Source organism: Bos taurus, chromosome 20 (assembly GCF_002263795.3).
Source record: "Bos taurus isolate L1 Dominette 01449 registration number 42190680 breed Hereford chromosome 20, ARS-UCD2.0, whole genome shotgun sequence".
Lineage (NCBI taxonomy): Eukaryota > Metazoa > Chordata > Mammalia > Artiodactyla > Bovidae > Bos > Bos taurus.
Window position 1 is genome coordinate 12,383,629 of NC_037347.1, and position 1,144,992 is coordinate 13,528,620.

General features: G+C 41.5%; 3 protein-coding genes, 1 long non-coding RNA gene and 2 other non-coding genes across 24 annotated transcripts; 3 read left to right on the forward strand and 3 right to left on the reverse strand.

Moving 5' to 3' along the window:
- The first annotated feature begins 34,206 nt into the window (after positions 1–34,206).
- CD180 (CD180 molecule) lies at positions 34,207–48,772 on the forward strand. 3 transcript variants are annotated; one of them, XM_059878767.1, is made up of 4 exons: positions 34,207–34,527; positions 42,745–42,911; positions 46,293–46,334; positions 46,998–48,772. In XM_059878767.1, exons 1-4 carry the CDS (start codon positions 34,438–34,440, stop codon positions 48,724–48,726), a joined length of 2,028 nt encoding a protein of 675 aa, XP_059734750.1. In that variant the 5' UTR covers positions 34,207–34,437; the 3' UTR covers positions 48,727–48,772.
- A 10,075-nt stretch (positions 48,773–58,847) lies between these two features.
- Positions 58,848–677,290, reverse strand: MAST4 (microtubule associated serine/threonine kinase family member 4). Of its 12 annotated transcripts, XM_059878861.1 has the most exons (31): positions 676,674–677,290; positions 501,393–501,546; positions 473,726–473,850; positions 388,724–388,798; positions 357,974–358,005; positions 343,888–343,923; positions 181,846–181,934; positions 139,734–139,803; positions 134,405–134,483; positions 127,797–127,954; positions 125,617–125,692; positions 123,534–123,743; positions 121,438–121,539; positions 118,610–118,742; positions 114,638–114,705; positions 112,001–112,086; positions 104,616–104,824; positions 102,739–102,877; positions 101,315–101,447; positions 100,182–100,347; positions 98,243–98,344; positions 90,410–90,532; positions 90,093–90,205; positions 87,980–88,107; positions 87,100–87,335; positions 82,655–82,855; positions 80,465–80,694; positions 79,820–79,942; positions 70,646–70,782; positions 67,752–67,933; positions 58,848–67,420 (listed from the first exon to the last, which is right to left on the reverse strand). In XM_059878861.1, the coding sequence occupies exons 1-31, from the start codon at positions 677,013–677,015 to the stop codon at positions 61,371–61,373; spliced, it is 10,107 nt and encodes a 3,368-aa protein (XP_059734844.1). In that variant the 5' UTR covers positions 677,016–677,290; the 3' UTR covers positions 58,848–61,370. The 12 variants fall into 12 exon arrangements, with proteins under 12 accessions (XP_059734844.1, XP_024837212.1, XP_059734845.1 ...); XM_024981444.2 differs by lacking the exon at positions 388,724–388,798; XM_059878862.1 differs by lacking the exon at positions 343,888–343,923.
- On the forward strand, positions 239,152–244,907 carry LOC112442988 (uncharacterized). The gene is made up of 2 exons (XR_003031220.2): positions 239,152–239,527; positions 239,834–244,907. It is a non-coding gene; the product is annotated as an uncharacterized lncRNA (long non-coding RNA).
- Positions 677,291–1,055,404: 378,114 nt separating the features above from the next.
- Positions 1,055,405–1,100,331, reverse strand: SREK1 (splicing regulatory glutamic acid and lysine rich protein 1). Of its 6 annotated transcripts, none has more exons than XM_024981242.2 (12): positions 1,100,103–1,100,331; positions 1,089,589–1,089,722; positions 1,083,850–1,083,965; positions 1,077,608–1,077,772; positions 1,077,284–1,077,462; positions 1,076,094–1,076,224; positions 1,075,108–1,075,222; positions 1,069,070–1,069,189; positions 1,068,320–1,068,706; positions 1,064,173–1,064,268; positions 1,058,650–1,058,791; positions 1,055,405–1,057,584 (listed from the first exon to the last, which is right to left on the reverse strand). In XM_024981242.2, exons 1-12 carry the CDS (start codon positions 1,100,261–1,100,263, stop codon positions 1,057,435–1,057,437), a joined length of 1,896 nt encoding a protein of 631 aa, XP_024837010.1. In that variant the 5' UTR covers positions 1,100,264–1,100,331; the 3' UTR covers positions 1,055,405–1,057,434. The 6 variants fall into 6 exon arrangements, with proteins under 6 accessions (XP_024837010.1, NP_001193066.1, XP_059734668.1 ...); NM_001206137.1 differs by having other exon boundaries at positions 1,058,650–1,058,794; positions 1,100,103–1,100,282; XM_059878685.1 differs by lacking the exon at positions 1,100,103–1,100,331 and adding an exon at positions 1,099,374–1,100,094 and having other exon boundaries at positions 1,058,650–1,058,794.
- On the forward strand, positions 1,072,383–1,072,478 carry MIR2285Z (microRNA mir-2285z). Its single transcript, NR_107833.1, has one exon. It is a non-coding gene; the product is annotated as a microRNA mir-2285z (primary transcript).
- On the reverse strand, positions 1,072,391–1,072,473 carry MIR2285Q (microRNA mir-2285q). Its single transcript, NR_107818.1, has one exon. It is a non-coding gene; the product is annotated as a microRNA mir-2285q (primary transcript).
- Positions 1,100,332–1,144,992: the final 44,661 nt, after the last annotated feature.

The following is a 1,144,992-nucleotide window of genomic DNA, read 5'->3' on the forward strand; positions in this document are numbered from 1 at the left end:
CCATGGTAACTGCTGGTCACCTGACTTCACACAAGCTATTTAACTTCTCTGCCCCTCAGCTCATTAAAAATTAAGATAATAGTAGTAGCTACTTCATAGGTTTGTCACAGAATTAAATTTCAAAAGTGCTAACTATACCTGGCATATGGTAAGTGTTCAAAAATATTAACTGTTGCTATAATTGCTATTATTATTACTACTGTACCGAGAACAGACAAATCTACAAATAGTGACCAATTTTCTACTTCCTCCCTTAGTTTCAAATAATTTTTGTCTCTTATTTTAATTTCTGCAGCAAAACAAAAGACTTTTTAAAAACCAAATAGGCTGCAAACAACTTTTTCTTTAGGGAGTCCTTTATATATTATCACCTACATTTGGCTTTTCTCTGAGCTCTAAAGAGCTCTATTCTTAATAATAATAATAATAATAATAAGGAGTTATTTATTTTTTCTGTCTTATGTGGCTGGCAGAGGTTGTGTGTATATAAATCCTCACATCCTAACTATAGACTGAAATTTAATCAGGAGATCCATAGGTGCTAAGCCCAACTTTCTGGGTGCACTATTTCTTGTTTCCATATGGAAAATACCATACGGAATTGATGTGACCCATGCAAAGCGGGGGTTGAGCTTTCCGATATTCACAGACATATTGGCCCCTGGATTAAATCTGAGATTTAATACACCAGAACTCAATCCTCTGACAGAGCCTGGTAACCAGCAGACTGGAAATAGACTTTCTGGATGACTGCTGAGTTTCTAAATCACATTAGCCTTTTGTCAACTCACACAGCAGGTAAAGAGTGGAATAATTTAGAAACTCGACATCAGGGGGAAAGTACACGCTCCAGAGAGGAAATGACCTCTGCACGGCTGCGTTTCTTCTTTGTCTTCCTCTTGCCCTGCAGAGTGTCTCTTACAATCATCAGGGCTACCTGCCTTGCTTTGACTGCGGGCCTGTTCTCTTGGGGTCTGCCAGCCCAAAGCGGGTAGATGCCGCCCCTCTGACGTCTCACCTGAATCTCTGTGCTGTGCGTCTAAGTCTCCAGAGACAAGCATTTCTGACCCAAAGCAAATCAACTGCCGGGGGGGCTGGGCAGAATCTCAAGAAAACAAATAACAGCAACTAAAGGCAGAGTCAAAAGAAACGGGCCATAGCAGAGGGGGTTTCCCCCAACTTTTTAACGTGAGCATTTTCTAAAGTGAAAGCTGATAGTCTAGAATAACTCGTAACTGCATCCCCACCACCAAGACGGAGCAGCTGTTCATGTTTTGGCATTCTGTCTGTCTGTATCCATTCCACTGTGGCTATGTGTGTGTGTGCTGAGCCATTTGAAAGAAAGTTGCTGTTATCAAAGACACTGCACCCCCTAAACAGTTCAGTATGTGTCTTTTCAGAATGAAGACATTCTCCTCTGTAAACTTAGTAGAAAAATCACACCTAAGCAAATCAAGAGCAACGAATATCGCCTGATACTAGTCCACACTCCAGTCGTCCTCCTTATCCTAAGAATTAAAGCGCGGTGTTCGATTACTGTAGCTCCTCGGGCCCTGAAACTAGAGCAGTCCTCTACCTCTCGCTTCAGTGGCGTTGGCTCCTGCCTGTGTCTGCGCCAGCTGTCTATAAGACGTGCACTGGTGAGTAGTGATCGTGACGGGAAGGGGCAGGAGGGGAGAAAGGGACACAGCACAGGAGAATCCGTGGGACTTCCCACCTCGCTCGGACTGAGGACAGCGGCAGCCCCGCCCAGCGCACACCTGCCCTCACCCCACTTCTCCACCTCACAGACCTCGCTGCAGCCATGCTGGCCTCCTTGGGGCTTCCCAACAAACTAAGCACACACCCAGTCCACACTCTAGCCCTCTCTCCTCTTCCCGGAATGCTTATCTCCCACAGATCGAAAGGGGTACTCCCCACCTCCAGGTCTTTGCTCATCTTATTTAAAATTGCAAACCACGCTCTCTGCCTTATTGTTTCCTTACGGTGTATTTCACCTTCTAGCTTTCTATGCATTTTGTTTCTTTTGTTAATTGCTTCTCTCATCACCTGGCTGGAGTTTTGTGTGAAGGTGCCAGGGCTGCACCCCAGCTCCTCTATTAGTACCAATATCATCAACTCGGTTCAATCACCACGTATTAAGACCCACTGCTGTGCTCCAGACACTTGCAGCGAAGCAGGACCTCAGAGGCACTCCTCGGAGCTGACACAAATCCAGGTCGGTAGTGATGCTATGTCTCAGCATTGAGAATGGCCCTCAAAGGGCAGGTGAGACCCTGGAGCCCCCCAGAGCCATTTGTGAGCCCTGGAGTTTGCCTGGAGCTAGCGCTGACCATCCAGCCCACTCCTGCCATCCACCGTCCCCCTCATGAATCCCGCCACTATCTGTGCGGGTCTCAGTTTACCTGGGCCTGGCGACTCCTCAGTGTGTCCATTTGGAACATCCACCACAGAAGTGCCCTCCCCTCCCCTCACAGGACCATTTCATCCCTCCAGCCACCCCCTCCCACCTGTACTCCTCAGGGCCATGGCCAAGAAGCAATTGTGGCCAAGCCAGCTCAAAAGATGTCCCCGGCATCCCTCCCCACACAGCACCTGGCCTCACATGCGCACAAGACCCTTCTTAACCTGACTACCACCCTCTCACCCCTTCTCCTGACACTCCTCACATTGGACAACACTAAGTCATTCTTGGTCATTTCTGGAATAATCCAGGCTCCTCATGCCTTGCAGTTATTTAACCTTTTTTCTAACTTGTACCTCCTACCCCATCACACCTCCAGGCAGTCCTGAAAAATTTCTACTCTTCCTGCTGGTTTCAATTCAAATGCTATCTCTCTGGGCCCCTTTTCTGACCTGTGAGAACTTGGGCTCTCCCTTCTGTTCTTCTCACACAGGGAGTTTTGTCTAAAATGAAACTCACTTTAACAGTGTCACCTCATCATTATTTGGTTCTCTGTCTGCCAGCTAGATGTCAGCATGGTCCTGGCCCTATGAAGGGACTGGGATCTTCCATCTTCCTATTCAGAGTCTTGGGCAAAAGACTAGGTGTTTAATAAATTTGGACCGTTTGGTCTAAGGAGCTACTTTGCCCTGGGCAGAGCTATTTGCTGAGGGCCTTAAAGAGTGTAGTCAGTGACCCTCATCTTTCCCCATTCTGATTTTATGGCTCAGGCCTTGAGTTAATGGTAAATGTGCTCATTGTTTCGGTTTGCTGAAACATTATGTAAACCCAGCATCAGGCGGCTGTTTGACTGGCGACAAACAATTCTGCATTCCAGAGCACACTGACCCCTTGGCCAGTTCGTTTTGTTTGCTTTTCACTAACAAAGAGCTTATCGTTTAAACTTCTGAAAGTTAAACGCATTCTGTGTTCCATTTTGCCCTCCCTCATACAAATGTCAGTGTGTGTTTGAGAGAGACAGAGGCAGTAACAGAGGGAGACAGAGACAGAAAGAGATGGAGAAGCCATGGAATTAGCTAGCTGCTATGCTTCAGACTACTGCTCATGTCCTGACCCAAAAGAGGCCTGGAGAGTGCACAGAGGATTAGACACCAGGCCCAAAGAACCACGCTGAGGTGCTGCTAGACTCAGCAGACCAGCTGCTTCCAAAGCACTAACAAACATGGACAACATCCTTGCCACTTCTCCACTCCATTCTAGTTCCCTCTTGGGCTTCCCTAGTGGTTCAGATGGGAAGAATCTGTCTGCAATGCAAGAGACCCAGGTTTGATTCTTGGGGCAGGAAGATCCCCTGGAGAAGAGACTGGCTACCCACTCCAGTATTCTTGCCTGGAGAGAGGAGCCTGACAGCTTACAATCCACGGGGTCACAAAGAGTTGGACTCAGAGACATTATCTTTTCCACCCAAATAAGTTGAGACAATTAGGTGGGCCTTACAATCTGGGCCTGGTCAACATTCAGTAAACAGCAGTGTTAAGAGTTTTCCAAGGAGTTCTCTAATTTTCTACAACTAAAAATCCTCTATATTGTGAACAAGCTTCTGTTGTTTCTACCTATGACACGTTGACATGGGTGCAATATCACTTAGAATTATTATTGAGAAATCTTCAACTGTTATCCATCTCCATGAAAGCTCTTCATTCATGGTTCTGTGCGGGGTGAGTTGGGGGGAATACAGAAGGACACTCAGGCTGCTAGAAGGCTCATGCTAAGAATTTACAGACTTCAGGCTGAAGGTGAAGGAGCATTTCTTGTGAGGTCTAGACTCCTTCCCTTACTGTTGGTATTATTTTAGTTCATCTGGTTTGAACCAAAGCCAGCTGAATCTCCTCCAAGTTCTAGGCATGGTCAGATCTCAGGAGACAGCCTGTCTGTTCGTTCAAAAAATATATATATATATATCTGCCTGGACATCCACCCCAGCCTGGAGTCATGACAGATCACTGATGCCTTGTGACCCCAGGGAGTATCCCCATTCCATTCACGGTGAAAGGAAGGGGCGACAGCATTAAGCGCTGTAATCTCCACATCTGAGGCTACTGGAGCCTGAATAAGAAGCCCTAGGAGCAGACGATGAGGCTGCAAGGTCAGTTCCCATCCGGTTTAGTCGGCCTCTCCTGCCAGGCATCTCTGTCTTCTTCATTTTTCCCTCTGTTTACTCATGGGCGAGGCGCTTGGGGTCTCAAGGCACTTTTGATTGTCTGCCGCTAATTAGTGAGCATATAATGGGCCTGACTGTGACCAATTCCCTGAAAAGATAGGAGAGAACCAGAAGAGGGGTCTCCATTCAGGAGGAGCTTAGAATCTAGAGGTGGAGATAAAAATGACAACATTCAAAATGGAATAGAAATATGCAATATACTGTATGCATGTGTTTGGGACTTCCCAGGAGGCGCTAGAGGTTAAAAAAAATGCCACCTGCCAATGCAAGAGACATATGGGTTCAATCCCTGGGTCAGGAAGATCCCCTGGAGGAGGGCATGGCAACCCACTATTGCCTGGAGAATCCCATGGATTGAGGAGCCTGGTGGGCCACTGTCCATAGGGTCACACAGAGTCAGACACAGCTGAAGCAACTTAGCACACACACGCATGCACATGTTTGGGGCCTTTTGACCAATAAGCTTTTCTACAAATGGCTGAGATCATCTTCAGATCAGTATTTAAGACCTATCCATGAAGAGGGCAGAGGTGGGGTGGGATATGACTCAGTACTTTAAATAATCTACTTTTCAAACACTATGGAATTGAATTATAGTGATTTCAACTATTTTTCTTTTAATTACAATCTGACTTTTTAAGTTAGTGAAAAAATCCTCATCAAATTTACCATATTAAATTTGTTTAAATGTGTAAGAATATACATATTTTATTAACATAGACTTTACTCCCTCTCCCTATAGCTGTCTAAATATATATATATACCATATATATATACCTGTATATACATAAATACATGTTTTTCTTTACTACCAAGAAAACTCAGAGAAAATTTTAATGTTAATCACTATACACTAATATAACAGAGATATATGGTAATTAATATTATAAACAACTTAATAGGGACTTCCCTAGCTGTCCAGTGGTTAAGACTTTGCCTTCCAGTGCAGGGGGTGTGGGTTCAATCCTTGGCCAGGGGAACTAAGATCCCAAATGTCTGAAGGCCAAAAACCCAAAGCATAAAAAAAAGAAGCAATACTGTAACAAATTTAATAGACTTTAACAAGGGCCCCCCAGAGAAGGTGATGGCACCCCACTCCAGTACTCTTGCCAGGAAAATCCCATTGGACGGAGGAGCCTGGTAGGCTGTGGTCCATGGGGTCGCTAAGAGTCAGACACGACTGAGTGTCTTCACTTTCACTTTTCACTTTCATGCCTTGGAGAAGGAAATGGCAACCCACTCCAGTGTTCTTGCCTGGAGAATCCCAGGGACGGGGGAGCCTGGTGGGCTGCAATCTCTGGGGTCGCACAGAGTCGGACATGACTGAAGCAACTTAGCAGCAGCAGCAGCAGCAGCAGCAACAAGGGTCCCGATCAAAAAATCTTAAAAAAAAAAAAATAAACTGCATGGTGAAGCAGCAGCTAAGTACAGCAGAAAGAGTGCAGATATTGGAGAAAAGAAGCATGAATTTAACCTGTTCCTTTCTCATGATTATCTCATGAGGTGTTATTATGGGGGGAAAGAATTAATGTACATAAAGTTTCTAGCACAGTATTAAATATGCTGTTCTAATCACTGCAGATGGTGACTGCAGCCATGAAATTAAAAGATGCTTACTCCTTGGAAGGAAAGTTATGACCAACCTAGATAGCATATTGAAAAGCAGAGACATTACTTTGCCAACAAAGGTCCGTCTAGTCAAGGCTATGGTTTTTCCTGTGGTCATGTATGGATGTGAGAGCTGGACTGTGAAGAAGGCTGAGCGCTGAAGAATTGATGCTTTTGAACTGTGGTGTTGGAGAAGACTCTTGAGAGTCCCTTGGACTGCAAGGAGATCCAACCAGTCCATTCTGAAGGAGATCAGCCCTGGGATTTCTTTGGAAGGAATGATGCTAAAGCTGAAACTCCAGTACTTTGGCCACCTCATGCGAAAAGTTGACTCATTGGAAAAGACTCTTATGCTGGGAGGGATTGGGGGCAGGAGGAGAAGGGGACGACAGAGGATGAGATGGCTGGATGGCATCACTGACTCGATGGACGTGAATCTGAGTGAGCTCCAGGAGTTGGTGATGGCCAGGGAGGCCTGGTGTGCTGCAGTTCATGGGGTGGCAAAGAGTTGGACACAACTGAGCGATTGAACTGAACTGAACTGAAGCTGACTAGTATACCTTTGGCAATTGGGTATAAACCATTAAAAACTATAAGTTAACTTTGTTGATAAAAATTATCCTTGTAGCCTAGAAATATCAACCAAAAAAAAAAAAATAGAAAGGAAAATAATAGTACACACAAAAAAGTTTCAATGTATCTAAAAGGAATGAGGTTTTAGAAGTTCAGTTCAGTTCAGTCGCTCAGTTGTGTCTGACTCTTTGCCACCCCATGAATCGCAGCACTCCAGGCCTCCCTATCCATCACCAACTCCCGGAGCTCACTCAGACTCACATCCATCGAGTCAGTGATGCCATCCAGCCATCTCATCCTCTGTCGTCCCCTTCTCTTCCTACCCCCAATCCCTCCCAGCATCAGGGTCTTTTCCAATGAGTCAACTCTTCGCATGAGGTGGCCAAAGTACTGGAGTTTCAGCCTCAGCATCATTCCTTCCAAAGAAATCCCAGGGCTGATCTCCTTCAGAATGGACTGGTTGGATCTCCTTGCAGTCCAAGGGACTCTCAAGAGTCTTCTCCAACACCACAGTTCAAAAGCATCAATTCTTCGGTGCTCAGCCTTCTTCACAATCCAGCTCTCACATCCATACATGACCACTGGAAAAACCATAGCCTTGACTAGACACACCTTTGTTGCCAAAGTAATATCTCTGCTTTTGAACATGCTATCTAGTTTGGTCATAACTTTCCTTCCAAGGAGTAAGTGTCTTTTAATTTCATGGCTGCGATCACCATCTGCAGTGATTTTGGAGCCCAAAAAATAAAGTCTGACACTGTTTCCACTGTTTCCCCATCTATTTCCCATGAAGTGATGGGACCAGATGCCATGATCTTCGTTTTCTGAATGTTGAGCTTTAAGTCAACTTTTTCACTCTCCTCTTTCACTTTCAAGAGGCTTTTTAGTTCCTCTTCACTTTCTGCCACAAGGGTGGTGTCATCTGCATATCTGAAGTTAATGATATTTCTCCCGGCAATCTTGATTCCAGTTTGTGCTTCTTCCAGCCCAGCATTTCTCATGATGTACTCTGCATATAAGTTAAGTAAGCAGGGTGACAATATACAGCCTTGATATACCTCCTTTTTCTATTTGGAACAAGTCTGTTGTTCCATGTCCAGTTCTAACTGTTGCTTCCTGACCTGCATATAAGTTTTTCAAGAGGCAGGTCAGGTGGTCTGGTATTCCCATCTCTTTCAGAATTTTCCATAGTTGATTGTGATCCACACAGTCAAAGGCTTTGGCATAGTCAATAAAGCAGAAATAGATGTTTTTCTGGAACTCTCTTGCTTTTTCAATGATCCAGCAGATGTTGGCAATTTGATCTCTGCTTCCTCTGCCTTTTCTAAAACTAGCTTGAATATCTGGAAGTTCACGGTTCACGTATTGCTAAAGCCTGGCTAGGAGAATTTTGAGCATTACTTTACTAGCGTGTGAGATGAGTGCAGGCCTGGTAGCTAAATATCAGGAAGCAAGAGTTCCCCAGTCATACCTTACCACTTTTAGTAATTGCAGCCACATTCCAGTGCAGAGTTGCCCAGGTGGAACCATATAGAAAGAAAGCTTGGCTTAACAAGCTAGAATTACAGATAGCCAATCAAGAAATTCAGTAGGTACCTGATACAGAAGCCCCAGATGATACCCTTTCTGTGGAGAAGAGTAATACTGATTTGGGAAAATGGGATTCTGGCTCCTGGAATGGGGAGGTGGAGTCAGAGATGGTTTCTTTCTCGCAGAGCGCCCCACGATGGCCTACAGTACAACAGTGATCAATAGAAGGTCAACAGCGCTTAGAGGCTGACTGCTCCCAAATGACAAGGGAAATAGGTAAAACCACCATGATGGGGACCCACAAAATTCCTTAGGAATTTCCCTGCAAAATTTCAGTTCCTGCAGGGGTCAGAGTGGAGTCATTTCAGGAAAGAGAATCTCGTTCATGGGGCCTGGATGCCAGATCCTGAACAGTGGTGGCATCCTAGAACACAGGGAAACAAAGAGGCAAAAACCATAAGCTCCAGAATCAACTAAAGTAGTAACATCATCTCCTAAATCCTACAAAATAAGAATAAATATATTGTATGCACTGATTATACAAGGCCTCCCTGTGTTCTCTAAACAGCTCTACCATGTAGCCAAAATACGTATATTTTAGCCATAAGGAGCTTTAAACATGCAACTGACCATAACTGTCTTTTTGGAATTCGGAAGAGTTTTTGAGGTAATGCTACAGATGATCTAGCTCTCCTAACAAAACTAAGACATTCATGCCACAGCCTTCTTACTCTCATCACATTCTTTAAATTAGTTAAGTGAGGAGGCCATTAGACTGAGGTGACTCGAATATTTTAATGCAGTGCTAATGTTTGGCACCTACGTAAGCAAACCAAAATCTAAGCCTCGAAGTTAAGAAATCGAAACCAAACAGAACCAGTCACAACCAACCAACTAGACTTTCCTGAATGAGGCAACATATAATTTCCTTCCTCTCCTTCTAAGTCTCCTCTACCAAAGTCTTGCTTCTAACTCTTAACTACCTCTGGTTTGTCTCTGCCTGATCAGAGCCCATATTCGCTCAAATAAACTTTTAAACATTTTAATATGCCTCAGTTTATCTTTCAGCATTCAAACTCTGTCCTAACTACCATCCTAGCTTATAGTCATGTTCTCTGATATTTAAAAGGGAAAGTGTTTTAGAGATCATCTGGCCCATTCCACCCCCACTCTCCCCCCACCACAGTTTAAAAGAAAGGAACCAAAACTCAGGTAGATTGAGAAACAGTCACAATCATAATAATGCTAGTGTTTATCCCTTCATGAACACTCACCAAATCATTTTAACGACACCTAACTATATCCACATAAGTTGCCAGTGCTCAGCAATATGACTAGCGTAACTCAGAAAACTAAAATGAAAAATAAAGTGATGTATCATGTGCAGTCACATGAGAAATCTATTATTTTGAAGATTGCCACAAATGCACTGCAATTTGGATTCCCAAAGACAACTGCGAAACAGAAAGTGTTCTTAGTCACACGAAGCTTATAGTGACAGTCAATTCTCCAAGCAATTCACACATCATGGAAATGAATTTTTAATTATAATTTTATACAGCTGCATTTTTAAAATCAACATAAGGGTATTTCATTAAAACAAGCATTTCACTAAAATGACTAGACTTCTGAAATCCAATTAGCGTTTCCTTCTCTTCCTCTGCTTCCCCACTGCCTCCAAGCCACCGTCAGTCCACACTCAACTCTGACCCCACTTGCCCAACGCAAGCCCACAGCAACCATCACTGCAACGCCCTGCTGGCCTCCAGAAAATCATTCTGGCCTCTCCCTTTGTCTCTCAGCCACAAATTGGCAAGTCCCTCTCTGAGTCTAGGTGGTCCTTTTGTTTGCCTTGAATAGATCTACTTTCACATCTTCTATAACATCCCCCACAAATTGATTCCATATTGCAGCCTAAATCCTACCCAAATCCACAAGAAGAACCAGGCGCCTATTATAGGTACCAATTCATCAGGAAAGTGCACTGAACCAGCACAAGAATAAGTCTGCAACACGATGCCAGTGAATTCAGCTCTCTGCATGAAACTTTTCACATAACTGGCCAGACAGAAGCCCACGCCCGACTCTCACCAACATGCCACTGCTGTTTAGTTGCTTAGTCGTGTCCAACTCCGTGCAACCCCATGAACTATAGCCTACCAGGCTCCTATGTCCATGGGATTTTTCAGGCAAGAATACTGGCATGGGTTGCCATTTCCTCCCCCAGGGGATCTTCCCAACCCAGGAATCCAACCTGCATCTCATGCATGGGCAGGCAGATTCTTTACCGCTGGGCCACCAGGGAAGCTCATGTATACACCAACATGTATACTGTATTCAAGCATTCTGTAAGGCACTGCCCATTTGCTACAGTTCGCTTTAACAAGTTAGATGGTTTGCCCAAAGAGCCACAGATCTTGAGATCAGCTGATAGAACAGCTGAGGCCAGCACCAAGTGACCAACGGAATGCTGGAACTGCAGGATGCAGATTGTAGCCTTTATCATTGATCCACCTGGTTATCTCAGTTTGAAGCACTGACCTAAGACTTCTATGAAGTTGTCTGGCTCAGGAAAAAAAAAAAATCTCAAAGAAAGGACAGAGTGAAAGAGAACTAAAGAAAACTGAGATGTGTTTTACCACTATGTAAGTCAGAAAAGGAAATGGCAACCCACTCCAGTGTTCTTGCCTGGAGAATCCCAAGGACCGGGGAGCCTGGTGGGCTGCGGTCTATGGGGTCACACAGAGTCGGACCTGACTGAAGCGACTTAGCAGCAGCAGCAAGTCAGAAAAACGAAACTTTTAAATACATTTTGAACAATATTTTCCTACTATTCATGTAGTTTTTCCTGTACTTAGTAAATAAGAGTACCTATCACTACAGAAAATATGTGAAGTGAGAGACAATTTCAACTAAGTGTAAATATTATGGTACATACGGGCCTGCAATGAACTCCAATTTCTAAATATAAACATAGGCATGCAATTTTAAAAGAAAAAATCAGCTTCTCTTTGCCACTTCAAAAACATGACTACTGGACAAATATTTAAGGAATAACCACTTGAAGACTGCCAAACTATTTCCCTGCCCTGAGAATCACCCCTCTCTGCCCCTCCAGTCCCGCCCACTTGCTGGTCTGGCCCTGAACTCAGCCCAGTTTTATTAGCCCACCCACACATAGCATGAATCCCAGCTCTTCTTCCAGACTCCCTCCTCTCCTCCTCGCTATTTCTGTATGTGGCTTCTCCTATTTCAATAGTAGGGAGGTTCCTTTTCCTCCCCAGCTTGCTTATTCCTCAGTTCCCACATGTAATTTTGGTTTTATCAATCACTTCCTCTCCCACCTCTTCAGTCTCTTATTCTTTACTTCAATTTTTCCTCTTGGGTAACACCAAATGGAACATGCGTCTCCCTCACCCTAACACACCCATTCTCCTCCTTCCTCACTACCCTGATTAACCATCCTTTTCTCTTCAGCGTGTCATCTCTAAGCTTTCGAAGGAGTGGTCTACTTGAAAGAGTAAATGCCTTCTATTTCCTCATCAGTCTCACGTGCCTTGTACGCCAAGTCCCTTCAGTCAGGTCTGACTCTTTGTGACCCTATGTACTGTAGCCCACCAGGCTCTTCTGTTCATGGGGATTCTCCAGGAAGAACACTGGAGTGGGTTGCCATGCCCTCCTCCAGGGGATCTTCCTGACCCAAGGATCGAACCTGAGTCTCTACATCTCCTTCATTGGCAGGCTGCTTCTTTACTACCAGTGCTGTCTGGAAAGCCTTGCATATGCTTTAACCAAGTGCAAACACACTGACAGCAGAAATGTCAGAATGAGGTTGGGTGTAGCTGGGGCAACCTGGAGATTGCCTGGAGATTCCCACCACCCCATGGCCACCTCTCACAGTCCCCATTCCACATTCCAGACACAGGGCCAACATCCAGCCATCATCCAACCAAGAGGCATGAGGGCTGCAGTTGGCTAGATCATGTAGGTTTGGAATTTGGGGTTTTAAGTGAAATTGAACAATTTCTAAATATTAGCCTTTAATTTGATTTTTAAACACTGAGAATGAAATGAAATACCTCTTCTGGATTCACCCTATAGCCATGAAATTTGCAAACTATGCTTTGAATCACTGGTGGCCACAGTAAAGAATTTGCCCACAATGCGGGAGACCTGGGTTCAATCCCTGGGTCGGGAAGATTCCCTGCAGAAGGGAATGGCAACCCACTCTGGTATTCTTGTCTGGAGAATCCTGTGGACAGAGGAGCCTGGCAGGCCCCAGTCCATGGGGTTGCAAAGAGTCGGACATGACAGAGCAACTAATAACCCACATGCCTTATATCTCTCTAAAACAGTTCTCTTTAAAAGTCATCAGTGACCACATAGCTGCTATAAAAAATAGCCTTTCTCATCTAGTTTTCTTCACCTTTCTGTGTGTGTGTGGGGTGGGGGGTGGTATCACAAACTCCTGTGTTAAACTGCAATACCCAAAATTCGGTGACTCCATTCTTTCCTTATTATTCTGCCATCACCTTTCTTTAGCTTATCCAGCTTGATCATTTTCTTTTCTTTCAAAAACCCCTAATTGAAAAATCATCTAATATCTGGGATTCAACCACTTCCACTACAAAGCTCACTCCCCACAAAAATCTCCAGCTTCCCTCCTGAGCTCCAGCCTCAGACTTCTGTACATGTGTACCAGTACCCCAAAATAACCTGTGCTGACTCATCCTCTTCCTTAGCATCGGTACCACCAATTCCACTGATTCTATCCCTTTCCTCTTAGCCAATCAGCCTCAGAACTCCACCATTTGGGCTCCCCAATCAATCATCACTTCTTTTCTGTGTCCTTTGAAGAATTGGTCATGAATGTCTCCACTTCTTCTTTCTTTCTCCTTGACTCTCATTAGCTCTCAGCTGAAGGACTAATCCCAGAGCCTACAAATCCATCTCCCAGGCTTAGGTCCTTCATCTCCTTACCTCCACTCTGCTGCCAGGTTCATCTTCCTGAAGGACTCAAGTTCTGGCTAATCCTGTACTCAGAACTAAAGTGGTACCTGTTGCTTACCCAGAATGGAACTCAGGACCCTCCCTGATACTTTCAGCCTGCTTCTCCTCCACTTCCTTCCCTCTATGAACATTCTAAGTGCCAAGCAAAGTCCTTTATAATTGTTTGGACTACCTCCTGGCTAGTGTCATCCTCTTCCCTGAAATCCTGTAACCCTGGATCTATTCCTCTGATGGTCTTTACACAGTAGAGCTTCTATTTAAGGTTCATGGGTCATGCCTTTTCTCTGTAAGATGCAGGATTCCTTGGCATGGCAGGTTTGGGGTCTCATTAGTCTTGGACCCCTCACAATGATAGCAATGACTTCTGTCTCCCTATTTGAGGACCAGATGGCTGGGCCAGTTTCCTGACTGCCTGTAACAGTGACAATCACATCATAGCTTCTCACCAGCTGGGAAGGAACCAGTAGTGTGAGAGTGAGGACCCCTTGTCTATCTGGCTGGTAACTTGGGCATCAGAATGATAATATAGTGGCACAGAGGGCAAGCTACAGGTGCAATTTCATATTTCTTACTTTAGTTTGATACTGGTTCACATCAGGTGAACTTTAACTGCCATTTCCAGTTCTTTCAATTTGAGAAGAGCTGTTCAGTCACCAAGATAGCAAGCTCCTTTGTGGCAAAATAAATCTCCTCAAAGGTCCCCCCCCTCCACCCTGTCCCCTGGTCCTCTGTCCACTGTGTTAATCTGGACTTGTCCTCTAGGACTCAGCCCAAGGTATCTGATCCACAAGGTTGTCTTGGGCTACAGCGTTTTCATTTCATTCTCTTTAAAAACAAATATTTTTTAAATTGAAACAGGAATACATCCCACATGGTTAAAAGAATTCAAACAGAACAAAAGTGTACTAAATGAAAAATATCTCTCCCACATCATACTGCCCGAGTTGAGGCTTCTCTCAGTCTCCTAAAGAAAACTGCTGTATCATTTCTGTGGGCACCCTTCTAGAAGTTTTCTCTTGTTTGCAAATATATACAAAAGACAATCACTTTTGTATAAGAACAAAAGAACTCAATGCACATTAGTAGACCACTTGGGTTTTGTTCTTAACAATATTCGGTAATTGTAAATATGCAGTAACTTGTAAGCCTCATACATGGAAAGCCTTTGTACTTGGCCCATCATCAACGCGAAGTAAACGACCCTTCACATGGTACCTAGCAGAGGACGTTCCAAGATTCTAAAGTTCATACCAATTAGACTCCAGGAGCACACCCTCACAAAAAAGCTGCAGTTCTGCAGGACAAGGGCTCTAAAGTGCTTCTTTCCACTCACGTTCCAAAGGCAGGCTCCAGCAGCCTTGGCTGTCACCGCTCACACTGCCGCCAGAGCTCCCGGTCCCCTCGGTGTAGTCACACATGCCTTCCTCTGATCCCACCTAGTCCAAACAACCCATGCAAGAGTGAAGGCTTCCTAACGGGTTTTGTTGCAACCCCTTTCAGAAAACTGAGAAAAAAGCAGCTTCTTGCCCTTTCATTTGATTACATGGTGATGAAAGATAAATTCCCCCGTGTACTATGAGCTGTGTTGAATCAGCACCCGCAAGTTTTGCCCAAGCTGATTTAGTTCGGCACCTCGTCACGAGGTGTTTCTAGAAGGTAATGTGGGGGTCTTCGGCCTTCAGCTCCTGCCCCCAACCTCTCTTACTGAGTCCTCTAATTAGAATAGATCTCACAGGAGGTGTATATGAAGAAATTAACAGGACCAGGGAAAGTGGAGAGTGAAAAAGTTGGCTTAAAGCTCAACATTCAGAAAACAAAGATCATGGCATCTGGTCCCATCACTTCATGGGAAATAGATGGGGCAACAGTGGAAACAGTGTCAGACTTTCTTTTTTTGGGCTCCAAAATCACTGCGGATGGTGACTGCAGCCATGAAATTAAAAGACGCTTACTCCTTGGAAGAAAAGTTACGACCAACCTAGATAGCATATTGAAAATCAGAGACATTACTTTGCCAACAAAGGTCCGTCTAGTCAAGGCTATGGTTTTTCCAGTGGTCGTGTATGGATGTGAGAGTTGGACTGTGAAGAAAGCTGAGTGCCAAAGAATTGATGCTTTTGAACTGTGGTGTTGGAGAAGACTCTTGAGAGTCCCTTGGACTGCAAGGAGATCCAACCAGTCCATTCTGAAGGAGATCAGCCCTGGGATTTCTCTGGAAGGAATGATGCTAAAGCTGAAACTCCAGTACTTTGGCCACCTGATGCGAATAGTTGACTCATTGGAAAAGACTCTGATGCTGGGAGGGATTGGGGGCAGGAGGAAAAGGGGACAACAGAGGATGAGATGGCTGGATGGCATCGCTGACTCGAGGGACGTGAGTTTGAGTGAACTCCGGGAGTTGGTGATGGACAGGGAGGCCTGGCGTGCTGCGATTCATGGGGTCGCAAAGAGTCGGACACGACTGGGCGACTGAACTAAACTGAACCGAGGGCTCGGCTGCGAGTTGCAGGGGCCTTAGGAGACCACCAGAGAAGTCTTTGCTCCCCTAGAAGCAGTTTTCGGTTTGAATGACTTTGTCCAAAAGCTCTGCCGAAACCACACCCACCGCACCGCCCGCATTTACACCATTATCAATTCCCCACGGGGAGGCCTGTAGCATTGCAGCTGTTTCGTTCCCATACCTGAGGAGCTTTTCACTTCTGCTGCCGCTGACAGCCTACCCAGCATGCACCACGGGGGAGCAGCCACCCAGTGGGGAAAGGCAGGGACAGGGAAGGGCAAGACCACTAGGATCTCGAGTTTATGTGGGTGTCTGTGAATTTAGAGAGCTGGCTTTTAGGGAGAAGCTGGCGACTGCAACTTCTGAAGAAAGAGCTGAGAGCTCATTTACGTTCCCTCCCGCAAGAAACTTTGCTTTCCAAGTACACATAGGTTTATGGACTGGAAGACAGAACACACACACGAGCCAGGTCTCCCAACAACGGACGGTGGGGAGAAATGCCATCACAATGGTACCCTGACTCTCATCAAGGGAAGAAACATGAGATGCCTGACCCTTTCTTGTTACTCGCTGAGAGGCTTATGTGGGGTGAGAGACTGGGTCAAAGCAGGCCAGCCGGAGACAACTGTTCTGCCACTGACTTTCCAGACATTCCCCAAAGCCCTTAGCACCCGATACCCGTGCCGGCATAACCACACATGCAAGGGAGGGTGAGCTGTCTTTCGTAACAGCTACCGCTTCTTGACGGAATGGCCTTTCCACTGAACCAGCCCAGCCCAAAGCCGCTGTCAGTTAGAATATTAAAAATTCAGGAAGAAGTTGAATAAACGGCACTGTTACTTAAAGTGGCCCTTGGCCAGGCTCCCGGGGCCAACAGAGATCCAGGGACTACTGAATGACCTCAACTGCTCTGGACTAGAATGACGAGAAACTTCTATGAGAAAAAATAATAACAAGCCCAACCCGAATCCGGAGTGTGAACAAAGGCTAGGGTCGGAAGGATACCTCAAACAGCGTGCCAAGGCTCAGGCCGATCTCTAGAGGAAGGCCCAGGACGCGCTGGGACTGCGGGTCATGGATGGAATAAAGGCTGAGGGCTGACATCGAGCTGAAGGCACAGTGAGCAAGCTTCTGTGCACAGATGTGAGAGAAAAGGGGGCGTCCATCTAGGGGAGGGATCCGACACTCTCCAGGGAAGGATGGATGACAACTCTGAGCAGCTGTCTGCAAAGTTCAGGGCTGCTGGGCCGTTCCAGTGACTTTAGGGAATTAAGATGTTTGGGGTAGGAGTTCCAGACAAAACTGAATTTCGTCTAGCTTCCAGTTGCTCTGGCCAAAAACCTGGGCATCATTCTTGACCTCTCTCTCTCTCTCTGACCCCCACCCCATACCCAACCTATCAGGAAAGCCTATTGGTCTGCTTTCAAAATTCTGCCCAGTTCTTACCACCGCTGCTACTATCTAGCACTCTGGTCCAAGCCGCACCATGTAACACTTCAATTACTGTAACAACTTTCCCAGGGTTCTTGCTTCCACCCTTGCTCCCCTGCCTCCACACAGCAGCCAGAGAGATATGTTTAATCTGTAAGTCAGAAAGCGTCCCTCCTCATCTGGAAACCCTCCCCATGTTACTCAGAGGAAAAGCCAAAGTCCTCCCACTGTCTTATAAGATCCTGTGCAGTCTGTTTCCATGGTTCCTTAGCCCTCATCTCCTGCTCTCAGCCTCACTCACTCACTCCAGCCACACTGGCCTCTTCATCCTCCTTGAACTGACCAAGACCACCCCTGCCTCAGAGACCTCCTTAAATGCATGTCCCTAAGTCTGGGACGATCTTTCCCCAGATATAGTCATGACTCACCCCTCGACTCACTCAGATCTTTTCTCAAATGTGAAATTCTCAAGAAAGCTCTACCCCATCCAAAATTACAAAGGCGTACAAATCCCCTTTGATTGTTCTATTTTTTTTCATGTCATTTAACACTGTCTAATGTGATATACAGGCACATATACATATACAGAATTCATTTGTTTTACATATATTATGCTTTCTATTTGTCTTTGCTCACACTAAAATGCAAAGTTTCATAACAGCAAGGAGTTTTATGTAGTTTGTTAATGGGTAATAATGTTAATTCTTTGAGCCTCCTAGAACATCTATCTTATAGATGGCTCTCAATACAAATGGCTTAAATAAGCAAGTGAAATGATCTACAGTCAAAGCCACTGAATGGCCCCTTTCCCAGACCAGTAGCTCCACCACGGCAGGATAAGTACCATCCACCCATCATACCTGGGATAGGTGTTTACTGAGCAGCTAATCAATGGGGCTTCTCTGGTGCTCAGTGGTAAACAGTTCACCTGCAAATACAGGAGACATGGGTTTGATTCCTGGGTGAGGAATATCCCCTGAAGAAGGAAATGGCAACCCACTCCAGTGTTCTTGCCAGGATAATCCCATGGACAGAGGAGCCTGGCGGGCTAGAATCCATGGGATAGCAAATAGCAGGACATGACCAAGCGTACGCACACACATACACACACATACACACACACAGTGAATCTATACAAACAAAGCACTTTGCTGGGGTCTAAAATATCATGGTGATCAAAACATATATGGTCCTACCGTCAAGGATCTTGCAACTTAGTGACTGGAGACAGATATTCAACAAATAACTCCACAAATAAAGAGATAATTACAATTGACATAAGTGTACTATTAAAAGAGTCCAGAAAAGACATTCTATTTGGGATTAGGTTGGTAAAAGAAGAAATGGAAAGAGCTGAATTGATTCAAGATTATTTAGAAGATGGAAAATATAGGTGTTGTCAGTGGATTAAATGGGGTTGGGGAGAATCTTATTGACAAAAGTGAGTCCTGAATTTTTAGTTTAATTTCTGGAGTAAGGTGCCCTTTGCATGAAGTTAGTGTAGGAGACTTAATAATGGACCCTCTAAATATATCCATGTTTTAAACTCTGGAACCCATAAATGCTACCTTATCTGGAAAATGCATTTACGGGTATGATTATTTTAAGGATCTCGAGGACAGGAGATTATTCTCTATTATTTGGATGGGCCCTGAATGCAATCACATGTATCCTTATAAGAGGGAAGCAAAGGGAGATTAAGACACATATTTCACACTTGAAGGCAATGTGAAGATGAGACAAAGGGATTTGAGCATGCTGACCTTGAAAACTGAAATGATGTGGCCACAAGCCAAGTGTGACAATTTCATGTGTCAATTTGACTGGGCCACGGGATGTCCAGACATTTGGTCGAATATCCATTCTGGGTGTGTCTGTGAGGGTGTTTCCTGATGAGATTTGTTTGAATCAGTGGACTGAGTAAAGCAGACTGTCCTCCCTAATGTGGATATTCCTCATCCAATAAATTGGAGACCTGAATAGAACAAAAAGTCTGAGAGAGAGGAAATGTCTCCCGCCTAACTGTTTGAACCAAAACAGTCATCTTTTCCTGCCCCTAGACTGGAATTTATAGCATGGACCCTCCTGAGCCTCTAGCCTGATGGCTACAGAACTTCTCACCCTCCGTTGCTACACGAGCCAGTTCCTTATAATAAAACTACATGCACACACACACACACACACACACACACACTATTGTTTCTCTAGAGGTTGTGAGGTTGTGAAAGTCACTCAGTCGTGTCCAGTTCTTTGTGACCCCATGGACTATACAGTTCATGGAATTCTCCAGGCCAGAATACTAGAGGGGGTAGCTTTTCCCTCCTCCAGGGGATCTTCCCAACCCAGGGATCGAACCCCGGTCTCCCGCATTGCAGGCAGATTCTTTACCAACTGAGCCATAAGCTAAGCCTGTTTCTCTAGAAAACCTCATTAATACTCCAAGAAATGCTGGCAGTCACCAGAAACTGGAACAATCAAGAAACAGATTCATCTCTGAAGCCTCCAGAGAAAGTATAGACCTGCTGACACCTTGATTCAGCCCAGAGGAACTAATTTTAGATTTCTGGCCTTCCCATTGTGAGAGTTTAAGTATGTGCTGTTCTAAGCTAATCCATTTGTAGTAACTCATTACAGAAGTCACAGGAAACTAACACAGCTAGAAGCAGTGTAAGAGGATCATCTAAGGTGGGGGGACATCACGATTCAGTCTGGAACATGAGCTCTGAGATAGCTATCACACACCTAATGGAGGGGAAGACCAAACAGGGATTTGGATGTGCTGGTGGAGGAAATGGTCTGAGCAGGTGTTACCAGCCCCAAGGTCCCAGAGCCCGGAAAGCATCAGAAGTAGAGTGAAAAGGAAAGATGGCCAAATACCATGTCCTGAGGAACTCTCAACACTGAGAGATCAGGGAGAAAGACACCCTGGCAGGGGGAGGCAGGGAGGAAACAACAGGAAAACCTGGGGTCTTTGAGGCCAAGAGATGTGAATGTTTTTGAACAACAGAGTAACCAATTCTGGAGCAGAACGCAGTCTGGAGTAGATTCAAGATTGAATAGTTGATGAGAAAGCAGAGACAGCCTGTGTGGGCACCTTGTTCTTGAATTTTGTTTGACTTGGAACATACATAACAGAGCAGATAGTGGCCATGGATAGTGGATCCAGGGAGGATTGTTCACTCTTATTTTCAGATAGAAGAGTTTGGGGCATTGTGTATGAATTGGAAATAATCCGAAAGAATGAAAACAAATGGAAACGATATGTGAGGGTGAGGTTACCTTTGAATGAAGCCTGAGAAGGCTGAAAGGGGGAGCATGCTGCAGTCAGGTCTCAAGCCTGGCTATAGGTTAGGTGTCCCTGGGGGCACTTTAAAACTCCTGATTCCCAGCTTGCACTGAAAACCAAAGACATCAGATTTTCTGAGTTGAAACCTAGGCATCAGTCACCATTAAAGCTTTGCAGACGATTCCTATGAGGGGTGTAGGATTCAGCGCACATCTGGAAGGAGTGGCATTGGGTCCAAGGAGGATCAGATATGGATGAAACTAAGTCTGGAGGTTTAGTGGGTGTGAGTTAGAAAGTTTCTGACTTCACCTTTATAATTCCAAAATTCAAGACAAGGTCAAGTGCTAAGCATGTGTGCAGTATATAAGGGAGTAAGGGGGATTCTGAGAGTTGAAGAAAAAAATGACATAGTTCATAATGAGAATGGGAAGGGGAAGATGCCTCAAAAATGCGGGAAGGGTGTGGAAAGGGCTATTAACTCATAGCTATGTGTGAGTGTTAGTTGCTCAGTCATGTCTGACTCTTTGCGACTCCATGGTCTGCAGCCCGCCAGACTCCTCTGTCCATGGAATTCTCCAGGCAAGAATACTGGAGTGGGTTCCATTGCCTTCTCCAGGGGATCTTACTGACCTAGGAATCAAACCCAGATCTCCTGCATTGCAGGCAGATTCTTTACCATCTGAGCCACCACAGAAGCCCTAATTTATAGCTGTACCTTCCATCCACTCACTCAACTGGCATTCATCAGACAGACACCAAACCAGGCTGTGGGGATAAAATATAAGCAAGACGTTGTCCCCAGCCTCACCGATTTCATAATTCAATGGAGGAGAGGAGCACAGGAGTAAACAGAAGATTCAAGAGCTGTAATAGGATCAAGAACAAGGGGTAGTGGGGACTTGGACCTTTGTAGGGACAGAAGTCACCTCCTCCCATCACAGTACTGGGCACGGAGGACGTTCTTGAGACATTTGAGAGCACCTTATCATTGTGAGGAAACAGAGCGGGAAATGACAGCTCAGCTCTTATTCTGCAGGTATGACTACAGCAGCCCTCAAACGGTAATGACATGTCAGCGGTTCAGAGCCACCCAGGGCGTCTAAGCAGGAGAAAGTCTCAGCTGTCAGGAAGGGTGGTTGCCAAGCTGAGGTGCACGCAGGATGTTCTATGTGGCAATCTCCATGTGACATTCAGAAAGTGGTCACTAGGTGGCAGGGTTAACATTTGCAAAATTACCACTAGTAGCAGTTAACTACTAGCTGGATTCTAGCTGGAAGCATTTTTTGTTTCTATCCCAAAGGAGAGTGGAGCCAAGTCCTAGGGACATAGGATGACTGGGTGGTTTCTCAAATCTCGCCCAGAGCTTCCTGTGCACACAGTCCCTCATTTCTAAAGCTGGATCCATCTCTGCTCTAGGGGCACTGGGCTCAGTACACACGCTGTCCTCAGGAGCAGGTTCAGAGTGAGGTTTGGCTGGGAGGAGCAGGGGAAAGGCTGCCAAGTTCTTCAAAGCTTGAAGGGAAACAAGTGGCTCTTATGCTTTTTACATCTTCAGCTTTCCCTGCCACTGTCCAGCTTTATCTGGCATCACACTCCTTAGGTTCAAGCCCTCCCTTAGCCACAGAACCAAATGACCTTGAGCAAATTATTTAGCTTCCTTGTGTTTCTTTACCCAGGGGTGACAGAGTATAGTCATACAGATTAAATGAGGTAAAGTCTCTAACTCACATAGAATAGTACCTGTAAGCACTATGTGCTAAATATTATTATTTTCTCTAAGTAAAAAAGAGAACTTTTTTCTCAATTTCTTATGAAGATGGTAAGGAGTTGGAATTCTAAGTTGTAATTTTAAAACAAAGACAAAAAACAACTTTGAGTTCCAAATTTTCAGATAAAATTATAAAGAAAAAAGTGACCACTCAACAAAAGGTATTTACATCCATTCTAGAATGATGAGCAATAGTCAGGCTCTTTTCCTGGTAGAATTCTGGATTGGAAATGGGCCACCTCCTGACAAGGAAGCATCTAATCCCCCAGGTATCTAGCTCCCCATCCCTCTCCCTACGGAAAAACATAGCCTGAGACCCCAGAGCCAGCAGATGCTTTATGACTTGTCTGTGGTCATGACTGTGGTGGTGGTCTCTCATTTCCTGTATGAGAACAGAATTCTGACATCACAGGCAACTTCTCCAGACACTCCAAAACTGCACTGTCCCACCAAGGCTGTACAATTTTCTTTTCCAAAAAAACTTCATACACACAGCTTCAGGTAGCTCAATTTCAACCTTGATTAGGACCTTATCGACTTATATAAAGCAAAATGTTTGGCATTTGTTTAGTTTCTCATTGGCTCTTGAAGAGTGAATGTGCATGTATTTAAAAGCTACAGATGAGCCTCATTTTTCATAGCAGATATATGTGTAATTACATTTTGAAAAATCTGATCATAGACTGCATAAGATTTGGTTGCAGGAATTCTATAATGCAGAGCAGTCACAAACTGACTTCTTTAATAAAATAAATGGTTGTATTTTTCTCAGTCCTACATAAAATTTAAATTTTTATGCTTGATTTGCTTAAAGTGAATTCAACCATATCTATAAAGTAGAAAGGAAGTTTTAGAATTTCCCCTTTCTTCTTCTTCTTTTTTTTGTTTGGTATGATTCATGGGGTCGCAAAGAGTCGGACACAACTGAGCGACTGAACTGAACTGAACTGAACAGAGTACAACAGGAACAGATTGTGTTCTAAAGAGGAAGATTCTGCTACAGTTGAAGCTACAATCTTAAAATTTTCCTATACTTAGCTAGTATTGATTGACTCTCCACGTAGAGATTTTGCTCTTAACTTCACACTAATTTATGGTGAGACTTATCATAATATATTTAGCAATAAAAAATGGATTTTCTCTCCCTTGTTGAAAATCTCAAGATACCCCAGTTCTTGGCTCCCTGTGTCCTCCCCCAAGGAATCCACATATTTGCATCTCATTCAAAAAAAAGATCAAAAGCTAGACTGGTGCCCTCTCAGAAGTGAACCACCTACTATTGGTTCAGTTCAGTTCAGTTCAGTCGCTCAGTCGTGTCTGACTATTTGTGACCCCATGAATTGCAGCACACCAGGCCTCCCTGTCCATCACAAACTCCCGGAGTTCACCCAAACTCATATGCTTCGAGTCGGTGATGCCATCCAGCCATCTCATCCTCTGTCATCCCCTTCTCCTCCTGCCCCCAATCCTTCCCAGCATCAGGGTCTTTTCCAGTGAGTCAACTCTTCGCATCAGGTGGCCAAAGTATTAGAGTTTCAGCCTCAGCATCAGTCCTTCCAATGAACACCCAGGACTGATCTCCTTTAGGATGGTCTGGTTGGATCTCCTTGCAGTCCAAGGGACTCTCAAGAGTCTTCTCCAACACCACAGTTCAAAAGCATCAATTCTTTGGCACTCAGCTTTCTTCACAGTCCAGCTCTCACATCCATACATGACCACTGGAGAAACCATAGCCTTGACTAGACGGATCTTTGTTGCCAAAGTAATGTCTCTGCTTTTTAATATGCTATCTAGGTTGGTCATAACTTTCCTTCCAAGGAGTAAGAGTCTTTTCATTTCATGGCTGCAATCACCATCTGCAGTGATTTTGGAGCCCAAAAAATAAAGTCTGACACTGTTTCCACTGTTTCCCCATCTATTTCCCATGAAGTGATGGGACCAGATGCCATGATCTTCGTTTTCTGAATGCTGAGTTTTAAGCCAACTTTGTCACTCTCCTCTTCCACTTTCATCAAGAGACTTTTTAGTTCCTCTTCACTTTCTGCCATAAGGGTGGTGTCATCTGCATATCTAAGGTTATTGATATTTCTTCCGGCAAATTTGATTCCAGCTTGTGCCTCTTCCAGCCCAGCGCTTCTCATGATGTACTCTGCATAGAAGTTAAATAAGCAGGGTGACAATTATACTATTGGTTAGGCACCCACAAAACAAAGTTCTAAGGGGAAAGGACAAATGCATGTTGCTTGGGCCCTTACAGAGACCAAGAAATACAATGATCCTACAGAAAACAAGTTTTGACAAGTGAGGGACAAAGGACATGGTAAGATTATGACCAGCCATTGCTAAAGGTGAGGCTCAAAAATAAAATATGAAAATCAGAGGGGGAAAACCTTACACTGAGACACAACTGAAGTAAGAACCAAATGCCAGCAAAAGACAGAGACCTGGCAAGAAAAAGATTTTCAGAAAGGAAATGCAACAGAAGTGAAATGCAAGACAAGAAGAAAAGACATGCAGCCTATAAGAGAGCGAAGAAGAAAGAAGAGGATTTTTCCTGAGCGAGGAGGCCAGAGAGATGATAAGGTTTGGACCACTTCTCCAGCTATCTCCACCTGAACAGGCACATTCCTACTGCTGGGGTTGGTTTGATTTGGTGTTTAAGTCAAAAACAATAGTAACTTGGAAAACATTTATAGACACAATATTTTTATGATTTTGAAATTAAAAACTCAAATGTTGATTACACCCAGACTAGCAAATCTTCCCTCCAAACCCCAAAGCCTTCAGTATGTTCCAACTATATGGAGCTAAGAGAAGTATTTGGAGTAGGTTTTATTACTGCCATTTTGGGGCATTGGGATTTCAGGAGTCTACTTGGGGCAAATGGCACCTCTATGGGGGAAGAGGAGGGAGCAGAGTTTGGTTCCAGCTGTGCTAAATTCAGCAGCTTATTGAGAGAATTGCTTTGCTTTAAAACAGACACAAGCTGGTGTGTGAGAGTCAAGCTATTCCTAGAAATGTGTTTAGAAAATGGGTCCAGAGGTTGCCACATTAAAAGCTCTCTGTGCATTATCTTAGCCTTTTACTCCTTGATCCTCAGCTCTTCCCCAAAGCCCTTTGTCCTCCACAGGTTGGTTCAAGAACTCCCATGACGAGACAGAGCCTCCCTCACAGGAGGAAGCAGCCTAGATGGGTATGTAAACCCAGTGAGCCACCTTAATTAGCTTCTTTGTATGTACAAACATTTCCTCTCAGCCCTACTTAACAATCACTGGTCATGATGGGCTCTAATTACAATGATAAATTGGGCCTGGGGCAGCCACCTCCTGCTCCATCATTAAAGGGGACTATTCACGGGGCCTTTGCAGTCAGTCCATATCCTTAGCAGTAGAAAGACACCACAGCTCACGGCGGTCACTGGAGGTGAACAGGAGCGCCCAAGGTGGCCGAGAGCATCAGGCACTCAGTGGCGCCAGCAGCAGCTCAGAGCTCTGCGTTCTGCACAATTAAGAAAACGCATCTGTGCAACACGAGGACTGGACCATGGGCCTGGGGAACAAGTCAGCACATCCTTAGCATTTACTAAGTCCAGATGTCTTTATCTTCTGGGCAGGAAGTCAGAGTCTGTCCAGATGGCATCTTGATTGCTTTCATCTCAGCTGATTAAATTTCTAAGGCTGACATCTCTTCCAAATACCCTCTCCATTCTATGAAAATGGGGTTGTTAAACAGTGCCAGAAAAAGTCCCTGAAGATGGCAGACTGAGAGGGCCCAATTGCAAACCTGAGTGCCTGGGACACAGAGCCAGGCAAATTTCCTGCCATGTGGCTGGGGGTCTGGGATTTTTTTTACTACAGCAACAGAATTTCTGGAGAGGAAATGTTGAGGGGTGAGACCGTGACTGGACCCAAGATCTGGGTAGGAGACCTGGCTCTTCCGCTTTCTGACATGTGACCTTGTGAATATCCTTAAGCCACTCTGACCTCAGTTTACTCACCTATAAGCCTGGGATAACAAAAAGACCTACTGCAACAAGTTGCTTTGAAGATTTATGAGATCATGCACATCAAGTGCTTACAAAAGTACCGAGCACATAGTAAATGATCCCTGTGCATGCTTGTCACTTAGTCCTGTCTCTTTGCGACCCCATGGACTGTAGCCCACCAGGCTCCTCTGTCCATGGAATTCTCCAGACAATACTGGAGCGGGTTGCCATTCCCTTCTCCAGGGGATCTTCCCAACCCAGGGATCTAAACCAGGTCTCCTGAATTGCAAGTGGATTCTTTAGCATAAAGATACACCCCCTGCCACCAGCCCCATATCCACAGGTACTGCATTCATGGATTCAACCAATCATGGATGGAAAATATTTGGGAAAAAATTCTAGAAAATTCCAGAAAGCAAAACTTGAATTTGTCACACACCAGCAATTGTTTACACAACATTTACATGGAAAATTCAGCAGTGGCCACAGGACTGGAAAAAGTCAGTTTTCATCCCAATCCCAAAGAAGGGCAATGCCAAAGAATGTTCAAACTAGTGCACAATTGCACTCATTTCACATGCCAGCAAGAGAGTGAGTGAAAGTCACTCAGTTGTGTCCAACTCTTTGCAACCCCATGGCCTATAACCTGCCAGGCTCCTCTGTCCATGGAATTCTCCAGGCCAGAATACTAGAGTGGATAGCCAGTCCCTTCTCCAGGGGATCTTCCAAACCCAGGGATCGAACCCAGGTCTCCCACATTGCAGGTGGATTCTTTACCATCTGAGCCACCAAGGTAATGTTCAAAATCCTTCAAGCTAGGCTCCAACAGTACATGAACCAAGAACTTCCAGATGTACGAACTGGATTTAGAAAAGGCAGAGGAACCAGAGATCAAATTGCCATCATCCATTGGGTCAGAGAAAAAGCAAGGGAATTCCAGAAAAACATCTACTTCTGCTTAATTGACTATGCTAAAGCCTTTGACTGTGTGGATCACAACAAAAGATAGAAAAATCTTAAAAAGATGGGAATACCAGACCACCTTACCTGCCTCCTGAGAAACCTGTATGCATATCAAGAAGAAACAGAAGCAGACTTGGAACAATGGACTAGTTCCAAATTGGGAAGGGAGTACTTCGAGGTTGTATACAGTCACCCTGCTTATTTAACTTTTATGTAGAGTACATCATGCAAAATGCCAGGCTGGATGAAGCCCAAGCTGCAATCAAGATTGCCAGGAGAGGTATCAATAACCTCAGATATGCAGACAATACCACTCTAATAGCAGAAAGTGAAGAGGAACTAAAGAGCCTCTTGATGAAGGTGAAAGAGGAGAGTGAAAACCTGGCTTAAAACTCAACATTCAAAAAACTAAGGTCATGGCATCTGGTCCCATCACTTTATGACAAATAGATGGGGAAATAATGGAAATAGTGACAGACTTTATTTTCTTGGGCTCCAAAATCACTGGGGACAGTGACTGCAGCCATGAAATTAAAAAATGCTTGCTCCTTGGAAGAAAAGCTGACAAACATAGAGTATTAAGAAGCAGATACATCACTTTGTCGACAAAGGTCAAATGGTCAAAGCTATGGTTAGTCATGTAAAGATATGAGAGTTGGACCATAAAGAAGGCTGAGCACTGAAGAATTGATGCTTTCAAAGTGTGGTGCTAGAGAAGACTTTTGAGAGTCCCTTGGACAGCAAGGAGATCAAACCAGTCAATACTAAAGGAAATCAACCCCAAATGTTCATTGTTAGAACTGATGCTGAAGTTAAAACTTCAACACTTTGGCCACCTGATGTGAAGAGCCAACTCATTGGAAAAGACCCTGATGCTGGGTAAGATTGAGGGCAGGAGGAGAAGGGGATGACAGAGGATGAGAGGAGTGGAATGGCATCATTGACTCAATGGACATGAGTTTGAGTAAATTCTAGAACATAGTGAAGGACAGGGAGGACTGGCATGCTGCAGTCCATGGGGTTGTGAAGAGTCAGACATGACTGAGCCACTGAACTGAACTGACAGGCATTATAATTAATCTAGAGATGATTTAAAGTATATAGGAAGATGTCATAGGTTCTATACAAATCTGACACCATTTTATGTGAGACTTGAGCATCTGCGGATGTTGCTTTCCCTTGGGGTCTTGGAACCAGTGACTCACAGAGTTTTGAGATGACTGTAGTCTTGCTAGTTTTTGTTCCTAGCTTTACTTTGCCTTCTGCGGAGGTGCTTCTTAAAAACACAGACTTTCATGAGGGCAAGGGACCATGCATAAGCTTTATATCAGAAATAATAAGTAATCCTTTATAGTCCTTTATGGGTTACCTTTCTTTCACAGGCATCCTTGAGAGAGAAGCAGGGCAGACAGTATTTCTCTTCTACAGAAGCTGAGACTCTGGGAGGGCAATGGCTTGTCCACATCAGTAGCGGTGTCTGAGGATGAAAAAGGCTGTTGAACTCCTCTGTGCTGCACACACTCCTACGTGCTACAGATCCTGTGCTCACATGAGGAAGTCAGTGCCACACATGGAGCAGAGGAATGAACATGCTCCCCTCTGACCACCGTCATCTCACCCCCAACAAACGCTTCCGGTCAGGCTGCCAGAACACGCTGAGGACCGCCATGATGAAGAAAGGAGGCCATAGCGTGAATTTACAGAAATTGTGGCCTATCTCTTGCTGTTTTACAAACTCCCTTCCTCCCATGCTTCACTCTAAAGGGCTGTGGGAACTTAAACTAATACTACACTCACAGTAAAAAGCATCTCAAGGGACAGGATGTGGAAAATGCTCCAGAAGGCCTAAAAGTCAATGACTTAATAATAATATGAATAATCTCAACTCTTGAGAATGCTAGATTCATGTTTTCTTTTACATTCTTAAAAGAAAAAGAAAATGGCATGGTTGGATTAAGTTATTTTGAAGTTTATTTTTAGCTTTAAATTTTTTGATGTTAATGGACCACTATTATGATCACTTTTATTTCAGAGTGTTTATCTGAGAATTCCAATTCCCAGACCTGTGCTCTAGTCCCCACATTTCACTGCCTATTAATATCATATTCATTTAAAGCTTAAGAGAAAAGCCATAAAGATGCATTTAAAATCCTCGCCTTTATAAAATACACCAGGTGAAAGAGAAGTTAGTAAATGGCACTCGCTGTTAATTAGAAGTTAAAGCCAAACAAGTATTCTATTATGTTACACATATTTCCAGAACCACTTGTGCATAACTGGGTGACCACAGAATAGTGAAATCTAGTTTTAGAGAAATGTACCAAATCAGAGAGATTTTTAATTGTTATAACGGCCCACAGGAGTAGGTATTTCCAATATTGATCATCTCTGGGAGATAGAAATTGTGGGGCAAGAAGAACACCCCCTTTCCCTGAGTGCAAAGCCAAGAAGCCTTGGGCTCTGAGACGTGAAAAGTCTTGGAGTGTTTTTAGTGATGGAGGGGAGTTGGCAATGCCATGGGAAGATGCTATGCCTGCTTTCATGGTGGTGGCAATGGTAACATCAGTTTACATGGCAGAGAAAGAGCCTGGAGCAGCAGGATCAAGGCTGGCATATTGAAGCCTCTGACACAACTGAGCTTGAACTCAAGCAGGACATAAGAGGAGCCATGTCGCCTCTCCAGGTGGAGGAGGCCCACGAGCACTGTCTGTTCTGTCTAGTCTGGGGGCTTCCCAAGAGCCATCAGCTGCAAAGGTAGCATCCAGGCAGCACGACTCACAGGCTTGCGGGCTCTGTTCACACTCTCAGAGACAAGGAGGGCAACTTACAACCATTATGACTCTGAACCGTGTGTCATAAGAACTTGGTAACACAAATAAATACGGAGAAATATAATGATAAGGAGTAAAACTGACCATAAAATGCATTTACATAGTCAAGTTAAAGGAGAATTTTATATGCAGGTAGATTTAACCATCTGGAGACGGAGGGGAAAGCAGGCGTGACCCAAAAAGCAGAACAAAAACTAAATGTACAAGAAGGGGAAAAAAATACAGTTTAATACCAACTGGTACCCATAAGCTGAAACATATTAAACATCTAGTTCTTTGCTAAAATTGAATCACAAAAGCACATTTTGGTTTGCACACCCTTGAAAAAAAGCAATTAGCCCTAGTCATTGCTAAGAAAGGGTAGAAAGAGCCAGACAAGGTATATAAGAACTCCACATGGCTTCCCAGACTGTAATTGCCTTGAAATACACAAAGGTGAGTACATGGGCCTCCCAGACATAAAAGTGGGGAGTCACCCATAGGGTGACAGCTGACCCAAGGGATGAACTTCACGGAAATCAGGTGGAAAACAAGACACAATACAATAACAACAAAGAATGGCTTGGGGTTTACATGTAAATATGTAATATAAGGGTACTTGAATTTTATGAAAATTTCTACAGTCCAAAGATCTATTGTTTCTCCACTGACATGGGTACCAATGTGTAGAAATAAGTGCGTTACCTGTGCCTTTTTTCATCTTCTCGTATCGCTCTCCATATCTCTGCAAGAACTGGTCCTTATAACAGGTGATGGCAGTCCATCCCTCAAAGGCATTGTGAATAAATTGAGTTTGCAGCAGTCATGATGGGCATAGCTCCAGCCAAACCTCTCTATTTTTTATATTTTCTCAGAAGGGTTAAGACCACCTACCTACATTAGTAAAGAAAGAGCAATTGTCAACAAAAAGCCAGTGTAGCTCTGTTTTGGAGAAGGCAATGGCACCCCACTCCAGTACTCTTGCCTGGAAAATCCCATGGATGGAGGAGCCTGGTAGGCTGCAGTTCATGAGGTCACTAAGAGCTGGACACGACTGAACGACTTCACTTTGACTTTTCACTTTCATGCCTTGGAGAAGGAAATGGCCACCCACTCCAGTATTCTTGCCTGGAGAATCCCAGGGACGGCGGGGCCTGGTGGGCTGCCGTCTCTGGGGTCGCACAGAGTCGGACATGACTGAAGTGACTTAGCAGTAGCAGCTCTGTTTTATTGGCTCAAGCCAATGGCTGTTAAATAAGTAAAATAAAATCTTTGTTTGGAAATAGAATGATAGGATTTTTCAGATGGAGAAATGCCTTGTAAATAGTCCAGCCCCATCATTTTACTGATAAGGAAATTAAGACAGACTTTCCCAAATGCATAACTAGTTAATGGCAAAGCTAGGACCAGAATTCAAGTTAGTGCCTTTCTTGGGAGATTTGGAAAATATTCATATAGACAGATGGTTAGGGACTGTAATGCATGAACTTGTGATACAGTTGAAGGAATGATTTTTTAACCTAGAAATGGGACAGTTCAGGGACATAATGACTATATTCAAATACTTGAAGGACAGACAAGTAGTAAAAGGGCTTGAACTTGTCTTCCCAGCCTGAGGAAACAAGGTCAATTATGAGAAGATAAGAGGAACGATTTTAGTAGGTCAGTATAAGATAAAATCCTTTAAGAAGTCAAAATATGCCAAAACAATTTGTTGGGGGATAGTAAGCTTTCTGTCACCAGAGAAACTTCAGAAAATACAGGAAGATACTGTAGTGTGTATGTTTTGTCCACAGAAAGGGGTGTGGTAAGGGGTGTGGAGGAGAAAATTCAGGCCTGAAAATCATTTGGATAGGGTGACCTGTAAGAGTATGTGGTTCTTTACAACTTGGGACCAAATAAGGGTTTCATTCTTGCCTCCAAGCTCTAAAACCTATCTTCCTATCTGTTTGCAATAGTTTAAATTTTAATCTATTTCATATTTCAGGGTATTGTGCCCTGAATATTTGATTTGAATGCTGTGGCAGAAGGTCACTCGTATTCATTTATTTTCTTTTATACACTTGCAGAGAGTCTTTAGAATCCATTATGCAAACACATGCAAATCATATGCAAATAGCATGGCCTCAGAAAATGACAAAATCTTAGGGTCTTAACTGAGCCATCAAACCTTTCTTTAAGAAGGCAAGTATAATATGCCTTTTGAATGTCTCTGGGGCAGGAGACAATTTCCTGAGAGTGATATTTACAGGATGTTGGAATTGGTTACTCAGAGGAGTTTTTGCCTCACATTCTTCACATTTATGTAGAACTTTGAGGTTAAGAAAGCATTTTCACGTAAATGATCCCATTTGATCCTCATAATTACCCTGTGATATTGGCAGAACAGGAATTGGAATTCTTGTTCTATTATTCAGATGGGAAATAGATTCAGAAAAGTTAAACGACTTGCCCAGCTTTGCTCCATTGATGAACGATGGATCTGAGACTTTGAAGTAGACTTTCTTTCAGTCTAAGACTCTTCATGACACTAGATGCATATCTTCTTTAAAGCAAGGTGCTTGTCATCAGTCTGGGTTTGCTTGGATGGATGGCATTTTGCCAAAAGCATCTTTGAAGGTGCTTCTGTTGATGAAGATGACATTTTACAGGTGGGCAGAAAAGTCTAATTATTTGTAATAGTGCTGGCACAGAGCCAAGTACGTAGTGTCTCCAACCCTCCTTCCCTTGCTTTTTATTCACATCTGCTCTGAAATCTCTGGATGAAGAACTTTCCTTAACCTGTCCACATTTCAGCTTTTTCAGGAGAGAGAATTTTTTCTTAAACCATGCAGAGTAACAGCACGGTCTCTGCAATGAGCTGTCTAGATCTGAAAGATCCACCTCTGTCAATTTGCGTGTGTGTGTGTGTGTGTGTGTGTGTGTGTGTGTGTGTGTGTGTAGTCACTCAGTCTTGTCTGACTCTTGTGGCCCCATGGACTATAGCCTGCCAGGTGCCTCTGTCCATGGAATTTCCCAGTCAAGAATATTGGAATGGGTTGCCATTTCCTTTCCTAAGGGATCCCCCCCACCAGGGATTGAACCTGCGTCTCCTATGTCTCCTGCAGGCAGATTCTTTTCCCATTGAGCCATCAGGGAAGCTCATGTGGCCTTGGAGAGGTCATTTATTCCTCTAAGTATCAGTTTCTACATCTATTAAATGGGGAAAATAGCACCTCTTTGATAGAATGTGTGATGAGGAGATATACACAAAAGAAAACCTGCTTAGCATCTGACACATAATATGTGTTCAATAAGCGGTAGCTACTATAATTATCATATTAGTGGTGGTAACGCAGTAATGGTGGTACCTCAAGGCGTTGTGAACTCCAATGCTAAGAATTGGCTCTTGGAAATGGAATGGGAGGACAGTAATGCCAAGTGTCTCTTATATGCCGAAGGACTGAAAACAGACAGTGTTTGAGGCAGCTGAATTCAGCCCAGTGAGGAATGAATGAACTTTCTTTAATCACTATTGTATCTTGCCTCATAATGAGGGTAGCTGCAATCCTATTTCAAGGCTATTTCTAAGAAGAAATAGAGCCAAGGCTGACATCCTTAACTCTGCTCTCTCTGAGCCGGACTGCTCTGTATATGGCAGTGACCTTTACTTCCCTGGGTCACCTTGGAAAGGGATTTCACGGTAGCTGCTTCAGCAAACCTGAATCACTGGATCATGGGATGGATTTGTCTTCCTCCTATACCGAGACTAGATGTGGGGACCACGGAGGAGGCTGAGGCAGCAGCTCCACCCTCTTTCTGGGATGACCCTGCTCCCTCTTGCCCTAGTTCCCAGCTCCAGCAGGTGCCCCTGGAGGGCAACTTCCCTCCATGCCCACAGAGTGCTCTGCCCTTCCAGTGCACCCCAGTCCCTTTCCTGGTCACTCACCCAGGCTAACTAACAAGGTGGCGTCCTCCATGAGGACAGCCTCCTGCTCCCACAAGCTTCTTTCATGGAGAGGGACTGGAAGCTTGCCGAGGGTCACTAGGAACCATTGCCCCGAGTGTCCATGTGGCCAGAGCAAGGGCACTGCACAACTGGTTCCTGTTTGCCAGAAGTGCTCTGGGCCATTCTGAGGTTGGGTGCTCAGCTATTTTTGGCAAGAATGAGTCCTATGCAAAAGGGACTTCCCCTTTTTTGCAGTGCAGAGCTACCAAATGCTGAGCAGTCAAGAGCATTTCTTATTCCCAGATTACCCTCTGAGCACCTCTCTGGCTGCCAGATTACCAAGATTGTCATAGCTTGATTCAATTTCTCAGCTCCAGACTCTAGCTAACCACACCAGGCTGGGTGGCCTCGGTCCTGAGAATGGCTCCCTGTGTCAGCTGCTTCCTGTTGGCTGTGCTGATTTCTGCCGGCTGTAAAGCCATCCCCTCCTCAGATCCGAAGTGCACTGAGGTGAGTCCAACTTCTTTGTCTTTGTCCAGATTCAACTTTCTGGAAATGTTGAGATTCAGCATGCAGTTGTATCTGAGCTTTGGCATTCCAATATCCACTGTCTTTAAAAGGGCAATGGGGTGTGTAGAACTTTTTCTTTGCTGTGAAAAAGGAGCCAAAGAGCTCTGCTGGGGAGGTGCACTCACCGATTCCTAGTAGGAAGAGGTGAGAATTGTTCTCCTCTGCACACAATTTCCCCCAAATAATCCCAGTTGGGTCATAAAAATGTCAACAGGTTCCCAGTGCAAAGAGCAGAGCTCCAAACCTGCTTCCTAGCATAAAGGGGCTGTTTGTCCAACCTCCCACCACAGGGCCACTTCCCCAAAGAGTCCTTCAGTTTCCTGGCATTCAGGATGGAGGTAAGTGAAGACCACCTGTGTCAGGCTTTAGAGAAGAGAAAGATCACTCTGAATGAACCTGGCTTTCTCCTCGAGTCAGACCCTCCACCTGTTTCACTAACCCATAGGAGTAACATTTGAGAGCAGGGCCAAATTGTACCTTCTGTTTGGACCACAGCAATGTTTATCGACCTGTGGGAAGTTCTTAGGGCTTCCCAAGTGGCTCAATGACAGAGAACCCGTCTGCCAATTCAGGAGACATAAGAGATGTGGGTTTGATTCTTGGGTTGGGAAGATCCCCTGGAGGAGGGCATGGCAACCCACTCCAGTATTCTTGCCTGGAGAAGCCCATGGACAGAGCAGCCTGCAGGCTACAGTCCATGGGTTTGCAGGAGTCGGGCATGACTGGAAGCGACTTAGCAATCACGCACGCAAAGGAAGTTCTTGGGCAGGGTGATGAGATAGAGAAAGAAAAAGGGATCATTTTCTTACCATCTTCCTCCTTTTACCTCTGATCCCATCAGGTATCCAGCCCCACATGGCCTGTCAGACAAGGGCTGTGGACAGGAAGGACCGTCAGTCTCGGTGGCTGAGTGGGCTGCTTTCCTAGTTTGGAGCTGAATGACCAAAAAAGAGGCAGGACTAGCTCAGTGGAGAAAGGCAGAGCTTAAGACCCAGGGTCAGGAGAATCAGGGAAAGTGGGGCAAGGACCTGCCAGCCAAGAGCAAGAACAGAAGCCAGGACTTTAAGAAGGCCTAGGAGCAGAAAGCAATAGGACCTTGTTAGTCTGGTGCGTGTATGATCAGAAGGTAAGTCATGTCCAACTCTTTACAACCCCATGGGCTGCCAGCCTCCTCTGTCCATGGAATTTTCCAGGAAAGAATACTGGAGTGGGTTGCCATTTCCTTCTCCAGGGGATATTCCTGACCCAGGGGTCGAACCTACGTCTCCTGCATCAGCAGGTGGATTCTTTACCCCGAGCCACCTGGGAAGCATTGTTGATCTGATATTGGGATGGAATCAGGATGCACACTCAGACCAAAAGGAAGTACAGTGCCCAGGAGAAATTATTCCATCTGCCACAATAGTGCACCAGAGACCAGATGGCTCCAACAACAGGAACCTGCTTGGGTACAACTCTGCAGGCTAGCTCCAAGATCAAGATGTCAGCAAGGTTGCCGAGGCCCCTTTCCTTGGCTTATTGACAGCCTTCTTCTCAGGCCCTGTCCTGAAAACAAGGGTTTGCTTCTGTTTTGAGTTCAGTAAACTTTTTACTGAAGTAAAATTTACATACAGAAGAGTTTACCACCCCTAAGGGCAGAGCTCAATGAGTTTTCACCAAGAGGACACATCCATGTGAGCAGCCTGCAGAACAAAAAGCAGAACCTTCTCAGCACCTAAGAAGCCCTCTCGTGTCTCCTCCAGATCACCAGCCCCTCAGACCCTCCAGTAGTCTCACTTCTATCACCAAAAAGGGATTTTGCCTCTTTTTTGAGTTTTGTATACATGAGATCAGAGTACCTGGTCTGTACCTGGCTGATTTTGCTCGGTATCAAGCATATGAGATCTATCGACGATGTTCAGCCACCATGGGCTCGTTTCCATCACTGGTATTCTGTTGCGTTACTGTTGTTTGCTGGGTCATGTCTGACTTTCTTGTGACCCCATGGACTGTAGCCCACCAGGCTCCTCTGTCCATGGGATTATCCAGGCAAGCATATTGGAGTGGGTTGCCACGCCCTCCTCCAGGGGATCTTCCCAACCCAGGGATAGAACCCATCTTCTGCATTTCCTGCATTGGCAGGCAGATTCTTTGGAAGCTCCACATTCTTATCTAGGTCTTCAGTAAATAAATGAACAAATACTTATTAGGTATATGTCAGGGAGTAGATGTATTTCATCATAGGGTACACATATATTTGGTAAATATTGCCAGTTTTCAATGTGTTGGTATCCATTTATTCTCACCAGCAGTGGATATGCGTTCTGGTTGCCCCAATGCCTTACTAACATTTGCTATTGTTTGTTTAAGAACATTAGCTATTCTGATGGATGAGTAGGGGCATTTCACTGTGCCCCTGATAATTATTTTCCTGATAATTAAATTGAGTATATTTGTGTATTTGTGTGTGTGTGTGTGTGTGTGCATGTAAGTGCCTTTTCCAGTCTTTGGCCCATTTTCTCTTAGACTGTTCACGGGTTTTTGGTTGGGGGTTTTTTTTTTTTTTTTGGTAGTGGTTCTTTATGTATTCTGGATACAGTTTCTTTATCAGATTGCAAATATCTTCTCCTACTCTGTGGCTTGCCTTTTCATTCTAAATATTTTTTTAAAAACAGAAGTCCTTAATTTTAACATAGCTTGATTTATCATTTTTCTTTTATTTATTTTAAGTGAATGTCTATTTTGTTTAAGAAATTTTTGCCAGCCCAAAGCAGTGACGATATTATCCTATATCTTCTTTTGGATGTTTTATCATTTTTTATCATTTTGTATGTATTTCTAAGTTTCACATGTAAATTTACAGTCCATCTGGAATTATTTATTATTATTTATTTTGCATGTGATGTAAAAGAGAATTTTTAAATGAATTAAAGATGAATTTTTAAATAAAGCTTTTTGTTTGAAAAAAATGTCAAACCTTGAAAAATTCTGAAATATTCTCAAAATATTATAACGAATGCCAATAAATACTCCACACAGAATCTTCCATGTTTAAATGGAATGTATGTATGGATATGTGTGTTTCGCAATAAAATGAGATCTATGACCAAGCTTTTGAAGGTTGGTAAATACGCAAACCATAGCTGGAATTCAGCCTTCTGTGATTTGGATTCAGGTGATATTTTAGATGTGTTCTTGAATCATTGCTGGTGAATATAGGGATGCCTGCTCCTTTCAGGTGACTATTTGTCACTGTACAGTCACTAAGTCATATCCAACTTTTTGCGACACCATGTACTGTAGCACACCAGGCTTCCTGTCCTTCACCATCTCCCAGAGTTTTCTCAAACTCATATCCATTGAGTCAGTGATGCCATCCAAACCATCTCATCCTCTGTCGTCCCCTTCTCCTCCTGCCCTCAATCTTTCCCAGCATCAGGGTCTTTTCCAATGAGTCAGCTCTTGGAATCAGGTGGCCAAAGTATTGGAGCTCTAGAATCAGTCCTTCCAATGAACATTCAGGGTTGATTTCCCAGATGACTATTCAGTCCCCTCAAACCCACAGTAGGAGACAATCCTTCACGTCCAGGTATGGGGGAAAGTGCTTAGTAAAGCTCTGTTTTAAGAGAACTCCAAGTTCATGATACAGGGGCTTCCCATAACTCTAGACAATGACAATGATGTTTCAATGATCCAGGGAAATGCTGACTTTTCTTGTGGGCGCTTGATGTATATTACCTCGTTAATCCTCAGAGCTGGTCTACCAAGAGAGGTTATTGTCCTCAATCCATAGCTGAGCAAAACAGGAGGCTCAGAGAACACAGCTTGGTAGTTGAGAGCTGGGATGTGAACCCAGGCAGTCTGCCTCAAGACAAACAGAAAGTGAACTTCTTTTAATCTGAGTGCCCTTTGCCTGGAGTCAGATTGACAATAGATTTTAGGGATGTGACCTCTTCAGAGTGTTTATTTGCAGAGAGTAACTGTTACTCTGGGATTTGACTCAGTCAAATTGCTGTCTCTGGATAGAGAGAAGTGATTAGCAAGGGAAGGTTGGAGTTCAGTGTCCCAGATTCCCCATGTCTGGGGGAGCTGGCTGCTGCTGCAGGTGCCAAGTGCAGAGGAGGCAGCCAAACACATGGGAATCAGTGCGTGTGTGAAACTCAGAGAATCTGAAGTCAGAAATGATCTCAGCACTTGTGAGGAGAGAAATACTGTGGGGTGGGAGGGAGTCAGAGATACAGCAGGAAGAAGCAAAATAAGATCATGATTGAAAAAATGCAAATGAGTACCTGGAGGGAAAAGGGATTGCAGACACAGATGGAGCACTTGGGCGCCCCGCTCTGTGTAATGGCACCACTCTGTGTAATGGCACCGCTCTGAGGTGGAGCTGGAGACAAAGGGATGGGCGTGGGTCCCAGTGCAAATGCCCGTGACTGGAATAGAGGTGGGCATGGGTCAGTTGTCCTGAATACCATGGGGCTTTGCCTCAGCCCTGCGTAAGTTCACATCCAGAAGGGTCCAGACTGCAGTGGAATGGCCAAAGCAGAAGAGTGAGAAACTGACCCCGGACTGAGGTCTAGCAACAAAGTCTGGGTTTATAGAAAGTGGTCACGTGGGGCTCAAAGAAACCAAAGGGGCTGCAAAAGCAGTGGTGGGTATCTGCCTAGAAAAGCAACTGAACATGTGGTCCTCACAGGTGACCCAGCCCTGAGCACAGGGGCAGTGACCACATAGCTGGGACACAGGATTTCTCTTCTACACCCCACCCTTTCAGGTTCCTTTCTAGTATCAGTCTGCTGCCCAGGAATCCTGTGCTATGCTATGGGAGCTCACTGTGAGGAAGTTTCGCTGTGAAAACTGTCAGCGAGAAAGACACAATCTCACTGATACAGTTTTACAAAAAGTGTATAACCTGAATCAAATCATGAGGAAACAAACCACAGAGAAGGAACATTCTGCAAACTACTAGCCAGAATTCTTTAAAAAATTAATCAGTGTCAGTAGAGATCATGAAAGGCTGAAGAATCTGCTCAGATTAAAGGAGACAGAAGAGATGTGGAAATGAGAGACAATGATTGAACAGAAATGTGATGTAAAAGCCATGGTGAGGAACCCAGAATAGTTTCTGAAATGCGCTTGGTTTTCAAATTTTCTTATGAGTTCTTATCATTTGCCTCATTCCTTAGGAATCAAGGGCAGATAATTCATTGCAGTTTACCTAACTAGAGATTATTGAATGTTACAACCCAGGCTCCCAGTGAGCTTCTCAGTCCTCCTGGGAAGGGTTGTGCCCTGGCTCTCGGGTTTTCACTGGGTTGAAACTGAGCTATTCCTTTCCATTTGCTAGGTCAGTGGTTCAGGAGAGCTCATACTCCCTTTCAACTTTTGGGATCACATTAACGCAGTGAAGTGCTTAGTGAAGCATACAAGAGGAGTAATTTAGTTGTCACAGAAATGTATATATTCTGGAAAAGGAGGGAATTGCCAATGCCGAGCCTTTTACTGCAGGGGCAGAACAGAGCAAGACCAACTGAGGGAAGGCCCCATTTCTCCATGTATTTACGACGTCAGTGATGCCAGAGATCAGAAAAGAAAAATGGGTCTCCTCAAAGCCAATCTGAACCTCAGAAGGTGTACATACATCTTCTCCCTGGGTCTTCTCTCTTCATGGGGACCAAGAGGGATCTCACAGCGTGTGTTTTCCCTCACCAGTTAGTCAAATATATTTTAAAGGCCAAGTGTGCATTTCAAGGGCATTCTGTGGATTTGTGGCAGTGCCTGAAGGAATTTTGGTCTATGAAACAATTACGGATGACAAGGGATTATAAATATGGCATTTTCATTGGTGACTTTGTAACATTGTCACAACATAGAAGAAAACTGGACTTCTTTGGTAGCTCAGACGGTAAAGAATCTGCCTGCAATGCAGGAGACCTGGGTTTGACCCCTGGGTCAGAAAGATCCCCTGGAGAAAGGTATGGCAACCCACTCCAGTATTCTTGCCTCAAAAATTCCATGGACAGAGGAGCCTGGTTGGCTACAGTCCATGGGGTCACAAAGAGTCGGACACGACTGAGTGACTAACACTTTCATGTAGAAGAAAACCAGTGATTTCCTGTAAATGAACATTCTCAGTTTTGCTTTAAAAAAAGGGCCTGGCTAAGCAGAAGTCGGAGAGTGAGTAAGGCAAAAAGCAATTAAAATGGCGACACCTCTAAATCAAGGCACGTCAGGGTAAAGGCAGATGTGTCCCATCTTCTGTGTGCAGTTAAGCAGACTCGTTTGCAACTAAGCATGAGGAAAGCTGCTGATGCAGATTTCAATGGGGCAGGCCATTCCCTATCTGGGGCAGTCTCAGTGGGGCCTCTGGTGAGGACACCACGTGGCCTGGAGAAAGTAGTGCCTGAAAGGTGTGAGGAAATCACATGGAGCCTGAGATGAGCTGAGAGATGGCCCGTGGTCCTGGAATGTCTATCTTCTTTGTGTCTCCAAGTTGTACTTCTCATGGAGAAGCATTTCTTTCTTTCCCTGGAGCCTCCCCATGCAATATATACCCCACCAGACCTTCAGACCTGTCCCACCACCCTTTATCCTAAGGCATCAGCCAAATAAATTTATGAGCCCATAATTCTAAGGGCCTCTAAAGAACCCCTTCACATTTTTACCTGCTTAGTCCAAGATCTGTAACTTGAGTCAGCACATCTAGCAAGCAGTAAGCAGCAGATGTGAGAACACCTGACTCTCACATTAGCATGTGGGACCCAGCATGAGGAAGTCCTCTGAATTTACGTGCAGAGCTGTGCCCTATGCTGGGTCTGGTATCAGCAGCCTGCAGTTCAGGGAGCCTAAACTGAGTCATACTTCAAGATTATAAGACCTTATGACCTAAGGTCTGTGCCATGCTGCTAGTTCTTTTCTTTTTTAAACATTAAGAAAATTTCTAAATATATACAAAAATGGTTAGTTATAGGGAACCTTGTGAATGGGCTCACTCCACATTCAGCAACCACCAACATTTTGGCTACTAATTTCCTCCATCCACTCTCTCCTTTTTTGCCAAAGTATTTCAAAGCAAATCTCCACCATCATGTCATTTTGCCTCTAAAACCTTCAAAAAGTAACTCAAAATAAGAACATCTCTCCTACATAATTACAAGGTCATTATCATTAACAAAATTTGCAGTTCTTTAATATTCTATAATGTCCTGTCCTCATTTGAAATTCCCTGACAATGTTTTCCCAAATGCCTTATTTGAATCAGAATCTAAAGAAGTGCCGGAAGTGAAGAAAGTATTACTCACTCAATTGTGTCATTTCAGCTCCATAGACTGTAGCCTGCCAGGCTCCTCAGTCCAGGGATTCTCCAGGCAAGAATACTGCAGTGGGTTGCCATTTCCTTTTCCAGGAGATCTTCCCCACCCAGGAAGATCACCCAGGAACCCACATCTCTTATGTCTCCTGCATTTGCAGGTGGATTCTTTCCCACTAGTGCCACCTGGGAAGCTCCGTACTTCAAGCTGCATCACATCACAAAGTGTGCAATATCTGGTTGTCTTCTTTTATTGACACTAGAGTTGATGTATTTGTTTCAAAATGAAGGAAAAAAAAAACATTTTTATGCATCCAAAATCAAAACTATAAAATTATGTTCAGAAAAGGCTTGTTTTTATCACCACACCTCAATCTGCTTCCTTCCCTTCCCTTAAATATAGCCAGTTTAGGGTTCACCTCCCCTGTTTCTTTTTGTAAACGTAAGAAAATGCACACGTACTTTCCCTAGGGATCATACGGTATACTACATCTTATATGCACCATATACTAACAGATGTCTACATCTTGATTTTTTTCACTTTACAATTAACCTGCATATCACTCCATTATGATTATTTATGAAGATTGTATTTAGTCCTTTTTTAGCTACACAGGGTTCCATTTTGTGAATGCACATATTTCAACTGGCCTATATGGATAGATAATCTGGTTATTGCCAACCTTTTGCTATTGTAAAAAATACCACAATGAATAATGTTATGCATAGTCATTTTGTGCTTTTCCAAGTATTTTATTTGGTGAAGATTCCTAGAAATGAGACCTCTGCCCAAAGGATAAAACCTGTTGTTTTACTAGAAAGCCAGTAAATACACTGTCTGATATTGGCTCACACTGTTCTCTTCTCAGAAAGAAGGCAACAGGACATACAACTGTGAAAATTTAGGTCTCAGAGAAATTCCTGACACTCTACCAAACACAACAGAAGTTTTGGAATTCAGCTTCAACTTCTTGCCTACAATTCAAAATACAACCTTCAGCAGGCTCATAAATCTTATCTTTTTGGATTTGACCAGGTTTGTATCTGAGTTTTTTGTGTGTGCTTGATGTTTTACTTAGGTCAAAACACAATATGCATTCAAACTGTTTCCAGGACCTTCCTTTGGGGAGCAGGACAACCTGCTTATTCTGCGTGTTTACCCCTTCCCATGAAATATTTTTACACAGGTGAAATATAATTTAAATAAGCACCAATCAGTGGGGAGGAAAGTGGCTTATTCTCAAAATAGATTGTGTCTGCAGTGCTGTTTAAGAAGGTCGAAGGAATATCAATAACACAACTGAAAATAATCTTGTACTAAATCAGATGTCACATCAGACTATATTTTAGGAGAGTTGATTATGAATGGGTGTGACATGTTAAGAAAAAAGTTAGAGGAGATATATACACCGTCTACTAACTTTTTTCATGAAAATTGGTTTTAGAGGCAGGATGAAGATTCTAAATGCTGACCCAGGGCTTCTGAGCCAGCGGGCAGAAGTGCCAGAAGAAAATAAAGGGATAGAGCAAGAGAGAAATGCAGCTGGGGTGTGTGTGTATGTGTGTAAGTTGGGGGAGGGCTCCGTATGTGGATGGAGCCTGCTACTCTTGCCCAAGTTCCATTTCTTCTACCTTGGTCCTTCAACTGAAGCTTCTGCAGAGCAGGAGCATATTCACATCCTTTGCTGCTGTTCAGTCACTAAGTTATGTCCAACTCTTTTGTGACCCCATGGACTGTAGCCCACCAGGCTCCTCTGTCCGAGGAACTTCCCAGGCAAGAATACTGGAGTGGGTTGCCATTTCCTCCTCCAGGGGATCTTCCCCACCCAGGGATCGAACCCGTGTCTCCTGACTCTTTTGCGTTGCAGGTGGATTCTTTACCACTGATCCACCAGGAAAGTCCTTTCACATCCATAAGACTATACAGTCACATCCGCATGACCACTACTGGGCGGCAGGCATGGTAAATGCTGCCATTCCACCCGCGTTAGATGGGAAAACAGAGGCTCAAGGAGATTTTGCGAGCCTGCTTAAATTCACACAGGAAGGAAACTGGGACTTTTGCTCTCCTGACTCCCAGTCCAGAATTTACTTTCTCTTTTAATATTTCTCATTCTCACATGAGAAGAGTTTGACTTTTTAAGAAGTATTAGGCCAGGAGAGCTTTCATAACTAGACGACTCTCAGTTTCCTCTTCTGCTATTTTCAAAAAGTGATAAAAATGGGACCTCATACTTTCTAAGGTCCTCCTCCCTCTGCTCCCCTCCCCACCCTGTATCTGGCTACAAATGAGGCACTGTTTTCATGACCTTACACAGTTGCTGTTTCCTTAGCTTTACCAGTTTGCTTTCTTTGCCCTTTGCTCATTCTTCTGTCTTGCTTTTCAGAGCTTCCTCTCTGGAATTCTTTTCCTTTTTAGACATTTCACTTCTTTGGTTACTGTCTGTTATCAGTCAACTTCCTCAGTTCTTTATTTTCTGAAAATATTTTTATTTCACTCTGATTCTTGCAAGATAACGTTTTCTGGCCTATGTCATCGCTCTCTGGCAACTGTCTAGGCTGACCGTAGTTTTGTTCTCAGCCCTTCAAGATTATCATTCCAGGCTCCCATTGTTGCTGCTGGGAGGTCATCTATCTGTCCAGTCATTGTTCATATGTTAAATATCTGTCTTTTCTTCTCTGGATATTCTCAATAGCTTCTCTTTGTCCTTGGAATTCTACAATATCACAGTGATGCGTTGTGTAGATTGTCAGGCTCCTTGAATCTGAGTTTGGTGTCTTTCATCAGTTTTAAAATATTCTAGCCACTATCCATTTGAACTCTGGTTTGCTCCCACTCACCCTTGTATCATCTTTGGATCTCTGATTAGACTTATATTGCATCATCTTAACTGTCTTTTATATATCTTAATATCTCTTTATTGTTTTCCAACTCATTTTTTTTAATTTTGGCTACTTCTAGTCTATTAATATCCTCTTTAGCTGTGTTTAATCTCTTGTATAAGCTATCCATTGGTTTTCTAATTTCAATTATTAACTTTTCTCATTTTAATATCATTTACTTTTTATTTTACAAATATAGGAGGTCAGTTTTAATATTTTTTCATTTATCGTACTTTTGGTTCTTACTATTTCCTTTAAGCATATCAAGCATGTTTGACATAGTGTATTTATAATGATATGATAATACATATAAGCTTTATCATCTATTCTTTAACAGATCAGATCAGATCAGTCGCTCAGTCGTGTTCGACTCTTTGCGACCCCATGAATTGCAGCACGCCAGGCCTCCCTGTCCATCACCAACTCCCGGAGTTCACTCAGACTCACGTCCATTGAGTCAGTGATGCCATCCAGCCATCTCATCCTCTGTCATCCCCTTCTCCTCCTGCCCCCAATCCCTCCCAGCATCAGAGTCTTTTCCAATGAATCAACTCTTCACATGAGGTGGCCAAAGTACTGGAGTTTCAGCTTTAGCATCATTCCTTCCAAAGAAATCCCAGGGCTGATCTCCTTCAGAATGGACTGGTTGGATCTCCTTGCAGTCCAAGGGACTCTCAAGAGTCTTCTCCAACACCACAGTTCAAAAGCATCAATTCTTCGGTGCTCAGCCTTCTTCACAGTCCAACTCTCACATCCATACATGACCACAGGAAAAACCATAGCCTTGACTAGACGAACCTTTGTTGGCAAAGTAATGTCTCTGCTTTTGAATATGCTATCTATTCTTTATACATCTTATACATATATTGCATACACACACACACATATATATGTATACTTTATCAGATATATCTGATAACTCTGGCATCTGCTGCCTTTTTAAATCTGATTCTGTAGAGCTTTTTTTTTTGGCTGACTTTGGCTAGTGTGTTTTCCTTATGTGTTTAGTTAATTTTTATTTTGAGAATTTATCATGTAGAACTTTGTATAAATCTTTCTTTAAAATGTTTCCTTGAACTAGATAATACCAATGAACTATTAATATTGGTATGTGTGACGATGGCATCATGCCTAAAGAAAATAAGCCTTTTATTTTTTTGAAATGCATACTGAAATATGTATAGACACCTAGGATTTGACTTAATTTAAGAGAGAGAAGTAGGTATAGAAGAAGAAATGACTACGGCAAAATGATGAGAACTGTGTGATACATATATATGGAAATTCACTGTATTATTCCCTTTACTTTTATGTAAAGTGGAATGGTTTTTATGTAAATCTTTTCACCTGCTCGTTACCTGAAATCACTACCATTTTGGAACTGTTTTAAGCTAAATCGTCCATTTGGGTTTCTGTGGGGAAGTCCACAGAGACAGTGTAAACTCAGGCTAGAGTTTTCATAGGTGGAAGCTGGTGGTGGTTAGAGAATCTCAGAGGATGTTTTTCTTGTTGTTCTTCCTGTTTTTCTACCCAGAAGCAAGGTCAAGATAAACATAGATCCTCAAAGTCTCCCTCGGTGAGTTTTCTTTTTTAAGTTCACCCACTGAAAGGATCCCTTGAGGGTCTTGGTAGTCTTCAGGTTTTTGAAAAGACCTCCTATTCTTAGCCCAAAGCTTTGTCTCCTGCCACTGGGCTGTGCGGCTCATTAAAATCTGGACTCTAGGCCACCAAGGATCAGCAGATATTGACAGATACGACACAGCTAGCTCCAGAATTTGGTCCTATGGTTTCAAGCTTCCTTTTGACACTGCATCTCTAAACCATTCACTTACTGACCTCCAGGGGAGCTCTGTGTGTGTCTGTGTGTGGGTGTATAGTGCAGTATTTTGAGGTATAATATCAGGATGAGTTTTCTCTGAACCTCGAGTTCCATTTTCATCATTTGAATCACAACCATTCTACAAAGCAATCATTGTTTGCTATACTTTATAGAAGAAAAAACAGAGGTTGAGAAAAGTTGTGACTTGCCCAGGATGGCATAGATAACATATTTTATATATCATGTTATACATTATGTATTTTATGACATATTTTATATTACTTGTAACAGTAAATAATAGTTTGATTTTGTCTACAAACTACTAATTGTTCCAAACACAAATCTCTGAGAATTCAACTTAAAATAGAATTTTTCTCTTTTCCTTAATTAATTCTTCTTAAACACTCTTATCTTTTTAAGGTGCCAGATTAACTGGGTACATGAAGACACTTTTCAAAGCCATCATCAACTGAACACCATTGTGTTAACTGGAAATCCCCTGATATTCATGGCAGAAACATCACTTACCGGGCCCAAGTTCCTGAAGCATCTTTTCTTAACCCAAACAGGAATATCCAATCTCGAGTTTATCCCAGTGCACAACCTGGAAAATTTGGAAAGTTTGCATCTTGGAAGCAACCATATTTCCTCCATTAATCTCCCAGAAAACTTCCCAACACAGAATCTGAAAGTCCTGGATTTTCAGAATAATGCTATACACTACATCTCTAGAAAAGACACCAATTCTCTGGAACAGGCCACCAACCTAAGCCTTAACTTCAACGGCAATGACATTAAAGGCATTGAACCCGGGGCTTTCAGTTCAAAGATCTTTCAAAGTTTGAAATTTGGAGGGTCTCTCAACTTATTTATTATATTTAAAGGTCTACAGAACTCTACTCTTCAGTCTCTTTGGCTGGGGACATTTGAGGACACTGATGACCAATATCTCACTTCAGCCACATTTGAGGGACTTTGTGACATGTCTGTTGAGAGCATCAACTTACAAAAGCACCGTTTCTCTGACTTATCATCGTCCACATTTCGGTGCTTCACTCGAGTCCAGGAGTTGGATCTGACAGCAGCTCACTTGAATGGATTGCCTTCTGGGATTGAGGGTATGAACTCTCTCAAGAAATTAGTTCTCAATGCAAATAGTTTTGATCAATTGTGTCAAATCAATGCTGCCAGTTTCCCGTCCCTTAGGGACCTTTATATCAAAGGCAACATGAGGAAACTTGACCTCGGCACTAGATGTTTAGAAAAACTAGAAAATCTTCAGAAACTTGATTTAAGCCACAGTGATATCGAGGCTTCTGACTGTTGCAATCTGCAACTCAAAAACCTGCGCCATCTGCAATACTTAAACCTGAGCTACAATGAGCCCCTTGGTCTCGAGGATCAGGCGTTCAAAGAATGCCCTCAGCTAGAACTCCTGGATGTGGCATTTACCCACCTACATGTTAAGGCTCCACACAGCCCTTTTCAAAACCTCCATCTCCTGCGGGTTCTGAATCTCTCTCACTGCCTCCTTGATACCAGCAATCAGCACCTCCTAGCAGGCCTGCAGGATCTCCGGCATCTGAATTTACAAGGGAATTCCTTTCAAGATGGGAGCATCTCAAAGACCAACCTACTTCAGATGGTAGGCAGCTTGGAGATTCTGATTTTATCCTCCTGTAATCTCCTCTCCATAGACCAGCAAGCATTCCACGGCCTTAGGAACGTGAACCACTTAGACTTGAGCCACAACAGCCTGACAGGAGACAGCATGGACGCTCTTAGCCATCTTAAGGGGCTCTACCTCAATATGGCCTCCAATAACATTCGCATCATCCCACCTCATCTCCTCCCTGCCTTGTCTCAGCAGAGCATCATCAATTTAAGTCACAATCCCCTGGACTGCACTTGCTCAAATATTCATTTCATAACATGGTACAAAGAAAATCTACATAAACTTGAGGACTCGGAGGAGACTACGTGTGCAAATCCCCCATCTTTAAGGGGAGTGAAACTGTCCGACGTCAAACTGCACTGTGGGATTACGGGCGTGGGCATTTTCTTTATTGTAGTATTTGTATTCTTGCTCATCCTTCTGCTCATTTTTTCAGTTAAATTTATTCTTAGGTGGAAATACCAGCACATTTAGTGCTGAAGGTTTCTGGAGAGGGAAAATAAATATGCTTAGCAAAATTGCCCTTGGTAAAGAAACTGTTGTCTGTTAGTGACCAGGTTTTTCTGACTGGTTCCTGGGATTGGGTAGGGATTCACTGTACTTTTTGGAGTCCCAGAACTGATGAGCCTCCCAGGAAGGTAAACTGACTAGGGCCAGAGGGTCAGATGCAGCTATGAGAGACACAGAGCCTTTTGCTCATGTGGAAGGTGGGTAGAAGTTGAGGGGAATCAGTGGTAGGGAAAGGCCAGGAGACTATTAGGAGGTCATCACTTCCACTCATGAGCATCCCCGGAGGCACCTCCTACCTTGACCCTCCCACATCTCTCTCTCCTGCAGCTCTGGTATTGTGCTTGGGTCTGAGTTCTCAGTAATATAGCCATTTGGGAAACAAGTTGGGGATACAGTCTCAAAGTATATCTTAAATGAAAAAGAGAAAACACAATGAATTTAAAAGAAGAGGCTGAGAAATGAATCTTACCATCAAACTGACTTCATTAATTTCTTTAATCCTTAAGTCTCCAAGGATTCTACAATGCCACCATGGTACAAATAACTCCAAGGAAAAAGAAAAAAAAGACACCCTCACCAAGATGCCCCTCCCCCAAGGTTGAGATGTTCTGCACAACGAATACCCTCATTTCAGAACCAAGGAGGCTTTTTTTTGTTGTTTTTTTTAACCTGTCTGGTGTTCTCACTCTTATTACATTACAGATCTTACAGATCCTAACTTACAGGTGAGCTGTGTATTTTTCAAAAGAAAAATACTCTTTTCATTTGAATGTCTGGTCCTTGGAAGCTTCTTTCTCATAGGAACCATGAGATAAATGGTGGTTTGGTTCCCAAGCCAGCTCTCAAAAGCCTACTCACCTGGGACAGCAACTGAGACAGCACATTTACAGTGAAAACCAGTGGAAGAAAGAAAGCACTCAGGCATCCTCGACACTGGGAACCCAACAAGCTGCCTCAGTGAGTAGTAGCTTCTGTTGAGGCTGGAGGTATTGCAAATATGGTACCAGCAAGAGAGAGTGGACAGGGCTAATGAATGCAGACAGAGAACTGGGAAGCCAACAGTGTTATACTCAGGTCTTCTTCCCAAGGCCCAAAGGGTAACACCCACGCAGGCCTCGATCTTCTGAGGTCTGCACTGGCAGAGAAGAGAGCTGAGCTCTTGTCCTCAGGTGTTGCTTTTATAAGGCCTGGATTAAGTAGAGTAACCAATTTTAGGTTAGAGATAGCAGAGTTATTAAATATTGATTGGCTATCAAAGTAAAAATTAGTTAACAGTCAATCAGAATTGATTGACCTTAGGTTGGGGGCATAATATTGGAACAGAGTAGAAACTTGGGGACCAGCTCTTCTTTATCTCTGTACGTCCAGAAAAGCAGGAAAGACAAGGGAATAGTGAAGGAAAGACATAAACATACATTGCAAATGCTTTACCAGTCTTAGGGTGTGTGTGTGTGTGTGTGTGTGTGTGTGTGTGTGTGATACTACATAGGAGCCTAAGTATTCCCAGAGTTCTTGGTTAAGGACACAGACAGTGGCCAGGAAATGGGGGGTCGGGGCAGGGTGGGGAGTGAGGCATTTGCTTTGGGTGCAAAATTTAAGGGGGAGCCAAAAAACTCAGTAATCAAGGCAAAAAAAATTCTTATTTTTTAAACTCTAAATTAATGCCAAAAATCCACAATAAGTACAAAAAGATTTTAAACATAGCCAGGATCTACACCAGTGCCATGTATTAGAGCCTGAGGCAAAAGGAAACTTGTTAGTAACCATGCTGCCTTTGTTTAAAACTTTGATAGTTTGTTCATTGTGGATATTTTACATTAGTTTTGATTCTTTTAATGTTGCATTTAAATGCTATGTATCTTTGTTACTGAGTTTTTTGGTGCCCCCTTAAATTTGGCACCCAAGTAGGTGCCTCACTCACCTTACCCGGTCCCTTGCCCTGAGGACTGGTCAGAAGTGGGGACTCCCATCTAACTCCCTGGCCACCATCTCCTGGAGGCCTATTAGTAGGCACCGTTTCTCAGTTTTCCTCCAAAATGTCCCACCTCCTTCCCCTTGGTCTCTGGAAACAGGGAGAAGAGTTCAAGATCTTATACCTTGTTCTCATCCTCAGCTGCCTCCCAACTCTTGGGTGCAAAGATTTGCAGCCTTCCTTTAAAACCAAGAGAGGTGGCAGAGATGAATGGGTACCAAAACCCTCTGGTGAGAGAGGGCAAGCAGGGCACCATCCTGCTAATGAAATGAAAACTCACACAATTCACTGCTTTGATTATCTGAAACACCAGCGTTTGGGAAAACAGGTGTGTGGAAAAGGAAGTTTCCTCGGCTTTCCTGAGGGAGTGTGGGCAAGGAAGTCATTTAAGGACACATGTTAAAGGAGAAAGTGCCTGGAACTCTGAGGGCCTGGGACACCCCTCTTCGGCCACTGTCATTCCTCCCCAGGCCTAAGATGGTGGGCAGCCCCCGAGAAAGCTGGCCTGAGCCCCTTCTGCACTGTTCCTGCCCTGAGTCTGGCAGTGACCAAGGCCTTTTCCCCTTGAGTTTCAGGCTCAGAGATGACCTAACACAGAAGTGGGCATGACTGCTCCAGAATGTGCTGAGCGGGTGCTCTTCCAGGGAGCCTCCTAGCTGTGGCCACAGGAAAGGCCCCTCATTCGAGGGACCTGAAGCCAGGCAGGCAGCCGACCCTCCCGAGTCAGGGAGCACATCTCCCTCTGACCACCATCCACACCGCCCACTCTAGTGGGGCAGGAAGCATTCACCTCTGGGAACTGAGGTGAATATCTGGGAGATAGCTGGACACACAGTCTTGTTGATTTTGTTCATTTGCTTGCAGCAAATTCAGTGATCAGTTCTAGAAAGTTTGAGGAACATTCCTGGCGGTGACCTGAAGATGCCAAAACCAGGCTCACTGCTCCTTGCCTCCCTTTTCTGTTTTTCTTTCTTTGTTGCTTCTTCCCCTCCTTCATTCCTAACTCTTTCTCTCCCTCTGTACTTCCTTTCATTACTTACCTCCTGCTTTCCTTCCTCTCCTTCCCTTCTTCCTTCAATCCTATCAGGGAGGATGAAAGTCTACACTCTTAATTCAGACTGATACACCAACCCCCCAGTTCCCTGTGTATCCTAGCAAACTTAAGCTCCTTCCTGCCTTAAGGATTTAAGCTGCAGATAGGGCTTCCCTGAAAGCCCATTTGGTAGAGAATCCGCCTGCAATGCAGGAGACCCTGGTTCAATTTTTGGGTTGGGAAGATCTGCTGGAGAAGGGATAGGCTACCCACTCCAGTATTCTGGCCAGGAGAATTCCATGGACTGTATAGTCCATGGGGTCGCAAAGAGTCGGACAGGACCGAGCGACTTTCACTTTCAGGAAATACTAACTGCTGACCTAACCACTCCCTTGCCACACTGTCCTCCGTAACATGTAACTTGGAAAAACAAAAACATTCTGTACAGCAGGGGGTCCTCAACCTTTGAGCTCTAATGCCTGATGATCTGAGGTGGAGCTAATGTAATAATTACACATAATAATAAGAATTAAAGTCCACAATAAATTTAATGTGCTTGGATTATCCCCAAACCATCTCCCCCCTCCCCACCCCAATCTGTGGAAAAACTTTTTCAGGAACCTGGTCCTTGGCGCCAAAAAGGTTGGGGGTCACTGCTGTGAACTGAGGGACCCAAGCCCTAACAATCTGTAATGGCCCCGGCTTTGCTGTATCAGGCCCTTCTATGCAACACCACGAGCTACTCCATAACTGGGCACTGATCTACGGCTTTGTGACAGCTCCTCTGTTTTGAGCAATAGTAAATTCACCCTGCAAAGTCAGAAAGGGAGCTTTTTGATGGCTGCTGTCAATTTTATTGCTTTATCCTAGTTACTAGGATAGACTCTGCAGCTGCAGTGCGTTTACTGGTTTTATGTATTGCATGTTGTTGCTGCTCTGACAAGCTACTCCTATAAAAATGTGTTATTATTGCATGTTGTAGCTCACTGAGCTGACCGTGCATTTCAAAGTGTACTGAAGCAAACAGCGATGAAGTCCATAAAAACCGACTGGCCTCCGTCAGAGGATGCTCTGAATGAACTGCAACTCCCACAATCTGAAAGCAAATTATACCTTTCCTCTGTGCCAGCGGCCCTGACTGCTAACTGAACACAGCACAGACCCAAACGTAGGCATGATCTATGTGTCCATGTAAAATTTCAGGACAGGAAACTGTCATTTTACTTCTACTCATCTAATTCCCCAATAAGTGACGCTTGCAATTTTGAAGTTTATAAATGGCTTTATAATACTTTCATATATTACTATAGGATGCAAGAGGGGTGGCTGACATTGCTTTCCATCTGTTCTGAATGCTGAAGAGAAAATTAACTTGAATTATAGCAAGAGAGGATGTGGTTAGTTCATGACTGAGGGGGGTCCTGGGTGTTGAGCTAGAATCAACTGCCTGAGACATTAAGAATTAGGATGCCTAATACGATGGGAGTTAGTCTGGCTGCAGAGGAGTCAGCAGCCCCGTGTGACTCCCAGAGCTCTCAGACACTGGTTTATCACCAGAATCATTGGGGAAATTCTTTACAGAACAGATTTCCATGTCCCACCCTGTAGATATTGGGATTCTGTTAGACTAGGGTTGGTCTTGGACTTTTAGCCAAATTATTTCATGTAAAATCCTTCCCTTAACTTTATCAAACAGTAACAGAAATACATGTCAGATTCCATGAGCTAAAAAACTAGGCCATACCCTATAAGAGGAAATGTCCCAACAAAATGGGAAGAAAAGGTTAAGGAGGCTCCCAGTCCAAGAGTGAGGCTCCTGGGCAAGCAGCTCATTAGTCTCTTCTGCCATCACTGCCAGGCCACAAGCCTCTGTTCCTCAGCTACCTCGTTCTGCCACCTACCCATCCCCACTCCATTCCAGCTACTGACAACTGGAAATCACTTATTGAATACTGTGGGTCTTGAAAAAGGAATTTGGAATTTGGAAAATTCAGCAGTGGCCATAGGACTGGAAAAGGTCAGTTTTCATTCCAATCCCAAAGAAGTGCAATGCCAAAGAATGTTCAAACTACGGCAAAATTGCATTCATTTCGCACACTAGCAAAGTAATGCTCAAAATACTCCAAGGTAGACTTCAACAATACGTGAACCGAGAACTTCTAGATGCACAAGCTGGATTTAGACAAGGCAGAGGAACCGGAGATCAAATTGCCAACATCTGTTGGATCATAGGAAATGAAAGAGAATTTCAGAAAAACATCTACTTCTGCTTCATTGACTATGTTAAAGCCTTTGACTGTGTGGATCACAACAAACTGTGGAAAATTCTTAAAGAGATGGGAATACCAGAGCACATTACCCGCCACCTGAGAAACCTGAATGCAGGTCAAGAAGCAACAGTTAGAACCGGACATAGAACAATGGACTGGTTCCAAATTAGGAAAGGAGTACATCAAGGCTGTATATTGTCACCCTGCTTATTTAACTTAAATGCAGAGTACATCATGCAAAATGCCAGGCTGGATGAAGCTCAAGCTGGAATCAAGATTGCCAGGAGAAATATCAATAACCTCAGATATGCAGATGACACCACTTTTATGGCAGAAAGCAAAGAGGAACTAAAGTGTCTCTTGATGAAAGTGGAAGAGGAGAGTCAAAAAGCTGGCTTAAAACTCAACATTCAAAAAACTAAGACCATGGCATCTGGTCCCATCACTTCATGGCAAATAGATGGGGAAACAATGGAAACAGTGACAGACTTTATTTTCTTGGGCTCCAAAATCATTGCAGATGGTGAGTGCAGCCATGAAATTAAAAGATGCTTGCTCCTTGGAAGAAAAGCTATGACCAACCTAGACATATAAAGAAGCAGAGACATTACTTTGCCAACAAAGGTCTATATAGTCAAAGCTATGGTTTTTCCAATAGTCATGTATGGATGTGAGAGCTGGACAACAAAGAAAGCTGAGCACTGAAGAACTGATGCTTTTGAATTGTGGTGTTGGAGAAGACTCTGGAGAGTCCTTTGGACGGCAAGAAGATCAAACCAGTCAATCTTAGAGGAAATCAGTCCTGACTATCCAATGGAAGGACTGATGCTGAAGCTGAAACTCCAATACTTTGACCACCTGATGCGAAGAACTGACTCATTTGAAAGACCCTGATGCTGGGAAAGATTGAAGGCATGAGGAGAAGGGGATGACAGAGGATGAGATAGTCGGATGGCATCACCAACTCGATGGACAAGTTTGAGCAAGCTCCAGGAGTTGGTGATGTGCAGGGAAACCTGGTGTGCTGCAGCCCACGGGGTCACAAAGAGTCGGACATGACTGAGCAACTGATCTGAATCTATCATTTTAAAATTTGGTTTTAAAAAGCCATTATTACTCATGAAAAATTAAAGAGTGAACTACATTGAACATTCACCTCTTGCTGCCCACCTCTTCCTCCATTTTTACATAATATTTTCTAAACACTTGGCTGTTCAAGACATGATACTAGATCTTGCAAAGGGAAGCAGAGGACAGGGAACCACCTGAGCATTCATCCATCTCCCCCTTCTCCATTCATGTCAGTTCATGGGCTTTCTAACTGGCTTGGGGAATTCTTTTTTCTCTTTCTACTCTTCTTGGAAATGATCTAAATATACAACAAGAGATAAAGGATTAAATAAGGTAAGGAAAGACACTCTATGTTCTTGGGTGGGATAAGAGCATAAGTATGCTGATACTACATGGAATTAAGAAACACAGATTAAAATAAGATAAGGTTTATATCTAGTAGTCTGGCAAAAAAGGGGAGACTGGATACTAGTGTAGATGGGATGTGAGCTCATAGGAACCGCACACACTGCTTAGGGGTGTAGACTGGTGTAGCTATTGTAGGACCACGAGGCAAAAATTCATCAAATTAAATACATCACCCACCAATCCAATGCTGGGTATGTATGACAAGAAAATTTCACAATTCCACAGTGGTATTCAGTGCAGCATTGTTGCTTTAGGGGCGAGTTTAAAGCCATTTGAGGGGTCATCACTAGGGAAATGGGCATTTAAAACATCTAAGATGCACATCCTGAGGCATCATCCAGTAACTAAAAGTGGTGAGTTAGACACAGCTACAGCAATGTAGCTGAATCTTAAGCATACAGTGTTGGAGGAGGTCATGGAGAAGACATGATCACCAATTGACCTGAAGTTGGACCCATCAATTGGAGTCTCCTCATCCCCCTCCCCTGTCCTCATAAAGTATGTGTGGTGCTCCCACAGGAGGAGTCGTTTTCAAGGACTTGGCCTTGAGAGCAAGGTGCCGAGATCATCTGTACGTTATACATGCCTGAATCCTGTTAAGGCCTCTATGTTAACTTTTAAGACCCTGGCAGGTGGGTGCAGAGATCCCTTTGTCCTGTGGCCACTGAAGAGAAGCCTCATCGGTGAGTTCCCCTGCTTATAAACCTGCCACCTACCACTTTGGGGCTGCTGTCTCTTCGGTCTCTCCTTGTTTTCCATGTATGAGAGCCAGTGAACCAACATATAGACCTTAACAGAAAAAACAAAAAACAAAAAACACCCAAATGACTTATTAACATGATTTTCATAAATTAAAAATACATGTATACAGAAAAATGATACTTACATTTTTTAAGAACACAAACAATTAACGGTTGCCTATGGGGCAGGAGGAGGCTGGATGGGAGTGTAGGGGTAAGTTAAATGAATCCTGGCTCCAAGTTCGATGAGCAGGATGACCTCAAACATCCAAGTCTGAGGTTCTCTACTTGTGCACGTGTACATGAGAGAAAATACTGTGTCACGTCTTTAACATGAAATACTATGTGGTCATTACGTAGTATTGCAGGGTACTTAGAGACATTGAAATCTATTTTTGACTTAATACTAAGCAGAAGTTACCCAACATCATGCCTCTATTATTTCTTTTTTTTTTTTTTTTGGTTAAAATAAAATTCCATATAAATTGAAGAATAAAAGTGTCTGGGGAAGGGCAGTGACTTTTTTTTTTTTTTTGCTTTTCTATATTTGTAATTTGCTTTCATTTGACCATGTATTGCACAATAAAGAAAAATAAGAATTTTTAAAGACTTTTTTGGTTTTCACAATAGCGCAAGAATAAAGAGATGGTGAGGATTTCCAGTACTGAAAAAGGAGGCGGGCTTTTTCTAAAGCTTTGCGATTTCAAAGGCAAAAGCTTAAGCCCAAGCTTCCTGGATTGCTCTCGCCTTTCCCTTGAGAACAGAAGGAGCCATGGGTGTTCTAAGGATCCCCTTTGGAAAGGGACGGCAGGCCAAGGGGCTGAGAGTCGTCTTACCGGGTGGCACTGAGCTCACAGACAAGGGAGGCCATCCATAGGAGCTGCCCTCAGTCCCCCACACGAGAAAATCTGCCTCCAGCCGAGGAAAGTCACTGCAGCACAACAGTTTCACACAGTATTCGTATTCCAAAGAGACAGAACTTCCAGGCAAAGGATATTTATTTAGACAGGTTACAGCTGGAGGAGATGGCGATGCCAGCTCACATATGAAGGCTGGGTAGAGGCAGCATGCTTGCTTTAGGCCTTGCAAACAGCTTCTTTCTTCACCTCCAGGTTCTGACAGCCGTCTCTTCAGTGCTTCAGTGAAACAGCCAATGACTTTGGGAGATGCTTTCAGCTTTATAATATTACGAGCCTTTTTGTAAAGCTCTGTGGAGCAGTTCCTAGAAACCATATGCAATGGGTCTTCTTCCTTTTCCCCTACATCTGAGCAAACTCGATGGCATGTCACAAAACATACAGGGAACTTCGGTCTTGGGAACAGAGTCCCTTTTCGATGTGTTTGCCTGCATCCAAGTATTGGGATCGACAGCCCCATCGCAGCCTATGACGTTATGAGAGGGCAGTCTTGTCTTGTGGAATGCATGGTCCCAGCAATTCATGACATGCTGCTGCATGTTTTTTTCTTAATGGTGTTAAAGCCTCCAGTCCAGGGTCTGAGGTGTATGAACTACCAGAGAAATTGAACCTGGGCCAAATGATTGATTTTCAGTATAAAAAAAAGAAATGAAACCAAAGTTCAACAAAGCTGTGGTGATTTCCAGCTTTCCTAGATATATGAGATGCATACAACACTAACTGAGGAAGGAGGTAGAAAGAGAAAGGAATACACAAAATGATGACATTGAGCAAAGTGTTAAGAACACACTGGTAGGAAGGAAATTAAATTGAGTGAACTGCCCTACCATTGAGTTGCTTAATGTCCAGCCTACACTGAAACAAGCAAATTTCCACAGTTAATAGAGCTATACTTTTTCATGTAACATTTGTGTTGCGAACCAAAAATCTAGAAGGGAAATTGCCTACTGATTAATTACAACTAATAAAGGATCCCTATTACAGAGAACGATTAGCTTCCTTGGCTCATGGCTTCCCACTAATCATCAAGTTTGTAATTTTGCATGATATGATTTTTCTGCATATAAACTTAAAAAGAGAAAATGAGGTAGCTTAGATCATTCAGAGGGGCCTGGATCTGAATTCAAGTGCATGATACCTGGTAATGTTTAGAATGGTCAAGAGCGTTAGAACCAGAAAAATCGACATCCAAAAGTAAGCTGTCTTTACAGGGTGTGTTAAGCAAATCACACAGCCTGTCCGGGCCTGTTTGCTCCTCAGTAAGATGGGGATGCCATCACCATCTGGTTTGAGGCTGGTGTTGGGGCTCAGAGGAGATGGCAGATAAAGCCCATGTCGCCCAGCACTAAGCGTGCACACAGTCAGTGTAAGACTGCTTCTTGCCATCCTGATGTCTTATCGGATGGAAGGAAAAGAAAGATGAGAAAACACAATGGTAACGGATGGAGCAAAGTTTTGGGAGAACTGAAGGAGGAGCTGAGTCTACTTAAAGGCAGACAGTCTTGAAGGAAGGAACACTGTTTCAGTTTTTTTAAATTAGCAAACCTTTCCGCTTTCCACTCACCAAAAGGGAGCTGCAGAAAACCTCCGTTTCCACAACAGAGTTCTGTTCAGTCATGTTTTGGAGATGCTATGCATGTGCGTAGATGGGGAAAAAAAATAACTTAATAGCCATTATCTTTTCATGCTAAATTTTTATTTCAATGTTATGCAACTGCATAAGTATAAATATTTGTTCAATATACAACAATTATGACATCCATAGGGAATTCCTTAGAGAAAATAAGACTGCAAACACTTTATTGCACAGATCCTAACAAACTTTAAGCTGGTAAATCTACAGCTGGGAGTACTAGCGAGGAGCACACCTTACAATCACAGGAGACCGACCGAACAGAACACAGGAGAATTTCTACCATCTGACTGGAGAGGTTCACAACAAACAGGTATTACACGAATGCAATCTTAGGGACTCGGTAGCCATCCAAAATGCAAAAACATATTTGGCAAAAATGATAATACACTATACAAAATATACATTTTAAAATATCATTTGTAAACAAGCAGCTAGTTGTGCTTTAAAGAAAACTGGACAGTTAAAAAGCAAAGGCTGTAAACCATACACTACCTCCCCGACAGACCTGTCTAGATGTCTGGGTGCAGAAGGGTTGGGTTATGACAGCCGCCGATTGCAGGTATGAATTATAAATGTTGAGACCATTTTTGAAATCTACGTAAGTTCTTTCAAAATATTTGTTTCTTCTACAATTCACAACACAGTGATGGGGAATGGCTAGAACCTCATGGGAAAAAAATTAGGGGCAAGGAAGAGAGTTTTTTCGTCACTGTCAACTCATTTTACAATGAAGGACAACCAAGGAATTGGTTAAGTTATGCCTTTGTTTTTGGAGTGGAGTTTACAGCCTCTCTAAATGATTTACAGTCCACAGGGATGTAAGATGATGCTGTGCTTCGGTGAACAATTTTATAGCCTGAAGATACTCAGATATCCCTGCGGGGAGGGGGGTTGGGTGCTGGACTAGTATTTACTGGTGATTTTTTTCTCTTACAAAACAAAACGAAAATCCTGCTATGGATCCCAAGCATCTTATAAATACTTATCTGTGTGTATTTTCTCTTAGTGCCTTAGTACTTATGTCAGTGAGTGCCCTCTTACAATACAAAACGAGCCACCAGGAAAACTGCAACAAAAACACAAAGACCCCCTCAGCACTAAAATGACTGGACAAATCCTACATATTCCATGGTATACAAAATTTAAATAAGGCTTAGCAAAAAGTAAAAAGGACAGTCACATTCAAGCACCAAATAGCTCCAACAAGTCTTTTTGTTACAAAAATGCTGCTCTTTATTAATACAGTATATATTTTTTTTGCATACAAATAAAGAGACCATGTTATGAAATGTATGGAGCTACTTGATGCACCAGGAATGAATGTGAAACCCAGGAACTTGCTAAAAACAGCAAGCTTCATCTACAACATAAGGCCCCAGCTATGTATTAAAATGTATCTGATGTCCTGATTATTCCTTAAAATATATGCTATGATGCCAAACTCCATACCCCCTCCACTTTTCCTCAAAAAAGCAAAGTGAAAGCCTCTTCCAATGCCTAGTGCTTATTCATCAACCTAAATACGAGCAGGTTCGTGTACGGCCAGTTATTTTCTTTTTTGTTCAACAGCAGGGCGGGCGCAGAACTACTACAAAACGTGTGCTTCTTGGACTAGCGACTCATAGCATAAAGGCCTGAGTTTATTTAAGAGCATGAGAAGGAGGGAAAGCAGAACAGAAATAAAAGTCAACGTGTGTGTATAGCCCTCGCTCTACCTCTGGTGAAGAGTTGACACCCACACCCACACACAAGGACAACTGGCCTTGGAGACAGTTGGGCCCAGGATCAAAATGGCCATTAGTGAAATGAAAATGGCTAGCTCCATCTGTTGTGGCCATTCCTGATGGAGGAGCATTCCAGATGCAGTGATTCGAGTTTTAGATCTGGAAATATAGGTAGCCAGATACAGTGCTATCAAAATTTCTGGTTAAAAATACACATACACACTCACAATCTAGTGTATTTCAGGCTTTCTTTCACCATCAACTCTACTCAGAATGTTTTAACTTAGAAAAAAATGTAGCCTTGCAAGAGTCTTTTCAACCACAGACCAAAACACGTGGGTGGATGTGTATATACACGAATGTGGGTGCATCTATATTTTAACAAACACCCAGTTTTAGCCATTTCGCTTCATGACTTCGTGATCAATGGTAGAGCAAAAATCCTACTTAAAAAAAACCCAAACGTTGTAGTAAATGACACCATCAGCAGAAAGGTATCAACTCTACACCCCAAACCAAACACATTGCTAGATATTTACAGAGAAAGTCTTTTCCCTCAACAACCCTCAACCTCAACCAGAAAGAATTTTTTTGTTTGTTTGTTTGTTTTATTTTGTACAAACACTATCTGGTAACAGTTTGCCGGTTCCAATTTGGGAAGGCATTTGGAAGAAGGTCCCCTCTTTCTCTGTCTCTTGTCTCCTAGCTTCTTCAGTGAGGCTCCAGGCTCTGCCGATAGCAGGGGGGGTGGTGTCCCACGACGCTGGTTTCCAAGGTAGTCAAGACGCAGTTACACACGCAGGGTGGGTTTCCCCAGGACCGCCCGGGCCTGCCCCGTCACAAGGCCTTTTTGTGGGGGCTGCCGCGCAAACTCTCTTTCCCCCGCCTCTGTCGCAGCCCAGTGTCCTTCTCAGAAGGAAGAACGATGGGGCGCTCAGTGCTTGGAGCGGGGGACGGCTTGGCCGCCTCTCTGCTCACGTTCTGGTTCCTGGTCTGAGCTGGCTGGGTGGGGGCTGGCTCTTTCCCTTTGGTTTCTCCCACGGTGGCGGTTACTGAGAGGGCCCTGTCCCGGTGGCTGGTGACCACCACCAGGCCAGGGCTGGGGTGCTGGGACTCCAGAGTGATGGCTGAGCTGCGGAAGCATGGCAAGGAGTCGCTCTTGGTCATTTGGGTTCTGCCATCCCCACCAGGCAGGGGTTTCTGCTGGTCCCTGCTGCTGGAGGCTGGGGATTCTGCTGCAGGCCCAGCAGCCTTGGCAGAGGAGGTGTCGCTGGAGGTGGTAGAAGTCTCTGGAACTGCTGGTCTGGCCTCGGGAAAGCCACAGGAGTAGCTCAGAGACTTCTCTGGGAGGGTGGCACAGCGGAGAGAGCTCTGCACCGTGGCTGAAGGTGACCGCTTCATGCCGCTGGGCTTGCTGGCCTCGGTCAGTGGCTTCTGGGGACTGAGTCCTTTCCCCTTGGCCTCTGGCCAGCCCTTCCCAGCGGCTGCTGCCGGCTTCTCTGTGCCCTTAGGCCCAGCCTCGCTGTGCACCGAGGACAAGCCGGCCCCCAGCTTCTCACCATCCGCAGGGGTGTAAAGTGCTTCAGTGCATTTCTTGCCTTCAGACTTGCCAGCGTTGGTGCTGGTGGCCAGAGGACTCGGGCTCCTGTCTGTCTGTTTGCACGGAAGGGGACAATCTTTCACAGTGGATGGTGTGGGGGCCTTTGGAGACAGGTTTTGCCTTTCCCTGAAGGTGGGGAGTTTCTGGTCCACTGACTCACTGGCCCCTAGGAGCCCTCGCCCTGGTGGATGTCCAAGCATCTCCAGTGCCTCTGGGGGACACCGAGCGCTGGTGGGTCTCAGCTTTGTGTCTAGAGGACCCCCTTCCATGGGCAGGGGGCCTGAGTACCCACTGGCTCCCTGGCCAATCACTTCACGGGCTGTGTTCTGGGGATCTGGAAGGACAGGGAACTCCTCTGACACACCCTTACCACTCCCCACCCCAGCTCTGCCGAGGGTCGGAGCGCCAGGCTCTTTGCTCACTGCAGCCTCAGCGCTCGGCTTCTGGGAGGAGAGGGGCCGGTCTGGGAACTTAGACTTTGGAGGGCCCAGGTCGGGGTCAGACCTGGGCTTGTGGCTGCTGCTGTCACTGCGCACAGCAGTGGGCCTGAGAGCATCCTGGAAGCTGGAGTCTATAGCACAGGGCTTGCTCCCCAGCAGAGAGGCAGCAGGGTGGCTGGGCAGAATGCAGTGCTGACAAGCCAGGCCAGGGAGCTCTTTGGTAGGGGGTGGGGGCTGACAGCTACTGGTGAGGTGCTTTTGTGGGGGCTGTTCTTTCCTTTCTGGTTCCCTGGGACCCAGCTGAGAGCTACTGGTGACATGCTTTAGTGGAGGTTGTTCTTTCCTTTCCAGTTCCTTGGGACCCGGCTGAGAACTACTGGTGAGGTGCTTTTGCAAACACTGTTCTTTCCTTTCCGGTTCCTTGGGACCCGGCTGAGACTTACTGGTGAGGTGCTTTTGTGGGGGCTGTTCTTTCCTTTCCGGATCCTTGGGACCCACCTGAGAACTACTGGTGAGGTGCTTTTGCAGAGGCTGTTCTTTCGTTTCTGGTTCCTTGGGACCCAGCTGAGAACTACTGGTGAGGTGCTTCTGCAAATACTGTTCTTTCCTTTCCGGTTCCTTGGGACTCAGCTGAGAGCTACTGGTGACGTGCTTTTGCAGAGGCTGTTCTTTCCTTTCCGGCTCCTTGGGACTCAGCTGAGAGCTACTGGTGACGTGCTTTTGCAGAGGCTGTTCTTTCCTTTCCGGCTCCTTGGGACTCAGCTGAGAGCTAATGGTGAGGTGCTTTTGCAGAAGCTGTTCTTTCCTTTCCGGCTCCTTGGGACTCAGCTGAGAGCTACTGGTGACGTGCTTTTGCAGAGGCTGTTCTTTCCTTTCCGGCTCCTTGGGACTCAGCTGAGAGCTAATGGTGAGGTGCTTTTGCAGAGGCTGTTCTTTCCTTTCCGGCTCCTTGGGACTCAGCTGAGAGCTACTGGTGACGTGCTTTTGCAGAGGCTGTTCTTTCTTTTCCGGCTCCTTGGGACTCAGCTGAGAGCTAATGGTGAGGTGCTTTTGCAGAAGCTGTTCTTTCCTTTCCGGCTCCTTGGGACTCAGCTGAGAGCTAATGGTGAGGTGCTTTTGCAGAAGCTGTTCTTTCCTTTCTGGCTCCTTGGGACTCAGCTGAGAGCTACTGGTGACGTGCTTTTGCAGAGGCTGTTCTTTCCTTTCTGGTTCCTTGGGACTCAGCTGAGAGCTAATGGTGAGGTGCTTTTGCAGAGGCTGTTCTTTCCTTTCTGGCTCCTTGGGGCTCAGCTGAGAGCTACTGGTGACGTGCTTTTGCAGAGGCTGTTCTTTCCTTTCCGGCTCCTTGGGACTCAGCTGACAGCTACTGGTGAGGTGCTTTTGCAGAGGCTGTTCTTTCCTTTCCGGCTCCTTGGGGCTCAGCTGAGAGCTACTGGTGACGTGCTTTTGCAGAGGCTGTTCTTTCCTTTCTGGTTCCTTGGGACTCAGCTGAGAGCTACTGGTGAGGTGCTTTTGCAGAGGCTGTTCTTTCATTTCTGGTTCCTTGGGACCCAGCTGAGAACTACTGGTGAGGTGCTTCTGCAAACACTGTTCTTTCCTTTCCGGTTCCTTGGGACTCAGCTGAGAGCTACTGGTGAGGTGCTCTTGCAGAAGCTGTTCTTTCCTTTCCGGTTCCTTGGGACTCAGCTGAGAGCTACTGGTGAGGTGCTTTTGCAGAGGCTGTTCTTTCGTTTCTGGTTCCTTGGGACCCAGCTGAGAACTACTGGTGAAGTGCTTCTGCAAACACTGTTCTTTCCTTTCCGGTTCCTTGGGACTCAGCTGAGAGCTACTGGTGACGTGCTCTTGCAGAGGCTGTTCTTTCCTTTCTGGTTCCTTGGGACTCAGCTGAGAGCTAATAGTGAGGTGCTTTTGTGGAGGTTGTTCTTTCCTTTCCAGTTCCTTGGGACACAGTTGAGAACTACTGGTGACGTGCTTTTGTGGGGGCTGTTCTTTCATTTCTGGTTCCTTGGGACCCAGCTGAGAGCTACTGGTGAGGTGCTTCTGCAAACACTGTTCTTTCCTTTCCAGTTCCTTGGGACCCGGCTGAGAACTACTGGGGAGGTGCTTTTGCAGAGGCTGTTCTTTCCTCTCGGGTTCCTTGGGACCCAGCTGAGAACTACTGGTGACGTGCTTTTGCAGGGGCTGTTCTTTCCTCTCCGGTTCCTTGGGACCCGGCTGAGAACTACTGGGGAGGTGCTTTTGCAGAGGCTGTTCTTTCCTCTCCGGTTCCTTGGGACCCGGCTGAGAACTACTGGTGACGTGCTTTTGCAGGGGCTGTTCTTTCCTCTCGGGTTCCTTGGGACCCGGCTGAGAACTACTGGGGAGGTGCTTTTGCAGGGGCTGTTCTTTCCTCTCGGGTTCCTTGGGACCCGGCTGAGAACTGGTGAGGTACTTTTGCAGAGGTTGTTCTTTCCTCTCCGGTTCCTTGGGACCGTCTTTCTGCACAGACTGGAAACCAGAAGGCCTTCCACTCTTCTCACTCTCTGGCCTGGGCGGCTCCAGAGACCACCTGGTAGAAGCAGGTTCCATCTTGGATTCCAGGCCTCTCTCTGCGCCCAGCTCTCTCTCACAAGGAGCCCCCGCAGAGCGCAAAGAGGAGTCCTCTCTGGCCGGCAGCCTCACCTCCTCTCGGCCGTCTCTGGGCTTTGCTCTCCCGCAAGGCCCGCATGCTTTCTCCAAGGCCTGGGTCTGGGTGGAGACATCCAGGCGGGTCCTCCCCACCACAGGGGGGGTTTGGGAGTTGTCGCTGGGTTTAGCAGCTTCTGGGGGACACAGCTCCTTGGAGGGGTCTCTGCGGATGTCGGGCCTCACAGCTGACCACTCGCTCCCGACTATGGAAGGGCCCCTTTCGGACAACTCTCTCCCACTCGGCTTCTCTCTAGGGGGGACACTTTCAGGCAAGAGTGGGCTGCGGGATCTAGACGTGTTGGCACCTTGGAGGTTCTGCCCTGGGAAGGGAAGGAGCTTAACGTCGGGGCTGTGGTCTTGGTGTTGGCTGGGGTGGCCCTCTCCCCGCTGGGGATGGCTCTCCATGATGGTCGCTGGGGCACGGGCTGCCTGGGAGACCTTCTTGTCCAGCTTCAGCTCTGGGTCAGGCGGGGCAACCACCGGTGAACTCTGCAGACCCCGGCTGGCCGGTGGGAACCGGGGCTCAAGCAGGTAGGATTTGTTCACCTTGAAGCCGGCAGGGGAGGACTCTCTCTGACCCGCAGTGTCAGCCTTCCTCCCTGTGCTGCTGGGGAGAGCGAGGGGCATGGGGGACTCCACATCACTGCCTGGGCTGGGGCTCTGGGCAGGCTCCGGGGAAGGCAGCTCTGTCTTGGAGGCCTGAGGTCCCGACAGGAGAGCGATGTCCAAGGTGCCTTCAATGGGCTTCAGGCACGACACAGACCGCCCTTCCAGCTTATACTCGGAGGGGCTTTTCCGGACAGGCGACTCTGGGGCAGCCAAGCCCGGCTTCTCCGCTCCACTGTCCACCCGGCCAGAAAGGGCCTTGAGAGGGACAAAGGAGACGGCGCTGAGCTGAGCCGCGTGGGCGCTGCCGATGAACGGTGTGCGGGCCTCGGAGGCTGGCGGGGCCTCCTGCTGCCCTCCCACGGGCCGGCCCAGGCTCCCAGGCAGGCAGTCCTGGGCACCAGCTGTCACCTTGGGCTTGAGCACAGAACAGAGGCTCTCGTCTTTGTCTTCAAGGGACATCTTCTTTCGGAGGTAATCGATGTTGGCCAACTTGCCGTCTAACTTCTCACACCGCAGACCCTCCTTGGCCTGGGGGGCCTTCTCTGCGGTGTCCCCCTTCCCGGAGGTGGACCTGTGGGTGGTGTGACAGAGGCCGTCTTGGAGGGTGCTGTGCGTTGAGGCTCGTTTGAAGTCACAGGTGCCCTGGCCGTGGTCCCCAGCTGCCGTTGCCCCCTCAGAGGCGACACCCTCGCTGGCCCGCACATTGGCCTGCTTGTGGAGAGCATCTTTCAAAAGGCTGCACAGGGGCTGGGCCTCCTGCACGGCTGCTTTGCTTTCAAAATGATTTGACCTCTCTGAAGCTTTTGGATAGATTTTCTTGTCTCTCTCTTCGAGCCTAAAAGCACAGAGGTTTTCCAAGTCACTGCCGAGTCCGTGGGGCTTCGGGCGGGATTCCTGTTTTTCCGAGAGCCCGTCAGGTTTCTTCACCACCACCTTGGCCTTTAGCTTCTCTCGGTCCAGCTCGTCCACAGACTCCTGGCGGCCCAGCTTCCGGGACACGGGGCGTTTCAGGCAGCCCTGCTCCACGGGCCTGGCCCGGCTGAGGGCAGGCGCGTCGCACACGTTCTCCTCCAGGCTCTGCAAGGTCACCTCCCGCTGTTGCTGCTCCCGCGGCACCTCCTCCTGGGTGACCTCAAGGCTGTGCTTGCGGGAGCACAGGTGCTTCTTGTCGCCTCCATAGGAGGGAGACAGCTTCTCCTCCGACTGCACGCGCTTGAGCAGCGGGGACCGAGGGGGTTCTGCACTCTTGGGCCTCACGACGTGCCTGACGATGGTGGGTGGGGAGTGCATTTTGCTGGGAAAGGCTTGAGCCATCTTGGAATTGCCAAGTGAGTGCCCCAGCAGAGGGGATGGGGACCGCTGCGGGGAGGTGGGCTGTGGGGTCGGAGAGGGTGTCCGGGCCAGCGGAGACAGGGGGATGCTGCCAGCTGACTTCCGCCTTCCTGACCGGTAGCGCTGCCCGCTGAGTTTGGGCGCCAGACCATGGAGCGTGCTGGGCCGGACGTGTCCTGACCCTGCTGGGGAGTTGGGAGCGCTGGAGCTTGGGGAGCTGCTCTGGGAGGAGTTAGTGCCTGTGGGTGGGAAACAGGACATTGTGAGCAAGAGCCCCCTTCCCCTTTCTTCCCAGGCTTTCCGACCCGAGCTGTTTTAGATAAGGGCAGTGAACTGTCTCAGCATCTCAGTCTAGTGAATAAATACTTTCCAGATAAACCTCCCCAAAGGTTAACCCAGTACTTCCTGTCTTTTCTAAGGGACCGAATAGCTATATCTTCTGACCTTCCTGTCAATCCTGTTCTCTGTCAATTACATCCCCACCTTCTCTCTTTAAGCTGGAATAAGCTTGTCTTCCAGGATCTCAGCTGGTGGCCCCTCAACTCTTGCTAGGAGGGGAGGTTCACTCACCGGATGGGAAGTCGGGGGTGGAACGGTAGCTGGGTGTAGGGGATCGGGGAGACAAGCTGTGAGTGGGGGACCCTGGGAGGCTCTCCCCTGACGACAGGGATCGGTTCAAGCAGGAGAAACTTCGGCTGGTGTGGAGTAAAGGAGAAGGCTGCTTAGCTAGTTTTTTGAAAAGGGATCTCCTCCTAGAGTGAAAACAGGAGAAAACTGCTCAGATTCTACATTCAAAACCAACCCCCCTTCCCCAAAGCACCAATGCACTGATTCAGTACACCCAGAGACAGTGACATGATGGCAGGTCCTCTTAAAGAGAAGGGTTCCACTTTTACATTCAAAACTTTCCTATGACTTAGAAAGGAAGAGGCTTTGAGAATACACAATGGAAACCCTCTTAATTTCAAGCACTTTAAGAAAAGTTGTGAAAATAGGAAAATATATCTGGTGACTCAGAATCTGCCTGCAATGCAGGAGACCAGGGTTCAATCCCTGGGCTTGGAAGATCCCGAGAAGACAAGGGCAACCCATTCCAGTCTTCTTGTCAGGAATATTTCAGGCACAGAGGAGCCTTGCAGGCTACAGTCCATGGGGTCGCAAAGAGCTGGACATGACTGAGCAACTAAGAATAAATGCTTATTCATTTATTTGTATGTCAGGTTTTGAGGATACTGTTTTTTGCCTGAAAGCTTCCAAGAATATAGCTCTGAACACACTGACACAATTAAATTAAGAGACAGTACAAAGTAAATCCCTGGAAGAAAAACTGTCATGCGGAATATTGGATTCTTTAATGGTGATCTGCTGGGTAGAGGCTTTCATCCTTGAGGGGCTGTTTGCTGTGCTTATTCCATCGTGAACTCCTGAATATTCCTATGGACAATGGAGGCTGTTCATTTACACAGAAAAACTGAGGAAGGTGAACTGAAGCTTATTGTATCAGCAGGGCAGCAGACACCACGCTTCAGCAGAGGGCAAATGTGTAGTGAGTGCCAACAAGCACGTCCTAAAGTTAAAAGCACAGCTTCAGATGGCTTTGAAAAGCAGGTATAGGGTTCCTTCATCTCCAGGGGCTGAGTCACACATTTTCCACTCTACTATCCCTTGAAGCAGTGTGTTCTATATGACCCAACACACACTCAAAATATAAAGCTCACATTAAAAAAAAAAAAAAAAAAGGATATCAATGTATGTGTGTGTGTGCACGGATGTGTACTTTTAATCACAGTAATAAATGTGCTTGGGTCAAAAAGTCAAATAGCTTTATAAGCTTATAATGAAAAATAGCTCTGTTCTGCCTTGTCCCCGATCCCCAGTGAAACTCTTTCTACTCTTTTAGCTGTCTGCAAATTTCTATGTAATGTGCTTATGCTGTTTTTTCAATCCTAGAAATTATCTGTTGATTTCCTACCACCGAAGATGAAAATTTAGCCCTTATAACAATCTATTCCCCTTCTAAACAAGCACATTTCCTCCCAGTTGAGCTAAACCAAACTTTTTGGTTAGGAACAAAAGGTCGATACTTTATTTTACACAATAAATACTGTTCATAGTTTGGCCATGAAAAGCATAATTCTATTTTCCTTTCTTATACAAATTTGTCTTTCCTGGAGTTAACAATCATTGCTTTTTTCATTTGCATATTTTTCTTTTCTAGCATTAAAATCCGGAGAAGGCAATGGCACCCCACTCCAGTTCTCTTGCCTGGAAAATCCCATGGATGGAGGAGCCTGGTGGGCTGCAGTCCATGGGATCGTGAAGAGTTGGACACGACTGAGCGACTTCACTTTCACTTTTCACTTGCATGCATTGGAGAAGGAAATGGCAACCCACTCCAGTGTTCTTGCCTGGAGAATCCCAGGGACGGGGGAGCCTCATGGGCTGCCGTCTATGGGGTCTCAGAGAGTTGGACACGACTGAAGTGACTTAGCAGCAGCAGCAGCAGCTGCACTAAAGTCCTTATACTGTGATCCAAAGCACCAAATTCAAGTGGGTAGAGTCAAGATGCTGTCTCCTCGTGCAGGGAGCACATCTGGACAATTGTTTGGAAGAAACTTCCACACACACACACCCCTCACCAGTGTCTACACAGGGCACTAAATGATACTCAGATGCCTTTCATAGTGCTAATGTGTAATAGACTTTCAGGCAGTAAAACAAAGCCTTTTTATTTCTAGGCTTATTTGGATGCTTTGAAGATCTAGTTATCTTAGAATATCTGGCATTCAAAAATAGCAACTGTATGTTTTTGGATTATTTATTATTACTATTGTTTAGTTGCTAAGTCATGTCCAACTCTTTCCTGACTCCATGGACTGTAGCCTGCCAGGCTCCTCTGTCCATGGGATTCTCCAGGCAACCCAACTGGAGTGGGTTTCCATGCCCTCTTCCAGGGGATCTTCCCAACCCAGGGATCAAACCCACATCCCCTGCATTGCAGGTAGATTCTTTACCAACCACTGAGCTATCACGGCTTCCCTGGTGTTTTTAGATGGATTAAATATAGATATAATATATCTATATAGATATATAGATATAGATATAATATATTAAATAATTAAATATAGATTTAATGGTAAAAGCTACCTGAAGTTTTAGTTCTTCAAATCCAACTGAAATGAAGTCTGGAAACTTAAGAAAAAGCCGAGCTTTTCATGGTTCTCACACATGAGAAAAAGTAATCTAAATTCTACAGTGTAACTACATTCATCTTTTCATTATGAAACATAATGCTGTTATGAATGAATATAAACTCTAGTGTATAAGTACATGTGAACCACAAGGCAACATGTCTTACAGAGAAATAGATCTTCCTCACATGCAAGCATTTAAATTAAGTGAGGAGTAATTTTCCTTCAGTGTGGGAACACACCAAACCCAGGAAGAGGACGGTTCTAACTCACCTTTCCAGACTTTCCTTCTTCTTAGATTTCTTGCTCCGCCTCACCATCCGGCTCTTATAGCTGTTTCTCCTGGCCGGTCCCGTTTTGATTGATGTGTTTTCAAATGGGGTGGTCGTGATTGACACCTTATTTCCACTCTATTAAAAAATGAGGTGGTATTAAAGGGAAATGCTGTGATGAAACAAGGCCAGAAAAGATATAGGAGATCCAAAGACAAATAAACATCCAAAAGGACGGACATGACCACGTGGCAAGGAGCCTTCAGGTAGTGAAGTCCTGGTAAACGGGGTGGAAATAAACAATGTGAGGTCTCCTTAAGGTGGCGGGATGTGGATCCCACAGCTGCTGTGCTCAGTTGAGTCAAACTCCTCGCAACCCATGAACTGCTGCCCTCCAGGTTCCTCTGTCCATGGAATTTTCCAGGCAAGAATACTGGAGTGGGTTGCAATTTCCTACTCCAGGGGATCTTCCTGACCCAGGGACTGAACCTGCATCTCTTGCGTTTCCTGCATTGGCAGGTGGATTCTTTACCACTGAGCCAACTGGGAAGCCCAGCAGAGCTGAGTTTAAATCTGAGCCTGTGACCTGAGCACTTGTTTTCCTCTGGACCATGTTGCAGCAGAGTCACACCTGTCTCCTAGGGCTCATCTGAGGATCAAGGGGATATAGTGTGTAAAGCCGTTAGCACCCAGAGTGACACATGGAAAGGGCTCCACAAAAAACAGTTACATTCATGCCTATGTATTAAGTGTAAACATGCCCAGAGACACTGTGCTCTTGGTTGATTTATTTTTCTTTTCTCTCCTTTTTGTGTTTTTCCTTTGACCTAGAAATCATAAAGCAGCACAACTGAATGAGACTTTTATCTTTAATTATTTTTAGTTTTCTTTTCTAGCACCAGAACCTGTCAGCCCAGCAGAGCTGGAAAGTGTATGCCAGCAGGTGTAAAGCAGCCTCTGCTTTGTCAGGTCGGGAGCGGTAAGGTCATTCCTGGGGGTTTCTGTGCCCCTCGACTTGAACCTGGGACCGAGGCTTGCTGGATAGGCCCTAGGGGTGGATTTGAGAGCAGAGTCAGGGGCCAGGGTGAGGGGGTGCCCTGGACAGGTGGGCAGAACCCTCCCCCTTCACTTCACTTTCACTGATCTCTTCTTGAATTTCTTAATAACCAAGGGAGAATCATATCCTTTCTAAGTCACAGATGGTCCTGATTACCTTAAAAAGATAAGAAGTATACATAGAAGGGCCTTTTAAAAGGCCTATGCCTGGAAGATGCCGAGCAACTCAGATCTAAGTGATGTTAAGAGATGGGGAGTTGAGTATGGTCGGGCAGGGGACTGAAAGAACAGATTGTTTAAATATCAACATCCACTTCTCCACCCAACTTGGAAAGTAATACGTTCCATTATTAGAAGGAAACAATAATGTATATATATTTTAAAAAATCATTGAGAAGCCTGCTGCTGCTAAGTCGCTTCAGTCATGTCCGACTCTGTGCGACCCCATAGACGGCAGCCCACCAGGCTCCCCCATCCTTGGGATTCTCCAGGCGAGAACACTGGAGTGGGTTGCCATTTCCTTCTCCAGTGCATGAAAGTGAAAAGTGAAAGTGAAGTTGCTCAGTCGTATCCGACTCTTCGTGACCCCATGGACTGCAGCCTACCAGGCTCCTCCGCCCATGGGATTTTCCAGGCAAGAGTACTGGAGTCGGGTGCCATTGCCTACCACTCAGCTAATGCTGGTAATATTTCTGTATATTTCCTGTTAGTCTTTTATTAAGCATGTAAAAATTATGCATATATATATATATGTAGACATACTTTATAAGTAATTTTAATCTTAATCTAATAGTTTTTCTTTCACTTCACATTTCGTAACTTTGAAAAACTTGCACTTTATCACTGAATATTCCTTCACATAATTTTTACTGGCTATTTAAAAGTGTTCCATGAGATAGGTAAATCACAATTTAACTGTTTCCTTATAGGTCTTGTTTTCTATTTTCCAATTCTTGTAAAAGTTGAAATAAGTATCTTTATTTATAAATTAGTGTCCTAACCTCTGATATTTTCCTTAGATTATCTAACTAGACTCAATACACTGAATTGGAGGGTCTAGTTGAACTTTTTAAAGACCGGTGGTACACACTAATGCACTAATTTCCAGAAAGTTCATGTCAATTTAAACTCTTACCAGCAGCACATGAGGACCCATCTTAGCACACGCATGTCAGAACTGAATACAAATATTAAATAAATTGCCAATTTTATAGGAAAAAGTTACATCAAGTTTTAATCTTTGTTCTTTGGGTATTAACAAAGCTGGATTTCGTCTCATTTATTTTTCATTGTTTTTATTTCTGTAGATAAGGATTTGTTCATGTCTTACATCCAATTTTGTATCTAAAAATCAATAATCAACTGAAAATTAATGATTTTTGAGTTCTTTATATATTTAAGAACATATAATCCCATACTTTGTGCCATAACTGTAAAAATATATATATATTTTAGGGAAATGGGATTTGAATTTGAACATGGGAAAAAGATGTTTTTCATTCTGAAAAAATAAATTACTTGTCTTATATTTATAAGCAGATGCCAAAACTTTCAAAGTAAACCTTTATCTGGTAGTAGAGACTGGCATTCAATTTATTCTTTAAACTGAAAACTCCACGTTTAAGGATGAAAGGGTCTGGAATGGGGTTTGCTCTTCACAGTTTGACTGAGGCCAGCCTCACGTTTCGGTTTTCCCTAAATGCCTCAGGGGAAGGAAGGGGGCAACAGTGTGATGGGCGTTGCTTCGTCATCGCACTTCTTCCATCCTTCACTATATCACGTCAGAGAGGACACGGAGTCCCAGTGATCACTGGGGCTGCTGGAGCCCACGAGCAGTCTAAGCCTGAACCACTGCCATCCCTCCTAATACAGTCCAGTTTTAAAAATATCATATACATTGTATGAGATAAATATAGTAAAATGCTTAACATTTTTCATTAGGAAAGTTACGGCTGGAGTTTGTTGAATCAGAGCGCACCCTTAAGCTTTGTACAAATGTCCCTTTACACAAGCAGTATTGACATATACAGACTATCATGTGTAAAATACTTCGGGGGAAATTGCTCAAGAACACAGAAGCCCAGCCTGGCACTCTGTGATGACCTAAAGGGGTGGGGTGGGGAGGAGGGGAGGGAGGCTCAGGAGGGAAAGAATGCATGTATAATTATTCACATTGTTGTACAGCAGAAACCAATACAAAATTGTAAAGCAATTTTCCACCAATTAAAATGTAAATAAAAATTTTAAAAATTAAAAGAAAAAACTCAAAAAAGACAAACCAACCTAGTTTTTAGTTTGTGTCTACATAGGGCTGTTTCAGGGGACAGTTCCCTTGACTTATGGAAACACACAAAGAGAGAACCTCCCCAAGAGGAAATACAGACAGAAAAAAATGCAGAGTGCAAACATTTGCTTGAAAAAGTTAATGCTGACAAAAATGGTAAGTAAATGACTGAAAAATAATTTTATGGGGAACAGGTGAGAATTGTGCAGCCTGCCGCCTGGTGGACCCATCAGCTATAGCAAGTGTTGCTAGAATTGGCAATTTGTTTTACTGGGTCCTTAGACCTCAACAAATTCTTTTGAAGAAGGAACAATCTCTTAGAGAGATTCTGTGGCACTATTTCAAAAAGCAACAACAACAAAATGGGGCCAGAAGACTGTCAAATGTTCTATTAAGTTACGCATTACTTTAAACCACTTGTGTGATTAGCGCATGGTGGGGAGGAAGTTACTTTAAGCTGGCTGAACTGAATACAAAAGCAGAAGTCAGGCTGCCCAGCCTCTTCTCTCACTCTGACTCCACATTAGTTCATCATCTGGCCTTGGGTGTCTCCCTGAGCTACAGTGCTTTCGCATTTCTTCCTCTGCACAATACCCATGGGAAATGCGTTCCTCCCATACCTGCGTCCTTGCCCCATTCATACTCTCCACGATCCAGCCCTAGCCACCTGCACACTGCATCCCAGATGCCATGAACTCAGGCTCCAGCCACACTGGTTTACTCATGCACCTCAAGTACTTTGAGTTTCCTGTTTTTGTGGTTTAAAGCATCATTTTATTGTGCCTAGACCATCCTGCACTGCTTCCCTTACATGAACCTCCACCCACCCTTCACAGCCCTGCACAGAAAACCCCCAACTCTCCGCCTGCCCACCGTGGTGGAAAGCTCTCTCTCCTTCTGCACTTGGGCCCTATTTACAGACCGTTCCTTGGCTTGACACCCTGATTGTAGCCTAGCACTGCAACCGTTTCTCCTGCGAACACTGAGCTCTAAGTTTCTGGCAACCAGACCTTACGTCCGGAGCGTGGCGGTATGCTAGCTGAAAGCTCAGGCTCTGGGGCTGCCCTGCCGGTATGCAAATCCTCTTCTGCTCTTTCCTAGCACAGAACCTTGGCTGCTTTGCTAGCTTCTCCTTGCTTTAATTTCTTCATCTGTAAAATGGGGACAATTCTGTGTACAGCACCTGTGCACAGGCTACGAGGATGACCTGAATTTATTCACGCAAAGTGCTCTTGACTACCTACTATTCATGCGCGCCATCTGCTGTGTGACCCTTTGGTACCTCACACAACTCTGCACATTCTGGGGACCCAGTTAATATGTAAAATTGGCAATAATCACGCTCTTTTAGCCCCCATTTTAGTATCCAGGGGTTCCCAGAGTTTAGGGAAAGGAAATACTGAGGCAGCAGCTGGTGTTATTTTAGCTTCTCTTATGACTGGGCATTTAAACTAATGCTGTCCTAAGAAAGCAACCTGGCTGAATAGGGGGTTTCCTGCATTTGAGAGGCTACACTAGGCAGGTAGTCATGTGAGCAGGGGGTATGACTGGGTCCACGTGGCCTCCACATTCCACCATAGTGGGGAGAGAGCGATTTGGTGCTGTGGGAAAGTTCTTTTAGCAAGCTACTTGTAATCTGGATGGAGGTGATTAACTCCCGGTGGCTGGAGGGGTTTGAGGCAACACCGAGGAAGCACACTTTCAGGGATTCACAGAGCCGATGGGGAACGGAACCGAATAACCATGACTTTGCTTCTTTGTGCACGTAAGTTGGTGCTTTCACAGCACGCTCACTTTGAAGCTGAGGGTAAGTGAGACCAAAAGTGAAGCCCTGACACAGGGAATACACTTAATATGTTCACAATCCAGAAGATAAATAAGTATCACACAGTGTCAGTCACTTAGTTGTGTCTGTCTGTGATCCCACGGACTGTAGCCCGCCAGGCTCCTCTGTCCAAGGAATTCTCCAGGCAAGAATACTGGGGTGGGTTGCCCTTCCCTTCTCCAGAGGATCTTTGCCACCAGGGATCAAACTGGGGTCTCCTGCACTGTAGGCTGGATTCTGTATCATCTGAGCCATCAGGGAAGCCCAGTATTGCACATGGATTTCTAAAAATATATATAGCCCTATGTGATGGCTCTTCTACCTTTTTCTGAGGATGCCATGAGATTTTGTGAAGTAGTTTGCAAGTATAAAGCATTGGGTAAACAGCACGTGAGAATACGAAAATATAGCTACTACCCTGATGGTCTGCCACTGACGGCGCATGGGAGTCCAGGACTGGTACTAGTCACTTGATCCTTTGCCAAGAATCACTATTCACATTTAGGAGAAAGATGCACGATAACACAGTTCCTTGGGAAGATCATTAAATCCCCTGTATCCACTCTGTTTCCTTACACGGGTTGCTCTTTTGAGAGCTTCCTTTATGAGCCAGAGGCAGGATCCTCTGCTTAGATGTGAGACAGCACACCATGGCCCAGGAGGATGCCAAACCTCTCCGTTACAGCATGTTCGTGGCATTTCAGGGACATAGGTCAACCAGATCCAGGAATGCAGGCACTCCGTAACCAGAGGAGGACAAAACGTTATAAATGGAATTGACTGACCCTTTTCAGAGACCTTGCCAGAGACGTTCAGGAGAAACATACGTTCAAATTTCACAGAAGTAGGAAGAGGCATTTTAAAATCCAAAATCATATGAAAATGTTGTATAAAATAAATTATGAAAGAGATCAAATATGTCTCAGCAAAATAAACAAAAGGCATATTTCCTAAGGATATGTATATTTCAGCTTGTAATTTCTTCTTCTGATTTTATGAGCAAATGCAAGAAATAATATAAACATATACTGTGCCAGGAACGAAGATGCATGTAGCGTAATACTGCTACAAAGAACGGAAGAGGTCAAACCTATTGCCATTTAAAATCCATCTGACCATCTTTGAACTGCTGATGCCAAAACTTGGAAAACTTCTAGTCAGGTGAGTTGACAAAGAAAAGAAACTCACATATAAAACATAGCTTTATTATCTAAACAAAAGGGAGGTCCTAGAAAAGCTCAAGGAGCACTTGGGAGAGAGAAGTACCTCTCTGCCTACCTTTGTAGTCCCTACACCACTGGAAAGACAAACAGGCTATAGCAGGTAGAGCCTGGGCCCTTACTCACAAAGGGTCGATGTGAGCCAGCAATGGGGTATCCCTGGACCTGGGTCAGGTACTACGAGAGAAGAGGCTGGTCAGACTCATGAATCTTTCACCTCTTCTTGAATTTTGTCTTGGGAAGTCTGAGGTCATTTCAGGGGACTCTCACAGCCAAGGACTCTCAAAGTCCACAATCCTGCTCTGCCTCCCATTTTGGGGGCACTTACTAGGAGACAGTTGTTCCATGGCAGTTGGACAAGTAATATTATCAGAAACAGATGGTGAATGAAAAGAAAAAAACTCAGTTTGAAATGGCAGCCTGCTCCAGAATTCTTGCCTGAAAAACCCCATGGATGCAGGAGCCTGGCGGGCTATAGTCCAAAGGGTTGCAAAGAGTCGGACACGATGAGCGACTGAGCACAGGTGCACTACTCAGTAGGCATACTGCAAAGTGCAGAGAGACTCCAGCCATCTCAAGGTTTTACTCCCAAACTGAACAGCACGTACATGAAGACATAACACAAGTAGCTGTGTGGTGCTTGGCTCCTCCCATGGTGACTTTTGGACAGCAAGCGAGGGAGAACCCTACTAGTCACCTCAATTCTACAACCATTTTCTGAGTACCCAGCTGCAAACCAGGCACCGTGTAAATACAGGGATGACGTGGGGAGCTTTAATAGTAGCTCCATGTCTCTCCTGCGGGGCTGTCATCAGACCTGCCACGTTTTCAGCACGGCCACGGCTGGCTTCCCATACTGCCTATGGCTCTGCAATGTCCCCTCAATATTCATCCTATTCCTCCAGTGAGCAATGCTATGCCTTTGTGAGAAAGTTGACTAGAGTTAAGGGAACCACCCATAGGTATGGAGGATAGCAGACAGTCACCTGTTCCCATGGGGCCTGAAGTCAAGACCAAAATTTCATTAATGCTGTGGACTGATCAATGGCAATAACTTCCCTACAATCTGTTACTTCACAACGGACCTTTGAATGTACATTCTATTACTACTCTCAGAATGTGGGCCAGACCCTGAATCTTTTGAAGAATACACTTGTGTTGGCTGGGGGATGACAGAAAGAAGGATAAAAGTCACTTATCAAAGGCTTACTTACTTATCAAAGACTTTGTACACCCACCTACCTGCACTAATTCCAAATTCCCAAGTTTCTTTCAAGTTTCAGTTCAGTGTCACTTCTCGGCGATGACTCTTCCTATTCACAGAATATTCTCTGCAGAAGTATGGCATTCCTCCCCCTGCTATGGCTCTGGCTAATCAAGCTGAACTTCATCTACCTGCATACATCCCCTATGTCCCTCACAGTCCGCAAGGTAAGAACTGTACCTTGATTTCCAATGTCTACCGTGTCTAGACACGTCACCAGTGTCTACCATGGTACCTGCCTAGCAAGTGCTCTAGAGACAGTCTGAATGCATGTTGTTTAAATGACACGCATGCGTTCATGTTTTGTTTCTCAACAGGCTGCAGGCTATCTGAGGCGATGGCTCACGCCTCTCTGACAGCCCCTAGTAATCCCTCCCTGTGTTCACACACTGAGAAGTCATCTATAAATCTGCTGACATGTAGAACAATCCTACAATTAATGATTGTACTTTTTCTTTAATCACAGATAGGATTTTTTCCTTGAAAAAACTTAAAATCGAGACTTAGATTCATCTTTGTTTTAACCAGATTCATATTTGGGACTATAACTTTATATTCTTTAGCTGCTGCTGCTGCTGCTGCTAAATCGCTTCAGTCGTGTCCAACTCTGTGCGACCTCATAGATGGCAGCCCACCAGGCTCCCCCGTCCCTGGGATTCTCCAGGCAAGAACACTGGAGTGGGCTGCCATTTCCTTCTCCAATGCATGAAAGTGAAAAGTGAAAGTGAAGTCGCCCAGTCATGTCCGACTCTTAGCGACCCCATGGACTGCAGCCCACCAGGATCCTCTGCCCATGAGATTCTCCAGGCAAGAGTACTGGAGTGGGTTGCCATTGCCTTCTCCATTCTTTAGCTAGCAGTGGCAAAGCAAACAGCCCAACAGAAATGAGAGAATGAGTGTAGATCATCTCTCTTCATCACATTCATGCTCTTTGTGATCTTCCTACTCCATTGGCTTGAATCAGCTTAATTCCAAGTAGAGACTGATCTACATTCAAATTTATTTGTACAAGGAGAGAAAGGTCTAGTGACTGCTAGCATCCCTTCTTCCGTTACCACCTATTATATATTCACAGCTCTAGCTTCCAAAGAAACCCAACTCTCATCAAGCTTCAGACCTGACCTCACAGTTTAATACCACTGTCTTCTGCCATAATAGAATAAGATGTACTGAAAGTTGCTAAAGAAAATCGCACTGAGGATGGATGATTTCCAAACAGATTTTACTACGTGTGATACACAAAAAAAGAGCACTCTATTTGTAATTTAGGATAAGAAGAAAACTTAAATTAGGAAGTGACTGTGGCAGATACATGAAAGTGGATTTCATGATGTAAAACCAAAAAATTCATGTTGTTCTTGCCTTTATGTTAAACAGACCACTGAACGCTTTCTCAGCAAAGAGACTGAGTGTGTATGGATAGTCCCTACAGAAGAACACTAGAACTTGAGTGAAGAACTTTTGGTGCTAGTTCTTTCTGGCTACCTGCTTCATCTAGATGGCCCTAACATCAAAAAAGACAGTACCTTTAGCAGGAGCTCTATAACTTCTGTGTGGACAAGTCCGTGCACCGGTTCTCCATTGATGTGTGTGATCAGATCCCCAGCTTTCAGTCCTGCCTGGCAAGCTGGACTTCCTTCTTCTACATTCTAAAATTCAGGAGGAGAAGATACATTAGGAAGCAAACAGATGACAACCCTGACACCTACTGTTCTCTTGCAGCACAATATTCTGAGTTCAACAAATGATCCTGTGATTCTAAGAGGAAACCAGTAAAATATGGCTCACTATTTTTGTTCTGCCATCCTCCTAAAAAGGGTAATTCCTATGGTTCCTTTAGCATTATTTCAGGTGACCTGAGAAAGTATTTTAGAAAAAAAGAAGGCGAGGTGGAAAAGACTAAGAAAAGAAGGATAAAAATAGGACTATTTTGTACTATTTCTACAAGCTTGGTATATAGAGTGGATAATCAGATTTGAAGACTAACAAAATTATTAAAAAGAATTAACTTTTGCTAAATTCAGTCCTCCCACACAGATAAAGGGCAAGCGTATGAAGCAGGTCCCAGACGCCAGCTTACCAGGAAACTCATTTGTTGTTAACTATGCCTCAGCTGATCATTCATTCTCTAGTTTGCTGGGAATGAAAACTGGCCAGAAAGAGAGTCTCACCCAAACGATATGATGCACTGTGTAAATGTCGCTGTCTCCCACGTACACCCGGATGGCTCGAATGGTGAAACCATAGTTCTTCCCCAAACTGTGGATCACAATGGGCTGGTGTGGACTGGCAGAAGCTCCTGAAGAATCTCGGCTGGGAGAGGAATCCCTTGAGGAAGAAGGGTCCGAGGACAGGGAATGGGGAGACATCGGACTTCCCAGCGGAGAGACAGCAAACATATCTGCAACAAAGAAGCCAGTCATCAAAGCTCTACCGACTGAGCCACCAGGGAAGCCGCATTACTGAGCGAGTACTGACGAAACAATCTGCCTCAGGAAAACACTGTAATGGTAACTTTCCTATAAAAGAATCATTCCTTATTACTATGATCAGAACTGATTCTCTTCAAATAGTACCTGCAGTTCCAGCAAGGTTTCTGAGAGGATAATGCAGGTGGATAGAGAAATTTTAAGAAAAACTCACTTCATATTCTTCAACACCAATTCTATCCTGTTTTCCTTGTTTTATGAACAAACACACGTTTTCTTTATGGTTCTTGTCACTGTTTCATCTATGTGAATCTAAACAAATCCTAACTGGTCATATGAAATTGTGCACCCACACCTGTGTGTGTGTTGTGTATGAAAAAGAATAATCTACAACAAGATGCTGTGGTTGAAATCTGAGCTCAGTAAGGGCCAGGCTACGAAAGGCCAGTGCTATTGAAGACTCCCGGAGTGCAGTGAGTAACACTGTGGCCACAGCAAGCTCAAAGTATCCAGACTATCTTTTTTGTAACTCTTGGGATGTGTGCGTGCTCAGTCATGTCCGACTGTTTCCGACCCCATGAACCAGGAAGTCTGCCAGGCTCCTCTGTCCATGGGATTATCCAGGCAAGAATCTTACATCTGTCCAAAGGAGAACAATTAGCTAAATGTATCAATGTCCAGGCTCTTTCACTCTGACTTCATGTGGCATCTTGACACTTTTTTCCTGGCTACCTTCTGTCTCATCCAAAGGCCAGCTGAACAGACCCACGCTGATGGGCAGGGAACTTCAAAACATGCAAAGGCAGGAAGAAGGCTGAGCGGACACACAGCTCCAAACTGCTAAGAAAGCCATGCCCCTGACTCTTCTCCTCAATACATCTTTCCTTACCTCCCCAAACTGAATAACTGACCCACGCTCACCAAGAGGTAGGCTTTCTCACCAGCTCTCAAAGTGGACTGGACCACATTCCACTTACCGACCACACTGGAGCCATTGCCTTGTGCTTGTGAATAGTCATTCAGACTAGGGTGTTTGTTTTAAGGTGCTATACGGACATCTCCCAGAAAACAGCATGCTACAGTGAGCACTACCCCCTCAATGAACATTTCTTTCTGCACAAATCTGAAATTTCAAAAATGTAAACAATCCCTTTTATACATGGTCTGTATTCTTCCAACTTCAAGCCATCTGCAATATAATTTGACTGCCACTTCCATTCTCTTACTGTCTGTCATCTGAGTGATAAGTCACAAGCACCAATGTGTATATTTTCATCTCAGCCAGTGAAATTACACCAGACTTTGTGATTAGTAGAGGCAAAACTAGGTTGTCGAAAAATACCGCAATTCAACAAAATCATAATTAAGCCCAGTTTTTTAAATATAAGGCAGAAAATGACTGGGCTACCAGTAGGAGGAAGCATAACCCAACAGACAAGGCTGGTAAAACTTGTAATTTCAGTGCTGTCTGTGATACACTCTGCATCCCCAGAAATGAAAAACGTATGTTCTCTGTATTGATTTCCTCATTAATTAGATGAGAAAAACTATACTTAGCTTTCTGACACAGATGCTGTAAACAGCTCTGTAAAGGATATAAATGATGCATGGTCTAGGGAAGAAAAATTATTCAGAAGAGGGAAATTTATCACTTAACTTGGGGAGGGGAGAAAGGAAAAAGAAAGAAAACAAAAGAAATAAGCCTTTGTGGGAAGGGATCCTGCCTCATCTCCTGCTGCTGAAAGAAGTGCGAAGGGGTAAGTCACGTTTGTCTTCTGGGAGCCCTGGAGGCCCTCCAGGGAGTCACTCAGGAGGGCTGTGCCAGGGCACCACCCATTACTGGTTCAAGCAATCTTGCATCTCAGCCAGCATGCCAGGGAGCGGGGGGCACATGCACAAGCCACACAGTTTCATGCGAGTTGATGTCTCTACCTCCTGGGATCATGAGGGACAGGGCACTGGCAGAAAGGGACTTTGTGACTTTCCCCGAGGCTTTCTGTTTCTCTGTGCTTTCTAAGCGCTGCCGAGCCATGTGAGAGGCGGGCTCATTGGAGGGCTTGGAGGCATTGTCTGTACTGTCCACACACTCGCTCCGTCCATTTATCTGATCCAAGTGCTCTGAAAAACTGCCAACTGTGCAAAGAAGAAGGGATAAACATTTCAGGAGAATTTGGGATAGGAGAGCTGGGGAGGAGGGAGGAGAGAGAGGGAAGGACGAACACCGGGAAACAGAGGCCCGTGTGGCGCATGAGTCCACGTGGTGTCAGGCAAACATGGAAATCAAGTGACTGGTTCGAGAAAGGTGAGTTGGAGGAGAGAGAATGAAAGAGCTGTCCATCCAGATTCCATTCTCCTTGTACACAGGTCCACTAATTCTTAGTTGACTCCATTTAACTAGAAGAACAATTGCGTTTTAGAATCATTTACAACTTTAATAGACAATTCCTCCTCCTGACCCCACTGTGAAAGGCCATGAACAAACGTCACTTTACGAACCCCATGACCGCCCACAGCGTACCACGATCATCCTATGATACTAGTGATCATCTTTAGCAAGGCAGTTAATACCGGTTTTTGCTAAGTGGACATCATTCAGTCACTTCATAGAGACTTATGCCCCTGTCATCTACTACCATCTTTTCAAGACTCATCTCACACTAGGCTCAGGATGTAACTTACATAAAAGTGCCTCAAGTGTCACCTTTGACCTCCCACACCTCCTTTCATTCTAAGCTCCTTGTAAATTTCACAAGCCAAGACCAAGAGTTTCCTTCACTACACGCGGCATTACCCAATGACTCACTACGTCTTCTTGGCTTTAGTCTTGACACAGACATATGCTGACCTGTCCTGAAATTCCTGGACCAGTGAGAAGATCTGTCCCCCTCTAGGCCAGCCACATGCCTTCTTTATTTTTAATTTTATTACCCTGAATATAAACTGGAAGGGGTTTTTTAAGTTAAAAAATTAGGACTTCCCTCAGCAGAGTAATGTAAGAGAATATGTCACTGATCCCAGTCTGGTAAGTGCACAGGCCCAGTGTGAAGACAGCTCTCTCTTGTCAGCAGTGACACAGTGAAAAACAAGTAACACGACCATCTCTTTCTGTTTCTCCTATTCTTTCTTTCACGGTCTATCAGTTTTTTGGGTTTTTTTTCCTTTCTTTTTTCTTATCACTGATAATACATATTTGTCTGTCCAGAAAAAACAATGCTTATCTCCCTTTTCTTTCTAAATGCTATACTAGAAGCCCCCTGTGCTTTAAAAATCATCAGCACTATCATCACATTAAGATATGCAATCCACAGAGAGAACTGAATACCATTATAAATGATCCTTTGGAAGACCAGCCAGCACATAGTAAAGTGCTGACCATGACATTCTTTGCCTAGAAAAGAGGCTTAACTGGATTTAACTCACATTGCTGTTGCAGTGCTAGACACAGTTCTAGTTCACAGAGGTGGCATGACCCCACAGGCGTGGTCCACGCTAAGGGGAGCCTAGGACCCGGGACAGTGGGGCTTGAGAACCGCGCAGTCCATGGCCACCCAGGCGCTGCAGGCGCTGTAGGCACGGGAGAAGATTCCCAGTCGTCTGTGTGACACCCATCTGACCTTGGGGGCCGTACAGAATAGAGAGATGAGCTGATGTGCTCATAGCAAATATCTACTAAAGAAGATAATCTCAAGGCAAATAACAACCCTCTTTCCACTTGTATATGCCAAACTCAACCCCATTTAACAGTGTATCTATCCTATTCACTCTAAATTAAGAAATCAACTGCTGAGGGACTAGACAAAAACTGCTTCACGAATCAAATCTCACCTCAAAAACCTTCAGCTTGCTCTGGGATACGTTACACGCTCACTCCTCCCTTCTAGTTTGGTTTGGATGGGATCATTGACAAGTATGCACTGGAAAGCTGAATCTCTTCACGATGAATAATTTGTCAGATGCGTTCGAGCACTAACCTAAATTTTCAAGACTTTTGCTTCTCACTGATTCAAATACATTGTAGTCGAGAGAAGGAAACACATACAAAGCTGGGCTTCTCTCAATGCTGGAGTGCGTGTCTTCTATCATCCCCCTGCTTGCCTCTGCCATCTCATTTCATAGCACTGCATATAAACGTGTGAGTCTTTCCTGCCAAGGGTGGATAATGTCACTTTCATGTTCTGTAAATGTCAAGGGTTCTTTCTTTTTGATGGTGGAGCAATATAAAAATCAACAAATTTAATTTTACTACAGTCACGGTTTTCAGATTTCCTAATTACCCTTGGCTATGAGCAAATCAGCTCATCTCTCTATTCTGTACGGCCCCCAAGGTCTTTGATTATTTTTAGTGTGTGTCTGAGGGAGACAGAGAGAAAGGTGGTTTGAATCTATTAATCAAAATGCATGGCAGGACAGAGACAGATTTTTTTTTTTAATTATGAAAGTAATCAATCAAATGCTTAGACACCATTCCCCTCCCCCTCCCTTATAACTTTCTGAGAGTCAGTAGGCAGAAGGATCCAAGAGACCATAAACAATTCATCATATTAAGAATAAATGTGAAATAGAGGCAGCCCTATTCAGAGTAAATAATAAACTAAGAAACACATGAGAACTTAGTAACCAGAAATATAAAGCACTTGACATATCCACATTTGATTTGATACCAAGATGAACAGGAATCCTAGGCTACTAGTTTGTTTTCACACACTTCTTCATTGCTACTATCTTGGCGCTACCAAGTTAGGACATGTGGAATTATCCCACATGGAAACAGAACTGAGAGGAAAAGAGAGAAGGGAAAAACCCAACATTATTTTTCCCCATGATCAACTATGAGCTCACATGAAGTTCTGCAGAACCAGACCTTTTAGTGAGGTGGAAATAAACCCTGTTTGTAAAAGTTGTTATTTTGAAATGACTCAAAACAAAACAATACACTGAATATTCAGTTAGTTAAAAAAAATTTCACGATAATCATTCATGGTTATCAATATAGCATCCTGGATATGGCTTAATGAAAACATTTATTATAGCAACCTTAAGCCATACCCATATTTTTATTTTTTGAAAGCATAAATGCATATTGCTCTGTGGAAGGATGTGCTATGAATAACATTTTTATAAACCAAATAACATCTGAAATGCACCTCAAGGGCTTGCTCTGAGGGGAGAGTAAGCCCAATCATTTAATGAGGACACCTCTGTGATTAAGGGCCGCAAGTATCCACGATACACTGCTGCTGCTGCTGCTAAGTCGCTTCAGTCGTGTCCGACTCTGTGCGACCCCATAGACGGCAGCCCACCAGGCTCCCCCGTTCCTGGGATTCTCCAGGCAAGAATACTGGAGTGGGTTGCCATTTCCTTCTCCAATGCGTGAAAGTGAAAAGTGAAAGTGAAGTTGCTCAGTCGTATCCAACTCTTAGCGACCCCATGGACTGAAGCCTACCAGGCTCCTCTGTCCATGGGATTTTCCAGGCAAGAGTACTGGAGTGGGGTGCCATTGCCTTCTCTGCCATGATTCATAGGCATTCTAAAAACCCGTGGAGACACTGCTCTTCTGGTCAGGAAGGTCTACCTCCCACAAAAGTAACATCAAAAAGAGTTCTCCCAGGAAAGGCCTAACCCCCTGGACTGCTTCCCACACACCACACTGTGTCTCAGAAGTGTCTTCACCAGTTACCTAGAGGCTGGAAACTTGTGTGCAGTGGAGTGGTTTCATAGCCACACAAGATATCAGTTTGAACTGTGTTGATATTTCTGACTCCCCTCTCCCCTTTCAATCTGTGAACCTCATGGCATGAGAATTTTGCTGCAATGACTGAGGGTTTAGAGTGGAGACTATTCGGTGACTGGGTATAACATGGCCCCACAACAAAAACCAGCTCCTTCAAGGAAACAGCTACCCATCTGAACACTGAAGGGAAAACTGGCTTACACTATATAGGTGGTGATTTAAGACGCTATTGAGGGTCCTGCTGACCGTCTGACAGGGTTGCTTACTCATCACTTTGAGTTAGATGCAGCTCCACAAGACCCGTGCTGTGCCTTTGCCTCCACAATGAAGAACAAGCTCCCCTACTTCTACTTCTGAAGACCATCCAAGGGTGCCGCTGAAACCCATCAGAGGACGTGAAGGCTTCAGGTGAAGCAAGAAAGACTGGCCATACAGCCATGCACTAAGGAGACGGCTGAGATGTCTGATCTCAGCTCTGAGGAGTCCACTGCCCAACCCTAAGGAGTGAGGCTGTAAGAGAGTCTAGCAACACAAAACACCCACCATCACTGCCTGTCCGAAGCCAGGCCTGGGACTCCGAGCACCGCAGTCACTTGTCAGCTTGGCGGGCGATGCTGGGATGGCAGGGGCCAGCCCACGGCCTTACCTGACAGAGTGGAGCTGCTGATGGTGCTGGCCGGGGTAGTGACCTCGGGCTCCTCCTGAGCATTCTCTGCAGCAGGCAGGGCTGGCTTTTCCGGCTCCTCGTGCAGCTCTCTGGGGCGGGGAGCGGCCCCGTCGTGTTCTGCCTCTGCTGAAACAGCCAGCTTGGGAAGCAGCCCAGCACCGCGTCTATGTCTGTTGCTTTCAGTGTCTGAAGAGTTGGATGTGGATAACTGTTGCCTTAATTAAACACAAAACAAAGTCATATAGCTATAGACACTAGGAAATTGTGTGCAAGGTGAATTTTAGGAAAAAAAAATAAAACAGGTAAAAATGGAACTGAGATAGCCTAACCAACACATGTTGAGGGCAGTGACTTCTAAACTGTGCCCGACCAGAGGTATCCCCAGGAACCGGTCAGAAGTGCACACTCTTGGGGCTTCCCTTGCGGTCCAGTGGTAAGAATCCACCTGCCAATGCAGGGGAAATGGGTCTGATCCCTGGGAAGATCTGATATGCTGTGGAGCAACTAGCCCATGCACCACAAGTACTGAGCACACGCAGAGCCCACACATCACAACTAGTGAGCCCGTGCACTGCAACCAGAGAGCAGCCCCCTCTCGGGGCAGCTAGAGGAAGCCCGTGCAGCAACAAAGACCCAGCTCAGTTAAAAACAAATACATGAAAAAAATGTAAAAGGATATACAATTGTATTTTTTAAAAAAGGAAAAGAGGAATATGCATTCTCAGTCCTCATCTCAGATCTCCTGGGTCAGCACTTTGCTTCCACTGGCCTCCAGGAGATTTGGATGCATGCTCGTGTTTAAGAACCACTGCCCTGGTAGCTACTGTTTACAATGCTTCTTAACAAGCATTTCACATACATTTCAGAATACTCTGAACTCCAGCTTAGTGTTTCCGTGGACGGCAAAGCTGTGCTTTTAGTTTTGTCCCCAGGGTCTTCCTTCTCTTCTCCTGAATTCTGAGTACCTCGATCCATACTGCTGAAGACCTGCAAGGCAAAGAATCAGTACTTATTAATATCTTCTTGAAAGGGATTGTCAGAAGAAAAAAAAAAAAAGTCCTGGGAGAACAACCTGAGAGTTTGACTAAGGTTTGAATTGGGGCCATGTATTCAGAAGGTACTTTCCAATGCTATTTACTTGAGTCCTGAGGTGAGTGGCCAATTGTACAATTTTATTTCCTTTTGGAGTGGGGAGCTATGAATTCATCACATTCTCACCATATCTCACTATGGACTTTGTATCTGCAAACAAAATCCATAGATGCGTTGGGGTTTCCAGGCCTGGGATCAATGCACGCATTAGATTACATTTAACCATGAAGTCAATCAGAAAAAGAAAATCACAGAGAAAAAGACTGAATGGCCCCCAGTCAGGTGCAGGAAGTAGAAAAACGAATTGGAATTGAGAGGGAAGAGAAAAATAAATTACCTGTTTCAAGACCCATTGGGGGGAGATGCAGTGTGTACTTGGTGAGGTATTTGTTTGGCTTATAAATCACATATACCAACAGGCAGCCTCATGTACTGATACTGGGATTTCTGAAGGGGATCATAGCTTAAGCAAACTGAGGTCTCTGCTGTACCACCGGCAAGATGGAAGCAGAAACAGAGAGCTGAAAGTCCAACCCAGGAAGCACTCGCTACACCCAAGCCAGCCAACTGCTGTTCTCATGGGGATGGCCCTTATAGCTCCTATAGTCTCCTGGGATTAGGAGGAAGGTAGCGAAAGAGCAGGAGACAGCAGAGAGGGAGCAGCGTAGGGGATGGCTTTGACGGGCCAGAGAACAGGCACCAGGAGAGCCTGCACTGTCATCAGCTTCTTTCCTGGCTCTGCTCTAGACCTGGGCCTCCCCTCCAGGGAAATCCCTACCTCTCTGTGTCATTCCTGTACCCAGGGAGGGCAGTGTCGGCCAATCTGAGAGCACTCTGGGTAGTCACTTAGAAAAAGCTACGGAACACCCTCAAATCACTCACTGCTATAGAAAAGCTGCACAATAATGATGCAAAATGCCATGGCAACAGAAAACATATCTTGAGTGAAAACAGCAAAATGAAGTTAGGGTGCCCTGTAGATTCATTTCTGTCTTCCTAGGGCCCTGCTTATCTCAGGACTATCAGGTGCGTCTTTGGTTTGTTTGTCTTTTAAATCTTCCCACCAGTCAAAAAGCACCTTTCTCCAACATTGATTTTTATCTATTTCTAAAATTCTAGCTTGGCTGGCCTACTGCCCCTTTAATATATCTTACCCTTTGTATCATTGATTAAGAGATTGTCTCATTTCACAATCAACTGTCTCCAAGAGTCTGGGCTTATATTGAGCACTAAGCCTTCTTCTTTGTGTTGTATCCGTGGGATACTAGAAGAGGGCTCTGCACACAATGAGCTTAAAGTTCTTCTTATAAAAGCAGTGGGAGATGCCTCCATGGCCCAGCAAGAGCTAGACCAGGGTCAATACGGAGATGGTATCAGATACTCCCCAAAGAAAAACCGTGAGCTCAAGTCTCTGCCTCCAAGAAAAAGGGTATTAATTTGTGGAGCTGGAAACAGAGAAATATACCACTGCATGGGGGTAGGAATGCTGGTTTATCAAAATGATGGGGTCACTCTTTTCTCGCCCTAAAAGAGACTCCAAGCTCCGCAACAGCACAGGTGGTTTTCACAATCTTGTAAAGGTATTTAAGGTACCAACTATCTGACCCGCGGGCTTCCCTGGTGGCTCAATGGTAAAGAATCCTCCTGCCAGGGCAAGAGATGTGGGTTCGATTCCTGGGTCGGGAAGATCCCTTGGAGGAGGAAATAGCAACCCACTCCAGTATTCTTGCCTGGGAAATCCCATGGACAGAGGAGCCTGGCGGGCTACAGTTTACGAGGTCACAAAGAGTTCGACACAATTTAGCAATTAAACAACAACAACAAATCTGACCAGTAGGAAATTCTCTAAGAGAGACCCTCTTGTGCCATATTTCACTTACCTTAGAAAACCTATGTGAACATGAGGAAAACTGCCTTATTTCCACATTAAAGTCTTCATCGTTCGTGTCATCTTCTTCCTCAGTCTCCATATGATGGTACTTCTCTGACCGAGCTGCAGGAAAAGGTTTGGAAAGCAGTTTCAATTACTCAGAATTTCAGCTTTTAACTTAGCTATTTTAATTATGAGTTTCTCTATCAAGGCAACATTATGTTTCAGAACTCATGGGTTCAGGACTGAAAGGTACCTATCAAAAACAGAGCTGATTTTCCACAAAGAAAAGGCCAAATAATGTTTTATGTCAGATAATGCACATACTATCAAAATAACTTGTGTCGTCTTCAGATTCCAGTTGGGGAATGAATTCTGCCTTCTGTCTCAGCAAACTGTTCCAGTCTAAGCAACGGAAGAATCGATGCTGTTTGACTTCATATGCACCACCTTAGGGTAGGGAGTGGAGGGAGAGAACAGAGGGAAAAGTGTTCAGTTATCCTCCCAACAAAGGTAAGCATCAGTTTTTAAGAACAACAGAAAAAAAAAATTATCAAGAGAGAATTAAAGAAATCAGGGAAATCTTTTTCATGCTACAACCCAAAGCTCCAAAAATTTTCCCATAATTTATCAGCAGGGGATTTGATTTTGCTAACAGCAGTTGCTATGGCACAGTTTTTCTTTGTTAATTTTTCCATGACTTCCTCCATTTTTCAAAGGTTAATGACACGGCCACTTAAAATCCCATTATGCTGAACCTGGGGACATGGACACACACTGGCCCAAAGCAGACTTGCTGCTTACCACCCCCCTAAAATTCTAAGAAGGTATAAAACGTGGTAATGGCATTAATTCCTCTGGAGGTAAGTGTTTTTTTTGGGGGGGGGGGAATACCTACCACAATCGATTTCTCTTTTCTCTTTTTTAAAAATTATATATATTTAAAAATTATATATATCTAGGCTATGTTGCGGAGAAGGCAACGGCAACCCACTCCAGTACTCTTGCCTGGAAAATCCCATGGACGGAGGAGCCTGGTAGGCTGCAGTCCATGGGGTCGCTAAGAGTTGGACACGACTGAGCGACTTCACTTTCACTTTTCACTTTCATGCATTGGAGAAGGAAATGGCAACCCACTCCAGTATTCTTGCCTGGAGAATCACAGGGACAGAGGAGCCTGGTGGGCTGCCATTTATGGGGTCGCACAGAGTCGGACACGACTGAAGCGACTTAGCAGCAGCAGGCTACGTTGGGTCTTTGTTGCTGCACACAGGCTTTCTCTAGTTGCAGAGAGTGGGGTCACTCTCTAGTTGTGGCCTGTGGCCTCTAGGACATGCAGGTTCAGTCGCTGACCCAGGCATGTGAAATATTCCCAGACCAGGAATCAAACCCGTGTTCCCTGCATTGGCAGGCAGATTCTAACTACTGGAACTCCAAATAAGTTCAAAAATTTTATTTTTAATTGGAGGGTAACTGTTTTACAATATTGTGTTGGTTTCTGCCATATATCAAGATGAATCAGCCATAGGCATATGTATGAAGGTAAGATTTTAATAAAGATGATAATATATAATGGTTATCATTCAATTTCATTGGATTGTTCATTAACATTGGTAGGAATTAGATTCTATGGCCTACAGATTCTTAAATAAGAAACTGGCAAACTTGTTTGATAGATTTATAATACATGTGATGAAAAGCAATCCCAATTCCTAAGTTTTAGGTTTCTTTTTACCAAATGAGCCTGATAGGACAATTCCGTGAATTGAATTAATATTTGTAATTCAGTTTATGATTTTAAAGAGAGATTTTGAAGGGCAGACCCCATCAAAGTATTACACTGTCCCCCATGTAAAGGGACTCCCCTGGTGGCTCAGCTGGTAAAGAATCCACCTGCAATATGGGAGACCTGGGTTTAATCTCTGGGTTGGGAAGATCCCCTGGAGAAGGGATAGGCTACCCACTAGTATTCTGGCCTGGAGAGTTCCATGGACTGTATAGCATACTTTCTTCCCTGATAGCTCAGTTGGTAAAGAATTCGCCTGCAATGCAGGAGACCCCGGTTCGATTCCTGTGTTGGGAAGATCCTCTGGAGAAGAGATAGGCTATCCACTCCAGTATTCTTGGGCTTCCTTTGTGGTTCAGCTGGTAAAGAATCTGCCTGCAGTGTGGGAGACCTGGATTCGATCCTTGGGTTGGGAAGGTCCTCTGGAGAAGGGTAAGGCTACCTACTCCAATATTCTGGCCTAGAGAATTCCATGGACTGTATAGTCCACGGGGTTACAAAGAGTCAGACATGACTGAGCGACTTTCACTCTCCCATGTAAAGAGAAGGTACATATGGTATAAAAATCTCGCCATGAGAATCACACCCCCATCCTACCACCAACATGCACACTGTTGATGGGGGAGGTAAGGAAAATTCAATCCTGAAACAATTTCAGGAAGAGATACTTCTCACAAGACTAGTACCAGGATCTAATCCGTCTCCCAACCAGGAGATGCCCCTCAACACGGGTTGCAAATGCCTCTTTAATGGAGTTGTTACTCATGCTTCTCATCCTGTCCTCAGTGGGGTACAAAAGGAACAGGATGAGAAATGCAAGCTGAATGAAAAGTCTTGGGGCAGGGGAGGCATCTGTAAAGTTCAAAGTCATCGTTCTGTCCTCACTGGGCCTCCCTTGAGCACAAGGAACAGGTTGGCTAGGGCTCCAAACCAGCCAAGGGAAACCAATGTTTTGATAACGATGGAACGAAGAGAAAAACGCCAAGTGAAAAAAATCATCCCCCAAAAGGGAGAATGGGCTCTTTACAAAGTATTTGATTAGAATCTTTTTCTAGAATTCAGTAGGCTTTTCCCTTGTTTACAGCATGATACTCAAGTCTGCTGTTGAGCCCAACAGCAACAGCATCAGCAGCTGGGATTTGAGGGCCAACTTTGACAAGTACTGCACTAGAGACAAGAGGCAACTTGCTTCTTTTAATTAAACCACTGAAAGTAATGCCTCATGGTAGGCATTGTCAACTCCATTTTTTGGATGTGAAAAACAAATACACAATAAACTATACGGGTCAAGATCATCCGGTGAGTAAGGGTTAGAGGGGCTGAGCTGAGGTCTGTCTAAAGACCACCAGTCCATCCTCAGGGCCACAGCACCACATGCCATGCAAGGGGAGGCCTGGTTGAGTTGAGATCCTACCCTGCCCTCTCTCTCGCATCAACTTTCAAATGGATTTACCATGTGGATATCGGGGAAGGGAGCCACACACCCAGCTCCCCAGCATCTCTGCCTAGTCCAACTCCAGCCCTCTGTGCAGCCTGGTTCTCTTCTACCCCAACAAACATCCCCAAACACATCTGCCAGGGACATTTTCTTCCCATGATCTTTGCTTGGAGATGATCAAAGGGCTTAAATATGCATCAGTTCAATTCCTTCACTGTGCCAGTGACACTGAGGTCCAAAGAGTCAGGCCCTAACTAGTGGCCAACCAAGCGGCCTACCAAGCACTGTACAGCAATGACTATGACTTCAGCTGCCACTCTTGGGGCTTCATCAGATGACAGCCCTGGAACATCCAGGTCACTCAACTTTACCAGAAAAGCATAGTTTTCTGGACCCAAAGGCTCAAAAGACACTTCCTGACCATATCCAGAGTGTTTGCTCCCTGACCCACACCTTGGGACACATATTGGTGAGAGCCTTCACTTGCTCTCTATGGAGAATGACAAATGGGCCCTCCCCAGGGAGCCCAGCCCACTGCTGACCCAGTGCCCAGGTCTCACCCATTGGCCTCTGTGCCCCACTGAGAAGCAGCTGCTTATCACTGAGCCCTGTTTTTCATGCACTTCTGGAGAGAGGGGGAACAAAAGAATCAAAAGGACATACCAAAGAAAAATTAACCCTGGGCTAACAACCTCAAACCTGGGGCTTCCCGGGTAGCTCAGCTGGTAAAGAATCCACCTGCAATGCAGGAGACCCCAGTTCAATTCCTGAGTCGGGAAGTCGGGAAGTCATCCCTAGAGAAGGGATGGACTACCTACTCCAGTGTTCTTGGGCTTCCCTGGTGGCTCAGACAAAGAATCCGCCTGCAATGTGGGAGACCTGAGTTCGATCCCTGGGCTGGGAAGATCCCCTGGAAGAGGACATGGCAACCCACTCCAGTATTCTTGCCTGGAGAATCCCATGGACAGAGGAGCCTGGCAGGCTACAGTCCATGGGGTCGCAGAGTTGGACACAACTCAGCGACTAAGCACATGGCACAACCTCAAACCTAGAGTGTGTTGAAAAGCAGAGACATTACTCTGCCAACAAAGGTCTGTGTAGTCTTCTCAGTGGTCACGTACAGTTGTGAGAGCTGGACCATAAAGAAGGCGGAATGCCAAAGAATTGATGCCTTCAAACTGTGGTGCTGGAGAAGACTCCTGAAAGTCCCTTGGACTGCAAGGGGATCAAACCAGTCAATCTTAAGGGAGATCAACCCTGAATATTCAGTGGAAGGACTGATGCTGAAGCTCCAGTATTTTGGTCATCTGATGCGAAAAGATGATTCATTGGAAAAGTCCCTGATGCTGGGAAAGATTGAGGGTAGAGGGAAAAGAGGGCATCAGAGGATGAGATGGCTGGATGGAATCACCGATACAATGAACATGAACTTGGGCAGACTCCAGGAGATGGTGAGGGACAGGGAGGCCTGGCATACTACAGTCCATGGGATCACAGAGAGACAGAGATGACTGGGCGACTGAACAGCAACCTCTTGGAATAGTACAGATGATGGCTTTATGAGCCAAACACAAATCATCAGACACAGGAACTCATGCAAATGTCACTCTCACCATAACAATTCACGAGAAAGGTAAAGGGACCATTTCTTGAGCTCCTGTTATGCACCAGATTAATGGAACCACACACCTCCTCCAACACGCCCACACTCAATCCTACAATAATCCCATGAGGTGTGTAACGTGCTTATTTCCAGAGATTAGGAAACTGAGACTCCAGGCAACGAAGAAATGACTTACGACCTCCCAGCTGGCTTATGGGTGGGAGTCAGTCACATCTGAGCAGGTCTCAAGTCCAATGAGCCCAGCTGCTCTCAATATTCTACAAGTTCAAAAGTCAAGTTCAAGTACAACAAGGTCCCAAATTGCAAGTTAGGGTTTGGCACTAGTGTCCTCCCTTGAGCATTTCTCTCCTTTCACAAAATTTTCTTAAACATCCATTATGTTCTTCACACTCCTTTTCTCAGCCTCTCTAGTCTCCCGGGCAAATGTGCATTCGCACATTTCGTGGTGCATTATTTTGCCCTCTTAATATGCATCAAATCCACACCACTGTCATTGGAAGCAGCATGGCAGACTTGCAGGATTCTCAGACTCGCTCTCTGGGCCCTACTGGGACCCGTCACATTGGATCTGCCTGTTTGGCAAGCTCTCCTTGACAACTCTAAGAGCTTGGGCAGGGTCCTTTAAAGTCTCTTTCAAGTTTCTGCTAGAAGATTTGTTTCTCAATCTGTCAAACCCTGAAAAGACTGAAAGCAGCAGTCAAGGAGAAAATGTGCAAAGATAATTGCAGCAAAAACGTACAGACGTGGATGTTCTGACCAGCATCCATAGCCCTGTCTTGCTAAGTGAAGGCCAATCAAGAGTCCACACATTCCGAGGAGAGGGAAAGGGGCAGAGTAAACAGGAAAACTCTCCAAAGTGACGCACGGACACTGAAGAGAACTCTTTAGCGGGAGTGCTGATATGATTCCTATACCTTGTTAGCTCTACCTTAGAACAATACTTCCCTGGGACAGTTGATTAGACTACACAAACAGATATTTGTATTGTTGCAGGGCAATCTTAAAATGCCTCTGCTTCTCACATTTGACTCAAGTGGGTAAAACCACCTCTCAAATCTCTGCACCACACAGAGCCTTGACTCCCGTTCTTGGACAGCTATGCTTATCTCTTGAACCATAAAGCAAATCCAACTGTATATCACAGACAGAGGGAAATAACCAGTTTGCTAGTCACTTCAGACAAAAGGAAATCCAAATAGGGTGATAAAGAAAGATAAAGAATTCTGTTCAAAGAGTTCATCAGCTCAAAGGTGGGGGCACCCTCACCATTCCTGAGTCTCATACGCCAAAGGGGAAAGCACGGGATTATACAGGCAAGAAAAATACAAAATGACAACAGCAGCAGTGGTGTCACATCTGGTCCCAACAGACAGTGTTGATGATCTTTTATCCTCACGGTAATCCTGGGATGTAGACCTTCCATCAGCTCCACTTTATAGATGAGGGAGTGAGGCACAGAAAGGGAAGCAACCTGCTCGTGATCACACACTTCAGATTTAAACCCAGGCAAGCTGACGACCGAGTTTATGCCTTTACCTTCCATTATATCACCCTTTCCTAGTGAAAGGCCCGCTTACCCATGGAAGAAAGCAAAAAGCACATGGTACTCTAGCATAAAGCCTTCCCAGGTGGCACCAGTGGTAAAGAATCTGCCTGCCAATGCAGGAGATGGAAGAGACGCAGTTCGATCCCTGGGTAGGGAAGCTCCCCTGGAGGAGGGCATGGCAACCCACTCCAGTCTTCTTGCCTGGAGAATCCCATGGACAGAGGAGCCTGGCAGGTTACAGTCCATATGGTCACAAAGTCGGGCACGACTGACGTTACTTAGCATGCAGGCAGGCACTCTAGTACAAAACTCAACTCAAATTAGTTTTCCTAGTTGAGTTCTGATTTTAAAATTTCTTGGGAATTCCCTGGTGGTACAGTGGTTAGGACATTGGCTTTCGCTGTCATTGACCTGGGTTCAACCCCTGGTGGGGGGACTGAGATTCCACAAGCCTTGTAGTGTGGCCAAAAAAAAAAAAAGCTCCATTGAAAGCTTCTTAGATTCTCTAAGGCAGGGTCTTCAAGGTTTCTCTGCCAAGAGCCAGACAGTAGATGTTTTAGGCCTTGTGGGCCACGGAGTTGGTCATGACTACTCAACTCCGCCAAGCAGCATGAAGACAGCCATAGGTAATGTGCAAGTGAACAGCACTGCTGTGATTCAACAAAACTTTATTTACAAAATAAAGATTGGGTCCATGGGTTTTAATGCATCATCAGAAACTCTGGGTAGCACAGCATTCCATACTTAAGCAAGAAAAGAGCTCTCCAACTGAGGAAGCTCTGAGCAAAAGTGGGGAGCACAATATAAGATATATATATTTGGTGTTTTTGCAAATGATTTCTGTCTAGAAAAAACTGGGTGAGAGAATGATCTCATCAGCATCTTCTTATCTTTCTAGTAAAATGGGGTAGGATGAAACAGCTCAGAATAAACAACCCAGCAAGTCAATAATTGTCATTGATGAAAATTGTTATCAATACAGTGTGTATGTGCGATGTGTGCTGTATGTGTGTGTGGGTGTGTGTGCATCATGTGTATTTAATATGTAGACTCATCCAGGTACATTCACATACTGGAGTTGGCTAGGACTGTCTTGCAATCTCTGTCTATTAAGAATATAAGGAAGAAAAGGAATAGGAGTTTGGAAAAAAACAAAAAACTGGTAGTAGTACAGTCAGAAAAAATAATCAGCAAGAAATAAATCTACTACCTCCTTTATCTTGAAAGTTAATGTTTTTTAATCCTCTTTCTTGGGCCATGGTGCTCATCACCATGATAGGATAGCATGGCTCAACCCAAGGCACTCGTTTCTAGTAATTAGTTCAAGTACTGATAACCTGTTTCAAAACTTGTAGATAGTAACTGCTGGGTCAAATCCTTCTAGGGGAAAAAAAAACTCTCCATATTCCTAACCTTCTGTTTCAAATTTTTAAGATTCATGCTTTTCAAGACAGAAGAGTTACATATGCCCTTTGCCCTTGAAGTTTTCTTCCAGAGAAATTTTACTGACTGAAACAAAGTAAGAAAAATTTCTGCTTTCCAAAAAAGAACAACAACAAAACAACAGCCACCAACCCTCATAGCATACATGCTGCTCTGAATCAGAAAAAAAAATTTAAATATTATTATAGTGTATTGTAGTCATATTCTGCATCAATCAACAGATGTTCCCCATGCAAAAAAAAAACAAAAATACAAACCTCTGAGTGCTCCACACTGACATTATTTCCTGCGTATTAGCAAAATTAAAACATATGTGCTCTAACCTGTTCCCAGTCTCTCCAGGGGATTCTGCCTGAGGAGCAAGGTAATCAGATCCTGGGCATCAGGGGGTGGAGCCTCATCCTTTTCAGGCCAGTTGATCTCATCTAGAAGGAAGAAAAGTAGTTGATGGACTGTATTGCTCAAATGGTCCACGTCCCAACAGTACGGATAACATCCAGGAGTCAGAAATGCAGAACTTCAAGTCCCACTCCACCAGCTGAATCGGAATCCACAGCTGATTCCTTCAGTCGATTCCTAGGATCAGTCAAGTCTGAGAAGCACTGTTGCATAAGATACGTATAGTACCGCTTTCAAGAAGGCAGCGTGAGAACATTTCAAATGAGTGTCTCTCATTTACCTTTTTCATTCATTTTTCTTTGGTAGAACTGACACTGCAAATTAGTCCTCTCGATATTAAGAGGCCTCAATATAGTGGAAACTCTAAACTCCTGTGTTTAAGGCAATCACCCACCCAGGGATCATGGGGAGTCAAATTTTCTCTTCTACTATCATACTTAACTGAGAATCTGGCCACAGCTCTAGAGTTCTTCTGCTTTGAGGGGTAAAAAATAATTTTGTGAAATAACTATTTTCAGAGACACAGGAAAGGTTAAAATGCTAAAGACTGAAGAAGAAGAAGAAGAACCGAAAGAAATCATAGTAATGGAAGTATTTAAAATCTGCCATAAATATTAGAATAGGTTCTACATTCTCAAGGAGTTGGCCTGAAGATAGGTGTGCATGCTTGTGTGTATGGAAATGCAATAAAAACATGAGTTATTTCTGTGTGTGCCTGCCTCTAGCTTCCTCTGCTGCAGTTTAAATCTGATTTGGAAAATAAAACATGAATATGCATCTGAGCCGCAAGGCATTGAGAAAACAAAGCCAGCATTTGCTGCTTGTGTTAATTAAACAGTTGATTCCTCTTGCCACTCAGGCCTTGGTATATCAGAAGACAGTCTAGTTATAAATCCATAAAGAGCCCAGATATTGTATAAAAGGGTTATACACTGCAGGCAACTCACAAATCTACTTTGTTCAAGTTTACAAAGATGCCTGGCTTGCAAAGTCAGTGACAGAAAATAATGCTGTGATTAAAAGGCTCCTTATACCGAAAGGAATTATCCCCCTATTTCCACCGTTGGGGCTTCTAAGTACAGTCCAGAAGGGACAAGAGTGGGTGAAGATGTGAGTGATGACTAACAAACTCAGAGGAAGAGAGGCCTTTCTGATCTCTGCTTCAGGAAAATTTATAAAAACAGCAGGTAGGGTAGTAATAGGCCTATTTAATTATCATTTAGTTTTGCCACAAGCCACATAACAATAGTTAGGGTCAGCTTTCAGGTTAAGATCTAAAGGTTATTGAATTTAAATGAAAGATGAACAGCTGTTAAGAAATAACATTACACCATAACAACCACCAATGAAATCATTAACAATCTGTGGATTAAATTTGCTTCCTCCCCATTCTCATTATTTATTATTTGGTAGACATTTGTTTTAGGGTTTATTACATTTTTGCTAATTTCTTCACTGTGCCAATAGCCATTTTCCGCATTTATGCAAATGTTACCCACATTAACCTTTTCTTCCCTGGTGCAACTTTCCTATTATGGAAAGGAAGACTGGACAGCAGTGAAATCATTTGCAAATCCCACACCAATTTCTTTTGCAGATAAAGCACGCCATAAAAATCAGTTACATTGCTAGTACTAAATTCCGCGTTAACAAAACTTGTTCAGATCAATTTCCAACACAAATGGCTCCGCTGAGATTGTGAAAGTCAGTTTCATGCTATGATGAGTGAGTTCTTTTAATTTGTTGGCTAAACCATTTGATAAAGGTTAACATTTTAGTAGTGAAAACAGTAATACTCCCCAGAATTATATTAAAAAGCTGCTTCCCAACGGGAGCCTAGGGATAACTCCTGACAATATTTACCACTGATGACTTGTCCAAATAGCTCTTCTGGAGTGTCCCCAAAGAATGGCACGCATCCAACCAGAAATTCATAGAGGATAATCCCCATGGCCCACCAGTCCACTGGCTTCCCGTAGCCCTGCCTCAGAATCACTTCTGGTGCAATGTATTCAGGTGTGCCACAGACCTGAAAGATGATTGCAATATTAGAATAATTGGAATATTAGACACAAATTAAAATGAGCAAGATGGCTCAATATCAATTATTTTGCCTAGAGTGCACCTGCTCGACCACATGGACAAAGAACTTAAGACCAGTGATTCTAAATCATTGTCTATCATACCAAAGGCAGTGAATTACTTAAATGCCAAACAAAAGCAAAGCTTAAAATGCTGCTTTAACAGAAAACTGTGTGTAACATCTAATTTCAAATTTGAATAGCTTTACTTACTTTGCAAAAACATTTGTAATCCCTGAAATTTAAAATAATATTGCATTTTTTTTCATCTGTCACTCTCAGAGAGTTTTAGTATTTATACAACTGAAATATATTCACATCCTGGTTACTTCATAAAAGCCTGATGGTTGAGACATGTTCACCTTAAGTAACTGTACAGTGAACAGATTGTGGGCACATGGTAATGAGGCGTGCTTAAAGAGAAATGGTCCATGGCTCAGAGCTTAGTACCCGTGATTGTACGACGCATCATGAGTTTCATGAGGACTCTACTGAGACTCCCGAATTCCTTACAAAAACAGTTTTCCATTTGTCTCTCTCACACTCTCACTTGTGAGCAATTACATCATTCGTCTTACTAATAGAGCATAATGCTAGGGGAGGAATGTGGAGGGACCTATAGTTCAAAGAGGTCCTGGGAGAAAAATGGGAGCAATTTGCACTTTATTAAATGTGAGGCTTATCAAGACATCTAAAGCCCCAGCGCTAATATGAAGACAGCCGAGTCAAGTTTTGGTTCTGAATCTCATTGGCAATCCTGTACTTTGTATTAGAAATGATAACCCACTCCAGTATTCCTGCCTGGAAAATTCCATGGACAGAGAAGCCTGGTGGGCTATAGTCCACGGGGTTGCAAAGAGTCAGACCCGACCACAGGTCTAACACTTACTAGAACTGAGCAGCGTGCAACCTTACCTGCTTGTCCAGGAACTCTCGGGCATCCTTCTCAATATGACCCTCATAAAGATTGGTAGTCATGCTCATGAGTCCCACCTTGGATAATCCAAAATCGGTCAGCTTTATGTGCCCCATAGAGGTGACCAGCAAACTGTGAAGCAGAAGAACATACATGACAATACTCCTTTGAAGCTCAGTTTTTGGTTTTTACTTTTCTCCCTTCCACTGACAGTTTTTAAGACTATGTAGTATATAGGTATCAATCTCATTATAAAATCCAGCCTGCAAAGAGATGAAGTCACACAAAGATGTTAAATATATTACTATGTATCTGGCAGCTGAGTGTAATCCACACTGGAGGGCTGGAGGTCGGGACCCGCGCGTCTTCCTTGGAGCATCTGCATACAGCATCACTTACAACTTGCAACTCAGAAAAATTCAAGTATGGAACTCTGACATCTTTGTATTTTCAGAATACAAAAATAGCTGAGAAAGGGCTACCGATAATCCTATGTTACACGTCAGCGACTAAGATAAGCTACCAATCTGTGAGTCAAATGAGATAGAGAACTTGGAAGAAAAATGTAGTATTGTTTCAGATTTTAACTTCTGGCTCAAACTTAAGTTTCTACTCACTAAGGACATGACCTACATCTCTTACACATGTGAAGAATGCACATTTGAAAGCTTTATGAATTTGTTTTCATTTTAAGTAGCATAGGAAATTGTAATAATTTAAAAAATTAAAGGAGGAGTCTAAAAAAATAAAGCTAGCAGAAGGATATATGCTGAAATTCTAATAGTTGTGTTTGGTAATTTTCTGAATGAATTGTTTTTTTTGTACTTCCCAAATCTTCTGAAATGAGCATGAGTTAATTTTATCATAAAGTTTTCAGCATCCTGAAAAAATACTTCTAGAGGTATCTCAAATTAGTGGAGAAAGCATGAAACATTTAATAAATGGTGTCAAGAATACCTAGACTTTGGTGGGAAAACAGTGTATCTGTATCTCAAATCTGTATCTCAAAATGAACTCCACATAGATTAAAAATTAAATAATAAATAATAAATTATGAATAAAACAGAATAGATTCTACAAGGATATCATCTTGGAGGAGAAGAGAATTATCTAAATATGATTCTAAATGCAGAAACTATCCAGAAAACAACTCATGGCATTCTATGTACCTATTATTTACATAATAAAAAATGTAAAAATATAAATTAGCCCTGGCTTTACACTCTTCTGTTTGTTTCTTACAAGCTATCATTATAAACATCACAGCCTTTAAAAAGAATATACAAAAATTATAAATGCTGCTAAAAATAACTTTGGGGAACATTATGGGAGAATTTTAAAATGTGCAAAGCAGCGCTAAAATTTTTTAAAGACAAAAATTTGTATTATGTGAAAAATAGACATATTGCATCAGTGTACATACTTGTCTGGTTTCAAATCCCTATGTACAATTCCATAATTATGTAGATATTCCAAGGCCAGGACCGTCTCAGCAAAGTACATCCTGGCCATATCTACGGGGAGAGGACCCATGTTCTTCATTAACGTGGCACAGTCACCCCCTATAAAACACAAGAAAAAGACTTAGCAAGTACTATATCAGCTGGGATTAAAGACCACCAGTTTAGACTGCAGAATTTCAAAACAGAATGGCCACCAAGTCCATCATGCTCATAAGTGGAGACTGTGTTAGGTAATTATGTTTCTACTTAAGATGTGCTGTGAAGAAAATACAGACTTCTAATTAAGAAGCACTGCTCACGAGGGAGCAGATTTGACCTGAAGTGAAACAAAAAGTTGAAGAACTAGTGATGTGTTTTAGGGACAGTGTGACAATTTAAAATATAATAAAACCCATGGCTGATGCATGTCAATGTACGGCAAAAACCACTATAATATTGTAAAGTAATTAGCCTCCAATTAAAATAAATAAATTAATTAAAAAATATATAATAAACCATTTAAAAACATGGATTCTGGAATCAGGCTGCCTGAGTTCAAATTCCAGCTTTGATTCTTACAGGTGGGGATATCTTGGGCAAACTGGTCTTGGTCCTTTTGTCTGTTATGTCAGGATATGAATAACGTCATCCCTTTTATTGTGAGGATTAAATGAAGTAATCTAGGTAAAGAATTCAGGATGCTGCAACACATATTAAACATGTGATAAACATTAATGATTGTTGTTAAAATAACCACAGCAAAAGTTAAAGTACTGGTGTGGTGAAAAGAACACTGGGTAGAAATCATGCAAGTTATGTTTTTGTCTTGTATCTACTACTAAATATCTAGTGAAACTTGGGTTTCAGTTCATTCATCTGCAAAATGAAAATGCTACTTAATGTTTCTTCAAATTGTAAAGTTTTGGGATTCTGTTCAAATAATTACAAGGGCTTAAATCAGATGCTTTGAAAACTGTTTTGCCCTTGCTTACCTATTCATTTTACAGTTTTATTTATGTTAATAAGTCATGGCTACTGAAACACCAAACATTTCATGTAAAATTGATGGAAATAACATTACTTGAGTATTTAAAAGACAGACCACGAGCTTCCAAAAGAAAAACAAGCTTTTTAAAATTAAACTGTAGTTGATTTATAATGTTGTTAGTTTCAGGTGTCCAGCTTCTGATTCTTTCCATTGATAGGTTATTAAAAGATATTGAATACAGTTCCATGTGCTATACACTAAATCCTTGTTATCTATTTTATATATAGTGGTGTATATCTGTTAACCCCATAGTCCTAATTTATTCCCCCTCCCCTTTCCGCTTTGAAAACCAGAAATTTGTTTCCTATGTCTGTGAGCATATTTCGCTTTTGAAAATAAGTTGATTTGTACTTTTTTTAGAAGTTAGATTTTCTTGAATGTATCTTTCTTCTAACTCACTTTTAATTTCATACCATAGACTGAAAAGGACATATTTTAATACATTCCTTAAGAAGATCCACTGTAATGAATGATTTTATGATACACGATAAAAATAAGTAGGAAAAATCCCATCACCTATATTCTAACTTTAATGACCAATTGAGAGGAGGTACTCAGGATGAAAGGCGGTTTAAAAAAGAAAACAACCTGTTTTTCAAATGGCACTAATTTTCCCTTTGTTATAATAGAGCTGGCACTTGACAGGCAATTATCAGAAGGTAATGACTGGGAATACAGCCATCTCAGTGCCCAGCCTCAGTTCCTCTGCGGATACAACCATTGTGAAGCACAGGGACCGAAAACATCAGCCACACAAAGACAGTGGCCTTGGGCATCAGCGCCATGGTCGCGGTGTCAGAGCTGACTCACCTTCCACATACTCCATGACCATGCACAAGTGGCGCCTGGTCTCAAAGGAGCAGTACATGCTGACGACAAAAGGGTTTTCTGCAAAAGTCAGGATATCCCGTTCCACAAAGGCCTGCTGGATCTGGTTTCGGAGGATGAGGTTCTGTTTGTTAATCTTCTTCATGGCAAACCTCTGCCGGGATTCCTTATGCCGAACGAAATAGACTGCCCTGAAAAGGAGCACAAGGAGTTGGGGTTCAAAGGAAGAGGAGAGGTTTCTGGGTACAGTAAGCCATGTAGGTGGATGTGATCACCCATTTTTTTTTTTTTTAAGTTCACATGACAGCTGGGATTCAGCCCACATTAGCTATGCTGGCAACTATCAACATTCAATTTCAGGTCAAAGTCCTTTGGCTAAATTGATTTTTTTTTTTTTATCCTTTCAATAAAGGTTACAGGTCACACATAAGACATCAAATTCATTTCACTGCTGAAGGATATGGACAGTCTCCAGAGTGAGCTATTTTCCAATAGCTAGCTGTTGTTTTCAGTTTTTTCATAAATAGAACGAAATCCAAAATATAAGTTAGAACAGGAAAACAACGAAAAAAGTACATACATATTCTGAGCTAAAGCCTTTCTAGCATTAGATATCTATTAGGCATTTTTTCACAACTGACTAAAGCAATAATTTTCTATATGATACACATGAGATCTACAAAAAGAGACCATAGATTATTGCTTCTTAATGTAGCTGACTTCCAACTTGAGAGTAATTTACTTCACATTAGCTTTTACAGGGCTTCTTAGGTGATGCTAATGGTAAAGAACCCGCTTGCCAATGCAGGAGACAGAAGAGATGCCGGTTCGATCTTTGGGCTGGGAAGATCCCTTGGGAAGGGCATGGCAACCCACTGCAGTATTCTTGCCTGGAGAATCCCATGGACAGAGGAGCCTGGAGGGCTACAGTCCATAGGGCTGCAAAGAATTCGACATGACTGAAGTGACTTAGCATACACACATAAATTTCTAGATAAATATGAAGTGTGTAATAGGTCATAGGGGGCCGCCCACCCTGCTACAAAGAGAAGCATATTCCTTCACTACAGAGCTCAGCATGAGTTACACCTATGCCTGTTTCAACAGGAAATGCATTTCTCAACTGAAAAGGGGTCCAGAGTATATGGCATTTCTGGTGCATCTGACCCACAGGTGAGGTGCCCAGCAACTTTACCCTAAAATGAGCAGGTTGCATTGAATTTCTGCCAGAAGCCTCACCACCAGTTCTGTCCGGGAAAAGACAATGGACTCCTTGGAGCTTCAAATGATGTACAGAAAAGAAGTAATCAGGAGGAAGATCTTTCAAACCCCAGCTGGAAATAATGAGCAATAAGGAAACTGTCTTGGACAGGCTCCTTTTCTCACAAGTTACTCATTTATCCCATTATTGAGGGAGAACAGGTCTGAACTCAGGTGAGGCAATGTGCAAATACTTAATAATGTACCTAAAGAGCCATCATCATCAGAAGTGTATAATAGGTTATATGAGGCTGTCCTGAAACAAACGCAGTGATAAACTAAGGAATAATTTACCTAAAGAGCTACCAGTCACAGTAAACTCTACCCAGTAGGATGCTTCCCAAACAAACGGTTAGCTGAGATTCATTTCCCACTGGTGATTTTCATTGTCCCTGGAAAAATGAACACAAAGGGGACCAGGACACCCTATATGCCTGCTGCACCAAAATGTCAGAGTGATCCACTGATGTAAATCTTAAGTATATTCAATCTCAATTTAACCAAGGTTCACATCTTCCTCTTAAGCACTCAACTAGGAATTCGTCTTTCTATCAAATGTGTACATCTTTGTCTTTGTCTTCTCATTATATCCATATTTTCCCTTGACTCACAAAATCACACAAGCTGTCTGAACCACACTCCACACAGCCAACTGGAGGAATAACCTGGTGTTCCTATTTCCACTGTACAATAACCTGGCATAGGGGCTGGCCAGCTGGGTGCTCCCTGCTTTCCATGTGGGCTTGGTGTCCTCTTCAGGATGCCCAGACACTTGGGCTTCCACCAGCTGGGTTTATTCCTACACCTGTTCTCCTCACTAGGCTTGATACCATAACTGACTAATTTAAACAAATATTTAAACTGATGGAAAGTGAGTGTGAAAAAAGAAAACATCCTTGTTTATAAGAAAACTGAATGGAATACTTGGGAAAGTACTGATAAATGTGAGTAACTAAATTCCCATCGATTCAGTAAAGTGAAAAGATTCTAAATGTTAAGAAAATAATACAAATCTAGACACAGATTGATTTCAGTTTTTGCTTCACCTATAAAGAAGCTAAAGATGGGAAGCAAACAACATAATACAGTCAGCCCCACATGTCCCTGTCTTCTGTGTATCCTTAGATTCAACCAACTGAGGACTGAAAACATTAAAAAAAATTCCAGAACTCGATAAAGCAAAACTTGAATTTGCCACACTGACAACAATTTACAAAGCATTTACATTGTATTGGGCTTCCCTCGTGGCTCAGCTGGTAAAGAATCTGCCTGCAATGCGGGAGACTTGGGTTCGATCCCTGGGTTGGGAAGATCCCCTGGAGAAGGGAATGGCAACCCACTCTAGTATTCTGGCCTGGAGAATCCCATGGACTGTTCCATAGGGTTGCAGAGAGACACAACTGAGCGACTTTCACTACACTGTATTAGGTATTATAAGCAGTCTACAGGTGATTTAAACTATATGAGAGGATGCCATTTTATTTAAGAGACTTGAGCATCTGTGGATTTTAGTATCCAAGGGAGGTAATACCAAAGAATGACTATTTAACTATGGTTTATATTTGCTGTCTTATAAAGGTCTTACATCAAAAGGCTGGCCAATTTACATATATCTAAGTTAAATTAAAATGTTTAAAGTACATATCATTTTTTGGCGATTTTCTACTTTGACTAACTTTTTCATTAACCAACTTAACTCATTCTTTCTGAATCAAACGCTTTGACCAATTCCCCCCTTTTTCCGATTACTAATTGGATAGAGTAGAACAAAAGATTCAAAAACACTTGCGCTTCTCCTAATTAGAAGCTGATAGTAGAAGAGACATACTCAAAGGGAGCACAGACAAGAACTTGGCCTCGGCTTAGATATGAGACAAGCATTGGCAGATATTGTCATGAAGAGGGATTTCTGAAATACAAAATCTGCTTTTTAAAATGAGTCTCAGAACTGAAAATGTTAAAAAGAGAAAGCCATTATCTTTATATAAGCACTTGCCTATTCTTGAGACTCAACTGGAGTATAGCTCAGTTCCTCTCTTCTTTCAGTGTTTAACATTAAGTAGGTTTAGTGCTAGGATCTCCAGACATATGACATTGAGAATTTCACTTTTAGACTATCAGTAGGTTGCCATTTTTTTCCCTGTTACATCTTTCTTTTCTTTTTTGGCCATGCCACAAGGCATGTGGGATCTTAGTTCCCTGACCAGGGATTGAACTCATACCCTCTGCTATGAACTCTAACCACTGGACTGCCAGGGAATGCCCTAGGTCGCCATTTTTATTTTCAACCAAGCACCACCATTTCTTACATAAATAACTGCAAAAAAATTCAGTATGTGTGAAGACAACAGGAAGTGAAGGAAAAAAGAATAGGATTGCACATGACTTTATGAAAGAACAAAAGAGAAAGAAGCCTCAGGCTCAATTTGACCAGCACTTACACTAGGTACAGTGTTAATAAAGGCCTTCAATCTTTGTCCTCAGATTTTCAGTTCGTAAAATTTGATTTGATTTTCTGCTTCCCCTTGTTATTTTATTTAAAACAATCAGGTAATCCTCAGGAATTAATTGAAATTAATTTCAGTTGAAATTAATCCTATAGGTAGCCTGAGATAACATTTCCTCAGGACAAACATATCTCGTTCAAGTTGCAAAAGTCAACTTAGACTTAATTAGAATCCCCTGCAGCTGGGTTTGTTTTGTTTATGTTCTTACATTTCGGTACTGCTTTGGGAATATTATTTCTAATGCTGAAATTTGTTCATTTAGTAGTAAGTGTTCTCTCACATACTCCTTTCCTCCCTTCCTGTAAGTCAGTGTTCAAAATTTACTCAAGTCAGCAGAGAGAGAGAGGAGAGAGAGAGAGGGAGGGAGAGGCTGAAAAAGAGAGAGAAACAGAGACAAACAGCAGTGGGACAGACAGTCATCTAACACTGCGAGGCAGAGTTGCAAACCGCCCAAGTTTAGTTATAAAACTAGGCTGAACTGATTTGGCTCCCATTTCTCCGCTTTCTGTCCCCAAGGGTTGCTTTCTTTGAAAAGGCCTCTGTGTCTCTTTTCCTATACTGACCCCTCTGTGAAACAGGAAGAGGCAAGGATGGGAGGTGATGCATCGGGAGGGGCAACCCGCTGAGCCAAGCATCACTCCACTCAAGCAGAACTGAGGTGGGGGCGGGGAGAAGCAGAATGGGAAGCAGGCAGGATCTAGAGCAGAATGAATCAGTCCTATGGGGAGTGTGAATGTCTCATGCATATACAATTACTCATGAATCTGAGAGCCTGATACACGAATCCCCGTGGGCAGAGCCTCACGTGGGAAGGAGAGTGCGTGTGTCGTTGAGACGCTGAGAGGAAAGGCTATCAAGAGGGCGCATCTGTCAGCTTGCACACCTGGTCTCTCAGGTAAATGACACTGTCCTTTGCGGGTGAAAAAAAGAAAGGGCAGCAAGGCAAGAAAGGAATGTGAAGTGGAGAAGAGCTGTGCCTCTCAGATACAGTTTACTTACTTTAAAAAATTTTAGATTAGTTTTATTCTTTCACTCAAAATTGTTATCTAAAAATCCTGGTGGAGGGAATTTCCCGGCCGTCCAGTGATTAAGACTTTATGCTCTTACTGCCAAGGGCCTGGGTTTGATTCCTGGTCAAGAAACTAGGCTCTCACAAGCCTCGTAGTCAAAAATATTTAAAAATAAATAAAGAAAAACAAAATCTAGGTGGATGTACTCAATGGAAGAAGGACTTCTATACCCCAATTGAGATGACTAAAAGTTATAAACAAAACATAAAGGGAGACAAGAACTCTGCTTGCAGGCAGTGTGTGACCAGGCCTGGAAGCCTCTTTCCCCACATCAAAGGGTCTTGTGAGAAGAGGATGTATACAGACAGACTAGTCCAATGCCTGGCACATAGGAGGTGTTCACTTCCTACAAAGTGCTAAGCGTGGCTTGAAGGAAGTTTCAGCTTCCAGGCAGGGATCTGAAACCTACTCAACAGAGAAGGAAATTCAGGGCTTATCAAAATTGGTAAAATGGCTTCATGCCATATGAAAGTGAAAGTGTTAGTCACTAGTCACTCAGTCCTGTCTGACTCTTTCTGACGTAGCCTGCCAGGCTCCTCTGTCCATCGGATTCTCCAGGCAGGAATACTGGAATGGGTAGCCACTCTCTTCTCCAGGGGATCTTCCTGACCTAGGGATCGAACCCGGGTCTCCTGCATTGCAGGCAGATTCTTTACCATCTGAGCCACCAGGGAAGCCCCCTTCATGCCATGAACTGTCACTAAGTAGGGATGTTGAGAAAATCCTGACCTGTTACAGCTCTCTCTAAGGAAAGGGTTAGTTTCCAGCATAACCAGTTTTTGAAAGTCAAAGAACAGGTCACTGATGTGAGCAAGGATTCGGCTACAAGGATGCCCAAGAGAGCCTTGAAAGGCTTCAATTCATGGCCCACAAGGGATCCATCTGTTCAGCCAGTTCACAGAAGCCCACCATAGCATCCTGATCGGGTGGGCCAATGGGTGTGGCTTGATTCAAACTTTAAGTTCAAAATAATTAAATCTTAGAGGAAATCTGTTAGAAACATAGCGAGAGATTAACTTGGAGAAGAGTAAAAGAGAAAAAAAAAAAGTTTTGGCTGATCAGCAGAGGCTCCCGCAGGCAGCTTGTAAGCCCATTAATGACTTGGCCTGCGTCCTGGCTGTTTACGGATTCACAGCTTGTTTAACTTCTTGTATATTCCCAACCATTCCCCAAAGTGTGATATACCTCATTTACTATACAGTGGTTTAATTGCACTACAAATGAGTTTACTCAACCAATTAGAACTCCATATACAGCTAAGATATTTGCTCAAATTTTATAGAAGTGCTTCACCAACAATCCTATGCCAGAATTTCACTTCCAATAAAATCAAGCAGTGCGCATACCCACAGATCCCTTAAATCAAAGTTCAGTCTTCTTTCTCATCAAAGAAGAAATCCTCAGAGGATCCCCAGAACGAAAATGGACTAAAAGCCAACAATATACAAACAAAACCCACACACAACCACATGCTAAAAACGATCTTCTCAGGCAGAAGAGTTTCAGTGAGGTCCTTGAAAAAAATAAAACATTGCAAAAAAAACCCAAAAACATCAGAAAGCATTTATAAGCCACACCAGGAAATATGCCATTTGACATAATCCTGAAAACAAATCAGTGAAGCATAGAAAGGACTCACAAATATTTAAGTTCTTCACTAAGTTAATGGTGTGGAAAATATTAGAGGTGAAAAAAAATTCTAAGAAGAAACATCCCTTGTGGCATAACAAACATCGTTTCTATCTCATCTGCTCGTGTGTGTGATAAATGGCAATAAATGTCTACGGGATGGTTTATTGCCCTCTACCTACAGATGGAATTGGGATTCATACTTAATTAAACTAGAGTTCTAGGCTGTCTAAAGTGGATCAGGACACAGTTTGTGTATGAATTATCCTTCTAAATTATTAGTAACTCAAGAAGGATCTTGTCAGTATTGACCTTATGCCATGAGAAAGAAACTCTGTGTCTATAAAACTGAGTCAAGGAAGGGGCACCACTAATACGATCAGACTATAGCATACAGGCCAACTGAAAAAAAAATTCTGGTGTAACAGAAAGACAAAGAATTTTATTACTTTATATTTTCAATCAGCCTTCTTATTTAAGTACTTCTCTTCCAATGCTGACTGCTGGTCAGGCAGGAAATATTGGCTAATTCTCAAGAAGAAATGCTATAAATGAATTTATATATATTCAAATATATATATATAAATATACAGCCAGATGTGTATATGTATCTATATATCTACACACAAAGAGGCATGTGAAAATATGTTCCCTTTAGAAATTTTTGCTTTCTAAAGTCTTTCTCTCCAACCCTCTACGATAATTCCCACCCATGTCACTTGAAATATTTTCTGATGAAGTATCCAGTGAAAAATGATTTGGGCTTCACCTTACACCCATTAATGAAGGAGCAGTGATCTGAAAACTAAAGTCCACAACAATATCTATTTGGCACAAGATCAATGTGAAGCATATATTTCTTAGGTATGTTAAAACACAATAGTTTTCTTGAATTACTCACCCGTAGGCTCCATTGCTGATCAATTTAATCGTTTCAAAATCACTTTCCCGAGGCTTCCTTCGAAGTTTCAGGGAAGCATTAGAGCTCTTGGAGACAAAATATGGATGTTAAAAAAACACAGCACAGAATTTAAGAAAATGATTTTTGCAGCAAAATAACTAATATCTGAATTACATGCTCTCTTGTTTAATATGTTAAAGTGCAGTATTACAGCCAAAGGAACCTGGGGGACAACTTTAAAGATGAATCTTCCAGAGCAGTGCCGATAAACTATTCCTCATGACAGTGGCTCCGTTTCACTGAAGTGAACCTCATTTCTGGGAGATACAGGCACCAAGGTTTTGAAAATTTCTGATTTTATTTATTTATTTTTTTCAGATGTGTCTGACTTTGTGCCACCCCATGGACTGCAGCCTGCCAGGCCCCTCTGTCCATGGGGTTCTCCATCTGTTACTCAAGACAGTGAAGAATCTGCCTGCCATGTAGGAGACTGTGATTCAATCCCTAGGTTGGGAAGATTCCCTGGAGAAGGGAATGGGTACTTCTGTAAAGTATTCAGGTGAACTTCATCCTAGTCTCTTAAAGTCTTTAAAGTCATCTTAAAGTTTTAAGATGTTAAGTCCAAAATGCCAAAGCTTAATTCTGCTTTTAGTCAATCCGAATAGAATGGGCTGGAGTGGCTCTATGCAGGCTAGTGGATCATGTGACTTCTCTGCCCTTGACCCAGAGCATGTCTATTTCACTCCTATGGCAACCTTTCCTGTCTGGAGAAGGTAGCTGGCAATGACTGGGATGGCCAAGCAGAGCATGCCTGTCTTTCTTTACTTCCATTCACTGTAAGTCTTACGAGGGTTTAGATACCAAATTTCAAAAAGACAGTCCTTTTAAAACTTCAGCTCAAAGAATAAACAGTGTTTTGTTTTTCTACAAAACTGTCTCACACTCCATGTGTCCTAGCACTGAGAGGGAGTTAACAGTCATTTTGCTTCCTCTGCAGAGACCAGAATCCCCTCCTCATAATTTTGGAAGAACCTCCATGACTCTGAGGAATCCTCCCCTGCTCAGAGATGGCACCCGCTGACCTGCTGCCCACCATCCTTGGAAGACTAGACTGACCTTCCCACCTTCCTCAACCCGGGGTTCTCTCACCGTCCTGGATGACTTCAGTATCTACACAGAGAGCTCACCAAACAACGCAGTCTGGGTCTACCTGGCCTCCTCATCTCAAACACTCCCTTCTCTACTTCTCCTTGGCCTCTGGCCACAGGACCTGGGTCTTCTCATCCCCTGCCAGCATTCTACCTCAGGAAACATAATCCAAGGCTGGGACCACTTACTTGTTTAGCCACCCCACTGTGACTGCTCTCCACAGCTCGGGCTGCAAAGACCCTGAACCAATCTCTTGTCTTATTAATGCTTCCTCACCTACTCCCGTGAATGACTCCTAAGCCACCTAGACCATCCACCAGAAACTCTCCCTCTGAGGGCTGGAAGATCCCACACCTTACAAATGACTGCCTGCTTGATGGCTCAAAGGGACTTCAGCTTTAGCACATTCAAAATTCTGGCAGTTATAATGAAACTGATGAAAAAGTTGCCTTTATTTAGCATTTACTACATGATGCTGTCCTAACCATTTCACACAGACTACCTCAGTTAATTTTTCATATATATTTTAGAGATGAGGAAACTGAGGTATAGAGAGATTCCCACAGCTAGTGAGAAGTGAAGCCAGGCTTGAAATCTGGCACCCTGACTCCAGAGTCTGGGCTTTTCATCCCCCAGGCTACACAGCTATCCCTCTCTCCTCCCCACCCCTGACACTTGGGGGTGGCCCATCCTGGTTCCTCTTCCTCTGTTCACAAATAGGAAAGATGGTGTCAGCATGAGGACCTCTCACCTGTGCCACTGCTGCAGCCTTTCAGATGGCTTCCCCAGGGTCCCACCTGCCTGCTCCCTTCACCCCACCTACTTCCTGCACTGCGATCAGTGTGACTTTCTTCCCGCTATAACTTTTAGGGTCATCTCCTTATCTACTCCTCCCCTCCCCACCCCTCCATGCCACAACACACACACCTTTCCTCCACAGCACCACAGCTTCCCACTATTCTTCGAAAGAAATGATTTGACACAGATGAACAGCAAGGACGTCTGTGTCCAGTTTTAAGCAGAGCTGGAGAGTTTTAACATGAAGCTGAAGGCTACATGGTCACCGTCACTCTAAAGCCCTCAGAAGCACTCTCCTACCATGTGTCTCCTGATGTTTCCTTGGCCTGGAATGTTCCCTCTGTTCCTTCTCATCCTAGTAACTCCCCACATGTCAAGCATCCCTTCTTTAGGAGATCTTTCTGGACTGGCAAGGTGAAGGTAAATCTCTTTATGTTATGTTCCAGGAACACATGGCCCTTTTTCTTCATCGATCTCCTTCAAGTTTCTCATTTTGATTTTTTGTGCATGATTTCCTTATATTATTTTGTTTTTCTTTGAAGAGAGGGGCTAAAGTTGTATACCTAGTGCCTCATCTATAGAAGCACAACAAATATGTGTTGAACAAATAAAGTAATTAACACAGCCAAAATCTCCAGATGCTCATAGACAGAAAAACCAACATCATGTTTCATCAAGAAAGATACTTACACTCACTGATTCATCTGTTTCTGGTGTTTCTGCTGTCCCACTATCATAGTTTCCCAGTTGAGCCATTTCTAAATTGAAAAAAAAAAAAGCAAGATTTAAGAGAAATAGGACTATTGCAATTGGACAGGACAAAGACCCTAATGCTGGGAGGGATTGGGGGCAGGAAGAGAAGGGGACGACAGAGGATGAGATGGCTGGATGGCATCACTGACTTGATGGACATGAGTCTGGGTAAACTCCGGGAGCTGGTGGTTGGTGATGGACAGGGAGGCCTGGCGTGCTGCGATTCATGGGGTCGCAAAGAGTCAGACACGACTGAGCGACTGAACTGAACTGAACTATGCTATTAATAAAACTAAAGAAAAACTATTTTCTTCAATATTAAAAAAAAGAAAAATTTACTCTATACTCCAAGGGACACATAGGGAAACCTTAAATCCAAAATGGCAAGAACCAACAACTGATGCTTTGAAACTGTTCATTACATGCCCTTTTCCCAAGAACTGCATTCCTTATGAACACTTAGACATAGTCCTACTCAGAAGTGGGCCTCTGCTCATGCTGGCAGGATTCACTAGCAGGTTGACAGAATCACCACAGCCTGGAAGGGGTTTGGAGGGTTCAGTGACTATGCCTGTAAACAGATACTCAAGAGAGGCAAGTTTCCTAGGCTCCGATGGGCATCAGAGATGTACTGACTGTAGCTCAGAGATTGAGTCTCAAGTTGTGATGAGCCACCCTTTGCTCCATTCCTTCACATGCACCGAGAGCAAGCATTCCTAGTACATAAGAATTTGCAATTTGTCAGAAAGGAAGCAACAGTAAGTGTTAAGAAGAATTTGGAGTTGAAATGACTTGAGCTACCACCACTAAGAGCACTTAGTGAGTTTTTAACCTTGGGCTCTTTCTCTGTAGGATGGAAACAATGCTGTTTATCTCAGTTTTTTATGAGTATGACAAGTGATATGCATGTAAAGCTCTTAGCATGTTAACTAACAAAAATTGAGTGCTTATTGAATGTTGATTGTTATTTATTACTATTAATTATATCATGTAAAGTAGTCAGTTCTGGGCTGGATGCCACATGCTTGACACCAGTCTAAAGTCTACCCTAGTGGTCTAGTTAAGAGACAAAGAATTTAATTGTTCAACCAATACTGGAATGCATCCCTGAGTTTATATAAGTAAATGAGAAAACCTAACTCATTTTATGGTTTGTTTTGATTTTTATACTTAAGAAAAAAAAAATGAAACACATTTTATTAAAAAAAAAGAACATGAAAGAATTTTCTTCAAAACTTTGATAGGGGGTTATCTCTAAGTGGTAGGATCACAAATAATTTGAATTTTCTAATTTTAAAAAATCAAACAAGTGTAATAAGAAGTTATAATATTTAGTTACATATTTTTGTGTGTATCTAATATTATTTCTTATGCTCTCAGTATTTCATGTATTCATGTTCTTATAAATATAATCATCCTTTTCTTGGGAGAGATTACACATAAAAGATATGAAGCAAAGCAACACTAGAGTGTTGCCTTTAGAGAAAAATTAACTCCAGAAATTAAAATAACTGGAGATTGACACTATACCAGGTTACTTATAGAGGAAATCCAGGAATTAAAAATGAGCTCAGTGAAAACTGTGTGCTTTCTTCGTGTCATTCAAATGAGTCAACATCCTATGTGACTAGCACTGTGAATTTATGGACTAGGAGTTAAATTATAATGTATTCAGTTGGAGAGGCTCAAAGTATGCATTTGTGTGTCATGTCTGACTGTCTGCAATCCTACAAACTGTACACCGCCAGGCTTCTCTATCCATGGAATTCTCCAGGCAAGAATACTGGAGTGAGTAGCCATTCCCTTCTCCAGGGGATCTTCCCAACCCAGGGATCGAACCTGGGTCTCCCGCACTGCAGGCAGATTCTTTACCGTCTGAGTCACCAGGGAAGCCCCAAAACAGCAACAGCAGCTTATTAAGCATTATTATACATCTTGGGTGCAGAGGTGAACTCATATAACCCTAAAACAACCGTATGAAGAGGCGCCATTATTCAGGTTTTCGGGAAAGCACTGAGGCACGAGGACGCTCTCACAGTGAGATCAGGGTGATCCACCTACAGCGCTGACACTCTGGGCAGTCCCACACCAGACCCTCACTCCTAACCCTTACAAGCCAAGCTTCAGGTCTGCCAGTGTCCAGGATGACAAGAAGGCAAACATACGTAGATCAGAGTTTGCAATAATCATGTTTTAAGTGCTATGGCAGACAGATTAAAAATTATCCTTGGATCTGAATCCAGAAAATTAAAAAGTTAAAAACACAACTCCTAGTGATAAATTTGTATAACTAAACATGAAACTTGTCAAAAATCAGTGTTAAACATTTTTTTAAGACTATAAAGGTATATAAATGGCCTCAGATTATTCCCCTACCAAAGGTTCAGTCTACAGCGATATTTCCCGCCAGGTAAGAAAACTGTGAAGAGCTCACTCGGTCTACAATTCAAGGGCTGACACAACCTCAACTCTACGAGCGTGAAGACTCACTATAATACACTTTGACAGCCTCCCCCACTCCAATTATTTTCATAAAAAAACAAATTAAAAGATGGTTCTGTTTTAAACAGAGTTGCTGCTAAATAACTATTATCTGGGAAATACATATTATTTGTAAGCAGTGGGTAGTAATGGAACGGAACCAAGAGTCAGCTTTTGAAGCAGGAAGCTAAGGCATCATTTTGTAATGCCTGAAGAGATTTTTAAAACTCATCTAAATACCATTAAACATCTGCCCTTTTTATTTCATTGATTTAAACCATTTCTGAAGACTCATGATTCAAAAAGGTAAAGATGGTAATTTAAAAGCCGTGGGGAAAAATCTCTCCCCAGGGAACTTTTCAGAAAAGCAGCCACCAGTCTCCGATAAGTGATAAATCTGTTGTGGTATTGCTTTCAGTACAGTATAAATTTATCTGGCATTATCTCCCCGTAATGCATGCATCATTTCACTGGAAGCAAAGATTCGATGGCCATAAGAGCAGACAAAGTGGGGGAAATAGGAGAGCAGGCAGAGAGCAGCAGGTTCCCAGGCTGTAGATGGGAACATATCTGTGCCAACAGTTAGCATCATCACAAACAATTTAGCAAGATAAACACTGTTTGCAAAATCAATTTAATGAACCAGGAAGACAATTTTGAATAAAGGAGTCTATGATTGTTTTTGAGTCTTTTCAGGCAGTATATAACCTAAGCGTTTTAAATGACAATCCCAAACAATAATGAACAGGAACAGGTGGTGACAGGGGTGGTTTTCCAGTATCAGATTTGGAAAAAAAAAAAAAAAAACAAACCCACTAACAGGGTGCTTCCCCTTCTCTGTATTTAATAGCAGTAGACTTTCTTTTTTTTAATCAAGCAGAAATCCTTACTTAAGTTCTAGAAAGCCTTCTCTCTCCAACTGGCTCCCCAGTATATATATAATAATATATATATTACTATTTTTCATACTTTTCTGAAACAAGTAAAAATAGATTTATGAACATTGCACCTTACTTAAAGTTAATCACCAGTGATTAGTTACCTTACTCCTCACAGTGAAATGTCACTTTTAAAATAAATGTAATTAATTTCTTTATCAACATTTAAAAAATGTGCACCCCTGAGAAGAATCAAGTAGTGCTTTGCAGGAGAAAAAACACCCAAAGAAGATGGAAATCTAACCCTTCCTGGAAATAAGTTTCAGGCTGAGAAGCCTTCAGGATTTCAAGGTCTCTTCCCCACTTTAGGTAAACCCAAAATTCGATTTAGAGCTCTTTCCTTTGGATCACAATTGGCCCCCAGATTTGGCCTTTTCACCAGATAGAGCCAAAACATGAAGAAAAAGGAAAGATTTGCCACTAATGAGGCCATCAATGAGGCCCTGATGCATAAGCAGGTAAAAGGTCAACCCAACCAGGTACTACTCACCTTCCAGAGGATCTTTATTGAGGCCAAGCTGGCTAATGATGTACCTGGGAATGTCAGTTTTAATACCCTGTCCTTCTTTGGCATGGCCTTCTGCTGCTTCCAATAGGTAGTAAAATTCTTCAGGATCAAATTCCTAACAGAAGACAAACACAGATGTATGCTTCTTTGAGCCAAAATTGTCTAATTTTTATTACATAAACCCCATTCACAGTGAAATTGCTGGATACATATGGTTGTAAGTTATTTATACTGAAAGAAGGCAAAAGGATTACTTCATTTAAAAAGCATATAATTTTCAGGTTATATTCAAAGACTAATCATATTCTAAGACATTTAAATACTTGGTAACCTAAAGATAATTTCCATTTCCAATTTCCTTGTAATGTGACTTTGAAGGTACCAGGCTCCACTTAAGCTATCTATCCTACTAAAAATGAACAGGTCTGAATTTTTAATTGTGCCATTTTAGAAAAGCTTTAAAAATCCATGAATCTCCTCCAAAGAGATTCAGTTTCTCTCGCTGCACAAAGAACCTAAGAAGAAGCAATATGAGAATGCATTTTTCTGAAAAGTTTTGAAGGAAACTCCTTTAGTGTAGAGGTGTCCAAAAATATTAGAAAGAAAAATCTCAAAATTACCACTTCTATCATGGAACTCTAAAATTATGCCATTAATATTCACATGATATGAACGTTAAGAAAGAAAATTACAAAACTTGTACTTCCAGTTACCTCTGTGTAAAAACTTGGTAATATTCTCTTAAGTAGTTTACCTTTGGCTGGCTGCTGCCTCTAAATGAAAAAGCACGCTGCAAATGGAGTAAAGCCAAACAAAGTCCAAACTCAGTACCCTTTGCTGCTGCTGCTGCTGCTGCTAAGTCGCTTCAGTCGTGTCCGACTCTGTGCGACCCCATAGACGGCAGCCCACGAGGCTCCCCCGTCCCTGGGATTCTCCAGGCAAGAACAATGGAGTGGGTTGCCATTTCCTTCTCCAATGCATGAAAGTGAAAAGTGAAAGTGAAGTCGCTCAGTCGTGTCCGACTCTAGCCACCCCATGGACTGCAGCCCACCAGGCTCCTCCGTCCATGGGATTTTCTAGGCAAAAGTACTGGAGTGGGGTGCCATTGCCTTCTCCGTCAGTACCCTTTACAGAAACCTAAGACCAGAGGCAAGGCAAGATTGGAACTACAGGCCTAAGATGAATGGCTGGGAGAAGTAGTCCCTAAAATTCTCAAACTCCAGTTTCATCTGAGCTTTAAACAGCTCAAAAAGCAGCTCACTTGTTTCTATCTTTGATAGGCTACATGGACCTTTACAGCTTCTCTTCTGATTAAGATTGATTCCTGTAAAAAAAGTCATTTCCTCTTTAAACCAACATCTCTCTTTGCATGTCTGCTGCTGTCCAGAGAAGCAGATTTCAATGCTAAACGGTATTTCCCCCAAACTGAACAACTGCAGGAAGTACAAGGCTGTGGTGCATAATTCAAAAGGTACAGCACAAAGAGCAGGGAAAAAACCAGTCTTCCTTGTGCGGGTATCTGGCAGTCACATGGCTCCCTCCTCCCAGAGGCATCGGAGTAGTTTGCTTTCCCTTTATTCTTCCAGAGACGCTCCAGTGCTGAGTGGTGCTTTTGAGTCTAGGAGTCTAAGAGTCCCTGCATTGATGGAAAGACTTCCTCCACCATACGCCTACCTTTCTCCTCTAGACTTAGCCTCTACCACATCTCACTATGCGCTGGTATAAGTTTATGAGGCTGCAAACTTTCACTGGTATAAAAAACCCACAAATCTTAATTACAATAAGAATAAAACCAAACTAATATCACCCAGTATGTATATGTGTGTACATGTAAAATTCTGAAAAGCTGTATTGTACACAATGTTATAAATATCAATATTCCAACCTTGTGAACTTAAAAGTGAGTTTTGATACTACTTGAAGCCCCATGAAACTATTCTTTTATTTGAACCCTCATCTTTGTTCACAGTGTTGACTGACATTTCAATAAAACAACATAAAATAAAGATTTTCAAACAGGAAAATAGTCACTGACTAAAGAAAGTATAATTGATAAAACAAACTAATTGTGGAAAGTCTCATTCATTGAGGTCTGGATAAGGCCCTACTGTATTCTCCAAATGGGCTGCTGCTAAGCCCTTATTTCAAACATGAAACACTTCAAAAGTAAGAGTTATAACCATAGGTTACCATTTATCCTAGCTCTGATTTCCCTTTCTCTGCACCTTGGCATCCCCAGAAAAGTGAGTCACAGTGAATGTCTTGAATGAGCCCAAACACAGAAATTATGCTGAGATAAAGTCAAATGCATTATTTCATGATCAGTTTTTTAGGTTTGACCAGAATGTGATAACAACCATCTCTTAATGCAACACAAGTCCTAGAATTTTACCGAAAACCAGGGAAGGAAAGCACAGAGGCTGTCATCAACATTCATGAGTTGCTGTTCCTCTTGACCCTTTCTTGGGCTTCTCTGGTGGCTTTAGACTGTAAAGAATCTGCCTGCAATGTGGGAGACCTGGGTTTGATCCCTGGGTTTGGAATATCCCCTGGAGAAGGAAGTGGCAACCCACTCCAGTATTCTTGCCTAGAAAATCCATGGAAGGAGGAGCCTGGCAGGCTACAGTCCATGGGGTCTCAAAGAGTGGTGTGTCACTTCACTCTCAAAGACTGAGTGACTTCACTTCCTCTTTCTTGACTCTTTCCATTTAGCTCTGTCTCTGAAGCCAAATTCAACTGGAGCTTTCAGGTAGTCCCTGCTTTCCCACAGTTAACAATAAATAACAAAGTCACCTCGAGGGACAACTCACCAGGCACTCTAATAAGCGAGCAGGGCGGGCAATAACAATCAGGATCTTTCGAACTAGTTGTTTAATAAATGCCAGCTCTCCACTTTCTGAACGATTGTGAGCCTATGAGGAAGCAATGAAAAGAATGATGAGACAGTTGCTCCATTAAATGGGAAAGAAAATCAGCAAAGCGTGCTAATTAGATAACTGAAAATATTCAAAAACTAAGTGACTTAGAAAATACTTCTAAAAGATTGATAAGCAGACATTATCTCTACATAAACGGACACTACTAAACGTCTAGATCTACAAAATGGCTCCATTAGCTACATTTTAATTGCAAAACGTTGATTTATTCTCTGCGTTAAAAATCAAACATTAGGGCCCTTAATGTGAGCCATGAATGAAGGAGACATTAAAGGTTTATGACACATGAAGTACATGATACAAGCAGAGTGGATAGTTGATGAGGAACCTTGATTTTCCAGATATAACTGGAGAAGCTGTATGCTGCTTACGTCAAATGTTAGGTGAATAATTAAATCAAAGGCAACTTTCCAAAATGTAGGTAGAGAAACTATATACAAGCAAAACAGAACAGTTAACATTTAAAAGAAAAAAACAAAGAAAATGACCACTGGGGAATGATTATAAAATAAAATGTATTTAAAGACAACCAACTGGCAACTATAACTATAGATCCTGATGATGCTCTTTATGTTACACGTATATATACTCCTCTGCCCAAGAGAAAAATTTCTCTAAAAGTCAACAGTTAATCTATTATATGGTGCATTCAGATGATTTTTTGAAACCCTAAGATTTTTTCTAATTGCCATGAAACGGCTTTCCAAGTCTATCATATAGAAACAAAATTAAGTGGGGTATTTCAATGTAAATAGCTTTGGCTATGGATTCAAGCCTTCACAGAGAATGCCTATAAGGAATGAACCACAGAACTTAACTGCTAATTATAATGATATCCTGATACAGAACTGAGAAATTAAGGAAAAAATATCTCACAGAGGTAAAAAATTTTTATTGTAATTTATAGTAGAATTGGTCTATGACACATTGGAAACTGACAATAAAACTCCAGAATACAGTGTTCACACAAAGATAGTCTGAGAAAAACTGCCTTTGTGGGCTACAAAGGTTGAAATGTGAGAAATGGGGACACAGCACAGAACTCTGTTGGGAGGTTTAGATGGGAAAGGGAAGAAAAACAGCGGCTGCTTGTCAGAGAGGACTGTCTCATCTTGCCACAACTGAATTCAGTATGAGCAAGGACAGATGGATTCCTAGAAAACTAGGGTGCCAATATTTTCATTCAGTTCCATGCAATTATTTACATAATCATCCTTAGAGAAAACCACCTACGGTTTTATTTACATGGGCATAATGTATGCCAATGGGATACAAAAATACAATATATCCAAATATACAGGCTAAACAGGTTTTACTTGCAGGCTGGGGATGATCAATTTAAATCAGGACAGCAATATTATGCGCTAATTCCATCCCACCATGCACACTCCCTTCCTGTCTTGGGTGTTATCAGGAGCTAGGCATGCAAGTGTTAGGCCTGGAAGGGGCCTGTGTTTATCTGTCGTTTTAGAAATTGAATATTTTGTTAGAAGAAATATTGACACCAATGAAAATGTAAGTTGCCATTTACTACCCTATACCACATGCAGGTTAATTAATAGGACACATGGCCTGAAAGAAGCCAGCAATTTTCCATTTAGCTTTTCCAGATATTAGAACTAGATAGCATCATCAAATAATGCACATATATTCAGGCAATTTATAACTTTATGGTTAAAGAGGGGGAAAAAAATCACTGCTTCAGAATCCTTCACAATCCACTTCTCCAACAGCCATAGATTGTGGGTCCCAAGGTTCCTGTAAACGTTATTACATTAACTTTCTATTACTCTAAATGTTGACTGGAATCAATTTATAGCAAGTAGCAATCAATTTTTTTCTTCTTCTTTACTTCTCTGTAACATGAACTCCATCTCATGGTTGAAACTTGTTAGGCAGATGCACTCATAAAATTTGTCTTTTTTCTGGGTAAAAGCAAAACAAATCAAAAAACTTTATAAGGTCCATACCTCCTGTAGTAACTTATCTAATTTGTGCTGTAATTCAAGGAAGTATCGTGAGGTGATGAGACCCTGGTGGGATTTATCCAAACAATCGCGAGCCAGTTCGATAATCTGATGGTGAGTGAAGCTGAGCACTCCATCTGCAAGGGGGAGAACGTGGTCTGGAGAGTAGCTGGTGATGATCTCCTTTAGGCGCTCTTCCATCTGAGCTGTAGCCTGTTCTCAGAAGACATGCACACACAGACATAATACAAGGAAACACAAATAGGTAAACAGCACAATCATCACATTTATCTAGGATTTTTGGAGACCTCTACAAGTTATCAAATAGAATTCTAGAAATTAAATTTAAAAGAAGCCTCACTTCTGTATGATACTATAAAATGCCACATACATATATGTCATTATACTTGTGTCAAAACCCACAGAGTATACAATGCAGGAGTGAACCCTAATGTAAACTATGGACTTTGGGTGATTACAATGCGTCAGTATTGGTTTGTCAGTGGTAACAAATGGACCACTCTGGGACCAGGGGTGTGTGTAGGGGGTTGTTGATAAGAGAGGGTTGTGTATGTATGGGGTCGGGGAGCATTTGGGAACTCTCCATACTTTTTGTTCAACTTTGCCATGAATCTAAAACTGCCTTAAAAATATAAAGTCTATTTGAAAAAAAAAAAAGAAGAGGAAGAATAAACCTCACCAAGTGGAAAAAGAGGTATATATGAGAAACTGAATCTCCCAGGGTGATAATTACTTATTTTCTATGCCTTATCAAATGTAAAATGGTCCATGTAAGCTTCTCCAAATAACTCAGTATCTGTGAATTGCTGTGCTGTCATTTCAGATCTTGGGCTCTTTCAGATAGTTCGCTGAAAATATCAAATACTTACAGCTCTGTTTTTACCTATTCAAAAATCAGAACTGAAGTTAGAATTCCACAGGACGGGCCAACAGTTTGCTCTCTTGGCTGTATTTTAATGTACCAGGAACAAGCATCTCATACCATCAGTATCCTTTCCTCAAAAAGCTACATCTTGGGCACAAAGGTCAAAGGGATTCCCTTGACAACATAAGTCTAAAATTTCCTTCTCAGTTTTTATTTCATTCTGTGGGATCCCCGATTGCCTAATCAATATTCCTTGCTTGCATTTACTGTATATCCTGGGAGATTCCCTCTGTCTCCTGTTCCTTTCTAAAACCCTAACCAGTATTCACTGGTAAAGTCAGGATCTGTTTCCCTGGTGAGCAAGTGACATGTGATAAATGGCCGAAACGACCGTAATCAATGACATCAATGTTGGGTTCATTACAAATAATAAGTACTCTACTCCTGATTTATGAAGCCGAGGATTTCCTTTTGCTCTCTTGCCTAGGGTTACAGAGGTGATAAAGGGAGGAACGGGGACAGAATGGAGCGACTGTTTCTCCCAAATGCGTAGAAACACGCTGGTGGAAAAGCCATGGGGACTAGGTGATGGGGACGGCAGACAGCAGCTCTTTGCAGCCGGGGCAACTGGCATCAACCCATCTCCAAAGGCTCTCTGGTTCAGTCCAAATTCTACTGGCCTGTCTAATGGGGAACACTGCAACTGGACTCTCCTTCTGAATAAAGAGGATTAGACTTATAATTGCTGAAGAGATTGGAAGCCACAGAAAAGAAAAAATTAGGTGAAAAAAGTAAAAGACTTTTGTGACATAGACCGATCTCCAGGCTTCTGAGGAAGCGGAACAGTCTCTGCTGGACCAAACGGCAGCAGGCCCAGAACGGGCAGAAGGAGCCCCAGGGGGAGCCCCAGAGTCTAGCGGCCTTTCAAAGCAGACGCGCATGGAGCATCTCACCAGCAACCCCACCTCCAACTCGTAACACTGGGCAGGTGAACCAATGGGATTTACTTTACAGCCATTTCAGTCCACAGACTGTGTGGCTAATTCTCAGCAGCTTTTAAAAATGCTTAGTGATGTTACCTTTCTAAAGAAGGTTACAGTGCTATTTTATGCAAGTCATGACTGGACCAGACCATTACTTCCCTCAACAAAACCACCTTACAACGTTTAGATGCTAGACATCTTCAATTCAATTCATTACCTTTGGGAACCTTTCTTTGTAGACATGGTTCATCATAATTATTTCATGGTCACAGCAGGCGGGAGAACGTCCAGGGCTGCAAGCAAAGCAAATTACCCTTTTAAACTTGCCACAGCATGAAATGAAAATAAGTTTTTTATTTATAAACAATGGGTTGCAACAAAAGTACTATGCAGCCTTTGTAAGAAAAGTATATTAGGTAATAAACTACAAAATCAGTCATTAGCACGCACACACACACACACATACTCACAAACAGAGAAGCCCTGAATACCATTCAAAAAGAAAGCTCCAGAAGTAGAATGCTGAAAATTCACTATAGGTGCAATATAAAAGTTCATAAAACATTCTTAAATTGCAATTACATTTTGTATGTAGCGTGTACTTGTGTGGTTCCAGAAACCACTGAATGAACTGGGATATAAGAGAGTACAAACAGCAATGTCCAGGACATGCTGCACTGTCTAATTTCACACTGTTATCATACACCTGCGCTCTGCCACGTACCACTGAAGAGATTTGAGAGTTTTCCACAGCACAGGTGTCACCACCGAAATCCATTTTCTAGCTGGGGTTGGGATGCTGAGGCAGGCACCGTGTGCAGTATCAAACAGAGGCACCCAACTCTGAGGTTTTCTTTTTATTTCAATAGTAGGCTCCTGCTCCTTCCTAGTGCCAACATGGTTGGGCAACTGCAGTGTGACCTTATGTATTCCTGAGAAGATATAGCTGCTTGCACTAGCTATCCTGTGAACTCCTTTCATAATACCAAAAATGGCACCCATGTGGTAAAATACAATGGCTCTAAATGAATTCATAACATTTTATTCCGTATCTCAAAATAATCTAACATGATTACATCATGTGGCTACAACCCTTCTCAGCAAACTGATGTTCAACTGAATACCTGAGAAACTAGGTTTCATAATAAACCCTCCTATCAATGCAGGCCAGTTCTATACACCATGGAGATCTCATATTCTGGAGGACCCAGAGATGGACTACCTGCTCCCCCTGCAGAGAAGGACCTGTTGTCCCAGCTGCTGGGGCTGTAGAAGCCTTCAGCTGTCAGACCCCTTGGACATGGCCTCAGATGCAGAGTCCCCTCAGGCTTCCCCTGTGGCTCCATGGTAAAGAATCCACCTGCAAGGCAGGAGCCACAGCAGACAGGTTCAATCCCTGGGTCAGGAAGGTCCCCAGAAGAAGGGAATGGCTACCCACCCCAGTATTCTGACCTGGAGAGTTCCATGGACAGAGGAGCCTAGTGGGCTATAGTCCATGGGGTTGCAAAGAGTCAGACACCACTGAAGCAACTTGGCATGCATGCAGAGCCCCCTCACCCAAGGCCAAGTCCTTCCCAGGGTACTACATCCCAGGACTGAGTGGAGATAGAAAGGAAGGGTCATTTGGTCCAGAGGGACAGCTCTGATGGGTCATGTCATCCTCAGAACTCCCTATGGAGTTGGCTGTGGCTGTTAGGCCTGCACTGTGGCTGGACTTCTCTTCTGCTCAATCCCACTACCCACTCCTTCCCCCAACAGGTGTAATTCCCAAGCACTCCTTAATAAATATTTTTGTCTCTCTGTTAGAGTCACTCCAGAGGAACGAAACAGTGACGTCTATTATTTTCTGAGACGAGGTCAAAATAAAACCAGCCCTATTCAATGTCAAATGGACTACATTTGGCTTGACAAAATACAAGGGACACAAATTCCTAATGGCTAGCTCATAATCCTGGAGAAAGTAAGACTTGTGATGAGAAGGAAAACCCCAAGGCCTGGGTGGATTTTCGTAAAAAGGAATCTGAATTCCAAATGTGAACCTGAACACGCTGCCCTTCCTTTTTAGCCAAGCTTCTTTGTAAAATATTAATTGATGTAACACCATAATTAGATGGTCTTGAAATGGCTAGAAGTTTCTCAGGAGGTCCTTGTAGTGCACTATGGTTTCTGTTACCACAGCAATTAGTAACTTGTTACGAATTTAAAAGAAAAATAGTAAGAGGCAGTTCACTATATCACCATAGATGCAAAAAAAAAAAAAAAAAAAAATCACACTACATTTATAGTAATTCATAAACCAATTAACACATATATGAGTTAGAGGACCAAAAGTCTTTCCCTGAAATGGTTGAAAAGAGGTTATCCAACTAATAAAAAATTTCAATCAGGTCTACATACCTCAAACTTCGGGAACGGGGGCGCATGGGTGTGTTTCTGCATCTGTTCTCTGTGGTGATGCTTTCAGTGGTACAAAAATGTTTTGATAAGAAGTGTAATTCATCTGGTGTCGGTTGATACGGTAACTGATGCAACTTCTCCTGGGAGGAACAGGATGACTACAACAAACCAAAGTGAGGTTTAATGACTACATCAAAGAGAAATGCTTTAAATGAATATTAGGTCACAGCACTAAATTTTGTTATATCACCATTTTATACTGCATCCTTTCCATGTTATAATGGCAATGAAAGTGGAAAGGGAAGTCGCTCAGTCGCGTCTGACTTTTTGCCGACCCATGGACGGTATGTATACCTTGATGTGGTCTCCAGAGGTCTAGATGGCTACCATATTTTATCTCGGTTGTCTACAATTAACTCAAAAATTGTTTACTCTCTGAAGAAAAACCAGGGTCTGAAGATGGACGGGACCCAGTCAAAACTAGAGCAAGAAAGTGACAACTGGAGTAAGAATTTGGGTGCAATAAATGACAGATTAGTTCTCAGTTGAGTGTGACGTCCTCGCTTCTAACACTTGCAATTCGGGTAAGTAACATAAAATTAATTCTATGATGTATATTCGTAAGTGAACTCTATGATGTATAATCATAAAGTAATAAGGCAATGAGATCTGTCTTTACAAAGCATGCTGTCCTTTGATCCGATTATCATCGATACAAGTCCTGGGTAAAAAGGGGATGGGAAAAGAAAATATTTGTCTCACTAATGCCATTGTTTTAAAAACTGGGAATTGGAAATTTTTTCTGTGTTCTGACTTAACGCTATTTTCTTTTTTAACAGCTTCAGTGGTGTTGAGTTTTTTTTTAATCCCTTGAACCTAGATGTGCTCTTTGAAAATCACTCAGCACTTAGAGAGAAGTAAGGTTGAAAAGGAGAATGGCTAAACAACACAGCTTTTAATCAGTCTGAGAAATGTAACTATTAAACAATGTGATTGCTTATTTGTTTTTATTGAGAGGTAAACTCTTTAAGTGATTCTAACAAAAGAAATGAGAAATATTTGAGTAATGGAAACACAGGTAGAATAAGCATATTTTGAAAGATACCACTCATTTGAATATTCCATTCAAGCAGGTTTTTTTTTTTTTAATTTAAAAAGAACTGCCACATCAAGAGCACACTTCATAAACACTGCACCACTCCACTGCAGTGATTAGAAATTAATAGACTAAAGCTTTAAAATATCCTTACACGTTGAAATTATAAAATGCTTTCTAAGTACATACTAAGACAAAGAGGTATTTTTACAATGTAATGAGATTATTTTATAAACTATAAAAATGAGAACACTGCTAGAAAGACATCTGAGGTAAACCAAAGCTCTAGTCATAAAACACAAGTCAAGTCTTAAATACTGTCACCATGAAAAAAGAAACAAAACGCACAAAGTCAACTCAAGACATCAGTAAAAGAATAAGAACAATCAATGCCAGCAGGAGAGAAGCAGCAGCCATAAAAGCAAAGATGATGAAATCAGCAAACGGAAAACCGGAATTAAGAATTTGTATATATGTTTCAAAGGTAAATCAGTGTACACAATTATGTAGCCAAGATTCAAAAACCCAGATGTCTATTCATAAATTCCCAGTGATAACTTTTTGGTGGCAAACCATCAATTGAACTGATGGAAAGTCATTTAAAATATGCATTTAATCCAGTTGATGTGAATGTTAATTCAGCTTTGCCACAGAAATATTAATGTATTTGATTCTGAGTTGCTGGCCCAGTTGCGGCTGGGCTGTTATGTTCAGTACAGGGAGGACCATGTTAACTTTGTAAAATGTGAAAATTAATTCCAGAACCACACCAGACTTAAAGAGTAAGGCATTATGAACCTGTGCTTGCATGAGAAGGACACACTGACTTTAGGGAGTGATTCCCTCTGAGGAGGGAAGAGAAAAGGCCTGTGCAGGAAGGGCTTTATTTCCACTTTAATATTTTATTTATTAATCAAAATAAAAGTTTATGTTAAAAATAGCTGTAGCAAATGTACTAAAATGTTTACAGGTGCTAACTCCAACAGGAAAATTTTGTGGTTATACCATATACACAACCATGTGACTGAACTCCACAGCAATGTGCCCAGGGCTTACTGATGGGGATATGTTAGAATGAATGATGAGGTGGGAAAAGTATTAGAGAAGTGAGAGGCAAAGGGCCTCTCTGGGGAGACAGCGTCCCTCCTCTCAGCTGGGACAAACGAGGTGTGAATGGGAAAAGGGCGACGCTATCCGAGTGACACCGGATGAGTTTATGGAACAGGGAACAACTGGAGGCTCTCCAAACGGCCTGGGAATTCAAAAGGTATCAAACAGGGCCCCCTGAGTGAGTCACTAATGGACGACAGAGGGTCAGTCCAGGAGTCAGTTCCAGCAAAGATCGGGGACTCAGAGGCGAGCTTGTGACAGAGGCTGCAGGCGCTGTCCCCAGGACCTCACAAGCTTCCTGAAAAGATACCTCTGCTGGTCAATACATCCTTGGAACAGCACTTTTACTAGAGTTTCAAGAATTAGTTTGGGATTCCTCAATATATTAAGTCCCATGACTTTATATTTCTAGCATGCTCTCTAAATGTGGTGCCAGTAAGTCTCATCACCCAACTAGTTTGCATATATAACTTCTGACTACATCATAAATCAAATCCACTTTCAAAGAGTGAAGATTTACAAAAAGAACTGTGCTTCTAGTTCTCAAGGCAATTAGAAGAGTTTCCCCAAAATGTTGTGAGCAATGATATTCAAATAAACTAGTTTCCCAAGATAAGCATTTTGCAAAGGACAGTATTCGTATGTATGTGTAGTTTTCCACTCAAAGTAATATTATTTTATAGTCAGACCTCATATTTATAAGTATTTATACTCTTATTTTTATTCTTTCCCCCAGCATAAAATAATTTATCTGTGAGAAATATATGGGAGATGTCTTCTGACTGCTATAATTCCATATTACTTATTTTAAAATTAAAAATTATAATCTGAATATTACTTTGGAAAAGTTTCTCAAATTAATTTTAACTACAAAACTTGAAATTAAGAGAAGCAGCAATACTAAATATCCTGAGGAAGGACTGATTAACTTCATATGACCAAATCTTTTCAATTTCAGAATGAAGCATTTTAACATTTGGGAATTTTGCGGTTTCTATAATACCCAAAGGACATGGTATTTACATTTCAGCATTAGCAACTTTGGAACTCAGCTAACAACAAATATCTAAAACTTAAGCTGTATTTTCAAAGTGTTTGTGATTTTATCCATATATATTCTGTGTTTTTATTTAAAAAATACCCAAAATCATTTCTAATTAATTTAATCACAACCAGTTAACCCAGAAAATGAGATTCTAAAAGTGATTCAGGTTAGACTTAGAAAAGAAAAAAATGCAACTCCTGAGCAGCTTTGCACAATTTTCTGTCCTAACATTTAAAGGGCAAGAACATAAAGAAACTGAAGAAAATGAGAAGCAGCATTTCAAATTTTCAATTATTGTTTTTATCAATAGCCAATAAGGAGAAAAAAAATAACTGAACTTGTTAGAGCACCTACATTTCAAAAATCTATTTCAAATGTATTTTCAAAAATACATTTCAAAAATGACTGTAATTTTGAAAGTTACAATTTGATTTTGAAGGGGAAAAGAGGAATACAAGATCCACAATTATATGATACCACCTTTTCCAATAAAATAAACACCTAAGAGAAAAGCTGCCTTACCTCTGGGTAGAAGCTGTTAGAAACACAATACATGTGTGTGACTAAAAATTGCCTCAGAAAGCTGCTTCTTCAGGCATATATGTAAGTCAGGGACAGCAATGACATCATGACAGATGGTCAGGTCAGATTTATTAATTATCAAGTTTGGTTTAAGCAATACCTTGTGAATTCCTTTTTTAAAAAGTCAGGTGCCCAGGGTTGAGAGGCTTACTGTATTCTTATTGCTACAACACAGGGGTTAGTACACAGCCCCTCAGTTCATTCTCTGTGCCTCAGAGCTTTGAGCCATAAAATGATGAAAACAATGGCAACTACATTATAAAGTATGTTTTTACAAATAAATGAGACAATTAAACAAGTCAATTAAATTTTACAATTTATATTTTTTCATTTTTTTTCAAATTTTTCATTTACAATTAAATGAGCCAATGCACTATAAATAGTGAGACTAGGACCTAGCACATAATAAGTGTTTATAAAAATATTCTAAAGTTTGTACCAAATGGGGTCCACGTCTATGTAGCTCACCCTCGCTTTTTAGATTCACTTTTAAAAATGACATATGATTTAATAGCTACAGACAGAAAGAAGAAAGATCCTGCATGCTCCCCTGTTTTTCTTGCAAAAGAGAAACTTCTATATCCAAACTATAATAAGACTTGACAGCAGGGCAAAGCAAGGTGATATAGTTAAAATAAAAAGGATTTGAAGTCAAGAAAGAAGATACAAATCTGAGGCATGGGGATGATTCAATGAGAGAATGTAGGAGAACGGGAGAAGTACTCTGCTTACTGGTGGTTGGCTTCTAACTGGAGATGCTCGCAAGTCTAGGGAAGAATACCACTTAAAATTCTTATTCTTTTTTGCTTTCTGGTCAGTCAGTTTCAGCAATCATTTTCACACTGTGGTAGCTAATGCTTTCAAGATCTAAAACATGGGCTAATGATAAACAATGCTACTTACTGACACACACACAAAAAAACAAGGCTGACTTTGTTTACCATTATTTAGTGACAATTCTATCCACTGAAGCCACTCAGGAGTTGTGAATATCCTTTCCTGGATGTGAGGCTAAAGTGCCACTGAAACTATTCAAGGTTGTCAGGATGTGTCAAAAAACGATCTAAATGGGCAATTAACTCACATACCACAACACAATGGAATAATGGATAGGAAAATAAATTATTGCTCCTCAAAAAAATATTATAAGAAGATGGTAAAAGTAATCCAACAGATTTTAACAGGCCAGTATTTTGCTCTAGAAAACCCATGTTACATTGCATCTGGAACTCTGGAAACAAAATATAAGGCACTGGTGATATCAATTAAAGTGTATACATTTAATCACAGCTTCTTTTCAATTCACCGATATTAAGTGTGAACCTATATGCTTAGCACAGTCCTGGGGTTTATGGGGGAGGGGAAACATAGATACCCCTTTGCGATAAACCAAAGATTTTGACAAAATGAAGATGAGAATGACTCAGAAGTGGCTCTAAAACCATCAGGTCCACGTTCCTGGCTGGTACAAGAGCTTTCAGACTGCTCCATTAGGTACTTATTGATTGACCTACACCATATCCTGCTGCTAAGCTGCTAAGTCACTTCAGTCGTGTCCAACTCTGTGCGACCCCATAGACAGCAGCCCACCAGGCTCCCCGTCCCTGGGATTCTCCAGGCAAGAACACTGGAATGGGTTGCCATTTCCTTCTCCAATGCATGAAAGTGAAAAGTGAAAGCCAAGTCGCTCAATCGTGTCCGACTCTTAGCGACCCCATGGACTGCAGCCTACTAGGCTCCTCCATCCATGGGACACCATATCCTAGGTCCTTCTAAATGACCACCAGCTTCTAAATCTAAAGCTCTGTAGAAGGGGAGGTAGGGAGGGGAGGGATGGATAGGGAGTCAGGGGTTTAGCAGATGCAAACTATTATATAAAGAATGGATAAACAGCAAGGTCCTACAGTATAGCACAGGGAACTATATTCAGTATTCTGGAATAAATCATAATGGAAAAGAATATAAAAAAGAATGTGTATATCTTTATGTGTATAACTGAATCACTTTGCTGTACAGTAGAAATTAACACAATATCGTAAATCAACTATACTTCAATAAAAAAGTAAAGTAAAAAAATAAAGCTCTGTAGAGACAAATATCCCACAATATCACTAATTTAAGTGGAGAAGGCATGTATCTAAGCCACTGAATCACTTTCAGTAATTGCTAGGGCTCTTGTTGAAATGTTGTAGTTTGCGGCAACAGTATCCTTCTTCCTCTATCCTATTTCCATGGCTTCATCTTGTCTCTGTTTTGATCTCAACCTACTGCTAAGTTCTTTTAATCTCTCCTTAAAAGAAAGTTTTTATCCAGAAGGTAAAAATTTAAGGCTTGCCATTTCTTTTCTTTGAAAGAGAAAAACTAAAAAACAAAACAAAACAGAACTCTACATCTAAGCCATACAAGAAAAAAATGACCCAGGCCATCAAGGTTTAATGGCATTTTCAGTACTAATATCACTGGCATGGAACCAAACCAATAAAACCAGATTGTGTTCCCTCCCCTACCCCCAAACACCAAATGGTATTAAAACAAAAGCTCCCAGTCTCCTCCCAACTTGTGATCTGGGGACTCGCTCAATTTGTGCACCATGTTTTAAAAGCTTGCAGCAAAGAGTATGTCCTTTTTGTGTTTGTCAGCTCATCATTTGATGTGAAGCCTACTCAGAGGGGCAGACATGCAGAATTTATCCTCTCCTCCCCATCAGGGAACACCCAGAGAAGTGCTGCCCATGCAAGAGCTCCAGGGTATACAAGAGAAAAACTGGGCACTTACAGAGACCGTAGAGCTGGGAGTGTTTGTCCCATAGCCAGAGGAGGGGAGAGAAGCCAAGGACCAGCGGCGTCCATCAGTCCTGGGGAGAAAATGCGATTAGCTTAGGCCAACACTGGAGTAGGGTTACACGGGAACCCCAGGGAAACCGAGTGTTCTTAGTCGAACAAATGACGCAAACGCAGTCAATGAGGATGTGGAAATGTTCAGCAAGGGCCAGAGTAAACAAACATTATACAGCAGGTTGACTTTTATTTAAACTGAATCAATACACCCAAACAAGTAGAAAGTGAATGGGTTGATCCATATTATTGATCTCTCACTAATACACTTTGACAAAATGAATACCAGGGATAATTACATTGGTCGGACTCAGCAGATTCAGATGAATAAAAATAGAAAGGCAGGAGGAAAACACTCCTATGTGCAAACTGATAACTGGGGCCACGATCTTTGGAAGGGCCTGGATTCCAGCATGGTATAACAGCCTCTGGGGACTCCCACCGCATCTTAAAGACTTCCAGCTTATTACTTTCAAGAGAACAATCCTACTCATAACACCAAAGGAAGGGAGGATCAGGGGGCTTGTGGCCGGCTCAAGCCTTAAGTGGCAAATAACTTTAGCACTAAGAAAGTGACTGACCTTGTGTTCACAATCTCTTAAGAGTTATTACCTTCTGACATGACCTGGCTTTATAAAGTGTTCCAGTAAATGCCTCTTTCAGAGTTTATGAGTATGCGGCCCAGCTCTGGCCAGTGACAGGGAGTGAAGAAAGAAAATTCTCCACTCGTGGTAGATGCTAATGCAGAGTAGAGTGACCTGCGCTAGTCACAGAGGTGAAGCTGTCAGGAGTCTTAATAGAATATGGTTTTTATCTCCAAATGGCAACAGGATGGATAGCTTCTGGGTTGAACTCTATAGTTATTAATTGGGATCATTCCAAAGGTCTCAGATGAGTTGTCAAAGCAGTGAAGACAATCCTGTTGCTAAAGTAGGATTATTTTATTATAAATAATAAAATGACTATTTTATTAGCAATTTTGAATAGGACTATGCCTTCAAAATCACATAACACAGTGAAGACAAATATACACACATTTGCCATGGGGAGAAAAGGAAAAACACACTTTTCTAAAGAGCTATACTGCATTCTTTGACCATATGTAGCCTTTTGTAACTCATGATTTATACTAACTTACCAAGTGAGAGATAAGAGTAGACCGAATTGACCACAGACACATTCACTATAAGGGGACATCAGGGAATTCTTCAGAATTTGACTTGAATTTGAGAAATGTGTCAATCACATGTTTATGCAGAAAACTGACATCTTAGCCTAAACTATAATCAAGGGAGAATATAATCATAGGCCACAATGGATGTTATTTTTACCTCCAATAAACACAAATGGTCCTCAAAGACAAAATGAGAAATTCAAGTGGATAAATCACAGAAGTAGTACAATGTTAAGATTTTAGTAAAATTTACCTGTCAATTCTGTGACCATGATTGGAGTACAATTGAATCAAGTTTTTTTTTTTTTTTTTTAAGAAGCAAATTAAGATGTTTGTAAATGTATCAGATAGAAGGAATGAAAATAAATGCCACAAGTTCTCCAGAAATAATTTTATACAATTTAAAATGTTAAAAGATTTAAGAAGAAACAAATTCTAATAACATGTTTCCAAAGACAACTGACCATCAATTAAATGGACACAGGTTGGTCCTGGCTTATTTGGCTAATTATTACGGACTTAAGAACCTATGCCTGGACTCTCTATTTTAGACACTTCCAATTTTTAAAAGAATATGGCTTTCAAAGAATTATTCAGTCCATTTAATAGCAATTATCAGAAACTAGTCTTTGGAAAGAGTGAGGGATACAAGTTCCCCCACCATGATTCTGCTTTGTGATTCATTAACTCTCCTTTCCCTCAGGTATCAGTGAACATATTTCAGATGAATGAACAACTCCAAGAGGAGACATGTGCTTATTAGTTCTGAAGCATAAATTACATTTGCTTACTCTGGAAAACACATGACTAGAAAGATGTTTAAACAAGAATGTGCTCAGTACTCCGTACAGCCATGGACCAGAAATCATTTATGTCTCACAAAGTTCCCTGAGTTGTCTGTGTCTATTTACTCAAACGGAACACAAAGGACCTTGCATTTTCATTACCATGACAACTGCACATGAGAACTTCCTATATAACAACACTGTATACATGCTTTAAGAGACAGCATGCCCTTTTTGAAGAAAGCTATCCACAGAAGTACAATTTGGATCCTACTAATAACGTTTTCTTTTCTTTGTAGCAGCTACCAGTACAATGTTACCTGAAAACAAAACTACATTCTTGCCAAAGCCACAAGGCTTTTTTTTGAAAAGTGTGTTTCCTTTGTGGGTGGAAATTTCAATGTTAAACTAAATGGAAATGTAACATGAGAAAAACATCTGATGGGAACACAGGCTACAAAGCGACTAGCAAAATCAACAACAACCAAAGCAAACAAACAAAAACAACCGGCTCAAAATCCACCCCTCCCCCCAAGCCTCCATCATTTCCATACTAACCACAAAAAGTTAGATTAATATGGTGTACGACAAAGGAAGAAGGAAAAGTTCCAGTATCAACCTGGCTATTACAACTGTATAAAGAGGAAGCAGATTTCATTATTTGTTTGCTGTAGTCATCTGGCATGATACATTTTATGGTCTACTTGATACTGGAACAAGATGAACTATGCCAATATAATGTAACCAGAGTAACTTCAGCCCACCTGTGCTCAATGAGTGTCTCATGACCTGACCTCAGCGGGCAAATGTGTTCCAGTAATTTGTCTATGAAGATCCATTCTGATATTTCACCTGATAAATAACAACTAGGCAGCCAGGAGACATCCCCATTTATTCAGGGCTCTCTTAATATTTCTAAGAAAGTGAAAGCAATGCATGACATGTAAACCTCTACACAACTTCTAGGGAAGGCAAACCAATGTCATCACCTCCATTTTACCACCAAGGAAGACAACATTAAGTAACTCCACAAGCAGGTGGATGTAAATCAGTATCCCAGTTACTGGTTTGGTGTGCTGCAGTCAATGGGGTCGCAAAGAGTCTGACACGACTCAGCAATTGAATAACAACAATCACAGCTACTAGCAAAATACAAATATGTCTCCTTGTTCCAGACAAAACCCACTACACTATGACATGCATTTTCATCCTAGTATTTTAATCCAATTCTAAAAAAATTAACTTGATAATTTCACTCTCAGACACATACTAGATAGTATGGAAAGCAACTGTGTGTTGTCTTATTTCCCAGTCTTAACTGCAACTAGTATATTACCAGGAGATGAATACTGAGGGGAATTCTCACACGTTATAAGTAGGGTCAGAAAAGATTCCTAAGTCCGACCTTTATCCCTTTACCCAAGAATAATTTTTAAAACAGGGCAATCTCTTCCATCTGTTGAACTGAATATACAAAATAATAAAATGTGGGACTCCTCAAATGGCATTACTTGCTAAGGTCTCAGAAATGATACCAAATGGTAGGGAATGGAGACCCATGGGTTGAATTTCCATGTTTCTTGAATGAAAAATCAACTTTAAAATGGAAGAGAAAGATGCCAGATGTTAAAAACAGGCCAATTTGAGTTTTCATAGAAAACACAGGTTCTGTTTACTTGAATAAAAGTTTAAAAAGATGATCACTCAAGTCCTAATCTAAATTAATACTTTTTGAAGACTGTGCAGTGAGTTCCATCTGGAAATTGCTGCAAAATGAACCAGAGGTCTCTTGTGATAATTTTCTGTTACGGTTTACAGCTTATTTGTCAAAAATTAACATGCCTGGGGGTTTGTGTATTTTGGTTTTTTTTTTAATAGCACAAAAACCAGAGTCATCTGTCCTCTAGTCGGCCACTCAATTATTAGGTTCTCTTCATTTTTATAAATCTGGCAGGATTAAAAGACTGATTTCAGTCACATCTAAAAACAGGCTATGAGATGTGCATTTTCTTTTTATTTAAAGTAATTAAATGCATTCCACCACCACCTCCCCGCTTTTTTTTTTCTTTTTCTTTTTCAAAGAAACGTATTTTAAGGACTATGCTGTGTTCTTTTTTAAACCAATTTTTATAGGATTTCCCTTTTCATTTAGAATAGTAGCACCATCGTGAATTAATATTCATTGGACAAACAAACACAGGCTTTGTGGAACCAATTAATTGTCACATTTTCTTTACAGTGCTTACGGGCTGTAAGAGGACTAAAATAATCAAAGTTGGAATTGGGGAAAACCAGGGTGTGGGTCTCAGAAAGTTCCTTGGAGATCACATCTCAATTACTTCTTGTCCTCCCTATGGGGAAGGCCTGGTACACATAGGCATTTACCATGTGGTGGGGAATGTGTGATTAGACAAGAGAATCTTAATTATCAGGAATTGCGAATACACTGTAAGCAGATCCTTTCCTCTGGACCTAGTAACAGAAAACACACTCCGTGATGACACATGGCAGTGATGACCCTGCAGGTTTGCACATTAATGTGTTAAACCTATTTTTTTAACCTACCTGTATGTCTTGATTAAATGTTACTTTAATTCATTTCAGGGTATGATTAGCTCTCTGAACAAAATTTAATACATATGCAGGACATTCGGACTATAAAAGCAATTCATTCCGAATATTCAGAAACCTGGCTAAAGGGGCAATTTTGTCTTCTGTGTGTTTTCCCTGGCTGGAAGAGGAATGGAGGAAAAGTGAAGATATGAATGTGACAGGGAAAGTACACTAATTTCACACACAGAAGAGGAGGCTGTGCAGACATCTCTGACTGGGAGAAATCACAGTAGGTGATCCCAAGATAAAAGCTTTGGTAACAGTTTGGAGTCCAATTCTAACTAAGAAAGGAAGAGAAAACACTCAGGAAAGTCACTAAATTGCTGGCTTAGTGCTCTCAGGGAAAGAGGCATCTTAAGAGTTTATACCTTGTGATCCCAAGTAAGGCCATTTTTACTTTTATTTATTTTTGAGTGTTTCAGTAACAATGACAACTGCACCAGGACACATGGATGAATTATAATGTAAGCTCAGATAAGTCAGTAAAAATCTGTTGAGCATCAAAAGCATGTATGAGACACTACACTGGGGATGGGAGAAAAGGTGAAAATGGTTTCTTCTGCCCTTAATGGGAGCCCACCATCTAGGGAAGAACCAAGGGAGGCATCCATAACTCTAATGGGGAGTGGAGGACCTGGGGCAGGGAGGAGGGTTTCTCCACACAACACTTTATCATTCTACTCACAAAAAGTTCTTACCTCCGTGCAAATGAAAAATGAGCAGAGGCACTGGGGGAGAAATTTCTTGGACTATCTTGAGGGCTATTTCCTGTAGAGAGAAAGAAGAAGAAAAAAAATGACATGAAGATTTAATTCTTGTATCATTAGCTACATCCAGAACGCTCTTCTCTTTAGCAGTAGGCTTCTGTACACTTTTGTAAAATTTTCATCTCCTCAAAAACTGCTTTCGTTTTATTTGGAGGGGAGGAAGGGATTGGCTTGAGTTCCAGCACAACTTTCCAAGGGTGTAATATATGAATAAACAAACCCATGTCACCAACCAGCAGACATCCATATATTGCATAATGTAAGTATTTCAGTCCCACAGAATAATGAATACATACATATGTCTTGGTTCCTGCTCTTCCAGATGTTAACATTTCCACAGTAGGATAGACAGAGAAGATAAGCTTCAATTGGGAGGGTGAGGCTTTCCGTTTTAGGAAGGCAGCCTCAGTATTTTTATTTACCGAAACTAAGAATAAAAGTCTGAGTTCTCAATAAATCCTCATTTTTCAAAGCACACATATTAAAGGCAGAAATGTCAGAACAGGGCATAAATACTGGGGAGAACCCCAGCAGTTCAGACCTCAAACGACCCAGCCTAGAGGCCCACAAGTATCTTCTTCAATAGTCCCTCTGCTCCTAGGCAGCTGAGGGGGTGACTGGCCAGGCTGCCTGGAAAGCCACAGCCACCCAGCGGCTGGCAGAAGGTGTCTTCCCCAGGTTCTTACGTGGTGGGTGGAACATGGATGCTTATGTAAGGTGACAGCTCGTCTGGAGGCTTGCTACTTTCCCCATCAGAACATGCAACTTGTTGCTGATCATTGGGCAAGCTTGACAGGCAGCGGGTGAGGGGAGGCCCAAGGCAGGCCAGACCACCCCGCTTCCCTCTGCATGGTTAATTAGGCTGGCAGAATGGCCTGAGGACCGGATGGGACTGTAGCCCGTTTAAACAAGGAGGTTAGGAAAGGCTGCAAACAAATGCTGCATGTTCTTGAAACACAGAAAATAAATCAAGAAGACATGTTTAATCCTTAACAGCAAACCAGTGTGCCACATTGCTGATTTCACACCGGAAGTGACGATTTGTAATTAGGTGGAAGGAACATAAAATGGCACCTAGCCATAAAGGTAACCAATTTATTACCTGTGTGCAAAAAGAGTAGATTAACACATCGAAGGGGATAATTTCAGTGTTACCTTTACTTCTGGACTGGCTGCACCTCTACTGAAATTTTTCAGTTAACTTAAAGTTGCAGATTTTGTAGTGATGGCATCAACAGATGCCATTAAGTTTATGACAGACAGCACAATTAAAGTCATTTAACTGGGAAGCGCTGAAAAGCCCCTTTCTTTATGGATAGAGAATCAAGAAGCATTTTCCCCCCGCTGCAATGAAATTTATCATGCCTTTGCATCTGTTGTTTCTTGGGCCTCTAGAGAAATGGATTCTGCTTTTGCCATCCGGTAATCCAGGACCCTTTCTGTCCTTTATCTACACAGCTAAATTAAATTCTTTGAACTTCTCCCAACAGCCTTCATTCCCCCAGCCCCTCCCCTAGTTAGTTTGCGCATTGCTCTTCATATTCCTTAAAAGGTCTTGATTTCAAGATGGCTAGAAATCTTGTTTCTAAAGGGAAACAGGTCAAATGCCAGAAACCTCTGGGTTGATTTTGTTTTTATTTGGGGAAAAAAAAAATTGGTTTGCTCACACCCCACACAGAACAAACTATCAGTAAATTATGAGAAACAAAACAACTGATTGAAGCCAAGGCATTTTGAGAACAATCCCTACTACTCTAATCCCTGAGAATAAATAATAAGGCCAATAAAACTTGGCACCAAATTCTTAGCCCTGTGTTCTTTGTAAAGAGAACATTATATCTGGAGATTATATGAGATCAACCAGAACAAGTAGAGGGAGCTTATTAAATATTTTGAAGAATCTGAAGGAGGCAAAAACAGGAATTATCTTAAGAACCTTTTCACTTTTAGAGATTTTAACAAGCGGCCCCCCAGGAAACCATGTAACTTCTTACAAGATATGGTGGCCCATCACACTGAGGATGAATGGGCAGAGACAGAGATAGAGAGGTAGGTTAATTTAACTCCACTCTTTAAAAAAACAGGATAAAAAGAAAAAATCAGGGCTACCCTCAACCATTTCTTATCTTGGGTTTTGCCTTCTCATTCTATGTGGCCTTTCCAGGCCCACACACTGAAAACATTCCTCAGCTCCAAGTTATATAGCCATTTGTATTCTCCTACTAATCACAGATCTCTCTTCTTGTTTCTGGGCACACTGAAGAGCTGGTTGAGATAGAAATACACACATCCCACATTATCACAAAGGCCCTTACGTACAGTGGGCTACTGGAGAAAACAAGGGCAGTGTGAACTAGAATACTTGGTAATTCCTTAAGGACAGGAGACTGCAGCTTAATTTGAGGGCAGTTCAGCAAGCTCAGGATAAGAGAAGGAACGGAAGGACTTCAGGAAGGGGACAAAATCAATCCACAGTTAGGCAATGCAGTAGAGAGACAGACTCTACTATCAGGGAATTCAGACTGGTCAAGTCAATGAGTTGTGAACCACATGTTTTGGTACTACCTAATGGGAGGCTGGGAGAAGGCAATGGCAACCCACTCCAGTGTTCTTGCCTGGAGAATCCCATGGATGGAGGAGCCCGGTGGGCGGCCGTCTATGGGGTCGCACAGAGTCAGACACAACTGAAGCGACTTCGCAGCAGCAGCAGCAGCAGTGGAAGGCTTAAGAGAAATCTGAACGCAAGAGAGGCACTCGATATTTTAACCTGGTGTATGTTGAGTGGACAGAGGAGTTGCCAAGAAGAAGGAGCTGTATTAGGGTATGGAAAGCCAACAGAAAGCATGTTCTGGTGACCAAACCAAGTGTAACTGGTGATGGATCAAAACTAAGTGATGAAAAAGATTACAGACTAACTGATACTTCCAAGGTTAGCAGACTGGGAGGGTGACTGCTCCACTAACAGGGACTTTTAGAGAGAACTGGGGCAGTAGTAATAGTAGAGGAAAAGGATAGATGAGTATTCTAGAGCTTTTTGTGTCATTTGTTACAGAAAATTCCTCAGTTTTCCTCAGGGAGAAATTACAAGATGAGTAGACTAGATAGGCACACATCAATCTTTGAGGCCTTTGTTCTTTGAAACAAACATTGATTTGTGTGTTGTGTTTGAGGACTTAGGGACACTGTTCTGTGATACACAACAACACTAATTTAGAACAGATTGAAATATAAAGCACACTTTATACACTCTTCGCTTGGAGATGAGGACCAGACTGCTCTGGACACTTGTAGCACTTTCCCAGGACCGGAAAACAAGGTGGAGTGGAACCAGAGTCCTACACTTGACCTTCACGACGCACAGCACTGCCCTCTGAATTCATCCACCCATCTGCAAAGCAATACCTGTGAGACTCTCAAACGAAAACCAGTGCCAGTTAATTCTCTGCCCATATGTGCAGCACTTGCTTATAACTCAAATCCTGCTGTTCAAAGGGATTTGCTGGCTCTTGGATGTTTGAATGCCAGGACACGTTATAGACCGCTGCTTCTGACCTGGTAAAGGAAGCCTTAGTGGTGGGTGGGCAGGCGCTGGATAGGTAATTAACTCCGTGATTCCCAGGGGGAACCGGCGTGGCGAACACACAGGCAGTACATCAAAACAGTACTTACCTAACAGAGCTACACGGGGTGCCTCATTTTGGAGGCAGTTATTGTTAAGAAAGTGATTTCCAGATTAATTAAATTGTTTGATTGCTTTGTAATTAGGTTGGAGAAGTCCTCCGTCTTCACCGCAGAGAAACAAGCTGCAAATCTTTTTAAAAGGCATATGCTATACCCACTATAGATTATTAATGTGTTTTTAATAGCTGCCTGTTTACAAAATGATAGTTTCTGGTTGCCTTGATTTTCTATCAGGACTGAGGGAATCCAAGAATTAATGATAATTGCCATTTGAAACTCCTGGTGGATCAAAGAGTAAGCCCCCACTTTAATCCTTGTTGTCATTACTTGATGATCGGCTTAAATGAGTTGTGACTTTTCTATACCCTAACAAACAGCACTGTGTTCCTCATCGCTCTGCAGGAGATGCTCAGCAATAAACTGACAGTGTGGAAAAACCTGAAGTCCACACTTCACAGGACCAAACTGAGGACTCCCTTGCAAAATGTAATGGCAGCAGATGAAGGGACAACTGAACAGTTATGCAGGGATCGCAGGCTGAGCGGACTTTGAAGAATAACAGTTCAAATCCACCTGAGAAGCTGATGTCTATGCTATCAGATCCAGCTGATGCAATAGGAGAGTTAAAAATCCTCTCTCACTTAGCCATTTCAGAAACTGGCTACTGTCCAGATAGAATTGTGGGATATTAATTAAACCTGGGCAGCTGTTTAGACTCTAAGTGGACAGAGAAAAACCTTGATTGGCCTTCAGTAGCACTCTCTTAGGGCAAGCAGTTAAGCGTTCACAGCAGGCCAATATAACAGAGTATATAGCCTGTGCACGCTCAGTCACATCCGACTCTTTGCGACCCCATGGACTGTAGCCTGCCAGGGTCCTTTGCCCATGGAATTTTCTAGGTAAGAATACTGGAGTGGGCTGCCTTTTCCTTCTCCAGAGGATCTTCCCAACCCAGGGACTGAACTCATATCTTTTTGCGTCTCCTGCTTTGGCAGGCAGGTTCTTTACCACCTAGACCACCAGGCATGCCTGTACAGCAGGCCAATAAATAGACTTTCATGCCTGGGTTTTCAAGTAAAAAGAGAATTACGGACAATAAATCAAGGCTTTCTTAAAACCTGGCTTCTCTGAACCTCTTTGGTTTTTTTATCCTTGTCACATTGACTCTCCTCACCCAGTACCACTTCTCATTGTCATCTGATTAATTCGACAAATACTTATCAATCCTTTCCTAATAGAGAAGAGTGGTATGATTTGACTTACATTTTAGAAAGAGCCCTCATGCTGTTCCATGTCCATTGGGCTCTAAGCAGGCAATGAACAGAAGCAGGGAGATCAGAAAGGAGGCTGACAAGGTAAGAGGTGATGGTGGTTTGGAGAGAACGGAAGTAGAGCTCAGGTATGTTCTGATGGTGGACCCAAAAGGATTTACTTGAAAACTAGACCAAGTGGAATAATGAGGGAAAGGGAGGAAGCAAGGATGACTCCTAGTGAATTCCCTGGCGGTCTAGAGCTTTCACCACCAGTGCCTGGATTTGATCCTTGGTCAGGGGACCTTTAAGATCCTGCAAGCCACAAAGTGAAAAAAAATATATAGATAGATATAGATATAGATATCCTATGTATATATCCTATATCTATATCTATATATGTATAGGTATATAGGATGACTCCTAAATCTTAGGATTAAGCAAGATAGATAGATGGTGACTTGAACTGAGATGGAAAAGACTGAAGGAGGACAGGGTTGGGAATGTGAGGAGAAATTAACAATAACCAAGACATGGAAGCAATCCAAGTGCCTCTCAATAGATGACTGGCTTAAGGACTGTGGTGCATATATACAATGGAATACTACCTGGCCATAAAGAAGAACAAAATACTGCCATCTGTAACAACATGGATGGACCTGGAGGGCATCATGCATAGTGAAGTATGTCAGAGAGAGAAAGACAAGCGCCGTATGAAGTCACTTATAACACACGGAATCTAAAAAGTAATACAAATGAATTTACATAAGAAATGAAACTGACTCACAGATCTAGAAAACAAACTTATGGTTACCAAAGAGGAGAGGAAAGGAAGGAGGGACTAATTTGGGGTATAGGGATTATTAGATACAAACTAGGTACTATCTGTAAAATAGATAAGCAATAAAGGATTTACTGTATAACACAAAGAAGTATACCTAGTACCTTGTGATAACCTAAAATGGAAATAATCTGTAAAAACAAGTAACCAAACAAACAAAAAACAAATCACTACGCTGTATACCTGAAACACAATCTTATAAATCAATTATACTTAGTTTAAAAAATGCAAAATAAAACCCTTGAAAATTTGAGTGGATTTATGCTCTTTTATTTATGGAGGCACCACTTCAAATCATTTTAAATATATTAAAATGTACTTTCCAGGGGGCGCCCGTGGTAAAGAATCCACCTGCCAATGCAGGAGATGCAAGAGATCCAGGTTCATCTCTGGGGTCGGGAAGGTCTCCTAGAGAAGGAGATTGCATACCACGCCAGTATTCTTGCCTGAAATATTCCATGGGTAGAGGAGCCTGGTGGGTTACAGGCCATGGGGCCACAGAGTCGGACACAACTGAGCAACTGAATGCACACACCCAAAATGTACTTGTGTTCCCTACTGTATGCAATTAACAATGTTACACTTCTTGTACATAGCATTTATACTACTCAGTTAAACATAAAAATTCTATTACAGTTTTTTTATTGTACCTGAGAGCAAATAGTATTTTTCCAGCTCACATTATTTAGTGCCTAACAGATTTGATAGCTTTGGTCTGTTTAATATGGCCAAACTAGACAACAGTGCTGGTCAAAGGTTTGCAGAGAAAGATAATTTTACAGGCTAACCACTTAAGTCTGAATATTGATCATTTTAATCATTCTATGTCCTGTCACCATAGGTAAAATGGAATGGAATAATGATGTGTTCTATATTTCATTTCTCGCCACTTCTCACTAACATATTCTAAATGCTGGTGAAGGATAAACTCTGGTTATACATATGTATAGATACACAAAAAGCATATTTTGAATTTTCAGTGCCTAACGTAGTCTGTTATACAGTACATGAGAATTGTACTGAATTTTTTCTAATTCAACAAATATGTATTAAGTTCTTATTATATACAGAGCTTTGAGCTACCTGCTGAACAAATTAAACAGGTAAACAAGACCCAAAGTACTAGAAATCTCCTGATAGAAGATCTGTACAACACCAACTTTAGACACATCTTGTGAAATCAATTCTGGATCTCAAATGTATCAAAATTACTCACTAAAAACCAACTTTCAATGATGATACCACATGGAGGATGTAGCGTGTCACAACAGGTACTTAACAAATGGACATGCCCTGCTTTTTAAGGAAGGACTGATGAGTTGATAGGGTGAAAAACATGTAGGGAGTGAGAGAGAGACCCAAAAACAGGTCAATTTCTATGTCATAATGACTCTCACAGATGCCTGCTGTCTCCATTTCATGAAGCCATTCCTCTGAAATTTGTGTAGTGTATTTGAAATGCCGTGGCATTGACACAAATCCCTCGGAGATGTGTTATAATGGGTTTTCAAGAATGTTTTAGCTTTTCATTGACCCTTCCTTATTACTCTGAATTGATGTCACATCTCAAGGTGATCTCGAGTAAAGACTAGTGAATGTCAAGAGTGATGAAGAAAGTTGATTTTTAGTTGTATATTTTCCTGCCATCTACAGTAATTCATCTTCCCAGCAATAGAGAAGAGATTACTTTTAGCCTTTGTATAAAGTTACTGAGGAGTGTCTGTAAGGTCAAGAAAGGGGAGATAAGAACATAGCTACCATAACACATACTCCTAAGTTTCATTCAGCTTTATGAAATGTGATGTAGCCTCTCAATTTTAGATAATTAATTAGTCTCTGAATGTAGATAAAAGACCAAGTCAAAGAATGTAACCTAAGGTGTGCATATTTTTTTCTATCTTAGATGAAGGGATTTTAATTCTTTAACATAATTAGATGCAAAGAATTTGCATTTTTACCTAGAAAAAGGGTGGATGATACCAAGAAATTGGTTCCTCTCAGATTGTTTCCTTCAATTGCTGAATAATTTCTAGTCAAAGAGGAAGTATTTAGATGAAATGCTGCATGTCCTTATAACTTGCTAAATGTAATCTAGATGTATTCTCTATTATGAATCTCCTCCTTTCAACTCCCCTTAAAAATATAAATACTAAATTTAAGGTGGTTTAATTTAACAAACGGAAAATGTACTTTTGTCTTTTGATTAAAAGGCATTCCATCTGAAGGAAACAAAATACGTGTTATGTATTTTTTAAATAGTTACTTAATTATGTTCCGTTTCTAACTCCAGAAATATCTCGAGATTTAAAAGAATCTAATACATTCTATTCTACTGTTTCATAATAAAATAATATGTAATGCACCAAGTATCTAATAAATAAAAATTCTGGCTTTCAGATTCCATAAACCATACTATACAAGATCCTGGAAATACCCTGGCCCTGAGACTCTCCTCTAGTATCTTTTTTTCCCCCTCACTTTCCACTTCCATGCCCTTGGATCAATAAATAGTTCTCAAGCTCAGATGCACAGGAGAATTACTTGGGAGGGTTTAAAAATGCTGATACCCAGGCCCTAGTCTACCCTTTTTAAATGAAGTGACTCTAGTAAGTTGCGAGAGCTGAGAACTTTAGAATATCCATGTATTCTGGTAAATCAAGCTCAAGACTTCACTAGCCATTTAGAGCCCTCAAGTCTTGAAGTTTTTACACTGCCCGCTTTCTATAACTTAACTTCCCTGCCTCTTATTTCAGCTATACTAATTCATGTCCCTTTTATATATTCACTTCACTCGGACCTCCAAGTAGTCTCAAAACTGGACTAAGGCTGGAAATTTCTTCCCCATCAGCTAAACAAACAGCATCCCACCATGTCAACACTCTAGAAGTCCCACCTGTCCACAGGTGTCACAGGTCAATCAAGTAAGTTATTACGCTTCTTCTACTGGCATCCTATTGCTACTCTCTCTAAACTCAAAAATTATTTCCACAATTTCTCCTCTCTTCTAAAAGAGGAACACCCCCACCCCAAGCTAAGCTGTGTATCACTCCCCTGTTCCTGGGTTAAGGTTAAAAGCCTCTGTATAAGGAAATCGTAGGGAAGAATACACTCATTAACCACAACTGTGTTTATATTTTTACTATCAACTCTAATCATTTGACTGCTTAAAGCTGAAATGCCAGCTATCTTTATAATTCGTATCTAACGGTATATGAAGAAGATATTAGCCTTAAAACTATACATCTCATTCTGTCATTTTTTAAACAAGCAGAATGCCTAATATTTGGCCTAGGTAAAGGCTATGGTTTTTCCAATGGTCATGTATGGATGTGAGAGCTGGACTGTGAAGAAAGCTGAGTGCCAAAGAATTGATGCTTTTGAACTGTGGTGTTGGATAAGACTCTTGAGAGTCTCTTGGACTGCAAGGAGATCCAACCAATTCATCCTAAAGGAGATCAGTCCTGGGTGTTCATTGGAAGGACTGATGCTGAAGCTGAAACTCCAATACTTTGGCCACCTCATGCAAAGAGTTGACTCATTGGAAAAGACCCTGATGCTGGGAGGGATTGGAGGCAGGAGGAGAAGGGGACGACAGAGGATGAGATGGCTGGATGGCATCACCGACTTCATGGACATGAGTTTGAGTGAACTCCGGGAGTGGGTGATGGACAGGAAGGCCTGGCATGCTGTGATTCATGGGGTCGCAAAGAGTCAGACACGACTGAGCAACTGAACTGAACTGAACATTAGAACATGTAATATTATTAGAAAGGCTAAAACCAAGGCATGTGGCAGAGGGGACTCAATTGAACCAGTGATTATCAGAAGCAAAACTAAAATCATTCTAATTATTCTAATCATTCCTTCTTGCAGAAAACATGATTCACCCTCATCCATAATAGGGATGTGTCCTTTCAGGGCCTTACTCTATTTACGATCTATACATGTGTCCATATTTTTAGCATGCAATCCCAAGTAACTGATGGATGCAGTGAGGGGCACTTGTTTGCAACTCTGAGATTCTGAATACACAGATATCAACCTTCAGTAAACCACTACCTTAAGGAGTCACAGCTATTAATTCTAACGTGTTGAACCTTTCAGGCATACTGGGGTGTGTTGAGGCAGGTGAAAAAGTTGTGATTATTCTTTTAAAAAGCACAACAGAGTCTTTAAGGTCCTCTGAATTAAAAATTAGGTACATACTTTGGTATAATGAATCATTTAACAAATACTTATTAAATGTAAGAGCTGATACAATAAAACTACTAGAAAGAAACAGAAAAAAACTCCTTAACATTGGTTTTGGTGACAATTTTTAAAAAAAAATTTTATTGGCGTATAGTTGATTTACAATGATGTGTTAGTTTCAGGTATAAGTGAATCAGTTACCCATATATATAAATCCACTCTTTAAAATTCTTTTCCCATATGGGCCATTACAGAGTACTGAGTAGACTTCCCCGTGGTATGCAGTAGGTCTTTATTAGTTATCTGTTTTATAAATAATAGTGTGGATGTGTTAATCCTAATCTTCCAATTTATCCCTCCTTCCTATTTTCATCCTGGTAACCATAAGTTTAACCGTAAGGGCTTTCCTGGTGGCTCAGATGATAAAGCGTCTGCCTACAATGCAGAAGACCCGGGTTCAATTCCTGGGTCGGGAAGATCCTCTGGAGAAGGAAAGGGCAACCCACTCCAGTATTCTTGCCTGGAAAATCCCATGGATGGAGGAGCGTAGTAGGCTACAGTCCACGGGGTCGCAAAGAGTCGGACACGACTGAGCAACTTCACTTTCATTTTCAACCCTAAGTTTGTTTTCTATATCTGTAACTATTTTTCTTGTATAGATAAGTTTATTTGTACCCCTTTTAAAGATTCTGCATATAAGTGATAACATATGATATTTTTCTCTGACTTATTTCACTCAGTATGACAATCTTTGCTGCTGCTAAGTCATTTCAGTCGTGTCTGACTCTGTGCAACCCCATAGACAACAGCCCACCAGGCTCCCCCGTCCCTGGGATTCTCCAGGTAAGAACACTGGAGTGGGTTGCCATTTCCTTCTCCAATGCATGAAAGTGACAACTGAAAGTGAAGTCGCTCAATCGTGTCCCACTCTTAGGGACCCCATGGACTGCAGCCTACCAGGCTCCTCCATCCATGGGATTTTCCAGGCAAGAGTACTGGAGTAGAGTGCCATTGTGTTCTCCACATTGCTGCAAATGACATTATTTCATTCTTTTATGGCTGAGCAGTGTTCCATTGTATACACAAACCATATCTTCTTTATCCATTTCTGTACTGATGGACATTTAGGTTGCTTCTATGTCCTGGCTATAGCAAGAAAACAGTGCTGCAATGAACCCTGGGGTGCATGTATCTTTTCTAATTATGATTTTCTCCAGATATACATCCAGGATTGGGATTGCTGGATCATGTGATAGCTCTATTTTTCATTTGTTAAAGAACCTCCATACTGTTCTCTATAATAGCTGTACCAATTTATAGTCCCTCTAACAGCAGAGGACCATTCCCTTTTCTCCACACCCTCTCCAGTATCTATTATTTATAGATGTTTTTACATTCTGACTGGTGTGAGGTGATACCTCATTATAGTTCTGATTTGCATTCCTCTAACAATTAGTGATGCTGAACATCTTTTCCTGTGCATTTTATTGGCAATAATTCTTTGGCTATGACAGCAAAAGAGCGAGCAACAAAAGCACGAATAAACAAATGAGACTATATCCAACCAAAAAGCTTCACAACAAAAGAAACAATCAGCAAAAGCAAAAGCAAACTTACTGAATGAGCTCAAACATGTGCAAATTATGTCTCTGATAAGGGGATAATATTAAACAATAATACAATTCAATAGCAAACCACCAATCTGATTAAAAAAGGGGAAATAACTTGAATAGATATCTTCCCAAAGAAGACAGACAAATGGCCAACAGGCACATGAAAAGGTGCTCACCATCACTAAGCACCAGGGAAATGCAGACCAAGACCACAGAGAGATTTCACATCACGACTGTCAGAAAGGTTATTATCAAAAAGACGAGGGATAACAAGCGTTGGCGACGATGTGGAGAAAAGAGAATCTTGATTCATCGTTGGTGAGAATGTAAACTGGTACAGCTACTGTGGAAAACACCGTGGAGACGCCTCAAAAAATTAACCACAGAAATGCCATATGTTCCAGCAATTCCGCTTCTGGGTGTTAGCCTGAAGAAAATGACATCACCATCTCAAAAAGGCATCTGTACTTCCATGTTCATGCAGCATTATTTACAGTAACCAAGACACAGTTGGTGATGGACAGGGAAGGAAGCCTGGTGTACTGCAGTCCACGCGGATGCAGAGTTGGACACGACTGAGTTGAACTGAAGACACATTAACAACCTAAGTGTCCCCTGATGGATGAATGGACACACTCACACACAATGGGATGTTATCTGGTCATAAAAAAAAGATATTCTGCCTACAACATGGGCTGGACCTTGACAACATTAGAGTAAGCAAAACAAGACCGAGAAAGACAAATATTGTATATTCTTTTTTATATGTGGAGTCTAAAAAACTCAGAAATACAGAGTAGAAATTTGCTTTCCAGTTGCTAGGGGTGGAGGAAATGGGGAGATGTTTAAAAGATACAAATTTCCAGTTATAAGGTAAATAAGTTTGGGGATTTAATGTACAGTATGGTGACTATAATTAACAATACTGTATTATATATTTAAAAGTTGTTAAGAGAGTAAAGCTTTAAGGTTATCACCATGCAAACAAAAATTGTAATTATGTAAGGGGATATAGGAGTTAACTAACCTAATTGTGGTAATAATTTCACAATACATACACGTATCAAATCATCATGTTATATACCTTAAACTTGCATATGTTATATGTCATCAATATCTCAATAAAGCCTGAGAGAGGAAAAGAGTCAGTATCTGCTGGATACCTTTCTAGATCTAGTAAGTAATTGATACTGGGAGACTCCTTCAAGTGATGTTGGCAGAGATGCTGGATGAAATGGAACACTGGTATTCTGGAGACTGTTTAAGCTAGAGTTCTGTATCCTGAGAATACTCAAAGGGTCAAAAATGGACAATCACTTTGGGTTTCAGGTCAGCGTGAATGTAACACAGACCAGCACTAAGCAGTTGGACAGGAAAGTACTGCCATATTTTCCTCCTTTTTGGCTACAGTGTGGTAGACCCCTAGTAGCCTTTGGAGGAAGTTAGATGAATCACACCATCCCTGACCATGCTCTCACCCACCAGGCAGGAAGGAAAGACCCAACAGAACATGACAGATACTGCACTTGTGGTGATATGTCCCCAGTGTACATAAAATGAGGAAGCCACACATTCAGAAAAGAGAAGAATGCATGGCTCCACAGGGGCAACCTTTCGTCTGCCTCAAAGGACAACTGCAGGAGAAAGGAAGTGGTCCTTAAAGCAGAAGAAACTGAGGAAAGGGACAGAGTCTCAAAAGCAGATAGCACATTATTACACGTCTTCATTTTATTATAAAAACAATTATATGCATTGGAAAAACGTTCAAAGAGTTAAAGGTGGTATTACAAAAAATAAAGGTGGTATAGAAAACAGTTAAAGGTGGTATGTGAAATTCTTTTCCAGACTCTAATTCTCATGTTGCTTCAATCAAACACTTTATGGGCCAGATGCTGCAACAAGCTATGGCTCCATGTCGTCTCCCCAGCTCCAGTTCCACTCTTCAGATGCACGGATTCACCCAGAAATACATATAGATATACAAGTATATACAATGTATATTTTTAAAAATTTCCCAAATAATGCTGTGCCGTATATACGATTTCCCTTGAGCAAGCAACACGGATTTGAAATGTGCAGGTTCACTTATATGTGGATTTTTTTCTATAGTAAATACTCTTTACCACCACACGTGTTCAGCAGTTGGTTGATTCTGGATATGGATCACAAATACAGAGAAACTGCCAATCAGAAGAACCTCAGATATAGAGGGCCAATTCTAAGTTATACTCGGATGTTCAGCTGCACAGAGAGTGGGCATCTCTGTTTTGTTGTTCAAGGGTCAACTGTTTATATATAGATATATATGTTCTAAGCCCAGCTGGTAAAGAATCCACTGCAATGCAGGAGATCCCCGTTCGATTCCTGGGTCAGGAAGATCTCCTAGAGAAGGGTTAGGCTATGCACTCCAGTATTCTTGAGCTTCTTTGCTGGCTCAAATGGTAAATAATACAGGAGACCTGGGTTCGAACCCTGGGTTGGGAAGATCCCCTGGAGGAGGGTGTGGCAACCTGCTCCAGTATTCTTGCCTGGAGAATCCCATGGACAGAGGAGCCTGGGGGGCTACAGTCCATGGGGTCACAAAGAGTCAGACACGACTAAGCACAGCACAGCACATCACATTCTATAATTGATGTTTTTTGTTAATAATCTAGCTACAACTTTTTATATCAGTTCATCTAAATCTGTCATCTCTAGTATCAAATAAAATTTCAATATGTCATATACCATAATTTACTCAGTCTTAAATGGCAACCCACTCCAGTACTCTTCCTTGGAAAATCCCATGGAGGGAGGAGCCAATGGGCTACAGTCCATGGGGTCACAAAGAGTCAGACACGACTGAGCAACTTCACTCACTCACTCACTATTAATAGATATTCAGAGTCGGACATGACTGAAGTGACTTAGCAGCAGCAGCAGACTGATTTCAGTGTTTTGATTATTCAGTGAATACCTTCTGTATATTCAGGTGATTATACCCAGGATCTAAACTCCTAAAAGCAGGACTACACTGGCCCCCAAAGTCAGTTCACTTTTTACTTTGGTGCATAGAGCTAAACTGCTCTCCAAAGACACTGCCCTAATTTACACTCTCACTAGTGGCATTGGGAACACCATCTCCCCTCAATCTTGTCAACACTGCATTTTTTTCAGATTTTGGTGGTATCATCTTGTTTTGATGTGAATTTGTTTAGGATAAGTGAAACTGAACATTTTCTAAAATCTTACATGACCATTTGTTCTTTTTTGTCCAAATTACCTGCTTCATACTTGACTACTCTGAGTTATCATGCTAGTCTTTTTCTGCAATTAATTTGTAGTTTTTGTACACTGAGGAAATTCTTTGAACACACTAAAGACATTTCTTCCATTTGTGCTTATCTTTTAATATTGTTAATATGAACTCTTCTGCAGAGAAAATTTTATTTAATCAGATTTAACAATCATTTTCCTTTATGGCTTATAAGGTTTTGTACCTTATTCAGAAAGGTCTTCCCACCCTCCCAAATTATTTCCTAAGTGCAACCATATTTTCTTTTCGTTCTTAATTTTTTTGATACCCTCTGTATTTTATGGGATCTTAGTTCACCCACTAGCAAGCAAACCCATGACTCCTGTAGTGAAAGCATGAAGTCCTAACCTATGGACAACCAAGGAATTCCCTATGGTTGTTCTTTAATTTTTTTTTTTCCTGTATCTACATGGGATTTATTTAAGGAGTAAGCTATAGCAATCCAGGTAACTTCTTTTCCGAATAGTTACTCAACTGATTCAAAACTACTGACTTTAATAACCTACATTTTCCCCAATGCTTTAAGTAAGGTATATTTAAGGTATGCCAAGTAACATGATGCCATCAAGGGGGTGACTGTAGGAAGTTAGGACAGGGCAGTAAATGATGAGGAGCTTAGAAAATGCATCAATATCAAACTAGAGAAATATGAAGGCCAGCTGGAAAAATCTTTCAGTGCAATATTTCAGGTGATTCTTGACCTGGACAGGACGATGGGCGTCTCTGCTTTTATTAAGTACTCCAGGTGATACTTAGGCACACTAGAGTTTCAGCATGGCTTTAGAACATTCATTCTTAATATTGGTTTTACATTCAAATAGCCTAGGGAACTTAAAAAAAAAAAAATCCAATGACCAAGTCACACTTCAGTCCAATTAAATCAGAATGGGGATTGAGGTGAGGGAAGCATCAGTCATTTTTAAAGCTTCCCAGGCGATTCCACTGTGCACTCAAGTTGGAGAAGCACTGCTTTAGATTCAGCTAAAGAAAGTGAATTGTATAGATTAAGCTGTTCTCTAACCTTTCGACGTATCTAATTCCCCTGGGGAGCCCTTAAAAAGATACATACTGATGCCAGGTCAGACAGATGAAGTTTCTGATTTAATTGGTCTGGGACCTGGGTATTTCTCTTTTTTTTAAGCTCCACAGGTTATTAAAATATGCAGCAAGGCTTTAGGACCAGCAATGCAGTCATTCTCAAACTGAAGAGTGCATCAGAATTACGTTGAGGATTTACTGGACCACAGATTACTGGGCACTATCCCCATGGTTACTCAGTGAGGATGGGTGGGAGCCTGAGAGTTTGTATTTCTAACTAGTCTTCTGGTGCCGCTGATCTGCTGATCTGCAGATCACCTGTGGCTCATATGGTAAAAAACCCATCTGCAGTGCAGAGACTTGAGTTCGATCCCTGGATCGGGAAGATCCTCTCGAGGAGCGAATGGCTACCCACTCCAGTATTCTTGCCTGGAGAATCCCCATGGACAGAGGAGCCTGGCAGACTACAGTCCATGGGGTTGCAAAGAGTGAGACATGACTGAGCGGCTAATATTTTTTTAAATTTCACACTCGTGTGTGTCATGACAAACCATGGGATGTTTTTCTTTAGTTAAAAGACATAATTAAGTTCAAGTCTTAAAAAATAACAGCTTCAATTAGAAGAGAGATTTGAGAGGCAATACGAGCCTGCAAAAGATGGAGCCCAGTTCTCATTTCACCACAAAAGCCCTGAGCAACTGGGTGGGGAATGAAGCCAGGTTTAAAACATATTTCAGGGAAAACTCAGCAGGGAGGGTTTAACAAAAGATGATGTTGAAGCTGCTAGCTTGGGTGGATCACATGGATGATGTTGCCAATTATCTGAGAATAAACAGAACTGATGATAAGAAACTTGGTATTGAATAACAGTTGGATTTAAGGTGCTGGTGGGACATATTCATAAGGAGAAAGTACTAGTAAGTATAAACAGGCATCTGTGCTCAGAGGAAAGGCCGAGATAAAAACTGCAGGAAAACTCATCACACATAATGAATCAAAAGACAGTGGGCAAGAAGTGACTGTCACAAGTAGAAGGGTGTCAAAGGATGCCACCCAAGGGATCCTAAGAGTTTTTTAAATGAATGAAAAAACTAAAAGGAGCCAACAGAAAGACAGAAATATAGAAGGAAGCATCATAGGAATCAAGGGAAGGGAAATAGTCAAGAGTTAGAAAGTGCTTCCTAATATCAAAACCTGCAAGGGTGCTCACACTGAGTAATATTATTTTACAAAGATACCATTGCATTTGACCAGTAGGAGGTCATGATTTTAGCAGAGCCGTAGGACAGGAGTGGTGTCGTGCCTGGGTAATCCTCAGTGAATCTTGGTCAATATCGGACCTGAACTAGTTTTCCAAGGGTACTGGAGTAGGAATATTTGGCTTTGTTTTACTGTGACATTAAACGAATATAACATCTACATTTGGTTATTAATTTAATCAAGTTATAATTTTTAAAACACTTCAAATGTTGTAATGGCTCATAATTTCACAGAATGATTTAAAACCTAATATTAAAAATGTGCTATCAGGCAGAAAATCAAATTAGGGGTTGGCTTTCACATTTTCTGATAGGAAGCTATAGCAAACCAAAATGTTTCCTCTACAGGCCAGAATACCTAATTGGTGAACCTTAGCACAGGACCATTTTACTCAGGGTATCTTTAATTAACCACAGCTCTTTTACTAGAAAATATATGAAAAAGTTCTGCTAAATAGTTTTGCAATGTCTTCCAACAGCAATTAACTCAGACCAAAGGAAACAAGAAAGAAAAGACATTTTTATTCAGCAATGTATGTCTTAAAAAACCAGTCCACTCTTCACCCAGATCAAACACTACCCTCCAGCAGTAGCAAGCTTTTCTAGGCGCTGTTAGGGTAGAAAACAGGAGCATACAGCAGCATATGCCCATCACCACCGTGGGGCCGATTAAGGATAAATTAGACTGAGGGGATAACTTCAGTAGTGCTACTGATACTGGGAAATGCTAGACATAAAACTGTTTAACTGCTTTAAACTGGAGGCAGATGGTGAGGGTGGAAGCAATATGCACACAGGACCTTGCCGGTGGAACATTTAAAATCCATAGAAAAGGAACTGCTCATTTTTAAAATAAATTACAAAAATCCAGTTCTAAAGCTAACACACACTCATTGCTGAGGACTTGAAAATACCTAAGATTACAAGCATGAAATGAGTAATTCTAAAAACGTAATGTGGGGGGTTTTTGGCCTATTTTTTGATAGTGTGTACATGTATACACATACATATTTTAAAATAGGATTATAAACCACATTCAGCTTTTGTAGCCTGCTCTTTGTAATTAGGTTGTGATTAAAATTTTCCTATGCCATTAAATATTTTTTTAGATATGATGATTTTTTAATGACTGCAAACCATTCATTATACAGATGGACTACAAATTAAGCATCACTCTTCTTACTATTTAACGTTTAAGCTGTTTCTATTTTTGTGATATTATAAATAATGCTGCAATTAACACCCTGAAATATGGATTTCTGAGCATTTTTCTGAGGATTTCCTTAAATTATATTTCATGAAGAGCAAATGATAGTTCAAGTGATATGAACTATTTTTAGGGTTCTTGACATAAAATATCACTCTGCTTTCTAAAAAGACTATACATTCATATCAGTGTATTGAGAATATCCATTTCACTATACCATCACCAGAAAATTATTACCACATATGCTTTTTAATATTTGCAAATCAGGGGAAAACTGGCATTTCGTTATCTTGATTTGCATTCATTTGATTAGTGAATGAACTTTGAATTTGTTTACTTGTCATTTCCATTTCTTCCTTTGCGAGCTGTCTGTCCCTGTATTTTGCCTATTTATTTGGAGGGATATTAGAATTTTTTCTTAAATTATTTAGATGAGCTCTTTACTAAACTTCTGCCCATTATATTTGTTGCAGGTATTTTCTGTTACTAGTTAGTGTTTTCATTTTGTTTATGGTATCTAACTTACAGAACTTTAAATTCAATATATTCATATTATCAATCTTTTCCTTAGCAATTTCTTCTACATTTTTATGCTCAGAAATTATTTCCCCATTCTAAATATATTAAATATTCAACTGCATATTAATTTTACTTTTTAGGATGTAATGCTTGACCGATAACTTAAGATACATACATACAGACCATTTTAGCATACAGTATGGGGGAAGCTCACCTCACATATTTTCATACAGATAGCCAATTTCAAACCATTTGCCAATCGAGCTTTCTCTTTCTCAGCGGTGTGTGATGTTTCCCTCATCATTCTATCTTCAAGCTCTGTCAACTTTTATTTCACGTGTGAATGGCTGCTCGCACTGTTATTACTATCATGTGTACTAGTCTCAGGTAGTCAGGTCTGACTCACTGAATTTACTTGGCCAACCGTATTGGCCAAGTACTTCCAAATGTACTCTAGAATCATCATGCCAAGCACCACAGTGAGCATTTGTCATGTTTATGGTCACCCAGTATCTTCTGAACAGCCTCCTTACATAAGAAGAATTCCCTATATCAGGATACCTGTCTCCCCAAAGTTGGTGCCACAACCCACTTTTCCAGCTTTCCTTGTATCTAGAGCACAAGTGAAGTCTAAACTCAACTTCAGCTCAAAGGAAGGTAGTATGAGTGCAGAGGTGCTGGAGGAATCAGTTTTGGTGGCAAAGTTGTCCCTTTTTGGGGGCGACAGTGTCAGAGTTTCTGGAATCCAGAGATCAGGGGCAGCAGCAGCCACGACCAGTGCTGAGCACCAGGATACGGCTGGGGACTCAGCCTTCAGGCCACGTGGCCTTCAGTGCTCACTCTCTGGCCCTGCTGACAATTCTGTGAGCTACATAATACAACTTAAAATATCCCTCTGCATAAACTAGATAAGAGTGCGTGTGGTGCTTGCAACAAAGGCAACAGTTGCACACACACACACATACACACACATGAAGATTTTGATGGGAACTGTCTAAGAACTGTAATATAATTTGGGGAAATAATTTTTAGCCTTTTCTCCAACAAATATGACATGTCTTTTCATTATGCAAAAATAGTTCACATTTCAAATAAAGTTTTGTTGTTTCTTCATAGAAATCTCTTTCAAATCTCCTTCTAGTTATTCAAAGGTATGGTATTTTATGACTTTTTTGTGGGGAATAGGGAGTATGAGGAATGAGAGTGGAATGCTATCATGAATTGATGCCTTTCTTTGACTATCCTTTCTAACTGGTTACAATTGGCAATATACAGTAAGATTAATTTCTGTATATTCATCGTGTATACAATCTATTTAATGAGTTCTTTTGTTAATTTTAACACATACCTTATCCTGTTGGATAGTCTAGGTTATTTATATCATCTGAATTTAACAAATTTTACCGTCTTTGAATTACAGATTTTGTTTCAGTTTTATGTTTTTGCTTGTCTGCAAAGAACCTCTAGGATAAAGTTAAATATTAATGGGGAGAGATTTTCACAGAATGCCTCTAGTATTTTCTAAAGTAAGACTAAGTTAGGTATGTCTTACTACATTATAGAATTCTTTGTTCATTCTCATTCTCAAAAGAATTTTTAGCTGAAATGGATGTTTAATTTTATAGTGTTCTTTCACCATCTATTCTGATGAACTGCTGACCCACTATTATGATGTATTAGTTATGTTCATACTATTAAAACAATCAGCATTCTTGGGATAAACCTCAGGAGTTTACAGTAAGTGATTCTTACAGTGTTCTATTAAATTTTAACATTCACATTTCAAAAATGAATTGGGTTGGTGGTTTTCTTATTTTGTGCTGTATGAGTATTTTCTTAATGTACCAGGAAATCATTGTTTTTCATGCTATTAAAGATAAAGTTATCTTTAAGCGTTTAAGACAAATACCTGAATGCATATTTTACTGATTAATAAATTCAAAAGGGATGCAGTATAACTCTTGTTTCCTACCCTACTTTTCAAAATCAATCAAGGAGCTCAGCGTATATATACTTTTGCCATACCTTCATCTCTCGTTTTAGTTGATATTAGTTCCAATATTTAGTTGATATTAGTTCCACTCTATATTGCTATTGGTGAGTCATTATTTATACTACTATGCTTTTAAAAAAACCTTTTCAAACTTTTATTTTGCTATTAATACTCACCATTGTACACTTTTACTCCATCCTTCCAATTCTTTAGTTCTTCATTTTAAATTAACTCAGTCATTTTCTACTCATCTTTAAGTGAGTTTCTCAGTAAAGATATGGAAAGTATATTTCATGAGACCTCAAACATATGACAATGCATGAATACAAATATGTTTATATACACGAATATATGTGTATAATATCTTAGCAAATAGAAGTCTTTGACTACAACACCATTACAAACCAATTTGTGGAAAGTCAGAGGCCAGTATCAATTTTATTCCTTTGTAAGCAATTAGTCTCCCCCGCCCCCCGCCCCGTTCAGATATTTTCCCTTCATTACTCAAAAGTTTCAAAAATTTAAATCTTGGGACTATATTTAGGGCACAGTTTTATTTCTCTGTTTCTTTTTGTTGTTGTTTTCACTCAACTTTTCTTCCAAGTTGGAAAGTCTTCCATAATAGTATCTTTCATGATTGCTTCTGTGCCATTTTATCTGGTCTCCCACCAAGAGGAGATACTGCTATAAATTAATTAATGAATCCCCAACTTATCTGGCATGGATGTTAATACCATAAAGTATAGTTTCTTAAATCTAACACAGAAAACAGGGAAAGACAAATCATGATATCATTCATATATAGAATCTAAGTTTTAAAAAAGATATAAATCAACTTATTTACAAAACAGAAATACGCAGATATTGAACAATTTATGTTTACCAAAAGGAAAACACGGGTGGGGGAGGGATAAATCAGGAGCTTGGGATGAACACACACTACCATATATAAGATCAACAACCGTATGGCACAGGAAACTCTACTCAATATTCTATGATAACCTGTATGCATTAAAGATTCTGAAAAAGAATGAATACAGGTATAACTGAGTCACTTTGCTGTACACCTGAAACTACCACAAAATTTTAAATCAACTATACTCCAATAAAGTTTGTTTGTTTGTTTGTTTGTTTTTAGTTAAAAAAAAAATTCTGACACAGAAATATGAGGCTGTTGGGGCAAAGTAGGCAGTAGATGTCTCTGGTCAGCTCAGAAAGCAGCTTTCGTATTGTGGGAAGTGTCTGCCAGATACTGTGGTTGTTGGCCCAGGAATGAAGACTCTGCTGTAGGGCTAAGTAGTGTAGGAGGCTGAAATTCACCTTTGCTTCTGCCTATTGAGTTATCATACTGTTCCTGAGATCCAGCCATGAACTATTTTTGAATCATGTGTTTTCCCTAAAGATGTGACCAATCATTGACATATTCTTAATCTCCAGTATTACTGCAGTTTCACAAATTGGGATTGGTGGGCTGTTATAAACAGTTCAATGAAAAGCATGAATAACCACCAAACACCAAACGGGTTGACCTGTATGTCAACCATTCACTCTGAGGTACGTTAAAGTCAGTGACTAAAATCAGGTTTTGTAACTTCTATTTTGCTAGTTCAAATAATAACTTATATCTTGCTATTTCAGGAAACAGAATGGTAAGTAGAAGCAGGTTAGACAGGACATATTCACAACAGAAGTGGTTAAAACCTCACATTACCAGAAGAAATAGGTATCCATCATTTGTATCAACAGTAAGAATAGGAGGGATGAAATAAAAAGTTTCACAGAACTACTGACAAAGCAGACTGCTTCTGGTTATGTGAAATTCACCGTCAGGAGAGGTGTGTACATTTCTCGATGTTAAAAGTCTGCTTGGGTCTCCAGAGGAGGGAGAAGAATTTACATTGGTCTTTTTCTTTTGAAATCAAAACTGTCAAATGAAATGACTAGTGATAAGCTTAAAACACATTTCCTGAATCCCACTGAAATAATGGCACAAAAGATAAGAAATGTGAACTATGTCACATATTTTTTTTTTTTCAATTTCAAGAATGCTAGAATTATGTCCATTCCTGAGCCAAGTTACTGATTCCACAAGGAAGCAGGCTATTATTTTTTTTTTAACCAATTAAGGGACTGGCTTCATTTCCTTCTTTTGGCCTATCTAATATGATTTGCATCTCTTAACACTGAGGTGGGGCATGTTCTTTGCCTGAAGATCTCATACACACACACACTCACTTATTCACACTTCCCTCCCACCCCGTCACTCCCCACCTCTCCCTCTCTCAAAACCTTCAAAACGAAATTCATTCCTTAATGACTGGTTGGTCACTCCGGTAACTATTGTAGAGTTCCAGAATATTCCCACATGTGCAAAAGGAGGTTTTCAAGCCTAAAAGCTCCAGTTTATAGACCTATTTACCACTAACTGAGATGTAACACTATACCAATTAATCAAGGGAAAAGCCTTCAAGGTGGCCTGGGATGCCTAGGCAACTGGCAACCAGTTTTCCCATCAAAAGTCCAAATGGAACATCCATTCTCAGATGATGATGAAAAAAAGTGACCATATTTAGAAAAGGCTTGTAGGGCGTTCAGTCATGTCCCCCTGCCTCCAGTAGATCTGCAGAGGCCAACCTACTGTCCCAACCAACATTTTTCTTAATATTTTAGATGCTGAGAGAACATTTTCCTTCAGACCCTAAAGCATGACCCCAATAAAGAACATAAGACCAATATGAATCAATACCAAAAACACAGGGTGAAAACAACCCCTTTAAAACAAACAAACAAACAAATAAAAATTCAGGAATATGGAACTAAAGCCTTAAAAGAAATACTTTAAAAGATTATTAGGAAAAAAATACATGTAATTCAGTCTCCTCCTTTAAGAGAATTAAAGCCAAAAAAAGAGACTTAACTGACAGCAGACTACCATAAAACTTAAAAAAAATAACCTGAAATATCACTTCTTTTTATCTAAGGAAAAATATGAACACAGTGCTTCTTTATCTAAGGGAAAAATAGTGCATATAATCAAATGCTGGCTTTTAGTTTACCAACATCTGATACCTTAACAGATGAACCACTTTGGAACATTTATGCTTGAGGGGAAATCCTTTAGTATACACATATCAGAGATTCTCCACCAATGAGGAGGATGTCTGCATGAGATTCAGCAGCAGTGTAATTAGGGGGTCTACAGTTTTCATTAAAATGGGGGATTTTCTCTCTCTCAGCCCACTTGTTTACCTGGTAGGTACCATTTCCAGCTGACTGTCATTGATGATTTAGTCACGTAGAAGGTTGTTAGTATACCATTATCCTACTCATCTCCTGACTACCAGTTACTTTTTTCATGTATCAGAGCTATAGTTCATTCCTAAAATAGTCTGGCATTTTTCTCTATCCTTAAAACACAACATGAATAACTGTAACAACAAAATGCCTGTAAACCTATGTGTTTCTTTAAAAAAAAAAAAAAGTGAGCTCCTCTCCTCCGCTTCAGGTGTGGGACCAAGCTCTTTGAGACAGTAAAGAATCAGAAATGAAGCATTGATCTACACACTGTGCCTGGCCCTAGAAAAGAGTGAATCAAAGCTTACTCTGAAAGGCAGCTATGCTCACCACCACTTGGGATTAACATATACATTCTTGATGAAAGTGAAAGAGGAGAGTGAAAAAGTTGGCTTAAAGCTCAACATTCAGAAAACAAAGATCATGGCATCTGGTCCCATCACTTCATGGTCGATAGATGGGGAAACAGTGGAAACAGTGTCAGACTTTATTTTTTGGGGTTCCAAAATCACTGCAGATGGTGATTGCAGCCATGAAATTAAAAGACACTTACTTACTCCTTGGAAGGAAAGTTATGGCCAACCTAGATAGCATATTCAAAACCAGAGACATTACTTTGCCAACAAAGGTCCGTCTAGTTAAGGCTATGGTTTTTCCAGTGGTCATGTATGGATGTGAGAGTTGGACTGTGAAGAAAGCTGAGTGCTGAAGAATTGATGCTTTTGAACTGTGGTGTTGGAGAAGACTCTTGAGAGTCCCTTGGACTGCAAGGAGATCCAACCAGTCCATTCTGAAGATCAGCCCTGGGATTTCTTTGGAGGGACTGATGCTGCAGCTGAAACTCCAGTACTTTGGCCACCTCATGCGAAGAGTTGACTCACTGGAAAAGACTCTGATGCTGGGAGGGATTGGGGGCAGGAGGAGAAGGGGATGACAGAGGATGAGATGGCTGGATGGCATCACCAACTCAATGGATGTGAGTTTGAGTGAACTCCGGGAGTTGGTGATGGACAGGGAGGCCTGGCGTGCTGCGATTCATGGAGTCGCAAAGAGTTGGACACGACTGAGCGACTGAACTAAACTGAACTGTGATATACCAAACAGTTAATCTACAAGGACAAACTGTACAGCTCAGAGAACTCACTCCATAATAACCTATATAGGAAAAGTATCTGAAAAGAATAGCTAGATGTATAACCAAATCACCTTGCTGCACATCTGAAACTAATTCAACATTATAAATCAAATACCCTCCAATAAAGAAACAACAACAAAATGAAACATAGGATTTAAGGTTAAAAAATACTGGGTTAGCCAAAAAGTTTATTTGGGCACCCAATAATAAATGAATGAATAAAGGAATGAAATGAATAAATAAATAAATCTGAAACCGGGGCGGGGCGGGGGGGAGGAAAAGCTCACAATGGGGATGTCCCAGGTCTTCCCTAATCCCTCCAGAGGTATTATATATTCGGGGCCGGCTTCCACAGTCTCACTGGGAGGAGTCCAAGAGGCAGAGATGGTAGGCAGTGATCCAGACCCAGCTCTGACACCAACAAGCCATGTGATCCTCAACCCTTGGCTGCATGGCATCTCAATGCCCATGGAACTGTTTTCAAACCTGAATGCATGTGCAAACATATGTACATGCTAAATCTTTCACTCAAGCCAAAGACTGCTTTCTAGCCCAAAATGTGACAGAGTTTGATCTTCTCTGGCTGAAGCAAAGGTGGAATAGCGGAGTGTGAACCTCATTTCCAAATATCCCTTCCCACTCCCTAACCCCAAGGCAGCTCCACCGTAACTGCTGTGGTTCTGAGCCACTGGAACTGGCGTTAAAAAAAAAAAAAAATGCTGTTCATTTCCCAAGTCAGCTGTAAACCAGAGTATAGTACACAGGGGAGGGATCTTCAAAGGCTGGTATGCCAGAACGAAAGCATCACAGACTACTACAAACGCGCACCAACAGATTGTTACAAGGGGGCCACGCCCACTGCCAGCAACCCACCTGGAGACTGCAACAAGCCTGTGTTCTAATTTGATCTGTCTTTACGCACTGTATTATCTTGGCATTTTAACTACACGGTGAATTCAAATTGGTTATAACAATACTTGATAGTTTCCTAACACTCCACACTGTTGGGCTCTTTATAATATTATAATACATTGAAGCAGTCATTTGAGGCTGCAAGGGGAAAGTTCTACTCTTTCCATTTTACAGATAAGGATGTTCAGATTTAGAGAGTGCTTTGCCCAAATCAACACTGCTGATACACGGCAGAGCTGAGGTCCAGTGTTTATTACATATACCATTTAGTACTTCTATTAATAGTTTGACATCTCAAATTAAAAGGGTTCAAGGAGCAGGATTACTGAATTACATGGTGGCTGGAGGTTTCTACACTAGTCTAGTCCTCAACACCTGGGACATCAGGAACACAGTGTGAAGTGGGAGCAACTCGCAGCTTTGTGTAAGAGTTCCTTTTCTATTTATCTCACAACATTGCCAAGTCACCGTGATGTCAGTGGGTACAAAGTTCCTGGAAGTTTACAGAGCTAGCTATTGTTCCACCTAAAGAGAACACTCTTGAGATGTACTTGGATACATGTAAGATTATTTTGGTGCCTACACAACACATTCTTGATGCTTATTAAATGTCATCTGCAGCAAGCATTAAATAGCATTTCCTGTGGACCTAATCGGTAATTCTTAGGGACTCAAAAATCTCAGTCAGACAACAATGGATGGCTCAACAACACAAATACAAGACAATAGAAGCCAGTACTTTAATGAATACCTTCCCAGATTAGGCTGAGAAACTAATCAAAGTTGATCATAAAGATTCATGTTACAAATTGTTCACCACAATATTACTCATAAGAAAAAAAACTGGAGATAGCCAAAATACTCATTACGGGGAGATAACTATGGCACATTTAAGAAATGGAATATTTTTTACTCCTGAAAACCAGATATTTGAAACAAAGAAAAGTATTTAATGGTATGTAAAAATCTCAATACCAGAAGAAAATAGACACGAGCTTATACCTGATCCCATACTTACATATATACATATATATACACACACAAACACACACACATATACACAAAGATATGTGTGCATATGCAAATTTAAGTTTGTATGTGAAGTGAAAGTCACTCAGTTGTGTCTGACTTTTTGCGACCCCATGGACTATGTAGTCCATGAATTCTCCAGGCCAGAATACTGGAGTGGATAGCCGTTCCCTTCTCCAGGGGATCTTCCCAACCTAGGGATAGAATTCAGGTCTCCCACATTGCAGGTGGATTCTTTACCAGCTGAGCCACCAGGGAAACACATGTTTGTATGTACAAATTTACATACACATAAATGTTATAAACATTATAATAGAGGTAGATGTGTAAAATCTACATATTTGAATAAATATCAAATTAAGTGGTTAATTTTGAGTGGTGAATAAGAATATAAATGATGATGATATTTTTCTTTATACTTTCCTATATTTTCCAAATTTTCCATAATAAACATGTACAGCTTTTGTGAACAGGAAAAAGAAGGTTTTTAAAGACCTTTTTTAAAAACCTAAAATTCCGTATTTTAAGCAAAACTGATCTCTTCTTCCTAAAAGTCTGTGACTCTTCTTGTATGCATGCTTTCCTAAATTATCTCCACCTCTCCCTTCCCTCATCTACAGAAACCAAATCTGCTATCAACTCTACCATCTGAGTGTGGATGGGCTCCTGTTCCAGCAGCTGAACCTTCCAAACTTGTGATGATTCCCCGTGTATGTACACCTTAACATCCATGACAAGCTCTGCAATTACCCACTGTAACTCCTAATATCAAAGCTTAGAACTTAAAAAGCCTACAATTTGCATGGCTTTGTGGAGAAGTACTCACACATTACTGCAGTAAATACAAAAATCTGCATTAAGGCGTCATTAGGGCGGAAATTGTAATTATGCCAGGCTAAGTTCAAAGACAGAGATGGCATTGCTATATGTGATATTTAGGAAAATGTTCCTTAGTATAGGTACTTGAATTAAAAACACAGACTTTAACTCCCCTTTACAGGTTGCCTGAGAGGGAGCCCACAGCCTTCCACCAAGGGCCTGGGCATGTAATGAGGACAGCTGGCTGATCACCAGGCCAACAGGACCCTTGCCTCAAGCTCTTTTATCTCTGGGCAAGAGTTAGTTTTCCTGTGATATGAATCCACATACTGTCACCAGCTAACAGGCTGAAGATGACCGTCTGTATTTGCATATAGCTGAGAATTTCTCACGCAAGTTCAGAGATAATCTGGGAAGAAGCTAGTGAGGCCGATGCCAGAAGCATCACAGCGCCAGAAAACTGACGTCACCGTGACGGTCGCCAAAGCAGACTGTCCCGTCTGAGACCATCAGGCTAGGAGAACCTCAAGGGTGAGGAGAGAAGTGATTCTGCAAGAATTTTAAATGTACCTTTTCACTTTCTAGGTCATCATTTACTGATCATGTCTCTTAGAATAAAAGCAACCCTAGCAGGGAAGGGATAGTTAGGGAGATTGGGATGGACATGTACACACTGCTCCATTTAAAATGGATAACCAACGAGGACCCACTGTATAGCACAGGGAACTCTGCTCGGTGTTATGTGGCAGTGTGGATACTAGAGCAGTTGCGGGGAGGATGGATACACACACATATATATACGTATGGCTGAGTTGCTCTGCTATGTACCTGAAGCTATCACAATCCTGTTAATCAGTTATATGCCCATACAAAATTAAAAGTTTTCTTTAAAAAAAGCAACCCTAAACAGAAGACAATCCAATATTTTTCAACTAGCAGATAAAAAAGGTTTCTTGGGTGGCCAATTTGAATACATAAGCTTCCCAGAGACTTAGAAGACATAATAATACATGTCATTTATATATTTTAAAACAGTGAAATACATAATCATTACTTATGAAATTTAAATCTGAAAATGTCTAAACTCAGAGTAGACAAAGTTGATAAGCTAATCACTTTAATCTCCATAATTTGAAATTAAGAAGATTCTATATCTCACTAATTTTCGAGAAATTGGGCTATTTGAGACCCAAGTTTTTAAAGTATTGTTACCTGTCTAAAATGTATAAGAATCTCTATTCTCATTAAAAAAAAAAAAATAGTAACTTCAAGAATTCCCAATGTCTATTCTCTCTCAGAAAGATAATAGTTTAGATCTCCTTAATGTCGGTGAAATGCTGGCTTGTCTGACTGCTCTGTGGACTTCCGAAGGGGTAAAGCACCTTAGCATCAAAACTAATAAACAGGAAAAAAAAGGCAATAGCACCCTCTCAGCTTTCAGCAACGGTGGAAACAGATTATATTATGGACAAGGTAAATGTAAGACTTACTAAAATGACTTTTAAATATGGTTATTAAAATAATGCACTATAATATGTAAGGCTTTGCAAGTACTCAGATTGATATTTAAGAGGATTTTCTCTTTGGGTGGGAAATAAACTTTGCCTTTGATCAGAAGTTTGGTGTATTTTTGGTCAACAGAGGAAAAAAGACCTCTGTGTATTTCTTTATAAACAGTTCATTTATATTTCAACAAGTATTTGTTATGTGCCTGATAGAGATTACTGACCTCATGCTAAAACTGCCCTGTCCCTCTCTGGGAGCACTTGTCTTCTCTGGACATCTGTGACACTGTCTCCTCTTTCCCTCCTGTCTCTCAGGTTTCTGCTTCTCAGTTTCTTGCTGGTTTCTTGTCCTCTCCGAAAGTCTAAATGTTGGCCTTATAGACTCAGTTCACTGTTTCATCTTAAAAACTTCTGAAACTCTTTCCCTCAATGATTTTATCCCATCCCCAGGTTTTTAATACTATCTATAAATGCACAGTCCAGATTGTTCTCACCAGTACAGATTCTTGAGTTTCAGCCCCCATGTAACAACTGTTAATTTACATCACTTAGATGTCTCATGGGCATCTTAAATCCAATAAGCAGCAAAGTGAACTCTTAAGTGCTAACTCGAACCTATGCTTGTCTCCTGAATCTTGGGAAGCCTCCCTTTCACTGATCCATATTCTCAGCAAGGTATCTGGAAACCACCTTTGATTAACTGCATCTTACCCCACAAATCCATCAGTTTGTCAATGATGGATATTGTCAATTCTAACTTGAAAAATACGTAATTATGATCCAATTGGTACTTCAGAAAACAAGCAGAATAAAATCCATAGTAGATGCATAAACACAAAAAGATTTGGGGGTGGGGAAGAGGAAGAGCCCTTCCCAAAGGATGGAGGAGTAATATCTTCCTAAGTGCTGCCCAAGAGACCTAAGTTCACAAACAAAGACAAAACAAGGCCACATTCGTTAACACAGGGGTGCATTAAATTTAGCAGTAAGCTTCCAAAAGCTTCGATTTGTAATAAAGGAGAAACCAAAAAGCTAAGTCAATGACCATTTGGGTTAAATTCTACATTTAGATTTAGGAGACTATCTAGAGATTAGGGAAAGACCGGATTGGATTGAACTGTTGTTGCTCAATCAGGTCTGATTCCTTCCAATCCCATGGACTGTACAGGCTTCTCTGTACATGAGATTCTCCAGGCAAGAATATTGGTGTGGGTTGCCATTTCCTTCTCCAGGGGATTTTCCTGACCCAGGGGTTGAATCTTCATCTCCTGCATTGTCAGGCTAATTCTTCACCATTGAGCCACGAGGGAAGCCCATGCCAGTCATTAAATTATTATTAAGAAAATAACATATAAACATTACACTCTTCTCAAAGAAACAAAACAATAAATGCAGGTCACAGAGCAGATGGAGCTGCATGAAGTAATTAACAAATACTAATGATGTTGGTATATACCCCTGATTAGTGACTCAACACAAAGCCATACTCCAAACTAGGAAAACACAATGACGTCAGTTCATCTGATTTTATCATCCTTTTCCTTAAGCAGGAAGGGCAAGATGGGTCATTACTCAAGCCAACAATTGGTATTTACACAAAGGCTAAGGTTTAAACAAAAAAGACAAAAACAAAACCATGGGTACAGTATGGAATAAAAAAGATGTATTCTCTATAATTCAGAGAAACTGATTTATGAAGTACTTGAAGTCACAGAACAAATGCACCATGAAATTGTACACTGTGGACACTCACACTAGATGAAGAAATCTGGTCTTGAGCCCATTTAAGGTTTTAATAAAAGCAGACAAGCAGATGATTCCAAGGTAATGTCTACCCAAGGATTTAGCAATATGATTTGCCAATTTGACCTACATAAAATGAAACTGTGAGGAGGACACTACAGTACTCTCAACAGAACACAAGGTTGCACAAGTTTCAGTTGATTTTGTTAAGATCTGCTTAGAATTAGAAAAAAAAATAATAGGTGGCCATGTCATCGATTGCTCTTGAGTAAAACAAGAGTTTCTATCGCTTCAGAGAAAGAGTGGTTATATGGGGCATCAGCAAGCTTAATTTCCATTAAGGCCGGCCATCAATTTGCCATGACTCTGAAGCACACAATCTTGCTTTGTCCTACTCTTCAAATATAAAGACGCAAAGGAGCCATCTGTCTTATACCATCACGTCTGTGTAGCCCAAGAAGGTCACTGCCCTGCTGATTAAGCATTTTTATTAAAGATCTACAAAGCATATTTAAACAACTTGGCAAATAATGTTTCAAGCACAGAAAATCTGCTGAAAGTGTGAAACTCAACAAAACAAAAAAAGATTAAATAAAGGCACTCAAGCTCAGGGTGATGTCTCTAGTCTAACCTAATCTAAAGAGAAATCTTTCACTGATACCTAAAGATCATCCATCTCTACTGACTGGGTTGTTCCCACCAGCAAACTAAAATTCATAGTAATAACTTTCCCTCTGTGTGCTGCATGCAAACTTGATGGGGCCACCAACACCTGAGCAGAAATATATATGTGTACGGTCTCCTCAAGTTGACAGAAACTGACTTAATGCCCTTTTTTTTTTAACTGCTATCTCCTCCCTTCATAGGCTAGCCTATAAAGTTTAGAAAAATTCAGGAAAACTCTTGCTGCTCAAAAATTCACTCAGTGCTTAGGAAAACCACCACCCTAAATGGCAGACTAAGAACACAAGGAGGTGAAGGAGCACTTCACTGATAGTAAGTTTGTCAAGCATGAAGAGGCAGGGGAAACAGCGAGGTCAGAATAGCCCTGTTAGATTCTTAGAGGAAGACTGGTCTTGTTTAAAAAAAAAAAAAAAGAAACTACAACAACTAGATAAAACAAGAAATTGGAAGAAATCAAAAAGAAAAAGACAAACTAGATGACAAAATTAAAAATAAGAAAAAACTTATATTAATCAAAAAGCAACATTAAACTCAACCGTGAATCAGAAAAGAAATTCAGTGCAATGACAACAGATTAAGAAAACATGCACACATTAAAATGACTAAGATATTCAGTTCACACATGCTAGCTATTATCAAAACTATTGATACTAGAATGTCAAAGCTATTGATCAAAGAATAGCTATTATCAAAGATAAGAGATAACAGGCATTGGTGAAGATGTAGAGAAAAGGGAACCCTTGCGCGCTACTGATGGAATGTAAATTGGAGTGGCCACTGTGGAAAATTCTACGGAAGTTCCTTAAAAAATGGAACTACCGTACGATCTAGCAATTCCAGTTCAGGGTACATACTGGACAGAAACACAATCAGTATCTTAAAAAGACATCTGGACTCCCGTTATTTACAATAGCCAAGATACGGAGACAACCTAAGCATCTGTCAACAGACGGATGCATAAAGAAAATGGGGTCTGTGTCTACAACAGAATATTCTCCAGCCATAAAAAAAGAAAGAAATTCTGCCATTGCAACAGTATGGATGAATCTTGAGGGCATTATGCTAAATGAAAAAAGTCAAAGAAACATAAATATTGTATGATCTCAGGAATATATAGAATCTAAAAACAAAAAATCCCCAAACAAAAAGCAAACTCAGAACAACAAAATGGAAGAAATGAAAAGCCACAGGACCAGTGGTTGCCAGCAGTTGGGGGTGGGTGAAGGTGATCCAAAAGGGGATGACAGCAGATGAGATGGTTGGATGGCATCACCGCTCAATGGACATTTGTTTGGGTAAACTCCGGGAGTTGGTGATGGACAGGGAGGCCTGGCGTGCTGCAGTCCATGGGGTTGCAAAGAGTTGGACACGACTGAGCAACTGAACTGAACTGAACTGATCAAAAAGCACAAACTTCTAGCTATATGATAAATAAATAAGTTCTGGGGATGTAATGTATAACATGGTGACTATAGTTAGCAATAGTGTATTGAATATCTGAAAGTTGCTAAAAGATTAAATCTTAAAGGCTCTCCTCACAAGAAAAAAAAATGTGTAACTATGTGAGGTGATGGATATTAACTGGACTTATTGTGGCAGTCATTTAAAAAAAAGATATATAATCATTGTGTTGTGTATCTTAAATACAATGTTACATGTCAATTATATATTAATAAAACTGGTACTATGGTACTATGTTTGGCCTGTATCAATAGAACCTAAAAAACTATAACTCAAGTGTTGGCAAGGGTGGAGTAAAGAAATAGTTTCAACATAGGCATTTCAGTCACACGGACAGATATAGACACACACACGCACAATACATATAGGAAAAAAAGACCAGAGATACAGTAAAACGTTAGCAGGTTATTCTTAGATAGTGGGTTTAAGGGGGGTTTATATTTCCATATAAATTTCTCATATTTTCTACAAACTATCTGCTTTCCTGTCACAATCAGAATATCACATTTTATTTTTTAACCATATCAGCCTTGAAGATCACAGTCATGGGAACATAGGCTGCAAAATTTCTTATGAGATTTTATCATACCTTAAAAATGGCACAGGGTCATAGGGATGTTGGTAAGTGATTTAAGGACCTGGTTGGCACAGAGGGCCAACATTTCAGGTTTTACTAAACCCCTCACCCCCCAGCTACATATCTTCAGAGCTTATGGTTCAGATTCTCAGGGCAGCAGGTTACCATGAGTTTCCTCGCCGACATGAGGGACGCTCTCACGTACGTCTCTGGCACCCCGGAATGTTGACGAGTCTTGTTCTATCCCAGATGCTCTTCTTTGAATTGATTATTCTGCTTTGTGTATCTTTCACTATCTCCATTTCCCTGCTAGTCTAGTGACTTTCAAATCCTTGCATCAGCATGCCTGTCTGCAAAACCTGTGCCTGTTACCCCATCCTATTCAGCATCACATCTGGTGAATGAGTACAATCGATACAGCAAAATACAAGGACAGCAAGTTTTAAAGTGGCAAGACCAACGTGTGGCTCAAAAAGAGACTCCAGCACAAGCTCAAAAAAGGAAGGTCCTAGTGGTTTTCTGAAATAATAAAAATGTATTGAAAAAATGTACACGATGTCTCATAGTTTCTACTTGGGAACCACATTATACTCTGGGTTGTGTCTGTTAAGCCAATGCTCCAAGGGTAGAGGTGCGGAGAAGGGAAAATAATGAAGAAATGCACATCAGGATGTTCACAGGGTGTTTTGAACAGTGAGATTTGGGGTGCTTCATTGCCTAACCTCACATGCCTGCTGCTGCTAAGTCACTTCAGTTCTGTCCGACTCTGTGCGACCCCACAGACGGCAGCCCACCAGGCTCCCCCATCCCTGGGATTCTCCAGGCAAGAACACTGGAGTGGGTTGCCATTTCCTTCTCCAATGCATGAAAGTGAAAAGTCAAAGTGAAGTCGGTCAGTCGTGTCTGACTCTTAGCGACCCCATGGACTGCAGCCCACCAGGCTCCTCCATCCATGGGACTTTCCAGGCAAGAGTACTGGAGTGGGGTGCCATTGCCTTCTCTGTCACATGCCTACCCTAATACTTTTCTGAGTTTTGTAAGTTTCTACTTGGAGTTGTATTGTTCACACAATCTCTCCAGTTCTCTGGTTATTTTCACCTGTATGGGGCCTCCTTTAGCTGAGTTATAGCTTTGAAGAGAGGCCTGGTGAACAGAACAGAAAATAGTGTGGTAACCAATCCTTCAGAAACAAGGTCCACATGTACAGTAGATAGACAGACAGTAATTTATGAAAGTTTTCCCAAGTAGATACTAACTTAATAGGTTATGAAAACATAGAATACATTAAGAATATTTTTTTGTTTTTAATAATTCCAGAGTTGCAATAGAAAAGTGAGACTTTTTTTCTATCTTTCCTTCAAAAAACACTCATATAAATGAATCTAAGTAGCCAGCTGCAAATTCCCAGTAAAATAATCTTTGAAGACATAAAAGGTTAGGTATTTTGACCAATGGGGCAACAGTTGATCTTGGGACTCTAAAAGTCAAATAGGTCTCATTTATTTATCTACATTTAGTCTGTGGTTCATCCTCTGTAATCTCTTAGAGATTATACTCAGCCGTTCGAATCAAAATAAAGTATAAGTGATACTGCGGTAGGCAGAATTCTAAAAATGGTCTTTTCAAGACACCTGTCCCCCAGTTATTCAAGCAAACACTCCTCTAGGTTCTACTATGATGGGATTTTGCAGATGTAAAGTCCCGTATCAGATAGTTGACTTTAATATACAGAGATTATTTGACTCAGCCTGACCCTATCAGATAAGCCCTTTAAAATAATTTTCTTTGATTGATAGCAGAGTAAGTTACAGATATGAGCCATGAGAATGACTGGATTGCCAATGCAAGCTTAAAGACAGAGGAGGACAGCCTCCTGCTAACAGTCAGAATAAAATGGGGATATTAATTCTATAACCGCAAGGATCTGAATCTGTCCACAACCTGTATGAGCGTGAAGTAGATTCCTTCTCAATGTACAGATAAGAGACCAGCCCAGTCTGAAAATAAACGAAGCCTTGTTCCCTGGTGGCTCAGAGGTTAAAGCATCTGCCTCCAATGTGGGAGACCCAGGTTCGATCCCTGGGTCGGGAAGATCCCCTGGAGAACAAAATGGTAAACCACTCCAGTATTCTTGCCTGGAGAATCCCATGGGTGTAGAAGCCTGGTAGGCTACAGTCCACGGAGTCGCAAGAGTCAGACACGAATGAGCGACTTCACATCACTCACTCACTTGTTTTAAATGGAATGGGAAGTCCTAAAGGGGGAGCTCTCACACATTACCACTCAGACCCTGGCAGAGGGAGTTAAGAGTTCCTCTAAGCCCAGCAACAGCTCAGCCACTAACAAGCCACCAAGATCTGGACTCTCCTCCCAACTTCTTCTTTTCCTCTGTAAAGGCAAAAGCCACTCTCTTCTGTTTCTTGAATTTACCTTTTAAGGTAAATTTGCTTGTGCCAAATTACAACTTTCTGCCATCCCGAAATAAACTCATTTTGCTGGTAAAATTACTTAAACTTTTTTTAAGGTCAACAACCAATACTGACTCTGGCCAAATAAAACTCTGAACAGAAAAAAAAGGTGAGGGTTCCTACAGAACTAGGAACTTATCTTTTCTTTCTTTTTGCCATTGAGATACGCTGAGAGCGTATTTTGCCATTGAGATACGCTGAGAGCCCGCCTGAGGTCAAACAAGTCAAGCCTACCTAGACTTGTACAGAACTATAAGATCAATAAATGGATATTTTCTTAAGCCTCTAAATTTTTGGTAATTTATTGTATAGTAATAGAGAACTAGATCAGATATTATTTTGTTTCATTTACCAGTTGTCTTTATAGAAACTTATTTCATTATAAAAGCACTATACACTAATTTCCCTACTTTTCTATTCTCCAAAGATAAAAACTGTGAAATTTATCTCTCTCAAAACTCCTTATGAATATGCATGAGTATACAAGTATGTATGTATGTGTACATGCACTCAAACACACACACACACATATAAAATTACACAATATATTTTTTCACTGAATAGTCTATCTTGGGCAGCGTTCATATATCAGAATATAAAAGCCCCCACCTCATTCTTTGTAACAAACATGAAATCTTGGGTTATATACCTGTATTATTTTCTACTAAACCTGATGCTTAATAAATAAAAGGTACACTAAATAAATAAAGGATACACTTAATAAATAAAGGGTATACTAAATAAATAAAAGATAAAGTGGTAACAACTTAGTTTTCCATTTGCTAGTTATAAGCAATGCTGCTGCTGCTGCTGCTGCTGCTAAGTTGCTTCAGTTGTGTCCAACTCTGTGCAACCCCATAGACGGCAGCCCACCAGGCCCCGCCGTCCCTGGGATTCTCCAGGCAAGAACACTGGAGTGGGTTGCTATTTCCTTCTCCAATGCATGAAAGTGAAAAGTGAAAGTGAAGTCACTCAGTCGTGTCCGACTCTTCACGACCCCATGGACTGCAGCCCACCAGGCTCTTCTGTCCATGGGATTTTCCTAGATTTACTCTTTTCTGTTACTGTGTGAGATATCAATAAAATAAATTCCTAGAGATGGATTTGCCAAAGGGTAAATGTAGTTGAAGTTTTAACCAATATTATAATCTAACTAAAAGTGCTGTGCCTTCACATCAACACCTAAGTGAGATGAGAGCGGCTGCTTCTCCACAACCTTGCTATCATCGAATTCTATCAGTGTTAGGAAATTTTTGACAGTATGCTAGGTGAACAATACAGTCTCATTATTCTGGTTCATATTTCTCTTATAATAGAAATGAATCATCATTTCACACATTTTTGTTGGCCAATTTAATTTTTTTTCCTGTGACATACCTTTTTACATCTTTTGATCACTTTTCTCCTGGTACATTCAACACTTCCATATCAATTTACACAAGCTCTTCGTATATTAAGGCAATCAGATGTCTCTCAGTTACGGGCTTAAAAATATTTTTCACACTTTGTTTTCTTTTGATTTTGTTTGTTATACAAAACTTTTCAATTCGGGAGAGACATACTAGCCTTTTCCTTTGAGGCTTCTGCATTAAATTTCACACTTAGCATTGGAAACTTGTGATTTTTACCTTTCTTTTTTCTTTTAATGGGACTGTCCTGATCATAGTTCTTTTAGGAATCCCTATCTGTCAACAAACACTATTTTGTCTGCAGAGATAAGCTCCAGAACACAATGCCAGTATCTCTTCTTCCTCAGGGCATTACTGACTGCTACCGCTGCTTGTAAGTCACTTCAGTCGAGTCTGACTCTGTGCGACCCCATAGACGGCAGCCCACCAGGCTCCCCCGTCCCTGGGATTCTCCAGGCAAGAACACTGGAGTGGGTTGCCATTTCCTTCTCCAATACATGAAAGTGAAAAGTGAAAGTGAAGTCACTCAGTCGTGTCCGACTCTTTGCGACCCCATGGACTGCAGCCCTCCAGGCTCCTCCGTCCATGCGATTTTCCAGGAAAGAGTACTGGAGTGGGGTGCCATCACCTTCTCATGCATTACTGACACATCTACACAAATAAATTAATGTTTTCATTTCTACCGATTCATTTGACAGGCATAAATCCCTGTGTCAGTGATGAATGGCCTGACACATAATGCTCATCTCAGAAAAATAGAAAGTGTACCTACTGGGTGACTAAGCACTGAGAGTGGCACTTACTTTTATTTCTCGTTTTTCACGGGGACATCCAGGAAGTGTCCCCTGGTGTCTGCGGACCATACATAGGAGGGAATGTAGCAACAGGAAGAGGTGAGAAGCACAGCGAGTAAGAAGGCATTTCACGCTATCAAGATGAGAGGATGGGTCCTCTGCTTAATCTACCTTTTCTTCTTTTTTATAGAGAAATAGGAACCTACCAGACTGTGATAAATGCCATTTCTCACAAAAAGTCTGAGATTTCTCTACAGTTTCTGAGTGAATAACAACCTGTTGCCTCTGTAACATAAAGAAAAAGTCTCTTGGAACCTGAAAAACAGGATTGTCTTTGCCCATTATTCCTCTGATTAAATACAAAACTATGCTTTGAAGGGGAAAGAATTCTCCATACAGAAAAGAAAAATAATTAAAAGGATCATTAAAGTCTTACTGCATATTCTTTAATCTCAATATCAGAACTGAAGAGAATCATGGCAATAAAAGCCTAATCAATGGGCACAACAGTATCATGCAATCAATACAGAACACTACAAAGAGAAGCAGGACTAAATGTTTTAAATCATAGCTGAACTATATAAAAGAAATAAAATTTATCATGTACTTAGAACCTAGTATATACTGGTGGCACTCTGATAGAGGAATAAAAAAGATAAAACAAAGGGATCGTTTCAGCCCTTAAGTAAAGTATTTGATCTTGCTTGACCCTCTGGTCAGCTTTCACTAAAATGACAATAATACAATATAAATCTCCAAAGTATAAAAGTAACAATATAAATAGTTGTGTACTCACCATTCAGCTTTGGAAACATATTAGCAACTGCTTACTCCTCTCCACAATTACACCTCCTCACACCTTCTCAAATGTAACTGCTACCACGAAATGGGTCTTTCAGACGACTGTATTTTCCTTTAGACTCTTATTACAAATGTGTATTTGTTGCTGTTGTTGTTTAGTCGCTAAGTCATGTCCAACTCTTTGTGACCCCATGGACTGTAGCCCGCCAGGCTCCTCTGTCCATGGGATTTCCCAGGTAAGAATACTGGAGTAGGTTGCCATTTCCTTCTGCAGGGGATCTTTCTGACCCAGGGATTGAACCCAGGTCTCCTGCACTGGCAGTCAGACTCTTTACCACTGAGCCACCTGGGAAGCCCACAAATGTATATACACAGATACACATTTATGTGTGTGTGTGTGTGTGCACGTGTGTATCTCTAAAGAAAACATTGCATGTAGCATCATGGTAACGTTATAGGTAGGGTTTAAGTATGATTCTTTCACAACTAGCTTTTATGCCCAACACCGTCTTTGAGTGCTGGTTCATTTGTTTACTATGTATACAATGCTTTGTGGATAACTATGCCCCAGTTCATTTACCCATTTTCTAACTGACAGACATTTGGGTTGCATTCCTTTAAATGTTTAGCTACGACAAGTAACATTTCTATGAGTAGTCTAGAACATGTCTTCTTGCATATATATGTAGGAATTTCTATAAAGTTTTGTCTAGGAGTAGTGTTCTTGCCTGGAGAATCCCAGGGACGGGTGGGCTGCCGTCTCTGGGGTCGCACAGAGTCGGACACGACTGAAGTGACTTAGCAGCAGCAGTATTTCTGGACATGAGTAGTTTTACTGCACACAGTATCATAATTTTATGAACTTATCTTTTGCTTTTTTAACTTTACCATCTGTTATGTATGAGGAAAATAAAACTTAATTCCAAAGGGCCATCTACCTGCCTCTTTCTCTCTCCTGTTTCATCCCCAAACATGTTTAGATAACTTCCACTCTCAACTGGAGATCCCCACTGAGCAAAAGGACTGCTTTCTAGGGGGCAATCATACCCTAGTTTAAATATAAAATCAACACTGTCTGAAAACCTATATGTGAGAGTTTCCATAAGAGTATATCAGAGGTAGGGCTTAATCACTTATCCTTTTAACCCAACATCCTCCATAATCTTGAGTACACCTTCCTACAGATCCTCCACAAAATCTCTGAAAGGCACTCCAAGTCAAAATTCATTCCCCTTTTTTGATTCTCATATCTCTTTTCACCTTTACATTCCCATACAATCAAGCACATACATCCCACACTCTAACCACACACTAGAATTCCCCAAGTCTTGCTCACTGTTCAACATCATGTGCAAGTGGCTCTTTCAATAGCTCCCAAACTCTCCTGCTTGGAATTAACCCTTTTGTACCACCTTGGACAGAATTTTTTAAAAAATAAAAAGCAGTCTTTATTGGATAGTTTTTGTAATGTGGCTCTACCGTGCTTCTAATTAGCTCTTGAGGCCAAAAGTCTCATCTTTTGGATCTTCTTTGCGCCTGCAATGGGTCTAGATGTAAAGGTAAGTTTTATATACCACTGGAAGGTAAGACTTTAAACTCTTGCCCACATATAAGAGACATGTTCTAGACTCAGAGCATCATTGTTTGTGATAACTAATGTATATAACAGGTAAGTTCAATTTTAGGGAGAAAAATGCTGAATAGTTCTGACACACTTTAAGACTTGAGACCCCAAAATATGGAACACTGACACACTGAATATTTTAAGGTGAAGAGATATGAGGAATAACGTATAGAGGAAGGGCTTTCTGTCTTGCCCCATAAGCAGGTCATAAAACCTTCATGTGAGAGGTACACTCTCCACACCTGGAGGAAAGGAGCCTTCTTATCTCTGAAGACAAGGGACATAGAAGAATCTGAACGAACATGTCTTGATGAGTTTTCCCCAGCTTACTAAGATTAGGCCACCTTTGTGCTATACATATTTGCATGACTCCCCATTCTTGATCAAAACTGTAAAAACAATCTAATTCAACTGTTTCTTTGGATTTTCATTTCCTTATGAATGCTCCATAAAATATATGCTTTTCTTTTGTAATTCGTCTCTGGTTACCGGGGTTCCCAGTGGAGAAGCTAGGCGGGGAGAAAGAAAACTATTTTTTTTTTCTACAGTTCTTAACACTAATCCACTGCATGTGAATTATCATGGTTATATGTCCAAAAGGAAATCCTAACATAGAAGCATGACTTGCATCATCACAAATTCAGACATGGAAAAAAACAACAACAACTGAAATAAGACCTCGTGAGGAATAAAAAGGAATTCTGGCTTTCAGAGTTCACGTGCTCAAAGAGAGGATGGACTGAGTTCTCAAAAAGAACGACTTAGGGATAAAGCAATAGAGAAACCAAGATTATAAGGTGTGGAGACACATCTAAATTTCAAAATGCCCAGCTTTTAAAAACTAGCAAGAAAAAAAAAATCTACAAGAATAAGTAAAACAGAACTCAAAGTAATTTATTACCTGCATGAGCAGAAAGAGGTGAGTGGGGCCGAGGCAATGCTGGGGATGGTCCATTGCCTATCAAGCTTTTCCGGTTGCTGGTTCGGCAACTGTCAAAAGGAAAGGAAAAATGGTTTAAAAAAACAAGAGAACCTAGCATCCATAGTGTTCAAGTACATTCAAAGTAGACATAGCTTAGACTGAACAATCTATCTGTTCATGTTACTTCTAAAATTTTTGCAATATACAGTCACTAATATTTGAAAGGTGGTTGTTTCCTGAATAGTAGAAAACATAATATATTCATATCATATATAACACAATCAATATTCTTCACCACTAGTGAAATTATAATCAAATGCCTTCTTTTGGCTCTTGACTGCACATAGGTAACATGCCATACACACAAGTGATAAGGATTCAAATCAGCAAACCACAGGTAGCATCTTTGTTGACATGAAATTTCTAATACAAAATTACATGCAATGAAGCGCAGTGACATTAATCTTACAATGAGCCACTAATTAAAAATCTAATTATTTAGACAAATTTCATACTTGTGCCTTTTGTCAATAAAACAGCTGATGCCTAAGATACATGTACAATATTTCACTACTCATTCATTTTTCATCTTCATATCGCACTCAAATTCCTTATTAACATATTTTTGAAATCATAATAACAGATTCCAGTTTGTATTAAAATAACAATGAAGCCCTTTTCTCATAGGCACATTACCTACTGCTTTTTATCCTGGTACCCAGTGAGTAGAAATAAATTGCTACATATATGCACAGGGCAACAACTACAGGGCAACTATTTTTTTCCTGTTTCTGCTACTAGAAAGTTATAAAATGGTTAATTTGACTCCAAGCTTTCACAAGCCTTAAAGCATAACACAATGGTTGATGATGAAGTGGATATTATCTCACTTTCCTTTGCTTTTCTGCAGCACAGACTGCTACATCATAACCATGGTTAGAAAAGGATAATAAAAACCAGCAGGTTACCTCATTGAATTCACTTATAAGGTTCACTGTAATTCCATCCTCCTACACTAGAGCTGCCCTTAACCACCATTACAGATTTATTGTAATTTCTTCTTAATTCAGAATATATCTCTGTTACAGTACTCTTTAAACAGGAATTTTCACCTACTTTTAAGTAACATATGGTGGACATATTTGAGAGTTTGTATAAAATATATGAAAGGAACATTTCTAAATACTTTTGAATAACACATTTCAAAACCAAACCAAATTTCTTTCCATAATATTGACTTGGGGAACCAATCCTCTGTTTTAGATGTTTGCTACCTATTATCATTTGTCAACATTCTCATATTTATAATTTCTTAAGGTCAGGCTACATCATTTTACTTTCCTTACTGGAGCAATCAACAGCCCTTAGCATTATCTATGTGTTTAATAAAGATCATGTTTACTCAGCCTTAAAGAAGTTGTTGCATAAGAATGGACCCTTGATACTTAATTATGAAGGTGGAATGTGGTATTATCAACTCATCTATCAAGAATCATTATTTGACCTATTAATAAATTCATAATCAAGTCAAATCATGTGCTTCTTTTTTAAAGAAATATTTTATACACTGTATTTTATGTTAATTCAAATTAATATCTTTCATGTTAATATAGGAATATTAAATATACCAACTTGCTGATGTTAATAAAAGAAATTATAAACAACAGATCTATATCCTGGAACTCTCACCAAAGTCATTTGCTAATTTGAGCAAACTGGCTAAAACACAGGCACAAAAATGGATATGTAGTATTTTTTACATCTAGTATTTTATCTAAATCATTTATGTAAATTTTCTATTGACATTCAATTATTAATTTATACACATATAAATTAAATGAATAAGAAATATCTATCAATTGATATCTACTGATATCGATATATCAACAGAAACAGTAATCTAGTGAATACTTACATAGGGATATTAGTGAAGTATGCTGACTTAAAATTTAGAAAATGATATTTCTTAAAAATATTTTAATTAAATTTTCCTAAGACATATATAGGGTATAACTAGTCCAGTACCACAGCAAGAAAGTAGCCAACAATTTGTATCTAAAACAAGGAAGAACACAAACAAAAATTCCCACAATTATATCAGTTATTTAAAGTCTACCAGAATAAATGGATATTGAAAAAGTACTGATTTCAAAAATGTGATTTCAAAAAAAAAATCTCAAAAAGAAATGTCTGACTAAAATGATGCCATCTACTGGTTTCTCCTCAAACCAGTCAATACTAAGGGAAATCAACCCTGAATATTCATTGGAAGGACTGATGCTGAAGCTGAAGCGTACTTTGATCATTTGATGCGAAGACCTGACTCACTGGAAAAGACCCTGGTGCTGGGAAAGACTGGAGGCAAATGAGAAGGAGGCGGTAGAGGATGAAATGGTTAGATAGCGTCACTGACTCAGTGGATATGAATTTGAGCAAACTCTCGGAGATAGTGGAAGGCAGAGGAGCCTGGTGTGCTACACTCCTTGGGGTTGCAAAGAGTCAGACATAATTTAACGACTGAACAATAGCAACAATCCACTTGTGTGGTCAATGTAACAACATAAAATATAAAAACAAGAACAACGTTTATATTACATTCATCCCACGTTTGCCCATTGTCTAAAAAGATTTGTAATCTTTACAAATTGATGATTGTGAATGTAATTAAGGATGAAGAAAAATAGGATTCTTTACCTAATAACACAAGAGCAAGTTAGAGGAAGTTAAAAACAAGTTGCCTCAGAATTTGTGTTACACAAATCCTTAAATAGTTGAGGCATATCTTATTGACTAATGTGATGAACAATCAAAACTAAGGTTGTCTTCTCTAACCTCTATATTGATCTTTAGCATGAAGCTAGAGAGAGAAGTAAAATTTTTGAACCTCTCAAAATCAAACATGAAGCTTTTAAACATGAAAAGTTCCTCAGCATGGCAAAACTAGACTTTACAAGATACAGGTCAAAGCAGAAATTTAGATATGTACACACATCTCTACACTCACAAAATAGGGTCTTGGCCTCTCAAATGAACTTATTTGTTGCTAATATTTTTAAGGGTAAAGAGGCATATTTTATATTATATTTAACCTTAAAGCACCTAGATCTTGAGATTATACACACACACACACACACACACACACACACATATATATGAAAGTATTAGTCGCTCAGTCATGTCTGACTCTTTGAGATCCCATGGACTGTAGCCCACCAGGTTTCTCTGCCCATGGAATTTTCCAGGCAAAGATAATGGAGTGGGTTGCCATTCCCTTCTCCAGGAGATCTTTCTGACCCAGGAATCTAACCCAGGCCTATATCTCAAATATAGGTATATATTAAGTGTATGTGTGGTGGTGGTTGTTTAGTCATGTCCGACTCTTGTGACCCCCACAGACTGTAGTCTCCTACAGGCTCCTCTGTCCATGGGATTCTCCAGGCAAGAATACTGGAGTGGGCTGCCATTTCCTTCTCCATATATTAAGTGTGGGTGTGTGTATATACTTTAAAAATACTGGACCCTGTTGAGGTATTCTGTACCTAACTTTTCAAAGCTGGAGAGGAGGGTGGTCATCCAATCTCATTGTCACCTACTTCTGGTATCTCTCTGAGAGTCACTTATTATTCTAAGCACCTGATTCAAAATAAATGAATTAAAATCTGCCTTTAACCCCAAAACAAGAGCACGCCTAGTGGACGGACCTGAATATTGACTACCTAGATTGCCACAGCACCTGGCACTACCCGCGTTAATAATGACACTGGTGCAAAATGCTGAACTGATCTCTGTTGTCATTATTTACTTATCCAGGCATCACACTCTTTTCCTGATGAAAGGGAGGAGCTCATGGCTAGCAGTGTGAGGCAGGCTGCCCTGGAGCTGGTGACCACATCATGCTCATCTAACCCATAAAGTGATGAAGCAGTGGAGACATCGCCACTTGAGCCAAATCAAGGTCCCTTTCCTTTCAGCAGCACAACCAAGTTGAACCACCCTTGCTTTTTCTCAAGCCCTGTCAAGGTGGGAAAAATAGGTGCCATCCTACCAGGTACAATAGGAACATCATTCCTACTGCAGCAGGAATATCTTAACTGAAAATTTACCTTCCTCTAACCGCTTGAGCTTGTAAAGTCCAGTTCAGACTTAGGAATCTTAAAGGTATTTGATTGCAAAAGTGAAACTAAAGAACCATTATGAATTCAAGTTCCAGCCATCCATTCCCCAAATACAATCTCTGTATTTCATTCTTTAAGAAGAAATGGAAGTCATCCACCCTGACGGTGCTTGGTTCTTAATGCCAAACCCAGGAACAGCCAATGCCCACAGAGTGCCTGCTTCTCCTCAGGATGCCCAGCTGAAAACCAGGCATGGGGCATGGCCTATGGACAACATGCTCAGTTTGCCCTCTCATCTGGCAAGGTGACACAATGGCACAGATTCTTTACTTGCAAAATCTGAATGTAGCCCGAGAAGACAACCCTATACAACTTGAGACAACAGGAAAGGTAAACAGTGGACTACAACAGAGGCTGATGGTGCCAAGTGAGCCTTCCTTATTCCTCATTCCTCTGGTTCCTCCCTGGAAAGACCCGCCTACTGACAGACAACACACACACACACACACACACACACACACACACACACGCACGCCCAAGCTACAATCACTGCTGACCAGGAACCTGGGATCTGAGAAGAACGGAAGGTGGAAAGGTGATGACTGTATTTCCAAGTGAGCAGGACCGTCTAGCCCCTGCGGGCTGGGAGGCAAGTCGGGTGGGGACACAAGCTCTGTGAGAAGACTGTCACAGCTGGACGAGCACCCAGGTGGAGACTCTTGAGCGTGACGGGAGGCCACCACCGGGAAGTATTTCCTTTGTCAGCACGGTGTTTTGGCTAAAGCAGGTGACCTGCGGATCACACAGGGTGCTCCCTGAGCTCACCAGGGCAGTTTCACAAGGAGCTCCTCAATCCTCCCGTGCCTACCAACAGCGCCTTCATTTGTCAGGAACATGGAGAGACAAAACCATGTATTCTGTTGTGTAAGTCAGGCCTAACTCAGAGTGAGGGACAAAGAACCGTGAGCTACCACCTGACGGAAGGGGAAAGCGCTGATGGACTTTTGGTCCAGAGGACCCATATTCTGTTGCTGCCTAGACTGTCCTGCTCAGAGCTCCCTATGAAGGCTTTGGAGGGACCTGTACACGTCTCACACCTCAATCTGTCACATCTCTCCTGGCAGATGGACCAGTTAATTATCCTCTGACAGGGCTGTAAAAGCTGTGAGGCCCACCAGGCTGTGGCCTTCTGCAACAGCTCTGAGTGGCTGAAATGATGCTTAATTTTGAATTACAATCATCTGGGGACATGAATGCTGATTGTGTCTAATGGCGGCGAGACAAGCTGAGGAAGCGAAACCCCAACAGGCAGTCATTTCCAACGGTCGCCGCTGACATGAGAGGTCACCACTCAGTAAGACAGAGGACTGACCACGGCTGTGGGGCAGGAGACGGAAGGGCCCCAGGAATTCAGAACAGCTAGGCTATAATTTATTAATTCATCTCGATGGGAAATTTGATAAATTTGTACAGGAGGCCAATTATAGACCAAAGCTGTACTGAACGTGAACATCTGTTAACTATATTCTGATACCTTAATAGAATCTGACACCGAATACTCTTTAAACAAAGAGGAAGGCAGAAGCAGAGGAAAACTGGGTGTGATCAGAGGGCAGAAATTATCCAGTTAATGTGCCACTGCTGAAAACATGTTATAAAACAGGCAAGCTTCCGTTTCCTCATCTTTACAATGAAGGGGCTGGACCAGATCAGAGGCGTCATTACCTATTTTTGTTTGGTTTATGAAATTTTAAAAGTATCAAAAATACAAAAAAAAATAACCAAACACTTCCTACCACCTGGAATATCAATGCTATCATTTTGTGATATTTATTCCTAGGATTTAGTAAATGTTACATGTATATATACTAAAGATATAGAAGGAAATGTACATTTTGCCATCCAAAACATCCAAACGAACAAACATTTTCCACTCCCCAACCAGGCAATTCTAAAAGAATTGTGGCTGGTAGCTTTCCCATCCATTCTTGATATACTCATATACATATACAAATACCCAAGGCAATGGCACCCCACTCCAGTACTCTTGCTTGGAAAATCCCACGGACGGAGGAGCCTGGTAGGCTGCAATCCATGGGGTCGCTAAGAGTCAGACACGACTGAGAGACTTCACTTTCACTTTTCACTTTCATGTATTGGAGAAGGAAATGGCAACCCACTCCAGTGTTCTTGCCTGGAGAATCCCAGGGACGGCGGAGCCTGGTGGGCTGCCGTCTATGGGGTCGCACAGAGTCGGACATGACTGAAGTGACTTAGCATAACAACAATTGTGTATGTGTCTGTATTTTCAGTACTGGTGCCATGCATCAGGAAAAACTGACCAAGACTTGGAATTGTGCAAAAGAGATGAATGGCTTTCCTTTCAGTAGCCAGGAGGGCTTTGTGCAATGAACCCCCAAGAGATTATCTGGTTCTCTCAGGTGTATACCTTTCACTGTCTTTCTAGTGACTGCTGCTGCTGCTGCTAAGTCGCTTCAGTCGTGTCCGACTCTGTGCGACCCCATAGACGGCAGGCCATCAGGCTCCCCCATTCCTGGGACTCTCCAAGCAAGAACACTGGAGTGGGGTGCCATTTCCTTCTAGTGACTAGGCTACCTTAAAACACTGTAGGGGTTGGAGTTCAGTCAGAGAAAATGAGCAGTAACACAAGTGATTCTTGTTCACATTACTAGACCATAAAATATCTAGTAAATTCATTTACTACACATAAATGAACTTTGTCTAGTACAAATACAGTTAATATCCATTCATAAAAAAAGTAACTTCAAACATTTAATTTCATTGTCTTACAAAATATTAGCTAGTTTTATATTTGCTGTCAAATTTAATTTCATCATTTTTATTAAATATATATATAATGTCATACATATATTTAACATATTTATTCACATATATATATATGGTTTTCAAGATCTCTTACTGTTGTCTTCATTAATAAGCAAATGAAATCCTCAACACATTTATTTTATATTTGTATGACCGTCACATTTCTGACTTTTTGGATAAACGGTACTTTAGCACAAACTATATATTATAGATATTCTATAACTTAATTTTTTCACTCAACATAATATTTTCAAGATTTTACAGCAACATAAAGATGGGTTTAATTCATGCTTTTTTTATTCATTTGAAGCAGATTTTAAGATTCTTAAGATTGCTGGGAGAAATGTCAATAACCTCAGATATGCAGATGACACCCCCCTTATGGCAGAAAGTGAAGAGGAACTACAAAGCCTCTTGATGAAAGTGAAAGAGGAGAGTGAAAAAGTTGGCTTAAAGCTCAACATTCAGAAAACTAAGATCATGGCATCTGGTCCCATCACTTCATGGCAAATAGATGGGGAAACAGTGGAAACATTGTCAGACCTTGTTTTTCTGGGCTCCAAAATCACTGCAGATGGTGATTGCAGCCATGAAATTAAAAGACGCTTACTCTTTGGAAGGAAAGTTATGACCAACCTAGATAGCATATTCAAAACCAGAGACATTACTTTGCCAACAAAGGTCCGTCTAGTCAAGGCTATGGTTTTTCCAGTGGTCATGTATGGATGTGAGAGTTGGACTGTGAAGAAAGCTGAGCGCTGAAGAACTGATGCTTTTGAACTGTGGTGTTGGAGAAGACTCTTGAGAGTCCCTTGGACTGCAAAGAGATTCCAACCAGTCCATTCTAAAGGAGATCAGTCCTGGGAGTTCTTTGGAAGGAATGATGCTAAAGCTGAAACTCCAGTACTTTGGCCACCTCATGCAAAGAATTGACTCATTGGAAAAGACTCTGATGCTGGGAGGGATTGGGGGCAGGAGGAGAAGGGGACGACAGAGGATGAGATGGCTGGATGGCATCATTGACTCAATGGATGTGAGTATGAGCGAACTCCGGGAGTTGGTGATGGACAGGGAGGCCTGGCGTGCTGCGATTCATGGGGTCGCAAATAGTCGGACACAACTCAGAGACTGAACTGAAGTGCACTAAAATTATATATATCATGGACATAGCTTTTTTTCTTTGTGCAACATTAAGTATCTAGGCCTCTCTGTATTTGCAAATCTGATTGCAAAAAAGCCTTGAAAAGTATCTGTGAGACTAAATTTGAAAGAAAAATCATACACGCAACAGAAAGGAAATCTTCCTACAATTTCCCTTGGACACCTCTCTCTCATATCCTTAATTCCTTCAGATGCTGCCATGCCCTTCTCTCCATGTCTGCCTTCATACTATTGTCTTCACCAGAAATGACTTTTTGTCTCTCATATGTAGATCAATCTGCCCTTCCCCTGGGCTGATTCAAGTCTACAGCTCTGCCCCTTTTCCTGGACAGCACAACAAGGCCATAGCTGGCAGCCAGCTGGATAAGCTCTAGTCCCCCTGAGAAGGCAACAGGGAACAAAGCATTAATACTCCTGACTCTGTGATAGACTCTGTTATTTAGGTAAAGTTAAGTGAAAGTCACTCAGTCATGTCTAACTCTTTGTGACCCCATGGACTGTAGCCTGCCAGGTTCCTCTGTCCATGGAATTCTCCAGGAAAGAATACTGGAGTGGGTAGCCATTCCCTTCTCCAGGGGATCTTCCCAACCCAGGGACTGAACCTGGGTTTCCTGCATTGCAGGTAGAAACTTTACAATCTGAGCTACCAAGGAAGCCCAAGAATACTGGAGTGGGTAGCCTATCCCTTCTCCAGGGGATCTTCCCAACCCAGGGATCAAACCAAGGTCTCCTGCATTGCAGGCGGATTCTTTAACAGCTAAACTACCAGGGAAGCCTGAGGTAAAGTTAAGACACTGTTAACATCTTCCCTATGCCCTGTGAAATTAGGGCTCCAACCAAGCTTCCATGAATTCATCCAACAAATTACTTTTTGAGTCCCTAATACATGCTAGGTACTATTCTAAACTATTTTGGGCTCCAAAATCACTGCAGATGGTGATTGCAAACACAAAATTAAAAGACGTTTGCTCTCCTTGGAAGAAAAGCTATGACAAACCTAGACAGCATATTAAAAAGCAGAGATACTTTTCCAACAAAGGTCTGTCTAGTCTATGGTTTTTATGGTTTTTATCCAGTAGTCATGTATGGATGTGAGAGTTGGACCATAAAGAAGGCTGAGCGCTACAGAATTGATGCTTTTGAACTATGGTGTTGGAGAAGACTCTTGAGAGTCTCTTGGACAGCAAGGAAATCAAACCAGTCAATCCTAAAAGAAATCAACCCTGAATATTCACTGGAAGGACTGATGCTGAAGCTGAAGCTCCAATACTCTGGCCACCTGATGCAAAGGGCCAACTCACTGGAAAAGACCCTGATGCTGGGAAAGATTGAGGGCAGGAAAAGAAGGGGGTGATGAGAGGATGAGATGGTTGGATGGCATCACCAACTCGAGGAACATGAGTTTTAGGAAAACTCTGGGAGACAGGGAAGCACAGGGAAGCCTGGCATGCTGCAGTTTACGGGGTCACAAAGAGTCGGCAAGACTTGGCGACTGAACAACATCTCTTCTAAACAAACAAATATCACTGCTGTCCTCTAGAGACCTGCATTCTAGAGGAGGAAGATTATAAACACAATAAATTAGCAGAATAGGATTGGAGACGGTGATGGTATTTGTAGTACGAGAGATGGCGGTGGAGAAGAATGATGCAGACTGTAGGACACGGCAGTGGACGTGGGAATCACAGTTTCAAACAGGGGGTTAGGAAAAGCTGCACTGGGAAGGTGGTATTCGAGGAAGACCAGAAGGATGAGGGAGTGAGCATTCAGTGAGAGCAAAGGCCCCGAGGCAGCAGGGCTCCAGGAGCAGCTAGCAGGCCAGAGAGGAGGAGCAGAGCTGCTCAGAGACGAGCAGCAAAGAGGCCAATGGACAGAGGATGCAGCCCACTGTGGCAGCTCGCAGGCCACACGACTGAGACGGGTTTTACTCTGGGCGAAAAGGGAAGCTGTCAGAAGGTTTTGCACACCAGCTGATCTTTGTTTTCAGAGAATCATTCTAACCAGAGGAGGAGGGAGGGAGACCAGCGAGAAAGCAGGTGAGCAGGGGTAGAAGTACCTTCTCATCTCCATGCCTTGACTCTAACATACAGCACTTCGTTTTAAAAAGTCATGCCAAAAATCACCTCCAAGGTTCAATGCAAGTATGAGAGTGAGCCATACTCTTTCATACAGCCTCCGAAATGCTGGAGAAAGAGCAGGTAGCCAGCACTGTGCTGATGGCTGAGCAGATAGTGTCAGGCCTCTGCATACTGGCATCAGTGTAATAACCTAGTTTATCATTTTCTGGGGTATATTATTATGAACACTTAGTACTGATGTTATCAGCTTGATACTTGAACTTAACTTTTCCATTAGTAGAAAAACTCCTTTTTAAAGACATTAATTATCATGGAAATGAATGACTGCTCATACAGTTTTCAGGTAGGAGCAAAAAATTTAGGCTAATTACATACCCAGAGGAAGGTATAGATCTTGAAGCTTTCAAAAATTCTTAGGAAATTCAAGAGGAGTATGTATATGTACATGTGTGTGTGTATATATATATACGTTACTATATACAGTACTTCTTAGAAATATATCTAATCCATTAAGATAAGCCCTTGGTGAGATCTAGCTCAACTTTCCATCTTTGTAGGAGAAGCGAGATGGCTGAATATATAGATATTGGCAAGATGCTATTCAATGCAATAAACATTTATGGAATGTCTATTCCTATGTACCAAGTACTATGGGAAATAAGAAAATGAAGAAAAACTCTCAAAGTGTTTAAAGTGTAAAAGAAGAGCTAAGACTGATTCACAGATAACTGTATTCTTAGGCAGAATCTGGCAGAGATGTACAAACAAAAATATGCCGCTATCTAAAGTGTGAGATAAAACCTCCATCAGCTCAGGATTTTAGAGTGTATACTCAGGAGGGCAAACTGTCCCTCCATTTCATAGGTCTTCCCTAAACAACCCCTTAAATTCAGTGATCTGCCTGACACAAACATTTTAAACCTATTTCGTCTTAATTATTCCATTTTGTGGCTACTGCAAAGCAAGATACATGAACACAGCTAACTCTATGTGGCTGACATGGTGAGCTCCGACGTCACATGTCAGCATGTGACGGATGGGTGGGCTGACACACACCATGTTGCACCGGTGACCCTGGCAAGCAGAGCATCCACTCTGCTGTCACTCATTCATTCAGTAAACATAACCAGGGATTCCACCTGGAGCTTACAGTCTAGAGATGGGGGACAAGTTCCTTGAGGTCAAAGATTGTATTTTATACATAGTAAATCTCTTTGGATACTCAGAAAATAAAAATGATTTGAATACAGATTCAGTAAATATTTTTGAATAACTACATATAGTTCCTGCCTTTAAGAAGTTTCTAATTTAACTCGGAGGACACACATAGTCTAATCTATAAGACTACACTGATCCAAGATGATATTACAGTTAATTCTACTAGTTTGATCAAGGCCATGTATAACTGAGAAAACACAAAGAACTGACAGCTTTATATGATGTGAAACATCTTACTGAGAAAATCTACATACATGTCACTCTGAATAAAACAAAATGGGATAATCGGTGGAGTTCAGAGGGGGGCATAATATAATGGTCAAAGTCAAGCAGGAGCTGATAATAATGTGGGATTTATGGTAGCAACATGAAGTCCAACTGCTGAAAATGCTAGAAGTAAAAAATAATTAAAGTGAGAAGACTCTCAATACCTGTTAATTTTTGCAGTGGAATGTATCTGCAGGATGTGTTATAGGACATACCTAGACTCATGTCCCCCAGGAATCCTAAGACACCAGGGCAGGTCATCTATTTGAACAAAGTCACTTAAAGCCTGGAACAGTCAATGAAGAAATGAATTCTGGACTTTCGATTAGTCACACGGAGTGTAATGTCTTAAACCTCATGAAAGGCACACACTAAAGACTGTACTTGAGATGAAGGTGTGGAGAAAATGCTGCAAAGGTAAGGTCAAGAGTTGAAGAGCATGTGCTGTATCTTGGGAGACTGCTCCAAAGAGTCTACGAAAGAGTCCAAAGGTTGATCTGGCCAAACATTGTCTGGAGTCATTCAAAATTATGGTCTAATCTGTGCTGCTATCACCTGGCTGGGCTGACCTCTGACTGGGCTGTCAAAGAGGCAATGAGAGTCAGCACGGGGAGGGACAGAGGTGGTGGCCCCAATTTTATAACTGGGTAAAGGGTCATAAAAACAAACAGCTGTAAGACTGACACACAAGCCTTTGGTTGTTCTCAGGACAGCTTTGGTCAGGGACCAAAGTTAAGTCTACAGACATGTTTGAGAGTTAAGGAAAAATAAACAAAACACAAACTAATGTTCCTTTAAACCTCTTGTGTTGTGGGGATGGGGGATGTACATGACACATTTTTTAAAAGTTTCCATGTTTCATATTCAGCATGGATAAAAGTCACAACTTGATACACTTTATTTACTAAGCAGCAGAAAGCCAAGTACAAAAATCACTTTTAATGAATTTAATAGCATTGGATTTTTCTCAGTTGGCCAGTGTTATACAAAGACATTAAAAAAAAAAAAATTAAGAAAGTGGTGGCAACACCAAACCAGAGAAAATACAACAGCTTAAATCTAACGTTCCATTCTCCTTTCTGGAAATACTATAATGAAATTTTACTATTAACTTCTTTCCTCTGTACCTAGTACCTCCTGCTTTATGGCTTTAAAGAAATGGTCACCAGTTCTATAAATCTGGATTGAAAGATTTTCTTATATTCAAATCTTACTTGAACATATATGCAGCAGCCGAACTGATACACTATTATTTTACCCACTCCAGGGTCTCCATATATACATTGAATCTGTTTAACTCGCTACATCTAGAAATACTGAATTTGGTGGATATGTTTTACTGTGAAAGTGCTGGTCACTAAGTAGCATCCAACTCTTTCCTATCCCATAAACTGGGGCCTGCCAGGCTTCTCTGTCCATGGAATTCTCCAGGCAAGCATACTGGAGTGGGTAGCTATTCCCTTCTCTAGGAGATCTTTCTGACAGGGATCAAACCCTGGTCTCCTGCATTGCCGGCAGATTCTTTACCATGTGAGCCAGCAGCGAAGCCCGTGTTTCACTCTCGTAGGGTAATTTAACCACAAAGCTAAACATGACCCATACAATCAGTTCCCCCTTTTTGGTTCAGAGGATTCTGGCCCCACTCCAATCTGACCCACAAAAAGGGAGGAGGAGTTGACTTCTGTAACCACTGGATTTCCTTTTATGACACTTGACAGAAATTTATGTCAAACCCAGAATGAACAGCATGACTGTATAACGCCCTTCCAACTGGAAAGCATTTTGCATTTACAGCAATTTGGCATAATGCTTTGCTCACAAGTGAACTGTCTCTGATTCCTGTGCCTCCACAGTCAGAACACAAACAGACACACATGGAAAGCCCACATCTGAGCTCCACTTTGTGCTTTTCTGTGAGGAAACGTCAGGTGGCAAAAAGCCAGCCTCTTTCTGTTCAGTATGTTTTGTTGCTGGCTGTGCCCAACTCAGAATCTTGCAAAATGACATTCTGCTAATGACAGGAATGTCAAAGCTGTGATAATGGGCACAAGTGGAAGAAAATGTTTCCTAAATGGAAAAACAACAGGAAAACTGCCAAATGGATATTAAAATAAGTCGCGTGTTCCTTCCATCCTTAAGTGTTGAGTGCCCTACTATTCATGGCCAACATGAAAGGAAGAGCAGATCTCTAAGGAGGAAAGAATAGCCCAACTTGATGAAAAGCACAGAAAAAAAAAAAAAAACCAAGAGGTCAAGGGAATGTTTTCCTTTAATTAACTTGACAGATGCCTTTTCTTTTCCTCATTTGCATCCACTGATGTTTTCTCAGTCTCTCATCTTGCAAAGATGAAATTGGCCACAAGGAACCAATTCTGTATCTAAAGACAGGAGGGCTGGGACGATACCAGAAGATGCTGGTCTTTAAATTGCTCAGTACTCAGTCTGGGTAATGAATGAAGTCTCCTTGCTCTTGCAATTTGTGGGCTGAGCCACAGAATTTTACCTCTGGAAGATGATGTAATGACTTTCAAGGCAGCACCACCAACTTGTGGCAAATAAGGCTTAGGAAAGGAGGTCATGTGGGCTCCCACAACCAAGGCACACTCAAAGTTAGAAATATCTGCATTAGACACAGAAATGCATTTAACTACGTCTTACGTATTACACATTCCACAAAGGAAAAGGTAGTTCGGTTTTCGATTTCACTGATTTTCTATTTCTTAGGAGAGTACAGTTATAAAATACAAGAACTTGCCACTGATTGGTAGAGCTGGTTTTAAATTGAGGTCATTTACTGATCTGTAGACTAGGGGTAAAAATTTGAACTACCTCTGAGGGTTAAGTAGAAATGAAATGAGATAACGCATGTGAAGAAAGTATCAGAGTGCTTGGCAAAATGAGTACTTCATAAATATAAGCTGTCAAAAGAAAACATTTTGTGACATTTAAAATGGATAACCAACAAGGTCCTACTGTATAACACAGGGAACTCTGCAATGTTATGTGACAGCCTGAATGGAAGGGGAGTTTGGGAGAGAATGGTTACAAGTATAGCTATGGCTGAGTCCCATTGCTGCCCGTCTAAAACTATCACAACACTGTTGATCAGCTACACTCCAATGTAAAATACAAAGTTTTAAAAGAAAAAAAAAGAAAGAAAACATTTTGGTCTTTATTTCTTCAATACATCCTTTCATGGATACATGCTTTCCTATATAGAATGTTACATTAAGGCTCTTCCCCCAAGGACTGGAGAACAAGATGCACAAGATTGCCCATAGAATTAACTTCTAAAATCAATACAATGAATTATGCAAGAGCTAAAGAGGCTGGTTCCAAGGCAGCAGACTTGACAATAAATGTAAATATTAACACAGTTACAGAAAGAATGTAACAATAAGAAGGGTGATTGATTAGCTGTAGAAACATAGGAAAACAAAAACTGCAGAACAAGTCAACTGTACCTCCAAGGACTTCAAATCGGCCCCCTCAAGGCGAAGGGCATGCAAGGGACTGAACCCAACACAGATTTCATTTCAGATCAACTCTCAAAATCATGTTCATCCATCCACCTCTGCTCGATGCCATGGATCTTGTAAGCCAGCTAATGTGCCTTGCTCTGCTACCATATCCCCCGAGCCACCTTCTGCCTACTTCAGGCAGAGGTCTGCCCAAAAGTGAATAACAAGAACAATAATGACAACTGCTAATTTAGACTAAGTGTCTTTTAATGCAAGACAAGAAGCAACCGTTTAATCTGCATGAGAATCCTGAGGCAAGACTTACATTTCTCCACATCCCACAGACTTGAAAGCTGAAGAACTGAGAAGTTCAGAAACTTGCCAAAGACCACACAGCTAACAAGTGGTAGGAGAGGTATCCAAACCCAGGCAGTGTGCCTTCAGAGCCTGTGCTTTTAGCCATTTTGTAAAAATCTCTATAAAGCAAAGAGTAAGAACTTTGACGAGTCTAAACCCCGTACCAGTTATCTGTCCTCGCTGTAAATTAATGTCTCAGCATTTCTGGTCCTATACATAAAGCAGGGAGCTTAGTAACCACAGACCCACACCAAAGACATGGGGCTGCTCTTGGGATACCAGCAAACTGGGTTTTTGAGCCTGTAGCCTGGCAGTCAGATAGATGAGGTAGATCAAGTTAATAAGCTTCATACTCAGATTGTGAAGTTTTTCTAGGAGCAGAAAGCCTGACCCAGGTGGACAGACACCCCAGTGTGTCCTGTGATATATTTGTACATGGGGGTTTCCCAGGTGGCTCAGTGGTAAAGAATCTGCCTGCAAGGCAGGAGACACGGGTTTGATTCCTGCGTCGAGAAGATCCCTTAGAGGGGGAAATGGCAACCCACTCCAGTATTCTTGCCTGGAAAATCCCATGGGCAGAGGAGCCTGGCAGCCTACAATCCATGGGGTCACAAAGAACTAGACACGACTGAGCACACACGTACACACATATTTGTACACGCAGTTATCAGGCGCACAGAAGACAGACAAGTAAGATGTCACGATTTGGACATTCCTTTCTCCGCAGTGTATTCTTAAGGATCCGAACGCGGATGAATGAACCGGCACGTAGACTATCCATTTCAAGCAGGCATTTCCTCCTTATCCCTTCTCAAACCAGCTGGTCTAGTCAGACACAGCTAGGGAAGGGACTTGTGTTTAAGCATGTGTGATTCATATTCTTTTGTTAAACTGTTTCTTAGTTAAGACTTTAAAATTAAATCCAAGTTTCTGGATCATATCCTTGTTAACATGGCGTGGCTTTTTTCTTTTTTTTCCTATGTCTAGATATCTGACCCTTTAAGGATTAGAGAACACAGAAATCAGGAGCTGTCGTGTGAAGCCTCTTTGTACGTACTGGTCTTAGAGGAAAGGAGGATATTATAATATACATTAGGAAGTGAATTTAGCCAGCAGAAGATCTAAAACATACATATATTGACCATATTGAGATAAGCTTTTTTAAAAAAGAAGGATTTATAAATGATGTGTCTCAAAATACAACAAATTCAACATTATAAAATGTACATATTTACGACTTCTATAAACCTGTGATCCCCAATCTTAGATTCTTCTATTGTACTTATTCTTTCAGGATGTCATTCCTTTGGTCCGGCATCTTCCTTTATTTTTTAAAATTAAAGTGTGTTAACTTCAGGCGTACAACACAGTGATTCAACCCCATAACATCTTGTGGAAAAACCCGAATGAACTCTTTGGCCAACTTTATACATATATACTTTTTCAGATTCTTTGTGCTAATAGGTTATTACAAGATATTGACTATCGGCGCCTGTGCTACACAGTAGGTCCTTGCTGCTTACCCATTTTATAGATAGTAGTGCGTATCTGTTAGTCCCTAACTCCTAACTGCATCTTCCTCCATTCTTGCTTCCCAAAGACCTCCCAGACTCTGCGAGAGCATGTATGAGAATGTGACTGTGGAAAGAGGTTTCAGTGAATCGTGTGAATTACATTAAAACTATGGCAGGAGTTCAGACAAGGCAGAGCGCCAGGAAAGCGTCATTTCCTAAGGAAAAGTTTACTGCTGGCTTCACCTACCTTCAAATCACCATCCTGCCTCTTATGGGCATGGCCACCTATTTCTCACAGGGCCAGCCTTGTGTTCAAAGAGGTGACCTCATCATCCCAGCCTGGAATTTGGCCCTTATTAGTAAGTGCCCTGAGCTCCAGAACAACACAGGCGCTCCGCCTCTTCACCACATTCACCAGCCATCCCACTTCAACTCATGCTGCATTCCCTGCACGCAGTGACTCAGAGAGATCCTCTTCACTGTGTTCCTGGACTCCAGTTTATTACAGTTATGGAATCCCTGACCTTTACAGGAAAACATTTCAAAGGAGAAATTCAAAGTAGAGAGAGATGGCACCCAACTGTGTAACATTTCCATATTGAAAAGGATCCAGTGTAACCTGCCCACCTGAAATTAAATTGCATATCATGAGTAGAATTAAGACACTTCAACTTACTGAAAACAAATCATTGACACTAAGAAAGAAATGAATGTGAACTCTCCCACTGGCTACTTATGCTTACCTTTTTTCTAAACAGACCCTCAATCCTATTGAAAGGGAAACATACGTATGAAAACAATGAGCTAAATCATCAGGAAAATAAAATCTGCCTATAGCTACCAAATGAGCCAGTCCTTTGACTTTGTGGCCACCTCACATTTTCATTTACATTATAATCATAAAATTGTAGGGTTCACTTATATAACAAGAGTGTTTTCTGCTTCGATGTCAGATATTAGCTACACTGTTTAGTACAGCAGGTCCCAAAGTTTATGAACTCACCCAAGGATATGTGTGCATGTAAATCACTTCAGATGAGCCTGACTCTCTGCGATCCTATGGACTGTAACCCACCAGGCTCCCCGGTCCTTTGGATTCTCCAGGCATGAATACTGGAGTGGGTTGCCATGCCTTTCTCCAGGGGATCTTCCCGACCCAGGGACTGAACCCTAGTCTCTTACGTTGCATTGGCAGGTGAGTTCTTTACCACTAGCGCCACTTGGTAAGCCCCACACAATTATAGAATAAGGAGCAAAAACACTGCACTATCAGCCAATCAGCCTCAAGGACAGTACCTCAGAACTGTATGTTTGGCAGAAATCAGGACAATTCTGTGAAGCAATTATCCTTTGATTAAAAAATAAATAAAAACTGTGATGTTCTTCAAATGACAAAAACTGTGTCTCATTTTACTTAAAAAAAAAATCACACATTGAGTTATGCCTTTTGCATCTGAAAGCATCAGTAGTGTAAAAGAATATTTAAGCGGCAGACGAGTGGTGAGCAATAGGTCCTATCACCTTTCTGCACGCTGGGGACTAGCACTTGGTGATCACCAGTTTCACAAGACAAAGTTACCTCCTTCCCCTCCTCCAACAACACCGCCATCCACTTGATTTTCTTGTTTTAACTCAACCTGTTTTTCTGACGCACAGTTTGATCACAGCATCAAAAACCCCAAGAGTTTTTAGAGTCTCTGACCCAGGCCGAGAGAAGACAATTACCAGGACCCCAAAGAAGATGTGCTTATAAGTTTGCAATCAGGAAATCTGGGGAGGGAGACATTTCCCTGAGTTTTTAAATAGCTCCATTGTTTAACAAGGAGACATTGTGTATTTGAAAGAACCAAAAAAAAAAAAAAAAAAAAAAGGCCTACCCAAGGTTTGACAGAAACTAGGCAGTCAATGTTTAAAAACAAAAAGACTAAAGACCAAAATGAAATAAATATACAATCACCTAAATTAGAAACGCAACTGTTAAAGAACGCTTTCAGTTATCCAGGTAGGCAAATTATTACTTAGTTTAAGACATTTTCTCAAGTAAGTAGAGACAGTAAAGATTATTAACATGGCAACAACTTTATCATTGAGAAATGTAAAATAGGAAATGAGTGGTTAGGGGAGGTCCCAGGAAGATTATGTAATGTGTCCATAATACGCTGTTAAACCAAAGCATAATTCCATTAAAAAAACTTAATTATTTTATTGCAGTAAAGACCAGTAGAACCAATAATTAATATTTGTGTTCTAGCTGAAAAAAAATATACTGGCAATGAGTTTGGCCCCAAAGTTAGAAAGAATTACTGGTATATTAATTATAAATAACTCTATCCCCCAATCCTCATTGTTACCGCCTTGCTTCAGAGATTAGTCATTTTTCAACTGTTAAAACTTCCTTTCAGAAAAAGAACTTTGATTAGTTTTCTACCTCTTCATGTAACATATGATTTTAGCCCAACAAGATTAATCTCTAACTCAACTATGTGAAAGAGTTAATCAATTTGTAGAGAAATGAAGAAAACTACTTCCCTAACCTTTTAAAAATGTTTTTTAAAAATTGATAAGACTCAGAAATAGAAATAGGGTTGGCCGCTTTTCTTAGGACAGCTCATTTTGGGGTCATTCCATCCTCCAAACGCTTTTTATGTACTAAATGAAATATTTATTTTAAAGAATCCACCTCACAATAAGGACCTACTTCTGCCCTAGGCACACTAGCCTGGCATCGAAAGACAAAAAGTCCAGAATTGAGGGAAGACAAGATGGCCCAAGAAGGTCCAAGGACTGAGGCTGACAGGCGACTGGGACCTGCAACAAAGGCTCTCTGCTCACCCACTCACCTCTCTCTTAAGATCCCTAACAATCACCTAGAATTAACTACCTCCTCTTTGTGAAAGTTCCTTTTTGTTCCTAACCAAGCCAAGACACCACCTCCCCTCCCCCACCCCAGACACATGTGTCTTTTTAGACCTTTTCCTGAGCTGGCAGAGAACAAAGGACGATGTAGTCTTGATGATCAGCCTTATTCGCCTAAAAACCCCGAATGAAGTAGCTAAATAAGCTATGCTACAAGCACAAGATGGGATATTTTTTCCAAAATGCTTGCTTACAATGGTGGAAAGTGGAGAGTCCAAAGCTTGACACCAAATATGCTTAAAATACACAGAAAGCAAAGAACATGGACTGGAAGGAAATGTACACAAGTAATAATGGTGAGTACTTCTCAGTGGTGGGAATCAGGGAAAACGTGTGTGTCCTTGCACTTTTGTTTACAAAAAAATTAACTACAAACCCTGCAACCTCTTAATCTGGAAAAAATATGTATGTGTTATAAACAGAAACAGAGCCTTTGAAACACACTGCTCACCACCATTTCCAGAAGAAATGGCGAGGGGTAGAGGGTGATGAGAAAGTACCCCATAACAGGGTCATTTACTGAGATATTAATTAGTGGTATTCTTTCTACTGGAGAGGAATGAAAGGTAGGTTTTCCCTCATTCCAAAAAGTCTTTGTGTTCACAGTGTGGGCTCCTATGCCTTAGAAGGTCTTTAACAGGTTTTGGATTCAGTGGCAGTAGAAGTCAGGAAGAGCCAGAAGGCACGTTTCCCCCAGGTGGCCGTTCCCTAAGGATGCGAGAGCCTGTGAGTGAGGCTCCTACAGGGCGAGGGCAGGGAGGAGCTGCCAAAGCCTAGAAGACAAGGGTGCGCTTCCCTGAGGCCAAGGCAGGAATGCGAGAAGGCACATGTGCCTGGTGGTGTATCTGGCCATGTGACCTGTGTCCACTCCTTTTCAAGCAGGGCTTCAAGAGGTACATGGTGATAGAGTTAGGAACAGGAGCCACGTTTGCTTTGCCGGTGCCAGTTAGAGACGTTCTTACCCAGTATAGGCGTCTCGTGTACCCATACCCCAGCTCAGACCAGGTCTCACCATTTCATGTGGGCTTCAACTAGAAGTGACATAGATGAGTAGGAAGTCCTGCTGGTTTCCAATTGACCATTTCAGAAAGGCCAAGAAGCTATAGTATGGCATTGAAGAAAGAAGTGAAAGTGTCAGTCGCTCAGTCATGTCCAACTTTTTGTGACCCCCATGGACTGTATAGCCCCCAGGGTCCTCTGTCCATGAAATTCTCCAGGCAAAAATACTGGAGTGGGTTGCCATGCCCTCCTCCAGAGGATCCTCCTGACCCAGGGATCAAATCCAGGTCTCCTGCATTGCAGGCAGATTCCTTATCATCTGAGCCACCAGGGAAGGCTCAGTAGAAAGAATACCACAAATTAGTATCTCAGTGAATGACCCGGTCATAGGTACTTTGTCATCAAGTCTCTACCGCTCTCCATTCCTCCTGGGAATCATGGTGAGCAGTATTTTTCAAAAGCATCTGTTTTTCTTTACAACGCACACATATTTTTCCCAGATTTAGAGGATGCAGGATTCATAGCTAATTTTTTTGTGGTGATGGTTTCATGGGTGCATAATTCTCCAAACCGATCAAACTGTATACATCAAATACTCACAGCTTTTTGCATGTCAACTCTACCTCAATAAAGTGACATAAAAAAAGAAAAGAAACAACTCAACAGCTATAGTAGAAAAAACAGCACACCAGATCCCCTTGGTTGGGAAGTACCAGCCAGTCCTAACTCACAGCAACCCAAAATATCAGTAAGGTCTCTCTTAGGAATCATCAGTAAATGACATTTTATTGTTTTAGCAAAGGCTCAGCCCTCCTCAAAATGTGATTTAAAACACGAAGCACAGAATGTTGACCATACAGTTTTCTAAGGACAGGAACTGTTTATGCCCTTTTAATTACAATCCAATGGCTGCTAGTTGCATAGTCACAGTTGGTACTAATCAAAGCTGGGCTGGGCCCAACTTTAATAGTTATTAATGATGTGGGGAGGACACAGCTAAGACTTTGGCAGGCTTGGTTGGCTCAACAAATGGCAAAGCCAAAAGGAATAAGGTCTCCTTGACTTAAAATGCCAATAACAGCCCCACATATAACTCAGAAGTTGCAGAGGTTTGAAAGTAAATGCAGGTCATCACAATGGTTCTGTCAAAATCAGCAAACCTTCTGAGGAATCTTTCTTTTGCTTATAAATTCACCCCCCAGGCATTAGAGGAATACACTCATTAATGAAGATTATCCTTTTAGAATATCCACAGTGTACATGATTTCTATAGTGGTAGACATAACCAGCTACTCTAAAACAACAAAGAATTCTACAGACATCATCTTTCCCCAGCATTCATCATTAAATCTATTCACTCCTCTTAGAGATCTAATTATTGAATTTATATTCAAGTGGAATTATTACATATCGCATTGGAATATTGTCTTACATTAAATTTGCAGAAAACCTGCAAAGCTGAAGCTGCAATGCTGAACTAACTGGAATCATACTGTCACATGTTAAGAAAGCATAAAGCTTCTAGTATTGGAGTTAGTGATGTGGAACACTTCACCTGTTATTACACAGCCTGAGATCTTAGTAAGGCCACCTAGTTCTCATCGCAGAACTCGTGGCCATAGAACCAATGGAAGAAAAACCTAAATTAGGAATCCAGCACCACAGGGAGGGTGGAAGGACCTGTGGTTTTGCAATCACTGTTTCATAACCCTCCAGCCCCACCCAAATGCCCACAAGTGTCAGTGGGCATGGACCCCATTCACTCCCCTCCTGAATCTCCAAAGACTGCAGAAATGCCATGCTTTTGTGGTGACAGGGATCATTTTAATCAGGCTAGGAGTTCAGGGCCCAGACAGGATAATTCGATTTTCAACATCTTACATAAAAAGCAGCTTAGCAGAAAACATCTGAATAAGCTCCAAGGAACAATGCCAAATTCTCAGGTGTGGCTTCTGATGACACCACAACAAAAGATATAAGCCTTTCAGGTAAGTGGTTTTAAATGAAGAGACTGCACAAAGCCAGATAAGACATTGTATACTAAGTCCCTGGCCAACTGAGGCTTATGTTCTAATCTCCATTGGAAAAGTGTTCTGGTGTGAAGAATAAAATACCATGAAGGGTCTCCTTCACTGAGAACCAAATAAATAAAGAGGGTACAGCTATAATGAATGGCAATAGAGTGCAAAATCCTGTTCTCAGACGTCATTGTTCATGTGCATCTCCAGATGAATCCGTATGTAGATGAGGATCCACCATGTCATATTATTTGACAACAAACTGATACTTTCCTTTGAAACAAACTTATTTTGCTTATCATAGAAAATGGCTGCAAAAGCAAAGATAAAGGTGACAACTATAAGGAGAAAATGAAAACAAGCAAACTGTCTTTCCACAGTAGAGTCAAAGTTAATCAACTCGTCCATAGAGCAAAATCTAGATCATTCTACGGTGACAAAACTCACAGGACACCACACATCTTTGCTGCAGCACTACAACTCTGCTTCACCATCACTCAGTTACTTTAGAATTGACTGCTTCACTCACAACTTTGACCAGAAGCGTCTCTCTTTTGGTGAAAAAGCACAGAACATTTTCTAGAATATAACACCGTGTCTAGGCTGCAATGTATCACAGCAAACTAGCCCAGTCTGATCTTGAGTTTCTTCTCTACGAGTTTTCCCCAAAAAGGAGTGGTATCTACAACAATCTGAAAAAAGCACAGAGAAATTAAGATCCAAATAAAGCAGTGTTCACAACTCCAACAGTGAGCAGAGAACAAAACTCTACTTTATTATTTTAATGTTAATAGCTGCCACTTTTTAAAAAGTGCTATTAAGTCAGCATGAATTTCGTTTTTTAAGGGTGAGTTGTTCACAGTAAAAAACCAAATAACTGCCAAGAACAAGATAGGTTTCAAAAATACTATTCTACTCGTCAAATGCTGGTTTCCATTTACTTCTCTGTATATTAACTTTAAGTAAGACTGTTCATTCCTAATCTGAGAATGTGGTTAGACTCGGGCAAAAAATATTCATATACTAAGACATACAATGATTATCTTAGATAATGCTGGACTGAAATATATCTTTTGAAATTGTACATATGTTCTATCACTTTTAATACTTTGAAGTCTGTGCAACAGTGGACATGAAGTCAATAGCAATGAATCTGAGCTACTATATGTTGTTTGTAGTTGCTACACGTGTGTGTTTCTGTATCTGTGCTTAATAAAATACATAAGACACATCGCTTTCTTTTTTTGGAGTTTAGAATCATATTTTTCTCAATAAATTCTTTCACCATTTCCATGAAGTTCGACAGTATATATGTGACTGCATAAAGTGAGAGCAGCAAGACTAACACTGAAAGCAACAAAGTCAGGTAAGAAGTAATCCTAATTTGGGTGTTGGCATGGAATGTTCTGCTTCCCTGGTGGCTCAGCTAGTAAGGAATCCACCTGCCATGCGGGAGACCTGGGTTGGGAAGATCCCCTGGAGAAGGGAATGGCTACCCACTCCAGTATTCTGGCCTGGGGAATTCCATGGACTATATGGTTCTACATACAGTGGAATGTTCAGTTAAAATGATGTTTAAACTGCTTTACTCTAAAATGACTGCATGGAGTCCTTTTACTAGGGGTTATAAGGTTCCTGCAGGCAAGCATCTTACTGTTTTTGTGACCCTCGTACAATACCTGACAGAAAAGCTGATTAAACCTTGTTGGATAAATGAGTAATCTCTAAGAATACGCTAATAAAACTGAGAAAAGGAAAGTTTTGCTGAAAATGGGTGAGAAGTTTGCTCCCAGCAAACTCTGGCATAATAAACCTTCCTTTCTTAAATTAGTAAAAGTTAACCATTTTATAGTTTCTCCTTAAAAGCCAAGAATCTTCATTAGAAAGCAGAGATCGTGGGTCAGGATGTACTGAGAGCTATACAAAGGCAGATCCTATCCCTGGCCTCTAGGGCTGAATCTAAAGCAGACTGCAAATACAACAGGATAATCAACATATTCAGGTAACTGTAAATATTATAAAAGAATCTGTAGGCTAAGGGGTTAAAGTTGCAGTGAAGCAAGGGTTTCTGGAAGGGGGACAGATGGCTTTTGACAAATTAGCACACCTTCAATGCAAGAGACAGAAGTAGGTCACAATGAGTAAGTGAATTTTCCACTGACTCATTTCCACATGTATCATGGGCAGCAAAGGGTACCAGTGATCTGAGTCTCCACCTGGAAGAGCTGTACAAATCAGAACTCTAAGGAAAGAAGCTAGAATTAACACTGACTCCATGGGGAGAACTGCCATCCTGACCTAGAAACAGGTCAGTAGGCAGGAAGGCCAATAGGTTTGATGAAAAATATGCACTTAATAAAAATCCTCATGTATTCAGAAAAGCTAACACCTTAGACGTAGGCCCAGGACAGTAACGTGATTCCTGTTCTTTCTCAGGCTAAAGATCGATTCAGTCAGGTTGAATGGGATTTCACCAATGGACATCTTCAGCAAATCGCCACTAAATCTGCATGCAGTTTTTCAGGTTTTAACTTTGAATGCAAATTACCTCTATTTTAGGTTTGATAGGAAATCAGATTGGTCAATTATTTTTAAATACAAATTCACTTATTTTAGTGCAAATGGAGCATACCACTGTAAATGTCAAATAGTCACCATCCATTATGATAATAGGGTCCAGTCAATCTTACCAACTTATTCAAAGTTCACTGCATGAATGATCAGAGCTCTCAGTCCCCAGACAGACCTTAAAATATGTCCTTATTAAAAAATTCGAAAGCAATAAATCCAGTTAAAGAGGTGACAAGAGATGACCCTTATCAGCCATCTATTCCAGGATATGCCCAGTGTTTTCTGCTGGAGCAGCCACAAGCTGACAGCTTCCCTGTCCGTGAAGAGGGCGCAGGTTGGGATATAACTACCAGGAGACTGGTGGCTCCATTCACCAAGAACTTACATAGAAATAAGTTTGTGGAAATAATGCGTAGAGAGATTTTACTCTAGTGGGAGGTTACCCACAGATGAAAGGAAATGCTTTTCTTCACACAGGAAAAAACAGTATCCCGGGACATTTGGAAAAATTCTACCCAATAGGCATCAGTTTTATTTTTCTCCAGTACAGTTAATGAATTAGATAGCCTCATCTATACTTGAACAAAAGTAATCAAATATCATCAGCCAATTCTGAAACCCCAGTTGAAGCTACAGGAAAATTAATTTTCACTGTAAAAGCTGACTGGCATGGAATCAGCACTCATGACTGTGGCATCTTTAGCACAATACTCTACTGAACCAAGATACTAAATTAAAATAGAGCTATTGAGACATCCAAGGTTCTACAAAATGAGACATTGCAAGCTAGTGACACAAACACCTAAGACAGGAAAAGGCTGAGGCAGAGAACACTTACTCACACAGTAGGTACTCAAATATATAAAGACCATATGGTTTTAATGTTTCAAACTAGGGCCACCTGAGACTATAAGACAGAATGGAGGCGTTTAAAACCACAACCGCATTACCATACACATGACAGGTCTTATCCCAAATACTATCCCTGGAACTCTGACAAGACTATTCTAGAATGCAGATTTACAGAAATCATCACATATATTTTTTGAAGTAAAATGTCACTCAAATGATGTGCTTCTGCTCCCAGGGCTATGATTACCTCATCCAGAAGCAAATGGACAAACACGTCATTCCATCCACTAACCAGGTGGTCATCTCAGGGCTTTCAATCAGTACTAGCCTGGGTCAAGCCAAGATTCAAAAGGAAAAAATCTACACCATCAGATATTGCCTCTAAGTTAACTGAGCTTTAATACTGAATTGCACTGGAAACTTATTTGTGAAATGAAGAACTATAAGTAAGTGAATGATCTTTATCCACACGTATACAAAACATTTAGATAAAAATACACAGTTGACCCTTGAACATCATAGGTTTGAACTGCACGAGTCCACTTACATGTGGATTTTACTAAATACGACAGTATCATATGATTTCAGTTGGCTAAATCCAGAGATGCAAAATCTTGGATACAAACAGTTGACTCTAAGTTACAGGTAGATTTTTGACTACTCTGAGGGGCACCCCTACCCCCTAACCCTGCATGGTTCAAGAGTCAACTGTATACTTAATTTGAAATTTGGACTTACAATGCTATACTATTCCTAAACATACACAGCATTTTACAATGAATTGTGAAACTGTCATAAATTCCACTTTAAAGGTATCTACATTAAAAAAAATTAAATGCAATATGTAATTTTAAATATCTCAAAATGTATAAAAATAATGTATGTCTTATTTTCAGATTGCTGCTGCTGCTAAGTCACTTCAGTCATGTCCAACTCTTTGCAACCCTATGGATGATAGCTCACCAGGCTCCTCTGTCCATGGATTCTCCAGGCAAGAACACTGCAGTGGGTTGCCATGCCCTCCTCCAGGGGATCTTCCTGGATTAATTTTCAGATTAATTAGGAACTTTGTACAGATCCATACACAACACAAACTGTAAAGCCATTTCAATGATGTGGTCAACATCAGATTTTAAACTTAACAAGAATAAACATGTTTTTCTTACTCCTACCTTTTCCCCATATGAGGAAACATGCTTTCCTTCTAAAATTTCTACCATTCTGTCCACCTCATTCTTCCTCTATGTGGACCCAGAAATCATGCTGCCAACAGAGCACTTTTCAATGAAAAATGCTTTTTGTTTCTGTCAAGAAAAATACAATGAAATACCAAAGAAAAACTGAACAATCAAAAATCATTATCGCTATGCCACAGAATTTTGCGACTTCAATTTCCTACTCAACTCCTATTATTTCATTCCATACATTTCTTTTTCCTTAGAGACAGAATATACAGGATGGCGAGATTCCCCAATGTAGTTTTTTCTTCCAGTTTTATTGAGATATAATTGACACACAGCTCTGTTTAAGTGTAACGCGTACAGCATCATGTTTTGACTTAGACACATCATGAAGTGAGTATCACCATAAGCTTCAGTGAACATGTGAACGTCCATCATCTCATACAGATACAAATTAAAGAAATAGAAAAAAGAATATTTTTCTTGTGAGGATAACTTTTTAGGATTTACTCTCTTAACAGCTTTCATATATAATAAACAGCAGAGTTAATTACAGGTATCATGTTGTATGTTAAGTCCTGAGCACTTATTTATCTTATAACAGAAGGATGCACATTTTGACTGCCTTCATCCAAATCACCCTCCCCCTACTCTGCACCTCTGGTAACCACAAATCTCATCTCATTTTCTGAGTTCGCTTTTGAAGTATAATTGACCTACAATACTATGTTAGTTTCTGTTATACAACATGCTGCTGCTGCTAAGTCGCTTCAGTCGTGTCCGACTCTGTGCGACCCCACAGATGGCAGCCTACCAGGCTCCACCGTCCCTGGGATTCTCCAGGCAAGAACACTGGAGTGGGTTGCCATTTCCTTCTCCAATGCAGGAAAGTGAAAAGTGAAAGGGAAGTCGCTCAGTTGTGTCCGACTCTTCGCGACCCCATGGACTGCAGCCCACCAGGCTCCTCTGTCCATGGGATTTTCCAGGCAACAGTGCTGGAGTGGGGTGCCATGGCCTTCTCCAGTTATACAACATAGTGATTAGATATTTCTATACATTTCAAACTGATCACCATGATACTTTTACTTACTATGTGTCACCATACAAAGATCTTACATACTTATTCATTGTATTTCCCACACTGGATATTTTATATCCATGACTCATTTACTTTGTAACAGGAAGTTTCTACATCTTAATCTCCCTCACCTATTTCTTTCCTCCTGCTACTCCCCTCCTCTCTGGCAACCACCTGTTTGCTCTCTGTATCTATAACTGTTTCTTTTTTGTTCATTTCTTTTGTATTTTAGATTCAACACATAAGTGAAATCATATACTATTTGTCTTTTTGTCTTTATCTGTCTGCTTTATTTCACTTAGCATAGGGAACTATCAAAAACAAACAAACAAAAAACAGCCACCTACTGAATCGGAGAAGATATTTGCAAATGATACATCCGATAAGGGATTTATACCCAACATACAGAAATAACTCACACAACTCAAAACCAAAAAAAAAAAAAAGCCTGATTGCAAAGTGGGCAGAGGATCTACAGAGATATTTTTGCAAGAAAGACATACAGATGGTCAGCAGGCAAATGAAAAGGTGTTCAACGCCACCAATCACGAGGGAAATGCAAACCAAAACCACAATAAGACACCACCTTACACCTGTCAGAATAGCTATTATCAAACAGAAAAGAAGTAAATATTGGTGAGGATGTGGAGAAAAAGGGAACCTTCATGCACTGTTGGTAGGAAGGTAAATTGGTGCAACTGCCATGGAAAACAGTATGGAGGTTCTTCAAAAATTTTAAAAAGAACTATTATATGATCTAGCAATTCTACTTCTGGATATTTATCCAAAGAAAACAAAAACATTAATTTGAAAAAAAAATACGTGCATCTCTATGTTCATTGCAGCATTATTTACAACAGTCAAGCTGTGGACTGCATAGCACAGGAACTATAGCTAGAAGGGAAAAGAATCTGAAAAAGAACATATGTGTATCTGAATCCCTGTACTGAACATCTATAAAAGTAACATAATGTTGTAAATCAACTATACTTCAATGAAAGAAAAATATGTAGAAGCAACCTTAGTGCCCATCAATAGATGATAAAGAAGACAGGATCATATATATATATATATATATATATACACACAAGCACACACACACACACACACACACGTACATATATGGAGCTTCCCAGGTAGTGCTAGTAGTAAAGAACCTGCTTACCAATGCAGAAAAACGTAAAGAAACGTGGGTTTGATCCCTGGGTTGAGAAAATCCCCTGGTGAAGAGCACAGCAACCCACTCCAGTATTCTTGCCTGGAGAACCCCATGGACAGAGGAGCCTGGTGGGCTATAGCCCATGGGGTCTTGAAGAGTTAGACATGACTGAAGTGACTTAGCATGGTACATATATACACCATATTCTATATACCATAAAGAAGAATGAAATCTTGCCATTTGAGACAACAGAAATTGTTCCCAACATACTTTTTAACTATATTGAAAATTCCAGAATTACCATGAAACTTCCGTAGCTATGGCTTTTCCATGACCAAAGATACCTAGATCGCAAACACCATTTCAAAGTAAAAGCACATGTTTACATACAAGATAGGTATATGTTTCTGCAGCTTGTCCTGCAGAGAAAACACTACCTAAACCATGTACAAATCGTCTCCACTTCACTTGTGAAAAGAGAAGGTCCAAAAGATTAGATTCGGTCCCTGGGTCTAGGCAGTCCTAAATACTTGAGACTCTTGGAAGAAAAATACTCAACACTAAGTAACTTGAGCGCTTGTCATTAATACTGGAGCTTCCCTGGTGGCTCAGTCGGTGAAGAATCTGCCTGCAAGGCAGGAGACTGCCTGCAAAGCAGGAAACCCAGGTTGGATCCCTAGGTCAGGAAAATGCCCTGGAGAAGGAAATAGCAACCCACTCCAGTATTCTTGCCTGGAGAATCTCATGGACAAAGGAGTCTGGCAGGCTGCAGTCCATGGGGTCACAAGAGTCGGAAATGACTTAGCGACTAAACCACCACCATTAGTCTTTGGGTTGATGACTCTTACTCCCCAACCCAGAACTCTTCCCAGGTTCCAGATGCTTGTTTCCAATAGTCAGCAGCACACTTCCATGAGGGTATTTAAGGAAGCACCAATTCAGTGACTCTCCAACTGAAATGATCATCTTTACCCAAGATGCCCTGCTTCCTGAGTCTCCAGTTTCAGGGACATCTGAAAAACCAACCTGCTTAAATTTTCTGAAAGCTCACTTTCTGGTACAAATCCTTGGGACACTCTCAAAATGTTTTATGCCCGCCCCACCGCAACATGGCTAACAGTGGGTAAGCACAGACATAATCACACACAGGGCTGTAAATTCTTGTTAATCCTTTGTGTCTTCCTCTCCCCTTGTCTCCGCCCACTGCACTCCCCATGAAACCGCAAGCTTTCAAGAGGACTAGAACTACCTGTCTCCTTCACCATTGCCTCCTCAGAACAATCCCTTACATAAAGAAGGTGCTCAACTAATATCGACTGAATTCATGAACCAAGAGATGCAGAGGATGGGGAGCAGACTGCGCCCACCACCACGGTCCAAGCCTCATCTCCCAAGCGAGATCTCCCTTGCTTTCAAGCACATTTTAAACTCAAAAGTGGCCATGACAACAGACTGATGCTAAGGAATGGCTTCCATGAAGTAAGGATGTATCTGAATTGTTTCAAACAAACTGGGAGTCAAACAACTCCTTCATCCAACTCTTCTGGGTGACAATCCACAAACCTTCTTTAGCCTGAAAACTCTAAAGCAGAAAAGGCTTATCCTTCTTTGGGAGTATACAGCTTCTGCTTTCCATTTTGACAAGCCAAGTTTTCATTTGGAACGATCCAAAGAAAACTAGAAAAAGGTTCCCATCTTTCATATGCAGGTCCACAGGTAGAGGCAGCTCCGCTTCCAGGCACCGTATCTGAAGCCTCTATTACTGAATAGGTTTCCTTTTGGAATTGTATCCTCAGCCCAGCCAGACTGTGTTATGTACACAACACATCCGCATTCATCTGCGGGTATGCACAGGGATATACGGTTACCGCTAAAGTTGACTGCTTCCACGGCATAGCTGGAACTCTGACGAGACTAAGGCATACATGACATGTATGAGTTACTGGTCAAGACAGATATATTTTACTTTGCTTTTGTAATAACCATGTATTTTAATGAGTTCAATACTACAAATAAATGTAAACACTACAAGCTATCTATCTTAGTATAACATTAAAGTAAAAAAATTGCTGTCTTTTGCACTAATTATCTGAATTGTATCATTAAATATGTAGATAAATATCCTTACACATCTTCAGGCAATAACTCTGATAATTTACAATAATTACATAAACATGCCATCCTGATGAAGATAACTTTTAATAATCTTATGCACAAACATTAAAATAGGGTATATTATAGTTATTCTGCCTTCCATATTTAACATGATGTATTTGTATTTCCACAAATAAAGGTAACTGGCTAATTTAAACCTGATTTCTTTTCACAGCGAGTTTCATTTGCACTGACTGGCATTCAGAATTAAAATATAAAGTGAAGTCCAAATATAAGGATGGAAGGAGTCCTTACCATCCACATCTGCATCAACTTCATGAGTCAGTGAAAAATGATGGATTGTTTTTCTCATCTCTTTTGAACATAATTCTGTGGTCTCAAGTATTACAGGAGAGAAAAATGTGCCTAAGGGGCTATGATTTACAATTATTCTGTTTCATGCTGATTAGCATAAACGACCCTGATAGAAAATTGCATGAAAACCCTAGAAGAGTCAATAACAGATATGGATCCATAGCAGCACCTAAAGGAGGAAAAATTGCTTACTGCCTATGCTTCAGGCTTCCAGTCTAATTTGGCGGAGGATCTTTTAATCTGAAAATGAGTCCACGTTTACAAAGCATTCTTATGGTTACATGAACTACCTTTCACAAGCAAATGGACAAATCAAATCTCAACACTTCTCCACTCCCAGATTTATCAGACTAAGAGTTCGTACCCAGATTAACATGGAGGCATTTATAATGCAACTGCAAAGCTAAAAGGAATCCTGCTTTCCATTTGCAATGAATATTGTGAAGCGATGCTGAATTAGGCAAGTGGTGTGACACTTAAAAGTATTTACAGTTCTCAAGAAAAAAAATTTTTTTTCTCTCCAAAATGCAAAATTGAAGGGGGTAGGAAGGTAATGAAAAGAAACGGCTTCCATTTTCTGAAAGAATTGGGATAAATTTAGCCTGCCACTCCTCTCACATAGAACATACTTAGACCTCCATAATTAAAACACTTAGAAAGTATAGGAAAGAAGACAACTTTAAGTAAATGAGTAGTGCTTTATCACTATTATTCCTTAACTTCTTTTTACTTCAAAGATCTTACTTTCCAGTGAGGCAATACAATTCCAGTCTGGTAAGTAGGTGGGAGCAGCACACAATTTCTGTGTAAAATGCGTGGTTATCACAAAGACGTGGCGATGCTCTGATGGGGAGATGCTGAAAGATACAGGCTCCTCTAATGAAAGCACCCCACTCCAGTACCCTTGCCTGGGAAATCCCATGGATGGAGGAGCGTGGTAGGCTGCAGTCCGTGGGGTTGCTAAGAGTCGGACACGACTGAGCGACTTCACTTTTCACTTTCCTGCATTGGAGAAGGAAATGGCAACCCACTCCAGTGTCGTTGCCTGGAGAATCCCAGGGACGGGGAAGCCTGGTGGGCTGCTGTCTGTGGGGTCGCTAAGAGTCGGACATGACTGAGCGACTTCACTTTTCACTTTCATGCACTGGAGAAGGAAATGGCAACCCACTCCAGTACTCTTGCCTGGAAAATCCCATGGATGGAGGAGCCTGGTGGGCTGCTGTCTGTGGGGTCGCTAAGAGTCGGACACGACTGAGCGACTTCACTTTTCACTTTCCTGCATTGGAGAAGGAAATGGCAACCCACTCCAGTGTCCTTGCCTGGAGAATCCCAGGGACGGGGAAGCCTGGTGGGCTGCTGTCTGTGGGGTCGCTAAGAGTCGGACATGACTGAGCGACTTCACTTTTCACTTTCCTGAATTGGAGAAGGAAATGGCAACCCACTCCAGTGTCCTTGCCTGGAGAATCCCAGGGACGGGGAAGCCTGGTGGGCTGCTGTCTGTGGGGTTGCACAGAGTCGGACACAACTGAAGTGACTTAGCAATGCAAGCAAAGGACATAGCTTAATACACATAGAACAGGGACACAGTCACATTCCCATTAGCTCTGATTTTTGGGTCCCTCCAAAGGGAAAGGACCAGGGTTACAACTGTTTCTCCCGTGTTACTATTTCCTGAGCTTCCTATGCATGTGTTAAGTTGCTTCAGTCATGTCCGACTCTTTGAGACCCGTGGACCGTAGCCCTCCAGGCTCCTCTGTCCATGGGATTCTCCAGGCAAAAATACTGGAATGGGTTGCCATTTCCTCCTCCAGGGACTATTCCTGATCCAGGGATCAAAACCACATTCCTTATGTCTCTTGCATTGGCAAACAGGTTCTTTACCACTGGTGCCACCTACGAAGCCCTAGTTACATGCTAGATAAAAGCAATAGATGAAACCCAGGGAATTTCTCACTACTAACTGCCCAGGTAACTTCCCAGGTGAATCAAATGTTACTTTCCTGGCAAAACAGTCCCTTAATTATGCCAGTGCCCCAAATCAGTGTTTTGATAAACTCAATGGAAAAGACCCTAATGCTGGGAGGGATTGGGGGCAGGAGGAGAAGGGGACGACAGAGGATGAGATGGCTGGATGGCATCACCGACTCAATGGATGTGAGTCTGAGTGAACCTTGGGAGTTGGTGATGGACAGGGAGGCCTGGCGTGCTTCGAATCATGGGGTCGCAAAGAGTTGGACACGACTGAGCAACTGAACTGAACTGAGACACACTTCTAACTCCTGATATCTGATGTACTAGTAAAGAATCACAAAAATCATCAATTTTTAATGTTTTAATGATGATTTCAATATAACTGGCTTTCTTTATAATTCTATATATTTCATTTTATACACTTAAAAGATACTATTCTGAAAAGTGGTTCATAGGTTTCACCATACTGTCAATAGAATCCAGGATTTTAAAAACTGGTTAGCAGTAGACAGCCTAGGAAATCTTGCTAATGTCACACAGCTTGTTAGTGGCAGAAATGTGACTAAAAACAAGATCATCTGACTTCATTGCTCATACAGTCCTTAACAGCTGCGGCTTGAAATGACCCAACTGTGGTCATGTGCTACCATATAATTACTGGCTTCTCAGAGATCCTCCTACATATGTCTAACTAGATCAAGGCCCAGAGGCTCTAGTTTGCTGGAAAAGATGAGGGATATTCCCCGAAAGTCAGATCTAGCATACGGGAAGTTTTTTTAATTCCTTCATCTAATTCTCAGAGATTGAAGTCACAGGTCTGAGTATGAACAGATTGAAGCCGAGCTGGAAGAGAATATGTGCACAATGGAATATTGAACACAGAATATTCACAAAGTCTTTAAAATATCTGTTAAACTTTTGTACTCATGAGAATCCTCAATCTAAACACAGGATATTTCTAATTGAACGATGCCCTTGGTATATTCAGGATTTCCCTGGTAGCTCAGCTAGTAAAGAATTCACCTGCAATGCGGGAAACCCTGGTTCAATTCCTGGGTAGGGAAGATCCCCTGGAGAAGGGAACGGCTAGCCAATCCAGTATTATTCTGGCCTGGAGAATTCCATAGACTGTATAGTCCTTGGGGCTGCAAAGAGTCAGACACGACTGAACTACTTTCACTTCACACTTGCTGCATTCGGCTTATCCCCCATAAACTTTGTATGCCATCTATGAAGTGGCATTTAGGTGACTCCAGGTATGCACCAATAGCATATTTGTACCAAAAGGTAGAATGGTTATTTATCATGCTCATTTATGAGCCTGCCAAGTACTAGACGAGGAAGGGGAAATTCAAACTCAAAAAAAGCTAGCACTGCCCAAGGTCACAGCGTGGAGACGCAATCTTATTTCACACGCACAAATCAGATCAATTGAAGATGGAGATGCATAATACATTAGACAAACAATTTCAAACCTTGATAAAAGCAGATCTTGGAATGTGCATTAATAGCACTTTGCATTTAGTAATGTTTCACTTTTGAACATTAAATGTGCTGAGGGTAAAAAACAAATAAAAGAAATAGCCAATTGCTTTCATGAAATATTGATGACAGTACAGTAAAAGTTCAGAGCAGCAGTAAAAGTCCAGGAGTTATTTGCTCCTATAATAGTGTCCTTAACCCTGCATCTTGCCCCTGCTGCTTGCTTCCCTCTATTTCCCACGTTCCACAGGAGGAATTTTCATTCTTTTAGAAGCTTTTCATCCTAAAGCATATGCAATGTTCATTCCAGACTTGAATCTGGCAATGAGGTACCCTCCTGTCATTTTTTTTTTTTTTTGCTAGAGAAAATATGGAACCACCAGACTGCCAATCTAGCAATAACATAACATGTGATATGAGAGTCACAAACTTGGAAGGAACCTCAAGTAGACACAAAAGCTACCCGGCACGATGTATCAAAATTCATAAACATGTTCATGTCACTTTGGCCTAGAAATTTCTATACTGGGAATTTATCCTAACAAAATAGCTCCGAAAGACAGAAAAAGCTATATGCACAGATATGTTCACTGTGGAGTGCTTTCATTCTATAAACCTTTATTAAGTGCCTATTATGTGCCAGGCACTATGCTGGCAGAAAGTCTCTGCTTCAAGGCAGTCACAATCAGCTGGGAATTCAGAGAAGTATATACAGAATCACAGCATGTTGGGATAAATGCTAACAAGCCTGTGCAGAATCACCAGAAACACTAAAATGTGCTGGAACAGAAAGGCAGAGAGTCAAGGAGGACTTTACAAAATTTTAGGTAATGCTTTTAATAATTTCTTCCCAGTTTTATCTTTAAAGACACAATGTAATGCTGAAATGTTTAAAAAAAAAAAAAACTTTATTACTCTGAAAAAAATTCCTCAATACATTCTTTAAAATAAAAAATGACAAGCAAGTCTAAATAGCCCTTAAGAGCTCTTTAAGAGCTCTTTAAGGCCCTCCATCTCTCCCTCCACCATGTGTGGGAGGTGGAGTGTAGTCATGTATCACTGACTCCTCACCGGGCCCATGCTGGCAGTCTATTCCCCGTCGTCGTTTTCTACTACACACCAGGGTGTCCCTCATCAAAACTGCGAAAGAACTCTGAGTTCATTTTGCTTAAAACCCAAAACAAAATAAACAAACCAAAAAAATGTTATTGCTCCTTTGAGTACTTTCTCTTTCAAACGGCCCACAATTGCTGCAGAAAAATCCTGCTGTAAGATTTCAGAAGGTCCTTTACTAAAGACAGTATTTATTATGTGCTATGATTTTTTAGTGTAGAAATGAAAAAAATTCCACAGTTTGAGGACTTGTGTTGGGAAGCTTCTGAAGAAGTGTAGGTTGGACCCACCTACTAATTCACCGTGGGAAATAATACGAACTAAACTGGACACGTTACAAACGAGCAGAGCCTTTATTTACACTCAGATTAGAGCAAACTCTATTCCTGTCACGTGAATGACACCCAGTGCGAGTTCAGACACGCCCCATCCACATCAGGGCTGTGGGAGCCACGGAGACACCTCTCTCGGCGTGTTCTGGCCTGCGTCATGGCTCAAGGCTTTGGTCATACTCCAGAAGTGGGCAGGGGCTTTAGAAGAATCACCAGAGAAGACGGTCCCACACCATCTTTTTTTAAGAGTGCCTACAGGGAAAGACTGTGCTTGAAATAATCTATGGAAAAGGTCAAATTAATATTTACTGAGCATCTATATTTGTGAGGCATTGCCCTAGCTCCTGGTTTGGCAAAGATTTTCTGTAGAAGGCCAGACATGTTTTTGACTTTGCAAACCAGAGTCTCATGTTACAACTACAGTAAGTACCCTACATGAGAACATTCAAGTAGTGAACTTTCAAAGATCTGAACGTGCCCTGTATGCCAGCTGTTGTACTGTACTGTAAGATTTAAAATGTTTTATCTTTTGAGTTTATTTTTAAAGTATTATTTGTGTGAAAAGTATTATAAACCTATTACAGTATAGTACCATATAGCTGATCACGTTAGTTGGATATCTAGACTAACTTTGTTGGACATACAAACAAACTGGACTTTTGAACATAGTCTCAGAACAAAACCAGTTCGTATGAGAATTTCTGCACTGGATTATGCGACTGTATTACCAGAAGCCATAGATAATATCTAATTGAACTGGTGTGGCTGAGTTCTAATAAAGCTTTATGTATAAAAACAGGTAATAGAGCGGATTTGGTCTGTAGACTGTATCTTGTCTGCCCCTGATCTAAATGTTTCACAATTTAGCTTATTTAAGGCACAAAAAATATTTATTCCTACTTAAGATGAGGAAACCAAGCATCAGAGGTAAGGTCACCTGCCAAAATCACACGTCTAGGTTGTCACTGAGTCAGGATTCCAACCAAGGTCTCCCTGCCCCAAAGTCTGAACTTTTTCTACTATATGAACAGTCTATTAGGTTAAATGCAGATAAGGACGAAGAGCCAACTTGAAAGAAAGAAAATAGGAAGGCAAGTCTAAAGCTTTTCTTTCATTTAATATTACCCAATCTATGCCCAACTATGACAGCAAAAGTGCTTGCCACCAGAGTTATGGGTAAAACATTCCTCCCAAGGGAAGCTTCTGGAATACCCAGTACTGAACACCTTCATAACCACAAGAGAAAAAGAACCGACCTCTGTATTATAACGTGCCAGATTATGGCAAAGCTCTAAGATGGTCACGCTCCTAGAATTCCAACACTCCCTGAAAGGATTTTGTAAACTAACCCCACTGATACTCACATACTCAGTAATTCATTCATCCCATGCCCGGATAGCACACTTTATAAGCACTTTAAAATAAAAGAGATGTGGTACTCGGTCCTTCAGGAACTTTAACAGAGTTGGAGGGAACACACAGACACTAAATGGTTAATTACCTGTTGATATCAATTGCCACTTGGGTATGAAAAGAACTGTAATGGTGATGCACACAGCTCTGTCTAAAACTCAAGAAAAACTAGGCAATAAATATGAATGTGCTTCTTTTCCTGGTTGAATCTTACTCAAGGTTCTCGCTCCTTTTATTGCCCTTGAGAAATGAAAGACTTTGTTTTCAACATCATTGTCCTCATTTGGAATCTGGAGACTAGCCTGAAGCTTTGGTACCTAAGCATCAACTTCCTTATCTTACAATGAGGGGGTCTGACTAGATGCTTCCGAAGCTGCCTCCAAGTTAAGGCTTCTATAAATTAGCTTTTAAATAAATGATTCTGTAATGTCCAACTTATAACAAGAAAGTACCCTGGATGAAACGTCAATGTCCAGATATTTTAATCCATGACATAGGGTTGTTACATCCTTACAGTAAGGAAAAGTTTCAATTCTTAAAACCATCTCCCTTAAAAAGCAGAAAGCATTACTTAGAGAGTTGCACAATTTATTTCTGAAAATTAAATGATGATTTCCCCCAAAGGACAGAGGGGAAAGGAAGATGTGGAGCAGATGGATTCATTGTTCCCCTATGGAGAAAAAACATTTCTACACCTTGCAAAAATATATTAATTGGCCTGCCATCTGGCAAGCCTGCTCACACACATAAGGGATAAAGTTTAGATCTTGAGGTTTAACATTTAAGCCTGTGGGGAGATGGTAATTGGAATCTTTCTGAGTTAGCAGGAGTATTTTTAAAGGGAACATTTCAAAAGAGATCTGAATACAGGTGGAGAAAAACAGAAACTAAAATTTGAGACCATCCAAGGTGACATCATGGGCATCCATGGCCTCGCCCAACTCTGCACACCAGTGAGCCGGCGTGGACACTCCCACGTCAGGTGAGACTGACTGTTCACTAGCAGGCCAGCTTTCACAGCATGATTCTGAATGCGTCCCCTCAATTTTACAGATAACCTCCTGCCCATGCCTTCTTGTACATTATAGTTTTCAACAGTTTTGGAAATCTCACCATTGTAAAGGTGGGTGTTTAAAGGAACCTCTTTAAGAGGTGCGGGAAGTAGTTCATCAAACAGGAAGCTCAATAAAATAAGTTTTGTGATATGTATGTGCACATGTGCACACACATCCCAGAATAAATACAGGGAAGGATAACACCATATTTTTCAGAGTGCTTATATTTGAGCACTAGAATTCGGGGTGATTTTAACAGTTGTTCATATTTTCTCCATTTTCAGTCTTAGGCATAAGTTTACATTTTCTTCTCAAAGTTACACAGATTCCACTGAAATTAAAATATAATAAAAATCATGCAGAGACATGGTATATTATTTTACAAAGCAAATAAAGTATCTTGATTTTACCTTTCTCAAAATGTATGTTTTGGCCTGTCTTTGCTAAGTCACTTCAGTCGTGTCCGACTCTGTGCGACCCCATAGAGGGCAGCCCACCAGGCTCCCCCATCCCTGGCATTCTCCAGGCAAGAATACTGGAGACTGGCATGGAAAAACTCCATGCTTCCTTCTGGGTCTCTTTATTTTCTAACAGCCATAGTCTGCGTCTTAAATTACATACCTTCCAATCTTCCACCTCATGGCTTTGTTTCCTTCCCCAGTAAACACCACCAAATTATTTATAACCACTTTCTGCTAGTAGAATTTGTTTACCTGGTTTCTTAAAACTTCCTCACCTACGTAGCATCAAAGGGCCTATTATACACTGATAATGGACCACACAATTTAGGTAGTTTAAGCTTCTCTTTCGAGTGTCTCATTCTGATGCATTTTCCTGGTATCTACTTGACATTACCAACCATGTAATCAAACGATGTTAGTTAACCATCTTCTTCATCAAAATGATTGTTTAAAAGGATGACACAATGTAACACGGGATCCTAGCTGGGATTCTGAAATAGAAAAAGGACCCTGGAGCACAACTAGGCAAGACATAATAAAATATGGAGCTAATTTTTTAAAGGGGGTTGGGAAGGAAGAACAAAACCTGCTATTCTAAACCTTTATTAGCATCACCAAACAATTAAAAAGTACCTAAAACTCTTTGAGGTGATGGAAATATTCTGTATCTTCACTGTGATAATTACATGAATGTTATTTGTCAAAACTCCAAGAGCTGCATACCTAAAAATGACAGTTGTACTACATGTAAATTCTGTCTCAATAAACAGTGTTAAAGTAAAGCACGCCTGGCTGCCTGGACATTCTTTTTCTAGTGTGAGTAAATTAGAGCCGTAGATCCTGTGTCAGTAGGAACCTGGATCGGTGGCAGTGAGAGACACCTTCTTTAACATTTAAAAAAATGTACCTGAAGGAAAGACTTCTTTCCCCTCCATCCTTGGTAAGGGACAGCCATTTCTCAAAAGCAGTTCACATACTGCACCACTGAGAACGAAGACATGGCCAATGAAGGATTTCTGGGGTTCAGAGAACACTGGACACAATATCTGTGCCTTTTGTATGTTATAGATTATTCACACTTTATTCTTACACAATTGTTTTAAGCATAGGAAAGCAGTTACATCCTAGTGCTCTAAATTCAATGATTTTTCAAAGAGAATAATACACATTTAAGTGTCATCAATTTATCTCCTTAAGAATGTAGTTAGCATTAGCATACTTAAGAGAAATTAGTATGTTTTTAAAAAGTGAAGAAGCAGCCTGTAAGCAATTCATCTCTAAAACCCCAACAGATCTTTCCTGGCATTCACAACATATTGCCATGTAAGAGGTTAGAATTTTCATTCCTTCTATGAAATGAACTACACACTCTATTACAAGATTGGCAAAGATTTTGAGATAAGTCCATAATATATATACTCATGTGAATGCACAGGATTTTATAATGCCTAGAAATCTCAGCAATACAAGCAGTGGTGTCGTAGAGTGTTATTCATTCAAAAGGCCTGTAAGACAGCAGCTGTTCAGAGCTTCACTACAAAGTAAAACCTCAATTTCAAAAGCACAAGCCCACTCAAAGACCATTAGAAACTGTGATACTTTACGATGGGGAAATTACAGGAGAATACATATACAATTTTCATTAATGGGAAAGAGAATCAGCAGGTGGCATTTTAAAACAAAGTAAAACCTACTTTTATTTTTTATTCTCTTTCCTTAGACAGCAGGTGGCATTTCTATAGCAAAGATCAAAATTATCAGCACTCAGTATTCCACAAATATCTTTGAATTACCAGAAGGCTGCTATACAATAAAAATTAAGTGACTAAAATCTTTCTTTACAAATACTATTTTCAATAATTAGAACAATGTTGGATCTGTATTTCCTTTGGAGTCAGGATAGCCAGTTATGTTTTTATCCGGTTTTACCCTGTACTATTAGTAATTTAGGGACAATTAATTAATTTCTATAATCCTCAATTTTTTTTCATCTATATAAGAGATACTATAGGTAGCATTAAAGGAGACAACATACATCAACAGATACTCTTCCTCTCCCTCCTCCCGAGCTGATGTTGGTGGATCTCCTACTGGCTATTACAGGTTACCGTAATTATCTGTCCACATCACTTTCTAACCCCACTAGATTGAGCTACTTGAACAGAAGGACCCATGCATATCTTTGTTTCGCAGGTGATAAGCATAGTCCTGGTCATATGAAATATATTCAATAAATATTTCATACACAAATGAATAAATAAGACAATGCAATAAATCCTCAGACTTGCCCACAGAAGTCAGACAGAGTCAAACTAGGTTATTACGGTATCAGCTTTCAGAAGGTGATTCAGCCTCATCCATGAGCTCCAAAGCAGAAAAAGGATCATACCGAGATACATAACTCATAAATAAGTACCTCCAAGTATCTTTAAATGTAATTATCTTCCCATCTTTCAGAGGTTAATCCCCCCTGGCTTCTGGATTCTCTATTTTTTTGGCCCAGTTTACGAACATGTGAGTTTTCTTTAGTGCTTTTAAGGCAGCCAAAGACAAGAAATTGACAGAGGAGCTACATGGCCATAAGGATGGGGGGCTGCCCCCTCCCAATCAAATCCCTAAGACTTCTTATGACTAGAAGGCAACAACCAAACCAAACAAAGCAAGCCAAAATCATTTCAGTCTCACATGCCTTAACATAGAGTTTAAGATATATACACACCTGGAACTTCCCAACAAAATCCATAAATGTTGGGCCATGAATCCCCTCCAAACATGTTAGTTTCTTATTAAATAGATTTGAAATCAAACCTGTTAAGAGGCTGAAGGAGCAGCTACAAGCCCCTGCCTGTAGGACACGCCTAAAAGAATGGAAGGTTTGAAAAGCGAAGCTTGTTTTCTCGGCTGGGCATTTCATTTACATGGGAACTAGAAAACTGGCTTAGAGTGAGAACTATAATCTTTCTGGAACAATAGGTCATGACGAGCTTCCTTAATGCCAAAATAAGTGTTCAGAAGTGACTTCTGCTAACCGAAAGAAAGTGTAAAGGGCATATATGTTTACTCTGGCTTGAATACAACACTTCTGAATATGTCTATCTGTGCCAAGAGTCAGAACCCTATTCTTCATGGATTTCAAACCTGGGATCCATGAAATGAAATGTTTTATGCCATCAAAAAGTTGCAGTATATCTGGCCAGTTCAAGTAACTTGTATCTTTTGATCCAAATATCACCCTAAGTCTGATGTGAGAAGGTAGAATAATTATAACATTAAATCTCGAAAGGCAAAATAAACCAAAATTTCTTCTGTTTCAGGTTTTTTTTTCTTTTTTTTTAAAGAAGCCATCAAATGATAAGTAATCAATAACAATTTCAAAGAAAAACTTAAGTCAACCTATCAGGAGGGCATCTTGGCCAGGGTAATGCTGGTAAAAAAATAACATACAAAAATCACTAAGATCTAAGGACTACATTGAAGGAAGCAGAGATCTGATCTTGAATTTGGATTACCATGTTAAGGAGGTTTATAAAAACTACTATTGACTTTTCACCTTAAAAATCCTAGATTTCCAGGGTTAGTTGTTTTTTTTTTTTTTTTTTTTTAATCAACATGAGAAAAGTCATCTATTGAGGAAAAACATACAATGTTTATAGGTCATATCATAAAAATGGGGCAATTTTTATTCCTTACTAGCTCTGTGGTCCAAACATCTAACCCTAAACATCAAATCCTAAAGCACACAGGAAATTATAACTCATAAACATATTAGCTCATTTTGCAGAATCCTCACCAACTATGACCTTAAGCATCCTTGAACTATCCTATATGTTACCTGTCCCACCATGACCATTTGAATCTTAAATTAAAAATTTCCTTTACTTAGGGACCTATCTTTTATGGGGGCTTCCCTTGTGACTCAGCTGGTAAAGAATCCACCTGCAGTGCAAGAGACCTGGGTTTGATCCCTGGGCTGGGAAGATCCCCTGGAGAAGGGAAAGGCTACCCACTCCAGTATTCTGGCCTGGAGAATTCCATGGACTGTAGCGTCCATGGGGTCGCAAAGAGTCAGACACGACCGAGCGACTTTCACTTCACTACGTTTTATGGAAAATGCAAATTCATAGTCATTCATTCAACCTGCCAAGTCAGGTGAGTGTGCCTATCAGTTGTCCCGCCACCTGTCTGCCCTTTGGAGGAGTTAAGCAAGAGTAGGCTAATTTTACAGTGAACTATTTTTTGGATTAGCAAATAATTTGTGTTTATCTAGATGGGTCTAGAATGGAGAATATGTAAGCCTGTGCATATGCTCAGTCATGTCCCACTTTTTGCGACCCCGTGGACTAAAGGCCATCAAGCTCCCGTACCCATGGGCTTATTCCAGCCAGGGATCAAACCAGCATCTCCTGCGGGTCCTACACTGGCAGGTAGACTCTTTACCACTGAGCCACATGGGATGCCCAGAATGGAGAGTACAAAGAGGATAAAACCAACCTTCACTTGGAAAAATAATGCATTTGACATGGCTTCTGTATCTTCATGCTCAGTGTCTGACGTAGATAAGCTACAGGGAAAAGTCTTCAGTTTTGTTTCAAAAATCTTGAGATTAGCCAAGTGAAAGTAATATTTGTACAGGAACTCTATCCCAAGTTCCAAAAGCAACAAGCCATTCCAGATCAGACTTAAGAAATAACATTACATAATAGTCACTTAATGGCCATTGTTTTACTGTAACAAAGGTTTCATTTACCGTATTTCCTAGAGTGTTTTCTTCAGCTAGCAGTTTTTCCCATGGCAAACATACTTTTTTCCCCTTAACCCCTTCATCTATCTGTAAAAGTAAAACATTCAATAATTATAGCTTCTAATTAAAAGATATCCATCATATTGCACTTTAAAAAATAGGTATATTAAAGGGACATAGGAGATTTTTATGCCAGCCATAGGTTCAGATTCTTCAGATCTAGTGGCTAAGAAATCTGACAGTGGCTAGATATAATAGTTACTCTCAAGAGACATGTCGTAAGGTCAAAGTCAGGGTCCTGAGACATCAACAAGCACTGTAATGTTTAAAATTAGACAGAATAAAACATGGCAAAGATAGCTTCAGCAGACACTCATATGGCAAAATAAGCCTGGTGGATCCATCAGCTTTCCTCGCTTTCTGAGTCTATGACCCTAGGAGACTTCACCAAGTTTCACTAGTTCCTTCTTCCTGCGAGCCAAGTGATTCACTCTGAAACTAATACATTTTCTGAAAAAGCTATCTCCTATATGAATGTCCACGTTAGGTTAGAAAGTTTCCAGAGATAAGTAGCTCCTTCTTTCCTGTGAAGAGATAAAAGTCTATTCTAGAGGTACTCAGAAAAACATTTACTACTATTTCATTGACTACACTAAAGCCTTTGACTGTGTGGCTCACAACAAACTGTGGAAAATTTTGAAAGAGATGGGAATACCAAACCACCTTATCTGCCTCCTGATAAATCTGTATGCAGGTCAAGAAGCAACAGTTAGAACCAGACATGGAAAAGCAGGCTGGTTCAAAATTGGGAAAGGAGTACGTCAAGGCTGTATATTGTCACCCTGCTTATTTAACTTATATGCAGAGTACATCATATGAAATGCCAGGCTGGATGTAGCACAAGCTGAAATCAAGATTGCCGGGATAAATATCAATAACCTCAGATATGCAGATGACACCACCCTTATGGCAGGAAGCGAAGAGGAACTACAGAGCCTCTTGATGAAGGTGAAAGAGGAGAGTGAAAAAGTTGGCTTAAAACTCAACTTACAAAAAATGAAGATCATGGCATTCAGTCCCATCACTTTATGGCAAATAGATAGGGAAACAATGGAAACAGTGACAGACTTTATTTTGGGGGGCTCTAAAATCACCGTGGATGGTGACTGCAGCCATGAAATTAAAAGATGCTTGCTCCTTGGAAAAAAAGCTATGACAAACATAGACAGTGTATTAAAAAGCAGAGACATTACTTTGACCACAAAGGTACATATAGTCAAAGCTATGGTTTTTCCAGTAGTCACGTATGGATGTGAGAGTTGAACCATAAAGAAGGCCGAGTGCCAATGAATTGATGCTTTTGAACTGTGGTGTTGGAGAAGACTCTTGAGAGCCCCTTGGACTGCAAGGAGATCAAACCAGTCAATCTTAAAGGAAATCAATCCTGAATATTCATAAGAAGGACTGATGCTGAAGCTCCAATACTTGGGCCACCTGATGCGAAGAGCCGACTCATTAGAAAAGACCCCGATGCTGGGAAAGATTGAAGGCAGGAGGAGAAGGGGATGACACAGGATAAGGTGGCTGCATGGCATCACCGACTCAATGGACATGAGTTTGAGTAAGCTCCAGGAGATGGTGAAGGACAGGGAAGCCTGGCGTGCTGCAGTCCATGGGGTCGCAAAGAGTCAGACACAACTAAGTGGCTGAACAATAACAATACATATGGGCTCCCTGGTGGCTCAGACAGTAAAAAATCTGCCTGCAATGCAGGAGACCTGGGTTCGATCCCTGGATGGGGAAGATCCCCTGGCAGAGGGCATGGCAACCCATTCTAGTATTCTTGCCTGGAGAATCCCCATGGACAGAGGAGCCTGGCAGGCTACAATCCATAGGGTCACAAAGAGGAGGACATGACTGAGCAACTAAGCATATATATATATATATATATAAATACACACACACACACACACACACACACACACATATACACACATAAACACCATAAACACACATATACATGTGTGTGTGAATTTTGCCTGCAATTAGTTTCCCAAGAAACTCCAAACTCTAACAAAATAGAAATCACTGATAAATGTAAATTCCAAAGTCAGCAGAATGTATAAAGTCCTAAAATGGGCAATAAAGACGCTTAGGATAAGATAAACATTGACCGTCTCTTCTTTTCACCCATCTATTTTACCTTCAAATGCTAATCAAAGCCTAAATTCTCTGCTTGAGCCTTTTTTCTTTAAAACAAAACAACATGATGTTTCAGTTTGATATTGCTATAATTACCTCCCTAACAAGCATATCCAATAACCATTAGTGTAGCTAAAAAAATTCCCACTGGTCTTCTCATGCTATTAATAAGATTTAAGGTCAATATTTTCAGAATTTATAACCAAGTTCACAAGGGAACTTTCCTAATTACCAAGATAGGGGAAAGAAAATAAAGTATCAGAACAAGTACTAATAACTACGTGAACTTTTACTTAGAGATAGTCCTCTAGTTACAAAATGTGCCATGGGTCATAAAAACCCAGCGTGTTGCTAGATATCCAAGTCTTCTACCAACAGAGCTTGGGCCTGCTTTTAATAAATGGTTTTACACACAACTGTACCTACTTTCATCCAGGTAGCCCCAGGACCATTCTATTATCTTGGATCTCTGATAAACTTTCAAAGGGATTACTCAGTTACCATGATGTCACTCCCAAATGACTAGGTTACATGTAGTGAAGACAGCTCCGATTAAAAATAGCTTTGTGCATGCTTACTCACACTGAGAGATGGGAGTGCTGGGGAGGTGAGCCAGGGGTTCAGAGCCTCAAGTCCTGAGCTCCCTGAGAAACCAGCCTACTTCCGTTTAACCAATACAAGGAGGACTCTCCCAAATTATTCAGAATAAAGCCCTACCCCAAGCCTTCTCCTCTATGAGTCATCTTCACACTGTTGTGTGAAGGGGCAATCTTTCAACCCCAACATTTGTCGGGTTTTAGCCCAGAAGGCAGATGGTTTCTATCTTGAGGCTTATGATCCCCCTGTTTTAAAGGTATCACTTGGGCTTCTGATAACAGGATCTATATGTAAGGAGAAGCAAACAGAGCCATAAAAGCATGTAACATTCTCTCTCCTCACTGTGAACTTGCTAAGACACAAGTATACCCCTTCCAGAGTCGACTCGTTACAGCAATCAACAGCCCACACCTCCCCCGGGAACATATGCTCCATATTCTGAGGCTTTGTTTTTAATGAACTTCTTTTGAAATCTACTTTTTGCAGTCTCACACACTGTGCCCGCTCTCATTCCTCTCCTCCCTCTTACTCCTTCCCTCTCCCCTTACAAAAGGCCTACACATTCAAGGGGGAAAACAAATGATCGGTCAGCTCCTGTTGTAAACTTCCCACTGGAAGTTTCAAGCAATATTTCTGAGATGTGTATATTTTGGCCCACATCCTTTGTGTCTGGTCAGCTTGAAGACCCGAGAACACGCTGCTCCGGTGTGGGGCAGCCGTGTGCTGCCCACAAGTCACTGCAAGGAGCTCCTGGCCTGGGCTCTCGGTGGTCCCTGCTTCCCCAGGGGTGCCCCTGATCAGGCTTTGGGAAGGGAGCAGGCGTGACTGCCTCACAGACAGTGTCCATGTCAGAACTAGAGACAAGATGAGAGGATGGAAGGGCAAGCCCTGCAGTGAGGGGCAGGCCTGTCCTGCTGGCGGAAAACGCAGTCAGGAGCATGAAGAAAGGAGGATGAGAGGAAGCGGTGATGAAACAGGCCTGGGCAAAGCAAGGAGTGGGAGGGAATGGGTGCAGAGACGCAGGGAGGGGCAGGGACTGCAGGTCAGGCGTGGAGAGGGCAAGAGCACAGGCGTGAACACCAGGTTTCAGCCATCTGTGGAACAGGCGGAGGGACGAGGCAGCACACCCTCTGTCTGGCTGTACCCTCAGCTCAGGTGCAGGCTCTGGCAGAATCAATGAGGGGGCCGAGGGGCGCTAGAGAACAGCTCCAACTGAAAACACACGTCAGAAAGGAGACAACTCAGGAGGCTGGGGGAGGAACCTGAGCTTCCAGAGGGGAGGGGAGAGGAAACTGTCATTGCCTATCTCGGTGATGAGGCAGACAGTAAAGTGAGCAACAGTGAGTAAGGGGATATGATTCAGGGAAGAGGACTGACAGGCCAGCTGGGAACATGCAGAGGCTGGGACGCCGGGCTGTGTTGCTGCTGGGCCTGGCTACCCACAGAGTGCTTGCCACCCACGGTCCCGACGCCTCACTTCACTTCCGTTCCCGACCCCCACCCCATCCCTCTGCGGCCGGGGTTCAGGGTGAAGTCACCCCGGACTCCCCAGTCTTCAGACTCACGCACACCTCGGTTCGTCTCTGTGGAGCAGCAGCTGGCCGCTCCCTTGGGATCTCTGTGAGAACACTCTGCTGGCTCCCTTCCCTCTGAGGGGACTGTCCTCCGCATCTCCTTTCCACTTCCTATCTCCATCTCTGCCCTTTCCTTCAAGGGGACATCTTCAGCTCTCCCACAGATTCATCTAGCACATTTCTCATGGTCCTAATGAGGACTTCCAAGCCTATTATTTCTGGTCCAGCCTCCCCAAGGGCCCCAGACCTACAACCCAACTTGGCCTGCCTAGGGGCTCTGTCTTCTCGGCTGCCAAGCCTTGACTGTTCCCAGATGCCTACTCCCGAAGTCTTCCCACCCACATGTATTTCTCATCCTTTAGACCTTCTCTTAAATATCATCTCTTCAAAGACCTTCCCTGACCACATTATCTACAGTAGCCTCCACACTTCTCAGCTCTTGCTTACGCGTCCAGGACACGGCGACCACCACACGGCGCTTGACTTACTTAGATGCTGGCTTATTTCTGAGGCCCACACCCTCTGTCTGGCTCACCTCTCCATCCCTGGCCCAACACAGACCACTGGTTCTGGCTGAATGAGCGAATGGCTGCTCCACAGTACAGCACAGGACAGGTGCTCACTCAATGTGGATGAACTGTCCCCTCTGGGGACACAAGGGGAGACTACAAGTCCCAGCTCTCGTGTCTTATATGTACAGATGAGTCTCCATTTCCCCAAGGTAAAACCCCCAAGGCCACTGTGGTACCCTTCTTCATTCCTCAGAGCCAACAACTCATCAGCTTCTCCCAACTTTATATCCTTAATAGCTCTCAAGGTGTAATCTCACCACATTCTTTGCTCAGGCCTGCAAAACCCTCTGAAAAGGCTACTGCAATAACTTATCCATTGGTTTCGAGGTCTCACTCTCCTTTCTCAGACCTAAGACTCCCCAGTATTGCTCGATGTGCCTCGCCCGCACTGGATAAAGGCCAAGCTCCCGCAAATACCTAGAGCCTCAACTCTCTCCTCAGTCATCGCCCTCTATTCATCCCCTCGTTGTAATGACAGTAGCCATAACAAGTTGGGGTTTATTGAAAGTTTTCATATGTGAGTCATTGCAGTCAGCATTTTACATATATGAACATATTTTAGTCTTACAACAATCCTATGAAATAAGTAATGTACTTATCCCTGTTTTGTAGATAAAGCAACAGAATTCCAAATAAGTTAACTAATTCAATAGACAATATCACAGAATTAAGATTCAAACTCAGGTAAACTGGCTTCAGATCCACCCTCTTAACCATTGGGCTCTATTATATAGCCTCTTTAAACTTTATGCTTCAGCAGTACCAAGTTATGCTTCTGGTTCTTTATGCTCCAGCAATACTGAGCTATGTATAATCCCTCGAACTCTGTGTTGCTGAGGCTACCATGCCTTCATACACACCCTTTCTCTTGCTCCTTGGGAAGGCCTTGTCTTTCTGTCTGATAAATGTCAACCTACCCTTCAAAACTTCCACACGATTTTCTGTATGGTACGTCTCTCGGCTCCTGTGTACCTGGTAAATACTTCTTGATCGCCCTGGTCTGCAATGATTCACCTGCACCGCTTCGCTGATGGCATGCCCCCGACTTTCAGCTTGGAGTCACAGTGCCCAGGCACACAACAGATGCACAATAAATGTGGATTAAACTGGGCTTTCTGACAAAGGGGTAGGCACGGGTTAACCAAGACCTAACATGCCAGGGCAGGAAGGAAGCATATTCTATCCTTCTGAAAGACACATATTCATGCTCAAAACAAAAGAAAAACTCACCAAACACCCCAGATGTTTCTGGAGAGAAGACACAGAGTGCATAAAAGTCCAATGCATTCTGACAACTACAGCAGTGAGTTTAAGATCCCTGAACGTACCTGCTGTTTACTGCAACTGCTAAGTAATGTGAATTCAGCAAAAATAAAGCAAAACCGAAATAACCTTTTACCCCAAGGGTTCTCAGAAAAATACATTTGGAGCCTCGGTCAAAATGATGAACTGAGTCACAAACTACCCAATGGCCTGGGGAGGACTGTACTGACTGACGTGTCCCCGGGGGTTGGAGATTATCATTTAAGCCCAAAGAAAACATGACAGATTTCTTACCATTAAGGTTAAAATTCAAGCATCGTCCAGAGTCACTAGACTTCAACAAAACTAAGGGTGCGCTATAAAACCAAGCAGCAACATTGATAAATAGATGGTGTGTGTTTTTTTACAGTGTGACATAGAGAAGATAGAAGTCAAAGAGATGTTTGATCCCGCCTCCCTCAAAAGTTTTAATTCAACGAGAAAGGGAAAGATGTTACAAACAAATAGTAACACAAAGCAGGCAAACTAATTCCCATTCTAAGCTGTCAGGGGATCCTCCAGTGAATGGAGAATCCAAAGATCTATGAAATTCACAGCCTCTAAAAAGCGCAATTCTTACTTCAGTTTAAAACAACACATTTTGGTTGAAATACCCTGTTTATTCAGCCTAGATTTCTGACCCTCAAAGCAGCAGGTGAATGGCTGTATTAAGACCACCTTGAGGAAATGATGGCACCCCACTCCAGTACTCTTGCCTGGAAAATCCCATGGACGGAGGAGCCTGGTAGGCTGCAGTCCATGGGGCCGCTAAGAGTCGGACACGACTGAGCGACTTCACTTTCACTGAGGAAATGAGGAAGGTGGATAGGTAGGCAAAGCCAGTCATAAAAAAGGAACCATTACCAATGGAAATGTGGGGTTTACAGCAAAACAGCAAACAAAATCAGCTTGCATCCAGACAACTCAGTGTCTGCCACATGCCAGGCAAAAAGCAACGAAGAGAACAAAATATCACCATTGGGACGTAGCACAGGGAAGTTAGACTTTCAGGGCATCAGGACCCGTTCAAGAGTTCAGGCCTGAGGGTCAGTCTGTAACTGCCTTTCCCCAAGAATTCAGGAGTTATGAGCCAGGCAGAGCTTTGAGCTGGAAGATAAACCTTAAAAGCATTCCCATGAGAGCTCAAACCAACAACGTAGAGCCACGGTGAATGGCAAAGCAGATGCGATCCGGCAACAACCCAACGGCCCCCATGATGACAATTTCTACCACAATGTAAACTGAGGAGAAGAGCTGGAAACCATTCAGCTTCTCTTTCTTTTATCTAAGTGGTACCAAACATTCTATCCCGAGGCACTCCAAGATACTCATTCACAGGTTCAAAGCTGGATTTTATTCTTTGATAGATGTAAGAGGCTAATACTGAAGAAAAGGTTATCATGAAGTTCCTTTGGATTACAACGTAATCAGAAGAAACAGCTGAAATAAAATATGCAAGCAAAGGTACAGAGAAGCAGCCGGGCTCGGGCAGGAGAGCTGTTTCAAGGGCTCAGGCACGTCCAGCTGAGGATGAGGGCAAGGCATCCTCACCCGGACACTGGGCACACCCTCGGCGAGGCTGGCAAAAGGGTCAGGCAACCTGGGAATGGAGAGGTCCTCTTCAAAGGCAGACTTAGGGGAGCTGATCGTGCGGTAAGAAGCAGGACTAACGTGGCACATAGGGAGAAGGACTGAGAGTAGTTAAGGGTGGTCACAGAAGGGGAAGAGTCATCCTACGAGCATAGGCTTCGTGTCCTTACACAAGGAAAGAGGACACAGAGCTAGCATTGATCGCCGTATGATAAGAGAAGGCAACAGCCACATACACTGACCCGGAGAGAGGGACACCTGCCCTTCATCTTCCCGAACCTACACAATAAACAGAAAGCAGCTGGGGCCCCGGGAAACCTGTAAGTAGATGTATCTAGAGATGATCTTCAGGATACACATTTCCAAACTCTGTGAATCCTGGAAATCCCCAGTTAACAAACAGGCTGTGACAACCTCTATTCTGAGAAGGGAGGGAAGAAACTCCACCTCTCTCTCTGTATCACGAAACTGAAGGTGCGGGCCCATGACTTGGGGAATGGACACAGCCCTCCCACACTCTCATCTGGCTGGGAAGAACCCAAGTTTCTTTAGAACTGAGGCTCCTGCCAGGGCGAGCTGTCTCAAATGGAGTGTTCCGGGCTGAGTAGGTACTGCCCTAAGGCCGTGGTCGGACCAGCCTGAGAGTCCTTTATGTGTTTGCCTCAATAATACCATCAAACAGGTAGGTATGGGAAGGAAACACTCCAGTTGTTCCTCAGTTTCAGACACACAGGCATGATGCCAGAGCAGACTTTTCTCGCCCAGAAATGGCTCCAGGTGAGAGTAGCAGCTGAATCACAGCCCAGGCTACATCCCTTAGACACGGTTAAGACTCCTGACACACAAGTCACAGGATTTACTGCCATGAGTAGAGGCCTGGTTCCAGTACAGTAGGTATCTCTTCAACTGATCCATTGTTTGGGGGTGTCTGGTGTGTGGACGGCACAGCCTGTACAAAAATGACCGATACCAAAAGAGTCTCTCTCTCTCTCTGAACACTGTAGCAGGATGAGAAAAGCACAGCCATCCTATTCAAAAGGTACAGCTTTAGATCATCACATGGTTTAGTGGTACCAACATGGTTCAAGTGATATGAAAAGGTATGACTTACAAACTGATGCAATCCCTTTCTCTCACACACACATACACACACACACACGTATTTTTCTATATGTATATATGCACGTATAGATAAACAGCATATGTCAGTGTATTCCAGGACACTTCTGAAATTTAAGAAATACCATGAGAGAGGTCAAAAGGAAAAACCGCTAAGTTTTCCAAAGTATCACCTATCTGCACTAACACTGCAAAGAGTTACTGGTACAACCAAAGAGAATGAACCATTTTCCTGTGTTCTTTAAACACTGGAGCACAGAGATTATGAATCCCCAATCTGATAGCCAAGCATCCTGTTTATTTGACTGCACCGTGGCCTCGTGTGTGTTCACGTGTACGTTCAAGGCAAGTTCTGAAGAAAAACAAAGAATCTGTACTTACACAACTCAGAGGGTGTGCCCCTCTAAAACCACAATCATGCCACCTGCCTGTGCTGGACACAAATGCAGAGAGAGGAGGCACGCCTCCTTTAAAATCATTTTCTTTCACCCAACTGTCAGCAGCTAACTCTCAACTGCCTTTCACTTGTGGCTTGAGCTTCACCTTGATTTTAAAAATCTTTTTTCTTTTCACCTACTCTAATAGACATATGTTACAAAATGAAAAGGCCAGTCTTGTACTAGAAATACATGTCAGCAAATCAATTTAAAAAATAAAATGCAAAGTTATGCAGACTTATCTCTTTAAGCAGACAACTTGAAACAGGAAAACTTGAGCTATCTTTGCATTGGACATGTCCATTGTATAAAGGTTAAATATTTAATAGAGCGGAGGGAGCATCTGAAAGGCTCTACACAGAAGCAGAAGCTCCCACAATAGAGTGAATGAAATGGACAAGCGATGAGATCAAAGAGAGTGAGCAAGTATCTCTTCCAGCTTCCCTGCTCTCCCCACCACTCACAACTCCAGGTCCCGATTCTCCACATTTCAGAAAGAGAATTCCGAAAAACCACATTTATCAGGATGAGCCAGGAAATCCGCAAGGAGGAGGGAACACCTGAGCCAGGGCGCCCCTGGCAGAGTATAAACTTCTCAAACTGTTACCCAATCAACAACACCCCCGTTGCTAAGGGGGGCCCAGGCCATCGGGCAGCCTCTGAAGCCAAAGCATTCATTCCCTCTGCAAGGCAAAAAGGAACCCCCGCGTTTTTACCTTTGTGTTCGCCGAAGCCTGTTCCCACTCCTCAAATGAGGCAAAGTAAAGTTTGAGAGCACAGTCCAAAAATTGGGGTCAGACATATCCATTTCTTTCTCGCTTCAATTCACTGCGGGTTCGAGGCCATAAGACCAAAACGGAGAGGAGAGAAAAAGGAAAGGGGGGGAAAAAAAAAGGACAAAAAGATCCCAATTATCTACTCACTCCCTCCAGAGGAAACGTGCTGCGAACTGTGTGATCTCAAGAACAACTTGGTGCGTGAGTGAGAAGTACCCGTCCTAGCCTTTAATTAACACACAGCCATTTCTCCAAGGTTCAAAAACTTATTTCCTCTTGGGTTTGCCCTCTCCTGGTCAGCCTCGGCCAGCTATAAACAGTAATTACACGAGTTTGGCCGTGCGTTCGGCTCAAAATGCTGTCTGTGTGTGATTCAGTCCAAGGTACTTTGTCATCTGTTTGGCAGATACCATTTGCAGCTCCTGCGGGGGGGTGGGGAAGGGGAGGGGTGACGACTATTTTAAGTCTTTGGTTCCGGGAGGGCTGGTTGCTTATCAGCAAAACCATTCAACATCCGAACATGCCCAGTGCTGAGTTTCCTCTCGGTATCTACATACAAGGAAAGGAATGTAAATGGAAAAAGCTCCTCTTTTTCACCCCTCCTCAAAAAAAAAAGAAAAAAGGGAAACTTAAAAGCACTTTGAGAAAGCTGGCCTGTTGGCGGACTCCAGCCGGACACCTTTGTGCAGCCTCCGCGGGAAGGGGCCAGGCGGAGGGGACCGGTCCCAGTGCAGACACTCCCCTGAGGAGCGGGGCCTCATGGGAAAGGCGGCAGGCGAGACCGGAGCGTGAGCCCCCCCAGCATCTCCTGCTGCCCCCTCGTCCCCAGCCCCTCAGCCGTCACGGGTCCTCCCCTCTACTTAAATAAACCCAGAGCAATCCGGAACCGGGTGGAGAATGCTGCGCACACCTGGAGGCTGGTCCGTGATTCACCGCAGACTGGATCATCAGGAAAACGCTCCGAGGAAGTCAGTAATGACTCTTTGCCAAGAGACGCTGTTGGTTGCGTAGAAAAAGCACGCCAAGGGGATGCCACACTCACCTAAAACCTCAGTAAATTGAATTTACGAGTTTACATCCGTTTGATGAACTGCCGCAATGCACACATGTGTGGCTTCACGCAGTCTCGGGACTGCTCAACCACTACTTGTGAAGACACTGCCTGGCATTCAGTAAACCAATGCCAGAATCATTTTCCTGCCAGGAATGTTAAGAGTTTGAAAGGAAGGAATGAAGGGGAGGTTGGATCAGTGTTGTTATTCATTTCCAAGAAAGCCACAGTATTCAAATTACTCCCCAAATCCACCAATGGTTACGATTTTCTTATATAAAGAAAACATTAGAATTTAAATTATCTGCCTCAAATCTGGTGTAATATGGCAAGAAATACCAATTTTTTTTTTTAATGTCTAAGAAAAAATTACACTTAAAAAGATGGTTTACTTCATCCAGTAAAAATTGAAACAAACTTGCTTACAGAAATATATGTTGTTGTTCAGTCTCTAATTCATGTCCAACTCTTAGAAAGGTGAAGAAAAAGGCCATGGGGGTGGTCAGCTGACAAGGGAGCCGGGTGAACAAAACAGGAGTCTGGTTTAGGATGTATTCTTTATCTAATTCTGGTTACCCACAGATATATGATCACCCCAAGAACTCTTAAGAATTTCTGATAATTCTCCTCCAGGGCTTTCTTACGTATTATCTCCTCAAACTCTTAGGGCCTCCTCAGATCCTTGAAATCTATAAGAGGAGACAAAGACGACAATATTTTCTCAATTTTATGTGGCAAAATACACTTCATCAGATACTTAGGAACTTGGTCCAATATATTTTGCCCCATACTAAGTCATATCTTCTTTTAAAAAATGGTTTTAAATATTCAAAAAAGTATCTTTTAAAGGCTTACACAGAGATGGTACCATACTCCAGAGCAGTTTCCCAGCCTCACCACTACTGACACTTTAGGCTGATTTTTTTGTCTGGGGGGCTGTCCTGTACACGGGAGGGCATTTAGCAGCCTCCTTGATTGCTGCCCACTACATAGCAGCTGTGATGTCCAATGATACCTGCAGACATTGCCATAAGTTCCTTGGATGACAAAATGGCTCCTGGTTGAGAACCACCACTCTAGATAAAAGCTTTCTCTAATAAAGTAGTATAGAATATTGGTTAAAAGCAAAATTTCTGGGTTTGAATTCTGGATCCAACACTTAACTATGACCCTAAGCAAGTCAGTTAATGTCTGCCCACTTTCCCTGTTTGTATGGGGTCCATGACAGGACCAAGCTCTAAGAGGTTCACACACATAAATGAGAGGACATACATAAAGCCCTTCAATGCAGTGTCTAGAACACAATGCACATAAATATTGGCAATTTGCAGAAGCCAAAAGAATATCATGCTGGAGAGATGCAAGCCTGGAGCAGAGGGCATACCACAGCATACTCTCTGTTTTCATGGTGCTCTGAACATGCTTCTACAGGGGGTGCTGGTCACACTGTATTACAATTGACTGTTTACTGCTGTCTTTCCTATTAGTCTGTGAGCTTCCTCAAGGCTAACGTCATGTTTTATTGATCTCTGTATTTCTACAGTCTGACAGTTCCTGATTTATATAAGCATTCAAGACATGCTTTTTGAATGGGGATACTTCAGATGTTCAGGTATCTATTCTTTCTCTTAAGATGCCCTGAAATTTATCAGTTTTAGCAGGTCTATTGATTTACTCAAAGAATCTTGAATTTTAAAGAAGCCCGTGAGGATATTTTTAAATTCTAAAGACTTTCTCGTATTGACTCATTTTTATCTATATTCTGTAACTGGAAACAGTAATTAGGGTAACATTCTTTGGGTCTTAACATGGCTCTAAGAAATGTAACAATCAAATCCAGGGTAAACTCTCTTTGAATCCTACCTCCCACCCCATGCCCAGAGATAAGCCCCCAAAATGTTCTGTGCTCCCTTTTTAGGTATCCGGGTAACTACACATCAGAGGCTGCCCAGGGAAGAACAATGAGGCTGGTGAAAGGGGACTTGAAACTGTGCTATATAAATTATGGAGTTGAAGGACCTTGATGCATGTGGAAAAGACTTAAGAAACTAGCAACAGTTGTCCTTGAATACTGAGATCATTACCATTTGGAAGTATCTTCAAGTGCAAAGATGAAAAAGGCTGAAACAAGGACTTGCTGTGTGGGTGTTAGAGGAGAGGCAAACTGAAGGAGAGGCAGTGGGTGAGAGTCAAATTCGAAATGGCTCAATGCTGGGGCAACTCTGTGCCACCAGCTCTCATATCCGCCATGGTCCTTCCAGAAAAGTCTGCACATGTGGGCAACACCACAAAGATGACAGCAATAAGTTGGATAAATCAGTGATTTAAAACATGAATTTCTTCCCTTGACTGATGGACACACATTCTGGTCTGTGGGCAGCAGATGTCGTAACTCTCTCCACCTTGTACATTTTGGGGACTCCACCATGCAGATTCTCAAAGGAATAGGTAAAGACCTGAATATTTTTAATGTTTACTTTAAATGTTGAAAGTATACTTTAATGTTTTTTGCACTTCAGAGTCTTCGAGAATTGGGGTTGTATCCAAGATGAAAAGTAAAAATTGGTAAAGTGTGTGAAGAGCCAGAAATGAACTAGCTACTACAGTGAAAGTGGCTAATGTATTCCCACACTCCTTAAGAGTGGGAGTAGGTGTGACACTGAAGTGTAGCTTGTCTCCGAACCTGTTTGACTTGATTTGGGAACCTATGATTCAGAAGGTAATGCAGTCAGCAAATACAAGAGTTAAAATTGTCAGAACTACTGACATTTTTATTCAGACAAAATAATTACATGTGTAGAAACTAAAGTATACTTAAGTTGCAAAGGCAGTCAAACTCTGGCTACAGAACTAAGAAGAAACTGAGATTATTGGAAATTCTTTAAGACTACAGCTGGTCTATGGTCCCTATATTCAGTAAGATTTTCTACTTATTGCACAATAACTAAGCCTATACAGCCGTGGACAAGCTTTGTGATTCAGAATACTCATTCATTTAATCAAGTGGATATTATCAGTCATTGTTTTTATGAGAAAGGTGAATGAAATTGAAAAATAAGCTTGTCATGCTCCTGAAATGCTAGTTTAAGATGAAGTAAGTATGTAAAGAAGGGTCAAATTCTTCACTATTCACCTTCTCCTAATATAAAAAAGTCCAGATCCTTTTCGCAGACTTAATTCTTCTGTCTAAACCCCACCCTCTGACCCATGTTCATTCAGTTGGGTTTCCACCACTTTACATAGAACAGCATTAAGGCTACTATCCCTGGGACTTCACCTTGAACTTAGACCCTACAGAAGATTGAGTTTTCTAGTGTAGGTGTGAGGCTAGGAAGCTGTTAGCTCCCCAGCCTGTCACCCTTGCCACAAGGCCATGTCCAGTGAAAAGACACCAAGGCAAGTGGAGCTCCTAATGAGTTTCCAAATGTATTCTGATCTTGGCCTGGTCTGGGAATTCTGCTACACATTAACTTTGATCTCTATCCAATGTTAGCATCAGAGTACCCAGAGTGACTGCATCCCCAAGACTGTGCATACCTACAGGTGTACTTTGGTCATCTTCTAAATGCTGTCTTGAAGAGTTTGAGTCTAGGAGTATGAAGAGCAAATTGGCCATCCTGAATGAGCCATCCTTATAATCACTGTACCTCTTAAGAAAAAAATTAAAAACTGGGCCAGAAATGTGAAGAAAGTTGAATCAATGGGAACGAGTTGTAAGAAAGCTCTTCTAGAGCTACTAAGCAAAGGTTTTTGCTTCCATTGCTAAAATATGAAGGAGGATAAAAGGATCAATGAAAATTAACTTGTAAGGATAGATCTGAATGCTGCAAAGCCACAAGATGAATAATAATCGGGGTTACATAGTGCCAGGAATATTAAAAAACATGTTTAAACAATATCACAAGGTAAGAGAGATTCAGATTTCTAAAAGGAATAGATAAAACAATAGATAAACCAAATAAAACTGATTTCTCTTTCCTGATAGGTTAAGTAGAGAACTACATAATCCCCAAGGGCAGGTCAAAGGATAAGGTCCAGGAGGGGAAAGACAGAAAGACAGGCAGACTCGGAAGAGAATGTGATATTTTCCTCAGGTATTCTCTGGATTCCAGAAGAATTAAAGGCTCAGAAAATGCGGCAAATAACCAATAACTTCACAAAATCAAAGAGGAGAGAACAAATAGACATAGGAAATGAACTTTTCTCCCAAATTAGTGACTCCTTGATTTGTATGAAAGATAAGGAGATTAGAACATGCAGGGCCAAAATCACTGATTGTAAGCATGTTACTCTTGCACTCTATGTACCCTATCATCGACTCTCAAGCCAGGGAAGGTTCTGGGAGAAGCCCCATAGTTTAAAGTCCCACTGGAAGAGGAGTTAGGCTGCTAGAAAATGTGTCATCTTTACAGAGCTGGAGAGGTTCATCCTGTAGGAGGGAGACTACTGGGAGAAAACTAGAAAAGAGTGTGTCTCTCCACTCAAAATCACTGGCCTCTAACAGAGCTAAGCAATCCAATTATGGAACTGAGAGTAGTGCTTAGAGATCAAGGCCATCATCTGACAAATAGGAAGGCTAACTCCTTGACTACTTTATGACCAAACTTCTTTGCCACTTACTCCAGACAACCTTCCTGTAAGCCTCCTTACCCCTACTGGGTTAGGTATCCCTCTACTGGGGTCTGCTCCTGAGAGCTCCTGCAGAAAAAGTGTTCCCCCACCATATCAGTATCTGCACGTTTGCAGATGAGTTCCCCTTAGAGTAAGAACTCCATGAGGGCAAGGCTGTATTGCTATCTTTTAATCCCCGATACAACCATTAGAATGAATGTTAAGGGAGAAAGAGGAGAAGGATCTGCTCAGAGTAAGAAAGATACTTGATAGCAACGTTAGGTCTAGAATCCTGATATTGTGAAGATTGACCCCATCTATGTTTTAAAAAGCCTTTTTTGCCTACTATTCTTTGAATTTCATGAGCCCATAATATTATCCATATATGCTGCGCCTGTTAAGAAGGTCTACTGTCTCAGATTTCAAAATCTCAGAAAAGAGGCCATGCATATGTAGTGGTGAGTTTCCCTGGTGGCTCAGATGGTAAAAATTTGCCTGCAGTGCAGGAAACCTGGGTTTGATCCCTGGGTCCAGAAGATCCTCTGGAGAAGGGAATGGCTACCCACTCCAGTATTCTTGCCTAGAGAATTCAATGGACAGAGAAGCCTGGCTGGCTACACTCCATGGGGTCACAAAGAGCTGGACACGACTAGGTGACTAACATATATGTGGTTGTATATATGTGGACACATGTAAATATGTGTGTAACTAGTTTGTATGAAATGCAAAATGCTTTTTGAGTAACAGTGAACCTTAGATACTAATCATTGCACGAGACTGTCAGTCTGGAGTTAACTTCAAGGACACAGTGTTTCTTGATCCAGAAGCTTGGTCTAAGGTACATCATTTCTCATCCAACTCCTAAGCATGAATTACAGTGCAATTATAAGAAGTGTCAATTAAGTGGGTCACTGTGGTTATATTTAGCCCTTTAGTAGCTGACACTAAGACCTTTCTGTAATATAAGATTAAGGTTAATTTATCGGGTCTTCTTTTCTTGAACATTTTTCCAGGTCAGACATCTAAAGTTATGGAAAATTATCCCATTAACATCAGAGATAAGAATTTCCCATTCAAGTACCATATAGGGAGCATATACAGACAGAGGTAGAAACCATAAACTTCTGAGGCAATCAGAATTTTGTTCCATTGTTAAAGTTGACTCAAATTATTCCACAAATGAGAGGATAGTATGTCAGTGAAGATACAGAATTTTAAAGAAATATTAATTCATCAGAGAATAAATATGGTGTTAAGCATAAAAAGTGGTAACCTCTTCACTTTTCATAAATCATAGAAATGCAATTAAAACATCAATCAGATACTTTTTACCAGTTTAACGGGAAAAGACTAAAAAAAGATAATAGTGAATGCTGGTGAGAGCACAAGGAGATAAATATGCTTTACCAACTTTCTGGAAAGTAATCTGGAGATTGAAAAAGCATACGCTACACGTATGCATGTGCATTTATATATGTGCACATATACACAGATACATATAAATGTACATTGTGTATATAGGCACATAAATGATATACACACATATATTTGAACTAATTCCACATCTAAAAATTATACAAATAAAATTGAACACACAAAAATCTATGCATATGAAAATTAATCTTAGAATCCCTCATAATAGTACAACATTGGAAAAAACCCAAAGGTACAAGACAAGGGCAACTGTTAATAAATATTGAAACAGTCATAAAATGAAATACTATAAGCCAATAATGACCACTGTGGTAGAAAGAGTAATGCCTTCCAAAGATAGAAAGTTCTAATTCCTTAATCTATGAATATGTTACCTTAATAGAAATTTTGCAGATGTGATTAAATTAAGGATATTGCAACAAGGAGATTATCCTATATTATCCAGGTGGGCCCTAAATGTAATTACACATGTCTTATAAAAGAGAGGCAGGAGATTTGATTACAGAAGAATGTAATTTGACACTGAAGCTAGATGCTATGTTGATAGTTTTGAAGACAGAGGAAGGAGCAAAGGAAACAAGGAATTCAGTTCCAGTATCTGGAAAAGGCACAGAAGCGAATTGACCTCCTTGTTTCTAGAGGGATCTCAGCCCTCCTAACACCTTGATTTCAGCCTAGTGAAAGTGATTTTAGACTTACGATCTACAGAATTCTAAGAGAATAAATATATGTTGTCCTAAGCCACTTTGTTGGAATTTGTCACAATGGCCATAGGAAACTAAAACAATGCTTTTTAAAAATATGTAACAAATAGGAAATGTTCTTGAAATAGGTCTATTTTAAAAAAGGAAAAAACAAGAGTTCTATGAGCTAAGTTATTTACAACATAGTAAGTATGAATGTACATGAATAAAAGAGATGGAAATAAACAAAGCATTTTTAGTGAACACTTATGAGTATGGGATTATGGTTGATTTTATTCCTCTTTATACTGTTTAGTAAAAATGTATATTATTTTTTAATTGCCATTTTTAATAGGAACTGATAGTTCAAGTTACTGAGAATTTACAAATATTTTGAGGTTTTACAAATTTAAGAAACACACACTTTCACTCTGAAATTTCATAAAATTTGATTGCTATTTTTGATGAACAAAATTAATGCATTATGTAAAAGCTCTACAAGCCTTATAAATAAATACCAAAATTGCTCTTAAAAAAAAGAATAATAAATAAAAATGAAAAATATCTCTTTTCCATATATAAATTCTTACCTATCTATGGCAACTGGGAAAATGGGTATTTGCAAAGCTGACTGGGTTATAAATCCATACAGAGCTTTGTTTTGGGTTGAATATATATGTTATTACTTGCAGATCCGTCAGGCTGTGCATTTTATGTGAACAGTTTTGAATTCCAGACCTGCTTCACTCCACTGGGCTGTAGATAAAAGCTTTCTTTCATGGCTCAGAAAAATCATATACTCTTGAAAGCAAGCTCAGTTTTAATATTAGCCAAATATGTGTGCCATAAAAAATGATGTTCATAATTTCGAAGAATTATATTAGCTATAATTTGGGATCACCCCTCGCCAACACATACAAACATTATTTTTAATGAGGCTTAGATAATTCAGATTTTACTGTCTTTACTTAGCTAGAGTCTAAAGACTGAAAGGCTACGACCAAGTTTCTAATGCCAACTATGGAAATATTCTTTGAACCAATGTATTGTCATACATGTCATAGAAGACAACCATATTAATGTTCATGGGGATCAACAAACTTTCAAATATAAGTTATTCTGGTTAATAAGAGCTATAACAAAAACCCATCATGTCATCCATTATAGTGATAGATGAGAGACAGGTGAACATCTATCAACATGAAACAAGAATTATCTCTACCAGCGACTCTTAGAACATAGACTTCTAAAGAATGTTAATATATCAAGGTTAAAGAAAAGTAAGGCCAGATGACATGTACACGGCAGATATAGAAAATTAAAGAGGAAAGAGCAAGCCCCACTTAAAATGGCAGAAAAATACACTAGTTTGGAAAATTAGAAAATGGGGAAAAAGTATGTATACATATAATTCATTCACATTCTTGCACAGCAGAAACACAGCATTGTAAAGCAAATATGCATATGTGTGTGCTCAGTCCCATCAGTCATGTCTGACTCTTTGCTACCCCATGGACTGTAGCCTGCCAGGCTCTTCTGTCCATGGGATTCTCCAGGCAAGAATACTAGAGTGAGTTGCCATGCCCATCTCCAGGGGATCTTCCTGACTCAGGGATTGACCTGTGTTTCCTGCCTCTCCTGCATTGCGGGTAGAGTCTTTACTCACTGAGCCACCTGGGAACCTGTAAAGCAATTATACTCCAACCAAAAAACTAATTAAAAAAAAGAAAATGGGAGAAAAATAAATTGGGAAAGTTTTACTATATATAAAGTGATGAAGAATAATAGATGTTTCTGTTTTCTCCCTACTGGCCCCACCCTGGTCGTGCCCTCCGTTACTTCCTGCCTGGATTAATATCCTTCTCTGCCTGCTCCCCCTCCAAATTATTCTTCCAAAACTGCGCAGCTCCAGTGGACGCACACAATCATTTCACTCCCTGTGCAACAAGGTTCAACGGCTCCCCACTCATGTCGTAACATTTCTTCAAGTCTGGTTCCTGTGCTACCTACCATCCTTGAATTACCTAGAGAGCTTGTTAGAAATGCACATTCATGGAGGCATCTTCAAACCCACTGATGCAGGATTTCAGAACGTGAAGCCCAGGAATGTGCCCAGGGGATTCTCACATACACTGAAGTTTTAGAGGTTCTTCCTAAGAAAATCAAAACCTCTTTAAATGGAAGCCTTTATGGTGCAGTCTCTTGTCATCTCTTCTGCCTCGTCCTTTGGTGTGTGCCTCTTCGTGGTTTATGCTCCAATAAGACTAAAACATGTACCTGTCAGAAAGATTGAATTACTTTAAGCTCCCCAGACACAGTAGCTCTGCCATACCTCATTGCCTGGGCACATCCTGTTCCCTGTTTCTAGAGTTTCCACCTCCTCTGCCTGGAAAACTTGTGGTCATCTTTCAAGTGTGAGCTCTAAGGTCACCTCTCCAGCACAGCCTGCCTAACTTTCTCCAGCCGGCCTAAGTGTTTTTCCTCCTGAATCGCCAATGGATTTTTATGCATATACATGCCTTTTTTACATCATTCATTCCACTGTGCACCATTGTCTGTGTATGTAGGTCCAACTCTCCACTAGGCTTTAAGCTCTCCGAGTACAAGGTCAGTTTCTATTCATCTGTGTATAACTCAAAGTACACATTAGGTATTCAGAAGAATGTGTGAATGCATATATATTATTTTCTATAGTTAGCTTAAAAAAAAAACACTAAACTTGATTATTTTTCTTTTTCCCTAATAAAAAGCTCATCGGCTTCTACCCACAAGCACTAGAGGATGCTTATAAAACAATCTTGGTTTTTGTCAACTTGTTGGATGTTTTTTTTAATTCACTGCCATCATTGACAGCCTTCATGATGATTAATGAAAAGAACAATAGAAATTTAAATCTCTGATTTTTAGACAGATTTTTAAAACTCATTAACAAATGAATCAAAAAACACTAGTAGCTTTTTCAGTTCAGTTCAGTCGCTCAGTCATGTCTGACTCTGCAACCCCGTGGACTGCAGTACACCAGGCCTCCCTGTCCATCACCAACTCCCAGAGGTCACTCACACTCATGTCCATCAAGTCGGTGATGCCATCTAACCATCTCATCCTCTGTCATCCCCTTCTCCTCCCACCTTCAATCTTTCCCAGCATCAGGGTCTTTTCCAATGAGTCAGTTCTTTGCATCAGGTGGCCAAAGTATTGGAGTTTCAGCTTCAGCATCAGTCCTTCCAATGAACATTCAGGACTGATCTCCTTTAGGATGGACTGGTTGGATCTCCTTGCAGTCCAAGGGACTCTCAAGAGTCTTCTCCAACACCACAGTTCAAAAGCATCAATTCTTCAGTGCTCAGCTTTCTTTATAGTCCAACTCTTACATCCATACATGACTACTGCAAAAACCATAGCTTTGATTAGATGGACCTTTATTAGAAAAGTGATGTCTCTGCTTTTTCATATACTGTCTAGGTTGCTCATAACTTTTCTTGCAAGGAGTAAGCATCTTTTAATTTCATGGCTGCAATCACCATCTGCAGTGATTTTGGAGCCCAAAAAATTAAAGTCTGTCCAACAAGTAAAAAGTAGCTTTTTACTTCACAACAAATACAGCTGAAGTAAGGAGTTACTTTGTCCTGCTTGAAAAAAGTTATTAAAAACTGGAACTTGGGCAGGGTGACCTTCACCTGAGGCCAGAAACTCAGTCTTACTGGGGACATGATCAGCATAAACAACCCACCACTGTGATCAGAGAAGAGCTGAGAGTGCCACAGCATAATGCTCATGATGAGCAGCCTGCCGATGCCCACCGCACAGCCCGGGACTCCAGCTCAGCTATGTCAACTTCCGCAGCCAATCCGGCCGTCTGGTTTAGGAGGACCTGGAAGGGTGAACGGACACATCTGTGCAACATCTGACCATTGCCTCCTCCGTCCATCTCCCATCCTTGCACCTCTCTTCCTCTTTGGCAAATACTCACCCCTACATCTCAGTCCCTCTTCTTCCACAGTCAACCGATCCCTTCTGAGAGTTTAAGAAGAAATGTTTCAGTTGATGTTTTAGTGTGGAAGATGTGACTATTTAGTTGGGTTTACAAGTATAGGTGATTTATAACATTTTAGGTGTATAGCAAAGTGAATCAGTTATACAGACATGTGTGTGTGTGTGTGTGTGTGTGTGTGTGTGTATTCCTTTTCAGGTTCTTTTCCATCACAGGTTATTATAAGATATTCAGTATAGTTCCCTGAGCTATACAGTAGGTCCTTGCTGTTTACCTAGTTTATATATCATAGTATATATCTGTTAATCCCAAATTCTTAATTTATCTCTCCCCTGTCCTTTCCCCTGGGGTAACCTTAAGTTTTTTTCCTATGTCTGTGGGTCTGTTTCTGTTTTTCATTTTTATCATTTTTTTAGATTTCACATATAAGTGATATCATATGATATCTGTCTTTCTCTGACTTACCTCACTTAGTATGATAATCTCTAGGTCCATCCATATTCCTACAAATGGCATTATTTCATTGTTTTTAATGACTAATATTCTATTGTTTGTATATGGAATTCCAGTTGAGCTATTTCAAATCCTGAAAGATGATGCTATGAAAGTGCTGCACTCAATATGCCAGCAAATTTAGAAAACTCAGCAGTGGCCACAGGACTGGAAAAGGGCAGTTTTCATTCCAATCTCAACAAAAGGCAATGCCAAAGAATGCTCAAACTACCACACAATTGCACTCATCTCACACGCTAGTAAAGTAATGCTTAAAATACTCCAAGCCAGACTTCAGCAATACGTGAACCGTGAACTTCCAGATGTTCAAGATGGTTTTAGAAAAGGCAGAGGAACCAGAAATCAAATTGGCAACATCTGCTGGATCATTGAAAAAGCAAGAGAGTTCCAGAAAAACATCTATTTCTGCTTTATTGACTATGCCAAAGCCTTTGACTGTGTGGATCACAATAAACTGGAAAATTCTGAAAGAGATGGGAATACCAGACCACCTGACCTGCCTCTTGAGAAACCTGTATGCAGGTCAGGAAGCAATAGTTAGAACTGGACATGGAACAACAGATTGGTTCCCAATTGGGAAAGGAGTATGCCAAGGCTGTATATTGTCACCCTGCTTATTTAACTTATATGCAGAGTACATCATGAGAAATGCTGGGCTGGAGGAAGGACAAGCTGGAATCAAGATTGCCGGGAGAAATATCAATAACCTCAGATATGCAGATGACACCACCCTTATGGCAGAAAGTGAAGAGGAACTAAAGAGCCTCTTGATGAAGGTGAAAGAGGAGAGTGAAAAAGTTGGCTTAAAACTCAACATTCAGAAAACGAAGATCATGGCATTCAGTCTCATCACTTCATGGCAGATAGATGGGGAAACAGTGGAAACAGTGTCAGACCTTGTTTTTCTGGGCTCCAAAATCACTGCAGATGGTGATTGCAGCCATGAAATTAAAAGACGCTTACTCCTTGGAAGGAAAATTATGACCAACCTAGACAGCATATTAAAAGGCAGAGACATTACTTTGCCAACAAAGGTCCATCTAGTCAAGGCTATGGTTTTTCCAGTGGTCATGTAGATGTGAGAGTTGGACTGTGAAGAAAGCTGAAGGAAGAGAATTGATGCTTTTGAACTGTGGTGTTGGAGAAGACTCTTGAGAGTCCCTTGGACTAAAAGGAGATCCAGCAAGTCCATCCTAAAGGAGATCAGTCCTGGGTGTTCATTGGAAGGACTGATGTAGAAGCTGAAACTCCAATACTTTGGCCACCTGATGCGAAGAGCTGACTCACTGGAAAAGACCCTGACACTGGGAAAGATTGAGGGCAGGAGGAGAAGGGGACGAAAGAGGATGAGATGGCTGGATAGCATCACCGACTCGATGGACATGGGTTTGGGTGGACTCTGGGAGTTGGTGATGGACAGGGAGGCTTGGTGTGCTGCGATTCATGGGGTCGCAAAGAGTTGGACACGACTGAGTGACTGAACTGAACTGATACATATGTGTATGTATGTAAACATATATTTGTCTTTGTGTATACATATGTATATATATAAGTATGTATCTTACATATTCGTTATCCACTCATCTGCTGATGAGCACTTAAGTTGCTTCCACGTCTTGGCTATTGTATACAGTGCTTCTGTGGACACTGGCGCGCATATATCTTTTCAAGTTAGAGTCTTCATTTTTCCGTATGTATGCCCGGGACTGCCAATGCTGGACCATAAAGAAAGTCTACTTTTAGTTTTTAAAGAACCTCTATACTGGTTTTCCACAGTGGCTATACCAATTTACAATCCTATCAACAGTGTAGCAAGGCTCCCTTTTTTCCATATAGCTGGGTTTACATTTTAGAGGGGATTGAAATTTTTAGAGTAAGGCACAAGGAGTAGGTGTGGGGCACAGCCCACCCCTGGCTGCGGGGGTCTGAGTTCAGTGGACGATGCTGCCAGTGAGAACCCACAGACAAGGATCCGAAAGAGCGGCAGCCATCATCCCATCTCCCCACGGCTTTTCATTACGGAAAACCAGGCATGAGGATGCGAACCCTTGCCCTGAATCTCTGATGTAGATTCTCCTGTCTCCTAGTTTCCACACAAGCATCAGGGGTAGAAGACTTAAATGTAATCATTATGCCACCGCCAAACATGGTCATTATAGATTACAGAAAAGCATGGTTATATGTAACTTGAAAAAGACAAGAGAAGAAGTTTAACTAGGATTATAATCATATAAAATCATATATGTATATAGAAAAAAAAGATGTATAGGCATCATAGAAAACTGAACATAGTTCATTCCAAGCAACTTATCTTAGTTTTTTATTTCTGCTGGTGTGGTTTTAATACATATGAAAGCACAGTGTAAATTTTAACAGTTATTTCCTGGTCTTTAGTAACTTGCTCCATGATTGGATCAATCTGCCTTGCTGCCAATTTATCTTCCCCAAAGCAACACCAACCACCTTTAAATAACACTGCCAGATACAATACACATAGAAAAAAGCAGGAGCACTTGGGCAATCTCTGCTCGGGGCTCAGTGAGGGACAACCTTCTGTTGTTCACAGACAGTAAACGAGGCTACAACTGAACTAAAACTAAACATCTGAACATCTTGAGTGGCATCTGACATTATCAAAGTCCTTCCTCTCCTCTTCGAAATAATCGTTTCCTCCTATTTATCCTTTATTAGCATCTAGCACCACAGCTTTAAAAACATCACTGCAGAATTCATGGCTCTCAAAGATCCATCCATTGACTCTGTCCCAGAAATGGGATCAGATACAGCTGCTGCTGCTGCTAAGTTGCTTCAGTCGTGTCCGACTCTGTGAGACCCCATAGACGGCAGCCCACCAGGCTCCCCCATCCCTGGGATTCTCCAGGCAAGAACACTGGAGTGGGTTGCCATTTCCTTCTCCAACGCAGGAAAGTGAGAAGTGAAAGTGAAGTCGCTCAGTCGTGTCCGACTCTTCTCGACCCCATAGACTGCAGCCCACCAGTCTCCTCCATCCATGGGATTTTCCAGGCAAGAGTACTGGAGTGGGGTGCCATCGCCTTCTCCACAGATACAGCTAGCCCTCCGTAACCACCGGCCCTCCATCCATTGATACAGAGGGCCCACTGTCCTATGCCATTTAATACAAGGAACATGAGTGTCTACAGATTGTGGTACCCACAGGGCATCCTGGACCCAATGCCCCGTGGATACCGAGGAATGACTATATGTAACTCAGTGAGTGATCAGGTATCTGTAGAGTATATCAAGCATGAGATATTGTTTCTCCCTTCAGCTTTTCTGGGAAGCAAAGCCTGCTGCATGTAATTTTCATAAATGGAAATCTCTGGCCCAGCCCCACAAATCACAAAGGGCTTTTGTGTTTCAAAAATACAAGTCAAGGAATGGAAGTTCTGGATGGATCAAATACCCACCCAACAGGTGATCCGTGGGTTGAGCCCACTGGTTAACATAAGTATCCAAACAAGGACAATTTTGGAAAGGAAGAGGAAAGAAGACTTTGTGAGGTCTGAGAAGTGCGTGCCGCGCCATAGACTGTTGAATTTTTCAGTGTGTTCCTTCCAGGGAAGCAAATGAAAGAGCAAGTGGGAAGCAACGAGCAGATCCGAGTATGCAAACCAGACAGCCAGAGCATATAAAGGCACCGCAAGAATGTGTCCTGCTGGCAGTCTGCGACACCCCGTCTCCTGTGCCACTGGCTATCTCAGAGGAGACTAGGGTATGACTGCTTTTTTGAATGAAGTAGGAATTGAAGGGCCTATATTTTAGAGGCATTGTGCCTCCAGAAGCTTTCACTACAACAATTCTGAACCTTGTTTATTTTTACTTTTCATTCAAAGACTCAGCATTTCTGAAGGGAATAACTAAAATCATAACATGCTATTTTCCTACAAATAGCCCAGTAAATAAAACAATGACACCTTTTTTCCCAGTGAAATCACATCTAATCTACCTGTCAGATTCCTGGAACTTCTAGAATAGATTCATATCTTGAAGTTTCCAAGAGTAGTTAAGTAACTTAAAAAAAAAATCTCATTGAGAAATATGACCAAATAAGTTTACCATCACCTGAGAGATGAAGGAATATAGCATAGTTCTGGTCATATGGTTCTTTAAAGTTGAGGATGAAAACTGAATTCATAAATATAATACACTTCTAATTAAAGTTTATTATAGTCTCAAAACAAAACTAATGTTTCCAAGATGATATAAAGCTTTATTTTTCTTTGATTAAACAGAATACGCAAACATGAGGAACAGAAACTCACTAATGATCCATAAATTTCACCTTATGAAATTATTTTCATTTCTTGCCACAACGGACCTCCCAAAATGGCAACCCACTCCAGTATTCTTGCCTGGGGAATCACGTGGACAGAGGAGCCTGGCAGACTACAGTCCATGGGGTCACAAGAGTCGGACATGACTTAGCAACTAAAGCACTACCACAGAGTGGTCAACAACTGCAAGCTTACGAAATTATTTTAACTTCTTGCCACAATGGGCCTTCCATAGAGTGGAGAGCAACTAGCAAACTCTAAGTCTGAACTTCACTTCTGCTTCTCCCTATGAAACCTGTGTAGGCTTGCTAGAGAACAGAGAAATGCCCTAAGGTAGAGATCTAGAAAAAAGCAGTGAAAGCAAAATTCTCAGCTACTTTGTCTGTGTGTGTGTGTGTGTGTGTGTGTGTGTGTATATGCTCGCGGGCGCGCGTGCGTGAGAGAGGGAGGGAGGGAGGGAGAGAGTCAGTGTGACTATTCTGGCACTGACTATAGATAAAAAAATTAATGAAAAGGAGACATGGAATACAACCATCATTTAAAACAGATTTAAGGTAAATGGTATAAACGTTATTTTATGTTTTAAGTAAAAGATACTGATCATATTTTACTTTTTCTAGAAAAACCTTTCTTCCTTGGTTGAACAAACTTCGACTTCGGGTGAATGTGTGTGTAATTGCAGACTCTTGGGAACGCCCTTAAAAAATATATCTGAAACTGTATTTTTTTTTTCTTAAAGAGGTTGGTTTCAATATGTCAGTGGGGGAAGATAAGTAACACTTCACCACACTGAACAGCATTTTCACAGGGATGTGCTTGTGTGCCAGTGAGTTTTAACCAAACCCACACAGCTGCATTACTATCATGTACCCATTCCGAAACATCAAAGACTCTGCCCAGTTTACTTGAGTAATTCTGGGCTGACACACACTTCAGTGGGTTGGTGAGACCCTCAGGTGATCAATGACGGCACAATCCCTCTGAAGACAAACAGCTTCCCCAGACGGTCTACACTGTTACTGCTGTTGAAGCCTAGATGAGCTGGCTGCCGAAAGCAAAAATAAGTAGACTTAACCAGATTGTGTACAAATAAGGGTGGAGAGAGTGCTTCTAAGAATCTAAGAAGAGGTCAAATTCAGGGCCATTTAAAAAACATCATGGTCCTAAGAACTCTCACCCTTGGAAGCTCCATGTGACATACTATCAAACATATTAAAATACACCCAAATCATGAATTGAATCTTTATTTTCTCCTCTGTGAGATATGTTTTGAGTATTTCACATTTTTGCTTTATAAGCTAAACAATCATCACACACTTGAGAATTCATGAAGTGCGAAGATCTAAAATAGAAATTGCTTTCAAAAATCATACTTTTATGAATGTTAAATTTAACAATTAATAAAGTCGACATGCTATGCTGGCAAGTATTCCTCTAATAAAGCTGTAAGCACAAGTTGATTTCAGATGTTAAAATGTGGGAAAAAATCTATGTTTTCATAGATAAAATATGGTATAAATTTTTATTCTTCAGTTTTCTTTTTGTGCCCTTTGAACCAAAACACTTTCCCCTTCACAACAAACTTGGCCTAATTCTACAAATGTCTGTTTTTGCTCGGGAAACTGGGTATGTATGGAGAGGCAATCTCCCATAAAGTTGGAGAATGCAGATTTTTGAGCCACTGTCTGGGTTTCTAATTACGGCATCAATACTTACTAGTTCTGTGATGTTGGGTAAGTGCCTTGGTTTGCTATTCTATGAGAATAAGAGTACTTACCTTCCAGGATTATTGCCAGGATTATGCTAGTATTTTTTTTGAGCATTGAGAACAGTGCCTGATATTCTAGAAGTGTTAGTCATGTTACTGTTATTTCAAACTTAATGCATGAAATGGTTCTGAAAGAATCACTCACTTTCCCCAACAAAGCGGCTCATCTATGGGAACTATGTTGAAAGAAGCGGATGGACCACAAACTTCAGGCAGATATATATCCATATGCCAAGTCTTAGACCAGTGTCTTTACCTTCCTTTTTCCTTCCCAGAGATTCTTCTCTGGGTTAGGAACAGCGGTGATCCCAATGATAAGGATAATTCTTTCCAAGTTAAAGGTCAAGACACAGGCTCAGGATCAGAGAAGTTGAACACCTTGTCTCTCCAGAATAAATACTAGAGTCAGCTCCCTCTAGCGGCTGAGATATTCAATTACAACTCTCTCCAGCCAAGTGTAACTCTAGGTCTGTTAAGAAAATAATTGAGAAGATGGTAAACTTAAGTGAGGAGCTTCCCTGGTGGCTCAGGGCACAAAGAATCCACCTCCAATGGAGGAGACCCAGGTTCTATCCCTGGGTCAGGGAGATCCCTGGAAAAGGGAATGGCAACCCACTCCAGTATTCTTGCCTGGAAAGTCCCATGGACAGAGGAGCCTGGCAAGTGACTAAACAAGCATGCACAGAAACTTAACTGAAAAGTCCATTCTAAGCCATTAAAGAGCAAGGTGCAAAATAATAAACCAAGTTTTTTTCACACAGAACTATTGAACATTTGTACAACGTCATAACTGTTAACCTTAGCATCATGAAAGAGCAACTTTAATTAAATGTAACCCCATTGTAAGTATTTAACACCTACTTCAGGGTCCTCTAAATATAGTCAGTGTAATCCACATGATAAATAGCTTTTTCTTCCCTAAGTTTTTTTTAATGGACAGGGCTCATTAGTTTGCATAATCATCCCTAAAACTAGGACAGTGCTCCCACTGTTGCTCTGTAGTAAAATATTAATCCTACCAAACCAAATATTTGACATGATCTGTTGGGCTTGGAGTGTTTTCCTTAAACCATTAACTTCTTGGGGGTATGAGGAGGCAGGGAAAAAAAAGAAAAATACCACATCTTTCACTACAGTTGTTTTACATAAGGAGTATATAGCAAAAGGAACCAGATTTTCTTTAAAAGTACTGAAATTCTTTTTTAGCAATTTATGTCCTAAATCATATCAGCCACTCAAACCAGCTCTTCTGAAAGGTTCTGATTTTAAAAACACATTGCACGTGGTTCATTAGCATATGCTATGTGCTATATACTGATGAAGGAAGGTTATAGCAAATAAAATATAAAAGTGTGATTACGTTTTCATTTATAAATTCACTTAAGAAGGCTAAAAATTGTCAACCCGCCAAAGATCTTTCTAAAACAAAGCTCTCCTGTTTTTTCATATAAACTTTATAGAGACAGTTGATTTTTAAAAACTTTATATAAAATACACCCAATTAAAGAGAGTATTTTATTTATTTTTGTTTCCTTCCATCTCCAAAAAGTATATATTTTCTTTCATGCTATTTAATACACCAACATCAAGAAATAGTTTTTAGTATGTAAAGTACCATGAAGAACCTAGTAAATCTACATAATTTCATACTCACTTAAGATAATGAGAGGTGTGTAAGAATACATACATGTGCATGCGTATCTGTGTGAAGCACAATACTGTGTCGGAGAAGGAAGTTACGATTTTTAGAAATTTTTATTTACTATGTTGGCAATTCATCTAAGTAGCAATACTCTCTCGGCATTTGGACCCACAGGGCTAGAAATGAGCCGTGGAAAAGAAAAACATATGCACATTTATGTATTCTCCTTCTTTGTATAATAAAATTCAATTATCTCTCTGTTTAAAAACCAGTGGTCCAGAATTTTTAGGGCCATGAAAATAGCAAACTCTGTATGATACCATAATGATGGATACATGTCATTCTACATTTGTTCAAATCCATAGACTGTACAACACCAAGAGTCAATCATAATGTGAACTGTGGACTGTAGGTGATAATGATGCGTCCATAGAGGTTCATCTGTGGTAACATCACCACTTTGATGAGGGCAGTGATGTAATTCCTAAAGGTGATGCTGTGAAAGTGCTGCACTCAATACGCCAGCAAATTTGGAAAACTCAGCAGTGGCCACAGGACTGGAAAAGGTCAGTGTTCATTCCAATCCCAAAGAATGTTCAAACTATCATACACTTGCATTCATTAAACATGTCAGCAAGGTTATACTCAAAATCCTTCAAGCTAGGCTTCAGTAGTGTTTGAACCAAGAACTTCCAGATGTACAAGTTGGGTTAAGAAAAGGCAGAGGAACTAGAGATCAAATTGCCAACATTCGTTGGATCACAGAGAAAGACAGGGAATTCCAGAAAAACATCTACTTCTACTTCTATACTAAAGCCTTTGACTGTGTGGATTACAACAAATTGTTTAAAATTCTTAAAGAGATAGAAATACCAGACCGTCTTACCTGTCTTCAGAGAAACCTGCATGCAGGTCAAGAAGCAACAGTTAGAACAGGACATGGAAGAACTGACCAGTTCAGAACTGGGAAAGGACTATGTCAGTGCTATGTACTCACTCTGTTTACTTCACTTTTACAGAGTTCAGTTCAGTTCAGTAGCTCAGTCATGTCTCTTTGCGAACCCCATGGACTGTAGCATGCCAGGCATCCCTGTCCATCACCAACTCGCAGAGCTTGCTCAAACTCATGTCCATCAAGCCAGTGATGCCATCCAACTATCTCATCCTCCATCACCCCCTTCTCCTCCTGCTTTCAATCTTTCCCAGCATCAGGGTCTTTTGCAATGAGTCAGTTCTTTGCATCAGGTGGCCAAAGTATTGGAATTTCATCTTCAGCATCAGTCCTTCCAATGGATATTCAGGACTGATTTCCTTTAGGATGGACTGGTTGGATCTCCTTGCAGTCCAAGGGACTCTCAAGAATCTTCTCTAACACCACAGTTCAAAAGCATCAGTTCTTCGGTGTTCAGCCTCCTTTATAGTCCAACTCTCACATCCATACATGACTACTACAAAAACCACAGATTTGACTACAGGGACCTTTCTAGGCAAAATGATGTCTCTGCTTTTTAATATGCTGTCTAGGTTGGTCATAGCTTTTCTTCCAAAGAGAAAGCATCTCTTAATTTCATGGCTGCTGTCACCATCCGCAGTGATTTTGGAGCCCCCAAAAATAAAGTCTCTCACTGTTTCCCCACCTATTTGCCATGAAGTGATGGGACTGAATGCCATGATCTTAGTTTTCTGAATGTTGAGCTTTAAGCCAACTTTTTCACTCTCCTCTTTCACTTTCATCAAGAGGCTTTTTAGTTCCTCCACTTTCTGCCATAAGGGTGGTGTCATCTGCATATCTGAGGTTATCGATATTTCTCCCAACAATCTTGATTCCAGCTTGTCCTTCATCCAGCCCAGCATTTCGCATGATGTACTCTGCATATAAGTTAAATAAGCAGGGTGACAATACACAGCCTTGATGTACTCTTTTCCCGATTTGGACCAGTCCATTGTTCCATGTCCAGTTCTAACTGTTGCTTCTTGACCTGCAAACAGATTTCTCAGGAGGCAGGTCAGGTGGTCTGGTATTCCCATTTCTTTAAGAATTTTCCACATGGATGTGACAGTTGGACCATAAGGAAGGCTGACTACTAAAGAATTGATGCTTTCAAACTGTGGTGTTGGAGAAGACTCCTGAGAATCCCTTGGACAGCAAGGAGTTCAAACCAATCAACTCTAAAAGAAATGAACCCTGAATATTCACTGGAAGGACTGACGCTGAGGCGCCAATACTTTGGCCACCTGATGCCCTGAGCCAACTTATTGGGAAAGACCCTGATGCTTTAGAAAGATTAAAGGCAACAGGAGAAGGGAGCAGCAGAGGATGAGATGGTTAAATAGCATCACTGACTCAATGAACATGAAATCTAAGCAAACTGTGGGAGAAGACAGGGAAGGACAGAGAAGCCTGGTGTGCTGCAGTCCACGGGGTGGCAAAGAGTCAGACACCACTTAGCAACTGAACAACAACAATAATTCATGTAAAGGCCAAGGGGCATATGGTATATGGGAAATGTCAGTACTTTTTGCTGTGAGCCTAAAACTGTTCTGTTTAAAAAAAAAAAGTAAAAAAAAAAAAAAAAATCTTGGCCTCTATTTTAGGCCAAAGGACTAAAATAAACCCCCCCAAAAAACACCCTATAATCCCTACAGCCCAGAAAAATAAAGCCCAGCTTGGTCCAGGCTCTCTCTCCAGGCTCAGCACTTAACACGTCTTCTGTCTTCCCTTCTGTTTTGTTCCCCGTACTGTGCTCACCAGGAACCATGCTGCTGGTGGTGTAACCACAACACAGGCTCTCATCCCACTCTGTCTGCCCCTGCTGTGCCCTCTGCCCAGGTGCCCCCCCCCCCACCAACTCCTCTTCTCTTCCTGATTGATATCTTTTCATCCTTCTACAGCCAAAGAGCATCTCCTCTGGGAGCTTCCTGCTGAAATCAAGTCAGACAGAATTAATTCTCTCTCCCCTTGTCTGTTATTATTTGACAGTCAAGGGTTTTCATGTTGGTCTTCCCTGAGGGAAGGTCATGGGTCACCCATCTTGGTAGCCCAGCCTCTGTTGCGGGGTCATTACTGGCGATCAATACGTGTTTGCAGGATGAGTGACAGGTTCTACAATGTGCGTCTACACGTCAGTGGCTTCAAATCTCTTTGAGCAGTAGGAGGTACACAAGCAAAAAGTGAGGCTCACGCTCCTCTTCCTGCTGTGCTACTTACTGGAGTTTTCATTGCCATGTTGATACAGTGCTGAGTTTTTTCCTAGCTGGAGTGTTTCGACTCCCCTCCCCATCTGGCACACCCTTATTGCATCTACCCAAAACTTATCCTTCCTCCAAGACTGGCCTCCTATCTCATTCACCCTGAAGGCCTTTCTCAGTTACACAGACATGCCCAGGCAGGCTCCAGGCTGAAGGAAAAGAAATAGTTTTAAGTTGTAAAATCACTCCAGGCCCTACTGCTCACGTAAGGCTGGCCCTACAGAAGCCTGATTTGGTAACAGGGAAGGGAAAGGTCTCAAAACAGTGCTCAGGATCATGCCTTGACCAAGAGCCCGATCTTCCTGAGAGGAGACTCTAGTGCCCCTTGTCAACTACAAATTGGCTCTTGCCAAGAGCATTGCCTACAACTGAACAACAAGGGCGTTTGCCATCTGCCTCTGCAGAGGTTGAGCCCTGAGCTATTGCAGCTGCTCACCTTCAACACCCCCTGAGGGAGTTCAGCATGAAGTGAGGCACTCCGTGCTCCAGGAAATCTGGTGGGACAGGTCTTTAGGAACAGATTTTATGATCTCAATCCTTGCATCTCCTCATATCTGGAAAAGCACTAAATCCCTTCATGATGACCTCAGATCCTCCTGACGAGCAAAAAACCTTTTGTAAAATGAGTGCCTAATAGTATTGAACTCCACCTTCACCAAAACCTTATATATCGATCTTCCTCCCATTGCCTCTTTGGAGCAGTCTCTCTGAGCTATCTGAGGTGCTGCCTCCCTGGCTGCAGTCCTCATTTTGGCCCAAATAAAACTTAACTCGCAACTCTCAAGTACATCTTTTTTTAGCCAACACCCTCATGCTGCTGGAATCGCAAAGGCCTTTGTCATTTGTCAAGTGTTTCTTCTGGCCCCTGTCTTCCACTTTCCAGCCATGTGCCCTCACCCCAGACCCAATTCCAGGGTCTCTGCCCAGATCAGTGTGGACCCACCAGCATGACTCTACACAGGGGATGGACCGCTCTGCTGCCTGAAACTGCTTCGTTTTGCTGCTGTGAAACTGCTCACCTGGTTTTCCTCCTAATCCCTGGGCACATCCCCTCCTGCTCCTCTGCTTGATCTCAAGATCTGCAGCCTCACAGGGTCTGGCCTGGAGTCCTTTCTTGCTGTCTGACCTCATCACCTCCCATGGCCTTATGTAACGCCCTCTGGCCTAGAAGTCCCCAACCGGCTTCTCTAGACCAAACCGAACCTTTCTTTGGAATTCAGACCCCACATGGGTATCACATAGACTTCTCAAATTTCACATAAAACCTAACCCTTGTTTTGCCATAAGCTGCCCCTCCTCAAGCCTTCCTTGCCTTAGTAACCAGAACCACCTTCTACTCTTACTCCGGCCAACAGTCTAGAAGCTGTCCTTGATTTTCCCTTGACCTGCCTCTTCCAACTCACCTGCCAGCAAGTCCTCACACCCTCCTGCAGAACACGGCCTGCCTTCAATCACTTTTCTCCAACCTCACCACTCCCGCTCTGGGCCAGCCACCATCATCTCCCCCCATACCCTCCCCCCACCCTCTCCCACCCCCTCCCCACTCCCCCCGTCTCCCTCACACACTCTCCCCCTCACCCATGTGGCTCTTCCTTAGGCTGCTCTTGCCCTAGCTGGAGGAGGTTCTCTCTACTTGGAATTCTGGTCATTCTAGGCCAGCTAGCATGTCACACCCTCAGAGAAAAAGAAGCCATCAGATCACCCTATTTAATTTCTTGGCAAATCATTTGTTATTCTCTGATGGTTTCTTGGCTCGTAGTTTATGCTAAGTGTTCTTCCCTGCCCCCCACCTCCCCTGTCCCCGTGTGCACGCATGCTCAGTTGCTTAGTCGTGTCAGATTCTATGTGATTCCACAGACTGTAGCCTGCTAGAAAACAAAACAAAACAAAAAAATCCCATGGAATTTTCCAGGCAAGAATACTGGAGTGGGTTGCCAGTTCCTACTCCAGGGGCTCTTCCTGACCCAGAGATCAAAACTGAGTCTCTCGCATCTCCTGCACTGGCAGGCGGATTCTTTACCACTGCGCCACCTGGGAACCCTGTCCCCATTGTTAGCTCCGTGAGAGCAGAAACCTTCTCCACTCTGTTCCCTGATGTGTCCTCAGAGCAGAACACAGCCCTGTCAGTAACGGATGCTCAAACTGCACGAGGGCTGTATGAATGAAGGTCAGTCCATTCCAGCGCTCATGTTTCCCGCGTCACCTCTCAACTTTCGGCCAAAAGACTTTGGAATGCATAGCCCAAGATGTCTCTGTCTTTTCTCCATTTACATTTAATGATAATCTATACTCTATGTTCCATAATCTGATGCCATGAGTTAATTTTTGTACTTCTCCAGAGTTTCTATCTTTAATAAGATTTTGCGGAAGGTATGCCACTGGAATAGACCATCTGTCAATAAGTTGCCAGTTACATTAAAAAAATTACTCTAAGCCAGCCTTCCTCTCATCAGCTTGGTAGCTATTATTTGCTAATCATCTTCTCTGTTCCTGGTACTTAATCATCCCCATCATTGAAAGATAAGCATTGACTTCTCTATTATACAGATGAAGAACTTGGGCTCAGAAATACTATATAAGTAGAACAGAGTCCTTTAAAGCAAGTGACAAAGCTGCATGAGCCTTGAAAATGGTGTGTTAAAACATCTCAGAGGGAGGTCTAGATATATTAAGCAATGTGTATGTGTTAGTCACTTAGTCATGTCACTCTTTGCGACCCCATGAACTGTAGCCCACCAGGCTCCTCTGTCCTTGGGATTTTCCAGGCAAGAATACAGGAGTGGTTTGCTATTTCTTCCTCCAGTGGGGGTCTTCCTGGTCCAGGGATCAAACCCAGGTCCTTTTGCATTGCAGGCAGATTCCTTACCATCTGAGCCACCATATTACACAAAATAACTATCTATGCACCTTTAAATCAGCATCCCAAGTCCCAGCTTCTGTCAAAATCATGAGAATGATCAGATCCAGAGTCACACATTCAGATTTCTGGAACAAAGCTAAGCGGGGGCCATCTGTGATCATGAAGAAGCAGCACCACAAAAAACGAGGAACATTAACTCACATCTCCAGAACCAAACCCATACACTGGCTTCACTTGGGGTCTCATCCACCAACGCTGCGGTTTGTGACAGCCCTGGAGATGTTTCACATCCTCCTAATGAAGAAGCTGCACAGAGCTGTCGAGAACACGGGAAGGAGGGCTCACTGGCAGCAAAAGGTTAGAGCTTTAAACTGCGTCTCTACCGTTCCTCTGAAACGAAGTCGGCTACGTGGCCACAGCAATGTATGCCACTGAACTCCCTACATAAAAATGCTAAATCAGAGCCATAACTCGCTGATGAATGGGGGAGCATTCCTTCATACATATTCCAGTGAACTGCAGATTGACTGTAAAACTAAATCTAACTAGACAATGAACCCTGTGTCGCTGGGGAAATTAATCACCAGCAAAAGGGCACTGCAGCCCAACAGTGGTTGTAGGCTGGCAACCTCCTTCCAGCAAATTGCACATAGGCACTTTAATGAGGGAGAAAATATGAGCTAAGAGAACTGTAGTCAAATCAGTTCCTACGGAAGGGGAAGCACACGAACCAACGTGGTGGTATCTGGCGCCCAAAGATGAGCTAGGGGGAACAAAAGGCCAGGTGTCATTACTGAAGCCAAGACAGCCCAGGGTGTGGGCTCAAGCTGCAATGTGACACTCTCAAGGGGAGCACGGGTTTTGTTCCTAATGTCAGCCCTTTTAGTGATTTTTATTGATGTCATTTTTTTTTTTTTTCAGGACTCACTGGCTCTCCCTGATCAGCAACAGGAGATTCCAACAGAATGTCATGATGTCATCAGAAACACACACTTTGATAAATAATAAAAATTTCCTGTCATCCTTAAATACTCTTTTTTCTGGACATGATTTTCCTATCTATGCAGGTAATGATGTCCAGACACATTCATATCACTCTGCTGCTGCTGCTGCTAAGTCACTTCAGTCGTGTCCAACTCTGTGCAATCCCACAGACGGCAGCCCACCAGGCTCCTCTGTCCCTGGGATTCTCCAGGTAAGAATACTGAAGTGGGTTGCCATTCCTTTCTCCAGTGCATTAAAGTGAAAAGTGAAAGTGAAGTTGCTCAGTCATGTCCGACTCTTGGCAACCCCATGGACTGTATGTAGGTAGACTCCTCAGTCCATGGGATTTTCCAGGCAAGTTTACTGGAGTGGGTTGCCATTTCCACTATGGCCTCTCTAATTGACCCTCACACCAAAAGCTGTTTAGAATCAATTGGTTAGAATCTAGACAAATGGAGATTCTTAAGGTGAGTACACATGGGGATATGCACACACAGACACATACACAGTGACGTCCTGGTACAGAATGGGGTAAAGAAGATGTGGTGAAGGGAAAAAGAACATTTCACCTATAGAAAGATGAGATGTACTAGACATAGTCATAGAAAGAGATGTACTAGTCATAGAAGGGGAAATAGGTCCCAGACTTTGCCATTTGTTCAGTTTCAGATACGTTGGATGGTAACTTCAATCCTGTAAAGTTAGGGATGATCTCCTCACCTGTGAAGGGCACACCACCACCAAAGAATTCCACCTACTCTGCCTACTTCCCACAAAGTTGCAGCCTCAAACATTACAAAGAAACAAATGATGGGATAAAGTTCAGACAAATAAACAGTAAGAGTGACCTCACTGGGCTTTTATGAGGAACCAATTAGAGTTTGCATGTGAGAAATGTCCTTAAATTGGAGAGCTCTGTACAATTACTGAGCCAAATTGATCTTGGCAGAGACACAGAGTTTTGAATGCTTCTCCAGAAGCAGTATCGCAGTACAACCCTCAGACCCAAAGTGGGTCAGAGAGTCCCTTGAAAAATGGAATTCCAAAATTAACTGGGGCAAAAAATAAGGCTGCCCTAGCCTCCATTACCCTTCAGCAACCCAAATCAATTCATAGGGTGATGGAATGCATTTCCCCTAAATACAAGTTAGGAATGTTGTTTTTGTTTTGTTTTTAAGAAGCATCCAAAGCTTCTGGCCAATTTCTACCAAAATAAATCCAATGCAACTATGCCAATTTCACAACACAATTCCCATTGGCAGGTGCTGCTGTCACAGCTGGTCTTACCATTTGACTGATTCCTTAGTGTTTAGCCACTAAGATTGCAACTGATCCGCAGAATCCATCTTAACATGGAGTTCTGAGTGCCTCTTACACAAGAGTAGTGAAAAGTGTTTATTCTTAGCCATCCCTAGAATAGTGAAATGAGCAAATGACTTACAGTCAAATGGCTTTCCAAAATGAAATTTTCTACTTTGGGCTGATAATTTCCAACAAATAAAAGTATATATTAAATAATAATTTCATTCATCTAAACCATCTGGTCAGCTATTCTAGGTAACAACCTTTTGCAAATCCCTCACACTAGAAGGCTTGAAAATACACAGTGCTCCTTGAGTCACACATCGTGTTATTGTATTACGTGAAAAAGGCACCAGGTTCCAAAATTCTCCCTTTAAAGTTTCTGTGCCTAAATGACACCTCCCCTACTGAACCATACAGAACTTCACAGTCCAACACTCATTTTTCTTGAGTATAGTTCAGGTTCTTTCTTGAGAAAAGAACAGTGGCCGGGCTAAGAGCCACCCCTACAGTCCAACTCCTTAAGCAAGAGAGAGAAAGAGAGAGGGGAACTTCTGTCAGTGCTAGAATTTCTCAGGTCTTCACTGAATTACAAAAGGAGCTTTTCCGCCTGGCTTCTGGGGGCATCTCTAGGGGACATAGAGGCTGATGACCCAAATTCAGGATATTAAGGTGTTTCTCCATTCAGAGCATTAGGCTCATGATCCAGTTAGACGGACTCAAGAAATCTCAGCTGCAGGCTGCAGCTGAACACACTTCTCAAGGCCAGGCCCTGTACTCTGAGCTGCACAGAAGTCGCTGCATTTCTCTCATTAAGACCCAAACCACAGGAGCACAAGTCAAGGCGGATTCTGCAGAGCATCTGCCTCCCGCCAGCAGCCTAGCAGAGGCCTCAGTGTCGCTGCTGCTCCTCCCGCACCTCCACCCCATCACATCAAAGTCCTGGAAACAGCGCTGAGCTCCAGGACGCTGCACCTCCCGCAGCAGGTGGGACGTCCCACTTGGCCGTTATGCCCTCATTTTCAGATCTGACATAACTAAACACAACTAAAAGGGATATTATTATGCCCCCAGATGATTTCTCTCCTAATTCCCTATTTCTTTCTGAGCTACCACAGTGCCCCTGGTCTGCATCCTGCCTCCCATCCTTCAGCTTGTCCTGTTGACTCTTCTTCCTTAGCACCTGTCACACGCTTCCTTTCCCTCTCAATCTCATCGTTCTAGATCTATTGTCTGTCTTCCTTTTCTATACTTTGCTTCCTCCACTCTATTCATACCGTGTTTCTCCAGTGCAGAAACCTTACTGAAGATTTTCCTAATTAAAAACCCCAGACATGCCCCACCCTGAGAAGATAAAACCCAAACCTCATAGACTGGCATGTGAGAGACACTACAGTCTGTGCCCGACCACTCTTTCCATGAAGTGCCCTCTGCCCACACTCAGGGTTACTCAAGCTCTCAGACAAGCTGGCTCATTTCCATTTCTGATCACATCTTCATCATCCCTTTCACTCCTACTCCTGTGCTCACCCCTGGTGACCTTCCTTCATTCACTTACTTCCCCCCAATCAACCTTCATGGTCCAGTTCAAGTCATGCTCCTACATTTCTAAATCCTCTGGCTGTGCTACTCATGTGGCCTCTGTAACATAACCCATTACATTTTATTTTTTCAGATATCCAGGCTTAACTAAATTGTTACTCAAAACCAAAATAAATTCCAGGAAAATCAGAACTCCTCTTCTTGATATGTCTTATAGTATCAGCAGAGCAAACCAACCAAAGTTGGTTCTATTTGCTTATTCACTAATATGCTATAACTTACAAATAGAGAGATGACTTCCTAAGGACTGATTTTAGAACACAGAAAAACTAGAATGGGTGCATTTTAGGTCCTGCCTTCCTTTAATAAACTTTATTCTCATTATCACAACTCACCCAATGGCTATCCAACCTTGGAAGCACTTAAGAAACTTCTACTCGGGGAGGGAAGAGGAAAATAGATGTTTATTTTCTATAAAAACAAAAGGAAAAATTATATCTGGTTTAAATAATGTGTTAAATTGATGACAGTAATTTAAAGTATATCCTCTCTCATGTTCACTCATAACCACACTAACAAACTTCTACATATCATACAATAACACAGTGTCTCAGAATAAGCAAACAATAAAAATATGTGTATGCTTTTCAGCCACCTACATAGTGGGCTCCAGAGTGAAAAATAAAATCACTTGGAAGCTCCACAGAAGCAGGGAATAGAAGTGAAAATGTCTTTGGAGACAGGACAACCATAGAATTCAAAGTGCTGAGCTCCAATCCACTGCAGTCACTGCCGCTTCATTGGAACACACACAGTTAAGCAAAAATTGACCAAAGGATTACACCACCCAAAGCAATCTACAGAGTCAATGCAAGCCCTATCAAACTACCAACAGCCCTTTTCACATAACTAGGAAAAAAAAATTACAATTTGTATGAAAACACAAAGAACCTCAAATAGCCAAAGCAATCTTGAGAAAGAAAAACAGAGATGGGGGAATCAACCTTCCTGACTTCAGACTATACTACAAAGCTACAGTCATCAAGACAGTATGCACAAAACAATAAAATACATTTTCTGTCGAAGTTTTTCAGTTCTGTTTTCACACAAAAAATGTAATATCAAATGGAATCTTACTTATTTCAATAGCTGTAATAATTTATTATATTTCTTCCTTTAGGAAAGAGACAATGGCCACTGTAAGCTTGCAGTATAACCTAATTGGTCATTAAGGTGGAGGACAGTGACTCATGACTGTGAAGCTATTATGAGAGACCTGTGAGTCCAAATACTGCCAATGCCTGAAAAAACAAAGCCACGCACAGAGGGCCTAGTATTTTCCCCTCACATGTCTATAGATGTTGTTGTGATCAATAAATTAGAAAATATTAAATGTCCTGAAATTCACAGTCACTTTCTGCTTTCTACCTTTCTGCTTAATCAAGAGATAATGTTCAATCAGGGGATTGTATGGGATGTTCTACACAAAGCCTGACATTAAAAAGGATCCCCAGAATGACAAAGGTGAGACCATCTGTCCCAGATCCCTAATGCTGACCCCATACATCACCCAATGCCACACAGATCTGAGGCTTTTCAAGCTCTCCAGCTGCTGTGGGGCTCCACACAATGCCTATAAAATTCAGGTCCTTTTATAACTCCCATCACTGATAAAAGGCAATAAATGCAAATGAGTTGAGGATGGTGGTCAGTGGATGCTGCAAAGATAAATAAGTCACTAATGTATCCACACTCTATCTCACACTGAGCTAAACCAAAAGCCCATACATTCAAGGTTTCAAGACCATGCTCTAAGTTATAGAAAGGAAATGGACAATGAATGGATAAACCAAAGCACATAAATCATCACACACAAAATATCTGGATCTACACTGTGGGGATGTGAACCATCCAGATGCCCCTGCCGGATCCCCCTGTGAGGATTCCCTGGACTCAGGAGTGAGCCCACAGAGCCCTCTTTTTTAAACACACAGCACATTTCCCTAGGAAGGGAGCGGGAGGAGCCATGTGGAGTTCTCATCGCCCCATCAGTGTCACCACACTTCAGTCAAGCTGTTTCCTTGCTGTTTCATACACGGCTGAGAGCTCCCTGAGGGGAGGGATGGAATCCCATTTACTGTCTTCTCCTCCAGACCACACCTGGCTCTCAGAAGCAAAATGACTGGTGAGTGAAGTCGGGCACACAGAGCCCCATCGGCGGGGTAAGTGGCAGAACAGCCACGCACGCCAAGAGGCCTAGAGCACAGTCCACAGCAGGGCCTCCAACGAGAGAACTGTAAAAGCTGCCAGGGAGAAAAAGTGAGCCAAAGCAAGCACTCTGCAGTGGGCTGGAACTGCAAGTCATTCTGTGGCTTTCATCTGGAGCCTTGCTCAAGCTTGCCCAGATCCCACTGCCTGTAACGTGTCAGGAAGCCATCACATAGAGGAACTGAAGAGGCAAAGATTCCATGAGATGGGGCTAAAACGTATCATCAGCCAGATAGCAAGGGGTTCTCTCCTCCAAGCAGATATAGACAGATAGCACACATGCTCAAAGGCATCCAGAGTCTGGGAGGTTAAATCAGCACTTGCTGAGGGAGTAAGTGCCCTGGGCCACGGGGAAGAGGCTGGTCATCTTCCAACTTTTAAGTATCTTTACCCCTAAGGATGCCCTTGGGCTTGTACCTCTCTCCTGTCTGTCCCTAATGGCTCCAGCCACAGTGGTCTGTCTCTTTTATGAACTATCTTGACTAGTGGTCTGTGCTGTTCACTGGCTTTCGTTCCTAGGAGGAGGCAGGGTGCTGGGAGTGAACGGAGCACTGGATTAAGACTCAGAAAAGCTGGTTTGAGTCATATGACTCCTTCAGCCCTTGGTCCTTCTTCTATGAAACAGAGGTAAAGGGGCCCATGTACAGGGTCATTTGAGGTCATTTGAGGATCACAATAAAGGTGGGAGAATATAGTTTACAGTTCTATTTGGCTTCTATGGCTGCTGTCCCATTAACACAGACTTGGTCATCTTAAAGAGTGGAAATGGATTCTCTCATAGTTCTTGTAGTCAGAAATCCAAAAATCAGTATCAATTGGCCCCAATCAAGGTATCAACAGACCATGCTCCCTCGGGAGGTACCAGGGAGAACCTGTTCCTTGCCTCTTCCAGTTTCTCTGTGTGTCAAACCTCCCTCTTAGTACATTTGTTGATAGGATTTATGACCCATAGGATAATCCAGCATGATCTCTTGATCTCAAAATCATTAAAATGAACCACAGCTGCCAAGGCTCTTTTTCCAAATTAGATAACATTTGTTGGTTCCAGGGATTAGGATCCGATATCTTTGGGGCCACCATTCAGGCCTCTCCATCCATCAAATACATTCAGTGTTAAAGTACAATTCTTGCCACATATTCATTTATTTATTTAAAATTAATTAATTTTAATGGGAGGATAATTACTTTACAATACTGTGATGGCTTTCAGCATACATCAATATGAATTTGTCACAGGTACACATGTATCCTCCCATCCTGAATCCCCCTTCCGCCTCCCTCCCCGCCCCATCCCTCTGGGTTGTCCCAGAGCACCGGCTTTGGGTGCCCTGCTTCATGCATCAAACTTGCACTGGCCATCTATTTTACATAAGGTAATGTACATGTTTCAATGCTATTCTCTCAATTCACCCCACCCTAACCTTCTCCCTTTGCCAACAAAGGTTTGTCTAGTCAAGGCTATGGTTTTTCCAGTAGTCACGTATGGATGGGAGAGTTGGACTATAAAGAAAGCTGAGTGCCAAAGAATTGATGTTTTTGAATTGTGGTTGTTGGATAAGACTCTTGAGAGTCCCTTGGACTGCAAGGAGATACAACCAGTCCATCCTAAAGGAGATCAGTCCTGGGTGTTCATTGGAAGGACTTATGTTGAAGCTGAAACTCCAATACTTTGGCTACCTGATGCGAAGAGCTGACTCAATGGAAAAGACCCTGATGCTGGGAAAGATTGAGGGCAGGAGGAGAAGGGGACGACAGAGGATGAGATGGTTGGATGGCATCGCTGACTCAATGGACATGGGTTTGAGTGGACTCTGGGAGTTGGTGATGGACAGGGAGGCCTGGCATGCTGCAGTTCATGGGGTTGTAAAGAGTCGGACACGACTGAGTGACTGAACTGAACTGAACTGAACCTTCTCCCATTGAGTCCAAAAGTCTGTTCTTTACATCTGTGTTTGCTGCCCCGCACATAGGATCATTGGTACTGTCTTTCTAAGTCCCATATATATGTGTTAATATACAGTGTTTGTCTTTCTCTTTCTGACTTACTTCACTCTCTATAATAGGCTCCAGGTTCATCTTCCTCATCAGAACTGACTCAAGTACATTCTTTTTTTTTTTTTTATAGCTGAGTAATATTCCATTATGGATATGTACCACAACTTCTTTGTCCATTCATCTGCTGATGGACACCTAGGTTGCTTCCATGTCCTAGCTATTGTAAATAGTGCTGTAATGAACATTGGGGTACATGTGTCTCTTTCAATTCTGGTTTCCTCAGGGTATATGCCAGCAACAGGATTGCCTTAGAGACCCCTGGGACAATGTTAAACAACCCCCCATTCAAATCACAGGCATCCCAGAAGGAGAAGACAAAAGGAAAGGGCATGATAAAATACTTGAGGAGATAATAGTTGAAAACTTCCATATTCTATTCTTAATTCTCATCAACACAACTAGGACTGAAATCCTTGGAGGCTAAGAACAACTCTTATACTCCATGATGGTTTTTAAGGTGTCATTTGTTCATATAGAAAATAAAGCCCTTATTCTACTTAATTTTTAGTTCCCAGCATTGGAGCCCATGTAAAAATTCTAACAGAGTGTCAAGTGTTTCATTTTTTATTTCTAAAGTACCCAGATTGCCTGATCAGAGAAGCTGGGGAAGGAAGAACTGCATGGTAGATGCTTCCACTGTTACAGCCAAGGGCCTCGCACTGAGGGTCACGTGATGCACTGTTAGTGAAAACTGTTCCGAACTGTCACCTGAACACAAAGGCAGGAGAATGGCTAGAAGTAAAATTGCCATACATGCCGGACAAATGAGTGTGAACTCCACGCAACCGGATTCATCTCAATGCAAAGGAAAGAAAGGCAGCAGCTAATCTGGAAGAGCTTGACGAAACCTTAAGATGGGGTGGTAAATCCACTCACTCAATTTTTTCTACAACTATTTGCTGAGGACACACTATGGGCCAGATACTAGGGACCCAGTCATGAGCAAAACAGGTGAATTGTTGTCAATTTAAAAATTTCGTGCTAGTTGGGAAAATAAACTACAAGTAAACAAACAAATATTGAATGGGGATATGCTTCCCCAGTGGCTCAGACCATGAAGAATCTGCCTGCCATGTGGGAGACCTGGGTTCGATCCCTGGGTTGAGAAGATCCCCTAGAGAAGGAAACGGCAACCCGCTCCAGTATTCTTGCCTGGAGAATCCCATGGACAGAGGAGCCTGGCGGGCTGCAGTCTACCACATCACAAAGAGTTGGACACAACTGAGCAACTAGCACACACCAAAGGAAACATCAGGAAGCAGGTTTGGATTGGGGGTAGGGGACACACTTCTCCTAGAGGGGCAGGGAAGGCCTCTCTGCCGCAGTGACATTTAGTTCGGACACTGAGTGAAAGAGATCAGATGACTGAGGAACAGGAGGGAGAGTCTCCTCTAGCTGTCCTGATCAGCTAGAATAACTTGATGTGCCAGAAAATGCAGTGCTCAAAAACCAGTAAGATCATGTCTTAAGGACCCAGGAGTCAGCTGGAAAGACCTCCCACTGATGGATTTTGGGACAACATGATCAACAAAAAGAGGAATACTGGTCATGGATCCTTATACACCAAATACAGGTTATCTATTTTATTCTTTAAAAATATGCATGAATCAATACTAACATTCCTAAAAATGGGGAGAAAGGAGGAAAATTTCTTCTGTAACAGAAAAACACTAGCTAGTAACAGAATTAGAAAACTGCCACTTGACAGATAGCAACAAAGTAACTGATTCAAGCCAGGTCACCAATGAATGCAAAAACTACTGGGTAAAATTTTGTTGAGATATTCATATTATCTGAAAACGGTGCTCCAGAGATTACTTAATAAAGCAAAAGCATAAACCTGCAAGGGAAAAGTTTGGCAGGCACCAGATTTGGGGCTTTGCAGTATGATGCTATGAGTAAGACATCTTCACCTGGTCTTCTCAAGTATGTTTAACCCGAATCTAATGACCAAGAAACCATCAGATACATTGAGATTGTGGGATAGTCAACAAAACAGTTGTCCTATATTCCTGATAAATGTCAATGTTATGAAAAGACGAAAGAAAAAACTAAACTGTTCTAAAGGAGACTAAAGAGACATGGCAACTAAATGAAACATGTAATTTTAAACTAGATTCTGGAGTTTAAAAATGCAACTCTAAAGAACTTTGGGGGGGATAATTGGAGAAATTTGAGATGGACTGCATATCAGATATTACTATAATCAGGTTCAACTTGGGAGTATAATAATGATGTAATGATGTTACGGTTATGAAGGAGAAAGCACGTGTCCTCAGGAGATAAATGTTGGAGTATTTTGGGGTGAAATGTCTGAATGTTTGCAAATTACTCTAAAATGGTTCAATGAACAAACAAACAAAAACAGTCATTTAATATTTATACGGGCTAAAAAGGAAAAAGGCAGGAAGACAAAGCAAATGTGGAAAGTGTTAATCAGTGAATTAAGGTGAACATGGGTGTTGACTGTACTATTCTTCCAACTTTTTTTGTAGATTTGGAGGTTTTTTTTTTTTTTTTTTTAAGTGAAAGGGTAGGTGAGAGTATTTCAGGAACAGGAAACAATAAGGTTGTGACACAAACATTCTTGGAGTGGTCAAGAAAAATCAGAATCCAATGTGACCAGAAGGAAAGGAGTGAGAGACAGCAGGAAGGGGTCATGGAACATGGCAGGGCAGCCATGGACAGGCTCTGAACAGTGGAAGGGCGGATACAGCAAAGACCACTTTGAGCTCTGGACCAAGAATGAGCACAGGAGGGCAGGCGGTGAACAGAAGTGAGGATGGGTGGGTGGGGGATTGGGGAGGGGAGATAAGTTAGGAGGCTGCTTAGAAATCCAGGGATATGACTTCTGACTCTGAACTTTAGAGCCAAGCTGATATTTTACATGAAGAGGAGAAGAAAAAGAATTCCAGTACCACTGCAGGAAAATGAATGTTCTCTCGCTTTGGAGTATCCCCATACTGTTTCATTAAATGGATCCAGGAAGAGCTCACCTGAGCATACTGTCATGGAAATAGTAGTAGAAAAGCATACAGTCCATGAAATTTAGCTCATTTCCTCTTCACCTGAGATCATGAGGACAGCTGTCCCATTTTCATATCTCACCATCGGCACGTTTCATTAGCATATGCAACATCCTTGATAACAAAGGTCGGGTTTTGCAGATCATTTTGAATGCTGGGCTTCCAAGAACAATACGAAGCTAATAATAATAATAAAACAGAATGCTCAGGTTGGAACTCTTCACAAATGGCATCTAATTAATTCTTATAACACCTCCAAGAGGTATTATTATCCCCATGTTACTGCTGGAGAAACTTGATAATTTTTTGTCTTAAATTCTGCATTTGTATCACTCCTCTTGCTCAGACACCTCTGAGCTTCACATTCTCATTGCCATCTTTTACTTTCAAAGAATATCACAACTTAATTCTCTTTTCAATAGGATGGGTGTTAATGGCTGTAGCCACATTTTAAGTGTAGGAATAAGTTTTTTAAGTGATGTGAGATGTTTTTTCCTAGTCTCAAAGCGATGCAGTAACCAAATGGAATATACGGTAGAACCCCATGCCACCCTACCCCACATACACACAGCAAAGTATTTTTTTTCATTAGATGATCTAATAACTGAGAGATAACTGCTAAACGTTACATTGAATAATTTTAAGATATTCCAGAACCAAAAATCAAAATTTGGTTAAGTGAAGACACAATATTTGGTACAGAAAAACTATGTAACAATAAATACTCCTGATTGATGAAAGCCAAATGAGTCTCTCAGTGTGGGTGGTACAAAGGAAGTTTCCAGGCTCCTTGCACTTCAGGTGGAGCTCCTACTTCAGGCCTGAAGAGGCAGGTCTTCTAATAGGGCTCAAAAAGTGTGAGACCATCACAGCAACGTGGACACACTCTCAGCCCAGGGCTGCAGCAAGCCAGCCCTGGCCGAGAAAACTGGGTACAGACTGCTGAGGATAGAGCAGCGGCAGCAATGAGTGCCTCGGGGGCCTATGGCCTGATTTCCAAATGAAAGCAATTTAACCTTCATTGTGTCACTTGGGCTCTGTCTAAAATAAAACTTTTTTGAAAAGAGAAATATAGGGCACCACAATTCAAAACACGTTCCCCAGCCCCACAACCACACTCTCAACAGAGGACTAAAAAATTCACTTGTATGGTGACCCAAAACACCAGGGAAGCCCACTTTAGTTGCCCAGTCTTGTCTGACTCTTTACAACCCTACAGACTTTAGGCCAGCCAGGCTCCTCTATCCATGGCATTCTCCAGGCAAGAATACTGGAGTGGGTAGCCATTCCCTTTTCCAGGGGATCTTCCCTACCCAGGGATCAAACCCAGGTCTCCTGCATTGCAGGCAGATTTTTATTTTTTTTTAACCATCTGAGCCACCAGGGAAGCCCTGAGGTTCAGACAGAGCAACAAAATCACCTCCCTGTAAATATCATATTCTGTTCGGAATGCAAAACTTGAAATGACTAGCAACTGAAGTGTGTTCAAGTGTAGACACTTCGACTTTATGCCACAGAATAAGAGTGAGGGCTCTTCCCCCAGAGGCCTGAATTTTAACGGGATCAAGCCACTTTCCAGACATTGTGGGTGTAATTTACTATTCAAACTTGCGGGGTGTGAAAGTGAAAGGGGGGCCCTTTTACTAATGACAAAGGGACAGCAGGCATCAACCGAACGGCACCTAGGCAGACCGAGATGTGTGGTCACTACAGATAAGTTTGTTTCTCTGAGTCTCAGTTTTCACTTCTGTCAAACTGTCTTCCTGGCCTCACAGGCCTGCTGTGAGGACTACAGGAGTTAATAGGGGAGCACGAAGAATAGCCCCGGGCAGGTAGCAAGCTCTCAGTGAAACTAAGCCACCCCACATGCAGATATTTAAGCGATTTGAGCCTCCTGCTCAAAGCAGTAAGCCAAAGAGAAAAGTTAGCATGAAAAAGTGAACGCATAACAAAAAAGGAAAAGTTAGCATGAAAAAGTGAACGCATAACAAAAAAGGAGAATCATTATGTCAGAAACCAAGGCCCCTGAACGGCTCTCAGGGCCTGGCCACAGGGGCACCTAGGCCTGCAGGAGCAAAGGCTTTGAGAGGATAACATGTTCCCGGGACCCAGAGGGATGTGAAAGCTCTGTTTGCCATCTGACCTCCTAAAACCTCACCCCCCAGGCCCGGTAACTGCAATAAGTTTACTCCATCCCCCTTCCCCATTGCGGTCTACTCTCTGCCCCCTCCCCACTGCTCACTGGACCACCACACACACCCTCTCATTCTCCCTTCTTACAGGAGACAGAAGCTGCCAGCTGCCAGCACCTGCAGAAACCACAGTAGCCGAGTGAAGCACTAACTGGCCTGTCCACGCCTCCCCCGCTGCCGCTGACACCTGAGACCCCAACCTTCCGACGTCTGCCCGGACCGCACCTACAGGGCCAGCCAAGTGTTCAGTCATGCTCGTCTCCGCTTTGCAGAGCCATTCCACACAGTGCCGGTACTAAACAGACCTGGGCCTACACAGCAATTCAGAAATAAAACTCGGGATGCATAAGGCAGTTCATTAAACCATCACATTCACAAAAGCACTGGAACTGGTGTCTGCAGACTATGAAAAAATTGCCATCTGGTACCAGCTTCTTCAGATTTTTTTTTTTTTCAATATTCTTCACAAAGTGAAGTGGCGGGGGGTTGGGGGGGCCGACATAGAAGAAACAATGGAAAAGACAAATGGTCCTACTCATCCTACAAACTCAGTGAAACTAAACGGGTTTATCAGTCAGGTGACTTCCCCACACTTACAGGTGTCCCTTGAAAAGGAGACACAAATAAGTCCGTTTGTATCCTACTTTAGATTCTACCAATTAGCGATATCATATGATATTTGTCTTTCTCTGCCTCATTTATTTCACTTGGTATGAAAATCTCTAGGTCTATCCATGTTGCTGCAAATGGTATTGATTCATCCTTTTTATAGCTGAGTAATATTCCATTCCACATATGTACCACATCTTCTTCATCCATTCATCTATTGACGGACACTTAGGTTGCTTCCATACATTGGCTATTGTAAACAGTGCTGCTTCTGAACACTGGGGCGCATGTATCTTTTCACAGTATGTTTTCCTCCTGATATATGTCCAGGAGTGGGATTGCTAGATCATACGGTAGTTCTATTTGTAATTTTTTAAAAGAACCTCCATACTGTTCTCCAGGCTGCTCAGGTGGCACTAGTGATAAGGAATCTGCCTTCAATGCAGGAGACACAAGAGACATAGGTTAGGTCACTGGGTCGGGAAGATCCTCTGGAGAGGAAATGGTACCCCTCTCCAGTATTCTTGCCAGGAAAATTCCACAGGCAGAAGAGCCTGGTGGGCTGCAGTCCATGGAGCTGCAGAGAGTTGGACACGACTGAACGACTGAGTACGCACAGGCACACACATACTGTTCTCTGTGGCAGCTACACTAATTTATATTCCCACCAACAGTGTAGGCAGGTTCCCTTTTCTTCAGAGACATAGAAAACAGAGGGAGGCAGGGGAGAGGGATAAATTAGAAGTTTGGGATTAAAATATACAGACTACTATATATAAAATAGATAATCAATGAAGACCTACAGTATAGCACAAGATATTAAGTATAGTACTATACTCAATATCTTGTAATAACCTATAATGGTAGAGAATGTTAAAAAAAAAAGAATATATATATATCTGAAGCATTTTACTATATATCTGAAAATAACACACTATAAATCAATTATATTTCAATAAAAATTTAAAAAGAAGACATTTGAAAAAGGAGACATATTCACAGTATGCTGCCATGTATTTAGTAAATGCTTATTATGCCTGCCCCTCACCATGGCAACGAGTGGAGTGATGGGGGATTCAGGGAGCTGCGGACACCTACCCACCTTTCTAGCAGCAGCAGGACAAACGGACAAGCCCTTGGCAAAATTGCATTAGGTGCCCATTGTCCCTGATGCCCTTTTCTGCTAAAGTATGTCTACTTGGCCTTCCCATGGCCTTTAGGACCATCACAGGTCCTGTTCTTGCTAATAGAAATATATCCCCCTAAATACCTATAAGCTACTATTCTTATTCTTGGGTGAGGTAGGTGAAGACAATGAAGGTCCATGAAGTTCATGATTTATCACTTGCCCGAAGTCTCAAATCTTGTGTGTGGTGAGAGCAGTGGCCAAGATCAGGCACCATGCTGCTAGTCTACTGGGTCCCAAAATCCGACTCCTCCAGGGCTGGTCAGGTAATGGGAATGAAGGGAGCCAGCCAGGTGGGGTCTGCTGCACACTGGGGAATAGGAGCCCCATAGGAAACGGGCAGCAGGGGCCCAGCTCTAGGCTAGACTAGACTCACACCACTAGGGAACACTAACTCACTGGAGGGCTTTTGTTTTTAAAATGCTGCCCCCAAAGTCCCCAGTTAGAACTTGTTTGCTGCTTCAAAGTACCTTCAATGACAAAAGCTAATTGATTTTAGGGCTTCCCTGGTGGCTCAGACGATAAAGAATCTGCCTGCAACACGGGAGAATCAGGTTCGATCCCCGGGTCAGGAAAATACCCCGGAGAAGGGCATGGCAACCCACTCTAGTATTCTTGCCTGAAGAATCCCATGGACAGAGGAGCCTGGGCGGCTACAGTCCATGGGGTTGCAAAGAGTCAGACATGACTGAGCGACTAATACTTTCACACTAACACTCACACAAATTGATTTTATGAAGTATCTGCCCTGTAACAAGTGCTCTTACAGGTGCCAGGGAGATGGCAGGAGCAAATCAGACAAGCTTCCATTCCGCAGAGCTTACATTTAACTCCCTTTCATCAAAGTGACTTAGCTCTTCAGCACGTCATCTGTTGTGACCTCTAGACCATTTTCTCTGCCCCTCTCCATAGCCAGGCACGTTCACTAATAGACTCTGACGTTAACTTTTCTGTAATAAGCCCTTTCTACTCCCTCCTTGAACCTTACTTTATTTATCATTAATACCTGGTCAGTTTTTAAATTTTGAAGGTTATAATTTAATATTTATGGAATCATCAAAATGCATGCCCCACCTCTCAAAGTGTCAGCACCAATTGCAAAGCACACGTAAGAGGAAGGGTGTGCCCTGTTGTGAGCACAGGTGAAAACATCAGGACAGGCTGGATTCCCCGGGAGAAACATTCATTCCATCCATACATATTTATGGCGCCTCTACTATATATGCCAGGAGCTATTTTAGGGTCCGTGGATACATCTGTGGCGGGAAAAAATCCTCATCCTCAGGAAGTTGATGGCACACTGGCAATAGCTTTCTCTGAAACTAGCACTGAATCCTACCAGCCATGGGGCATGTGTGGCTTCAGTCCCAGCTGAAACAGGGAGTGAGATTTTGGAGAGATGAGAAGAACTGGAACAGCCACTCCATTGCCATCTCCAGCTTAGCTGTGTGTCCGCCACCACCATGAGACTCCAGGAACCAAATGGGGAGGTGAACAGAAGGATGGAAGAAGTAAAATAGGAGGGATGTAGGAAGTGCAACAGATGCCCTAAGGGATGCCCTCCACTCAGAAGTTGGACCGTGCAATTAAAATGCAAAACAACATTTTCCTTTCGACAGCAATGTGGTCCCTGAGTTACGGTAGCCAGCCTTCCCCTATTTACTAGTCACTATTGAGGGTGAGGCCTACCAGGTGCCGTGAGAGATCCTGAAAATGTAAAATGAGGAAATCCTGGAATCTTGCTATCTAACAATCATGGTCCAGATTATGAGCTGGCTTAGGTCACATTCACATGACTCATGAGGCACTGGTGTTCTCATTATATCAACTGCTACTAAATTAAGGTAAGTGTGCTAAGTCTTGGGGATTGCAGAAATTCTGAGCAGTTATAGTTGTCCCAGAAGAGGGAAAGTGAAGGCATATATAAATTCCACTTAGGATTTTTTAATGTTTTCTATCACATTGGTATAGATAAACAGATATTTGGGCCATTTTTTTTTTAAAGCTTGTGGACAAATTGTGTCATTTGCCCATCTCTCTCCAGCCCTGTTGTGAGACAATAAGGGCATCAGCATTTCAAGATGAAAGGGCCTTTGGGAATAACATGCTTAAATTCTCTGTTCTACATCTTTCCAGTTAAGTGGCCTTCTGGGAGATTTCCAGCAGCATGAAACTGATGGTCTGATGAGAGGATCCATTCTACACTGTGAGGCTGTCTTGGAAAATTCTTCCCCGCATAGGGAGCCAAAGTGTGCCATGCTATAGCCTCCTGCGGCAGCGCAAGGGTACATCCCCAAGACATACTCAGCTAAACTTACATTTTGGTTAGCAGCTCAGCTGCCCCAGAAGCTGTGCTTCTCTCATTTTCAGGCAACTTTCAGGAAGTCCATGGAGACTAACGCTAACTCCCGTCCCAACGTAGCCTGCCTCCGGGGCTTCACCATGAAAGGAACAGCATCTTCCACTGCAGCTCTGAGAAGCTGTGTGTGTCAGCACCTCCAAAGGGCACAGAAACCGACAATGCTCACCACCACGCTCTCCCTGGAACTTCCACGCCTACTCATTGAAAAGGAACAAAGAAGAAATCTGATCCATCACAATCAGCGGAAGAAAAAACAATTCTATGCAGATACAATAAATGCTTTTCTGTGGTAACAGCACGAATCTATTTGGAATCTCAGGGATTCCAAAATCTCAGTTCAGTTCAGTCACTCTGTCATGTCCAATTCTTTGCGACCCCACGGACTGTAGCACGACAGGCCAACTCCCGGAGCTTGCTCAAACTCATGTCCATCGAGTTGGTGATGCCATGCAACCATCTCATCCTCTGTCCTCCCCTTCTCCTCCTGCCTTCAATCTTTCCCAGCATCAGGGTCTTTTTCAATGAATCAGTTCTTCACATCAGGTGGCCAAAGTATTGGAGCTTCAGCATCAATCCCTCCAATGAATATTCGGGACTGATTTCCTTTAGGATGGACTGGTTGGATCTCCTTGCAGTCCAAGGGACTCTCAAGAGTCTTCTCCAACACCACAGTTCAAAAGCATCAATTCTTCAGCACTCAGCTTTCTTTATGGTCCAACTCTCACATCCATACATGACGACTGGAAAGATCATAGCTTTGACTAGACAGACTCTGATTTACATTAGACCATAATCTGGGGGCACATTATTAGAGACAGCCAACTCCAAGCAATCAACCAGAAATCTCTACTTAGAGATGACTCAGTGTGTTCAGGACTAAACTCAATCATGACTAATTTTCCTCCCTCTCCAACTCTGCTCTCTTGGTTTCTGCTCAATTAATACTAAAAATCTCCGTGTAAATTCATTCAGAACTATCTATTGAACACTTACTGTGGTGTTTCTTTCATCACCTTTCTTTCATTACCTTCTGTGGCAAAGACTGCTATTTCCCAAACTCACTTCCTCTGTTTCCTAGATGCAAGGAAGCTGTATTTTCCAGTCATCCTTGTCATTAGGCATAGTAGAACTCCAAATTCCAAGCACGGAATGGGAGTGAGAGTAATGCCTGCCACTCTCAGGTCCAGCATCGCACCATCTCCTGTGATCTTTTCGTTTTCCACCACCTGGAATGATACGCAGGGCAACTCTAAAGCCCATGTGTTGAAGAACCCTCTGGATTACTAAATGACTATGTAGAGTGGATCCTCTCCACACTTTCGGCCTGTGAGTGAAAAATACAATTCCATTTTATCTAAACCAATTGTCTGGTGGTTGATTTGTGAGCAGGACCGTAACCAATACACCTTCTATTTCCAGTTCACTCATTCATTCTTTAATAAACACTTTGCAAATGCTTACTACATCCCATGAATTGAGAAAGGCACTGGGGAAATAGAAATCACTAAAGGAGGTCACAAAGTCCATGTAAACTGGACGATTAAAGCCCCATATGAGCGAGCCCATTGCAATGCGCGTGTCTTCAGTTAGTCACAGTGGAAAGATTTGAGACTTCATTTTGAATCCAAGGCTAGTTAAGCCACTTAAATATCTAAATGTGTTAGCATCTTCATCTGTAAACAGAAGCAATATTCCTTCCTGCCTAGTGTCAGGTGGATTAAATTGAAAGAGATAGAAAGCATTCTGTCAACTATCAAGTACTCTGCAAATTTTAATTTAATTGACTGCAATTGTCCTTATCCAGGACCTGTTACCATACCAGCACCTTCGCTGGAGCTTCTAACTAAAGTCCTATCTATTCTTAAAGAATAGATTGGTAAACAGATTGGGAGATTGGTAAATTTTTTCAGTCATTTTTTTATTCAGAAAAAATCTTCTAATACCCTGAAATGCTTGCAAAATGAAAGTCAAACGTTTCAGCTGAGTATTTAGGACCTTACATAGCATAGTCCCAAATTAATGTTTAAATCCAAATCAATCTCTGTACAAGTCCATGCTTTTTTTCCTACCTCATCCACCCTATCTTCTTGCCATAAACCCATTTCTTCAATGTGCCACACTCTCTTACCTTCTTGCTGTTTTATTCTTTGTTTAGTTTTGACCTTCACTGCTAACTCTCCTCATTAAAACCCTCCAGTTTTTCATGGTCCAGCTCAAATATCACCGGTTCCAAAGACATCTCTACGTCTCTCTCCAAAATCAGTTTTCAGAACCTCATCCTCCTCTGCACTACCACAGTGTTTTATTCGGAATTTCTCTCCTCCACTATTGATAGCAACTTTATTTCAAGTAGCCTATTGTTTTTAGGAAGGAAAAGGACATGTGGGTATTCAATAAAGGCATGCTACATTGAGGGGAAAAAAAGGTCAGAAGACAGTCCAGTTACTTGTGGTTGGATCATCAAAATAGACAAATTACAAGAGCAATGGAATTCTTTGGATTGTGAGAAAATCATTCCTATGCTTTAGGACCTATTATGTTCAGGGGATACTTTATAAAAGTTATTACATGAAACTTTCATATTGAAAGTCACTTTGACAATAATAAATATAATCCCATCAGCAGAAGAGTAGAACCAAAGTTCAAAGTCTTTCACTCATTTCTGCAGTCAATTCTTCAAATTTTGGTTCAGTCTTATTGTAGAAAAATGAGAGAAACACACTAAATTGTTCCACTGATGGGTCTTCCCTGGTGGCTCAGAAGGTAAAGAATCTGCCCACAATGCAAGAGACCCGGGTTTGATTCCGGGGTCAGGAAGATCCCTTGGAGAAGGGAATGGCTACCCCCTCCAGTATTCTTGCCTGGAGAATCCCATGGAGGAGCCTGGCACACTACAGTCCATGGGGTTACAAAGAGTAGTATTTTTAAGGAACTGGCCACGCATGGCAAATTTTTCATTCATTTGCATATAAGAAATAAAAAGCATTCATTAATAGAAAATAATTTGAGTCACTCTTTGCATCAACTGAGAGTGTGCTTCTACCTTCTACTTTAGGATTAAAAAAAAATGGGTGGCAGGGGGGACTTCTCTGGTGATCCAGTGGTTAAGACTTCATGATCCCAATACAGCAGGCACAGGTTCAATACCCGGTCAGGGAACTAAGATTCCATATGCGGCATGGAAAGAAAATTATATATATACTTTTTAAAAAATGGGTAAGGGGAAGTTGGGTTGTGATTAGATCCAGCGAGACGAATTCTATTCACAGACACTGAATTCACGGAAATCCTAATAGATTGTATGCACTATACATACAATGCTAACAACATTTTCTATTATGTACTCTGGTGATAAGCTGGGCTAAAATGCAAGTAGAGTTCCTTGAAGATGTTTCTCTCCCGAGAAGAGAAGAATGAATTTATATTAGCCTATGAGTAAGAGGGTGGGGGTATATACGTGAGGATTCTAAAGATTCAAAAATACTAATGGTTTTAGACAAGTCAAGTACTTTGTCCTGGAAATAACATGACATAAAATAATGTATAGCATACATAAAATAATTTCTAATGTATATTAGAAAATGTTTCCTAGAAACTGTAATAAATAGTATTATTATAAAAGATGAATCAAAATTCATGACTTTCAGTGCAGACCATTTCCTAAGGAAAGCCACATGTAACATACACACAGGAGTCAAACAAACTGCTAATACTGGACATTAAGTGAAACATGAGTAACATACGCCCAGTGGAATAAGCAAGGTACATTTTCTCAGTGCTTCTGTAAAGTCATCAGGTAAACAGCTCAACCAGTTTCCTCATTTCATATGTTAACATGAAGACAATAGTTAAGGGAAAAAAAAAAACTTTATTGCAAATTGTGGTCCACAATGTCCAGATACTCATGGTGGGATACGGGGGATGGGAAGGCAAGACAAAGCAGCCCCAGGCAGGCACTGGAGCACGCTTACCTCCAGAAGTGAAATGCGAAGAGAGGACTACAGGGACTGCCTGGGCTGGACGGGGTTGGACTCAGGCTCCTTGGAGTGAGACTGAAAGTTAAAATAATGTCATTCCAAGTGGGAGAAATGATGGCAGTAAAAATAGCATAGCTCAGTGAAGGGACTTTTGTTCCCTTTAGGCCAGAATCATCACGGCATGCCTATCGGTACCGCTAGGTAACCATCTAATCACGCGCCCCTTCTCAGCTCTAAAGCAGAGAACAAGCACAATGGTGCCTGCTGAAATTTACATTCTCAAAACTGCCGCTGCCATTTTTATTTATGCCTTTTGTTGCAGAGCAACTTGGCAGATATGTTCGACATGTGATTTTTTGCAAAGAAAAGTCGGTGATTTTTTTTATATTGCGTGTATTCTATTTCCAAGTATGAATTAATGGTAAGTCTGTATCAAAACCATTGAGAAGTAGTCACCAGAATAGAGATGAAAATTCAGGTTAAATATTGTCATTTTTAAAAAAACAAAGCAACAAATATTTCCATATAGGAAGTTATATTTTTAAGCACGTTTTAATGAAAAATACTCAGCAATATGTTGTCTAAGTCTCGTAGTAAAATGTGTTCTTATGCTTATGTCCATAATAAGGAACTTCAAATTTTCTCATATATGGTTATAAAGTATTTTATTCTCCAAGAGGTTTTCTTTTTTTCCTTCAAATTCATCTATCAAAGGACCATTGTAACTCCTACTCCCATCAACCCATCCAAGCCCTCAAGCACACTCAGCAGCCAATTCTCAAATATTCAGCATGGGGGCCCAAGCTTAGAGTCCCTTTACCTTTTTTTTCCTTTAGCCTCATGGCTCTTCTCTTTTAGAGAGGAAAGGGAACAAATTAGTCAACTCATTTACTTGCAACAATTCTGCCAAGAGATCTATCAAGATATGAAGTAAATACTAGTTGATTTCCAATTACTTTCACATGGCAAAACCAAAATAAGAATTAGCTGAGTATTCTAGTACCGACTCTTAAGCTGAAGTGAGCCCTGAAAACTCCTGCTACATTACAATGAGTTTCTTCAAGAACATTCTTCTGCCTGTCCTTTGGTCCATGACTCTACACTGTACATGTTCTTACCTTAGGCAAAGAGTTTTTGGAACTGAGCTGCACACTGGCTAATTCAAGCTGGCTGTGCTCTTCACTGAACAGAGACGTGGCAGCCGTGGCTAACATCAGATTCAGGCTTACCAAATTCTTAACGCCATCCTAGCTTCCCATTATGTGGATAATTGAGACTTGGCTGTATTTGATGCAAACCAAAATGTCAGTTGTTGCTCACAATGCTCCAATTTGTTTAATAAAATGTTTCAAAGGAGGAACATTTTATATCTTCTAAAACCACGCTTGGGCTTAGTGCCAGTACTCAGTAGACTAAGGAACTGATTTCCTTATACATTCAGAGCACATTCAGATTCTGCTGCTCTTCAACATACTGTACTCTAACTTAGCAGCTCACTGGAAAGCCCTCCTGAGTGCCCACTGATAGAGCTGTCATCTAGTCTAAGCACAGCCTTATCTTTTTCTTCTGGTCCTAAAATAGGCATGAAAAGACAATGGAGCCACTCTGCCTCCACGCAGAGACATGTTATCATATGTGCTATAAAGTGTCTATGAACCTAATTCTACACTAAAATTGGGGGGGGGGGGAAGGAATGAAAAAAACACACTCAATTTCTCAGAAATCAGAAAGCCATGCATAGGCTCTCTAAATATGAGAAATTTCTGAATAAATTAGTAACCATTAATTTCTGAAATATTAATATATTTGCTGTCTCAATCCAGGATTTCGATTTCTGAAACAGGAATCAGAAACACTTCATGTTATTGATAAATCAGATGGGAAAATTTTGAATTGCCTCTACAGAGTGTAAAATATGCTAGTGTAAGAGTCCATGCTGCAGGATCTATGGAATAAACTTTCCTGAAGAAAAACAGAAATGTCTCATGAGAGAACATTCAAAAGCTGTTCTGCACAGTTTGTCTGTTATAAGGTCCCCAAATATATAAAATTATATACATTAAATGTGCCCTTAATAAAATCAGTGATAAGACTTTTCATTATAACCATTCTCTGCAGTGGTAAGAAACTGAATTTACTCAAAGACTGCAGAACTAGCTTTCTCCATGAATGAATATGAAATAAGCTATGTCTACCTAAGAGTAGTTTTACATTTCAAGGTAAACAAAATGTTCAAAGTGAATTTCTATTGTCATTGTCAATGACATTGAAGAGTGATCCTCTATTCTACTGCCTCAAGCTCCTCAGGTACAAAATAAGCTATTTCAGATCCACAGTGTCACGTACCAGGGTAGAGGCTAGACTGAGGGGTTATGGCCCCGGTACCAAAACAAAATGCAGGGAACCCCCTGTGTTGAGCTGACCTGTGTGTCATCATCAGCACTGGCAACGTCCTAAAATTGGTGGCACAGCTCAGCCTTTCAAATTATAGATGGAACAGTAGATACAACTGAGTTTGTACTTTAGAAAGTAACTTTGAAGTATCTCCTGTTAATGTGGATGAGACATCAAAATCAAAAGAAAGAAAAACTGTAATGTGAAACGATACGTGCCAAAGCCAAAAGGGATAACAAGGAAGCGGCACAACCAGAACGAAAGGTGACAGTGAAGTTGGGGGTTAAAACCAAGTTTCTGGGCCTGGAACACAGAGCCACAGGCATCTGAGCTGTGCAGTGCCAGAATGCTAGAGAGAGGAGGATTAAGTAGAAAAAAGTGTGGATGCCACTAAAATATTCCACACAGATGAGGGGGGCTAAATGCCAGAGTGGAGATGGGGACAAATCAGTAGCATTGGGCAAATACTCTTTGTATCTCTGTTGTATAAAAAGCCATGTCTAGCAAGAAGGTTGTAGGAGCCCTCTAAGTTTTCTAAGTGAGCACTTGTTAGTTAAAAAATCAGTGTGTAATTTTAGAGCAAGAACTGATGGAGAAAGTACTCAAATCGCTTCAGAAATGTCATGTTTTCATTCATTTATCAACCTAGGAAACAGCTTCCCTTGTGTGACGCATCTCCAGGGTTTAAGGGGAAGAGCGACTCCTCAGAACTGGGCACAGGTCTCCCCTGCAGTCTCCTCCTGGAAGGAGTCCAGCATCAATGAGGTGATCAAGGTTGTGCAGATTTCAATGAAAATGCAATTTTATATCTGTATGGCAAGTGAGACAACATATTTATATTTTTCTAGCAGAAATCTATTGTGCTGTTTATTATTTTAAGTGTGCCAGCACAGACTAACTCACAGCTTCTGCATCTTTGACAAACAGATTTAAAATAAAAATTTGCTGACACTTCCTGCATCACAGATGTTTAACTTCTGCGCCACAAATTAGATATGGGCATTTTACGGGGCTGCATCAAATCAGAAGGCAAGTCAGATGTGTTAATGGGTTTTAAAAAAAAGGTAAGCAAACACAGAGCTCAACTAGGTAAACACACCGCATGAGGTGGCTGGAGACTCTGCAGAAGGACGCAAAATGTACCACAGTTCATTAATATTCTGCTGCACAGATAAAGCATGGATCACATCTAATGAGTGTGACAAATAACCCTTCTCTTGCACTCTTATCCATTGTAATGTCTTCTGTTATCCAAGCCAGACAGAGGCCCTTCTTTAGAACAAGGCAGCATGGGGATAAACAAACAGTAAGAGAGAAGGAAAAAAAAAAAAAAAAAAGACACACCACGGCCTGCTGATACATTCTTTCACAATGAGCTGTTAAGATGTTTCCAGCACTGAGGTTTAGTAACTTTAAATATGCAGCAGCTTTTCCTCTGACTGCAATGCAAAATGCTGGGTCGGGGCTTCCACATAGGCTGAAATCAAATGCCATACATTTAAGACAGGTTCCTTCCAGCTCACACTGCAGTGCTCTGAGGCTGTCAGTACAAACAAATGCTAAAGAGCTATTGGTCGCAGGAAAGCGAGTGCCATGCAGAAAGCATTAAAATATTAAAGAGAGACAATACTTACTCCAAGGTCAGCCCCGGAATCTGTAGTCTTTCCCGCTGGGCTTTCATGGTTGTTATATGTTACCACACTCTATTGTAACCATGACACACATTCCCTGCCAGCGTCCCGGCGATGACAGAGAGCCGAAATGAACCTCTAGAAAGGGCTGGACTAACCTTCTCTCGAGGGGGAGGGGGATCCTGCAAGTTTCGGTCCTTCCACCTCCAGCGGTAATCAAGAGATGTCAGCCGCTTTCCTCAGGTTAACGACAGTGCACACCGCACTGATTTCGTTAAGGGAATGAGGCTTTTGGCTCTGCATATCAAGTAATTGGTTTCTGATTTTTTTTTTTTTTTTCAAAGAAAGTCGCTCCTCTCACAGACCCAGTTTTCACCTCAGTGAAATGAAAAGTCCTCTTCACCATGCAGACTGGAAAAAATAATAACAAAGCAACAGCATCATACTTATAAAAGAGTTTATTTCAGCAAACCTCAACTATTCCCTGCCTCCTGGGGATGCTCCTGAATAGAATTTGGCCACCCGCAGGAAGTTCTGCTTATTCTTTCCCTGGTGGAGTTAACAAAATCAGTCATGTTCCACAAGAAAGACACGGGGGACGGTTGCCCAATGAAAATAATTAGATTTTTTTTCTATATATGGCAATCATCAGAAAGAGGAATAAACTAACTGCCTTAATTTGGGGGAAGTTGAACTCTGCTGTGAGGCAAAGACTTGTGTGAACAGGCAAAACCCTACAATTGGGAAAATACCAACTGGAGACACAAGAGATTGGAGCCTGTATTTTCATTTTGGAAAACGGATTTTTAAAGAACAGCGCAGTGCTAAGCACGTTAACAAGAGCAATCAAATACGAATAAGGAAGGAAACAGAACATATATTCTGGAAGCCTGAAAGTTTCATCCTGTATTTATTCAAGGAGCACAATTTTTCACAGTATTCATAACTTGGGACTAAGTGTACCTCCATCGCTGTGCATGAAGAATTTATCTCACTCACTTCCTCTAATGCAAAATTTAAAATGATTTACAAATTGGCAACCATTGGTTTGTTGAGAAGAAATACTAGGATAAATCAGGATTTTACTTTAGCAAGTCTGGGTATTTTACTTTAGCAAGTCATGGCTGTTTCACCACAGCAACTGTGTTCAAGTGGTTACATTTTAAAGGCCATGAAGTCAAACTCCATCTTTTAACAGATGAGGAAGCTGAGGGCTCACAGTTGGTGGTAGAACCGGGATTAGATTCGGGTGTGTTTATTCCTGTCCCAGGGGCCTTCAGAGTAGGGCTGTCCTGTGCAGCTGTTCAGGTTGCGCCCTGCACAAGGGTGCCGGGCAGGAAGGGAAGTCACGGCTGAAATCCAGCCTGCTTCTCACTTTGCCAAGCCTGCACTCAGGCTCTGGGCTGCTTCCACCTCTTTTGTCTCCTCACTTCTACAACGTTACGCTCGGCTATGTACCATCTAGAGGACCATCTGTTTACGAGCCTACTAAGGTGCACGTGGACAAGAGGAAGTCCACATGCTCTTCCCCGGACCTTACCTCCTAATCTGCCAACTTGTTCTGGGCATTTGTTAATATTACTTCTGCTTCTTTGTGAGCTCACAGAACTCACCAATCCTCTGCCCTGTTACAGGCAACATATTCACACAGAGAATACTCACTGGTTAGTACTGCAAGGAGGCACCTAAAAGTGTAAACTAATAAACATAAGTAGCATTTTGCATAAAACAACAAGAAATAATGAAAATACAATGGAATACAAAAGAGGAAGGATCAACTTTGCTCCCCATTCTACACCCAGGATACTTTTTTGCAATGTAAAATATCCAGAATCTCACCATTCTTTCCACCCAAAACACCTTGATTCAAGACATACTGTGTCCTGACTAGGTCACTATCATTTCCTTCTAACTGAATTCTCTACTTTATCCCTGCCACCCTCCTACACTTTGTTGGCCACACAGACTCCAAGATGCTCATTTTCAGAATGTATCATTCCTCTGCTCAAACTTCTTCACTAGTTTCCTTCTTATTCCAAGTAAAAGCCAAAAACCTGGCAAACTTGGCCAAAAAATGGGACAACTGAGCATCAATAGGAGTGACAATAGCAATATGTTAAAATGTATCCAAAGGTTGAAACTATGAGCTCAAGGAGATAGAAGAGGAAGGAAAAAAGGAAGGAAGCCAGCCCATCAGCCAGGGTCATCTTTGGAAGATGTTAGAAAACTATCCCATTAATTTTAAAAATTGGTAAAGGGGAAAAATTCAGCACTTATCCTGCTTTCCCTATGAACAGAACCTCATAGATGCAAAATGATTCTCTTCATAGACATATTCCAAGTGGTAAATATGGAATGAATGACAACATGAGATTACTGCCATTTTTCAAACCCCAACAAATCAACAGATCTAGGTCATAATCACTGGTAACTGCTGACATCACTAGGAGATAACCTGATACCATGTGCTGCTTGATATAACATCTGAAGTCTTCTCATCAAACAAAGCCATGTCACTCTTGGATACAACCGCGCCACTACATCAAAATGCCATTTCACAGGGATCACAGTGACAAGGGAACATATTAACACCATAGAAAGATGAACATAAGCTACACTGTGAAAGCCAGAACAAATGATCTGATCCCTTAAACATTTTCAAAGCAATAGTGAAAAAAAAAAAAAAAGATGGAAAAAGAATCTCAACTTTAAAAAAGACTTGAGAAATACTGACTAATTGCAACACATAAACATTTTGGGAGTCTAATACCAAACATATAATCAAACATTTAGAAAACAATTACTGTAATAGACTCCCCTCACACCAAAATATGTGCACACATACTGGGTATTTGTTAATACTCATAATTTATCTTTAAATATAATATTGGAATCAATCATTTTTAATTTCTCACCTTCTAGAGATATACCCCCAAATATTCACAGATAAAATGTCTACGCTTTGCTTCAGGTTAACCTAGAGAGAGAGAGTAAGATATATGAGAGAAAAGTAGGAACTTCCCTGGTGGTCTAATGGTTAAGAACCCGCCTTCCAAGACAGAGGACGTGGGTTCAGTTCCTGGTCAGAAAACTAAGATCCTACATGCTATGGGGCAAGTAAGCCTGCATGCTACAACCAAGAACTGACACAGTCGAATAAATACAGAAAAAAAAAAATTTTTTTTTTTAAAGAAGAAGAAGAAAAGCAAAAAAAAAGTGGCCCTGAGTAAATATTTATTAGGCCTGGGTGATAGGTGGTTCATTATACTGTTCTGTTTAGCACATGCCTGAAATTTTCTGTAACAAAAATTGAAGAAGAGTTTGTACAAGGACTGCAACGATCCATGTGACATGTACAGGCCCATCTCCCTGGCCTCCTCTCCTACAACTCCCATGCTCATTCCTGGCTGTTCTTCACATGTACCAGGAACACTCCTACCCCAGGGCCTCTGCACTATTTCCACTCCCTGAACTCTTTCCTCTGAGATGTCCAGATATCCTGCCTATTTGGAACGAGAAGCCTTCCCCACACCTAGTGCTTCCTTATCATCCTGATGTCTTTTTCTCCTCTGCTTATCATCATTAGATGTTATTGGTACTTATTGACTGACTGTCTGCCTTTCCCTATGCAGGGAGGCGCCAAGAAGGTGAGTAGGTCGTGCGTATCTCCAGTGCCAAGAACAGCTCACATAGGTTTCCAATACCTATCTCCTGAAAGCTGAATAAATGTCCCTCCCTATATAGCTGCAACCGCCAACCAACGAGACTCGGCCTCTTCTTTCTCATATTTATAGATTCCTGCAGCCTTAATTGTTGGAACTTACATGTCAGAACCATGACCTCAGAGAGTTGTCTTCAAGAGACTGGAGAACTGGGACATGTTCATTCATCACATGAAGACCCAAAAAGCCCCCACTGACTGCAAGGCACACATCAGAGACCAGGTGCTCACACGCAGGTGTGGAGAAAACCAAGGTCACACAAGCCTAGTGTGCTGCGTTTTGACAGGAGGTACGTAGGTGGGGAAACTGGTTTAAACTACTTTGGGATCACTGAGAAGACATTCACAGAGGCTGGAGTTAAGCAGCCTTCTCATCTTATGAGTGAAGATCACTGTGCAATCACATTAATGGTGGCAATACGGATTTGGACAAACCCAGTGGCATGGCTTCGGAGAAGGCAATGGCACCCCACTCCAGTACTACTGCCTGGAAAATCCCATGGGCGGAGGAGCCTGGTAGGCTGCAGTCCATGGGGTCGCTAAGAGTCGGACATGACTGAGCAACTTCACTTTCACTTTTCACTTTCATGCATTGGAGAAGGAAATGGCAACCCACTCCAGTGTTCTTGCCTGGAGAATCCCAGGGATGGGGGAGCCTGGTGGGCGGCCGTCTATGGGGTCGCACAGAGTCGGACACAACTGAAGCGACTTAGCAGCAGCAGCAGCAACAGCAGTGGCATGGCTTAAGGCAGGGTTCTTCTATGTATTCTCTAGAGTAATAATTCCCAACCAGGGCCAGCAATGTCTGGAGACATTTTCGGTTGTCATACCTGGGCAGAGATCAGGGATATTGCTGAGCACCCTGCAACACACTAGACGGCCCCCACAACAAAGAACTACCCCCTCCAAATCAACAATGCTACTCTAGGAACCCTGCTTTAAAAGCAAGTATCAGTTTTTGCAGGACCCTCAGCCTCATTAACCAGTTTCAAATATTTTGCTTCTGATTTTATTGCACTAAGCCTAGGGGGGAAAAACAAAGAGAAGTCTTATTGTTTCATTTCTCAGTCAATATTTCCTCTCTCAGCAATATTACTAACCTAAGTGTATGTAATTCTTCCATTCTGCTTTCAGGGGGAAGGGCATGTTAGAAACAGAATCCTAGAAGTGTCTCTAGATCACAGACCTAATTACCAGGGTCTCCAAGCATACCGGAGTGGTAACCTAGACATTGAAATCTGCAAACAAGACAACCCAAACTACAGGTAAATGTGCCCCATGGTGACACTGAGGCCATGAGTGAAAGGGCAGCACACGCATCCAGCCAGGCACATTGACCTGAGGCACTCAGGCAGACGGGATTTACACAGAAGGGTTTGACTTCTTAGATGAAATTCAGGGCGCAGATCTCCCCAATCCAATATTTGCTCAGTTTTTGTCTCTCTAGACTCAAGGCTTCCACAAGAAAGATAGAAAACCCCAAGGCAAGAGTGAAAATCAGCAACACTCTCCCTGAATGTTCAATTATTTATATATTCTTAAAAGGTGGGCATGGTTGAGGGAAATGTTCAAAAAAGTTGTGTGTGTGTGTCTGATCTCTTCTTTTACAACTCATAATCTGATAATAGTTAGACCACACTATTAACATTGTCACTCTCGCATTAGCTGATATCATTTATAATCACTTTACTGTATACCTGAAACATTGTAAATCAACTACATTTCAATACAAAATAAACCTTAACATTTTTTTCAGCAGTCCTTGTTCTAGGTATGAGAGATGTAGGAGTGGATGAGACAGAAAGACCCATCTATGGAGCCCATTTAAGTTGGGGAAACTGAATAAGGATATAACTAAGATCATTTCTGATAAGGATGGGTACTGTGGAGGGGCCTTCACAGGTGACACGATGATCAGTAACTCTGGGAGCAGACACTGCTTTCAGGTTGGGACCAGGAGGACTCGGCGATGTACCAGCTTCATTTGCAGGAGGAAAGGAACGAACTCATGAGGAGTCAGGAGAAGAGTACCACAGGCAGAGAGAATAGCAGTCGTAAAGTCTCTGAAGCTGGGACAGGCTGGCTCATTTAATGGCCTTTAAAGAGGGCCATGTGCCTAATTGTAGTAACACCATAAACATTCGTTGAGCATTTATATAAAGCATGGCATTGTGTGGGATGTAAGGATGAATCATATACAAGCTTGATTCTTAAGGATTTTATCATTTAGCAAAACAGGATGAAGGATAGAATAGAAATTAAAGGAGGAATCAATTTTATGTTGTATACACCATGGAGATGAAGAACCAACCAGGCTTTAATTTTAGTGATATCTTTAATATGAGTATTGGCTTTTCAAGAAGACCTTTTTGAGAAGTCAGTAAATGATTTCACAGCGATTCTCTGTCACTTCATAAACCAGATATTATGGAACTGCCATGTATCCATTCCCTGAAGGACATATATCAGGTGCTTCCTGTGGGCAAGACATTAAAAAAGTAAGACGGCTAAGATAGGACCCCTCCTAGTGGCACAAGATGAGGAAAGATCAAAGCAGAAGCATCTTCCACTCTTTCTCTCTTCCCTTTCTTGCGCCCTCTCCTGTTCCTCTTCCTTCCCCAAATAAAATGAAACCCTTTCTTAATAGAGAAGGCTTATAACCAACACCTACATAGTTTGCTAAAGATATTTTAAGACATTTAAGGTATCAAACTAACCACCAGTACACCTTTTCTCAAGAAACTACTAGGGGATATGCTCCATCTAAATAATGAAGTAAGCCGCTTAAGAGAAATGCATGAGATCAAGGCAAGTACAGTACATGGAAAGGAGTAGTGAATTACCAGGAGGAGGGTAATGATGATAAAGGGGAGTCCCAAGAAACAGCCATGCAGCAGACCTACAGAGCATACAGACCAGTCTGCAGCAGAAAGATGGCGGTGTCCATCAACAGATGAACAGATAAGCCAGATACGATAGGTGGACAGAATGGAATGCAATTCAGTCTTAAAAGAGAAGGATATTTTGATATATGCTGTAATATGGATAAACCTTGAAGATATGATGCTACGTGACATAAGCCGGTCGCAAAAGAACAAAAAAGTTGCATCTCCTGTTAAAGGAAACATCTTTTTCAGTTTTCTCACACACTTCTCTTTTGGGCTTCCCTGGTAGCTTAGTCGGTAAAGAATCTGCTTGCAGTGCAGGAGACCTGGGTTCGATCCCTGGGTCAGGAAGATCCCCCGGAGAAGAAAATGGAAACCCAATTCAGTATTCTTGCCTGGAAAATCCTATGGACAGAGGAGCCTGGCTGGCTACAGCCCATGGGGTCTGACACAACTTACAACTTGTCAACTAAACCACCACCACCACACACTTCTTTAACATACTCGCTCTTTTTCAAAAAGTTATTCATACTCTTCATCATTCCATGCAGGATTTGGGGCAATATATAAGAATATACTACTCACTATTTAGTAAATTACAAACGAAGCAAAGTAAAAGAGTTATCCCACACAAGTCAGAACCAAAGAAAATAGAAAACAGAATAAAAGGACAAATCCATGGGAAAATATGAAACCAAATATTCAGAAAATGCAGACTGATAAAGTAAAGGGGCAAATTTGATGGCATTATCTGGAACCAAAATAATTAATTACTCACCCAACATTATATAGTTAGTAAGTGACTGAGTTAGGATTCTAAATTGGATTTTTCTGACTCCAACTACTTTGTTCTTTTTTACTAAATAAAGTACACTACACTTTTCCAGATCATAAAGTATAAATATTGAGTCACTTGACAAAATAATTCCAGGAACATTTTTCTAGGTAAGATAGTCAACATATTTAATTCACATAAAAAATTGATTTTCAACAGAATTTTGGAAAATATATTGCATAAAATCAGATATTCTCTGGATAGGTAACCCAAAAGGTAAGCTAATAAACTCTACTTTTGGACAGATAAACTGTCAAAAATGGTCTGCAAACAAAGATATTAAATGACACAGGGTTTGGGGAAAAGAGTCACAAAGTACTTTCTGGAGGTGATAACTGACAAAAGACCTCTTCTGTCTCCACACTCAGCAACGCCATGGTTATCTCCTGTTGGGATAGATTATCAGGGATATGGAGTAGACAGCACTATCCTTACTATTTTCTATTTTTGTGAACTGCTTAATCACTTGTGGCCTGACCCATTAACAGCCACACCAACATCTTTCAAGAGCTCATCTCACATTAGCAGAGTTCCTCATTAGAGAAAGGCCTGCTTTAATAGCTTACCCTAATGGTGTCTGATTTGTAATATTTAAAAAAAAATTCACACTGTGAATTACACAACCGAGGTATTTTCCACAGCTGGAGCTTTGCGAAAACTTTTATAAATAATAGATGTAAAATCTAGAGAGACCTAAAAGAGGTAACATGAAGACTGACAAAGAAAAATCTTGCTTTTTAAATAAAAGAGGGGGAATGGTAAATTCAAAACCATTTAAAAGAAAGAAGTGAAAATTCAGATGGTGATCAGTAAATTTTAAAGACAATGGGCCATATATAATAGTCAAGCTCCTGCAGGGGAATGTTATCATCTACATTTATGGACACCAGGTTCTGAAGCCTGGGGAAGACAAAGTATAAAGTAGAGATACAAATGTTTGCATTGCCACTGAGGATTTACAGTCTTCTTTAAAAATGCTCCTCTCTCTGAAATTTCTGCTCCCAACATATCTTGCATAATTCCAAGTCAAGCATATCCTTTAGTTATTATGAAATGTTATGATGATCTGACAATGCGTAACAGATGACCCAAATGCATGTGTTGCTCTGCAGTTTGAAGTCATGGTAACAAAAACACCAAAATTACATGTCTCCATCACAGTGCACACAATGCAGACAAGTAGAGCAATGGAAAAATAGACGGCATTTCTTTATATTGCATGTTTGATGGCTATCGTTCCTTTGACAAACATATACTGAATACCTATTATATGTGCAATACTGGAAATAATAAAGAAAATTAGTATTTCATAGTTTTATTATAAAGTGTATACTTGGTTTAAAAATAGAATTTTATGGAAAAGGTTTCTGTTGGCTACATTTTAGGGGAAGAAGGGAATGAAAAAGTAAGGGGAGGGAAGGTAGGACAAGCTGGCTCAAACTTGCTTGCCCTAACAACAGCGGTTATACTGATTTTCATTCTGATATTCCAAGTTCTACTAAATAATGCAATTTAGTAGAAATTAAAGCCTGGAAAGACTAATGTTGGCTTTGTGGTCATAATATCTGCCTGGACTTCAAGCGTCTTATTTGAGCAAGAAAGAAAGTGTCTATTTCAATGGGGCAAGCAGCATAAAGAGAATTACATGTTGTTAATGTGACGTTTTCCATTCTCATTGATGTGTATTTTACAGTTTTTAAAAGAGTATATCCTATCTTATCTCCTTTACAGTCAGTTTTTCTTTTCTTTTTTTTTTTTTTTAGCTTGTAAGAGCTGTCCTCAGTGACAAATAAGCTGGGCCTGCATGGTATCATGAATCCAAAGAAGAAAACCAAACAGAGAATGCAGGCTGAAACACAAATACCACCTTTTTTAAACCTGAAAATCCTTCTCCAGTTCCCATTTCTTCCATTGAAAATTATAATCTTTCAATGCAAATATGGCACCTGTTTTAGAAAACTAGGAATTGTTGAAATAAGCATCTTATAAAATCAAAGATTAATGTGTTTTCCAAGAATATATTGCTGAGGTATATACATGAAGATGAATTACCCAAAAACACAAAATACATTCTATAGAAATATGCAGAGAAACATTTCAAACTATTGATTTTCTCTTGAGCAGAACTTGAATTTTTAAATTTGCAATATTTTGGTTGATCATTACTATTATCCTCTAAAGAATTTCTAATTTACTTTTTATGTTTTTCTTCTAGTCAAATTTTATTTGTTGTTGTTGTTCAGTCGCTAAGTCACATCCAACTCTTTGCAATCTCATGGACTGCAGCACACCAGGCTTCCCTGTCCTTCACTATCTCCCTGAGTTTGCTCAAACTCATGTCCATTGAATTGGTGATGCTATCCAGCCATCTCATTCTCTGTCATCAGCTTCTCCTCCTGCCCTCAATCTTTCCCAGAATCAGGGTCTTTTCCATCAGCTCTTTACCTCAGGTAGCCAAAATATTGGAGCTTCAGCTTCAGCATCAGTCCTTCCAAAGAATATTCAGGGTTGATTTCTTTAAGATTGAATGGTTTGATCACCTTGCTGTCCAAAGGACTCTCAAGAGTCTTCTCCAGCACCATAATTCAAAAGCATCAATTCTTTCAGTGCTGAGCCTTCTTTATGGTCCAACATCCATACATGACTACTGGAAAAACAGTATCTTTGACTATATGAACCTTTATCGGCAAAGTAATGTCTTTTCTTTTTAACATGCTGTCGAGGTTTGTCATATTTTTCTTTCCAAGATGCAAGCGTCTTCTAATTTTGTGGCTGCAGTCACCATCTGCAGTGATTTTAGAGCCCAAGAAGAGGAAATATGTCACTGTTTCCACCTTTTCCCCTTTTATTTACCATGAAGTGATAGGACCAAATGCCACGATCTTACTTTTTTGAATGCTAAGTTTTAAGCTAGCTTTTTCACTCTCCTCTTTAACTCTCATCTAGGAGAAGGAAATGGCAACCCACTCCAGTACTCTTGCCTGGAAACTCCCATGGATGGAGGAGCCTGGTAGGATGCAGCCCATGAGGTCACATGACTAATCGACTTCACTTTCACGTTTCACTTTCATGCATTGGAGGAGGAAATGGCAACCCACTCCAGTGTTCTTGCCTGGAGAATCCCAGGGACGGGGGAGCCTGGTGGATCTATGGGGTCACACAGTCAGACACAACTGAAGCAACTTAGCAGCAGAGGCTCTTTAGTTCCTCTTAGCTTTCTGCCATTAGAGTGGTATCATCTGCATATCTGAGGTTATTGATACTTCTCCCTGTGATCTTAATTCTAGCTTGTGCTTCATCCAGTCTGGCATTTCACATGATGTACTCTGTATATACATTAAATAGCAAGGTGACAATATACAGCCTTGACATTCTCCTTCTCCAATTTTGAAACAGGCTGTTGTTCTAGCTGTTGCTTCTTGACCTGTATACAGGTTTCTCAGGAGGCAGGTAAAGTGGTCTGGTATTTCCAACTCTTTAAGAATTTCCTGCAGTTCTTGAGGTGCTAGTCTACTGTATTCTCGCTTTGTTTGGCAGAGTAATAAAGCCGCTCTTTTCTTCTCCTCCAAATTTTATTTTGGAGAACATTATTCTCAAAACCTTTGAAAAATGTTGTGAATTTCTAATATTATTCTATAAAGTTATCTAACATGTAGTGCTCATGTCAATTTCATAAACTTAAACTTATAGGCATTTTTACCCCCATTTTATGAATGAAGAAAGGAGGCCAAGAAGTAATAATTAACTTATCCAAGGTCACTCAGCTAGGAAGAGAAGGACCTTTAACAGTCCGCTTTGCATAATTTATTGAGATCGCTTTCTGTAGCCTAATGAAGGATCGATTTGATGAACGTTCCTTAAGTATTGCAGAGTGCGGTGGAAAGACAGAGTCTACATTTATAGCATATAACATTTAACAAAGATCCATTCAAATCCTAGTTAACTTTTATTTTCTTGACCTAATATTAACAACATTGTGTTAAAACATCTGCTCCCTCTCCAAAAGCAAGTGCCTCTTAGACCAGTGTACTGAACGTTTTTTGGTTTTTAGGATTACTTTAGGACATTGTTTCTGAACTAAATGATTTACTTGTGGAGTTTGACAAAGTACTTGTCTCCTAGTACACATTCTGACACATCATAGTTACTGAAATTTGTTGTATGAACTCAGACCTTTCCTATTTCCAAAATAAGTAATTATCTCCAGCCCCAACCCTCATTATTTCCACATTCAACTATTTCATCGCAGTATTTATTGTTTGTCCCCAATATTATTTCCCTTCATATGGATTATTATTTATAAACACTTTATACATTTTGAATTATTTTATTTATCTATTTTTTTTGGTGACGTCTTATGTGTATTACTTGGTTAGTACTGTAAGATTAGATATATATGAAGGATCTATGATTTCAACTGCTTTAAGGACCCAAAAACAACTCAGATTTATCGTAGAAAAAAACACCTCTCGGCTAATGTGCTAAGTTAAAATATTCACCTCAACTTAAACACTACTTGCTCAAAAAGGTCTCCCCTGCCCTTTTGATCTAAATTAGATCCTCATACTAAGTATTTATTTAGCACAGTGTTCACACTTAGAAGGCACTCAACAAATATTTGACAAAGCAATGAATAGTTAACAAAGATAACTGAAAGTATAGTCACAGGCATTAAGACATCAAATTCAACTGGGAGATGATTTCTAGAAGGCTTAGCTATCATTCTTCACTAGAAATATAAGGATCATCTGGGGCTATCTTGAGAAATCCAGTATGCCAACTCGAACTACCCATTCAAGTTCATCCAAGCCAGTGATACAGATGGCATCAACTGCAAACAACAATAATAGTCATGTAACCTGGAATCTAAACTGGAGCCTGAGGTGGCTAGCCCAGACAAGCAGCAGCAACGGACAGAGGGAACAAAAAGGACCTGGGTATCAGAAGGTGAGAAAGTGAAAGGAAAGTTGCTCAGTCGTGTCCAACTCTTTGTAACCTCATGGACTATACAGTCCATGGAATTCTCCAGGCCAGAATACTGGAGTGAGTAACCTTCCACTTCTCCAGGAGATCTTCCCAGCCCAGGAATTGAACCCAGGTCTCCCACATTGCAGGCGGATTCTTTACCAGCTGAGCCATCAGGGAAGCCCAAGAATACTGGAGTGGGTAAGGAAAAGTATAAAGCCACAAATTTTTAATAATTCTGTCATGCCAAACAGCAGAGAACTGCTCAAGAAGAATCTCTGATTATATGACAGAATTTTTATGTGACTATCACTAATGCCTTACCCTTTTCTAGATAACCCCAAACTTGGAATCAGATTACATACCTCTTATCATGCTCACATTCTAACAGAACTCAGTCTTTGGTTCTGAGACAAATAATCCAAATCAGAAATTGACATGGGTTTTCATCTTTACCTTTCCTTTTCTATCTGCTCAGCCAACTTGGGAACTCAGTCTCTGAGCAGGTTTAAGTCCTATAAGCCAATAGACTTCTTCACCCCCCTCCCCCTTCTTTACAAATGTGGTGCTCAGAACAGATGACACCTGTGACACCCGCCTTGTGGATGAGAGGGACAGTCACTTCATATGAGAAGTCCGTCATCTAGATGCTCTATTTTCCTACATATCTTGCATGGGAGAAAATTTTTTTAAGTCCCCAAATAGCACAACATGGACTTACCAGGTGGGCCTAGTTGTAAAGAATCTGCCTGCCAATGCAGGAGATGCAAAAGGTATGGGTCAGGAAGATCCCCTGGGAGAGGAAAAGGCACCCCTCTCCAGTGTTCTTGACTGGAAAATTGCATGGGCAGAGGAGTGTAGCAGGCTACAGTCCATGAGGTGCAAAGAGTGGGACACGGCTGAGCACACGTCGAGCACAAGGTAATGAAATGAATGTTAATGCATCTTGGCCAGTTTCAATCCGAGCTGCCTCCTCACATCACAGGCTGTTGCCTCTAAAAGAGCTGAATTCTCGAGAACCAATACTAAGACACAAAATGTACCCGTGAGAGACTTCCCTGGTGGTTCTGTGGCTAAGACTCTGTACTCCCATGCAGGGGGCCTGGGTTTGATCCCTGGTCAGGGCTCTAGACCCTACATGCCACAACTAAAGATTTTGCCTGTGACAAATAAGACCTGGCACAGCCAAATAAAGAAATACATACTTTTAAAAAAATGTACCCATCATCTCAAATCCAAATTAAAATTTGATTTTCCTTTCCTGTGGGCTATGAGCCCGGTTGGTACAATCTTTATGGGTTATTCTGTTTCCTGCCAGAGAAAATGCTTTGCAGAATGGACAAGCATTACAGGAGGGAAAAGACTGTCCCATTCTTCTAGAAAGAAAAGACTGCAGGGAAAATGATACTGAGAGTAAAGAGAGATGGAGGTTCGTTTCCAGTAACCTAGGTGGCAAAGTAGAAAACTTCAAATACTTGAAATCCCTAAGTATTTCAAGTATTCAAGAGAATAGTGTTAACCCACTCCCTTGTGATTCCCATGAACGTATAGACTGAAATTTTATATGTTAAAAGGCAGAAAAAAGAATTGCTCATGCATTTTTTTCCCCCTCATGTGGAAGTGGAATATGGTACAGGAATTAAAAAGGAAAGCTGTGTTCCCTTTTTTTAACATTCCTTTGACAGATCAGGATAGGGCTGAAACTCAGGTCTGGTTCAAACCCTACAGGGACCATAATAAAAGTCATCCAGAAAAAAAAAAAAATCCGTTTTTCCAGGGTCCTACTTCTTCTAAGGCAGAAACAACAATAAAGAAATCAGAGGTGAAAAGAATTAGTACATCATAAAAAATAGGAAAGAAAAATACTCTCACGTTGACTGTCCCTGAGAGAATTTACTCACATACTTAAATTTACACAGCAAGTTACCATACCAGGAGCCTCATAAATACTGGCCCCATAATCAAGCTGCAATCATTCATTTTATTTACATTTCATTAGGGGGCCCTAAGGTAATGATCTGCGGAAGGTTTCACTACAGCCAATGCAAAAGCAAGTGGACATCTTAAAGGGAGAGGGCATAAAAAGGGAATGTCATTTGTCCCAACGGCATGGAATTATTAAAGAAACAATCTGCTTAAAAAGTTACTGTGTGCTTTTATGTGTTTCCTACTTGTAATTGCATTCTAAATTATTTTTACTCCACACATTACATGTGAGACGAGACCTGACTCTAACTAAAGAATGTAGACTGAACTTTGCATATTACATGGGAAACAAACACACTTCCATGAAAGGGATGCCGCAACCATAATTTCTGATACACCTAGAACGTTTGCCATATACATTACGACTTGTCATTTACCACTGGCAAAACCCATGACAACCTTTCAGGCACTTCCGTAGCAATTTGAATAGCTGCACCAAAGGGCAGAGCGGCAATACACTGAATAGAACATCCAATGCCTGCATTATTCCTTTGAAGGCTGTCAGCCATACATTTTGAATAACCTGAAATGAAGATCAAAAGGGAATAGAATTCATTTACTTATTTATTTTACCTGAGGCAGTGAATGAAAAGAAAGCAAAATTTAGGATTAAAAAAAAAAAAAAAAACAGTTTAAATGTAGGCAAATATCAACACTTTGTTCTGAAGATCCATAAAGTCCAATAATTTCCTCTAAATCACAAAACATGACATTGAGCCATAAAACTAAAGGCAAGGCAACAAAAAGAGTTATAGAAAAATAAAACCAGATATTCCTTCCTCTCACTTCTCTTTTGAGTCACCTTTGAGCTGACCTTCACTTGCACGGTTCCTCTTGTATTCTGGTCATGGGCATCACTTCAGTTCTCTTCAATAATTTCAGCCTGAGAATGGTTCCTCCTTCCTGTGGGGATTCCCTGGGAATCATTCATGTTTCTCTCTCTTTCCTCAAACATGTTTTAAAGACAGGAAGAACGTGATAGAACTCAAGATGGGAAGAAGAAAGAGAGGGTGCCTTATTTTGAAATGATTCTAACATGCAAATATCAGTTTAGCATCAGTATCCTAAGCCATCTTTCTATACAGATCCAAAACAAGATGGCTAAAGAAAAACAAAGAGTAGAAATGACTGTCAAGCAGTTTCACACTTAAGCTATTGCACAAGTTTAATTGCCCCATTTAAAAACCTGACATCACTCAGTAACTGACGCTATACAAAAGATAATTCAACTAACAAGATTCTATAGAGAGAGTATAACATAATTGTGTGTGTGTCATTGTGTCCGACTCTTTGCAGACCCACAGACTGTAGCCTGCCAGGCTCCTCTGTCCATGGAATTTTCCAGGCAAAAATACTGGAGTGAGTTGCCATTTCCTACACCAGGGGATCTTCCCCACCCAAGGATCAAACTCGCATTTCTTTTGCCGCCTGCATTGGCAGGCAGATTCTTTACCTCTGAGCCACCTGGGAAGCTATAACATAATAACCAAATTGATAAGCTAAATATGGCCCCAGTACTCAACACTGGAGGCTCTTCCTATGACGACAAGAAGCAGCTGTTACTGCTGTTCCCACCTACCTTCCAGTAGACACAAAGAGAGATGAGGGACAGCATCTTCTCCTGCCCGACCTTGGTGGCCCAGCCTTCGGGACCCTCGTCACACAAGGCAGGGACACCAGCTGCACTGTGCCAGGACCTTGGGGCCCCACGGGACTTGGTGGCCTCCGTGGGGCTCAAGGATTAGGACCTGAGGGGTTCTGGACTACTAAAACAATTTGCCTGAGAGTATGTGTTGGGTCAGATTGTGTGGAGCAGCCTAAGAACTCACCCACCATTTCTGGCATAGCTTCCCTGGGGAAGTTTGTTCAGAGGTCTCAAATGAGTGATCTCAATGTGAACTGTTAAAAAAGAGCTCACTTGAAAACTTGTAGCTGTTGATGAAAAAGCAACTTAAAATGGAGATTCTGACTCTACGGGTTTTTGTTTGGTCCTTTAAGTCAGGGAGTTTCTTGTGAGTCTAAGTTTCACTTGTTCGTAAAATGGAAGTCATAACACTGCCTCACTACCAGGAAGTAGTCATGTTCGTGTATTTCTTTCTTAAGAGAAAAGTTTAAAAAACCAAGGCTATGGCAGCAGAATTCTGAGAAGCCAGTAACTTACACTCATGTATACTACTCCTCCCCTGCTCACTGTGGCCAGACCTGTCAGGATGATGGAATATCATCCCCATGATCTGATTACCCACAGCTGGCTCTGAGTTCATCAACAGGAAATGATCCTGTGTGGGCCTGACCTAACCAGGTAAATCCTTCAAAAGAAAGTAAAGCAGCAGAGAACGGCTTCACTGGCTCAGCCCAAGGAAGATGGAAAACAGGGTGAGCTGGACAACTGTAAGGAGCTGAATTCTGCTGACGACATGAGCTGGGAGGAGCACAGAGCTGAGCCCTTTCCACACTTCTGATGTCCAGAACTAGGAGATAATAAATAAGCGTTGTCTTAAGCCACTAAGTTTATGGTAATTTATTACACAACAATAGAAAACTGGCACAGAGCGGATCTATAAATTCATGTTTTTTTCCATAACTCCTGGGAAAAGAGGCATCAGAAGTAACACAGCACACACAATACACACAATGAAAAAGGAAGAGAGAGGGGAGAGATTGGAGATCTACTAGGCCAGACACCGGAGAAGGCGATGGCACCCCACTCCAGTACTTTTGCCTGGAAAATCCCATGGACGGAGGAGCCTGGTAGGCTGCAGTCCATGGGGTCGCTAAGAGTTGGACACGACTGAGCGACTTCGCTTTCACTTTTCACTTTCATGCATTGGAGAAGGAAATGGCAACCCACTCCAGTGTTCTTGCGTGGAGAATCCCAGGGACGGGAGGCTGCTGTCTATGGGGTCGCACAGAGTCAGACACGACTGAAGCGACGCAGCAGCAGCAGCAGGCCAGACACTCTGGTAGCTGCTTTACAAATGTCTCTTGATTTAGAAAGACGTTCTAGTGTCTTCTATTACTCTAAAATAAAGTTTCAAATTAAAGCCAAATTACCACCAACTTAACACATTTTAACTTTCTTATCATGATACAGATCTTAACTAGCAAAAGGATATAATCCAAAGTTGGCTTTGAACATTTTTATTGTAAAAACTCTCAGAGCAACCAATGGGCGGGTGATTGCAACCTTGAAAACAACTATACAAAATAAAGTTATGCTGATCATATAGGTCATTCAGAAACAGTTTCTCTCTTAATGGGCAAACTAATCCATTATTTTAGAAATAGATGCAACATAACATACACAGCAATATAAAAAACAATTAATTATACCAAAGCTATCCAGAATAAAATATGAATTGTGACTTTTTAAATAGAAAAATCAGAAAATACCTCACAATGTTTTGAAAATAGGAATCATGTACAACCACAGCGCAGAAACTAGGAAGAGGGCTATCTGTACCTTAAAAACCTCAACATCTATGCAAGATATGTAAAGTTAACATCACCAAAACCCTCAGGTTCCTTGAAAACTGAAACTGACTTATCAGACAAGACTGGTGAATGCAAAGCACACCTTTGCTACTTCAGAATCATTTTTACCTTCCTACCATTCATCATGCTCTAACTTTAATTCTTTAAAAAGAAAAAAAGGGATTTTCCTCATGGTCCAGTGGTGAAGACTCGGTGCTCCCCATGCAGGGGGCTCAGGTTTAATCCCTGGCCAGGGAATTAGATCCCACATGAGAATGTGCATGCCTTCAACTAAAGATCCTGAGTGCCTCACTGGTGTGGCCAAATAAACAAATAAATATTAAAAAGAGAAAAAGAAGAAAAATGTAAGAATTAAGCATAGCCTCAAAATGTTTCGGAATGCAACCACAGGGAAAAGACAGCACTGATCTTCAGTAAACACGTTCTCCGTATTTTAATTGTTCAGGAAGAAAGAATGGAAATATTCAAACAAGTATTAAAAAGTTTTAAGTACTATTAGTAGTAATTTTGCTTAAAGACAAAACTTGACAAAGTGAATTCACCTTGTGGTCCTATTAAGCCAATATGCTTCTCGGAATTTGTTACTATCTTAATTTTCAGTTCAGTTCAGTTGCTCATTTGTGTCTGACTCTTTGAGACCCCATGGACTGCAGCACGCCAGGCCTCCCTGTCCATCACCAACTCCCGGAGTTTACTCAAACTCATGTCTGTTGAGTCAGTGATGCCATCCAACCATCTTGGATATCATCTTCTGTTGTCCCCTTAATTTTATATAAAATTTATATTAAATTTCTTAATTTTATAGAAATATATTTTAGCTGTTGTTTTACAGCTTCCATGAGATAATGACATCAAGAACTATTTGGACATGTGAAACTTCCCTGCAGTCACTGCTCATTTTTTAGAAGTAGTAACAACTTTAGAACAGAAGGAAGAATCTTTAAGCATTCTTTAATCTCAGAGAGTGATTTTTATATCTCAGCCAAAAAGTGAACAGGCAGGTTTTACCAGAAATGCTAACTACAGTTTCCATTCAAAAGTGCTTGCTCTGGGTGAGTTCTTGACATGCATGGTGTGTGTTAGTTGCTTAGTCGTGTCCGACTCTTTGCAAGCCCATGGACTGTAGCCTGCTAGGCTCCTCTGTCCACTGAATTCTCCAGGTATCACTGGAGTGGGGTGCCATTTTCTTCTCCAGGGGAATCTTCCCAACCCAGCAATCAAACCCGAGTCTCCTGCATTGCAAACAGATTATTTAAATTCTGAGCCACCAGGGAAGCCTCTCGACATGCATTATCACATTTAATTCCATGAGGTGATACTTCCATCAACCTTATTTCATTGGTAATGAAATTAAGACCTGGAAAGGTTACTTAACTTACTTAAAGTTAAGTGGAGTAGTAAGTGGTAGAACTAGGATGGCCAGTTTGCACAGCCAAAATAAGCACGCAATCCCCAGATGAGCCATCTTCCATGACACGATGACCCTTAATGAAACAATAGAGATGTGACATCTATTGCAGCTACTTTACCAAGACAGGAGAAATCAATGGAAAATTTTCCCATAATCCAACAGTTTTAGATCTATATGAGAAAACAACACACTTGTGTTCCCCCCACTCTCACACAGACACACTTTCATACTGGAATCAATAACAGTGTCATCTCAAATTGCATGAAAGTTACTAGCTATTTAATTACACCTAAATAAATGTGTAATGTGCAAATTAGACAAATTGCATTAATTTCTAAACAAAGAGTAAACTGATATTATCAATCCAAGGCCAAAAAGAAAATCATTAAGAAACTTAACTTAGAATATAAAGTTATCTCCAACTGCTTTCATTATACAAGCTAAATTATAAGGGCAGTTATAAAGTACATGCACACACAAACTTGTATATATGACAGTCTGGAATATAGAAAAGAATGACTATACTTAAGAATATAGCATAGAATCATGTTGTGAAAGCTATTTTTTATTAAAAGTACAGTTGATTTACAATATTGTGTTAGTTTCCAGTGTACAGCAAAGTGATTCAGATATATACATATATAGTATTCTCTTTCAGGTTCTTTTCGGTTATAACTTATTACAAGATACTGAGTATAGTTCCCTGTGCTATACAGTAGATCCTTGTTGTTTACCTGTTTTATATATCATAGTGTGTATATGTTAACTCCAAGCTCCTAATTAATCCCCAACCCCTCTTCTATCCCCTTTGGTAACCATAAGAATGTTTTCTATGTCTGTGAAGTTATTTCTTTTTTGTAAATAAGTTCATTTGTAAGTTCACTTGCCTCTAAAGCATTCAATTTTTTTAGATTCTACATATATGTGATATCATATATTTGTCTTTCTCTGACTTCCCTGAAAAAGCTAATTTTTATCATGTTATATACTCTTTTATTGTTTTTTTTTTTTTTGCAGAGGAACATTTTATTTATTTATTTATTTATTTTTAATTTTTAATTTTTTTTTTTTTTTTAAATTTCAGGTATACACATGCTCCCCATCCTGAACCCTCCTCCCTCCCCCCTCCCCATACCATCCCCCTGGGCCGTCCCTGCGCACCAGCCCCAAGCATCCAGCATCGTGCACTGAACCTGGACTGGCATCTCGTTTCATACATGACATTTCACATGTTTCAATGCCATTCTCCCAAATCTTCCCACCCTCTCCCTCTCCCACAGAGTCCATAAGACTGTTCTATACATCAGTGTCTCTTTTGCTGTCTCGTATACAGGGTTATCGTTACCATCTTTCTAAATTCCATATATATGCGTTAGTATACTGTATTTATGTTTTTCCTTCTGGCTTACTTCACTCTGTATAATAGGCTCCAGTTTCATCCACCTCATTAGAACTGATTCAAATGTATTCTTTTTAATGGCTGAGTAATACTCCATTATGTATATGTACCACAGCTTTCTTATCCATTCATCTGCTGATGGACATCTAGGTTGCTTCCATGTCCTGGCTATTATAAACAGTGCTGCGATGAACATTGGGGTACACGTGTCTCTTTCCCTTCTGGTTTCCTCAGTGTGTATGCCCAGCAGTGGGATTGCTGGATCATAAGGCAGTTCTATTTCCAGTTTTTTAAGGAATCTCCACACTGTTCTCCATAGTGGCTGTACTAGTTTGCATTCCCACCAACAGTGTAAGAGGGTTCCCTTTTCTCCACACCCTCTCCAGCATTTATTATTTGTAGACTTTTGGATCGCAGCCATTCTGACTGGTGTGAAATGGTACCTCATAGTGGTTTTGATTTGCATTTCTCTGATAATGAGTGATGTTGAGCATCTTTTCAAGTGTTTGTTAGCCATCTGTATGTCTTCTTTGGAGAAATGTCTATTTACTCTTTTAATATAATTGTCAGTATTCAAATCCAGAAGTTTTGCTGCAAATTAAAATACCATATTAATCACAAATATTTTATATATATATATATAAATATGCTTGTAATGGAGACACTTAAAAGTTAGATCTCATATACAAGAAAATACTTAGATTGATAAGACTGGTATACACTCTCAGAGACATAACGGCAAATATATGAATAGATGTTTCTCAGAAAATAACACGTAAACAGGAAAATAAAATTAAGCATAAAATGTTTTGTTACTAAATTAAATGCAAATTAAAGTAACAATAAAATACCACTTTACACACAAAGTGGTAAAATATAAGCAGTGTTAAGATACCTATTCCTGATTGGGATATAGAAAAAGATGATTCTCATCAAACCACTAGCTAGTAGAAATACATACACATATTATTTCTTCTCTCTAGTTCAGTGTGGATATATTCTATCAACCTGTTTTCTAGTTCATGAATACTGCCTTCTATTGTGTCTAATCTGCTTTCAAACCTATTCACAGAGTTCCTAATTTTGGTTACTGTATTTTTCAGTCATAACATTTTCTAATTGCCTTTATTATCACCAATTTCAATTCCCTAGTGAAACTTTCCAATTTTTCTTTTCTTTCTCTTAAAAAAAATATATATATATATATACTAGTCATGTTATTTTTAAGTCCCTACACTCTAACCTCAATCTCTGGGGCAAAATTCCAAAATTATGTTCTCTTTATTTTCTCTTCTATCTTAGTCATATGCTTTTGTCTCTTAGTATACCTATAACTTTTGACTATTAGGTTTTGTGTAAAAAAAAATGAAGAATCTAAGTCAGTGTTTCCCTCACCCAACCAGGGTATTATAATGACACAGATAAACTGTATATCTTTTTTATATGTTGTAACCTTTAAAAGCCACAAACTGCAATAGTCAATACTTTTTCACCACTTAAAAACCAAGGTTTAACCCCTCGGGAGAGAGATTACCCACCTTAAGAACACAAACTCTAAATAACGTTATCTTCTACCTTAAAGGGTTATTCTTCCTCTTCTAGAGAAAGGATAAATCACAGCCTGAGCTAATTCCAAGTTGTTGCACTTTTGGTATGACTTAGCCTACTTCTGACTTGCCTCTGTTTCTATAGTGCAGGCCCTCTAGGGTATTTAACTGATGGTTTGGTGGATTTTGACCCAACTCCTCTCTAAACTCATGACTAGAACACAGAAATGAGCATCCTCACTGTAGAACCAAACAAGAATCAATTCTTCTGATTAAAAGGGATCAGTCTGCTAAATTCAGGCAACTTACTCATTTCTTGAAGTTCTTTTTCTTTCTGGATGGCAAGCAACTCTTAAGTAAATATGAACAGAACATACAGAAAATTTCTATGCAACTTAAGAAAAACATTCAGTTTTATATCCCTTTTAATTGTAGTATTTCTTACACTAGAGAGTGTATTTCACACTAAGTCTTTCACTTTACAAGGCACTAGAAGCATTCCAGGAGCAAGCCAGCTACCATGATTGCTATGTAATGCTTATTTGAGAATAGGGTTCATTGTGATACGACAGTTAAAAAATAGGTAAAGATACTGAAGAATAAAAATTGTTATTTGTACATGATATAATGTTATTTCAAGAAAGCCAAACAGAATCAATTGAAAAACTATCAGAGTTAATAAAAGAGTTAAGTAACTAGGACAGATCCCATATAAATATACAAAATACAACACTTTGCTACCAATAACAGAGGGAAAATGTGATTTCAAAAATTCTATCTAAACATAAAAATAGTTTAAAAAAATGCTTCAAGGTATCTTATCAAGAAAACTATGATCTGCAAGAAAAAGAAAAAAAACACTTTACAAAGAGAAACTATCATTATTATTAAGTTGAAAATAATAAATGTTACTAGAATGAAAAAAAAATACCATAAGATGACAATTCCTTCTAAATGAAATATTTTTAATATTCCACTTGGGGAAAACTGATGTGGTGATTGAACCAGAAACATAATTCTAACATTTACCTAGAAAAAAAGATGAATGAATGAAAAATGAATAGATTAAAAAAAAAAAGAAGAGATGAGCCTATCACATAAAAACCTGAAGAAAAATAAACATGAAAATACATGTCTACAGTTTTTAAAAACAGTGTGGTACTGGTTAAAGAAAACACAGAGCACAGAAACAAGCGAGAAATTACAGGGCATATATTAAATATGATGAAGTATAACAAATCAGCAGGGAGATAATTATTTACTAATGGGAGAAGGGAACAACTGGTTAGCAAAACGGGAGAAAAATGTCATCCTACTATGTACAGAACAGATTACAAATCCATTTAGAGAAGAAACATTTTGTGACTGTTGGTATGAGACACGACAGTATTGGAGATTCAAAAATGAAGACAGACTAGGAGTACAATAAATGAAGGAGTATGCATGAAAGTGCACGGAAGCCCCCCTAATCCCTTCTAGTGGGAAATATGCTAATTTGAGTACTGATAAAACTTGGCAGGTGCTAAGTATGTCCTATTCACAGCACGTCTCAATGCCTTCTCACCCACACACACAGTCCCGACGTACAGTAGATGCTCGAGTATTTATGGAGTAACAAATTACAATAAGTATTTTAAAATAATATGAGTACTCTCCTATGTGTGGTTATCATAGAAAAGTCTGGGCTCTCCTCATCTTTCTACTTCCAAAGAGGGAAAGTTCATTGCAATTTGTCACTGGTAGAATGATTAGAGGGAAAGAGAGCAAGGGGGAGATTTTATTAAAGAAAGACATCTTTTAAGCTTTTCACTTTGTGCCAGGCACTCTACTCAGAAGGAGAGACAGATTCCAAGCAAAAGGATAAAATAAAAAATGGAAGAAAGTATCTCTGAGTAGCAAAGAAGATACTGCTAAAGATCACAAGCATAAGACCAAAGACCCAAACACTTCAGTTTTACGACTTTCTAAAAGCAAAGACAGGTAGCTTAAGAGCTCAGAGATGAAGATTACAAAAGAAAAAGACATTTCTATGAAAATAAAAAAACTTTTTCATTAGCTTATATTATGAAGTCATTTTATTTTATTTGTTTAACACACTTACACCATGTTTCATACATACCAGAAACTCTTCTAGGTGTTTTTACAAATATTATTTCATTTCATATTTCACTATAAGGCACTTATAAAAGACAATGAAAACAGCAACAACTAGAAAGATACACTGTGCTCACAGACTGGAAGAACTAATGTTGTTAAAATGATCATCCCCCTTAAGACAATCAATAAAATAACTACCAAAAAAAAGCCAATGACATTTTTCACAGAAGTAGGACAAATAATTCTAATTTTTTATGGAAACATGGAAGGCCTTTAATAGCCAAAACAATCTGGAGAAAGAACAAAGCTAGAGATATCATGAGCCCTAGTTTCAAACTATACTACAAAGCTACAATAATCAAAAGAGTATGGTACTGGCACGTGCGCGCGCACACCCACACACACACACACACACACACACACACACATAGATCAACAGAATAGAAAGATGAGAGAGACCAGAGCACACTTATATGGTCAATTAATCTACAACAAAGGAGGCAAGAAAATACAATGGAAAAAAGCAGCCTCTTTAATAAATGATGCTGGGATAACTGGATAGCTATATGCAAAAGAATCAAAATAGACTACCTTTCCACACTGCATACAAAAGTAAACTCAAAATGCATTAAATACTTAAATGCAAGACTTGAAACCATAAAACTTCTAAAAGAAAACATAGGCAGTATGCTTTCTGTCACAGGTCTTAGCAATTTTTTTTAACATATCTCCTTAGGTAAAGGAATCAAAAGCAAAAATAAACAAATGGGACTGCTCACACTAAAAAGCTTTTGCAGAGCAAAGAAAACCATCAACAAAACAAAAGGTTGCGTACTATGACATGTGCAAGCAATGTATTGAATAAGGGGTTACTATACAAAAATATGTAAAGAATTCATAAAACTCAACATGAAAATAACCCAATCAATCAAATTAAAAATTGGGCAGAAGACTTGAATCAACATTTTCCAAATAAGACGTACAGATGGTTAACAGGCACATGAGAATATGCTTAACATCACTAGTAATCAAGGAAATGCAGACCGAACTACAATGAGGTATTACCTCACACCTGTCAGAGTGCGTATTATCAAAAAAACAACACATAATGTGTTGGCGAGGCTGTGGAGAAATGGGAACCCTCACACATGTTTGCTGGGAATGTAAACTGATACAGCTGCTTTGCAAAACAATATGGAGATTTCTCAAAAAATTAAAAACAAAACTATCATAAGGTCCAGCAAATCCACTCTTGAGTTGTTCCAAAGGAAACACACACACACACACTAATGTGGAAAAAAAAGTACACCCCTGTATGTTCCTCGCAGCATTATTTACAGTAACTAAGATCTGAAAGTAACCTAAGCTTCCATTGGCAGATGAATGGGTAAAGAAATGAGGTATATATACACAATGGAATACTATGTAGCAGTAAAACAAAGAATGAAATCTTGCCATTGATGACAACATGGACAGACCTATAGAGTATTACATTAAGTAAAACAAATCAGAAAAAGCAAAATACTTTATGAGTTAGCTTATATGTGGAATCTAAAAACTAAATGAACAGACATAACAAAATAAGAAACAGAGTTGTAGGTATGGGGAAAAAAACAAGTGGGTGCTGCGGTGGGAGGCAAGGAGTAAGGAGAAGTAAATGAGGAAGATTAAAAGGTGCAAACTTCTAGTTACAGAATAAATGAGTCATGGGTATAAAATGTACAGTGTGCGGAATATAGTTGATAATAATGTCGTACATTTATATGGTGACAGGTGGCAATTAAACCTATTGTGGTGATCATTTTGAAATGTATCAAAACGTACAGAAATACTGAATCACTATGTGGTACACCAGGAACTGACATATTGCTATAGGTCAATTATACTTCAAAAACAAGCAAACAACTCATCAAAATAAAGATTAGATATGTGTTACCAGCAGTGAGAGGGTGGGGAGAGAGGGACTAGGATGAAAGTAGCCAAAAGGCACAAACTTTCAGTTATACAATAATTATTGTTCACTAAACTTATCTTGGTAACCGTTTCCTGATGTATATAATGCAAATCACCATGCTGTACACCTTAAATTTTTATAGTGCTGTATGTCAATTAAATCTTAATGAAACTGGAAGGAAAAAAATAAAACACCTCTCAAAAAGGAAAAAAAAAACTTCTAGAGGACAAACACAGTAAAACGTTTCACAAAAATGTAAGCTCATAAGATGCATTTAATTGAAGGACAGGACAATTTAATAATATAAAAACAAATTTCATTTATGCAACACACAAAAAAAATCACTAAATATTATATAATTTAATCTTTATAGTAACTCATGATTTGGATGCCACTGTGACCATGTCTTCTGCCCCAGACCTCGGACTTGGGGTAGCCGCCTGTGCTAAATGCACGGGTCGCAGCCGCCCGCGCTAAATGCCTGAGAGGAGGCGGCCAAGAGGAGTTACCCGAGGTCCGAGGTCAGGGGCAGCGGCCGAGAGTGCCAGGCTGCGACGGCGCAGTAACAGCCGAGAGGAGCTACCCCACGTCTGAGGTCGGGGCGGCGGCCGGGACGAGCTACCCCACGTCCGAGGTTAGGGGCGGTGGCCTAGAGGAGCTACCCCACCTCCAAGGAGTGGTGGCTGCAGGGGCGCAGGAGGGCCTAGAGGAGCTATTCCATGTTCAAGGTCAGAAGGGGCGGCGGTGAGGAGATACCCCTTGTCCAAGATAAGGAGCAGTGGCTGTGCTTTGCTGGAGCAGCCGTGAAGAGATACCCCACGTCCAAGGTAAGAGAAACCCAAGTAAGATGGTAGGTGTTGCAAGAGGGCATCAGAGGGCAGACACACTGAAACCATACTCACAGAAAACTATAGTCAATCTAATCACAGTAGGACCACAGCCTTGTATAACTCAGTGAAACTAAGCCATGCCCATGGGGCCATCCAAGATGGGCGGGTCATGGTGGAGAGGTCTGACAGAATGTGGTCCACTGGAGAAGGGAATGGCAAACCACTTCAGTATTCTTGCCTTGAGAATCCCATGAACAGTATGAAAAGGCAAAATGATAGGATACTGAAAGAGGAACTCCCCAGGTCAGTAGGTGCCCAATATGCTACTGGAGATAGTGGAGAAATAACTCCAGAAAGAATGAAGGGATGGAGCCAAAGCAAAAACAATACCCAGCTGTGGATGTGACTGGTGATAGAAGCAAGGTCTGATGCTGTAAAGAGCAATATTGCATAGGAACCTGGAATGTCAGGTCCACGAATCAAGGCAAATTGGAAGTGGGCAAACAAGAGATGGCAAGAGTGAACGTCAACATTCTAGGAATCAGTGAATTAAAATGGATTGGAAAGGGTGGATTTAACTCAGATGACCATTATATCTACTACTGCGGGCAGGAATCCCTCAGAAGAAATGGAGTAGCCATTATGGTCAACAAAAGACTTCGAAATGCAGTACTTGGATGCAATCTCAAAAACGACAGAATGATCTCTGTTCGTTTCCAAGGCAAACCATTCAATATCACAGTAATCCAAGTCTATGCCCCAACCAGTAACACTGAAGAAGCTGAAGTTGAATGGTTCTAGGAAGACCTACAAGACTTTTTAGAACTAACACCCAAAAAAGGTATCTTTTTCATTATAGGGGACTGGAATGCAAAAGTAGGAAGTCAAGAAACACCTGGAGTAACAGGCAAATTTGGCCTTGGAATATGGAATGAAGCAGGGTAAACACTAATAGAGTTTCACCAAGAAAATGCACTGTTCATAGCAAACACCCTCTTCCAACAACACAAGAGAAGACTCTACACATGGACATCACCAGATGGTCAACACCGAAATCAGATTGATTATATTCTTTGCAGCCAAAATGGAGAAGCTCTATACAGTCAACAAAAACAAGACCAGGAGCTGACTGTGGCTCAGATCATGAACTCCTTATTGCCAAATTCAGACTTAAATTGAACAAAGTAGGGAAAACCACTAGACCATTCAGGTATGACCTAAATCAAATCCCTTATGATTATACAGTGGAAGTGAGAAATAGATTTAAGGGACTAGATCTGATAGATAGAGTGCCTGATGAACGATGGACTGAGGTTCGTGACATTGTACAGGAGACAGGGATCAAGACCATCCCCATGGAAAAGAAATGCAAAAAAGCAAAATGGCTGTCTGGGGAGGCCTTACAAATAGCTGTGAAAAGAAGAGAAGCAAAAAGCAAAGGAGAAAAGGAAACATATAAGCATCTGAATGCAGAGTTCTAAAGAATAGCAAGAAGAGATAAGAAAGCCTTCCTTAGGGATCAATGCAAAGAATAGAGGAAAACAAGAGAATGGGAAAGACTAGAGATCTCTTCAAGAAAATTAGAGATACCAAGGGAACATTTCATGCAAAGATGGGCTCGATAAAGGACAGAAATGGTATGCACCTAACAGAAGCAGAAGATATTAAGAACAGGTGGCAAGAATACACAGAAGAACTGTACAAAAAAGATCTTCATGACCAAGATAATCATGATGGTGTGATCACCGACCTAGAGCCAGACATCCTAGAATGTGAAGTCAAGTGGGCCTTAGAAAGCATCACTATGAACAAAGCTAGTGGAGGTGATGGAATTCCAGTTGAGCTCTTTCAAATCCTGAAAGATGATGCTGTGAAAGTGCTGCACTCAATATGCCAGCAAATTTGGAACACTCAGCAGTGGCCACAGGACTGGAAAAGGTCAGTTTTCATTCCAATCCCAAAGAAAGCCAATGCCAAAGAATGCTCAAACTACCACACAATTGCACTCATCCTACACGCTAGTAAAGTAATGCTCAAAATTCTCCAAGCCAGGCTTCAGCAATACGTGAACTGTGAATTTCTAGATGTTCAAGATGGTTTTAGAAAAGGCAGAGGAATCAGAGATCAAATTGCCAACATCTGCTGGATCATGGAAAAAGCAAGAGAGTTCCAGAAAAACATCTATTTCTGCTTTATTGACTATGCCAAAGCCTTTGACTGTGTGGACCACAACAAACTGTGGAAAATTCTTCAAGAGATGGGAATACCAGACCACCTGACCTGCCTCTTGAGAAATCTGTATGCAGGTCAGGAAGCAACAGTTAGAACTGGACATGGAACAACAGACTGGTTCCAAATAGGAAAAGGAGTACATCAAGGCTGTTTATTGTCACCCTGCTTATTTAACTTAGATGCAGAGTACATCATGAGAAACGCTGTGCTGGAAGAAGCACAAGCTGGAATCAAGATTGCTGGGAGAAATATCAATAACCTCAGATATGCAGATGACACCACTCTTATGGCAGAAAGTGAAGAGGAACTAAAAAGCCTCTTGAAAGTGAAAGAGGAGAGTGAAAAAGTTGACTTAAAGCTCAACATTCAGAAAACGAAGATCATGGCATCTGGTCCCATCACTTCATGGGAAATAGATGGGGAAACAGCAGAAACAGTGTCAGACTTTATTTTTCTGGGCTCCAAAATCACTGCAGATGGTGACTGCAGCCATGAAATTAAAAGACGCTTACTCCTTGGAAGGAAAGTTATGACCAACCTAGATAGCATATTCAAAAGCAGAGACATTACTTTGCCAACAAAGGTCCATCTAGTCAAGGCTATGGTTTTTCCAGTGGTCATGTATGGATGTGAGAGTTGGACTGTGAAGAAAGCTGAGTGCCGAAGAATTGATGCTTTTGAACTGTGGTGTTGGAGAAGACTCTTGAGAGTCCCTTGGACTGCAAGGAGACCCAACCAGTCCATTCTGAAGGAGATCAGCCCTGGGATTTCTTTGGAAGGAATGATGCTAAAGCTGAAACTCCAGTACTTTGGTCACCTCATGTGAAGTTGACTCATTGGAAAAAGACTCTGATGCTGGGAGGGACTGGGGGCAGGAGGAGAAGGGGACGACAGAGGATGAGATGGCTGGATGGCATCGCTGACTCGATGGACGTGAGTCTGAGTGAACTCCGGGAGTTGGTGATGGACAGGGAGGCTTGGAGTGCTGCGATTCACAGGTCGCAAAGAGTTGGACACGACTGAGCGACTGAACTGAACTGAACTGAACTGTGACCATGTCTCCTCAACCAAGACTATGGACCTACTAAGCAGTAAAAACAAGATTTGAATTCAGGCTACTATTAATAATTTCCCAATGATAAAGTTTATCTGAAATGCATGATCCTCAAACGAACACTTTCCTCTTTTAAGATGAGAATAACAGAAAAACAAGAAATAAAGGGAGCAGTCAAAGGACAGATGAAGATCAATATTTCAATCCTCTTTCTATCAGTGACCAGATATGAGACCCTGGGCAAGTAAAAGAAACTTTCTGGGTCTTGCTTTTCATGTCAGTTAAATGGAGATGATACAATTTAGCTTCAGAATTAGGGACTGAGAAAAAAAAAAAAAAAGTCCACGGAGAAGCACCTGGCAACTAAGGAGCACAAAGTTGGCACAAGGGCGGCAAACACGGCTATGGTTGCATCAGTGTTGAGCGTCATGCTAAGTAGGGAGGGGGCAAGGCATGCTGGGGCAGAGGTCCCCCAGGACAGAGCTGGAAAGAGAGCACAGAACTGACAGAAAGATAGCTCGGAGAACCTAAAGGAGTTGAGGGATAACTAGGTTGGAAAAGGGCAAAAGTGCAGATTCAATGGGCAGTAAAAAGTTACAAGGTTACAATATAATTGGCTCCATAGGCACCTTGGAAGACGGCGCTTCCCCTCCTAAAAGAAATAATAAGAAGGGTACACCAACTTAGACTCCAAAGACACTGCAGAGTATTGAAATCTAAGGAGTAAGTTGAAAACTGGAATGAGTCAGAAATTAGCTAGTCTGAATACTTTCTTCTCATACTAGTCTTCTATTAGGTGTCAGCAAACATTCATTGCTGCCTTGCACAAGCCACACTCTATACAGAGTAGTTCTAATGCACTCTCTCACTGAATCCTCATTTCCATCGTTCCCATTTTAACAGAGGCAAAGTCACATAGCTGTGAGATGGCGGAACTATACTGGAAGATGCACTGACATCCTGAAAAAAGCATATGATTTTAAATATAGCAGTTATTGCTTTCAAATGCAGACTTTGGGGCGAAATCTTTAGAGAAAACAGGAAATTGCCAAGTCAAACATGTCTTGTTTCCACTCACTATAGATGGCCACCCTCTTTTAACTCATTAACTCCTGGTTTGCAGATATTTTTCCCTACTCCACCACTGGGACCCCTCCTGAGCTGCCAGGTTAGTTTAACTATAGTACATGAGACAACTCAAAGCAAGGCTGGATTTTGAATAAGAGATGACCAAAGGCAAATACAAAATACAACATCAGCAACCACAAAGCTTAGGTTCAAATAATTATTTCAGTAAAGTGTATGAAGACAAGGATTAATTAAACCTGGGCTCTCCAATTTTAATTATAAATATTCAATTAGACTACTAAATCAAGTTATGTTCATTAATGTACTAAAAGCATTTTGCACCAATTCTGGCCCTACATATATTGCGTGCCAGTGTTCCTCAGAGCACAATCTAAAAGTGATTCTTGATATTTGGCAAAACTAATACAATTATGTAAAGTTTAAAAATAAAATAAAATTTAAAAAAATAAAATAAAAGTGATTCTTAGGGAAATATGAATACATGGTACATTACAAATTTTATTGACATTTCATTGATGCTATATAATGACTATCCTTTAATTTTAGACTGCTCAAAATTAATTAAATATGGTTTCAGTGCCATATTTCCATTTGTGTTAAGGATCAAGTTGGCCAAATATTACTCTTTCAGTTGCCCTGAGCTAATGAGAAAATAACAGAGGCCCAAGTACACAAGTGAAGTGAGGGCCAAATAATATCACGGAGTAACATGGAAACATCACTAAAGGTTTTTTATCAGAAAAGTCATAGAACTGAGCTTTACACTACATATGACAAAGATGTCAACTCAAAACACACATGAAGGAAGCAGGTGCCATAGTAGTCAATAGCATATTGGTTTTACTAAGAATGATCTAGTTTTGACAAATCATTATATCTTTATATCCTACACATTATATATCATGTAAATCATTAATATACAGTATTGATATTGTTACGTTAAATGGTGCTCTGCAGTTTAGTCATATCTGTTTTAATATGTTTTAGTTGTAGTGGTAAAAACCATTAAATACAAGTTTATACCTGATTTCTCTCTGCGTTCACAATTACCATTAAAATAAATATACTGAAGTCGATATGCGGGTGTGAAAATGTTTCACTTTTAAAAGAAATTCATGCACCATTCATTTAGAGGAGCTCTTCTAAATGCATGGTCACAAATTACACTGGTCTGGGAAGCACGGAAGCAGTCAACATTCTCCACGAGCTGCCACTCTGCTGTCTGTACTCCTTACAGAACAAGTGAGGGAACAAGTGTAAGTGCCTTCCCACAGGAAGCTTAAAATTTAGGTAGAGAAAAAAGGTCTCTTTGAGAAAAAAAAAAAAATAAACTAAGCCTTCTTCTTTTTTTCATTTGACCATGCTGCATAGCATGTCGGATCTTAGTTCCCTGACATGAGAGCACAGAGGCCTAACCATTGAACCACCAGGGAATTTCCAAAATAAGCCTTCTTAAGGAGGTTTCTGAGGCTTGGATGAAAGCTTTAGAAAACACACACAGGCACACACGTTTACATATAACTTCAGGGAGTTGATACATTCCATAACGCTGTTCACAGCCCCTAAGATGAGAACAGTCTAAATAATCAGAGGATAAGAATAATCTATAAAAGGCAAATTATTCCGTTTAATAAGTGGAAAAGAGATGGTGACGTGCAGCCAGAAAAGAAAATAAGTGTGGACCAAAAAAGCTGAAAACAATTTGCTAGATCAGTAGAACAATTAGGAAAAACTGTTAGTAGGTTTGGTGGGGGAAATATTGCTCAAACACAAGTATATACAATTCCAAATCACAAGATCTCACTTTCAAGGAGTCAAAATACATAAATCTCATCATCACTGAAATATTTCATCAGAAGTTTCACTACATAAGAGGGGCATGTAAGTACTATATAGGCATAAGGAGTTACCAGAAATATAAGTACTTTGCTTACTCTAATTAAAGAACTATGGAAAGAATCTATGAATGGTTAAATGTAGCAATCGTTGTTCAGTTGCTAAGTTGTGCCTGGCTCTTTGCAACCCCCATGGACTGTAGCCCTTCAGGCTCTTCTGTTCAAGAGATTATCCATTATACTGCAGTGCGGCGCCATTTCCGTCTCCAAAATGTAGTAATAAATGATAATAAATTTGAGACATGCAAAGGATTGGTCATATTAAGCTCTTTTCAGGCCAAAGAAATCTGTGGCTTCCCAATTTAAATGATTCTTGTTTAGATGAGAATCAAAGAATGAAACTATCAGATTAGAAATGCTTATGAAAGATACATTTTCTGGTTGCAAAAGAACCACAAAGTAACATTTTGAAAACCCCAACATAATGCTTTCTGGAAATTTATTTTAACTAAGTGCAGACTTTGAACAAATAAAAGGATTTAATTACTAAATTTCATGGTTTGTCATAGAGAAAACATCAAATTTCACTCCATCAAAGATTAACAGAAAAATCGTAATAAAAACTGTGCAAATTATTTACATAGCTTAAGTAGATATCAAAGATTGCAGACATGCTCTGAGGAACAGAACTAATTGTCAACCCATGACCTGCACATAGCTAATTATCACCCCCAAAACAGAGAAAGCCTTCATCGCCTATTCAGTTTGTACTGACACTTTCAGATCAAGGTTTCATCATTTCTGGTCATAAATAAAAACCAGCCATGCAGAGAATTTAATTCAAAGTGCAAGCACAATTTCAATACAAGTTTATTTCATCTGTTTTCCTCCACATTTTCATTTTTATTTTTATGAGAAAACAAACTATTATTTCTTGAAGTACACAACCTGCAGGGTGGCCTAGAGTTCTTGGTCACCTCCACTTTTGAAATCATACTTATTCAACTACTAGAAGATAATAAAATCTTCTATGAAAATGCATCTTATGAAATTACTGAGTGAGCAAACTAGAGGTTAAAACCAGGCATTCATTTCTGGACTTGCACTCTTCTCTGGAGCCCAAGAATTCCCAGGGAAAAGGCCAATCTCTTATAAAGTTGATGGTTTCATCAGCTTTCCCAGTGAAGGTGACAGAGCTTCTCCTAATGAAGACTTCTTACTTACTCATCTCCAGAAACCTCTCAGATAATTCATATTGAAGTGTGACACAAGACCATCTGTAAAAAACCCTCATTGATTAAGATTTTATGTACAGCAATTCAGAAGTGACAGTTAATGCACAGCTGTCAGTACATTCTATTTCTCACCAGATAGGTTATTATTTGAAGATAGCATCCATACCATCACCACCACAGAAAAAAGAATGCTGGATACTAATCTCATTTTATAGTGCTTCCATAATTTTCTGAAGATACCATGGATTCATGGGCTCCCTCCAAAATGTCCTTTAAATACCATCTAACAGGGTCACCAGGTGTCAGTATCCCCATACTGCTTGGAATTTCAGTGGGAAGTTACTGGAGTCGTGCATTTGAGAAACTGATGTGCCCCTTTTTAACAGTATCTTCATATATGCAGGCCTTCTCAGCAGCAACACTGCCTTCAATATGATCTGAATAGTTTTGGTGATGGAGGCCAAGGAAAATATGAATATACAAAACACAAATAATTTTCAAACTTTCTAGATTGCTTCAGATTGACAGTCAGAAGTTAATAAATGACATCCAGCAAATGTCACACCCAATCCTAGTTTATCTACAAGTGATAACTATTACTTCACTGGGAATGTGTTAGAGAAAACTGTATCAGAGTTCCTGGGGTTCCTTTCATGAACTTCATCATCTCCCAATCTTCACTAGCTAGCTAAAGAAATAAAAAAATAATAATACTTATCCAAAAACAATGCTGAAATTCATCTCTCATCTCAAGAATCAGGGTCCTGATAAACACCAAGAAAGGTGAACCCACAGTGATGAAATCAATAGTTTGGGGAGAAATACTGTAATGGGAATTGAGGTTAGGAGTGAACCTTTAAAAGCCTTGCTAAGTTTTTGAAATCCCATGAAAATAAAATAAGGAAAAACATACTGCATGAGAAAATACATTTTGTACACTTAAAATAAGCCATAAATGGATGGCTTTAACTGCCTTCTAAGTTCCTCAAGCAGCAGATCGTTTTTAGAATCCCACACCACTGTGACATTAAATGAGACACTTAGAAAACGATGCCCCCTTGTCACAGATACAGTAAGTCCTAGGAAACTGTGTTTCCCCTAAGTCTGGACCTCCATGAAAATCTTCATCTCTAGAGGGTAGCTGTGAATTTGGAAATGCAGAGACACAAGATAATTCAAGGTGGATAAAGAAACATTTGGGCTGACTTTTTTTTATCCTACACAGCTGTGTGGAGTGGGCCCCCTGCTCAACATAAAACATATAACGTCGGTCCAGCCCCAGCAGTTTCATAAATCTCAGCTCCTCCTTCCTTCAGGTCCACAGGTACAGTTCCAAAGCAGGCCGACTCACCCCCTTTCCTCCCAATTCCCTGCATCATATCGGAGAACAGTGCTGAGCGGAGAGTGGATCCAGGTAGAAAGGCAGTTTTCTTTCCTGCCTCACACATTCCTGAAAACATGCCACAGAGCCAAATATAAAATCAGGGCATTTTTTTAATCCAAATTTCTTAATGATTCTTCATCAATACATGTTAAATCTGTCCACATTCTTTAATTTTGTTCTTTTCACTCACAAATACATACACCATTGGCCAAAGAACAATGGGTGTCTGATGGAAGCTAAGTATTAGTCCTTCTGGGAAAGAAATACTTTCCTTCTGGTGTCAGCTGCACTAAATCTATGAGTGCTATATATCTTATCACTGATATCAGCATGTTCCTTGCTCTATTTTCTAGTCAACTTTCTGAAACAATGGTAAAAAGCAATGAAGCACTCAAAATAGTGTTTTGTTACCATGATGGTGATGCTGCTGAAACTACAAGCTAGTTGGTAGAAAAGTACTGACTGACACTATCTATGGTATTAGGAAAGAGAGCTGTGAATGAATAAGGGAGCAGTTAGAGGGGGCATAGCTTCCGAGTCTTCTCCTCCAGTTCACATAAAAAATGCTTTGAGGAAAAGATGTCATGGGGCCCAGCAGACTAGTTCTTCTTAAAGTCTGAGGGGGGAATTCTCCTGTCTTCATTCTCCTTGGACCAACCTTGCCTTTCTGATACACTCTAAAGAGCAATGATGGGGGTTCCTGGGAGAGGATTTCTGTCTCGCTTAGGATTAGGGGTCATAGCCTCAGCTGCACCAATATGTGGTTTAAGCAAAAGAGCTTATTGCTTTCTCACGTGAAAAAGGTTCAGAAGCAGGAAATCCACGGTTGATGTGGTGACTACCAAATCATCTGGTTAAACTACTTCCACCTTTCAGTTCTATCATCCTTCTGGTAATCTACCTTCATGTTCTACCTCAGGGACCCATGTGGCTGCCTGATTTCTGGCCAACAAAAATGCATTACATATAGAAAGACAAAAACAGAGGAAAAGAAAAAGAATCCTCACCAGCTGTCTATTCTCCAAGAAACTTCTGCTTAGATCTCACTGGCCAGAACACAATACCGTAACTACATCCAGCGGTGAGGGAAAGCAGCTCTTAGGCATAGTCTTTTAACTGAGCATGTTACCCCACCCTGACAAAAATCAGTCATATCCATGGGGCACCATGGATGTTGGGGATACAGCTGAAAGTCTCTGTAGGTGCCCCAGTGGTGTTAGCTCTGGGCATGAGCCCAGGTCCCAGGGGAAATCCTTGAGGCACATGAAGGTCCAGCCTTGTTGACCAAAGGGACACCAAGTAGGTGCTAATCTTCCAGCAGGGAAGAGCAACATTGCTCAGAGTGCCCTTCTGCATCCCCCAAGCACCCTGACGTGGGAGGGAGAAAGCTGCCAGGACGGCTCAACCTGGGCAGCCCTACTTCCCCAGCTCACCTCAATAATACGCCGGGCTGTGCTCCATAGGTGCATCTGTCAGGCTAAGGCGTCAGACTGCATTCTCAGAAAAACAACATTATAAACAGTGGGGGAGGTTTCCAGGCTATCCACAAAGGCCTTTTTCACAGGTAACTAGTAGAAACCATATTCATTGGCCGTCATCTAAAGTGGAATCGATTGGATTTTGATAGACTAGTCTTTGCTCTAATGAGGTGTGCAGAAGAGTCTGGATAGAAGGAAAAAGGAAACGGTAGCAAGGAGTAATTCTTATTTCTTCCTGGCTTTGTTCTCTTGCAAATGCTCCTCTCAACTGCTCTCTCCCTAACAGGTATCTTGTCTTATCTCTGTGTTTTCCCACAGTCCTTTGTCTCTCTGTCACAGGACGACGGAGTCCATTCAGAGGAATTCTTGAGAAAACAAGAAGACATTTCATAGACCAGTACAAGCTTAAGCTGACAGGTAGAATATCCCTTTCAGATGTAAGCAGTGAGGATGAGAAGTGGAGGGGGTGTTGCGGAGTAAACTGTGTCCTTCTAAAGATGCTGAAGTCCACACACCCAGCCTCTGGGAATGCGATCTGGGACCAGAATCTTTGCCGATGATCAAGTTAAAATGAGGTCATTGTGGGGTCCTATTCTGTGACTGTGTCCGCACAGGAGGGAGAGATTTGGATGCAGGAGGAGGCATGCACACAGGGGGATGTGAGGGTGCAGGCAGATATGGGAGCCACACGTGTGCAAGCCAAGTTAGGCGACCGGGTCAGCAAACCACAGAAGCTAGGACAGAGGCCTGGGACAATCCTCCCTCACAGCTCTCATGAGAAGCCAGCCCTGTCAACACCTTAGTCTTGGACTCCTAGCTTCCAAACCCAGAAGCTCCTGCTGTTTAAACCACCCAGAGCTTGTGGCACTTTGTCACAGCAGCCTTGGCAGACTAGTTTCATGGGGTGAGCGGAGCCTCTTCACCCACCTTGCCAGGCTGGGCACGATGCTCTTTGTCTCTCAAGTGTCCACCTCCTTTGTGGGCTTCGAGTGGCCTCTCGAGGCTCTTGGTTTCTCAGCCACCATCATTACATACTTGGGGATCCAGCCCTGTGGGTTCCAGGAATACTCACTAACAGCCGGGGTGAGGGTGAGTGCTTCCCTCTAACAGGGCCTCCCCCATTAACAAGGATCACCCATCACTGTGTAAGATAAGGAGAAATCAGGCCCTGTCAAACGGGGTAGCTACATTTCAGAGTCTGTACACAGGACCGAACTGCATGCATATGCAGCTGCCCCAGGCTTACGCAGAAACAACTGAGTGAAGCGGAGGAAGAGTAAAGGATCGTGCAGACAGAGACACTGCAATCACTCATTTCCGAGCAGTCAACTGTCTAAGTGTCCTCTGCTTGTCAATATCTTGTCAATGTTTCTCACACACATTTCCCTGTGTCCACAACACCTTCCCGTTTTTTTCTCTCTCCTGGCCTTTTTAGCCACAGGATGTGTCTGAAAGAGGCTAAGAATGGCAAGGGCTGGAAAAGCTGTTAAAGAAAGCTAAATCTTTCAAAGATACAAGTGGCCTGGGGGAAATCTCCCTTCCAAGCACAGCCACTCTCCATCTTTTATTATTTTTAATAAAAAATCTAGGAAAGGAAAAATGGAATGACCATCTATACCTGAGTATCAGCTGCTCACCTTGATAAATCACACACCATTGAAACCCCCAGCACCCATCCTGATCTCAGCTCCCGTGTCTCCTCCCAGAGGTAATCACCAACATGAATTCTATGTTTCTTACTCTCACGCAAGCCTTTTTAAAAAATCTTTATTTATTTGGCTGGGTCGAGTCTCAGTTGTGGTACATGGGATCTTTAGTTGTAGCATGTGGGATCTTAGTTCCCTGACCAGGAATGAAACCTGTGTTCCCTGCATTGGGAGCACACAGTCTCAACCACTGGACTACCAGCAAAGTCCCCTTCATGCAAGCCATTATACCTTGCCGCCCCCAAAAAAAAACAACGCACCTAAAGTCAGAGTGCTCCTTGGTCACAGTCCAGTTGATTACTTTTTTTTTTTAACTGTCTCTTTTCCTTTCTCTCCTTCATCTAGCAAAAGAATGATTATCAGATAAATGTATTCAAACCATGGGAATTGTACCTGCAGAAAGCTTAATGGCAACCCACTCCAGTGTTCTTGCCTGGAGAATCCCAGGGGCGGGGGAGCCTGGTGGGCTGCTGTCTATGGGGTCGCACAGAGTCGGAAACGACTGAAGTGACTTAGCATAGCAAAGCTTAATCTGATTCCAGTCAACTAATACTCATTTCATGTACTGCATTACCTGCTCCCTCCCCTTCATGAAACTGTGATATAGGAAATTCAAGCCAGACCAAGAGGGAATATGCTTTGAATAGTTATCTATGTCTGGCACTCCTCAATGCCTATTGGTAAATGAAAGCCTCCATCACCTATGCTTAAAATTCTCTGACAATAAACCAAAACAAATAAATTAGAATTTAGGATAAGGTTAAATTTAAATTACACTTCTTTATACAGAGGACTGGAAAAACATAAAAGCATTAATCAGTAATGAATCCATCACTGTTGCCTGTTTTCATAAAAGATGTAAACGCAAACAATAAGATAAAATTGCACTAGACTCAAATACATCAAGGGGAGAGCCCAACATCTACATTCATATTTGAAGCACAGGATATTCTTATTGGAAGTTGGAATAACTTAACGGAGGAATACAATAACCGCTCAGTCAACTTAACTAATGGGTTAGTCCAGGAGAGGACATATGTATACCTATGGCTGATTCATGTTGATGTTTGACAGAAACCAACAAAATTCTGTAAAGCAATTACACTTCAATTAAAAAATAAATTAAAAAAAAACAGGGAGATAAATGATTTTTAAACACCATAATTTTAAAACACCATGATTTTAATTAGACCATAATTATAAAACAGCTGGTATATGATTCTAGACGTAGGGGACACGGCAGGGAACGAAAGTCCCTGGCTCTGGGGAAGCCCTGCTCCAGCAAGTGCAGTTGCACTGATGACACACCCTGAGGAACTCTGGGAAACCCTCCCTGATGGATAAATCACTCTGCAAATCACAACTTGGCTAAGAATGGCCGCAGAGCTGGCTTCTGGGGAAATCTTACAAAGCCCCAAGTGTTAAAGCCAAACAAAGGAAAATCTGTTCTATTCCCTAAATGAATATAGCATCTCTCTGCTGACCAGTGGAACCTATTAAAATGTGTTGTTCAGAGTGATTTCCCACACATAAAAAATAACAGCTTTTCTGAACCTAAACAAATATTGCCAACAGCTGTAGAAAAAAAAAGTTATCATTTGGAACTTTATAAAATGAGTTACTGAAAGGAAGGAAATGGGTCAGGAACCTAAACGTGATACGTGACCATTAGAAACAGCCCAGAACCCTGCTCTCCTGGTTGTTTCTGTTGGAAGACACAGCAAATTCTGTGCGCAAGTGGGTCACTCAGCTCATACCTGACTGGTGGGCTTCAGAAAGCACTTCCCAGCTGGAAAGAAAATGGACTCCAAGAATCGATAAGCATCAAAGAACGAGGATTCAGAAGAAAACCTGAAAAGTAATGCACTAAATGCTAGTGGGGACTGTCTCTGCAAGGCGGGATTATGGATGAAAACATTTCTTTATACTTCTCCACTTCTCTACAATGGAAGTAATTGTGAAAAATGATCAGTGCTTTATGATCTAAGAATTTTCACAGCAAAATAAAATGCTACCCCATTTCTTAAAAGCTATATGACTACAACACCAAAAATAACCAAAGGAGAAATTAACTAATGCATCGATAGACATAAGTAAAAAGTAAATGCTCTGCTTTTTAAACTATCTTTTCTTCAAGTAGTCAGATATAGGGAAATTTTGAATGCATTTTTCCTGCTTCCTAGTTCTATAATGACCCCCTGTGTGACTGATAAAAGTATTGTTTAAGTGATTATTTTCTACAAAGACCAATTAGCCCTAACCTACTAAGATGCTATAAATTCTACATTATTACTAAAAAAATAGACTACAATAAGAGACCACATATCAGTTCATTCTCTAATAATTAGTTTTGGAAATGCCTCTAGGATTGAATTATTTTCTTCTTTGAAAGGATTCTTATAAATTCAGAGAGACAGAAAGTACAAACTTTTTGGAAGTGAGCTATTTCAATGGGACACACGTCCCTGGTTCTCCACTGCTGCTACTCTGTGAGCAAGTCAGCACTACATCTGATGAGGCAATAAGAGGACACGGCCACGGGGAGAAAAGGAAGAATGAGGTGGTTTGGTTTTCAAACACTGCCTATGACTAACACTGCTGCTGCTGCTAAGTCGCTTCAGTCGTGTCTGACTCTGTGCGACCCCATAGACGGCAGCTCACCAGGCTCCCCTGTCCCTGGGATTCTCCAGGCAAGAACACTGGAGTGGGTTGCCATTTCCTTCTCCAATGCATGAAAGTGAAAAGTGAAAGGGAAGTCACTCAGTCATGTCCGACTCTTAGCGACCCCATGGACTGCAGCCCACCAGGCTCCTCCATCCATGGGATTTTCCAGGTAAGAGTACTGGAGTGAGGTGCCATCACCTTCTCCAATAACACTACAGGACTGAAATATTTCCTGATGACAGGAACAGAACTAAACCCAGGACCAGCTACCTCTTTTACAACAGGGTTTTAAAGCTTGTCTTCAGATGAGCTTTTCCTTCCTCTGCCACAAACACCATTTCCCAATAATCAAATAGTAGGTTATAGAGCCAGAGAACAATTTATTACATCTATGAATTCCTCTACCTGAAGGCCAAGTTTCATCAGCACCCCTTCCTTTCCCACCCCCGCCCTAAACAACTTGAAATATATGATTGTGTTCTTACATTAAAGTCAGTGCTCTGGGTTACAAACACGGGCTGAATGATTTCTATATGGGCAACAACAAAAGCAAGAGCTTGAGTGTCCTCAAAAGAGTCATTTACACTCTACAGAGAAGATGAACGAGTGAGGGTCACCCCTAGGTGCAAGGCGTTGGAAGCTTTGGGGTGCTCAGGAGGATGCAGACGTAGGACCACAACCAAAAAAAGCCAAGAATGAGAGGATAACTTGAAATACGTGAGTCACAACTTCAGGAAGTACCTACAACCCTCAAAGCACTTATTCCCCTCAGTTGGTGTTGTTCACTCAGTCGTGTTTGACTCTGCAACCCCATGGACTTCAGCATGCCAGGCTTCCCTGTCCTTCAGTATCTCCCAGAGTATGCTAAAATTCATGTTCATTGAGTCAGTGATGCCATCTGACTATCTCATCCTCTTTCGCCCCCTTCTCTTCCTACGCTCAATCTTTCCCAGCATCAAGGTCTTTTCCAATGAGTCAGCTCTCTACATCAAGTGGCCAAAGTATTGGAGGTTCAGCATCAGTCCTTCCAATGAATATTCAAGGTTGATTTCCTTTTAGGATTGACTGGTTTGATTATCTTGCTGTCCAAGGGACTCTAAAGAGTCTTCTCTAGCACCGCAATTTGAAAGCATCAATTCTTCAGCACTCAGCCTTCTTTATGGCCCAACTCTCATATCCATACATGACTACTGGGAAAGCCACAGCTTTGATTAGATGGACATTTGTTGGCAAAGTGATGTCGCTGCTTTTTAATATACTGTCTAGGTTTGTCATTGCTTTTTTCCCAAGAAGCAAGCGTTTTTTAATTTTATGGCTGCAGTCACCATCCATAGTGATTTTGGAGGCCAGGAAAATAAAATCTGCCACTCCCATCAGTGGCCAGCTTCATTTCTTTTTGAGGAAGTTCTCCTGGTGGCTGGCTAGAGAGACTTTTTCAGCCTTCATTTGGGAGGCTTCTGCTGCCAACACCTGCCTCAGTTGTCACTGGCTGACCCCTAAAGATAGAGAGTGCGATTCCCCAATATTAATGGACCCCAAGAGAACAATTCTATCTGCGAGGCTCATAATGGATAGGAAAGCCTTCAACTACATGGCATTTCTTTTAATCAGTTATACTGCTTGGGGCTCATTTTACAAAGCCATCTGGCTTTGCAGACATCAATGTAAGGATCATGAAAAACCCCACTTTTTACTATGGTCCCACAAAGCAGAGAAATTTACTTCAAAGTATGTTATGCTCCCAGGGTTCTGGTGTAGAAATTTCTTGCTCCGATTCTTCATTGTTCAGACATCCAAGGAGCCTAGCCATATAGGACATAAAAGGATTCTTCTGAAAGCACCATGTAAAAGAAAGTGTTTGTTCAGTCCCAGTGTCCCTACAAATGTGATCTCATGCTACATGGTGGGGTGTCTAAGAAGATGAAAATGAAGGGGCCTCAACAGAGCTGTTGGGAATCCGGTCAGATAAACGGGAGGTTGGGGGTCATGAGCCGTCCTAAATTGGAGAACGCTGAGGTGCCCTCCTTCCTGTGAATATTTTACTCATTCTCACAAAATGTTCCATGCCTCGGTGTGGCATTAAGGAGAAATGCTTTGACTCTTTTTTCTCACTACTGAATAAAACTGCAATTATATTTAAAATATTTTTACTTTGTATTGCTTTGACAGGTTCGCTTTTGAAGTTTTCTATTCATACATTTCAATAATCCTATCCCTTGCTAAGAGACAGTGAGCTGGCTTTTAACGAATTCAATACTAGGAGAAGGGACCAATGGTATTTTTTTTCTTTTTTTGCAAAGAGCTCTTTCATTCATCAGAATCTGAATGTTAGACGATATTACAAAACTCAATAAGACTGACAGATCGACATTTAGGTATAGGGATTAATAACTGGTCCCCACATTTAATGTACCATTTTAAAAAGCTGTCCTCTGACATTAACTAACCTGGAAATTAAATGCGGCTGGAAGCTCATATGACCGGCTCACAGTAGGTTTCTCAAAAGAGTGGTTATTCCTCTTTAAGGCACCCAGTATAAGGATCATTGACTACTGACCCAGTGGCTTCATGCAAACAAGTGGAGCAGTCTCAACACATTTCTTAATGGGCAAGAGAGCTGGCAGCAGAAAGGACAAGTGCTTAGGTCACAATTATAGTTGATTCATAATTTCTGCAAGGAGCCCAGGGACAGGGTTGGACCGTCACTCCAAAGGAACCTTATCTTCCCTGGTGATAATACACTTGAACTTCTGATGCACGCTCAGTCGCTTTAGTCATGACCAACTCTTTGTGACTCTATGGACGGTCCATGGGATTCTCTAGGCAAGAATACTGGAGTGGGCTGCCAGGGGATCTCGCCGACCCAGGGGTGGAACCAGCATCTCTAATATCTCCTGCGTAGGCAGGCGAGTTCTTTACCACTAGTGTCACCAGGTCTCTATGTGAAGCAATATGGAAACCTCATCCTTGCCTGGAATCTGCTGCATCAGTATTTTGTACTCTCTCCTATGTCTATGAGGCTTAACATTTCTAATAGTGGATTAAGCCAAAATAAAGATGAGAAGCTGGTGATTTTTGACAGATGACCATTATATCTACTACTGTGGGCAAGAATCCCTGAAAAGAAATGGAGGAGCCATCATAGGCAACAAAAGAGTCCAAAATGCAGTACTTGGATGCAATCTCAAAAACGACAGAATGATCTCTGTTCGTTTCCAAGGCAAACCATTCAATATCACAGTAATTCAAGTCTATGCCCCAGCCAGTAATGCTGAAGAAGCTGAAGTTGAATGGTTCTATGAAGACCTACAAGACCTTCTAGAACTAATGCCCAAAAGAGATGTCCTCTTCATTATAGGGGACGGGAATACAAAAGTAGGAAGTCAAGAGCTATCTGGAGTAACAGGCAAATTTGGCCTTGGAGTACAAAACGAAGAAGGTCAAAGGCTAATAGAGTTTTGCCAAGAGAACACATTGGTCATAGCAAACACCCTCTTCCAACAACACGAGAAGACTCTACACATGGACATCACCAGATGGCCAATACTGAAAGCAGATTGATTATATTTTTTACAGCCAAAGATGGAGAAGCTCTATACAGCCAGCAAAAACATGACCGGGAGTTGACTGTGGCTCAGATCATGAACTCCTTATTGCCAAATTCAGACTTAAATGGAAGGAAGTAGGGAAAACACCTAGACCATTCAGGTATGCTGCTACTGCTACTGCTGCTAAGTCACTTCAGTTGTGTCTGACTCTGTGCAACCCCAGAGATGGCAGCCCACCAGGCTCCCCCATCCCTGGGATTCTCCAGGAAAGAACGCTGGAGTGGGTTGCCATTTCCTTCTCCAATGCAGGAAAGTGAAAAGTGAAAGTGAAGTCGCTCAGTCATGTCCGACTCCTAGCAACCCCATGGACTGTAGCCTACCAGGCTCCTCTGTCCATGGGATTTGCCAGGCAAGAGTACTGGAGTGGGTTGTCATTGTCTTCTCCATTCAGATATGACCTAAATTAAATCCCTTATGATTATACAGTGGAAGTAACAAATAGATTCAAGGGATTAGATCTGATAGAGTGCTTAAAGAACTATGGATGGAGGTTAGTGACATTGTACAGGAGGCAGAGATCAAGACCATCCCCAAGAAAAAGAAATGCAAAAAGGCAAAATGGTTGTCTAAGGAGGCCTTACAAATAGCTGAGAAAAGAAGAGAAGCTAAAGGCAAAGGAGAAAAGGAAAGATGTACCCATTTGAATGAAGAGTTCCAAAGAATAGCAAGGAGAGAAAAGAAACCCTTCTTCATTGATCAATGCAAAGAAATAGAGGAAAACAATAGAATGGAAAAGACTAGAGATCTCTTCAAGAAAATTAGAGATACCAAGTGAACATTTCATGCAAAGATGGGCTCGATAAAGGACAGAAATGGTATGGACCTAACAGAAGCAGAAGATATTAAGAACAGGTGGCAAGAATACACAGAAGAACTGTACAAAAAAGAGATTCATGACCCAGATAATCATGATGGTGTGATCACTCACCTAGAGCCAGATATCCTGGAATGTGAAGTCAAGTGGGCCTTAGAAAGCATCACTATGAACAAAGGTAGTGGAGGTGATGGAATTCCAGTTGAGCTATTTCAAATCCTGAAAGATGATGCTGTGAAAGTGCTGCACTCAATATGCCAGCAAACTTGGAAAACTCAGCAGGGGCCACAGGACTGGAAAAATTCAGTTTTCATTCCAATCCCAAAGAAAGGCAATGCCAGGGAATGCTCTAACTACTGCACAATTGCACTCATCTCACATGCTAGCAAAGTAATACTCAAAATTCTCCAAGCCAGGCTTCAACAGTACATGAACTGTGAACGTACAGATGTTCAAGATGGTTTTAGAAAAGGCAGAGGAACCAGAAATCAGATTGGCAACATCCGTTGGATCATTGAAAAGCAAGAGAATTTCAGAAAAACATCTACTTTATTGACTATGCCAAAGCCTTTGACTGTGTGGATCACAACAAACTGTGGAAAATTCTTCAAGAGATGGGAATACCAGACCACCTGATCTGCCTCCCAAGAAATCTGTATGCAGGTCAAGAATCAACAACAGGACATGGAACAACAGACTGGTTCCAAATTGGGAAAGGAGTACGTCAAGGCTGTTTATTGTCACCCTGCTTATTTAACTTATATGCAGAGTACATCATGTGAAATACCGGGCTGGATGAAGCACAAGCTGGAATCAAGATTTCCAGGAGAAATATCAATAACCTCAGATATGCAGATGACACCACCATTCTGGCAGAAAGTGGAGAAGAACTAAAGAGCCTCTTGAAGAAAGTGAAAGAGGAGAGTGGAAAAAGTTGGCTTAAAACTCAACATTCAGAAAACTAAGATCATGGCATTGCCCCTTCATGGCAAATAAATGGGGAAACAATGGAAACAGTGACAGACTTTTTTTTTTTTTCCAGACTTTATTTTTTGGGGCTCCAGAATCACTGCAGATGGTGACTGCAGCCATGAAATTAAAAGACACTTGTTCCTTGGAAGAAAAGCTATGACCAACACAAACAGCATATTAAAAAGCAGACATCACTTTGCCAAAAAAGGTCTGTCTAGTCAAAGCTATGGTTTTTCCAGTAGTCATGTATGGATGTGAGAGTTGGACTATAAAGAAAGCTGAGTGCTGAAGAATTGATGCTTTTAAACTGTGGTGTTGGAGAAGACTCTTGAAAGTCCCTTGGACTACAAGGAGATCCAACCTGTCAATCCTAAAGGAAATCAGTCCTGAATATTCATTGGAAGGACTGATTGCTGAAGCTGAAATTCCAATACTTTGGCCACCTGATGCAAAGAACCGACTCATTGGAAAAGACCCTAACGCTGGGAAAGATTGAAGGCAGGAGGAAAAGGGGACGTCAAAGGATGAGATGGTTGGATAGCATCACTGACGCAATGGACATGAGTTTGAGTAGGCTCCGAGAGTTGGTGATGGACAGGGAAGCCTGGGCTGCTCAAGTGCATGGAGTCTCAAAGAGTCAGACATGACTGAGTGACTGAACCTAACTGAAGACAGTACCAAACACATGAAGGTAGTATTTAATGAAGGTAATTTAAACAAGAACAAGAGAATAGTATTGAATTAGAACAGTGTTACTGCTCTAATTTACTGTGATCATTTGTGATCATTTGTAGGCAACCCTTACAAGTCTTAAATTGATAACTAATGTGAGCAAAATATTTACCTTGTTTCAGTTTTAATTTTTAGTTGTAAGTTGTAAGATTTTTTTCATCTTTTAAAAGTACAATGCCACATAAGTTGTTGTTGTTTTTACTTCAGTTTGATCTAGATTAAGAACACCTACGAATTAAGGAGGGTTCTGGCCCTAAGGACCATTGCTTTGAACATAATACCTGAATTATTTTCGGAGGTACATCATTGTTTTTTGGTCAACACTGTAATATCACCTGCTTTGTATCTTCATGTAAGGCAGAGACACTGAATATAACCTGAATTAGCTAATTTAAATCAATATATGTGACTATTTGTACCCAAGGTTGCAGTTTAGGGCGCATTTCTTTCCTTACTCTTTAGGTTCTGTGAGCACTATTTAATTACTCTAGTGCTTATATCTTTCTAGTCTATCACTTCACATCCTCTAAATCATTGTTTTGAGGGTTTTTGGGGGGGCTATGATGGTGCACTTGCAGCAGCTAGAGTTCTCCTAGCTTCAAACACAAACAACTCTGTTTCTTGCCCGTGGACTCTACTATAGCCATTCCAACACCTAGTCACAAATGATTATGTATATTGGTTCTACAAAGAAAGATAGGTTCTCCATCCTAATTTAAGAATTCTGTCTTTCAGAGTCTAAGCTTAGGTAGCCCTGGAGCAAATTAAAGTCTTAAATACTTGGTATATTATAAAAGAAACATTCCTTTATTGTTAATCTTATGATATGCTTATTCATTGCTTATGTACTGTGATTTTAAGATCCTGTGATAGTCTACATACACTTAAAAATAAGTTTATAATTAACAATAAAGAATTTACACACATGCATAATTATATTTAAAATTTATTCTTTTCTAAAAACTTGAAGTATAGTTTATTTATCAGTTTTGTTTATCTTCTCAAAGAACCAGCCTTTTTTTTTTTTTTTATTAATCTTTACTATCGTTTCTTTCATTTATTTTTTATTTATTTCTGCTTGGATCTTTATGATTTGTTTCCTTCTACACATTTTGGGGTTTTTTTATTGTTGTTGTTGTTCTTTTTCCATTTGTTTTAGGTGTAAAGTTAGGTTGTCTATTCAATGTTTTTCTTGTTTCTTGAGGTAGGATTGTATTGCTATAAACTTCCCTCTTAGAACTGCTTTTTGTATTCCATAGGTTTTGAGTTGTCGTGTTTGCATTGTCATTTATTTTTAGAAATTTTTTTTACTTCTTCAGTAACCTGTTGTTTACTTAGTAACCTGTTGTTTAATCTCCATGTTTTTGTGCTTGTGTTTCTTACAGGTTTTTTTCTTGTAACTGATACCTAGTCTTATAGCCTTGTGGTCAGAGAAGATCCTTGATATGATTTCACTTTTCTTAAATTTTCTGAGGTTTGATTTGTGATCCAAGATGTGGTCTATCCTGGAGAATGTTCCATGTGTACTTGAGAAGGTGTATTCTTCTGCATTTGGATGGAATGTACTGAAGATATCAATGAGATCCATTTCATCTAATGTATCATTTAAGACTTGTGTTTCCTTATTAATTTTCTGTTTTGATGATCTGTTCATTGGTGTGAGTTGGGTGTTAAAGTCTTCTACTATTATTTGTTACTGTCAACTTCTCCTTTTATGTCTGTTAGTGTTTATGTATTGAGGTGCTCCAATGTTGGGTGCATAGATATTTACAATTGTTATGTCTTCCTCTTGGATTGGTCCCTTGATCATTATGTAGTGTCCTTCCTTATCTCTTGTAATAGTCTTTATTTTAAGGTCTATTTTGTCTAATATGAGGATTGCTACTCCAGCTTCCTTTTGCTTCCCATCTGCATGGAATATATTTTTCCATCCTCTCAGTTTCAGTCTATTATATGTCTCTAGGTCTGAAGTGGGTTTCTTTTAGACAGTATATATATATGGCTCTTGTTTTGGTATCCATTCAGCCAGTTTGTGTCTTTTGGTTGGAACATTTAATCCATTTACATTTAAAGTAATTATCGATATATATGTTCCTATTGCCATTTTCTTAATTGTTTGGGGTTGATTTTGTAGATCTTTTCTGTTCTCTTATATTTCTTGACCATATAAGTTCCTTTAGCATTTGTTGTAAAGCTGGTTTGGTAGTACTGAATTCTCTTAACTTTAGCTTTTCTGACAAGCTTTTTATTTCTCCATCAATTTTGAATGAGATCCTTGCCAAGTACAGTAATCTTGGTTGTAGAATTTTCCCTTTCAGTACTTTAAATATATCCTGCTATTCCCTTCTGGCCTGCAGAGTTTCTGCTGAAAGATCAGCTGTTAAGCACATGGGGTTTGCCCTGTATGTTACTTGTTGCTTCTCCCTTGCTGCTTTTAATATTCTTTCTTTGTGCTTAGTCTTTGTTAGTTTGATTAGTATGTGCCTTGGCGTGTTTCTCCTTGGGTTTATCCTGTATGGGACTGTTTGTGCCTCTTGGACTTGTTTGACTATTTCCTTTTCCATGTCGGGGAGATTTTCAACTATAATCTCTTCAAAAATTTTCTCATACTTTTTCTTTTTCTCTTCTTCTGGGACCCCTATAATTCGAATGTTGGTACATTTGATATTGTCCCAGAGGTCTCTGAGACTATCCTCAGTTCTTTTCATTCTTTTTACTTTATTCTGCTCTTCAGAAGTTGTTTCCACCATTTTACCTTCCAGCTTACTGATTTTTTCTTCTGCTTCAGATATGCTGCTATTTATTCCTTCTAGAGTATTTTTAATTTCAATAATTGTGTTGTTTGTCTCAGTATGTTTATTCGTTAATTCTTCTAGGTCTTTGTTAATTGATTCTTGCATTTTCTCCATTTTGTTTTCAGAGTTTTTGATCATCTTTACTATCATTATTCTGAATTCTTTTTCAGGTAGTTTGCCTACTTCCTCTTCATTTATTTGGACTTCTGTGTTTCTAGTTCTTTCCTTCATTTGTGTAGTATTTCCCTGCCTTTTCATTATGTCATTAACTTATTGTGTTTGAGGTCTCCTTTTCCCAGGCTTCAAAGTTGAATTCTCTCTTCCTTTTGGTTTCTGCCCTCATAAGGTTGGTCCAGTGGTTTGTGTAAGCTTCATGTAGGGTGCGATTTGTGCTGAGTTTTTGTATGTTTGTTTGCTTTTCCTCTGATGGGCAAGGCTGAGTGAGGTGGTAATCCTGTCTGATGATGATTGAATTTGTATTTTTGTTTTGTTTGTTGTTTAGATGAGGCGTCCTGCACAGGGTGCTACTGGTGGTTGGGTGATGCCAGGTCTTGTATTCGAGTTGTTTCCTTTGTGTGAGTTCTCACTATTTGATGCTCCCTAGGTTTAGTTCTCTGGTAGTCTAGGGTCCTGGAGTCAGTGCTTGATCAGTCAGAGCCACTCCAAAGGCTCAAGGCTTGATCTCTGGTCTTGCAGTCACCTTCCTGGATGAACACACCATGTCATTGCTGGACTGTTAACTTGTAAGACATATTATGGAACACACAAGCCACATTGACGCCCTGAAAGTTGTTCTCTACATCAGAGAGACAGCGGATGTCTCCTGGTATAAACCGGATGCCTTCTGGAATGGTCTGAGCAGGGTGGCTGATGTCAAACAGAATAGAATCACAAGGACGCCCTTCTGGTCCAGAGCACAGCCAAGGCTCCTCCCATAATGAGGACCGTTTCCTTTGGAGATTTGTGGGAATCCATATGTGGCAGTCAAAGATAACTGGACAGTGGCAGAGGATGAGGACGCCAGGACTGCTCAAGGTGGGGTGACCCAGGTCCCTCCCCTGAAGTAAAGTTTATTTATGATACTGTGTTAGTTTCAGGTGTACAGTACAGTGATTCAGTATCACACATATATGTGTATATATATTATATATATGTAAATTCTTTTTCAGATTCTTTTCCATTATAAGTTACTATAAGATATCAAATATAGTTCCCTGTGCTATGCAGTAAATCTTTGTTAATTTATATATTGTAGTGTATATCTGTTAATCTCATAGTCCTATTTTATCCCTCTCCTTTTCTCCTTTGGTAATCATAATTTTGTTTTCTATGTCTGTGAGTCTATTTCTGCTTTTTAAATAAGCTCATTAGTATTATTATTTAGATTCCACATAAAAGTGATATTATATTTGATAACACAAATATCTTTTTATATTTATGGTTATCATCTTTATCTGTTTTGATGATGATTAAAACTTAAGTGCTATAAAGAAGGCTAAAAGTGAAAGGGAAAGTCGCTCAGTCCTGTTCGACTCTTTGTGACTAGGCCAGAATATTGGAGTGGGTAGCCTTTCCCTTCTCCAGGTGGTCTTCCTAACCCAGGGATTGAACCCAGGTCTCCTCCATTGCAGGCTGATTCTTTACCAGCTGAGCCACAAGGGAAGCCCAAGAATATTGGAGTGGGTAGCCTATCCCTTCTCCAGCAGATCTTCCCGACACAGGAATTGAACCAGGGTCTCCTGCATTGCAGGTAGTAAAGAAGGCTGAGCACTGAAGAATTGATGCTTTTAAATCATGGTGCTGGAGAAGACTCTTGAGAGTCCCTTGGATGGAAAGGAGATCAAAACATTCAATCCTAAAGGAAATCAACCCTGAATATTCATTGGAAGGAATGGTGTGAAGGACTGGACACCTGATGTGAAGAACTGACTCATTGGAAAAGATCCTGATGCTGCGAAAGATTGAAGGCAGGTGGAGAAAGGGATGACAGAGGATAAGATAGTTGAATGGCATCACTGACTCAATGGACATGAGTCTGAGCAAACTCTGGGAGACAGTGTGGCTTGCTGCAGTCCATGGGGTCACAGACAGTCAGACATGACTTAGCAATTAAACAACAACAACAAAAAAACATGCAGGAAACACAATTTGAGCTGGTTAAAATACAGCTTATTAGGAAATATGAGGAATGTGATATGCCTTTAATACAGAACAGTTTATATCATCTGTCAACCTTTGATAAACAGGACTGCTCTTGGCTCTCGGTAGGCTCAGCTTGTTCAGTGGCTTATAATTACCATTTGCTCTGTCACCTAAATTTCCACTGTTGGCCAGCAGAAGTTACTTCAGTTGGGTTAATCTCTTTATAGCTCCACACACTACTGAAAGCATTCCTGCTCTTTGGTTAAAAAAAAAAACACAAAACTGTTCTGAAACCAACAAAGTGTTCCCTTATCCCAACTGTAGCATCCAGATATGTTTCAGAGTCTTGGAATAGTGGAAAGTAGTTTTAGTGATAAAACTGGGGTCCATGGGGTGCCTACTAGCTGATTTCATGTAAGTAGTGGGTGGAAGCCAGGCAGTGATTACTAATTACCTAATTTAGAACAGAGCAGGAAAATTATATTTGATTTTGACCTAATAAAATTATAAATTCATTTAGAAAGTTCAAAGTGAACTCTTAACTTTACTAAGTCCTTTTTTGGTTTTCATGTAAACAATTTAAATTAGTTTCCTTCTCTAAATTATCATCTTTAATATTTATACACATGTAAAAATTTGCCATACCTATCTATTTATTTGAATTATGTTTTCAGTGAAAGTACTAAAAATATCATTTTTAAAAACACAATTATAATTTGTCAAGTATTTATATCACTCAATAATAATCACACTGTGTTACTTTACCATTTCCTTTTTTGGCTGTAGAAGAAACTAATGGTTTTTCCCTAATTAACCAAGTGAAAATGGGCAGGGACCAACATGAGGACCTGTCTTCACTTTCATAAGCAAAATACAGATCTCATGTGTATCTGCATATGTGTTCAATTTGTAAGAAAATGTAACCATTATTTTAAATCACAGGCAGCTTTAGAATTTCAGATGCTTTCAGAGAAATGCAGAAGTATTTATTACCTTAATACTATAACTAAAGTTTCCAAAAAACTATCAAGAATTTCAGTGAACAAAATTAATATCACATTAGTAAAAACTTAATGTAAAATTATCAAAAACATAAAATATTAAAAACAACTTTACCTCAAACTTCAAACGTGATAACTTCTTAAGTCAACATTGTTTAAATTTTAGAAAAATCCAAAGCAAAAAGATTGAAAACCCATAGTTTATCATAAACTTCAGCTACAGGTCTTTGTCATATTATCATATTTACACACCCCTCAACCAATCCATGTATGGATATAACTTCTAGTTCGTTATATAAATAGAAATACAAATTATTTATAAGGTCACTTTAGCTTTATTATAATCTAATTTTTAGACTGGTTAAAATATATCATGCCTGCATCCCCATTTTTGCATCTTAGGATAATTGTACAATTATCACAGGAACAAAGTCACACTTAAAGAAATAAAATTCACAGAAAATCCTTTAAGTTATCAGTAACTATTTTCCAATCAGTAACATCAAGTAAAGAGATTCCCAAACTGCAAAGTCATTTTGCAGTTTTATTTATCATATATTATTATATTAAATTTTAAAACTTAAAGGTGGGAAATATTATCTTAAATGTTTTAAATATAAAATTCCCCACCTTTAAGTTTTAAAATGTAATATAGCTAGATCAACATGAAACAAAAAATAAATGGCTAAAAACAACCATAAAAAGTATGAAAACAGACCAGTGAGGAAGAACTTACCAGACATCACAACTCACTAGAAAAGCCACTGTATTCAAAGGAAAATGGTGCTGGCGCAGAGACAGACAGGGGTCAGGATGAAGAGGCCAGAGACTGACACAGGGGGACATGGCGTCGTTATATACGACAAGGGTAACATTTCCATCCCATGGAAAATAAGGTTTCTTATATTAACTACATTGGGGAGAAAAAAGATAGATAGCATCCTACTTCATATCATGTACAAAACATAAAACTGGAGTAAGACTTGAATGTTTTTAAAAATAGGGAAGAATATTTAAAAGACTATTTGTTTGACCATGGGATGGACAATGCCACCCTGAGTAAAACAGATAACTCAGAAGCAATAGAGAAAAAGATAGATTGTTGGATTAAATAATAACTAAGAATTTTCTTTTAGTAAAAGACCTCATCCATATAGACAAGAATCATAAAGCTATATTTGCACATATATAACATGGGTATAACACTGGATTAACATTTCTAAAACAATACATAGCTTCCAGAAATTGTGACAGAAACACACTAGAAAAATGGGTAGTGGAAATGAATAGGAAATGAAGAAAAGAGAAATTCAAATGGATAATAAACATATGAAAATATATTCTGCATCACTGACAGGCAGTGAAGAAACGTAAATCAATGCTCAGAGGTTTGACTGGTAAGAATGAAAAGAAACAGTGGCTTCCAAAGCTGGGAAAATGTAGAAAATGGGCATTCTTATGTGCAAATGTGATTTGCTATTTCTTTGGGGAAAGAATCGAGAAATATCTATTAAAATTAAAAATACACATACCGTTTGACCAAGCAATTCCACTTCTGGGAATCTATCCTATAGGGAAAAAAAAAAAGGACCAGTACGTAAGGACACAGGCACAGTGATATTTATTGCAGCATTGTTTGTTGTGGGGCACAGGAAGAGGGGAGAGTGGAAATAACACTAATGTCCATTCGTGAGGAAATGGTTAAATGAAATGTTGGAATATCCATAAGATAGAATATTATGTATTATTCAAAAGAATGGGATAAAGCTGTAGAGTGTGACTTGCTAAGGTGAGAGAAGCAAGTGAAAAGCTGTAATTCCATTATGACAGTAGCAGCAGACACAACACAACGACGAGCATGCGGCACTCCCACGTATGGAAGGACACACACCAGACCAACAAGGGCCGCCCAGGGTTAGGACTGGAGACAAGGACTGAGCGGAATGGGGATTATTTCCTTCCTCCTAGTGCATCTGTGCTGTTTCACTAGTTACTATGAGCCATATGTTTGCTCTAGAACTTTCAAAAATATATTAAAGAAAAAAATATTAACTTTTTAGTGGTAGTAGAGCAGAAGTATTTCCAGACATTCACCTGCAGTAAAATAGCGGCAATTCAACAAATATTCCCTTCTCTGCTTGTGCCGGTCACTGCAGTGTTCATTTCTGATTGCTTGCCCAATATCCACTCCGTCTGTCTCCCATAAGGGTATCAGCCATGTGATTTGGATGGAGTTGACTCCACTCTATTTGAAGGGACTCCTGAGTAGTCTTAGCCAGTTTAGCCCACCAAAAATACAATTTGGAGCCACTAATACAATTTTAACTTTTCTAGTTGTCACATTAAAAACAAATTTAAAAGAAACAAATGAAAGCAATTTTAATAATGGTTTTGTGTTCTAACCAAATATACCCCAAAATATTACCATTTCACCATGCAATTAGTACACAAATTATTAAATATTTCACATTTTTTTCCCGTCTCAATTTGGACTAGTTACATTTCAAGAGCTCAACAGCCACATGTGGCCAGTGGTTACCATACCGAACAGTCTAAGCTAATGAGGGTAATGCTATAAATATTGTCATATTCAAGGATGGATACATAATTTAAGATGGCCCAGTCAAAGAGAAACCCATAATGGCAGGAGAAGAAAAATCCATTCCCGGTGAGGACAGATAAGAAAAAACAAACTGTGAAAACTGTTGGCAGTCATCTATGAGCTAGGAAGGAAGCATGCCCTGGGATGAAGGAGAAACTGGGTCCCTGGGGCAACACTGAAACTCTTGGTTAACCCTTGCCGGAAGCCAGGACTTTTTAGTTACATTAGCTGGTAAATTTCCTTTATTTTTTTCAGCCATTTTCAGTTAGGTTTTCTTCTATTACTTGCAATAAAAAATATCCCAACTGATAAATTCATCTGTGGACAATGCCATGTCTAAACAAATACTTTCTTCTTAAGTGAATTAACTCAAATGTTCAACATTCCTTCCCTCGTAGTTAAGGCATGCTTTTGTTAAACTATCCTTATTTGATAACACTTTCAGACATCTTCCGAAAACACTCCCAAAAAACATTTCCAGAGACTGATTTCTGAGCAAGCAGGGTAACTGCACGGTCACCGCACAAGACAGTATTTCTCCTCAAGACAATATAGACAGTAGGCATCAGAGCAATCAGTCGCTCCATTCTCACTTCACCCTCTTTCCTGGCCCTTCCTCTCTGGACCAGTGGTCCCCACCTCTAGCTCTAGGAACATATTGGGTTGACAAGTCTTTCTTGAGGGGGCTGTTTTCCCATACACTGCAGAATGTTTAGCAACAACACTGTCCTCTCTATACCCATAAATGAGAGGAGAAATCCACCTCCCAGTAACTACGACAGTCAAAAATCTCTCTAGACACTGTCACATGTCCCCAAGGGGACAATATCGCCTCTGGTTGAGAGCCACTCTTCTAGACCAATAGTTAGTTCAAATGTACAGCTGACCTTCGTTGCTTTATGACAAATGCCTCCCCTCTCTAAGTGTTTTCTGAATCACAATCTTTACAGGCCCGTGGCCCTCTCCTAGACCAGACATGAGCGTGTAAACCTTGTCTGGTCATGCTCTTCCTCCTCTATTCTCTGCCTGGGCTGGGCTTGAGCTCTCCACTGCAGGTCTTCTTTCCAGAAGAAATGCACCTAGTACTCTCTGACTTCAGCTCAAAACCATTACCTGAGCTGCTCCCTGAACCACCCACCCACCCATTTCTCTTGGGCTTCTCTGAGGGGATGTTTGTTTATCTGTGGTCACTTATTCCACAACTCAGTCTACCACAGCTGGGTTACCCATCTCCTCCATCAGTATATCATGGGTGACAATTCCATCCCAGTCTCTCCACACGGCATTGACTGACACACTATTCTCCCTAATCTATCCTTAAGACTTATAACCACTGGGAATTTTTTCATAGCTTCTCAAATTGCTCTAAATATTTAATGTATTCCAATAAAAATCTCAGCTGGCTTTTGGGGGCAGAAAATGATGAGCTGATTCCAAAACTAAAGAATTTAGAATGGTCCAAACAATTTTGAAAAAAAAAAAAAAAAGAATATAGCTGGATGATTAACACTATCTGATATCTGAACTTACTATAAATCTACAATAATCCAATCAGTGGAGACACTGATATAAGACAAACAAGACATGAAACAGAAAAGAAAGTCTGTAGATAGACACCCATATATGGCCAACCAATTTTCAGCCAAACTACAAAGAAATTCAGTGGAGAGGGGACAGAGAATGGTCTGTTTAGCAAATGGTGCTGGAACAGTTAGATATCTGTATGCAAGAACTTAAAACTTCAATCCATACTTCACCCATACACAAAAATTATCTCAAAATGGATCATAGACATAAACATCTAAAATTTTAAATCTGAAATTATAAATTTTATGGAAAAAGAAGAGAAAACTTTTGTGACCCTGAAACAGGGAAAGATGGCTTAGATGCAATGCCAACACCATAACCACTTAAAGAACAAACTGATAAATCTGACTTCATGAAAACTAAAAAATTTTGCTCTTTAATAGATGCTGTAAAGCAACTGAAACCATAAGCCAGGAGAAAATCTACCAATCCTGTATGGCAGCTTTATTTATAATGGCCCCAAACTATTTGTGACCCAAATGTCTATCAGCAAGTGGATGGATAATCAAACTATGCTGTGCCCACCAATAGGATATTACCTAGAAATAAAAAGCAATGAGCTATTAACGTACACTGCAAAAGAACTGAATCTCCAAATAATTACACTGAGTGAAAGAAACCAGACAAAAAAGAGTAAAAACAGTATTGTCCCATTTATTTAAAATTTTAGGAAATGCAAACAAATTTTTAGGAATGGAAAATATTAGTAACTGTCTGATTAGGCATGTTGGGGAAGGGGGAGGGAGCAATTACAAACCTGTAAGAGGAAACTTCTGGAGGAAATGGATATTTCATTACCTTGACTATGGAGCTGGTTTCACAGGAGTGTCTGTATATATGTATGCATGTCAATTTATGAGATTGTGTACTCTAAGTATAATTTATGGTATGTCAATTATGGGTCGATGAACCTTTGTTTTTAAGGGGAGAGGGAAGCACTGTTAGCTGTTAGGGAAATATTAACCCACAATTATGGGTCAATGAAGCTTTTTTTTTTAAGGGGAGGTGGAAGCATGCTACATGTGGTGAGCATGTAGGGTTATGCTGCTCTTGTTGCTTAGTCACTAAGTCATGTCTGACTCTCTTGTAACCGCATGGACTGTAGCCCGCCGGCCTCATTCTGTCCAGGGGATTTCTCAGGCAAGTATACTGGAGTGGGTTGCCACTTCCTTCTCCAGGGCATCTTCCTGATCCAGGGATCAAACCCATGTCTCTTCCTTGGCCATGGATTCTTCACCACTGAGCGACCAGGGAAGCCAGGGAAGCCTAAAGTGGTTCATGCTACATCGGATTTCATGGCAGGAAGTGGTTTTGTCTCATTGTGCTGTTTTAAATTCTGCTGTGGTTTAATAAAATTAGAATTTATAATTCCTGGTACTTAACATAAAACAGCGGAGGTGATGTTAAACAGTAAATAAAAGGTTCATGGATGAAAAGAAACTACACAGAGCCTTGAGGAATAACAGTCTAAACTATGTTTGTTTTAATTCTCCTTTTAAGGATTTTCCCAGATCACCACCATCATCACCACCCCCTACTATGGTCTTAAGGATGTGGTCTAACCAACATTTTCCAGCAAAAAAAAAAAAAAAAAAAGTGGGATAGAGCTAAGCGACTTGAATTCTCAAAGATAAAAATTAAGTAACATACTTTTTGATGACAGTATTTTTCCCTGTGATTCTACCAGAATCAACTTCATTTACATACAAATTGGTAATACATTAGAATCTCACTAAAAAAACCACCAATGTTCCCCTAAGACATAAAACCATATACTGATCTATTAATTTCATTTCAGTATATGATGTCAAGTGCATTTTAAAAATATACTCCAGGGCTTCCAAAGGCTTCTTTAACCCACTAGGACTAGTCTTAGCATTTAATTTATCCTAGACCTAAAAAACTTTCTGCTTATTCTCCCAGATAATCTATTCTTGATTTGTTGAGATACTAAACACTATGCTTTACAACCTGAAATATCAAACCCCTGGTGACCTCACTCCTGTGCCCTGCACAGAGCAAATCCTCTCAGCAGGAGGCCGAGTGGCGCCCAGGAGAGCAGACCACGCCCTTCCCTAGACCTGACGTCAGCCCTGGGGACGGTCCACACTGACCTTGCAGAACATCTGTCCCACAGCAGCAACACAAGGATTCAGAGGGTGCCATGAAAATGCCCTCCTCAGTTTTTGAAAAACACAAATAAACGCTAAAGACAACCTCTTCCTGAGTAAAAACACATATACCACCACCAATAACAGTAGAGTCAGCATTGGAAAATCAGGGTTTAGTAAGAGCTCAGCAATCAGGGCTAATGTCACCCCAAGGTTAATCTCACTGATCTGTAGGACACAGCAGAAATTAAAAATCATTTCTTCCCGCACAATAAAAAGCATAATGCCTAGGCCAGATTAATACTTTCTAATAGAGGAAGAACATTTTCACCTAAGCATCTACAAAATAGGCAAATATTTCTTGAAAGATTATAGTTCTAGGAAAGAGGCATTTAAAAATCCTTTCCTTCAATATATTAGGCCTATTTAAATTTATTATGATTAGAATTTTTATGCTTTAAAAAAAATCAAAATTTACCCTTCCAGACTAGGCACCCATTTCCACATGCCAATAAAATTTATAGAATACGCTTAATAAATCTTTCCTCTCATGCAATTGCATTTGCGGAACTCTCTGCATACAATTTCCTTATGGTAGGAATCAAAAGCTACCTGGGTGATGTCAGAAGTAAAGCAGAGCCCAGAAGGCCACTGGAAAGAGAGGTGTACAGGTCCTAGCATGTTCTGTGGACATGTCTTAGGTTCCAACACAGAAGCAGTCAGAACAGCAGAGGAAAATGCAGTGATTCTAAAGAGAAACTCTATAGGAGCAAATGGATATGACCAATGGTTCCCCACAGAGGGTCCGACTTACTACAGCAACGGAGTCAGGAGAACAATACAGAATTCAGCTGCCCCGTTCACACAGCTTCCTGGATGATGGAGCTTTGGGAACGGCCACAGCCCACCAGTGTCGTATCACTAGTCCCACCACTGCTGTGCTGCTGCTGCTGAGTCGCTTCAGTCATGTCCGACTCTGTGCGACCCCACAGACGGCAGCCCACCAGGCTCCCCCGTCCATGGGATTCTCCAGGCAAGAGTACTGGAGTGGGGTGCCATCGCCTTCTCCGGTCCCATCACTAGTCTGAGTTAACTCAGTATCCTGGTAGTGCTGGTATGTGACTTAACGTTTTCCTTTTGGTTGCAGTTTTAGGTGTAAACTCTTCTTTTTAATGGAGTATAACTGCTTTACCACTTTGTGTTAGGGTCTGCTGCACAACAAAGTGAATCAGCTATATGCACACATATTTAAGAAGAGTTTGAGGCTATACTTTAAAAAATCTTCAAAGAAACCATGACAAGCACAGTGAAGTCAAGTGTACTCGGTCAAAAATCTGCCTTTGATGTGACCCGCACTGTGGATGAAGATGGCTGTAATTCACATCTTTACAGAACAGAGTGCATCCACACCCTTGCTCATTCATCTCTTTCTAACTCAAATATTATTTCCCTAAAGAAGGAAAGGTTGCTTTCCAGTCCTGGGTGGGTGGGAACCCTAAATCCTGGCCATGGTCAAGAAGTAATCTCAACACACAAATCTCATGTCCTCTGAGTTGCTGGCTCCTCACTTATCAAACAATGGTATTTAAAAGCAGTTTTCTGTTAAGGTTTCTTCCAGCTTCAAAATCCTATGATTAAACTTTTCTGCATGTACATTTTAATATCCCATTTCATTTTCCTCAATATCTGTCTCAAAACACAGTTAGGAGAAGTAACCTGTATACCATGCTGAGAAGGAGGGGCAGGTGTCAAGTGAAGGATTATTCTAGAAATAGGCCACTCCCTGAGCACACGGAGTTCCCTCACAGTTTGATGCTACAGAGCCAGAACATGTGTGGGGACTGTCTCCTTCACACACCTAGAAATCTCCTGATATGAGGGGTTAACCATTGGAGGGAAACAAGGAAAAAAATCTACCCAAGAATACAGGGCCAGCTGCCGTTGACGGAAGTGTTGGTATACACTGTCACTCTCCAGAAAGTGCTACTCAAATGATCTGGCTGTAACAGAACTTCTTCAGTTTACTTGGCAGTCCTTTGCTTAACTCGACAGGACAGAAAGAAGTGATGGGAGGGCTGAGGAAGGTTTCATTCCTTTTATGTTTTATTTAACGAAACACAGAGCTTACTGCATGTCAGGTACTGTTATGAACATTTTACAAATACTTATTAATTTAATCCTCAAAACATTCCAGGATAGAATGCTATGCTATGCTAAGTCACGTCAGTCGTGTCCGACTCTGTGTGACCCCATAGATGGCAGCCCAACAGGCTCCCCATCCCTGGGATTCTCCAGGCAAGAACACTGGAGTGGGGTGCCATTTCCTTCTCCAATGCATGAAAGTGAAAAGTGAAAGTGAAGTCGCTCAGTTGTGTCCGACTCTTAGCGACCCCATGGACTGCAGCCCCCCAGGCTCCTCCGTCCATGGGATTTTCCAGGCAAGAGTACTGGAGTGGGGTGCCATTGCCTTCTCCGCCAGGATAGAATAGTATACATGATTTACAGATGAGGAAATAAAGACACAGAGAGTCGAAATAACCTTCTGCAAGTCATAGGCTGGTTAAATGGCAGAGGTAGAATTGAATCCAGGCAGTGTGGCTCTGAAATGCCTACTGAGTAACAGACCCAAGAAGGTGGCTTTTAGGAAGAGAGCACAGTGAGCCATCTTCCGTAAGGCTTGCTGAAAAGTAATGTGAAGTGGAAGTCATTCAGTCGTATCTGACTCTTTGCAACCCCATGGACTATATAGTCCATGGAATGCTCCAGGCCAGAATACTGGAGTGGGTAGTCTTTCCCTTCTCCAGGGGATCTTCCCAATCCAGGCATCGAACCTAGGTCTCCTGTACTGCAGGAGAATTCTTTACCAGCTGAGCCATAAGGGAAGCCCATGCTGAAAAGAAATGTTCCCCCCAAAAGTCTCCAAATTCCAGCCTGATTCAGACTTGCTAAAAAATCATCCTAGTAAATTTGAAAGAGAACTCACCCTCATGCCTTTGGACGTCCAGAAGCTCACTCTGCATGCCGTGTACCCTGCAGCTCTCCTAAGAACAGCAGTTCTCAGCCAAGGGTGGCATTTTAGATTGACCCAGAGAATGGGCTGAAAGGTCACAAGGCCCCCACTCTCCCTTTCTCAGCACCCAACACACATACACACAGGTTTTGATATGCACCCCCAAGTGTGTTTAGAAATGTGCACATGTATTTTGATAAACCTCCCTAGGTGACCCAACTCTCCCTCCCCTGGAGCAAAGCTAAGGTTCTCCTAATAATTTTGCAAAGGTGGGAAGATCAATCTTGCATTGTTTCTATCTCCCAAGTCTCCTCCCCCAACCCTCTCACAGAAGATAAACGCAGGCGTGATAGGGGATGCTGCAAATACATACCAAATACCAAACTGGCTATTCGATGAATACATAAATGCAATTGACATTCTTTCACAGTCTGAAATCCTCTCTTTACTCTCAGGATATATTACACCATTCTCTTTTTATATAAACATGCCACTTTAAATGCTAATTCAGATGCAACACTCAATTTTTTCTTCATTTTGTTTCTTGGTTTCTAACATTCAAAATGACACTGGACTTCCAATCAGCTTCAACAATAGTTATTTTGAATTTTTGCTTCCATATTTGTGGGAGTGGGAGGGAAGAAAGTACTAAGAGGAAAACTAAATTCATTTTAAAACTTATCCAAATACTGTTTACATGCCCTTTATTTTGCTTGAATTAAGCCCTTTTCCTCTCTTTCAGAAAAATCTTGCCTTCACCTTGCTGAAAATCTCATAAATCTAATTCAACTCAGTTGTAAAACCAGGGTGATTCCCTCTCCTTGCATTCTAGAAACAATCTCATTTTACTCAAATTACTTTTCCTAACAGCTCGTCAAGGCAGTATGTTCTGGATGAAATACAATTGGCCTGAATATAAGTCTTCTTTTTAAAAAATACAGAGACCTACATATGCCAATGACATCAACCTGAGTCTATCCAATTATATAGAAGGCCACTTCCTTTCTTGTATCAAAATAAGGAATTTCAATCTGAGAAATAAAGCAAGTTCCCTAAATATGAACCTTTAATTTGTGAACTTTCAAAAATGTGAAAGTGCCCCTGTGTGCCAGCTATTGTACTACTGTACTTTTCAAGGTAGTGAAATTAAAAATGTAGTCTTTATTGTTTTGTGTTTATTTTTTCATGTATTATTTGTGTGAAAACTATTATAAACCTATTACAGTGTGGTACTATATAGCCATCACTTCATGGGAAATAGATGGGAAACAGTGGAAACAGTGTCAGACTTTATTTTTTGGGGCTCCAAAATCACTGCAGATGGTGACTGCAGCCATGAAATTAAAAGACGCTTATTCCTTGGAAGGAAACTTATGACCAACCTAGATAGCATATTCAAAAGCAGAGACATTACTTTCCCAACAAAGGTCCGTCTAGTCAAGGCTATGGTTTTTCCAGTGGTCATGTAAGGATGTGAGAGTTGGACTGTGAAGAAAGCTGAGCGCTGAAGAATTGATGCTTTTGAACTGTGGTGTTGGAGAAGATTCTTGAGAGTCCCTTGGACTGCAAGGAGATCCAACCAGTCCATTCTGAAGGAGATCAGTCCTGGGTGTTCTTTGGAAGGACTGATGCTAAAGCTGAAACTCCAATACTTTGGCCACCTCATGTTAAGAGTTGACTCACTGGAGAAGACCCTGATGCTGGGAGGGATTGTGGGCAGGAGGAGAAGGGGACAACAGAGGATGAGATGGTTGGATGGCATCACCAACTCAATGGACATGAGTCTGAGTGAACTCCGGGAGTTGGTGATGGACAGGGAGGCCTGGCGTGCTGCAATTCATGGCGTCGCAAAGAGTCTGACACAATTGAGCGACTGAACTGAACTGAACTATATAGCCAATTGTGTTAGTTGGGTACCTAGGCTAACTTGGTTGGACTTAGGAACAAACTGGACTTACGGACATGCTCTCAGACTAGAATTCATTCATACGTAGTGGACCTACTGTGTCCTAATCCAGTGCACCCAGTTCAACCTATCTACTGTGAGACAAGCTGTCTTCTAAGTCCAGTAGGCCCAGCTCCACCCAGAAGCTTCCAATAACTTTCAGGATCTTTTGCCTCTGTTGTCCTAATCTTTCTAATAACACACCCTCTCTGCTGCTCACCCTGGTCTTCTATCTAATACCTAAACATCCTTTCTTGCCCCTGCCCAAGAGATACAACATGGGAAAGACGTGAAATAAGCTTATCACCTTTTTCATGTACTTTTTAACATGTTGCAAAATGGTTCTTGACAGCACTTTCCCTATCTAGTTTTGTCCCTTGTCAGTCCACCAGAAGCACCCCATTAATGACTCAGCTTCTGCTGTGCTAAACGCAGCTCAGAGACACCCTGCCCAAAGGTATGTACATTTCAGTGAGACCCCGCCAGAGAAAAAACACCTTTAAGATCCAACTGAATGAATTTCAGTTCTTTCAGATCCAACGGGATGGATGTCTGGCATTATGATAAGTGTGTTTAAGATGCTTCTTTGTGTACAGGAAAATGAATTTCCTAGCAGACCTGAAACTATGTTATGCCAGCAGCACCTTGCCCTATTTATTCCATGACCAATCCTACTAGACTTCAACCATCTCAGAATAACAATGAAAGGAAAGGAGGAATGGAGAAGGGACAAAACTCTATGGAGCGAACAGTGTTGTCGCTAGATCAAGAAATTAAAACTAAGCCAAGAAGACACTTAAGTTGCTTTCAGCAATTTAAATACTCCCAGAAATTCCTCAGCATGCAGGAAGCACTTTTCCAGGTCTTGTGTGCACAAGAGGAGCTGCTTTCTGCTTTGAGTTTCTACTGCTAGATGTGTGGGGCCAAAAGAACATAAAGCCAACACTAACTCACCAAGTGTTAGCTGCTGTTTCAACTAAAATAAAGCGGTAACTACAGAGAGCCTGCTCCTCTCTCCAGGGAATTCCATGAAAAAAAGAAGCAGCCCTTTATCCTGTAGGGCTATTTATTTGATCAATTAACAAAACATGATGGGGTCCTTTACAATTAAAGGGGACCGTGGTTTTGCTCTGAACCATCCATCAGCTCACACCTTGGGCTTTTACCCTTTTCCCACTCTCCCTGTCTGAAAACAAACAACACAGAGAGAGTTTTATCACTCAGCATTGTCGTTTTAGGACTCATGTTCAAAAGACTAGTTAAGGGACCCACCAGACCTTTTATTAACCTTTTAATAAATATGGACAGTTTAGGTTCGCTGTTATTGGAAATTTTACAACTTAAATGGTATTAACATCTTGAATCTGGAATTTGCTCTAGTTTAGTCATCCTATTGGGTATATAGTATTTCATTGCATGACTACCTCATGATAGGACATATAGCTTTTGACAACTAGCTAAGAGGAAGGGGAGCAGAGAGTATGGCAACTTCTGTTCCAAGGACAAAGAGAAGGAATGATCTAGAAGAATCTGGGAAAATGGCTAGTCTTTGTAAGAAGAAGGCAACTAGCTAAGATCTACCCTACAGGGAGTCAGAATAGAGATGGGATTTGGGGTCTTGAAGTCAGTAAAGGGCTGGAAGAACTTCTGGAAAACTGATCTGGGGTCACTTGGTTATTAAGTAATATCAGGTCTAGAAACAATTTCCCTTAACCTCTCTTTCCGATGACATTTGCACTGTTAAAAACAGAGAAGTCACAATCATTGTCTTCACAATCTTTTAAAACACATGAGAAACACAGACCTCAAGTTAGTCCTGGAGAAAATGATCGTGAATTACACATTATTGGCAATCTGTATTCCTTTTTTTCTAGACAGAATATAGTTTGCTTTTTTGTCCTTTTCAATTAGTAATTTTAAAAAAGCCTACTTTTATGTTCTTTTATTTGTAAAAGCTTTAACTTTTATATAATATATATGCATTATAGCACATGTATGTTTTGATCACTTGATTCCAGACAAGCAATATCTATAAGCTTACTTAAAACAATACTAAGCTTTTAAAAATCTGATATATCTATATGTCTGAATGATGAAAATGCATTTAAAAAATATTATCCTCCCATGCACACAAATTAGAAGTTGCAGATGTAACAAAACCAGAGGCCTTCTTTCAAAAGACAGCTTTTCTGAAGGTACATGCCCTCTGAAAAGTTCAGTCACATGCCCAGGTACCACAGACAACATGGAATACACCCCATTGGATAGGTGCTCGTTGTTGACACAGACAGACAACAGAGGAGCAGGATGAAATCGTCAATCTTTCTGGGAGAAGTAATAAAAGACTTGAAAGCATTTGTGCAGTAAATTGCACAGTAAATAAACTGAGGAAGTGTTAACAGGTTTAATGATCAGGTACCATGATGTGGGCGAGCACCAATACCTAAGAAAAACTCACACATGCTTGTCTTCATCAGATTTGTACTGAAAACTCAGAGTGGCATTACATCCCAGAACACAGATGTCATAAGTCATTAATTCTTTGAGGAATACTTGTATTTAATAGAAAATTTAAAAATAGAATGTTTATTTCTTATTTGCTTTACTTGCAACTGTTAATTTTTTCAAAGTTCACTAAAAAAATGGTAGATTTATGTTGATATATATATATGATGCTTTATTCATATAATTTGATCAATAGATTAGCTGATTTTTATTAGGAGGGGATTTTTAATTGACTTATATATAATTTTATTTTTCTCTTACTAAGTATTCAAAGCATATAATCCAAACAAACTAATGCCATCATTCTTTTTTTTTTTCTGTTAAAGATTCCGTTCTCTCAAGTAAAGAAATTTAAATATTTTCCTATGTATTCCTCCCACCAACTGATGGCTATCAGCTAATATAATCAGATTTGAGATTTATAGAAGTGCAAAAGGAGATATGGCCTTCCAATAAGTATGAAGATTCTACTTTGTTAATTAACATTATAATCATAATAATTTACAATAGAAAAAAGTACCACCTTTTTAAAGGCTAAAATGAAGATTTGACTAGATTTCTAAACTTTTTAAATAAAATATAAAAGACAACCCTAAGATACTTTAAGGATTAAAAAAATTATGAGAGAAAGAGATTTTTATCTATAAATATATTTTATGTAGATATTTCTATTTTTCTTGTTCCTTATTTCTCATCATGATGGAAAATATCAGAAAGTTTGAACTTCTACCAGTCTAGGCAGAAAAGTCCTAATCATTATGCAGAAGAATGGAGGTTTTTGATTCTAAGGGCATTTTCCATGATAAACTATTAGGCCATCAACCTGTAGCGTACAGAGATATAAGCTGGGAGCCAGTGAAAATTTATTCAGGCATATTCTCCAAGAATAATGATCCAATATCCTCCCGGCAACTAAAAAAACAGAGATCAAAATGGATAGTATTGAAATGTTCCTGGCTGATGAAGTTTTGGTTCCCAGATGCAAAGACTGAAATTTTCAAAACGTAGTCAAAAGAATGAATTCTTTCAACAGTCACTACATATGTTTCTAATTCTCCAAGTTGGGATTTGCATGAACTTATCTTAAATGTTATACTTATTTTTTTTAAAAGGACATTGCCCCATCCACTAAATTCAACAAATCAGACATCAAATCCAAATATTTCTAGACCAGCCCTTACACAGTACTAGTTGAGAGTAAATTGACGTTAGTGCATTATTAAAGGCAATTAATTTTATTCCACAACTTGATAATGAAAAAAAACTACGATTTGTGCAAATATACTATTAGCCTTAAAAAGAAAAGCCACAATAAAGAAATCAAGTCATTGTTCACAAATTTGTTATTTTAATATAAGAGCAATACATGAATCAACTCCGTAAGGTCTAGATCTAGTGGAAAGGTTAGCGGATGCAAAGTCTTCATCAATTCAGAGGCAAAGGTGTATCATTTACTCTGCAAAAATTCATAGTATAAAGAAAAATCATGGATTTCTAGATCATGTAGAAAAGCACTTTCAATTCTTTAGTCAGATCAATTTAAACTATCTGCAGACCAAATAATGTATTTGATTACATAATAGAATTTTTAAATTCAAGATTACCCCAGGAATAATGGGATATTTTGGCTAACAGTATGCATGAGGAACAAACCCTGGAAATTTTCTTCAAGTTATTTTGAAATCATTAATTCTGACATTTATAAATAAGTGCAAAGCTTTGTCTTTTCTTAATTCAGTTGATTATCATTAATCTTTTGATTGCCACTGAAAATCTAACAAGTCAGAAAATAATGACATTACACACTTTATCCCAAAATACGAATGAATCAATAAGGAAACTAAATTATTCTACTTACAGACTTCCTCTTCTGGGAAGACTCAGCTCCTTCTGCAAAAGAAAAAACAAAACATGTTTATGAGATGCTTCCTTAACCTTGGACTACTAGGAACCAAACAGGTAACATAAAATGTATCTTCCTTGTTATGCTTGATTTGGCACTTTCTATACTGAAAAGATTTTAGTGCAATTATTTTATACTGAATCCCATCTTACATTGTCCCTTTTATACACTGTGTTTAAGGTTCAAACACAGATTACCTAAATTCCAGAGCAGAAAAGACATCAATCCTTCCAAAGCCATGACAGGCAAATACTGAGTACGTGACACTATAATTGAGGGTAAGGGAAATCTGAGCAAACAAAGAACTTAACCAAAAAGGAAATAGAAGGAGGAGGGGAAATTCTGCAGGATTATAATTAAGTTAAAAGTGAAATGAAAAGGGAGTTAAATCAGACTATTTGCCCCCAACAGAAATAAACTCACGCAAAACGTTGTGTCTACCCAAGATCATAATTTTAAAAAGAAACACAGCAAAACGTTTCCTTCTGGTGTTATTTCTTAAAGAAAATGTGATTTATGATTTAGGGTATTTTTTAAAGTAGGTTAATGAACCTCTCAAAAGGTAGGCAGACAGCAACAACAATTAATAGATTGCTTTATAGTTTCAAAGGATGCTCTCACACTTATCTCAAATTAAGATCATTATCTACCTTTCTATGGAGTGTCTATGGGAAAACAAAACAAAACCACCCAGCAAACAAGCCAAACAAATCAATAAAAAGGGATACAGAAATACTTCCACCCACTGATGGAGCTTTCAGAAGCCTGGGCATTCGAGAATGATTACTTGATGACGATAACTAAAGAATAGGAAGCAATGAGTCATCTGGCTGTTTTAACTCAAAATTTGAAAGGCTTGCCTAAATTTGGGCCTTCATTCCCATAATTATCATTTATTTTTTTGCCTGCCTGGAGTTCAAGCATCATTTTCTGAAAGGTGCTCCCCTTCAACTTCAAACTCACCTTTCCTGCTCCCTGTTCTTATTGGATCCTCAAATGTTTGTCATGGCCTGTGGCCTCCCATCTTACTTCTAAACCATGCAATTTACTTCGGCACAGCTTACCAAAAAATAAAACGGACTTGAGAGTAGCAGCCCAGAGGAGGATCCTGCCTTAAACAGAACTTAATCAAAGTTATTACTTTACTTTCTTATTAACGGGAAAATATATTTTGATATAGATTTATAATAATCAGATGATTAAATACAAGAAAAAAAAGAAAACAATTTTAGGGACAGAGTATTTTCTTCCTTTTCCTAATAGCTAACCATTTTCTTTTCAAGGGCTGCAGGGTTCAGTGGAGGAATGGTTTTTGTTGTTTTGAGTTTTTCTTTAATCCTTCATTAGCCCTAAGAAATTATAGTGTTTGCTGAACTTAGGCCCCTGTTTCCAAAACATAAATACACCTTTATTTGCTAAAGCCTCTAATGAGGAGAGATGCATCTCTGACCAAGACAGTTTTCTTTGGAAAACTGAAATGTAAATAGAACAACCAATGAATAATTTTCTATACGTGTGTCTTAGATTATGACAAACACTGAGAAATCTGTTTTGTATTTAGGTTAAAAAGAAAAAGAAAAAAGAACTCCCTAGAAGTAATCATTCACCAGAGAGTTTCTTTTAAAAAGAAATTACTGATCTGAAAAGGAATTCATACATATAACTGAATCCCTGTGCTGTACACCTGAAATTGACAGACTATGGCAAAGCAACCATGCTTCCATAAACAAAGAGAAAGAAATCCCTGGGACCTACTATACAACAAAGGCCTAGAGCTTAATTAAACAAATAAATACTTCTGTTTAGTAAGCTCATCTGACAGCAGCTTTAAAAGAAAAGGAGGGGTACCTGAGGTGTTATCATTAATAACAGAAAAGAAGTCAGATGTTTCAACATCTGAGGTAAACAGATCACTCAGAAGATAAGAGGGGAAGGGCCAAATAAATGATCCCCAAGTAGTTCAATCAATCATATTCCACCAAATGACCCAACCGAAAGCTGGCTGTTTTGCTCTGAGAAAAAAAAAAAAAACTGCTGAAATGGCAAGATAAGGGATACAAAGCCAACTCTGCTTTTAATCAGAAAGTCTTTCCAACAGCTCTAGAATTATGAGTTCTAAACAAGAAGAAAGGTCACAGTGGGAAAGCCCACACTGCTGCTCCCGGGATGGCAGCCGAGGTTGCAGGCAGAGAGGCCGGGGACATTTAATAGGCCACTGTCAACTGACCTGCAGGGTCCAGCTAAACAAGCTGAGGAGCTAATCCACCTGACGGCTTGAATGTCAGGCGCGGAACTGGAAACTCAATTTGGTAGCAAATTGGAATCAGATGTGACGGTAATAAAGTGAGAGAAACGAATGTGCTGTGGCCAAGACCTTGTGAACAATGGCTGCAAAAGCCTGCAAATACCAGGAAGACTGAGAAACTGCAGATGGAGCCAGGATGGGCTATGGCCCTGCCTCGTGGGACCACACGCTGATGAACCTGCACTGGTTGGATGCAAATGAGCAACATTAGGCACTTACTGCCCCAACCCCAGCGATACTGCGTGCGTGTCCTCATCGTATTCTTTTAATGTCAGGACAAGGTCACTAACACACACTTATATAATTAGGTAAGGCATATGGTATTGGGTTTCTCCAGTGGCTCAGACAGTAAATAATCTGCCTGCAATGCAGGAGACCCAGGTTGATCCCTGGGTTGGGAAGGTCCCCTCGGAGAAGGAAAGGGCAGCCCATTCCAGTGTTCTTGCCTGGAGAATTATGGTAGTAGTGCCATGCAAGTGTATGCACGTTCAGTCGTGTCTGACTCTTCACGACTCCATGGACTGCAGCCTACCAGGCTCCTCTGTCCATGGAATTTTTCAGGCATGAATACTGGAGTGGGTAGCCATTTCCTACTCCAGGGGATCTTCTAAGCCTAGGGATGGAAACTGCATCTCTTGCATCTCCTGCAGTGGCAGGCAGATTCTTTACCATTGTGCCACCTTTTAGTGCCAGTCATAAACCAAAGCTTGTGCTGAGTATACGTGGAACATGTGTTAAAAATGTAGCATAAGAACAGAGAAGGGAAGAGAGCAGAGAGAGGAAAAAAGGGCAAGAAACATCCATCTGAACTAAAAAGTGTGATTATTAATCATCATAGGTTAAAGAAATGCATATTTAGTATACTTAAGAATATTAGAATTCTAAAATTATTTTCAACGATGTTGATTTTTCAGTGACTTCTAATATTTTTAGAATCACTTTATATCATTATTTGCTTAATATTATGATCTTCTTTGCCTCCTTTTCTATAAATTCTAACTGGAAAAAATATTTTCAGTGTACATACACTAAAAATAAAGATGAAGAAAAGTTAATCTGCCTAAGTACTTTGGTTTTCATCTTGTGATCTCTTGGTAAGACTGAAGACACACAGGTTCCTCAAGTTCGTGAAGAGAATTTCTGTGAGTCCAGAAAGAGGTGATTCTTTTCCTTTTGGCCAACCTTGGCCTCAAACAGAGAAAATAACTTGTCTTATTCACAAAGACAACTGAGAAATAGCTGCAATGTTTAATATGTATGCAATATCCACAATGGCAACTTTAACAGTATATACTATTTCTGAAGTATTTACTAGCTCTTCATACACAAATAAAATAACGTGGTTATATCTGCCATGAAATCTTTGAACTATTCTTTTTAACTGATAGGCCACTTATGATTTAAAAAAGAAAGGAGATGTCCACAGATAGTGTTACAAATAAGATATCCCCTCCTTCAAGAGGTGGGGCTTAATTCTCTTCCCCTGGAAAGGGTCTGTACTTAGCACATGTGTGCTAAGTCGCTTCAGTCATGTCCAACTCTTTGTGACCCCACGGAATGTAGCCCTCCAGGCTCCTCTGTCCATGGGGATTCTCCAGGCAAAAATACTGGAGTGGGTTGCCGTGCCCTCCTCCAGGGGATCTTCCTGATCCAGGGATCGAACTAGTGTTAGTGTGTCTTACATCTCCTGCATTGGAAGGTGGGTTCTTTTACCACCACTAGCACCACCTAGGAAACCCCTGGACTTAGTGATTCCCTTCCAAAAAGAAAGGAGGGAAAAGGAAAAGCAGCAACTTCTCAGCGGATAAACCTGACCAACACCATCTGAACCAACCAACGCTAATGATACCAATGATAAGCACAGACATCACGTGCCCCTGATATGACGTGATGGGAAGGACTTCATCTCTGTGGCATTCTCTCCCCCACAGCCTTAGCTCCCGTTTCATTCTGGAAAAAAAGAAAAGAAACAAAACACCAGGGAAACCCAAACTTAGGGTCATTCTATAGAACATCTTCGAAACTGTCAGGGTTGTGAAAAACAAGGAACAACTGGGAAACTGTCACAGATCAGAGAAGACTAAGGATCAACAGTGACTACATGCAATGCTGGATCCTAGACTGGATTTTGACTCATTAAAAAGGACCTTAGTGGAAAACCTGGTGGTAGCCAAATAAAGTGTGTAGTTTAGTTAACAGTAATGTATAAATGTCAATTTCATAATTTTGACAAGTGTATTAAAGTTACATAAGATGTGAACACTAGTGGAAACTGGAGGAAGGGTATGCAAAAATTTGACTATCTTGCAACTTTTCTACAAATCTCAAATGATTCCAAAAGTTTTTAAAGTTCTCTAAAAGGAGGAGAGAGAAGTAGGGAGAAAGAAAAACTGTGTGTGTGTATGTGTGTATTTTAGAGCAGTGGTCCCTAACCTTTTTGGCACTAGCAACTGATTTTGTGGAAGATAATTTTTCCATGGACTGGGTGTCAGGGGGGATGGTTTTGGATAATTCAAGTGCATTTCATTTACTGTGCACTTGATTTCTAATCTAATGCTGCTGCTGATTTAACAGGAGGTACCAGTCTCTGGAAGTTAGGGACATCTAAGTTAGAGCATGGAATGTATGAACCAATAAATACCAAAATATTCTAAGCATACTATAAGGTCACAATTAGTCCAGTATTTTAGAAGGTTACAGAATAGTCTAAATGAGAGAAGATTGTGACTTGGACCATCAGTGAAGACGGTCAAGGTCAGGTTTGAGATACGTTTTCAGAGAAGTTACGAAAGAACTTGATGTGGAAGATGGAAGAGAAAGCCAGAAAGAGTCAGTTCTTGGCCTGATCAAGTGGAGTTTGAGGGAAGAATTTCAGTCTGGATATGTCACATTCAAGATGTCTGTGAGAATAACAAAGAGAAACTTCCAAACAGGTGGTCGGACAAATGAACCTGGGGTTCAGGAAAGAGATCAGGGCTGGAAATAGACTTTGAAATCATTAATGTATAAAACGGTATGTAAAACCATGGCCTGGAAGAGAGAGGAAAAGAGGACAGACAGAAAAAGGAGAAGCGGCACATGTAAGTATTCACACAGGGCTGCTTCAAATCTACAAATGGGGAGAAGTTTGCTATGTGGTTCAGTTCATTCAGTTCAGTCGCTCCGTCGTGTCCGACTCTTTGCGACCCCATGAATCGCAGCACGCCAGGCCTCCCTGTCCATCACCAACTCCCGGAGTTCACTCAGACTCACGTCCATCGAGTCGGTGATGCCATCCAGCCATCTCATCCTCTGTCATCCCCTTCTCCTCCTGCCCCCAGTCCCTCCCAGCATCAGGGTCTTTTCCAATGAGTCAACTCTTCGCATGAGGTAGTGAAGTGAAAGTGAAAGTGAAGTCGCCCAGTCATGTCTGACTCTTTGCGACCCCATGGACTGTAGCCTACCAGGCTTTTCAGTCCATGGGATTTTCCAGGCAAGAGTACTGGAGTGGGTTGCCGTTGCCTTCTCCAGCATGAGGTAGCAAAATGATGTGCTAAACTATGCAAACCCTCAAACCACACAAACCAAAAGAGGCTAGCAAGTGAAAATACTACAGGGTAGATGCCAGCTCTCACACAAGATAGCTTCACAGATAAGATCCAAAAATGGGAAGGAACTAGGAAATGAACCCCCAGAGAACATGACCACACCGCTGCTGCTCAAAGCTCAGCTCAGCTTCCCTCTGGGAAGGACCTTCGGCAGGTCCCAGCACCTTCCCTTAGCACTAGGGCAGGCACTCCCCATGAGTGTCCCATTCCTGGTGGGTGTCAGCATGATACACCGGGGCCCTGCCCTAACTGCCCAGGGGGCAGGAACAAGGAAACGCTGGCTCCCTTCCTGAGCACAGTAGGAGGTAGGGCCAGCTCCACCAGGCTTCACAACCCGGAGGTCCTCTGAAAGAAAGGGAAGAGGATTTGGAATTCGGTAACCCACCCTCCCCCCAAACCCTAACAGAAAAGCAAAATCCTGCAAACAAATAGAACCCTGATAGCCAGCACACACCACTTTCTCACTATTTCCCAGAAACCATTAGATTTAAAGTTCCCATACTCCTCCATATCATCATCCCTTAATTAGTCATCAGTGGCCTCACCCTGTCATCAAGGGTGACTCCGACTACTCTGCACTGACAAACCATTAATTTAGGGAGAGAGTTTAAAGAGCTAAGATGTGCGAGGCAGTGTATCAGGCACTGTTAGGGACACATAAGGAGAAAACAAAACAGATTTAAAAGCTACTTGGGGAAACACACATACCCAGGACAAGAGAGATATCACCAGGTGCAAGAGTATGCAGTATAATTTGAATGAGTAAATGGTAACAGGGGAGAGAAAATAAAAGGGGATGAGATAATTCAGCTCAAGCAGTGGTTCTGAATGCAGCCTGGCTACCCGTCAGTGTCACCCAGGGAGCTTTGACAAATATCGATGTCTGAACACCACCCTGGAGATGGAGAGAGAGTTGTTTGTATATGTTGTTTCATGAGGCTGGCACTTCTAAGTACCCTTAAAGGCACAATAGTTGGATTGTTTTTTTTTTAATGGAATACTACTTTTCTAGCTGTCATTATAGTAGTGAAGTTTGAGGGTTTTATTGTTATTTCCTTTCCAAGTGGGAAGCATGGTAGGGCAAGGAAGGGTGCCCCAGGTGGAACTCTTCCTACCCAGTGGGGTGCAAATTTAACTAGGGGTATAGGCTCAGCCAGGGATTGGCTCTTTTAAAGGAAGGTTTTCAGCCCCATTTTCCTGACCTCCATTTTTACTTGTGAAGGCAGAAACAGAGGACAGAAGAATACACACACCACACCACAGAACCAGATCTTACATGAAAGGTTGGTTCTGAAACTGAGTTATACTCAAAAGTGGCTCATGTTCAAACCACCCTTGAAAAATCCGGTGAATTGCCCATAAAGTACACAGCTCTCTGAATACAAACTGTAGAATAAAGCTGGGAAAGCAGCAGTAGAAAGCGACAGAGATGCCTGGACTTTTAAACCATCCAACCTGTAAACTACCACTGAAATCTCTCTCACAGTGAGAATGTGAGTTGGGTGGAGAATCTTAAAGGATTTCCCTTTCTTGCAGGTTTTATTTCATTCTATTTCTGTATCTATAACCATAATGCACTTTAACATATTTATTTGTGGCAGTAAAGTTCAACACAATAAACCATAAAAGTCACACTAAAATGCTTGCTTGGTTTTCGTGTAAATTTTACTTGATCACAACCACGCGCTCACTTTCTCTGGCAAAACACAAGTAGTTACTGCCTTCCTTTCTGAGTTAGCTTTTTCTGCCTTGAACTGAAATCAACCGTCATGGTCCTCAAGACTTGGCATTCACCTCCTATGCCTTTCCATATACGAGTTCCTCAGTCACAATATGGGTGTCTGGCTCTTTGGGTTTTGTAAGATTCTATAAAAAATGGAGTCTATGAATTTCCTAACAAATTCACGTGGCTGCTTGGTGCAACACTCCAGCCTTCCCATGAAGTGTCCAGAGACGAGCGATTGCCCAGGACTGCAAAGCCAGGAGATGGTGGACACAACATCTGAACCTGCATTATTCAGCCCCAATTTTTGTCTACATTCCAAGGGGAAAGTGCCAGAAAGCAGGTCAAAGTGGTGATGTGACAACAGGGAGGGGACTGGGGGTCTGAATGAGTACATAAGCAGAGAGGGTTGGCTTTAATAAAAAAATAAATAAAATGTTTTTTAAAAAGAGGGGAGCTTTTCCTTTTAAAAGGAAGAAAAGTATGGGTAAGAACAGATACCTTTTAAACAACAAAGGAAAGTGAAGCAATTTACTTAGAGTCCTGTAATTTCAGAAACAGAAGGCAAATCTTCTGCCAAAGGTGAAAACAAGGGACACATGCGGGGATTAAAGCGAGCAAACTGTTTTTTGGGTTTTTTAATCCATTGAACACTCTTTAGTAAAGGCTGATGAGGCAAGTGCTGAGGTTAAAGGACTTGGCTTGCTTTAGAATACAGTGTGGAAAAGCCTGGAGTAGAGTTTTTCTCAAAATACGCAGTAGTACCAAGGGACGGGGTGATCAGTTTTCTTTAAGGAGAGTCAAGATGGTTTCTTTCCCAGTGATGTTTCCCATCATTAATAAAAACAAAACTGGTGCACCACCAGGCTTAGCTCAGGTTAGGTTACACTGATGACAAAGTTCATCATTTGAGCCAAAGTAATTGCTTCAAAGATAGCACCTGATTCAATCTGGGAAAATAAGATGCCAAATCATGTGTGTTCTGGGCTCCTGGGAAAGAACTCCTTCCCTTTTCCAAGAAAGCTAGCAAGAAAGGAGGAGCGTTAATCCCAAAACACTAACAACAGCCGCAGGGTAGAAGGTGACAGAGAAGAAAGGTAGAAACTGGGTCTTGGGTGATTTCTTTGAATTAATGGATCCAGTCTTGCCTCTACCTGAATTTCTCAATTATGGGAGCCAATCAAGTCCCTTCCTTGTTTAAACCAGTTTAACTTGCTGTTTCTGCTCCTTGCAAATCAAATATTCCCAAGTGATGCAATACGTAAGCCTGGCCTTTCTTCAGAGGCATCTGGGAGTTGGTGAGGCAGCCTCAGGAATGGGTGAGGAAAGGGGCATTCCAGCAGAGGGAATGGATGCAGCAAAGCAGGGTGGGGTGAAACAGCATATAGCTCTTAGTAAACTTGGAAAGGCCAGAACAGAAGGTAGAAAGAAAAAAACAACAGGACACGAGTATGGAGGCAGGCACAGGGAAAGCCATAGGATTTTAGGAGAGACTGTCTTTATCCTATAGGCAATGAGGAATTCAGAGAACATTTTAAGTAGAATAAGATGGTTAAATTTACACGTCTAAAAGGATCACTCTGGTAACAGGGTGTAAATGAGTTATAAAGGAAAGTAACTCAGAGGCTTATTAATTTATCCAGGAAGCATAGCTCAGTGGCAAGACTAAGAAACAGACAGTGGGGGAAAGAGAGGAGGGGCAGATTCAAGAGAGAAATGTGTGTCTAGGATCTATGGGAGCTGAAAAGAAATGCTTAACTTCTGGGAAAGTTTAGAACATGTAGGAGCTAAGTCAGTAAAGAATCCACCTTCACTGTAGGAGATGTGGGTTTGATCTGTGGGTAGAAAAGATACCTTGGAGTAGGAAATGGCAACCCACGCCAGTATTCTTGCCTGGGAAATCCCATGCACAGAGAAGCCTGATGGGCTACAGTCCATGGGGCCTCAAAGAGTCAGATAGGTCTGGGCAACTAAACCACTACCAAGGGCGGGCACCATCCAGAGACGAAAGAAGAGGGCCGTTCAAAAGTTAAATCATGAAATCTGAATGTGGATGAGGGGATGCAAGACCATTTAATTTAGACCAGAGGGTCCCTGGTGGGAGAGAATGTGAGAGAGGTTTGCAAAGTAAAATTAGAGCAAAGGACAGGTCTTCAGTACTTTTTTTTTTCTAATTTTATTTTATTTTTAAACTTTATTAGTTAGCTACCAACAGTATTCTTCACAGAGCTAGAACAAATAATTTCACAATTTGTATGGAAATACAAAAAACCTCGAATAGCCAAAGCGATCTTGAGAAAGAAGAATGGAACTGGGGGAATCAACCTACCTGACTTCAGGCTCTACTACAAAGCCACAGTTATCAAGACAGTATGGTACTGGCACAAAGACAGAAATATTGATCAATGGAATAAAATAGAAAGCCCAGAGATAAATCCACACACATATGGACACCTTATCTTTGACAAAGGAGGCAAGAATATACAATGGATTAAAGACAATCTCTTTAACAAGTGGTGCTGGGAAATCTGGTCAACCACTTGTAAAAGAATGAAACTGGACCACTTTCTAACACCATACACAAAAATAAACTCAAAATGGATTAAAGATCTAAACGTAAGACCAGAAACTATAAAACTCCTAGAGGAGAACATAGGCAAAACACTCTCCGACATACATCACAGCAGGATCCTCTATGACCCACCTCCCAGAATATTGGAAATAAAAGCAAAAATAAACAAATGGGACCTAATTAACCTTAAAAGCTTCTGCACTTCAAAGGAAACTATTAGCAAGGTGAAAAGACAGCCTTCAGAATGGGAGAAAATAATAGCAAATGAAGCAACTGACAAACAACTAATCTCAAAAATATACAAGCAACTCCTACAGCTCAACTCCAGAAAAATAAACGACCCAATCAAAAAATGGGCCAAAGAACTAAATAGACATTTCTCCAAAGAAGACATACAGATGGCTAACAAACACATGAAAAGATGCTCAACATCACTCATTATCAGAGAAATGCAAATCAAAACCACTATAAGGTACCATTTCACACCAGTCAGAATGGCTGCGATCCAAAAGTCTACAAATAATAAATGCTGGAGAGGGTGTGGAGAAAAGGGAACCCTCTTACACTGTTGGTGGGAATGCAAACTAGTACAGCCACTATGGAGAACAGTGTGGAGATTCCTTAAAAAACTGGAAATAGAACTGCCTTACTTTTTGTTTTTTAATGTGGACCATTTTTTAAGTCTTTATTGAATTTGTCACAATATAGCTTCTGTATTATGCTTTGACTTTTTGGCCAAGAGGCATGAGGGATCTTAGTTTGAACCTGCACCCCCTGCATTGGAAGAAAAGCCTTAACCACTGGACTACAAAGGCAGTCCCCCAAGTCTTTCTTGCATGAAAGTTAAATATCATTAATCACAACCCCCTTTTCCACTGTAAAATTTTTTACACAATTGGTGGGAATTGTATTTCTTTACTAAGCCCACCTTTATCCATCTAGTCACAGTTCCTAATGTGGACTGCGTGGTTATGTACATTATCTTCTTTAATTTTCACTATTATTTTCATTTTGCAGAACTGAGGCACACAGCAGTAAGTAGTGACACAGGTCAGAGAGCTGGTAAATGGCTTAGCTTGTCTTTGAATCCACAGCAGTCTGAGTCCAGAACAGTTTTAATTACTTTTCATCACCAAGTAAGATTTGGTGTATTTGTACTAGCGACGCCGCCATCCCCTCCCGCCAGGGATAACACTTCCCCCACCCCCCGCACCCCCGCCCCAAGTAGGCTATATGGAGTTGCATTCAAACTTGATAACACAGTGGCAATTACTCTTAGAAAGGAGTATTACAACACAGTTTTGCAGCTCTTTCTAAGCAAATTTCACACTTAAAGTATTTTTATAGACTCTGGCTTTATTTGAAGTAAAGCTTTGCAAACACATTACTTTTAACACAGATCTTTTAAAATAGAAAAAGCGTAGCCAGTCAAATTATTGGTTAACCCCAAGTAAATGAGCAAATGAAACAAGCTTCCTTTCCAGCCAATTACTAGGGTTTTGATGCTTCCTAACATGTTACACCCTTGATATCAAAAAATCAAACTTGAGAATCTCACATTTATATACATACCTCCTTCCAATTCAGTATGATATAAGGTAAATCTGCCTCTTGAGTTTCCACATTTCTGCAAAGTTTCCTGAGTAGCAGGGAGGGATCGAACCCTAGTACACCTCCAGTTGACTGAGTGCTTACTATATACTGCTGCTGTTGCTGCTAAGTTGCTTCAGTTGTGTCCGACTCTGTGCGACCCCATAGATGGCAGCCCACCAGGCTCCCCCGTCCCTGGGATTCTCCAGGCAAGAACACTGGAGTGGGTTGCCATCTCCTTCTCCAATGCATGAAATTGAAAAGTGAAAGTAAAGTCGTTCAGTCGTGTCCAACTCCTAGCAACTCCATGGACTGCAGCCCACCAGGCTCCTCCGTCCATGGGATTTTCCAGGCAAGAGTACTGGAGTGGGGTGCCATCACCTTCTCCGTACTATATACTAAGTGAGGTGAATTTATTTCCTCAAGGTTAGGAGCTTTCAGCCCTCAGTCATACAGTATTTTCTGTGTTCATTTTCTTCTTAAAGAACAATATACTATCTCTTTCAAGCAAACGTGTACCATCTTTGAAATTAAAGAAATTTGTTTTGATCAAATCAGAGGAGCTACAGCCCTTTGCAACAAAAGAAGTAAAACAAGAAAACGGATATTAGATCAACCGAACTTTGTGTTAAACAGAAATTCTTATTTAAGCTCATTGTATACTTCATAGTGAGTAAATGAACAGGATCTAGATTCAGATATATCTATGTTCTAATATAAGTCAATGCTGGAAAACATCCTTGGAATATCTCTTTAACATCTCTAAGACTCAATCTTCTAAGTTATAAAATGAGGCTATGATAGTTGAGAAGACTGAGACCACACACGATGCCCGTGGCACAGCTCTGAACACACCAGCATCCTAGACGCCAGCCAGCACTAGTGCTGAGTGTGACACTCACATCGGATGTGCCACCTGGGCCACAAGTGACAAATGGGTAAAAGCAAGGAGCAAGTGCTCAGGACGCCTATCTCCTCTTCTCTGACTGTAGAACTGGGCGCAGTTCTGTCAAACAATCGGAAGATTCCAGGCAAAGCAGGCTTCAGTGAAAACACACACCCTGTCACTAATCAGGACAAAAAATTCCTTTAGCAGAAGGAGATCATATACAAATATTGGATATTTAACATCTGAATTGCCTTTAAGTCAGTACACTTTGGAGGTCCTTTAGGACTAGAAAATTAAGGTCACTGGGGACAAATTTTGCAATTCTCCTTTTTCCTTCCAAAGAGACTTATGAAGGCTTGTGATAAATACACGCATCGGCCCTGCCACTTAACTATGTTTCTTGTTACTTGGGAAAGCCTGTGACCTACAGTGAGCTTAGATAAAAAGGCAACACTGCACAGCTGTGCCCTGCAAGGCTCCACAATTTTTTCAAGTCTTCCATCCATTACCAGAAAATTACAGTAAATTCAAAATATTGATCGGCACACCCCTATATAGGAAGAAAGTTACCATCGACTTTTATTGCTTATTGTTGGGTACAATTCCCTGGAATCAATAAAAGCTACAATGTTCATAAGCTTCTAAAAGGCTAGTTAATATAGTGGATATGAGACACCTCTTAGGATCACTATAAATCTATAGGATTCTTCAAGAGAACAGTGCAAACATCTTCACTGTTCAAAAGCCTTATTTGATTTTAGAATCTTCTCATTACCCAGGAAAACACCCTGGGAAAGAAATGAGTATCAATGGCAGGCAATAAAAATTAAGCAACTAGGAAGGACTGTGCTTAACAGTTTTTCTCTTTTACCTGTTGGCTCCCCCTGTATTTCCAAACCAACGTTACTGTTCCAATCCAGAGATGGTCTCTAAGAGCTACGATTTTTTTTTTAAGGGTGTCTTTACACAGATTTAAGATGAGTTTTCTTGACCGAGGGTCCCAGGTTACAGCAAAGGAGACTGCTTGCCCATAAACAACATTTCAACCACTCCTAATTTAAAGAATCAATATCCTTTTATGAACCAATTTTAAAAATCAGATAATAACTCAAAGCTTCCATTAAAATTACAGACAACTTTAACACAAAAAGAAAAAGGCTTTTGATAGAATGAGGAAACGGAATTGGATGAGACTATTTGGCCAGTGATAGTGAATTTATTCAGCTGAGATTAATCATTTTTATTTACTAAAGACACCCCATAGTTTATCTAACAGTCACTATTCTGAAAGCCCATCTTAGTGTAGAAATTTACAGGCAAAACAGCGCAAGGGAGCTCTTGAAGTGCTATATGAAGCTAATACCCACAAGTCTGCTTTCTTCTAATCCACTCTTCTCCATCTAAATGCAAAAGACGACACTTAAAATGTACATACAAAATGTATGAGAGCAAGGGAAGATTCATGACACACATATTCAAATAATCAATAATATGTCTTAAGCCTTTAATGGTATTGAAATTTATTGTAAAGAGGTCACAGAATAAAATAAACAATTGCCTTATAAAGGATATATTTTACTTAGTAAGTAATAGGTCCTATTTGTTAAAGGGATACTGGATCTTTTTTGAAGTTAATTTGTCCAATGTGTTATTTCAAATAACATCAGTTGAAAGAATGCTGGAATAGGGAACCCTGAGACGAACAGAGAGGAAGGTAGGGTCCCCTATTTCCCGCTTAACACCTTCCCCTCCGTCACACTATGAAAGCTAGAGCTGTGGGGCTGAAGCTGTGGTATAAGTAATCAAGCAGGCACCAGGCCCTGTGCTACACATATTTTCCTACAGGATCTCATTTGAGCCTTACCCTACCCTGCAATTACAGGAAGGGCGACCACCACTTTTTTCTGATGGGGAAATTGAGCCCTGGAAAAGTAACCCTGTGATTTCGCCAAGGTCAGATGTCTCATGTTAAGGATAGCAGAGCAAAGACAACATAGCCTTGATGACCCTTTCCCACACTGCACTGGCCCTGGACACCCAACCAACCAACATTTTTATATGAGAAATAATAAATCCTTATTTATTTAAGCTGCAATTTGTTGTTTTTGGTCGTTGGCAGCTAAACATGTTTCTGATATGCTCCAAAAATAGTCGTGAACTTTGCAAGTCAGCTTTGGAGCCGTGTATCAAAAGCATACCTGGCGTGAAGACAACCCTGACACCATCTCTGAGCATCAGAAGGGCCCGTGCTTGTTACCCAGAGGAAATGACCAAATGTTGCTTAAATTAGCATTAAGTTATGTGCTATGCTTGTGCTTAGTCATTCAGTCATGTCTGACTCTTTGGGGTTGGGCTCCTGGGGTCCCCAAGGGCTGTAGCCCACCAGGCTCCTCTGTCCATGAGGATTCTCGAGGCAAGAATACTGAAGTGGGTAGCCATGCCCTCCTCCAGGGGATCATCCCAACCCAGGGATCAAACCCAGGTCTCCTGCATTGCAGGCAGATTCTTTACCATCTGAGCTATCAGAGAAGCCCCAAATTAGGATTAGGTTCTATGAGAAGCAAAATTCTTGGAAACACTGATTACAGATCCATCAATGGGGTTCCCTTTTCAAAAATCAATTTGGGAGGTCCACGCACTGTGTGTTAATAATGACTTTGAAGTTAACCGAAGTGACTTCAAACTTAATGGCATCACGTGTGTGACAGTTAATTAGTAGAAAATATTATAGTGTAGCAGTTTTTTGCCTTTTGTTAAGCATCAAAAGTAATGAAAGGCTTTGGGTTTTAATTGTTTCTTCCCTAAGACTGAATTCTATTCTCATTGCAAAGACAGAATCCTTTCTCTTAAAGTCAGGATGACATTTTGTGTGGTTTTCGGATCACAAGGACTACAACATGGGTGGACATTTAAACTGAAGACCTAAGAAAGTTCTCATAAGGTGGCACCTTATTTTTATTAACTGAAAAAATTAAGTAATTTCCAAGCAAGCAGGTTTCCCCCTTATCACATGTGAGTGCTGCCATTTGTAATTCAGGACCGAGTTAAGGTGGTTTCGACTTTGGTTTCTACTTACACTAATTAAGTTCTTTCTTTTAAAAATAAAAAGCATACTAGACTTACTGTACTGCCATGATTACTATATTCCACAGACACCGTGTGTTCACACACTGAATTATGCAGTTATCACCTTGGAAACCTAAAGTTGATAGTTAAATCTAGACTCACAGTCTATAAGATTAAAAAAAAAAAACACAGTATAAATGACCTATACTATAACATAGTATGAACAAAGGAGGGAAATAATCAACTCTAGCACACTGAAGAACATAAAATTATAAGCAGCCTAAACTATCTTTTAAAGTCACACAATTCAGATATGTTGCTGAATTTGCACTAATGCTTTTAAATGGTTCTGTCACTTTAAATGGTAGTAAAACCAAAAAGAGAAAGGAAACTAAACATCAGAATTATATATCAATCAGGAAAAAAGCATTAATAGTTAAGTAAAATAGATTGTTAAAGAACTACATGTCTCTTTCTTCAGATATAATTGACATAACATTATACAAATTCAAGGTATACAATATTGATCTCATACATTTGTATTGCAATATAATTGTCATTGTAATGTCAGCCAACTGGTCTATCACCTTATATAAATATCATTTCTTCTAGTGATGGAAAAAATTAAACTTTAGGCTCTTAGCAAGCTTAATGCTTACAATATAGTTTGTGGTCTATAATCACTGTCCTGTGTATTAGATCTCCAGGACTTATATGTGCTAGTTGCACATGCAGGCATGTATGCTTTCAGTGGCATTCAGTCATGGCCACCTCTTTTAGACCCTACGGACCATAACCTGCCAGGCTCCTCTCTCCATGGGATTCTCCAGGCAAGAATACTGGAGTGGGCTGCCATGCCTTCCTCCAGGATCTTCCCGACCCAGGGATCAAACCTGCATCTCTTACCTCTCCTGCATTGGCAGGCAGCTCCTATGCACCCTTAAACATCTCTCCCATTTCTCTATCCTGAGCCCCTGGTAACACCATTACTCTCATTTTTTCCAGTCCAGTTTTTTTTTTTTTTTTTTCAGATTCTACATGTAAAATATTACACACACACACACACACACACACATTATATATATTCTATCTTTTAAAGATAGAATCTAAATATAAAAACCCTAAGTGCTAAGTACTCTATGTGGATTGAATTAAGTTACTAACCCATGTGCCCGTAGGCTCACCAGGATGAAAGTGCTGAGATGGCAGAGTCCTAGGAGGGCAGCCAGGCAGGGTGGCTCAGGAACCTGGCTTAGGAAGATGGCCTTGGACAAATGACATACCCGCACTGGGAGTGATCAGTCGTAAGAGCTTATAGTGTCATTGTGCAGATTAAATGAAAGAATACACATGAAGTATCTAGAAAATTGACTGGCACACATTGAGCACACTAGTATTAGGCTATTATTCTCTCTTAAATATTCATTCACAAATCTGACATAGCAACCCTAAGGTTTTGCAATTTGAAAGTATAAGGTATTCATCTACATAATAGGTAGTTATGCTGATGTATCTTTTGTGCACCAAAGCACAGATGAATGAAAACTAGTAATACATTTAAATATTCTACTTGAATGAAAACTTACAGAATCTATCCTTGAATTTCTTATTGATTCTCTCAGATGCTTTCCAAATGAGTTCTGCTGCATTAAAACTAAGCCAAAATAGATTACCTGGGCCTTTTAACTACCCTTTGTCAAGCACAAAGTCCATCTCAATGAAACACAACCTTCTTAAAAAGCCAGATTGCATTTTACCCACACACACACGCTAAGCAAGCTGGCATATATTCCAAGTATTCCATAGTGTATCTTTTAAGCAGACCCTTTTTATCTCGTATAGCTTTCATTAAATTACAAGAGAAAAAGTATTTCCTGCTATGACCAGGAATAATGCTAGATTTGTCATCTACTCCATTTTCATTCTATATTTCTCCCAGTCTACCTTTCATCAATAAACAACAGTGTTGCTTTAACTAAAAAGTGTGAAAAATTCTGATTGAATTTTCCACTTCAGAGTACACAAAATCATTCCATCTAACATGCCGTGTTAGAAAATCTATGCCCCCTCCTGACCTCCTGTTGCAGCCTATTTCAAGTATCCGTGATGCACCGTATCACACTGCATGGCTGGTGAAGGAGAGTAAACATATTGACTGAGAAATGTTTTGAAAAAACTTAATTCCACCTAGATCCTGGGCACTGTCAAAAATCACAAACATGCTTGCATTCTGTCTGTGCAAGAGCCTGAGAGGGTTCTCAGAGAAATTCCCACAGTACGTGACACCAGCCACTTGCCTAACTCTCCACCTAAGCAGGACCGTGCAGGGCGGGGCTGGGGGAAGGGAGAGTAAGAGCCCAAATAATACACTCAGAGGTGTAGGAGAGAAGATGTTATTAACTGTGCCCTTCCTTTCACCTATTTGCAAGGTTAAAATAAAATTTAGCAGAAAAGATTACCACCGCTAGTGAGAAGGCACAACTCAGCCGGCAGGCAAGGAACACATGGAAGAAGAGGTAATATATTGATTGACCTTTCCTTCCAATTGCAGTCCAGGCAGCTAGCTGTCTTTTCTCATTTAGGGGGATATGACAGCTGACCTAGCTTATTTTCTTGAACTAGCAAACTAGCAGAGTCCTTGGACCAGTGAGATAGCAGAGACCAGTATACATCTATAAAGGCAGAACTCAACATTACCACTGTCCTAAGTAGGAGGCCCTAAGTATAATCCTGTAACCTGATAGGCTGCTGGATTAGAGCTCCTCCTCCTTCCAAAAATGCTAGTTATCTTACCAGAAAACAGTGGGGAAGATGTTTCCCAGGTATAGAGAATGTCAGCCAATACGAATTATTCATGTTCCTTGAAATAAAGAGGAACAAGGTTCATTTAACTCAACATTACTCAATGAACTTTGCTAATGGGTATTGATAAGAAAAACTTAAGTTTCTTGGTAAAATGTTCTGTACTCAAATAAGTTTCAGAAAATATACTTAAATACATCTCAGAGAATTTACTCACTGCAAGATTTCCCCAAGACTTTTTAAAATTACAGGCATTTTATTTAACAAGATCAAAGGGTATGATCTGCAGTGTTTCTCAAATTAATGGGACCATGAAACACTTTGGCAGAACCATCCCTGAGGCATGTACACAGAACATGCTTTGAGAAATGTACATTTCACAGAGCCTTTACTTTGGTACAATGATAGGATGGCCATAAGAGAAGCAGACACTAAATTACTGCCATGTGATACACCAGCAACTGCATTTAGTAACTGAATTTCACAGTCTGGTATTGCACTCTGATGAAAGAGGTAGGCGCCCTACACTAATTCAATCAAATGTCCTCTAGTGCACCTTGAAAGACTGCTCGACAAATCCAAGAGAAGACTGAAAACAGCAGCTACATAACAAAGCCCTTGTGCACAACAGGGATCAAATCAGTAAAGAAATGAACCCAAAGTATAAGAACACATGATTAGCATGCCATAGGTCTATAGTTTATATGGAAGATACAGCCAGGAACTAAGGACTGTTACCATAGCCGTGTGTTTCTAACAGTGACAGAATGACACAACTAAGCCCAGATTTATGAATGGCTAGGACGGAGGAGGCTGGTGGGCTGCCGTCTATGGGGTCGCACAGAGTCGGACACGACTGAAGCGACTTAGCAGCAGCAGCAGCAGCAGGCTTATCGTTACGGTTTCCCAGGCAGCTCAGATGGTAAAGCATCTGCCTACAATGTGGGAGACTCAGCTTTGATCCCTGGGTTGGGAAGATTCCCTGGAGAAGGAAACGGCAACCCATTCCAGTATTCTTGCCTGGGAAATCCCATGGATGGAGGAACCTCGTAGGCTACAGTCCATGGGCTCACAAAGAGTCGGACATGACTGAGCGACTTCAGTTTCCGTTTTAAGGCTTATCTTTATTCTCTTTTCCCTATTCACAAATTCCCTGATCTCCTCGGACAAATCTATTTCTGAGACTTCCTCTTCCATTCAAGAAGTAGACATTGACAAGAGACCATTACTTTCAACTATAGGAGTGAAGATTTGGAGAAAAGCTAGGAACGAAAAGTATGTTCTCACTTGGTCTAATTCCTCTGTTGCTGACCTATGGCAGGTTTCTCCTCCTGCTGTCATTTCACCATGATAGCCATGAGCCCTTCCCTTCATGAATTTATCACTCAGGAATTCACTTTATTAAGGTTTTCTTGTGTATGCATGCGAGGTCACTACCGTTGTGCCTGATTCTTTGTGACCCCCATCAACTGTAGCGCACGAAGCTCCTCTGTCCCTGGGATTCTCCAGGTAGGAATACTGGAGTGGATTGCCGTTTCCTTCTCCACAGGCTCTTCCTGGCCCAGGGATTGAACATGCATCTCTTGCGTCTCCTGCACTGGCAGGTGGGTTCTTTATCACTAGCACCGCGTGGGAAGCCCCAGGTTTACCTGTGCTCTTAGCTTTTTAAGTTAGTTTTTAAAGTATGGGTTTGCAGCTTACATACCTTGTTTTGATTGTGAACACAACAACAGCGGTCTCTTGTAATTGTCTACATTCTAAGTGGAAGCGGAGGCTTGAGAAGTAGGAGATGTTGCTTTACCATGTGTTTATATAAAAGTTTTAAGTGAGAGAACAGTAGAAATTGAGGTAAATAATATTTAGCTCCAAAAAAAAGGTGTGTCTCTTCTATGTCATACCACTTGAGTCAGAGTGCTGAGTCATTCTGCTGTCTACTTGAACTGTGCTGGGTACTGTTGGGATCCATACTCAATAAAAGAAATAGGCAAAACAAACAGATGCAGAGATAACCAAGATTTTGATGTTGTCAGACAAAGACTCAAAAATAACTATGCAAAGGGATACAGTGGCAAAGATATCTGACATGAACAAATACATGGAAAATTTCACTAGAGAGATAGAAACTATAATAATAATAAAGAACAACAGGAAAAGCTGGAATGAAAGATATCAGAATGAAAAGGACTTACCAGCTCAATGAGCAAAGCAGAAGAAGGAATAAGTAAAGTTTAAATCAAAATGATAGAAATTATCCAAAATGAATCACCAGGAAAATAAAGCAAAAACAAAAAACAGTGTCTAAGATCTGTGCAACAATATTCAACTGCCTAACACAGGTACAAATAGACTACCACAAGGAGAAGAGAGAAAATGAGGCAGAAGACACATTTGAATAGATAATAGCTAAGGGCTTTCCAAAAAATTGATAAAAGGCATCAATCTACATACTTGTGAACTCCAAGCAGAATGAATACAAGGAAAACTGTACTTGGCCATATCATAGTCAAATCTTTCTTTCAGGAAAGAAGCAGAAATCTGTGTGTGAGATAATGGGAAGGGAGAACTTATCCTACCCCACCCTGGGAAAAAAACCATTAACTTATAAAAATATTAAAGGAGGCAATGAAGTTAATCAGGTCAGTTAAAAAAAGATACCATGGTCTCCAAGCATTGGCCAACAAGTGTGTCTGAGGTACTCAGCCTGCTCTTCTCAGATAGGGATTCCCTTCCCTGGTGGCTCAGAGGTTAAAGCATCTGCCTGCAATGTAGGAGACCTGGGTTCAATCCCTGGGTTGGGAAGATCCCCTGGAGAAGGAAATGGCAACCCACTCCAGTGTTCTTGCCTGGAGAATCCCATGGAGGGATCTGTGGGCTACAGTCCATGGGGTAGCCAAGAGTCGGACACGACTGAGCGACTTCACTTTCAAGGATTGCTTGGCTAAATGTTTAAATTAATCTTTTAGAGTTGCTGGCTATGTTTTGATTTGTTTTTCTTTTTGCCTTGGGGCAGAGGATTACAAGGGGCCAGCAGGATACAGGACTCCTTGAAGGTAAAGAAATGATTTCAGTAATTCTTCATAAATAAATCTAAAGCTAAACTGGATAACCTGTACTTGTCCATTGTTTCCGTTTAGTCTCTAAGTTGTGTCTGACTTTTTTCGATCCTCAGGTGCTATTTAACCATCTTATCCTCTGCTGCTTCCTTCTCCTTTTGCCTTTAATCTTTCCCATCATCAGAGTCCTAACCCAGCTGATGAGCTTTTAATCTCTAAATTAAAAAGACTTCCTACACCCTTCCTCCAAATAAAATACTAATCTCATCTTGGCCAACTGCCTGTTACAGGTCTTTGGTAAGCACTACTCTGAGAACTATGAGAAAAGTCAACAAAAGCAATTCACTAGTTCTTTAAAGTCCTTGGGGAAAAAAATCCACCCAAGGATAAGATAGGTTGAGCTGTAACAATTTACCTATGCCTACTTAACCGCTGTCAGTTAAAACAAAAAACAAAGAACAGGAAAAGGTAACTGCTACAACAACAAAAAATTTGTGTTAGGAAAGACAAACAGGTCAAACAGTTCTCAATATTTTCAGTCACAACATTTAAATGGGCTTAAAATAGAAATTCCAGCAACTAAAATATTAAAAGTCAAAATGGTTTTCACACATTCTTTACTTCCATTTTGAAACCCAGTCCCATTCTTTTCTTAAAGACAAACATCATTTTCCTGGACAATCAATTAGGATGTTGACAAGCATCAGGAAAGAAATGTGACTCTGAAAACAAAAATGGAAATTTAAAACATTCTGAAAACTGCTACAGGGGTAGGACAAGGGGTCTGCTAGGGTGCTGGTAATGCACTGTATTTTAAACCTTGGAGTTGTTACCTGGGCATAGGCAGTGTGTGAAAGCTCACTGAAATCTGCAGTTTTGGGATATGTTACTACTACAGGAAAAAAAAAAAAAAATCAGTTACTAAGATCTTTGGGATAATAGCAAGCTTAAAATATCTGTACTTTTCTGTATATATGTTATACCTCAATGAAAAGATTATTTTGTTGAAGATTAAAGAGTGATTCTTCAAAAGCAGCAGGCTATACCCACCTTTAAGTCTACAAAATAAATCCCATAATGCCCGGTCACAAGACCCAAATCATTCTGTATGAACTACACGAGCTGAATTCCAAAAGCATGTTGCAGCCCTGTAATTTTGAGTGCTTCAATACTGTGTTTATGTCATACATTATAGACAGAATCATGGAAAATAAATAATTGGAACCCACTTTCTGTAGAATTACTTGTATGTGTCTGATTAGAGAGATGTTAGGCTGAAGAAATGGGGGTGCCCTCTGCCCATTTTTTCAGCTGAATTGTTAGGGCTCTAGAATTCTGTTAATGCTAACAGAGAAATAAATCCAGTAAACTGGGATAGTCACACACAGAAATGGTAAGGAAAATGAAAGCTTTCCAGACAGTTTTGCAGCATTACATAGGTCAACAGTACTGTGGAGTCAGGTGGCAGGAGAGCAGGCTATGGATCAAGGAGGAATCTGGCACTGGAGGCAGAAAACTCACTACTGTGGGAACTGTGGTTGCCTTCCTTTTGAACCTTGAGAAATGCCACTCAGGACAGGGTGTCCCCTGGGAAAGGGAGGCGCCCCTCCGAGATGGCGGTACAAAGGGCATGGCGTGGTGGCTATGCACAGGGACTAAGTGGGCTTCACCTTGTACTAGTTCTGGGGCTCCTGCAAGGAATTTCACTTCTCTGTGCTGTCTGCCAAAGGCAGCAAAATGTGCACAGGGGTACCAGGTGGACGGATCACATTGTAAATGTAACCCCAAAACACAACTTCAGACTCAGTCAGAACCTAAGCCAACTGTCTGGATTTGGGGGAAGCATCACCCTTAGAGAGGGATGTTGACAAATGCAGCCTATAGGAGTTGAGGCTGAACATCAAAGACAGGTGCCGGGAAGTTAACGACCAGGGGAGAAGTGAAAATTCACTTACCTGTCCATTGCAAAGCCATCTTACGATCCACACCATGCAGGTGTTTATCTGTATTTCTGTCTAAGGCCAGCAGGTCAATCTGTTTTATCCTTTGATAATGTGAGGTGACCCTAAACTCATTGGAAAACCTTCCGCTTTCCTTCAAGAGTGGTCTGTGTCCTCCACTATTTGTAACAGAAGCAACTGGGGTAAAAATCGAGAAAAGGTGGAAGGCTTTACCTACACCTTACAAACACCCAAAACCTGCAGCCATTTCCAGAATCTTTGATATTTCTATTGTTTTTCGCTTTTAAAGGCTTAGGTTTTTCATGATGTTGCTTTCCAGCAACTGGAACTTCATGCCCAGTAAAAGTGACAGAAGTTTTGGTTTTTCGGCATTGCCCAGCACGTTCTGTTCTGGGTGCTGGTCGTATGGGATTGTCCAGTTTGTGTAAATTCATCAAGCTGTATACTTGTGAATGCATACAAAAAGTTTTATACACATGCACACACATATAAGTACACACACACGCCAATTGGCAGTTTCCACAAAAAGAAGGTAGTGGCAACGGCGAGGCATGGTCCAAGGACGCCATGGGAGAAAAAGCCCTGGTTCTACCTCACCCCTTCAGTTACAGCCATAGTACACAGGACGGTTAAGCACAGGGAGCCCAAGAGCCCAAGAATCCCGGGTTCGAATCCCAGCTCCTGTTTTAGTAGCTGTGTGATCTCATGCAAACTTCCGTGGCCTCGTCGGCCACTAGGTGATCAGCAGTACCCCTCCTAGGGAGTCGTCAGTCCCAGGCGTACAGCAGCTAGAAGCAGGTGGACATGCTGCGGGGCTGCCTAAGTGTTAGCTGCTCCACGATGCATAGGAGCATTGCTTTCACCTCTGGAGACTTCTTTAACTCTCCCTTACATCTTATTTCTTGGCCTATCTACTTCCTCGTGGGGAAGTTCAAGGGTACAGGAGAGGGTAAGCATACTCCTCAGACAGAGAATATTATTCCCACCCATCAGTTTATTTGGACAGAACCTTCCCACACCTCTTATCTGCCTCCAGCCTACCCTTGCAATGTGCCCAATAGACAATCAGCTATTTGTATGAGCTCCTGGAAACCATAAACTGTATGCTATATGTGCATTTTTAATCGACATTACAAGCATGGTAGTAAAGAACTGAATTTGTTTAAGCTTGGTTTCACAGAGTAACACGTTTTCAGTCCCATCCACATTGCTGCATGTCCTTTCAAGGCTGCGGCTTCTAACTGCTGGGGGTTATGCGATGCCCTCTCTTTTCCCAATCACTCCTTCAGTGCACTCACAGTATCTCCAAATGTTCTGGTGTAACAACAAGGCTGCATGAAGCATCTGTGTCCTTGGACAGAGGCCACTTCTTTTCTATGGGATTGCTGGGTCATAGAGAAGACTGTTTAATTTAGCTAAAAACTGTCATTTTTGTCCCCAAAATAGCACAATCACTCTATGGAATGGCGACACCAGACCATTTCATTGTAACAACATTCTCAGTGAGGTAGATATTGTTATTCCTGAGCTGTATGGATGAGGAAACAAGAGACTTTTCCTTGGCCACGCAACTAGTACACAGAACTTCATTGAGAACACCGCGCCCGAGGCAAAGCCTGTCTGCATCCCACCAGGAACAGCCATTCAGGAACGTGTCACCTCGTTCACACCATTCCAGTCTGGCCCATCACATTACCTCGCGCATGCTCATAATGTTCATGCCCACACTCATAAGGTTTAAAAAGTCCTTTGCTTCTTTCAGGACCCAGATGAAAACCTACAAGCTTCAGGAAGACTTTTCTGACTGTGGCCACAGAGGTCCTTTGGTTTGAAATTAATGCAGCTTGGATATGTTGACCAAACAACTGATTATTGTTTCTGCATTATTTCTTTCCCAATTACATTATATTCTTAAAGGTAAGAACTAAATCCTACAAGCTATAGTCCTCTATGCCTACCACACAGCTGAGTACATACCAGACATTCAAACATAAGGAGAACTGGACACACTTTTAACAATGCAGACATTCTACCTCAACCCCTTATTTTACATGAGGGAAAAAAAAATCTTAGAGAAGTTAAATAATGATTACCTGATATCCATAATAAGAATAATCATAATTTAAAGGATAGCTACAATTTTTTGGTTATCATTAAGTGCCTTGGAGCTTCCCTGATAGCTCAGTTGGTAAAGAATCCGCCTGCAATACAGGAGACCTGGATTTGATCCCTGAGTTGGGAAGATTCCCTGGAGAAGGGAAAGGCTACCCACTCTAGTATTCTGGCCTGGAGAATTCCATGGACTGTATAGTTCAAGGGGTTGCAAAGAGCTGGACACGATGGAGCGACTTTCACTTAAGTCCCTACCTGTGCAGTAAAAACTTTTTATACATTCTCCCATTTAATCCTCAAAACAATCCCATGAGATGGATACTATTTTGTTCTCAGATAAAGAAACTGAGGCTTTCTTAGGGTAATTAAGTAACCGCCCCAATGTCATAGCTATTAAGTTTCAGATATGAGATCAACACCCATTTTAGCCAGGACCAAAAGTTCATAGACAGCTGATGTACAAACAAAAGCTATAAACTGCCTCAAAATTTTCTATCAGCAATGTACTACCCCTAAAATCTTTTGTAAAAGCAAACAAAAAGTTTACATTGTAACAACATTTTATATAACTAAAATATTCCCAGAATAATTATGGCAACCAATCTTCCCAGCCCCTTCCCCATCTTTCTATTAATATCTCCTTAAATATAGTAACAAGTATTACAGCCTCCAAAAAAGCAGAAATTATCCTTTAACACTTGAAACTCTTGGGACTAGGAAGGTGTTAATTACCATCCAAAAATTCAATCCATAATAAGGCTCTAAAATGTAGATATTCAATACTTTAAAGCCTATCCCCTTAGTGCTTAAAAAAAAAAACAAAAAAACTATTTCTTTTGTTATTAAAGAAAGAAACACAATATCATGATTTCCATGGCTTTTATTCTACATCATGTTTGCAACTATGAACCCTGGTCAATGCAGCCTTTTGCCCCCTCCAAACAATGGGTTTCTAAGGTCCCAGAGACATTTACTCTTCAGAGAGATAAAAATGAAAAAAAGGATCAATCCTAAAAGGTTTATATTAGTGAGAAAAGAAGACGGTCTGCTCTGAGATAGCTCAGGGCTGATTTTCCCAGCAGGAGAGCCCAGGTTTTATAAACCTTATTCTCATTAGAAAAAGGTAGAGAAATCGCTGAGAATTAGTATAAAGGATTTTCAAGCCCTGTGGCATACTGAAGTGATGTATCTTAGAATCATAAGCAGGGTTTTGGTTAGCTGTCCATTTAGGGAGGTTTTTTTTTTTTTTTTTTTTTTTTTTTTTTTAAGAGGATAGAATATTACAACACTTTCTGGTTTTGAAATTTATTAGATGCTATGCCCACCACTACCTATTGTCACATGCTCAAAATTTCAATACGAGCTCTATGAACCTATTTATTCTGGACCAGCAAAGCTTCCAATGAAAAATGACATTTCATCTAGAATAAATCTTCATCATCCTTTTGTGCTCAAATGCCAGGAGATTTGAAAGCTAATCCTCTGTACACTCTCGTGTTCTTTTCTGTCCACCTCCTGCCTCCCCAGATCGTGTCCCTGATGCTCCCATATCAAACTGATTTTTATTTAACAGAATTCTTTACCAGCTCCACAAATAACTGTTCAGTGGTCTTTGAACTATTATTCCTGCTGCCTGTTTTCTTCTTTGTTCATTTACTGTGTGAAGGGTTCATACTGGGGGATAGACAGGTGAGCATATTCTCCAAATGAAATATATTTTAGAAATTCCCAGTGGACAAGTTTAGCCAATCAGAGGTACATTACTTACCTTTGATTTCTCCTTCACTCTTTAACTCTTATTCAAATAAAACAGATTTAAGAGCTTGTTTTCCTATACTCAAAGCACTTTCAAAAGCTTTCAAAGACTAAGATTAAAAAATTCAGGCTAAAAAAAAAAAAAAAAAAGCCAACTCCCTGAGTAGAAAATGAGCCTCTTGTTTCTGGTTCATATTTTCCCCCACAGCTTTAAAGTAATTCTGTTTAAAAAATTAACATCCATTGAAGACACTGATAAAAGACCGCCCACAAATAATGCTTTGGAATTCATGAGGAAAGATGCTGTTTCTAGAGGAATTTTAGGACTGAGAAATGTCATTCAAAAATCTCAGACTAAATGGGAAAGTATCTAGCTATAAAAAGCCTTGATGAAAAAGAAACATAATTCCTTAATTTGGTTAAGAGACTATTTAATAAACTCTCATTTAATAGAGGGCTTCCCTTGTTGCTCACCTGGTAAAGAATTCACCTGCAATGCAGGAGACCTGGGTTTGATCCATGGGTTGGAAAGATCCCCTGGAGAAGGGAAAGGCTACCCACTCCAGTATTCTGTCGTGGGGAATACCATGGACTATACAGTCTATGGGATCACAGACAGACACGACAGAGTGACTTTCACTTTACAGGCTTCCCAGGCGGCGCTAGTGGTAAAGAACCTGCCTGCCAGTGCAGGAGATATAAAAGATGTAGGTTCGATCCCTGGGTTGGGAAGATCCCTTGGAAAAGGAAATGGCAACCCACTCTAGTATTCCTGCCTGGAGAATCCCATGAACCGAGAAGCCTGGCAGGCTACAGTCCATAGGGTAACAAAGAGTCTGACACGACTAAAGCGACGTTGCATGCACACGCATTTCATAGAAGAGAGAACCTTGAGCCATGGGGGCTCAGTGTTACATGGCAGCCCACAGACACAAATGGATTATAACAAAGCCTAATGCACATCCCACTCAAGGATATTCTTCCTCACCACTCCATACTGCTAATGGGAAGTCAAGTATCTCTGCTTGATCACACTTCTCCCCAGACTGCAATGCTGACTCAACAGAATCCATATTCTCAAAAACTTTAATAGCTGGTTTACTCTAAGTTATTACTGACCCCAGAATCCTCCAGGTTTTTTTTTTTTATAACAACTCAGGTTACTGAGTTGAACAAATGCAGTGTAGCGTCTAAGCACCAATGTGCTTATAATGAAAGGTCACTGGCCACACTAATGCACATTTCCATTTTATATTCATTGCCCAAGTAACCAATCCACATGGCAAATGTGTTTCCCCTCATCAGTTCCTAAGGTTAGAAAAAAATTTTAGGCCTTTCTTAAATTTCTAGTACTGCAGTATTTGGCGGAAGAAAGGATTTGACCTTTAAAGCCTATTTGTGAATATTGGCTGAACCTATTCACACAGCACATCAAGGCACCAGACATCTTCTTTTTAGCAGTTTAATGAGATCTTCTTAGAGTGTATCTAGAAAAAAAAGCCATGATTCTCACTTAAGACAAAACAGAACAACAAAGACTCAATAGAAGAAACCTAATTTACAGTATAACAGACAACACTTAGCATGGTGAGGCACAGTAGTATTTCTGAAAATTCCACAGCAGAATGAAACAAACATAGGAAAAAAGAAAGAAGAAGAACAAAAGCATGTGCCAAGTTGGATCCTTAACACACCATTGACCAAGAGAAACATGCTGGGTATAACAGGGGTTATGCTTAACCTCAGGATGTTTTACTGCCTCGTTGATGAAAACTCTTAGGCTGGGTCTGAGAAGGACCTGGTGTTCTCTGAACTAGGCTTAGCAAGATTCACCTCTTACATGATGAAACCATCCAACTTATTCAGAGCTAGTTTATTTTTCTCCCCTCACAAACTTTCATGACTTCATCATAAGGATCCTGAGTCAAACTGAGTTGTTTAGAACTTGGGAGCGGGGAGGAGACACCCCAGGTACTAACTAAATGTCACAAAATGCTATGACATTTGGGGGCCACTTCCAAATATTTCCACATAGGCAATGTAATATTATCTATTGATTAAAAATTATATGCAAATCACTGACTCCCCCAGGGTGGTCAACTAGCATTATATCAGAGGTATCCATGTCTCAGTCACACCAGTGTACGCGTGTGCTCATACTGAAATGGGTTTTCATTGCTGAAATCAAAATCAGTGGTCCCCTGGTCAATATAGTGGATGTTAGAAACAGGCTTTCATTGTTGACACTAGTGGTCTTTAAGGTAAGTGGCCTGGCAAAGTCAGTTTACAGATACTCTCTACCCTTGCATGAACAGAGCCTAAGAATCTACGAAGGTCTGTAAATTGGACCTTGAGGTCTGGCACCGAGGCCCCGCTGTGCCACGGCCTTATGTTCAGCAGATGGGGTAGAGGGGCTCCAGTGAATGATGCCCACCATAGAAATGAGAGCATCCTGTCTCCAGAGAGCTGTCAGTTCATCCACGTTAAGTGGGACCTTCCAAAGAGATCAGCTGGAGCACCTAAAAGGCTTGAGCGTAGAGCCCTTCACCGAGTTTACAGGACAGGCTGCAGAGACATTCTGTGCCTGTTTGCCAGTAAATGTCTCTTTAATAAAAGTCTGTGTGCAGCAGAACAGACTTGCGACTTACTGAGGCTGTGTAGGAAGAGCAAATCCTTGCTCAAAACCTCAGCCACTTTTCTGTAGACCATCAGAGCTGAACATGACGAAACTGGCTTGAGCTATTCTCAACAAATATATCATATGCAGAACTGCTCTACTAGAGCCCAGGTACACCAGCTGGGGAGCATTTTCAGGAATTTTACAAGCTGGTTGTTAAAAACAGCCATTATTGTTGATTAAAACTATCTAAACTTCCAATGAAATACATTATATTGAAAATAAAGATAAGAGATACCCAAACGGTTCACTTCCTAATTATATTGCTATATTTTCACGTGGAAGTATGTCAATTGTGTCTGGATATAACAGAGCTCTATGGGGCACCTCTGTCCAGCCCTGTGGTCACCTTTGTCACACGGCTGCTTGAAACTGGCCGTGGGGGGAGTGTTTACAACCACGGAAACCAGCTGGTGCTACCTAGCAGGGTTTTGCTGGTTTCCAGGTCTGATGGTTCGACAATACAACTCCTTTGATGTGGACGGTCTTCAATCAGTAGAGAAGACCTTGCCTCCTCTAAGACCATGAGAGGCACCAGCATAAGCAAAGGCCCACAGCCCCCTTCTCCTCACAGGGACCACTCCGCCATGCACCATGCGACAGGCACACTCACTTTTGAAGCAGCGGGGTCCACTAGTCTCTGGCGATGTCGGGCTGAGTTGAAATGACTCTTCGGAGGCTGCCCTTCCTGACAGGGAATGGAAGATGGGGATGAACGAGGTGGGAGAGGAGAAGGCGGGGCGTGGGATGATGGGGAAATGGTCAGAAAAGGGAAAGGGACAGCATTTAACAGCACTGTACACGTCTCTTTCAGCTAAAATCCAGCAATAAAAACACACGACACAGCTCCCCCCACCCCCCGCCCCGCCACCTCGCCCACAAAGGTGCATGCCATGTGCAAGTCATTTTATTAAAAACAGCCCTGCCTATGCATGTGTGTGATGTCATAAACACAGGCCAGTATCACATTTCCCACCAAGTGTGCATTTTCCTATTACCTGATACTGTCTCTAATTATATCAAGGATATTAAGGAAAACTGAAGCATGATTTCACTGAACATGAAATCATTCTTCCTAGAGTAGCAGAACACATTCTTAAACCTGTCACTCACGTGGTTAACACCAAAAAGATACAGAAATTACAATCTTTCCCCAAACATGAAAACTCTCTTGGCTTAGAAGTTCCTCTCTTCGTCATCCTGGCAGAATTCCTGGTATCTGGCAGCCACCAAAAACTCTATCCCTGAATGCAATTAAGCTTTATTGGCTCAGAGATTGAGAATTAAGTTTATAACCTAACCTGTGTAGAAGGGTGGTCTTTTCCTTAGATCAACCCTTGTAAACACACACACACGTGACAAATGGACCACAGAGAAAGACTTAACACCTCCCACTGCTCATTCCATGTCAAACACACACACCAAAAGAAACCCAAGCAACTGTACTTTAAAGGAAAAGTTTGGAATAGGGGCCCCCATGGGGGGCATGGAATAGAGTTTCACTTTTCCATCTTCCAAAGCTGGGCAACAGTAGACAAGAATTTAAGAAGTAAGCACAATCCACTGTGGGCAGAGACTTCAGGGACAGGGAGATGAAAGCCACAGAGAGATGGTCTGTAAACCCCTGGAAGTAAAGCCCCTGGTCCAAGTGAGCCTCTCCACAGGGAGTGAAGTATCTGTCAGATGAGTGTTAGCATCTGCTCACAGAGGAGGGTGAAAAGACCTTCTACAGTAGTAAAAATGCAGGCTCTGTATTACCATACTTGAGAATTCTTTTCTTTCTTTCTTCCAAGAATAACAGTGCTATTACTTTAAAGACATGGATCAATCACACCCACTTGAATTGCCAACCATCACTGCTTTGGCATCCAAAGCGTAACGCTTACCTTTCAAAAAGGAAATGTCATAAGTAGCAGATTGCAAGTCAGGATTATGTTTTTCCTACTAACTGCCCTGCCAACATGCATTCTTTCCCTACCCTCTTCCGGAAAAAAAAATGCAAGGCAATAGTTTTAAGTCTTAGTTGACCTAGAAAAGATACCAAAAGCTTTGACAGCAGAAATTGTTCTCATTAAGTCCCTGAATATTTGGAAAAACAAACAAACAAAAATTGAGTATGACTTTCTATTCAATAGAAGCAATAGATTTTACATGAGAAATAGTATTTTTTTAAATCACAGATTATTTATTTAACCAGAAGTCTCCTTTATATTTAATGGTTTATCAGAAAGTGATTTTAAGGCATTTTCTCCTTAAAAAAGTTACCAGATGAAAATAAATAATTATCCTCATTAATATATCTATAGAATTATCTGCCCTTATCAAGCTCCCTGTGGAATGATTATAACTGATTTAAGAGTTCCAGTATGCAGTGCCAGGCTCCCACTCATCAGGAAAAAAAAAGTTAATCTTGGCATTAAATACACAGTTACAGTCAATGTGCAAATTAACTAAATCCTAAGCCTGTAGTTTATTGCTCTTCTCCTGACTTCAAGGTGAAAATGTTATTTTTTTTTTTAATTAGCTAATTGCACCATAAACTCAGCAGGGGGCAGATGCTGATATTAAACTGAGAACCTCAATCTTAAACTCCCAGTTACTGAAAGGCTGGTTTAAAGAGCACAAGCACACCCTTCAAGGGGAATGGAGGGGGCCAGTGTGTTTTTAAAACCTGGTCTCCATTTTGTCTCATTTATTCTCAGGTACACTGACTCTGTTACAATAGTCTGCCTGTGGTGAACAAATAGGCCTATGAGATAATCAATATATTTACACAGATTCCAGTAATACATCTTTTTATCTTTTTCATAATACATCTTAATAGAAACCAAAGAACAGCCTGGAGTATTAATGTCATTTTAATGAACTGCATATGGAACAGAAATAAGGGAATTCTGAACAGCTCACAGCAAGGTTTTCTCCATATGACTCATGTTTTAACCTAATCTTAATTTTCAAAAACAGTCACACTGTATTCTATTGTTGACAAAAAAGTTGGTGGTGGTCAGTGGCTCATGTATTGAGTTACTAAGGCTTTGTAGAAAGGTAGCCATAGCTATGCACTAGACAGGAACCTTTGAGAAGAACTCAATTCATTACAGACTGGACATGCTGCTTTCTTCACTTTCAGTTCAGTTCAGTTCAGTCACTCAGTTGTGTCCGACTCTTTGCGACCCCATGAATCGCAGCATGCCAGGCCTCCCTGTCCATCACCAACTCCCGGAGTTTACTCAAACTCATGTCCATTGAGTCAGTGATGCCATCCAGCCATCTCATCCTCTGTTGTCCCCTTCTCCTCCTGCCCCCAATCCCTCCCAGCATCAGAGTCTTTTCCAGTGAGTCAACTCTTCACATGAGGTGGTCAAAGTATTGGAGTTTCAGCTTCAGCATTAGTCCTTCCAATGAACACCCAGGACGGATCTCCTTTAGGATGGACTGGTTGGATCTCCTTGCAGTACAAGGGACTCTCAAGAGTCTTCTCCAACACCACAGTTCAAAAGCATCAATTCTTCAACGCTCAGCTTTCTTCACAGTCCAACTCTCACATCCATACATGACCACTGGAAAAACCATAGCCTTGACTAGATGGACCTTTGTTAGCAAAGTAATCTCTCTGTTTTTTAATATGCTATCTAGGTTGGCCATAACTTTCCTTCCAAGGAGTAAGTGTCTTTTAATTTTATGGCTGCAATCACCATCTGCAGTGATTTTGGAGCCCCAAAAAATAAAGTCTGACACTGTTTCCACTGTTTCCCCATCTATTTCCCATGAAGTGATGGGACCAGATGCTATGATCTTCGTTTTCTGAATGTTGAGCTTTAAGCCAACTTTTTCACTCTCCTCTTTCACTTTCATCAATAGGCTTTTTAGTTCTTCCTCACTTTCTGCCATAAGGGTGGTGTCATCTGCATATCTGAGGTTATTGATATTTCTTCCAGCAGTCTTGCTTAGGGAGACCTTAATTTAAAAGTTTTCCTTTCTTATTTTAAGCCAGATTCCTACATCCAAGACAGGTACAAACAACATATATCTTAGCAAAGTCAACTTCATGAGTTCAATTATGAAATATTATATATTCTTTAAATAGGAAACAGGGCTCTCAAAAATAGGATGTCATGAAACCAACATCCTTACACAGCATATTCATTTGTATAGCTGGCTGTGTTCAAGAGAAACGTTAAATTCTATCACTCAGGCCAACATTAAAGACAAAATTTGTGCCTTTATTTTCTTTTCCTAAATTCTTGGTCCCAAGAATCCACTTCTCCTCTTAAAAGATAGACTTTGGTCTCCGGTATCTGTCATTCCAGGCTGAGACTTCAGTCTCTTGGTACCCTTTACCTCCTGGCTAATGTCATCAACATCAGCAAAATAACAGATTGGACCTTGGATCCAAAGGGACTCTCAACTGAATGACTTATTTACATATGTAAACAGAGGCTCTTTGCTGCCAGGGTAGGGGGCCAAGGAGGAGGGTTGGATTCCTCACCAGTAGTTTCTAGAAACAGAAGTGTCTTCTCTCACTTAGGTCCACTTACTAAATCATTTTGCTGTGATAACCACCACTAATTAAAGTAGCAGCCCTCAGTTATGTAAATAAACTATTGAAAGATGACTAAAAAAGTGTTTACATGTGCATTTTCTGGAAACTTAATGAGACATCTATCAGCTCCATACTAAATGCTTTCATCAAGGCTTCTCCTGTTAAGTCATTTTAGAAATATAAACATCCCTGAACACTGCAAACTATACTTTTAGAGAAATTATTGTTCCCTAAACATTACAGATCTGATGGGGTAGTACTTAGCCTAATTTGCATCACATAAACAAATTTACAAGAATGCTCTGTGGAAAACAGTATATCAGGCGTGAAATAATGGGTGCCCAATGAATTCAGTGGCTGACATCAGATTATTTAAACACCTAACTCTTTAAATCAGGTATAAGTTACTCTATCTCAAAATTAGAGCCACAGGGAAAATTTAAAACTAAATGTATGTATAATTTTGGCATTATTTTTTAAAGAAATATCTCATTAGACATCTCCAGCCTAGATATTTCATCATAAGGAAAAAAAGAAAAAGAAGAAATATCACACAATTGCTGCAAGGGCTCCTAGAGGACTTCTTAAAAATCCATTCAAAGGAGTTTTAATTCTGAAAAAAATCACATGCACTCTTGTATAAGAATAAGCACTTTCACACAACCCTGAGACATCCTTTGGTTTGAATAAATATATTCCACTTTCAATCAAAGTTCTTACTCAACATTATACTTAAGTGTGTACAACAAAGCTACTGCAAACAGGTCCTGGTAAAGGCACGTCAATAAAGCAATCTAGGACCCTGCAGTCAAAAACTCTATGCAAATACATCGATTGGAAGAATTCGCAAGCTCGGAGATCTAGCAATTACCAGGTGTATCAAAATAGGGATCAGAAACCCAAATGAACATGGAAGAAATGGGCTATATATTTTCGATGATGATATCATAGGCTTCTAAAACCCGTGGAACTAATCTCACAGTAATTTATGAAAACCTCCTATGAAAGAGGAGTTATGAAATAGTTATGAAAACTATTCATGACCCTGTAAAGATGAAAGTACATCATTTTTTCTTGTCTCCTTACAAACCCAAGTTTTTCAAGTTGGCTCAAGAGGAGAGTCACCAAAACAGGACAGGGGAAGTGATACCTGCAACTATGGAAGCAAACCCAGAGACTTTCTCACTTCTCACTGTGATGTTCATTGAGAAAGATAGTTTGCATCATGAAATTATGCCTCCAAATACCACCAGCAGTATGCTCTACTTTCTGATCTAGTTTAACTCTTTTTTAAACAAATGCTGGTCTCTACTACTAAGTCTACTGATTTGACTTGCAGTTAGAATAAAAGGAAACAGAACAGAACAAAGCAGTTAAGACCCTGCCCTTCCACTGCAGGGGCTCAGGTTTGATGCCTGGTCTAGGAACTAAGATCCCTGCATGACATGTGGCCAAAAAACAAACAAAAACTGTCATGAGGTAGGCATCACCTAGTAACTCCTTACAAAGGCTTTAGACTGTGTCCCAGACTTTAGTCATTTATTTTTCCCCCCATATCCACAAACAATGTATACTATTACATCTGCTAAATATATGATACTACTCATTTCTTAATTGTTTTCTTTAAAAAGATGACTCTGGTTTTTAAAAACTTATATATTCAAATTTTAATGAAGGCCTAAGTAATAGCATCTTGAAATCATGGCTTGGTTGTGCTAGTTATTTATTTATTTTTTTTCCCTAGTATATATTAAGAAGAAAAGGACTTCCCAGTTGATGCAGTGGTAAAGAATCCACCTGGCAATGCAGGAGACACAGGAAACATGGGTTTAATTCCTGGTTCAGGAAGATCCCCTGGAGGAGGAAAGGGCACCTCACTCCAGTATTCTTGCCTGGGAAATTCCATGGACAGAGGAGCTTGGAGCTACACTTCATGGGGTCACAAAGGGTTGGACATGACTGAGCATACAAACATTAAGAAAAATACATTAAACATCATATAAAGCACCTGTGTGCTGATAGAATCCTCTCTGCACACCCGTGGAGTCCATGACACCTGGAGTTGCAGCTCATGGAAGTGAGAGGCCAGGTGCTGCAGTGTTTGTGGGGGAGGGACTGGTCACCATTTATGACTCTGCTATGACATCTCCCCTACCTCTATAACTGCCTACCCTGAGATGTCAAACAGGGACTGCAAACTCACAAGTCCCTGACCCAATTCTGGACCTCTGTCCCCCAAGTCTATCATCCTCAGTGTTCCTAATCCCCAGGAAAGGGCACCACCACTCACCCAATGACCTAGGCATCACCGGTCATCCCATCCTTAAACTCAGTTCCCACGGGCCAAACATCAACCCCACCACCCGTCTCCAATCCAGCAAATCCTCCTGGTGTTAACTGCAGAATGCATCTCAAATTCAAGCCTTCTGACCATCATCAATCTCTTCCAAGTCATTTCTCTGTATTTGGTTCCTAGGGCTGCTGTGACAAAATTCCACAAACAGGGTGGCTTAAACAACAAGATTCTACCATCTTACAGTTCTAGAAGCTAGAAACCTAAAATCAAGGTGTCAGCAAGGCTGGTTTCTCCTGAGGGCGGTGAGGGGAGGCTTTGTTCCAGCCTCTCTCCTTGGCTCTAGACTGCCATCTTCGTCCCATGTCTCTTAACTTTTCCTTTCTGTGCATCTGTCGCTACATCCAAATATCTCCTTAACTATAAGGACATTAGTTATACTGGATTAGAGATCTTGCAAAAAATTCTTGCTAACTTGATCACTGACTGCAAAGACCCTATGTCCAAATAAGGACACATTCTCAAAAAGAGAATGTTTTTCTCTTCTAAGTCTTCTAAGACTTCAACATATCTGTGGGGGAGATGCAATTCAACCCAATAACACCATCCAACTCATCCATATACCAGCATTAAACTCCTATCTGTGTTCTGCTACTTTGGGCCTCTGACGAGTCTGTCCTCCCAATAGCAGACAAAGCCACCCTAATAAAATATATAAATAATATCACTATCTTCCAAATTCCCCATACCTTTTCTTTCCCGTCACCCCAAGTCCTTCTGGATCCTATAAAGCAGCAGGCAACCCACCCTGCATGTTTTCTGAATTCCAGGGGCTCTCCCTCACTCACTGCAGCCACACTGGTCTTTGTGCTATTCCTAGAGCCCTCCAAGCCCCTTCCCAGCTCAGGGTCCTGGAGATGCCCTTCACTGAAAAAAAACTCCTTTTTTTTTTTTTTAAATTTTTGCAAATTATAGCCTACTCACTCAATTCTGCAAACTTCACCTATCCCCTCTTCTAAGGGGACCCACCACTCTGTCAACTACACCTTGGCACTTGCCATCTACCTCTACAAGGAGTTAAATCACGTGCTGCTGCAGCTGCTGATTTTCAACACCCCAGGAAAGAAGCTCAGAGTGGAGATCAGAAATGAGGTACTCTATGCTCAGGGAGGGCTTGCCTGGTGACTCAGGTAGTAAAGAATCCACCTGCAGTGAAGGAGACCTGGGTTGGGAAGAAGGTTCTCTGGAGGAGGGCGTGGCAACCCACTCCGGTATTCTTACCTGAAGAATCCCCACGCACAGAGGAGCCTGGTGGGCTACAGTCCCTGGGGTCGCAGAGAGTTGGACATGACTGAGCAACTGAGCATGAGAGCAGGTATTCAGGGAAGAACTGGCAGGACAGGTCTTCCACTAGTTAGATACTTTAAGGGGCCAGTTATGAGCCCATTTCTTGTATCGCCTTGTATCTGGAAAAGCACTAAAATCGTTCATGGTGATGACTGCTGTTTGTGACTAGCAGAAACCTGAAAAAAATATGTGCTTGACTGCATGTATTCCCCCTTCACCAAAATCACTTATACGCTGATCTCCCACCTGCCTCTTTGGAGCAGGTTCTCAGAGCTATCTGAGGTGCCAACTCTCAGGCTGAGGCCCTCATTCTGCCTCAAATAAAAATGAACTCGCAACTCTCACGTTGTGTATTTTTTTAAGTCAACAACTCCCTTTCCCTGTCCTCCTTTACTTCATAACAGTTATTACTGCTTGACTGTAACTTGTATGTGTTTGTCTTTTTTTCTGTAAGCTCTGTGATGCCAGGAACTTTGTCTTAATAGTTCTGCCCCTTGGTAGATGCTGGATAAATAATTTTAAATAATTATCAAAATGACAAATGAAGCACATGTATTTAAATGAAGCATCGGCTCACCCATACCCCGTGTTTCAGTCAGAGTTTCTGCAGGAAACAGAGGGCACCCTCAGAGGAGGTGGTCTGAGAAAATTCTGACACAGGAATTACTTACGGGGAGGGTTCCTTCACCTCCCCTAGGTCAGAAGACAAAAGGGATAACGCTGCTTCCAGAACCTGGAAAGGAGAGCTAGGTGTGGAGGGTCATCTGCAGAAGAGCATCCCTCCAGAGAACAGTGACTTCCATCACTTTTTCTATGTCTGCCTCCTTTCCTCCAATCACTGCTCCTCCCCTGGGCCAAATCGAACCAGACACCCCAAAGCCAGAAGGGAGATGCAGGTATCCCCCTAAGTAGGGGGATAGAGGTAGAGAGAGAGCGAGAAAGGAGCAGGGAGGATGGAGATGAAGAGAGGGGATGAGAGGAAGAGAAGTGGGGGACAGGAAGGGAGAGAGGGAGGTGCAAACTCATTGGAGGCCAAAGAAAAGACAAAAGCTTCCCACTGCATCTCAGAGCACAAGCTACCAGCTGCAACCACAGGGGCAGCTTCCCTTCTCGCTCTGCTCCTTGCCAAGTTCCAGTTTATTCCCCAGCACGTGTGGTTCCGCCTTCAAACCAGCCCTGGCTGTACCTAACCTGGGCTGTGCGTTAGCTCTGGGCACGCTGGACACGCCCCTCTGAAGTCACATGGTACCTATCTTCTCTGGCTTTCGTTTCCCAGAAATGCTGAAAGGGTGAACTAGATATTATCTGTGAAGCACCACATATCTAATGACGGGGATTTTTCTTTTGTCAAGGTTTCACATTAATGTAATTTTGGTAGGTCTGCAGTGTCAAATCAAAAGAAAACCCTGGGATTGGATTTCTGATGAAATTCTTGCTTTGAATTCAAATTTACTTCCCAACCCTGGCACATTTCCATTTGCCTTTTAAAGTTATTCCACATTAGGAAAGTAGAAAAGCTAGTCTGCGTCTAATCCGCTACGATTCCAAGGAGAAGGGTGTTCTGGCACTCTCTGAGGGGTAGTGGGAAAAGACAAGCTGGGGGCTGGTCTCCTCCCCGTCAGTCACTCAGCCTCCCTGGACCAGAATCCCCATCTGTAACGAGGCATGATGCATCTGAAAGCTTGAAATTCCAAGACCTTCTCTGAAAGTTAGCCCTATGTTGTAAAGATCGAAAATATCCAGGACATCCGGTTTTAAAAACAAGTGAATTCACTTACTGGCATCATGTCATAGTTCAGATTTCTTTCAGACTTCATAATGTGTGTGTTTTGGGAATCACAGTACTGACCTGCTAGTTAGAGAATGTTTATATTTACTGCCATTCATAGAGAAATGTTTGGGTCTGAGACTGTATTATATCTGTCAACGATCCTTTGTTAGAGCATTTCAGAACATTACATATTGATTCAAATTAATGAATTTTGTGTCGAAGACCAGTTAACATATTCTACCAGTGACAATAAGTTTATGGATGTAATTACTGACTTGAGCTCCAAAAACACAGCACAATTATGCTGCAGCACATATGTCAACCCACTTAAGTCACTTCATTTAGAAAAAAAAAAATTTAATGATATCACATGCCATACTTTTTTTAATGAGAAAAATTACAAGATACCTAAATTAAGAGGACCAATTTTCCGCAGGGAAATCTGGGGGGGTGGAATTTAAAGGTAAACCAATTTTCTGAAGGCAAAATAAAATTTTCAACTCAGCTCTGAGTTGCACCCAAAGCGAATTATTGCCAGCAAGTAATATGGTTCTGATAATTAGGCTTGATTGGGGTTTAAATTAAGCCGAGGGAAGCACTAGACTCCTCAAAGGCATTTTGATTTGTTTCATCTGTTCTAGAAGCCATGGGGAGAATGGTCAGGGGCCCAGGAAGGGGGAAGCAGCAACCTGGCTTTGTAGATGTAGGTAGGAGAGAGTTTAACTGCTGTCTCTCCCCCTCATCTCGTCGCTGCTTATCGCAGTGAGAGAGATTAAATGCCTACATAGATAGCCGATCATAATGACAACACTGAACAGCCGATGTAACACTGCTAACCCGTAACACAATGACAAGCCTGTGTTTTGTTTTGTTTTGTTTTGTTTAAACCTTAAGATGAATCACTATAAATTCTTGGGGGACAGTATATGGATGAAAGTTTATCTTGTCGCTCTCATTAATAAGGTCCTGGATGCTTAGAAAACATGAACTTTTTAAACAAGTTCAAAAAAAGCAAGAGCCTCATGTTCAGGTTACATTGCTGTAATTCCATTTATTGAACTCTTGAACCCAAACCCACTTTTATCTGGAGAATGTAAAATATTGAATTTTGGTTTCTCCACTGGAGTTTCCACATATTAGGCTTTGCCCTTTCAGGGTACATAGCAAGTGTGGAAGGCACCCAAGCACACTGGAAAAGTTTCCCCAAGAGCCGCAGATGTGTGCATTTATAAAATGGGCATAACAGCTGCCTCCACAAGACTGAAGTCTTCAGACTATGCAACAGTTTTCCAAAGGGTATCTGTATCTTGCCATCTATTTCTTTCAAATTCAAAGATAACTGAAAAGTAGTGCTACTAACGAGTGAACTATGTGCAGTCACTGGTTTTGGGGAAGTCGGGTGAAAGCTTGTCACCGAGTGCAATATCACATGAAATGATGATGTAAGGGCAAGTGGAAGAACATCTGATGGGGACAGGATGGCCCCTGAGCTTCTCATACTCTTCAGAGTGAACGGCAGCAGCGGCGGTAGGAAGAAGGCTGCCCTGCTGTGTAAGGGAAGCCAGGACGTGAGTGCGACTGCAAGTCACAATTATCTCTTAGAATTGTACTAATAGAGCAGTAAGGTTTTGGTTTTAGTAGGTATTTACACATCCTTTATGAAACATCTCAGCATACCTGAGGTCACAGAACTTAAAAAGCCAAAGTGATAAATCAGCGCTACCTTCAATACATGGTTCAATATATTTTATTGATGGATTACAACCAGTGAGAGATCCTTTGGGGTAGTGGATAAAAGGAAACTACGACCAATCTGCTCAGATTTGAATTTCAACTTCACGTCTTACAAGCTCTGTGATGTCAGCCGCACACATTTCAAACCTCTGTATACCTTTATTTTCTCATTTGTAAAATGGGGTTAGTAAGAATGCCCACTTCATAAAGCTGTTAGGAGGATGAAAGCAGTTAATTTATGTAATATGCAAGAGAATTAGGTGACAGGAAGTGCCCCATATAACTGTTAACTATTTAAAAATGTATAGTCACAAAAATATTTCCTCTCCTCTAAGGACCTTGCAATTTGATATAGACAGTAAAATATGTTATCCTGGTTTTCTGTTGTTGCAAAAGAAGACAAGTTCACACTTAGAGAAATGTTGTTCTTAATGGAAATCCCAGAGGACCCCTGATTCCTCTAGGAGTGCCTTAGATTACATATTTTTTTCAAGATTAAGTATTAAGGCCTGCGAGGTCAGTGGCTCAGTCATGTCTGACTCTGAGTCCCCATGGACTGTCGTCTGCTAGGCTGCTCTGTCCATGGGATTCTTCAGGCAAGAATACTGGAGTGAGTTGCCATTTCCTCTTTCAGGAGATCTTCCCAACACAGGGATCAAACCAGGGTCTCCTGTGTCTACTGTACTGGCAGGCGGATTTTTTTAACCACTGAGCCACCTGGGAAGCCCTAAGTATTAAGGAGTTAAAGACAGAAGCCTTACAATGTTTCTTTAAATATCTGTTTCAGCTGCATAAGATTAGCACATTTTCCTTGGCAAGGAGCACCTTTTCCTTCTTCTGCTGGAGTATTTTTTCGTCAGCAGCCTTTCTTGTTTTTCTTCCCAAAAGCTTCCTCTGCTTCTTTCTGTCGTCTGCCGGCATTCTCCCCCGGCTTCAGCACTTCCCTCCTACCACTTCCCATCCTCTCACTTCAAAAAAAACAACTTTGTTCATTGATTGTTTAGCATGTTTCCTTCCTATTTTGCATTCCCCTGGGCGACTGGGACAATCAGAGTGGAAGTACCCTGACAGCATGGGAAAGTCACTGGGTCACCAGGGGTGGACAGGGCTTGTGCAACGCAGTCAGGATACACGATGTAACGGGCAGCAGAACACAGCCCCAGGTCTGCGGGTCAGCGACGCAGCCTTCTGCTGCTCTGTAGCCACTGCTCAGCCACTTTCAGAGGTTAGTCTAGGATTTGCCTTGGAATGCAGGAACTGATAGCACCTATTGTATGCTTCTGTTAAAGGTGATTTCTTTCTGTGCAGACAGGGGATCTGAGTCATTGCTGATCCCACAAAGCCTGGAACTCTGGGGTCTAGGCTCTCCGGCTGTGTTCATTCACAAATGCTCAAAATTCTCACACAATCAACTACATGGAGTTTAAAACCGGAAGCAAAGTGGGTGGATGTTAGATGTGCAATAAATAAGCAATTCCTGAGAGCCAGCTTGATACGGTTAATAACGAATATCTATTGTTTTCCCATTCCAGGCATATGCTGAATTTGGGGGGGAATTTCTGCACCTTCATGTTCATTTCAGTGTCATTTACAATTGCTAAGACATGGAAAAAATCCCAGTGTCTACCAATGGATAAATGGATAAAGAAAATGTGATATGTATCTACAGTGGAATACTATTCAGCCATAAAATGGAAATCTTACCATCCATGATAACATAGATGGAGCTGGAAGGCATTATGCTAACTAAAATAGGACAGAGAAAGACAAATACTGTATAATCTCACTTCCATGTGGAATCTAAAAAATGGAACTCGTAGAAACAGAACAGCTTGGTGGCTGCCAGTGGCAGAGCGTGAGGGGGTAGGCAAAATGGGTGAAGGTGGTCAGATGTGCTGATTTCCAGCTGTAAATCAGTCCTGGGCATATAATGCACAGCATGGTGACCACAGTTAATAACAGTGTACTAAATATTTGCAAGTGGCTAAGACTTTATTTTTCTGGGCTCCAAAATCACTGCAGATGGTGATTGCAGCCATGAAATTAAAAGATGCTTGGCTCAGAGGGTAAAGCATCTGCCTGCAATGCAGGAGACCTGGGTTCAATCCCTGGGTCAGGAAGATCCCCTGGAGAAGGAAATGGTAACCCACGCCAGTACTCTTGCCTGGAAAATCACATGGAGGGAGGAGCCTGGTAGACTACAGTCCATGGGATCGCAAAGAGTCAGACATGACTGAGCGACTTCACTTTCACTTTCTTTCACTTACTCCTTGGAAGGAAAGTTATGATCAACCCAGATAGCATATTCAAAACCAGAGACATTACTTTGCCAACAAAGGTCTGTCTAGTCAAGGCTATGGTTTTTCCAGTGGTCACGTATGGATGTGAGAGTTGGACTGTGAAGAAAGCTAAGCGCCGAAGAATTGATGCTTTTGAACTGTGGTTTTGGAGAAGACTCTTGAGAGTCCCTTGGACTGCAAGGATACCCAACCAGTCCATTCTAAAGGAGATCAGCCCTTGGATTTCTTTGGAAGGAATGATGCTAAAGCTGAAACTCCAGTACTTTGGCCACCTCATGTGAAGAGTTGACTGATTGGCAAAGACTCTGATGCTGGGAGGGATTGCGGGCAGGAGGAGAAGGGGACGACAGAGGATGAGATGGCTGGATGGCATCACTGACTCGATGGACGTGAGTCTGAGTGAACTCCGGGAGTTGGTGATGGACAGGGAGGACTGGCATGCTGCAATTTGTGGGGTTGCAAAGAGTCGGACAAGACTGAGCAACTGAACTGAACTGAAGAGATTAAATTTTAAAAGTTCTCATCACAGGAGAAAACAGTGTGTAACTGTGTGAGGTGACAAATGTTAACTAAATTTTTGGTGGCAATTATTTTACAACATGCACATATATCAAATTATTATGCTGTACAACTTAAACTAATGCAATGTATATGCTAATTAAAAAGAGAATAAATGTGCAAAAAACAGTGTAAAAAAGAAAAGGATGAATGAGACCTGTACAGTCAAAATTATAAAATACTTTAATGGGCACAAGTGAATATCAGAATTATAGGAGACATATACCATACATGGATAGGAAGACTCAAATGCTTCCCCAATTTATCTGAAGAGCCATCAGAATTCTAATTGAAAAATTCTAAGTATATTTGGCTTGGTGGACTTACACAAATGAGTTCTAAAAGTCATCTAGAAGTCTAAATAGTCAAAAAATATACATATCAACTCCGAATAAAAGAAGAACAAGAAGAGGGGACTTGCCCTCCAGAAGTCAAGATTTATTATAAAATTGTAGTAATTAAATCATGTGGTATTCACTGGAGAATAGTATTTACTGGAGTTAGCTAGAGAACCCCCAAACAGATTCTTACACAGATGGGAAGGGAGCAAAAAAACAACACGAGCAAAAGATACATTAACTCAGTATGGTGAAAAATCACTTTCAACCTGGAAAAATTAATTTAATTCACGCTACACACCACACTAAGAAATAAATAAGAAGGATAATGAGAAACAATGTCAAAACAGAACTTTAAAAATTTTAGAAGAAAAAGTGAAGTATGAGATATTTTTATGACCTGTTTTTAGGAACCTATTTCCTACACAGTTACAAAATGCAAAACTCTCACAAAAAGATTGATGAACTAGACTGTATCAGAACTTAAGCCTTCTGAATGATGTCATAACTTTTAAAGGAAGGCTAGACTGAAATTGGGCTTCCCTGGTGGCTCATATGGCAAAGAATCTGCCTGCAATGCAGGAGACCCACCCTGAGTCAGGAATATCTCCTAGAGAAGGGAATGGCTACTCACTTCAGTATTCTTGCCTCGAGAATTCCAAGGACAGAGGAGCCTGGGGTGCTCCAGTCCATGGGGCCGCAAAGAGTCACACACAACTGAGCAACTTTAACTTTCAGACTGAAATTAGATATTCCTAATATATAAAATATATAAATAGGAAAAAGGAAATAAAAACAATGGGCATAAGGTAAGACCCACAGATTAGAGAAGATGAGACCTAATGGCCACTAGACATAAAAAGATACACAACCTCTTTCAGTTCAGTTCAGTCAGTCGCTCAGCCATGTCTGACTCTTTGCAACCCCATGAATCGCAGCACGCCAGGCCTCCCTGTCCATCACCAACTCCCAGAGTTCATTCAGACTCACGTCCATCGAGTCAGTGATGCCATCCAGCCATCTCATCCTCTGTCGTCCCCTTCTCCTCCTGCCCCCAATCCCTCCCAGCATCAGAGTCTTTTCCAATGAGTCAACTCTTTGCATGAGGTGGCCAAAGTACTGGAGCTTCAGCTTTAGCATATAATTCAAAATAAAAGAGCACAATAGTCACTTTACACCAATCAGAACAGCAAAAATCTTAAAAGTTTCAAAATACCAGGTACTGGAGGGTGTGAAGGAGAACAGCAATCTGTTGTAGAAGTGTACACTGATTAAAGCACTTTAGCAAAAATGTTAGCAGTATCTATTAGGTTGAAAACATGTATACCATAAAACCCAGCAATTTTGCTTCTTGGCACATATCCTAAACTTGTTATACACAGGCAGCAAGAAATCCATACGTGAATATCCACTGAAGCATTCTTATAATAGTAAAAACAAACAAATGAAAAACTAGGAACAGCTAATATCTTTATGAAGGGAAAGAATAAAGGAAACTGTGGTATATCCATAAGATGAAATACTAGTCAGGATTTTAAATGAATGAATTAAATCTATTTGAATCAAGATAAATATAAGTTAAAAAAAATTCTGGGGTGGGGGAAGCCACACAATATTTATGAGAATAAAAACCGACTGGAAATATACACACTAAAATGACGATGGGAGTCGCTTCTGGGAAGTGTGATAAGGGAACAGAGGCCTGGAGAGGAGTTCTCAGTCATGCTTCTTTTATATTCTAAGTTTTTTGCTTGTTAAGATGTTCAATTGCTTTCATTAAAAACACTAAAGAAAAATGACAAGAGGAAAACATTTTTTAATTCTAGATGTCAGGTATAGAGGTATTTGCTACGTCAGTCTCTATCCTTTTAGTTACTTTATGAACTTTTCAAATTTTTTAAAAGATCACATTTAACAGCTGGCCATGTAACTGTGTAACCATAACTCTTGTCTAGGTCAATACTTCAAACAAAGACAATTTCATAAAAAGCACAATCAGAAGATCTCCCTACAACAATGTGGGCAGAAGGGCTCCCCCTGTGCAAACGCACAGTGCTGGATTCAAAATTAGATAAAAAGTAAATCAGATTTAAAATCAGGAAGACAATCAGGCAGTACGCGTCTTCCTGATACAGACAACACACAGGAACGTCTAATCTCTTCCTCCGGACAGCACTGACATTGACTGGCATATGTGAGGGCAATTATAACTCTTCAAAACATCAACATCTCAGTTGTCCTTTTGTTCAAGTGGAAACAGTAAAGTAAAATAGCATAAAGCTTCCAGAAACCCCTGTACAAAGAGAGTTATCCATTTATATCCCAGGTAGCGGCCAAAGAGGTCTTTGAGCTCCCTCCTTTTCCCTCTGTGACCATCAAGGTCCACAGTCCCCAGGTGTGATCAGGCCTCTGACCAGTGTAATGGACCCAGTTGCCCTCTGCCATTGTAAGGGGCCCCAAGGGCGACCTGCAACCCCTTCCTCAGGGCCCACTCTGATTCCCTCCAACATCAGCCTCAGCTGCAGTGGGGACCCAGAGAAAGCTCAAACCTGCTGCTAATAACGTTGACCAATCTCAAACACATCCATCAAGCATTTTCCCACTTCTGTCCCATGCATTCTGCAAGACCAGGGGAGCCTGGGAGGCCCAGAGTAAGGAGGAATCAATTCTCCTGAGACACAACCTTCAACAGAGGGGGACAGAAGCCAGCGGTGGATACCTCCAGCTTCCAGTAGGAGTCCTTCCAATGGATGACTCTGGGGGGCGCTCTTTCCATGCGTGTCTCAGGAGGTCCCGTTGTAGGGATCAGGCTTTCCTTCCACAATCTGAGATCACCTCTCAAACAACTTGCCTTTAACTTTCCACATTTCCAGCTCTGCTTTCTGTGTTAAGTGCTCAGTCATGTCCTATTCTTTGCGACCCCATGGACTGTAGCCCACCAGGCTCCTCTGTCCATGGGATTTCCCCAACAAGAATACTGGAGTGGTTTGCCATTTCCTTCTCCAGGGGATCTTCCTGACCCAGGAAGAGACCCAGGTCTCTTATGTCTGCTGCATTGGCAGGCGGATTCTTTACCACTAGTCGCACCAGTGAACCCAAATTAAGAGAACAAATACCACCTAGCCCTGCTCTGAAGGCAAATGTTTTAATTCATGGGTTCCATTATTCTTTAAATATTTAAGGGTCAAACAGCTTGTGTACTAGTCACAAAATCAAACAGGACAAGGCCCCTGTCATTAAGGAACTCAGTCTCGTAAGGAACCCACTTGGAAGAACTGTGGCATGAGCTGATACCAGGTGTGTAGAAGGTAAGCATGTAGTGAAGTATAGGGGTTCCTGCTTCTGCCTGTGGAGGTGCTCCCAGGACACCACCCGTGTTCTCTTCTGACTATAGACCTTATCTAAAATGACCTACAGTGATCCTCAGCTCCTGGTGTTCATTCCTTTTGTAATCTCCTCCCCTTCAGAGTGGGGCTCAGTGATTTAATGTGAATGATTAGAATATGACCAAAGTAAAGAAGGGTCACTTCCAAGACTGGATCTCAGAAGACTGCTCCCTCTGATGGAAGTGAGTTGCCACATTGTGAGCTGACCTACGGAGAGGACAACGTGACAGGGAACAGAAGATGGGCTCCACACAACACTCAGTGAGGAACAGAGGCCCTTGTTCCAATGACCTGCAAGGAGCTGAATCTTACCAATGACCACATGAGTGACCTTGGAAGCAGTTCCTCTTCCAATCCAGCCTTGAGATGATGGCTCCATTCAATACCTTAATAGCCTGATTTTAGCCTTGTCGGAGATCAAGAGCTAGATCACCCTGCCAAGCTGCTCCTGGACTCCTGACCCATGAAAACTGACATAATAAATGTTTGTTGTTTGAAAATGCTGTATTTGGGACTATTTGTTTCGCAGCCATACCATCATACCAGTGTATACACTAGCCATGATTAAAAATTACCATTGATATGGATATAGTCTCAACACACATCTGATGCCTAACTCTTGTTCTTTCCCATACTCATTCAATAAGCATGCACTATGTCCTGGGCAGTGCAGACACAGAAGTTAACTTAAAAAGACACTGTCAATGCATTCTTGGAAAAGGCAAGCTTGCAAGGTTTGTGGCAAACCTCTTTATGCAACTTCACTAACTTGCTAAACTATGACTTTTCACAAATGTTTACCTTCTGCTTATTATAATTTACTAAATATATAATTAAATGTCTTTTTTTTGTTAATGCACTTTGTGTTCGATGCAAGATACCCAAAGGTATGTCACATCTGCTCAGAACATAAGCTATATATTTAGAAAAGACTTCTGATTTTCTTCTGCACAAAAGTCCTTAACAGGAATTAGGCCTTTTCCTTCCATTCATTCAAAAACACTATTCCCACAGGCAGAAAACTCACAAAGCAGTGTGCTGGAAACCTTTATATCCAAACATTCTGTAATGTTTTCCACATCAGCTACTTGGAGGGCTACATTCTCTGACTCTCTGATGAGGCTTGGTAGCCACTGTGCAAATCCAGCTGAAACACTTAAACATTACTGAACAATATTACTTCTGTGAGACTTCCATCTTTTGTAATAGAACTTTTCCTTTACACGTGATACTAACTAGGAAAAAACAAACTGATTTAAAAAAAAAAAAAGCAGGAATGTTCTCTCTCTCTCATTCATAAAATATTTCTTTAGTCCTACTTGTTTATTTTCTACAAAAATACCATTGGCTTTCCCACAGCATCACAAACAGCTCTGGGAATCAGCAGAAAACGATAAGGGGAAGTGATTTTTCAGTGAAGAATTTAAACATACACAGACACACTTGGACCTATCAAACACATACAGCTAGAATAATTCCAGGTAGATCTTTTAGAGAGCTAACTAATGATCACACAGGTTGAGCAGCCTTTCCCAACATGCTCTATTTCTCTTCCCATTCCTACAATCCTCTTTAGCCAGCCATGGCCTGAGCAAGTTCTAACTTTCATTAGAAGCACTTCCTTGACTCGCCACCAGTGGGATAAGGCCATAAACCAAGGAATTTAAAAATAGAAAACAGTGAGGGAAGGAAGGTCACAAAAGGACTCAAGATTTACTAACCACCCTCTCTTAGACTAGCTTAGGGCTTCAACCAGAGGCTGCCCCCACTATGACAGTCTTAAGGAGAGTATGTCATTCAATTTCATTTCCCAGTTTCAGATGAGATGATACTGTAATCTTCCTCTTCATCTTATCATGTTTCCCACACACGTCTTTGCTTACTCATCAAAAGGAATACAATAGGAAGTCTATTTACACAGGGAAAATAGTTTATACTTTGTTAGGTATCTTTTGAAAAGAATAGTTAACATGTATCTTCACAACTTTTGTAAATTTCCTGCACATAATTGAGTGCTATGAATCTTCACTGCAATATTTTCCATATAAAAGGAAATTCCTGTGTTTCTGATGTTGGGGGGAAAAAAAGAGAGTACAAATTAATGTATTTCAGCTATGCAAATATCTTTCAGTCCAGTCCCTCTCCCCAAATCACTTTGAAGTTAAAAAAAGAAAAAGACCAGACCATAGTTTAGGGGATAAGTATAAATTATGAAGCCAAAGAAACACAGGTTTGTACCCACAAAAACAAGCCTGATTATGTCAGCACAATCATAATCTCAGATGTTTACTGAACATCTGAGCCTCACTCTCCTCTTCTAGAAAATGAGGTCAATAATGCCCCAACAGGTCCTCTCAAGGATCATAGCCAATATACATGAAATGTCCGGCACAGCAGCTAATATTGAGTAGCATTCACTATACGATGGAAGGTTATTATCATGTATTTCCAAAATATTTCACCACATTGAGGATATTGCTCAAAATGTTAATGGAAATTATTATTATTATTGGTTAAAAAGCAGGAGACATGTAGCTCGAGTCAGATAACCTCACTGGGCCACCTGGGGATCAGAATAGGTGGTCCTCTAGGACTTCTCCAGCCCTAAAATAAACAATGCAATGAAATCAGGTACTACTTAGCAAGTTTGAAAACAGCCAAAGGAAGGTAGAGATATGAACTGTTCTTAAAAAGAATTATTCACGGTTACTAATGCCAACCTTCAGAAGGAAATCTGCACCAAAGTAAGACTGTGCAAAGAGATGCTCAACAGAGAGAAAGGGTGGATACATTATAATAATCCAGTGATATGTGGAGCTAATAAAAACAAAAGGGCTTTAGATATGCAGCCCTGGTTTTTAAAACATTAAGAAAATGGTGACTCTAAAGAGTCATTTCCCCAGGAATGAAGGAGACAGCAAGCTGGAACAGTATCTTACACAAATTAAACTGTCCTTTAAGAGCAATGGCCAGCACAAAAAGAATGCATCCAAGCCTACTTGCAGCCTCCTTATGGCCCCAGCCATGGGGTGTTAAATTTTGCGTAACAAAAATTTGTAACTAACGGGTTGGTTCAAATTGCCTGGCAGCCTCATCAATTAGACTGCCGCCCCTGCCCCTCTCCTATTAAACCCTAGTTAAGGAGATGCTTTACTGGGTTCTTTTTCTCTTCTCCAAGCCTTTCTGCCAAGTCTTTACGTAGATACATATAAATAGATAGATAAATAGACAGACAAGATTATGGTTCTTACAGAGAAAAAAGTGGGGCCAAGATGGAATACTGTGCTAAAATCCCATTTGTTTTTAGAATGAAGCTACATCATTCTAAATTATAAAAGACTGAGGTTACCATCTATGGGGAAATGTTCAGCATGCACTGAGTATAAATACTGCCTAAGCAGCCTCTCCTGGCAAGAGAAACTCTTTCCCCATTCCAAAAGAAGATTCTTCCCACTGGACGCAATTTTGTGATGTGTTTAAAAGAGAAAAAATAAAAACGCTTATATTAGGTTCTTTGTAAAAAAAATTTTTGAGGTCTTAGGTTTGATAGAAATCACAAACAAAAGATTCTAAGGTTAGTTCTGGTCTACAGATATGCTCTGTTTAGGGGTTTTAAATGAAAATGGAATCTGAACACCGTTTAGCAAGGAATAAGCTCGGCGTGCTGACCACAGGCCCCATGACTCCCTAGTGGCCTTTACATATGGACCTTCTGTGTCTACTGCCTGAGGGCATTTTGGTTTGCCTTTATTCTCCTAAAATATAAACAGCTAAGAAATCATACATATTTGAAGTCTAGTGAACGAGGGGTAGCAACACCTTGGGACAGATTTTCATTTTAAGTTAAATCAGAAGCCTCACTCAAGGATATTAATAAAGTTTCTGAAATGGAATCATTTCTGTTAGGCAAGGACCAGCTTTTTATTTAAAATGTAATTGTTTAGTCCATCGCCAGAGGAAAGGATAAAGAAGAAGTGGTATGTACATACAATGGAATATTGGTGATGGTGCTGGTTTAGTCGCTCACTTGTGTCTGACTCTTGCGACCCCATGGACTGTAGCCTGCCAGGCTCCTCTGTCCATGGGATTCTCCAGGCAGGAATACTGGAGTGGGTTGCCATTTCCTTCTCAGCCATTAAAAAGAAGGGAATAATGCCATTTTCAGCAACATGGATGAATCTAGAGATTACCATGTTGAGTGAAGTCAGACAGAGAAAGACAAATTTCATATGATATTGCTTATATGTGGAATCTAAAAAGAAGATACACAATGAACTTATTTACAAAAGAGAAATATATCCATAGACACAGGAAAGAAACTTATGGTTACCAAAGGGGAAAGAAGGGGATAAATTAGGAACTTGGGATTAACATATACACACGATACCCAACAAGGACCCACTGGATAGCACTGGGAACTACATTCAATATTTCATAATAACCTATAGGGGGAATGAATCTGAAAAAGAATATATCACTTTGCTGTACACCTGAAACTAAGACAACATTGTAAATAAACTATACTTCCAACAAAGAAGATAATATTTAAAAGTCCAAGGAGACCACACAAAAGAACTCAAGCATCTGCTATGCATAGCACACTAGAATGAAGACTATACATGAAAACACCTTGATTCTGATATTCACTATTCTGGTAACTTCAGTTCAGTAACTTAATTTCCTTGAAAGTCAATATTATTAGCCAGAAGATGAAGAAATTAAGCTAGACTAAATCCAGGTTTTCTCTCTTGGACTTGAAATTCTATGATCCTCTAATTCAAAGCACCTCATGCATTAGCTGTTGAACAAAAAGAAACTTTTTTTTTTTTTTTTACAGAAAAGCTCTAAACCTGGACCCTGGTAAAGTGTCAGAGGCAGTGAAAGGCAAATCAGGCAAATTCTTTACTTGGAATCCTGCAGTGAGAACAGTGACAGAAATCTAGAATTTATCGTTTTTACTCAGGATGATGTAACCACTATAAATAATTACCTCGTGCCTGTGAGGTCATATGCTTTCTGCCAAGGACCCCATTAACATAGGAACAGACCTTGAAAGATTCTCCTTTACTTCACACATAGCTTTTATCAAATTCTATTTCTTTTTTTAAACTTCCCATTCTGATGGTAAAAATCAAATAGGTTCACAAAAGAATGACGCAAAAACACAAAGAGTTAAAACCGTGTGTAACCCTTGGAGATAACAGATGAGATTGATCATTTACCACAGTCTGACCATGTCCTGGGGATCTAAGAAGACCAAAACAATTCTCTTAATCTCAAGAAGTTTAGGGCTTTCCTGGTAGCTCAGTGGTGAAGAATCCGCCTGCCAATGCGAGAGACACAGGTTCGATCCCTGGTAGGGAAAGATTTCACATGCCACAAAGCAACTCAGCCCGTGGAACACAAATACGGACCCGGTGCTCTAGAGCCCAGAAGCCGCAACTCCTGAGCCCACATGCTGCAACTCCCAAAGCCTGCACACCCCAGAGCCTGTGCTCTGCAAGGAGAGAAGCCACTGTGATGAGAAGCCCCCGTACTACAGAGAAGGGATCCCCTCCTTGCCACCAGAGAGAAGCCCACACAGCAACAAAGACCCAGCAAAGCCAACAAACAAATAAAAATTACATATATATATTTTTAAAAAGAAGTTTACAGACGCGTGGGGTGGAGAGAGACAATAAGGGTTGGAATTATGATGAGGTCCGACAAGAGCTGAGGTAGGAGGTAGGGACCTGCAGAGGCACAGGTACCCTGGGCTTGGGCATTTAGAAAGGAAGGTTGCTGCTGTGGGGGGAAAAGAAATTAAGTCCAAATAAACTAGAAAAATGAAGAGGTGGATTAAATGAGAAAGAGTGAAGGGAGGCGGGGCAGGGAGGAGGGGAACGGAGAAGAGAGGGAGGCGCAGGAAAGGGAAGGTGGGGGATGGTGGGGGAAGCAGGATGCTGGAGGAGAGCGGGGCAGTCAAGGCAGCCAGAGGTTGTCTGCTCCAGGCAGAGGCAGAGGGGCAGCTGTGATTCCCCGCTGAAGCTCTGATAAAAGATCTGGGCTTCTGCTGCTCCCTAAGCCTCCCCCTGTAGGCTAGGAAGCAGAATGGAGTAAACTGGGCAAAGTTAAACAGAACCCTCAAGATATCCATCAACTCTGCTTTCGGGTCAACCTATAGGCTACAGAGGCCCCGTCTGGCTACATCACAAGTCAAAGATGCCCAAAAGAACCAATCGGGAACGTGGAATGGGAACACTCCTGTCTACCCCAATTACTTTCACCGAGTCAGAGAGGTTTCTTAGTTTGCTGGGGCTATCGACCCTCCTCCAAATCTCACCACATCAACTCATGATGTGAAAAGACCACAAAGCTGGGGTGGGCAGAAGGAACCTCAGTCACCTCTACTCTGCATTTCTGATGCAGCTTTCTGCTAGGAACATGCCAACCACCCCAGCAGCCCGCACTGTGTATAAATGCTGTAGCCACAGACATACATGTGGCTTGGCAAGAGCATCTGTGGAGTTGGATCTTCAGTCATGAGCACAAATCTGAGAATATTTCATAAAGTCTATGCACTAACGAAAACAGGAAAACTGGGAAGAACTGATGGAAAAGAAATGGAGAATAAAAAACCATCATTAGGCAGGATTTCCTGTTCCACACATCCTAATCCCCTCATAACTGCATCTAATAACCAACAGATGTGAGCAATTATTTACAGCAGAAATGATAAAAGGCAATAAACCTTTATGCTGACTTGCCACATCAGCTATCTATCATTGTCAAATCATTTAGGGTAAAAATTAAAATAACTTTTAGGTTAACTGATCATTGGTGAAGTCATGCCTAATAATTCTTTAGTTGTTAAACAACTACAAATTCCTGCCTGCTTTTAAGAGGTTATCACAGTAAGAACACAAAGATACTAATCCTTCAAAGAAGAAAATATTTCTTTGTCATGGCAAATGCCAATGAAATAAATTTTCATTTCTTAAGTATCATCTCTCGTGCATTTTCAAATATCTTCATAAGGAAATTATATATTAAACCACATTTACATTGTAAAATAACAAAAGTAAGATATCTTTGCGGAAGAAAGAAAGCAAGATATTTCAGGGGAGAAAGAGAATAAATTTATTTTGGCATCAAAATAAAAGTTTCAAAATATTGACAAGGAAAAACTGCTATCTTAAGCAAATGGCAACTAAAACTCACCAAGTAATGAGGATGCTTTTCATTCCAAGTAACAAACTACTCAATTCAAAGCAGCGTAAGTAACATAAAAGCGCTACCCACTGGTGGGACTGAAAAGTCCAGTGAGAGATTTTGCTTCAGACCGCGTTCGATTCAGCAGCCTGAATCAAACTGTTAAGGACCTGGTTTCTTTGCATCCTATGGCCCTACTTGTAACGGTACAGCTGATTTCCTAAAGCATGCTTTGTTTATACACCCCAAAGAGTTTTAAGCTACTCCTCTGGCTATGCATTTCCTAATTAATGCCCAGCAAGAAGGAGCATCTTTGCCTCACCATTAACCAATAAGCGAAGAGAAGGGGAATAAGTGAAATCAGGGGATGCTAAGAAGAAGCAAATGAGGAACGAATGTCAGGGAGGTACAACATCTTCTAATTCAAGAAGACCTCAATTTGGGTAAGTCATACAAAGCTATAGGTTCCAACTCAAAATTATTTCTGTAATAATATTAATAACTGTTCTTAAATACCCTTTTATCTCCATGAACTCATTGGATGTCTTTCATACTATCTTCCAAGAACTAAAATGACCTTACATAGCAACTAAAATTTTAATCTATCGTTTTGCCTTATCCACCTCTCCCTGTTTACAAACAGATTTTTCATACATCAACTAGTTTAAGAAATCTTTCTAGGATTCCAAAGAATGTTCTGGGGGTTTTAAACCAAAATATACCTTTTTGATATAAGCATACAGTTTGTAATTATGGATTACCTCTATTTTCTTTAAGACCCAATTCACTAATCCCTAGAAACAATTTCATGGACCAAGATAGCCTGCCTCTTAGAACAATGGACATTATTTCACCCAGCCTATCATGAATAAAATGCCCAGAACCGCTATCTAAGCCTACAGTTACAAAAATACAACATAATGCTAGCCCCTCACAGCCACTGGAGAGTATGGATGAATGGAACTCTTTACTATGTCTATCCAGCAAAGCACCTTACCATGGACACCCATCTCTGGGCTTCCATATTATCATGTTATTCAGTACAATTGCTACTGAACTTGTTACAGTATTCTACTGAACTTGTCACAGTAGATGATAATTATACTTGGGCTGTCTTGCCCACCTCAGAGAAGCAAAAAAAAAAAAAGTCATAATCCATTAAGAGTGGGGTTGAACCACCTAGACTGAATCTAGGCATTTAGATTTGAAGCCAGGTTCTGCAACTTAGTAACTTTAAGAGCCAGAAAGGTTAGTTAACCACCCAGTGCTCCCCTCTGAGAACTGAGGATAACAGTACCTTTCTCAAGGGGGCGATGTAGAAGTGAAATGAACTGACACACAAAGCACTCAGAAGCTGGTAAATGTGTATAACAGTTATAACTCTTCTGCTGCTGTGCTGCGCTCAGTCACGTCTGACTCTTTGTGACCCCATGGACTGTAGCCCACAGTAGCCCACAGGCTTCTCTGTCCATGGGATTTTCCTGGCAAGGAAAATCTGGAGTGCATTGCCCTGCTGCTGCTGCTGCTGCTGCTGCTGCTGCTAAGTCGCTTCAGTCATGTCCGACTCTGCGACCCCATAGACGGCAGCCCAACAGGCTCCCCCGTCCCTGGGATTCTCCAGGCAAGAACACTGGAGTGGGTTGCCATTTCCTTCTCCAATGCATGAAAGTGAAAAGTGAAAGTGAAGTTGCTCAGTTGTGTCCGACTCTTAGCGACCCCATGGACTGCAGCCCACCAGGCTCCTCCATCCATGGGATTTTCCAGGCAAGAGTACTGGAGTGGGGTGCCCTAGCTTTGCACCAATTAAAAGTATGTAGTAAATATCTTTGGATAAAGAAATCCATAGAAACTTTCTCAAATTAAATCAGTATTCTTATACTATATCCAAAGCGATGCTGTTTTTAAGGAAACAGGAAAGAAGACTGAGTGTGTGCCTGAAGGTTTAAAAGGTCCTAGTCCCTAACTGGGAAAACCTAGGGAGAAAACTGCAAAAAGCGGAAACCAACAGCCCATAACCAACACAGACACACACACACACACACAGGACTGACTGAGACCAGTTGTTAGAGATGAATGTCAGACTTCACACCAGTTTTCAGTTTAGAACAACTTAAGGAAAGCATCTGACAATGACGGGAAGGACTATTATAATGAAAGACACTCCGCTGGTGCGGAGGCAGGAAATGACACAGCCCCTGTTCACCATCAGCTCTGCTCACCCCAGCATATCCACTGAAACGGATCTGAGGGCCTGGGGGAAAGGGCTGAAAACTGAGATAACTCATCAAAGAAATAAAGAGTATCCAATCACAGTAACGTGTGCAACTCTTTTCTGTGCTAAGCATGGACACTGATAGACCCTGGGTCAATTTTGTGTCAAAATTCTCACGAACATTTGCTGTTTTCCCAGAACTGACCTTCCTTGCTTGGAAATTACAGAACCTTCAAGAGTGCTAAGAGAATAAAGAACTAATAAAGTCCATTTTCCTATTGCTCCCCCAAAGGGGCAGTTTAATTCTAACCATCACCAATATTCCTCTATGAGGACACAAGGCTTAATGAGGATTACAAGTAAGCCTATGTGCTTTCTTCCAAACACAGTGCGGGGCAGTCAGCCTTTCATACACTGATATCAGAAAAAGCTGGAGCCAGCATCGAGGGGCAGCAGGCAGGAAGCTGGGTAGGAGGGCTCTGGATCTGCCCACAAAAATCATTCTCTCCAGTGTCATCAGTGAAGTGACCACACCTTAGGGGAAAAATAAAGGACCATTGAAAGTATTAACTGTTCCAGGAAGGCTAAGATGCAGAGCAGATCAAATGACAGAGTAACTGCCTTGCTGACACATTATAGTCTTTCAAAGTACCAGACAAATGGAAAGTGGTGGATGAATGCTTTGAAAATACAGGTGAACGGACAGCACAGAAAAAGGTCTCGTTTTCAGGACCACCAGTGTGACAGCTATCAAACAAAGAAAAAATGCTTTGACATCAGTGCTATATCTCAGGGAAGCTTTGTAGGCAGCAAATACTAAAGATTCAGGCTTTTGGGGGGCAAGACACTAAAAGGAGCTTGTGAGTTCTTAACCCATTTACACAGAGTAGATTTGAATAAAAACAGCTGTAGATAAGGCAGTGACATAGGTGTATATATATAAATGCATATACAGAGACACACACAAGAACTCATTTTAAGTGTTGCATTTCGAGTTATTTTGATTGGGTAAAGTTGTCTAGGCTAGTGTGGCATTGGAGATGTAAAGTTTCATTCATGAAATTTTAAATAATAGTGATAAGATTTATCTAGGCACACCAGCAGAACCTAAATATATAGCACATGAATAATAGAATGTGCATGAATTTTGAATGCTTATTTTTCAGAAGAAAACAAAGAACTGCATGTGTGAATTCTTAGAGCCTCTAAGTGTAGCCTGTATTTGCATTTCAATAGCTTGCAAGGTAAGCTCTGTGAAATTGGTCAAATGTATAGACTCTCATCTCGCCTCCACCCCAAATCAGTCAATTAGCTTCTAGAGAAAGAAGCATACAGAAGCTAATACCCAGCAGCTCAAAACCTATTCCAGCTGATACAGATCAAAATAGATTCAAAGCAAGAATGTCCAGGACACAGGCTTCCTATGGAACAAATTCTGGGTAAGAAGCATACAATGCCAGGAGCTAAGTGCTGCTGTGGTCAGAGAACACACACACAGAAATGAAAAGGACAAGGCAGTACACAGCAAACAAGGGAAAACGGGTACATCTTAGAAGATTTACAGCCAACACATCAGAACGTTTTCCAGAAGGCAAAAAAGTTAAGTTTAGCAAATTTTGTCCATTTAAAACAAAGGCATTTTTGAAGCCAGCTCTGCTACACTGATTAATACAGACATGCTATAAATGAGCCGCCCCTGTCATTTCACATTCCACCTCAATCCATGCATTCTAATCCTAAATCCCTTCTAATTAGCATTTTTCAATCCTCCCATCCAAAGCCTTCACTGACTCCACATTAGCTACTTGTTCATCTTTACAAATTTTCTTATTTTAAAGGAGTTATTTTTTTTAATGCCCACAAGAGCAAAAGTATAAAACACAGACATTATATATGTGAATGATGTTATCAATATATGTCTTTTGAACTGCAGCACTTTGGTTCCTTCATTTTCTGAAAAGCTACCTGCACTAAGTCCCCACTCGCCAAGCCATGGTTGGTGCCATGGACTGTGTGTCCCTGACCCCCACCCCGCACAAATTCATCTGTTGAATGTTGAAGCCTTAATGTGACTGTGTTTGGAGGCGGAGCATTTGGGAGGTAATTAGGGTGAGACTGGGTCACGATGGTGAGGTCCTCAAGACAGTCCCTTATAAAAAGGAAGAGACACGAGAAAAGAGGAAGAGACACGAGATCTCTATACCAGGATGAGGGCTCTCATCAGATATGGAATTCATGACACTTTGACCTCAGACTCCCACCCTCCAGAGCCATAAGAAACACATGTCTCCTGTCTCAGTCACCCCGTCTGTCACTTTGTTAGAGCAGCCTCAACTGACAGATACTTGCCTCCCTTTGCTGCAGTCCTTTAATAATTCCACCAGGTAGGTGTTGGTATCTGCATGTAGTGGGAAAGGAAACTAAGCCTCAGAAAAAATTTAACCTGCTCCAGAGTCACATGGGCTTCCCAGGTGGCGTTAGTGGTAAAGAACCCACCTGGCAATGCAGGAGACATAAGACTCAAGTTCAATCCCTGGGTCGGGAAGATCCCCTGGAGGAGGGCATGGCAACCCACTCCAGTATTCTTGCCTGGAGAATCCCCTGGACAGAGGAAACTGGTGGGCTATAGACCATGGGGTCTCAGAGAGTCGGACAAGACTGAAGTGACTTAGTTCGCAGAGTCCTTCGCTAGGATGTGGTAAAGTCACATGGAGCAAGGCAAACAGAGGAGGAGGAAGGCTCACCTGCCTAGAAACACAGTAACTACTATCTGCCTGAAGCTGCCCAAAGTAACTGACATGCATACATCTTATTCTTATAATATTCCTGGGAGTTAAGTGATATTCTCATTTTACTGAGAAAAACCGTGAGAAGCATGCCCAGGAGAGTCGAACCAGCAGGTGGTGGATCAACATTCTCATAGAACTCTAAAACACCTCTGCTCTTAACCCCACAACACAAGCCTGCCCCCAGTAAGAGTCATCATTGCCACACTGTGCTCGGTAACAAGTCCCCGCACAGCTAGTGACTACCGACAATGACCATTTGCAGGTCTGCAGGTAGACTCCGGGGTTGCTGGACTTGGCTTCTGGCTGCAGGTTTATATAGGTCAACTCTACCAGAGTGCATTCTGGGACCCAGGCTAAGTGGGCAGTGGCTACCCAGGGCAAGGCCTCTCCTGATAGATCACCGAACAACAGTATATTTCAACCTCTGCTTGGGACACATTCCTGAAGCTCAGTAAGACACAGAGCTGAGCCCAAAGTTAAGAGAGGGAAAGCATCTCTGCAGGCCATGAGGCCATGAGACTGGGGCAAGGGAATTAATGTATCCTTCTGTTCCAGAGGAGTGAAAAGTTAGGAGCTTAATTGAATCTATCACACTATCCCAATTCAACTTGTATTTACCGTAAAGCCTTTTGGTTTGGATAGCTAAACAGTTAATGGAAAATGAACCTATGAGCATAAAAATTTATATTTGGAATAAAGTTTTAGTGGAAAAGTGTAAATAGCCAAATCAATGTTATTATTCCATCTTCACCTATATGACAATGCTAAAATTGAGAGAAGAGGCAATTAGAAAATAAAAAGCTATCAATATCTCATAATGAAAAATATCACTATGATGAAAATCCTATAAAGTGAAATATTTCTAGACCAAGCTGTTATCTCACTAACTTTGAGCAATAAGCTAAAATAAATCCATTAAAAAATAGCTAACATTTTCTACAATCATTTTGAGCTCATCATAATACATTCTATTCTACCTCTAACTCCTCACCACTTTACTGAGAGTTTGCATGTCTTCAATATACTAAATTACCAGGCAGGAACTCAAAAAGTGCTGCAGTTAATAAAGTTAAGCCTGGATCTTCATTTGTCGCCAAAATGAAAAAAACAAAAGTTCAGTGTTTAATCAATGTGATTTAATTTGTTTGTGTACACACACACAAACTGAAAACAGTGTGTCAGAAAATTGATAAAATTGTACATTTGCCTTGTGTCTTTCTTGGTTGAACCCTCATCCTCAATTACAGATACTTCATTCAAATGTAACAAAAATCTTGCTTGGATTTGATGTAATCTCACTCAGGTTTTAAATTCACTTGCTGTTTCAAGCAATATGGCACCCACCTCATCATCTTCATTTAAGAATGAATTGCTTTTTCCATTACAGCCTCCAGTTTGAGATATTTCATTTTGCCTTTTCAAAATTGTATTGGAATGAGACTTGTAGGCAAGTTGTCAAAGTTGAAAGCAATTTGCAAAAAAAAACAAAAAACAAAAAAAGCACACACATCTTCAAAATTGGATACATTATTTTCAAGGCCTGACACTAAACCATAAAACTACTTTGCTCTCTGTGTAATTTTAACCAGTCCTGCAAAATAAGTGTTAAAATACACATTGTGGTAATTCTTGAAAACTAGTCTAACAGAAACCTATGACTCTAAGAGAAACTGGCTTCTCTCTTTATTCACAGCCTAGTTCAATTAATTATTTAAAGGGGATGAATTTAGAATCTATATCTAGACTTGACCTCTCCAGAAGTTTCAGCCCATACATCCATCTGCTTTCTGAGCCTCTCTACCTAAAAGCTTCCACAGATGCTGCAAACTCAAGACGCACAGAACCAACTAACCACCTTCTCACCATCCACATCACTTGCTTCTAGTTATGCCCGAAACCTGGGAGTCACCTCCAGCTCCTTGCATTTTTTTTTTTTTCCTCTCAAGCACGTCGTCAAGTCCTGTTAATGGTATCTTCAGTTGCCTTGTCTTTACATCCATTGCCAACATCTCGACCCAGCAGCAGCATCGCTCACCTCCCATTTTTAACTTCCTAGCTGTTCTTGGCTTCTTCCTAAGCATTCTTCACTAATGCTTACAGTTGGTAAAATATTTCTGTGCCCTACTTGAAATCTTAGTGGCTTCCTACTGTTAAAGTCCAAATCCTCCAATATGGCATCATTTTGGGGACTCTGCTCATCACTTCCTGCTTCTCACATGCACTATTTTGCAGCCCCTTGAAAAGGATGCACCTTGTATGACCACTGCACCTTTGCACACGCTGCCGTTTACCCTGCTTGGAATGCCCTTCTTGCCCAGTGGGTACCTGTTCACCCGACATCATCTGGCAGAAACAGCCCCGTCTACACACAGCCTTCCCAGCTTCCTGCAGCGGTGGGGGCACGCGCTACCTCCAGTGTCCATGCACCACAGCTGGCATCGGTTATGGAACTTGCTGTTACAGAAATTGCTGTCTATCTCTCCCACCATGCTATACACCCCTCACAGATCAGTACCATACTCCACTCATTTCTGAACTGGTAGAGCCTGGTGATAAAGGTGCAATTGTGTACATTTAAGGGGATCCAGCCAGTCCATCCTAAAGGAGATCAGTCCTGGGTGTTCACTGGAAGGACTGATGCTGAAGCTGAAACTCCAATACTTTGGCCACCTCATGTGAAGAGGTGACTCATTGGAAAAGACTCTGATGCTGGGAGGGATTGGGGGCAGGAGGAGAAGGGGATGACAGAGGATGAGATGGCTGGATGGCATCACCGACTCGATGGACGTGAGTTTGAGTGAACTCTGGGAGTTGGTGATGGACAGGGAGGCGTGGCATGCTGTGATTCATGGGGTTGCAAAGAGTCAGACATGACTGAGGGACTGAACTGAACTGAACTGAAAGACACAGCACTCAGTTCTCTGCCACAAGCCTGTTCAATATATGCTGTTGCTGCTGTTATGATGCATACCGTTCATTATACATTAATTTAAAGGAAGGCAGAGAATGGAATTTTTCTTGACTGCTTGAAACAAAATCATTTGCATTCACAATCTAAGTAAATAGCAAATATTTTGAGAACTCAAGCATGTACCTTAAGGAAGACTATCTGTCTATGATAAGGCCTCTGATAAATCACAAGCGTTTGCTGTCTCTACATTAGAACACTTCAAGGGGCAAAGCAACTGTCTTACCATGCCCTGGAGGTAGTTTCCCATTGCAAAACCATGGAGCATGTGCCAGCAATCTAAAAGAAATGTAAAACTGCACCTGGATACCACCAGTGCCCTGGGTCCTTTAGGGGTAATGATCCAGGGTTGCCTCCAGCCACACCACAGTAAGAATTGTCCCCCAAGGTGGGTTAGTTAATAGTCTGAGCTCTCACATGACTACCTTTGCCATTATTTGAGAAGTCAAGAGACAAATACAATGAGTGCACACCCATTTTATGCACCTCTCCATAAAAATAAAACCCAGCCTCACTGGAAGAAAGAAGGCAAGGCCCCGACATCTTAAAGGTTGTCAAGCCTTACATTTGGGGATATAGAAGTGGTACGTGCCATGACTTAGGAGTTCCTTGAACACATGACCCCTTAGGAGCAGTGAGTCTCAAGCCTGGCTGCACACCATCACGAGACGCTCATTCCACTGATTGTGGATTGCGCTGAGGTCCTAGGGTTCAGAAAGTTCTCCAGGTGGTTCAAAAGTACAGCCTCACTGAACCGCGGTCCTAAGTTTTGGAGCAAAGGAACACACAGAACTGATTTACTTTTCTCGATTCCAAAAGGATGCACAAGATACAAAACAGACTTTAAGAGCTTTTCATTGATGGTACTGAGTGGAATAAAGTTTTTTTTTAGACACTAAAGCAAAAAAATTAAAGTGACCCCAAAAGCCACTTTTTAAACTGATTATAAAAGCAATACATGCTTACCATAGAAGAGTTAAAGGTAAAAAATTCTTAAGGCATCACCGTCAATATATAAAGAGCTAACATTTTAGTATACTTTCTCATACTATTTTAGGTGATGATAATGAAGAAAAAAATAGGTTCTTAATAAATGTTAGATATGATAGACATGTTTTAGCCTTTTCATACCTCATTTTAATTCACTCTCAACAATTCCACCAATAAGTGTATTTTATTGGTGAAGAATTAACTAGCCTGACTCATACAGTGAAGTGGCAAAGATGGTCTTAAATACTCCAAAACCCACACACGTGCTTTCCTTCCATCCCATAGGGCTATCCTACACACACACACACACACACACACACACACACAGAACTGTACATACACTATCTGCTTTGGCCCAGAGGATAATGTATGTCAATCCTCACCCCAATCCCCAAGAAGGGTAGTACCAAAGAATGTGCTAACCACAGGACAATTGCACTCGTCTCCCATGCTAATAAGATCATGCTTAAAATCTTGCATGCTAGGCTTCAGCATTGGAGAAGGCAATGGCAACCCACTCCAGTACTCTTGCCTGGAGAATCCCATGGACGGAGGAGCCTGGTAGGGGTCACAAAGAGTCTGACACGACTGAGTGACTTCACTTTCACTTTTCACTTTCATGCATTGGAGAAGGAAATGGCAACCCACTCCAGTGTTCTTGCCTGGAGAATCCCAGGGACGGGGGAGCCTCGTGGGCTGCTGTCTATGGGGTCCCACAGAGTCAGACATGACTGAAGTGACTTAGCAGCAGCAGCAGCAGCAGGCTTCAGCATTATGCAAACAAAGAACTTCCAGATGTTAAAGCTGGGTTTAGAAAAGGAAGAGGAACAAGAAATCAAATTGCCAACATTTGCTGGATTATAGAGAAAGCAAGGGAATTTCAGAAAAACACCCATCTCTGTTTCATCAACTAAGCTCTTAGAGCAATGGGAATACCAGACCATCTTCCTGGTCTCCTGAGAAACCTCTATGTGGATCAAGAAGCAACAGTTAAAACCCTGTATGGAACAAGTGATTGGTTCAAGATCAAGAAAGGAGTACAACAGGGCTGTCTGCTGTCACCCTGTTTGTTTAACTTATATGTGGAGCACAAACATGGGCTGGATGAGTTACAAGCTGGGAATCTAGATAGGTAGGAAAAATAACAACCTCAGATATGCGGATGATACCACTCTAATGGTAGAAAGCAAAGAGGAACTAAAGAACCTCTTGATGCGGGTGAAGTAGGAGAGTAAAAGAGCCAGCTTAAGATTAAATACTAAAAAAACTAAGATCATGGCATCCGGCCCCACTGCTCTTGTACTTAGTCCCCATTACTTCATGGCAAACACAGGGGGGAAAAGGTGGAAGTAGTGACAGATCTCCTCTTCTTTGGCTCCAAAATCACTGCAGACGGTGACTGCAGCCCTGTAATCAGAAGATGACTGCTTCTTGACAGGAAAGTGGTGACAAATCAAGACAGTGTGTTGGAAAGCAGAGACATTTACTCTGCCGACAAAGGTCCGTATGGTCAAGGTCATGGGTATAGTCAAGACCACGGCTATAGTCAAGACCACAAGGCTTCCCAGTGGTCATGTATGGTTGTGAGAGCTGGACTGTAAAGAAGGCAGAATGTCAAAGAATTGATGCCTTCAAACTGTGGTGCTGGAGAAGACTCCTGAAAGTCCCTTGGACAGCAAGGAGATTAAACCAGTGAATCTTAAGGGAGATCAACCCTGAATATTCACTGGAAGGACTGATTTGAAGCTGAAGCTCCAGTATTTTGGTCATCTGATGTGAACAGATGACTCACTGGAAAAGTCCCTGATGCTGGGAAAGATTGAGGGCAGAAGGAAAAGTGGGTATCAGAGGATGAGATGGCTGGACAGCATCACCAATGCAGTGAACACGAACTTGGGCAAACTCCAGGAGATGGTGAAGGAAAGGGAAGACTGGTGTACTGCAGTCCACAGGGTCACAAAGACCTGGACACGATTGGGCAGGTGACTGAACAATAACAACAACATACATTATGTATGTTACAGTACATAGTATAGAAACCTCTTCTTTTCCTTGACATTATTGTCAACCTTTTGCCCATATCATTAAATATTTGTCAAAAGCATGATTTTAATGGCAATGCTGTCTTCTATCCTGTGTGTTTCACAAATTAGATGCCAATCTCCATGCTTTTGGTTGCTTTCAATGCAAATGTATGATTACCAAGACATTTAAAAAATCTACCATTACACATAATTTATTTCCAATGTAAGCTTCAAGTAAATCCCAACACCATATTTTGACTCTGGTACCAACAATAAAATGATCTCTACTTGCATACTGATATTTGTCAGTTCATGTAATTCTCAATTTTAAAATTTTGTCTAGCTTACTGATAATTTGGTCTTTTAGTCTTTTTTGTCTTCTTCTAAAACTGTTCATTGTGTTTCACATGCAATGTTATTACACTTTACTTTGTGAAATCTTTTCAGGCAACTTAAGGTTGTTGAAAGATACGATAAATAAAACCACATAATTCTTAACAAGAAGGAACTGAGACCTAGACAGTGAAGAAGTGGTGGCTCATGAGTATCTACAAAACTATTACCCCTGAGTATGAAACCCTGTCCTGACCAGCTAAGGCAAAAGTGAAGGCCAAACCAGTTATTATTGACTAAAAGAAGCTAACTGGTCTACCTAGAGAGGAAGAAACTTTCTGACTACTGAACTTGAAGACAGTAGCCTGTGAGCCTCATATAACAGACAACACATAACATAATCGGTGAGGCTTCAAGGGGAATTTTTTTTTTAAGTATAAAGATGTTCTCTCACAACCATTTCTTTCAGCAACCCTCCATAAAAGTCAAGGACAAAACGTGAAGTCGTAATTCTGTAAAGGGATTTGGAGAGGAGCAGAGATGGACAATCTACGTGTGCTAGGATCTGCCAAGGGGCAGAGCTCAGGGGATCCAGGAGATGAATGGTAAGAGGGCTCTGGGACTACTGTTCTCCCCCATCACTTCTCAGCCAGGTCCTGCAGAGCAGAGCGATTCCAGATTGAGACAGCAGGAGGAAGTGCAGGCACACTGTGTGGCCGATTCGAAGGAAGCCCACGTGTATCAGATACAAAAGTGCAAAGGTAAGGACTAACATCTTCCCAGGAGGATTAAGAGCCTGATAGGAAAGACATCATTATTCAACAGTGGGAAACGGTTGGGGGCCATGACTTTTTGCAAAAAAAAGCAGCTCTGAATCTGTTCAAATGCTTGAGCTCAGATCAGGCCCCAGGGATCTGTGGCTGTGAAACTTGAACATTGCCTTTGACTGGCAAGTGCTAAGAGCAAGGGGCAGTTGAACACAGGCTCACTGTAAGGATGCTGCATGTACTTCAGTTGTCAATTCAGATCATCCACCCTATACTGGGCTGTGGAGTTAGCTGCATGGACCACAGCCAGGGGCTCCTGTGCCCCTCTGCTTTCTCTTGGGTTTTGCTAATAAGGAGCATCAGAAAGCACTCAGAAGGATGGAGGCAAATAAGGTTGAGATGTCTATCTCCCTGCAGAGTCACCATGGGCTGCGTCCCTTCATTCTCTCTCTCTCTCTCCAGGTTCTATAACTGCTCCCTCCCTCATTCCTTCAGATCTAGTGAAGCTAGTGGCTTCCTGTTGCTTCCAGTCCCTTAAACTTTCTCTATACCCCACCCACACCTTTAATATTGGTAGCTAATATGTTCATATTATTAGCATCCCTTTTTATAAACTCTCCTCGGAGAAGGCAATGGCACCCCACTCCAGTACTCTTGCCTGGAAAATCCCATGGATGGAGGAGCCTGGTAGGCTGCAGTCCATGGGGTCATCGCGAAGAGTCGGACACGACTGAGCGACTTCACTTTCACTTTTCACTTTCATGCAATGGAGAAGGAAACGGCAACCCACTCCAGTGTTCTTGCCTGGAGAATCCCAGGGACGGCGGAGCCTGGTGGGCTGCCGTCTATGGGGTCACACAGAGTCGGACACAGCTGAAGCAACTTAGCAGTCTCAAACTATCCAATTCATGCTCCCCATCTTTTTATTGCCTAAGCCCCACCTGATACTCCCATAGTTAATTATTTAAAATTACACTATGCAAGGCTCTGTGCCAACCCAGAGGGCAGTGAACTAAGGTTAACTGAATAAGTACCACAAGTCAGATGCTGTGCTAAAGGTTTACAACCACCTTCAATCTTTAAGCATGTATTATCTCCATTTTACAGATGGGGACATAGAGGGGCGAAGAAGCTGGTCCAAAGTTACAGAGCTACTCATGGTCACTGGACATTAGTCCTCAATGGGTTTGCAGTTTCGGTGTAAGATGCAGATAATTTTAAAATAATGCAATAGGATTAGGTGTGCAAATAAATCAACAATGACAATGATAAGATTCAGAATGGAGCACAGTAATTATGGAAAATTTCAGGCAAGAATTATAATTCACTTTGGCCCCTAATGAGCAGTGAGAATTGGAGGACAGGATATGGCAGGCAAAGGAGATACATCAAGTCTGGACAGTGGGTAATGGGACAGGATTTTGAAGGCAAAGAATTAAGAAAACAATTCTTAGGGTACAAAATAGAACTTATGTCCACTTTTGAGTGGACATAAGATTTTGAGGGCACTCCATCCTTACTCCCTGCAGATCAGGAAACCAAAACTATAGTATTCTATCTCTATTTCAGAGGGAGAAATTCAACTGCTCCAGTGGATAAGAAACACCATTCAGATATGCCCACAACTGGTCTCACTAATTAGGGACCCATCACTACCAAAAGTTCATTTATAGTTTTGATTCTTTCTGTCCCAAAGTCATGTCTGTGCCTTACGGAAACTTATGGATATCAAAAGTACCTTATCCCAAACTGTAATTATCATAGGTATTTCTATTATAATGCTCTAACTAGACTCCTTTCCTGTAACCACCCAGAGTCTTCACATGAAACAAAAACCTAAACACAAATCTAGATGTCTATAAGCATTTAGTTGGTAACCACACTATACTTAAAAAAAATTTTAATATTTCAGCCACATGTGACAGTGGGCGGAAGTGGTCAGATTTAACTGGGGATGGGGTAAATTAACAGAAGAGGTTACCAAGCAAAGCAAAGCACAGGAGAATGGCAGGAATGGGCTCCCAGGAGGCCTTTCCGGGATACTGCTCCCCCTCATAGTGCCTCCTCCCTGCTTTAATGATGCTCGTTCATTTTTCTCCAGCCTTGGGATCTATCACATTAGGGATAGGGACACTTTCATTAAAACAAATAAAAGGGAAACACATAACAGAAATCACTGAAACAATTAATTTCCCTGACAGTTAAAAATATGACCCGTGTTTGAGGGATATTAGGACCAAAAGGAGCCAGTTATCCTTTGACGAATTAGACCTGTCTAGAAATTCAAATTGCCCCAAGTCCAAGGTCTGCCCAAGCCCATCCATCCGTCAGAATTTCCCATGTTTGGAGATGCAATGTGAAAAGTTTCCCAGACTCTAACCAGGGAAGCCACTGGGGCCTCTTTCTCTCATTCTCATTTCAAAGGCAGTGATGGAAGTGCTATCAGTAGTACTGGAAATATTAATACAGTCCACAGAAAAGATGGAAACGTGCAGTCACCAAAGATGAACAACTAAGTTTGGTTGCCATTTTATGAAGTAGTCGTGCCTTGACAAATTATGTGTTCTGACGAAAAACAATTTTTCAGAGTCCAAATTTTAAAAACACCTTAGTAGGCCTGTGTTTTAAGAGCCAGAGGTACTGAAATTCTAAATACAGGTTCTAAACACATACTATATTATTCTCTATTAAACACATTCTGCATTATTGCAAAATTAAATTTTAGAGAATTAGAATATTCATATACTCCAGATTTCTGACACTAGACTTTAAGTTATTTAAAGAATGAATCTGTTCCAATTCTAAGCATCTAACACTAAGCATCTATTCATCTCTTATTATTAGATAATATATTCTGTCATATGATCCCTATAAATAGTGATAACTGTCCTTACAGGTAATTCTTCTAACTTAAAAATAGATTCAAACAACAAATTATGGAATAAAAATATAATTATGTTATCTCACTAGTAATGATGTGGACTGTTATAAAGAATGGAAGTCATCTTTACTTTAACAACATAATACTTACTCAGGACCAAGTATATGATAGTGTATTTATTACATAGCCTCTGACTTAAAAAAATTCAGTTATGCTTATCTCCTGTCTAGTACACTCAAAATTCATGTTATAGAATGCCTTTTACAGAAGAATAAGCAGACGCCAAGAGGGTTTGTGACTTGCTCAAGATCACCTAGCAACACAGTCAGAATCAAGCATACTAAAGAGTAGCTTTCAGACTAGCTTCACCACAGGTGTGCCTCGTTTGTGTGTTGAAGTGTTTCATATAGTATGTACTCGAAAATTAACTTAATTCCTAAATTCACTAGGTGGCGTTGCTCATAAGAACGCAACAGTGACATCTTTTGTAATACAAATGTATACTTATACCTGGTATTTGTAAAAAGTTTCCTAATATTGGAATTTCTTAAAACAGGTACCCTGTATGTGCCATCTCTTTCAAAATAAATACTGGACAGAATGGGAGTAAAAGACTAACAGGCTTTGTTTTAAGCCAAAATAAAGTTGTAACTACAAGATGGCAGAACTTTTAAGCACTTTTATATTACTATTTCTCACAATGTGGAGAGTTTTATTTCATTTATAATAGAAAGCAGACATTCTTTATCTATTATATAGTAGAGGATGGCAGGCATAGTAAAAGGATGTTAAGTACCATGAAGATCTAACAGTCTAAGTACTATATTAACCAGCAATGTTTCCTTTGTTTTGTTGCAAATCTTAGGTAGAAAATAGCTTGGTTATTTTAAAGAGCCACAAAAATGTCTAAAATGAAAAGTTCTACAAAATCTATACCCTCAAAAGCACCATATATCTCAATCATATCCTCTGAAATTGTGATAATCTATATTACAGAAATTAATCACAAAAAGGAGTTTCCTATCAAAAACACAGTTTGAATGATCTAAAATGAATTAAAGGAGAGAGAAAACTCTCAGGAGAATTGTCATCAACATACTAATAATCTGACCATTAGGAGTTTGATAGAGTTTATCACCTTTTTAACAAAGAGCCTTTCCATATTTAACTAGCAACTCCAAAAAAGACATGGACCCACACAAACAGCTGTGCATTACCAGAACTTTATAGATGTGATGAAAACAAAGAAAAGGAAATCCACAGCAGTGACTAACCACACTGTACATTCAAAACAATGACCACACTGAAAATCATTAGAGGCAGTCTGTTTACTTAGGTCTGGAACAATAGATGACATTTAACCCCAACTTTTTTAATCCCTCTTTTGTTTACCTACAAATAATCCTTTAGTTTATCTATAATATTATTATGGTATTAGAGCAATATGAATAATATTAGTATTAGCAATTGACAGACAGCTACACTGGCCGTGAGTCAAAGACCATTAAGGAATATTGAAAGGCATTTCTACATGTAAGGTATAGTGGGTTTTCCCAAGCACTTTTTGTTTTAGTTTCAAAAATAATGAATGAGAGTTTATCAATGGCTAATGATTAGATTCTTTCACAGAGAACACTGCCCCTTATATACAGGAAAAAAAGAATTAACAAGGAGTTAACAAACTAATTTTGAACATACTCATATTTTGGCTTCCTGAAACTTACAAACTGCCAAGCAGATGTTTTTTCCAAGTTTTCTGATCTGCCAAGTTTTAACTTGGAATACATTTGTATCCTAAAGTCAAAGTAATTTAATCAGAGAAACTTGGGCACAAAGAATCAAGGCGGTATGATACATATCTTTCCTCATCTCAACATAAACAAATTACAGGGGACTCTGATTGAACTGCTAGTAGAAACTTTCATCTCACTGACAGGAGAAACCTCTCAACAGCTGCACACATCTGCAAGGCAACCATACAGATGCTGCTGCCGCAAGGGCTGAGTCTGACACAAAACTGAGTCCTGTGTTCCCAAAACTGAACAGAGTTGCTACCCTCAACAGACTTCCCAGACTCTTGACAGAAAGCCCAACCGGCTCATCAGCTGTCACTGCCAGCCACAATTTAACTATTCTTGAACAACCAGCAGGAAAAAAACAAAACAAAACAAACAAGCAACAAAGTCTCAAACTAAAAGTCCGATCTATTGTCTCTGACAATAGAGCCTTTCTCATTGAACCCTGTGATGTGTCGCTGAGTTCTGTAAAGAGAGACTTAGCGTATCACGTTGCCAAGTGGATACTAAGAACTGTGCATATATTTATGCCCAGAAAAAGAATGAAAAGGGAACTTTGAAATCCTCCACTGCTGGCCACCGGCAAGGCTACATTTCAAAAACGCAAGGATCTCCTACCTGGAGCCCTCTTCGTCTTAGAATGCTGGACTCATCCATCTCCCCCTCCGCTTTCTCTGAGCCTCTCACAACAGCCTAGCCATGCTGTACTACCGCTACTTCGGCACGCTAATTCAGAGCCCGGCAGCTGCTAAACACTTACATCACGCTCTAGCTGATTGGAGCCCTGAGTCAGCTGGTCCCGCTTAGTTATTCACTCCAGCAACTTCGGGGATCACGGATGCTTGCAGTTCGGTGGGAAAGCGCAGCAAGTGGGCTTAGACACCTAAAGCATCCACCCAGGGAGAGGAGGCTCTTGCTAGTAGATAAGGAATCGCGGGAGCCCTGCTTTCACTACTCCTTCGGAATACTGGCCCTGGCATTCCAGGCGACCAGAAAATAGCTTTCGGCAGTGGTCGCGGGTCAAGTCCCTTCGGAAGCAACTATAAGGTCAAAGTACTAAGTCAATCAGCGGTGACAGACACCTCTGCAAACAGCAGCTGCTGATTGGGACGGTGAGAAACTAGGGCACAGCTGGCCAGCCAAGCAGCACCACCTTCCTGCCGCTCATCTTTTCTGATGGCATCAAAGGAGAAAAAAAAAATGTAATAGAACATACAGGCAGCCGGAAAACCTGAAAACCGAGGGCTCAGGGCGGCGGCTCTCCACTTACAGGGGGAGGAACCCTTACCCCTCCCAGCGCCAAAGCCAATTTATTTACATAAATACCTCACCGCCCATTCCTAGCCCAAAGATACAGTTCAGATTTTAATCTTCCTCATGATAACAACTTTCTCTGTTGATACCAGACCCAAATGTAAAAAGGGAGAAGAAATTCTAAGATCCATCATTAGTTGGAATATTAACCTATTTCTAGTCCATAAACAACTAAAAAGAAAGATACCCATCACGTGCAATTTCACAGTCTGTTTCAGCTTGTTTACTCCGCTCATCCTCATCTTATTTCAATTCAAAGCAACAGAAGAGATGCAGATTAAGTTTTCATTACTGACCTAGCACAGGAGTAACAATATCTGATACTACCAATCTATAATAAATTATTCCCCCTTGATTTCTTTCCTAAAGAGATTTAAATTGGGAGCACAGTATGGTCCTGAGAAGCAAATACTAGGGCTACCTATAGTTTGTCTCAGAACTACCTCCTTCTTCACTTTATCCATTAGATAGTCTATTTTTCTTGAAAGAATGATAGTCAAGAAGGCAGGCATAATGCATACGTTATTTTTAAAAAATCAGTAATTTCTGGTTTTACCTAATGCAGGTATCTAGCAATTTCTAAGCATGGGGGTGGGGAAGAAATGACAAGTGGTTCCTACCCAGACACCTGCTATTACACTAGCTTTCTGTCTCTTTCTGGCTGTCAACACACTCGTAGGCTTGCTATCAATTGATTAGATTATGTCATTAAAAATAGCTCAGGGATTTATGAATCTAACCACTGAGGAAAATTGATTGCATTTTATGTTCTCAAACCATCTTTGCAGACATCTCTAGACATACAAACAGAAACTCTATCAAGAAACGCTGCCCCCCACCCACCCACCCCTCACAGAAGCATCCAGGGAGAAGGGTGTCAGGGTGTTTTACCACTGAGGCATGTTCATTGGAGACCACTTAAAGGAAGCAAACCCCAGAGACTTTTTAGCTCTTGCTCTTGGGTGGAGGAGTAAGGCCATCTCTAAAAGCAAAGAAAAGGCACCAACCTGGTCATTGCTCAAACCAAAATGTACCTCCAACCTTCTAGCACAATTTTCTATAGGTTTTTAAAAATACTATGCATTTTTATTTGAATTGAAGTAACAAAAAAAAAGGGGGGGCAGAGAAGAAATGAAAAGAAAAAGTCTAGGGTCTGGAGTGGAGGAATCGGTGAGCTGTCTGTGGGAGAATCTGCAAAGGGGTTGGAAACAGATTCCCATCCTTGACAGGCCCACCTGTACTTTAATCTTTTCCTGCAAAAGGAAGACCTTTCTGTTCAATGAAAACAAAAGGAATGACAGTTGTTGCCCTTTCTCCCTCAATTCACCCTCCTGAGAGAAGAGCTTAAGCAGCTCCCTGAATTTGAAGTGCTGGCTTTGACAAAGTACCTTGGCAGCTGGTCAGAATATATTTACCAACTTAGATGTCATTGTTATCTGCCCACAGAGGCATAAGAAAGTCCTAACTGAATTTAGAAGAAAAAAAAAATCATGACCCAAGAAGCTGAACTTGGAAAAGCAAAAGCCGAGCATGGTGTCCTTATATGTGCTTGTGATCTGAGAGCTGTGATCTTCCTTGCGCTGGTCCTTCTGGAGAAAGTGGGGTCTGATAGAGGACATCAAGTTCCCACTAAAGAAAAGGAAGGGAAAAGAGTTTTCCCCTTCAAGCAGAGATCATAGGATGTCAGGAGGGGGAAAAAAAAAATGTAGAGCCCAGAAGTATCTTTTCTGTGACCAATCGAGTGAGATGGTTGGAAGCTTTATCAGAAGACATTTCGAGGACACACTGACGAAAAGTCAGGTGATGTGTGTCTCAGATAAGTGGGCATCGTAGGCACTCGGCAGCTGGACCTGTTTGGCGCCTGGGGTTGATAAAAAGGGATTTTGGCTAAAGGTGAATAGTATGTTTCTTAACAAAGGAATATTCTGAGATAAAAATCCAGGATAGTATTCAACCATTAACTAAGTCTACGATGAAGATTATGACCATTGCACCATCAAATCTAGTATGAAAAAATATCGATTACCTGTCAAAATGTATCACTTTGAGAAGTGATACACGTACATTTTAAAGAAATAAAACCAGCCAGAGGCAAAAACATTTAGGACAAAAATGAAAGGCTGCTGAAAAATAACATCAAGCAATAATGGCTTAGCAGAGGGAATAGTAAAAGGAAAATTGCTACATTTACCCTTTGCTATATATTTTCTCATCAAGATAAGCCATGTGTTAAAATGCAATAAAAACTTCAAATGATGACACTATTCACAGGTAATAATTAGGAGCCAGCCTAATTTCCATTAATAAACTCATTTTTCCTGCAATTTTATACCTTCGTGGAATCTGTTCATATTATTATGAGTCAGTTCACAAAGTACCAAACTCAACGTGTAAAGCTTTTACATGTGTATTCAAATAAAATTTGGTAGGCTCAGTCATTAATTATAATCTGAAGCCAGAGGCTTTGTGGTACTTGATTTTTTAAAAAATTATTTGTATGTGTACACCTCGTGTACACACTATCATAGGCATAATTTACTTCCTAGAATACTCAAAATCTGTGGATACTGTAATAAGGACCAAATCTAAATTTTATTCATTGTTACAATAAATGGCTCACAGAAACAAAAACAAGCCCAAATCCCAGGGGAGAAAAATCCCAGGGAGGGGTGGGAAGAGTTTGGTTGTACAAATTTTCAGAGTGAGATTTTGTGATCACTGACATCCACAGCAGTGTCAGCTGGTGCTAGGACACAGGTGTGTCACCTGACTTACACGGTCACGCATTTCTCACAAATTTAAAACCAAGGTACACCTCTCTCCTCCTGATCCACATAGGTTTCTCTAAAGTAAATGTGGCTTCTGATTTTACCCACTCTTCAGCAACTGACCTCATACCAGGAAACCTTGGTGAGGAACACTGTGAGCAATTTTTTAAAAAACCAAAGCTGGGGGATGTTTCCAAACCTAACCTGACCCACTCTACTCCACAGGCTAAATCCACTCTCTGCCCGCAGCTCTCACCCTCTGGCTCCTGGACCACCTACCCAAAAGCCAAGGAGGTGGTGAATGAGGGGAGTAGAGATCACTTCCTGGTGGAGTAGGAGGCTTCTCCCTCCAGACCAGCCTGAGGGAGGAGGGTCGGCATTCCTCATCTCAGCAGAGTTCTGGGTGTGCTCAGAAAGTGATTTCTAGCACCATCGCCACAATCTGCGATGGGATTTGTCCTTAACGTTTGCTTTTGTGTGTGTTTGTAGCCATTACTACTTCTTAGCAAGGTAGACAAACACCCACAAAATGCATTAGCCACAACATCTTGTTACTTTGAGACAACCGACCAAGGGTTTGTAGTCTCTGTTCACTCATGAGGAAATCCAATATAGCCAGTGGATAAATTCCTTCATTCATTCATTGATTATTTTTTCTACTCGTAGATAAATGCCAGTGGCCAATGCATATGTCATATTTTAAAAAGGTAACATAAAGGTCATAAAAAGTTGCAAATAAGGAACAGGTCATTCATGACAATGCATAAAAAATATCTATTATTGTGATTATTATTATTCCTCTGGCAGTTTAAGGGGTAAAGAGAGCCCTGAACACCAGTAATGAATACAGCTGTGAGATTTACTCAAAATATACATTTCAGTGTTGACATTTATAATCCTTCTTAATTTTAGCACTTTATTTTCCTCCATGTTTTATTTCCAATAACAGCCAACAAATACTGATCACACAGTATGTGACAATCACTGATCGAAGTACTTTATACAAGTCATCTCATCTAATTCTTTCAACAACCCTATGAATTAGGTGTATTATCATCCCCATTATACAGATAAGGGAACTGACCAGAGAGGTTAAGCAACTTTCCAAAAATTACACAGCTAAGAAGGGCAGAACTGGAGTACCAATCCTGACAGGCTGACTCTGGAGTTTGGGTTCCTAACAACTCTACTAACTCTTAATGTTTAAACACAGAAGAAAAACCTGTTTTCAAGGTGAAAAGAATGCATGAGAGGTGTCAAATTTTTTAGCTTCAAAGTGAAAATTACCACATTCTAAGCTATCCCTGGTCAGAACATACCAGAAAGAGCTTGTGGAATCCCAGATTCATGGCCACAGGTCTCTAAAAATCAAAAGGAGGAGGGTGTGAAGAGCCAACTCGTTAGAAAAGACCCTGATGCTGGTAAAGACTAAAGGCAAAAGAAGAAGGGGACGACAGAGGAGGAGGTGGTTGGATGGCATCACTGATTCAATGGACATGAGTTTGGGTGGACTCCAGGAGTTGGTGATGGACAGGGAAGCCTGGCATGCTGCAGTCCATGGGGCTGCAAAGAGCCGGACACGACTGAGTGACTGAACAACAACAACTCGGCTACTTTAGGGCTGAAGAGAGATCGATGCCCCTCGCCAAGAGTTGGGTGGAGGGAGAAAGCAGCCAGGGAATAGTTCTGGGGTGTGGCCTCTGTTTCTTCTCAAATGCACCTGGGCCTCCCAAGGTTCCACTCTCACAACTCTTCACCCTTCTGGCTCCCAAAGTACACAGTTCTAAATATAACATATATTTGTGTACAAATAGTCAATTCTACAGAACCAAGGCTCCCTTTGCAGTTTTAGGGTGCCAGCATTCTACACATTCCCATGAACTTGTGGGCTTTTCAAAGCTCTTCAGTCTGCAGACTGACACACTTCAGTTTTCTGGAATCTGCCATCGAAGGCACTTGGTAAATCACTCTTTCCTTTCAGGTGAAATGACTCAGGGCAAGGCTGTCCTGAGCAGTGATGAGAAGCTCAAAGGGAGGGGAAATTCCAACCCTGACTTTTCCTTCCGTTTTCTGGGAGTCATGACTTCCCAGCATCCTTGGAAGAAAGTGTCCTGCCCTGAGAGCCAGTGCCCCAGGGCAGGCTCCACCAAGACAGCCAGGAAGCCAGGGAAAGTCCTTCCACTTCTTGAGCTTCAGTTTGTGAAATTAAGATGTTACCACAGGCTTAGCAGTGGGAACTGCAAAGAGGAGGAGGCCACCTGCTGGGAAACTGGGTCCCAGTGCCCCCGGGCAGAAGCAGTCCATGCCCCTCACACTGGGCACCTGGTCCCTCCTCTACTGACTCCACAACCGTGACTCAAAACTCCCCTTCCTCCTCCAGGCTATGAGCATCTCATCAAGCATCTGCTTCACATGCCACTCAGCTACCTGCCTGGTCTCAGGCTCCTTCGACTGGCCAAGTGTGCGCAAGAGGTTGAGGACGGAGCTTAGCTTCCCAGCAGTGCCTGCTCATCGGGACTCTCCCAAGTGAGAAAGCAGTGCTCCGACTCCAGGGATGTGCTGAAGTGTGGGGGCTGAAAAGTACGCTGTGGGCTTCATGTTAACTGTTAAATGCTTGGCTACAGTGGCCACTCATCTTCACCCATGTCAAATACCAGAATATTACAGCATTAGTCTAATCTTCAGAAACATTAAAGTAACGTACAAGTGATACAGATCACCAGTGTCATCAATGCCCAAAAGATACTCAGAAATAGGTTCCCTTCTACAAAGTCCCAGGAGCTATTATGCTCAGGAATAAATACTGAAACTACAAATTACCTTGCCCTGTATTTTAAAATGGTCATGTAAAACTGGAAAATAAAGTTCTAATCTCAAAAGTTGAAAAAATGCTGTTCATACTGTATGTCTTTTTCTCCCCAAAGGGAAAAAAAAAAAGTAAACCTGTCAAGGAGACTAAAACAAAAGGGCTTGAGGCCTTCTAGGGAGAGGAGGAATTTTCTCACTTTCAAAAGAAAAGAGAGGATCCACATCTTCCCACTGATGATACACAAAAGTCTGAATTTATCCACAGAGTGGCACTTTCTAAAACACGTTTCATTTAGCGAAAACTGCAGGTAGGGTCAGTGGCAAGCATATGCCTCTGAAATATGCTGCCTCCCACGCTTCCTGCGCATAGCTCCATCTTCCATCCTGCCTGTAACCCTGAAGACCGTTACAATGTGTGCAATCGGTGACTTCTACAATGTAACACACATGAAGAAAGCTGTATCGTCTCGACGCCTGCATCACCTTTTAAAATCTAATTATTTCTGGCATATTAGCCATCAAATCACCACTGACAATATGACGGGAATCATGGTATTGAAAAAATTACATCCTAGGAGGGAATAATAAAATATAAATCACATACGTAATTTTCTTTTGAACATTTTAACAATGACACCCTCATATACATATGAAATATAGCAGACTATCCTCATAAATGCCCCAACATCAATCATGGCAGGAAAATATTCTCTACTTTGTGAACACACGGATCCCACAAAATATAGCATTTCTAATAAAATTGGGTAATACAACTTCATTTTTTTCATCAAGGGGCATTTATGAAGATCTGACAATGGGAAATGGCTCCAATTTTTTTTTTCCAATTATGTCCCTTCATCTCTAAATGACACACAGCTAACACTGGGACCATAAACTAATATTTAGCAAACTCCTATATGTCACATTAATATATAGATGGAGATGGGAGTAGATGAGTGGAGTGATACTGGCTGTATTGCCACCACAGGCTACCTACCCACTGCATGAGCTTCAGACATGGGTGTGTCAATGTGTTTATGCTATGCTAAGTCACTTCAGTCGTTTCCGACTCTGTGCGACCCCATAGACGGCAGCCCACCAGGCTCCCCCATCCCTGGGATTCTCCAGGCAAGAACACTGGAGTGGGGTGCCATTTCCTTCTCCAATGCATGAAAGTGAAAAGTGAAAGTGAAGTCGCTCAGTCGTGTCCGACTCTTAGCGACCCCATAGACTGCAGCCCACCAGGCTCCTCCATCCATGGGATTTTCCAGGCAAGAGTACTGGAGTGGGGTGCCATTGCCTTCTCCGCAATATGTTTATATGCATGATAATATTCCTGGCATCAACTAAGTATTTTATGAGCTTCTGAAACAGAGATTTCTAAAATTATTCCTAAAGTGATGAGATCTACCTAGAGATAAAAGATGAAGATTATTTTCAAATTTTGAACTCTATTCTGAGTTTAATGGAATCAGAGATTATATATACTGAATCAGAGATTATAAATGCACTTTTAGGCTACACATGCATTGAACTTTTCTTTTTTAGTCCTACAATGACAAGAAGCTAAGTTCTAGGTTAACTGTACTGTTACCTATCTAAACTACTCCAAAAAAGTAACTATAAGAGAAGAAAAGTTATGGAAAATCTTCTAAGAAGAAAAACCAAGCCTAGTCATCTTGGAATTTAAAAGGTGATTGACCAAAGACAGCATGCTAAACAAAATTAGAGTGGGAGTTCACGCATGAAGTAACCAGTCTTTCTTCGTCTCTGTGTTTGCATCCGCATGAATTACGACATAGATCTGAAGAGCCTCGAGCAAACTGTTTTAAATCCAGCAATCACGTCTGGAACCTTGTTCTACCTTGAGGCTCCAGGTTGGACTAATTCTGAGGTTTTGCTGGGAACCTCATTCTGATCTTTTTTGGATTATGTTCATAGAATCAAGCAATTTTGGTGATTCTTCTGCAAAATGCTGAGGAGAGGTGCAGATAGCAATGATTGAAAACAAACAAGTTGCTTTCCTTCAGGCAACCAGGTGGCAGTCAGACATCTATCCTGAATCCTGTTTGTCATTCCACTGCTCCTCAAATTGGTTTGCCTTTCCTTCCATCATCCTCTACTAACATGGCATCCGATTTAGAAGTGAGCCGAAATGGGTCTGTGCCCACAACTCATTTTCAGTTGACGGAGAGTAAGTTACTCCTTGGGACTCTGTCATCTACCACAGTAAGCAATGTGAGTTCCACTTGTCTACTATATCGACTCTGTCTTCCAGCTTCCCTGAAATGTACTCTTCGGAGAAACACAAAACATGCTCCAGATTCTACCTCATTAATCCTCATCAGCTTCTTTCAAAGGAGAAAAGGAAGAGACTGGCCCAATTTACCCACGAGGAAAGCGAGGCAATGAGGTTAAAAGAAGAGCCCAAGGTCAAGGAAACAGCAAAAAGGCAGAGCCAATGGAAGCATTCGGGCTTCTCAGGCTGGGTCCCGGCGCCCACACAGCAGCCACTTTCCCAAAACATCCTCCCTCTCTCCTTCACTTTGGTGCTCCACTGCTGTGGTCCAAAATTGCTTCAATTGCCATTCAAGGGCAAGGGCTGCCCTGCAAAACTTTGAAATAGACAGACAAATGAAGAAGAGAAAGAAGGAAAACCAAACAAGCACAAGCAGAGAGGGAGAAACAGAAGCATTAGCTGAAGGTCAGACCAAGGAGATGAACTTACACATTAAGCTTCACCTGATAACACAGTATCTCTGTCTATCTGGCTCAGTAAGAGGATACTGCAAACACAGGGCTTAAATTACAAGTACATGGACCACAGATACATTGGGTTTTTGTTTTGTCTTGCAGTGGCAGAGTTGCTCTCTACACTGCAAGAACATAGAGTCATGCAACAGCACTCAAAATACCCATGATTCTTAGGGTCATGTTATTATACATTTAGTCCTTGACTCTCATCTAAAACGTTGATGGGTAGTCTCTCCCAATTTTTCCTTTCTCCGTCTGTTTGCTCAAGAAGACTGCTTAACTTGTCTGGGTTTCTTAATAATATTTGAAATATAAATGTAATAGATGTCTATTGGGGAACATCTGGAATAGACACCACCACAGTGTCATCTCTAATTTAATGAACAATGATTTATTACCCTGATTTTCTTAAACACCAGTGTGTGTGTATACACACACACACAGAGGACATAGAAGTTTCTAAAAACTGGTCTTGAAAATAATTCTTAAAGTAAAATTAAGAGACAGCTTTCACAGACTGAAATCAGTATACCACAGTCTTCCTAAAAATATTTTAAAACTTTGGTTTGTCTGGGTAGCTGATTTAGTTTCTCTCCAGTCTATATGAAAATGCAGCAGGGGCTCTGGCATTTTCTCCTCAAAAAAATCAAGGAAATCTATCTCAAGTTTTACAGACTGATAGAAAGTCACTCAGTTCTATTTGAAATCCCTAGTTCATTCATTTATATTCATTAATCTTAATGACATCATTAATACACAATGTGTTTCACAGAAACTAATTGTATTTTGCCAGAATCAAACATTAACAATTACACTCCCCATTATCACCTAATAACATAAAATAAAATGTTAAAAGTCTCAGGCACATCACTGAATATTTTGGCATGATAACTGATTTTCATTTTTAATGCTACAATAAATTGACCAGATTATCATCAATTAGATAAATTAATATTCCTTACGCAAGGAAGGCAGTAGGAAATTCTCCTGCTAGAAACTGACAACACTCTATACTTATTTCCTTGAGTTTCATTGAACACTGGCTTAGTCTTCTTTTGTCCCCTTATCTAAAGCTGAATTTTGTGACACAAGCTAATACCACACAAGAGAACATATTCCTTTTTAATTTTATGTATTTATCATCACTTTAAGAAAAGATGGGAGATTAGGAAATCTCAGCTCTTCAAGTAAAGGAGAAGTATCTACCTGAGCAGTAAAAATGCCCTGAGTCAGAAATACATGAATCAACTTGTTTAAATTATTGTATTACCATATATACATACACATACACACACACACACACACAATTTTATGCACTTGATTCAAAAACCAATCTCTAAACAGCTGCTAGGGATTAGGCATTAAGATGGATGCCGAGAATAGAAAGAGGGAAGAGACTCTGTTCCACTGGAATATGGTCAAGGGATCTCAAAACACAGGCAAAACAAAACAAAACAACAAGGGGACTGGCGGAATCTCAAGGACAAATATTTACTCAAGGTGCTGCAAACACAGAAGGGTGGTAGAGAATGGGGGAAGTTTGGGAAGAGGAAGTAAATGATGGTTCCCAGATTGATCTGTGCATCAGAATCACTGAAAGAGCCCTCATAATTTCCAAAAACTAAAGCTACGCCCAGACCAATTAAATCCCATTCTTAGGCGGAAGTGGGGGCGGGAGGCAAATATGAGTAATTTCTGAATTTCCCCAGGTGATTCCACTGTGCAGACAAGCTTTGGTAACCACTGGTCTGAAAGAAGTGGAACTACTGAGTGGAGTAGATGGGGAAGATGACAGGAGCCCAGTGGTCAGAAGGTCTCCACGACTTACCACTAATTCCCTGCCATCTACTTGGTAAGTGATGATTCAGCCTGAGAAAAGGGCGAGGGGAGAGAGGTGATGGGAAATAGCAAGGAAAGGAAGGACTGATTCCCTTAGTTGTGAAAGAACATGCCTTCTAATCTCTTCATCAAAGATGAGTATTTCCATGGAAAGACAAGGCATTTTTGTACAATCTTTCTCTAAAATTGAAGCCCAGTGAACTGAGTAAGTCCTATCTGTCTTGGTCTTACTAAACACATTACAATGACTCAATTATCAAAAGCAAACAGGATCCTTCATCTTGTCCTTCTTGAGGCTTCCCCAGTGCCGCCCGAACTCGGGTGATGGTTTTATACCTCACCTGACAACCTTGAATGGCTGTCGCCACTCTCCTCTGAGACAGACAGGAAAGGGCATTTGTGAGGCGCCTATTAATTGTGTTCTTTAACTGTCCTCTGAAGAAAACGAAACACAATAGGAGTGTGTACCTTGACCATTTTATCTACAGAAAATGCAAATAGATTAACTCTGATTTCATTCTGTAAAACATTACACAGAGATGCCTTAAGTCATCTGGAAAGATATAGACTTCTTTAGGGGAAAATATACAATGCAATTCTAATACTTGACTGGAAAGCAGGATTTTTAAAAAAAATTCTTACTTGCCTTCTGAAGTTCATGTTTAAGAAATAAGTTACCAATTTCACTACTCAGTTTTCAGAGGGGACACTTGTATTTATGGAGTGAAAATACTCCTTCCTTTGCGTGTTCCTGAAGAAGCGTCTTTCTTTGTGTTATAAAGTTGTGTTTATGTTATAAAAACCATAACAGATTCTTAGCATGAGGCTGCTGATTTGGTGTGGTGTTTAACTGCACATGCATTAAAAGTTTCTAACAATGCATTCTAGAAACACGAAGTCTATTCTTTCAAGAATTACACCTAACACAATGCACTAAAATGTCCCTTAAAATATTAGTGGAAGGAATTTCTCCAGCTCGAGTATTCAATATTTTCTGAACATAATTCAAATATACAAACCTGATACCAAAACATTGATCATATATTATTCTCTAAAGATCAAAAGGCTATCAAGGTTAACAGCACCGTCTTACTTACAGCAGTAATCTGCAGCCCAAATGTTGTGAAAAATCTCCATGTGATGTGATGAAGCATTTTAATTTCAACCAGACACTAGCTTTTTATAAGCTCTTCCAACAGTTTTCTTACAGTGAGAGAGTTATTTTTACAAAGTCCAATTGGTTTTTTTTTTTTTCCCAGTTGACTTCATGAACCACCCTGCGCCCAGGGCATACCTTTCTCTCACATGCAATATGAATGTATCTTTTTAAAAAATCCTCTCAAGATGTTTACTTCTATCAGCTACAAATGAGATTTGCTGAGGTGCCACCTACTGGACACAACACCGTTAGCATCAGTGCAGTTCATCTTATTTCCTTTTTTCAGCTTTTAAAACTCTTGATTTTCTCTGAGTTAATACAGATGAAGTGAGTATATGTTTCATATGAAGGTGATCTAACAGAAATCACAGAGTCTGTCCCATCAAGGGCGCCCTAGGTGATGATGTTTTGAAGGCTCCGATGGAAGTGCTGGCTTCTTACCTATTATCACGGCCACTCATCCTGCTCGATCAGGCACAAAGGAGGCAGCCAGAGGCCATGACAGGCCTGTGAGAGGACGATGCTTTCTTGAGACCAGGATGAAAGTGACTGCCTGCCACCCAAGCTGACGATCCACCCAGAGCTCCTAGCACCGACTACACAGAGAAGTGATATTCAGCTGTTTACAAATGCCATCATGTCAATGAGGTGTGCACCCATCACACACAGATATTTTGATTTCATAGTTTGTTACTAAGGGCTTCCCAGGTGGCACAGTGATAAAGGATCCTCCTGCCAAGCAAACGATGTGGGTTCAATCCCTGGGCTGGGAAGAGCCCCTAGAGAAAGAAATGGCAAACCGCTTCAGTTTTCTTGCCTGGAAAATTCCATGGACAGAGGAGCCTGGGCTACAGTCCACAGGGCTGCAAAGAGTCGGACGTGACTGAGCGATTAAGCACATGCTATACGTGAGAGGGGGGAAAGTGCCAGGCAAATACCACTTTCTGTTCATGTAAAGCTGCCCCTGGAGACACCTTTACTTCCTCTTAAGCCATGTGAGCCTGGGTTCAGGCGGAGCCTGGTCAGGCGGAGCCTGGGGCGTGTCCAACGTTCCTCTCCTGAATTGCTCTAAGCTAGAGAAAGAGGGCAAGGATCTTCTGAGGCTCCGCTGGTTACAATGTACTTCCAAGGAAAACAGTGAAGGAATAGACTGTGCGGTTTTGACTTTGTCTCCCCTCCTATCAGATGTGCACCTAACATCCCTTCCTTCACTACCAAGTACTGCATGGAATTCTTTTCTGTTTAAAGCTGTCAGTAATGAAAATCCCAGCCTCAGAATTAGAGCCACCCGTTTCTTCTCAATGGGTGAACTTATTTATCTAATGCCATTCATTGAGCACTTTTATAAAGCCGACAGGTCCTTATCGCCTGCTTTGCCCATTTGGGTAATTTGTAAGTAGAAATACAAATGCTGCCAGACTCAGAGACATTTCCTTCAGAAGCAGTAGCCTGGAGGAAATTCCTTCCTATACCAGTCTTTCCCTTAGGGAGGAGATAGGGCCCAGGAAGCACTAGAATGGCAACTGAGCCACTAAAACCCATTCCAGGTCCTGCCACTTAACCCTTGATTGCCCTTGGGAGAGTCATTTAATAAATTACTTTATTTGATTTGTCTCAGTTGCCCATTTTTACCCTCCAATATTTCATTCTGAAATTTTTTCAAGCCTACAAAAAAGTTGAAAGAATACAACATTCCTCATAGTCTCCACTTTGATTCACCAATTGTAAACAATTCCCCTAATGTTTCTTGCTATCCATATTTGTGAAAATACAATGCAGACAAAAATTGTTCTTTTTCTCAACTTAATAAGAAAATCGAAAGATGAAAAACCCCACAGGAAGGTGGGAAGTGGTCATTAACTATATACTGAGCAAGGCTTCCCAAGAACAATTTTATCAGGAATTAGACTTCTTTAAAAACTTAGGACTGCAAAAGAGTTCTCATTAACATTTTTCAGGAAATGCTTCTATAAGGATGGTCAGCCTAAGGTGAAGCCCAGAATCATCCCACTCCAGAGCAGGAAGCCATCTTTTAGAGACATTAAACCATTCCTTTTAGAAACATGAAAACTGAGACCCAGGGAGGCTGCTTCTTGTCACCAACCACCCCCTATACGTTATAAATAATAGACTCACAAGAGAAGTGGGAATGTGAGAAGGAAAATGAGAGAAGCAGGAAGACAGGACAGAGGAGTATGAGGAGGAAGTCAGGTGCGGTCAAGGCCAGCAGCTCCCCAAACCACTGCTATTCACCTGCAGCAGCACCGACCTCCCAAGGTGCTGGAGGGGAAGCTTCTATTCCCAAACGCCCAGAATTCCCCTTTCCTCCTCAGCCTCACATCGCCTCCTTCAAAGGTGTGACCCTGCATCACACATTCCAAGCATTTCTATTTTCCCTCTTAGTTTCACCATGCTATTACTGTCTCTCTTAACAACATCATTAAATATAGGTACTATGGGAGCGTCTCTGGGAACTTTCCTGGTGGCTCAGACAGTAAAGAATCTGTCTGCAATGCAGGAAACCAGGGTTCAATCCCTGGGTCGGGAAGATCCCCTGGAGAAGGGAATGGCAACCCACTCCAGTAGTCTTCCCTGGAGAATTCCATGAACAGAGGAACCTGACGGGCTACAGCTTATGAGAGTTGGACATAATTGAACAACAAACAAAAGACAAATGGGAACAAAGATTCAACCAGTACCAATGAAGCTTCACAGATGGTTTCACACGTCAACCACCTCTCTAAGCCAACATAGGCAGGGGCCTCCGGAGGATGAACAGAGGAAGTTTTATGTTTGCTGAACCAGGTTGCTGGGTTTGGTGGTGGAAATGGGATTTCCTTGTTATTCTGGCCTTCTCAAAAAAGTCATATGCTTTTGTTTCTGCGGCTACTTTCAGAATCCCTGAATCAATAAGATTAATTCAGCAGTAGAATATTAATTTTCAGAAATACATCTTCTATTGATTGTTTCTTGGCATCCTTCCTGGTCCAGTGTGGCTCCACGGTCAGCTTGGTTCCACTGGCTGTGCCATAAAGATGCTTACTGATGGCGCACCAACGCAGAAGGTCACACCATTATCCCGCTGGCCCTCTCTTATCTTGATTCTGCTGTTTGTACTTCTCTGACTCCAGACTCAAAACAGACCTAGACTTGGAAAGGTTTACAGTCGTCTATGAATTGCTTCATTTGTAAAATTAGAGCACTCCCAAACGCCTTCATACAATACTTGGAGCTGCTTTGATAAATTACAGCTCACGTACACAATTACAGTATCGATCTCTAAAGTCACCAGGTTTTCTGTCAGTCCCTGTTGCATTTGCAGCTATCTTTTTAATATCTTTTCTCCTTTCTTAGAAAAATGTCCAAAAACCTGACAGGCATCATTATTTAAGCAGTATGCAATGCCTTCATCCGTCGAGAGGAACAAAACAGGTCTTTCTATTCCTTTTAACATAACCATTTGCCTCCTTTACAAACTACTGTGGTAGGACCAAAGTGAAAAAGTGGCTCAGTCGTGTCTGACTCTTCGCAACACTACGGACGGTAGCCCGCCAGGCTGCTCTGTTCAATAGAACTCTCCAGGCAAGAATACTGGAGTGGGTTGCCATTGCCTTCTCCAGGGGATCCTCCCAGCCCAGGAACCAAACAGGTCTCCTGCCTTGCAGGCAGATTCTTTACCATCTGAGTCAGCAGGGAAGCCCCTAGGACTAAATACGTAACTAAATCAAGATGCTAACCAGATTATCTTTTCCTGACATGACTGACTAGTAAGATGCTTAAGGTAACAAACGTTATCCAACTCAGAAAGTCCTGTATGTTCTATGGAGACATCAGAAATATGCTGAGGCTTTTCCCCAAGGTCTGACATGCATCCAACTTACTTGAATATACACAAGAAAAAATGACAAAGGAGAGGGGTACAGAAGGACAAAGCACCAATTTTGAACATTTTCTGAATCACATCTTCAGTTAAAGCTCAAACATGTTTAGATAAGTCTGTGATTTAAGTCATTTTTCAGTTTGAAAACATGACCCATATACCAAGAACATAGTTTTTTTTTTTTTTTTCTTTCACTCTCATCCTAAAATGATATCGTTAAAAACAAAAAACAAATGCTGATACAGAGAAATATATGATTAAGCTGTGTGGGGCCATAAACCACTGACTCTGGCGCAGCTGAGCTGGGAACCCTCAACAGCAGAGGCAAGGGACAGCAGAACATCCCTGCCCCCTCTCTCCGAGCATTCAAGGGCCACCTGACAAGGAGCCCGGGGTGGGGAAGAGAGAAACCAATGTGAGCCACCTCTGCCCAAGTCCTGCACCTGCACGCATGCGTGCTCAGTCACTTCAGTCGTGTCCGACTCATTGCGACCCCACGACTGTAGCCCACCAGGCTGCTCTGTCCATGGGATTCTGCAGGCAAGAATACTGGAGTGGGTTGCCATGCTCTTCTCCAGAGGATCTTCCCAACCCAGGAATAGAACCCGAGTTTCCTGCGGCTCTTGCATTGCAGGCAGATTCTTTGCTGCTGAGCCACCAGGGAAGCCCTGCTTAGTCCTCCTCTGTTCCAGAATATCATCACTGAAGAAGCTCCCAGTGATGTTCATCAGGAAAAGACACTCTAAGGACTGAGGGAATGGACACAAGGCTGTTCTGCAGAGAAACAGCAGCATCCCCATAACTTCTGCTTTCACAGTAAAGTCTTTCTGGGGACTCAGCGAAAACCTTCCCATCCCATTTTGCTACTTCTCTTCAAGTTCAGTTACACATCTGAAAATTAAGATCTTGGCACACAGCCAGAAATACTACATTCATGGTCATCAAAGAACTGTGCAGGTCTCAAGCGTGAATGGCAGAAAGCATTACAGAGCAGAGGAGAAAGCACCTCTTCTGAATTCACTGGCCAGTGGACGCAATACCTGGAGGACGGCATGACAACCCACTCCAATATTCTTGCCTGGAGAATCCCATGGGCGGAGGAGCCTAGAGGACTCTAGTCCTTAGGGTCGCACAGAGTCAGACACGACTGAAGCAACTCAGCCCGCAAGAAGACTCAATACCAGGAAGTTCAAGGGAGAAGACAGGTAGCCAGACACACCATTTGTGGTGATAACTGATGCTTAGGTATATCATCCCATTCAGAAGGTTTTGGCAATGTTAACTGGCTATTTTCTTGTTCAAACTATTTCCTTTTGATCCTGGGTACGAAGCTGTATCTCCCAGCCTCTCATACACTTGGGTGTGGCCATAAGACCAAGTTCCAGACAATGGATGATGGTGTATATGTGTGCCATTATTTCAGATCTGTCCATGAAGGGACTTCCCTGGTGGTCCATGGGTTAAGAGTCTACCTTGCAATGTAGGGGATGCAGGTCTGATCCCCGGTTGGGGAACTAAGATCCCACATGTACTGCAGCAACTAAGCCGTGTACTGCAACTGCTGAGCCCACGCGCCACAACTAGAGTCCACGTGCTGTGATGAAAGCCCCTGCATGACGCAACAAAGACCCAATGCAGCCAAATAAATGTGTTTTTAAAAAAGATTTGTCCATGAACACTTCCCATACAATTCCTGCTCTTATACTATTTACAATCTAGGTGTCAGCAGGCTTCCCTGGTGGCTCAGATGGTAAAGAACCCGCCTGCAATGAAGGAAACCCGGCTTTGATCCCTGGGTTGGGAAGATACCCTGGAGGAGGGCATGGCAGCCCGCTCTAGTATTCCTGCCCAGAGAACCCCATGGAGAGAGGAGCCTGGCAGGCTACAGTCTGTGGGGTCGAAATGAGTCGGACACAACTGAGTGACTAAGCACATCCGGGTGTCAACACCCAAGGTGATCTTGGGAAGGACATAAAGATGGCAGAACGTCTGTTAGCCTGAATGATCTCATGGAACAGAGCATTTCTCTGCCAAAATGGCCTGCAGGCAAGGAAGAAAAACTACGGCTTGTAGAAATAAACAATAACAATAGTAAATAAACTTCCAAGTCCTTTATTCTATACATGATAGTCATTTATTCTATACGACGTGATACACTCCATGCCACTCTGATTAAACGCTGGGAGAAAACTTACCTCACCAACAACTACAAATCATCCTCCAACTAAAAAGAATTGTGGGCAAGCATTCACACAGCAGATGTCATATAGGTCAGAGCTGGAGGGCTTTTCAACTTGTTTGAGAGTTGACCAAGGGACTGCTCGGGTAATTTATACGATGATGTAGCCGTGTGATGAAATACCGTGCCACCATGAAAAGGGACACAGTAGAGTTGTATGCGCTAATATGAGAGATCTTCATATCATTAATAAATCAAAAAGCAAGGCTCCAACAGTATACATAGTATTTTTATTGCTTTATTTATAGAGATATACACATATTTTTTTTTTTTTTTTTTCTGCAACAAGTAAAAAGAAACAATTATCAATGGGTTACTTTTGGGGAAAAGGACAAGAAGGAGAAGTACATTTTTTATATCATTTTAATATTGTATATGTATTAGTTTTATAAAAATGTCAATAGGGATAGCAACACACTGGGTTACTTCTCTTTTTCATGCATTCTTGTATTAACAAAAGGTTACCATTAAAATGTCAATCAGGGCATTGAAGGAAGGATTTTATCAATAAAATGGAATGAGCTCTCCTCCCTCCTGCAAGGCAGATTATCCCCCAAATGAGGACACTGTGAGGTGGCTGCTGATCAATAGCCCAGCATAACCATACAGCTGTGAATCTGTACTGATGTCATGAATGACCGTAAGGCTTTCCTATTTGTTTATTTGGGACTTAGGGCTCCCTATTTGTTTACTAGAAAAGTGACATGTGCAATCGCATTTCCCATTAGTGATCACTAGGAAATGCCTCAAGAGCCAGCCTCTTGTAAATTCTCTCCCAGAAGCTTTCATATGCTTTTCCTCTGAGTCCAGTGATATTCGTCCAAATGGCACATTCTGTGGGGCAGAAAAAGCATTCAAACTCTGGAGAAAGGCACCAGCAAAGAAAAGCACAGGATGAAGGGGCATTAGCTGGTGCATAAGCAGTGTCTGGAGGGCCTGGAGTTAGGAATGTTCTCTCCTAACCCTGCAGAAATTCTGGGTGTTGTCTAAAAATTTCCTCAGAAGAGGAGGATGTCTTCAATGCACACATTTCCCAATAAAGTACAAAAATGCAGCTTTATGACCCTGGGCTCGTCTCTTTCGCCTGGGTTGAATTTTTGTAGCAGCAGAGAAAAGGCTGACCTGGGACACAGGTTCCGCATTTAACAAAGTAGGTGCTCGCTGAGCTGTTTGATATTTCGTTTACATCAACTGAATGCAGTTCCACCGGAACAGAGATGCTCTGGCAGAGAGAATGCATGGTTAAATATTCTGAGATAAATGGGTTACGCTATGGTCTCAGGTACCACGACCGAATGTAGGGCAGAGACAATGCTATTAGTCTAAGTGAGGATCCCAGGGCAACTTGTGTGCCTGCCCTGACCTAGGACGACGGGGGACACAAAGACACAGGCTTCCGAGAGTCCAAAGCTCACAGGGGAGACAGGTGAGTGAAAAAAATTACAACCAGCCAAACATTCCTACGCAATACATATTTCTTAAAATAGCTGAACACTCCTGAATTTGATTTCAACTCAGCATTATCTTCCTCTTTAAAGTATTCTGTACCAGGAAACATAATTCATTTGATTTGGGGCTGTATATTCAACATTACGTCAAACTGAGTTGCTCAAAAACAAACTGAGCTTCGCAAGCCAGAGGGTCTGCCAAGAACTAGGAGAACAGAGCTCAGAATCTAGCGTTTCAGTTCCTGCGTCATGCCAGCAGCACTCCCCACCAGCTCTTCTGAGCCCTCCTTGGAAAAATTACTAACAGAAAACCCCAGGCTACATTTCGAAGCAATGCTCCTCACAACAAAATTACTGGACAAAACACAGCTGAGTAATTGGATTCCTGTCTCTGGCTTAGCAAGGTGGCGACAGTTGATGAGCCCAGGGTAAGGATGTATCTGATGTTCCCACTTCATGACTGTCTGCAGTTCAAAACGCACTTGACACAGAAGAAAGGGCAAGGGGAGGCAGGGCTGTAAAGACCAGGGTGACGCACTAAATATCACCCCTGGGGCTCCAGTCAACTGTTCTGGAGTCTAGCCTCAAGGCAGAGGGAGGGAAATGCTGCCATCTAGAGGCAGTTAGGGATATTGGCTTTGATGGCCGTGCAGCCAACACAAAAGAGTGGAGGATGCTGGAAGTGGAGGACCTCACAGTCTTAGGAAGCAGCTGTCCGAGGGATGTACTTGTCCAGGGACGGGTCCTCTGCTTGTGTGAGGAGAGGGCGTGCGAGGAGGAAATCCCCCGCCAGACAGAGCCGCTTCAGCTCCACGATTCTCATGAGAGTCAAAATGGAAACTCCTGTGACAGCAAAAGCGGGCACAAGGGATTAGAAGAATTAGAGAGAAGGGATCACCTGAATAAAAGATGCGTCAGACGTGGCACCCGGACAAAGGGCTGGCATCTCCTGAGACACAGAAACCTTTAGAGTTCCTCTGCCAGAGCTATGTTCTACAGATAAGGGGAAAGAACAGAAAGAAAGCCAGAGGGAGACCTTAAAATCTAACAGGTAATCAGCTCAAGACTGGAGCTTGGAAAGGAACAAGATGTGAGCGATGAGAAATAGATGTGCGCTGTCATAAATTACTGGGATGCACAAAAAAGAAAATCTACACTTAAAGAAACGATGTTAAGATTGGTTGTATGTTATACATGATTTCTGTCCCAACCTTCTAAGAACATTTTCTAATATTCCTATGGGAACCTACCCGCTTACGATGAAAATGTATATTTACTTTTTTAAATGAAATAAAACCGAATTTATCAAATCCCTAATTTCCTAAATGATTGACTGGGCCCAAGATTCCTGAGATAGAAAGCTAAATAAAGTTCTATGTATTCAAACATGTGGTTGTGTTTGTCCTGGTGGCAGATTCCCAATCTTTCCCTCTTAATGAAGTGCTTTCTGCGCTGACAGGTTCAGAGGATGGTTACAATTCAGATGAGAGTTTGATGCATCCTTCAGCCATGTGGGACAGGTTATAAGCTTAGGACTTTGGTGAGAACAGTTGCCACCAACAACTTCAGTGGCATCTAGTTAATTTCACACCAAATTCAGATTTGCTTAAAACGCCAGACGAGTGGGGACCATTCAGTCCTGTTCAAGCTTCTCCCTGCTCCGACAGGACAAGGATTCCAAGGGTTGCCAGGCTTGATGGATTAGAAAATCACTCCTTGTGCGGTGTCAGGGCCCATCTCCTTGTGAGCACATCCTTTCCATCAGCACAGGAGGTGGAGGATGTTCTGAGTAACTCAGAACACAGGCCGAACAGGGAACCAGCTCATGCCAGCAAACCGCTAGGTCGTTAACGCTTCACTTCTTTGTGGGCTCCTGTGACACTGCCATCAAAAAAGTTTCTACAGCAGAGGACATCTCAAGAGCTAGTGTGGCGGTTGGTGACATTTATGCTTTCACAGCTGCAAGTGATAAGGAAGCCTGGTCACTCCTATCATGAACAAAGAAGTAGCCCCTGAGACTAAGGAGGCTAATCTCCACATGGAGAGGGGGTCCCGGATCTGACACTGCCAACCCCCCATCTCTGAAACTCCCCATCCCCAGCCCTTGGAGACCCACTATCAGCAAGCTCCAGGTTCTCAGGCTAGTGGTGGCAGGAATCGGTGAGTCCGCTCCAGGGGCAGAGAGGTCCAGGGTTAAGTGTTACACAACTCCAGAGAACAACCCACATTAAAGCCAGGCTGAGAGGTGCCCTGACGTTGAGCAGTGGCACCGCCCAGGAGGCTGAACACGGAACCCTGACAAAAGAAGAAATGACAATCCGAAACGCCTGTGATTGTATACAAGTCGCAGATGTTTAATAACTTCACATGGGATGATTTTTTCTTCCCCTCACTAGTTTTCAAAGAAAGTGAGGAAGTTATTTCTCACAGGTAGAAAAATGTGAAAGTGAGAGGCAGTCTTTCAAATGTAACTGAAGACACATTTTACTTCAAAAGTTATGAGGTTCCCCTACCAGCCACACTAGATGTTAAAAACAGCACGAAACTATAGAAATTAGATTATATATACTATAAATACAGAAAGACAAACCAAAGGAACAAAAGAGAGTCAAGGAATAGACCCAAAATACACTCGGGAATTTAGTATATGCTAAAAGTGGTATTAGATATTGCAGGAAGAAGAAGCTGTTTGGTAATAGTATTGGAATAACAGTCTAGCCACTTAGAAAAAAGAATAATAAACTGAACTGTTCTTTTACTCCTTAACAAAAATATGCTCCAAGTAGATTAGAGGTTTAAATATTAAAAACTAACCCATAAAGAGAGAAGAAAAGAAATAATAGTTAGAATCTGAGAAGAAGAAAAATCTTTCTAAGCATGACACAAAATCCAGGAGCCACTCAAAATTAATAGGCAAGCATCTGTCCAAATTAAGCAAAAAAATAAAGAATAAGGAGAAGAAGGCACAACTAATAAACAATATTAAGAACAGGAAAGGAGTCAAAGCTGCAGATGCCACACAGAATGAACATAATTTTCAAATTCAGATTAGTAAACAAATTCATGCAAAATTACAAAATACCAAACTGACTCAAGAAGAAACAAATAATCTGAATATTCTGGTAAACATTAAACAATTAGGTCAAGAATGTCCCCACAAAGAAAGTAGCAGATGCAGATGACTTTATAGGCAAAACTCAGAAGACCCAAGAAGATCCATCCATTCTTACAGATATTCTTTCAGAGATGAGAAAAGGAAGGAGCTTTCCCTGTGGTGGTAAAATTACTGTGTAGCAAATACTCCTTCCTTCACACTCCCTGCCTCCCTGATGCTGGATTTAACCACCCAGTCTTCACCAGTGGGCAGAAGTGATGCTGGCTCAGTTCCAAGCCTGACCCTTAAGAAAAAGTCAGTGTTCCTGCTTCCCCTTACAGGATTTTCCAATCTCCACCATTGGACAACCACACCCTAGGTAAGTGCTGCTCTTCACCCTGGACCCCAGAGTAAGATACAGAGAGTACAGAACTCAGACCTCTAGTCTGGATGGAAGCCAAGCCAATTCACAGATCCATGCCCCAAGGCAGCCACCCCAAGCCAACCCACAGATACACAGCAAGAGACAAATACTACTGAAGACTGCGGTGAGGAGCTCTGCTTTATCACACAGCATTATAGAAGTAGTGTAGGGATGACTGAAACGTTCCTATTCTTTTTGCTGAACTACCATAACTTAACAAAGGCCATACAGAAGAGGGAAACTCTAAGCGACTATCATTTATAAACACAGAAGGTAAAATTCTAACAAAAATGCTAGTAAGCTGGATGCAAGAATGTACTTCTTTTTTTCATGTTATTTTCTGTGACAATGTATTTTTTCAAAAAAAAAAATGTAACATCAAAAAGCACCGCCAAAAAGCTGGGAAAACTGGACAGACACATGTCAAAGAATGAACACTCCCTAACACTATGCACAAAAATAAACTCAAAATGGGTTAAAGACCTAAATATAAGGCCAGCCACTATAAAAACTCTTAGAGGGAAACCCAGGCAGAACATTCTTTGACATAAATTACAGCAAGATCTTTTTTGATCCACCTCCTAGAGTAATGAAAACAAAAAACAAACAAACAAAAAAAAAACAAATGGGATCTAATTAAACTGAAAAGCTTTTGCACAGCAAAGGAGACCCTAAGCAAAACAAAAAGACAACCCTCAGAATGGAAAAAAAAAAAAAAAAAAAAACACTTGCAAAATGAAGCAACTGACAAGGGATTAATCTCCAAAATACAGAAACAGTTCATGTAGCTCAATATTAAAAAACAACAAATAACCCAATCCAAAAAAAAAAATGGTTGGAAGATCTAAAGAAGACATACAGATGGCCAAAAAGCACATGAAAAGATGCTCAACATCACTAATTATAAAAGAAATGACAACCAAAACTACAAAGAGGTATCATTTCACACTGGTCAGTATGTCCACCATCAAAAAATCTACAAACCAAAAATGCTGAAGAGGGTGTGGAGAAAAGGGAACCCTGCTACACTGTCAGTGGGAATGTAACTTGGTATAGCCATTACAGAGAAGAGTAACTTAAGAAACTCCTTAAGAAGCTAAAAATAGAACTACCATATGACCCAGCAATCTACTCCTGGGCATATACCCAGAGAAAACCATGATTCAAAAGACGCATGCACCCCAGTGTTCACTGCAGCACTGTTTACAACAGCCAAGTCAAGGAAGCACCGTAAATGTCCATCCACAGAGGAACAGATAAGCAAGCTGTGGCACATATATACAATGGAATCTTACCAGCCATAAGAAAGAAAAAAATAATGTCATTTGCAGCAACATGGAATGGACCTAGAGACTGTCCTACTAAGTAAAGTAAGTCAAACACAGAAAGGCAAATATCATAAGATATTGCCCATATGTGACTAAAAAAAGGGTGCAGTCAAACTTACAAAACAGAAGCATAGTCATGGATGTAGAAAACAAACTCATGGTTACCAGGGGATAAGAGGGGGAGGGATAAACTTGGAGACTGGATTGACATATATATACAATTACATATAAAATAGATAACTAATAAGGACCTACTGCCCTAGAGAATGGAGAAGGCAATGGCAACCCATTCCAGTACTCTTGCCTGGAAAATCCCATGGATGGAGGAGCCTGGTAGGCTGCAGTCCATGGGGCGCTAAGGGTTGGACTTGGCTGAGTGACTTCACTTTCATTTTTCACTTTCACACATTGGAGAAGGAAGTGGCAACCCACTCCAGTGTTCTTGCCTGGAGAATCCCAGGGATGGGGGAGCCTGGTGGGCTGCCGTCTATGGGGTCGCACAGAGTCGGACACGACTGAAGTGACTTAGCAGCAGCCCTAGAGAAGGAAATGGCAACCCACTCCAGTATTCTTGCCTGGTAGATCCCATGGACAGAGGAACCTAGAGGGCTACAGTCTATAGGGTCAAAAAGAGTCGGACACGACTAAGCAACTAAACAAGGACCTACTGCATAGCACAGGGAACTCTACTCATTACTCTGTAATGACCTGAGTGGGAAAAGAGTTAAAAAATGAGTGGGAATGTATATCAATACAAAACTGATATACTTTGCTGTACACCTGAAACTAACACAGCATTGTAAATCAACTATACTCAATACAATTTGTAAATAATAAAATAAAAAACCAATACCAAATACAGAACAAGGATTTTTCTATAAAAATGTAAAAAGAAATTTTTCACCAGATGTAGAGCTCCCCCTTCAACAACAACAACAACTCAGAGTATTCATTATATTTAATATGAAATGTTCAAGATTTTCTCTCCGTGTTTAAGGACAATATGAATGTGTGGTATCATCATTTCTATTCAACATAATCCTAGAAGCCATGATAAATAAAGAAAGATTTTTTAAAAGAAAAGTTAAAAAGATTGGAAAAGGAAGAAATAAAGCTGCATTTATTTGAAGATCATCACTGTCTATATTGTCTGCAAAAAATTCCCATCCCTCAAATTTAAAGAAGAGAAAGAATCAGTAAGAATTAACCTGGCTGATGAATTTAAAAATATACAAAACCTATTCAATTTCCATACATTAGCAAATAGGTACACGTTTGTTTTATTAAGAATAAATCTAAAAAGGATATACAAATTCTTTCAGGAAAAAATAATAAAAAGTTATTTAAAAACATTAACAAAGTCCTAAGTAAATGGAGCAATATACTATGGTCTAGAATAGTAAAACCCCATAAAAATGTCAATTTCCCAAACTTATCTCTAGATTTAACAAAATTCTGATTAAAATCTCAATCAGCTTTCAGAATGTCACAAGTGATGTTACAGAAAAGATAAACAAGCCCCAAATAGCCAACAATCAATGAACAACAGTGACATATGGGAGTTCTCTTGTCCAGTTATTAATAAGACATCTTATGAAGTTACAATAATTAATAAAGTACGATATTGGCATGGAATAGCCAAATTGGTCAAATCCAGGATTGAGAGTCCAGAAAGAAACACAAAGAAAGCCTAATACTTAGCAGTCACCTCTGATATGTGTTATGTTCTTTAACTTAATGACAATGATGTCAGCATTAACCATTTCCATTCTACAACCTCAACAAGGTTCAAGTTTCCTTAGAAATGTCAGTACTAGAATAATTCATTCCTAAGTTTCCCAAACCCAAACACACCAGTCCTTTTCATCATCTGCTATGTTTAGAAGAACAGTCTGCAAATAAAGCAAGACAAAGGGCCTGTGTGCTAAGGATGCTGCTGCTGCTAAGTCGCTTCGGTCATGTCCGACGCTTCACGACCCCATTGACGCAGCCCACCAGGCTCCCCCATCCCTGGGATTCTCCAGGCAAGAACACTGGAGTGGGTTGCCATTAGCTTCTCCAATGCATGAAAGTGAAAAGTGAAAGTGAAGCTTCTCAGTCATGTCCTCCTCTTAGTGACCCCATGGACTGCAGCCCACCAGGCTCCTCCGTCCACAGGATTTTCCAGGCAAGAGTACTGGAGTGGGGTGCCATTGGATAGGAGCCCCACAAATACTGAACAAAATTCTTGGCAGAAAAATAGGCAGCACACAGCAGCTGCCAGCAGAATTAGGCAGTGATCGTGGTTAAGAGGGGTTAGGAAAAATGCTCTGCCCTTCTGAGCACATCACACTGAGCACATCACACTGGAGCCAGACCATGAGTCCACGTAATTGAGAAAGGTATATTGCAAGTCCTAGAGAATTAAGGCCATGGCACTGAAAGACGTGGGCTGATTTATGTGGGTCACATAAAACACACACACACACTCAAATGAAAAGACAGGCACTCACTCTCAACTGGGAAAAAAAAAACAAACAACTCAAAACTCTAAAAGAAACTACAAAACTCTGTCTTCAAGTAGTTATGGCCCCCAAATCATCAGGCAGAGGCATATATTTAGCACTCTACATATATAAGAAATTGTTAGGATTTAAAATCAATTAATAGATATGCTAATTTTTACGAACTATAACAGAGGGTAAATTAGGAACATCATGTCCCATAAAGTTTGTTTGTGATGAGCCATAATTCTCTGGTTGGGCTCTCAAAAACTTATTTAGTTACTCCTATTGAAATTCCTATTAAAATGTTTTATGCTCTCAGCTCACTTAAAAGCTTCATATTTCTAGGAGTTTGTTTATGCCTAACTTCCATGAATACAGAGGGAATCATGCTTTAAATAAAAATGAAATACCAAAGAAAATGTCATTTTAAAGGATGAAAATCAAATTAAAATCTAAATTGCAAATCATCTAACATGTATAAGAAAGTGCTGAAAGGGAATATATTTTTAAGGATCATAAACCAAACTATAATATTAATTGCAATAAGAAGGCTTATTTAAATGAAAAGCCCCCAAAGTAAGGATTTCATAAGCAATGTTTCTAATTTATATGATTCACATGCTAACATTTGTTTCTGTCTTTTACACAGCTAACCAATTAAAGCATATTTCTAAAGAATTAATTTTATTTGCCAGCAATTATTTGCTATCTTAGCTATAATTCTGCAGCTTTTCAAGCAACAAATAAACGAATGTATTACATCTGGAGGAGAAAACTCAAAAAGTGATGGTATAATATTTGAATACATACAATTACTGGTATGTAACATTCTAATTAACATAATTAACTTTGAAGCAGTTCACACAATAACTGTTAACATTTGTGTCAATTTAGCAGCAGTTAATGACAGGTGTTGCAAAGAACTGCTACTCCTTTCATTTATAAGTGAAATGTAAAAAACCTTTCCAAAAAAGAAAAGGCAACCTCAATGAATACTCAAAACTCTTTAATCAATAAAGCGCTACCCTGGCAGGCTTAGAGGGCAGACCTTGTAGTTTATTCCAAGGATCTACTAACTGGAATATGGGCACCTTAGGGGGAACACAGTATAATCAAATGGGGTTTAGGGAAAAAAATGGAATACCAGTTTGTTTTCTATGTCTCTTCTTTTTTGTTGGTTTTAGTCCATAATTTGGCATTCAGGCTGACACTCAGCTGATATGTACCAGTGCTGGTGGCTAAAATACTTCCTTACTGGATACCAAGTAGCCATTGCCTCAAGCACTCCAAGTACACTCCACCTCTCCCATCACCTACCCCAGGACCCCCTGCACCTCTCCATGATGTGGCAGCTACATGATTAACATCTGACAAAGGGAGCTGCCTCCAGGCCCCTGCTGAAACCCCACAGTCAATGTTCTAATGATTTCCTAGTGGAAACTCACAGGTCTGTTAAAATATTTTTTAGTACCTCTTCTACCTACATGTAAATCATTTTTAAACATAGTCACACATTAGGGGATGCATACTCAAAATGTTTTATTGATGGTGTGAACCAGCAAAAATAGTAGAGGCCCAGCAGGCATCCTCTGACTTTTGTTACACATGGACAAACAATAGCAAAGGTTGGCAATGGCAAATAAATGACTGCAACATTAGTCATATTTTCTGTAAAGCAGATGTTAGCATCCTGAAGCTCCAAACATACAGGCGCTGTGCTACATGGGACACAAAATGTCAACCCCAAAGGACGAAAATTGTATGCCTGACACAAAAAGATGACTCATGAACCTTTGTATAATCCAAAGAGAAGAATGAAAGGAAAGTAGTTGGGGTTTCTTTTTCTGGATGCTTTTTTTTTTAATTTAATTGTTTAGTGACATCATTCCTAAAAGAGTACTTCATGTTGAAAACACATTATCCTTTCCCTACAACTTTACATTTCAAACAAGCATCATGCCTTTCAAATTATCCCGCATAAAACATAGTAGACCTGCAATTATCTGAAAACAATCAGAGAAACTTATCTTTATGAGTCCAGCCTCATCCATTCATTCAACCATAAACTGTACATCATGTATTCAATAAAACTCAAATTTCCTGGTTTAATAAACACATCAGTTTTCTACTCTTGGACAAGAGGGTAACAACAGTTAACACTGTTACTCTATTCCTGTGTGTTCCAAGGACCTTAACAGATACCATCTCACTTGATTCTAGCAACAACCACATAAGATAGGTACCACTAATATTCCTTTTTTTCAGAGGCACAGAAAAGTTGCGTTCCATGGTCAAGGTGGTACAGTCCAGATGCCAACCCAGGCAGCCTGGCTTCTGAAGTCCACGCTCTTAAACATGACTCTAAACTGCCTACAGTAATTAAGTTCTGAATCAAGTGCTTGTAAAAACTGATCACAATTTAGATAAAGGCCACCGAGTGCACAGTCTCTCTGGGCAAGGGGAAAGGGCTGACCCAAGGTCTACTGCATCCATAAAATTCTCCAGTTTCAGGATTTATTTTCAGAAGCAAGGCTCTCAAAGGTCAATTAAAATGTAGAGAGGTCCTACAGGCAAAACCTAATATAAACCCATGATATTTTACTTAGTGTCATTTTTAATAGCCCACCAAATGAAATATTTTAGGCTCACATCTTTATCAGCTATAGATCATTTTCCTGGGCTCTTTAGGCAATCAGACCATTTGGAGATGAGGAGGGGAGTGGGAGAAGGCAAGCAGAGAGACCCTTACAGTTTCAGTGATAAATGCTTTGGTTTGGACATGCACAATTCAAAGGAGAATTAATGTGAGGATGTGGAGAGACATCAGGGAAGGCTTCCTGGAAGAGGAAGTGCATATGCTAAGGTACAGACAGGTATTGCCCTGGCAGAAAGAAGGGAGGTACATAGAGAGGTGTTTTCTTTCTAGAGCAAAGAAGGGCATGAGATGAGGAATCTAATACCCTTTGGGGAATGATAGGTGGTTCACGCCTGCCCTGGTTATCTAGCCAAAATTTAGAAGCACTTGAAGACGAGAACCCCCCCGACCCTCCATCAAGTGAATCTCTCAAGGGGATGGATGTTCCAGCAAATGCGGAAAGTGTAGAAGTTCCTTAATGGTTTTTTGATCAGAGCTATGTACAAAGGGAGACAAAATGATATGACTGGTTCATATTATTTACAGACTAAAACATCACTGCTCGTGTATAGGAACAAAAAAGAAAAAAAAAGCAAATGTGTTACACTTAAACAAACTAGGAAAGAAGCCTACTTAACTGAGCACCTATATAGGTTAAGCAGGAGGTATCTATAATGAAAGAAAAACAAATAGATTTCATGTAATGAAGAGATTTCACAGGAATTCTAGAAGAGCATATATACGTACCAAAAATTTCCTATACATACTAAATTTTATATACATACTAAAAACTTCCTATTAAAGAAATATTTCATTAATATAGTAAAAAGGAAAGAACACAGGTAAAAGAAAGAAGAAACAGAAGTTAGGGACCTAAAGAAGCCAAACAGCAGGAGCACTAGGGCTTAGAATGACAATCAGTCCTACTTTGAGGTCAGGATTACCAAAACTGAAGCTAGAGCTTCTTTGTCTTTTCAGAGATTTGTAAAAATGCTGTCTGCTACCCAGAACCCATTCTTTCTTTTTTCAATTGAAGTATAGTTGCTTTACAGTGTTGTGTCAACCTCTGCTGTGCAGCAAAATGACTCAGTTATACACACAGATACATTCTTTTTTATATTCGTTTCCATTATGATGTATCATGGGGTAGTGAATACAGTTCCCTGTGCTAGCCACAGTAGGACCTGGTGGTTTATCCATTCTAAATTAACAGCTTGCATCTATCAACACCACACTCCCAGTGTGCTCCTCTCCCGGCCTCCTTAGCAGCCATGAGTCTGCTCTCTGTGTCTGTGAGTCTGTTTCTGTTGTGTAAATAGGCTCATACTTAGTATGATGGTCTCTGCTGTTGTTGTTCAGTCGCTAAGCCATGTCCGACTCTTTGCAACCCCGTGGACTGCAACATGCCAGGCTTCCCTGTCCTTTACTGTTTCCTAGAGTTTGCTCAAATTCATGTTCAATGAATAGTCATAGTCAATGATGCTATCTAACCATCTCATCCTCTGTCACCCCCTTCTCCTCCTGTCCTCAATCCTTCCCAGCATCAGGGTCTTTTCGAATGAGTTAGCTCTTCATATCAGGTGGACAAAGTGTTGGAGCTTCATCTCCAGCATCAGTCCTTCCAGTGAATATTCAGAGTTGATTTCCTTTAGGATTGACTGGTTTTGATCTTGTTGCAGTGTAAGCTTGATTAGGTAACATTTGCTTAGTTTTGCTTTTATTTCTATTGCCTTGGGAGGCTGACCTAAGAAAACACTGGTACAATTTACATCAGAGAATGCTCTGCCTACACACTCTTCTAGGCCTTTATGGTATCATGTCTTTTGCTTAAGTCTTTAAACCATTTTGAGTTTATTTTTGTGCATGGTGTGAAGTGTGTTCTAACTGCATTGATTTAATGTGGTTGTCTAACTTCCCCATCATCATTTGTTGAAGAGACCATCTTTTTCTCACTGTATATTATTGCCTCCTTTGTCATAGATTAATTGACCATAGGTGTGTGGGTTTATTTCTGGGCTGTCTATTCTGTTCCATTGATGCATATGCCTGATTTTGTACCAGTACCACACTGTTTTGATAACTGTAGCTTTGTAGTATCATTTGATGTCTTGGAGAGTTTTATCTCCTGTTTCCACCCCCCCCCCCCCCCCCCCCCCCCAGATTGCTCTGGCAAATATGGATCTCTTTTCTTTTAATTAATTTATTTAATTGAAGGCTAATTACTTTACAATATTATAGTGGTTTTTGCCATACATTGACATGAATCAGTCATGGGTATACATGTGTCCCCATCCTGAACCCCCCTCCCACCTCCCTTCCCATCCCATCGCTCAGGGTTGTCCCAGTGCCCTGGCCTTGAGCACCCTGTCCTGTGCATCTAACCTGGACTGGCGATCTATTTCACATATGGTAATATACTCATGGAAAAGGCAATGGCAACCCACTCCTAGCGACCCCACTTTATTTTTTCACTTTCATGCATTGGAGAAGAAAATGGCAACCCACTCCAGTGTTCTTGCCTGGAGAATCCCAGGGATGGGGGAGCCTGGTGGGCTGCCGTCTATGGGGTCGCACAGAGTCGCACACGACTGAAGTGACTTAGTAGCAGCAGCAGCAGCAATATACACGTTTCAATGCTATACTCTCAAATCATCCCACCCTTGCAAATATGGATCTCTTATGGCTCCATGTAAATTTTTGGATTATTTGTCCTAGTTCTGTGAAAAATGTCATGGATAATTTGATTGGGATCACATTAAATCTATGGATTGCTTTGGGTAGTACTGTTATTTTAACAACATTAATTCTTCCAACCCAAGAGCATGGGTTGTCTTTCCATTTCACTGAATCCTGTTTTATTTCCTTTATTAATGTTTATAGTTCTCAGTATGTAAGTCTTTCAGTTCCTTGATCAGGTTTAGTCCTTTTTTTTTTTCAGTATAATTTTATTGGCACCTGTTCTTTAAGTGTTTTCTTTAAATGGAGGTTGATCTGCCCTGAACAATTAAATAACATATTTATTATATCACAAATAGCTAAGCTGGACCTGTCACATGGCTCTACTCTTAAAAATGAAATGCCCAATAGTATGTCAAATCACAAAGAATAGGTCTCACAATCCCTTAAGCCATTATTAACATCCAGTCAATGAACCTAACAAATACAAAGACTATTTCCTTATGACTAAAGTGCTTTAAGGTAGCAGCTTTTCCACCCAAGAAACTTCCTAAGGAAAAACGCATCACTTGATGGGGTCTTTGAAGGCTCCCCAGCTACTTCATGCAGACATTTTTATCATTAAAAGATGGTACAAATCCTGGTGACCTCCTACAGTTCAGATTAAATTAGAAATCCTTCTATCACAGACACCCATGAGTTTCCCGGTTTTCATGCGGTGCTTTGCCTCCCTACCCACGCTAGAAACATCACATTAAGAAGAAACTGTCCATGTTAAAAATCACTGTCCACGTCACATTGTTCACTTTATCTACCACTCCTCACCCCATTCTACTGTGTATGTAGTTCCACTATGCCTTGAAGCTTGCCCAACCAAAACCTTCCAGAACCTGCAGCCCATATCATTCCTGAAAGTCTAGGAATACACTGAAAACTCTCCAGCCTGTAATCATCTTCTAGTTTGTTCTCTAATTTCTCAGAAGCCTCATTTCAACTATATTACAAGCTGCTTAAAATTCAAGACCATGTGTGACCTCTTTTCTATAAAGGTTTTAATACCAGCTGTATAATAGAGACTCCACTAATAATCAATTAACTGATTAACGAGCATAATAAAGAATACACCGATTCAGAATCCAGTACCACAGAGTGAAACTGTGGGTGCCAATAAACTAGGAATAAGTATAATTATCAATACTGCTAATTCTTAGCTAACCAGCCAAGTATTCTAGAAAAATAAGGTAGGAAAGATACTGAAGTATGTTAGATTTTCCAAAGCCACAATAACCAGGACCTTCCTAAGAAGTCCATGAATTAAAATAATAATTTTTCTCTTCTCCCAAGAAAGGAAATGTTACATCCCAATACCTTCCCTCCCCCAAAGCACTAATTACTATGAGTTTCTTGGTTTCTGACGGTAGAATTCATTCGACACACTAAGATAGCAAAAAGCTAAGTGCTGTAATTTTACCACGGGGGCAAAAGGACACCAGAAAGGTCAAGGCAAGGGGCCCGGCAGAGAGGCAGCTGTCCTCCAGTGGACCAAGGGACCCTTCTAAGACGGCAGCGATGACTACCTCACTGCCTTTACCTTCACCATCATCTCCCCAGACACACAACCCAATCAAATTCTTGACAGCCCAACCATTCAACTAGTCTGGGCTTCAGGAAGCAGAACAGGAGCATCAGTTCAGTTCAGCTCAGTCGCTCAGTCATGTCCGACTCTTTGCAACCCCACGGACTGCAGCACACCAGGCTTTCCTGTCCATCACCAACTCCCAGAGTCCACCCAAACTCATGTCCGTTGAGTCGGTGATGCCATCCAACCATCTCATCCTCTGCCGTCCCCTTTTCCTCCTGCCTTCAATCTTTCCCACCATCAGAAACTATCAAAACTTGAATTAAGACTTCCTTACAGGAGCTTCCTGGTTGCTCAATGGTTAGGATTCTGGGCTTTCACTGCCATGGCTTGGGTTCATTCCTGGTTAGGGAACTGAGATCCTGCAAGCCATGTGGTGCATCCAGAAAAAAGGAGAGAAGACCTCCTCAACATTTCTTTAAAAACTACCATTATCTAAGTACTAAACAGTACATACCAGGAACTACCCTCAGTGCTAAACATACAGTGAGGATAAGAAAGCTGGAGTGCCAGCACTCTCCATTCTCTGGGTCATCTCATCACTCTTAATAGGCAGGTTGGTCAGGTACTGAAATAGGTATACCAGTTGGGTAAGTGGGTAGTAAGTAAAACAACCTATGATCTCTCTCTCTCCCTCTTTCACACACACACGGCATTGCTGTTATAAATCTGCTTTGCTCCCCTCTATGATGGTCAGTAATTAATAGAGAACATGCATTTCCACCCTGTAAATCCCATAGAATATTTATTGGTGCCATCCATCTCACGGACTCTCAAACACCTCTCATAAGAAGTCCACACTTGGCCAGTCTGTTCAGGCACACCCACGCAGAGAGCCGCTCCGGCAGGCATTCTGTCCTTCCCAGGAAGGACAACACATACATAAAGTAATGAATTTTTTTTTAACCTCTGCAAAAGGTAAAGAAGAGCAAACTGGGGCTGAAAGTTTTAAGTGACTACTTCTGACTGGAACTCAATTTCAGAAAAAAACTCTCCCCCACCAAATAATTAGTAGTTCTTCATTCATTCATTCACTGAATCACAATACCCTTCACCTGTTTCCTGCTGATTATTCTCATGGCACCCAGGCATGTTCAGAGTAAGGATGCACATTTAGAGTATCTTTTCACAGAAGCAAGAGTTGGATTACAGCAAGGATTTTATAGTTCATTTTTAAGCCGATCTTTGATTAATAGACCCCTGATAAACCAGTTACTCTGTGGATAGGCTCAGGTGAGCCCACAATGAGATTTATCTTCATGGATTAGGCCTGACCTATAAGAACCTGCTTAGGGGTCCCTACTGCTATTTCAGCCCTGAGTTATGAAAATTCATCCCTTTACTATCAATAGAACCTAGCTCAGAGGGTAATAACTAGGAGATGTATTACTCCTGGAACACAAGCACTCCTGAGACTTTGATTATAATGTCCACAGCTGAAGGCACTATTTCACAATTGAGATTACTATTTTCCAGATGAAAAAAACTCTGAGCTGTGGAATAATGCCTTCAGCTACATACATTGTAATCACACTCAGCAGTTCTTGTATCCCAAGAGCAATACAGGGTACCAGTAGTTGGGCTGGTGAGTTGATTTAGGGAATGGAAGGAAGAAGTTGGAGGAGAAAACATAGATAACCCTAATTTCATATTTGCTTTATCTGGGGGGACTTTGGCGTAAGAGTTCAACACGTGCAAAAACCATATCAACTTCACTAAAAAGAAAAAATACATTTAAAAAGTAATTATTTTTCAAACCAGCAAACTTGGTTTTTTTGGAAGTTCAGGGTGGGTTTTTTTGGGGAATATTGACTGCTGGCCAGAATATAAAGAGACGTAAAATCTCAACTCAGTCGCTGTGATGTCTATGCTCAGTCGTGCCTGACTTTGCAAGCCCATGGACTGTAGCCCACCATGCTCCTTTGTTCATGAGATTTTTCAGGCAAAAACTGTAGTGGGGTGCCATTTCCTCTTCCAGGGGATCTTTCCGACCCAGGGATCGAACCCACATCACCTGCTTGGCAGGTGGATTCTTTAACACTGAGCCACCTGGGAAGCCATATATTGATTTCTCAATATATGGAAGCACAAAGTTGTACAGTATTCCTAGAAACAATTTAGCAAGAGTATGGAAAACCTACATCATGCTCATATCATTTGCCACATTAATCCCCTCCCAGAATCTACCCTGACAAAACAACCAGAGGTGAACGAAGACTTATTAAAAGCCTGCTCATTACCATTATTTTCAATGGGTAAAACCTGGAAATAACCTAAAGGGGGAAATAGTATAATAAATTGTGAGAAATCCATACACTGGAATATTATACAGCCTTTAAATTGAGTCATAATGGCTAAGGAGAAATGCTAATTCACGTTGTATTCTACAAATTTTGTTAAGCAATTTATCCAAGGGCATTCAAATAGTTCCTACATCAATATTTAACAGACTCTCTCTCGGAGTTAACTAATTGGACTTCGGCTCAGGTTTTTGTTTTTGAGTTATAAGGCCAATAAAGTATTGATATTATATTAAATGACTGCAAATAAAGTCTGTATCCTTAATAAATGCTGACATTATGTTGGTACATTCTGCATGAATTTAAAAGGAAAAATGCACTTTCGCATACGTTTAGTGAATTTTCCCTGATTCTTCATAATGCACTTTTGCAAATGGAAAAGATGAATATTCATTAAGGCTCTCTGAATATATTACAGTTTAAATAGTTTGGTTTTAATATTTATAATACATCATGAAACATAATTTTTCCATTAAAAGAAATGGATACAGTGTCAAAAGAGGGCCACTGAAGAAACATAAAATTATACTACTTAACCTAATATTAAAAATTGAAAAACAATATTTGAAAGTACTTCCACCCCTCAAAACAGTTAACTGTTCTTAAAAAAAAAAAAAAAAACTTTCAGTTTGTGGGGTTGGTGAATTTAGAGTGAAAATAAGGAAGAAAGAAACCACAAGCTGGTCTGTGCTGTCCTGTGGTAACTCGCTTCAGTCGTGTCCGACTCTTTGAAACCCAATGGACAGTAGCCTGCCAGTCTCCTCTGGTTCTCCAGGCAAGAATGCTGGAGTGGGTTGCCATGTATTTTTCCAGGGGATCATCCCGACCCAGGGATGAAACCCACAGCTCTTTTGTCTCTTGCACTGGCACATGTGTTCTTAACCACTAGCATTCACAAGCCTGCAAAAAGCTAAGGACCAAATGGTCAAACTCCTACTCAAATCAAAGGATCTGATTTCCTCCATTCTGAGAATACCACTTCAGCTAAGACCAGCTGACAACCCCCAAGAAATATTTTTTCTACCAACCTCAGGAACGCTGACATCAGCACTTCTTGAGTCACAGATGCTGTGCGAAGTAGCGCACAAGAATTTGCTCATTTAGTCCTCACTATAAACTTATGAAGCAATAGATCCACTAGCCCCACCTCACAGATGAAGAAACTGAGGCTCACACAGCCAATAAGTGGTAGAAACTTGAGCTGATCTCTAAAACACTCTGCTTCTCATTGCCCAACTGAATAATTATAGTTTAATTCCTGAACACAGTTTCCAAAATTAACTACTCTCTGGCTCGAGAAATATCTTCTTGATTAGGCTAAACAATATAAACCTAAAGGGTAAAATACAGATTAAAACAAAAAAATAAACAAGAGTCTGTTCTAGGACACTTAAAAAGTAAAGAAAGGAAATATATTTACTTTTACATTCAACAAGCCTTCACTGAGCACCTATTATGTGCCAAGGACTGTTCTAGGCCCCAGGGAAACACTCGGTAAAACAGAAAAAAAAAGCTGTCTTCAAGAATTTTTCATCAGAATAATAGGAGATATACAATAAGCAAATTATGTGGTGTATTGGAAGGAGATAAAGCTATTGAGAAAAGTGGGGTGTGTGGCATGCAGTGAGGGAAAGACTTTCAAACAAAATGGTCAAGGAAGCGCTCAATAAGAAAGAATATGACAGGGATGCTCACAAGAATCAGAACAGATGAGTCACATGATTCAAATCAAACAGAAAACTGTTGAAAATACTGGAAACTAATTTTCACTGTGTTTCTGCCATCCATCTACCACTCCAAAGAACAAAAGAAGTGACTATGTCTTACGATGGTTACATATACCATTTCTAAACTTTAATCACCAGGGCTTACAACCTTATTTTCCTACGGACAAAATAAGTTACCCCGGGTCCTGCTTTGCCTCCTGAAATTTCCATCTTTCTTACCAGAAAGCAGCATCTGTATAAATCCCCCGCTTTTGACGACTATGACTTCTTTGATAAACTACCCATGTGTGTGGGGAGGGACAGAAAGATGGAGGAAGCAAATGGGGAAATGAGTTTTCCCCTCTTCAGATTAATGTATACGAGGTATACATCTGACACTTCATCAGCACTCCCGGCTGGTGCCCCAGCAGGCGGACACTGGCTGAGCATGTATTCTGCCAGCTACCACGTTGCTTAGGATGAATTGGCAATGTGCCATTTATCAGAAATGCCCAATGTGTCTGGGAGAAGGAACACAACTACATTTAGCATTGCCAAGGAAAACTAGATACTTCCGGCTAGGAATTAATCTCCTCCTTGAGAAGGTAGTTAGCATTACCTTGAAGCTTGCCTATGGCATTTAAATCACACTAGGTCATACATTTACTGAAACTCATACCTCCCCAACCACGGCCTTCATTTATATCTTACTAACATATGACTACCTCTCAGATTGAGGGTCTATACTTTCCCCTCATGTTCTATTGTTGTGTTGAACATAAAACTGTGATATCAAGTGTAATCCTGTCATTTAGACATAAACCACATTGATTCTGATTTTACCAAGTTCTCCACACTTGAACATATGTGTTGCCTCAACTTTCCTCTTCAAAGAATCAACAAAATACTTAAACCAATGCGACTGCATGACTACTCACAAACAAGTTAAGGAAACTTCCTTGAATATGGGCTGTGATAATTTCTTCATTTTGTCACCGTATTTTGTCAGCAGCTGATACGGAACTTTCAATAGTGTGCCTGTGTACTTTAGTTATGTCTGACCCTCTACAACTCTATGGACTGCAGCCCTCCAGGCTCCTCTGTCCGTGGATTCTCCAGGCAAAAACACTGGAGTGGGTTGCCATGCCCTACTCTAGGGGATCTTCCCAACCCAGGAATCGAACCCATGTCCCTTATGTCTCCTACACTGGCAGGCGCATTCTTTACAACTGAATGGGATTTGGTCCATTACATGGACTTTGAGGCTAATCACGATTATAAGATGCACTGGACAGCAAAACCAAAAATACTTTAGATAGATGGTCTTAATTAGACACCCAAGATAGCATACAGAATCGCATCATCACTCCAGCCTTGCAACTAAAGGAATCTGTCACTTTCCACCAGAGATTATCCATTCCATCAGTATTATTTACTGAATGTCTCCTATATGCACGGTGAGTGCTAGGAACAGTGAGGAGCAGAACGTCAGATCAGACAGGAATTCTGCCCTCAGGGAACGTGCAGTCTAGCAAGGGGATATTAGGCATAAACACAAAGAACTAAGACAAAGGTGGGCCTTGATAAACGCTGAGGAAGGTAAACTTACAGCTTGAAGATGGGGGCAATGGGGCTTACCGTGGCAAGGAGAGAATGAGAGTGAAGCATGTTCACTGGTGGCTCAGACAGTAAAGAACCCTCCTGCAATGCAGGAGACTTGGTTTCGATCCCAGGGAATGGCTACCCATGCCAGAATTCTTGCCTGGAGAATTCCAAGGACAGAGGAGCCTGCTGGGCTACAGTCTATGGGGTTGCAAAAAGTCAGACATGAATGAGCAACTAACAATGTTCTACTGTACAGCGCACTTCCAGTAACATAAGGCTTATTTTGAAGACAAGAAAAAGGGGGACAGAAAGGAAAAAGAAAAAGGTCTAATAGATATACATTAATACTCCCCCAGCATCATTCTCTATCAAATCTGTTAGGTGTAATCAGCATAATTTAGATATAAGCCAATCCAAGAAACATAGACTAACTTGAATGACTCTGCAAAGGGCACACACACAAAAAAAAGGCAAAGTCATGAAAGTATACTGAGTGACATACTGAAATAAGTGACATGGCAGAGAAACCTGAGCAAATTGCTGCCGAACAATGAGGAAATCAAGGCAGTGCTCTGCCTGGCAGCTCTCCTCCAGCTGCTCCTGCTCATGAAATGCCAGAAGGTGGGGGACAGAAGACATGGTCAAACAGCCTGCAAATGGTTTTCCTTAGACAACAATTAGGAAGCAAGGAAACCTCTGAAGTAAAGATATGATGAGGGTGATATTTTAAACCTTCACTCTCTAGTAGTAAATGGTCAGTCACCATCTGGCTTTGATGCCACATGTGATTTTTATGTTGGCTAATATTTGAGGCTTGCTAGGTGCCAGGTACTATTTTAAGTTTGCTTTTCATGGTATTTTAACATTTTCTCTAGTCTTGCTCCTAAACCGTATGAATACTTGCAGGGTAAATAAGCTGACAAGTGACTCTCTGATAAGAATGCTCTTCTCCTTGGTTTTGTATCTTATTTCCAAATATCTTAGGTCACCTGACATGTGTTTCATCAATCAATCAATCAGTTTCTAGTCTGAGTACATAACTACCAGTATTAGACACATTACTTTGTGGCAGTGTTGTTTTAATTAGAATGATTTGCTTGGCAATAAACATACAGGATTACCTATTTATGTATAAGAATAATATTGTAGTGGCCCCCAAAGCACTTCTGTTTAAAAAAAAATAAAATCACTGATTGCGAGGAATTTTCTTCTTTCCTCAAAAAGTAAATGCTTACGAAAGTAAAATAAGCTTTTAATAAAATTTCTCAAGAAGGAAAAGTAATTGAACTCGGGGATGGGATGGGGGAAAATGTTAAAACGCATCATTTAACTGAACCTTTAAAAATAAGCCCCCAAATTTTCCTGAGAAGTAAAAGATACATTTTGATTTAAAGACCATAGTCAATTTTGAAGTCATAAAATATCCTCAAAGAAACTTTTCAGGGATAACTATCCAGTATGTTCAGAAGTTTTATGATTCTGAAACTAGAAACAGTGAGTTTCAACGCTGAATTCCAGAGACTGTTTAATAGGTTGTTTCGTCTCACAGTTTGCTGAAGAGCTAATAAAACCTAAGAAACTAAGCAATATGCTTAAATGTATATAGCTACCTAACGACAAAAGCAGGATTAGAGGTTAGACCTAAATCAGATCTTTCTACATTACTGAACGATTTTCAAATATCTCATGATTTATTATCAATGTATAAAATTATAAGGCACTGACATATCATTTGCATCACCATCAGTAAAAGATATTTCAAAATCTATTCCAATACCATATAACCCCACCACCAATACAAAAGCAACCTGTATAGACCTCTAGGCTGTGCCAAAGGTTAAAGTTGAAAAGTAATGGGCCCACTGGAAAACAAAATTCTCGTAAGCATCATGGTTAAAAATAAAAGTCTATTTTTTTTTTTTTTAAGGCATGTAGGAGTCCATGGGGTCGCTGAGGGTCGGACACAACTGAGCGAATTTACTTTCACTTTTCACTTTCAGGCATTGGAGAAGGAAATGGCAACCCACTCCAGTGTTCTTGCCTGGAGAATCCCAGGGACGGGGGAGCCTGGTGGGCTGCCGTCTATGGGGTGGCACAGAGTCGGACACGACTGAAGTGACTCAGCAGCAGAAGCCCATGCTGCTAACAAATCATAAATATTTACGCCATGTGCCAACGTGTAGGTGTAGAGAGAGTGCTGGAGCTGAAAATAATAACCATTTTCAATGATTCTAGAAGAGAAGGATCCAGGCAAGAATCACCAATGAATATGGAATCCAAAGGAAATTTTTGATAAGAAGAAACATGCTTGGATGACCTCAAAGTGTCTCCCTGCCAAAGGCTTATTGACTGCAAGAGAAAAGTTCTAACTGTGGAGAAACTGGCCAATGCCTTGTCTGGGTGAAAAAAATTAACATCATAATGATGGGCAAATGGACATATCATCACCTGCCCATGGCATGACCTGAAAGGATACAACATCACCAGTGTCACATTCTGGGCTGGAATGCAAAACCCAAAGCTCACTGTAAGAAAACATCAGACATACCAGACACTGTCATACGAGGAATATTCCTTTAAAAAATGGGGTGGGGATGTCACTTAGTCTTCAAAACTCAGCGTCATAAAAGGCAAAGAAACACTGGGGAGAGTTTCCAGACATGACCCCAGACTGGATCCTCTACTGAAGGAGGGAAAATACTATAGAGGACGTTATTGGGCCAATTGATAAAAATGAAATACAGATGGCAGAGCAGATAAAAGACTTCTTTCATGCATAAATTTAATGAAGTTACCTGTGATAACAAAAGGCCATGATATATATAACCTATTCTCAAAGAGTTCAAAACATTATATGCGAATGTATATGCATATACACGGAGAGAGAAATCAGTACAGCAAATAGGCAAGAGTTAATACTTAAACCCAGGCAAAGGATCAGCTGGTGCTGTATGTATTTGTCTTATTCGTGCAACTTTCCTGTAAGTTTGAAATTATTTTCAAATAAGTTTTTTACTTTAAAAAAGCTGAGAACCATTTTCATTTCTTTCGAGGGAAAAGTTGAAACAGAGTTAAGTTTACAAAAATATTCCAACTTAGGTTGAAGGGGAAAATCTGGTAAAAACCAGCACACTGGAAACAAAAAATTTCAGTGTCAAATCTGTGCTTAACATTAAATGTAGATTTAAGTTCAAATCTAGAACAATAAACTCAATAAATTTAGACGTCCCTACGTTGGTGGTGACACGGAGCAAAGCTAACCGACCACAGACAGAGCCCGATGACAACTCACCAGGCTGGCGGTGAGCGAGGGCGCCGACTGGCCCAGGGCCTGGCTGCGCATGCGCACGAGGTTGGACGTCTCCGCAGAGGTGGCCCAGGCTTGCCCCGCAGCCGGGTTTGGAAGGAGATACCTGCCTGTTGGGGATAAAAATAGGGCAGTGTGAATAGTGGGCAGAATGGCAGTGCTTCTATAGAAATCCTTATATACCATTTCAGCCGTACATTACAATTATATTGTATAGCAGCTGGAAGCAGATTGTTTCAAGTCGGGAGATTCAGTTTTAAGTTTTGATTCGAAGTTCCCACATAAACCCAGGTAAGTCTCTTCATCTCCAGAATTTGTAGGGCAAGAGGAAGGGTCTTGTTACTATGTTGAGGAGTTGAGGATATATATATAAACACACAAAGCATCCTCAGCATTGTAGAAATGAACATGTGCATTTAGAAATGTACTGTTAAAATAGCTAATATGGAAAGTGATATAGGAATGCACTAGGAAAGTGTCTACGAAGATCATGACCGACAAAAGGAGGAGTTGGAAGTCTTTCAAGGTGAAATGGGGCTGGTGCCCTTTTCTCCCAGCTTCTCTGTCTCTGAAGCTACTGGTGTTCATCCAGCTGTGTCCACAGGACAGATGATGGTATCCATTTGCATAAAGCCGGACATTAATGTCAGTGTAGGTTCAATGAGCAATTTACATCAACCTTGAACTCATATATATGTGTATGTCTTTAAAAGTCAAACAGCTGAACCAACTCACATTGTATTACTTCTTCAGTACACGGATTAGACTAGTTATCAACACATAAGATACACACCTTTTTGTTAGGATGGGCATGCATAGTCACATAGTAATGAAGCTCAGTAAAAACAGAGACCATGTTTGATATTTTGCGGTAGCACAGTAATTGGTCATAGCAGATACTCATTCAATATTTGTTGAATGATGAAAGAACAAGTGGACACTTCTTTCCCAAAAAACACATGAAGACAATGAAAAGACAGAAACCAAACTGTAGATTTTCCTCTACGGGCTGCATGTATGGGGACTCCAGCTTCATCCCTCCAAGATTCATGAGGACTGTGGCCCGAGTGGCTGGTAACCCTGCAGCAGAAGTAACATTGTGCCTGGTATTCTGCCCAGCAGGTCTGTTCCTTATAAAAGAACCCCCATATCTTTCCTTAGGCATGCACTTCACAAGCGCCCACTGGTTTATAACTATTGATATATAATAACAATTGAAATATGTATTAATATATTGCAATATATTAACTATTGAAATAAATGGAAATATGTTAACATATTAAATGGGCTTCCCAGGTGGTACAGTGGTGAAGAATCCACCTGCCAATGCAGGAGACACAGGAGACACAGGTTCGATCCCTGGGTCAGGAAGATCCTCTGCAGGAGGAAATGGCAACCCACTCCAGTATTCCTGCCTGAAAAATTCCAGGGACAGAGGATCCTGGTGGGCTTCAACCCATGCGTTCGTAGAGTCAGTCACAACTGAGCATGTATGCACATACCATATTAAATATGTGAGAATTCATATTTTATGGCAAGACAAACATTTTTACATACAAAAATGCTGACTGCCCAATCTGACCCCCCAAACTGATTCCATCACTTATTCACGACCTTCTTCAAGCCTCAGGTTCCTCAGCTGTAAAACCGGGGTAAACTTATAGGGTGGTGCTAAAATCAAAAAAAGAAAACACATCATATAATAAACATTCAATAAACTTAAAAAAATAAGCACAAAGAGCTATGCAACACATGAGGGATGGCTAGGTGAAGAAGAAATAAAATTTTGTTAATCCACTGGAACAAATAATTACATTAGGAAGCATTTACATAATGTTTATTATCCTGTCGTAGGTAAGATTTTAGATGTTATTCCTAGTCTCATCCTAGGAATCAAGGAATGTTACAAATTGGAGGGTCTGATAGCACAACACTTGGAGTATTTTATTCCTGCCTGGACCCCCATTAGTGTTAATAGGGAAAAGAGAACAACAGATGGGTTTAAGGCAGTCATTAGAAGGCATCAACATTGTGCCGTAGTTGATAGTGATTACATCAAACTTTATACAAATTTTCTTTCTGATGACTACCAAGAGCCTCTGCAAAGTGTGTTGCTGCTGTATTCATGCATCATTTGCTGCCTACGATTTAAGAAAATTAGCATCTGTCAATGCATTATTCAGCTGCACAGGGTGGAAATTAATGGATAATACCATTCCCACTCTGTTGTAGGAGAGGTGAGCTTGCCTAGCAATCTGGCTGCTCTGTTTGAATGCTGTATCAAGCTTGTTGTTACAATTGGAACTTTGATCAGCTTTGTGTTTTCTGGAAACACATTGCTAAAATTCCAATATGCTTATTAAAACCTTTATTAGGTACTGTCTACTGACATAATACGGAGAAGGCAATGGCACCCCACTCCAGTACTCTTGCCTGAAAAATCCCATGGACGGAGGAGCCTGGTGGGCCGCAGTCCATGGGATCGCTAAGAGTTGGACACGACTGAGCAACTTCATTTTCACTTTTCACTTCCCTGCATTGGAGAAGGAAATGGCAACCCACTCCAGTGTTCTTGCCTGGAGAATCCCAGGGACGGGGGAGCGTGGTGGGCTGCCATCTATGGGGTCACACAGAGTCAGACACAACTGAAGCGACTTAGCAGCAGCAGTAGCAGCAACTGACATAACTAGAAATTTAGAGGCAATAAAGACAGGTCCATATTAAAGCTGCAATCTGTAGGTCAGAGTGAAACAAGAATTTGTCCAGCTTCAACCACAGAGGTATGGGTTATTGGAATGGAGTTTTTATACTGATTATTGTCACTGTTCTGGTCACAGGGTCTTTACTCAACAGAGTAGAAAGATCTGCAAACTTTTAAGGTTATGTACAAAAATAAGTACATTACTAAGGCTCAGATTGTACCTTGGTTCTATCTAGGTTACATATGGTCTTTTTCCTGGCATGAGTTTTCCTTTGTTTTCATCCTGAATTTAAAAAAAAAAAAACCCAACAAGAAGCAAGACCTCCATAAACACATGTCCTCAAACATGAGATGCATGCTTTCAAAGATGTATGCTTGAAGTATCCCTCTGAAGTAGGAAAATATCAGGTCAGCAACAAATTCAGCAGAACAGCTATATAAAGAATTAAATATAGCCTCTGGAAACCTACTTTGGCATCAGAGAATAATGGTACCTGCCTAGATTTAAAAGCCTCAAGTAAGTTCCATATCACCTGAAATGCAATACAGATTTAGCAGTCAGGCTATGGTCTTACATTTTGGGTTACTTCTCTTGACTACAAATAGGACAGTAAAGGGAAAATAGACCTAGGAACTCTATATAACAAAGCAGTCTTGAGAAATGGCTTCTGGTGCTCAGTTATATATAAGAATGCTGGCAAAGTTTGACCATCCCTCTAAGGTAGCCACCAGGAAGAAAGGGAAGCTAGGGTGGCCCGTGTGTTGCTCTCAAGGGTTTTGGTGAGGGGCAGGGGAGCCACAGAAGGGAGGAATGGAGAATGGGGTGAGCATTACAGAGGCAAGAGCTGGGACAAAAAGAACAGTGGGCAGCTGGCACGGTGCTGGTGCCACAAGCATGCAGATGGGGCCACAGGCTCCCGTCTCTCATCCATCAGCTTTCTTTTTTGGGCTGTCAGCAGGCTCTGCTGTCACCAGCATCTACAGAAGCTCCACAGCAGTCCCCAGAAAGTTCACATCTGCCACTTCACCCCCGGCTGCCTACTGAGACCTCCCTTGCTAATTCCACTTTGGGGTATATACACACAAAAAGTGAACGGAAGGACTCAAAACAGAGGTTTGTATCATTCACACTAGCCCAAAGGTGAAAACAACCCTAATGTCTATGGATGGATGGATGGATGGATGGATGACCAAATGTAGCATATACAAACAATGGATTATGATTTAGCCTTTGAAAGGAGAGAAACTGACACATTCTACAACATGGAGGAAGCTTAAAACATGCTAAGTAAAATAGGCCAGGTACAAAAGAACACATATTGTAACATATCATATGATTCCACTTATTGAGGTCCCTGGAATAGTCAAATTCATTGCAAAGTCACTTCAGTCGTGTCCAACTCTGTGCGACCCCATAGACAGCAGGGATTCTCCAGGAAAGAACACTGGAGTGGGTTGCCATTTCCTTCTCCAATGCATGAAAGTGAAAAGTGAAAGTGAAGTCGCTCAGTTGTGTCCGACTCTTATCGACCCCATGGACTGCAGCCTACCAGGCTCCTCCATCCATGGGATTTTCCAGGCAAGAGTACTGGAGTGGGGTGCCATTGCCTTCTCCGCAAATTCATTGAGATACACAGTTTAACAGTGGTTACTGGAGGGCTGGGGGAGGGGTGCGGCAGGGAATGAAGCATTATTGTTTAATGAGTACAGAGTTTCAATTTGATGAAAAATTTCTGGAGATGGATAGTGGTGATTGTTGCACAACAATACGAAAGTACTTAATAATGCCACTGAATTGTATACTTAATGTACTATAAAGTAGGAAAGGTTAAAATAGCAAGTTTTGTTACATATATTTCCATACACATATACATACACACCCTCCCTTGCCTAGCTAAAACTATCATACCATATATAGGAAAAAATGAGGGCGTCCTTTTGTTGTCCAAAAGAAGGTATCTACTGTGAACTCCATCAGGACCTGCTTTCACAAATTATACTCAAATTATACTTAAGCCCTCCAAATCATTTACTAGTCAGAGGAACTGAGTTTTTCAAGACCTCTCCAAACTTTCAAAACGGAGAGAGCTTAAAGAGCGTGCTAAGACACCGACAGTACCTGGACAGAGTCCGCGAGTCAGCAGCCATCGCCCTACAGCGCACTCCATCATCATCAGGATATTCCTCTTTCATGCCCCATTGCTCAGCCCTAAACATCGGTTCCCGCATCATAGTGGCTGTCGTGCTCACAGGCAATTACAGGCTCCCTTTATTCATCTTCAGCTGGGCTGCTGCAACACAGAGACACGGTCTCTTTCATCTTCCCTCTCACATGGGTGACTGACTTCCAATTTCTTGTCCCCACTGCAAAAGAATAACTATACCTAGACAGCACTGACAATGCTGCTAAATCATTCTTCTTAATGGCATAAATAAATATAATTTGAGAAACCAACAGACTTGTGACCAGGGAGGGCTGAAGTTCACTGACTCCTATATTGAGCTGCTATTCTAGCCTTAAAAAAAGAAAAAAAAAAAGTGTGTGTTGACTCACACAAGAAAAGTCTAAAGCATAGGCATGACCCCAAGTCCTTGAAGACATCACTGCCTACTAGCCAGGGATATCCACTGACAGGAACTGAAAGCCAAATGAAGAGAGAACACATACTTTTGGGGGGGCTGGTTGTCACAGCACCGTGATGCCAATGGGGTATCAAGGTCTGATTCAAATTAATCTCCCAATGCAGCAGTCAACTCCTGTTTTGCTACTAAGACTCAACCCCACCAGAGATGCCCAATTTCACTTCTTAGAATATTATCAGCAGCATTCTGTATTAAACATGAAATGCAAGGCAGAATTACTAACCACATGGGCCTGATGAGGTGACAAGGTGCATGTATGCTAAGTTGCTTCACTCATGTCTGACTCTTTGTGATGCTATGGACTGTAGCCTGCCAGGTTCCTCTGTCCTTGGGATTCTCCAGGCAAGAACACTGGAGTAGATGAGCCATGCCCTCCTCCAGGGGATCTTCCTGACCCAGGGACAGAACCTGTGTCCTCCACATCTCCTGCATTGGCAGGCAGGTTCTTTACCACTAGCACCACCTGGGAAACCTGACAAAGTTAGGGGGACACTTCAAAAGGAAGCTTGCAGCAAGCAGAGCAAGTAGAGATGTGAACGGATAGAGCAAGCCCAGACTGACTGGGTCCATGACAAATATGTCAAGGCGTCTCTACAGCCTAATTCCATACCCTGAGAGAGCTAGGGACCGCAGAAAAATACCAGAACAACACACATCTATGGAAATCCAAGCCCCTGGACAAACCACAAGGCTATGGAGCAGCAACTCAAGCTGCCACTGCCACTGCCGACTGCAGTTTTTAATCAAAAGTAACTTTGGAAAATGTGTCGAGATGACTCAACAGTACAGTGGTCTTTTCACCCCCAGTCACAGAGAGATCCCCTGTTACCCTTGCCATTGAATGGCAAAAGGGCAAAAATGCCAACACGTGGTCTATTTTTAAGTGGAAACAATTCAGATCTACACTTAAAGAGAAATATATTTGGCCCCTTTTCTTTTCCCCTAACTTGTTCTGAAAGAAGAAATATTTCTTCTCATCTAGTGAGATTACCAAATTCTAATAAGGGAAGCTATTTGGATCATGTGAGTTAATACGCGAAACAGAGCTTAGTAAGCTTTGGTGTTCCTATTGTTTTTAGTACTTGACTGCTGCCTTTTGATGGACCTGCTGCTAAGTCGCTTCTGTCATTTCCAACTCTGTGCAACCCCAGAGACGGCAGCCCACCAGGCTCCCCCGTCCCTGGGATTCTCCAGGCAAGAACACTGGAGTGGGTTGCCATTTCCTTCTCTGATGTATGAAAGTGAAAAGTGAAAGTGAAGCTGCTCAGTCGTGCCGACTCTTAGTGACCCCATGGACTGTAGCCCACCAGGCTCCTCCGTCCATGGGATTTTCCAGGCAAGAGTACTGGAGTGGGGTGCCATTGCCTTCTCCGTTTGATGCTCCAACACCCAGCAAATTCTCCCATTCTGCAATGACAACCAGCCCTCACCAGCGACTCCTTGCACCTTTCACGGGGTGATCGTCTGGATATAAAATTCCTATCAAAAAATACATAATGGTTTGACTCTAAGCTCTAGCTGTACAGACCAAAGGCTAACGTGACAACTTAAAGTTGATTTTAAAGGAAGTATTAAATAGAGCTACCCTAATGAGAACACGGCAATACGAATCTGACATCAAGCAGCATTGCCTGCAGTGTCAGTGTGAGTGAGGGCACCCGGGAGCCGGGAGGGGATGGTGTCTAAGTGACGCCGGGCACAGGTCAGAGTGAACATCTGCAATCTAGCCTCCCTCCATCCTCGTATTGAAATATAATTCAGCAGAATGAATTGCTAGACATGTCTAAACCCCCTGGGAAATGACAGATATTGATGAATGCTGTTGGGAAGATATATGGAAGGAAACGGCAAATAAATAGAACCATTTTTTCTCAGAGTCATTTTGCGGATATGTGGAGCAGCTGTTAAACTACTTGTCAGCTCCCGGTGCTCTCTTCGTCTTTCTCCTTCCTCACCCTCCTCTGCATTCTCTACACCTTTCTAAACCCTCCTGGAGGACCAGCATCTTTTTAAAATAATAATCAAAGTCATAAGAGCCACCTCCTCCTCCCCTGTCATACTCTGGCTTCTCAACCAGTTAGTCCAACCCTTTCCAAAATTTCATTCCGTTCGAACATGTTGGCTGCCTGCTCTGGATCCCGGAAAGACAGCTGACCCTTGAACAACACAGGCTGGAACGGCACAGTTCCACTTACTTGTGGATTTTTTTCAGTGGTCAACATTGCAGTTCTGCCCAAACTGTGAAGGGTTCAATCTGCAGATACGGAACCATGGCTGGAGGGAACCGTAGTTAGAGATGGTTGGCTTTAAGTTGCATGAGGCTTTTTGACTTCGCAGAGGGTAGGCATGCTCAACCGCTTCATTGTTTGAGGGTCAACTGTACTTTCAATTTTTAAACTCATGAAATGAAATGGCTGAATTCAAATCCACTAGCCTTTGGCCCCAGCCATAAAGCTAAAATCTAAAATTCAAAGCCTGACTACTGCCACGCAGTAGCTGCGTGACCTTGTTAACTTCTTAAGCCTCAAGTTGCCATAAATGCTCTTTAAAATGGACATGACTGACCAACATCTTGGGGTGACTGTGAGGACACAGAATGTAAATTGAGAGCCTGTCATACCATCTGGCAAACAGAAGGCCCACAATAAACAATGGCTTATTACCCTCTCTACTTTCCGTTGCTAAACAACTCTTCCTGCGAAGGGCACTCCTCCTCAGTGTCATCCTCAAACTGGATCAAAAACCCTCCAGCTCAAGGCCCTTTGGGATACATGGCTCTTATTTCATTCACCAAGTGAGCTCAAGAGCACAGAGCGGGAAACCAGTCAGGCAGGGATTTGCACCCTGGTTTCACCATTTATTCGCTGGAAACCCTTGATGAATGACTTTCCCTCTCTGAGCTTCCCTGTCCATCCCCTCAGGTGGGGATGATCGTAGGTAACACGTGTCAAGTGCCCAGTGCGGTGTTGAGCACACACACGGTGTGTTCAGTGCTGGCCAGGGTCCCCTCCAAGATGCTTTACCCGTTTTGGTGTTATTGGCATTGAATCCACAACCGGGGCACTTCTCGCCTTACCTTCCCCCATCAGCCACCCGCTTCTATGGGGCTGCCTGTGTATAGAATGCCCTTTATTTCTGTACACAATATGCTTTCCTCCACTGGAAACTCAGTGTCAGCTGGAAACATATCTCATCTGTCTTTGTAGTCCCACTTGCACCTAGTACATAGAACCTACTAAACTTTTTACAGAAACACATACTTATGTCTGTGCATATTAACTCTCCATTCTGTCTCTCATTTATATTTCTCCCAAGGTTCAGATTTTTCCATCTTTGTTTAAATCCCTATTGCCTCAAATAGGAAAAGACCCTGATGCCGGGAAAGACTGAAGGCAGGAAGAGAAGGGGACGATAGAGGATGGCATCACCAATTCGATGGACATGAGTTTGGGCAAACTCCAGGAGACGGTGAAGGACAGGGAAGCCTGCAGTCTATGGGGTTGCAAAGAAGCGGGCGCGACTGAACAACATTGCCTCAAATATTCAAATATGGTTCAGCTGTTTGTTTTGTAACCATAACAATAGTGAAAAGGCTCAGCAGCATTAAAACGATACAAAAACATCATGTCACTTCTCCTGGCTTTGATATTCTCTTCTAAAACCCTTCTCCAAAAGGATCTGACACCACCACAAAATACTGTCTGTTTCCAAAGCAAACTGATGAACCTGAGTACACATGAGAACAGTCTGTAGTCAGTAACTTACTTTTTGGAGAAATTACGAATCCTACTCAGTAACATTCCTTTGCATGCTAGGATGCTTTGATTGACGCACCCAAATGTCACTGGCATCCTGAGATGGTAAACATTCTGACAACTGCCCTACATCTAAACAGTTATGACAGAGGCCAAGGAGGAATTGGGGATCGAGAGCTTTCCAAGAGAAACAAAAAGAACAAAGGCAGCCACAGAGAGAAAATAAACTCCATATGACAATCTAAGCAAAAACTTCCAGACACGTCCAAATTTCATAACAAGTTCTATATTTTTATAAGGAAACATTTATATTCAATCTAATTCACTCACCAGTGGATTTCCAAATATATTTCTTTGGAACAGTGTCTAGTTTTATGTTGGCTTTTCTTCCAAACAGAATTCAAATTCCTCCTCCTGAATGTCTATGTATGCTTCCTAAAGAATATACTATTCTTGTCTTAAGAAATCTTTGTTGATAATGGTTAATGAATAAACAGAAAATCTAAGACACAGCTGTAAAATTTCCCCCCAAATACTGCATAGTAGATCTCGGCCAGCACTTTCAAATCACAATTTATTAAAATGCCCTGCTTCTGGGATGGGCGATCTCAATCAAGGACTAATCAGTCTTCCCCAACCTTTTTGGCACCAGGGACTGGTTTCGAGGAAGACAGCTTTTCCACAGACTGCTGTGAGGTTGGGGAGATGGTTTCGAGATGATTCAAGTGCATTATATTTGCTGTGTACTTCATTTCTACTATTATCACACCAGATCCACCTCAGATCATCAGGATTTAGATCCTGGAGGTTGGGGACCCCTGGACTCTGTAACCCCTACTAGGAAAGTGAATGTCTATTCTACCTGGTTTAAAAGCGATAGGATTCAGGAAACACGGTTATCCAAACTATAGCCCTGCACCCCGAATTAAATTCTAACAAAGTCACTTAAGTGCCTTGTGAAATATGGCGTTGCCCTTGTTTTTAAGAAGAAAGAAATTTAAGCCAGGATTAGCCTTATGAATGCTTCAAGCACTGCTTGGAAATTAATGACCAGTGTAGGGTTGGAATTCAGGCTTTATATTTCTAGTCAATTATTTAGCCCCTGACTTTTGAAAGTTCAGGTGACATTACGAACTTCAGGCAAATTCAGCCCTGAATTCCAGGGTCAGTGCTTCATGTCTTAAAGTAACAGTATCATTAGGCTATTTAACATTCCTTTTTAGGGAATTCAGTCATGCTTATGAGGAAATCTGTGCTCTGGGGCTCAGGTAGCCATTTGGTTGTTCCAATCATCCTCCAAATTGTCATCTCTCAAGACTGAGAGCCTGATCATTTTCTTCCAGTCATTCATTAAATGCATTTAACTTCCTGCTGTTTGAGTTCACAGAGAACACTGTGCCTGCTGAAAGATTGGCAGTGGGCATATACACACAGACTTTCACACACTGACACCTCAGATCTACCTATGGTTGTCTACAAAGCTGGTCCTGTCTCCAAGTGACCTGTCTCCAAATAAAGGAAGGGAAGTGGGGCATGAGAAAGGATAGAGTACTAATGTCTGTGTGTAAGGCCCCAGGCTCTTGCCCCTTCTACCATGCATGTACCTATGAGACAACATCTCTCATAAAAGCCTCAGAACAGAGCCTTGCTGTAGTTACTGATAGAGTTACCAGATTTTAGAAAAATATAGGATGCCTAAATAAACTGGAATTCAAATAAATCTGAATATGCATACTCCAAATGTTACACTGGCCACCTCTGTGCTAAAAATATTATTCCTTGTCTCTCTGAAATTAAAATTTAACTGAATGTCATGTATTTTATCTGGTGACCCTATTTCCTGAGCACTTAGGATTGGCAATGGCTTTTTGGCAGGAGGCTTTTTATGAGGGTACAGGAAAAGGCATCTATTAAGTAGTAAAAGGGACGATAGATACACAAATAAAAGAAAATTAAAAGTGATCCATCCTGGAAGAAAAGAACAATGTGAGATGGTAACAGAAAAGATAGAGTGCGAGTGTGGCTGTGAAAGTGATGTGAAGGGGTTTGAAATGGAATGTGAATGTAACAAAGAATTGTGAGCTTCATCTCCCTGTTTTGTACACTGGAGATGGGGGTCTCATTGCTCCGGGTCTGTGCATGTATCACCTACCATTATTTTTCCATTATTTATACATACCTGTGCAGACAAAAGCTAGCAAAATGGAGTGAAAACAAAACAATAAAAATACTTTGCACTGAGATTTCTGGCAACCAAAACAGAGAGAGAAGCACAGTAAGAAACCCAACTCTCACTACTCAGCAAAAGCAATAATTCAAATTTATCAGACCAAGTTAACCCCCTTTTCCTTGTTCTGAGCTTAGAGCAATTTGTTTCTGAGGTTTTAATAAAAGGGCAATGGCATACGTAATTCTCAATGTTGTCTAGAGTACTTTAGGGCAAAATTGCAGGTGCATCTTACATCATGTAGCACTAAATAAAAACTAAGGATGCGATGCTGTGTGTACACGTGTGCATGCGAACGCCTAAGTCTCCTTTACAGGGACTTGTAAACTGGGAGTTAAGGGACCTTAAACAAATTCTTTTTCAAGCCTAATTTGGTGCAGTGGTAAGGACTCCACCTGTGTTCTTATTCAGAAAAAGAGAAACAGACTTTTAAATGGTACTGTTTTCTCTTTTCAAAAGTTTTACCCCCCAGGGATCAAGTCAGCAAGGAGTTAAAGAACAAGGAGGCTTACTTTTAGCTGTCCCTTCAGGCCTTGGTGGGATGCAGGGGCCTGAGACAGTACTGTCAAAAACCAGAGAAATGAACTTGCTAGGCAGACACAAGAAAATAAATTTAGCCCTGACAATATGCATTGATTAAGTCCTTGAATGACAACAGAACATGACAATGACAAATGCAGGCTACCACCACCAGGGTCATTAATACATCAGAAACACTAATTTTTATCAATCTTTAAACATCCCGGTTGGTGGCATTTGCATTTCTTTGCCTACTCTTGTTCCTGTGGAGATGACAAAAAGTCAGCTTCATTTTCAGTTTCCATCCAGGAAGTTAAAAATAAGTCTACATTCTTGATCTTTGATTAGCCCATGAAAATGAGTTTTAAATAGGAGATGGATGGCCTGGTGTGCTCGGTCTCAGAGGACAGAACATAACTGCCATCCAGGGAAGGAGGCGGGCTTCCCCGCTCAACAGTGGAGCCAGGATATAAGTGTGAAGTGAGAAAATGAAGCAAACCAGTGTCTGCAAAGACTCCCGCTACTCCTCATCTTGCGAGTTAAAGGCATTTACTACTTAAACTCCAAGGGACCTTGAAAGTATCTGGTTCAATGTGCTTATTTTACAAAGAAGACTGAGAACCAGAAATGAAGCCACAGCTACTGAGCAGTTGACATGCGACAAGAATCTAAGCCTCAGACACCCATTTCAGGCCCTTCTCATCACACCTTGAAAAATCAGCACAGATGTTGAGACACTCCCCAGCCAGACAAGTCACTTGCTTCCCCGTCTTTACACCCCGTTCAGTGTGAGTCAGGCATTCCATTCTCCTTCATATCTGTGTCTCCCCTAGTCACTACTGTATTATAGCCTATTACCATGTCCGTGTTTTCCAGAGGACTTACCTGTGCCGAATTTACTGATTGCAGCACCCACACGCACCTTCATGCTGCGGCACTGAAGTTAGATTGTGTGTAAGAAAGCATCACCGCAAGAGTCAGCTTCGCACCTGGGTGCCAGTGTGGCGGGGAATGGCAGCACCCGCCATTTCCTTGCCTTTCCCAACCTTACCTCCCCCTGATACAAAGAGTGCTGTATGTGGGATTTAATAATCAATACTAATTTTCCATTATTTAAATTCATAATTTCATATTCTTAACTAACACAATTCATTCAACTTCTGTGACTTTCTCATATATGCTGAAGAGTCACAGGGGTCTAATCACTTCACCTCTTAAAAACAATATACATACAAAACATATATCCAAGTTGTGTGTGTGTGTGTGTATACATTCCAACTGTATATATTCCAAACTTGGAATCAGCATGCTTCTCAGAACCTACAAGTACACAGAGCATGAAGGAGAGGAAAACCATGTCCAGCCATGCCCAGGCCTCAGTCCACTCTATCAGTTAAACAGATTCTCAGAGGAGCACTGGGAAAAAAAAAAAAAAAAACTGGGGAGAAAAAAGGGAATATGATTATGCCCCTTCAAAAAATTCAATCCCTCAATAAAAAATCTGAAATCAATTTTCTATTCTAAAAAAATTTTTAAGAACAAGCAACTTAAATTTTTGATATATGGATTCAATAAATTCATTTTTTCAATCAGGAATAACCAAAGTCCATCATTTACAGAATCACACTTGACTATAAGAAATAAGGGGGAAAGACAGAGAGTGAAAACGGGGAGAGGAATTGGGAGAGAGATAAACAGCTTTGGGAAACCTAGTTCATACATCTTTGGTTAGTTTCTGTTAATTTTCTTCATTAGTCTAATTGGTATAGAGAACTTCCTGATATAAATACATTTGGACACATACAACCTTTAAAATAATGCCAGCAAAAACTTCAAATGACCACTAGGCGCTCTCTTTTTTGGGGTTACTTTGAAGAATTTCAGTCACTGTTTTTGATCACGTCCAACATACCCAGTAAGGCCCAGAATGACATTTTGCAGGTGATCACAGTTTAGCTCTCTCAGTATGCAACTGATGCTCCTACGCTAGCAGTCTTGGAATTCTATGTCACAATGATTTAAGGCCCAAGCTACTTTTTGCCTCACAGAAGGCACTTCAAGAAACTTAAGAGAAATCAGATCTTCTGGCAACAATCTGTTCTTAACACTTGGGACTAATTTTAAGTCCTTCAAACTCTATCTGGTACAGAACTCGACAAAGGACTTCTGAAGAGCTGGATTTGCTGATGGAGCAGGACTGCCAGTCCTCTCCGGAGTCCTCTGCACACATAAAAGCAAATAGCTCAGCCTCTCATCTGACTCTCGGTATACAAGCAACACATTTGAGTCCTCAAGTCCTCACGTAGACTCTTCCTTCGGTTCTCCTCTCATGCCTGACATCACTTCCTGTGATGCTGTCAACGGTACAGAATGTCTGAGGGAGAAAACTGAGCCTCAAATAGGACTCTGCAGCCTGGCTCTGAACAAGGTGGCAGCTTGGCAACCCCCAGGTAGCAGGAATAACCAAAGTCCATTATTTATAGAATCACACTTGAACACAAGAAATTATGGGGAGAGATAGGGAGAAAAAGAAACAGATAACTGGGAGAGAGACTGGAAGAGAGATAAATTGCTATGGGGACCCTAAGCAGGACTTGGGACCTGCCATGTGATGCTTCCCCCCCATGCCCATCACTAGGAGCAATGACTCATGGGTAGGCCATCTGCATGGATGATGAGCTGCAGCAGAAGGCCGCTGACAGCCAGCCACTGGGAGGCAGCTTCTGCCAAAGGAGTGGGCTAACAGCTGTGTGCCCCATTAAGTGGGAGTCTCAGGAGAGCTTCCTACGCTGATATGGAGAGGCTGCAAACACAACATACACCAAAATCACCGTCTTCCAGTTAGAACACCTAGATAGAAAATAAAATATCCAGACAAACTGACATGGGGCAATGAAGACAGCAAGTGATTTTTGGTTTATTTGTTTTTAAAAAGAGTGTAATTGCTTTACAATGCTGTGTTAGTTTCTGCTGTACAACGCAGTGAATCAGCTGTATGTATATAGCTATATGTAATCAGCTATATGTATATACATCCTCTCCCTCTTAGACCTCCCTCCCTCCTACCCACCCCCAGCCCACTATACAGGACAGAATGGAGGTTCCTTAAGAAACCAGAAATAGAACTACCAGCAAGTGATTTGTAAGGGCTGAGAATCATGCACCCTCACCAAAAGGAAGATGCTAATAGATTTGCCTTTTGATTGCTCAGGGACTCAGAAAAATAGTTAGAGATACTCTGCAGCCTCATAAACCATTGCTGATGAAGTACACAATGTTACAAGCTCTAAAACAGAGCACTAGAGCGACTGAAGAGAATCCCAGCTCCCAGTTATATGCCCTCTACTCTTGCCTGGAAAATCCCATGGACGGAGGAACCTGGTAGGCTGCAGTCCATGGGGTCGCGAAGAGTCAGACATGACTGAGCAACTTCACTTTCACTTTTCACTTTCCTGCATTGGAGAAGGAAATGGCAACCCACTCCAGTGTTCTTGCCTGGAGAATCCCAGGGACAGGGGAGCCTGGTGGGCTGCCGTCTATGGGGTCGCACAGAGTCGGACACGACTGAAGTGACTTACCTTTAAGTAGAAAACGTGTAAGTATTGAGAAATAGTAAAACAAATAGAAGCAGGATGTTTTTAAGCCACTATAATCTTAAGTATGAATTATCTGGGGTCCTTTTCCTGTTGGCCAGCGGCCAAGAACTCAAATCAAGAGCATCATGAGAACATCATTCACAACAACTGTAAAGACTTTTGCCCTTTAAACATTTTAAAACTTGCCAGATTTCAGCATATTAACGTACCAGTCATCCTTCACAGGCTGGTTAAGTTGAACAGCCTACCCACTGCTCAGTCTACTGAGCACTATCACACAAGCTCCCATGGGCTTTGGCTCTACCCCTGGAAAATTCCACTCTGGGCAGCAAAACTCCCCTCCCTGACTCTTACACAGCTCAGCTCCCTCCACCCTCCCCATGGCTATCCTGGGTGACCATGCCCCAGGCCTCTCTGCTATGTTCCGTGGGACTATGTTCCCAGTTCACAAATTTCCCTGGTGCCTTAAACTTTCCCTCAAACATGTACACAGACTTCACTTTCATGATTGAAGACCTTATATGGGCTGCCAGTGCTTCCAAGAAATCCTACTTCATTTATAGCTCCCCTTCCTATTCTCTGAGACCATTTCAGACTTGCTTCTCTTGTCAGTTCCCATATAACCCTCTCCAAACCCACCCAGATCTCTCATCAGGCACTGAGAAGAAAAGCCGCTAAATCAACTAAACTACCTGCTTTTTATGAAAAGAAAATTTATTAAAATCACTTATCTGGAAAGGACATATTTTAAAATTAAAGCTATTTTGAAGTAACTGTAGGTTCACATGCAGTTGTAAGAAATAATGCAGAGAGACCCCAGATAGTCTTTACCCAGTGTCCTTCAACAGTAACACCTCTACGCCTGCCCTGCACATACGTGAAATAGTAGTGAGAAGTTGCTGTAAATCCCAGAGAGCTCAGCTCCATGCTCTGTGATGACCTAAAGGGCTGGGAGGGAGGTCCAAGGAGGGATATATGTATACACATAGCTGATTCACTTCCTTGTACAGCAGAAACTAACACACTGTATGTAAAGCAACTACACCCCAATTTAAAAAACGGTAGCATCTTACAAAACTGTGGTGTACAATCACAGCCAGGATAATGACATTGATACAGTCAAGATACAGAACCTCTTCACCACTGCAGAATTCCTCATGTTTCCAGTTCATAGCCACACCTACTTCCCTCCCATGACCTGCTCAAGTCTCATCAACCTCTAATTGGTAATCGGTTCTCTACGTCTACATTTTGCGATTTCAAGAATATCGTATAGAAATGAAACTACACAGAATGTAACCTCTTTTTTTTTTTTTACTTCTACCTCTGTTTATTGCTACCAACCCTTCTTCCTCCACCCCTCTCATGCGCGTGTGCTGTCATGTGACCCCATGGGCTGCAGCCCTCCAGGCTCTTCTGGTCCATGGTATCTTCCAGGCAAGAATACTAGAGTGGACTGCCATTTCCTTCTTCTGTTTTCTCTCTTTTTTTTAAACTCAGCATGATTCTCTGGAGATTCACCCAGGTTGTCACATGCATCATGTGGATGAAGAATGTCACCTTCCATATCAGTAAATGAAGGATTACAGACATCAAGCCAGCTGCCACTGCAGCTGCCGTCCACCTGTGCTCCCTGAGGGAATTCAGGGTGGAGAAGGGGGATACTGGCCCGAGACAGTTAAGGTGCACTTCAAAAGAATAATTTCAACGAGCCCAGAATCTTGCATCTTCCCAGACACAGACAAGTGCCAAATGCATTAACTTGATGTGTTCTTTTCTGGAATTAACACCAATCTTTTGATGTCTCTGCTACCTGATTTTGTTGTTGTTGTTTCCCAAAACTCCTCAATATCCTGGCTTCTTCGTTACCTCTTTGGAGCAGTCTGAGAGGCTGGTTTAAGTCCTCAGCAAGTCCACTGAAGAAAATATCATTCTCAACTTTCAGGTTGTGTGTTTTTTTCAGTAAACAATTGGTAGTTTGTTCCTTTTTATTGCTGTGTAGTATTTCATGGTGTGTGTGCTGTGCTTAGTCGCTCGCTCAGTTGCATAGGATTCTTTTTGACCCCATGGACTGTAGCCTGCCAGGCTCCTCTGTCCGTGGAATTCTCCGAGCAAGAATAATGGAGTGGGTTGCCATGCCCTCCTCCAGGGGATCTTCCCAACCCAGGGATCGAACCCAGGTCTCTTGTATTGCAGTCAGATTCTTTACCATCTGAACCATCAGGGAAGCCCATTTCATGGTATGGATGTACCTAAACTACCTGCTTTTGCGTCCATTTTCTCCTCCTTCCTCCTATGACGATGAAGGAAGCACCTGTCTCTCTACAAAGGCCAACCGTTTTACACATGCTCTGGATACCTGCCAGCTGCTTTCACAGCACTTCACCTCTCCAACTGTCATCTCTTCTGAACCATTCTCAACACCTTACAAACCTACTTGCCTGGTTCCCACATCAAGACGGCCCCCTCTGGCCTCTCATATTCTTCCAGGTCACACCCGTTTTCTCTACTCACTTACACGGTGCAACTTCTCAAAAGAGCTATCTGCACGCTCATCAACATGTCGGCTACCCCAGCGTCCTTCACTGCCATTTGCTCCTAAGCTCGTTCGCTCTAGGTTTTATCCACACGTCATCAAAATATGACTCTCCGCTTCTGTTACCGCACAATCCTCTCCAGACATTCCAATTTAACGTGCCTCATAGGCATGTCAGACCTAATGTAGTGAAAACTAAGTTAATCACACTCAATGTCTTTATTAAAATCCATTTCTCAGTCTCCCCTGCCTCTTGTGTAGCTGGCCTTGGAGACAACAGTTCCAGCAAGGTCCACAGTTCCTAGCACTCCCCTAATTCCAGTACTAGCCTCGAATAGCCCAGGCTTCCCTGGTGGTTCAGACCGTAAAGAATCTGTCTGCAGTGCAGGAGACCCAGGTTCAACCCCTGGGTGGGGAAGATCCCCTGGAGGAGGGAATGGCAACCCGCTCCAGTATTCCTACCTGGAGAATTCCAAGGGCAAGGAGCCTGGCAGGTTACAAAGAGTCAGAGAGCCAGATACGACTGAGTGACTAACTCTTAGCCTTGAAATTTGTCTCTGCCTATGCAAGGGGATCTTGTTAAATGAATGGGAATGGAAATACCGTGTGTCTCTTCCAGGATGGGACTTCTAAAAAGTCAGAAAGGTTTTTCTTCTCTTTTGTTCCACTTCTACCAGCTAGAAACAGAGTATCTCAAGGCCATAACAGAAGAGACAAAGCAGAAGGTGGAAGGAATGTAGGACCCTGACTCAACAGGTGCTTCCCAGGTGGCATGGTGGTAAAGAATCCACCTGCCAATGCAGGAGATGCAAAAGACATGGGTTCAATCCCTGGGCCAGGAAGATGCCCTGGAGGAGGAAATGGCAACCCACTCCAGTATCCTTGCCTGGAAAATCCCATGGACAGAGGAACCTGGCGGGCTATAGTCCATAGGGGTTGCACAGAGTCAGACACAACTGAACAACTGAGCATGAACTCATCAAGAGGAGAGAGCTGCCTGATAACCCAAAAAACTTATATGAGCTAGAAATATATGACTACTGTGTTAAGCCCCAGAAATCCCTTGGTTTGCTTGCTATAGCACATGGTATTATCCTGATATACACCATTTGTACATAGGTATTCTTTCGATGGCATTACAAAGATGAAAAAATTCAGAGCACATAGGAGACTGTTCAGACGCAATACTTCCTGAATACCAAGGCTACCTGGGCTTCCCTGTGGCTCAGAGGCAACGAACTGGTTGCCAATGCAGGAGATGTGGGTTCAATCCCTGGGTCAGGAAGATCCCCTGGGGAAGGAAATGGCAACCCGCTCCAGTATTCTTGCCTGGGAAAATCCCACAGACAGAGGAGTCTGATACAGTCCATGGGGCCATGAAGAGTTGGACTGGACTTTGCAACTGACTAAACAACAACAGGAAGGCTACATACAACATAGCTATATTTTATGTAAATGTGCTTTTATCTAAAATTTCCCAGACTTGCCCACTAAGCTAAGGAAGCCTTTAGGATGAGAAACCCATTAAACCCTATACAGCACTTGGAAGAGAATATCCTTCAAGTTCATTTTATAGGAAAGAATGTTTTCTGGGATTGTATGATTTGTTTTTCCCTTCCCTCTTAAACTAAAACTCATTCTGAAATGCCTTTTTTTTTTTTTTAATTTTCAGATGTTACCTTCAACTGATTTCCACCATCCAAGCAGGAAAAGTCTCTCAGTTTCTCCCCGAGATAGAATACAATGATGCTAACGGTTTTAGGAGTTTCCATTTATACTGTCTACAAAGCTGACATCTTACTTAACGCGCACATGATGCACACACACAGATTCCTCTTGGTTTTATATTCCAAACAACCCGAGTTATGTTTTGAAAAACACAACTCTGCATAAGAGAGAGAAGTCTCCCCTCATTTTCTGCCTGTTAAGGCTGTGACACACAGACATCACAGCTGTGGAATGCGGGACTAGGATTCAGGGCAATTATCCACAGAGCAAAAAGCCAGAAGTCAAAATTCTGAGGTTCTGCCCTTCGTTCTGCGGCTTCCTTGCTGTGAACTGTCAGGCACATTACCACTTAGTCATGCTCTGGTTTAAGAATCTGTATAACGATTTGAATAATGCTTTTTTTCCTCATCAGGGGGCTCCAAAGCTCAGTCAATGTTTACATGATGCTTCTGGGTGCCTATTTAGCAAGCTGTGGGCCATGAAGATATAAAACATCATCAGACTCAAAAAAAAAAAAAAATGCAGGCAGTGATGGGCATGGTAAGCTCTAGGTCTGTTGTTGAAATGCCAGCCCTGCGTAAAAGGTATTGGTTGCTTTTTCTTCTGATCTACTACTCAAGTCATTCAAAGCTTTAGCTGGGGAAGATAATGTCAAAAGTTCAATCAAGGGTGTCTGCATGGTAGCATTATGGCCTTACAGCTTTTTCCTTTATGTTGCTCTGTATTTTTTAAACTGTCCACAATGAACACACAATACTTTCTTAATTGAAAAATAGGTAAATGTAAATAGTCTAAAAGATGGTGTTTAAAAAGAGAGGAAGGCTAACTATGTCAGACTGAATTACTGGTGCCAATTCTTTATTTCTCCCCAACTGTGTTATATATCTGCATCTTTGCCAAGGTGTCATGGTGGGTAGGGGGTGCTTCTGACCCTTGATGCAGGCCTTGATCATGTGACTTGCTTTGGCCAATAGAAAGTTAGCAGTAGGGGGTGCTTCTGACCCTTGATGCAGGCCTTGATTGTGTGACTTGCTTTGGCCAATAGAAAGTTAGCAGACACGGCGCCAGAAGAGACTTCAAATCTGCTGTGCAAGTGGATATACATGTCCTTGCTCTCATCTTTTAGAAGGAGAATATAGTATTTTGGGTAGCTGCTGGTTCAAGGAAGAGGAGAGACATGCGGAGCAGATCTTGACCTAGGCTGTCCCCAGGAAGCAATCACAGCAGAGCCCAGGCTAAATCACCCAAAACTCAGCTGACCTGCAGTCATGGGAGAAAGAAAGGAACATGTACTGTTGTTTTACAGTGAAATTTTGTGGTTATGTAGCATTATTGTTCGGAGAAGGTGATGGCACCCCACTCCAGTACTCTTGCCTGGAAAATCCCATGGACGGAGGAGCCCGGTAGGCTGCAGTCCATGGGGTCACTAGGAGTCGGACACGACTGAGCGACTTCACTTTCACTTTTCACTTTCATGCACTGGAGGAGGAAATGGCAACCCACTCCAGTGTTCTTGCCTGGAGAATCCCAGGGAGGGGGGAGCCTGGTGGGCTGCCGTCCATGGGGTCGCACAGAGTCGGACACGACTGAAGCGACTTAGCAGCAGCAGCAGCATTATTGTTGTCTACCAGAATACCACCTAATGCCACAGAAAACCTCAGGGGCAAAAGTAAGTCATGGATCGAACTGCAGTTTGAGAAAACTTTTTAGAAGATAGGAATTATTTTCCTCCCTCTCATTAAAAATGTAATTATATAATTACAATTATAGTAAGCCCTATGAAAAGATAATGAGTCCATTCAATAATGAGATTTCACATTAAAAATATATTGAGTCTTTTTCAATGTTAAAATATATTTTTTGCAACATGATTTAATGCTTATGGCTGTTTTCCACTTTATGTGTCTACCATATTATGTTTCACCAATATTCTTTTGCCAGATAGCTAGATTTTAGATAGTTTGCCATTTTTATTAAGGGTGCTCTCTAAACATAACTAAGGCAAATTCCCTTATTTCCTTGTGATGAAATCTGAGGAACAGAATGGCTGGATTAAGGAATACGTAAATTTTAAAGCTTCAAATTTTATGAAGCTTTCAATGGGTGTTAATTGCCTACCTTTAATTTAATTTTCTAATTAATAAAACAGGATCTGTACAGATTGAGTCAGCTCCAGATATAAACTGAGCAAAAATTGTCCAATTAGTTGGAAAAAATTACTCCAATCAATCCTGCTGGAACATATTAAAGACCTATTGGGTATCAGCTATGCAAGGCTGGTGCCCAAGCCACAGGGTCGTGGCTACAAGCATGCACTGTGAGCCACAAAACTTGGGTTCACGTCTTGGCATCATCCTTTTCAGGATCTTGTGCAATTTACTCAACTTGTCTGTGCCTCAGTGTTCTCACCTGTAAAGTGGGGATAAGACTGCCTCCCTCATAAGAGCACAGAGATGTAAGTCAATAAATGTAATTCCCTAAACACTGTGCCTGCCACATAGTAAATCCTTCATGTTAGCTGTCATTAGGGATGAATAGATGAGGAAGACCACAGACCTTCTTCTCAACAACCTAAGAGTTTAGTGAAACTTATAAAGGATAATTGGGTAGCAAAATTTTCAAACCAGATTATCAGATTTTGTGAAAGTTAACCTTTCATAAAGTCTTCGCTTCAAAGAAAGCAGGAGAAAACTCCTAAAAGAAAACAAACCTTGGAATAAAACAAAGGTAAACAATAAGGTAAACAAAATGAAGGTAAACAGTGGGAAGGTGGCTGGTGTTTAAGCTACAGAAACTGATAGTGTAAGTATCTAATACCACAAACTTGGGATGGCAACACCAGTTTGACTTAATTTACGTTTAGCAACAAGGTCTATCCCAAGGGAAGATCATATGTGATTATTTACAGTTGCCTAAAACTGAGCGGCTGAACTGAACTGAAAACTGGTGGAAACCACTTTTCTTAATGATCAGAGATGACCTTTCTTCTCTCTGCTCTACCACCTGACACAAGTACAGTACCTGACCCAAAGTAGAAACTCAGGTGATAAAGGTTTCAAACTGACGCTCCCAAGCCCAAGCTACCATCAACTGCAAAAATTCTAAATTCAGTTCACTATGCACATAGCGCTAATAGCTACCATCCCTAGGCTAAGTGCTCTGAATATGTTATTTCATTAAATCCTCAACAAAGCTATCTAAAAGACCAACTAAGAATGTTTTTTCTCCATATTCTGAAATAGTTTCCAAGTGACTGTCTTTTTAAAACAGGCTGATGTTCAAGAGATTTTTTTTTCTAAAGCTCTCCCAAGGATCACTAAACATTTTTTCCCCCACTAAACATTTTTGAAAATTATCTTAGCAAAGATTTAATTACCTAAACTAATTTTATACCAAGCTAAATTACATAGATAAGACTTCCCTGGTAGCTCAGATGGTAAAGCGTCTGCCTACAATGTGGGAGACCTGGGTTCAATCCCTGGGTCAGGAAGATCCTCTGGAGAAGGATATGACAACCCACTCCATATCCTTTCCAGAACTTTTGCCTGGAAAATCCCATGGGCAGAGGAGGCTGGTAGGTTACAATCCTTGGGGCTGCAAAGAGTCGGACACGACTGGGCGACTTCAAAAAATAAATAAGGCTAGAATTGCTGGAGCTGTTGAGATTTGTTATTTTAAAACTGGAATGAAGTTCAGTACTTTTTTGAAGCCCAAAGGCAAAATTTCATGTTTCAGGTCATATATTCATAATACTTTTGCATTATTTGAAAGTTTTAAGCAAACTGCTGCGGCAAAAATTGGAGAGAACGCTTACTCCTTCCCTCCTTTTGGTCAAAAGTAGTTTAACAAAAGTAAATTTCCTAAGTGAAATTAGTAAGCAAGGGGTGAGTCTTTTAAGTTCTGAGATTCCATCAGATCAGTTCAGTTCAGTTGCTCCGTCATGTCTGACTCTTTGTGACCCCATGAATCACAGCACGCCAGGCCTCCCTGTCCATCACCAACTCCCGGAGTTCATTCAAACTCATGTCCATCGAGTCGGTGATGCCATCCAGCCATCTCATCCTCTGTCGTCCCCTTCTCCTCCTGCCCCCAATCCCTCCCAGCATCAGGGTCTTTTCCAATGAGTCAGCTCTTCGCGTGAGGTGGCCAAAGTACTGGAGTCTCAGCCTCAGTCCTTCCAATGAACACCCACAACTGATCTCCTTTAGAATGGACTGGTTGGGTCTCCTTGCAGTCCAAGGGACTCTCAAGAGTCTTCTCCAACATCACAGTTCAAAAGCATCAGTTCTTTGGCGCTCAGCTTTCTTCACAGTCCAACTCTCACATCCATACATGACCACTGGAAAAACCAGAGCCTTGACTAGACGGACCTTTGTTGGCAAAGTAATGTCTCTGCTTTTCAATATGCTATCTAGGTTGGTCATAACTTTCCTTCTAAGGAGTCTCTTTTAATTTCATGGCTGCAGTCACCATCTACAGTGATTCTGGAGCCCAAAAAAGTAAAGTCTGACACTGTTTCCCCATCTATTTCCCATGAAGTGATGGGACCAGATGCCATGATCTTAGTTTTCTGAATGTTGAGCTTTAAGCCAACTTTTTCACTCTCCTCTTTCACCTTCATCAAGAGGCTTTTTAGTTCCTCTTCACTTTCTGCCATAAGGGTGGTGTCATCTGCATATCTGAGGTTATTGATATTTCTCCCAGCAATCTTGATTCCAGCTTGTGCTTCTTCCAGTCCAGCGTTTCTCATGATGTACTCTGCATAGAAGTTAAATAAGCAGGGTGACAATATACAGCCTTGACATACTCCTTTTCCTATTTGGAACCAGTCTGTTGTTCCATGTCCAGTTCTAACTGTTGCTTCCTGACCTGCATATAGGTTTCTCAAGAGGCAGGTCAAGTGGTCTGGTATTCCCATCTCTTTCAGAATTTTCCATAGTTTATTGTGGTCCACACAGCCAAAGGCTTTGGCATAGTCAATAAAGCAGAAATAGATGTTTTTCTGGAACTCTCTTGCTTTTTCCATGATCCAGCAGATGTTGGCAATTTGATCTCTGGTTCCTCTGCCTTTTCTAAAACCAACTTGAACATCTGGAGGTTCATGGTTCATGTATTGCTGAAGCCTGGCTTGGAGAATTTTGAGCATTACTTTACTAGCGTGTGAGATGAGTGCAATTGTGTGGTAGCTGAGCATTCTTTGGCATTGCCTTTCTTTGGGATTGGAATGAAAACTGACCTTTCCAGTCCTGTGGCCACTGCTGAGTTTTCCAAATTTGCTAGCATATTGAGTGCAGCACTTTCACAGCATCATCTTTCAGGATTTGAAATAGCTCAAGTGGAATTCCATCCCCTCCACTAGCTTTGTTCGTAGTGATGCTTTCTAAGGCCCACTTGACTTCACATTCCAGGATGTCTGGCTCTAGGTGAGTGACCACACCATCGTGATTATCTGGGTCATGAAGCTCTTTTTTGTACAGTTCTTCTGTGTATTCTTGCCACCTCTTCTTAATATCTTCTGCTTCTGTTAGGTCCATACCATTTCTGTCCTTTATTGAGCCCATAAGATTCCATATCCCCCCCTAAAAAACTAACAGTTATACTAAACCTTTAGGATATCCTCCAAAAAAAAAAAAAAAAATGTGCATTTATACAAATGAAAGCCAAGGAAAATGTCCTAATATGCATTAGAAGAAGGTCAGTAAAACTCCAGTGTGAACATTTTCTTAATGTTAGTGAAGTACAGCAATGTTTTGAATTTTTTTTCCTTGGTCTGAGGTCAGCTTCGCCCTCGATCCCAGCAGTGTGCCCACACTGAGTCACATGTTCTAGACTGATCATGGTATAGAAGTATTTTTGTTCCCAGAAATTTCATCTCCAAAACTGAAAATTCATAATGTTCCAAAAAACAACTCAATTTATTTTTGAGGTCATTTATGAACTGGCAGGTAAGACTGTCACTCGTAGAGAAAACTTTGTGTCAGGGTTTCAAAAACAAAGTTTCCCCCAAAATATTTATATTTAGAGGAAAAAGCACTCAGAATGAATAGAAATCTAACCTTCAGTGATTTAAAATTAAGTTTAATAACATGAACATTTATGTGGCAAGTTATTTTTTAACAACATACTTTAAGTTATTTTAATTTAAAAAATTTTAATTTATCTTTCAAGTCAACAAAAGTCATTTATAGATTTAGGGATTTTAGCTTTTCAATTAATTTATTTTAACAACACCAAAACGGGGAAAAGAAAATATGGGTGAAAGGTCTGAACAGGCACTTCTCCAAAGGAAAAATACGAATGTCCAATCAGCACATGAAAAGATGTTTGACATCACTTAGTCATCAAGAAAATACAAATTAAAACCAGAATGCGATAGAACTACTTTCCAACTAAAATGGCTAAAATTAAAAAGCCTAGCAATACCACAGGTGGTTAAGAATGCAGAGTAATTAGCTCAGTTGGTGGTGGTGGGAAAGTAAAAATAAATCATTTTGGAAACAGTTTGGCAGTTTCTTATAAAATTCAACATATGTACTGATACAACTAATAACATGGCGTGAGAGCATCCTCAGTCACTTCAGTCATGTCTGACTCTTTGCAACCCTATGGACTATCGCCCACCAGGCTCCTCTGTCCACGGGATTCTCCAAGCAAGAATACTGGAGAGGGTTACCATTTCTTTTTCCACTAACAACATGGATGAATGTTAAAAACACACTGAGCGAAAGCAGACAGACACAAAAAAACATGCACCACATGATTCCATTAATATGGACAAAAGCAGAGATAGAGTGGCCTGGGCCCAGGGAAGGGATGCAGGGAACGTTTTATATCTTGATTTTGGTTGTAGTTCCAAAATCAAGATATTTTGGTATATAAATTTGCTAAACCCATCCACTGGAGAAGGCAATGGCACCCCACTCCAGTACTCTTGCCTGGAAACTCCATGGACAGAGGAGCCTGGTAGGCTGCAGTCCATGGGGTTGCGAAGAGTCAGACACGACTGAGCGACTTCACTTTCACTTTTTACTTTTAGGCATTGGAGAAGGAAATGGCAACCCACTCCAGTATTCTTGCCTTGAGAATCCCAGGGACAGAGGAGCCTGGTGGGCTGCTGTCTATGAGGTCGCACAGAGTCGGACACGACTGAAGCGACTTAGCAGCAGCAGCAAACCCATCCACATGTGCACTTAGAATGAATACATCTTATATGTAAATTACACTTCAGTAAAATTTACTAATCTAATCATCAATTTAACTACTCTCTGAATTGGATTAGATTTTACCACATCTTTGGAGGGGCAGGCACCCCCTCAAGGGGTTGATGCTCACACATGGAACTCTGCTGTCATTGGGACCCTCTACACTCATCTCTACCTATCCACAGGGATTGGTTCCAGGGCTCCCACAGATACCCAAGTCCACAGATGCTCAAGTCCCTTATATAAAATGGCATAGTATTTGTTTATCAACCACGCGCATCCTACTGGATAATGTAAGCCACATTTAGGTTACTCATAATACCTGATACAATGTAAATGTAAATAGTCGTCAGCAGACAGCAAACTCAAGTTTTGCTTTAGGGAATTTCTAGAATTTTACATATATATATATATATATATATATATATATATATATATATTTCATCTGCAGGTGGTTGAATCTGTGGGTTCAGAACCCAAGGATATGGAGGGCTGACTGTACTAGAAAGTCGTTTAGTCGTTCAGTCCTGCCTGACTCTCTGCCAGGCTGCTCTATCCATGGGATTCTCCAGGCAAGAATACTGGAGTGGGTTGCCATTCCCTTTTCCAGGGAATCTTCCTGATCCAAGGATCAAACCTGGGTCTCCCACATTTCAGGCAGATTCTTTACCATCTGAGCCACCAGGGAAGCCTGTACTGTCTAAACACAATTTCATCTGTTAAGCAGGCCACTCACACAACTCACCAGTCAGAGCACCTCCCAGGCTCCCCCGTCGCAGGTGTCTTCCATCCTCACTCAGCTGTCTTTTAAACTTCAGCGACTTTCCAGGGCCAGAAGCCACATCTGGGTTGCTGCATTTCCGAAATGGCATAGGTGGAGGGGATAATATGTGATCAAGCTGCAGAGAGAAGGACAGTGGCATCACTTGCTGGGGACACTTTCAACCTCAATGAAAGACCCCCACCATAGGCACACTTCATTCTTTTCCTTCTCTAAATCCTTCTCTCCCAACCCTGGTTTAGAGACTCCGGGGCTCCATTGTTGAGTCTTCCCTCTGAAAGAGTATCTGGCTGGCTGCACAATCTCCATCATAGTGTTTATCAAGCTGCGGGCCATGGTATATTAGTGGGTTATGAAATCAAGTTAGTAGTTTGTGACTAGTATTTTTTAGTGCAACAGAAGAAAAATTATCAGAGTCCAAGGAAGAAAGGAAAAGAATTGTTACATGAAATGCATACATTATACATGGGTGTGTATGTATCCAGAGTCATTATGTAAAATATGTACTTCCATGTACCAAGGACTGATGCTGGTGCTCCAGTACTTTGGCCACCTGATGCGAAGAACTGACTCATAGAAAGAGACCCTGATGCTGGGAAAGACTGAAGGCAGGAGGAGAAGAGGACAATAGAGGAAGAAATGGTTGGATGGCATCACTGACTCAATGGACATGAGTTTGAGCAAACTCTAAGAGATAGTGAAGGACAGGGAAGTCTGGCATGCTGCAGTCCAGGGAGTCGCAAAGAGCTGGACATGGCTTAGTGATTGAACAACAAAAACATGGGCCATGATCCCCCATAAAAAATGAAGAATATTGCTCTATCGATTCTAGGGATAATCCATAGATCACTTCTCCGGTTGTTCACAAAAAAAAAAAAAAAAAAATCACAAGCTTTTGGTGCTCAGAAATATATGTAAGGAAGGGAAATTTCTAAGCACCACAGCCCTTAGCGGAAATCAATACATCCCTAGATCACTTTATAGCTTCTTAAAAGAAAATCTGTCACAAGAGTCAGAGAAACCAAAGGCACTTCAAAAGACAGCTTTCTACAAAAGAATCCCTTGTGTCATGAAACTTATTTCAAGATCTGTCCTGCTTTCACAAGGAAACCTTTCACACTTGAATAGTGAGTGCCCTGTGTTTTTAAATGGTTTCCTCCAAGTAAGTACACAGGCATGTATATGTGTCTGGATAGTTATTAATGACAAAAATATTCCTGAGCACTAAATATTCCTGAGTCCCATATTCTCAGCAAGTTATTAAGAAGGAACATGAATTACAAAAAATATTCGCAGATACCCCAACCACCACAGAAAGGAATCAACTTCACAGAAATTTAAAAACAAATAAGAGTTGGGGAGCATTGCTCAAAGCCAGGCATTCTAAGGGCCTCTTCATGAAGATGGGGAAGGATACAAGGCTTTTGGAAGCTTCCTGATGGGAGAGACTGGCTGAGGGGAAAACTGGGTCTTGTTCTGATGGGCGGGGCTGTGCTCAGTCAATATTTAATCCAATTTTCTGTTGATGGGCAGGGCTGTGTTTCCTCCCTGTTGTTTGACCTGAGGCCAAACTATGGTGAAGGTAATGAAGATAATGGTTCAGTTCAGTTCAGTTCAGTTCAGTCGCTCAGCTGTGTCCAGCTCTTTGCGACCCCATGAATCTCAGCACGCCAGGCCTCCCTGTCCATCACCAACTCCCAGAGTTTGCCCAGACTCACACCCATCGAGTCAGTGATGCCATCCAGCCATCTCATCCTCTGTCGTCCCCTTCTCCTCCTGCCCCCAATCCCTCCCAGCATCACAGTCTTTTCCAATGAGTCAACTCTTCGCATCAGGTGGCCAAAGTATTGGAGTTTCAGCTTTAGCATCATTCCTTCCAAACAAATCCCAGGGCTGATCTCCTTCAGAATGGACTGGTTGGATCTCCTTGCAGTCCAAGAGACTCTCAAGAGTCCTCTCCAACACCACAGTTCAAAAGCATCAATTCTTCGACGCTTAGCTTTCTTCACAGTCCAAATCTCACATCCATACATGACCACTGGAAAAACCATAGCCTTGACTAGACGGACCTTTGTTGGCAAAGTAATGTCTCTGCTTTTCAATATGCTATCTAGGTTGGTCACAACTTTTCTTCCAAGGAGTGTCTTTTAATTTCATGGCTGCAGTCACCATCTACAGTGATTTTGGAGCCCCAAAAAATAAAGTCTGACACTGTTTCCCCATCTATTTCCCATGAAGTGATGGGACTAGATGCCATGATCTTCGTTTTCTGAATGTTGAGCTTTAAGCCAACTTTTTCACTCTCCTCTTTCACCTTCATCAACAGGCTTTTTAGTTTCTCTTCACTTTCTGCCATAAGGGTGGTATCATCTGCATATCTGAGGTTATTGATATTTCTCCCAGCAATCTTGATTCCAGCTTGTGCTTCTTCCAGCCCAGAGTTTCTCATGATGTACTCTGCATATAAGTTAAATAAGCAGGGTGACAATATACAGCCTTGACGTACTCCTTTTCCTATTTGGAACCAGTCTGTTGTTCCATGTCCAGTTCTAACTGTTGCTTCCTGACCTGCATACAGATTTCTCAAGAGGTAGGTCAGGTGGTCTGGTATTCCCATCTCTTTCAGAATTTCCCACAGTTTATTGTGATCCACGCAGTCAAAGGCTTTGGCATAGTCAATAAAGCAGAAATAGATAATGGTGAGCTCCTTCAAAAGGTTCCATGCACACACTGCTGCACTCTGTGCCTCGGACCCGGCAGCAGGCCACCGCCAACCCACATGTCTGCTGGAGACTCCTGGATACTCACAGGCAAGTCTGGGTCAGTCTCTTGTGGGGCCACAATTATGAAATTAAAAGATGCTTGCTCCTTGGAAGGAAAGCTATAATCAACCTAGACAGCATATTAAAAAGCAGAGACATTACTTTGCCAACAAAGGTCCGTCTAGTCAAAGCTATGGTTTTTGCAGTAGTCATGTATGGATGTGAGAGCTGGACAATAAAGAAAGCTGAGTGTGAAAGAACTGATGATTTTTAATTATGGTGTTGGAGAAGACTCTTGAGAGTCCCTTGGACTGCAAAGGAGATCCAACCAGTCTATCCTAAAGGAAATCAGTCCAGAATATTCATTGGAAGGACTGATGCTAAAGCTGAAACTCCAATACTTTGGCCACCTGATGTGAAGAACTGACTCACTAGAGAAGACCCTGATGCTGGGAAAGAATGAAGGCAGAAGGAGAAGAGGCCAACAGACAATGAGATGGTTGGATGGCATCACAGACTTGATGGACATGAGTTTGAACAAGCTCCGGGAGTTGGTGATGGACAGGGAAGCCTGGTGTGCTACAGTCCATGGGGTTGCAAAAAATTGGACATAACTGAGCAACTGAACTGAACTCACTAAGATATGTCTTGTTTTCTTGGGTAGAAAGAAGGTCATCTGCTTATACCTGTCAGTTTTTTCAGATTAAGACTCTCATGGATGTATTCATAGGAAAAATAAATCAGGGATGAAATCATCTGTGAAGTCACTGGACTATGTAAAGTCATAGTCTGTGTCTGACTATGCAATGCAGCATATTCAAAACCATGGCAACAGAGAAAACTGACCTTGCCTATGAGTTACTCCTCTCAAGCTGGTTGAGATGAAGTCGATTCAGTTCAGTCACTCAGTCGTATCCGACTCTTTGAGACCCCATGGACTGCAGCATGCCAGGCTTCCCTGTCCATCACCAACTTCTTAAGTTTACTCAAACTCATGTCGATTGAGTCAGTGATGCCATGCAACCATAGATTACGCTTGCTCAACTATTACATGATGTCAACTCTCCCCCAAGCTCAGCTGTACTCATTGATAACACAGAACAACTGGATTTCAAGCACCTGTCAATAAGTACCATCTGAAATTCACTGCCAGTCAGTGTTTTGGTGCATTTCATTGCTACCTAGTAGTTCAGTGAGAGGTCCTCAAGCTAGCGGTGCACCCACTCCAGGATCTGCCCTGACCAGCAGGGAAAAGGAATTACAGACTGTATTTCTGGAAATACTTGTTACTTTAATGTTCATTTCATCGGTGTCCTACTTTGGAGGGCCTCCAAGGACACTCCAATTTCTGTCTAGTCTTAGACACTTTGCCCTTAAACCTTCTGGATGATGAAATGTAGCAAGGGCACCTTGGACAGTAACACGTCAGCTACTAGAAAATGCAGAACCCACTCTGGGTTCCAAATGCAGTCAGTCCATTACACAATGCAGAGGTTGATTCTGCCTCCTTCTTAGCTCCGTTTGTAGCCTCATCCCAGTTGTTTTTTCTTTTTTCTGCCAATATTTTGGGGAAATTTAAGCAAATCTACAACAACAGAAAAGTTTAATACAATGAACACCATATTCCCTTGACAAGTGGTGAATTGCTGACCTTGTTCTCCCTCTCTCTCTTTCTCTTTAATGCACCAATCCCACAGCAGAGTTAGTTCCAGACATGGTGAATTTCTACCCCTCAATACTTCAGTCTACCTCTTCTAAGAACAGAAGAGGCATTCTCGTAAATTCTCTTGCCTTGTATTGTATGTATTCTTCTGTCGCGAGTCTTTCCTTTTCTAAGGGAAGTTTAAATGCTAGGAATAAGACAAAATATCATGTAGACTTAATATTAACTAATCTGCTTTTACACTGAAAGCAAAGCTTGCAGCCACAAGGTGGCAATGCGTCATAGACATTCAACAAAATGCTCCATAATCCCTACTCTTTGTGTAAATGCACCAGTAACCCCTCAGAATAACCAAGAAAGTTAGGGTTCCTCCATTTTGTCATTTTCTCTTAATTACTAGTGGCAGTTGCATAAAATACACGTATTTTTTGTTTAAGGTTCATCAACTTCTGCTACTTATTTTTCACCTGAAGTTAAAGTTTTCAGCTTGCGGAATTATAATTAATTTCTCTGGGGAAGACTGTTATATCGCCAATTAACAGAGGGTGAAAAAATAGCAGAGGAAAGAAGATAATTCCTAAGGAGGAATTATGTGATTTCCTTACATGTTTCCAGCAAAGCCATAAAAGACATGAAAAAATGTAGAAGAAAGAGAAGGAAATCAAGGAGAAAGTGTAGGCAAATAAAATCCATTTCATCACGTATAGAATCATAAGCTATTAGTCCCTAAGCCTAAGTTTTTCATCAGAATCACAACCCCAAGAGGAGGGTATTATTTTTTAAATCTGGCAAAATCTAGGTGGTGAATGGTGAGTGCCGCAAATGTTTCCAACACAGTATAAGCAGAAAAACCTATAAGCATTGTGCCACATTCCAGGATCCCATTTCCTTCCTCACCTCAAATCACACTCCCAACAGGGCTCTCTCTAAATACATCGTTTTTCCAAACTTGCTGTGCTGTCAGTGGCTCTACTTTTCTTTCTACAATTAGTCAAAGCTTCTCAAAACAGTCCACTACAGCCTTGCAATATATTTTTCATTTTTGTCCTGTTTCAAACACTCGTGATCCCTTTAAAAACAATTCATCAGACCCTGGAGCTTATGGCAGACACTCAACATATCACTTTGGACATTGCCCTCTGAATGATTTCAGTTTAATGTTTTCCAAACTCACAAAAGTCCCCATACTACAAGGAATTCAACTGAAAACAGAGGGTGTCTTTTCAACTTTCACGCATGTTCAAGGACATCTAAGCCTGCACTTGTCACACTTGCTCCAAACATTTCTAATTTCCCTCTCCAAGTAGTCAGTAGACTCCTAGAAAGCCAGCCCCTTCTTTCCTGTCACATACTCACCTAAGACACTGCTAGCCACAAAGTATCCTGGATTGAAACGCATTCTCCAGGAACAGGCTCCATTCATCTGTCAAGGGACACTTGGGTTGCTTCCATGTTTTGGCTATTGTAAACAGTGCTGCCATGAACACTGGGGTGCGTGTATCTTTTCCATTTAAGAGTATTTTTCTTTTCTGTATAATGGCCAAGGAGTAGGATTGCTGGATCATATGATAACTATTTGTTTTTTTAAGGAATCTCCGTACTGTTTCTCATATAGCTACACTAATGTACATTCCACCCAGGAATGTAAGAAGCCTTTTTTTCCACACCTTCTCCAGGACTTATATTATTTGTAGTCTTTTTGATGATGGCCATTCTGACTGTATCTATGAGATGTATCTATGAGATGTATCTATGAGATGATAGACACTTGTAGTTTTGATTTGCATTTCAGCAATAATTTTGCTAATCGTTTATCATGGGACACAGGTAAGTGTTTTAGAGAACAAATACACAACTACGCTAAGTCTGATACAGACTTGGGGTAAAGTTTCCAAAATTACCAGTCCTATAGAAGCACTAATCACCAGAAATCCACATCAGTTTTTTATATTGATCATCCCCACCCATTGCTTGCTGTTTTACAAGTATTATGCTGAGTAAAACACAAGAGTCCACCACAATTACACTATGGTTACTGCCATCAGGAAAGATGAATTAAAGGCAAATTATTTATAAGATTCCGTCTTACCACTTCGTTTAGTGTCTCTGCCATCACCATCACCACCACCTCCAAACATAAACCACGGATTTATTCTCCTATGGCTATATACCATAGTTTTTTATCCATTTCTTTCTCAAAAGGCACATTACAACTTTTGATGAACATTGAACTTGCAGCCTTCTTAATTGACAATTTTCTCCAAACTCATCTCCGGACACTTTCCTGCCCAAACATATGGGATATCTCATTTACACATGTTCACATAACCATCATTATTTGGAAACTAAAGAGATTTTTCCAACTTCGGTAAATGGCAATCCTTTTGTCTAGCTTCTTAAGTCACAAACCTTACACTTGCTCTAAACTTCTCTTTCTTACTCCATAGCCAATGAGCAAATCCCCTAGCTCAACCTCTGAAATATATCCAGAACCCAATCACATCACCATTTCTACTCCTGCCACTCCTATCTCTGCCTTTCAGATCTCTCTTGCGATAGCCTCCCAATAACTCTCTGCTTCCATCCTACTCTCGGCACAGCAGCCAGTGACCCTTGTAAAACGTAAGCCAGATGCTCCAGATCCTCTTCTTGGAGTCCTCCCCTGACTTCCTCTCTACCCAGAACAAAATCCTAAGTCTTGACAATGACCTACAAGGTCCTGACACCTCTACCCTTATCACTCTGCTCCCAGCTCCTACCCCTCCATACACTCCACTTCCTTTCTGTTGCTTGACCTGAAAAGCCCCAGGCATCTTTCCATTCATGACCTTTACACCTATCACCTCCTATATCTGGGATGCACTGCAGATACTAGCTACCATGCTCCCCCACATACTCCAGGTCTCTATTCAAAAGTTACTCTTTTTTTTTTTGGCAGGGGGAAGGTTTTCTAATTGCCCTATGTAAATGTGTTACTGAATGCAAATTTGAATGCCCCATGGATGGTGAAGTCAAACAAATTGAAACATCAGAGTTTGGAGCAGAGAGAGGTTTATTGCAGGGCCAAGCAAGGAGAATGGGTGGCTTGTGTTCAAAAAACCCAAACTCACTGAAGAGTTTCAGCAAAGCATTTTTAAAGAGAAGATGAGGGAGGGGCATCCCAGGGTTTATCATCAGCCCGTGCACAAGTCTCTGACTGGTTGATGATGATCAATCCTTAGTCAGCAGAAGGTTGGGGGCTAGGTGCTCGTGATCATTAAGCAAGAATTTCTTCCATTTCCTGCAGAAAAACTCAGGAATATACATGAGATACTATCTAGGTGGGGCTTCCCTGGTGGCTCAGTGGTAAAGAATCCACCTGCAATGCAGGAGATGTGAGTTCAACCCCTGGGTCAGGAAGATCCCCTGGAGAAGGAAATGGCAACCCATTCCAGTATTCTTGCCTAGAAAACCTCATGGACAGAGGAGCTGGCAGGCTACAGTCCATAGGGTCACAAAAGAGTCAGACACAACTAAAGCAACTGAGCATACTATATAGGTACTTCAGAGAGAAGCTAAAGCAGAGAATATGGGGGAGATGTCTATCCCAGGAAGGCCCCATAGGGTTCTGTCCCAGGAAAGTCCCATAGGATCTTGCTTGGTTACAAAAGGACATGCCCACCACTTTTTTCCCTTTTCAATTTTTCCTCCATAGCATCTATTGCCACATGGCATGTTAGATCTCTCATATTTATTCTTCTTCTTCTCCCACTCGAAAGTAAGTTACATGAAATTATATACTACTCTTTTGTCCTCTCTTTGTCCACTGTTCTACATAAAAGGCATCTTGTCAATATTGGTTGAAGGAACAAATTGCAAATCTCTCAAATTGCAAAAAAACAAATTAAATTTCGTTTAAACAACAACAATGAAAACATACACAATAAAGGGTTTCAATTACTTGAAAAAAAAATAGAATCAGCTTCGAATATTAAATGTTACTCAATGTGAAAATACTAAAGGGAGTCTCTAACATTTTGAATTTTGACAAAGTTGAACACTATATGCATGAAAAAGACCCTTAGGTTTAAGCAAATGGCATCTTGAAAAGAATCTTTTCTAAATACAAACTAATATGCTACTTTTTGAGCACTGCTACCTCTGAAGGTAATTCCTAATAATGAATTAGTAGACCTGTTAACTCTATCCTAACTAGCAAAAACATCTATTTTATTGACCATGCCAAAGCCTTTGACTGTGTGGATCACAATAAACTGTGGAAAATTCTGAAAGAGATGGGAATACCAGACCACCTGACCTACCTCTTGAGAAATCTATACGCAGGTCAGGAAGCAACAGTTAGAACTGGACATGGAACAACAGACTGGTTCCAAATAGGAAAAGGAGTATGTCAAGGCTGTATACTGTCACACTGCTTATTTAACTTATATGCAGAGTATATCATGAGAAACTCTGGGCTGGAAGAAGCACAAGCTGAAATCAAGATTGCCAGAAGAAATAGCAATAACCTCAGATATGCAGATGACACCACCCTTATGGCAGAAAGTGAAGAGGAACTAAAAAGCCTGTTGATGAAAGTGAAAGAGGAGAGTGAAAAAGTTGGCTTAAAGCTCAACATTCAGAAAATGAAGATCATGGCATCTGGTCCCATCACTTCATGGGAAATAGATGGGGAAACAGTGGAAACAGTGTCAGACTTTATTTTTTGGGGCTCCAAAATCACTGCAGATGGTGATTGCAGCCATGAAATTAAAAGACACTTACTCCTTGGAAGGAAAGTTATGACTAACCTAGATAGCATATTGAAAAGCAGAGACATTACCTTGCCAACAAAGGTCCGTCTAGTCAAGGCTATGGTTTCTCCAGTGGTCATGTATGGATGTGAGAGTTGGACTGCGAAGAAAGCTAAGCACTGAAGAATTGATGCTTTTGAACTGTGGTGTTGGAGAAGACTCTTGCGAGTTCCTTGGACTGCAAGGAGATCCAACCAGTCCATTCTAAAGGAGATCAGTCCTGGGTGTTCTTTGGAAGGAATGATGCTAAAGCTGAAACTCCAGTACTTTGGCCACCTGATGCGAAGAGTTGACTCATTGGAAAAGACTCTGATGCTGGGAGGAATTGAGGGCAGGAGAAGGGGACGACAGAGGATGAGATGGCTGGATGGCATCACTGACTCGATGGACGTGTTTGGGTGAACTCCGGGAGTTGGTGATGGACAGGGAGGCCTGGCATGCTGCAATTCATGGGGTCGCAGGGAGTCGGACATGACTGAGCGACTGAACTGAACTAGCATATCACTTGTGTCTATCAGTTCCTCCTTTTGGTAATTCCTCATTGATTCTCAAGATGTGGGACCTGTATTTTAAAGACCCATCCAGAATGCATGTGTCCTGAGGCCAAAATTCACTAGTTCAAAGGGATCACTGATGTCAACTGCATACATAATGGATGGGATTTCACAGTAAAGAAAGAGTGACTAGTAACATGGGGTTATGAAGACACTGTTCACTTATTCTGTTTCTTGATTTTAAATATTCTACGAAACCATAGATATGAAAATAAATGAATAATTGTACCACTGCATAGACTATGCTTGTAATCTTAATTAACTGCTCTGTTGCTTCCATCCAGAAAGGAATCAAACTAAAAACCTGAAATGACTTTATTGCAAAATTTGGCTTTATTTACATTTAAACCAAAGCCTATAAACAACATTTTAAAATTTGATAAGGTTCTATAGCTAAGACAGTCATTGTTGTTTTCATACTAATTCCTCAGCATCTAGGAATGCTAATACTTGCTATCCTATTTAGGACATTTAACTATTACTACGCTTGTTTCCTCATCTACAAAATGTTAATAGGAATACTACCTATCTCCTGAGGTGGTTATGAAGTTTAAAAGAATTCATATATGCACTTAAAACAATTTAGCTGTGCTGGTTATTAACATCCCCGTGTAGGAAGTCACTTCATTCGGAAACATCTCTGCATGTGCGCTTCATCATAAATGGTTTGCAAGGAAATTAAACTGATTACAGTTTTACTGAGTTGTCTTTTCTTTTTCTTTATGACTCAAATGAGAACTTGGTTTGAATGAACCACTTTAAAATTTTTTCAGGCCAAAAAAGAAATAACTAGATAAATAAATAAAAATCATTTCAAGCTGTAATTTTCATGCTGGGCCCTAGAGCACAACTCCTGGGTCTTGATCATGAGGTTCTCAGCATGTGAGAAGTGAGAAGCCTACTCCAAATTTGAATTCTCAGGCACAGAATCCCACTGGCATGCTACTTAACTCCTCTCTGAAGAGTGGACCTCATGGACCTCAGAGATAGTTAGGATGCAGAGGGAAGATGGATGCAAAGGACTTGACAGAGTGCTTGGCACATGTAAGCGCTAAGTAATAATACACAACCTCCCTTCCCCAGCATCCTGAATTCTCACTACAGATTGAGTTAGACACTGAGAGAGCTACAATCTTGGACCACATTTTTCTGGGGCCCATTGAACTGAATTTGCTGGCATTCATTTTGGATTGTGCCACCCAGAATGCATGCTTCCATTTAATAATATTGTAAGAAACAGCCCTCTGTAAATCCCGCCACTTTGTTCTATAAACATAACAGCCTATATTGAACAGTATCCTCCTTGTCAAGTCCTTGTCAAGACTCATCGCTATGAAAATATTAAGAAGCTGTGTACCAGATATTCCTCTGGGCACAAGAGTGGATAGAAAAGGGAAAAATTCCTGCCCACTAGGAGCTTCATTCCAGTTGGAGAGACAGAGCCCAGGAGAAAATGCTGTCAGTTCTCTGCACTAGAAACCATTCTGCTTCTGCTGGGCTATGGTCTTATTTTATCCTAGGAAGCCCACGAACCATAAAACGAATTATGTTCCTCTAACTCAGCCACTAGAAAGCACAGGGTAAAGCTGGCAGTCCATCATCAGCAAGTGTGGCTGTCCAGTTTCTATCAAGATGTCATGGGTCTGGTTGCTGCATAACCGCACTGGATTTCACCTTACCCTCTGCTGGACTGAATGCTTGTGTCCCCACTGCAGATTCGTATGTCGACCCCTAACCCCTCAAAGTGATTGTATTTGGAGGTAGGACCTCTGGGATGTGATCGGCTCATGAGGGCAGAGTTGTCACAAACAGGAAATCCCACAGAGTTCCCTTGCCCCTTCTACCATGTGACAACATAGCTAGAAGGGGTGTGACTATGAATTAGGAAACAGGCTCTCATCAGACTGTGGCTGTGATCTCATCTGCCAGTGGCTCCATCTTGGACTTCTCACCCTCCAGAACTATAAGAAATACATTCTGCTTTTAAGGTACCCAGTCTATGTCTATGGTATTTTGTTACAGTGGTTCAAACTAAGACACTCTCTACACCAGTGGTCTCAAGTCATGGTAATCTTGCCGCCTGGGGGACATTTGGCAATGTCCGTCTGGAACCATTTTTGGTTTATCCAACATAAAGCGGGCAGGGCATGTGCTGGGATCTACTGGCCAGAGACCAGGCATGCTGCTAAACACTCTGAAAGGCACAGGACAACCCCCAACAACAGGGTTATTTCCACATAAAACATCCATAATACCACTGGTAAGACAGTGCTCTACACTTGCTTTCGTCTGTCTTCATCTATTTTCAAGTTACTCATCTTGCTGAGTTATGTGTTACTGTAGGTCATCTTAAAACCTTCTGAGAACAAGAGTGCAGCAGGCAAAAAACAGAGAGCATAGATAGGATCTGACCGAGAACTGTTCATGTCAACAAAATTTGTTAAGCAAACCATTTCCTGAGCTACATGAATTTACCCAACCTATTTAGCTGTTCATTGCATTTCACTTTCTCAATGAACATGCATGTTTTGAAAGCTACTTCAATAGAACATATTTAAACTGAAAGATGTACTAGATACCAACATCGTTTTCAATCTTCAGTTTTGTAATTAATTCTTTGAATCACAAACTTCAATTAGCAATATAAAAGTGTTTCAGAAACATCCTAACATACGTTAGTAGATCAAACTACGATGGCATTCACCTAAACAGAGCTGCACCACTGGGTCCATCTCTTAAGAGAATTGATTTTCTTTCTTCCCTCCCGAGAGAAAAATGTAAATTAGCACTTTGATACCACAATCTCGCTGTTGTCTGTCAACTCAACTTCAAGAAAGTTAATTCCTTTGCTTATGAACATCCCCCCGCCCCCTACACACACCGCCAGCAGTATCATCAGTCCCAAGGACAAAGCACCACACAGCAGGCACTTAATTGTGATCTGAACATGAAGCAATAAATTCAACTGTCTACAGATGAAAAAACAGTTAATATTATATTACAGGTTTTTGCAACATAGCACTTTTCTTAGTTTAGAAATGACAACACTAGAGAAGTACAAGGAATATACTGATTTGACTTTGCATACACATCGCCTATTTTTCTGTCTCTTTAATATTCAGGGTATGTCCTTGGCCTTTAGTTAGGGATCTGATCTATGCCAGAAGTTGTTTACGTATCTGAAGACATTGAATTCCCCTGGTACCATAGTGTCCCCACCAGCAATATAACTAAAGATTCTGACCGCGGTTAACAAAGGAGGCAGAGAATATTCCTCACCAGTCATCGTCTCTGCATTTAAATTCAGAGGGGAAAGTCCCCACAAGGCCACAAAACTTGACATTCTGCGCCTGCTTCCCCTCTGGTAAAGACAGTAGACGCCCAGGCAGGTTGTAGTATTACGCCCACTTTACTAATGGGCAAACACATTGGGAAAGAGTAACCCCTGCAAAGTTATCAGCTCAGGAGGTACAAAAGGCATCAAGCTCAAGATTCCTAACTCCAAAGCCCATGTTGCTTCCACTGTTTCAAACAGCCTCCTTAAGAGGGGTTACTGCCACGGAGCACGTGGAGCCCCAGAAAGTTAACTTTCATTTCCTCTTCCATCCCTGCTCTGGGAAAGCTCCCCAGAGGAAAAAGAGTCTTACACCCTGGTGTCAATCAGTGAATGACCTAGTTCAGTCCTAACTGGCCGTTGACAGAAGCAGTTTCTAGGATTTCTAGCCGAAATCCTCAAGTCAAAATTACAGAATTACAAAATAAAATCACCCGTAGTCTAATTCCTAGCTTTTCAGAAGACAGAGGTCCAGCCAAGTCAACCACCAAGCTTCGCAGAGATAGCTGGTGCATGAATCCAGCCCAGAACGCAGATTTCTAGACCTATCATCTATTTATTACCTTTCACACCTTTCTCCCTTACCTACTCCCGCAATCCCACTGGTATCCACCACTCCATTATAATTGACTTATGTGATTTTCTATGGGTTTTGTTCATGCAGGCTTTATCAGCCAATGGTTGTTTTAACAACTTGACATTGTGCTAAGGGCTGAGGAAGGGAAACAGAATGAACATAGGCATCTTCCTGAGGGCGTTTCTACCACAGTGCAGGAGATAGACACAAAAGCAGAGTCATGAAATGACATGAACAACAGAGTTAGGTGTGAGGGACTACAATAACCTTGAGCAGAGTTGTGGGCCAGCATCTAATTAATTTCCAGTCCTTACTGTTTTGGCTGAGCCATGCTGACATCACTTAATGCCTAAAATGCAGGAAGGGGTTGACTAGCATTTACTCACAGAGATTAGGATCTTCTCAGGGACCCTGAAGCCAGTGCAGAAAGCAGCACAGCATGGTGTGTTCAGTTGCTCAGTTGTGTCTGACTCTTTGCGACCCCATGGACTGTAGCACGCCAGGCTTCTCTGTCCATCACCAACTCCCAGAGCTTACTCAAACTCATGTCCATCAAGTCAGTGGGTGATGACATCCAACCATCTCATCATCTGTCGCCCCCTTCTCCTCCCACATTCAATCTTTCCCAGCATCAGGGTCTTTTCCAGTGAGTTGGTTCTTCACCTCAGGTGGCCGAAGTATTGGAGTTTCAGCTTCAGCATCAGTCCCTCTAATGAATATTCAGGACTGATTTCCTTCAGGATTGACAACATTGGTAATTTTCCTTCTACCTTGGGCTTTTCAAGCTTGTCTTTAATGGAGTACAGAAAAAAAATCTGTTTTCTAAGCAAGGTGGTCTAAGAAGGACTTATGAGAGAAATCTCTCTTTGTTGAGAAGCTGCTAAGATAAGCGACCCCATGGACTGCAGCCTACCAGGCTCCTCCGTCCATGGGATTTGCCTCGTCCACGGAACCATAAAAGAAAATAACCAAGCACTAGAACTTCTGATCAGTAACATCTATTGAACCTAAAAATAAACTTTCCACAAGTGTCTAGGAAAAAACTGAAACCTGCCCTTCTTATAAAAATAATGTGCTCTTTAACTGGAAAAACATATAAATTAATATTCATTTCATGATTTTACATTAAGAGGAAAAATGGCTGTTTGAGCAAGTCCGCTGTGGGTAGCGGTAGCAAACTGAACCCTGACCCAAGAGATAAACAAACACTGTTCGGAAAAGCATTCCTGAGAAGTATGAGTCACGCGTTCTTAGCAGCTTAGGGGCCTCACCTGGTTAAATGGAAATATTTTAGAAGGACAGGAAAAACAGTCACTGAGAAATTGGCAAATAGAGAACTCAAAGGAGTGCTCTGGGGGTCAGAGGTAGTGCCAGCCCACGCAAACTATTTTTATCAGCTTCATTTCTTCTTTAAGAGGGAAAGCGTAACAGAGAATGTGAAGGGAATGGAGAAGAAAGAGAAGGAGATGACCAAGGAAGAAAGGGGAGGGAGACGGGAAGAGGAGAACAGTCTGACAAGAGCTGTTCAGGGACATTAATGCCCTGTCGCCATGCCCCTTCCCCAGCTCCTACCCTACCCCCCACCTCTGACATGACCTCACACTTTCACTCTGGTTGTGTCCACCCCCACCACAGAGCCTAAAAACCTTCTCTCTCAGCAAAATTGAAAAGTATGACAGTGTTAGTTGCTCAGTCGTGTCTGACTCTTTGTGACCCCATGAACTGTATGTAGCCTGCCTGGCTCCTCTGTCCATGGAATTCTCCAGACAAGAATTCTGAAGTGGGTTGCCATGGTCTCCTCCAGGGGATCGTCCTGACCCAGGGATCGAACTTTGCATTGCAGGCAGGTTTTTTACCATCTGAGACACCAGGGAAGCCTTAGCAAAATTAACACATAATAAAGAAACAAATATATTAAATCTATTAAATATGTATAAATGAGTATAGTCCATAATTCTAAATAAATAAATTATGAGACCTTCAATCAGTCTTTCCCTTGCTCAGCACCAAATCTTTCTTACCACTCGGTCTCTCTCTGACCAGTCTGCCCAGCTGTCTACCCTGGATCCCCAGGCTGAGTCTCTGCTCCTTAGTTACTAGAATCCCTAGCTTGGGCCCCCAGAACTCAAGGTCAGGCCTTGTGTCCAGGGTCCGGCACCAACAGACTCTTGCCTCTGAAAAGCAGCCTGCTAAGGACCAGATCCCAACATGATGTGGGGCTTCAGTGCCTGTCTGCTCACTGCCACACATCTGCCCCACCTCCACTAGGAGCCACACCGAAGTTTTAAGGCTTGCTTTGGGCTTCCCTGGTGGCTCAGACAGTAAAGAATCTACCTGCAATACAGGAGACATGGGTTCGATTCTTGGGTTGGGAAGATCCCCTGTAGAAGGGAATGGCTACCCACTCCAGGATTCTTGCCTGGAGAAATCCATGGACAGAGAACCCTGGAGGGCTACAGTCCAAAGGGTTGCAGAGTCGGACATGACTGAGCGACCTACACTAGAACTTTAGGTTACAGTGCTAACATCCCAGCTTTCCTTTGTTCAGTCACAACATCCCAGGGCTGCTTCCCAAGTCATCGTCCACCACATGGACTCCCAGCCCTCAAGAGTCAGGTGAGCCCTAACCTACAAGCCCCCAGGGGAATATGAGCCAGAGAAACATGGGGAGGAGACAATGAGTTGGAAAGACATAAGAGGCAGGAGGGAGAGGGTGGGAAATGCGATGAGAAAAGCAAGAAGGAGGAGAAACACAAGCAGTGAATAGCTTGATAGACTCTCAGAAAATGACTCCATCTTAACTTTCCTTCATAATCTACTATTCAGTTGGGTCATGAGTGCATGAGTAACTTGACCCCTCTGATCTTCCAGTTATCGATTATAATGTTCTTGAAAAGTCTGATCGGATGGCCAACCATTACTGGAAGCTCATATACTTTTATGTATTCTCCACAAAAGGGTCTGGCCCCCAAACAGGAGCCCTCTGTTCTGAACCCCCATCCCCACCAGCCCACACATTCTGGGAAGAAAACTCTTCTCAAAGTTTCAGGAGTGAAGGACAAGTCAAGATGTTCCCAGCAACCAACTGAAATCAGGCCAGGAAAAGACTTTGCCTTTGGCTACAGGTTCATAACTCTGCTAAAATAAGCATTCACCAGAAGCCACAGAGTAGTAAAAACAGACAGAAGATAACTCACTGTCAGGAATCCCTTGAGTTCTCAAAGCAGCCCCCAAGGACTGAATAGAGCTGCGTAAATAAGACCGACACAGCAACAAGAAGAGTTGAAGAGGATTGAGAGTTCGATCCTATTCTTTTTTTAACCTATAAACAAGGTATTTTTAAATCTATAAACAAGAACTCTAAAACTACTATTAAAAATGTACTCACTTTAGCCAAGAAGAAGAAACAATTCTGTTCCCCTTCCATGAAAGAACAAAACCAACCCAATACACAGGAATTCCAAGTAAACTCCTGACAAGGTACGGAGCCAACCAGTCCTACCTCAGAAAGCGTGAACACACTGACATCTGCCAACATCTGAAAGAGATGACCCACATCTGGGGACATTTCAACAGTCAGTATTTGATCCAGCTCTGGCTCCCATGCTCAGGTCTTTATTTTTCCTTTTTTGCCTGAGACTTGCTGGTGGAAGAGGCTCTATGTCAAATATGCATGAGTGCTAAGTTGCTTCAGTCGTGTCTGATGCTTTGTGACCCTATGGACTGTAGCCTGCCAGGCTCCTCTGTCCATGAGATTCTCCAAGGAAGAATACTGCAGTGGGTTCCCATGCCCTCCTCCAGGGGATCTTCCCGACCCAGGGATCAAACCCGCATCTCGTATGTTTTCTGCATTATCAGGTGGGTTCTTTTACCACTAGTGCCAGACTGGAATCAAGAAACACACTAAATTAGGGAAAGCTTCAAATCTGAGCTTGATGTCGGCTGAGAACAGAACACTCCACTCTACATGTATAGTCTTCCTTTCACTAAATCTAGGGTTCTCATATATAAAACTTAAAAACAGGATAAATTAGATTTCTTCTCCTTTGTGGGGATTTTAAACAATGAATTTCTCCACCATTTAAATGCTTATTTAAAGTTTAAGAAAAACTCATTCACCAAATGTGACAGCAGAGCTCTCATCTCCAAGGCTGCGCCCACAGGACTGGTCTGGCTAGCGAAGTACATGATCCCCATCCATTTGTATCATCAGAGCTACCAGAAACCAGGCTGCTTCCCCATCAGGGCTATGGGTTTTCTTTGTCCCCCAACTGCCACCATGATTATAGTCACCCCCTACTGCTGAGATACCCCATTCCCATAAGCTCAAACCACCACAGCCACTAAATGTTCATTCCTGACCTTCACCATTCACTGACATTGCCGAGACCAGTCAACTGCAGCCCACACTCCAGATAAGAATGTGCTGGATCACAGCCATACTCGTTTGCTCGCATACCTTCCACTCTGCCCACATCAGCAGGGCTGAGCAGTTGTCCCAGAGACCATATGGCTCGTGAAGCCCAAAATAGTTACTATCTGGCCCCCTTGCCTGAACTGATTTCTTCAGTAACTTTACTGAACATTGCCTATGTGCTGAGTGCTCTCTGGGCTCTGTGGAGGGAGCTGCAGGCAAAACTCAGCCCCTTTCTTCAGGCGCTAATTAGGCCTATGATGCAGAAACAGGATACGGGTGGTTAGAGACCATCTCTCTGACAGGGGGCCATTCGAGCAGAGACCTGGAGGGAGGAGGAGTGAAGGACGAAAAGGCTTCCACGCCAAGAGAAAGGCAAGTTTGAGGGTCTTTGAGTGAGAGTGAGCGAAACAGCATCACGTGAGAAACAGCATCCTGGTGTCTGGGCCATGCCCCCTTTCCCTGGTCTCAGTCCACCCATCCCTCCCTCTCTCACTAGGCACAGCCTCACTGCGTGCCAAGCACCATCCTAAGTGCTTTAGGCAAGTGATCTCATTTAATCTTTAAAACAACCCTCTGACATGGTATTACTGTCATCCCCATTCTAAAGATAAGGAAAGTGAGGACTAGGGTGTTCAAGTGACTTGCCCCTGGCATCAGAACTAGTGACCAACAAAGACTGAGCCCACGGCTAGTTGTCAGACCCGTCCTCTTCCTCTATGCCATCTTCATGCGGGCAGCACCGGCCCTGCCACCCAGCTACGGCCCTGCAGCTTTCTGTGACTGTTGCACCTGGTACCTGGTGGCAGGGGCAGGCCACCTGGACTGGTGGGAGAGGCTTCCCTGAGCCTGCTTCCTTCTCCACTCTCTGTTTTTGGACCAGATGCTCACTGAACTCCGCTCCTTCCTCCATCCCCGATGTCACATACGTCTCCTCAAATCACTTCCAAAACAAAGTCACCAAGCTATAGAAGCCTCACCAACTTAGGGAAATGACTTGCACAAGAAGCAAAGAGGAAGGGAACTAATATTTACAGAAGGCCTTCTGTGGGCCAGGCACGGATATAAACATGTGGACTTTATTTCTGGGAGATGATGCTTGGTGAGAAAATCGAAGTAGGAAAACACAACATCTTCCATTTAGATTTCTGCATTCCACAGTGCAGGAGTCACCAGAGGGGGATCCAGCAGAGACAGACTGTAACTCTTAGGGACCACAAGGACTGCTACGCTGCTCCTCGTGGCCACTCGCCGTCCAGCGTCCCGAGACAAGACACACAGCAACATCCTACTCCTTCTTATCTCAGCCCATGTTCTCTGACGCCCTACTGTCTCCCCTCACTCCTTTAAGAGCTTATGTCAGCCTTTATGCTTTGCTCACAAGTGTGATGATGGTGTCCTGGGCACAGCTGATTAGTCCTAAAGCAACCATTTATGTATATACACATTTACCTCTTCCTAGAGGCGCAGGAGCCCATGGGCAGTTAGGACGCTTGGTGATTTACCATGATTTCCCAAGCGTTCCCAAGACAGGTATGTGGACTAACGCCCCAGTGTAGCCTTCAATTTATGCTACTACTAGGAAACCAAGACTCATTCATGATAGTGTTCTAAGACAAATTGTACTAGGAGAGCAAGGAACACACCTCAATAAATGCTGCCTATAAAAAATGGAATGGGGCGGGGAGGCTTCCCTGATGGCTCAGTGGTGAAGAATCCGCCTGTCAATGTAGGAGATCCGGATTCGATTCCTGATCTGGGAAGATCCACATGCTGCAGAGCAACCAAGCCCATGAGCCGCAACTATCACGCCAGCGCTCTGAGGCCCAGGAGCTGCAACTACTGAGCAGGCCCAGGAGCTGCAGCTCCTGAGCCCACGTGTCACAACTAAAGAAGCCGAAGCACCCGAGAACCCACGCTCTGAAGCAAGAGAAGCCACCACAGTGAGAAGCCTGCCCACTACGAGGGAACAGCCCCGCACATCACAACTAGAGAAATCCAGTATAGCAATGAAGACTGGGTACAGCCAAAAATAAATTAATAAAACACGGAATGGATAAGTGCCAAGAAGGATGAAAAATAACTTTCTCTGCTCGGTAGAAAAAACTTAGAAAAATGCTTTGCCAATTCCTCTATTTTAGCATAATACCCAGGAAAACAAATTTTCTCCTTGGTTAGTATATCTGCGGCCCTCTATGAATCCTAATCACTTACCTGTGCCTCCCACAACTTAGCAAAAGGCCTGAATAATCAACATTTAGCACATGAGTTCTATGAATAAACGTCTACTTTGGACCTGAGAGCATTATTAGATGATAACTACCCAGAGGAGTTAAAAGATGCACCATTGAGAAGGAATGAAAATAAGACTAAAATAAGGTTAAAAAGTCTCCCTGTGTGTAAAAGCTGAGGTGGATTTGCCACACACAGAAGTTTCCCACAGCCAGGTTAGGGCGGCCCAGTCACTTCTCACACCTGCCTGCTACTCTTCTCTGATTGAGGAAAACCAGTCTTACCTGTCTCCTCTTTTTCCTCCCCAGAATTCCTGCCATGAAGGTTAGCAAGGTCAAGGAAAATAAATAAGATGACCTCTCCTCCAACAACTGGGGAAAGATGTGGCTAAACAGGCGGGTGTCTTTTGTCTGGGGAGGAAGCCAATAACAGCAGGATTATCTGCAAGTGTAAATTTATTTTACACTTTATGTTCCACAAGTAAATACTAAAAATGTGGAACTATGCAACATTTCCATATTTCCCTAATGAATACAAACAAAGGAAAAAGCTGGAAAGTCAACTCTGAGAATTATTTTTGAAAACTTAGAAACGACTTTACACAAATCACATAATCAAGGACTTTTTTTTACTAAATAAATCACTCTTCACACCACAGCTAGTTAAAAATCAAAAGAAAATCTACAGGAAAATGACAATGAAGGTATCAATCATCCAAGACTTTAATAACTGCTATAAAATAGAGAAATGATCTACCTAAAATCTTTAAAGAATTCTTGCATTTCAGAATCTTACACAGTCACAATATCTTATAACAAGAATTTATTCATTAATAATTGTCATAATCAAGTTGAAATAAAAGATCAAAGGGGCTATTTGAAAGGGTGAAATATAGCCCCTCCAAGGACTGACTTTAGACTTGAGAAGAGTCTAAAAGTAGAAGCAGGACTAAGAAATCAAAGTGTAGGAATGAGTACTAGGCCAGAAAGGACTCTCAGTTGCTCAGATGTGGTGATTTTATTATATGCCCAGGAATTCTTTGGTACTCCTTTCTTTAAGAGGTAGACCTTGGAAATTCTCCCTGCTTCAGAGCAGACTGTACTTAATGACCCTTTTCTAACTAACAAAACAGGACAGAAATGATGGTGTATATCTTCTAAAACTTGGCCATAAAAGCTATTGTGAGTTTCTCCTTGTTCTCCCATTCTCCGCCCATGCCCACCCCCAACCCCCAGCCCCCGTCCATCAAACTGTTTCTCCTCTTCCATACATCGACTATTTCATGTGGGAGAAACCAGCTGTCCACGTCATGAGGACATTCAAGCATCACTATGGAGAAGTCCGTGTGGTAAGGAACTGAGGCTTCCTGACAACAGCCGGCAACAATGGGCCAGCAGTGTGAGGGAGGGTCTCCCTGCCACAGTCAAGTCTTCCGATGACTCCAGCCCTGGCTGCAGCCTCATGACTGTGCCCAGATAAGCTGCTCCTGAATTACTAACTAAAAAAACTTTGGCGTATTAACTCACTGGGTTTGGTTTTGTGTTGTTTTGCTTTTAAAGTGCTAAACTTGGGGGATAATTTCTTTTTTTTTAAGTATAGTTGATTTACAATGCTGCGTTAGTTTCTGGTAGATGGCAAAGTGATTCTCTCATACATATATGTATATATTCTTTTTCAGATTCTCTTCCATTAGAGGTTACTACAAGACATTGAATACAGTTTCCTGTGCTATACAGTAGGGTCTTGTTTATCTACTTGATATTTAGTGCTGTATATCTTGGGGCTTCCCTGGTGGCTTAACTGGTAAAGAACCTGCCTGCTAATGCAGGAGATGTAAGAGTCATGGGTTTGATCCCTGGGTTGGGGAGAGCCTCTGGAGAAGGAAATGGCAACCCACTCCAGTATTCTTGCCTGGAAAATTCCATGGACAGAGGAGCCGGCCAGCTACAGTCCATGGGGTCACAAAAAGTTGGACACGACTGAGTGTGCACGCACAACTACACACTGTATATCTATTAATCCCAAGCTCCTAATTTTTTCCTCCTTCCTTTCCACTTTGGTAAACATAAGTTTGTTTCCTATGGTGTGAGTCTGTTTGTCTTGTGAACAATTTCCTTGAACTGCTCACTTTTTTAGATTCCACATACAACTAGTATCATGGGATATTTGTCTTTCTCTGAATTACTTCATATGAAGTCGATCCACGTTACTGTAAATGGTATTATTTCATTCTTTTTTATGGCCAAGCAATAGTCCATCCACATCTTTATCCATTCCTCTGTCAGTGGACACTTAGATAGGTTCCATATCTTGGCTATCATAAATAGTGCTGCTATGAACACTGGGACACATGTATCTTTTTGAATTACTTTTTGTTTTTTCAGGATATATGCCCAGGAGTAGGATTGCTGTTTCATATGGTAACTCTATTTTTGGCTTTTTAAGGAACCTTCATACTGTTTCCCATAGTGGCTGCACCAATTTACATTCCCACAGGCATTGTAGGAATTCCTTTTTCCATACCCTCTCCACCACTTATTATTGATGATAGCCATTCTGACTGGTGTGAGGTGATACTTCACTATAATGTTGACATGCATTTCTCTAATAATTAGTAATATTGAACATCTTTTCATGTGCTGGATACCTTTTATTTCTTTTTCTTACATGATTGCTGTGGCTAGGACTTTCAATACCATGTTGAATAGGCTGTACACAGTAACACAATACTGTAAACCAACTATATGTCAACAGAAAAAAATAAAAACTACTGTGCTGAATTGGTGAGAGTGGGCATCCTTGTACTGTTCCAGATTTTAGTAGCAATGCTTTCAGCTTTTCACCATTGAGTATTATGTTAGATGTGGGTTTTGTCATAAATAGCTTTTATTATGCTGACATATGCTTCCTCAATACCCATTTTGGTCAGAGGTTTTTTTTTTTTATCATTAATAGGTGTTGAATTCATTCAAATGCCTTTTCTGAATCTATTGATACGATCATATAGTTTTCATCTTTTCTTTTGTCTATGTGGTGTACCACATTAATTAATTTGCATATAATGAAGCATCCTTATGACCCTGGGATGAACCATGATATATAAGTATTTTTATGCATTGTTAGATTCAGTTTTCGGGGACAATATCTTACACAGCAAAAGATAAGTAATATATCAAATGTCCTCTGGCTCTGATGTGAGCTTGTGTGTTTATTTTGTATGAATGACATGTTCACAGTGATTTTATACGATAGACGACACATTGACCCCAATAGCCCAGATATAGCTGAGAGGATGCAAACATGTTCAATCAAGGATAGTACTCCCTGTGGTCCCTAATCCTTTGTCATATTCAAGCATATAATAGTACTTTCCTTCATTGCTATCAAGATCTTCTCTATGTGTATATATATATCACACCATCTATCATCAAGATGGACCTGTCACTTCACCATGACTCAAAAACTACTGAAGAACAGAGGGGAAAACAAGGAATGGGCCACTGCTGCCAGTAAGTGAATATAAGACTATGAAACCAACTACTCATATCTTTTTTCATATTCTAATTTTTTTCCAAGAAGTCACATAATTTGATAGAATAACTCCAGTAGGAGTCTCTTCCTTTGACACTAACCAAGTGCCACCTTCAGCTATCTAATAGTTGTTACAGCCTTCCTACCTCTCCTTGGAACTTGCATTTGATTCTCCAGGTTATTTACCATCTTATTAAACAGTAATTCGGTGAGTGGTACAGAGTAAAAACATGGCTCAAATCATGCGTGTGTCAGCAGGTTGGGAAGCACACATAAGCCAAGGCACACACACATTAAAGAGCAGAAAGCAACCAAACACATGGTTATTGAAGTGTCTTCCATCTTCTGGCATTTTGCATCTTGTGCCTCTGTCCGAATTGCAGATATAAGTGATAGCATGCTTAGTCGCTCAGTTGTGTCCAACTCTTTGTGACCCCATGGACTGTAGCCCTCCAGGCTCCTCTGTGCATGGGATTTCCCAGGCAAGAATACTGTACTGGAGAAGCAATTCCCTTCTCCAAGGGAACTTCCTGACCCAGGGATCGAACCCGGGTCTCCTGCATTGCTCGCAGATTCGTTACCCTCTGAGCCACCTGGCAAGCCCAGAGAGATGCTCATTAAACAGTCTAAGGTTTAATTTCTGAAAAAAATAGTTAACTGAGTCACTAACCCACCTTGGATGAAGAAAGGAAAGAAAGAGAGGTATGAGGGTCAGGTAAGGTTAAAACAAGATGGTGCTAAGGTTTGCAGTGAAATCAGTCAGCTTCAACAGAAAGCAAGTGGTGGGAAATGGGGACGTTAACTTCTCCTGATCCTCCAAATGCCAGAGCTATTTCCTCTAGGATTAAGTGTTCCACATCACCATATGAGGGAGAGCAGTAGAAACCTTACACCAGAAGCAAAGAAAAAATAAAAGTTATTATGGATTCATTTTAACACTTGGATAAAAAGAAAGGCAATGCATCAACTTTGAAAGAAATGGTTTCCAATTACATTCCAAAAATGTTGATTGAATGTGAGGGTACTATAACGGAAATGGGAGGATAAAGCGGTAAGTAAACAGCCCCTGCAATCAGGAATATCTCAGTCTAATAAGTGACTTGACCTTTGAAGTTCTCAGATTCTACAAAAATTACAACTCTTTTCCCCAAACAAACACAGAGGCCAAAAAAAAACGGAACACTTTGCTAACAGTCCCAGGCTATCTGTAAATCCTTAAGGTCCGCGGATCCTACAGTAAGTACTTCTTCATCTACTGGGAGGAAAAATCATGCACCAGATACTGTAGAGGACAAATACATGTATCCACGTAAAAGTAATATTTACTACCATGTCTGGCATCACTGTTTGCAGGTAATAGTAATTAAAATGAAATTAACTTTGTGTGAAACCTAAATCATTTTGAACTGCATCCTTATACTCGGTGTAGTTATTCTATTCAATTAATTCTGAATACAAACATTTCCTTTAGCTCCAAAATAGCAAGCTGAGCACTTCAATTGTTTCAATGGCTTAAATAATTTTTTTGCTGTACTTCTGGTACAAAAATTCACTTGTATATTTGAATTCTTAGAAAAGCTCCATTTCTCTACATCACTTGTATTTATACAAGGCACAAGAGATTTTTTGAAAATTTTTTCTCATCATTTCTGCAGTGTCTCCTAAGAAACATGTTCCCAGATACAATGCTAACAGGTTGTTCAGATGGAAGGAATGAAGAGTAAGTAGAACTAAGAGAAAAAATAAAGAACAACTGGAAAACAGGAAAGATACATGAAGTGAGTTGTTTTCAAGCTTCTAGGGGAGAAGACAATGGCCCCCCACTCCAGTACTCTTGCCTGGAAAATCCCATGGATGGCGGAGCCTGGTAGGCTGCAGTCCATGGGGTCGCAAAGAGTCGGACACGACTGAACACTTCGCTTTCACTTTTCACTTTCATGCGTTGGAGAAGGAAATGGCAACCCACTCCAGTGTTCTTGCCTGGAGAATCCCAGGGAGGGGGAGCCTGGTGGGCTGCTGTCTATGGGGTCGCACAGAGTCGGACATGACTGAAGCAACTTAGCAGCAGCAGCAGCAAGCTTCTAGGACTGTGCTGTCCAATATGATAGACACCAACCACACATGGCTATTTAAGTTCAGTTTAAATGAAAATTTTAGTTCCACAGTTGATTCAGACTCATTTCAAGAGCTTAAAAGCTATGTGCAGCTAATGGCTACCATATTGGACACTGCAGAGTCTGGAACATTTCCATCATCTCAGAAAGGTCTGCTGGATAGCACCATTCCATTCTGGAAAGTAAAACATTAAGAATCTAATTAGTCTTGAACATAAAGTACAGAGATTCAGAGACAAACTATTTTCAGCTAAGTTCTATTTATAAAGGAACAAAGGAGGTAGAAAACTGTTCAAATAGAGAATTTTGAGAGCAATGGAAAATGGTCCTATATTACACAGCACAGCACAAAGTACCTTGGACTCCATCTAAGATCCAAGTGTCTCTGGAGCTGCCAGCCAGTGGAAGATCTGTGGATTATTCCTGTTTACCAGCTAATAACAACATTTCCTGAGTTCCTAATATCTATACATGCTCTGCAGAGAAAGAAAGTGCTAAAACAATAAAACATCTTAGCATTCAGGAATTTAGTAGGGAGGGACAGAAAAAGTTATTTATATATAAGACTTATTTATTTCAACATATATTTTAGAAATTAATACATATAACCTAGACCCAATAGTAAGAAAAATGAAAGCTGTTAAAGGAAGAGAAATTGATAGAATGCCATCTCACTGGATGCTCTTGAACCAGGAATCAAGTAAACTCCCAGGAAAGGTGATGTAATTAAACTATCACGACATATTAACTGCAACACCTTGTTCTATATGCAAACATCTGACAGATACACCCCAGTGGCTCTGCAGATAACAGCTGTTCTGATCTTTGGATATTGCTAAGCTGTGCCCAACGCTGCTTTATCATAAAGCATGTCATGATGAAAAACTGAAGTGTTATCATGCACTCATGCATCTCTTTGGGAGCTCCAAAATGCCTCTAAACCACTACTTTTCACCTGGGGGCACATGCAAGATATTTTCCCATAAATGAAAACATAACCACTCCAGTAATTTTCAGAGGTGGACTAATGCTGTTTTAAGGAGTATGTGTAACTAGGTCACACTGCTCAAGACACACTTGATTAAAGTTCCAGATCTGTTTAGGTTAGAATGTGATGTGTTTCTACTGCCAATATCTTGAAAATCTTGAAAGTCAATATTCCCACTCTAGCCCCAGTTTTCATTTCCTAAAATGTGTTTTAAAGTATTTTTTTTCCTTTCGGAGAATGAATTAATATACCAGTACATAAAGTAAAACAGCAAGTTGTTAACCCAGATCTTCTTTCATGAGGATTTGATTAAGTTGAGGAGAAACACAGCAGGTAACCATAAGATGTGCGTATGTTCGACTGATAACCAGCTTCTAAAATCTACCTTTCACTTAGAGACTTTGACAGATCTCTGTAATTTAGGCTATCCTGATCCTAACTGATTAATGCAAGAAAAATGTTCTACCTTAACCACTGCTCAGAATCCCTTTAAATTACCACTGACCAGCAATCCGTCATCAGCAAATATGCTTATGTCAAATGCCCTTATAATGAGCCATCACACTTTCTAATATTTTCCTCCATTACCTAACCAGGAGATTAACACAATGCATACAACCTATGGAGAGGAGAGGAAATGAAATACTGGCTCTTGGTTTAAATGAGGAAACCTTCCACCACCCGCCCCCAACACACACATCCTGAACAGTAGGGGGCGGGGGAAGGAATGTATAAATTGAGTAAAGAATTACCTATTCATCTTCATCAATAGTTGACACCACCATCATTTGGCCTCTAGAAAAAAAGGATGTTTTAATTTGCTGGGAAGAATACATCTCTTCAGGGAGGAGATTTGGGGATCTGACCATGAATAATAATGAAGCGAGCAGAGTTTTATTCCTGTGTAAAATCTAGCTCTAGTCTTTCAATCCAAATGAGATTCTAGAAGTTGCAGGTGGAGGGCAAGGAATTTGACGTATTTATTCCAGTCCATGCAGGCATCCTTAATCCATACCAACTAGATCTACATTTCTTCTCACTCAAATTAACATTAAGACAAAAGAAAAATAATAAAATATTCTCATTTGTATTGGGTAGCTTGTAGCAACAGCCTGAGTTTCTGAGAACCATCACTGTTCATAAGGCTGCTCACAATGGCCCTGCCTGGAATGGTCCCCTGGTAGGGAAACCAGGAACCACTGACAGTCTTCTCGCTATCACCCCACTCCTTCAGCTATCAACCCACTCCTTCCGTACATGTAAACATCCACTTGGCATCAGCAGCTTCCAATAAATCACTCAGGTTCATGCCAAAGCTGGAAACTCAGCATTTATTCATTTTAAGGAAGTTCTGATAACCCACTATCAATTATGGACAACGACGATACTTATCTAAGCCCATCATTGGTTCTTTGCACCTCAGAAAGCTGAAAGAGAGCGACAATACGGTTGACCTTTTGTGGCTTCCTAATCATGACTGCTTCCCACGGGAAAAAAATTTAACAGGGTCGCAGAGCATTATGCAAGTCAGGTAGAGAGAATGAGAATCCGAGTAAAGCAGAACAAGAGGCCCTCAATACGCAGCATTGAAGTGATGTATAAATCAATAGAGCATGATTAAAACACTGCTCTATGAAGGGTCTGCATAGTTAATGTACATTTCATTATGAAAAAGAATGCTATCTTCAGACTAAATGCTTGGGCATGCTGTAGACAAGCAAAGTGTGTACCACACTGCTTAAATACATAGAATTCCAGGGAATAGAGCTAATCAACACCATCATCTCTGTAATTTCTCTTAAACAAAGCCCCTTGAAATATTTCACTTGTAACTTAAATGTCCTCATTAACACATACACACATTCCAAAGACCTATTTCCTAATATACTTTATCATTTACTAGACACACTCCCTTCAAAACCTGGCAATAAAAACCATACTATTCTTACTCAGACTGCATCCCCAAATCCATAATTAAATACCACCCCTAATTGCATGGTCATTGTACTCACTCAAGTAAAACACACATTTACCTTATCTGTCCTAGTAAATGGGTCAATTAAGTGCTGCTCCAATTCTTTCCTTTTTCCAAAAAGCAAATCTAACAGCTAAATATGTTTTTGCTTCAATTAACTTCATGGAAAATGTAGTATTGTGTTTATAAAACAGAGCAAAAACTACCAAAAAAGAAAATAGTACTCAAAGATGAGATGGTTGGATGGCATCACCGACTCAGTGGACATGAATTTGAGCAAATTCTGGGAGATAATGAAGGACAGGGAAGCCTGGCATGCTGTGGTCCATGGAGCTGCAAAGAGTCAGATACAACTTGTCGACTGAACAACAACGACTCAAGGAAAGCAAGGAAACACACAGCACTCAGCAGTTCCCTCTCTTTCCCCCCCTTAGCTTATCCCACCAGTACCTCCACCAGACCCAAATATTGGGGACTGACCTCTCGGTGTTACTTCCCTAAAAAGTTATATTTAGTACCTACTGGTGTAAAGATAGCCATCATGACTTTATTAAGGAGCATTTTGCCAACCCCTTCCAAAAGAAAGGGTTCCTTCATCCTGTTTCTACATTTTACTTAAAGGGAAAGTGAAAACTGGTCTCAGTAAAATCCTTCTGATGGAGGTGTCCTCTGTTGCCTGTTTCCATAGATTCTCCCAGTGACATCTTTTAGCTAAGCTTGTTTACTGTTCAGCAGAAATCAAACCTTTTACAGCCATGACTTTTTCATCATTCAAAGGAGTCTCATATTCCAGAAACTAAGCTTAGCTAACTGAAATGCACTGGAGACCTACCATGCAAAGAGTGAGAACAAGAATATTAAAATATTCAAGATCGTATGCATTTACATGTAATTTATGGGCCATAAAAAAGCTTTGTTTACTCCAAATTCAGGGTGTGCTCTTACAAAGAGCCAAGACCTTTCAGAAGCCGCCTATAGAACTATCTCAACTTAGATACACTTTAATATCTTTCCTATCTGAATTCAAATGCATTTTTATGGAGATTTATACTCTTAAAAATTTCAGCACACACCAGCATAAGAATTTTGATTTTAACTTACTCTATATATGAAACTCAGAAAAGTCCCACATCTTTCCTAGTGTTAATTAAAATGGTCAAAATGGTCTAATGCCAATAATACTTTAGTTGCATGAAGAAAATAACAGTGGTCATTTATTCAAAATGCTTCCTATACTTCACTGTACTTTCTACATGTTATCTCACGTAATCTTCATGAAACGAACCAACCAGGTAGGTAGTATTACCTCCCATTTTGTAGCTGAAAACCTGAGCTATTTGGTTGGAGAAAACCAACAATGGTTTCCAACATGGGCCCAACCTAGGGTCCCACAGAAAAAAGTGCAGCACCCCAAATTTTGCCATTCTGTATCTAATGAGGACAGGTAATTTTAGCAGCAAAGAGAATAGAGAAAGACTTTCTCTCTCTCCCTCTCCACTCCCTCCACCAAATAAAAACCTGCATAAAAGATGTTTCCAGCACAACTAACCACCTCCTCTGCAGTGATGTGTTACCTAGGTAACTGGCAGGGACATGTTGTGTATGGCTCTTCAACTGCCCTGCTGAGACATCATCAGTTGTCTTAGCATGTTATTTCCTCAAAGGAAATGCTTTCACAGCACAGTGCACTTGGAAATAATACCTTTTCCTGCCTTCTCCCTCTCCCCACTCTGCTGAGTGAAGGTGTCTAGAGACGAGACCACAAAGAACTCCGAGGGGGATATCCTGCCTGTTAGAAGATGACATGAATAAACCTGAGCAGGTGTTTTCCACTCTGTGGGTCATGATCCATCAGCAGAATCTATTTAACAAGTCAAAGTCAACATTTTAAAGAAATCAAAATTGAGTGAATTAGAAAATATCAGAATATTGTTACAGACAATTGGGCAAAGGACTGTTCTAAGTAACTCTGCTTCAGCAACGTATTCCGTAATCAGTTGCATATTTATAAGCATGTGTACTGAACTGAGATACAAAATGTATTTCTTATTGTATGTTAGAAAGATTACTTGACTTCTCTCACCTTACCCCTCAGGGCAACTACCAAGCTCTGCTGAGACTGTTGTCATTCAGTCGCCAAGTTGTACCTCTTTGCGACCCCATGGACTGCATCACATCAGGCTTCCCTGTTCCTCACTATCTCCCAGAGTTTGCCCAAGTTTACGTCCATTGAATTAGTGATGCCACCCAACCATTTCATCCTCTGCTGAGATTACTTCCTAAGTATATACTGACCACATCGTCTCAAGCCCCAACTCCCTGCACACCACTTCCTAGGTTAAGCCACCATCTCTCACCAGAACCATTAGAATGGCCTCCAAACCAATCTGTTACATTGTCAGATTGTCACATCCCCTTAAATCCACATCCTTTGACAGAATGACCTATTCAAAATGAAGATCTGACCCTGTCAATCTCTTACTTAAAGAGGGATTGACACATATACAGTATTGATACTATGTGTAAAACAGAAAACTAATCTGAACATACTGTATAGCACAGAGAACTCTACTTACTGCACTGTTGTGATGTGAGTGGGAAGGAAGTCCAAAAGGGAGGGAACATATGGTTGACTCACTTTGCTGCACAGTGAAAACTAATACAACATCACAGAGCAACAATACTCCAATAAAACGAAAAAGCAAGCAAACAAAACATTTCCTATGTGTTCATCTCTTCCACTAGGCAAGGTTTTTGTCCACTTTCTCCAGGTCTTTATTTAAATGTTATCTCCTTAGTAAGACCTTCCTTGACCACCTTATATAAATTTTGAACCTATGACTGCCTTCCCATCCCCATCTTGGCTCCCTCCACTGGCTTCTTTGCTCTCTTTATCACTTACCACTAACTTGAGTGCACATGTGTGCATGTTAGGTATGTATGCACATACATATATGCACATGTGCCCATACTAGGTATATGTATACAAGTTAATACAATGTACATATTTTTAACTTAAGACCTTGTTTACAGTTTCCCCAATTAGGAATGCCAACTTCACTTTTATCTGTTTTAATATGGCTATATTCCAATGCCTGACACATAACATGTTCTCAATAAATTCTTGTTTAATGAATAAATGAATGAATACCATCAAGATCAGATATCACAACAGAGTCAACTTTGAGCCTCCAGCACATTATCACTGTGCCTACTGCAGAGCTGATACATAATAAATGCTTGCATTTTAAAAAGTACAAGCTTTTTTTTTTTTTTTTTGCTTCAGACTTGTATCCTTTTAGTAGACACAAGGACACAGAAAGACAAGGCTAGACAGTTAGCAGACCAAAAGAGAAGCACAAATTTTGAAATACCATCATACCTGGATAATGGGTAAGCAAGCTATCTAAGAAATGTTGAGGGATCTTGTAAGCCAGTACTTAAGAAGAGACATTTACTAATTTGGCATGAATACATAAAGGTTAAAAGCTTTTAATATCCATATTTTCAACATTCTTATTTGTTGATATTAAAATCATTAAAGCTCTGAAGGCATCTGAAGCAAATGACTCACCAGGCATCTTATTCTTTTTGGGGAAGGAGGATCTTACTTGGTAATAAGTCATGGGCACATCCAATATTTATAATCATTTTGAAAATCAGATTAAGAATGTAAGGAGAATGATAAAATATGCATATGTTCTTGAGGCTTAAAACTAAGTCTCACACATGTACTGTAATGATTTCTGTTAAAGCACAAATTCATGAACAATACTTAAAACTAAAAAATATGAAGCCATTTTTAAAGCATCTCTTCAGATCAAATAAAAGATTAATATAGATGTTCTAGTAAGAAAAGTATATTACTTCATCCTTAAGACATAAATTAAACACAACTGGCAGAAATTTAAAAAGAAAAGGTGAAATCATACAACCAGAAAAATAGTGGCATTTCTTAAAAATGACATAATCGTTCATTAAGAGCAAAGTAGATGTAGGGGGTAAATAAGGAAAGAACCACTTTTGAGTTTTTTTTTTTTAATGGGACATTTAAAGAGAGAAAAAAAAAGGATGGTTACAGCCTATAGAAGAACCATTTAACTTAATATTTCTTGAAAAGGTTTGATATTTCATAATGTACAAAAATAATCACTAGTTACTAAGTTATGGCACGAATGACCCAAAATCAAATCTCTAACTCATCACTAGCAGTCAGAGTTCCAGCTGGTTGGGGAGTTTATTGTATATGAGTTTTAAACTTGCTCTGACCGTGAAATATGCTTGGTTAACCAGGGAGACAGTTCAATACACAAAACCCCACCCTGTACTTCTGTGCTCCATGCTTTCTAAGTGTATTTAAAAGCAACAACTAAAATCTCAAGAATAATGATAGAACTGTGGCTAAAGGGAAAAAAAAGGAATGAACAAGAACTCTTTCCCTGGCCTAGAGGAAAATTAATACCTTGCTTAATAAGGTGAGCCAATAGGCAATCATCATATTTGCTTGGAAATAAAATGAGAGTAATTCCACTAAAAGTGACGATCTCATACTTTATATCCTTGAGTCAAACCTCCAAAATATGCTCCTTGTTTCTCTTCAGCTTGACATCCCCAGAAATATCCTGGCCACATATTGGCAAAGGGAGATGTGGGGTGGTGTTCTTGAGACTGATTTAGGAGAAAGTGCCTGGTTTAAGTTTCACCATCACCAAATGTTCTGCCTTAAGTATTCTTTAAAAAAAAAAAAAAAAATAGGAGACAAACTAAGAGAAGTCAGTTTCATAAAGCATCAGGTTTTAATAAAAATGTGATTTAGTTCTAAGTAATTTGGTCTCTCCTCTTAAATGACCTAGTTAAGTGACAAAAATGTATTATGCAATAATCTGACTAAAAAGGAAAAAAGAACCAATTTGAGATCGTTCCTGGGAAAAACACTCGAGCACCATCTCTGCAGATTCCCCTTTTCCTAGACAGCCACAAAGAAAGCTCAAGTTTTTATAAAGGAATAAGCAATTTCTAAGCAATTTCTCTTAATGTATCAAATTCTTTATACCTCTATGCGATATGAAAAATAATTAGCAATTTTCTTATCACTAAGGTCTATGTCATTCTCCAGATTTCTAGAAGGATATCCTCTGAAAGGGCACATTCAGCAATGCAATAGCTAACGCTCTTTTTAGTGATGTTAGCTCACAGCAGTGCCATATAGTAGGGAAGCACACTTGGCTCTGGGCTATTTCTCAGGCCACTTAATAAACTAGGCTTAATAGGAGAGCTAGAGTCAAGAACTCTAAAATAGACTTCATTGTGTTTCAAAAGATTCTTTTCAATAACCAATGGAGAGAACCATCTTTCAGGAATTGGAAATGATCAGCCAATATTCTAGACAAAGATCTCTACAGACACATCTTAAAAGAAGAGACTTCTTATTAAAAGGGGTGTCCATCTAAGTTCCTGGTGCTGCCTCTCCCAACTTCTCACCAAAATGTCACTGAAGACTTAGAAAGGAGTGAATATTCATAGTACCTCCAACATCAAGCTTGCTGAAAGCACTAAGGACTAGCAGAATCTGGCAAGTAACCATTGTAATGATAAGACAGAAATAGCCCCATGCTTCTGCTCACAGCACACCCTCATTTCACTTCATTGCTGCTGCTGCTGCTAAGTCGCTTCAGTCGTGTCCGACTCTGTGCGATCCCATAGACGGCAGCCCACCAGGCTCCCCCGTCCCTGGGATTCTCCAGGCAAGAACACTTCATTTACTAGACTCTATTTTTAAACTTGGGAATTGGCTTTATAACCTTTCTACCACTTTGGGGCTTCCCTGGTGTTTCAGAGGTAAAGAATCTGCCTGCCAATACAGGAGATGTGGGTTTGAACCCTGGGTCGGGAAGATCCCCTGGAGAAGGGAATGCAAACCACTCCAGGATTCTTGCCTAGAGAATCCCATGGACAGAGGAGCCTGGCAGGCTATAGTCCATGGGATTGCAAAGAGCTGGACACAACTGAGTGACCAAGCACAGCACAGCACCACTTCCTTGACTCACGGACATATCTTTTCAATGAAAATGACACCAGCAGCTTCATTCTCCAAACAGTGACCTGGGAATTAAGGAGAGCACTGCTTCCTGAATACATCTCCCTTGCTAGCGCCCCTGTGACTGCCTCCCACAGCGGTCATCTCTCTTCACTCAGAAAGAGACACAAATCCCAGAGAGCTATTTAGAAACTAAGGACAATGAGTATGTTTAGCATCAAAGTATATGAGCTGCTGCCAATATTTCTCACAGTCAAATTACAGACTTCACTCACATGCATCTGACATACACTCATTGAGATCCCTCTATTTGCCAAATACCATTCCATGTGCTTTGGACACATTTGTGTGGAAAATAAAAAGACAAAGATCCCTGCCCTCCTAGAATTTACATTCTAATGAGGGAGGCAGATAATAAACAGATATAGAAACTTACATAATCTCGTAGAAAATTTAAAGCACGATGTAAACCAAAAAAAAAAAATTAGACATTGTCAATGGAGTTGGAAGTGGATGGGAGGGGCTTCAGTTTTAAATAGGGTGGCTAGTGTGAGCCTCAAGGAGAAGATGACATTTGGTAAAGGCTCAAAGGAGTTGAGGGAATTCACCTGTTAGATATCCAGGGGAAGAATTTCTAGACAGAAGCTTGAAACAGCCATGGCACAGACCCCGAGGCAACAGCATGGCTGGCACATCCAAACAGCAGCAAGGAAGCCACGTGTTGGACAGCACACAAGGGAGGGGAAAGTACCAGGCTGGCCAAGAAGTTAATTTGGATTCTTCTGTGAGCTGTTCTGGAAAAATCCAGATGAATTTTGGCCAACCCAATAGGAGTTGGGAAAGTCTAAGAACTAATGGCCCAAGTCATGTTTAAGGACTTTGGCTTTAATCCTCTGTACTCTGGAGTAACTGCAGAGTTCTGAGCAGGAAAGCAGGTTGATCTGAATCACATTTCGAAAGGATCACTTTGGCTGCTCTTTTGGATGTAGGTGGGCAGTGATGGAAGCAGGGGCATGATTTAGGAGACCACAGAAGTACCAATAATGAGAAGACATGGTGACTCAGGCCAGGGTAGTAGCAAAAAGAAGATGAGAATTGACCAGATCCTGGCTATGTAAGAAAGTAAGGCTAAGAGAACTGTTCTGGATATGGCATGAGAGAGGATCAAAAGTTAAGGATGCTTTCAGCATAGCCTGAACAAGTAGAAAGATTAAATCATTTACTAAGATGGGAAAGACTTGTCAAATAGGATTTGAAGCAAACGAAAAGCTCAGTGTGAGACACGTTAAGTTCAAGATACCTATATGTCATTCAAGTAGAGTTACACATCAAGTAGGCAGTTGGATATGCTCATCTAGTCTGGGAGAAAATTCAGGGCTAGAGACTTAAAGTCAGAGGCCATACGTATACAGATGTGGTAGCCATCATAACAGGTAAGATCACGAAGGACAGAGTAAAAATAGACAAGAGAGGAATACTAAGAATATACTCTGGGCCAGGGGAGAAAGGAGGAACCAGCAAAGAAGAGTGATAAGGAGCAACTAGTGATGCAGAAAGACGACCAAGATTCTGAGCAGCCCTGGAGGTCAAATAAGAACTACATATGACAAAAAAGGAAGGACTAACCATAATACATGAGGTCTGAGAACTGACCACCAGAGTTCAGTCACGAATGAAGGGCATCAATAACCCCGATAACAGTAGTGTCTATGGAGTGAGGGGATGAAAGCCTATACTGAGTTTAAGAGAGACTAGAGAAGGTCAGCAAATTTGGAAAACTCAGCAGTGGCCACAGGAAAAGGTCAGTTTTCATTCCAATCTCAAAGAAAGACAATGCCAAAGAATGCTCAAACTACCACACAATTGCACTCATCTCACATGCTAGTAAAGTAATGCTCAAAATTCCCCAAGCCAGGCTTCGGCAATACGTGAACTGTGAACTTCCAGATGTTCAAGCTGGTTTTAGAAAAGGCAGAGGAACCACAGATCAAATTGCCAAAATCCACTGGATCATCAAAAAAGCAAGAGAGTTCCAGAAAAACATCTATTTCTGCTTTATTGACTATACCAAAGCCTTTGACTGTGTGGATCACAATAAACTGTGGGAAATTCTGAAAGAGATAGGAATATCAGACCACCTGACCTGCCTCTTGAGAAAGCTGTATGCAGGTCAGGAAGCAACAGTTAGAACTGGACATGGAACAACAGATTGGTTCCAAATAGGAAAAGGAGTATGTCAAGGCTGTATATTGTCACCCTGCTTATTTAACTTATATGCAGAGTACATCATGAGAAACGCTGGGCTGGAAGAAGCACAAGCTGGAATCAAGATTGCTGGGAGAAATATCAATAACCTCAGATATGCAGATGACACCACCCTTATGGCAGAAAGTGAAGAGGAACTAAAAAGCCTCTTGATGAAAGTGAAAGAGGAGAGTGAAAAAGTTGGCTTAAAGCTCAACATTCAGAAAACTAACATCATGGCATCTGGTCCCATCACTTCATGGGAAATAGATGGGGAAACAGTGGAAACCATGTCAGACTTTATCTTTGGGGGGGGCTCCAAAATCACTGCAGATGGTGACTGCAGCCATGAAATTAAAAGATGCTTACTCCTTGGAAGGAAAGTTATGACCAACATAGATAGCATATTCAAAAGCAGAGACATTACTTTGCCAACAAAGGTCAATCTAGTCAAGGCTATGGTTTTTCCAGTGGTCATGTATGGATGTGAGAGTTGGACTGTGAAGAAGGCTGAGCGCTGAAGAATTAATGCTTTTGAACTGTGGTGTTGGAGAAGACTCTTGAGAGTCCCTTGGACTGCAAGGAGATCCAACCAGTCCATTCTAAAGGAGATCAGTCATGGGTGTTCATTGGAAGGACTGATGCTAAAGCTGAAACTCCAATACTTTGGCCACCTCATGCAAAGAGTTGACTCACTGGAAAATACTCTGATGCTGGGAGGGATTGGGGGCAGGAGGAGAAGGGGACGACAGAGGATGAGATGGCTGGATGGCATCACCGACTCAATGGACATTAGTTTGAGTGAACTCCGGGAGTTGGTGATGGACAGGGAGGCCTGGCGTGCTGCGATTCATGGGGTCGCAGGGAGTCGGACACGACTGAGCAACTGAACTGAACTGAACTGAGAGAAAGGTCAATTTGAGACAGTGTGTATAAATAACTCTTTGCAGAAGTTTGTCCAATAGAACAATGAAATAGCAGGCATCTGGTGGGAAAGCAAGAGCAAGAGCAAATTTCTTGAAAGATGGGGCTATAACAAGCAGGGTTCAGGGAAGGATATATCTCAGGTATAAGAGAGAAGGGAGAAGTGCTAGGGTGGTTTCTTTCATTCTTGAGATATAATTGACATATAACTTTGTGTGCATTTAAGGTATATATTGCATTGATTTAATACATTTATATATTGCAGCATGATTATCATAGTAGCAAGACAGAACATCTCTATCATGCACATAATTATCATTTCCTTTTTACACAGACAAGATGCAATCATTTAGCAACTTTGAAGATTATAGTATTGTTGATTACATTCACTGTGCTGTGCAGTAGACCTCTAGAACTTATTTATCCATGAGTTAAAAGTTTGTACCCTCAGACAGCACTTCCCCAATCTCCCCATCCTCCATAGGATAGCTTCATTTGCCTAGGCAAGAGGAGACAGGATGGGGGCATTGAAGAGAAACTTCCTTTACACAGGACCCTGAATAGTTGATTGTGACTAAAGTGAAAGTCACTCAGTCCAGTCTGACTCTTTGCAGCCCCTTAGACTGTATCCTGTCAGGCTCCTCTGTCCATGGAATTTTTCAGACAAGAAATACTGGAGTGGGTTGCCATTTCCTTCTCCAGGGGATCTTCCCAACCCAGGGATTGAAACAGGGTCTCCTGCATTGCAAGTAGATTCTTTACCATCTGAGCTACCAGGAAAGCCCTATTCAACAAGCAGGAAGAGAGCCTAGAAGAGAGGATGCTGGGTGGGGGATGGGTAAGGGAATGTCTGGAACCTCTCTTCTCTCTCAATTCTCACCAACGTAGGAATCATCAGCCTCTAGTGAAGATGGAAGGAGAGATGCTTAAGGTTTGAAGAGAAACAAGGTCAGGAAATAACACTGGAGAAAAAAAAGACACTGTCATTTTTAAATAAGAAACAAATTTTAATTAAATTATTCAACTCAAGCTTTGAAAAAAATCAAACCTAAGGGAACCAAAAGAATCACTAAAAAGATAAAAGCAGAAATTAAGGGATTAGAATACAAACAGTAGAACAGCTGGTTCTTTGAAAAGATGAATAAAATATACAAAACTCTTGCAAAGCTCATCAAGGAAGAGAAAAAATAACAAAATGGATATAACCAAGGAGACAAAGGAGATTTAATACAAGTAGAATGGGATATATACAATTCTATGCTGAAAATTTGAAACACCAGATAAAGAAGATGATTCCTAAGGAAACAAATTATCAAAATTGACTCAAGAAATAGACTCTGAAGAATTCAATAACTATACAAAAATAAATAATGTTGACAATGATTTAACAGGGGAGCAATACCAAACTTTTAAGACAGAATTTTTATGCTATTTAAAACATTACATGATATAGAAGAAAGAAATCAAATTTCACACTTCACTTTCTAAAATCCAGCATAACCTTGGCATCAAAACTTCAAAAAACTCTATAAGAAACATCTAATTTATAATACATATAATATTTAAGTATATCAAAAATTCTAAAATAATCACAAGTCCCATACAGCTATAATGTGGTTATGTTGTTAGATGCCAAAACTGCACTTGAAAAAAAAAAAAATCCAAAAAAAATTCCTAATAAAAAGTTTTAGTAAACTCACAATATCTATCACTAACCAACATTTGAGATCCTATTTCACAATGAACTACCAAAGGCCTTCTCATTAACTGCAGAAATACATGATAAGGGCTCAATTAACATTAGCTTCTATAGTACTAGCGGCAGAAGCAGTAGATTAAAACAAGAACGTCAGTTCCTACTACTGATATTTTACATCTCTATACTAGAGGTTTCCCCAGAGTGAGCTTGGAAACTTCATCAACCAACAGGACTGTGGCTGTTGCTGCTCATGGACAGCTTGGCTATTCTAGAGCCACTGAGTCCAGCTGTTTTGAAAATCCATCATTCCAACTGTCATGACAAGAACTGAGGACGAGAAATCAACCTGATGTTTGGTGCCGAGAAACAGATCGCTGACTGCCTCCAGATAAGGAGGGCCTAGAGGAGCTATCCCACGTTGAAGTTCAGGAAGGGCGGCGGTGAGGAGATACCCCTCGTCCAAGGTAAGGAGCAATGGCTGCACTTTGCTGGAGCAGCTGTGAAGAGATATCCCACACCCAAGGTAAGAGAAACCCAAGTAAGACGGTAGGTACTGCAAGAGGGCATCAGAGGGCAAACATACTGAAACCATACTCACAGAAAACTAGTCAATCTGATCACACTAGGACCACAGCCTTGTCTAACTCAATGAAACTAAGCCATGCCCGTGGGGCAACCCAAGATGGGTGGGTCATGGTGGAGAGATCTGACAGAATGTGGTCCACTGGAGAAGGGAATGGCAAACCACTTCAGTATTCTTGCCTTGAGAACCCCATGAACAGTATGAAAAGGCAAGATGATAGGATACTGAAAGAGGAACTCCCCAGGTCAGTAGGTGCCCAATATGCTACTGGAGATCAGTGGAGAAATAACTCCAGAAAGAATGAAGGGATGGAGCCAAAGCAAAAAGAATACCCAGCTGTGGATGTGACTGGTGATAGAAGCAAGGTCCAATGCTGTAAAGAGCAATATTGCATAGGAACCTGGAGTGTCAGGTCCATGAATCAAGGCAAATTGGAAGTGGTCAAACAGGAGATGGCAAGAGTGAATGTCGACATTCTAGGAATCAGCAAAGTGAAATGGACTGGAATGGGTGACTTTAACTCAGATGACCATTATATCTACTGCTGAGGGCAGGAATCCCTCAGAAGAAATGGAGTAGCCATCATAGTCAAAAAAGATTCTGAAATGCAGTACTTGGATGCAATCTCAAAAACAACAGAATGATCTCTGTTTGTTTCCAAGGCAAAAACCATTCAATATCACAGTAATCCAAGTCTATGCCCCAACCAGTAACGCTGAAGAAGCTGAAGTTGAACGGTTCTATGAAGACCTACAAGACCTTTAAGAACACCCCCAAAAAGATGTCCTTTTCATTATAGAGGACTGGAATGCAAAAGTAGGAAGTCAAGAAACACCTGGAGTAACAGGCAAATTTGGCCTTGGAATACGGAATGAAGCAGGGCAAAGACAAATAGAGTTTTGTGAAGAAAATGCACTGGTCATAGCAAACACCCTCTTCCAACAACACAAAAGAAGACTCTACACATGGACATCACCAGATGGTCAACACCGAAATCAGATTGATTATATTCTTTGCAGCCAAAGATGGAGAAGTTCTATACAGTCAGCAAAAACAAGACCAGGAGCTGACTGTGGCTCAGACCATGAACTCCTTACTGCAAAATTCAGACTTAAATTGAAGAAAGTAGGGAAAACCACTAGGCCATTCAGGTATGACCTAAATCAAATCCCTTATGATTATACAGTGGAAGTGAGAAATAGATTTAAGGGCCTAGATCTGATAGATAGAGTGCCTGATGAACTATGCAATGAGGTTCGTGACACTGTACAGGAGACAAGGGTCAAGACCATCTCCATGGAAAAGAAATGCAAAAAAAAAGCAAAATGGCTGTCTGGGGAGGCCTTACAAATAGCTGTGAAAAGAAGAGAAGCAAAAAGCAAAGGAGAAAAGGAAAGATATAAACATCTGAATGCAGAGTTCCAAAGAATAGCAAGAAGAGATAAGACAGCCTTCTTCAGCGATCAATGCAAAGAAATAGAGGAAAACAACAGAATGGGGAAGACTAGAGATCTCTTCAAGAAAATCAGAGATACCAAAGGAACATTTCATGCAAAGATGGACTCGATGAAGGACAGAAATGGTATGGACCTAACAGAAGCAATAGATATTAAGAAGAGATGGCAAGATTACACAGAAGAACTGTACAAAAAAGATCTTTATGACCCAGATAATCACGATGGTGTGATCACTGACCTAGAGCCAGATATCCTGGAATGTGAAGTCAAGTGGGCCTTAGAAAGCATCACTATGAACAAAGCCTAGTGGAGGTGATGGAATTCCAGTTGAGCTATTTCAAATCCTGAAAGATGATGCTGTGAAAGTGCTGCACTCAATATGCCAGCAAATTTGGAAAACTCAGCAGTGGCCACAGGACTGGAAAGGTCAGTTTTCATTCCAATCCCAAAGAAAGGCAATGCCAAAGAATGCTCAAACTACCGCACAATTGCACTCATCTCACACACTAGTAAAGTAATGCTCAAAATTCTCCAAGCCAGGCTTCAGCAATATGTGAACTGTGAACTTCCAGATGTTCAAGTTGGTTTTAGAAAAGGCAGAGGAACCACAGATCAAATTGCCAACATCCGCTGGATCATGGAAAAAGCAAGAGAGTTCCAGAAAAACATCTATTTCTGCTTTATTAACTATGCCAAAGCCCTTGACTGTGTGGATCACAATAAACTGTGGAAAATTCTGAAAGAGATGGGAATATCAGACCACCTGACCTACCTCTTGAGAAATGTGTATGCAGGTCAGGAAGCAACAGTTATAACTGGACATGGAACAACAGACTGGTTCCAAATAGGAAAAGGAGTACGTCAAGACTGTATATTGTCACCCTGTTTATTTAACTTATATGCAGAGTACATCATGAGAAATGCTGGACTGGAAGAAACACAAGCTGGAATCAAGATTTCCGGGAGAAATATCAATAACCTCAGATATGCAGATGACACCACCCTTATGGCAGAACGTGAAGAGGAACTAAAAAGCCTCTTGATGAAAGTGAAAGAGGAGAGTGAAAAAGTTGGCTTAAAGCTCAACATTCAGAAAACGAAGATCATGGCATCCAGTCCCATCACTTCATGGGAAATAGATGGGGAAACAGTGGAAACAGTGTCAGACTTTATTTTTCTGGGCTCCAAAATCACTGCAGATGGTGACTGCAGCCATGAAATTAAAAGACGCTTACTACTTGGAAGGAAAGTTATGACCTACTTAGATAGCATATTCAAAACCACAGACATTACTTTGCCAACAAAGGTGCGTCTAGTCAAGGCTATGGTTTTTCCTGTGGTCATGTATGGATGTGAGAGTCGGACTGTGAAGAAGGCTGAGCGCCGAAGAATTGATGCTTTTGAACTGTGGTGTTGGAGAAGACTCTTGAGAGTCCCTTGGACTGCAAGGAGATCCAACCAGTCCATTCTAAAGGAGATCAGTCCTGGGAGTTCTTTGGAAGGAATGATGCTAAAGCTGAAACTCCAGTACTTTGGCCACCTCATGCAAAGAGTTGACTCATTGGAAAAGACTCTGATGCTGGGAGGGATTGGGGGCAAGATGAGAAGGGGACGACAGAGGATGAGATGGCTGCATGGCATCACTGACTCGATGGACGTGAGTCTCAGTGAAATCTGGGAGTTGGTGATGGACAGGGAGGCCTGGCGTGCTGCGATTCATGGGGTCACAAAGAGTCAGACACGGCTGAGTGACTGATCTGATCTGATCTTACTGATACAAGGCAACTCTTCCCAGTCCTCAATGAAAGTAATGGCCCAATGATGGCAGCCAAAGCTTAACAACACTTGAGTATAAAATCATGCGACCAACAAGGGCTTAATTTCCAAAACATACGAACAGCTTATACAACTCAATGACATAAATAAAACAATCCAAACAAAAAATGGGTAGAAGACCTAAGTAGACATTTCTCCAAAGAACACATATGGATGGCCAATAGACACATGAAAAGATGCTCAATATTGCTAATTATTAGAGAAATATAAATCAAAACTTCAATGAGGTAAGACCTCACACTGGTCAGAATGTCCACCATTAAAAAGCCTACAAATAACAATGCTGGCAAAGATGTGGCAGAAAAGGAATCTTCTAACACTTCCTACACTGTTCGTAGGAATGTAACTTTGTGCAGCCACTATGTAAAACAGTATGGAGGTTCCTCAAAAAACTAAAACCAGAGTTGTCATCGATCTTGCAGTCCTACTCCTTGGCACATATCCAAACAAAACTCTAATTTGAAGAAACATGTGTACTCAATGTTCTTAAAAGCACTATTTAAAATAGACAAGACGTGGAAACAATCTAAATGTCCATTAACAGAGTAATGGACAAGGAAGATACGGTACATATACCATGAAATACCACTCAACCATAAAAAGGGATGAAAGCTACCATTTGCAGGAACATGAGTGGACCTAGAGATCATTACACTAAGTAAAGTAAGTAAGTCAGAGCAAGACAAATACCATATGGTATCATTTAGATGTAGGGCTTCCCTGGTGCCTCACAGGGAAGAATCTGCCTGCAGTGGGGGAGACCCAGGTTCGACCCCTGGGTTGGGAAGATTCCCTGGAGAAGGGAATGGCTACCCATTCCAGTATTCTTGCCCAGAGAATTCCACGGACAGAGGAACATGGCAGGCTGAGATGCATGACGGGCTATAGTCCATGGGGTGGCAAACAGTTGGACAGAACTGAGCGACTAATACATTGCTTGAATGTGGAATATAAAATATAACACAAATGAACTTATGAAGCAGCAGACACATAGACATAGAGAACAGACCTGCGGTTGCCAAGGTGGAAGGTGGGCGGTAGGATGGATTGGGAGTTTAGGATTGGCAGATGCAAACTAGTATACACAGAATACATAAACACAAGGTCCTACTGTGTATCATAGGAAACTACATTCAATATCCTGTAATAAGTCATACCTGAAAAGAATATGAAAACCTATATACATACATGTAAGGAAATCACTCTGCTATACAGTAGAAATACATAAATGTTGTAAATCAACTATACTTCAGTATTTTTTTAAAAAACCTGAGCATAAATCAGACAGGCTGATCACAAACCTTTCTGAAATAAAACACAAAGCACAAATACTTCAAGAAAAAATGCCTGTTTTAATTGCATTTTGTCTTAACATCATAGATCTTGATGTTTGCCCAAATTTCAATGAATTAAGAAAAGCAAATCTGTGAAACACTGAACAGTGAAGCAAGAATATTTTACTTCATCTCACTTTGTAAATAATTCATGATAATGTATAACCCACTAAACATTTGCTCATAATGTTTATTCAGCTGACAGTTTACAAACAGGACATTCTCAGCTTAAGGAGGAAAAGAAGACTTTAAAAACACTTGCTTTTCTTTTCCAACTTTAATTCACTGTGATTTCCCACTGGGAAGAAGGCTTATTAGGAATCGAATTAGTTTATATTTCCTCCAAAAAGGATTAGTTACATCCTTATTTGCAACTCTTGAGGTCTGAGAAACCTTTTAAATCATCAAGCAAAAGGAAGTGAGCAAGATGGTGCCTTCATCTTTTTAAATTTATTTATTTTTAATTGAAGGGAAATTGCTTTACAATATTGGTTTGGTTTCTGCCACACATCAAAGTGAATTAGCCCTAGGTATATATGTGTCCCCTCCCGCTAAAACCTCCCTCCCACCTCTCACCCTTTCCCACCCCTCTAGGTTGTTACAGAGCCCCAGTTTGAGTTCCCTGAGTCATACAGCAAATTTCCATTGGTTATCTATTTTACATATGGTAGTGTATATGCTTCCATGCTACTTTCTCCATGCCTTTCATCCTCTCCTTCCCCTCCCCCGCGTGGGACCATAGGTCTGTTCTCTACGTCCGCGTCTCCATCACTTCCCTGCAAATAGGTTCATCAGTAAATATGGTGTCTTCTTGGTAGTAGTTCACCTGACGGCAAAGCAACTCCATGCTATCCACTGCAGTTGGATACTGAGCTTCCTAAAAGAAAATAACTTCCAAACACATGCACTTGACTTCTGTTAACTCACTCCAACCCCTCTGTATTTGAAAGATCTACTGCTTCTGCTCCAGAGGATTCAGGAAATTCAGTGTTTCTTGGGAAATGCCACGCTATAACTGCACTTAACTGTTAAAGACCAAAAGAAGGACTTCACAGCCAGTTAAACACATGAACATACAAAGATATAACTAAGAATAGTACAAGGTCACTCTTGCAAAATGCAAAGCTTTATTGGCGAACTCAACTGGACGCATCCACGTAAGAGGCAAAGAAGAGAAACAAAATAGCATAGAGAGTAACCAAGAGGGAAAAAGACCTCAAATGCAGGATACATTTGCAGAAGGAAGAAGAAAAGAGTAAAAAGTATTGCACCCACAGGGCACAATCCAAGTAAATTTGAGAACAGTAGGAATTAGCGAAAACCTCAAAACTGGTATTTCTTGAAAGTTAAAACTGAATCATTTTCAAACACACACACAAAAACCTTGTAATTGATATCTTCAAGGTTAACCAGTAACCCCATAGCCTCCTTCTCTTGTAACAGCCACCTGGGGGATGTGGCAGCCATGATTGTGCCACGTGATCTCGCTGGAGCCTGAGGCCCTGAGGCAGGCGCATGCGCACAGTGAGACAATCAGGCGTATTCTGACCAGGCTCTGCCTGGCACTTCAAGCGGATCCAGACCCTCATGGGCCCCTCAGGTTTAGTAGGTATGCAAAAAACCATCACTAGGAAAAGTCTCTATAAACTAACAAAATGCTAGCAGTTAAAAGAGGCCAGGTGTCTGATTTAACGAGTAAGAAGATGTTATATTTTAATAACCTTACTTAAGGGCAAGCTTTAAGGCTGCTTAAAAAAAAAAAAACTTTCAAATATGGCCTCTTTCATTTTGCTTATGCTTTATTTCCTTAGCAAAGCTAACAATGGTTTCAAATTTTGTGTGTGTGTGTGTGTGTATGACACCATAAAAACGCTGCTGCTGCTGCTAAGTCGCTTCAGTCGTGTCCGACTCTGTGCGACCCCATAGACAGCAGCCCACCAGGCTCCCCAGTCCCTGGGTTCTCCAGGCAAGAGTACCAGAGTGGGGTGCCATCGCTTTCTCTGATATAAGCCCTATAGATACTGAAAAGAGTCTTTGAAAAAATGACTTTTTTTTTTTTTTTCTAAGCACACAGGATGTAAGCTACTGTGCAGTGCCAAGAGCAACAAGGCACTGTCACAGCTGAAGTGGAGTCCTCACGTCCCAGGGAGAGCTTAGGGGTGGAAGAAGGCTGACAGCTGTGCAGAGGTGGTGGGAACCGGCCTGGACTCAGTTCTCACATGGCCTTCTCCCTTTCTTCACTTAGTTAATTGGGCTTTGCTAACTGGCAATGACTATGACACCTAATACCTGAGGAGTATCCGAATGACAACAGGTTAAGAGATAACCTTCAAGAGAGATTTTATAAATATGAACATAAAGGCAACTAGATGCAGCCTCTACAACATAAAACTGAGGCCAAGGGAGGGGGAAAAAAAAAAAAAAAAACACCTAAGACTGAAATGCTAGGAAGAATTTTCTGAACATGGAGATCTATTAAATGCCTAGCAACCTCCCCAGGGAAATTGTAGCAAAGTCACTCAGAGTGGAGCGAGAAATTCATTTCTGAAAGTCTCTTTTCCAACTTGGGAAATTTAACTCTATGCCTTTGTAATCCCCAGAGACAGCTTGGCTGAGGCTACACTGGGTGTAACCATATGTCAAAACTAATACATTGGATATGGTACTTACTCACGATTTGCAAGGAAAAATTCAAAACTAAAAGTGCCAAAGGAATCTTTCCTTTTCAGATAGGAGCATAAGCTATGACTCTGTATTATTAAAAATATTTTGTCCTTTGCCCAGATCATTATTTAAAGAGAAAATGTTTAAAAGACCATAGGACAAAATCATGGGGGGAGGAGGTGAAGAGCAGGAATGTTGGCCTTCTTTCTATCTTAATAGCAGTGTTTTTACTAGAAGTAAATCCTTCCTTTCCATCTTCCTCACCTGATGAAACAGTCCTGATCCAATCCTGAGTCTTCATCCTCCAGGACTCAACTTAGGTGGAAGTCCTATCTCTGCTAGAAAAGCCTCCTATTAAAGACCAAAGCACCATGGAAAACTCTTGCTTCACTCTAGCTTAGTGCTCCTCACCTTTATCAAATGGCCCGTCTCTCTCTACAGACCCCAGCTCCTTGATGGGGTACTCTGTCCCCTCCAGCTGTGAGACACAGTGGGAGGCATGTGAGTAATGAGTGAATGTTGACTTACCCGGGGCTGAGTCAAAACAGAAGAAAAGAAACAATTGATAAAGGCAACATCAGTTCTGGCCATGGGACTCTACTACGGTGATTAATGTGACCAAGGTGATGGGCCAGAAAAATAGAACAAGGAGGTCATGAGCCTTACTTGCCCAAGTCAAATTCTTTGGAGAAGTGGTTTGCAAATATTTTGGTCTTCCAAACTCATCCAAAGAAATGTGAAAAATGATATAGGTCCTAACTCAATTTAAAGTTGACATCTAAGCTTGTTCAACCTAGGTTTAAATAGTGGCACAGAATCTAATTTCTAGCATTTCATAAATATTGACATTTTTAAATGAAACTGCTTTTCTTCAAGCTTTTCAATGTGTCTATTGTTATCTAAATACTGCAGGGATTTGATACCCAAGATCCATATTAAAAATACATGAACAACCTTTCTTTTGCTTTCCTCTATTTTTATAATTTTCCCCCCCTTAAACTTGTATTTCCATTTCATTTCTCCCACATAATGTAATACTTCTATGGAGGTTTTTATTGATCACACTATCAATATTTCTCTGCAACAAAAACTTATTAAAATTAAATTTTTTATTTCCTGTGACCAAATGGCTCTAATTTTTTAAAACTTCATCTGGATTCAATTATTAATATTAACACAATGCAATTTTCCAAAACAAATGTCCAATTGTAATAGCTAAAAATTAAAGCAAGCATAAGTCATTTTTTATTGGAAATGCATTTCTTAATGAGATGAATGGTGATAGTTTATTTTTTCAAAGTAGTTCATTTATCCATGAACAAATATGCTTTATTACCAGAATAAAAAGAGTTTCAACAGCAACTCTATTCCCATTTTTTTGTGTTAGAAATACAAAGTAAAAAACCTTGTTCATATGAATTATTTTAGAGAATGAAAGTTTTACTATACCAGTGGTACTTAATTCTTTGAGTTCCTTCTGAGATTTATGTCTCCCAAACCATAGATAATTCAATATAATTTTATGATAATCAGTATTCCTTGACAAACTATTTTGAGTCATCCTCAATTTTGTTAAAAAAAAAAAAAAAAAGCCACTTGATTTGCAAAAGGATTAATTTCCAAGTCATTAGATTTATTTGTTTTCCTCAGTAATGTCTCTTTGACACCCCAGACAAAGTAGAGGAAGTGACTTCCTGTGACAATACATCATGATGCGATTTGGGAGAGGTAAAGTCAGGCAACCCATTAGTACTGGTATGGTGGGGTTTCCCAGGCGGTGCGAGTGGTATAGAGCCCACCCGCCAATGCAGGAGACATAAGACATGCAGGTTTGATCCCTGGGTTGGGAAGACCCCTGAAGAGGGGCATGGTAACCCAGTCCAGAATTCTTTCCTGGAGAATCCCATGGACAGAGGAGCCTGGCAGGCTACAGTCTATAAGGTCACAAAGAGTTGGACACGACTGAAGCAACTTAGCACACACACATGCACACAGGAAGGTTAAGGTCTGAATAGTGTCCTCACAACCCTGCATGGGCCCAGTACCTCCTACAGTCTTCATGTACCCCTAGAAGTGACACATCCGAGTCTGCTGACTTCATGGGCCAGAATGCCAGCGGTCTATCCCTAGGTGGAGAAAATAGATACAAATACCGTGAGTCGGGAAGATCCCCTGGAGCAGGAAAAGGCAACCCACTCCAGTATTCTTGCCTGGAAAATTCCATGGACGGCAGAACCTGGCAGGCTATAGTCCATAGGGCTGCAGGGAGTCAGATACGACTGAGCAACTGACACAAAAACCAGCAGAAGAAAGAGAGAATGTGGAATAGAGAATCAGCTCTTTAGTGGAGCAGAAGACAAAACAAGCCCAGCAGAGACACAGGTAGCACACCCCCTCCACCACAAAGTACAGCAAGCAAACCCCAGTGCTTCTCCACTGCCCACATCTGAGCAGGGGCTCCCACTCAAAATGTAGAAAAGAAAAAATATACCACCTAAAATGTTAAATTTAAAGAAGTTAGTGGGGGGCGGGAGGGTGGGGCGGGGGTGGCTATGTGCGAAGAGCAGTAAAAACATAAATACAAGAAGCAAAGGCTTAAAAGGCTTAGGACATTATATGTAGATACAGGGTTTAAGAAAATGCAGAGGGAGAGGAAGAAATCATTTTCATTGGAGAAATATGATTTACCAGCAAAAGACAATGCTCTGCACGCCAAGGACAAGAAAGAACCAAGAAAACTTGGACTGGTTAGTTGTGTAGTCAGAGAGGTCATCTACCAGAAGGATTAAGAACATGGACTCTGGGGCTAGATTTCCTGAATGTGAATCCTGGCCCCTCTACTTACCAGCTTGCTGAGTAATCTTAAGGCTCTGTGCCTCAATTTTCTATTTGTAAAATGGGGGTATCAAAAATACCTACCTCATGAGGTTATCATGAGGATCAGTGAATATATATATATATGTGTATATAGGTATATATATATGTGTGTGTGTGTGTGTGTATGCGCTCAGTCATGTCCAACTCTTTGTGACCCTTTGACTATAGTCCACCAGGCTCCTCTGTCCATGAGATTCTCCAGGCAAGAATACTGGAATGGCTTGCCTTTCCTCCTTCAGGGGATCTTCCTGACCCAGGGATTGAACCTGCATCTCCCAAGAATTTTACACTGGCAGGCAGATTCTTCACCACTGAGCCACCTAGGAAGCTCATACACTCACACACATACACACACACATACACATACATATACATACACACACATATATATTTATAATATATATGGCATTAGTAGTAACAGGTATATGGAAATAAGTTATAGCTATCATGATTACCATCATTTCCAAGAGGGAACTAAGCCACATCAAAAAGTGACTGAAATCATTAACCTATGTACCCTAAACTCATATAGTAATGCATATCAACTATATCTCAATAAAACTGGGGAAAGAATTTAAAGGTCTGCAAAAAATAATAATAATAATAATAAGAGGCCACATGGTCCAGGCCCCATTTCTAAGTATTCAAATCTAAAACTGAGATGACCAACCTCTGATGAGAACCTCAGTTCAAATTTTCTACTGGCCTCACCAGCCTCTGTGGGGAAAAGTAAAGACAACTAAGCCACTAGTAAAAGCACAACATTCCCACAAAGGTCTATTTCTCCTATAACTGTTAGTTGCAATAAGAAATACAAAACTAAAACATAAAAAATTCTATTGAAGATCTTGATCCAAGTGAATAAGAAATGCCGAAAAAGACAATAAGCAACTAACCCCAAACCTAATAGTCTAAATTATTATCATTTGATCAATGTACTCTGTATCATGTCTAGCTTGGTAATTAGTATTTCCCAAGGCAGGAGGATGAAGCAATTATGGAGAGAATGTTCAACAAAAACTGATTATTTTAAATTTCAAACTAAACTTTACCCACTATAAGTGGTTTCTTCTACTCATTTTCCATGGCCATATCAGTCTCTGCCTTTCCTTCTCCACCAGACCAATACCAGCAGAAGATTAATACCTAAGCAGTAAAAGAAAGGGGCTGTTTGAGGGAGGAGACTTAAGTAGCTTCTAGGTGCCAAGAGCAGGAGGGAGTCTTTGTGATGATATAAAGAGAGTCATCAGGAGATGCAAACAAGGAAAAAACCTAGAGCCAGACCAAGAGATAACCTGGATTGATAAGCTGGATTTCATTAAAATTTAAAACTTGTTTGCAAAAATACAATGTCAAGAGAATGAGAAAATCCACATAGGGAGTAAATATTTGCAAAATGTAACAAATACTGTTCTGATAAAGAAATGTTATCCAAAATATACAGATAATTATTAAGGCTCAACAATAACAAAACAACCCAATTTTAAAAACAGGTCCAAGACGTGAGCCAGGGAAGATACATAAATGGTACATGCTGCTGCTGCTGCTGCTGCTGCTAAGTTGCTTCAGTCGTGTCCGACTTTGTGGGACCCCACAGACGGCAGCCCACCAGGCTCCCCCGTCCCTGGGATTCTCCAGGCAAGAATACTGGGGTGGATTGCCGTTTCCTTCTCCAATGCATGAAAGTGAAAAGTGAAAGGGAAGTCGCTCAGTCGTGTCCGACTCTTTGCGACCCCATGGACTGCAGCCCACCAGGCTCCTCCGCCCTTGGGATTTTCCAGGCAAGAGTCCTGGCGTGGGTGCCATCGCCTTCTCCGAAGTGGCACATGAGCATATGCAAAGATGCTCCACATCATATGTCATCAGGAAAATGCAAATCCAAACAAGAACAAGATGCCAGGAGAAGGGAACGACAACCCACTCTGGTACTCTTGCCGGAGAATTCCATGGACAGCAGAGCCCGGCAGGTTACAGTCCATGGGGTAACAAGGAGTCAGACACAACAGTGACCTTCACTTTCATACACCCTTTAGAATGCTGACAAGGATATGGAGCCACAGGAACTCTCATTTACTGTGAGGAGGTTGCAGAATGGTACAGCCACTGTAGAAAACAATTTGGAAGTTTCTGACAAAACTAAACAACTCTTACCATATGATCCAGCAATCAAGCTCCTTGGTATAAATATAACAAAAGGAGCTGAAAACTTGCATCCATACAAAGACCCATACACAAGTGTTTATAGCAGTCCTATTCATAATTGCCAAACTTGGAAACACCCTGTCCCTCAGGAGGTAAATGGAGAAATAAACTGTGGTACATCCGGATAACGGAATATTTTTCAGTTCTAAAAGGAAATGTGCTACCAGGTCATGAAGACACAGTAGGGAACCTGAAACGCCTGTTATCAAATAAAAGAAGTCAATCACTGTGTGATTCCAACTATCTGATATTCGAGAAAAGGCAAAACTATGGAGACAGTAAAAAGATTCATGGTTGCCACAGGTTAGGAGGGAATAATGAACAGGCAGAGCACCAAGGGTTTCTAGGGCAGTGAAAATTCTCCATATGATCCTATAATGATGAATACATGTCATTGCAGGCTCACCTTGCAGCTTTGGTTTCAGGCCACTGCCATAAAGAAATATTGCAATAAAACGAGTCACATGAATTTTTTCGTTTCACAGTGCATACAAAAGTTATGTCTACTCTAAATTTTAGTCTATCAAGTGTGTAATAGAAGTTATGTCTAAAAAACAATGTACATACCTGAATTTAAAAAATACTTTACTGCTAAAAATGCTAACCATCATTTGAGCCTTTGGTGAGTTGTAATCTTTTTGCCAGTGAAGGGTCTTGCCTCAGTGTTGATACCCGCTGACTGATGAGGTTGGTAGTTGCTGAAGGTTGGGGTGGCTGTGGCAATTCCTTAAGATAATGCTGATATATGGCAAAACCAATAAAATATTGTAAAGCAATTAGCCTCTAATTAAAATAAATTAATTAAAAAAATTAAAACAGAAAAAAAAACAACAATAAAGTTTGCCACATTGATGGACGCGTCCTTTTAAGAAGGATTTCTCTACAGCATGCAAGGCTATTTGATAGCATTTTACCCACACTGGAAGTTCCTTCAAAACTGGAGTTAATCCTCTCAATCACTTCCACTGCTTTATTAACTAAATTTACATAATATTCTAAAGAAATGGCCTTTTTTAGCAATGAACTAGGTCTTAATACTACAACTCTTTAATTTGTTTTTAAAAAAAAAAAATCAAAGTGCCTGTGATGCACAAGACAAGGCATGCCTGCATACATTTGTCTAAACCCACAGAATAAACAGGGCCAAGAGTGAACCCTAAGGTAAACTATGGGTTTTGAGCAACTATGATGTGTCAGAGCAGGTTCATCAGCTGTGACAAACGCATCACCTGTGGGCAGTGTTGACGGGGTGGGGGTGAGGGTGGGGTGCTACGCATGTGTGGGGGCAGGGAGCACATAGGAAACCTCATATCTTCCTCTCAGCTTTTCTGAGAGCCTAAAAAATATTCTTAAAGACCAATAACATCTTTTCTTTTAAAAAGAAACCATCGTTTAATTCTGAATTTTCAAAGGTATCCCTTGGAACTCTTTTTCTTTGAGATCTCAATAGAAGGAAACTGAGTCAAAGTTAAACCCACTTGGAAGACTGAATTCAAACAAAGGTAAGACTAAACAGGCTTAAAACATTCCACATGTTCATCCGCAAAGTAAATCTCCAAGTAGATTCCACTATTTCACCAATTCATTTGATAAAAGAAACATTTCTCCTACAGGGGTATCTCTCAGGACTCTTCACATCAACACACTTGGAGAATCCTGGATTATAAATAACAGGTCTAAAATGTAGGTCTACAACAATCCCACTACTGGGCATATATCCTGAAGAAACAATGATTTTAAAAGACACCCCAGCATTCACTGCAGCATTATTTACAGGGCTTCCCTGGTGGCTCAGATGGTAAAAATCTGCCTGCAAAGCAGGAGACCCAGGTTTGATCCCTGGGTTGGGAAGATCCCCTGGAGAAGGTGGCGACCCACTCCAGTATTATTGCCTGGGGAATTCCATGGACAGAGGAGCCTGGTGGGCTACAGTCTGCTGCTGCTGCTGCTGCTAAGTCACTTCAGTCGTGTCCGACTCTGTGCGACCCCATAGATGGCAGCCCACCAGGCTCCCCCGTCCCTGGGATTCTCCAGGCAAGAACACTGGAGTGGGTTGCCATTTCCTTCTCCAATGCATGAAAGTGAAAAGTGGAAAGTGAAGTCGTTCAGTTGTGTCCGACTCTTCACGACCCCATGGACTGCAGCCTACTAGGCTCCTCCGTCCATGGGATTTTCCAGGCAAGAGTACTGGAGTGGGGTGCCATTGCCTTCTCTGGGGCTACAGTCTATGGGGTGGCAAAGAGTCAGACACAACTGAGCAACTGGTATGTTCACTTTCACTTTTCAGGACATGGAAGCAACCTAGATACCCATCAACAGATGAATAGATACAGAAGCTGTGGCAAACAGATACAATGGAATATTACTCAGTCGTGAAAAGAAACACATTTGAGTTGGTTCTAATGAGGTAGATGAACCTAGAGCCTATTATACAGAATGAAGTAAATCAAAAAAGAGAAAAACAAATAACACATATTAACATATATATACAGAATCTAGAAAGATGGTACTGATGAGTCTATTTTCAGGGCAGCAGTGGAGAAGCAGTCATAGAGCACAGACTTGTGGACACAGTGGGGAAAGAGTGGGACAAATTGAGACAGCAGCATTGAAATATATACATTACCATATGTAAAATTAGACAGCCAGTGGGAATTTGCTGTATGATGCAGGAAGCTCAAATCCGGTGCTCTGTGACAACATAGAGGTGTGGGATGGGGTGGGACATGGGACAAGGTTCAAGATGGGGGGAAACATGTATACCTTTGGCTGACTCATGCTGATGTATAAAAGCAACAAAATAAATAATAAAAAATAAATTAAAAAAAATAAAATGCGGGTCTATCAATAAGTTAAATTCTGAAGCACAACAGTCAGGTTCAAACTCTGCTCTATTCTTTATGAGAGGTATGTGGCATGCTATTACACTTTTGGGTGGGTCTAAGTTGGTGCAGACACTTTGGAAAACTAGCATTAACTTGAAGGGTTGAACTTAAGCTTACCAAAGAACTGATTATTAGATATATATACAAGGGAAATGTACTTGTGTTGTGTGTGCACATGTGCAAGGAAGAGAGAGATTTGATGATAGACGAGGTGAGGTGGCAAGGAGGCAGATACTGCAGTGATGCACGTTGAAGGTGGAAGAAGCAATGACAAGCCAAGGAATACACAGGGTCACTGGAGCCGGGAAAGAGAGGGAAATGGATTCTCCCTTCAGAGCCCACAGTAAAAAGGATCCCTGCCAACACCTTGACAAGGGCCCTGCAAAAATGACGTCATACTCCCACCAGCAGATCTCTGAAAGAATTAAGGCGTGTTATTTTAAGGTACTAGCTTTATGATCATTTGTCACATGAGCAACAGGAAGCTAATGCTATACTATACAGAAATGAGAAAGAGTAAACTGTACTCACAATAAGAAACACCATTCTCACAGACAAGTGTTTGGTAAGTGATACAAGATACAATGGGACAGGACTTCCCTGGTGGTAGAGTGGATAAGAATCTATCTGCCAATGCAGGGGACATGGGTTCAATTCCTGGTCCAGGAAGATTCCACATGCCGCTGCAGAGTAACTAAGCCTGTGAACCATAATGTTCTGTAACTACTGAAGCCCATGTGCCTAGAGCCCATGCTCTGCAACAAGAGAAGCCACCGCACTGAGACGCCCTTGCACTGCAATGAAGAATAGCCCCTGCTCGCTGCAGGGGCTGAGTGCAAGGCTGAGAAAGTGCTCAGGCTGACAGAAAGCCTGAGTGCAGCAATGAAGATTCAGCGCAACCCCAAATAAATAAATAAAGAATGGGACACACTGCATAAGAGCATTCACTGAAAGTTCAAAAACAGCCCTAATTAATGCACAGGGTTAGAGGTCAGGATAGCAGTGATTGATGGGAAGTGGCACTGACTTGAAGGCAGTTGAAGGGGCATCTGCAGTAAGCGTCTCTTCCCTCGGGTGCTGGTTACACAGGCATATGTACTCCCGGAAAATTCAAAGTGTATACACATAATGTGCGTGCTAAGTCACTTCAGTTGTGTCCAAGTCTTTGTGACCCTATGGACTGTAGCCTGACAGGCTCCTCTGTCCATGGGATTCTCCAGGCAAGAATACTGGAGTGGGTAGCCGTGCCCTCCTTCAGGGGATCTTCCAAACCAGGGATCAAACCCAGATCTCCTGCACTGCAGGTGGATTCTTTACCCACTGAGCCAGCTGGGAATCCCCATATACATAAACAAAAAGGGGATTTTTCCTTTAAAAAAAAAAAAACTACGTTGTTTTTTTTTTTTTTTTACAATGTGAATAGATCTCAACATTTATACCTTCAGTGATATGTTTATAGAAAAAACTTAGGCCTTACTTCTCCACTGGACTTCAAATATCCTTACAATCTGTAAAATCACAAATGAATGGTGAGGGTTCTGGAAGACTGTTCACATCTGTTTTATTTTCTTTCTGTATTCATGACTTTTTTTTAAGGATTCTGTATAATTTTAGGGCTTCCTTTGTGGCTTAGTGGTAAAGAGCCTGCCTGTAATGCAAGAGACCTGGGTTTGATCCCTGAGTCGGGAAGATACCCTGGAGGAGGAAATGGCTACCCACTAGCAGTATTCTTGCCTGGAAACTTCCCTAGGCAGAGGAACCTGGCAGGATTAAAGTCCATAGGATCACAAAAAATTTTAGCTTAATATTGGGCTAACGTGCTTTCCATAGATAGGGAGATATTTTTCTTCAATGAGCTACACAGTTTTTTGGTATTTCTGCTTCCACAACTAATTATAATATATGTAACACCAAATCATTAGGTCCCAATGACTTACAAAATAAGTGCCTCTTGGGGAAGCACTGGCTGGGGGCGATCTGAGAGCTTGGCCGTTCTCACACAGTAAGGGAAAGGAACCAAGATAAGGAGGCCACAGACTAGACTCAAACAGTCGATATAGGAACCGGAAGAATGAGGTCTCCAGCAAACAAAAATAAACCAAAGTTTCTAGCAGAAGGAAGATGATATGTTTTTCTAACTAAAAAGACTCCATACCTAAAATTCTTTTTTTCCCCAAAACGTGGTCTGTTACTTTATATTAAGCACAGCAGAGTAAGAATTTAGTAGAGACGTTCTAGTGGATCCATTGGGCTCAGGAAGATACACAAGCATCTGTAGGCTCATGTCTAGGGAAGAAAGATGAAAGGGAATGAAAATGATCAATGATAAAAGCCCTGTCCGTCTAACAAGGTCAAGGTGCTGCTACAAGGTCCCCTTCTCTTTGGTTCTTACCAAGTGAAAGAAAAATAAAAGCAGTAATTTGTTGACCTTGATATGATATATATTATAAAATATAACAACACTCTATACCACAGCAGAGTTTAAAACAAACTTCTTTCTGTTTGGGAAAAAAAAAGACTATCATTGCTTCCTCTGGCAAATCAGATCAGAATGCGTCAGAATGGAAAGCAGCATCACTTCCATAACTAAAATTAATAAATCTAGAGAGAGGTAGAAGAAACTAAACTAGAAGCACTATATCAGGGGCAAAGCAGAGATGAATCACATCAACTCGAGGAGGCCTGACAGAAAAGGAAGGAGAGAGGGAGCAGAAAACTAGCCCTTTCTCCTTCCATTACATTTCTGGAGCCAAGGGCATCAAGTTATATGGTGGGCAACTATTAACAGAAAAACCAAGCTTGAAAAGCTAAGCAGTCACAAGGCTGAAATAGTTCACAGTCCACATACCTGTATGGCACCAACTTTGGTGAAATACTTCATTTTCTAAAGCTTAAAATCACTTTACTGCAACACCCACAGGAGCAGAAGGAGGATCCAAGAGGTTGGGAATCACAAAGCTAGCTAGTCACCAAGTGGGGATTTTTAAACACTCTGGCAGTGGTTCTTTTCCACATTCAGCCTCTGGTGAAGGAGTGCCAGCATTAGTATGTTGATTTGAGACTAGTTTTAATATTATACTAAACTATCAAATTCAGATATAATATCAACATTGCACTGAATTCATCCGAATTTCATTGAATTTTCATTGAATTCATAAAATCACACATAAGTTTGATCATTAAATCTAAAAGAGAAAAAAGAGATAAAGAGCCAAAAATGTCATTTTAGCTTTAAAAATGAATTTTGAAACTTCAGTATCTCTGAAGGTAATACAGTTGAGCCCAAAACACACATTCTCTGGTTTATAAGGTAGCACAGTGAAAGATTTCTAAGCTTCAGAAAACTGAGATTTTTTTTTTTTCATCTAAAACAAATCAAGATGTCAAAAACAGCTAAATCTGGGTAGTGTCTGTGACATTTTTGGTGCTTTTCTGGAAGTGTGGAATGTTTCATAATTTAACAGAAAAAAGGATAAAAAGAGTTTTATAGAAATTTTCTATAAACCAGCCACCTGTAAAAATGTTTTAGGTGCCTTTGGATAAAGTAACAGATATAAAAGAAGGGGAACCCTAAGTTTGAAAGTCAATCAAAGCCCAAATAAGGAAAATAATATGCTTTCCATGTGCATGGCCCGTAATTACCTCTCAATATAAATTCTTACTAATATCTACTCATTTTTCTCATTATTTTTAAGTCAGCATTTTTTTAATGTTGTGTTTCCCCTGATCATTTATATTTTCTGAAACACTGCCACCACCCCAGGAAATAAATTCACTTTTGGACAATGGGAACACATGGAAACTGAAAGAACTTTGGGGGATGTTATTGCTGTTTTAAATGATTAATTGCTAATAAATGGGTTTGCAACAAACAGCCTAACTAAAACTTTAATGACAGCCAAATGTGCAGCTCACTATCACCAAGGGAAAAGTGAGTGTTTCCCATTCACCAACAGAAGGCCAAGTTTACACAAAGCAGAAAGCCAACAGCAAACAGGATCCTGATAAGGAATTTGGAACACTCAACAATGGTTACCACTTGCCAGCCACTACTTTTTTTTCCTTTTTACAGAAAAGGATCTAAAGTTCAGAGTTCAAGTGGCTTCCCAGAGTCAGTTAGGTAAGACGGGTTCCAATACTATATTTGTGCATTGATGCAATTCTGCCCTTACCAACAAAATTCAGCATGACTGAGGGCTTACTGAGATTGTGAGAGGTCTATTCACTCTTCATTTCACCCTCTCCGCCATCTGGTGATAGAGATATTAACCCCCACACCACTTCACCTATCAGGAAACTGAAGGTCAAACAGAGCTATGCGTGACCCAAGCTGGCCAGATTTCAGTGGCTGAGCCAAGATTCCAATTGTCTTCCATCTTCCATACTCTTTCTACAAATAATAGAAGCAAGCAGGCTGCAAAGGCCAGACAGTGTGATAAAATTAGGACGGGCTTTACAAAACTGGGTTTGAATCCCACTTAGTAGTTGTATGACCAGAGAAGTCACTTAAATATGTATACATGTAGCTGATTGTGCTGTACAGTAGAAACTATAGTGTTACTACAATACTCTAAAGCAACTTGACTCCAAGAAAAAAATTTTTTAAAGAAAAGTTGCTTCATTTCTTTGCATTTCAGTCTTCTCACCTTTAAAATAGATCTACCAGCACCACTCCCCTCCCTGGAAGAAGAAGAATCGTGCGTAAAGGGTTTGGAATCTTCAGGTTCTCAAATGGTAGCTGTTGCTAATGTCAATAACACAGATCCTATCCTCGTAGTCAGTCTTCCATAAAGCACGCTACAAGAAGGAATCATCTTTACGAAACCAACACAAAAGGATTCCACTGACTAAAAGAGTTTGAAAGGCTCTGTTCTTTATCACAGCATATGCCCTTGGTCTCCATCACTCCAGGATCTAACAGCTTTCCCACTGCTGGGGACTGATTCATATCCCCCACAAATTCGTTATGTTTAAGTCGTAACTCCCACTATCTCAGAATGTGACCATATTTGGAGACAGGGTCTTTAAAAAGCTAATGAAAAGCTAAATCCAATATGACTGGTGTCCTTAAAAGAAAAGGAGTTTAAAACATAGGCACAGAGGAAAGACCATGTGCAGACAATGGAAGAGGAAGCTGAGAGATCTCAGAAAAGACCAAACCTGCTGAAACCTTGACCTTGGACTTGCAGCCTCTGAAAGTGTGATAAAATTAATGTCTGCTCTGTAAGCCACCCACTCCCTGATACTCTGTTAAGGCAGCCCCAGCAGACCAATGCACCCACCCAGTGCCATCTTCCCCCTGCGTGCTGAGCACGCAGCTCAGCCAGGATGAGAAATACCCAGCTGTGAGTCCACTGTCACTACAGAAAATCAGCTGGCCTCACCAATGAGTGGCAACCTGTTATGTAGCCATCCTGGCATTTATAGCCCACAAAATGACCAACCTTTTTCAGCCTAGTGGCTAGTTCACAGGATTTCATGAGGAGGGATTGGAATCCAGGAACAGGAGAGCCCTGGTCTCCTCCTGGTAACTTCTTAAGAGAAATGAGGTTGACCTGAAGGGAGACAGGGATTTCCCTGATGGTTCAGATAATAAAGAATCTGCCTGTAATACAGGAGACCTGGATTTGATTCCTGGGTTGGGAAGATTCCCCTGAAGATGGAAGGCACAAAAAATGGAGCCTCAATGTCCTAACAACCAGGGGCACCACCAAGTTTCAAAGCTACGGTGGGGATGACCACAAGGAAAATTCACAATAGCTTTGCAGGGCTAGCATTGCATTGGTCATTTCTTGACTTTTATCTGATTATGATGAAATTGTATTGTTATTACTATGATTATTAGACATTTAAATGAGGCCTTAGAGCAAAGTTTCTTATGGCCAAAACATTTATTAGACAACGAGTAATTCAGTTGTGGCTCTTCATAAATCTAAGTCAAACTCTGCTAGCTCATCCCCAGAGAACTAAATCCCCTTTTCACATGATGGCAATTATTCAAAATGTCTGGTTTGAAGAATGAAATGGACTACCCAAAGATGAAGAATGCTTATGAATCATTAGTTTGAGAGCTTTATCTGATTATTTTAAAGAACAAAAAATTACTATTTATTTCTTCCATTGTTACTCGCATAGAACACACATTTCCCTGGAAAATTCTACATCTTTTCAGAGTATCATTCAGTGAAAGAAGCTATGAAGAACATTCATTATGACAAGTCATAAACATTCTTTAAAAGAATATAGAGGATAACATGTCTTATTAAGCTCAAACGCCACCTCCTTTTACAATGAGTTTCAGTTAAATTTTGAGTTATAAATTGCCTTCCCATTTCACAGAGCATGGTGAATAAGAGGTAGGTTTGGAGCTTGGCTTTGTCCTCCAACTCACCTCCTTTGCCCTGGGCACACAGCACAGTCGCGATCACAGAGATTAGATCATGAAGGTCCCTGTGTCCCCCTCACATCCTTTGTGTTGGTGAAGATGGAAAGGACTCTGGGGACAGCAGAGCAGTATTTCTCAGAGAAGTCCCTGGATCACAGCAGGAGGCTTGCTGAAAATGCAGATCCCTGGGCCACACCTAGATTTAATTTATTAACTTTAGGACTGCACCCAGGAATCTTCATATTAATCAAGCCCCTCAACTGATTCCTATATAGAGTGCAGTTTAAGATCCAAAGCAGCAGAGAGTTAACTGCTGAGGCCATGGGGCTGTGGAATCAGACACAGTCACTTACAGCATGTGTGACCGTGGATAAGTTAACTCACCTTCCTCACCCTTGATCCCCTGTCTATAATCGAGATACCACAACAACATTTTCTACTTCGGAGAAGTGTTGGAGGATAACAGCCAATAATCTACAGAAAGCTTGCCACATACTGCCCAACCGACTGAAATATTCAAAAATGCTAAAAATTATTATTACGGTATGCAAAAGGACTTTGAATTGATTAATTTGGGTTGGGTGATGCATTAACCCTTCATTACAGCAAAGTGAATATTCTAAAGGAACCATGGAAACATGTCTTCTGATTAAAAATCCAAAAGCTTGGAGCACTCAGTTTAACTAATATTTAATGGTAAATGCCAGGCATATGGCTGTAAGAACACATTCTGAAAAAGCAGTTCTGTCGTCAGAGAGGTTCTCATTTCACAGCATCTCAAATGGAGGTGTCACAGCAGACTCGGGGGAACCTGAAACTGTTTCTGTGAAACATTATTTGACTTTGCTGTCCAATATCACACCACAGAATTTGACTATATAATTATGTATTTAGCTCAGATTTTTTTTTAATCATTTCTATCTTTTGTTTTTATCTTAAAAAAAAATCCCTACATACTAGTAAAGCAGAGATTAGAAACCCACCGGGGACTTCTGCAGAACTGAAGAGGCACATGTATTTAATTACGGTGAGGCTTCTGGCATTATCATTCTAAACATGCTCATGCTATCCCCATTAAGAACAGAAAAAAAGGAAGCTACAGGGAAATGCAGACAGCACACAGTAAGTTTAATCTTCAGATGATCTCAAATGAATTTGTGCAAGCAGAATTCCAAATTACTGCATGTAAATAAAAAGCAGGAAATCTGCTCCTCCAATATGCACTCTCCAGAGTTAGCTTCGGGAGCATTTTTCAAATGGGTCCCCATCCAAAAACTAGGACCCCAGAAGAACTGTAAAGATGACGGCAGGGCAATGTCTGTGCCTAGGTGGGCACCAAACGTTCATGGCTTATCCTACGCCAGAACACTCCAGAGCCCTTGAGCTGGGCTGAGTGACATCCCTCCTCTAGGGTACCCAGACCCCTGAAACACATGAAATGTCCATTTCTCTGAAAGATGGGGGATTCTCAAGCATGGAAAGACATGAAAGGAGAAAGTAGAGGAGCAGGAGGTACACACAGTCCAGTCTTGTGGTTTAAGACTGGACATAATACTGCAGATGGGAGTAATGATTAGTGATGACAACCTATTGCTGAAAATAGGTAGCTTAGCTGGTAAAGGGTCCACCTGCAATGCAGGAGACCCCGGTTCGATTCCTAGGTCAGGAAGATCCCCTGGAGAAGGGATAGGCTATCCACTCTAGTACTCATGGGCTCCCCTGATAGCTCAGATGGTAAACAATCTGCCTGCAATATGAGAGACCTGGGTTCGATTCCTGGCTTGGGAAGATCCCCTGGAGGAGGGCATGGCAACCCACTCCAGTATTCTTGCCTGGAGAATCCTCATGGACAGAGCCTGGTGGGCTACAGCCCATGGGGTCATAAAGAGTCAGACATGACTGAGCAACTAAGCACATTGCTGCAAAGTTATTTCTTTATTGCCATATGTGTTGCTTACACTACTTGTTAATAAATCTGTCTGCAATGCAGGAGACCGGGGTTCAATCCCTGGGTTGGGAACATCCCCTGGAGAAGGGAATGGCTATCCACTCTAGTATTCTTGCCTGGACAATCCCATGTACAGAGGAGCCTGGCAGGCTACAGTCCACAGGGTTGCAAAGAGTCAGACACAGCTCAGCAACTAACACACACACACTTAGTAAGTCTTTTTAACAACCCTGGAGGTAGTTGTTAAGAGTCCCCTTTCACAGATGGAATACACATGGCACTTAATAAGCACACAATACACTGACAAAGTTGATCCAATGAAATATACTTTTAGAAGGATAAATTTGGCACTCTAAATAGACATGGCATAATGAGATATAAATGGTTACAGGGGAAAAAAATCAGGTTTTCAAGAAGAATGTGTCTTAATCATAAACTCTGGAACACAAACCATAATGTTGATGAAAATTAGTCCATTTGAGCCTTCTGGCCTCTTCCACCATAATTCATCATTAAAACACACCAACCAGCCTCACCTACCTACAGCATTCTTGCCCTCTGTATAAAATATGGATAAGCTGACAGTGTTTGCATGTGTCCATGCTTCATGTTCCTATAAAAGTTTATGACTCAACATATCATTATCTTTGTGTTTTAAGACAGCTTGTATTTTCTATTTGCCTAAGGAGTTCAAACTAGAGCATAAACATAATTTTTCTTCATTTGATCTTTTATATACAAAATGAATGGCCATTTCTGAACTCTGGACTTTCCTAAGAGTAACAAAACCATTCCTCTGGATGCATGGGACAGGGAAAGATTGCAAACGGTCATGAAGGATCTTTGAGAAATTATCTAAAATTAGATTATGGTGATGGCTATCCAACTCTTTAAATTTATTAAAAACCACTGGATTGTACACTAAAAATGGGTAAATTTTATGGTATATGAATTATACCCCAATGAAACAACAGTTCTCCTTTGCTACATGCCTGTAGAATTCACCCTGAGAATTACTCACTGGAAAAAAGTAGTTCTGTTTCCCTACCACACTTCCCCAATCCCTCCAGGGATTCAAGTATAAAACTCACATATTACTCAAAATGTAAGGGGATTTTTTTTTATGAGTATGATTATCCTTCTTTCAGAGACTATGTAATACCTTCCAGATGAAAATGATTATACTATGTAATACCTTCAAGATTATCCTAACTTTTTAATAACATTTTTAAAAGGTATCATTTTTAAGGTGGCTTATGCCATACATGCTGCACAAAATGAGCTTAATATTAAGAACCTCTGTCATGTCAGTGCCATCTTTTTCCTAAAGATGTTTGCTAGGAATTGAACCTTCCTCAAGTTACCGAAAGAATTCCAGAAAGGCTAGGAACTTACCCTTCATTCCCTCATGACCACCTATGAGAAGACACTCCTGAAGAGTGTGAGAAATGAGATGATAAGTGCAATGTGGCTATCCTGGGGAAGCCATGAAGCTGTGCATCTAACTCATATTGATTTCTGGCAGATCTAACCTCAATCCAGATTCTGGTCACATGTCACTACTTCTTGGTTGAAGCCACGGCTCTGTTCCCTCTCAACTGTTGCCTCAGCCTCTTTACCAATCTCTCTGCTCCCATCCATCTTCCCTCTTGTCTACTCTCAACACACGGGCCAGTGAGATGCTACTCCTCTGATCAAAATCCTCCAGCTGCTTCCCATCTATTCAGGATTAGAGCCCAAACCCTGACAATAGCCTCAAAGCTATATCTCATTCAGTCCCCGACACTTCTGACTTCCTTTCCTAACATTCTGTCCCTCACTCCATTCAGGTCACATCAACCTCTTTCTTCGCATGCACACACAGTCCCACCTCAGGGCCTTTGTACCTGCCATTCCTTTTCCTGAAGGATTCTTGCCACAGATATCCTAGAAACCAGCCTGTTCACTTCATTCTGCCCTCTCAGACATGTCACCCTACCTGAAAGGCCTTCCCTGTATCAATATACAACCCCCTCCACCACACACACACCCACCAGCACACACACACCTTGTCTTAGTGCTCATCACCATCTGACCATATATAATTACTCATGTGTTGCTCATGTCTTACATTCTCTACACCTGACTGTCAGTCCATGAGAAGAAAGACTGTCTTCAGTTCTTCATAAATTCTTGGTGGTAGTGAGTGAATTTTTTAAAAAGTGAACCTTATGTCAGAAAGGTGATAGTCCACTTGGGATTAAGACGTTCTGCTTTATACAAGGGTAGTTACAAATTTCCAGCAGCCAAACACTCCCATCTCCTATGGAAGGAGAGAGGAGAGGGCCAAGAAGAAATTCAACATTAGGGACTTTTTTGATCATGGAAATTCTAAGCCTGCTCCTGGAAGTGGTACTCACTCAGACCCACAATTATCTGGGCAAAAACCATCACCCTTCAAAAAGAAATATTCTAAAAGAAATATTTTTTCAGTGATAGAAAAATAGATATAATAAAAATACATATAAAAGTGAATGAAAATAAAATAAACATGAATACAACAGTCTTGTATATTCTGAACTGTATGTGAATTTAATATTTTTTACATGTTTTTAACTTGAAAAGTCCATGTTTTTGGTACAGCAAAGTCCTCTGAGAGGTGAAAACTAATATCTATAAGGCATTTTTCACTTTTTTCCCCCAACAACAACCCTATGAGGTAGGTACGATCACCAATTTCCCTTTGGTAAAAGAGCGAACAGAAAGGTTAGGAAAGGTTAAGCAACTTGCTCAAGGCCGTGAAATTCTAGCATCAGGACTTGACTTAGTTCTTCCATTTCATATCCACTCCCCCCCTCCATTATTTGTATGTTGTTTTTATTGAAAACAGAGTTCTAAAAAAGTAAAAATGATTTTTGAAGTGAAACCCTAACTGAAGACACATCTAAATTCCAATAGCGACCAGATCAGAAAATCAAGGTCTAACGTGCTGCAAGACACTGGAGGGGTAAGGACACAGTGACTTGTCTAAAATAAGATACAGGTGCAGGAAGACCATTAAATGAAATAGAAGATTAGATCTAAAAGGTACAGACCTCTGTAAGGAGATACACAGTAACGCACCTTGCTAATTATAAAATGGAACAGAGGCCAAACAACACAAAAGAAAACACACCGGGGCACCACCAGACATCAGACAATAGTGTCATCATCTTCCAAAATACATTTAAGATAAATTTAGAGAAAAGCAAGTTGTATAATTTATCTCAAAGGCCATGTGAATTACTCAATGCATATCAAACCAATGCAGAAATACCCAAGTTTTAGTCACTAAAATTCAAATTTAAATTTGAACAAATAAACCATTTGTTGAAATGTTTAAAATATGCACTAGAAGTAACTTCAATAGAATAATCATTAGTGATAATCAATAATCCTTTTAATAATTATTAATTACATTAATGACTATGTAATTATGACTATGATATATATGATTATGATTAATGTATGATTAATAATACATTAATGGTTAATAATAAACTATGATTAATAATAAATGTACAGTATAGTATCAATATAAATAGCAATGAAAATAGCATTTACAATGCAATCCCCAAAATTTAAAATATATTTCCTAATCAATCTTAAATCACTCCCAAGTTCTATTTGTGAACATGTAAAGACCTAAAAGGCCATAAATTAGCCAATCTGCTTTAGAAACTAAAAATATTTGAACTTGCTATCTAGAAATTCTATACAGTGTATGTATGTATATATTAGTGTGTATATATGTATGTTTGTGTGTATCTGTATGTGTGTGTGTATATTGGATTGGTTTTTCTGTAACATCTTACAGCAAAATACACACATATATGTGAATGTGTGTGTGAACACATTTTTTCCCCATAGCCTTATTTTCTTTTTTTTTTTTCATAGCCTTATTTTCATACAGGGAAAACACTTGCTCACAGTTTTGCTTCACATCACAACAGATGAATCCTCAAAAGCAAAAGGCCCCATGGAGAACGTACACTTTGAAGCAGGAGAATCTTTAATCCAGGACAAATCAACCAGAAAGCACACTTCTCAATGATCTAAATTGCTAAATAGTCTATACAAGAAATGCATTGAGAAGTTTAAGAAGAAAAGAAATATCTTAACTATTGGCAAAGTTTTCCAATAAGCAATATTCTTCTGCTTGTGTGCCTTTTTTGGCTTATAAAATTCCAATAGGCTGCCCAATTTTAACAAGTTCTAACAAGATTAGCACAAGTCATTTATGTGTATCATATCACAATCTAAGGCTTAGAGGATTTTACCAAGATTAAAGACAACCTGAACACTAAAGAAGAGACAGGACAAAAATGTGTATGGGATTAGAATGGAGAGTGATAAACTATCAGAATTTCCCATTTTGAAACAGCAACAAACATATTTTTATCAAATATCTCGGTACTAAGAAACACAAAAGTAATATAATTCTGCTTTTAAACTACAATTTATATTCTCTCTGCTCCCAATAAAGCAAGCACAGAAGTATCAGTTTTCATTCAACATTCTAATACTACATGGAAAGAAGGGAGGGAAATGGCTGTAAGGCCAACAAGTTTAAAATGAAACAAGGCTACCACTAACACCAAAAATGACTGCAAACAGCGTCCATGCAGCATCTATCATATTCCAGTTTCACAACCACAGCTGCACTGCCAATTGATTTCTTCATACAATAATATGTGTTGAACTCCTACCAGAAGACCAGCACTATGGACGGAGTGGTCACCAAGGCTAAGCACCTTCAGGACTCCTGCTCAAATAGCAATGGATGACTATCAGCAGGGGAAATGGGTCCTCTGAAGACAAGAAGTAGGATAACATGCTCAGGAATGCCAGGGCCTGGGGTGGGGGATGGATGTCCCGATTCAGCTAGGGCAATCAGAACAATTTCCTAAGAAAGTCAGTATTTGAGAATTAAATGAGGAGAAGACACAACCACAGCATCTAAGGTAGACAGCACTTAAGAGAAGAAACAAGAGTAATTTCAGAGACTGAGATGAGAACTCAGTATTAATGAGGGAAGAATAACAGCCATTGTGGTTGAAGAGACCTTGCTGGGTTGGGGCACGGGGGTGGGGATGGGGGCAGAGTGAGAGAAGGGGCCGGATCACTCAGGGCTGCCTGGAGGTGGCAAAAAGAAATTGGGCTTTATCCTGAGTGCACTGACATGTCACTGCAGCTGATTTTAAGCAGAGGAGTGATATGACTCATGCTTTGAACAAGATATGTTTTAAACAAGATACAAGCTAATAAATGGAGGATGGACTGCAGGAAGGAGAAGCCAAAGATGGAACATTTGTAATATACAAGAATTCAAGTGAGGAAAAGGTGGTGTCCTCGAGATCAAGGGTAGTGACACTGGAGGAGGTGACAAGGAGGCAGTCTAAAGGCAGAGACCACAGAATGTGCAGAGCTTGGATTGCAGGTTTAAAGAACATGGGGAAATGAAGAGCCATTCACATTTTGGGGGATGGGGGCTGAAGGTACATGGTGGTGCTACTTTTGAGAAGAGAAACCAAGAACTCTATCTTGTGCTTATTAATTAGTAGATTTCCAGGTGGAGACACCAGGAAGACAGTTGAATTATGAATCTGGACCTCACGAGAGACATCAGGACAGGAAACACCACCTCACAGGTGTGTGCACAATCAAGGAATTAGCTAGGTCACTTAAAGCAAATGTCTATTGGAGAAGGAAATGGCAACCCACCCCAGTGTTCTTGCCTGGAGAATCCCAGGGACAGGAAAGCCTGGTGGGCTGCCGTCTCTGGGGTCACACAGAGTCGTATATGACTGAGCGACTTAGCAGCAGATGGAGAAGAGAGTCAAGGACAAAGCTCTAAACTATTTCAGCCCTTGCAGATGATCCAAAGAGGAGGTCCCTGTAAAACAGAGAAGAAAAACCAAGAGTACATGCGGTTCCAATAGACAAACGAAGAGGGGTGGGTGGACAGGGATAGACAATGCAATGGAGGTTAAAAAGCTAGAGGAGAGAGAAGGGAAGGTGATGTGACATGGTCATCTCAGGGAATGGGAACAGCAGCGAGAGGCCTAGCAGAGCCAAGGTCAGCCAATGGGCTTGGTTGTGTGACTGTCTCCGGAATACTCAGCTAGAGGTGCTGAGGGAGCAGATGCTTGGATTCTGCAAAGTCAGAGCTGTGTTAAGGCCAGTTCACTGGGGAAGACAGAGAGAGGGGCAAGGGACTGGTGAGAGCCCAGACTATACACTCTATGTTCGGAAGGAAGCCAGGCCATGAGAGGGCTGATGGGCTGCAAAACAGGAGGGGCAGTGAACTGGAGACTCCCAAGCGAAAATGAGGGTGTAGCTATGCTAAAGGATAGGAAGTACTGGTGTTCAGATAATGAAACATTTGAAATTCAGATTTTGGAGATGGTATATTGTTGGTTGTTGCCTTGGCCTAGGATACCAGTTTTTAAACACTTTGGTTTCAGGGTACCTTTGAACTCTTGAAAGTTACTAAGTATCATATCCATTACAAATTATTGTGGTTATACCTGTTAATAGTTACCACAATAGTAATTAAAACAGACATTCAAAAACACTAATTCATGGTGTTTTTTTCCTGAGAGTCCAGTGTTAAAGACTCAGTGCTTCCACCGCCAGTTACTGGGCTCAATCCGTCTTCGGGGAACTAAGATCCCACAGGGCACAGGGTATGACCAAAAGAGAAAAAATAAAAATTAAATTAAAAAATACTAATTCATTTTAAACTAAATCCACTACATGTAAACATAAATACTAATCCTATAAACAAATAACTGTGTTTTCAAAATACAATGGAAATCTATTTGCAAATCTCTAATATAAAAAGAAGAAAGTTGCATTCCCATATCTGATTCTTCATTCAGTCTACTGCAATATATTATCTTGGTTGAAGTATATAAAGAAAATTTGACCTTGCACAGATATACGTAGTTGAAAAAGGGAGAAATATTATAATAGCTTTGCAGATAATTGGGGATATTATTCCTTAATATTACACACTAAGCCTCAACAAGTGTTAATCTCTTAAAGGTTAGTTACGATAGTAATATGAAACCATATTAATGAACGGTTCAGACTCTATAACTTACACACATTGGTCTATCATGCACTTTGGTCCAAATTGCATTTCGAATGGACAGATACTACGGATCTTTTATCCATGCAGAATTTTGTTAAGTCATGTTTTAGTCACTTGGAAAGTACAGCTTCCTTACATTACACAGATTAAAAAAAAAAAAAAGATACATCAGAAAAGTCTTTAAAGTATCCAAGAAGTCTTCAATCTCAGGATGGTAGATAAGTTTTCCAATATTCTAATTTTCACTTGAAGACTTAAATTTATCACTGGTAACAAATACAATCAGTTATTTTCCTGAAGAGGCAAGCTGACTTCTGTCAAGAAAATGTCTGCCAAATAACCAAGTCATGCTTTCAAACAAAAATGGTGTTCCATGGAGGAAAAAAAGTGACCAGTTCACCCTACAAATCAAACAATCACTCAAGTGCCTTTCCTTGAGACAGCCACCATACTTCACTCTGCAGAGATGTTTCACGCTACTTCCCATTCCAGCACACGGAATAATAAAAAGAAGTGCTCTAAAGGGCTGAGATATAATACAATTAATAGTATTTTACTGTTCCATCAATAACATTCCTAAGTGCAACTGGCATTATTTACTGCAAGTAAGAGGGAAGAAAAAAGTAACAGCTTATACCATTTGGTGTGAAGGTGCTAGAATTTTCACCATTGCTTTTGCCCACAGATGATGCAGTCATCAACACAGTAAAAATAATATCTTAGTAGTAGTATGAAAACTGTGACCGTGCAGACCTTTGAAAATGTCCAGTGGACCCCAAGAAGTCCACAGACCATGGGTCAAGAACTATTACGCCAGGGTATGGCCATAAACATGTGTGCATGGCTGAACTCGGAGAGAGAAGAAGGAGTTGGACTGAGAAAGCCAAAGACCTGAGAGACCCAAATGTTGACTTGACCATCATATGGGTGCTGATGTTACTGAGAAAGACAGGAGCATTAAGGGAAAGGGGGAAAAAATGAGCAGATGACACGAATGAACAGGTGAGTCTAGGGAGACACAAAAGCCTGTAGGGGCTGCTAAAGCCTGATGACAGATGCTTCAAACAAGTGCAGATTTTCTAAGGAGAAAGAAGGAACAATAGCTTGGAAGTGGCATCAGCCACAGTGAGAGTACTTCCCAGCTTCCAAGTTCTGACCAGGTAAGGGAAAAGGACCACTGGCTGCCATAAACCAGTGAGACAGTAGGCCCTTGGCACACTTTCACCAGCTTCTCTTACCTATGCCATGGGTCTCAGTTCCAAACCTTATAGTCACCTGAGGAGCTTTGAAAAAACAACCAAGCTTAGGGCTCCACACCAAAAAATTCAAATACAAGAAGTCTGGGGTGGACTCTGGGCAACTTACTCTTTCATTGACTCCCTGATGATTCTGATGCTTAGTCCACGTTGAAAGCCATTGGCAGGTGGTAGAAATGCCATTTGAACTTACTCTCACCTCTAAAAAGCCTCTATTCCAGCCAACTTAAAGAGCTTGAGCTTTCCCCCAAGTACGTGCACACATCATCTCCTTTACCTAAAATATTCTATCCCTACCTATGTAAGCCTTATGCATACCTTCAGAGTTGGAGCAAAACCATTCCCTTGTTTATAGCTTTTTTGTAATCATCGCAATCTTGAAGGCCTCCTACCCTCCACTGTACTTGCTGGCCTGTTTCTCTTTCCATAGTTACACACGCATGTGTTACTGTGCTGTCTCTAAATATGCTATGGTCCCATCTGGAGTGAAGGCCCCTGGTGAGTTGGGGCTGTATCTTAGGAGATTTCATAGCTACTAGCACTGTGTTTTACAATCATGGGCATATAAAATACATGATCTAAAAATCACATTTTGCTCATACTCTGACTGTGGCAAGTGGATTTCTTTCATAATCTTGTGGCAAAGTGAAAATAAAACAGACATTTGGTAGTTCAGATATTCCCTGAAATTAGGGTGTTCCTCAAAGGGTTTCACTGAAATTAGGGTATTCCTCAAAGGGTTTCACTTACTAAAACAATGTGAAAATGAATAATAAAGCCTTTATTTTATAACTTTCATTTCCCTGTAAAATATTCACACATTTTAAAATATTTTAATCTTGGATTGCTTTAAAATGTATTTCAATTGTAAAATTATATTACAGGCATCAACATTTGTAAAACTCTTACACTTCATATGATTGCAATATTGATCTTTAAAGACTGTTGAAAGCTATGCAAAGCACAGGATGTGAGATATCAGTAAGGAGGTACTATGGGAGGCTAGCTGCTACCTCCCAACAGAGGACCTTCTAACTTTCAGTCCCAAGAACATGTTCAATGGGGCAAGACACTTACTACTCCCCAGGAAAAAAATCTTGTGAAATCTTGTAACCTTTACACTGTCATGGCTTGTTGTTTGGGAGCTTTCTTAATCCAATGAAAAACGATACAGTCAAGCTTCACCAAAAAAAAAAAAAATTCTGTATTCATGTAAGCTAAAGATTTTCATTTTTCAGTTTTTTTTACAAGACTAATACCACCCCTTTCGTTTTTCTTCTTACCTGCCAGACACTGACCTATTTCAAAGCATATTGAGAAACTTACTGCAGAACAGTTGGGGAATCAAAAAATGAAGAATGAAATGCAAACGAGTTGATTAATTATCTTCTAGCAAAATAGTTTAATGAGCCCACTACCTGGAAGCAGTCAGTAAAAGACCCACTTGAATGTTCTGGTGGTGAACAGCTATTGCCTCTAATATACTAAAAAAAGAAAACCACCTTCAGGGATGGAAGAGGAACATGAGCTGTTCTGCAAGCTGGGTCTAGCTCATGTGATTTAAGGACAGCTCTAAAGTAAGGCCAGGGGCTTCCCTGGTGTCTCAGGGGCAAAGAATTCACCTGCCAATGCAGGAGACATGAGTTTGATCCCTGAGTCAGGAAGATCCTCTGGAGAAGGAAATGGCAACCCACTACAGTATTCTTGCCCGGAAATTCCATGGACAGAGGAGACTGGCAGGTCCCAGTCCACAGTGTCCCAAAGAGTCGGACACGACTTAGTGACTAAACAACAACAAAATAAGACCAAGCAAGACCCAATCAAAGAGGGGTGGACTTGATCGAAGAATGAATATAAGCACAAAAGCATTTATATAGGAAAAAGAGGATGTGAAAAAGTAATAAGAGGAAGAAGTGTGCCTGAATCTCTGATCCAATCACAGTTAAGTTAGAAGTTAAGGCTGAATTTTCTTTTAATTCCTTGCAAAGTTTTTTTTTTTTTTTTATTGGTGGAATTGAACTCTCAAGAAAGAGAGAAGGAAAAGCACCTTTTGTATAACTTATCAGAGGTTGTAGTCTAACAAGCAATTATCTTTCAAGGCTACACAAAAATAAATCAGACTCTCACTAGGGATATCCTATGTATGTCCTTGAACTCCTATCGTAATTTATAGACACACACATAGTTCCTCCCTCAGTGTAGTCAAAATAAAATTGGGTACCACTAATTAATTGCACATTATTAATAAAGCCATAATCTTGGACATGAACGATCATTACCATAAACAACTAAAAGATGGCCATTATCTAGATCATTTTCTATGTAGTCTTTTGTTATTATCACCCGCCTACTCTAAAAAAGGTTTTACTCAATTTAATGTTCACACATAAAAATGGCCTTAATATTTTATATTTCTGTGGCTTTGGCAAGAAGCCTAGGGAAATTAAGCCACTTGGAAAAACCAGTAATTTAGAATTAAACCATCTTAACCAATAGTACAAAAAGTAATGATTTCTCAAAAAAGATTTCTCCAGCAAAGGGATATGAAATTCCCTGTTTTTGTCCCAAGGAAATTTATCTTATTGATTCAACATTTCTTAGCATATACGTGGGAAGAGGAAATCAATTCTATTTTAACGCTTGACAACAGTAATAATTGCAGTCTCCCCTTTACCAGGTTTTGGTACCTTAGGCAAGTTGTTAACCTGGCTTACTACCTTACTGTCACTCTAAAAGAGTTACCTGGAGAATAAAATAAAATTAGGCAATACTATGTCACTTAACAGAGTGGACTCAGTAACAGTCACACAATAAGCATGTTGAAATGAAAGTGCCCGTTTCTTATTTACCACCTAAACTGAAAGCGGCTGTCAATATTCAAGTTCACAATGTCCCACAGGCTTCATAATGCTGGAGAGAGCAGCCACCCTTCATAAAGGCATCATCTGCAGAATCACCAGTGGACACATTCACACTTCCAGAACTACAGGAATAAGGTCATTAGAGGCAACAACTTCACCAGCAGTTCTATGGCTCTGGTGCCCCTCAAATTCACCTCTTCCAATTGTCAACAGTGCTAGATAAAAAGTTCTTTAACTTTCTTCTCTGAAAATTCACACAAGTACACAAAGAAGGCGCATAAAGGGTCAACTGCTTGAATGAAGTGATCATAACTGAGGTAAGAGAAGGGAAGAACCGGATGTCTTTCAGAACATTCTAGTATTTCAAGAAAAGGAAGTTTGAAGATTTTCTGAAAATTAACAGCTAATGACCTATGAAGTTTTAGTTCAAGACTGGAAAGCAATAACTAGAAGAAAACTAAAGCAAATACTAACCCCAGACAATGAAAACAAACACACAATTCCTCATGTGGTTACCAAAATATGAAAACCTTCTTCCCATACATACTTATAAACTAGCAGCCCTAAGTATATTATACTGACAAAATATTCCAAAGCTTTTCAAATTTTCCTTCCTTCATTACTTAACACTGAGATTAGCAATCCTGTGAAGCACTCAAGGTGGGTATCATGGCTCTCTAAAAACGAAGAAACTGAGACATTAAAAGCTAAATAGTTTGTCCAAGGCCACAAGTCCAGTTAGTGAGGGGACAGGAATAGAGTTTCCAGCTGGAATCAAGATTGCTGGGAGAAATATCAATAACCTCAGATATGCAGATGACAACACCCTTATGGCAGAAAGTGAAGAAGAACTAAACAGCCTCTTGATGAAAGTGAAAGAGAAGAGTGAAAAAGTTGGCTTAAAGCTCAACATTCAGAAAACTAAGATCATGGCATCTGGTCCCATCACTTCATGGCAAATAGATGGGGAAACAGTGTCAGACTTTATTTTGGGGGGCTCCAAAATCACTGCAGATGGTGACTGCAGCCATGAAATTAAAAGACACTTACTCCTTGGAAGGAAAGTTATGACCAACCTAGATAGCATATTAAAAAGCAGAGACATTACTCTGCCAACAAAGGTCCGTCTAGTCAAGGCTATGGTTTTTCCAGTGATCATGTATGGATGTGAGAGTTGGACTATAAAGAAAGCTGAGCACAGAAGAATTGATGCTTTTGAACTGTGGTGTTGGAGAAGACTCTTGAGAGTCCCTTGGACTGCAAGGAGATCCAACCAGTCCATTCTAAAGGAGATCAGTCCTGGGTGTTCATTGGAGGAACTGATGTTGAAGCTGAAACTCCAATACTTTGGCCACATGATGCAAACAGCTGACTCATTAGAAAAGACCCTGATGCTGGGAAAGACAGAGGGCAGGAGGAGAAGGGGGTGACAGAGGATGAGATGGTTGGATGGCATCACCGACTCGATGGACATGGGTTTGGGTGGACTCCGGGAGTTGGTGATGGACAAGGAGGCCTGGTGTGCTGCGGTTTATGTGGGTCACAAAGAGTCGGACACGACTGAGCAACTGAACTGAACTGAATTGAAATCAGAGCTATTCCTTCACCCCACATAGGTTAATTATTGCTGATGAGACGAATGTGACTGCAAGGACTAAAAAGTTTCCACATCACATGCCTATAATGCACTTAAAGCTTTGCAACAGAGGAGGCCTATTCCAGGTGTACCCAAGTCACATGAGAAAACCAAAACCCAAATGATCTACGTTACTACTCAGTAGAATGTAGAAAATTTGACATTCTATTGCCCTCTTGTAACACTTATGCTTTCCGTAGGGACAGTACTACACAATGTATGATACTACCAGCTCCCGTCCATTTTAATTAGTGTCAGAATATAAAGTAAACTAATCAGAAACTAAGGTTACCTAGTCACCGGAAATGTTATTCATCAACTTTAGGGACAAAGAGCCAAAGCTAACCAGCACATACTGACAAGGCTTAGAATTTACAACAATTTGGAAGCCATTGGATTTTAAGATCAAGGTAGACCAAATAAGCAGTAAGTGGGCTACCCAGGTGGCGCTAATGGTAAAGAATCCATCTGTCAATGCAGGAAACATAAAGAGATGTGAGTTCAGTCTCTGGGTGGGGAAGATCCCCTGGAGGAGGGCATGCAACCTACTTCAGTCTTCTTGCCTGGAGAATCCCCATGGACAGAGTCTGGTGGGCTACAGTCCATAGGGTCACAAAGAGTCGGACATGGCTGAAGTAACTTAGCACGCACTGGGTTGAACTTTCTCAGGAAGGATGGGGCGGAGGTAGGTTTAGAAAGGAAAGTAGAGAGAAAGAGTACCCTCTGAGAAGGGAAAGTCAATTGTCAGGAGAAAAGTCAATATCCAGGAAGCAGAAGAGTACAGAGTGGTCACTAGGGATTCAGTAGATGTGAGTACTCCAAGAAGACCCATTTCCTCCTCTCCTTGAGACTGAAGAAATCCTGATCAGGGTCCAAAACAGATCCAATCTGGCCCTGGAATCTCTTCTAAGTGCTCACTAGCTGTTTCAGGGGAGACCCAAGATAAAATGATAACGCAGCATGGGATCAGATAGCCTGAAGAAAAGAATACTAAGTAGCAATTAATGGTCTCCATGAATATGAAGAATTTTTACAGAGATCAAAGTAACCAACTGTTTTCATTTTCACTAAAGCTTAAATTGCAAAAAGAGAAAGTGTTTAAGCAGAGCAGTTACTGACACTTAAGACACTGTTACTAGGAGACCCTCAAATCCTTCTTTAACATTTTTTTTTCTCCAAGGATAGAATAAAATGCCTGAAATAAAGTGTCTGAAATGCCTGGAAGAAGTCCTTTTGTGGTTCTGTTCTGATGAGGAGAATATCATTTTACAGGATAAATTTGCATGTAAGCCTTTTAAACCACATTTTCCCCCAAATGCTCCTGGTATATCCCTGGTCCCCACATACCAGAAGGGCTGCCTGGCCTTAATGGTCAGTTTTGGTCTAAGAAAGTTCCTTCCCCATCTCTCCCCACCTATCCCCTATCCTAGCTAAAAGTTCAGAACATCACCCTCATTCCCATTCCGTGAAATCACTGAACACTGAATGGGAATAATTTTTCTGTAAGTTAACCTTATTCAATATAGCAGTCATGCTTCCTCTTTGTCTCATTCCAGAAGTACTAGAAAAGATACCATTCTATTTAATACCCATCTAAGAGAGTCTGGGTAAGGCTGGTTCTTTTCTTGCCCAAGGAAATAGAGTAAGGTATTAAAAGTCAGCCCCTTTTCATCCTTTTCCTCACTAGAGCACAGGTCACCCCTATAGGTTCAACCTCTGTGAAATTCAGCTCTACTAAAGGGCACCTGTGGGAACCAGCCTGGCCAGAAAGGCTTGGCACATCCAAACTTGGTCTGTAACCATGAACAGAACTGCTTCCAGATAGTGCTTCAAGAGGTATGATTGCCAGAACATTCCTAAGGTTACTTCATACCTATTTGAGTGGGCATGTCAAAGCTGCTGGCACCCTTACCAAAGTGCCCTGGCACACCTATGTTGGACAGTATAGATCACTCACCCTGATCTACTTGGCATGGGTGTGCTCGAAGGTAGAAGCGCCTGATTCTAGTGGGAATGGTGCTAAGATAAATCTGAAGCTACCATGACCTTACATTGAGAGTGAATCATGCTGTACGGATGTTCAAACATCTGGTAAACCAAAGGCTTATTTGACAGTGGAAAAGTTTGACAACGGTCATGGATCTAAGTTTTGGATGTAGGGACAGTTCAACTATTTATGCAGCATTATCACAAGCTAATGTTCCGTGCCACATGTATGCACCTGGAGAATTACTGCATCATGTTCAAATACAACAGAAAATAACTGAATTTAGGACCAATGTCTTTTTAAAAATCAATTTTCTCCTTTAAAAAAAAAGAAATCAGCTGCTGGAAAACAAAGTTATGAAACCAGTTTCAGGTAGGCAATTGAAGTTAGGATTTCCACCCAATCCACTAAAAAAAAAAAAAATGGTTTGGTTTTTTTTTAAAGGAAGAACATTCTTTGCACACTTGACTTTCAGCTTTCCAAACAACAGCCAATTCAAAACCCCTTGAAATAAAAAGTCTAAAGTAAGGTTCAAATATTAATGTAATGGCTATGCTTTTATAATGTAAATTTTGTATAAATGCTTTCCATGCATAAGGTACCAAATTAAGTATTTGACAATACCAAAAGTGTATGTGCTATAATTCCTACCCACAGACGTCACACACTCTTACAAGGGGAAGAGGGGGTGGGGAATGGGGAGGAAGGGGGAGAAGTTGAGAAATGAAGTGAGGAGAAATTGGAACCCAGAAAGTAATTTTTTTCAAGAGCATAAAAATGTAAGGGTGAGAGTAGGGAAGAAGCACAGGGAAAGAGCTGATTATGGGCTAGGGAGGAAGTAATCCAATTCAAAGCATACAATCGGAATTTTGATATTGTGAAATATGCTGCTTTTAAGTTTCATTCTGGCAGAGGAGCTAATGAAGGAAAACTTTGTCCTAGTAGGGGACAGCTGAGAAAGACAAAGAGGAGCCCTTCCTTTAAATCTCATTAAAATAGTCTTACTTCCATGACAGATTTTTTTAATCTAATTTTCAAATCTCCAAATTAGGAAACTCAAATCTTCCGATTGCTTACTTAGAACAAGACATTTCTATAAAACCACCATATACAGCTATAATAAAAACATAATAACAGCAGTAGGAGTAATAACTACTAATGGCTGTTATTTGTCGAATGCAGATTCATTAGGCCAGATACTATTTAAGTACTGAAATATATTAACTCAGTTAATCCTATAAGCACAGTCTGAGGTTAAGGAATGTTATTATCCCCATTTTACTGATAAAGAAACTAAGGTATAGAGAGGTTACTACCATCCTAAATCACAGAACTACTGTCAGGGCTGAGACTTTAACCTAGATGGTCTGACTCTAGTGCCCACATTTCTAATCCCTATGCTCTGATGGAATTTATTGCCACACTTTCCTCTAAAGCAAACTCCAGTAGGAAATACATCCTCTTTCTGTAGTCACGCACACAGAGAGAAGACCTCTCTCCTACACATGGTTCCTGAAACAAAGGACAAAATTATGGTGAATCTACTCGTTTCTATGAAATACATAGTTAACTCAATGACTACCATTCTGAGGAGCCTTTATCCTTCTATATCTACTCTCTTATTAATGATTTCTTTTAGAAACAAAATTCTCTAGAGAGGAAGAAAAGCCAAATGATCAACTATGTTTGTCTCTATTGAAACAACCTTTGCTGACAAAGGTTTGTATAGTGAAAACTATGGTTTTTCCAGTGGTCATGTATGGTTGTGAGAGCAGGATCATAAAAGCCTGAGCGCCAAAGATTGATGCTTTTGAACTGTGGTGTTGGAGAAGACTCTTGAGGGTCCCTTGAACTGCAAGGGGATCAAACCAGTCAATCCTAAAGGAAATCAGTCCTGAATATTCATTGGAAGGACTGATGCTGAAGCTGAAACTCCAATACATTGGCTACCTGATGCAAAGAGCCAACTCACTGGAAAAGACTCTAATGCTGGGAAAGGTTGGAAGTAAAAGGAGAAGGAGGGGTGGCAGAGGGTGAGATGGTTGGATGGCATCACAAACTCCATGGACATGAATTTGAGCAAAATCCGGGAGATAGTAGAGGACAGAGAAGCCTGGCGTTCTGCAGTCCAGGGGGTCACAAAGAGCTGGACATGACTTACTGACTGAAAAGCAACAACAACTAGCCTGACTGACTAATTAGACATGTGACTGGCAACTAGCTCTTCAGGCAATTTTTTGTCACTAACTTTTAGCCAAATGTATGTATAAAAAGACACATGCACTTATACCCACACCCACATTCACAGATATACACCCGAATATATATGAATATTTATATATACATACATATAAAACAAATGCCTTCCAGGACAATTTATGCACCCGATTTCCAAACACATTTAATTGAACCTACGGTTGCTTCAGATGAAGTTTCTACTTAATTGGTAACTGCGTGTGAATTATTAACTAGTGCTCTTGGAGAACAGAACATAAAAAGGAAAAGGGGAAAAGAGCTTCTAGTACATCTAGAAGATTCAAGATATGACTACACGTTTCCTCAGTGGTTATACAATAGACTTCTTCCCATTTCTCCAGGTTCGCTGTCAGCTTCAAGTGCTGTGGGCACACTGGCCTGCACGGCCCGGCAGGAAAAGGGTCACTCAAAGGTGTACCCTATTTGGAAGGCAAGATGTTGAAACAGGCTCTGCGGAACAAGCACTGCCTCGGCTTTCATCTTAAGTGTGGAATGGAACCCACGGATCTCCTTTACACATCCACTCGCCCTACTGTGCCGTTTAAATTAAGCTCCCATATTAGTACCTAAAACAGTGAGGCCTTCTCTCCAAAATCTAAGACATTAGGCTGAAAAACACATAAGACTTGTATGCCAATACTGTAATTCCTAAGGTATAGTACCTGTCTTCCCAACTCAAGCCCTCACACTCCACTCTCTCTGAGCATGCTTGGATTCTAGGTCCACATGAACACCAGTTTCTATGTCTTATGTCAGCCCCCCTTCCACTGCTAAGGGGAACACTAATATTTAACCTTGACCCACTGGTTATCTCAAAGCTAAAAAAGGGAGCTGGATGATGTGTCTCAGGGGTCTAGTTTATCTGGGGCAAACCAAATCTCAGTCTTAGGTCATCTTCTGAGGACATACAACATTTAATGACTCCCCAAAGTAGTCATTTATGGATGTGAGAGTTGGACTATAAGGAAACCTGAGCGTAAAAGAATTGATGCTTTTGAAAGTCTCTCAAGAGACTCTTGAGAGTCCCTTGGATTGCAAGGAGATCCAACCAGTCCATCCTAAAGGGAATCAGTCCTGAATATTCATTGGAAGGACTGATACTGAAGCTGAAACTCCAATACTTTGGCCACCTGATGTGAAGAACTGACTCAATGGAAAAGACCCTGATGCTGGGAAAGATTGAAGGCAGGAGGAGAAGGGGAAGACAGAGGATGAGATGGTTGAGTGGCGTCACCAACTCAATGGACATGAGTTTGAGTAAGCTCCGGGAGTTGGTAATGGACAGGGAAGCCTGGAGCACTGCAGTCCATGGGGTCGCAAAGAGTCAGACATGACCGAACGACTTAACTGAACTGAAACAGGCCTTGGAACATTCGCAGATGACCAGGGAAACCTGCTCCAGAGGTGCTGGAGTACCAGCTAAGTCAGCTTTGGGACATTCTTTCATTACTTTAAGTGGTCCTTCAGCCCTGATCCTAACTGGTAGACTTGAAGACTGGTCAACTTAGAGAACAGCAGTTTGAAGACAGATGTCTACTCCATCAGGTCAGACAGTAGATCTAGGTTACTGTGGGAAATGCTATTACATGTACCTTTTATATGCAGGTGGTCAGCAGCCAGCAGAACTCATCGAATGGTCCAAAGAAACAAAATAACTGCAGGACAGGGGCATCCTGTCAGTTCCTGTGTTGATGAGGGTACCTTGCTTCAGTCTACATGATGCCAAAGGGCTAATATCCATAGCTAGAGCTGAGGCTGAATTAAGGTGTTTAATCTTTTACTGCTAAGTCACTTCAGTCGTGTCCGACTCTGTGCAACCCCAGAGATGGCAGCCCATCAGGCTCCCCCATCCCTGGGATTCTCCAGGCAGGAACACAGGAGTGGGTTGCCATTTCCTTCTCCAATGCATGAAAGTGAAAAGTGAAAGCGAAGTCGCTCAGTCGTGTCCAACTCTTAGCGACCCCATGGACTGCAGCCTACCAGGCTCCTCCGTCCATGGGATTTTCCAGGCAAGAGTACTGGAGTGGGGTGCCGTTGCCTTCTCCATAAATGGCAGCCAAAATGATGTTGACAAGGCCCTGGAGAAAAAGGAGCTTGTGCTATATAGGATAGTGAGGGAGCTGCTCTTCAATCAGAAGGACGTGAATACCCATTTCTAAAACTCAGGGTCTTACTTTCTAACAGAGGTGAGCCTGGGGGCTGGGCCTCACCTAGGGGGTACTTCTTTCTATTCCTTTCCCATCTTTCATTCCATCTGTAGCTCCTCAATACCACCAGCCAAGGGAACAGCCAACAAACAGTGCAGAAAACAACAACAGAAAAACAAAGGTCAACCTTTGTGGAAGAAACACTCAGATGATTTTCTAGCTTACATATGCAATGATTTGTCCCACACCCCCTTCACCTCTTCAGATAAGTAGGTTATTACCAATGGCATTCTCCCTCTCAGGCAGTAAAAACAATATGTAACATTTATCCCCTCACTCCTGTGCCAGGCACTGTACTGAATGCTATTATGTATTATCTAATTTAACAGTCTAAAGAGATAGGCCCCACGATTGTCCTCTTTGCCCAGATGCAATGCTGTCAAACAACAGATCTAGAATTCAAACCAGTCACGACTCTAGAGCCCTAACTAAACTGAACCCAGCTTTATTTTTAGCGTATCTCTTGGTACAATTTCCTGCTCTCAGCGTCAGCACTGACATAGCATCTTTCAGGTGTGAAAACTTTTAGTGTCTAGGTGATTCCTCACACTGCCCTTTGGGGTCTCACAAGCATATGAAGGCACTTAAGGAACTATAACTGAGATTACTGACAATGCTGATGAAATTCACCTCCATGCCCCCAGAATTTAGGCATCAAGCACTTAAGGCCAGGTGTGCCTGACACATTCGAATCCATTTCTGGGCTGTGGGTCTATCCATGACTGGCTCTTGGCTCTGCTTCCTTATGTCCACAGGAAGTGATAGCAGACCCTCCAACAAGACCACTTCATACAGGTCAGGGAACGAGTGTGTTGATGATCTAAAATAAAGTCTGGATGTCTGTCTACATATTAAAGCAGTTAAAATACACACAAACACACTAGACTGCCCAGCCGTCCTCTCCTCTTGTCTACTCCCAAGTTACCTGTAACCTTAACCAATGATCCATCACCTTTATCCAACCCCCAGAATGATCCTATAATGAGGAGTTTATGATGGTAAAGCTATTTGGCGGTGTGGGGACTGGAGGAGAATGCTAGTTAAGAGAAGAGGTGCGCAGGACGGTGGTGACAATTGAAGGCAAGTTTGTTGTCACGTCATGAATAGGCAATTCGAGAGAAGACAAAGGACGACAGACACACAGGTGGGTCAGCACTCAGCAGCCGCACGGTCGCCACCACAGACGGTCCCAAAGCTACCCACACCTTCCCAGAAATTCCCTCTTGTCAGCCAAGCCACGCCCTTTAGCATGAGAAGAAGAAATATAAAGCAATTAGGGCTAAGGAGGCATGTTCACAATTAAGCTTGCGGTTGAACAAGGGAAGGATGGGGCCAAAGCTAAACCAGTAGGGTCTCCTCCAGCAGTGTTCACACATCTGGGGGGTCAGTCGCCCAGGAAGTCTGTTCCAAATGCAGGTAGCTGAGACCCACCCCGCCTGGATGCTGATGCAGTCCTGGAGCGCGGCCCCGGAATCTGCCTCCTCCATGGGCCCCAGGGCACCTGAGGCAGGTGCCTGGGCCACACTGGGTCAAATGCTGACTTGGCCATCTCCACCCAGAACCTGGAAGAGTGCTTCTGGATAAAGAGCTGGAGGCCTGGGCTCAACTCCCACCTTTTGTTGCTCAGGAGTGTCAGGACCCGGGCAAAGTTATCTGATGTCTCTGGATGTCTTTTTCTGTCAAATATGGAGAATGGAAATGATCTCTCAGGCTCCTTTCTAGCTCTGAAATACCGTGACTGTGAAAAGTGTGTGTGACAACAAGCCTGGTAGCCTGACACATTTTTGCTTCCTGAACTCTCCAAGTTAGCACCTTCGGTGTGCACAGGGATGGACCTGGGTGTGAGGGGTGATACCAGACTGGATTTGCGAGCATCGCTGTTCAAACCACGTAGAGTTGAACACGTGCTCTGCCACAGTCTCTCTTGTGACCAAAGGCACATGTCCTGTGACTGGGAGGTCAGAGGTGCAGGTGACACGGAAGGGTGTCAACGACTGACCAGATGCGAGGGAGGCCTGCCCAGCCCCTTGGGCTCTTCAGATGGAGCATCTTGCTCCCATGTGTGTATGCGCTCCAAGTCAAGGGACCGCTGCTCTCAAGAAGACTAATCCCATGCCTGCCCAGGGGAAAGGCCATCACTGCAGTCCTTCCAGGGGGAGATGTGGGGGAAGAATGGCACCCGAGGGATGGAGGGAGACCTCGGTGTCGCTTCAGCACAGGCACACCTGCACCAAGAGCTTTTCTTCCCCGAGAAGAACAGCGCTTGTTCACTCTTCTCTGGGAAACCACAGCTTGTTTGTTCAGTAAACAAAGCATCTGAATTAATAGGGGATCTAAAGAAGCTGGGGGGAAAGGCCTTGCCCTAAAATAAGATCTGTGGGCAGTGCAGACACTGAGCGCACAGCTGGGCTGGCACTCTCATTCCTCTTTAATTACTAAGGGCAGGGGCCCAGCAGCAGGGACGGAGGGGACTGTCCACGAGGACAGGAGGGACCCTGAAGGGGGATGAACGACAGCACAGAGACAGGCCTTGTAACTGCTGCCTGGCTCTTCCCTTATTTCCTTCTCAGACAACCAAATAAATTAGATTACCAGCCAGTGAATCCTATAAAGAAAAAAAAAAAAAGTCCATGGAACTCTGCCTTGATCTGGTGTCTCTTTCCAGTATGAAAGGAGCCAGGAACTAAAAAATTGAAAGAGACCCAGGTTCACAAAGTGTATTTCCAGCCATTCCCGGCTCAACCTTCAATCTAGGAGCAGCATTTCAAGTGGAGGCCACAGACCGGATGTTAACAGTAAAGCCAGGCTCTGCTACGGATATCACATTCTCCTTCATTCTTCAGGGTGAACAAGATCAGCCTTTATCCAAAGGGGGAAAGCAGGAGTTAGTTACACTCATGGAGTTTGTAAATTCATGTGCTAAAGAACAATACTATTTGAGTAATAGCAACTGTAACATGAAGAAAAAAGTCTACACCGAGCTTCAGTTCAGTTGCTCAGTCGTGTCCGACTCCTTGCGACCCAATGGACTGCAGCACGCCAGGCTTCCCTGTGCATCACCAACTCTCAGCGATTCAGAATATGGGCTTTGGAGGATGACAACTGGACAGGTGAAAGCCATGTGACAGTCCTGCACAGAGCGCAGTGGAGAGTGTGCATGCTCAAAAGTGCCACTCCAACACAGGGGAAAGCTTGCAACCCACCGAGAAGCCCACAGCTTTCATCTCATTGTTGTCCAGCCACTCAGTCATGTCTGACTCTTTGTGACCCCATGGACTGCAGCACACCAGGCTTCCCTGTCCTCCACTATCTCCTGGAGTTTGCTCTAACTCATGTCCTTTGAGTGAGTGATGCCATCCAACCATCTCATCCTCTGTTGCCCCTTTCTCCTCCTGTCCTCAATCTTTCCCAGCATCAGGGTCTTTTCCAATGAGTTCGCTCTTCGCATCAGGTGGCCAAAGTACTGGAGTTTCAGCTTCAGCATCAGTCCTTCCAATGAATATTCAGGACTGATCTTCTTTAGGATGGGCTGGTTGGATCTCCTTGTAGTCCAGGGGACTCTTTAGAACTGTTATAATGGTGTAGCTCTGTGTGCTTTTCATACAGCACAGTTGCTCTAGGAGTACCAAGTTTATCAAGTTTAAGCAGAAAGCAAGAAAGAGGGCTAGAAGGTTATGGCAGCTGGGAAGAAAAAAATTTCACCAGGCCCCGTCTTTTGTGGGGTCTACACACAGGGCTCCTAAGTGGCTTCTCTCCTCTGTTAGGGAACCAGAGACAGCAAACACCACACACAGAAGAGGCTTGGGGCCCATGCCTGCCACCAGCACAGCTGCCACCGCGGTGCTTCTGAAACAGCCTTCTGAACACAGAGTGCCCTTGAGTTCTGCCAGAAAGGGAGGGCTTGTCCGCACAGCCACATCCGGTCATCACCACATCTGGTCAATTCTATCTCCGAAATACAACTTGGATCTGCCGCCTCCTGACCAACCCCCTTGGCAGCTTTAATCCCTGCCCTATCTCCCTTCTGAACTACCACCATATCCCGTCTACCTCGAGTCTCACATCACCGTCATCTGTTGCCACTGTCACAGGAATCTTTCCAAAATCTAACCAGATAAAGCACTCGCCAGCTCTCTATTTTTCAAATGCTCTCAATTTTCACAACAGAGGGTTCTCAGACTCTGTGGGACTTCACATTTGGATAAACCTGGCCCCACCTTGAGAGAATCCTAGCTGATGGGGTAGCTGGGTCCAGGAATGTACCTTTTCAACACGTTCACCAGGTGATGGAGAGCTGGCCATGTTTACCTTCAGAGGAGCTTTCATTGCCCCAGAACAATACATGAAGAGAGAGGTTAGAGATTGGGAAGAGAAATGCCCGAGGAGTGAGTCCAGGGATCAGCACAGACTTTTACAGCGTGGTTTCTCATGACTGTGCATTTCCAACTTGGGGATCCTTTACAAGGCTGTAATTTTCAAATCGTGCTGCAGGCTAACTACTTTTATGCTAATCTCTCAATAAATACCACTGCTGAAGACACAAACACTGGCTGGCATCATAAAGGCCAAAAATCTGGAAAACATCATTTTTTCAACTTTTAACTTCCACTCTGGGGCCAGGCCCTAGAACGTGCCTCAGTTGCAATAATGAATGCAAGAGGTACTCAATAAATGTCCACCGAGGTGCATGGCAATCGATGCAGCCTACAGTGTACAAAGCCCGAAAAGCTGCTCCTCCACTAAATGACCTTCCAAAAGGAGATGTTCCAGGAACAAACTCTTTAGCCCAATTCCCAATACTGGATGATGAATCAATATGTAATTTTCTTGACAGAATCATTATTTTGCAACTTGTTTATATTTTTTAAAGTATGAAAGAGACTGCTCGAAGTCTCTGGCAAGTTAAACTCCCATAACAATTACTTTTAGAATTTACTTCATCAGCCAGGCAATTCTAACATACTGACATCTGAAGGATGAAAATAAGTTTAAAGGAAACACCTTTAATGGGAAACCACGAGCCCCCTAAAGGGTGGCCACTCGGGCTATGGCAGCCTGATGCCAATTAAGAAAAACGTCCTTCTCAGCAAGTGCTCAGTTGATTGGTTTATGAGCTCATCTTCTCAAATCAAATATTGATCATCTCACGTAGCTCCCTTTTATAAGAACTTCCCTTCCAGCTTTATGATAAATTAGTATTCCCAGGTCTGAAAGTTACTCTGAGTCTTATGCTAACCTCGTACAGATATTAAAAAATGTTCAATAGCCTTGTGAGGAGCGCTTTAGGGGAATTTCTACCATCAGGCAACTTTAAAACCTGTGACAGCAGTGTTTGCAAATATGCTAGTGAAATGTTTGAAACGGACCCATGACCTAGCTGGTCACAATGAGTGGTCACAAGCATTGGGCAATTTATGACACTTCCCTTCAAGGTGGACTCACCTAGCTCTTGGTATTAGAAACCCCTGTTTTTTCTGGCTGCACTGGGCCTCCGTTGCTGTGTGTGGAAGCTTCCTTTAGTTACAGTAAGCAGGAGCTACTCTCTGTCGCAGTACACGGGCTCTTAGGGGCATGGACTTCAATAGCGGCTCCTTAGCATGTGAAATCTTTCTGGACCAGGGACTGAACCCGTGACCCCTGCACCAGCAGGCAGATTCTTAACCACTGGCCCACCAGAGAAGTCCCTAGAAATCCACATCTTCAAGCCTGAGATCCACTGTCTTCAGCTTCACCTCTATGGTCACACCACCTACCCCTGCTTCCGGATGCCTGCCTGTATGTGCAGGCAGCAGCCACACTCCCCAGGTCTCCAGGGGAACAACTCACCCCTTAACTGCCCCTCACACGCCATGATTTTATATCCCTTTGCATTCCTGTCACTCTCTGCCCCCCAAAAAGCATTCTTAATTGTGGCCAGAATCAACGAATACCTCATATGTCACAGGATCCCAGGAAAGTAACAGGGAAATCCCTCCCTTGTGATGGACACTTTATTTTCACAAACACTGTAAGATCACCTTAAGAGTTTTGTCTGTTTTTTTAAAAAAGACGTCAAACTATTGACTCACACAGGCTTCCATTCAACTGGGATGTTGAAGGAACTTCCACTTGTGATGCTGTAAAGTGCTAACTTCTTTATTCAACACGTAAACACTGCTGGTTTTTCAAATATCAGAATAAGACATAGTATCTATTCCCTATGAAATTTCATCCCGTTAGAGTCAGCTCTTTGTTCCAATGTACTCACTATATCCATTCCCACTTAACTTCAAAAGGGGGTCTCATGCGCACCCCCTGATGTTCTCAGCCAAGTCGTGAAAAAGCCTGGACACCCCCTCCAGAGATGCCTCAAGGCATCACTCACATTACCCAACAATCTCTGAGGTCAGATGTCCCATCAGTTATGACTTGTACATGAAGCGCTGGGCTGGTGGGGGAGTTTAGAAAGATCTTTCTAAAATTCAGAATAACCATCTTTGTGCCACTGTAACTGAAGCATCCCAACAAAAAGGAGTTTTATTTGTTCTGAATGGCCCATAGTTAACCTTGCTGGTTCCCAAAGGTGATCTCTGTTCCATGACTACTGTAGTGACCACATACCATCCCTGAAAGTGAAGTTGCTCAGTCATGTCCGACTCTTCACAACCCCATGGACTCTAGCCTACCACACTCCTCGGTCCATGGGATTTTCCATGCAAGAGTGCTGGAGTGGGTTGCCATTTCCTTCTCCAGAGGATCTTCCCGACCCATGGATCGAACCTGGGTCTCCCGCATTATAGGCAGACACTTTACCGTCTGAGCCGTGGTGGCTCAGATACACCATCCCTGAATGCTCTCCAATTTTTGGACACTCTTCCTACACGCAAGGGTTCTGTTAGTGAGGGAGACTTGGTGGGGATGAGGGAGCCTCAGTACAAAGGAAGCTAAATACACACATCCCCTGCCAGAACACAGGTAGTTCGAGCTCAGCAAACTGCTGTGCCTAACTGGGACTCTGAGTTTGCAGGGAATGGCTCAAAAAAAAGCCAGGGCAATTCACAACGCATGCTGGTGGCAGACTCAAGAGCCCAAGCAGGCAGCAATGAATGTCTAAAAGCAGGGCCAGTGAGAGTTTTCTGACAACTTTCCCTCAGCATAAGCTGACTGCTTTAACTCTCTGGCTTCCTTAGTGTCTGGTATTTCCTGAGACTGGTTGTCTCGTGCTCCCATCAAGATATCTAATATCCCTCTAATAAGACCCATCTCTATTTAAGTTAATCAGAGTTAGACTCTGCTGTTTACAACCAAGGACTGTTAACAGTATCACAGTCAATCAGGCTAGAACACTGCCCATTGTCTACACCAACATGCAATCCACCTCTTATCTCCTTTAGAAAGCAGACAATACCATCTCCACTTCTGGCGCTGTTCTCACCCTAGGAGTTCTGAAGGTTGGGTCCGCTGTAAGTTCAGCAATTTCATCCATACATTTTTCTCAGTGCTATGCTATGCTATGCTAAGTCACTTCAGTCGTGTCCGACTCTATGTGACCCCATAGATGGCAGCCACCAGGCTCCCCCGTCCCTGGGATTCTCCAGGCAAGAACACTGGAGTGGGTTGCCATTTCCTTCTCCAATGCATGAAAGTGAAAAGTGAACGTGAAGTCGCTCAGTTGTGTCCGACTCTTAGCGACCCCATGGACTGCAGCCCACCAGGCTCCTCCATCCATGGGATTTTCCAGGCAAAAGTACTGGAGTGGGGTGCCATTGCCTTCTCCGTGCACTGGGATGCAACTCATCCAAAACAAAGACTCTGAACTCATTTAGACGGAAAGGTGCTCTTTGTCCAGTCTTTTCACTCATCTTAGGTTTCTAAGTGAAAACCCTCTTCCCAAGGTTTGTTCCTACCATTCCTAATCAGCTTAACATTCTCTTTAAGGAGGAAGCAAAACAGAACCTTAGTATTTTTAACCTTCTCTGTCATCTATCCAGAACTCCCAGAAATACTCTCATTATCTCTGTGACTGCCCATGAGGGCAAAGCAAGCAAGGGGTTAACCTATGGGTGTAGTGTTCAAAAGGAAGCCAGGCACTCTCCCCCAAACTATTACCTATTACCTTTCTCCTTCTCTCAAAAGGTTAGTCATTACACTTTGTCCCCAGCACAAGTCAATAAAAGAATTTTATTCCCAAGTCACACTTCCCAAGGTTAGACTATAAAAATTCCCACATCACATAGTCATTCTTATTTTAAGGGAACATCAAATGCTATGATTCGATGGCTAGGCACATTCTTGTGAAACTTTAATTTCACATTATAGATCTAAGTTCTTTTCTGGGGAACAAAGCTGAGATTAACAGATTTTCCATAACATGACTTTTCAGATTTTGTGAAATCTAGGAAGCCTTATACTACATAATGCTGTTTTTAAATGTTTACCTAAACATAAAAATGCAAAGTACAATTTCATTTAGATGACCAGTTTGTTATGTTAACAAAAGTTAAAGGCTCAAAAGCCATTAAAGAAACTAAACATTTCAACTATTTCAGTGAAGTTGAAACTGGTCTGTCAACAGAGTAGTTAAAAAATCTAGACTATTAAGAGTTCAAATAGATAAAATACAGCAATTTATGTTTCGGAAAGGCAAAGTAAAAATGATGTTCCTTCAAAATTAAGACACAATACCTACTTTCAGATAAATATAACACCAAGAAATGAGCCAGGTTAGTGGCCTAGGAATCTATAAATACAAACAACAAAAACACTGACTATGATATCATCAAAATTTAAAATTTCTGTATAGAGGATACACGAATGAAGTCAATAAATACCTGAGGATTGTAGGGAGATATAATTTTATACGTATACAACTGTACAGATAATTCGTTTCTACAATCAGGTATATAAAAACCTTGACAAATTGACAAAAGAAAGATACCTTCATTAGAAAAACAAGGGTGTGAGCAAGCAATCTGCTGAAAAGAAAACTACACATTAAAAAATACATAGTTGATGACATGCTCAAACACACTGGTAATCAGAGAAAAACTATGAGAACAAGGAGTTACTACTTGACACCATTCAAGATGGCAAATATCAGCAAAGTGCATAAGTGCTAAGACACTTCAGTCGTATCTGACTCTGTGCAACCCTACGGATGGTAGCCCACCAGGCTCCTCTGTCCATGGGATTCTCCAAGTAAGAATACTGGAGTGGGTTCCCGTGCCCCCCTCCAAGGGATCTTCCCAACACAGGGATCGAACCTGTGTTTCTGATGTCTCCTGCACTGGCAGGCAGGTTCTTCATCACTAGTGGCCACCAGCGGGCAATGCCTAGTGCAGGCAGGTATGTGGGGGAAAGGGGAAAAGCTCACAGAAAAGCACCTGGGTGACCACTAGAGGGCGCACTCAGGCACTGGGGATGTAAAACCATGTATCTGAGTACCCTGTGACTCAACAGCTCTGCTTCTGTGTGAAGGTCCACGAAAGTGCTCTCACAGAACCAGAAAGTCAAAGCCGCTCAGTCGTGTCCAGCTCTTTGCGACCCCATGGACTATGGGAATCCTCCAGGCCAGGATACTGGAATGGGTAGCCTTTCCTTCTCCAGGGGATCTTCCCAACCCAGGGATCGAACCCAGGTCTCCCACATTGTAGGTGGATTCTTTACCAGCTGAGCCACCAGGGAAGCCCAAGAATACTGGCGTGGGTAGCCTATCCCTTCTCCAGTGAATCTTCCCAACCCAGGAATCGAACCGGGGTCTCCTGCACTGCAGGTGGATTCCTTACCAACTGAGCCACCAGGGAAGCCCTACAGAACCAGAGGCAGCATCAACAGGAATGCTCACTGGAGAGTCATTTGTGTTATCCCCTCTCCCTGGGGCCTAGGAGAGGCTGCACTCTGATAAAAGTGGCCCCTTACCCTGACAGAGCTTGCATTGCTGATGAGTGAAACTCTCCCAGGGTAAAATCAGCAAACAGGTAATTAGGTGTGAGGGGATGTCCATGGCTCATGAAATGAGACCTGTGAAGTGACCGCCACACCACTGTGGGGTTACACATGCTGGATGATCAGGAGGCAGCCTAAGTGCCAACCAATGACAAAGTGGAGAACTAAATGTGGGAGGCAGCCCAGGTGGCAGTTGGATACATGGATTTCATGTCTGCACAGCAACACAGAACTGATCTGAGAATCACTGTGTGGAGCAGACAAAAGCAGAAAGGCCTTATACTACTTGCTTTTAAGATACTAGGTATCCTTTCTCTTTCTTCTACCATCCCTGGGAATATAAACAATATAAAGAGAAGCAACATAAAATATATAATAATAAAATATAAATGCATTCAAATAATACTTTGCAATAGCTCAAGTAAAAAGATGCACTTAAATTGACTGCCTATAAGGGATGGGGGGAAAGGAGAATTGACTATGGGATACAGGAAGGAAGAAGAAAAAAGGAAGGAATGAGACTCAACTTGCAAAAAAAATATTTCCCAGGTGTCAATGGTGAGGGGTAATTTTTCACTGGGACCAGGAAAGGAAGCTAGGGAAGCCTAGGTCAGTATGCATAGCTGGGTAAGCCCAGCTAAAGCCTATATATACATGCGTATAATTCAGTTACATTTTGTTACTTGTTACCAACACTTACATAACATGGTTTGTATTCATAGCAGCACCAGACATCATAAAACACATGGGATATTTAATTTAAACAAAATTAAGGCACTTACACAGATTTGAAGGAATTAGAATATTCATGCACATCTTTGGTAAGTTTCTAGCTCAGCTAAAAATGGGAAAAATTAAGGTTGGTTTGCCAACATAATACTTGACATTATAAGATGGTTTTAAAATTACACAGCACTTTTTCCCCAAAATTTTAATGACATTAAGTACCTTGCAGAGTTGGTCATGCTTAACACAATCTAAGCTAATGAAACACTCAATGCAGTTGGTGAATCAGTTAGATTTTTCAGAATTATATTAGGGAAAAAATTAAGTTGGACGTTGTGTAAGACATCACTTGAAGGAGCTCAACTTGACCTCTCATAGTCCTTGCTCAGTCATGATGTTATAGGGGTTTATGGTGGTGCATGGCTAACTCTTAAAGGGAATTATCCCAAAGATCATCACTTCTACAAACAAAAGAATATCTTATCGCTGTGGCAGATGCTATGGATTGGCTACCACTCACAGATGGTTTTTCCTAGTCCTCCTCTAACAAAGAACTTGAAAATTTCACTCACAGCTGAGGAAGCATGGAGCCCACTTTCGACCAACATGACATTCACAGAAATTCCTAGATCCATCTTAGGGAAAAATTTCTACCAAGGGGTAGACTAAGCTGGCAGGGCCTCTTTGGCTCTTTGCCCTTCCCTCCCCACCACCAAGGCCTCTGCCTCCACTGAACATAAAAACAATGCCAAGAGTGAGGCAAGGGATAAAAGCCATGCCCCCAAGATGGTGGAATGGAAAGACAGGGTCTCCATTCTTAACAACATCCTTGAGCAGCCCTGCTGCTGCTGCTGCTGCTGCTGCTAAGTCGCTTCAGTAGTGTCCGACTCTGTGTGACCCCACAGATGGCAGCCCACCAGGCTCCCCCATCCCTGGGATTCTCCAGGCAAGAACACTGGAGTGGGTTGCCATTTCCTTCTCCAATGCATGAAAGTGAAAAGTGAAAGTGAAGTCGCTCCGTCGTGTCCAACTCTTATCGACCCCATGGACTGCGCAGCCCACCAGGCTCCCCCGTCCATGGGATTTTCCAGGCAAGAGTACTGGAGTGGGGTGCCATTGCCTTCTCCGTTGAGCAGCCCTAGACTACCTATTTTCAGACTGTTTTTTAAGTTAAACAAAATCCATGCTGGGAAGCCACTATTAGTTGAGGTTCAGCTAAAGGCATTCCTAACTGATACAGCAGCAATGAAAAAATACAGAAACTGTGCAGCAATGCAATACATGAGCAATGTTTTAGTTTGTTCAAAAATGTTCACCTTTATCTCACCTTTTCGATTACAAAAGAGCAAAAACTTCATGTTTACTTCTCTAATGGACTTCCTAAACATAGCCTTTCATCTCCTTTGGAATGGACTCTGCTTGTTCTTATAAAGAAGTCAGCACCAAACTTGTGCTGTTGTGTGCACACTCCCTGCAATCCTCAGTGAAAAGAAAACCTTAAAAGTTATTTTTCTCAGAATTTCCCCAGGCAAAACCTCCTGGAAAATTAGCATATTTTATCCAAAATACAACTCACATTCATCAGATAACATAATTAAGTGGCTTCCAGAATCCTGATTTGTCACAAACTCTGGAAAAACTGGGGCTTCCCAGGTAGCACTAGTGGTAAAGAACCCGTTTGCCAACGCAGGAGACGTGAGAGACGCAGGTTCGATCTCTGGGTTGGGAAGATCCCCTGGAGGAGGGCATGGCAACCCACTCCAATATTCTTGCCTGGAGAATCCCATATTCTCCAGAGAAGACAGAGAAGCCTGGTGGGCTACAGTCCATAGGGTCACACAGAGTCGGACACGACACTGAAGCGACTTAGCCCACACACGCTGGAAAAATAGATCAACCCAGAAGAAAAGTAAATCAAAGATTAGGTAGTGGCCAATTATTTCAAATGAGTATTTTGAAAGTTAAAATATTTTAGTTACATCTTTCCTAATACTGAGACCCACAAACAGCCAAGCAGACACACTGGAGAAGAATCTATAGAGCTATGACTGATTCCAAGTAACAGGAATTCCAAGAGGCATTTATATTTGACCTTGGAGTGTTTGTTCTTATACTTCCTTTTGAATAAGATCAGGACACACGTGACTGTAAGCTTCTGTAATAGCCTCACAGAAATTATACCCACGGAGTGCACAAGGTTAACTGCCCCACCTTCACTGGGAATCACCCCAATTCTTTTTTTTTTTTTTTTTTTTTACGGTGGCGCTTAGCGCCGCCTTTCCCCAGACCTTTGCCGCCTTTGCCGCGTCCAGACATGGTTTCACGAAAAGTAAACCATCAGCAACTCGAATCACCCCAATTCTGCAGGGTAAACCAGCAAACCCTAACAGGGCTTTACAAAGCGCTGCACGTCCCAGCAGTAACCTGGCTTCCCCGGCTCGTGTCCTGTCACTTTCCCCTACTTGCCGAACGCTGGGCAGACACTCACACTTGGGAGATAAGCTCTGTCCTCCGACTTTGCCTTTGTCCCCTTTTCTCCTGGCAAACATCTATTCTTCATTCAAGGTGCAACTCACATGTCACTCTCTTTTCAAATGCTGACGCCAAGTGACCCAGGCCAAAAGTATAATTCCTTCCTCTATGCTCCCTGCTGAACTAGCTCACTCATTCCAGAAACAGTTCCCCTACGCGTTGGCAGAGCTCCCCAGGCCCTTTTCTCCATTCTGGGTGCTGTGGATAATCGCTTCAAACACCCTCTGCAGCTCACAGGGTCAAGTGCACACTCTCCTTGCCTGTCTGTCTTCTAAGTCCAGTGCGCTACCGACCCTGGCTCTGTTCTGCTTTCCTGACCTCTGCTCCCCACCCGGCCCCACGACTGCTGAGTTCAGGGGGAAAAAATCTCCCAAGGGCTGCAACAGTCTACAATCCTGTGTTTGTAGGGTCCTCACCAGCTCCCTCCCAGAGCCCTCATTCCCCACTCCCATCTCACCCAAACAACCCCAGGCAGCTTTAGCCCTGCAAGTCTCCCAAAGAAACTGAGCTCTCTGAAGTCAAAGACCCATCACTACACCCATCATCTCTGCTCATTTTCACTGAAGAAGAAATGGTACCCCAGCCTCTCCCCATCAGCAGCATCTTTTCCATAGAAACAGAGCACATTTCTAGATGGTCAGGATGCAGGAAGCACCCTAGACCCAGAGCATCCTGAGCTAGAGATTATTTGAGAACATCTCCCTTGTATCTCTCTACAACTAGCTTCTCTGAGACCTAAGCCTGAGATATAATAGATTCTGGGTGAAAGGCAAATTCTCTCATGTTGATTCACAGTTATCCTTGAATTGAATTCTTACACAGGCACTAGACGGAGATTTTAAAAAAGGAACTTGTATCATGGATGGCTTGTTCTTGCGATAGCCACTAAGGTCTTATTCTTAGAACTTAGGCCACTTCCCGACTTTTCCCATCAAGGGTAGCTTTCAGATTTCTCCTGCACAGGATTCCTCCTCTGCCTGCAACAACAGTTAATTCCCACTGTGCCTGGTCTCCAAGCAACCAGCAGCTGGAGATCAAATTCAGCCAAGGCCAGCTTTCCTCCTACCCACCAGCTTCTCTCTACTACCTCTGGTTATTAAGCAAATCATATCTTGCAAGTGTGGACAGTTTTCTTGAGACAGTGAGTCTGATGTCCTGAAGATTCTCTGAAACAAAATTATACAAAACCTGTAACAGTGAAGCTGTTACTGTAGCTAGTAATATTACTGTAGCTAGTAATAGCTACACTTCTATGTGCAGGGCACACTGCTAACCACTTTACTGGAATTCACATTTAGATCTCACAATCACCTTGTGGGGTGTGGACCACTGCTGCCCCATTTTACAGGGAAGGAAACTGACCCTCTTTGGGGACCTCATAGGATAGGGGGTAAAGCTGCTCAGCTACTCCTAAGATTACCGCCCACCCCCCACCTTCAGGACCTCCCAAATCAGCTTAAGTCCTTTCTTAAATAGGTACAAATTACCATCCTAAGTCAAAAAAGCCGTCTTTCAAATCCTTTCTAAAAAGGTGGGAGCAAAGCTTGGAGACTGGATTTCAAACATCTCACGCACTTGCTACAAGCAAAAGAACTAAAATGTCAAAGCAAGTAATTAAGTAGAGGTGAAGCTAATACTCACAAGGGCTGTAATGGAGACTCTGTGAGGATGAAAACTGTACATAAAATCAACTTAAAATTAGATTTAACTGCTTAAGCTGTCTGACCATGGGTATTGATGTCTAATTACAGAATATAAAGCTAAAGATAAAAATTATAACTCTAGTTCTTCCTTTGCATCTCAAATTGTGATCATTACAAAATCAAATTGTTCCAAATTCACCTAACTTTGATTGCATGTCTTAGTCTGGCAATCAGTGCAAAGCCATGGGCTAACTTATTAACCCCATAGAACTACTTTCTCCTTGTTGGAATTCAAGTGGATGATTTTCCGTAATATAGAGTGAATAGGAAGTGATTCAATAAATTAATCAATCCAAAGTTCAATGCATGAGGGAAAAATTAAGTCATCAACTATTACGACAAACTCTAAAATGCAATCCTTTTAAAAGTCAGTCTTACTACTGATAGACAGTGGAGCTGGTCCTTAACACTTTCAAATTATGATAACTAGATGAAAACAAATTGCATTTTGACAATGTGAATACCAAATTCAATTCCCATTTGCTGGAGAACAAAAAGTCAATCATTTCTTGGAGATGCTATTAGCAGCAGCATTCCAGAGACCAAAAGCATCAGGCAAACAGTGCTACCAAGATTTCAGTTTGTGGGCAGCAAAATGAAGAACAGAACAAAATTCATTTATAATGATAAATGGTGGAGTGGGGAATCAACATCAGCAAAGACTAACTAGGTGACAACTTGAAATAAACCACGAATTGAGGGATGCTAACTTGGAGGCTGGGCTTCCAGGTGGCTCAGTGGTGAAGAATCCATCTGCCAAGCAGGAGACACAAGTTTGATCCTTGGGTTGGGAAGACTCCCTGTAGAGGGAAATGGCTACCCACTCCATATTCTTACCTGGGAAATCCCATGGACAGAGGAGCATGGAGGGCTACAGTCCATGGGGGTTGCAAAGAGTCAGCCACGACTTAGCAACTCAACAGCAAGAACAGCAGCAACTGGGGGTTCACTGAACTGGATAAGGCTGCCAAAAGCATTTGGCAGTCTAGTCCAGGCCACAGATGATTTTTAAAAATGAAAAGAAGAAGGTACAAGGGCCAACAAAAACACGGTAAGATGATCATATATCCTAATAAGGGAATGCTGCTGCTGCTGCTAAGTCGCTTCAGTCATGTCCGACTCTGTGTGACCCCACAGACGGCAGCCCACCAGGCTCCGCCGCTCCAGGATTCTCCAGGCAAGAACACTGGAGTGGGTTGCCATTTCCTTCTCCAATGCATGAAAGTGAGAAGTGAAAGGGAAGTTGCTCAGTCGTGTCCGACTCTTCACGACCCCATGGACTGCAGCCTACCAGGCTCCTCCGTCCATGGGATTTTCCAGGCAAGAGTGCTGGAGTGGGGTGCCATTGCCTTCTCCGAATATGGGAATGGATTTCATGAAAAAGAATGAAAAATATAAAACAAGAAATTCCAACCACCACCCCCCCTCCACACACACACCCTGAGGAACAAGACATTGGTGATAATATTACAGTAGTATTATTTAGGACAATCCTCTATTTTACAAGGACTAATTATCTAGGTATGAACAATAAGCCATTTGAAAGGAGAGAATCTAATGAGCTAAATGCCTCTACATCTTCTTGTATCATTCCTTGGTATAAAGCTTAACCATGGGTAGAGGAACTATATACATAACATCGTCCAAATCAATTCATTTTTGCAAGTCCAAAAGTGAAAGTGAAGTCGCTCAGTCGTGTCCGACTCTGTGCGACCCCGGGGACTGCAGCCCACCAGGCTCCTCCATCCATGGGAGTCTCCAGGCCAGAATACTGGAGTGGGTTGCCATTTCCTTCTCCAGGGGATCTTCCCGACCCAGAGATCGAACCCAGGTCTCCTGCATTGCAGGCAGACGCTTTAACCTCTGAGCCACCAGGGAGTACAAGGGATGTTATTATTATACTTTTACTTAATAAGCATAAATATCTCGTGATATTTACCATTCAATAACCCCCACCCCCTCCTCTTCACATCTGGCTCCTCCTACTCAGCCTCCTGCTTTCAGTGTAGACGCTGCCTTTTTCCCTGGGTTGTTTCCCTCCACCCTTCAAGACGCTGATGAATTGCCCTGCTAAGTGCCTGCTTGCACCCCAGCACCTATTCTTACCCCAGCATTTGCTACATTTTATTATAAACGTCTGTTTACTCATCTGGCCACTTTACCAGCTATGCCCAAAATTTATTCCTAAATTTCATTTGCATGCTGTGATTTTAAAATGGCCTCACATTTCTCAATTTTATTAATTTATGGTGAAATAAAATTTTAAATTATAAAGTCACAGCCACATGAATTGCTGGGGCTTCTGTATCAATCTGCAGGCTTGCAACTTTTATGGAAAAACAGCAGTCCTTGAAAAGAAGAGACACTAAAGTGGTTTCATGTTTATTTCTATTAGGGGAGACACTCCAGCCAATTTCACCACTAAATTAGCTTTCTTTGCCATAATGGAGTCAATGTGATAACAACTGTCCCAAAGGCTGTACATTCTAAGTCACATAAAAAGCAAACATGCAGGAATGAATACTCCATTTTATTTTTGGCATGCTGCACAATTCATTTGGTGTGATTTGTGCAATTTCTCCTAGACTACAAAGTTCCATATAAGGGAAGCATACAGCAGAACACAGATTACCAGATATGACATGGGGAACGAGAAGGATACATACTTTTTCTAGCTGGTTAGGAGTTTGTAGAGATAAACATCATTACCCTCAGAGACATTTCAAAGTCTCCTAGAATGAAAAACATAAGTCAAATTTTGAAGGCTCAACCCAAAGCACATTTGTAAACATGGTCTTGGCAAACTGAAGCCTAATACAAAGTTTCTTGGGGGCAGGGGATGCTGAATAATGGAATCAAAAACCTAGGACAAGTGCAACCCTGGCTACAAATTGGAGTAAAACTATTTTTGTCTTTAAACAAAGTACTAATGATCTACAAAGCACTAATGGTCTAGGGACTTGACCATAGGCCAATTAAATTACAACTTCAAGGGATAAAGCCCAGCTATGGGAATTTTTTTAAGAGACCCTATAAACCTTTTACAACCAATGAGAACTATTCGTCTTCCAACAGGTTTTCCCTGAATCAGAGATGACAGCAAGAAACATTTACTATTTCCTATGTGCTAGACACTATTCTAGGGAGGTGTACTGACTCAATCAACACTCACAATAACCATTCCACCACATTTTACCCACAAGGAAACTGAGGCTCCAACAGGTTAACTAACTTGTCCAATTTCCCCATCTAATAAGTGAAGAAAATAGAACTCAGATCTCAGTTGTGTCCTACCCAAGTCAGCTCTCATAAGAACTCTGAAGTAGAAATATTCCCACTAAAGAACAACCCCAGAGGTCCCGAGTAGAGGCCTCCATATCTAATATGGCTTGGGGAGGGGAGGCTTAGGTGGAGCGCAGAGTGAGACAAGAGAAGGATTTTGCTTAAATATGCTATTAACACTAAACAAGTCAATGATACTGAGAATTATACAATTTAAAATACTTTTTTGCTTTTTAAGAAATATTGTGATAGCTGGTCTACTTTCCTATCTACATCATTTAAAGCCAAATAGGGACTTGGAGGCAGCTATGCAGACATGCTGGTAATTCTCTTGCCATCGGCTCCTAGTCAATGTTACCTACTGAAGGATGTGGTCCAAGCAGTGGTCCCACGCTTCTCTACCCACTGTCTCCTGGATCATTCCTATCAACATACAAACACGTTACAATATCTAAAATGAAACCTGAAACCCTTGCTTTTCGCCATGCTCTAGAAGCCAGCACCTAGTTTCCCTGTTCCCCTTGACACAAAACTCTTCAAAAGAATTCTCTACCTTTATCGTATAAATGCTTCTTCCGTTCTGCTTTTATCAGTTTTGAAAAATTCTCAGCCACAATCTCTTCAAATATTGCTGTGTTGGATTCTCCATTTTTTTTTTTTTTTTGGACCCCAGTGACTTGTACGTTAAACCTTCTACCAGACCTCATGTACCTCTTCAGTTCTTTTCTCTGCTGCAGTCTGAAGATTTTTATATGATTCATCTTTCAGTTAACTTCTTTAAAATTCTGCATAAGGCTGGCCCTACCCTTGCATTTTAGAGCAGTTTTAGGTTTCCAGGAAAATTGAGAGGAAGGTACAGAGACACCCACGTAAACCCACCCCTGCTCATGGATAGCCTCCCCTGCTATCGACATCCCTCACTGAAGTGGTACATTTGTCACTATCAATGAACCTACACTGATTGCATCACAATCACCAAAGTCCATAGTTTATATTATGGCTCAGTTTTGGTGTTATACCTTCTGTGTGTGCTGTGCTTAGTCGCTTCAGTCGTGTCCGACTCTTTGCAACCCTATGGACTATAGCCTGCCAGGCTCCTCTGTCCGTTGGATTTTCCAGGCAAGAATAGTGGAGTGGGTTGCCAATTCCTCTTCCAGGGGATCTTCCTGACCCACGGATTAAACCCGCATCCCCTGTAGTTCTTGCACTGCGGGTGGATTCTTTACCACTGAGCCACGGAGGAAGCGTCTATGGGTTTAGACAAACATGTCTCTACCATTATGGGCTCCTCTGGTGACTCAGCAGTAAAGAATCTGCCTGCCAATGCAGGAAATATGGGTTCAGTCCCTGGGTCAGGAAGATCCCCTGCAGAAGGAAATGGCAAACCAGTCAAGTATTCTTGTCTGGGAAATCCCATGAACAGAGGAGCCTTTACAGTCCAGGGAGTCACAAAATAGTCAGACACGACTTAGCGACTAAACAATAACAGCATCCATCGCTGGTATCATACAGAGTGTTTTCACTGCCCTAAAAATCCCGTGCTTCACCTATTCATCTCTCCTTCCACTGGTCTTCTTACCGACTCCAAACTTCTGTCTAAGCTGGAATCATACAGAATTCAGCATTTTAAGACTGACTTCTTTCAATTAGTAACATGCATTTAAGGCTTCTCTGTGTCATTTCACAGATTGATAGCTCATTTCTTTTTAATGCTGAATAATATTCCACATTCTGGATATACCACAGCTTATTTATCCGTTATATACTAAAAGGCATTTTGGTTGCTTCCAAATTTGGTAAATTACAAATAAAGCTGCTATAAACATCTGTATACAGGTCTTTGTGTAGATATAAGTTTTTAACTCCTTTCTATAAATACCAAGGAGTATAACTGCTTGATCACATGATAAGAATATACTTGATTAACTAACTTTTCAATGGAGCTTAATCTTCCATTAAACCCATTCATTAAGTTCATTATTTTTATTATCTTCTGGTTACACTATTTTCACTTGCTTTTCTAATTTCTAATTCTGACAAAATTCTTCATCTCATCTTTTAATTCCTTAAACATACTTGAACATACTGAACATTATTTTAAAGTTTGTATTCATTTTCTCCATTTCCCATGAGTCAGTTTCTATTTTTTCCTTGGACAGGTCTTAACTTTTCCTTCTTCTTCTCTCCTCTTCCACAATGATCTCCTTCATGACCTCATCCAGCCCTGTGTTTAAATACCTCCTTTATGGTGATTACTCCAAATTGGTATTTTTAGCCTTAATCTCTCCCCTTAATGGAGAAGGCAATGGCACCCCACTCCAGTACTCTTGCCTGGAAAATCCCATGGATGGAGGAGTCTGGTGGGCTACAGTCCATGGGGTCGCTAAGGGTCAGGCACAACTGAGCGACTTCACGTTCACTTTTCACTTTCATGCATTGGAGAAAGAAATGGCAACCCATTCCAGTATTCTTGCCTGGAGAATCCCAGGGACGGAGGAGCCTAGTGGGCTGCCGTCTACCGGGTTGCACAGAGTCGGACACGACTGAAGCGACTTAGCAGCAGCAGCAGCTCCCCTTAAATTCAAATTAAATTCAAATTCTTATCTCTATTGCCTGCTGAATATCTGTACTGCTGAATATCTCATAAACATATCATCAAAGTTAACATGTCCAAAACCAAACTTTATTTTTATTACCTCATCTAGCAATCTCTCAGCTCTTCGGACATGGCAATTATACTTTTGTTCCTTGGATCAGAAACTATGGAGTCACCAGTATCTCCTGTCTGCCTGACACCCCACATCCAAGTCCATCAGTCAATCCTTGGGTCTACCTTCAAAACCTAGGATGCAGCCACTTCTCAACACCTTTGCTTCTGCCAACACCAGCAGCCTGGCCCACGCACCACCCCGTGCATTACTGCCTCGGCTTCCCAGCTGGGCACTTCCTGCTCCGCCCTCGGTTTCCCACAATCTATCAACACAAGAGCCAGCATGATCTTGGCTTGAAGACTTACTTACGAAGTATCATTCATTCCTTTGTTCACAGCCTTCCTCTGGCCTCTCTTCTCAAGCAGTATAAGCAGCAGAGTTCTCCAAATGGTGCTCAGGCCCCTCTGTGCTCTTCCCTGCTATCTCTCTGAGCACATCTGCTTCCTGTCACTTGCTCACTCCACTTCAACCACAGCGGCTCCTTAATGTGCTCTGAACAGGTCAGAAGGCAGACACCCTCTCTTTCATGACCTGGTGCTTTGGTTCCCTCTATCTTTAACATTCTAGCCCCTGACAGCTATGGAAGAAATAACTCCCTCACTTCCCTTAAGTTTTTATTCAAATAAATCACCTTCTCAAGGAGCTGTCACACAATTAACTGATTAGACAAGTACATAAATAACCCCTCCCATCACTTCTTCCCCTTACCCTAACTCTATTTTTCGCCACAGAAGTTTTCACTATTTAGCATTAATTGTGTGTTTTATTCCCACGGACTTCCCAGGTGGTACACGGTGAGAATCCGCCTGTCAATGCAGGAGATGCAAGAGATTTTAGGTTCAGACCCTGGGTTGGGGAGATCCCCTGGAGAAGGAAATGGTAACCCACTCCAGTATTCTTGACTAGAGAATTCCATGGACAGAGGAGCCTAGCAGACTACAGTACAGTCCACGGGGTCGCAAAGAGCTGGACATGACTGAGCAACTAAGCACGAGCATGCATATGTTTTATTAGTTTTAATTGCCTCCCTTTTCTAGAGTTCAAGCTCTACGAGAGCAGGAATTTCATCTGTTTTGTTCACTGCTGTGAAATCAGGGCCTTGCAGGTGGTAGGTACTCAACCAATGAAGAGAGTAATGATGAATAATGAAGAACCAAGTTAATGGATGGCTTTGTACCTGTCAGACTTCTATGAACAGATGAAGACCATTCCTAAAAAGGGTATCTTTTTAAGGATTTATGACTTTCTATGTTCAATACTAGAAAATGCACAACCACCAAAGCAGCATACAACACAAGTACCAATACTGGCTTCAGCAATGAAATATCAAATGTATTAAAGAATTTGTAACTGCATAAATAACTTAGAGAGACCAAATATTTCCCTTTCAAAAGCACATTCTGCAGCTAACAATCTTTAGTCTTCTAGAAGATTTTTTCCCCAGTTTCTTTTCATTATCTTTAAACAGATGGAAGCAATAAAAGGCATCCAGCAAGCTCAGCGTGCTAATTACTTGACTATAGCTCTCTGAAAATGCCACTGTCCCTTTAATTTTAAAATAAACTGTTTACACGCCCAAAGTTCAGAATATTAAGTGCTCTTGAACACATTAAGAAGTGCCTAAAGAACAAAAATCCTTGACTATATTACAATATTTAATTAGGAAAAGAAAAGAATTCTGTAATTAAGGTACTTTACATGATGGAAATGTGAAATGAAGAGCTTAAAATGAAATGACATGACAGTTTCAAAGAAATTTTTCTGCTCATGACTTTTGATTGCTTGCGTATGGTCTCTCTGAAATGGAAGACTATGGCTTAATTAATCAACCATCACATTTCAGTCAACAAAAGTTTCAAAGATAGAAAAACAAAATGGAAGGCCAATAACAGTCCAAAGAGTGTTTTTCTTTAATAACCCCAATTATTATGAAGAGATCACTCAACATTAGATTGTAAGTTCTATGAGGGTACAGGTTTATTCCTCTGTTCTTCACAGTTATATCCCAGGAGCTTAGAATACAGTCTGATCTATGTCAAGTGCTCATAAAACAAGCAAACAAACAAAAAAAACTGAAGGGTTAAGTAGTACCCTGAATACTGGACACAGTATAAGGCAAACCGACTTGTTTTGATTACTACCACCATCAATAAAATATCAACTCTCTTGCATGGCTCCCTTTTGGTTTGGCTAGCATCTGAAAGGCAATGGCACCCCACTCCAGTACTCTTGCCTGGAAAATCCCATGGACGGAGGAGCCTGGTAGGCTGCAGTCCATGGGGTCGTGAAGAGTTGGACAGGACTGAGTGACTTCACTTTCACTTTTCACTTTCACGCATTGGAGAAGGAAATGGCAACCGACTCCAGTGTTCCTGCCTGGAGAATCCCAGGGACCGGGGAGCCTGGTGGGCTGCCATCTATGGGGTCACACAGAGTTGGACATGACTGAAGCAACTTAGCAGCAGTAGCAGCAGCAGCATCTGAAAAGCATTATTTTAGAGGGGGGAAAAAGCAAGCTTATATAATAGATTAGTATTACATTCTGCAGGTTCTTCCAAAATAAAATCTTAGGTGGACCTAAAATTGACTCTTGGAACTCCCCCTTGCTCAATATTTGAGAATACACCCTTCAGTTAAAACTATTAAGAAATTCTTTGTGTAGCCTATTTCTCAATTTATTAGTGGCCAATAGAGGTGTCTACTTTGGCTTTTTTTTTTTTTTCTTTTCAGTTCATCCCTACCTGGACTGAATATTAATTCCGTCTTCAAAGTGATGGGGCAAATGCATGAAGAACCCAAGCTCTAACCAGGCATACCTGAAGATCCTTACATTGGGTATGGTGACATACACTATGCATGCATGCTTAATCACTCAGTCATTTCCAACTCTGTGACCCCATGGACTGTAGCCTGCCAGGCTCCTCTGCCATGGGATTTTTCAGGCAAGGATACTGAAGTGGGTTGTCATTCACTTCTCCAAGAGATCTTCCTTATTCAGGAATCAAACCTGATTCTCCTGCATTGCGTGTGGATTCATCACCATCTGAGCCACAGGAAAGCTCATACACGATACTTGTCTATCAAGTATCCTTTTCTCGTTCTTTCTCACTAGCAGACTCCAGGTTGGTTTCCAAATAGCAACATGCCTACCTAGAATTAAACAGTGGTTAGAGGAGGTACTAGTCAGGCACGCAGCAGGAGCGTGCGTTTTACCTATTCCCTTCGTCCTGCTGGAATGCAGATACAATACCAGAAGCACAGATGCTGTCTTAAGACCATGAGGGGACGTGCGCACACCAAGGCCAGCTTACACAATAGGGAAAGAAACATCTAGATCCCCGAGGGAACAGAGAAGCTATCACACCACCTATGTACTGCCTACCAAAGTTTTTCCTTCACTGAAAATAGAACTTCTCACGAGGTCAAAGCCACTGTTTTCAGGTTGTATTTCACGATGCAGCTTTGAATCCTCACGGATACAGATATTAATGGGGACTAGAAGATGGGAGGAAATGAAACGATAGCTTTTGGTACTACTTTGCCTAAACTTAACTTGACACATGTATAAAACTAAAAACAAACTACACACTAATATCTGATTTCCCACATTTTAAGCAAGACAATGGCATTGAGAGACTAATTGTTGTCTGTTGCTAACAGAAATTAAACTTTAAGAAGGCACATTCCTTTATTAAATAAAATTAACTTAAAAAATTCGCATAGGGGTTGGGAAATTTAAGCACCACTAACGAATGTCTGAATTATAGAATTTAATTTTCTCTTTTTTATCTTTATAATTAAGATGATTATTTGTATATAAAGAATATTTCAAAAATATTTGCTACCATCAAAAAAACAGTTGAATCTCAAACACTAAAATCCCTCCCCAAAGCATGCCCAAAACCATTGACTTGCAACATGAGACCAATGGTTCCTACACCACAGTCAGCAAGTCAGACCAGCCTTACTGTATTTATCACAAATTTTGAGTTATGCAGACAATATATTTTGTGTTGTGCAGACAAAACAATGAAGTTTTACTAAACACTCACTGATGTTCTTAAATAAGTCTAGGTCATTGGAGGCTGGAGATGATGGGAGCCTATACAAACTCTTAGCCTCTGGTTTTGGAGAAGAGAGGCTACTGCTCATAAACATCACATTTCACAGTGACTCCTGCACCCTGGGCAATGCTCAGCGGTGAAGCCCATCCCCGTCCTCACTAGCACTCCGCCATGTGCCAGAGAGTCCTTCCACCACCTCCTCAGCCAGCAAACTACTACCAACCCTTAAAGACTCAGAATCACCCACTCCACGATGGTTATTCCCTCAGTCCTTTACATTCCCACCTTTACATCAGCACGTTCTCCATAGCATTATGACTGTCTTTTTGTATATCTGATATTTCTTATTTCTTGGTGAGCTATAAACTGCTCCCCAAGACTCCACTCTCTTCATCTTTGCATCCCTAGGAGCCATAAAACCCATGTACGAATAATCACAGTTTGCTGAATGACAGATTGAATGATTCAATGAATACATGATGGTGTTTACACTGCCAATATCATGGGAAAATGCATCAAAATTTAAGTTGTGACTTACAGGCGTACATAGGGCTAAGCTGACTTTAGATGAAAGTTTTAAAGGAAAAGAGACTTGTTTTGTTCACTTTTTGGCCTAGGTATCTTTTAAACCTGGATATCAAAGTCCATCTGACATTTGAAAAGTGCTTGAGTGTTTGTTTGCCCAGAGGCTGTCTTACGAAGCGACAGCATCCAGATGAGGTGGAGACTGTGTGGAGATGTCCTGTATCAGAGATAACGCCGGAAATATGATGACTCAAGTTCAAGTCCCAGCCCAGCTACTTCCAGGCAGTAATTGCTCTCCCACCAACCCTGCAGGCTGCTGTGAGGATAAAATTTCTTATTAGCTGCTGCTCTCCTGCCAAGCCAGAGCATGCTGTCTGGCTCCTAAGGAGCAGGCACATGTCACCGAATCACTGACCCAGAGAAGACACAGCATCTGGCCTCAAAGACTAGGCCTTTGCCTACCACGCCGTGTAGGCTCACAATGCTTCCTTACAAAAATCCCACTTCACTTTCTCTTCGAGTTCCAACTACGGGTTACTGGTTCTCTTCTTAGTGTTTCCTTTTCTTAAAATTTTATTTGTTTATTTACTTTTGGTTGTGCTGGGTCTTAGTTGCCGCGTGGGCTTTTCTCTAATTCTGGCGAGCAGGGCTTCCTCTCCAGTAGTGGTGCACAGGCGTGCTCACTGTGACGGCTTCTCTTGTGGCAGCACACGGGCTCGCGTGTGGGCTTCAGTAGTTGGGGCACCCAGGCTCTAGAACCCAGGCTCAATAGTCGCAGCGCATGGGCTCAGCTGCTCTGCAGCACATGGGATCTTCCCAGACCAGGGAACGAACCCGTGTCTCCTATACTGGCAGGTGGACTCTTAACCACTGAGCCACCAGGGAAGCCCCTCAGTGTTTTCTTGAAAGACTGTATGCCATGTTGCCTTGACAATCCCACATGCTTGGGTTTAACTTGATATTGATTTAAAAGGAAAGAGGGCGGGGGAGGGGAGGAACCCATAACCATTTTACAATGAACAGTTAAGCTTTCATACAACTCGGCTGGAAACAGTCTGGTTTCTGTGACACTTTGTCTTCTCTACAACGGAAATGCATTCCTTTTCAGGCTAGACAGGCCAACCTCAATGTTCAGCTGGAGAATCAAGGGCACGTTCACAATTGTGCCTAAAAACCAACTTAATCTATGTGTTTTCATGATGCAAAGTGAAAACATGGAATAATGTAGCCTGTGTTCATCTATTCCTAGGCTCTCTTTATATACCATACACATTCCAATCAGTGCTTCTCTTCAGAGGGGAACTGCTGTTCTGAAGCAGCAAGTAGCAGCTTACACTGGAAAAGGCAAACTGATAGTCCAAAGCTTACTAGTATCCAGAAAAGAAATGCTTACCTGTGGACACTAAATTTGTATACAGTCCTTCTTTGGTCGGTTCAACACACACATATTCCTCCACACAGGAGCACTAGAGAGGATTTTTCTAAAGCATGCTTCACTTTTTACCTCCCTCCTTTATTTTCAGCTCTGCCATCTCCTGCATAGGCAGGTTTCATTTAACTGTTTTCATGGTTTACCACATTTTACCAGAGCTAAATATCCCCACATACTCATCAGTAACCAAAGCATATTTTCCAGTCATCTTCATGGTTAATAAGGAAAATGACGGGCAGCAAAGTAGGAAGAGAGAACACACAGAAATAAGCACAACTCAAACTGAATGGAAATTAAACTTCCCTTGCTGATAGGATTCACACACACATCTTTCAATCAGGATGATACATTTACAAAAGCACAATTCGATTAACTGGAAACATATAGGGGGAATTATATTACAGATACCGATTTCACTTTGTTATAAGATGCTGAAGAAAACTATTGCCACTGAATTGGGGGGAGATTCGGGGATGAATATCAGCACATTAACAGAGAATATGCAATTTCTTCTTCACGCAGTGTTAGAGTAGTGTCCTTTTATGAGGATACAACTGGAGTTTTAAAGGGTCTCTGGGTGTTGTCTAACTGTCATCAGATTGCAGATTGCTTAACTATTAGAAACTCTGAAGATATTCTCCTTGGTGATAAGGCAGTGTCCTCTGTTAAAACAATGATAATTTTTATCTGCGCTTGTCACCCAGTAAACTAGATAGGCTATTGATTCAGTCTAGACATCCAAAAACCTGAACAACAATGAACAGTGAATAAATTCAGTCATTAAGGGAAGGAAAAGACAGATCAATTTTATGTAGTTGATCAGCAATCAATCCAGAAAGTAGAAATAATTTTAAAAACCTCTGGAATGAATATTTTTCAGGTAGGTTTCTTACCTCTACTGAATCTTCCCAGAAGTATAGTGAACAACATCTACTCTACAACTGTAAAAGTAAATGGATATAAGAGAGAAAGATATTGGATACTACTGGGCAAAGTAAGATATATGGGCTCTCAAAACTCAATTTTGCTTGAGAAAAATGAAACCGATATAACCAATATTTGAACTTACCTGCATTATATACCCAAGAATTATGTCTCACAGGTATAAAATGGCATTTTGCCTTTCCAAGGCACTAGAGAAGGAAAACATTTCATTTAACAATTTATAAAACATATGTGAACCTAACACTTCAGAGTACTTTAAAACGGAGAGGCATTTTTTTTTCCCCATAAAGTCAAATCACAGAAGCAAAAAGATGGGCTTGCAATGCAAAAAGCATTCTTTTAGCCAATAAAGCAAGCTATCTTAGATTCATCTCTCCATTACATGGAAAACCCAGTGAACCTAATCAAGTGAGGTTATCAGAGTTTCTTTAATCGAATTGAGAGTCCCACCCACACTGTCTTCTCATCAATATTCCTCACAGCTTCCTCTTCCCCAATTACAAAAGACCAGATAACCCTGTGACTGATGGGAGATACACACAAGCTTATTTTCCACTGTTAAACAGAGTTAACATACCCAGGGAAGCCATTTCAATTACTGAATAAATGGAAAAGGGTTAAATGTGGAATTTAATGGAATAGGATTTAACAACGTTCCCAACCTCATCAGCAAGCAAACAGGCAATTTCTGAGGAAAATATGCTAGAGAAGATAAATCTCATGAAAGACAATGGAGAGACAGCCTTCACATTTCAAGGTTATTTTGAAACAACAACAACCTGAGCAGTATTTGATGTGCAGGGGCCCATTAAGACGGAACAGAAAGTTCCCAGCCCTCACAGAGTCCCCGCTGCGGATTCCCAGCTCCCCAAAACCGGCCTTTCCCACCTCCTCTGCCCTGTCGCCGAGCCCCTTTCTTCATCACCGGGCTCTTGGCTCACCGCCTTCACGCTGCCATCCCCAACTTTCGTATGCCACTCTTCAACTTTTAAAGCTATCAAGTTACTAAGGAGTTTAATTTTCGAAAATATTTTCCAAATTCAAAAGAAGGACTAAGGGTTTGTGGATTAAAAAAAAAAAAACACACACACACACACAGTAAAAGTTCTGAATCATGCCACTCATTTGCACTCAGGACAGGTACTACATGCTTCAGCTGGGTTGGCCTGTATATTAATGAGCCCATTTCCACCGTGCAAATGATAACACACAGGCACTTCACACTGCATTTCGACACATGAGTAAGTGCAGCATCACAGCAAAGTGATGCATCTTGTTTCCCAAGATGGGGTGTAAACTCCTTGAGAGCAAAACTTCTCAGGGTGGTTTCTTTACATTTTCTCAGAGCTCCTAGGTTTGAGCATTTGCTGCAGAGCAGGCTGGACCCACCTAGGCTGGTTTCCTGAAGAAGAAACTTGGGACAAAGGCTACCCCACACGGCTGAGATTATTAGTCTTCAGCCAATTCGCCCTTAAAATTGACATTTCTTAACATCCGGATAACTGTTCTTTCCATTCAAGTCTTCCATATAAAATGGGCTCTTTGTCTTCTTTTATGGCTGACTGGGAGCCAAATACCTGGGTTTTCGCTCCAGCTCTGCCACCATCCAGTTATGTAACTGGAGTAAATCACTTCTACTTCTCTCCCTCAGCTTCAAAATGCTAAAGCCTAAATCCTCCATAAAAGTTCCATGATTCTACATTTAAAATGTTTTTTTTTAAACCATTTTAAAGCACAGCAATCTTCTAACAAAAGCATTAATATCCTAACACTCAAGTGAGTTTCAAAGCATTTAGCACCAAAGTTCTAGACTCCAGTCACAACACAACATGTCTGAGCTGATTCAATGGGCTAAAAGCAGCATCTGCCTCACACTGTTGCTGTTTGTAGTAAAGGTTCAATCAAGTAATGAACGTAAGTTTGCTTAATGCCTGGTGTTCAGTAAAGCACTCAACAAATAAGTCAGCTATCAATATTAAAACAAATACAACTGGAACTAGTTCTATAGGTTTCATCAAAACTCATAATCTCAATGTAAGTAAGTTGGCAGAACTAAGTCTGTTTAGACACTCCTTTAAAAAAAAAGGGGGGGGGGCGTCATAATGTATTCACTTGGCCACTACACATCATACAATTAAGAGAAAGCACATCCCAGCAATGCAGAATTTCTGTTTTTGTGTGATCCTCTCATCTCTCACAAGAATCTTGTTTCATGCTAAAAAATCATCTGAACATAATTCTGAAGAAACCCATTTTATTCTATCAAACAGGTATATATATATACCTTTTTAATATATCCAGAAAAGATAAAAACTCTAATAAGAAAAGATACATGCACTCCAAGTTCATAGCACTAGTTACACGAGCAAAGACATGGAAGCAACCTAAGTATTCATCGAGAGGTGAATGTATAAAGATGTGACACACACACACACACACACACACACACACACACACACACACACACTGGAATACTATGCAGCAATAAAAAAGAAAGAAAGAAAGCCATTTGGAGCAACATGGATGAACCTAGAGATTATCATGCTGAATGAAGGAAGTCAGATAAAGACAAACATCATATGATATCACTTACATGTGGAATCTGAAAAATACAAACGAATTTACTTACAAAACAGAAACAAGACTCAGACACAGAAAGCAACTAAAGGGAAAGGGGAAGTGAATGATAAATCAGGAGTTGGGATTATCAGATATGCACTGCTGCTGCTGCTGCTAAGTCGCTTCAGTCTATTTATAAAATAGAAAAACAACAAGGACCTACTGTATAGCACAGGGAATTACATTAAATACCTTATAATAACCTAAAATGGAAAAGAATCTGAAGAAGAATATATGTGTAACTGAATCACTTTGCTACATACTTGAAACTAATGTAAAACACAGAAAATCAACTATACTTCAATAAAAGGGGAAAAAAAGGTATATTGACACAGTGATTATTCTCTCCTCTGAACCTCCTTTCCACCTTTGCTACATAATTTGTACTAAAAAGGGCTTCTGTATTTTAAGTGTATAAAAACATTTAACTTTTTAGTTTAAAAAGTTAAATGTTTTTTTCTATCTACCCTTTTCATCTGGACATTTCCCTCCCTGCTCCATCTCTTCTCTGAATCAGTCACTGCAAGGCCCCAACATGTGCAGCACTGTCTCTGTTCTCAAGTTCCCTTCCAGCATCTTCTCTGACTGCCAATCACTGTCTCTGGGTCCCCAGTTCTTTCAAGAAGCTCCTAGAGAGACTTACCTACTTCACAGCAGGTAAGACTTAGCTATTCCACAGCAACTCCTTCAGAACCTAACCACCTCTGTTTGCCAACTGGTCACACTTAAGATGAGCTAAGCAAGGCTGATTCCAAGAAGGAAACACTGAAAATCTATCATGGACCCAGCACAGCTCTGCCCCTGGGAACCACCATAGACTCCTATGTGAACTGCTCCCAGAATATGTGCAAAACAACAGAGCCACGTGGCTGGCCTCTTCTGAAACCAGGATCCATGTTAACAAGGCAAAGTTCAAAATCACACTAATTCAAATGTTCAAGGTGGGTACTTAGAGAAGCAAACAAAGGAGTATTTGCCTCAAGCAGAACAGATAATTTGTTTTCCTTAAGTAAATATTAAGAAAATTTAAAAGTAACGTTAGTCTATGCCCAAATCCACGCATGTTTCTAAGACTCTTAAGATCTAGTAGGTTGACCAAAAAGTTCCTTTGGTTTTTCCATTAGCTGTTAACAGAAAAACCCAAATGAACTTTTTAGCCAACTCAACACTACGACCAAAGAACTGTTTAAAAAAAGAAAAAGTAGGAAAACTATATTATCTCTCAGCTTGCATTTGAGATTAAATTCTGTTTCTTAGGCAACATGGGTATTTAGGGACATAAACGGCTCCTGGTAGATAGTTATCATATTGCTCTCTATACCTCATTCTGAAATAAAGCCTAAATGTAACTGTAACTGCTTTGTTGATAAATTAGCTATATTATTTTAGTGGAGAGCAATGATGTTTAAACAGGCTGGAGCAGCATGAATAATCCAAGCTGAAGGGTTAGCGTTTTCAGGCTTGGAAAGTATTTAAATGTGTTTGCTATATGGTATGGTATTTTTGTCTACAGTTAAGGAAATAAACACAAAGAAAACCAGAGCAATAGGAACAGCTAAGAAAGTCACACTATCATGACCATTTCATCATTCATCCCTACACATGTGTATGGAATATTGACTACATTTCTAGCACATTGAGGGTAATACAGTACAAGTACCTCCTTCGTCATGTCTATGTCCGAGCATTTGCTTTGGCCTCAGCATTTCAAATGGTCTTCTGGGATGGAGACGATTCCAATCTGAAGAACCAGTTACATTATATACTGGCATCTGAGCCTTGGAAACAAATAATTTAACCTCTCCAACCTCTAACTTCCTAATCTGAAAAATAGGAATTTTATAGGGCACCAAATACAACAGTGTAACTATGGTGGGCAGCCACTAGAAAAGACCCAACAATTGCCGCTCCCTCAAAACCATGCCCTTGCGTCATCCCTCCCTTTAAATGTGGACTGGACCTAGTGACTTGCTTCTCGACCACATGATGGAAAGACTGTCACTTTGGTTTTGCTCAGCCTACGGAGAAATCCCATGTAGCAAGGCACTGTGGGAGTTCTCTGGCCAATCGTCATGCAAAACTGAGACCTTCAGTCCAGCAGCCATCAGGAAATGAATCAAGTGGCCTGTCTCCAAGATGAGGACTCAGATGGGACTTCAGACCTGGCTGACACATTGACTGTAGTCTTATGATACTGTAACTGTACTCTTATGACAAACCTTGAGGCCAAGGCAGGCAGTCAAGCCATATCTAGACTCCTGATCACCAGAAGCTAGGAGATAATAAATAGCTGCTAATTTTGGAGGAATTTGTCCACAGCAATAGATAATAATATAAATACAATTTATAAAACAAAGTACATTATATAAAGTTTAAAAAAAATTATACCTGGGACAATGGCAAACACAATTTTAAAGTCCTCTTAAAATTATCTTAGTCTTGAATAAAAGTAATCTATTTTTTATTCATTACTATAATATATAAGATGATGCTGTGAAAGTGCTACACTCAATATGCCAGCAAGTTTAGAAAACTCAGCAGTGGCCACAGGACTGGAAAAGGTCAGTTTTCACTCCAATCCCAAAGAAGGGCAATGCCAAAGAATGTCCAAACTACCACACAATTGCACTCATTTCACATGCCAGCAAGGTCACGCTCAAAATCATTCAAGCTAGTCTTTAGCAGTACGTGAACTGAGAACTTCCAGATGCACAAGCTGGATACATAAAAGGCAGAGAAATGAGAGATCAAATTGCCAACATCCACTGGATTACAGAAAAAGCAAGAGAATTCCAGAAAAACATCTACTTCTGCTTCCTTGACTATACTAAAGCCTTTGACTGTGTGGATCACAACAAACTGTAGAAAATTCTTAAAGAGATGGGAATACCAGACCACCTTACCTGCCTCCTGAGAAACCTGTATGCAGTTCAAGAAGCAACAGTTAAAACAGGTCATGGAAGAACAGACTGGTTCCAAATTGGGAAAAGGAGTACGTCAACCTATATATTGTCACTCTGCTTATGTAACTTATATGAAGAGTACATCATGCAAAATGCTGGGCTGGATGAAGCGCAGGCTAGAATCAAGATTGCTGGGAGAAATATCAATAACCTCAGATATGCAGGAGACACCACTCTAATGGTAGAAAGTGAAGAACTAAAGAGCCTCTTGATGAAAGTGAAAGAGGAGAGTGAAAAAGCTGGCTTAAAACTCAGCATACCAAAAGCTAAGATCATGGCATGTGGTCCCATCACTTCATGGCAAATAGATGGGGAAAAAAATGGAAACAGTGACAGACTTTATTTTCTTGGGTTCCAAAATCACTGTGGAGGATGACTGCACCCATAAGATTAAAAGACGCTTGGTCTTTAGAAGAAAAGCTATGACAAACCTAGACAGCGTATTCAAAAGAAGCGACATTACACCGCCGACAAAGATCCATCTAGTCAAAGCTATGGTTTTTCCAGTAGTCATGTATGGATGTGAGAGTTGGACCATAAAGAAGGCTGAACGCCAAAGAGTTGATGCTTTTCAACTCTGGTGCTCGTCCCTCGGACAGCGAAGATCTCAAACCAGTCAATCCTAAAGGAAATCAACCCTGAATATTCATTGGAAGGACTGATTCTGAAGCTGAAGCTCCAATACTTTGGCCACCTGATACAAAGAGATGACTCATTGGAAAAGACCCTGATGCAGGAGGAGAAGGGGATGACAGAGGATGAGATGGTTGGATGATATCACCAACTCAAGGGACATGAGTTTGAGCAAACTCCAGGAGATGGTGAAGGACAGGGAAGCCTGGCATGTTTCAAAGAGTCAGATAGGACTGAGCAACTGAACAACATAACAGATATGAAATCTAATTAATTCATCAATGGTCCTATCCCAAATTAGAGGTGAATCAGCCATCAAAAGAAGAATTTTGACAAATTCTATGAAGATAGCTGTGCTACTTGGGACTCACGGGGCCAAAACATAAATGGAGAGTAAGAATGAACATTACTATCAGACAAAAGTCTTTAGAGGGAAAAAATTAGCACCAAAGAATATACTAAATGATATAGGAACAGCCTACTTTAAAAAACAACCCCTCAGCTATGGTTGCCTGTCACTGCCTCACAACATACAGAGCAGAATTTCAGACTTCATTTTTCTATCCCTAAATCTTTCCTGAATAACAGCTGTTACACTGTATGAGACATACTTTAAAAAAGAAAAGGATTACTATCTTAAGCAAATCTGCTAACTTAGAATTTATATCCAAGGCTACTTCCATAAGAAATATGATTTAAGCATTTCAGAGACATGATTAAATGAAAATTAACATAATACAGATATATTTTTTTCAGTGGTCCTGGGCATGGAGATACACTGTCTGGTATGGAATGGTTACTAGACATCTAGTAACCATGTGTGATACACTGAATCACCAGCCATACCCTTTGCCAGCTGACCCTGCAGCTCCTCCCTCTAGTCTTCCCCATCCATTCACTTTGATCTCTGCCACAATATTTGCTTCGATCAATGGGATGTGAACAAAAGTGACCATATGGTGAGCCTAGGTTTTCCTGCACATTGTGTGTCTGGGTTGCACTGTGATGTACTGCAGCCCGCTTGCACCAGCTCAGGAAAACCCCTTGTTAAATTTTCAGCAATTTACAGGCCAGTTGTTAAAAACAAACCATTAATGAAAATTCAATTACATAAATTTAAAGATAAACATTTTACAAGTTACTCAAATTCACAACTGCCTGATTATTTTACTGCATTTTACTATTGCAAGTGCTACTGCATGTGCTTTGGAAGTAAATGTACACATCTATTACTCACACTCATGAAGATACATCCAAACTACCCAGCTAAAATAAGACATTTTCAATAGAAAAATAAAATGTAAAGGTATCCTGAAATTTAACTTTATAATTCAAATAGTTTCAATTAATACTAGACGATCATGATTTCAAACCTGAAATGGTTTTTACTTTTTACTTTAAATGAAGGTCTTACTTTAAGATTTTTACTTTAAGAATTAATTCTGCAAGTACAACCATTGTGCAAATAATATAAAAACCAACTTCATTTTAGCCACACTGGCACATCAAGCATACAAAAGCCATTTCACTAGATGACAATTCAAATATTGGAACACAGAAGGAAAATAAAATATTTGACAAGGCTTTCATTTAGAAATATCTCAGGGTACAGTTCAATCGACCACCAATCTCTTCTGAAATTGTGAGCCTGCAATCAAATATTAAAATTAATCAGGACATTTCCTTCAGAGATTTGGATTAAAAACACAATAGGAATGCCACAGACAGGATAGACTCATTTAATCTAAGAAAAAAATGAAGTCAAATTACCAGTTCATTACTGTCTTTCTCTGCTACTACTTAAATATACACTCGAGGCATTTCTGGCATAAAAACCAAAATGTAAACTGTGCAAGAGACAGTCACCCTGTTTTATTTTTCTGCTTCTGCTGGACTTTACTCCTGAGCATCCTGTACATTCTTTATTCACCAAGCATTTTTTTCTGCTCAGCTTGAATCTCTGCCATACCAAGTTAAACTTTCCCAAATCTTCTTGTTCTAATCATAGCACAGTGAACTCTGGTAAAAATAACTAAGTAAAGCTTCCTTAAAACAACTAGGACCTATAACAAAAAGCTGCTTCAGAATTAAGATTTTTAAAAATATTATGGTCAGAGTTACCACACTGCCACAAAGTCTGAAAGAGCGTGTAAACACTAAATGCAGTTGACACACACACACGGGCTACATTAACCACTTGAACTTAAGAATCTCCTTCAAACTGTACACACAATATGAAAGTAACTCATCAGATAAAATTAAAGTGCAGGTTATTAGACTTAGGTCTCATTCCTGCCTTGACCTCTGTATTTCTAAAGTTCATCCCCAAAACTTGGTCTTTTCCCCTTTATGTTTAAGGCAGCAAAGCTCAAGGCATGAAAACTGAATGGTCCAGTCAATTCTCAAGAAGCAACAATAGCCCACCAGCAGCAAAAGACACAGGCATCCCCCTGTGTGGGTACATGATGGGCCTTTACTTCCTGCACCGCATGGCGGTAGCCCAAACCCCATGTCTCTGTTTGGTTATACAGACACTAAGGCTTCAATCAAACTACAAAGTACCTAAAGCAGAGTTAGATTAGATTTAGGATATTTTAACTTCTCATGTTTCTCCTCCTTAATAAAACAATGCAAATAATTCTAGGTACTGTTTTTCTTAAGAACTGGCTGATCTATGCAAAACATTAGATAACTTCCAGCCTTCAGGATACAGTTAACATGTAGATTTTGATTGTAATAATTTTTTTACTCAATATCTAAGTCATTTGTCGGTTGGGGGGGAGTCTATTAGATATTTTGAAAAGAATTATTTAGCTGTTGGAATCAAGGGTAAAAGGGTAGTCACTCAGGAGCAGGAGGACAGAGTGACTCAAGAGGTGTGAATAACTAGTTTTGAAGAGAGCTCTTCCGACTCACCCTTTCTTTAAAGGTTTAAAATATTGTTCTAGATATACAAAATATTTAAATGATGTCCCAGTCAATGATTCTGGAGCTAAACTTTTGAAAACTGTCACTTTTCAGAGGAGAATGGGGATATAGCTTAGGAGCCGCCAGCTTACTTGGCCAGGGATTCAGCATATGAAGGTCATTTAGAACTCTGTTTAAGAAGCACTGACATTCATAATCACAAGTCCTGCAATGGCAGTGACATGCCCTGTGGAAACCAACCCATGTTCTATTATATTTGGAGGCAGAGGACAAATCTCCAATTGTGAAATTAACAGAAATGACTTAAATAGCTGAGTTGGACCACCTAATTTAAAGGTTATTTAAAGTTAAAAAATAAAATAATATATATAATATATAAAATAAGTCATTTAAAAGTTCAATCACATTGATAACAATAAGATTGTAGAAGTTCCAGGCTTTAAGCTAAGGTGTTACAAAGAAACGTGACGTCAATCTCAAGTCTGACAGTGGTTTCTATCAGCCAGGGTAGCTGCTTGGGGCTAGAGCAGTCTTACGTTATCTGGCCTATTCTTTGGTTGCAATAAATGGTCCCATAAAGTTCTCACAGCACATCTGACATTATCCACTAAAGCTGAGAAGTAAGTGAAACCTGACTTAGAATTAAACGGAAAATAAAGGGTACAACGATTTTCTAATACTTGGTGTTAAAACAGATTAATAAAGAAATTAATAATATCTGTATGAACTTAGATAATAAATGTTGCATTCTTCCCAAAAATAATACTGCTGCTGCTAAGTCACCTCAGTCGTGTCCGACTCTGTGTGACCCCAGAGACAGTAGCCCACCAGGCTCCCCCGTCCCTGGGATTCTCCAGGCAAGAACACTGGAGTGGGTTGCCATTTCCTTCTCCAATGCAGGAAAGTGAAAGTGAAGTCACTCAGTCATGTCCGACTCCTAGCGACCCCATGGACTGCAGCCTACCAGGCTCCTCCGTCCATGGGATTTTCCAGGCAAGAGTACTGGAGTGGGGTGCCATTGCCTTCTCCAAAATAATACTAGCTTTCTGGAAAAAAATTTGTGCAAGATTGACATTTTATCACCACGTTTTTGGTATTCCTACATAAGACAAAAGGACAAGTTAAGTAGCAAGAAACTGTTACTTTTTCAAAGGTAGCAGTTGAAGAGAATTTTTAGCACTTAGAGAAGCTCAAGGCTTCAGCAAGAAGTAAAGGATTAAAATCAGAGTCTATAATTGAGATTTAAAAATATGTCACTGTCACAATTCAATTTCTGATGTCTGCCTATAACCCACACCATACCATATAAATCTGGGGCTCCTAAAAGCAGTCAAAATGATTTATAACAAAACATTTTCTGTAAGTATATCTTTTATCAGTGATTAATGACCAGAAAGTTCTCTCATCCAGATATCTGACTGAATGACAAAATGAGGAGTTTATGACATTTACCCATTGCATGTTGTCGAGGGAAATAATATGAAGCAATGGTTGGCAGTGGCAGAGGGTGGCGCAGGGAGTAAAAGGTACAAAAAAAGGCACATGGTCTCACTTGTTATCAAATGCCTTATAACTTCTCATGGTACCAATCTCAATTCCAGAACATGTTAACCTGTTATAGTAAAATCAGAGCCATTAGCATTATATGGAACAAAAGATACAACTATCTCAGGTCTCACATGAACAAAGAAGATACTCCTCTGCAAAATGTTCTAAAACTAAAAGCAGGGGTGGGGTGGGGGTGGGATTCAAATCTGGGAAGAATGCCCTACCAGGAGGAGGAGGAAAGGGGAGGAAAGGCGGACTTCACTGCAATTGGAAGGACAAAATAAGAAGGCTAACATACAATGGCACCCCACTCCAGTACTCTTGCCTGGAAAATCCCATGGATGGAGGAGCCTGGTGGGCTGCAGTCCATGGGGTCGCTAAGAGTCGGATACGACTGAGTGACTTCACTTTCCCTTTCACTTTCATGCATTGGAGAAGGAAATTGCACCCCACTCCAGTGTTCTTGCCTGGAGAATCCCAGGGACGGGGGAGCCTGGTGGGCTGCCATCTATGGGGTTGCACAGAGTCGGACATGACTGAAGCAACTTAGCAGCAGCAGCAACATACAAAGTTAAAATTCAAAGTAAAATCGCAAAAGCTGCTAGAGAATTCCAAGCAGTTTAAAGTGGTTTATTATTATAAAAGCACATAACTTTACAGCCAATATTCCTCTTTTTTAATAATAAAGGGGCAGCCAAGCAAATACTCTAAGAGTACTTTTAAGACATTTAATTACTTGGGAGAAAAAACTTCATCCAAGTCTCCCTTTACACGTAGACAGTAAGTTAGTTAAAGCAAAAAAATCAGCTTGCCTAACCATCTTCCACTGGCTGGGAATGATGAACATGTGTAGTTGAAAATCATAAAGCTGAAATAAATATTCTTTAACCCCAGACTGCCCAACACCACTACCAGCTCCCAGAAGCCCTGGTTCTGTTGTTACATTCTCAAAACAGAATTGCCCTGGACATGGTCTTTGCCCCTCATCTTGAGAAACTAACTGAAATCACTTTTCCCCTTCCACTTCAAAGCCTAGAAGAACTAAGCCTAGGATGCCACATTTTAGGTAACTGTTTATGAAATCTGTGTGCCCATAAAAACACCAGACAAGTAGTAACAGAAACTTAGGTCTTAATCTAGAATTTTCTGATGACTCAGAAAAATGGTATGAAGTATGGCTCTTCAACTCTCTGGGCCTTAGTTTCATCATCAGTAACATGAAAAAGGTGGGTTAACAGTGATTCTAAGCGTTCCTGGTATTTATAATGAAATCCCCAGGACCTCCCCCTGCAAGAAAAAAATTTAAAAAAGGATACATGCTCATCACTTGATATGTGACCACTGTGTGTCTTGAAGCCCACACCTCAACCCCACTTCTAATCCCTACACTGCAGGACTTCTCAGGCCCAACTTAGTTCTCACATTCTGACCCTGTCATCAGGGTATACCATCCCTTGATAAATCACTTTTCAAAATGGATATACTGGGCCATGCCCATTTGATGAGAGGTTAGAGCTTTGCTATGACACAGTCAAGTACATTTCAGAGAGCTAAGAAATGTCCTGTAAGTGACAGCTTCTTCAACTTCAATTAAAAAAAAAAATCAACTACTTGAACTATAGCTCTCCAGAACAAAGAACCCTAACTCATTAGAACTGTGTCTTTGTGCTCATCTCTTCTAGGCCCCTATTTGGGATATTACATAGTGTCAGTTTGGATCCCAGTTCCTGTAGGCTTGACCATCCCCACCTGGAGCCCTTGGAAGCCAGCCCTAGAATGCCCCCATTCTGGAACAATAATAATTCCCAAGACACGCGTGTCTCTCTCAAGGCGATTCCATCCATAAACTGAGCTGAGCTTATGAGCTCCCTCTCTGTCTCTCTCTCTCAATAATGTGAATTAAGAAACAAAGCAAGTAGAGTAAGATGGTAGGAAAGTATGAACAAAGACTAACCAGAGTACAGATTTTGATGGACACAATAAACATGTAATAACCATTTTCATGCTTTCCTCTGCCTAAATGAAAACTAGCAAAAATGCCCATAACCTCTTTAATTCCTGGAGAAATGAAGGTCTGATCTGTAGTTCCTTAGTACATAAAGAATTTAAGAGCTATTGATATTGTTCACACATGTATCTAATGGAATCTTAACATTTCCTTTTAAATCTGAAAAAAAGGAAAAAAGTAAGTCAAACTGAAATTTTCCTCAACAGTTTATTGACTATCAAAATCTTATAGGTACCAAAAAATCAAAGAGCATAGTTCAAAACTTAAAAAAAGATTTGTAAATGAACACTTATTTTTATGATTCTATAAAACAGAACACAAACTCATACTGCAAATACTATTAAAACCCTTTGTCAAAATTCATTTTCTACTTCTGAAAGCTATTTGGGTCACTTGAATATGATAAAAATCAAGTCATGTTCTTCTTTCCCTCCAAATAAATCCCTTAGAAACATCGGCAACAATTTAGGAATGTAAATGGATTTTCCGTTTGCATTTATACTTAATGATGACTTAACCAGACGGAATACAGCTTAATTTTTTGGAGGGAGATTGAACCCAGAGGAATATGTTGTTTTGCGGGGGAAAAAAACTAATTTAGACTAGGCAAAATAAAAAGAATGTCAAAAGAAAAAGCCTGATATTTAAAAAAAAGCAGCTGAAGCCAAAAAGAAATTTGAAAAAACAGCACTCTGATGCCTGGTCTGATGGAGATGGAATATGGAGTCCCACCTTCTGCATAACATTAAGTACTGAAGAACATCTCACATTAAAAGCCTACACACACCGATCCGAGTTCATTTATGTTTTACATTCTCACCCTTTGTATTTCCTTTTGCTACCATGAACTTTACATGCAACTGTAACGAATGCTGAAAATCAAATTTTGAATTTAGAAGATATGTGTGGCTATTGTAATATGAGACACCATATGACACAGTGCATATCAATAGCTTCAAAAGATAATACCTCAGTAATAAGGGAATTTCCACACAGACTTCCTTAAGTCAGCACTCCAGGAAGGCCCTTCCTAATGGCCCCTACTTTTGAAAAAATACACTTCCCCTGACATTTCACAGGAACCAAAAATGTATCAAGTGGATTTTGCCCAAGTCTATCCTGCAAGTACTTCTCATATTTAATTCTATAAATGTCAGATAAATGACTCAACCAAAAATCATTCCTCTCTTAATAAAATATATCTGAGCATTAGCCTATGTCAGCTTATTAATATATATATTAACAATCATTAAGTTCATTGAAAGAGAAATTAACTGATACATGTTCAATAATTCACACTTATGGGACAGTTTATGTTCAAAAGCTACAGATTTAATTTTAGATTAAGAACACAAGCAATAACACACAATTCACAGCAAATCATAATCTAAGGTATTATTAGTGCCATGTCCATCCCAGAAAAAACACTAGACAACCTAAGAGGGCAATATAATTAAGAACCAGTATTTGACAAAGTGTTTAGCTACTGAATTTCATTCCTCTCAGAATTGAGTATCTCAGCAGGTATAATTATGAGTAATAACACCATAATTATATCTAGTGATTCTTGATGGGGGGTAAGATTAAGAGTCATTTTAAAAAGAAAAATTTCAAACTTAGACAAAAGGAGAGTAAAATGATCCAGCCCTTATCATCAAGTCATGGTCATTCTTGTTTCCTCTGTCCCTACCCATTTCCCCACCCTCCAGGCATCATTTCATTGCACCCCTTAAAACTTCTATCTGTATATTTAAATGATAACTCTTTTAATCATCACCACAAACATCACATCTGAAAAAGCCGAATAGTTAATTCCTTACTACTAAATATCTGGGCATTGCTCAGTTTCCCTAGTTGTCTCAAAATGGTTTTCGTTTGATTGAACTGATATGCATGTGACATTCACACATTGCCATTAATATCTTTTTAAGGTATTTTTTAATCTTTAGGTTCCTACTCTGTTCTTATCCAATTCACCCCACTTGGCAAAGCCATATGGTTTGTTCTACATGCAGTTTTCCATGGCTCAGATTTTGTTGATTGTATCCCCAAGGTCTCATTTAACAGGTCTCTCTTATCCCTTGTATTTCGTGTAAGTAAGCTGACAGGTCCAGAGACTTGAGCAAAATCAAAACTTGAACAAAAAACTTGTGTGTTTTTTTTTTTTTTTTCCACTAAAATATATCCCAGGTGGTACTGTCTACTTCCATTCAGAGGTACATAACATTCAGTTATCTCTGTGTGACGTTAGTGGTTATTAATGATCCTTACCTAAATCCTTATCACTGACCCTTGAACAATAGAGGGGTTCAAGTGCTAACCATCATGCTGTTGAAAATCTGCATATAACTTTGCAACTGGCCCTCTATAACCACAGTTCCACATCCACAAACAGAAATCAACCACAGAATTTATAGGACCATAGTATTTATTGAAAAATATCCACATATAAGTGGATCCATGCAGGTCAAACCTGGCTTGTTCAAGGGTTAACTGTATTTTATTAGTGCTGGCAAACAGTAATATTCTAGATAAATTCTTCTTCATTTATTAGCAAACAAAACAAAACAAAACTTCTGTAAAGAGAAACCAATTATTTGGTTATCCTGAGGAATAATTCCAACTGGAGAGCCAGGATAAATGTTTTTTTCTCTTTTTTCAGGATCTTTGTTGTTTACTGTAGTAAGAACATTTAACATGAGATTTATTCTTAACAAAGCTTTAAATGCAAATACATAATTATTAACTGCTGCTGCTGCTGCTGCTAAGTCACTTCAGTCGTGTCCAACTCTGTGTGACCCCAGAGACAGCAGCCCACCAGGCTCCGCCATCCCTGGGATTCTCCAGGCAAGAACACTGGAATGGGTTGCCATTTCCTTCTCCAATGCATGAAAGTAAAAAGTGAAAGTGAAGTCGCTCAGTCATGTCCAACTCTTAGCGACCCCATGGACTGCAGCCCACCAGGCTCCCCCGTCCATGGGATTTTCCAGGCAAGAGTACTGGAGTGGGGATAATTATTAACTATCTAGGCCCAATTTTTAACTTTAAGTTTGCTTTTTAATTATGTAAGACATTTACTTTTCCTTTTTTCCTTTTCAGTTTTTCTCGTGCACTGTTTAATGTAAGCTGCCTCTCAGCAGCAACCAACAGGCTGACCCCGCTCTCCCTCTTGGTTTCTACACCATCCTATGCAGACTGCCCTTGTCTCTCTGGTTTTCCCTTCTCACTCGCCTATTGTTCCTTCTCTCGAACCTATCAATATACTTAATGGAGCTCCTCGGGATTCAAACCAGAATCTTTTCTCCTGCCTACACCTGCCCCCCAGCAAGTTATCTGTTCCTACGCCATTAAATATCATCTCTATGCTAATGGCTGCAAATTTCTATCTCCAACCTGAAGCTCTCCTGTGAGCTCCAGACTCAGGTACCCAACTATCTATAAAACTTTGATGCTCTGTCTAATAAACACCTCAAGCGCATACAGAGCAGAACCCTAAATCACTACCGTTTCCACAACCATGGCCCTCCTGTCCCCTCAGCTCAGGAAATGGCACCCGGTTACTCAAACTGAAAACTCAAGCATCATCCTTGATTGCTGCCTCTGCTTCACACTTCTTACCCAATCTTGTTGTAAAGTTGTAGGTCTTCTATTTCCTGTCCCCTCTTCTCCATCTCCCATACCACTCCCCCACCCAGCCCCCTTCTCCCCTCAGGAACCTCTACATTCTCCTCACAGGCCTCCAAGCTTCATGCCTCTCTCCACACGAGGCATCACCCAGCATCCAGGGTGGTCCTTTTCCAGACTAACTTGAACATACCACCTGGAAGTGTAAAATGGACCAACGCCCTTCCTTCATACTTGAATTCTAAAATCTTTCTCAAAGCCTGCTAGGTCCTGCATGATCGACTCTGCGTTCCTTTCCACTCCCTTTTGTTACGTTCTCCTGCTCTCTGCTTGCCCCCAGGGGCCTCCTCTCAATCCTCAAGTGAAATCCTCCTCTCAATCCAGACTGTTCTCTCCGCCTCACAATCTCTGCACAGGTAGTTGATCGGCTTGCAAGCTCTTCACTGCATTCTTCTTCCATCTTCACTTGGCTGGCTCCACCTCATTCTTTAGCTCTCTGCTTCAATGTCACCTCCTCTAAGGAGCCCTCCCTGACAAACCCTACGCCTATCACTTCAGCTTACATTTAATTATGTATCACCACCACATTAACTTCTCATGGAGGGAGGGTTTTGCATACTGCTCCCTGCACTGGCTGATGTAATGCACTATATACATACATGTATATATGTATATATGTATATGTATATATACTACTTATTGAGCATCAGCAGATTTAATCCCCAAGTATTCCTTCTCTATTTCTGGCTCACTTGGTAATGGAGTCCTTCTGCTTCTTCCTCTACTCAAGAATTACAGAACACCCAGCCCATTTCTTAGTTTTATCTCATTGGACTATGTGCAGATACACAGGCCTTAAAATGAAGCCTGCAGTGACTTTTTTATTTAGAAAAGAGTCCTTTGGTACACAGACTCCCAGTGGATCCAAAGATAGATTTCAGAGGGCCATGAACTGGGATGAGAAAACAACTCCATGTTTTTGTTCAAAACCTCAAATTTAGCATTCCCTGTCACTACGAAGGTTGACTGCAAACTAGCTGCAATACCTGTAACTTTGTCACCAATGGAAACCTTCAGATGTTTTCATATCTCATAACTTAAACATCGTGAAATAGCATTTAACATCATCACTACCTTGAAATTACAATTATTAAACATACTGCTAGATCTTGTCAGTCAGGGCTTTAATAAGGGAGCAAATACTTTTATGTATTATACATTTTTAATATTTTGGTAACTATTTCAATATGATTGGTTCCTTTGTAACCCTTGTGTTTTATGCATTTAAAGTTTCGCTTGGGTCCACATGCTAGTGATATAATGAAGGACTAAGAGGTAAAATAAATCCATCCATTTATTTATTGACTTGCTCAGAACTGCCAGTGCATGGTGACAATGAAAAGGAGACCGGCTCTTTTGTCCATTTTCGTATTATTTTTAAGTTCTCTCCAGACCATGCATCCCCATTTTACCCACTCCCAGAATGGACCACTCCCATCACCCTTCCCTTGGAACACAGTTACCTAGACTACCACAGACCTCCCCAGACACCCAACAGGCTCACGACACAGAAGGTTAAAGAACTCCTGACCTGGAACTTCCATATAGTGTAATAAGCAACCCTTGACAATTCATAAAGGTGACTAGGTAGTTAATTTTAAAATCTTCGATACAGAAATGAAGTCAATGAAAATTTAACCAAGAAAACAGAAGATATGGCCAAAAAAGTTTTAAAATAAGAGAAATTTTTAAGCCACAAAAAAATGAATAATTTAACCCATTCATATACCACTAAAACTGACAGGAAGGAACCAGTACCCTATGAATATAGAGAACTCTTACAAATCAGAAAGAAAAAGATCCAATAAAAAAATGTCAAAGGACACAAATTAGAAAAAAAACTAAACTGTCCATAAAATATGATAATTTTCTACTTCAGTAATCAAAGAACTACAAACTGAAATAGGATATTTTCATCTATCAGACAAACAAATCTTAAAGAAAGATAATAATAATGATTAGATAACATTACCAACTTAATGTACATGAATTTGAGTAAACTCCAGGAGGACCGAGGAGCCTGGCGAGCTGCAGTCCATGGGGTCACAAAAAGTTAGACATGACTTAGAGACTGAACAACAATACTACTTAATACAAGCAAAAAGTAAAGATAAATATTCATATACATTATATTGTTTTTCTAAAGGACAACATGGCATACACATGCAACATCTTAAAAATGTATCAACTCTTTCTTTAAGCAATTCAATTTCTAGGAATTTATCCTAAGAGGAAGATCACACAACTGCGTAAAGATTCATGTGAAAGTATGTGATCAAAGCATGGTGTACAACTTTTTTAATGAATGAGAATAAAACACATGTACAAAAAAAGTGAAATGAAATTGTTACTCGCTCCTGTGTGTCCAGCTCTTTGTGACCCCATGGACAGTAGCCCGCCAGGCTTCTGTGTCCATGGATTCTCCAGGCAAAAATACTGGAGTGGCTTGCCAGTCCTTCTCCAGGGGATCTTCCCAACCTAGAGATCGAACCCAGGTCTCCTGCATTGCAGGCAGATTCTTTACCAACTGAGCCACTAGGGAAGAAATTATGGGACATTTATACAATGTGCAATCATTTAAAACAAAAGTCTAGTTTTTCTGATATCGAAAAGTATTTAAGATGTGTTAAGTGGAAGAGCTAGATTATGAACTTATATGTCTCTTATGGGCCATATCTTGGTTTTATTTTTATGTACAAAAAACCCTGAAGGCTATCAACATTTCCAGAGTAGTGTCACCTCTAGGTCATATACAAATGGCTTTTTATAATTTAATTTTCTGGTATTTAACAAAATAACATTAATTTTTTAATAAAAAGTATCCTTTAAAAATGAAATTACCCTGTTTAAAATATTCTGAGTTATAGAGTAAGATGAAAAGCAAATATCCTCTTAAACAAGATGACTTCTAAAGACAATTGTGGTACATTCCTCATACTTTCAAGTATCTTCAAGTCAAGGTGGCATGCCCTTCTGCTTACCTCATACCCTGGCCACATATGCCTTACTAAATATTCAACACAAGAAAGCAATATCCCAGGTACAATTAATAATTACTCTCTTATGTCAGTACCACCAAATACTTATCAAAAGCTGGGTGAAGGGAAACAAGTTTGAGGAATCATGACCTGATGGATATGCAATCCATCTTTCTTTCCTATTCTGCATCTAGAGTGAGCCAAAATCAGCAGAGAAGCAGTTTTGACCTCATTTGTTCCAACCATCACCTCTGGATATTAAACCTACCGCTCCCAGTCTCTTATAGACTTGCTCCTACTGACCGACCATCTGTGGAATTCCATCAGTCTATATCATGGAGTGTGTACCAAACATGCCTATGAAATTCATCACTGTGTCCATCGTAAGTGAGGGGAGAATCTGTCCCCCTTAGGAGGAATTCCTGCCTGGGATTAGCATCACAAGTCTGTAGTGTTTCTTCTGACTAAATGGTCTCTATCTCATGGCAGTGGTTTTTAACCTTAAGTGGGGTGGGGAGTGGGGGTGGGGAGGTGGGTATGGTCACATATGCTCCTGAGAATCTGATGAAAGCTGTGACTCCTCTCCATATGCACACCCTACAGTTTGCAAACAATTTCAAGGAGTGCAGAGACATCTCCCCTGTCTCCAGGTTAAGAATTCACATCTTATAGGCCAAGCTTCCTTCCCACAAGCTCTCTTTTTACATGGGCTGCTAGAAAGTTTCATTTAATGCCCACCTTCAGCAAATACACAGTTTATCTTGGGATGCATTTGCAGTAGTCGCATACCTGGTTCCAGCCCACATCCCTGTACTAACCAACTTTTAATTTACTGTTCTGCTGAAGTTTACCTATTCCAGAAAACTGATTTGGAGGGAACAGAGACAGGGAAAGGACCATCAACAACAACAACATCACACTAATTCCAAAACCTAGTCTGAGAATCATCCGTGTGATGGCCTTCTATTTCCAGTCCTCTCCTTTTCCAGACACGTGACAGCACTGCCCTTCCTAGTTGCAGACCATGTAACAAGGTCTAGCAATAAGCTGGGAACAGAACTAACACACGTCATTTCCAGACCAGCACATTTAACTGCTGATGGAAACCCCTCGGGGCTCTTTTCCTCTGGCACTGTGCCCAGCAAGGTTAGAAACAGAGGCTGTTCAGCGACTCTGTGTCCCCAGGTGACCACGATACACCTGTGGACCTGTGAAGAGCCTGATGCTGTTCTAAGCTAGAGAGATTTGGTGGTGTTTTTATCTGCCTATGTGAATGGATATACCTGATGTACAAAAACAAGAAGGTATAGACCTCTCTCTTTTGGCAATTTAGACCCTAAGATTTTCAGTGGAAACACAAAGAGGGAAGGGCTCACATCCTGGAAGCGGGCTCAGGTTTTCAGCAGGTCTGGTCACATTTAGAGCACTGAAGGGGCAGGACCAGCAGGGTGACAGGGAGCAGTATCCTAGGACAGGAAGCAGAGGGGCCTAGGGTTTCAGCAGAGTGGGCCAGGCTGGCTTGATTGGGGTCACTGGGCAGGGCTTGGTTCCATCATTGGGCCATCCCCTGGGACCTATGCCAGGACACTCACATCCAGGGTGCAGTGGCTATTAATGGAGCCAAAGGGCTAACACCTTCCATCGAGCTCTGCTGACCTTTGCCAAGACTACAGTGAACGAGCTTCCACAGTCACTGAGGATCACTTAGGGTTCTTTTGTCCCTGTGTTCAAAATTTACTTAAACCAGTTCATCAAATGTGTGCAAATTTCTACAAAGGAAGAAATAAGAGTTCAAGGGGGAAAAGGTAAGATTTTTTTTTTTTTTTTTGAACAGATGAGTTTAACTTTTAAAAAGCAAATGAAAGCAGAAAAAGATTTCCAGCTCTGAGCACTATAGCTAGGCCACAAATTAGACTTTTTATCATGTTCATCATCAACATGAGAAAGAAACAGAATCAGTTACATGAAAAACAAGGTCCCTAAGAACAAACAAACTAGTTGCTTGGGAGCAGCACAATTCTCAGGACCCAGGCCAGGGAGAAATCTGTCCCCTGTGGCCTCATAATGAGGCGACTGTGTAACAGGATCCTTAAGGTAAATAAGGGTTTCAGGGGATTTTTCTCAGCAGTGTGCCTCAGTGTAAGCTGACAGCCTCCAACCAGCACTATTCAAGGGATGCTGCAGAGCCAGTTCCAAGGGTCTAACCCTAGGCTTTTAGGAACTCAGCTGTCTGGTGAGCTGAAGTGATGCAGCAACAAACTTTAGACTATCCAGAAGAATTCAATGCTATGTATGTATTTTAAAAATTGAAGAACACAGGCAGGCACCCTGGTTGTGAAAAAAAATAAACACTTTACCACTTTTGAATTCTCTGAAACTGTATTTTAAAGATCTTAATTACTGAAATTTCAATCTTTTCAGCTTCAGAATGCAATAGGATGCCAGAGTGATCTTGGGAACTTCTGAGACTGTTATGAAACTGGGTATGTGATACTTTGGACCAGATGATAGGCGTGTAAGGCATGGTCATAATAAAATATCTTAATTAGAAGAACAAGGATTGACAGCACATCCTTAAGGCAATTCTTCGTAACTATTATGCTCCTGACCTAGCATTAGATAATTGAATGGCAACAGATTCTTGTTTGGACTCCTCACAAAGAACCTGGAGGAGAACAGACACTTCCACTGCCCTCCAGTGCAAACCCCAGTATGTTATGTGAACCAAGACGGTGGTGCTGGCTCAGAAGAAACTATCCCTGAGCAGAAGGCATTCCTACCTTTGCAGAAAGTCAGCTGAGGAAGCAGCAATAGGCATGGCCAGATTTCCCTCAAAAAATAACTTAAAGGCCTTCTTCCACACAAGAAATGTGGGTATCCAAGGCTCCAGAATCAGGCTTCTCAAACTACAACAGCTGTACTCCAAAGTGAATGTGATACATGATGGGTACGTGGAAGCCCCAGAATGGACACGGGACATCTGTCTAATGCATCCCTTTTATGGTGTTAAGTAGTCATTTTAAAGAAATTAACATGTTATATTTGTGGCAGAATGCAAAACGTACATGATTCTTAAAGTAAAAAGAGAAGATCTGAAAGAAAAGTCTGCTGTGATGGCCAAGTGGCACGTGAATAGAAGCTCAACATTGCTAACTATTAGAGAAAGGCAAATCAAAACTGCAGTGAGGTCTCACTTCCACCAGTCAGAATGGCCATCATCAAAAAGTCTACAAATAACAATTGCTGGAGAGAGTGTGGAGAAAAGGGAACCCTCCTACCCTGTTTGAGGTAATGTGAATAGGTACAGCCAATATTAAAAAAACAGTATGGAGATTCCCCACAAATCTAAAAGTAGAATTGCCATATGATAACAGTAATCCCACTTCTGGGCACATACTCAGACAAAATTATAATTCAAAAAGATGCATGCACCTCTGTGTTTACAGCAGCATTATTTACAACAGCCAAGACACGGAAACAATCTCAATGTCCACCAACAACGAATGGATGAAGATGTGGTGTATGCACACAATGGAATATTACTCAGCCATAAAAAATGAAATAATGCCATTTGTAGCAGCATCAGTGAACAAATATCATATAATATCACTTATATATGGAATTTAAAATGTGATACAAGTCAACATATCTACAAATCAAAACAGATAAACAGGTGTAGAGAACAGGGTTGTGGTTCACAGGAGAGAGGGGGGTAGCAGAGGCAAAGACGGGGAGTTTGAGATTAGCAAATGCAGACTATTACACACAGAATGGATAAACATTAAGGTCCTACTATATACTACGGGAATTATATCCAATATTCTGTGATAAAGCATAATGGAAAAGAATAGAAAAAAGAATATATAATTGGGTCACTTTGCTGAACAGAAGAAACTAAAACAATATTATAAACCATCTATACTCTAATAAAATGTTTAAAAAGTCTGCTGCTATGGGGTATGCTGCCAAATACCTAGGAACTAGCACTTACCACTAATTCAGGAAGTCTGAAGACACACAAAGAAAATTAGGTCAATAGAAAGAAAAAAATTCAAACTCATCCATACTAAGATATATAGTTATAAAAAAGTTTATTATTTATATAGAACATATATAACATTTATATATAGATACGTATTTATATATATACATAATGCATATATGTAGCATTATGTATATATATTTAATACACTTGATTTTTCACTTACCAATAATACCTGAATTGTATAAGATACTCTTCTACATCTCAAGGCCAGAATAATCTTTAGCCTAGAAAATATTTTATACTGACTATGATCAAGCACCTCTTTCAGCCACTAACACATACCACACTTCACCAAGGTAAATTAGGGTAAATAACTTTATAACAAACTCCCTGAAAAAACTTTTTAGAAAAGAGTGCTAGGCTGCAGACAATGTGCACAGGAATGGTAGGTAAATTCCAGACAGATGCAAGGGAGGGTAATAGCTAATAAGCTCTTCTACCAAATACACACCATACAAGAGAGGCCTTCCCATCCCCACTTCACAGCTGGGGATATGAGCACAGGTCTGCTGGCCCCCTGTCCCTGCTCAGCCACCATGCTGCCCACCAATTATACTACCAATATTTACTCACAGTATTAATGGCGTCATTAGGATTGCTATTTAAAAGTACTCCTGAGATCTCTTCCACCCCAGCAGAGCTACTTTACAGAAGAATAAATTAAAAACACGAAGGAAATAAATCTGCATTCCTTCCAACAGCCTTCCTCAGAAGGCAATCAACTCACAACTATCAAGAGCAGCGTAGCTATGCCTCAGACCTGCCTGCAGTTCAATGTCAGCCCAAGAAGCCAGAGTTTACAACTTAAAAATATGGCAACTGTCACACATTTCCAATGGCAGAGTGAGAAAACTCTAACCGCGAGGGAATAGGGCAGTAAATCTCCCCAGGGCAGAGGAAAGCAATGGACGCCTGTCATGTTTGACTCTGTCTATGTGGGTTCTATGTAAGGAATGTAGGATAAAAATTAAAAATCAAACTAAGATACACATCCAGTCAAAGCATGACGCCTTTCTTCTAGACGGCATTTAACTGTTTCAGGACTTATGCACACCCCCGCACCCTCCACTCAGAGTCATATTTTTAAAGACTGAGGTTGTGGATGCTTATTTTGAAGATGTTCTCCAGGTATGCTCCACCTCTGGAAAAACGGTGTATGGTCCACCGGAAATTCAAGACCAGCAAGTCGCCCCCAAGGCCAAGTTTTGCTGAACTCCTTTCCTACTTGTTTTCTGATTTACATAATGCAACTGGCCTGCTAGGCCTCCAGCCCTAAAGTGATGGTAACAGAGATTTTAAGTTCTTAAATATGCAATTCCTCATATAAAACAACCAGAAATTATGTGTGCTCTCTGGATAACAATTATAATTATCATCTTGGGGGAAGAAATTCTGTAGATCTTCCAAGTCAAATTCTCAATTTTGCAAGATAATCACCAAGCTATTAAAATATAAATGGTTTACTAGGCTACCAAGAAAGTTAATATAAATTGTTGATTAGCAAATAATTGCTGGTAAGTTTCTGTAAAAGAGTTATGCTCAAAGTTTGTAGGATGTATTGATACATCCCTTTTAGTATTTTGGTATTACCAAAATCAGTTTGGAGCCCTAAGAATGCGTCCCAACGAAAGACAAGTCTGACAATAAAATTCTAAGAGGGCCAATACAGTGAGTCCAGACTCTAAACTCTCCAGAGACCAGGCTGAATTAAGGGACAGGTTCTGGAAGCTACAGAGGGACATAGATACTATCAATCCTTCAGGCAGCCTTCTATCATGCCATTTCTCTATTTCCATCAGGGTTCGTTTGATTATAAGAACTGAAACTCACAGGAATTTAATAAATACAAATAGTGGTTTCGCCCAAGTCCACATGCAATAAGGACAACTGGGCATCAAAAAAATTCAACCCCCAAATCATACAGCATCAAGAATCAAGACAGCAGCTCTAGAATTCTCTTGCACTCTAGAGCCAATGGTCTCTATGCTTATCCCTCTTCTGCTTCCTTCTCTGTCACTGAGACAAGCTTTCTCTGTCCACTCACTTGCTTACAACTCTTCCAAGACTGCTTCTGAATGTCCACATGACCTTGATTTTTTAATTCTTATTCAAGTATGGTTGATTTAAAGTGTTGTGTTAATACTGCTATACAGCAAAGTGACTCGGTAATACATCTATATACTCTCACGACTTTTACACTCAGCTCCCTAACAACTCTCTGTATCTCAATTCCTGAGAATCTGAAGAGCCAATCCAATTGTTTTCCCCAGGGTCAGGTACCCAGCTTGGTCCAATCAGCTGTGGAGCAAGATGACATGTAAAGAAAACAATGCACAGCAGACGGGTAGGGACAGTTATCTAGAAACGAAAGAAGCCATGAAGAAATAACAGGCATCTATGCTATAATTTTTCAGCGTTTCAGAGAGTTATTGAATATCAGTGAGTTTAAGATTACTCTTTGATCTCGGAGAACTTTTTTCCAGTAATCTATGTTTGTTTCCTATGGTTGATGCAACAAAGCTCAGACAATGAAAATGTATCATCTCACAGGTATGGAGGATAGAAGTCTGAGGTCAAGGTGTCAGCAGAGCCATGCTCCCCTCGAAGGTACCAGGGATGGATTTATTCCAAGCCCCTTTCCCAGCTACTAGGAACTCCTCGCCTTGTGGCAGCATAACTCCACTCTTCACAAGGTATCCTTCTTGTGTGCATGTCTGTACCCAAATTTCCCCTTTTAATAAGGATGCCGGATATGGGGCATGGATATATGCTGGATAAGGGGCCCACCCTACCTCAGTATGACCTCACCTTAACTAGTTACACCAGCTGTGACTATTTCCAAATAAGGTCACATTCTGAGGCATGAGGGAGGTAGGACTTCAACATCTGGGTTTTAAGCAGATATAATTCAACCCGTAACACCTAGGATTATGTTTATGGGACTTTTACCCCTAGGAAGTTAACTCAAATAAGAGAAATTTATATATGGAAATACTCAGTACTAGTTGTTTGCGATAAAAATCAGAACTGAATACCAAATAGAAAGGACACCCCACTTCCCAGGCGGTGCTAGTGGTAAAGAACCCTCCTACAGGAGGGTCTCTTACAGGAACTGTAAGAGATATAGATTCAATCTGTGGGTCAGGAAGATTCCCTGGAGGAGGGCATGGCAACCCACCCCAGTATTCTTGCCAGAACTCCACGGACAGAGAAGCCTGGTGGGCTACAGTGCATAGGGTCACAAAGAGCTGGTCACGACTGAAGCAACTAAGCATGCATGCCAGCATCGGTAGTGCATAGCTTGTTAGGCGTAGAGTCACAAGGCAGACTGCTGAGGTTCAGCTTAAACCCAGACCTGCCAATTACTACTGACTGACCCACTCTGGGAGAGTTATCTAAATTCTCTTTGCTTCAGCTTCATCATCTATAAAATGGAGATGGTGGTAATACCTCACCAGATATTTCAAGAATTAATGCAACAAAATAATTGCTGGATACAAAATATTAAATCATACAAAATACAAAATCTAGTCGCTGTGAGGTTATGTATAAGGCAAGCTTTTGCCATTATCCTGGCTCCATAAATGTCCAACAGTCACCAATAGCTTTATTTCCAAAATTACATTCTTTTAGAGCATATTGAGGGATTTATTATACATGTAAAGCACTTACAGCACTGCCTACCACACAAACGGCATTAAATAAATCCTCATATGCCCTCTCCTCACTCTGGTCTCCCACAGCTCACTGTGATATGTGTTCTTATTGCAGCTTCTTTCCTTCATGTGTATCTCATCTTACCAAGATCACATGTTGAAACACAGGACTCAGAGGTGAATGTATACATGAAACATGGAAACTTCCCTCATGGCTCAGTTGGTAAAGACTCCACCTGCAATGCAGGAGACCCCGGTTAGACTCCTGGATGGCGAAGATCCCCTGGAGAAGGGATAGGCTACCCACTCCAGTATTCTCGGGCTTCCCTTGTGGCCCAGCTGGTAAAGAATGCACCTGCAATGAAGGAGACCTGGGTTTGATCCCTGGGTTGGGAAGATCCTCTGGAGAAGGGAAAGGCTACCCACTCCAGTATTCTGGCCTGGAAAATTCCATGGACTATATAGTGCATGGGGTCGCAAAGAGTTGGACACGACTGAGTGCCTTTCACTTTCACTTTTCATTGCTTCTTTTCACATAGTATTTCCATGCTCCCATTTAGAAGTTACTCATCCAGCTCACCTTTCTAGAAAGAGAAAGAAAGGTGAAAGTGAAAGTCACTCCATCATGTCTGACTATTTGTGATCCCATGAACTGTAGCCTGCCAGGCTCCTCTGTTCATGGGCTTCTCCAGGCAAGAATACTGGAGTGGGTAGCCATTCCTTTCTCCAGGGATCAAACCTCGGTCTCTCGCACTGCAGGCAGATTCTTTACCATCTGAGCCACCAGGGAAGCCTCTCTAGAGCATAGCTAAAAGAACAGAAGTAAACCCCTGAAAGGTTTATCCACTGCAATGTACAGATTTTATTTCTTAAAAAGGTCCTTAGATCTTTACTGACAGCCTATTGATTCTTCATTTGCCCCACAATTCTAACCAATTTGATCACATGGTTTCTAAGTCTATGGCATAGAAACAACAAATTAAAAGGGAAAAAAAGTGGGAACTACCATAGAAAACTATAGAAATACGACGGAATACAAAGTGCAGCAGTCTCGGGGCACTTAGAGGACAAATAGCCTTATACACCTTCCCAGTTGCTTCTAAATCCAGCACCTCTATGACCCAGCATGGTTACCATGTGTGTAAGGCTACTTCTGAGTCAGTATGAAATAGTTCAATTCTTCCTCAGGAACTTAAGTAATAGTGAGGTTCCATCCCAGAAAGTTAGATTGGCCAGGGATTGTTAATTGGCCAGGGATTGTTTTTCCCCTTCAAACTCAAATGACAACCAGGATGAGAACCACTGCCCTAAAATGGCCCATTTCTCATCAATAAAGATCAAATGTAATGAGCTAAAAATTGTGTTCAATCCTGCACTTTATTCTGAAAGAGCCCCTTATTCCATTTTCATTTGCAAATCAACTGTTTTAACCCAACTATTTCAAAGTTTCAAAACAAACACAAAAATTTCTACCTAAATGTGCACATTAACAACTCATAGACATCTTTCAATGGCACCCCACTCCAGTACTCTTGCCTGGAAAATCCCATGGACGGAGGAGCCTGGTGGGCTACAGTCCATGGGGTCACTAAGAGTTGGACACAACTGAGCAACTTCACTTTCACTTTTCACCTTCATACATTGGAGAAGGAAATGGCAACCCACTCCAGTGTTCTTGCCTGGAGAATCCCAGGGACGGGGGAACCTGGTGGGCTGCCGTCTATGGGGTCGCACAGAGTCAGACACAACTGAAGCGACTTAGCAGCAGCAGCAGCAGACATCTTTCAGATTTGGCAGATGGTGCTAGTGGTAAAGAACCCACCTGCCAAAGCAGGAGACATAAGAGATGCGGTTTCAATCCCTGGGTTGGGAGGTTACCCTGGAGAAGTGTATGGCAACCCACTCCAGTATTCTTGCCTGGAGAATCCCATGAACAGAGGAGCCTGGCAGGATAGAGTTCATGGAGTCACAAAGAGTTGGACATGGCTGAAGCAACTTAGCAACAATAGATATCCTTTACCATTGACTATACTTAGTAAGCACTGGCTTTGTAGTAAGTTGTTTTACTGTTAGTTTGCACATTCTCAGTCATTCCTGTACCAGCATCCAGGGCAAATGAGCAGACAATTGGTGGTCTGACAATATCTCAGAGTGTTCCACTAAATACTGAGTCACACCAAAGAAAGCCAATAAGAGACAGGGAGACAGTAGCTGCTATAAATGCTGGAAAACACATTGAAGCTTTACTTTAAAATCTTTTAGGGAGACAAATGGAGACATATATAGGGCTAGGTAGAAATGACTCATGATGTATAATATGAAATGTTCTAAAGTAATTTGCTAAACCCTGAACAGTATAAGACAGCTGGGATGGTAAAGAAAAAGACTTTCAAAGGGAAAGGCTAGTCCATAAGTGGATCAGAACTTGCCTAAGCTAATCACACAGCTGGACTCACAGGTATCAGATGCAGGACCTCTCCAGAAATGTGTTTATAGCAACCTCTTTACCTTTCCAGTTTTCACTAAAGCCATCAGCACCAAAACCAGAATTCACACCGGACCATCTAATGGAGTCTGAGGGCAGGAAGGGCATGTTTTTAATTGCCAAGTATGTTTTTCTTTATCTAAAGGAATTGCAGTAAGGAAGAGGTGCAGCTCTCCCTTGCCTCCCCTCCCCAGGGATGGTCAACCATGCAGGCAAACAGCCCAAAGAGGCTTAATAACCAAAGTCAGTCCCTGGCTTGCACTTCATTCTCTTAACTGTTAAAAACACGGAGATGATTTAAACTGACAGCATCAATTATCAGTAGAGCAAGTTTCCCTAAAAAACAATAGCATTCTGTGAAAAATGGCATTGGTAAATTGATAGAGATTACACTAAATTTGTAGATTGCCTTGGGCAGTATAGTCATTTTGACAATATTGATTCTTCCAGTCCAAGAACATGGTATATCTTTCCATATGTCTGTGTCATCTTTGATTACTTTCATCAGCATTCTACAGTTTTCAGAGTACAGGTCTTTTGCTTCCTTAGAATAAAATACCTAGGGATAAAACTACCTTTTTATGTGACGGTAAATGAGATTGTTTCTTTAATTTCTGTTTCTGATCTTTCATTATTACTGTATAGAAATGCATGAGATTTTTGTGCATTAATTTTGTATCCTGCAACTTTACGGAATTCATTAATGGAGATGCAGAAGACCTCAAAGAGCCAAAGCAACATTCATAAAGAGAAACAGAGCTGGAGGAATCACTTTCCTTGACTTCACACTATACTATAAAGCTATGGTAATCAAAACAGTATGGTACTGGTACTGGCACAAAAACAGACATATAGATCAACAGAACAGAAGAGAAAGCCCAGAAATAAGCCCATGAACCTATGGTCAATTAATCTATGACAAAGGAGACAATACTACACAATGGGGAAAAGACAGTCTCTTAATAAATGGTGCTGGAAAAACTGGACAGTTACATGTAAAAGAATTACAACATTATTTAATACTGTACACAAAAATAAACTCCAAATGGATTAAAGACCTAGATGTAAGACCAGATCCTATAAAACTCTTAGAGGAATCATAGGCAGAACATGCTTTGACATAAATCACAGCAATATCTTTTTCTATCCATCTCCCAGAGTTACGGAAATAAAAGCAAAAACAAACAACTGGAACATAATCAAACTCAAAAACATTTACACAGCAAACCATAAACAAAACAAAAAGAAAGCCCACAGAATGGGAGAAAACATTTGCAAACAATGGGACTGACGTGAGATTAGTCTCCAAAATCTACAAACAACTCCTGCAACTTAACATCATAAAACCAAGCAACCCAATCAAAAAATGGGCAGAAGACCTAAAGAGACATTTCTCCAAAGAAGACATACAGATGGCCAAGAGGCATATGAAAAGATACTCAGTATTGTTAATTATCATTGTTGTTGAGTCACTAAGTTGTGCCCAACTCTTCCGCAACCCCGTGGACTGTAGCCTACCAGGCTCCTCCATCCATGGGATCTTCCAGACAAGAATACTGGAGTGGATAGCCATTTCCTTCTCCAACGGATCTTCCCAACCCAGGGATCAAACCCACATGTTCTGCATTGGCAGATGGATTCTCTACCACTAAGCCACCAGGGGAGTCTCATTAATTATTAGAGAAATGCAAATCAAAATTACATGATCATCTCACACCAGTCTGAATGGTCATCATCAAAAAATCTGCAAACTGAATTCTGGAGAGGAAGTGAAGAAAAGGGAGGCCTCTTACACTGTTGGTGGGAATGTAATTTGATACAGCCACTATGGTGAAGAGCACGGAGGTTCCTTAAAAAACTAAAACTGGAACTACCATATGACCCTGCAATCTCATTCCTAGGCAATATATCTGGAGAAAAACACGGTTCAAAATGATATATGCACTACAGTGTTCACTGCAGCAACTGTTTACAATAGCCAAGACACAGAAGTAACCTAAGTGTTCACTGGTAGAGGAATGCATAAAGAAGATATGGTACATATATATAATGGAATATCACTTGGCCATACAAAAGAATGAAAATGCCGTTTGCAGCCACATGGATGGACATGGAGATTCACATACTAAGTGAAGTAAGTCAGAGGAAGACAAATACCGTATGGTATTTCACATATGTGGAATCTAAAAACACTAATACAAATGAAATTATTTACAAAACAGAAACAGACTTATAGACTTAGAGAACCAAAACAATCTAATGGTTACCAACGGGGAACGGTGGAAGGGGGATAAATGGTGACTGTGGGATTGACATATGCACACTACTATATTTAAAATAACCAACAAGGACCTACTGTATAGCACCGGGAACTCTGCTCAATATTCTGTGATAACCCAAATGGGGAAATAATTTTAAAAAAATAGATATGTGTTTATGTATAACAATCACTTTGCAGTACACCTGAAATTAACATATTGTAAATTGACTATAATCCAATATAAAATAAAAATTTTAAAAAGCAGAATTTTTGGATCCTTAACATAAGTATGCTTTTAGCATTGTCCCTCAATGTAAGATGCAATTCTAGGTAACTCTGGAATACCTACTATGGAGACGTTGTTGAGGACACTGCACTCTCATCATTCACCATTCCGTATGATGTGGGGAAATTTCTCAGGCCTCAAGACCAAGAAAAGCTCTCCTTCACCCAAGTAACCAGTTTGTTTTTGCCTTCTTTTAACACTAAACCACATAACAATAATGCTTCTTTCTTGACCTAAACTGCTATAATTCTATCAAAATCAGACTCAAATTTTGGCCCTTTTCAGCAACTACATAGGATCTACCCTCACACATTCTTGTATGCTAACCTCTCCATGACTTTTCTCCCTCTACCCTTAATTTTCCCTTTGCTCCAATTTTCTAATCTATTAATTTTATCCTCTAAGCACAGGAAAAAGTTTCCTCTATGATTTACAAGAAGAAATTCAACCTGACCATGTTAGATGAAGCAATTATACATAATCAACATGTGATTTTGGCAAAATAGGCTACAACTTCCCTTATATCTCTGATCTACTGACAAGGATGCTCCTTGTCCCTTGTTTCATAGTACCGTGACCTAAATTTATTTTTTTTAAAAAGGAAGCACTGATCACATTGTGCCCAAGAGGAGCTAAAGTGTATTTAATAAATACATACAAATTTTTAGCAAATCTGAAAGAAAAGGATGTGAAACTGTACTGACAACAAGCAAGATTCCAAAATCACATAGCTTAACTGAGAAAAACCAGTGAAGGTTTTGTAAAAGAATTTTGTTATAGACTTGGTTTTTCTATAACTAGTACTACTAAAATATTAATGATGATGAATGGTAAGTGGTTAGAAGAAAAATGGCAATGATTAATACAGGCCACAACTGCCCAAACTGTATACATACTGAGTTCATTTGCAACATTGACCCAAATGTTCCACCAGAAACACACTACACTGTCTATTACTGCTCTAAAGTTGATGATGTCTTGTATCCTGGTAAAGGCTCACTTCTCAGTCCAACCTTCCTTGACCTGCCAACAGTATTCAACATAGCTAATCACATTCTCCTCAAAACATAATCTTTACTTGACTTCCAGGACACCACTGGTCTTCCTTCCCTCTTGGCCTTTCCTCCTAGTCTCCTCGCTTGTTGCCCCTAGGAATTTGGTTCTCTTCTATCTATGTCAACTACCCCAGTGATCCCATTGGTCCCACAACTTTGTCTACCACGAAAGACTCCCCAAATCTCTGTCTCTCTAGCCTGGTCTTTCCTTACCCCCCGACTCATTTATACTACCTTCTTCACATCTCTACCTGGATGTCCATAGAAATCTCAACTCCTCCCCACCAACACTTAATAGGATTTACTATTTTCTTTGCATTGAATCTTAAACACTGACATACAACTCCCTAACAAGATAAAGGTAAGGCCAAAGCATCTATCTCCTTAGAAACAAGAACCACCACTTGGAGCCTTCAAATCATTATTATACTTTCACTGTCTTAAATTTGGCAATGCATTTGAAAACCAGTCTGCAGATGTTTTAGCAGACAATTTATAGAACCCTTTAAACAGATATGATTTCCCGAATTGCTTTTTGGCACTGAATTCTACATGTTATTTATATGCACAGCAACTGCGGAGCGGGAGAGTATTACACCTTCCATGAAAAGCACAGAGAACCATCAGTAGTGTGTAGAATCGACGATTCATTTAAGACCCTGGCTCTTGCAGCTGCTAGATGTCAGCCTACATATCTCCCTGTGTTTGAGGGCCTATGTAGTGATTCACTGGGTATCAGGATTTCTTTCAATAACTTCATGAATTAAAATGGGTTCACTCAAAGAATTTGTGTGTAGAAACATCACCTGCCCCCCAAAATCTCAGGAACTCATACCAGCACAAGATATGAACCATAGCAAGAGGCTAAGCCTGCGACAAACCTCAGCATGGACACAGGACCTCAGCCCAAGGACACTTAAAGCCACCACGACACACACACATCCAGGCGGTGGCAGACTTGCCTCGAGTCTCAGGCTGTGTGCCGTATCAGGGCTCTGTGCAGGAGGCTGCTGGCTATCCTACCAGCTTCCCTACTCGGTGAGCAGCACCCCACCCTCCCAGTTTACTCTGGAGTCATGTTGGCCTCCTCCAGTCCTCACACCCCGCTTCCACGGTGAGCGATTCCTGTTGAGACCATGGCCAACGCGCATCGCAGAGCGGCTGTTTCTCACCATGTCCACCACCACAAGCCTGTCCAAGCACCATCACCTCTAACGTGCTTACCTGAATACTTCTTGGTTCTCTGGGTTTCCACCACAGCCCCGCTACAGTCTGTTATCCATACAGAAACCAGGGATCCTATTAAAAGTTACATTCTATCAGCCTTCTACTCAAAATCCCCCAATGATTACCCAACTGACTTGTAAAGAAAAATAAAAAAGGCTTACAAGGTGCCGTGATGTGACCTCATCCTTCACCTTCAGACTGTGCCTCTGACCTCACCTTCCACCACTCTCCCATCACTCATTCTGCTCCCAACACCCTGACCTTCTTCCCACTCCTTGAATTCCCCACCTATGTTTGACCTCGGGACCCTTGCACATGCTGTTCCCTCTGTATGGATCATTCTTTTCCCCAGATATACACATAGCTGAATCCAGTTTACCCAAACTTTTACGTAAGTCACCTTCTCAGTGAGGCCTTCCCTGACCACTGTGTCAAAAACTGCAACATACCTTGTCCCACACCCCAACACTCCACATTCCCTTTCTATTTTCTCCTTAGGACATACTACCAGCTAACACAGGAGTCTGCAAAAGGCCGCAGGGCAAATCTAGCCCACCACCTGATTCTGTAAGCAGTATTTTGTTGGCAGAGAGTCATACCCACTCATGTACATAATGTCTATAGCTGCTTTCTCGCTCCAAAGACAGAAGCCCCCTGGCCCACAAAACCTAGACTGTTTACTATCTGGTCCCTTATGGAAAAAGGCTGCTGACAGCGCACTCTAACATGTGGCTTAATGTCTTGTCTGTCTCTCTCTAAAATAATGAGATCGGGGACTTTTACTTGCTTTTATTCACTACTGTATTCCCAGAGCCAGGACAGGCCCCAGGGCATAGTAGGTGCTCAGTAAATGTATGTTGAGTAGATGGAGGAATGAATAATGAATTTCACATGGCTGACACACTGATGACTTTTCCATAAGCCCTTTTTATTTTTAAATGAACAGAAAAATACCTAAAAGTATAGTGTAATAAATTATTAACACTCACATACCTACCACCCAAGGAGGGAAATATGGCTAAGGCATTTTCAGTCAAAACATTGTGTTTCCCTAAAAATCCACAGCGTAGAAAGATGCAAAGTTGAGTTATACCTGACATGAAAACTCTATCCACAGCACAGGAGAGCCCTGGTTCACTCTGCATGCCCTGGTTCTTAGACACTACTCTAGTGTTCGCTGGCTCCTTCTCAGACAATAGCACGCTTCAAAACAAAGGAAGGACAGGAAAAATTCTGGACCCTCACTCTAAAGCCACTCTGTTAAGGCTCATGTTAAGTTGCCTCCCAGTAGGGCTCACGGCATTTTAATACAACCATCCCGTCTTATCTGGGGTCCCTGAATTCAATTCCACTCTCATATGAGCATGTATCACTGAGGCTCCCAAGTATTTATGTGAGCCTCCAACTTCATTTTCCTTAAGCATTTGTGATCCCTCAGAATAAAGAATTAAGACAGTCACCCTCAACTTCTCTGCCTCTATATTTCTCTTCCATTTATTAACAAGACACTGCTGCTGGTGCCCAGAGAATTCAGGGGGAAAAAAAACAATCTATTTAGAAACAATTCTGGCTTAACCACTGTGTCAATTCCTATCCACATCTCCCTTCCCAGGAATTAGGGCGGACATTTGCATTAAAACAGTATCTCTCTTACTTAGAATGCACCTGCTCAGGCTGATGAAGCCCCAACTGGAGTCATAATCCTCCACTTTTGAGATCACTACCATTCTAGCAAAGTGAATTAACACTTCTGGTGAGACATAAGGAAAAAAATCGAGATCTGTAAAACCAGAATCATCCTCAAGTGAGGTAGGAGAAAAGGATGGACAGAGAGGCAGAAGGAAAAAAAGCATTAGCAGCAGGAAAAAAAAAGCATTTTTATGTTCTCTTAAAAAACTCATAAGAATGTTCAGTCACAATTTATACATAATTAATATTCCATAAATGAAACTACTGCCTACAGAGCTCAATTCTTCTCTACAACCAGGAATGCTACATATTGCTTTGTTTTTACAAAATAAAACATGTTTTGATTTTTCTAAAGTCTATGAGGGCTGACTGCTGTAATAATATCATGGATGATCTGCCCATTCTAACTTCACATCATAAGGTAAGGTAAGGTAAGTCACTTCAGTCATGTCCGACTCTGTGTGACCCCATAGACGGCAGCCCAACAGGCTCCCCCGTCCCTGGGATTCTCCAGGCAAGAACACTGGAGTGGGTTGCCATTTCCTTCTCCAATGCATGAAAGTGAAAAGTGAAAGTGAAGTCGCTCAGTCATGTCTGACTCCTAGCAACCCCATGGACTGCAACCTACCAGCCTCCTCCGTCCATGGGATTTTCCAGGCAAGAGTACTGGAGTGGGGTGCCATTGCCTTCTCCGAATTTCACCTTGTAACTTCTTCATTTATAATAAATTTTTTAAAAATAAAAAACATCACACCCACATGTGACTGAGTGCTCACTCAGTCATGTGTGACTCTTTGTGACCCCATAAATTGTGGCCAGCCATGAGATTTTTCAGTCAAGAATACTGGCATGCAGTCCAGATTCGATACAGAATCCTTGGGGCTGGTGCACTGGGATGACCCGGAGGGATGGTATGGGGAGGGAAGGGGAAGCAGGGTTCAGGATGGGGAACAAATGTACGCCCATGGCGGACTCATGCTGATGTGTGGCAGAACCAATGCAATATTGTAAAGTAATTAGCCCCCAATTAAAATAAATTTAAATTAAAAAAAAAAAAAAAAAGAATACTGGCATGGGTAGCCATTTGCTCCTCCAGGGGATCTTTCTGACGCAGGGATCAAACATCCGTCTCCTGCATTGGCAGGCAGATTCTTTACCACTGTGCCACCTGGGAAGCACAGGTCCCATATAACATGCACAATTCACAATTGTCCTGAGCCTTTGAAACAGTTACAGGTGTAAGTCTACATCATTTTGAGGTGGAAAAGGACAGGCCTGTAGTTCCGTGTATCCTCCCACTCAGAGATGCACCCACACACCATACTGTGTCATCACCTTCTAACCAAGGTGCTGGCGGAAAACGACCAGCTATGCCTTTTACTCTGTATCAAGGTTTCACCTTAAAGAGTTAAGCATGATAAAGTATGACTTTGCCAAGAGAATATTTTGGAAATGATGCACTATCATTCCTGGGTAACTTATTTTTAAATACTAACACAAAAAGTGACCTCACTATGTTCATCATAAAAAAAAGTTAAATCCACTAATTTTATTTCTTTCTAGATACACAAGAAAGCAAAGCATCATTGTGATAATAAAATAAATAAGACATACTGAAACAGTAATGAAATTTAAAATAGTCATTGGAATGGAGTCTTGAGAATATGCATAAAGATATCTTAGTCACATTGAACCAGTGGGGGGAAATTAGTTGATTTCCTTCAGCAAAGCCACTGTGGCATATACAGGAGCTCCTGTACAGACTCACAAGCACACATCTGTACCTGTGTGCATAAGGAGAGAGGTGTATCTATTAGGAGAAAAGAGGATAAGCAGCTCAACAAAATTCTACAGGATCCTGTGGGCTCTGAAATTGTAACTTGAATTTTTATGAGTTTTCAGGGAGAAAAAAAAATATTTCTTACAAAAGGTTGGTAAGACCTGACAGCTTTGAGTAAGTGAAGTACATACACCCACGTGTTCCCACTTGCCAAGTCACAGCAGTTAACTCAGCACCCAGGGAGCCCCCACTGTGTTCAGGGATCCAAGGTTCAGGACAGGAATCACATCAAGACCCAAGGGTAAAATCCTCTACTCTAGAGACCCCAGGAGAAGTAACCAAATGATGGCCAAAATCTATTAGACGAGTGAGTCGGGACTTACCTGGTGAATCAGCAGTAAAGAATCCTCCTGCAATGCGGGAGAAGCAGGTTTGATCCCTGTGTTGGGAAGATCCCCTAGAGAAGGAAACGGCAACCCACTCCAGTATTCTTGCCTGGGAAATCCCATGGACAGAGGAGCCTGTGGGCTACAGTCCATGGGGTTGCAAGAGTCAGACACGGCTTTAGTTTAGTGACTAAACCACCACCACTCTTCTCTCTGCCACTGTTTTCACCATCCACATTGCCCTCCACATGGGTTATGGGCCTGCCCTGGGGTGACAGGTTGGCACACAGAATGTTGCATGGAGACAATACTATATTCATAAATGGTGTTTCCATTGGAACCTCCTTTTGCTGGCTTAACAACCAAATATAGACACTGGAACCCCAGAAAGGGAGAGAGGTAGGCATGTTTTTCTGTTTCTTCTCTCTCACATTCCAAAATATCCAACAGTTGAGCAAAATTAAGTCAGGAAAAAAAAAAAAAAAAAACCTTTCTCTTTTTGTAGAAGTGTGTACTAGCAATCCTCAGACTACTAAAGGAAATGAAAAGCACAACATTCCTAATAGGAATGACACTTTTTAATTTCCTTGCTATCTGAGGATCCACCCAAAGATAATCAGGATAAACACCTGGAGTTACATCCAATTAATCTGAGGCCTTTTAAGCTACCATGTTTGTTGTCCCTCAGTGAAGAGAAAAGCAGTTAGCTCTGTAATGAGATATTAACATTTGTCCAAAAGTTAGGTTGTGGCGAGGATATAAATTTACAAGGAGCTATGCTTTCAAACACACACACACACACACCCTCTTCAAGTCTTCTAAAAGCTACAAAATATTCATCAACAATGCAGTAAGTAGTGCCAAGTATGCAAAATCCTTTGCTAATCTGAGGACACAGGTCAGTGTCCTTTACATAAATTCCTCAAGTCAAAACTGGAAGTCAGGAAGGACCTCCCTGGTCCAATGGTTAGAATGCCATGTTTCCACGGCAGGGAGCACAGGTTCAATTCCTGGTCTAGGAACTAAGATCCTGCATGCTGCATAGTGCAGCCAAAAGAAAGAAAAGAAAAGAAAATGAAGATCAGGAGAAAACCAAGTGTAAAAATTTAGATAGTTGAAAGACAAACAGATGAGTTCCAATCATATCCCTATTACCAACTAGAAGACTGGGCACCAATGACAGTTCTCAGACACGCCTGTCCCATCACCTATAACATGAGGATTCTCCCCCCAACCTAGTGGGTCTGCGGTGAGGATTGAAAGGATGTGTGGAGAGTAACCAGCACGGCTCCTGTTCATGAAGGCCCTGGGTAAATACACCTGCAATAAACGTGGCCTTTCTCCATATGCCACTGGGAGCCCGGCCAACATTTCTACCGTCCCTGGCCGCTCACAGAACCACCTGGCAGCCTTTACCAGACACTCAGGCAGAGAGCAATCTCCCAGTTGGAGTCTGGCGTGTCAAAGCTCCAAAGGGAATTTGAATACAGTCAAAGCTGAAACCAAAAACACTGTCATACCACCTATTTCTCTATTCCACCCTGGCTGCCGGAAACACAGGCTAAAATGGTTATTCTGCTTCTAGTTTTCCCAGGCATTATCTTTCCCCCTTTAATAGTCTGCTTTGGTGAATTCTTTTTTTTGGTGGGGAGTATACCATGAAGCATTGCGGGATCTTAGTTCCCTGACCAGGGATCAAACGTATTTCCCCTGCAAAGGAAGCACAGGGTCTTAACCGATGGGCAACCAGGGAAGGCCCTGGTGATTTATTTCCTTAACTGTCATTGGCCTTTCCACATTTGTGCTCCTACAATAAGTTTCCTCAAGGTGCTACTGTCGGAGAGACGGCTTATGACAGAACAGTAAGCCTCTTCAGCCAGAGAAACAAAGAACTAAGACATGGAAGGTGCTTATCTGGCATGTGGTACATTCTATCCCAAAACTCAGAGGCTTAAAACAACTGTTTCATCTTATTTCACAATTTTATGAGCCAAGAATTCAGATAGGGTTCAGCAATTCTGCTCCAAATTTTTATATTTATATATATATATATTTTTAAAAGCAACTGTTACAAAAGGTTGGTCAATCTGTCCATGAACAACTTTTTTAAAAAATCAGCTCCTCTCTGCTTCTACTGACCAACTGTGAGAGAAGCACTGGTTTTTACACCAAACTCAATAGCTTCATTTTTCTTAACTGAGAGATGGAGATCTTCCTATCTTCCCTGTAAAATCACAAGCAGGATTAAAAAATATACAATGTAATTCCCTGGAGGTCCAGTGGTTTACGACTTCACCTTCCAAGGCAGCAGGGTTGCGTTCAATCCCTGGTCTGGGAGCTATGATCCCACATGCCTCTCGGCGAAAAAACCACAACATAAACAGAAGCAACATTGTAATGAATTCAATAAAGATTTTTTAAATGGTCCACATCAAAATTCTTTTTAAAAAAAGTTATGTATGTAAGCACAAGCGCCTAGCACATAGCAGGCTTCTAAAAAGGCCTGTGCAGAAATGCTTTAACATTTTCAAAAGCTAGGGAGCCAATTCTAATACACTGCATCACAAAACTCAAATATATTAATGAGATATTGCTTCTGCTTGTATTTGAAGGTAATTTAAGTGCCTCATCCTCAAATTAAGTGTTTTCTTTTACGTTTTAGAAAGAAATTCAGTCTATCAAATCATTACTGAAAGATCCTGTGGTTTCCTTTCAGCCCAGATGTGAATATACAAGGTGTCTATTCCCAAGGCTCAGCCTCTCTGGTTGCAATCATTTTTTTCCCCTGGCTTTATATATTTTTATAGCATGTTACTACACAGATAATTGAGCTTTGCAATTCAGCAACTGATTGTGGGGAAGAGCTACCAGCAAAGCTGTCAGGGAAATTAATTAGCAAAAGAAAAAAAAAGGAGCAGGACTTACCAAGTATCTGCATGAGAAAGTCCTGGACTTCTCTCTAGAATTTGCTTTTGCAAACATTTTTAAATGTTTGCCTGTTCAGAAGATGGAGCACCCACACCCACTCACACAGATGCCCCTGCCAGCTGCTTACCCTGGGGGCTTGAGAAAGCAAAACCCTGGTTTCCCCAGGGCCACACAGAACTTGTCAATTCAGAACAGAAGCCCTTCACCTACAAGGGGGCCGGCCTTGGGCTTCATGCTCTCCTTGACCAGCTCTCAGCAGTCATGGGAAGAGGACCGGGAGCCCTGAGCTGTCCACTCGGATGTCCAGCCAGCCTGCACTGGCCTTTCGCCAGGCTGATCTGCATGACTGCTGACAGCTGGCCAGCCAGCACTGCCAGCCTTCTAGAAACTGATTCTTACATAGAACTTCAACGTGTACGCCTAAAAAATGGTTTAAAACCTTAAGATCTTCACAGATACAGAGAACAGACTTGTGGGCACTGTGGGGGAAACAGAGAGTGGGACGGATGAAGAAAGCAGCATTGACATATACACAGGATCGTGTATAAAACAGACAGTGGGTGGGAATTTGCTACGTAACACAGGGAGCCCAGCCTGGTACTCTGTGACGACCTAGAGGGGAGGGATGCGGCGAACGGAGGGAGGCCCAAGAGGGAGAGGAGGTATGCACAACCATGGCTGATTCTCACTGTTGTACAGCAGAAACCTACACAACGCTGTAATGGAAAAAAAAAATTTTAGTTAAAAAAAAAATCTGCTTTGAGCCCCATTCTGAATCGCTCCCCTTTGACAAGCGGACATGGAACGAATGTGAAAACCTTACGCTCTGTACCCACCTACAGTCATCAAGCTAAAGTGAGGGGGTTCTATCCCGGAGTTCTTTTCAGATTAGTCTTTCAGGACCAGCACCCATTTCAGAGCTTCCCTTAAGTTGCAAAGTTTTCTCCATGTGTTTATTTATTCAAAGACTTATTGCACACGGGAGGCAGCTGCTGAGGCTGTGCAAATGAATAAGGCAGGGCCTCTGCTCTCGTGGAGCTCGAAGTGTGTTGAGGGCAGTGCAGGCCGGTGAGTGACACCAAGTGCCAGAAGCCACGCACATGCCAGGAGGGCAAAGGGGACGCACGAAGGGAGCTCTCAATGCCTTATCTGGTCTGTCTGCACAAATCCCACACTATTTTAGTAAAATCACACAGAAGGACAGGACCAAGAAATATATGGGGTAGTAGCTTCCCTGATGGCTCATCGGGCTACCCCAGTGGTTCAGTAGTAAAGAATTCACCTGCAATGCAGGAGTCACAGGAGAGGGGGGTTCATTCACAGGGTTGGGAAGATCCCCTGGAGGAGGGCATGGCAACCCACTGCAGTATTCTTGCCTGGAGAATCCCACGGACAGAGGAGCCTGGTGGGCTACAGCCCATAGGGTCGCAAAGGGTCGGACACGACTGAATCAGCTTAGCACACATGCGGCGTTTCAATCCAGGAACCTATGTTTGGATCATGGGTACGGCGGGTCTGAGACCTCAATTTACAAAGTTAGACGTACCAAAACAAACAAACAAAACAACCACTCTTTTCTTGAAGTCAAATTAATTTCAATTCCAAAGCCCACGGTCAAGAAACTTATCCCTCAGAGCAGTTCCTGCAATGTGGCACCGAGGGGGGCCTGCCACGCTGGGTGCTCATGCTCGGCCAGCACCCAAGGGCCCTGGAAAGCCAGCCTGCCCGTACTGCCATGCCCACAGGTACCCCAGGATCTTTGCCAAAGCAGGAAGCTCAGGTGTTTAAGTTGTAGAGCTCCCAGGCCCCACCCAGGGGCCAGTGGGTCAGGCTGCCACCAAAGATCATGAACCCCACCCCCGGTACCCCACCCACCCTGACCCCTTTTCCCAATTCAGGCAATCTGCTTCCTGTCTCCCTGTCCTCGCTGGAAAACCATCCTCCAGGCCAGGACACACAGTGTTCTCTATTTCTTAGCCACAGACTGAGAAGAACCTGTTCTTCCAACTGCTTCAGTTTTCTATCCCCAAGGCAATGAATTACCACTGTCCCAGTTTCCACTTAAAACATCAGAGAAGAAAAGCAAAAAGCAAAACAGAGGTTTAAAAGCTTAAAAAAAAAAAGATTTCCCTGTCATAGGTGACCCCCTCTAACAGAGCATCACAAAAGATGACTTGTCTTCAGCTGTATAGATAGATGCACCTCCCACAAGACAGGTCCCCACGTCTCTTCCTACCTGTGGACCCTGAGAGGTTCCTTCCTCCCCAAATCACCGTCCCAGCAGCCCCTTCCTGCTTGGAGGTGTGCGAAGTACCATGTCTTTTCGGCACAAAAGAAGTCTGCCAGCTCAAAGAACAGGAGCCTCTAAGAGTGAGAAAGTTGGGGTCCCTTGCGTGGTCTTCCTTCTGCAGCACAGAAAACCTCCAACAAGATTTGCTTCATAGCTTAATCTAAGATTGGGATCTCACTGCCCTCCTTAAGAGTCAAAGAAATCTAGACACCCAGACACCTTTCCTTGAGGGCAAACCAACTTCTTGATTTCATCGGCCAGATGATGCAAGGTTTATAGGACTAGCTGCTACCCTCTCAATCATCTCATGCATCACCCAGGCTGTCTGCAGGCTGCGGGTGAAGAGTGAATATTTAGTTTTCAGAGTTGAGATTAATAGCATAGTTGTAACTGTAAATTTCAAAAGTCCAGAGCATACACACTGTGGTTAGAATAAAAATAACTGGGACAGAGAATCTTTGAAGAAATCATGGAACTGGCCAGACAGGCACCCGGGGCTCACAGGCTGCTTTCTTCGTTATTTTTCCTGAGGGAAAAGTGAAGGGGAAGATGTGCTGGGCCAGGAAAGAGGGGGTGGGGCTAAAAGCTGCTTCATCTGGGAGCTTCAAGTTAATTATAAAAGCAGAACTAATCTCAACCTCCCACCTTTGCCTGGCCATACGTAAGTAACACCACCTCTAAGTTCTCCCCACTAATGCCATAAACTCATTTTTCCAGCTCCCCAGCCGTGCAACTTTGCAGCTTTTGCCAGCAGCCTCCATGTCACACATGGCCCCCACTGGTAGACCTCATTGACTAGCTAGCACCCATTAAGTCACAGGTGAAGGAATTTTCCCCTATGCCTGCAGATTCCTGAAGGAGACAGATAAAGTCCCAAGGGACTTTGCAACAGTGTCCTTTAACCTCGGTAGGTTCACTTCCCTGCTGCTGCTGCTGCTAAGTCGCTTCAGTTGTGTCCGACTCTGTGCGACCCCATGGACAGCAGCCCACCAGGCTCCTCTGTCCACGGGATTCTCCAGGCAAGAACACTGGAGTGGGTTGCCATTTCCTTTTCTCCAAAGCATGCATGCATGCATGCATGCAAAGTTGCTTCAGTCATGTCTGACTCTGTGCGACCCCATGGACAGCAGCCCACCAGGCTCCTCTGTCCACGGGATTCTCCAGGCAAGAATACTGGAGTGGGTTGCCATTTCCTTCTCCATTCACTTCCCTCCGCACCTGCAAACACGGGGAACTAGTTACCCTGGCAGCACCCAAGGGCCCTGGAAACCCAGCATGTCTGTGTCATCATGCCCACAGGTGTGTGAGGCTTGGAGACACCACCTTTTATAAAAATCACAGGCTCCGCCTCATAAGACCAGTTGGTCTGTAGATGCCTGAGGATCTCAAGCAAGTCCACATGGCTCCAAGGACTCAGGAAGCTGCCAGGGCACAAGCTGCCATGGCCATTAGGCAAGTCCTCCACTGTGCAGGGGGCTCTGGTCCAATTAAGGCCACTGCTGCTACTACTAAGTCACTTCAGTCGTGTCCGACTCTGTGCGACCCCATAGATGGCAGCCCACCAGGTTCCCCGGTCCCTGGGATTCTCCAGGCAAGAACATGGAGTGGGTTACCATTTCCTTCTCCGATGCATGAAAGTGAAAAGTGAAAGTGAAATCGCTCAGTCGTGTTCAACTCTCAGCTACCCCATGGACTGCAGCCCACCAGGCTCCTCCGTCCATGGGATTTTCCAGGCAAGCGTACTGGAGTGGGGTGCCATTGCCTTCTCTGAATTAAGGCCACGATTCCTGCCAAAGACCCAGAGGGTGAGAGCATATCCTTCAAGATTTTCAAGTGTACTTTGAAGAAAAGAAGAAGAAGATTGAAGGAGTATTTGAAATTCCAGCTGGGCTCAAAACGCCATTGCTCTCAAAACTTGGTAAATTTCAACTACTGAGTAACCAAAAGATACCCAAGCAAAGAAAGTGCTATTTTCAAGAAATAGCACCAAAAACGGCTTACCTGGTAAATTCACACCCAACATGCCTTCTCCCTAAACTTCCTTCACAACAAACAAGCTTGTTAAAACAGTTATTAAAAAAGTATTAGTTGGAAATATTGCTCAGTTATCTAGGGAAATATTAAGCTTAAAGAAGTACTTTTTTTTTTTAGTACTCTTGATTAGAAAGTTATGAAGCCATAAATAAGCTGATATTAGAGAAAAATACTACAATTCCAGTAGTATATGTTTACCAGTAATTTAAAATTACAGCAAGAGTAAACCATAAACAAACGGGAAAAAAAAATCAACTGCCAATTACCACTCCTTCTAAATATTACCACTTTTAAAGAGACAAGACTTTCCTAAGACTACAGCTGTATCTGCTGAACATACTGGACAGGGCAAATCCTTTAATCTGACACAAGCACTTTTTCTTTCCGACCTTTGCATCTTCAAGGGCACCAGGAAAGCCTGCTCCCAGATACATCCCACCATGTTGCTGATTCTGTGCTCGGCGCCCTTCCCATTCACACTTTTGCTTGCTGAAATGTGCACCGTTTCGCTTGCTGAAAGGGCAACTCACTCTGCCTGTGCTTGGCCTCCTAACCTGACTGACTGCGGCATTAGGCACTGACCAGATTTCTTAGCGCTTTTACATCTCCTGTCCCTCCCACTGCTAACTCCTACAGAGCTTCAAGAACAGCAGGGCTCACTAAAACCTCTGGATTCGGCCAAGGAAACCCTGCATTTTCACACACGGAGGGTTAGCTGCAGCCTGGATACCAGGGAGGAGTCCTCACCTTCAACAAGAGCGTCTTCACCAGCACCTACTGTTGCCACATCATGCTAACATTAACGCCCTTACTTCTTCTAGGACTTGCGTCCACCCATCCAATACTTTAACAAGACCTCTTTCTCTGCTTCTCACGGATGCAGGCCAACAGGCAAAGGAAAGAAAGAAACACTGCAAAAAAAAGCGCAAGAGAGAGACCTAAGAAGAAATGGACTTGGCTCAGCTTCCTTGCCACTCTGGACTTTAATAATACCAGATCTATAGCTCCACTGTCAGTCTGGATTAAAAGGAGACCCACACAGAAAACATACCGTATTCAAGCTCTACTCTTCTAGAATATCCTAAGTGAGCAGCTGTTTGAACCACATCAAACTGAAAGCTGCCCCCCCTCCAAGTCAAATGAGTGTGATTGCCCAAGAAGACTCTGTTAATGCTTTAAAAGTCATCCGTCCATATTGCAAGTTTAGAAAATTTTAAGCCCCCATGAAACTTAAAAAAACTACATCTTAGTGGCAATTTCAGTATATAATCTGCCACTTTTCATTCAAGCCCACAGAGAAAGCAACAGCAGCAGTAATTAAATTTACATCCTTAGATGTCCTTAAGTGTCAAAATAAATTTCTACAAACCACAGGTAATGGTATCTGAACAATTTCACAACAGTGCCCATCTGATTACAGGTTTCTTGGGAGTATAAAGTGAGTACCCAGGATGTTTCTCAGCAGGGCTTCCATCTAGCATCATGAAATCACCTGGTAAACCTATATTTATCATTTTTCAAAAATCTGTGTTTCATTTTCCTTTTAATTACCACAAATGATCTCCAAAGGGACATTTAGAGAGGCTCTGATGACATTATCCTCATTGCTGGAACCTGGCTATAAATTATTTGGAGGGGGGCCTTCACCCCCACTTTTTAAAAAAATCACACTAATTCTATAGCTCAGTCTTAACCTTTGCGTGAAGGGAGGGGAGAGAAAACAAAGAAAAACAGCAGTTTATGGCACCATGAAGAAAACCATCATACAGGTGCCGTGAAACAGCTACCACTCCTCAACTCTGGATTTGGGTCCTGGGTAAAACGGCCTTAAAATACACATTCAAGTGTAAAGCTCCAATGGAACAAGAATATGTGGCAATTATTTAAAGCCTCATCTACAAGATGTATCAATCCTATTACCTGAGTTAAACTAAAAGAACAAGCATGGGAGAATGCCCACACTTGTCTTTTTGATGACAGCCATCCTAACAGGCATAAGATGATATTTACCACCTTCTGCCTTAAATTCTGAGCCTTGACAGGCTTCCTCCATTAGAACTGAGCTGAAAAGTGGCAGGAGATAATGCTTCGGGTTAAAATAATCTGCCCCAATATGGGAAGGAGTCTAGGGCATCATATGGGTGTCCTAAAGACAAAGAGAAATCATTACCACACCTTCAGGACGATACCCAGAGCCACCAAGTGGCTACAGCAGAGGCTGAGCATGTGGATTCTCCCTCCCCCAGCTCAACTTTCACTAACACAGAAGGGAGTTAGTGAAGGGAGGGCAGGGCCCTCATCCAGGCAATCAGATGTTGAGAACTAATGTTCAGTCACTAAGTCGTGACTCTGCAACCCCATGGACTGTAGCCCACCAGGCTCCTCTGTCCATGGAACTCTCCAGGCTAGAATACTGGAGTGGGTTGCCATTACCTACTCCAGGGGATCTTCCCAACCCAGGGATCAAACCTTCGTCTCCTGCATTACAGGCAAATTCTTTACCACCTAAGTCACTAGGGAAGCCCTAGAAACCAAATCACCATTTAAAACATCTCTATGGAACTTCACACTCCAAGCTCCAACTGAATCCCAAAAGCTCAGGCTAACAGCTTAGAAGTGCCAGCCTCTGGTTTGAAGAAAATAAAAAAAACACTGGTAAATGTAATTTCTCCTGATAGATTCTAATTTACCTTCACAAACAAACTTTAGTCCACTACATGGGGTGGGTGGCTAAGATCCAGAACAGTACAGGAGGGCCCTGGCTGGCCTGGGTAGCTGTGCTTAGCTGATCAGTTGAGTCTGACCCCCTGTGACCCCATGGTCTCCTCTGTCCATGGGGATTCTCCAGGCAAGAATACTGGAGTGAATTGCCATGCCCTCCTCCAGGGGATCTCCCCAACCCAGGGATTGGACACTAGTCTCCTGCAATGCAGGCAGATTCTTCACCATCTGAGCCACAAGGGAAGCCCAATAATCCTGGAGTGGGTAGCCTACCCATTCTCCAGGGGATTTTCCTGACCCAGGAACTGAACCAGGGTCTCCTGCATTGCAGGTAAATTCTTCACCAGCTAAGCTACCAGGGAAGCCTGCTGGGGAAGCTAAGGACCATATAAATCTTTTAAATTTAAGAATGATTGTTTTAAAAACCAAAGATTTCTGGTCTAGATAGGCTTGTGACAGGATGTATGGCCCAGAGTAATTCCAGACAGGAAACCCAAGTCTTTTCTGTTTGGAGCCTACTGTAATAAGCAGATTCTGCTACTGAACTAAGAATCTGCAGATGCTCTTCTGCAATCAGCCCCTGAAAGTCAGCACTAAAAACCATCATTTCACCTACATCAGTAATTCCTGGTGCACACAACAGTATGGTACTTAGTGCATCAAGAAAAATACAAGACTGGCCCTGTTACACAGAGTCCAATTCCTCTGCAGGGCTTGGGAGGTAAGAGCACCCTCAACATGTATTCATGATGACCAACAGAAACATACCAAATAATTTTAAAAGATGCACAAAAGCAGATTTGTCAAAAGACAAATGTGAATGAACAGTTCTGTAACAAATTATATACTGATGACAACTTTAAAATGTTAAATCAAAGTTTCTGTAGTAAGAGGAAACAACAACAACAAAAAAAATGGGGGCTGGAAAGGACCACCTTTCATCCTATGTGAACTCCATGGGTTAATATCTCACCTAGCCAGGAGCAGAGGCACAGCTCAGAACTCCTAACTTCTCCACCAACACTCATCTAGTCCTGACAAAGTCGCCAGAATTTCTGACGTTTCTACTGACAGCCGTTTATCCTGAGCACCAGTGAGTACAGCCCAGTACCACTGTTAAAATTAAGGCTAGTTGTCAAAATGTCAACAGCAATTAAAATAATTCCTTGAAACATCTGGCCAAAAATGGCTCAGAGTTACAAGTGTGGTTGTAATGAACAACTTGGCAGAATACAGTTTCCCAATGCTAACAGCAAAATAAGACTCAGTTTAATGTCAAAAACTTTTCATTTGTTGAAACCCACTCAGCAAATTAAACCTATGATCTTGGGTTTTAGGCTACCAGTTAAATCTTCATACAGCATGGCTCATAGTTTCATTGAGTTAGACAAGGCTGTGGTCCATGTGATCAGATTGGTTAGTTTTTTGTGATTGTGGTTTTCATTTTGTCTGCCCTCTGATGGAGAAGGATAAGAGGCTTAAAGTGGAAGCTTCCTGATGGGAGAGCCTGACTGAGGGGAAAACTGGGTCTTGTTCGGATGGGTGGGGCCATGCTCAGTAAATCTTTAATCCAGTTTTCTGTTGAAGGGCAGGGCTGTGCTCCCTCTCTGCTGTTTGACCTGAGGCCAAACTATGGTGGAGGCAATGAAGATAATGGTGACCTTCAAAAGGTCCCATGCACACACTGCTGCCCTCAGGGCCCCCAACCCTGCAGCAAGCCACGGCCAACCCACATCTCTGCCAGAGACTCCTGGACACTCACAGCCAAGTCTGGGTCAGTCTCCTGTGGGGTCACTGCTCCTTTCTCCTGGGTCCTGGTGCATACAAGCTTTTGTTTGTGCCCTCCAAGAGTCTGTTTCCCCAGTCCTGTGTAGGTTCTGGTGGCTCTATGGTGAGGTTAATGGCAACCCCCTCAAAGAGGGTTTATGCCATACCCAGGTCTACTGGACCCAGAGCCCCTGCAGCAGTCCACTGCTGACCCATACATCAGCAAGAGACACTCAAACACAGTTCTGGCTCAGTCTCTGGGTCCTGGTGTGCACACGGTTTGTTTGAGCCCTCCGAGCGTCTCTGGCAGGTATGGGGTTTGATTCTAAACACAATTTCACCCTTCGTACCATCTTGCTGGGGCTTCTCCTTTGCCCTTGGATGTGAAGTATCTTTTTGGTGGGTTCCAACATTCTCCTATTGATGGTTGTTCAGCAGCAAGTTGTAATTTTGGAGTTATTGCAGGGGAGGATGAATGCACGTCCTTCTACTCCGCCATCTTTATCCTTTGCCTAACTCAATGAAACTGTAAGCAATGCTGTGTATGACCACCCAAGACAGACAGGTCATGGAGGAGAGTTCTGACAAAATGTGGTCAACTGGAGAAGGGAATGGAAAACCACTTCAGTATTCTTGCCTTGAGAACCTCATGAACAGTATGAAAAGGCAAAAAGATAGGACAGTGAAAGATGAACTCTCCAGGACAATAGGTGCCCATTGTGCTACTGGAGATCAGAGGAGAAATAACTCCAGAAAGAATGAAGAGATGGACCGAGAGCAAAACAACACCCATTTGTGGATGTGACTGGTAATGGAAGTAAAGTCTGCTGCTGTAAAGAACAATATTGCATAGGAACCTGGAATGTCAGGTCCATCAATCAAGGCAAATTGGAAGTGGTCAGACAGGAGATGGCAAGAGTGAACATCAACATCTTAGGAATCAGAGAACTAAAATGGACTGGAATAGGTCAATTTATCTGAGATGACCATTATATCTACAACCGTGGGCAAGAATCCCTTAGAAGAAATGGAGTAGCTATCATAGTCAACAAAAGAGTCCAAAATGCAGTACTTGGAGGCAATCTCAAAAATGACAAAATGATCTCTGTTCGTTTCCAAGGCAAACCATTCAATATCACTGTAATCCAAGTCTATGCCCCAATCAGTAATGCTGAATAAGCTGAGGTTGAATGGTTCTATGAAGACCTACAAGGCCTTCTAGAAATAACACCAAAAAAGGATGTCCTTTGCATTACAGGGGACTGGGATACAAAAGTAGGAAGTGAAGAGATACCTGGAGTAACAGGCAAATTTGGCATTGGAGTACAAAATGAAGCAGGGCAAAGGCTAACAGAATTTCACCAAGAGAACGCATTGGTCATAGCAAACACCCTCTTCCAACAACACAAGAGAAGACTCTACACATGGACATCACCAGATAGTCAACACCGAAATCAAATTGATTATATTCTTTGCAGCTAAAGATGGAGAAGCCCTATACAGTCAACAAAAATAAGACTGGGAGCTGACTGTGGCTCAAGTCGTGAGCGCCTTATTGCCAGATTCAGACTCAAATTGAAAAGTAGGGAAAACCACTAGGTCATTCAGGTATGACCTAAATCAAATCCCTCACGATTATACAGTGGAAGTGACAAACAGATTCAAGGGATTAGATCTGATAGACAAAGTGCCTGAAGAACTATGGACGGAGGTTCATGACACTGTACAGGAGGCAGTGATCAAAACCATCCCCAAGGGAAAAAAAAAAATGCAAAAAGGCAAAATGGTGGTCTGAGAAGGCCTTACAAATAGCTGAGAGAAAAAGAGAAGTGAAAGGCAAAGGAAAGACAAACCCATTTGAATGCAGAGTTCCAAAGAATAGCAAGGAAAATAAGAAAGCCTTTTTCAGTGACCAGTGCAAAGAAATAGAGGAAAACAATAGAATGGGAAAGACTACAGATCTCTTCAAGAAAACTAGAGATACCAAGGGAACATTTCATGCAAAGATGGGCACAATAAAGCACAGAAATGGTATGGACCTAACAAAAGCATAAGTTATTACGAAGAGGTGGAAAGAATACACATAAGAACTATACAAAAAAGATCTTCATGATCCAGAAAACCACAGTGGTGTGATCAGTCACTTAGAGCCAGACATCCTGGAATGCGAACTCAGGTGGGCCTTAGGAAGCATCACTATGAACAAAGCTAGTGGAGGTGATGGAATTCCAGTTGAGCTATTTCAAATCCTGAAAGATGCTGTGAAAGTGCTGCACTCAATATGCCAGCAAATTTGGAAAACTCAGCAGTGGCCACAGGTCTGGGAAAGGTCTGTTTTCATTCCAAGACCAAAGAAAGGCAATGCCAAAGAATGTTCAAACTGCTGCACAATTGCACTCATCTTATACGCTAGTAAAGTAATGGTCAAAATTCTCCAAGTCAGTCTTCAACAGTACATGAGCCGAGAACTTCCCGATGTTCAAGCTGGATTTAGAAAAGGCAGAGGAAGCAGAGATTAAATTGCCAATGTCCGTTGGATCATCAAAAAAGCAAGAGACTTCCACAAAAACATCTACTTCTGCTTTATTGACCATGCCAAAGCCTTTGACTCTGTGGATCACAACAAACTGTGGCAAATTCTTCACGAGATGGGAATACCAGACCATCTGACCTGCCTCCTGAGAAATCTGTTTGCAGGTTAAGAAGCAACAGTTAGAACTGGACATGGAACAACAGACTAGTTCCAAATCATGAAAGAAGTATGTCAAGGCTGTATATTGTCACCTGCTTATTTAACTTATATTCAGAGTACATCATGCTAAATGCTGGGCTGGATGAAGCACAAGCTGGAATCAAGGTTGCTGGGAGAAATATCAGCAACCTCAGATATGCAATTGACACCACCATTATGGCAGAAAGTGAAGAAGAACTAAAGAGCCTCTTGATGAAAGTGAAAGAGGAGAGTGAAAAAGTTAGCTTAAAACTAAACATTCAGAAAACTAAAATCATAGCATCTGGTCCCATCACTTCACGGCAAACAGAAGGGGAAGCAATGGAAACAGTGAGAGACTTTATTTTGGGGGAGTGCTCCAAAATCACTGTAGATGGTGACTACAGCCATGAAATTAAAAGATGCTTGCTCATTGGAAGAAAAGCTATGACCAACCTAGACAGCATATTAAAAAGCAGAGATATCACTTTGCCAAGAAAGGTCTATATAGTCAAAGATATGGTTTTTCCAGTAGTCATGTATGGGTATGAGAGTTGGACTATAAAGAAAGCTGAGCACCGAAAAACTAATGCTTTTGAACTGTGGTGTTGGAAAAGACTCTTGAGAGTCCCTTGGACTGCAAGGAGATCCAATCAGTCCATCCTAAATAAAATCAGTCCCAAATATTCATTGGAAGGACTGATGCTGAAGCTGAAACTCCAATACTTTGGCCACCTAATGCAAAGAACTGACTCATTGGAAAAGATCCTGATGCTGGGAAAGTTTAAGGCAGGAGGAGAAGGGGACGACAGAGGATGAGATGGCTGGACGGCATCACCGACTCGATGGACATGAGTTTGAGTAAGCTCTGGGAGTTGGTGATGGACTGGGAACCCTGGCATGCTGCAGTCCATGGGGTCGCAAAGAGTTGGACACGACTGACTGAACTGAACTAAATCTTCACCCTGACCTTTAAAGTTCTTTAGACACTTAAACTCTTAATGCTGAATGCACAGGACATATAGTGGGTAATAATAAAGCACTGCCCCCAAATTTCCACTGAGGCACATTGTGTGTCAAGACATCATTCTGAGTGTTTTACATGCATTTACTCAATGTTTGCCAAAGTCTTTTTAAGCTTAATTGACAATTCAATTGGCCCACACTACCATACTGGCTAAGTGACCCTCTCAACATCATACAGTCTAGTGGGAGAGAGACAGAGAAACTATTAACTACACGACAAGAAGCTGTGTGTACAAAATGAGAATGAGAGAACAGTTGAAATAGTATCAGGAAAGGCTGTGAAAACTGCTCAGTACTGTACAAATATTAACAATATATACATGATCTGGCATAACCCAGGAGCAAAGATAATGAAGCAAAGCTCTCAGAAGAAAAAGTGCTTTGCTAACTCCAACTTCTAAAGTTAAAGAAATCAAGATCATCTACTTTCATTAATAGCACACTCAATTTTATACTTTCAACTACTTCTTATGCACTTTTCCCATCTTCAGAAGGCTTTGAAGATGACTGATAGCCAAAGTGAGATCCCTAAAGCATTATAATATGCCTAATCGCTAAAAAGAAAAGCTAGCTTGTTCATCACAAAATAAGGCAGAAAATCCACATCTAGAAATTATAAGAAAAAAGGTAAACAACAAAGTGAGAACAAAAGAGCTTTTCAGTTAATTTTTAGTGAATCATGAGATTGAGTAACCAAAAAAAGTCTCTCCCCCAAATATTCTGTTTAAACAAAGGTTTTACGACAGTCTTCCAACCAAAGTGATCTGTGCTGTTCTTTTTAAAATGCTGATGACTAAGCTATAGGTAGGAAGGGGCTGAAAGAAACAGGGATGAATTAGAACACAGAATGACAGGTAACATAACACACAGAAAGTGATGACTCAAATAATTTTAAAGGAATTTAAAACAGCATGACAGTACCAGGTTGCACAACTGTCACACTGTTTCTCTACTAATCTAACTCTTCCCAACAGGACTTATTCTATAACGTTAAAACTATTGCCGTCAGCTTTCTCCAGGTAGAAATGTTTTCATTTAAAAAATGGAATTCTTAAAAAGTCAAAGTGACACTGACATTATAATAAAGAAAACTTAGAGAGTTCACAGTTAGCATTTCCATGTTCTCTCTTGTCCTAATAGAGACTCTGCATCAGGGCTAGGACCCACCATCACCAGGGATTAAAGTGAGTCCTGAAGGCAATGGCACCCCACTCCAGTACTCTTGCCTGGAAAATCCCATGGACGGAGGGGCCTGGTAGGCTGCAGTCCACGGGGTCGCTAGGAGTCGGACATGACTGAGCGACTTCACTTTCACTTTTCACTTTCATGCATTGGAGAAGGAAATGGCAATCCACTCCAGTGTTCTTGCCTGGAGAATCCCAGGGATGGGGGAGCCTGGTGGGCTGCCGTCTATGGGGTCACACAGAGTCGGATACGACTGAAGCGACTTAGCAGCAACAGCAGCAAAAGGTCTCAAGAGGCCATTTTGAACCATACTCCTCTTCCCAGCCAACAATGAACTGGGGTAGCTTATAGGCAAACAGTGTTTGTAGAACAACAACAACAACAAAAATTTTCAAAGTGGTACATGAAATAAAACATACAAAAGTAAAATTTCAACAATATATAAAGTATCAAAACGTAACAGGGAAAGAAGATAAGTCTTTCCTTACGTGACCAGCAGTTTTTCTCGTTCTCCTTTACTCTCTCATGCTCACATATGCTCGCTGAGTCTTTAAGACCACGCTGGCTTAACCTAGCAATCTGACTTACTCGTCTCATAAGAGGCAGAACAGGAAGGTGGGCATTTTCTTGGGTCTTCCTGATTTGTACTCTACTGACTTGAGATGAGTCAGAAGTTCTCCTTAAGTAAAACTTCTCAATGATCCTTTCCCTCCAAGCAAACATTCGGGATTGCCCTTTTATCTGGAGCTGCTCTCTTCATGGCTGCATCTAGGTGAGGAGCCTGGGAGCTGCCCTTTTAAACGGAGAAGCCTGGGCTGATGACGACTTTAGTTACGACTCAGGTGCTTTCAATTAAGCACTCGCTCCATTCTAGTTGCATTTTTTAAATTGAAAAACTAAAACTAGCTAAATAAAACTAAAGGAGTGGCAAAGCAAATTCTGTGAGTTTGAGTGTCCAGGAGCTGGACACATTCCTATGGAGCCAATTTATTCATCAAGAACCTCTTTGTGAAATTAATCATTTCAAACCTTTATACATAAAATGAACTTCGTCACAACTGCATTCTATTTCAATATCTTAATGCAGTTTACCTAGCAATGATTGCCCTAAGAAGCAATTGTGAATCTGTAATTTCTGAGAATATAAGTCTCAAGGGCAGCGTGCAGCGACATAAGATTTTAACCACCGACTTTAACTTGATTTTACTTTATTTCCCTATCACTGGTGAGGCACTGGGACCCTTCCTGCATTTGAAGGTACATCCATCTCTGCATAAAGAAATGCCTGATAAAAAAATGTTAACACTGGAACCCCAAGGTATGATGATCTTATTATTTTTTGTTTGTTTTTAAAACAAACTTGGAAAGGCACAAAATCATCTACCAGAAGCTACCTACCTAACTGCTCAGCTTATTAAAAAAAGTAGCTGAGCAAGTCTTAAGTCAGAGGCCAAAATGCCCACACCTGAGATGAGTTTCAAATGTATATTCTGCTACCCACACTAAAGTGGGCATTCCTGTGAGTCGCTGGCCACTGAAAACACCCCCAAATACAAAGTCAAGAACATTATAATTAAGTTTTCATTTTCCACACCATAGCCTATGAAATTAGTTAAGAAAAGAAAGCCAATTTGTCATTATCCCCAGCCTCCCCTCTACCAAACCCTGCCCCCAATATCAGTACAAAGCATTAGAGCTGAAATGTTCAGTGGAAGTAGTATCATAATCAAAAGTATATGGACTGTGTCCAACAGGAGAATTGATGGGCCAGCAAGAGTGCAGGCATAGGGTACAAATTTATCAGCTGCTTCAGAGACACATGTACCTGGTTATGAATTCAAATCATTAAATAAGAAGTGAACTTTTTCATTAAAAGAAGTTGGAGAAGCAAGGAGAAATTCCACACAAGTTCTATACACTTAAATGTATGTGTATGTGTACCGCTGACCACGGTCCTGAACTGACGTTTCACATTTAGGGAAGGGTGTTCTTTCCTAGGAGTTTCCCCAGAGGCTTAGCAGTAAAGAAGCCAGCCTCCAACATAAGAGACCCAGGTTCAATCCCTGGGTCAGAAAGATCCCCTGGAGAAGGGAACAGCTACCCGTTCTAGTATTCTTGCCTGGAGAATCCCACGGACAGAGCAGCCTGGCAGGCTGCAGCTCATAGGCTGTCAGACATGACTGAAGCAAACTGAGCATGCATGCATGCATTTCTCTCCTAAGCCTGACTTAGGAAAGAAATGCATTGACACGTGACTACTGTCCAATCCTTCCCAGGAATTCTGAAGGTGTGAGAGAAAAGGACAAAAAGGGGGAAAGAAATAAGTGCCCACAAGCTGCTGGAGAAAGAGATTTCTGCTTGACTGTATTTGATCTTATGCTCTACCCCAAAATAATAGGACCCAATAAGAAATATCTGATTAATACCAGACTAAATAGAGGCACAAAGGGCACAATCAGCCTTGAACAGAGTGATGGAAAGCTGTGTAAATGTCAACCTAAACAGGTACACGGGGCAGAGCACCAGGCTGGTGGAAGGGAAGCCACCTGCATTCACTGCACCAGTATTTATCTGAGTTATAGCAAAAGTGGATCCTAGGTTTTTGCAATTTTGCCTTAAAAAATTGAAATGTTTACAATGCTCCAAAGGGATGAAAGAGACTTTTAAGTTCTTGCATTTTTAACAGTTCTATCTCATTTCTAACAGATTCCTCTCTGTGAAGTTGGGGGTGGGGGTGGCCCCTGGAACACCTGCCCCTCCACCCAATTCTTATATGAACCAAAGTTGGCTTCCAGAAAATCATTTCATTTCCTTGTCACTCTCTTCTCAGCCCCCAATCATCACAAAGTACCGGGTCATGTCACCAGCCTCACCACATGGCTGACATGCTGCCTTCTGACTAACTTCCTGGGCTGAGTTAGTAATTTACATGTTCACAGAGTCTTTGAGGACATCATTTAATAAGTGATCACTAACAGCAGGTTCCAGGAGCAAAAGAGAGATCGTGTCTTACAGAAGAGTTAATGAACCATAGTCCATAAAGCTTTGCTATTAGTATATCGTAAGAAACGCTGTGTCCATGAAATTAAAAGTGATCCCTATGTTACACATCTACCTACTCATGAATGAAAGGGCCTCCCAGAACCATCGGCAAACCATGCTGGCAGCACAATCCATCAGGGAAGGGACGTCCAGGTGCTGATTATTCCTGGCTATGGCGCTGACATTCTGCATAAACCAGCTTTTCCGCACTCAGTCATACTAGCAAACGCCATCATGGAATGCACACTGTATGTCAGGAATCGTGCTGGGACCCCTATATAAAATTCTCGTAACAACCCTCTGCAGTAAATACTAGCATGTCCCTTTTACAGAGAAGGAAACAGTCTCGGTATTAATAACTGTTCCAAAGGCACACAGCCTAGAAGTGGCTGAACCGGGTCATTCGTCTATATACCCTTAGGCCCTACAGACCCTGACCCCAGGGCAGGGAACGCTGGCGGCTGGTCTGAAGCGATGGTGAAGGGGAGCACAAGTCCTTCCCGGGCATCACCATAAAATACGCGACCTTGTTCATAAATGACCTACGGTATCTTTCATCTCAAAAGGACAATTATTTATTCTTAGATATACAAGGGCATGTATACCAACACATACACACATGCACGCGCGTGCGCACACACACACACACACACACAACCTCATTCAGTCTTCTCTAACACCAAGCCACCTGGTTACGGATCCTTCTCATTGAGAGAACTTTTCTACCAGGATTCTCCCCACAGTTTGCCATCTTCACAGCCTGCCCTCTAATGCGCACTCACCCCCTTCTTCACAGGGGCAAAAACACAAACCGCTGGGCTGCAACACCATATTCAATCAGTGTGAGCGAACAGATGGTCAGCCTTTGTCACTGGCTCCAAAACACTGGTGGATTGACATTTCCTAGAACACCTCAGACCTGGGGTGGAAAAGGCAAAAGCCTTGTTTCCCTGACGCTGACCCTTCCTTCTCTCGGAACATGCAGGCAAACTAGCCAGATTCTCAGAACGTGTGTTATTAGCTCACAGACACCGCACTTCCCATGGCCAGAGAATCTCACGCCACCTCTGGGCAATCACCCCTTATTTTCACCTCAGGTCGATGGCCCCTGCAACTGACTGTGGAAACGAGCATTTGCAAGGCCCTCTTCTCAGTCTCCATTCATCACTAAAGGTTTTCCTTCAATAGATCCTAGTCTTAAGCCAACACTGCAGACACGAAGGTGTTCTCTTGAACAGACCTAAACTCATTTCCCGTTCCATTTCCTGTGTGTTTACATGGATTCCTGAGCTCCACTTTCCATCAACATGCCGTTTACTAAGGTGCCATCTTCTTAGGTTGTCAGCTCCCAGGTAACCTGGAACATTTCAACCAGCTGCACTGCAGCATCAACAGGTGGGCTCCACACTGCCTGACCTCCGGGAATACCAGTCTGATTGAGTCATTTCCTTGCTTCAAACCCTTCAGTGTGCTCCCAGGGCCTCAGAATAAAGTCCAAAGCCCATGCATGACCCAGCCACTGCTTCTCTCTCCCACATGCCCTGATGCCAGGCCCTTCTCTGCTTCATGCACACATGCAGATGTCTCTTAGCCCCTAGACCCTCAAGCTCTCTCTGCTACCCACATTACTCTATCGCTTCCCTTCTCCAATAACTTCCCAGGAAGGCAGTTCCCACCTCCCAGGTGAGAAGAGGTATAAACTCCCTCGCTGCCTGTTCCCCATCTACCTATCACCTTGGAAATCAATTACTGAAGAGTCATGAGTTTTGGGAGTATCTCCCCCACTAGACTAGAAGCTTCGTGAGGTCAAGACTATCTCTGTCTTGCCCACCTTCATATCTTCAGCACCCAGGGTGCTGCTTCTCAGGCGTCAGACTCAGCATACGTTGGCTGTCTGCTGTCTGATGCTGTAAACCTGTGACTCTTATTGAATCAGGGAGTCAAAGACAAGACTCAATGATAAATGTGTCAAGATTTACGCACTACTTTTTTTTAAATTATGTAGCTGCTGTGATTCATAAAATATCAATTCCCTGAAAAGCTTCACTGAACTCATGGCTGCTGTTTTACTAGTTATTCTCTTCACCAATGAAGTCTAGACATTCATCTATGCATGATATTAAAAGCAGTCTCCAAGCTCAGATCATTAATAGAACACTTAAACAACAGCCCCTAATTGTGCCTATTGTTAATAGGGGCAACTATTTTCCCCCGCTTGGCAGTAAAGTAAATCCTTTAGGGTAGCAAAGTATGAATGAAACGCTTTATATTGAGCTGAAAATCCTTTTAGCTACTAAGCCTTTTTTCTACCATGCTAAGAATCCCTGAAAGTTTCAAGCTCTAACACACACAGTGAAAAGCAGAGGTAACGCACAAGTCCTTGCACAGGCATTGTGAATGGATCCTCACTGATTTGACTTCCTTCAAAATTTACCTGGAAAAACTGCTCGTAATATTTTCACTGGGATCCATGAGGCTTTTTTTTTTTTTAATATATATATATAAGAAATCTAGAGGTTTAAGCATAATTCACAACAAAAGAATACTCATATGGTCACTCCAGTCAAATGTGCAACTGTTTTCAAAGATGTATTTTCCTCTCTCATTCAAAATATATGTACTGAGCCTCCACTAATGTATAAGAAGCACTGGGCTAACATACAAAGACAAAATTCCTGGCCTCAGGAGTTCACTGACACACAACGGGCAGCACTGAGTACTTTATGAGGGTCAGCACAGGTGCTCTGAGAAGGGACAGGGCAGAGATATGCCTGAGAGCAGATCGCAGAAATGTGGTTAGAGGGACACTCCAATTTCGCTCATTGTGACTACTCAAAACACAGCCTGTTACCCTCAACTTGCAGAGACCCCGAAGTCCACAGGTTTGGGGAATCAAGGGGAAAGTCAAAGGCACTTTATTCAAACAAAAAACCATACACCATCTCTCTCATGTGTTTGATTATTAGATACATGAAAATTACAACTGTTGTCATGTTAAACTATTGTTTTTTAGACATCAAAAGCTAAAAGGGTTGATGTAAGTCTATGAGACTTTGTAAGTTTACACAAATACTGACAATAAGATAAAATATGAAGTAGTTCAAACACTGCTGATATTACTAGCGTATGCTGCTGCTACTAAGTCGCTTCAGTCGTGTCCGACTCTTTGCGACCCCATGGACTGCAGCCTACCAGGCTCCTCTGTCCATGGGATTTTCCAGGCAAGAGTACTGGAGTGGGGTGCCATCACCTTCTCCGCTAGTGTATGCAAGCAGCTTTAATAAAGGTGCACTAAAAATTAGCACTGCAATCATACACTAAGAAATTTAATTTTGCTGCTTTTTAAAAATTGATGCAATAAGTGATGAAAAAAAATTTTGGAAAACAGTGATTATCCCAAGCTAGACATACAATTTTTAAATCTAAATGAATCTTCTTCCATTTTATGGGTTTCACTTAAGCCTTTTAAAGGCTTTATACTCAGTACCTTGCTATTGCCTAACTAACACTACACTAACTGTGCCTTGCCATAATACATCTGATACAAATAAAAACTGTTTCCCAGCTTGTACTAACACAATGGTAATAAACAGAAAAGCCACAGCCTTCGGTCCTCTGAAAGTAGGGAGCAGATTAATTATGCATAAATAAAATAAGCCAGCCCAAACTTGTACGTCCTTTCACAACATTTTTAATCACAAATGAACCGGAAAAATTAATATTCACTTAGTATTCAATTCTAGATACTATGCTAGGATTAAATTAGGTGGCATGTATAAAATGCCAAATGACTCTACTATTATCATTTCCATTTAAGAGGGGGAAAATCAGGCCTTACATCAGTGGAGGAGTCCACACCCCACATACAGTTAAGGTGGCAGAGCTGGAAATCAAACCCACACCTTTCTACCAAACTGAGACTGTGTAACCCAGTATTCCTCACTCAACCCACTAGAATGGTATTTATGATGATGCCTGTTTCCTGAGGAGAGGATGGAGAGCTTTCATTAGGTTCTCAAAGAGACCCACTGCACCCCCTCAAAGGGGGGCCCCCCTGCACCAGTGTAAGAGTCAGAAAATGTGCACTGGACTTCAACCCCTGCCACAAAGACTATCATTTCTCTACTCCACAGTTTCAGTCTTGCTTTAAAATTCTCAGAGCAAGTCAAGATTTCCACTCCTGGACAATTTCCAGCATCCCCTGCCACAGGTTAAGTTACACAATAAATTGCAATACTGTATCACTTTACATCCAATTGAGACTTCACAAATACTGACCAATGTTATTTAGTCATTCCACTTTTCAAAATGTGTTTCAATCAACCAATCCTCACTGCAGTGCCTGTGAAATAAGCTATCATTATATCCACTTCCAAGAAAATAAAACACTGTCACCCTGAGGCCAAGCAATAAACCAGCTACAGGATCCCGATCAAAAGTAAGAAGTTCCCGTCTTCCTCTGCCTGGGATCTGCAAGACCTTGTTATGTATCATGAAGCATACTCCCAGCCTCCCAGAAAACACAGGGCATCTAATTGTACCACCTTCTCTACCAATGGCAACACTATATTGGAATCTAATAGTATTAATAAATCATTAAGTTGGGTCATATCCCCAGGTAGCTCTGTGACAGGTGTGGTGCTCAGCTTAACTCTTGGTACTCTGTTCTTAGGATCAATCTGAACTTTGGATCCATCTGAACTTTGGATCCATCCTAAAGTCCTGATCAAAAAAGGGGAGTGTTTGTGTGACAATAAACTTTACCTTGAAGTTCACTAGTTATACCCCTCACTTTACAGATTATTAAACTGACCTCCGAGGAATCAACTCATCCGAGGTCTCACAGTTCAGGAGCACAGGCAGTTCTAGGAAACAGACCTCCAGACCCCCATCCAGGATCTCCACGCTCCACCAGGCATTGGGGAATGGGTCCTGGTTACTGCCAGAGGGTTGGCCAACCACTAAGGTTTGCTCCATCTCTGCTGGGCTAGGACTTGACTCTTCTCATTCTGTACCAGATCCAGTCTTTGCCTGCAGGCTGGCGTCCCCAGGAGGCTACTGTCAGACCACTGGCCTCAGTCTGCATGTGCTGAGGAGCAAAGACAATTACTTACTAAAGCTAACCCCGTCAGACAGAAGGAAAATACAACTCTGGCTCTGAGGAACTAACTTCCGAAGGAGGCGGTTCTGTTGGGGTAATGTTCTATTTATGGCCCTGCCTGATCAAGATGACTTCCCCACAAGAAACGTCCAAAGCAAACAATCAAAGATACCAAGAATCTTATGCTTCCGTAATTGTCCTCCCAAGACAGGAAAAAGCCAGAGAAAACAGGCGGGAGGACACCAAGTCACGGTCTCGATGTATCAGGACGCGACCCACAAGTTTCACACAAATATTCTTCCAAGAAACCAGGGTGGACGAATAAACCAGGATGGACACAGTCTCCAGAAGAAGGGGCTGCATTCCCTATTCAGTCTGGCGACCGGCACGCATCTGGACACCCCGGAACGAGTCCAAATGGGAGATGCAGAAGCTCAGTTCAGCGCTGCCAGCCCAGAGCTAGGAGTCCCCCTCTCTCGAAGAACCGACGCCGGGAGAACAGCCAAAATCACCCTTCCGCGATCCTGGGGCGGATGCCACCGAAACCCGCAGCGCAACTTCGCGGGTACTGCCACCAACTGCCCCCCACCCCCACACACCCACTCTACTCTCACACCCATCCCTTCGCCCCATTCCCCTGTGCCCAAGCGCTACGGCGCAAAGCAACGCCCACTTCGGAGAAGGAAGTCTTAGTTGTGGGGACAAACCAGGTGGTCAGCGTCACATCCATTCACACACCCAGCGGAGCAAATCCAGACCTGAAGGAGTTTGCTGCTTTGATACTGTATAAGCACACTGTCAGCCAGCACATGTACACGAACACACACACACACACAAGTGACAGCCACTGGGAAACCAATGACCCACAGCGAGGCTCCTAACTGTCATTACCCGGGGCACGGCGCACAGCACCTGGGGTCCCTTCCCAGCTCCATGCCCCAGTGCGCACTGCCCACCACTCGCGTGCGGGGTAGAGAGCTGGGGTCGCCTGGCAGCCCGGACCAGAGGGGTCGAGGTGGGGAAGGCGGGGCCCACCTCCTCGTCCTGCTCCTCCTGGGACGCGCTGCTGCCCCGGGGCGCGGGTGGCGCGGCTCCTCCCGGGCGCGGCGGCGGCGCTGAGACTCCACGCTCCGGCACCGAGAGCGCCGGAGCCCACGCGGCGGCCGGCCGAGCTCCACCCGGCGGCGGCGGCGGCGGCTGCTCGCGGGAGAAGCCAGGCTCCCCTTCCTCCGACAGAGTTTCCGAGCCCGAGGAGGACTCCGCCGAGGAAGCGCCGGGCGAGGACTCGGCAGCCACCGCAGGGGCGGGAGTCGGAGCACCGTGACTGCTGCAGCCGCGGGGCACTGGCTCAGGCGCCTCCGAAACTTTCTCCCCCATTTCCCTCTCGGACCCAAAGTGCGGCCCGAGGGGCGGCGGGGGCGAGGCGCGCACTCAGCGCCTCCCGGGGAAGCCGCGAGCTGCTGGGCTCCGGCTTGCTCTCGCTGCTGCTCCCGGGCTGCGGGGAGCCCCGCCGGTGACTACATGGCCGCGGCCGGACCGCCGGAGCCTGCAGCCAAGTTAGCAGCCGCCCGGGCCTGGCGGCTGACGGGAGCTCCCCGGCGAGGAGACATGCCAGTCCCGGTCCGCACTCAGCTCCACAGTCCTCCGACTCTGCGCCGGAGCCGCCGGGACTGCGGCTTCTCCGGCAAAACCTGCCTCTGGGACCGAACGGGGCCGGCGAAAGAGACGGGCAGCAGGGGGAGCCAATGGCAGGACAGGCGCCCCGGTGGGCGGAGGCTACGGCGCCTCAGGCGCACCGTCGTCAGGTAGGGGAGGCGGGGCCGAGGCTTGGGCTGCGGGGTCCCGCCTGAGCTCCCCCAGCCCCGGGGACCCGAGGGAGACCCCCGGCCCTGGAGGGTTGCAGTGGAGCCCGGAATCCGAGCCGAAGGCTGGGACTCTGAATTTAGCCAAGGAGTGGCTGGAGGTCCTGGGAACCCCAGGGGGAAAGGAGATGGCCGAGGAGGGCAGTGCAGCCTTGGAGAACTGGACTTTGTTTCGAAAAAGTGGAATCCAGGAAACTGACCAGAAGGAGAAGTAGCGGGCTTTAGGGGTAAAAGGAAACACAAACAGTCACGCACACGCACGCACCCACCTGCGTGCTGGAGGAGAAAGGGGGAAACTTCATGGTATGGTGAGTGCGTCCAAACCGAGCTGATCTCCGATCCCGGATTCTCCACCTGAGCTCCACGGGCTTCAGTATCCTCAACTGGAAATGAAGATGTTCACACCTGTCTTGTCTCTCTATGAGCAGAGTTAGAGCAAATATATACACAGCTTCAGCAGACTGCCTGGCTTAGACACATGGAGGGTTTTCAAAAGACTATTTTCTCTCTTTATTTCTGTTTGGCAATTGAATAAAGATGTGTGTACCTTTTGAAAGGGAGGGAAATGACAAATTATGCCCCTATGGTGGCTCAGTGGTTAAAGAATCCACCTGCAATGCAGGAGGCTGGGGTTCCTGGGTCGGAAAGAGCCCCTGGAGAGGAAACGGCAACCCACTCCAGTATTCTTGCCTGGAAAAGTCCATGGACAGAGAAGCCTTGTGGGCTACAGTCCCTGGGGTCGCAAAAGAGTCCGACAGGAATGAGCAACTAAACAGCAATTTAATTAGGACCAAGAATATGCCCAGCTCTGTACCAGATACTAGACAAAGCTAAAGTAGAGAGGAGTGCTGGCCCACCATTGCCTGTCTTTCCACATCAACCAAGCAGAGGATGAAAAGAGATCACATTTCCACTTTACATTCTCCTAGCCCTGGCTTGCAAACCAACAAAATACAGGACTAGTTGATTCATTTTCTTTACCTCTAAGAACCAGGAGAAAGAACTTCCACCAAGGGTACCAATAGAATCACCTTAACAGCCTCCCCCCCGGGTAGCCTTCAGGGTGATGGGGTGACTTGAATTTCTCAGAAGCCAGCAGGCAGCTCAGCAGTGGGAAAAAAAATGATTCCTCACTCACCTTCAGCTCCATTCCTATTGCATTCCTATTCTGAGCTTTGGCACTGCAACCTGGGAGATAAACTCAACCAGATTCAATTTCACAGATGTTGATTGAGATGTGTGCCCAGTGCTTGCAGGGGATACAAAGATGAATAAGGCAAGTCTCCTGCCCTTGAGGAGCTTATGGTCAAGCAAGAGATTGATGCTGCATAATATAGCTACATTATTAATTTTTGAAAGCTATGGTAGTGCTGCAGGAACAATGTACCACAGAAGAAGAGGGGAGAGTGACAGAAAAACAGTTTAGGTCCTCAAGCTCGGGAGTCCTCAAGCATCTTAGATTTCTCTTTGTCAGAACAGCCTTGCCAAAGGTCCTCAAGAACTGGAGGACTCAAGCTGAAAGCCCCTTCAGCTAATGAGCCCTTTTATGCTATCACCGTATTTAGAAGCGATACATCATACAAAGTGCTTCATCACGTTGGACAGCAAGCTTTGTCTGGATCAGTTTCCTCCCCCAAGATGAAGGGGAAGGAAATATGATGTGACCTCGCCACCACAGACAGCCATACTGAAAAACACCTCGGGCTGTTAGGCTTCCATTGTGACACTTTGGAATTATCCTAGGGGCTGTGAAGACCCGCTGAGTTAAAAGAACAGTTCTAGGGCCTTGACTAGCTGTGAGAGCGAGGCTAAAGAGAGAGCGCAGTGGGGCAGTCTGAATCCAATCCTGGGCCTCACAATTGCTTTTCTAGTCAGGAGTATTGGTCTTTATCTGAGCCCCTATGTGGTTGATTCACCACGGCTGAAGTAAAATGATGACTTAAGCAAGCCATTCACATGAAGGAGGAGGAGGGCTACTTTTCAGTACATCAGAATAGAGGCAAAGACATGACCTGAATTTCCAATGGGAAGAATGCTAATAGCTATTATTGCTTCTACCCAAGCATCCATGGATAGTCTCGTGTAATCCTGGCAACAACCTTATGAGACAGTCTGTTAACCCCACTTTATAGATTAAGAAACTGAGGATCTGCAAGGTCAAATAACTCGCCAAACGTTACACAGCAAGTCAGTAGCAGAACAGTGATTTGACAACAGCAATCTGGTCCAAGGCCTGTTCTTAAATATTCCAATATATTGCACTCAGAAGGGGACTTGTTCAAGTATACATATATATTAAACTACAAGTATCCATAGGGCAGGGACTCTATTGTCTTGATTTAAAACACAAAAGGTTATAAAAGGATACTTGCAAAACAGATTTTTTCCTCCACAAACTCCCATATAAGGCACTTAGCATGTGCCAGGCAAGGTTTCAAGCACTTGACAAGTATTAATTTTCTTAATCCCCATATCAACCCTATAAGGTAGCCAGTATTATTCTCATATTTAATACGTGCTATGTGTGAAAACTATGGCACAGAGAAGTCAGGTTATTTTCCTAAAGCCACACAGCTAGAAAGTAATGGAGCCAGGGTTCATGCTAGAGCAATTGGACCCCGGCATTCATGCTCTTAACCCTTACAGACCAAAATCAAGTACTAAATCAATATTTCCTAAACTTTTTAAGCTCAAATAAGAAATATATTTTACATTGCAACTCATGACACATGTACATGCATACAAATATAAATAAAATTTCATGAAACAATACTTACCCTTCCTATGGGCACTGGAATTTTTTTATTATATTTTATTGAAAATAAAAATGCTAGTTGTGATCAGCAAAATGGATTCCACTTGGACACATGCAGTTACAGGCAGTGTACTTAATCATCTCCACAGCTGACCTTTGAGGGAAATACGACTCAGGTTCAGGCTGAGAATTTCCACACCAGAACTATGCAAACTCAGAGGGTGACTCTACAAATAGAAGATGATCAGAAGGTCAGGATAGTTCCCCAAAGTCAACCCAACTGGACCTATAGACAAATGTTGGGGTACAACCAAACCACTTGACCAGTTTTGATTTAAATCCTAAAGCTCACCTTTCTTATTAATTAAATTATAAACACCTTCCTCCATGACCAGGAAAGCACCTCTCCAAGAGAACATCTCATAAAATGTTCCCAATGTTGGAGACTTTGGGACCAGAGATAGTTATAAAAGCATGGCTTTTTTCCTGCTGTGTCACTGTCAGCAAGGGCAAGAAAAATAAAAACAACTTAGTCATTACTCCTGAGAAGCCGATAGTGTAGCTTGAAAGGCAGAGCCAGATTAGCCTATAGAGTGGGAAGGACAGGGTCAGGCTACTCCAAGGTAATCAGGAATTGCGCATTCTACTGGACATGTTCCCAAGTGTCTGGCTCTGGAACAAGCACCCCAAGCACTGAGTGTTCATTTTGTTCTGTGACTGGACACTGGCGTCAGTTTTCCGTGTTGTTCTCCCAGGTTATGGGAGATATTGCCTCTGAGAGGCTCTGTTGTCTCTGCCAATCTCTACAGTGTGGGTGGGCCAAGTGTGACCGTCAGTGTCAAGTCTTGTCTCTAAGAGATGGAGGATTTTTGAGGACAAGTCATCACACACTTAGTCTATTCATGTGTCATGATTTTCCCCCAAGTTTAGCACTTGATAAACTTGAAGTCAGTTGTCCTTTTTCCTTACATACATAAAATGAGAACATTATGCATTCAGAACAGGTATTTTTGCAAAGTTACATATTCATATTCAATACTCCCCAAATCTTAAATACCATATGATCTTTGGATTATAACATGAAATATCATCTTTACCTTTGGTAGGTTTTTAAGATTTCACCTTTGGTAGATAGGTTTTTTAAGTTTTAATTATTAATAATAAATTTGCCTGCTGCCCTATGACCAATAAAGTACAATTTTGTGACAAAGTAAACATCTATAAAAATGTGGCCACTAAAGAACTAAATAGACATTTCTCCAAAGAAGACATACAGATGGCTAACAAACACATGAAAAGATGCTCAACATCACTCATTATCAGAGAAATGCAAATCAAAACCACAATGAGGTACCATTTCATGCCAGTCTGACTGTGATCCAAAAGTCTACCAGCAATAAATGCTGGAGAGGGTGTGGAGAAAAGGGAACCCTCTTACACTGTTTGTGGGAATGCAAACTAGTACAGCCACTATGGAGAACAGTATGGAGATTGCTTAAAAAAAACTGGAAATAGAACTGCCATACGACCCAGCAATCCCACTGCTGGGCATACACACCGAGGAAACCAGAATTGAATGAGACACGTGTACCCCAATGTTCATCACAGCACTGTTTATAATAGCCAGGACATGGAAGCAACCTAGATGTCCATCAGCAGATGAATGGATAAGAAAGCTGTGGTACATATACACAATGGAGTATTACTCAGCCATTAAAAAGAATACATTTGAATCAGTTCTAATGAGGTGGTTGAAACTGGAGCCGATTATACAGAGTCAAGTAAGCCAGAAAGAAAAACACCAATACAGTATACTAACGCATATATATGGAATTTAGAAAGATGGTAATGACAACCCTGTATGTGAGACAGCAAAAGAGACACAGATGTATAGAACAGTCTTTTGGACTCTGTGAGAGAGGGAGGGGGGGATGATTTGGGAGAATGGCATTGAAACATGTATAATATCATATAAGAAACGAATCACCAGTCTAGGTTTGATGCAGGATACAGGATGCTTGGGGCTGGTGCACTGGGATGACCCAGAGGGATGCTATGGGGAGGGAGGTGGGAGAGGGGTTCAGGATTGGAAACATGTGTACACCATGGTGGATTCATGTTGATATATGGCAAAACCAATACAATATTGTAAAGTAATTAGCCTCTAATTAAAATAAATAAATTTTTAAAAAATGTGGCCACTGAGGTGGCCTCGACTGGGGTTTTTGATTTATACCAGAGGGTGTATCATGATATGGACCATGATGGTTTCTGACCATCCAGCTGGAATAAAAAGCTCTCATAGCATTTCAACTTTCTATTTGTGTTTGAGAAGCTAGGAAAGGAAAGGTTGTAGTATACAGGTGTCAGAAGAGGAGTAGAGAATGTCTTAAGTGATAGTTGAAAAGGACAGGGGAGGACCAATACTATCATGATTTGCCTCTGTTGGAGTCTCTGACCTAGAGATCGAGAAGGGTGGGAAGCTGTTTTATTAGCAAATTAAAATAAGCCTGTGTGTGTGTTATTCTCAGTCATGTCCAACTCTTTTGCGACCCCATGGACTGTAGCCTCTGTCCATGGAATTTTCCAGGCAAGAATACTGGAGTGGGCTGCCATTCCCTTTGCCAGCGGATCTTCCCAAACCAGGGATCGAACCTTGGTCTCCTGCATTGTGGGTGGATTCTTTACCGTCTGAGCCACCAATGGACCAAACAAGAGGATGCTGCAATCTGTTCTCTTAGGTCAACGCTTCTCCATGTGCTGTATGTGGGGCACTTGCTTCCTATGGCCAGGATACAGACAGAGGAACAAGGTGCTTATTTTGTGGCTCCAGCCAAAGGTTTGGGGATCTGCATCTTTAAGGAATGCCCCACGCATGTATCAAGAGTACTGAGGCTTGAGGATTACTGAAGATGATCCTAATCTGAAGATCAGAGAGCTGCTCTGTGGCATACGTGTGCACGGCTCTGTAGAAAGTGACTAGAACAAGCTTGACAGATTGCAGTCTGTGTCTCTCTGGACCTCTTTGTTCTTGGAGGACAACTATCTTGGGGAGAAGAAGGCAGCTTAGCAGCTGGACAGGAATATGCATATTCTGCAAACAGCTGGGAAAACTGAGCTAATACACAAAGAGAACCCTGGAGAATTCTGTTTAAATAAAATTCAAAATGGTGACCTGTTTCGCACAGAAGACTCCACTCTTTGGCACCTGCCTTTCCAAGATAGATAAGATGGATATTCACATCTGGGATTTTTTGTTGTTGTTGTTATACTTTCAGCATGAAGTGTTCTTTTATTATCATTCTTCATTTTTCAAAAAGATTTATTCAGGACTCTTCGCCTGTTTAGAAATAGAAGAAAAGTGAACACATTTCCTCATTTTTATTCATTGGAGTGGTTTACTTTCAGAGTCAAAAACTTCTATTTTCAATTCATACAGCAACCTCCTTGACCCCGTCTACACTGCATGGCAAGTAGTTCTTTCTACCACCCACCCCAACTAATTAGAAGATAAAACAATGCTGAATAGTAACCTGCTGCTGCTGCTGCTAAGTCGCTTCAGTCGTGTCCAACTCTGTGCGACCCCATAGACGGCAGCCCACCGGGTTCCGCCATCCCTGGGATTCTCCAGACAAGAACACTGGAGTGGGTTGCCATTTCCTTCTCCAATGCATGAAAGTGAAAAGTGAAAGTGAAGTCACTCAGTCATGTCCGACTCTTTGCGACCCCATGGACTGCAGCCCACCAGGCTCCTCCATCCATGGGATTTTCCAGGCAAGAGTACTGGAGTGGGTTGGAATAGTAACCTAGCAAGTAGCAACTCTCCCCAATCATAAGCCAGCTTGCAGCCTTAGAGGTAATGTTTAAGGGTTTTTGTACTTGAAGAAAGAAGCCTTCCAGTTCCTTTCCCCTCAAAGTGTGGTTTGCCACTCAGCCAACCCAAGAACATGTTAGAAATGCAGACTCATAGTTCCTGCCTCAGACCCACTCTATCAAAATCTTAACAAGATTCCCAGGGACTTCATATCCATGTGACAGTTAGAAAAGCATCACTTTCGTTTGGTTCTCACATGTGGTTGTACGTTAGAATCACCTGTGGAACTTTAGAAATGACTGACCCTTTGGGCCCACCCCTCAAGATCTTCTGATTTAACTGGTCTGGGTTGTTGTCTGGACACCAGGATTTAACAGGTTCCTCAAGTGGGAAGTGGTTTATCTTTGGGCCAAAGTGGCGAAATACAAGATAAGCCTACAACGATTCATGGTGCCGCAAACGAAGAAATTGCTCAAAAAAAAGACAGGACCTTGTCAGCAGAACACAGGTACCAGCCTAAAGGAGTTCTCAATTGCCAAAGCCAGAATAATCTAAGTGACAAAATAAATCATGATGATGTGGGTTTTAAACCATAGAATAAAATCAATATTTGTGAATCTATACTCATATAAATAATGAAATAAGAAGGTAAATGGGTGCGCAGAGATAATTCTTCCTTACAATAGAATTCTAATTAACAGATGTAGAAAGAAAGAGTTTGAAATAAGAGTCACCATTAAGCAAACACCACTATTTATTGTGCATGAGAATAAATGTAGCAGCTTCTGCTGCTGCTGTTTAGCTACTTAGTCATGTTTGTTTTACAAGCCCGTGGACTGTACTCGGCCAGGCTCCTCTGCCCATGGGATTTTCCAGGCAAGAATATTAGAGTGGGTTGCCATTTCCTTCTCCAGGGAATCTTCCTGACGCAAGGATCGAACCCATGTCTCCTGCTTGGCAAGAGGATTCTTCACCACTGAGCCACTGGGGAAGCCCCAAATGCAACAGACAAGATCCAAAAATATGTGCTCAAATCAGCAAGGCAAAAGTTTGAGAAAAAGGTTTTGTGTAGACTTGAAGTACTTCCCCCACAATACTTACAAATATGAAATCTACCACCACAAAGTTAAAGCCACTTTACAGTACAGAAACCCAACACACACCAACTTAACCATATAAATATCACTGGTAATAGGTAATATCAGCATCCTGAACCCCTTGCTATGAGGTACATCATTAATTTTCTGGCATTCTTGACCAAAAAATGTATGACTAACTCCAGTCATAAGAAAACATGACAAATCCAAATGGAGAGACATTGGTCAGAATTAGTGATTAGGACTCTTCAAACATATCAAGGTGATGAAAGATAAGGAAAATGTGAGGAACCATTAAGAGAAACTACAAAGTAATAACTAAATAAAATGTGGGCTCTTGGGTAGAATTCTGGAAACACAGAAAGGATATTAGAGGGGAAAATGGTGAAATTTGAGTCTACCGTTTGGTTGATAATATTTTATTAATATTAACGCCTGACAACTATACTATGCTTATGTAATATCAGAGGATTCAGAGTAAGGGATATTAAGGAACTCTTTGTACTATTTTGCAACTTTTCTGTAAATCTTAAATTAGTTCAAAGTACAAAGTTAAAAAAGCAAAGTCCCCAGGTGAATATAGTAATAGCCAAAGTTGAGAATTCCACCCTCAATGGCTCATGTCCTCCCGTCCCTCCTTTCTTCTTACACAAGAAAAATAATTGTTTCCTATCTTGCCCTCATCAAGTAGGCTAGTTTGGGATGGTTGCGACAGGGGGCAACACTGTCAGAAGCAGCACTGATTCTATACCCAGAGACACGCTTGGGGCATAAACATGATGATAGACACACATGGTACCTGGCTGCCCTGCACCTGTTCTGTCTCCTTTTGATAAGAGCACCCTAATTCATTTTTCAGGTATTGCCTGTTTCCCTCTGATGGTCTTGTCCTTTCAGGAGTAGGCCATCCTTGGATTCTGAATCTTGAGAAGAGTAACACAAGGACAGTGATATCTAGACAAAGCTATCAATTAACTCCTGTTAACAATATCTAGAGCTGCTGCGATTCCAGTACTCCAGTCCTAGTCTCTGGCTTTTCCTTCAATCCTCTGAGTTACCAACAACACTTCCTTCTGGTTGAATTATCTAAAATCAGCTATTGTTTCATACCAGGAAACTAAGAAATACAGGTCTGTTGACCTAAATCTACTTGTCACCCAATCCAGATGGGAAGCAGACATCTGAATGCCATCCAAAAGCTCTTCATGGTCCTAAATTTAGAGATGTACTCCTGACCTCAATAAGGGTCAAATTTAAGGACATTGTTAATGTTTCAGGTAGAAGAAAGAATCTGTCTTACTGGAGATTCAAATACTTGTGAAAAAAGAATGCACTTACAGAGAAAAAGACATTACAAGTTATGGCAGAAATAGATCTTAGCACACATTGTGGCAGAACTGTCTGTCTTTCTATCCAGTTATGAGAAGTCTTGGGGGCAAAATCAAACCAAATATTATTTATTCAGCACCTAGCACAATATCTGACATAAAATAGCTCATAATAAATAACTATTGAATGAATGGATACAGTGTGCCACCACAGACTTTAAATCAATGTATTAAAACTACAGTAATCTAAATTTTGCTCAATCCAAGAGTTATACAGGTCAATTAGAAGAACCCAAAAGTTGTGTAGGAAGAAAAAAATCTGTTAATGGATCAATTGTAGCCTCATTCCCAAAGAGTTCCTCACTTTAATAAAAATAATAATTACATAAAAAGCTTCAGCTCAAACTACCACTGTTACTGTCTTGCTCCCCAAAGTTCTGTCCCAGCTATTTGCCTTCCTAAAACAGCCAAACTAATAAGAACTGCCTGCATGTTATGTGAATAAGGTAGAAGAACACTTGAGGAGCATTTAACCTATTGGCAAGACAGCTTCCTGCCAGCAGCCCATTATTACATTATTTGTACAGCCACTCAGGACCCTACAGGGTGGGAACAGTCTGTGCCCTTACTTATAGAAAGTCTCATTTGTACAGAAACTCCATTCTTAGAATATTAAGACCCATTATTACACTTAGCCAGTGTTTCACAGGGGCTTCCCTGGTGGCTCAGTTGCTAAAGAATCTGCAATGCAGAAGACCCAGATTCTATCCCCGGATGGGGAAGATCCCCTGGAGAAGGAAATGGCAACCCACTCCAGTATTCTTGCCTGGGAAATCCCATGGACAGAGGAGCCTGGCGGGCTACAGTTCATGGGGCCACAACAGTCTGACATGGCTTAGTGACTATATCAGTGTTGTATAATTAAAGCAAGGAGATGGTGGTGGCGGGAGGAAGATGAAATGAAATAATGGAATGTTTCAGCATTGTACAACTCAGAGTTCTTGGTTGCCAACCACAGAATCTACTCTAAAGTGGTTAAAGTAGAAAGTGATTTAGAAAAAATATTAGAATCCTCACAAAGATTTTGGCAGAAATAAAGAAATAGTCTGTGGAGTGAGCTTCCAGAAACAGTCCCCAGAACCACAGCGCAGAACTGGCTGAGGAAGGAATTGCTGGTCCTGATGATTCTAGAACCACACTGCCTCTCCCACCATCTGTGCCTGCAAAATAGATGCCCTGCACCCCACCTGCTTCCTCACATAAATCACTTCTGTATCCACATCTCTGTATGTGCATCTCATTAGCAGAACCTCAGTCACATGATGCTCCCTGGAGGCAAAGGAAACTGAGAAATGTGGGGGCTTTGCATTCTATCCTGGGAAGGTTGGAATTCACACCATAGGGAACCATTATAAATGTAGGAGTGTCAAAAGATTTGGCTAACAAGGTAAACTAGAATGGTTTACAATTTAAAAGGCTCCAGTTCTTGATTAATTGTACTGATCTGCCCCCTGGCGTAATGTTTTCAGCCATCAGCTTGAAGTGGGCCTGAATATCAGCTTCAAGAGGCTTGCCCGCAACTCCAGTCATTTCCCTGCTAAATATCTCAACAGGGGAAAGAATTGTCATATACTGGATACATTCTACATGACAGAAAGTGAAGTCGCTCAGTCGTGTCCAACTCTCTGTGACCCCATGAACTGTATGTAGCATGCCAGGCTCCTCTCTGTCTATGGAATTCTCCAGGCAAGAATCCTGGAGTGGGTTGCCATTGCCTTCTCCAGGGGATCTTCCCAATATCGAACCCAGGTCTCCCGCACTGCAGGCAGACTCTTTACCATCTGAGCCACAAGGGAAGCCCTATGTGACTCTATGCCAAATGCTTTATATGCATTGGGTATTTAATCTACTCCATAACCCAGTCCAATGGTACAGTCATCATTTTATAGATAAAAATTTGGTGTTGAGAAAGTTAATAGTTTTTCTCAAAGTTCCTCAGTAACGTAGGGCTAGGATTTAATCTAAGGTCCCTCTCTCTCCAGTTATGTTCTTTGTAATACAGATGGTCCTCTGCTTACAATGGTTTGACTTACAATTTTATTTCATGATGGTGCAAAAGCAATACATGTTCCTTAGAAACCATACTTCAAATTTTGATCTTTCCCCACGCTATACTCTCTGATGAGCCTGGGTGCCTCCCTCCCAATCAGCCACGCCATCACCAGTGGAAACAACTGATTCATTCACAACCATTCTGATCTCATACAACATTGCTGTTTTTCACTTTCAGTACAATATTCAATAAACTACTTGAGACATTTAACACTTTATTATAAGATAGGTTTCATGTTAGATGATTTTGCCCAACTACTAACATAAGTGTTCTGAGCATCTCTGAGGTAGGCTAGGCTAAGCTCTGATGTTCAGTAGGGTAAGTGTATAAAATGCACTTTCCACTTAGGATGGGTTCATCAGGACACAACCCCACTGTAGTTCAAGGAAGATCTGTATGTTGGACTCATGTGGACCATTCATGAACCCAGTGAAGGAGGTAGTGGGTTCAGGAGCCCTTGTAACTGTGAGTGTGCATCTTTCTGAGGGGGAGGCATCTTTAGCTTTTATCAGATTTCCAAAGGGGCACATGACCTTCAAACAGTAATGAACCACTGTACTACCCAAAGGTATAATTCATCTGTTTGTGATCATGAACCTGTTGTTGGGGACGGGGGTACACTCCAACTAATTTTTTTGATCTTATCATTTATTGACTAGGATATAATTTTGTAATATGAGATCAAAATTTTAAATTTTAATCAAGAGCCTTATCTCTTGGGGGCGGTGGGGAGGAATACATATCTATGTAGGAATGAGCAAGGGTTAAAACTAAAGAGAAAAGTTCTTTGTGCAAGATGAGAAAGGGCTGAGCAAAACAGAAACATATTTTTCATTTAACTACTGAAGTCCTAGCTGTACATCAGAAGGCCTAGCATCTATTTGTGACTTTGTCACCAACTCCATTTATCATGGCCTCCATCACCTGTATGAATGGGGTAATATAAAACCTGCCATCATTTCCTCCATCACAATGTTATGAGATTGTTTTGAAAGTACTTTCATTTCCCCAACAGGGAGGCATTATAGATCTCTATATATACCTGTTATGACTTCTTTGGGGGAAAGAAAAGCACCTTGGAGAAGGCTTGGCTTACAACTTCTAGGACTGAATGATTTCTGAGCCTCACAGGCATACATCGCAGGAAGTTCTTTGTGAAGAACGACTTGTTTACTTCTTAGTTTTTCATTTCTAGCGGGTTGCCTTTTCTCCTCTTTCCATTTGTTGTGTTTTTTAAAATGCCAATATAAATAAGCCACTCAAATCGTGTTAGCTAGTTAGAATGTTGCTTTGGATGGTTCATTATTTATGTCTTGCTGTCAACATGTGTATTATTTTTACAGAATCCAAAAACTTTATTCCAGAAATAACATAACAATTGTTTTAAAGCAGAAAGATGCAAAGGAGCCCAGGAGAGTTAGCTTGGCCCACTTGAAGAAGTAGCAGTAAACCCCATAAATATAGAAGACTGTCTAAATGTGGTATTTTATGAACAGGGTCAACCATCAGGGTGTGAAATGGCCCCTTCTTTGCCATCTAGTCCCCAAGCAATCAGTTTTTTAAATGGCATTTTAGAAAGGTAATGAATATCTACTAACACCAGATGTAAACTTAATTTCAAGGCTGTGGAATAGGCCATAAATAAAAACAATGAGTGATTTCCATAGCTCAGCCTGTTCATACTCATGGAAATATGGATGATCACATGGAAAGTCAAGAGCTCGTCTCAAACAGGGTAAAATGGCAGGTAGTAGGAAGTTCAGTTGGTGGTTCTGGCTGTTCTTGCTGTTATGGTTGTTGGCTTTTCTTTTTTCCTTGAGTAGTTTTCATAAAGAAAAAAATATAAATAAATTAACAATTATTTGCAGTATCTAATGTAAGGATTCAGCATATGACATTCATGAAGCAGGTGGCAGGGAAGAGAGACAAAGGATACATTTTGAAAACAGAGTACTTTTGATGTTTTCTTTCAACTATGCTATGCTAGGCTGTGGTAAGTTGCTTCAGTTGTGTCTGACTCTGAGATCCTATGGACTGTAGCCTGCCAGGCTCCTGTGTCCATGAGATTCTCCAGACAAGAATACTAGAGTGGGTTGCCATGCCCTTCTCCAGTGAATCTTCCTGACCCAGGGATCGAACCCTTGTCTCTTATGTCTCCTGCATCGGTAGGTGGGTTCTTTACAACTAATGCCACCTGGGAAGCCCTTTCTTCCAACTATTGTAGCTCATAACTTCAAACTATTATATATTATGTCACTTGGATGAGGCTTAATTGTACTTATTCACCTAGATGCCTAGTGCGGGAGCAGGAGGTAAGGAATTCTTCAGATCACCACTGGCATAGGAAGGCTGAGCCACATTGTTTCGCCTCAGTAGGAAACAGATCATGCCCCAGCTCTCAGGATTCCCTCCACAACCAATTGTTTATCAAGTCTTGTTGATTTTTCCTTCATGTAACTTTCTCATTCAGTGCCTCTTTTCCATGTTAAATTCAGCTTCCCTTCCACAGGTTTCTGTCACCAGTAAGATTACAGCACGAGCCCTCTGAATGGTTTTCTAGCTTAGAGTAGTCCAGCTCCTCCAATTTATCTTATATTCCCGTGCCAGGTTAATCTCCCAGAAATTCTGCTTTGATCATGCCACTCTCTTACAAATCAGCAAAATGAAGGCCAACATTCTTAGCCTAGCATGCAAGACCCCATATCTTTCCAGGTTCACCTTCCAAGTTTCACTCCACAGACTTTACAGTTTGGCATGAGCCAAACTGGATAATTCATCATTTGTGATACACACTCTGCTCCAATCTTCTCGCCCATAAGTTTCAGTGCAACTAGACGCCTATTTAGCCCTTTTTGCCACCCAATCACTTTCACTTTTCACATTCATGCATTAGAGAAGGAAATGGCAACCCACTCCGTTATTCTTGCCTGGAGAATCCCAGGGATGGAGGAGCCTGGTGGGCTGCTGTCTATGGGGTTGCACAGAGTAGAACACGACTGAAGCGACTTAGCAGCAGCACCATTCACCCAATCAAATCCAGCAACTGCTTAAATTCTATTTTTCTGCCAAAACTCAACTAAAATCCAGTCCCATTGGTGGCAGTTTTAAAACATGTCCTCCAATTCTTTGACACTTTTCCCGCTGAGACCTGGAGTCTAGGTCCCCTTCTTTAAGTGTGGGTTGATCTTTAGGGATTCTTTTTTATAGAAAGCAGCAGAGGGGAGGCTGCACAATTTTCAAGGCTCCATCAGAAATGCCCATGTGCCTGATGCCTGCTTGTCTTGGAATGCCTGCTGTAGGGACAATCAGGAACCATGATGGAAGGACCTCATCTAAATATTCTGATAACAGCCCATCTGAGCTCTAGCATAAATGCCCATCAAGGAAGGAGACCTCTTTGATGTCCAGCTCACAGAGCCTTCAGGTGAGTCCCCGTCAACATCCCAGCAACGAATTGCTCCACCAAGCCTTAGCCAAATTCCTGACCCTCAAATCAAATCAAAACAAATGGTTGTGTTAAGCCACTAAGTTTGGAGAGTAATTTGCTATGCAACGATAGTAATTAGAATATTCCTATGAATCCTCTCCCTTACTTACCTCCCAATTCTAGAGTCATCTCTCTTTTAAATTCCATAGCAATTATTCTCTATTATCATTCATTCTGGCAATATTAATTAAAGCATCTACTAAGTCATATAGACCCATATGCTGGATACTGGGGAAGCAACAGATTTTGAGGAAGACACCAATTCCTGCTCACAGGTATTTAGAGTCTGATGGAGAAAGATGAGAAAACAGGCAGTAATACCTTATGCCTATGATAAATATTTGAGCATCTATTTTGTGCAGGGCAGTGTACCACAAAGAGATGAGTTTGAAAATGCTAATTTTTATAGGCTATGAGACATTGATGCAGAATTATCCTGGAAATAACTGAGTATGTGAACCTGAGGTTCTGCAAAGAGAAGTGGGCTAGAGAGTTAGATTTGGGAGTCACCAACAATTAATGATGGCGAAAGCATAAGCATGGATGAGGTTCCCCAGAAACTGGAGTGGGAAGCCCCACCCAGGCAAGGACTTAACACAAAGGAAGAGTGTCCTTCAAAGGAAAAGAAGGGTCAGAGAAAAGGCAAGGGAACTGAAGTCTGTGAGTCCCTCAGATCAAGGTCAATGGGTATTTCAAGGATCGGCGTTGGGCGTGGGGGTGGTCAACTATGCGAAATGCTGTGAGGGCCACTTAAATTAGGCCCGAGAAGCGTAATGTTGATGTAGACAATCAGAATGTCTCTGATATTCATTTCATTGTGGTCTAGGATAATTACATGAAAACGCTTTCAGGTATTATGGTCTCTCTAAAGCTTCATGGTCTCTGTGGACAGGAAGTGTTTCTGTTGTAAATTTCACATAGTTACAAGACTCAGATGTATAAAATGAAAACAATTTTTTGTTAACTGAAAGGAACTATCTGGTTCCCATTCCTGCTGATGGCAGATATAATCTTGCCATCATCCTTGCAATGTATTTATTTCTATTTTGAAACACATTCCTTTTTCTTACTACATGTTCAAAGCCAAGAATATCTGGGTTCTCAGGGGTACTGATGTTTGGTCCTGGCAGAGAGCCTGTTTCCCATTAGCGTCCACTGAATGTGCTGGCCTCTGCTTGGGTGACACTCCGTCCCTCAGATTTTGAACATCAATCTATGTCTTCATTTGGGGCTTTCCTGAGGCTCAGTGGTAGAGAATCTGCCTGCCAGTGCAGGAGATATGGATTCAGTCCCTGGTTGGAGAAGTTCCCACGTGCTGTGGAGCAGCTAAGCCTGGGTGCCACGACTACTGAGCCTGTGTTCTGGAGCCCCAGGGCCACAACTGTTGAGCCATGGCTCTGCAGCTACTGAAAACTGCAAAGCCTAGAGCCCAAGACCCACAGCAAGGGAAGCCACCTCAGTGAGAAGCCCTTGCACCGCATCTAGAGAGTAGCCCCTGCTTGCTGCAACTATATAAAAAGCCCACTCAGAAACAAAGACCCAGCATAGCCAAAAATAAAAAACATTATAGAAAAAAAAAAAACAAAACACAACTGTTTCTTCATTGTATCCACTGCTAATGTCTGAGGCCCCATCATAGCCTACTTCTGTTGATTAAGGCAACCTGAATCATCTCTGTTCTCTCTCAAGTCTGCTACTTAGCAGTTACCTTGTCCTCCACTACAGCAACCACAGTCCCGGGAGCCCTGGACATCTCCCTCAGTCATTCCTCCTCCACCTCCCAAGAACCCATGAACATGGAGCTTCCTGAGAGTTCATGGCAGACATTCTCTTAAATTTACACCTTTAAAAAACCCCCACTTCTGTTATATATTTCTTATTAATATTATGTCACAATACCAATTTAGGGCATAGAATTTCATACATGAAGCCAAGTTTTCAAAATCTCTCTCAAAACCTATTCTCTCTTAAGACCCTGAAGAGCTTTGAAAATCAAAACTGTTTTGGCTATCAGATGACTTTCTCTGCTCTAGATTTTAATACCTGTTTTGAAAGTAAAAATTGCCTTATTCTAGACTGTATTATTCACCATGTCTTGACTGATAAATGTCATTGACACAATAGAGAGAAAATAGGACAACTAAGATTTTTCCAGGAACAAAAAAATACATATAATATTTTTTTTCAAATATTACCCAATTCTATTGGTTATGCAAATAGTAAGTGATTAAATTATGTAATTTAAAATATTTGTTGATGGTTATTTGTTATGAGAAAGGCAACGGAATTAGCCTAACATTTGCTGTCTTTTTTATAAATTTGGTATTTCATTGGTCAATCTTTAAAGGATCCTATTCCATTACTAGGACTTAAACTATAAACATTTAATCTATAAATAGTATCAACTATCATAGTGTTGCTGGTGGTTATGGGTTTGCTGTCCCCAAAAATGATGTCCCGTAGGCATTATTAAATAAGAAATAAAGATTAGTGTGTTTTCCCCTGTAATTATCCTTTGCATGAAAGTAAAACTCTTTATTAAAACAGACAAACACCAATACTTATTAATATTCCTACATAATTGCTCTGCTTAAATGGGACATATAATTAAGAGATAATTTAAATAAATATGACTAAATAAATATAAAACTACATCCTCCTTTCTCATAATCGTGTTGTTAATCATTGCTTAATTTAAGCCTGGGTTTATCCTGAATTTAAAGAGAAATAACACACCCTTTATCTTCCCCTAAATCAAACCTCAATTTTCTGGACCACTTTCCCCAACTGATACCCCTTTGACTATTTCTGATTAAGGAATGTTTTTGTAACTGTTTGTTTTTCCAGGGTACTATTCAAGCAATTTCCCATAAATTCTAATTTTCTTCTTTTAAGCATATATCCTCGTCCTTTTTCTCTTTTTTTCTGGAATCTTAACAGAAATTGAGAGAGAGAAATGTGTATAGAGACATGTAGTACCTGAGGAAACCTAACTGTTTCATCTAGTAATCAATCCTGAATGGTGACTTCATATGTAAAACTGCTTTCAAAATAGGCTACGTTTACAAAGCAAAGGTTATCAAAAGTTACTTTTTCTAGTTAGAGTCTTGGATTTTTAAAAAAGAGATAAAAAATAATGTTATCCTAGTTGGGCTAACTTTCCACTAGCAGAAAAGCAAGGCAATAATTTTAGGGGTGAATACATGCCCTTGACAGTGTTTTTGTTTTTGTTTAACACAAGGAAGAGGATGGAGAGGTGACTGAGGAGGTAAGAGTCAATCAAATCTTAGGTAGTGACCTGCAAATATAGCAAAGTTGGGGAAATAAAGTTACTGAAAATAAAACAATGGTGGGAGAAAATAATAAGAAAACAAAATGTTATTAAAGAAAAAAAGACTGAATCAGATTGCTTTAAGGAGAGGTTGAAGTGTTAATGTTATTAAGGGAGTTGGAGGGAAGGGATAAATCAGGATATTGGGACTGACATATACATGCTACTATATATAACACAGATAACTAATCAGGACCTACTATGTAGCACAGGGAACCCTACTCCACACTCTGTAATGACCTATAGGGGAAAAGAACCTAAAAGTGAGTGGATATATTTATTTGTATAACAGATTCACTTTGCTGTACACCTGAAACTAACACAACATTGCAAATCAACTATATTTCAATAAAATTTGTTTTAAAAATCTGGTCACACTACTAAGCCCATGTGCCACAGCTATTAAAGCCTCAGCACCTAAAGCCCATGCTCCACAACAAGAAAAGCCATCACAGTGAGAAGCCCACACACTGCAACCAGAGTAGCCCCTCCTTGCTGCAACTAGAGAAAGCCTGTACAAAGCAATGAAGGCCCAGTTCAGTTTAGTCACTCAGTCGTGTCCTACTCTTTGCAACCCCAAGGACTGCAGCTCACCAGGCTTCCCTGCCCATCACCAACCCCCGGACCCTACTTAAACTCATGTTCATCGCGTCAGTGATGCCATCCAACCATCTCATCCTCTGTCACCCGCTTCTCCTCCTGCCTTCTACCTTTCCCAGCATCAGGGGCTTTTCGAACGAGTTGGTTCTTTGCATCTGGTGGCCAAACTATTGGAGTTTCAGCTTCAGCATCAGTCCTTCCAAAAATGAATATTCATGACTGATTTCCTTTAAGGATGGACTGGTTGGATCTCCTTGCGGTCCAAGGGACTCTCAAGAGTCTTCTCCAATACCACAGTTCAAAAGCATCACTTCTTTGGTGCTCAGCTTTCTTTATAACCCAACTCTCACATCCATACATGACTACTGGAAAAACCATAGCTTTGACTAGAGTCTCTGCTTAGGGCAACCAAAATAAAGAAATTAAATTAATATTTAAAAAATCTGGGAACATAAATCCTAATAAAATTCTTAACTATCTCCTCAAAAAGTAAATAAAGTCAATGAGGGAAAAGGAGGAAACATACAGATGATTTCAAAAACAGAATGAAGGAAATATTGGTCCTATGGTTGGAAAAAAAAAATTTTGTTGTAGTATTTACAGTGAGTGAAGCAATTTAAAAGTAGTGTCTAATAGCCAGGACATGAAGCAACCTAGATGCCCATCAGCAGATGAATGGATAAGAAAGCTGTGGTACATATACACAATGGAGTATTACTCAGCCATTAAAAAGAATACATTTGAATCAGTTCTAATGAGGTGGATGAAACTGGAGCCTATTATACAGAGTGAAGTAAGCCAGAAGGAAAAACACCAATACAGTATACTAACACATATATATGGAATTTAGAAAGATGGTAACAACAACCCTGTATGCGAGGCAGCAAAAGAGACACAGATGTATGGAACAGTCTTTTGGACTCCGTGGGAGAGGGAGGGGGGGGATGATTTGGGAGAATGGCATTAAAACATGTATAATATCATATAAGAAACAAATCGCCAGTCCAGGTTCGATGCAGGATACAGGAAGCTTGGGACTGGTGCACTGGGATGACCCAGAGGGATGGTATGGGGAGGGAGGTGGGAGGGGGGGTTCAGGATTGGAAACATGTGTACACCCATGGTGGATTCATGTCGATGTATGGCAAAACCATTACAATATTATAAAGCAAAAAAAAAAGAATAATAATAATAAAATTAAAAAAAAAAAGAATTATAGCAACAACAACAAAAAAGTAGTGTCTAATACCTCATTCGGTCCCCTGCGAGTTATTTGTACATACTTGCTTGACACAAGCTAGGGTAGGAGGTTCATGGAGGAAGCTGGAGTGCTTGAGTGAGGAAGTGGCTAACAATTTTCTGTGCAGAGAAAATTCAGCTGGATTACAAAAAGGGGAACATCTGCTGCTGGTACCTGATCTATGACGTACTTAAATATTTTAGTGATGTGTTTATCTCTGTGGTCTCCTTCCCATGGCTCCCAGTGGGTGGGTAAGTGGTGCACCACACTCTAAAAAGCCCCTTCACTGACTTTAGAAGGGCCACACTGAACAATCTGTTCCTCATATGAACCATCACCCTTCTGCTTTTTAGCTTCAGTGCTAAAGGCACAAATGAAGTGACAGAAAATTGTATATGATTTATAAAGTATGTCTCCTAGTTATTTTCAACCTTTTCTGTCTTTACCATTTGTGGAGATTAGAGGTAACATTTGTTTATCCAGGAAGGGTGGCACCTACTTCCTCTATTTCAGAGAGTCTTTGGCCAGAGAGTATCAGTGATGACTCCTTGTTCTCAGACAGCCAGGCATAACCTAAGCTTTACTTAATTTTAACTAATTTACTTAATTTTACTAATGAAAAATGATGTGTTTGAGAACCACATTTTCAACAGTGTTCTTTTCTACTTCTTATGAATCTTTGAATATTTTTTCTAATAAATTACTAACCTAAAAATGTCAGATATGTCCAACAAAAAAACCATGAAATGATATCTGCCTCACAATGGTCATTTTCCTATTATGTCTTATGAGACAAAAAATGTTCTGGGCTATTTGCTTCAAAATAATCCTCTGGGGAATGGAGATTTGGAGGTTATAAGCAAAATGAGATTGGCATCCGTTGATAATTGTTGACACAGGATAATAGGATGGGGAAGTTCATTATTCTATTCTGGTTTTGTAATTAAATGTGTACATAAAGATGTTCACAGTAACAATATTTATAACACCAAAAAGGTAGAAAAAACTGGATTATTTAAGAGAATGGCTAAAAAATGATAGATTATATTTTTAAAAATTAAATTATCATAAAATTAACATATAGCCACTAAAGAAAAATCATGTTTTCAATGAATATTTAATGACATGGAATAATGCTCACAATCTGCTAAGTGAAAAATCTGAGTGGAAATCCATATGTACAGTATGATACCCATTTTTTAACATATAAATGCTTGGGATGAAATTCCCCAGGCTGGCCCAATTCTAACTTTCATCCTAAAAAGGTAATAAGAAATGCATAAAAAAGAGTTGTGTATACAGGTGCTCATTGTAGAGTTTATTATAATTTTTAAAATAATAGATAATTTAGAAACTGGTCAATTTAATGTGATATGCCTGTTTCAAACATTAGCTTCCCTGGTGGCTCAGTGGTAAAGAATCTGCCTGCCAATACAGGAGATATGAGTTTGATCCCTGGGTTGGGAAGATCCCCTGGAGAAGAAAACACAACCCATTCCAGTATTCTTGCCTGGGAAATCCATGGACAGAAAAGCCTGGTAGGCTACAGTCCATGGGGTCAAAAAAGAGTCAGACATGACTCAGCAACTAAACAACAACAATGTACAGTCATTAAATGATGTTTTTGAAGATATTTAATGAAATCGGGAAATGATGTCAAGTTAAATAGCACAATACCAAACTCTATATAGATAGCATTGCTGCTGGTAAGTCGCTTCAGTCGTGTCCGCCTCTGTACGACCCCACAGAGGGCAGCCCACCAGGCTCCCCCGTCCCTGGGATTCTCCAAGCAAGAACACTGGAGTGGGTTGCCATTTCCTTCTCCAATGCATGAAAATGAAAAGTGAAAGTGAAGTCGCTCAGTCGTGTCCGACTCTTAGCGACCCCATGGACTGCAGCCCACCAGGCCCCTCCCGTCCATGGGATTTTCCAGGCAAGAGTAGTGGAGTGGGGTGCCATTGCCTTCTCCATAGATAGCATTATTCACATTTATTGAAAAAGAAATAAAATCAATTTGTAGCTTGGTAATAAGGAATTTTAAATATTTAAGTGTAGGACCAACAATTGAAGCAGAAGGTAATTTTCTGGGTTAGACTTAGCCTTGGGTTAGAACTAAGTCACAGATAAAAACAGCACTCCTACAGATTTCCAAGGTCTTTTCTAAAACACATGAGACCAATCAAATTAGACTCTCTGGTCCAGGTTTTACAGCACACTCTCTCTTGGGCAATAAGGTAGATGAAGCATTTCTGATAAAAGCTCTTTTGTCCCTAAAAGCCCTCAACCCTAGGCTGAAGCTTCGTGTCTTGTGATAGATATTTTGATGACCAATGAAACTTCCACTTCTTTCTTGAACCCCACAGCAACTCCTCCCAGGTAAGTTACCTTCCCAACCTTCATCTCTATGGTTGATACGAGAGACCTACAGATGTGGCCCTGGGTCTTAACTCCCACACCTCTTCTCTGCTGGAGATGGGAGCTACTCTCAGTGGGCATTTCCTGTTCCTGGCTTTGTGTAGTTAGGAAATAGACCTAAACGGGTCAGTACATTAAGAGTTACTTCATCTTAAATCCCTATCTGCCTTCATATTTGTCCAGCACAAGACTTTTGACATTCTTTTTAGAGTGCTTCCCATGCTCATTCATTTGGAACAGGAGAAGCTAAAGCAAGATTATGCCCTGAATGCTTGCCCTTTTATCAACATTGCTCAGCATCTGTGTTCATTCAGTAACCTTCCATTCTTGTTCATAGCAAGGTATGGTGACAGGAAACAAATAATTCAACTAATGTGATACCTCTAGAGGGAAAATCATTCCTAAAACCACCCTTCTAAACACACACACACACACACACACACACACACCCCTCAAATAATCCCTAATATAAAAATAGCTCTTAAAATTTTTCACAAAAAATCCATTAACTTCCAAAAGAAAATTGGGTAAGAGGCATAAAGGGGTAATTTGGATGTAGTCCACTAGGCTCCTCTGCTATGAAATTTTCCAGGCAAGAATACTGGAGTGGGCTGCCATTTCCTTTTCCAGGGGATCTTCCCAACCCAGAGATTGAACCTGGGTCTCCTGTATTGCAGGCAGATTCTTTACCATCTGAGCCACCAAGGAAGCCCTTAATTATACTAAAGAAGAACCCCAAAGACTAATACATGCAAAAAAGAATATTCAGTCTCTCTGGTAATTAAATACAGATCAATTAATCCACAGTTAAATATGTTGCTTTTTTATCATTTTTGTATCTTTTATTAAATGATAAGATTTAATAGCAAGAGAGTAGCATTATGGGTACCATCATGTTCTCAGGTCATTAAAGTCAATGTAACTGGAAAGTAATTCAGCAATATGCATCAAGAAATATCAAGAGGTTTTTTTCCTTTCATCTAGTGGTTTATTAATAATTTCTAGGAATCTGATACAAGAATCAGCAATGATGACAAAGATTTTAGTATAAGTTTGTTTGTTACAATAGTATTTATAGTGGTAAGGAATCAGATACACTCTTACTGCTCAGTAATGAGACTAGTTAAATTGGACATACTTATACTATGAAATTGGAGAAGGCAGTGGCACCCCACTCCAGTACTCTTGCCTGGAAAATCCCACGGACAGAGGAGACTGGTAGGCTGCAGTCCACAGGGTCGCTAAGAGTCGCGCACAACTGAGCGACTTCACTTCCACTTTTCACTTTCATGCATTGGAGAAGAAAATGGCAACCCACTCCAGTGTTGTTGCCTGGAGAATCCCAGGGACAGGGGAGCCTGGTGGGCTGCCGTCTATGGGGTCGCACAGAGTCAGACACGACTGAAGCGACGCAGCAGCAGCAGCAGCATACTATGAAATATTATACAGCCATAAAAACAATCATATTTTTAGGCTAGCCTCTACTAATCTTTTGACTATCTGCTCACTTCTAGAAAATCTCTTCAGATAGGTGCTACTCTCTCATTTTCTATTCCATGTTATACTACTTACCTCATTTCATTGTAGTTGCTTTTTAATCGCATGTCTTCTTAATCAACCACAAACACCAAGGGCCATGTCTGGTTTTTAATTAATATCCCAAGTGCCTGGAAAAATACCTGACACATTGTAAGCACTAAAACAATAGTTGCTAAGTAAATATCAACAATTTGAGGGAACGGTCATGATAAAACTTCTGATAAAGAAAACAAAATACAAAAATATGTATAAAATCTGATCCAAACTGAGAAGAAGATAAAGAAGAGATATTATGTGTGTGTATATAATCACATGAAGGCTTCCCAGGTGGCTCAGTGGTAAAGAATCCACCTGCCAATGCAGGAGACATGGCTTTGATCCCTGGGTCAGGAAGAGCCCCTGGAGAAGGAAATGGCAGCCCACTCCAGTATTCTTGCCTGGGAAGGCTCGTGGACAGAGGAGCCTGGAGACTCAGTGACTAAACAATTATTATATTGTTGTTGTTTAGTCGCTAAGTCTCCAGGCTCCTCTGTCCATGAGCTTTCCCAGGCAAGAATACCAATATATATATATATTGGTTTTATACATATATACATACATACATACATACATATGTGTATATATACATACATACATACATATGTGTATATATATATATATATACATACATACATACATATGTATGTGTATATATATACTGCTGCTGCTCCTGCTGCTAAGTCGCTTCAGTCGTGTCCGACTCTGTGAGACCCCGTAGATGGCAGCCCATCAGGCTCCACCGTCCCTGGGATTCTCCAGGCAAGAACACTGGAGCGGGTTGCCATTTCCTTCTCCATACTGAAGAAGAAACAAAACTGCTTATATTTGAGTGATATCTGGGTGGTAGGAATTTAAGTCATTGTTATTCCCCTTTTCAAACTTTCATATATACATTTTCTGCAATGGGCATATATGTGTCACTTTTGTAAACAAAGAAAAAAAATTACAAATTCCCCATACAAAACTGAGTGAAAATTTTCCAGAACTAAGTTTCAGTACATATCTAATTTCTCCATCATTTGTAGTTTTTTTCCCCTACCCTTAAATTCTGTAACTCTTCTTGTAAACAAAAAGAAAAAATTTTCTATTAACATCATCTTAGAAAACAAATGACATGTGAAAATTGTACTTTTTCCTAGTCTCCTGGGAAATATATGTGTGTGTGCGTGTGTGTATGTGTGTGTTTGCCAACAGGATTTTCTAGGTCTGAAACTAAACTGTTATTACTGATAATGACTGTTCATGACACCTACTCAGACTGGGTGTGTTTGGAAACTTGCCCTGCAAATCGGATAAGCTAACAGTTTCCCATCATGTTTTCTCACTCACTGTGCATTCCTACAAGCAGAGGTAGTTATCCTAGTTACTCTGGTTACCAGTTTTTAAATGTTGTGTTTTTAAACAACACAATATTTTATGAAAAGAATTAAACTTTGAAGATGGAATCACTAAATATTCATGCTATTATTTGAAAATTAAATAAAGACAACTTCTCTAAAATGCTTATTTTCCTCCAAAATGATTCTGTGATGTTTAGTTTCCTACTTTTTATAGATACTGTTACCTATGATATAGGATACTATTAACTGTGATTTATTTGTTCCAGTATCCGGTGGGCTACAGTCCATGAGGTCACAAAGAGTTGGACACGACTTAGCGACTGAACAATAATGACAATTTATATGCAGCACCAAATACTTGTTCAAGTGCCACAGATGACAAAGGAAACATTCTGAAGGTAGAAAAGTACTTCAAGGACAAAGAAAGCAATGGAATGGGATAAGAGGAGTCTGGGCGTGAACAGAGAAAGTGCATTTAGGTACAAGAGGAAGTCAGTAACTGAAAACTCCTCATCACATTCACTCTGAGCAATATCCCACCTTGCCCCTCCTCGAGGGAAGTGCAGCCTCTTCCTCCTCCAGACTTCACCAGCCCTCTCTAGTCCCCAGTCTCCCAAGCTCTGCAGACCTGCAGGTAACCTCAGAGATGAACCAGTATAATGGAACCGAGGGCCTGCAAAATCTGTCCACACAAGCCCAGCATGTCCTAGGAAGTACAAGGGAAGAATGCTTGGTGCCTCCCAAGAGCTCAGACTGTCAAGACAGGTGGAACCATAGAGCATTTTTTCTGTAGAATAAAGAAAACCCCTGTGAGCATATCTGGCTTCACTCCACAGGCCTGAGTGCCAACTTCTGAATTCGATGATGCAGTTTTGAATTATAATGGTCCCCACAGTCAATATACATAACATTATGAGTTAAGAAAAGAGAGTATGTGAGTATGTGGGTGGAAAATAGTTCAGTAGTAGTGATCCTAACAATTTATTGTGCTTTCTGTGTCACTCTCTTTAAAATTTAGTATGTATATTGTTAATACCTTTTGGAAGACATTATCAAAACTCTTAAAATGAAAATGAAGATTTATGAATTTGACCTAGCAAATATTCTAGAAAATTACTCTAAGGAAATAATCAGTTCACTAATACTTATATACAAGGTTATTCATCAAAGTGTTATTATAATACCAAACTATGAGAAACAATCTATGAAGCTTGATTAAATAAATGATGGTGTGTATATATATATATATATACACACACACACACACACAATAAAATATTTTTGGTCCATTAGATACTATAATGTAGTCATCTTTATTATTAACTTAGAAAGAGGTCTAGACTTCATCAAATTAAAAGTTTAGGCTAAAAATGGTATGCATGGTATGATCTATTAAACATATACATAGAAAACAGTCTAGAGGGTTCTAAACCAAAATATTCGCAATATTTATCTCAGAAGTATTGTCAGTAAATATCAGTCTCTTCTTTCTATACTCTATCTTTCTATACTTACTGAATGTAGTAATATAGAGCAAGTGAGAAAAATAATCCACCCCTATTTTCTGGGACACAGAAAGATTTTTATTAGAATGATCATTTGAATAGCTTAATATCCCATTTTTCTGTGTAACGTCATGCTTGTGTCTGCATGAGGATGCATTGTGATCCTGGCTTGAGTTTGAACCAAGCAGTGGGTATACAGATATGACATATTTTATTCTTCAACTTACAAGCGTTGGGGTGTCAGGAAATCCTCCTGACTATAAGTTGAACAAATTAGTAAAACAGCATTAGCATCTTATCTCCACGCTGTCAGAAATGCCCATAATCTTCCAACTGCAATCTGGCAACCTCATGGATGAATAGTTCTATTCATCAGAAGATTCTTATTCGGGTATTAAAAATACATGGCATGGCTACCACCACCACCACATCCTCTCACAACCTTGGCAGACATCATTAATCACACTTTGTCCTGTGAACCCAGATGTGGCCTCAAAATCCTTTCCAACACAGCTGTGCTCCAGGCAGACCCTATCAATCATTTATTTCAACTCAAGTTGAAACCTATTAGCCATATCTGCTCTGATTACTCTGGCTGGAACATTATTATTCCTTTGACTGGTTCCCAGACTATAGAGTTGAGAAGCATGACCACTTTCTTTCTCTAATGATCTTTCTTCCCTTCAAATGTCTAGAACTTATAAAGGTGTTACTGACATAAGGTTAATTCACCAAGCAGCATGTTTTAAAAAGCCCTCTACCTCCAGCCCTTAACCACATAAAAGAACTATCTCTTCTCAAGAAACACAGGACAAAAATTTCCTTTCTTCCCTGTGATGACTACATTTATATTCCGTATAGAATAATACAGTATTAAGAACAATCACAAATATTTACAGATAAAAGGAATATATAAGCTAGAATGGCAAAAGTTTATTTATATGGAACGGGAGCAATAATGGAATAATTTTTATTTTCCACATCCACAATTCAGACTTAAATTGAAGAAAGTAGAGAAAACCACTAGACCATTCAGGTATGACCTAAATCAAACCCCTTATGATTATACAGTGGAAGTGACAAATAGATTCAAGGGATTAGATCTGATAGACATGATGCCTGAAGAACTATGGACGGAGGTTCGTGACATGGTACAGGAGGCGGTGATCAAAACCATCCTCAAGAAAAAAGAAATGCAAAAAGGCAAAATGGCTCTCTGAGGAGGCCTTACAAATAGCTGAGAAAAGAAGAGACGCTAAAGGCAAAGGAGAAAAGGAAAGATATACCCATTTGAATGCAGAGTTCCAAAGAATAGCAAGAAGAGATAAGAAAGCCTTCTTCAGTGATCAATGCAAAGAAATAGAGGAAAACAACAGAATGGGAAAGACTAGAGATCTCTTCAAAAAAATTAGAGATACCAGGGGAATATTTCATGCAAAGATGGGCACAATAAAGGACAGAAACAGTATGGATCTAACAGAAGCAGAAGATACAAAGAAGAGGTGGCAAGAATACACAGAACTATAAAAAAAAGATCCTCATGACCCAGATCACTCACCTAGAGCCAGACATCTTGGAGTGCAAAGTCAAGTGGGCTTTAAGACGCATCACTATGAACAAAGCTAATGGAGGTGATGGAATTCCAGCTAAGCTATTTCAAATCCTAAGTGATGATGCCACACTCAATATGCCAGGAAATTTGGAAAACTCAGCAGTGACCACAGGACTGGAAAAGATCAGTTTTCATTCCAATCCCAAATAAGGGCAATGTCAAAGAATGTTCAAGCTACCACACAATTGTGCTCATTTCACATGCTGGCAAAGTAATGCTCAAAATTCTCCAAGTCAGGCTTCAAAAGTACATGAACTGAGAACTTCCAGATGTTCAAGCTGGATTTAGAAAAGGCAAAGGAACCAGAGATCAAATTGCCAAAATCATAGAAATTCAACATCATAGAATTCAGCATCGTAGCAAAAGCAAGAGAATTCCAGAAAAACATCTACTTCTGCTTCATTGACTGTGCTAAAGCCTTTGACCGTGTGGATCTCAAGAAACTGTGGAAAATTCTTAAAGAAATGGGAATACCAGACTACCTTACCTGCCTCCTGAGAAACCTGTGTGCAGGTCAAGAAGCAACAGTTAGAACTGGACATGGAACAACAGATTGGTTCCAAATTGGGAAAGGAGTACATCAAGGCTGTATATTGTCACTCTGCTTATTTAACTTATATGAAGAGTGCATCATGCAAAATGCCAGGCTGGCTGAAGCACAAGCTGGAATCAAGATTGCTGGGAGAAATATCAATAACCTCAAATATGCAGATGACACCACCATTATGGCAGAAAGTAAAGAGGAACTAAAGAGTCTTTTGATGAAGGTGAAAGAGGAGAGTGAAAAAGCTGGCTTAAAACTCAACATTCAAAAAACTAAGATCATGGTATCCAGTCCCATCACTTCATGGCAAACAGATGAGTAAAAAGTGGAAACAGTGGTAGACTTTATGTTCTTGGGCTCCAAAATCATTGCAAATGGTGACTGCGGTCACAAAATTAAAAGACGTTTGCTCCTTGGAAGAAAAGCTATGACAAATCTAGACAGCATATTAAAAAGCAGAGACATTACTTTGCTGACAAAGGTCCATATTGTCAAAGCTATGGTTTTTCCATTCGTCATGTATGGGTGTGGGAGTTGGACTGTGAAGAAGGCTGAGCGCGGAAGAATTGATGCTTTTGAACTGGTGTTGGAGAAGACTCTTGAGAGTCCCTTGCACTGCAAGGACATCAACCAATCAATCCTAGAGGAAATCAATCCTGAATATTCATTAGAATGACTGATTATGAAACTGAAGTTCCAATACTTTGGCCACCTGATGTGAAGAGCCGATGCATTGGAAAAGACCCTGATTCTGGGAAAGAGTGAAGGCAGGAGGAGAAGGGGATGACAGAAGATGAGATGGTTGGATGGCATAATTAACTCATTGGACATGAGTTTGAGCTAGCTCTGGGAGATGGTGAAGGACAGAAAAGCCTGCACGCTGCAGTCCATGGGGTCGCAAATAGTCAGACATAACTGAATGACTGAACAGCAACACCATCCATAAAAAACATTCTTCTTCCAAAAGTTTGTCTGAGGAAAGCGTTATGAAATCCAAGACTAGGAACCTCTACATGTAATATAAGCAGGATCCAGTCTTATAAAAATGATCACTTGATAACCTGGATCAGTATGGCAAATTCATTACAGATTTTTAACTCCAAGCCTCAGATCCCAAACTAACACACACAAAATGTTAGCCCTAGAAAAGTAGGATTGTGTGTTACCATCAATCCAGGAATTTTGAAGAAATCCTGAAAAATTAAGGATAATATAATCATACTGGGTACAGGAAACCATGACCAAATCATGTAGAAAAATACAACTAAGGGAGTGGGAATAGTTTAATAGGAACTTCAGAATGGAAGAATACTAAAACTCACAGAATAAAAAAAAAAAATCAAAGAAATTTCCCCAAACTCAACAGTGACACTAGTTTTTAGATTTAAAGGTCCCATAGAATATTAAATAGATTTAAATAGACACATCTTGATGAAATTTCCTAATACCAGGAGAAAGTTCCCAAAGAGAGAGACAGAAAGAAAAGATTACTTGGAACAGAGTCAATATGGTATCACCCTTCTCAGCAGAAACACTGGTTGCTAACTGACATTAGGAAATCTACTCAAAGTTTTTAGAGAAAAGTATTCTGAACAGAATATTTTATCCTAGAAAAACTAACGTTCGATTTAAAGAGCAACAACAACAAAAAAATGACTTTAAGTATGAGAAATGTTGCAATAAAGAATTTACAAGGGGATTAAAATTTTTAAATGATAAGGCAGTTGGGAAATTGTATTTCCTTTTTTGAGAGGAAGCATGATTTTGATAGCCTTTAAAGTAACTCCCAAGAATATCCAGCAAAATTTGTAAAGATGTACACTGAAAGAAGAAAAAGAATGGAGCAAAGGTAGTCTTCTCAACAAATAGGGTGAGTACAACTGGACATCTACATGCAAGAAAATGAATCTAAAGAAGAAGAAAAATTTTTTAAAAAGAAAGTGAATCTACCCACAGACCTTATTCCCTTCACAAAAATTAACTCAAAATGGATCACAGACCTCAATGTAAAATCTAAAATTGAAACATAGGGAAATTTTTATAATTTTTGCTGCAGTTCATGGGGTCACAAAGAGTCAGACACGACTGAGCAACTGAACTGAACTGAACCATATGATCCAGTACTTATGCTCTTTGATATTCACCCTAAGGAGCTGAAAACTTATGTCTGGATAAAAACCTACATAGATGCTTATAAAAGTTTTATTCATAATTGCCAACACCTGGAAACAACCAACACATCCTTCAGTATCCTGATGAATGGATAAATAAACCTTGGTACATTCACACAATGGAATATTATTCACTGCTAAAAAGAAATGACCTATCAACCATGAAGAGACATGGAAGAACCTTAAATACATATGACTAAGAAGCCAATAGCATATTGAAAAGCAGAGACATTACTTTGCCAACAAAGGTTCGTCTAGTCAAGGCTATGGTTTTTCCTGTGGTCATGTATGGATGTGAGAGTTGGACTGTGAAGAAGGCTGAGTGCCGAAGAATTGATGCTTTTGAATTGTGGTGTTGGAGAAGACTCTTGAGAGTCCCTTGGACTGCAAGGAGATCCAACCAGTCCATTCTGAAGGAGATCAGCCCTGGGATTTCTTTGGAAGGAAAGCTGAAACTCCAGTACTTTGGCCACCTCATGTGAAGAGTTGACTCATTGGAAAAGACTCTGATGCTGGGAGGGATTGGGGGCAGGAGGAGAAGGGGACGACAGAGGATGAGATGGCTGGATGGCATCACTGACTCGATGGATGTGAGTCTGAGTGAAATCTGGGAGATGGTGATGGACAGGGAGGCCTGGCATGCTGCGATTCATGGGGTAAGAGTCAGACACGACTGAGCGACTGAACTGAACTGAACTGAAGAAGCCAATCTGAGAAGACTACATATATCATGGTTCCAGCTATATGAAATTCTGGAAAAGACAAATCTATGGAGACAGTAAAAAGATCAGGATCAGAGGGGATGAATAGGCAGAGCATGGAGGATTTTTAGGGAACTGAAAATGCTTGGTATGATACTATAAAGATGTTACATGTCAATATGCGTTTGTCCAAACCTACAGAATGTTCACCAAGAGTAATGTAAACTGTGGACTTTGGGTGATAATGACGTGCTCATGTAGGTCCATCGGTTGTAACAAAAATTAGTACCGGGTTGGGGGAGGGGCGAGGCGGTGTGTTGGTAATGGGGGAGGCTATGCATGAGTTGGGGCAGGGAGTATGTGAGAACTCTCTGAAAGTGAAAGTCTTAAGTCTTAAGTGCATGTCTTAGTCCTTTTGGGCTTCTATAACGAAATACCACAGACTGAGTGGCTTACAAACAACAAAGATGGATTTCTCACAGTTCTAGAGGTTGGAAGTTTGAGGTCAGGGTGCCAGCATGATTGGGTGAAGGAACCTCTTCCAGGTCGCTGATTCCTCTCTGAATCTTCTCAAGGTGGAAGGGGTGAGGGATCTCTCTGCAGCCTCTTTTGTAAAGACACTAGTAACTTTTACCTCCCAAAGTTACCATTTCTTCATACCATCACCTTTAGGGGTCAAAATTTTAACATATACATTTGGGAAAGGGGCACAAACATTCAGACCACAGCAGTGCATATAATTTCAAGGTGCTGGTAACTGCCACAAGGATGATAAACAAGTTGCAAAAGATGACATGGGCTATGGCGGGTTGGGGATCTCTGCTTCGGCTCTGATGGAGTTGGGGAAGTTCTCTGGACTGAATTTCCAAAGTTGAGAAGGAGACAGGTATGTAAAGATCTGATGATGACAGGTATGTAAAGTATCCCTAGCAGAGGAACAAACATCTTAAGACAGTAATGAACTTGGCATGTTAGAGGGATAAAACCAGGACCAGTGGAGTTGGGATACTGTGAGCCAAGAGGGGGCCAGTAAGGAACAAGTTCTGAAAGGTAGGTAGGGGTGTAGAGCTTTGTGCACTATGGTAAGGAGTTTGGGTTTTATTCCAACTTCAATAGGAAGCTATTTGTAAAACATTGTTATTAAGCTACATTTTATATATCGTAGAATTCACCTATTTCAGGTGTGCAATTCAATTATTATTTTTTTAAGTAGTTCAACTAAAGGGTGCAACCATCACCATAAATTAGTTTTAGGATACTTTTATCCTCTCAATGAAACCTCTCATGCCCACTTACAGTTATCACCTGTTTCCCACTTAGCCCCATGCAGCTGCTCATCTAATATCTGCTTTTTGAAATGTGCCTTTTCTAGCATTTCATGTAAATGGAGTCATATAATACATAGTATATTCTTGTGTCCAGCTTCTTTCACTTGGCATAATGTTTGTAAGTTTCCATGGCATGTGTCAATAGTTAATGCCTTTTTATTGCTGAACATGTTCCACTATTTGGATACACCAGGGTTTGTTTGTCCATTTACCTGCTGACGAACACGCAGGTCGTTCCAGTTTGGGGCTGATATGAATGATGTTGCTATAAACAGTTGCATGCAAGTCTTTGTGTGGACAGATGTTCTCATTCCTCTTGCGTAGATACCTAAAAGCGGAATTTCTGGTTTGCGGGATGGTTTTATATTCAACATTTTGAGAAACTGCCAAATTGTTTTCCAAAGTGGCTGCACCATCTTACATTCCCACCAGCAATGTATGAGGCTCCCATTTCTCAGCGTATTCACCAACATTTGTTGTTGTATGTCTTCTTTATGATAGTCATTCTAAATAAGTATGAAATGATATCTCACTGGGGACTTAATTTGCATTTCCTTAATGACTAATGAATCTGAGAATTTTTTCTGTCCTTATTACCAACGGACAAGTTGTAAGCAAGAAGGAGATATGATGTAGCTTATGCATTAAAGCTCAATCTGATCACTAAATGGCAGCTCAACTATAGATAGGAGACTAGTTAGGAGACAGCAGCAGTGATCCAGATGCGGGTGATAGTGTCCTGGACTCAGCTTATACTAGTCAAAGTAAAGAGGAGCTAGAATACAGATACATTATGGAGGCAGAGACAACAGAGTTGGCTGTTGGATTGGATGTAGGTTTTAAGTGTGTGGGAAAGAGAAGAAATTAGCTGAACCCCTGTATAGACAGTGGTACCATTTATTGCCTTAAGAAAGGTTTATGGGGCAGCAAATATGGTGATTATACTGGGGGTTGGTAATCAGTACTTATGTTGGTCATGTTACATTTTCTGTGTTAATTATACATCCGAGAGGAAATGTTGAATACGTAGTTGGATATGACTGTCTGCAGCTCATAGGAGAGGTCTGGGCTGGAGACAAATTTGAGAGTCATCAGCACAAGGCCAGTATTTAAAGTCATAGGGGCTAAGGAGAAAAAGGAGAGAAAAGGAGAATAGGGTGGAGAATGAAATCCCAGGGGCATTTCAGAGTTGCTTATAGAGATCAGAGAGTAAGCCTGACGATTTGAAAATTGGGATTAGGGGGAAGGCAGGCTATGGGAAGCCTCTGGAAATACAGTCAGTGGATTAGTGAGTCTATACCTACCTGTCCTGTCCTCCACTGTCGTCACTTGCCACCTGTGGCTGGTGGAGCACTTGAAATATGGCTTATCAAACTGAGATATGTATAAAAGGCACAGTGGATTTCAAAAAATACAAGGAAGAATGTAAATTCTCATAATTTTTATATGATCACATATTAAAAATATTTGGATATACTGGGTTAAATAAAACTATTATTAAAATTAATTTCATCTGTTCCTTTGTAGTTTTTAAATGTGGCTTCTAGAAAATTTCAAATTGCATATGTGGTTCATATTCCATTTCTATTTCTATTGGGCTGGTTTTTTATATTCTGCCCACAGTCCCATCCTGATTTTCATTAAATGCCATTGTAGCATATATATGTACCTATGAATTTATATGAGAATTCCGTACATATCTGCTACAAGTCTTTCTAAAGGCATAGATCATGGGCACAACTTAAAAGAAAGTGCCAGTCAATGTCTTGGGTATTTTTGGATACATGTGCGATAGACCTACATCTTAGTTAAGACAAGGCCATGTGGGTCATCTGATCCGTTGTTGAACTGTGAAAGTGTTAAAATTCAGGTATCCTACCCTAGATGATTGGAAGACTTAAGATGTTCTTGCTGACTATGAAAAAAATTCGATCAAATAAATCCCTTCTTCCATCTGGTGAAAGGCAACTTGATTAAATGACGAGAAACTTAATTATTTAAGTAAGGTCACAGTATGAGTGAGAAACTACTTGATTTTTTCTTTATCATCTCTGAGATTCTAACATACCACAAAAATCAGTTATATCAAATTCTGTTCCCGTCGGTATTTTGATAAGAGTTTCTCTTTCAAAAAAAAAAAAAAATTCTCTTTGATTTGAGATCATAAACTGTGTGGATGCAATTTTGGTGTAATTTCCCCACATTTTCCCCTGCCCCCAATGAATAAGATCTTTTGAACAAGGTAATATCCACAAAGAGGTAGAGCTACACAGCTTTTTTACATTTTATAAGGCAGATACTGAGCAGATTTTTATACAGAATTCTGTGAGAACTTTTGTGATCTCTAAATATAGAGTTCTCCCTAATGCTTATTATTAAAATAGCCAACCCTGTAATAATAGATTATTCATCTAGGTCATTGAAGCGCTGGTTGGCTATTTCACTGAGATGAATTTTCTTAGTGGCTAAGCTTTGCATGGGCTTCCCTGGTGGCTCAGTGGTGAAGAACTTGCCTGCCAATGCAGGAGATGCAAGTTCAATCCCTGGGTCGGGAAGATCCCCTGGAGAAATAAAAGGCAACCCACGCCAGTATTCTTGCCTGGGAAATCTCATGGACAGAGGAGCCTGGCAAGGCTACAGTTCATGGGATTTCAAAAGAGTCGTACATGACTTAGCAACTAAACAACAGTAGCAAGCTTTGCACATGTTACTTCTCATAGCACTAAATTTTCCTCCCCAAGCACATCACCCGTTGCTGGCCTGGCTACACTGGCAGAACATGCTTAACACACTTTTCATCCTCACTGCATACCTCAGAGAAACTACTTGTTGTATAAAGACTATTGAAATTGTCTAGAGACTAGGGAGTCTGGTCCCGATATGCCGTTAGCATCTCATATGATTTAGGGAGTGAAACCCAACCTCGCTGGGCTTCAGCATCCTCACCTGCAGAATGAAGACATCATTCGAAATCAGTAGTTCTTGAATAAAATTCAGCATGCATCAGACGAGTTGTTAAAACACGAATTGCCCGGCGCAACCCCCAGAGATTCGGATCCAGCAGGACTAAGTGGGCCCTGAGAATGTGCACTTCTGATCGTCTCCAAAGGGATGCTGATACTGCTGGTTTGCAGACCACTCTGAGAACGGCTGATCATCTCTGCTGCGCCCCTCATAGCTCAGCCTTCTATAATTCTGTACATGTTAAGTGGATGTTTGTTTGTTGGTTGTCTCACTTGACACCGAAATTCCCTAAAGATCTCAGACAGTCTGATAACTCTAAAATAGGATTTCATACAAACCAGTCATCAGAAATGTCAACATCTCTAATTTTGATAAATGGAAACTAGATTCTTTTATTAACATTCTGAGGTGGTAGATAAAAAACACACTTTGCAGTTTGGAAAAAGATAAGTCAGTATTAATTTCTTTTCTCAATGTACCAATTACTGCTTCTCCACATAACCACTACATTTCAGCTGAAATATAAATCTGGAAAAACATGCAGCAGACTACCTAATCACTCCCTACACAACATCCTCTGGAGTGGCAGCTTTTCTCCTTGGGCCACTTCCATGAAACAATCATATTTTATTTTTTTTATTTCTATTGCAGTAAAGCTGAGAATCAAAAAGATTATTTAAAACAGTGTGCCATGAAACTATCCTTATTAATTTAAATCTTTTCAGTAGGAATCACCCAATGCTTTAGTGTTTTAACACTAAATCAAAGATCATTCCTTTTCTATATCTGATACAGAATCTAGTTTTTGTTCCAATAACTATAAGACTTTGAAATGTCTTAAATCATGAAAACTTTAGGAATGTAAATACTAATTGTGACTCAGCTAGAGACTTGCCAGCTATAGTTGGAGATGTCATTTGCTTTCCTATTATTTTTGTCTCTTTATTTGTGAAACAAGAGTGACAGTTTCCTTTGTACACAGTGTTTACTGAGTACATGTTTCATTTTAAGTAATATATTCGCCCAAGTCATTGACTGAAAAATGCTGGATTCCCTATCAGGACAGGTTTCCCCTTTCCCATGAGTGCAGCTTCTGAAAGTACAAAAGTCCATGGAGGGGGAAGGAGGAAGGTGTCTCCAGCCCAACCAGCCAGTTGGACGTGTGTGTTGCAGCCTGCTCAGCTCACATCCAAATCTCAAGCAATAATGATCACCAGCATCAGAAAAGGTCAAGAAATGCCTCACTGAAAGGACTGAAAACATAGTATTCACTGCAGGCCAAGGCCCGGTATTAGTAGAAACGAAAGTTGATACATCATTTCTGGAAAGCAGCTTGGCAGGAATCACCATGATCTGTAGAAATTTATTTCCTTTAACCCAGTAACCGTCTTTCTAGGAATCCATTCCCAAGAAATGTCAGAGATACCGACAAAGATTTACATGCACAGAGTTACTGCAGTGCTGTTTGGAATATAGAGAAACATAAAACATTCTAAGTTACCAATAATACAGGGATGGTGAAATAAATAATGGTTTATCAGAATTTCTTACAAATTAGTTTAAGAGGCGTATTCAGTGATATTGGACAATGCTTTTGCTATGTTAAGTGGGAAGAGTGGGAAAGCCAGATGAAACCTATGAATTGTATGATCCTGGGTTGGAATATGCTGTGTGGCCTTAGTTTAGCTGGGAACCACAGGTCCTTGAACTCTGAATTCTGTTCCCTACCTGGGTTAGATCTGGCCTACAGAGAAACTCGTGTGAGATTCAGAAGGCAAAACTGATGAGGCCACAATTGCTTTCTGAAGGCCTTTGTGGCCAGATGGAGTACAGGATAGATCAAGAGGTGACCAGGATGGTTCCAGCTCTTCTCTGCTCTGTGTCCAGTATGTCTTGCTTCTGATCTTGCTGACCAAACAACATTGGTCTCAGGCCCAGCACTAGATGCATCCGCAGGTCCATAGAGAACTCAGCTACACAGAGGTAACAGCTTTGGATAGGTTTCTTTAGACCCATTTCCTTAGTGATCTCACTTTATGTCTTGCTCCTGTAATGAACCACAAACTTAGTGGCTTAAGACAACACAACTTTACTTTCTCGCAATTCTGGAAACCAGATGTCCAAAATCTGTTTCACTCAGCTGAAGCCCCAGTGTCAGCAGGACGGGTTTCTTCCGGAAGCTCAATGGGAGAATCTGTTTCCTTGCCTTTTCTAGCTTCTGGAGGCCACCTGCTTTCCTTGGCTCAGGACCCTTCCTCACACGGCTCCAACTGTCATCACATTTCCGACTGCTGTGGTTAAATCTCCTACTTCCCCTCGTATAAGGACACATGATATTGGGCCCACCTGGATAGTCAGGATAATGTGTTTGGCTTCTTCGTTTTCTGGTTAACAACTCCACTGCGTCCCCAACACCCCCATCATGGACTTTTACTTCTCTCCTCCTTACAACTGTGGAAGGTCCAACTCATATGATAAATCCCATAGCATGGTGACTGTGCTCCCCTGTTTGAACTGTAACAGAGTAAAAGCCCAATGATGTACAAAATGTATGCTTATATATGTATAAAGAGACTAAAAGGAAATATAGCAATATGTTAACAGTATAATTTCTGGGTGGTAGGAATATATTGGGTTCGCCAAAAGGTTCATTCAATGGCTCCAGTAGCATTTAGTTGCCTTAAACTTCATTCGAAACAATTTTGTTGGATTGTGACAGCTGTCATTTAAAAAAAGTATCAAAATTGGTGAATTTTTGTGTAGCCATTTTAATATTGGAGATGGAAGAAAAAAGCAACATTTGGGGCATAATATGCTTTATTATTTCAAGAAAGGTAAAAATTCAACTGAAATGCTAGAAAAGATTAGTGCAGTGTATGGAGAAGGTGCTGTGACTGGTCAAACATGTCAAAAGTGGTTTGCAAAGTTCTGTGCAGGATATTTCTCACTAGACAATGCTCCATGGTTGGGTAGACCAACTGAAGTTGACAGTGATCAAATTGAGACATTAACTAGAAAAATCAGTATTATGCCACACAGGAAATAGCCAACATACCCCAAATATCCAATCAAGCTTTGAAAATCATTTGCACCAGCTTGGCTATGTTAATTGCTTTTATGTTTGGGTTCTACATAATTTAAGTGAAAATAAAACCTTCTTGACCATATTTCTACATGTGATTCTCTACATAAATGTAATGAAACCATTCTGTTTTTAAAACAAATTTTGACTGGCAATGAAAAGTGGATGCTGTACAATAATGTGGAACAGAAGAGATCATGGGACAAGTGAAATGAACCACCAGCAACCACACCAAAGGCCAGTCTTCATCCAAAGAAGGTGATGCTGTATATATGGTAGAATTGGAAGGGAGTCCTCTATTATGAGCTCCTTCTGGAAAACCAGATGATTAATTCCAACAAGTACTGCTCCCAATTAGACCAACTGAAAGACGCACTCGATGAAAAGCATCCAAAATTAGTCAATAGAGAACAAATGCATACTCTTTCATCAGGATAATGAAAGACTACAAGTCTCTTTGCTGACCAGGCAAAAACTTACAGCTTCGCTAGGAAGTTCTGATTCATCCACCGTCTTCACCAGACATTGTACCTTCAGATTTCCATTTATTTACATCTTTCCAAAATTCTCTTAATGGAAAAATTTCAATTCCCTGAAAGACTGTAAAATGCACCTGAAACAGTTCTTTGCTCAAAAAGATTAAAAGTTTTGGGAAGACAGAATTATGAAGTTGCCTGAAAAATGGCAGAAGATAGTGGAACAAAACAGTGAATATGTTGTTCAATAAAGTTCTCAGTGAAAGCGAAAAATGTCTTTTATTTTTACTTAAAAACAAAAGGAATGTTTTGGCCGACCCAGTAATGGCAGAGAGGAAGAGGTTGAGAAGAGATGGAGGAGATGAGGGACACATTGAGGAATGAGAGCCAAAGCATCTGGGAAGGTCCTGGCTTAGCTAGGAGAGGCAACTCAATAGAAGGAAGCGGATGTGGAAAGAGGTGCATCTGTAGGTTTGGTGGTGGGTTTCTAATGGCTTCTATTTTATCTGTGAATTGGAAAATAAGTTCATAAGTTAAGATGTAGGGGAAGAGGCTGGGTCTGAAGTTTGAGGAGAGAGAACGTTCGGGACTGTCCTTATGCAGAATGAGACAGTGAGCTGTCTGGAGAGGCACTGTGGTATTTTCAGGGTTGAGAGCTTGGTTAAGCAGGGTTGATTGGCCTGAGTCCCTGGTTTTCTCCAGTCACACTCAACAGCCAGGATGCAGGGAAGAGAAGCCAGATAGTAGCACCATTTGGAGTTGGAGTTTTCCAGCCAGACAAGAAGGAAAGACAAGGGGACAAGTGAGTTTAAGTTAAGTGGACTTCCCTGGTGGCTCAGATGGTAAAGAATCCACCTGCAATGTGGGAGACCTGGGTTCAATTTATAAGTTAGGAAGATCCCTTGGAGAAGGGCATGGCAACCCACTCCAGTATTCTTGCCTAGAGAATCCCCATGGACAGAGGACCCTGAAGGGCTACAGTCCATGGGGTCGCAAAGAGTAGGACACAACTGAGTGACTAAGCACAGCACACAGTGCAATTCCCTCTCTGCTCTCATGTGCTTTAGAGAAGGAAAGAGAAGCACTGACAGTTAGAGTGACTTATTTGAAGCCAGGCCAGGGACTGCTGGGGGTGGGTGGGCAGAGCTGAAACTAATACCGCTCCCCTTCCCTGGCAACCCTCCCCCGAGATGAATAGCACAGGGTTGTTCAAAGTGTCATCTCCTCACCAAGTCAGAATGACCTAGGGTGGGAGATGGAGCCTGCTGGTTAAAATGCAGATTCCCAAGTTCAGAAACACAGGACGAGTGGCCCAGGATTTTAACAAATACCCCCAGGGATTCTGAAGCACAGCAAGGTTTAAGAACTGTAGGGACAGGTCAGAGTCCTTCTCTTGCAGAATTATGGCAGGGAAAAAAAGGGAGGGAGGGAACAGTCTCAGTCCAAATTTGAGAGAACAGATAAAGGAACATCTGGGGAAGGCAGTTTGGGCATAATGAAGGTTGATGGATACCAGATGCTGGGTGGGTGTGCAGGCACCCCACGCAAGGTGGGCTTACATTACAGAGGAAAAGCCAAGACAACCCCACCCTTTTACCATAACATTTTCTTTTTTCTCTCTTGCTGAAGGCTTAAGGGTATTCAAGATCTAAGCAGCATCTCTGCCTCTCAGTAAGACTTGGAGAAATTCAATATCATCTCAACTTCCTTACTGACAAAAACTTTAATGTAAATGGAACTACAACAGACTCAATGGGCTCTACCTTACAGACCTAGAGTTAGCATTAGGGAGGACTCCCTGACTCTGAGAGTGCCAGAAATGAAATATCATGTGCTCCCAGGCAGCAGGGGGGCTGTAAATGTTTCACAAGTTGCCAATGTCCAAAGCCCACACCTCTGGATAGGAAGAATAGATGTGCCTCCATGGGTAGTAAGCCTCTTGGAAATCATATTGTCAGCTCTAAGCTAGAAGCTGGTTTCTTGCAGCAGAGATTTAAACGGAAAAGCTATCTTGTTTCTACTGCAAATTTACCTAAAACATGTATAATTGGACACATTTATCTAAAACTCAGTTTTACCTATAAAATAGCCCAGATCCAAGAAAGACTTGTTTGTTCTGATCAACACCTGATTTTAAAAGTATGAGCACAGACAGTCTTGAGATGTTAAACATGTAATAAATGTATCTCCTCTTGCCTGCCCATGACCAGCTAGCATCAGGGATCTGTCATCTCTTAGAAAGATGAGTGATTTAAGAAATATGAGGAGAAAAATTATAAAATGATCACTTAAATTTCCTATTTATTATTACTAACAAATAGAGGCTTAGTGACTCCAAGCCTTGTTTTTGTGGTGCTTTGGAAGTTATCCTCTCAGGTAACACAAAAATATCAGTATATCACAGCTGCTACTTTAAAGGTTAATACAACTGAATAATAATAGGGTGATGCCATGCCAAATCAGATCATATTTTAATATGTAAACCCAAGGTATCTTCAAGAAAATTTCCTGAGTAGAGTGATCAATGTTTAAAACATACTGCTATGTATCAAACTTATAAATGTTTTTCCTTTTGATATGTCAAAAATATTTTGACAGATACACATACCCACATACAAAATGATGAAAATATAAGATGTTTATTTGAAGCATTTTTTAAAATAATACCAGCAGACTGGAAAGAATCTAAGTGAGTAACCAGTTTACTAAACTCCAGTATATCCGCACCATTGAATATTATGCAGCTGTAAGCAAAACAGAAGGAAGTCACTGTCTATGAATAATGCAAAGAAATAGAGGAAAACAATAAAATGGGAAAGACTAGAGATCTCTTCAAGAAAATTAGAGATACCAAGGGAACATTTCATGCAAAGATGGGCACAATAAAGGACAGAAATTGTATGGACCTAACAGAATCAAAAGATATTAAGAAGAGGTGGCAAGAATACACAGAACTATACAAAAAAGATCTTCATAACCCAGATAACCACAATGGTATGATCACTCACCTAGAGCCAGATATCCTGGAGTGTGAAGTCAAGCGGGCCTTAGGAAGCATCACTATGAACAAAGCTAGTGGAGGTGATAGAATTCCAGTTGAGCTATTTCAAATCCTGAAAGATGATGCTGTGAAAGTGCTGCCCTCAATATGCCAGCAAATTTAGAAAACTCAGCAGTGGCCACAGGACTGGAAAATGTCAGTTTTCATTCCAATCCTAAAGAAAGTCAATGCCAAAGAATGTTCAAACTACCATACAATTGCACTCATCTCACACTAGTAAAGCAATGCTCAAAATTCTCCAAGCCAGGCTCCAACAGTACATGAACTGTGAACTTCCAGATGTTCAAGCTGGATTTAGAAAAGGCAAAAAAACAAGAGATCAAATTGCCAACATCCACTGGATCATCGAAAAAGCAAAAGACTTCCAGAAAAACATCTACTTCTGCTTTATTGACTATGCCAAAGCCTTTGATTGTGTGGATCACAACTGTGGAAATTCTTAAAGAGATAGGAAGACCAGACCACCTCACCTGCCTCCTGAGAAATCTGTATGCAGGTCAAGAAGCAACAGTTACAACAAGACATGGAACAACAGACTGGTTCCAAATTGGGAAAGAAGTATGTCAAGGTTGTCTATTGTCACCCTGTTTATTTAACTTCTATGCAGAGATTACCATGCGAAATGTCAGGCTGGATGAAGCACAAATATCAATAACCTCAGATATGCAGATGACACCACCCTTATGGTAGAAAGAGAAGAGGAACTGAAGAGCCTCTTGATGAAAGTGAAAGAGGAGAATGAAAAAGTTGGCTTAAAACTTCAACATTCAAAAAACTAACATCATGGTATCTTGTCCCATCACCTCATGGCAAATAGGTTGGAAACAATGAAAACAGTGAGAGACTTTATTTTTTGAAGGGCTCCAAAATCACTGCGGATGGTGACTGCAGCCATGAAATTAAAAGACGCTTGTTCCTTGAAAGAAAAGCTATGACCAACCTAGACAGCATATTAAAAAGCAGAGACATTACTTTGCTGACAAAGGTCTGTCTAGTCAAAGCTATAGTTTTTCCAGTAGTCATGTATGGATGTGAGAGTTGGACTGTGAAGAAAGCTGAGCGCAGACAAATTGATGTCTTTGGATGTGGTGTTGGAGAAGATTCTTGAGAATCCCTTGGACTGTAAGGAGAACAAACCAGTCAATCCTAAGGAAATTAGTCTTGAATAGTCATTGGAAAGACTGATGCTGAAGGTAAAACTACAATACTTTGGCCAATTGATGGGAAGAACTGACTCATTGGAAAAGACCCAGATGCTGGGAAAGATTGAAGGCAGGAGGAGAAGGGGACAACAGAGCATGAGATGGTTGGATGGCATCACTGACTCAATGGACATGAGTTTGAGCAAGGTTCAGGAGTTGATGATGGACAAGGAAGCTTGGCATGCTACAATCCATGGGGTCACAAAGAGTTGGCACAACTGAGCAACTGAACTGAACTGATATTGATAGGGAAAGTTACGCAGGATATACTATTAGGTTGAAAAAAAACAAAATAAAGCAAAACAAAACAACAAAAAAGATTGAGGTAAAGGTCACAGTATCAAGTAGGCTTCTGCCTTTTGTGGAAGAAAGGGATAATAGGTATTTGTATTTGCTGGTATCTGCACAAAGACCCCTGCAAGGAAACATAAGAAATAAGTAGATGAGAGGGAAAGAGACTGCTTCATGTTTACTTTGTTAAGAAGCTTTTGAATTTTGAAACATATGAATGTATTTCTTATTAAAAACAAATAGTAAAAATTTAAAAGACAGAAGATAACATAAAAATACTTAAAATATGGTGTTGATGATAAAGGAAGGGAATGATCTATTTATTTGGTTTGTTATAGTTTCTTTCCTTTCATTGAACACTTACTATTGGTTGAGACAGATTCAGTACCCACTGGCTGATACCCAGGCTGAATAGGGTTCCCCCTGCAATTATCCCTTCCTCACCAAATACAGTCCAAGTAATTACCTATCTAGTCCATTGTTTCTTTCTATCCTCCAGTCTTCCTTGCCCAAGTTCAGGCTACCAGCTTACTTTCCCTAATTTATTGCCTCAGCCTTTCCAGGGTCTTCTGTGTCTCCAGTCTCATCTCTCCAGTTCATGATCCAAGTACAGCCATAGTGTTCTCTTTAAAATACAAATCTGATTTTGTCCCGTTCCTGTTCAAAGGCTTTGGTTATCTCCCTTTCATCCACTGCCTTCATTCAAGATAAGCTTTAACTCACTCATTATTCAGCACCTAAGGTTCTCCATGATCATACCCCTGCTGACCCATTCAGCACCATTCCTCTGTAGTCCTAGGCACCCCTCCCCACTGCCATGGAAAGTATAGACCTAGCTCTCCTAACCCACTGCCTCTTGCTGTCAGCCCTTTCCAAGTGCTATTTCCTCTGCAAAGAAGATTGTTTCCCTTCTTGATTTTCTCTGACTTACTGTTATTTGACTTTAAACCCTAGCTCTGGTAGGATCTTAGTGGAAAATCTACCCTGACCACTCCTTAATGCATCTCACAATTTAAGAGCTGATAAAATTAAACAGCAACACAATGCTACCTTGACAAACATTGTACAGGATTCACCAGTTTATATTTTCATATGGTGATGGTGGTGGTTTAGTCGCTAAGTTGTGTCCGACTCTTGCAACCCCATGGACAGTAGTCTGCCAGGTTCCTCTGTCCATGAGGTTCTCCAGGCAAGAATACTGGAGTGGGTTGCCATTCCCTTCTCCAGGGGATCTTCCCAACCCAGGAATCAAACCCTGGTCTCCTGCCTTGCAAGCAGATTTTTTACCAACTGAGCTACCCAGGCTATTTTGGAGTGATCAATATTCTAAAAATTGTGATACTTAGCAAAGTTGTAAATGTTTATAGACTTTCTGGGTTAAGTCAACTTTCTGGATAATCCTACAACACGTTGCCCTCTACCCACCCTGCCCCATACTCCTACACTCTTCTATCATGGCACTAATCACATCATTTTATAATTGTGTCAGTCCCTCACCAGACTCTGAGCTCCAGGGGGACAGGGACACTGCTCTTCAATTGTATCTTCTGTGCCAAGCAGTGTTGACTTTAACCTACATGATACTGAGTAATAAGAGATTTAAGGGAAACACCCCCGAGCTACTCCTTACTTATTTCTACCAGGGAGAGTGTCAAATGGAGTTGCACAGCAATTGGTCACGATTCCCTAATTCTGAGCTATGACAAAGGTCTTTACAGTTAGACCTCCAAGCAGGAAATGACTCTTTTTGCTTCAAAGCGTCTTTTAAATGCCCTACCCAAAGCCATAGGGCTGAGAAACAAAATCCCACAGAGAGAACACTTGGAGAGCTCTTGTAAACAGACCTAGAGTAGTCCTTGCCAATATTAAGCAACAAAGTCTAATTAATCACTCTCTAGGGCTAGTAATAAGAGGTCTGTGGCAAGTAAGGTATCTCTAAACCCATCACAGGAGGACATCACATAGATACACAGCTACACTGGAAGAAAACAACCCAGTTCAGGACCAGAACTTTTCTCTTTGTTGTGATCATTAAAAAAGGATTACCAATTTCTCTGGTGAGGAAAAATTAGAGGCTTGTATCAGACTCACTGTTGGAACATTTATTGCCCGTATACTACAGGATGAATTGGTAAAGATACAGTTTTCATATCTAGATTCACTGATCTTTAACAAAGCTTGTCTTAAACAACCTCTAGTTCTCAATTTTATAGACACCTAGATCCAGGAGCTCTTGCCAAATATTCAGAATCAAAACAGTCTTCAGAATGAGCAAAACCAGGTAAGTAGCTCCCCCCATTCCCCTGCCCCTGTGCACCCTTCCTGTCCAACATCCCTTTCAGATTAGGTCTTATGAAAGCCTATTTTTTAGCTCAGTGAATGGCATGCACACATAATTGATGCTTAAGATTTGTTGAATGAAAAAGTGAATGAATGGATTAAATATACATGCCACCTGCCAATATTTCAGGTTCTACATCTTAACATTTTATACCTTATACAACTTTCTCCATCACAAGCATAAATCTAATAAATGGATTTCATGTACTTCTGCTATGTTATATTAACAGCTAGATGTAGCTCTAATGCCAAAGACCGTATTTCCTTCTACCATTAATCTTTCTCCAGCTTGAGAGCTCAAAAAGTCATAATGATGAAAGTTGTCATAATGAACCCAAACAGTAATTGTAATAAGAAAACGGAGGAAGAAAATGGAAAAAGAAAATGTGTCTCCCACAGCACCACAGATAAATGACCCTATTCTCTCCTGATTCCAAATCCGCATGGCTGTATTTGTTCTTGTCAAGATCATTAGGTACCAAAAGTCCATTTGACATTAGTGGGAATGATATTCTTAATAGGAGTAATATATCGATGGAAAAAATAGCATACCTCTTATTTCTGCAGGTTCTTGTCTAATTTGCAAAACTTTAAAAGTTAAAACGCATTTAAAATACTTAATATAAAGTTGGTATGAAGGAGACATGAAAGTGAGTAACCTGCCCTAGCCAATCCTCTTAAACTAAAGTAAGTAATTACTTCTAATAAAGCAATCAAGGACTTGAATGAGAACAGGTTTAATGCTAACTTAGTTAAATATTCGGAGAAGGCGATGGCACCCCACTCCAGTACTCTTGCCTGGAAAATCCCGTGGATGGAGGAGCCTGGTAGGCTGCAGTCCATGGGGTCGCTAAGAGTCGGACACGACTGAGCGACTTCACTTTCATGCATTGGAGAAGGAAATGGCAACCCACTCCAGTGTTCTTGCCTGGAGAATCCCAGGGATGGGGAGCCTGGTGGCTGCCGTCTATGGGGTTGCACAGAGTCGGACACGACTGAAGTGACTTAGCAGTAGCAGCAGTAGTTAAATATTAACTTGGGGATTTAAAAGATTCTTTCCATAATTCTCTTCTCCTCTTTTTTTTAAAAAAAGATATTTTAAAAATCATTTTTATAAGTTACATCTTCCTGTCATTCCAAAGCATTTAACATACAATGAGAACTACAAAAGAATATAGAGAAATTTATAAGACTGCTAAATCATTCTGACACCCGTTGGGCCCTGATGGATTTAGTAATGAGTTTCACAATAAGATCCCAGACAAATTAAGTAATGAAATGCTTGATCCTGAGGAAAAAGTGTGGCCTTATTCCGAAGTGCCAAGAACTTAGTTTGGGATGATGGCTAGAACCACAAAGGTCATTCAGCAGTGAGGCCTTAAGAAGGCGGGCTTCCTATGTGGTGCTAGGAGTAAAGAACCTGCCTGCCAAAGCAGGAAATGTAAAAGACATGAATTCAATCCCTGGGTTGGGAAGATCCCCTAGGGGAGGTCATGGCAACCCACTCCCATATTCTTGCCTGGAGAATCCCCGCTGTAGCTCTGGCAGGCTATAGTGCATAGCATCACAGAGAGTCAGACACAAATGAAACGGCCTAGCACACACACACACACCATAAGAAGATGCTACTTATGTTAAACCAATATTAATTTCATGCTGTCTCCTTTCACACTGCCCATGGTCTTGCCCTGATACTGACCTCCTTCCAGGTCAATTAAGGTCAGAGAACAATAATTCTGTCCCAATATTTATGCATTATTTCAGGAGAGTGGGCGTCCTTGGTGGCTCAGACAGTAAAGAATCTGCCTGCTATGCGGGAGACCCAGGTTCGATCCCTGGGTTAGGAAGATCCCTTGGAGAAGGGAATGGCTATCCACTCCAGTATTCTTGCCTGGAGAATTTCATGGACAGAGGAGCCTGGTGTGCTACAGCCCATGGGGTCACAAAGAGTTGGACACAACTGAATGGTTAACACTTTCTTTGGAGAGTGGGACATTCTTAAAATAGAGAAATTACTTCTCTAATCTCTTTTTCTCTAGTCTCCTTAAAATGACTACTTTCCATTCAACTCAACTCTTAGACAAAAATAAGAAACCAGAGAAGTACTGGGTTAAATCCAGATTTTTAATCCTGGCTGCACATTGGAATCACAAGGGAGCTCTTAAGATAGTTCCATGCCCAGTTGACACCCCAGGCCAATTATGTCAGAAGATCTGCGACTGTCTGTCGGACTGGATCCAGAGATCTGTTTCCAAAGTTCTCCAAGAGGTTCCAGTGTGTTGCCACCACTGAGAATCTTTAGGAGAGTTGAGTCACATTGATGACATGTGCTTCAAATCATCAAAAAGGCAGTCAGTTTAGTACTCTGCTCACATGCAGCATTGGGCCTGGAAATGTTCTAGCAACCTATGACGTAAAATAACCTGAGGGATGATTTATATCTAGGAAATTATCTATGAAAAGACTTTTACTTGGTTTAGTTTAAAAGACTTCAAATTCATGCACTATGCTAGGACTTCCCTGGTGTCTCAGATGGTAAAGCGTCTGCCTACAGTGCGGAGACCCAGGTTCAATCCCTGGGTTGGGAAGATCCTCTGGAGAAGGAAATGGCAACCCACTCCAGTACTCTTGCCTGGAAAATCCCATGGACAGAGAAGTGTGGTAGGCTACAGTCCATGGGATCGAAAAGAGTCAGACACGACTAAGCGACTTCAATTCACTTCACTTTAGCAACCTACCATAAAAGGAGGCATCCAGTACAAAAGGAAAGCATTGCTATATACTTAAGGTTCCCAACACCAAAATTTTTAGTTAGCTTTTCTTTGCAGAAAGATCTGCAAAGACGTTCAGTTCAGTTCAGTTCAGTTCAGTCGCTCAGTCATGTCCGACTCTTTGGGACCCCATGAATCGCAGCACGCCAGGCCTCCCTGGCCATCACCAACTCCTGCAGTTCACTCAAACTCACCTCCATCGAGTCAGTGATGCTATCCAGCCGTCTCATCTTCTGTCGTCCCCTTCTCCTCCTGCCCCCAATCCCTCCCAGAATCAGTCTTTTCCAATGAGTCAACTCTTCACATGAAGTGGCCAAAGTGTTGGAGTTTCAGCTTTAGCATCAGTCCTTCCAATGAACACCCAGGACTGATCTCTTTAGAATGGACTGGTTGGATCTCCTTGCAGTCCAAGGGACTCTCAAGAGTCTTCTCCAACACCACAGTTCAAAAGCATCAATTCTTCGGTGCTCAGCCTTCTTCACAGTCCAACTCTCACATCCATACATGACCACTGGAAAAATCATAGCCTTGACTAGATGGACCTTTGTTGGCAAAGTAATTTCTCAGATTTTTAATACGCTATCATAAATTTCCTTCCAAGGAGTAAGTGTCTTTTAATTTCATGGCTGCAGTCATGACCTGAAGTGATTTTGGAGCCCCCCAAAATAAAGTCTGACACTGTTTCCACTGTTTCCCCATCTATTTCCCATGAAGTGATGGGACCAGATGCCATGATCTTCGTTTTCTGAATGTTGAGCTTTAAGCCAACTTTGACTTCTAAAGATAGTCAGTGCAAGAACACAAGAACCTCCTGGGAAAATTAAGCCAATGTCTTCTTTGAAAGGAAAAAAAGGGAAAAGAAATTCTACCCAGTTTGAAGGAGATGATGTTTCACTGCTATTTCACCCAAGGCTGTAGCTCCCACCCAGGGTGACCTCCTTACACCTTAATATTTTAGGGTTAGAGGTCTAGTGGCAGATGATCAGGAGCAAGACAGCACTTTCAGGTATCTGGAACTGATTTCATGGAACGATTTCTAGATGGCTTTTTCAAGAACTCTCCCTTACACTGATGACCATTAAATTCATAATCCCAGTGCCCAGGGGGCAAAATGTATGATCATGGTGGCAGACAAAGCTATACTGTGTGGTTGGGTTGAATCTTCTCTTACAGCAACGCCTGCAGAAGTGCCCACAGTATTAATGCCAGTTTAACTCTTGTGGCTTCCTACTATTGAGGCCAGTTTGACTCTTGGTTCTTCCTACTCCAAGAGTATTTGCCTTGTTAGTCCTATTCTAAGCTCAGTTTATAGGCATGAACAAGAGTTTTTCCATGTTTATTTATCTCTCTCTGTTTTATTTTTACTGTAAAATATAAGCTCTTTGAGGATAGGGTCTTTGCTTTGAAATTCTCTCAAGTATTAAAGAATAGAATTCTTTGGATGGCGGGGTGGGAGGAGAGCTTGTCTCTGTTTCTCTATTAAGTTAATAGGATCTGGTATAGGTTCTAAATTTTATTTAAAGTTTTGCTATTAACCAACATACTTGGCCAGGATTTTATTTTTAATGAAAATACCCAGGGTTAGCAGGTTAATTTGTACAGACTTTCTGAAAGACAACTTTTGCAACATTGATTAAAAAAAAAACAAAGACTCTTAAAATAGGCATAACCTTTGACCCAGATTTTCTATTTCTAAATAAAGTATCCAAGGAAATAATTAAATATATAAATAAGCATATGTGCAAAGATTAACTATAAAGATGTTCACTGCAGTATTGATTATAGTAGGAAGCCTTTGGAAATAACCTAAATGAAGAGAGATTGGCTAGATACATTATGACATATTTCTAATGACTCTTGGGTCCATGGGTGCCTTTCTTGTGCCTTAGGGCCCACAGGATGGAGGGTAGGCATGGAAAGAAGAAAGCCAGTGGGAGCCTGAGTGAGTGGGGCCCTGGATCTCCCATTCGTGTCTTTCCCTCAAAAGCCTGAATTTTATGTTTTATGTAGGGTGGCTTCTTTTGAAAAACTAGTTCTGCGGCCAAAAATAGTTGAATATGATTGTCTGAATATGACTGAAATACAAAGATATCTATAATATTTCATGAAGTGAAATAAAATTTACTGTAAAACTAGTTTCATCTCATTATTTATTACTATGCATGTATAAGATATATATATGAGAATATATAAAAATGTGTGTATATATACACATACATACACACAAACACATATACATATGTATATACATACACATTATATATGTATGTATACATATGTGTATGTGTATATCCATACACGCACATATATACTTATATACATGCAATCACATACACGTATATACACACATATACATACATGCACATGTGTGTATGCATACACATGTATGCATACATACATGTATATGTGTGTATGTGTGCATATATGTGTGTGTGTATGTGTGCATGTATGTATGTGTGTCTTCCCTTGTGGCTCAGATGGTAAAACGTCTGCCTACAATGTGGGAGGCCCGCGTTCATTCCCTGGGTCAGGATGATCCATGGAGAAGGAAATGGCAACCCACTCTAGTACTCTTGCCTGGAAAATCCCATGGACAGAGGAGCCTAGTAGGCTATAGTCCATAGGGTCGCAAAGAGTCGGACACGACTGAGCAACTTCATGTATGTATATACAGTTGTATGTATATGTATGTGTATATGTATATGTATGTATACATACGTATGTATACACACACGTGTGTATACATGCATGTGTGTGTGCATGCATGTGTATGTATATGTACATTTATGCATAGACACATACACACATATACACACCCCCTAGAGAAGGGAAAGGCTATCCACTCCAATATTCTGGCCTAGAGAATTCCATGGACTGTATAGTCCATGGAGTTGCAAAGAGTCAGACACAACTAAGCAACTTTCACTTCACTTCACTTCATATATATATATATATATATATACAAATCTTTTATATATATATTAGATAAGGCTTCCTTGGTGGCTCAGATGGTAAACAATCTGCCTGCAATGCAGGAGAGTTGGGTTTGATCCCTGGGTCAGGAAGATCCCCTGGAGAAGAGAATGGCTACCCATGCTAGTTTTTTTAAGAATGGAACTGGAAGAATCAACCTGCCTGACTTCAGGCTATACTACAAAGCTACAGTCATCAAGACAGTATGGTACCAAGACAGTATGGTACTGGCACAAAGACAGAAATATAGATCAATGGAACAAAATAGAAAGCCCAGAGATAAATCCATGCACCTATGGACACCTTATCTTTGACAAAGGAGGCAAAAATATACAATGGAGAAAAGACAATCTCTTTAACAAGTGGTGCTGGGAAAATTGGTCAACCACTTGTAAAAGAATGAAACTAGAACACTTTCTAACATCATACACAAAAATAAACTCAAAATGGATTAAAGATCTAAATGTAAGACCAGAAACTATAAAACTCCTAGAGGAAAACATAAGCAAAACACTCTCCAACATAAATCACAGCAGGATCCTCTATGACCCACCTCCCAGAGTAATGGAAATAAAAGCAAAAATAAACAAATGGGACCTAATTAAACTTAAAAGCTTCTGCACAACAAAGGAAACTATAAGCAAGGTGAAAAGACAGCCTTAATAATGGGAGAAGATAATAGCAAAGGAAGCAATTGACAAAGAATTAATCTCAAAAATAAATAAGCAACTCCTGCAGCTCAATTCCAGAAAAATAAACGACCCAATCAAAATATGGGCCAAAGAACTAAACAGACATTTCTCCAAGGAAGACATACAGATGGCTAACAAACACATGAAAAGATGTTCAACACCACTCATTATCAGAGAAATGCAAATCAAAATCACAATGAGGTACAATCTCACGCTGGTCAGAATGGCTGCTATCTAAAAAATCTATAAACAATAAATGCTGGAGAGGGTGTGGAGAAAAGGGAACCCTCTTACACTGTTGGTGGGAATGCAAACTAGTACAGCCACTATGGAGAACAGTGTGGAGATTCCTTAAAAAACTGGAAATAGAACTGCCATATGACCCAGCAATCCCACTGCTGGGCATACACACTGAGGAAACCAGAACTGAAAGAGACACGTGTACCCCGATGTTCATCACAGCACTGTTTATAACAGCCAGGACATGGAAGCAACCTAGATGTCCATCAGCAGATGAATGGATAAGAAAGCTATGGTATACAATGGAATATTACTCAGCCATTAAAAAGAATACATTTGAATCAGTTCTAATGAGGTAGATGAAACTGGAGCCTATTATACAGAGTGAAGTAAGCCAGAAAGAAAAACACCAATACAGTATACTAATGCATATATATGGAATTTAGAAAGACAGTAAGGATAACCCTGTATAAAGAGATACAGATGTATAGAACAGTCTATTCGCCTCTGTGGGAGAGGGTGAGGGTGGGATGATTTGAGAGAATAGTATTAAAACATGTATATTATCATATGTGAAACAGATCACCAGTCCAGATTTGATGCAAGAGACAGAGTGCTCAGGGCTGGTGCACTGGGATGACCCTGAGGGATGGGATGGGGAGGGGGGTGGGAGGGGGGTTCAGGATGGGGAGCACATGTACACCCATGGCTGATTCATGTCAATGTATGGCAAAACCCACCACAATGTTGTAAAGTAATTAGCCTCCAGTTAAAATAAATAAGTTTTTTTTAAAAAAGAACACATCAGGAATTTATACAGCAATGAACATGTTATTCTTTCTGGTAATAGGGAAGAAATTATTTTTAACTTTAAAAGTATGCTTGCTACATGATTCCCAACATTTTAAAATTTTCAACCATTATGATGCCTAAATCAAGTTAACTACCAATCCTTCATCTTAAGACTAAACTTTAATAAGAATCTCAAAACTAGTTGTTAGTTATCCCTTTCAGAGCTAAAGAAACTGAGGGATGAAATAATACTGTGAATTGCTGCAAAACTGAGAAATTACCACTGATGTTTTAAATAGTTTCCTTTTCAAATTATGTTTCAAATGTTACTGCAGAGGCCTTTAGTTTTTCCAAGCTGGGTAAATGAGTTGGTAGCCAGAGGAAAACCATATGTGCCGATAGCGAAAACATAAAATTCTTACATGTTTTGTACTCATTGAAATTATAACAGCAAAGAGATGTTAATGAAAAGGTAATACAGGGGACTTGCCTGGGGGTCCACTGGTGAAGATGTCATGCTGCCACTGCAAGGGGTGCAGGTTCAACTCCTGATTCCATAGGGAACTAAGATTCCCCATAAAATGACTATCACCAGAGGCAGATGGCAAGGTAAGAGGGTACGGTGTGGTCATTGAGGATGCGTCAGCTGAGGATGACAGCAGCCAGGCTCGTAACTTCTTCAGGCATCGTGGGCAGTGGCAGCGCTTAATTCAACTCTAAATCGATGGTGATGGTAACACTAACACTTACTGAGAGATTACAATGTACCAGGGACTGTTCTAAGCACTTTACATGTATCGGCTCTTAATCCTCACCACACCTCTATGGGGTAGAAACTATTAACCTTCCCGCTTCTCTGAAGAGGAGACTGAGGAACAGAAAGCCTACACAATGAGTGTGGACGCCATTTGAAGTGCTTCCTTCCTTTTATTATCAGCACTCTAAATCTAGAAATACAAAGGAGATTGCTGTCACCGGTTTTGTTTCTGAACACACATAATGATCAATAATGATAATAATGACAAAAGACTACTGATGCCAACAGACCTAGGTTCAAGTTCTGGCTTTGATTTTCCTCTCAGAGCCTCCGTTTTCTCATCTGTCAAGAGAACTAATACCACTCATTGTGTCGAGTGGCTGAGGATAAGATTCCACGTATAAAACTTTGGCCTAGAATGTGCTGCAAGTGGATACAGAATAAATGGAAGCTAATAATGATACTTAGGCAAGAAAATGAAGCAAGTGAAGGGGCTTAACCGGATAATGTTTTAAGCGACTTTACTACTTTAAAAAGTAAATGAATACATGAATCCAGGAATAAATATGCTTTTATGGTGACTATATAATTTATTACTTAAACTAGGAGACTTTAGAGAGGAAAAGGGTTCTATCAGCAATTATTCTGAAATAACAGGTATAAGCAGACTCTGTCTGGGAGAACCAGGATGAGGAGTCATATGCTGGTGAACTGGGTTCTGAACCCGCAGCTGGAGGACCTTTCCCGGTTCTGCACCTGGCCCGCCAGCCCCTACTTCAGGATTGGTCACAAGGATGAGGAGGGGGGAGCACCAGAGAGGAAAGTCTTTAGCCTGTACATTAGCCAGTGAAAGAGACTGTGGGTTTATACTGCCTTCTGTTTAGATGAACTCTGTTCTTAAGGATTATTTATTTATTAACTATTGGGAAAACCAATCCTAGAACTCATTCTCCAGTACCCCTTCTTGTCATATCATCACCCACCCACCCCTCTTTGGTCTTTGAAAGGAAAGACTATACATACAAGATCGTAGGTGGAAATGTAAAAACAAAATCTCACATATGTGCCCTCCTTTAAGAGGTTCTGCTACCAACAGCTGTGATTTCACTGCATCTGCAATGTTCTTGCTGAACGTACATAGCTCTCGAAATGACACAGTACTCAGCTTGTGAATAGCACTTCTCATCCACAGAACAGTAGAGCTTGCAAGGATTCTTTAGTCTAATCCTTTCATTTCAGGCCCTGAGATCTTAAGTGACTTAACTTAGTCAAAGCCACACACCTAGCTAACTAGAAGAAGAACCTGAGCCCAGGCTGGGGCTCAGCACGGTGTTCTTTCCGTTGCTTTACAGCTGCTTCCCTGAAAAATAGCCCTAACAGCTCGAACAGCAATATAGGAATTCCAAAAATAACACATGATTTCAGATGTGTCAAGGTTATCAGTAGGAACTGAATATTCTCGCATTGGAGTATGTAGCATTCTTATAATTAGACATATTTTTCAGTTCTTATTGGGAGAAAATTAAAATTAGATTTATGTTTAAATTCTCTGCATTGGCCAGGTAATCAGGAGGCTTAAATAACACATGTTCAGCAAAGACCAGATAATACACATAGCCTCTAAGTTGAGATGTTTATTTCCCAACATGGACATAGATGGGAATATATTTTTTTTTAAAAATCAGATATCCCAAGCCAGGGTAAGGAAGCCAGGAAAGGAAAACTGATAGTCACTAATCTGGTTATTTGAGGGTGCCAGTCCAGGTATATAAATGAAAAGTAAACTAAGTTGGTTACTTGTATGTTTTCTATTGTTTAAAGTTTACATTTGCCAAACTTTGTATCCAGTATGGTGGTATAAGATAATACAGAAGGTTGGGGTGAAAGAGAACTAGATGAATGCTATTTTCTGGAACACTGGAGAATATCAAAGGATACAGTTTTATAAAGAAAAAAAGTACTCTGCTTCAAATACATATTCTTTTCTAAATAAGGGATCAGAGAAGAATCTCTCTAGATGGCTTAATTGGGAATGAGGAAAAAGAAAACCAACAAATGGATTTATGTGCAAGATACTGGATTCCTAGATATTCTTGGGCCTAGCCCTTCTGAACTTTTTCTCTTCTGACAAAAGAAATTCTAAATTCTCAAACTCATCTTAAATTGGATTTAAAATACTCAAAGAGTCAGGGAAATCCAGCAATAAAAAGAAATAAAAGGCATCCAGATTGGAAAGGAAGAAGTATATCTATTTCTCTTGGCAGATAACATGATCTTATCTATGGACAATCCTGAAGAGTCCACTAAAAACATGGTTAGAACTTATAAACAAGTTCAACAAGGTTGTAGTGTTAAATATTGATATTCAAAAATCAATTGTATTTATATCAATTAGCAGTGAACTATCCAGAAATGAAATTAAGATCACAACTATAGCTATAATAGCACCAAAATGAATTAATATACTTAGAAATAAACTTAACAAAAGGGCTTCCCTGGTGCCTCAGATGGTAAAGAATCTGCCTGCAATGCAGGAGACCCAATTTCGATTCCTGGGTCAGGAAGACCCTTGGAGAAGAGACTGGCTACCCACTCTAGTATTCTTGCCTGGCGAATTCCAAGGACAGAGGAGCCTGGAGGGCTACAGTTCATGGAGTCGCAGAGTCAGATACGATTGAGCAACCAACACACACACACAAACTTGACAAAAGAAAATGTATAAAACAATGCTGAAAAAGTTAAAGACCTCAATAAAGAGAAAGGTATTGTACTTATGAATCTAAAGACTTAATGTTATTAAGGAGGTCAATACCCTCTAAAATGATCTACAGATTCAATGCAATCCTTGTCAAAAATCTCAACAGACTTTTTTGCAGAAATTGACATGCTATGACAAAATTAATGGGAAATACAAGGAACCCAGAAGAGCCAAATCAATCTGAAAAAAGGACAAAGTTGGAAGACTCATGGTTCCCAATTTCAAAACTTACTACAGCTGCAGTAATTAAGACAGTGTGGTACTGGCATAAGGACAGATACATAGATGAATGGAATAGATGTAAATGTTCATTTATGGCCAATTAAGTTTTTATAATGTGCCAGACAACTCAGTGGGGAAAAAGAGTCTTTTCAACAAATGGCGCTGGGACAGCAGGACATTCACCAGGAAGACATATCCTGGTGAACATATCCAAAAAACATATCCTTATTTTACATCATCTACAAAAAAGTACAAAAAAGAAAATCAGAGACTAAATGTAAGAGCTAAAACTATCCAATAATGAGAAGAAAATATAGAGGCAGATCTTTGTGATATTGGATTAGGCAATGGTTTCTTAGATATTACATCAAAAACACAAACAACAAAAGAAAAAGTAGGTAAATGAAACAATCAAAATTTAAAATTTCTGTGCTTTCTTCAAGAAAGCAAAAGACATTCCACAGAATCCGAGAAAATATTTGCAAGTTATACAGCTAATAGTGGACTTGTATCCAGGAAATACAAATCACTCTTATAACTCAATGATAAAAGACAACCCAATTTAAAAACAGGCAAAGGATTTGAACAGACGCATTTTCAAAGAAGATGTACACATGGCCAACAAGTATATGAAAAGATGCTCAGCCATTAGAAAAACATTAGCCATTAGAAAAACACAAACCACAATTAAGAAAGAGAGGAGAGTAGCGAGTTATTGTTTAACAGGGAGTTTAAGATGATGAAAAACTTCTGGAAGTGGATGGTGATGATGATTGCCCAATATGAGAATGTCCTTAATGTCACTGAATTATATGCTTAAAGTGGTTAAAATGGTAAATGTCATGTTATTTATATTTTGTATGATAAAATTAGAAACTACAAGGAAGTGCTATTTTATGCCTACTGGATAGCTATAATCAAAATGACAAATGATAACAAGTATTGGGAAAGACATGGAAGAATCAGAACCCTCATATACTGTTGGTAGAAGTGTAAAACGGTGCAGCCACTTTGGAAAACAGGCTAGTAGTTTCTCAAACAGCCAAACATAGAGTTACCATATAATCCAAAAGTTTATACCCAGGAGAATTTACAACCCATTTCCACACAAAAACCTGTATGTGAATGTTCAATGAACCATTATTCATAATAGCCAAAAAGTAGAAACAATTCAAATGTAAATCAACTGATGAACTGATAAACAAAATGTTGTAAATTCACGTAATGGAATATTACTCAGCCATGAAAAGTAATGCGTACTACAGAATGGACAAACTTTGAAAATACTGTGCTAAGTAAAAGAAGCCAGACACAGAGAGTCATACGCTGTATGATTCTGTTTGTATGGAATGTCCAGATCAGGCAAATCCCTAGAGACAAAAAGTGGATAAGCATTTCCCAGGAGCTAGGGGTGGGAGGAATAGGAAACAAAAGCTCACAGGTACACAACCTCTCATCAGGTATGAAAATGTTCTGAAATTAGATATTGGTGATGGTACATGTACAAACTACATTTCAATAAAGCTGCTATTTTTTTTTTTAATGCTCAAATGTACTGCTGTGTAGGCACAGCACTTCAAAGAGTTTAACACCCTATAATTATAACCCTGCTAAGTGCATTGAAAGCAAATATTTTAGGGTTGGCAAAACCACATACCTGACATACACTTTTCTCTGCCTGAGGCCATTGTTCATCATTTCCAGTGATTCACATCCCTTTGCTCTGATCTCTTGCTGTACATAAGAAGGATCAGCTGAAAGAATGAAAACATACAAGTGTCTGTAGGTTCCCTTGTACAATACTGAGAAAACAGTGATGATCATGCGTGTGACTCACTGCTTCACTCATCTTTGGTTTGGCGAGGACAGAGAGCTACATTCTTGGGGAAATGAAGCCAAGCAAGACATAGTTACAGGTGAGTCCACTTTGACCAGAGAGAAACAGTTCACTCTCATACTTTGAACAGAGCATGCGTGCTCAGCATCTCCAGAACCAACTACAGAGAACTCAGTGAAATGGATCCTTCCAAAAGAAATGTCAACAGTTCTAGAGAGACTTCAAGTGGAAGTAACGTGGCGCTTGAAAAAGCCTCCACCACACACCAAGATGTAACTGTGGTCTGCTGTGTGTCCAAAAGACTCAAACCTTAGCTTATTACACTAAGCAACACTTTGTGCAACATGAAGTAAAAAGAATAGATGAAGACTCCCTGCCACTTTGGTAGAAATTGTGATATCCTTAACGTTAAATACAATTTGGGGCATATTTTCTTAATGATATCGTAAAATAAATAGAATCCAAAAGTGATTTTAGGTTATTGGAGAGAAGTAATATAATGTACTAGTTGATTTCAAGCGTTTTTTTTTTTTTTTTAACTCTAGCACCTCTTTTTCCTAGTTATAAGTTTGGGAAAATTACTTAAGCCCTTTAAGCATCGATTTCCTTATTTATAATATGAGGATAAAATAGCATTAACATCACAGAGTTGCTGAGAAAATTAAAGAAGGTGGAGTGTAGCTAAAATGCTTCGCATGGAGCCTGACATACAGTAAGAGCTCTATAGATGGAGTTCTCCCCAAAAACCCCATCTATAGAGCCATGTTTTTAGAGTCACCCCTTCATCCTACCATAACCCCTGATAGCCTGACTGACATTTTCTGCTTACCTGAGAAACCAGCTCTTTTGGGTGACAGTTCTCCTTTGGTGGATAGGGCATCTGGAGGTCCGGGAAGTGCCTCCTCCCAGTACTTCCTATACCAGGAAGTCCAGTCTTCCTCCCATGTGGGCCTCCATCTCCTAGGGGGCACCTTGTGCTTTCTGGGAACTTCCTTTCATTCTTCCCATAATCACCTTCTCCTTCCAGTCTCACCATTTCTCTCAGCCTCATTGTTCCTCTGTCAGATTTGAAATCCTGAAATTATCTTTGACTCTCTCCACTTCCTGTATCCAAAAAAATGTTTTATCTGTTGTCAACTCTTCCCTTCAATCTGTCTTGGCTCTCTGACTTTCACTGTATATATTGCTATCGCCATCTCTGTATGAATAATTTACACCCATTCTTATCCCTCATTGATCTCCTAACCTGCCTGTCTTTGTAAGGAAACACACTGTTATGCATTGAATCAAAGCTAAATATCAATTCTAACTTTCGGCCCAATATTTAGCCAGTTCACTTTTATCTGCCACCATTTCCCAATAAGAATTATCTGCACTATTGTATTTTAAAAATTATATTAATATTATGCAAGTAAAAGACTTAATCCTTTATTTTCATCAAATTAATTTTTTATAGTCTGTCACAAATACCAAACAATTTGTCTGGCCCTAATTTTCTTTTACAGAAATTTTATTTTTTAAAATACAGTAAAATTTACTTTTTTCTTTTGGTGTGTGGTTGTACACTCCATGTCAATACATGTGTAGATTCACGCAACCACCACCATAATCAAAATATAGAATAATCAAAAATAAATTATGGATGAAAAAGACAGATGAAATTGAGGAGCCTCAAGACTCAGACTCAGAGTTATGGTCTCATTGCTACTGATACAAAAGAAAATATAGAACAATTCCACTGTCCCCAAAAGCTCCATCTACTGCACTCTGCCTTTAGTCACCCCTTCATCCCACCATAACCCCTGACAGACCTTTCTGCTGATATAACTACCTTGAGCGTCCCCTACTTCTCTGCTCTTTCAAAAAAACTACAAAACTCATCTGTCAAGACATCATGCAAACTCCATGTCTCTGTGAATCTCTGATTTTGCCCTATCTGGTCTATCCAGATATTCACCCATTTATGCCTTCATTCTTGTAGTTAAGAAGCGTTATGAAGCAGCGGTTACAGGACAGACACAATATGAGGTGCAGGGAATACAAAGATGGATCAGACCAGCCTCCTGGCCTGAGGACGCCCACAGAGGAGGTAACAGTGAGTTCTGACCGCTGTGCGATGGGCAGCGGGAAAGGCGCCTGCAGGAAGCACAGTGTCGATCCAGGAAAGGGGACGTCAGTTCTGTCCGAGGGGACGCCCTTTCCATTGTGTTGTCAGCGGAAACGAACATCCAGTAAGGAGAGAGCTTCGTGTGCTGTGGGGACAGATTCAGTTTATGGGGCCTGAAGCAAATGCCATCAGGGGCTTTTAACCTAGATGGGGTAGGAGATAGGGGCGGGGGGGAGGGGACATATGTATACCTGTGGCTGATTCATGTTGATATATGGCAGAGGCCAACACAATATTAAAAAGCAATTATCCTCCAATTAAAAAGAATCATAATTAAAAAAAAAGATTAAAAAAAGAATGCAATTTTAGGACTTCCACAGTGCTCCAGTGGTTAAGACTCCATGCTTCTACTGAAGGGGATGCAGGTTCAATCCCTGGCTGGAGAACTACAATATCCTGTACTGAGTGGCACAGCCCCCCAAAAAACTACAGTGCAATGATAAAAGTACAATGTCAGGTGAAATGACAGATTTTCTAAAGTTTATAAACCCAAGGTTCACAAATTCCACAAGAACAACACATTCTTGTTATTTTTATTAATTACCTGCTCAAAATATTTCCATATTTCCCCCCTATACTTTGGCCTCCTCCTGGGATTGATTTTTTATTATCTTTTTCAACAGAGAAACTGGGAAGACAATTCAGTCTTGCCTGTGGCAAGGCATGGAGAAATCGGGTTCTTGTTACTGATGGTTTTAAAAATTTCTCCTGGCTTTATTACTTCGTTATCAACCATGCCTCATTGGTAACTTCCTCTGGTAGTAACTTTCTGGGGGCAGAGGAAAGCCTCCAAGGTTCCCCATCTCTTGATGGTGCCCCTGGGATGGAGGTGGATGTGTGAGACGGTTGTGGAGCCTGAGGTGTGGTGGCCCCCAAGCAGGAGCAGAGAGGCTTCCAGTTCAGATGTCTTTGACCCTTGGAGGTCAAAGACAGGCAGATGCTCTGTGAGGCAGCCAGGGGCAAGCTATCATTGAAATCTGGGCAGGTGGGGAGGAATACAAGCAGCCCACTGGGCCCGCCCATCACCCCAGAACTACCCTCCAGGGTATGGCTATGCTCCTTGGCTCAGGAACCCTCCCCCCCACAACCCGACCCCCAGCTGAGAACGTGCCAAGCCTTGGAAGGTACAGGTACAAATGATGGGCCCTGAGCAAAAGGTTCATGAGCATTATCGTTCATCTGCATCTGCACAAAACAAGGATCTTTAAAACAGGTGGGCATATTCAGGGCCACTGACCATTGTCTAGTATCGCTCGGAGATTGCTAGGAAGTTTGAACTTGATTCATGAGCCAAAGGAAAGTCAGAGACAGTTTCAAGGCATCTAAAGGAAGTGGTCAGCATTGTCCTATAGGAAAGGCAATCAGGTGAAAGTTGTAGGATGGATGAGGGGTAAAAGTATTGAGAAAGTGATTACAAGAGTCCAGGAGAGGAATAACAGGGACTGGGATGAAAGCAGGAGGAGTAGCGTTGGATATGTAATGATGTTAGTGATCTTAGGAACATCACTTGAAACTAACATTTACTAATCATGGTGCCAAGTACTTGTAAGTATCTTAACTTACTTAATCCTCAGAGAACCTCAGAAAAAAGATGAGGAAACTGAGACTTTCAGAGGTTAAGTACTTTGTAAAAGGTCAGTAGGTGATGTGGTACGCCCATGTATGTTAGTCAGTCATGTCTGACTCTTTGCGACCCCATGGACTGTAGCTCACCAGGCTCCTCTGTCCATGGAATTTTCTAGCCAAGAATACTGGAGTGGGTTGCTATGCCCTTCTCCAGGGGATCCTCCCAATTCAGGAATCGAACCCGTGTCTCCTGCATTGAGGTGAATTCTTTACCATCTGAGCCACCAGGGAAGCCCAGGTGATGTGGATCAGGACCCAGTGCATCTGTTTCCAGAGACATGGGAAAGGATGCCAGATTACATTTGGGGGTAGAGGGAGACAGAAAAGTTGGAAAGGGAAGAATTTAAGGTGAATTAGATGTTGTAAACTGAATTAGGAAATACTTTTACCTGCTCTTGTTTCATATAGCAAATAATTAATATTATTGCCTAGATGTTTCACAGGTGAGTATACTATTTCTACAACCAAACCACAAACTACCTGAATATAGCATTACTTATGCTATGTGTCATATACCCAGTCAACAATGATTAGGCCTCCCCCTTGGAGCCAGAGCCTGGGCTAGTCACCTGGAATACAAAGACTGAAGAAGACAAAATGCCTTTCCTGAATTTCTAAGAGTTATAGGCCAGCATGAGAGATAGACAAAATATTTTGATGTGATATTACAGGACAACCCTAGAGTTATGAACACTGTGATCTAAGAGTGCAAGGGTGCGAGCTCACTTAGACCCACCTGAGCAGGTCGCAAAAGCATTCAACTGCAGTAATATTTAAACTTGGGATCAGTATATCTGGAGGAGTTCATTAGATTAATATATTAATAATATACTAACAAATATCCTGTAGGTGGGCCCTCCAGCCTGATGCAACTACACGTGTAGAGGCTAGAGATGTGAAGTGTATTTGGTAAGAGACAAGAGTAACTTAAATGGAATAAAGTCACCCTAGAGGTGACTGGCTGGTAGTACGACTGATAGTAAGTAATTCTGAATGTTACCATCAGCAGCCAGTCTTGATTTACTTGACTGTCTGGAATAACTGATGCATGGGATGATTTAACCAGGGTGTTGGAAGCAGGAGAAGCAAGTTGTGGCTGCCTACTGTAGACTGCCATCTCTTACATCCACACCCTTTCAACGTGACTTCACTCCTCTCCCATCAAGAGGTGGGTCTATATCTTCATTCCTTGAATTTGGGCATGGCCAGGTAACTCGTTTTGACAGATGGGTCATCAACAACCATGACATAAGCAGAAGCTTGAAAAGTGCTTACACGTTGACCAGCTCTTGCTGTTCCCTGGGAATTCTTTCACCATCATGTGAACAAGCCCAGGCTAGCCTCCTGGAGGGTGAGAGGCCTAATGGACAGAGGCTCTATTCCAGCTATTCCTACATCGTGTATACACACGAGTGACACCAATCTAAACAATCGCACCTCAGCTTGGTTGGCCTGAAGAAGTGCCCATAAGCAGGACTAGAGATGCGGATGTAGAGAATGGGCATGTGGACACAGGTCGGGGAGGCGAGGGTGGGACAAACTGAGTGAGCAGCACCGACACTTATACACCACCATCTTCATGGCAAATAAATGGGGAAACAGTGGAAACAGTGGCACTTTATTTTTTCAGGGCTCCAAAATCACTGCAGATGGTGACTGCAGCCATGAAATTAAAAGACGCTTACTCCTTGGAAGTAACTTATGACCAACCTAGACAGCATATTAAAACGCAGAGACATTACTTTGCCAACCAAGGTCCATCTAGTCCAGGCTATGGTTTTTCCAGTGGTCATGTATTGATGTGAGAGTTGGACTGTGAAAAAAGCTGAGCACCGAAAAATTGATGCTTTTGAACTGTGGTGTTGGAGAAGACTCTTGAGAGTCCCTTGGACTGCAAGGAGATCCAACCAGTCCATCCTAAAGGAGATCAGCCCTGGGTGTTCATTGGAATGACTGATGCTGAAGCTGAAACTCCAATATTTTGGCCACCTCATGCGAAGGGTTGACTCATTGGAAAAGACTCTGATGCTGGGAGGGATTGGGGGCAGGAGGAGAAGGGGACGACAGAGGATGAGATGGCTGGATGGCATCATCAACTCGATGGACGTGAGTTTAAGTGAACTGCAGGAGTTGGTGATGGACAGGGAGGCCTGGCGTGCTGCGATTCATGGGGTTGCAAAGAGTCGGACACGACTGAGCGACTGAACTGAACTGAACTGATGTGTAAAACAGATACCTAGAGGGAACCTCCTGCATAGCACAGGGAGCTCAGCTCGGTGCTCTGTGACAACCTAGAGGGAAGGGATGTGAGGAAAGGAGGGAGGCTCAAGAAGGAGGAGATATATGTATACATAGAGCTGACTCACATTGTTGTACAGCAGAAACTAACACTAACGTTGTAAAGCAATTATACTCCAGTAAAAAAATAAAAACAAAAACCCCCAAAGAATAAGTAAAAAGTATAAGCATTTATTGCTTTAAGCCATAGGCTTCCCTGGTGGCTTAAATGGTAAAGAATCTGCCTGCAATGCAGGAGACCTGGGTTCAATCTCTAGATATCTTAGAGTAGGAAATGGCAACCCACTCCAGTATTCTTGCCTGCAGAATTCCAAGGACAGAAGAGCCTGGTGGGCTACTGTCCGTGGGGTCACCAACAGTCAGACACAACTGAGTGACTGACACCTTCATTCCCTCTACACTAGGTTCTAGAGCTGTGTGTTACACGGCAAAAGTAACTGACACTGCGGCAGTGTGCCATACTCTCACACTTGATCACATCTTGTGTGACCATTTCTTACACTTACTCTCATCTTGATCACCATCAGGATTACGGACCTCGTACAGCAGTTATTCACTTGGATTCTTTCCTTAGACTTTTGAAAGTAAACCACTGAGTCTTTGTAATTAGAAGAAAATACATCTTCCACTGGATGCTATTACTACTTGATTCTAGGATCCTAATGTTCTTATAATCTGTGAACTTGTACAAGGACTTTGCTGGACTACTTACCAGCAACATCATCTCCCTAACCACACCTCTTCTGGAGAGGCTAAGTTGGGTTTAGGTTCAGGGTAATAACAGCTAAAAGTCCTTATGTTCTATGAGGAAGATTGAGTCGGACTTGCCCCTTGAGCTTTATTGAAAAATTGTGAAGAGAGAGTAAGTGGCTGATTTTTCCACCTCAAGGGGAAAAACACTGGGTTATTGTCATTTCATAATCCTGCACTGCAGTAGCTATTCTACAAAAGAAACAGTCTCTTTTGATCCCGATGGAGCAAAGCTTAAAATTTTCCACTTTGTTTTCTACACAGTTAAATTCATTGGTTACTTTCATTAGTTAATCTGAAATAATTTGGAAGATTGCTGAAAAGGGTTTTACAGCAACAAATAAATCTCCTAGAGGGAAATGTCAGGAACCCAGTCACAGATAAAAAATATTATGGAATATGCCATTTCTATCTACTCCACTCCCCATTCCATCCTCTGAGAAATGAGCAGAGATAAAAATGAAAGATAGTCATTTTTGATATCTGAACCTTCCCTATAGTAAAACTAACAAGGCTAAAAATAAAAAGATATTTTTTAAATACATTTGCTTAAACACAGAGAGTGAAGATTGCCAGAGCTGCAGAAGAAGGAACCTAATCTGCATACCTATCTCAGGGTTCTGAGACTTTAGGGCAGAACACCAGGAGTCTAATTTGCATGAGAGCAAAGACACCAAGACTAAGACTCTTAAGAAAAGAGAGGAAGCATAGGTAATACTCCAGTATTCATTCTCTCAGAAAGCAGCTCTCTGATTTATCCACTGGAGAGGCCTTTCATATCTCCAAATATTCTTTGGTACAGACACTAAGGAATTTGTTTCAAGTTCCTCAGTAATTGGGATAAAAAGAAGGCACTCAATAATCTAAGTCCTTGCTATCCAAAGCAGGGTCCTCAAGCCAGCAGCATCAGGATGATCTGAAAGCTTGTTGCAAATGCAGAATCCCAGGTCCAGTCTAGAACTACTGAATCAGAACATTGATTCTAACCAGATCCTTCCATGATTCACATGCACATTAATGACTGAAGTGAAAGTGAAAGTTGCTCAGTTGTGTCTGACTATTTGCGAACCCATTAACTGTACAGGCCATGGAATTCTCCAGGCCAGAATACTGGAGTGGGTAGCCATTCCCTTCTCCAGAGGATCTTCCCAACCCAGGGATCAAACCCAGGTCTTCCGTATTGCAGGCATATTCTTTACCAGCTGAGCCACAGGGAAGCCCAAGAATACTGGAATGGGTAACCTATCCCTTCTCTAGGGGATCTTCCTGACCCAGGAATCAAACCGGAATCTCCTGCATTAATGGCTGAGAATCACTGGTCTAAGGGAATGATTTTCATAGTTATCTGTGTATTGGAATTACCTGGAAAGTTTTACAAAACACTGATGTCTGGGTCTCACCTTCATAAGATGTAATTTGAATGGTCTGCGGCTTCTTTCTAATCAAGATTGAATCGCAGAAATCTGATTTATCCTTCCTGCCTTAAACAACAGAACAAAAATAGCAGACTATGATCTTCAGACTTTATTCACTATCTATTGCTGCATAACAAGTTACCTGCAAATTTAGCGCTTAAAAAAACACACTGTTATTTCCTCACAGTTTTTGTGGTTCAGGAGGCCAGGCATGGTTTAAGTAGTATGAAATTGTCACAAATTTTCAAGAATGATCTTTTAGCTCAGAGTCTTTCCCAAGGCTACAGCTGAAGGGTTGGCCAGTGCCATGGTGTCACATTTATGCTAGACTAAAAAAGAATCCACTTCTAAGCTCACTCATGCAGTCTTTGGCAAGACTCAGGTCCCCTTGGTGGTTGGACTGAGGGCCTCCATTATTCTCTGGCTGTTGACCAGATGCTACTCTTTGTTCCTTGGCATGTAGGCCTCCCTAACATGAGAGTGTGCTTCATTAAAGCAAGCAAGAGAGAGAGTCTGCTAGCAAGATGGAAGTCAGAGTATTCTGTAACGTAGAAATGATATCTACTACACTTGCTATGTATCTGTTACTTATTGGATCCTACCTTCACTCAAAGTATGAATACCAGAAGGTGGGTACCATTGGGGGCCACTTTAGAAGCTGCCTACCACAGATATTAAACAACAGATATCAAGGGTCTGTGATTTCTAACAGAAGAATAACAATCAAAGCCAGTGGAACAACCATACCAGCTTATTGTCTGAAGGCAGTTCTGAGCTGTGTTACATGAAAGGGGAAATCAGAGTTCTCTATCTATGAAGTGAAGAAAGAGAGAGGCCAAGGCAGTAAGATTTTATGAGTCAGAGTACTATCTGCAGAGAGTAATGTCAGGAAGTCTACTGAGGGGTCCCCTTGAGTCTCTGGTTGAGTGCTAATCTGTATATGTCTGAGAACAAACTAACTGAATACAGGGAAATAACCATCAGGAAGGAGTAAACAGAACAATTTACAGAGTTCACACAGGGCAAGGATGGAAGTGATCATAAGCCACATGACATGGAGTAGAATCCTCAGATATTCTTCAGCCTATACTAAAGGTTGCTCTGGACTTGTCCTAACAAAATTTAAGAGGAAGCCTCTAAAGCTCCAACTAATTCCAAGTAAATTAATTGTATACCAGAGCAAAACCCAACATTATTTGAAAATATACCACAAAATCCAACAAACAATAATGTAAAATTCACAATGTCTAACTTCCATTAAGAAATTAGTAGGCAGGCCTAGTAGCAGCAAATAAAGCCCCAAACCAATCAATATAACTCAATCAATAGAAACAGATCCAAAAGAGGGAGAGAATGGAACTGGCGCATAAGAATCTAGAAAAAAAAAAGTTAGAACAGCTGTTGTAAAAATTCTTAATGCTTTAGAAGTAGAGAAAAACATGACCATAATGTAGAGAAAAGTAAAGATATAAAAATTACCCAAAGGAATGACAAAAAAAATTCAACATATGAAATAAACAATGCACTGGGATTAAAAGAAGACTAAATGTTAAAAAGTTCAATGACTTTGAAGGCACAATAGTAAAAATATTCAAAATGAAACTGAAAAAATAAGAGACAAGCCATGACCTGTGGGATACCATCAGGTGGGCTAATATATGTGCAACTGAAGTTTCAGGAAAACAGGGGGAAAGGGAATAAAAAATATTTAAGGAAATGACAAAGTTTTTCAAATTTTATGAAATCCATAAACTTACAGATTTGAGAAGCTCAATAAATTTGAGCAGAAAAAGCAAAAAATTAAAAAGGCGCATTATAATTAAATGACTAAAGCCAATGATAAAGAGAAAAAAAATGTATAGGGGTCAGAAGAAAAAGATATTATATACACAGAGGAAGAAGGACAAAAATTACAGTAAGCACCTTATCAGAAACTATGCAAGTCAGAATATGACGGAAAGTCATCTTTAAAGCATGAAAAGAATAAAATAGAAATTTAAAATTCTTTTCCCATAAAAAGAGAATTTTCATACTTGAAGGCAAACTAAAGGTATTTCAGGCAAACCAAATACATTGCCAGCTTACATGAATTATAAGCAATGTTAAAGAAAGTTCATTAGGCAGAAGGAAAATGAAATCTTCAGGTAGATGGAAATGCATAAAGGAATAGAGCCAGAAATGGTAAATACGTGAATAAATAGAAATTTTTTCTCTTTTAAAAAATCTTTTTTAAAGTAACTTTTAAAAAATAAGAATAATGAAAATGCATTCTGAAAATGCAATATATAGCATATGAGAAGTGAAACGTATAACAATATCACAAAAGATGAGCAGGCAGAAATGAAAATACCAGTTGTAAGCTTCATAGGCTGCATGCTGATCTAAGTGTAATTTGCGAGGAGAGATCTCTTCTTCATCCTGCCCTACCATAACTAGAATAATGAAAAGATCGTAATGCTATCAAGGGTTTGAGCCACATAGAACCCACTGGAAGAAAAGAGCTGGAAAGCCCTCAGGTCACAAAATGTAACAGGGTTGGGGAGGATGAGGATAAAGAACACCGCAATTATTGTCTATAACTTGATTTTCCCCTGGCTTGATTTTCCCCTGGCGAGAGCCTAGAGCAACAGGTTTCTCACAACTTAAAAAATTAAGTATTTTTATCACATACCCATGAGAGCTATTTTAACTTTTATTTCTATAAAAAAATTTTTTTAATTCTGCCTTAAGTGTGAACTGCAAATAAATATGAACTCGATGATTTGCATTCACTTATTTAACCCAATGTCAATTTCACTTTACTGTGAACTGAGTCAATTTATATAAATCTAATGGCTTCTTTGAATTCATATGTTAAACAAATAATTATTAGACACAAAATTCTGCAACATTACCATATTCTTCAAACTTGATGAGGCTGGCTGTGAGACTTTCCCACTTCACAGGATGGAGGCATGGCAAAACAAGGCTGGGGAATCCAGGTATCACAGGCTTAGGAGCTTGCATTGCTCAGGGCCCAGGTGATGAGGGCACATCCTTTAGGAGCAGGGAGTCACAGTTTTGGTTTGGGCTTTAAAAAGAGAGCCCAGGGCTGACCTGATGGCTCAGTAGTAAAGAGTCCACCTCCCAATGCAGGGGACACAGGTTCAACACCTGGTCCGGGAAGATGCCACATGCCACCGTGGGGCAACTAAGCCTGTGTACCACAACTACTGAGCCTGTGCTCTAGAGCCCATCAGCTGTAACTACTGAACCCATGCCTAGAGCTGAGCCACCTAGAGTCTGTGCTCTGCAACAAGAGAAACCACTGCAATGAGAAGCTTTTGCCCTACTCACCACAACTAGAGAAAAGCCCACACAGCAACGAAGACCCAGCACAGCCAAAAATAAATCAGTAAATAGATAAAATTATTTTTTTAAAACTAAATAAAAATACCAAGAGCCAGACATCCTGGAATGTGAAGTCAAGTGGGCCTTAGAAAGCAGCACTACGAACAAAGCTAGTGGAGGTGATGGAATTCCAGTTGAGCTATTTCAAATCCTGAAAGATGATGCTGTGAAAGTGCTGCACTCAATATGCCAGCAAATTTAGAAAACTCAGCAGTGGCCACAGAACTGGAAAAGGTCCGTTTTCATTCCAATCCCAAAGAAAGGCAATGCCAAAGAATGTTCAAACTACCACACAATTACACTCATCTCACATGCTAGTAAAGTAATGCTCAAAATTCTCCAAGCCAGGCTTCAGCAATATGAACCATGAGCTTCCAGATGTTCGAGCTGGTTTTAGAAAAGGCAGAGGAACCAGAGTCAAATTGCCAACATCCGCTGGATCATGGAAAAAGCAAGAGAGTTTCAGAAAAATATCTATTTCTGCTTTATTGACTATGCCAAAGCCTTTGACTGTGTGGATCACAATAAACTGTGGAAAATTCTGAAAGAGATGGGAATACCAGACCACCTGACATGCCTCTTGAGAAACCTGTATGCAGCAACAGTTAGAACTGGACATGGAACAACAGACTGGTTCCAAATAGGAAAAGGAATATGTCAGGCTGTATATTGTCACCCTGCTTATTTAACTTCTATGCAGAGTACATCATGAGAAACGCTGGGCTGGAGGAAGCACAAGCTGGAAGCAAGATTGCTGGGAGAAATATCAATAACCTCAGATATGCAGATGACACCACCCTTATGGCAGAAAGTGAAGAGGAACTAAAAAGCCTCTTGATGAAAGTGAAAGAGCAGAGTGAAAAAGTTGGCTTAAAGCTCAACATTCAGAAAACGAAGATCATGGCATCTGGTCCCATCACTTCATGGGAAATAGATGGGGAAACAGTGTCAGACTTTATTTTGGGAGGCTCCAAAATCACTGCAGGTGGTGATTGCAGCCATGAAATTAAAAGATGCTTACTGCTTGGAAGGAAAGTTATGAACAACCTAGATAGCATATTGAAAAGCAGAGACATTACTTTGCCAACAAAGGTCCATCTAGTCAAGGCTATGGTTTTTCCAGTGGTCATGTATGGATGTGAGAGTTGGACTGTGAAGAAAGCTGAGCACCAAAGAATTGATGCTTTTGAAGTGTGGTGTTGGAGAAGACTCTTGAGAGTCCCTTGGACTGCAAGGAGATCCAACCAGTCCATCCTAAAGGAGATCAGTCCTGGGTGTTCATAGGAAGGATGCTGAAGCTGAAACTCCAACACTTTGGCCACTTCATGTGAAGAGTTGACTCATTGGAAAAGACTCTGATTCTGGGAGGGATTGGGGGCAGGAGGAGAAGGGGACGACAGAGGATGAGATGGCTGGATGGCATCACCGACTCGATGGACATGAGTTTGAGTGAACTGCAGGAGTTGGTGATGGACAGGGAAGCCTGGCGTGCTGCAATTCATGCGGTCCCAAAGAGTCGGACATGACTGAGTGACTGAACTGAACTGAAACAAAAGAAGGGCCTGTAAAAAACTGGGTCGATAAGGACAGTTATGAACAAATTAAGGAGACTTAAATTAGGATCTATGAAGGAATCTTTAAAAAGGGTTGGAGGTAATTTTGCATGAAAAAGAAAAAGATAAAGAGTGACTAGCTGTCTTCAAATAAATTAAGAGTAATTACCAATAGATAATTAGCAGTATTGCTCATTCCTACTACACAAGATAGAAACATGAAGAAGTGAGTCTAAATTTCAACAATGAAATGTGGTCACTGAAAGTACAATTTATTAACCAGGAAGGTGATTAAGCACAGAGAAAAATCTAGGTTCTCCCAACATCTCAAGTGAAGCTATGTTTTCCTGACAGCAAAACATCTGGTGATATTAAAAATCTCATCCAGCTGACCTTTCAGAGTTATGTAGATAAAACATCTGTAAGGTAACTGGATTTTTTAATGGATTGATTGAACTGAGTAAATGTTTTGAGGCTTTGGGGAAATTTCACCCAAATAATAAAAAGCAAAGGAGTCGTCTTCTGTCTGACCTTTTGGAGGGAAGAATTTATCTTATATAATTAGAATAACAGTCTCCATCTGGCAGTGGACCCGTTCCTCTGGGCTCATACATACAGCAGACTGAGCTCCACCTAATTAGTCAAGTGTTTTCAGTGAGATTACAGCAAGATTTACTAAAATTGCTCAGTGTCCTGACTCTCCAGTGATTCACTGCTCTCTGCCACCTATAAACCAAGCTGTTCAAAAGCTTATAAAAACCGTAAACAAACTGATATTTTTTTTAAATAGAAAAATGAAGGTATTGAGAATTCTCATCATATTCCGAAATTATCTTCTTGGATTCAGGCAAGAAAGGTCTTTATTGACAAAAGTTTTAGAGCAAGGAAAAACTAAGATGAAGTTGGAGGACTGTCATGCATCCATGAGCTCTTTTTCTAGAAAGCTAGTCACCAGATGATCAAAGCAGTGATTCTCCAAGTGTGTCTTTAGATCAGCACCAGCATCCTCCGGGAACTTGTCGGAAATGCAGATCCTTGGGTCCTACCCAAGACCTACTGAATCAGAAACTTTGTAGGTGGAGCCCAGCAATCTATGTTTTAATAAGCCCTTCAGGTTATTCCGATACACACTGAACAACCTCTAGGTTCAGGAGTGACTGCTCCCAACTGAGCCAAAGCTAGGTTTTAGCATCTGGCTACTTGAGTAACCAGTGATCCTCACAGGTCTCTTGCCATGAACTGAGATGCCCAGGAGTTTCAGGTTTCCTAGATGAAGGAAAGGGACATGGAAGGTGGGAGTCCAGCAAGATGTCTGGATATTAAAGATGATAGTGTATGTTAGGTATCTACTTGTGGCTCAGCAGTAAAGAATCCACCTGCAAAGCAGGAGATGCAGGAGACATGGGTTCAATCCCTGGGTGGGGAAGATTCCCTGGAGGAGGACATGGCAACCCACTGCAGTTTTCTTGCCAAAAAAATCCTATGGACAGAGGAGCCTGGCAGGCCACAGTCCATGGGATTGCAAAGAGTCGAATGTGACTGAGCACACACACATTCATTTTAAAACATAAAATCTTTATACATAATAGAATCCATAATTATTTGTTGATTATCTAATTCAGTTTAATCCTTCTGCCTAATGAACTAATTTTGATCCCCAAAAGAATGGGGAGAGCCAGAAGCTGAAAGATTAGTGTTCGTTGAAACAAACAAAAAAACAAAGCAGAACCTATAATGGGACTCAGAGCATAAGAGACTTGATTCAGGGCCCAGGAAGAAAAGAGGTCAACCCTAGAACCCTTTGAAGCCTGGGCCCTTTAGGGATTTGGAGTAGCCCCAAGGAAAAGTCAGCTGTGCCTAGTTCCAGTGTTCTCTTATAAGACAGTAGCAGTAGAAACAACGGTAAGAACACCAAAGAAACCTAGAGAGGGCCTAAAGTACTATACCTGTTGTAATCTGAATATCAGCATGACTGAAGCGACTTAGCAGCAGCAGCAGCGTATTCCCTTATCCTCAGGTTGGTAAGACCTGGCACAGTCAAGTTACAAATATAATATAAAACAATGCTCAATTCAACTGGGAGAATGAAAAAGCATGTTACCCCAGTTCCCTTTGGAATGTTACAGAGATGGTCATTTGAAGCTCTGGCAAGTTTGGTCTAGGTGCTTTCAGATTCAAAGCAGCACAGTGACGGTCAGGCTCAATAGCCAGCTGTCAGCTGATGTCAATGGTTTTAGAATTATGCACCCCTAGAAAATCAATTCCTATAAAGTTTTTTATACGGAGTAAGCTGCAGTAGTGTCTATATGTGATCTACAGAACAGAAAATATTGAAGTTATGAGGTTTCAGGTCTATCTTGGACCAGTGATCAACTCACATTTATTGCTTTTATAATGTGTGCCATTCATTTACTCTAGAAATATTCATCCAGCGTCAGGAATGGCGCTGGACTCTGGGAGACACTGGAATCGGACAGACAGTGGTCAGGTGCTCCACTGGAATCGGACAGACAGTGGTCAGGTGCTCCACTGGAATCAGACAGACAGTGGTCAGGTGCTCCACTGGAATCGGACAGACCGTGGTCAGGTGCTCCACTGGAATCGGACAGACCGTGGTCAGGTGCTCCACTGGAATCGGACAGACCGTGGTCAGGTGCTCCACTGGAATCGGACAGACCGTGGTCAGGTGCTCCACTGGAATCGGACAGACCGTGGTCAGGTGCTCCACTGGAATCGGACAGACCGTGGTCAGGTGCTCCACTGGAATCGGACAGACCGTGGTCAGGTGCTCCACTGGAATCGGACAGACCGTGGTCAGGTGCTCCACTGGAATCGGACAGACAGTGGTCAGGTGCTCCACTGGAATCGGACAGACAGTGGTCAGGTGCTCCACACAGTGGTCAATATAGTAGTCACTAGTCACCGCTGACGATTGCAATTCAACTCCTTTGTCACATTTGCCCCATTTCAAGCACTTAACAGCCACACGTGGTTAGTGGACACGAGACAAGACAGATGGTAACAGCAGAGTTCCCCACTGTCTGTCCTCCCAGATCTTAACCCTTGGCTTTTCCTTGGCCACTTCTGTCTCCTCCAGGTAATCAAAGCCCTCCTCCTTTTTTCCAGGTTGATGCCGCCATGACCATCCTGGACCGGGACATTGGCGGAAGGTGTCTATGCAGGATATTTGGATTAAGTCTCAGAAAAATCTTGAGGCAGATGCAGGTCTCCACCAGCTGAGTGGACCATGGCCAATATGCCACATTGTCAATTGCATGGCTATGGCACAAACCATGGGGATGGTGCAAAGTCTTCAGACTTCCCCTTTTGAATTTTCAAAAACTCTGTTACGAAAGTTAAGGAAAAAAGGAAATCTGGAACATTAACAGTTTCCTGCTTTTTCTCTTATTCCTGTTTTTCTCCCCAAGGCCGTATAGAGGCCTCTGCCTAAGAGGGGGGAAGTCACTTGCAAGGACAAGAGGAAAACAAAAGCACAAAGATTAATATTTCAAGATGTTCTCTTGTGACATCAAAATAGTAGAAAATAGGATTCTTGCCTCCAAGCTGCCTATATAACTGAGGAAACATGAAAAATGGGGAAATGCATGAAACGTTAATAACCATGAAGAGAAAAGTAACAATATTAAACAGAGGAGATGTCACCCAGATCTACATGATTCATCACTCAGGCGTGGTACAGACCCTAAGTGTGGCTGTTCACTGAAAGGTGAGATCTGAGCTACACAGCTTCTGATGGGTAGAGCCAAGAAGAGTCAGAATTTCAGGTGGGAACACACAGCAAGCAGACGTGAGAATGTGGAGGGCAAGTGTTGTTTAATGTACAAAGACAGTAAGGGTTTGTCATGCAGGGTAAAGAGAACTAAGACTGCAAGAGAAGGCTGAGGAAATACCATGGAAGACTTTACCCATCTGACTGAAGGATTTAGTCCTTATCCCACAGTGAGATGGGGATGTCATTGATGATTTGAATATAGAAGTGATGTAGCAAAAGCTGCATTGTGACAATGAATCTGACATTGAACTCTTGCACATTTTGAATATACTGAAGCCGAGCTAGGATGGAGCACAGAGGGTGGTTTGGAGGCTATTGGACAGGGCTTTCCTGGTGGCTCAGATGGTAAAAGAATTTGCTTTCAATACAGGAAGCCCAGTTCAACTCCTGGTTTGGGAAGATCCCCTGGAGAAGGGAATGGCTGCCCACTCCACTATTTGCCTGGAGAATCCCATGGACAAAGAGCCTCATGGGTTGTACTCCATGGGGTCCCAAAGACGCAGACACGACTGAGTAACTAACACTTTTTCACTTTCAGGCATGAAATTCTGCAGGCCTAGGACAGGATAGGGAGCAGTGGAATGACAAGAGCACGAGGGGTGAGTAGCACGTTGAAGGAAAATCAACAGGACTTGATTTTCGGAGCTGAGGGAGAGAAAGAAGTCAAATATACTATTAACTTGGGCAAATTACTTAGCATCTATAAAATGGTGATAATGGCTATGTTTTACAGGTTTGCCATGTGAATTAATAAAAAGACCTTTCTAAAATGTAAAACATCTCTGGCATACAAACGCAACTGAAATCCACTGTTTGGAACTCAGATAGCCTGGACCTGCACCCCTAACCTTCTCCCATCCCAGCAGTCAGGACCTCAGGCAAATAGATCCAGCATCAAGGGCAAGACCAGCGGACTCTCTTTTCTCACAGCCCGGAAGTCATCGAGCTTGCCCGCAGATCCACAGTTCTGAACACTTCTTCCTTGTACAGGGTTTACCTCCTCTTAGAACAACCCTCAGTGACCACTTAAGGCCAGAACCCACTGGAATATAACGGGCTTTCCTGGTGGCTCAGATGGTAAAGAACCTGCCTGCAATGTAGGAGACCTGGGTTCAGTCCCTGGGTGGGGAAGATCTACTCCAGTATTCTTGCCTGGGAAATCCCATGGATGGAGGAGCCTGGCGTGTCCATGGGGTGGCACAAAGTCAGGCAGGACTGAGTGACTAACACCTTCATTTCCTTTTCTTTTTTTTTGCCAGAACACACTGGATCCTTCTGCTCTATTTTCAATCACATACCAGGTTTCCCATCTCTCTTAAAGATTTGAGTCCCCTCCCCTAACAAATAAAAGATGCCGCTCAAAAGCCTGATGTGCTTTTGTGTTTCATTTTCTCAAACACGTAGTCTCCTTCCACAAACCACCTCACCACCTGCTTTTCCTCAGTTTCTAATAATTCCTAGTAAAATAGTGCTTAAATTTCCACATAGTCCACAAAACCCTCTTTAACACATAATATTATTGCATATGCCTTAGATTTACAATGAAAACTAGAAAAAGGTGCTATTATGCTAGCTATCATTTTTTTTAAGTAAAAAAAAAAGAAAAAAATGGTAGGAAATTATTTTCTTCTATTTATGCTGAATACTAGTACTTGAGGAAATGGCAACCCACTCCAGTGTTCTTGCCTGGAGAATCCCAGGGACAGGGGAGCCTGGTGGGCTGCCGTCTATGGGGTTGCACAGAGTCGGACACCACTGAAGCGACTTAGCAGCAGAAGCAGCAGTACTTGAGGAAAGCTGGTTAAATTAGTGGACCATAGAGGGGCAGACAGAGATTTTGGTAAAAATTTTAAAGGAAATCTTCTGAGCACTTTCAAATTATCTAGAAATTGTAGGTAAAGCTCCCAAGTCTGTATTATGTTTAATGTAAAATCTCTGACTGTTCTTTTTACTTCAAATAGGTATACATCAGAAAACTATTAAGATATAGATGAAGGGGCTGTGTATGTGCACACGTCCAAAGGTGTAACACACACATATATTAATATATGAATGTATATACCCATAAAAGGGACACAGGAAGGACAAGAAAGGATAAAATGTCAGAAGAAAGATTTTCCTGAGGTACCTCTAAATCAGGGGAAAGAGGGAAAGAAGTTTAAAGAAAAGAGCATGTGTGTATAGAAAAAGGAATGATGTATGAAAAGCAAAGCAAAAGGAAAAAAGAAGATGGACATAAGTCTGGTACCAGGAGCTGTTTGGGGGTGGTCTAATGAATGAGACCCAAATGCAGAGGCCATGCATCTGTGCAGTGACAAGAGGCAAATCAGTGTCTGGTGAATCACATGGATGTTCACCGTCTGAGGTGGTAGCATGCAGTGTCTCTACTCTGGAAAGTAAGTGAAGGCACAAATCAAAAGTTGGATCATAAACAATTAGTACTTTCTTCCCAAGGCCCTAGGGCCTCTTACTGCTCTGGTTAGACAGGAAGGGCACCGAGGTACTCACTAGAGCACCACGCCTAGATTTCGTCATTGCCCTGGCCCCACTGAAACATTCCAATCTGCTGTCCTCTAATTTCAGAATACTATTCTAAGTTATGGTGTGTGAAACTTACCCATACATATCTGAATGGGAATGCTAATTAATCTTCAGGGGCACTTATCATGTTCTAGATGATTCTAGAGGATTTTCTAGAAATATCCAGTTAGGTTCCAAAGATGTCTTGGTCAGTTGACAGGTCTGTAGGGAAGACAAATTTGGATAGGGGAGTTACTACAGGCATAGCTTCTTAGGTCACATCGTGTAGAACTTTGATTCAGCCTGGGGAGGCAGGACTACCTTCTATGGGCCATTGCTAAGGGGCAGGGCCAGAAAACAAAGAGGCGTCCAGGGAGCTAGGGCTATTTTTGCCCTTTTTCAATTTAATTCTCAGAAAATCCAATCAAGACTGCCAGCAGCTTTTGGATGAGGGGGGCCAAATGTCCTGGTTAGTCCAGGACTGGGAGGCTCCGGGGATGTAGAACTCTCAGTTTTAAAACCAGGAGAGTCCTAGACAAACTCATTCAGTTGGTCACTCTAATATTCCTTCTTACCTGGGTCAGGCCCTGACTTGGGTGAGGTGAGGAATACCAGATAAGGACATCAATCTTCCATCTGTAACCCGGCTAGCTCTTTAATAAAGAAGTAGTAGGGCTCAATATTTGGAGAAGGCAATGGCACTCCACTCCAGTATTCTTGCCTGGAGAATTCCATTGACGGAGGAGCCTGGTAGGCTGCAGTCCATGGGGTCGCTTAGAGTTGGACACGACTGAGCGACTTCACTTTCACTTTTCATTTCATGCATTGGAGAAGGAAATGGCAACCCATCCCAGTGTTCTTGCCTGGAGAATCCCAGATACAGAGGAGCCTGGTGGGCTGCCGTCTCTGGGGTCACACAGACTTGGACACGACTGAAACGACTTAGCAGCAGCAGCAGCAGCAGGGGCTCAATATATATATACTACCAAGACTCACTATTTGCCAGTGTCTCCCCTCCCCAACCCCTCTCCCCAGACATTTGCTGTTTTGTAGTAGCAGCAAAGGCAAGTTCTGTTGCTTGGTAACATCAGTGCAAATTAAAAGGGCAAGTCTGAGGGACTGGCATTCCAGTGGTTAGGACTCCATGCTTTCACTGCCACAGGTGTGGGCTCAATCCCTGCTCAGGGAACTAAGATCCTGCAATTGGGGTGTTCCTCCCCAAAATAGGCCAAGTCAGAAATTATAGAAGGTCATAAAGCATCCCATACAATAGTCTGGGATATAAAGTCTTAGGCTTTATAAACCTAAGACTGGCCCCTGGAAAAAGTATAATATTCCTATTTGGGTGTCTCAAGTCCATTGCCACCTTCTCAGATAGGACTGGAGTGCATCATGTCCTTCCTCGTAGTAAAACCTGTGCCCGGGGAACTATCTAATACCAGCAATTTACTCGTTAGTGTGAATGAAGTGGTATCTCCCCCAGGCTGAATTAAACTGTTAAGTCCTATCTTTAATTATATTCTTTCATTCCTTCTCCTAAGAAGTATTCACTGAGAGCCTTCCGTGACTAAGTTGGAATATAAGTGAAAGCAAAGCAGAGCCTGCCCCCAAGGAACTTAGAAACTTTGGCCTCCGTTAATTGCAGGCATCAGCTTACCAGCCAGAAAGGAGTAGTCTGGCGTGGGGCTGGATTTCCTAACTGCCCCAAACAGGAACTCACAGGCTGGCACTGAGAGAGGTTGTTGTGCCAGGGTGAGAGGGTTACAAACCCGCTGGAGGTATTAATATGGATATTAAAGCTTAAAGTCTCACAATCTTGTCTTATTTTTCTATTATATGTATTCAGAATTGAAAAATGATGTGAAGAGCAAAGGGGAGGAAGATAGGGGAAGTGGTCCCACAAAAGTCTAGACAAGGATGGCAATGAAAAAGGAGAAAATTTTAGATAGAGAAACATAAAATCTTCATTGTGGCCCAAATCATCATTTGATTTCAGGACTACATTAAAATCACCCCCAAAGTAACCAATTTCTGTACAATGATAGAACCACCTCAATGTCTGAGACAGAGAGTAAATAAGTAAATATGGTCCATCTTACTATGGAATTAATGCAGCTATATTAAAGTATAATTATAAAAAATACTACAGTAGCTTGGGAAAATGTTGTTTTGTTAGCCCTCAAAGTCAGAACATGAAAAATTATCTAGGCTATGCTGAAATGTATATAAAATTTATGTAAGCTTAAGAGCAAGGGCTAGAAAAAAACTTGGGACAGTTGAAAATTGCCAAAGTGGGCCTAATGAGATTGTAGGTCATTTATTTCATTTTTATGTATCTTTTCATGATATTGTTTGTACAACGAAAGTTATCATGAATCAGTTGGACAAGTAAGGATAAGGGGGAAACAAAAGCTTGTTTGCAAAGCTCCTGGTGATTTGATTGACTGCCAGCTCAGAATAAGACAAATGACAGGGTTATGAGGCTGCTTTTTAAAAAAACTGATGCAATCAGACTTCGTTGATGAAAAAATATCCAGATTCAACAGAAAATATAAGTTCCAGCATATGTACACTCATCTGACCATATCTGGAATGATTCTCTTTAGCGCTGGGCAACTCATTCTAAGGGAGGCGTTGATAAACTGGAGCACAGTGAGAGAAGACAATCGGAAGATTGGGTAAGACTCAAAAAGAAAAGGAAATGATAAATGGTTTTAGAAAAAACTGGAATTCTAACTTGGAAAAGAAAAGACTCAGAGTGGGTGCCTCTGTAGGATTGTTACTGTAAAAATTGTATCAGGTTTTTAAAGTTTAGAGGGCACAATTAGAATCAAAAGATGGAACAGTTAGGGAAGCAGTTTCCTGGCTGAAAATAAAGAAGAACTTTCTAATAAAAACTAGACAAAAATGCAATGACCTATTTCAAAAAGTAGTGACCCTCCCATTGTGGAAAGTGTTTAAGACAAGGTGCTGACATTTGTTACGAGGGTGTCCTAGATGGTACCTAAAGATCCACTGCATCCTTAGGGTATGTTTCTGTCAAATTTGGGAATGAGAGAAATCCTGTTATGTTTCTACAATTCCTTAGATATAGATGATGTGAGACAGGTCAAGTCTTCCCTTCCACATCTTCATTCAATTTAGAAGACATAAAATGTAATTAGACTGAAGCCAGATTAGAAGAAACAGCTTTGTCAGTTCCCATTGGATTGTGTGGGTGTATCCTCTGATTTTAAAATTCCATTGCTCAACATCCATTTGATTACTCTCAGCCTAATTACTTTTGGCCACATTATAATTACATTCTTGACCTTTTGTCTAATCACAGAGGAAAGAGTTAAAAGCAATAACTTTTAGGAAGCATCCTCTATATGCCAGGAACCATACTAGGTATATTATATACATAATTTAATTTAGTCCTCCAATCTCACGAGGGAACAATTATCATTCCTATTTTACAGTTAAACAAATGCATCCAAGATCTCACAGCAAATGCCAGAGCTGGACTTCAAACCCTAAGTCCAGTTTGTTTCAAAGCTCTCCTTGCCCACGGACTTACCTGCTGGTTTAGTGGTTAAGACTCTGTGCAGCCAAAAAAAATGAAATCAATAAATGATTATCCTAGTAGACCCAACATAATCACAAAGGTCCGTATAAGAAGAGGCTCAGAGAAGGACAAGTGATGGTGGGAGCAGAGGAGGGGGGCATTTGAAGATGCTATGCTTCCGGCCTTGAGGGTGGATGAAAGGATCATGGCCAATAAATGCTGGTGGCCTCTAGAAGCTGGAAAAGGCAAAGTCACAGATTCTCCAGGACAACTCAGTTCTGCTGACACCTTGAATTTTTAGGACTGCTTTGTTTTCCAGAAATAAGATAATAAATTTGTGTTGTTTTAAGCCACTGGGTTTGTGGTCATTTGTTTCAACAGCAAAGGAAACCACAGCCTTATTCCATTTAAATAAAGGGAAATTACCACATTTAAGAACATCCTGGGGCTTCCCTTGTGGCTCAGCTGATAAAGAATCTGACTGCAATGTGGGAGTCCTGGGTTCGATCCCTGCATTGGGAAGATCCCCTGGAGAAGGGAAAGGCTACCCACTCCAGTATTCTGGCCTGGAGTATTCCATGGACTGTATAGTCCATGGGGCTGGAAAAAGTCAGACACAGCTGAGCGACTTTCACTTTCACGAACATCTTGAAATTGTGGAGAGGCTGGGAACTTCTTTCTGTCTCTTTTCAGTCCTGTCTGCTGATGAGAGAACTAAGATGACTGTAGAGTCCCCGGCAGGCCAAAGACCCAGGCAGGAGAGAAGAGCAAAGGAGAGAGGAAGAGAGAGGAGGAGGAGGCCAGGAGGAAGGTGGGATCAACAGGAAAGGATGGATAAAAGAGTGAGGGTAGAGAAGAGAGAAACAGCAGCATAAAGACAACAGCAAGATATACCTCACCACTTTTTGCACTTTTTTGAAAATTAGAGGATAATTTCTTTACAATATTGTGATGGTTTCCACCATATATGAACATGAATCAGCCATAGGTATACAAATGTTCCATTCCCCCCGCCCTTTTTTTTTAATTAATTCATTTATTTTAGTTGGAGGCTAATTACTTTACAATATTGTAGTGGGGTTTTTGCCATACATTGACATGAATCAGCCATGGATGTACATGTGTTCCCCATCCTGAACCCCCGTGCCACCTCCCTCCCCATCCTATCCCTCAGGGTCATCCCAGTGTACTAGCCCTGAGCGCCCTGTCTCATGTTCCATCCCTCTTGAAACCCCTCCTATCTCCCTCCCCATCCCACCCCGCTATGCTGTCACAGAGCATCAGCTTTCAGTTCCCTGAGTACCATTACCTTTTTTTCCACTAAGAACGATATATTTCTAAGCAGCCTATTCCTGAGTGAACTTACAATATCAAAGTTAGTATTTCTGTAATACAGATACTGTGTTAATACAGAGAGCATCAACTTGCTTCAAATTGTTGCAATGGTTTTAATTTATCTCTAAACCTCTTGGAATCACTCCAGCATTATTCTCTGTCCACAAGCATGGCCAAGGAGGAGAGGCAGTCAAAAAGCTATGCTATGGGCAAAGATCACCAGGAGCACTGAGTTGAGAAGTATTACTCCTATTTCAAGGCCTACTCGAGTGAAGTACACTGCAATTCTGCCCTGCTTTGGATCAAAAGGCAGCACTCGAGGCTTCCCTGGTGGTCCAGTGGTTAAAACTTCACCTTCCAATGCAGGGGGTACAGGTTCAATCCCTGCTGGAGAGCTAAGATCCCACATGCCTTATGGCCAAAAAACCAAAGCAGAAAACAGAACCAGTATCATACAACTCCAATTAAAAACTCTGAAAGTGGTCCACATTAAAAAAACAAAATCTTAAAAAGCAGCACTCAAGCTGTCAGCCTGGTAGCAAATCCCTGATTCTAACTCTGCTCAGCTTTTCAAAAGACAGCCACAAAGTGGGGGTACTGAAAAGCCTTCCTTCCACTGCCCACCCCTACAGCAAGGGTGATGATTTGCAAACTCACCAGGCAGTAGGCAATTCTAATTCTCCTGAAGCAGATGGATTAAGGACCTTTGTCTTCCTGTAAGGTTTGTCTCACTTATCTAAACCAAGCCGTTACCTGATTAGAGCTGATATAACCACCATCGTTGTTCTCTGATCTTATAGCCCGTCTATGGGCTGGAAATGGAGAGCCATAGCTTATACAGTTCGAGTCCCACTCCCCACAAAGCATTTTTTTCCCTGACTCTTCCATATTGCTTGGTGCAAAATTTAAATAAGTGTGAATTCCTAGGCCCTAAGCCACCTTTGGAGAAGGCAGTGGCACCCCACTCCAGTACTCTTGACTGGAAAATCCCATGGACGAAAGAGCCTGGTAGGCTGCAGTCCATGGGATCGCTAGGAATCAGACACAACTGACTGACTTCCCTTTCACCTTTCATTTTCATGCATTGGAGAAGGAAATGGCAACCCACTCCAGTGTTCTTGCCTGGAGAATCCCAGGGACAGGGGAGCCTAGTGGGCTTCCGTCTATGGGGTCGCACAGAGTCGGACACGACTGAAGCGACTTAGCAGCAGCAGCAGCAAGCCACCTTTTGAGAAGCGCGCCGCTGCAACGGACCTCGCAGAAGCGTGGCCGAAGTCAGGGGCGGGACCGAAAGTGCCAGGCTGCGACAGGGCAGAGCGGCCAAGAGGAGCTACCCTGCGTCTGAGGTCAGGGGCGGAGGCCAGGAGGCGCTACCCCCAGCCTGAGGCCAGGAGCCGTGGCAGAATGGAGCAACCCCATGTCCAAGGAGCAGTGGCTGCACGGTCACAGGAGGGCCGAGAGGAGCTACTCCACGTTCAAGGTCAGGAGGGGCAGCGGTGAGGAGATACCCCTCGTCCAAGGTAAAGAGCAGCGGCTGCGCTTTGCCCAAGGTAAGAGAAACCCAAGTAAGACAGTAGGTGTTGCAAGAGGGCATCAGAGGGCAGACACACTGAAACAATAATCACAGAAAACTAGCCAATCTGATCACATGGGCCACAGCCTTGTCTAACTCAATGAAACTAAGCCATGCCCTGTGGGGCCACCCAAGACTGGCGGGTCATGGTGGAGAGATCTGACAGAATGTGGTCCACTGGAGAAGGGAATGGCAAACCACTTCAGTATTCTTGCCTTGAGAACCCCATGAACAGTATGAAAAGGCAAGATGATAGGATACTGAAAGAGGAACTCCCCAGGTCAGTAGGTGCCCAATATGCTACTGGAGATCAGTGGAGAAATAACTCCAGAAAGAATGAAGGGATGGAGCCAAAGCAAAAAGAATACCCAGCTGTGACCGGTGATAGAAACAAGGTCCGATGCTGTAAAGAGCAATATTGCACAGGAACCTGGAATGTCAGGTCCATGAATCAAGGCAAATTGCAAGTGTTCAAACAGGAGATGGCAAGAGTGAACGTCGACATTCTAGGAATCAATGAACTAAAATGGACTAGAGTGGGTGAATTTAACTCAGATGACCATTATATCTACTACTGCGGGCAGGAATCCCTCAGAAGAAATGGAGTAGCCATCATGGTCAACAAAAGAGTTCGAAACGCAGTACCTGGATGCAATCTCAAAAACAACAGAATGATCTCTGTTCATTTCAAAGGCAAACCATTCAATATCACAGTAATCCAAGTCTATGCCCCAACCACTAACACTGAAGAAGCTGAAGTTGAACGGTTCTATGAAGACCTACAAGACCTTTTAGAACTATCACCCCAAAAAGATGTCCTTTTCATTATAGGGGACTGGAATGCAAAAGTAGGAAGTCAATAAACACCTGGAGTAACAGGCAAATTTGGCCTTGGAATACGGAATGAAGCAGGGCAAAGGCTAATAGAATTTTGCCAAGAGAACACACTGGTCATAGCAAACATCCTCTTCCAACAACACAAAAGAAGACTCTACACATGGACATCACCAGATGGTCAACACTGAAATCAGATTGATTATATTCCTTGCTGCCAAAGATGGAGAAGCTCTATACAGTCAGCAAAAACAAGACTGGGAGCTGACTGTGGCTCAGATCATGAACTCCTTATTGCCAAATTCAGACTTAAATTGAAGAAAGTAGGGAAAACCACTAGGTCATTCAGGTATGACCTAAATCAAATCCCTTAGGATTATACAGTGGAAGTGAGAAATAGATTTAAGGGACTAGATCTGATAGATAGAGTGCCTGATGAACTATGGATGGAGGTTCGTGACATTGTACAGCAGACAGGGATCAAGACCATCCTCATGGAAAAGAAATGCAAAAAAGCAAAATGGCTGTCTGGGGAGGCCTTACAAATAGCTGTGAAAAGAAGAGAAGTGAAAAGCAAAGGAGAAAAGGAAAGATATAAGCATCTAAATGCAGAGTTCCAAAGAATAGCAAGAAGAGATAAGAAAGCCTTCTTCAGCGATCAATGCAAAGAAATAGAGGAAAACAACAGAATGGGAAAGACTAGAGATCTCTTCAAGAAAATTAGAGATACCAAGGGAAGATTTCATGCAAAGATAGGCTCGATAAAGGACAGAAATGGTATGGACCTAACAGAAGCTGAAGATACTAAGAAGAGGTGGCAAGAATACACAGAAGAACTATACAAAAAAGATCTTCATGACCAAGATAATCACAATAGTGTGATCACTGACCTAGAGCCAGACATCCTGGAATGTGAAGTCAAGTGGGCCTTAGAAAGCATCACTATGAACAAAGCTAGTGGAGGTGATGGAATTCCAGTTGAGCTATTTCAAATCCTGAAAGATGATGCTGTGAAAGTGCTGCACTCAATATGCCAGCAAATTTGGAAAACTCAGCAGTGGCCACAGGACTGGAAAAGGTCCGTTTTCATTCCAATCCCAAAGAAAGGCAATGCCAAAGAATGCTCAAACTACCGCACAATTGCACTCATCTCACATGCTTGTAAAGTAAGGCTCAAAATTCTCATAGCCAGGCTTCACAATACATGAACCATGAACTTCCAGATGTTCAAGCTGGTTTTAGAAACGGCAGAAGAACCAGAGATCAAATTGCCAACATCCACTGGATCATCGAAAAAGCAAGAGAATTCCAGAAAAACATCTATTTCTGCTTTATGGACTATGCCAAAGCCTTTGACTGTGTGGATCACAATAAACTGTGGAAAATTCTGAAAGAGATGGGAATACCAGACCACCTGATCTGCCTCTTGAGAAATCTGTATGCAGGTCAGGAAGCAACAGTTAGAACTGGACATGGAACAACAGACTGGTTCCAAATAGGAAAAGGAGTACGTCAAGGCTGTATATTGTCACCCTGCTTATTTAACTTCTATGCAGAGTATCATGAGAAACGCTGGGCTAGAAGAAGCATAAGCTGGAATCAAGATTGCCGGGAGAAATATCTACAGCCTCAGATATGTAGATGACACTACCCTTATGGCAGAAAGTGAAGAGGAACTAAAAAGCCTCTTGATGGAAGTAAAAGAGGAGAGTGAAAAAGTTGGCTTAAAGCTCAACATTCAGAAAACGAAGATCATGGCATCTGGTCCCATCACTTCATGGCAAATAGATGGGGAAACAGTGGAAATATTGTCAGACTTTATTTTGGGGGGCTCCAAAATCACTGCAGATGGTGATTGCAGCCATGAAATTAAAAGACGCTTACTCCTTGGCAGGAAAGTTATGACCAACCTATATAACGTATTGAAAAGCAGAGACATTACTTTGCCAACAAAGGTCCATCTAGTCAAGGCTATTGTTTTTCCAGTGGTCATGAATGGACGTTAGAGTTGGACTGTGAAGAAAGCTGAGTGCCAAAGAATTGATGCTTTTGAAGTGTGGTGTTGGAGAAGACTCTTGAGAGTCCCTTGGACTGCAAGGAGATCCAACCAGTCCATTCTGAAGGAGATCAGCCCTGGGATTTCTTTGGAAGGAATGATGCTAAAGCTGAAATTCCAGTACTTTGGCCACCTCATGTGAAGAGTTGCCTCATTGGAAAAGACTCTGATGCTAGGAGGGATTGGGGGCAGGAGGAAAAGGGGACAACAGAGGATGAGATGGCTGGATAGCATCACCGACTCAATGGATGTGAGTTTGAGTGAATTCCAGGAGTTGGTGCTGGACAGGGAGGCCTGGCGTGCTGCAATTCATGGGGTCGCAAAGAGTCGGACACGACTGAGCGACTGAACTGAACTGAACCACAATCTGTACATAATACTGCACTTGATTCCACATGATCACTGATTGTAAAACTAGCTAAGTAACTTTTAGGATTTCCTGAAACCTTGGAAGCTTACCTGTAGTGGGGTCCCAGTAGACGTATAAGTAATACTTCTTAAATAGTATTTAGCATATTGCAGTGACAAAGGTCAGCTCTGATATTATTTTGCTGTGTGACTTGGAGTAAATTACTTCATCTCTCTGCACTCCTGTTTCCTCACCTAGGGTTCAGCTTGTGTTGGGATTCTGTGAGTCTAAGAAAAGGTACCAGCTTCCCTGGTAGCTCAGCTGGTAAAGAATCCACCTGCAATGCAGGTGGTTCGATTCCTGGGTTGGGAAGATCTCCTGGAGAAGGGCATAGCAACCCACTCCAGTATTCTTGCCTGGCGAATCTCCATGGACAGAGGGGACAGGTGGGCTACAGTCCATAGCGTCACAAAGAGTCAGACACGACTGAGCGACTAAGCACACAGCACACAAGGAAAGGTAAAGTGCTATGTTCCTATTTGCACCTCAGTGACACTCTCCCTGGCCCCTCTATTAGACGGTGCATTTTTTCTAAGTCATTTGCTATGAAATGCTCTCTTCAATGCCAGGAAGTATATCTTCTCTAAATATGAAATTCAGCTGTTTCTCTGCTCTCCTTCATCTATTCTCCATTTAAAATAGGCTCGTCATCTGTGTAAACTCAAAAGTCATCGATTGTGATCCTTTGCTTGGTCACTTTGAATGCAGAAAAAAAGAAAAAGATTTTCCAAGCAGAATAACTGAAGAACCAGCCCCCAATAATTAATAACAAAAATATATAACCTTGCTGAGATGCTGCTATAAATATTAGTTCTTTCATTCAATGTATACGTATTGAGGGCCTCCTGTGTGCCAGGTACTTGGGAGGCAGCAATGAACAATACAGAAAAAGTTCCTGCCTTTAAGGAAGTTACATTCTAGTGGGAGAAAGCACACACTGAACAGTAAGCACAAATCACAAAAACAGAGCCTGGTGAAGGGGTAGAAAGGGGTGAGGTGGGCGGAGGTAGGTAGGCACTGCACTGGGCTAGCTAGGCAGGAGCTGTGAGTAATGGCAGAAATCATAAAGTATCATCCCTGTGATAAAAAGTTGACAGTCTGGATAAAGAGATCAAATACCACAGCTTGACCTTTAGGAGACCAAACAAGAAAGTTTGTGTATTGGTACTTTGAGCTAAATTCAAAGAGGCTTTGGGGTATGCCAAGGAATTAAATTGGGAGGGAAGAGAATGCCAACAAATAGAACTCCCCCCAGAAGGCCCCCTGGATCTACTGCGTGGAGCAGAAACAGGGGGTGCACTGAGTTAGAGAAACATCTCTCCTGCTGGGACAGAAGCCCCAGGGACAGAAGCCCCACCATGGATTCAGGAGCCCCTGTCCTCTGTGACAGGGACCCACACCTCTGAGCTGAGTTCCTGAGAGACAAGCCTGATTTCTGCTTTCTCTTCCCCAGCACGCCTGACCCATCTCTCCCAAAGGACCACATGGAGGACCGATGAGGTAATGTCTCCACAGGGGTGGGTGAGTGCTCTGCTGACTCTCTCAGTAAAACTCAAATTATAACCAGGTGAAGTCACTCCTAGAATGCAAATCCTGGAGTTCCAGTATTCTAAACATAACACTGAATAATCTCTCCCTAATCAGACAGTTGAGAGTACATATGATGTGGCAGGTTTTCCTGTCTTTCCTTACCATTTAGAACACTCTAAACTTTGGCCGGTAGTATGTGGGTTTGGGATGCAATATGGAAAAAGTACAACTGACTTTTTATGAGCCGTGGAAGAACGTTCCAAAGTAAATCAGGACACACATATATCAGGCATGTTCATTTCCTTGGCTCTGCGTTTGGCCAGATGATGTCAATACTTAGTTTGCTGTGAGTCTAGTTCCAGCTGGCAAGCCATGCCTTGCAAGTTATAGGATTTTGAAGACTGAAGGCAGTCAGCATAACCCTGAAGATGAAGTACAGGGTGGTAAAACAGAAAAATGTCACTTTAAGAGACACCACAAATCAGCATATCCTAAAACTTCAATTCACCATCTAAGTGAATGCCTCTTACAGAGCTATGAAGAGTCTGATCAGCAGCTACTTTCAAAATACATCTCAGATATGAACTCTACGGCCATACTGAAGGATAATCAAATTATATCCTTTAGCTCTCCTATTTGAAGGTGTTGCCTTAAGAATCTAAAGTGCTGTTGAAAGTGATAGGCTTATACATGGAAAAGTGATCAAAATGTGTTATTCTTTTCTAATAATATATCTTCATTTTTTAAAATTTAGGATATGTAAAAATACATATAATGCAAATTAGTATCATCCATAATTCCACTGCTCTGAGATAATTGTAGAAATAATTTGGAAAATAACTTCCCATATTTTTGAAGGCACATGTTTTTAGTAAACTTAGGATCATATCTTCAATGTTTTGCAACTGGATTTTTTAAAAATAATTTTGAATCAGAATAGAAATTATGTCATGTGACTGGTTCCTTGAAAGGCCAAAGTTCAACTTTCTCAAATATGTTTTCCAATGTTCTTTTAGTGAATGCCAAGGAGAAGCAATGAAAGTCCCAAGGTAGCCACAGAACAGACATCACATAGGAAGTGGCCATAATATAGAACTCTCTTCTCTATAATATAGGACTGTGTGTGCTTAGTCACTCAGGCATGTCTGACTCTCTGTGACCCCATGGACTGTAGCCCACCAGGCTCCTCAGTCCATGGGATTCTCCAGGCAAGAATACTAGAGTGGGTACAAATGACGAAAACATGTTTTTGGAGTGACAAATGTCAATGTGTCTTTCTGCTCTTTCCTGTGATGGTTCAGTGAGGTTTGCCATAGTCTGCTTCTTCCATACACTTACTAGACTTTCTAATTGGGTTGTGTGGAATTAAATTAATCCTAAGAAGACATAGGTCTCCCATTGCAGATGACAATACTCATTGGAAAAGACCCTGATGCTGGTAAAGATTGAAGGCAAAAAAGGAAGGGAGCAGAAGAGGATGAGATGGTTAGATAACATCACCAGCTCAATGGACATGAATTGAGCAAACTCCGGAGATAGTGAAAGACAGGGAAGCCTGGCATGCTGAAGTCCATGGGTTCACAAAGAGTGGGACACGATTTAGTGACTGAACAACAACATAGGCATTTCTTTCTTAATCAAAGTAGTTCACAGGTATTTACTAACCTGTATTTCAATCTAATTTATTATCATAAAATGCTGTGGAACTTGTGAAATGAGGTGGATGAAAGCTATTTTAACTCTTATTTTACAAGTTATCAAAGTGTGGGGAAAAAATATAGAACTTGTCTAAAACCATTAGATAAGCTGATTAGCAGTCTTTTAATAGGACTGTGAAGAAAGCTGAGCACTGAAGAATTGATGCTTTTGAACTGTGGTGTTGGAGAAGATTCTTGAGAGTCCCTTGGACTGCAAGGAGATCACACCAGTCCATCCTAAAGGAGATCAGTCCTGGGTGTTCATAGGAAGGACTGATGCTGAAGCTGAAACTCCAATACTTTGGCCACCTCATGCGAAGAGTTGACTCATTGGAAAAGACCCTGATGTTGGAGGGGATTGGGGTCAGGAGGAGGAGGGGATGACAGAGGATGAGATGGCTGGATGGCATCACTGACTCAATGGACATGAGTTTGAGTGAATCCGGGAGTTGGTGATGGACAGGGAGGCCTGGCGTGCTGTGATTCATGGGGCCACAAAGAGTCGGACACGACTGAGCAACTGAGCTGAACTGAACTGAATAGGAACTCAACTCCCCAGTTACTGCACTGATTCCTCTGTGCTCCTCAGTTCAGTTCAAAGAACACCCAGGACCAGTCTCCTTCAGAATGGACTGGTTGGATCTCTTTGCAGTCCAAGGGACTCTCAAGAGTCTTCTCCAACACCACAGTTCAAAAGCATCAATTCTTTGGCACTCAGCTTTCTTCACAGTCCAACTCTCACATCCATACATGACCACAGGAAAAACCATAGCCTTGACTAGCCAGACCTTTGTTGGCAAAGTAATGTCTCTGCTTTTGAATGTGCTATCTAGGTTGGACATAACTTTCCTTCCAAGGAGTAAGTGTCTTTTAATTTCATGGCTGCAGTCACCATCTGTAGTGATTTTGGAGCCCAGAAAAATAAAGTCTGACACTGTTTCCACTGTTTTCCCATCTATTTCCCATGAAGTGATGGGACCAGATGCCATGGTCTTAGTTTTCTGAATGTTGAGCTTTAAGCCAACTTTTTCACTCTATTCTTTTACTTCCATCAAGAGGCTCTTTAGTTCCTCTTCACTTTCTGCCATAAGGGTGGTGTCATCTGCATATCTGAGGTTATTGATATTTCTCCCGGCAATCTTGATTCCAGCTTGTGCTTCTTCCAGCCCAGGGTTTCTCATGATGTACTCTGCATAGAAGTTAAATAAGCAGGGTGACAATATGCAACCTTGACATACTCCTTTTCCTATTTGCAATCAGTCTGTTGTTCCATGTCCAGTTCTAACTGTTGCTTCCTGACCTGCATATAGGTTTCTCAAGAGGCAGATCAGGTGGTCTAGTATTCCCATCTCTTTCAGAATTTTCCACAGTTTATTGTGATCCACACAGTCAAAGGCTTTGGCATAGTCAATAAAGCAGAAATCTGTGCTCCTAGTGAACACTAAAGATTCACTAATTCTTTAATGAAATTTTTCTTGTTCTAAATAATTCATTTTGTCTATTTTTCCATTCCTGAATTTAATTTCTATGAATACTTAAAATAATACATTTGTTTTCAAGAGTTTCTCAGCTTCTGCTACAGACAGCTCACTGCAGCCATAATTCTTTCATTGTTGGCCTATATATGATTAGAATGAGGACCATGGATAGAGAAGAAACTGGAGTTTATTTTAAAGCCCTATTTCCTATTTTCTTATGTAATCTCTTCTTTTTCTCTGCCACTTGCTTTTATTTTTTAATTTATCTTTAATTGAAGGGTAAATGCTTTACACCATTGTGTTGCTGCTGCTGCTGCTGCTGCTAAGTCACTTCAGTCGTGTCTGACTCTGTGCAAACCCACAGACAGCAGCCCACCAGGCTCCCCCGTCCCTGGGATTCTCCAGGCAAGAACACCAGAGTGGGTTGCCATTTCCTTCTCCAATGCATGAATGTGAAAAGTGAAAGTGAAGTTGCTCAGTCGTGTCCGACTCCTAGCAACCCCATGGAATGCAGCCTACCAGGCTCCTCCGTCCATGGGATTTTCCAGGCAAGAGTACTGGAGTGGGTTGCCATTGCCTTCTCCCAACATTGTGTTGGTTTCGGCCAAACATCAACATGAACCAGCCATAAGTATACATGTGTCCCCTCCCTCTTGAACCTCACTTCCATCTCCCGCCCCATTCCACCCCTGTAGGATGTTACAGAGCCCTGTTTGAGTTCCCTAAATCAGATTACAAATTGCCATTGGCTATCTACTTTACATATGGTAATTGCCATACCCTTTTAGATGGGCCAGTCACTATGAGATGCCTCTGGAAATGACTCCTATCCCAGCCAGAAACCATGGCAGAAACTTCTTGTGCCCGCCCCTGGGTCACACAAGGGGATCTGTGTAGTCTCCTCACTAAACACTGTGGTCAGAGTGGTGTACCGGTAAACTGGCTCTTTGTGGGGAAAAGCCTTGAATTGCAGCATTTGCCCATTTCTATTGTCAATACCTTGAAATCAAAGGTGATTTCAAGCTACCAACATTATGTCACTAAGCATGGAGTTGAGATAAGACACGTGCACACAGCTCAAGCATAAGTCGGAGTTGGTACATCATTGCACAAAGCTCTGCGGGGAATGTGTTTGCCTTTCTCTAGGGTGGCTTTCGGGGAGCAAGCCCTTGTACTGTCTCATAGTACAGTTCCCCTAAATGCTGGTCAGCAGAAATCTTTTGCTGTACATAAATTGAGGGATTGTTCTGGACCCACAGTGAGCTTTCAGAGATCCTAGAATAGCCCCTTCCCCAGGGTGTTCCTGGTGAGGCTTGTACCCAAAGTGTGGTCCAAAAATTTTGGCCACACACGAGAGCTTGTCAGAAATGCAAAATCTTAGGTCCTCCTGCTGCTGCTGCTGCTACTTCTAAGTCGCGTCAGTCATGTCCGACTCTGTGCGACCCCATAGACGGAAGCCCACCAAGCTCCTCTGTCCCTGGAATTCTCCAGGCAAGAACACTGGAGTGGGTTGCCATTTCCTTCTCCAATGCATGAAGGTGAAAAGTGAAAGTGAAGTCGCTCAGTCGTGTCCGACTCTTAGCAGCCCCATGGACTGTAGCCTAGCAAGCTCCTCCATCCATGGGATTTTCCAGGCAAGAGTACTGGAGTGGGTTGCCATGCCCTCCTCCAGGGGATCTTCCCAACCCAGGGATCAAACCCAGGTCTCCCACACTGCAGGCAGATTCTTTACCAGCTGAGCCACCAGGGAAGCCCAGAATCAGCTATATGTATACATATATCCCCTCCCTCTTTAGCCTCCCACCCACCTCCCTAGTAGCATTTCTTTAAAAAGGACAGAGCAGGTTGTTAAAAATCTAGTCTAACAACCCAAGATAGGTCCTCCTAGACCTACTGAATCCAAATCCACATTTTAACAAGATTTCCAGTTGAAGAGGCCTTCACCTAGAAATTTCATCCAATCTCAAAACTATGAAGCAAGTGAAGACCCAGGAACGATACTATATATCCCATAGGTCATTCCCTAAGGTTAGCATTTAGAATCAAAGACAGACCAGAGACTGCAGATGAAGTGATCCTCTGAAATGAACATAAGTATATTAGTAAACTTACTAGGCCAGGTGGATTTTAGGATCCCAAAATTGCTAAGAGGAGAAAGCCTTTATTAGAGTTTGAGGATCTTTTATGTACCAAGAGCCACAGACTCATAGGAAATAGATAATTAATGGTTACTTATTTCATTTTGCTTATCTGTTTTTAGGTTAGTTTTGAAATAATCTATTGCTTTATTTTGGGCTTCCCTGGTGGCTCAAATGGTTAAAAAAAAAATCTGCCTGTAATGTGGGAGATCTGGGTACAATCCCTGGGTCAGGAAGATCCCCTGGAGAAGGGAATGCTACCCACTCCAGTATTCATGCCTGGAGAATCCCATGGACAGAGGAGCCTAGAAGGCTATAATCCATGAGGTTGCAAAGAGTCAGACATAACTGAGCAACTAACACTTTCACTTTTTTTTGTTGCTTTATTTCAATGAGTAAAAAAAGAACTAAAAGCTCTTTTCATGCTGCTACATGTATTTAGTTTATTTCATATGACTGCCACATAATATTCCTTGGTATGCATATAACATTATAGTGCTCAAGTTCTTTGTAAAGGACATACAGAGTGCTTTCTACTCCGCTACTACAAAAAAAAAAAATGCTTCCATGGAAAACTGCATACATTTCTCTTTTGGGATCAATGTGAGAGTTATTATAGGTAGACATCTAGAAATGGGATCATTGGAGTTGGAAAATACATACACACTTAATTTTGTTGACTACTTTCAGGTGGCTCTCTAGGATGGCTGTGTCAATTTACACTCCTACCAGCAGTGCTTGGGGGTTTCCACTTCTCCACTTTCTTTTTATCATCTGACGTTTGATCTTTTGCCAATTTGATGGACATTGAACATTATATCATACTTCTTTTTATTTGTATTTTTCTGATGTGAGATTAACCATCTTTTCATGTATTACTGGCCATTAAGACTTTCCCTTTGGGTAATTGCCTACTCATCTCTTTTCTATGGGATTCTGCTCTTTTTCATGTCTATTTGCAGGATTCACTGATTTAGATTTTTATTGGGCATCTACTGTATGTCAGGGGTTGTGAACAGAGTAGGGCTAAGTGAACAGAGTAGAAAAAAGTTCTGACATGACTGAGCTTAGAATTTATAGGGGGGAAAAACAATGAATAAATAATCATATAATCTAGGGTTTTGATAGGTATTATGAAGAAAAAAAAAAGTTAAGGCAATTAAAGTAAGGAAGGGGCTTTCCTGGTGCTCCAGTTGTTGAGAATCCGCCTGCAGTGCTGGGGGCACTGGTTCGATCCCTGGTCCGGGAAGATCCCACATGCTGCAGAGCAACGAAGCCTAAGAGCCACAGCTGCTGAAGCGAAGCTTGACTCTAGAACCCATGCTCAGCAATAAGAGAAGCCACTGCCACGCGAAGCCTGCACACTACAGTGAAGAGTAGCCCGACTTGCCGCAGCTAGAGAAAGCCCAAGCACAGCAACGAAGACCTAGCACGGTCAAAAAATAATTGTAAAATAAATAATTTTTTTTTTAAAGTAAGGAAGAAGTACTATTTTGGATAGAAAGTCAGGGAAGTCCTTCCTGAGACTGTAATGTTTGACTAGAGATCTGAAGGAGGAATTTCTTGTGTATGGTATATACTACTTCCATTGGGATAATTTGTCCATTTTTATTTTATTTTTTTAATCTCATGTATTTTATTATTTTATTTTTTAATTTTATTTTTAAACTTTACAATATTGTATTAGTTTTGCCAAATATTGAAATGAATCTGCCACAGGTATACCTGTGTTCCCCATTTGTCCATTTTTAAATGCTCTGTATATCTTTTCCCAGAAGGATACTCGTCTATTAACTTTATCCATGGTTCCCTTTGTTACTCAGAAATCTTTAATTTTGATTCAGTCAAACTCATCATTTTTTCCTTTTATGGTTTGTGCTTTTTTTTTTGAGTCTTGCTTAAGAGATTGTTGCTCAAAGTCACAAAAATATTCTCCTCTACTTTCTGCCAGTAGCTTTGTAATTTTACCTTTTACACATAGGTTTTTATTTCACTTGATATGGAGGATCAATTTTATTTCCTCAGACAGAAAGCCATTTGTCCCAGGATGATTTATTAACTAACCTCTTATTTCAACATTGATTTGGAATGCCACCTCATTATATTCATCAAGTCTTCAGATACTTGTGAGTATCTGACTTATGAGTCTTTTAGAGATTTCTTTTTTGTTTCACTGGGGCATCATCTGCCTGCTTCTGGCAAGCACCACACTTTTGTCTTATTGAACTATGGCTTTGTAATGTGTATCTTGATATCAGGTGGGAATCTGCTCTTGATAATAGATAACTGCAAATTTCTGAAAAAAAAAAAAAAGACAAGTTATCAAAAGTTGTGTTCTCAGTAGAACATAGCATACTGTCTTATTGCCAGCTATTGCTCAATTATTATTTTTAAATTATATAGAGATTAACTTGTTCTTCAGATGTTGCTATTCACTTGGGCTTGGAACATCATAAACAGTTATCAACTATTGCCCTGTCCATTTGTGGAACAAAATTTACTTACTTTTTCTGGATTGAGAAACTGATTTTCTGCTTCTATTTTAGCATAAAAGTATATCTTGAATAACAGGCTTATTTAATGATGAAGTCAGAAGACTTTACATGGGTGAGTGACAATGGTATAGGAACTTAAAATGAATATGTCCATTTATGATTTAACAGATTTTGCTTACCTTGAATTTGCAAAAAAGAGTCCCTTGGACTGCTAGGATCCAACCAGTCCATTCTAAAGGAGATCAGCCCTGGGTGTTCTTTGGAAGGAATGATGCTGAAGCTGAAACTCCAGTACTTTGGCCACCTAATGCAAAGAATTGACTCATTGGAAAAGACTCTGATGCTGGGAGGGATTGGGGGCAGGAGGAAAAGGGGACGACAGAGGATGAGATGGCTGGATGGCATCACCGACTCGATGGATGTGAGTTTGAGTGAACTGCTGGAGTTGGTGCTGGACAGGGAGGCCTGGTGTGCTGCAATTCATGGGGTCGCAAAGAGTTGGACACGACTGAGCAACTGAACTGAACTGAAGACCTGCATATTCTATCATATTTAAAAAGTAACACGAAACTGGCATATATTTCATTATTCTTAGCATTTTTTCTGAATCAATTCCAGCTCTAGTGAGGATAAGATAAAATTCAGTTTCTTTTATAAATATTAAATTAAGTACTTTGAGAATAGGACTCCTGCTCCAATTAATATTAGACTGGGTAATGTAGAACAGCCCCCCTTTTGAGAAATATTGAGACCATAGGAGAACTACGAAGATAGTGAAGAATTGTGAGGCAAAGATACAAGAAAAGAAAGAAATACCAGAGAGTTATGCTCAGCATTTAAATCAGATTTTCCCCTAGGAGCATCTGGCAATTAAAAGAGTCATCCAAGAAATTAAGTTAAACACTAATCTTTGTCAGCCTCACCAAGGGAATGAAAGTGAGAGTCCAGGACTCACCAGGGAAGAGGAGACATCCCATGCTTTTGGTTAGAATTCCTACGGGTTGCACCTTAGGGGAAAAAAGTGAACTAGAGTAGCCTGTCCCTCACTTAGACTGAAGCCTATCTTAAAATAACCCCAATCCCTATCTTAGTATGAGGGTGATCTGGGCCCTTGCTGTCTACTAAAAACAAATATAAATCCTCTTATGCTTCAAATTATTTTCACATTTTAAAAAAGATAATGTCCAGTAAATAATAAAAAATTATCAGGCACATGAACTGACAAGATGATGTAATTTAAAAACAAGATAAACAACAAACATTATAAGTAGGTCCATTTGGAATTTGTACACTATATTTTAAAAGAACAAGATATAAATTCTAGAACTGAAAAAATATAATAATTGAAATGAAGAACTCATTGAAGGTTTAATTGCATATTAGAGACACCTAAAGAAAGAATTCATGAACTAGAAGGGAAAATACCCAAAATAAAATACAAAAACAAAAAAAGAATGGAAAAAAATTAGGAATGAGTATAAGAGACATGGGGCTTTCCTGATAGCTCAGTTGGTAAAGAATCTGCCTGCAATGCAGGAGACCCTGGTTCAATTTCTGGGTTGGGAAGATCTGCTGGAGAAGAGATAGGGTACCCACTCTAGTATTCTTGAGCTTCCCTTGTGGATCAGCTGGTAAAGAACCCACCTGCAATGCAAGAGACCTGGGATTCATCCCTGGGCTGGGAAGATAGATCCCTCAGAGAAGGGAAAGGCTACCCATTCTGGTATTCTGGACAAGAGAATTCCATAGACTGTATAGTCCATGGGGTTGCAAAGAGTCAAAAATGACTGAGTGATTTTCACTATAAGAGACACAGGGATTTAGTGAAAAAGTTCTAACATGCATGTAATGGAAGTACTAAAGGGTAAAAGAGAGATAAAGGCATAGCAGTATTTAGAGAGATAAGGATTGAGAATTTTCTCCCCAAATAATGAAATAATGACAATCACTAAGCCTAATTTTCAAGGAGCTCTACAAATGTCAAGCATTATAATTCTGTATAAAATCACAAGGTATATCATAATGAAACTGCTGAAAGCAAGCAAAATTCCATAAAACAAATATGAAAATCTTGAAAGCAACCAAAAGAATAATCAGATCAGATCAGATCAGCCACTCAGTCGTGTCCAACTCTTTGTGACCCCATGAATCGCAGCATGCCAGGCCTCCCTGGCCATCACCAACTCCTGGAGTTCACTCAGACTCATGTCCATCGAGTCAGTGATGCCATCCAGACACCTAATCCTCTGTCATCCCCTTCTCCTCCTGCCCCCAATCCCTCCCAGCATCAGAGTCTTTTCCAATGAGTCAAGTCTTCGCATCAGGTGGCCAAACTACTGGAGTTTCAGCTTTAGCATCATTCCTTCCAAAGAAATCCCAGGGCTGATCTCCTTCAGAATGGACTGGCTGGATTTCCTTGCAGTCCAAGGGACTCTCAAGAGTCTTCTCCAACACCACAGTTCAAAAGCATCAATTCTTCAGCACTTAGCCTTCTTCACAGTCCAACTCTCACATCCATACATGACCACAGGAAAAACCATGGCCTTGACTAGCTGGACATTTGTTGGCAAAGTAATGTCTCTGCTTTTCAATGTGCTATCTAGGTTGGTCATAACTTTCCCTCGAAGGAGTAAGCATCTTTTAATTTCATGGCTGCAGTCACCATCTGCAGTGATTTTGGAGCCCAGAAAAATAAAGTCTGACACTGTTTCCCCATCTATTTGCCATGAAGTGATGGGACCAGATGCCATGATCTTCGTTTTCTGAATGTTGAGCTTTAAGCCAACTTTTTCACTCTCCTCTTTCACCTTCATCAAGAGGCTTTTTAGTTCCTCTTCACTTTCTGCCATAAGCGTGGTGTCATCTGCATATCTGAGGTTATTGATATTTCTCCCGACAATCTTGATTCCAGCTTATGCTTCTTCCAGTCCAGCATTTCTCATGATATACTCTGCATAGAAGTTAAATAAACAGGGTGACAATATACAGCCTTGACTTACTGCTTTTCCTATTTGGAACCAGTCTGTTGTTCCATGTCCAGTTCTAACTGTTGCTTCCTGACCTGCATACAGATTTCTCAAGAGGCAGGTCAGGTGGTCTGGTATTCCCATCTCTTTCAGAATTTTCCACAGTTTATTTTAATCCACACAGTCAAAGGCTTTGGCATAGTCAATAAAGCAGAAATAGATGTTTTTCTGGAATTCTCTTGCTTTTTCCATGATCCAACGGATGTTGGCAATTTGATCTCTGGTTCCTCTGCCTTTTCTAAAACCAGCTTGAACATCAGGAAGTTCACGGTTCACATATTGCTGAAGCCTGGCTTGGAGAATTTTAAGCATTACTTTACTAGTGTGTGAGATGTGTGCAATTGTGCGGTAGCTTGAACATTCTTTGGCATTGCCTTTCTTTGGGATTGGAATGAAAACTGACCTTTTCCAGTCCTGTGGCCACTGCTGAGTGTTCCAAATTTGCTGGCATATTGAGTGCAGTACTTTCACAGCATCGTCTTTCAGGATTTGGAATAGCTCAACTGGAATTCCATCATCTCCACTAGCTTTGTTCATAGTGATGCTTTCTAAGGCCCACTTGACTTCACATTCCAGGATGTCTGGCTCTAGGTCAGTGATCACACCATCATGATTATCTGGGTCATGAAGATCTTTTTTGTACAGTTCTTCTGTGTATTCTTGCCATCTCTTCTTAATATCTTCTGCTTCTGTTAGGTCCATACCATTTCTGTCCTTTATTGAGCCCATCTTTGCATGAAATATTCCTTTGGTATCTCTGATTTTCTTGAAGAGATCTCTAGTCTTTCCCATTCTGTTGTTTTCCTCTATGTCTTTGCACTGATCGCTGAAGAAGGCTTTCTTATCTCTTCTTGCTATTCTTTGGAACTCTGCATTCAGATGTTTATATCTTTCCTTTCCTCCTTTGCTTTTCACTTCTCTTCTTTTCACAGCTATTTGTAAGGCCTCCCCAGACAGCCATTTTCCTTTTTTGCATTTCTTTTCCATGGGGATGGTCTTGATCCCTGTCTACTGTACAATGTCATGAACCTCATTCCATAGTTCATCAGGCACTCTATCTATCAGATCTAGTCCCTTAAATCTATTTCTCACTTCCACTGTATAATCCTAAGGGATTTGATTTAGGTCATACCTGAATGACCTAGTGGTTTTCCCTACTTTCTTCAATTTAAGTCTGAATTTAGCAAAAGAATAATATGAACTTTAAAGAAGCAATAATTAGATTGACATCACACTTCTTTCCAGAAACAATGGAAGTTAAGACAGGATAGATTGACATCCTCAAAGAAAATACCTGAAAACTAAAATTCTATATGTAGGGGAAAACACCCTTCAAGAATAAAAGTGGAATATAGATAATTTAAGAGCTTCCGTGATGGCTCAGAAGGAAATAGCAACCCACTTCAGTATTCTTGCCTGGAAAATCCCATGGACAGAGGAGCCTGGCAGGCTACAGTTCATGGGGTTGCAAAGAGTTGGATACAACTGAGCAACATGCAACAATGGCTCATACAGTAAAGAATCTGCCTGCAATGCCGGAGCCCCAAGTCGATCCTTGGGTGGGGAAGATCCCCTGGAGAAGGGAATGGCAACCCACTCCAGTATTCTTGCTTGGAGAATTCCATGGACAGAGGGGCCTGGGAAGCTACATTCCATAGGGTTTCAAAGAGTTTGACACAACTGAGCGACTTTCACTCACTCACTCTCATAGATAATTTGATATAAAAAGATAAATTGGGAGTGGGGGGAATTTGTTGCTGGCAGACACATATTATAGGGCATGAAATGAAAGTGATCCTAGTTGGGGGAAGCTCAAAGATACAGGGAAGAATGACAAGCAACCAAACAGTAAACATGGAAAACTATCAAGGAATACTATTTAAAATGGTAATAATAATTTCTTATGTTATTAAACTAGATATAGAATTAAAAAATACATGACAACAATAGCATATATGTAAGAATGGAGGGATTTAAAGTGTTCACTGAGTTATCACCTCATACCTGTTAGAATGGCTATTCTTAAAACAAAAAGACAAGAAATAACAAGTGTTGGTGAGGATGTGGAGAACAGGGAACTGTTGGTGGGAATGCAGATTGGTGCAACTGCTGTGGAAAACAAAATGGAGCTTCCTTTAAAAATTAAAAACCATACCATACCAAAGGAAACAATAAGCAAAATGAAAAGACAGCCCACAAGTTTGGAGAAAATATTTGCAAATGATGTGACCAATAAGGGAATAATCTCCAAAATTTATAAACAGCTCATGACGCTTTAGTCAGTTTCAGTTCAGTCCCTTAATCATGCCCAACTCTTTATAACCCATGGAATGCAGCATGCCAGGCTTCCCTGTCCATTACCAACTCCCGGAGCTTGCTCAAACTCATATCCATCGAGTTGGTGATGCCATCCAACCATCTCATCCTCTGTCGTCCCCTTCTCCTCCTGCCCTCAATCTTTCCCAACATCAGGGTCTTTTCAAATGAGTCAGCTCTTCACATCAGGTGGCCAAAGTATTGGAGTTTCAGCTTCAACATCAGTCCCTCCAATGAACACTCAGGACTGATCTCCTTTAGGATGGACTGGTTGGATCTCCTTGCAGTCCAAGGGACTCTCAAGAGTCTTCTCCAACACCACAGTTCAAAAGCATCAACTCTTTGGTGCTCAGCTTTCTTCACAGTCCAACTCTCACATCCATACATGACCACTGGAAAAACCATAGCCTTGACTAGACAAACCTTTGTTGGCAAAGTAATGTCTCTGCTTTTCAATATGCTGTCTAGGTTGGACATAACTTTCCTTCCAAGGAGTAAGCATCTTTTAATTTCATGGCTGCAATCACCATCTGCAGTGATTTTGGAGCCCCCCAGAATAAAGTTTGACAGTTTTCACTGTTTCCCCATCTATTTCCCATGAAGTGATGGGACCAGATGCCATGGTCTTAGTTTTCTGAATGTTGAGCTTTAAGCCAACTTTTTCACTCTCCACTTTCACTTTCATCAAGAGGCTCTTTAGTTCTTCTTCACTTTCTGCCATAAGGGTGGTGTCATCTGCATATCTGAGGTATTGATATTTCTCCCAGCAATCTTGATTCCAGCTTGTGCTTCCTCCAGCCCAGCATTTCTCATTATGTACTCTGCATAGAAGTTAAATAAGCAGGGTGACAATATACAGCCTTGACATATTCCTTTTCCTATTTGGAACCAGTCTGTTGTTCCATGTCCAGTTCTAACTGTTGCTTCCTGACCTGCATACAGATTTCTCAAGAGGCAGGTCAGGTGGTCTGGTATTCCCATCTCTTTCAGAATTTTCCACAGATTATTGTGATCCACACAGTCAAAGGCTTTGGCATAGTCCATAAAGCAGAAATAGATGTTTTTCTGGAACTCTCTTGTTTTTTCGATGATCCAGCGGATGTTGGCAATTTGATCTCTGGTTCTTCTGCCTTTTCTAAAGCCAGCAAAGTAAAGAGACTCTACAAAATGGAATTTTTGGAGAGAGAGAAAAAAAGAAAAAGAGAAGCCAAGGAGCACCATCATGTATCAGGTATACAAGAAGCCATCCAAGAAGTTAATCCTACAGCTGTGCCATGTGAATCAGAAATGAGCTACTCAAGTCCTTCCTGAGTCTCTGACTTACAAAATCATGATAAAACTAAAGTGATTATTGTAAGCTCTTAAATTTTAAGGTGGTTTTTTTAAACCACAATAGATAACCAGAACAGCTACCAAGCTAGGAAGTAGGGTGAGGAATGAAATAATAACTACTCAAATGAAGCTAAAGAGCATCTTGATGAGGGTTAAAGAGGAGAGTGAAAAAGCTGGCTTAAAACTCAACATTCAAAAAATGAAGATCATGGCATCTGGTCCCATCACTTCATGGCAAATAGATGGGGAAAAAGTGGAAACAGTGACAGGTTTTTTTTCTTGGTTTCCAAAATCACTGCAGATGGTAACTGCAGCCATAAAATTAAAAGACACTTGCTCCTTGGAAGAAAAGCTATGACAAACCTAGACAGCATATTACAAAACGGAGACATCACTTTGCTGATACGTCTGTCTAGTCAAAGCTATGGTTTTTCCAGTAGTCATGTACGGATTTGAGAGTTGGACCATAAAGAAGCCTGAGCGCTGAAGAATTGATGTTTTTGAACTGTCGTGCTGGAGAAGACTTTTGAGAGTCTCTTGGGCAGCAAGGAGATCACACTTGCTAATAATCTTAGTCCTAAAAGATTATTAGCAATAATCAATTCTAAAGGAAGTCAATCCTGAATATTCATTGGAAGGACTGATGCTGAAGCTGAAACTCCAATACTTAGGCCATCTGATGTGAAGAGCTGACTCATTGGAGGGGACCCTGATGCTGGGAAAGACTGAAAGCAGAGAATAAGAGGGCAACAGAGGATAAGATGGTTGGATGGCATCACTAACTCAATGGACATGACTTTGAGCAAACTCTGGGAGATAGTAAAGGATGGGGGAACCTGGCATGCTGCAATTCATGGGGTTGCAAAAAGCTGGACATGACTTAGCGACTGAACAGCAACAAATCAACCTGAAGAGTGGCATGAAAGATGGAAATAGAAACAATAAAGTAAGAGGGTAGATTTAAATCTCAATATACATGAAGTGAACCAAATGTCTCAGTTAAAAGACAAAAAAAGTAACCAGCCAATATTTACAAAAAACAAAATATGATGCTTAAAAGAGGTAATATCAAAAATAAGGATATATAAAGATCAAAAGAAAAACAATGGAAAAATATATAGCATCCAAACACTAACCAAAATAAAAATACTGTGACTGTTTTAATATCTGAGAAAGTAAAACTTAAGACAAAAAGCATTATTAGACTAAAGATTAATACTTTATAATGATAAAATATTCATCAGAAAGAAAAATTATTTTATAGTTTTATGCATATAATAATATAGTGTTTAACTATATAAAGCAAAAATTTAAAGCACTTTAAGGAACAATGGATGAATCCACAATCTGATTGAGAGGTTTGAAAATACTTTGAGAATAAATTAGCTAGCTCATTTGTTCATTTAATCTCTCTTTTGGATCCTCATTCACAAGTGAGAACTGTTTTAGATGGTTGCTGTGGGTGTTATATATTTTATACTGAAGAAATTATTCTAAGTGATGATTCACCATCCTCTCTTTATTCAAGCCAAAGAAATTAAGATAAAGTCCAAGTTTCATCTGAAATCTTAAGGTTTCTGCCTAGACTTTATTAACTGATAGATTTTTGGAGGGCCTGAGAAAGGACTACCTGTCTGGAGTCTCAAGGAGATAATTTTCCACATCAACCTATTATGGACTGATAGGACTATCTCAGTAAAAAAAAAAAAAAAAAATCCTAATATGTATTTTTTATTTTAATTTTATTGGAGTACAGTTGTTTTACAACTTGTTGGTTTCAGGTGCACAGCAAATTGATTCCATTATACCTTAATATGTATTTAGCAGGAGTCAGGTACTATGCTACAATGAGCTAACCAACAGATCAGAAACTGAATGATCATCCAAAATACATCTCCCCATTCTGTAGAGCAGATGGGCCAATCTTACTCTTCTGTGGGCTAGTTTTCTCCATTACCCATAATGATCCCAATAATGATCATTACAGAACTTATACAGATATTCAATTAACAGCCAAACTATCCCATTTTCCTCTATTTGCTTGTCGATAACCAAGATATAACAGTTGTATTGCATTTGAATCATCTGTTTAATCACAGTTGTTCGCAATGCTTTAGCTCTGTTTACACCATTCTGTTCCTTAGGAATCACAGATTATTTTACTATTGACTGTGGGCCATCAGGAATATGGTCCCTTGTCTTATCTTGGTAAGACAGCACTGTTTCTTATCTTAACCAAAAAGATAAACATTCAGAAGACTTCAATGTCACAGTCCTACTTGGTAAAATTTTTGCTTATGTAGGTATGCATATCACTTGTACTGCATGAACAGTGTGGTTCATTTTGAGCGTTGTTTTAAATATTTCAGCATTGAGATGAATACAGGGTTCTGGCAGCTAGACAGTACTGGCAGTCTATCACCCTCCATCTCATGCAGGTCTCTAAATAGAGTCTGGACAAATCTGTGCAGTTGCTCCTGCCAAGTCTTTCTACCATGACTGTTACCATCACTCCATGGTCCTGATTCTCAGCCAACAATACATTTATTTAAGTCTGCTAAATTTAAATGGAGGAACAGGTTTTTTGCTTATCTGCCAGATAAGCACTAAGGGTTACTCATGGAAGCAGTCAGAGGGAATCTTCCTGCAAAATACCTATCAATGGGATCTAGATTCTGTTTAGGCAGAACAGTTCCTTTAATAGAGATGATGAAGTCTAGCCTCTAAAATCTCTAGGGTCTAAACTCTCTAGAACATCTTTTACAGGGCTAATATGTTTTTCCCTCAGTTTCTAATCCCAATCTATGTGTAAATGTATCTGTTTTGCTCAGTTTGGTTATCTTTACTCAAAAGTCAGCCTGATCACCATAGAGAAGCAAAGTGTCTATTTCACTCTAGCAAGTAGGATATGTCTCCCCTGATAAGAGCTAACACTCCTCACTAGGCTGGGTCTTGCCTTTGATCTGCTGACACAATTGATCTTGAATTTCTATTGGTTCTGATGCATCTTGTTTTGCAATTTCTCTCTCTAGGCTTTGTTTAATTCTCTCTCGCTTGTCGTTTTATGTCTGAACTTTGAACCCCCTGAGGGGCTAGATTTCCACTCCCCATCTCTTTTTCTCTTTTTTCTTATTTTTAAAGCTGATTTAGCACGATCATCATGTAATGTTTTAGAAATAATGTGTGCGCTGGGGGTAGGGCGTGGCAGGAGAGAGGCACTGGGATCTTGGCAGTGATGTGTTCACAACCAGGTTACATTTTAAAATGTCTATCACATCCTCAGGGAATCTTTGGAGGGCTTCTGCTTAGGGCAGTTGTATATTTTCCACATCTTAACAGCAAGCTAAATAAACAGTCATTTAATATTGTGGTTTAGTTTTGCTGTCTTTATTGTCGTTTCCTGAGTTCCAAAGACGTTTGCAGTCCACGCATGGTGCTACCAAAATTCTAATTCTATGGAGTAAAACAATGCCTTAACTTTATATACCACTTTAAAATTAAAAATCTACATTGACACTCAAATGATTTTCAGTGCACCCTTGTATACTGGCAGACCAGGAATAGACATAGAAACACTGATAAGCCAGAGGGGTCAACAGGAATCTCTCCATCAGGCTAAACCCTCCTCCTTTTCTCTCCTCCTCAGAGAAATGGATAATAAACTGTATTCTTTGCCTAAAAAGATCTAAGACCAACTGAAATGCAGAATCCAAAATGAAAAAAATGCCTGCCCAGAGCATCGTACACACAATCTTCAGTTTACAAACTACCCTTTCTTAATGGGGAGCAGAAAGGCGAGCCACCTCCTTTGGCTTCAGTAAACAAATAATGAGGAGGAGGCTGTAGTTAGATGCACATTTCCAGGGCCTTGATGGATAATTATCCAAGTGACTTATCATTAAGGTTAATGGACTTCCCTTGGTTAAATTCCTTTCCATTGTATACCATTGGAAATAGATCCTTTGGGTCATTGAAGCTCTTTTAGGGTCTCTGCTGTTATCCAAAAGGTACAACCCCATCTCTGGTTTGGCTTAACTGTTGCATTAACAACAGCTTCTAAATTACTCAGGGATAGAGTCTATTTGTTGGACCAGACTGTGGAAATGAAGCACCAAGGAGAGTTCATCTCAAGCTCAGTAGAGACCCTGAAAAGAGCTACCACACGGTGGTGCGCGTCAGAGCACAGCTTCTGGGAACAGCAGGTAAGAAAATGGAGCCAGCCATGGAGGGGGAAACGACTCGTGAAGATGCCGTGAAAAATCACCTGTCTACTAAAATTACAGCAAAACAGCATGCTAGGGAATTTAAGAAAGATTTTTATGCAGATGGGGATGTACTCTTTTTTTCTTTGCACCTGCTGTCAGTAAGCATTAGACCATAAACATCAGCAAACATTGATTAAGCATATTGCCTTGATGAAACTTCAAGCGAAAGAAGAAAGTGGTTCAGCAGCTCCAAAGCCCAGAAGACAAATTACTCTTGGTATAGCAATTAGAATGGGGAAAATTACTGTACCGTTTTGAAAAAGCACTCTGAACTTGATTCCGTAGACAATCTAATACTAGCCGATATGACTTTAGAGAAAGTACTAGCACTCCTACTATGGACTGTAATTTTTGAAATGTATTTCAGCTTTATAAAATTCCACATGACCAAAACTATAAAGGTCAGTCTATTTCTAAGATATACCTCAGACTGGATGTTTTAAACCAGCTTGCTTCAAGAAATATGTGGTATATTAAGTGAAGTGTGAAAGACTTCAGGGACCCAGAATTCCTGGACTTCCTGGAATTATGTCCATTCTGAGCTGAGTTTTCTGTCAATTTCCATCCAGCAGGTCGATAACATGAATGTTTCACAAGCAACTTTAAAATGCATTAGTCATTTTGGGATTCATTTCTTCAGTGTTCTTGCTACTTCTTTTGATCATGCAAGCTGAAGTTGGGCTATGAGCACAAAATAATAATATTCTCAATTGAGAGGACCTATGTATGCAGTGAACATAAGTAATTCTAGTTTACTTCTAATTGGAACACACCAAGCCAAATATGAGTGTAAACAAAAGTAAGGCTGTGTAAGTTTGTGTGTGTGTTTGTGTGTATGTGTTGTGCACTTCGCCAAAACTGGACACATTTATTCTTAAGTCTATATCGCTTCTTTCCTTGAAGTGGAAGGAAAATAGAATTCATGTCTATTGTGCATTTATTATGTGTCAGGCTTTGTTCTGGTCCTAATCAGAGCAGGCTAGAGCTCAGGCATGTGGTCTATGAAGTCAGCCTGCCTCGGTTGAAAGCCCAACTCTGCCATTACTGGCCATGAAACATCAGAGAGGTACTTAACCTCTCTAAGCTTCTTTTTTTTTATCATTTGAGAAACATGAAATTAATAGAACATATCATAGCACTATTGAGGTGATTCAGTGAGATAAGTTATGTGAAGTGTTTAGCACAGGGTCTGACACATGATAATGCTCAATAAATGAGATACTACAATGTCTTATTAAGAATGACAATAATCCTATGAAGTATATACCATTAGTCCCATTTTATAGATGTGACAACTGAGGCTAAGGAAAATAAATGGACATATCCACAATTTCAAAACAAGCAATGATCTCGTCTATGAAAAAAATTAAATGAATTTTCAAATGAATGAATGACTATATTCATTAGGGGAATGCTAGCTGCTATAACAAATAAACCTTGAGTTTTTGAAAGCTCAAACACAAAAGATGTGTATTTCTTCCAGGTAACTTTTACAATGCTTGATCCTAGCTGGCAAATGATCCTCCTCCTCGCCATGATTCAGACATGCACATTTCTTCCATCTGGGAGTTCTTCCATCCCCAAGGCCTTGAAGTCATTTATATCCAGCTGGCACAAGAGGAGAGAGACAGCATAGAAAAGGCATAATGACTTCTGAAAAGCCTTGGTTCGTCAGACATCACTTCCACTTTCCCACTGGTAAGAACTAGCCACATGGCCACATCTAGGTATAGAAGGTTTGGGGAAACAAAGCCCCTGGCCAGCCAGCTGCTTCCCAATGGCAACTCCATTCTATCTATACAAGGGGGAATATAATATCACCATTATACAGCATTCAGTCCATGCTGTCAGTGGGTCAAATGATAGCATCTTTAAATATGATGGACATTATTTATTTTTCTCTTAGTGCATAAAATTGCTCCAAATTAAAATTTCATTCCTCTTCTGCTTATCATTTTCCTTACTTCTTTCCAAAGGAATTTCAGATCAATTATTTCAAGTCTTAAACAACTATCTTCACGAGTCAAGGTAATTGTGCTACACTAAGTCTGATGGAGGAAAGAGCAGGAAGAATCTGGTCAATTAAATTTATAGCCTGAAGCTTGTGAGTTTGTTATGTGTGTGCTTTTCTGGGCTTCAAATATTGATAAGGGCCATCATGTGAGTCCATCTTTAAAAAACAAAGTCAGAGCCTTGTGCCGATGCTGAACTAGAGGGATTCAGCATTGAACAGTTAATATAACCCATGGAAAAACATACTACATGCCTGGAAGTGAAGTTCACCTAAATGAATAATTAAACAGGACCACACATATAATCAATGATCCCTGTTTCAGTTATCTATTGCTGTGTAAGAAACCACTTCCAAACAGTGACTTTAAACAAAAACCATGCATTACCCTTATAATTAAGCACATTGATTGGGCTCATCTGGGAAGTTCTGCTCTACGTGATATCAGCTGAGGCTGTGGGCCTCTGCAGACTTGACTGAACTGGAACATCCATGGTGGCTGTCTCCTATGACTGATGCCTTGGTGGAGACAACTGGAAGGCTGGGTACAGCTGGGACATGGGACAGTTGGGACTCGCTGTCTCCCCATGTAATTTCCAGGCCTGTCCTCTCCATATGGCCTCTCTAGCAGGTATCTCCATGTAATCTCTCCAGCAACGTAGCTGGACTTCCAATATGGCAGCTCAGGATGCCCAAAAGCACAGAAGTAAAATCTGCCAAGTCTTCCCAAGACCCAGGACCAACATAAGGTCATTTCTCCCAAATGCTATTGGTTAAACAGAAGCATAGGTATAGCCTAGATTCAATAGTCTGGAATATAAAAGAATATATGCTAGGAGCTGTGGCCCACTAGATACCGTCTAGGAAGCTATTACTGCAACCTGAGTTCAACAATGAGAATAAGCATCATGTTATAATCAAAGTCCAGAGCAGATAACAAAGTTGATATACCTGGCCTTTTATCTTTTCCTTTCAGTTTACTCTTTCCTAAGAGTCAGTTTTTACAGAGGAGCATTCTTGATCTCAGAGTGAGAAAACGCAGACAGTGGTAATCTAAGCTGTCATGATACAACTTAATTCCATTTATCTAGAGATGTTTCTCTCATTGTTCTACCTTTAGATAGCTGAAAAGATGAGATTAACAAAGCTGAAGAAAGTAGAATTAGAAAATAAGAAGAGGCAGTCAAATAATCCCATAAAAAATGGGATGGCAACTCTAACAAGGGCCTTGGGGTGGTGTCAGAAGCTGTGAGAATAGTTAGGGAGCACCTGGGTAATCTAGACAAGAAATGATGAACTTTGAATTTGCTGTAAGGATCTGCTGAAAGCCGTGCAGAGGGCTTTCAGAAAATGAGATGCACTGCAGAGAGAAGATGGCAGAGGAATGGGTAAATGTGGAGCACATTTCTCTCCTTGAATGCATTAGTAATATACCTTCAGATGCAGAAGATCTCATAGAATACAGCTAAGATTTGGCAGGAGTCCCTGACCACTGGAAAGGAATATACGGATGCACACAGAACTTGGTAGGATGGAGGAAGGGAAAAAGAGGAGAGTGAGCAGGACTGGACCTGAACCCAGGGGGTGGGGGAACTGAAGCAGAGCTCAGACCCCTACAGCACAGCAATTGTTTAGGACAAAGGGGAAGAGTGTGGGGCTGTAGAGAGTGCAGCAACTGATCTGTGACAGTTTGAATGGGGTAAGAATCACAAAGACAATCCTTGCTGCAGCCCTACATAGCCCAGACAGGGATGCAAGTCCTCTGGAACACATGGTATCTGGGAGCTGGAGCTTAGGAATTGGAGAGCATTTCCAGAGTGAGGCCTGTTGTTGACTGTGGGGAGACAGCTGGAGGGGATGTGAGGGAGGAGATTGTGGTGCCGAATGCCTTTGGAAGAAAGCTGGGCAGCCATGGAAGCAAGGCAGTACTGCTGAGTCATGTGTAGGGGTGGAGCCATCCCTGTAGCCTCTCGCCACGTGCCAGCACCAGCAGCTGACTAATAGAGAAAGACCCCAGAGAGGGTGGCCCTTTAAGTGCCTGATGTGCCAAGCAATAGAGAAGGACCCCAGCCAGGGAGGCCCTTTGGACACCAGCTGCCAGAGGCTAGAAAAAGACTCTATAGTGCCATGGCTCCTGAGCCTGAGGCTGTTGTCATCCTGCACACTTGGTGCCACCAAGGTCCCCGTGATCCAAGCAGCTGCACCACCTCCATGCTCAATCCTCACTGGACCAGAGCTGCCAGAGGCTAGGGAAAAACACCCTAATAGCACCATATCTCCTGCTCCCATGGCCAGCAGCTCCCCTGTGTATCTGGCACTACCAGGGTCCTTGCAATCCAAGCAGCTGCCCCATGTCCACACACGGACCTCACTGGGGCAAACCCAAGTTTCCAGAGCAGCCTCAGGAGTAAACTTGTGGATGACCCACATGCAGACATGGAGATAAAACCACAGCTGAACTCCAGGGGCAGTGTGGGTAAGGAATAAGATCAAAAACCTTTCCACCAGTTGTACGAGCTACAGTTTAAATCCACACAATCAACTAGGCAGACTGTGTCTACAGAAAAGAAAATGCACTAGATCTGGCGGTTGCGGACGCTGAAGGCAAGGTTAATGTAGGGCCACATTAGAGTCTGAGCTGTCCCCACAACAGGTCCAGAGACCAGTCCAGTACCAGAGGATATCCTAGGAGGCAGAAGTATACTGTGACTTACGGCAAGGGAAAGAATGCTGACAACTGAGATCTGAGAAAAACATTTATTATTATTCCTATATTTTGACTTGTTGCTTCTGGATTATTTTTTCTTTTCTCTTTTGCTCCAGTTATTGAATTTATTTTTTTCTGTTAACTCTATTTAAACTTTTGAGAACGTTTTTTTAAATCACATTTTTTATTTCCTTTATATACTTCTATCTCTGTGCTGGCTTTTTGTGGTTCCGTGGAATTTTTCTTTTTTAAATTTTGGTTTTGTTTCATTTATGTGTTTGCTTTTCTTATTGTTCTTTTCCTGCTGTAGTTATTCTTTAATATGCATAAATCTTTTTTATATACTTCTATTTAACTTTACTTTTCTATTTTTTTTCTCTTCTTCCTTTTCTTTCTCCACTTCACCACGTTTTGTTTCCCTCCTTTGCTTTATTCTTCACTTGGCACTCTGCTTTGGTTTTGGTTTTAGGTTTGTGTTTTGGTTTTAATTGGTTGATACCAGTTTGGTTTCCTTTGCTTGTTGGGTTACGCTCGTACTTTCTTTTCCTTGGACTGTTTGGGTGTGTGTGTGTGTGTGTGTGTGTGTGTGTGTGTGTGTTCCTTTGTTTTCATTTGTCTGATTTTGTATTTACCATTTGTCTGGGGTTTCTCTTGCTTCTTGTTGTTTTGTTTTTGAGTGTTTGTTTTAATCCTCTTTAATGCCATTAACACGAGGATTGTGGAATCTTGGTTACCTGACTAGAGATCTGGGCTGAGCCTTTCGAGTGGAAGCACCGAGTCCAGGACACTAGACAGCCAGAGAACTCCTGACCCGAAAAAGTATTAATTAGTGAGAACACCCCTGAAGGCCTCCGCCTGTGAGACCCAGCAGCACCCAGCTATGAGCAGCTCCCAGTGCAGGATGTCTCACCCAAATAACAAGCAAGCCCAAATACAGCCCCAATCACCAGCAGACAGGATCCCCACAGACACTCCAAAACATACCATCTCACACAACCCTGCTGATAAGGGGGAGAAAAAACAAAGCACCTTGTCACACCAGAACACAGGCACAAGTCCCTCCCAATACGAAGCTTACTCTAATCACTGGCAACCTCGCCCACCAAGGGCAGAAACCAAAAGGAAGAAGGAATACAACCCTAAAGCCTGGGGAAAGGAAACCTCAAACACAGTAAGTTAGGAAAAAATGTAAAGAGAGACATATACTGCAAATGAACAAGGCAAAACCCAAAAGACCAAATAAATGAAGAGGAAATAAGCAAACTACCTAAAAAAGAATTTAGAGTAATGATGGTCAAAAACAGAATGGAGAAAATGCAAGAATCAATTAAAACATTTAACAAGGACCTAGAAGAAATAAAGACTAGATAGAGATGAACAACACGATTACTGAAATTAAAAATACCCTAATAATGCACAATTGCTAAAGTTAAAAAAATAGCAGAATAACTGAGGCAGAAAACAGATAAGTGAGCTGAAGATAGAATGGTGGAAATAACTGCTAAAGAGCAGAAAAAAGGAAAAAGAATGAAAAGAGTTGAGGATAGTCTCAGAGACCTCTGGGACAATATTAAACATCAGATCAGATCAGTCGCTCAGTCGTGTCCAACTCTTTGCGACCCCATGAATCGCAGCACGCCAGGCCTCCCTGGCCATCACCAACTCCCGCAGTTCATTCAGACTCACATCCATCGAGTCGGTGATGCCATCCAGCCATCTCATCCTCTGTCATCCCCTTCTCCTCCTGCCCCCAATTCCTCCCAACATCAGAGTCTTTTCCAATGAGTCAACTCTTCGCATGAGGTAGCCAAAGTACTGGAGTTTCAGCTTTAGCATCATTCCTTCCAAAGAAATCCCAGGGCTGATCTCCTTTAGAATGGACTGGTTGGATCTCCTTGCAGTCCAAGGGACTCTCAAGAGTCTTCTCCAACACCACAGTTCAAAAGCATCAATTCTTCGGCACTCAGCCTTCTTCACAGTCCAACTCTCACATCCATACATGACCACAGGAAAAACCATAGCCTTGACTAGACAAACCTTTGTTGGCAAAGTACTGTCTCTGCTTTTGAATATGCTATCTAAGTAGGTCATAACTTTCCTTCCAAGGAGTAAGCGTCTTTTAATTTCACCATCTGCAGTGATTTTGGAGCCCAGAAAAATAAAGTCTGACAGTTTCCACTGTTTCCCCATCTATTTCCCATGAAGTGATGGGACCGGATGCCATGATCTTCGTTTTCTGAATGTTGAGCTTTAAGCCAACTTTTTCACTCTCCTCTTTCACCTTCATCAAGAGGCTTTTTAGTTCCTCTTCACTTTCTGCCATAAGGGTGGTGTCATCTGCATATCTGAGGTTATTGATATTTCTCCCGGCAATCTTGATTCCAGCTTGTGTTTCTTCCAGCCCAGCGTTTCTCATGATGTACTCTGCATATAAGTTAAATAAACAGGGTAACAATATACAGCCTTGACGTACTCCCTTTCCTATTTGGAACCAGACATACCAACCTTCAAATTATAGGGGTCCCAGAAGAAGAAGTGAAAAAGAAAGGGTCTGAGAAAATTTTTTAAGAGAATATCAAAAATCTCCCAAAAAACAAAACCCTGGGGCCAGATGGCTTCATAGGTGAATTCTATCAAACATTTAGAAAAGAGCTAATGTCTATTCTTGTGAAACTCTTCCAAAAAACTGCAGAGGAAGGAACATTTCCAAACTCATTCTATGAGGCCACCATCACCTTGATACCAAAATCAGGTAAAGACAGCACAAAAAAAGAAAGTTATAGGACATTATCATTGATGAATATAAAAAAAAAATCCTCAACAAATTCTAGCAAACAGAATTTAACAACACATTAAAAAGATCATATACCATGATCAAGTCAGGTTTATCCCAGGGATGCAAGATTCTTCAATACATGCAAATCAATCAATGTAATTAAAAACCATATGATAATCTCAATAGATGCAGAAAAATCTTTTGACAAAATTCAGCACCCATTTATGGGGGAAAAAAAAAAACTCTTCAAAAATGGGCTTAGAAGGAACCTACCTCAACATAAAAAGGCCATATATGATAAACCCACGGCAAACATTATTCTCAATGGTGAAAAACTGAAAACATTTCCTCTAAGATCAGGAATAAGACATGGGTGCCCACTGTCTTCACTATTATTCAAAATAGTTTTGGAAGTCCTAGCTATGGTAATCAGAGAAGAAAACAAAATAAAAGGAATCTAAACTGGAAAAGAAGTAAAACTATCATGTTTGCAGACGACATGATACTATACATAGAAAACCCTAAAAATACTTTCAGGAAATGACTAGAGCTAATCAATGAATTCAGTAAAGTCACAGGATTCAAAATTAGTACACAGAAGTCACTTGCATTCCTATACACTAACAATGAAATATCAGAAAGAGAAATTAAGGAATCAATCTCATTTACCATTGTAACAAAAAGAATAAAATACCTAGGAATAAAGGAGACAAAAGAGCTGCCTAAGAAGACAAAAGAGCTGTATACAGAAAATAGAGGACACTGATGAAAGAAATCAAAGACAGCATAAACAGATGGAGAGATACTCCATGTTCCTGGGTTGAAAGAATCAATATTGTGGAAATGACTATTCTACCAAATGTGATATACAGATCCAGTGTGATCCCTATCAAATTACCAATGCCATTTTTCACATAATTAGAACAAAAAAATTCATAATTCATATAGAAACACAAAAGACCCCAAATAGCCAAAGCAATCTTGAGAAAGAAGAATGGAGCTGGAGGAATCAATCCTCAGACTATACTACAAAGCTAGAGTCATCAAGCCACTATGTCATTGGCACAAAAACAGAAATATAGACCAATGGAACAGGATGGAAAGCCCACAGATAAACCCACACACCTTTGGGCACCTTATCTTCAACAAAGGAGGTAAGAATATACAATGGAGAAAAGATAGCCTCTTCAATAGTGGTGCTGGGAAAGCTAGACAGCTGCAGCTAAAAGAATGAAACTGGAACATTTCCTAACACCATACATAAAGATAAACTCAAAATGGATTAAAGACCTAAATGTAGGACCAGAAACTACAAAAACTCTTAAAGGAAAACATATGCAGAACACTGTTTGACATAAATCACACAAGGTCTTCTATGACCCATCTTCTAGAGTAATGGAAATGAAAACAAAAATAAATAAGTGGGCCTTAACTAAACCTAAAAGCTTTTGCACAGCAAAGGAAACTATAAACAAGGTGAAAAAACAACCCTCAGAATGGGAGAAAATAACAGCAAACAAAATAACTGACAAAGGATTAATCTCCCAAACATACAAGCAACTCATGTAACTCAATACCAGAAAAAACAACAACAAAAAAAAAACAATGGAAGAGTGGACAGAGTAACCTAAACAGCCATTTCTCCAAGGAAGACATACAGATGGCTAATAAACACATGAAAAGACGCTCAACATTGCTCATTATTAGAGAAATGCAAATCAAAACTACAATGAGATATCATCTCACAGTGGGCAGAATGAATCTACAGACAAGAAATGCTGGAGAGGGCATGGAGAAAATGGAACCCTCTTGCACTCTTGGTGGGAACGTAAATTGATGCTGCCACTATGAGGACAGTTATAGAGAGTCCTTAAAAAACTAGGAATAAAATTATTGTATGACTCAATAATCCCACTACTGGACATACACCCTGATGAAACCATAATTGAAAAAGACACAAGCATCCCAATGTTTATTGCAGCACTATTAACAATAGCTAGGACATGGAAGCAACCTAGATGTCCATCAACAGATGAATGGATAAAGAAGCTATGGTACATATATACAATGGAATATTACTTGGCCATAAAAAGGAATGTACTTGAGTCAGTTCTAATGAGGTGGATGAACCTAGAGGCTATTATACAGAATGAAGTAAGACAGAAAAGGAAAAGTAAATATCGTATACTAACACATAATATGGACTCTAGAAAGATGGTACTGATGAACGTCTTTGCAGGGCAGTAATGGAGACAGACACGTAGAGAACAGAGCTGTAGACACAGTGGTGGTGGGGAGAAGAGGGTGGGATGAATGGACAGAGTAGCATGGAAATACATAAACTACCATATGTAAAATAGATAGCCAGGAGGAATTTCCTGTATGACTCAAGGCGCTCAAACCAGGGCTCTGTGACAACCTAGAGGAGTGGAATGTGGTGGGAGGTAAGAGGGAGGTTCAAGAGCTAGAAGGGACATATGCCTACCTATGACTGATGCATGTTGAGGTACGTCAGAAACCAACACAACATTGTAAAGCAATTATCCTTCAATCAAAAATAAATTTAAAAAATAAAAGAAAATTAAATTAAAAGGATATGTATTTAAGAAACATTTATAATGCATAATCCATAGGATTTGATGACCAGTGACTTTAAGAAGGGAGGGAGAGTAACTCTGGCTTCCCTTTCTCCCAGTCCATTTTCTCAGTCTTGTTATTCAGTTTGCCAACAATTCTGAGAGCTATTAATATACAATATTTCTTCGATATTAATAATTCACATTTCTGCTCAAGCCAGCCTCTGTGGATTACAACTGAGATCCCTGAGAAGTCCGCATTCAGAAACCTGGAAGAGGAACCAGGCGTTCATCAGAGAAAACAGAGACGTGGAATCCAGAGGTGTGAATGAGGTTGTCCAGGGAGTGTATGTAGGGGTGAAAAAGAAATGAGTTGCCAGGAGTCTGAGGAAAAGCCACAGGTAAAGGCAGAGCAGAACACTACCACTGGGCCCCTGAGAACAGTTACTTAAAAGATTTTCTTCCTCTGCCACTTATCACAGTGCAGTAATCCAGGATACAGTGGATTCAGGTGTCAGTGGTGTTTAAAAGACCTGCTGGTATCTCGGGAAAGAGGCACTATGGAGGCCATCAAGGGGAGGAGACAGAATTGGAAGCAGGCGGCCAACCTCCTCCACGCAGAGGAGAGGAGAGGCAGAACAGATGAGGCTCGGCCGAAAGGTGTAGGCACGGGGATGTCTGCGTCCAGAGCTGGAGAACAGCACCGTAAAGGGGGAGCCACCTTAGTGCTGCACCCAGAATGAGCCACCCTGTCCCATCACACTTTATATGACCAGGAGCTGCCTGGTCAGGGCCTTACAGGTATGTACTTAGAGCCAGAGAAAGAAGCCCCCATAGGCATGGAGTTTATAATTGAAGCAGGACAGAAGTGCTAAGCTTCCTTGAAAGCTCTTATTCCAGGCAACACAAACAACTGAGTGGTTGGAATAATGAAAAGATTTCATCCAAATTGGAACCAAATAATATATAATATTTCCAGGTGTGAGTTCATCCCTGATGTCCATAGCTAATATTATTAGTTGGCACAGCATGGTTAATTCTTGTAAAACCCACTGTCGTGGGCTCTAATTGTAGTATGTCTAGGTTTTTTCACGTTGGCAGAAGCATCTCATAGCATTTAATCTCTCTTCTGTCCTTCCCCAGAGTAGCCGGCAAAGTGCTAACATGTGTAAGTATTCAGCAGGTACTTGACCTACCTGGCTTATATATATAGAACAAGTTTTTATGCCGAAACTTCAGATCAATTCTTACCACAGGTCATGGCATATTTTTCTTACCATAGCTTTTCCTTTTATTTGCTTTTGTACTTCTCAGAAAAAAACCAGAACTCTGAAACTTGAGGACTTGATGAAGCTTGGAGACTTCAGTTATCTGATGTCTATGAAGCCTGATCTTCTAGTCAGTAAGATCATATGGGAGCTTCAGTGACAAGCTTCTACTTTGCTAGTGATTTCATGATCCTGTTACCCACTGTAATTGCTTAAATGGCATTTTAATTAACTGCCTTAAATGACTTTCCTTTTTTCCTAAAAGCAGTATGTGTTTTAGTTTAAAATATGGGCCACTGGTGTTTCCGTTTCCAAGATGGTTATGTTTAGTACAGGGGAAAGTGGAAGCGTTAGTCACTCAGTTTTGCCCAGTTTTGTCTGACCCCATGGACTATATGGCCTGCCAGGCTTCTCTGTCCTTGGGATTTTCCAGGCAAGAATACTGGAGTGGGTTGCCATTCCTTTCTTCAGGGGAATCTTCCCAATCCAGGGATCGAATCCTGGTCTCCTGCATTGCAGGCAGATTCTTTACCATCTGAGCCACCAGGGAAGCCCCTGAGTATATATTTGCAGAAGTTTTACTCAAGCATTTCTATAGCCCAGGTTGATTTATGGCATATAAATGCTTCAATACTTTTGTGGGTTCAGTGATGTTATATAAAGATCTATTACATTTTTCCTAGTTTTTAAATACTGTTAATTCATTCATGAGCTTCCCACAGTTCTAGTTTATTTCTGGTACCTGCAACAAGTCAGTCAGCTATGTTTATGATTATACACAGTTTTAGAAAGGAGAAGTGACAGGAGAGCATGTGCCAGGGGGAAAAAAGTTGAGACACTTATTATGGATACAGAGTTGCCTTCCCTGCATTCATTGTTTCTGTCAAAACTACCATCCATGGACTCATCTACTGTCATGGTACTGGTAAATCACTCCATAGCAGATAAAGTACAGCAATGGGCCCATACTCATGGACTTCACTGGTCTTAATATGGTTCCCACCAGCCTGAAGCAACTGGCTTGATAAAACAATGGGACAGCCTTTTGCAGACTCGGTAACAGCCCCAGTTAGACAGCAGTATCTCGGACTGGAACAGGTTCTCTAGGAGGCTGTCTATGCTTCACATCTCCAATAAATGGTGCTTTCTCTCCTACAGCCAGGATTTATGGGTCAGGGGATCAAGGGGTAGAAACAAGAATGACACTTCTGTTACCCTCTAGTGACTGAATAGCAAATTATTTGCTTCCTCTCTCTGCAACCTTATGATCTGATGCCCTAGAGTTTTTGGTTCCTAATAGAGGAATGCTTCTACCGGGAGACACAATAGTGATTCCACTGAGCTAGAAGTTAGGGCTGCCACCCAGTCACTCTGGGCTCCTTATGTCTCTAAATCAACAGTTTAGAAAGGGAGTCCCTGTGCTGGCTGGGGTGAGTGATGCTGACTACCTAGGAGAAATTGGACGCTGTGCCAAGTGGAGGTAAGGAAGGGTGTCTGGAATGCAGGAGATCCCTTAGGACATCTCTTAGTATTACCATGTCCTTACAATTGATGGAAAACTATATCGACCCAATCCAAAAAGGACTACTAGTAACTGAGATCCTTCAGGAATGAAGATTTGGGTCACCCCACCAGACTAAGAACCATGAGCAGATGAGGTGCTTGCTGAGAGCAAAAGAAATACAGGATGAGTTTTGGAAGACACAGTTATAAACACCAGGTACAGCCACAACACCAGTCACAGAAACAAGGACTGTAATTGTCATGAATATGTCTTCTTTATTTTGTTTTGAATATAAGTCAGTTCAGTCACTCAGTCATGTCTGACTCTTTGCGAAGCCATGACTGCAGCATGCAAGGCTTCCCTGTCCATCACCAACTCCCAGAGCTTGCTCAAACTCATGTCCATCGAGTCGGTAATGCCAGTCAACCATCTCATCCTCTGTCATCCCCTTATCCTCCTGCCTTCAATCTTTCCCAGCACCAGGGTCTTTTCAAATGAGTCAGTTCTTCACATCAGTGGCCAAAGTATTGGAGTTTCAGCTTCAGCATCAGTCCTTCCAATGAATATATTTATGAATATATTTGTGTGTGTATGTATATATAGCAAATATCTTTGTTTTTCCCCCTCTCTTACCCCCTTATCATATAATATAAACTGTATTTACTTTATATCATAATATTTAAGTATTTTTAACTTCACACCATAGCTACTTCCCTGGTTGCTCAGAGGTTAAAGCGTCTGTCTGCAATGTGGGAGACCTGGTGGGGATGATCCCCTGAAGAAGGCAATGGCACCCCACTCCAGCACTCTTGCCTGGAAAATCACATGGACAGAGGAGCCTGGTGGGCTACAGTCCATGGGGTCGCGAAGAGTTGGACACGACTGAGTGACTTCACTTTCACTTTTCACTTTCGTGCATTGGAGAAGGAAATGGCAACCCACTCCAGTGTTCTTGGTTGGAGAATCCCAGGGACGGGGAAGCCTGATGGGCTGCCGTCTATGGGGTCTCACAGAGTTGGACACGACTGAAGCGACTTAGCAGCAGCTGCTGCAATGCAGGGGACCCGGGTTCAATCCCTGGGTTGGGAAGATCCCCTGGAGAAGGAAATGGCAACCCTCTCCAATATTCTTGCCTAGAGAATCCCATGGATGGAGGAGCCTGGTGGGCTACAGTCCACGGAGTGGCAAAGAGTCGGACACAACTGAGCTACTTCACTTTATAGTATTTCAGTTAAAGGATATCAAGGAGAAAAGTAAAAATTACCAAGGATTTAACATCCTTTTCTGAGAGGAGAGTTAGTGTATTTTCAATTGGATATAGGATAGTTGTATCACCTTAGGCATAAGAATGACCTTATGACTACCCTTATTTAGAGATTAAGCATGGTTTAAGATGAATGTGGGCGCCGAGTTGCCAGGGGGTGGATTTGTGATGGTTAAGATCTGTCACCTTGCGTGGACCACAGTGACCAGGTATTTTGTCAATTATTATTCTGGTTGATTCTGTGGGGATGGTTTTGGATGAGATTAACTCTAAACTGGTGGACTTTGAGTAAGGCAAATTGCAAACTGTAATGTGGGTAGGTCTCATCCAATGAGTTAAAGGACTGAATAGAGCAAAAGATGCCTGCACAAGAGTGAATTCTCCAGAAGATGGCCTTTGCACTTGAACTGCATCACTGGCTCTTCCTGAAGTCTCCACTTCTGGCCCACCCTGCAGATTCTGGACTTGCCAACCTCCATAATTCTGTGAGTCAATTCCTTAGACAAATCTCTTTCTACATATATTCTCTTTCTCTGAATTGATTTCTATTTATCTGCAGAAACCTGATACATAAGATGATTAGATCACTTCTGGATAGCTGTCATGAATGTTTTAGTTAGGATTATGTATTAAAAGCTAGATAAATTTCTGGTTTCAAAAATATGCCAGACTGGCTAACCAATTTTTACGTAGAAGTGATATACAAAATAAAGCAGAAAATTGCCAAACTAAGAAAAATAAAATTACCCGGAATGCAACAAAAAAAATAAATTATTCCAACTTGAGATTATTATTAATATAATATAATAAATTCAAGATATCCACTTATGTCTAATAGTTGTAGAATGAAGGTGCAGAGCAGAGATTGGCAATTTTTTTTCCCCCTGTGGAGAATCAAACAATAAATTATTTAGGCTTCATGCGCCATAGAATTCCTTTTACAACTAACCTACTTTGAAGTTGTAATGCAAAAGCAGTCATAGACAAATATGTAAACAAATGGGCATGGCTGTGTTCCAATAAAATTGTATAAAAGCAAGCAATGGCAAGATTTTTGCCCCAGGTCATAGTTTACTGACCTTTGGCCAGAGATAAGAGATAAAAGTCAATATTTGATAAAAGAGTAGAGAATTTTCTTGAATTTTTAAATGCTTGACCTTTAGGATGAGGATGCATACAATGTCCAAAGTGATATAAATAAAAGTAAAGCACACTGAGTCACACAGTAATGAAGCTCCTGAATACAAGGATCAAGAGGAAAATTTTATCCACAGCCAGAAAAAATGCAGAGTATCTATAAAGGACCAGCTGATAGCACATTTCTCATCAAGAAATAAAATCCAAAACAAAAGGATCAAATCTTCACAGAATTGGGGAAAATAGTAGTCAATCTATAATTAGATACCATGAAAAACTATCATTAAAGAATGAGGGCAAAATAAAGACACTTTGAAACAAATTCTGAAACAGTTTACGAGTCACATACCCTCACTGAAAGGACTAGTGGAAGACACACTTCAGAAAGAAGGAAATTGAGTCCAGAAGGAAGGAATTGAGCCCCATGCTGAGAAGAGACTCATTTTCTGTGTGTAATTTAAACATGCTTTAATGATAATAAGTGATGTCTAAGATCTTAAAAATAAGACAGAACCACAATACTAGGCAACAATAATTTAGATTTTAAGTCAAGTCGTGCAAGTTAAGGGAAGAAACCAAAAAAAGAAAAAAAAATGGAATGCTTAACTTCCAAAATCAATAAAAGAATTAAAAGTTAATTTTAAAAAAGATTAAATCCAATAGGAGTTGGAAAAGGAAAAGAAAGATTCATGGGAAAACAAAATAATAGGCAGAAATCAATTCAGATACACAAGAAACTGCATCAAGTGGGTTTAAAAGACAGAAGTTCTCAGGTTTTTTTTTTTAAATATAACAACAAAATCAAATCAGGAATAAGAGTCACACCTAGAACTTAACACAAAAGGTTTAAAAGATGGAAATAATAGATTAAGGAAATGCTAATAAAATAGATCTGTGACAATACTATTTTCAGACAAACTTTCAGTTCAGTTCAGTCGCTCAGTCGTGTCCGACTCTTTGCGACCCCATGAATCGCAGCATGCCAGGCCTCCCTGTCCATCACCAACTCCCACAGTTCACTCAGACTCACGTCCATCGAGTCAGTGATGCCATCCAGCCATCTCATCCTCCGTTGTCCCCTTCTCCTCCTGCCCCCAATCCTTCCCAGCATCAGAGTCTTTTCCAATGAGTCAACTTTTCCCATGAGGTGGCCAAAGTACCGGAGTTTCAGCTTTAGCATCATTCCTTCCAAAGAAATCCCAGGGCTGATCTCCTTCAGAATGGACTGGTTGGATCTCCTTGCAGTCCAAGGGACTCTCAAGAGTCTTCTCCAACACCACAGTTCAAAAGCATCAATTCTTCGGCGCTCAGCTTTCTTCACAGTCCAACTCACATCCATATATGACTACTGGAAAAACCATAGCCTTGACTAGACGAACCTTGTTGGCAAAGTAATGTCTCTGCTTTTAAATATGCTATCTAGGTTGGTCATAACTTTCCTTCCAAGGAGTAAGCATCTTTTAATTTCATGGCTGCAGTCACCATCTGCAGTGATTTTGGAGCCCAAAAAAATAAGGTCTGACACTGTTTCCCCATCAAATTCCCATGAAGTGATGGGATCGGATGCCATGATCTTCGTTTTCTGAATGTTGAGCTTTAAGCCAACTTTTTCACTCTCCTCTTTCACTTTCATCAAGAGGCTTTTTAGTTCCTCTTCACTTTCTGCCATAAGGGTGGTATCATCTGAACAGTATGAAAAGGCAAAAGACAAACTTTAAGACAATAATATTAGAAATAAAACAGATCATTCTGCTCTGATAAAAGGAAAAAGTTTTAATGTTTTAAAATTTTTTTGAATAGGCATCTAACAATATAGTCTTAATATGTACAAAGCAAATTTAGGCAGAATTACCAGGAGCTGGTGCTGTGAATGGAATGTTGTGTTCCCCTCCTTCCCTAAAGTCATCTATTTAAACTTAGCCCTCAATGGTAATTAGGTCTAGATGAGGTCACAAGTACTGAATATTCTTTGGAAGGACTGATGCTAAAGCTGAAGCTCCAATACTTTGGCCACCTGACTTATTGGAAAAGACCCTGATACTGGGAAAGACTGAAGGCAGGAGGAAAAGGGGACAACAGAGGATGAGATGGCTGGTTGGCTGACATCACTGACTCGATGGATATGAGTTGAGCAAGCTCTGGTAGTTGGTGAGACAGGGAAGCCTGGCATACTGCAGTTCATGGGGTTGCAAAGAGATGGACATGACTGAGCTGAACTGAACTGAGGTCATGAGGGTGGAGTCTTAATGATGGGATTAGTGCCCTTACAGGGAGAGACCAGAGTACCATCTAACGTCCTTCCCCTCTCCACCATGTGACAATATAACAAAAAGGCAGCCATCCACAAACCAGGAAAAGGGCCTTCACCAGACCCTGAATCTTATGGCATCTCTTTTAGCCTCCAGAGTTGTGAGAAATAAGTATGTGTTGCTTAAACCATCCAGTCTATGGTATTTTGTAACAGCAGCCTGAACTAAGACAGATGGGAAAAGCTAATTATTTCAAAAATATTTCACCAGTTGGTAGTATCTTTGTGGAATCACTGTTTGCCAAGAGTTTAATTTTCTTCAGTTCAAGAAGCATGCTAGGAAACTGATTAATAATATACAAGCGAAAAAAAATGCATTACTATTCTGTGACTTGTATAGGTGTATTTGCTTTCATACAATCACCATCTGATTACCCTATATTTGGCTTTTATTTATCTGCAAAGGGAAACTAGATAACAAAAATGGAAAAGGCCAAGATTGATGAGTAACGAATTGATTAAAGAAGAAAATGCCATGAGGAGTCAAGGATGGGAAATGTCTCAGGTATCAAGGTTAGTCTTGAACAGGTAATGGGACAGCTTCTCCACTAAGATGTGGAAAAAGGTGGATGTGGATACAGAGAAGTATATTTATGGAATGGGTTGGGACAATTAGTTGAGAGGTTTCCCCCTGCCAACCTGTATTTGCATGTAAGTTATTCAGAGGATATAAACTCTAAAAAGGCAAAGATTTGCCTATCTTGTTTCCATTTATCTTCATATTTAAGACAGACTACATGTATACATAAATGCATGTGTATTTGCTAACGTACTAATGAGTTGTTCAATGTCGTGCTGTGAGGGAGGTTAGGAGAGATAGAGCCGAGAGCTTGGGAAAGTAAACCAGTTAGCCCTCAGAAGATAATAGGGCTTTGCAAATGTGTCTGGGACTGAATGCATCTGTCACATTAAAATTTTGTGTCAGGGTTGGAAGGAGGGTTTGATCCCTGTGTGCAATAGGAATGACAATCTTTGAGACAAGAAGTGCTAGAAGGCACTTTCAAGGATCCTTTCAGAAATATTGTCTCAGAAAAAAAGGGGAAGTAGTAACTCTTTCCCTGAAAGTGGAACCACCTCAAACACCAGTTAACGCAATTATCTTATAAAGCCAAAGAAACATGAAGTAGCGGCTTAGTGGATCCTGAGGAGGCCTAAAGAGGTGTTTTAAGCCAGTCATGGGAACCTGGGATTTCAGGCTTAGGTAGTATCTTCATTCCAGGTACAAGTCTGGATTAGTACTCAACAACCTTCTTTTCGAAATATTCTGTATTGAATTGTTAAGACTTGTCTTTATACCTTCCCGTTTGGAAGATTATAGCATATCTATTGACTACAGTAGTTGTGCTTAAGTCGATGGCTTTCTTGTAAGGTCATCACCTAAACCCTCTTTCCAAAATTCAGAAATACCCAAGTCTTAGCTGTAGCCCTAACGGATCATTTCCTAGGTGGGCTGCTGCTGAGATGATTTTCCCAGATGTCTGTTGGTACCTATCTTCGATGAGTAATTTCAGACAGTGACATTCTTATAATTTATCAGAAAGAAGTATGCTGTTTGGGCCTGCGGTTTAAGATCTAAAGCGTCTTCATTTTCCCTTTTTCTCAGACTCTGAAAAATCCGATTCAGTGTTGCTCTACACTGATCATATTTTAATTATTTTCCTTTAACTCAGCTCAACCTTTTTACAAAGTTTAGGCATTTCCCAGACAGAACACCCTAATTATATGTCAGAATAAGTTATTATGGAACTTAGACCAACCTAAAGGAAGTTGCCATTTTTGACTCACATACAAGATAATAATTGGTTTCCTGTTAAGAAAACTTGAATAACCAGTGTTAGGCCATCCTTATTAGAAACAGAAGTTCTTATCTTTCAAAATATCACATTCATTTTTGATTAGCAGCTGAACACTTCCCAGAGGCACTATCAGCTTTACCACCAGGATAAATGTGGGCAGCTGGTATTATATTAATCAAAATACACAGTCAGTAGTACAGATCCAAATCAAAATAGCTCAAGAAAACAAAAAAGGATGTTTCCCTCATGTTAAAGCGTCCTCAAATTATACATCACAATGACTTCAGCCTCAAACAGACTCCAAATGGCAGGAAACATGTCCCAATTAGCTCCAGGTTTATACCATCTTTTGGCTTCCAGTCCCAGCAAGAAGAAAGAGAACCCCTCTTGCCAGCATCTATATCATCTATGAAAATGCCCTGGCCCCCTTGGTTCATATGCTGCTGCTGCTAAGTCACTTCAGTCGTGTCCCCTAGACGGCAGCCCACCAGGCTCCCCCGTCCCTGGGATTCTCCAGGCAAGAACACTGGAGGGGGTTGCCATTTCCTTCTCCAATGCATGAAAGTGAAAAGTGAAAGTGAAGTCACTCAGTCGTGTCCAACTCTTTGCAACCTCATAGACTGCAGCTTACCAGGCTCCTCCGCCCATGGGATTTTCCAGGCAAGAGTACTGGAGTGGGGTGCCATTGCCTTCACTCCCACACAATTCACTAAGCCCAGGGATATTGAGAAATCTGATTGGCCAGCCCAAACCCTGCTACTCCCTCTCATCATCCACGCCATGGGAAAGAGAAGGCTACATGACTGACAGACCATTTCCAGAGGCCAAAGATGCTGAGCAGACAGAAAAAAAGTAGTCAATCTTCATCTCTTTCTTTCCAGAGAAATCTCAGTGTAAGGGATCTGTACTCAGACATACCTGCCCCATTCACTAGCTCAAGCAAGTTACCTAATTCCCTATTTTTCCTCCTTTGTATCCACCTCGGAGAGTTGTTGCCAGGTTGGAAGTCATCTATGTCAAGCACCGTTCAGCTACTTCCATTCCCCCCTTAGGTTCATCTCTGTTCTTGGCTCATAACTGTGTCCTCAGCCTGTAGAGAGGAGACAGAGTTCATCTGCTCCACCCACCCCCTACAAGCCCAGCTCCCAGACTGTCCCTGGCTGCTGCAATTCTCCCCCAAATGTGTGCTCACAACCTTCTCTGACCCTCATTAAATTTCTGGCTATAAAGAGTGCTCGGCTATGTAGAATGACCCATTCCAAAAGGGTAGTAGAAAGCTGAGACTTTACTCTTCCACAAATTCCATGCAAGAGATCACCATGAAAACTATTCAAAAGTGAACTTTCTTTTATAAATATAGCTAACACTTGCTGGTTAACTCTTGATAGTTAATTGCCTTCAAACTGTGAAAGCACTTTCTCAGTCTCTTCTCCTGCCAAGTAGCATTCCAGTTTCAGTTGACCTTGGCTAGGACATTGAACAGTGTTCATTTGTAAAAGCCCTGTTGACCTGAGCATCTGATCCTCTATTTGTTATTCACACCATATCCTCCCTGCCTTTGTGTGAAGAGTTAATATACATATGAGGACAGCAAGGTCCAAACCTCACTCATTACAATGAGCAAGCCAGAATTACTACAGGGACCAGTACCCAAAAGCATCACACACAAAAATAATCCCTAGTCACTTTCCCTTGTTTATATTTAAGAGAGTCTGACAGCCTTTTTCATGGAAAGTGTTGTTCAAGAAATGCAGCTTCCACCGGTGCCAGGGGAAGGGCAGGCGGAGAAGCCAAGTGCTTGGCTAATAAGGACAGAGACATCTGCATTAGCTGTTTGAAGAAGACAAAGGGGATTGGGAACGTATTTGTTTAGCCGTATTCCTTATTGCTTTATTAATTCCAGCTTAAAGTCTGCCTGTACTCGTGTACGCTCAGCGCTGGAATCCACAGTTTGAGATGTTTAACTCCTTACTCCAAAACAAACATGCGAAACTGAGGAACTGGGGGATGTGATCTGAAACTCAACACCCAACCTGCACAATGCAGAGATTATTGATAAGAGAGAAAGGCATGGAGTTTTCATGCATTTTTTTTTTCTGCCCTTGAACCACATTGACCCTCATCTTAAAATGCAGACTGAAGAGTTGATTAATATACTTTAAGCCAAGCAATCTAAATTTAAGCTACACAAGCAAGTGGTGGTGGGTTAGCCGCTCAGTCGTATCCAACTCTTGTGATCCCATGGACTGTAGCCCACCAGGCCCCTCTGTCCGTGGGATTTCTCAGGCAAGAGTACTGGCGTGGGTTGCCATTTCCTTCTCTAAAAGGATAATTCTTCCACTGGATCTTCTCAACCCAGGGTTTGAACCCAGGTCTCCCGCATTGCAGGCAGATTCTTTTACCAACTGAGACACCAGGGAAGCCTAAGAATACTGGAGTGGGTAGTCTGTCCCTTCTCCACCGAATCTTTGTGACCCAAGAATCAAACCAGGGTCTCCTGTGTTGCAGGTGGATTCTTTACCAGCTGAACTACCAGGGAAGCCCCTACCCATGCAAAGTAGAATGCAAAGACCTGAGACCTTCTGGCCAGGGGAACCTGTGGTCATGGGTGTTGTATTCATTGGTTTTTTTTTTTAATATAAGCTGCTGCTTTGTGAAAGGTGAGTTGTGGAAGCTGGTGGTTAACAAATTAGAGTACACTGTGCCTTCAGCTCCCAAGCTCTGAACAGCCAGGGTGACACCAAGCTGATCTTTGCCACGGTCAGCGTGTTTGGGCTTCCCTGTCATCAACACTTCAGCTCACCTCGCTGAGGATGGTGCCGGGGTGGATGTTGGCAAGATCTCTTCTACACGTAATACCCAGCTCTGCATGAAAGTCAGTTCACTCTTGGAAAAGTGTCACCCGTTCCTTTATTTTTAAAACCTTCCTTCAGAAACTCAGACAATTTCACCAAACAAATGTACAGCTTAAGAAAATGATTAGGGCAAACACTTTTATAACTACAATTCAGGTCAATAAATAGAATATTGCCCCATCATATGCCCCCATCGTAAGCTCTTCCCTTCCTCCTGAAGCAGTTACCACTCTGATTTTTATTGCTGCCTTTCTTATGCTTCTGTGTAGTTTTTCACTCAAGTGATAAAGATGTACTTTAAGCCTCCTTAAACCTCCCCCCACCCAAATTCTTCTCTTTTCCTTATAATTTATTTGTTGAAGACTTCAGGCGGTTGGATGGGTAGAGTCTGCTATTGTCTGGACTTTGCCAATGGCACACTGAACTAGAAGATGGAGTCATTACATTGCTTGGCTTTAACAAGCCTGGTGACCAAAATTTCCTCCTCTCCCTATTTCCCCCATCTCCCCTGATAAAGGAAGGGGACTTTCCTCCTTAGTGCAGATGCAGCCTCTTTGGACACATTGCCCTGTCATGCTTTCTGCCCAGCTTCTCCCACTATCCGAAGTGCCCTCCCTGCTTTTCTACCTGAAAATCAACAACTCAGTTTTCAGGGCCTGAGTCAATGTTGCTTAAAACTCTGTAACATCTTCACACATTCCCTCAGCAGAATATATCACTGGGAAACTTCCCTGGAAGTCCACTGGCTGTGACTCTGTGCTCCCAATGCAGAGGGTCCAGGTTCAATCCCTGGGCAGGGAACTAGATCCTGCATGCAGCAGCTGAAGATGCCACATGCTACAACAAAGGTCTAAGACCCCATCTGTCACAGCTGAGACCCAGCTGCTGCTGCTAAGTCGCTTCAGTCGTGTCCGACTCTGTGAGACCCAGCACAACCAAATAAAAAAAAATAAATTTAAAAAAATAAATAAATCACTTCGTTCCTACTGCATCCTCACTCTGCTCAATCATAGCTTTTGCCCACCATGTCCCGACTGCCTGAACTCATCACTTTTCCACGCACCCCCTGCCCGTCTCCACCCCTTCCTCATCCTTGACAGAAGTGACCATCTTATCTGAATAGAAGCAGATATTCAGCTACACCCTTCCACCAAACCTCTAGGAAACACCTAGATCCCTATCAAGCCCTCATCAACCACCCCCAGGGGTCCATAGAGGACCACTCTCCTCCAAGGGCGCTCCTTCCTTTCCCTGTGACTCCAAGGTGCCTCTGCTCTTAAGCTACTCTTTTGTTTCAAAAAGCACAGCATGCGTTCCTGTCCTCAATTGCCTCTTGTTTTCTTAAGAAGGATCTGTACCCTCATTTGATCTGAAGTTGGCTTGAAACCTGGCACTCAAAGAGAGGGATCACAGAATAGTACCCCATCCTCTGCCTGTTCTGTAGCTTAGCACAACAGCATCTGCAGTGTCACGAGGCCTGGCTTCATTCATACCATTAACCAGAGCAACAATGAGAAGACAAGCCCCAAATTATAACCATCCTCAAAGGGAGATGGTCAGGCAAAAAGGGAGATATTTTCTCATACCACTCCATTAAACTCTCTCTTACCTTTCAAATCTGGCTTCAAAATCACTTCCTGAGAACTTTTCCTGATTAACTTGACCTAATTCTCTTAATTCCTGTACTCAATGAGCCTTCATTAATTATGTACCTAGAGATTTTCCACTATTCATATGCTCTCACTATATATTAGTCTATGAATATGCTTTTCACATGCAGTTTCTCACATGCAGAGAGGAAAATCTGATCTTGCAATTCTTTTGAATCTCCCCCATGCCGTCAGTTCACCTTTGGCATAGAGCACAGACCCAATTAACGTAACTGACCGACAAACGTATATGACCATTCGCATTCCTGGACACTTGGAAATTTCTGGTACGAGAACTGAAAGAGCTAGAAAAGAAAAGATGATAGCACTTCTAGCCCCTCTGAAGAACATTTTATCCAAAATGTCTGTTTTTCTTTTCCTGAATGATTTTTTTTTCCCTGACTAATCTGCTGAAATTTGCGTAAGTGCCAATCTTTTGAGATCTTGAAATAAAGACTTGTTGAACAGATTTTTTACTTTTGAAAGAAGGCTTTCAGATCCAATTTAAAGTCCTAAATATATTAGAGCATATTACTTTGAGTACTGCTATAGCTATTTGTGTTTGTTGTAAATAAATAGCATTGAGTTGGTATTTTTTTCCATCAAACTTTATACAGCACCTTCACACAGTTCCCTATGATAGTCAATATTTTTCCTGAGGCAATGTACCCTGGTAAGAGTGTTCTGAATCAAATCTAAGTTATTTAAATTTTGTATTACTTATTACTTTCCAAAGAGTATTTTTCTGGTCCTCCAGATCCACAATAGTTTGAAGCAAATGTTGATACTTCCCTGAAGACAGAAGACATTTGGCCAAATATGGACTGGAGAAACTTGATATTTCTTCTGAGAGACAGTAGAGCCTCAGAAGACTGGTTATCTATTCATTTATCCACAGGTTTATGAAAAGTTAAGGAGTACGTGTGCGTGTGTGTGCATTAAAGAGAGACATGTGCAAGTTCTATAATGTAGGTCAGGGCCCTACTGCCAAGTTGAGGGAAGGAAATCATGCATTCTAGAGCAGGGACAGGAAATTCCTTTGGATCTCTGCTCATGTTTCTTCAGTCGATCAATTAGGGAAGTACCTAGATCATTTATAGAAAAGATGTAAGATGAGATTTGCAGTGTACGTGCACACATGTGCCATTGTGCACTTTCTAGTGTTCAAATTGTTAGTAAATGTTCACATTAGATTTCATCTATTAATTTTTAAAAGAATCTCTGCCTTGATTATCCTAACCAAAGTGAAACACGTTTTATTTATTCATGGTAATTTTAAGTATTTAAATTGAAAGATATTATTTAAAAGAAATGCACAGTTAATTTTGAAAAATGAATGAAGTGAGTTCACGCTATTTGCAGTGTGTCTCCCAGGCTGGGCTCCCCTAGCAACACACCGGCTGAGTGCCCAGACCCAGTCATTCATCCTTGACAAGCTTTCTAAACTCCCTTCCTTCCTCCTGCCCTCCATCTTCTACCAAAACTAGTCAATATCAATACTTCTGCTTTTCTTATTTTTAGCTGTTCCCACAGTCTTCCCTTGAGGTTATTTCATTCCCTAAGCCTCTACTTGAATGGTCTAGTGGTTTTCCCTACTTTCTTCAATTTAAGTCTGAATTTGGCAATAAGGAATTCATGATCTGAGCCAGTCAGCTCCTGGTCTTGTTTTTTTTGACTGTATAGAGCTTCTCCATCTTTGGCTGCAAGAAATATAATCAATCTGATTTTGGTGTTGACCATCTGGTGATGTCCATGTGTAGAGTCTTCTCTTGTGCTGTTGGAAGAGGGTGTTTGCAATGACCAGTGCATTCTCTTGGCAAAACTCTATTAGTCTTTGCCCTGCTTCATTCCGTATTCCAAGGCCAAATTTGCCGGGTACTCCAGGTGTTTCTTGACTTCGTACTTTTGCATTCCAGTCCCCTATAATGAAAAGCACATCTTTTTTGGGTGTTAGTTCTAAAAGGTCTTGTAGGTCTTCATAGAACCGTTCAACTTCAGCTTCTTCAGCATTACTGGTTGGGGCGTAGACTTGGATTACTGTGATATTGAATGGTTTGTCTTGGAAACTAACAGAGATCATTCTGTTGTTTTTGAGATTGCATCCAAGTACTGCATTTCAAACTCTTTTGTTGACCATGATGGCTACTCCATTTCTTCTGAGGGATTCCTGCCCACAGTAGTAGATATAATGGTCATCTGAGTTAAATTCACCCATTCCAGTCCATTTTAGTTCGCTGATTCCTAGAATGTCGACATTCACTATTGCCATCTCCTGTTTGACCACTTGCAATTTGCCTTGATTCATGGACCTGACATTCCAGGTTCCTGTGCAATATTGCTCTTTACAGCATCGAACCTTGCTTCTATCACCAGTCACATCCACAACTGGGTATTGTTTTTGCTTTGGCTCCATCCCTTCACCCTTAAGGCAGAAAGTGAAGAGGAACTAAAAAGCCTCTTGATGAAGGTGAAAGTGGAGAGTGAAAAAGTTGGCTTAAAGCTCAGCATTCAGAAAACAAAGATCATGGCATTCGGTCCCATCACTTCATGGGAAATAGATGGGGAAACAATGGAAACAGTGTCAGACTATTTTGGGGGGCTCCAAAATCACTGCAGATGGTGACTGCAGCCATGAAATTAAAAGACGCTTACTCCTTGGAAGAAAAATTATGACCAACCTAGATAGCATATTAAAAAGCAGAGACATTACTTTGCCAACAAAGGTCTGTCTAGTCAAGGCTATGGTTTTTCCTGTGGTCATGTATGGATGTGAGAGTTGGACTGTGAAGAAGGCTGAGCGCCGAAGAATTGATGCTTTTGAACTGTGGTGTTGGAGATGACTCTTGAGAGTCCCTTGGACTGCAAGGAGATCCAACCAGTCCATTCTGAAGGAGATCAGCCCTGGGATTTCTTTGGAAGGAATGATGCTAAAGCTGAAACTCCAGTACTTTGGCCACCTCATGTGAAGAGTTGACTCATTGGAAAAGACTCTGATGCTGGGAAGGATTGGGGGCAGGAGGAGAAGGGGACGACAGAGGATGAGATGGCTGGATGGCATCACTGACTCGATGGATGTGAGTCTGAGTGAACTCTGGGAGTTGGTGCTGGACAGGGAGGCCTGGCGTGCTGCGATTCATGGGGTCGCAAAGAGTCGGACACGACTGAGCAACTGAACTGAAGCCTCTACTTTCCCTCTTTCCCTTCTCCCTGAAATAATTCATCTAACCCTTGGAGTTCTAGGTTATAATTTGTCTCTAAAGGAGAGGAAATAATGGGTTCAGAAAACCCTAAGAAGTTATAAACATAACTTACTGAACCAGAAACACTGACAACTTCTTTCTAGACCTGCATTGTCCAATATGGTAGCCACTAGCAAGAATGGCTATTTAAATATAAATTTAAGTGAACTAAAGCTAAATGAAATGAAAATTCCAGTTCCTTGGTCTCATTCACTATCAAGTACTTAATAGCCACAGCTAAGTGATTAGATGACCCTGAATATTTCCTCCATAACAGAAAGTGCTATGGGACACAGCACTATGCTAGGTTCCCTTCTCTGAAAGGAGAGGCCTAATGTTTTAGTCTATAATTTTTTTCCTTTCAGCAAACGTTCTACATTCTTGTTAAGGAGGTCGTTCACCTTCAGGCCTAACCAGACCTCCCAATGATGTGTGGAAGCAGGACAGCCATCCTATTTCTGAATTAAGTGGCTCACTCATGCCTCCGTGCAGGGGTCCATCATGAGTGCTCCACATGAATCAACCTTGGAAGGACTCATACCCAGAGAGCCCCAAGGAAACCAGCGAGCCTTATGGAACTTGGTCTTCTGCCAGAACATACGCATAGAACAGAGAAGGGACAGTGAAGTATATTTAAGGTTCAAAGACACAGGATTCTCTCTCTCTCACAGGAGAGGAAATTTAGGATTCCAGCGATACCTCTCTTTATGCATCACTTAATGGTCTGTAAACAAATAGGGAAAGAATGCACAAGTGAAGTGAAAGTCGCTTAGTCATGTCCAACTCTTTGTGACCCCATGGACTATACAGTCCATGGAATTCTCCAGGCCAGAATACTGGAGTGGTTAGTCTATCCCTTCTCCAGGGGATCTTCCCAACCCAGGTATCAAACCCAGGCGAATTCTCCCATATTGCAGGTGGATTCTTTACCAGCTGAGCCACTTGGGAAGCCCAAGAATAATGGAATGGGTGGCCTATCCCTTCTCCAGCGGATCTTCCTGACCCAGGAATCGAACTGAGGTCTCCCACATTGCAGACAAATTCTTTACCAGCTGAGCTACCAGGGAAGCCCAAGCTCATAATAAAAAGAATGCTGCAGTGAAATCATCACAAATTTAAGAAATGCTTTTCAAGTGCAAATTGCTGTCCATTTAAAGGGATAGTCTTTCACAAAGGAATAGGGTACATCTGTACCAAGGCCTCAGGGAACCTGCCCCCAAGACCCCAGGCTGCCAGGTCAGTTTTCTTGGGGCTTCTCTTTTCAAGGCCCTCTGGGACCTGTTAACTGGACTCTTGTCCTTTCCTGTCTAGATCTTCTGTCTTGTTTTGCTAGAGAACATGTTCCAGTTGTTTCTTGAGACAGTGCTTGGAAAGAATGTAAGTATCCGAAAATGTCATTATTCAACCCTCACACGTGATAGATCATTTGACTGGGTTAAGAAGTCACTTTTACTCAGATTTTGAAGGCCTTGTTCCATTGTCTTCAAGCTTTCTGTGGTGCCAGCAAGAAGCCTGCTGTCATTCTGATTCCTGGTGTGTAGTGTTTGACCTGAGATAAAGTGAACTTGCATGTCAGAAACCACAAAACGGAGGACTCCACAGTGGTCTGGCCCAAGTCACAAATCTAAACATAAGACATCCTGCACTTACAGGAAATGCCTGACAAGAAAACCAAATGCCAATCAGAGTCCTCCACCTCAGCCGGCTCATCTTATCCTAGAAAATAAGACCTGCTGGCTTAGAAGGAAATCTCTGACTTCCTGGTCAATCATGCTCTGCTTCCTGTGTGTGTGTGTGTGTGTGTGTGTGTGTGTGTGTGTGTTAGTAGCTCAGTTGTGTTTGACTCTTCATGACCCCATGGACTCTGTGTGTGTGTCTGTGTGTGTGTGTCAGTAGCTCAGTTGTGTTTGACTCTTCATGACCCATGGACTGTAGCCCACCAGACTCCTCTGCAGAATTTTCCAAGCAGGAATACTGGAGTGGGTTGCCATTTCCTACTCCAGGGAAACTACCCAGCTGATTGAACCCATGGCTCCTGCACTGGCAGGCGGATTCTTTACCACTGCACCACCTTGGAAGCCCTAAAGATATCAAACATGTGACTAAATTGTTTTAGCTTTGTCATTTGACACCAGCTTTTTTTCCCTCTTTAATGTGCACTCATGTGGATTTCTAAAAATTATTATTATTCTTTGGGCAGGAAATTTGATGTAGTCTTTATGTATGGAGATGCTAATCCTTCATTCCTAAGAATTATCGCATATTTTCGACAATAATTTTCTCTCCATTTTATCTGTTTTAGTTTTCTAAAGATTCTTCTTACCTAGGTGTAAGAGCTCTTATTGAAATGTGTAGATATTTGAACACTGTATTTTCACACATACTACCTTTTTGCCTCTATTCTATTACTATTACTCTATTCTATTACTCTATTCTAGAGTAATTTTGTTTTATAACTAATTTTATAAGATAAAACTTGCCAAATATGCAGTCTCTGTTGATCTTTAAATGCTGTTTTCTGAATAAAATGCAACCAAAACTTAAAGAACTCATTTACAAAATAATATAATACCATTGTAGATCACTTTGGTGGATTTATGGTTCTTCAAAGATTTAAAAGTTTTTGAATTCCATTTGATAATGAACAATGAGGGGAGAAAACAATTGTGGCTAGGATGAAATAACTTTATGAATTCAGCATCAGCTTTGTCACCAAAATTTTTATGCTTCAGTTACTCTATGCAGATACAAAAATATTTGTAAATCTTAACAACTACAATTTTTATTTTTATTGGTAGGATACTACAGCTTGCTTGAACACACAATTGTGAATCAAACATGCATACAACCAGTTCCAAATATATTTCTGCTCTGTAGTTTCCTAATTTAGTGAGAACACTGTTATTACTATGATTCTGTGCCTTCCCAAAATTTGTTTGTATTATGACTACAAAAACAAATTATTTTATTTTCAATGTTAAACTTTTGAACTGTATTCACAGTGAAATTCACTATAATGTCAAATATTTCAAGTTTAATACAATGAGCTTTCAAAAGATACTCTGACTCTATCGATTTGATTTTAAAAATGAATCATTATTGGTATTAATCCAACTGATTTCTGTCTGAAGCATTTGATGTCACAGATATGAAACAGGCATCAGTTGTTTACAAATTCTTTCTTTACTAATGGAGACAACATATTGACATCTCTCACTTCATTTTTTCTGGTACATGCACAAGAGAATTTAGAATTAAAAATGAGACAAATGAATTTGGAACAAGAGTCAACCTTCAGAAAAAGTGATTTCACAGAGTGATGCCTAAACACACTTTCTGCAGCTGTACTTGTTAAATTATCTTAAACATGGTATTCTTAGAATAAATACCAACTTCTCAAGTAAATGAGGATAGTTCTTCAGCAAATTTCTACCCCGTTTTCAGTGGTCAGAGCTATCACTGCTGACTCAATGGTGAATGTAAAATGGAAGTGACTTTGCTCAGATTTCATATTTACCATTGACTTTCTTGAGAAGTTAAAATTCAGTTCTTAACTTTTTAAAATAGGGGGATAAGGAATGCTGAAATCTTGCCCCTACATAAGAGCAATAAAAAAACTGATTTAAAAAAAATAATCAACAACTTTTTGAACTTTGGAAACTAACTAAAAGCATGCAGCAACCCAGGGAGAACTTATTCAAGAAAGATGACTGAATCTCAGTAAGAGCAGTGAGCTCTGTGGCATCTTAATTTAATTTATTCCAGTCCCCCAGCTCAACAGTAGCCTTGAAAATAGCAGCCTGCATTCCTGCTACTGGTAGAGGAGAGAAAACAGATGACCTTTGCAAACTGTTCTTGGTTGTTCTGTCTGGCTTTCTGGAGGAGCTTCTCAAAAGGCTGTCTTTTATACACATGGCCAACAGAAACATGAAAAGATGTTCAACACAGCTAATTATTAGAGAAATGCAAATCAAAGCCATAATGAGATACCACCTCACACCAATCAGAATGGTCGCTAAAAAGTTCACAAATAACAAATGCTAAAGAGAATGTGGAGAAAAAGGAATCTTCCTACACTGTTTGTGGGAATGTAAATTGGTGCAGCCACTATGGAAAACCATATGGAGTTTCCTCAGAAAAACTACAAATAGAGTTGCCTTATGATCCATCAATCCCACTCCTGGGCATACATCTGGAGAAAATAGTTCAAGAAGATACATATACCCCAATGTTCACTGAAGCACTATTTACAATAGCCAAGACATGGAAATGATGTAATAGTCCATTGACAAATGAATGGATAAAGAAGATGTGGTATATATACACAATGGAATACTACTTAGCCATAAAAAAGAAGGAAACATCCCTTTGCAGCAATATGGATGGGCCTGGAGATTATCATAGTAAATGAAGTAAGTCAGAAAAAGAAAGATAAATATCATGATATCACTTATATGTGGAATCTAAACTATGACACAAATGAGCTTATCTACAAACCAGAAACAGATTCACAGACATAGAGATTGGATTTGTGGTTGCTAAGGGGCAGGAGGACAGATGAACTGGGAGCTTGGGATTAGCAGATGCAAACTATTACATATAGAATGGGTAAACAACAGGCTCCCACTGTATCACACATGGTTATTATGTGATAAACCATAATGGAAAAGAATATGAAAAAGATGTGTGTATATATATACATATGTATAACTGAATCACTTTGCTGTAGAGTAGAAGTTAACACAAAATTGTTCATCAATTATACTTCAACAAAATTACTGTTTTTAAAAGGTTTGTCTTACCTCAACTGACAGAAACTCTCATTTAAGAGTGCTAAAGCTGATAATAGGGGCAAAGACTTTTTGCTGAAAACATTTATAAGCAAATGTTTTAGTCCCTTGCTACCCAGTGAAATAAACATTTGGAGCAAACAGCAGATGAAGCAAAAAGCTTGGGAAGAGAGTTGCAGAGTGGGAAACTTAGACACACATGCTAAAGCTCAAGCTTATAGTTAGCTGTCTTCATGCTCATAAAAGACCTGAGAAGGCCCTACACCTCAACCTCGGGCTGACTTTGAGACTCTGAAGAAGCAGAAAGTGAAGGTTAGGGCAGGGTTGTCAGGCTCCTGTCTGAGTGTTGAAGGCATGTCCCAATACACACATAAAATCCCTCTGTAATGGTTCTAGGCATTTCCTATTCAGTCATTAGCTGAGCACTAAACCAGGCTACTCAGGAAACTTGAACAGCTAAAACAATCATGAAAAGAGAACAAAGTTGGAGGACATACGCTTTCTGATTTCAAAATTTACTACAAAGCTACAGCAATCAAAATAGTGTGGCCCTGGCACAAGGACAGATATAGAGAGCAATGGATACAACTAAGAGTCCAGCAATAAACTCATATAACTATGGTCAACTGATTTTCAAAAAGGATGCCAAGGCCATTCACTGGGAAAGAATATTTTCAACAAATAGTGCTGAGACAATTGGATAGCCACGCGCAAAAGAATGAAGATGGATCCTTACCATATACCATATATAAAAATGAAGTCAAACTGGATAAAAAGGTCTAAATGTAAAACTGAAAATGCTTAGAAGGAAATATAAGGTTAAGTCTTCACAACCTTAAAACAGGCAGTGGTTTCTTAAATAAGACTCCAAAGTCACAAACAGCAAAAGAAAATGGATAAAATTAAAGTGAAGTCGCTCAGTCGTGTCCAACTCTTTGCAACCCTTGGACTGTAGCTCACCAAGCTCCTCTATCCATGGGATTAGACATCATCCAAATTAAAAGCCTTTGTACATCAAAGGACACTACCTAGAGAGTGCAAAGACAGCCGACACAATGGCAGAAAATATTTGTAAATCATGTATCTCTCGCTGGGCTAGTATCCAGACATATAATCAACACTTACAACTCAATAATAAAAAGACAAACCACACAACTGAAAAATGTACAAGGAATTTGAATACACATTTCTCCAAAGAAGATTTGTAAATGGCCACTATACACAAGAAGATGTTCAACATCATCCATCACTGCTGCTGCTGCTGCTAAGTCGCTTCAGTCGTGTCTGACTCTGTGAGACCCCATAGATGGCAGCCCACCAGGCTCCACTGCCCCTGGGACTCTCCAGGCAAGAACACTGGAGTGGGTTGCCATTTCCTTCTCCAATGCAGGAAAGTGAAAAGTGAAAGGGAAGTCGCTCAGTCATGTCCGACTCTTTGCGACCCCATGGACTGCTGCCTACCAGGCTCCTCCGTCCATGGGATTTTCCAGGCAAGAGTGCTGGAGTGGGGTGCCATCGCCTTCTCCGTCATCCACCACTAGGTAAATGTAAATCAAAGCCAGAATAAGATACCAACTCACATCCACCAGGATGGCTCTCATCAAATAACAGATAGTCACGAGTGTTGGTTAGGAAGCAGAGAAGTTGGAACTCTCATACTTCCCTGGTGGGAATGTAAAATGATATAGCTACTTTGGAAAACAGTTTGGTAGTCTTTCAAAAAATTACCGTATGATCCAACAATTCCAGTCTCAGGTATATAATCCAAGAAAATGGAAAACTTATGTCCACAGATATTCATAGCTACATTATTCATAGTAGCCAAAAACTGGAAACACCACAAATGTCCATTAAATGAATGGAAAACAAAATGTAGTATATTTATTTACACAACAGAATATAATTCAAAACTAAAAAGGAATGAAGTACTGATATACATTACAATGTGGATGAACCTAAGTAAAAGAATCCAGATACAAAAGCCTTCATATTCTGTGACTTATCTATTTAAAATATCCAGAATAGGCAAAACCCTGGAGAGACAACCAAGCAGACTGACAATTGCCAGAAGAGAAGGAGAGGGAAGTTAGGAGTGGCTGCAAACAGGTACGGACTGGGGCGGGGGTATTCTGGAAATGTTCTAGAATTTGACAGTGGTTATGATTGCACAACACTGTGAACATACTAAAAACCACTGAATTAAACATTTTATACTGGTTGAAATGGTGAATTTTATGCTATGTGGATTTAATCTCATCCATAATAATAAAGCTCTTGCTGACAACAGGAATTTTTTTTTGTAAAATAAAAAGTGCTGCCAAGCAATAAAGTAAATCAGTGTTGGTTTGCACCATATGATAAACGAGAGAGCTGTTGCAACGAAAGCATTTCAACAGTCTTCTCCGTATGCACTATGGCAGAATTGTTCAGCCTCTGTTTACTGGACATATTCCATGGTACAACCTATAATTTCCCCAGTTTCCCTCTGATCCTCACGCCAAGTGGCCTGGAGACCTTGCTTCATGCTCCTAGAAGTCCTGGCACAACTGACTAGATGATCAGTATCCAGCTAGAGCGGCAGAGTCAGTCACTTCGCCCACCACTGTGGGCTGGCACGAGCAAGCTGTCCTTTACCACTTCTGTTTCCAGCACTTGTTTTTATCAGTGAGTGTCCTGCTTGCTGTCCTTGAGATGGAAATATTACTGACACTGTATCTTTAAAAGGTCAGGAAAAGAGACAGGTTACTGCTGATCATCTTTAATTTACATGTTAAAGTGAGAACTTTGTTCAGTGCACATGTTCCTCGCACACTCCTAGATGCAACGTTGGCAGAAGAAAGAACTGCACAATGGCGGTCCATCCAGTCCATCCTGGTTATTGCAACATCATTGTTAATAATAAGACTTTGTTTAGGACAAAACCCCAAAATCCGAGGCAAATGCTACATAAGAAAGGATGCTAGGAAAGAGGTTAATCTGGACTTTGCGGTCAAATCAGGACATGTCGTGCTAACTCTACTGCAAGCCATTGAAAGATAAGTGTCAAACACCTTGCACAGAAATTAAGTCTACGGAGATCAGAGGTAGAAATCATGTCTGGCCCCTTCAAGGCTTGTGTTTTGTGCTGTAATAACATCATGTAATATTAACAGGTAAAGACAGATGGTAAAGAACAATCTGGGAGGAATGGAAAAGGGGCAGAAGGTCAAAAGGTTCATTTAGAAGGGAACAGAGATGTCTCCCACAGGTTCATCTGTTACTGAGTATTGACAGAAGTCATGTTTTAATTTGATTACTGATATTTTCCAGCTGTCTGTATACAAACTATGCCTAATGCTGCTCACATTATCTAACTTCTGGCTCAGTGCCTCTTATTCAAAATAGCAAGGAGGAGAACAGGAAAAAAATGAATCAGCTTGCAAAATCAGGGGTGTTTTCTCTATCTCTTAAAGTCCTCAAAATACTACATGAATGAATAACCACCATTGGTATGGATAACGCTTATAATTACTCTTAAAACATTGAGGTTTATTTTTACAAGACTTCCTTCCATTAGGTTTAAAGACTCAGCACCCACCAAGATGAAACATAATAATGAAAGAGGCTCAGACTGAGCATATGTCATGCACTTTCCATTCGGCCCAAGCTGACAGCTGCTTCTGGCTTTCTAAGCTCCTGAGGAGAGCCATGACTTCTTCCCAGAAAGCACTTAGTGCCCAGAGCCTTTCATCTCCTTCCTCCCCAGGTTGCTCCAGACCCTTTGCTGCCACAGAGCCCATATGTACCTTGATGTTTACCAGCACACTTGACACTCTATTCAGTCTACAGTGTGGTAGTTCTTGCTGCTGTAATTTGGTGTTTCCAAAGTTTTCTAGAAATGCGTGCCAACAGCTACTTTTTATAACTTAGGTAAATACAATACAGTTTCCAGAGTAAGACTAGTCACACAAAAGACTTTTCCAATAGACATTCAATTGCTCTTTTGTCCTCTAAATCATCTCCCATCCTTCTCACCATATTAGGTGTAGATTTTTGAGAATGGCACTTTCCTGGAGATATCAAAGCATTTCAGCAACCATCATACTTACAGGAAAAAGTTAATTGGGTACAAAGGTGTTGTTTGTTTGTATTTCAATTTGTTGTTTGTATTCCCTGGAGCAGGAAACTATTATGAGTCCAAAATATATTTTCATCTACTATTCAATTGGATTTTCATGGGGCTTCCCAGGTGGTGTTAGTGGTAAAAAAAAAAAAAATCCCCCTGCCAATGCAGGAGATGCAAGAGATGCAAGTTCGATCCCTGGGTCAGAAAGACTCCCTGGAGTAGGAAATGGTACTCAACTCCAGTATTCTTGCCTGGAAAATTCCATGGGCAGAGGAACCTGTTGGGCTACAGTCCATGGAGGTGCAAGGAACACGGCGGATCTACTGAGCACATTATAAATCTTTGGAAGATAAATTTAGAATATAGGATGGGTTTCATAATTAGAAAATCTAAGCTGAAATCTGTATTTTAAAATTTATTAGGCATCAAAATGAGGTTTTTCAAGTACGAAAAAAGTAGAACTATATGCTTTATCTACACAATCTTGAAACACCCATTTAAGCCATTTCTGCAGAAAAATATTTCTTTTTTTATTTTAAAAAATTTTTTATTTTTGGCCACACAGCATAGCAGGATCTTAGTTTCCCCAACCAGGGATCAAACTGGTGCCCACTGCAGTGGAAGTATCAAGTCTTGACCACTGGACCATCAGGGAAGTCTCAAAAATTCTATTAAATCAACTGCTGAGATCAGAACATGAGAGATTCTTGTCCCAGAGTGATAAGACTTGAAGTTCTATTGCCAGAAGAATTCAGATGTATCAGAGATTAAATAAAAAACGAAAAGTCAGATATCCATTTTTAAAGTTTAGATTTAGTAAAACTTGCTGTCTAGCTTTAGACACTTAGGACATCGTGTGAGGCTTTTGCCCCATGGAGAGGCAGGCAGCTGGCTAGAGGGAAGTAGGAAACCAGTCAGCTCAGAGAGCAGCAACTTTTCTATTGTTTTAAGAAAAATTGAATTTAAAAATTAGATTTATGAGAAATAGTTGTGAAAAGTTGAACAGTTTGTTCCAGGAAGAGACAGAACAGCTGTTATAAGAACAGGACTTGGTATTGTCAAGGACGGTAACCTGAAATTATGCTCAAGGTCACAGCCACAGCTGGCTGTGGGCTGAGTAACTGAGCTGTCTTGAGTCAGGGTCAGGCTGAGCAGAAGCACTCTGGATCATGCCAGGAGTTAGAGCCCTTCATCTAACTGAGAGAAAGCAGACTGAAACGTAACAGGGGCCAGGGGAGGGACATTTTTCCCAAGAGCTATATCCAAAGGAAATATTACTCTTTATTATCTGAGGTCTATTGGATATTAATAGGCCTCTCTGCTAGTGTACTTTCGGTTGTGTATTCTGTGAGCTCTTAGGAGCAGAGTGATGAGGTCCAACCTCTGGTGCTTACAGGGCTGCGCTGGGATTAAAGATGCCTAGGAACCATTGTGGGCTTCCCTGGTGGTTCAGTGGTAAAGAATCTGCCTGCCATGCAGAAGACCTGGGTTCGATCCCTGGGTCAGGAAGATTCCCTGGAGGAGAGCACGGCAAGCCATGGTAGCACTCTTGCCTAGAGAATCCCGTGGAGAGAGGAGCCTACTGAGTTGGACATGACCGAAGCGACAAAGCAACAGCAGGGACCAATGTACTACCAGAGTGTAAGGGAGAAGAGATGCTGCTAGCCGTCTTCTTCACCAGTTAAAGGAAGGTTCGTTTGATGCCACCAACTTTGAAAGAGGTGTTTAGTGCTCTCTGGCTTCCTTAAAGCCAAACAGAGCAAACTTCCTTTGGGTATGGAGATGCAGGCCTAAAAAATCCTATCTGCTTGTGCTTCGCCAAAGTTGGTTTTTGGTTTTGCATTAGAAATGAGGAGAATTTAAGCCTCAGTTAAACCTTTGAAGTGCTCTGCCTTCAGCATCTAACCAAGGCCCTTAGACTTAATGCAGTTTTGGGGTTTGCAGCTATGTCTATGGATGAATTAGAGCCAGAAACATTGACTTGCCTCAAGCCCCTGTGTTAATCTGAACACCCTTTCTCACAGAAAAGGCCAGGAAGAAAATGATTCTCACTTGTACTATCCTGTTCTATGCTGGTACCCAGAAAAGCCCATCTTGAGATAGGCACATCCATTTGAAAAGGTGAGATTACACAAGCATAATCACGAATTAGTGCCATATGTTGAAGAGCCTTTGTTATTTATGCCTGAACCAGATGCTTCTCTCCCCTACATTATATTTGCAATCAATCATTTTTAGCTCGTTTTCCTGATGCAATGTCAATTTAATAAAAGAATGGTGCTTCCTTTTTCCTTCATGACTATGAACGCTCTCATGACCAAATAACCTCACTATTTCATCTCAGAAAGGGTCCCCTTGGAATTAATTACTTTGAAATCAAAGTATCCACAGCTCCTTTTAAAAACATCATTGGCACTTCTTCCCAACAGATTATCCACCATAATTGAATCAAATTTTCACCATGATGTCACAGAGAATTAGAATGATAAAAATACACAGTGAACCATTACAATTAACCCAACTACTCCACGGCAGTTTTCAAATGATACTATTACTTTACATTGTAAAATGGATTTTTAAATGTCCTGCTATGGAATTAAGCCTGAAATTTAAATATAGACACATGGGATCCATGAAATTCTGCCTTGAGTGCAACATATATCATCAACCTTGTGCCAATGTTTTACTAGTTTTTTTAAGTACTGATTGAATTATACATTTATATAGTTCTTTTCAAAGTTTAGAGAAAGTTGACTTTTAAATGAGGTGACTCTCAAATATTGATACCCATTCCCCAAGCTACGCAAGAACAATTTTCCTATTATTTTGTTTTCTGTTTCTTAGTCCTTCCTTTCACCACACAATATCCCAGTACCTGCCTCTTTGACTATTTCCTAATGAAAACCTGTATCAATTTTCTTGATGCTAATTCAGACTGAAGACCCACTCAGCTCAGGTTTTTTCCCCTATAGATGCACTATTCATTTCATTCTCATCTGTTACTGAAAAATGGATATGGGGCTACAAGAGATGGGAATACAGGGCTGGATTCAGGTACAATTAGATTCAGAGATCAAATAACTCATTGTGACTATTTTTCACCATCCTATGGCAAAGCCTCCTACTATATTGGTTTAATGCTTAGACTCCATGATGAACTCCTGACAGCTTGAGCTCTTTGTGGTAGTTAAAACCAGCCACACAGTGGCTAAAACCTCTCAAGTGGGCAAAACAGAAGATGTTTTTGTAAAGTCCTCTTTACAAGTCTGAGGCTCACTCTGACTGGACTAGGTTAAGTCACATGCATCTCTTGAATCAATCATCATGGTCATGAAAATATGATCCAGTGGTTGGCTTAAACCATGATGATATGTTACCTCTGAATTTTGGAGGTAAATTCCCCAAGACTACATCGATCCAGCATGGAGGGTGGATTCCTCATTCCCAAAGTCAGAGACCATAACCAGAAGAAGAATTGAGTTGGGGAGGGAAATGAGTAGTATAGTCTTTCTACCTAGTCTCTACAGCCTGAGCACCTGGCACAGTGTAGACTGTTCATTGAAAGAGTAAATGTCTAGTTCGTGTATGTTACTGTACTCTCCATGTTTTTTTTCCCTTGCTCCAGTCTAACAAACTTTCTGGCTCAGAAAAGCATCTGGTGAATTCTTAGCTGACATTCACTGAGAATTCCTTTAACTACATGTCTTTCCTTTTTTATACAGCTGAGCTCTGCCCAAGAAGGTGAGAATCATTTGAATTACTCTGGAGCAATTCAATTGTTTCTGAAGAAATCGGATGCAATTGAGTTGCTTGTTGATACATCTTCAGGGGCAACTGAACAGTGTCTGATAGAGTTGGGAGCAATTCAATTGCATCTGAAAACGTCTCACTATTCAATTGGGTTTAAAAATTATTTTGACATAACTCTATGACATGTAACATGTAACAGTTGTTCCTTGACATGTAACAATTGTTCTCTGCACAAAAGCCACCCTAGGAGTAAACCTTTTAAACAATTTTTGACCTGAATATTAATCTATTTTTAGTCATCAAAAAATAAATCTGAATGTTCTTCTAATGGTTATAAAGAAAGCTAGAGAGAGCGTTTCTAAACAAATAGCTATTTAAATAAGTGGCAGTAGTGGCCAAAACATAAATCTAGTAGAAGGTACACAGAGAAGGCAATGGCACCCCACTCCAGTACTCTTGCCTGGAAAATCCCATGGACGGAGGAGCCTGGTAGGCTGCAGTCCATGGGGTCGCTAGGAGTCGGACACGACTGAGTGACTTCACTTTCACTTTTCACTTTCGTGCATTGGAGGAGGAAATGGCAACCCACTCCAGTGTTCTTGCCTGGAGAATCCCAGGGATGGGGGAGCCTGGTGGGCTGCTGTCTCTGGTGTCGCACAGAGTCGGACATGACTGAAGTGACTTAGCAGCAGCAGCAGCAGTAGAAGGTACAAATTGCAATTCTAAAGTTAGAGAAAGATACCTTCTAGAAGAGAAATGAGGACCTTACAGACGGCTTGCTCCAAGAGGCTTTTTCCCATGGATTTAATTAGGAATAAGGAATGTGCTGTTCAAGACCTCTCCTCAAATACAGTTTAATGCAGAGAATTTTACTTTGATTTATTATGAGGTTGAGAATGAATGTGATATAACAAACTAGGGTAATTCACGTAAGTGGATTTTTAATCCTTTGGGCTCACCTACTCTAACTTTGAAGCCCTCGTGAGTTTCATCCCAACTTTTGTATTTTCAACAAGTAATTGAATAAAAGGAATACAACATTGGGGGCAAGAGAGTCTTATTACCCTATTTAGTTACATAGGAGCCTGTCCTTCGAGCAACTATCAAGCAGTTTGTCTTTGGTAGTCAAGGTCGGCATCCCCGGCCACGTCTCTCAGAACTCTCAACCCCTTGGTGGAGACAATTTTTATCTCTTAATTCCCCAGTGGCCCTGCCTTTCCTCCCCACATTTACCAAACTGTGTTCTTAAATCATTCACACACACTTAGCAATACCTGACAATAACCTAAAATGCTGCACCACTGTGGATATTTGAGTTTTGAGACATATTAGAGCTTTAAAGTCATTAAATATCAACAGGAATTTCAGACCCTGTCATGGAGGAGATAAGACTCCAAGTGACACTACACTTCTTGACCCAAGCGTGGGTCACACGGGTGTGGTCAGTTGTACACTAGGAGGCGTGTACTCTTCTGTGTGCACATTATACTTCAATTCAGAATTTTAAAATATCCAGGAGAGAGATAAGGAAGCCTGAATTAAAGCCAGAGTGGAGAGAAGTAGTCACAATTGAGATACTTCAGCGGTAAAATCAATAGGGCTTGAAAATTAATATTATGTGAGCAAGGGACCCGGAGTCATAGTGTTTGGGATGCCAGGTTGACAACATTGGTGTTAACAAAGATGGAGTTGATGGATGAAGAATATAGGAGAATAGGTTTTGGGGGAAGATAACAGGTTTTATTTTCAGATATGTTGAGCTTGAGCCACTGAGACTTTGAAATAGAGGTCAGTATCTTGGGAGAGAAGAGGAGCCCAGAAATAGATGTAGATCATTGATGTGTCAGTGGTAAACGAAGCACCTGTTGGTTGAAAGTTAACTAGGAGAATGTATTTGAATGTATTCTTTGGAAAGTAGATTGAGCTTGGACTCCTGGAGAGCACTGATATGTTATACATTCTCTCTCTCAGTAGATAGGTAGATAGAGATATAGGCGTATATATTACATGTGTTTACATGTGTATCTAGATAGAGAAAGAGAGAGGAAATGAGGCCACACAGAAGACCAGAGAGGGGAGATCTGTAGGACCAGGTAGAACAGCTTCATGGAAATCAGCTATTTTGGCATTATAGCTTTGGCAGGTGCTTTGATGGAAGATGCTTTGGATACCATGTAGTGAAAAATTTCTCTCCTCCTTATATAGAGAATGAAGGAAATGTATTAAAACCATCATAGAGCCAAAAATTTTAACAATCAATATAGTATGGGCACCCACCAATCGGAATGAACCTTCAACCAATCAGGAGGGATGCTGGCACATAAACCGCATAGGTCTCACCTATGTCTGTGGCTGAGTGTGCACCTCCCAAGACCCTCACTGATTATGACTGAGGCACAGTGTAAGGTGGAAGTTAAGAGAGTGGGCTTTAGATCCAGACTGCCTGGCTTTTATTTCTGGTTTGGCCACCTGGCATGTAGAAAGCATTAGAAAATGTTAGTTGTTAGTATAATTTCTGAAGAATAACCTAGGCCTTGGGGGAAATCTGCCTTCCTAAACCCACAGAGCTGAACCTTGCTCTTTCAGACATGTTGAATCCATATGGGCAATGATACATTCCTACAGCCATGATCTCCTCTTGGACAAACTCCTAAATTCAATTAGCATCTTCAGTTCAACTAAACAAAATGTGGGAAAAAATCCCAACTGCTTCGGATACTTCAGTTAGATGAAATCAGTAAGGGAGAAAAAAATGTTTGAAACGAAACCAAAAACTCACTACAGACATTTCATGGTTGGAACTACAAGCATTTCAAAGGCATTTGCTTTTTTGGAGCAAGCTTTTGGACTTTTGACTAAAATGCTATTTAAGAAGTGAAATTTGGAAGGAAGAGACACTCTGTGGTACAACTGTTTCATGTCTATATCCTGAAATGGACTTTTGCCAGAGTTTTTGCTTAAGTTCTGTTTACAGTGGCCATTATTTTGTGGGAAAATAAAAAGAGCTCTTAAATCACAAATCAAAGGAAAAAATCGAAAAAGACATGTTTGTGGCTTTGGAAAAATCTGCTCATCGGTACCATCTCCTACAATTTGTAAAAACCTGCAGAATCAAAAGCTCTGAGAAACCACAGTGGTGGGCCAGTTTAGGAGCAGTTTCTTGTGAACTGTAGGGAAATTGATTAAAAATGAAAAATGTCAGGCTTCCTCCCAGAACAGTGGGGACAGCCTGAGAGAAAGAACGTAGTGGGTTCACCACAGTTAAAGGAGGTGACTCAGATATCACCTGTGCAGCCTGGCTCACCCAAAACATTCAGTCACATGATCCCCTTTGCTGTTCTCCAATCTCTCACTTTCATTTTTCTCTAGAGCACTTCCATTAAGTCAATTGCTTAAGTAGATTAAATGCTTTCTTGCTTATTGTCTATTTCGTTTCTAGACTGTTCTGTTCCTCATTGTATTTCCAGTTGCCAGAACTCTGAGAACACAGAAGGATGCTCAGGCATTTGTGCTGAACGAATGTGTAAATGAATGAGTGAATGCGGTTGCTGTAGTGACCATTTTGGATAAGCTGCTGTATAAACTCTGTGCCAGATATGTTATCAGTCAATTTGACACTTGATCAATTTAGTAGGGGTTTTGACTAAATTAAACAGTTAAACCAATTTTAAAAAATGATTAGGCCCGGAATTTCATTCAGAGCCTTAGTCTAGACCCGTTCTAACTGTAACTCTAATTTAGACAGAGGTTGAAAATTGTCCTCCTGGTACACCTCCTTCATAATTTTCGTTTCTACTTGGTTGTTTCACAGTCATAATAATAATGAATAATAGAAAACAAATAATATAGTATATTGCAGAAAAGTTAGGCTGTTGAGGCAAAATGGTCGATCTAGGTAAGTCAAATCAAACCAGGGGCTTAAAGATTAAGGCCAATTGACCTGAATGTAGTCAGTATACTGACAATTGAATCACCTGATTTAGAGCCTGGTGGCTCAGACCGTAAAGAATCTGCCCACAATGCGGGAGACCTGGGTTCAATCGCTCGGTTGGGAAGATCCCCTGGAGGAGGGCAGGGCAACCCACTCCAGTATTCTTGCCTGGAGAATCCCCATGGACAGAGGAGCCTGGTGGGCTACAGTCCATGGGGTGGCAAAGAGTCGGACACAACTGAGCGACTAAGCACACAGCATAGACCACACTCACTGCATCCTTACTTTAAATAACTAAAAAGAACTTTCTAGTGCTTACTAGGTGCTGAATCTTACTATTATACTTGAAAAGCATATAGGTGTCATTCATTTGTTTGGGAAAAGAAGTCTTAGGAAAAGACAGATAAAAAGGAGGAAAGAAGGGAGGGATACTGGCAGGCAGTAATACACACACACACGCCCCTAAAATAAATTCAAACAAAACTCAATTCCTTAAAATCTAAAGCACTTAAAATGAAAGTGAAACGGTGCCCCTTAAGCATATTACCAGAAGGAACATGTAAATGAGGGGTCAGCATGGTATCCTGGATGTTTTATTGGGAAGAAATATAAACCATCTAGCAGCTGGCTCCACTACTGGAAAGTTATCTCAAAAATATATTTTATCAAATGCACTGAATTAGGTAAGTGAGTGAAGGTCACTTTATATGAAGAAAATGTGAACTATTTTGTTTGCTTGATATCAACGCTTTGTGATTTTAAGTGTAATAGAGCATTCTGAAACCACATAGATAAAGCCCTCTCCAAAATCCATAAAGGAGCTTTTGTTTACATAATAATGATAACTATTATGGTTCTTCACTGGGAGAAAAAAATTCTGTGGAGGAAAAAGGTATTTTCTTCTAGGGGTTAAGTTGTATAGAATGGATTCCACCTTTATTCAGGCTGGGCCATGTCGGTATTCAGGGCCAAAAATAAAGGTTGAGAAAAGGAGAACTGACTTGTAAATTGACAGGGTTCAAAGAGTTCAGTATAAAGTGATGAAGAACCGTGCAGGGAAGACAAAGTTCTTCAGAAGTACGTTCACATTATAAATGGATCTTTGTAGTTCCATGCTTTGTAGGTATTTGATGACTAAAGGAATTAACTATCATTTTCATAATATATGCCAGGCTCCATACTAAATGTTTTACTTAAAAGTTTTTTTTGTTTGTTTTAGCCTCATAATCATCCCATGTGGTACATACTATCACTCCTGTTTTACAGGTGGGGATATGAAGCTCAAGTTCAAACAGCTATTGGAAAGTAAAGCCAGCTAGTGGTGAAACACAAGCTCCCACGTGGCAGCCAGCAGCCTGAGAGTACTTCACTCAGTTCTGGCCTACCACCAAGACTGGGCTATCCTGGCTTCTCCAGTGGTCCATTGGTTTAAGACTCTCTGCTTCCACTGCGTGAGTGTGGGTTTAATCCCTGGTCAGAGAAGTTCCACATGCCATGAGGTGGGGCCAAAGGAAAAAAAAAACAAAGACTGGGCTATCCTGCATTTGTTGTGACATGGGTGTATGTAGAGATTATTATACTAAGTGAAGTAAGCCAGACAGAGAAAGACAAATATCGTATCACTTATTATATGTGGAACCTCAAAAAAAAATACAAATGAATTTATTTACAAGACAGAAATAGACCCACAGACATAGAAAACAAACTTACAGTTACCAAAGGGGAAAGAGGGGAGGGATAAATTAGGAGTTTGGGATTAACATATACACACAATACTATATAAAATAAACAATCTACTGCATAGCACAGGGAACTATACTCAATAAACTCAATAACCTTTAATAGAGAATATAAAGAACATATATATATATTTACATACATATATACACGTATGGGTTTTCCAAGTGGTGCTAGTGGTAAAGAAGCCACCTGACAATGCAGGAGATATGAGACTCAGGTTCGATCCCTGGGTCAGGAAGATTCCCCTGGAGGAGGAAATGGCAACCCATTCCAGTATTCTTGCCTGGAAAATTGCATGGACAGAGGAATCTGGCAGGCTACAGTCCACGGGGCCGCAGAGAGTTGGACATGACTGAGCGCGCGTGCGCACACACACACACACACACACACACATATATGTATGACTCAACTTTGTTGTACACCTGAAACTAACATTGTAAATCAACTATATTTCAATATGAAAATTTTAAATTAAAATAAAAAGTTGGAAAATCATAGATCTAAATAAAAAGCACTCAGTGTTCCATTAAAAGAAGAGAACGGGCTATCCTGAAATTTGGGATAAACCTTTTCCCCCTAGAACCTAAATTATTTCACTCCCGTTGCTATGGTCAGTCAGGCAGAACCAGAAAACAGGCGCCCTGATGATGCTTGGGCACCAGCTGAGGGGTGGTGTTTTGTTCCCATAGCCTCTGAGGGAGATTTTCATACTTCTGCCACGATGATGGATTCAAACCTACCCAGAAAGGTGATAGTCAATTCTGACATTTAAAGATATAATTGAAAACTAAAGAGGAGAGGGGAATTGAGGGGGTCATGCTGCAATTACAGAATGGATTACATCTAGGTTTACTTGGTGAGATTTATTAGACGAAAACAATTTGGAAACCAGAGTCTTACCTAAGGCGACAAGGAAAATAGGAAATGGTTCCAGAGACAAAAACTTGGAAGAAGAAGAAAAGAGGAGAGTGGGGAGAAGGGAAGCTGAAGCGACCTAGAGGAAGGGAGCATAATTTAAACTACCAGTGAGGGAGGTGGATCAGAGCGACCAGCCTTGGGAGACAGTCTGTGAGAGGGGCGATGAATTAGAATGAGGGGCACTTGGAGAACTGTGGACTCCAGTTGCCATTTCATCTCTTTACATGAAAATGAAAGATAATTTATTTGGCAGGAAATAAACAAAAACAAACCCTCTGGGTCTCTGAGTGCACTTGGATTTGTGCAGCCCTGTCCCAGCTGCTTAGAAATAATTTCTGAGTCCTCAGTCTTGTCACCAGCAATGAGAACCCCTAGCCTCCTAATGCATGCAGTGGAAGAACAAATGAAAATCAAATGGGAAAAGGCAGGGGAACTCCATGCCGCTTGTCAAGAGACGGGGGAAGCAGAAACATAACCTTGTAATGAAGTGATTGAGAGATTGTTAAGACAACCCAGGTACAAGATAAATCATCATCTCAGCGACGTGATTGCCTGATTCCCTAGCAGACAATACACCAGGTGAACTTCCCCCTTTCGAATAAAGCAATCTCGCCCTGAGACAAGAACAATTTCCCTGCATATTGCAGAGGAAGTGCGAAGTGGCACTTTGGATAAGGGATTGAAAGTGCCTGCCAGACGTGTTCTCAGAGCCTGACATCCATCCCAAGCTCTGGACACCTGCTGAGAGAATTCTCTCTTGCTGTTCCGATTAATCCAGCCCCCCGCATGCACCCGCAAACTGGCAATGGGAATATGAACTCGTCGAACTCATCAATGGACTGACTGCTCGTAAGGAAGCAAAGCAACAGTTTGGGTTGCACTGTAGCCCATCTGCATGTCTGTATCGAGTCTGTTCTATGGAGCTGCCTCATTTTTTACTCTTTCTGTACAGAAGCCCAGCCATGCATGGCTCCAGCCTGGGTCAGAAATAAGGAATTCACTCTCTAGAAATACAGTGTCTTGGCACTTCAATGGGGTTTGACTGATGGTGAAATTGAATGTGAATTTCAAGCAGGCCATTTCCTTTGACTACTTCAGGGAAAGGTTGTCATGAAGAGAGCTTTTTAAAACCAAAGAGGAGAGCTGGTCATTAAGCCTCAGGAGTGGCTGAATGCCACAGAAGGCATTCACAGACTTTGGCCATAATGATATTGCTATTTATACATTCCCATAATAAGCACTTAGTTCCGAGGGAGCTCAAATAGTTTTACCACACAAGTTTCTTAATCTTTGGAGTATTCCTCAACTACAGAATGAGGATTAGTTTTATTAGCTCCATTTACAGATAGAGAAAAGGAAGGCTTAGAAAAGTTAAGTTTCTAGCTTCCGGTCACTGAGCAGATCAAGACATAAGCCGTGGATGGAACTCCTGTTCCTGCCTTCCAGTCCAGGGCTGCTTTCCATCCCACTAGATACACACAAGAGATGCACACAAGGCTTTCTTGCTCAGAATACAAGAGTAGAGCCAAGGGTCGGGGTGACAGACGGGAAGCCACAGCTCGGAGTAGCGTGGCTTGTGTTCTCGCTGCTGCACACCCTGCCCCTGGGAGCCCTGAAAACATGAGGGAGGAGGGTGCATGGGTGGGGGTTCACAGGCCTTCCCAGTAGCCTAGGGATGAGCACAACCGTGGAAATTCCAGAACTCCCTTCCCCATCTCCTTCCTGGATTAATAAGGAGAGGATGGTGGCCAGGGCAGGTGTACCATGGGAAGCGTGTTGTCTGGAGATGGGAGACCAGGCCCTGGGCTCTTAGTCAAATCATTTGCCTCCTGCCTGGAGGCGGCCGTTAAGCCAGGAACAGCTCACTGGTTGCAGCAGCAACTGGGAGCCTATGAAAAATACAGACTTCCAGGTCTCACCTCAAACCAATGAAATCAGTTCCTGCTCCTCACAAGATCTCTCCATGATTCATAGGTTCATTAAACTTTGAGACTCAGGGTAGATGCCAGATTTATAGCATCTGAATTAGCACCCCTGATTCTCCACTCAAACCATCCATGTGACCCCAGGCATGTTCCTTAACTCCCATTCACTCATCTGTGAAATTAGGGACAATAAGACTGTCTACATCAGAGGTTATTATGAGGATTAAATGAAAGAATCCATTGCATTAAGGCCGACGAGAGAGAATTCACACCATATATTATGAACAATGCCCACCACATAGCAAGGACTCCCAGTACATGTTACCTTCAGTCTGTCTCTTCTAATTCATTTCAGTGTGACTGCACATGGTAAAATATTTGGAGGGGAACATATCGATTTGTTCTGGGGCCCCCATTTTTAGAACAGCTCTGTTTTATAACCCATATATCCTGCTGGATCTTTCCTCCAACCAATTTCCTATCAATCCCTCCCCTCTCTCAAATTTTTGTTTCCATGTCAAGGATGCCTGTGGGGGCACAAGACTCCCCATGAACTTGAGTCAGTCCCTGCCCCACGACTGAGCTACAATCTCATCCATACCAGATCCCACAAGGATCCTGAATGCTATTCAGAACAATGAGTGTAAACAGAACAGTGGGACAGTCCTCTCACCCACAGCCGCCTGCAAAGCCTTGCATTGTCAGGAAGGTTTGGAGGTTAAACTGGTTTGTGACATGGGAAGGAAATAATGGGATGAAACCGGCTGCCTACTGTTCCCTTGACCTTTATTTAGCACACAGAGCTTTGTATAAAAACACGCATGCTTTCAGAATGAATTCTGCCAACCAAGTAAAGGCTAACCCACGTTGGTCTATTCACAAAAGATCACCATTTCTTTAACTACTAGAGAGAGGTTTATAAGGAGAGGCCCACTTCTATCCATGAACCCAGGCCTTAATGAAGCAGTGGAACCAGGGCCAGTTCTTCATTTGGCCCCCAGCACCCACAACCAGGAAAACAGAGTGGAGGCGTACAAGGGAGCCTCCCTGACCACTTGCCAGCCAGAGGGAACCACGTCTCACATTTTTAAAGTTAAATTTCCAATGAGGATGTATCTTCAGGACCTAGTGATCAGAATTTCTCATTATAATACCTAAATTTTTTACCCTTCCCTTCCCTCTTTCCTTCCTTCAGACCACAAGAAAAAGAGCTGAGATCTCAGGGTTAAGGGCTGAAATCAGCTGGCCTCAATGAAAAGAGGAGCAGACTTCATTAAGCAGTTAACCGTCTGCTCACTAGAGCACCACCTGGAAATCTGAACCTTCAGAGCTGACAGATATTATATGTTTTTTAAGCAGGTAAGACCCAGAAGTGTTAGTAATGTGTTCCCAAACAATCTGCTCAGTTACGAGGTGTTGCTACACAGGACTGCTGATGTGAATTCAGGTCTTTCTCCTCTCCCACTCTTTCCTCCCAGCAGTTTCTTTATTTACCCTGTTTATCAACCCCATAAACACACTATGAGTTTAAATAAAGAGTGGGTGGGATCAAGCCCTGCCATGGAAGGTCCACTGGGGTTTTTCATTCAGGCCTCCGGAACCCCGGGGGCTCTTCCTGGAATGTGGACAACCTCTTAGCTTCCAGGTGCGGATGCTGCAAATGTTGCTTGCCGTTAGTGGGCACACACATTTACAGCAGGGGTAGGATGTAACAGGAAGACATAGGCTTCCTGCTGTTCTCCTGACATTGATTCACTTGGAGTGGGGTGCATGTTTATATCAATGTAAAACAGCTGTCACATAAACACAGCCTGCCATAAAGAAGCAGAACAAGAGCCAAGCGACTAAGCAGGGGAGGGAAACAACTGGATTGAAGTATTGACTGGGTGAACAACACACACATATACAAACGAAGAATTTGTTACTTTAGTTATTAAACATTTAATTTGGTAAAGGTCTCATCCTAAAAGATGAATCCTATAAATGGTCAGGCTTTGGCTTTCTCAAGTAAAACTGGAGCTGGCAAAAGTGCTGTGTTGACAGCCTCGCAGGTAGAAATGTGCAGAAAGCAGCTGGTTTGGGGGTCTCGGCACGATTTGTGCAAACAGCCTCCCTCTTCATGGGTGTGCTGACATCTCTATTTTTCATTTATGAAAAATCTGGGTGCCACTTAAACCTTGGCAAGGCCTCAGAAAGCCAAACAGAAAGTGTCTCAAGCGTTTTCTACTTACTGCTCTGTCTTCCAGGAAATCCCAGCATAACTCGTAGATTCTGGATGCAGAGATGACATGGGTCAGAGTTGGCTTCCGTGAGCTCTCTCCTCTTCAGGGGAGAAGGAGGTTGGGAAGTCAAGGCTGGACTTTGAACCAACCATTAAACCCAAGCCAGTCTTCCCACTCCTGAATGTCTTCTCTCGGTCCTGTCTCCAGCATCCATCAGTATCACTGGCAGGGCTTGTCAAAACACTAACTGCTAAGACCCCACCTACCCCTAGGGTTTCCCAGGTGGCTCAGTGGGTAAAGAATCTGCCTGCAAAGCAGGAGACACAGGTAACGCAGGTTCAATCCTTGGGTCGGGGAGATCCCCTGGAGGAGGAAATGGCAACCCACTCTAGTATTCTTGCCTGGAGAATCCCATGGAGGATCCTGGTGGGCTACAGTCCACAGGGTCACAAAGAGTCAGACATGACTGAAGCCTCTGAGCATGCACACATGCTCCTACCCTCATAGTTTACCGTTCAGCGCTTCTGAGGTTCAGGGAGGAGAGTGGAAATTTGCATTTCTAACAAGTTCCAGCTGTAGATCTATTAAGTACTAACAAGGGATGCAGATGCTGCTGGTCCAGACATTGCACTTTGAGAACTCCTACGTTAGGAAAACTTGGGGGGCTGAGGCATGCCCCGAAAGTCCTGTTCTGTCTTCAGGATTCAAATCTATTGATATCCTGGGGAAAGGTGAGAGTGGTTATCTCTGAAACAATGCTCTCAGACCCAGAGCTGACAGGAATAGGACCATTCCTTGAAGAGGAAGGCATGGACAGCTTTGACTCGGTGGCTGTACTGGGGGACTGTATTTGGTTTTACATCAGCCTGGAACATCTGAGTCACACAGAGCCAGGTCCTCCCCCGGCCCGCCTGGAAGTACAGGACAGGCAATGTGCAATTCCCTGCCTGAATAGTAAGATTCATTATGGATCCTCTCTCTCTCCCCTTCCTCATGACCAAAGTCGTTCAAGTGATTTAGAGCAAAGGATCAAGGGAGACTGTGGAATATAATGGAATGAGGACAGAATACCCTTGTTCTTGAACATTTTCCCAACACTTCTGTGGCCCATTGCCAAAACCGTGGAACATTCTGTGAAACAATTTCACCATCCACGTCACCTCCCAATTTCACATGCCAGGACACTCAAGTTTATCTGAAATTTCATTTCTGATAGGAACCTTCACTTTCTAGGTTATCTCTGTATTTTTGCTCATTACTTTATTTTTTTGCTCATTTGCCCATTAACTACTTTCCATCATGAGAAAGAAGTTGTAATATATCACCAGAATGACTGTGTCCTCTACAAGCAGAGCACTTCAAAGTCTCTTGGAGATGTAAGTATTTGCTTGCGAGCTCAGGGACTCACTCCCACATGCTAGTCTTGGAGCATGTGTTTCATCAAAATTATAAATTACGACAACCATGGAGCTTTGAGGTTGAAAGAACAAAGTTAAATCATTGCATGCCAAGGGTTGACTGGCTTGGGCTGACTTGAATTCTGGGTGCCAAGCCAGACCCCCTATACTAACTGGCTATGCATTTTTATCCAGGTTATCTCATCTTTCTGGGCCCCATCTTCCTTATCTGTGCTCTGGCAGTTCCCTTGACTGGCCGGAAGATCACTGTTTTGCAAGGCAGTGCATTCCATTGTCGGGCAGCTCATTCCAAAGTCAAAAGTTTCTTCTGTAATTTATGCCCAAGTCTGACACCCTTTATCATCAACTCACTTTCCCTACTTGTGCCCTCTGGAAAAACACAGATAAGCCTCCTCCTTCGTCATACCCTTGAAAACAGCTCTCATGGCCCCTTTAAATCTTCTCTCTTGGTGGTACAGCTGAAGTTCCCTCAGCTGTTTCTCATAGCAGACAATCCCAAAACGTACTGTTGGTGAATTAAATTAAATAAACAAACAAGTGAATAGATAGATTAATGCAGGGGTGGACACAGAGGTTAACCTTCCCATGTTCTCAAGTTGGTGAACAAATCCTCTCTAAGTAAGGTTCCTAGACCTGACTCAGTGCAGTTGACTTTTCACAGTCACCAAGATAACAAACATCCGTCTAGTCAAGGCTATGGTTTTTCCTGTGGTCATGCATGGATGTGAGAGTTGGACAGTGAAGAAGGCTGAGCGCCGAAGAATTGATGCTTTTGAACTGTGGTGTTGGAGAAGACTCTTGAGAGTCCCTTGGACTGCAAGGAGATCCAACCAGTCCATTCTGAAGGAGATCAGCCCTGGGATTTCTTTGGAAGGAATGATGCTAAAGCTGAAACTCCAGTACTTTGGCCACCTCATGCAAAGAGTTGACTCATTGGAAAAGACTCTGATGCTGGGAGGGATTGGGGGCAGGAGGAGAAGGGGACGACAGAGGATGAGATGGCTGGATGGCATCACTGACTCGATGGATGTGAGTCTGGGTGAACTACGGGAGTTGGTGATGGACAGGGAGGCCTGGCGTGCTGCGATTCACGGGGTCACAGAGAGTCGGACACGATTGAGCGACTGAACTGAACTGAAGATAACCCATACTAGTGCCGTTTGGCAAAAGGAAATGCAAGCTGATGCCACCAGGCTGGTGCGATAGTTAAGGCATTTAGCTAGTGAGGGTGCTTAGCTGATGCTTCAACATCTAAATCCCAATTTGACTTTTATTATACATGTGTTTTATAGTACAAATGATATTCTTCTGTGATATCAGGAATTCTGGGAGTTTGCAAGATTCTGAGATCAGATTCCTCTCAAATTATAAAAGTGAAAGACTTTCCAAATGGACTAAAGGAATATAGTGGGCTGATGATTACCTGGTCCCCCTGATAACTGTGGAAGCTGAGCTTTCATCAGCCTTCTTCTCTTAGCTGGGTCACCATCAGATCACACAGGGCTTTTTCACAGGGACTGCTCTGCAGTAAGCTCTCCCTCATGCTTTGTTTGTGCTTATCACAAATAAAAAGAGGACACAAAAGAGATGGCTGGCTACTCCACTGGCTTCAGAAGGAGATGGGATGCTACTCCTCGGTTTTTTGTGCCAAAAGACTCATCATATCACAGTAGTCATAGTTATTCAGGCTCTTGGACCTGGGTCATGCAAATCTAACTCCAAAAAGATTGATATATAAACTAAGGTGCCCTTTCAAAAGTTCTAATGGAGGCTGTGGTTTTATAGTGATTACAATATATGTGTTTAATATGAAAGGGATTGCTTGTAAAACCTTAGGGAAGCCCAATTAGTAATTGCTAAATTGAGTACAGAATCGAAACCAAGAGAACTGAATGCTCTTGTGCTACATAAAATATTCCCTCCTAATAGGAAAGTACTCATCATCATGTCTGCTAACCACTGCCTTTCTTCCTTGGTTTGGGTAAATAATGACAAATCCATACTATCTAATTTCTCTTTTTCTAGACTCTAAACAGACTACTCACTCCTGCAAATCTATTCTTTCTCTAAACAGGAGAAAATACAACGGTTTAGGTAGTAGTCTTCTTTTTTTTTTTTTTATTTTATTTTTAAACTTTACAATATTGTATTAGTTTTGCCAAATATCGAAATGAATCCGCCACAAGTATACATGTGTTCCCCATCCTGAACCCTCCTCCCTCCTCCCTCCCCATACCTTCCCTCTGGGTCGTCCCAGCGCACCAGCCCCAAGCATCTAGTATCGTGCATCGAACCTGGACTGGCGACTCGTTTCATACATGATAGTATACATGTTTCAATGCCATTCTCCCAAATCTCCCCACCCTCTCCCTCTCCCACAGAGTCCATAAGATTGATCTATACATCAGTGTCTCTTTTGCTGTCTCGTACACAGGGTTATTGTTACCATCTTTCTAAATTCCATATATATGTGTTAGTATACTGTATTGGTATTTTTCTTTCTGGCTTACTTCACTGTATAATAGGTTCCAGTTTCATCCACCTCATTAGAACTGATTCAAATGTATTCTTTTTAATGGCTGAGTAATACTCCATTGTGTATATGTACCACAGCTTTCTTATCCATTCCTCTGCTGATGGGCATCTAGGTTGCTTCCATGTCCTGGCTATTATAAATAGTGCTGCGATGAACATTGGGGTACACGTGTCTCTTTCCCTTCTGGTTTCCTCAGTGTGTATGCCCAGCAGTGGGATTGCTGGTAGTAGTCTTCTTAAGTTATGTTCCAAGCATGAAGGCATTGCAGCTATCATGACTGCAGTAGAAGGTTTTTCAGTTCACTGTCAGCTACACATTTAGAAACTATCTCTTAACATGGGTAACCTTTCATCTATTTTAGCTTCCCAATTACTGACATTTTTGAATATGTAATGAATGCACATGGTATAAGAAAATTTCTTTCAAAAGATACGCAAAAAAAGATGTATAGTGAAAAAGTTCTCACCCACTCCTGATCCCCAATCTCCTCCCCAATCTTTTATCAGTCTCTTGTGCATTCATCCAAAGATAATCTATACATATTATTTTCTTTTGCATTACATAAATTGTAGTATATTATCCACATTATTTTGTTACTTGTTCATAGAATTATATTATTTGTTAACAACTGTATAGAGTTCCACTGTGTGGGTGTATCATATTTAATTAACTAGTCCCGACATTTAACTTATATACAGAGTACAACATGTGAAGTGCCAGGCTGGCTGAAGCACAAGCTGGAATCAAGATTGCCAGGAGAAATATCAATAATCTCAGATATGCAGATGACACCACCCTTATGGCAGAAAGTGAAGAGGGACTAAAGAGCCTCTTGATGGTGAAAGAGGAAGAGTGAAAAAGCTGCCTTAAAACTCAACATGTAAAAAATGAAGATCATGCCATCTGGTCCCATCATTTCATGGCAAATAGATGGGGAAAAAATGGAAACAGTAACAGACTTTATTTTCTTGGGCTCCAAAAATCACTACAGACAGTGACTGCAGCCAGGAAATTAAAAGACACTTGCTCCTTGGAAGAAAAGCTATGACAAACCTAGATAGCATATTAACAAGCAGAGACATCACTTTGCCAACAAAGGTCCATACAGTCAAAGCTATGGTTTTTCAAGTAGTCACATATGAATGTGAGAATTGGACCATAAAGAAGGCTGAGAGCCAAAGAATTGATGCTTTTGAACTGTGGCGCTGGAGAAGACTCTTGAGAGTCCCTTGGACTGCAGGGAGATCCAAATAGTCAATCCTAAAGGAAATCAGTCCTGAATATTCATTGGAAGAACTGATGTTGAAGCTGAAGCTCCAACACTTTGGCCACCTGATGCAAAGAGCTGACTCATTGGAAAAGACTCTGATGCTGGGAAAGACTGAGGGCAGGAAAAGAAGGGGGTGACTAGAGGATGAGCTGGTTGGGTGGCATCATTGACTCAGTGGACATGAGCTTAAGCAAACTCCAGGAGATAGTGAAGGACAGGGAAGCCTGGCGTGCTGCAGTCCATGGGGTCATAAAAAGTCAGACACAACTGAGCAACTGAACAACAATAACAATACACATTTAGACTGTTGCCAGTCTGCCATTACAAACAACACTGCAATAAACAGGGTTGTTTAATTAACATTTCACACATGTGCAAGTGTATCTTTGGAACTATTTATAGATGTGGAATTACATTTTTACTGTAATAGATATCACCTAACTTGTCTCCATGGCACTGATCCAGTGTACACCCTACCAGCAATTTATGAGGGTGCCTCTTCCCACCACAGAGCAAGTTCATTAGTTATCTAAGCTGTGTAACAAATAACCACAACACTAAATAGCCAAAGACAACATGCATTATCTCACAGTTTCCGCAAGACAGAAATTTAAGAGGAGTATATCTAGACAGTCCTGCTTCAGTGTCTCTGTTGGTTAACCAATGCAGCAGTCATCCAGAGACTGACCTGGGGCTGGGTGATCCACTTCCAAAATGTCACACTCACAGGACTAGTAGCAGAAGATCTCAGCTCCTTGCTGACTGCTGACAGGATGGCTCAGTTTCTCTCAGCACCTGGATTTCTCCTCAGGGCTCCCTGAGAGTATTCATGACATAGGAATTGGCTTTCCCCAGAGCAAGTGATCCAAAAGAGAGCAAGTAGGAAACAGCAGAGCTTCCCTGGTGGCTCAGCTAGAAAAGAATCTGCCTGCAATGCAGGAGACATAGGTTTGATCCCTGGGTTGAAAAGATCCCCTGGAGAAGGGAACCCACTCCAGTATTCTGGCCTGGAGAATTTCATGGACTATACAGTCCATGAGGTCACTAAGAGTTGGACACAACTGAGTGATTTTCACTTTATTTCACTTCAGGAAACAGCAGTGCCTCTTGTGATCATTCCTGACCTTGTCTCAGAAGTCACAAACCATCACATCTACTACATTTTATTCACTAAAAGTGAGCCTCGAAGTCTAGTCCACACTCAGAGGAAAACTGTTTCCTCTCTTAAAGAGGTAAAATGTCAAAGAATTTGTGGATTTTTTTTTTTTTTTTTTACCAATCTGGTAAGTAGAAATGGTATCTATTGCAAATTTTTATGAATATATTATAATTTATTTATGCATTCTATTATTGATATCTACCCTTTTTATAATTGAAGTATTGCTGATTTACAATATTGTGTTAGTTTCAGGTATACAGCAAAGTGATTTAGTTATAGATAGGTTAAGTGGGTAGATAGGGTTTTAATGTGCATTTCCTTATTATGAGTGAGACTATTTGTAACAGCTTCACTGTATATTAAGCATGTGCACAAAAACTGCACCTACTTAATATACACAATTTGATGAGTTTGGACAAATTATAAAACACTCATGACACCATCACCACAATCAAGATAATAGACATATCCAACACATTCCAAGATAAACAAGATTGACAAAACTTTAGCTAGAATAACTAAGAAAAAAGAAAATTAACAAAACCAGAAATGAAAGAGAAGACATTACAACTAATACCAGAGAAATAAAAAGGATCATAGGAGACTACTATGAACAATTACATGCCAAGAAATTGGATAACATGGAAGAAAGAAAGAAATTCCTAGATACATACAACTTGCTAAAACGGAATCATGAATAAATGGAAAATCTCAACAGACTGACAAGTAGGGAGATTCAATCAGTAATCAAAACCTCCCAGCAAAGAAAAGCCCATGACCTGATGGTTTCACTAATGACTTCTGAGTATATTTTTTAATAGAATCATTTATATATTCTTTCTGTAAACTTTCTGTCTGGGATCTTTGTGGATTTTTCTGTTGGGGTTTTGGTATTTGTCTATGGATAGACATTGTAAATATTTTTCCTGTTGGTTTTATACATGCTGGACTTTTTGTTGTTATGCCAACATTTTTATGGGATTAAATTTTTCTAATGTTTTTTATCTGGAACATCCCTGAGATTTTTTCTTAATCCACCATGTTTTCTTCTGTATTTTTATGGTTTATTTCTCTTATATTCAAATCTTCGAGTCATCTAAAATCTATTTGGGTATCAGGTGTAAGGGAGAGAACCAAACCTTGTTTCCACTCCCCCACATGCTGCATTACCTAGTTTCACCAATTATCATTTATTGAATAATTGTTATTTTCTCCTTACATTAGTTAGTGTCCTGTCAGGAGCTGTGAAAGCACTCTAAATATTTCAAGCAGAGGGCAATTCGATGATCTGAATTAGTGACAAAGACATTGAACCAAAGTAAGAAAGGGGACAGTGATATTATTCAATGATCATGAAGCCCTAGTACCCCCAGCTGGAGACCACCAGATGGTGCTCACTGATGAACTGCTGGCCATTGGTTTTCTTTTTTTTTTTTTTTTTTGAATCTCACTGTAAACACTGAACAGAAATTCAGGAACTTAAACTTTAATGATACTGGGCTTCCCTGATAGCTCAGTTGGTAAAGAATCCACCTGCAATGCAGGAGACCCCAGTTGGATTCCTGGGTTAGGATGATCCACTGGAGAAGGGATAGCCTACCCACTCCAGTATCCTGGCCTGGAGAATTCCACGGACTGTATAGTCCGTGGGGTCACAGTCAGGCACGACTGAGTGACATTCAACTTTCAAAACCTCCATCTTTCTCACTAATGCTAGTGGAACCCAAATTACCAGCCGTTACTGCTACCACTGCAAGAGGAGGCATTGGAGGCATAAAAATGGCTCTTTCTTACTTCTTACTCCTCAACCCCAACCAATGCCTTCCATTCAAAAGAGTTAGTCACTCGTTCAGTCGTATCCAACTCTTTGTGACCCCATGGACAGTAGCCCACCAGGCTCCTCTGTCCATGGGATTCTGCAGGAAAGAATACTGGAGTGGGTAACCATTGCCTTCTCCAAGGGATCTTCTCAACCCAGGGATTGAACCCAGGTCTAGTGAATTGCAGGCAGATTCTTTACTATTTGAGCTACCAGGGAAGCCCGACCCTAACAAAACCTTCCCATTCACAGAACCTAACCAAAGCAAGCTGATGAGGGAATCTAGAAACATAGCATACTGGCTTTCAGCCAGCACCTTTGTAACACATGACAGCACAGAACGTTAAGACCAGAGCTGAGTGCTAACAAATAAATTAGCCCACCCACTGATTTGAAAAGCCATGTTTACCACACAATAAATTTCCCCACGTGTGAGGGTCTGCTTCCAGACAATTTTTTTCTCATTAGTCTATTTAAGTTTTAGTGTTAACACTATTTTGAATATTATGTTTTCATATCTAGTAAAGACAATCTCTTCTCATTTTATTCTCTTAGAAATTTCCTAGCTTTCCTGGGTTATTTATTTTTCCATATAAATTTTAGAGTTAGCTTGCATACTTCCAAAAAACTTCAGTCTACAGCTTATTGAAAGTGTACTATAATTTTAGTATATCTCAGGGAGAAGTATTATAATATCTTGAGGAAAATAAAATTACCTGTCTATGAATTCAGTATACATTTGTTCATTTCCCTTTGTGATCCTCGCTAGTATTTAAAATGTTCTTTCTATACAGTCTGAACATTTCTTATTAGGTTTACTTATAACTATTCCATACATTTTGTATTTATTCTGGGCATATCTTGCTCTGATTGATTATAGCTTGCATATATGAAAGATATTGATTTCCATATATGAGTTTAATGAATTCCCTGACTGTAACAGTACTTCAATTTACTCTCCTTTGCATTTTTGAGGCAAAAAGTTATATTATCTGATAATAATTAGAATTTTATGTCCTCTACTTCGGCTTTTAAACCATTCTTTCCTTTCTCTTCTCTATTGTGCTAAAGAACACCACCAGACCATGACAATTAATGGTAATAGTGTGTCTATTCCTTGTTCCGATTTAAATAGGAATGCTCCTACTCTTTCTCTATTTTATATAATGCTGGGCTTGGCACAAAAGAATAATATCTGATTTCCATTCTGTTAAAACTTCTCAAAAAATAAAGAATAGGCGTTGAATTTTCTCAAAAACCTTTACAAATTCATAGAAATGATCACATGATTTTTCTATTTACATCCATTAATGGGAACCACATTAATAAATATACAAATACTGAAACATCCTTGCATTTATGGAATAAATTCCTTTGGTCATGTAATATTAATCTTTTAATATGCTATCTGTTTGCATATATTTTCTTTAGGATTTCTGCATCGATTATCATGAGTGAAATTGGTCTGTAGGCTTATGCATGTACGTGGGTACTCTTTGTCCTCATTCATTTTAAATCCATTTTTACCAGCTTCACTCTCAGATAGTGACCTTGCTACCAGTTTCCTCAGGGTTCTTTACAATGACCTCCTATATGCCGATTACAGTGAAACTGATCTTTTAAATATAAATATTAGGTTTGATATTTATTCCTGATAATTTCATCTCCTGTTTTTATTTTATTGCAGCAATCTATCAACGTCTTTTTGGTTACTTATTTCCCTTCATATGTTCTGTTCTGTGATGAAACAGTTGGCAGATGGGTCAAAATCCAGTAGTTAGACTGGCCTATAACCTCTCACTTAACTTGTGAGGAAATACAGAAAGAATGAGAATCGGTAACGACTCTCCACGCAGTAAAGAAAGGAAACTAGAAACACTCCTAGCGGCAGGTCAGACGAAGATCCGCCCACCGGGGCTTCCTGCAGCCAGTAAGAAGCAGGTTGTGGAGCCCCGGAGCTCCGAGAATTTCTAAGGCCATTGCTTTGGTTTCTAGATGTGTGCTTTTCATGAAGTTGGAAAGCAGCATGCTGTAAACTGGGATTGAGCGCAGTAAGTGCGGGGTCATTTATGATTGCTCACTCCAGGCTTGAGTTATAGCTTCACACGCTCATACCTTTTAGGGTCAGAAATCAGAAGTCAGCCTGTCAGAAGGCATTTGCCATATTTGCTCAGGATTCCTACCCTTTATGATGGCAGAAGAATACACACTTCCAAGGGATGTTTCATTGACTGAGAAACAACTAAGAATTCATTTTAGAAACTACTGCAGGAAACAATAAATGTGACTTTATATTTCTGATATATACTAAACTCATTTTTTAGGCTCTCCCAAGGCTGTTCCCCACCCCATCCCCCCAAAAAACTAACCATCTTGTTATTTTGTCAAACTGCAACAAATCCTGAATACACAATTAGAATTATTATATCTTCTTGGTGAATTGATATTTTTGTCATTGTATACTGCCTCTTTACTGCTGGTAACAGTCCTTGTTCTCAAGTCTGCTTTGTCTGATATTAATATAGTCACTCCAGCTCTCTTTTAATTTTTGTTTGCATGACATATCTTTCTCTATACTTTTATCTATATCTTTATATTTAAAGCAGCCTTCTTTATGTGTTTTGATAACTTACACTTTATCTAATTATTGACATGGCTGGATTTAGAGCTATCATTTTCTTATTTGTTCTCTTGGATTATTTCAATATTTTTATTTCAATACAAAAATATTTTTAATTTACCTATTGGCTATTTGGACATCATTTTTTTTTAATGTTTATAGTTTACATTTACATCCATGAATTGTTTTGAGTTAAGCTTTATATTAAGATATGAGATTTGGGTCTTCCTTCCTCCCTTCTTCCATTTCTTCCTTTTTTTTTTTGCCTGTGAATGTCCAAGTTCCAGTGCCATTTGTTGGAAAGGTTATATTGTTCTCTATTATGTTCCACTGATTTATGGGTCTGTCCTCCCCCAAAGCCACACAATCTTAATTACTATAGTTATATAAATAGTCAAACCATGAAGACAGATTCCTCCTGCTTTATTCTTTCCCAGAATTGTTTTAGCTAGTCCAGTCCCTTTTCCGTTCCACATAAATTTTAGAATAATCTTATCTATATCTGTAAGACAAATTTCTGGGATTTTAGTGGGAATTGTGTAAAACCTGTCAATCATTTTAAGGAGAACTGACATCTTTATTGTGTTGTTTCTTCCAAGCCACAAACATGGTATGTTTCTCCATCCATTTAGAGTCACAGTGTTATGTATATGTTCAGCTTTAGTAGAAACTGCCTGTTTTCAGTGGTGAGTATACCAATTTACCCTTGAAGAAGGGACTGGCTACCCACTCCTGTATTCTTGCCTGGAGAATTCCATTGGCAGAGGAGCCTGGAAGGCTACAGTCCATGGGGTCACAAAGAGTCAGACATAACTGAGCAACTAACAGACACACACACACCAATTTACATTCCCATCAGTAACATATGAGAGGCCCAGTTCCTCCACATCCTTATCAACACTTTTTCATTCTGGTGGGTGTGTAGTGGTGGTGTTGCATTTTGGTATTGCATTTCCTTGATGACTGATCTTAGTCACTCAGTTGTGTCTGACTCTTTGTGACCCCATGGACTGTAGCCCAAGGCTTCTCTGTCCATGGGGATTCTCCAGGCAAGAATACTGGAGTGGGTTGCCACACCCTCCTCCAGGGGATATTCCCAACCCAAGGATCCCAGGTCTCCCGCATTGCAGGTGGATTCTTTACCATCTGAGCCACCAGGGAAGCCCTCCTTGATGACTAATTACATGCTATTTTTCATGTATACTGTTACATTTTATGGTTATTTTTATTATTTTCTTTTTTATAATTTTATTGCAATAAATTTTATTTTTAATAAAATACATCATTTTATTAATTTATAAATAAATTTTATTAATTATAAATAAAAAATTTAAATTATATAATATTTTATAATTTTAAGATATATAAATGTGATGATTTGATATATGTGTGCTGCTTCTGCTGCGTCACTTCAGTTGTGTCCAACTCTGTGTGACCCCATAGACGGCAGCCCACCAGGCTCCCCCGTCCCTGGGATTCTCCAGGCAAGAACACTGGAGTGGGTGGCCATTTCCTTCTCCAATGCATGAAAGTGAAAAGTGAAGTCGCTCAGTTGTGTCCGACCCTCAGCGACCCCATGGACTGCAGCCCACCAAGCTCCTCCGTCCATGGGATTCTCCAGGCAAGAGTACTGGAGTGGGGTGCCATTGCCTTCTCCGATATACGTGTATATACTGTGAAATGATGACTCAATAAGTGTAGTTAACATCCATCACCTCACAGTTACATTTTCTTGAAATGAGCACCTTTAAGAGCTACTCTCTTAGCAACTTTTAAATATACAATACAGTTTGATTAACTACAGTTATCATGTACATCATCAGGATTTCCCTGTAGCTCTGATGATAAAAATCTGCCTGTAGTGCAGGAGACCTGGATTCGATCCCTGGGTCAGGAAGATCCTCTGGAGAAGGGAGTGGCAACCCACTCCAATATTCTTGCCTGGAGAATCCCATGGACAGAGGACCTTGGCAGGCTATAATCCGTGGGTTTGCAAAGAGTCAGACACAACTGAGCGACTAACACTATTGCTATCATGTACCTCACATCCCAGAACTTATTTATGTTATTACTGGAAGTTTATACCTTTTGATCACCTTCTAATTCCTCCAGCCCCATCCCACAAATCTGATCTGTTTCTATGAATTTTTTTAGATTCTATATATAAGTGAAATCATAGAGTATTTGTCTTCCTCTGACTTATTTAACTTAGCATAATACTCTCAAGCTCCATCCATTTTGTCACAAATGGTTGGATTTCCTTTTTTTTTTTAATGGGTGAATACTGTTCCACTGTATACATACATACTACATTTTCTTTATCCATTCATCCTTTGATAGACACTAAGTTTGTTTCCATATCTTGACTATTGTTGAAAATGAGGCAAGGAACACGGAAGGACAGATATCTCCTTGAGATAGTGATTTCATTTCCTTTGGATATATACCCAGACGTAGAATTGCTGGATAAGGTAGTTTTATTTATTTATTTAAGGTAGTTTTATTTTTAATTTTTTGAGGAATATCTCTACTATTTTCTGTAGTAACTGTACCAATTTACATTCCCAAGAACAGTAGAATAGGGTTCCCTTTTATCCACCTCCTTGCTGTACTTGTTATTTCTTGTCTTTTTGATAATAGCCATTCTAATCAGTGTGAGATAACACCTCATTGTGGTTTTGCTAAGTGATGTTTGTCCAGGGATTTCTGTTGTACTCATGTGAGAGAAAAGGGAGAAGTATGTCCATTCCACCTCCTTGAAAGTAGAAGTTCTTGTTTTGGTATTTTTAGTTTGTTTTGGGCTTTGCACAATTATATGCATGTTTCTGCCACTGGGCAGAGAAAGCATTAATGAAAATTTCTGGTGATAATTTATATAAACTGGCAATAGTTTTAAAATATTAGCATCAGTGATTCTTTTCCACATTTATTCTGACCTTTATCAGAGAATGAAAATGCATTTATACATTTCTCAGTTCCTTACTGAATGTTTACTATGTACCAGCCACTGTGCTTCACTCTGGATGTAGAATAATGAGCAAAGCATTGGCCTTGCTCTCAAGAAGTTTACGGTCTAAAAGGAGAAACAGAGAAGTGATATTTTAATACACTGTAGAGTAATAATTACCATAATAAGAATATATCCATAGGATATATGTATATGTGTGGCTGATTCACTTTGCTGTCCTACAGAAACTGACACAGCAGTGTAAAGCAACTGTACTCCTATAAAAAAAGAAATAATATAAAAGAATATTGAGTGTAGCATTCATGGTTTCAGATATCTACAAATCAATAAAAAGCAGCCAAGGGAAACCTTGAAATATAAATCTCAAAGCTTCAGATGGGCTGAGATTCATGCTTGAGAATAGCAAAGGAAACGTGAGTTTGGAGGAAAGAACATGAAAAAGAATGAATATAGGTATATGTATAAATGGATCACTTTGCTATATACCTGAAATTGACACAGTATGGTAACTCAAAACTATACTGCAAAATGTAATAAAATTAATTAACAATTTAAAAAATAATTTGCTTTAACTAGGTGAATTCTAACTTAGATCACATTAAGTTAATTAAATTAATGTAATTAAAGCATCTAACCTGTTTTAAGTTCAATCATAACACATAGGAGGGCCAGGGAGCCATGGAGTAGCTTGTATATGAAAAAGGGTAGAAACCAACTCTTTCTAACTCAAAAATAAAGAAATGTAGGGATTTCCCTGGTGGTCCAGCACTTGGGAGTGCACCTTCCGGGGCAGGGGACGCAGGTTCTATGCCAGGCTGGGGAAATAAGATCCCACTCGCGGTGGGGCAGCTGAGCCAGCGCGCCACAACTAACGAACCCAAGTGCCTCAACGAAAGATCCTGCATGCCACAGCTAAGACCGGACACAGTCAGGAAGAAATTAAGAAAGTTGTGAAAGGATACTGGTCCAAGTAGAATCAACAGAATAGATGGAGAAGTAGGCTTATAAAAAGACAGAAATCAGGGCGGATTTGCAAGGTTGGAAAATAGGAACCCAGGCAGGGTCTCTGAGTCAAAACAGTCCAGTCAGAACCCTGCCCCAGGCAAGGAGGAATCCCCATTTCTTTCCTCCTGGCACTGTTTATTCAATATTCAAGTTTTAGAAAAAGGCGTCTGATTGATCAGATCACAGTTCATCTATCCAATTGTACCAAGGCCAGGAGAGAAAGGAACTAACTTGCTTTAGGTTCAGTGATAACAGACACTTGAGTTTACCATCAAGCCAAGGATACACAAAAAAGGGTTTATTCTCCAGAAGGCAATCAAGATACTAAAGGAAGGGTGAACACAGCCCAAGAAATGACCCAAGTCTGTGAAAACAGCTAAGCAGAGACTGAGGCCTGGGGAAGACTTAGCTAATCTCAGGTGAGAAAAGTGTATGTTTAGAAAGAGCATGAGCAAAGCCTGGGACAAGAGGAGGTGTGGCGAGTTTAGATGACTAAAGAAATTCCTAATGGATGGGGCCCAGGGTTGGGTGGGGGTAGGCAGGGGATAAAGAGGCCGAGAATGGGAGAGGATGATGTTAGGAAAACAGGAAGGGAGTGTCACTGCATCTAGAAGACAAGTGAAAAGCTTGAGGTTTATTCCTGAGGACGAGGGAGATGATAAAGTGTTTTATGTAGAGTTACGACATTTTTGGAGAAGGCAATGGCATCCCACTCTAGTACTCTTGCCTGGAAAATCCCATGGACGGAGGAGCCTGGAAGCTTGCAGTCCATGGGGTCGCTGAGGGTCGGACACGACTGAGTGACTTTACTTTCACTTTTCACTGTCATGCATTGGAGAAGGAAATGGCAACCCACTCCAGTGTTCTTGCCTGGAGAATCCCAGGGACAGGGGAGCCTGGTGGGCTGCTGTCTATGGGGTCACACAGAGTCGGACACGACTGAAGTGACTTAGCAGCAGCAGCAGCAGCAGCACGACATTTTTATTTTTGAGAAGTGGCTTTGGCCATCACAATAATTAGGGAGAGATCAAAGTAGCCTGAACCAGGATGATACTGAATAGATGAAGAGACATGATTTGTTACACCCAGGAGAGGAGGAGGCGAGGGAGCAGGAGGAGACAGGATGACTCCCAGGTTTCTGACTTCAGTTATGGCGTGGACGAGAAAGCCACATACAGAGGAAGGGAATTAAGGTGGGAGAATGAAATTAAGGTGGCTGGACATGTTGAGTTTGAAGTAGATTGTTGAATGCATGGTTTTGAAAGTTAGGGAAGATAACTGAGGTTAGGTATCCATCACCATACAGAAGCCAAAGTGACAGATGAGACATCCCAAGAATACCACACAGGGCAAGAAGAGACCAGACCCTAGGATCAAACCCTCAGAGCACTGACACTCAAGAATGGGCTGAAGAAAAGCAGTAGCCAAGAGAATCACGAAGATAATCAGGAGGTAAGAGGGAAAACAGATGAGTGGTATCTGAGAAGCCAAAGATACCTAGTGTTAGGGTTAGGGAACCTAACCTAACTTCTGCGTGAGGAAATGGCCCAGTGGTGTCAAACATGGAGTAACATAAGTAGGGCGTAGCATCCACTCAATTTGTCAACAAGAGGTGGCTGGTGTGTAAGAAGAGTCCAGATATTACTGGAACGGGGACCAGACTGCAGTGGACCAAGGGGGCAAGCAGGTGTGAGGAAATGGACACGGCACAGCCCACGGGCACTCAAACCTGCTGTACAAGAATCACCTGCAGAGCCCTCTCTCCAAAGGCAAATTTACACGATGTGTTTGTCTCCTACCGCTGCTGGAACAAATGGCCACAAACTTAGTGGCTTAAAGCAATACAAATATCTCACAGTTCTGTAGGTCGGAAGTCCTCCAGGGTCTCACTGGACCAAACCAAAGGTATCAACAGAGCTCCTTTTCTTCTAGAGACTCCAGGGAAAATCTGTTTTCTTACCTTTTGCAGCTTCCAAAGGCCCCCTTCATCCATCTTCAAAGCCAGCAACGTTGCTTCTCTCTGTTTCTTCCATAGTAACATCTCCTTCTTACCCTCTTCTTCTGAGGCCTTTTCCCACTTTTAAAGACCCCCATGATTACCTGGATAATTCAGGACAACTCCATTCCATGAGATCTTAACTTAATCACAGGGAAGGTAACGGGTCCTAGGGATTAGGACATGGACATCTCTGGAAGGCGGGGATTCTGACGTCACATATGGGTAAAATTAAACCCCTGGTGATTCTTCTGAGCAGCCAGGATTAAGCAACCCTAGACAGAGGAAGAGGATGATAATGGAATTGATGGAGTTTTTACCTTTGTTTTGCCTTTTAAAATGAAGTGTGCATAGCAGAAATTAAAAAAGACAATCATTTCAACTCCTAGCTTTGTTTTTTTCCAATGGGGTCTTAATAGTGAAATCATGTTAGAGAAGAACAAGTTTTACCTGACACTTTTTAAAGTCTGCCCAGAGCTCTTTCCTCCTTCTTCCCTTATTCAAAACATGACATATTGTGTGAGGCTTCCAAACCCATAGTTATAATTAAAAAGATGAGCAAAAGACATGCAGTTGCACACTCAAGGTGCGCCTGCAGATACCCAAACCTAAATTGATAGAAAATGAGCTTTTCAGAGACAGAAACTGAAGAGGCTAATCTGAAATGAAACTCAATTTGCTCCAAGTCAGCGGCCTGAGGTTACTTGAGACCCGCCTTTTGTCAGCACTGGGGACTCAGAAATCAAAGCGTGCGGAGATGATCAAATGCCAAGATTGCCATATTGCACAGCGAACGCGACCATGTGTTTTGGTTGGAAGGGGGAAGAGTGTTCAATTAATCCTGAAATGTTTGCAAAAACAAATGATGGGCAAAAAGGAAACTCAACTTGAAAGGGGTGTGATTCTTTATGAAAGAGCCATCTCCACCAGGCTGGCAGCCGCACAATAAACACGTTGGCCAGCCAGGCCAGAGCAGATAATTAGGAATGAGCAGCAGCACATGGACAGTTTTCATTAAAACCAAGGCGGGGTGGCAGATGGGCAGGCCTCAGTGGCCAACCTCAGTAGCCCAGCACCGAGGGCTTGGGGGAGGCTCGACCATGCCGCCCCTGTTCTTCCCAGGGCTCGAGGACCAGCCACTCCTCCTCTAAACCTTGGGCTGGCAAGGGAAGGCACACCTCCTGCCCGCGCAGGCGTCTGCATTCACCTCAGCTCCTGGCCAGCAACAGGGGAGCACTGGGCCGGAATACTAATAACGAAGCCCCTGGAGCGATCCCACAGGCCTGTCAGAGTGAGGGGACTCCTTCCTGCTCTTCAGACCCTGCCCTGTCGTGGGCACTCCCAGCATTGCAAAGTACTTGAAGGTTGCTTTGCCCTTGACCCCTTACAGGCAGCAGACAAACAGCCACCAAAAAACTATGTATTCTGTTTAAGCAATTGCCTCATCGTTATATAAAAACATGAATATTTACGTAATTCAGTGAAGGCAGAGTGCTGATCCATGCAGAACGAAGGCTGGTGATTACAAGGGCGCAGTTGCCACTGTCCCCACGGTCGAGTCTGGGTCACTAAATAACTGAGCCTTTGTGGCCAGACCTGTGCCCACTTGACAGCGAAGCACCAGTTTGACAACAGTGATGCCCCCAGTTCCCCGAGCAGGGCCCCTTCCTGACTGCTCTGCACCGACCCAATAGAATATTTGATTCGTGTTACTGGAAAAAGCACTGCTGACTGCCAGATTGAGGTGAACGTGTTGGAACTGAGAGAGTCAAATATACGGGCAGCCAAAATATTCTGAGGCTTCCAGACTCCTGCCCCGCCTCCCTGCCGTCTGGTTCCTCCTGAGGATTTGACGCACTAACAGGGGCAGGTCTGTATTCAGCCGACTCACTCCCCACCCCTTCCAGCCTGTGCTCCCAAACAACCTCCGCTCACAGTTCAGCACAGCCACCTTCCCCTTCTGCTTCCAGCTTTGCCAGCATGGCCCCTGCTCCTCCTGACTGAAAGATAGTGTCGGGAGGATCACAGAAGACAGTGTTGTGACCACTTGCCTGGAGGGACCAGACCCTCTCACAGTTTGATGTGGGCTGGCTGCATCTCTCTGCTCCTGGCACACAGCGGGACCTCTCCTCGAAGGCAAGAGGTGCTCCAGGGGAGAGGCTGTCTAGCAGTGGCTGCACTCTCCTGAGAGATGCAGTCTGCTTTGTTATTGGACTGTACATTTCCAGATTTTTTTTTCCTTTATACATATCTGCAAAGAGACCTGTGTGCAGGTCAGCTGCCTGTTTGTTCTTCCTCTGCTCTGCTCCTGTATCTGTGGTCAGCTCTGCCAGTGAAGGTCCTGGTGGAAGGCTGGAGGGGAGGAGGCAGGAGGAAGCCTTCCTTGGCTCCCTATGGCATCCCCTCCATAGAAGGACCAGGACCCCCCACATTCGGCTCTGGAGTGTGACCCCGACTCTGGAGGCCTGTCCAGCTGTCTTCTCCCCTTGCTCCTCTAGCAGAGGAATGTTGCTGTTGCTCATTCCTGGATGATCTCAAGATCTTCTATTGGCTTCTCCGTTCTTCCATCTCCTGAAACCAATTCGCTGTACTAAATTCACTCATAACATCATCTTAACCATTTCTGCGTGTGCAGTTCAGTAGCATAAAGCATATTCACGATACTATAGATTCGGTCTATTTTAAGTTCTAGAGAAGTTTCTCATCCTCTTGGATGATATAGCTCTTGGATTGGTTTATAAAAAAAACAAACAAACAGGTTTTCAAAGTAGAATTCTGGTTTGGATTGTTCACCTGTTATAGCATTAATATAATGATGATCTCCTTGCAAATGGAAGTCATATCTGGCATGCAGTAGCAACATCTTCACTTAAATTATCAGCTGAAGATTGCCTGGGATCATGTGCCAGTTAAGACAAGGCTTTGGGAAATCAAATGACTCCTGCACTCAACTGGTGTAAGCTGTTAGGTGGCCAGCTACTTCTAAAGGTGCTAAGAGCTTTCAGAAAGGAAACTATAAAGTCAGGCACAGAACCACTGAGATGCCTTGATGTCTTTAGAAATGTCTCTTATTTCTAGTAGGCACTGAGTTCAGTTCAGTTCAGTTCAGTCGCTCAGTCCCTCAGTCGTGTCTGACTCTTTGCGACCCCAATGGACTGCACCACACCAGGCATCCCTGTCCATCACCAATTCCCGGAATTTATTCAGACTCATATCCATTCAGTCAGTGATGCCATCCAACCATCTTACCCTCTGTCATCACCGTCTCCTCCCACCCTCAATCTTTTCCAGCATCAGGGTCTTTTCAAGTGAGTCAGCTCTTCATATCAGGTAGCCAAAGTATTGGAGTTTCAGCTTCAGCATCAGTCCTTCCAATGAATATTCAGGACTGATTTCCTTTAGGATGGACTGGTTGGATCTCTTTGCAGTCCAAGGGACTCTCAAGAGTCTCCTCCAACACCACAGTTCAAAAGCATCAATTCTTTAGTGCTCAGCTTTCTTTATAGTCCAACTCTCACATCCATACATGACTATTGGAAAAACCATAGCTTTGACTAGATGGAACTTTGTTGGCAAAGTAGTATCTCTGCTTTTTAGTATGCTGTCTAGGTTGGTCATAACTTTTCTTCCAAGGAGTAAGCCTCTTTTAATTTCATGGCTACAGTCACCATCTGCAGTGATTTCGGAGCCCAAAAACATAAAGTCAGCCACCGTTTCCACTGTTTCCCATCTATTTGCCATGAAGTGATGGGACCAGATGCCATCATCTTAGTTTTCTGAATATTGAGCTTTAAGCCAACTTTTTCACTTTCCTCTTTCACTTTCATCAAGAGGCTCTTTAGTTCCTCTTCACTTTATGCCATAAGGGTGGTGTCATCTGCATATCTGAGGTATTGATATTTCTCCTGCTAATCTTGATTCCAGCTTGTGCTTCCTCCAGCCCAGCATTTCTCATGATGTACTCTGCATATAAGTTAAATAAGCAGGGTGACAATATACAGCCTTGACATACTCCTTTCCTGATTTGGAACCAGTCTGTTGTTCCATGTCCAGTTCTAACTGTTGCTTCCTGACCTGCATACAGGTTTCTCAAGAGGCAGGTCAGGTGGTCTGGTACTCCCATCTTTTTCAAAATTTTCCACAGTTTGTTGTGATCCACACAGTCAAAGGCTTTAGCATAGTCAATAAAAACAAAAATAGATGTTTTTCTGGAACTCTCTGGCTTTTTTGATGATCCAGCAGATGTTGGTAATTTGATCTCTGATTTCTTTGCCTTTTCTAAAACCAGCTTGAACATCTGGAAGTTCACAGTTCATGTACTGTTGAAGATTGACTTGGAGAATTTTGACCATTACTTTACTAGCGTGTGAGATGAGTACAACTGTGTGGTAGTTTGAGCATTCTTTGGCATGGCCTTTCTTTACTGGGTAGATTTGTCTGAAAATTTGGTCCCAAAGCATATAGTACATGTCACAAAATAACACTGTTACCTGAATACAAAACCTGGCTATGTCTCATATATTAATGTCAGAACTAGTTGTAAAGGAGTAGGATCCTGAGCCTTGAGAGGAGGACATTTGAATATTAAATAGTTTGACGATGCTTAGAACCTTGCAAACAGTCCATCTTCCCTTATCTCTAGAAACTATCCTTCCCTTGCTTAAAGTCACTGTAATGTAAAATAATGATCTTACCTTAAGCAACTTTTGCAATGGGATACTATTCTCAAGACCCATTCCTACTAGATCTTACTGCCTCTGGACCCAAAAGTAGAATCCGATCCCACCGTAAGGGATGAATTGCAAGGTGTGCTCTGGGAACAACGTCCTATACACCAAAGGAATTGTACACTCTTGCTAATTCTTAAGAGCAGAAACCTAGAGAACAACTGTGCAGTCAGATTCTAAGTCTAACAGCCTAAGAATAGAAAATGAAATTAGATGAGGCCAAATTGTTAATAAGGATACCTTTACTCAAGATTCCAGATAATGTTCTAGCTCCTGCAGCCAGAAATAGCTCCAACAGTGTCCTTGATTGGTTGACTGAACCTTGGACTCAACTGCTTACATTCAATTACATCAAGATACTAAAACTTCCCCAGTATAATGAGCTTTGCATGTTCCTGTCAGCACCACAGTCCATGGATTTAGGGAATGCCTCATTTATCATGAGGGTATCTCACACGACATTCTGAACAAGGAATACATTTTATAGTGAAGGGGAGGCAGCAGTGACTTCACACACATGGAATTTACTGGCCTTGACACACCTCTCAAATGCCTTGAAGAAGCTGGCCTGATAGAATGGGTTGTTACAGACTCGGTCACAGAGTCAGATAGGAGACCATACCCTGTGAGGCGGGATACTGTCCCGGAGGATGCAATATATGCTTTAAACTGAAATAAATGGTCACTGCTCTTTCTTCTATAATCAGAACATACAGATCTGGGAACCAAGAGATGAGGACTGGCTTCATTCGCTATTATACCCATTCTCAGAGATTTGCTTACTGTTTCTGCAATCTTGGAGGTGTTCCAAGGAGTGACTGCTTCCATAGGGAAGAGGACGACGAGACTGCCATCTAGCTAGTAGGATTTCCCCATGTTCCTGGATCAACAGAAAATGGGGTTGATTTCAATTATCAGAGGGATATTGGGTTGCTTCCACACAGTGGAGGCAAAGAGGCCATCACAGGAGCCCAGGGATAATCTTGCTGCTGCTACTGCTGCTAAGTCTCTTCAGTCATGTCTGACTCTGTGCGACCCCATAGACGGCAGCCCACCAGGCTCCCCTGTCCCTGGGATTGTCCAGGCAAGAACACTGGAGTGGGTTGCCATTTCCTTCTCCAATGCATGAAAGTGAAAAGTGAAAGGGAAGTCGCTCAGTCGACTCCTAGCGACCCCATGGACCGCAGCCCACCAGGCCCCTCTGTCCATGGGATTTTCCAGGCAAGAGTACTGGAGTGGGGTGCCATTGCCTTCTCCGCAGAGATAATCTTCGATGCTGCTTATTACTTCCAATAGAGGTATAGAGCCATCCACAAAAGGCACAGACTCAGAACCTCCAGGAATTGTGATTTTAATCACCCCAGCAGGTCAAGAACCCCAACCAAATGGAGTGCTGACTAACAGCAAGGTAAAAGGGAATGGGTGGAAGAAAGGGGAAGATATAAACATCAACTGTGCTCTCATGATCAGTGACAGAGATGATGGCTTTGTGGAGTGAAGTCAAAGTCGCTCAGTCGCGACCCCTTGGACTATACAGTCCAAATTCTCCAGGCCAGAGTACTGGAGTGAGTAGCCTTTCCCTTCTCCGGGGGATCTTCCCAACCCAGGGATCAAACCCAGGTCTCCTGCCTTGCAGGTGGATTCTTTATCAGCTGAGCCACAAGGGAAGCCCAAGAATACTGGAGTGGGTAGCCTATCCCTTCTCCAGGGGATCTTCCTGACCCAAGTATCAAATTGGGGTCTCCTGAATTGCAGGTGGATTCTTTACCAACTGAACTATCAAGGAAGTCCGATGATGGCTTTAACAGCTATGAATATTTTGTTACATTTCTATCATTCAATTCTTTTTTTGTTTTCTGTTCTCTTATTTTTTACACCAAGTGTCAGAGATTTTAACTTTATTAAGTCAGCGGACCACCAGACTATGAGAACCCACACCCAGACCTTTGGGAAGGATGCTATCAACTGGAAGCTATGTGCTTGAAGCAGGTGATGACAATGAAGTGACTTCAGGTCTCCCCTTGTTGAGAGGGTGAGAATATTTTGGCTTATATGATACATCTTAAGTCTGGCAGGTGAGAATGGACACCAGATTGCAAAAGAGATACAATCTGGAGGTCAACGCCTGATTGCTTTCATAGACACTTCCCGTTCCTCTTCTGCTCTATTCTGTACTTCAGGGAACTACGTTTCTCAGGCTCTCTTTCCCCTGGCTTCTGAGTAGATGTGACCAGTAGGCTATGATAGGGAAAGACTGGACAGTAGGAGGAGGGGAGAAGAAAAAGGTATTTCTCCCCTTCATCCTGCTTCCTGTGGCTTCTCTCTCGTGGCTACAATTCCTCCATGGGTTCAGTTCGCATGAGACGGGCCCACCACACACATGAGTCACTCTGGCAAGAATACTGTCTCCTCACTCTGCTTCTCCAGTGTAAGGGTGCTTTTCACCTTTGTAATCAGTTCCCTGCGTAAAAGTTTCTTGCCTTTAAATATTTATAGGACTTTTTATTTTTCTGGTTGGACCAAAACTGATAAGAGTGTGTTTTGTTGTAATAAAAATAAGCTATAAAGATCCACAGACATAGAAAACAAACTAATGGTTACCAAAGGAGAAATGGGGACTGGGGGAGGGATAAATTAGGAGTTTGAGATTAACACATACACACTACCATATATAAAGTAGATAAATAACAAGGACCTACTGTATAGCACAGGGAACTATACTCAATATTTTGTAATAACCCATAAGGGAAAAGAATCTAGAAAAGAATATATAGAGAGATATATCTGAAGCATTTCCCTGTATACCTGAAACTAATACAACATTGTAAACCAACTATACTCCAATAAAAAAATAACCTATATATTGTTTAACAACTTGTTCCTGAAACCTGCAATGTATCAGGGACACCCCTCTATTTCAGACAAACAGAATTTCTCTCTTTTTTTTTTTCAGATACAGTTCACATACCATAAAATTCACCCTTTTAAAGTTTACAATTCAGTGGTTTTAGTATATATTGTTCACAAAGTTGTGTAACCATCACCACTGTCTAATTCTAGAATATTTTTATCACTGCCCTAAGAAACTCTATCTGTATTCATTAGCAGTCACCTGCTATTATTTCCCTCTCCCCAGTCCCTGGAAACTATCAACATATTTTTCATCTCTATGAACTTGCCTCTTTTTTGACATTTGATATAAATAGAATCACATAATCAATCCATGAACTTTTATGTCTAGCTTTTTACACTTAGCATAATGTTTCCAAAGCTCAACCACCTTATAGCAAGAATCAGTACATCATTTCTGTTTACAGCTGAGTAACATTCCATTGTCAGAGAAGACAATGTCACCCCACTCCAGTACTCTTGGCTGGAAAATCCCATGGACGGAGGATCCTGGTGGGCTGCAGTCCATGGGATCGTGAAGAGTCAGACACGACTAAGCGACTTCACTTTCACTTTTCACTTTCATGCATTGGAGAAGGAAATGGCAACCCACTCAACTGTTCTTGCCTGGAGAATCCCAGGGACAGGGGAGCCTGGTGGGCTGCCGTCTATGGGGTCACACAGAGTCGGACACGACTGAAGTGACTTAGCAGCAGCAGCAGCAACATTCCATTGTATGGCTATGCCACCTTTTGCTTACCCATTCATTAGCTGATGGAAATTTGGGTTGTTTCCACTTGTGCGTGCATGCTCAGGTGCTTCAATCATGTCCAATTCTTTGTGACCCTATGGACCATAGCCCACAGCCTCCTTTGTCCATGGGATTCTCCAGGCAAGAATACCAGAGTGGGTTGTCATGCCCTCTTCCAGGGGATTTTCCCAACCCAGGGATTGAACCCATGTTTCCTGTATCTCCTGCACTGCAGGCAGATTCTTCACCCACTGAGCCACCTGGGAAGCCCAGTTTCACCTTGTTGGCTATTATGAATAATGCTGCTACAAACATTTGTGTACAAGTTTTGTGTAGACATAGGCTTTCAGGATTATTGGTTATATCCTGCTGGGTCATATGATAATTCTTTAACTTTTTGAGGAATTGCCAAGTGCTTCCCAAAACAGCTGTATCATTTTACATTTCTAATTCATTTTTTTTAAATCTATGCAAAATTCCACAAAATAGCAACATAGATTTTCCATAATTAATTCAATATTTTCTCTATTGAAATGCATTCATGTTTTCTCCATTTTTCTTTTATAATCACAATTAATCACAATCATTCATGAACATCTAATTTTGTACACCTCCATAAATATAGGGATTCTTGCACTTGAAATTACTATGTCCCTTTAATTTTTGCTTTTAATATTTTGCTATTTTTTTGCCTTTTACATTGCTTTTTTAATTTTTTATTATTTCAACTTTTGCTTTGAAATGTATTAGAGTGCCCCCCAAAAGTTGTTATCAATCCATACTCATCCAACAGTGTAGGAGAGAGACAATTTGTCCACCTGTCTGGTAACACTGGATATGGTTCTGTTTTTGCCAACCTGCCCGAGGAAAACTTTGTTTTCTTACTTTAATTGCTCTGCTCTGCTCGCTAGTGGGAGTAAGCATCTTTTCAAGTACTCATATATTTATTACCCAAACATAAATAGCTAGATTGGGTGATTTCTAAAAGCCTTTGAAGCTCTAAAATCTGACTTGTGAGATTCATGCTCTGGCAAGAGGAGATGGTTATAGCAATGCTGGCTGAAGCAGGACTGGCTTTATGGAGCATATGATTGTTTAATTGTGTTTCACAGGTGCTGCCACAGGCCCTCATGCTCACTGATATCCTCCTGCAGGGTGCCACCAGTAGAGCCACATCTCTTTCTATTTAGCCTAGAAAAAGATGCCAGTATCTCCAGGACAGGCACAAGTCAGCACAACCAAGGAGATCAGAGCAAGTCTGGATTGACGTTAGGAACCAAGAGGGCAAACGGTCTTAGAAAAATGAACCTGGAAGATTGAAGGACAGAACTGACCCTCTCCTCTTTACCTAAAGCCAACTGTTTCCCAGAGGGGAGACTGCATTATAATGCATTGGGCCTTGAATCTAGAGTCAGAGGATTAAGGGTCTAGTCCTGACTCACTCATGAGAGAGCTTGGGGCATTTCCATGACTCACTTTTCAAGCCTGTTAAGTGGTAATATTCTCTATTATACCAAATTATTCTAAGTTAAATAAGGGAACAAGTGAAAATCCAACAACAACAAAAAAGAAGTGTTCTACCTAAAGCCAGTGCTGTGGGTTCTGGCCCACGTCCAGTAGTCGGGAAAGCAGCATAAACTGGCCCTCAGTCCAGATGGAAGGGACTGGCAGTGTGACTCCTCCTCTCAGCCAGAATCCCAAAGCAACTCTTAGAAGCACGCAGATTATGTAACATCCTAAATGGGAAAAGAACTTGAAAAAGAACAGATACATGAACAACTGTACCGTGTTGCTGTACACCTGAAATTAACAGTGTTGCTAATCAACTCTACTCCACATAAAATAAAAAGTTAAAATTTTTTAAATAAAACAAAACACAAAGGTTTAAAAACATATTCACATAGCCAAAACAAACAACAACAAAAAAAGTCACCCTGCACCCATGCTTCCCCATTCCAGAAGCCAGCACACCTGAATCCCAGCGTCTATGCTAGCCTCTCTCCATCTCCTAAAAAGATGAAGACAGTCGTTTAGGAACCCAGATGGGCTTTGTTTCCATTTCGCTTATTTCTCGGGTTATCTTATTCCACCGTTTTCCTCTGTTGTTCCAATTATTTCTCAAGCTCTTCCACATTTCCTTGTAAATGTCAAATTAAGTGGTGGCTAAACTTGGAAGGCAGCTGGCGGGCTGACCCAGCTGTGTGCCAAAAACAGTCAACCATTCAAGTAGAGTTTACACTCTCCAATCCATAATTTCTCAAAGGGATGACATTTTCCTGGCCCCTTGACATCTAGATGTGACCAGATGACCAGTTCTTACCCATGGAATTCAAGTTAGAATCATGTATCTCATTTCCTAATCAGAGGTTTTTAAAAGTGGGAGTATCTGCTTCACATTCCCTTTCATCTTCTTCCAGTTGGATGCAGATGACAACAGGGCCTAGAGAATGGCTGAGCCATGTGATGAAAGGAACCTGGAGACCTGTGTTGAGGAAAGCTGACTTTCCTTGACTATTATATAAGTGGGAAGTAAAATTCTATTATTTAATTTTGAAGTCTACTTACTTTAGCAGCTACCATTACATTAACATCCTGCCTGAAAACATTTCAACAACATGACCATTATAATAAACCAGGTAACAGCAAGCCTCATGTAATTCCCAATAGACACCTTCCTTAGAGCCTAGAAGTTTCATCACACAGAAAGCTCATTAAATTATCCTCATGTCATAGGAACTCAATTCCATCATACCTTGCAATTCTTGGCTTATACTTTGAAAAGCTCTGAAGCATGAGAAACAGATGTTTTACAACAAAAAATTACAACATATTGATTGTGTGTTATGGAAAATTATCACGAAGTATGAAAGATTCAAAGAAATATTGTAAGAATAAGATTAGTCTTGTCCAGGAGCTTAGAGTTTAAATGGGAAGAAAAGATGTTCACAGAAATGACTTTAGGATTGTATGTCTGGTTAGTACCTAATAGGTGGTCTAGGGCTTTTCAAGAGGGTGAGATCACTTTTACTGGGGTGAGGGACAATAAGGTAGAGCTTCACAGAGGATGAAATTGGAGCTACGGCTTACAAGTTGAGTGGAATTAACTTGTGGAATCATACACAACAGCCAAAAGAAATTAAACAAACAAGTTAAATTACTGTTAGATCCTAGAAATCTGGAAGGTTTTGAATGCCAGGCCAAGGAAGTTGGACATCATTATAAAGGCAGCAAGGAGCTGATAATTTTAGGTCCCTCTTAATTCCTAGAATTTTCTAGCTAAATATATGACTTCTCACAGCAAAAGCCATGACAGCACTCTATTCTTTTCAGATATATTCCAAGCCGCCTTGATTTTCCTATGGCCTATTTTCCTGGCCCCTAAATTTTAGTTATTGCCACCTCCACATTTTTATTCCATCCCTATGTACCACTTGTACATTTGTTATTTAAATTTTTTCTAAGTCTATTTCTAATTGACTCCTAAGCAAAAATTATGAAATTACAGGGTAGACATTGATATTGGGTAAAATTTTTTCTACTACATAGTCAAATAAACATTTGCACATTAAAATTTTTAAAGTTTGCCGTCTACATATGCTCAGTTACCATTAATGGTTTACAGATTACACTTGGAAAAACATGGTTACTCTCTGAACCATCACACATCTTCTCTCCTGGGTTCCAACTTATCACTTATCTTTCCATAGTCACATTCCCCCAAGGCAGATTTTTTGTCCATTTTGGATTTAATAACTGATAAGTAATGTTGCCATGCTGCTGCTGCTAAGTCACTTCAGTCGTGTCCGATTCTGTGTGACCCCATAGACAACAGCCCACCAGGCTCCCCTGTCCCTGGGATTCTCCAGGCAAGAACACTGGAGTGGGTTGCCATTTCCTTCTCCAATGCATGAAAGTGAAAAGTGAAAGTGAAGTCGCTCAGTCGTGCCCGACTCTTAGCAACCCTGTAGACTGCAGCCTACCAGGCTCCTCCATCCATGGGATTCTCCAGGCAAGAGTACTGGAGTGGGGTGCCATTGCCTTCTCCGAATGTTGCCATAGACAATACTAAAATCTTAATGGTTCAACAAAACGAGAGTCTGTTCCTTGCTCAGAACACATATGGGACAGCGCTCCTCCACCTTGTACCTAAATCATCTGGGAAAATGGACTACAGGGTCACCATGGGCAGGAAAAGAGAAGCGATCGTATGGATTCATTGAAGGGCCAGGCCTGGAAGTAGCCTGTATCACGTCTATCTATATCCCACTGGCCATGTAGCCCCAACCCAACTTCAAGGGAGACGAAGGAAAACAGCCAATCTCACAGATTATTGGGGAGCACTGAGGGTCTCCCCCACCTAGTCTCCAAACTAGGTGCTCAGTTCAGTCGCTCAGTCGTGTCCGACTCTTTGCGACCCCATGAATTGCAGCATCCTGGATGCTGTCCATCACCAACTCCCAGAGTTCACTCAAACTCATGCCCATCAAGTCGGTGATGCCATCCAGCCATCTCATCCTCTGTCGTCCCCTTCTCCTCCTGCCCCCAATCCCTCCCAGCATCAGAGTCTTTTCCAATGAGTCAGCTCTTTGCATAAGGTGGCCAAAGTATTGGAGTTTCAGCTTCAACATCAGTCCTTCCAATGGACACCCAGGACTGATCTCCTTTAGGATGGACTGGTTGGATCTCCTTATAGTCCAAGGGACTCTCAAGAGTCTTCTCCAACACCACAGTTCAAAAGCATCAATTCTTCAGCACTCAGCTTTGTTTATAGTTCAACTCTCACATCCGGACATGACAATTGGAAAATCCATAGCCTTGAATAGACGGACATTTGTTGGCAAAGTAATGTCTCTGCTTTTTAATACATTGTCTAGGTTGGTCATAAATTTTCTTCCAAGGAGTAAGCCTCTTTTAGTTTCATGGCTACAGTCACCATCTGCAGTGATTTTGGAGCCCCCCCAAAATAAAGTCTGCCACCATTTCTACTGTTTTCCCATCTATTTGCCATGAAGTGATGGGATCAGATGCCATCATCTTAGTTTTCTGAGTGCTGAGCTTTAAGCCAACTTTTTCACTCTCCACTTTCACTTTCATCAAGAGGCTCTTTAGTTCCTCTTCACTTTCTGCCATAAGGGTGGTGTCATCTGCATATCTGAGGTTATTGATATTTCTCCCAGCAATCTTGATTCCAGCTTGTGCTTCCTCCAGCCCAGCGTCTCTCATGATGTACTCTGCATATAAGTTAAATAAGCAGGGTGACAATATACAGCCTTGACATATTCCTTTTCCTATTTGGAACCAGTCTGTTGTTTCATGTCCAGTTCTAACTGTTGCTTCCTGACCTGCCTACAGATTTCTCAAGAGGCAGGTCAGGTGGTCTGGTATTCCCATCTCTTTCAGAATTTTCCAAAGTTTATTGTGATATACACAGTCAAAAGCTTTGGTTTAGGTGTACTGACCTAGAAAGCCCCTGGATCACTGCTCCAAGACTGTTCCCAGGACAGGCCAGAGTATCTCAGAATTAAAAGATCAAATGTATTTGCTTAACTGGGCAGGTATTTTTTCGTCAAAACAGTCACTGAGGAATTCAAGAAACCAAGCCTAGCATTCATTCTCTCTTGTCCTTCCCTCATTATGATGAAAGGCAAATAGAGGACCACAGCATTTCTCCTCTTTGACTGGAGTTGCCTTTCATTCTCCATATGGGAGTTTGAAAATAAAGGCTGTATTACTTTTCTTTTGCTGCTGTAACAAATTACAAGTTTGGTGGTTTAAAGAACATAGACTTATCACCTTACACTTCTGTAGCTGAGGCATCTAAAATGGGTCTTATTGGGCTAAAATCAAGGGTCAGCAGAACTGATTCCCTTTCCATAACATCTACAGGAGGATCTGTTTCCTTGACTTTCCCACCTTCCAGCGGCCACCCACACTCCTTGGCTCGTGGTCCCCTTCCAGCTTCAAAGCAGCAACACTGCACTGACTCATTCTCATATCTTATCACTCTGACACGGACTCTCCAGCCTCCTCTGTCCACTTTTAAGGACAATTGTGATTGTGTTGAGACGATGAGGATAATGCAAGCTAACCTTTCCATCTTAAAGTCAGCGATTAGCAACTTAATTCCGTCTCTATCTCCTTTGTGGTGATGCTCAGTCGCTCAGTGTGTCCAATTCTTTGTGGCCCCACAGACTATAGCCCACCAGGCTCATCTGCCCATGGACTTTCCCAAGACAGAATATTGGAAGGAGTACCATTTCCTGTTCCAGGTTATCTTCCCAACCCAGGGATTGAACCTGAGTCTCTTGTGTCTCCTGCATTGACAGGAAGATTTTTTACTACTAGCACCACCTGGGAAGCCCATTTGCCATGTAACAAAGCACATTCACAGGTCCTGGGAATTAAGACTCAGACATCTTTGTCGAGGGGATTATTCTGCTTACCATAGAGACCCACAAGCCATGGGTTTTATCAGTCTAGTGTTTTCCTTTTCTTTTCTCTTTAAAAAATATTTTTTAGAAATTTAGGTTAAAGATTTTTAAGTTGAGAGGTTTTGTGTATTTTTAACCTCTCCACATCTAGACACTCCAGGGGCTTTCCAGGTGGAGCTAGTGGTCAAGAACCCACCTGCCAATGCAGGAGACACAAGAGATGTGGGTTTGATCCCTGGGTTGAGAAGATCCCCTGGAGGAGGGAATGGCAACCCACTCTAGTATTCTTGCCTGGAGAATCCCATGGGTAGAGGAGCCTGGTGGGCTACGGTCCATGGGGTCGCAAAGAGTGGGACATGACTGAAGCGACTTAGCATGCATATGTGCAGAGACGTCAGCCATCTAGAAGCAAGGACCTGGATTTCGTCATCAAAACAAAGGCTGGTGCCCAGAGTGACTCCCCCTTTAAATGGGACATGAAGCTCCCAGGCTGCTGGAGTCTCCACCTCTTCCCAGTGCCACCTCCTCCTGGCCCACTTCAGGCTACACGACCGCCCTCATACCTTAAATTTGCAAATTCTGACCAATGGATCACAGACTATCATTTTGCCCTCTGTTCTGGACTTCAGGGACCTTCATCAGCTGTTGGCAGCAGGTCCTCCCATTCAGAATTCTTCCATCTGCACAAAAGTGTCATGGCAGCCCTCTCTTCTGACTCCAGAAAGTAATCAAGGCCTGTGGCATGGAAGGGGGTGTGGTATGGCTGGATGATCACAGGCATTTGAAAGCCCCTCTTGTGGGCCACTACATCATATATCCCCTCAAGAAGCAGGGACCGAAGTGCATATTGGAGCAACGGACAAAGTTTTAATTTGCTGTTGCTCCATCAACACCCACCCCCTCTTCCTTTTTCTCTTCAGTCCTTGCTGCAAGCTCTCCTCTAATGAATTTCTTTACTCTGACAGCAGGCCGGCTTCTGGCCCCCAGCCAAGCGGCACACTGGCTTTCATTGTCCTCGTGGGCTTAAGTGAAGGGCATCTCACTCAGTTTCACTTGCAGATGCTCACGGATGCGGCGCTGATAACACTGCCGGCCCGACCATTCCATCTTCATCAGTGGCCACGCATCAGGCACAGATGATAAGCTGCCCAGGCTACTGGGGAGATGAACTCTATTACCTGGGTCAGGCTGAAGGGCCTCTGCACCAAATACCTGAAAATCATGTTAGCCCAGCAAAATCTCTTGCGTCACACTGACAGTGGGTAAAAGAAAGAGACCTTAAAGATCTAAATTGTGTTGAAATTCTTACAGAGGTTGTGACAGCAAGAGACAAAGGCAGTAACTTTGTCACTGAGTCCAATCAGTGTTTTCCCAGTCTCTGTCATTTGAGCTCCACTTTTGCAGTTTTTGCCGTTGCTGCATAATACCTGTAGTTTTATTCATTTAATATTTCCCTTAAATCAACTCTATTGATTTGTTTTTCTTTAGCCCTATCCTAAGTAATAGTGATCATAAAAATTAGAGCTTAGATATGCTGGTTTTACCTCTTTAAAATACACATTAAAGTTGGAATGTTTATATAATTCATTAAAATTAGGATATTAATATTAAAATAAGAAATGTTGACCCACATATCATCTAAAGTTATCTTACATGCTCTTCACTGGATGCAAACCATACCATATTTCAGAAACCACAGATCTAATCCATCCTTCCAGCTCAGAACAGAATTTCACCTGAGTTAAATGATTAGATTACCCTTGTACTATTCTCTAGGTTCTTCAGGTAAAGTTCCCCAAATCCTGACAGTACTGATGTCCAAAGGTACCAACATAAGAAAGGACTGAGAAGTCCTTTCTTATATCTCACCTAAATATTTCCATCTGTAGTTGTTAGTGGCAGAACCTGGAAATCTACTGAGACTGTTTGTTGCTCAGTGGTGTCCAACTCTGCAACTCCATGAACCATAGCCCGCCAGGATCTTCTGTCCATGGCATTCTCCAGGCAAGAATACTGGAGTGGGTTGCCATTCCATTCCGCAGGGGATCTTCCCCACCCAGGGGTCAAACCTCGTCTCCTGCACTGAAGGCAGATTCTGTACTGTCTGAGCCACCAGGGAAGCACTAAATCTAGACCACTCAGCAAATTGCTCTAGAAACAGTCCATCTCCTTAAAAGCAGCAATTCCGAGATGGCATGGCAGAAACCAGCTTGGAGCTAAAGCCTTGACGTTCAGAAATGCACATGGCCCACATTTTAGAGGTGGACAATTAAGATAAGAAGCAAGTTAAGAAAAGTAGTGTGAGTAGGTAAGGTGAACTTAATAGCTATATCCTAGAGCAGAGGTCAGCAAACATTTTCCTGAAAAAGCTAGAAATCAAGTGTTTTGCATTTTGCAGGACAGGTGGTCTCTGCCATAACCTGCTCACCTCCGTCAAGGTAGTGTGACGGCAGCTATGGACAATACATAAACAAGTGGGCGTGGCTGTGTTCCAGTAAAACTTTATTTACAAAAACAGACGGGGGACATAGTTTGCTAACTCTAATTTTAGTGGATTAATTGATGAGATTCACTCAACACAGATGGAAATTTCTCCTGGAGTATTAATCAAGTTTTTTCAGAGTAACCAATAGTGCATATGTTTTTTATACTTACATTATTATAAATTTCATAGGTATAATTATAAATCTAATTATATATATACATATTATTTATCAGTTCAGTTCAGTTTAGTCACTCAGTCGTGTCCGACTCTTTGCGACCCCATGAATCGCAGCACACCAGGCTTCCCTGTCCATCACCAACTCCCGGAGTTCACTCAGACTCACGTCCATCGAGTCAGTGATGCCATCCAGCCATCTCATCCTCTGTCGTCCCCTTCTCCTCCTGCCCCCAATCCCTCCCAGCATCAGAGTCTTTTCCAATGAGTCAAGTCTTCGCATGAGGTGGCCAAAGTATTGGAGTTTCAGCTTTAGCAGCATTCCTTCCAAAGAAATCCCAGGGCTGATCTCCTTCAGAATGGACTGATTGGATCTCCTTGCAGTCCAAGGGACTCTCAAGAGTCTTCTCCAACACCACAGTTCAAAAGCATCAATTCTTCAGTGCTCAGCTTTCTTCACAGTCCAACTCTCACATCCATATATGACCACTGGAAAAACCATAGCCTTGACTAGACGAACCTTTGTTGGCAAAGTAATGTCTCTGCTTTTCAATATGCTATCTAGGTTGGTCATAACTTTTCCTCCAAGGAGTAAGCGTCTTTTAATTTCATGGCTGCAGTCACCATCTGTAGTGATTTTGGAGCCCCCAAAAATAAAGTCTGACACTGTTTCCATTGTTTCCATATATGCATGCAAATATGTATAATTTGGTCTTCCCTCATGGCTCAGATGGTAAAGAATTTGCCTGCAAAGTGGGAGACCTGGGTGTGATCTCTGGGTTGGGAAGATCCCCTGAGGAGGGCATGGCAACCCACTCCAGTATTCTTGCCTGGAGAATCCCCATGGACAGAGGAGCCTGGCGGGCTACAGTCCATGGGATGGCAAAGAGTTGGACATGAATTTATATATATATATATGATTTAGATGTATAAAAGTGTGTAATTTATACATATAGAAAAACAAAATGTATATATGTATAAGTCATAGAAAGTGAAAGAAAGAAAGTAAATGAAGTCGCTCAATCATGTCTGACTTTTCGCTACAGCATGGACTGTAGCCTACCAGGTTCCTCTGTCTATGGGATTTTCCAGGCAAGAATACTGGAGTGGGTTGCCATTTCCTTCTCCAGGAGATCTTCCCGACCCAGGGATTGAACCCGGGTCTCCCACATTGTAGGTAGATGCTTACCATCTGAGCCACTATATATGTAAAGTTAGAGACAGAATTATTATAAGGAATTTAACCACATGATTATGGAAACAAGTCCCAAGATCTGCAAAGTGTCAGCAAGTTGGTGACCTGGGAGAACTGTCAATTTAGTTCTATCAGAGTCTAAAGGCCGAAGAACCAGAAGAGCCAATGGTTTTCAGCCTGAAAGCTGGCAGACTGGAGACCCAGGAAAAACTAATGTTCCAATTGTAGTCCAAAGACTGGGGGTGCGGGGGGTGGAAATTTCCAATATCTGAGTCCAAAGACAATTAGGCAAGAAGAATTCTTTCTTATTCAGAGGAGGTCAGCCACCTTTTTTTAATTCAGACCTTGAACTAATTGGATAATGTTCACTCACATTGGTTAGGACAATCTGCTTTACTTAGTCTGCAGATTTTAATGTTAGTCTCACCCAGTAACACCCTGACAATCACACCTAGAATAACATTTGACCAAATATCTGGGTACCCGTGGTCCAATCAACTTGACACACAAAATTAACCATCACCCTGGCAAGGTTCTGTCCTTGGCTCTAGGGCTGGAAGTTATCAGACAAGGATGAAGGCCCAGATTTGCAGTGAAGGCAGAGCTGAAACACAAGTTGGATGTGAGATATTTGTTAAACTGCTGAAAAAGTCTAAGGAGGGACACAACTTATGAAATACAAGGCTGTCAGAGCTGGACAAAACCTTCAAGATCACAAAGCCCAAATCCTTCAGTTTTCAGATAAGAAAGCTAAGCTTTGAAGTGAAGTGAAGTGAAATCGCTCAGTCGTGTCCGACTCTTTGCAACCCTGTGGACTGTAGCCCACCAGGCTCCTCTGTCCATGGGATTCTCCAGGCAAGAATACTGGAGTGGGTTGTCATTGCCTTCTCTAAAACAAAATGACATACAGGTTGAAGAAGAAATTATACAACACAAGTTTTTTAACTAATTGCAGAAGTAGAGAACAGGAGAGATTTGACTAAACTATATGTGGTTCACGGAGAAGGCAACAGCACCCCACTCCAGTACTCTTGCCTGGAAAATCCCATGGACGGAGGAGCCTGGTAGGCTGCAGTCCACGGGGTCGCTAAGAGTCGGGCACGACTGAGCGACTTCACTGTCACTTTTCACTTTCATGCATTGGAGAAGGAAATGGCAGCCCATTCCAGTGTTCTTGCCTGGAGAATCCCAGGGACGGGGGAGCCTGGTGGGCTGCCGTCTATGGGGTCGCACAGAGTCGGACATGACTAAAGTGACTTAGCAGCAGCAGCAGCAGCATATGTGGTTCACAAGCAATAATAAAACTAGGAGTTTAGTTACAACAGCCCAGTGAAAGTTAACAGAATGATGCAAGTCCCAACAAAGATTTTGCAGCTTCAACACAGTTCAGTGGAAGAAAGGTGCTCCGATTAAGGGAAATGATGCTTCTGCATTGCTCTGCCCTGGCAAACTGCTTCTGAAGTGTTGCTTTCAACTGGGGACCACACACTTTACTTTTCACAGGATTACTACTAGGGAGGATCAAGACCCTCACTCAATGAGCATCCTCCATGGCCAGGCCAGGATGAGAGCTGGGCATTTCTAGTTGTTGTCATTGTTTAGTCACTAAATTGTGCCCAATTCTTTGCAACCCCATGGACTGTAGCCCACCAGGCTCCTCTGTCTATGGGATTTCCAAGGCAAGAATATCAGAGGACATTGCCATTTCCTTCTCCAGGGGATATTCCCGACCCAGGGATCGAACCTACATCTCCCACACTGGCAGGTGGATTCTTTTCCAGTGAGCCACCAGGGAAGCCCAGGCATTTCTGATACCCTCAAAATAATAACATGCTAAGACTATTTTAATATAGAAATACAACCGTTTTGTTTTTCTTCCTTTTCTTCCCTGCACTAGGAAGTACAAGTTTAAGCCCCACTTCACATCACTCTTTGAGAAAAGATGAGCTAGTTCCATTGACTGGAATTCTTGTACCCAGAAGTCTGGGAGCAAATTAAAGGGAAGTTGTCAAAGAAGATAGAGGGCTCTCTACCCAGGAATAGCAGGTGGACAGAGCACCATGAATGGTACCACTTGAGGATCCAAGTGGGAGCCTCCATTCAAGTGAGCAGCATCCATCACCATTCTCAGAGACTCTGCTGATCAGCCCCCGAGAAAGATTCCATGGGAACTTCACTCCACTGAAGACCACCCAGCATGTGGTCAAGATCTTTCTTGGTTTTCTTCTGATTTTCACTGGCCATCATAGGAGTAGGGTAAGGCCCACCCAGGCCTCCCCCAATGGGAAACAATCTGAACCAGTGGAGAATGCCCGAGCTTGCCCAATAATAACTCGCCCATTACAGCACTTTATCCCCATTTTCAGATGATGATGCTGATCCAAAGTTAATGTACCAGTAGATTAGAACCCTCATTTGACTCAAAGCCTATGCTTTGTCCACTATATGATACTCTCTTAATGGATGGAGTAAGTCCACACAAGAGCATCCAAGACACTGAAAATGCAGAGCCTAGAGGAGACTTCAGAGTAGAGGCAGGCAGGGAAGAAACTGGTATCTCCCTTTGAATATTTAAAGTGTTATTATCTGAAAAATAAACTGTTCTCTGTTATTCCATGAGTGGACCTTGAATCAGCCAGAAGTCACAAGGAGATAAAGTTCAGCTGATGGCACTAGAGGGACCCAATAGGCAATGGACTTCCTCCCGGAGCAGTCAGATATCTGTCACTGGATATATACAAGCAGGTGCCAAGTGGGCAGGTCAGGGATGTGGAACACTGAGTAGGAGATTGGATTTTGCTCTCTGTAGTCTTGCCTTACAGTAAGATTCCACGAAGCCAAGAAGGCAGGAATTTGGCAGAAACTCTCAACTGTGACCTTATTCCTGGCTCCATGGTCCATGCTTCTGCTCACCCAAAGTCGCCAAAGTTCCTCATCACCCAGCTATCCCTGGGAGACACTCCTTGCCTTCACTTTCTGGATTAGTGCATCAGCCCCAATCCCCACTGCTCCAAGAGCTCATAAGAATGTGTCTTAACCCAAGCTTCCACTTGAAACTTGTGCTGCCTGACCCACATACTTCAGAGGGCCCTTCAATAGCAGAGCCTGAGGGAAAGCAGATGTCATGGGGAAGAAGGTCAAGGCATATCCAGCAGGAAATTTCTGGCCCCAGAAGGCCCTTGTGAGGCTAACAATATTGATTCTTCATCAGATCTCACTGTCCTTTTCAAGTATGACTTGTGTGTTCCATGAAGCAGGCCAGGGAGAGAAGACACACACATGAAATCTACCTGCCTGTTGAGTCAGAGTGTGGAGCGAGCCTCAGGAGTGGTGAAGGCTGGAGGGGATTGTTGGAGGGGCTGCTGGGAGAGGGAGGTTCCATCTCAGAGGGGATGAGGGCATGTGAGGGCAAGAGTGGAGAAGGGTGTTAGTGGCTGAAGGCTCCAGGAAATGACCTCTGACGCTGGGGTCAGAGGGTGACGGAATGTCCACACCATCAACGTGTGTAGAGATGTAACCTCCTTGGGCCTGACACTTCCAGGGCTCTAAATTCACTTCAGAATGGGAGAAACAGCAAAGGAGGGCCTTCCCCCTTTCCCTGGAAAAGCAGCCTCTCACACACCACATCACTGCATCCATGTAATATGGGAATCGAGAGAAATGGCTGTGAGGACAGCTGTGGGGCATGGGACGCCCAGCTGTGCTACCTCGGAAGGCACTTTACAACTCTGGGGCTCAGCCCATACGTGCAGGGGGAGGGGCTGGGCCTCCATGGCCCATCGCAGGGTGACAAGCAGATTCTGAGATCCTAGCATTCCTTGGATCTAGGATCCCTAGGCCCATAGTACCTAACATACATCAGCCTTCCTGAGGGCTGGTGAGAAAGTCTGAACAGGAAACACGTCAATATTTTCACTTGAGTATTTTACTTTTAAAACAAAATTAAAAAGGAAAGAAGATTCAGGAATGGGCCAGGCTAAGGCAGAAGTGGCTAGGCATTCCTCTAGCTGTGTTAGGGCCATATCCCCCCAGTGTCTGTTCTCCGGGAATGGAAAACTGCTTCCCAGTGGTGAAGGACCATAGCAGGATGGGGTGAGGCCCCAAAGGCGCTGAGGTGAGGAGAGGAAGACAGCAGGGTTCGTGGTGGTTTCAGCCCCAGGAGAGGGGAGACCAAGGACCCAGTTGTGCAGTCACTGCAACTCTGGGAAACACATGGAACTGAACACTGGATCGTGCGGGTTTTACAATTTGTTCCTGAAGGGACCACCAACACCCCAGGCGCTGTTGCAAAAGGTGCCATGTAATGACCGTAAATGAAACTGTTCCAAACAGCCCATCTGTCACCCAGTTTTTACAAATATCTAATTCTGTTCACATGCTATTCCCAAGGGGAATGGTGACACAGAGCTGTTTGCCCACCATGAATCTGTGCATTTGAATGATTAATGAATTTCTCATGTCAAGTACATAGAGACGGCTGGGCCCATGGAGAGCCCTGAGAGACCTGCCTTCAGAGAAGCTGCCTAGTTAGCTCTGGTGCAGGGCTACAGCCTCCTTCCCCTCTTCCTTCAGCAAATCCTCTCCAATGTGGGTGATGGAGCAGAACTTCTCCATAGGGAGTTTTCCCCATGGACAGAAGATCCGGGAAAGAAACAAGGAAGTTAGAGAGAAAGGCTGCTCCCCATCTACCCTCCAGAGCACAGGATCTCTGTCTCCTGGCTTCCACTGCCCCTCCCTGCTCCCTGTCCCTTCCTCACTTTGGTTTCCAAATTTGAATCTCCCTCTGCTTTCCCCAGACCTCTTCCTGCCTCATCTGAGGAACAGCAAAGGCAGCACATGGCAGCCACCCCATCACCTCTCTGACTGCTGATCTAAGGTCCTGCTTAGCTCAGCCATGTCATGAGCATCAAACCTTTCAGCCAAACATAAATATCTATATTATTATAAGGAACTAGTTGTCTCTTAGACTCACACTCAGGGCATAGTGCACAATTTCAGGCTTTCTCACTTAGCACATGCTTTTCAGTAATTATGAGGAAGAAATGTTTTCTTCAATTTTTGGTTTCCTCTGTAATTTTTTCCACCAACTGGGCCACTACTGAAATAGTACCATTGTATTCATACTTCTGTTCCTTGAATTTTCTTACTTAATGATATATGCTGGAATTGTTCCCTGCAAGATCAATAGAAGTAGATCAACAGTTTGGGCCCAGTCTTGTTCATAGCTGCAGAGTATTCCACTTTATACTAGAATTTATTCCATCAGTTTCATATACCTATCTATTTAGGTTGTTTCCAGGCTTTTGTTATTTGACACAATGCTACTCTTAATATGTATATGTATTTCAGCACATGTTCAAGTATATCCATAAGGATACATTCCTGGAAGTGGAATTGCTCCATCAAAGGGCATATTCATCTAACATTTGTATACATGTAGTTCAGGAGACCCGGATTTGATTCCTGGGTCAAGAAGATCCCCTGGAGAAGGGAATGGCTACGTACTCCATTATTCTTGCCTGGAAAATCCCATGGACAGAGGAGCCTGGCAGGGCTACAGTCCATGGGGTCGCAAAGAGTCAGACACGACTGAGCAACTAACACTTTCTTTCATAGCTAGGTAGAGTACATCATAGATATAAATCTTAGTCAATAGCTTACAGAACTAAACTTTAGACATTAACAAGTAAAAAGTATCAATCCTTGGGAGGAGCTGCATATACACTCTACACATCTTTTTACCTACCCCAGACATTTAGTTACAAGGTGCTTGTGTTACAGAATGGCAGCTGAAGCTCCAGCCATTTTGTCCAGCTTCCAAGCAAGAGCAAGAAGGATAGGGAGTGTCCCTCTGATGGGTCAGCTTCCTTTAAGAAGCCACTCCAGTTCTATTCAATTTTTTGCTTACATTTCATTGTCCATAATTTACTTCTACAGTCATATCTAGCTATAATGTAGCTTTCAATTGGGTGATTTTCTGTCCCCAAAATAGGCTTCTCTTATTTTAGAAGACAAATGAGTGAAAATTTGGGAAATAGCCAGCCATCACTGCTGACCTACAGGAACTTGTGCATCTATTTCATCCCATTCAGGTTCTAGAGTTCTTGCCCAGGCTTTCTTTCTGCCTCATAGCCTGGCAGCCCCAGGTTGTGGTTCATTCTGCAAGACAGTTTTCATCATGAGTCCCAAGATCTCTTCTACTCTCAGCTTGTACCTCCACCTAACAGTCTCCCTCTCCCATAAACACACATTTTCATATCCCCCTGGACTCCAGCCAGAGCAAGCAAGACCAGGATCCACATGCTGCCAGCACACCTTCCCCGTGTTTTATCCCCTTCTTCTTCCCACAACCCCAGCAACAGCTTCCTCTCCCCTTCCATCCTTGACCTTCCCATATACCCACAGTGCACATCCCACAGCACTGCTTCCCTTTCCAGATCCTACAGGGGAGGGTGGCCACCAGACAGCATGCAGGAAAAAAATTTAAACGTACTGCCTCAATATTTTGAAAATAGTATCCCTGTGTGCTCAGTCACTCAGTTGTGTCTGACTCTTTGGAAACTCCATGGATTATAGTCCACCAGGCCCCTCTGTCCATGAGATTATCCTGGCAAAAATACTGGAGTGGGTTGCCATTTCCTTCTCCAAATATTATCCCTACCACTCCTATATCCTTTTTTAATTTATTGAGCACATGGTAAGCATATAGGCCTTCTGATGAAGAACAGCGCTGTCATGGGAATCAAAATAAGATAAAATATAGAAATCTTGCCACAACGCATAGCATATTGTATACGCTTAGTAAATGGTAGCCATTATTGTTATTATTATTATTATTTAAATAATACAACACACTCTGCCTTTGTCTTTTCTATTCCAAACAAACTACCGTGCTACCATGCACGGCTCCATTTCACAGAGACACTGTTATGCTCAATCATGGCATTTTCTGTTTTGCTTGGTTTCAAACTCCATTTTCTGGTAACAGGAGGAATTTTTTCCCAGGGAAAGGCAATACTACTTAGAGACCTAACTCCTAATTAACTTTGTTACTGGATGCCCTGTAACTGTGAGCATGTCACTTTCTTTAGGGAAGGGGGCTAATTGGAAGAGGAAAGATTGATGAAGGGCAGTGTGGATGGCGATGTGGAATTATGGCTGGAGGCTGGGTCAGCTGAAGTCAGGCCTTTCCAAACTGCACCTCGTCGTGGACTCTAAATTATTTCTAACCCCCCTGACCTCCCCAACTTTGTGTTTGTGTAACAGCAGCTTGAGAGAGCGTATGAGTTAAACAAGGCAAGATGAGAATTGATCTATCAACAGTCAATCAGGGGGTTGGCTCAGGGAGACTGGGAGGGAGTTGCCAAAGGCTCTGGACTGGAATTGCATTTAAATAGATTTGAAAGGGGGCTAGGAGGAAAACAAGGATGTACATTCAGTTGTATCTGGGCCTCAGAGTCCACCAGGCACATCGGATTTCCTAAGGTGGAGCAGGAAATCCCCAGAGATTTACAACTATAAATAGGAGGTTGTTTTAATGTAAGGAATATATGAATGAGCGAATTTGTAAAGAGTTATAGTTCAGTTATGTTCAAGGACTGCATATAGACATCCAACAAAAATGTCAACAAATGCTTTAACTAACCTCAGAAAATGTCATCACCAGGGCCCAGCCCTGACACAGCAGGGACTTCTCAAACCCAGGAAATTTCTAGGTTATAGAGGATGAGCAGGACAGTTGAGGTTGGAGGTAACGGGCAGAGTTTGGGAGGACAGGAAAGAAACTTTTAGGGGATCAGCATAGGAATGGATTCATTGAAGAGTCTTGATTCATACAGTCTCCTATACAAACAAGCTGAATTAAGTATTGTTATCCAAATCTGGAAGTACTTATGTTGATTTTACATTACACAGGAGGGCAGTTTAATATCTGAAATTCACCTACCGTTGAGGAAAAGCAGAGGAGAGCATGAAGGTTGGTGGATCTGAAACCAACACTCAGGACAGGTCAGGAAATGTATTGGGGAAATGTCAGATGAAGGCTTGGGTTTCCTAGCTGACAGTAATGTATATTTATTATTAGCTGACATGGAATGACCCCTTACACACATCACCCCATTTAATTCACAGAGCAAAAAAAAAGGAAATGGGTAACATTATTATTTCCATTTTATAGATGAAGAAATTGGGGCACAGAGAGGTCAAGGAGTTTACCTAAAATTACAGGTTTTTGCAGATGAAGTTAAGACCTGAATGCAAGGAGTCTGACTCCAGAGACCTGTGTTATCACAGGAATATGTGATAAAACCAATATTTGCTATACCAAAAATCCCAACAGTAAAATTTATAAATTAAGGGAACTGATCCCTTTAACATTAGTGGTAAAGTACTAGATTAGCATAAATTTCCGTAAGGTAATTTTCAGCTAATTACTTCACAGAATTTTTACTTCCACTCAGAGCTGTCCTTCAATAAGTGAGTTCATTTTTTTCTGCATTTTAAAATAATTGCCTCTGATTTGTATCTTTAGCTAAGATCTATCTTTCATTTAAAGAGCCAGTGTCCAGGAAATAAATTCAGATCAACCAAAGGGTGATGAGTTACTCTAAAGTTGCATTTTGAGCTCCAACTGTGTTTTGAGATTTCCTTTTGACAGCCTGGCCTGAAGCCCCATATAGGGCCAAGCATGGAGCCTGGCACCTTCCCAGTAACTGAGAACTAAAAGACAGAATAGAATCTGAGGCAATTTCAGACTCACATTTTCATTCATTGATTCTGAGAACCACCTCCTAGTACCTGTCACTTTCTCCAGGATATTTTAACTTTATTGTCAGAAATAAAAATCGCCTAAGCTGCTTTGTGTTCATATTTTACAATTCATTTTGAGAATTAATATTTTATCAGAAGATTATTTTGATTCAAACAGTGACTTTTAAAAGGTTTATGGTATTCTTAAGTGTAACTTTTATTATGCCTTGGGGCCAGTAGCTTTTCTAGAGAAACACAGTGTTGTTATTGATGTATGGTACCCCTTGTGAATTTCCCTTCATGTTCTGAGACTGAAACGAGAGAAATTATTTTCTGTACATAATTTACTACCTTCTTTCCTCCTCTATCCCACCTTTTCCCTGGCTGCCTCTTTTTCTATCCTTTCAGTGCGAAATAAATTTAAAAAACCATTATTACCTGTAAAAGGGGAAAAAAAGCTTAACAGTCATATTTGAGCCAAGCCAAGCCAAAGTTAAATTAAAATAATTGGAAGATACTCATTAAGACCTGGGAAGGTAGATGTGAAAAACTATACTCTGAGTTCTACCCCAGTCTAATGACCTTCCCTGTTGACCATTATCTCCCTTCTCTCTTCCCTGGTCTAAGTTGAAATGATTGATCTTTTCCATCTTCACATGACAGACAGGCAGGCATCAACCTTCAGCTGAAGTGGCTGCCTGATGCTCTTCTAGAGGATCTAGAATGCTAAAGCTCCAAAATTAAAACTGGAAATGCTCAAATCCTTGGATCAGTTAGTTCAGTTCAGTTCAGTTCAGTCGCTCAGTCGTCTCTAACTCTTTGCGACCCCAAGAATCGCAGCACGCCAGGCCTCCCTGTCCATCACCAACTCCCGGAGTTCCCTCAGACTCACGTCCATCGAGTCAGTGATGCCATCCAGTCATCTCATCCTCTGTCATCCCCTTCTCCTCCTGCCCCCAATCCCTCCCAGCATCAGAGTCTTTTCCAATGAGTCAACTCTTCGCATGAGGTGGCCAAAGTACTGGAGTTTCAGCTTTAGCATCATTCCTTCCAAAAAAATCCCGGGGCTGATCTCCTTCAGAATGGACTGGTTGGATCTCCTTGCAGTCCAAGGGACTCTCAAGAGTCTTCTCCAACACCACAGTTCAAAAACATCAATTCTTCAAGCGCTCAGCTTTCTTCACAGTCCAACTCTCACATCCATACATGACTACTGGAAAAACCATAGCCTTGACCAGATGGACCTTTGTTGGCAAAGTAATGTCTCTGCTTTTTAATATGCTGTCTAGGTTGGTCATAACTTTCCTTCCAAGGAGTAAGCGTCTTTTAATTTCATGGCTGCAGTCACCATCTGTAGTGACTTTGGAGGCCCCCAAAATAAAGTCTGACACTGTTTCCACTGTTTCCTCATCTATTTCCCATGAAGTGATGGGACCGGATGCCATGACCTTCATTTTCTGAATGTTGAGCTTTAAGCCAACTTTTTCACTCTCCACTTTCACTTTCATCTAGAGGCTTTTGAGTTCCTCTTTTTCTGCCATAAGGGTGGTGTCATCTGCATATCTGAGGTTATTGATATTTCTCCCAGCAATCTTGATTCCAGCTTGTGTTTCTTCCAGTCCAGCGTTTCTCATGATGTACTCTGCATATAAATTAAATAAACAGGGTGACAATATACAGCCTTGACGTACTCCTTTTCCTATTTGGAACCAGTCTGTTGTTCCATGTCCAGTTCTAACTGTTGCTTCCTGACCTGCATACAGATTTCTCAAGAGGCAGGTCAGGTGGTCTGGTATTCCCATCTCTTTCAGACTTTTCCACAGTTTATTGTGATCCACACAGTCAAAGGCTTTGGCATAGTCAATAAAGCAGAAATAGATGTTTTTCTGGAACTCTCTGGCTTTTTTGATGATCCAGCAGATGTTGGCAATTTGATCTCTGGTTCCTCTGCCTTTTCTAAAACTAGCTTGAACATCAGGAAGTTCACAGTTCATGTATTGCTGAAGCCTGGCTTGGAGAATTTTGAGCATTACTTTACTAGCATGTGAGATGAGTGCAATTGTGTGGTAGTTTGAACATTCTTTGGCATTACCTTTCTTTGGCATTGGAATGAAAACTGACTTTTCCAGTCCTGTGGCCACTGCTGAGTTCTCCAAATTTGCTGGCATATTGAGTGCAGCACTTTCACAGCATCATCTTTCAGTATTTGATATAGCTCAACTGGAATTCCATCACCGCCACTAGCTTTGTTCATAGTGATGCTTTCTAAGGCCCACTTGACTTCACATTCCAGAATGTCTGGCTCTAGATCAGTTAGTTAGTGATGTGCAAAAAAACACCCTCAAATATGGTGGATTTTAAAAAGAAAATCTATTGTTTATTTCTCATGGTCGATGGATTGGGTTGGTCAACTGGCTAACCTGAGCCAGGTGTGGCTGATCTTAGCTGGCTGGGCTCTCTCATGCATCTGTGGTCAACTAATGGCTAGCTGGTCTAAACGGCCTTGTATAAGACAATTCTGCTCTCTTCCATGTATCTCCCACTCCCTTCTTGGAGGCTGTGTTCTCATGATGGTGGCAGGGGTCCAAAAGAAAAGGAAGAAATGCACAGGTACCTCTAAAGCTTTACCTGCACCAGAGTTGTTACTATTCCATTGGCCAAGCCAAGTCACATGCCCAAGTCTGGAATTAATGTAGGAGGGGACCAAGAGTTACAGGGCAGACAGCCTGATACAGGGAGACCAATATGGTGGCCACAAATGCAACTGATCTCTCATAGTTCCCAACTTAAAACCTGAAAAGGAGCAAAAAGGACATTTTGAAAGCAAAATACAGTAGTTCCTCATTATCTGAAGATTCCGTATATGAGAATTTGCTTCCTTGCTAAAATTTGCTTGTAACCTCACCCTCATTAGCTAGGGACACTTTGCCAATCATGCTCTACGTGCACAGAGCAGTGGAAATTTACATGTGCCCTGGACGGAAGTTGAACAAGGAGATGCTCTGCTCTTGTGTTTCAGCTCTCATACTATAAGCAAGTGTTCTTTTAACAGTATGCATGATACCAACATTTTTGCATTTTTTGTCCTTTTTATCAGTGATTTCACTGTTTAAAATGGCCCCCAAGTGCAATGCTGAAGTGCTATCTGGTTTTCCCAAGCACAAGAAGGCTGAGATGTGCCTTAAGGGGGAAAAAAAAAACGTGGTATATAAGCTTTCTTCAAGGCATGAGTTACAGTACTACTGACCATGACTTCCATGTTAATGAGTCAACAATATATATTTTAAAAGGTGTTTTTAAGCAGACAGACACATAAAACAATGTTTTATATTGATAAGCTGAAATGTTTTGACCAGAGGCTCACAGGAACCTAGCCTTACATTTCTTCTATGAGCAATGGGTCAATGCTCACACATTCAGTGTTTGTAATATATTCTGGAGGAGGGAACAGCAAACCACCCCAGTATACTTGCCATGAGAACCTCATGAACCAAATAAAAGGACAAAAAGATTTGACACCGCAAGATGAGTCCCCCAGATCTGAAGGTGTCCTATATGCTACTGGGAAGAGCAGAGGACAACTCCTAATAGCCCCAGAAAGAATGAAGCAGCTGGGCCAAAGTGGAAATGATGCTCAGTTGTGGATGTATCTGGTGATGAAAGTAAAATCCTATGCTGCAAAGAACAGCACTGCGTAGGAACCTGGAATGTTAGGTCCATGAATCAAGGTAACCTGGATGTGGTCAAGCAGGAGATGGCAAGAATAAACATCAACATCTTAGGAATCAGTGAACTAAAATGGACAGGAATGGGTAGATTTAATTCAGATGACCATTATATCTATTACTGTGGGCAAGAATCCCTTAGAAGAAATGGAGTAGCCCTCGAAGTCAACAAAAGAGCCTGAAATGCAGTACTTGAGTGCAGTCTCAAAAGTGACACAATGATCTCAGTTGGTTTCCAAGGCCAACCATTTAACATCACAGTAATCCAAGTCTATGCCTCTACCACTGATGCCAAAGAAGCTGAAGTTGATCAGCTCTATGAAGACCTAGAAGACCTCCTAGAACTAGCACCAAAAAAAGGTGTTCTATTCATCATTGGGGATTGGAATGTAAAAGTAGGAAGTCAAGAGATACCTGGAATAACAGGCAAGTTTGGCCTTGGCAAACAAAATGAAGCAGGGCAAAGGCTAACTGATTCTGTCAAGAGAATGAATTGATCATAGCAAATAACCTTTTTCAACAACACAAGAGATGACTTTACACATCAGTTCAGTTCAGTCGCTCAGTCATGTCTGGCTCTTTGCAACCCCGTGAATCACAGGACACCAGGCCGCCCTGTCCATCACCAACTCCCAGAGTTCACTTAGACTCACGTCCATCGACTCAGTGATGCCATCCAGCCATCTCATCCTCTGTCGTCCCCTTCTCCTCCTGCCCCCAATCCCTCCCAGAATCAGAGTCTTTTCCAATGAGTCAACTCTTCACATCAGGTGGCCAAAGTATTGGAGTTTCAGCCTCAGCATCAGTTCATCATCAATGAACACCCAGGACTGATCTCCTTTAGGATGGACTGGTTGGATCTCCTTGCAGTCCAAGGGACTTTCAAGAGTCTTCTCCAGCACCACAGTTCAAAAACACCACCAAATGGCCAATACCAAAATCAAACTGATTACATTCTTTGTAGCCAAAGATGGAGAAGCTGTATACAGTCAGCAAAAACAAGACCTGGAGCTGACTGTGACTCAGATCGTCAGCTTCTCATAGCAAAATTCAGGCCTAAACTAAAGAAGGTGGGGAAAAGCACTAGGGCAGCCAGGTACAATTTAAATCAAATCACCTGTGAATATGCAGTGGGAGTAGCAAATAGATTCAAGGGGTTAGAACCTATAAACAGTGTGCCTGAAGAACTATGGACAGAGGTTATAATATTGTACAAGAGGAAGCAAGCAAAACCATCCCAAAGGGGAAAAGAAAGCAAAGTGGTTATCTGAGGAGGTCTTACAAATAGCTAAAGATGGAAGAGAAGTGAAAAGTAAGGGGAAAAGGGAAAGGATGCAGATTTCCAAAGAATAAAAAGGAGAGACAAGAAGACCTTCTTCAATGAACAATGTATAAAAATAGAGGAAAACAACAGAAGGGGAAAGACTAGAGCTCTCTTCAGGAAGACTAGAGATATCAAGGGAACATTTTGCCCAAATACGGGTACAATAAAGGACATAAATGGTAGCGATCCAGTAGACACTGAAGAGATCAAGAAGAGATGGAAAGAATACACAGAAGAACTATATAAAAAAAGATCCAAATGAACTGGATGACTACAATGGTGTGATCAGCCACTCAGAGTCAGACATTCTAGAGAGCAAAGTCAAGTGGGTCTTAGGAAGCACTGCTGTTAATAAAGCTAGTGGATGCAATGGCATTCCAGTAGAACTATTCAAAATCCTAAAACATGATACCATCAAGGTGTTACATTCAATACGTTAGCAAATCTGGAAGACCCAGAAGTGGCCACAGGACTGGAAAAGGTCAATCCTCCTCCCCATTTCCAAGAAGGGTAATACTAAAGAATGTGGTAACCACTAGACAATTGTGCTCATCTCCCATGCTAACTGCTGCTGCTGCTAAGTCACGTCAGTCGTGTTCGACTCTGTGCGACCCCATAGACGGCAGCCAACCAGGCTCCCCTGTTCCTGGGATTCTCCAGGCAAGAACACTGGAGTGGGTTGCATTTCTTTCTCCAATGCATGAAACTGAAAAGTGAAAGTGAAATCACTCAGTTGTGTCTGACTCTTAGCGACCCCATGGACTGCAGCCTAACAGGCTCCTCTGTCCATGGGATTTTCCAGGCAAGAGTACTGGAGTGGGGTGCCAGTGCCTTCTCCGTCCCATGCTAGCAAGGTCATGCTTAAAATTTTGCATGCCAGGCTTCAGCATTATGTGAACCAAGAACTTCCAGATATCCAAGAGGGATTTAGAAAAGGAAGAGGAACCAGAGATCAAATTGCCAACATTCTCTGGATCATAGGGAAAACTAAGGAATTCCAGAAAAACATCTACTTCTGTTTCATTGACTATGCAAAAGCCTTTGACGGTGTTGTTGTTGTGCTAGTCCTGTCCGACTCTTTGTAACCCCGTGTACTGCAGCATGCCAGGCTTCCCTGTCCTTCATCACCTCCTGGAGCTTGCTCATGTCCATTGAGTTGGTGGTGCCATCCAACCATCCCCTTCTGCCGTCCCCTTCTCCTACCTTCAATCTTTCCCAGAATCAAAGTCTTTTCTAATGAGTCAGCTCTTTGCATCAGGTGGCCAAAGTACTGGAGCTTCAGCTTCAGCATCAGTCCTTCCAATGAATATTCAGTATTGATTTCCTTTAGGATTGACTGGTTTGATATCCTTGCAGTCCAAGGGACTCTCAAGAGTCTTCTCCAACACAGTTCAGAAGCATCAATTCTTTGGCACTCAGCCTTCCTTATAGTCCCACTCTCACATCCATACATGACTACTGGAAAAACTATAGCTTTGACTAGATGGATCTCTGTTGGTAAAGTGATGTTTCTGCTTTTTAATATGCTGTCTAGGTTGGTCATAGCTTTTCTTCCAAGGAGCAAGCATCTTTTAATTTCATGGCTTCACTCACCATCTGCAGTGATTTGGGAGCCCCGAAAAATAAAGTCTGTCACTGTTTCCATTGTTTCCCCATCTATTTGCCATGAAGTGATGGGACCAGATGCCATAATCTTCGTGTTTTGAATGTTGAGTTTCAAGCCAGCTTTTTTTACTCTCCTCTTTCACCTTCATCAAGAGGCTCTTTAGTTCCTCTTCACTTTCTGCCATAAAGGTTGTGTCATCTGTATATCTGCAGTTATTGATATTTCTCTGGGCAATCTTGATTCCAGCTTGTGCTTCATCCAGCCTGGCATTTCACATGATGTACTCTGCATATACGGTAAACAAATTATGTGGACCATAATAAACTGTGGAAAGCTTTTAAAGAGATGGGAATACCAGGCCATCTTACCTGTCTCCTGAGAAACCTATATGCCAATCAAGAAGCAATAGTCAGAACCCTGTATGGAACATGGAACAACTGATTGGCTCAAGATTAAGAAAGTAGTATGATGGGGTGGTCTGCTGTCACCCCATTTGTTTAATCTATACACTAAGCACATCATGAAAAATGCTGGGCTGGATGAGCTATAAGCCAGAATCAAGATTGCCAGGAGAAACATAAACAACCTCAGATATGTGGATGATACCACTCTAATGGCAGAAAGCAAAGAGGAAATAGAGAGCCTCTTGATGAGGGTGAAGGAGTAGAGTGAAAGAGCTGGCTTAAAACTAAATATTTTAAAAACTAAGATTATGGCATTCAGCCCCATTACTTCACACCAGATAGAGGGGAAAAGGTGGAAGTAGTGACAGATTTCCTCTTCTTGGGCTCCAAAATCACTGTGGATGGTGACCATAGTCATGAAATTTGAAGACGTTTGCTTCTTGGCAGGAAAGCTATGACAAACCTATACAGTGTGTTGAAAAGTAGAGACTTTACTCTGCCAACAAAGGTCCATATAGTCAGGGCTATGGTTTTCCCAGTGGTCACGTACGGTTGTGGAGAAGGCAATGGTACCCCATTCCAGTACTCTTGCCTGGAAAATCCCATGGATGGAGGAGCCTGGTAGGATATAGTCCATGGGGTCGCTAAGAGTCAGATACGACTGAGTGACTTCACTTACACTTTTCACTTGCATGCATTGGAGAAGGAAATGGCAGTCCACTCCAATGTTCTTGCCTGGAGAATCCCAGGGATGAGGGACCCTGGTGGGCTGCCATCTATGGGGTCACGCAGAGTCAGACACGACTGAAGCAACTTAGCAGCAGCAGCAGCACATACGGTTGTGAGAGCTGGACTGTAAAGAAGGCAGAGCACCAAATAATTGATGCCTTCAAATTGTGGGGATGGAGAAGACTCCTGAGAGTCCCTTGGACAGCAGGGAGATTAAACCAGTCAATCCTAAGGGAAATCAACCCTGAATACTCACTGGAAGGACTGATGCTGAAGCTGACACTCTAGTATTTTGGTCATCTGATGTGAACAGCTGATTCATTGGAAAAAGTTCCTGATGCTGGGAAAAACTGAAGGCAGAAGTAGAAGTAGGTGTCAGAGGATGAGATGGCTGGATGGCATCACCAATGCAATGGACATGAACTTGGGCAAACTTCGGGAGATGGTGAGGGACAGAGAGGCCTGATGTGCTGCAGTTCATGGGGGTGCAAAGAGTCAGACACAACTGGGCAACTGAGCAGCAACAACAAAAAAAATATTCATAGAATATACTGAGTAGTCCAAAAAGTTCATTCATAGAATATATCAGGTTGTCCAAAAAGTTCATTCGGGTTTTCTAAATGAGCTTTAAGCCAACCCAATAATTACCACAAATAATTAGAATCAATGGTGCTTCCATTTGTTTTTGAGCTTCTAGAAAAAGATTTTATCTTCTAAAGAAGATTTTAAAATAACAAAACCTATATTCTTATCTCCACATATAATGTCACACTTCTGAAAGGCATAACAAAAACAACTCTCACATATAAATGCCTACCTGGACTTACACAAAACAATCTTTTGTTCTAAGCAGAATATTTTAGCAATGCACTCACTCATTGATGAAGGGACATATTAATGAGATTCCTAATGGCATTCAACAAAGGGTTAGTGAGCTAGTCCTATGAATAACTCTAGCTGGAGCTTACTTTTATAGTAAATGGATGAAAACTCCAAAAGAATATTAAAGATTCCAGAGAGTAAACTAGGATTCAGATGTGTTTATGAGTCTCTGAGTGAAAATATTGAGCCAGAAAGGCACGATCATAAAGTTATTCATGTAATGAAAGCCAAGGAAAAACAGGATTCAACACGAACATAATTTTTCAGAATACACCTATTATAGATGGAAGTTCAAAGGCATTTTGTCTTGTTAGAGTACCTGACATGCCCAAAGCGCTCTGAGCCCCACATCTGAGCTTCAGTGTTGGGTGTGATGAAGGGACCAGAGAGCTGCGTGTTTAAAATCCCAGTCTCTACAATGGGACAGACCCAGGTCTGGATCTTGGCTCCACGTTATTGGCTGGGTGACATGGCAAAAACACTCCCTCTGTGGACCCCAGTTTCTTCATTTGTAAAATGGGAGTACTAAGAGTATTAGCACAGATATAATCAGACATTTAATGAGTCCTGACCAGGTCCCTGGCACCCTGCTTGGACCTTTCCTTGCATTATACCTCATTTAATTCATTTTATGAAAAATGGGGAGACAGAGGAGTTAAATGATCTCACCAAGAATTAGAACTGCAGAGTCGGAATTTGATCCTAGGAAGATGACTCCACCTTCTTCATGATGCTGTTTGTGAAAATTAAATTAGATAATGCCCATAAAATGCTCTGCATGGTGCCAGGCACGTAATAAGCACATATAATAAATTTTTCAAGAATCTTTTTAACTAAGAGTGCCCCGCCCTTTCTCCAGTCTCACTGCAACCAACAGATCAGATATGCAATATGAAGGGTTGTACAGAGGGTTTATGTGGGGACTCTGTTTATGCTGAATTCTCCTCTGGTTGAAAGCGCCACAGGAAAGAGTCTTACCTCACCAGGGAAAGCGCTCCAAATAACCCCCTGGAGAGATTCCTATTTGTCTTCATGGAGGATAATAAATACAAGTTGGGAGATCAGATCCAAGATTCGTGTTTGAACAATCTCTCTCACTGAGGTTAGAACGTCCAGCGGTTTATCTCAACCCTTCTTGAATCTGTTTGTTTAATCTATCTGATATGGTTAACTTATTTTTTGTCCCTATCTCAGATATAACTATATTGTTTTTAGAGAAAGCATTTAAAATATAGAGTGAAGACAGCTGTACAAGCCAAACTTCTGACTGGCCAAAACTAAACACACTTTGTATCTTCCGGGTTTTCGTTCCTTGTAGAAAGGGGAACTAGAGAGAAAATGAAGAGTCTTTCGATACCATGTTCACTTACATAACTTTCTTTCTTGTTTTAATGTCTGTATAACCGAGTGCCCACCATCCTGTTCCTCCTAGTCCTGTACTTTACGGTTGGGCAGATGTAGGTACAAGCAGGAATTAATGATCATCCTTTCATCTCCAACAAGATCCCTCCTGGCTCTGTCCCCGATCCTAACTAGGCCTTCAGGGGATGCTGACAACTCAGGCAACCCGAGAGGTGGCAGAACACACGGAAGAAACAAAGAGGAAGGAAAATACCCCTTCATCATTATCAGAAATTATGTGCTGGCTGAGAAAGCCTGAATTATTCAGTATGCCCTGAGTGTGAGTTTGAAAGAACACTCTGCAGCTATTAACAAGACTGAAGTTGAAAGAAATCTGCTAATATGGAACAACTGCCAGCATCTATTATTAAGAAAACACAAGGGTTGTGGATACTGTTTTACCAAGTTGTATACACATAGGCTCTCGGTCCGGAAGACATAGAAAACCAGTAAGAGTGGTTATCTCAGGGGAAAGGGTTAAGTGGGGGGTACACTTGTTTTTCAACCTACATCTTGTACTGTTTGAATTCTTTATAAAGAATGTTCGAACAATCAATCCTGAGCTGGAGGCTCTACTTGGAGCCACAGTGACCTCCCGTTCGGGTGATCTGCTCCCCCCAAATGGAGAAGAACAAAATTCTGAGGCAAGACAAGCCCTCCAGGCAGAAGAAGGGAAATCTGGAAAGAGTTCTGTGAAGATGTTGCCCAGATTGACATTCGTGACTTTGCCTATTACTCTCCTCCTGTGTAGACTTGTCTCCTTCACATATTACCACAAAGAAAGCAAAAGGGGACCCATGTAAAGATAGCACCTAACAAGAAACGAACCTACCAGATAACAGCAGATTTTTTAAAAACTATTCAGAAAGAGAATTACTTCAGAAAAGAGAAGAAATTTTCATATACTCATCTCTACTTTGGAGGCTTCCCAAATGGCACTAGTGGTATAAAGAATCTGCCTGCCAATGCAGGAGATCCAAGAGATACAAGTTCAGTCCCTGGGTTGGGAAGATCCCCTGGAAAAGGAAATGGCAACCCACTCCAGTATTCTTGCCTGGAGAATCCCATGGACAGAGGAGCCTGGCAGACTACAGTCCATGGTATCACAAAGAGTCAGATATGATTGAGCACACACACACATCTCTCTATTTTTAAAGAAAGAGAACTTAGGCTTTTTAAGGAGAGATAGAAAAGAAATCAGACAATCAAAGACTGGAGTATGAAATATCAAAAGGAAATAAAATATAACCTGAAGTAGCATTTGAAAAAAGTTTAAGATAATAAAAGCATAAGAATGAAAGTCACATCAGAAGCAAGAATAGATAACACAACTAGGTATATGGACATAGTGAAAGTGAAGTGAAAGTCACTCAGTCATGTCTGACTCTTTGCAACCCCACGGACTATACAGTCCATGGCATTCTCCAGGCCAGAATACTGGAGTGGGTAGCCTTTCCCTTCTCCAGGGGATCTTCCTAACCCAGGGATCGAACCCAGGTCTCCCGCATTGCAGGTGGATTCTTTACCAGCTGAGTCACTAGGGAAGCCATATGGAGACAGAGGTATACCTTAAGAAATTTGTATAACAAAAAATGAAGGAGAATTCTAAAAAATAAAAGAGAGTATAGAGAAGATGACAGAAGGGTGAGGAAGCTCATTATACGTATAGCTAATATTCCTAAAGCAGAAAGCAGAACAAATATTCAATATAACAAGGAAGAAACGTTTTCTTAAATAACAAAAAAATATAAATCCACTGATTAAAATCTCCAGAAAATAGACTTTTTGATCAAGGAAAAATACAGTCTCAAATTTGAACCATATCTTAGTGGAAACCATGGAGTTCGAGAATTAAAAAAGATTCCTGTGGACATTCAGAAATGAAATAAAGCATGTTTCCCAAAGAGATAAAATGGCTGACCTCAGCCTTCTCCATATCAACATTCAATACAAGCAGTAGGTGAACAATATCTACACAATTCTGATGGAGAAAAACGTGTGACCCAAGAATTATATGTTTTATGTCTAAAGACAGTTTTAATAATGCAAAGAATCTGATAACATAGCACTTATGAGCCCTTCTTTAAAAAAAAAAAAAGATACAACAAATCCAGCCAACCCAAAGATAAGTAAAAAAATGTTCGAAGTCATGTCATGATCAGGAAAGTCATGGACGAAAGGACTATTGGTGACCACTGAGTGTGTAATTACATTCTCAGAGCTCAGTTCTGTGTAAGTTGTAAATCTTGGTAATACAGAAAATAATAATAATAAAAGTGAGATGAGTGAAAGAAGCTGAGAGGATGTGCAAAGTATAAATCTTCCTCTTCTTTCACGACGAGGTATAAATCTGCCCAACATTGACAAAACAAGAAAGAGATGTTTAACTATCAAAGTTTCAAATATTATTAGGAGAACGGGAAGACAAAGCAAAGCAAAGAAGGCACAGACAGAACAAAATAACCAAAATAAATTTTGCAACAACAATATAAACAGATACTATCACCAAACAAATATTGTAATAAAATTAAGTGTAATAAATATGTTATAAAAAAATAAATGTAAATGAGGCAGCTGTACCTAACAAAAGAAAAAGACTATCAGTCTGGATTAGTAAAACTCATCTACTTATCATGCTAATAGTGAAACAATGAAGGCTTGGATAAAAAATTTAGGATACATTCATATCACAGAAAATTTGGCAATCATTCAGAAGGAACTGGGCTTCCCTGGTAGCTCAGTTGGTAAAGAATCTGCCTGCAATGCAGGAGACCCCAGTTCAATTCCTGGGTTGAGAAGATCCCCTGGAGAAGGAAACAGCAACCCACTCCAGTATTCTTCCCTGGAGAATTCCCATGGACAGAGGAGCCTGGCAGGCTACAGTCCATGGGGTCGCAAAGAGTCAGACATGACTGAGTGACTAAGAACAGCACAGCAGAAAGAACTGGATGTGTAAGAATGATGTAGAAAGAAATCCAAAGTAAATAAATAGAAAAATATTATAAGAATTATGCCTGATAACCCATCTGTACTTTGCAAAAGATATATGTTGTACAAGTACATATTTGTACACCTGTCTGCATATATAGGCGTATCCATATGCATTTGCTATGTATGTATGTATGTCCAGAGTTACAGCATTGGAGAAGGTGAACTGGTGAGAGCAGTCCACCCCATAAGGAGGAGTATTTTATCCCTGACATTGTTTAGAATTGCTGGTATATGGTGCTAATAAAAAACAGACTGACTTTTAGGAGTCTTCATTATTTTTTACAGTTCTTTCCTAACAATGCACCTCAGTCTGCACCTGGAGTGGATCATTCCAATCTCCTTGCTCTTGGAATGTCAGTGTGTGTGTGTGTGTGTGTGCGTGTGCATGCTCACATGCATGCTTAGTAGCCAGATGATAACAACACACAGTTAATAGTGGTCACACCTAGGAGTGGAACTAGAGGATGTTTGAAGAGCAGATATGAAGAGCAGAAAACTTATGAACTTCTCTGTCTTATAAAAAAAATTTAAATGAGAATATATCTATAATACAGCTTTAATTAACAATAAAAATGAGAAGCATATAAAAGAGTTCTACTTGGAAAGAAGGAGTCAATGTATTTGAAAGCTCAGTTGAGTTTGGCGCTCCTGCCAGATCTAGCAAAACTGAATACACCTTGGCTGACTTAGTGCTTATGTCAAATACAAGAAAACATCCTGGTTCATCTACGTTCCAATCCCTACCCCAGTGCCTGGCACACAACAGACATTCAGTAAAGGTTTGTTGGGAGAATTAATAAATTAATCTGGTCAAAAAAGCTTTTTCCTAGCAATGAATTTCAGGAAATGTATGAATTGAGTAATGACTGACACTTTGAAAAAGAGATGTACAAAAGATACAAAAACACTTGCAAAAACGGATCCTTTGCTGTACTAACTCTCAGGACTTACAAGGGCATAACTAACACTCAGTCATCTCTCCTGCTAGACCTTTCTTTAAGGGACTCAAAAGCATTTGTGTGCTGTTTCCTGGAAACCTGAACTAATATACAGATGGTGCTTAGAGGATGGAGTGACGGTGATGTGCAGCATGTCCCTTAGACGGTCTCTTTCAAGTGACAGATGTCTCAAGTGGTCTTTAGCAATTGCTAGGTTGCAGATACCTTCCAGTGGAGTCGCTCTCAAGGGCATGAAGTGCCATGTGTGGCTGCTGTGGTCCAAAGAGTCATCCGCTCTCTTTAGACACCTGGTGATCTGGTGGCAGCATCGATGTTGCATTCAGCTGCTAAAAACTAATTTGCTCATTTCTGTGGTAGAAATAAAGCAGGTTCTTTTTCTTCTATGCTGCTAGCAGTGTGCACAGAGAGCCAGACTCACAGAATGGCTAAAACCCAAGATGGCTTTCCTTCTGCCTCCCATTCACTTCAGATCCAGTGAGGAAGAAAAGGAAGGGTCCCTGAATAAAGTAGGGAGCTCAGGGTTATAATTTCTCACCCTGCTAGGCAGAATTATGCTCATCCTGATGGTTGGAAGGGGCACTGGTGCCATCTCAATGTTTTATAGCATCCCAGTGGGAGGAAAAGCAGTGGGAGGGACCCAGCGCAGGCCCTGTTCCTTCGGCTGACCCCGTGGGAGGGGCACTGGGCTTCTTCTCAAATGGGACCAGTTTGGTCCTGCCTCTTGTGGAGGGCTACCTTCAAACATGGGCCTTACAAAAACATGTACATGACTAAAAGACAATCACACAGCAAAACGTCCATCATTGCACTGACACTTCTGTTCTAAATGCAGTGTCCCGATCCATGTGCAACAAGGCACATACCTAAGGCTATATGCCTTTCCTACTCTCTAGCACAGGCTGGCAACCAAAAAAAGCTTCTTTCATAAAGGAGCGTTTTCTTGGAGAGACCCAGGACCTCAGGGAGGTTATTCCAGGGATTCCTATTACAGTAATTTCCTCTTGTGGATAATTACAGATTTAATTCATATTTGGATACAGAATGGAGGTTGGCCATAGAGGTGAGGACAACCAACATTTCTGCCCCCAAATGAAACTTTAAATCTACAATCACACTTGAAGACAATCTTACTCTTGGGAGATCTGTCTTGATGCCATGGGTCTCCCTTCCTGTTCCCCATGAGGGATCACAGAGGGCCTTGGCCTGGAGAGTCCAGGATGCGACTAGATCTTGTTTACAAAGGATGAGGTTGCAATGTGTCAAAGTTCCTAGCCATGAATGGTTTTCTCTCCATGTGGCAGATACAAAAGTGCACAAGGAAATCTGGCCACCCAGCTCTCTCTCTTTTCTTCTTCCCCAAGCTCTCTCATCTGCTCCATTTTCTGTCCCCTGATGTGACTGATGAGTGATCAAATGGCCTGGGTTTCAGACGAGGGAGAGCTTCCTTTCAGGCCTCCAGTCCAAGCCACAGACTTCCTCACTGGGGTTTCTGGCACATTGTGTCATAGCCATGGAACTCTGCATGCCTTTGCCATCATCCTCTGAAACCTCACAGGAAAGGGGAGCTGCTAAATGTAGGCTCAGGAGTGCTCCACCCATAGTGCCTCACAGGCACTGCTGCTGCTGCTGCTAAGTCGCTTCAGTCGTGTCTGACTCTGTGCGACCCCATAGACAGCAGCCCACGAGGCTCCCCCATCCCTGGGATTCTCCAGGCAAGAACACTGGAGTGGGTTGCTATTTCCTTCTCCAATGCAGGAAAGTGAAAAGTGAAAGTGAAGTCGCTGAGTCTTGTCTGACTCTTAGCGACCCCATGGACTGAGGGCCACCAGGCTCCTCCATCCATGGGATTTTCCAGGCAAGAGTACTGGAGTGGAGTGCCATTCACAGGCACTAGGCAGACTCAAATGTTTGTTGAATTAAGAGAGCTTAGAATCTTAGTCACTGTGAAAAATTAAAGTTCCTGGTGAAAGTGACCTTGATCTACACAATAATAAAGCATCCGGAATAGCTGCATCAAGGAGAATCCTCTGGAAATCCTATCTTGAGAGAAGGTGGATGAGTTAGATAGAATAGATTCTCCCAGTATAAAGGATCTAGTCACTTAAAGTTCCTTCTAAGCCTGTCCTTTATAAAATGTGATACATGGGTCCATGCAGGTGTATAAAAGGATTTCATTTGTATGCAAACAAATGTTTTATAATAATTATTCTGAATTTGTTTACTGTTAATTAGGAAAATATAAGTAATAAACCAAAAATGTGATTTCACGGATAATGTTTAGGACAAGATTAAGATATTTATGTTTAATTGTTTGAGCTGATTTACAGAAAGAGTTAAATAATAATAGTTTAACAAAGTCAAAATGATGAAAATGAGTATATGAAAGACTGAAATTAGAGAAACACTGACTACACCCAAGTGCATAATATATGCTCCCTGGCAGATCTGGCAAGAGCAGAAGGTGGGAGACCTAGTAAGGTCAATAAATTCGCTAACATATACCCTGAAAGGAGCTGCCCAGGTGGGGCTAGTGGCAAAGAACCTGCCTGCCAATGCCAGAGATGTGGGTTTGATCCCTGGGTCAGGAAGATCCCCTGGAGGAGGGCATGGCGACCCACTCCAGTATTCTTACCTGGAGAATCCCAAGGACAGAGGAGCCTGGTGGGCTACAGTCCGTGGGCCCACAAGGAGTCAGACATGACTGAAGGGACTTGCACAACACAGAAGCACATACCCTGAATGATCTCATCAGTTCAGTTCAGTCGCTCAGTCATGTCCGACTCTTTGCGACCCCATGAATTGCAACACGCCAGGCCTCCCTGTCCATCACCAACTCCGGAGTTCACTCAGACTCACGTCCATTGAGTCAGTGATGCCATCCAGCCATCTCATCCTCTGTCGTCCCCTTCTCCTCCTGCCCCCAATCCCTCCCAGCATCAGAGTCTTTTCCAATGAGTCAACTCTTCGCATGAGGTGGCCAAAGTACTGGAATTTCAGCTTTAGCATCATTCCTTCCAAAGAAATCCCAGGGCTGATCTCCTTTAGAATGGACTGGTTGGATCTCCTTGCAGTCCAAGGAACTCTCAAGAGTCTTCTCCAACACCAAAACCACTGCAGTTGGTGACTGCAGCCATGAAATTAAAAGACGCTTACTCCTTGGAAGGAAAGTTATGACTAACCTAGATAGCATATTGAAAAGCAGAGACATTACTTTGCCAACAAAGGTCCGTCTAGTCAAGGCTATGGTTTTTCCAGTGGTCATGTATGGATGTGAGAGTTGGACTGTGAAGAAAGCTGAGCACCAAAGAACTGATGCTTTTGAACTGTGGTGTTGGAGAATGATCTCATAAACATCACCAATATCTAATAGTTCTACTGGGTTATTTTGAGACTGAATTTATAGTTCTGTAGATGGAATCCTCCTTCTTCAGCTCTGCAGTGTCCAAAGGAGCATCACTGCATGTGGGGGAATTGTGGACCTTCTCCAAAGGGCCGGCTTTGCAACTTTGGAGGCTTTCCAGAGTCATCTGGGAGATGTTCCAGAACATCAGAGAGCTTATGGAGTTGGACTGCCTTGTTTGAACCTGGTCTGAACCCCTGACCCAGAGCTTCTTGTCCTCCATTTTAAAAAAGAAGAACTGGTAATATGACACAAAAGAAACACTTTTTAAAGGAATATAATCTACACCTATAACAAGTAGAGCAATAGGAACAAAAGGAAGTCTGCTGAGGCAAAAGAAGGAACTAAACAGCCAGTCAGTGCCCTGGGCACCCAAGCAGCAGAGCTGAGCTCAGACCACAGACTGCGAGTCTTTGCAGCAGGGTGGTCACTCCACAAACCCGGAAAAATAGCCCTCATGGTCCATCTTAAGGCATGACAACCTTGTTTTATTTTTTATTATTTTTTTAATTAGAGGAAAATTACAATATTGTGCTGGTTTCTGCTGTGAAAGTGAAGTCATGTCTGACTCTTTGCGATCCCATAGACCGTAGCCTACTAGGCTCCTCGGTCCATGGAGTTTTCCAAGCAATAGTACTGGAGTGGATTGCCATTTCCTTCTCCAGGGGAGAAGGGATCGAACCCGGGTCTCCCGCATTGTAGACAGACGCAGTTTCTGCTGTACAACAACACAAATCAGCCATAATTGTACACATACCACCTTCCTCTTGAGTCTCTGACAATATTGTTTTAAAGCAATAATAGTTTGAGAAGGTAAAATGCTGTGATGTGAGGGGTGGGATCAGAATTGGGAGCATGAAGTAGATAGATTCTTGTAGGAACCCTAGTGCCAGGCTAGACCCCAGAGCTAAGATCAGAATGCTTGGGAGCTTAGGTCTAAGAGCATGGTCAGGAATGGAAACTCACCCCCATGCCAGCCAGTCGGTGGAGACCTGTTTCTGTCATGCCCAGGCCCTGCTCTAAGTAAAGCAGACATCGAGTGGCTCCTGGCACACACACTGTCATATCTGTGTCAAGAAACTTGCTGCCCCCCAAAAATGCCAACTAAACCCAAAATTGGGGAAGAAGTTTCTTGAAGATGCTTAAATGCAAGGGGGGATGCAGGGGGGAAGAAGCAGCAGGCAAGATCAGCAGCAGCAGGGACAGTAGACAACTCAGAGAAGAGAGAAGCTAAACATCCTGACCTATGTGCAGGTCAGGAAGCAACAGTTAGAACTGGACATGGAACAACAGACTGGTTCCAAATAGGAAAAGGAGTACTGTATACTGTATACAGTATACAGTATACTCAAGGCTGTATACTGTCACCCTGCTTATTTAACTTATATGCAGAGTACATCATAAGAAACGCTGGGCTGGAAGAAGCATAAGCTAGAATAAAGATTGCCGGGAGAAATATCAATAACCTCAGATATGCAGATGACACCACCCTTATGGAAGAAAGTGAAGAGGAACTAAAAAGCCTCTTGATGAAAGTGAAAGAGGAGAGTGAAAAAGTTGGTTTAAAGCTCAACATTCAGAAAACTAAGATCATGGCATCTGGTCCCATCACTTCATGGGAAATAGATGGGAAAACAGTGGAAACAGTGTCAGACTTTATTTCTGGGGCTCCAAAATCACTGCAGATGGTGATTGCAGCCATGAAATTAAAAGACACTTACTCCTTGAAAGAAAAGTTATGACCAACCTCGATAGCATATTAAAAAGCAGAGACATTATTTGCCAACAAAGTCCATCTAGTCAAGGCTATGGTTTTTCCAATAGTCATGTATGGATGTGAGAGTTGGACTGTGAAGAAAGCTGAGCACTGAAGAATTGATGCTTTTGAACTGTGGTGTTGGAGAAGACTCTTGAGAGTCCCTTGGACTGCAATGAGGTCCGGCCAGTCCATCCTAAAGGAGATCGGTCCTTGGTCTTCATTGGAAGGACTGATGCTAAAGCTGAAACTCCAGTACTTTAGCCACCTCATGCAAAGAGTTGACTCATTGGAAAAGACCCTGATGCTGGGAGGGATTGGGGGCAGGAGGAGAAGGGGACGACAGAGGACGAGATGGTTGGATCGCATCACCAACTCAATGGACATGAGTTTGAGTGAACTCCGGGAGTTGGTGACGGACAGGGAGGCCTGGCATGCTGCGATTCATGGGGTCACAAAGAGTCGGACACGACTGAGCAACTAAACTGAACTGAACTGAACATCCTGCACAACAGAGTTGCCTGAACTGGGAGACTCTGTGATAGCCCATGATAGACAGAAACCATGCTGCCTACCCCAGAACCGTGGTCTAGATCCTCTGGAGGCCAGGCTGCACACCTGATGAGATCTATTCGCCTTCTATTTCCAGTGACCTTCACAACTCGTCCCCACTCTGGAGCATGCTTTCATCCTCACACCTGGGGAAGCCTGACTGATTACAAAGGGACCCAGGACAGCAAGGCTGGGGAGCGAACCAGATAACCACGGTCAGCTGTCACAGCTGGACCACCGCGGGTGAGGAAGTGGGTAGGAGCCAAAGAGACTGTGGATACGGATGGTAGTTCCAGTGGACAGGGAAGGCAGGGGCCCAAAGTGAAGGGCTAGAAGGGAAGTTTCCAAGAAGAGAGTGAAATAAAAAGAACAGACTTGAAGCATTAACTCCAAGGAAGACATTAACAGCCACAACCAGGTAAGTAACTCATTCCAGGCAGTATGGCCTCTCTGGTGACCTTGCTCCAGGTTTGGGTAGATGACCCTTCAGTGTGTCCCATTCAGAATCCTCTCACAACACCTACCACACTGCACTGTCCTGCCAACTTACTTCTCTCTCTCTTATAAGGACAGAGGCTACCTCTTTTTCATCTGAATATTTTAAGATTTTTTTTGATGGAGACCATTTTAAAGCCTTTATTGTATCTGTTACAATATTGCCTCTGCTTTATGTTTTGGGGTTTTGGCCATGAGGCACATGGGATTTCAGCTCCCAGACCAATACACCACCTGCCTGGGAAGGCAAAGTCTTAACCACTTGACCTCCAAGGAAGTCTTCATCTGAGTATTACTAATACCTAGTAGAGGGGAAAGAGAGAGAGATGGCAGGTGGGGGGTGGGGGCAGTTGGGAGGGAGGGAGAGGTGGGGAGGGAAGAAGGGAGAAGAGAGGGAGAAGGAAAGAAGCAAGATAGAAAGATGAAGTGAACTTGAACTGAGCTGGCAAAGCTCCACCATAGCCAGATCACTTGGAGCTCCTGAGGGTGCATTACCACAGGATTTCAACTACATTTCAAAAGTCAGCTCAGGCTTGCTGATGCTTGAGAGTAACTCATGGTGCAAGCAGGGTGCCTTTGCTGAATCCAGTTGCACCCCCTCAACAGCATCAGCCTGCCACTTTTTTCTCTTTCTGTGCAGCCCCACCCGCCCTCTTCTTTGGAACCACTGCCTGCTTGACACGAAAAATGTCCTGTAGAAAATGCAATCACTAATCACATGGATGAAAGAAATCCTTGTCTCAGATACGGAAAGATGAACCACAGAAAAACAATTCTTCAATAATAATTTTCCAGTCCTTTATTTTCAGCTAGAGTTGATTTTCTGCCTGTGCACTGGGTTTTCCCAGAGTTCCTGAATGCTTTTACCCACCATAAATTCACAGGAAAAAAAAAAAGTCTCTCGCAAAGTCGGCATTCTGTATTAGAAAAAGTCTGAATTGCCCCTCACCTAACTGAATTGCTTGCCTTGGTTTCTCTTCCAAGGAAATACCTAACTGCAAAGGCCATTTGCTTTAAGCTCCCGAGTTTTATTGACTTCTAAACTCTCCCTAGATTTTCCTCACACCCTAACCTTGTATCCTCTTGTCTCTGCTTTTCTACTTCCCCAGCCACCAGCAGACATCTGCTCACCTGCATGTCAGTCATGAGTCAGGGCTCATCATATCCCCATCCCCCAGAAAGGTAGGGAACCCTTGCCGGGAGCCCTGCCCTGTGCTTAGGCTGGGAGGTGGGCAAAGACCAATCAGATGTAGCTCTTCAAGCCTCTGGGTCTCCACCAGGCAAATGCCCTTCTCTTCAAGTCCCAGCTCCAAAGTCACTTCCTCGGTGAAGGTGTTCCTGTTCAGACCTGCTTCTTTGGCATCACAGTCCCCTCTTCAAATTTCTGTGATAGTGCTTATCCTGTGTTAGGACTTAAGGAAAACAACAAACTATACCCCTGCGCTCTGATTTTAGAATCGATTGAGAAAGATACACAAGTCAAAGAGATGCAGCTCGTGATATCAGCTACTTCACATATTGGATGAAGCTGGTGGGAGAGAGCAAAGAGCCTACAGCCAAATGAGACCCTAATATACCACACACCCCATACACACACCCGCTAGCAAGCCTGACCATTTACTGGGCCACACTGAGCAGCTGGAGAACTTTGGACCTCCTGCCACAGAGCATAAATTTGAACCTCAGCTCTGACACTTGTGAGCGATATGATATGGGCACTTGACTTAACTTCTCTACCTCTTTACGCCCTGAGATACAAGGCGGAGCCACAGCGGCACCTGACTTCTGGCTTGTGGGAAGCACTGAATGAGTGAAGGCTTGTGTAGCTCCTGGCACAGTGCTTGGCACAGACTCAGGGATCAGTAACCACAAACATGCCCATTCCTTTCATGCTGCCCTGCACAGCCCACTGGGTTGTAACTGAGAACTTCTGGTCAGTAAGAGCACAGGCCCTGGAGCCAGAGCCCGAGTTCAAACCCAGGTTCAGTCCTAGCTTTGTGGCCCAGGGCCAGTCACTGAGTCAGTGTCTGACTCTTTGTGATCCCATGGACTGTAACCCTCCAGGCTCCTCTGTCCATCGAATTCCCCAGGCAGGAATACTGGAGTGGGTTGCTATTCCTTTCTCCAGAGAATCTTCCCAACCCAGGGATCAGAACCCAAGTCTCCCCATCGCAGGCAGATTCTGTACTATCTGAGCTACCAGGGAAGCTCCAACCTCTGTGATTTAGTTTTATTATCAGTAAAAAGGGTTATTCTCAGCCTCCCTGGTTGGTTGGGGACTGGTGTTCAATAACGCAGGCAAAGCACTTGGAACAGCTTTGACACAGAGTATGCAGGTTGGGCTAAATATGTTAGGGTATAAACAAATATTTGTCTAGGGTATAAACAAATATTTGTCTACGCTGTGTTTAAGAAGAGAGGGAAAGAGATGTGTGTGGAAGGCCTTCATCAAATGGCTAACATTAGACTTAGACCCTTACAGTGTACACATCCCTTATCAGAAAATGCACTTTTCTACCATCACTTCATTTTGCTCCTAGCAAAGGACCACCTTGCACTGCTCACCAGCAGCCTGTGAAGGGCTTCATGTTCAAGGTCAGAAGACAGCATGGATAGGGCCAGACAGACCTGGTCAGATCCCTTGGGCCCCATCCTGGTCCTGCCCTTCCTGGCTGCACACACTTGGGCAAGTTTTAGAAGTTCTCTTTGCCTTTGTTTCCTACATCATGCTAAAAAAAATGCCATCAAGTCTTACCATGGGAGCTTAATAGTAATCTAGGCTTCCCTGCTGGCTCAAGAACGGTAAAGAATCTGCCTGCAATGCAGAAGACCCAGGTTCAATCCCTGGGTGGGGAAGGTCCCCTGGAGAAGGAAATGGCAACCCACTCCAGTCTTCTTGCTGGAGAATTCCATGGACAGAGAAGCCTGGCAAGCTACAGTCCATGGTGTTGCAAAGAGTCAGACATGACTTCCCTTGGCCTCGGTTTCCTCCATCTATAACAGCACCCAGAACATCACGCTAAAAAATGCCATCGGTTCTTACTAGCAGGAGCTTAGTTAACTGCCAGTGATTTTATTGGGTTTACTATTGTTGTCCCTGTTTTACAAACAAGTGAGCCAAGGCAGTCAGTTGTTGCTGGAGCCACGTCTGGAACTCAGCCTTCTGTTTCATTGCTTATTCCATTAAATTCCACTCTGAACATTAGAATGATTTTTGGTGTGTATGTACTACTTGTTGTCATTTTATTTTCCCCTGGTGCATTTTAGAAATAAGGAGGCCAGTATTTCTGGCCAACTCACCTACATTTCAGACCCGCTAGACTTCGTTTGGTTTCCCCCATAAAAATAAAAGCACAGGGCTCAAAATATTTAGAATGGCGCGTTGGAAAATTTCCCCAACAAAGAGGGACCTCATCGTGGAAAACAGGAGCAGGCCTTCAAGTTGGCACCTACTCAGACCTAGAGACAGAAACCAGTGATGTCACCACTTCCCTACCCTTCTGAATACAACTAGTGAAATAAAGAACAGACAGACGAGAAGGCAGCAAGAGCCCGCTGTTTTATGACTATAATGAGAGCACATGACCAAAGTTCATGGAGTGGCTTTCACCAAATCCCAAGAGGAACTCGGGCCAGGAAAATACATTCCTTTCTTGCCCCCCAGTCTAGAATCTCCTGATCTATCTCTGCTTCTGGAACTTGAAGTTCAAATCCATTATCTGGTCCCTTCTAAGGAAAAAGAAGTGGTTTTCATGTTTCAGCCACAGTAAATTTCATCCCTCTATCTGAGCACGTCAGCAGCTGCCACTGTCTTGCAACCTTCCAGCTGACACGCGAGAGTCAAACCCAGGACGATCATAGCTCTCAGTGACAGCCGGAAGTGGAGGCATCAGTCCCGACTGCTCTCACATCCTCCTGTTGAGAACTTTGAAAACTCAACCCACCCTCAGCCAAGGAAGGATCTGAGGCTAAGCAGGATGGGTCCCTCCTTCAAAGCTCACAGAAAGCATTCTAACTGCAAGTTCTGAGGGGCTCACAGGAGCTAAAGAAAGCACAGTGATAATAAAAAGCCATTCATGGCACACTTACTTAAGCAGCAGGAGGTAGGCTAAGTGCTTTAATATACATTATCTAATCTACACCCAATCTCAACCTGTGAAGTAGTTTCCCATATATGTCTGAGAAAGCTCAGACTTATAGAGAAAAAGTCACTTGCCCAAGGTGGCCCAAGCAGCAAAGGGCAGGGCTGGGATCTGAAGGAGGGTCTGCTCTGCCTCCAAAGCCCACCATTTCCCCATTGCATTGAAAGTCCTAAGGTGTGTCATCCACCAGAGGTGTCAGATAGCTGGAGAATCATTCACCCAGCAGACACTTTACTGAGCATCTACACCATGCCAGACACTGTGCTAATTCCAAGGGATACAAAGATGATGGGAGGCTTCTATTCTACTAAAGACACACAAGGAAATAAGACTCCAATGACGGCGCGTTCCTCGAAAACAGACAATCGAACCCTCAAACAGATTTCGGGAAATCTGGGAATAAGAGAGGCTGGTGCTGACTTGCTACCTGGAGTTCTGGAACCCTGGAAAACCACGCAGATGAATCCATGGATGACCAATCACTGAGCAAGGTGTCCAGGCCACTGGTCCTGGGGTCAGCCTTCTGGAATTCTGTAGATCCCAGCAGCTGCAGGGACAGCAGACAAATCCTCCCAGGTTCCAGGGGAGGAGCTTGATGAGAACCACAGTCAGGAAGATGAGATGCAGCTAGAGATGGCAGCCTGGCCCTGAGACGTGGACCCAGGATGCTGCAGCACATCCCAGTGGGGGTCTTCACAGGAGCCAACAGTCGAGACCGGACAGTGCTATGGAATGCGGATGCCAGCTCAGAGTGACCACAAATCCTGCCCCATTAATGCCACATCACTATGATGTCCCCCCAAATGGAACAGTCTTGCCTTGCCAAGGAGAGGAAGGGAGAGAGAAATACTTGATCTGATTGAGCACAAACTCAAGAAAACTGAGAAATCACTGAAGTTCCCTGAGTTGACCTGGGTGTGACTAGACTGAACTTCCTGCATCAGTCACTGTGGTGACTGGAGGTAGAAACTCAGTAAAGCTAAAGGATAACTTATATCTCTGCACATACGAAGTGTGATTCCAACTCGCTGGGCTAGAGCAAGAGTCTGAGTGAGTGTTGATGGCAGCCTGGATTAAAGAGCAGAAGAAGAGCTGGAGAGAAATGGGTGGCTTGAAGTCATATTTCATAGGCAATACTTTGGGGACACCATAATGGGTTGAATTTCAAAAGATGGGTGTTATGAGTTGAACTGTGGCCCCCAAAATTTCATATGCTCAAGTCCTAACTCCCAGTACTTTAGAATGGGACTTGACTTGGAAACAGGGTTGCTGCTGCTGCCGCTAAGTCACTTCAGTCGTGTCCGACTCTGTGTGACCCCATAGACGGCAGCCCACCAGGCTCCCCCGTCCCTGGGATTCTCCAGGCAAGAACACTGGAGTGGGTTGCCATTTCCTTCTCCTGGAAATAGGGTTACGGCAGATATAATTAGTAAGATGAAGTCATGCTGGTGTAGGGTGGTCCCTCACCCAGTATGACTAGTATCTTTATAAGAAGACAACTTTGTGTAGACAGACACAGGAAGAACACGTTGAACAGGAAGGCAGAGATCTGGGTGGCATGCCTACAAGTCAATGAACAGCAAACATTGCTGGCAAATCACCACGAGCTATGAGAAGTGTGCACGACAGATTCTGCCTCACAGTCCTCATTGGGAGCCAACCCAATGGACACCTTGATCTTGGACTTCTAGCCTCCAGAACTATCAGACAAACTGCTGTTATTTAAGCCACCCAGTGCTCAGCAGTAAAGAATCCGCCTGCAATGCAGGAGACACAGGTTCGATCCCGAGGTCAAGAAGACTCCCTGGAGAAGGAAGTGGGAACCCACTCCAGTATTCTTGCCTGGGAAATCCCATGGACAGAGGAGCCTGCTGGGCTATAGTCCATGGGTCACAAAAGAGCCAGACACAACTTAGCAGCTAAACAGCAACAACAAAGCCACCCAGTATGGCAGTACTAGCAAACTAAAACAATACAGTGTCACATTTTTATTTATTCATTGTATGTTCTCTAGGTACCTAGTATTGACTGGATAAAGCAGAAAGTACTCTGAGGGATTCAAAGCTTGACACTACCTGTGATCGTCGTCCTTATTCTGGGGGCCACAATCTCATAAATGTTCCTTTAGTCACAAGAAGCTGCTGGTGGGAATCCCTGGTTCTCTGGTCAGAGTTCCATCAGGAAACCTGAGTCCTTCCAGCTCCTAAAGATGGAAGCCTCACGGCCACACAAACCCACTGAGCCTCACAGTTCTGTATCCTGGTCCCTACCCAAGATGCAAGTGATTAGCTGATTATCTTATCTACCACCTTTAGGCTTCATTCCTCCTAACCTTATCTCCTTTCACAGGGCTGACTCCCAAGGTTTCCTAAAACACACATAACACACATTCTGTGAAAAACAAATTCCCCAAGCCTCACCCTTGTCACTAAATAGTCGTTCTACCTCTTGAATTAACTGAAACCTCATTCTGGTCTCTTCAAATTTACCCTGGATTGTGTCCTTGCGCCCCCTGCTCCCGCAACCCTGATACTTCAGGGTGTAAGGCTACACAAAAAGAATTATTTCCTGTGACAGAAAATGATTTAACTCTGTCTCTCACTTTCTTCTGGAAGCTAATGATACCGTATTCCGTAGTGGACACCAGCCCATTCTTCACCTCTGCTCTTCTAACCTGGGAAACATCTCGTCTCTGGGAACAGAGAGCTTGTTGATCCATCTTCTCTGTCTTTTGGTTAGTCCAGGATCTTAGCTCATAAATGTCCAAAGCATCTTTTTCTCACTAGACGTTGACTGTCTTGATAAGCAGGATCTTTTTTGGTACTTCACGGTGGAAGCTAGGCAACTTTTTTATCTTTGCCCTCCTAGTATAATGTCCTTATCCCCTTGATGCAACAGAAACCACTGAGGCACATTTTCCTGAGAAGAACAGATCCACAAAAAGAATATCTTCTCTAATGTTCTGCCCCAGCTCCCTGCTACAGACAATGAGGTGGGGGGAGTGACTGCAAAAGGGCGTAAGAAGCTATTCAAAGCTTTACTAGATGAAAAAGGAAAGAGGAAATTTGGATCTATCAGCCTGCTTTTTCTTATTGCATCTGCCCCACGCCTCTCTTTGCCCCCCAAACCTGGTGCCCAAAGAGCCAAGAGCTCTGACCAGTGGACATTCACACCTATCTCAGTGACAGGAGAGGGTACAAGTCAACTGAGTTTCTAAGTAGTTATTTTTTTATTTCATGAGAGAGTTGGTAGTCTCAATAGCCAAGATGTGTTTGATTGGCAAGAATCTGACAAGAGTGGGAAAAGATGGTAAAAGTCCCAGAGGGGCTATTCATCTCAGGAGAGCCACTGGGTACAGAGGATGATGAGACCCAAGGAGCAGAATCCAGTTGGTCAGGGATAGGACAGTATGGAAATCAACCCCAGAACTTGGAGCACCCCCAGCCGGGTGAGGGGAAAGAAGGAAAAGGAGGAGGGGCAGAATCTTAAAATGACAAAGGAAACACGGAAGTGACTGTTTATCTTGAATTGTCTAGACAATCTAGACTGTAGGCAAAAGTTTCCACTACCTAGAAGAATGGAAATTTGAAAGCTGAACTGGGTAGAAAAAAAAAGATTTCAAGCTGCATTTCTGCAACAGCATGTTTGAGGTTTCAGCCATACCCACCGTGCCTAATAATGGATATAGTGTCTCCCTCTTCATAGCATATACCAGGCACACTGCCTCCCCTGCCCTTCTATGACCTTTTATTTTTTATTGAAGTATAGTTGATTTACAATGTTGTGTTAGTTTTGGGTGTACAGCTTCAGTGACCTTTTATTGCAGTTAAAATAAAACCCCAGTTCCTTACCATGACCTCAGGAGGTCAGCCAGGCCATAGGTCCCAGCCTTCCTGCGTCATCCAGGCTCTGCCTCCCGCTCCATCTGTGCCTCGTCCCCTTCTTTCCTGAGCTAACACTCTCCAGCCACAGTAGCATCCTTTCGAGTCTCACACTTGCCAAACCCTTTCCTACCCATCGCTTTCCAACGCTTTGTTCTGTGCTGCTTACACACTCTCCCTCAGGCTTCTTATTGATAAGACAGGCTGTCGTCATCTGTCCTAGAGAAAGCTCCTTGACTCTCATGAGGTTCCTTACCATCTTCTGGGCTTCCCTGGTGGCTCAGATGGTAAAGAATCTGCCTGCAATGCAGGAGACCAGGTTTGGTCCCGGGGGTGGGAAGATCCCCTGGAGAAGGGAATGGCAATGCACTCCAGTATTCTTTCCTGGAGAATTCTATGGACAGAGGAGCCTGGCGAGCTACAGTCCATGGAGTCGCAAAGAGTCGGACGTAAGTGAGCAACCAACACACACACACACATCCACCTTCTCCTATCCCCCAGTTCCCTGCCTCAACACTGAGAACTCCTAGCCTGCTGCTGCTGCTAAGTCGCCTCAGTCATGTCCAACTCTGTGTTAACCCATAGACAGCAACCCACCAGGCTCCCCTGTCCCTGGGATTCTCCAGGCAAGAACACTGGAGTGGGTTGCCCTTTCCTTCTCCAATGCATGAAAGTGAAAAGTGAAAGTGAAGTCACTCAGTTGTGTCTGACCCTCAGTGACCCCATGGACTGCAGCCTACCAGGCTCCTCTGTCCATGGGATTTTCCAGGCAAGAGTACTGGAGTGGGGTGCCATCGCCTTCTCCGACTCCTAGTCTAGACTCATCCTACCTGTAATCGTTCCATTTGCTGGTTCTTATTGCTGTCTTTCACTTCAGTTAGTACGTAAACACCATGAAGGTAAAACCTTCATTGCTCATGTTTGATCTTTCATTTCCAAATACTAGCCAGGTGTCCAGCACTCAGTAAGTATTTGTTAAATGAAGGAATATTGCCCAGCTTATTGCCCATGTAACTTCTTTGATGGAGCAAGCAGAAGAGTGAGGTTTTCTCTGTTGATGTGGGTAATGCCTCTGCAACATCTGTTTAGAGTACCCTAGGGAGCATTTTGCCTTAACAAGCCTAAGAATTTACATTGGCAAAAAACACATGTGGTTACTAGTGACATTAAACCAGTGGTGAGCAACCTTTTCTGCTTGAGAGCCAACTCAGGAAAAATACAAATGTTTATGATCACCATTTAAAAATTTAATATGAAAATAACTTTACTGACTCCTATGGGGAGGAAGAAATGGTGTGTATTTTTACCACTGCAATGATGTACTTTATTGATCAGACACATATCAGTGGGCAATAGGCATTACTTTTGAACCACTAAAATGCTAATAGGAACAGTGATTCATAGATGTCTGTGACATAATAAGAAATAGGTATTTGGTCTTTGCCCCTGGTTCCTGACAGAGAGCTTCTAAAACCCTCAGAATTTCCTGAGGGGTAGAGGTAATAGGAGTGTCTTCTGTTGTTCATAACAAGCCCTTTTCAACCTTTCCAGAGTTTTACGATAATGAGGTGACTCTTGATGGGCCCCTAGATAGCTTCAGGATGGGGCTGGTTGCCAAAAGAACCAACCCAGTGATCAGAGGGTTGGAACTTTCGACTGCTGACTGCTGTGCAGCCCCCACTCCCACCACCTCTGGGGAGGGAAAGTGGCTGGAGACTGAATTTAATCACCAGTGGCCAGTGATGCAATAAATCATGCCTATGTAATGAAACCTCCATTAAAAACCCCTATACAGTGGACTTTGGAGATTTTCCAGGTTGGTGAACACATCAAGGGGCTAGAAAGTTGTCATGCCTGAAGACAGCATAGGGGTCCTGTGCCCCTTCTGCTGTACCTCGACCTCTGCAGCTCCTCCATTTGGCTATTCTTGAATTATCCTTTATAATCAACTAGTAATAGAGAAACCTATATGCAAGTCAGGAAGCAACAGTTAGAACTGGACATGAAACAACAGACTGGTTCCAAATAGGAAAAGGAGTATGTCAAGGCTGTATATTGTCACCCTGCTTATTTAACTTATATGCAGAGTACATCATGAGAGACGCTGGGCTGGAGGAAGCACAAGCTGGAATCAAGATTGCTGGGAGAAATATCAATAACCTCAGATATGCAGATGACACCACCCTTATGGCAGAAAGTGAAGAGGAACTAAAGAGCCTCTTGATGAAAGTGAAAGTGGAGAGTGAAAAAGTTGGCTTAAAGCTCAACATTCAGAACACTAAGATCATGGCATCTGGTCCCATCACTTCATGGGAAATAGATGGGGAAACAGTGGAAACAGGGGCAGACTTTATTTTTGGGGCTCCAAAATCACTGCAGATGGTGATTGCAGCCATGAAATTAAAAGATGCTTACTCCTTAGAAGAAAAGTTATGACCAACCTAGACAGCATATTGAAAAGCAGAGACATTACTTTGCCAACAAAGGTCTGTCTAGTCAAGGCTATGGTTTTTCCTGTGGTCATGTATGGATGTGAGTTGGACTGTGAAGAAAGCTGAGTGCCAAAGAATTGATGCTTTTGAACTGTGGTGTTGGAGAAGACTCTTGAGAGTCCCTTGGACTGCAAGGAGATCCAACCAGTCCATTCTGAAGATCAGCCCTGGGATTTCTTTGGAAGGAATGATGCTAAAGCTGAAACTCCAATACTTTGGCCACCTCATGCGAAGAGTTGACTCATTGGAAAAGACTCTGATGCTGGGAGGGATTGGGGGCAGGAGGAGAAGGGGATGACAGAGGATGAGATGACTGGATGGCATCACTGACTCGATGGACGTGAGTCTGAGTGAACTCCGGGAGTTGGTGATGGACAGGGAGGCCTGGCATGCTGCGATTCATGGGATTGCAAAGAGTTGGACATGACTGAATGACTGAACTGAACTGAACTGAATAGTTAAGTGGGCTTCCCTAGAGGCTCAGACAGTAAAGAATCTGCCTGCAATGCAGGAGACACGGGTTCAGTCCCTGGATTGGGAAGATCCCCTGGAGAAGGGAATGGCAACCGACTCCAGTATGCTTGCCTGGAGAATTCCATGAACAGAGGAGCCTGGTGGGTTACAGTCCATGGGGTAGCAAAGATTCAGACCCGACTGAGCAACTAACACAGACACACACAGTAATAGTAAATAAAGCACTTTCCTGAGTTCTGTGAGTCATTCCAACAAATCATCAAACCTAAGGAGGGAATTGTAGGAACACTTGAGTTTATAGCTGATTGGTCAGAAGTTACAATCTGGGATTTGTGACTGGTATCTAAAGTCGGGGCAGGCTTGTGGGACTAAGCCCTTAACTCCTAGGATCTAACGCCAGTTCCAGGTAGATAGTTTCAAAATGGAATGGAATTGTGGGACACCCAGCTGGTGCCAGCAGGTTGAAGTGGTATTGAAAAAGATCCCATGCATTTAATGTCAGAAGTGTTGTGAATAAGAGCAGTTCAAGAATTTATCTCTTCCTCCTTAAGGATATATATATATATATCAGACTTTAAAGTCATGCCCTCCAAAGAAGATAAACACACCCCAAGGTTTCATAAGATTATTCATTAGGTCACAGGAAGAATATATTAGAAAATCTATTTATTTTTTGTTTCACCCATTAAAAACACATACTATGTAAATATGTAGCAGAACATGTGTGTCATTTATGTATATATGTAATCTAACAGGATGCATATTTAAAACTTCCTATGAATAGGAGCTCATGCTGAAAAAATATTGGAGGCTACTGATGTCGCACTCCTAAATTCATTAAATTACTTTTTCCTTGAAACAACAATATGAAAATACTATGATCCACATCAAACAGATGGGAATATTGAGGCCCAGAGGTAAACCTACTAATTCAATGTCACACAGGGTGTGAGGGACACAGCTTGGGCTGGGATGTGTCCATGCCACTCCATAACATCTACTGCCTGATAACCTGTTTATGGCAGGCTCCGCGGCAGGTGTTGGGGATAAGAAGACAAACAAGTCATGTTTCCCCCACAACACGTGCTCACACTCTTCATAGTTGGGCCACCCACTCCCGCTGAGATAGAATCTTCTCTCCAGTCAGGGTGTGGGACCTAGAGCAACACTGGCTCCTGCTAGTTTCCTGGGACTTTCCTCTCTGCTTTTCTCCTGCCTTCCTATCCCTCCATCTTCACAGAACATAAGGATCTGGGCATCAGTGGTTCTGCGTGTGGTGACTCTGAGGACATCCTAGATGGTGGCTGGGTCCCTCCAGGGCTCAGCAGTATGTGAGAGCAGGCACTCACGTGGGGAAAAGTGAGTGGACTCAGAGGCTGGACACGCATTGGGTAGAGCGGCTCTCTGCCAGGCCCCAGCAATAAGCATGAGGGCAGAGCATCAGGGAGATGGGGTTCAAGCTACACAGAGAAGTCCATGGGTTGAGGGCAGAACTGCCTCTTGGGCATGTGGTGAGGGCGGCAGGGAAACAGTCAAGGACCAAGGCTCGTTGCAGGGTTTGTGTTTCCTGGAGCTGCCAGAGGAATGGAGCAGGGATCTGTTTATTGCAGCTGAAATCAAAGGCAGAGGCTTATCAACTAGTAATGAAACAAGAACAAGCTACTAGAACTTAAGACATGGTCACAGTGGGCTTGTCAACAATGCTGGCTTATTAAATCACCAGTTGGCCATTTCAATTCCCTCATCTTAAAACAAGACTCTTCCAAAAAGCCAAGGGGAGAAATATAAGCATGTAACTATTGGGTTTGTAAAAATGTTCATTTCGGTTCTTCCACAAGAGCCCATGGAAAAATCTTAAGGAATGTTTTGGGTAACCTAATATGGCACCTTTCTTCTTTCCTTAGATCAGTATTGACTGAGGGCATACTATGCGCTGGTCAGGAGACTAGACACCAGGTGCAACAGTGAGGCTAACCTTGCTCCTGCAGGGCTTTCTGGGCAGAGGGAGACAAACAGCTGAGGACCGACAGGACACAATGCTGAGAGGGGATATGGCAGTGGCCAAAGGGGCTTTTGTGCTTCTTCAATCAAGATGCAAAGATGCAAGCACAGCCACGCAAACTCAAGAATCTAAGCCTAGCCACTAATGGAAAGGAGCCTAGAAGAGGCAGAGGTAGAAGATGCAGGGGAGCGGAAGGTAACTAGTGGTTTGAGGACCTCAGTGATTCAGGAAGGGAGCAAGATCTAGAACCTTCTAACTGTTTGGTATTCTGTTTACCAGTAGGTATAACAGCCATGTCTCCAGAGCTAAGACAGTAGGAGTAATTGATGATTAAGTGCTGATGCCTTCATAAGGAATGATATGTTTCTAGAGAGGTTGTGAACTGGCTGTACCACACCATCTAATGGAAAACCTTGGCATTTGGAATTGGATGGACCATTTTTGAGTTCTAGTTCTACCACTTTTCTAGCCAAGTGAGCTTGGGCAAATCATTTAACTTCTTTTAGCCCTGGGCTGGTTGGTTTGTTTTTCCCTAGGACCTCCAACAGACAGAATTCAGTTCATCGCAATCCTTGATTCATGACATCTTCTCATCATTAATCCAGCATATTGCAATTATTCATTCATATTGTTGCATATAGGTGGCATATTTTAAACTGCCATATGACACCTCATTATGGGAATACCTATGTGGATCACCCATGTATGTCAGATTTAGTAAGGCATATCAGTGGGGAAAAGAGAAACTCAGCTACATAGAGATAGAAAATAAAATAATTTTCCATAGGGACTAAGATAAAACAGAATCCTTAAATGATCCCACATGTAAAAATCAACTCCAAATAGTCTTACACATCAAAAACAAAACTTTAAAACTTATAGAAGAAAATTTAGATGAATATATTTTAAGCCTTCTAACAGGGAAAGATTTCTTAAAGAAGACACATTGTTTATAAATAAAAGATTAATTAATGTAAATATTTTAAAGTTAGGAATATTTTCATCAGAATATAAGAACAGTTTCAGCTTCAATTTTCTCATTGATAAAGTGAGGATAATAATACATTATAGAATTCTAGCAAGACGAAATAACACATATGTAACACTTAACACAGATCCTAGCACTTAGCAAAAAATAAATGGTAACAATTATTAATCTTCTCAAACAATGATATTATTATTTATCAAACAATACCAAGTAATATGACAAGACATATTTAAGCCATATGAGAATAAGTGCTTAATTTCATGGTGATAGTTTCAAGAAAGAAATGATAATGCAATCTACATTCAGTTCAGTTCACTTCAGTCACTCAGTTGTGTCCGACTCTTTGCGACCCCATGAATTGCAGCACACCAGGCCTCCCTATCCATCACCAACTCCCGGAGTTCACTCACTCACGTCCATCGAGTCAGTGATGCCATCCAGCCATCTCATCCTCTGTCGTCCCCTTCTCCTCCTGCCCCCAATCCCTCCCAGCATCAGAGTCTTTCCCAATGAGTCAACTCTTCGCATGAGGTGGCCAAAGTACTGGAGTTTCAGCTTTAGCATCATTCCTTCCAAAGAAATCCCAGGGCTGATCTCCTTCAGAATGGACTGGTTGGATCTCCTTCAGAATGGACTGGTTGGATCTCCTTGCAGTCCAAGGGACTCTCAAGAGTCTTCTCCAATACCACAGTTCAAAAGCATCAATTCTTCGGCACTCTGCCTTCTTCACAGTCCAACTCTCACGTCCATACATGACCACAGGAAAAACCATAGCCTTGACTAGACAGACCTTTGTTGGCAAAGTAATGTCTCTGCTTTTCAATATGCCATCTAGGTTGGTCATAACTTTTCTTCCAAGGAGTAAGCGTCCTTTAATTTCATGGCTGCAATCACCATCTGCAGTGATTTTGGAGCCCAGAAAAATAAAGTCTGACACTGTTTCCACTGTTTCCCCATCTATTTCCCATGAAGTGATGGGACCGAATGCCATGATCTTCATTTTCTGAATGTTGAGCTTTAAGCCAACTTTTTCACTCTCCACTTTCACTTTCACTTTCATCAAGAGGCTTTTTAGTTCCTCTTCACTTTCTGCCGTAAGGGTGGTGTCATCTGCATATCTGAGATTATTGATATTCTCCCGGCAATCTTGATTCCAGCTTGTGCTTCCTCCAGCCCAGCGTTTCTCATGATGTACTCTGCATATAAGTTAAATAAGCAGGGTGACAATATACAGCCTTGACATACTCCTTTTCCTATTTGGAACCAGTCTGTTGTTCCATGTCCAGTTCTAACTGTTGCTTCCTGATCTGCATACAGATTTCTCAAGAGGCAGATCAGGTGGTCTGGTATTCCCATCTCTTTCAGAAGGTCCTGTTCAAACCAAAAATCCTAGAACCAGCCAACTCTCAATTATTTGTACTAATTGGAGAGTACAGAAAAACAGACAATCCGAAACAGTAGATAAGTTTTCTCATTCGTTCTGAGTTTTATGCAAATAATCAAAAACCTCAAATCAATCTGACCCAACAATAAGGAAGCAAGACCAGAAGTAAGGCAGTTTTGGGAACTGTTTGATCAGCAGCTCAGTAATGACACAAAGATGCTTTCCATTACTTTGCGCTGTGGCTCTGGATACAGAAGTACATGCACATGTACTTCAATATGGCTGCTGGCTGTTCTGGAACGCACAAAGCCTGGTACACAGGAGACGAAACTGTGCTGTGGACACCTGGTTTGGAGAGTGCGGAAAAGCAGCTCAGGGTCTGCTCTGCTGCCTCTGTTTTCTAGGATTCTACCACCCTGAGGGTTTTGTATATTCATGTAACATAGCTTCTTTTTTGGTTTCTCCTACCAGGAACAGTCAACATAAACTTTTAAAAATAATGAATTGTGCCTAAATAGATTTTATCACATAATTTGCCTAATGTGAATTCAATAAACATTTATTGAGCTTTGGGGATGTCAACAATTATTCAGCTCTCACAAGTAACATTTGCTTAAAAATCTACCTGAGAACAGGATAACAACCTTCTCAAAATAAGAATTCATGTCTAGCTAACCCAAAAGAAACCTAATCTAAACATCTTTTAGAGAACAAACAGTTCTCCTGAAAATTACCCTGATATGATTTATGGGACTGACATAGATTTGAACACTGACTTTTAAGAGAAAAAAGAAAACTACTCCCTACCACAACATATTCTTTTTCTCACAACCTAGTGAGTTTCCTCCTCCATTTTTGGAACCAATCCAATCATCTTCAGAATACTTCCTTTTTCTGGGAATGTGCTTCAAGTGGGAGTGATGCACCCAGTGTGGGTGGAGGAAGTAGGAAGGGGAGTGGACCAGGAAATAAAGCCTGATTCTGGTCTATCACATACTAGCTGTGCAAGTATGAACTGAATATCACCAAGTTGTTCTGTCATTCTTCACATCAGATCATCATCCCCCTTCCCTACTGCACAGGTATTGTAGGATAATGTTTTCAGAAACATGTTAAAGATAATAGCATACGCTATACTTATCTTCTACTAGCTCATGATTTCCTCAAGGGCAGGAAGCATGTCTTTTTTTTATTATTCCTTTTATTTATTTATCTTTTGGCCATGCTACACAGCTTGTAGGATCTTAGTTCTTCAAACAGGGATGGAACCCATGCCTCCTGCAGTGGAAGCTCGGAGTCCTAACCACTGGATAGCCAGGGAATTCCTCAGGAAGCATGTTTTAATTATATTTGTATATTCCATCTCTCAATAAATGTTGATATTAAATGACAGGTGTCATGAAATAAGAGGAAAACAAAATTCAACAGTAAAAGTTCAAATAAATAAATATCAGGGCCTCCCTGATGGCTCAGATGGTAAAGAATCTGCCAGCAATGCAAGAGACCTAGATTCAATCCCTGGGTCAGGAAGATCCCTTGGTGGAGTGCATGGCAACTCGCTCCAGTATTCTTGCCTGGAGAATTCCATGAACCAAAGAAGATCACACAGATCTTCAAGCAGAGCCAGGGAGTATGAGGATATTCCAAGAGCCTGGTGGGCTACAATCCATGGAGTTAAAAGAGTTAGACACGACTAAGTGACTAACTAGCATTTTCAAGGATATAATGTACAACATGATAAATATAATTAACAGTGCTGTATGGTTATTAATAAAGTAAATCCTAAGAGCTCACATCACAAGGAAATTTTTTTCTATTTTTTTAATTTTGTATCTATATGAGATAATGAATATTCACTAATCTCATTATGATGATCATTTCATGATAGGAGGCATATCATTATGCAGTATACCTTAAACTTATATAGTGCTATATATTGATTGATTATATCTTAATACAACTAGAAGAAAAGATAATTATAGGAAGCAGGAAAAAATAAATTTTAAAAAACCCATAAATGTTTAAGATGTGTTCTGGTCAGCACATGATACATTGCATCTAAAGAAGGATGGTGGCAGTTAAACAACAGAAAGAATACATGCTGAAGCTCTCTAAGCAGTGAAGCACTGAAAATCACAGACTCTTCTCTGCCATTGTTTTACATTTAGAGATGAAAGTTAGTCAGGCCATGCTGAGAATAGACAATGAGAAACTAACAAGTTTCAACAGGCTTAGGATCACTTCCAAGATGAGAATGTATCCTGGGCTCTCCCCACCCGGGTTCTAATCCCTCCTCTTGGGAGTTTCTCTTCCCCAGTGCATCCCATGATTGATAAGTTTCAGGAGAATAACTGCGGTGACTCAGCTCAGTGTCTCCTCTTCTTCTTCCTGGGAGTTGGTTTCCAAAGCTGATCTGCTAGGGAAGGTGATCTGCTAGGTTTCCAAAGGTAAAGCAAAGGGGAAGAGGGAAAAGAGAGAGATCAGGAAGGAAAAAGAGTGTGGAAGACCAAAGAAGACCACACTCGCAAGCAGAGCCAGGGAGTATGAGGATGTTCCTGCAGCAGGGGTATCTAATATCCAATTTTCCTTTTGATTTTGTGAAAATCATCTGTTAAGTATTATGGCAATGTAACCAGCTTCAGAACCTACGGTCTTTCAATAAAGTCATGGCCTTATGTGCATGGCCGCCCTGGAGAATTGAAAGAAAGGGGGCTGTGTCCATGTGGGGGAGATGATGTGCTTAAAGGATAGTGTGTACAGGAGAAAAGATGAGAAGAGATCAAGAAAGAATTCACGGAAACAGGAACTTGGAGCTAGAGACGAAACAGAGGGCTGTCTACAATTCCTGGAGATATGGGGAAATACCAAGCTTCCCAAAAAGGAGAGGGAGGCTCAAGTCATTTTATGGGGCCACCAACTGGAAGCGTGGCCCCAAAACACAGAATAACAACAGACAGACAGCATCTGGGTTACAGGTCTCTAAAGTCGAGAAACAGTGTCAGACTTTATTTTGGGGGGCTCCAAAATCACTGCAGATGGTGACTGCAGCCATGAAATTAAAAGACGCTTACTCCTTGGAGGGAAAGTTATGACCAACCTAGATAGCATATTCAAAAGCAGAGACATTACTTTGCCAACAAAGGTTCATCTAGTCAAGGCTATGGTTTTTCCTGTGGTCATGTATGGATGTGAGATTTGGACTGTGAAGAAAGCTGAGCGCCGAAGAATTGATGCTTTTGAACTGTGGTATTGGAGAGGACTCTTGAAGAGTCCCTTGGACTGCAAGGAGATCCAACCAGTCCATTCTAAAGGAGATCAGCCCTGGGATTTCTTTGGAAGGAATGATGCTAAAGTTGAAACTCCAGTACTTTGGCCACCTCATGCGAAGAGTTGACTCATTGGAAAAGACTCTGATGCTGGGAGGGATTGGGGGCAAGAGGAGAAGGGGATGACAGAGGATGAGATGGCTGGATGGCATCACTGACTCGATGGACGTGAGTTTGAGTGAACTCCCGGAGTTGGTGATGGACAGGGAGGCCTGGCGTGCTGTGATTCATGGGGTCGCAAAGAGTCGGACACGACTGAGCGACTGAACTGAACTGAACTGAAAGTCGTATTGTTCTCAGCTGAGAGTACGAACAAGACTGGGGAAGAGGGAAAAGGGAAGGACAGAGTAGGGACGCGGGCACAGAAAAGAGGTTCCTTCTTTCCTTCTTCTATTTCAGGGGTCAGAAGGTAAAGCCTGAGAGCTGGCTATTTCTGCTCACTGGAGGTGATACAGCCCATAGCAGACTGAGGAACCAACAGTCAAACTATTCTTCCTTCAAATTAAAGGAGAGAATCAGGCAATTACCTGGAAATTTGGATTTTTTAAAAAACACCTTGGACTGAATTAATTGTCCCACCTCTCTGATTCACCTGTGGATTCATGCTGCAGAATAATTCCCAAGTCCGGTTCCAAGATGCTTATCTAATGTGGGTCAGGCAATATTTGATATGTAATAGCATCTTTAATTTGTGTGAAAAATATCTCAGTGGCTTGAAAATCTTAACATCTTAAACACCAGTGGGGCAGGCCTTGTCTAGCACAATCCCATGACTCCTGTTGCTTCCAGGGTCAACCTGAGCCTTCCAGGGTCACCCTTCCACCAGCAGGAAGGAAAAGCTGACCTGGGCAACTCTGCTTCCTCCAAGGTCCAAGTAGAGGAGACGGTTAGGTGAGAAACTCACCTGCTGTATAGCCACCAGGTACACAGGGGCTTGAGAGAGAGTGAAGCTCCCCCTCCCAGCCTGAGTCTCAGCCTGGCCAACCTGTCTGACAGGCGGTGTAGACTGCCAGCTACCATGGCACCTTTTACTCTCCCTTGACATTAAGATGGCCTGAGAATCACAGGTGGCTTCTCTTACTGAGATTCCCTGAGCTCCTTTTTTTTGGCCCATCTCATCTTCTGCTGGTTTTGTTCAATTTTCTGCAAGCTTTTCTATCTGGCTCACTTACTTCCCTTTATCCCTCACAGTCATCTCCTGTCATTCCACTGACTGGAGGTGACATGTTTCCATCAGAAAGCAGAGCTGAGCCCCCGCAGCCCCTCCTCCAATCTGCAGTCTCCCTGACCTCAGCGGACCTACTGCCTGGCTTTTGAGGTCAGTAGGGACTTTCCCAGATGGTACTTTGTTCTCCTTTAGCTTTTTAATTTCTGGCTGTCAGGCTTCCTCTTCTTAATCACGTGTGGGACCACATTTCACACAACAAAAGCCAACCTAGGCCTTGGGTGAACTGCGGTTCCAGAGGGGAATCCCATCGTTTCCATTCCGTGTTCAAAGCAGAGCTGAATGGAATCCACTGTAAACAGAAGGATGAGAAGGGCAGATGAGTGTGGTGCCGGGGAAAGGTGCTCAAGCCGGCACTCGGGGCTCCAGCACAGGGCCAGACCCCACTGCTTATTCCACCCCATGATCAAGTCACCTAGCCACCTAAACTTCAGAAGATCATGCTTCTGAGTCCTTCTCATGATGGAAGTGGCTAATACATGCATCACTCTAAACATACCTGAGAAATGTAAAGCACTGCTCAGTACACTGAAGACCCCCATCAAGGGCAGTGAATGAATACATCAAAGCCTTCAAAGTGAAGGCCAGGTGGCTCTCTCACTATTTATTCCCAGTGCTCAGGACAGGGAAGGGAGGAGGGGTGGGAGGAAGGAGACCACACCTCCAAGAGGTATAAAATTTTAGGTCCTCTCCCTGTCTGTGATGCCTGTTACCTGCTGGCAGGAGGAAGAACACCGGAGCCACCACCCAGGTCTCTCCTGAACTTGCATCTGTGAATTAAGTCCTATCTGTGTGAAAAGTGAGAAAGTCTAGAACTAAACCAGAGATGCTTTTGTTTGAAAGTCAACAGCCAAAGTCCTGAGCCGGCACAAGCTCAGGGAGAATGTTCATATAGGGAAGCCAGTGTTACAACAGCAATATCTACATGTTTACAGGGCTTTAAGCATTTTCCAGGACCTGACCTTGTTCTGATCTTCAAAATACCACACAGGCAGAGAGGAGAGATCAGTCCTATTTTCCAGATGAGGAGACTGGGGCTCACAGGAGTGCAGAAACTCACAGCAAATCACAAGGCTGGTAAGTGACAGAGCTGGGATTTGGACACTGTCTCCTGACCCTCTGGACCCTTCAGTCACTGGTGAGGATGCTCCTGAGGGTGGATCAGTAGTAAGCTGACTGCCTCTGTAGCAACCAAAACTAATATGATTTCCTCTTTATTTCAATAGAATGAATTTTATTCTGAATCTCTGGACAGAATTTAGAGAGGAAATCCCATTCTGCTAAAATAAGGAAAAAACCTCCTTTCAAGCAACACATACAATTAGTAAATAAGCAGTTTTAAATAGTTGACTTCTGTAATAGTCAACTGATTGCCAGCAGCAACAATGGTGTGTCATTCCCCTCATTAGAAACAGTAGAAGTGAAGCTGATAAGGATGCAGTAAAACTGGTGTTTCTGCTACACACTGGTGACCCCGTCTGCTACTACCACCATTTAGAAGCTGTGTACCCATACATATCAGGAGCCATGAAATTGTTCACACTCTCTGAACCAGTACCTTTACATCTGGGAATTTATCCTAAGGAAATAATATGAAATACAGAGAAAAAAATATCTCTCCTGAACTCTGGTTGTTGAATTCTCCCTTGTGTAGCAACGAGATAGCATGATATCTTTTCAATGTATTTCCTTTGTTTAAATTATTTCATGGTAGGTCCTGTTACCTGGCTCAGGAACCATCATTATTATGAAGACATACAAAGATAGCCAATATAAATATTATTATCCTCCCCTTCTTTCCTTCATAGTTGATCCCAATTAACCTTTTCAACTGCATTGCCTGTTACCCCATCTCTCCATCTCACACCCCCATCAAACTCAGAGCTCTGGTCAAGCCCAACTTTTCACAGTGGGCCAGAGAGACCATGAATACACACCATTCTTAACTTCCACAAGCATCAGAATCACCTGGAAAGATGGTTACACATCCTGACACACACACTTTCCTGCCACTCTGACTCAGCAGGTCCTGTGGGAGGCCCAGGAATGTGCATTTCCAACAAGTTCTAGGTGCTGCTGCTGCTGCTGCTGGGGGTTACACTTCGAGAACCACTGGGGTAAACAACAGTCGGCCTCAGAGGACTTCCTTCTCCCGGCAACATCTCTCCATCCTTCCAGCCCCAGCTCCTCCCTTCTTTTTTGCAGCCATCTCCAATCCCACCAAGCTGAACTAATTACTTGTCCCTTGTGCTTCTTTGGGGAGAGAAGAGCGCCTATTCCACTGTGTAATTAGAGTGAGCTGTATAATCGGTGTCAGCTCCCTGCTAACTGGGAGTGTCTGGAGGGCTGGCCCACAGCCTTCCATCCCTGAACCCCTAGAGCAAGCACAATGCCTGGCACCCAGCGGCCACACACACATGTAAGGCTGTGCTCTTCCTCGCTGCCTCCCTCAACAGGAAGGGATGGTCAATTCCTGTTCCCACAGGATCCATTCTCACATTGAATGGCAATTCAAAAGAAAACAACCACCACCAGAATTAGCTATGACAGCAAAAGAAGAAACATGAGCAGAGTTTATTAGTTTGCCAGGCTAATAAATATCATCTTTGCTCTCTAAACTCCCTAATGAAGATAGCAGCTCTCAGCCAAATAAATAAAACATTAGGTTGACAACACTCAGCACATCACAAGCACAGTTCACTAATTCGCTCATTGCCGAAGGACATCAGCCACCTTTGGGATAATCTCCATAAACACACTGCCCAGACTCCCTTTCTACTAGATAAACAGTGTCATGCTAAGGCTTTAACATTTTTCAATGTCTTATACGTATTTTATTTCAATAACTATCTTTTAATAGTAAGATACCTGTCTGAATCAAATGAAAGCTATTTTTCAGTAATTGTCCTAAAAGCCAATTCCTTTTCTGGAAAAACATCCTTTTTGAATCACATTTGGTTGGGCTAAACTGTGTTCTCAGAATATTAATGTGAGCTTAAGCTATTAAAATGTCATGGTTAACCTTTTTAAAATCTAATTAAATTAAAATAATAATATGTGGAACAATTTTACTGGAAGAAAAGGCTCTTTTTCAAAGAACCTGTTCCAAGTCTCAGGACTAACACCTTGAAGCCATGGTGGGAAAGAGGTTCCGCATGCAGACAAAAGAGAGCCCAGCTTTGCACGTGCTGTGATTACCTTTTGGTTATTAGTGTTAGAGTTAATTATTGCTGTGTGCTGGGGGGCAGGGACAATTTACTTGCCTGATCACACCTAATAAGATGTATTTGCAGATGCCAGCATCTCCTGGACTTAATCAACAAACTATCAAGACAATCAATGCTGTTAGGCTCCATGTCCTTGTGATATTTTTTCCAAACAAAAAGATAAAAATCCAAGGACAGAGGGCTAAGGATGTAGGCAAGCTGCTCAGAAGGCATGAGGCTTATCTCCCTCCTGTTTGGCTAAAGCCACTGTGCAAAAGGATTGGTTCACCCCAAGGCCTGATTCTATCAGGAGCAAAGTTCAAGCCAGCCAACATAAGGAAATTAACAGCTGAAAACTCCCACACTTCTTGGTAACTGGTTCTGGAAATCTCTTCTACTAACTTTATCCTGTGTGGGAAAAGGCACTGGCTCAGATCAAATCTTTTTCATACAGAGTATGAATTTGAGGGGAAAATTATATTTACATCTGCAAAACTCAGTGCATCATTTTCCACAAAACAACGTGTGGTGAAAGACTTGAACAACATTCCAAATTCAACTGGTAAGATTTCATATTCAGTATGAACCACTCTCTGCCTGTTGTATTCTTGCCCGGAACATATTTCTGCAAGCCTTGGGTAATCTGCCCTGGTTTTTGCTTAGTGTTATACAAGTCCCCTCAAATCTGAGAAAGTATTGAAGAAAAAGTTGGAAACGAGAGGAAAGCCATGACATTGAAAGAGGAAATCTTACTGCACACAGAGAAGTTGCTTGTCAACAACCACACTAATGGCCTGGGATTAGGAAGGAATGTTTTAAGCATCTTACATCCCAGTAGGAGAGTCTTTTAGCTACATGTAGGTGTTGTACTCAGAGAAGGCAATGGCACCCGACTCCAGTACTCTTGCCTGGAAAATCCCATGGATGGAGGAGCTTGGTGGGCTGCAGTCCATGGGGTCACGAAGAGTCGGACACGACTGAGCAACTTCACTTTCACTTTTCACTTTCATGCATTGGAGAAGGAAATGGCAACCCACTCCAGTGTTCTTGCCTGGAGAATCCCAGGGACGGGGGAGCCTGGTGGGCTGCCGTCTATGGGGTCGCACAGAGTCGGACACGACTGAAGCGACTTAGCAGCAGCAGCAGCAGGTGTTGTACTATGGGCTTCCCAGGTGGCTCTAGTGGTGCCTGCCAGTACAGGAGACATAAGAGATATGGGTTCAATTCCTGGGTTGGGAAGATCCCCTGGAGAAGGGAATGGCTACCCACTCCAGTATTCTTGCCTGGAGAATTCCATGGACAGATGAGCCTGGCAGGCTACAGTCCATAGGGTCACACAGAGTTGGACATGACTGAAGTGACTTAGCATGCGTGCATGTTTCACTCTGTTTCCGTGATGTTTTAGGAAATTGTGGAGACTTAGAATTGATGTGTAACTGTAATTTTTCCCACTTCAAATAATAAGAAATAGGCTCTGGTTGGCATTTTTCATGTGGACCATCTGACTTTTAGAAGCAGATTACTGGTGTTAAATGGGAGGAGATGGTATTTTAGAAACTGCATAGGAAGTGATGCCCTATACCTCCATACTTACTCCACACCCATTCAGGAACACTCACTGAGTACTGTGAGCCCAGCACTGTGTCGTGGGCTGTGGACACAACAGTGAAGGAGCCAGCATCTGGGTCTGGAAGAGCCCCGGGATGGGGCCAGAGCGCCAGCAGAGTAAGTGGGGAGGAGGGGGAAGAGCAGGTGGTGGGACCCTCATCCAGCTCCCAGAGCCAAGGAGGCACGAGCAGGAGGAGGAGAGGGGATGACCAGGCCATGCTAAAGCCCAGAGACAGAGGAAAGGCAGCTGAACCTGGATGCATCACTGCACCCAAAAGGGCAGGTCCTCCACTGCAGCACCCTCACTGCATCCCAGGAAAGAAGGAGAGTTCCAGTTCCTCTGTGGGCCCTGCCCACAGGCTTCTGCATCATCTTCAGGTTAAGCTACTTCAGGGACAAACTGTGAATGGGTTCTAAGACTTTGTTTCCTCATTTAAACATGGGATAAAGTTCCTCCTTCTAAAGTTGTTGTATCGAATGAGTTAATATATGAAAAGTGCTTAGACCAGCACCTAGCAATACGCCAGCGATTATTTTATTTACCTATTTTTCTATTTTTCAGTGCAATATATTAGCTATTATTATCCGCTTGCTGTTGTTGTTCAGTTGATCAGTTGTGTCCAACTCTGAGACCCCATGAGCTGCAGCACACCAGGCTTCCCTGTCCTTCACCATCTTCCAGAGTTTGCTCAAACTCCATGTCCATTGAGTTGATGACACCATCCAACCAGCTCATTCTCTGTTGCCCCCTTCTCCTCCTGCTCTCAATCTTTCCCAGCATCAGGGTCTTTTCTGAAGAGTTGGCTCTTTGAATCAGATGGCCATAGTATTGGAGTTTCAGCTTCGGCATCAGTCCTTCCAATGAATATTCAGGGTTGATTTCCTTTAGGATTGACTGGTTTAATCTCCTTGCTGTCCAAGGGACTCAAGAGCTAGAGGCCCTATAAATGTGTCACAGTGAAACCTAAGAGTCCCTGAGCTCAGGCTGGGGCTTTTAACACCTGCGTTCCCAGTCTCTCTCTCTCTTCTTTTCACTTGCCTTCTCTTTTCTTCCACACAAGCAAATGCATATTTTTGGACCACTCATTGGTGCCATGAACCTGCATACTACATGGATTTAACTTAAGAAAATCCAAGAATGCCCACCTGGCTGGATGAGGTACGGGAGAACAATTTCAATATTGTGAGCCCTCCTTGCCTTCTATCAGGGGGCACAAGGTGAGCTCCAGAAGAGAGGGTGACATGAGCCTGTCCCACCAACAGGGCCGCTTTCCCAGCCCCAACTGTCCTGAACATCTTGCGACATACACACAGGCGAGTTAGGGGAACTTCAGGCATAAATCTGACTATATGCAATGTTCACGCTCCATACAGCCCTTGGAAGCCAAACCTCCCCTAAAAATGAGACGTGCCAGTACCTCTGTTGAGCACTGAGTAAACTCGAATTGAATCAGAAATGTTGAAGGCTTTCTGAGAGCTGTTCTTTACTTTGGAAGGTTTATATCCTCCCCCAAGGGTAGCATGAGCAATGGAACAAACGCCTCCCAGACGTGAGAACAGAAGAAGCGGCTGGGGTCTACTACCTGAATCACCACGCCTTCCCCTCCCCAACAGGCTCCCAGGGTCAAATCGGCTTCCTCTCCACCTAAAGTAGGACTAAAAGGGAAATCTGCCACATAGCTGCTACAGCAGGGCAGACACAGAGCTCCAGAGCTTGAAAAATAGATGCTCTCAGTTCACAAGCCCACAAACCCCGTGCTGCTCCCGACCTTATAGGCAGGTACGTTCTCCCTGCTGGGTTTAATTTCAAAATCCAGGGCAATCACTGAAAAAAAGAGTGATTCACTCTTTCAGATATGCACAATTTTCATCAGCATTAGTCTCTGGTGGCTAGAGTCTTGGGCAGTCTCTTACCACCTCTCCTCGTCTTCCCTATTCTAGGGAAACAGTTTTTCTAAGTGTCCGTGGATGCCTGTCTGGGTTTTGAGGCACAGTCCACACCCCAAGTCAGGAGACAGAATCCTCTCCCTCAAGTCTGACATTTATAGAGTGCTGTGATCTCAGATTCCAGCTTCCTTCTCCCTCCTGAAATCTAATCATGCCTTTTGTCTTTCAACCACAATTATACATCAAAAGAGAAACATGACGATGCAACAGTTTGCCCAGACCTGTGTAATTGATTCACAGTGGTAAACAGAAGGTGTAATTACAGCTGAAAGGCGGCACCTTCTGCGGGAGAAGAAAAAAAGGAAAATGTTCTTTATAAAATGCTCTTGTCTTTATTTTAAGCTTGGTGCCACATCTAATTCTCTAACACACAGAAGCAAGTGAATAACCATGTCCACATAAAAACACTCCCATTCACCCCTTCAGTTCAGTTGCTCAGTCGTGTCTGACTCTTTGCAACTCCATGAATCGCAGCACGCCAGGCCTCCCTGTCCATCACCAACTCCCAGAGTTCACCCAAACTCATGTCCATTGAGTCGGTGATGCCATCCAGCCATCTCATCCTCCGTCGTCCCCTTCTCCTCCTGCCCCCAATCCCTCCCAGCATCAGGGTCTATTCCAATGAGTCAGCTCTTCGCATCAGGTGGCCAAAGTATTGGAGTTTCAGCTTCAACATCAGTCCCTCCAAAGAACACCCCGGACTGATCTCCTTTAGAATGGACTGGTTGGATCTCCTTGCAGTCCAAGAGAGACCCTTTCAGCAAACTGACAGTTCACCTCAATAGTCAAATAAACATCAGAAGAAGTTTTAGTCTTCCTCCACTGCTACAAAATCTGAACAGAGATGAGCGAAATAGCAAGAAAGCCAAACTAGCTCATGCAGAAGACTCCAGAGATCAAGATCTTCCAAATGGAAACTCCAGTTAGCTCAGCTTCTCGGAATCTCATCGCTTAAACTGCTGTTTCAAAGAGGAAATCCCTGAGGGCCCAGCAGGTACATATCATCAAATTGTCCACATTATTTATGTAAAAACCCATCCTGCTGAATATTCTAGACCGAGAAGTGACAGCTTCCAAATGAGATCTGCCAGCACCACCCCATTTTCCCTGAACAGCAAGAATCAGCAGAACATACCTAAGAATCCTCTCAATTTATTCTTCATTATAAGCCAGGGTGAAAGGAACTCGGCTAAGTGAGATCCCAAGCCGCACAAAGTGAAGTTGCTCAGTCGTGTCCAACTCCATAGTGACCCCATAGACTGCAGCCTACCAGACTCCTCCATCCATGGGATTTTCCAGGCAAGAGTACTGGAGTAGGGTGCCATTGCCTTCTCCACGTGAGTCGTACAGTGTTGGCCAAATGCACCTTTCCGATTGAAAGGGCTGGTTAAACATAAGATGAGGCCTCAGCCACACACAACAGCCTTATCTAGAATGTTACTCACCCCCTGTGCCCCTCCTGCCTTGGGTGGGAAGTGGAATCACAGTAAAAACCTCTTTGCTCACATGTTCATTCGCTCTCTTTCCTGGAAAAATTATTGTGACTAGGCGTGTCCTGTGCTTGGGAAGGCTTCTGTTTGGAGGGCCCTCTGGAAGGTGGAGAGGAGTCAGGGTGAAGCCTGGGGGAAGAGAGCAAAAAGTGGCTGTTCCAGTCCCACACTGGCTGAGTCTTTGGGAAACGAGGGGAATTGCTTAACTCCCACATTATCAGCCCACGTCCCTGCCGGAGAAGAGATAAGGTGTAGGCAGATGACCCAGGAGAAAGATGCACTCGGCTGGAATGGGCTCAGTGCCTGTGAGAGGCAGAAAGACGTGCAAGTCAGGCCCAAGTCAGGGAAGCCCTAACGTCATTGGGGTCCAGAATCAAGAAGGCTCCAGTGTACCACAGAGCCTTCCACCACCCAGGTCTCTCCCACTCCCAGGTCTCTTCCACTGCATTCAGACCAGGACAGGAAGGCACGGAGGTGTGGGAGGCAGAGAGCTGCCTGGAGCTGAGACCCCTAATTCACTCTAGTTCTACACGTGACTGCTTCTCCTACCCCATACCCTGGCACTCAAAAAACAAAGCATAATACCGAGGGCCTGCAATCTGCAAGGCCCTGTTGTCATTGTTTAGTTGCTCAGTTGTGACTGACTCTTTTGCGACCCCATAGACTGTAGCCCACCAGGCTCCCCTGTCCGTGGGATTTCCCAGGCAAGAATACTGGAGTGGGTTGCCATTTTCTTCTCCAGGGGATCCTCCTGACTCAGGGATAGAACCCATGTCACTTTCACTGGCAGCCAGATTCTTCACCACTGAGCCAGCAGGGAAGCCCCAAGGCCCTGAAGATGAACAAAATTAACAAGAGACAACTGTGCCAAGACCAAGTAGTAAAAGGAAAGAGCCTGGGTTTCTGAAGCCATCCTGATCTTGGTTCGGTCTTTTGTAAATTGAGTGGCCTTGGCCAAGTCACTTTGTGTCTCTGTTAAAGGGGATAAAACTACTTACCACCAAGTGTTTCTGAATAGATAAAGATAATGTATACAAGGCACTTCAGCCAGAGGCATGGTGACCTTACGAGATGGCGACAGCATTACTAGCTGCACAAAACCTCAGACTTGTAAGCACCTAACAACAGAGCAAGGAGATCCAACCAGTCCATTCTAAAGGAGATCAGTCCGGGGTGTTCTTTGGAAGGAATGATGCTAAAACTGAAACTCCAGTACTTTGGCCACCTCATGCAAAGAGTTGCCTCACTGGAAAAGACTCTGATGCTGGGAGGGATTGGGGGCAGGAGGAGAAGGGGACGACAGAGGATGAGATGGCTGGATGGCATCACTGACTCAATGGACATGAGTTTGAGTGAACTCTGGGACTTGGTAATGGACAGGGAGGCCTGGCATGCTGCAATTCATGGGGTCGCAAAGAGTTGGACACGACTGAGCGACTGAAGTGAACTGAACAACAGAGCAAAGAAACAAGATGGAACAAATGCAGTGGATCCAGAACAAGAGCAAAGTGGACTTGATGTGACTGGGCCCAGGAGAGAGGGAAAAGGGACGCAAAGCAGAGGAGCTGACTCAGCTGCTTCTGAAACAACAAGAAGCAATGTCTCACAGCTCCGGAGGCCTCAGGGTGCCCACACAGGGCCATGCACTTAGAAGAGCTTGTGCTTAGTTTAGTGCCCTGCTGTCATCATCTTGAGATTCTAAATCATTTTTGAACAAGAGATTGCCTTTGTAGTAGGCCCTGCAAACTGCATGGCCAGCCCTGTTCCTATTGACTGAGACTGATGGAGTTTTAATTGACCATCTCTGAGGCAGGCCACCTCCTTCTCAGGGCCTCCAGAGCTGGACAAACATCACTGCCCCTCTGTCTCCCAGTGTATGCCCACACACCAAGGCCGGTAGGTTCTCCTTCTCAGCTCCAGACTTCCTAATCCATAGAACCCACCCCAGTTTCTCTGTGGGTGACAGAGTGGGTAAAAATATATACCAGGTCATCACTTTCAAAATACAAGGAAACATTCCCCTCCATGAAAACTCTTTCCAGAATTCAAGACTTCAACCTGGCAGAAACCATCCCTTGTCCAGCCTCATCAGCCTTCCATTCAACCAACTTCTATTGAGTGCCTACCACAGGCTTCCCTGGTGGCTCAGACAGTAAAGAATCGGCCTGCAATGCGGGAGACTTGGGTTCAATCTCTGGGTTGGGAAGATCCCCTGGAGAAGGACATGGCAACCCACTCCAGTGTTCTTGCCTGGAGAATCCCATGCAGTCCATCGGGTCACAAAGAGTTGGACACGACTGAGCGACTAAGCATGCACACACCAGGTACCAAGTGCTCAGCTGGGCTCTACTGAACCCTGTCTTCCTGGCCACATGCAAATCCCACCTACAGTGGACAGGTGATTAGCTAAGGGAAAAATGTTCTCCAGAACCTAGAGTAAGATATGCCTTTAGGCAATGTGACCCGGAGACTGTTGCCAGGAAGAAAGTGTACATTTTGGAATGGGGATGAGAACCCAGAAGTAGGGCAGTGTTCTCTCCAACTCCAACAGCCAGGAGAGGCATTTGGATGAGATGCTATAAACCCTGTCATATTTCCCTGTCTGCTGTTAAGAAGTGTCCTGCCTAATTCAGTATCTTACAATAACCTAAAATGGGAAAGAATCTGTAAAAGTATGTATATATACATATATATAAACTGAATCACTTTGCTTTATACCTGAAACTAACACAGCATTGTAAATCAACTATTCTTCAATTTTTTAAAAAAAGATGTCCTGCCCTCTATGAATTGCATTATTGTCAGATGTTCTGCATCCCTAGGTGTGATCCTCTGAGATCTCAGATTGGCCAGGAAGTAATCTGTCACCTTTGACCTAGACTACCTTGCCCTGTGGGAGAGTTTTGAGTTTTGGGGTGGCCAGAGATCCCCAGCCATAGAGGCAGCAAGATTTTGGGATATCCTGGAGAAAGTATTCTGCAAAGCAGCCAGAGAGTGGATAGAGGGCACAGAGGCAAGATGCAGGCTCCTGCTGACTAACCTCTTTTCTCTTTCTCTATGAGAGTCCTGCCTCTGAGCAGCCAGAGAAAGGAGAGAAGATCTGAGAAGCTGATCTATAGGATGTGCCAAGGAAAGATTCCCCATTCATCAGAATCAGTGAACTGTAAGCCACAAGCAGTGAGAGTAAAAATAGCTATATCCATCTCAGGAGGAAGGGAGAACACGAAAGAGGCCACCCTTCTAAATCTGAGACAGGAGCTCTTGGCATTATCTAAACTCCAGGTCCCACTGTATTAAATATGAAAACCTCTCACCCTCTTTTAGAGTTGTATAAATTTCAAATAAATTAGTATACTGACTTCAATTAAGTAAAAGGCATAATGGTGATATAAGCATATGCTTTCTGAACTAAGCTCGCTACTTCTCTCTCTCTCCGATTTTCCTACCGCCATTCCCACCCCCACTTAGAATTGAGATTCTAATACACCCTTAATTGAGAAGTTTTGTACCCCAGTTGGAAATACTCAATTTAAAGTTATTTGAGATTGTGACCCTTTTGAGGCTCTGTCTTAATCTGCTTGGATCTTCTTAAATCTTCTTTGGATCTCTGGCTGCTCAGAGAAGTGGGGTTCAAGAAGATGAAAAAAATTAGTTGGCAGGAACCCACATCTCACAGGTGCTATCACCAAGCCTAGTAAATGGCCTGAAATAGTGCTCAATATATACTGACCAAAGATTACATATGTGAGTGGATGGACGGATGGAGGTAAGGGATGTCAGATCATTATCCATTCTTCCTTCAGGGCCAAAGTTAATTTTGTGCTGTAACCCTGGGCTTTAGGAGGCCATAGTCTGGGGGGAAATGAGACAAAATCTGGGGCATATGCAGACCCTCAAAGAAAACAGGCAAGTCTTTATCAACCTACTTTTCCCATGCTTTGGGGGAACATCCAGTTTCCCAGGTCTCAGTATTCCCACATGAGCAAAACCCCTTGCCTTTGGGCTGCCACACATGGTCAGCAGGCACAGAGCAAGCCAGACTGCACCAGAAAATCTCTTGGAGAGGCTCAAAAGACTCCCAGACTCCAAACACAAGAAAGCCTGGTGTTATGATCCTCCTGGATTGCAGAGAGAGGAAAGGAGGTGGGTCACAGCTCACACTGACAAGCCAGAGCACATTAGGTGAAACAGGAATGGGTCTAGAGTTGTGTCATGTATGATCAACAATTGAATGAACTAAAGATCGTCAGCCACTTGGTTGTCATTGTTTAGTCACCGAGTTGTACCTGACTCTTTTGTGACCCCATGGACTGTAGCCCAACAAAGGTCCCTCTAGTCAAAGCTATGGTTTTTCCAGTAGTCATGTATGGATGTGAGAATTGGACTATAACGAAAGCTGGGCGCCGAAGAATTGATGCTTTTGAATTGTGGTGTTGGAGAAGACTCTTGAGAGTCCCTTGAACTGCAAGGAGATCCAACCAGTCCATCCTAAAGGAAATCAGTCCTGGAAGGCCTGATTGGAAGGCCTGATGCTGAAGCTGAAACTACAATACTTTGGCCACCTGATGTGAAGAACTGACTCATTTGAAAACACCCTGATGCTGGGAAAGATTGAAGGCAGGAGAAGGGGCGACAAAGGATGAGATGGTTGGATGGCATCACTGACTCAATGGACATGATTTTGAGTAAACTCCGGGAGTTGGTGATGGACAGGGAGGCCTGGCATGCTGCAGTCCATGGGGTCACAAAGAGTTGGACACAACTGAACGACTGAACTGAACTGAACTGGACTGTAGACCTGCCAGGCTTCTCTGGCTGGGATTTTCTAGGCAAAAATACTGGAGTGGATTGCTATATATCATTCTCTAGGACATCATCCCAGCCCAGGGGTTGAACCCGTGTCTCCTGCATTGGCAGGCAGATTCTTTACTGCGGAGCCACCAGGGAAGCCCCAGCCACTTGGTGGGGGAAGAGCAAAGGTGGCTGCAGAGCGCTAACACCCTCCCTTCAGGAATTTCAACAAAAATATGCTGAAAGTCAATATACTCGAATATTTAGATCTAGAGGACAAAACTATGACCAAGGGGAGGCTTCTTTAATTTCACACAAGGAAGCAGCTTTTAATAATTAAGCCTATCCCACCACGGAATATTCAAGTCTATCATTGTTAAGAGATATGATGAGTAAGTTTGCTTTCAGTGGAAGAACTGAAACAGAAGTTGTATGCTCATCTGACTGAGCTGTCATGTGAGGGATTTCTGTGGTGGAAGCGAGGCAGGGCTGGATGACTTAAGCTCTTTTCCATGATTCATTTGTTCAGGTGAGACACCCAAGCCATTCTCAATCCTCACCCCACCCATTCCCACTCAGACTGTGATATCAAGTTTTAATTCAAGGGTTTGACTAAGCATTCACTTCCCCACTTAGAATTTAGGAGGTTCCTAGGTTTACTGGTGGAAAACTCTGTATTTCCCAGACATGTTCTAGCCTCTTTATCTCTTAAAGGGATGTCCCTTAAGAGAGTTGGTATGTCCCCCATACCAACCAAAGGAGGGTGGAAAGCTTCACTTAGAAATGTCTCCTCAAACTCAGCCTCTGGGTTTTGGCTCCTCTATTTTTCTCTCCCTCCCTCCCCCCACACCCACACCCAAAAGGGATTCCTGCCAAGTGCTTTGGAAATCTCCCTCGGGTCCCTGTACTGTAACTCCATCCTGGTAAGCCAGCTAAGTATTTTTTCAGCTCATCTCTGGAAGACAATTCACATCAATGTCCCTGCCTAGAGCCCACCAGACTCTTTTAAGGAAGTGGTCCACAGCCCTTTAAAGTGAATGACACCAGGAAGTGCGCTAAGGACTGAATACCCTTCTATCCCCAAGCTGGAGTCACACTCCCCATCCCCCTCCATCTCCACCACACCGTGATCTGAGCAGGGCCCAGGCCCAGTGCCAAGTGTCCCAGGGTATCTGTGGCCACTGCACCCCCTCCCTACTGAGTAGTGCAGTCTTGAACCCCTTACCCTTTCTTCTGACATACAAGAAACTTGGAACTCTAAAAAAATTTGAATTACCCTTTACACCTCCACTCCACCTACACAGGACACAAGGAATGCATGCAAATTAGGTGCCAGGAACTGTCCAAAGTCCACCTTCAAACCAAACCCTGAAACTAACTCTGGATTGCCAACGTGGTCAAAGCTGAGGCTGGGTAGTCTGACCAGGGCCACCAAGCCTGGAAGGTGCTCGGGAAGTCGTCATGGGGACAACGGCTCAGTAAGCAGTCACAGGGAGGCTGGCTGCTCTGCTGAGGGACTCTAAGCACAGATTTGGGAGTTGGGAGAAGTGACTGGGCTGTTTCTTCATCCATCAGTAAGTTTTAGAGCTTCCCTGGTGGCTCAGTTGGAAAAGAATCTGCCTACAGCACAGGAGACGTGGGTTTGATCCCTGGGTTAGGACGATCCCCTGGAGAAGGGACTAGATACCCACTTCTGGAGAATTCCATGGACAGAGGAGGCTGGTGGGCTACAGTTCATGGGGTTGCAAAGAGTCAGACACAGCTGAGCAACTAACACTTTCTGGAGCTAGAACTTGTCTAAAAGGACACAATTTTCTGATTGAAAGGGACATTTTCCCTCCATCTCTTCTGTTTCAGATGAGGGTATCTATGTCCTGGGAAGCACACTGACTTGGCCAAGCTCACTGGTCTTTAAAGCCTGGTCATCTGCCTCCAGAGCCCAGCTCCACTGAACCCTTCCAGACTACCTGTCCTGGACCCTAGGAGACTGAAGCCTCTGGGAATGAGGAAAAGGAATGCAGAGACCACATAACAAGAGGTGAAAGGAATCTGCAATCTTCTCCTTGGCTCCCTTTGGCAAAAGGCAATGCTATTAGCATAAAGACCTTAAGGAAATACTAATTCTTCACAATCCTTCCTCTTCCACCACGTCCCCCATGAAGAGTTCAAAGTACAGATCAAAGCAAAACGATCTCCTGAGGAGGTCTCTGCCCCAGACTGTACTCAGATCACTTACTTCTGAATTCTGTGTTCCCATAACCCCAGGTAGGCATGTGTGTTGCAGGGGACACTGCGGGCTGGCTTAGAGCCCTACTGGAGGTGTGGCAAGCACCTTTTAAGTGTTTCCTAAGCAACTCTCATAGAAACTTTTGGGAATAATTATTATCTTCCATTGATGACTGAGCCTGTGCAGCCACCTGAGTGTTGAGTGCCTGTTATGCTAACAAGGTGAAGTCAGTGGACAAGAGAGCAGTCAGGTCTTTAGTTCCAGGCCAAAACCCACATGTCCAATAGATAAGTTTAATGAGGTTCCCTAAATAAAAGCAACTCATGGCTACTTGACAACAGCCACATGATACAGTTCTGTAACTGTATCTGGTAACTGGTATCTGTAACTGGTAACTGCAAAGTGCATAAAAGCAAGACACTGTATGGTTAGAACAGCCACACAGGAGCTGTAAGAATTTTAATTTGGGAGAAGATACTTTCTTTTGCAGGGTTGTTTGTGCTGTTAACTTGCATGATCTAATTCATCTTCAGTTTTTCCATGACCCAAGCCAAGACTGACAACAGTCGATAACATCATTGTGTACAACTAACATTTTCTAGACAAATAATTTGGAACACAGCCTGCCTGTTTCTCTCAGTGATCTACATATTGCTCACGTGGAGATGGCATGATACTTTAAAATGTCTACATAGCTGTCACCAGGCACCAGGTTGGGCTGGTATCAGTGACTGCCTGGGTCTACATTCCAGGAACCTGGGACCCTGAAATGTCTGCATGGCTCAGCAAGTCAAGAACTTTATGTGAAAATAGCACCCAGGCTGATGAAAACACTCCATGGTGGTCACCCCCGGAACTTCTCCAGATCCTGTTGCCAGAGGCCCAAAGTAAGTGCTACAATCTAATTGGCTAAGACGTCCCTTAGCCTAAGTCAATTATCTTACAAGCTACACAGAAACACAGCCATTTCAGTTTATCAGTCAGTTCAGTTCAGTTGCTCAGCTGTGTCCAGCTCTTTCCGACCCAATGGACTGCAAGTATGCCAGGCCTCCCTGTCCATCACCAACTCCCGGAGCTGGCTCAGACTCATGTCCGTTGAGTCAGTAAAGCCATGCAACCATCTCAACCTCTGCCGTCCCTTTCTCTTCCTGCCTTCAATCTTTCCCAGCACCAGGGTGTTTTCAAATGAGTCAGTTCTTCATATCAAGTAGCTAAAATATTGGAGTGTCAGCTTCAGCATGAGTCCTTCCAATGAATATTCAGGACTGATTTCCTTTAGGATGGACTAGTTGGATCTCCTTGCAGTCCAAGGGATTCTCAAGAGTCTTCTCCAACGCCACAGTTCAAAAACATCAATTATTCAGAGTTCAGCTTTCTTTATTGTCCAACTGTCACATCCATACATGACCACTGGAAAAACCATAGCTTTGACTAGATGGACCTTTCTCGGCAAAGTAATGTCTCTGGTTTTTAATATGCTATCTAGGCTGGTTACAGATTTTCTTTCAAGAAGTAAGCGTCTTTTAATTTCATGGCTGCAATCACCATCTGCAGTGATTTTGGAGTCCCCTCCAAAACAAACTCTTTCACTGTTTCCATTGTTTCCCCATCTATTTGCCATGAAGTGATGGGACCAGATGCCATGATCTTAGTTTTCTGAATGTTGAGTGTTAAGACAAATTTTTCACTCTCCTCCTTCACTTTAATCAAGAGGCTCTTTAGTTCCTCTTCACTTTCTGCCCTAAGGGTGTTGTAATCTGAGTTTCTGAGGTTATTGATATTTCTCCTGGCAATCTTGATTCCAGCTTGTGCTTCATCCAGTCCAGCATTTCTCATGATGTACTCTGCCTATAAGTTAAATAATCAGGGTGACAATATACAGCCTTGACATACTCCTTTCCTGATTTGGAACCAGTCTGTTGTTCCATGTCCAGTTCTAACTGTTGCTTCTTGACCTACATACAGATTTCTCAGGAGGCAGGTCAGGTGGTCTGGTATTCCCATCTCTTTCAGAATTTCCCACAGTTTGTTGTGATCCACAGTCAAAGGCTTTGGCATAGTCAATAAAGCAGAAATAGATGTTTTTCTGGAACTCTCTTGCTTTTTCAACAATCCAGCAGATGTTGGCAATTTGATCTATGGTTCCTCTGCCTTTTCTAAATCCAGCTTGAGCATCTGGAAGTTCACGGTTCATGTACTGTTGAAGCCTGGCTTGGAGAATTTTGAGCATTACTTTACTAGTGTGTGAGATGAGTGCAATTGTGCGGTAGTTTGAGCATTCCTTGGCATTGCCTTTCTTTGGGATTGGAATGAAAACTGACCTTTTCCAGTCCTGTGGCCACTGCTGAGTTCTCCAAATTTGCTGGCATATTAAGTGCAGCACTTTCACAGCATCATCTTTTAGGATTTGAAATAGTTCAACTGGAATTCCATCACCTTCACTAGCTTTGTTCACAATGATGCTTCATAAGGTCCACTTGACTTCGTATTCCAGGCGGTCTGGCTCTAGGTGAGTGATCACACCATTGTGATTATCTGGGTCATGAAGATCTTTTTTGTATAGTTCTTCTGTGTATTCTTGCCACCTCTTCTTAATATCGTCTGATTCTGTTAGGTCCATACCATTTCTATCCTTTATTGTGCTCATTTTTGCATGAAATGTTCCCTTGGTATCTCTAATTTTCTTGAAGAGATCTCTAGTCTTCCCCATTCTATTGTTTTCCTCTATTTCTTGGCATTGATTGCTTAGAGAGGCTTTCTTATCTCTCCTTGCTATTCTTTGCAACTTGGCATTCAAATGGGTATATCTTTCCTTTTCTCCTTTGCCTTTAGCTTCCTTTTCTCAGCTATTTTTAAGGCCTCATCAGACAACCATTTTGCCTTTTTGACTTTCTTTTTCTTGGGAATGGTCTTGATCACTGCCTCCTGTACAATGTCACTAACCTCCGTCCATAGTTCTTCAGGCACTCCGTCTATCAGATCTATTCCCTTGAATCTATCTGTCCCTTCCACTGTATAATGGTAAGGGATCTGATTTAGGTCATACCTGAATGGTCTAGTGGTTTCCCTACTTTCTTCAATTTAAGTCTGAATTTGGCAATAAGGAGCTCATGAACTGAGCTACAGTCAGCTCCAGGTCTTGTTTTTGCTAACTGTATACAGCTTCTCCATCTTTGGCTGCAAAGAATATAATCAATCTGATTTCAGTATTGACCATCTGGTGATGTCCATGTGTAGAGTCTTCTCTTGCATTGTTGGAAGAGGGTATTTGCTATGATCAGTGTGTTCTCTTGGCAAAACTCTATTAGCCTTTGCCCTGCTTCACTCTGCACTCCAAGGCCAAATTTGCCTGTTACTCCAGGTATCTCTTGACTTCCTACTTTTGCATTCCAGTCACCTATGATGAAAAAATACATCTTTTGGGGGGTGTTGGTTCTAGAAGGTCTTGTAGGTCTTCATAAAACCATTCAACTTCAGCTTCTTCAGCATTACTGGTTGGGGCATAGACTTGGACTATTGTGACATTGAATGGTTTGCCTTGGAACCAGACAGATATCACTCTGTCATTTTTGAGACTGCATCCAAGTACTGCATTTTGGACTCTTTTGACTATGCTGCTGCTTCTGCTGCTAAGTCACTATGAGGGCTATTCAATTTCTTCTAAGGGATTCTTGCCCACGGTAGTAGATATAATGATCATCTTAGTTAAATTCACCCATTCCATTCCATTTTAGTTCACAGATTCCTAAAATGTCGATGTTCACTCTTCCCATCTCCTGTTTGACCACTAGTTTTCTTCTAAGCCTTGTCTTTTTGGGAAATAGAAGTGGACAATGCACAGGAAAAGCACCAAGCGTCATCAGGGTAGGAAGGGACTTCAGAGCTCACTAACCCAGCTTCCTACTTCACTTTGCAGAGAAGTAAACCGAGTTCCTGCTTAAATCATGCTCCCTAAAAGCAGAGCTTGAGACAAGGATTCCAGCACACATGGTTTATTGAGGGAGTGTTCTTCAGGAAAAACCTATGAGGGAGCAAGTGAAGCAGTGCAGAAAAGAGGGAAGTGCTTAGAAAAGCTGTGACCTCAGAAAAAGTCTAGTCTTGACCTGGAGAGCCGGCTACACATCTCCCCTGGGATGGTAGGGTCTGCCTTCCTATCTGTAGTGGATAGATAATGCTCCAGGGAAAGGAGCAGCTGGGAGATTTAGCAGGCAATGCTCATGGCAGCTGGGGGATGAGCCCACTGGCCCAGTAATGGGGATCTGGGCAGGGCCCAGGGGTAGTGCCTACTACAGCACCAGAGAAATGCCTATATCAAATATCTGTATAAATACATAATTTTATTTCTATAAATACATAAATGTCTACATATGTCTCTCTCTCTAAAGATACATAGAGGTGGAGAGACAGATATACAGAGACAGAAAGAGAGACACAGAGAGAGAGGGAGGAGAGACACATAGGCTAAATGGGCCCTGCGAGTAATGGAGACACTTGGAGAGAACCCATATTAAGTGGAGGATGAGAAGTGTAATCCACGAGAGATTGGAGCAGATGTTCCAGGAGGGTGTGTCTGTGTTGTGTTAATGGCAGCACTCTAAAACGAAAAGCCAAGAACTCCCTGACTAGGGTAGAGTTTTATAGGTAAGACTAGGGGGTTGGTAACCTGGAGAACACATCTGTTCAGGAGGCTAGGTCAGACACTGAGGCCTGGGCACAGTTCAGGCTGCAGGAGGGCACCCAGCAGTCACCAGATGGTGTGCAGAGAAACTGGGGCCTGACACAGGGGTGACCCCAGAATTACAGCCCAGGGTCATGAGTGGGATCCTGCCCCAGTGGCAGAGCTCTTGCCAGGGGATGGGAACAGTTTATATGGGGGGTTGGAGACAGCCTTAAGGAAGTCAGAGGCAGGGGTCATGATGTGGGCAAAACACAAATCCCACGGAGACTTGGTGGATGTGCAGCCCTGTGCTGATGGTAGGGGGATTGGGGGGAGGTGTGATGGCAAGAGGGAAGGCCAGGACCATGCGGAAGCACTGGGTCCCAGCAGGACCAGTGGCTGATCACATCTCGGGAGAGTTTCTTTAATTTCTCCTCATTCATCCCCCAGGCTTCCCCGGTGGCTCAGATGGTAAAGAACTTGCTTGCAATGCAGGAGACCCAGGTTCGATCCCTGGGTCGGGAAAATCCCCTGGAGGAGGACATGGCAACCAACTCTAGTATCCTCGCCTGAAAATTTTCATTGTCAGAGAAGCCTGATAGGCTACAGTCCATGGGGTCGCAAAGAGTCAGACACAACTGAGTGACTAACACCTTCTCTCTCTCTCTCATTGGTCCCAGAATGAATGGCAACCTGTGCCTGCAGACGTTTGGGTGGAGTGAGGGAACTGGGAAATTGGGAGGGGTGGTGAGCAGTTAACATACCCACTGAGGATAGAGGCAAGATCTCAGCAGTGGTCTGGGGCAAGAAATCTATTTAGGAAACCAAGCTCTGCAGGCAGCGGAAATCTCTGGATGGGAGTTTGCACCTGAATCTCTAGGGGTCAAGGCAGCCACTCTCGTTATCCAAGCCCATGTTTGCTGAATGTGCAAACATCCCTGAGTACAGATCTTAAAAAATGATTAAAAAGAGTTTCCCCCTATAGGGAAAATACACTATTAATCTTGAAAGTTCTCTTCCTTTTTTTTTTTTTTCCCACTGCTGCTCTTCTCCAATAAAACATCACATCACGGTTTTGTTTATTTTAGCATATTACAGTTTTGATAAAGCCACAAATCCTTACATCAAATATATTCTTCAGTGTCAAAAGGGCACGCAAAGAAATGTTTCCTAATGAAAGATTTATCTTTTATCTGACAGTGATGATTTAGCTGGTACTGATCTCTTCATCCTCTTTTCCATTAAAAAAAAAAAAAGTTGAACAAAATTACCTTTCTTCGAATAACACCTCCTTTTAAAACCTGACTGCTTTGTCATTACCTCTGTAATCTCCCTTGGAGATCATGGGCTATTCATTTTCTCCCTAACTCCAATTTGCCTTTTGATATTTTTCTTTGGTCTGTTCAAACAGTCCTCCAATTGCCCAGCTCATCAGAGCAAGGCCTTGCACAAGCAAGAGCCCACAGCCATGGTGTGGCACCCACGCGTGTCACCCAGCACTCCACCAGCTCTGGGGCCTCTCCATGTACCGTGCTGGTGCTTGAAAATGGTCTAAGCTCTTCTCATTAAAGCTTTCTCCAGCTCTTATCCCTGTGACATCTTTTATCTATATATCATGTCAGAGGCTACTGCCTCATAGTCCTAAAAAAATAAAGTAGCTCCTGAATCTTTAAATAAAAAAAAAAAATCTGACAAAAGGAAAGGTTAGAAATATGACATGATTACCTGCAGACCCTCAGGGCCCCATGCACAGCTATAAGGGGGGTCCCCTGTGCAAGGGGGCCTGGATGAGAGGTGAGTGGACCTGAAATGCAGCCCACATAGATCTGTGTGTGCCTACAGAGGCTCCCTTTCCCACTTGGCACCAAATGCCATCTGAACTGGCAGCTTCTCTGGGCTCTTACTGGGTAGCTTCTTCTGTATGAGGCGTTGAGCCAAAGAGCACGTTAGGGTGTTGTTTCTTCTCATCATGTTGAATTGTTGCTCTTTTCTTCTTTGGTTATTTGTTTTCCAGTTCTTTCTTTTTTAATTTTCTTTTTAAAATTTTTATTTTATATTGGAATGTGGTTGATTCATAAAGTTATATTAGTTTCCGGAGTACAGCAAAGTGAGTCAGTTGTACACATACATGCATCAATCCTTTTTTAAAATTCTTTTCCCATTTAGGGTATTACAGAGTATTGAGTAGAGTTCCCTGTGCTATACGTTGATTATCCATTTTAAATATAGCCATGGGTGCATGTCAATCCCAAATTCCCAATCTATCCCTCCCCCCAGCCTTTCCCCCCCTGGTATTTGGTTGTTTTTTTTTCTTTAATTTTGCCTATGTGATTTGATCTTCGCTGTCCCCTGTGGAAAGCTGAGCAGCCCCTAGCATAGCCATGGTTCAGAGGAAGCATGGCACACACAAGAAACCTCTGCCTCTCCTCTTACACATCCCCTCAAAAAGAAATTTCTTTGCACCCATGTTTAATCAGCATTGTGGATCCAAGTGCACTGGCTTCATCCTTACTAGATTTGGAATGCACAATCACATCCCATCTCATTAGTGACAAGAAAGCTGAGCTGTCAAGCATGGCTTCCTAAACGCTAAGAAAGGGGTCTGAATTAGAGCAAGGTCCAGGATCCAGGCACAAGCTGAGCTGGCGTTTTTCTTCTCTTTTAAGCTTTATTGATCTCAGGAAGAACTGAAGGCTTGTTGAAAAAAGGTGGCAATCAGCTCAACATACTAATTTATGTATTATTTATGGACTTAAAGAAGCCTAGACTCAGAACAATAAAGAAAAATGAAATCATGTGATAGAACTGCCATTGTATTCAATTCTGACATTAGGGGTATGCTCACTCAAGGACTGAGAGAGACTGCATGGGGCAGGGAATGGGGGAGTGGAAGCAATGTGGAATTTTAGATCAGACAGCAGCACCTCCCCATGAGACCTGGAGCAAGTTCCAACATCTCTCTAGGATTGTTTTCTCATTGGTAAAATGGATAGAAATATTGATTCTCAGGGTTGTTGTGATAATTGTGCGGCAGAAGTCATGGATGAAACTCAAAGTGGGTACAAATTCCTGTTGTGGGTATCCTGTGTGAGGAGAGGCATGGGTCCAGCCTGCAGACTCTTGTCACAGAGTAGCCACCTTTCCTGACCTCAGCCCATGGAAAAAGGCAACTCTGGCAGTAGTAAAGGGCTCCCCCATTTTTCCTCCAAAAAGACAGAAAAGGAAAGACCTGCCCCGCTGATTCAGGAAACAGCTCCCCGCCTCTCTCCTCCTTTCCCTGTCTCCCTCCCTTTCTCTCTCTTGCTCTCTTTCTCTCCTCCCTCCCTCAATCTCTTTCCTGAAATAAATCCAGAACTGGCTCAATCACCCACCTACTGCACAGCACTATGTCCAGTATTTTTTCTCTATATACCTTCCAAGTCAAGGCCAGCCTGCCTTCGACGCTGACCAAGACGAACCCCGGTCTCTGGTGGTCCCCTTCCGCCAGGCTTCTTGCTGCCACCAGAGAGGCTGCTGAAATCTGTCCATCCACCTTGTGCTGATCCAGTACCCTTGGTCCTCCGAGAGGGGACACTGGCCTTCAATGCCAAGTTCAGCGAAGGATGCCCACCCTAACGTGGGTTCCCAGGACAGCAGTTCTTAGCTGATGGTCCCCCCTCCCTCCCGACCCGTTCACCAGATGTCAGAGTTCTCAGGAACTCTCTATCAGAATTCACTCATGTGGCTAGAGCCTGCTCTCCCTTTCAGTTCCCTGAATCTAGATCTCTGATGGCAAGCTGAGTTTTCTTTTCAGCTTTTAAATTCAGTAGATCTCAAAACAACAAGGAGGGCTGTCCTAATTGTCTTCAGCCCGCCCCTACTCTGCCAGCTCCCGTTCCCTCTCCTTCTCTGCTCCCTCCCCCACCTTCCCCATCCCTTCCTCTTCCCAGTGCCAACTCTATCTTCTTTCTTCCCCTGCCCATCCTCACCCCAAAAAGAACAAAGCTACTCCCTGAGTTTCAGCCCAGGGATTTCATCTCTCACACAGAACACAAGCTAAACCTTCAGTGAGACATTTTACTACCAATATAACATGTGCTGAAAGATTATTATGTATGACAAACACTGCTGGATATTCTACATCCTTTATCTCCTTTAATCCTCACCACCACCTGGTACAGATGTTATATTCTCCATGATACACACATGAAACTTAGACTTTAAGAGGCTAAAGAACTCCTCCACGGACACAGAGCCTGTAGATGGCAGAGCACAGTCTGAACCTCTTCTCTGAGATTCCTCTGCTCCTCAGAGCCCCACCTTCCCACATTCCATATAGTCGACAAGTATACACTGTACCAGGAATTCTTAGTAGTTCTCAGCCATCATCGTAAAATAACTCATTTTCTTCTCACAGAAATTCTGTGAAGTAGCACTGTTATTATCCCCATTTCACAGATGAGGAAACTGAGGCAGCATGAGCTTAAGTAACTTGCCTGGGATCCTGAGCTGGTGAGGAGCAGGACAGGGATGCAAACCCCAGTAGTCTAAGACCCTTCAGGCTGTATGGCTCCTACCCAGCCTAGGTCCTCCCAGCAGCCTCCTCCCAACAGAAGAGGATCAAGTGTCAGTGGGACAGGCGAGGGCCCAGTGGGGACCTTTGCACCTACATTGTCTGAGAACAGACTTTCCTTAGTTGTCCTGAATATACTTGAAGCCCAATATTGTGGGATGAGCTAAAAGTTCTAGTCACTGTGGGGTGTGCTGGGGCAGGGACCCCAGGAAGGGCAGATGGAGAGAGGGTACAGCAGAGAGTGACAAGAGCAACGTTGGACCTTCTGAGAAAGTGGTTCAAGGGGGTTGAAATTCCCAGAAATCAAATATGTCAGCATTTAGAGACAAATCTGTAGCTATAAGCATGAACTGAGCTTCTACTATGAGCTTGATACAATGATTACAACACTTTGTCCTAGCTCCTAAAGTGCTGTTTATGTGTCTTGCACCCAAGTCTTTGTCTCTCAGCAGCTACACTTAAATTGGTCCAAAGCTGCAACATGCATTTTCCTGTTTTAAGACTTAGTTTCTTAAACAACACCAAAAAAGTCTGTATTCCCACCATGCAGAATTAATCATTTTGTTCGCTATCTCTTTTTTCACAAGCCTTATCCCCCCATCTTTACTCTCCTGCCAGCCTTCACCCCCAGAAAATCACTACCAGGAAGTTTAGCAGATATCTTTCCATCCATTTTTTCCTACAACTTTACATTCATAACCCTTTATTTTTCACTCCTGATCTCATTTTCCAGTTCTATTTTTCAACGGTCACCCTTAAGATTTTAAAATACATACCTAACTTCCTATTTTTGCAACTAAATCTAGAGTTATTTGATACCTGCATTCCACCTTCCAAATTTTTGCTTGCTTTAACTTCCCTCCCAAACTTAGTCTTAAACCTTTGTTGTTTTATAACCAAGAGTTTTAGTTATATTTCGCTTTTAAACAGGTACATAAATTGCTTTGCTTTTGCATTCCACATCTTCCTTCCAGGTTTATTTGCATCCATGTTTTTTTTTGTTTGTTTTTTTTTTTTTAGATTTATTTATTTAGCTGTGATGGGTCTTCGTTGCTGCACACAGGCTTTCTTTAGTTGCAGTGAGTGGGTTAGGGGAGATGGCTACTCTTTGTTGCGATGTGTGGGCGCTAGCGTGCTCAGGCTTCAGTATTTTCAGCGCATGGGCTCAGGAGTTACAGTGCACAGGCTCAGTTGGTCTGTGGCACGTGGGATCTTCCTGGACCTGAGACTGAACCAGTGTCCCTTGCATTGCAAGGTGAATTCTTAACCACTGGACCACCAGAGCAGCCCCTAGGACATTCTTTATGAGTTCTCTCTATCTGTAAGTAGTAAATTATTCAAGTTCTTTTATGTTTAAAAATTTTGCCCTCACTCTTAGAAATATTATTTGGCTGATGTTATATAGTCTATAATTTACTTTTAAATATTTCAGCAGAGATAGCATGACATACGGAGAAGGCGATGGCACCCCACTCCAGTATTCTTGCCTGGCAAATCCCATGGATGGAGGAGCCTGGTAGGCTGCAGTCCATGGGGTCGCTAAGAGTCGGACACGACTGAGCGACTTCCCTTTCACTTTTCACTTTCGTGCATTGGAGAAGAAAATGGCAACCCACTCCAGTGTTCTTGCCTGGAGAATCCCAGGGACGGGGGAGCCTGGTGGGCTGCCGTCTATGGGGTCACACAGAGTCGGACACGACTGAAGTGACAGCAGCAGCAGCAGCAGCATGACATACATCTATGAAAATGTATGCTAGTTTTAATCTACAGTCGTGGTTGGTTAAGACCGGGAGTACCCTAATTAATAATAAACATTCTAAGTGTGGTTAGTTACAATTTGAATTTAAAAGGTTCCGTTCAAGACTCCCCAGAGGCAACTTCTGCAAGCCTCATAAAGACTGCTATCCAAAACCACAGAGAGAGCATGTTAATTATCACAGTTTTATAGAAATATTTCTCATTGTTGAAATAATTGGTGGTCAGGCTACATGCATTGGTTAGAAATATTGAGTAGACACCTTCTCTGCTCCTGTATAAATAGGGTACAGAAGCGGGTCAGCCCATCCGCTTACCTCCCTGCAAAGCAGGAAGCTCCCTTTTGACCAGCATTCCACCATTTAAAGGAGGACTCTTGTCATTTGATCCAGCAAGAATATCCTTCTTCTAGAATAATGTCACATCTGCCTCCATGAAATACTTTATGCAAGGCATTGGCTGAAATGCCTGAAAGATGCCAAACTGGAATTTCCTTGACTTTATAAGAGCAGGAATGATTAGTATTTATGCCTGCTTACCAAAAATGTTTGGGAGTGGGGCAGAGTTCTGTGTAAGACTTGTTTTCATTATTACATTCTACCTGGTGGCAAAATTGTACAGAAGGGGACTTCACTCACTCCCAATTACTAGAAGCCACCAAAATTTACCAAAAGAATAAAGCGGCAATTGAATAGACTTAGTTGAGCTCTTAACAGCTGGATATGAAATTCTGAGGTAGAGTGTTCCAGAATAAAAGCTATTATCTTCCGGCATCTACTGATGAGAAGTCTTCTGTCAGTCTGATGGCCACTGCCTTGTAGGTAGTTCCGGTGGATATTATAATTTTGTATTCTGCCATTCTACTATAATTGGAACCTACAGAAGGATTTCTTTTCTTTTTCAACCCTTCTTGGCATTCTGACTTTTTCTAAAATGTTATATCTTCGTATTCAGAAAATACTTGGCCATTGCTTCTGTGAATCTTGGCTTTCCATCATTGTCATATTCTTTTTTTATGGAGTTCCTATTCTATATAAGTTGGCATTTCTCATCATATCCTTCATTTCTCAATTTCTGTCAATTGCGCTCTGCTACATAGGGAAAACAATGTCAGTTCTATCTTCCAAATATTAATTCTCTCCTTACCTGTGTCTAAACTCTCCTATAACTCATCTATTGAGCTTTTTAGGTCAATGACTGTTTCTCATTTTCAAGATTTCTTCTTGGCTTCTTTTGACTTTGAATAATTTTTTTCTGGCCATTTCTATATGTTTGATATGGGAATAGGATCCTTAGCATGTATTCAGTTTGACTCTTCGATTCAGACTTCATCACATTAATTCTTCAGTGTAACTGGGAATAAGATACAAGGCAGCTTGATTTTAGAAAAGTTTGAGAGTACGAGTAAGGCACCCACCGAGAATCTGTTTGCCATTAGAAAGACCAGAACCAGGAGAGGGACCACAGCAAAGCAGGGATATGAAAGACTTCATCTGCATGGAAAAACCTCACAATTGTATTGTGTTCTCTAAAACTGATTTGCAATATCATGGATAGAACTTGGCTTTGTTTAACTCCAAACTCTTGAGAGAAAACCACGCCAAAAAGCAGAAGTGTTTGATCCTGTGAGACACAGTTATTAGGGGACTATTTGATGCAAATAAATCAACAAACACCAAACAGCTGGATAACCTGACACCAGGGCAAGCTTGGAAAGACTTAGGAGCCAGCCAGCAGGGAGACTGCTAATTGCAAATAGACAGTCATGGGGTTCTTAAGCACACCAGTGACATCATGCTGCCACTTCATTTTTTCTTCCTTCTTTGTGACCGAATTGAGGAAAGATACAAGGGATCTTTTAGCTGGTCAGGAATGCCAGAAAGGTTAAGTCAGGCAATCCCTCTCATCAGCAAACAGCCTACCCAGATAAATACTTAACGGTTCTGACAGAGAAGTGACGAAGGGCTACAGGGCTAGAAGCCTTGCCATGTCAGAAACAAAACAAAATAAAACACTGTAAGTACTAAGATTTACTAATGCCCTCAGGACAAACAGTGTTAATATTCATTAAAATCTGTTAAGTATTGCTGCAGTCTCTCACCAAGAACCCCTGAACAGCTGCCACAATGCAGGTTCCTGGGCTTCCACCCAGAGGGCTCCATTCAGTAGGTCTGGAAGGGAGCCCAGGAACCTGCATGTCAACAAAAACCCTACATTCTGACAGGGCTTCCGAGGTGACTGATGATCTGCCTACCAATACAGGAGACAGGTTCCATCCCTGGGTCAGGGAGATCCCCTGCAGGAAGAAATGGCGACCTACTGCAGTATTTTTGCCTGGAGAATCCACGTGGACAGAGGAGCTTGGTGGGCCCCAGTCCTTCGGGTCGCAAAAAACCAAGATATGACTGAGCACACACATACACACATATTGTAATGTGAATGATCCAAAAAACCCTTTGAAAAACACTAGATTAAATTGTAGAACAAAGTATAACTAGGAGCTGGTATATATATTTCAATTCAGCACTTAAATGTGATTGAACTTTTAAATAAATAAAATAATTACTGATTAGTGCACAAAGTTTCTTTCACTCAAACAAACAAAAAGAATGGAAAGCTATGCTAACCAGAATTTTCAGTTACTGACCATGAGACAAGTGTCCTATATGCTCTAACATAGTGCTTCTCATCCCTGACTGCAGAGTACAAACATTTGGGGCACTTATTAAAAATATCAGTGCCTGGACTCAACCTCAACCAATTAAACCTGAACATCTAGAGATGGAGTCCAGGCATCAGCAATTTTTTAAAGCTCACCAAGCAATGCTCATGTGCAGCCAAGGTCAAGAACCACCAGTTCTAATGAGAACTAAGGGGCTAGTCTTGCAAAACCAACCTTGGAAAGTGAAGGCAAACACTGCTGCCTTCAAATGGCACTCAGGCTGGACCTTGGAAATAATTAGGCATCTGGTGGAAAGGCCAGTATTTCAGAATGTACCCTGAAAGCAAGCTGCTTTGGAATTCACAAATGGATTTTGCAGGTAGGACCTCTCTCTGAAATAACACCAGCATCCTATGGCTTATAAGTAGGACATTACAGCTGCACTCTTCAGTCAATTATCAGCTGCGTTTGAAAATGAGCCCAGTCATCATCATTGATTAAGCAGTATATTTCAGTCTCTATTCATCAGGAGAGGGATCCCACCAGTCAACAGATTAACAGATCATTTTAGTGATTCAGTTCAGTCAGTTCAGTTGTTCAGTCATGTCTGACTCTTTGAGACCCCATGGACTTCAGCATGCCAGGCTTCGCTATCCATCACCAACTCCCAGAGCCTGCTCAAACTCATGTCCATCGCGTCAGTGATGCCATCCAGCCATCCCAGCCTCTGTCGTCCCCGTCTCCTCCCACCTTCAGTCTTTCCCAGCATCAGGGTCTTTTCCAATGAGTCGGTTCTTTGAATCAGACGGCCAAAGTATTGGAGTTTCAGCTTCAGCATCAGTACTTTCCAATGAATATTCAGGACTGATTTCCTTTAGCATTGACTGGTTGGATCTCCTTGCAGTCCAAGGGACTCTCAAGAGTCTTCTCCAACACCACAGTTCAAAAACATCAGTTCCTCAGCGCTCAGCTTTCTTTATAGTCCAACTCTCACATCCATACTTAACTACTGGAAAAACCATAGCTTTGACTAGACAGATCTCTGTTGGTAAAGTAATGTCTCTGCTTTTTAATATGCTGTCTAGGTTGGTCATAGCTTTTCTTTCAGGGAGTAAGCGTCTTTTAATTTCATGGCTGCAGTCACCATCTGCAGCGATTTTGGAGCCCAGAAAAATAAAGTCTGACACTGTTTCCATTGTTTCCCCATCTATTTGCCATGAAGTGATGGGACCAGGTACCATGATCTTAGTTTTCTGAATGTTGAGTGTTAAGACAAATTTTTCACTCTCCTCTTTCACTTTTATCAAGAGGCTCTTTAGTTCTTCTTTGATTTCTGCCATAAGGATGGTATCATCTGAGTATCTGAGGTTATTGATATTTCTTCCAGAAATCTTGATTTCCAGCTTGTGCTTCATCCAGTCCAGTATTTCTCATGATGTACTCTGCATATAAGTTAAATAAGCAGGGTGACAATATACAGCCTTGACGTACTCCTTTCCTGTTTTGGAACCAGTCTGTTGTTCCATGTACAATTCTAACTGTTGTTTCTTGACCTACATACAGATTTCTCAGGAGGCAGGTCAGGTGGTCTGGCATTCCCATCTCTTCCAGAATTTTCCACAGTTTATTGTAACCCACAGAGTCACACCACACTACTTTGGCATAGTCAGTAAAGCAAAAGTAGATGTTTTTCTGGAACTCTCTTGCTTTTTTGATGATCCAATGGATGTTGGCGAATTGATCTCTGGTTCCTCTGCCTTTTCTAGATCCGAACATCTGGAAGTTCATGGTTCATGTACTGTTGAAGCCTGGCTTGGAGAATTTTGAGCATTACTTTACTAGTGTGTGAGATGAGTGCAATTGTTCAGTAGTTTGAGCATTCTTTGGCATTGCCTTTCTTTGGGATTGGAATGAAAACTGACCTTTTCCAAGTCCTGTGGCCACTGCTGAGTTCTCCAAATTTGCTGGCATATTAAGTGCAGCACTTTCACAGCATCATCTATTAGGATTTGAAATAGCTCAACTGGAATTCCATCACCTCCACTAGCTTTGTTCATAGTGATGCTTTCTAAAGCCCACTTGACTTCGTATTCCAGGCAGTCTGGTTCTAGGTGAGTGATCACACCATTGTGGTTATCTGGATCATGAAGATCTTTTTTGTACAGTTCTTCTGTGTATTCTTGCCACCTTTTCTTAATATCTTCTGCTTCTGTTAGATCCACACCATTTCTGTCCTTTATTGTGTTCATTTTTGCATGAAATGTTCCCTTGGTATCTCTAATTTTCTTGAAGAGATCTCTAGTCTTCCCCATTCTATTGTTTTCCTCTATTTCTTGGCATTGATTGCTTAGAGAGGCTTTCTTATCTCTTCTTGCTATTCTTTGGAACTCTGCATTCAAATGGGTGTATCTTTCCTTTCCTCCTTTGCCTTTAGCTTCTCTTCTTTTCTCAGCTAGCTAGTATTTTTCATTGGGTTAGTAAAATGCTTATAAATAAGCTTTGGTCAAGCAGTAGCCCCTGCAGCCTGGATAGGTAGGGAGTTTGGGGGAGAATGGATACAGGTGTACATATGGCCTAGTCCCTTTGCTGTCTCTGAAACTATCTTAACACTTTAATTGGCTATACTCCAAGATAAAATTTTACAAGTTTTTTAAAAAGTAAAAAAGTTAAAATTGTATAATTGTAAAAAATTTTTAAAAAGCAGTATTGCTTTTTCCCAGTTCAATCCCTGGGTCAGGAAGGTCCCCTGGAGAAGGGAATGGCTACCCACTCCAGTATCCTTGCCTGGAGAATTCCATGGACAGAGGAGCCTGGCAGGCTACAGTCCACGGGGTCAAAAATAGTCGGACGCAACTGAGCGACTAACACATACAGCCCCTGATACTGACAAAAAAGTTTACCAAAGCCTCCCTAAACCCACTCTTGCCCTCCTGGTCTGGGAAAGCTGGAAATTCATCCCACAGGCCCTGGTGCCATTTCCCTTACCTCCACCCACTGCTTCCTTTCTACCTCCTCTTACACTCCAGGGAGAAGAGAAGTTTGGGGTTTTGACTAGAAAACAATGTTCAACTTCTCTTTTCAACTTTGCTTTTCTAAATGAAATAAGCTCCATATCTTGAACCCTTTTTTCCCCAAAGTACCCTGCAGTCATAAAAGTACTTTTAATAGCTTCCTGTGTACTCTCCATCTTTTTCATATCTCTTAAATAGCAGCTTCATCAAGCAGTACCAGTCAGGCGATCAGCCAGATGATGGTGTGCCTTCGGGAGGTGCCTTGGGAAGGGGGCAGTTGGCAGCAGAAAGGCGAGGACTTACTCTGCCCTTGCCCTGAAATCTCCAGCACCTGATTTTTGCTTCTTGGCCAGCTTTGTGGAAGCAGCCTGGCTAGAATCGAATTCTCTTGTTGCCCTTAACAATTCCACTGCAGGGAACAGCCTGGTGTGAGGGGGTGGGGGAGGAGGTGGAAAAGCAAGTGAGTGTCACAACTCCGCCTTATATCTGGACGACCTTGGGCAAGCCATTTAACCTCTCTGAGTTTCTGCTTCCCTTTCTGTGAAACAGAAATAAAAACACCCATCCTGCCTACCTTAACAGATGGTTGTGAGAATAAAGTAAGATGATAGATGTGAAAGTGCTCCAGAAATTGTAAAGCCTGATATAGCTCCAAAGTTTTCTCATTAGACAGTGTGATCCATGTACCCCTGATTCCATTCTTCATGACAAAGAGAGCCGTCATCATCAAATGCACAACTGAAGCATCCCCTGGGGACACGCTCAATTCTCCTTCCTACTGAATTACTGATGGGGATAGATATTCCCAAGGCATAGAAAATTCTGCTGGCCTTGGTCCCCTGAGAGCCGTCACAGAAAATATGACAAGGAAGCCTAGAGAAAGATAAAGGGATTAAGGGGCATCAAAGGAAGGGGTTTTGTTTTAACAAAGACCTTTTCTATAGAGTCTTTAAGGCAGAACTTACTCTTCACTCTCCACAGATGGTTTCCACGGCGGCCCTGTCGGAAGGCCACAGATGGACACCATGATATCTGTGAGAGCCTCACACTTCCTGAGCAGTCTAATTTATACTCAAGCAATCAAGCTTCCGGTTTTTTCACATTGTGCTTGAGCAGCCAAAACGCATCAGAGAACAAGTACTCTGTCGATGTCAAAACCAGAACCATGCGCATTTGGCCATAATATTTTAATAACAAATGAAACGTGAATCCACTTGCCACACGGAGGACGGGCTGGAGGAGTTAACTCCATCTGAAGAATAAGCTGGCTTACTGTCAAACAGGATGAAATTGTGTTCCTAGGAATGCATGTCGTATTAAACGTAAAAGATGCAGAAAGAAATAATGATGTGGAAAATGTATACAGTACAAATAGAGTTTTAAAATATTAATAGAACGCGGGCAGCCACGGATGGTAAATCCTCCAGCTCGACTGTTCTGAGAAGCTTGATATTTAGCGACACCTAGTGGTGCCTGATATGAAAGCCTTTATGGGTGTTCTTTTGAGGTAAAACAATGAATTTACCAAACTTGCCTACTGGCTGGCACATAGTTTGGGGTTGGTGTTGTTTTAAGTGAACTCTCATTCACTTGCCCATTCCCCGTGGACCAGGACCTGAAGAATCACCTGCGATGGCAGAATATGGTAACAAGAGTCACAGAGAACAGACTGCGTTCAGGCCTGTTGTATTTTTCATTTTTACTTAAATTGGTGCTAACATAAGCCTGCTTTCCTAAAACAGAGTAGATAGCTGCAGCAGCAAAAACACAGCATTTGCAGGCCAACAATCTAAGACACGTAGCCTGGTACAGGCCGGATGTTAAAGAGACAGTGGCACCAAAGAATAACCTCATTCAAAGAATGAACAGCATATTCCATTTTACAATAATGACTTTTAAAAGATGCTTTGATCCCAAACTAGTAGCCTTTCCCCCTTTTATCCAAGGACTTACTGTGCTTTTATATCATCCAAACCTGGCTGGCATAAACTCTGTCTTAGAGGTCCTCCTGGACAATGAAGCAGCACGACAATGTGCCTTTGAAAACTCCAAGTGTCCACATGGCCACACACTTCAGTTTCTCAGTCACTCTTTCTGAGGAGGCTTTTATTATTGAAGAATCAGTAAAGATCTCTGAGTAAACTGATAGTGAAAGGAACAAGGGTCATGGAGTGGACAGAGAATAACACTCAGATGGGACTTGTTTCAAGTGCAAGAAAATAGCAATTGCTTACTTCCTATCTTTACCTCCATTTGAAAATTCTCCTGGAATTTTGCCTAAGTATTCATTCTTTTATTCACTCAACAAATAATTCAAGACCAAGATGTGTAAAGTAGAGAAATGAGACCTTTGTGAGACTTTGTTTTAGTCATTGAAATTATTGGATGAGGTGTCTTTTGATCTCAAATTAAAAATATAATTTGAGCTTGAATAAGCGGATAACCCTTCAGTCCCTTCCTTGCATCACACCCAATTTGATGCGGACACCTCAGAAGACGCCTTGTCCTAGACATCATCCGAGTTGATTCAGGTTCTCAAGAGAGTCCCCTGGTGTTCAGAAGCAGTATCTGCATCAAGTGGAGCTCCCAGCTGCTAGATGCAGACTACAGCCAAGCTCTAAGACCTGGAAGATTCTGTACCAGGAGTGTGGGTGGGAGGGAAGAGAAGTCGTGGCAGGAGGCACACTCAGATCGGGGCCAGTCTCCAGCACATTCACCATCAGCGCCAGCAGCCTCACCAAAACACACAGATAGATAGATCGCTACCCACAGAGCTCAGGAGGACCAACGAAATTATGCCTTTACCTGTCAGTGAGCATCTTCCTCCCAACCTTGGCTCCATAGCTCTTATAGCTGTTAGGAAAAGCAGCCTAAGCAATGGCCAGCTACTCGTATGAAATATTTACATGCCTTGCTCCATGCGTCCATTCGTGTATTGGCTTGAATGCTTCCTCCTCAAAATGGCCTTTCCTGACTATCTATCTCAAATACACCACCCTGATCTGCTTATTGCCGGAGCCCTCTCCTACTCATTCCTGGCTGCCAGTGGAACTGCCACCCCCTCTCCTCCCATCCCCCCCACATCCAAGCCATCATCAGGACCTGATGATTCTTCCTCTGAATCTCCCTCTGGGGTGTCCTCTCTGCTATAGACCCTCCATCCAGTCCTCAGTTCAGGCTCTCATTGCCTTTTGTCTCCCACTTGGCTACTGAAAGAACCTCCCTTTTATGGCTAAGTACTATTTCATTTTATAAAGGAATCACCTTTATCCACCCCTCTATCAATGGACATTTAGGTTGCTTTTATGTCCTGACTATTGTAAACAGTGCTGCCGTGGACATACACGTATCTTTCTGAATTGTGGTTTTCGCAGCGTATACAGACAGAAGAGCCTGGCAGGCTACAGTCCATGGAGTCACCAAGTGCTGGACGTAACTTAGCAACTAATCAACAACAAATACCCTGTAGTGGGATTGCTGGGTCATACGGTGGTTTAAGGAACCTCCATTCTGGTCTCCATAGAGACTCAGCAATTTATATTCCTACCAGCAGTGTAGTTGTTGTTGTTGTGCCTAAACAATTAGATGGGGGAGATGGGGGTGGGGTGGGAGAGAGGTCCAAGACGGAAGGGAAGTACGTACACATAGAGCTGGTTCACTTTGTTGTACAGCAGAAACCAACACAGCACTGTAAAGCAAGAATACTCCAACGTTTACAAATTAAATAAACGAACGAACCTCCCTGCCCTCAAGGTCCCCTCCTCCAGTTTGCCCTCCATACCAAGTCAGAAGAGACTTTCTACTCCTACCCCCATGGCCCTCCTACCTACTTAACTTTCTAAGCCCTGACATGTACAGGAAGATGTCCAAATTTCCCTAGGACCTGAATCCTCAGCCCTCATCCCTCGCCATCCCCCAAACGCACACTGTTTCATGCACACACAGGTAGTGGAACGTTCCACCACCTTCCATGGCTCTGTGCCATTTCACATGCTGCTCCTTCTACTAGGATGCCCCATCTTCCCAGATAGCTACTCTCCTCCTCAGCCTCCTTCCCTATAGATTTAGTTGTTCCCTCCTTTGAGTCATCATAGCATTTTGCTCTATCTCTTCAATAACTTTCTTGTATGTTTCTCACAATAGTTTTGTTCACCTATATGTCTCCTCCAATAGACTGTGAGACCCTCAAGAGATAGAGCACTATTTGTATGATTCTTTGTATCACCAGCATTTAGCATAGTGCCAGACACAGATTTAATCATCAATAGGGTTGGTTGAATGAATTAAAAATTGTAAGGCATCAATTAAATCAACAACATGGAGAGATTTTTTTTTTCAGCACCAGAGCATCTAATACCTGTCTCTCCTCTTTGCTACCCCAGAGTCTTCACTGTTTGCTGAAGTCCATGGGCTCAGAAAGAGTCAGACATGACCTAGTGGCTGAACAACAACAAGTCTTCACTATTCAAGTGTCTCTTCCCTATTTGCCTTTCTCCCTAAAAGAATTCTGATCTCCTTCAAGGAAATACTTTCTCCTCCAGGTAGCCCATAAGGGAAATGTGATCTCATTCCCAGCTTCACAATGTTCCAAAGGTAATCTCATTTCCATCCTTTTCCGGTGATTGGTTCCACAAGGGCATATCACTGAATTCAGACCTGGAAAACATAAGAAAATATCTGAAGAAGAGGCCTACCCACAGAGGCCAGCAAAGCCAAGAGCATCTCGGGAAATGGGGCAAGAGCCCCTAGATTAAGCCAGCACTGAAGCCTGATTTATCTCTGGACTTCCAGTCATGTAGTCCAATAAGCATAAATATCCATTTGACCACAGTATGATAGAAAGGATTCTCCAGAGAAATAGAACCCATTGGAGATGTGTGAGTATTTAGATATACTGGTTTATAGATAGATAAACATGTAGGTAGATAGGTGGATAGATTAATTTTAAGGAATTGGCTCACACAATTATGGAGATTCAAGTCCAAAATCTGTAGGGTAGATCAGCAGGCTGGAGACCCAGGGAAGAGTTGATGTTGCAGCTCAGATCCAAAGGCAGCTGGAGCACAATTCTTTCTTCCTCTGGGAACAGCGCATGTGTACATGCTCAGTGATGTCCAGATTTTTGCGACCTCATGTACTGTCCATCTAGTCAAGGCTATGGCTTTTCCAGTAGTCACGTATGATGTGACAGTTGGTCTATAAAGAAAGCTGAGCACCAAATAATTGATGCTTTTTAGCTGTGGTGTTGGAGAAGATTCTTGAGAGTCCCTTGGACTGCAAGGAGATCCAACCAGTCCATCCTAAAGGAGATCAGTCCTGGGTGTTCATGGGAGGGACTAATGTTGAAGCTGAAACTCCAATACTTTGGCCACCTGATACAAAGAGCTGACTCATTTGAAAAGACTCTCATGCTGGGAAAGATTGAGGGCAGGAGGAGAAGGGGATGACAGAGGATGAGATGGTTGGATGGCATCACCAACTCAATGGACATGGGTTTGGGTGGACTCCGGGAGTTGGTGATGGACAGGGAGGCCTGGCGTGCTGCGGTTCATGGGGTCACAAAGAGTTGGACATGACTGAGTGACTGAACCGAACTGAACATGTACTGTAGCCCACCGGGCTCCTCTGTCAATGGGATTCTCCAGGCAAGAATATTGGAGAGGGTTGCCAAGCCCTCCTCCAGGGGGTCTTCTCAACCCAGGGATTGAACCCGAGTCTCTTATGTCCCCTGCATTGGCAGGTGAGTTCTTTACCACTAGCACCACCTGGGAAGTCCCTGGGAACAGTAGTCTTTTCCTTAAGTTCTTTAACTGATAGGATGAGGCCCACCCACATTATGGAGGGTAATCTGCTTTATTCAAAGTGTACTGATTTAAATGTCTGTCTTATCCAGGAAATACCTTCACAGCAACATCCACATATGTTTGACCAAATATCTGGGTACCAAGACCTAGACAAGTTGACACATAAAATTAACCATCACACAGTCTCTGTCCTGTGTATTATAAGTCTGCTGATGGCTTCCCTGTGGTTCAGATGGTGAAGAATCTACTTGCAATGCAGAAGAAGTAGGTTCAATCCCTGTGTTGGGAAGATTCCCTGGAGAAGGTAAATGGCTACCCACTCCAGTGTCCCTGTCTGGAAAATTCCCTGGACAGGGGAGCCTGGCAGGCTACAGTCCACAAGGTCACAAAGAGTTGGACACAACCGAGCAGCTCACACTGTCACTTATCCTTTATTTTCTCCAGTGTGCTATGCCTACGTTGTTATTCCGCCGCTCAGTCATGTCTGGCTCTTTGCAGGCCCATGGATTGCGCATGCCAGCTTTTCCTGTTGTTCTCTATCTCCCAGAGTTTGCTCAGATTCATCTGCACTGAGTCAGTGATGCTAGCTAACCAACTCATCCTCTGCCACCCTCATATCTCACAAATTACCTCACAATGTGCCTGTATGCCATGGTGTGTGAATTCTCACTTGGAGGAAGCAGAAATGAGGTTGGAGTGGGAACTCCAGAGGGAGAGCGATCATGAGCCATTGACCATGGCCGGTGGCATGAATGCGTTGGCTGAGCAGAGACTCTCCATACTTCATATTGGAGATCAGCTTCTCACAACCCACGAAGTAATAATTACGAAGATCTGTCTCCATGGGACACTTGGACACCTGCACATATATTTTCAGCTCATTTTCATTTTATATTCTTTCCAAAGTGAGGAAGGAATAAAAACATAAATGGAGTAAGAGAAAATAAGGAGAGTCAAAATCATAAAGGTTAATAACTTGCTCTCCTGATGCATTTGGAAATATCATTATCTTTAAAGCTTTTATTAATTTTTCATCTAATTCAAAATTAGCCTCCACATTGAAGTCCTCCAAGCAGGAACACCTTAATTTAAATGGTCACCCTAGTAGTAGAACAGACACCTTACCCACTCCACCCCAGCCCCATGCTGGATCTGAAGCTTGCTCATTTCTCAAGCACTCTTTTGGCCAACATTACTCAAGCTTCATTTGGAGCCTGGCAGAATGCTAGAGCTGCCTAGAATATGAAGAGTTCAGAATAAGGGGCTTTCTAATTTCAAAATGCTTCCCATTTAATTTCAAAGCACCATCCACATACTTGTGATCGCTAATTTTCTGTGACTTGGTTAGGCCACAGTGTCCATCTATTTGGTCAACAATTTTGCTGGCTGTTTCTATAAGGGTATTTGAACAGGGAGGGGATGATTTTAACATTTAAACAGGTAGACATTGAGTAAAGCAGACTGCCCTCCCTTATGTGGGTGGGCCTTATCTGTTTCGTTGAAGGCTTGAATAAAACAAAAAGCCTGACCTCTTCCCAACAAGAAGGAATTCTGCCAGCAGACAGCCTTTGGACTTCATCAGCAACATGGCCTTTCCTCCTGGTCTCCAGCCCTCTGGCCCATGCTATAGATTCTGGGCTTGCCAGCCTTCTTAATTGTGGAATACAGACACACATCTTACTGGTTCTATTTCTATAGAGCATTAGTACAGCACTCAAGGTGATTTTTGAAGCATAAAATGTCACAGGTCTCATTAAAAATAACAGGGGGCGCAGGAGAAGAGGCTGGCAGATAGAACGGAAGAGGGTTTTCAGAAATCATGGATCAGAGCTCAGCCTCAGATAAGAGAGAGAATTGAAAGAGGCCAAGAAAAAGAGAAAAGACATGGGGAAAAGAGAAGAAGCACTCAAAAAGAGTTAGCAACAACACTCAAAAAGAGAGCAACACCTCTCTACCAGGCTCTGCCTGTTTCAGCCTCTTTGCTGCTCTCAACCACACCCTGTCCTGGTCTGTGGAGGAGAGAACAGAAGGACCTGAGCCCCAACAGAACGTGCCCCCACTTGCTCCCTCACTTCCGGGCCTCTTTGGAATGTTCTTCACCCTCCTCAAGTCCTCCTGCTCAGACCCTTGCCCAACATCTTCAGCTCCTCCAGGTCTCAGCCTTCATGTCACAAACCCCCTAGTTTGTAACCATCTGCTTATTTCTGTCTCTGCTGGCCACGCTGGGTTGGGGGAGACATAGCGCCCAGCACCAGATAATGTTTGCTGAATGAATAAATGGGAAAGAACCAAGGGAGGAAGTAGCCCTGGGAGGGGAAGAAAAGGGGCACAGAGCGCAAGATGGGCGGTCCATCCCCTGCGCGCTGCAGGTGAGCACACTTACAGAAGCAGCTCGGTCACCCTCGCCGCTTCCCACTGCCTCCAGGATGCGAGAATCTAGACATCTGCGGACAGGCACCAGCCCTGTGGCAGATTATACCAAAGCCAGGCCTCTGTGCTTTTGCTGAGTTGTGCTCACACCGAAGCCTGAAAATATCCTGGCCTCATCAGGCATGGATACACCCACGGGCCATCAAGGCACCTGAGTGCCTGAGACAGCCGGCTCTGTCCTGGAGGGTGGCGGGGAGAGGGGCAAGCAAGCGAAGCAAGCGGCTGCCCTTGCCCCTCACCCACAGGGGTCATTCATGCACGACTGCCTTGGAGCCCATCAACTCCTCCCCAGGCTTCAAATGCAGACCTCTTCATTCACTATCCATGGTTTTGCATGTTTCTAGAGCAAAGAAGAGGTTATATAATTCCAAAATCCTTCACACCATAAACTAACAAGCATTGACTAGATAGTACCTACAGAGTCTGCAGAAACACGGGGACCATAAAGCACAAAAAAATGATCCGGGGCCATCTCTCAGTGTGTATACTCCAGCAAGGGCCCATTTCCTGCTTTGATTTCCTTATGGTTCATCTGTCACCTAATTCTTATGTCCACCCAGGCGGTAAATGGATTTTAGGCCTTTTAACCTAAAACCCTCTGCCACCTCATTAATTAGACCCAGAAACCAGACGCAGAGTGGGGCCTGATAAATATTTGCCACAAAGGGCGCCAGCTGCTGCCTGCACACTGGTGGAGGATGCCGAGGCCTGCCTGGTCCGCAGGAGGTAGGAACCTTGGCCTTCCTGCTGGGCTTCCCCGTGACTCCCCACCTTTCCGAGGTGAGAAAAGCTGAAGGCAGGGCTCACACTGAAGCATGGGCTTTCTGGCAATTATGGTTTGCTGCCCTTCTTGTTGGACAATGCCATGTCTGAACTGACTGCTTGGCACATGTTGGAGCAGACAAGGAAAAGAAAGTGGAGCCTTCCTCCTCTCACTGCTGCATGAACCTGATGGCTGCCCGGGGCGGGGTAGGCGTTCAAGCCAATGTGGGGAGGCCTGCTGCACATCATCCTACCGATCAATATCTCAGGATTTCAGCTCACCTATTGATGAAATGGATCTTTTTCACTTAAAAAAAAAAAAAAAGAAAAACCAGGCTTGACTTAGAGGCATGAATCATTTTCTTTACAAAGAGCTCAAAGAAGATGGGTGTTAATATTTACTGAGTCATCACTATTAGCATCCGGGGTTGTAACAGACACTTTGGTGCATTTCTGCCTCCTTTAACTTTCATAGTAACTTTACAAGGTAGACCATAGGTGTGAGGCAGAAAACGGGACTCAAGGTAGGTAACTAACTCATTCAAGGGCCCACAGGAGGGCAGCCTGGATATGCCCCAGCAAGCCCAATGGAGGACCAGTTTGGGACCTTAAAATACAAACCCTCTAAAGGTGTGTGTATGTGTGTGTACACACATGTACACATAGACATGTATATCATGTATATACATATATCTACATGTATAAACACATGGATACACATATCTACATATATAAACACATACAGACTTATAGACAGTCAGCCCTCCATATCCTGGGGGATTCACATCCTCAAATTCAACCAACCTCAATGAAAAATATTCAGGGGAAGGGGAGGAAGTCCAGAAAATTCCAAAAACTAAACTTGAGGGCAGCTATTTACATAATATTTTCATTGCATTTACAACTATATACATAGCATTTGGACAAATGTGGACAAAATATGGTGCACTGGAGAAGGAATGGCAGACCACTTCAGTATTCTTGCCTTGAGAACCCCATGAACAGTATGAAAAGGCAAAATGATAGGATACTGAAAGAGGAACTCCCCAGGTCGGTAGGTGCCCAATAGGCTACTGGAGATCAGTGGAGAAATAACTCCAGAAAGAATGAAGGGATGGAGCCAAAGCAAAAACAACACCCAGCTGTGGATGTGACTGGTGATAGAAGCAAGGTCCGATGCAGTAAAGAGCAGTATTGCAGCAGATCAGATCAGATCAGTCGCTCAGTCGTGTCCGACTATTTGCAACCCCATGAATCACAGCACGCCAGGCCTCCCTGTCCATCACCAACTCCCGGAGTTCACCCAAACCCATGTCCATCGAGTCAGTGATGCCATCCAGCCATCTCATCCTCTGTCGTCCCCTTCTCCTCTTGCCCCCAATCCCTCCCAGCATCACAGTCTTTTCCAATGAATCAACTCTTTGCATGAGGTGGCCAAAATACTGGAGTTTCAGCTTTAGCATCATTCCTTCCAAAGAAATCCCAGGGCTGATCTCCTTCACAATGGACTGGTTGGATCTCCTTGCAGGCCAAGGGACTCTCAAGAGTCTTCTCCAACACCACAGTTCAAAAGCATCAAAAGCATCTTCTCCAACACCACAGTTCAAAAGCATCTTCGGCACTCAGCCTTCTTCACAGTCCAACTCTCACATCCATACATGACCACAGGAAAAACCATAGCCTTGACTAGACGAACCTTTGTTGGCAAAGTAATGTCTCTGCTTTTCAATATGCTATCTAGGTTGGTCATAGTTTTCCTTCCAAGGAATAAGTGTCTTAATTTCATGGCTGCAGTCACCATCTGTAGTGATTTTGGAGCCCAGAAAAATAAAGTCTGACACTGTTTCCACTGTTTCCCCATCTATTTCCCATGAAGTGATGGGACCGGATGCCATGATCTTCTTTTTCGGAATGTTGAGCTTTAAGCCAACTTTTTCAGTCTCCACTTTCACTTTCATCAAGAGGCTTTTGAGTTCCTCGTCACTTTCTGCCATAAGGGTGGTGTCATCTGCATATCTGAGGTTATTGATATTTCTCCCGGCAATCTTGATTCCAGCTTGTGCTTCTTCCAGCCCAGCATTTCTCATGATGTACTCTGCATATAAGTTAAATAAGCAGGGTGACAATATACAGCCTTGACGTACTCCTTTTCCTATTTGGAACCAGTCTGTTGTTCCATGTCCAGTTCTAACTGTTTCTTCCTGACCTGCATACAGATTTCTCAAGAGGCGGATCAGGTGGTCTGGTATTCCCATCTCTTTCAGAATTTTCCAAAGTTTATTGTGATCCACACAGTCAAAGGCTTTGGCATAGTCAGTAAAGCAGAAATAGATGCTTTTCTGGAACTCTCTTGCTTTTTCCATGATCCAGCGGATGTTGGCAATTTGATCTCTGGTTCCTCTGCCTTTTCTAAAACAAGCTTGAACATCTGGAAGTTCACAGTTCACGTATTGCTGAAGCCTGGCTTGGAATCCATATCACATGTATCTGTCCTGAGCCACCACTGACACCACCCTTACTTCAGACCATCTGAAGTTGCCAACAACTTCTGGATCATTAAAAAAACAAGAAAGTTCCAGAAAAACATCTATTTCTGCTTTACTGACTATGCCAAAGCCTTTGACTGTGTGGATCACAATAAACTTGGAAAATTCTGAAAGAGATGGGAATACCAGACAACCTGACCTCCCTCTTGAGAAATCTGTATGCAGTCAGGAAGCAACAGTTAGAACTGGACATGGAACAACAGACTGGTTCCAAATTGGAAAATGAGTATGTCAAGGCTGTATACTGTCACTCTGTGCTTATTTAACTTATATGCAGAGTACATCATGAGAAACGCTGGGCTGGAGGAAGCACAAGCTGGAATCAAGATTGCTGGAAGAAATATCAATAACCTCAGATATGCAGATGACACCACCCTTATGGCAGAAAATGAAGAAGAACTAAAGAGCGTCTTGATGAAAGTAAAAGAGGAGACTGAAAAAGTTGGCTTGAAGTTCAACATTCAGAAAACGAAGATCATGGCATCTAGTCCCATCACTTCATGGTAAATAGATGGGGAAACGATGGAAACAGTGGCTGACTTTATTTTTTTGGACTCCAAAATCACTGCAGATGGGGACTGTAGCCATGAAATTAAAAGACGCTGACTCCTTGGAAGGAAAGTTATGACCAACCTAGAGAACTTGTTACAAAGCAGAGACATTACTTTGCCAACAAACATCTGTCTAGTGAAAGCTATGGTTTTTCCAGTAGTCATGTATGGATATGAGAGTTGGACTATAAAGAAAGCTGAGCACCAAAGAATTGATGTTTTTGAACTGTGGTATTAGAGAAGACTCTTGAGAGTCCCTTGGACTGTAAGGAGATCCAACCAGTCCATCCTAAAGGAGATCAGTCCTGAGTGTTCATTGGACTGATGTTGAAGCTGAAACTCCAATACTTTAGCCACCTGATGCGAAAAGCTGACTCATTTGAAAAGACCCTGATGCTGGGAAAGATTGAAGGCAGGAGGAGAAGGGGACGACAGAGGATGAGATGGTTGGATGGCATCACCAACCCAATGGACATGAGTTTGGGTGGACTCCAGGAGATGGTGATGGACAGGGAGGCCTGGTGTGCTGTGGTCCATGGGGTCACAAAGAGTCAGACATGACTAAGCAACTGAACTGAACTGAACATAGCTTTTACATTGTATTAGGTACTATAGTAATCCAGAGATAATTTGAAGTATACAGAAGGATTGCATAGGTTACATGCAAATACTACATCATTTTGTGTAAGAGACTTGAAGCATCCTTGCATTTTCATATCTGTGGAAAATCCTTGAACTAGTCCTCCATGGACAACAAGGAGCAACTATATACTTCTTTCTTTATGGTCAAATTAAGAGATTTTTATGTGTTCTAAACTTTGCAGTTGATCTTATAATGTAATTTTCTATCATTATGTAATATTTCCTTTGAAATTGTTTTGTGTTGGTCCTGCACAGTCACAAAGGATGGGGTCACTCAGTCTATTCTCCTCAATCTTTTTTCATATTATCCACATATAGAAAATGATAATAATTATATACCATGCTGAGGTAATTTGGGGGAGATTTGAGCATATCTCTTTGAAACTTTGTGTAATAACATTACATTTTCTTTGTTTTTATATAATCATGATAAAAATAAAAGATAATAGGGAATATGTTGAATATTGAACTAGAATAAAACGTTCTCCAAATCTTTTCATATTTTTTAATGAGAACCTTGAGCTTGCTTCCATGAAGATAACAAGCATAACTTTCTCATATCAGATTTTAAGGCTGAAATGGCTACACACAATTCCTGATCAACAGTTTTTACTGGTGACCCTTGAAATTTGTGAGAGTCACATCAATGTGAAATTTTGTACACATACATATAATAAAAATTGTAAAACCATTGAAAATAAATAACCATTGAAAATTTCACATCAGTGAAAATTATACTTTAAAAATCTAACCACTCTTCTTTCTTTTCAGTGTCAGTATAATATTGAAATGTATTTAATGATGGGAACAGATTTTTGATCCAATGAACTTTACTACCTCAGACACTTCAAAATAATAACACTCTGAGTTGGAGGGCATGAATGTCCCCCTCCAGAACCAATCACCTGCAAAACAGACAAGGAAGCCTTCATCTGTGCAGGAGGCCGAATATATCTATGCTGTGATTCCTAGGACCTGTGAATATGCTACTTCACTAGCAAATGGTTAGCTAAAGACTCTTGAGATGGGAGGATGCTCCTGATTACCCATGTGGACTCAATATAATCCCAAGGGTTCTTATAAGAAAAAGTAGAAGGCAGTCAAGTCAGAGTCAGAGAAGATATGACAACAGAAACTGAGGGCAGAGTCAGGGAGATATTTGAAGACGCCATGCCGTCGGCTTCGAAGATGGAGGGAGGTGTCACAAGTCGAGGAATGTAAGTGTCTTCAGAAAGTTAGAAAAGGTTAAGGAACAGAAAGATTCTCCCCTACTGCCTCCAGAAGGAATGCAGTCCTGCCAACATCTTGATTTTTGGCCCGTTGAATCCTATCTCTGACATCTGACCTCTAGGATTGTAAGATAATAAACCTGTGTTGCTTTAAGCCACTAGGTTTGTGGGAATATTAATGGAAAACTAACATACTTATGGAGAAGGAAATGGCAACCCACTCCAGTATTCTTGCCTGGAGAATCCCATAGACAGAGGAGCCTGGCAGGCTACAGTCCATGGGGTCGCGAGAGTCAGACACGACTTAGTGCACTGTCTCACCCCAGAGATCCTGCCACATATACCACAAAACCAAACATCCCCCAGTGACCTTGGCCCCACTGTTCCAATCACTCCCAGGTGGGGATTCAGGCACATGTCCACAGAGGTCACAGACAACATGCATACGGTTCTGTTATGTCCCGTATATCACCCTTTCATGTCCCAAGGAAGACATTTTCTCTTAGAGATTTTCATTTAGTGTATCTTTAAAAATCTTGTGTTAAACTTGCCTCCATCTTTTTCTTGGGTAAGGACAACCCAGAAATGGCCCTTTTGTGTCTGTGATGTTGCCATTCACAGCTTTCTTGATAGGCCTAGTACAGTCTTGAGAACAGGGCTGCTGTATGCTGAATGTCAGACGGTAGCTCTTGGCTTTGCCTATCTTAGGGAGTTATGCTGTGCATTTGTTATTGGTGTACAATGTTTGATTTGTCCCTAATACCTTTGAAGTTTTTCTGAGAAATGAAATAATGCAACATGAACTTATTAAAATACATTTTAAGCCTTTAAAAAAAAAAAAAAGAAAACTAACGTACTGAGACAGATGCAGAGTCAGGACCTAGAGCTTGGCCCACAAGGAACCCTAGCCAACCTCTGCACCTCCCCCACCTCCAACCACCTACCTTTGGGGCAGCAAACACACAGATTCTCCAGCAGCTCCACAGGCCCATGTCCACAGGCGGCAGAGTGTACTCTCCAGTTGGCTGCTGAAGTAGGTCTCTGGGGAAAAGAGCCCCTTGACCTCACTCAGGACAGCAACCTAGGGCCATGCATGCTGGGTTTTGCTCAACACAGTTGTCCCCAAGGGGACCACAGAGAAGCCTGAGCTCCACTTGAGTTACCCTCCTGAGGCTGCTCAGGAGCTCCTGCCACTGCAGGCCCTGCCCCGCTACCTTACGGCTGAGAGTAACAAAATCTTGGGCTTCCCAGGTAGCTCAGTGGTAAAGAATCCACCTGACAATGCTGGAGACGCAGGAGATGCAGGTTCGATCCCTGGGTCGGGAAGATCTCCTGGAGGAGGAAATGGCAACCCACTCTAGTTTTCTTGCTTGAAAAATCCCATGGACAGAGGAGCTTGACAGGCTAAAGTCCATGGGGTCACAAAGAGTCAGACACTACTTAGCGACTGAGCACCAATGAAGTCCTATAGCAACACAGGTACCCACTGTGACATCTGAGTATACCAATGACTAACGATCAGGAATCACTGACTTCTGCGGCCTTTGTTACCAAGTTTGGTACAGAACAATTCACCACCTGCCTTTGCACTATGAATCTTGCCCTGTACAGAACTACTCAGTAGATCAGTGTCTTATACTTCCACTATTAAGGGTACTGTTTATTTCAATGAGAGGAATGCATTTATACTTCAGTTCTGTTAGGATCCCTGAGTTAACTCGTGTAATATTTCCCTTTTATTCCAGTGATATTTTGGTGCTAATTATAGACTGTTGCCTTGGCATGCCTTAATCTGGTTTTGATAAATCTCACTTCTCTCCTGCTAGTGTGTGTGTGTGCACGCATGCACACACACACTTGTGCACGCACACCCACATGCACACGTTTTCTTTTGGAGTGGCATAGCCAGTGAAGACATTCTGATGTTTCCAAAGTTACCTGTGTGTGTGCTCAGTCACTTCAGTCGTGTCCAGCTCTTTGTGACCCCATGGACTTTAGCTCACCAGGCTCCTCTGTCCATGGGATTTTCCAAGCAAGAATACTGGAGAGGGTTGCCATTTCCTCCTCCAGGGGATCTTCCCAACCCAGCAATCAAATCCGAGTCTCTTGTGTCTCCTGCATTGGCAGGTGGATCCTTCACCACTAAGCCACTTGGGAAACCCCCAAAGCTACCCCACCCCCAACTATTCCCAGCGCTAACCCTCAGTCAGCACACACTGACACAGCTGTGCCAGTCATACATGTATATATAGATTCTTCAGGGCTCCGAGTTGGCTGGTTAGTGCCTGTGCTGCCAGTTAAGTCATTTTAGTATAACCCTTGTTGCACCACTTGCCTGAGTATTAGCCGTATGACAACCCTGGGGAGCCAGCCTTTCAAGGGTTCTGACATGAGCAATGACCCAAGAAACTTTGTTGTAGATTTGAATATATGTGCAAGAATAGAATAGATACACCAAGTCATAGTCATAATTATTCCCTTCAAGAGGTTTAAAAACCATTATACCTGTTTCTCCTTCTGAGAATTAGCCATTTCTATACCCCCAAATCAATCCTTTGTGGTCTTTTTCAAATTTGTCAAAGTCAATCCCCTGCAAGCTACAGAGTGGCTGCTTTTTATGCATTTTTCTTTCTCAAAAGATAAGGGAGGAAACAGGAAAGCCTGTAGAACAAGAGTTTGTGGCCCCATCTCTCTCTTTTCTCAGATGCGTCATCCTCCTCATAGCACTTCCTGTCTGAAGATTTCCAAAGCTCTTTTGAACAATTCGTGTAGGGCTCAGAGGTTGAAATCCCTCCTCACCTGTGGCCAGCATGACAAATCCACCGCTGACAAGGATGAACGCCAGCACAGCCATGCCCTCCCTGTTCTCCTTCAGTGCTAAAGTCAGCCTGGTCCTCACACTCTGAGTCTGTAGAACAACAAACAACGTAACACTTCCTTGCAACACTAGCTGGAATGATGCCAAACGTAAGATCCCTGAGGGCTCCAATGTGGCTTCCATTTTAGAAATAGAAATTTAGACCCAAGAGAGTCCCTTTTATCACCTGACAGTAACGGGACAACTCAGGAGAAGAACACTGAATAGAGAGCAAAGGAACAAATCTCCCTTCGTCTTGTACAGCTGGTGGATGCAACGCCTTGAGTCCAATCCTAAAACTTCCTGTCATCTCTTTGCAGCACAAGTGCCCCTCCTCACCATCCCCCCCTACCATGGACATGCCACTGCCCACAGGAATAGGCAGGCACTCCACCAAGAAGAAGAGGGCTATTTTGTGCCTTTAAGTTGAGTAATGACTGCAATGGACTTTCTTGAGAAGGAAGACACCATTAGGAGCTTAACACCATCCTAAGAAAGTCATGTAGGCAGGTTCCTAGAACTTCCACACCAGGTGCCTATGTTAACCTACCTTCCCAGAGCCTGCTTCCTAACTTTTGAAAAAACAAGACTCCTAAAAGTGAAAACATTTTCAGTCTGCAGGCTTCCCCTTCCTCTCATAGAAAGAGAGGGCAAAGGAAACACAGCAAATACCGCAGCAACAGAAGGTGATGAGTGCCTACCACAAGGGAAGGTAAAAATCCCAGTCTGACAGAGAAGAACTGATGAGAAGGTACATGGAATTGGCTTGAGGTCTCATTACAAGTGGACTGAATGCACAGATGACAAATGACAAATATGCACCATTTTAGGGAAAAACTTATCCAATAATATTATATTATGACCCTAAGTATATCACATTAGGATGGTTTCTGCCATTAGGGTGATATCATCTGCATATCCAAGGTTGTTGATATTCCTCCGAGCAATCTTGATTCCAGCTTGTGATTCATCCAACCCAGAATTTTGAATGATGTACTTTGCATATAAGTCAGAAAAGCTGGGAGACTACATACAGCCTTGATGTACTCCTCTCCCAATTTGGAACCAGTCCATTGTTCCACGTCCAGTTCTAACTGTTGCTTCTTGACCTGTACACACGTTTCTCAGGAGGCAAGTAAGGTGGTTGGGTATTCCCATCTCTTTAAGAATTTTCCGCAGTTTGTTGCGATCCACACAGTCAAAGACTTTAGTGTAGTCAATGGAGCAGAAGTAGATGTTTTCCTGGCATTCCCTTGCTTTTTCTATGATCCAACAGATGTTGACAAATTGATCTCTGGTTCCTCTGCCTTTTATAAATCCAGCTTGTACATCTGGAACTAGGACTAGGCTGGTGGTAATAGCTGATCAATGGTTTGAAGAGAAAGGCAGCTTACATAGGCAATTTATCTAAGCAAGTCACAGGCTGAGTCCCATAGAAATCCAACTTATTGTTTTATAGACATATTGCACTTATTTTTCACTGAAAATAAAATTTTATTACAAATTAAGTGTTGATACTATTTTCCAATTTATAGGCTCTGATATGCAATTTTTAAACACGATTTAAAGTAAATACAAACACCTATTTTAAATAGATACAAACACTGTTTGTATTTAAAATAAATGATAGAATTGTCCATCATGGCAAAAAGGAGTATTTTATCACTGATATTGTTTAGGATACTGGTGTAAATGCTATAAAAACCAGACTGGCTTTTAGCCAATTTTACTATTGATCTCAAGGCTATGGTTTTTCCAGTAGTCATGTATGGATGTGACAGTTGGACTATAAAGAAAGCTGAGTGCCGAGGAATTGATGCTTTTGAACTATGGTGTTGGAGAAGACTCTTGGACTGCAAGGAGATCCAACCAGTCCATCCTAAGGGAGATCAGTCCTGGGTGTTCATTTGAAGGACTGATGTTGAAGCTGAAACTCCAATACTTTGGCCACCTGATGCAAAGAGCTGACTCATTTGAAAAGACCCTGATGCTGGGAAAGACTGAGGGCAGGAGAAGGGGATGACAGAGGATGAGATGGTTGGATGGCATCACCAACACAATGGCCATGGGTTTGGGTGGACTCCAGGAGTTGGTGATGGACAGGGAGGGCTGGCGTGCTGTGGTTCATGGGGTCGCAAAGAGTCGGACACGACTGAGCAACTGAACTGAACTGAACGTTGATCTCAAACCTCTCTTTTGCTTGTCTCTGGAGCAGACAGTTTCCCTCCCTTGGGGTGTCACAGTCTTAGTAACTGCCTCAAGTCCTTTTCAGAATGAAGCAAGGATGAATACTAATATACCTAGGAAATAAATATACCTGCTAAGCTAAGTTGCTTCAGTCATGTCCGACTCTGTGCGACCCCATAGACGGCAGCCCACCAGGCTCCCCCATCCCTGGGATTCTCCAGGCAAGAACACGGAGTGGGTTGCCATTTCCTTCTCCAATGCATGAAAGTGAAAAGTGAAAGTGAAGTCACTCAGTTGTGTCCGACTTTTAGCAACCCATGGACTGCAGCCTTCCAGGCTCCTCCGTCCATGGGATTTTCCAGGCAAGAGTACTGGAGAGGGGTGCCATTGCCTTCTCCGATAAATACATCTAGGAGATATATTTAGAAATTTCAGAATACCATTGCCTTTAGAAAATCCCATTAAAACCATTCAAATAAATCTACAACTGTTACCAATCACTGCTTGATCATCTTTACATTTCTTATTTTGCTTTAGGAAAATGTCACTCACTCGCCTCTAACTCAAGATCAAACAGCCAACCTTTCTTCGACATCTGGCAGAGCCCCCCGCAACTTTTCCAATGCAGCTTCAACTGAACTTACTTCACACTTTGGGAGATTGCCCCATTCCAGCCCCCAACAGATTCTGTGAATTATAAACACCTGTATAATAGGTTTCACCCCAAACAAAGATAGTAAGAACCTCTTACTAAACTTTAGGCCCTTATCAAAGGCTGCAAATACAAATGTACAGGGCCAGGGAAGTAACACAAATAAGTAGAACAATCAGGGACTGGTGGGACCGTGTAAACTGGAGACCTGGAGAAGGTATGCAGTTCAAAACAGTTCTGCACCAGGCCAGATCACAAGCACGTTGGGGTGGTGGCGACGGTGTTTTGGAGTTTCTTTTTGGAAACTTTATTTACTTTTAAGATTTATTTTAGATAATTTTAATAATATTTCCGTGGAGGCTGAAAAAAAAATACATCGATATAGATTAGATATAGATATCAGAGTAACCTTTATTACTGATGTTGTTCAGATTCTCTTTCTGCTTCAGACATTATTTGCTTTGTATATTTTGAAACAATGTTATTTGGTACATAAGAGTTTATGAAGATTATATAGTTTTGAAAATTATTTATTTTATCAACATAAAGGTCCCATAATCTTATTTAATGTGTTCCTTATTCTACCTTTTCATATTTACATTATCCCTTTTTATTCATTTTCTAATATACCGACACCTTTTAAGCATTTGCTTCACTTTGTTTTAGGTCAACTCCTTTTCAACAACATAAAACTGGATTCTGTTTTTTGACTCCATACGAGACTCTACTCCTTTTAATAAGGATGATATTTTGTTCCTTTTTATATTTATTGCAACTGATCTGGTTGTTTGTAGTTTTATCACAGCAGTCTATGGTTTCTTGATGCTAATTTAGTTTTATGTTTTTTACTATGTGGAAAAAGAATGTGGATTCTTTTTGTTTTATGTTTGTTTAGGTGATTTTGATTTATTTTCCTTAGGGTTCTGGAAATTCATTTGCTTTTTATTATGCTAAATAATACTTCTGTATATAGTAATTTAGCTTATATTTCCCTGTCAGAACCAAGAGAATATAGTTTTTAGTTGCGCCATTTGACATAAGAAATTAAACACATTCCTTCTTCTCTTCTGTTCACTCTCAGGTTTTTTTGTTCATAAAATTCAGATTACTATTAATTTCATATTACATATTCTCTTTAAGGAGGATCATGGGACATTTGCACTCAGCTTTTTTCGCATCAGTTCTGCTTTTACTGGCTTCAATGTAGTAATTGTTAATTCCACAATTGTGTTCTTGCTGTGAGCAATCCTCTCTCAATTCATTTAACTTCCTTTTTATCTTAACCAACTGCCTTTTCAGTTCAGCTCTTTTTTACTTCTGGCTTTCTCTCCTGATAGAGGTCATGTCTTCTTGAATGTCAAAAAGTCTTGTGAAATTTTCTCATGGGTTCTGTGGGAGATGATATTTAAAGGTATGTTTCTCCCTCTGAGTTGCCCAGATCCTGTCCTTCCCTTTACTCTGCACAATCTTTGCACATGCCCCATGTTGTTTTCTCGAAGCATCTGGATAGCCTCAGAGTTTGTCAACAAAGAGTGTGATATGCAGTCTCCCAGGGTAATTCATTCCTGGTTTTGTGTGGGTTTTCGTAATGATCTTTGATTTGCTGCACAGGTATCTACTTCCTATCTCTTTTTTCTTTTTCTCTCCCCCCTTGAACCAATGGAATACATGAGAGACTGGAGTTCCTAGCATGTGCTGCTTCTAAACTAGTGCTTTATTCATTAAACTACATCTCCCCAAATATATAGTGCTATTGTACACAGGTGTGCGCGTGCACACACACACACACACACACACACACACACACACCCCTCATGTTGACTTCTGAGATTTTAAGTTTCTTCCCAGATGGAGAAAATTGGAAGAAGAATACACTCTTCTGGCCTCAAGGTGGGGAGAATCCCAGAAGTGCAACTGATCATTTTCAAATTATATGGGACCTAAGTTCTTGTATTAAGAGGACAAGTGGTGGTGGGATATGCAATATCTCTTGACTTTTTTCAGGCAGTCTGCTTTGAAAACAAATGTGAAGCTTGACTAGTTCTCCTAGTCCAACTCCATCTGCTTCATAATTGTTGTCAGTCCATCCCAGATTGTCACTGGGATGGCGATATGAATGGTCATCTCATACTGGATCTTTGTGGATATTTTAGTAAGAAATAAACCAGAATTCTCTCTAACTATTTATACACCTCCCCCCAGCTTCTGCTATTGAAAGGTCAGGGGGCTGTCTTCCTTTCAACATCAAGAGCCAAGGCTTTTCACACACACACTCATACAAGCACACACGTACACACACACACACAAACACCCACATCATGGCTGCCAAACTGTTTAAGATTCCCTTCCATCTAATTTTGATGTCAATGATGCAAAAAATCTCTGGAAATCAATCAAAGACGCTCCTGCCAAAAAAAGAAACAAGCAAACTCTGGAAATCACTAAAGCAGTATCTGCCATCCGGTGCTTAAATTTACTCTTATATCAGTTAACTGATAAAAGAAAAGAGGATGATTCAATGTCTATTTTGCTTCCATCCTTTGCATAAAAGAAACTCACCTTCATGTTGGAAAGGACAGGAGAGCGTGATTACCAACCTGAATTTTAAAAGATACAAACACTTAAGACAGTGCCTGCAACATAATAAATACTCAACACATGTTAAAATTTCCCCTTTTTTGAAATAGAAATTGAAAAAAGGTGCTTTTTTTTCTGGTGACTGAAAATGGGAAAATCCCAATTTTCAAAAAAGGAAACCAGAAGGGAAAGAGACACGTGTACCCCAATGTTCATCGCAGCACTGTTTATAATAGCCAGGACATGGAAGCAACCTAGATGTCCATCAGCAGATGAATGGATAAGAAAGCTGTGGTACATATACACAATGGAGTATTACTCAGCCATTAAAAAGAATACATTTGAATCAGTTCTAATGAGGTGGATGAAACTGGAGCCTATTATACAGAGTGAAGTAAGCCAGAAGGAAAAACATAAATACAGAATACTAACGCATATATATGGAATTTAGAAAGATGGTAACAATAACCCTGTGTACGAGACAGCAAAAGAGACACTGATGTATAGAACAGTCTTATGGACTCTGTGGGAGAGGGAGAGGGTGGGAAGATTTGGGAGAATGGCATTGAAACATGTAAAATATCATGTAAGAAACGAGTTGCCAGTCCAGGTTCGATGCACGATACTGGATGCTTGGGGCTAGTGCACTGGGACGACCCAGAGGGATGGTATGGGGAGGGAGGAGGGAGGAGGGTTCAGGATGGGGAACACATGTATACCTGTGGCAGATTCATTTTGATATTTGGCAAAACTAATACAATTATGTAAAGTTTAAAAATAAAATAAAATTAGAAAAAAAATAAAATAAAATAAAAAGAAAAAAAAAAGGGAATAAGATGTAGTCTGAAAAAGAACACTTCAATGGATGTGACATCAATTCCTGGTCAAATTCAGGAACCAAATATTTAGAGATGGATTGTGAGTGGTTTGGAAAGGAAGATGAAATTATTGAAAATAATGAGTTCCAAATGATTAAGTCTGGCTAAACTTACCTGATTTCCTTTGTTTTAGTCACTGAATGGTTTTTGTTATAGGAATACACTTGATGGAAAATATCCATATTTTGGTAAAATACTGGAAAAATAGAAAAAAACTTACTCCTATATCACAGCCGCCATCCATATGTTTGGAAGTTCACAGGGTGATGCCTAATTTAGAGTTCAGTCTATAGGGCAAGGAAATACAGCGGCTGAAGCTTGCCTTCCATTCTGCTCCCTCTGTCTGAACAGGATATGGATGTTGGCAGATGGTCTTTCCCACAGGCCAAGTCATGGTCTTGGTATATTAAAACTCATCCCTACACCTCCCTCGAGGATGGCAGACTGCCATCAAATGCTGTGTGCTCCAGAACACAACATCATATGGTTGCCACCATAGCCAGATGCTTAATAAGTGGTACTAAAATGCAGACAGTTGAAAGAGATGCCTCTGCTTGCTGCTGAGGGCTTCATCTTGTCAAAAATCACTGCTTGCCCTAGAAATCCCAGAGAAAGATGGCAAAGCCAGGGCAGGGACTAAGCATCTGACCTACTGATAGCAGAAGGAAGGGGTGAGCTGAGAAGCCATGAGTCACACTCGCCTGAGACATCAGCTGTGGAGATTCAAATTACCCTGAGGTCCATGTGGGCTCAATGTGGGGAGGGGGAAAGCAACAGGAAAAATCTAATTAAAAGCCCCAGAGCCAACCTAAACTCGACATCCTCCCAGGAACCACTGAAGGTCTCATGAGCCCTTCTCTCCGGGGTGTGGGTTCCATGGCCCAGACTCAGGAGCAGCCCACCCTCTGCAGCTCTTCTCTGGTTCCTCAGGCCCCTGCCTCCTCAAGCAGCAGCAGTAACATGCCCTGGCCTGGTGGTTCGTCTGGCCTCTGTCACAGATGGTTAATTCTGTCATCCTTCCTTCCCTCCTTCCTTCCTTCTTTTCCTTTATTTTATTCAATTTGGGGGTAGGGAAGGGAAACAGATGTCCAGCCATTTGTCCAACTGAACAATCTAAGTTGTGGCATATCTTTAAGTACTGCTAATAAAAAAGAATCCAAAGAATTACAGCCTCCTTTATGACAGGTATGATTAAACTACCTGGGCATGATTTGTCTCTATTATATAACAGCATGAGGGGAAAAAAAAAAAAGATTAAACCATCCTCATTATTACTTTTGGGTGAAAAAAAAAAAAACCTTTCCTTGCATACTGAAGACTATACCTCTGCTCAGAAAAAAATTTCAATCCATTCATTGTTATGAACAATCAAGGAGCTGGCCACAAACAGAGCATTTACGAAAGAGTTAATAATTGTGTCTGAAAAGACGATCACTTACCCTAATGGGGACTAGAAATCTCTACCACCTGTCAAAACAGCTAAAGTGAAACATGGAACCAAGACGAAAGATTCTTCTGAGGACAGGCAGCCCGCAGCAGGGCTCATGGGTTAGGAGTCAGTGCTGAGCGTCACAAGGGAAGGGATATGAGCAGGGCTGTGGAAACACTGTCTTGTTCCAGCTTAGTGTATGCAGCAGGTTGATGCCTGCAGGCTTTATGAAAGAGCGCTCTAGGGCATGGTGGTTCTTGCAATGCAGTCCAGCATGCTGTGGCTTACACTCAGTTCTTGGGGGTCTTGAAATTCTCCCTACCAGTATGCTTTCTTCAATCAGGAAGAAGGCAGTAGCAGAGCTGATACTCAAGAAGTTTCAAATACTCTGGGTTCTCCAAGGGAGGATGCCCCCCTCATCCATTACAAGTGAAGGAGGAGGCGTGACTTGCTCATTCGGAAGTTCTCTCGGTTCTGTCCCCTACCTTCAGTTCAGTTCAGTTGCTCAGTCATGTCCGACTCTTTGCGACCCCATGAATCACAGCATACCAGGCCTCCCTGTCCATCAAAAACTCCTGGAGTTCACTCAAACTCACGTCCATCGAGTCAGTGATGTTATCCAGCCATCTCATCCTCTGTAGTCCCCTTCTCCTCCTGCCCCCAATCCCTCCCAGAATCAGTCTTTTCCAATGAGTCAGCTCTTCGCATGAGGTGGCCAAAGTATTGGAGTTTCAGCTTTAGCATCAGTCCTTTCAAAGAACACACAGAACTGATCTCCTTTAGAATGGACTGGTTGGATCTCCTTGCAGTCCAAGGAACTCTCAAGAGTCTTCTCCAACACCACAATTCAAAAGCATCAATTCTTCGGTGCTCAGCTTTCTTCACAGTCCAACTCTCACATCCATACATGACTACTGGAAAAACCATAGTCTTGACTAGACGGACCTTTGTTGGCAAAGTAATGTCTCTGCTTTTTAATGTGCTGTCTAGGTTGGTCATAACTTTCCTTCCAAAGAGTAAGCGTCTTTTAATTTCATGGCTGCAATCACCATCTGCAGTGATTTTGGAGCCCCAAAAAACAAAGTCTGATACTGTTTCCACTGTTTCCCCATCTATTTCCCATGAAGTGATGGGACCAGATGCCATGATCTTAGTTTTCTGAATGTTGAGCTTTAAGCCAATTTTTTCACTCTCCTCTTTCACTTTCATCCCTCCCTTTCTCCCCTGAAATACATGACCTGACCTCTCCCCACTTCCTCTCACTCTCTGCCTCCCTCCCTCTTTTATTTTGCCTTCAGATATATACAATATCAGACATACTCCTAGTGTGCAACATTTCATATGAAAGAAACTAGAGCACTTGGAATTGAGAGAGTATTTTGGTTTGGGACTAGCTGATAAGTTGTTTTAATCAATCTGATTTTAGTAGTAATTTATTTCTAATTTCTTAGCCATCCATGGAATACAGGTTTAAGAAGACATAACACTACATCATCAACTCCATAAAAATTGAAACTAAGCCCACTTTCTTAGTGTTGCAGGAAAAGCCTGTACTAGAAGCCTGAGACCTAGTTTCTACTCCTGGTTCTGCAGCTACACAGTTATGCGAACCTGGATGAGTTATTTTGATATCTTGGCCACTTTTTTTTCCATCATTGATACTTATTTAACCTCTGAGGTCAGGGACCTCTCTGAAAATTTGACGAAGGTATAAACCCTCTTCCCAGGCACACATGAACACAGCACTTTGCACAGAATTTCAAGGTTTGGGGGCTCTCCGCAACAGCCCACCTAGGACTCTACCTGTGCAAGTGAATCCAGGGTCAGAAACTCATGGACAGGAGGACTGCTACAGCATCTTTCAGCTCTAATGGGCTCAGCTTTGTGAATCTGCAAGCAAGAGACAGCCCTGAGGAATTTATTTGAGAAGAAAGAGGGAAAAGAAAAAAGGAGCAAAAGGAAAGGAAAAAAGAAAAAATAGGAAAAAAGAGAGGCTCTAGTTCTAGTAACTCAAAAAATACTTAAAAATCCAGTTGTTGGATGAACACATGAATTAAATGCAATATAATTAAATTTTATGTTATAAAGGAAAATGTAATGTAACATGTCAACTCATTTTAAAGTTATACCCTCTTGGGAACAATAAAATAACTCATAGTGAATAAAACAAAGAAAGGAAAATGAAAGAAAAAAGCATTTGCTATCACTAAATGATATCTCAAAATGTGATTAAATACTTAAAATTCTATGATAATTGAATAAATCTTTACATTTTTTAGTCATCTGGTTTCTGTAACTTGACTCTTTAATCTTTTGGGAAAATAAACCTACACAGCAGATTTTTAGTTCTATAGGAACACATCACTACCTCCATTTTTTAAAATGCAATTTAAGCAACTCAGCAGAGATAGTCAGTCTGAGAGATTTAATTAACTTTAGATGAATGTCCTGAGCCAGTCCCCAAGCAGAATACCATCTCTTACAAACATTATGTCAACACCAAGCTAGAGAAGCCATGGGCTCAAGAGAGGTGGTACTGGATTCCAGTACTGGACAGGAAAGTCCCTTGCTCTATCTGGGGCTCAGCTGTTTCCTCTACAAAGTACAAGTGTTGGAGCTGATTATCTCTAGAATCCTCTCCTTACAATGAGTCTCTCTTCATCATACTCCCCAAAGCACTATCATAAATCAACCAAAGGGGCTAAAACCAGTTTTCTGCCCAATACAGGTCCTTGTGCGTTTGTGGCTCTAAATATATAAAAGTCCAAATTGAGCAGGGAAAGTAATGTCAAATCTAACCTTATGAATAATCCCCAGACACGCTTTCTAACTGCTATAGGTTTTCCCAGAAAGTAGAGAAGCAAGGAGAGGGAAGAGGGTCTGTGTTTGTATTCTTGAATATTATCAACTAGTAATTATGAATTACTAATTTGCCCTGAACATTCTGCTTACCAGGGAAAAGTTAACTAGTTGCCTGCCTCTAAGAACTTGTAACCTAGAGTGAACAACAACAAATGAGGCAAACACAAATGTATGTATTTTACCAAGATTTATAGCAGAGATTGCACAACTAGAGGGGCCAGGCTGGTGATGTAAAAATGTAAAGCAAGTTGTGTCTGATGCAATAGGGAGCAGTGGGGACTGTGGAAAATGAAACATTGTGTTAGCCAAAATCAACATGTCAGCAGGTGAAACTGATGCACTGGTCAGATCCAGTTTGAAATCTGGATTTAAGGCTCAAGAGAAGTGAGACTTGAGGTTATCCAGCTAATTAAACGGAGAAGGCAATGGCACCCCACTCCAGTACTCTTGCCTGGAAATCCCACGGATGGAGGAGCCTGATGGGCTGCAATCCATGGGGTCTCGAAGAGTCGGAGACGACTTCACTTTCACTTTTCACTTTCATGCATTGGAGAAGGAAATGGCAACCCACTCCAGTGTTCTTGCCTGGAGAATCCCAGGGATGGGGGAGCCTGGTGGGCTGCTGTCTATGGGGTAGCACAGAGTCAGACACAACTGACACGACTTAGCAGCAGCAGCAGCGGCAGCAGCAGCTAATTAAAGGCAGAACAAGAATTCCAATGTAGGCCTTTTCATTCTCAGACCAGTGTTTTCTCCACTTATACCACAGCTTCCTTTTGTCAAAAGTCAGAGCAAATTCCCTTCGCAATGGACGCTGGCATCATTCTCTCCCATAACTCCCATTGCTAATACCTCAGACCATGCTCCACACTCACCATCATCAGACTCTCCCTCTAAAATGCCACTTTTATAATGTCCCTTCCCTGCTCAAGAAGCCACCAGGCCCCACCTGTCTCTTCATGCCCCTGGGGACCTCTCTAATCAGGCCCTGCTTAACCCAAATCAAGGTGACTTATGCCAGGATAGGTAGAGTCTTGGTGCTCACTTAGCCTCATCATTTATTCACTACATTTCCCCCTCCTGGAAAGTTTTCCACACTCATTAGTCAAATCTTTTGAAAAAAAAGAATCAATACCAGTCTCAGTTCTTTAAGATGTATAGGTGCTAAGTCGCTCAGTCACTCCCTTCTTTGTGACCACATGGGCAGTAGTCCACCAGGCTCCTCTGCCCATGGGCTTCTCCAGGCAAGAATACTGGAGTGGGTTGCCACGTCCTTCTCCAGGGGATCTTCCCAACCCAGGTATCAAACCTGTGTCTCTTACATCTCCTGCACCAGCAGGCAAGTTCTTTACTACTAGCATCATCTGGGAAGCCCATTCTTTAAGATGAGGAACACACAAACGGGCTTCTTCAAATTCCTCCCACTTTCTCATCTTGACCCAAGATGATGCAAACCTTAAGGAGAGTCTTCCTTTTGTGACAGAATAACCAGGGAATCCATGAGAGGGGTAGGCGCTCAACTGCAGAGACATGTTATTCAGAAGCAGGGAGCAGCTGATCCTGTCGAGCATGTACTCATTTTTCTGACTCATATCAATGTTCTCTCGAGGACAGTGATGTCAGCCACAGATATGGGAATGTCCAGAAAGAGAAAAAGCAAGTAACGTGGTTGATGGATAGAGCATCCTCCCATCGTCTGAATCTAGCACCTTTTTATGGGTGCAGAGAGAAGGTTCTGGGAAGAAAACCCAAAGATGTTGAAAGAGAAGCGGTGCTGGGGTCATCGTTTTTGACACCACTGGAGCAAGCAGGACGTGCTCCATGCGTTAACATCCAGAATGTCACACTGCTGTTACCCTCGAGGGTTATTCTCCTTTTTAATACTTCTATTTTATGATATTTCATTTCTCTAATTTTCAGGCTGGCTCAGGTGCAATAAATGAGATTCTAGGTCAGGGATAATTTTTACACATGATTAACAAGCTAAAAGAACAGTGCCTTTCCAAAAAAATGAATTGTTCACCTGAGGTAATTAGCCAGTGGTTCCTAGCTTCTAAATATCCTCATTATAACCCATCTCTTCCTGCCAAAATAGGACTCACTGTGGAATTTGGACCTTCAGGTGGGCACTATGCCCATTTGTGGGTTTTGGAATGAGCAGAGGTGCTGCTGCCTTTCATCTGCCATGAATGAGACTCAGTCGTCAGACTGAGGCTTTCATCAGCCAGCCCTGCTGGAAACCTTTCTGTGTGAGCGGGAGCCTGCCAGACATTCATATCAAAAATCCACAGGCTTTATTTAACTCTCCCTGGAAGGAGGTATAAAGGTTACAAAATAATGAGGAAGAGCTCTGTTGAGCAGGAACCCAAGAGTCACAACCTCTTTGTTAAAACTGACAAAAGAGGTGGGAGATAAACTCTATGAGGGACAGAATCTGGGCTATTTAACCTGCCGTAGGGGACGCTGGGAGGGAACAAAATCACAGGATTCATACATATGAAGGGATATTATAATAGGGGATACTGAGCAGCTGTTCCCGATTCCTCTGAGCACAGGTAAGAAACAGGCTTTAATAGCAGCAAAAGGCTTTGCAAGTATTTCAGTATGTTGGAAAGAATATATATGAAGACAGAAAATCTGAGTTCTAAATCTTTTCTGCCTTAGCTGGTTAACTAGCCTCGGTACTTCTGCTTTATGGGAAATTGGAACAGGATAGCCACCTCCCCACCTAATAATAATCGACGGCGCTAGTAGTAAAGAATCCACCTGCCAATGCAGGAGACATAAGAGACGTGGGTTTGATCCTTGGATTGGGAAGATCCCCTGGAGGAGGGTATGGCAACCCACTCCAGTATTCTTGTCTGGAGAATCCCATGGACAGAGGAGCCTGGTGCATTAGAGTCCATAGGGTCACAAAGAGTTGGACACAACTGAAATAATTTAGCATGCACACAAAAAAGCAATGAGGGGCATTTAAATGCACAAAATTACATGTTAAAAGTGAAGCATGTACCTGTGGCTGATTCATGTTGATATATGGTAAAAACCATCACAATGTAGTAGTTATCCTCCAACTGGGCTTCCCTCGTGGCTCAGCTGGTAAGGAATCTGCCTGCAGTGTGGAAGACCTGGGTTTGATCCCTGGGTTGGGAAGATCCCCTGGAGAAGGGAAAGGTTACCCAATCCAGTATTCTGGCCTGGAAAATTCCATGGGCTGTTTAGTCCATGGGGTTGCAAAGAATCAGACACAACTGAGTGACTTTCGTTTCACTTCATTTATCCTTCAATTAGAATAAATAAATTAATTTTTAAAAGTAAAGTGTGTTAGCAAAATCTAAGGAATTACTTCAGCTTCGACAAAAAATAGATGAGGGGTTTGATGTTCTTTTCACCAGTCCTGCACTAATTTACCTGGTGACCTTATCAGGTAGCATCTAGTCAGCCCCGTAAATATGTCTATTTCTCAAGAACAAAAGAGATGGAGTATTTATGTGTGTGAGTGTATACACAGTGAGCTTGTAGACACAAAGGGTCTTGCTAGTGCCACTTTTTTTCTTTTTAATTTATTTTTTTATTGAAGGATAATTGCTTTACAGAATTTTGCGGTTTTCTGTCAAACCTCAACATGAATCGGCCATAGGTATACATATATCTCCTCCCTTTTGAACCTCCCTCCCACCTTCCTCCCCATCCCACCCCTCTAGGTTGATACAGAGCCCCTGTTTGAGTTTTCTGAGCCATACAGCAAATTCCCGTTGGCTATCTACTTTAGATATGGTAATGTAAGTTTCCATGTTACTCTTTCCCTACATCTCACCCTCTCTTCCCCTCTCCCCATGTCCATAAGTCTATTCTCTATGTCTGTTTCTTCGATGGCACCCCACTCCAATACTCTTGCCTGGAAAATGCCATGGACAGAGGAGCCCGGTAAGCTGCAGTCCATGGGGTCACTAAGAGTCGGGCATGACTGAGTGACTTCACTTTCATTTTTCACTTTCATGCATTGGAGAAGGAAATGGCAACCCACTCCAGTGTTCTTGCCTGGAGAATCCCAGGGACGGGGGAGCCTGGTGGGCTGCTGTCTATGAAGTCGTATAGAGTCAGACATGACTGAAGCGACTTAGCAGCAGCAGCAGTTTCTTCACTGCCGCCCTGTTAATAAGTTCTTCAGTACCATTCTTCTAGGTTCCATATATATGTGTTAGAATATGATATTTATCTTTCTCTTTCTGATTCACTTCACTCTGTATAATAGGTTCTAGGTTCATCCACCTCATCAGAACTGACTCAAATGTCTTCCTTTTTAATGCTGAGTAATATTCCATTGTGTATACGTACCACAACTTCTTTATCCATCCATCTGTCGACAGACATCTACGTTGCTTCCACATTCTAGCTATTGTAAATAGTGCTGCAATGAACAATGGGATGTATGTGTCTTTTTCAATTTTGGTTTCCTCAGGGTACATGCTTAGGAGTGGGATTGCTGGGTCATATAGTGGTTTTATTCTTAGTTTTTTAAGGAGTTTCCATACCATTTTCCATAGTGGCTGTATCAATTTACATTCCCACAAACAGGGCAAGAGCATTCCCTTTTCTCCACACCCTCTCCTGGATATATTGTATGTAGACTTTTGGATGATGGCCATTCTGACTGGCGTGAGGTGATATCTCATTGTAGTTTTGATTTGCATTTCTCTAATAATGAGTGATGTTGAGCAACTTTTCATGTGTTTGTTAGCAATCTGTATGTCTTATTTGGAGAACTGTCTGTTTAGGTCTTTTCCCCACTTTTTGATTGGATTGTTTGTTTTTCTGGCATTGAGTTGTATGAGTTGCTTGTATATTTTAGAAATAATCCTTTGTCAGTTGCTTCATTTGCTATTATTTTCTCCCATTCTGAGGGTTGTCTTTTCACCTTGCTTATAGTTTTCCTTTGCTGTGCAAAAGCTTTTAAGTTTATTCAGGTCCCACAAGTTTACTTTTGTTTTTATTTCCATTACTCTAGGAGATGGGTCATAGAGGATCTTGCTTTGATTTATGTCGTCGAGTGTTCTGCCTACGTTTTCCTCTAAGAGTTTTAAAGTTTCTGGTCTTACATTCAGGTCTTTAATCCATTTTGAGTTTATCTTTGTGTATGGTGTTAGGAAGTATTCTGATTTCATTCTCTTACATGTAGCTGTCCACTTTTCCCAGCACCGTTTATTGAAGAGGCTGTCTTTGCCCCATTGCATATTCTTGCCTCCTTTGTCAAAAATAAGGTTCCCATAGCTGCATAGGTTTATTTCTGGGCTTTCTGTCTTGTTCCATTGATCTATATTTCTGTTTTTGCACCAGTACCATACTGCCTTGATGACTGTAGCTTTGTAGTATAATCTGAAGTCAGGAAGGTTGATTCCTCCAGCTCCATCCTTCTTTCTCAAGATTGCTTTGGCTATTTGGGGTCTTTTATGTTTCCATATGAATTGTGAAAGTTTTTGTTCTAGTTCTGTTAAAAATGCCATTGGTAATTTGATAGGGATCGCATTGAATCTGTAGATTGCATTTGGTAGTATAGACATTTTCACAATATTGATTCTTCCTACCCAGCAACATGGATTATCTCTCCATCTGTTTATGTCATCTTTGATTTCTTTCATTAGTGTCTTATAATTTTCTGTGCACAGTTCTTTTGTCTCCTTTGGTTCAGTTCAGTTGCTCAGTCATGCCCAACTCTTTGTGACCCCATGGACTGCATGCCAGGCCTCCCTGTCCATCACCAACTTCTGGAGTTTACTCAAAATCATGTCCATTGAGTCGATGATGCCATCCAACCATCTCATCCTCTGTCGTCCCCTTCTCCTCCCACCTGAAATCTTTACCAGCATCAGGGTCTTTTCTAATGAGTCAGTTCTTCACATCAGGGGGCCAAAGTATTGGAGTTTCAGCTTCAGCATCAGTACTTCCAATGAATATTCAGGACTGGTTTACTTTAGGATGGACTGTTTGGATCTCCTTGCAGTCCAAGGGACTCTCAAGAGTCTTCTCCAACACCATAGTTCAAAAGCATCTATTCTTTGGTGCTCAGCTTTCTTTATACTCCAATTCTCACATCCATACATGACTACTGGAAAAACCATAGCTTTGACTAGATGGACATTTGTTGGCAAACTAATGTCTCTGCTTTTTAATAAGCTATCTAGGTTGGTCATAACTTTTCTTGCAAGGAGTAAGTGTCTTTTAATTTCACGGCTGCAGTCACCATCTGCAGTGATTTTGGAGCCCCCAAAAATAAAGTCTGTCACTGTTTCCACTGTTTCCCCATCTATTTCCCATGACGTGATGGGACCAGATGCCATGATCTTAGTTTTCTGAATGTCGAATTTTAAGCCAACTTTTTCACTCTCCTCTTTCACTTTCATCAAGAGGCTCTTTAGTTCTTCTTTGCTTTCTGCCTTAAGGGTGGTGTCATCTGCATATCTGAGGTTATTGATATCTCTCCTGGCAATCCTGATTTCAGTTTGTACTTCATCCAGTCCAGCATTTCTCATGATGTACTCTGCATATAAGTTAAATAAGCAGGGTGACAATATACAGCCTTGATGTACTCCTTTCCTGTTTTGGAACCAGTCTGTTGTTCCATGTCCAATTCTAACTGTTGCTTCTTGACGTGCATACAGATTTCTCAGGAGGCAGGTCAGGTGGTCTGGTATTCCCATTTCTTTAAGAATTTTCCACAGTTTGTTGTATTCTGCACAGTCAAAGACTTTGGCATAGTCAATAAAGCAGAAGCAGATGTTTTCCTGGAACTCTTTTGCTTTTTTGATGATCCAGTGGATGTTGGCAATTTGATCTGTGGTTCCTCTGCCTTTTCTAAATCCAGGTTGAACATCTGGAAGTTAATGGTTCACTTACTATTGAAGCCTGGCTTGGAAAATTGTGAGTGTTTTTTTGCTAGCGTGTGAGATGAGTACAACTGTGCAGTAGTTTGAGCATTCTTTGGCATTGCCTTTCTTTGGGATTGGAATGAAAACTGACCTTTTCCAGTCCTGTGGCCACTGCTGAGTTTTCCAAATTTGCTGGCATAATGAGGGCAGCGCTTTCACGGCATCATCTTCTAGGATTTGAAATAGCTCAACTGGAATTCCATCACCTCCACTAGCTTTGTTCATAGTGATGCTACCTAAGGCCCACTTGACTTCCCATTCCAGGATGTCTGGCTCTAGTGAGTGATCACACCGTCATGATTATCTGGGTCGTGAAGATCTTTTTTGTGTAGTTCTTCTGTGTATTCTTGCCACCTCTTCTTAATATCTTCTGCTTCTGTTAGGTCCATACCATTTCTGTCCTTTATTGAGCCCATCTTTGCATGAAATGTTCCCTTGGTATCTCTAATTTTCTTGAAGAGATCTCTAGTCTTTGTCATTCTATTGTTTTCCTCTATTTCTTTGCATTGATCACCGAGGATGGCTTTCTCATCTCTCCTTAGGTAAGTTTATTCCTAGATATTTAAATCTTTTTGTTGCAATGGTGAAGGTGATTGATTCCTTAATTTCTCTTTCTGATTTTTCATTGTTAGTATATAGAAATGCAAATGACCTCTGTGTATTGATTTTGTATCCTACAACTTTGTTAAACTCACTGATTAACTCTATTAATTTTATGATATCATCTTTAGGGTTTTCTATGTACAGTATCATGTCATCTGCAAACAGTAAGAGCTTTACTTCTCCTTTTCCGATCTGGATTCCTTTTATTTCTTTTTCTTCTCTAATTACTATAGCTAGGAGTTCCAAAACTATGTTGAATAATAGTGGTGAAAGTGGACACCCTTGTCTTGTTCCTGATCTTAGGGGGAATGCTTTCAGTTTTTCCATTGAGAATAGTGTTTGCTTTAGGCTTATCATAAATGTCACTTTTTAAATTCTCTTTTAGAGGCTGATTTACGTCTAAAATCAAAGTAACATCATAAGAAATGCTGAGTTATATAACAGAATAACTTGGCTTATGGGTCTTATTACTGAATACTGATGTCCAGGATTTCTTATTATGTGTTTCACAGTTTTTCCTAAAACCATCAAAATAAAATATTCCAGAAGCTGACATTACTTTAGAAAACTCACAAGAGCCCATGGGAAAACTATGGGCTTTAATAATAAAATAGTATATTATACAATTAATGTATAGCCGTAGGTTTTATATATACAAAAACCAATTGGAATGGAAAAGAATGCCCCATTTGTGATATCAAAATATGAAATAAAATTCTTAGGTACAAACTTAAAAAGATATGCCCAAAAACTATATGAGTAAAACTACAAAGCATTCTTTTAAGTCTCAAAAGTAGACATGAAAGAAAAAAGAGATATATTATGTTTTGGCATATCAGTTATCATGAAGGTAATATATAAATTTAACACAATCCCAATATAAAATTTCATCAATTTTTTTTCTGGCATACAGCATTTACAAGAAGTTTCATTTGGAAGGACAAATAATAATAGCCATGAAAATCTCTTTAAAAAAGAAAAACAATGGAGGAATATAGGGAACTAGCTTATATAAAATAAAATAACTATAAATGAAAACACTATGGCATTGGCACATGACTAGAGAATCAGTGGAACAGAATAGAGAATTCAAGCATAGACCCGATTGCACACGGAAATTTAGTATAAAGAAGGTTTCTCAAATTGGTGGGAAAAGATAGTAAATGCTGAAAATATAAATGGCTAGCTATATGAAAAAAATTAAATTGGATCCATTTCTCACACCATATATTATATAAAATCCAAATGGGTTAGTGATTTAAATTTAAATTAGTGATTTTAAATGCAATAAATAAATATTATCCAACTACCAAAAATAGGAAAACATAAAGCTCTACAAATACCATATGAAAATACAGGTAAATTGCTCTAGAATTAGAATGAGGGAAATTTTTTTTGTCACTATGGCTCAATATCCAGAAGTAAGAGAAAAGATTAATAAATCTGATAGCAATCAAAAATATTTGAATAAGTCACAGCACCATGAACGAAGTAACATACCAAATGATGAACTAGGGCAAAACAGTTTGCAAATAATCACAAAGTGTTCAGGCTTCCCTGGTGGCTCAGACGGTAAAGCGTCTGCCTGCAATGTGGGAGACCTGGGTTCGATTCCTGGGTTGGGAAGATTCCCTGGAGAAGGAAATGGCAATCCACTCCAGCACTCTTGCCTGGAAAATCCCATGGATGGAGGAGCCTGATAGGCTACAGTCCATGGGATCTCTAACATATAAAGAGCTTCTAAGAATACAAGAATAAGGCCCAAAATTCCTGTAAGAAAAAATAGGCACGATGATATCAATATAATGGTCAGAGTAAGAAACTGCAGAAGACCACCCCTCTATAGAAGCAACTAAAACTCTGGCAAAAACTGTCAGAATCAAACTTTTTTTTGGAACACTGGAGACAAACCAAAAGCTTGTTGCAACTTTGGAAGCACTGATCAGCATAAAGGGCTGAATCTCGGTAAGAACATCGACCTTTGTGGCATTTTCGTCCCATCACCTGTTGCTCAGCTTAAGAGTAGCCTTGAAAGAAACAGCTCCCTTTCCCAGTAACAGAGCTGATACCAGAGGGAGCAGAACAGACCTTATTTGGAGAGTTATCCTTGGTTGATCTGCCCAGTGACTCCATGGAAGACAAGCTCAAAAGGCATGTTTTTTCTCACCTGGAACTCAGCCAGAACTATGACCACTACCCAGGGATGTTTGTCAAAAACACTTACAGGCAAATATTTTAATAGGTACTGTATGCAGCAACGGGTAACGGTTATTTAAAAAAAAAAAAACAATAGATGAACTAAAAAACTTGGAGGAAAGGCTGGGAAATGATACACATTGGGGAATAAAGACTTTGCAAGGCTCCAACACATTCCTGACCATCTAGAAGGTCTTACACATAAACAGGACTGTGTACATGCTCAGGAAACACCTTAGAAGGCTTTACATTCTCAGTTCTGGCTGACCTTGACTCTGCACAAATGGGAAATGAACACTAAGGCAGAGCTGTTAACTGCCTGGCTGAGTACTGGAAGTGTGCCCCAACATAGAGAGCCCATGTGCAAAAAACGGGGAGCTACTTTGTTCTTAAACATTTAAGGAAATCCATATCCAAGCATTAACTGACCACTGCACTAACAGAAACTTCAGTGGTCACAAATGACCAAAAGATGCACTTTCTAAAACTGGTTCAGAAAAGTCACTAGGAAGTCAACTAAAACAAGTAGAAACAACAAACCTGAAGGAAGATAGGGAATCATTTCTAGAGCCACCACATTCTAGTATTCAAAATGCTGTTCCCATTTAAAAATTACGAGGCATGGAAAGAAACAAGAAAATGTGGTCCATCAGTTAAGTTCAGTTCAGTCGCTCAGTCGTGTCCGACTCTTTGCGACACCAGGAATCGCAGCACGCCAGGCCTCCCTGTCCATCACCAACTCCCAGAGTTCACTCAGACTCATGTCCATCGAGTCAGTGATGCCATCCAGTCATCTCATCCTCTGTCGTCCCCTTCTCCTCCTGCCCCCAATCCCTCCCAGCATCAGAGTCTTTTCCAATGAGTCAACTCTTCGCATGAGGTGGCCAAAGTACTGGAGTTTCAGCTTCAGCATCATTCCCTCCAAAGAAATCCCAGGGCTGATCTCCTTCAGAATGGACTGGTTGGATCTCCTCGCAGTCCAAGGGACTCTCAAGAGTCTTCTCCAACACCACACTTCAAAAGCATCAATTCTTCGGCGCTCAGCCTTCTTCACAGTCCAACTCTCACATCCATACATGACCACAGGAAAAACCATAGCCTTGACTAGACGGACCTTTGTTGGCAAAGTAATGTCTCTGCTTTTCAATATGCTATCAAGGTTGGTCATAACTTTCCTTCCAAGGAGTAAGCATCTTTTAATTTCATGGCTTCAGTCACCATCTGTAGTGATTTTGGAGCCCAGAAAAATAAAGTCTGACACTGTTTCCACTGTTTCCCCATCTATTTCCCATGAAGTGATGGGACCGGATGCCATAACCTTCATTTTCTGAATGTTGAGCTTTAAGCCAACTTTTTCACTCTCCACTTTCACTTTCATCAAGAGGCTTTTTAGTTCCTCTTCACTTTCTGCCATAAAGGTCGTGTCATCTGCATATCTGAGGTTATTGATATTTCTCCCGGCAATCTTGATTCCAGCTTGTGTTTCTTCCAGTCCAGCGTTTCTCATGATGTACTCTGCATATAAGTTAAATAAGCAGGGTGACAATATACAGCCTTGACATACTCCTTTTCCTATTTGGAATCAGTTTGTTTTTCCATGTCCAGTTCTAACTGTTGCTTTCTGACCTGTGTACAGATTTCTCAAGAGGCAGATCAGGTGGTCTGGTATTCCCATCTCTTTCAGAATTTTCCACAGTTTATTGTGATCCACACAGTCAAAGGCTTTGGCATAGTCAATAAAGCAGAAATAGATGTTTTTCTGGAACTCTCTTGTTTTTTCCATGATCCAGCGGATGTTGGCAATTTGATCCCTGGTTCCTCTGCCTTTTCTAAAACCAGCTTGAACATCTGGAAGTTCATGGTTCACGTATTGCTGAAGCCTGGCTTGGAGAATTTTGAGCATTACTTTACTAGCATGTGAGATGAGCGGAATTGTGCGGTAGTTTGAGCATTCTTTGGCATTGCCTTTCTTTGGGATTGGAATGAAAACGGACCTTTTCCAGTCCTGTGGCCACTGCTGAGTTCTCCAAATTTGCTGGCATATTGAGTGCAGCACTTTCACAGCATCATCTTTCAGGATTTGAAAGAGCTCAACTGGAATTCCATCACCTTCACTAGCTTTGTTCGTAGTGATGCTTTCTAAGGCCCACTGGACTTCACATTCCAGGATGTCTGGCTCTAGGTCAGTGATCACACCATTGTGATTATCTGGGTCATGAAGATCTTTTTTGTGTAGTTCTTCTGTGTATTCTTGCCACCTCTTCTTAATATCTTCTGCTTCTTTAGGTCCATACCATTTCTGTCCTTTATCGAGCCCATCTTTGCATGAAATGTTCCCTTGGTATCTCTAATTTTCTTGAAGAGATCTCTAGTCTTTCCATTCTGTTGTTTTCCTCTATTTCTTTGCATTGACCACTGAGGAAGGCTTTCTTATCTCTTCTTGCCATTCTTTGGAATTCTGCATTCAGATGCTTATATGTTTCCTTTTCTCCTTTGCTTTTCGCTTCTCTTCTTTTCACAGCTATTTGTAAGGCCTCCCCAGACAGCCATTTTGCTTTTCTGCATTTCTTTTCCATGGGGATGGTCTTGATCCCTGTCTCCTGTACAATGTCACGAACCTCATTCCATAGTTCATCAGGCACTCTATCTATCAGATCTAGGCCCTTAAATCTATTTTTCACTTCCACACACAGCAGGAAAGAAATAATCAATAGAAAATGTCCCGGAGGTAACCCGGACATTGAGATACTAGAAAAACAGTTTGAATCAGCTATTTTAAATATGTTCAAATTTCTAAAGGAAATCATGCCTAAAGAATGAAAGGAAATCAAGAGAACAATGTCTTACCACGAGAATATCAAAAAAGAGAGAAATTATTAAAAGGAACCAAATAGAAACTCTGGAGTTGAAATGTACAATGAGTGAAATTAAAAGTTTACTACAGGAGCTCAAAAACAAATTACTGCAGACAAAAGAAAGAACCAGCAACCCTGAAGGTTAGGTCAGCTGAGATTATCTAATGAGAGAAACAGAAAAGAAAAAAGAATGAAGGAAAATGAAAGAATCTAAGGAACCTGTTGAACTCCATCAATCATCCCAATACACATAATGGGAGTCCCAAAAGGAAGAAGAAATAGAAAGGAAAAGAAAGAATATTCAAAGAAATAATGGCAAAAATAATTCATAATTCTCTCCAAAATTTCTTAGTATCAAGCAAAATATTTTCATTAAAAGCCCTTTGTTACTTAAAAAGATTCAGTCTGTTAGTCACTCAGTCTTGTCCAACTCTGCGACCCCATGGACTGAAGCCCGCCAGGCTCCTCTGTCCGTGGGATTTTCCAGGCAAGAACACTGGAGTGGGTTGCTGTTTCCTTCTCCAGGGGATATTCCCAACCCAGGGATCAAACCCAGGACTTCCACATCACAGGCAGATTCTTTACTGTCTGAGGCACCAGGGAAAGTGAAAGTGAAAGTCACTCAGTTGCGTCTGACTCTTTGTGATCCCATGGACTATTACAGTCCATGGAATTCTCCAAGCCAGAATACCGGAGTGAGTAGCCTTTCCCTTCTCCAGGGGATCTTCCCAACCCAGGGATCAAACTCAGGTCTCCTGCATTGCAGGCGGATTCTTTATCAGCTGAGACACAAGGGAAGCCCAATTAAAAAGATTAATTGTGACTATTTCTTCACATTCAGGAAATGTATGTTTAGGAAGAAGTCAGCAAAGAATTATTACTTTGCAAAAACCACATTGGAACCTGAGCCTTTTCTTCTAGAGATAAGTGTAGAATCACTGCCAATTGCTCATTAAGCTGCTTCCTTTTGGCATCATCTTCTGTTCTTGCTGACAAAAAAAACTCCTGCCATGCCTCAAACTGGTGTGGAAAAATACCACCAGAATTCAGCTCTCAGAGTGAATGGTTTAGCTGATCACCAAAGCATAATATCAACAAAGACAGAAATGAAACCAGGGGCTGTTTCTACATGACATTAAAACAAATGGCTGAGTACATCAGTCTAAGGACTTTTATCAATTTCATGAAACCTACAGGGATTTTCACTGTACTGATTTCTTCTCTGAACTGATAGAGCTGTTAAGGGACTTGGTATCATGTGGCTGTAGCAAGAATGCACATTTATTAAGGATTTCAAACTGTTGGTCGTATGATTCAGGTTCCTATCTCAGTTCTTAAAAAATCAGCTCAAGGAGACCTGGCATCAATTCACATCCAAAGAACTGCCAGAGTTAGCACAATGGTAGGAGGTGAAACTGAGCAGATACCACAGTGTGAAGAACAGCTTTGCTGGTTCCAGTCTCTTCTTTCTGTGTCTGCAGAAGTCCTGCTTCCAGACATGAGGAGTCATGCTCCAGATGCCTTGTCTTGTCTATTTTGAATAGGTTTCCTGAGCGTTCTTTTACAATCACAAATCTTTCTAACCCCTTCTAATTCATCATTAGACCCTTTCTCCAGGAATAGGGTTGAGTTTTGCAGGAAAGACTGAACACATAAACTAAAAAATCACACAAACCCTAAAGCTGAACATTTTTTTCCATTTTGGATGAACACTTCTTTGTTTTATTGCTACTGTGTTCCTGTTAGTTGGAGTAGCCCTCATAGTCAACAGAGTCTGAAATGCAGTACTTGGGTGCACTCTCAAAAATGACAGAATGATCTCAGTTCATTTCCAAGGCAAACCATTCAACATCACAGTAATCCAAGTTCCTGTTAGTTTCTCTTAAAAACCCTTTTTAAAATTTTATGATGCCTAGAAAATCCTAGAATTAGGCAGGGGCACGAGTATGCAACCAAGGTAGGTTTGAATCCCACCTGACTCCTGAGTGTACCCCCGAACAGGGGGCTCCCCTGCATCACTGGGTTACTCCCTGATACAGTAATTGTCTATTTACCTGTCTAACTGTGTGAAAATGAGCAACTAAACCTCACCGTGTCTTTATTTTCTGACCTGTAAAGTAAGGAATAATAAAAAATATTTACTTCATGATATTGACAAATGGTACATACTAAGCATTCTGTATTTTCTGCTATTATTATTATTACTATCATTATCATTAGGCTGTGAGCACCTTGAATAGGAGCCTTTGGTCTAATTCTCCATGTCATGGTACCTGGCACATACTAGCTGCTCAATAAATATTGGGTGGGTGACTGAATGAATAGAGAGACCACTATTTAAATGAGCAAGCAGCTGTGAGAACAAGAATGCAATGCACAGTCCCACTGAATTTGGGGTTGGGACTTGCTAGATCTTTCTGACAGCTTCACTGGTGCTTCTATGTCCAGTGCAAAAGGAGTGGGTGTGAATAGGAACTGGGCTGATGGTGGGACTCCATGTTTTATCTGTTGATGTCGTTTATTAAAACAATGTATTCATCTGTATATTTGATGCTGAAAGAGTGATGATGGCTGCCCAGCCACCGAGAGACTTGGCACCTGGAGACACAGGAGAGATCCCAGGCACCCAAAGAGGGTTCTGGAAGTAATAGTACCGTAACTGAAGCCACAGCTACTGATCATGTTGCCATGAAGGATTTCTTCAGAAAGATGTCAGAAGCCACTGGGGACCAGGGAAGAAACTGGGAGTCACACAACCAGAGACAGGTAGGAAGCCCACTGTGCTTCAGACTCCAGGCCTCTGTGCCTCGTAACCACTGACTTTTTGGTAGTGGGTGGAGATTATGAGGGTTTCAGTGTCTTCTGAGGAGACAGAATGGTGGGGATCTGGGCCAGCCCACTCACAGAGAGTCAGACCCTTGGTGAAGGATATGGGTCCCTGCCTGTCTCCTTTTTTACTCCATTGTAGGTGAGGGAAATTTCCAAATTACCAATCACTATTTAATTCCTTCCTTGCTTGGTTTTTTTTTCCCCCTTAGGGATTAAAATGATGGTAATACTTTAAAGCATAAATCATGAAAGTTCATCATAAGATATTTATTCATTTTTTGCTAGAAGCTTACTCAGTAAGCCTGGGCAAGTTATTGAACCTGGTCTTCGTCTAATGTGGTTTTCCCATCTATGAACTCAGGCTCGCTTCTCATTAAATATGGATAGTGTTGATCTCTACCTGCTGACTCTCCCCCTTGTGCTGGTGTTTTATATTCATGGAAGCTCAGCAAGGAACAAAATATAGAATTCAGTACAGAGCTTCTGTCCATTGGGTTTTCATTCAAAATTCAACAAGTAGACAGAACTCCCTGCATAAGAAAAGGATGAGGTGACTAAGGGAAGACAAGGAATGATGCTTGGATGTGGGCTGCCAGACCTCTGAGGGCTAAAGGAGGATCTTTTCAAAGAAAGTGTGTCTGGAGATGTGAACAGTGTATGTCAAGGTCATACTGAGTGAGTCTTGCAACCCCCAACGTCAGTTGAGTCTGAGCTATGCAAACACAATAAACTCCCATTTGCCTGGAATCAGACTTGCATCTCTGTGCTCATCTTTATGAGATGGGGACAATTGGGTACTATACAAATGTATATGTTAATTTATACAAAAAGCAAGAAACTCAACAGCATGTCTAGAACCTCATGTGTGAAGATGATGCTGATATTGTCAGAAAGTACAAAGATGACTATGCAAGCTCTGTGCCCTCACAGAATTGACCATATCATTGATGAAACAGATCAGATGAAAACAGGAGACAAACTTGAGCAGTAGTAGAGATAGATTTTAAGGACTGGTATCAACTGAAAGGATTGAAGCAATTAAGGAAAGAAAGATGTGATATGTTCTTGGAAGGTTTTGCAGCAAGGTGGAGTTGTGACTGGACCTTGAACCTTGCATTGAATTTGAGTCAGTGGAGAGGAAAACGAGAAGGAATGGCCTACAGGAGCCAGCACCCACTATCTCGTGAAAAGTTGTTCTTACATTTTTCAGGAATAATATTTACCAGTTGCTAAAGCAGCCATTCGGAGAAGGCAATGGCACCCCACTCCAGTACTCTTGCCTGGAGAATCCCATGGACGGAGGAGCCTGGTAGGCTGCAGTCCATGGGGCTGCTAAGAGTCGGACATGACTGAGCAACTTCACTTTCACTTTTCACTTTCATGCATTGGAGAAGGAAATGGCAACCCACCCCAGTGTTCTTGCCTGGAGAATCCCAGGGACGGGGGAGCCTGGTAGGCTACCGTCTATGGGGTCACACAGAGTCGGACACAACTGAAGTGACTTAACGTAACGTAACGTAAAGCAGCCATTATTAAAAATTAAAATATACAAGCTTACAACTAACTAAATTATATTGTATTTATAAATTAATTTATATGTATACTATATGAGTACATGTTAACTCGTTTCAGTCATGTCCAACTCTTTGCAACCCTATGGACTGTAGCCCACCAGGTTCTTCTGTTCCTGGGATTATCCAGGCAAGAATACTGGAGTGCGTTGCCATTTCCTACTTCAGGGGATCGTCCTGACCTGCCTCTCTGATGTCTCCTGCATTGGCAGGCAGGTTCTTTACCACTAGCGCCACCTGGGAAGCCCTGTATAATTTAGCATTATACAGTATTATAAATACTGTACTAAATAAATAAATACTAAATTAATACTCTAGATAAATTCTCAGAACTCATCACTTCCTAATTATTTTACTGCACCTTACTATTATTTATGCTTTTGAGGTTATCTACATCTACTGCATCTGTAAAGCAGCAATGCTGTGTAATAACATGCTCCTGAACACCTTTTCCCAACTCCTTGCTGAGAGCACTTACATAAAAGAAGTCTGCAACTGCTATAAATCACTTCAGTTCAGTTCAGTCGCTCAGTCATGTCTGACTCTTTGCGACCCCTTGAACTGCAGTATGCCAGGCCTCCCTGTCCATCACCAACTCCCAGAGTCCACCCAAACCTATGTGCATTGTGTCAGTGATGCCATCCAACCATCTCATCCTCTGCCGTCCCCTTCTCCTCCTGCCCTCAATCTTTCCCAGGATCAGGGTCTTTTCAAATGAGTCAATTCTTCACATCAGGTGGCCAAAGTATTGGAGTTTCAGCTTCAACATCAGTCCCTCCAATGAACACCCAGGACTGATCTCCCTTAGGATGGACTGGTTGGATCTCCTCGCAGTCCAAGGGACTCTCAAGAGTCTTCTCCAACACCACACTTCAAAAGCATCAATTCTTCAGCGCTCAGCTTTCTTTATAGTCCAACTCTCACATCCATACATGACTACAGGAAAAACCATAGCCTTGACTAGATGGACCTTTGTTGGCAAAGTAATGTCTCTGCTTTTCAATATGCTGTCTAGGTTGGTCATAACTTTCCTTCCAAGGAGCAAGCGTCTTAATTTCATGGCTGCAATCATCATCTGCAGTGATTTTGGAGCCCAGAAAAATAAAGTCAGCCACTGTTTCCCCATCTATTTCCATGAAGTGATGGGACCAGATGCCATGATCTTAGTTTTCTGAATGTTGAGCTTTAAGCCAACTTTTTCACTCTCCACTTTCACTTTCATCAAGAGGCTCTTTAGTTCCTCTTCACTTTCTGCCATAAGGGTGGTGTCATCTGCATATCTGAGGTTATTGATATTTCTCCCAGCAATCTTGATTCCAGCTTGTGCTTCTTCCAGCCCAGCGTTTCTCATGATGTACTCTGCATATAAGTTAAATAAGCAGGGTGACAATATACAGCCTTGACATACTCCTTTTCCTATTTGGAACCAGTCTGTTGTTCCATGACCAGTTCCTACTGTTTCTTCCTGACCTGTATACAGGTTTCTCAAGACGCAGGTCAGGTGGTCTGGTATTCCCATCTCTTTCAGAATTTTCCACAGTTGATTGTGATCCACACAGTCAAAGGCTTTGGCATAGTCAATAAAGCAGAAATAGATGTTTTTCTGGAACTCTCTTGCTTTTTTGATAATCCAGCGGATGTTGGCAATTTGATCCCTGGTTCCTCTGCCTTTTCTAAAACAAGCTTGAACATCTGGAAGTTCACGGTTCATGTATTGCTGAAGCCTGGCTTGGAGAATTTTGAGCATTACTTTACTAGCATGTGAGATGAGTGCAATTGTGTGGTAGTTTGAGCATTCTTTGGAATTGCCCTTCTTTGGGATTGGAATGAAAACTGATCTTTTCCAGTCCTGTGGCCACTGCTGAGTTTTCCAAATTTGCTGACATATTGAGTGCAGCACTTTCACAGCATCATCTTTTAGAATTTGAAATAGCTCAACTGGAATTCCATTGCCTCCACTAGCTTTGTTCGTAGTGATGCTTCCTAAGGCCCACCTGACTTCACATTCCAGGATGTCTGGCTCTAGGTAAGTGGGAGTGATCACACCTTTTTGATTACCTGCGTCATGAAGATCTTTTTTGTACAGTTCTTCTGTGTATTCTTGCCACCTCTTCTTAGTATCTTCTGCTTCTGTTAGGTCCATACCATTTCTGTCCTTTATCGAGCCCATCTTTGCATGAAATATTCCCTTGGTATCTCTAATATTCTTGAAGAGATCTCTAGTCTATCCCATTCTATTGTTTTCCTCTATTTCTTTGCTTTGATTGCTGAGGAAGGCTTTCTTACTTCTCCTTGCTATTCTTTGGAACTCTGCATTCAAATGGGTATATCTTTCCTTTTCTCCTTTGCTTTTCACTTCTCTCCTTTTCACAGCTATTTGTAAGGCCTCCTCAGACAGCCATTTTGCTTTTGCTATAAATCATGGCGTGGTCTATTGTTCTGTTGGTTGTTTATACTTCAGTAATAGAAAAATATTAATAATGCAGGTTAAACTTTAAAATATATCGTGTTGGCAGTTGTTACAGTGTCAATGACACCAAAAATATTGAAGGAATCTTGAACAAGGAAGATTCTTCCTCATCCCTGGGAAGACACCAATCCTGCCCATACCTAAATCTTGGACTTCCAGCCTCCAGAGTTCTGAATCAATAAAATTTGTGTTCAAGCCACCTTGGTTTGTGGTATTTTATTACAGCAGCCCTAGCAAACTAATACACCTCCCAAGTCAGCTTCTTGATCTGACTCCTGCCTGTCTCTCTAGCCACCTCCTACCTTCCACTCCCCAGGCTTTACAATCCAGCCATGTCCATCTGCTTCAAACCCCCCAAATGTGCTATGTTCGTTCATGCCTCTGGGCTTGTGCCCAGATTGCTCTGTCTACCTGAAATATCCACGCCCCTGCGCACTTCCCCCTGGGGGACCAGTGAGCCTAGAAGGTTCAGCTCAGTCTCCCTTTTCTGTTTCCCTCGTCACCGCACCCTTCTGCCTCCCAGCCAGACTCCCACAGAATCCACCACTCCTCCTCAGACGTGTCTCATCTATTGTTTGTCTCAGTCTGGTCTCTTACTCCAGCCACTGCCCCCAGCAACTAGCCCCAGGCCGCACTTCAACCAACTTCACATACGTGTGACATGACAGCACCTCTCCTCAGCCCGCCTGCTTGCCTCTCACTTCCTGGCCCAGGCCTTCTCTGATGCCAAGATTGGAACATCCACAGAAACCCACTGGACACACCCATGGGCCAATCCGATGACATGCAGGGGAAGTAACCCCTCAGAGACTACTCACGGATAAAGTTTCCCTCTGTCCATGTGCAGGCAGTTCTGACTCACATTTCATAAAGCTCCTCAGAAGTTCCAGCAGATTGACCACCAGTGGATGGAACAGGGGCCAACTCCGAAGGCATCCATGTATTCTTCTTCTTTCCTTCTTCCCTGTTTTACTCCCTGTCCCTCCCCTACTTCTGATCCCTGGAATCAAGTAAGACACTGTGTTTATTTTGTATTGTGTTGGATGAAACTATATGAAAGTGCCAATATTGATCATTCTTGGCCTACAAAAATGCCAGTTTCATATGATCTAATGATTATTTGTTTGCTCTTTTCCAACAGAATGTAAACTTCTTCTTCCTCCATTTATTTATTTATTTTAATTGAAGCATAGTTGATAGAATGTAAGCTTCTTGGGGCTTCCCAGGTGGCACAAGTGGTAAAGAACCTGCCTGCCAACGTAGGAGATTAAGAGACTCAGGTTCGATTCCTGGATCAGGAAAATCCCCTGGAGGAGTGCATGGCAACCCATTCCAGTGTTCTTGCCTGAAGAATCCCATGGACAGAAGAGCCTGGTGGGCTACAGTCCATAGGGTCACAAAGAGTCAGACACAACTGAAGCGACTTAGCAGGCATCATGCACGCAAGCTTCTTGAGGTCAGGAGCAGCATCATTCATTTCTCATTCCTGGCATCAGCAAGGCTGGTACTAAGCAGTCCCTCAACAAACAGCGGATGAGTATAGAATGATCTTCTCAGGGCAGATAAGGAAAAGATAAGGGAAGAATTCTTCTGTAAATATTAGGACCTCACATTCTACCCAAAAAGTCAATATGAATTCGAGATTTAAATATGGAAAAGAAATAATTTTTTAAATACAAAGAAAATAGTTTATAGCCCACCGTGGAGGCAGTTCTACAAACCAGATTTCCAGTGCAGAGTGGGAAGGGCTCCCCCAGCAGAAGCGTGGGTGTTCAAGCAGCACGTAAAGCAAACCTGGGGGCTCCTGGGGGAGTGACATCAAGCTAAGTTCTGAGAGACAAACAGAAGTTAGGCAGGAGAGGGGCTAGTGAGGAGTGTTCCAGGCAGAGGGAAGAGCCTGTGCAAAGGCATGGAGGTGAGAGAATCAACTGGAAGTAACCAAAGCAATTGTCTTAAAGCTCTCCATGGAGACACTAAGCTTTGGCTTTGGAGAAGGCACGCCAAGTCTCAAACAAATGGCAGCTGTGTTTCTTGGGGCAGAAGCTCAGAGTTAGACTTGGAGTCAGTGCTGTCATCTTGGGGGTGAAGTGGGATCTCCCCGTGGGGCCAAAGGGTTGCTGAATCCTAGGGGGAAGTGCAGCCTTGGTCTGTACACTGGAACCAGCTTTGACAAGTAAACATGAAAACTGGCCTGGTCCTCTCATGACGGGGCATCCTGATCCCAGGATTGGATCATGGGCCAAATACACATTGATAAGTCTTGAATATGACTTGACCTTTAAAAGGAACAAAAATGAATCATCTGTAGAGATGTGGATGGACCTAGAGACTGCTTTACAGAGTGAAGTAAGTCAGAAAGAGAAAAACAAATATTGGATATTAACACATATATATGGAATCTAGAAATATGGTACAGATGAAACTATTTGCAAGGTAGGAATAAAGATACAGACATAGAGAAGAGACTTGTGGGCAGCAGGGGCAGGGGAAGGTGGGACAGGCTGGGAGAGCACCACCACGTGTGAAGCAGATGCTGGTGGGAAGCTGCTGTGCAACACGGGGAACTCAGCTCAGTGCTCCGTGACGACCTAGAGAGGCGGGATGGAGAATGCAGGTGGACGGGGGCTCAGGAGGAAGGGGCCAGATGTATGCTAATAGCTAATTCACATTGTTGAACAGCAGAAACTAGCACAGCATTATAAAGCAGTCATACTGCAATTAAAACCATGACAACAATACTATCCATCCTCTTTTAACAGCTTGTGAAAAAGCTGCCTAGTAAGTCACCCCACTGTGGCCCTGGAGTGTTTGAATTGCCATGATTCAGCGTGACTGAGAACCAGGATCCAACACAGGACCAGAAAACAGGGAATAATGCAGGCTGGCTATTTTTCAGTCTAGAGTTAATTGGAGACTATGGGTGCTATATTTTATGGTCTGTAACAATCAAACTCTTTTCCTCTACACAAAGTTCAATACATATATCGTGCTTCCCCTAGTGAATTGCTCTACATAATAAAACGATGGTTCTTTGCAATTCAAATTGATAATTTAAGATAACGTTGTAAATTTTCCTGTTCCAAGAACTGGGCAAACTGAATCAACATACTTCATTTTGTAATAACAACCATGCGATATTTCACCAAGTGTCTTTAAAATCTGCTTAAAGTAATAAAGTATGTGTTTTGCCATGAAATCCTTTAAAATGAGAGAGAATGAAGTAACAAAACAGCGTGATACTCTAAAGAGGATGAACCAGTATATTCCATGCCCCTTCAAGAGCAGTGGTGATGGAACACGGGTCCTGATAAGAGCTTTTATGGTAGGTTCATCATTTATCATTTTTAATAATGAAGAAAAGTCACCTGGCTTCAGAAACTTGGTCTTTCAGTAAAGGATAGGCATAAAAATTCTAATATTTTTAAATCATCTATTTTAAAACACCTGTCTTCAGTCGCTTATCTACTTTTTTCAGACATCTGATAGGATCAATTGGAAGAAACTGATCAAATAATATCATCGGCAACATATCCAAAGAGTTTCTATAGTCATATATTTCCCAAGTTACAACCGTGTATTATTTATGACACATGTCAAAAATGCCTTGGGGCTTTTGTTTCTCAATTCCATAACAGTTTATTTCCCCTAAACTGTGCCCATGTTTTACAGCAAGGTCCACAGCAATAAAGCAAGAAATCAGAAAAATCAGCATTTGAGATCCCCAGTTTAGCATTTTCTGCTACCTGGGACAATCCAGAGATCATAGAAGGGGTCTTGGTGACCTTGCAGCAGCTGCAAATCACTGTGACCTGAATTATAATAGGCTCCTCTTCAATAATACATTACTGATTCAGTACACTTAGGCGTCCTTGGGGCTTCTCAGTAGGAACCAAAATGATTCCCGCACACGCCACATTTTTCTTATCACACAGCTCCCATCAATACGTTTATGATCTCTTTAAGACGCACAATAGAGGGCACATCTATGCATCGTGCCCACGTTTATCCACAAGTGCTCAGATAGACACATAAGTCAATACATTCTAAATGAAAGGACTAACTAAAAATTCTTATCCAAGGGGCGAATGCATGGCTGCTCACATTCAAGGTCTGTCCTAATAGAAACTGAGTTAGAAACCAGACAAAAGCAAGCCAGTGGAGGTCAGCTGTGAAGGTCAAGGAGATGAAGGAGCTGCCATAGCAGGCAGAGAAGGAGACCCACCGAGACCCTTGGCATTAGCTGAGAATGAGTCCTCAGACTGTCGGGCGTTCCTGTATGCAAGTAAACCTCTATAGCATAGGATTCCACAAGAAAAAGCAATAAAATACAAATAGAAATGCAATGTCCCTTCAGACCAAAGTAAAGAACAGCAAAGCCACATCGAAATGTCAGTGCCCATTGCTGGTCCCGGTGGGGGCCAACCAGACGCAGTGCTCCCGTGCTGTCCAGCCTCCTCCCCAACTTCCTCGGGAGCTCAGTGATTCACACGCAGCAGGAACAAATCAAATGTGTCCCTCTGTATAATGACAAATTACTAGACACCATGATTATAAAAATAAAATTTGATATGTAGGGGGTGCCAACTGGGTAAGATATACTGTGCTAAAAGTTGTCTCTCTATGACCTCATTAAATCTTCACCTCAATTCAATGTGGTAAATATTATCAAATGACCCTTCATTTAATGCATGAGAATCTTCAGTTTAGTGAATTAGACATCTCAGCTCGAATCTGTCCAGTTCATAATCATTTTCCCATCTCTGATCTCCCCTGTCTTCATCCCACAATCCAGAGAGGTGGCCTCCCAGGAAACGTGTTTGTACCACCTCTTTCTGTCAAAAGCTCAAATCTGAGTGAAGAGCAAGAGAGATGAAGCTGCTTGATGAGTCTTAACAGCAAAGACTGAAAAGAGGAGCCATGAACTTTAGCTGCTGATTTCCAGGCAGCCCTTGGAGCCCACGCGAGACCCTCCAGCAAGCACTCTTTTCCTAAGCTAGATTGAGTTCTTTCTGTTCCTTGCTGTGGCCACCATGCCCTTGACGACAGGAGACAAGAGGGAGCTCCCTGCCCCACTGGAGGAACTGAGAGGGAGCTCCACACCCCAGGAAGACCTTATTTTCCCAGCCTCGGCACTTCCACTGGCAGGAATCAAGACGAAGCCCCAGAACCGCTTGTCCTGGAAAGACCCCAAGCCCCCCCGGACTCCCTCCACTACTCATGTCTCAGCCACCACCCTCCTCCTCATGACCACCAGATTTGTTATTCCTGTGAATCAGCTACCAAAAGAACTCCAGGGCCCCAAACCATGTGGACATCTCCTTTTCTGACCCTTGTCCTCTGCCAACACCCACTCCTAACTTCTGAAATCCCCTACTATACCTGTCTGATCACAGAGCCAATCCTCAGCAAAATCTCTGCTATCCTCAGCCTCCTCGGAACCATGCCCTTCGCCTCACTGTAACTAAATCTGAGGACGCCGCTTCTCCAGCAGCCCCTTTAAATGGTGGCCATTTCCCCCCTCATACCCCTTACCAACAGCCAGACTGGAGATGGGATAACAGTTCTCTGCTCCTCACTACCTCTTCAGACCTTTCTTCTTCCCAAATCCGCACGCCAGAGCTTCGTATCTTACATCATCACACTGTTCCCCTCATCCCTCTTGGTCGCAGTCATCCCCACTGAGCCTCCAGTCCTCACATCTCTACCCTCATTCCACAAAGATTTTTGCTCTTGGCTCATTGCCACTCTCAGAGCAGGCGATGGCACCCCACTTCAGTACTCTTGCCTGGAAAGTCCCATGGACAGAGGAGCCTGGTAGGCTGCAGTCCATGGGGTCGCTAAGAGTTGCACATGACTGAGCAACTTCACTTTCACTTTTCACTTTCACACATTGGAGAAGGCAATGGCAACCCACTCCAGTGTTCTTGCCTGGAGAATCCCAGGGACGGGGGAGCCTGATGGGCTGCCGTCTCTAGGGTTGCACAGAGTCGGACACGACTGAAGTGACTTAGCAGCAGCAGCGGCATTGCCAGTCTAACAGCACCCTTATCAAAATCCTTGGTACTTTTAACATCCACATGGATAATCTTGCCAATATTCTGTCTTTTCAGGTCCTGAAGATCTTGTCCTCTGTGCCATCTCAGCCACCCACTCCCACAGTCACACCCTGGACTTGGTCATTTATCGACAACGGCAACTTCAGGTTCACTCCTTTATCCAACGGCCTATTTAATATCCCCATTGTCTTGCAGCTATCTCAAACTTAGTACATCCAAAACCAAACTCAATCCTCCACTCAAACCTACTCCAACTGCTATTTTCCTATCCCAGTTAAGACTCTTAACTGAGCCTCATCCTTCCAGGCCTGTGGACCAAAGTCTTTATTTTTCCTCAAAGCCTATATCCATGGCTTCCCTGGTGGCTCAGTGGTAAAGAATCCACCTGCCAGTGGAGGAGACATGGATACGATCCCTGATCCAGGAAGATGCTACATGCCACAGAGCAACTAAGCCCATACACCGCAACAAGTGGACTTGGGCTCTAGAGCCCAGCAACCGCAACTGCTGAGCCTGTGTTGCGCAACTGCTGAAACAGGCGTGCCCTAGAGCCTGTGCTCCGCAGCGAGAAGCCTGCGCACTGCAACAGAGTAGCCCCCGCGTGCTGCAACCAGAGAAGAGGCTGAGTAGCAATGAAGACCCAGCACAGCCAAAAATAACGAAGAATTTTTTTAAAAGCCTACCTCCAGTCTGTCAAGATCCAAAATTTAGATCTACCTTCAAAATATTTCCAGAATCCAACCACATCTCACCAACTCACTACAGCCACCCTGCTCTGAGCCGGCATCATCTCTTACTCGGATGACTGCAGTAGTCTTCTTTAAGTGATCCCACTGCTGCTACCCTTGACCACTCTCCCACCTCCATGCTCTTCCCAACACAGAAACTGAAGTGGACTATCTAAGGCATAAATCAAGTTATGTCTGTCAGTGTTCAAAAGCTCTCCATTGGCTTTCCATCACATCAAAAGTAAAAACCAAACTGCTTATGATAACTTACAAGACATTACATGTGCAAGTCCCGAGCGCCACCTGGACCTCCTTTGCTGCTGCATCGCTGTTCATTCTGTTTCAGCCCCTCTGGCCACCCTGCCATTTCTTTAATATGCTCAACATGCTTCTGCCTCAGGGCCTTTCTCTCTCTTACCTCAACCTGGAACATTCTTTTTTGCAGGCTTTTACTACCTTACTTCTTCTCTCCTTCTGGTCTTTACTCATATATCACCTTCCCATTGAGGGCATCCCTAACCACCCGACTTAAAACTGCAGCCTTCTGGGTGGGATGAACTAGAAATTTGGATTGATGTATATACACTACTGATACTCTGCATAAAATAGACAACTAACAAGAATCTACTATATAGCTCAAGAAACCTACTCAGTGCTCTGTGGTGACCTAAATGGGAAAGAAATCAAAAAAGAAGGGTTATATGTATGCATATAGCTGATTCACTTTGCTGTACAGTATAAACTAATGCAACGTTGTAAAGTAACTAGAGTCCAATAAAAAAGTTTTTTAAAAAACTGCAGTCCCTCTATATCCTCTCTTCTTCCTACCCTGAAACTATCTGTTCCCCCTTTCTTTATTTTTCTTCATGACACTTAATTGCCATCTTCACACTATAAACATTTACTTCTCTTTTTAGTGTCTCCCTCTACCTGGTGGAATGCCAACTCCACCAAGGCGGGGATTTTTGTGTTTTGTTCAGAGCTATGTCCTCAACACAGACAGCATTGCCTGGCACCTAGTAGGCACTCAATAAATATTTTTGAATGAATAAATGAGAATGAACAGAGTTAAGTAGATTAATCAATTTCTCAAAGGCCACAGAGCAAGTGAGGACCAGAAACAGGCCTCCAGCTCACATTTATCTGAGGCCACACTGTGCTTTCCACTCACAAATTCCCTGTGTCACGTGACCATGTATGCACAGGAAACTCCCTACATCACATGATTGTACATGTTTGGGACAGCTCACAAATAGACACAACCGGAAATGTTAACTTCTCAAGTGATGAGTTTCTTATGCTCATATTTGAAAGATGAAGGACAAAAAGGAATCTGCCTGGAATTATTCAAATCAGGGAAAACTCTGTAAAGGGCCAATTGGTAAATATTTTATGCTTTACAGGCTATTTGGCCTCTGTCTTAACTACTCAACTCTGTCTCAACTACTCAAGCTCCAATAAAGCTGTATGTACAAAAAAGAGAAGATGGACTAGATTCCACCCACGGGCCATAATTTACTAGTCCCTGGTTTAAATCTGTAAAATTGCTATTAGAATGACTGTGTTCTTATGTTGCAAATCTTGGGCAGTTATAGGAAGCAGTAGGATAAAACACAAAGAGTATCAACTTTGATTGTAGCCAGTTCTGTGTTCAGATTCCAGCCTTGCCATGTGCTAGCTGTGACATTATGTAGGAAAATTACCCAGTCCTCTGAAATACAGTTTGCTCACCCAACAAAAGGGATGAAAAAAGAAAGTGAAAGTGAAAATCACTCAGCCGTGTCCGACTCTTTGAGTCGCTTAGGGTTAGGGAATGGGTAGCCTTTCTTTTCTCCAGGGGATCTTCCTGACCAAGGGATCAAACCCAGGTCTCCTGCATTGCAGGCAGATTCTTTACCAACTGTGCTATAGGGAAAGCCCTGATAAACAAAAGAGATAAACAACCCTTATCAGGCAGGGCTGTTCTAAGGTACAAATGAGACAGTGTATTTACAGCAACCACTAAACTATATATACTAATTATTCTATAATGATGATGGTGGTAGTGATAATAGCATTATTAGGTGGCTCTGATGAGACCCTCATGAACTTTAAATTCCTTGGAATCCAGGTCTCTCTCTCTCTTTTTACATCTTGAGGTCCCCTTAGCACATTGTCCTGGGCTGGAGATTTTGGTACCAAGCATCTCATAAAAGACAAGTGAAAGGACACATCACTTTATCTAATGCCTGCTAAACTTCTGAATGCAAGATACAATGTAGACTTTTTTAAAAAAACGAGCTCTGGAAGAGTTTATGCCCATGAGGATTATGGACTTAGTAGCTGTGAATTATGATCACAGTATCAAGGGAAATAAACCAACACATTTTCACCCACGTGTTATCTAGTCCTCCACTATTCTGTGGTTGACATTTGTTCTCAGATTGTCTCAGCCTTTTCCATTCCACCCACTCCCTAGTAGCCTTGCTGCACACACCAGGGGCAGGAAAACAAGACTGTGCTTCCCTGATGTCCTTAGATCTCAGGCTTCTCTGTCACCTGGCATCAAGCAGACACCCCACAAGATATCTGCAAATCCTCAGTGAGGTGACTTCTTCGCTGGTGGAACACACGGCACGTATTTTGCTGGCATGGATGCTGGCTGAGGCTGTAGTAGTTCTGCTGTGGGTACAGAGGTTTCCCTTCCTGATTTCCCGACAGAGGCAGCAGCACCCTTAGGGGGCTAATTCTGCAGTGTTGTTCTGGGAGTCACTTCCAGAAGCTAAGTCTGGAGCCGTCTCCTCTGGCCTTTGAACATAATGTATTCAATCTGCCTGTGTTAAAACTAAAAATTAAGGGCTTTCCTGGTGGCTCCGTGGTAAATAATTCACCTGCCAAGGCAGAAGACACAGGTTCGATCTCTGATCGGGGAAGATCCCACGGACTATAGAGCAGCTAAGCCTGTGCGCCACAACTACTGAGCCGGTGCTCCGGAGCCCAGGAGCCTCAATGCTGAACCCACGCACCGCAACTACTGAAGCACCGAGCTCCAGAACAAGAGAACAAGAGAAGCCACAGCAATAAGTCCGCACACGGCAACTAGAGAATAGACCCTACTCACCACAACTAGAGAAAGCCTGCACACAGAGATAAAGACCCGGGGCAGCCAAAAATAAAGAAATAATTTAAAAAATTTAACAAGTAATTGCTGCCAGCTGGAGCTCAACCCAGACTGATACCCCTCCTTTATTGAGAGCCCAGCTCCAATCCAAATCACCAAGTCTCTTTCAGAATACAAAAGCACTGAAGATATGACCCCAGACTGGTTCCTGAAACACGAAAGAGGGACAAGTCTGCCCCTTCCAACCAAGTTGGGTGTGGGAAGAAGGACAGGGAGAAGGACAAAAGAAGGGAGAAGAAACAGGCATTGAGGCACACGCATCTAACCTCCCTTCTCTGCAGTAACATCCTCGGGGAGAAGGTGTGTATTAGACAGAGTGCAGCCAGCCAAAGCAGTAGGGAGCTTCTGGCCCTGCTCCCTCCTGGGAGCTCCCTGTGGGCAAAGCCTTGGCTCAGTACCCCCACATCAGCACGGGGTGATCACAGAGCTGTCCCACTATGGCCCTGAGGTTTCAGAAACTTCCACATTACCTGTGGAAGAAGGTGAGATGCAAGGAACAAATTGGAAAACAATACACAAGACATTATAATTTTTGTACTTAAAAATGGGCTCTCTAGGTGTACTTGTGTACAAACCTTTTGCAGAAAAAAGAAATCCGATGTCAAATGTCAAATCGTGGGCAGTGGTTACTTCCCACACAAAATGGGAAAGAATCACAGGAAGAGGAGAACACCCACTTTTTCAGTTATAATGTTCAATACTGTGTGAATTTTTTTTAAGTTAACATGGACTTCCTTTGAGGTTAAAAATTTTTCTCTTTTTGCCTCTTCCTTCTTCACAGCTGTGAGCCAAATGGAAGCAGCCAGGTGTGGACGGCTAATGTCAAGAGTTGTTAAACATGATCTGCTCAAGGGAATTTCTATTCAAACTTGGCTGTTACACACCTTAATGTTCTAAAAGTTTTCCTTCTTCTATTTTGGAAAAAAATGTAAATTGGTGATATCAAAATGGTCAAGTTTGTCTGTATCCTCGACCAGTGGGTCTCAAACTTCAGCAGTCATCAGAATCACCTAGCAGACTTGTTAAGACACAGATTTCAACACATCCACAGGCTTTGTTTCAGTACATCTGGGTCAAGCCCAAGAACGCACATTTCTAGCCTGTTCCCAGGGGTGCTAATGCTACTGATGGGCAGACCTCTGATCTAGACCCTCACTACCAGAACTGTAGTCCCAGACCAGCCGCCACACGACCTGGGAGCTTATTAAAAATACAGAATGCTGGGTCTGAGCCCAGGCCTCCTGAGGCAGAAGCTGCACTGGAAGAAGACCCCCATGTAGGGGCTCACACGGACTGGACAGCCAGAGGGTCTGCTCTAGACGTTCAGAGCCTTTGGCCCCATGCTCTGAGATGCTCCCACTAAACACTAAGCCATCCCGGAGCGCTCCCTCCACTGCTGAGACGGGAGAGTGCCCTCTTGGTGACCTCGGGGACAGAGGCTAGGAGGAAGGAAGAGCCGGTCCATAACAGAAGAGGCCTCGAGCAGAGCCTCCCAGGGACGCAGAGCAGGCACACGCTTTCTCTCCTTGGGCACATTTCCACAGCCCCCGCGGAGCTGTCTTCTCAACGGTGTTGCTGGGTTACATCCTCCTGAGCTCACAGAGAGCTAGCGGCTGGACCCTGGCCAGAGCGTCCCCACAGCACAGCTGGAGACCACCCGAGGTGCTCCCCCCCACCCCCGGTCAGGCCCTCCCATGTGCCATCTGTAAAGCCAGCGCTCAAGCAGAATACAACCCAGCCAAACAGAAGGCCCTCTGGACATTTCAGAGACAAAGCAAGCATGATTTCCACCACTTAATTCATCCCAGAGCCTCCCCCATCGAGAGAGATTATGCAGGCCACATGCCAAACCCAGTTTCATTGCCTTATGGTGGTCAAGCTGGCTATGTCTAGATATTTAAGGCCATCCGATTAGGCCCACCAGCCTCCTGACAAACACACTTGGTTCCTACAGCGCAGGGAGCCACCGAGGGGAGGACCTGCTGCCCTCCCACTCCTCCCCAGACTTGCCTCTGAGCCCTTCCTGCTACAGGGAGCACCCACATGGAGGATCCTCCGCGACCCACCAGACACAGTCACATCACGTCTGAGTTCTCTCCCCAGAAGCCACACCAGGACAGGAACATAGGAACTGTGAACAAACAAGCAAAAAGGCTTTCAGCTGATTGCATAGGCTGTTTTTCTCTATTAATCTGCAAAGATGTGTTTTTACGTAACTCATTGGAAAGTCTCAACCTCTCCCACAGAGATACAGAGTGGCTGGCGTTCATTGGTCTCCAAACCACGGTGTCAAAAACTGGATGGTGTGCTGAAGAGCTGAATAAAAAAATCATCTTTAAAATTGGAGGAATTAAGCGAAACAATAATTTTCACATAAATAAATAAGCAGGTATTATTCTAATTGTGGTTAAAAAACAATCCTAACCTTCTCAACACTACCACTCGTTGAGGTTTACTGAAGGTTGGTCCCATACCGGACCTTTCAGGATTACCTTATTTATTTTCATAACAATCCTCTGTGATGGGAGGAGCTATTTAGATTCACAGCACCTCAGACACCAAATGTGTGGGCTTTTTTCACACCAACAACCAGCCCTCCAAGCCTCCAATATCACCTCGGTGTCACAATTGAATTCAGTTCTGGAACTGAAGACATGGGGTTAGCATCAGACCACGCAGATTAAAGGACTGGGTCCCACAAGGCTGCCCTTACCAGAGACCAGTTGCAAGTCCTGGGTGCCCAGGGGACCCACACTTCTGTCTGACTTGGCTGCAAAGTCAGGGGTTCCCACAGCCAGCCCCATTCAGGTTCGATCATTTACAAAGGGGTTCACAGAACTCAAGAGGATACTCAGTATTAGGAGTTTATTCTGGAGGATGTAAGTGAACAGCCGGATGGCGAGGTGTACCAGGAAAGGTCCAGAAGGATCCCAAGCACAGGAGCTTCTGTCTCCTGTGCCTACAGCACGATCCTGACACACAGATGTGTTCACCAACTCCAAAGCTCTCTGAACCCCACTGTTTAGAGACTGAACGGAGGTCTGATTACATAGGCAGGATTAAATCACTGGCCATGGATGACTGAACTCAAACGGCAGCCTCTCTCAGGTTGAGTGGAGGGTATGAAATTTCCAAGCCTCTAATCAAGCCTTCTTCTTTCTGGAGACTGGCCCCTGTCCTGAGCTGTCCACAGGCCCATTTGTGGAGTCCTGCTCCAAGGCCACAGGGGCAAGACCGTGCACCAAGGCCACAGAAGCAGAGCCCAGAACCAAGGTCACCTGCGAAACTGACTGACCCCCTTTGTAACCATTGCCAAAAGCCCCCTGATCATCACCAGCAGGTTTCCTGACCCCAAATTAGGCAAAAAATGACCACCCTGGCAGTCACCATATAGAGCCCTACTGTTAGTCACTCAGTCGTGTCTGACTCTCTGCAACATCATGGACTGTAACCCACCAGACTCCTCTGTCCATGCAGTTCTCCAGGCAAGAATACTGGAGTGGGTAGCTATTCCCTTCTCCAGAGGATCTTCCCAACCCAGGATCGAACCTGGGTCTCCTGCTTTGCAGGAAGACTCTTTACCATCTGAGCCACCAGGAAAGACAATAGTGCCCTAACCCAATCACCTAATGCCAACCTTCCTGCAATAATTTTGAGACTATAAAAATTGTCTACTAACCCATGAAAAGCGTTGACTTTCCCTGGTCTGTCAGGAGGTCGGCTTGCTGCACTCACAGTGCCCACATTCTCTCTGCTCTTTGTTCTTAATAAACTCAGTCCTTTCTGCAATACTCTGGAAATTCTTTTCCAACCTGCATTTGAACTGCCACGACACCACTAAGAATTTGCTTCAGTGGAATAAAAGACTCTCTAATATCTTTATCCCTTAGGAAATTGAAAGGGTTTTAAGAGCTCTGTCCTTCCTTCCTATGCCAAGAACCTGAGTCAAAGATCAAAGAGCTTCCTATGATAGCCACGTGGGTACTATTCACTCTTCTGTACAGATGGGAACACTGAAATTTAAAGAGGTTAATTAACTTGCATGAGGTCATACATCAAGGAACTTGAGTAGGCCAATTTGAGCGTCTATGCTTAATCATTCTATACAGCCTTCCAGTCTTCCAGTCTTAAGGGGCACCTCCCATGAAGAAAATAATAAACACAATAATGAAACGAACATCCAAATGCTTTGGGAAATATTGGAGGGGTCAACTTGACTTTGTGTCAAGGTAACCTCCAAGTAACATCATTACATATGTCTATGGTGTGTTGTGTTTGAGGGAGTGTTCAGGAGGCCCAGATGGCTCACGTATTGTTTTGATAAATGGAGAGCAGTCACTCCAATCATTGGCAGGGAAAGCAAAATTATGTCTCACCTCCAGACCAACTCATCACAACGCCAGCTGAAGAAACACTTTATTTGGTCATGACCCAAGCATGAGCGCTGATGCGTAAAAAGGCCCTAGGTCATCAGCCCAGATTGACGGCACAAGGAGACTGCCTGCTTCTCAGTCCTCCTGTCTCCGAGCCTCATTCCTCTTTGCCAGGATGACAGATTGTCTTGTGTCATGCTGGGGAATGGACACACACAAGCACACACACAAACAGGTGATGCCTGAAAGGAGCTCAGCTTCACTTGATAAGCATGAGGTAATAGAAATTAAAAGAACTCTGCTTACGTTAGTTGCAAATGGGAACAGGCAGTTGGTTTTTATTATTAAACCAAAGGATGATTTAACATGCATTGGAGAGCTGGCTACTTTCTCACAGATGGAATCATCTTTTTATAAATGCTAACCCTCAAAATTTTGTCAGATATAATTCATGGAGGGTGAGGGGGTCAACGCCACTCATGTATAAAGTGCATCAAACACCCAAACTCAGGAGCATGTAAGAGAAATAGAAGGGCAGAGGAAAGGCAAATGGGAGTGTTATGGAAAGAAAAGCCAGGTCTGTGTTTGAACCTTGCTGCACAGCAAATAATACATAGCACGGTAAATCACAAATGGACTCAAATGTCTTGTTGAGACAAAACAGAGCTAAGGAAATGAAAATTATGAGCTGACTTATGAGTGGTCATAATAAGAAACAGCAGTTATTGAGGATCTTCTATGTATCAAACAACATAGATATTATTCCCATTTTACATATGGGGAAACTGAGGCTTAAAGGGGCTAAATAACCTAACCTACAGGAGATGCCACACGTGATAAAGAGCAGAGCCTGGATCCAAATTGAGGTTGAGTTGAATCCAAAGCCCAATTGTTTTTTAGAATACATGGGAAATGGCTATGATTTTCTTGAGACTACAAATTGGAAAATGGCATCCAACTGGAGGTGTGCCTAGAAGGGCCTGGGGTGACCATCAGTGAGGACCTGTTCAACATCCTTTCCCCATTTCATCTTTCTTGTTCAAACCTCACTTATGTTGTATAATAGTCCAATTTGTAACTCCCAAAGGAGAATCCCAAATGAACTAAGAGAATCCTTGATTGGCATTCTCCTAGTCACTGTTATTGATCTAGTGGTAGGCACATGACCTTAGATGGCAGTTATACTAAAGACATGTATTTCAATCTTGAGAGATACTCTGTCTTTTCTCTGAATAGAACAAGGAAATGTATCATCCTTTGGCTAACTGGCAACCATACTGTGATCATGAGGAGAATCACATGAAGACAAAGTTAACACCCACCAATGGCATTATGGCGAGATGGAAAAAGCACAAGTCTATAAGAAAAAACCCACTGAGCTGATGGCTTAACCAATTATTGAAACTGTCATACTTCTTAATTTTTTTGTAATATAACATAAAATGTATATTTTTAACTAGTTTGAGGCAGAGTTTTTCACTGATATACAAAGGCATCCTAATGTAATTTATTTCCTGCCCAAATAATCTCCTTTAATAAGCAAGTCCCCATGTTCCACAATTAGAGATTTATTCCTTTGGAATATTTGTGTTTCTAAAAGGTAATAGGTAAATAACCGTGTAGAGAAGGGACAATTTTTCTTAGTATTGCACAAAAGGAAATGGTTTATAAAGGAAAATGTTAATGCATTTAACTACATAAAGTTAAAATTTTAATGTAGAAATACCATTATTAAACTCTAAAGGGAAACAGTAAACTGGAGAACAATTTTTCTGCATACAATACTGAGAGTTAATATTGCTTCTATATAAAAAGCTCTGAAAATAGGTGAATACCTCAAGAAAAAAATATGCGAAGAATACAATCAATGGCCATTAAATGTATTTTTAATATTTAATTTTACTATTAATAAAGAAGTACAAGTTAAAATATCATGTTCATCTACCATATTTGAATTGGCTATTTTGTCCTTAAAGGTATAAAGACTGCCTTATCAGGAAAGAACTGACTTACTAACCTGGCTACCAGCTGAGGTTGCTCAGCCCTCCTCAGTCTTCATCAGACCAGCCTGGCTTTGTTAATACAGCAGACTCAGGGGTAAAGGGAGACAGAGGGAGCAAACACACAGGCCTCTGGAGGCCTGGGCTCAGAACTGGCAAACCATCACACTTACCACATTTTACTAGCCAAAGCAAGTCACCAGCCCAGCAGAGCTTTGGGGGAAGATGGATTCTGCTTCTTGATGGGAGGATTTGTAAACTCATATTGCAAAGTTTCTGAATACAGGAAGAGAGAGAGAATCGGGTCCATTTTCAATCAATCTGTCACAAGCATGTACTGCATTGTTCCAATTATGCTTTAAAAATTGGGTGTATCTATCTAAAACATACTGCTAAGTCACTTCAGTCGTGTCCAACTCTGTGTGACCCCATAGACAGCAGCCCACCAGGCTCCCCCGTCCCTGGGATTCTCCAGACAAGAACACTGGAGTGGGTTGCCATTTCCTTCTCCAATGCATGAAAGTGAAAAGTGAAAGTGAAGTCTCTCAGTCATGTCTGACCCTCAGCAACCCCATGGACTGCAGCCCTCCAGGCTCCTCCGTCCATGGGATTTTCCAGGCAAGAGTACTGGAGTGAGATGCCATTGCCTTCTCCAATCTAAAACATACATACATAAATATATGTGATATGTAGACAGATAGACAAGCCATAAAAATATACTCTCAACTAAAAAAATACCACACAAAAGAGAATACCCAGATGACCAATGAGTCTATGAAAAGATCTTCAGTAGCACTAGTCACCATGGAAATTAAATGCAAATTAAAGCTACAAAGAGACACCATTACCTACTCACCAGAATGGCTAAAATTAAAACAAATTCTTAAAAACTGACAATACCACATATTGGTGAGATAGGGAATTACTGGGACTCAGATATTGCTGGTAGGAATGCAAATTGGTAGAACCACTATGAAACTTGTCCCTATCTACTCAACTGAACATATGAACACTCCATCACCCAGAAATTCCATTCCTAGGTATATACCCCAAATAAATGCAGATATGTACAAAAATGACATGATTAAGAATATTCATAGATGTGTATTTATGACAGCCAAGATCAACCAAAATATTCATCAACATTGGAATGGATAAAATGTGAGATTTTTCACAAAATGGAATACTACATAGTAAGGAAAAAGAACAAATACTTTTACTAGCAACAAAGTTGGGAACTCTAACAGACGCAATGTTGAGCAAACACACCCAGAGCCCAAAAAGGTACACACCTTTCAGTGTAATTGCACGCGTGTAAAGCTAACGTGTGGTCATAGAAATCAGAATGGCGGTTACCTCTGACAACAGGGTGATCCTAGTGTGGCACAAGGCCCTGCTGACACATTGGTCTTGATCTAGGCTGTGACTACACTGTTCCAGTTCAAGACGTGTCCCCAAAGCTTTGGCACTTTGCTGTCTGTGTGTTTCACTTCAGTAACAATACGTACACAATAATAAGAAGAATTCAATTTCTTTTAAAGTTTTCCCAGTTAAAAGGTAGAGTCTTCATTTGAACCCAACACGGAACTCCGCAGAAGAGGCGCCGGCTGGGCCAGGGAAGAGCCAGGAGGCGCGCCCGGTGTTCGAGGCCCAGGCTCTGTGGGGACGGGACCCAAAGGCACTCAGCAGAGCGCAGTAAGCACTACAGCTTGACTGGACCCCAGTGAATACGCGTGCAAACAGCAGGCCCTGAAGAGGCCTTATGTCTTCAGTCATGTCTGACTCTGCAACCCCATGGCTGTAGCCCACCAGGCTCCTCTGTCCATGGAAATTTCCAAGCATGAATACTGGAGTGAGTTGCCATTTTCTCCTCCAGGGGATCTTCCCCACCCAGGGATCCAACCTGCGTCTCCTGTGTTTCCCGCATTGCGGGCAGATTCTTTACCGCTGAGCCACTGGAGGACACCCCGGCAGAGCCTGTTATACAGCAAAATCAGCCTCAGTGTCCGTGGCTCTGGTGGCTCTTTGTTACCCAGCTCCTTCCTGCCCTGTTCCCCTCAGCGCACCCCCTCTGAGCACACTGCTCTGCTCTATTTTATGCTCTTCCTGGCCCTTTAAATCACCAGGACACAGCACAGCAGAATCCACAATGCTTATTTTAGCGAGCGGCTGCAAAAAGGTCAGAAGTGACAGCGAGTTTGGAGGGACCCAGATGTCCCCAGCTGAAAGGGCTCTTTCTCGCAGCTCACTTCCACTTCCCTCTCCCTCTTCAACTTCCATTTTCTCCATCTAATCCCTCACTGCCAACACATTTAGGATTTTCTCACTGATAAAAATGAGATCCGTGTTCCCGAGGCTTGGGGCTGCCTAATGGATGTTTGGGACAAGCTGCCAGGATATAAGCAAGGATGTGAGTAAAAGGCCAGAGCTCACTCAGTAGGACTCTGCAAACAGATGACTATCTCAAGAGAGAAACATGCAAAGAACAGGAACGGGCAATGGCCAGGAATGGCTCAGTTTTACTAGTCAGCAGTGAAATACAAGTTAAAATATACTATGTTCATCTACCAGATTTGGTTATTTTTTTCCTTTACGGAATAAAGACTACATTATTAAGGAAAGAACTGCCCTATTAACTCACTAGCAGCTGAGGTTCCTCAGCCCTCCTCAGTCATCAGAACAGCGGGGCTTGTTACCATGGCAGAGAGAGAAAGAGGGGAGGCACACAGGCCTCCTCCGAGGCCCGGGTTAAGATCTGACAAACGTCACTCCCACTGCACTCTGTGAGCCAGAACAAGTCACAAGGCCAGCATACACGGGGATAGTGGACTCTGCTTCTTGGTGGGAAGGTTTGCAAACTCGTAACGATTCTAAATAGGGAGAAGTGGAGAACTGGGGCCCTTTTCTAATCGATCTGTCACAAGTATATATACTACATTGTCCCAATTATATTTTTAAAAATTATGTGTATCTATCTAAAATATGGGCTTCCCTGATGGTTCACCTGGTAAAGAACTCAGCTGCCAATGCAGGAGATGCAAGAGACACAAATTTGATCCTTGGGTTGGGAAGATCCTCTGGAGAGGGAAATGGCAACCCACTCCAGTATTCCTGCCTGGAAAATTCCATGGACAGAAGAGCCTGGTGGGCTACAGTCCATGGGGTCACAAAGAGTCAGACACGATTGAGTGCACGTGCACACATATCTAAACTATATAACATACATAAATATAAAAGTACAGTTTATATAGAAGTATTATATTTTTATAGATATGAATAGACAAAGCAGATAGTTGGATTGAGCAGATTATTAACACAAATCACTGCATTTCCATAACAGTGAGGGATATCTGTCATCCAATTTATTCAGGCTTTGTTCAAGAATTTTACAATGTGCAGTTTGCCCCCATAGGGGTTTTAAAATGCATGATTTTAATGTTTGTGTCTGGCCTGTACCAAGATAGGTTGATAACAAATTTGACTCACTAACTACAGCAAAGTAGGACACAGGGTTGTCTGCAAAAATCAGAGTAATCAAATGAACACAGAGCAAAAATGTTGGGAAACAGTCATTTTCAAGATGGAAAATCAAACACTGTACCTTTTCTGGGCAGATACAACCCACTGCAGAAGCACAACACTGATCTGCTCTTCAGCCGCAGAGACCCATTCTTAATGAAGCCCTAGGATCAAGTAAATAAAAGCAAAAACCTTTTGTAAGTAGACTCTTGAGAGATGATTCTGACCTCATTGCATCTCAGGCCATGTAAGCTAAGCAGTGCCCCAGCTAAGCCCTAACCTAAGTAGACAGGGATTGCACAAATTTTTAAAAGCCCAAGTCACAGGAACTTCCAAGTACCCTACTGGCTGGCCTACCTGCCTCCTGATCAACGCCATGACCACAGATAGCAAAGGAAGGACCATTGTTAGGAGGTCCTGCTATCCTTACCTGTCATCCTCCTGAGAGATCCCATGTCCCAAACAGACAGCAGGATCAATCTCATTAGCACCCTGCTAATCTCAAAGATATAACTCTAGCTGTTATATACCAATTAAAGGAAAACAGTGATTCTTCTGTCCAACTACAGCTGTGCTGCTGCTGCTGCTAAGTCACTTCAGTCGTGTCCAACTCTGTGTGACCCCATAGACGGCAGCCCACTGGTTCCGCTGTCCCTGGGATTCTCCAGGCAAAAACACTGGAGTGGGTTGCCATTTCCTTCTCCAATGCATGGAAGTGAAAAGTGAAAGTGAAGTCACTCAGTCGTGTCCGACTCTTAGCGACCCCATGGACTGCAGCCCACCAGGCTCCTCTGTCCATGGGATTTTCCAGGCAAGAGTACTGGAGTGGGGTGCCAGTACCTTCTCCTACCAAGGGCTGTAACTGGGCCCAAATCTAAAGGGACTGGGTTTATTCAATGGATATATTCTAATACAACAGCTGGACACTGAAAGAAAACAGGAATGAGATAGAAAAGCCAGAGTGCAGATGTCAGAGGAATCCAATCCTATTTTAATCTTTCTAAGACTGGGACTTCCCTGGCGGTCCAGTGGCTAAGAGTCCACACTCCCAATGCAGGGGGCCCAGGTTTGACCCCTGGTCAGGAAACTAGCTCCTATATGCTGCAACTAAGAGTTCACACACTGCAACTGAGTTCAAATGCAGAAATTAAAGATCCTGTGTGCTACATCTAAGACCCAGCACAGTCAAATAAATAATTTTTTAAATTTTTCCTAAGATTATTAACTCCCAATAGCACATAGCAGTTACAAACTCTACTTCTTGAATCTTCATTCATTTACCCAATCTATCGATGTGCCCTGACCATCAGTTGTGAAACTGTGCTGGGGCCTCAGGGTTTAAGGCAGGATGGGGGAAGGAAGATCAATTATTAATAAGATATGATCCATGGCCTTGAGAAGCTCAATTTAGAGGGAAGGCCTGAGCAAGTGTACAATTGCTCCGAATGGGACTGAGCCCTGTGCTAGAACACACATATCCCAGGGCCTCTAAAAAGCATAGTAGGCTGGCTAAAGGCCACCTGAAGATGTCAGGTCTAAATCCCTGATACCTGTTATCCTATAAAGAGCAAGGATCCTTGCAGACATGATAAGGATCTTGACATGCGGAAATTATCCTGGAGTACCCTGGTGGGCCTGGACAATCTGATCACAAGCCTCCTCATAAGAGAAAGACAGAGAGAGATGTGACATACACATGGAAGGGAACGTGCCCTGAAGACAGAGGCAGAGTCTGCAGTGATGCAGCCACAAGCCAAAGGGCACCAGAAGCCGCCAGAAGCTGGGGGAGTCAAGGAAGGGATCCTCCCGTAACTTCTGGAGGTAACACAGCGCTGCCGACACCTTGACCCGGACCCTGCCTCCGCAGCGTGAGAAAATAAGCTTCTGTTGTTTGGGGCCACCGGGTTCATGACAATACGGTGTTCAACACGCATAGGAAACTAGTGGATGATGAACCGGAGAAGACTTTCAAGAAATAAAACAACACATGAGCTGAGGGTAGAGAGGGTGTAGGGATGGAAGGTGAGATCTCAACAGCTTGATTATGGCTCACGTGTAAAATGCAAAAGGGTGAGAGATGAAACTAGCCATGGAGAGCCCAGTATGTTTTTGTTAAACTTGTATTTCGCTTAATATTGATTCATGCTGACTGAGGGGGAGCTTTTGCAGGGTTTAAGTCCTTTACATCTTAGAAAGTCCTCTATTCACAATGTGGAGCCTTTCTCTCAACACTCACCCCCATATCCAGTCTGTCAGGAAATCCTATGGACTCAACATTCCAAATGTCTCTAAGTTGTTACTCCCAGGAATACCCTGAAGGTCCTGTGGATAGGACTCCTCATTTTCACTGCTATGGCCAAGATTCAATGGCTAATCAGGGATCTAAGATCCTCCAGGCTGCATGGCATGGCCTAAAAGGAAAAAATCTTACGTCCCTTCTTCCAATCACTGCAACCATTCTGATCCAAGCCAACGTCATCTTGACTTGAAGTGCCTTGTCCTCTGCTTTTCTTCTTGCCAGTCTACGCCTACTGTCCACACGGTGGTCAGGATGGTCCTTACAGATGTTCAGCCAGATCATGACTCCTCTTCTTCCCCATTTAACTCCTGTTCTTCACCGTAGTCTTGCTTTACACTCCCACCTACCCTGCTGCAGCCACTGTGGGCTCCTTGCCTTCAACACACCAACACATCAACCTTCAACACAACACAACCTTCAACACACCAACACACCAATCTTCAACACAACCTTCAACATACCAACATACCAATCTAAACACAACACAACTTTCAACACACGAACACACCAACCTTCAACACAACATACCAACCTTCAACACAACACAACTTTCAACACACAAACACACCAACCTTCAACACAACACAAACTTCAACACACTAATACACCAACCTTCAACACAACACAACCTTCAACACACCAACACACCAACCTTCAACAAAACCTTCAACATACCAACCTTCAACACAACTTTCAACAACCTTCAACACACGAACACACCAACCCACAACACAATGCAATCTTCAACACACCAACCTGCAACACAAGCTTCAACAGCCTAACACACCAGCCTTCAACACAACACAACCTGAAACCTTCAACACACCAACACACCAACCTTCAACACAACCTTCAATAACCATCAACACAACCTTCAGCTGCCTTCAACACACCAACACAGTCCTGCCTCGAGGCTCCTCACAGCCATTCCCTCTTCTGCAATGATCCATCCCCAGACATCCTTACCTCCTTCAAGTCTTTGCCTAATTGTAATGCTCTCCAGGAGGCCTACCTTGACCACGGTATTCTTCTTACCTCCCAGGGCACTTGGTATTCCTCTTACGCTTCTTTTCTCTTTTTACCATATCTTTTAACATAGCTATAATTTACTTATTGTGTTTATTGTTTAATATCTATCTCCTCCACTAAAATAAGATCCATGGGGAAAGGAATCTTTGGTTTGTTCTCTGCCATAAGCCAAACATTAGCAAATAGTAGGTATTGACACTTAGGAGGTGCTGGATAAATATCTGCTGAATGACTAAATGAACAAATGAATGTGGACTGGATTGGAGCAGAGGTCAGCCTGAGGTTGAGAATCCAGATGAACTCAGAACAGCAGACTAGTCTTGACTCTGAAATGATGTGTCATAAAATTACGGGATCAATGACAAGCCCTTGAACAATGATTTGGAAGGACCCAGAAAAGAAATCTCTGGTTCTGAAGGTAAACTGACCCGAGGAAGATTTGCTTACACAGAACCAAACTGTGTCAAAGTTCAAATCAATTCTGGTAAATATCCTGAGCATTGGGCTTCAGTTCAGTTCAGTCGCTCAGTTGTGTCCGACTCTTTGTGACCCCATGAATTGCAGCATGCCAGGCCTCCCTGTCCATTGCCAACTCCCAGAGTTCACCCAAACTCATGTCCATCGAGTCGGTGATGCCATCCGCCATCTCATCCTCTGTCGTCCCCTTCTCTTCCAGCCCCCAATCCCTCCCAGCACCAGGGTCTTTTCCAACAAGTCAACTCTTTGCATGAGATGGCCAAAGTATTGGAGTTTCAGCCTCAGCATCAGTCCTTCCAATGAACACCCAGGACTAGTCTCCTTTAGGATGGACTGGTTGGATCTCCTTGCATATTCTGAGCATTCTGAGCATTGCGCTTAGAGGTCATTAAATATTTATCAAGGTGTTATGGTGCTCAAGGACATTCAAACATTAAGTCTCAAACCTTTATAGTTTGATAAAGGAAATAAGATACCTAACAGGTTGTAACAGCCGAGAGGGTTTTTTAAAGTAGGCTATTACAAGAATATTCATAAGAATACAGTAACTATAAATAAACAATGCAGAGAAAACCATTCTCATATACTGCTTGCTTGAGTATAAAGCAAGATTATTGAAAGGCATCTTGGTAATTCATACCAGTTGCCTTAAAAAATATTCATTCCCTGATCTAAAAAGAAAAAAATGCATAGATTAAAAAAAAAAAACTGAGAAAAAATACACCAAAATGTTAACCATGATTGTTTCTGAAGATTGTTACCAAATTTCAGTGTCTTAACCTAACAGTGGAGAAGGCAATGGCAACCCACTCCAGTGTTCTTGCCTGGAAAGTCCCGTGGACAGAGGAGCCTAGTGGGCTGCTGTCTATGGGGTCCCACAGAGTCAGACATGACTGAAGCGACTTAGCAGCAGCAGCAGCAATCTAACAGTGCATCCTACCCATGTAAGAGTGTACCCCAACATTCCTAGTGAACAGATGGCTCTCCTCCATGCAGTGATTAAGGGATCCAGATTCATTCCATCCTCATATCCCCTAGGGTCTCATGGAAATTGCATCCTTCCGGCAGATGGGGAAAAGATTATGGAGAAAGCACACCTGTTTCTTCAGTCGTGGCCCAAAAGTAATATATATGCAAAAGGAAAAGAGTTAGTAATCTTTGACCCAGTGATCCCGTCCTACAAATCTACAGTAAAGAAATAGTTGTAGGAAGAGTTATGTCAGACAAATGATTGATAGCCAGTTACATGGATAGATGCACATACATGGATACAGTTACATAGATACCCACAGAGATATATAACAGTAGACAAAGATAGACTGTGGCAGAATTATGAAAAAAAGCACCAAAAAATTCCACCAGTAAAGGAGTGTTCCATCTACACTGTGAAGTATTATTCAAACATAAAATATTTTCAATAATATACACAAAAGAGTAATTACATGAAATTTTTACTGACTGATGTAAGTCTATCCAATTAGAATATATATTATCACAGCTTTCTGGGGTAAGTACCAAAAAGAAGAGTCCCCAGGGCCCTGAACAGATAAAGAATATTCAGGGTTGATTTGCTTTAGAATTGACTGGTTTGATCTTGCAGTCCAAGGGGCTCTTAAGAGTCTTCTCCAGCACCACAGTTTGAAAACATCAATTCTTTAGTGCCCAGCCTTCTTTCACATCCATACATGACTATTGGAAAAGACACAGCTTTGACTATACGGACCTTTGCTGGCAAAGTGATGTCTCCACTTTTTAATATGCTGTCTAGGTTTGTCATAGTTTTTCTTCCAAGGGGCAAGTGTCTTTTGATTCCGTGGCTGCAGTCACCATCTGCAGTGATTTTGGAGCCCAAGAAAGTAAAACCTGCCACTATTTCCACTTTCCCCGCATATATCTGCCATGAAGTGATGGGATTGGATGCCATGATCTTAGTTTTTTTAAATGTTGAGTTTTAAACCAGCTTTTCCACTCAGCAGTGGAAGGAAGGACTGATGCTGAAGCTGAAGCTCCAATACTTTGACCACCTGATGCTGGGAAAGATTGAAGGCAGGAGGAAAAGGGGGCAACAGAGGATGAGATGGTTAGATAGCATCACTGACACAATGGACATGAATCTGGGCAAACTCCAGAAGATAGTGAAAGACAGGGAAGCCTGTCATGCTGCAGTTGCAAAAGTCACACTGCAGTTTCGCAGTTGCAAAAGTCAGACACAACTTAGCGACTGAGCAACAACCCTTGCCTGTCTTAGGTTTTTGCAGGGGAGTGGGTAGGGAGGAACCACAAGTAGGCTTCCATGCAGACAGAAAGCTCTGGGAGAAACCCCCCAGCTCTGACTCCAGGGGCAGTAAACAGGTCTCTGGTAGTGACAGTAAGGGCCCACAATGCCTGAAACACTAAGGGAGGGGAACTTTCTTCTCTGATCAGAGGAGCTACATTCCCAAAAGAAAGAGGCAAAATCCATTGCTTTTTTCTCTCTGCGTCCTCCCAGTACTTGGTCCTGAAGCAAACACAGATGTGGGGAGCACAGCAGAGCAGGGGAAATAAAGTCACAGCTTTCTGGGGTAAGTACCAAAAAGAAGAGTCCCCAGGGCCCTGAACAGATAAAGAAATCACGGAGAGAAAGCAACTTGGAAAATCAGTCCCATGAAGTTGTTGATAAACCCCTGGGCTCACTGCCAAGCTACACATGAACAGACGTAATCCTAACCAGCATAAGAGCTCAGAGTTCAGCTACGAGATAAACCACCTCCCAAGTGTCAGCAGGTGGCACACGTGGGGCAGGTCTGAATGGCACTGTGAAGCTTTGAAAAAGAACTGGCACTGAAACCAGAGCCCATGAAATGCTGGTGAAGAACTTGTGACCTGAACCCAAGTGGACCAATTCTCTTCTAAAAGAAAGTACCAAAAAATAATAATAATGTAAATAATAAATAAAAGTACCAACACAACACCCGAAGTCACATCACATAAAAGTCAAAATGTCTAACATATAGCCCAAAATCACTTGGAAGATGAACAACTAGGAAACTCTCAGATTCCACAGGAAAAGATAAGGAACAGATGTTCACAGAGATGACATAGATGTTGGAATTATCTGATGAAGACTTCATGGCAGCAGTTGAATTCTGATGTTCATAGCAGCATTATTTACAATTGCCAAAATACCAAAATAACCTAAGTGTCCATCAACAGATGAAGGGACAAAAAAGATGCGGTACATATATAATGGAACACTTCTCAGCCATTGTTTTAAAAATGAAATTTTGCCATTTACAGCAACTTGGATAGACTTGTAGGGTATTGCTGCTGCCGCCAAGTCACTTCAGTTGTGTCCGACTCTGTGTGACCCCATGGACTGCAGCCCACCAGCTCCTCAGTCCATTTGTAGGGTATATTAGGCTGAATGAAATAAGTCAGACAGAGAAAGACAAATATTGTATGATATTGCTTGGATGTGGAATCTGAAAAAAATAAGACAAATTAGTGAATATAACAAAAAAAGAAACAGACTTACAGAGAACAAACTAGTGGTTACCAGTGGGGAGGGGGAAGGGGGGAGAGGGAAGACTGGGATGAAGAGGGAACTAGGAGGCACCAACAAGCGTGTGTAAAATAAATAAGCTACAAGTATATAGTGTACAGCACAGGGAAATATAGCCAATATTCTATAATAACTATAAATGGAATATAACCTTTAAAATTGTGAATCACTATGTTCTACATTGGAAACATATAATATTATACATCAACTATACCTCAATTATAAAAATAGACTTCAAAGCAGCTATTATAAACTTTCTCCACCAAGTAAGGGTGAACATTCATGAACTGAACAGAAAGTTAGAAAGTATTAGCAAAGGATATAAGATAGAATACAAGAATATAAGACAGGAAGCAGAGCCAAGTGGGAAATTTCAAACCAAAAAATAAAAATAATAATAACCTCACTGAAGCAGCTGAATGGTAGTATGGAGATAACAGAAGTAAGTGAACATAAAGATAGACCAATAAGAGGCAATTTGAGCAACACAAAGAATAAATCCAGGCACTAATTCAGGCTTCCCTGGTGGCTCAGGGGTAGAGAATCTGCCTGCCAATGCAGGCGATTTGGGTTCGAGTCCAGTACCTGACAGGCTGGGAGGAAAAGAATTATGAGAATTCTACATTCAGGATAATGTCCCTCGAGATGAAAGACATTCTCAGATGAGGAAAAACGACGAGAATCCATTTAGGCCTGCTCTAAAGAAGTGCTAAAGGATGTTCCTCAGGCAGCAGAGAAATACCATGAGAAGGAAACGTGGATCTTCAGGAACCAAGGAAGAGAGACAGAATGGCAAACACCTGGTAAATATCCTAGCGTATTATTCCCCTCTGTGTTCTTGAAAACACGCATGGCAATTGAAAATAAAAACAACAGCACTGTCTGAGAGGCTCTCGTGGTGTGCAGACGTTGCGAGGTCACTAAACCATAAACTAAACCATAAACGGAGAGGCTGAAGGGACCTCTGGGCTGGTGGTGCTAGAATAAGAACTTGGTTAATGGGAAAGACATTCGTGCTCTGGGGTGAACAGGGAGCAGGGAGAATGCTCTCCAGACACAGCATGTCCTGTGAAAAGATCTGTCCCCACTTTCGCCTACCACACCCAACTTTACCCATCCTTGCTTCCTTCTAGATACATGCGGCCCTCATGAATTCTTTCTCACCCCCCTCTAAGACAGGGGTCCACAGTGCCCGGGCCACGTACTGGTACTCGTCTGTGGCCAGTCAGGAACTGTGCCTCATGGCAGGAGGTGAGTCAGGGTGAGCAAGAGAAGCTTCATCTGCATTTACGGCTGCTCCCCATCACTTCCGTCCCATCAGATTAGCAGCAGGCTTAGATTCTCATAGGAGCACAAGCCCTACTGTGAACTGCACATGTGAGAGATCTAGGGTGCATGTTCCTTATAAGAATCTAATGCCTGATGATCTGATTCTGCACTGTGGTTCGTTGTACAATTATTTCATTATCTATCACAATGTACTAATAATAGAAATAAAGTGCTCAATAAATGTTATGTACTTGAGTCATCCCTAAACCATCCCCTGACCTCAGGCTATGGAAAAATTGTCTTCCACAAAACCAGTCCCTGGTGCCAAAGTGGTTGGGGACCGCTGTTCTATGGCACCCCCTTAGCATATGGTTTATAACTAGTTGAAGTGAAGTGAAGTGGAAGTTGCTCAGTCGTGTCTGACTCTTTGCAACCCCATGAACTATACAGTCCATGGAATTCTCCAGTCCAGAATACTGGAGTGGGCAGCCATTGCCTTCTCCAGTGGATCTTCCCAACCCAGGGATCAAACCCAGGTCTCCCGCATTGCAGGCAGATTCTTTATCAGCTGAGCTACCAGGGAAGAATAACTACCTGAGGGTTCTTATAATAAATGATAACTTGTAATGCTAATAATAACAGCCACAACCATCTATTATGTACCTCCTGTCTACCAGTTATAGCCCTAAGTACTATACAAGTATTATGTCTAAGTTTTACCCCAAATCCTGTGAGGTAGACAATATCTTCCCCTACTTGACAAAAGAGGAAACAGCGTCAATGTGTCACTGTGATTTTCACACCGGTTTTATCTACAGTGGTTACACTTACCAGGTTTTGCTAAGTCATATCAATCCTGGAGCATCCTGGGTTCACAGACTCCAAGCTGGAATGACCTTAGTAATGTGCTCCTGCTTTCATCCTCCAATTCTACAGCTGATAAAACTGGGCTGGTTTGGTTTGGTTTGAAATTGAGTTCAACCCATTAAATCCCGAAGAAGGACAGGCCAATGAAAGGTCAGTGAACTGGTAGATTTCCACTACGGCTCTTCAGCCTCCTCCCAAATAACATGCAAGACAAGGCTGAGATAGTTGGAGGGAGTTTCTTGCAAACTGCAGAGCCATTCTGGATCCTCGCTGAGATCAGAATGAAACAATTTATGTTTCTGAGCATCAATACCTTCGACTGACCTTGGTGCTGAATGCTTATTGTGATTTTTGTGCTGCAGCACATTCCAAGTTCAAAGTAAGATGGATAGATCTTAGTAATACATGCTGGAGAAAAATCAATTTCTATGATAAATGAAGTGATGCTTGTCTTGACTCGGGGCTGTGTGGGCAGCCTCCTGAAAGGCCACAGCTCCCCCCTGAGCACTACAAACTGCTTGTTACCTTACACCGTTTGGGACTGAGCTGCAGTGTGCAGGGAGAGAAACAGCATCTAACCATTCACTTGTAATGTCTGCCACAGTCTTCATGTGTCCCTCCAAAATTCATATATTGAAATCCTACCCCTTCCCAAGATGATGGTATTAGGAAGCAGGGCCTTTGGGGGTTGCTTAAGTCATGAGGGTGGAGTGCTCCTGAATGGGATTAGTGCCCTATAAAAGAGGCCCCAGAGAGCTACCTCACCCTTTACACCATGTGAGGACACAGTGAAATGGCACCAATTGTGAACCAGGGAAAAGGCTCTCATCCAACTATGCTGGCACCTTGACGTTGGACTTCCCGAACTCCAGGACTGAGCAATAAATGTCTGTTGTTAATAAGCTATCCAGTCTGTAGCATTTTGTTATAGCAGTCCATGTAGACTAAGATAATATATGAGGGAAATTTGCAGAGGGACCATTTTAAAAGTCTTTATTGAATTTGTTACAATATTGCTTCTGTTTTATGTTTTGGTGTTTTAACCACAAGACATACGGGATCTTAGCTTCCCAAATAGGGATCGAACCCATACCCCTATATTGGAAAGTGAAGTCTTAATGACTGGACCACCGGGGAAGTCCCTCAGAGGGAACTTTTTATAGAGGAAGCCCATTATCTTGAGCACTGGGGAGAAGTGGAATTTGGACTTGTAGAAATGAGACTGGAGAGGACGGTATTCCAAGCTGAAAAGGCAAGGGCAGGAGAGAGGGCCAGCTAGTGAGGAGCAGAGTTTGCCTGGAGCACAGAATATATTTTCAAAGGAGGAAAAAAGAACAGAGGTTGGAAAGATGGATGGGGCCTATATTAGAAGGGTTCTTCCAATGGAAGTAATTGAAACCCAGTTCAAATTAGCTGAGTCAAAAAAACAAAAGGGAATTAATTGATTGTCATAGCTGTCACATCTAGAGATGGTGACTGCCTCAGGCATGACTGGATCCAAGCACTAAAAAATGTCCTCCATTTCTCTCTCTCCCCTTCCCTCTGCTGCTCACAAGTGGGTATTGGCCTCACTCACTCCCTCTGCAGGCCCACTTCCTCCAGGTAGTCATGGAAAACAATGATCAGCAGGTCAATCTATGGCCCTGTCTAAGCACCTGCCTCTTACTGAGCCAATCACTGGGCCCTGGCGAATGGGGTGCGATGGTTGGCCAGGCCTGGTTCATATGCCCACCTTCTTGCCATAGACTAGGATGCAAAATCATGAGAAAGGGGATGGGAAAGCAGGATATACAATGCCCAGTTAACACAATCCACCACAGGGCCACAAAGAGAACCAGGTTGGGACTGTATTTTTTAGACAGTGGCAGGGACAGTGGATGCTTTTAAGGTGAAAGGCATAATCAGAGATGTGAGTTAGTTAGAAGGGGGAGTCTAGAGCCAGTGCATAGGGTGAACTGCAGCGTTCGGGGGCAGGTCCATCCAGCTATAAGGGTTCAGCTCTGAGTCTACTGGTGGAGGTACAGAGGACAGGTCCTTGCCATGGACGAACAGGGAAGAGCAGAGCACTGGGAGGGAGCAGGTCTCACCCCTTTACCCCAGAACCAACAGCAGCAAAAGGGAATAGGAGCTCCAGTAAAACAACCAGGGTTCAGTGGTTTCTTTGCAAGCCTGTGACCCCATCAGACTCACAAGACTTAATATTGGGGAAAGGGTGGGACGTGGAATGAGCTTTTCCCAATGCAACAGATGGGGGTTCTGGAGGCTAATTTGTAATGAAAATATACACTGCATATGCATTGCAGAAATATATATGACAAAGGGAAGGAATTGTAAATCTGGTGGCTTGGGGCACGGCAAGTTCAGTAGGGTAGGGAGATAAGCTGGAGGGGAGTGCAGAACAGGGAAGTAGCTAGTTCTCCCTGGGGCCTCAAAAACATTTCACTAAGATGTTGCTCAGCTGAGACTTGAAAGAAGAGCTTTGGTCAGAGTATTGGTCAGACCAATAAGGCAGAGAAAAGAGACATAAGATGGAACTATGAGGCCAGTAGCAGTGGGGGGTGGGGGTGGGGAAGGGGCTGTCTGCTGGCCCAGTGCAATGGCTGCTCAATGTGCCCCTGCCTCCCCACCGCCACCCCAGCCCACCCCTGCTTGTATGCCACGCCCCAGGTTTGCCCAGAGGGCAATAGGAGGCGACTGAAAGATTTGATGCCAGGAAGTAGCAAGAGCAACTTTGAGTTCAGAAGTTCACCATAGGCCAAGGTTAGTGGGAGGGGACTGATGGGAGGCTCCTGGAATGACCTGAACAAGACCTGCTGGAGGCCTGAACCACTGCCCTCAGGACCGAGAAGCTTCTCACATTGGTGAGGAACTGTCACAAGCAGAGCAAGGGCACTGGCGGTACTGGGTCGGGGCTACTGGTCTGAGCTGCCCCTGGACGGTGGGCTGGAAGGGGAGGAGAGCTTTCTTAAGGTCAGTCTAAAGTTCTGTCGTTATAACCAGCACTGACGCCTCCCCCTTCTGTTCAGTTAGCTATCTCCGCTTTGTGGCCGCCATCCATCCAGTGATTCTATCATCCCGATGGTGGCAGCACATCATCCGATCAACCACAGCTTCTCGAAAACGCCCGTCCCCTGCTGGCCAGTGCTCCCTGGGCCTGGGTGAAGCGAGGTGCCTGGTTCGCGCCGGTGCACAGCCAGGCGGTAGGTCCTCCCACCTCACTGAGTAAACCCATGCTAACATACCTGGTCCATGAGCTCCCAGCCCAGCACTCTGCCAGGAGGCGTTTGGCCACCACCCTCCTCCTGTCTCAGGGAGCAAGTCAGTCGCCTCTGAAGACCCACGCAGACATCTCTGCCAGGATGGCTCCCATATCAACAAATTCCCTGCTTCCCATCCCTACTTGCTCCCAGCCCCAAACCCTCACCATTGATCCGGATGCGGCCCTCAAGTCCTGTGGTCACCTATGCCTTCATGGGACTCGGTCAGCATATGCTCTGACTCTGCTTCTGCTCTGGAGGCAAAGATCTTGGGGAAGACAAATCCTCCGGCAAGGCCAGGGCCCCCTAAGAGCCTGGTGGGTTCCTACAGGCACCAGGGCCACCGTCCAGAGCAAGGGAGGCGTCCATCGCCAATGGGCCTTTGCTCAGCAATTTCAGACTCAAGGACAAGCTGAAGGTTACTCAAGAGCACTTTAGGACACAGCCATGATACATGGGTCTTCCCAGATGGCTTGGTGGTAAAGAATCCACCTGCAATGCAGGAGAGGCAAGAAACACAGGGTCCATCCCTGAGTCAGAAAGATCTCCTGGAAAAGGAAATGCAACCTACTCCAGAATTCTTGCCTGGAAAATTTCATGGACAGAGGAGCCCAGCTGGCTGCAGTCCATGGGGTTGCAAGGAGTCAGACTCAACGAGCAGTATACTGAGCTCGCAGGCCCACGCAGGATGCGTGAGCACTCCCCAGGACTCTGATCACCTCTCCCCTCTCCCCTCCCCCTGCTCACCCTCCTTCCCGAGCTGAGGCTCCCTCTGCCTGCTCTGTGCCTCTGGATCTGAAAACTCTGCTTAGAACACGAACTAGGGGAGGCTGGATCCACGGAGCCTGAGAGCACACTGAGTCATTTTAAGAGCTGGTTATTTTTGAGGCCCCAAGCTCAAGAAAGGAATTCAGAGAGAAAATTAAAAAAAAAAAAAAATAACAAGACTGATAGCAGGAGTGCAGCCTCCACTAACATGGGCCGTCAGCTGAAACCAATTTGCACGGCTCAGCACAGTCTCAGCTCATGAACTGCGCTTTACCTTAGAAAAGCCCTTCAGCACACGGACACACACACACACACAGACACACACATACACACACAGACAGAAGGCAGGCTGAGTTTCAGAGCTATATAGCATGAAAGGATCTTTTTACTTTAGCAATAATCCCTGTGGTTTTGACCTCACCAGCTCCATGTCTTGTGAAGAGGTCTTAGGTGGGACCAGCTGCCCAGTCATCCCAGGCCTGCAAGTTGGATTTTTAGGAGCTACTTTTAGCTAGAGAACCTCAGAAGCAGAAAATCTCAGAAAGCATCTCATGCTGCCCCACTTTACACTAGCCACTTATCCCTGAAATATCCCATCTCTCCACCCACCTTTATTTTTCAACCTCAGAAACGAATCTGAAGTTCTAAAATATGTTAAGTCCCCCATCCCACAGCTCACCAGAGAATGCCTGAATCTGAATCTCTGAAAAGTGGCTGGTCTTCTCCTTCGGAAAATCAAAGATCTTACCTTCCACCTGGTCTCCATTACCTAGGGGCCAGGAGGAAGACAATAGAAGGCTTGATCTCTCCCCGGTTCCTTTAAGACCACACCCAGCCAAGCCCTACCATCTCCTTGGAACTTTCTGAAAACCAAGTCAGTCTTCTTGGATTTTAGAATCCTTGCACCTCTCCTGACTGAGGGCACAGCCCCACTCTCCCAGCCACTCCCACTGTCTACTCTGCAGCTTGAATGATGTTTCTCTAGATGAGAAACCATTCCTTCACCTTCAGTCCATGACAGAAATGGGATGGAGAAATGTTTTACTCCAATGTTAAGTGAAAAATGCAAAGTTCAGAGCTCTGCATATGGGAATCTACTAACGGTATTCAAAGAAGAGAAAATGAATGTAAATTAATTTACTTGCATGTAAATAAAATGTCTCTGGAAGGATACATAAGAAATGCATTACGCTGCTTGCTTCTGAGGAAATCTGTATTCTTTTGTCACCTTTGAATTCTAAAACACACATTGAAAAGGAAGTAATGAAATCACAATTTAAAATACACATATTTGTTTTTTAAGTATTTTTATTCACCAGAGCTTCAAGGTTGACTAAGTAAGGTAGGCCTAACCGAAGTGTACTTGTAGGGTAGAAAAGAAAAGAAAGTGAAGTCGCTCAGTCGTGTCTATTTGCGACCCCATGGCCTGTAGCCTGCCAGGTTCATCCGTCCATGGGAATTTCCAGGCAAGAATACTGGAGTGGGTTGCCATTTCCTTCCCCAGGGATCTTCCTGATCCAGGGATCAAACCTGGGTCTCCCGCACTGCAGGCAGATTCTTTACCGTCCGAGCCACCAGGGAAGCCCACTTGTGGGGTAGAGTAGTGGTCTACACACTGCAGTCAAAGAAGCGAACAAGTTCAGGATGGCGGCCTGCTGGGCTACAGTGGAGCCAGAGAGGAGGGAAAACGAGTGTGGTACCAAGTGGTTATGGCACTAGAATGATGCTGGGTTTCCCAGGTGGCGCTAGTGGTAGAGCACCTGCCTGCCAATGCAGGAAACTCAGGGGGCATGGGTTCGATCCCTGGGTGGGGAAGATCCCCTGCAGGAGGGCATGGCAACCCACTCCAGTATTCTTGCCTGCAGAATCCCCATGGACAGAGGAACCTGGCGGGCTACAGTCCATGGGGTCGCAAAGAGTCGGACATGACTAAGCGACTTAGCACGCACACCAGTGTGGTACTGTAACACCTTAGACACTTTTTTTCTTTTTTTTTTTTTGGCCGTGCCATGTGGTTTGCAGAATCTTAGTTTCCCAACCAGGGTTTGAACCCGGGCCCTGGCAGTGAAAGCATGGAGTCCTAACCACTGGACCACCAGAGAATTCCCACTGCTTAGACCTTCAATAACACTTCTAAAGTCACAAAATCATGAGTGTAACTGGACTTTCTTAAAATGGGGACAGGACAAGGCTAGTGAACCGGCTAGTGTGGGGCCAATACCAAGGCAGCACACTTAGGCCGAGAAGCTGATTACAGGCAACTTGAGGAGAAGGTCAGAGGTTCATGGAGGCCATAGGAAAGCAGGGGGTACAAACAGGCTGGGGATTTGAGCCAAGTCCCCCCAGAGAGCTTGCCAAACCCAATGCAGACGTTTCCATGAGTTCCTGCTTCACCAAGACCAAGGTTACCCTTGGGGGGCATTGGCTCTGACTCTGGGGGCAGAGGCCCGTGGAGCAGCACCGCTGCCAGCCCTACAGAGCCTTCATGAGGTCCAGAATGTGGCACCCCTTGCTCAAGCCCTTTCCTGACCTCTGCCAGAAAACTGTCACATCTACACGGACTGGCCTGTGAGGGGCACGCCCTAGGGTCATGCAGTCCTCAACACGTTCCGCCACTGCCTCTGCAGGGCACCACTCTGAAGAGGTGGTGGGGAGCCTACGGGCCATGTCAGTGACTCACACGGAGGCAGGACTTCCTGTCTTCTAGAAAAACCTTAGACAAACACATACACACATACACATACACACTTCTGCCTTTACAAAACAAAAACCTTCACGGGTAATTCACACATTTCAAAAAATTACTTTGTGAAAAGACTTATCTTAAAGAAGCTCTGTTTTTAGGTTGAAATTGTGATTTGTTATTCCTATGTTTTATTTCTATATTTTATCATACCCTGAGATGTATTTGTACCAATTTCTCATGATCCAAAACATTTTAGAAACCCATGGTTGAAAGAGAACTCAGAGTTGAAAGAGCAGAAGCAGCCCATCTCCTCATAAGATTTTCTTCACGTAGAACATGCTCCACACACCTGACTCACTTGGTGATAACAGGGGATTGAAAACGTTCTTGTGTTAGTGATCTAATAGGAACAACTCTCTTTCCAGCATACAGAAATGCTTCTCAAAGTCTAATTACATAAGAATCACCAGGGAAGGGTGTTAAAATATCAGGTTCCCACCTCCTTCCACTTCAACCACAGTTCCGCTTCTGGCTCAGTGCACCAGAGTTTTGTTTTATACCTGAGCAAGGACTCAGTTACTATATGCACTTCCCTCTCTGATATGAACTCAGTGGAGACCTGCCAAACAGAACAATGACTGTGATCTATTTTATTACTGGTGCCTTTTAAATAAACATGCAAAAATCGTATGGCTCCATCAGGTACTTGAAGCAAACACACATTCCCTCGACAGAGGAGTTAAACAGGTATGAAATTAAATACCTATACAATTTAATTTTTTATGGCTTTCAGCAAAGCACTAAATAAGTTCAGGTAGTCCTAAAACGTCTTTTTTCTTTTGTTCTCTCTCCTCTTCCCCAAGGTCCCAGCCCTGAAGCACATGCCCTGAAAAAAAAGAATAGGAAACTGACACTTAGTAAACCCCTATTGTGCCTATTTTGCTGATGTGGAAATAGAAGCTCAGAAAGAGTCAATGTCTTGCTCAAGTGACACATGTAGGACAAATCGTTTCACCAGCACTTCTGTGCTATGCACAGAAAAATAGTAACTAACACACACAAATGACGGCATGGTTTGCTTTCATTTACTTAAGAGTCCCTCCAGTCCTTTTCTTCAATCTCATCTATTTCCATGGTTGGACATTCCATCTATCTATAGTCATCAACTTCCAAATTCATACTGTCGGCCCAGAGCTTGTCTCTGAGCTTTGGAGACACATCCACTTATGACTTGCAGGTGTCTGAAATGGAAAATGTCAAACAGCGACCTGTTTATTGTCAGCCCCTCCTTCTCCAGCAGAATCCATTTCCCACCTCAGTCTTCACCATTGCACTTTCTGGCACTACCTTCAACCCGACTGCTGGAGCCAAAACACCAGGCAAGCACCCTGAGAGGGTGCCTCCAGACGGTAACTGAAACCTAACCACTGTCCACTCCCTTGTTTTCACCATGCAGGTGTGTATACATGCATCTCTGAAGCGGTTTTCCTTAGCTGTGGGGTTGCAGTCAAACATGTTTGCAAGCCACTTACTCCCCATCAGGTCAGGGCCCCTGCACCTCTTTGATCTCATCTTTCATCACTTTCCCCTCTTCTTCCCTTAAGTGTTGAGATCTTTCACACCTCGGGATATTTGCTGTTCCCTCCATCTGGAACATTCTTCTTATCTATCGCATCCTCAGAAAGGCCTCCTCTGACCACACTTTGTAAACCACGTTCTACACATAGTCATTTTTCCTAATGAATACTTACCAGTTGACTTGCTTATCATCAGTTTTTCCATGAGACTATAACCTTTGAGAGGACAAGAATGGTCTGCGTAAATGCTGATTCCCTGAACTCCACTTTCACCTAACTCAAAGAGCCCTCCCAAATGGTGGGGTAATGAATGACTGTCTGAAGTGTTTCGGTATTCATAGTCGTAGCGTGAGAACTGTGTCCCCAAAAAGATATATCTGAATCTTAACCCCTGGTACCTGTGAACACGACCTCAGTTAGAATTAGGGTCATTGCAGATGTAATTAGTTAAGATGAGGTCATACTGGAGTAAGAAGGGGCCTTGATCCAATATAACTGATGTTCTCATGAGAATATGAGTTTCTATTGTTTTAAGTCACCCAGTTTGTGGTATTTTGATACATATAGTAATCCTGTTATCTGCCACTTGAGTAACATGAGAAGATGATAATAAATAATTTCTAAAATGAAATTTAGCTCTAAAGTTGGTGGATTTTATGATAAGTAATTAATGACAGTGAAGTTAGGTACAATACACGATTTGGAGGACCCGGAGATGAGTTCTCAGGTAGGTTTTATTCCTTGAAGGCAAAATACCCTAACGAAAAACTCTAATAGTTCATCTGAATCAGTGTTACCCCAGCCCTTGGAGCCAAAGATGAGACAGACTTGATTCATCAACCAATTAAATTGCTCATTAAACTTTTGCCATCTGACCTGGAAGAAAAGAAAATCATATTAATGTTGGAAGATGTGCTCATTGTTTGTTTTCCTAGATAAAATACTTTTTAAAGTCATGTACTGATAATGAAGTTACATCAGCCTTTTAGGACATCTTTGAACACAAATTACATTACTGCGGATGTCTCGGTTGGTTCATCAAGATTAATGAAATTATTACTGCCAGAAGCCATGATTCCATGGAAATTAAAATTGTATTTTTCAAGTGCTATAAATGATGATGCTTGGAAGTCTTGTAATTATTGAATAATAGAAGTCATCTTTTTATCTGTATTTTCAAGATGAGTTGTAAGCAGCACTTTAAGGGAAAAAAACTATTCAAATTTTAATTTATAAAAATGGCAGTTAAATATTGAAAGAAAATTGCTCCTGGCCAGGGAGTGGGTCATGAAAGGAACACAGCCTGGAATCACGGCGTTCAAGCCTTCTTCTGACTCTGCTCCTTCGTAGTGCTGAGATCTAGGGCTACTTACTTCACCTTTGAACCCTGTGAGTCCTCATCTGTTAAAGGGTAGGAAGGGAAGAGCTAGATCGTTTCCATAATCCATCCAAGCTCTCAAATAGCCTTGTCCATGGACATTTTACTCTTATTCCCCTGCAACATGTTTATACGGGCTCAGGATTTCATGGTGAGCCTTCCATCCTTTTTTAAGCCAATAAATGTCTCACTCATCTCTCCGTCCCTCTACCAGCCAGACAGGCCAGCCAGAGGCCAGGGCTGGAGTCAGGGAATTGCTGAAGCCACCTCCTGCCACTGGTGCCGCACAGACAACTGTGCAGTCTGTTCATTGCACAAGGACGCCCTAGTGCAGGGCAGCCGCGAGGTGGCCTCACCTGGAGACAGCACCTGTTCTTAACCCCAACGAAGGCCCCCAGGAGGCTCAAGGCTGCCGGGCTCCCACCTCCCTGGATTTCATACTTTCTTTGAATGGCTGCAGATACCTTCCTTATTTCAGAGAAAGCAGCTAAAGAAAACACTCGCTTTTTATTACTGTTACTAATTCATTACTGCTTATCATCACTGTTCTTAAGAACTGATGAACAGCCTACATTCCTGTAGACCCAAGGAGCCATAGACCAGCTAAATAATTTCCAAATTCTAGTTGCCCTTATAATACTCTACACATGACAACAATCTAAGTTGCTAGTTGTGATTCAGTTAAAATGTTTAAATTGTTATGTAACAAGCTAGAGGGGTGGGAAGGGGTGGGAGGTGGGAGGAAGGTTAAAGAGAGAGGTGATGTTTACCATCTCACTTGAAACACTGGAAAAAATGTACAGAACAGTGATTTTCAGATATTGGACATCAGACAGTGAAGAACAGTGATCTCTGATCAATGAATGAGGTGAGCCCTATGACTGCCCCTAGCTTACAAACTGAAGCAAAAGAAGGGGAAACCAGGGAGAACCCAGTGGCCTGAGTTGAGATGTTGGGGTGCACTTGGACAAGGTAGCCACGGGTCACAGAGCAGAGGACTGGTGAACGAGCTGCGCAGAGGAAAAGCTCCGAAGACCTGCACACCGGGATGCTTGTGTTTTCAGCTGAGTAATGGTCAGCATACACATGTGAAGAAACTATCCAAGGCTCAGGACAAAAGACACCAGAAAGGATCAAAGAGGAAAATCCCCAAAGCTTAAGCAGACTAGAAACTGTTGGAATTCCCATGAGCCTGGGTGGGGATTGGAGAGGAGCATAATTCACAGAGCATCAAGTACTCAGAAGAGTATCACTTCTGTAGTAGGGTAACATTGTGTGCTATGTGCAAAGTCACTTTGGTCACGTCCAGCTCTTTGCGACACTATGGACTGTAGCCCACTAGGCTGCTCTGTCCATGGGATTCTCCAGGCAAGATTACTGGAGTGGGTTGCCCCTCCTCCAGGGGATCTTCCTGACTCAGGGGCCGAACCCACGTCTCTCATGTCTTTTGCGTTAGCAGGCAGGTTCTTTACCACTAGCACCACCAGGGAAGCCCTAAATGGCTAATCTGGTCCTTCTAACAGTTCCCAAGTAACTTCAGTGCATCTCAGAACAAAACTAAAAAACATCAATCAATAGGATGCAAAAATATTCAGAACCAAAAAAGGTACAATTCACAAGTTATTAATATATATTATATATAAAAATTACATTTTAATATGTAAAATAGAGACATGGAAGATACAAAAATGACTAAAATTGAACTCAGAGTTGCAAAAAATAATATCTTAGATCTTTTAAAAAGATACACTGGATAAAATGAACAGATTAGATTTTACAGAGGAAAATATTAACAAATTCAGATTTAGCAACAGAACCATCCAAAGTGAAACAAAGAAAAAAATTGAAAAAAAAAAAAATGAACAGAGCATCAGTCTGTGAGCTGTGGGACTTCAGGTGGTAATATAAATGTAATTCAAGACTAGAAAAGTGTCAGAGAAAAAGAAAACGTATTTGAAGAAATAATGGTTGCAATTTTCCAAATTTAATAGAAACTTGAAACATACAGGCTCAAGGAAACACAGCACATAAAACAAAAAGAAAACAGCACCAAAGCACATCATAATCAAATTGATTACCACTAGTGAATGAAGAGGAAACCTTAAAAGTGGCCACAAGAGAGGCCTCTACATTCTGTGTGGAGGAACAATGATCAAAATGACTGCAGACATCTTTATGGAAACAAAGTAAACCAAAGGACAGACAAGTCACATTTTTAAAGCACTGGGGTAAAAAAAAAAGCCAATGTAGAACTCTATATCCAGCAAAAATACCTTTAAAATATTAAGTTGAAATAAAATTCAGCGTGCAAAAGGTGAAAGAATCCATCACTAACAGAGCTGAACTATGAGAAACGTTAAAGGATGTCTTCCATCATAATGAACAGAGTACCAAGCAGAAATACGAATATACAAAAAGGAATGAAGAGCACCAAGAATTGTAAATCTGTGGGGAAACCGAAGAGGCTTTTCTTCTTCTTTAAAATCTCCTTTAAATTGATTGTTTAAAGGAAAAAAAATTACACCATCTTGTGGGGATTTTAATACACGTATTAAGTAAAATGCATGACATAAGTAACACAAACCTGAGAGTGGGAACATAAAAGAATATCACAGCAAGGTTTTTATACTATGGCTTTTGTACTGTTTAGTCACTAAGTTGTGTCCAAATCTTTTGCACCCCCATGAACCACAGCCTGCCAGGCACCTATGTCCATGGGATTTCCCAGGCAAGAACACCGGAGTCGGGTGCCATTTCCTTCTCCAGGGGATCTTCCCAACCCAGGGATCAATCAAACCCGCGTTTCCTGCTTGGCAGATGGATTCTTTACCACTGAGCCACCAGGGAAGCCCTTTTATACTAAACATGAAGTGATATATGTGAAGTGAAACTTACACATACACTGTGATGAATGAAAATATGCACATACAGCAAACCCTAAAATCATTTAAAAATTAAGCAATCATAGCTAATAAGCCAACAAAGATGAATGTAATGGAATAAGTACTCAGTTCGAAAGAAGGCAGATCAAGAGGAAAACATGGACAAAAATAAAGGAGATAGAGGATAAACAGCAAGATGACAGATTTAAACCCAATGACATCAATAACCACATTCAATGTAACTAGTTTAAACACTCCAACTAAAGCAGAAGTTGTCACTGGATTTTAAAAAAGCAAGACCAAAATATACGAGGCCCATAAGAAGTATACTCTTTAAATATAACAGTGCAAGAAAGAGGAAAGATAACACCATGCTTATTTCAACTAGATTACTAACATAAATAAAAGAAAAATATTTCAAAGCAAAGAATATTACCAGGAATAAAGAGTAATTTAATAATGATAGAAAGGTCTATATGCAAATTAACCCTATTTTTTGTGTTTAATTGGAGGATAATTGCCTTACAATATTGTGTTGGTCTCTGCCACACATCAACATGAATCAGCCATAGGTATACGTATGTCCTCTCCCTCTTGAACCTTCCTCCCACCTCCCATCCCATCCCACCCCTCTAGGCTGTCACAGAACACCTGATTTAGGCTCCCTGCGACATAAACAAGTTTCCACTAGCCATCTAGTTTACACATGGTAATGTGTTTGCCCCACTCCACGCACTGTGTCCGCAAGTCTGTTCTCTGCGTCTCCACTGCTCCCCTGCAAATAGCTTCATCAGTACCATCTTTCTAATGACCATCATGCTAGTCATTCAGTCGTGTCTGATTTTTTGCGACCCCATGAACTATATAGCCTGCCAGGCTCCTCTGTCCATGGAATTCTCCAGGCAAGAATCCTGGAGTGGGTAGCCATTCCTTTCTCCAGACGACCTTCTCACCCCAGGGATTGAACCCAGGCCTCTCACATTGCAGGTAGATTCTTGACTGTCCAAGCCACCAGGGAAGCCTGTATATGTATTAATATATATATATACACATATATATTCGGAGAAGGCAATGGCACCCCACTCCAGTACTCTTGCCTGGAAAATCCCATGGATGGAGGAGCCTGGTGGGCTGAAGTCCATGGGGTCACTGAGGGTCGGACATGACTGAGCGACTTCACTTTCACTTTTCACTTTCCTGCATTGGAGAAGGAAATGGCAACCCACTCCAGTGTTCTTTCCTGGAGAATCCCAGGGACGGGGGAGCCTGGTGGGCTTCTGTCTATGGGTCACACAGAGTCGGACGCGACTGAAGTGACTTAGCAGCAGCAGCATACATATATATTAATATATATTTTTCTCTTTCTGACTTACTTCATTCTGTATAACAGGCTCTAATTTCACCCACCTCATTAGGACTGATTCAAATGTGGTTTTTTATGGCTAATACTCCATTGTTTATATACATACCACAACTTCCTTATCCATCATCTGTCATGATGGACATCAAGGTTGCTTCCATGTCCTAGCTATTGTAAATAAAGCTGCAATGAACACTGGGGTACATGTGTCTCTTTCTATTACAGTTTTCTCAGGGTATGTGCTCAATAGTGGGATTGTTGGGTCATGTTTTTGTCCAGTCGCTCAGTAGTGTCCAACTCTTTGTGAGCCCATGGACTGCAGCACGTCAGGCTTCCCTGTCCTTCACCATCTTCCAGAGCTTGCTCACGCTCATGTCCATTGAGTCAATGATGCCATCCAACCATCTTGTCCTCTGACATCCCCTTCTCCTCCTGCCTTCAATATTTCCCAGCATCAGGGTCTCTTCCAATGAGGCTCTTCACATCAGGCGGCCAAAGTATTGGAGCTTCAGCCCCAGCATCAGTCCCTCCAATGAATATTCAGGACTGATTTCCTTTAGGATTGACTGGTTTGATTCCCTTGCTGTCCAAGGGACTCTCAAAGCATCTCCTCCAACACCACAGTTCAAAAGCATCACTTCTTTGGCACTCAGCCTTCTTTCTCTCACATCCATACATGACTACCAGAAAAAACCCTAGCTTTGACTAGATGGACCTTTGTCAGCAAAGTGATGTCTCTGCTTTTTAATCCACTGTCTAGGTTTGTCATAGTTTTTCTTCCAAGGAGCAAGCGTCTTAATTTCATGGCTGCAGTCACCACCTGCAGGGATTTTAGAGTCCAAGAAAATAAAATCTGTCACTGTTTCCATTGCTTCCCCATCTATTTGTCATGAAGTGATGGGACCAGATGCCACAATCTTAGTTTTTTTGAATGCTGAGTTTTAAGCCCGCTTTTTCACTCTCCTCTTTCACCATCAAGAGGCTCTTTAGTTCCTCTTCACGTTCTGCTATTAGCATGATATTATCTGCCTATCTGAGGTTACTGGTATTTCTCCCGGCAATCCCGATTCCAGCTTGTGCTTCATGCAGCCCAGCATTTTGCATGATGTTACTCTGTATGTAAGTTAAATAAACAGAATAACAATAAAAAGCTCCATTGCTCCATGTCAAGTTCTAACTGTTGGTTTTTTACCTGCATACACGTTTCACAGGAGGCAGGTGAGGTGATCTGGTATTCCCATCTCTTTAAAAATTTTCCAGTTTGTTGTGATCTACACAAAGGCTTGAGTGTAGTCAATGAAGCAGAAATAGATGTTTTTCTGTAATTACTTTTTCTATGATCCAACAGATGTTGGCAATTTGATCTCTGGTTCTTCTGCCTTTTCTAAATCCGGCTTGAACATGTGGAAGTTCTTTGCTCATGCACTGTTGAAGCCTTGCTTGGAGAATTTTGAGCATTACATTGGTAGCATCTGAGATGAGTGCATTTTTGTGGTAGTCTGAACATTCTTTGGCATTGCCCTTCTTTGAGATTGGAATGAAAACTGACCTTTTCAGTCCTGTGTCCACTGCTGAGTTTTCCAAATTTGCTGGCCTACTGAGTGCAGCACTTTCACAGCATCTTTTAGGATCTGAAATAACTCAGCTGGAATTCCATCACCTCTACCAGTCTTGTTTGTAGTGATGATTCCTAAGGCCCACTTAACTTTGCACTAATTCTCAGGTCCTTGAGAACATTTCAGCTTTGCTAGGATCCCTATCAAAATAATTTAAAAAAAAAGCATGTAGTTCTAGGCCTAGATTTTTTAGGAATCTCCATACTGTTCTCCATAGTGGCTGTCAATTTACCACCAATAGTGCAAGAGGGTTTCCTTTTCTCCACACCCTCTCCAGCATTTATTGTTTGTAGATTTTTTGATGATGGCCATTCTGAATGGTGTGAGGTGGTACCTCATCATAGTTCTGATTTGTATTTCTCTAATGAGCAATGTTCCAAATAGAAAAAGGAGTACGTTAAGGCTGTATATTGTCACCCTGCTTATTTAACTTCTATGCAGAGTACATCATGAGAAATGCTGGGCTGGAAGAAGCACAAGCTGGAATCAAGATAGCTGGGAGAAATATTGATAACCTCAGATATGCAGATGACACCACCCTTATGGCAGAAAGTGAAGAGGAACTAAAAAGCCTCTTGATGAAAGTGAAAGAGGAGAGTGAAAAAGTTGGCTTAAAGCTCAACATTCAGAAAACTAAGATCATGGCATCTGGTCCCATCACTTCATGGCAGATAGATGTGGAAACAGTGTCAGACTTTATTTTGGGGGGCTCCAAAACCACTGCAGATGGTGACTGCAGCCATGAAATTAAAAGATGCTTACTCCTTGGAAGTTAGGACCAACCTAGATAGCATATTGAAAAGCGGAGATATTACTTTGCCAACAAAGGTTCGTCTAGTCAAGGCTATGGTTTTTCCAGTGGTCATGTATGGATGTAAGAGTTGGATGGTGAAGAAAGCTGAGCGCCGAAGAATTGATGCTTTTGAACTGTGGTGTTGGAGAGTCCCTTGGACTGCTAGAAGATCCAACCAGTTCATCCTAAAGGAAATCAATCCTGGGTGCTCACTGGAAGGACTGATGCTAAAGCTGAAACTCCAATACTTTGGCCACCTCATGCAGAGTTGACGCATTGGAAAAGACCCTGATGCTGGGAGGGATTGGGGAAGGAGAAGGGGACGACAGAGGATGAGATGGCTGGATGGCATCACCGACTCAATGGACATGAGTTTGAGTGAACTCCAGGAATTGGTGATGGGCAGGGAGGCCTGGCATGCTGTGATTCATGGGGTCACAAAGAGTAGGACACGACTGAGCAACTGAACTGAACTGAACTGAACTGAATGAGCAGTGTTGAACATCTTTCCATGTGTTTATTAGCCAGATGTATATGTTCTTTGGAGATATGTGTTCTTAGGTCTTTTGCCCATTTTTTGATTGGGCTGTTTGCTTTCCTGATGTTGAGTTGTATGAGCTGCTTATATATTCTGGAGATTAACCCTTTGTCAGTTGCTTTGTATTTATTTTCTCCCATTCTGAAGGCTGTCTTTTAATCTTATTGTTTCCTTCGTTGATAACCCCATTTATGAAGTATCTTACATGAAAATGAAGACACAACATATCAAAATTTGTTGGAATGCAGCTAAAGCAATGCTTAGAGGAAAATTTATAGTACTAAAATACTTCTGGGGCTTCTCTGGTGGTTCAGACAGTAAAGAATCATCTGCCTGCAATGCAGGAGACCCAGGTTTGATCCCTGAGTCAGGAAGATCCCTGAGTGGGGAAGATCCCCTGGAGAAGCGAATGGTTACCCACTCCAGTATTCTTGCCTGAAGAACTGCATGTACAGAGGAGCCTGGCAGGCTACAGTCTATCAGGCTACTTCTACTAGAAAAGAGGGACTCTGAATATCTTGTAATAACTTATAATGGAAAAGAATCTAAAAAGGAGTACATGTGTGTGTGTGTGTATATGTTTATATGTATAAAGAATCATTTTGCTGTACACCTGAAACACAACACTGTAAATTAACTATATTTCAATTTTTTTTAATGGCTTAAAAAAAAAACGAAGGTCTCAGGTCAGTGATACCAGCTCACAGTTTAGGGGGGAAAAAAAAAAGAGCAAACTAAGCTCAAAATAAGCAGAATAAGCAGAAGAAATGATGAGTAGAAATCAGTGAAATAAAAGGCAGAGAAAAAGAGAAAATATGATGTCACTATAGATCTTACATATACTAAGATAAGAAGGTAACATCATGAACACCTTTATATTGACAAATTCAACAACTTAGATAAAATGGACAAATTCCTTAGGAGACACACAGCACTGACGCTCACTCAAGATTAAATATGAATAGCCCTAATTTTAATGTTGGATTTGTAGCATGAAAATTCCAGGCTCAAGTTGGTTTTATTGAGGAATTCTAATATTTATGGAAGAAAGAGTGAACATGACACAAATTTCTTCAGAAAACTCCAAAGGGAACAACATCCAACTCATTCTATCAAGCCAGCATGACTCAGTCAGAATTACACACAGACACACTAAAATCAGAAAGTTTTTATAAAATTACAGACCAGTTTAAAGGAATTAGTAATCCAGTAGCCAAGTTATGCTTAAAAGAATTTGGAAAGAGGCCTGAGGTTTGAAAACCAATTAGCAAGCTATAGAAACAGGCCCAAAGGAGAAGGGACTTAATTCTAACACATAATTACCTTTCTGCTAGAGTGGATTGCTTTGTTGTTAACTAGGAATCAAAACTGAGACAAGGGCACATTTAAAGTATTTCAGAGGAAAAGCAGGATTGAGTGGATTTAGCAAATACGATTGTCAGTGAGGTCAAGACAGAAATGAACTGTGGCGATGCAGAACTAAAAAGATGTCAGTTCGGCTGAAACCAATGAACACCAGAGGCACAGACTTGATATCGGAAATGCAATGTTTTGTTTGGAACAGAATAAATTTATGGTGCTGGTAAGACATCCAGTATTTGGGAGCTAAGAATCAGTAAGTTCTTTTGTGTCATGTGCTAATCACAAGGTGGATGGACTGGTGCTCAATAAAAAGAAATACAGTACTAAAGGTCATGTCTATATAATTGATTCCATTTACCACCTCTGAAGGGGGTTACCCAGTGACTTGGTGGTAACGAATCTGCCAAAAATGCAGGAGCCGCAAGTTCAATCCCTGGGTCAAAAACATCCCCTGGAGAAGGAGGGGCATGGCAACCCACCCCAGTATTCTTGCCATGGACAGAGGAGTCTGGTGGGCTACCCTCTCCAGGGCTACAGAGTCAGACAAGACTGAAGCGATTTAGCATCCACCACCTCTGATATCATGCTGTACCACAGAGGAGCATACTTTCTGGAGATTTTACTCTTTTGTCAGTGAATCTTAGGGTTATTTTTCCCCAGGTAAGAAAATCAGCATTATAAAAACTAAATATACTCTCATTATACTCCTTAAGTATAGAAACCATTCATAATAAAAATAATACGAGACATTTTGTCTGGAAGTCAAAAAGTTCAGGGTGACATGTGTCATTCCTCTAGGAAGTCATGTGAAGGTCACACTTGGAAAAGTTCAAACTCACTACTGGCAAGGGTCTCTCCTCTCTTACCCCCAACCTGTCCTCACAAATGTAGTTCAACATTTGGAAACCAAAGCAGGTCATGACCTTTAACCACAGAAGGACAGAAGGCTTACACAGAAATCTGTGTGTATGGTCTCACCACCTCTGGACCACTTAAACCACTAGCTCATATAGGGTTGCAAATTTACGTATCTGATAGCCAATTTAATTTTAAGAGAAAGCCGTAATAGTCTGTCTCACTTATATGACCATCCCAAGTACACAGCTCATTCACCAAATGGAGAGTTAAACTTCTGACATATGGGAGAAGGCATTCCACTTGCTGTTACAAGACAACTAGTGGCAATTTTCATCGTGCAAATACTAGTTCATCAGCAGATGAATGGATAAAGACAATGTGGTACATACATACGATGGAATATTCAGTTCAGTTCAATTGCTCAGTTGTGTCTCTTTGCAACCCCATGAATCGCAGCACGTCAGGCCTCCCTGTCCATCACCAACTCCCGGAGTTCACCCAAACTCACGTCCATCAAGTTGGTGATGCCATCCAGCCATCTCATCCTCTGTCGTCCCCTTCTCCTCCTGCCCCCAATCCCTCCCAACACCAGTCTTTTCCAATGAGTCAACTCTTCACATGAGGTGGCCAAAGTATTAGTTTCAGCTTCAGCATCAGTCATTCCAATGAACACCCAGGACTGATCTCCTTGCAGTCCAAGGGACTCTCAAGAGTCTTCTCCAACACCACAGTTCAAAAGCATCAATTCTTCGGCGCTCAGCTTTCTTCACAGTCCAACTCTCACATCCATACATGACCAGTGGAAAAACCATAGCCTTGACTAGATGGACCTTTGTTGGCAAAGTAATGTCTCTGCTTTTGAATATGCTATCTAGGTTGGTCATAACTTCCCTTCCAAGGAGTAAGCATCTTTTAATTTCATGGTTGCAATCACCATCTGCAGTGATTTTGGAGCCCAGAAAAATAAAGTCTGACACTGTTTCCACTGTTTCCCCATCTATTTGTCATGAAGTGATGGGACCAGATGCCATGATCTTAGTTTTCTGAATGTTGAGCTTTAAGCCAACTTCTTCACTCTCCTCTTTTACTTTCATCAAGAGGCTTTTTAGTTCACCTTCTGCCATAAGGGTGGTATCATCTGCATATCTGAGGTTATTGATATTTCACCCAGCAATCTCAATTCCAGCTTGTGCTTCTTCCAGCCCAGCGTTTCTCATGATGTACTCTGCATATAAGTTAAATAAGCAGGGAAACAATATACAGCCTTGACGTACTCCTTTTCCTATTTGGAACCAGTCTGTTGTTCCATGTCCAGTTCTAACTGTTGCTTCCTGACCTGCATATAGGTTTCTCAAGAGGCAGGTCAGGTGGTCTGGTATTCCCATCTCTTTCATAATTTTCCACAGTTTATTGTGATCCACACAGTCAAAGGCTTTGGCATAGTCAATAAAGCAGAAATAGATGTTTTCTGGAATTCTCTTGCTTTTTCCATGATCCAGCAGATGTTGGCCATTTGATCTCTGGTTCCTCTGCCTTTTCTAAAACCAGCTTGAACATCTGCAAGTACATGGTTCACGTATTGCTAAAGCCTAGCTTGGAGAATTTTGCGCATTACTTTACTAGCATGTGAGATGAGTGCAATTGTGCGGTAGTTTGATTACTCAGCCACAAAAAAGCAATGAATTTGAGTCAGTTGTAGTGAGGTGGATGAACCTCTCAGAGCCTGTTATATATGCAAATAGAGGAAAACAACAGAAAAGGAAAGACTAGAGATCTCAAGAAAACTGGAAGTATCAAAGGAACATTTCATTCAAAGATGGGCACAATAAAAGACAAAAACAGTAAAGATCTAACAGAAGCAGAAGAGATCAAGAAGAGATGGAAAGAATACACAGAAGAACTGTACAAAAAAAGATCTTAATGACCCAGATAACCATAATGGTATGGTCACTCACCCACTCACCCAGAGCCAGACATTCTGAGAGCAAAGTCAAGTAGCCCTTAGGAAGCACTGCTGTCAATAAAGCTAATGGAGGCAATGGAATTCCAGCAGAACTATTTAAAAATCTTAAAAAGATGATGCCATCAAAGTGCTGTACTCAGTATGTCAAAAAATTTGGAAAACCCAGCAGTGGCCACAGAACTGGAAAAGGTCTATCCTCATCTCAATTCCCAAGAAGGCCAGTACTAAAGAACATTCAAACCACCAGACAATTGTACTCACTTCCCATGCCAGTAAGGTTATACTCAAAATTCTACATGCTAGGCTTCAGGATTATGTGAACTGAGAACTTCCAGATGTCCAAGCTGGGTTTAGAAGAGGCAGAAAAACCAGAGATCAAATTGCAAACATTCACTGGATCATAGAGAAAGGAAAGGAATTCCAGAAAAACATCCACCTCTGTTTCACTGACTATGTTAAAATCCTTTGACTGTGTGGATCATAACAAACTGTGAAAAACTCTTAAAAGAGATGGGAATACCAGACCATCTTGCCTAGCTCCTGAAAAACCTATATGCTAGTCAAGAAGCAACAGTTAGAAGAGAAAACAACTGACTGGTTCAGGATTGAGAAAGGAGTTCGACAAGGCTGTTTATTGTCACTCTGTTTACTTAATTTAGATGCAGAGCACATCATGCAAAATGCTAGGTTGGATGAGTTACAACCTGGAATCAAGATTTCTGGGAGAAATATCAACCACCTCAGATATGCAGCTGATATCACTTTAATGGCAGAAAGCAAGGAGGAACTAAAGAACCTCTTGATGAGGGTGAAGAAGGAAAGTGAAAGAGCCAGCTGCAAACTAAATATTAAAAAAACTAAGATCATGGCTTCTGGTCCCATCACTTCATGGGAAATAGAAGGAAATGTGAAAGCAGTGACAGATTTCCTCTTCCTGGGCTCTAAAATCACTGCGGATGGTGACTGCAGCCATGCAACCAGAAGACGACTGCTTCTTGGCAGGAAAGTTATGACAATCCTAGACAGTGTGTTCAAAAGCAAAGACGTCACTTTGCTGACAAAGGTCCGTTTGGTCAAGGCTATGGTCGTTCCAGTAGTCACATACGGTTGTGACACCTGGACCACAAAGAGCACCGAAGAATTAACTGACGCTTTTGAATTGTGGTGCTGGAGAAGACTCCTGAGACTCCTTTGGACAGCAAGGGGATCAAACTAGTCAGGCTTAAAGGAAATCAATCTTGAATACTCACTGGAGGGACTGATACTGAAGCTGAAGCTCCAATACTCTGGCCACCTGAAGCAAAGAGCCGACTCATTGGAAAAGACCCTAATGCTGGGAAAGATTGAAGGCAGAAGAAGAGGGCGACAGAGGATGAGATGGTTGGATGGCATCACTGATGCAATGGACAGGAACTTGAGCAAACTCCTGGAGATGGTGAGGGGCAGGGAAGTCCAGCGTGCTGCAGCCCATAGGGTCACAAAGTCGGACACGACTTGGCCACTAAACAACAAATCAGAAAAACAAACATCGTATATTAAGGCACATATATGGAATCTAGAAAAATAGTTCTAATTAACCTATTTACAGGGAAGAAATGGAGATGAAGACATAGAAAGCATACTTGTGGACCCAACAGGGGAAGGAGAGGGTAGGATGAATTGAGAAAGCAGCACTGACATATATATACCATTAAGTGTAAAACTAGTGGGAAGCTGCTTTATAAGGCAGGGAGCCCACCCTCGCACTCACTGACGACCTAGGGGGTGGGACGGGAGAGGGCAGGGAGGCTAATGAGGGAGGGGATACATACATATACATATATATGTATGACTGATTTCCATTGTTATATGGCAGAAACCAACACAACACTGTAAAGAAATTATCCTCCAATAAAAAAAAGAAAGTTGATTCTGAAAACAAAAGGGAGATTCAAAGAGCCGCTGTCACTTACTGGAACACTGCAAAATGTTAGAGATGCAAAGCTTTGACTTGAGATGGCCACCTAACATGAAGAATCCCCAATGATCAAAAAGGCTATTAACAACTTTTCAGTTATAAAAGTATGCTGTAAATATGTAATTAAATGTCTTAGATGAAATTACTACTCAACAGTGGAGACTTTAAGATTTTCATTTTATTAAAAATAGAGCAACACAACAGCAGCAGCTTCTGATAAATCTTCACTGGTACCATTTGGAAGCAGTCCTACTCACATAAACATACACCACCTATGCAGTACCTTTGTTTTACATTTTAAACCTTTCCCTTGATGATCCATAGAGCATTACGTAAAGATTAGCACTACTGTATTAAACCTAGTTAAGATGGAGAAAAGTAATATTTAACTATTAAATTGAACTACCTATATAACTACACAGTACACCCAAATATAACCTCCTGTGGAAATTAAGAGAATTCTGTACTGTTTCCCAACAGTGTTTTGCCTACCAGTAACCTTAAATGGTAGAACAATCTCTTCAACTCTTTCAGCATGAATTTCACGAATTTGAACTTACAGATATAGTTAAGAAATTATCTACCTAGCAAATAGAACTTAGTCAAGAATGAAGGCAACTATTATTCTATTCCAATTCTCAGAAAGGAAATCTTACTGGTAAAATTTGTGAAGTTTTATAAAAGTTGGCAAGTCTCAAAATTAAAATGTTACAAAGTAAATTTAAAAATCAGACAACACACTAAAAATCTAAGAACAGTATGTTAAGAAATGTTGCATTACATATAAACTAACAATTGTAATAAATTGATTGGCTACAAACTATAGAAGTACCTTAAAATGAAATAGAAAGAAATCTAGTTATTAGTTTCTAAATCTCATCTAGTAATAATAGCTTTAGCTTTTATTTTAAAAATTATGTACCAATCTTTGGCAGAATCACCAATAAAAGTGTATTTAAGAAAAACAAATTCACCCACAAATCCAAGATTAAGTAGGGAAGTGAATTTTATTTTTAAAAGATTATTTTATTACATTTATACTTGACTCCTGCTTCCAGAAATATCACTTAGCTCTTCTGAGAGCACTAACCTCTGAAACTTAAAAATCAACAATTTTAAATGACTATTACTGAATAAACATGAGAAAATACTAAGTTATATATGTAGTAAAAATTCTTTTAAATCTTTAAAACACTGAAGGAATGTAATTACTTTGTGGAAACGGCTCTACTTCATAAGTGACCCAATTAAAACCAGATACTCCTTTCAATAAAAATATAAGAAATATCTCATTGAAATGTTATTCAATACAACACTCAAAAAGAATTCATTTTAACTGCTAATTCAATTACTAAAGTAGGATTTAAATCAAATCATACTAAACGACCCTGATGCTGAGAACGACTGAAGGCAGAGGAGGAGGAGGTGGCAGAGAATGAGCTGGTTGGACAGCATAACTGACTTAACGCACACGAATCTGAGCCAACTCCGGGAGACAGTGAAGGACAGAGGAGCCTGGCATGCTGCAGTCCATGGGGCTGCAGTCAGACTCGACTTAGTGACTGAACAACAATTATTCCAAATGTTTAAACTTTTAAAAGCCTATTATTGCATATCATACTCCTTAAATTTGAATGATATCTTCAGTTGGGACCAAATTTGCCTCCAGATTCAAGTTTTAACCATAGCAACCCATATAACGTATAAGAATGAATGAGGATACTAAGGATGACTAATATCACAAAAGAAATTATTTTCTTGACCAAAAAAAAAATACTGATTCTAAATGCCAGTGTTTACTTTTCAATCACACATGTCAAAATTTAAGTCTCTGATACTTCTCAAGATCAACGTAGCAAATACTGAATATCTTGGGAAATAATTCTAAACAGAAGAGCACAAGCTGACTTATGTATTTTTAACTATGTGTTAATTAGACTCAATAGAAAATAATGAGACAGCTGCAAAAGTAAGAGTTTATACTTGTTTCCTCACACGAAACTGGCTAGCTTATAAAGAACATCTTTTATTAACAGTGTACACTGCTGAAGAACAAAAACAGAAGGACCAACAGAATTTGTCTAGAATGATGAACAGCAACTACAATTTAAGGAACAGAATATACTCGCTATATAATCAAGCTGAAAAAGATAATTTACAGATGGTATCAAGTATAAAATGGCTGTCTTCTTGGCCTTACCTCATGTTTTCCTGACAACATCTACCTGGGATGAAAAAGACGGTTTTAAAAAAGTAATGAAATACCTTAAAAGAAAATAATAAACAAATGAAAACATATCAGCCCTTATAAGTGAACAAAGAGAAAATCTTTCTCACACACACACACACACAACACACACTCTCTCTCTCCTCCCCCCACCCCGACCCTCCCTCCCTTACCTCTACACCCTAGAAAGTTTCGCTTCCCTAAGCCTGTTTAAGAAAATGACTTCACGTTCTCTGGGCCTCTGGTATTCCTGCGGCTGCTGCTGCTAAGTCGCTTCAGTCGTGTCCGACTCTGTGCGACCCCACAGACAGCAGCCCACCAGGCTCCCCCGCCCCTGGGATTCTCCAGGCAAGGACACTGGAGTGGGTTGCCATTTCCTTCTCCAGTGCAGGAAAGTGAAAAGTGAAAGCGAAGTCGCTCAGTAGTGTCCGACTCTTTGCGACCCCATGGACTGCAGCCTACCAGGCTCCTCCGTCCATGGGATTGTCCAGGCAAGAGTACTGGAGTGGGGTGCCATTGCCATCTCTGTCTGGTATTCCTACTCAAGCCCAATTTTTATAAATCAGTGTCTTTTAAGATTGGAATGGTTATCTTAAAGCTGAATAAATATCATCAGCAAGAAAAATAACTGGCATCAGAAACCAAATTACGTATGTTAATTACCAACTTACCAAACATTTAATAAGAGTACAGAGCACAAGAAAATACTCAACTTTAACTGATTGCTCTATAGACACCACACAAACATGCACTCTCCATACCAAAACAATCTCCATAGCTATGCCAACTAAAACAAGAACAGGATAAACCTAAGATGCTGTTTTGAAATGCATGAACAAATATTTTCCTCTAAAATACTTAGCTTTATTAGAGAAATGGTACTAAAAATAACAAAGATTCAAACAACATTTGTTCTATTCTACTTACATATCATAAATAAGAAGCTTTAATGCAAGACACACACTCCTTCACAATCTTTCCATATGCACCCAAGCATTCCTGTATCAAAATAAGCTGTTTACCAGCCAACCGTATGTGGTTGAATGATTAAAATGACCATCTATACTTTACATAGTAAAGCATTTTCAAAAATTTTAATGTACATAGTGACAAAGAGGAAAAAAAAACAAAAACACAGTAATTGTGAACACATGAAGAGTAGTTAAGCAGCTTCATAATCAAACCGGGCTTCATTACTTGGAATAAGGGCAATTCCTTCCATTCTCCACCAAATACTTAAATTTGAATAGTATTAACATTAAAAGAAAACTCAAGTTGAAACCAAGTAACTGATGTGTTACTCAGCTCTTTAAATTTATAAGTAACTCTTCCCCATGAGGTAAGGCAACTGAGTAATTTGATTGTATTAGACTGCATTAAAATAATTATACTTGATTTTTTTTAATAACATGCTAATTAAAAGGTATAACTTTTGGAAATGGAACAATGAAAAGAGTTCTGAAACTATAAGCTGTGGTTGGGGGAAGCATTAGCAATGCTGTCATTTTACTACCTGCATACTTTCTGCAAAAAGTGTGCCTAACAATGCAGGATGACCTATATTTTAAGCTCAAGTAAACATACTTCACACATAAAACAAATAACCTCACGTACTCTCCTTTAAGCACAATTTCAGCACATCATTTATGAGAAGATGATTGAGAGGTAATAATTAAGGCCATCCACTGGAGACAACTAAAGGGTCTTGCTTTAAGTAAAGTGAGAACATGCTGCTTCATTTTCAGTTATCACAGTATAAAACTGATGGTCCCACAACTGCACTGTTGTTTCAAGCGCTGAAGTCATTCTTAAAACAGACTTCCCTCTCATATTAGGTAAGGAAGAACTCTTCTGACATACCACTTTCACACTTTTCTATGGGAGGGAATGAAATACCCATCTAAATTCCATATGAATTGAGAATGACTAGCTCATATAAAATTCTAGAAAACAGTATACCACGTTGTAGAAGGCACTAAAGCTTCAGCTTGTGCTCCCATAGCCCATTTTGAAAACCCAGCTTTCTTTTTATAAATGGCACCTTTACCACCTACAGCTGACAACACACACTGCAATATTGTTCATAATAAGCTCGGAAATGTCAAGAAAGTTCAAAAAGAAATGCTTACTATGTGGGGAGACCCAATGATTCTAAACACTGAATACTAATATGTCATTAGTATTCAACACAGTTGTTCTTCCTTTTGAAAGAGAACAGTAGCATGCATTGTCAGTTGGTTTGTAATCCACTTATTTAAGCAACTTTAATCTGTAAAACTATTTTAAAGAAAAACCACTGTCCTAAACTGTGAGCAAAAGAAAACACAATAGTGAGAATTTAACACAATCACTATAAATCCTGTGAAGTAAATGTTAAAACTTCTTACAAACTCTGCACTTACAAGGGTGTGTACATATTTGCACCGATTTCAAGCACATTATCAATTTGTATATATTGAAATTAAAAAAAAAAGTAAAATAATACAAAATCAGTTTCTAGCATTTCTTAAAAGAGCCTCCAAAGCTTATCTCCAGTCTTTATGGATAGTATAACAAATTTAGATCTTTAACGTCCCATTTATTTGTAATGGTTCTTGGCAAACACTAACAAACCACGTGACAACGGTGTCAGCCGCCATGGAAACGCACAGATTTAGAGGATGAGGAGTTTGGGTCACACCTGTTATCGTCATGATGTCCATGCCTGTTTTCTTACTCAGTAACAAGATGGCCACAAAGTCTCCTAACAACTAGAAAAGCTGTTAGCTCGTATCTTTATGCTCTACTGGATTTCTTCACTTTTAACATCTTGCTGAGAGAATTAACAGCTTTGGATTCTATTCCAGCGTGTGTGTAGGTGCTTTTGTCGGTCCTATACTGCTTCCGTTTTGGCAGAGAGGTTTTCTTCGTTGGGCTGACAGTTCCCATTTTGCTGTACTTTGTTTTCCTCAGTCCGTGGTGCATCCTTGTCATCCACTTCTTTGCCCACGCTTGAATCTGGTTCTTTATTGTGCTCCTTCTCCTACAATGAGTATTTAGGTATACATTTAATATTTTTCTCAAGAGCTGCCAGCTATTACATCTAGTTCTGGCTAAAATATGTAACTTTACCTTTTGTGTATTAGTCAAACTGGGTATTTTCTCCCATTTACCTTTTCAAATAAATAGTATATGCAAACATGTATCGATATGTCCTTTGTACTTCTAAGATGGGACAACCCACGGAGACTCAGTTGGAATAAAACAGGTACACAGAAATTCTATGAAGAATTCAACAAACGTTGCTGCCTGACTTGAAAAAGTGGAAGAGATCTGCTGAAAGTAAAACAGTTCCCACAGAGGCCAGGATAGACTTGTAATCTGGATACCAAATAAGCAAAAACAAGGGAATGTAGAAAAGGAAGTCACTGTTCTTCCTACCAAAGACTGTTCAAGAACAGTCCAAATTCAGTCCTCAACCAAGAATTAAAGAGAGCATGTGGAACAGTGTCTGGAATGTATTAAGTGCTCAGGAGATATTAGCAATGTTACTGACAATGATGATAAACTTCTAGCAGTATGGGAATAAATAAAATTGTAAGATGAAAGCACCAGACTTCATAAAACACAAATATTACTTACCAGTATAAGGAAAATAACCTAATTCACAAGTATTTACAATATTTAGCCCCTCCCTCAAAATCCTTACTTGATGGAATTTGGTTTCCATTAATTATTCTAATTCAACAAACCTAACAATTGGTATATTATCACAAAACCAATGATAACATCATCTGTCAAATTTGCTAAAACAAATGCAGTGAGGAAAATGTCAACAAGTAGAAATACTCCTGTACCTTGTTAAAATTTTTATTGTATGCCATTCTGTGAATAAGATAAGGAATGCAACTGTTTACACTAGTTAACATTAATTAGTTCTTATCTTCAAAAACTAGGTGAAAAAACTGCTGATATAACAAATATTAAATAAGTAGTACCAAAAACACTGTTGCCCTCAAGGAGCTTTGTCTAAAGTTACTCTTTCTATGAAATAAAGAACAATCTCATACTTATTATTTAAACCCTAAACATGGAAAGACTTGCTTACTTTAAGTGAAGTATTGTTCTTCTCCACCTTGTCCTTCCCTTCTCTATCATTAGAGCTCTTCCTTGTAGAAGCTGAACGCTCTCTCTCTCTTCTTTCACTGATGTGGTCCTTTTCTTTTTCTCTCTTTTTATCCTTCTTATTTCTGCTATAGGAGTATTAATAATGTCAGTTAACATCTTAAAAAGTAAATACCCAGTATATTGTTAACTAAATATTCTTACCTAATACTAATGCATTGTAAACAAGCGTATCAGTAACCTGGTGGACCAAGTAACGTACATGAGTCCTGTAACCCACCACCTCAATCCCACACCCAGTTAACTTTTTAAAGACACACAGTCATTTCTGCAGAGGCGCAATCTTGTATTACCAATTTCTTAGTTTTAAAACATTCAAGGTTTATTTATCTACTGTAATTAGGATAAAACAAAATCAAATACATAATACTTTTACCCCTTCTTTTCAAAGCAAAAAATGAATAACCAGAAAATAATTAAAAAAAGATAAAAGAATCAGATAAGGCTGAATGACTTCTCAGGCAAGACTGCATGACTTACAAAAACCTGGAACTTCAAATAACCAATGACACCATGCGCCCTCCTCTCATTCACAAAGTCCCACCCACCAATTCAAGAGCGAACGCTAAGCAGAAGATGGACTGAAGGCGCTCCATTTGCAGAAACAACATATCCCTAAAATTAGAGGGGAAAAAAATGATGCACTTCATATCAGAAGCGTAACAAGACATCTTCAACTCAAAATAATTAACCCTAATACAGAATTCTTTGTCTTAATTATGAGTAGCTTTAAAATAAACACTAAGACCAGGCAAGCAAACAAAAACACTTAAGAAACAGACCCAAGTACATGTGAAAATTCAATAAAGCATCTCAAATCATAGGGGAAAAGATAAAGACCTGGGAACAATTGGATTATTATTCAGAAAATGATACAAGTGGGTCCGTATCTCATTCACATAAATAAATCCAAATGGATTAGAGACCTAAATTTTTTTAATGAAATAATACAAGTACTACAAGAAAATGTAAGTGAATTTCTCTCAAACTTGAATGAAAGGGAAGATTTTTGAACCATAACTAAAATTCCAAGTACAATAAAAGATTCATACGTATGCCTACATAAACTTTTGCAAAGCAAAGCAAAAAAACACTGCTAGCATATTCAAAAGAAAAATGACAAACCAAGAAAAATATATTTACAACATACTTATGTATATATGTTTATCTTTACATATAACTCTTAAAAGTCAAGGAAACAACTGCAAAAAGATCGGGATTCCTTAGCAATGTATTTAACCAAAAGGGCAAAAAATTTGCCAAAAGAAATAAATGCATAAATAAAATGGAAACACACCCCATGTTCTTGAATCAGAAGACTTAAAATAGAGTTAAGGTAACAATCGTATTCAACGTGATCTACAAATTCAATGCAATCCCCATCTAAATCGCATCGGCATTGTTAGCAGAAATAGAAAAAAGCCCATCCCAAAAATCATATAGAATCTCCAGGGACATCAAATAGCCAAAACCACCTTTAACAACAAAATCGGAAGACAGTTCCTGATGTTAAAACTTATTACAAAACTACAGTAAGCAGAACTTTTGTTGGTGATACAGTGGGTAAGAATTTGCCTGCCAGTGCAGGGGACGTGGCTTTGATCCCTCATCCGGGAAGATTCTACACGCCGTGAAGCAACTATGCCCATGTGCCACCACTGCTGAGACTATATGCTGCAACTGCTGAAGCCTGCATACCTAGAGCCTGTGCCCACAACAAGAGAAGCCACCACAATGAGAAGCCCGTGCACCGCAATAGAGAGCAGCTCCCACTCTCTCCAACTAGAGGAAGCCCAAGCAAAGCAAAGCCGACCAGTGCAGCCATAAATAAATAAATAAATACCTGCACACAAATGCTCACAGCAGCATTATTTACAATAGCGAAAAACCCAGGAATAATACTAAACGTCCATCAACTAATGAATGGTTAAATAATAAAACCTGGTTTTACCCATTCATTGGAATATTACTCATCCATTAAAAAGGAATGAAGTACTGATTCATACTGTAATACGTATGAACCTTGAAAACATTACATTCAAAGAAGTCAGATACAAAACCACACATACTTTGAGTCTATATGAAACAGCCATAATAGGCAATCCAGAGACAAGAAGTAGGTTAGTGGCTGTCTGGAGCCATGGAGAGTAACTGCTAATGGGTACAGGCTTTCTTCTAAACTGAAAGAAATTTTCTGGAACGAGCAGTGATGGCTGCACAAAACTGTGAACTCTTTTGAGAAAAATGCAACAAAAATTACTAAACATCACTGAAATGCACATTTAAAAGGGTGAATTTTATGTTATGTAAATTACTTCTTCAATTTAACAAATTTTAAGTCAAAATGGAACTGAGGTTGGGTAGAGTTGCTGACCACATACAGACACACACACAGCATATATTGTCAATATTGTCGTTTGGAAGAAAAGGAAAAATTTAAATACATGTATCTGCTTAATTTTGCAAAAAAGAAACACAAGGAAGGATAAAACAATTTATCACTTATAGAAAGTGGATGTTAAAGTAGAAGGAATCTGGAAGGAGGTGAAATGTTCTAAATATATCTTTTTGTTTAATTTGAGTTTACAGTTGATAAAAGGTTTTACTTTCGTGAGCAAAGTATTTTTTAAAAATCTGCCCCACCTCCTCAATATCCCACACCTTCCTTTTATTCTCATCTAAAAATAATAACCCACAAACAAATAAACAAAAGATCTCTGCTGGGAAGCATGTTCCTTCTACCCTGGGCAAAACTTTTTATAAATTCCTCTTTTCTCTACCTGGAAAACCAAGTGAAAAATTATGACCCATTAGGAAGATAGTGGGATGAAAAAATATATATACATAAATCACTAACCTTCCTATGTATAAACCTAATCTCCAATTATATGACATAATGAAAGACTTCATTTACAAGAACAAAAAAGCAACATATATCTAAAATTAGACCTTGAAAATGCATAAAATCTATTTGAAATAAACACTGAAACATTCATGAAAAACACTAAGGATGGCCTGAGTAAGTAGGCCATGTTCCTGGATAGAAAGACTCACCTTCATAAAGTTTTATTTATTAATAAATCTATTCATCAATTTCCCCATTAATAAATTTAATCATACTATATAACACAAATTATCAGTAGGTTTTACTTCTAGAACACAGTCAAACTAACTCTTAAGTTCAAGCAGAAAAATAAACACACAAGCATGATCAAGAAAGCTCAAAAAAAGAGAAATGAGAGGTATGGAAAAGTGTGTGTGTGTGTGTATGTGTGTGTGTGTGTGTGCGAGTGTGTGCACGTGCTCAGTCGTGTCCAACTCTTTGTAACCCCATAGACTGTAGCCCGCCAGGTTCTTCTGTCCATGGGATTCTCCAGGCAAGAATATTGGAGTGGACTGCTATTTCCTACTCAAAGGGATTTTCCCAACCCAGGGATGGAACCCGAGTCTCTTATGTCTCCTGCACTGGCAGGCAGATTCTTTACCAACTGTACCACCTGGGGAAATAAAGACCTTACTGAATATTTAAAAATATTATACAATCCGTATAATTAAAAGCATGGGGCACTACTGGTACACAATCATCAGTCAAGCCAATCCAATACCACATAAGGCCCAGAAACAGACTCCAAGACAAACAGGAAAATTTAGTATATGGCAAAGGAAACACGGGGTAAGTGTTAAGAAAACTGGGTTTTTAATGATATTGGAAAATAAAGAAGCATTTGGAAAAATAAAATCGTATCCATGTGCCATACTGCAAACAAGAAAAAACCAATGGATCAAAGATGTAAATGCAAAAATTAAAAGTATAAAAGTACAAAAAAGAAGCAATGAAGGAATTTTACTATAATCTTGGAATAGCCAAGACTCTTCTACCTGTTAAGACTCAAAATGGAAAAGTCACAAAAGAAAAAAATTTGAGGAATTAAACTATGTAAGTCAAAAATCTCTATAAAATTAAGTCTCATAAACAATTTCCAAGAAATGACAAACTAGGAATAATACTTGAAACCAAGTCACTGAAGAATCATCTCCACAATATAGAAAGAATTCCTGAAAATAGAAAAAATAAAAAGAGAGCCCATAAAAAATGCGCAATGTATACAATTCATAGAAAAGGAAATACAAATGGCCTTCAAATATATGAAGAGATGGTCACCTTCACTCTTAAGAAAAATGCACTGAAAATAACTTTATACTGGTACCATTTCTCATCTCTCAGATAGACCAAAATCCACAACTTTGGAAACAATCTGCAGGAGCTACAGGGAAATAAGCATCTCAAATGCAGCTGGTTAAAGCGCAAGCTGCCACCAACCTTTATGAAGGACAACACAGAAGGAAGTATCTCTCAAACCACAACAACACTCACCCCCTGGCCCACCAATACCATTTACAGAAACTGTCTCTGCATACTGGTGTCATCCACGGACTGGCACGTGCCAGGGGTGCCTGCCATCTACCTCTACAAGGATTAGATCGCGTGCTGCTGCAGCCGCTGCCCTCCAACACCCTCTGAGGAAGCCCAGGGTGGAGAGCAGAAATGAGGCACTCTGTGCTCCGGGAAAATGGACACGACAGGTCTTCACAGAGTAAGATATTTTCAGGAGCCGACTTTATGAGCCCAATTCTTACATCTACTCCTATCTAGAAAAGCACTGAAGCCCTTCATGGTGACGACTGTTTCTTGTGACTAGCAGAAATTTCACCAGACCAGCAGAAACTTTCTAAAAAAGTAAAAATAAACGTGCTTGATTGCATGCACTCTCCCTTTACCAAAGTCACATATATTCTGTCCTCCTCCCCGCCTCTTTGGAGCAGTCTCTCAGCGCTATCCGAGGTGCTGTCTCCCCGGCTGCAGTCCTCACGTTGCCCCAAACAAAACTTAACTCACAACTCTCACATTGTGCATTTTTTCAAGTTGACACTGGCACACTACAAAATTATGTAAATCCAAAGCTATTCATTACAGACTTACGTAATTTATAAAAGAAAATTAAGAGAACCTATTCAGTTACTGTAGGCTGGTTTCATAACACACAACGGAAGACCATGCAGTTACGAAAAGGGATGAGCATCACTCTGATGAATACACAAAGTTCTTCTGGTAGTTAAGTGACAAAAGCAACTGTACAACAGTGTACATTTTGCACTACCTTTTGTAGAACATGAAAAAAAACATTATATATTCTCATCTGCTCCTATATACAAAACTGGAAGGATATACCAAAAAACTAATAAAGTCGTTACTTGTGGGGACAGGATAGGTGCACATATCATGGAAGTTAAGATCTATTCATAACTTTTTGTATTCTCCAGATTTCTAAACCAAACTAATATATTACATGTTACTCACTCAAAATATAAACTTATAAAAATAACAGACTGAAGAGAAAAACCCTCCCTGCTTCCTCCTCAGTTCTAGAACATGTTTTCAACCTACCTCCTGGGGGATGGAGACCTAGAAGATTTCCTTTTTATGGTTTTTGATGTTCTTGGTGACCTGGAAGAACTCCTGCTCCTCCTCCTACGCCTTTCCCTGAAAGTCAAGAATGTCATTTTAAAAACCAGTAACTTCAGGAAGATTAATTCAAATACACAAAAGCAAAAGGGTCTGGAATGCTCTCAAGTCAAGAGTATTCTTTAACGGTCAGTTTAAACTAATGTCTTTCATGAAAATATTCTATTATCTAATTTTAGTACAGGTCAAATGATGAACCATAAATTCAACAGACAAGCAAAAACATCTCTTAAGATTTCATTTTAAAAAGATGATCTCCTAGTGCACCAGCCCCAAGCATGGGGAGGGAGGAGGGAGGAGGGTTCAGGATGGGGAACGCATGTATGCCTGTGGCGGATTCACTTTGATATGTGGCAAAACCAATGCAATGTTGTGAAGTTAAATAAATAAATAAATAAAAAGATGATCTCCTTTACGTGTGATTTATTTGGACAGAAATTTCTAGAGCAGAAAAATATTAATGGATGTTTCATATTCTCTCTTACATTTAACATATTTTCTTCCTCAACACCTAAAGCATGTTGCTGTCCAGATCCTCTGTCATGCATCTAGCTCCTTGCTGCCCCACTGTGGATTATTTTTTCTTAACAAGTTAATAGGCCCTTTTCAAGAAGTGAAAGATAAATAGGCTTGCAACATACAGCCTTTCTAAACCCGAGTGTGCAGAATGCCTCTTTAAGGAGTATTTACATTAGTTCGCTTCACAGATAAACTGCTTTTACCCCCTCAACCACCTACCACTTCATTGTTGTTGTTCTAGTCATTTAAAATTAAGCACACAAGTTACTCAGATATAAGGAAATTACTTAAAAACTGGGGTTTAAATATGATGAAGTAAAAAATAATTATTAAATAGATTAACAAGATTATTAAAAACTTTTTTATTAAAAACTATTTTGCTTAAAATATTACTGAATGACACATACTTTTAATAATAATTTTATGTGTGTGTTCAGTCACTAAGTCATGTCTAACACTTTGCAACCCCATGGACTGTAGCACACCAGACTTCCCTGTCCTTCAGTATCTCCTGGAGTTTGCTCAAATTCACGTCCACTGAGTCAGTGAGGCTATCTAACAAATTATGTCATTTGTAAGAGTGGTCAACTTAGAAACAATGAACTGCAAGATGTCTATTCAGGTGATGAGGTATGAGGATTTATTTCTTAAATGACTAATGCAGCCAATGATCTATCTCACAAGAAGCTTTGATAATAAGTGGCCACAGAACTGAAACAACCAAATGCTCTAGACTTCAAGTTCCCTTATATGTCAGTAAATTGATTCTAGGCTAATGAAATATTTTGTGTACTTTTTTCATCTATAAAATAAAAAACTAGACAATGCTTACATGTGGTATACACAGTAGATGTGAAGACTGAAAGAGTTCAAGAACTTTGAGAACACAAATCAATTTCTGCTCTACCTAAGGTTCTTGCCTCCATTACCTAATTTTATCTCCAAGTCATCTCAAAATTATACTTCCTACTGTGGAAATTGGATGACATCATTCCATGCAATCAATACCATTCTGGAGCAGCACCCCTTCCCCCACCTCACACCCCAGAAGTAACTTTTTTCATAGTGTGAGAATGCCAGTGTATCCCATTTTATACAAAATGGCTCCCTTTTCATCAGTGTAACTCTTTACTTGTATTTCAGGAACACTGTGTGTGGGTGGACATCTAGTAACTGCCAGTTAGTGGTAATGAGAGCCAGGCTTGAGACACAGCAATCCAGAATAATCAGTTAGTTGAGAAGGAAGCTATCAGCACTAGTATGCAGACTGGAGTTAAATAGGCTGACCTTGAAATTTTAGTTTCACACTTAACCAGCTGCACGACTGGGGTCACAGTACTTAATCTGAGTCTTAGTTTTTCCAATGGATAAATGGATAAATAACAACTCTGGTCTCACCGTGCTGTTATGAGGATTAGGATAACATCTGTAACGTACCAAGTCTAATGTGTGGTGCACAGTAGGTGCTCAATAAATATTTTCTCTTTCCCTTTGTTGGTCTCATCCTTACTGACTGTAATTTCAAGCATTAAAAGTTCTTAAATATCAAAATTTTTTCTTTAAAAAACATAGCTCAGAAGACAATGTTGGAAATAAAAACATCAAGTCGACTATTTTTCTGAGCAGTTAACAGGTTTCCTATTCACTAAACAAATCAGAGCACTTGAAAGGAAGAAAACTGCTAAAAGAAATTTTAACTCTTCACTAAGTTCTTCTGAAAGCATGAATCATTTCAAAAGACTGAACCAGCATCAGTCAGCATTTATTCTCCAGGCCCCAGAGGTTATCTAAGGACTGAATATGACTATCCACACGTTCTTAAGTATCAAGCAACTTAAAATAGTCCATGAAAAAATTAAACATTTTGAAGTCATCAGAAAAAGTAAATTCAAATGAAGTTGAAAAGAATCAGGACGCTACTTGGTGTTGTGAAAGGCACTGTCTAAACATAAACATCAAAGAATGTGTGAAACACAACCAATAAAACAACTGCAGTAAAGACACCGCAAGGCTTAACCGACACCCACAGCAAATGAGGGAAATTATTCAGGTTGTTTCAATGTGCTGAAATACAGCAGAGATCTACTGATTTGAAGTTCCATTTTAACATATACTGCTGCTTTCAACTTTAGAAAAAGCCAGTACCAAGTACTAGTGAGAGTCTTCATTTAAACAATCACTAAAAAAGAGAAAGAGCTACTGTACTACTACACTTCTAACTGAAGTGCAGAGCAGATGGAAAATTTCCTGAGCTTTGGTTTCTTCATGTTTTAAAACCATGATAACAGTCTTCTCACAGGCTTACTGTGACGATTAAATAAGATTAGTCATGAAAAACTCTGCTGAAACACAAAATCTGGCGTATGGTAAAGCACTCAATAAATGCTAGAAATTATCTTCAATTAAGTAACCAAAGACTAGCATTAAGAATAAGCTATTTAAACAGAAAGCAAAAACATTAGGAAATGCACATGCCAGTCTCAAATTATTCTCTATGAAAAACCTTTCAAAAATATCTTTAAAATTTGCTAAAATATGTTTTGAGGTATTTTTAAGATACAGTTTTTAACACAACTTAGGAACTTCCATTTGTTTATAGTCACAATATCATCTGAAGCAATGGATACAGGTTGAGATAATCCTGAATTAAGGAAGGTCCTTGTTTGCTGCTGTTACTATGGCAACCTGCTGCCACCTGGTGGCAGTCTGTGTGTGTGTGTGTGTGTGTGTGTGTGTGTGTGTTTGCTTCAGTCACATCTGACTCTTTGCAACCCTCTGGACTGTGTGTGTGTGTGTGTGTGTGTGTTTGCTTCAGTCACATCTGACTCTTTGCAACCCTCTGGACTGTAGCCCGCCAAGCTCCTCTGTCCATGGGATATCCAGGCAAGCATACTGGAGTAGGCTGCCATGCTCTCCTCCAGGGGATGTCCCCAACCCAGGGATCAAACCCGTATCTCCTATGTCGTCTGCATTGGCAGGTGGGTTCTTTACCATCAGTGCCACCTGGGAAGCCCTGATGGCAGTGCACCTATTAATAAAGAGTTCTAAGAAAAAAGCAAATCCTTAACAAAGAAATGAAAACCAAAATTTAAACATCACACATTCAACAAAATAGAGCAGTAAAAATGAACTTGGATGACAAAAAAGACTAATACTGCAACCTTAAAAATAATTTTACATATTAAATTTACTACTCATTCCAAAGAAATATAGAAGCCTAATAAGCAGTCAACTTTTCCACATAAAACCAAGTCAGAAATAAAAAGCTTGCCCCTGCCATCCCACCCTCCAAGAAAATAATAAGCAACAGCGACAGCAGTCACTGCACCACCACCAGGTTACAGCAGTGGATTACAAAGGACAGCTAACTTTTCCAAAAACTGTGCCCAATATTATCTCTTCCTCCTCACTGATTCAATACTGTAGCAATCCCTCTGCTAGAGAAATGTTCTACCATTATTTTACTGATTCCATGTATAACAATATTTTCCCTCTCACTGAAAACTGTCATCAATGAGCCTCTTGGTAGAAAGGTGAAGCATTATCAAACCTGCTGGAACTACGAGATCTTCTTGATGCATTGTAACTTCTGGGTGGTGTTCTGGACTTTTTATCCTTCTTTCTTTTCTCATCTATCTCTTTGGATCTGTCCTTTTCTCGTTCCTTTTCTTTGTCTTGTTCCTTCTCCTTTTCTTTGTCTCGTTCCTTTTCATGGTCTTTGTCCCGCTCTCTCTCTTTGTCCTTCTCTTTGTCCTTGTCTTTATCTCGGTCCTTTTCCCGTTCTTTATCTCGGTCTTTATCTTTGTTTTTACCCCGTTCCTTTTCTTTTTCACGTTCCTTTTCCCTGTCTCTTTCTTTTTCCCTTTCCTTTTCTCTATCTTTTTCTTTCACTCTTTCCTTTTCCTTGATTTTTTCTCGGGTATCTTTTCTTTTGTCCCTTTAAAAATAAAAATAAATAAATAAATTCACAACTAAAACAATTCTACTCCCCAAAAAGGACCTCATTGTTTCCTCAACAATTATCAAAACAACTGATAACAGCTAAAAGACATTACATACAAATATCTACATACTTTCTACATACATGAAGCTAAATGAAACAATTACCAGGCTGAATTAAGTAGTCTGGAAATCTCATAAGTCATACTAACCATCAGATTCAAATCAATGACAATTGACGTTAAATTATTACTTAAACGATCAAAAAAAAGTTCAATTTCTTTCATTCAAATTTTAAACTACAACAGATTTTTAACAAATAAGGTCATGAGAAAACTACCCTTAAATTCAAAAAACTCACCGTGAACGTGAGCGACTCCTTGACTTTCGCCTCTCCCTTGATTTAGAGCGTTTTTTATGAGGACTCTTAGATCTACGTCTATCTTTTTGTCTTGAACGTGATCTATTGTGGGATCTACTCCTAAAGAAAGACAAATTGTTAGAGTATCAAAACTTAGTCTCAGAATTTCAATTTCAAATGGGAGAATTTTAAAACCAAACTTGACAGTATTTATCAGTATTTTTAAACTCTCTTTACATAACACTTCAGATAGCTTATCTGACATAATTTATTGGAAACTTTACCAGTTTATTGCCCAGAATACAAAGACAGAAATAGAGAAAGAAGTTAAGCTATTTCCTACGTCAGACAAGCTGATGGTTTCAGGTGTGACTTTCCTTTGCTAAGTACTACATGCTTCAATTAGTACAGATGATTTCTCTTGGTCCGTATTTCCATATCATAAATTGTCTTTAACTCCTGACTTGCATGTAATATGACTGCTTGTGGTTACACCTTATCTTGACAGGGAGTGGTGGTTATATGGTTCAATGGTTTCTATAAACAGCTGTGTGTTGTTTGTCATAACACATACTAAGAAGAATGTGTAAGAAAGCACAGTACTAATGATGGTGCTAGTGTGACAGGGGACCAAACACCTTACTCATGAGTGAACGCTAAATATAATCAAATACTCAATTTGCAAAGGCCCTGATTTTATAATTACATATACAGAAGTATTAAAAGAAACCATTATTACTAGAATTCTTGGAGGAAAAATAACTGTTCTTCCAATTCTAAAATTCTCTAGGCTCTTCTCCCAACTAAATAGCATATATAAGTGACATTTTTCATATTGAGGTATGCTAGGAACTATTCATTAAAATATGACAAAACTGAATGCATACAACAAGTGATGAGACTCACTGGTTTTGGAGACAGACAATCTGGCTCTGACACTCAGTTCTGCCACACAACAGCTGAGAGAACTCTGGTTAATCACTTAACCTCTCTAAGCCTGAGTTTCTTCATCTAAAAACTGGAGTAAAAATCATACCTACACCTCTTATGACTGCCATGATGGTTAGAACAGATGATGTATGGAAAACTAACCGTTCCTGGTGCAGAATAAATGGTTAAAACTCCTACTCTCAATATCTACATCATCATCAACAATTAACATTAATGAAAAATTATTCCAAGAAGGTAAAATGAACTTCTATAAGGATGCCTTACATAATTAAGACTCATCTTGATAGTAATATTTTCATGAATTAAGTTAAAACAAGTTTACAGAAGAAATACATATAGTTAAATGCTTGTAGAATGCTATGAAACCAAAAAAATCTACAAACAATCCTCAATTAAAAATAAAATCTTGTTCATAAAACACATTTTTCAGTTAGCTAAAATTTGTTTTCCAACAGTTAATTTTCAACTAGATCATTCATCTATTACATGGCTTTAAAAATTAAACTTTTATCTTTACGCTATTCGGTCCCTAAGTTGTGTCCAACTCCTCGTGACACAGGAAAGCACGCCAGGCTTCCCTGTCCTTCACTGTCTCCTGAAGTTTGCTCAAATTCATGTTAGTTGAGTCAGTGATCCTATCTAACCATCTCATTTATCTTCATACCACATTTTAATCTAAGAAAATAACTATTAGTGAGTTGAAATCTTTATCACCAATAACCTATGAGACACTAGGGTCAAGTAGTAGCTACTAGAGAAAAACTGCCAAACTTACAACGTTTTTAAGTCCATTTACAGCCATCCACATAAGGGTAATGTTTTAAAGGGCCTTTGCCTCTATGTACTTAATAGTCCTGTTAACTTTGCTAAAAAAAATAATAATAATTTTGTTTTCCTCAAATAGCGCTTTCCAGTCTTAATTAAGAAACTCTTAATAAAAATTAACCATAGCCCTAACAAATAAAAGTTAAAAATAAAAAAGCACTCACCAAAAAAAACAAACAAAAAAAGAAACAAAAGCAAAGCAAAACACAAAAAAGCAATGACCGCTTGGCTTCCCACTTTACACTGTGGGTACTCAGAGTTTGAAACTCACTGCTCAAGAGTAATTACTGTATTTTAATTTTGACAATAAAGATTTCATGTCTATGTCACCCACTAGTTGCCTTTAAGTATTCTGATTAGGAAAGCTAAAAGCTGTAAGTCAAGAGCAAGACTACTCCAATCAAAGATAAAGATGTGAGCCATCATTAGCAGTTCTCATTTTAGCATAAATGTACAAAATTGCACTTACAGGTTAAATTGTAAATAAAGGACAACTTACCATGATGTTGCATCAAAGTTCATTTGTAAGTCAGTTGCTTCCCATTAAAATATTATAAAATGTCTTACAGTTCCTATGCTGGTCTGTAAAAGTTATAACTTTACAATAGAGTACTACCCACCTTTTCTAACCCTGACCCTATGAAAAAAAAAACAATAAAAATTTGGACAGAGTGGAAACACATCTTCCCAGTCCTAGCCAAGACAATAACAAATAACTCCTTACTCCCTCCTACAGAGAGAAGGGAGGAATAGGGAAAAGATCAGGGGAAGGTCCTAGAAGTATTACAACACTGCTGCTGCTGCTAAGTCGCTTCAGTCGTGTCCGACTCTGTGCGACTCCATAGACGGCAGCCCACCAGGCTCCCCTGTCCCTGGGATTCTCCAGGCAAGAACACTGGAGTGGGTTGCCATTTCCTTCTCCATTACATGAGAGTGAAAAGTGAACGTGAAGTCACTCAGTCGTGTCCGACTCCTAGCGACCCCATGGACTGCAGTCTACCAGGCTCCTCCATCCATGGGATTTACCAGGCGAGAGTACTGGAGTGGAGTGCCATTGCCTTCTCCAAGGTAGAAAAAGATGGGCCTTCGAGAAAGGGGATCCTGCAACCTCCACTCTTGGCTAGGTCTAGTGGGCCAGAGAAAGAGCTGAAGGTGCCCAATCCCACTAGAAGGAGAGAGGAACCACGAAATGTATGGCATTTCCTACAGTGGAGAGGGGGAGGGAGTTCCTTAAGTCCAATGTTTTTGGTTGAGGAACCTTTTTTTCAACAAAATTCATCCTCTTTTGCATTTCTTTAAGATTTTAGTAAAGGCTTCTTGTATAAGAACAGTATATGCTGATAAAAAAGACATACAGGCGTACCTCAAGAAATACTGTGGGTCAGATTCCAGACCACAGCAACAAAAGGAACATCACAATAAAGCAAGTCCAAGGAACTTTTTGGCTTCCCAGTGCATATGCAAGTTATATTTACTCTACAGTGTAGTGTATTAAGTGTGCAGCAGCACTGTGTTACCAAAAAAAAAGTACATACCTTAATTTAAAATGTGTTGGCCAGAAAGTTCATTCAGGTCCTTCCCTAACATCTTACAGAAAACCTGAATGAACTTTTTGGCCAACAACATTTAATTGCTAAAAATGCTGATCATCATCTGACAATGCAGGACTGCCACAAACTTTCAATTTGTTAAAAACAACAATATCTGTGAAAGCATAATAAAGCCGAGTATAACAAAATGAGGCATGTCTGCATGTGAGCCAGCCAAGAACAATGAATTTCTCACTCTATATCATTAGACAGACCTCCATGAAACTCCCATGAATAAAAATAATTAACAAATTTCTAACCCTTGGAAGGGGAAAATATCCAAATACACTTAAAATGATAAGAGTAAAAACCTTAAAATAGATAAATTATATGTCCCAACAGAGAAAACTTCACAGAAATTATCAAGAAAATAATGATATTAATCATTAAGTTCTGCTTTTTTCCAGCTACAGAATACCATTAACAGATATGGAATATGGCTCTATTAACAGTATGGCTCTATTAACACAATTTAAGAGTCAAGTCACTGGTCTTTTTCTTCCTCAGAAAGTTATTACTCTTTCACTCACTCCTATACTTTCTTGATCTCCTTTACTTTTACCACTCTGTTGACCTATAGAAATATCCATAACCTAGTACCACTGAGTTTCTGCTACACTGCCTTCTTCATACATGAAACAATTTCCTTCTCTTAGACATGAATTTGCCTTACTGTACAGCCTTGGATAAAGAGTAAAACCATATTCTAAAAGGAGTTTTGCAATCTAATAATAATAGGGAAGTATACACCAGTACAGCTAAAAGTATAGTTTACTAGTCTAATTAAGAATATCTGCAATTAGAGATCACCATTCTGTGTGAGGTAAATCAGAAAGAGAAAAACAAATACCATACAATAACACTTACACGTGGAATCTAAAATATGATAAAAACGAACCTATCTATGAAAAACAGAAATAAAATCAGGGACACAGAGAACAGTATGGTGGTTGCCAAGGGAAAGGGGGTGGGAGAGGGCAGGAGTGGTAGTTTGGGATTAGCAGATGCAAACTGGTATGTCTAGAGTGGATAAACAAGGTCCTACCGTAGAGCATAGGAAACTATATTCAACATCCTGTGACAAACCACATGAAAAAGAATGTACATATACGTATAACTGAGTCACTTCAGCTGTCCAGAAGTAATCAACACAACACTGTAATCCAACTACACTTCAATAAGAAATAAATTTTAAAAAAGAATATCATATTTTCCTATCCCATTGCCTCAACTCCTTGATTAGCACAGGAAATTAAGACTAAACTGAGCTTGCTGATGAAGTTCAACAAAGAACATACTGGTCCTTTTTGCCCTCCCCTGAAATCCTCCTTCTCTAATACTCCCAACAAACATGCACACACACTCTTTTCTATGTCTTCTCTTCAGAGAGTATGAATATGTATGTACATATACATACAATTAGGATCCACTGTATCCATTTTCACATTTCAGTAACAGCTCCCTCCTTATCTTAAAGAAGACAATAAAACTTACCATGTTCGACCTGATTCTTAGGTTACTTTCAATCAAGTTTATATTTTGAGATCCCCTTTGCACCACACACAACATATTTTTAAAAGAACATTAAAATGAGAGAGCCATGCTCAAAAATAAGATAAACAGAATAGAAAACAGTTCTAATGAGGTGGATGAAACTGGAACCTATTATACAGAGTGAAGTAAGCCAGAAGGAAAAACACCAATACAGTATACTAACACATATACATGGAATTTAGAAAGATGGTAACAATAACCCTGTGTACGAGACAGCAAAAGAGACACTGATGTATAGAACAGTCTTATGGACTCTGTTGCAGAGGGAGAGGGTGGGAAGATTTGGGAGAATGGCATTGAAACATGTAAAATATCATGTATGAAACGAGATGCCAGTCCAGGTTCGATGCACGATACTGGATGCTTGGGCCTTGTGCACTGGGACGACCCAGAGGGATGGTATGGGGAGGGAGGAGGGAGGAGGGTTCAGGATGGGGAGCACATGTATACCTGTGGCGGATTCATTTTGATATTTGGCAAAATTAATACAATTATGTAAAGTTTAAAAATAAAATAAAATTAAATTAAATTAAAAAAACAAAACAAAAAAAGAATAGAAACAAAGTTGAAGCACAATACAATAGGTGCCATTAGAACTGCAAGTTACTCCTATGTTTCAGGTCCCAAAGTGGGTGGAGGCAGCTCTATCACCAAGAGTACAAAGGCTTAAAGGACTTCATTTGATGCAGAGTACTAGAGAAAGGCAACTACTTGAAATCTAGATCTGGGGTAATACTTCCCAGACCTTTTGGGGAACAAAAATGCAACTTTACCAGCACTTTCAGCACCATATGTTCCCTTTTCCCAACCTGAAGAAAGAAAAATTTCTGCCAATTCTTTACACTAGTTAATTCTTAGAAAAGTCAAGAACAGAACACCTTAAGATAAAAAATCAACTTCTAAAACTAAAAATTAGTTGAAAGTATGTATTTACTAGATAAAACTTCATTCTTAAGTATACTGCTATAATTAAAGCAACATCTAATAGTAACCATTATTTCTGATGAATACCAGTGAAATTTCTAAACTCTGAAACTTGGACAAAAACTCAAGAAAATCTTAACCATGGTAAATACAAAAACAAACAAACATTAAAAATATGACAGCAGAAATTCTCACCTGTGTTTTGACTGCGACCTTTTCCTTCGAGAACGGGATTTTGAGCTAGACCTGGATTTTGAACGAGTGTGGGAACGAGATCGACCGCCTTTTCTTTCATTGCTCTTTCCAGACTCTGGGAGGAAAAAACCACTTTGCAGTGTAAGCTCAGAACAATTAAAGATCCCAGTTAATAATCAGGCACAAGTGGAATGTACCACATATAGTGCAAGGGGCCTACTCTCTGTACATCCTCCTCCTGTGCAATTATCCTTCAGAAACATCCAAGAAAGTCATTGCATAAACTCGTTGAGTGCAGCCACCCTGCAGCAGTACATATAAACCAGATGATTATAAACAGCTGTTCGTAGTATTTTGTTGCTGCCATAATGTACGATTATAACATGTCTGTAATTCCTATGACAGTGATTTTAAATCCTTTTTCCATTTATTTTCCTAGAATTGAAGTTTAAGTTCTGAGTGCTAATTTGAAAATTTGCTCAAATGTAAACCATCTAGACATTTTTAGGTTGGATTTTTATAGTTAGCAACACAAAAGATTGAAGAGATGTTCCTTTACCTTGCTAAAATAGTCTCTATTTTTCCTAAATTGTGGTCTCTGTTGTCTATTTTTAAAATTAAAACTTTGAAGGAAAAATGAAATCTGCTTAATCGTAACATTTAAAATATATTTATTCTTGTCTTTAGTCTCACAAATAACATTTATACTTTGCTTTAAGCAAATCAGTTCTGTACACTGATTTTGCTATTAAAATATAAAGAACTGATTTAACTCAAGCTAATGTACCTCAATTCAGTATCATGGAAAAAGACATTTGTGCTAAATAGTTCTTCAACCTTTGGTGCTAGTTAAGTCACTTACACTTTGAGTTTCAGTCTTCTTATTGTAAAATGAAGGGACTGAACAGATAATTTCTAAAATTCCTTTCAGTTCTAAGAGTCTATGATCATCAACTATGACCTATGTAACAACGCTGTGGCCTTACCTGGTTCGATAGCTGCTGAGATAAAGGACTGAGCCTCTCGTACTCGCTTCATTACTTCTTCTAACTCCTTAGCTGCAGCCTGAGGTGTCATCTCAGGGGGTTTTACTATTGCATTGTTGGAGTGATTTATTCTAAATTAAAAATATTAGCATATCACAAATACACACCATATTTTACAAAACCTGAAACAATTAACTGCTTATAAGGTACACATATTTACAAATCTGAGGACATCTCAAAAGCACATGAAGAATAATATAGCTAAATATAGAATAACCAAAACCAACCTCAAAACCATGATTCATCTCATTTCCATCTGCCATCATCTCTTGCTAACAAAGGCAAAAGCAAGGGGAAAAATAAAAAGAAAAACTGAACCCTAGCTAACTTCTTTGACAACCTGAACAGACCAGGACAACAGCTTTACCACACAGCTTAGAATTAAAATACATTAAAATGGTAACACCAGTATTAAAATGAGTCATTTCTATTCTTAGATTATAAATAACTCTCCCTTCATGGCTAAGAGTGGTTTCTCTGAGGCACATAAATGAATTTGGTGTGTCTCACTTTAGCATGGTGAAAAGACAAGCATTCACTAAGAACATCATTTCTTATCCTCTAATAGCAGACTCCTGACCAAACTGCATAGTTAAGATCGTTATCTACAGAATTCAAATAAAACTGTCACCTCAATAATCTACATGAAATAGAATTTCTCGTCTTGAGTATCTAAAAGGTTCTATCAATTTTTCACTTTGCAAACAAGAATGCAAGCAAGCCTTAAAATGTTTAATTTTTAAACATTTCTGAGATTCTGGATTTACCAAAATTCTATTTCTATATTACTATAAATTCAATTCATATGTTAGACTGCCCATTAGTCTATCATAATAATGCAAAACTAACCTGACTTGTTAAAGCCTATGGAAAAAGAGCTACAATCAATATGTATGGTATAAATATGCTAGTATTAAACTAGACCTTATAAACTAGAAAGTAACATGTCTTCAAATGTGACTTTAAAAGCTAAAATGGTAAATATCTCATGTGTTTCATTTATACTTAACACAGTCTTCCTTTCCACAAATTGCCAATTACTATTAAAAAGAAAAAAAAAACTTAATTACATAAAAAACACTTAAAAATTTTTCAGAATCATTAAAATTTCTTTGTTTAGTGTTTCTTACTTCAGTGGCCTGTCTCCAAACATAACTCCATTAAAAGCAAGGGCCCTTGGTACAGAATTTTGGTCTGCAAATTCCACAAAAGCAAACCGAGTTGGCTGAGTCTCATCACCTGCCATCCGAACAAACTTCACTTCTCCAACTTGTTTAAAAAATTCAAGTAGCTGATCAGCTGTGGTTGTCTGAAGAAACAAAGTAACAGTTTTAATAAAGTATATTCTTCTTAAAAAAAAATCTGGTAAATATTACTTTACCAACTGATATGATTTTTAAGAAAGGGGAAAAGATAAAAGGTCCCAACACTCGATTTCTTCTTCTATTAGTTACCTGGGAATTCAAATTGCCAACATAGACTGTTCTCCTAATTTCATCAATTTTAGAAGGATCCACATTCCCCATCAGTGGTGGCTGTGGTATCTCTCCAAGGGTTGCAATGTTGGGGTCCAGGGCTGCTGCTGGTATAGCTCCCAAACTGCTAAGGGAAACGCCCAGCTATAAAAAATAAACATAGTAGGTATTTTCTGTTAGTGTCAAAATTACCATTATCAAGAAATCCAAAGAGGAGATAATGTATACATATAGCTGGTTCATTTTACTGTTCAGTAGAAACACATTATAAAGAAACAACACTCCAATAAAAGTTCACTTAAAAAACAAAACAAGCAAACAAAGAAACATTACCAGCCTCTCGTCTTGAAGAATACTGATCAATTCAGTAAGACTGGGAAGAGACTAGGGACTCCTAATTTAAGCCAGGTATACATCTGAATTAATCAGAGTAAGGTCACAGTGGTTTTCAATGTAACAAGAATGTATTTCTTAATGTATTTCTTAACTATCTGGGTATTTTCATTCTAAACTTAACATTAAAAACAAACAGTGAATTCTTACTATTTTTTTTTTCTATTAAATGATAGTTTTAGTAATTGAGAATTCTATTCTTTTCTGTTGACCAATCATGATACAATGATATTAACTGAATAATAGTTACATAGTCACAATAGTAAAAGATCAGTTTTCACAATCAATAGCCAGACAAAAAGTAAAAGATAATTACAACTGCAAGCCGTAAGGGAAGCTTGATTAACCTAACAATATAAAATAATTACATACAACTTGGGGGATTAAGTACAGTGACGTGCTGAGTGGAAGTGTGTACGTGCACATGTTCTCATCTGTCCAGCAAGTCTGTCTTTGGTTGGTGCATTTAATCCATTTCCATGTAAAGTAATTATCACTATGTATGATCCTATTTGGCCTTTTACACAGTTCATGACATTCTCATGGCAAGTACACTGGGTGGCTTGTCATTCCCTCCTCCATGCTGAAGCTGAAGCTACAGTATTTTGGTCATCTGACACACACAGACGACTCACTGGAAAAGTCCCTGATGCTGGGAAAGATCAAGGGCAGAAGAAGAGGGTGTCCGAGGATGAGCTGGCAGGATGGCATCACTGATGCAATGAACATGAACTCAGGCAAACTCTGGGAGATGGTGAGGGACAGGAAGGCTAGGCGTGCTGAAGTCCACGGGGTCACAAAAAGTCAGATAGGACTGGGCGAGTGAACAACAGTGATCCTATTACCATTTTTTTTTTTTAGCATTTTCTTAACTGTTTTGCATTTATTCTAGTAGGTCTTTTCTTTCTCGTGTTTCCTGCCTAGAGAATTTCCTTTAGTATTTGTTGTAAAGCTGGTTTGGTGGTGCTGAATTCTCTTAACTTCTGCTTGTCTGGAAAGCTTTTCATTTCTCCATCAAATCTGAACAAGAGTCTTGCTAAGTAAACTATTCTTGGTTATAGGTTCTTCCCTTTTATCACTTTAAATGTATCACACCATTCCCTTCTGGCTTGTAGAGGTTTCTACTGAGAAATTAGCTGATAACTTATGGGAGTTCCATTTTATCTTATTTGTCATTTTTCCTTTCTTTTACTATTTTATCTTCGTTTTTAATTTTCATCATTTTGATTACTATGTGTTTCAGTGTGTTCCTCCTTGGGTTTATCCTGCCTGAGACTCTTTCTGCTTCCTGGACTTGGTTGACTACTTCTTTTTCCACCTTAGGGAACTTTTCAGCTATTATTTCTTCAAATATTTTCTCAGGTCCTTTCTCTCTTTCTTCTTCTGGGACCCCTATAATGAGAATGTTGGTGCATTTAATGTTGTCCCAGAGGTCTCCTAGGTTGTCTTCATTTATTTTCATTCGTTTTTCTATATTCTGTTCTGTGGCAGTGGTTTCCACTATTCTGTCTTTCAGGTCACTTATCCATTCTTCTGCATCAGCTATCCTATTAATTCCCTCTAGTGTATTGTTCCTCTCGGTGTATACTTTAGTTCTTCTAGTTTCTTGGGAAACATTTCTTGCATCTTCTCAATCTTTTCTTCCACTCTTTATCCAAGATCCTAGATCATCTTCACTATCGTTATTCTGAATTCTTTTTCTGGAAGGCTGTCTATCTCCACTTCATTTGCTTGTTTTTCTGGAGTTTTACCCTGTCCATTCATGTGAGACAAAGCCCTCTGCTTTTTCATCCTGGTTAACTTTCTATGGTGTGGTTTTGGTTCTAGCCACTGAGGTATTGTGTTCTTGCTTCTTCTGTCTGCCCTCTGGTAGATGAGACTAAGAGGCTTGTACAAGCTTCCTGATGGGAAGGACTGGTGGCAGGAAAAACAGGGACTTGCTCTGGTGGGCAGGGTCATGCTCAGTAAAATTTTAATCCAATTACCTGCCAATGGGGGTGTTTGCGCTCCTTCTCTGTTTGTTGTTCGGCCTGAGATGACACAGCCAAACATGGGCTCTATGGTTGGGTTAATCATGACGTCCAAGAGGACTTACACCAAAGGGCCCTTTCCAGGACTGCTGCTGCCTGTGTCCCCATCCCCACGGCACGCCACTGCCAATCCACACCACCACAGCAGACCCTCCGACACTAGCAGGCAGATCTGGTCAGTCTCCTGTGGGGTCACTGCTCCGTCCCACGGGGTCTTGGCATACACAAGATTTTGTTTCTGCTAAGAGTGGAGTCTCTGTTTCCCCCAGTCCTGTGAAGTCCTGTAATCAAATCCCACTGGCCTTCAAAGTCAGATGCCCTGGGGAATCCTAGTCCCTTTGTTGGATCCCCTAGCTGGGAAGCCTGACGTGGGACTCAGAACCTTCACAACAGTGGGAGAACTTCTTTGCTATTACTATTCTCCAGTTTGTGGGCTGCCCACCTGGTGGGTATGGGATTTATCGTCATTGTGCCCCTCCTACCATCTCATTGTGGCTTCCTGTCTTTGGACGTGGAGTATCTTTTTTTGGTGGGTTCCAGCGTCCTCCAGTGGATGGTTGTCCAACAGCTAGCTGCAATTTTGGTGCTTTTGCAGGAGATGAGTGAATGTTCTTTTACTCTGCCATCTTGAACTGGAAACCCTGTCAATTCTTACCTATTTGCAGTAGTTTTTAGTTTAAACATTAAGAAACATACTTTAGTGTGAATTTAAATTTAAAAAGATAGATCTGAGAATCTGAAAATGAAACATTCTACAGAATCATGAGAAGACTTTTTAAGAAACAAAAACACGCTACTTTCATTTTCACCTGTGCAATTTAAGTCAATTAAGTTAACCAACTATATATTCTTATACTGTTGCAAAACTACTAAAATTTTAACAATGCTTTCTAAAGGCAAAACTACTAGTTTATGAAATCAGTATCACTTATGCTTGTCGTAGCAACCCATGTGTGATCTTTTTAAAACATCAAATCAAGTTTTATCTCTGCTTAAAACCCTTTAGAATAAAATTCAAACTTCCTTCTGTGGCCTAAAGAGCCTTACATAAGCAGTGCCTTTACCTGCCCCTCTAATCTCAAAACAACTACTACCCTACCTCCTTAAACCCCTACCCTGCCACCAAACCATTCTGTACCTTGAACACACAAGTTTTTCTCACTCAGGGCTTTTTACCTGGCATTCCATCTACCCTAAAAAGCTCTTCCCCGAGTTTCTGCTGGCTGAACTCTTCAACCATCAGGTCAGTCATCCTCTCCAAGTTTTCCCTGACCTTATGGAGAGCCACATTTCCTCTCTACTGCATCACTGTTTTTTCCTTCATAGTTTTTATTAACATAATCTGTGGTATCTTGCTGCTAACAGACCTTAGATTTGTTGCTATCATCATTTCCAATTATCATAACATTGTAGAAAATATCTTTAGTTCAAAATGCATGAATGATCTAGCCTCTCTCCACATGTTGCCTCTAATGACACTCCTTTTTCTCCTATCTCATCTCTGGTAGTCTAACATTCAGATGATTGAGGGTCCCACCTTCAATTTTTTCCTACTGTGCAAGAGAATTATTATATAAACTAAGCTAAATCACAAGTATGAGTCTTGTTAGTTCTGCATGGATTTAAAACAGACTTTTCCAGGTATTCCTTCTCCACTGGGACGTATAATTATAGATCTGGAGTAGGATTTTCCAAATCATCTAACTCAAGCCCTTTGTTTCTCAAATGTAAAGACCATTCAGTCTTTTTTTCTTCAGAAAACTTTTTTTGTCTCTGTCTTCTTTGCACCTTACCATTCTTCAACACTTGTGCCATTTGACATGGTAACCATCGATTACACAGAGCTATCTGAATTTTAATTAGAATTCAGTGCCTCAGTCACACCAAATTTCAAGTGCTCAATAGCCACACGCTGCTAATGGTTTCTATACTACATAGTAGAGATTCAGACATCTCCATCATAGCAGAAAGATCTACTGGATATGGCTGCTCTGTAACAACTACCCTTCTTTAGATTAGTCTCTATTCTGGCCCTGGTCCAAACAACCTAAATATTGGGTTAGCCAAAAAGTTTGTTCAGGTTTTTCTGTAAGATGTTATAAAAAACCCACACAAACTATTTGGTCAACCCAATACTTAAAAGAGTGCCCTTTCAGTCTTTGAGAGGATAAAGATGATCTGGACTCCCAATATAAAACTTCTGCCTTCTGAATATAAAACCCAATATAAAACCTCAACCTCCCTGAAGATTACATAAACTTAATCTTAATCTCCCTATTAAGTAGAAACCTTATGAAAGGTTTCATTCACTCTTATCAAAGAGTGAATCTTTTTAATGTCTAGGAAAGAAATGTTCTAGGCAGAGAATAAATAAATATTCCAAGGCAGAAATATATTTGGTATATCCAAAAAACAAGGTCAGTATGACTGAAGGAGAGGGGAAACAAGTAGGGAAAAAAGGTCAGAGAAGTAGCCAGGAGCCAAATCACAATGGGCCACCTTTCCCGTGTTTTATAACTTCATGAAGTTATATAATGATAGATACCTACAGCTGAATTAAAAGGAATCATTTCTCATCAAAGCAACAAATTAAATAATAAAGACATTATACTGTTAATAAATAAACCTAAAAATATTCAAAATAGCAAGACAGTATTTTCTGAGGAGGGGGGGAAAAAAGACAGTAATTCAGGAATTAATCTTAAAAATGCCAAAACATACCCAAACTCAAATTTCTAAAAAGTCCAATTCAAATGATCAGATGTTAAAGTAAAAGGCACTTTCCCTCCATGGATCATAACACAGGTCTCCAGTAGAACAATGGCATGTAAAAATCCTAAAATCTTGCACTTCCAAGTTTCAAAAATCACTTCTAAAACTTGGATAAATTAAGTAACTATAATCATAAAGTTTACTGATTCACTCCTTAATAACCCAGTACCACAAAGCTAAACACAACTTTCAATTAAAGTGAGTTTTGCATTTTGTCTTGGGTTTATTTTTGCAGAAAAATGACTCCTCTTTTAAAATGGCCAGAATCTTTTATATATACCAAGAACTCAGTAACAGCACGTCTTTTTTTTAACACCACTTGGAAATCACAGAGGAAGCATTAAATTACACTTAGTTAACGAGAAACTATTTTTACCATGTTACATTTTCTCAGTATCAGACAAAAGCTTCTCTGAGATGTTTTTTTTCCATTATCAAGGTAGTAAATTATTTCATATTTTTCAAATGAATTTAGTCCTCCTGAACTGGGAAATACAGGTACCTAGACTCTCCAATTCCTCATGCTATCTACAATGCTGGGTTTCAGTAACTGATTTACTAATGAAGAATAAACTTCAGTTCTCAAATTTAAATGAATCCCCAATTACTTCATAAACAATTCCAAAAGGCATTTCAGGTCAGTGACGAGGAAAAAATTAGGCAGACATTTCAATCAAATCCTCTCCATTAAAAAAACTGTATTTAAAAAAGAAATTTAAAAAAATTTAAAAATAAATAAATACATAAATAAATAAAAATAAAAAAGAAACAGTGACTTGCCTGGTGGTCCAGTGGCTAAGACTCTGTGCTCCCAATGCAGGGAGTGCAGGTTCAGCCCCTGGTTGGGGAACTAAGACGCCACATGCTGGGTGACGCAACCAAAAAATAAATTAATAAAAATAAAATAGAAATAGTTTTCTAAACTCTTTACAAAAAAAAAAAAGAATTTTCTAAGCTCTTTACTTAGCCGATTACACAGTTAAATGTTTACCCCTTTTAGAAGAGGGTGTCTCATCTCATACTCACTGTAGTTAAGGGATTTGGAGTCGGTATGGGAAGCAAGCCTGCACCGGGCATCAGACTTGTCATGGTTGGAGCAGGAGCCAATAAAGAGAGGGCTTTAGCTTCCTCTGGGATTTTACCTGCAGAGGCAAGTTCCAAACATTACAGAAAGCAGAAACACCACACAACTTTACACTATGATTTTACAATTACCCTTGCACTTAAAAAATAATAATAATAAATGAATCTATCAGATCCATATAAAGAAATAAATAAGAACTTAAGTCTTTCCTTTTACCCTGCTCTACTAGGAAAAATAAAAGTGAGCAAAATTTCAAAGACTAACAATCTCATTAATGGAATATTATTTTAAAAACTGAATAATGTAGACAATTATTTAACACTTTGAGCTATGGGTCACCTGTACTGGAAACTTAATGTTCATGAACCAAACGATATCAAGCATGGACGCTTTTCCAGGACGGTGTTTTCGCGGTGATCGAAAGTTGTGTTACACATGACAACCGTTCGTGTTGGCTGCATCACTAATAGCACACAGAACATCAGATACAGAAAAGAAGAACATTTTTTAAAGTTTAATCCCCAGAAATGGCAAATAACCAAATTAGTCAAAAAAAAGAAAAAGAAAAAAACAAATATGTGCGAATTGAAATTTATTCCCGAGTGTCCCTATCCTGTTAATTTAAACTACCTACTTGGGATGCAAACAATTTTGATAATCTTCCAATAGATTCCATTTAATTTCAAGTAGACAGAAAAAAACAAAAGCTACTGCATGTAACCAGCTTCAATTGAAAAGGAAGCCTACACCCATTCAGTTAACAAGGCATCTCACCAACAATGTCAGAGATGACCAAAAGAATCCAGTTCCAAAGAATATGTATGTCTTGGGAAACTATCATTTTTGAAAATAACTAAAAAAACTTTCCTGAGTCTCAGGAAACTTCTTAAACTACTGACTTTTACAACCAATTTATGTATACTTATCTGAAGAGGGGTGGTTAATGCCTAAATGTCTTCCTTAAGCAGCTTAAGTGCCTAATAATAATAACAGTAACATTAAAATAATCCTAGACACTAAGAAGAAATCCCTACAAGTAAAAAAATGAAAATTTACTCTGAATTAAGTCCATCAATTTGCCACATTTAATTACTGAATTCTAATCAATCAGTTTTGATAAAGACTATGACTTTCACACATTTTTTTCTGCTTTCTCTTAACTCTTTGAAAAAGAAAACTTCTAAGAAAAATTGACTATACATAGCAATTTCAGAAGAACTACTCATATATAATTATGTGTTATTTGACCAAACATTTCTATTATGAATTCTTCAAAGTAATTTAAAACACTGTACAAAGTCACATCAAATTGCAACTAGCATATGGAGTAAATTTTCAAGAAAGCACAATGCTGGGTTTCAGTGGTAAAATTCTACTTAATACAACCAGATGTGCAGGGATAAATCTCTAAAAAAACTTATTGAATGCACTTCTAAATGTGGATGGAATTCAAGGTGAATTTTAAAATTTGCTTTAAATAGTGGTTATACCTTATTCACAGGAATAGAAAAATTACACTTTCTTAGCTTTAGCAAATGTCTATTTATTCTAAGTCTATATAACCTTAATTTACTAATTTCAAAAACAAAGTCATTTTATTATTTCAGTAAATACTGCATAAGCACAGATTTTAACATGCATAAAGATTAAAAGGTGGGAGGATCTTACTTGAAGACATCAAATAATAATTTATTTTGTATTTATTAGTTACTAGCATTAAGACATGTATCTGTATATTCACATATATACTATACTATTTACATTGGTATCAAACCTGTTTTATCTTGTGAAAATAAGTATTCTTTCTTTTTTAAATATTTGTAAAACCTGAACACATCTTGATAAATCAACTGAGGTCCTAAGGTACAAATCCTATGCTCTACTACCCTAATTCATGTACCTAAAAAAATTCCAATTTAGTAATGTCTCAATTTAAGATTACCTGTTGATTAAATAAGCAAAACTATACACACAAAACAGTGCAGGAAGACTATACCAACAAAAAGGGTATTTAACCTAGGCCAAAAGTTGATTACTTAAAGTCATTCGCTTTTGGCTTAAAAAGTTGTCAGTAGGATATCTGACTTTCACTGCCTCTCACAACATAATGAACTATTTTAAGTATTAAGTCTAACTAAAAGCACAATATTTATTATTCTTATTACAATTAAAGATAATCTAAAAATCCCATTGCTTAATTTCCAAGAAAATTCTACCAAATTTATCCTCCAAATATTATCAGAATGTATAAAAGCATAAAGCAAATTAAGTACTTAGCATTTTTCCCAAACTGTACTCATCAAAGACAACTGAGAGGAAAACAGTGAGTGTCTCTCATGCATCCTAATCTCAGAATCTACTTAGAAACAAGTTATCTCTGAACATTTTTCAACCAAAGATTCAAGCAAAGAAATACACACGCAAGTAAATATTCAACAGTTTCTCAAGTATTCATTCCCCACATAGGCAACTAAAAGTGTTTTGTTTTTAAATCAATGCTATTTTCTACAATAAATAACTATCATAAAAGTGAAAAGTCTCTTCTTGTTCTCTACCCTCAGAACGTTATAAGAAATTTACTTATTTTCCTTGATGATTGTGTATGCCTAAAATTCTAAGGGAGAAGGACGAAAATTCAAAGTTATTAGTTGGTCTTTATGAGAGTTGCAGACTTGGCAGAAAACTGCAAAAATGTTACACTGAGATCAAAAACATGCTCCTAAATAAGAATCTCACCACTGTTTTAGTGTTTCGGGAACAAAATGTACCCGATCAGTTTATAAACACCAATTGAAACTAGCACTGAGCTTCATGAAACTGTATACTAATTTACTGTGAAAACTTATTTTATGTTGAGGATGAGTTCTACTAATCATCTCCCAATATAATTTGCAATGCAATGTTATGAACTCTTAATGGAATACCATTTACAAAGAACTGGAAAACCAGCTCACAAGTTAAAGTGAAAGAGATTTAACAAAACAAAACAAAACAAAAAAAAAGGGACAAAATAAAGAAAAAGAAATGAAATTAAAGTAAAACAATAAAAAACAGAGACAGGGCGTCCATCTTCTGCGGTTCAGACTCCGATCTCATTTCCCCAATGAAGGTTTCACTTGACGGCAGGTTTAGTGGCATGGCAAACAATGCCTAACTCAGGCAAGTGTAACAGGTCTGCCTTGGCCAGTCTAGTCATCTAATAATGCACAAATATCACATAGAGAAAACATACAAAACCAAATTAATAGTCAAAATCCATCTACCAGAAAATGTGGACATAAACTTATGACTGATGATTAGGTTGACACCCTATCTTTGACCTTATCTTTTCTAAGTGTTAACATTTATAAAAAGAAATCTGAGATGCACGCAACAACAAAAAGAGGTCATACCTGGACAAGTATAATGAAAGTAAAACATTTTATTTTGAAGTGGCATGTTTTATTAACAATAGCTAACGCTTAATATGTGTGAAACTATTACACATCCAACCTTAAACAGCTTAGGATCTTCTCACAATACTACAGTCTGAATTAAAAACAAACAAAAAAACAGCAAATTGAAAGAAACTGAAAAAAAAGTCTTACAACTTTTTGCTATGGTTCTTTCACTTCTTTCATAATGCTGTTTCTATACCATCAAGGAAAGAATACAATCAGTGAAGTAAATAGAAGACTGCTTACGGAGCAGCAGTACAGTTGCTCTTACAGAACTTACTCCACTGGAACTCTTTCCTTTGATTTACTTCTAATTTACTTCCCTATCTTTAATACAATACATTATTACTTTGCTTGCAGTGCATAATCAGATCTTTCAGTAGCTCACTGTGACATTCTTCAGGTTCTATGAATTCATCTCTGTTGTACTAGTTCAATGAAAAATGTGTATCTGAATGTTTTTCCAGTATCAATTATTTTATAGGTTCGTGTTCTAAAATACAACTAAACTGGAATAAAAACATGAATTTTCATGTTCAAAAATAGCGAAATTTTGTCTCAAAATGTTAATACTAAAAATATTCGAGTCATTACAATAAATATGCAGTTAATTCTATCAAGTAAAACAGATAAAAAAAGGAACCTCTATATGCCCATAATCTTGAACATTTATAACAAACAATGGTCACTTTTCAAATATTTGAAAAATCCTATGGGAATACAGCAAGGTTCCAGCAGAGCCACACTAACAAAATTCTTCCTTCCAGTTCAATAATAAGCTAAAAATCACACAAGATCTGTGCTGCTGGTGGCATAATTTTTTGATACAATTAATATTCCTATTAATAAACCTTCTACTTATTTTTTTCCCATGCAGTTACTTGGTATGAAATTGGTATGAACTTGGTGTGCAAACTAAACCATTACCAGCTCTTTTCTCACCTTGTTCTCCAATTGTAGGATCGTTGTACGCTTACAGATTAGTAGATAAGAATAGATTTAAGCAAATAATTAACTTCAGTTCATTTTTATTCTCCCTACCCCACTCTAATACCCAGGCATGGGAAAAACACTTTGAAATTTATCTGAAAAACTCCAGAAGGTCCTGTTCTGGGACGTCAAAAATAACATCACTGTATCTGACTGTACTGTTTTTGACATCCCAGAACAGGCATTCTGGAATATGCAAAAACACCTGAAAGGGCAGCAAACTGTTTACTATACACTACTTTAATGGTAGCCTGGTTTCTAAAAATGGTTTTAAAACATTACATATGAAAACTCATTAGACTGTTTCAGGTAAAAATTTTATGTTGTAAAACAGTTACCACAAGCCACCAGTGAAAATATATTTTAAAGACATTTAAATTATAATAACCAATTATAAAATCCATGTACATATGCTACAATCAGTGCTCTGAATAAAAGTTAATTACACACTAGAACTTTCAAATTCAGCACAGCCTATTATATGTTAGTGGCTCTGTAAACTAAGTTACTAAAAAAAATAAGCATTAATAATAATTAGCTCTTAAAGCAGGTTGTCATAAATTAATGAATTACTGTAAGGCCTTTGGCCTTGTTACCCCTTCAAACAACTATTTCCTTGATGGATGCTTTGGAAAATTATTTTCCATTGTTTTTCTTTAATTGCCATCACCACCCCCAACCCTACCTCCACTCCCCCAACCCACCAGCAAAAGAGGTCAGTAAAATAAATTTCAGTTGCACAGCAAACAATTACAGTGAATAAGAAATAATGGTTTCATTAAAAAGGTAAATTACCTTAAGAAGATACTGTAAACCTTAAAATATGAATATTTTTCTTTAACATAATTACCACCTAACCCCCACTTAGCAAAATGTGTACACTGTTTTATTTATAAAATTTCATTAATATTGTATACACAAGGGCAAAGGATCACTTATTTACACATTTTAAATAATTTCCTCTACCAATTTAATTTCAGAAAGCTTGCTTTAAACTTGCAAATACAACAAAGCAAAGTAAACCAAAGAAGGCAAGCAATTTAAAAAATTTTAATGTCTAGCTATAATATCTCAAATATACATAATAAAGTAACCATTTTAATATATTTTATTATTAGGTAAAATCCTTTCCATCTCCCAATTTCATTCTTACACACACATGCCATATCCACTTGCCAATTTCTAGGAAAGCCAGTGGCAGTAATGGACAGGACAGAGATTAAAGTAACTTACAGAATCATATGCGATACCAACCTTCTGCACAAGGAACAACTATCAGAGCTCTGTCAATAAAAACCGTGTTAGTTAGATGCTGGGCCACACCAACACTTGATGGATCACGAAACTTAACATAACATACTTTGGAAGAAAAAGCAAGAGGTGCGTTGCTGCAAGATAAAAAGAAAAACAATTGGACTAATAAACATTAGGCTGGCTTTTTCATTTTCATTTACCATTTCTTTTTTAGATCTTTACATAATCTTACACAATCAAGACAGGAATTTCTGCTGCTAAGGCATGAAATTCCAGAACGTAGTCTTTTAGATCTTTACATAATCAACACAGGAATTTTTGTTGCTAAGACATGAAATACCAGAACTTAAGTCTTTTGATGGTGATTTGCTGCAAAGACTAAAGAGAAATCTAGACAGGCCTACAGCCCTGTTTGTTAAAAATCTGAAACTTAACACATTCTTAACTTTAGTGAAATGTGAAAATAGCTGACTTAACCCAAGGATGTTTAACTGGTGCATCAATCAGCAAAATCTCTTTCATAAAAAAAGCCCCAACTCTCAAGACTTCAAATTTTGTAACTACTTCCAATCCTCCCTAACATGATTCCTGACATTTAAAATCACTAAAAACTTCACAAACATCTAAAAACAATCAGAAAACCTGGAATTAAAATTATTTTGCATATACCAGACTACTTCAGATTAGGCAGCATTGTGGTTTCCCAGACAAACAGTTTTACAAACAAAATTTATATATTTTATAGGTAAAAGAGAATAGATTCTTACAAGTCCTACTAGATTTAATCTGGGCAAGACTACATTAAAAAGAAGCCAGACACAGCACAGATGAAAGCAATTTTTCCATAATATGAATCCATCATGTTAGAGTTCAAAATACACTATATCCTCATAAAGAATCATTTTCTCAACCTACCCGTAACTGTGTTCAACTAAAATCTGTAATTGTCTTCAGCAAGTGAAAAAAGGCACAACCTATATATACATGTATATATAAATGTACAATCCTTGAAAACATTCAATCTGTCACACTAAAAAAGTAAGATCATTTGAAAAATACCAAATATGACTTAGGCAATAATCGTAATTTACTTTAGTTGACAAAACAGGTCAAGGAAGGTGACCACAATCTAGACCTAGTAAAAGGCAAAGATGAGATTTAAAGTCTAATTACCCAATTCCAAATCTCATGTAACCTTAATCATTTAGTTAATCAAGAACTTTAAAGCCACTTTAATGTACTATTTGTAATTTCATAAATATCCATTGCTTCTTAAAATTAAAAACTTAAACATAGCAAAAAATCCACTTTGATAATGGCTAAATGTAGTTATGATATTAACCAAACACTAAGATAAAATATATCTGCATTTAGAACTTGAAACTATATGTTGATATATTATTACTAACATAACTTAATCAGGCTAATTAAAGAAGCTAAAATAAAAATAAAACTCTACCTCTTTTTCACTCAACTGAATTAAGTTCTTTCCTGCCTGCTGCTGCTGCTAATGCTTAAGTCGCTTCAGTCGTGTCTGACTCTGTGCAACCCCAGAGACGGCAGCCCACCAGACTCCCCTGTCCCTGGGATTCTCCAGGCAAGAACACTGGAGTGGGTTGCCATTTCCTTCTCCAATGCATGAAAGTGAAAAGTGAAAGTGAAGTCGCTCAGTCGTGTCCGACTCTTAGCGACCCCATGGACTGCAGCCTACCAGGCTCCTCCATCCATGGGATTTGCCAGGCAAGAGTACTGGAGTGGGGTGCCATTGCCTTCTCCATCTTTCCTGCCTAAAGCCATCCAATTCAAGCTTCAAGCCAGTCCTTTCAACCTCCCCCTACTCAACACATAAGTGAAGCACTGTATGTATTTGTCATGAGATGATAAACAATCTGTGGGCTTCCCTCGTGGTGCAGTGAAAAAGCCCTGCCTGCCAAAGCAGGAGATGTGGGCTGCATCCCTGGGTTGGGAAGATACCTGGAGAAGGAAATGACAACCTACTCCAGTATTTTTGCCTGTGAAATCCCATGGGCAGAGGAACATGCTGGGCTACAGTCCATGAGGTCACAGAAGAGTCAGACGTGACTTAGCGACTAAACCGCAACAACAAATACATCTTGTGTCCAGACTTCACTCACCTGGGTATTACAAGATCACTAATTCAGGCCTTTCTAAGAGCTCTAAACTCCTATATCTAAGTGCCTGCTGGAATACTGCATGGTGATGGTCACAGGGCCCACCACTGAACTTATTCTTAAATTCATCACCTTCCTCTATACCAATCCAGCACTTTGTCCTAATTCATATCTCAGTTAAGGATACTACCACATCACCTAAGTCAGAAATCTGGGAGTTACTAATGTGACCATCATTAGTACTGTTCACCAAATATTTCCAAATTTCCTTCTGGCTACATAATAAAATTCTATTTCTTTTTTTCCTTGAAGTTAGGTACGGCTGTGCAATTTGGTCAATTAAATATGAGCAGAACTGAAATGTATTCCTATTCAGGAGCTTTAAGGGTCACTGCTCCGTTCTGTCCCTCTGCCACAGTGACCAGCAACATCAAAGAGATGGGTGGCTGATACATCAGCTTCATCACCAACCCCATCAATTTAGTATAAGAAATGATCTTGTTTTTATTAAACTACTGAGATTTATGGGTTTCCATCCTTGATCCTTCGTCCTTCTTTTTCATCCAATTGGTCTTCATATCCTATGAAAATGGCCTCCCAAATATTTGTCACATTAATTCTTAAAACTCAACACTCCAAAAACTACGATCATGGCTTCCAGTCCCATCACTTTCTGGCAGATACATGGGGACACAATGGAAACAGTGACAGACTATTTTCTTGGACTCCAAAATCACTGTGGACAGTGACTGCAGCCATGAAATTAAGACACCTGCTTCCTGGAAAAAAAGCTATGACAAACCTAGACAGCATATCAAAAAGTAGAGACATCACTTTGCCGACAAACATTCGTCTAGTCAAAACTATGGTTTTTTTCCAGCAGTTGTGTACGGATGTGAGAGTTGGAACACAAGGAAGGCTGAGCGCCGAAGAATTGATGCTTTCGAACTGTGGTGCTGGAGAAGACACTTGAGAGTCCTCTGGACAGCAAGGAGATCAAACCAGTTAATCCTAAAAGAAATTAACTCTGAATATTCTTTGGAAGGACTGATGCTGAAGTTCCAATCCTTTGGCCACCTGATGTGAAGAGCCAACTCACTGGAAAAGACCCTGACACTGGGAAAGATAAGAGGGCAGGAGGCAAAGGGGGGCGACAGGATGAGATGGTTGGGTGGAATCACAGACTCAACAGACATGAATCTGAGCAAACTCTGGGAGACAGTCAAGGACAGGGAAGCCTGTCGTGCTGCAGTCCATGGGGTTGCAAAGAGTCAGACACATTTGAGGGACAAAACAACAAATTCTTTCAATATTCTCATTATCAATGCCTTCATTCAAATCCTTATCATTTCTCACTGGGATTACTAACCAATCACACTGCCTCCAATCGCAACTCTTTATTTAACAATCTTCCACAAAAGCTATTAAAATAATCTTTCTAAACCCTAAATTTCTTCATGTCATGCTTCAATCTCCTCAGAGCCATCCTTCTTTTCTTGCCTCATCATTTTAAAAATCCAGGCATAAAAACACTTGCCGTCCCCAGGACACATTCTGTGCCAACAGAGCCGCCTTTGAGCCTGCTGTCTCACTTGGCTATGATATGCTCTTACTCCCCTTCCACTTTTCTTCAAGGCTCAAGTTTCAAAGTCTTCTGGAAAGTCATTTTAAAAAATCAAAGTAACTAAGTACCCTCTTACATGTGCTACCAAGACATCCTATATATTTTCAGCAGTTCCCTTATGTGAAACCCCGAACAGACCTAGCAAGCTTTAAGACACAACTGATTAGTGACACGGCACAAGGGCCCATTTCACCAGCTAACCCAAAACCTATAATTCGGGAGGCCTGACCAAATGAACTTGAACAATCACATTCTTTCTCTTGGGCTGAAAAGTCATGTAGAGTGAGGGTTTGGGCCAGATGCCAGATGAGTGAGTACAGGTCTGCAGAGAAACTGAGTAGATACAGAGAAACAACCAAGCTGACAATAAATCCTGACAGGAATAAGCAGATGGTGGCCTTGGGTGCTGATACCTTCCTGGCTCCCAGTCTCAGTTTCCAGGAGGCCTAGTCTGTATTGTACTACTTAGGGAAATCATCTTTTTAACAATGTCTCTTCCTGAGCTAGATTAGTAACACCTTCTGTCCTTGGAAGCGCGCCACCCCCCCTCCCCCGCCCCCCAAAACAAATCTATGATTACAAGGAGCTATGAAGGCCCTAGCAATTGCAACAAGTATAAACTCTTTTAGCACTTGAAGAAACTAACAAGCTACCAATGAAACTATTTCCTAAATTGACAGATCCTTCTGTAAAAGAATGGAAATCTGAATCATCACTGTTGTAAACTGCAAACAATTCCAAATACCCCGCTTGAAACACATCATTTCAAATTTAAAACACCCACAGGAGTAAGAAATGTGGGACTGGTTAATAAACCATATGCTATGGAGATTTCAGAAGCCCAAAACCTGGTAAAAAGATGCCAGTCTGTTCTGAACAGCATTACCGTAAAAGAATGGATCCTAGTGCTAAAAGCAATTTTCTTCACCATCTCCAATTACCTTCCTTAAATGGAGAGTAAAATCAACACAGTATCTACTTTATAAAAATGTAAACATAGAAGCTTTTCAGAAATAGTAACATTCCTTTATTTTGAATATTATAAGCTAAAAAGATCCAGTGTGTGTACATGCTCAATCATCTGGGTCATGTCTGACTCTGTGACCCTATGGACCATAGCTCACCAGCCTCCTCTGTCCATGGGATTCTCCAAGCAAGAATACTGGAGTGGGTTCCCATGCACTCCTCCACGGATCTTCCCAACCCCAGAGAACGAACCTGAGTCTTCTGTGTCACCTGCATTGCAGGCAGATTCTTTACCCACTGAGCCACCTGGGAAGCCAAAAACGATACAGTGGCAGGCCTAAATACAAATATCTCAGCAAACAACTTTGTATTTATATTTATAAATGAATATATTTCCAAACGGAGAAGGCAATGGCACCCCACTCCAGTACTCTTGCCTGGAAAAATCCCATGGACAGACGAGCCTGGTGGGCTGCAGTCCATGGGGTCACGAAAAGAGTCAGACACGACTGAGCGACTTCACTTTCATGCATTGGAGAAGGAAATGGCACCCCACTCCAGTGTTCTTATCTGGAGAATCCCAGGGACAGCGGAGCCTGGTGGGCTGCCGTCTATGGGGTCGCAGAGAGTCAGACACGACTGAAGCAACTTAGCAGCAGTAGCAGCAGCAGATTTCCAAATCTTATGTTTAGATTTTTCTCTCTAGTATATCTATGCTGTTAAATAAGGTTTACTTTTTTAAAAATTAAATATGATTATCATTTCAAATGCAATCCTGACCTACAGTTTTAATTTTTAAAAGGGGTTAAATATGTTATTGGTCTAAACATGTTTCTCTAAAGAAAGTAACAGTACTCAAATATAGCAGATTTTATATTGACCTCATTTGTTAAATCACTTTTTTAAATAAAAACCTTCTACAATTACTTTTCAAAAAAAAAAATTAGAATTTTTCACTGAGAGTTTAATGCACAAATCACAGAACCAACTTTTTGAGCATCAGTTAAATTTCTTGGATCCTAACTGGTTATCTGGGCTTCCCAGGTGGCGCAGCGGTAAAAAAATCTGCTTGCCAATGCAGGAGCCGTAGGAGACTCAGGTTCAATCCCTGAGTCAAGAATAGCCCCTGGAATAGGAAATGGCAACACATTCCAGTATTCTTGCCTGGAAAATTTCACAGACAGAGGTGGGGAAACAGTCCACAGGATGGCAAAGATTCAGACACAACTAAGCATGCACACACATAACTGGTTATCTAATTTTCCACTAAACATGGTGACAGCACTGTACAATCTTTAAAAAAATACTCAATGTGGTAACACTATGATTTTCCAACACTTTATTATATTTCTAGACATCCTCTGAGAATCTATCAAAAAAGATATAATGCAAAGCATGGACAAAGTATGTAGTTCTATGTATGAAAATATTAACTGATACATAACAATTTCTTGGAGAAGGCAATGGCACCCCACTCCACTACTCTTGCCTGGAAAATCCCATGATGGAGGAGCCTGGTGGGCTGCAGTCCATGGGGTCGCTAAGAGCCAGACACGACTGAGCGACTTCACTTTCACTTTTCACTTCCATGCATTGGAGAAGGAAATGGCAACCCACTCCAGTGTTCTTGCCTGGAGAATCCCAGGGACGAGGGAGCCTGGTGGGCTGCCGTCTACGGGGCCGCACAGAGTCGGACACGACTGAAGTGACTTAGCTTAGCTTAACAATTTCTCAACAGGTCTCCAGTGATACTATGGATGGCTCAATTGTCCTTTCTATAAGACTTCCTTATGATTTACTGATACCCACTAAATGCCAGAGGCCCTCCAATCACAGCGGACAATCAAAAATACACATTTTCAAATACTTCTAGCTAAAACCCAATGACAGAATTTCAAACACACACATACACACTTGAGACTTTAAATATTATTACAATAAATAAAACACAGCAATATGAAAAATGCTTACTGAGTAAAAAAAGTTGACAGGAACAGTGTATATATTCTTTTGACTACAGTAGATTAAGATAAGGGATTCCCCAATAGCTCAGTTGGTAAAGAATCCGCCTGCAATTCAAGAGACCGAAGTTCAATTCCTGGGTCAGGAAGATCTGCTGGAGAAGGGATAGGCTACCCACTCCAGTCTTCTTGGGTTTCCCTGGTGGCTCATCTGGTAAAGAATCCGCCTGCAATGCAGGAAACCTGGGTTTGATCCCTGGATTGTGAAGATCCCCTGGCAAAGAGAATGGCTACCCACTCCAGTATTCTGGCCTGGAGAATTGCATGGACTGGGACTGTATAGTTCATGGGGTCACAAAGAGTCGGACAAGACTGAGCGACTTTCACTCAACTCATTCATATTAAGATAAATGTATATAAAAACGACTGAAGGGAAACACTTGGAAATGGAAAAAGGCTTTGACAGGGCCCTAGGGTCACTGGCAGTGTTCCATTGTCTGAATTTTTCATAATGTGACTATACAGGTTATGCTATGCTATGCTATGCTAAGTCACTTCAGTTGTGTCCGACTCTGTGTGACCCCACAGACGGCAGCCCACCAGGCTCCCCATCCCTGGGATTCTCCAGGCAAGAACACTGGAGTCAGTTGCCATTTCCTTCTCCAATGTATGAAAGTGAAAAGTGAAACGGAAGTCGCTAAGTCGTGTCCAACTCTTAGCGACCCCATGGATTGCAGCCTACCAGGCTCCTCCGTCCATGGGATTTTCCAAGCAAGAGCACTGGAGTGGGGTGCCATTGCCTTCTCCGATACAGGTTATACTTTTAGCTATTTGACAGCTTTTACTTTATCAATGCTTTTGAAGACCAGAGAAGTGAAGAAAACCCACAAGCCAAAAAAAAAAAAATCAACACGGGGTTGATGGCAGAAATGAGACTAGGTTACCCTATAGGTATTGTGCACTGAGGGGGCACAGGAGAACTTCTAGGGCGCAGAGAATCCTATCCACGTGCTGGATCTGTTCACTTTGTGAACATTCATCAAGCTGTATACCCTTACCCATGCACTTTTCTACACATTATACCTCTATAAACAGCTTACTGAAAAAAAGACAAAAATTTCTTACCATTGTAAATAGGTTTTCAAGATGTATGAGATTCATTTGTACTAAACAGTACTAAATTGTACTAAAATAAAAAGTCTGGATATTTGTCATCTAGCAGCACAAATAACAATTTTTAATATTTACAATGAATGTCTACTCCAATTCTTAAATGTTTCAACAGAAATTGAATTACGGCCTCATGCCAAAAAAAGAAAATTTAATTTAAAACCTGAATTTTCATATTAGCAATTGCATCCTTAAAATGTAAATGAGAAACTATTCTCACATTCTATTAAAGAAATATAGTTCCAAATTTAAAACAAATCAATTTCTACTCAGCTTTCAAAGATTAATCATAAAATACCATTTCCACAACACTGAAAAAAGAATTCTGTCTTCAAAATACCTACTACTATTGCATATTTATACATTTCAGCCCAAATTTGCAAACAGAATGTAAGGACCAGCTTATGACAACTTAACTACAGTGCAAACAGAAAACACACCACTAGAAAAGCATGTTAATACTTGTGAAAAACAGGAATAGGGGAACTGCAAATATAGAATAACTGGTCAAAGATTTTGCCTGGCCTAGGTGTATTACATTTATGCTACAATTCTGCAAAATGCATTACAGCTGGTGACACAGTAATTCTGTTTCAATGCACTGTTTAAGTAACCAGCTTTTTTATTCTCTTACACTTTTAAACTCCAAGCAACTAACATCTGATTTCAAAAAATAGCCCATTTTACTAAATGTCAGATAACTGGCAGCATATTGCCACCCAAACGCATTTTTCAACCATGTGAGTGGTGTTATGTTCTCAATGAAGAATATTCTGTGATGTATTTCTTCTGCCCATAAGACACATTATCACAACCTTGAAAGCAAGGTTAGTTTACAAAGGTTTATGTACAAAATATTTTACTATTTGATGCCAATTCGTTCAGAATACAGCAACCCTCCAAACAGTTCTCAATTATTCAGAAATGTTCTGAGTGTCTAAATGAAGAGAAAGCTTAAAGCACTTTCAGAAGTTATATAAGCTAACCAAAGCTATATATGTGATGAGGAGTCAATACAGATGTATGTGCACCCACTTATGAACTATTTTTGGCAAAACTGTTATTACTGAATCTATTCATGTGGAAACAATTTATATAGCCAAGATGAATCATTTTACAACACAAACTACAAGACAAAATATCAATGTCATGAAAAACTTTTAAAAAGATGACTGGGGAAAAAAACCGGTGTGAGGGGGCAGAGGGGGAGTAATCCTAGATTAAAGATTTCTTTAGTCCTAGATTAAAGAAAATAATCAAACGTACAGAGTGATCTCTGATTATTTCTAAATCAGAAAAAGAAAATGGAGAAAAGGCGTCACACTAACTGAAAAAATTTAGATGTTATATATTGTCAAGTATTTCTTGGATACATTAACAGCACTGTGGTAAAGTAGGACATATACATAAGAGATTCACATTTAATTGTTGAGGAGTGAATTGTCAAGGGATGTGTATGTAGAGGTGGGGAGAGGGAGACAGAAATCTGTGGCTAACTATAAATACAGATGAAGGGAACATGGGAGTTATTCTCTCAGCATTTCTGTATGCATGAAAATACTTTGAAACAAAAATGAGAAGAAAAACTTAAGTAAAATTTAAAAATCCAACACCAACTTTTATCACTATCTATGCAGTAGCAATGCGGTATAGAGAGAGAGAAAACTAAAGGAAAATAGATCTACATTCATCACTATGAAATACCCCCAAAAATCAAACACAATTTTTTTAATAACAGAAATCTTAGGCAACTACTATCCCTTTCTTCAAACGATTTTGATGAAATGAACAAAACACTGAGAAATTTTCATATTCTGGACACTAGTTTTTAAAAGTTTATGCCCGTAAGAAAATAAACAACCCTGAAACCTCTTACAAATTTTGTGAGCTGATACTACCGTACAAGGGAAATCTTACTTCAAAGTACACTACCTGGGAAGTGTCTGATAACAGAGAATGCCATCCCAAATCTGGATTTCTAGAAGTATACAGCAGGAATAATCCTGCACAGATTACTGTTTTTTCTGAAAGGTTCAGGGCAGTGTGACCTTCTAGGAGGAAATTTTAATCCGATGCCAAAAGGGTGAACAGACATGAATCTTTAACAACATGGATGGGCTCGGTTAGATTAACCTCTGAAGATGCTAAATTTGTGAACACAGGCCCAGGAACAACTATAACCCTAATTCTATTTGTCATCAGCCGTAGGCAACAACGGCCCGACACTGAGGCCCTAAGAATCGGATAGTTTCTCAGGCGCAGTCTCCGCGATTTTCCATTGCAAAAAACCCATCAGGCGCTTGCCATGAGGACTATTCCGGGCCCACCTGCGGCCATCTTAAGTTAGGGAAAAAAACGGGGGAAGCCCGGCACTTAATTCGAGGACTCGGCGACGACCACTGGCCGGGAGGCACGAAAAGGCAACCCCTCTAAGTCCTTTGTAAGGATTCTGTGCAAAGATTAACCTCCGAAAGTCGACTAACCAGGAAAACAGAAGCCGGGGGCTGGGGCCGCGGTGCCCCAATCAAACATGGGCACCAAGGGAAACCCGGTGGTCACGTGACGGGGCAGCGCGCCCCCGTCCGCGCTCTCCCCCACGCCTGGGTTCCCGAGGTCTCGCTCGGGCCCGCGCCCCTCCCCCAGTCGAGCTCGAGCACTTACTCGGGCGGGTAGAGCCGTAGCTCCTCGATTTCTCCTAGGAAGGAAAAAAGCGTCCGCATCTGCTCGCTCGTCACCGCAGAGGACAGATTTGTCACCTGAATCACCGCCGTAGGGGTGAGGCCGAAGCCTAAGCCCAAGCCGAAGCTGCCGGCGCTGTTCATCCTGATCCGCGCTGCCGCTGCCTCCCTCCCCAACGTCTACAACGCGTCAGCGACGGAGCCGGGAAAGCGGAGATTGCGCGGCCGCGAGCGCGCTCCCGCTGGCGAATTCACGGCAACGGGCAGGTCTAGCCGCCCATTTCACAACTCCCCTGCTCTCCGGGCTGCGCGCGCCAGCCGGAAGCGTCGCCCTGGCAACCCAGCGGATCTCGCGAGGCTGCAGCCTGGGTCTCCCGGGTGTGTAAGGCTGTTGGTCCTGCTGCACTTCTCCCCGCCAAGATTTTGATTGAGGGTTTCCCTGGTTACGACTCCATCAAATTCTTGTGCTCCTGTAGACACAAGAGAACCACCTCTTTCCAGTCTTTATAGTAGCTAAGACTGGGAAGTCAAGAGGCCTGCTGCTGCAAAGCTGTTAAGAAGGGATGACTCTCGAGCATCGCAGTTAAATACTTGGTTGAACTATAACGTGTCAGTATTATATTCACGCAGCTCCTCCTCCCCACCTATATAAAAAAACAAATTGACCGGCGTCCCATTCATAAAAAAACTCAGAAAATTTTACGAAACATGTAAATTTAGATGGAATTAAAGCAGTATGATGAAGGCTATGCGGTTGTCGTTTGTAACATTTTTTAGCTCATTCCGCAGGTATTAATATTTGAGTGTTAAGTACCAGACAGACACGAACACATTAAGGACAGTTACAGAAGATCCACACAGACTTTGCAACCTAACGAGACACAAGTAACAGTAGTATGTGAAAATAGGGCAGCTGTTCCCAAAATGCCATCCGCAAAACCTGGAAGGTCCTGGGGGCCTTTTCAATGAATCTGTACGGTCAAAAGCATTTTTACAATATGAAGACTTGATTTTCTTCACTTTGTTGAGAATTGCACTGATGGTGTAAAGCCAGCACCTTAGCAGAAATCAAGGCAGTGGTGTCAAACTGCACAACTACAGTGAGTCCCTCTACGTATGAGCTTTTGAGTTACAAACTTTGAAAGATGACAAGTGTCCCTGTATGCCAGGTATACTGGCAGTACTACTACACTTTACAAGGTACTCTTCTTGTGTGTGTTTATTAGTTTTTTATGTATTATTTGTGCATAAAGTATTATAAACCTCTTACAGTACAGTACTATATAGTCAATTGCATGAGTTGGGTACCTAGGATAACTTTGCTGGACTTATAAACAAATCGGACTTAAATGCTCTTAGAACGGAACTTTTTCTTAACTGGGGGACTTACTGTAGTGGAATGCAAAGACTTTCCTGTGGCTCAGACGTTAAAGAATATGCCTGCTGTGTAGGAGACCCGGGTTCAATCTCTGGATCGGGAATATCCTCTGGAGGAGGAAATGGCAACCCATGAGGAAATCCCCATGGGCAGAGGAGTCTGGCGGGTTCTAGTCCATAGGGTCAGGAAGAGTCGGACACGACTGAGCGACTAACACTGTAGTGGTATTTTGTATTCTCCTCCTTGCACTCAGAGCATACACAATATATGGGTTTTTTTTAATAAGCTAGTTTAAGAATGCCCTTGACAGAGTTCCCTGGTGGTCCAGTGGTTAATAATCCGCCTACCAATGCAGGGGACATGGGTCCCTGGTCGGGGGAAGATTCCACATGCTGTGGGGCAACAAAGCATTAACGCCAAAACTGCTGAGCCTGTGCACCCTAGAGCGCACGCTCTGCAACAAGAAAAGCTGCCACAGTGTGAAATGTGTGCTCCCAAACTGCAGAATAGCCTGTTGGCCACAACTCGAGAAAGCCTACGCGCAGTAATGAAGACTCTGCACAGCCAAAAATAAATACATAATTGTCTTTGGAAAAGTAGTAAAAAGTATTAATTTTACTAAATCTTCACCCTAGCATACGTCTATTTTTTTTTATAAAACCTTTTTTTTTTAGTTTTTTTTTTTTTTTGGCCTCACTGCACAGCATGTAGGTAGGATCTTAGTTCCTCAACCAGGAATCAGACTCACCTAACCGCTTCATTGGAAGCCCTGAGTCTTAGCCACTGGACCAACAGGGAAGCCCCCCACCTCTTTTTAATACGTGAAGAATTGGGAAGTACTTCTGCTGCATGCCCAAGTAGGATCATGCATCTCCAGAACATGCTCTTGTGTGATTGTTGGAGTTTTCACTCAAAAATGCAAAGTTTTAAAAATTTGTATCCACCGTCTAGAGCTTGACAGCTTTCCAGTATTTAAACTTTTCTGCTAAAAACACCAGTGATATTAACAAATGTGTTTTTTCACATTATATAGTGATTATAATTGCCCATTTGAAAATCTCTATAGCTCAATGAAGCAGTTTTCAACAGAACCAATACATGCTATTACAAAATTAAAAAGAGTTATCAAAGTGGAAGATGGACCCATGGATTTTACTGTAGCAAAATGCAACAAGTTAATTGATATGGTTTCAGATTCTATCTATGTTGTAATTGCACTCTAGGAAACAATCACATGTCCAGTTTGGGATAGTTATCAAACGAGATATCTCATATCATCTAGAAAGATAATGAAAATAGTTTTCCCTTTTCCAACGACTTATCTGTGTGAGACCAGATTTTCTTCATATGTTTCAACCAAAACATATCACACAGATTGAATGCACAAACAGATAGGGAAATCCAGCTGTCTTCTATTAAGCCAGACATCAAAGAGCTTTGAAAAATGTAAAGCAATGCCACTCTTCTCAAAATTCTTTTTGGAAAATATCACTTTACCATAAAAATGCATAATTTAGCTCCACAGCCATTTGCTGCTACTGCTGCTGCTAAGTCGCTTCAGTCGTGTCCGACTCTGTGCGACGCCACAGATGGCAGCCCACCAGGCTCCCCTGTCCCTGGGATTCTCCAGGCAAGAACACTGGAGTGGGTTGCCATTTCCTTCTCCAATGCATGAAAGTGAAAAGTGAAAGTGAAGTTGCTCAGTCATGTCCGACTCTTAGTGACCCCATGGACTGCAGCCTACCAGGCTTCTCTGTCCATGGGATTTTCCAGGCAAGAGTACTGGAGTGGGGTGCCATTGCCTTCTCCACCACAGCCATTTGGGAGCAGGCTAAAAAATTTATCATTTATGTAAGTACATAATGGGTTTATAATTATTTTTAAATGGGTTTTTAAATATTAAATTTTACAGATTTAATTTCTAATGTGATAAATATGTACAGATACCCCATAAATCTTTTAAGGTCTTCAATAATTTTTAAGAGTATAAAGGGGTCCTAACACCAAAATGTTTGAGAATTACTACCAGAGGGATAAGCACAAGGAGAATTGGGAGCATACACTAAGGCTGCTTAAACTTAGTGCCAACTGAAGGTTTCCCAGAAGAGATGCTGTTTGCACTTAATCTTGAACAAGTAGGAATTAGCCAGGCAAGGAGGGAGGGAGGAGCAGTGACAGACTCTAAACTGAGGTGAAGAACATGCAAAATAGGAAGATACGAGAGCCAGGTGAGCTCCACAATATTCAGAGTTTAGTATTGCAGTCCAAGGGCTGAAGAATAACTAGAGACACACAGGAAAGAATACGCCTTCCTGAAAGATACTGTTTGTCATGCTGAGAGGGCACTTCATCACTAGTTGTTGGGAGCCACTGAAGATGTTTGAACAAAAGCGTGAATATGTCAGATTCCTAGAGTGATTGCCATCCCTGAGAAATGGAGACATGTTGAAAAAGGTGGAAACTAAAGATAAAAGGGACGGGTTCAAAGGATAAGTGGTGGTAGTAATGACAGCAAGGGACAGTTCTAAATTGGGGGGTCATTGAACACTTTTAAAAATAAATGAAATGAAAGCCATTGATTCAGAAAAATATATATGTACATACACTTGGTTTTAGATACAATTACAAGTGCTTTTTGATGGATCCCAGTATTAACTACCACCTGTTTAGAACACTGGTCCTGAGACTTTCACGTGCATCAAAATCATCTGAAGGGCACGTTAAAACAGACTGGTGGGGACTCGCCCCAGTGGTCCAGTGGCTAAGACTCCGAGCTCTCAATGCTGGGGGCCCTGAGTTTGATCCCTGGTTGGGGAACTAGATCCCACATGCCACAACTAAGACCCTGTGCAGCCAGATAAATAAACATAAATAAATATAAAAAACACACACACAGACTGATGGCTCCATCCCCAGATATTCTGATCCAGTACATCTGCGGATTCGGTGGGAGGATGGGTACTGAAAATTTTAATTTCAACAAGTTCCCAGGTGATGGGGCTGCCAGTGATCCAAGAAGCCCTTTTGAGCACCACTGGTTTAGAAGGTTATAAAACATTATTTAGTAGACTTAGTAATCTACCACTGATGGTAAAGCAGAGGGAGGAATTTGTTTCTGGCCTGAGGGACTATGTAATAGTGCCCTAGTTCAGGACCAGAAATAAAAAGGAAGAGCAGATTTGTAGAGAAGAAGGAAAAAAAATATTGAAATCCATCATGGACAAGTTCCTGAAATGAAATTTAAGGAAAATGTCTAGAACAAAGATAAAGTGAAAAAGTGAAAAGTGAAGTCACCCAGTCGTGTCTGACTCTTTGTGACCCCATGGACTGTAGCCTGCCAGGCTTCTCCATCCATGGGATTTTCCAAGCAAGAATACTGGAATGGGTTGCCATTTCCTTCTACAGAGGATCTTCCTGACCCAGGGATCAAACCTGGGTCTCCCACATTGCAGGCAGACTCTTTACCATCTGAGCTACCAAGTATGTGATTTAAACTTGAAAGTAGATACAGTTAGCCAGGCAAGGGAAATGCATTGAGTAACATTAAAAGGACAAATACAACAAACAGCCAAAAACAAAACCAAGCCAGGAGGAAAATTAGAAGGGAGGACAGTCACAAAAGTTAAAGGAAGAAAAAGTTTTAATGAGGAAAAATGAAGAGAAGGGAGGAAAGAATGATTAAAAAGGGTCAAATTCTGCAGGGATGACAAAATCAGGAATACAGCGTGCCTAACTGTAGACGTGTAAGTGACTACTGAGGCAGCAACTAGGTGAACCAGTTTAGAGAGGCAAAGGTCACAGTATCGCTATTACTTCCTCTGATTCATCTGTGAATCTCTCGAAAGGGTATATGTTAACAGCTGCTTAAGTGGGTATTCAAAAAGGGAAGATACAGTTTGTCTTTCCCAATCCCTGTTTCTCAGCCACCTAGTTTCCCTTTCATGGGAGAATAAATCACATTGTTTATTTAACATTTCTCTTGGTCAGATACTCAGCTAGGTGCCTAATTGTTGTTGTTTAGTTGCCAAGTTGTGTCCAACTTTTTTACAACTATGGATTGCAGCCCACCAGGTTCCTCTGTTCATGGGATTTCCCAGGTCAGGATTCTGGAGTGGGTTGCCAGTTCCTCCCACAGTGATCAAACCCGCATCTCCTGCACTGAGAGGCAGATTCTTCACATCTGAGTCACCAGGGGAAGCCGTTATGTTGCCTAATAGGTCATAACAAAAGAATTTCAAAGTAACTACATCAAGGCTATGGTTTTTTTCCAGTAGTCATGTATGGATGTGAGAGTTGGACTATAAAGAAAGCTGAGCACCGAAGAGTTGATGCTTTTGAACTGTGGTGTTGGAGAAGACTCTTGAGAGTCCCTTGGACTGCAAGGAGATCCAACCAGTCCATTCTAAAGGAGATCAGTCCTGAGTGTTCATTGGAAGGACTGATGCTAAAGCTGAAACTCCAGTACTTTGGCCACCTCATGCGAAGAGCTGACTCATTGGAAAAGACCCTGGTGCTGGGAAAGATTGAAGGCAGGAGGAGAAGGGGACAACAGAGGATGAGATGGTTGGATGGCATCACCAACTCAGTGGACATGGGTTTGGGTGGACTCTGGGAGTTGGTGATGGACAGGGAGGCCTGGCGTGCTGCGGTCCATGGGGTCACAAAGAGTGAGACATGACTGAGCGACTGAACTGAACTGACATATACACAGAAGAGTGTTAAGACCAACATAAAGAGAGGTTTTTTGGTTTTTTTTAATTAAAACAATATGTTTATTTCTCAATCATGCTATCTATCCTATGTCCCAGGGAATTCTGCTCACTGTAGTTCCCACTGTATATTAATAAAATCTGACATGCAAGACAGTTTCTTAGCCTTTAGTATAGAATGTGGTCTTCTAATGAGCCAAATTAAAGAAAATTTTTTTCCTGACCTATTTCAATAAGTTTTGGAGGAAACATCAAAGATACATTTATTAAAACTTTTAAGGAATAAACATTCTTATAGAATTTATTCCCCCAAGGATTCATAGGAATATTTGCAAATTTTAAGAGCAGCCATGTTATAGTCTTACCCTGGTTGACTATTTAGACCTAGCTGTCCTTAAAAACTTAACAGAACAATAAAAATCGAAGTAGAATTTTCCACTATGAAATGCCCAAAGCTCTTCACTCTGCTGTCAGTAAAGTATTGCTAGAAATGGATTTAGTACAAGGAATGCAACATGTTAATCATTCTTTTGGGTTTTTATGGAGGCTTTGGGGGTTTATGGAGGCTACATTACATAGTCATGATTGATTGAATTTATTGGTCTAGCCCCTGTCTCCTCCCCAGAGGTGAGTGAAGGGGTTGGGGGCCGGCACTGACAGTTCCAGTCCTCTAATCTTAAGGTTGAGTTGCCTGGCAACCAGCCCCCATCTTTAGGTTATCTAGATGCTTTTCTCAAAGTCACCACAGTAACATAAAAAAAGATACTTTTATGTCTCTCATCACTTAAGAAATTCCAATGGTTTTGGAGCTCTGTGCCAGAAAACAAATAAATGCATCTCATTATAAATCACACTATCACACCTACCCTAACTAAAGATTTGTATATGTAACTGCCTTCTGGTCATCTCCCCTTGAATGTCCGAAAAACTGTTCAAACTCAAAATTCTGAAAGTGATCCCTTTTTATTTACTGATGCCTATATCAAACCTGCTGTAATTTTGTACTTTTCAATGTCTTTACTTTTATATGCATGAGTTAGTTGCTCAGGCATGTCCGACTCTTTTTGACGACCCATGGACTTTAGGCCCCCCCCGCCCCCCCGGCTCCTCTGTCCATGGAATTCTCCAGGCAAGAATACTGGTGTGGGTAGCCATTCCCTTCTCCAGGGTATCTTTCCCGACCCAGGGACTGAACCCAGGTCTCCCACACTGTGGGCATATTCCTTACTGTCTGAGCCACCTGGGAAGGCGCTTGACTTGTACATATTCCTTCAAACCCTCACCTGCCTTGCATGTTATGCTTCAGCCTTGTTAGGCAACGTCTGTTTCCTCCAAGGTATCCTACTGTTATTCACACTTGTTGCAGAATGACAGTTGCACCACATACATGACTTAATGCAATTCACAGTTCATTGTTCCAGACACATTCCGGTGAGTCAATGAATGTTTGGCACTTACTGCTGCCTGGACAGAAAGGAAGAGACTGATGTCCTAAACACTCAGTCGCCCATTCTCTCACTGCTGAATCCTGGCTAGAAGACTCTGTTCTGACAATTCTTCCTTCAAAAGGGATGTGGCTTCCAGGAGTTAAAATGTTACTTGAGCCTTCTGGACTCTGGGCTCTCAGATCCTAATCTCCCGCTCATCCCATTGATAATAGGAAGAGTGAAATTGGATCTTAGGGCACCATCCAGCCAAGATTAATACAGTTCTAACTGCAGCCACCCAGCTCCTGCTCATGAACTCTCTTCCCAAAGTTGGTACATCAGAAATAGAAAACGTTGCTTTCTTGTATTTTTTTAATATGATCTACACAGGAAATTGGGGGGAAGGAGGTCTCATTAGCAATGGTATAACTACTTTATGTAGGGAGACAATTTTTAATAAACAAAAACTTTCTTCTGATTTATGAGGGCCAGTAAACATTTTCTGATTCATGATATGTTTTAGCAGAAACATACTCCCGGTTTTGCCTCAGACATTATTACATTTTTAGCTTTTGTTTTTCCAAGAGTAGGAAAACACTTAGAAATAGTCATACTCAGGCTGATGCTTGCTTGCTTGTTTCCCTTCTAAAATGCTGAGTTAGGTAAACAAACAACAGAACTTTAAAAAATATCTTCCACGGCCTATCTGCTTTGCTTTCACAACACTGCTTCCTCAATCAGGAATGCTATAAGAGTTTGATGGGCCTGCTACAACAAAGCACCAGTAGCTTCCCCATTATCTGTGGTTTCAGTTATCCACAGTCGATTGCATTCTGAAATTATTTAATGGAAAATTCCAGGAACAAACAATTCATAAATTTTAAATTGCACGTCATTTGGAATAACATGATGGTGCCTCACACCATCCTGCTCCATCCCACCCAGAATGTGAATCATCTCTTTGTCCAGCATACCTCACTCAATTAATCACTTAGTAGCAGTGTTGGTTATCAGATCAGCTATTATGGAAACGCAGTGCTTGTATTCAAGTAACATTTATTTTCTTTAATAATGGCCCCAAAGTGCAAGATTAGTGATGCTGGATATTGGGATAATCTCTTATGATGCTTAATTATAAATCAAACTTTACAATTGGTGTGTATGTATAGGAAAAAACACAGTACATATAGGGTTCGGCATTGTCCTCAGTTTTAGGCATCTCCTGCAGATGGACCGTATCCCCCATGGATAAGGGGGGACAACAATATTACAAACTGTGATTGAGTGGCTTTAACAATAGTAATGTATCGTCTCACAGTTCTAGGAGCCCGAAGTCTGAGATTAACAGGTCAGGCAGCCTAAGCTCCCTCTGTAGGCACTAGGGAGGACCTGTTTCAAGCATCACCTCTAGACTCTGGTAGTTCCCTGACTTTTGGCAGTCCACAATCTTCAAGATATTCTCCTTGTGTGTGTCTGTGTGTCCAAGTTTTTACTTTTTATAAGAATACCAGTCAGGACTTCCCTGGTGATCCAGTGGCTAAGACTCCATGCTCTCAAAGCAGGGGCCCCAGTTTCCATCCCTGTTCAGGGAACTAGATCCCACATGCCACACCTGAAGATCCCACACAGCTAACACTCAGCACAGCCAAATCAATCAATTAATTAAAATAAATATTTTTAAAAACTTAAAATTGTTTTTTAAAGAATTTAAAAAATATGTTAAAGAAAAAGAATACCAGTCATATTGGATTAGGGGTTTGTCCTCTAGTGTAACTTCATTTTAATTACATCAACAGTGACCCTATTTGCAAACAAGGTCACACCTTGAGGTACTAGAGATGAGGATTTCAACCTACGAATTCAGTAGGCACATGGTTCAACACATAACAAATGCCTTCCCTCGTTTGTTCACCTAGAAATGCCTGCTCATTTTTCATGGCTCACAACATCCTCTGTGAAGCCTTTCCTATCTTCTCCGGGGACTTTGAACAATCCCTTCCTTTGTGGCCACACTGGGCCCTGTGCTACCTCTATCACATTTATTTATGTATTTTCTAATCTTTCTTCCCCTATTAGACTATAAGTTCCTTGTGGGCAGGGACCTGTCTTGCTCATTTTTCACCCCTTAGCATCTAGCAGAGTGCATAGCACATAATTAATGTTAAATAAATATTTGCTCTTTGAATGAATGAATTGAGTATGAAAGTGAAAAAAGTGAGTTAGTCCTTCAGTTGTGTCTGATTCTTTGTGACCCCATGGACTGTAGCCTGCCAGGCTCCTCTGTCCATGAGATTCTCCAGGCAAGAATACTATAGGCGGTTGTCATTTCCTTCTCCAGGGGATCTTCCCTACCCAGGGATTGAACCCAGCTCTCCCACATTGCAGGCAGATTGTTTACCATCTAAGCTACCAGGGAAGCCCAGGACAATTTAAATAGGAGAGGCTTGCTTATGCTTAGTCACTTAGCTGTGTCCAACTCTTTGGGACCTCATGGACTGTAGCCCATGAGGCTCCTATGTCCATGAGATTTTTTCCAGGCAAGAATACTAGAATGGGTTGCCATTTCCTACTCCAGGAGATCTTTCTTACTCAGGGATCAAACCCGAGCCTTCTGTGTCTCCAGCATTGCAGGCGGATTCTTTACTGCTGAGCCATTGGGGAAACCCAAATAGGAGAAGAAAACAAGCTAAATCCTCAGCATTTGTTTCAAAAAACAGAGAAGTGAATACAGGGAACTTGCCCAATTGCACTCAGCATTTGAGACAAGCCCATGCTGTTCCTCAACACAAATACTCTCATTGATCTAGACCGATCCAATATCATCACTGCTATTTAAATGTAAATAAATTAAAATTAAATACATATAAGAGATTCAGCTCACCAGGCACACTGCTGCTGCTGCTAAGTCGCTTCAGTTGTATCCGACTCTGTGCGACCCCATAGACAGCAGCCCACCAGGCTCCCCGTCCCTGGGATTCTCCAGACAAGAACACCAGAGTGAGTTGCCATTTCCTTCTCCAATGCATGAAAGTGAAAAGTGAAAGTGAAGTCGCTCAGTCATGTCTGACTCTTCGAGACCCCATGGACTGCAGCCTACCAGGCCCCTCCATCCATGGGATTTTCCAGGCAAGAGTACTGGAGTGGGGTGCCACTGCCTTCTCCGACCAGTCACACTAGCCATATTTTAATGTTCAACAGCCACTTTGTGGCTACCATACTGCAGAGCACAGATATAAATATGTGTATAATTTCAGTAAGTCCTGTAGGACAGTCTTGGTCAATAAACTAATCTCAAGGAGATAATCTTTTTTCAAAGACACAATTTAACAGCATTAATTTATCTTTTTATATGACAGTGCTATGTTTGTTGTTAGCAAAAAAACAAAAAATGAGTCTGATTACTGTGATCCTCATTTCAGTGAATTTTTTAAAAATGTTTTTGCTAAGGAGAAATTTGTTACAAATTTGAAAAATCATCTAAAGCAAGCAAAAATAAGGAGAGCTCAGGAAATGTTTTACCAACGAAATGCTTTTCCACTATTAGTTTATTAAATTGACAACTTAGGTATCTGTGAAATTTATGGTTATCATGCACACAAGCTAAATACTGTGTCAAAGGTGGAATGGATTCCCAGTTTGCTTATAAAACTTGTGTCCGAACTGAGATCTCTTAATTCAGTGTTTAAGATGAGTTTAAATACACATTTAGGGAACTTCCTGGCAGTTCAGTGGTCAAGACTTTGTGCTTTCACTGCAGCCATGGGACACAGCCAAAAAGAAAAAGAAAAATACTCGTTTAGTATTTAGCTGTGTTCTAGAATCTTATGAAGCACAATTAGGATAAAATAAATTACATTTTTTAAAGTTTAGAAACAACCTCAGGAAAACTTTTACTACAAACAATCGGGTCAGATAGGATCTGGGATCTAGTCAAAGTCTGGAGGAAAACAACTTCCCAATAACATATGGCAGAGCTCCCTCGGGGTTATAATTAGACCATAATAAAACCAAAGGTCACCTTTTATGTCACAAAGGGTGCTTGTGGAAACGCTCAAGATGATCACACTGAATTTCAAAATGGATATATTTATTAACTTACAGACAAAGAATATTGGAGAAATTAAGAGAAATCATTGTGTATAGAAAATAACTTTCTTGTACAGTAAATTCAAAACCATAATTATGTTAATATATTTCCATCCTTTTCAAAAGAACTGCCTTAAATATCATATTTGGTTTTGAATTATACACAATGCCTGCTTTCATTTTTCCTAGCTTTACTGAGTTACAATTGACATAAAACATTATGTACATTTAAAGTGTACAAAGCATTGATTTAATGCGCATCTATTGTGTCATTTCTCTCCCATAGCATTAGCTCTCGCCTCCCTAGTATCACCTAATTATTTTTTCTATTTGTGGTGAGAACATTTAAGATCGACCCTCTTTATTTTATTTTTTCCTTTTTTGTTTTCTTTAAATAACCACATGTCCTAAATGTACATTTTTTATCAACAGTTATTTTTTGCAACAGTTATTTCATACAGATATTTAATACTTAAGTTATTGTGTGTTTTCCTGGTAAGTATTCAGATTTTCAAGGATTACTTTTTTGTATTATCAAAAAACACATTTGAACTTAGCATTTAAAAAAATTAGCAACTTTCAAGTATGCAGAACAGTTTATTAATTAGACTCACCATGCTATACACTGGTGCACATCACTTTGCCAACAAAGGTCCATGTAGTCGAAGCCATGGTTTTTCCAGTAGTCATGTATGGATGTGAAAGGTGGACCATAAAGAAGGCTGAGTGCTAAAGAACTGAAGCTTTCGAACTGTGGTGCTGGAGAAGACTCTTGAGAGGCCCTTGGATAGCAAGGAGATCAAACTAGTCAATCCTAAAGGAAATCAACCCTGAATTTCAGTGGAAGGACTGATGCTGAAGCTGAAGCTCCAGTGTTTTGGCCACTTGCGGAAGGTGAACACCTGACACACTGGAAAAGACCCTGATGCTGGGAAAGACTGAGGGCAGGATGGGATGGTTGGATGGCACCACCGACTCAATGGAAATGAACTTGAGCAAACTCCGAGAGACAGTGAAGGACAGGCACACCGCAGTCTCAGTTCAGTTCAGTTCAGTCGCTCAGTCGTGTCCGACTCTTTGCGACCCCTGAATCGCAGCATGCCAGGCCTCCCTGTCCATCACCAACTCCCGGGGTTCAATCAAACCCACGTCCATCGAGTCGGTGATGCCATCCAGCCATCTCATCCTCTGTCGTCCGTTCTCCTCCTGCCCCCAATCCCTGTCACCATCAGAGTCTTTTCCAATGAGTCAACTCTTCGCATGAGGTGGCCAAAGTACTGGAGTTTCAGCTTTAGCATCATTCCTTCCAAAGAAATCCCAGGGCTGATCTCCTTCAGAATGGACTGGTTGGATCTCCTTGCAGTCCAAGGGACTCTCAGGAGTCTTCTCCAACACCACAGTTCAAAAGCATCAATTCTTCAGTGCTCAGCTTCCTTCACAGTCCAACTCTCACATCCATACATGACCACTGGAAAAACCATAGCCTTGACTAGACGGACCTTGTTGGCAAAGTACTATCTCTGCTTTTCAATATGCTATCTAGGTTGGTCATAACTTTCCTTCCAAGGAGTAAGCGTCTTTTAATTTCATGGCTGCAGTCACCATCTGCAGTGATTTTGGAGCCCCCCAAAATAAAAAGTCTGATACTGTTTCCACTGTTTCCCCATCTATCTGCCATGAAGTGATGGGACCAGATGCCATGATCTTAGTATTCTGAATGTTGAGCTTTAAGCCAACTTTTTCTCTCTCCTCTTTCAATTTCATCAAGAGGCTTTTTAGTTCCTCTTCACTTTCTGCCATAAGGGTGGTGTCATCTGCATATCTGAGGTTATTGATATTTCTCCCGGCAATCTTGATTCCAGCTTGTGCTTCTTCCAGCCCAGCGTTTCTCACGATGTATTCTGCATATAAGTTAAATAAGCAGGGTGACAATATGCAGCCTTGACGTACTCCTTTTCCTATTTGGAACCAGTCTGTTATTCCATGTCCAGTTCTATTGCTTCCTGACCTGCATAAAGATTTCTCAAGAGGCAGGTCAGGTGGTCTGGTATTCTCATCTTTTGAAGAATTTACCACAGTTGAATGTGATCCACACAGTCAAAGGCTTTGGCATAGTCAATAAAGCAGAAATAGATGTTTTTCTGGAACTCTCTTGCTTTTTCCATGATCCAGCAGATGTTGAAATTTGACCTCTGGTTCCTCTGCCTTTTCTAAAACCGGCTTGAACATCTGGAAGTTCATGGTTCATGTACTGCTAAAGCTTGGCTTGGAGAATTTTGAGCATTACTTTACTAGCCTGTGAGATGAGCAGAATTGTGCGGTAGTTTGAGCATTCTTTGGCATTGCCTTTCTTTGGGATTGGAATGAAAACTGACCTTTTCCAGTCCTGTGGCCACTGCTGAGTTCTCCAAATTTGCTGGCATATTGAGTGCAGCACTTTCACAGCACCATCTTTCAGGATTTGAAAGAGCTCAACTGGAATTCCATCACCTCCACTAGCTTTGTTCCTAGTGATGCTTTCTAAGGCCCACTTGACTTCACATTCCAGGAAGTCTGGCTCTAGGTGAGTGATCACACCATCGTGATTATCTGGGTCGTGAAGCTCTTTTTTGTTCAGTTCTTCTGTGTATTCTTGCCACCTCTTCTTAATATCTTCTGCTTCTATACAGGTCCATACCATTTCTGTCCTTTATCGAGCCCATCTTTGCATGAAATGTTCCCTTGGTATCTCTAATATCCTTCAAGAGATCTCTAGTCTTTCCCATTCTGTTGTTTTCCTCTATTTCTTTGCATTGATTGCTTAGAGAGGCTTTCTTATCTCTCCTTGCTATTCAGTCTATGGGATTGCAAAGAGTTGAATATGACTTAGCAACTGAACAACAGCAAAATTGGTGGTGATGGTGTAGTTGCTAAGTCATGTCCAACTCTTTGCAACTCCACGGACTGGAGCCTCCTCTGTCCATGAGATTTGCCAGTCAAGAATACTGGAATGAATTGTCATTTCCTTCTCCATGAGATCTTCCTGACCCAGGAATCAAACCTGCATCTTCTGTGTCTCTTGCTTGGCAGGCAGATTCTTTACCACTGAGCCACCTGGGAAGCCCATCCTGAACATTAGATCTCCACAACTTATTTGTCTTATAACTAGAAGTCTATACCCTTTTACCAGCATCTCCCCATTTCCAGCGAAACTGCCTGGTGGCTTGCCCAGGAAAGAATCCACTTGCAATGTGGAAGACCCACATTCAATCCCTGGGTCAGGAAGATCCCCTGGAGAAGGGAATGGCAACCTGCTCCAGTATTCTTGGAAAATCCCATGGACAGAGAAGCCTAGCAGACTATAGTCCATGTGGTCACAAAGAGTCAGACACATCTGAGTGACTTTCACCCCATCTTCTCCACCCACTCAGTCCCTGGTAATCACCATTCTACTCTTTCTGCATGTTCAGCTTTTTAGATTACACGTGTAAGTGATATCATACAGTACACACACACTATCTCACATCCTTATCCAGTCATCCATTAGCAGACACTTAGGTTATTTCCATATCTTGGTTGTTGTGAATAATGCTTCTGTGAACATGGGAGTTCAGGCATTTTCCAGATCCTGATTTCATTTCTTTTGGGTGTATACCCAGAAAAGGGATGGCTGGATCATTTCTAATCTCTTAAGGAATGTCCATACTGTTTTCCATAGTGGCTATGCCAATTCACATTTCCACCAACAGCACACAAGGATTCCCTTTTCTTCACATCCTCACCAACGCTAATTATCTCTTATCTTTTTGGTGTAAGGTCATATCCTCTTGTGATTTTGTTTGCATTTCCCTGATGATTACTAATATTAAGCATCTTTTTATGTACCTGTTGGTCATTTGTATGTCTTGTTGGGAAAAAATGTCTATTCTGTTCCTCTGCCCATTTTTTAATCTTATATATATATATATATATATATATATACTATACACTATATATATATGGGGTTGTATGAATTCCTTATATATTTTACATTTTAACCCCTATCAGATATATGATTTGAAAAGATTTTCTCCCATTCTGTATGTTGTCTTTTCACTTTGTTGATCATTTCATTTTCTATGTAAAAACGCTTTAGTTTGATGTAGTCTCATATTTATTTATTTGGTTGCTTATGATCTAGGTTTCATATTTTAAAAATCACGGCCATGACCCATATAAAAAGGTTTTTCCTATATTTTCTTCTTGCAGTTTTATTATTTCCGGTTTTATGTTTAAGTCTTTAATCTATTTCGAGTTAATTTTTGAGTGGTGTAAGATAAGGATCCAATTTCATTCTTATGCATGACAGTATCCACTTTTCCCAAAACTATTTATTGAGAGATCTTCCTTTCCCTCTTGTGTGTTCTTGGCTCCCTTGTCAAATGTTAACTGGCTGAGTCTGTGAGGATTTGCTTCTGGGCTCCTGATACTGTTCCATTGGTCTGGGTGTCTTTTTTTTAATGTTTATTTATTTAGCTGTGTCAGGTCTTAGTTGTGGTGTGGAGGCTCAGTAATTGTGACACATGGGCCCAGCTGCCCCAAGGCACGAAGGATCTGTTCCCCGACCGGGGATCAAACCCATGTCCCCTGCGTTGCAGGGCAGATTACCGACCACAGGACCCTGGGGGAAGTGCCCTAGGTGTCTATTTTTGTACCAACATCATACTTTTTATTACAATAGTTCTGAGTATAGTTTGAAATTAGGAAGTGTGATGGCTCGAACTTTGTTCTTCTTTCTCAGGATTACTTTGGCTATTTGGAATCTTTTGTGGTTCAATTCAAATTTTTAGGATTATCCTATTCCTGTCAAAAAATTTCATTAAAATTTTGATAGGGTTTACATTAAATCAATAGATGACTTTGGTATGAACATTTTAACAAGATTAATTTTTCTAATATTTAATATTAGAATATTTTAGATTTTATTTTAAATATTTATTTTAAATAAAATAATTTTTCTAATATTTGAAAAAATCTTTCCATTTTTTGTGTGTCTTCCTTTTTTTCATTAAAGTCTTATATTTTTCAGTGTATAGATCTCTCATACCCTTGGTTAAAATTATCCCTAAGTATTAATATTTTATTGCTTTTGATGATATTGTGAGTGAGCTTGGTCTCTTTATTTCTTTTTAAGATGTATGGCTGTTGGTAACTCATTTCTGTATGTTGATTTTGTATGCTGCAACTATACTGAATTCAGTATTTAGTTCCAACAGTTTTTGGTGGAATCTTTAGAATTTTCCATATTTAAGGTTATACCATCTGCAAACAAAAATAATTTCACCTCTCCTTTTCTGGTGTGAATAGCTTCTGTTTCTTTTTCTTGCCTGATTGTGCTAGTTAGAACGTCTAGTCCTGTGCTGAATAGGTGTGGTGAGTTTGGGTACTCATGTCTTGTCTTAGAGGAAAAGCTTTCAACCTTTCATCATTACTCATTATATATGAGTATAATGTTGGCTGTGGGTTTGTCATGCATGATCTTGATTATGTTAAGATACATTTCTTCTATACCCATTTTATTGAGTGTTTTTTATCATAAAAGGATGTTGCATTTTGTCACATGCTATTTCTACATCAAGATAGTAATATGATTTTTATCTTTCATTCTGTAATGTGGTGGGTTTAATTTATGTTTGTTGAACCATCCTTGCATACCAGGAATAATCCCACTTTGATCATAGTATAGGAGACTCTTAATGTGTTGAATTTGGACTGAATTTGGTTTACTGATATTTGGTTGAGAATTTTTGCATCTATGCTCATCAGGGATATTGGTCTGTAATTTTCTTTTCTTATAGTGTCCTTGTCTGGTTCTGGTATCAGTATATTGCTGGCCTTACAAAATGAATTTAGGAGTGTTTCCACCTCTTCAGTTTTTTGGAAGAGATTGAGAAGGACTGATGTTAATTCGTCTTTAAATGTTTGGTAGTACTCTCCAGTGAAACCATCTGGTCTGAGCTTTATGTATTGGAAGGCTTTGAATTACTAAGTCAATCACCTTATTAGTCGTAGGTCTGTTCAGATTTTCTGTTTCTTCATGATTCAGTCATGGTAGTATCTATGTTGCTAGAAGTTTATCTATTTATTTTAGGTTACCCAATTTGTTGGCATATGATTATTCTTCTCTTTCCCAAGTCAATTCATAGAGACTGGAAGAGGGAACTGTAGTGTCCAGAAAGTCTGGGGGAGCAGGGGGCTCACCCTGTTCTTTTTTTCCTGGCCTGTTGAGAGGAACTCTTTCTAGCTGGCCAGTTCCCTCTTGGTGGTCAGCTGTGCTGGCTTGATGGAGGGAATGATGCAGGCAAAATGAAGCAATCTCTCCTCCCCCTTATGGGGGGTATTCTCAGGTCTTTTGTTCCAGTGTGTTGCTAAAATTTCTGAAGTGAAGTCCAGGGCTCTCCTTGTGCATGCACTCTCTTGCTGAGGGATTGGTTGGGGGAGGCAGGGAGCCTGTGGATGGAGTCTCCCACATCATCATTTGGGCCTATAATTCCTGCTTTCGACTCCTCTGCTAATTACTGGTGCTCAAATATTTGCTATCATGTTTGATAATGACGACTAGAGACTTTTTCCCTGGAACATTTAGATAAACAACAATTGGAGACAGGGATCAAGACCATCCCCATGGAAAAGAAATACAAAAAAGCAAAATGGCTGTCTGGGGAGGCCTTACAAATAGCTGTGAAAAGAAGAGAAGCGAAAAGCAAGGGAGAAAAGGAAAGATATAAGCATCTGAATGCAGAGTTCCAAAGAATAGCAAGAAGAGATATGAAAGCCTTCCTCAGCAATCAATGCAAAGAAATAGAGGAAAACAACAGAATGGGAAAGACTAGAGATCTCTTGAAGGATATTAGAGATACCAAGTGAACATTTCATGCAAAGATGGGCTCAATAAAGGACAGAAATGATATGGACCTAACAGAAGCAGAAGATATTAAGAAAAGGTGGCAAGAATACACAGAAGAACTGAACAAAAAAGAGCTTCACGACCCAGATAATCATGATGGTGTGATCACTCACCTAGAGCCAGACTTCCTGGAATGTGAAGTCAAGTGGGCCTTAGAAAGCATCACTAGGAACAAAGCTAGTGGAGGTGATGGAATTCCAGTTGAGCTCTTTCAAATCCTGAAAGATGATGCTGTGAAAGTGCTGCACTCAATATGCCAGCAAGTTTGGAGAACTCAGCAGTGGCCACAGGACTGGAAAAGGTCAGTTTTCATTCCAATCCCAAAGAAAGGCAATGCCAAAGAATGCTCAAACTACCACACAATTCCGCTCATCTCACATGCTAGTAAAGTAATGCTCAAAATTCTCCAAGCCAGGCTTCAGCAATACGTGAACCATGAACTTCCTGATGTTTAAGCCAGTTTCAGAAAAGGCAGAGGAACCAGAGATCAAATTGCCAACATCCGCTGGATCGTGGAAAAAGCAAGAGAGTTCCAGAAAAACATCTTATTTCTGCTTTATTGACTATGCCAAAGCCTTTGACTGTGTGGATCACAATAAACTGTGGAAAATTCTTCAAGAGATGGGAATACCAGACCACCTGACCTGCCTCTTGAGAAATCTGTATGCAGGTCAGGAAGCAACAGAACTGGACATGGAACAACAGACTGGTTCCAAATAGGAAAAGGAGTATGTCAAGGCTGCATATTGTCACCCTGCTTATTTAACTTATATGCTGCTACTGCTGCTAAGTCGCTTCAGTCCTGTCCAACTCTGCAGGACCCCATAGATGGCAGCCCACCAGGCTCCCCCGTCCCTGGGATTGTCCAGGCAAGAACACTGGAGTGGGTTGCCATTTCCTTCTCCAATGCATGAAAGTGAAAAGTGAAAGTGAAGTCGCTCAGTCATGTCTGACTCTTCGCGACCCCATGGACTGCAGCCTACTAGGCTCCTCCGTCCATGGGATTTCCCAGGCAAGAGTACTGGAGTGGGGTGCCATTGCCTTCTCCAAACTTATATGCAGAGTACATCATGAGAAACACTGGGTGGGCTGGAAGAAGCACAAGCTGGAATCAAGATTGCCGGGAGAAATATCAATAACTCAGATATGCAGATGACACCACCCTTATGGCAGAAAGTGAAGAGGAACTAAAAAGCATCTTGATGAAAGTGAAAGTGGAGAGTGAAAAAGTTGGCTTAAAGCTCAACATTCAGAAAACGAAGATTATGGCATCCGATCCCATCACTTCATGGGAAATAGATGGGAAAACAGTGGAAACAGTGTCAGACTTTATTTTTTGGGGCTCCAAAATCACTACAGATGGTGACTGCAGCCATGAGATTAAAAGACGCTGGCTTCTTGGAAGGAAAGTTATGACCAACCTAGATAGCATATTCAAAAGCAGAGACATTACTTTGCCAACAAAGGTGCATCTAGTCAAGGCTATGGTTTTTCCAGTGGTCATGTATGGATGTGAGAGTTGGACTGTGAAGAAAGCTGAGCGCTGAAGAATTGATGCTTTTGAAGTGTGGTGTTGGAGAAGACTCTTGAGAGTCCCTTGGACTGCAAGGAGATCCAACCAGTCTATTCTGAAGGAGATCAGCCCTGGGATTTCTTTGGAAGGAATGATGCTAAAGCTGAAACTCCAGTACTTTGGCTACCTCATGCGAAGAGTTGACTCATTGGAAAAGTCTCTGATGCTGGGAGGGATTGGGGGCAGGAGGAGAAGGGGATGACAGAGGATGAGATGGCTGGATGGCATCACTGACTCAATGGACATCAGTCTGAGTGAACTCCGGGAGTTGGTGATGGACAGGGAGGCCTGGCGTGCTGTGATTCATGGGGTCCCAAAGAGTCAGACACGACTGAGCGACTGAACTGAACTGAACTGATGATAATAGGGGAAGGACTTTCTACAAAGGCACATTCTGACCTTTATATAACATTTATGTAGTGGGCAATCATGGGATATATATAATTTTATAAATTGTCTTTCCTACTTAACATGATATTTATCTATGTTGCCTTCCTATTTTTCTATGCTGTTTTCTTGTCTTCCTGATTATCATTTTAATGATTTATTCAATAGACCAAGTGCTTGCTTTATTTAATTATTCTCATGTTATGGCCCACTTGGGCTGCTATAGTATTTTGCTTCACATATAGTACTGCCATGAACACCAAAAGGACTTCGTAAGGTTCAGTGACATCATGGTTCTCACTTTTGTCTGACAACAACCAGTTTAAAACACAAAATGCTAATTTGTAACCTGTCTCTTTTACATTCAGCAGAATTTAAAGCAAATTAGGCAATAAAAGTTTTTGAAAATTGTCTAGAAATAAATAATATCTAGATTATTTCTGATTGTTACAGAATACTTCTTTTTCTGGATTTTCAGAATGATGGAAGAATTTAGAATTTTGTTGTTACTAACCAAAATAAAAGATGCCCAGGGAATTTATTAAATACAAATAAACAAACGTTTTATTTTTCTAATGTACTAATCCAGTGGAATCTTTCCCTCTTTTAAAATGTTTCAAAAAAAAATTTTTTTTAAATAAAATAAAATGTTTCAATATACATTATGTGTTAGTCGCTCGGATGTGTCCTACTCTTTGTGATCCTGTGGACTGTAGCCCGCCAGGCTCCTCTGTCCATGGAATTCTCCAGGCAAGAATACTGGAGTGGGTTTCCATTTCCTCCCCTAGGGGATCTTCCTGATCCAGGGTTGTATTTTATAATAAATGCTTGATAAATGAAATTCTTAGCTTCTTAGTAGTATCTCTTCAAAGTGGTAGCACAAATAATGATACTTAAAAATGGAAGATTACAGCAAAACTAATACAATTATGTAAAGTTTAAAAATAAAATAAAATTTGAAAAAATTAAAAAAAAAAAAGGAAGATTACGTACTTCTTTATAACATGCTCGTAACACAGTAGCAAGAAAGTGTTCAAAACTATTGAGGGGGATTTCCTGGTGGTCCAGTGGTTGAGAGACTGCCTTGCAATGCAGGGGACACCAGTTGGCTTTGGTCCAGGAAGAGCACACATGTCTTGGGGCAACTGAGTCTGTTGACCACGACTGCTGAGCCTGTGCTTTAGAGCCCAGGAACCCCAGCCACCGAGCCTGTGTGCTGCAGCTACTGAAGTCTGCGCACCCTAGAGCCGATGCGCCACGACGAGAGGGAACCCAGTGCAAGGAGCAGCCTGCACACTGCAACCAGAGCAGCTCCCGCCCACAACTAGAGAAAGCCTGCTCACAGCAGCAAAGACCCAGCGCAGCCACACACACACACACACAAACCTTATTGAGGGAGAAAAGCTGATATTCTGTACCCTAGCATCTGTATCAGTAAATAATACTTGAAAAATGTAACCAGTTAAATCCAATCCATTTTTAAACCATGAATATAGTAGTTAGAGAGTCTTTGCCTTTGTTCCTAAAGAAAATGAAACATGCTACTGGGTTGTAAAGAAACTGAGGATCGAGAACAGATGGGATTTTTGGCACAGCGTAGGCAAGTCTGACTGCCGGCAGCAGGAGCTGGCTAATGCTCTAGCATACGGTGCTGATAATACCTCAATCAGTTAAAGAAGTGCCATCCAGGATTTGCCTGTCAGAAGACATCTTAACTACTTTTTCTTAAAGCCAAGAGCAGATTCATTATAACCCTCTCTGGGGCTCAGCAGCCAATTTTGGATTCACTTTTGACAGTCGGCTGATGGCAGTTTTTCCATGAATGTATTCTCATGCTTGGAAATGTTGCTAATGTGAAATGTTGCAATTTGTATGATACCAAGCCACCATCTGAACAGCACCCGCATAATTTACTCATCATCTACAAATATTTATTGAACTGAAACATGGAGTGCTTTAATATGTACATAACAAAATTTTTGTTTTCAAAGCATGACTGATCGTGCTGCAAGTCAACTTGGGGCTTCCAGTGAATGCCCACAGCTCTTTCTCCTACATCTCTCTTCATGGCATTTATCACTTTCTTTTCATACTCTCTCCCTCAGTAAAAACCAAACTCATCTTTACAATGGCCTAATAGGTCCTACACAAACATTCCATATACATCTGATCTCTTGACCTCTTTTCTCTCTATCTCTGACTCTTCTCTTGCATGGATAAAGTGTAAAATCCACTGTGGAGCAACAACAGTCTTTTCTACTGTGTAGAAGTAGAAACACAGTACCCACTGCAATACCCGCTGCAGTGCCAGAATACCAGAGTGGATATAAAAGATTCTTCCATTAAGGGGTTTCCAATAGTTTTGGAAACAGGACTAAATAATACACATGACAATACGAGAATAAATAAGTTGTTACTAAATTATGTAATATAACTTTTAAATACAAAATTCTTGGAAAGGTCAGAGTTCAGATAAGGCATGCTGAGGACTATTTCCTTGTGTCTGACACTGTGATGACAGTAACAAACTGGAGGCCTCTAACACGCTCTCTCTCCTACTATTTTCCTGAGTGCCAGGTGGCATTTCCAAATGCTCCAAACTAAGCAAGTGCAAGACAATCTATTATTCCTGGTTTCAGTTAGTGGCTTTACCACCTATCCTCCAACTGCAGTCAGAACTTGTCCCTTGATTTTGCCTTCTAACTGCCTCATCTCCCCGTCCACATTTGTTAACCTGGCCTTGCCTAAGTATGTTGTATATAGAGATCCCCTCCTGTAACTTCCATTTCCAGTACCTTGGCTGGTGCCAATGTCATCTCTGTTTTGGGTTTTACATCAACCACCTATCCATGTCACTAACTTTAAGATGCTGTGGCATGCTTCAGACACTTCAGCCGTGTCTGACTCTTTGGGACCCCATCGACTGTAGCCCGCCAGGCTCTTCTGTCCATGGAATTCTCCAGACAAGAATACTGGAGTGGGTTGCCATTTCCTTCTCCAGGGGATCTTCCTGACCCAGGGATCGAACCTGCATCTCTTACATCTCTTCCATTGATAGGTGGGTTCTTTACCACTGCTACTACATCCATTTTATATACAGCAAAGTAAACTTTCTAAAGTTCAAATAAAATTATTTATGTCACTCACTATTGTTCTCAAAATAAAATCCTTTGCATAGCATCAATGGTCCTGCTTGTTATATATATCTTTTCTGGGTGATATTCTGGATGCTCTCATGTCTGATGGAAGGGTGCTTTCCCTATCAACACACCTAACAAGGCCTGCCAGAGCTAGTATCAGTCAAGAGGGTCTGATCCAATGGAGTGGGGAGGGGTGGGTGACTTTGCAAATGTGGTTCTAGGCACAAAGTTAAGGCCAGGGCTTAGGCTCTCAAACAGGCTCCTCTCCAGCTCTTGGAAAGAAGACGTAGAAACTGAACGACTGCCAGATGTATTAAGTCTCTCCTGCTGCGACTACAAACTTAGCAGCTTAAAACACCGCACACGTACTATCTCACAGTTCCTATGGCTTAGGAGTCCCACCGGTTGCAGTCAATGCAGCTGGGCTCTCTTCTCATCTGAAGTTTGGTGTCCTCTTCAAGCTCATTAAGGTTCCTAGCAGAATGCAGTTCTTCACAACTGTTGAACTAAGGTGTCTGCTCCTAGAGGCTGCCCCTCTCTACAGGCAGCTCACAATGTGGCCCCTTCTAGGTCAACAGGAGAGCCTCTCTTGCTTCATGTCTCTTTTTCAAAGAAGGCCTGGTGTCCACCTGCCTGTCAATCCATCTGTCTGTCTCTAACAAATCTCTTCAATTCTGTAACTCTTCCATTTCATTATCTATCTCATACTAGCTATAAAAATACATTATGAAAAGAAAATTTTGCTTTCCTTTCTTTCTTGATAACATGTCATCCATTAAGTACTGCTATTCCTATTTCACAGGCTGGGAAATGAGGTACAGAAATGTTAAAGAATTTCCCTAGGTTCACACAGCCAGTGTTGGCTAAATGGTAGCTCTAGAATTCAAGACAGCTGGAAAGGGGACAGTGGGTAACCTATGTCCTGCTCACAGTGGCTCTGCAAGAATGCTTGGGAAGAAGTAGCTGGAGACAGAACTTGACTTTCTCCATAGAGGGATATGTGGGTGTCAGGAGAGAGGGCACTGACAGGAATAACGTCTGCTTGGGATTTCCTTTGAAATGTGACTAACTGTTACTGGTGCTTGCCATTCAAACAGGATCTACATGACAGAGAGATTGAGTTCACATCTAATGTGAGGCTCTTGTTCCATGAAGGATCTAGAAGCCCACCTTTTGGAATGAAAGAGGGACTATGAAGCACAAAACAGTGCATTTTTAAAAAGATTTATATATTTATGGCTGTGCTGGGTCTTTGTTGCTGCATGTGGGCCTTCTCTTGTTGCAGAGCACGGGCTCTAGGCATGCAGGCTTGATTGCCTCATGGTGTGTGGGATCTTCCTATACCAGTGATTGAACCCACATACCCTGCATTGGCAGATCAACTCTTAACCACTGGACCACCAGGGAAGCCCAAAACAGTGCGTTTTTCACATTACCTAGGGAGGGAAAAAAGGCATGTACATCATCCTTGTGGAGTGCATTGTTAGCAGGCATTGCAGCCAAGTGATCTTTGTAGGAAAGAGATCCCTGCAGGAGGCGCTCTTTTTATCTTTTCACTAAACCTTAAACCAGGTACCCTCATGCTCTACTCATCTCCACCCTTTATGCATCTTTCAGATCTTTTGATCACACAATACTTTGTCTAATAAGTTGGTTTTTTCTATAGATCAAAGAAGTAGAAATGAAAAATAAGTAACAGATGACTAGAAAGCTTTCCTGGCTTCCCCTTCAGTAATCTTGTGAACAAACAGTGTAAAACAAGATAGAATACAAAGAAAAATCAGAAGTTCACAAGACTGCACACAGTGGGGGATGGAGATGACTCTGAGATTGCTTCCCTTATTTCCTTCAAAAACTTTCACGTATTCTGATTAAAAGCAACTTTCCTTTCTCCTGGTGGCTCAGATGGTAAAGCATCTGCCTGCAATGCGGGATACCCAGGTTTGATCCCTGGATCAAGAAGATCGCCTAGAGAAGGAAATGGCAACCCACTCCAGTACTCTTCTTGGAAAATTCCATGGACAGAGGAGCCTGGTAGGCTACAGTCCATGGGATCACAACTTCACTTTCACTTTTCCTTTCTCCTAACATTTTTCTGTCTCTTGGGTATTGATTTTCAAGCAACAAGTGCAGTGAGTTACTGGACCTGATTTGGTTAACAATAGCAACATCATTCGTTTGCAGAAGAAGGACTCAGAAAGATCTCAATAGGTACAAGTGATAAACCTCAGCTTACAAAGAGAAATTTAATATTTATAAATATAATTTTTTACCTGGGGACTTGACCTCTTTTTTTAATTGTCCATTTCAGTAGCTCAGTGGTGTCCAACTCTTTGTGACCCCATGGACTGCAGCACATCAGGCTTCCCTGTACATCACCAACTCCCAGAGATTACTCAAACTAATGTCCATCCAGTTGGTGATGCCATCCAACCATCTTACCCTCTGTCATCACCGTCTCCTCCCACCCTCAATCTTTTCCAGCATCAGGGTCTTTTCAAGTGAGTCAGCTCTTCGCATCAGGTAGCCAAAGTATTGGAATTTCAGGTTCAGCATCAGTCCTTCCAATGAATATTCAAGACTGATTTCCTTTAGGATGTACTGGTTGGATCTCCTTGCAGTCCAAGGGACTCTCAAGAGTCTTCTCCAACACCACAGTTCAAAAGCATCAATTCTTCGGCACTCAGCTTTCTTTATAGTCCAACTTTCACAACCATACATGACTACTGGAAAACCCATAGCTTTGACTAGATGGACCTTTGTTGGCAAAGTAATGTCTCTTCTTTTTAATATGCTGTTTAGGTTGGTCATAGCTTTTCTTCCAAGGAGAAAGCATTTCTTAATTTTATGGCTGCAGTCACCATCTACAGTGATTTTGGAGCCCCCCAAAATAGTCTCTCACTGTTTCCATTGTTTCCCCTCTATTTACCATTAAGTGATGGGACCAGATGCCATGATCTTAGTTTTCTGAATGCTGTGTGTTAAGCCAACTTTTTCACTCTCCTCTTTCGCTTTCATCAAGAGGCTCTTTAGTTCTTCTTTGCTTTTTGCCGTAAGTGTGGTGTCATCTGAGAGAAGGCAACGGCACTCCACTCCAGTACTCTTGCCTGGAAAATCCCATGGACAGAGGAGCCTGGTAGGCTGCAGTCCATGGGGTCGCTAATAGTCAGACACGACTGAGTGACTTCACTTTCACTTTTCACTTTCATGCATTGGAGAAAGAAATGGCAACCCACTCCAGTGTTCTTGCCTGGAGAATCCCAGGGACGAGGGAGCCTGCTGGGCTGCCGTCTCTGGGGTCACACAGAGTCGGACACGACTGAAGCAACTTAGCAGCAGCAGCGGTAGTGTCATCTGCATATCTGAGGTTATTGATATTTCTCCTGGCAATCTTGATTCCAGCTTGTGCTTCATCCAGTCCAGCATTTCTCATGATGTACTCTGCATATAAGTTAAATAAGCAGGGTGACAATATACAACCTTGACATACTCTTTTCCCAATCTGGAACCAGTGTACTGTTCCATGTCCAGTTCTAACTGTTGCTTCTTGACCTGCACACAGATTTCTCAGGAAGCAGGTCAGGTGGTCTGGTATTCTCATCTCTTTCAGAATTTTCCACAGTTTGTTGTGATCCACACAGTCAAGGACTTTGGCATAGTCAATAAAGCAGAAGTAGACATTTTTCAGTAACTCTCTTGCTTTTTCCATGATCCAGCGGATATTGGCAATTTGATCTCTGGTTCCTCTGCCTTTTCTAAAACCAGCTTGAACATCTGGAAGTTCACAGTTCACCTACTGTTGAAGCCTGGCTTGGAGAATCTTGAGCATTACTTTACTAGCGTGTGAGATGAGTGCAATTGTGTGGTGGTTTGAGCATTATTTGGCATTACCTTTCTTTGGGATTCGAATGAAAACTGAGCTTTTCCAGTCCTGTGGCCACTGCTGAGTTTTCCAAATTTGCTGGCATCATCTTTTAGGATTTGAAATAGCTCAACTGGAATTCCATCACCTCTACTAGCTTTGTTCGTAGTGATGCTTCCTAAGGCCCCCTTGAGTTTGCATTCCAGGAAGTCTGGCTCTAGGTGAGTGATCACACCATTGTGGTTATCTGGGTCATAAAGATCTTTTTTGTAGTTCTTCTGTGTATTCTTGCCACCTCTTCTTAATATCTTCTGTTTCTGTTAGGTCCATACCATTTCTGTCCTTTATTGTGCCGATCTTTGCATGAAATGTTCTCTTGGTATCTCTAATTTTCTTGAAGAGATCTCTAGTCTTTCCCATTCTGTTGTTTTCCTCTATTTCTTTGCATTGATCACTGAGGATGGCTTTCTTATCTCTCCTTACTATTCTTTGGAACTCTGCATTCAAATGGGATGTGGAAAGATTAAATTAAAACACATAACCATCTTTAAGTGTACAGTTAAGTAGTGTTTACTTGCATGGTTGCACAACAGGTTTCTAGAAATTTTACTTGTAACATTGAAATGCTATACTCCCTTAGAACTAAATTAGCCCTCCTCCCTTCATGTGGCCCTTGGTAACTATTAATGTATTTTCTGTTTCTATGATTTGAATGATTTGACTACTTTAGAAACTTCATATGAGTGGGATTATACAGTATTAGTCCTTTCGTGACTGGCTTATTCCTCTCAGCTTAATGTCCTCAAAATTAACCCATGGTATTACAGGGTTTCTTTCCTTTTAAAGGTGGCATCATATTCCATTGTTGTATATGCCACATTTCTTATCCATTCTTTTGTCTATAGAGATTTTGCTTGCTTCCACATTTTGGCTACAGGGAATAATGCTGTGACGAACATGGGTGTGCAAATATCTCTTGGAAATCCTGCTTTGAGTTCCTTAGGATATATATCCAGGGATACACACACACACACACACACACATACGCATATATATATATATATATATATATATATATATATATCTCCCCCAGATTGCAGGATCATATGGTAATTCTATTTTATTTTTTTTAGAAACTTCTATACTGTTTTCCATAATGTCCCCTCAATTTTACATTACCACCAACAGATAAACAGAATTCCAACTTCTCCACATCCTCTTCAACACTTGTTATTTTTTGTTCTTTTCACAGTGTTCACTGGATAGGTCATTAGGCCTATTTCATTGTGTTTTTGTTTTGAATTCCCATAATGATTAGCAACATTGAACATCTTTTCATGTTCTCATTGGCCATTGTTACAACTTTGTTTAATCAACATTTTTAAAGTGGATCACAGAATGCTGAGCCAAGGTTCAGCAAGAGAAATTGAAACAGAAAGTCTATTACAGATTTTGGGGGAAGTACACTGCATGCCCCCAGAGATCACAGAGGGAGGTGAAGGCTGTGTGCAGGGAGGCAGAACTTGGAGCACATGCCTTTATTAAGAACTGGGTAAAGTGGAATCAAGATTGTCGGGAGAAATATCAATAACCTCAGACATGCAGATGACACCACCTTTATGGCAGAAAGTGAAGAGGAACTAAAAAGCCTCTTGATGACAGCGAAAACGGAGAGTGAAAAAGTTGGCTTAGAGCTCAACATTCAGAAAACTAAGATCATGGCATCTGGTCCCATCACTTCATGGGAAATAGATGGGGAAACAGTGGAGACAGTGTCAGACTTTATTTTGAGGGGCTCCAAAATCACTGCAGATGGTGACTGCAGCCATGAAATTAAAAGACGCTTACTCCTTGGAAGGAAAGTTATGACCAACCTAGATAGCATATTAAAAAGCAGAGATATTACTTTGCCAACAAAGTTCCGTCTAGTCAAGGGTATGGTTTTTCCTGTGGTCATGTATGGATGTGAGAGTTGGACTGTGAAGAAAGCTGAGCGCCGAAGAATTGATGCTTTTGAACTGTGGTGTTGGAGAAGACTCTTGAGAGTCCCTTGGACTGCAAGGAGATCCAACCAGTCCATTCTGAAGGAGACCAGTCCTGGGTGTTTGTTGGAAGGACTGATGCTGAGGCTGAAACTCCAATACTTTGGCCACCTCATGCAAAGAGTTGATTCATTGGAAAAGACTCTGATGCTGGGAGGGATTGGGGGCAGGAGGTGAAGGGGACAACAGAGGATGAGATGGCTGGATGGCATCACCAACTCGATGCACATGAGTCTGGGTGAACTCCGGGAATTAATGATGGATAGGGAGGCCTGGCGTGCTGCGATTCATGGGGTCGCAAAGAGTCGGACACAACTGACAGACTGTACCGAAGTGAACTGAAAGTGCTTTGGGTTTCTTTGGCTAAGGATGGATTGATTAATTCAAACCAAAGAAATGTGGTTTTTATAAGCCTCTCAGGGGTTGTATGTAAGGGGCACATAAAGCATACAGACGCTGGTACACAGACCTAATCATAGGCTGTTGGGGAAATCATATTAGGCCTTGTATTTGCTTGTGACTTTGTGGTCCAATCTAGGGCATGGGCTTGCATGCATAGGCAAGCAGAATTTATGGTCTCTGAAGGCCACTTGACTAAACACAACGGATGCTGAGGCAGCAGTACCATGGAGTAGCTCAGCTAAGCACTCAGCATCCATGTGCATATTCTCTTTGGAGAATGTTTATTCAAGCCCTTTGTCCATTTTTCCATTGGGTTGTTTTTGTTGCTGTTGAGTTTGTAGGAGTTCCTTATATGTTTTGGATATTAACCTCTTGTCAGATTCATGATTTGCAATTATTTTTTTCCCTTCCATATGATGCCTTTTCATTCTGCTGTTTCCTCTAATGTAAAGAAGTTTTTAAGTTTGATGAGGTCCTATTTGTCAATTTTTTATTTTGTTGACTGTACTTTTGGAGTCATATCAAAGAAATCATCGCTAAATCTAATACCCTTAAGCTGTCCCTTATTTTCTTCTAGCAGTTTTATAGTTTTAGGTGTTATATTTGGGTCTTTACTTCAAGTTAATTTTTATATGGTGTAAGGTAAACCATCTAACTTCGTTTCTTTTGCATGTAAATATCCACTTTTTCCTTAACTGTTTGTTGTCCTTTCCCTGTGTGTAGTCTTTGTATCTTTGTCAGATATTATTTAGTCACATATGCAGTATTTTTTTTTTCTGGGCTTTCTGCTCTCCTCCATTGGTTTTTATATCTATCTTTATGTTGGTCCACAGTCTTTTTTTTTTTTTTTGTTTCATACATGACATTTCACATGTTTCAATGCCATTCTCCCAAATCTTCCCACCCTCTCCCTCTCCCACAGAGTCCATAAGCCTGTTCTATACATCAGTGTCTCTTTTGCTGTCTCGTATACAGGGTTATCGTTACCATCTTTCTAAATTCCATATATATGCGTTAGTATACTGTATTGGTGTTTTTCCTTCTGGCTTACTTCACTCTGTATAATAGGCTCCAGTTTCATCCACCTCATTAGAACTGATTCAAATGTATTCTTTTTAATGGCTGAGTGAGCTGGACCATAAAGAAAGCCTATCACCAAAAGAAATCTGCATATTTTATACTTTTCAATGTATGAGTCTTTCACTTCCTTAGTTAAAATTTATTCCTATTTTTTCCTTTGATACTTTAGTAAATGTGACTGACTTTTGGATTCTGCAACTTTACTGAAATTGTTAGTTGTGATTGTGTGTGTGTTATTTTTACAGATTTCGATATGTAAAATTATGCCATCTGCAAATGGAGGTAATTCTCTTTTATAATTTGGATGACTTTTATATATTTTTATTGTCCAATTTCTCTGGCTAGAACTTCTAGTGCTATGCTGATTAGTCATAGTGAGAATGGGCATCCTTGTCTTATTCCTGATCTTAGATGAAAAGCTTTGAGTCATTGAGTGTGATGTTAGCTGTGGGCTTTTCATATATGGCTTTTATTATATTGAGGTAGTTTCCTTTATTTGTAGTTTGTTGAGTTTTTTTTTTTAATTACAAAAGAGTGTTGAGTTTTGTTAAATGCTCTTTTTGCATTTATTATGATGACCACATGGTTCTGATCTGTTTTATAAAATTACATGTATATTACAATGATTATTTTCATATGTTCAAACATCCTTCACTCCAGGTATAAATCCCACTTAGTCATGGTATATAAACCTTATAAATGTTGTTGAATTTTGTTTGCTACTATTTTGTTAAGATTTTTTGTGTCAATATTCACAGGGAGATTGGTCTGTAGTTTTCTTTTCTTCTGGTATCTTAGATTTTGGTATAAGGATAATTCTGGCCTCATTGAATGAGTTTGGGTGTGTGCTCTCCTCTTCAAATCTTTGGGAGAGGTTGAGAAGAATTGGTGTTAATTTTTCTTTGAATGTTTGTTAGAATTCTCCAGTAAAACCATCTGGTTCTGGGCTTTACTTTCCTGGGAGGTTTTTATTACTAATTCAATCTTACTCTCTTTACTGTTTATAGCTCTGTTCAGATTTTGCTTCTTCATGACTCAATCTTGATAAATAGTATATTTCTAGGAATTTATCTGTTTCTTCTAGGTTATTGAATTTGTTGCTGTATAACTGTTCATAGTTATCTTACGTGTGTGCGTACTCACTCAGTCATGTCCAATTCTTTCCGACCCCATGGACTGCAGCCCACCAGCTCCTCTGTCCATGGAATTTTCCAGGCAAGAATACTGGAATGGGTTGCCATTTCCTCCTCCAGGGGATCTTCCTGACCCAGGGATAGAACCTGCGTCCCCTGCATTGGCAGGCAGATTCTTTACCATTGCACCACCTTGGGAAGCCCCTATAAATTATCTTATGATCCTTTTTATTTCATGGCATTAGTTGTAATGTCTCCTCTTACATTTTTAAGTCACTTGAATCTTCTTTTTCTTTTCCCTTAGTCAAGGTTTGCTGTTTTCATTGATCTTAAAAAAAAAAAACAACTCATGGTTTCATTGACTTTTTCCTTTATTCCTTTTTTCTATTCTCTATTTCATTTGTCTCTGCTCTAATCTTTAGCTCTAATTTTCTTCCATCTGCTAACTTTGAGTTTGTTCTTTTTCTAGATCCTTGAAGTGTAAGATTAGGTTGGGGTTTTCTTCTTTTTTAATGTAAGCATTAACTGTTATAAACTTCCATTTTAGTACTGATTTTACTGTAAGTTTTCATATGTTGTGTTTTTGTTTTCATTTGACTTCAGATATTTTCTAAATTTTTTTCATGCTTTCTTCTTTAACTCACTGGTTATTTAAATGTGTGCTGTTTAATTTCCACATTTTTGTGGATTTTCCTGTTTTTCTTCTGCTGTTGATTTCTAGCTTGATTCCGTTGTGGTCAGGGAAGGCACTTATCTGATTTCTGAACATTTCTTCTCAGATTTATCATTTAACTTGTGTTCTGTTTTGAAGAATATTCCACACGCACTTGAGAAGAATGTGTATTCTGTTGTTAGGTGCATTTTTCTGTCTACGTCTGTTTAGGTCTGATGGTTCCATAGTGATGGTTTTCATCTCTTCTGTTTCCTTATTGATCTTGTTCTATCTATAAATGAAAGCACAGTACTGAGGTCTACTCTGATTATTTTGCTATTTCTCCTTTCAATGTTTGGGAGCTTGAATAACAGGCATATCTATTTATAATTGTTACAGTAGCTTCCTAGCAAATTGACCCTTTTATGGTTATATAAAGTTCTTCCTATTTTGTCTGATAAAGGTATTGCCAATCCTGTTTTTTTTTTTTTTTGCCTTTTCATACTGTAAAAAAAAAAAAAAATTCTCATGCTTTCTTTCTTCTTTGAAACCAGTCAGTCCTAAAGGAAATCAGTCCTGAATATTCATTGGAAGGACTGATGCTGAAGCTGAAACTCCAATACTTTGGCCACCTGATTCCACCTGATGTGAAGAACTGACTCACTAGAAAAGATACTGATGCTGGGAAAGATTGAAGACAGGAGGAGAATAGGATGACAAAGGATGAGATGGTTGGATGGCATCACCAACTGGATGGACATGAGTTTGAGCAAGCTCTGGGAGTTGGTGATGGACAGGGAAGTCTGGTGTGCCTGAGTCCATGGGGTCACAAAGAGCTGGACACAACTGAGTGACTGAACTGAACTGACTCCTGTTCTTAGGTTCCCATTTGCATGGAATATCTTTTTGTATCCTTTCACTTCCAGCCTATGTGTGTCGTCCTTAGATCTAAAATGTAAAGAGCATGTAGTTGTATCTTTTTTATCCATTAAGCCCGTCTACATCTTTTAACTGGTGCATGTATTGCTGAAAGATTTACTTTTATGTTCGAGGGATTCATCAAAAAACCACTTGTTACATACATAGACAATTTCAATTTTTATAGAAGGTTATTTGGTTTAATCTGGATCCCCAGTTGAGAAAGAGTCCTAGGGGGTACATCCACTCAAACTGCAGTTTTGGGGGCTCCTGCTTAAAATCCCAGATTGTAGAATGATATTACCAGCTTGTAAGCAAAAATGCAGCTCTGGTTTTACTTTAACCTTTTTTACAATGTTGTTTCTTTCACCTTGTGAGTCATAGGATTTTGTTAGACCCCAGGGGCTCGGCCAGACCCCCTGGGGCTCAAGAACCACTCCCTGTCTTATCTAAAGTGTTGACTGACTTACTGTGCGTGCAGGCAGGCATGGAATATGGGCAGTGTCTGGGCAGGTGAGCAGGTCAGAGGCCCACTCTCCTGCTTCTGAAGCCTGAACAAGACTTTCTCCTTTTTAATTTCCCTAACAGCGCATTTTATCCATTCACATTCAAAGTAACTACTTGCAGAAGGCTTACTATTGCCACTTTGTTAATGGCTTCCCATATATCCTATAGCTTCTTTATCCCTCCTTTCTCTCCTTGCTACCTTTTCTGTTTCATCGATTTTAATTTTTTATAGTGATTTTAATTTTTTATGTTTTGATCCTCTTCTCATTTCTCTGTATTTATACTATTTAGATATTTTCTTTGTGATCACCATTGTAATAAAATAAAATATAAAAGTGTTAACAATCAATTTTAAACTGATAACACCATTTTTAAAATTCATTCATTCGTTTATTAATTATTTGGCTGTGTTTAGTCTTAGTTGCAGCATGTGGGTTTTTCTGTTACGACGCATGGGCTTCTCTAGTTGTGGCATATGGGCTTAGTTCCTCGAGGCATGTGGGATCTTAATTCTCCAACCAGGGATCTAGCCCATGTTCATTGCATTGGAAGGCAGATTCTTAACCACTGGACCACCAGGGAAGTCCCTAAACTGATAACACCTTTAATTGTATATAAAAACTTGGTCTTCCCAAGTGGCACAGTGATAAAAAAATCCACCTGTCAATGCAGGAGATGCAAGAGACAAGAGTTTGATTCCTGGGTCAGGAAGATCCCCAGGAGTAGGAAATGGCAACCCATTCCAGTATTCTTGCCGGAAAAATTCCATAGACAGAGGAGCCTGGTGGGCTACAGTCCGTGGGGGTCACAGAATCATATACCACTGAGCACACACACGCACAGTCCTGTATATTTCTGTCACCCTTCTTAATATTATTGATGACAAAATTAGCTTCTTTAAAATGCTGTGCATCCATTAACAGGGATTTATAATGACTATTTGTTTTTAAGTATTTACCAGATAGTAAAGTTATTCACACACCTACATTAAATATTACAAGATTCTGTATTTGTCTATGTATTTTACTTTACCAGGAGTTTTATATTATCATATGGTCTTGTGGTGTTGCTTATCAACTCTTTCACTTCAACTTAAAGGACTCATTTAAGCATTTCTGCTTTATTGATTTATGCCAAAGCCTTTGACTGTGTGGATCACAATAAACTGTGGAAAATTATGAAAGAGATGGGAATACCAGACCATCTGATCTGCCTCTTGAGAAATCTGTATGCAGGTCAGGAAGCAACAGTTAGAACTGGACATGGAACAACACACTGGTTCCAAATAGGAAAAGGAGTACATCAAGGCTGTATACTGTCACCCTGCTTATTTAACCTATATGCAGAGTACATCATGAGAAATGCTGGACTGGAAGAAACACAAGCTGGAATCAAGATTGCTGGGAGAAATATCAATAACCTCAGATATGCAGATGACACCACCCTTATGGCAGAAAGTGAAGAGGAACTAAAAAGCCTCTTGATGAAAGTGAAAGTGGAAAGTGAAAAAGTTGGCTTAAAGCTCAACATTCATAAAACGAAGATCATGGCATCCGGTCCCATCACTTCATGGGAAATAGATGGGGAAACAGTGGAGACAGTGTCAGACTTTATTTTTTGAGGCTCCAAAATCACTGCAGATGGTGACTGCAGCCATGAAATTAAAAGATGCTTACTCCTTGGAAGGAAAGTTATGACCAACCTAGATAGCATATTCAAAAGCAGAGACATTACTTTGCCAACAAAGGTTCGTCTAGTCAAGGCTATGGTTTTTCCTGTGGTCATGTATGGATGTGAGAGTTGGACTGTGAAGAAGGCTGAGCGCCGAAGAATTGATGCTTTTGAACTGTGGTGTTGGAGAAGACTCTTGAGAGTCCCTTGGACTGCAAGGAGATGCAACCAGTCCATTCTGAAGGAGATCAGCCCTGGGATTTCTTTGGAAGGAATGATACTAAAGCTGAAACTCCAGTACTTTGGCCACCTCATGTGAAGAGTTGACTCATTGGAAAAGACTCTGATGCTGGGAGGGATTGGGGGCAGGAGGAGAAGGGGACGACAGAGGATGAGATGGCTGGATGGCATCACTGACCCGATGGACGTGAGTCTCGGTGAACTCCGGGAGTTGGGGATGGACAGGGAGGCCTGGCGTGCTATGATTCATGGAGTCACAAAGAGTCGGACACGACTGAGCGACTTAACTGAACTGAACTGAACTGGTGGCTCAGCTGGTAAAGAATCCTCCTGCGATGTGGGGGACCTGGGTTCGATCCCTGGGTTAGGAAGATCCCCTGGGTAAGAGAACGGCTACAATTTCAGAATTCTGGCCTCAAGAATTCCATGGACAGAGGAGCCTGGTGGGCTACAGTCCATGGGGTCACAAAGAGTCGGAAACGACTGAGCGGCTTTCACTTCACTTAAAGCATTTTCTATAAGGCCAGTCTAATAGCCACGAACTCCCTCAGCTTTTGGTTATCTGGGAAAGTCTTAATTTCTCCATTGGTTTTAAAGGACAGGACTTGGTTGCTGATTTTTTTCTTTCAGTACTTTTGAATATATTATCCCACTCCCTTCTAGCCTGCAAGTTTTGTGTTAGGAAATCTGCTTACAATCTAAAGGAATTGTATGCAATGAATCATATTTTTGTGCTGCTTTCAAGATTCTTTGTCAGTGTCCTATGACAGTTTATGATGTGTCTTGGTAAGTCTTCAGACTTATCCTAGTTGGAGTTCTTTGAGGTTCTTGAATCTGTATATCCATCTCTATGTCAGATTTGGGAATTTAGGAGCCACTATTTCTTAAAATAGATTCTCTGCTCTTCTCTTTCTTCTCCTTCTGGCACTCCAATAATGCATATGTTTTTCTGCTTGATGGTATTTCATAAGTCTCCCAGGCTCTCTTCATTTTTCTTCATTATTGTTTCTTTTTTTTCTGCTCTGCCACAATAATTTCAATATTGTATCTATGAATTTGCTGACTCTTTTGCCTGGTCAAAGTTGCTGTTGCGTCCCTCTAGTGAATTTTCTAATTCAGTTATGTTAGTTTCAGAATATTTGTCTTCTTCATTGTTTCTCTTGCTCAGTATTCTCATTTTGTTAATGAATCATTTTTCTTTTATTTAGCTGTCTCCCTGTGCTCTCTTTTAATTCATTGAGCACCCCTATAATGATAGTTTGTTATTTGTCTGGTAATTTGTATATCTCTGTTTCTTTAAGGTCACTTTGTGAAGACCACTTGTTCCATTAAATGTGCCATGTTTCCTGTTTCTCTGCATGTTTCTTGTTGGGATTTTGGCATTTGACAAACCAACAAACTCTTTTAGACTTGCAGTTTGGTTCTGTATAGAGAGGATTTTCTCTACTCAAGCTGATTAGAGGTTCTGAAGACCTTTCAAGCCTTTTCTGTGGATGCATTCTCTCTGGGCTTATCTATGTAATCTCCTAAATGAGGAGATAGCTGGTTTCTACTCAGTTCTCTTGCATTTGTCCACACTAGGGACTCCCTAGTGCTACAGTAAGCAGAGATATCATTGCTTATTGCAGTTCCACATGTCTGTCTGTGGTACTGCACTCTGGTGTATACTGATTGTTCTCTAAGACGCACAAGCTTGCACCTTGTTCCTGCCTTAGATTCAGGCAAGACAGTAATCAGTCCCTCATACAGCACCCACTAAAAGTCACAATGTTAGGGACTTCCCTGGTGATCCAATGGCTGAAACTCCAAGCTCCCAATGCAGGGGGCCCATGTTTGGTCCCTGGTCAGGGAACTAGGTCCCACATGCTGCAACTGAGATTTCACATACCACAACTAAAGATCCCACATGCAGCAACTAAGAACTAGCACAGCCAAATAGATATTTTAAAAGGTTAATAAAAGTCAGAATGTTAGACCTATGTTCTGTTCTTTTCTCTCCCCATGCAGTAGATGGGATCTGAGGGTTTTCTCCAAATCACACTGCACAGCATAAAGGGCTCTGGCAAATTCAGTTGAGTTCAGTTCAGTCACTAGTCGTGTCCGACTCTTTGCAACCCCATGGACTGCAGCAAGCCAGGCTTCTCTGTCCATCACCAACTCCCAGAGCTTGCTCAAACTCAGGTCCATCAAGTCAGCGATGCCATCTAACCATCTCATCCTCTGTTGTCCCCTTCTTCTCCTGACTTCGAACTTTCCCAGCATCAGGGTCTTTTCCAATGAGTCAGTTCTTCCTATCAGGTGGCCAAAGTATTGTAGTTTCAGGTTCAGCATTAGTCCTTCCAATGAATATTCAGGACTGATTTCCTTTAGGATTGACTGGTTGGATCTCCTTGCAAGGGACTCTCAAGAGTCTTCTCCAACACCACAGTTCAAAAGTATCAATTCTTTGGCGCTCAGCTTTCTTTATAGTCCAAGTTTTACATCCATATATGACCACTGGAAAAACCATAGCTTTGACTAGACGGACCTTTATTGGCAAAGTAATGTCTCTGTTTTTTAATGTGCTGTCTAGGTTGGTCATAGACAACGCTTCTGAGGAGTAAGCGTCTTTTAATTTCATGACTGCAGTCACCATCTGCAGTGATTTTGGAGCCCAAGAAAATAAAGTCTCTGTTTCCATTGTTTCCCCATCTATTTGTCATGAAGTGATGGCACCAGATGCCATGATCTTAATTTTTGAATGCTGAGTGTTAAGCCAACTTTTTCCACTCTCCTCTTTCACTTTCATTAAGAGGCTTTAGTTCTTTGATTTCTGCAGTAAGTGTCCCAGATTTTCGTACCAGGGTTTGCTGTGGTTATCTTTGCACCTTGCCTGGGGTGCAGGAGCCTTTTAACTTGTTTTCTGCTCTCTCATGTAAGTGTTTGGTCTGTGTACTGTTGTGCATCCACAAAAGGATGAGAGTCTAGGGCTCCCTATTCCACCACCTTACTGATATTATTCTGGTGTTGTATGTGTGTGTGCTCAATCGTGTCTGACTCTGAGCGACCCCACCAGGCTCCCCTGTCCATGGGATTTTCCAGGCAAGAATACTGGAGTGGGTTGTCATTTCCTCCTCCAGGGCATCGTCCTGACCTAAGGATCGAAGCCATGTCTCTGGTATCTCCTGCATTGGCAGGCAGATTCTTTACCACTGGGTCACCTGGGAAGCCCATTACTTCTAAGCTTGACCCTCTTTTAAAGTTCTCATCTGACTAGGCTGGGTCCATAAAGGATAATCTCCCTTTTGATTCATTTAAAGGAACCTGACTAGGTATTTTAATTTCATCCACAAAACCTTTACAATTTGCTATATTTGATTAATTAGAAGCCAAATCACAGGTTCTACCCATATTCAAGGGGAAGGAATTACACAAAGATACATATGTCAGGGATCAGAATCACGGATACTTTGTGAGAATTCTGCCTACCACACCAGTCATATCTTATGTTGGTGATATGGGTACTTCCAGAGATGCTAGAGTCTAACCTCAAGTGTTTCCAGAACCTATAGTAAATCTTGGCATAGAAGTGTTCTCTGACCCCTCTTAAAGGTAAAAATGGAACTCTTGTTCTAATGCCAGTCTCTTCTCTCATTAGCTAAGGATGTGACAAAGGCTAAGAGTACACGAGGCAGGCTCTTACCAAAGGTTTTATTTTCGAGTAAATGACTACATTTAAATTTTCTGGTGTTTCACAACCCAATAGCTTCACTCCATTGTTCCCTGAATGTCCTACATCTCTGAGCCTTTGTTTGGAAAGTTTTATGTATCACTGAGTTGTACAAAACAGAAACCTACTCAAGTGAGCTTCAGAAAACATTAGAGGATTTTTAGTGTGGATCTAGAGGAAATTCCCAGAATCCAAGAATATTAACTGGGTTTATCAGGGACTGAAACTAATATAGATATGTATAGTTTTAATTAATAAAGAAATGTAGTACATAAAATGGGAGAAGGCAATGGCACCCCACTGCAGTACTCTTGCCTGGAAAATCCCATGGATGGAGGAGCCTGGTGGGCTGCAGTCCATGGGGTCTCGAAGAGTCGGACACAACTGAGTGACTTCACTTTCACTTTTCACTTTCATGCATTGGAGAAGGAAATGGCAACCCACTCCAGTGTTCTTGCCCGGAGAATCCCAGGGACAGGGGAGCCTGGTGGGCTGCCATCTATGGGGTGGCACAGAGTCGGACACGACTGAAGCGACTTAGCAGCAGCAACAGCAGCAGTACATAAAATAAAAGCTAATAATAGAAAAATGTTAATGGAAAAATCTAGATGATCTATGTTCCTTAAAAGCTTTTACACTTGCTGGGGGGAAAAAAAAAGTGTAGGTATAAGAACAGAAAAACAAACCAAAAGAATACTACAGAGAGCTTGGAAAGTCTGTGTATGGAGATATATCTGATATATAATAATGACTGCAACACAGATCAATAGAAAGACATAAGCTTGTTTAGTACATGATGTAAACAAGGAGGCTGATCCCAACATTAGATCATATACCATATGACCTTCAAAGGATTAAAATCTGAATATTAATAATAAATAGCTAACTAGTAGAAGTAAATGTGAGAAAATAGCTTTTTGATACAGCAACAGGGAAAACTTAAGAATAAAGCATGCTAATTTGTCTTCATCTATATTAAACTTTTTTTTCTAAAACACACCATTAACAAAGTTAAACAATCTAGACTGGGAATAGATATTTGCAATGCCTAAAATGAAAGGAGAATATTTAGAATAGACAAGGAACTACTACCAATCAGCCTTGTAAAGAAAAATGGGCACCAGGAATAGGATGATTATATAATGGCAAACCTTAATGGCTAACAAGTATATGTACTTGTCAAACTCACAAGTAATTAAAGGAATGAAATTTAAACCAATGTCAAATAGAATGTTATATTCATCAAACATGCAAAAGTTAGAAAGTCACATAATACTACTTGCAAATATGCAGGGAAATGAGATCCATATTTAGCTAGTCAGAGTATCAACTGATGCAGACTTTGTGGAAGATGGTTTTAGCGGTATTCTGTGAAATTAATAGTATCTATGACTAAGCCATTGTACTCCTAGGTATATATTCTAGACAAATTCTCAGTTTCAAAAGAATGAAATGAATGCAGATACTCACCACTGTGGTGTTTATGGCAGCAGGGAGGTGATGTGGAGGCATCAGAAGCGTCCTTCACTGTAAAAATGGATACGCCAAAGGTAGTGGAATCAAACTGTATGTATACACATCATGTGTGACAGAAAAGATCAAGAGCCTGCTGCATTTACTTGTGTAAGTAGAAAACACAAACACGCATAATACTAAATGTCTATTCTTTGTGTTAACACTATTCACCACATGAATTCCAACTTAGAATCTTCTATTTCATATCCACATTATTATCAATACTAAGTACACTTATCTCTGCTCTACTACAAGAGGTTTTGGTTCCATTATATCTTGGATCCCAATCTACTTTTGAGATTAAATTTTCACTTTATTCCAATATATTCCCTAGTACATCTTTTTTGTTTACATTAAAAAAAATGGTTTTTGTCTGTACCATGTAGCATGTGGGATCTTAGTTCCCTGACCAGAGATCAAACCCATGCCCCCTGCAGAGGAAGCACAGAGTCCTAACCACGAGACCACCAGGAAGTCCAATCTTCTGGTACACCTTTTGGAAAGGTTATATGGGAGGTAAATTTTGAAACCTTGGATTTCTGAAACTGTATTTTGTTCTCAGGCTGAAACAACTTACAAGTTTTGGATATATGCTGATGAAAAATTTTAAAGTCAACCTGATTTTGTTCAATTTGCAAGGAACTTCTTTAACATTTTGGAACTTTGCATGGTGTCCTTTATACCTGCTCTGAATGTCATGAAGATGTATTTAGAAGTGTATGCAAGTTACAGTTTTTGTTGAGTTATGAATGGACCAAATTTGATCTGCGGACCTATGTTGTGCTTCAGAACTTGGAAACTTTTGAATAATTTCAAGTGAGAATGATTTCTCATTCTGTATCTATCGCCTCTCTTTCCTATTGGATCCAAGTTGGAGCATGAAGACTTCTCATCTCACATCACACTATTTAATTATTTTGCCTCCTATTCTATGGGATCCAAATCTAGACGGGGTGATTTGCTCTTTAGATGTATACTTCCTACTTCTCAGCACAACTGTTGAATTTGTGGTAAATTCTACTTTACATATAAAGATATTTAAATGTTCCTAAGCTTGTTTTGTAAATTCAACATACTCACTTACCCATCAGAAGACACTGCTTTCAAATATTTTCTTTGCTTTCTTCACGATGTTGTTTTTCAATTGTTTGCTAACTATTGTTGTCATCATAGTATCTGACTGCAATAAGTGAATAACCTTCTCAAAATACCCACACTGATGGTGGGTGACGGGGACATTAAACTGCCACTTCAAAATGACCGCACTTGTTTCTTTCTAATCTATGCACCCACACTTGCTGCTGCTGTCCTGAGTCAGACATCTCCTGCACACTGCTTGCCATAAAAATGGTTGTTATCCTAAACAGTCTCATGATACAGCACCCAATCATTACAAGAAATCTTTCACTGTCCTTCTCTACTTTTTAGGTTTCCTTGAAGTCAAATTCACCTTCCGTGGTAGTCTTCTGTCCCTATCTGTCCTAGGTCTTCCAACAACTCTTCAAAGTTTATCTGTCCACTGCACTCCTGTTTCCCCAAACTTTGGAAATTTAAATACCTTCACCTATCAGAGTATTAATAATGTTTGTGACTTCTAGGGGTGTGCATGGGAGCGGAAGCAAAAGCATGAATCAATATGCAACCTTGAACAATTTCCTTTGGGAGATAAACGTGCACATGGTTCTAGGGGAAACCAACGCTCTTTTGAAGGATGATCCTAATATGAAAGAAATGTTTTATCATCCATTCCAGGATGGCATTAGTTCTGAGCATTAGGTTTTGCCCTTCATGAAGAAGGGGAGCCCTACAATTATCCATCCTAAAAACTCATGCTCCACATACTAATTTTTCTTTGACTTTAATTTTTATTTGATTTCTTCACTTTAGTTTATTTTTCTTAGTGTTCTGTCAAGGAAATTAGCTGGGATGAACACGTAAAAAGATTCTTCTAAAGCTCTTTCTTGGAGGAACAAAATTGGTTTGATTAGATTTAAGGAAGGTAGTTAGTGGAAAACTATTTGTCAACAATCTTCTTCATAGAAAATAAAAATAGCTCTATTAAGTCACAGGGTGGTGGGGAAGAAAGCATAATTTTATAGCTTATACTTTTTAATTCACCAGTGATACATGAGCTTCTCATACTTCATTCTGAAATTATACTGAGGACGGTTTTAGAAGTTATATTGGCCAGATGAAAGCCCACGAGATATTGTAATTGTCCCTCCTTGTTTTAATTGAAGTGGGAATGGTATCAGTAATACCATTTTTCAGCCTCTTTCTTAAGACTCCCACAGAAAGGTTCAGGAGTACCTTAATCGTTCTCTAAAATAAAACCTGAGTAGATTCTACTGAAGTATTTTTCCCAAATAAACTTTCACAGTTGAGAATTCTGCTTAAATTTTAGGACTGTACCTTTTTGAAAGTGAAAGCATTAATCAGTCATGTCTAACTCTTTGTGACCCTATGGACTGTAGCATGTTAGGCTCCTCTTGTCCATGGAATTCTCCAGGCAAGAATACTGGAGTGCGTAGTCATTCCCTTCTCCAGGGGATCGTCCCAACCCAGAGACCAAACGCAGGTCTCCCATGTTGCAGGCAGATTCTTTACCATCTGAGCCACCAGTGAACATTTTTGGGGACTATAAATTTTAATTTTGCAAACTGCTTCACAAAGAGAATGCAAAGTCCTAAAAAGAAGATAGCATTCTCTTACACATTTTCTAAAGCTATAAATGACTGTGCTTGCTATCCCCTGGGCTTAAAATTTCTGCAGAGGTAAAGAAACTATAGCTTTAGATGTTAAGATGGTCAACTTTGTCTAAATTCTCTTTTAGAATCAAAGGGATTACCTAAAGGTTTGAGCTGGCTGTTTATATAATCTAGTGTATCTTTTAAAAGTAGTTTCTTGTTCTCTGTACATCATCAACTATGTGTATTTATTAATGCTTTTGACAAAACAAAATTAATTTTAACTTTAATCTCTTTCATAAGAAATCTATTTATTATACATTAGATAAGGATAGCTAATAAGAACTTCAAATAATGAAAAAAAAATCTTTTCAAATAGATATGACTGATTGATCACCAACCTTGAACTAAGTAAAAAACACTCCAGTTCCACCTACGGCTTCCTTCAGAAGTTAACAACAGTAAGGTAAATCTGTATTTCCTTCAAACCCAGGGATACATGGGACTAAATGGTTAAAGAAAATAGCTGTCTTTTTATGACAATTTTTCTCACCCTGAAATTTCTAAATCACACTTTAAATAGCATTAGTTTATTTATCTATTCACTGTGCTATTTCTAACAATCTAGATGTATAACAAAAGTTATAGGATTTTCTTTTAAGCACAGCAAATATCTAAAACTTTACTTCTGTTCATGGTGATGTTTGTGTTTGAAGAATTTTTCAAGTATATATACAACTTTAAGTCCAAAGAGATAAGAAAAATATTTACAAAATAAGTATGTAGGGAATTTTAGAATTTCATGGACTCAGAGGAACCAATGATTCTTT

Bases quoted from the DNA above. Each gene is read 5' to 3' on its own strand.
- CD180 (XM_059878767.1), top strand. From the start codon at position 34,438: ATGGCTCCCTGTGTCAGCTGCTTCCTGTTGGCTGTGCTGATTTCTGCC. The intron at 34,528-42,744 runs GTGAGTCCAACT...TTCTCTTCTCAG, and splicing joins CAGATCCGAAGTGCACTGAG to AAAGAAGGCAACAGGACATA. The intron at 42,912-46,292 runs GTTTGTATCTGA...TTTTCTACCCAG, and splicing joins ATCTTTTTGGATTTGACCAG to AAGCAAGGTCAAGATAAACA.
- MAST4 (XM_059878861.1), bottom strand. From the start codon at position 677,015: ATGGGGGAGAAAGTTTCGGAGGCGCCTGAGCCAGTGCCCCGCGGCTGC. The intron at 388,799-473,725 runs GTGAGTTGTCAT...ATTCCCTGTCAG, and splicing joins CCTCGCTCACCGCCAGCCTG to GAAGGGCAGCCTCCGAAGAG. The intron at 343,924-357,973 runs GTAAGTAGAATA...TTTTCCCTATAG, and splicing joins CTTCCCAGAAGAGGAAGTCT to GATAGATTCCCAGAAGTGGA.
- SREK1 (NM_001206137.1), bottom strand. From the start codon at position 1,100,263: ATGAACAGCGCCGGCAGCTTCGGCTTGGGCTTAGGCTTCGGCCTCACC. The intron at 1,069,190-1,075,107 runs GTGAGAATTTCT...GTCTTTCTTTAG, and splicing joins AGGTCGCAGTCAAAACACAG to GAGTAGATCCCACAATAGAT. The intron at 1,064,269-1,068,319 runs GTTTGATAATGC...CTTGACTTTCAG, and splicing joins AGATCTCGTAGTTCCAGCAG to GGAAAGGCGTAGGAGGAGGA.